General features: G+C 37.2%; 1 protein-coding gene, 1 long non-coding RNA gene and 1 pseudogene across 23 annotated transcripts; all 3 read right to left on the bottom strand.

The window, feature by feature from the left end:
• Nucleotides 1-208,706: 208,706 nt before the first annotated feature.
• GRM7 (glutamate metabotropic receptor 7) lies at nt 208,707-1,103,143 on the bottom strand. 21 transcript variants are annotated; one of them, XR_014823651.1, is made up of 15 exons: nt 1,102,257-1,103,143; nt 815,789-816,005; nt 644,155-644,296; nt 638,133-638,287; nt 527,908-528,048; nt 496,540-496,740; nt 489,217-489,356; nt 387,390-388,325; nt 267,335-267,581; nt 260,421-260,512; nt 259,708-259,924; nt 255,751-255,977; nt 255,522-255,642; nt 253,555-253,614; nt 252,828-252,927 (listed from the first exon to the last, which is right to left on the bottom strand). XR_014823651.1 is itself a non-coding variant. In XM_021071050.2 (11 exons), exons 1-10 carry the CDS (start codon nt 1,102,770-1,102,772, stop codon nt 260,442-260,444), a joined length of 2,766 nt encoding a protein of 921 aa, XP_020926709.1. In that variant the 5' UTR covers nt 1,102,773-1,103,143; the 3' UTR covers nt 208,707-209,902; nt 260,421-260,441. The 21 variants fall into 21 exon arrangements, 5 of the variants coding, with proteins under 5 accessions (XP_020926709.1, XP_020926710.1, XP_084845357.1 ...); XR_014823653.1 differs by having other exon boundaries at nt 255,751-255,884; XR_014823652.1 differs by having other exon boundaries at nt 255,751-255,873.
• Nucleotides 724,274-728,693, bottom strand: LOC146397418 (uncharacterized). The gene is made up of 2 exons (XR_014823665.1): nt 726,704-728,693; nt 724,274-726,590 (listed from the first exon to the last, which is right to left on the bottom strand). It is a non-coding gene; the product is annotated as an uncharacterized LOC146397418 (long non-coding RNA).
• LOC100516399 (PRELI domain-containing protein 1, mitochondrial pseudogene) lies at nt 991,074-998,921 on the bottom strand (annotated as a pseudogene). Its single transcript, XR_014822581.1, has 2 exons — nt 998,732-998,921; nt 991,074-993,108 (listed from the first exon to the last, which is right to left on the bottom strand). The product of XR_014822581.1 is annotated as a PRELI domain-containing protein 1, mitochondrial pseudogene (transcript).
• Nucleotides 1,103,144-1,153,433: the final 50,290 nt, after the last annotated feature.

Here is a 1,153,433-nt window from a genome sequence, read left to right as displayed (position 1 = left end):
TAGCCTGGGTGAATATTGCTAGATTCTGGGTCAGTGTGCATTGCTATCCCTGGGATTTGGTGAGGAGGGGCCAGTCATCCCTACATTGTTACTAATGCCCTAAGTATACCTTGGCTTGTCATGTTTAGGGACTGGTTCTGGTGAGGTGATGGATATGGAGCCATTATACTCTGTGAAGAGGATTCTAGCCCAGACACCCTTTCTGGGGGCAGAAAGAATTCTTGAGCTCATGCTTTTTGGCTAGTCTTATCCTTCATTCTCCATAGAATCCAAGGTACCTTTGTGGAATCTAAATGTCATTGAAGGCTCTATATGTCATCTTCTGAAATCCACAGCACCATAGTATATGGAAGGAGATTAGTTTGCCAGTTAATATCCATGCCCTTCATTCCATTTAGTCTGACTCTTCCACTTAGCCTCTGGCCTCATTTCTCCCTACACCCCCACAGGCAAACCTTGCTATGGTCCTCCTACTACATCTGTCTACTTAACTTGCTTATCCCAAAGGATGAGTCCATTCTCTGCACAAATCAAATCCAGTAAGTCCTGTTCTCTACATTCTCTTCTAATTTCAGCCATATCCAAGAGATTCTGGGACTCAATCCTGTGTTCTTAAAGTTGGCATCTTCCCATGCAGTCTTAATTTTATGAAATCTTATGTTAATCTTTACTCTCTTCTTGGACAACACATAGACCCTAGGATGTTTCAATCCCAATCACTTTCACATGACTTATGAACTTCTCTTGTTCAGTATTTCTATGTTATCTTATCTTTTTAACTCCAAACTACTCATTAATTTACATAGTCAAAGCTTGTTTGGATTCACCCAAGTGTTCTCTTGCTCAGCTATCATTAATTGCACTTAAGACTTTTTTGGTATAATATTTATTTTCCAGGGGAAATTCCTTTAAGGAAGATGTGTTGTGGTGAACTCTGTTTCAGTTTATCTGAAAATAGCATTTTATCTTTTTCTTGAGAGATATTTTTGTTGGAGACAATTCTGTTGACAGCTCTTTTCCCTCATACCTTTGAACATGCTATTCTAGTGTATTCTGTCTTCCATTATTGCTGTAAAAAGTCTTCTGTCAGTTCAATGATTACTCCTTTTTAGGTAATCTTTTTTTTCTTTTTATCTTCTTTTTATGTATTTTTTTCTTTAGTATTCTGTACTCTTATTTCAAAATATCTAGGTGTAGATTTGTCATTGATTTTTCTCAGAACTCTTTGTCCTTCATGAATCTGAAAATATGATTTTTTATGTTTTTTATTTTTTATTATTTTATTTTATTTTATTTTATTTTATTTTTGCTTTTTAGGGCCTCACCTGAAGCATATGCAAGTTCCCAGGCCAGGGGTAGAATCGGAGCTACAGCTGCCGACCTACACCACAGCCACAGCAACAGGGGGTCGTTGTCTCAGAGCAATACTGGATCCTTTACCCCCTGAGCAAGGCCGTGGATTAAACTCGCATCCTCATGGGTATTATTTGGATTTGTTTCTGCTGTGCCAGAACAGAAACTCCTATGTTTTTATTAATTGTGAAAAATTTTCAGCCATTATCTATCTTTTTGGTGAATGGCTCATGTGCTGTTGTTTTACCAAACATGTGATGTTCTATACATGTCAGTTAGGTTAAGTTGGTGATAGTGCTCTTCATTTCAATATTACCAATGTTTTTTCTGTCTGCTTTGTTTATCAGTCAATGAGAGAGATGTGTTGACCTCCAACCATAATGGTAAATGCATTTGTTTCTCCTTTTAGTTCTGTCGGTTTTTTATATATTTTTGCAATTCTGTGATGAGGTAATACACATTAAGGGTATTTTAATGGCTCTTTTTATAAACCCATCCTTTCTTATCATTATAAAATATATTTTTACCCAGAAATATACCTTAACTCAAAGTCTAATATATCTACCTCTCATGTAGATAATCCAGTTTTCTCATCTTTTAACCTATGTGTGCTCACCTTTTTCCATCTATTCACTTTTAATCAGTGTGTGCCTTTATATTTATATTTCTGGTAGACAGAATTTCTGATATTTGGGACTTGACATTGATTGAAACAACTTATCCACCATGGGGATTTGGCCCAATAGGTGTAACCAGCCTGATATAATCTCTTTCTCTTGGATATTAGATACTTGAGACTTGGAGAGAAAAAGTGACTAGGTCAAGATTGCATACCTACGAGTTGCAGATTTGAGCATAGAATTTAGGTACTTGATGCTTAAGATAACATTTATCTAGTTGCTACACAGACTTTTTCTCATCATTTGCACTGAAACTGACAAGAGCCTCAGATATTACACTTTTGGTTTGATTTCCAAGGAAGTGTTTCAAGTAGAGGTCTGTAGAATAAAAGACATTATTCTGGATTACTTTAAAGCTTTGGCTTTGACTGATTCTCTTACTTGCTCGCAGTATCCAGTCCTTAGTGCCAAGAAACCCCTCTTACAGCTTCAAAGATTTCAGACAACTCCAAAACCTTTGAGTGTGAAACTGGGCAGTTCCAAAGCCAAATGTTCTTTTAAAGCAAGAGATACAAGTCTACCCATGTGCATACTTGGTCTTTGACCCCTTTTGATGTCCCCTTTTTGAGAATGTAGATCCTTTTGCATTTCAACCTCTCCACAGTGATAGGGCTACAGTCATTTCCCTTGCAGCCTCAATTTCTCATTGCATCCACTTAAAACAGGAAAAATGCTCTAAAAATCTTCTTGAGGGATCTGCTATTTGGCTTGGTTAAAAAATAGTGACAGATTTTTTTTTCACTTTCTGAAGTTGGAATTATAAAAGCATTCATAATTAAGGAAGCTCACTTAATATTTTACTTAAATCAATATTATCATAACTGAGCTACAAAGAATATCATCACTTATGCATATGCATAGCTCTCAGCTCATAGACCGTAATGTTTTGGAAAGAGCTCAATCATAGAGTGAAAGACACTTGATTTCTGCTTTTGCCCCTTGACTACTAAATGGCCATTTGACCTTGGGCAAGTAACTTAACCTCTCTGGTCTCAGTGTCCACATCTGTTAGATAAGGTGTTTGGAATTTTCAGCCTCTGAGATTTCTTTCTTCAGCTCTATTTCAGTGCCATTTATATGACACTGTATTTCCTTTCTTTTGCATAATAATTTATGTGAAATACATAAAATTAAATAAATTTTTCTCCAGGCTGAAATTATGATTACCAGAATAGCCTTTACATTTTTTTCCTTTATGTGTAGTAAGTTTCTCTCCTAAATTCAGTGCACTATGTTCATGATTTTATGCTATTGCTGAACTTCATTTATTTTAGTGATTTTTGTGATGTCATGTACAAATTAGTCTGCATGATGTTCAGAAAAAAAAAAAAACTTACTACTAGTTTTCTTTGTCCTGTCATTGACCTTTCCCAGTCAAATCGACAAGTTAGCCAGTTTTCTGTGTACTGCATGGGGGAGGTCAATTCCAATAGATAAATTCTACTGATAGAATATTGCTTAATGAAATGGGATATGTAAGGGAAAAAAAATCATGTATTTTGAAACAATGCCTTCACTTATTATTTTGAAGGACAGTTATGTGGTAAGAATGGACTTTGAAATAAACTCTGGTTCGAATCCTGACTTTGCCACAGATTTATTTTAGATCCAAGCTATAGAGACTTGGTTAACCTTGCTAAGCCATTGCTTCTTTACATGCAAATGGAAATAATGAAATCTAATTTTGCATGGTTGCTCTGAAGTTAAATGACTTAATGTATAGTAATGCATATCCCCTGTCTTCAGTTATTTTCCCTTTACCCTTATGCAAATCACTAGGACTCTGGTCATCAATGATGATTATCAACAAAGCCCCCCCCCCTTTTTTATTTTTACATATGACTGAGTTCTTCGGATTGTCTGGTTCCTTCTCCTGAAGTGCTGTTAGAACATTCATAGTATAATAAAGATAAATCTGCTTGGATTATGTTAAGTAAAGAGAATTTGGAGGTTTCTTTGGGAAGGGCCTGTATGTCAATTTGTAAGAAATATAACTCACCATCACAGAAACTGCTCTGCTCTCCTCATTGCAAATCTGAGTTATACGCAATTAATAACCTGTCTTCTTCTTGACACAGATTCTATTCTTGACTTCCGGGAAACAATGATTTTTCTAGTTTTTGCTCACCTCACTGAAATCACTTTCTTAGTATTTTTTGTTGCCTTCTTTACCTCTGTCAGACTTCTGAATGTTGATATATACTAAGGGCTTTGGTCTTGCCCCTTTTATTCTCTGAATACACAGCCTTCCTAGAAGGTTTAATCTAGTGCTTTGCCCTTTGCCTTTCTAATTGTTTTGCTACACTTTCCAGTTCCTGAGCTCTAGACCAATGTATTCAATGTCCTACTTGATGTGTACACTTGAATGTTTAACAGGTCCCTAAAATCTAACATAGAAGAACTTTTGGTCCCCCACTATCTGTTTCTCCATGGACATACTTCAGAGAACCTAGTTTCTGAGACAAATACCAAAGAATCATCCTTACTTCTTACTTACTTCTTCCTTCCCTTCACCATCCACATGTAACTCATTAGCAACTCCTATCATGATGCAAAAATGTAATATGAAGACTTTTACACCTTTCTGTCTTTGCTCTCATCAGTCATTTGGACAAAATTATCATTATCTATAATCTAGATTTTTAGTATGATTTGACAATTTTTCTCCATGCTTCTATTCTTGTCCCCCTGGCTATTCATTCTCCATACTTCCTTTAACAGAATGTTAGTTGAAGAATGAAAACCTCATCCTCATTCCTGTACTTTGAACTCTTCAGTTACTTCCTATTGCCTTCAGAATAATAACTCAGTTTCTTATTCTAGCACACAAAACCTGATAAGAGTTCTGCTGACTACTGTAAGCTGAAATAAATGGTTTCTCTCCTTTCCTCACTGTAACACTCTGGTCACACTTCTGACTTCCATTTCATCTTTTTCTTTTTTTTCTTTTTTAGGAAGCCCTGGTCTTTAAGGCATCAGAGCATTCATACTTGATAGTATCTCTAGCTTGCATCCCATTTCCAGGGTCTTTGCAGAGTTGTCTTCTTACATTACAGGAGACTATTCTAGAAAACACTGAACATTGAAAGAATCAATCAAAAATTGATGAAATGATTATCCACTGTAGTGGTATAAGGGTAAAAGGCCATGGTTGAAACTACTCTGATTTTATTTTTAATATTTTTACTTTGAAACATATAAAATTTTTTTGTCTTTTGAAACATAAATTTAAAAACAAAATTATGTCAGTGACAAATATGATTCCCAGAATTAAAACAAACAGAAGCTACTCACAATAAACAATTGGAAAATTGGTTGGGGGAGGGGGATGGGGAGCAATTATAAGAACTTCTACATTTGGACATGATGGAATAAAGAGGAACAGATCCACCTTGTGAATTTAAATAACAAAAAAACATACAACATATATGAAATAAGGTTTTTAGTCATTGGATGGCAAATAGTACAGGGCTATGATCCCTGAAGAGAGAAAGCTGAGGTGAGGTCAGCTGCCTGCAAGAAGTTTCTGAACAAAAGCCAAGGAAGTAGAATGCAGCAAGGCCGAGGCCAGGGATGCAAGAATTTGTGAGGGAAATCCCTTTAGTCTTTGGCTGAGTACTGGTTTTGGAGTACATGCAAGAAAACTACCCAAGGCCAGGAGAGAACTATGGGAAAGCAGTAGGCTAAATGACTCTCAGAGTTCCTTCCAAACTGAGAATTGTTCATATTCTAATAACCAGTTTGGAAAGCCACCTAATACATGGCGTGTTGGTTTGAGACCTCAGAAGGTTGTAGCCCTAATTGATGGGATAAGTTAGCCCTACACCAAAGCTATATGGAACTTGCTCTAATAAAGCTTAAAGGCAAGCCTTATTGGATTAAACTGTTTCAAAGTAACCAGAGCACTAGAAAATAGTTTAATACTATGTAGAGGAATAAAGCTAAGTCCAGCAACAATGACAAAAATGTACAATGTTGAACATTCAATCAAAAATTACCAGACATCCAAATTGGAAAATATAACCCATGAGAAAAACTACTTCATACAAAATTGATCCAGATATAAGAGAGGTGATAAAATTAAAGGCAAAGGATGTTAAAATACCTATTAGAAAATGTGTTCCATATATGTAATAGAAAATATCGTGAAAATTATAAGGTGAGATTTGGAAGATAAAAACAATTTATAAGGTTAAATACATACTTACCACATGATCCATCAATCCTACCCATACCCAGGAGAAATACAAACTTATGTTCACATGAAAATCTGTACTCATGTTTATAGTAACTTCATTTCATTATCCAAAATATAGGAGGAAGACAAATATCCATCTACTTAGAGTAGGTTCATTTCAATATCCAAAATATAGAAACAATGAAAATATCCATTTACTGTTAAATGAATGAATAACTCTGAAACATCTATACAATGACATGTTTCTCAGAAATAATAGAGAATGGAATAGTGATATATGCAACAACATAGATCAACCTCAGGTTTATTATTCCAAATTAAGAAGGCAATACAAAATGCAACATATTGTTTGGTTTGATTTATATGACATTCATGAAAAGCAAGCACTGTACTGGAGGGATGTAAAGGACGTGGAGTTACCAGGAGCTGGGGATGGGGGAGGACTTGATCACAGGGGAACACAGAGAAATTTATTAAGGTGATGGAATTGTTTAGATGTTGATTTTAATGACGTTTTTGTGAACATACTTTTGTAAAATCAAAAAGATGCAAAAAGGCGAATTTTTATTTATCAACAATTTCTTGTATTTTTTTCTGTCTCTCTTTTTTTTTTTTTTTTTTTTTTTTTTTTGGTCTTTTCTAGGGCCTTCCCCATGGCATATGGATGTTCCCAGGCTATGGGTCTAATTGGAGCTATAGCTGCCAGCCTACGCCACAGCCACAGCAATGTAGGATCTGAGCCATGTTTGTGATCTGTATCACAGCTCACAGCAATGCCGGATCCTTAACCCACTGAGCGAGGCCAGAGATTGAACCTGCAACCTCATGGTTCCTAGTTGGATTTGTTAACCACTGAGTCACAACTGAAACTCCAAAAAGGTGAATTTTAAAGCATTCAAATTATGTATCACTAAGCATGATTTGCAAAAATACTGAGAACATCAAATTTTGGAAAAAATGTGGTGCAAGTGGAATTCTCACTCATTCCTTTGGGAGTACATAGTAGTATGACATTTTAGAAAGAAAAGGAGTTTCTTATAAAGTTGCACATAAAATTACCATGCAGCCCAGTAATTTCACACATATGTATTCACCCAATTAAACTAAAATCATAAACACACAAACACTTGTATGTATTTATATTATCTTTATACCGTTTAGCAAAAGACACAAAACACACACCATAAAACATCAACAACAAACCCAGAAAACTCCAGATATCCACTGACTTGTGAGTAGATAAATCATAATGTATCTGTGCAGCAGAATACCATTCATTAATAAAAGTAGGTCATATTATATAATTTTATTTACACAAATTTGCAAAAAAACCCTAAAACAAATCTGTAGAACCTGACAGCAAATCAAAGGGCAAGGATGAACAGAGTATATCTGTTAAAGGAGCATGAATAACTTTCAGATGATGGCATTATTCTGTATTTTATTTGTGATGGTTTCTGGAGAATTACTTAAAAGCTATCGAATGGATAAACTTCAAGTGGATTTGTTTTAATGTTTTTGAGTTGTCTCATTGATGTTGATGAGAACATATATGCAGTGACAGCTAACTGTGGAGAAATCACACAGAAAAAGATTATTTCTTGTAGATGACTTTTGAATAAATTAGTTTGACTGCACATCATTAATGGCATATTCTTTAGTCTCTCTAAACTGGAAAATAAACTAAAACATATGAGCAAGTGAATCTAAATGAATGTAAAATTGATAACATATCCATGAAGATAGAAGTATTTCAAGTGATTTTTTGATAGTTACTGTATGCTTAGTGAAAATTATTTATTTTGAATTATTTATTTTAATCAAGTTATAATTGAAATAACATTGTATTAGTTTCAAGACCACAACACAATGATTTTATAGTTGTATAAATTGTGAAATAGTAATATCAGTAAGACTAATTAATATCTATGACCACACAGAGTTACAATTTTTTGCATGATGAGAACTTTTCAGATTTACTAAGTGACTTGCAAACATACAATACAATGTTACTAATTCTGCTCACCATGCCATACATTACATCCCCATGATCTGATTATTTTATAACTAGAATTTTGTACCTCTTGACCCCCTTCACCTATTTTCATCTATTCCTCACGTGCAAACACCAATGTGTTTTCTGTATCTGTGGACTCATTTTTGTTTGCTTGTTTTGTTTTGTTTTTAGATTCCACATACAAGTGAAATCATAGAGTATTTTTTTCTCTGACTTATTTAAATTAGTGCAGTGCTCTCAAAGTCTATCCATGTTTTCTCCAATGGAAATTCTCCTTTCTTTTTTATTGCTGAATAATATTCTACTGTGTGTACATCATGTCTTCTTTACCTAGCTATCAATCAGTGGATGTAGCTTGCTTCCACGTCTTGGGGATTGTAAATAAAGATGCACTGATAATGGGGGTATATATATCTTTTTTTAATACTTCTTCAGTTTATTTTTTCCCCAAATACATTATTTTTTTCTATTGTACAGCATGGTGACCCAATTACACACACATATACATTCTTTTTTCTCACATTATCATGCGCCATCATAAGTCACTAGACATAGTTCCCAGTGCTACACAGCAGGATCTCATTGCTAATCCATTCCAAAGGCAATAGTCTGATTCTAGCAACCCCAAACTCCCAATCCATCCCACTCCCTCCCCCTCCCTCTTGGCAACCACAAGTCTATTCTCCAAGTATCTCTTTCAAGTAGTGCTTTTTCTTTTTTTTTGGCTTTTTGTGTTTTTCTTGAGCCACTCCCGTGGCATATGGAGGTTCCCAGGCTAGGGGTCAATCAGAGCTATAGCCACCAGCCTACGCCAGAGCCACAGCAACGCGAGATCCGAGCCGCGTCTGCAACCTACACCACAGCTCATGGCAACTGCTGGATCCTTTAACCCACTGAGCAAGGGTAGGGATCGAACATGCAACCTCATGGTTCCTAGTCGATTCGTTAACCACTGCACCAAGACAGGAACTCCCTTGACGTAGTGTTTTTGTGAGATCTATGCTAAAGACAAAATAAATGAATAACATTTGAAACAACACAGAATAGTTGTATTTTTAGGAAGAGAGTTGGTTTCAATCATCTTGAAACCATAATATTTTAATTAAAATTAAAGTAAGTGAACATTTATGCAAGTATAATGCAAGAGAAAAAAGTACATTTAAAATTTTTTTGAATGTTAAGTAAATCTTTTAGGGCTTAATTTGACTTGGAAGTCTCAGTAGGAACTCATAACTTTTTAAAGGTAATTTTTCTATCTCTACACTTAAAAAGCCTGGAAGCAATAACTTCTCAGAACTAGCGAGCATGCTTGACATTTCTGTTATATTCTCTAATTACCATTTCTCATTAAAAGAGTTTAGGGTTCTTTGGAGAAATGACTGATTTTAGATCTGTTGCAGAGAATGCACTGGATGTTCCTGGGATGTCCTAGATGTACTAGAAATTGAAGAATATTTAAAGACAAATGTAGTCATTTTAAAAAGCCATGGAGCCTGTATAAGGGGCCCCTAGTGTCTACAGTTGTTATAACTCAAATAACAGTAAGAACCATTTAATTAATTACAGCATAAATAATATATAAAAGTTCCCAAGTCCAAAAAGAAATCTCAAAAGAGACAAATCCAAAGTAAAGCCAAATAATGACAAAAAATTTAAAAAGTCCATTCTGCCTTTCCTCTTCAAGCTTCATGGCAGGTCATCAAATGATAGTTCTATTTCTTTTCTTTTTTCTTTTTTCCTCTTTTTTTAAACAAGAGTCCTCTTGAATAATGAATATAAGATAAATAAAATAATTAGAAAAATGACTTTTTGAATTAGGAATTTGAATGACCTGATGAAATAGTTGAATCAATCGATAATAATCAAACCATTTCAGTGATCCATTGATAAGGAATTGGACATGCATATTGTGTCATATTATCTCTGTGTCCTATATTACCTGCTGGTTGAAACTAAGGAAAAATTCTACAAAGGCAGGATCAGCCTGTAACCACCTCAGTCTGGAAGGTTTAAGGAGTACATCAGATATTTGTTCTTCTGGACATTATGCGATAAGAAATGCACAGCATCATCAATCAAATATTCTTTCCACAAATGTCAAACTTGAATCTAATCAAGGCTTTATATTTCACTTCCGGTTTATATGAAATATAGGGGAAAGAACAGGTTAAATGCCAGTATATATATAAAAAAAAAACTCTTAGGGAAACAGAACTAGCCTAGATTAAAAAAGATATAACCTGTTGTAAATATCAGACATTATTTGAATCTTGTTTTGAGTAAACCAGTTAGAAAACTCTTGGGTGGCAACTGGATTAATTCATGGTGAGTAATGTAACTTAATTTTTAATCTAATGTTTTTCACTTTTTGGCTGCATTCATGGCATATGGAAGTTCCCTGGCCAGGGATCAAATCCAAGTCTCAGCTGTGACGTACACCACAATGCTGGATCCTTAACCTGTTGCACCATATCAGGAACTCCTGGTGGGAATGTCACATTAAGAAAAATGGGAGAGTAGACAGATCAGCAATTACAAACAGGAAGGGCAGGATTCTTGGGGAACAAACAACAGCACTCTCTTACCAGGCTCAGGGTTAGAAAATCTTCCTAGAAGAAGAGATGGATGAGCTGAGCCAATTTTCTACAGTTGTAATATGATGCATTATATACCTCCCCAAAAGAATCTTCAGTTCTCTTTCAGTGACTTTTATAAGCATCTGTAAAAAATTCATCTATTTCGGAGTGAGTGCAAACTGTCTTCTTGCTTCCTCATCTCTTTCTACTGCACCCCATCCACTATTTTTTCTTGACATGATAGATGTATCCATTGTACCACCAGGGGAATAAAAGGTACTCTGACTTAGACAGAAAAGAACAATAATAACTTCCCTCATCATGTGCAATTTTTTTTCCCATTGTACAGCAAGGGGGGTCAGGTTATCCTTACATGTATACATTGCAGTTACAGTTTTTCCCCCACCCTTTCTTCTGTTGCAACATGAGTATCCTGACAAAGTTCTCAATGCTATTCAGCAGGATCTCCTTGTAAATCTATTCTAAGTTGTGTCTGATAAGCCCAAGCTCCCGATCCCTCCCACTCCCTCCCCCTCCCATCAGGCAGCCACAAGTGTCTTCTCCAAGTCCATGATTTTCTTTTCTGAGGAGATGTTCATTTGTGCTGGATATTAGATTCCAGTTATAAGTGATATCATATGGTATTTGTCTTTGTCTTTCTGGCTCATTTCACGCAGGATGAGATTCTTTAGTTCCATCCATGTTGCTGCAAATGGCATTATGTCATCCTTTTTTATGGCTGAGTAGAATTCCATTGTGTATATATACCACCTCTACCTAATCCAGTCATCTGTCGATGGACATTTGGGTTGTTTCCATGTCCTGGCTATTGTGAATAGTGCTGCAAGGAACACGCAGGTGCATGTGTCTCTTTTAAGTAGAGTTTTGTCCGGATAGATGCCCAAGAGTGGGATTGCGGGGTCATATGGAAGTTCTATGGATAGATTTCTAAGGTATCTCCAAACTGTTCTCCACAGTGGCTGTACCAGTTTACATTCCCACCAACAGTGCAGGAGGGTTCCCTTTTCTCCACAGCCCCTCCAGCACTTGTTATTTGTGGATTTATTAATGATGGCCATTCTGACTGGTGTGAGGTGGTATCTCTTGGTAGTTTTGATTTGCATTTCTCTTATAATCAGCGATGTTGAGCATTTTTTCATGTGTTTTTTGGCCATCTGTATAATTCTTTGGAGAAATGTCTATTCAGGTCTTTTGCCCATTTTTCCATTGATTGATTGGTTTTTTTGCTGTTGGGTTGTATAAGTTGCTTATATATTCTAGAGATTAAGCCCTTGTCAGTTGCATCATTTGAAACTATTTTCTCCCATTCTGTAAGTTGTCTTTTTGTTTTATTTTGGATTTCCTTTGCTGTGCAAAAGCTTTTCAGTTTGATGAGGTCCCATGGGTTTATTTTTGCTCTAATTTCTATTGCTTTGGGAGACTGACCTGAGAAAATATTCATAATGTTGATGTCAGAGAGTGTTTTGCCTATGTTCTCTTCTAGGAGTTTGATGGTGTCCTGTCTTATATTTAAGTCTTTAATCCATTTCGAGTTTATTTTTGTGCATGGTGTGAGGGTGTGTTCTAGTTTCATTGCTTTGCAGCTGTCCAGGATTCCAAGCAATGCTTGCTGAATAGACTTTCTTTTTCCCATTTTATGTTCTGGCCTCCCTTGTCAAAGTTTAATTGACCATAGGTGTCAGGGTTTATTTCCGGGTTCTCTATTCTGTTCCATTGGTCTGTCTGTCTGTTTTGATACCAATACCACACTGTTTTGATGACTGTGGCTTTGTAGTATTTCTTGAAGTCTGGGAGAGTTATGCCTCCTGCTTGGTTTTTGTTTCTCAGGATTGCTTTGGCGATTCTGGGTCTTTTGTGGTTCTATATAAATGTTTGGATTGTTTATTCTAGTTCTGTGAACAATGTCATGGGTAATTTGATAGGGATTGCATTGAATCTGTAGATTGCTTTGGGTAGTATGGCCATTTTTACAATATTGATTTTCCCAATCCAGGAACATGGAATATCTTTCCATTTCTTTACATCTTCTTTGATTTCTTTGATTAAAGGTTTTATAGTTCTCGGCATATATGTCCTTTACCTCCTTGGTCAGGTGTATTCCGAGGTGTTTGATTTTGTGAGGTGCAATTTTAAAAGGTATTGTATTTTTGTATTCCTTTTCTAATATTTCATTGCTGGTATACAGAAATGCAACTGACTTCTGAATGTTAATCTTATATCCTGCTACTTTTGCTGAATTTATTAATCAGTTCAAGGAGTTTTGGGGTTGAGTCCTTAGGGTTTTCTGTGTATAGTATCATGTCATCTGCATACAGTGACAGTTTTATCTTTTCTCTTCCTATATGGATGCCTTTGATTTCTTTTGTTTGTCTAATTCCTGTGGTTAGGACTTCCAAAACTATGTTGAAGAGCAGTGGTGAGAGTGGGCATCCCTGTCTTGTTCCAGATTTGAGTGAGAAGGCTTTCAGTTTTTCCCCATTGAGGATTATATTTGCTGTGCGTTTATCATAAATGGCTTTGATTATATCCAGGAATGTTCCCTCTATACCCACTTTGGTTAGGTCTTGATCACGAATGGATGTTGGACTTTGTCAAATGCTTTTTCTGCGTCTATTGAGATGATCATATGATTTTTGACTTTTCTTTTGTTAATGTGGTGTATGATGCTGATTGATTTGTGTATGTTGAACCATCCTTGTGAACCTGGGATGAACCCAACCTGGTCATGGTGTATAATTTTTTTGGTATGTTGTTGGATTCGGTTGGCTAAGATTTTGTTGAGAATTTTTGCATCTATATTCATCAATGATATTGGGCGATAGTTTTCTTTATTGGTGTATCTCTGTCTGGTTTTGGAATGAGGGTGATGGTGGCCTCATAGAATGTCTTTGGGAGTATTCCTTCTTCTTCAACCTTTTGAAAGAGTTTAAGGAGGATGGGCGCCAATTCCTCTTTATATGTTTGATAAAATTCACCTGTGAAGCCATCTGGTCCTGGACTTTTATTTGTAGGGAGTGATTTTATGACCTCTTCAATTTCATTTCTAGTGATCGGTCTGTTCAGTTGGTCTGTTTCTGCTTGATTCAGTTTTGGCAGGCTGTACGATTCTAGAAAATTGTCCATTTCTTCCAGATTGTCAAATTTGTTGCCATACAGTTGTTCATAGTATTCTCTTATGGTTTTTTTGTATTTCTGCTGTATCCGTTGTGATTTCTCCTTTTTCATTTATAATTTTGGTTATTTGGGTTCTTTCTCTCCTCTTTTTAGTGAGTCTGGCCAGGGGTTTGTCAATTTTGTTCACCTTTTCAAAGAACCAGCTCTTGGTTTTATTAATTTTCTCTATTGTTTTTTGAATCTCTATTTTATTGATTTCTTCTTTGATCTTTATAATTTCCCTCCTTCTGCTGACTTTAGGACTTTTTTGTTCTTCTTTTTCTAATTTGTTTAGGTGGCGGGTTAAGTTGTCCATTTGGGATCTTTATTCTTTTATGAGAAAGGCCTGTATTGCTATAAATTTCCCTCTGAGCACTGCTTTCGCAGCATCCCATAGATTTTGAGAGGTTGTGTCTTCATTATCATTTGTTTCAAGGTAGTTTTTAATTTCCTTCTTGATTTCCTCATTGACCCATTGGTTTTTTAGTAGCATGTTGTTTAGTCTCCATGGAGTAGGTTTTTTCTCTTTGCTTTTCCCATGGTTGATTTCTAATTTCATGGCATTGTGGTCAGAGAAGATACTTGAGATAATTTCTACGCTCCTAAATTTATTGAGATTCGCTTTTTGTCCCAATATGTGGTCGATTCTTGAGAATGTTCCATGAGCATTTGAGAAGAATGTGTATTCTGCTTTTTTTGGATGTAGTGTCCTGAAGATATCATGAAGTCTAACTTTTCTATTGTTTCCTTTAGGATCCCTGTTGCTTTATTGGTTTTCTGTCTATAGGATCTGTCCATTGATGTGAGGGGGGTATTAAGGTCTCCTACTATGATTGTATTCTCATCAATATCTCCCTTTATGTCTTTTAATATTTGTTGTATGTATCTGGGTGCTCCTATATTTGGGGCATATATGTTGATGATAGTAACATCCTCTCCTTGGATGGATCCCTTAATCATTAAATAGTGTCCTTCTTTGTCTTTCTTTATGTCTTTTGTTTTAAAGTCTATTTTGTCTGATATGAGCGTTGCGACTCCTGCTTTTCTGTCATGTCTATTGGCGTGAAATATTTTTCCCCACCCTTTCACTTTCAATCTATATGTATCTTTTGTCCTAAGGTGAGTTTCTTGTAGGCAGCATATTGAGGGTTTTTGCCTTTTTATCCACTCAGCCACTCTGTGTGTTTTGATTGGGCATTCAGCCCATTGACATTTAAGGTGATAACTGATAGAGGATTATTTATTGCCATTTGAACCTCGTGTTCCAGTTGATTCTATGGTTCTCCATTCTTCCTTTTTTTTTTTTTTTTTTTCTTTTTGGTTGGATGGTCTCCTGTTGTTATCTGCTTGAGTGTATTTTTTTTTTTTTGCCAATGCAATATTTGGTTTTGGTTTGTGGTTGCCCTGTTTTTTAAGTATGCTAACCCCTTCCCATAATTGTGTGTTTTAGCCTGATGGTCCTGTAAGTTCACACACTTCATTACTATATTAAAATTAAGAAGAGAGACATACAAACAAACAACAAGGGTTATTTACTTCCTAACATCCCTTGCCCACATTTTATGGTTTTGATGACTCTTTTTAATTTTTTTCTTTTTAATTTTATTTTGTTTGAAGCATGTTCATGATTAAATCTGTATGCTGGCTTATTTGAGTGACTGCTCTCTGATTGTGGTTTCCTCAGTCCTAGTTCTTCGTCTTCTTATTTTTTTTCTTTTCTTTTTTCTTCCCTTTCCTTCCTTTCTTTTTGGTTTAGAGAAGTCCTTTCAATATTCCCTTTAACCTGGGTTTTGTGTTGCTGTATTCTTTAAGTTTTTGTTTGTTGGGAAAAATTTTTCTTTCCCCTTCTATTTTAAATGATATTCTTGCTGGATAGAGTATTCTAGGTTGCATATTTTTTTCTTTTAGCACTTTAAATATCTCCTGCCATTCCCTCCTGGCCTGTAGTGTTTCTGTAGAGAAATCAGCTGATATTCTTATGGGGGTTCCCTTGTAGGTAACATTCTGCTTTTCTCTTGCTGCCTTTAGGATCCTCTCTTTATCACTAACTTTTGCCATTTTTATTATGATGTGTCTTGCTGTGGGTCTGTTTGGGTTCAGTTTGTTTGGGGCCCTCTGTGCTTCTTGTATCTTGAATCTAGTATCCTTTAGATTTGGGAAGTTTCCAGCGATAATTTCTTCAAATATATTTTCCATCCCCTTATCTTTTTCTACTCCTTCTGGAATTCCTATTATGCATAGATTGGCCTGCTTTATATTATCCCATAGGTCTCTTATATTGCTTTCCAGTTTTTTGATTCGGTTTTCTGTCTGTTGACCGGATTGAGTGATTTCCATTATTCTATCTTCCATATCACTGATTCGTTCTTCTGCATTATTCATTCTGGTTTTTACTGCCCCTAGTTCAGTTTGCATCTCTGCAAATGAATGTTCTAGTTTTTCTTGGCTCCTCCTTATATTTTCTAGTTCCTTTCTGAGGGTATCTGCATTACTGTTCATATCTTCTCTTAATTCCTTCAGTATTTTCACTATTTCTCTTTTGAACTCCAGGTCTGTCAGCCTGTAGAGATCTGTTTCATTGTTGACTGTTTTAGGTGAGTTCTCCTGTTGGTTTGACTGGGGGTGGTTTCTCAGCTTCTTCATCTTGCTTGTTGTTTTCTTTCTCCTGAGGATGTTGTACTCTCCGTTATCAGGCAGTGTTTGCCTTGTCACTGCCGTGGAATATTTCCTGAGGGCTGGCACTGTTTGTCAATCTTTTTTGAGGCAGTGTGGCTTTTCTGGAGTGTTGATGGGGCTAACAGTGTTTCTTTGAAGCAAAGGAGGGCTTTCTGAGGGCAGACAGGACTGGGAGGTCCACACCACGATGGTAGCAGATTTCACTTGGTCATGCAGAGCTTGCTCTGGTGTTTTTAGGCTGTGGGGTTCTTGCAGGGGGTTGGTGGTGTTGGGCAGCTGTTCCTCAGGAGTGCAGCACCCCCTGGGGGCTGGAGCAGCTATCTGGGTCACTGAGAACCTAAGAGGCTCTTCCCTAGGGCAGCCCAACTCAGAAGGACAGCCTGAGAATGTAGGCGGATCTTTTCACAGTCTGGATGAGCTTGTTGCAGCTTTTCTGGGCTGCAGGGGCTCTTCCAGGAGGCTGGTGGTGCTGAGCAGTTATTTCACGGGAGTGGGGCACCCCCTGGGGGCTTGGGTGGATAGCAGGGCCACTGGAAACCCAAGAGGCTCCTCCCCAGGGCATCCTGACTCAGAAAAACCATCTGAGATCTTTTCCCGACTCGGCCAGGCTTGTTGCAGCTTTTCTGGGCTGCAGGGGGTCCTGCCTGGAGCTGGCAGTCCTATGCAGCTGATCCACTAGAGCATCCCCTGGGGGCTTGGGTGGATAGCAGGGTAGTTGGAAACCCAAGAGGCTCCTCTCCAGGGCAGCCTGACTCAGAAAAACCGTCCGAGAATTAGGCCGATCTATTCACAGCCTGGCTAAGCTTGTTCTAGCTTTTCTGGGCTGCAGGCCTTTTCTCGGGGGCTGGTGGTGTTTGGTGCTGCTCTGCGGAAGTGTAGCCCCTCCAAAGGGCAAGCAGGCCTGTGTAGGGACAGCCCCTGCGGTGGTAGGCTTCAGGCAATTGTTGAGGCCAGCCCTCCTGGATGGCAGGCAGCCCCAGGTCCGTTGAGAGCGTAGGGGGTGGTGGGGGTGGCAGGGGTGGGGGGAGGGGATGCACTGGGAAGCACAGCTTTCTGCTAGCTAGGCGGCCTGTAAGCTTGCTGTGGCATGGGGGGTATTCTAAGGGGACCCACCCCTTCTTCTCTCCCCTCCCCAGCACGGGCGCAGACCAGGCTCTTCTCCCAGGTTTCCTCTGATGCGGCTTTCCATTTCCCCGCCCATAGAGTATTGTTCCCTTCCTCTGTGACAGCTTTGTTTTCTAGTCTCCCAGGCAGTCTCTGCCCCGTCAAATTGTTTCTAGACCTCCCAAGCAGTTTCCACTCTGCCCCGCCCCCCCAGCCCTTTCTCAAGGTCTAACCTCTGGAGCCGAGATCTCGGTGCCCAGCCCCCATCCAGCTGTCCCCTGTCCCTTTCCCGGGGACTAACCTCTGGAGCCAAGGATTCGGTGCCCATCCCCCACCCAGGCGTCTCAATTTTTGGTGACTGTGCCCGTAGTTCAGATGGTCCGTTGGGTTCTTGATCGGCTTTTCTGTACTCCAACTTAGTGCTACACTCTTCTCTGCATCTGGAGATTCCTCCGGTTTGTTTGATCTTTCCCCCGGTAGGTGACTTTCCAGGGTGCAGGATCCCTTTCTCCTCTGCAGTTCCCTTTCGGTAGCGCCCATCCCGCTCGGATTCACCTTCTCTCACTCTCCTCTTTTCTCATGTTCTGCCCAGTAATGTCACGAACTTCTTGCCGTTATTGGCATTTAGGTTCCTCTGCCAGCGATTGGTTGCTGTTCTGTGCGAGTCATTTATTCTGTAGATGTGCTTTTTTTGTTGTATTTGTGGGAGAGGGCGAGCGTGTCCCCCTACTCCTCTGCCATCTTGTCCTCTCTCCATCATGTGCAATTTTAAATTGACATGAATAAATAATCGAATTATCTATTGCTGTATAAAAAATCACTCTAATGTTTAGTGGCATAAATCAACCATTTAATTATGTTCACAATTTGTACAGGCCAAAATTTGAAGAGCATACAATAAGGTTGGCTGATTTCTGTTCTATGTCTGAAGACTCAACTGGGGAGGCTCGGTGGCTTATGTTTGGAACTATCTATGTTTCGTCATTCTCATACCTGATACAGCTGGGACTACTACCATGGTGCCTACGTGTGGCCTCCTCAGATGGCTTCGATTTCCTCACAGAATGGCAGAACATGGGCATACATCTTATTTAATAGCTCAGGTCTCCAGTAATGTTTCAGGGACCAAGGTAAAACCTCTATGACCTAGCATTGGAGTCGCATAGTGTCACTCCTACTGTATTTTATTAAAGTGGTCAAAAATTAGTCCAAATTCTGGAGAAAGGACTTAGATTCCACCTACCAATGGGAGGAGTGTTAAAGAATTTGTGGTCCTATTTTTAAAATGTCGTGACCAGAAATGCTGTACAATCAAAAATCCTTACCTGGAATGACATTCTTTTATTTGTGTGTGTGTATCGCATATAGAAGTTCCCAGGTTAGGAGTCAAATCAGAGATGCAGCTGCTGGCCTTCACCACAGCCACAGAAATGCAAGGTCTGACCCATATCTGCAAATTATACCACATCTCATGGCAATGTTGAATACTTAACCTACTGAGCAAGGCCAGGGGTCAAACCTGCATCCTCATGGATGCTAGTTGGGTTTGTAACCAACTGAGCAACAATGGGAACTCCTGAAATGACTACTTAAATCTGCTTATTCTCAGTTTTATGCAGACTTTCTGTGAGGCAGAGAAAACTTGAAACAGAAATGTCCTTAGCATTTTTTTATTCTGTTAGTTCTGCTTTATTATGTTGGTTTCCTCACCCAGTGAAGAATAGTATTTCAGTGCATTGTTTTAATGTCCCTGCTAACAAACTTTTCTAATTGTGCTTTGTAAGTATATATCTCACAAATTATGTAAAATCAGTGAGTTAAAGGATTAGTGGATCACTCATACAATGGTCAAATGATAACGGTTCCTCCCAGCTCTAGTTTTCTATGGTTCCGAACTTACTTTCATCAGGACACATGTCAAGTGCATTGTATCAGACATAACATGGTGTTTGTGCTTTTTTATATGGCCCAATCATGATGCTTCTCAGCTACTGGCTTCAAGAATCATGGACAAGAAACAGGGACCTTTCAAATTCTACCAACAGTTCGGCATAGTAAATTAATTATTGAAGAGTCACTTCCAAATGCTGTTGACGTGTGCAGTTTGACAAGGCTTCTGTAACATCTATCCCTTTCAGGAAAGTAATTCCATAAGGAAATTGCCTGCAATAGAGGTCGTGGGATTCAGCTGGGTGACAGCAATGTCATGGAAATCAACGTATGGAAAAAAATCAAATATGAATGAAAGATTTTTTCATGCACAAAATATGTATTTTGTATAAATGCTATTTTGCTTTCACTGACCACTTTCCAGTTGAAGGCTGAGTATAAGCTGACTGAGCTAAACTCAAGGTGACATTTCTCATTTAAATTATTTCCTGAAGTGTCTTCCTTCTCTTCTTTTCCCCACTTCTTGTCAAGAACTGCAGGCAGCATAATGAAATACTCTGTCAACTATGGAGTCTATGGTCCAGAGAGGCAGGAGAGAGTTTTGTTGAGATTTCTGAGTGTATAATGCATCCTGACTTGAAATTCAGCCTGAAGCTTTGAGGAGGATCATGGGCACAGGAAAAAAAATCAAGATAATTTAACCTTCAAAGAAGTCCAAATTTTCACTTAGAAAATGAGCTCTCCATTGAAGCTTTCAAGATAAGAATCATAGGAATGACTATAATCTGCTATTGGTCAGGTTTCCTTTTTTATTTTTGTTTTTTTTATTTTTTGCTTTTTAGGGCCACATCCATGGCATATGGAGGTTCCTAGGCTAGGGGTTGAATCAGAGCTGTAGGTGTTGGCCTACGCCATAGCCACAGCAATGCCAAATCTAAGCCATATCTGTGACCTACACCACAGCTCACAGAAAGGCCAGATCCTTAATTCACTGAGTGATTCCAGGGATTGAACCTGCATCCTCATGGATGCTAGTCAGATTTGTTTCCACTGAGCCACAAGGAGAACTCCTGTTTCCTTTTTAAAAAATACTTTTGTCCTGACAATGTCATAGCATGTCATTTTCTATGTGTACTTTCTTCTTTCCAAGGCTGAACTCTCTACTGAGTTTCATTTCTAATTCCCTGAAGTAGACATCTGTAATCAAATGTCTTTCTGGTGCCTATTTCTGGTGTGTATTGCGAAAACACTCATATCCAGCCACTAAAGTGTTATTCCATTGCTCAGCTTTGTAAATCCCTACCTGTAGTTTGGAAGTGTCATGTAGCTTATGTTCTAGGATTCTGAGAACCATGACCTAATAGTTCTGCCTCTGGAAGCTTCTATTACACCATCCCTCTCAAGATTTATTTCTGGCAACATCATTGGACATGATTACAGGAGTTGTCCCTTGTGAGTCAGACAGAGGCATATATTTATTATAATACTATGCCCACACACAATGGATACATCCTTGTATTTTCAATGGGGGGATCAACCTTACCCTGTTCATCCTTAATGGAGTGTGTTTTGTTCATTCCCTTTCCCTACTCCACCGTCCTGTGCCACTGCTAGCCAAAGGCTGTCTGAGAAGGTATGAAAGTCATTAAATGCTTTTTTACTCCTCTTTTCCTGCACTGTCTCTAATTAATGAAATAAATGAGAGTTCACAGAAAATTAAATGTGATAACGTGGCTCTGCAGATATGATCTTGTAGAGAGTGTGGGGGTCAGCCATCTAGTGAGCCTCCAGCCATGCAGGGTTTAACCTGTGTCCCCCTAGACAAACTAGCCTTTTTCTTTCCCAATGGCATCTCTAAGTGTGTTTGTTATTTTTACCAGTGGAATCACTGACCATCTAGCTACCGAATGTCTCTATTCCGGAGCTACCTTTACTTCTGATTAGGATGCAATTGTAATTCTGTAGCTATGGGCTAATAAGGGTCTGTCTAAATGGAACTGAAGTCGTGGCTGTGGGAATAGAGAGGGAGGGACCAGTGCAGAACATAAATTATATGGTGAATTTAATGAGACTTGAGACTTCATTATGAAGTAAGGGTGAAGGAGAGGATGGAGTTAGAGGGCAATAAGAGTTAATATCCATCAAACTCTTACTTATGTGCTGGGCATTATTCCAAGTTCTACCCATATAATCTCCATTAAGTAGTTGTAAATAGGTTAATGTTGAAGTTTAACCTGAACCAGCTGGTAGAATAAGTCACTTCCATTTGAAGGAAAATCCACAGATCATTGTAGGTCCACATGCTGTTGGTACTGATCCATATGCTACTGAGCATAGAAACTGAGGGTAAGGATTAAAAACTTTAATGGTATGAGGACAGATTAACTTTATGTAATAATATAATGTCAGCTTACATATTTTATCCCTTTGTTTTTTACTTCATGCAATTAATTTTTAATGTTTATTTTTTGCTCTTTTTAAGTTTAATTTTATTTTTATTAGAATATAGTTGATTTACAGTGTTGTGTCAATTTCTATTGTATAGCATAATAACCTAGTCATAAAAATATATACATTCTTTTATCATACTCTCTTCCATCATGTTCTATCCCAAGAGATGGGATATATTTCTCTGTGCTATATATTTAGAATGTATAAGTAATTCATTTTTTAGGAAAGGAACATCCAAAGTCTGTTTCAAACCTTGTCTCCCTCTAAATTCAGTTTGTCTGTTTAGTCTGTCTAAACGTAGTTACTTGTAGTAATGCTATGGCTTGGGTGTCATTTAAATATTTTTTGCCTTTAAGCCCTTTTTCATAAGTATCAAAGGGTCCTAAAGTATTTAAGATAAATAATCCAAAAATGTATTGTGAACCTATATGGGAAAAATAATGTATATATTTATATGTAAAACTGATTCACTTTGTTATATACATGAAGCTAAAACAACATTATAAGTCAAGTATATTCAAATATAACTGAACAAAATAATAATAGACCCATGAGTTCCCTGGTGGATGAGTAGGTTAAGGACCTGGCATTTTCACTGCTATGGCTCAAGTAACTGCTGTGGCACAGGTTTGATCCTTGGACCAGGAACTTCCACATGCCAGGGGGATGGCAAAATAAATAAATAAATGAAGTAGAAAGGTTCAAAGGAGGCAGAAAAAAGGAAAGAAAGACCAAAAGGGGTTCTGTGGTGAATGCTGAGTAGAGGTGGTTCTTACTGTATTTAATGTCCAACTGAGCAGTGGCTATCCAAAAGATTCTCATCTGTTACAGCTCTCTGAAATTTAAGTTAGCATTCTTGAAGCAGCCCCACTTTTACCTTTAAATGTTAAAGTTTATTTCAGAAAACAGCTCACCTGCTTTTCTTTTCATTTACCATTTTTTAAAATATAATGATTTTTATTTTTTTCCACTATAGCTGGTTCACAGTGTTCTGTCAGTTTTATACTGTACAACATGGTGACCCAGTTACATATACATGTATATATTATTTTTTCTCACATTATCAGGCTTCATCATAAGTGATACACAGTTCCCAGTGCTATACAGCAGGATCTCATTGCTAATCCATTCCAAAGGCAATAGTTTGCATCTGTTAACCCAAAGCTCTGTCAAAGATGATTTATGAATTAAAAATTTGTTTTACCATTAAAAAAACAAAGGGGTATTATGGACACTCATTGTTGAACTGGGTAATTGGGAAGAATGCTTTGGAAGTTGGCTCCTTTATGCCTTTGAGGAAAGACTCAATCTTTTCTATTCAGAACTGGTAAAAGAAGATGCTTTTTGTAAAGGTGCTATAGGGGGTTGTCACCACATTTGAATATGATCACCTGGATTCAGTACAGTTGAGTCCTTGCATAAGGATCCAAGACCTGTTCCCTGATCAGCTATGGATCCAATCCTTATTGACCTTTGTCCTGGATCAGCTGAAAGGGGCGGGGATGACACTAATAAGAAAGGGGCTAGCCTTGGATAATAACAGCTAGGTTCTATTGAACGTTTAGTATAAGCAACCTGTATTCTAAGTTCACCTTTGTCAACTTGTGTTTACAATAAACTTATAGGGTTGTTGTGTCATGGTTTCATAGATTAAGGTGATAAATCCAAAACCAGAATGCACTCCTAGGCAGTCTGGCCCCACATCTTGGACAATTGTGCTTCTGAGGTAGTGTTGTGTGAAATTTTTTGAGATGTAATTGATATATAACACTGTATTAGTTTTAGGTGTACAACACAATGATTTAATATGTGTATATGCTGCAAAGGATGATCACAGTAAGTCAACATCAATCACCACACAGTTGTGTTTTTTTCTTGTGATGAAACTTTTAAGATGTATTTACTTAGCATGTGATTAATTTTATTACCTTCATAGTTGTTTATATATGTATATATATATATATATATATATACACACACATATATATAATGTTTATATGCATATGATATTCTTATAAGAAACATAGGGTCTTTGATCAGAATAATTTAGTACCAGTTCCTTAAGCCCCAGTCCTCTTAGGATGACACAATAAGTGAAGGAGAGGAACCCAGAAGTTATGAGACTTGGAGCTTATAGAGAGTGGTCACCATAACAGCCTATCTTCTCCTTCAAAGAGAGATAAACCTTTACTATGGAATATATATAAATATTTTTCGGGGGGAGGGGGCAAGGGAAATGATATCTGTAGTTTTCCTAGCCTGGGATGTAAGCCAATGACTCTAGGAGCGAAGTTTCTAAAGCTCTCTGGAGCAATGTACTCTCTCTAGCTTCCAAGGTTTCTTTGCCACTAAATCATTCTTTACCCAAGATTTCCAGTTCTCAGAAAATTCAGACTAAGCAGAAAGGTGAAAATATTCAAGCAGAATTATCTCTTAATGGTATCAGTCTGAAATGGAAGGGGGAATTAAAAACACAACACCTCCCCACCAATAGTTTGAGAGGCACTTGTGTGACTAGTGTAAGTTACTAGCATAATGACTAGTAAGCACTAGTGTAAGGAAATCAAGATGTCAAGCCAGATATGAAAAGCATCAAGGTGAAGAATTTGGTTTATATGCCACTTCCTGGAAAGGTCATCCTATAGTTTAGAGGATAAAGAGAATTAGGACAAACCTTTGCAAGTCATCATTAGAATGATATTTGAAGCCAGAAATAGCAGAAGAAATCCTCAATGAATGGAGAAGAGTGAAGAAAAGAAAAGAAAAAGAAGAATGTTGAGAAAAAAAATTTGGCTAAGCATCAAGATTAGTGGACAGAAGGGGGGTTTCAAGAGCAGTGTTTGGAGGAGGTTATATTGGACATCTAGTCAGAGCCAGAGAAGAATGTGGTTCATCCATTTTTATGTTCTACAGGGAGTCCATGGCTCTGGGCTGAAAGTGCGTCCCCTGCCCCCATCACCAGATACAAATCATTTATCTTTCAAATGCCTTTTTTTTTTTTTTCTGGAAACAAATAGTTGAAAATCTGGAGCTTCCTTATAATTATTTCATATTTATGACTTCTCTTCTTCTTCTTCCTCACAAGAAACAAAAACCCAAATAAAAAGTCAGCCCTACTAGATTTGCATTTGTCCTTAGGTAGCATTATATAATCCCCAATTCTCTATCCTTGGCCTTGAATCTGAACAGTGGTTGCCCTTAACTAGCATGAACATCACTCTTTGTTTGCCCTAGCTAGAGTTAATTATTTGCATAATTTACCTGGCCCCTATAATGTGAAATATTTTTCCTTACAAGCTTTCTTTTAGCAATATAGGTTTGTATCTTAAAATAGCAACAGCAACAACAATGCTAGTCCTTAACACAAAATTTGATCCAGCAGAACATTTAAAGAGCTAAATTTCAAATGATGACCTCTGCTCACGATGGTGAGAGTTGTTGTTGGAAAGTGGTTGTCCAGCCAAGCGTTACATTTCTGAGTTCCTTTGCATCTAGGTGGAACCGTATGATTTGTGCTGGGAAATAAAATGTGAGAGGCAATGATGCATGTCACATCCTGACCTAAGATGTTTCTAAGAATAGGGTTGCTTTCTCCACAGTTCGGTACCTCTGAGATGCTCTCCTAGACCATGTGCTGAATACTTTTGATTCCTAAGATGCTCTTCACCTGGATTCCAGAGTCATTGCTTGAAAATGAGCCACCCAACAGGGATGATGTTTTCTTGACCTGAAATATTTGAGTTGGGCCTTATTGGAGGAAGAAATACATGTTTAGCTAACTCAACATAAAAACATAACATAAATACCTGTGTTAAGTCACTGAGATTTTAGGATTGCCTGATATAGCAGTTAGCCTCATGACTAAAACTCCAGCTGTGTTTTAGTCACAGGACCTTTCCATGCCTCAGTTTCCCCATCTCTAAAGTGGAGAGAATACAAACTACCTCATAGAACTATGAGATTTAAATGGGAGGCATTTCTGGTAATTTGTGTAAAACTTTTAAAGAGCGCCTGCCACATTGTAGGCATTTGGATAGTCTTAACTATCATCATTGGTATCATGGTTATTTCTGTTTCATTCATGGAGCCAAAGCTGGTCCTTGTAGAAATGAGACTCAGCCTATTTCTTCCTAAAATATAGTTGGACCACAGAGGCAGATTAGGCAAAACGACAAAATCCCCCTCAAAAATCCAAGTGAAAGTAGAAAATCTACCAAAAATGTAAAAATCCTGTTTTTTTTTTTGATATTTAAACTTGCTCCAGTTTTATAGATAATTTAATATGTCTTTCTTGAAATAGACCTACTGCCAATTCTTTTTTTTTTTTTTTTTTTGTTACTCTGAGCCTATCCAGTAACCAAACTGACAGCCCATGGGGAAAATATGGTGAATTTCACTGAAAATAGTTACATACGATTGCTGTCTTCACTCTTGGGCCCGCACAGTGCCATGGTGGGGAACGGCCATTGTGTTGACCCTCTCTGGTATCTGACCTCCTGTGATAGGGACTGAATTTATGAGACCCAAAACCTGAGGGGGAACTTTTCCACTGTGAAGCTTGAATGAATAGTTGAATCTCCTCACATTCCACCCTGCCATCCTTTTCTGCAGCTTCTTTGATTCCCATGGGTGCTGGTGGGGGTGGAGCCAGAGAATAGCACTTTAGGAAGCATAGCCTGGCTGCCATGCCTTTCTGTGATGGGAGAAGACATAGAAAATGGAGAGAGTGGAGTGTTTGGAGCCCTCACACCCAAGAAACTCTAGCCATTTGTAGGAATCTGTCTTATAGGACATATCTCCTAGTTTCATCCTATTCATGCTGTGTAAGAATTGTGAATGTTTAAGCTCTGACCTCCCGCTCCCCTTATCTGACTCTCTTTTCCCCACCAACTTGATTTAAATCCATGTTCCCTCTTCACTGAATGTATGTCTCATTGACTTGACTTAATTTAATTTTTGTTAGAGTATGGTTGATTTACAGTGTTGTGTCAATTTTTGCTGTACAGCATAGTGACCCAGTAATATGTGCATATACTTTCATTTTCTCATATTATCTTCCATTGTGGTCTATCCCAAAAGATTGGATATACTTCCCTGCACTGTACAGTAGGACCTCATTGCTTTATCCATTCTAAATGTAATATTTTCAATTGCTAACCCCAAACTAATCAATTCTGGCTTTACTTAAACTCAAAAGGAGCCTGTGAATGGCTGGGCTCTGCCTGCCTTTCTCTCTCTCTTTCTCTCAGATTAATTTATTTATTAAAGTAGCACTAGGAGACCTTGACTCTTCATCAGGACCCAAGTCATGTCCCCTGTGTCCCTTTCATACTGATTTCTGTCCTTTCCATGCTGATTTCTGTCCCCAGAAGGCAGCTCTAAGAGAAGCCTGTTAGCTCCAAGAAGGAAATCAAGCAGATAATCAGGAAATCAAATATTCACCAAGAATGGATATTTGGAGTGCAGCAAGTTCAATTTGCCAGATAATTTGCTTCCCACGCTCAGCTTTACCTACAGCACAATGAAATACATTTCAATCTAAAATTGCCTCCTAACTACAATCAGCATTAATTTAATAATACATATTCAACAGATATAAACACTTCAAATGACTGGAAAATGAGTACAGATCCACAAGTGTTTATGCTGATACCGGTGTCTAAATACGATTTATATCAAAGATGGCAGAGGAAATGTTCTTCCTCTTTATTCCCCCCTCCCAAGTGTGAAAATGAAATTATTTGCAAGCTGCCAAGGGTTTTTCATATTGGCAAGGTTGAGAGATGTGGGATACTTTGCTTTTCTACATGTTCACTATGACTCTCTCGCTGCTGGGCCTCACTCTGGTCTGATGAATTTCTTCTCTAGTTAGAAAACTGTTCTGCCCCTTTTGGTTGGTCTCAAGAGGCTCAGCTTGATTAGCAATAATGATTTTATTTCCTTTTCTGTGGAAGAAGAGACGCAACTGGGGAAGTATTAGTATATTCTTACTACCTATGTAAGAGGGTCATTCCAAAACCTTTAGAACAGAGAAAACATCTAGAAATTGGGAGACTCCAAGGACCCGCAGGCCTCTGGATATCCCAAAGGCAGTTCACACTCTGGGAAAAAGGTAAAGGACTTATAACTCACAGGCAACTAAGATGGGCTTTTTTGTTGTTATTCAGAGTTTAGAAGCTGAAAGATAATGAAAAAAATTGAGGCTTTTTTTACAAAAGAAAATTGTAGTGATTATGGCAGAGGGAGTTTTATACCCTTCACCCTTGTCAAAGTATCATTTTCACAGGTTAAACATGTGACCCTGATACACATAAAATATAAACATTGGCGAGTTTATTTAAATCATTCATCATGGAACAGGTGTGATACTCAAGTTGACCACAAGAAAAACTGAGAAATAGGATCTTTAGACAAATTGAAAACAATTAGCCTACATTTACCAGGTTAGATTCCAAACTGATCAATGATCTATAAGGCAATGAAACCTGAAGACATTAATGTTTGGGGATATCTTTTCTAATGAACATAAATCTGCAAGGTAACACATAAATTTACAGTGTTGGAGCTCCAATAAATAGTAAACATCAATGTCAAACACAAATTCAGTCTTCTGGAGAATGAAAAAATCCCAAGTGAGTTTTTTAAGCTGTGCCTTGTGTGCCATCCATGAAAAATGCCACTGTTCCCTGCCCCTCATCTTATTTACAACTGTCAAGTAACGATAAGCAGATTTTCAAAGTGTTGGACTTGAGGTTCACAACAGAGCCTCATATCACTCTTTATCTTCTCTAACTATAATTCTCACACTTGGAGCTCCCTCCAACCCCACCCATCATGTGCATGCCATCACTTTTTCCCCACATCTCTGGACTTGAAGCCTGCTTGGACTTTTATCCTGCTCTTCCTCTCTGAGTGCTTTCTCTTCCTTCCTCCAACTCAGAGTACTTTACACTTCTAATGTCAGTTTTTCAAGATCTTCAGGCCTTTGCCATTTTCTTCCTATTGGAGGTCATTCTTAGTGGTCACTAAAGTCAAAAATTGTCTTAGAAAACAAAGTCCATGGCAAACATAGATGAAAAGGTCAGCCCTAGAAGGAAAAGACTGAATGATTCTTGCTGTAGGAAAGAGTGGGGAAGAAACTAAGGATTCTCAGGCATTGGAGATTATTTTATTCTTGCTTCAATTCCTATCCAGCAGCAGGTCTCAGAGTTTCATGGTTCTGAAAAAGTTACAAGGATTTGACTGTTTTGGATCAATGGATCCACCTGAGTGGGTATATCACACATAAAACTCCTTGAGCAATCCTTAGACTCAAAACTGCTTTGAAAATTCCTAGCTTTCAATGAGAAACTTGGTAGGACGCATTGCTTTTCTTTTACCACACTTTTTGTTTATCTTCATGGATATGTAATTATTATTATTCATCTTGCCTGTTTATCCAGGAACATATTTCAATTGCAATACTGAACTCTCATATTTCAAGGAAAAAAATGTGTTTAAAGCTGACATATCATTGGGTTTCTCACAGGACCTAAGGTGCAGAATGTGTTTGCTTTGTGTAAATAAATAAAGACATTGCCTGCCTTTAATTGGAGTAAGTGCAGAATTTGTTTACATTTTAAATGGGTCAGAGACATGGGAAGTACATGGAACTTGAGAATGAAAGACCTGGACTCACATCTAATGAATCTTAGGGTCTCTGTATGGCTTTGGCTGAGCTCTGCACAGCCAGGGTGGGGAAGTCACCCTTGTCTTGAGCCTTGAGTCATACAGGAAGCTAGTGATGGTGGGAATGCCTGTGTGGGAGGGTGGGGGGATATGTAGATATATAGATAGTGCCACACAGAAACCCATTTTCCTGTTTCTCAGTACTCGGCTTCCTTTAGTATTTGCATATTATACCTAGAACAATACCAAGGGTTATTCTGAATTTAATTTTTTTGCCTAAAGGATATAATAGTTCTCATCATTGACAGAGCTGCATTTTTTATAGATTTGCAAAGGCTCCAGAAGTGGGCAATGGGTATCCCTCTTAGCATGTGAATTCTTTCTTCATTTTGGGTAGTCTGCTGGAGGAAACTACCCTACCCTCCTTCCTGTGACTTGTGATAGCTCCCACCCTCTATGAGCAGGAAAGCTAGGAAGAGGCCAGGGACTTATTTCAGAGAGCCCCTGAGGGTCCTAGACCAGGATACGTATCTTTGTTATCAGGAGCACTCAGGATTAGTTTCCCTTTAGATAAGTTGCATGCAGGGATATTGACCTCCTCACAGAGTCATCCACAGCTTTTGAAGCCCCCGTCCTCTGTCCTACACGGTTCTCACCACTTCAAGGTATTACAACACAGGAGGCTTATACCTTTGAGTTTTGTTGCCTGTATTTAATCAGAAGGTCTGGTGTATCCCCTCAGGTGTGAATCATTCACCTAGGTCAAGTTTCCTATCATTTACTGAGCTCAAGGACCTGAAATGCATGTTTGGACTCTATGTAGCATTAGCCTAATCCACCTCTGCTGTGTTTCCTGCTGTTTGATTTCTTCCTTCATTCTGGAGATTCTGGATCTGGCTCTTGCGCGGCTCTTGGAAAACATGGCTTGAGGATGCCTGACATTTCTCTGTGGCTGCATCACCTACATGGGAGATGGAACATACATATCCCTTATAATGGATGCTCAGGCTTTTAGAATTTGTACAGAAGGGCACCTCATACCTTGGGAGGTCTATGATCTTTGAGACTTCTAATGAGAGGTGAGTGCAAGCTGCCAGGCAGAGCAATGCTTCTTAAATTATCTGTGATGAAGGGCTAGTTTTGTTCTTAAAATTTCTTACTAGTTGCAGATTAGAGTAACACAACTTTTAAATACAATAAAAATGAATTTAAAAATAAAAGTAAAAATACAAAATGCAAGTTTACTTTAAAAAAATAGATGTAGTGTTGCTATAAGATGTTATGTAAGTTATTGGTATGTAGCATAGTGCTTCACAATTTTTAAAGGTGAAGCCTTTAAACTACACTTCATTTATAGTTATAAAAATATATTGGGTGAAGTTCCCATTGTGGCTCAGTGTATCCATGAAGATTTGGGTTTGATCCCTGGCCTCACTCAGTGGGTTAAAGATCTGGCATTGCCCTGAGCTGTGGTGTATGCTGCAGACATGGCTGAGATCCCGAGTTGCTGTGGCTGTGGCATAGGCTGGAAGCTGCTGCTCCAATTCAACCCCTAAACTGAGAACTTCCATATGCTGCGGATGTGGCCCAAAAAAGCAAAAAAAAAAAAAAAAAAAAAAAAAAAAAAAAAAAATTGTTGTACAATATATCCGTTTAGCTTATTTATTTTATGCATAATGGTTTATACCTTGTAATTCTGTACCTCTGTCTTGTTTCTTCCCTCTTCCTTCTCTTTCTCCACTGATAACCACAAGTTTGTTCTATACATTTGTGAATCTGGTCCTTTTTTATATTTACTATTTTTTTTTAGATTCTACATATAAATATCATATAGTATTTGTCTTTCTCTGTCTGATTTTTTTCACTTAGCATAATACCTTCTAGGTCCATCCATGTTGTTGCAAATGGTAAAATTTCATTCTTTTTATGGTTGAATAGTATTCTATTATGTATGTGGTATATGTGTATATATATATATACACACACCACTTCTTCTTCATCCATTCCTCTGCTTATGGACAGGGCTTCCATATCTTGGCAATTGTAAATAGTGCTGATATGAGCATTGGTATACATGTATCTTTTCAGATTAGATTTTTCTTTCTTTCTTTCTTTTTTTTTTTTTTTTTTTTTTTTGGCTATTCACCTAGGAGCGGATTTGCTGGATCATGTGGTATGTAATTCTATTTTTAGATTTTGAAAAACCTCCATACTGCTTTCCACAGAGTACCGATTTACATTCCCGCCATCAGTGTATGAGTGTTTCTTTTTGGTCCCACATTCTCGCCCATATTTATTATTTGTAATCTTTTAGATGATAGTCATTCTGATATGTGTGATATCATATTTCACTGCAGGTTTAATCTGCTTTTCTCTGATGATTAATGACCTTGAGCATCTTTTTATATTCCTGTTAGTCACCTGTATATCTTTTTTGGAAAAATGTCTCTTTGGGCCACTTGCCAATTTTTCAATTTTTTTAAATGTTGAAGTTTATGAGTTGTTTGGATATTTTGCATATTAACCCCTTATTAATCACACTGTTAGTAAATATTTTCTCCCATCTAGTAGGTTGTCTTTTTGTTTTGCTGATGGTCTCCTCTGCTGTGTACAAGCTTTTAAGTCTAATTAAGTCTCACCACTTGTTTAATTTTACTTTTATATCTTTTGTGTGGAAGATAGATACAAAAAATTCTGCAGTGGTTTATTTATATCAGAGTGTTCTGCCTATGTTTTCTTCTAGGAGTTTTCTAGCATCTGGTTTAAATTTTAGGTTTTTAATCAATTTTGTTTTTATCTCTATATGTGGTGTAAGGAAATGTTCTAATTTCTTTCTTTTACGTGTAGCTAGACAGTTTTCCCAGCACCACTTATTGAAGAGACTTTTTTGCCATTGTATATACTTGCCTCCTTTTTCATAGATTAAGTGACCATAAGTGTGTGGGTTTATTTCTGGGCTCTCTATTCTGTTCCATTGATTTTTGTGTCTGTTTTCATGCCAGTATCTTACTGTTTGTTTCATTGTTTGTTTGACTTTTTTTTTTTTTTTTTTGGGCCATACCCAAGGCATATGGAGGTTCCAAGGCTAGGGGTCAAATGGGAGCTGTAATTCCTGAACTATGTCACAGCCACAGAAATGCAGGATCCAAGCTGTGTCTGTAGCCTACACCACAACCCACTGAGCAAGGCCAGGGATTGAACCCTCATCCTCATGGATGCTAGTCAGATTTGTTAACCACTGAGCCACAATGGGAACTCCAAACTGTTTTATTACAGTAGGTTTGCAATATAGTCAGGGAGCTTGATTCCTCCAGCTGTTCTTCTTTCTCAAGATTGTTTTGGATTTTTGGGGTCTTTTGTTTTTCCATACAAATTCCAAAATTATTTTTTATTGCTCTGTGAAAAATTCCCTTGGTATTTTGGTAGGATTATATTGGTTTTTTAGATTGCCTTGGATAGTATGGTCATTTTAATGATGCAGATTCTTCCAATTCAAGAACATGGTATATCTTTCCATCTTTTTTTTCATTTTTTTTCAATTTCTTTCATCATAATCTTATAGTTGTTGGATTATAGGTCTTTTCTCTCCTCAGGTAAGATTGATTACTCCTAGGTATTTTATTCTTTTTGATGTGATAATAAATGGTATTGTTTCCTTAATTTCTCTTTCTGATAATTTGTTTAGTATATAGAAATGCAACATATTTCTGTATATTAATTTTGTGCACTGCAAATTTACTGACTTCATTGATGAGCTCCAGCAGTTTTCTGGTTGCATCTTTAGTTTTCTATGTATATTATCATATCATCTCCAAAAAGTGAGTTTTATTTCTTCTTTTCCAACTTGATTTTCTTTTATTTCTTTTTCTCCTCTGATTGTTTTGCTAAGATTTTCAAAATTATGTTGACTAAAAGTGGCAAGAGTGGACATCCTTGTCTTGTTCCTGACCTTAGAGGAAGTGTTTTCAGCTTTTCATCAGAGTGTGATACTAGCTGTGGGTTGATTTGTCATATGTGACCTTTATTATGTCGAGGTGTGTTCCCTCAATAACCACTTAGTGTTTTTATCATAAATGGATGTTGAATTTTGTCAAAAAGTTTTTCTTTGTACATTGAGATGATCATATGATTTTAGTCTTCAATTTGTTAATGTGGTATACCATATTTAATGATTGGCAGATATTGAAAAATTATTGCACCCCTGGGTTACATCCCATTTGATCATGGTGTGTAATACTTTTAATGTACTGTTGGATTCAGTTTGCTAATATTTTATTGAGCATTTTTGCTAGAGTATTCATCAGTGTTGTTGCCCTATAACTTTCTCATTTTTGTAATATCTTTGGTTGTGTGATGCTGGACTCATAGAACAAGTTCAGATGGACTCATAAAATGATTTCAGATGCATTCTTTCCTATAGGATTTTTTGGAATAGTTTGAGAAGGATAAGTGTTTTCTCTTTTCCTAATGTTTGGTAGAATTTCCCTATGAAGCCATCTTGTCCTGGACTTTTGTTGGTTGAGTGTTTTAAAAGCACTGATTCAGTTTCATTGATTGCAATTGATCTGTTCATATTTTTTATTTCTTCTTCATTCAGTCTTGGGAAATTGTACACTTCTTCTCATTCATCAATTTTATAGGTGTTCATAGTAATCTCCTATGATCTTTTGTATTTGGGTGGTGTTGGTCATAACTTCCTTTTCATTTATGATTTCATTGATTTGGGCCTTCTCTCTTTATTTTTCTTTAATGAGCATAGCTAAAGGTTTATCATTTGTGTTTATCTTTTCAAATAACCATTTTGTTTCATTGATCTTTGCTATTTTTTTAGCTTCTATTTCATTCATTTCTACTCTGATACTTATGATTTATTTCTTTGTACTAACTTTGGCTTGTTTGTTCTTTTTTTTAGTTCCTTTAGATGTAAGGTTAGCTTATTGATTTGAGATTTGTATTTTTTCTTGAGGTACAATGTCTCTTTTTATATTATTAGATTCAATAAGTACACAATTTTTTCTCAAGTCTCTTAAGTTTTAGAATGCTTTTTTCCCCTTCACTTTTAGTACTTGTCGTACAGTAGTAACAAGCAACTCACAGACCAACACTTTTCATGGCCCAAAATTTGAGTAGTTCTGATTAATAGCCTTTGCAGGAAGGTTCCCACCCCAGTGTGTATATGTCCTGTTTATGGCAGAAGGTGAAAATGGCCTGTAGCTTTGATCCTATTCTCAAGGTTGTAAGTGCCTCCATCCCACTCATTCCCTCCCAAGTGATTAGGATTCATGGAGTCTTTTCTGTGCAACTAGCATATAAGATTATTATTGTACATGAAAATGAATCAAAACTTGGGGACTTGGGTTCCATTGGAACTTTTTATAACAATAAAAAGCAAAGAACTTCGCCATCCAAGGCAATGTTTTGTGGGGGTTGGTGAAAGAGGGCACACCCACAGCATATGGAAGAGTTCCCATGCTAGGGGTTGAATTGGAGCTGCACCTGCCAGCCTGGCCTACAACAAAGCAGGATCTGAGCTGCGTCTATGAGCTACACCACAGATCACTCCAATGACAGATCTTTAACACGCTGAGGAAGACCAGAGATTGAGCCTGCATCCTCATGGATATTAGATGGATTTGTTTCTGCTGTGCCACAACAGGAACTCCTCATCCAAGGCATTCTTGATTTTGAGTTAAACATTACAGTATTTTTGGTGAACCAGAGATTTTCCTAGCCACAATGGAGTTATCTTAAATTGCCTTGCTCATGACAAATGGCTTTGATGTGTGCATGTGTCCATTGAGGCATCAGTTTAACAGCACCTTTAATTAGGGAGTCAGGAATAGAGATCCAGCAGATGATCTAAGTTGTGCTGTAATTTCCCAACATGCCAGTTTGTGAAGGTTTGAAAAGTGTAAACATTTAAATATAAAGAGATCTGTGTAGAAGCTGGTGACTTTAAAATAAACATAAGGAAGCCAATAGCCTCAGATAAATGCTTCATATCATAACCCAGATAAAACATAAAAGGGAGATAAGAGAAGCAGGGAAAGAAAAAAGGAGAAGAGAACATCTGAAACTCTGTAACAGTGGATGCCCTTTGAAGGAGATGGATTTGAGGAGTCAGTGCTAATCTTTAGGTTCAGAAGCATTTGCATTTTTAACTACATCAGAATCATTTAAATCCCTTTTTCCTCAAAGGAGCACTTTAATGATGGTTTTAAAAATGATGTTTCATAGCATTAACTACATTAAGTGTATTTTGCTCACTGCCTGAAATGCTTGGTATATAACTCAGAGAGAGTTTTACTTCTGAGACTGAAACTGATAGACTGATTAAATGGAAAGATGATACCATTTTCTAAAAAAAAAAAAAAAAAAAAAAAAAAAACTCACCAAAAAGGTGTTGCTACAAAGGTGAAGTTGTACAAGGAATTTGAGGGTATTATCAGAGAGATTTATCTAGTTTGAAAAATTGCAAAAGAGTTGATTTTATCTAGCCAACCTTGCTACTTAGTAATACTTGTCAATATGATATGTGCATTGTTGTTAGTACCCTCACCAAAGTTCTACCCAATTTTCTTTTTTTTTAATTTTTATTTGAAGTGTAATTGTTTAATTGTTTTACAACATTGTTTTCTTTTTGCCTTTAATTTTAGGGCTGCATCGGAGGCATGTAGAGGTTCTCAGAATAGGGTTCAAATTGGAGCTGCAGCTGCTGGCCTATGCTACAGCAATGCCATATCTGAGCCATGTCTGCAACCTTCATACACCACAGCTCATGGCAATGTAGGATCCTTAACCCAGTGAGTGAGGCTAGGGATTGAACCCACATCCTCATGGATACTAGTCGGATTTGCTACTGCTGAGCCACAATGGGAATGCCTACAATATTTTTTTAATTTATGCTGTACAGGAAAGTGATTCAGTCATACATATATATATGTATGTATGATATATATATATTTAATACTTTTTTCTATCATGGTCAATCCCAGGAGATTGGGTATGGTTCCCTGTGATATACAGCAGGACCTCATTGCTTATTCATTCTAAATGTAATTGTTTGCATCTACTAACCCCAAACTCCCAGTCCATCCCACTCACTGCCCCTCCCCCTTGGCAACTACAGGTCTGTTCTCTATGACTGTAAGTCTGTTTCTGTTTTGTAAATATGTTCGTTTGTGCCATTATGTTAGATTTCACATATAAGTGAGATATGGTATTTGTCTTTCTGACTTACTTCACTTAGTGTGATAATTTATAACTGTGTCCATCTTGCTATGAATGGTTTTATTTCATTACTTTTTATGGCTCAGTAGTATTCCATTGTGTATATGTAGCACATCTGTATCTGTGCATCTTTCAATGGACATTGAGGTTGTTTCCATGTCTTGGCTATTGTGAATAGTGCTACTATGAATATAGAGTACATGTATCTTTTTGAATTATAGTTTTGTCTGGATATATGCCCAGGACTGGGATTGCTGGGACATATGGTAATTTGATGTTTAGTTCATTTTTTTTAAACGAATCTCCGTACTGTTTTTCATTTTATATATATGTATAATGATTTTTATTTTTTTCCATTATAGCTGGTTTACAGTGTTTTGTCAATTTTCTACTTTATAGCATGGTGACCCAGTTATTCTTACATATATACATTCTTTTTTCTCACATTATCATCCTCCATCATATGTGACCAGACATAGTTCTCAGTGCTACACAGCAGGATCTTATCTCTAATCCATTCCAAAGACAACAGTCTACATCTATTAATCCCAAGCACCCCATCCATCCCCTCCCCCGCCTCCCCCTTGGAAACCACAAGTCTATTCTCCAAGTCCATGATTTTATTTTCTATGGAAAGGTTCATTTGTGCCATATATTAGATTCCAGGTATAAGTGATGTCATATGGTATTTGTCCTTCTCTTTCTGACATACTTCACTCAGGATGTGAGAGTCTCTGGTTCCATCCATGTTGCTGCAAATGGTGTTATTTTGTTCCTTTTTATGGCTGAGTAGTATTCCATTGTGTATATATACCACCTCTTCCTAATCCAATCATCTGTTGATGGACATTTGGGTTGTTCTGTGTCTTGGCTATTGTGAATAGAGCTACAATGAACATGCAGGTTCATGTGTCTTTTTTAAAGAAAGTTTTGTCTGTATACATGCCCAAGAGTGGGACTGCTGTGTCATATGGTAGTTCTATGTATAGATTTCTAAGGTACCTCCATAGTGTTCTCCATAGTGTCTATACCAGCTTACATTGTCACCAATAATGCAGGAGTCCCCTTTTCTCCACACTCTCTCCAGCATTTGTTAATTGTGGACTTATTAATGATGGCATTCTTACTGGTGTGAGGTGGTATCTCATGGTAGTTTTGATTTGCATTTCTCTTATGATCAGCGATGTTGAGCATTTTTTCATGTGCTTGGTGGCCATCTGTATATCTTCCTTGGAGAAACGTCTATTCAGGTCTTTGGGCCATTTTTCCATTGGGTTGTTGGCTTTTTTGCTGTTGAGCTGTATAAGTTGTTTGCATATTTTAGAGATTAAGCCCTTGCCATTTACATCATTTGAAACTATTTTCTCTCATTCTGTAAGTTGTCTTTGTGTTTTCTTTTTGGTTTCCTTTGCTGGGCAAAAGCTTGTCCATTTGATTAGGTCCCATTGGTTTCCTTTTGCTCTTATTTCTGTTTCTTTGGGAGACTGACCTGGGAAAATATTCATGAGGTTGATGTCAGAGAATGTTTTGTCTATGTTCTCTTCCAGGAGTTTGATGGCATCTTGTCTAATATTTACATCTTTCAGCCATTTTGAGTTTATTTTCATGCATGGTGTGATGGTGTGTTCTAGTTTCATTGATTTGCATGGAGCTCTCCAGGTTTCCCAGCAATACATGCTGAAAAGACTGTCTTTTCCCATTTTATGTTCTGGCCACCCTTGCCAAATATTAATTGAACATAGGTGTCTGGATTTATTTCTGGATTCTCTGTTCTGTTCCACTGGTCTGTTTTTCTGTTTTGGTACCAGCACCACACTGGGTTGGTGACTGTGGCTTTGTAATATTGCCTAAAGTCTGGGAGAGTTATGCCTCCTGCTTGGTTTTTGTTCCTCAGAATTGGTTACATCTGAATTTTTGGACTGTTTGTTCTTTGTTCTAGTTCTGTGAAAAATGTCATGGATAATTTGATAGGGATTGCATTTAACCTGTAGATTACTTTGGATAGTATGGCCATTTTTACAATATTAATTTTTCCAACCCAGGTACATGGAATATCTTTCCATTTCTTAACATCTTTAATTTCCTGGATTAATGTTTTATAGTTTTCAGCATATAAGTCTTTTACCTACTTGGTCAGGTGTATTCTCAGGTATTTGATTTTTTGGGATGCAATTAGCACTGAGACTGTGTCTAATCACCTATGATGGAACATGATAATGGGAGAACAAAGAATGTATACATGTATGTGTAACTGGGTCACTATTCTGTAGAGAATAGAAAAATCATATTGGTGAAATAACAATAAAAAATAAAACAATAAAAATCAAAGCTAGTGTATTTTTGTATTCCTTTTCTAATATTTCATTTTTAGTATACAGCAATGCAAATGATTTCTGAATGTTAATCTTATATCCTGCTACTTTGCTGAAGTTGTTGATCAGTTCACATAGTTTTGGGGTGGAATCCTTAGGGTTTTCTCTGTATATAGTATCATGTCATCTGGATACAGTGACAGTTTTACCTCTTCTCTTCCTATTTGGATGCCTTTTATTTCTTTTGTTTGTCTGATTGTGTGGCTAAGAGTTCCAATACTATGTTGAATAACAGTGATGAGAGTGGGCATCCTTGTCTTGTTCCAGATTTTAGTGGGAAGACTTTCATCTTTTTTCCAATGAGTATTATATTTCCTGTGGGTTTGTCATAAATGGCTTTTATTATGTTAAGGTATGTTCCCTCTATACCAACTTTGGTAAGAGATGTTTCATGAACAGATGTTGGATTTTGTCAAATCCTTTTCTGCATCTATTGAGATGATTGTATTGGCTGTCCCAATTTACATATCTGCCAATGGTGTAAGATGGTTTCCTTTTCACCACATCTTCTCCAGCATTTGTTATTTGTATAGTTTTTAATAACAACCATTCTGACCGGTGTGTGGTGGTGCCTCACTATACTTTTGATTTGAATTTCTCTATTAATGAACAATTTTGAGCATTTTTTCATGCGCTTATTGACTATTTGTCTTTCTCATTTGGATAAATGTCTATTTATGTCTTCTGCCAATTTTTCAATTTGGTTGTTTTTTTTATTGTTGAGTTGTATGAGCTGTTTGTATATTTTGGAAATTAAGACCTTGTTAGTCACTTCATTTGCAAATATTTTCTCACAATCTATATGTTGTCTTTTTATTTGGTTTATGGTTTCCTTTGCTGTACAAAATCTTATAAGTTTGATTAGTTCCTATTTGTTTATTTTTGTTTTTATTTCTACTGCCTTGGGAGACTGACCTATGAAGACATTGGTACAATTTATGTCAGAGAATATTTTACCTATGATCTCTTCTAGGAGTTTTGTGGTGTCCTGTCTTATGTTTAAGCCATTTTGAGTTTATATTTGTGTATGGGGAGAGGGTGTGTTCTAACTTCATTGATTTGCATGCATCTGTCCAGTTTTCCCAACACCACTTGCTGAAGAGACTGCCTTTATCCCACTGTGTACTCTAGCCTCCTTTATTGAAGATTAATTGATCACAGGTGTAAGTGTATGAGTTTATCTCTGGGCTGTCTATTCTATTCTGTTTTATCTGTATGTCTCTTTTTGTGCCAGTACCAAGCTGTTTTCTTTACTGTAGCTTTGTAGTAGTTTCTCACATATGGCAGGGTTATGACTCATGCTTGGCATTTTTTCTTCAGGATTTCTTTGGCAATTTGGGGGTGTTTTTCGTTCCACATAATTTTAGGATTATTTGTTCTAGTTCTGTGAAAATGTTATGGGTTATTTGATAGGTATTGCATTAATTATGTAGATTGCTTTGGGTAATATGGCCATTTAAACAATATTAATTCTTCAATTTTTACTTAGAGAAATTACATAATAAAATTGATGCAATAAATTGATATGGAATAAAAGGGGTTATACATTTGATGCCCAGTTTTACTGGGCATCAAAACTGCCAGGAGTGCTTGCTAGTAATGTACATTGCAGGGTCCCAAACTCAAATCTGAGTCATCAAATCTGGGGCAGTGTAAACTACCATCACAAGCACACCAGCTAAGTCTAACAGAGGTGGCTCCTAGAATACCTTTTCAAAATTGATGACTTTCTTACTGTATGAATGAGGAAACAGAGATATCTTAGCTGTATGACATTGATGGGATCATTTAAATTCTAAGATGTGGAACGATGGCTGGAACCCAGGGATCCAGTTGCACATGTATGGTGCCTTAGAACTATCTGAGTCTCTGGGTGACTCATATTCCTATACAGTACTTTGGGAGCAAACACACCTTTATCAATATACAACTAGAAGGGTTTTGCCAATACCATGGCTGATTCAAATAAGAAAATTTCCTGGTAGATCAATCAAGTTTGCTTCTAAAATTCTACTTCAGTTTCATCATATCCAGTGATTTCCTTGGCTCACCATAACCTCAGACACAGCCTAAGGACTTTGGAACCTGACAACTTCTCTTTTTGATATAGACAAAGAATTTAGGAATCACAGAAGAGAGAGAAAAACTAGAGTTGATACCCAGTCCAATTATCAACATATGAAGAATGACTCAGAACCAAGGAAATCCCTTTTGCATCATCTCAATAGCAATTCTCTGACACCTCCTGGATGCCTTACATCTCTATTCAGTATTGACATTAACTATGCGCAGTTAGCACAGACCCCATGGGTTAAGTTTTCAGCCCCAGAAGACTGCCCCTACTTCAGGTGGTAGCTCTGAGGCCTAGATGTCCTGAAGCCAACTCATGTTTGCTGGGCTAGCTGCAAATTTGGAAGTTTCCATTATCCCCCTTTAGGCTTATTATTTAGATCAACTCGTAGAACCTAGGAAGGAGTTTTAATTATGAAAATTGTTTTATTGTTAAGGATAGAACTCAGGAACATTACATCAGAAGAGACAGAGAGGGCAAGTTATGAGGTTTGAAGCTTCCATGCTCTTTCAAGGTAAACCACCCTCCCAGCTGATTGATCTTCTTACCATCCTGGAAACTTTCTGAGCCTCACTGTTTCAAAGTTTTTATTGAGGTTTCATTATGTAGGCATGATTGATAAAGTCATTGATCACATAATTGAACTCAACTTCCAGACCTGCGCCTGTCCCCAGAGATTGAGGGGTGAAGCTAGAAGTTCCCACTCTTTAATCAGATTTGGTCTTTCTGGTGCCAGCCCCCAATCTGAGGCTACCTTGAAGCCTTGTTGTGAGTCATCTCATTAGCATATAGTCCAACAGGGTTTTTTATACCACTCAAGAAATTCCACACGTTTTAGGTGCACTCTGCTGGGAACTCCTGATAAAGACCAAACATATTTTTTCATATACCACATCTTTCTTTTTTTCTTTTCTTTTCTTTTTTTTTTTAATTTTTCTTCTTTTTGTTTTTAGGGCCATACCCACAGATATGGAAGCTCCCAGGCTAGGGGTCGACTTGGAGCTGTAGCTGCCATCCACAGCCACAGCAATGCCAGATCTGAGTTGTGTCTGCAACCTACACCACAACTCATGGCAATGCCAGATCCTTACCCACTGAGCAAGGTCAGGAATCTAACCTGTACCGTATCCTCATGGATACTAGTCAGATTTGGAATTCACTGGGCCGCAATGCCAACTCCACATCTTTCAATTTTGTTTTGAATAAATACTGTTGTCAGAGAAGGCCATTTGACTAATCCATAATATGGTGAAAGGAGACATTTACTATCTGGGTCTTGACTGTGATATGGAGGGATATTAAAAATGATCATGTATGCGGTTTTCATTTCTTATTATTAAAAGATGAGAAACAAGATGACTTTATAGATTATTCTGTAACTGCCTAAGTGCTACTATGGCGTATAAGGAAGAAAAGATTTATATACGATGGTATCCTTGTTAAAAAAAAATTAGGCTCTAGTAATAAACAACATCCAATGGCATTTTATAGTTCTAATGTACTTTAATGGGCATCATAATAAGCTGATAATAATTATTCAAGACATCCTTGGGTCAGGCTCTGTGCTATGTGCTTCTCTGCATGGTAACTCTGACTTGTCTTTTATGCATCATAAATTTGTTAGGTAGGCACTATTACTAGCCCCATTTTGCTTCTGAGGAAACCAAGGTGTACACAGGGCTAAATAACTTGCTTAAGGTCACACATTACCATTGGTACCAGAACTTAAAACCTGGTTCATGTGAGTCCTGACTCCTATTTTATACTTATAATCCATACACAATACCCTGAGAATAGAAGAAAGAATCCTGGACTCTAATCCAGAATGGCCTGGGTTCTTGTCCTGGTCAAAGAGGCTTGCTCTTTGACCTAAGGCAGTTTACTTTTTAACCTCCCTTTTCTTCCTTCCACTAGTTTGGTGGGGGATAATTCAAGGCAGATGCTCTCTGAAAGTTTGAGTTTTTCATTTGTGATCTGAGTTGCCTGAGTCTGGCTTCTGTTCTTGGCTCATTCCTTGCATTTTGAGAGGTGACACTTGTAAATCTGAGAGCTTGGAGTATGAGGGGCAGCTTCCTTGAGAAATTCTAAGGCCAGTATACCCATCTCCTTTAATGCTGTAATTTCTAGTTCTGGCATACTTAATGCCAACCTATTTATTTTCTCTGCTCTTCTCTGAATATAAATGGAGACCATTTCACAGAGTCATTTGAACAGTGTAAATGCAAATATCAAAATAAACAGCATCTTGGGAAAATATCTTCAAAACTCATGAACTTAATATTGCTTTTACTTTTGTGGTGAATGATTGAAATCGAGGAGTATTTGGCAGTCTGTTTTTCCCTCCTATGTTTGTGGAACATAAACTTGTTCACATTGATCTGATCTGAGGTTTTGTTTTCTCTTACTTCCCAATAGGGCTGAACTTAGTTAAGTGGCTTAACAATTCTGAACCTCAATTTCTTTATGTGTCCTATGATAGTAACATCTGCCTCCTGGGATTACCGGGAGGATAAAATGAAAGAGCTTGTAGACTACTTGGTAAATGCTATTGACTTAAATCTAGTTTAAGCCTTTCCAAGTCCTCCATTCCCACCCTCTTTGCTCTTTCTTCTCATAAGCATTGCAGGCAGCCAAGGTATAAGGAGATCTAGGGGAGTCTCCTAGACAGGAAGCTTCCCCATACTTTCTATTGTTTATTTAATTTTCAGCTCTTCCCCCTCATATCTCAGCAGAATTCTGCTTGAAGATGAAATAGAATATTCCTGAGGCTAGGCAGATAATTTTTTTCCTTTCAGTTTATATATAGACTTTCTCTCTACCTTGGAACTTTCTCAGAGCCTTGCAGTGGCCTCAGGAATGATATAAAGCTCTCAAGATCCCTGATTCAAGGTGACCCTAAATCTCCTATCCTATGGTGAGTGTAACCTGAGGAAAACCTCAGGTATGAGACAGATATCTGCGTGGATCTCCAGGAAGTCAGTTTCCTTGTGGTATGTCATTTACCATGGCAGATATCAGGCAACCAGGAGCATTCATACCGATGCTTCATAGAGACAGCATGGTCTTATAAGTATTTGTATTTTGAAGGTAGAATTTCTGGATTCAAGCCTTGGCTTTGCCACTGACTGGCTTGATAATCTCAGGCCACATACTTAACTTTCCTCTGCCCCAGTCTCCTCAACTATTCAATGGAGTTAATAATAGCTGTCTCCTAAGGTCACAGCCAGAATGTCTGACCCACATGAAACAACATGTGTTTTGAATTACTCTTTATATTTGCATTGATGGTATAAAGGAAACATGTTTCTGTATTACTCTTGTTACTTTATTAGTATAATGAAGATAATATTTTTATCAAAAATTGAGAAATTGTAGCAACACTGAAGTTTGTAAAAAGCTTTATGTAAATTAGAGTTTCTCAAAGTATAGAGTCTAAAAAAGATGATTTTGGATATGAGGACAGTCTTTATTTTTCTTACTAATTTTAAATTTATTTTAACTACTTAGAAAATAGAAATAACATGGAGTCCACAAATCTGTGGGTTTGCTTTGGGTGAGACTAAGGCCTAGAATGGGAGCATAAGACTCAATATATGTGAAGGACTGGAAAAGTTTCCTTTGGAGAATTTCAGAATACGAGGTGTTCTTAATCTGAATCTGTGGCTCTCTGAGTACTTCAAGAAATACAAGGTGCAGAAGAGGGATTTTCATTGACTTGCCATGCGATGAGATTGCAGATAATAATTGGCATTTTAAAGTAATTTTGAAAAACACTTTGAAAAGAAAAAAGCCATCTGTTTGTCTTACCATTAATAAACTTAGTTTTTTTTTCCTCCTGTATAGTGTTTCAATAATGATGAAGAGTGATTCTCCTCCCCAGCCTGGTGCTTGATTCGCTTAATGGTGAACATGCTTGAGTAGAATTCCCTTTATCATTGCTAAAAGTCTGCTCAAGAGAGGAAATTTCTATTTCCAAGAGGCTAATTGTGCAAATAAGACTGACAGATGGACAGAGGAGAACTACACTGCAGAGTACCACCTATGTTTACTAATTGCCTTCACTTTATTTCCCAGATTATGGCCAACATTGGGGCTTGCCATTATGTACAGGAGGCACAGCCACCAGAAAATCCCATCAGCTGTCTCTTTGGAGGGCTATAAAATTAATATAGAGAGCATGGGGACCTCTGGGTTCTATTTTAAGTTCTTTCTCCTTCTCAATACCTGATTTTGAGTGAGTTATTTCTGTTGCTCACGATTCAGTACTTCAGTAGGGTAGTTTTAACCTAAAAGCAAATAGATGTCTAGTTATTTCTCCAACAAAAGAAAAAAAAAAAAGGTTTATTCAGGATCAGCAAAGAATTGCAGTTCAGGGTCTGCAAGCATGCTGATCCATCTGTAGTTCCCTAGCAAAAATGTAGAGAGCTCTTTTAGAGAGGTGAGAAGGATGTTGGGAAGGTCACAGTAATCAAAGAGTCCATGGATTTTCATTGAATTGTGATAGTCTCTAATTGGCTGAGCTCTTGCCAGGAAACAAAAGGAAGTGAAACGGTATAAAATTTGATTGTGATGATTGTTGTGCAATTATAAATGTAATGAAATTCATCAAGTAATAAAAAAAGGAAGTCTTGGAGTTCCCATTGTGGCTAAAGGGATTAAGGACCTAATGTTATCTCTGTGAGGATGTGGGTTCGATCCCTGGCCCCACTCAGTGGGTTAATGATCCAATGTTACTGTAAGCTGTATTTTAATGGAGATTTCTGTTGATTAATTTTTACAATAGTAAAAAATAGCTAAGAGTTTAGAGTTGTTGGTTTATCTTGGTTACAGTGTTGATGGTAAGATTTTTTTCCTGGCACTCACAATGTTTTAAGTATAAGGAAATTTCATATGAAACATCTGGGAAGTCCTTCTGTTTAAAACTTGTAAAATCCTAGGACCTTGATCTACTGGATCTGAATAGCTATTGCTCCCTTTAGATGTGCCATCTTCATGGTCCCCACCTGTCCTACTGTGTCACATCAGCCTCCTTCCCTCATCCAGTTGTAGCATTTGCTTCACCTCTGTAGGCATGTGTGATTTTGATGGCTCAAATATTTTCTATCTTCCTGGGTCCTCAAGAATATGGTGGGTTTGCCAGATAAGTAGTTTCTGGATAAAGTACTTGAAATACCTCTTTAGAATTTTCCACATGTACAGTATTGATCTTCATCATTAAGGCCATGAACTTTAAGATAAATTCTGTTGTTTTTTTTTTATTACTCTTTTAAATCTGGAATTCACATATCATAAAATAAATATGGCATTTTAAAATGATTGTTTTGATGTAACTTTGAAATGAGATCTAAGATTCCTTTATTCTCTTATATTAACAAGGGAGACAGAGATAACTTAAAGAAAATGCAGATGGAAAGTCCTGGCATTCACTGTTGTTTGCTGTTGGGTTATCTACCACATCTTTATCTCTGGGGAGTGCAAGGAATTATAACTATCGGGAGAAAAGGCATTGAGGAGGAGAAAAGCCTAACATATAAGAAAAAATAATGTAAGAGGCAGTGATTAATAACAGTTATTTTATTATTATTATTACGTATAATAACCTAAAGAGGCTTTTAAAGATTACCGTGAAGTAGATATGGCACCCACCATACTCTCAATATTAATTTCAAGGTTCTGAAATTTAGGCAATATGCCACATTTTACAATGGTTCCTTCCAAAAATTACTTAACTGTTTTAGGACACATAAGGGAAGAGATTAACATCTGCCAAACTCACAACTTTCTTAATCTGATATTGTTTGAGAGTCTGTATAGCTTGGAGGAAAATAATCATCAAATCAGATATCATCTAGAACCTAGCCCAAGTCCTGGCTGTAATCCTTGTTAGGCTCAAATATACACAAAAAAGTCAGTTCTTGAGTCAATGGGAGGTTGAGTTTCCTCCTTTGTGAAAAGAGATAATAATGGGTCTCTCTCTCAGGGAAGGTCATGAAGACCAGCCAAAACAATCTTAAATCACCTGGCATAGTGTCTGGCATAAAGTAAACACACCATAAATGTTTCGTGCTTTGTTTATGGCACAGAAAATAATTACCAGGATGTAAATACTCCTTCACTCCTGACAAATCTTAAGAAGTCATTTTTCTTATGAAAATGCTTTGACTGTTGTCTTTTTTATTAAAAAGCAATCTGTGATGTCCAATGAAAATGGATTAGTACTGTTTTTCTTCCCACCACTAGTTCATCATTAAGATTTAGGAGCAGATGTATATTTATATTGCATTTATGCTTGCATCTTAACTATATTCGATGAGGCAACAGCCCACCTATTCCAGAATGAAACATTTTGGAAACACTCACTGCTCATATTCAGTTATTTTCTGTTTATAAATTAGGTGTCAACTTACCTGATTCTATAGTATTGAAATGATGTAGTCAGGGACAGAGAGATGTATGAGGTGTTTGTTTTGTTGAGCCTGTTGGTGAAGGTGCCTTTAGTACCAGAGCTCTTAAATAGCTATACGTTATCTTGAAGGTGAACGATCTGCTTGGCTGGGGCTTCCATCTGCCATCTGGTTGTTTTGGTGTCCTATTTTGGGGGATTATCCCAATCTTCTCTGTTGTTCTGAGGATTGAGCACTTGGTAAATCAGGGTGTTTTAGTTATGTAAACTGTTAACATCCTAAACCCAGAGAGTCAAAAGTCCTTTAAGAAATGGAAATCAGATATATTGTTCCCTTTGAGATTTATGGCACAACACTTTGGAGTTAAAGAATGTAGAGAAAGAAAATGCAACTCTGGAGAGAAATACACCAAAGCCTATGAAATCCACTTGAGTGCAAATCAACACTTTTAACTTCAGCCTTTTAAGTTACTATTTGGTATTTTACTCTATTTGATTCCTCTCTTGCTTAAAGAAGGGAAAAAAGTAACAGAGAAACTTCTATAAAGGCAATTGGAATCATTCCCTCTTGGTTTGGAAGGCCACATATTTAAATAAGTCCTGTTTTTGTGGAATTATTGAAGATATTTCTTTCTGCTTTTTTAGCTTCTTCCTTTATTGTTTTAAACTTTTCCTTAACCTTTGTGTTGGTTGGTATTTATTATAGGCATCACGTAGTCAGCTATTATTTTAAAGCTTTTCCATACTGTTGTGATCTATTGTATTATTGTATTATATCTTTCATAGTCTCTTATGTCTATTATCTATTATTCTTTTTTGCATTTTCTTTATTTTCTTTGTCTTTGCATTCATAAATTAACACTTTTCTAGTCTGTGCTAATTTAAAATTTCACTTATATAATTTTATTTTGCTACAGGTTATCTTCATATTGTAACTGTCATATTTAAATTTATTTCAGGAGTTACCGTCATGGCGCAGTGGAAAGGAATCCAACTAGGAACCATGAGATTGTGGGTTTGATCCCTGGCCTCGCTCAGTGGGTTAAGGATCTGGCATTGCCATGAGCTGTGGTGTAGGTTACAGATGCTGCTCAGATTGGTTGCTATGGCTATGGCATATGCTGGTGGCTACAGCTCTGATGAGACCCCTAACCTGGGAAACTCCATGTGCCATGGGTGTGGCCCTGAAAAGACAAAAAAAAATTGAATTTATTTCATATTTCTTAGTTTGCCCTTTTTTTTTTCTTTTTAAGGATATACATGTCACATATGGAAGTTCCTGTACCAAGAATTAAAAGGGAGCTGTAGCTGTGGCCTATGCCACAGCCATGACAACCCCAGATCTGAGCTGCATCTATGCTAAAGCTTGCAGCAATGCTGGATCCTTAACCTACTGAAGTAGTGAGACCAGGGGTTGAATCCACATCCTCACAGAGACAACATCAGGTTCTTAACCTGCTGAAACAGTATGGGAACTCTTCAAGCCTCCTACTTTTGTGAGCATTTTATCTTAAAATTTCTTAGACATACACTACAGTAGAAAGAATTTTACACTGGGCATCTGCATACTCTCTATGTAGATTCTGCAATTAATTTTTTACTGGACTTACTTTATCTATTAAAACATTCCCTTTTGAAAATGTATTTCCTCTTTGCAATGGTGCTTAAACATTTTCATTAACTAAAAATAAAAAAATTCATTCAAGCTTTTTTCAAGCTCTAACAAAAGAGATGGTTGAGGTAAAGTGTGTCCCACTCACTGAATCTGTAGAAGGAAATATCCAAGGGCCATGGGACCCAACCTCTCTGTACAGCAAAATAAAAAAGAATTCATTATCCCAACACTGAAAGTTCTGAACTAATATCATGTTCATTAACAGAGAGGACTTCTCAAATTTTTAGTGTCTGAAGTTAAATTTATCAGATGCAATTGAATGTCATCTGCTGTCATCTCCAGAAAAAAAAAAAAGGTAATTGATCTAGCTGTTTACCTTGATAAATTTGCCACAAGTTGATTTTTTTTTTTATGCTGCACCAGCAGTACATGGAAGTTCCCATCCAAACTGCAGCTGTGACCTATAGCACAGGTGCAGCAAATTCTGGATCCCTAACCTACTGCACTAGGCCTGAGGATCAAACCATGCCTCTGAAGTGACCAGAGCCATTGCAGTAGGATTTTTAACTTAGTACACCACACTGGGAATTCCAAAAGTTGTTAATTTTTAAGTGAACATCCAGGTGGTAAAGTCTGAATCTATTTTTTTTTGTTTTTTTAGTTTGTAAATGTCCTCTTTCTAATAAGTTTAAACTGAGTTTTTTCATTTAATCTCTTGTAAAAGCATCAACATAGGTATATTTATTCAGTGAAAAATATTTTACATTACATTATTATTATTACATCTACATTACCATTCCCAGAACCTGGAATTCATAAAAGTATCTGGATTCAAAATATTGAAACACATGTGTGCGCACAAATAATAAAACAAACAGAATTCAGAGTTCCCATCGTGGCACAGTGGAAACAAATCTGACTAGGAACCATGAGGGTGCAGGTTAGATCCATGGCCTTGCTCAGTGGGATAAAGGTATAGTGTTGCCATGATTTATGGTGTTGGTCACAGATGCGGCTCAGATCTGGCATTGCTGTGGTTCTGGTGTAGGCCGGCAGCTACAGATTCTATTAGATCCCTAGCCTGGGAGCCTTCATATGCCACAGGTGTGGCCCTAAAAAGACAAAACAAAAACAAAAACAAAAACAATCCCTATCAAATTACCCCTGACATTTTTCACAGAACTAGAACAAACAATCCAAACATTCATATGGAACAACAAAAGACCCAGAATCACCAAAGCAATCCTGAGAAACAAAAACCAAGCAGGAGGCATAACTCTCCCAGACTTCAAGAAATACTACAAAGCCACAGTCATCAAAACAGTGTAGTACTGGTACCAAAACAGACAGACAGTCCAATGGAACAGAATAGAGAACCCGGAAATAAACCCAGACACCTACGGTCAATTAATCTTTGACAAGGGAGGCAAGAACATAAAATGGGAAAAAGAAAGTCTATTCAGCAAGCATTGCTGGGAATCCTGGACAGCTGCATGCAAAGCAATGAAACTAGAACACACCCTCACACCATGCACAAAAATAAACTCGAAATGGATTAAAGACTTAAATATAAGACAGGACACCATCAAACTCCTAGAAGAGAACATAGGCAAAACACTCTCTGACATCAACATCATGAATATTTTCTCAGGTCAGTCTCCCAAAGCAATAGAAATTAGAGCAAAAATAAACCCATGGGACCTCATCAAACTGAAAAGCTTTTGCACAGCAAAGGAAACCAAAAAGAAAACAAAAAGACAACTTTCAGAATGGGAGAAAATAGTTTCAAATTATGCAACCGACAAGGGCTTAATCTCTAAAATATGCAAACAACATATACAACTCAACAGCAAAAAAGCCAATCAACCAATGGAAAAATGGGCAAAGGACCTGAATAGACATTTCTCCAAAGAAGATATACAGATGGCCAACAAACACATGAAAAAATGCTCAACATCGTTGATTATAAGAGAAATGCAAATCAAAACTACCATGAGATACCACCTCACACCAGTCAGAATGGCCATCATTAATAAGTCCACAAATAACAAGTGCTGGAGGGGCTGTGGAGAAAAGGGAACCCTCCTGCACTGTTGGTGGGAATGTAAACTGGTACAGCCACTATGGACAACAGTTTGGAGATGCCTTAGAAATCTATACATAGAACTTCCATATGACCCCACAATCCCACTCTTGGGCATATATCCGGACAAAACTCTACTTAAAAGAGACACATGCACCTGCATATTCATTGCAGCACTATTAACAATAGCCAAGACATGGAAACAACCCAAATGTCCATCGACAGATGACTGGATTAGGTAGAGGTGGTATATATACACAATGGAGTACTACTCAGCCATAAAAAGGAACAAAATAACACCCTTTGCAGCAACATGGATGGAACTAGAGACTCTCATACTAAGTGAAATAAGCCAGAAAGACAAATACCATATGATATCACTTATAACTGGAATCTAATATCCAGCACAAATGAACATCTCCACAGAAAAGAAAATCATGGACTTGTAGAATAGACTTGTGGCTGCCGACTGGGAGAGGGAGGGAGTGGGAGGATTCAGGAGCTTGGGTTTATCAGATACAACTTTGAATAGATTTACAAGGAGATCCTGCTGAGTAGCACTGACAACTATGTCTAGATACTCATATTGCAACAGAACAAAGGGTAGGAAAAAAAATGTATACATATGATAGTAACTTGATCCCCATGCTGTACAGTAGGGAGAAAAAAAAAAGAATTCAAATATGAGGATCACAAAGAAGATAACTGATGTTAAATGTAATAAAATCATCAAAATATGTATTTTATAATCAGATAATTTGACATTCTGTTTTCAAAATGACGACTAAAATATAGAAAAATAAACTGAGGGAAGTTGTAGATACGTATCCCAGTAGATGCTCTGCAATGAAGTTAATAAAATAAATGCCTAAGGACCTTAAATACATATAAGGATATACATGAATTTGAAACTCCTGGGTCTGCAATAACATAATGTATTCCAGATTATCATTCTCTGCCAAAGGCAGGTATGTTTATTTATTTATTTATTTATTTTTATTTTTATTTATTTATTTTTTCACTGTACAGCTCCCAATCCCTCCCACTCCCTCCCTCTCCCCTTCAGGCAGCCGCAAGCCACAAGTCTAGTCTCCAAGTCTATGATTTTCTTTTCTGTGGAAAGGTTCATTTGTGCCATATATTAGATTCCAGTTTTAAGTAATATCACATGGTATTTGTCTTTCTCTTTCTGATGTATTTCACTTAGTATGAGAGTCTAGTTCCATCCATGTTGCTGCAAATGGCATTATGCCGTTCTTTTTTACGGCTGAGTAGTATTCCATTGTGTATATATACCACCTCTTCCTAATCCAATCATCTGTCGATGGACATTTGGGTTGTTTCCATGTCTTGGCTATTGTGATTAGTGCTGAAATGAACATGTGGGTTTATGTGTTTTTTTAAGGAAAGTTTTGTTGGGATATAGACCCAAGAGTGGGATTGCTGCATCATATGATAATTCTAGGTATAATTTTTTAAGGTACCTCCATACTGTTGTCTATAGTGGCTGTACCAGCTTACATTCCCACCAACAGTGTAGGAGGGTTCCCTTATCTCCACACCCCCTCCAGCATTTATTATTTGTAGACTTATTAATGATAGCCATTCTGACTGGTGTGAGGTGGTACCTCATGGTCATTTTGATTTGCATTTCTGTAATAATCAGTGATGTTGAACATTTTTCCATGTGTTTTTTGTCCATCTGTATATCTTCCTTGGAGAAATGTGTATTCAGATCTTTTCCCAGTTTTCCATTGGTTGATTGGCTTTTTCGCTGTTGAGTTGTATAAGTTGCTTGTGTATTGTAGAAATTAAGCCCTTGTCCATTGCATCATTTGAAAATATTTTCTCCCATTGTGTTAAGTTGTCTTTTTGTTTTCTTTTTGGTTTCCTTTGCTGGGCAAAATCTCGTCCATTTGATTAGGTCACATTCATTTATTTTTGCTCTTATTTCTGTTGCTTTGGGAGCCTGACCTGAGAAAACATTCGTAAGGTTGATGTCAGAGAATGTTTTGCCTGTGTTTTCTTCAAGGAGTTTTTTGACTTCTTGTCTAATATTTAAGTCTTTCAGCCATTTCGAGTTTATTTTTGTGCATGGTGTAAGGGTGTGTTCTAAATTCAGGTAAAGGACTTATATGCTGAGAACTATAAAACCTTAATCAAGGAAATTAAAGAAGACATAAGGAAATGGAAAGATATTCCATGTTCCTGGGTTGGAAAAATTAATATTGTAAAAATGGCTGTACCATCCAAAGCAGTCTACAGATTCAATTCAATCCCTATCATGTCAGAATTACCCATGACATTTTTCACAGAACTAGAACAAACAATCCAAAAATTTATATGGAAGAACAAAACACCCAGAATTCTCAAAGCAATCCTGAGAAACAAAAACCAAGCAGGAGGCATAACTCTTCCATACTTAAAGCAATATTACAAAGCCACAGTCATCAAGACAGTGTGGTACTGATACCAAAACTGGCATACAGACCAATGGAACAGAATAGAGAACCCGGAAATAAACCCTGACACCTATGGTCAATTAAACTTTGACAAAGGAGGCAAGAGCATAAAATGGGAAAAAGAAAGTCTATTTAGCAGGAATTGCTGGGAAAACTGGACACCTGCATGCAAGTCAATGAAAGCAGACATGTTTTTTTATGTGGCCTTCATACTGTGAGCATAGCTTACGCATCTTTGAATGGGGCTAGACTTGCCAGAAGTATACTCTTTGTTGAAGTCAAAGAAGATTTGCAAAAATTTTTGCAAATTTTGCAAAAATTGTCACATATCAAGTCTCTGCTATCTTTCTTCCTTTCAAATACTTCCTTCAACTACTATTATATCTTTCCTATTTTTTTTTAATTTTCTTTTGTCTTTTGTCTTTTTAGGGCCTCACCCATGGCATATGGAGGTTCCCAGGCTAAGGGTCCAGTCGGAGCTGTAGCTGCTGGCCTAGGCCAGAGCCACAGCAATGGCAGATCTGAGCCGCATCTGCAACCTACACCACAGCTCATGGCAATGCCGGATCCTTAACCTACTTTGTGAGGCAAGGGATTGAATCCACAACCTCGTGGTTCCTTGTCAGATTCATTTCTGTTGAGCCACAATGGGAACTCCTAAATTTTTAAATTTATTTTATTTCTTTTACTTTTTAGGGCCGCATCTGCAGCATGTGGAAGTTCCCAGGCTAGGGGTCAAATCAGAGCTACAGCTGCCAGCCTATGCCACAGCCACAGCAACATGGGATCCAAGCCACATCAGTGACCTATACCACAGTTCACAGAAACACCAGATTCCCAACCCTGTGAGCAAGGGCAGGGATCAAACCCAAATCCTCATGTGTACTAGTTGGATTCATTTCCACTGCACCACAGTGGGAACTCCCTATCATTCCTATTCTTTGCAGGCCAAATATTTAAGATGATTGTCAATATTCTTTGAACTGCTTCCTCATCTTGCATTTATTCCTCCTTAACCTCTTATTAATTTGGCTTTGTATCCTAAAACCACTGAAACTGGTCTCCTAACTGGGCATCACTATATTGACACTTTCTATTTCAATTCTTGCTTGGACTTTCTACAATGTTCTATTGTGTTGATGACACTTTCCAAAATCTTTAACTTTTAGATTCCATGTTGCTGCTTTTTCTTGGTTTCCTCTTCACCCTAACTCCCTGCCTGCTCCTTTCCACTCTTTACCTTAGGCATTGACCAAAGCCTGAAGTAATAGTTTCCCTTCTGGATTCTGTTCTAGGATATCTTCTCTATCAACACAATATTTCAATAATGTCTTCAATTCTCTGTCCTCCATTGGCATTCATTTCTAAATCACTGGCACAGATTTTTCTCTTCCTCTTAAGACCCAAAAAATCCTACTGGGAACATCCACCTAGGTATATGCAAGGCACCTGAAAGTGAATATGCATCCAAATAAATTTAACTTCTCTTTTCCTTTACCCAGAATCTACTCCTTCTTCCTGATTTCATACTCCAGTAAATGGTACTCACTGGAAACTTATTTTCCACTTCATCTATGGAGGAACTTGGGTTCTCATTTGAGATTTCTCCCTTTACTGTTCTCTTCTTATTTTTAATAGATTACTGAAATCAGTGAAATCCCCAATAACTTAGCACCACCACCATGACAATGTCAACCCCATTCATTATAGAAACACTGGTCTAAGTGTTCTTCCTGTGGGTTTCCCAACTATTCTTCATACTGTGTCCATTGTGTTCTTGCAGAAGTGCAGATCTGACCGTAGTTCTCCTCGTCTTAAAATTCTTTGGTGAATGTCCACTGCTTTGGGGCATAGTCTTTAACATGGCTCTTCATGCTTTAGCTCCTGCTTACATTTCCATCTCTGTGGTTTATTGTATCCCAAGCTACTCACTGTTCTCTTCCATCATGTTCACCATATGGCCTTTAACCATTCTGAATATAGTTGATTTCCTTCCACCTTGATCCTCTGGCCCTTTGCACTTCTGTTCCCTTCTGTCTTGACCATTCCTACTCATATGAACTGGCTCCCAATCATCCTTCAGGAATTGGCTTTGGTATTACTTGCTTTGGAATGGCTTTTTCTATGTTTTCATTATTCAACTTTCCAACATTCTTATGATTTTCCTTAGTTAAAGCACTTTTCAAATTGTATAACGTTTGTTATCATTTCTGTTTTCAATATTCATCAAACACTATGAATGATGAAATTAACAGAAGCAATCTCTCCTAGTATTTACTCAATGCTTGTTTCACATGACGGATGGCTCTAATCCATTAATATAAGGATTAAATGAGTTAACACAATAACTGTATGTGCAGGAACTACTAATTAATGGAACAACTGAGTGTGGCAAATGCCGTGGATACTACCATACACATGAAACAGGCACAGAGATTAAGACAGTTGCCCAGGAGTGCATAGCTGGAAATGATAACACCAGGATTCAAGTGCAGACAGATTGATCTCAGGACCCACATCTTTAACCTGTGAAGGTTGGGTACTTACCTACCTTCTTATCATATCTTTGGCATCTAGGATATCTCATAGCACATAGTAGTTACTCAATGAATAGTTGTTGATGAGAGAATAAATGAGTGATATATCTGAGCATTTCATCAAAATTATCAGAGTCCAAATACAATTAAAACATTACTGTCTCCATGCCTGGTTCTTTCTCATGCTACCAGGCTGCAAGGTAAAACTTTTTCAAGCACCAAGTACTTTAGTTTTTCTTGCTTCCTCTTCAGAGCATGTGTTACCTGATAGGAAACCAGGCAACTCTAATGGCCTATTGGCATGATTTCCTCTATCAAATTATGTTCTTGTTTGCAAATGAATGAAACTCACCTTGGTTTAATGACCTTGAAAATTAGTCTCTTGGAGGGCTGTGGCACAGTGCATAGAATAAGTGGGAAGGGGAGGTTTGCCAAACAGGCCAGAGCCAAGCTATATTTGGAAAACAGGTATGTGTAAGATCCCTTTAACAGAACGGTCTTTGTTAATTCTTTTCACGTACTGTTGCTGGCATCTTCTCCACTGATCTATGTCTCCCACTGGAAAATCATGGCTATGTAATCTCAAGACATTTGAGTCTCTTACTACCAATGGCCATCACCTTGAAAACATCTTTGTTGCAGCTGGATATTTGTGTTTCTCTTTTAATATGCAAAGTCCTTTTCAGAGTCATCTAACCAGCTCCCCTAATTCTTGTATCTTTACCATGTGCTGGCCCATCCCTCCCCAGTCCTAGCTATTTGGTGATTCTCCAAATGTAGAAAAACAATTTGGACATCCGGTAGTCACTTTTATTCCCCAAAAAAGTAGACAGGCAGAGGAGTTCCCACTGTGGCTCAGGAGTAACTGTGAGCCTGACCAGTATCCATGGGAATGCAGATTTGATCCCTGGCCCTGCTCAATGGATTAAGGATCCAGCATTGTCAAGAGAGCTGTGGTGTAGGTCAGAGACAGGGCTTGGATCTGGAGTTGCTGCAGTGTAGGCTGGTGGCTGTGGGTCTGGTTTGATCAAGGCTGAAAACTTCCATATGCCATGGGTGTGGCCCTAAAAAAAAAATACAGAGGTAGAGAAGGTGCATTCTCTAAAGTTAGGAGAAAGTAATGAGTGGAAAGAAATCTTAGCACTGTTATCAGTTCTTACTCATTCTCTTTTGAAGGTAAGGTATTGAGTATGAAGTCAGCTAATATTGATCACTCAGAGTAACATCACCTTAGGTATATTAGGTAGTCATATTTCATTAACCTGTCACATGTTTATCAAGCAGCTGCTGTGTGCTGGATACTGCCCTGGGCACGTGATGGATAGGGAAGATGTTGCCCCACCTTTCACAGAGCTTACAGAGCCCATTAACTCACTAGCAATCTGAAGTTCAATAAGCTTATCAGAATCCAAAAACCCTCTCAGCGGAGGGTTCTGAAATTCCAAAGACTGATGTAGCAAAGTATAATTCATTATTCTTTGTTTCAGAAGATTAGGAAACAAGTGACTAGATTCAGCTTGACAAAGGCTTTACAAGCTCATTTTTAGCTTCTTTGCCTCAAGGGAACTAGCTTACTATCTTCTCACAGGCTGCAGCCCATCTCAGCAGATGGTCATGCACAGCGTGTGCCAGTCACGGAGAGCATTTGCCAGGCATGTTTGCATGGAGAGCTGTTCTTGTCCAAGCAGCAGAATGTCAGTGCAGAGGGTTTTCCAACTGAGGATGAAGAGGGAGAAGAGTCCATGGGAGGAGATCCAGATGTGGTTTTGTATCTTTCTTTCATTTATGATCCTTTGTAAGCAGGCTCACTGCTTGGCAGGCTCCAGAGGCATTAAGGGATGAACAGAATCCCAGAAACCAATGGCCATTGGAGAGCTCAGAATGATATGACTAGGCATAGCCTTTGTCAGCTGATTTCTTGGATTCCCTCACTTCTCTAGTACATTATTTCTCTCCCGGTGGAGGACACACTAAATGTTTAAATCCAGAAACACTAGTCAGTTACTACCTCAGCCTGTCCTCTTAGCATCACTGAGCTGTCCCTGTTTCCCTCCTGGTCTCTTGCCTATTCCAGTGGGACTGGACTGTAAGACTTGCTGTAATAAGAAATTAAACTGATAATTTTCCCTTCATAACATCATTGATTGCTTATGGTTTAAATTCTAGTCATGATCATGAGTGTGACTGTGTGATTTGAGCTCTTCTCTTAAATATTCTGAACTTCAATGTCCACATGTGTAACATTGGGAGGGAAAAAGTATCTCTTTGGCTGTTGAGAAGATGGAAATTAAGTTTGCATGGAAACATGTAAACTACAAATTACTTTTCAAATATTCCTGTTGTATCTGTTATTATAATAACTAATCATATAATAAAGGTGATATTTAGAAAGTTCAGATATCACTAAAAATACTTAAACAGGTGAAAAGAACACAGAACTTTAAACTAGTCATGGATTTATAGTACATTTCTCACCTATAGTATGGGAACAATAACATCTAGGTTGCAAGGTTTATCCATGAGGATTAATGAAGTTCATGATAAGACCAACTACAGATCTCTACTCAATTTCAACTCCCTGAGGCTCTGAAAGTCACTTGACCCCTCTGAGCCTCCACTCCTTCATTTTAACCATGAGAAGGATAATACCTACTTTTTTTTTTCTTTGTCTTTTTTTTTTTTTTTTTGGTCTTTTTGCTATTTCTTTGGGCCGCTCCTGCGGCATATGGAAGTTCCCAGGCTAGGGGTCTAATCGGAGCTGTAGCTGCCAGCCTACGCCAGAGCCACAGCAACGCGGGATCCGAGCCGCCTCTGCAACCTACACCACGGCTCACGGCAACGCCGGATCGCTGACCCACTGAGCAAGGGCAGGGACGGAACCCTCAACCTCATGGTTCCTAGTCAGATTTGTTAACCACTGCGCCACGACGGGAACTCCCATTCTTTGTCTTTTTTTTTGCTATTTCTTGGGCCACTCCTGTGGCAATACCTACTTTTCATCACTATTGAAAATATTAAATAAGTTGACTATAGAATTCTTCTGGCCCAAAGTAGATGTTTTACAAATGTGCGTTCTGTTTGTCTTTCAGTGTTATTTATAAGGGAATAAGCATTTCCAGAATTCTGTGATTGTTCATGGGGAAGAGGTGGACACATCATCTCATCTTTCTCCTTTCTCAATTTTATGGAAATTCTCTGCCCCTAGGAAGATAATTAAGGAAAGAAAGAGCAATTCTTCACATTATTAATATGATCTTCTTTATGTAAACTCTATGAAGAGAGAACCATTAGATGTGAAAATATCGGTTAGCAATTATTTGGCCAGTACTGTACAAGTCTCCTGTTGAACTCTTTCTAATTAACTGATGAATAAACTTAATGTCTTTTGAGTATTAGCCTGAGATGTTTGTGGCTGCAAGACCCCTCAACAACCATGTCCATACGTTTCCTTTGACAGTTTTATTGTTTTATATAAGCAAATACACGGCAGTTTAATGACTGTTTTCCCCCATCACCTTAAAACAAGGTGGAAGACACCAGCTTCTAATGAAAACTTCCTTTCTATATCCAAACTTCATTCAATATCCTGTTGCTTTTTTATGAAGAAGCTTACATAATAACCTGTTTGTTTTTTTATTTCCCCTGTGTATCTACATTATAACCATCCTGCTTTTCGACACCAAAATATCACAATTTTATTTCTTAACCATTGTTCTCTTTAAAGTTCTATGCAATTTGTTTCTGTAAGAATAATGGAGTTTGTGAAGTTTGCCATTTAAAATAATTTCAAAGAGAGCAACTGAAAGATAATTACAAATATTTTTCTTTTGAACCATCTGATAAATTAGCTACATATGTTAACACTCTAGTACGTCAGTACACAAATTTCCTCCAAAGACGTTTTCCTCATTTATAAAATGAACATAGAGTAGTCATCAAAATTGGGAAATTTTCATTGCTGCATAATTAACATCTATTCCAGAGATTCCATGCAAGTGTAGCCCAATATCTCAACCACGTGCTCTGCAACCAAAGGATCCAATACATGGTCACATGTTCTTTAAGTCTCTGTCAATCTGGGGCACCTACTCAGTCTTTGCTTAAAACTTTTTCAAGGAGTTCCCATTGTAGCTCAGTGGCAATGAACCTGACTAGTATGCATGAAGACCTGGGTTTGATCCCTGGCCTCGATGAGTGGATTAGGTTGCCATGAGCTTTGGTGGAGGTTGTAGATGCAGCTCAGATCCTGCATTGCTGTGGGTTTCTGTATCTGCAGTGTAGGCCCAAAGCTGCAACTCCAAATCTACCCCTAGCCTGGGAATTTCCATATGCTGTGGGTATGACCCTAAAAAGACAAAGAAAAAAAAATCTTTTTTAAGAGTTTAAGAAAGTTACTTTGGATAAAATCTCGTACATTAGAACTTTGAGGCTCTCATTGTGGATAGAGATAAGAAATATACGTAGATGTGTGTGAATACCCACATTAACCTCCCCCCACTTTCTCCACTTTCTCCTCTCTCTCACTCCCCCCACCTCCTCTCTCTCTCCAACCTTCCCTCCCTCTTCTCTCTCTCCTTTGTCCTCTCACTCTTTTCTCTCTCCTCTCCCTCTCTCCCCTGTCTCTCTCTGTCACTGTCAAACTATGAGTTTTTATACTCCAACCCCATTCTCACACTACAGTGTCTTTCCAGTGTTTTCTCCTTCTGTATGTCTAACCCTCTTCCCCTATGGCGAGAAACCCAGCTGCCCTTAACTTCTCTCATGTTATAATCCAGCTCCCAAACCCTCTGGGAGTTCGTCACTGTGCCCACTTTCCCTGAACAGGCTTTGGCCCTAATGATATTGGAAAGAAAAGAAAGGAGGCAAGAAAGCGGCAGACTAGATGGCTTCTAACTTCTTTGTGTGTCATTCTTATAGTGCATTGCATTTCTGTGGATTCGATTATATGTGTATAACTGTCTGTTTTAGCCTCTTTTCACATCTATGCTGTGTTTGGTGTGGAGGCACCTGAAAGTATCTTCTTCTTTCCTCCTTGTCATTGGTTTTTGGATTTATACCATTCATGAGTCATTTCTTTGTAGTCTAGTACAGCCCTCTTTGAACTGTGAACATCACTGAGCATGGTCTCCTTTATAGAGTATGTGATTTTTCACGTCACAGATCTCATTCTATAGCCTACTCTTTAAAACACACACTGACTTATCACTTAAAGCAGTGTTTTCAAACTTTTCATTTATTGTATTTTAGAAGATGTTCTTTTTTTCAAATGACATCAGAGGTGAGGAACCAATTTAAAGTATATAAAAGGCCCTTTATTGCAAGGCAGCCTCTCAGGGCATTCTATGAGAACCATCAATCTATAGGAGGAAGTTTTCTGCTGTTAAATTTGTCTTCACTTACATGGAATTGATTTAACCGTAATCACTGATTAACAACGCACTCTTATCCTTAGTCTATGAATAGCCTGGTGTGTGTTTGTTTATTTATGATTTAATTATCTTCAATAATATATTCAGCACCTATAAACCCACTACCCCAAGCAAATCTAGCCCTTTTACCTGCATTAACCAGATGACTTCCCACACCACCAAACCACTTGATATTTCCCAGCTGAACAAAAACTACAATCCTGAATCTTGTTCTCCTCAATCCTTTGTTTTATTTTTTTAATAATTTCAATGCCTCTCTATATACCTCTATAGTTTATACTTTTATAAGTTTATAAAAGTATCAAGCATACTTTTAACTGGTATTAACTTGATGAAAAAAGTATAATTAAATTTTTAGCCACTTAGTATGTTGCTAAAATTCATCCAGCTGGTTTTATACCATTTCAGTTCATTTGTTTTGACTACTATATGATATACTGTTGGGTGAATATGCCACAATTTATTCTCCCAAAGATGGGCATTTAACCTATTTATAGCTTTTCCCCTTATGAGCAGTGCTGATATAAACAGTTTGTAATGTCTCTTCTTGTAAATGTATAAACACATGTGGAATATTTATCTACATATAAGACATGATATATATGTATATATATGATATATAATTAGTCGACTTTAATACAGAGTTTCTCAAATGTAATATTATTGACATTTAGGGTCTGATAATTCTTTGTTTTGGAGACTTTCCTGTGCATTGTAGGATGTTTAGCAGTATCCCTGGCCTCTACCCACTAAATGCTGGAAGCATCTGCAACCCAGATGTGATAGCAAAAAATAACTCCAGGCATTGCCAAATATCCTCTGAGGGAAAAGATAACCCTTGGCTGAGAGGCACTGCATTAGAAGCTAAAGCCAAGGTAGTTTTTCAAAGAAGTTGTACAAGTTGACACATTCATCTGGAATGTTAAAGAGATCCTATGTGTCTATGTGACACTTAACTTCTGTCAGACTTTTGAGTTTTTGCTAGTGTTCTTTATAATGGAAGCCCAGTTACAGCTATCTATTCTCATTCCTGGCTACTTTCCTAGTCCTAGGCTCTGACGACCAACCTAGTCACCATTGGTTAAATTGGACCCATCCACTTATTTATCCTGCACATATCTGAATAGCAACTTCATGCCAAAGCATGAAGATACACACTAGGGAGAGGATATAGTGGTGGTAGAAATAGATGGGATTCCTCCTCTCATGAAGTCTGTACACTGACAGAGGAAACAGACATTAAGCAAATTGCCAGCCTGTCTAATGGAAAGGGGCAGAAAGCACGTGCTGGAGACATGTACAATTTCTGGAGGGCAGAAAGAAAAAGAATGGTGGCACCAGCTGATACAGGAGATAAAGGTGAGTGTCAGGAAAGCACGGCCTTCTGGCCATGTTCAGGAGTTTGGGCATTAGCATAAGGACATGGAAGGCTATGTGTTTTAGTCTGCTCAGGCTGCCAGGACAGAATGTCATATAACAGAATGGTAATATATTTTATTACAGCCCAGAGGCTGGAAGCCCAAGAGCATAGTGACATCAGGGCTGCTTTCTCTGAAGGCCTCTCAGTTTGCAAATGCTGCCCCCTTGCATTTGCAAAGGTCTTTCCTCCATGCATGCACATTCCTGGTGTCAGTTCCTTTTATTATATGGATATTGGTCATATTTGACCCCATCTCTAGGACCTCATGTACCTTAATTTACTCTCTGTCTCCAGATATGGTCACACTGAAGGTTAATATCAATTTGCCTTTGAATTCCTATGAATTTGAGAGGGACATAATTCAGTCCTATTGAAAGAATTTAAGTAGGGAAATACATTGATCATTTGATTATTTTTAAAAAATGAAAAGATCATTTCATTAAAGGAGAACATTGAAGGCTGACCTCTTATCAATGGAATCAATTTGAGTATCTTGTGTGTCTATAATTTCCCTACCTTCCTAAAAAGCAAGGGATATACTTTATTTAGTTGGATTCTGCACAACTGGAAGGGAGAACGTTTTGCTTATAATAGGTCCTGGCACTGACCCAATAAATATTTGTTAAATTTATTTAAAAAATAGGAAATAAATAAATAAATAAATATCATTTCACTCTAGTATGAATTGGAAGAAGGCCCAGGAGGAAGAAGGAAAATAGTAAGGAAATTAACTGTGTAAAACCTCTTGAGGGGTTAGGGTAGCAAGGACCAGGATGGTGAAAAGATCTCTGAGATGAGAGAGATTTAGAAGTTAAAATTGATCTGACATAATCGTGGAGAAAGACTGGCAAAGGAAGTGGTGATAGTGACAGATTCAAGGTCTTGGCTTTGAGCAGCTAGCTGCATGATGATGCCATCTGATGAGAGTGGGGCTGGGTGGGAGGGACTGACAGAGGTCTGGAGCCAGGGCAGATGTGTAGAACATGTGCCTGGGACTTGGTTTAACAAGTTTCCTTTGCCTAGAATATTTGCCCCCTTTATTTCTCTCTTATTGTCTATCTTAAAACTTCTCATCTCTCAAGATCCACACTGAATATTGCTTCTTTTCCTCTGACCCTATTTTTAATTTTGTCTCCTTCCCTTCCCCTCATGCTCTGCATTTATGATTTTCTATACTTATCCCTTGCTTAATCCCAATTGGACTGAAGACACAGTATTATTACATCAGAGTGAGGATATTCTGTTTCTGGATCTTATGTCCTCCACAGGTGGGACAGTCTTCTAGACCAGGAATGTTTGGGTCACCTTTTTACTTCCAGAATTGATCGGTCAGTATCTGTTACAAGGAGGTGAATCAAATGAGACATTCAGATTTTCACTGCAAAGGGAAGAAATTGGTGGCCCAGAAGGAAAGGGGGTGCTTTTTGGGGAAGATTAGCCCCAAGTTATAACCTACTTTGCTAGCCTCCATGTCTGTTCTCTAATCAGCCTCGATCTGGCCCTTGCCTGTCTCTGTTCTATAGGCGTGGGCAAACTTAGTGCCTGGAGGGCTTACAATCTGTGTGGATCCTTTGTTCCTGTGCTAGTCTATCTGCTTATGCTTCATTAATTCATTCCTCCATTTACTCACTGATTCATTCATTCATTCATTTAATTCAGTCCTTTATTTTTTAAGTAATAGGCACACTTCTAGATGCTGGGACTATAGCAGGCGGGGGGAAAAATAGATGAAAATATCTACCTTCTTGGAAAAAATCAGGCCCAAAACCTAGGCAAAGTTTTGTCAGTGATTCCCCGGTCCCGTGAATTGGAGAGTCACTGGCTTCACCATTTGCCTTAGCAAAACTGTGGAGGAAATAGGAAGGAGTATAAAGAGGAGACGTGGCAGTGGAGGCAGGGAAAGGAAAAGAAATAGTAGATTTCTTGGATGGAGCAGAGCGGAAAGTTGACTGTCTACCTTTGGAAGTTGTTGCACAGAGCCAAGACTGTGCTACCTGCTCCTCATGTGACTTTTGTAAGATGACATCTCTCCTTTCTCTCGTATTTGCAGTTATAATCTTTGCAACAAGCGGTTCTGTTCAGATTATCTGTAAGGTGCTTCATTCTTTAAGATTCCTCATATCACACCTGTGGACACATTGAAAAGTGACAAGACAGTGGACTTCCTGTGTATGTAAACCCATACATTAGGACACACAAGAGCCTAGAAACCCCATATATTCATCATTTACATTAATTTCAACATTTACTTCAAAAAGATAAGCAGCTGGCTCATTTCCTTGATTAGTCCTTCGTTCCTAGTTCTTCTCATTTAGAATTAAATTCCGATGAAAAAAAATCAACTGTTTAACGTTAAAACAATTAAACTTTCTTTAGAAAAAATCCTACTGCAATGACGCAATAAAAAGTAAGAGAGGACGTATTTGCAATCTGTTGAAACATAAAAATGAATTAAGTGTCAAGGTGTGTATTTTTTTTAATTTGATCCTATGGAAAGACTGCTGCTTAAGACCTTAATTCTTAAACAAAGGACTGCTCTCATGGTCCTGAATGTTCAGAGGTAAAAGGAAGCCCCAAATTAGAAAAATATAAATAATCTAGAATACTAAGAAGACATAAATATGCATTTGCCTGAATTTTCTGAGAAGTGAGATAAATGCCTTCAAGCTCTGAGTAAAGAATACTGACATTCTCTATCCATTCATATTAACTCCAATGTAATTTAAGACTTTGCCCCTTCATAGTATAAATCTACCCATCTGTTTATTTTATTCACTAATGTTGATTTCCAAAAATCATTCCTTCAAAAACACATATACCAGAAAGCATACTCTATAATAATTTAGGGAAAGGCAAACTTTCCATTAGGAATATAATAGAAATGGTAATCCTATAAATCTGCTTCTTGGTGATGCGTAGCCTATGATGCGAACCTTTACCCTAGCATATCCTTAAAATAGTTCTTGACTTGACATGACTTATTGTGGCTTGGTACCGTTCCCTAAACCCTGACTTTTTCATCTCTAGAAGCACTATTACTCAGGGCAGATTACATTACCTCAGAGATAAACTCTGGATAGTGAGGTTAAGGCTATTTTGTGAAAAGTGATTAAGAAGATCAAGATTCTTGCAGATAACAAAGTCTACTCATGCTGGTTTGGTTAAGCAGAAAGAAAACAATCACAGAGCATGAGGTAGCTTAGTGAATTTCCAGAAGGACCAGGAGCTAAGGTTAAATCTACATGACCAAGATCATGCAGCCACAGCATGAAATGTTCTCAATGAAATCACACTCCTGCCTTTCATGTCACTTGGTACCAGTGATGTTGATGTTGTTAATATTTCTGTATTTGTATTCTTATAACTTATTATTCCCAACATATGTTAATAAATAAAATACATGTTAGACATATTCAGTATATTTGCTGAGGGAGTAAAATATATTTCCTGATCCACCAATATCAGCTTTGGCCATTTGTAGTACTTCTCTCCATGGAAATATTGTGTGTGTGTGTATATATACATATATGTTTTAAATATATAAATGTATATATTTTATGGCCACACTCATGGCATATGGAAGTTCCCAGGCCAGGGAATGAATTAGAGCCACTGCAGCTACAGCAACACTGGATGCTTTTACCTACTGTGCAGGCCAAGGATTGAACCCATGCCTCTGCAGACAATGGAGATGCTGCAGTCCAATTCTTAACCCATTGCACCACAGTGGGAACTCCAAAAAATATACTTCTTTACTGTGTTAATATTATATTTGAGCAATAAAGAAACTGGTTGTTGTAAGCTATTGAAATTTAAAAATTTGTTATAGAAGCATTACTAAACTTAAGCTTATCAGTACAGACAACTCTTTTCCTCAAATATCTGCATATGAAACCAATGGAAAAACTCTACTGGCTCTGCTGTCCAGACCTTGAACCAATCACCATCATTGGAGTGGGCAGAAATATGATTGGCTAGCTTAGGAAGTCACATGTACAATTCTTTGACCAATCAGGAAATGTTTACTGATGTTTGTTGGATGCTGGAGGTGCTCTTTTGAAATCCTTAGAATTTTATTGTATGGTGATGAGGAGTTACAAAGTCTCAAAGCAAAAGGAAGCATAAACTGCTAAGCACAATGTATCCACTAGGATTTCCTCCTTTCTTATTTTTAAAATTTCAGAAAATTCCCTACCCTCCTCTCAGTGTTGCTAGTTCCTTCAAACTTCACAAAAGTGTGTGGACAGCTATCACTGAAAAGGTTCTTGGGAATAGAAAGAGAAAGATGATTTTTTGTGTGTTGGTATGGGCAAAAGTTAAGAGGGCAAAAGTTTATTTCCTACTTATCTTCCAGGAGGCTAGGGCCATTGTGTGCTTTAACTTTTGATTTATATCAAAGACTATGTGAGTGTTTTATCTTCTTTTATAAATATCATTCATCCCTTTTAGTTCCCAGAAGGCTTGATAAAAGTGAAATCTGAAACCTGAAAGAATATAGAGACATAGATTCATCCTTTCACCTGCATAAACATAACCCTGCTGTGCAACATGTCCCAGACCTGCCTTTACTTTGAGAAGGCTTCAAGATGGACCCACCTAGGGTGGTGAGCATGTGTTATCCACATGTTTATAACCATCTTACTTTGGTGTTTATTATTCCCCTTAAAAACCATTCCTTCCAGAAATCTGCCAGACTGATTTGGAGCCACTTGCTTTTGCTGACATTTGTAATCAGAGAAAAATTGTATGTTAAACTTGTTGAAAACCCCATTTGAAATTAAAACCTGGGCCCTTGTGACGTAGAACTAAATGTCTCCTTGGGAGCTGCTTTGGGATTTTAAACCTGAATTGAATTATTACTGGTAAATTATAAGTAAAGACTACACACACACACACACACACACACACACACACACACACACAGAGCCAATTTAGCTTAGTATCTATAATAATCATGGACATGCTTATCCTCAAGCACCGATGATTGGATGACACAGATTCCTCACTGCTCTCTTATATCTAGTCTTGGACTTTTTAAGGCCTTGTGAGCCACTTGCTTCCTGGGCTAGAGCAGATACAATAGAAGGAAGATGGCACTGTATCTTCTATTATTAATGATGTTCATATTCAAGCCCTATGGGACCTAAATTTTTCAGGACTTTGTTGCTTTTCTGCTTATTTTGTCTACCTTAAAGAACTGAAATGTGGTGAATATCATAGGTTTTTACCTGTGTTTAATGGGAAACAGTACGATAGCTATACCTTTGATTTTATAAATAGAGAACTGAGGTTTTGAGAGAGAGCATTCCCTGTGTGAGATCAAACTCTTGAGTCAGTAATGGTGGACCTGGGGTAATTGTCTAATTTCTTTGTCTCTTCTTTCTGTTGCAGCAACATTTCCAAAATTTCAAGGCTTCCTTTGGTGATTCTTGGGATGAGTTCAGAGAGCCCAATGCTGAAAAAGTCATTCCCACTTCAATTCTCTTTCAGCCTTTCAGATGCCAAGGAGGAGGTTTTAGTTCAATGTCAGACCTTACCTCTATCAACACTTGCTAATCTTTGTTAAAAGAGACAGTGAGCCTCCTTAAATTCCATTAGATTTAATAATATAGCTTTGTTTCCATTGAATTTATTTTCAGTTACCTTCTCTTTATGAGAAATAATTTTGCATTTTCAATTGTTGTATATAGTTACTTTTTTAAAAAATAGAAATTTAAAATAAGATGAGTTGATTCAAAAAAAAATTAAGAAAGAGGAGAGGTAACATAAGGATGAGGGAACAACTGAAATTTTCTCCAGGGTTATAGTTTAGGAAATTGGGCTGTAGTACCTTGCTGTTCAAACAGCCTCTGGAAACAATTGGCCACCAATCTTTCTCACTTTTTCCTCAATCTGTCTATCTGTGTCTGCCTGTCTGTTTGTCTGTCTGTCTATCTATGTTCTTAGGCCACAGTCTAATTTCTTTCCTGATTGGCTGAATTTCATAGCATTCTTGGGCTACTTTATATGGTTCTCTTAAGGCAATTCATGTCTGTATTGCATAACATTTAAATAAATAAGCAAGCAATCACATGATCAAAACAACGAAAAGCCCAACAACCTTGATAAATGGTGATTTTATTTTTAAAAATGTCCATGCTAATTGCAACATAGAGAAAAATAATTTTTGTGGAAAGGACCTTACTTCTTAGGACCTGCATTTCCATACCTTTCAGGATAGGTTCTCTTAGCACTCTCCTGGATGTGCAGCTCTATTGTGAGATTGACTGGACATGACAGTGCCTCTCTCTTAATTCCTGAAGCTTTCAGAATGCTTTTCCAACTCTAAGGAATAAGTGTTGCTCATCTGTATTCAATAGGAAAGGAGTGTTATGTTGGCCCCTGTGATGGTGGCCAGACCCAGTGTACAATTTCTAATGAAGCCTATGTGTCTGCTGCTTCTGGAATGCTTACTGGTCACCACGCTTAGTGGTGAGCAAAGTACATGTGCTGTCTTGTAAAATAAACACCTCTAGAGAATTTTGTTCATATTTTACAGCTGTGGAAATGGAGGACCAGATTGCTCATGATATTTGCTCTTGATTTCCAGCAACTCCAACCTAAAGCATGGCTAAAGCTCCTAGATTCTGTGCTAGGAATTCACTTATCACCTGCCTCTATCCCTTCACTAGTTAAAGAGTTTATCAAGTACTTACTATGTGCAAGTAAGCTGGGATGCTGAGATAAGTCATGTGACCAAACTCTTGGTGATTTCCTAGCTGGTCCAGGACCCTTGCATGTAACCAGATCCATCATGATACCATGTGGGGTGCAATTTAAGAGAGAAAGCAAATTTGGACTTGAAATTAAACAGAGAAGAAAGTAGGTCAGGTGAAGAAGAAGGAGTAGCCAAGGCACCAGAGTGTCCAATAGGCCTCAACTCTAATAATGAGGATAATGGTCATCCTTTGACTGTCTACTATGTGGTTAGCATGGCATTGGGGACAACACATTCTTTTGCTCATTTAAGACTTTACCAGCTTTAGGGTAGCTATTAGCATACCCAAGTTTTATATGAAACTGAGAGTTGGATATGGGAATCAAAACTGTCATTTCAAGAAGAAGGCACCCCTGGGTAGAAGCAGTGAGCTAAAATTTGCATGAGTTGCTGGTGTGACAGAATGAGAGTAGCTTCTGGAGGAAATGCATGCTGTAGCCACACCCCAGCTCTCCAGAAAGGATTAATTACCAGGAGTTTGGAGAGTAGAGAGCAGCAATATGAATGGTTTGCGATATCAGAATAAAGGGACAACATGAGTGGTGCATGCAAGGATAGCAGCAAACAAACGACTCCCTGAGAAATCAGGTGAAATGTACCTCCCTGGAGCCTCCACTGCATTTCAAGCCCCGCTATTTCATGTCTGTTAGTTTTCATCCACTTGACCAATCCCCCCATCTTCCATCCATTCCTCCTTCCATGCATTCTCTACACGTGCACGAGTTTTTTATTTCAAAAGCATAGTGTTGGCCATTTCACTCCACTCCCCATTGACCATAACCTGGAGTCTACACTTATGATATGAATCCTTGGCCCTCCTTCCTTTAACTAGTGAATGTAATTCTTTAGCATATACTCAGAAAAATTAGTTGCTTCTGAATATCTCCCCCAATCACCATAGAAATTAAAAGAGTCAAACAAGCCTTTTAAAAATTATTATTTAATTTTCTCTTATTTCTTTTCTTTTCTTTTCTTTTTTTAGGGATGCTCTTGCAGAATGGAAGTTCCCAGGCTTGGGATTGAATCAGATCTGCAACTGCCATCCTACCCCATGGCCACAGCAACGCCAGGTCTGAAAAACCTCAAGGCTATGCTAGATCCTTAACCCAGTGAGAAAGGCCAGGGATCAAACCCACATCTTCATGGGTACTAGTTGGATTTGTTTTCACTGAGCCACAATGGGGACTTCCGAATTTTCTCTTATTTCTAAAGAAACACTTTTGATGCACTTTACCTTGATTTGACAGACATTATAACCTATGATTGAATGTGTATTCATTTTATACTTGAAGTTTCCCAAAAGTGATTCCTGTGATCTTAGCAATGATGGGGAATTAATTTCCATGCATTTTAAAGGAATGGTATCAACCATATCTTTCTGGCTAATATATGTATCATCAACAAAATGAGTGCCTACTCGGAGGTGTGGCCTTTGGCTGTCCAGCTCTGCCCAGTACAGGGTAGGCAAATGTATCTAATTTAGGGTAATAATAGGGAACAAGTTTGCCCACAAATTAGAGCCATATTCTTCAAAAAACTTTCTCAGTAATAAATTTAATATTCTGATTTCTGTAAGTCGCCTTTATTTTAATTCTCATTTGGTTCCTATTCTTATTTGCTTGCTTTTCCTTGGAATTTTTTTCTTGCTTATTCTTTATCTATTTATTTTTGTCTTTTTAGGGCTGTACCCGCAACACATGGAGGTTTGCAGGCCTATGCCAGAGCCACAGCAACATGAGATCTGAGCCACATCTGTGACCTACACCACAGATCACAGCAACGCTGGGTCCTTAACCCACTGAACAAGGCCAGGGATCAAATCCGCTTCCACATGCATCTTAATTGGATTCATTGACTGCTGAGCCATGACAGAAACTCCTTTTCTTGCTTATTCTTGCAATCAAGAAGAATCTCTTGATTACAGAGTACTTGGCCTTTTAAACTGCATTTTCAACTTTGTTGCTAATGCCTTCTGGCTGACTCAGCAAGAATAGGTACTAACAGGGTATTGGAGAAGGAGGAATGTGCTTCTAGCCATGGTTACTGCAGGCAGATCTTAAGTCCAGCTCCCATCACCCAGGTTCTCCCTCTGGGAGTAGGTGCCTTCCAAAAAGATCCAGTGTAATTTTTGTTTCCACTGGAGGCACCATATTCTGAAGTCCTTTGACTAGTAGATAGGTAACAAGTAGTACAGGGAAATCTACTCAATACTTTGTAATTACCTTTGGGGAAAATAATTTGAAAAAGAATAGATAAAGGTACATGTATAACTGTGTCACTTTGCTGTACACCTGAAACTAATGCATTGTAAGTAACTATACTCCAATACAATTAAAAAAAAATACAAGTACTGCAGCAGCTCGAGTACAAAATTCATATATACATATCAAAGAAGTGAAGGCAGCCCAGTCTGCCTTCTAATCTACATGATCATCATGTGGCTACTTTTTAAGTAATACTTTTTGTCAATGAGAATCAAAAAAAAAAAAGGCATTATATCTTAAAGTACATGATGATAAGATAAAAAAAAAAAGCATTTTCCTCTTAAGCAATATTCAAAGTTGTGTAAGACCTCTGGACCTGAGGAAGCAGACAGATTGTTAGGTTAGTGAGATATTCCTATACTATTATCACAAGCCCCCAAGCTCCTTCCTTCTTGAACTGTGCCTGTCTTTCACCCAGGTTCCAGAACCACTGGGGCCTCCAAAATCCTGTACGAGCATCTCTTTTGACTGGTCAAGGCTCAGGCTGTATTGCTTGTTAAGTCTTTTGAATGTCATCTCTGGAAGCATTTTTACAAAAAGCAGAGCTAAATGATTATTGCGTGATAGAAGTCTCACCTATCTTGATGTTTCTTGATGTAATTAGATTAGATTTGTAGTAAGTGTAGTGTTAGGGATTAAATTTTGCCTCCCCCCCACCCAAGTTCATATGTTAAAGGCCTAACCCCCATTATGACTATATATGCATATAGGACCTTTAGGAGTTAATTAGATTTATGAGACAGTGAAAAGGAAGCCATGTACAAGCCAGGGAGAGAGGCCTCACCATAGCCCAACCCTGCCAGAACCATGACCTTGGACTTCCAGTCTCCAGGACTGGGAGAGGAAATACATTTGTGTTGTCGAAGCCACCTGATCTGTGATAATCTGTTATGGCAGACTAATACAAGTAGTGATGAACTTAAAAGGGAAAATATATTTTCTTTTCACAATATGAAGAAGGACAAGCATCTAGGAATAACAGTCGATCTGTATGGTCTGCCTTACTATATGAAGGTTCTGCAGAGGTAATGCTGGGCCTCAGCAACATCTGATACTACAAATCAGCATGATGCCAAACACCAGGAGACTGAGCTATATTTCCTTTGAGTAGTTGATAGAGTTCTGCATCTCCTTGTTACCTGTCTACCTGCATCCATCAAGTGTCATGATAATGCAAATTCAATGGTACCTCTGAGACAGAAAAATAAAGACTTATTCCACTTGAGAAGGAAGGGCCATGCTTGATTTTCTAACAATAGCCTTTCATCCTACACTTAGACATGTAATTATTGGTATGCCAACATGTCTTTTTCATTTTTTAAAACACTGAAGTGGCTTTATATATGACACTGACATGAATTAAGCACTATTAACTAGCGCCTTCCCTGGTGCAGTTGCTCAGTTTACTTCTCCCTTGTGTATGAAGTGTAAGTTGGGTGTATAAACTTACATTCATTCTGATATATGGTGAGCAGTTATAACTTGTAAGTCCCTGTGCTAATTCTGAAATGAATCAAGGTCTTGTTCTTCAGTGCATAGTGTGCATCCAAGATTGTTAAAAGAATTATTAAGAATTATGTTATCCAGAGATTCATGCATTCTTCCAATAATGGAACATGGCTTTTTTTCTTTTCAGAAGAATATTAAGGCATCTTTTGGTAGAAGTATAGATTGTTTTCCTAGTAGAGGCAGCAAAAAATGTGAGTTCCAAAGATCAAACCAGAGGTTTCCCAAGTAAACCTTAGATCTTTATGAAGATACTAAAAGAGGTAGTTGAAATTGGCTGAATGCTTACTATGGCATCAGCTGTGTACGGTCCAGCATACAATATGATAATTATTTATTCATTCAACTAATGACACCTTTATAGTTTTCTCCTCAGAGGTAGTAAAAACCTTTGGCACAGACTGCTTAGAACGATCTTGGCTATATTTAGAATTCTCTTTGTTTCCCATTACTGACCCTGTGCTATTTGTAAATTGTTAAATCACACCATTCTAGAACTCTATTTTGTGCATTCAGATGCCATATATATTTTATTTTATTTTTTATTTTTTTTTAAATTTTTTATTACTCAAATGAATTTATCACATCTGTAGTTGTATAATGATCATAACAATCTGATTTCACAGGATTTCCATCCCACAGCCCAGGCACATCCCCCCACCCCCCAAACTGTCTCCACTGGAGACCGTAAGTTTTTCAATGTCTGTGAGTTAGCATCTGTTCTGCAAAGAAGTTCAGTCTGTCCTTTTTTGAGATGTGACATGTCAGTGAAAGCATTTGATGTTGGCGTCTCATTGTATGGCTCACTTCACTTAGCATGATAGTTTCTAGGTCCACCCATGTTGCTAAAAATGCTGGTATTTCATTATTTTTAATGGCTGAGAAATATTCCATTGTGTATATGTACCACCTCTTCTTAATCCACTACTCCGTCGATGGACATTTAGGATATTTCCATGTCTTGGCTGTTGTAAATAGTCCTGCAATGAACATTGGAGTACATGTGTCTTTGTGAGTCATGGTTTTCTCTGGATAGATGCCCAGGAGTGCAACTGCTGGATCAAATGGTAGTTCTATGTTTAGTTTTCTGAGGAATCTCCATACTGTTTTCCACAGTGGTTGCACCAATTTACAATCCCACCAACAGTGTACTAGTGTTCCTTTTTCTCCACACACTCTCAAGCACTTCTTGTTTGTAGACTTCTTGATGATGGCCATTCTGGCTTGTGTAAGGTGGTACCTCATCGTGGTTTTGATTTGCATTTCTCTAAGAAGGAGTGATGTTGAACATCTTTTCATGTGTTTTTTGGCCATCTGTATGTCTTCTTTGGAGAACTGTCTATATAGATCTTCTGCCCATTTTTTGATAGGGTTGTTTGTTTTTTTGGTGTGGAGCTGCAGAAGGTGTTTATAAATTTTGGAGATGAATCCCTTGTCCGTCGATTCACTTGCAAAGATTTTTTCCCATTCTGTGGGTTGTCTTTTTGTGTTGTTTAGGGTTTCCTTTGCTGTGCAGAAACTTTTCAGTTTGATTAGGTCCCATTTGTTTATTTTTGTTTTTGTTGTCAATACTCTGATAGGTGGATCTGAGAAGATCTTGCTGTCATTTATGTCAGAGAGTGTTTGGCCTATGTTTTCCTCTAAGAGTTTTATAGTGTCTGGTCTTATATCTAGGTCTTTAATCCACCTGGAGTTAGTTTTGTGTATGGTGTTAGGGAGTGTTCTAATTTCATTCTTTTCCATGTGACTGTCCAGTTCTCCCAGCACCACTTATTGAACAGGCTGTCCTTTCCCCATTGTATATTCTTGCCTCCTTTGTCATAGATGAGTTGGCTGTAGGTGCGTGGGTTTAATTCTGGGCTTTCTATCTTGTTCCACTGATCTATATTTCTGTCTTTGTGCCAGTACCATGAGGTTTTGATGAGTGTTGCTTTGTAGTATAGTCTGAAGTCCAGGAGCCTGATTCCTCCAGCTCCATTTTTCTTTTTCAGGATGTCTTTGGCTCTTCTGGGTCTTTTGTGCTTCCAAACAAACTTTAAGATATTTTGTTTGAGTTCTGTGAAAAATATCCTTGGTAATTTGATAGGAATTGCATTGAATCTGTTGATTGCCTTGGGTAGTATAGTCATTTTGACAATATTGACTCTTCCAATCCAAGAGCATGGTATGGTCTTTCCATCTATTTGTGTCATCTTTGATTTCTTTCATCAGTGGCTTATCGTTTTCAGAGTACAGGTCTTTTGTCTCTTTTGGTAGGTTTACTCCTAGGTATTTTATTATTTTGGATGTGGTGGTATACGGGGTTGCTTCCCTAATTTCCTTTTCTGCTCTTTCCTTGTTAGTATATAGAAATGCCGTCAATTTCTGTGTATTAATTTTGTAACCTGCAACTTTGCTATATTCATGAATGAGCTCTAACAGTTTTCTGGTAGAGTCTTTAGGATTCTCTAGGTATAGTATCATGTCATCTGTGAATATTGACAGTTTTACTTCTTCCTTTCCAACTGGATTCCTTTTCTTTCTTTTACTTCCCTTATTTCTGCGTCTAGGACTTCCAGAACTATGTTGAAGAGTAGTGGCGAGAGCGTACATCCTTGTCTGGTTCCTGATCTCAGTGGGAATTCTTTCAGCTTTTCACCATTGAGAATGATGTTCACTGTGGATTTGTCATATATGGCCTTTATCGTGTTGAGGTTAGGTTCCCATTATGCCCACTTTTTGAAGGGTTTTTTAATCAGAAATGGGTGTTGGTTTTTGTCAAAAGTGTTTTTCGCATCTATTGCGAGGATCATATGGTTTTTATTCTTCAGTTTGTTAATGTGGTGTATCATTCTGATGGATTTGTGGATATTGAAGAACTCTTGCATCCCTGGGATAAATCCCACTTGATCAGGATGTACAATCCTTTTAATGTATTGTGGGATGTGGTTTGCTAGTATTTAGTTGAGGATTTTTGCATTGATGTTCATCAGTGAAATTGGCCTGTAGTTTTCTTTTGTTGTGTGTGGTATCTTTGTCTAGTATGGTATCGGTGTGATGGTGGCCTCATAGAATGAGTTTGGGAGTATTCCTTCCTCTGCAGTTTTTTGAAATAGTTTCAGAAGGAGAGGTGTTCGCTTTTCTGTAAATGTTTGATAGAATTCACCTGTGAAGCCATCTGGTCCTGGACTTTTGTTTGTTGGAAGGTTTTTAATCACAGTTTCAATTTCAGTTCTTGTGATTGGTCCATTCATCTTTTCTATTTCATCTTGGTTTAGTCTTGGAAGATTGTACTTTTCTAAGAATTTGTCCATTTCTTTTAGGTTTTTCATTTTATTGGTATATAGTTGCATATAGTAGCTTCTTAAGATCCTTTGTATTTCGTGATGTCCATTGTTACTTCTTTTTCATTTCTAATTTTATTGATTTGAGTCCTCTCTCTTTTTTGCTTGATAATTCTGGCTAAGGGTTTATCAGTTTTGTTGTTCTTTTCAAAGAACCAGCTTTTCGTTTCATTGATTTTTCTATGGTTTTCTTTGCTTCTATTTCATTGATTTCTGCTCTGATCTTTATGATTTCTTTCCTTTCTACTAACTTTAGGTTTTGTCTGTTCTTCTGTCTTGAGCTGCTTTAGATGTAAAATTAGCTTGTTTATTTGAGCTTTTTCTTGTTTCCTGAGGTGGACTTGTATTGCTATAAACTTTCCTCTTAGAATGGCTTTCATGCATTCCATAGGTTTTGGAGTGTCTTGTTGTCATTTGCTTCTAGGTATTTTTTAATTTCCTCTTTGATTTCTTCAGTGATCCATTGGTTGTTTAGCAGCATGTTGTTTAGTCTCCACGTGTTTTTTTTTTTGCATTTTTTTTCTTGTTGTTGATTTCCAGTCATATAGCATTGTGGTTGGAAAAGATGCTTGATATGATTTCAATTTTCTTAAAGTTACTGAGGCTGGATTTGTAGCCCAGGATATGATCAACCTTAGAGAATGTTCCAAGTGCACATGAGAAGAATGTGTATTCTCTTGCTTTTGGAAGAAATGACCTATAAATATCTATTAAGTCCATCTGGTTTAATGCATCATTCAGGGCCTGTGTTTCCTTATTGATTTTCTGTCTGGTTGATCTGTCCATTGCTGTAAGTGGGGTGTTAATGTCCCCCACTATTATCGTGATATTGTTGATTTGTCCTTTTAAGGTTGTTAGCAGTTGCCTTATATATTGTGGTGAAGCTGTGTTGGGTGTGTAGATATTTAAAATTGTTATATCATCTTCTTGGATTGTTTCCTTGATCATTATGTAACGTTCTTCTTTGTCCCTTAAAATATTCTTCATTTTAAAGTCTACTTTGTCTGATATGAGTATTGCTACCCCAGCTTTCTTTTGATCCCCACTTGCATGAAATATTTTCTTCCATCCTCTCACTTTCAATTTGTATGTGTCCCTAGAAATGAAGTGGGTTTCTCGAAGATAGCATATTTAAGGGTCTTGTTTTTGTATCCATTCAGCAAGTCTATGTCTTTTGGTTGGGGTGTTTGGTCCATTAACATTTAAGGTAATTATTGATATATATGTTCTTAATGCCATTTTATTAATTACTTTGGATTTGCTTTTGCTGCTCTTTTTTCTCTCCTCCTTCTGTTCTTTTCTGCCTAGAGAAGTTCTTTTAGTATTTGTTGTAAGGCTGGTTTAGCGTTGCTGAATTCTCTCAGCTTTTGCTTATCTGCGAAGGTTTTGATTTCTCCTTCAAATCTGAATGAGAGCCTTGCTGGGTAGAGTAATCTTGGTTGGAGGTTTTTTCCTTTCATCACGTGAAGTATATCATGCCACTCCCTTCTGGCCTGCAGAGTTTCTGTTGAAAAAATCTGCTGATAACCTTTTTGGGGTTCCCTTGTATGTTATTTGTTTCTTTTCCCTAGATGCTTCCAAAATTTTCTCTTTGTCTTTAATTTTGGTCAGTTGGATTAATATGTGTCTTGGGGTGTTCCTCCTTGGGTTTATTTTATATGGTACTTATTGTGCTTCCTGGATTTGAGTGTGTGGTTCCTTCCCCATGTTAGGGAAGTTTTTGGCTATTATCTTTTCAAATATTTTTTCTGTCCCCTTCTCTCTCTTTTCTCCTTCTGGCACCCCTATAATACGGATGTTGGTGCATTTAACGTTATCCCAGAGTTCTCTGAGACTCTCTTCATTTGTTTTCAATCTTTTTTCTCTTTTCTGTTCTGCATCCGTAATTTCCACTAATCTGTCCTTCACCTCGCTTATTTGTTCTTCTGCCTCCTGTATTCTGCCGTTAGCTGCTTCTAGTGAATTTTTTATTTCAGTTATTTTATTTTGCATCTCTTCTTGTTTAAGTTTTATATCTTGTATCTCTTTGCTCAGTGTTTCCCGTCAGCTGTCCATCTTTGCCTCCAGTTTATTTCCAATGTCTTGCATCATCTTCAGCATCAACAGTCTAAAGTCTTTTTCCTGGAGGCTAATAATGTCCTCCTCACTTAACTGTTTTTCTGGGGTTTTTCCTTTCTCCCTCATCTGAGTTGTAGTCCTCTGCCTTTTCATTTTTATAGGTTTTTAGTGTGGTGACCTTTTTACAGATAATAGAGTTGTAGCCTCTCTTACCTCTGATGCCTGCCTCCCTGGGGCTGAAGTCTGTATGGGGGCTTGGTGTAGGCTCCCTAATGGGAGGAGTTACTGCCTGCCCCTTGGTAGGTGGAGCTGATTCTAATCCCTATGGTGGGTGGGGCTTAGTCTCTGGATGGTATTAGAGGCAGTTGTGTACCTGAGGGGTCTTTAGGTAGCTTGTTTACTGAGGGGAGGGGCTGTGATCCCACCTGGGTTGTTGTTTTCCCTGGGGCTTCTCAGCAGCTGACTGATGGGTGGGGTCAGATTTTCCCTAAATGGCCACCTCCAGAGAAAGGCACTGCTGCTGAATATTCCCAAGAGCTTTGCTTTCAATGTCCTTCCCTCCCAACAAGCCATGTTCACCCCTGTTTTCCCAGGATGTCCTCCAAGAACTGTCGGCAGGTTTGACCCTGATTCCCTTGGAGACTTTGCTTTGCCCTGGGACCAAGTGCACGTGAAAGTCTGTGTGTGCCTTTTAAGAATGGGGTCTCTGTTTCCCCCAGTACCATGGAGCTCCTGCGCACAAGCCCCACTGGCCTTCACAGCCAGATACTCTGGGGCTCTTTCTCCCCGTGCCAGATCCCCACACGTAAGAGTTTGATGTGTGGCTCAGAACTCTCACTCCTGTAGGTGAGTCTCTGTAAACCAGTTAGTTTTCAGTCTGTGGAACTTCCCACCCAGGAGGTCTGGGGTTGTTTATATCATGAAATCACCCCTCCTACCTCTTGATGTGGCCTCCTCTTTTTCTTCTGGAGTAGGGTATCTTTTTTAAGGTTTCTGCTCCATTTGGGTGAAGAGTGCTCAGTCTTTAGTTGTGAATTTTGTTGTTTTTAGGAGAGAAGTTGCGCTCCAGTCCTTCTATTCTGCCATCTTAATCCCGTCCTGCCATTTATATTTTAATGGCTGTTCACATAGCATGTGGAAGTTCCCAGGCTTCTCCTGGAGTTACGTTAGTGAGGAAATGGATGAGCCTTCCTTGAAAGAAACAAAGTGCAGGCTGACAGGCCACCTTGAATGCACAGTTGCTGGAATAAAGCAAATATAAACAAAGTATATGTAAAGGAGAGTTGAGGAAATTAGGGCTGAAATGGTTAGGAACACAGTTTGGAAGGGTCTTGAACTGTGTGAGACTTGTTGGAGCTTCTTTGCTTCTAAATTAGTGTTGTTCATATAGGTGTTATTTTTATATAATGATTTTTTTCAATTATACGTGGTTTACAGTATTCTGTCAATTTTCTACTGTACAGCATGGTGACCCAGTTACACATACATGTATACATTTATTTTTTCTAACATTATCTTGGTCTATCGTAAGTGACTAGACATAGTTCCCAGGGCTACAGAGCAGGATCTCATTGCTAATCTATTCTAAAAGCAAGAGTCTACATGTATTAACCCCAAGCTCCCAATCCATCCCACTCCCTCTGCCTCCCCGTTGGAAACCACAAATCTAGCCTCCAAGTCCATGATTTTCTTTTCTGTGGAAAGGTTCATTTGTGCTGGGTATTAGATTCCAGTTATAAATGATATCATATGGTATTCGTCCTTCTCTTTCTGACGTACTTCACTCAGGATGAGAGTCTCTAGTTCCATCCATGTTGCTGCAAAGGGTGTTATTTTGTTCCTTTTTATGGCTGATTAGTATTCCATTGTGTATATATACCACCTCTTCCTAATCCAATCATCTGTTGATGGACATTTGGGTTGTTTCCATGTCTTGGCTATTGTGAATAGAGCTACAATGAACATGCGGGTGCATGTGTCTCTTTTAAGTAGAGTTTTGTCTGGATATATGCCCAAGAGTGGGATTGTGGGATCATATGGAAGTTCTATGTATAGATTTCTAAGGCATCTCCAAACTGTTCTCCAAAATGGCTGTACCAGTTTACATTCCCACCAACAGTGCAGGAGTGTTCTCTTTTCTCCACACCCCCTCCAGCATTTGTTAATTGTGGACTTATTATTGACTGGTGTGAGGTGGTATCTCATGGTAGTTTTGATTTGTGTTTCTCCAATAATCAGGTATGTTGAGCATTTTTTCATGTGCTTGTTGGCCATCTGTACATCTTCCTTGGAGAAATGTGTATTCAGATCTTTGGCCCATTTTTCCATTGTGTTGTTTGCTTATTTGCTGTTAAGCTGTATAAATTGTTTGTATGTTTTAGAGATTAAGCCCTTGTTAGTTGCATCATTTGAAAGTGTATTCTCCCATTCTGTAAGTTAGCTTTTTGTTTTCTTTTTGGTTTCCTTTGCTGGGCAAAAGCTTGTCCATTTGATTAGGTCCCATTGGTTTCTTTTTGCTCTTATTTCTGTTTCTTTGGGAGACTGACCTGAGAAAATATTCATGATGTTGATGTCAGAGAATGTTTTGCCTATGTTCTCTTCAAGGAGTTTTTTGGCGTCTTGTCTAATATTTAAGTCTTTCAGCCATTTTGAGTTTATTTTCATGCATGATGTGAGGGTGTGCTCTAGTTTCATTGCTTTGCATGCAGCTATCCAGGTTTCCCAGCAATACTTGGTGAAAAGACTGTCTTGTATCCATTTTATGTTCTTGCCTCCTTTGTCAAAGATTGACTATAGGTGTCAGGGTTTATTTCTGGGTTCTCTATTCTGTTCCATTGTTCTTTTTGTCTGTTTTGATACCAGTACCACACTGTCTTGATGACTGTGGCTCTGTAATATTGCCTGAAGTGTGGAAGAATTATGACTCCTTCTTGTTTTTCTTTCCACAAGATTGCTTTGCAAATTATGGGTCTTTTGTGGTTCCATCTGAATTTTTAGATTGTTTGTTCTATTTCTGTGAAAAATGTCATTGGTGATTTGATAGGTACTGATTGAACCTGTAGATTACTTTGGATAGTATGGCCATTTTTACAATATTAATTTTTCCAACCCATGTGCATGAAATATCTTTCCATTTCTTTGTCTTCTTTAATTTCCTTGATTAATGTCTTATACTTCTCAGCATATAACTCTTTCACATCCTTGGTCAAGTTTATTCCCAGGTATTTGATTATTTGGGGTGCAATTTTTAAAGGTATTGTATTTTTGTATTCCTTTTCTAATATTTGTTAGTATACATAAATATGGCTGATTTCTGAATGTTAATCTTATATCCTGCAACTTTGCTAAATTTGTTGATCAGTTCACCTAGCTTTGGGGTTGATTCCTTATGGTTTTCTATATACAGTATCATGTCATCTGCAGACAGTAACAGTTTTACGTCTTCTCTTCCTATTTGGATACCTATTTTTTTCTTTTGTTTGTCTGATTGTTGTGGCTAGGACTTCCAATATTATGTTGAATAACAGTGGTGAGAGTGGGCATCCTTGTCTTGTTCCAGATTTTAGAGGGAAGGCTTTCATCTTTTTTCCAATGAGTATTATATTTGCTGTGGGTTTGTTGTAAATGGCTTTTATTATGTTAAGGTATGCTCCCTCTATACCCACTTTAGTAAGAGTTTTGATCATGAATGAATGTTGGATTTGTAATTTTTTTTTTAATCTACTGAGATGATCCTGTGGCTTTTTACTTTTCTTTTGTTAATACGGTGTATGACATTGACTGATTTGCATATGTTGAACCATCCTAGTGAACCTAGGATAAATCCCACCTGGCCGTGGTGTATGATCTTTTTTATATGTTGTTGGATTCAGTTGACTGAAATTATGCAGAAAATTTTTACGTCTACATTCATCAAAGATATTGGCCTTTAGTTTCTTTTTTGGTGGTATCTTTGTCAGGTTTTGGACTTAGGGTGATGGTGGTGTTGTAGAATATCTTTGGGAGTGTTCCTTCTTCTTCAACCTTTTGAAAAAGTTTAAGGCGACTGGGTATAAGTTCCTCTTTGTACGTTTGGTAGAATTCACCTGTGGAGTCATCTGTTCCTGGACTTTTATTTGTAGGGAGTGTTTTTATGACATATTCCATTTCATTTATAGTGATTGATCTGTTCAGTTGGTCTATTTCTTCTTGATTCAGTTTTGGCATGCTCTAAGTCTCTAGCATTTTGTCCATTTCTTCTAGGTTGTCAAATTTGTTGTCATACGATTGTTCGTAGTATTCTCTCATGGCTTTTTGTATTTTTGTATTATCCATTGTGACTTCTCCCTTTACATTTCTTATTTTCTTCGGGTTTTTTCTCTCCTCTTCTTGGTGAGTCTAGCCAGAGGTTTGTCAATTTTTTTTGTTTTTTTAGCTTTTAGTAGAATCAGCTCTTGGTTTGATTGATTTTTTTCTATTGTTTTTGAATCTCTATTTTATTGATTTCCTCTCTCATCTTTATGATTTCCTTCCTTCTGCTGACTTTAGGTTTGGTTGTTCTTCTTTTTCTAATTCATTCAGGTGGTGGGTTAAGTTGTTGACTTGAGATTTTCTTTCTTTTTTGAGGAAGGCCTCTATTGCTATGAATTACCCTCTGAGCACTGCTTTTGTGGAATCCCATAGATTTTGAGTGGTTGTGTCTTCATTATCATTTGACTGGAGATATTTTTTAAATTTCCTTCTTGATTTCCTCATTGACTTATTGGTCTTTTAGCATCAGGTTTTGTAGTCTCCATGCAGTAAGTTTTTTCTCATTTCTTTTCCTGTGGTTGATTTCTAGTTTCATGCCATTGTGGTCAAAGATACTTGAAATAATTTCCGTACTCTTAAATTTTTTGAGCTTAGCTTTGTGCCACAGTATGTGATCAATCCTTGAGAATGTTCCATGTGCACTTGAGAAGAATATGCATTGTGATTTTTTTGGATGTAATGTCTTGAAAATGTCGATTAAGTCTAAATTTTAATTGTATTTCTCTGTCACCTTATTGATTTTCCGTCTAGAGGATTTGTCCATTGATGTAAGTGGGGTGTTAGTCTCCAACTATGATTAATTGTATCCCCATCAATTTCTCCTTTTATGTCTGTTAAAATTTGTTGTTGGAATATGGGTGCTCCTATTTTAGGGGCATATATATTAACAGTTGTAATATCCTCTTCTTGAATGGGTCCTTTAACCATTAAATAGAGTCCTTTTTCTTTATGGCCTTTACTTTAAAGTCTATGTTATCTGATATGAGTATTGCAACTCCTGCTTTCCTGTCTTGTTCATTGGCATGAAATATATTTTCCCATCCCCTCACTTTCAATCTATAAGTGTCCTTTTCCCTAAGATGAGTTTCTTGTAGGCAACAAATTGAAGGTTTTTGCTTTTTTATCCAACCCACCACTCTGTCTGTGTCTTTTGATTGGAACATTCAGTCCATTGACATTTAAGGTGATTATTGATTGATATGTATTTGTTGCCATTTTAAATATTGTTTTCCAGTTGCTTCTACCTTTCCCTTCTTTTTTTATTTTGGTTGGATGGTTTCCATTTATTTTCTGTTTGAGTACTCGTCAGTTTTTGTGAATGTAATGTTTGGTTTTGATTTATGGTTGCCCTGTTTTTTAAGTGTGGTAAACCCTTCCTATATCTGCTTGCTTTAGCCTGATGGTCATATAGGATCAGACACATCATTAAAATAAAAAAAATCATATTTTCTTACTTTCCTTCCCCACATTGTATGATTTTTATGTCTTTTTTTTTAACGTCTTCATGTTTAGATCTGTATGCTGGCTTATTTAAGTGATTGCTTTCCAATTGTGGTTTCCTTCAACCTAATGCTTCTTACTTTTTTTTTTTCATTTAGAGAACCCCTTTCAGTATTGCTTTTACAATGGTTTTAGTATTTTTGTATTGTTTTAGCTTTTGTTTGTTGTAGAAATTCTTTATTTCTCCTTCTATTTTAAATGATATTCTTGCTGGATAGAATATTCTAGGTTGCAAATTTTTTCCATTCAGCACTTTAAATATATCTTCCACTCCCTTCTGGCCTGTAGTGTTTCTGTAGAGAAATCATCTGATAGCCTTATGAGGGTTCCCTTATAATAAATACCTTGCTTTTCTCTTGCTGCCTTTGGAATCCTGTCTTTATCTTTAACTTTTGCCATTTTTATTATAATGTCTTGGTGTGGGCCTGTTTGGGTTCAACTTCTTTGGGGCCCTCTGTGCTTTCTGTATCTTGATATCAGTTTTCTTTAGATTTGGAGTTTTCAGACATAATATTTTCAAATATATTTTCAATCCCCTTTTCTTTTTCTTCTCCTTCTGGAATTCCCTTTATGCCTAGATTGGCCCACTTTATATTATCCCATAGATCTCTTATATTGCTTTCATATTTTTGTTTTTGTTTTTAATTTGGTTTTCTGTCTGCTGTCCTGATTGGGTCATTTTCATTATTCTATCTTCCACATCAATAATTTGTTCCTCTGCATTATTCTTTCTGCTCTTTATTGCTTTTAACTCAGTTTACATCTCTGCAGATGAATTTTCTTGTTTTTCTTGGCTCATCCTTTTATTTTCTAGTTCCTTTCTAAAGGAATCTGCATTACTATTCATATCCACTCTTAATTCCTTGATATTCAGTCTCAATTCTTTCTCTATTTTCACTATCTCCCTTTTGAACTCAATGTCTGTCACAGTTGAGAGGTATGTTACATTGTTGACTGCTTTAGGTTAATTCTCTTGTTCCTTTAACTGGGAATGGTTTCTGAGCTTCTTTAGCTTGCTTGTGTTTTTCTTTTTCTGTGAGTTTTGGGAACCCAAACTGTAGTCTTGTAAGGCTACTTCTATGCACGAGCACCCCTTTGTATTTGGGAGGGGTGGTTACTGTTTATTTTTGGTGTGGGAGTTTGAATATTTGTTGTCTCTTTCTTCAGTGTGAGAAGGCTGTTATCCCCAGGATGCTCACTGTGTTTTCAGGGAGAAGGAAGGAGGCAATGGGTAAGGCCATCAGTCAGTGCCTGAATGCTGGGCTTTCAACAGTAGCAAGGACCTGCAGGAAGGTGGCACAGGCTACTCCTGGTTTCAGGTCCCTGGGAAGTGGTAATGAGCTCTAGGCAGATCTACAAGGTGACCAGAGTATTTGGCAGTAGCAGCAGCAGAGTGTATGAGTTCCCAGGGGAGTGAGAGCAACAACAGCTAGTGTTCGATTGCAATGCCCTCCTCTGAGGTGATTGGAACCTCAGGTGGTGTATGTTCAGGTACCCCTAGTGGTAATAGGCCACGACTGCCTCTGGAGTCAGTGATAACTGTGGTGGTTTCCCCCCACCACCTGTAAACCTTTCATGAAGCAACCCATCTCACTTAGCCCACATAGGAGGTGCTGTACAGGCTGCTCCTAGTTGCAGGATCCTTGGAAGTGACATAAATCAGGCATGTGGATTCCGCCTGGAGCATGTGACAGTGGGATCAGCAGGGCAGGTGTGTTCCCAGTGGTGAGAGAGCAAAACAGGTGGTGTTTTGTTACAATGCCCTCATCTTTGGGTCCTTAAGGTGAATGGGACTGCAAGTGGTGCCTGTTCATGGACCCCTATTGGTGGTAAGACACTCCCATATCTCTGGAACCATAGATAACTGTGGTTTGCCCCCGCCACCTGTATACCATGCAAGAAGCACCCTGTCCTATTTAGCCCACACAGGAGGTTCTGCACTAGCTGCTCCTAGTTGTAGGGTCTTGGGAAGAGACAGTGACCAAGTGCCTGTGTGCTGTTCAGAGTGTCTGTCAGTAGCAGCTGCAGGATGGGCGTGTTTCCAGGGGAGTGAGAGCAACAGTGTATGATGCTTGGTTGCAGTACCCTTTTTTTTTTTTTTTTGCCAACCCCTGAGGTGACTAGGGTCACAGGTGGAGCCCACTCATAGGCCTCCAGTAGTGGCAAGCCTCCCTCTGGCCTCTGAGATGACTACTGCATTCTGTCCCTTCTGCCTCTAGATCCTGTAAGAGGCACCATGTCTCACCTAGCTCCCTGATGCCCTTTGCCCACACAAGAGTTGCCTGGCCACCGGTAGCCTGCACGAGAATAGCCCAGTCTCCCCTAAATGAGCAAGAGGTTTTTCACTGTCTGTAGCCTGTTCCAGAGCTACCCTGCCCTCTCAGAGCCTATGGGAATGTGCACACACACTGGGGCGCAGGGAGTTTCCTATGGCAGTCCTCTCCTCCTCCCAACCTCCCCAAAAATGAACCTTCCCTCTCCTGCAGGCCAGACATTCTCCTGGGTTGCCTCTGCCATGGTGTTCTACTCCACAGCCCATAGCACACTGCTCCCCAGCCCCATGGCACACTGCTCCTTAGCCCCCTAGGCTGTCTCCACACCACCAAACCCAGTCCTCTCCCCAAGAATGACCTCTGGAGCCCAAGTCTCAGTGCCCAGTCCCCACCCAAGAGTTTCAGGCTGTGGTGTCTGGCCAGTGGTTCAGATGATCTGTGCAGCCTCTCACTTTGCTTTGCTGTTCTCAGTCTAGCTGCTGTGCTTTTCTTGGTGACTTTGAGGTCCCTCCGACTCGGCTGATCTTTCTGTCAGTTAGGTGGCTTCCCCAGATGTGGGTTCCCTTTCTCCTTCACAGCTCCCTCTTGAGAATGCTAGTTATGTTCTGATTTCTTTTCTTTCTTTTTTTTTTTCTTTTGTTCTACCCAGTTATGTCAAGAGTTTCTTGCCCTTTTTGGAAGTTTAAGTTCTTCTGCCAGCATTCAGTTGATGTTCTGTGTGAATTGTTTTACGTGCAGATGTGTTTTTTTGATGTATTTGTGGGAGAATGTGAGTGGGACCTCTTACTCCTTTGCCATCTTGCTCTGCCCCCCCCATATTGGTATTTTTTTATTACTCAATGAATTTATTACCTTTATAGTTGTACAATTATCATCACAATCCAATTTTGTAATGAAGTAATAAAGATGATCACATTAAAAGAATTTTCTTGAACTTCACTTGGGTTGTAATGAGCAGATCCATCTGGCTAGTGTTAATAGTAACTACTTCTTATTTTTAAGCAATAGTTCACGTCTATATAAATATCACTTTAGGTGTATCTGTATAAAATGAGTATTTGTGATTTCATATTGCAAGTAAATGTTCAGGTAGATAAATCCTGCATTAATTTGGCATTCATAAGGCAATTTGTTTTATGGTTGATCTTCCTGGAACTACTGATTTTGAATTAATTTATGTTTAAGTGAGACTCACAGGAAAACAAAACAGAAAGCTGACATGAATGTGATAGAAAAATATCCATCCTTGTGGAAGGGAGTAACAAGTATGAACTAAGTGTGGTCTATTTTTAGGGCTGTAGACTAAAGAAACAAGAGGATTGAAACCTAAAATATGAATTTAACTTAATACTGTAACTATCAGATTACATATAGAATGGACAAATAACAAGAAACTATATTCAATATTCTGTGACAAACTGTAATGCAAAATAATATGAAAAAGAATATATATATATGTTTATATATATGTGTGTATGTATATTTGAGTCAATTTGCTATACATCAGAAATTAACACAACAGTATAAATCAACTATACTTCAATGAAAAAGATTAAAAAATATCAAAAAAGTGTGTCACTATCATAATAGAAAAAATCCAGGTACATTTCCCTATAAACTCAGGTCATCAAAGTTTTATGAGTAGGAGAGTGACTTATTCCAAGCACCTTCTCCCCAGGAGTGTACTTCAAATATTTGGGAATGACTTTTATATCTCCTTAGAGATATGACTGAAATCACTGGACTGAAACCACACACACACATACACACACACACACACACACACACACACACACACACACACACACACACTTCACAAGTTGAATCACTGCTATATGGTCTAACTAATGCAAGAACCTACATCATCAATGTAGTCATTGGATATTATCTATGGAGATACTGGCCTTTAAGCACTGTGCTCCATTGATGCCTTTCTAGAATTTGCTGCCCAGTACCCCCAAATCTCCATCTTATTTCAGGTGTTCAACTTGTTCTTATGGGATGAAGTGCAGTGATACTGCTTTTGGGTCAGAATGATGTGTAGCAAGGACATGACATGCCTTGAGTAGGTTAAAAACATTTTGAGAGCAATGAGACTCTGGTCCATAACTTTGAAGGATGCAGAGCGAGTTGTGCAAAAGTAGACTTTTGAACAAGGGGAGATTGATGCTTATCAAGGAATGCAAACAGCCACTCATTTTGGAAAGGACCTAAGATTGATTTCTCCCCAGTTGCACAGAGGGAAATGGCCTGCAATTTTCACACTGTACTTGGTTTGAATTGCTGTGTAAAAATAGTCGTTTATTGATTAGCATTTGAAAAACCAATTAGTACTTAGTTTGCTTGAAAGACAAAACAAGTTCACAGTGTCAAAACCAGATGTAATGATTTCCAGGACTAATAAGCACACAGGGACCAGTAAGCTGGCCTTGAAATTCTTCAGAAACAAGAGTCTGAATGGGAACTTGATTTCAGCCAGAACTCTAGGGTCTGAGTCACAGTTTGGACCAAATGATTCTTATTTCTTACCACTTAGCTGTATAGTTGGTGTCCTATGTGTGTTTCTTTGGTGAACATAACTTATTTATTTATTTATTTTTAATGTGCTTCTTTGTACCAACTTTTCTTCTCCTAATCTCTGTCTTGGTAGAATAATGGAGAGAAAGTTGCCATGGACATGGAAGACAATCAGGAAATCAGTAATTTAAGACATACCACATAAACACTAACTCAGAGGCATTAACAGAAAGTCAGGTGAGGGATTTTTTTAAGAGAAAGTGAATTTGAGAAATACTGGGTAACACTTAATTTAATAGAAGGCCCTTGGTATGCTAATATGTTTAGGTGCTCTCCAAGAAAAGAGAATTTAGGAGAATGGGTTGCTTCTGTTTGTTTCCTTTCTTTTCCCTGTCCTGTTGTCTGTCCATCTGTCTATCCATTCATCCAACAAACCTCTTTCATTTAATCAACTACTGTGTGAGACCCTTGGCAGACAGGTGAGATGACTTATTGGGTGGATAGAGGAGACTCTAACGTTCTAATAAAAGGAACTTGGCCTAATATTGGAGATTTTTGGGGACTTCTAATTTGGAGGATTTGTCTGCTTATGTGAGACTTTATTTTCATCAAAATATTAAGTACTTTTTTTCTTATTTAAATTGGAGATGCCTTCTTGGAAGTACTAACTAGAGAGGCACTTAGAGGCAGTAGAGTGGGCCTAGGGGAGAGGAGATTTGGGCTGGTGTACCACTCTCAGTGGCGGGTCAGTCAGCATTTTGAGTGCCAGGTCTCAGGGTGTGAAGTTGAGTAGGACACGGTCCTTGGACAACTAATGGGGCCCAGAGGCTGTCTGTTGCCGGGCCAGCTGAGCTCAGCAGGGAAGTGAAAGAGAGCCATAGAGAAATTCAGGGCACAAGTTTTCAACATCCATTGTTGCCTGAGCTTTTCAGATGAGGGCGCAAAGATTGAGAACCCCTTTGCTTGTCCACATGAAAGATAATCACATATAAGGATGATATAGTAGTGAGTTCTCAGACCCAGCAGAAAACTCAACTCCAAGCCAGCAAACCCTGGCAAAGGACATGCACATTGACTCTTGAAATGGAATGTTTTCAAGCTGAGAGTTTAAGAGCAATGAAACTGAAAGTGAGGACTAGGGGTTTGCAAATTAAAAAACACAGGCAACTTCACTGTTTGGAGCTTTAAATAAATCAGTAACTAAAGGTCTTTCCAACTTGTCACAATCTGAATAAAGACAGGAATATCAGTTTCCAGCCTAAGGGCTACAGCAAAACTCCCCTATGTTCAACACAAGCCAGGTTACCCCGAAATACTCTCTCTGCCTCAGAAGAGAGAGGATAAAGACCTATCATGCACCAAGATCACCTGCTCCTGTGGAAACAATCCTTTACCTCTAGAATCCACTGCATGTTTTATTACATCTTTTTAGGTTAATACTGAAGGAGCTGTAGTATTACTCCATTTATATCTCTTGAAAGGGTTTAGTTCTTGCTGAATGGTTAATATTGTTGTGGCTCTGGCTGAATATGGGAGAAATGCAATCTTCCAAGGCACTATGAGTAGCTAGGAGATGGCAGCTGCATAGGTTTCTAAATCAGAAGGAATCCCTGACTCCAGGATTTGGGGATTGTAGACAGCCCAATGCCTGTGAAGTCTCTGGGGTTTTAATGCATTTTGGTCCCCAAGACCTCATAAAACCTCTTGAAATGGGTTATTGCCTACTTGGTGTTTTTGTAGGCTTTCTAGAACACTTCCCTTGTCTTTCTGCAAATTTTCTGGCCAAATCTTTAATTCTACTCTTGCATCTTCATTCTTCTATCTCAAGGGATTTATGCAGTGAAAATGCATATGTGCCTTGAATTTTGGTAGAAAGCTATTTACTGGTTCTTTATACTGTAGTATAAATGTGCCTCAGAGTACTTCTCCTCAAAAGCCCTCGATTTAAAATTACACATTGAATGGTGTTTACTTATTAAGCACTTGGGGGTATATAAAGAATCAACTGAGGTGGCCTCTGACCTCATAGAACCTTTCTGTTTCAATGGCTCTCACAATCCTTTAAAACAGGGGTTGACATATTAGAGTACCTTGGTCAAATCCAGGGAAATGCCTGTTTCTATAAGTAAAGTTTTATTGGAACATAGCCATAATTATACATTTACCTGTGTTTTTATGGCTGTGTGTATACTATAGCAGCAGTGTTGAATTGCTGTCGCAGAAATCATAAAGCCTGCAATGCGTAAAATATTTACTGAATATTTGACCCTTTTTTAGGAAAAGTTTGCCAGCCTCTTCTTAAAAATTCCAGGTACTGGAACGCCATCCCAATATATTTTAAATCAGTAGATCTATAAGCAAATACTTGTGAACACAGGCTTCTGCTGTGCCCACTCTTCCCATGGAGGGGTTCTCCTTTTCTTTTCTTTTTTTTTTTTTTTGAGCAGTTTCTCCTCTCCTGCCTTCTCTTGCCAAGAGGGTTGTTTTCCTCTATCCAGTTGACTGGCCTCTGTAATTCTCCTTGGGTAATTCATCTCCCAACTGCTTCCACCCTCCTGGTATTAATGATCCTTTGACAATGTCCTGAAAATATACATTTTCTACTATCACTCTTCTCCTAGATTCCTTCCCTATGTTTCCAGCTGTCTGGATCAGAGATCCCTCTTTGCTCAAATTTAGTACATCTGAAGCCAAATTCATCATCATTTCCCACAAGCCAACTCACCCTCTGGCCTTTCCAATTTTCTGTTATTGGTAACATCAATCTCCCTCTCTGAGATCTTAGTCATTAATAATAATGATCATATTCATTTTAAATTTTACCACTTTGTCCTGAAAAACAAATATAGTTGAAATCAGGACCTAAGGAGAAATAATGAAGGGTGAAGCTTTATGAAAATTCACAGAGCTTACCTGATATATAGACTTTCTTAATTTTCCTACAGAAGAAACACGGAGAGAAGGAAATTAACCATGGCCAGGTACCCACAGTGAGCCAGGTAGGGTGTAAGCTTCTCTTTCTACATAATGTACATAATGTTTTCAATAATGCTATGAGCATTTTTATCATCATTTCATAGGTGAGAAAGCTGAGTCTCTAGGACTAAGCAACTAACCTTGCCAAATGTCACTCAACTAGTGAATTGTGGGACTGGTAGCTTGATCTAAGTTTTAAACATAATTTCCTGTCACTTTGTGGTATAACAAAACCAGGTTCTACTCATGAAAGATATCTTGAGATTTTATTGAATTTATTTTTGTAATATATATTAATGAAAATCGATTAAAGTATATTTAATTAATGCTGACTCTAGTTTTAAGTCCGTTATTCTGCTACCTGCTGAAAACCAATAATAATAATAACAGTAATAGGATTTGACATTTAATGAAGGTGATACACTCTGCTAGGCACCCTATCAACCACATGATATGGATGTTTGATTTTTGATTTCACTTCTACACTGTGATACTGATTATTTTTATATAGTCATTTGATAAGTAAGGACTTGAAGCTTAGAGATTTGGTCATATAGCTGGTAAGCAGTCAAGTGAGGTTCAATCTTGGGCAGTCAGACTGTAGAGTCCTTGAACTTCCCTTCTGTGATTGATGGTATATTGTTATATATTTATCAACCAGCACTTTTTTTGAGGGTGGGGTGATTTGTAGCACATACCAATTTTGGTGGTAAAACTATTCCCAAACTGGATGATTTCAAGCTATCAACATGACATTGCTGCCTCACAGTACCCTTGAACACTTAACTTAGGGATCTTGTGATCCTGTATTGGCCAGCTTTGCCTTGAACTAGATAGAAGTATTTTGATGTATTGGGGAAATTTATTAACTTGCTTATCTATTCAATATGGAAGAAAGGTTGGAACACCAGTGAGAAAGAAGTCAAGATGTTGGAGTGGATAATATTGATGTGAACTAGGGGTTGTGAGTCTTGGAGTGAAAGTGGGTCTTGAACACTGGAAAACACTTAGGGAGGTGGAAAGGGCACCCTAGGTGCAGAGTCATCAGCACGTTGGGAATTTTGGGGAGGCAGTGAAGTCAGACTGACCCACTAAGTGTGGGGAGAAGCTTGGGAAGGAGAGTCTGGAAGGAGCCCACTCAAAAGAGGAACACACTATTCAGGGTCTTAAATGAGTGGGTGGCTGAGCTCTGCAGTCTCCCTGGTTTGTACTTTAAAGATGTAGTGACGACCTGAGGATGAACTCCCTCCCCAAGGCAGCCAATATTATTGGCATTTTACATTTTTCTATAGATTGCTCTAGGTGCTTGAATTTGCAATATTCCTTTCAACCTGATTCCACATTACAGTGGGGTTACTATTCATGAAGATATGGATGATACATATTTGAAATTAGCTTAACCCAAAGGATTTATAAAGACTCACTGACTCAAATTTGAAATAAGATATACCCCTTATTTTTAACATAATCCTCAAACTTCAAAGCTATCAGCCCCCAGAAAATTTAAACCATGTTAATGTTATTATCTCATGGGTGAAACACTCCAGCTGTCGAAATGGAGAGAACTTATTCTCCTTTGTTGGAATTCTGTGTACCTTCCATGGCTTGTGTGCACCAAGTATTCTTCAAGTGATATGATACTTAAGTTATAATAGCAGTGACTATTGAAATAAAATGGTCTTCATTATATGAAATAAGTATGTCATCTAGGCAATAGTGTTAATTTTAGCAAAAGAAAATACATCTGGTGCATTAGTAAGCCTGACGGAATTTAAATTTGATAAGCAAGTAATGATGTTCCATGGTATTACTAGAGGAGTACACATTCTGCATAAAATAAGAGATAAATTCTAAAACAAAACAAAAAAAGCAGAAACAGAATTAGAATAGAAAAATAGTTATGTCATGGTTGTAGATTTATGCCCTAGTAAAAAGAAATGTATTCCTTTTCTATATTATTATTTATTTATCTTATGATGTTATTAAGTAATATAAAAAGTTAATTTCGAATTAGCAGAGTTGTAGATGGTGTGAGGTCCTGGGGAATGCACCTCCTATAGGTGCCCACCATACACATTTGATGATCAAATCACAGGGCTCACCCTAAAAGGCACTCCTCTGTTATCCAGTCAAGATTTTAAAAGCTTTGCCCGGGTTGCCTTTCTGTAGGCCGAGAGTGAGGCATTAATGAATGTGTGACCCTATAACCACAGCTAATAAAATTCAAATGGCTATAATAGCATTGTCTGTAGATTTTGCCCATCTATTCCTCACCTGAAATATCTTTCTTGCAAAGATAATCTGACATGAATTGTCTATAAAGAGCCACAAGAGAGCTAGTCCTCACACACACAGTTTGCAAACTTCGCTGATCAATCCACTGTTCATTCAGCCAGTAGTGCTTCATTCTGGGAAGAGGCGGCCAGAAGACAGCTGGCATTGGAAGGGGCATTCTCTCCCTCTTGCAAACCCTGGCACTTTAAATATTCAAGATACCTTTCCTTGGCTTGTTAAGAACCATCAAAACCAATCTATTACCTTTCCCCCAACTGTGTGATAGCCTCTCTGAAGGCAAGGAGCCCATCTCCTATGCATCTTTGTATCTGTCCTGGCATGTGGCATGGTGCCTACTTAAATCCTTACTTCCTGATACCTTTTTCTATGACATATTTTTCCAAGGAAAGGAATGCTAGTACTTTCACTCCTTTACATAAAATAAACATCTGAAGAAAGTAGTGCTGTTTCACTCACTAGCCATGCAGTACGAATTAGACATCTAAGCCCTCTAGACCTGGTTACTCATTTGTAAAATAAAGGTGGTGAGACTTAGTGCTACACTAGAGGAAATTTGGTCTCTAGAGATGCCCTGTGGGGCTCCATCTGCCCCAAATTTTCATAAGCCATGAGTCTGTGAAAGGCATACTAATAAGTGTCACAGAGGATGTGGAGCTGGAAGGTATAGTTAATGTTTGAATGACAAAAAAAGAACAAAAATATTGCAGCAGCTTCTAAAAATGGACTACCTTCAATAGGTAAATGCTTCCTCTTGAGGTAAAGCTTCTATAAATGGTGTAAAACAGTGAGAATAAGACTGGGAGGCTGCTCCTTCAAAACAGCATCTCTAAGTAAGACTGAGGAGAAATAGGCTGCAAAGTTACTGTGTGATGTGGTTCAATAAAGAAGCTTAACTTTTTTAAGCACATAAGATTAAGGGATAATAGGCGTGTCTAGATCAAATCAGTTAATCTCTTTGGACAAAACTATAATTTGAAAATATACATGTACCCTTATGCTCACAGCAACACTGTTTATAACAGCAAAGACATTGAATCATGGAAGCAACCTAAATGTCTATTGAGAGACGAATAGATAAAGATGTGGTATATATACACGGTGGAATACTATGAAGCAAGTCAGAAAAAGATAAATCCTTTATGATAAATTGTATGTAGAATCTAAAACATTACACAAATGAACTTATCTATGAAACAGCAACAGACTCACAGCCATAAAATATAGGCTTGTGATTGCCAAGGGGGGAAGGGGGCTGGAGGAGGAATAGATTAAGAGTTTGGGATTAGCATATGCAAACTATTTATATATAGAATGGATTAACAACAAAGTCCTATGGTATACCACAGGGAACTCTTCAATATCCTATAATAAACCATAATGCAAAAGAAAAAAATATAGTTAATCTCTTTGAGACTTATGTCTTCTCTAAAGTGTGGAAAGTCATAATGACAATTTAGAAATATAATCTATGAATCCTAGGGACTGTACTAAGTGGTTTGCCTGGCACATCTCTGTAATCTTCATAAAAGCTCTTTAAGAGGTGAACACTAACAGAACACCTCTTTTATAGATAAAGAAACACACACAGATCATATAGGTCATTGCCCAAGATGACTCGTACATACGAAGGTAGAGTTTATACTCAAAATCCATTTCTCTCTGGCTTCACATCTTAGGCTATATGGTGCTACTCCCTATTGCTTCCCTCTCTAATGCATTAGGGCAAAGGGCTAATTATGACCATATGCATCTTAGCATAGTGCCTCGGATGCAGGTGTAGAGTAAATGCTAAGTCTCCCATATTGCTCTTCTGTCTCCCTTTTTTTTTTTTTTTTTTTTTTTCCCACTGTACAGCAAGGGGGTCAAGTTATCCTTACATGTCTACATTTACAATTACATTTTTTTCCGCACCCTTTGTTCTGTTGCAACATGAGTATCTAGACAAAGTTCGTTAACCACTGTACCACGACGGGAACTCCCTATCTCCCTTTCAATTCTGTGCACTAATTTCTGAATTTCAACCCAGCAAGTACTTCTGGGGCTTATTCTAAGGCTTCATGACCCTTCTCACACATGGAAAACATCTTTCCATGATTTTGCCACCTGTATTAATTCTCCTTCCTAGTCCAATGTAAATTGTTTATACTATCCATATTGGAAACCAGCTAACTATTCAACATAAGAAACCATTCTCATCTCAGCCTTGTTCATACTCAGAAGTTGATGATATGTTTGAAGGGTTTGCATTTGTCTCATTGAAAACATTCCCTGGAGGAAGCGAAAACTTCTCTGCTCGTGGACAAGTCAACAAACCCGATAAAAATAATTCATTTTTTGATAGTGTAAGAGAGATCCAGATTGAACCATTGTGAGCATTGATGTTCCTGTAATGGAACCCACTTGGGTCTGAGGGACATTTGTTCTTTTAAGTGTTTTTGGCACTACTTGTTTTAGAGAATTGATGGGATTGGTTTTTTCAAAAGAATATGTTACCCAAATGGCTGAAGCAATCATCATTATCAGCTCTTTGATAGTATCAAGAGGCAATTCTCACACAAAAAGTCATAGACCCAGCTCTGTCCTGAATCCTGATTCCATAGAATTTATAGTTAACTGAAGTGAAGGTATAAAGGGAGTGCAGCTTAGCTAGACCATCCCTTGCAGGAAACATCAGTAGTCCCAAACCCTTCCTCCAAGAGCAGAGAGTTTGCCTGACCAGTAACACCCAAGGCTGTTCTCTGGATTCAAACCTTGGAAGATTATGAGTCTCGTGACTTCCCAGGACTGAGGTTAAAAATGATCGTCTTATTCCCAGACAGGAAAAAACAAAACAAAACAAAACAAAAACTTAGTTAATACATGTAAAGCAAGTGAAATTTTATTTATTTATTGTCTTTTTGTCTTTTTAGGGCCACACCTATGGCATATGGAGGTTCCCAGGCTAGGGGTCTAATCTGAGCTGTAGCAGCCCTCCTGTGCCAGAGACACAGCAAGGCAAGATTCTAGCTGGGTCTGCAACCTACACCACAGCTCACGGCATTGCCAGATCCTTAACCCACTGAGCGAAGCCGGAGATTGAACCCGCAACCTCGTGGATGCTACTTGGGTTCGTTAACCACTGAACCACTATGGGAACTATGCAATAGAAATTTTTTTTTAAAAAATTAAAAATACATGTATACATCATTTTTTTTCTAAATTAAATGTTCCATCATAAGTGACTAGACATAGTTCCCAGAAAAAAAAAGGTAAAAAAAAAAGAAAAAAAAATGGATTATGATCACACTACCAATAAAAAAATAAAAAAATAAAAATAAACCCAAGTTAAAACAAACAGCTTTGCCTTTGTATGTACATTAAGAAGATTAGAGAGGAAAAATGGCAAGCTATTAGCAAGGATTTTCCCCATGTTCAGAGATTATACATAGCTAAAAAATTTTCCCTTGATATTCTAGATTTGTCTATAATGAGCAGGATCAATTTTATTTATTTATTTATTTACTTATTTATTGCCACCCCACAATATATGGAGTTCTTGGGCCAGGGATCAAATCCTAGCTGGAGTTGAGGCCTATGCCATATCCTTAACCTACCATGCTGGGCCAGGAATTGAACTCTTGTCCCTGCAGCTGCAAAAAAAAAAAAAAAAAAAACCATCCTTCCCATTGTTCCATAGTGGAAACTATGGCAGGATTTCTTTCATAATCACAACATGCAAATGTGTTTTAAAAAATAAATTTCGGGAGTTCCCTGGTAGCTTCATGGTTAAGGTTCTAGTATTGTCACTTACCTGGTGCACTTCCTAGACTGGGGACTTCTGCATGCCATGGGCATGGCCAAAAAACAAAACAAGCAAACAAAAATGAACAAAAATAACCTTCAAATGTGACAGTAATAAGATGATTTGAATATGTATCCTTTTCCAAGATCAGTGAATTGGCCACAGAGGACCAGGCAAATTGGGCAGCCGTTTTACTACTCTCTGACCCAGCAGTGCCCTTTGCACAGGAACTAGGTGTCCTAAGGATGGCTGTAGTAGTATCAGTGAGGTCACCTATCAAAAGATACTTAGGCGTGAAAATAATTTTGTCTTTTTTTGGATTATTATGGAGAAATCATGAAACATTTTTGTTGTTGTTAGTTCCTGTTACATAACATAGTGTTTCAATATTTCTATATATTTCAAAATGATCACCACGATGTCTAGTTACAGTATGTCACCATATATAAGTATTAAATATTCACTGACTATATTCCTCACGCTGTACATTTCATACCTGTGATATTTTGCAACTGGAATTTTTGTTTTTTTATGGCTTCACCCACAGCATATGGAAGTTTCCAGGCTATGTGCCAAATTGGAGCTGCAGCTGCCAGCCTACACCACAGCCACAGCAATGCCAGATCCGAGCTGCATCTGTGACCTACATCGCAGCTCAGAGCAATGCTGGATCCTTAACCCACTAAGTGGGGCCAGTGATTGAACCTGAATCCTCATGGATATTAGTCAAGTTTGTTACCACTGATCCACAATGGGAACTCCTAGAAGTTTGTACCTCTTAATCTCCCTTACTGTTTCTTTTATCCCCTCTCCCTCTGGAAACAACCCGTTTGTTCTCTGTATCTATAACTCTGGTTTTGTTATGTTTCTTCATTTTTTTTTTTTAGGTTCTATATATATATGTTAAATTGTACAGTATTTGTCTTTCTCTGTTTGATTTATTTCACTTAGCATAGTACCCTTTAGGTCCATCTATGTCAAATGGTAAGATTTCATTCTTTTTTATGGTCAAATAATATTCAATTGCATATAGATATATCTTCCTTATCTATTTATTGACAGACACTTTGCTTCCATATGTTGGCTGTTGTAAATAATGAATATTGGGTACATATATAATTCCTAATTTTTTTTCATTTTCTTCAGGTAGATACCCTGAAATGGAATTCTGGATTATATGGTATTTGTATTTTTAATTTTTTGAGGAACCTCCATGCGGTTTTCCAAAGTGGCTACAACAATTTACGTTCTCATCAGCAGTGCACAAGTGTCCCTTTTCTCCACATTCTTGCCAACACTTGTTATTTGTGGTCTTTCTGTGATAGGCATTCTGACAGAAGTGAGGTATTATCTCATTGTGGTTTTGATTTGCATTTCTTTGATTATGAGTGATACTGAGCATCTTTTTATATGTCTGCTGGACATCTACATGCCTTTGGAAAAATGTTCATTCGACTCCTCTGTCCATTTTCTAATTAGGTTGTTTTTTTTGGGGAGGTTGATTTGTATGAGTTCTTCAGATATATCATTTGCAGATATCTTCTATTCAGTAGGTTGCCTTTTTGTTTTGTAGTTTGTTTGCTTTCACTATGCAAAAACTTTTTAGCTTGATGTAGTTCTATTTTTTTTAATTTTTGCTTTTGTTTCCAAATCAGTAAAGTTTTTAAGAAATAAGACTATCAGGCCTTATAGGAGAGATGCTAAAATTTATTTCACAGTAGACCTAGTTTGAATGAGAGTAGAAGAGAATTGTCAAGATGCTGTTGCCATTTTAAATAAGTATTTAATGAACATAGATTAAGCCTCTCTTTTGAACCAGGGTGATACTTAGCACTTGGATTAAAGAAAATAAAGAACTTTCTTTTGGCTTCTCACAATGGTTTTGAGAAATCAAGTATGAAGAAATGACATTAAATTATACTTGGTGTAGGGAAGAACATACAAGGAAGAGGCACTGAATCTAGCACATATCAAGGAGTGCTCTAACCTCTTCTCTATCTTTTGATATCTCAGTATGGTTAACTAATAAGGTTACATCACAAGAGCTTCCTATGGGCCAGACAATATTCTATGTTTTTAATGTTAATTTTTTAATTATTTATCACATCCCCCATGAGAACATGGGAGTCTGGTACTCTTTCTATCCTCATTTTATAGCAGAGGAATATGAGGCACAAAGACATTTAGTCATTTGTCCAAAATCACCCAACTGGTAGGTGGTGAATCCAGGATTGTAATCCAGGTCTTTCTAACTCGAGAGTCTATACTCTGGACGCCATGATATCTGCTTCCAGGGAGAAAAGTGTCATTCCTAGATCACAAATGGCCATTCCAGGACCTCAGAAGATAGGCCTGTCTCAGGATCAGTGTTCGTCTTTCTAGGGTCAGTCTGGAAGGACAGAGAGTGATCCATGGAACAATCTTACTCTTTTGACCAATGTACATTCTGAAATATTTGTAGTTCAGGAGGAAAAAAGAATGCATCTATTTCAGGTTGTAAATTCTGGGAGTTATTTTTTATTTTTAGTTTTGTAACATTTCATGAATAAACCAGACAGTAAAAAGAGGGAAAGCAAGAAGGAAAATCAAATTTCTTTGGCTCCTGGTTCTAAGTGAGAGTAAGTCATGCCATTGGCAAATAATTAAGCACTTCCCAAGTGCTCTCCTGATGAAGAGATGGGGAACCAGTGCCATGATGTTCTTGCTCATGTGTGTTCGGTACCTGTTGGGAAGCCACCAGCCTACAAGTACTCGGTGACATTTGCCTTCATTTTCTCCAATGACCTGCCCTTTGCCTGTCATGTGACCTTTAGGCTGCATGGCATTCATGCAGTCTGTCCCAAATCCTTTTCCTACCTCAGTTCTAACTTTCCCAGCCCATGCTTTGTACCCTTTAGTCTCTCTGATTTTGTCTTTGCTCTTTGTAGATATGTCCACATGGCCAAGTATCAACTCTCTTCAAAAATCCTGGTCAATTACCAGTCACCCATATCCATTCCAGTGAAGTTTTCTTTGTACAGCTTTCTCTTAAGTGTGGTTCTCTTGTCTTTTTTGAGTGATATGGTAAGAGAAGAAGGTGGGTTCAAAAGTAGATGAATGGAGACTGTATGGCCAGAAGAATCTTACCTCTGAATCAAGAAGGTATTGTTAACTATGTTTAGGCTCAGTGTTTAAGTTTACTTAGGTTAGGATATAAAATGAAGTATGAATCATCTCTGGCTAGTATGTCTTGACCTTAAGGAATTGTTGATGTTTAACTATTTCTCAGCTATTTTTCCACAGGAAAGATTGTCCATTTGACTCAAAAATGATAAACATTTGAGTCAAATTTAAGAAAAATAAAGATCCTCAGAAAATGAAGGAAAAAAAAAAGCTTCTACTTCTGTTGCAAAAATAATCTTGGAGAGGAGGCATCAATGTCTCATCTATGTGGAAGACAGATTTGGTTTTTTTTTTTCTTTTTTTCATTTTTATAAGGCATTATGCTCAATGTACAAGATAATTTGTACTCAAGGATATTATGAAAAAGGATTAACAGCTTTGTCCTAATTCTTCCCATTACCTCTGTCTCTGCATTGGGACATGTACTACTAAAGATATTTATGGAAACAGAAGTGTATAATGCTGTATCACTTTGTAATATATTTTTTTTTCATTTCTTCTTCAATACTTCTAATTGTTTTAAGAGGTAAAACTCTGACACTAATATGTCTTTAAAACCCTTGACAATGGTGAATTTCACTTTTAGTCAATAGAGCATGCCACAAGCTCCAACTCTTCAGGAGGCAAAAGCATTTAACTACAAATTTATCAAGTTGGTTTATTTTCATTTTGTTTGCTTTGCTTTTATAGTTACCTATATGTGGCTCTTGATGCTGGTTATAAAGTTTTGTTTTGAAAAAAATTCTGGCAATAAGTTATATGATTTGAAAAATATTGATTCAACGATATAGTTGCTTAATAGATGTGGTAAAACATTCATGAATGAATGAAGTTTGAAAGGTATATCTAGAAAATGTAAGAACCATTCATTGATTCATTGATTCATTTCCCAAATCACCGCACCTGGAAAGTCCACCTCCGTGAACCTCATAAAGCACATATCATATAGATGTATATAAAGTTCCCTGGGTTTTTCTTCTACTGTGTTGAGTACTAAGCACACAAATATACATATGTGCCTATATGTGTGTGCTCATGGATGACAGGGGTTGTTTTTATAGACCCTGATACCCTTACTATCTCTTCTGCTCAGAATCTAGCAGTCACCAAATGTGGCCATTTATTCTGAAAGAAGCCCTGTCCTGTCTCTACCACCCCCCCTTCCCTGGCCCCAGGCCTTATCTCCTTGCCCTTCAATGCCATACCCTTCCTCCCTCCTGAACTTAGATGAGACGGACATTGAAAATATTCAGAGTGTTGAGGTCCATACCTGTTGGAAATCTACATCTGCTGAACCCAAGGAAACTCTAAGAATAAATATACTGTTTGAGAGAGAGCTGGGTCCAGTTCAGTTCAAACTGGCAGAATTTTGATGGTTGGTGAGAATAGACCAGGGAATGAAGTTTCTCATGGCAATTGAGTGTATGCTCATAAAGACTAGCTTAAAAAATGATGCTGTTTAAAACTAGAATGGCTTGGTCATGAAATTATGTACTTGTTGTCAAAGGTCTAAGTGACTAGTCCATTTATTTACAGCAAACTTTATATTAGGATTGTGTCTCCTAGATCATCTTTGTGTGTGTATGTGTGTGTGTGTGTGTGTGTATACATATATAGATATTTTTTGAGTGAGCTTATTAATCAACATCAGATATCATGATGGAGAAATGGTGAACCAGAATCTTAGGCCCACAAAATCAGAATTAGATAAATACCAAATGATGAGCCAGTTTATCTTCCATATTGAAAGGCAGGGAAGCACAGGCCCAGAAATGTGAAGTGGTACATCTAAGATCACATGATTAGTTGTGTGACCTATGATAGCCCTTACATTGTATCACATTACATAGATCACTATTTATGTTTTAATCCATTTCTGTTTCAATGTGTGCTCTAACTTATTTCAAATTCAATTTCCTTTTATCTTTCACCATTAAGACCTAGCACTCTGCTGCTCAAACTGTGGCCCTCAGAACAAGTAGAACCAGTATCACCTGCATTTGGTTAGACACAAAAAAAATCTTGGGCCCCACTCCAGACCTCTTCAGTCTTTTTTTTTTTTTTTTTTTTTTTTTTTGTCTTTTGTCTTTTGAGGGCTGCACCGGAGGCAAATGGAGGTTCCCAAGCTAGGGGTCTAATCAGAGCTATAGCTGCCAGCCTAAGCCACAGCCATAGCAACACCAGATCTGAGCCACATCTGCGACCTACACCACAGCTCACAGCAATGCTGGATCCTTAACCCACTGAGCGAGGCCAGGGATCAAACCAGCAACCTCATGGTTCCTAATCGGACTCATTTTCGCTGAGCCACGATGGGAACTCCTCAGACCTTTTCAGTCTTAAATTTGCATTTTAACAAAATGTCCAGGTGATTCGTATTAAATTTAGAAGAGTTCTTTTAATTATCTCCTATAATTGAGAAAATTGTTTGAACTGAATGAGGAAGTTGGACAACCTTTTAGTTCAGTGGCTCTCAAAATTTATTATGTATAAGATAAACTAGATAGTGAATTTTAAATGTAGATTCTTGAGTATCATAGCTGAAGATTCTACATCCTGTCCATTTCAGGAGGTCTGGAATGGACACCAGATAGAATTATTTTAACAACCTGCTCAGGTGGTTCTGATGCAAGTAGTCTTTGAATAGCTTTGTTTTAGCTTCTCCTTAGTTGGGTATTTATAAATGATTTTATTGTTTTCTTTGAAATAAATGCTTGGAACCCATTTATAGCATAGTTGTCAGGATTAGAATAGACAGTTAAGATTCTGGGATGGATGCCTGAATCAATCAGGTTAATAGAACACGACATGTAAACTATTCTCAACAATTTCTCCGGAATGGCATAATTGTGCTTCTCCAAAAAGCCCTGTAACATTTCTTTACTCAGTTCTTCTTTATCTCATGGATATGACCAGTGTTACACTGACTGAGCTCTAATGGCATGGTTTTTGTATTAGGATTCTTGGTTGTGGGCTCTCTAAACCTAATTTAAGCAAATGGAAATTTGACTTGAAGAATTGGGCAATATTTTAGGTAAGGGTGGATCTAGCGGTCAGACAACTCTTCCTTCTCTTCTCTCTAGGCATGGCTTGTCTTGGTTGACTTCCTTTCTCTTCTGCTAGGAGGTGCTTTCTGCTAAGTGGGGAAGAAGGCTGCAGATAAACACCCATTTATATTCCTCAAACTTTCTCTTCTGCCAACCAAAACATATCCTGGGGAATGGCTCCGATTAGTCTTCTTTGAATCCCCTATCCCTTTCTGGAAATCTTTAGGTATTAATATAATCTATGCCATGCTTCCATTGGCCAGTGCTGTGCCTGGAAGTCCCAGGCAGAATTATGTTTTCAGAATTGAAGGAATCACTAGACAGAAAAATAATACTTTCATTGAAATTTGAAATATCATCTGTGCTTTGGGAACAACCCAAGTATACACTAACAGGAGAATCAGACAAGGATGATGTATGCAGTTGACTTCTTGAACAACATGGATGTAGGCAGCCCCAACACTCCATGAAGTCAAACATTCTTGTATAGCATTTGGCTCTTCCCAAAATGAAATACGAATAAGCTACCCTTGAGCAGAAGGCTTACCAATAATATAAGCAGTAATTTAGCTCATATTTCATACGTTAGATGGAGACACCCACTTTTTCTTTTCTTTTTTTGGTATTTCTAGGCTACATAGTTCATCTGTGTAATTTTCCATATTGTCACAAATTCCCCCGTATTTCCCAACATATTTATTGAAAAAAAATCTGCATATAATATAAAATCTGTGTTTTTCAAGGGTCGACATTATATACCTGGGCAACTTGAACTTATGTTTTTAAAGGGTCACTATTACAAACCTAGAGAGGAATGGTCTGCAGACATCAAAAATGATGATATGAACACTGCTGGATAAAATAATTTTTTTCAAAGTTCGATGTTATGTAAAGTGAAAAGAACAGATCTTAAAACTGTATACTCACTGTTGTGTGGCTGTGGTAGAAATGTGCCTGTAAATCACAAGAGATCACAAAAAAAGCAATCATGGTGCTGAGGTAGTGAGATTCAAAGCTTATGTTTGTCTTCTTTCTTCCTTATGTTATTGTTCCTTGTTTTTGCTTTGTTTTCCCTTTATTTTAAATGTTATATTCTATATTTCTCTGTACCTGAAATAAAATACCACAATTTTACAATTTTCCTGAATAGTTGTTCTATGCCTGTTTTTTGCTAATGTAAAACATTATTTGGAGCTTTCTCTTGTGGACCTTGGAGTTTGTTGCCTGTCTGGAACTTATTCTTCTTTCTGAAAATTATATCTCTCTTTCCCTTTGTGTGAAGTTCTTTCCTATATTAATTACATGAGGGGGGCTGTCCTAGCTCTGGTCTGACATGTGATTCAGCCCAAGCATCAGTCTATTGATTCCACTGACTTCTATGTTTGGTGTAGGGATTATCATATTAACATGTGATTCAAGTTGGTTTGGTTGGAATTCATTTCCAGGAGTTTAGTTGGAACAGTTGAGAGAGAGAAACTCCACTTTCTCATGGACTTCCAGCCTGATATATAAGCCAGGAACAACCATTGGTCATTGTGCCTTAGAATGAAGGCAAAGGCAGATGTGAGAGATGGTATTTCAACTACACTCACTGAATCTCTAGATTCTCTTGTACCTGAAGTTGGTATACTTATGGACTTTTCAAAAGTTAAAGTTTATATTTTGAGATAATTGTAGATCATCTTACACTTGTAAGATACGTAACATTTACCAAGTATCTCCCCATGGTAACATCTTGCAAACCTGTAATAGAATATCATATCTGGGACAATGGCATTGATATAGGAAAGATGTGGAACAGCTCTGCCACCACAAGGATCCAGTCTTTGTCCTTTTATAGCCATACAAAAAGAGAGGATTATCATGTTAACATGTGATTCAAGTTGGTTTGGGTAGAATTCAGTTCCAGGAGTTTGTTGGTAGATTTGCGAGAGAGAAGCTCCACTTTCTCAGGGACTTTTGGCCTGATATCTGTATCTGATCTTGTTTCCTACCCATCTCTATCCTGCCAACTCCTAATCTGTTCTTCATTTCTCTAATTTTACTTCAAAATGGTAACTGTTTTTGAGACTAGATCTTTTTACTCAGCATTATTTCCTGAACATTCATCAAACTTATTGTATGTATCTTTAGCATGTTCCTTTTTATTGCTGAATAAGATTCCACTGTGTGGCTATACAACAATTTATTTAATCAGTCACCCACTGAAGGACGTGTCAGTTGTTTCCAGTTTGGGGCTATTATGAATAAAGCTGCTGGACAAATTTATATATTGGTTTTGGTGTAAACATATATTTTTACTTTTTTTTTACTTCTCTAGATAAATGCAAGGAGTTCAATGTCTGTGTTAAAGTAGTTGCATATTTAGTCTTTTAGGAAAATTTCCAAGTTGTTTTCCTGAGGAATCATTTTACATTCCTACCAGCAGTGTATGAACTCATATACTTTAAAATTTTTACCTACGCTAGTTGAAATATTATGTTTTAACTTGACTTCTTCCACAGTTAATCCTTGAACTTTATTATATCTTCTGTTTCAGTTCGTTTTTACCCCAATAATGCCATAAAATATATCATCCCTAAACTAAGTCTCACACCACAGTAAGCATTATTTTTATGGACTTATAGTAGTTGACTTTAATTGTCTAATCTAGGCTGGACTCAGCTGGGCAAATTTTGATGGTTGACTCCTTAATGTGGGTTGGTCTCAGAATCTTTCCATGAGGTTTTGTTTTTGTTTTTTGGTGTCCATAAACTCTTATGCATTCCTTGTACAAGAAATATCAATATCACTGTGTTGTTTGTGATACACAAAAAACGGAAAGGCTCTAATCGTCTCTCACAATCATACAATGGTACATCATATACCAATTAAATTGAATGATTTTATACATATGCTTTTTGTTAGTGGTTGTTGTAAACATTTGTAGCAAAAATTTAGACTTTCTTGGGAATTGAGCAAGTGATCAAAGAGATGAAGTTATGTAGTATTTAAACAAGCCAAAGACAGAGTTCCCATCATGGTGCAGTAGAAATGAATCTGACCAGGAAGCATGAGGTTGTGGGTTCAATCCCTGGCCTCGCTCATTTGGTTAAGGATCTGGTGGTGCCATTAAGTTGTGGGGTAGGTCAAAGACGTGGCTTGGATCTGGTGTTGCTGTGGCTGTGGCATAGGCTGGCAGCTGTTACCTCCCATTAGAATCCTAGTCTGGAAACCTCCATATGCCATGGATCTGGTCCTAAAAAGACAGAAGACCAAAAAATAAAAAAATAAAAAATAATCCAAAGAATCTTCAAAGCAAGTGTAAGATGCAAAATTCCGTCTACCAAAAGGTCTGAGAGGGTGACAACTTACTTTCATTTATTCATTTTTTTGCCCCCCAAACTAATATACATTTCTCTAGCTGATGCTAGTGTCCACATCAACATTACCTTTTGGTCCGTGCCTACTAGCTGGGTCTTTTAGGACTGTAGTAAATTATTAGTAAGAATTTGTGCTCCTTTTTTTCCTTGTATTACTTTTGAATCAACTGAAGATTTAAGAAACTGAGCACACCCCAAAATTCCAGAAGTCCTCTCAATTATAGGCATATTCTGAACTATAAGATTTTGTCTTTCTGATTCCCATCCCTCCATCAAAATTACTAAAATATAGTGGTCTCCAGATTTTATTATTATGAATTGCTTCTTAGAACTTCTAATATGAGAGTGTATGTCATAGTACCAAGTAATCTTAATCTGAGATAGGATTTCTAAGCTCAAATCTCAGTTAAGTGATTATTATCAATGAACATTTGTTTCTTCATCTCTGAAATGGAGATGGTAATCCTTACTTCAGAGTACATGTGTGAAGATCAAACGGGTTTAAAAAATATGTCAAATGGATTTTAAAGATGTCACAACCAGTTCAGTGCTTTACATTTACTATGAATGCTCATTATTTATACAGTAGAGAATGCCTTCTCTCAAAATATGTCATTGTTGGGCTTGGTTTCATGGTTCCTTGACTGATCTTCTGATTACCACCATGGGAAAGAGATAAGAAGAGAGCCATAACCGACCTAAAGAATGATCTGAGTCCATGAGCACATAGATCTTTACTACTCATATTAAATCTTATAAGAAAAGATGATTTAGTTTGATGGACATAAGTAACCTTACTGTAGCCTTTTTCAGCACTTTGAATACATTTGACTCAAGTATTACACTGAATTGGAAGATGGGAAGTCTGTGTGTAGGCTGGTGTTGGTTATATTTTCTACAGTTGGTGAGGCAATCCCTTAAGACTGGATGGTTCTTCCAAGTATGGCTCTATGTCCTTTATGGCATTTGGCAGTTTGGTTTCATATGGGGTAAATAGGCTGCCTACTTTGGAGACTTTCTTCAAGCTGTAAGCAGAAGTCTATTACATCTCTGCAAACCGATGTCCTAATTTCACCCAGTCCCACCAAGGTATTAATGATCTTGGGGTTAGATTTTTAACCTCAAAATGTTGGTCTCTCTGCTGTTTACCCGGAAAAAAAAAAAAAGACAGACAGACAGATGGAAAGAAAGAAAGAAAGAAGCAACGCCGAGTAGTTATGTTGTGAGCCACATGGGAAGTCCAGGGGAAAAACTGTAATTGTAATGTATACATGTAAGGATAACCTGACCCCCTTGCTGTACAGTGGGAAAATAAAAAAAAAAAGAAAGAAAGAAAGAAAGAAAGAAAGAAAGAAAGAAAGAAAGAAAGAAAGAAAGAAAGAAAGAAAGAAAGAAAGAAAAAGAAAGAAAGAGAAAGAAAAAGAAAAAAAAAGAAAGAAAGAAAAAAAATAGGATAAAGCCTTTAGTTTGGGTCCCTTCCAGCTTTAACACTCTAGGAATCTATGAATATGCACTGATTTCTCAGGAGCTGTGCAGCAGATGGTGTGTGTCCAGGGGATTGTTACAGCATGGTAACCGGTTTTCCCGCAGTGGGGTCTCAGAGTGTCTGTGACTCCTTGTTCATTTTTCACAGCATGGGTAAATTGTGAGGGCACAAATCCAAATCTGGTCGATAAACATTGGGCTTGGGTTTGCGCATAATCCACTCTGACTTCTGAATCCTTTTCCACCATGACCCAGTTATTTGAAACTGGTCTGGTCATCTGGCTTTGCTCATTTTGATTTTCTGCATTCTATTTTGGTGTGTCCAGGAAACCTCATTTTGCCTGTTAGTCCAGGATGACAAAATACTTTTAAATTCCGATTTTGTTCTCTGAGCCAACACTGAAGAAAATTGTGAAGGGTCAGTTTTCAATTTATTTTTCTGTCCAATCTATTATGGACTTATAAAATCACAAATTTAGATGTTGTGTAAGTTCTAGATTGCCACCAATCTTTTTAAATGCCAGCTCTCAATTTTATACATAGTTTGTTTATATTCATGGATCTATTTCAGGATTCTCTAATTCTGTTTGCTGGTCTATTTGCCTTTCCCTATACTAATTTGATACAGTCTAAATTACTGTGGTTTTATAATGAGTCTTAATATGAGCTAAAATGAGCCTTTTCTCCTCTGAGCCAAACTTCCTTTTCAGGAATAACATGGTTGTTCTTGGCCTTTTGCTCTTCCAATTAAATTTTAGAACCAGCAGATCAAGTTTTACAAAGAACCCAACTATAATTTTCATGACCATTTCATTTAACTCACTTATCAATTAAGGGATAGTTTGATATTTCTAACAATATATCTTCCTTTTCAAATTTGATTTTATTGGGGGTATAGTTGATTTGCAATGTTGTATCAGTTTCAGGTATACAACAAAATGAATCGGTCATACATAAAAAATATATCCATTCTTTTTTTACCATAAAAAATATTGAGTAGAATTTCCTGTGCCATATAACAGGTTCTTGCTAATTATTTTATACAGTAGTGTATATGTATTATTTCCACTCTCCCAATTCTTCCTTCCCCACCCCCAATGATTTCACCTGCAGTAACCATTGAATTGGTTTTGAAATCTGTAAGTACACTTCTGTTTTTTAGTCTTTTTGTCTTTTTTAGGGCCGCACCCCATGGCATATGGAGGTTCCCAGGCTAGGGGTCGAATTAGACCCACTGGCCTATGCCACAGCCACAGCAATGCCAGAATTGAGCCACGTCTGCGACCTACACAATAGCTTACGGCAACATTGGATCCTTAACCCACTGAGCACAGCCAGGGATCAAACCTGATTCTTTATGGATGCTAGTAAGGTTTGCTAACTGCAGAGCCATGACAGGAACTCCTACTTCTAATTCTTAAATAAATTCTTTTGCATCTTTTTTTATAAGACTCTACATATAAGTAATACATGATATTAGTCTTTCTCTGACTTACTTCACTTAGTATAATATCTCCATGTCCATCTGTGTTGCTACAAATGGTATTATTCCATTTTTTACAAATTTATGGATGGAAAATATTCAGTTGTATATGTGTACAACATCTTTATCTTTCCTCTGTTGATGGGCATTTTGGTTGCTTCCATGTCTTTGATATTGTAAATAGTGCTGGGGTAAACATTGGGGTGCATATATCTTTTCAATTTAGAGTTTTCTTTGGAAGATGCCCAGAGATTGTTGGATGCTATAGTAGTTCCATACTTAGTTTTTAAGGAACATCTATACTGTTCTCCATTATATTCTCATGAACATTCTCCCTTTTCTCCACACCCTCTCCAGCATGTTTTGTTTGTAGGTGTCTGGATGATGGCCATTCTGACTGGCATGAGGTGATACCTCATTGTAATATTGACTTGAATTTCTCTAATAATTAGTGATGTTGAGCATCTTTGCATGTGTTTTGGCCATCTGTCTTCTTTGGAGAAAAGTCTATTTAGATCTGCCCATTTTTTGATTGGGTTTTTGGGATTTTTTTTTTATGTAAAACTCGAGATGTTTGTATATTTTAGAGATTAATCCCTTGTAAGTTGCTTCATTTGCAAATGTTTTCTCCCATTCTGTGGGTTGTCATTTAGTGACTTTTTTATGGTTTTATGGTTTTGCTTGCAGTGTAAAAGCTTTTTAAGTTTAATTAGGTCCCACTGGCCTATTTTTGTTTTTATTGTCATTACCTTATGTGGTGGATAAAGCAAGATATTACTGGGATTTATGTCAAAGATAGTTCTGTCTATGTTTTCCTTTGGAGTTTCATAGAATCTGGCCTTACATTTAGGCCTTTAGTCCATTTTGAGTTTATTTTTGTGTGTACTATTAGAGAATATTCTAATTTCACTCTTTTTTCATGTAGCTGTCCAGTTTTCCCAGCATCACTTATTGAAGAGACTATCTTTCCTCCACTGTAGGTTCTTGCCTCTTTTATCATAGATTAGTTGGTCCTAGGTAATTGGGTTTATTTCTGGGCTTTCTATCCTTTTCCACTGATTTATATATCTCTTTTTGTGCCTTTATCATACTGTTTTGATGATTGTAGCTTTGTGGTTTTGTCTGAAGTCAGGGAGTCTGATTCCTCCAGTTCCTTTTTTTCTTTTTCAATATCTCTTTTGTTATTCAGGGTCTTTTATGTTTATAAACAAATTTTAATTTTTTTCTTGTTCTGTGCAGAATGTCATTGGTAATTTGAAAGAGATTGAATTGAATATGTAGATTGACTTTGGTAGTATAGCCATTTTGAAAATATTGATTCTTCCAGTCTAAGAGCATGGTATATCTTTCCATCTGTTGTATTATCATTGATTTCTTTTATCAGCATTTTATTGTTTTCAGAGTACAGATCTTTTTTCTCTTTAATTAGGTTTACTCCTAAGTGTTTTATTCTTTTTAATGCAATGGTAAATGTGGTTTCTTCTCTAATTTCTCTTTCTCATCTTTCATTGTTAGTATATATGAATGCAATAGATTTTTAAGTATTAAGTTTGTATCCATCAATGAATTACCCAATTCACTGATGATTTCTAACAGTTTTCTTGTAGCATCTTCAGGATTTTCTAGGTATAGTATCATGATATCTGCAAACAGTGATAGTTTTACTTCATCTTTTCCAATTTGGATTATTTTATTTATTTTTCTTCTCTAATTGCCATGGCTAGGACTTCCAAAACTATGTTGCATAACAGTAGTGAAAGTGGACATCCTTGTCTTATTCCTGCTCTGAGCAGAAATACTTTTAGGTTTTCACCATTGAGAATAATGTTATCTGTGGGTTTGTCATATATATGTCTTTTATTATGTTGAGGTAGGTACTATCCTTGCCCACTTTCTGGAGAGTTTTTATCAGTAATGGATGTTAAATTTTGACAAAAATTTTTCTGCATCTATTGAGATTATTATATGGTTTTATTCTTTAGCTTGTTGTGATGGATTTGTGGATGTTGAAGAATCCTTGCATCCCTGGGATAAATCCCATTTGATCATGGTGCATGATCCTTTTAATATATTGTTGGATTCAATTTGCTAATATTTTGTTAAGGATTTTTGCATCTACGTTCATCAGTGATATTGGCCTGTAATTTTCTCTTTTTTGAGGTATCTGTCTGATTTCTGTATCACAGTGGTGGTGGCTTCATAGATAGAGCTAGGGAATGTTCCTTCCTCTACCACTTTAAAGAAGATTTTCAGAATTATAGGTATTAACTCTTCTCTGAATATTTGATAGAATTGCTGGGGAAGCCAATTGCTCTTGGACTTTTATTTTTTGCAAGTTTTTAAATCACAGTTTCTATTTCAGTACTTGTTTTTCATCTATTTATATTTTCTTTTTCTTCCTGGTTCAGGCTTGGTAGGTTGCACCTTTGTAAGAATCTGTCAATTTCATCTAGGTCATCAAATTTATTGGCATGTAGTTGCTCATAGAAGTCTCTTATGATACTTTGTATTTCTGTGGTGTCAGTTCTAACTTCTCATTTTTCATTTCTAATTTTATTGCCTTGGGCCCTCTCCCTTTTTTTCTTGATGAGTACAGCTAAATTTTATCAATTGTGTTGATCTTGTGGAAGAATTAACTATGGGTTTCATTGATTTTCACTCTTGTTTCATCTCTATTTCATTTATTTCTGCTCTTTTTATGTTTTCTTTCCTTCTACTAACTCTGGGGTTTGTTTATTCATCCTTCTCTAGTTGCTTTAGGTGTAAGGTTAGGTTGCTTATTTGAGATTTTTCTTGTTTCCTGAGATAAGATTGTATTGCTAAAAACTTCCTTCTCAGAATTGCTTTTTCTATATCCCATAGCTTTTGGATTTCATATTTCATTGTTATTTTTCTCCAAGTATCTTTTGATTTCCTCTTTGATTTCTTCAGTGATCTATTGGCTGTTCAGTAGCATAGTGTTTAGCTTCCAGGAATTTATTTTTTGCTGTTTTTGTTCTTGTAGTTTATTTCTAGTCTCATAGCATTGTGGTCAGAAAAGAAAATGCTTGATTTGATTTTTAAAAAAAAATTTATCAAGGCTCAATCTGTGGGCCAAAATATGATCTATCCTGGAGAATATTCCATGTGAACTGTATCTTATAATATTTATGAGCAAGGTTTATTTTACTACTTACTTAAACTTTGAATATAGGTTTATAACTTTATTAAAATATTTTCTCATATATTTTACATTTATTCTTAGGCGGTTTATATATTTATTGTTATTACAAATGATATCACTTAAAAATTTAAAAAACACACTTTATAACATTTTGTGATTATTTTATAAATATTCAATTGATTTTGGTATGGGTTAATTTTATATCCAGAAAACCTATCAAGCTCACCATTTAAATAAAATGATTTACCTATAATTTTGTTGTTGTTTTTCCATATAGTCATGATTTGTGAAAAATAACCATCTATTTCTAATCTTTTAAAACTATTACTTATTTTCTTGCCTTATTGAAAGTATATTAAAGGACTGTATTAGTTTGTTTCAAGTTCCGTAACACATAGCACAATCTGAGTGGCTTAAAACAACAGAGATTTATTTCCTCACAGTCTGGAAGCTAGAAAAGCATAAGTATAAGTAGGGTATTGATCACTTTGAAGATTCCAGGGAAGAAATTTTCCTTGGTTTTCCAGCATCTGTCAGGGGTAACACTCTGAAGGCAGAATAACTCCAGTTTTTGCCTCTGCCTTCAGTTAGCTTTGCCTTTCTCTGTTCTTTCATCTTCTTATGACACAGTTCTTGTATTCAAGGATCAGTCTAAAACCAAGGTGATTTCTTCTCAGACTCCTTAATTAATTACACCTACAAAGAACTTATTTTCTAATAAAGTCATATTATGAGGTTCCAGGTGAAAATGAATTTTGAGGAAAAAGTATTTAACCTACCCCTGAGATTTTCACTAGGGTGAGAATAGAAGAAATGGCAGTGAGCATACTTATGTAGTCCTAATATTTTAATTAATTATATTTAAAAAATAATTAAAATATAATGATTTACAGTGTTGTCCCAGTTTCTGCTGTAGAGCATAGTGACCCAGTAATGCATATCTATATGTTCTTTTTTACATACTATCTTTCATCATGTTCCACCCCAAGAGATTGGGTATAATTCCCTATGCTGTACAGTAGAAACTCATTGTCTATCCATTCTAAATGTAATAGTTTGTATCTACTAACCCTAAACTCCCTGTCATTCCCCACCCTGGGCAATTACAAATCTGTTCTCTATGTCTGTGAGACTGTTTCTGTTTTGTAAATAGGTTCATTTGTGCCATATTTTATATTCCACATACAAGTTATGTAAACTGTTACAATCACTATGGAAAACAGTATGGAGGTTCCTTAGAAAACTAAGACTTGAACTACCATATGACCCAGCATATATCCAGAAAAAAGTATACCTCAAAAAATACATACCCTGATATTCATTGAAGCAATATTCACAATAGCCAAGATATGGAAGTAACCTAAATGTTCACTGACAGATTAATGGATTAAGAAGATGTGGTACATATATACAATGGAATATTACTCAGCCATAAAAAGAGTGAAATAATGGCACTTGTAGTCAGAATTTTTAAGAGAGTGCTTTTTTTTTAGCAATTAGTTATTTTTTAATTAAGGTATGTAAAATGTTTTTTTTTATATCTAATGATTTTATTTTTTCCAAGATACTGGTTTACAGTGTTCTGTCATTTTCTACTGTACAGCATGTTGACCCATTTACACATACATGTATACATTCTTTTTTCTCACATTATCATCCTCCATCATAAGTGACTAGACATAGTTCCCAGTGATACACAGCAGGATCTAAATGCTTATCCATTTCAAAGGCAATAGTCTGCATCTATTAACTCTAAGCTCCCAATCCATCCAACTCCTTCCCCCTCCCCCTTGCAACCACAAGTCTATTGTCCAAGTTAATGATTTTCTTTTCTGTGGAAAAGTTCGTTTGTGCCAGATATTAGAACTCCAGATATAGGTGATGTCATATGGTATTTGTCTTTCTATTTCAGACTTACTTCACTTAGTATGAGAGTCTCTAGTTCCATCTGTGTTGCTGAAAAAGACATTATTCCATGTCTTGGCTATTGTGAATAGTGCTGAAATTGATATGTGGGTTCATGTGTCTTTTTCAAGGAAAATGTTTTTCTAGATACATGCCCAAGAGTGGGATTGCTGGATCATATGGTAGTTCTAACTATAGTTTTTGAAGGTACGTCCATACTATTGTCCTTAGTGGCTGTACCAGCTTACATTCCCACCAACAGTGCAGGATTCCCTTTTCTCCACACTCATTCCAGCATTTGCGATTTGTGCACTTATTAATGAAGGCCATTCTGACTGGTGTGAGATGGTATCTCATGGTCATTTTGATTTGCATTTCTCTAATAATCAGTGATGTTGACCATTTTTCCATGTGCTTGTTGGCTGTCTGTATATATTCTTTCGTGAAATGTCTATTCAGGTCTTTGGCCCATTTTTCCATTGGATTGTTGGTTTTTTTGCTGTTGAGTTGTAGAAGTTGTTTGTATATTTTAGAGATTAAGCCCTTGTCAGCTGCATCATTTGAAAGTGTATTCTCCCATTCTGTAAGTTGTCTTTTTGTTTTCTTTTTAGTTTTCTTTGCTGTACAAAAGCTTTCCCATTTGAATAAGTGCCATTGGTTTATTTTTGCTTTTTGCTTTTTTATTTCCCCACTGTACAGCAAGGGGATCAAATTATCCTTACATGTATACATTACAATTACATTTTTTTCCCCACCCTTTGTTCTGTTGCAACATGAGTATCCTGACAAAGTTCTCAATGCTATTCAGCAGGATCTCCTTGTAAATCTATTCTAAGTTGTGTCTGATAAGCCCAAGCTCCCGATCCCTCCCACTCCCTCCCCCTCCCATCAGGCAGCCACAAGTCTTTTCTCCAAGTCCATGATTTTCTTTTCTGAGGAGATGTTCATTTGTGCTGGATATTAGATTCCAGTTATAAGTGATATCATATGGTATTTGTCTTTGTCTTTCTGGCTCATTTCACTCAGGATGAGATTCTCTAGTTCCATCCATGTTGCTGCAAATGGCATTATGTAATTCTTTTCTATGGCTGAGTAGTATTCCATTGTGTATATATACCACCTCTTCCGAATCCAATCCTCTGTTGATGGACATTTGTATTGTTTCCATGTCCTGGCTATTGTGAATAGCACTGCAATGAACATGCGGGTGCATGTGTCTCTTTTAAGTAGAGTTTTGTCTGGATATATGCCCAAGAGTGGGATTGTGGGATCATATGGAAGTTCTATGTATAGATTTCTAAGGTATATCCAAACTGTTCTCCAAAATGGCTGTACCAGTTTACATTCCCACCAGCAGTGCAGGGGGGTTCCCTTTTCTCCACACCCCCTCCAGCACTTGATATTTGTGGACTTATTAATGATGGCCATTCTGACTGGTGTGAGGTGGTATCTCGTGGTAGTTTTGATTTGCATTTCTCTTATAATCGGTGATGTTGAGCATTTTTTCATGTGTTTGCTGGCCATCTGTATATCTTCTTTGGAGAAATGTCTATTCAGGTCTTTTGCCCATTTTTCCACTGATTTATTGGCTTTTTTGCTGTTGGGTTTTATAAGTTGTCTATATATTCTAGAGATTAAGCCCTTGTCAGTTGCATCATCTGAAACTATTTTCTCCCATTGTGAAAGTTGTCTTTTTGTTTTCTTTTGGGTTTCCTTTGCTGTGCAAAAGCTTTTCAGTTTGATTACGTCCCATGGGTTTATTTTTGCTCTAATTTCTATTGCTTTGGGAGACTGACCTGAGAAAATATTCATGATGTTGATGTCAGAGAGTGTTTTGCCTATGTTTTCTTCTAGGAGTTTGATGGTGTCCTGTCGTATATTTAAGTCTTTCAGCCATTTGGAGTTTATTTTTGTGCATGGTGTGAGGGTGTGTTCTAGTTTCATTGCTTTGCATGCAGCTGTCCAGGTGTCCCAGCAATGCTTGCTGAATAGATTTTCTTTTCCCATTTTATGTTCTTGCCTCCCTTGTCAAAGTTTAATTGACCATAGCTGTCAGGGTTTATTTCCGGGTTCTCTATTCTGTTCCATTGGTCTGTCTGTCTGTTTCGATACCAGTACCACACTGTTTTGATGACTGTGGCTTTGTAGTATTTCTTGAAGTCTGGGAGAGTTATGCCTCCTGCTTGGTTTTTGTTTCTCAGGATTGCTTTGGCAATTCTGGGTCTTTGTTGATCCATATAAATTTTTGGATTGTTTGTTCTAGTTCTGTGAAAAATGTCATGGATAATTTGATAGGGATTGCATTGAATCTGTAGATTGCTTTGGGTAGTATGGCCATTATCCTCTAGACAGAAAAGCAATAAAGCAACAGGGATCCTAAAGGAAACAATAGAAAAGTTAGACTTCATTGATATCTTCAGGACACTACATCCAAAAAAATCAGAATACATATTCTTCCCAAATGCTCATGGAACATTCTCAAGAATCGACCACATATTGGGACACAAAGCTAACCTCAATAAATTTAGGAGCATAGAAATTATCTCAAGTATCTTCTCTGACCACAATGCCATGAAATTAGAAATCAACCATGGGAAAAGGAAAGAGAAAAAACCTACTCCATGGAGACTAAACAACATGCTACTAAAAAACCAATGGGTCAATGAGGAAATCAAGAAGGAAATTAAAAAATACCTTGAAACAAATGATAGTGAAGACACAACCTCTCAAAATCTATGGGATGCTGCGAAAGCAGTGCTCAGAGGGAAGTTTATAGCAACACAGGCATTTCTCAAAAAAGAAGAAAGATCCCAAATGGACAACTTAACCCTCCACCTAAACGAATTAGAAAAAGAAGAAGAAAAAAGACCTAAAGTCAGCAGAAGGAAGGAAATTATAAAGATCAAAGAAGAAATCAATGAAATAGAGATTCAAAAAACAATAGAGAAAATTAATAAAACCAAGAGCTGGTTCTTTGAAAAGGTGAACAAAATTGACAAACCCCTGGCCAGACTCACTAAAAAGAGGAGAGAAAGAACCCAAATAACCAAAATTATAAATGAAAAAGGAGAAATCACAACGGATACAGCAGAAATACGAAAAACTATAAGAGAATACTATGAACACCTATATGGCAACAAGTTTGACAATCTGGAAGAAATGGACAATTTTCTAGAATCTTACAGCTTGCCAAAACTGAACCAAGTAGAAACAGACCAAATGAACAGACCGATCACTAGAAATGAAATTGAAGATGTCATAAAAACACTCCGTACAAATAAAAGTCCAGGACCAGATGACTTCACAGGCAAATTCTATCAAACGTATAAAGAGGAATTGGTGCCCATCCTCCTTAAACTCTTTCAAAAGGTTGAAGAAGAAGGAATACTCCCAAAGACATTCTATGATGCCACCATCACCTTAATTCCAAAACCAGACAGAGATACCACCAAAAAAGAAAACTATTGCCCAATATCATTGATGAATATAGATGCAAAAATTCTCAACAAAATCTTAGCCAACCGAATCCAACAACATATCAAAAAAATTATACACCATGACCAGGTTGGGTTCATCCCAGGTTCACAAGGATGGTTCAACATACGCAAATCAATCAACATCATATACCACATTCACAAAAGAAAAGTCAAAAATCATATGATCATCTCAATAGACGCAGAAAAAGCATTTGACAAAGTCCAACATCCATTCATGATCAAGACCCTCGCCGAAGTGGGTATAGAGGGAACATTCCTGAACATAATCAAAGCCATTTATGATAAACCCACAGCAAATATAATCCTCAATGGGGAAAAACTGAAAGCCTTCTCACTCAAATCTGGAACAAGACAGGGATGCCCACTCTCACCACTGCTCTTCAACATCGTTTTGGAAGTCCTAGTCACAGCAATTAGACAAACAAAAGAAATAAAAGGCATCCATATAGGAAGAGAAGAGATAAAACTGTTACTGTATGCAGATGACATGATACTATACCTAGAAAACCCTAAGGACTCAACCCCAAAACTCCTTGAACTGATTAATAAATTCAGCAAAGTAGCAGGATATAAGATTAACATTCAGAAGTCAGTTGCATTTCTGTATACCAGCAATGAAATATTAGAAAAGGAATACAAAAATATGATACCTTTTAAAACTGCACCTCACAAAATGAAATACCTCGGAATACACCTGACCAAAGAGGTAAAGGACCTATATGCCGAGAACTATAAAACTTTAATCAAAGAAATCAAAGAAGATGTAAAGAAATGGAAAGATATTCCATGTTCCTGGATTGGAAAAATCAATATTTTTGCTTTTATTTATGTTGCCTTAGGAGACTGACCTGAGAAAACATTTGTAAGGTTGATGTCGAGAGTGCTTTTAATATTTCACAGGTATCATAGATTATAGATTCCAAAACACATTTCAACAACTCTTTATGTCTCATAAGCTTAACAATCGGTGATTATGATAGTTTAATTGGTAACAATTTTTTATTTGCAGTGCATCTTATAAAAAGATACCTCAGGTTTAATAGAATGAAACAAATTTTGTTGTAGGTTGATTTTTGATGTTGTTAACTTTTAGGAGATGAAGAAATTCCTTACTATTTTTACAGCAATGAAAGGTTTTTAGTTTTGCTTTTCATTTTTATCACAAAGAATGTTATTTTATTAAATGTTTTTTTCTTCTATTGAGGTAATTATGTGATTCTCCTACATTTTATTAGAGTAAATTTCCTTAAAAGATATTTTAACTTTAGTCTCACTTTTCATTTCTTTAATAAGACCCACTTATTTTATAGACACTGATTTTATAGGCTTTTTTGACAAGTATAAAATTTTCTGTACCACATTTGTGAACAAGAATATTCGATAATTTTTCTTCATTTTTCTCTTTGGCACTGGTTTTATAATTGAGATTTTCCTTGGTGATCCTTTTAATATACTATCAAATTCACTTTCCTAATTTTTTTTTTTTTTTTTGTCTTTTTGCTATTTCTTGGGCCGCTCCCGCGGCATATGGAGGTTCCCAGGCTAGGGGTCGAATTGGAGCTGTAGCCACCGGCCTACACCAGAGCCACAGCAACGCGGGATCTGAGACGCATCTGCGGACCTACACCACAGCTCAGGGCAACGCCGGATCGTTAACCCACTGAGCAAGCGCAGGGGCCAAACCCTCAACCTCATGGTTCCTAGTCGGATTCGTTAACCACTGCGCCACGACGGGAACTCCCCTAATATTTTTTGAGGATTTTATATCCATGTTCATCAAGGCCACAGGCTTATAGATTTTTGTTTCAGTTTAGTGTTGAGGGAGGTGCTGGACTCATTAATTGAATTCAGAAGTGTTCCTTCTATTTTTTTTTTTCAAAAACTTTAGGAAGGATTGGTATTAATTATTCTTTAACTATTTGGTAGAATTTATTTGTTTTTTTGTTTGTTTGTTTCTTGGTTGCTTTTTAGGGCTGCACTCATAGCATATGGAAATCCCCAGGCTAGGGGTCAAATTGTAGCTCCAGCTGCCAATTTATGTCATGACCACAGCAATGTGGGACCTGAGCCCCATTTGCAACTTATACCTCAGCTCATGGCAATGCCAGATCCCCGACACACTGCGTGAGCCCAGGGCTTGAACCTGCATCCTTACAGATACTAGTTGGATTCATTTCCACTGTGACACAATGGGAACTCCCTGGTAGAATTGTTTTGTGAAACTATTTGGTCCTCGTATTTTCTGTTTGAGGAGTTTTTATTATTATTATCAAATCTATCTTTTTATTTGTTATTGGTCTTTTGAGTCTTTCTACCTCTTCTTGGTTCAGTCTTGGTAGGTTGTATGTTTCTAGAAATTTACCAGTTTCTTCTGGATATATATATATCTGTGTGTGTGTGTGTATGTGTGTGTGTGTGTGTGTGTGTGTGTGTGTGATTGATAATTCAAATAGTCCCTTGTGCTCAATTTTATTTCCATAACATTGGTTATAATGTCTCCTATTCCATTACTGATTGAGAAACAAAACCAAAATAAGATATTGTCTCATATGTTACCATGGCCATTATTAAAAATAATAAAAAGAAAAAGGTTACCAGTATTGGGGAAGATATGGGAGAAAAGTACATTGTTAGTGGGAATCAAAATTGGTCAGGGTAATGGGAAATCATCATGAAGTTTCCTCATAAATGAAAAATAAAACCCCCAAATGTCCCAACAGTCCCACTTCTGCATATGTATCTTAAATAATTGAAATCAAGATTTTGAAGAGATATCTATACTCATATTTATTGCAACATGCATGCAACTTAAATGGCCATCATTGGTTGAATGGTTACAGAGAACATGGTCTGTATATATTATTTTGTCCTAAAACAGAAGGAAATTTTTCCATTTGAGATAACATGGATTAGCGTGGAGGCCATTATGCTAAGTGGAAAAAGTCAGGCACAGAAGGGCAAATACTTCTTTACATGACTTATATGAAGAATCTAAAATTGTCAAATTTAAAGTAGTGAGAATAAAATTGTGGTTACTTGGGGCTGGAGGAATGGAAAAATGAAGAGGTATTTGTTCAATGGAAGAGATTTGATTCTGCAAGATGAATAAGTCTCAGGGCTTTACTTAGACTACTATCATGCAGTATAGAGTCTATAGTTACCAATACTGTATTGTATGCTTAATAACTGGCTAAAAGTGTGACCTTTTGTTAAGTGTTCTTTCACAAAATAATAATAATAACAGTAACAATAATAATAAGAAGAATAAGAGTAAATCTTTGGTGGAGATGGATATGTTTAAGGCATAAGTGATGGTTTCATATATGTATTCTTTTTTGAATTTTTGTTTTTGTTTTTGACCACACTCATGGCATATGGAAGTTCTGAGGTCAGGGATCAAATCCAAGCCATAGCTGCAAACTATGCCACAGTTTCAGCAACACCAGATTCTTATTTTACTGTGCCATAGCAGGAATTCCTTCATATGTGTATTCTTATCTCAAAACTCATCTAAATGTATACATTAAATATGTATAGCTTTATACATATCAATCATGCCTAAATAAAATATTTTAAAAGATCACACTAACAAATTTATTGATAGAATTTCCTCTTCTTATTCTCTGAAAAACTATACCCATTGGAATTATCAGTCCAGACTTTCATCACAACTTGCCTATGAATATATCTGGGCCTATTTTTTAATTTTTTAATTTTTCTTTGGTGGGAATGTTTAACTATTTGTTCAGTTTTAGGGACATATATAGTAATGCTGAGGTCATCTTTTCCTTCCTGATTCAGGTTTCTTAAATTAGAATTTCTAGAAACATGTCCATTTTGCTTTTTCAAATTAGCTAACATAGAATTGTTCATAAGGACTCTTTATTAGAATTCCTGCTGCATTACTAACAGATCCCTCTTTGATTCCTAATACAGTTTATATATATATATATATATATATATATATATTTCTTTTTTTGTTTTGTCTTTTTAGGGCCACACCCATGGCATATGGAGGCTCTCAAGCTAGGAGTCTAATTGAAGCCATAGCCACTGGCCTACACCACAGACACAGCAATGCCAGATCCTTAACCCACTGAGCAAGGCCAGGGATCGATCCCACAACTTCATGATTCCTAATCAGATCCATTTCTTCTGTGCCATGACAAGAACTCCTATATATTACTTTTTTTTAAGTCAGTTAACTTATGGTGTTTTACTACTTCACATCTTAACTGACTCAATAAATTTTAGCTCATCTTATACTATCTCCACTTTTTCCCTTCTTTTTGATTTGGTAGTTAATCTCTTTAAATATTGTATTATTTTCAGACATTCTAAATAATAAAAATATTTTACTTTTTATTTCTCTCAGATTTTCATCCGTGTTCTTCCTTTGAGAGAAGAAATTGGAAATAGAGGGTTCCTTATATTCTTCAAGAACCTACTGATGGATTAGTGTCCCTGTCAGCCAACATAAGTGATTGCCTCTGAATGATGACAATCTGTATTCCCCTTATCCCGGGTCTCCTATAAAAGCAGTGAGATACCATTCAGATGCAGCCAAGGTTTCCACTTACTCAGAAACAGACTCTAATTTGGATCTTATTTTGGTAACACAGTAGGTCTATTACTTAGATCAGGAGTTTCACCCCTGTGGTCTCAGTTTTCTTATTGGCCATGTGGGAATATAGAGAATCTCACATGATCATTTTAAGATTAAAGTTAAGTGAAAATTGTTATTGTGCCTGAGAGTGGCCCTTCATATACTAGATGCTCAAGATATGCTGTATCCCTACCCCTGTAATAAATATCCTGTTATTATAGCATCCTAACTGTTCTGTTTGAAGATAGTACAACTGACCCTGTATCAGTTATCCAGCATTTTATGATAACAGTACTTTATCTAGATTTATAGGAATAAATAGATGGAGGTCATTTCTCTGCCTGTGCATATACATTATATGAAGTGGAAGAAGACTTAATTTTTAGTGGTATTGTGTGAATCCTAATCTCTTTCTTTTCCTTTAAGGATAAGTCATTAGAGAGAGTAGAGTTTTGGTTACTAGGGACTGGAGGTGGGGGAGATGGGGAGATGTTGTAAAAAAGATGCCAAATTTCAGTTATAAGGAGAATAAGTTCTGGGAATGTAATGTAAAGCATAATAATTATAGCTAATAATACTGTATTATACACTTAAAATTGTTAAGTGAGTAGAACATAAACATTCTTATCACAAAATAGAAATAATAATTATATGATATGATGGAGGTGTTAGCTAATGCTATGGGGGTGGTCATTTTTACAGTATTAGTGTATCAAGTCAACATGTGTACACCTTAATCTCATACAGCACTATATGTCAATTATGTCTCATTAAACATTTGAAGAGTGACTTTAATCTCTTTTGTGGCATAGACCATTTAAGAATCAAGTAGAAGTCATTGACACTAGGGCCCCCCAACCAAATGTACATTTATAACTTCACAGGGTGTCCTTTGAATTGAGGGGTAAGAATCCTTTTGTTAAAAAATAACAGTTTTCTGTAAGGTTATCCATATGTCATATATTTGACAGCACTGATGTTTCTGATTCCATGCAGACCAACAAATCCTGAGTTAAAATATGAGTTTAAAATGGACAGATAGATTTTTTGACATCAGTCAAAATGCCCCCAAAAGGAAACCAGAAAGAGCTTATGTGTATAAAACAGAATATGAAAACATTTTTCAATTGTTGGATGTTCTAAGGAATGTGTCCCCTGTGAAGTTGCAGTGAACCTTGCTTTGAATGCATTTAAAATTTTGAAAAACTATGCTTCTGCCTCTCCTTTACTCTGAATTCCCAGTTTTCATGGGATGATTTGAAAAAGCATATAAAAGCATAATGATATATTTAGAGGCAAGAAGATACATAGTATGTCAATAATAAGAGCAAATTTCCTTTATCTTTGTTTCAAAAACAAATAAGCTTTTGTTAGGCCAAAGAAAAAGTATGAGTACATGGGCATACACACACACACACACACACACACACACACACACACACACACACACACACACACACACACACACACACACAGAGTAAGAGAAAGAGAATAATGAGGCAATTTTTGCCCTAATGCTCAGTGGAAAAATATCAGAGTCCAAAATGTTCTCAAATAGCTAGAACAAAAGGGCACATATAAGAAGGTAAATTTCAGGAGAAATAATTTTGAAGACCTGAATTAGAAAATAAAGTTAAAAATGAATATATGATAATACTTTTAAAGTGTTGTAGAGAGAATTAAATGAGATGATACCTTCAAGGATCTTTAGCAAGAACCTTGCAGGTAGAGGAGACAGTATTGTTATTAATTCTTAGACTTTATATTATTTTTTTATTTACAAAGCACTGACTCTAGCTTCTCTTACTCCTCAAAATATATTTTGCAAAATAAATTAATAGAGGAAAAAATTTTGCTGGGGTAATGGTTAATCTTGTCAAGTGAACTATTTCCTAGAATTTGCTAGAACTCTCTGCATATGAAATGTTACTTGTGAAAGATCAAATAAATGAAGTAGTTTTGATATAAGCACATATTAAAGACTTCTTTAGTCTTCAAGGATGATTGATCATAGGATCAAAACTTCAGAGAATACCCAAAGGCAAAACCAGTCTTACCAGTGAAAGTCCTAAATGTAGGAGCAAGATGCTTGATTGGAGGGAGTTGTTAGGGATAAGAAAAAATGTACTTACCAAAAATATCTCATTTACAAATATCCTTCTTAGACTCTAAGACATTTACAAGATTAAAAATGGCAAAAAATCTCATTCATGAACAACTTAGATAAACGGTGGGCAAATGATCCCACAATAATTGCCAAATCCATCCCCAGCTACTGGATTGTTCTGCTGTGCAAACTGATGTGCTAAACCACTGTTAGACAGTTGTGTTCTTAATTTATTTAAGCAAGTAAATAAATTGCTAAAGACTTTTATTCAAGGAATTTCTTAAAAGAATCAAAAGTGGAGTTCCTGTCATGGCTCAGTGGTTAATGAACCCAACTAGCATGGGTTCAATCCCTGACCTCACTCAGTGGGTTAGGAATCTGGCATTGCTGTGAGCTTTGATGTAGGTCACAGGCATGGCTCGGATCTCATGTTGCTGTGACGTAGGCCCATGGCTACAGCTCTGATTCGACCCGTAGCCTGGGAACTTCCATATGCCATGATGTGGCCTTAAACGACAAAAAAGACAAAAAAAAAAGTTTAAAATAAAGAATCAAAAGTCATTATTGTATAAGAATACAAACTGATTTAAAAACAAAAATCTAGCTCTTAAAAATTCATTTGCTTGCTGGATGACATTAGGTTCTTGAACCCCCAAGTCTATTTCCTTATACTAATGGGGTTTATAAGAGCCCTAACTTTATAGGGTGACTACAGGCTTTAAATGTGGTTCTACATGTTTAAAGCACTTGGCATAGTACCTAGCATATAAAAACACTCCATATTAGCTGCCATTGATTTGATATTGTTATTGATCTTTTGACTGAGGCAGTCTCGGGCCTGAAGGAAATTTGTTGGGAATAACCAAGTTGAAGGAATAAACATGCCTATTTATTAGATGCCTAAATAAGTAAACAGGCACAATGTATAAATGAAACATTATATGCAGAGGAAAGGAAAATGCTCAAGTGACGAGCAGAAGTGAGTAAGGTCATGGTCATTTCCAGGGATGGGTGGGACAGGAAGCTGAGAGGTATCTCTACCTCTCAGAACTGGGAACCACAGGGAGTCTCCATAGTGCAGTATTAGCATGGGCAGCTCAGGACATTTTGCCATCCATTACTTTTTGTCAGAAATACTTGCAAAAATCATACTGCATAATTAAGGTAGATGTGATAAACAATTTTTAATACCTTCATCAAGATGTGTATAATGGGATTTTTCCAAAGATCATTTCTCTGTGTGCCTAAGGCTCAAAACTAGGAAGATACATTGGAAAACATAAATGATTCACCAATTCTCCAAGGAGAATTGAGATAAATATTTATATTGGTCATTTATCATTTATTTAATACTCAGTGGCTTATCATATCCACCCTTGCTATGCTATTTGTTTAAAAATTCCCACATGGGTGATTTTTCTTAGCAGCCAACATAGAGAGGTGCTAATACTTACGAGATCTCAGCATCTTAATACCACATTTGCTGAACAAACTTCTACTTTGTATGTTTTAAGAATATATATAACCTACTAATTTATTCATAGTGGACTTCTGTGTTGTTTTACTAATTGATATGCCTGCTAGACCCAGAATCTTAGAGAAAATAGCTTGAACTTAAACATGGTGCTTTAAGAAAGTGAAAAAAAATAATCAAATAAAAATTATAGGATGCAACATTGGGGTTTTCAGAGTCACATTTGCCGTCCATATCACAGGCTGAGCCTACAATCAATAGCAAATTGAAGCAGAGTAATCCAATCAATACTAATTGAGCACCTCCTGTGTAGTGGAGAAATAGTGTATAGTGAAACACTATCCTTACATGCAAAATGCCCAGAGTCTAGTGAGGAATAACAAACTTGTAATAAGAAATTACAGAGCATGAAAAATTTGTATTTAAAAAGAGATAAGCTTAGAATATATCAGAAGTAGAACGTAACTTGTACTTCAATGGCCAGTGGATGTTTCACGGAGGTGGGGAAGCCCAGAAATATCACTCATATACATTGTTAGGCTTACCTTTTGTTTACAGATACATCCATGTGGACCATCTTTGTCCAATGTACATGAATTTTTATGCAATTTGGATATCATACATAGAATTATTTCAGCCAAGTCTTAAAGAACCCTAAATAGGATTTAACCAGGTAAAAAAAAATGCAGAATAGGGTATTCCAGGCCAGGGAGCTGGAGTGAACAAAAGCTTGGACTTCAGAGATAGAATGATTACAGATAATCATAAATAACTCAGTGTCACTGGAGCTTAGTTTAAGGTACAGAAGATGAGACCGTTGATACAGTCAAGGCAAAATGATGGCGCTTCCTTTGAGCCATTTCTCCTGATGTACTTCACTGTGTGTTCCATTTCAGTAATGCCAGATTTGACAACATGAAATATTTTGGCCTATGGAATATAACCAAGAAGGGAGATGTGCCAAATCTGAGTGGAATATTGAGTCATTCCATGATCATGCAATTGCTCTTTTATGCATGTGTCATTCCATGATCATGCAATTGCTCTTTTATGCATGTCAGAAGGAAACTCATAATCAATATATTCATCAGTGAAAAAGAAAGTTTTGCTATTAAAAGCCACTGAGATTTGTGGGGTCACCGGTTAATACAGCAAAACTTGATCTACACTGAATCATAACAGTAATATTTTGCTGTATTTGATGGGCAAAAGAGAGGTTTGCGTGTGTTTACATACATATACATGCACTTCTATTTTATAGAATCCATGAGTAGTGTACATAGGAATTATGTGATGGAAAACATATTCATGTAGTGTTCATCCTGATAAAGAAATAGAACATAACCAGCAGTCCAGAAATTATGTTTACACCCTCTCTTCTTCACTGAAATTTTGTTCAGGATAACCACTATCCTGATTTTTAATGCCACAGATTAGTTTCATCATTTAGGAAATGTAAAACTTACATTATGTACCTTCTGCACCTGGATCCTTTACTCAACATTGTGTTTGTCAGTTTTATTCCTGTTGCATATAGGGTACTTGATTGTATTGATTTATGATGCTATGAATGTACCTCCACTTATTTATGATATTGTAATAAGTTATTTCTAGCTTTTGATAATTATAAATAGTGCTACTGTGAATATCATAGTTTTGGGAGAACTTATCTATGAGTTTCTGTTGTGTATATACTAAAGAACATCACAGGGCAAGTCTATGTTCGGTTTTAGTAAATACTGCAAAATGGTTTTCAAAGTGATTGCACAAATTTATACTTCTATCAACAATGTATCAATGTTTTATTTACTCCACATCCTGGAATATTTGACATTGGTAATTTATTTTCTCTTTCACCAGTCTGGTGGGTGTGTAGCGGTATCTTGTTGTCTTAATTTTCATCTCCCTGATGGCTAATAAGGTTGTTTTATGAATAAGTTCTTCTGTATCATTTTTATTAGAGTCCACATATTTTTAGTGATATCGTGCAATATTAGTCTTTGTCTGACACACTTCACTCAGTTGGCAACCTCTAGGTCCATCCATGTTGATGCAAATGGAGTTAATTTGACTATTTTTTATGGCTGAGTAATATTCAATTTCATATATGTACCATGTCTCCTTTATCCATTCCTCTATAGATGAACATTTAGATTGTTTCCAAGTCTTGGCTATTGTTAATGGTGCTGAAAAGGATATTGGGATGCATGCATCTTTTTGAATTATTGTTTTCTCTGGATATACACCCAGGAGTGGGATTCCTGGCTCATATTGTAGTTCTATATTTAGTCTTTTAAGGAAAATCCACACTGTTTTCCATAGTGGTTGCACCAATTTATACTCCCACCACCAGTGTAGGAGGTTCCCTTTTCTTCATACCCTTTCCACATTTATTTTTTGTAGACTTTTTGATTATGGCCATTCTGACTGGTATGAGGTGATACCTCGTTGTAGTTTTGACTTGCATTTCTCTAATAATTTGTAACATTGAGCAACTTTTCATGTTTTTTGTCCATCTTTCTGTCTTCTTTAGAGAAATGTCTATTCAGATCTGCTCATTTTTATTTGGGTTTTTGCTTTTTTTTTTTTTTTTTTTTGATACAGAGCTCCATGAGATATTTGTATGTTTTAGACATTAATGCTTTGTTGGTCACTTCATTTGCAAATATTTTCTCCCATTCTGTGAGTCGTCTTTTCATTTTTTAAAAAGTCTCTCCATGATTTATTCTTAGTGTTTTCTGTTGAGCAAATCCTCAATTTAAAAATATTCTCTTCAACTTTACTAATTCTATCTAATTTCTATTATTGCATTCTTCAGATTATTTCTATTTGCTTCTTTTTCATAAATTTCAATTACCTCCTGAAATCTTTTCTTTATCATATCTTCTGACATTTTGGATTAACGGTTATTTAAAATCTCTGACAGCTCTAATATATGAATCTCTTGTAAATATTTTATTTTACTTTAACTTTCACTTTTTATTTTAGCCATTTGATTTGCTTTTATATTGTTTTGTGTGCATTTAGTCATGACTCCTGGTAAGAAATATTAGATGTCAAATATGTGTGTGAAGAACTGCAGAGATAACTCGGCATCCTGTTAATGTTTACTCCTTTGAGATAAGATTTGATTTTACTTCCAGCAGTCAGCTGAGCTAGAGACATACGCTTCCATATAGTTTGGGGTTGAGCTTATTTCAGCTGTGTTCTCGTCTTTGCAAGTATTAGTCTGTTTCTTTGGACCCGTTACTTCTTTGGTGTATCCCTTCAGTCAGTGCACTGAAAGCCTGAGATGTTGACCCAGCCCCTTGTTGTTGGTGGCCCCTAAACTCTAAGTTGTATTCTTCAGCCCCTTGAGATGACCTAAATTTCAGGCTCAGTGTCTCAACTACTGCCCGATACCCATTACTGGTATTTGGTCTCTGGTATTTCTATGCCTCTTTTGGTAACTACTGCTACCATTATCAGCAAGCAGGCTGCCAAGTTGAACTGGCAAATGTCATGAGAGAAACATACTTTCCCTAACATCAGGATTGTGTCCATATTTATCTTCTCTAAAGATCTTGATGCCTCAGTGCTCATTGCCTTGGTTGCTCTCCAATACCAGAAGTATTTTCTCTAGTATTTCTATTGTTTTAATGGGACACTTGTTCTATTCTTAACTGGTTCTCTAAAGGTAGAAAAACCGTGTACCACATTCTTGTAGAAGATTTTAAGCCCATTGATTCGTGTGATGTTATCTAATTATTATTATTTTTTATATATATAATGATTTTTATTGTTTTCATTATAGCTGGTTTACAGTGTTTTGTCAATTTTCTACTGTACAGCATGGTGACCCAGTTACACATACATGTACACATTCTTTTTTCTCACATTATCATGCTCCATCACAAGTGACTAGATACAGTTCCCAGTGCTGCACAGCAGGATCTCATTTGCTTATCCATTCCAAAGGCAATAGTCTGCATCTATTAACCCCAAGTTCCTAATCCATCCTGCTCCCTCCCCCTCCCCCTTGGCAACCAGGAGTCTATTTTCCAAGTCCATGACTTCCCTTGTGGCTCACAACATAATTATTATTTTAGAAAAGATCATTAGGCTGACTAATTCAGGGTATAAGGAGAAGCCTGAGATAACTAGAGCCTTCACAGAGAGTCACATTGCATTTAAGTTCACCAGAGGTGTTCTTCATTAAAACAAGTCATTAACAGCCTTTATATAGTGAAATCTCTCTTTGTAATTAAGCATCTTATTTTTACAAATCTTGAGAATTTAGATTTTCATTAAATGAAGCACACCTGTTATTTCTCTGGCTATTCTTGGTACTATTTGAGATTTTAGACATCTTTTAAAGTAAGTAGAGAGCCTGGTGTTGAAAAAACTCCACAGAGCCCTGTGAGGATTTTGGAGAACCACATGACTTTCTTTTTTTAAACCAACTGTTCCAGGATATATCCATTTTTAAAAGATGATTCGCTGACACTTCAAATCTTGATCCAATTTGCTGATTCATGCAGTTTGAAGTTCAGAGAATTGCTTAAAGTTATAGCTTCCCAGGAAATAATCATGTTGATGTCAGAGGAAGTTTGTAGAGCTATGAAGAATTGTAATTACATAGTCTGCTGCTATATACTGCCATCTGATAGATAAGAGATGGATTTAACAATGGGGCTGACAGCTGAGCTGTTATTGATCTTTTGTTTTTAAAGCTAGCAGTGATGTACCTTATGCTATAAATTAAATCCATATCCACATAAATATGAAATTGCTGAAGAGAGAGCAGGACACGGAGCCAACAGTATTGAAAATGCAACTGTGTAGAACTTTAAAAAATCAGCACTGCTAGAATGAATATTATTATTAAGGTAAACTTGTCAAGTATTTATAATAAACTCACACCATCCTGGGATGCAAAGGAAAACACCAGCCAATATATGATGTAATTATATTATTAAGTCACATATTGGCTCAATCAGAAATATAATCTTGGGACAATTTCTCAATAGTTTCTGATACCTCCTATCTAAAATGCTTAAAAATTTCAAATGGTAAATAGTTCATCTGTTCTAAGATGTTCATCTGTTCAAATAGGTCATCTGTTCTAAAATGTGTATGTTTTTCATTTAGTCAACTTTGAAATCAATACCTGGGCTGTCTCTTGTGTAATTTTTTTTCATAAGTAAATGATGCTGCATCAATCCTGCCCCACCCAGGAGATAAGCCAGTTTATAAGGATAAAAGGGAAGGTTTTAATTTTTTTTCATTTTAATTTTGTCAATGAAAAAATTTATTATCTTGGTTAGACTTTAAGGTATAGAAAATATTTTTGTTCAGTTTTATTATTAAAAATTAACTCAGGAGTTCCCATTGCAGCTCAGTGGTAGTAAACCCAGACTAGTAACCATGAGGAGGCAGGTTTGATCCCTGGCCTTGCTAAGTGGGTTAAGGATCAGATGTTGTGGTGAGCTGTGGTGTAGGTTGCAGACACAGCTCAGATCTGGCATTGTTATGGCTGTGGCGTAGGCCAAAAGCTGCAGCTCTGATTCGACCCCTAGCCTGGGAACTTCCATATGCCATGGGTGTGGCCCTAAAAAGACAAATAAAAATAAAAATAAAAACTCAAAGATACATACAAGTAAATAACAGAAGACAGGTGTCTCCCACCCAATAGAAAGTTTCTTCTTTCCATTCTTTCTCCCTTTCTTCTTCCTGAGTTATAAACTAGGGTTTAGTGCCTATCAATTATATACAAAATTTTATACATTCTGTATATTATGTAGAGTATTTTATACTTTTACTACATGCAACTATCTGTGTACATTCTATAGTATTATTTAGCACTTATATAACTTAAGCACTCTATAAATGGTATAATGTTACATGAAGCCAGCTCTCTTTGTTAGTACTATATTCTTGTGACTAATGTGGATACATGTACCTCATGGATTTATTGCTATATGAGATTAAATTTATGAATGAAATTTAAATGTTTGTTTTCTCCTTATTGTGAAAAATTATTTTTTTCAGTATGTTTTGCTGTCATTTCAAACACTGTATAATGAGTATTCTTGTGCAAGTCTCCTTGTGCATATTTGTAAAAACTTCTCTAAGCCATTCAGCTGGAAGTGGAATTCAAGTAGAAATTGCCAAGTTGCTCTCTGAAGTGGTTGTATAAATTTATATACACACCACCCTGTGTGATTTGTCATTTCCCCACACACTCTTCAACACATGCTGTTATCTAGGATTTTTAAAAACAAAGCAGAACAAAATTTTCAAGGCTCCCCTCCATCACGACCATCAAGCAGAAAGACATTTTCAAATGTTAAGAAATGGAAAAAAACAAAGTCCTACCCTTTAAATGTTAGTTAATAAGACACAACATTGTAAATCAACCAAACTTCTATCTATCTATCATCTATCTAACTAATCTATCTATCTATCTATCTCTCTCTCTCTATGTATCATCTCTATAGTGTATGTGTATATACAATATTAGGTAATAAGAAAAAACCTCTCTTTCCCCTAGCACACTCCCCTGGTTAGAAAAGCAATACCATATCTCTCATTGTTGGACCAAAGCTAGGCATTGTTGGCCTTCATTTCTTTTGAAAATATATAATTTCTCTGTGAGGCCACAATAAATCATTTTTCTGGGAATATATCTACCTGGTGTTTTCCCAAACTTGTGGTGCAGAATAGTCATCAAAGGAATTTGCCTTGAAATATAAATTCCATCTGGCAAATGATGTGTGTTAACATCCCTCTTCTGAGATTTAACAAAGTTTCCAATTAATTCCACAAGGAGAAACCCAGTCTAATAGTATTTAACCCAAATTTCCCCAAACTTAAAAAAAAAAATCTCACCCCTACTAAAAGGAATACACTGGAGAATATTCTAATCTAATCCCTTCAATCCAAGATTGGCACATAATTAAATATTCAAAACCTGGACTCAAATCCAGACTTCACCACTGATTTTTCTTTAATCTTAGGCAAAATACTGACTATTCATGAATCTCGATTTTCTCATCCATAAAATGAACATGAAGTCTTCTTTACAGGTTATGGGAACTAGTGAAATGGTCTACACAGAGCACCCAATATGGCCTGGCACATAATAGGAATCTAATATATGCAGGATTAGCCTTGTGTTTTCAACTTCTTGAGGAAACCTCATACACTTTATTCTGTGTAGTACCGAATACTCATTTTATTTTCTAAAACTACCTCTGTCATGCATGTATAAGCCATCTGCTATACTTATGCCAGGATTTAGAATATCATAATGGTTCATGATTGTATAAACCTCAATCATAAACAGACTAAAATCATAAAGCCAGAAGAACAGACTGATTCCTTGACTTCAATTTAGCTTCTGAAGGCTTCCTTTAACTTTCTTCTAAGTTGCTTGACCTGAAGCAATGAGGGATCCGTGAAATGTTTGATAATTTTTCTTCCCATATTTTTCAGAGTCCTGTGAAGCCATCAGGCTGGAAGATTCCTACACTGATGGAAGATTCCCATACCATTTCCATTGCCATAATGTTACAAAAGAACATGAAGTTCAAACAAATTAAGTGCAGACATACCTGCAAATTAAGGAAAATGTGGCATAGGAGGTCCACCTGCCATGGAGCTTAGGGATTTAGCCTTTGACACAGACAGTCTTGGATTCACACATTTGAACCTTTACATATGACCATAAATAGGTTTCTGAAACATTCACTACCTCAATTTCCTTATCTGTAAAATAAAAAAAAAGATCTACTTTATTTTGGAGTGAGAGGAATGATGAGGTAAGGCAGTGCCAGGCATTGGAGGAATGCTTAACACATATTCAATCCTCCACACAGAGAGGCTTTCCTTGGAGTTGCCTCCCTCTGCTCCAAAAGTCTATTGAAGTACTATTTTTTTCAAATCCTTATTGAGTTCAAGTTCAGTATCTACAATGCTAATTGAAGGAATGACTCTGGCAAGTATCCTGAATAGAATTGATGATGTTGCATCTAAGTGAGAAGTGCGCTTTAGTAATTTTCATAAAATTTATCCTCATCTCAATAGGGTTTATCCTCCGAGAGAATAGGAGAGTGAATCCCTCTTTAAATGATGAGATTAATCGTGAGAGTACCATATTATTGGAATACAGTATCATTTGAAGAGAGCTACAATTTCTTGAGCAGCCTCTAGGTGCCAGGCACTGTTAAGAACTTTATTGGATTATAATTATTGCTCCCAGTGGGTTTTGTAGAAATTAAAATAGTAAAGAAAAGAACTTACAACAAGGCATGGTGATAGTGTGAGAAGGAAAGGTTAGCAAATCCAGCACCAAATATTTATTGAGTGCTGGCTATGTAACACGTAATGTGAACAGCATCTTAAAAGCTTTATTACATTTAATAAATACTGCAACCTGGGTATTTATTATTCCCCATTTTTTGCACATAAGGAAATCAAGGCTAGACAAGCTACACATATGTCCAATGTGATGCTGATAGTAAATGGTGAAGCCAGGGTTTGAATCTAGTTTCCTCTGACACCACAGCTCACAGCTAGCTGCCTCCTAAAGACAGCATCCATAGTCTTGGTGCATTTTTCTCAGTCCTACATTGGACGCTCAATTCTATGAACATGGATTTTGGATTTTGTTTACCCCTGAGAGGACTCCATCTCTCAATTTAGCCAAAATTACAAGAATGATATGTAAGTTAACTCACAAGAATATATCAGATAGCTTCCCCTATAGACATCCATCTGCAAAACTGAAGTGTTTGGACAGTTGCTTCACCAAAAGTGAAGGTTGATACCTAGTGAGCGGAATGAACTACATGATTTCAAAGGCTAAGGTATTGGACTTCAATTGCCTGATGGATACTCTCCTTAAGAGAGACAAACCACCAAATGGTAGAGAGTCAGGTTGAGGTCTAGCCCTTGGGACAGTATAAGGCTCTTTGAGCCATCCTTGCTCACCATTCCAAAGCTGACCTTCTAATGGGCATTTTCTCTCATTAGATGTAACAGAACCATATCTTTAGTGAGAGCTAGATTCCTAAATTCAAAAGGAAGTTCTATTACCCAATGGTATTAGATATCCCTTAAATGGATAGTAAAAAATATATCCAGTTAAAGATTGATATAGCAGCTCATTGATATAGAAGCTCATTTTCCCATGAGTATTGGAACTGATTGTGTTTTTCCATACTAGTATTAGTTTATTTTTGGGCCCAAGTAAATGGCATTAATGATAGAATGGACCAATTAGGGGGCCCATGCCTCTTTCACTCATCTAGTGAATTAGTAAGCAGAGAGTCTGCATAATCACTTCTTGCTGTTTTGTTCCCTGGAATCTAAGAAATCTTGATTATTAAGTATGGAAAAATAGCATTTTTCACTTATCTACTTTCATCCATTTTGCACACGTATCTACTTTCACTCATTTTTCCTTTTAACACTTAGAGGCCGATCTTATTTTAAGTTCTTGAGGGTTGTTGAACACTGCCACCCAAGAGGTGGCAATACTCATCGTTGTTATCTTGATGTTGTAGAAAGGAAAAGGTAAAACGGAGGCAGTCACAGGGTTTGTCTTCATCCCTGGTGGTAGGAAGCTGTCATTCCAAGGTTTGCTCTCAAAGCCCATTTGTCTTTCCATTGAAATCATGTTTTGAAAACCAGTTTACATAAAGTTCTGAAGTATCCTCTGCTGATATGTGATTGAGGTCTAGAGGATATATATTAAACAGATGTATGGGTGTGGGGGGGGAGTTTATAATTTCTGTTTTTATTTATTATTATGTTCTTTAAAAAAAGTGAGCATATTCTTGGGTGTCTGGATGACCATGTCCAAATTAAGGACTATGAAGTTATATCAGAAGTTATGTATATGTTGTATTCAAGCGTTATGTGTGTTATATACAATGCTGTGATGAAATAAAATTACCAGAAAACTGTGTCTTTCTTCCCAGTGAGAGACAAATGATATCACACCAGGTTATAACAAGGAATTTCCTAGGAGTGTTTGAATAGAGAAAAGTGATGAACAAATCTGGTCTTTGCGCAAGCTCTATTCTAAAGGGTGCTACACTCTCTTGAGCATGCAACTCAGCAGAAAGGTACCACATTCCTTTTGTCAGCCTATATTTTCCACAAAAACAACAGAACACTATTTTTTTTTTAGTTTTTATAGTTTTATTCCATTTTTATTAATAAATTTGATTTCAGCATTGGATAAGTTTTAGAAATAAAGAACTTTACATACTTTTCTCTTTACTCATATTTATGGCAGTATATATGAGATCATTTTCCAAAACAGGGGTGGGAGAATTCCACAATTTTTTTCGTTTTTAAGTAAGACATAAACATTGATCAAATTAGGAAACAGTGCATATATTTGCTTGTTTTAGCCAACATACATATAGCATTTACTGTGTGCTTTGCAAATATTGTTAAATTTCATCAATTCTAAGAATATCCCTTTCTCCTCACATTTAGCCTTTCCAAAATTAGTATTTCACTGTCATTTTTTTCTTCCTACTAGTATATACAATAATAGTGCCTTGAGCACTTTAAATTCAAAGAAATTAGTAGCTCATTTAATCTTCATGTTAATCCATGGAGAAGTATTATTATCCCCACTTTTGAGGTATAGAGACTCATACATAGAAGTGTCAGTGAACCTGTCGAAGGACAAACAGCTAATAAATGATGAGGTCAGTATTCCCACTGACATAGTTTAATTAGAGAGCTCCTACTCTAACCAGTGTAACTGTAGTGTCTGAAACAAACATACTGCTAATAATGTACAAATTAAAATTTGCCAGTGGTTATTACCAAATTGTCGTACTTCAGCAAATTACATAATAAATTGGCTTGATTTCTGCTTAATATCCCTTAACATTCTTATCAAATACTGGCACTTTATCATCTCAGGACTGGGGAAGATTGACAAATGCATGAAGCACACTGAATCTCAGAAGGTGCTACTGGGAATTGGGTTTTTCTGCATCTGTAGTATGATGGAAAGTACTCTTTCTCCACCAGTGATTAATTTAGAATACCTAGGTCCATTGTAATTCCCTCATTTAGATTTTTCAGTTTGGGAACCAATGGAGTGAATAGTACATACAAAAGAGATTTAGAATAGCCTTTGTAAGTATTGGAACACAAATCTTGAAGACACCAGAGAATTTCCAAGGGTGATAAATGACAAAACTGAACCTCTGTTAATGAAGACAAAGGGAAAGGTTATGATTTATTTTACTATATTTGATGCTTCTTTTTTGATAAAAACTTCTTTAAAAAACTGACCAAGACAGGAGGGCAGAGTGAGAATAAGGCAGAATTGGATACCTTCGTGTCAGTAAATGCTATACAAGTGGCCACTTGCATAACTCCTCTTAAATATGAGAATGCATACTAACTGCCATGATTGACTGAGATAATGCTTTTTTCCTTGGCGATTTGCTTGGTCTTAAGAAAAAAAGAAATTCTCCCTTTGGTCCCTGTGGCCTTTTCCCATTTTCTTAAATATTTGCAAACAAAAGTAACCATACCAGCCATATATTGTTTTTCAAAACAGGATGTTTATGAGGTTGGTTTTCAATTGTGCTACTCTCTGTTTTGTTGAATACATATTGATACTGCATATAGCTCCTTGAGGATATGTTAGTTGCAGACATGATGTTGATAGTTAGCTTCTACCATGAAACAAATCACCCTAAAACTTAATGTCTTTAAAATTACATTTGTTTGTTTAGTCTATGGCTCTGCAGGTTGCCAATATGGGCTGGCTTTAGCTGAATGTTTATTTTGGTCTAGTTGGTCTCACTTATGTGCTCATGTCAACAATTGGGTTGGCTGGACGCCGGCTCATCTCTGATACCCTCATCTCTGACCTCTCACCTCTGTTCACTGTAGTCTCATATTCTAGCAGGTTAGCTGGCATTTTTACATGGCAGCTGGTCAGATTTCTAAGAGACTGAGTGAAAGCTTTCAAGCTTCTTTCAGCTTGGCCTGAAAATCGGCACAATGTCATTTCTGCCCCCATCATTTTGGTTAAAACCAGGCACACTATCAGCTTATATTCAAGGAGCTGGTAAATAGACTCCTTTTGATTGGAAAAACTGCAAATACATGTTGTGAAGAAAAAGGATACAGGGAGGGATGGCGATCAATGGCCATTTTTGCTGTCTACCACTCTTAGTGCTTCAGCTGCTCTTTCAGTCAATATTTTCCCTCCTTCTTCTTTCTTAGTACTATTCATGGGTTTGTCTTACCAGAGCATCTACCATCTGAGTTTTTTTATGGGGTAGGGAGAAGGAGATTGAAGAATACAAAGGGTTTGATTTCCCCACATCTGCCTCTGCCTTGCCACCTAATGGTGTTTATGATAACATGGTATCTACAAGCAGCCTGATTGTAATTTCACTCTCATCCTCCAGCCCACCAAGTTGTATAAAAGGACTGATTCAAATGTAATGGGAACTCTATAGATGAGTTCTTCACATGGGATTGGGACCTATGAGATTTGAAGGACAGTGAAAGAGCACTGGGATCCATAATTTAGCGAAGAGATATCTCAGAGACAGCACAGTTGTATCCAAACATAAACTAGGCAAGGAGTTAATTGGTTTTATTTGGCACCAAAAATACCGAGTAGGTACCAACAAGTGGAAATTATGAGTCAGGTTATGGCTTATTATAGGGAAAAATTATTTTGAAACATTAGGACTTTTAATAACTGAAGCAGATAAAAAAAACTAGTGGCTAACAGCATGGCAAATCTGGAGTGACATTGGCCTGGGTTTAAATCGTGTTGATCATGCTTCTTCTCTTTGATCTTAGACAAGCTCATTAACTTCCCTCATCTATAAAATGGGACTAATAACAGTTCGGACTTCCTAGTATTATTATGTGGATTTAATGATAACATATATTGGATATCTTGTTGTAATATCTGGCGAGGTAAGTGCTCAAAAGAATTCACGCTTAATAAAAGTACATTTATGCCTGAGTAAAGGCCTCTGTGAACAACACAGTGGGAGAAATACCAGGAGGTAAAGAATACTAGCACTTTACATTTTCTGGGTAATGACACCTGTCTATGCTTTTGGAGATTTTGTTCTACCCTGTTACAATTGCCCTTGGCAATTCAGTAAAAAAATCTGCTTTACCTCTGTCTATAAAACACAGTATCGCTATTTTGGTCCAGACCTAATTACTTTGTATTGTAACCTTATTTTCTCTCATTGGAGTAATTGATATTTCCCAGTGGGCAAAGACACCTACTTACAACTATGAGTTTATCTGAAAAATCATTATTTTAATGATCATAACAGCTCGTTTTTTTCTTTCCTGCCACCATCATTCTTCATCAGATCATTGCATCAGGTGACTTAGAAAAAAATCAATTCAAGGCAGAAAATGCAGTGTCCATAGGAAGTCAAGAGTCACGACAGATGGTGCCTAAAGCACTGGCTTCTGATTACCAATCCACTAGACTGGGTTTTGGGATTGAAAACAAATCACTCAGCCAATGGCTGCCTTACCAGTTTGTTTGTAAATTGGAGCTATTTGAGTTGCAGGGCATTTCAGAGCTTTAGCAGTGCTCTTAATATGCTTGAGAGAAGTGGATGAAACATGCTAATAGCATTACTAGGAAGCTAGGTGATGTGAGTGATCACCTGCTGATGTTTGCTAATGCAGGCTAGCAAATCAGCAGAATTAAGTTGGAAAACAAAAAAATCCATTTCTTGAGTCCAGCTACCCTGCTTAGAGGCAACACTTGTGAAAATTCCTACTCTGTACTGATAAGAAACTACCATAATAGTCCTTTGAATAACAGCTGCTCTTCTAATATATTTATATGTATATATCTGTATCTGTTCTATAACTACATCTATATCTATAGCTATCATGTATAGAGAATCTATATATTCTGTTATATATACTCATATATATCATCATATATATATAATTCATATATATGAGTAATAATCACATGTATGAATAAGTACAGTGGAACTCAATTTACAAAGGATGCTAGAAAAGCAGAATAATTGTTACATAGACCTAAAAGTTATAAGAAGTAAAATGCTAACGTATAGTTCTTCAATAACACTAGCCAAAGAGTTGGATTTTATCACTGTAGTGACTTTAGTTCTAAGGCTACTCACTAGCTAGAATTGTACTGTAATACAGCTGCACAGACCAATGTGGGAGCCACTGTTCATAGTACTTGAGCACTTGAAATGCGATTCCTTCGAATTGAGACATATTCTGAGCATTGAAGGCACACTGGATTTTGTAGACTTAGTACAAACACGAGGTTGAAAATGCCTTAGAATTATTTTTATATTTATTTTAAAGTGATAATATTTTGGATATACTAGTTTGAATAAAATATATTTCACCAGGTTCTTTTTAGGAGTTTTTGGTTGTTGTTGTTGTTTTGCTACCAAAAATTGTTAAGGTACATATTTGGCTTGCCTTCACGCCTCTCATTTTTTTTCTATTGGCTGGTGCTGCCTAGAGTGTCTCTATTCAAGTGAGGTCCTCAGACTGGTGAAAATAGCATCCCCTGGGGACTTACTAGTAATGCAGAATCTTAGGTCTTGTCCCAGACCTACAGAATCAGAACCTTCATTTTAACAAGATTCCCAGTTCATTCATTTGCACATTAAAGTCTGAACATCATTTGGTCAGAGTGCAGTGGAGCAAATCAATAAAGAAGACAGGCTTCTCAACAGCTCCTAGGACACTTGTTTCATCCATCATCATTCTGACTTCATTTCTTGTCCACATGGATCTTCCATGACTCCCTGTCTGTCGTTTGATGATGGAAATCAATGGGATAATGTAACTCAAGTAGCAGAAAATTCATGCTATGGTCAATATTTTATGAGTAGCTCTTTGGTAAATCAGAACTTGTCTTTAGTTGATTTTTTAAAATTTTTATTACAGTATAATTGATTTACAGTGTTGTGTCTATTTCTGCTATACAGCATAGTGACCTAGTCGTACATATATATATAGTCTTTCTCTCACACTATCTTCCATCATGTTCTATCCCAGAAATTTGTTTCAGTTGCTTGTGCTATACAGTAGGACCTCATTGCTTATCCATTTTTAATGTGATAGTTTGCATCTACCAACTCAAATTCCTCTCTATCCCACTTCCTCCCTCTTCTCCCTTGGCAACTACAAATCTGTTCTCTGTGTCCATGAGTCTGTTGCTGTTTTGTAGATAGGTCCTCTTGTGCCATATTTTAGATTCCACATGTAAGTGCTATCATATGAGACTTGTCTTTCGCTTTCTGACTTACTTTACTTAGTATAAAGATCTCTACTTGCATCCATGTTGCTGTAAATGACCTTATTTTGTTCTTTTTTAATGCCTAGTAGTATTCCATTGAATATGTGTATCATATCTTTTTTTCTGGATTTTACTGCTTGGTGGTAATCAAAGAAGGGTGAGGCTGAATCTCCTTCCTAATCATTTTTGAGTCTCAACTCAGAGGTGAGTAAGGCCTTTCCTGACATGCCCTCCTTATTACAGGCTTCCTCTCCCCTTGCAGTAATCTGCTTAATGATAAGGACACTTCTCCTTTGCTGAAATCCTCATCATCACTCTAAATGCTTGTTATTGGTCTTCTTTGTCCAGTAGTATACAATTTCCATAAGGAACAGTGTTTTTTCTTTTTCACCTATGCAGTGACTTAGCTTCTGTGAGTTAGGGCAAACCTCACAGATTAGGTACACAGTCCCCTCCAAACTTCCCAGACTTTAGACATTAACTGCAAGTTTTGGGGTCCCCAGGCTACTCTCACTTCTGACTGTTGGCTTCAAAATTTTGGAGCTCCCTTTACTTTCTCAGACTTGATCATTCTCTGAATGGTTCATAGAACTCAAGAAAAGTGCTTTACTGCCTATGACAGCTTTATTACAGTGAAAAGATGCAAATTTGGAGGAGCTGAAAGAAAAGACATAGAGGGAGGTCTGAGAGGATCTCCCTTGCAAAGTTACTTCATTAGCTTAAACTCTCCAGGAGCCCATGACAAGTCACCTTTCTAACTTAAAGTTTGGGTGGTCTGAGGGGGCTCCCCATGAATAACAAATGTACTCCTACTACTTGAGAAATCCCAAGGGTCTAAAAGCTCTTTCCAGGGAACTGGGGACAAAGCCTGTCAAGTTCTTTAGGACACAGGAACTTCTCTATCCTAATGCCTATCAGAGTGCCTGGCAGATAGCCCGCACTCTAAATATGGGATAAATTGGTTTCCAGTGTCTAACACTAAGTGAGGACTCAATACAGTTTGTCAGTAGAATGATTATGCTTTCAACTCTTCAGCTAGGCATCCCATCTAAGAGCTTAGCCAGATTGAAACTTCTTAGCAAGGGACCTTCTAATGTCTCACAGAGGTACAGCATTGTTAAATGGGATTAATTACAAAAATGGAAGTGAAGTACATAAATCTTTTCTACTATTTTTAATGCCAGTGTCCTGTTAATGGAGGGAAATCAGTTCTATAAAATGACTGCAAAATGGTATTGGTGGCTTTTTCTCTTGTAATTACTTATTGATACTTTACTCTCATTGCATACTTTGGGGGGAGAAAAGAACACCAATTATTAATACTTCAAGCAAACTCCCATAAGTTAACTTACTTAATGATTATTTTGGTGTCCTCAAAAAATAACTTTGTCAAGAAATGGTGATTATATAATTTTTTGATTCCCAAATTGTTGGTTGGAATAGCTAACATGCTGCCTCTGTCAGCTGAATTACTGAGGGGAAAGCAAAAATCCAGCATTTTCAGTTTAAATAAGATTAAGCCAGGCATGAGATTGAATCAGTGGCCTAATGTCAGTCCAGAACACCAATGATTTCTGTGAAATGACGGAAGTTGGTGGATAATGAGAGTGGATTTGGAAATGAGGGAGGATAGGCTGCATAGAAGGTCCTAGGTTTGTGGTCTAGGGAACAACTTCCCACTACTTTGTGGGTCTAGGTCAAACCTATTGTGAGGCTTCTGACAAATGAAGTGATCCTTCCATGATCATAAATGTGTAGTCTTGTTTAGAACCTGTTAGCTAAGTGACTTGGGGATGAGCTACCCACCCTCCTGAGATCAGTCTCTTCATCTGTAAAGTGGAAGGAATATTCTTTTCTGAAAATAGCTTTTCTCTAAAATACTTGTGAGGGTTCAGTAGAGCACAGCATGCAAAGCCTGTAAATAGTGGGGGCTGAGCAGTGGCTCCATAAATGTCAGCTCCTTTATTTGGGATCCACAGGTTTTCTCAGGTAACCTTCTTTACCATTGAGGGGTATGATCACTTGAGTGATTTTCTGGGAAATTCATGGTTTTAGAGTTTTCTTGGTAGGACCTGCTTTTTTTTCAGGTGGTTTTCACCTAAGTCACAATTCCATGCAGTCACAATTCCATTCCACTTTGCTCTATGGCTGGGGTATTTCTGATATGTGTTTGGTCTACTCATCATTATTGACATTAAAGAGAGTCTTCACTTTTCTTTGTGCATGTGGTGAGTAGTTCAGAATGGAATGAAGAGCAGGCACAGGAAGAAGTCTCCTCTGTGGATTGTTTGCCATGAAATTGTGTTGCCTTTACTTGCTCTCTTCTTTTCAGAAATGACCTTCCTTCTTTCCTTCTCATTTCCATACAGAACTGCAATTAGATACAAGGACTTTGGAGCAGTAGCACTTGATTGCCTGGAGGCTGTAGGTATTGGGCAAATGTCTTAACCACTCTGAGTCAGAATTTCCCTGTCCATGTGACAAGGATGAGAGTTCTTACCTTACACAGTATGGGAATAAAGAATCCTCTGCTCTGTCCAGCTGACTGGGAGAGGCCTCTTCCTTCTCAGCTCTCCTATCAAAGAACCCAGGTTCTGGTTTGGCCACTGGTGACTTTACATATCCCTTGAATCACCCCTCAACAGTCAGGTGAATAAATAGCAAAAGAAACCATGTAGCCGTTGATAAACTTATGGGTCCATAATTCCTTTTGAAATACTTCAGAGACACCCCAATATTCACTGGGTGTAAATCAGTGTGAGCAGTTTAGTGGTGTAGCGAGAATTTTGATTAGGGTTTACCCTCTAGCATATTCACCTAGCATCATTATTAGAAAATCACTACTCTAGCAGTGCCTCTTGCAGGGGCTTCAATTATCTTTATTTTTGAGTAACCTAAACATTTTTCCAAGTAGTCTAATAAGTGAGTTTATTGGTGAGCCTAGTTGCTTATTAATCAGCATAATTATTGATAAAAATGAGCTATATTTGTGAAAGTAATAGAGTTCAACTTATGTGGCTTGGTTGAAATATCATATATGATATATATTATATTTATCATATATAATATGATATATATCCTATTTTTATATTTCAGCCAAGCCATATTATATGTGTGTGTGTGTGTGTGTGTGTGTGAGAGAGAGAGAGAGAGTGTACTTATATAAATATAGATAGATATACACACACGCACACATATTTCCACTCTTGCAAAGACAAGGCATAAGAATATGGGTGACGTTTGTTGGGATCCTCTTAAAACAAACTGTAAAAATAGATCTTTGAGGCATTTAAGGTAATCTGAATATAAACAGGACTTTTGATGGTATTAAAGAACATTAGTAAGGTACAATAGTGGTATTGTGATTAGATTTTCTTCAACTCCTTGTCTGTTAAAGAGATATATTTAAGTATTTACAAATGAAAGAACATTACATCTTATATCTGGAATTTACTTTAAAAAAATCTAGCCGTATCTACCAAAATCAAAAACAAACAAACAAAAAAGATGAGAAAAATAATAAAAAAGCAAAACCAAAGAAACAAACACCTGGGAAGACAGATAAAATGAATTGGAAAAATGCAAATAATTTTGGCACAGAGTATCTAGAGAGTGATTCAATTTTTCTCTCTACATTTGTATGTGTTTTAAAATTCTCATTAAAAGTAATATAGCAGGGTCTCCAGGATGAATCCTTAGGGAAGGTGTGAAAATGCTCATGCATCCAGTCTTTGGTGATTTCTGGGTACTGACATTAGGCTGTCTCACAAAACTTCTGGGATGTTGTTATATTCCCTTTTTGGGAATCTGGTGGTCAGAACCTCTAAAAGGACAGTGAGTTGGGTCTATGGGAATTTACAGAACACTCTATAAACTGGTTTGACTTCTTTGCTAATAGATGTTTGTTTGAAATGTGTGTATTTGATAAAATTTGACCTGAGACTCATTTTTGTGCAACTTTGTAATAATGTTATAGGGGGTTAGCTAAACCCTACTTCAAACCTCCCATTGGTGTCATCAACTACCAATAAAAGACCTCGAGATTGTGTGCACATTGAGTTATTTTAGTTCTCAGCACTGCTGGCCATGGAAGGGCTGACTGAGGGGAGACTGACCTGATGAAAGAGTGGTAGAGGGAGAAGGGGGAAGAAAGAGGGACAGAGTGGTAGGCGTTCCCGCATGAGACTTCACTGAAATTACCACCTGTGATGGACATGGATGGCAGGTGTAACATAGGGCTGGTTGAGGGAAGTCAATTGGGGTGTCCAGAGTAGAACTCTACAGAAGCAGAGCAAGTTGGATACCACTGAGGGCCAGCAGGTGTGGATGGTTCAGCTTCACTGAGAGAGAAAACATGAGTGAGGCTGCAACAGCACCCAGAACCCATCAGGGGTATGTACTTTATTTGGAGAGGAATCCTAGCAAGAGTAAGACAAGCACCTCTCCATCCTTACTCAGTTATGGCACATGATGTTTGAAGGAATCTGTGCAGCATGAGGTAGGAAACAAAACAAACAAAAAAAAAATGGGACCTGTTACTAGAGATAAGGTTCAAGGGGAGACTTGTTTATATGAGAAGGACAGAAGCTCAGTTTTCCTTGGGCTGTCCAGTCAGCATGAATATATTATGTTATTGAACTAAATCTACTTCAGTCCCTCTTGGTTGTAGATCATATTGGTCAATAGGGATTGAGGATGCTGAGGGGTAGAGCCATTACATAGATTCTAATAAGAATCTGCTCCCAGTTGCTTTTCTTCCATAGGTAACTCATGGTGTTGCCAGATCATTTATTGCGGTGTTTTCTCTCCCCGCAGATTCCATTCTTAGAACTTGTGTTTAATTCTTTTTGCTTCATGAGAGGTCGTGTTACTGAAACAATAGCATAGGTTACATGCCTGTCTTTTCCCTTTGGGTCCTTTTACCCTTTGTGATGTAGGCCCTTTCTTTCTTAAGTCTATGAAATGATTATACATGACCAAGGGAGATGGTGCCAAACTCAGCAGAGAGACACCCCAGAGAAAAGAGAGCATGGAGGGACCCATGACTTTCTCCTGATGTTGCTCTGGGGAGATAAAAAAATCTCCATCAGAAAGAAAATCTGGAATAAGCAGAAGAGAGTGCTAAGTGACTCCAATGGAAAACTATGCACATATGTTTCAGGGTTATCTGATTCTAGCCTTTTTTTGCCTTTGAACTGTTTTGCAACTCAGTAAATTGTAACTAAGAGTGATGCAAAATAATTCTTGTCTCTATACATGCAAATAAATTCTAACCAGTCAGGGACTGATTGACTTCTTTCCCCACCCCTCACATCTCTTTGGAAAATCACTTCAACTTTACTTTACTCCATGTAAAGTGATGTTTCTTTGACTTCTCCTTTAAACTTAAAATATTTTACCAATCCCCTCATTAATCATGGATTAAATAAAATCCTTACTATGTCATTTTGTATATGATTGAAAGGCAGCTTCATGATTCTACCTTGTATGAAATTTATTATTTAACAACAGGATAAGGACATGCTGCATTTAGGGCATCTAGACAGTAGCTCACTGGGACCTATAGCAAGCTTACCTAAGCCACTTGGGCCACTTGGTTGTCATTTCTTTTGGTAAATATCTTATTGTCCCCAGTAATTACATGCAGAAAAGCAAGTCTCCTCCCTCTACCCCCACCCCACAATCTTGCTGCAAGAGACCATGGGGTTAGTAACAGTGGGCCCTACCCGGAGAGAGTAAGCCAATTGTGTAACATTGGGAAACAGACACAAGAATGATTAGCCCGTTCTTCAAGACTCAATGAAGGACCCACTAGGCCAAGAAATCTGAAGCAGATTCAGTGATATTCTCACAGCTGGGTCAGAAGGCCTTCTGGTGGGATTATGTGAAAGGAGTTCTCTGTGAAAGAGAAGGATTGCAAGACTGCATCCCATAGGCCTATAAGCCCTGTACTTGCCCAGCTTCAAGGTCAAAGAAAGAGCCCAGAGTCAGCAACAGAGACATAATGGTATAATGGATGGGGAAGCTTATGGGTCTGAAGCAAGGTTCTGGAGGGACATTCTACCATGTGCCACCAATGACAGGCAGGACAGGGCAATTACAGTCTTCACTCCCTGGGGGAGGGGGACATTACCACTTATGGGGGAACTGATGTCACACTGGCTCATCAGTTACCAGGGAAACTAGCAGAGGGGCGCACCCCTCGTTGCCCCTTTGGTAAGCTATCATCGTGGAGATGTTCTGATCCTAAGATTAGAACAATAACCAGCTAGAGCTGGGGCAAATACGTAGGAAGGTGAGTCATGGGAATAGGGTATAGATGAAGCAGGCACTGGTCCAGGGGAATGTATAAGGAGCACGAGAACAACCATCTTGACCAAATATCCTAGAACATCTTAACCTAGGATACTGCTCCCCAGTATGAATCTACTGTGCTTCTCAAGACTGTAAATGTTTACTGAGGGTAGTAGTACTAGTTCCATCTTTGTGGTCAACTATGGGTTCAGGCACTACATATTTCACTAAGAAGAATCCACACTGTCATAACTTGTACTACTTAGTAAATCCTTTCTGGCCAATTTACATAAAGATATTTGAAGCACTTTTCATGGCCACTCCTGGGCTGTGACTTTCTGGTTAATTCCTCCATGTACTGGGGGTCTCGATTTAGAATGCAAAATAAAGCTAGTTTTCACACAAATGCACATCACACTTCTCACTGAAATCGGTTAAGGGAAATTTCAGAAGTTAATTTGAACAGAGGAGTGATATGACCACATGTCCACTTTAGGACTACATTTGTGCTACATTATTGTCCATGTAAATCTACTAAGGATTTTATTAAAATCCATCATCCAATTCAACAATCCTGGGGTGGGGCTGATAATCTGCAATGCTAACAAATTTTCAGATGATGCTGATACCCCTTCAGGTGCCTGGAGTTTGCATAGCAAGAGTTTAAAACAGGGATCTGCAGATATTTCTGTGAAGGCCAGAACAGTAAATATTTTCAAGCTTGTAGGTCGTATGCTTTCTGTTGCCACTTAACTCTGCCATTACAGCATGAACGCACCCGTTAACAATATGTAGATGAATGAATGTGGCTGTGTTCCAATAAAACTTTATTAAAAAAAAACAAACAAAAAAACAGGCAAAAGTTTGGGTTAGGCCCATAGGCCAGAGTTTGCCATCCCAGGGTTTAGAAGTAGCGATTTTGGCCCTAAGTATTGTGGAGATGGATTCAAAGGAAGGAGTGGGGACAGGAGACAGGTTGTTCAGTGCAGTGGAAGAAATTTTGATGAAAGCTAATAAATACTTAGACTAGGACAGAGGAAGGGGAAATCAAAAGTGAATGTACCATTGAAAGGACTTGACAGGGACTGACAAAATAGCAGAGCTGGACATCAATATTGGATGGGTTTGGGTGTTCTAGAGTAAGAAAATAAAACATGACTTTTCATGGGCACATTTCAAGAGGATTAGTTTTTGGCCTGTTGTTTCCAGGGTATAGCTTTCGTTACTGACATCCTTTAGATTTACGAAAGTCCAGATAGTTTTATGCTCCCATTAATGATGCAAAATTGGAAAAAAAAATATTATGTGAGATTTCCAGTTTAAGGGGGGAAAACCTCTCATGTAAATCTCCTTTTCAGTGAAATATGAATAGATTTGTTTTCTTCATTTACTGCAGTTTTTAAAGTTAAAGAATTTTATGCTAGTTATTAAATAATTAAGTTTCTCCACTTCTCAGGGGGCTCTGATAGGTATATTTAACAACAATCAGGAAATATTATCATCTGTGATGGTTATTTATGATTAAAAAGTCACTTTGATTGTCATATCTCAAACTTGAGAAACTGAGTGTCTTTGGAGGGAGTATAAAGCGTATCCCAAAGCTAAATAACAAAAAGAATACATTCTATCTAAATGTAGTGTTGTACCAGTTTTGTCCTATAGAATAATTAAAAATTAGTCCTGCTGCTAAAACGTAGGAAATGCCAATGACCTACTTTCAGCTTTCAGAGCAGGGGCATATTTATCCATAACCCAATACCATTATGAAATCCATGAAAATGAAAAATTCCAGTATAATGTTTAATTTCCAGTTTATCTTCAGTTTTCCCCCATAGTCCCTAAAAAATCTTTTAGAGTTTATTTTAAAATCAGGATCTGATCAAATTTCCAACATCGTATTTAGTTGTTACCTCTTTGAGTCCAGTGTTCTCAAAATGTGGTTCCTTGGACACTGGGCATCTGCATCATCTGGAAAATTGTCAGGAAAGCACATTCTCAAATCTCATTTCAGATCTACCGAATCGGAAACTCTGGAGATGTGAACAAGCTTCTGTGGTGGGGAGTCATTTGTGTTCTAAAGGCTGAAAACCAATGCTTTAGCGCCATCCTGATTCTGTTTACCTTGAACTGTTCTCCTACTCTTTCATTACATAGCATTGACTTTTATCTTGCTGACTATCTGGTAGAGGGTCGGCAGTATATGTGTGTTTGCTTGTATGCCTATTTTTTGCATCTTTAGTGGTCCTCTCTTTTCAAAAAAAAAAAAAAAAAAAAAAAAAAAAAAGGAGGATAAATCATGTCTTACCCAAAGCCTTCCAAACATAGCTTTGGGCTTAAATATTTCTTTTAAGTAAAATATATCATATTTTAACCATTTCCTTGGGATATATTCTTTTTTCAGCCAAGTGCATCTCCTCTGTGCCACCTATGTGTTCTGTCTTGCTAAACCAGATTATTACCACTTTGGCTTTCTATTCTATTTTTCATTTCCAAGTTGATTTTTTTTTTTTTTGATGGAACATCTCTTCAGAATGTTGCCCCTTTCTCTCTGGGTTTTACCAGCTATCTGCTTATAGCATGGATTCATCCATTTCACTTACCACATTCTTCTAGGTCAAGCTGTGTTTTATTAGAGGATTTGTTTTCAGTATCTCTTTGGACCAGATTGTATGTGAAAATGGAGTCTTTGTTTTCTCAGATTATTTTTTTCTTTTTTTCTCCCACTGTTCTGTACCAATTTGCTTAGATACCCGCTCCAAAACTTGCTTCTGTGGCATCTGTCCTGACAGTTACACTGAGTTCCTTTTTGCTTTGATTTGTAGGACAAAACCAGTTGACAGTTAATATGTTTCTGCATTCTCACAGAAATCTCCAGATCTCAGCAGATTGACCTACATTTTTTTTAATCCCAGGGTGCAACAATTTGTGCTCAAAACAGCTACGTTTGATACCAAGCCTGTACATATCTCCCTGCAATCTTCTGGCCACCTGTGTTCATTTACTAGGGTTATAGTAACAGAGCATCACAAACATGGTGGCTTAAAACACAGAAGTATATTCTCTCACAGTGGAGGAGGCCAGCAGTCTAAAATCAAAGTATTAGCCAGGTTTTGCACCCCTGAATGCTCTAGGGGAGGATCAGGCCCCTTGGTTTAGGACAGCCTCATTCCAGTCTCTGCCTCTTTCTTTACATCACCATCTTCCCTCTGTGCTTGTAGGCTTGTGGCTCATATGATGTTCTCCTCTGTGTGTGTGTGTCTGTGTCCAGATTTCCCTCTCCTGATAAGGACAGCAGCCGTATTGGAATAGGGTCCATCCTTATGATATGATGGTCATTTGATTATATCCGCAAAGACCCTATTTTCAGACAAGGTCATATTCACAGGTTCCAGGCTTAGAACTTTACTATACCATTTGGGGGAACACAATTCAACCCATAATACCACCCATTCTTTTCTTAGGATTCAGGTTTTCATACATGGTAATTATTTGTTCTTTTATCTGTCTACGCACCCATCCTTCCAATCAAAAAAAAAAAAAAAAAATGGTGATGGCCTACTGATGTAAAGCATTGCCTTGAATGAATGCTCCATAGAAATAGACATGGGAGTCAGCCCTTATGAACCTTCTGATTAAAAGAGAGAGAGAGAGGAAAAAAAATCATGTCAATAGATGGACAAGAGAATCTCAAATTGTACTTAGAAGGAAAGGAAGGGGTTGAGACAAAGCAGGAGGATGGAGAGGAGACTGCATGGTAGCCAGGGAAGGCTTCTTGGAGAAGGTGACATCTGAAATGAGACTTAAAGAATGTTATGTCCATGACAAGGAGGAGCACATTTGAGGAGCGGAAATTTGGTGTGCCTGGGGTTGGAATAAAGCAACAGATAGATTTGGAGATTTAGGGAGAAACTAGTCTTGCAGGGCCATAGAAAAGAATTTGACCTTGAAATCATGCTAACTGCTGACCAACGTGCTATTGAAAGACCAATTGCATATTAATAACAGTAATTTAATATTTTAATTTTATTAAAGTATAGTTTATCTACAGTATTGTGCCAATTTTTGTTGTACAGCAAAGTGACCAAGTCCCACACACACACATACATATATACATTATTTTCTCATATTATCTTCCATTATGTTCTATCTCAAGAGATTGGATATAGTTCCCTGTGCTATACAGTAGGACCTCATTGCTTAATCTATTTTAAATGTAATAGTTTGCATCCACTAATCCTAAACTCGCAGAGGGAGGAAGGAGTAATTGGAATTTTTAAGCATCTTCTTAATGCCAAACATGCAACCAAGCATTTCTTAGGTATCGTGTTCTTTTATAGTGACCACAACCCTACAGAGGAGATATCATGAAAGTTCTCAGAGCATCTGTTCTCCCTTAGAATTGCAGAGCATGTGCCCTATCACAGACAAACACTAGGCCTAGGGATGTGCCAATTATCCCTGCCCTCAGGTTGAATATAGTCTAGGAAGAACATTAGTTAACAAAGGACATTATTGGTAGCTCAGTGACAGGGCTGCAGCCTCTCAACCCATCCAGGCATCAGTGTACTGCAGGCATCAGTGGGGAGAGTAAAACTTCCTCCCAGCAGGGTGGTGATTAAGGTTAGAAGAGTAACTAGGTGAGAAATGCCTGGGCCAGGTAGATGCTCAATCTCTGGAAGTTATTTTTCGAGCTTTGATTGTGTTGTGAGTGACATCTGCCCATGGAGTACAGAGGCCGTGATAGATGAAGAGACCCCCCTGGGCAAAGGGAGATGGAAAAGGATGTGAAGAGTGGTGTGAGTTGAACCTAAAAGCACATGGGCATCCCCTAGGCAAGCAGGGAGGGGGACAATGACAAAAACCCAATTCCCCCTAAGCCTAATGCATTACAATCTTTACTACTAAAATAAAGTGTAAGGAACCAATGTGCCCATGGTTTTGACAGAAAGAGGTTTCAGACAGTAATTTGACATTGCAGTTTTGCATAATGCTTAGTAAGAGATGTGTTATGGTATCACTTAGTCACAGTTTTGCATATAATTTTAATGAAAATGAGAATCATGTGGTAAATATGTCAGGAGTTGTCCTGGTGGCTCAGTGAGTTAAGAATCTAGTGTGTCACTGCTGTGACTTAGGTTCAGTCCCTGGGAATTTCTGCATGCATGCCACAGGTGCAGCCAAAAGAAAAGAAAGAAAGAAAGAAAGAAAGAAAGAAAGAAAGAAAGAAAGAAAGAAAGAAAGAAAGAAAGAAAGAAAGAAAGAAGGAAGGAAGGAAGGAAGGAAGGAAGGAAGGAAGGAAGGAAGGAAGGAAAGAAAGAAAGAAAGAAAGAAAGAAAGAAAGAAAGAAAGAAAGAAAGAAAGAAAGAAAGAAAGAAAGGAAGAAAGAGAGAAAAGAAAACTATATAGCCTCATTCAAGGGCTTTCTGTTTCTAAGAAGGTAGGACTGTTTTTCTTTTTTTTCTTTTTTATCTTTTTTTTTGTAGGTATATATCAACTTGCCCTCTAGTGATAGTATTTTGTATTTCACTCAGGTTCAGAAAATAGGCTGCCTGCTGGCTCTTTCAACAAATGTTCTTTTTATAAGACAGAGGCCCACTGTGAGTATAATTCTACTAAAGTATAGGAAGCAGTGACCTCTGTGAAGTGACTTTATTGTGGTTCCTTCAGATGATAGAAGAACATTTTATGGGGGGATAATAGTTCGGGACCTTAGGCAAGTTACTTACACTCTGGATGTGGTCTTCTCCACTCTTGCCCCTACTAGAAAGGAAGCTCTGTGAAGGCAGGGATTTTGTTTGCCTCACCACTGATGTCCCATGCCCAGAACAGTGCTTGGCTTATGGTAAGGTGGAATAGTGCATGAACTCTAATGAGTGTGAATATTAAAAGTCATCTGTCATGAAGCCCCCTAGTGTGCAGTCAGGCAGGGAGTAGCTGCCTGACTGTACATTAGTATCACTTCCTTTGTATTTTCTTAGGCTTCTTTCTCTGGGATCTTCTCTTGCCATGCTCTCTTTGGCCATTTTGAGCAAAAGTAGGGAAGACATATAGAGAAGAGAGTTAAGGATGGAGAAGTTTTAAGTCTGAAAGACAGGGAGACAGCAGACCCTTCCTTCTGGTTGCTAATGGTTTACATTTAACCCTTTCCTGTATACCTGTCATTTATTTCTCTCATGCAGTGTACTTTGGGGCTAAATCGTGAGCACTTGGTATGTGCTAAATCTTAGAATTCTAACCGGGTCTGTCTCATAACTTTCCACTGTTCAGTGTCCTTTCACTCAGGTACTTCCTGGCCTTTCAGGAAGGATGTTAACGGATTTGCATGTGTATGTGTGGGTGGGCAGGATCATCCTATTCATGATTGTTGTGTTCATTTTACCAAAGCGTTTACTGATCACTCTTACTTTGAAAGGTAGGACCTTGGAGGCCACGGGTGATCACACTTCTCCCTGCTGATGGCTAAGCACACTCACTACTTAGAGTTGAAAAAACATCATCCTCTTCAAGTGCCTTTTAGGATGCTTCATACAGAAAAAGAGTGAGCCAAGAGAGGAAGGGGCAGTTCTTAAACTGTTTCTTTTAGTCTTAAGAGTCTAAATCCTTCCTTAAACAGTAACCCCATGGAGGAAAGCAAGTATATCTTTAGAGTTCCTGTCCAGAATCTAAATCCCTCAGAATTCTATCAAGTCAGAGATGGGGTTGAATGCATACCCTTTGAGAGGCAGGAGTGAAGAGTGGAGTGATGTTCTCCAGCTCAGAAACAAGTAATGCTTCCCAGGAGGCAGAGGCTGAAGTCTAAACTTCTTAACTTTGCATTTCTAGGCTTCTGGAACCAAGTACCAATTTATCTTTTTGATCTTCATCTTCTAGTATCCTCCCCCGTGGTGTTCCAGTCAAATTTTCCTCACCACTGGCCTCTAGCTCTGCTCTGTGCTTTTAAAACTTTTTTTGGATCTCCCATCGTGGCTCAGTGGTAAGAAACCTGACTAGAAACCATGAGGATGTGGGTTTGATCCCTGACCACACTGAGTGGGTTAAGAATCTGGCATTGGAGTATGCTCTGGTGTAGGTCACAGATAGCACAGATCCAGCATTGCTGTGGCTGTGGTGCAGGCTGGCAGCTACAGCTCTGATTCAACCCCTAGCCTGGGAACTTCCATATGCTCTGGGTGCAGCCCTATAAAAAAGCAAAGGTTAGGGAAAGGTAGAGTTTTGATTAGTGGAAAAGAAATCTGAAAAGTGAAAGACAGAGAAGGCATTCCTAATTCTATTTGGAGTGAATCTTTTTTTGCTGTTTGTCATATCCCTTCCAGTTTTTTAAAATGTACATCTGTATATAATTACTATATTTAGGTATATTTTTAATTATAAAAGTGACATAGAAAATTAGAACGTGGAAGTTCCCATTTGTGGCTCAGTGGGTTAAGAACCCAACATAGTATTCATGAGGATGACAGTTTGATGCCTAGCCTCACTCAGTGGGTTAAAGATCTAGCATGGCTTCAGGCTGTGGCATAGATCTTAGATACACATTTGATCCTTTGTTGCTGGGCAGTGGCGTAGGCCACATGCAGCTGCAGCTCTGATTTGAACCCTAGCATGGAACTTCCATATGCTGCATATGTGGCTATTAAAAAAAAAAAGAAAAAAAAAAGAGAAGTGCAAAAGTGACACAGAAAATACAGACTCCAAAAGAGAAGGGGTATTTATGGATAAGGCTAATGTTAAAATTATTCTTGCCAATCCTGATTTCCTCTTTCCTTCCCCAGAAGTAACCACTATTTTGGTTCTATTACATATTGTTAACTTAATAATATATGGTATTATTCTATGTTTATTTAGTTCACCTTCATAGCATCACAAGGTATGTATAATTTCATAATTTGTTTTTTTCCTCAACCACATTTCTTAAAATCCAGCCAAGTGGTTCCAAATGGTTCACATTCATTGCCCTTAACTACTAGTCCCCATTGTTTGTCTGTTTATCCATTCACCTGCTGGTAGGAAATTGGGCCATTTTCTCATTTTTGCAAATCTGTGGAGAAAAAAAGAATACACTTTTTCATTCATGTACAGGAGTATATCTCTAATGTGCCCAGAAGTGAGATGGCATACTCATTATATAAACACACTTTTGGTGATCCTGGAAGCTGCTAACTGTCCCTATTCCTGTACTAGTTTACATGCCTAAATAGAGTGGACAGAGAAACGTATTTCTCAGGCATTCTTTTGCTCTTTCCTTAAATTTAACAGAGGATTACCTTTATTCTTCTCTCCTCTCATGGAAATGCAATCAATTTATCAAGACTCCGTTGAGATAACATATATTGGGCATTTCTCTCACTTGACGTTTTCTCTAGATTTGGGCAGTTTTTCTTCGACTTGTTCACGTCTCTTCCAGAGTGAGCGAATCAGTGAAGAAGGCACACAGCCCACACTTTCTTTGTATCTGTAACTGAACTCATCGCTATCCCAAGTGCCAAATATACCAGTTTCCTCTGGCTTGAAGTTTAGGTTCTGAAGTCAGTTGAATGGTGAACATCCAGGATTCCAGCCAAAAGCACTCTTGACTTAAAAAAAAAAAAAAAAAAAAAAAAAAAACTAAAAAAACTGGTTATAATATGCTATCTCAAAATAAGTTCTCTTAGCCATTTTTTTCTGTAGTATTACACCTAAGTAAGTGTTCCTTTGCATTTTTTTCTAGTTGTGGCTCAGCAGGTTAAGAATCCAACACAGAGATTTCCTGTTGTGTCTGTGGATTACGAACCAATTAGTTACAATGTGGATACAGGGTTGATCCCTGGCCCCATTCAGTGGGTTAAGGATCTGGCATTGCCCTGAGCTGTGGTGTGGGTTGCAGATAAGGTTCAGAACCCATGTTGCTGTGGCTGTGGTGTAGGCCTCAGGTGCAGCACCAATTCGACCACTAACCTAGGAACTTCCATATGCCGCAGGTATGGCCATAAAAAAACCAAAAAAATTCTGCCATACAGCAAAGTGACTTGGTTTTATGTGTACTTTTTCATCTTCTTTTCCATTATGTTTCATCACAGGCTATTGAATATTGTTGCCTGTACTATACAGTAGGACATATTTGTCCATCCATCCCATATATAATAGTTTGTATCTGATAATCTGAAACTCCCATCCTTCCCTCCTCCACCCCACCACCCTGGAAACCACAAGTCTGTTCTCTATGTCTATCAGTCTGTTTTTGTTTTGTAGATATGTTCATTTGTGTCATATTTTAGATTTTGTAAATAAGTGATATCATGTGGTATTTGTCTTTCTCTTTCTGATTTACTTCTTTTAGTATGATGATCTCTAGGTCCATCCATGTTGCTATAAATAACATTATTTCATTATTTTTTATGACTGAGTAATATTCCATTGTGTATATGTATCGAATCTTTATCTGCTGATCTGTTGATGAACGTGTAGGTTGTTTCCATGACTTGGCTATTATATATGGTGCCTTTTTAAATTATAGTTTTGTCTGGATATTCGCCCAAGAATGTCATAGCTGGATCATGTGGTAGTTCTATTTTTAGTTTTCTGAGGAACCTCCATACTGATCTCCACAGTGGTTGCACCCATTTATATCCCACCAACAGTGTAGGAGGGTTCCCTTTTCTCCACATCCCCTCCACAAAGGTCCTTTGGCTGGTCAGCATATAAATAAAGCTGATAGACCCTATATGTAATAAATATATACTGTTAATTTTTTTTTCCTTTTTATGGCTGCACCTGTGGCATATGGAAGTTCCCAGGCTAGGGGTCAAACTGGAGCTGCAACTGCCAGTCTATGCCATAGCCACAGCAACACCAGATCCTTAACCCACTGAGGGAGGCCAGGAATCGAACTCATATCTTCACAGACACTATGTCGGGCTCTTAACCTGCTGAGCCACAGCAGGAACTCCTATACTGACATTTATTCCTGTTGTGAGACACATGCAGAAAGTATAAGTGACAGTGTCTTTGGTAGATAAACACTCTCACCTCATTCTCCTGCTGGGATATTAGTGCTTATTGAATGGTTCAGATGGGATCAAATCCCCTGCACTGTTTAAAGTTTCTCCCCTTTATCTGCCACATGCCCCAAAACACACACCTGTAACTGGTGTGCTTTGTAATTTGGGCTTGCAAAACACATTAAATAATATTAGGATGTGGTAGAGGTTTGGCACCATGACTGGGGCAGAGCAACTCCTGCCACCTGGGTCCTGCCCTGCTCTCTCTGTTCCATCAAGAGAAAAGGATGGGGCTGAATCTAGCCAATATGGCCATAGGGTAGCTTTTTTGTAATCAATTTCATAATATTCCAAGGGATTTGCCATAAATATTTCTGTCTAAAATACTTTTCTAAAGATCATTTTCACTTATTTTGGTGGAGACTATTTTATCTAAAAGCTCTGGACTGCAGCCTTGTTGGGGAGTTAGTGATGGTGAAAAAAATTGCCCTGAATATGTACAGGCATATTCCTCTCTGCCTCAGGCACTCCTAGATCTCATTTATTCTCACAGTATAGGAGAAACTATTCATTGATTGTTTTAAAACAGAGGTTTTATTTTTATTTAGGTATGGCAAGGCCAATAGAGCAGATTATGGCCATTGAAAACATAATTGGGAGTTCCTGTTGTGGCTCAGTGAGTTAAGAACCCAATATCTCTGTGAGGATTCAGGTTCTATCACTGGCCTTGCTCTTTGGGTTGAGGATCTGTAATTGCCACAGGCTGCAGTGTAGTTTGCAGATGCAGCTAGGGTCCGGTGTTGCCACGGCTGTGGTGTGGGCTGGCAGCTGCAGCTCCCATTCAGCTTGTAGCATGGGAACTTCCTTATACCACAGGTGCAACAGTAAGAAGCAAAAAAAAAAAAAAAAAAAAAAGAAAGAAAGAAAGAAAGAAAAGAGAGAGAGAGAGAGAGAAAACATAATTGGTTATTCACAGATCCCAAGAGGAGAGGGTGCACCTCACCTTGGGGGTCTTCAGGGAGGGAAGGAAATGTGCAAGGAATTGGTCAGAAGGCAGAAGAAATGAGGGAAATGTGTGCAAGAGCCTTTATTGTGGTTTGGGGGGAAGGAAGGGGCAAGTCTGTGTAACCGGGATTAGGATTGGCTAGTTTGTATAATTTCCCTGGGCTCTTGAGGACAGTAGTCATCCCTTGGCTTCTGGTTCCTGTGCTGGAGTGGATAGCATGACAGCCTTATAAAAAATGTGGTGTTGTGTGCACTGTGGGTTGTTTGGTTGGCACAGGAAAAGCAAGCTTGAGGGCCAGTAGTTTGCTTTCTCTGGGAATCTGCTACCCTGAGAGGGGCAGTCCTTCCAGGATCAACAAGTTCCCACCTATCAAAGTATCAGGATACAGAAAATTGATAGCATGGTTAACACATGGATATCCTCCATGGTAGTATTTCCCTATATGTGACTTGGTCTCAGGTATTTATATCCTATATTCTATGAAAAACAGAATGAACTGTCCAAAAAGTGAGTGATACATAAAGCCACAGACTGAGAGGAAAGGCTGCAGGCAGCAGGCAAATGCACTGATTCCAACAGGTGTCCTGTAGGACTGGTCCCATCCACAGTGTCCCCTGGTCTCACCTGTTATAATGCTGGCATCACTTGCTCCCTGAAAGAAAAACTAGTGGTTTAGTCTGCAGTTGTATGCAAATCTGTTGCTTCTGTCAAATAAGATTTTTGGTTTTTGAATGTAAAGCCAACTGATCTTTGCCTTAAACTGACTTCCTCTCTTAGGATCCAAAGATTTGTGAAAATGGGGGGAGCAACCCAGGAATTTGGGAAACACCTTTGACCTTTGGCTCATAAAGTCCTGACACTTCTTGTCCTGAAATCTTTTGTATAGCCACATGTGTGTCTCCATGTCTATCCTTCATCGACTGGCTTCAGAATCATTTCTCTTATCTCAGTTGTTACAACTTTTAGACAGCTCCTTCTCAGAAAAAAAGGAAAAAAAAAAACTGTAAATCTCCAAAATCATGAATAAAATGAAGAGATTCCTTTCAACCTTATAGAAATTAATAGCATGATAAGGAAATGTTATGAAACATTTGATGACAACAAATGAGATGATTTGGACAAAATCAACAAATTCCTAGAAAGACAGAATTACCAAAGAGGTCTCAAGAAAAGATCGAAAATCTGCATTGACCCATATCACATCAAGACACTGTACTAGAAATTTAAAAAAAAAAAAAATCTCTTCGCAAATAAAAGTCTAGGTCCAAATGGTTTTCCTGTTGAATTCTGTCATTTTTTTTCCCATTTCTTAAGAAATAATTCTAATCCTGAATGGTATTTTTCAGAAAAAAAGAGAAAGAGGATACACTTCTCAAATCATTTTATGATGCCAACATTATGACACTAAAGCCAAAATAACCACAAGAAAACTATAAACCAATATCTCTCATGAGCACAAACATTTGTAGATTAAAATTTTCTTTATGTTATTATATTTCTGGAAAGATTTCTTATGTTACAGTTTTCAATGTTCATTACGTCTCACAATGGCTACTGGAGGTAGTTCCCTACCCGCCACTTTACAGAAGATATAATTGCCACTGCAGACATTCTGACATAATTGGGCTGAGTTCCCACCTGGTCACTACAGTTTTTAAAAGCTGCTCAGGTCCATTGACAGAGGAGTGGATCAAGAGGATGTGGTACATATAGACAATGGAATATTACTCAGCCATCAAAAGGAATGAAATACCAACATTTTTAGAAACATGGATGGACCTAGAAATTATCATGCTAAGTGAAGTCAGTCAGACAATGAGACACCAACATCAAATTCTTTTACTGATATGTGGAATATGAAAAAAGCACAGAATAAACTTATTTGCAGGACAGATACTGACTCACAGACTTTGAAAAACTTAGGTTTCCAATGGTTTCCAAAGGAGACAGTTTGGGGGGTGGTGAAATGTGCTGGGGTTGTGGGATGGAAATCCTATAAAACTGGATTGTGCTAATTATTATACAACTATAAATGTAATGAATTCATTGAGTAATTAAAAAAAAGCTGCTCAGGTAATTCAGATATGAAGCCAAGATGAAGAAGAATACAAAGAAATGTTGGTCAGCTGCATCCCATCAGTGCCATGGGGGAGGGAGGATCCAGATCTATTTTTTTGCTTTTTTTTCAAAATTGTTTTTCACAACTTTGAGAATTTGAGTTACAGTGCCATTTCCTAATTAAAAATTGCCTTACACGTTTTTTCACAATGTATAGAATCCTGGGAGCTCAAGTTCAGGCTGATGCTTTGCAGCCAGTGTGCTTGGAATCGAGTAGGGCAGAGCATTGTTGCCTGATTGGAACCAGGATGAGATTAGAGCAAGGGTTTGCCAAATGTGGTAGATGGACCAGCAGTTACCAGCATCACCTGGGAACTTGTTAGAAACACAAATTCTTAGGGTCAGACCAGTCTTACTGAATCAGACTCAGTATTTATGGTTCAAGAAGCCCTCCAGCTGATGCCAGTGTATGTTCCAGTTTGGAAACTGCTGGATTAGATTCTTTTATCATTTCCTGTCTCCTCTTATTTCATGGACAGTCTGCAGTTGCAGAGAGAATCTGTGGAAGAGAACAGACAAAACAGTAATCAGAACATCAAGATTCAACCTGGCTCTGAGTCTGCAAACAGGGAGTTGCATGAGATAGCTACCTTTCCTTTATAACTGAGTCTAAATCAGGGAGAGCTCAGGTGATGGGGTGACATTTTCATTTGTTAGGTCACTCCTCTGCTATTTGCATCTTGAAAGTCCCTTTACATCAGTCTAATGCCAGATCTCCCTGAGGCCCTTTCTTTTCAGCAGCTTGAACTATAAGGGGAAGGAAAGGAGGAGTGTGACTGTCATTAGAATAGGAAGGATTGGAGTTCCCTTAGTGGCTCAGTGGTTAACGAATCCGACTAGGAACCATGAAGTTGAGGGTTTGGTCCCTGCCCTTGCTCAGTGGGTTAACGATCCACCGTGAGCTGTGGTGTAGGTTGCAGACGCGGCTCGGATCCCGCGTTGCTGTGGCTCTGGCGTAGGCTGGTGGCTATGGCTCCGGCTCCGATTCGACCCCTAGCCTGGGAACCTCCATATGCCACGGCAGCAGCCCAAGAAATAGCAAAAAAAAAAAAAAAAAAAAAAAAAAAAAAAGGAAGAATTATGCACGCTATGAAAAATGTGAGCTATGGGAAGGTGTTTTTACAAGCTGATTAACATTAAAAGGTAAAGTGATACAGAACTCTGTACCCCTGACCCCAGTATATAGTTTCAGTATATTCATTTCTCAGATTAAACCCATACACACACACACATAACCCCCACATTTCTATGAATGCACATTGTTTGTAAATGTGTGTATGTGGGATAATAATGTGGAATAGATCTGAATTTCTTATATGTATTATTGTATTTCTCTCTAAAGAACTTCATTTAGCATTTCTTTCAAGACAGATCTACTGGCAACAAATTTCCTTAATTTTTGTTTGTGTGGGAAAGTACTTCATCACTTTTAAAGGATGATGTTACAGGGTAGAGAATTCTTATTGTTTTTCTTCTTTTAATTTTTTTTTTTTTGCTTTTATCATTGTAAATATCTCTATCCACTTTCTTCCCACTTTCATGGTTTCTGAGGAAAAGTAGGATATAATTCTTTGTTCTTCCTTTTTTAAAAAAAATAAAATTTTATTGGAATATCATTGACTTACAATGTTGTATTAGTTTCAGGTGTGCAGCAAAGTATAAGTTTACATATAAATATATCTATTCTTTTTTTCCATATAGGTTATTAAAAACTATTGACTGCATTTTCCTGTGCTAATACAGCAGGTTCTCATTATAAGTACTCTTTTTCTCCTCTGGCTTCTTTCAGAACTTTTTTCACTTTTGATTTTCTGTAGCTTGAAGATGATATATGCCTAGGTATAGAATTTTTTGTGTGTTTGTTCTGTTTTGCTTGGCATCTATTCTATTTAGTTCCCTGAGTTTCTTGGCTCTGTTGTTTGTTCCTGCCATTACTTTGGGGAAATTCTCAGTTATTATTGCTTCAAATATTTCTTCTCCTTTCTCTCTTTCTTCCTCCTCTGGTATTTCCATTATGCATATGTTCCACATTTTGTAATTGTTCCACACCCTTGGATATAACATCCTATTTTTTTTTCTATCTCTGTTGTCTTTGCTTTTTAAAGTTTTCTATTGATGTATCCTCTAGTGCAGATTCTTTCCTCAGCTGTGTCCAATCTACAAACGAGCCTACCAAAAAGACATTCTTCATTTCTATCACAATGTTTTTTACTGCTTGTCTTTCTTTTTGGCCCTAAGGATTCCCATATCTCTGCTTGCCTTGGCTGTCTCTTCTTACATGCTGTCTACTTTATCCATTAGAGCCCTTAGCATTTTTATCATAGTTATTTTATAGACCTGGCCTGATAATTCCAATATCCCTGCCACTTTTTTTCTGATGTTTGGTCTTTCTCTTCAAATTGTGTTTTCTTTTTCGTTTCTTTTTTTCCTTGTGGTATGCCTTGTGATTTTTTTCCTGAAAGCCAGGCATGATGTACTGGGTAAAAGAAACTACTGTAAACAAGTCTTTATTAATGTGCTAATGACATGTTAAAGGAGGGGACACTTTCCATAGTCCAGTGATCAGGTCTTAGTCTTTTTTTTTTTTTTTTTTGACATGTAGTTGACTTACAATGTTGTATTACTTTCAGGTTTACAGAAAAGTGAATGAGTTAACATATGTACATATAACTTACTTTATATATATATATATATATGTGTGTGTGTGTGTGTCTGTGTGTCTGAGTGTTTGTGTGTGTATCCATTGTTTTTTTCCCATATAGATATTATGAACTACAGCACTCCCTGATAACAAAAGAACTTACTTATCAAACAGAAACAAACTTACAGATTTCACAACCAATTATATGCTTACCATAGAGGAAACCATGGTGGGAGAGGGAAGAATTAGGAGGATGAGAATAATATATACACAGTACTGTATAAAATAGATAAAAAACAAATCTCTGTCTTCTAGTGAGCCTGTGTCTCCTGACTGTGAACTGTGTAAGAATTTCCCCATTTTTTCTCCCCCTTACGTGGGACAGAATGGCTAGAGTACCAGGAGGTGGATATTCCCTTACCCAGGTCAGTCAGGGTCTGAAAATACCCCAGCAGGTTTGAATCTGGTTAATCAGTTTCCACTGAGGCAGATGTTTTTAAGAAAGCAGAACGCTCTGGCTTTCAAAATGGTTCGTTTTCCTCTCTCCTTGTTGGAAGCCTGAGGGAAGTTTTCTCTCAAATTTATTGTGGTATCCTTACCAGGCCCCCAAAGTAAATATTACAATATTTTTGGACTCATATGACTGGGCACTGCCCCCCACTCCGGTGGTTGTAACTCTGGAAATTGCCAACACTAAGCCTCCAGCAATCCATCAACTGCAGTTCAAATGTTCTTACATCAGCATCCTATTTTTCTTAAGACCCTTTGTCATTTGACTATTGAACCAGAGTTGAGAACCAATAAACAGGGCAATGGAAAGCTATGGAAAAATTTTAATCAGGGACATGACTTGATCAGAGGTTTTTTTTTTTTTTTTTTCCCCCCACTGGCTGGCTGTAGTGAGAAAATGGATTGTATGGAGATGGAGAACAAAGAAGGAAACAGGAGGGTATTGCCTTCAAGGAGGTAGGTGGTTTCATATTGCTTTACAAAAGGGAAATAAATGATGGTTGGAGTGAATATGTAAATTTTCATCTTGATAACTAGCAAGGCCTTGAAATTGAATTGAATGAAACTACAGGAGAGGAGTTTTTTGTGACCCAAGGGTCAGAGAAAAGTGGAGAAATGTAACAGTCGAAATGATTCATTGATCGGGAAAGTAGTGAGAAAGATCCACCTGTGACCAGCAAAGTCCCGAATAGAATCGAAGGGACTAAGACGACCCCATGGAGGCTTCCGACGCTATGGCTAGAAAGTAACACAAGTGTTTCAAGGGACTTGATCCTCTACCTTTCCCTAAATCAATAAGAACAGGGAACGCGGCATGGCAAAAGTGCTGTATTAATGAGGATTGTTAAGCGATAGGGTGCCCAGTGGAATGGAGAGAAGATAATTAGGAAAGGGAAAACTGAGAGGGAAGAGCACTGTGAGAAGGCTAATTATAATAGAGAAGGTGTGGAGTAATTATAGGCCAGAATTAGTGTGATAGCAGTAGGACTGTATAGAAGGGGGTCATTACAAGTCAAGTTATAAGGGAAAAATGAACAGAGCCATATGGCTAATTGAACATAGAGGCCATGGAGGAGGCCAAGAGGACATAGAATAATAGTAGGAATGGGGCTGAAAACAGAATGATTAAATGGGAAATACATTTTGGCAGAAAGATGAAGTTTGGTTTGGGATATGTTTACATGTAGGTGGTGTGTCAGAGGAAAGGAAGTGCCCATTCAGATAGCAGCTGGGGAGAGAGGCATGGAGTGGTGGCCAAAAAATGGCCTTGGGGCACCAGCCACGGTCAGAATGTGCCCAGGTTAGACTCCAGGTGTCTGCTTTTTGTATGTGGCATTAGTCTAGTATACCATGAACTACAATTGGGCAAACTCACCAAGATATACAAGGATGAACCTTTGCTATCAGACTTCCAAACAGTCAAAAACAGAAGCTTCCATGTGTAATGCATGGCTTCAGTGAAGAAGTAGTTAAGGCAAGTGCCAGATTACCCTGGATGTTGACTAGGGATAGAGGGGGGAGCTGGTTTATGGTGCTTCTTCTCCCCTGCTGTTAGTGATGGTAGCAAAACCTAAGGTTTGGTTCTTTAGTTTGGGGCTGGCAAACTATACCAGTGGGCCAAATCCAAGCCACCCTGTTTTGGTAAATTAAGTGTTATTACAAAATAGTCCCACCTGTTCATTTCCATATTCTATGTGGCTTTTTTTTTTTTTGGTAGCAGCGGAATTGATTAAATGAAATAGAGACCATGTGAGCCTACATGATTTATTATCTGGCCCTTAGCAGAAATTATTTGCTGACCTTTCCTTTATTTCATCAGGGTCTACACCAACATGTGGCTCGAAGAAGGGTCTTTAGCAGCCCTACATACCACTTCTACTTCCAGGATCCATCTGTTCATTCTTAACCAACACAGTCTTTGTTAGTTATAAGCTTAAAGTGTCGTGTAAGTTATATGACCCATCAGGTCTGCCTAGAGCAAGTAGCTATTCTTCAGCATTCACACATCCTTTCCTTATTTCATTGGGATTGGCCCCAGTACTTTGCTGTTATTACTAATTGGGGAATCAACTCTTGGAGTTCCTGTTGTGACTCAGCAGGTTAAGAGCCTGATGTTGTCTCTGTGACAATGTGAGTTTGATCCCTGTTTAAGGGATAAAGGGTTACGGATCTGGCATTGCCATAAGTTGCAGCATAGGTCACAGATGTGGCTTGGATCTGGTGTTGCTGTTCTCTGGCATAGGTTGGCAGCTGCAGCTCTAATTCAACCCCTATCCCAGGAACTTCTGTATGTTGCAAGTGTGGCAATTTAAAAAAAAAAAAAAGGAGTTCCTATCTTGGCGCAGCAGAAATGAATCTGACTAGAAACCATGAGGTTGTGGGTTCGATCCCTGGCTTTGCTCAGTTGGTTAAGGATCCGGTGTTGCCATGAGCTGTGGTGTAGGTCACAGACATGGCTGAGATTCTGTGTTGCTATGGCTGTGGCATAGGCCGGCAGCTGTAGCTCCAATTCAACCCCTAGGCCAAGAACCTTCATATGCCATGGGTTCGGCCTTAAAAAGACAAACAAACAAAAAAGAGTCAACTCTTTCCACAATGAAATTTAACATTTAAGAAAAGTAGGGGAATATTCTTTCTTACCTTGTATTTGCATATGGAAGGGCTTAACCAAGGAGATGCTGAGAGAATCCACCCAGAGAAAAGTGAAGGGAAATATTGGAAGAATTTTAGGGAGATGGAGTTATAATTGCAAAACCCTCAGAAACCTGTGATTACTTGAACGCTGCCCAGCCTCAGGACTTTATGGTTGTGTGAACAGCTAACTTCCTTTGTCACTGAAGTCAGTTTGAATGGGGATTTCAGCTGTAGGCAACATAATGAATTTTAAATAATCATTTAAAACCAACTTAACATAGTGACTTGTCATTTTCCCTAAGTGATGAGATGAGGGGAGCCACATCCCCTAGCCTGTGGCCAGCAGGAGAGTTAAGGCAGCTTCTCCACCTGGTGCCATATTCACAGTGCTTTTCCTGGGCTCAGCTATCATCCATCTGTTTTGGCCTTGTGATGCCTCTTAGAGTTGCTGCTGGCCTCTGTTCCCCTGCATCATATGTGGGCATTTGTTCTGGTTGGTTTTGGGATGTTCTTCCTGTTGGGTGGTCTTGTCGAACAACTTTGCAACAGCCTTCGCTATTCAGTTACTTGGTCTTTTTATGCAATTAAAATACATGTGTCAATTATTCCATAGTTTGGAAGGCACAACAACTAACCCTGCCAAGGTTTCAGAAACAAACCAATAAAAAAAAGACATTATCATAGAAGAATACAGAATATATCATATGATGCAGTAAAACACTGGTTCATCAGAACTTGGAAATGACAGGGTGCTGGCAACTCGGAGGGGCCAGTAAGCAGGAATGAGGAAGCGGCTTCTTCAGCCACTAGATGCTGTGATAAAGCCACTCTAACTTCCTGTGTCCTGTGTCTTCACTCAAACTCAAAGTCCCCCCAAAAAAAGAGACTGGCCCAGCCCAGTATCATTCACATGTTCATCCCTTGGGTACAAGACATTAGGGGGTGTTGATGGACAGGCTCCTCAGGACCATGTGAAATGGAGAATGGCTGGTCATCCAAAGGAGAATCACAGTGTGATCACCCAAGAGAAGGACAGGGGATCGTGCACAGGAAAATAGCAGTGATCTGTTTCAAAACTCTGGATGCATAGGGACCAGTTTCAATGAGACTTTGTCACTTAAATTAGTGGTTTTCCAACTTTAGGATGCATCAGGTTCACCTGTAGGACTTGTTACAACACTGATTGCTGGACTGCTCACCTCTTTTTAATTGTTAATTTTTTAATTTAATTTTATTGGAGTATAGTTGATTTATAGCATTAGTTTCAGGTGTACAGCAAAGTGAGTCATACCTATAAATCTATCCATTCTTTTTTTTCTGTATGGCTTATTACAAACTATTGAGTAGATTTTCCTGTACTATACAGGAGGTTCTCATTAATCATTTATTTTATACAGTGATGCATATACATTAATGACTCTATTACCCAAGGCAATCTACACATTCAATGCAATCTCTGTCGATGAAATTCTTCACAGACTAGAACAAAAACTATTTTTTCTTTTTTAGGGCTGCACCCATGGCATATGGAAGTTCCTGGGCTAGGGGTTGAGTCTCACCTTCAGCTGCTGGCCTATACTACAGCCACAGTAATGCCAGATTTGAGCCATATCTGAGACATACACTGCAGCTTGCAGCAATGTCAAATCCATCCTTAACCCACTGAAGCCGGGGATTGACCTGCATCCTCATAGATAGTAGTCGGGTTCTCCCTTTTTTTTTTTTTTTTTGGGGGGGGTCTTTGTAGGGCCAGGCCACACACCTGCGGCATATGGAGATTCCCAGGCTAAGGGCCAAATTGGAGCTGTAGCCAAAGCTAAGCCATGTGACAGCAATGTCACATCCAAGCCATGTCTGTGACATGCACCACAGCTCACAGCAACGTTCGGATTCTTAACCCACTGAGGGAGGGGAGGGATTGTACCTGTGTCCTAATGGATAGTAGTCAGATTCTTTACCACTGAGCCATGATGGGAACTCCCCAAAAACTTTTAAAATTTGTATGGAAACACAAAAAAAGACCCTGAATAGCCAAAGTAATATTGAAAATAAAACAAAACAAATAAAAACAAACAAACAAACCAAAACCCAGATTTAGAGGGCTTCCTGACTTCAGTTTGTACTACAGAGCTACAGTCATCAAAACAGTATGGGACTGGCACAAAAACAGAAATAAAAATCAATGGAACAGGATAGAAAGCCCAGAAAGAATCCCAAGCATGTATGGCCAACTAGTCTGACAAAGGAGGCAAGAAAATATATAGTGGAGGAAAGACAGTCTCTTAACTAAGTGGTGCTAGGAAAACTGGACAGCTCCATGTAAAAGAATAAAATTAGAACATTGTCCTTACCTAATTTTTGATGTAGTAGCCCTTGGGTGTGGACCTGAGAATCCACATTTCTAGCAAATTTCTAAAGTTTTGCTAATGCTAATGATATTGGGACCCAACCTTGAAGATTCACTGTCTAACATAAATGATATTCTTTTTGTAAATTGCTATTTAAAATGTTTGTTTTAGCAGTAATGCATCAATATTTCTGCTCCGAAAAGATTAAACTCATTACATTCCTTGTTATAACTCAATAGGGGTTACCTCTGTCTTTAACTTGTGAGTGAAGGTTTATAAGAGATAATGGGATATCTTTCAAATTGTCCTTGAATAGGCATGACCCAGTGATATTAAGGGAGTATCTCTGTCTTTACCCAATTGTAATTACAATCTTAAAACTTACGTGAAATCCTAATCCTATCATGGTTTGCAATCTATCCATTTTCACAGTTTTAATAACATTCCAGAGAACTACAGTCACCTTTTTCCTTTACATTCTTTAGAAGGCTTTTCGTTTGCTTGTTTTTGTTTTGTCTAAGGAGAATAGATGTTCCTCAATCTTAACCTCGGAGAAGTTGCCCCTTAACAATAAGATTCTTTGCTGTTTCTCATAGAAAGAAGGAAAACAGATATAGAGTTGATGGTACTATAAATGCTAGTGGATTTCTAATTGCTTTTTGATTGGAGATGTTCATAGCCTGGGAAGAAATGCTGGATGTACTCTGGCAACACCATCCTTTGATGATAATGTCCAGGGAGGGGATGAAGCTTGACCAAAAATCACAGAAAGTTGGTGTCAGAAGTAGAACAGGAACCCATGTCTCTTGTTCCTCAGCTGTGACAGTGAAGGTAGTCACAGTACTGTTGGTGTTATCATAACCACTGTTACCACTTTCATGAGCTATAGTGTTGGTTACCATTTATTGAGTTTATAGGTTGCCCAGAATTATGTTAAGTGCTTAAATTGTGTTTTCTAAATCAGGGGTCAACAAGGAATGACTTGCTAAATAAAGTTATCCATCTTGGTAAATAAAGTTTAAATTGGGATATAGCTATTCACTTGCATTCTGTATATTTTCTGTGGCTGCTTTGGTGGAGTTGAATAGCTGTGACAAAAACCATGTGCTCCACAAAGCCTATAATACTTACAGTCTTACTTTTTACAGAAAAAGTATTCTGGCGTCTCTGAGCTATTCCTGGCATTAGCCTGTGGAGTCCACATTATGATGTCATTTTACTAATGAAGAAATAGTGGCTCAACACATGCTCCTGAATCTTACATGTCACTGAGATGACATCCAAATGGAGGTCCATCGCCCTCCAAAATTTACATTACCTGCACTTCGTATTCTTTTGGTGAATTTGGTTATTTGTGTGGCTCATACCTTACTGAAGTAATATAGTGATTTACTTAAGCAAAATAAAATGGCCTTTTTTTCCTCCCTTAAGCAAAATAAAATGGCTTTTTCAAACCGAATAATGAGAATTGGTCCCTGCAGGATAATCACATCACAATAGCATGTTTACTTTTAAAAGCAAATCATGTTTAATGGCAATTTCTAAGTTAATTAAATGATTATACTACCAACTATGTGGATTTTATTATCCCAGGCTTTTTGCAGGACACCTGGAACTTGACTTGTAGCCAATGAAAGAATTAATTGCCCAGAGGGAATTGGAGGCCAGCATTAGGACTCTCCTTAAAGATACCTGTAGGTTTCCAATATTTCACTCAAGCTGATATTTTGTATTGGGTTAAAAATTTACAGTTTGATCCTTTAACTCAGTGGCTCTCAATTTTTACATTTTATTACAAACACATGGGAGCTCTTAAAAATCAAGCCCAAGTCCAAAACCCCAGGTTAATGACTCATTTACTTATATTTTAAAGATCATTATAGCGTGTAGGCAGGGTTGAGAAAATATGTAAAGAATGCTTTTAACAATGACCTGATATTTGAAGACAAACATCCCTGGGTTATGTTTTTATGGCAGAAGGCAATGTTAAAAATAACCATCAATAGACATTTATACTTAGAAGATATGATACATATACACAATGGAATGCTATTCGGCCATAAAAAAGATAAAAAATGTCATTTGCAGGACATGGATGCAACTAGAGATTCTCACATTAGTGAAGTTAAGTCAGAAAGAGAAAGGCAAATACTATATCACTTATATGTGAAATCTAAAATATGGCACAAATGTACCTGTCTACAAAACAGAAACAAACTCACAGACATAGAGAACAGATTTGCAGTTGCCAAGGGGGAGTGGGGAAGCTATGGGATGGATAGGAGTTTGGGACTTGTAGATGCAAACTATTACATGCATCTATTAGAATGGATAAGCAATGAGGCCCTACTGTATAGCACAGGGAGCCATATCCAATCCAATCTCTTGGGGTACAACATGATAGAATATAGTATGAGCAAAAAAATGTGTGTGTGTGTGTATTATATATATATTATGTATATATATGTTATGACTGGGTCACTATGTTGTACAGCAGAAATTGACACAACACTGTAAATCAACCATATACTTTTTAAATGCCTTATCTGAAAAAGCAAAAAGTTATTGCATATGCTATCTTGAGAATTTCCCCCCTCCCCCTCTCTGTGCAACCCTTTATATTTTCCTTATCAGCTGGTCTAATTCACTTGATTACCTTTAGGGATGAGGAAGGGCCAGATAGTATATATTAGTAATGTAAGTGAGACATAATCATATATCAGTTATCTGGGGAGGAGAAGAAGGTTGCACAATCCAACCTCAAGAAAAATTAAAAATTAGTTCTTAATTTCTTAGATGCAGTGCAGCTTCTTCCCAATTACTAGCTGTCCTTTTTAAATTGCCTGCTTCTGAGTCCTATCCCAGCTCTACTGAATGAGAATTTTCAGGGAGGAGGCCTAGGGATCTACTATAGTTTTAAATGTTGTGAAGGTGATTTTTATGTACAGTAAGTTATGAGGATGGAGTATATCAAGTCATCTATTTTTATTGACATTTGAATGTTCCAATGTTCAAAGAGAGAAGGTAGGTCAAGGAGCCCACAAGAATATTCACCTTGTAGAATGTTCCATTAATGTTTATCATGTTATGTACCTCCCTACACACATTTACTTATACATGCATGTATATAAACATACACAACTGCATTCCACGTGGACAAGCACAAATGCATTGCAACATCTGCATTTGCCTTCTCTCTGCCTACAACAAACTCATGGTCCACCTGACTCTTTAATCATTCTGGTCTCAGCTCAAATATCACTCTTCCAGAAAAACCTAGCTTGACTCTTTTGGTAGATTTATGGCAAATGTGTCCCTAATCTTACTCCTCTTTGTATTTATGCCCTTGCAATGAGGTTTTGTAGTTTCCTTCATGAAGAAGTGGAATCTATTTCCATCCCCCTTGCATCTGGGCTGGTTATGAAAACTTACTTCAGAAAATAGTATGGTGCCAAATTTCTAGAGTATTAGTTACAGGTCTCAAGAGGCTTTGCATGCTTCTTTTATCCTCTTGGAACCCTGTTCCCACCACATAAACAAGCCCAGGCTATCATGTTGGATGATAAGACCACAGGACCTGCTATCTCATTATTCTAGCATACAGCTAGATATGTAAATTGCCATTGTATAATAGCCAGTTATAAACTGATCCCTCATCCTATTGCAAATTTATGAGTGAGTCCAACCAAGATTAGTCCTACCAGGTCTAGATAACAGAACCCTTTATCTTACCCCTCAATTCATGAGAAATTAAAATTGCTATATTTTAAATCTACTACGCGAAATACTATTTTAAGTCAGTATATTTTGGGGTGCTTTGTTACACAGCAATAGCTAAGTGATACAACCATCTTTTCAAAAGACCTCACCTCATTTTATCATCATTTTATATATATTCTATTTCCTTTTCATTATGTGACATTCATTTTTTTGCCTGATTTTTTTCCTAAGAATGGAAATGCATTGAAATTAGAGTCTCTTTCTATCATATTCACTGATGAATCTCCAATGCTTACAGCATGACTGGCAGATGGCAGACAGTAAATGTTGAGTCAATGAATGCGTTTCATATAGGCATCACTTACAGATTTAGCTTTCTAATCCTATTTTTCTAAGGCTTATTATTATAGTTAAAATTTACCCTCGGGGTCGGTAACAGGAGATAGTGGGATATGCTTTACCTAGTGTACCTAGTGTATGATGGGCTGCTGTATGTATGCCTGCTTGAGAAATGTAGTAAGCTACCATGAGTACACAAAGCCTGTCATGATAACTGCAATGTGCACACACCCTCAGCATCCCAAGTGGGTCATGTCATATTTTGTTTTAGTCTCAAGTTCTTTCTGCTGCTTTGACTGCTGCTAAAACTTTAGAGGTTGGGGAGATATTTTAAAGATACTAAATCTTTTAGACAGGGCTGCCTAGTTTCCAGGGAATCCACTGTCTGTGACATTCTGTCCATGGGTAATGTTATTTTCTTCTTGTGCTTTGAGAAGTAAAGCCCATGGCATGATTTAGTCTAGGCAAGAACATTCAGTGCTCTGGACTGTGTCTTCTCTTCTGCCAGCTGAGCCTTCCTGAATATGTGTCTCTTCTTCAGGGTGTCTAGCTTTTTCTCTTGCTTGTCTGTGTTTGAACAGGAGCAATAGAGTATTGTGGTTGAGAATCTTGAATTTGAAAGCTCATTTTCAGAGTTGGAATAAAGCTCCTCTTTTAACTCTTTTTGTGACTACAGGCAAATCATAGAGCATTCCTGTGCTTTTGAAGAGTAAAGACAGTATCAATTTTTTAGGGTTAATATAATAATAAATACCTAATGCATATAAATCTCCTGGACCAAGGCCTAGGAATAGAGTAAAAGCTATGTAAGTATTAATTGATGATTTTATTATAATTATTGTCAAACATGTAATAATTTTGGACAAAATAGAAAAATTTCTATTAGAAAATCTAAGGTTAACGATCAGATTCCTATAGTAGGGACATTAATAATTATTAATTTGAACAACTACAATCCATGTATTTGATGACTGCTTACCTTGTTTCAGACTGGGCTTTAAAATAGTTTCTATTCCTACTCCACAAATTCTTGTAATAACCCCATAAAGTAGGCTGCTTGCTGATGGTTGTTGTGTTTTGTTTTGTTTTTAAACAGGTGAGACAGTGTAGGCTTAGACAGGTTGAGAACCTTTCCCAAGGTTACACAGATGGTAAACAAGGATTCAGACCTAGGCAGGCAGACCCTATACACTACCCACTCTGGCTACCCATAAGAGAAACAAAATCTAGCAAGTTTGAAGTCACTTAAAATAAGAGACCATTCTTGGAGTTCCCATCGTGGCGCAGTGGTTAACGAATCCGTCTAGGAACCATGAGGTTGCGGGTTCAGTCCCTGCCCTTGTTCAGTGGGTTGACGATCCGGCGTTGCCGTGAGCTGTGGTGTAGGTTGCAGACGAGGCTCGGATCCCGCGTTGCTGTGGCTGTGGCGTAGGCTGGCGGCTACAGCTTCGATTCAACCCCTAGCCTGGGAACCTCCATATGCCATGGGAGCAGCCCAAAGAAATAGCAAAAAGACAAAAAAAAAAAAAAAATTAAAAGACCATTCTTAACTGATGACACCATTTCTGCAGTAGGCTGGGAATTACCTTTCCCTAAGACTAAGGAGTTGGTGAAACATTCCCACATGTGCTACCATTCACTGCAGTGTTAACAAAGTTCTCAGAAGATAACCAACCTCCTCTCATCGAACAGTGAACCAGGGGTTGGAGATATGCTATCACTTATTTTTTTTTAATTATTTTTTCCATTATAGTTGGTTTACAGTGTTCTGTCAGTTTACTACTGTGCAGTAAAGTGATCTAGTCACACATAATTTTCTAATATTATCCTCCATTATGCTCCATCACAGGTGGCTAGATATAGTTCCAGTTCTACACAGCAGGATCTCATTGCTTATCCATTCCAAAGGCAATAGTTTGCATCTACTAACCCCAAATTCCCAGTCCATCCCACTCCCTTCCTCTCCCCCTTGGCAACCATAAGTCTGTTCTCCAAGTCCATGAGTTTCTTTTCTCTGGAAATGTTCATTTGTGCCATATATTAGATTCCAGACAGCTGTTAAGTTGTGATACTTTGACGTAATCCAGAGACCCCAAGTCCAAAACATACACTCTTTTGATGGTGTTCTTCTGACATGCTAGCATTGGCTTATTCATTCAAAATCTCTAACTTTCAGTCTGGGAGATTTTAGGCCTATTATGCTGAAATATAATTATATAGTTGATGGCAACAGGTGTTCTTTAAATGCATGTGCACTTAAAATAATCACTATAAAGAGAAGGTTTCTTCTACTCAGAAGGGTGAAATTGTTTTGAATAATTTGGAGAACTCACTGCCTTCATCCAACTAATCTATAAATCAATATTTTAAAAATATGTTAATTCAAATATTTAGGTCCCAGGTCTATTTCTTGGTTACAGTCTGAATTCATATGGTATACAGTCAAATTTTCTGAAGGGTTGCTTAAAATAGGTTTTAGGTGGAAAATCAACATAATTCTTCAATTGGTAGTATTCAACAGACTTTGTTATTTAGGACTTTTCAGAGCCTTTGGTGTATTAATATGTGTTATGAAGTTTTGAAAATAAATGAAGCACACAGCCTGACAAGTTTATTTAGCCACAGAACCCTCTAGAACAGGAGTAGGAAAACTATCCCAGAGGCCAAACCCCAGCCTGTGGCTTTTTTTTTTTTTTTTTTTCCTCCTTGGCTGTGGCATGCAGTGGCTTCATGTGGGATCTCAATTTTTGGACCAGGGTTTAAACACAGGCTGTTGAAATGAAAGTGCCCAAGTCCTAACCACTAGACCACTAGGAAACTCCCAGACCATGGCTTATTTTTGTTGAATCTGTGAGCTAATAAGGTTTTGAATATTTTTAATGAGTTGTTAATAAAAGAAGAATATGCAACAGACTGTATATGGCTTACAAAGCCTAAAATATTTACTAGCTGGCCTTTCATTTAAAAAGTTTTTCAAACCAACAACAAAATCATTATCCTCATTGTCAACATTGTAGTAGCTTATATGTAAGACAGTTGTCAATAATTCTTTCCCCTCTTACACCTGCAGACAAACTTCCCACCACAAGGTGATATCTCTCCTCCCATCCTTGAGTCTGTGCTGGCCTGGGAGTTATTTGACCAATAGAGTATGGCACCAATGACATTTGGTCATCTGATACCTAACTCTCCATTCAGTTTCCACCTTAGTCTCTTGTAGTCCCAGAGGCACCCTGTCAACAGCTCAGTTAACCTGCTGGAGATATCACATGGGTAGGCCCTAAGAGTTTTGGCAGTGATGGAGTGGTACAGCACAGCCATCCCCATCCAGGTACCAGGTATTAGTGGAAGAAACCTAGATCTTTTAGAGCATCCAAGATGCCAGTGGAATATCACTAAATGACTCTAGTTGATGCAGCATAGAACAGAGTAATATGCCAGTTGAACCGTGTCTGGAGAGACACACACAGTCATGAGACAGAATAAAATCCTTGATATTTTAAGCTCCTAAATTTGGGGTAGTTTGCTACACAGCAATAGACAATTGGAATAGACCTCACAGTCATCTTCATCTTGGCCATCACTGCAGACAGTCTCCAGAACTGACACTCCTTTGAGTCTTCTGAGACTCACTTTGAGAAAATCTGATTGTGAGGATGTATCTCTGCCTTCACAAATTAATGTTTTCATTAATTTGCACAGACCATTCCACAAATAGTATGAATTAGTGCAATTCGACCTGGTAATATCACTATTTTATCAAATACCATCATACACAGAGGGCTGTGTCAGGTGTGATACACCTGCCAAGACAAGATAGCAGCCCACACCTCTGAGCTGCTTAATCTCTTATCTCCAACTTGATCATGCAGCTTATACTGCTATCTAGAAGTGATGATTTCCAAAAGCTAACCCTCTGTTATCTAGTTGTAGCAAAATCTCTTTAGGGAGTTATAAAATCACATCAGGAGGAAAAAAAAGATCTGTACATATACACCAAAGCCCAGCACATAACAGATGCACGGTGATTTTATCTTGCGGCTGTTCATTTCAGATTCAGGAGGGCTGCATTCCTTCACCACTGGATGGTTGATATTTTCTCCTTGTTGTTGATGATTCTGCTGCCTAAGACTTGCATAAGAAACAGGGTGCCCTGATGGCTTGCTTTACCCTGTCACACTCCTGATTACAAGTCCTTAGCATCCCCTCTGTCTACAGAACATCTTCTTTCTTTAGATATGTGCATTTGCTCTTCCACAGTATCGCCCAGCTTATCTCCCCATCTGCTGCCTTAAATGTAATGTCACTGAATTTTCCTCGTTCATGGTACGCACCATGTTCTCTCAAATCTTCCATGAGCGTGCATCCCTTCTTTTCTATTTAATGCACGTTGTCTTCTTATGGCATTTCCAACTCTGAATTCATTTCCTCTGGTATGTTTTTCTGATGCTCCAGAGGGAGTCTCCCCTGGCATATATGCCTCTGTTACATTTCTTACAGATAAAATGTATCTTCTACCAGGTTATTTTTGCTTCTCCTAGTCCCCATTTTTAAAATCTGGGAAATGAGAATATTATTGCCTCCCTGCAGGCTTGTTGTGGGGACTAAAGAAGATGTAGACTATCTAGGTACCTGACATGTGCTAAGGAAATGGTCCTGTGTAAATATTGACTGTTTTTCTGTTTATGGGTGATTACTGGCCGCTTCCCCACCTCCTCCATCACACTCTGTGCATCTCTCAGGCAGGTGCTGGGTCTCTGTTCTTGTCCTAACCACAGTGCCTGTCCAAGACCTATACTTGGTAGCTAAGTGTTAAATACACAGTTCTTTCTAGTCTTCTTACTTAACCTTATGAATTGCTGGTTTTTGGTTAAGACAACTAGTCACTCATGAGAGGGAAACATTTAAGTAAGAGGATAACATAGCTAGAAAAGTCCTCCTTTAGTTTTAGAACATTATAATGTGCAGAAAACATCATGCTACCTGTGGTCATTTGTACACCCCCACTGATGGTGACCATGCATGAGGCCATTGCTGCTGGGTTATGTTTTCTTGGGGGACAGCCAAGACCAATCTGGGCCCCGTACCAGTTGTCTCCCCAAATGATTCAGTGTCTGCCTTGCAAGAAAAGAAGAGTGAAGACATAACAAACTCATATTTCTTGCTGGTGTCAGATTTAAGAATCTTCATTTTGATTTTTTCTCGCTTGCTGTGTCTCTTCTTCCTACCTGGTATATATAAAAACAGCACATTGTGGTACAGCTTAATTTAGGTACTCTTGCCTTCCCTACTAATTGACTTTGGAGTGCTAATTTTTTCTTAATTTATTGTCAATTCAGCTGAGGTTTTATTTGTAACAACTTCTTTTTCATTGTCTTGTGAAATGACTTAGAGTGGGCAGTAGCGAGACTCGTTGGCACAAGCTGGATTTGTGGGCAGAAGGCTTTTAGTTGACATGGGCCTTTGAGTTCATTACCCTTCAGAGAAGTGTAGTTGGTCCAGGGTGCATCTGCAAGCATCACATGGCTGTGAAACAAGAATGAGAAAGATCTCCTAGGACCAGAGATAGCTAGATTGCTTGGACTCCAGGCAGTATAAGCTTAGATGATGGATATTAAGTTACATGCTAGGGGATACCGGTTGTTTGGCACCTGGAAACCTAGCACAAAATATCCTGTAGCAGGGAGGCCCATTAAAGCAAAATGTCCATTTGGTAGAAAGTTTAGTTTGGGTTTGGTCCTTCCAGGTAAGTTGGGGGAACCAACATCCTAGAAAACTCATTGCCAAGAAATCCAGAGAAAGAACTAGCATCATTCATTGGACAACCTCCACTTGAATTTTTGCTGCTGTTGTTGCATCTGTCCATTTGTATCCATAAAGCCAAAGCAAGAAAGTCAGTGAAGCATCTTTGATTTTCTAAACATGTATAACACAAATCAGTCCAAATGGCCTATAAACAGATGAATAAAATAAGAACTTTAATATTTTATACCTGAAAGGTACCATGAATGAGTAGGTGTAATAGGGATGGATTTAGAGGAGAAATCTCAATCTCGGAAGCCTCTCTTCCATTTTCTTTTCTTTTTTTCTTTCTGTTTTCAATGTCCACAACTACTGTATTTCTTTCCACTTCTATAATGCTAGCACAGTGGTTTATCAATACATATTGTTGAACATCTCTATTATAACACAGGGAGTTATTTCTACTAGTAGAAGACAAAGTTACAACACATACTCACCTCGGTAAACCAGCTCAGATGATGGCAGGACTAAGCATCGGCTATAAATGTAGCTCCCTACAGCAGAGTGTATTGGTGCTCTGCTTATATTCTCTGGCCTCTGCCATTGTACCACACCCTGGCTGACTTCTCTGCCAGTTTCCACTTTTCTGTATAAAGAATTTTTTACCAAGCCTATCCTGCTTCTGTACATGGGAGACAGCAATACCAAAATAAATGCCCCCTGAGATCAGCCCCCAATAAATGAGTGATGCAGACTCCACTGTCTCTGTTGGGGTGATTTGGGGGTCACAATTCTGTTGGTTCTCAGAGTTGGCTAGTAAGATTGTTCTAATCACTCCCAGAGGTATCTTTATTAATGTCATGCCCTCTCATCTATGTCATTTTTCTTTTCCCTATCTGCTACTAGATTCCACTCCCCCTCCCGAATAAACTTCTAGTCCTCTTAATATTTTCCCTGCTGCTGAGGTAAACCAAATCAAGGCAGGCTCAGTGAAAACTTATGAGTCCACACATCTTGGCAGAGATCCCAGAATTGAAAGAAATGGTGTGGAGAGGTCCCATGAAAAGATGGCATGACTAGGATCCCAACCTTTAAAGGAAATCTGGGCAATTTTACTAGTGGTCCCTATATACCCCACATATAGCCATTTTTAAAGCTAGATGCTTTTTTAGAATAACCCCAAGGGAGTAGTTTGCTGACAACTTGCTTCTTGACTCTGGATCTTTCTTCTACTCTCTAGTTGGAGGTGAAGATATCACTTTTCCAATACTAAGAAGCTTAGAGCTAACCTCGAATTTATAATCCTTTCTTGTCCCTTTTAATCAATTTCTCTTTGTTTCTAAGGTACCTACAATGGTAGAATGGAGGTACAACAAAAATCTTCTAAACAGAGACCACATATCTGAAATTGGAGGAAGAACATTAATCTGCATTTTGATATTTTAACCTAGTAATAGAACTAGGGAATTAAAGACTCAATTTTAGGAGGAACCTTGAGGATCTTTCATCCCAGAGATCCATCTCATATCTTCATATCTCTCTGAACTGCTGTTAAATAGTAGGAAACCTGTAAATATTTTCTTAATGTCTGTTTGAATTGATCGTGTCGTTCTGATAAGCTTGAATACAACTACTAATTGAAAATGGCTCCCTTCCAGAGCAATCTTCTCCTTCCTCACATATCCTAATTAGCAAGCCTTCCTTCTGCTCTCCTATGGCCTCAATCCATCCATCGTAGTTCTTCTTCTAAAGCTCTAAAAAAGAAGCTAAAAGTAGATTTACCCTTCAAGCACCTTTCTCTTAATCTTATGTATTTCAAGAAATACATACTAGTATTTCTTGTAGTATTTACTAGTTTTTCAGGTAATATACTCAAGAATCAATTTCATTTTTCTCTTCAAACAGACCTTTCCGTGTGTAATTTCCCCTTAAAATAAAGCTCCAAATTGTGAATTGAGTATACTAGCTGATCTAGTAGTGGGTAAGATCATACTGAAGTGTGGAAGTCTGTTTTAATCTGGATGGTACTGCACCTCTCTTGTCTGTTAGGGCACCAATTATAAAACTGCCTTTTCCAGCAAACTTCTAATGAGGTTGAGCCAGTTGGCAAATTCAAGTCTTATGGTGGTAAAACAGTTATTAGAAGCAACCAGAGGACGTTCAGAGCCAAGTCTAATTAGCAAAGTGGATAGTAATGATTTTTTCTTTTTCTTTTTTTTTCTTTTTTCTTTTTTTTTTTTTTTTGCTATGAAGATGACGTTTTACCCAAGTAATTGACTGATTTTTTTTTTTTTTTTTAATCTGGAGGTTCTCAAAGTGGTGTCTCTTCAAAAGCACAGGCTTTGTCTTAACTTCTACTTAGCTCCTCAGAGATGATTAGGGGCTAAAAATGGTAATCTCAAACACATGCCCTTCACTAAGCATTCCATAACTTTTAATTAAAAGGATACAAAATGCATGAATGAAATGGGATCAAAACTTATGGTACTCATGACTCTTATTGAGCACCCCATAACATCACATTTCAAAAATAAATCTGGATGTTCACACCATGGCAACCTCATTTGAATCTAAAGCCTTCCTACCTAGTGTGTTGAGGATCTTGAAGATAAGACGGCCTTTGTTACTTATGAATTCTGGTGAATTTAGGAGTTGTTTAATTTTCTATGCATACTTCCCAAATCAAGACATTCCTCTGCTCAAAAGCCTCCCAAGCCTCCCTTTACAGTTTGGCTATGCTGTACAGAGTTTTTGTCAAGGTGTTGCTCCTTATCTCCAATAGTTTCCACAATCCCTCTTTGAGTAGAATCATATCTCTCTGCTTTTGAGCAGAGGAATGTCTTGATTTGGGAAGTATGCATAGAAAATTAAACAACTCCTAAATTCACCAGAATTCATAAGTAACAAAGGCCCTCTTATCTTCAAGGTCCTCACCACACTAGGTAGGTAGGCATTAGATTCAAATGAGGTTGCCATGGTATGTATGCCTTTTGCTAGGGACATGACTAATTTTTTATTCATTACTGCTATAACAACCATAAATGTAATATCTTAAAATGACACAAATTTTTTTACATCATAGTTCTTTAGGTTGGCAGTCTGGGTATAGGTTGCTACCACTGGTTCTTTGGCATAGAATCTCACAGCCCGAAATTCCTTTCTCAAGCCTCTGGGGTTGAATCGCTTCCCTAGATTCATTCAGGTTGTTGGCTAATTTACTTCTTGGCAGTTTTAGGACTGAGATTTCTATTTCCTTGCTGGCTGTCCTCAGGGTCTTTTTTCTTAGAGGCTGCTTGCATTGCCTCTCAGGTTTGCCTCTGATTCTCTTCCAGCAATGGCAGTTTGAATGCCCCTCAAGCTTTGAATCAGTCCAACTTTCCCTTCTCTCCCACTTCTTAAATTTAGTGGGAGAAAATTTCTGCTTCTAAGGGATATTGTGATTAGATGGAGCCCACCCAGATTATCTAAAATAATCTCTCTATTTTAAAGTGTGCAGCCTTAATTACATTTGCCATGTATCTTTTCCAAGAGAAACAACATAGTTGCAGGTTCTGAGGATGAGGACAGGGACATCTGGAAGGGGTATTACTCTGCCTGCCTGCCTTCCTCTCTTCTCCCTGGTGTGCTTCCACTTAACCCTTCACATTCCAGCTAAAATATCCTGTTCAGTTGAAAAAATATGCACAACTTAAAAGTTAAGAGTTAAGTTTTATTTGGGGCAAAATGAGAATTATATCCTGGTTGGCAGCATTTCAGATAGATCTGAAATACCACTCCAAAAAGGAAGGGGGGTGAAATGTCAGTATACATGTGATTTTGGTACAGGGATAGGTCTATGCAGCCAAGCACACATTTTATTGAAGGTTGTTGCTAGTCTCATGAAGGTGACTCTTGTCACAAGGAGCACACATCAGCATGAAGGATTTTAGTGCTTTTCTAGATATGAGGGGATGCAAGAATTGGGCCAAAAAATCTCCTGAAAATATCTAACTGAAGATCTGTTCTACCAGTTTCCCAGAGCACAGAGGGCCTCATTCATGATCTCCACCCTGAGTCCTTTTCAGGAGGTGTTGAAGGTCAGCAGCTGCAGCAGTTCATGATTCAATCTGTATAGAGGCAGATGGCAAGTTCCAATCTCTAGTTCACAGTCCCTTCTACTCTGCACACTTCAATGATGTCCCCAACTACCCAAAGAATCATTTATACCCTTTTCGTGTTTCCTCAAGGCTTCGAGCATACCTTTGGTTTTATCACATTGTTTTGCTGCTCTTTGTGCATCTGTCTCTACCACAAGACTCTAGATATTTTGAGGGCAGAAATGATGATGCTAAGTTGAAAGCTGGTACATGCAGTGGGTGCTAAGTTCATTGGACTGAATGTGGAGTTGCCACTCATATGTTAGAATATCCCATTTTACTGACCTCTCAACCCCCTCTTCTTTCTACCTTTCCTTATCTTTTCCTTCTCTCTCTTTCACATTGATCCAAATCTTGTCGTGTGAAATATCTATCCACACTCATAGAGGAAGTGAGTTGGAGTGTTGAGTCTCCATGTTAGATTTTATCCAGCCCAATATTTGTCAACATCCTCAGCCCTCTCTGATTCATGCAACAGAGAACTGGGATGTGCCAACCTCTGTTGAGCAAGCTGGGCCTCCCTTCTCCTTTAAGATTTTTTAACTCTTATTTCTAAAGGCCTCTAGAAATAGGTATAACCTTTCCCCTATTTCACTGAGGAGAACAAATCACAGAGTGATAAGGAGCATGCCTGAGGTCCCAAGATGCTCATTCAATGGGGAAATGGATGCTGTGGGTCTAGGCCCTGGGTTTCTGGGTCCATGGCTCCTTCTTCTTGCCTAAGCTGGTATTGTTTTCATATTATTCTCTCTGCTTCCACCAAGGCCCCATGAAAAGTCTCCTATCATTTTTGTCACTGTGTCAGACAAGTGTAAAGTTCAAAGGTAGCTTCCTGTCTTCCTCCTTGCTCTGTGCCTCATGACTCCTCAATTCATTGACCCCAGTTCAACCACTTCCATCCCAGTGAGTGCTTTAACATATGGCTGGTTCTTGGGCCTCACAGCTCAATGTGTCAGATATGTCCCTATGAGGTTCATGAGGAATCAGGGATGATGGGTCAGATTCTGCCAGAAGGGAGAGGTATGCACATAATACCAGCAGAGGCCTGGTGGGTCTCCTCAGAGGAATGCCTATGACCGGAGCATTCTGAATACAGAAATAAGTATCCCAGGGAGAGGGAAGAAAGGAAAAGAAAACAAGTAGACAAAGGAGCAAATTCTGTCTTAAGATACAAGGCAGCAGGCTCCTCTTATAGTCCAGAAAAAGAACTGTTCTTTGGGTTTGTCAGAAAAGACTTATCCACATTAAAATTCTAAACCTCCTCTTTGATAGGCAACATGGAGCAGGATTTTAATTTTTTTTTTCATTTTAAATGCAAGTAACACATCATCAGGTTTTTAAAGCTATTTTTCTTTTAATATAGTTCACCTGCCCTTGAACTTAGGAGCAAATTTAGTCATCACCCACAGAGCTTGTCATATGTTCTTGGAATTACATGGTCTGTAGGGCACCCTACTTTTACCCTGTTGGGAGACATGCTAATGCAGTATTGGCTACTCTCTGTCACTCTCACAGTCTATTGTTATTTCCCATAGCAAAGGAAATTAGATGTAACATTTAAACATTGCCTCAAAAATTGCATTAACAGGTGTTTATGGCATAAAAGGGAGGGATTGTGCGCATTTGAAAATCTGTGTGTGTAGCTTTGCTAAGAGTGCAACCAAAGGGACACAGCATTTCATGACAGGATGGCCTTCTTCTAGGTCAACACAAGATGCTAGGGACTAAACTAGGATTAAGGTGAAAGCAGAGACCAGATGTCTTTAAATTCCATGCTTTCCAATGCAATTTCCATTTTTTGATGTTGCCTATGTTGATTTTTGCAAGAAACCCTCTCCTCTTTCCTATGGAAAAATGCGGATGCACTGAGTAGGGAGGCAGGAAACTCATTCTTAGATGTGGTTTATAACTAATTAGTTGAGGGACTCACAACTTCTTAGTAGCAGAGCCAGATTTCAGTTTTGTCTGAGCCTCACTTAAATGGAAAGTGCATATTATGGGGGGGTTGGACCCGGCAGGGGTTTTCGATATTAGAAGAAAATTTGATCTTCCTGACTTTTTTGTCTTCTCCTTTTAATCCATTGCTGCTTTAAAATAAATCCAATCCATCTAAACTCTCTGGCATGATATTGATGAAACTCAATTGTCTAGCTTTTTAAAAGATTTGTAGATCATACCCAACTTTCATCATTGCCCCAGCATTACTGGAATTTCAGGCCCAGGGATCAAAACTGTACTTGTGTGTGAAGGGAAGATGCTCACAGAGCAGAGTGTAGCTGGGTTTGCAGCCTCTCTTTGGCCCCCTGAGTCTCTTTGCGTACTGCCTAGGGCACCGCTGTAGGCAGGGACCAGGCACGCCTGGATGAAAGGAAGCCAGCAGGCTGGATTTCCTAAGGAACAGGAAGCTTTTATGGCATTGGATACCTTCCAAGAACTAGGTCATGTTGAAAGGATGAAACATGGTTTCTTGAAAGAAATGACAGTGTTAACATGAACTTGGGGGTAGCAGTGGGCACCAGCACAAGGGACAGTGCTGGCCAGAGCTAGAGGGACAGAGTTGTGATCTTAGCATTTCTGACTGCCTTACAAAGGCTCCCACCTAGACGTCACCCTGCATACTGAATTATAAATTCTTTTCTCCTCTTACCTCATATTCAAGATTTTACCTCTCACCATCCAGCTCCTCAGAGTGCACCCAGATGCTCGAGCAAACATCATCTTTCTCCTAAACGTTATATTGGAATTTCACATGCTCTTTGAAGAAGCGCAAACCCCATTTTGAATTCCAGCTTTGCTGCTAGAAATTGTTTTTAACCTATTTTTCAGTTTTCTTCATTTACAAGGAGGAAGAGATGCTCATCTTGAAGAATATCCTAGCAGATGATGCCACTTATTAAATGCTTACTTGGTCAGTAGTTTAGCATAAGTGGAACATAGCGATGTCCACTTATTTTATTAAAAAAAAACTATATAATAGTAGATATCATTATCTGCATCTTAGAGATGAGGAAATTTGAGGTTTACTAGGCTTGGAGTAATTTACACAGGGTTGCACAAGTAATGGCAATGCTGGGATTGAAACCCCAGCTCTGTAAGCCTTTAGACCCTGATTTCCTGCTCACTGCATTTGTTTCCTCTGGCTGCCATAACAAAGAGCCACAAATGGGTGACTTACAGTGACAGATATGTATCCTATCTTTGTTGTGAGGGCTAGACACCTATAATCAGGATGTCAATGGGACCATGCTTCTTCTGAAACCTCTAAGAAGAATACTTTATTGACTCTTGACTTGGGCATTTACTGGCATTCCTTGGGTTCCAGTCTCTGTCTGTTTTCTTTTATGTCTATATCTAATTTCCATTTTATTTTATTTTATTTTATTTTATTTTATTTTATTTTATTTTATTTTATTTTATTTTATTTTATTTTATTTTATTTTATTTTATTTTTATTTTTGTCTTTTAAGGGCCATGCCCACAGCATATGGAGGTTCCCAGGCTAGGGATCTAATTGGAGCTGTAGCCGCTGGCCTATGCCTCAGCCACAGCAACACAGGTTCCGAGCCGCATCTGTGACTTACACCACCACCTCATGGCAACACCGGATCCTTAGCCAACTGAGTGAGGTCAGGGATTGAATCCGCAACCTCATGGTTCCTAGTTGGATTCATTTCTGCTGCACCACGATGGGAACTCCTAATTTCCCTTTTCTTAAAGGGATACCAATCCTACTGGACTAAGCAACTGACCACCCTACTCCAGTGTGACTTTGTCTTATAACCCATATCTGCAATAACACTATTTCCAAATAGAATCCCATTCTGAGTGGCTGGAGGTTAGGATTTCCATAAGCCTTTGGGGGAAGGGCACAATTTGACCTATAACAGTTATTACAGTATTGAAATAAATGCCTAGAGGGTTGTCCAGAGGAAGAAATGAAGTGATACACGTGAAGTATCTGGCACAGAGTAGACCCCAGGAAATTAAAATTTTCCCATTGATGTTATTTTAGGAGATAATGCCTTAAATCAAAATACATATTCAAAAGGTGGGAATTAAAGCCAAGGTGACTGGGCATTGAGGAAACATTTTTATATCATTTTAAAATGAGATCATAGAGTTCCCATTGTAGCTCAGTGGAAAGGAATCTGACTAGTATTCATGAGGATGCGGGTTTGATCACTTGGCTCGCTCAGGGGGTTGGGAATCTTGTGACGCCATGAGCTATGGTGTAGGTCACAGATGTGGCTCAGATCCTATGATGCTATGGCTCTGATTTGACCCCTAGCCTGGAAACCTCCATATGACGAGGTTGCAGCCCTAAAAAGTAATGAATAAATAAATAAATAAATAAATAAATAAATAAATAAATAAAATTAGATCACATCAGAGAGGCAATAACTTATTTGGTCTTTTCTTTCCTTGAATTAATTTCAGACAGACACTGTAACTAATGAAACAGAAGCCCATTTCTCCTGTTTTCTTCAGTGATATTCTTGACAAAATTGAAAAAGAGGAAAAACAAAGATATGGTCACTTTGCTCCTACCTGGTGGTGAACTGAAATGGAAGCATTCTGAAAGAGGGAACCAGATGATCGCTAAAGATAGGCATGATCCAGCTTAAGAGTTCTGCCATGGTCAAGGAAGTGTGGTCCAAGAACCAAGACGATTTCAAACTAACTTTAAAATTTTCACCTGAATTTCTAAACTACCGAGAAGAGGGAAAATGGCCCATTGCATTAGATTTTAGAATTCCCCTTCATTTTCTATGTATTTTCCTCATGCCCTAAGACCCTAAGCACCTTTCTCTCTCAACACCATAATTTCCTTCACTGCAAGCTGGCCTGATGCCTCCTATACCCTCCTTCCTCTTTGGTTTCCAGTTTTGTCACTTTCTTTTGCATCTTCAGATTCTGCATCACAGACTGTCAAAGATTTAATGTGACCACGGTAGAAACCTAAGTAAATGTTCTGGATTGCAAGGAACAAATTGGGTGGGATTTATAAGCTTTTTGAGTGAGCAGAGGAAAGGACATGTCAGGAATAACCAGGCTTATTTTGTCTCTTCATATAGGTAGTGAGTTTTCTTGAGGTGGAAATAATGTTCAACTTGATTCATGTATCAGTTCTGCTAATTTTCCAGGAGGCTGGGAATAGAGGCATCTATGGAGCATCAATTTGGTGGCTGTTAGTCACTTTTCACCATGAAAACCCTATGGTAATTGCCAGGGAAGTTCAGGCACATTATACACTGATATAGCTACTTGTCAATTCCAAGGCTTGAACACTCAGTGGGTTTCCAGAGTGTACTGGGCATACCAGCCCTCAAAGCCAGGTCAGAGCAACAGGAGACAGGAAGCAAATATTGAGGACAAGTAGATCATGCTATCCAAGATTCACTGTTTAACTTGAAGAGGTGTTCTTTAGCTGTATGTCTCAGGCTCTTGGGTAAAGTTAGAAACATTGTGAATCTAAAATTGTTTATATATATATATTTTCAGATTCTAAAATAATTTCAACTGCCTGGAAAAAATGGGATTATTCCAGGGAGATTAAATTAAAGAGGGATGAGTGTAATTTATGAGTATTGGTCCAAAGAAAACTATGCTGAGTCCAGGAACTGGAGAGAAGGACATTGTTTAGAAGAAGCCCACTGACCTGTTTTGTGGGCATTCAATCTGCTGTTGGCTCACTGATGTTCATTCATTGGTGTGATGGCACCAATGTCACTATTATCAGAGATATTCTTGATTCTCACAGGATGGATTATCTGCATCTGGAATATTTTGTTCAGTTCTCTTTGTGATTTAATACAAAAACTAAAGAACTGGAGCTTGTTTACTGGGTGTCTAGTGAGAAAGGCCAGCATGGCCTGGAGAGAGACCATCTGTCAGGTGGCCACAGGTCAAAGAGCATAGTCTGGCTTGGTGTGGGTCCAGAGGAAAGAACTAGGACAAATGGTAGGTAATGTGGAAAGATGTCAGTTTAGAATGTCATTTTTAAATGTGACCCATATATCATGAAGATTTTCCCGCCAGATCAGGTGCTGGAAACCCATTCTTCCACCAGTGGAAATGAAATATTCTCCCCTAATTTGAATGCCCCTTCTTGTGTGGTGCCAGACAATTCGTTGACAAGGCTTTTGTGTTCATAAAGGACATTATCGAAGATGTATAATGATGAATAGATGTAAACCACAGCATTTTAAACATTTCAAGTTCATTGTTTCCTATTCCTATTTTAAACTACTCCACAGTCATTTCCACAGCTCAGGGCCCAGTATCCCATCCTGCAGCTCAGCAGTCTTTTCTTCCCTATTCCCCCTCTTTCCTTCTCTCTTATTCATGTAGAGTTATCTGGCTGTGTTTTTTCTTATTTTGACTCCTGCCAGCTCCTGAATCCATGGTCTCACCTTCCTCACATTTCAGGCTTATCAAGTGTCTTAGTTCATTTGAGCTTCTATAACAAGATTACTGGGGACTGAGGGGCTATAAGCAATACACACCTATTTCTCACAGTTCTAGCGCCTGGGAAGTGCAAGGGCTAGGTGCTGGCAGATTTGGTCTCTGGTAATGACTGGTTTCTTTATTCTTAGAAAGCTATTTTCTCTCAGTTTGCTTACAGGGTGGAGGGGCTAAGGGAACTTTCTGGGATCTGGGATCTCTTTTATAAGAACTCTATCTCATTTCTGAGGGATCTACCCCACATGGCCTAAAATGGGTGGGCTCCAAAATGACCGTTATTTCTGACAGGTTATTATTCTCTCATTAGCACTCTATTGTGAATGGTCCCATAATGGTTCTGTGTGGGCCATAAAGCCCACTTGGCAGGAGCCTCTGTTATTTTGATTGGGAGAATTCAGTTAACAAGCGTATGGTGAATCCCCCCATGTGTCTTTTATGACGGTAGGACAAAATAAGAAGACACAAGTTTTTCGTGAAAATAAGTGTGTCACTGCCATAGACTGAATGCCTATCCCCCTGACCAAATCCACACGCTATATCCTAACCCCCAATGTAATGGTGTTTAGACGGAGGCCTTTGGGAAGTGATCAGGTGATGAGGGTAGGGTCTTTATGAATGAGAGTTAAAGCTGTTATAAAAGAAACTCCAGGGACATTTTTGTCCCTTCCACCATGTGATGACACAGCAAAAGAACAGACATTTAAGAATCAGAAGGTGGATCCTCACCGGATAATGAGTCTGCCAGCTACCATGGTCTTGGACTTGCCAGTCTCCAGAACTGAGAACTTTCTGTTGTTGATAAGTCATCCAGTCAATAGTAGTTTTGTTTTAGAAGCCAGAGCAGACTCAGATACCATATTGCAAAGGAAGTGTTTCCATCTCTTTCAGAAAGACCCGTTGTGGATATTCGATGGAAAAAAAGCAGTAGGGACCTTGACTTTCTCAATGGAATGATTGAGTCTTTGGCTCTTAGGTGACTTTAGACATTGTTGAAGATGTCTTCTTCCCTGGTGCATCATGGGATTAAAAGCACACTGGGTAATGTGTCACAGTACCTTGTGTCCTGCTTGTAATCTGCTTTGTGTCCATCTAGCGATCAGGATTTCAGGTTGTGTAATTATCACCTGCATTCATATTCACAGAGCCTGCAGGCTAATACAGCTGACAATGCCACCTCTGGGAATTTCCTGGTGTGGGAATTTTGAACATGTATAGAAGAAAATACCAGGATTCCTTAGGGAGCACCCTCCTTCACCTCTTTAGAAGCATGGCATAGTTTCACTATCGATTACCCAGTTCTCAGGGGAAGGTGTTTAAAGGATTTTGGATTAAACCTATGTGATGAAATGAAATAACAGACAGGAAATAATGTAGTCCTTTTTGCCTCAGGTGTGCAGAGCACAACTGAGAAGTTCATCTGTGGGCTCTTGGGGACATTAAAAAGGGCAGTGTTCTTTGACTGGCTGAGGACTGGGGAGCAGAGGTGACTTTCTAAAGATGCATTTTTGTTGTTGTTGTTGTTGCTATTTCTTGGGCCGCTCCTGCGGCATATGGAGGTTCCCAGGCTAGGGGTCGAATCGGAGCTATAGCCACCGGCCTATGCCAGAGCCACAGCAACGCGCGATCCGAGCCACATCTGCAACCTACACCACAGCTCACAGTAACGCTGGATCGTTAACCCACTGAGCAAGGGCAGGGATCGAACCCGCAACCTCATGGTTCCTAGTCGGATTGGGAACTCCATAATGGGAACTCCATAAAGATGCATTTTAAAGACTTTTCAAAGTCTTGCTGTTGTGCAGAAATCCCTCTAGGAATTTTAGCAGCAAAATATTTAACCTGGGGCTTAGGTATCACAAACTCATTGGCTGGGCTGAGGCTGTTTGTATTTCTAGACTTTGTCCCAGGAATGACTCCCATGCTATGAGCTAATGAACAGGAGAGAAGCCCCTTCAGGACCTCTTTCTAGGCTCTTGGAGGAGCCCTAGCAATTTTATATTGAAAATATGTATTTGCAGCTACATTTTGGACAATAGCCATGACACAGAAGCAATGTATGATGAAGCAAGCAGATCATTGGATTAAGAAGATGTGGTTTATTTAGCTACAGTGGAATAACACTCAGTCATAAAAAAGAATGAAATACTACCATTTACAGCAATGAGGATGTGCTTAGAGAATATTATATTTAGTGAAATAAATCAGAGAAAGACAAATACTACCTATCAATTATATGTAGAATCTAAAAAATAATACAAATGAACATATATGTAAAATAGAAATAGATTTACAAATACAGAAGATAAATTGTGGTTACCACATGGGAAGAAAGTGGAGAGGCACTGGGGAGAGAGATAATTTAATGGTATCGGATTAATTTAAACTTTTAAGTATAAATAGATAAGCAACAAGGATATACTGTATAGAACAGGGAATTAGGACCACTATTTTATAATAACCTATAATGAAATACAATCTGCAAAAATACCAAATCTCTATGCCATATACCTGAAACTAACAGAGAATTGTAAACCAACTATACTTCAGTGGGGAAAAAAAAAAAAAAAGGTAAATTTGTTTTCTTGAAGTGCCTCCCTCATAATAAAAGTGTCAACTCAGCAAAATGTGGATTGGTCCTGTCTCAGGGCACCAAGGACCAGGAATCTTATACCTACCTCTGAAGCCACTACTGGATGTAAGAGCCTAAGCTCTTAATTATTAGGTTGCAGAAATGAAGTTGCCAGAATTATGCACTGTCCTCTGTCTCTACAGACAGATTCTTGGTACCAGGCGAGAAGAATGGATACTAAACACTGTTGAAAGAAAAAGACCTGGATTTCTGGTCATGGAACAGCGAGTTAACAATCCAGCTGGTCTCTTTGGCATTGCCTGTTTGATCCCTGGCCTGGTAAAGTGGCATCACTTCACCAGGCCAGCTGCGGCATAGGTCTCAGATGTGGCGTAAGTCTCAGATGTGGCTTGGGTTGGATCTCTGGCCTGGGAACTTACATATGGCATGGGTACGGCAAAAAATGCGAAAACAAAAAACCCTAGCTTTCCAGGGAAAAAGGCAGACGGGACAGAAATAATAGCTCAAATTTCTTTTCCTTTTATCACTCTGCAATGCCCTACTGTAAGGCAAAAAGCAATATTAGAGCTACTAGTGTAGTGGCCCCAGCTTTCTTTTGGTCAATTTTGCAAGGCAAGTCATTCTCCATTTGTATCTGTTTTTTTTTTTTCTTTTGCCATTGATTTGAATTTTTTTTCCACATGCATGGGGACCAAGTTACACATATATGTATATATAATTTTTCCTCCCATTTTTGTGTTGTGATGTAAGTATCTATACATAGTTCTCAATGCTACACAGCAGGATCTCATTGTAAATCCATTCCAAGAGCAATAGTTTGCATCTGATTAATCCAAACACCCAATCCCTCCCTCTCACCCCAGATAGCCACAAGTCTATTCTCCAAGTCTATGATTTTCTTTTCTGTGGAAAGGTTCATTTGTGCCATGTATTAGATTCCAGTTATAAGTGATATCATATGGTATTTATCTTTCTCTTTCTGATTTATTGAACTCAGTATGAGAGTCTAGTTCCATCCATGTTGGTGCAAATGGCATTATGTTATTTTTTTTATGGCTGAGTAGTAATCCACTGTGTATATATACCACATCTTCCTAATCCAGTCATCTGTCGATGGACATTTGGGTTGTTTCCATGTCTTGGCTATTGCGATTAGAGCTGCAATGAACATGCGAGTGCATGTGTATTTTTCACGGAAAGTTTTGTTCAGATATATGCCCAGGAGTGGGACTGCTGGGTCATATGGTAGTTCTATGTATAGATTTCTAAGGTACCCACATACTGTTCTGCGTAGTGGCTATACCAGCTTACATTCCCACCAACAGTGCAGGAGGGATCCCTTTTCTCCACACCCCCTCCAGCACTTGTTATTTGTGGACTTATTAATGATGGCATTCTGACTGGTGTAAGGTGGTATCTCATGGTAGTTTTGATTTGCATTTCTCTAATAATCAGGGATGTTGAGCATTTTTTCATGTGATTGTTGGACATCTGTATGTCTTCCTTGGAAAATGGTCTACTCAGGTCTTTTGACCATTTTTCAATTGGATTGTTGAGTTGTATGAGTTGCTTCTATATCCTAGAGATTAAGCCCTTGTCCATTGCATCATTTGAAACTATTTTCTCTCATTCTGTAAGTTGTCTTTTTGTTTTCTTTTTGGTTTCCTTTTCTGTGCAAATCTTGTCAATTTGATTAGGTCCCATTGGTTTATTTTTGCTTTTATTTCTGTTACCTTGGGAGAATGACCTGAGAAAATACTCATGAGGTTGGTGTCATGAGGGTGTGTTCTAGTTTTATTGATTTGCATGCCACTGTCCAGTTTTCCCATCAGGTCTTGACTTTCTTTTTCCCATTTTGTACTCTTGCCTCCTTTGTCAAAAATTAATTGACCATAGGTATCTGGGTTTATTTCTGTGTTCTTTATTCTGTTCCATTGGTCTGTCTGTCTGTTTTCATACCAGTACCACACTATCTGGTGACCACGGTTTTGCAGTATTGCCTGAAGTCTGGGAGAGTTATGCCTCCTGCTTGGATTTTGTTCCTCAGAATTGCTTTGGCAATTCTGGGTCTTTTGTGGTTCCATATAAATTTTTGGATGGTTTGTTCTAGTTCTGTGAAAAATGTCATGGGTAATTTGATAGGGATTGCATTGAATCTGTAGATTGCTTTGTGTAGTATGGTCATTTTTACAATGTGAATTTTTCCAACCCAGGAACATGGAATATCTTTCCATTTCTTTATATCTTCTTTAATTTCCTGGATTAATGTTTTATAGCTGCTCACATATAAGTCTTTTACCTCCTTGGTCAGGTGTATTCCCAGATATTTGATTTTTTGGGGTGCAATTTTAAAAAGTATCACATTTCTGTATTCCTTTTCTAATATTTCATTGTTAGTATACGGAAATGTGACTGATTTCTGAATGTTAATCTTATATCCCGCTACTTTGCTGAATTTGTTAATCAGTTCATGTAGTTTTTGGGTTGAGTCCTTAGGGTTTTCTATGTATAGTATCATGTCATCTGCATACAGTGACAGTTTTATCCCTTGTCTTCCTATTTGGATGCCTTTTTGTTTGTTTGTTTGTTTGTTTATCTAATTGCTTTGGCTAGGACTTCCGAAACTATGTTGAAGAGCAGTGGTGAGAGTGGGCATCCCTGTCTTGTTCCAGATTTGAGTGAGGAGGCTTTCAATTTTTATCCATTGAGTATTATCTTTGCTGTGGGTTTGTCATAAATGGCTTTGATTATGTTCAGGAATGTTCCCTCTATACCCACTTTGGTGAGAGTTTTTATCATGAAGGGATATTGGACCTTGTCAAATGCTTTTTCTGCATCTATTGGGATGATCATATGGTTTTTGACTTTTGTTAATGTGGTGTATGATGTTGATTGATTTGCATATGTTGAATCATCCTTGTGAACCTGGGATGAACCCCACCTGGACATGGTGTACAATCTTTTTGATATGTTTTTGGATTCGGTTGGCTAAAATTTTGTTGAGAATTTTTGCATCTGTATTCATCAAGGATATTGGTCGATAGTTTTATTTTTTTGGTGTTATCTTTGTATGGTTTTTGAATTAGGGTGATGGTGGTGTCATAGAATGTCTTTGGGAATGTTCCTTATTCCTCAACCTTATGAAAAAGTTTAAGGAGGATGGGCACCAGATCCTCTATGTATGTTTGGTAGAATTCGCCTGTGAAACCATCTGGTCCTGGGCTTTTATTTGTGGGAAGTGTTTTTATGAATTCTTCAATTTCATTTCTAGTGATTGGTCTGTTCAGTTGGTCTGACTCTTCTTGATTCAGTTTTGGCAGGCTGTAAGATTCTAGAAAATTGTCCATTTCTTCCAGATTGTCAAATTTGTTGACATATAGTTGTTCATAGTATTTTCTTATGGTTTTTTGTATTTCTGCAGTATCATTGTGAGTTCTCCTTTTTCATTTCTACTTTTATTTGGGTTCTTTGTCTGCTCTTAGTGAGTCTATCCAGGGGTTTGTCAATTTTATTTACCTTTTCAAAGAACCATCTCTTGGTTTTATTGATTTTTCTCTATTATTTTTTGAATCTCTATTTTATTGATTTCCTCGTTGATCTTTATAATTTCCTTCCTGCTGCTGACTTTAGGTCTTTTTTGTTCCTTTTTACTAATTCATTTAGGTGGTGGGTTAAGTTGTTGATTTGAAATTTTTCTTCTTTCTTGAGGAAGGCCTGTATTGCTTTGAATTTCCCTCTGAGCACTGCTTTTGCAGTGTCCCATATAATTTGAGCAGTTGTGCCTTCATTATCATTTGTCTCAAGGTATTTTTTAATTTCCTTCTTGATTTCTTCATTGACCCATTGGTTTTTTACTTGAAATAATTTCTATGCTCCTAAATTTGTTGAGGTTATCTTTGTGCCCCAATATGTGATCAATTCTTGAGAATGTTCCATGCACACTTGAGAAGAATGTGTATTCTGATTTTTTGAATGTAGTTTTCTGAAGATATCAATTAAGTCTAACTTTTCTATTGTTTCCTTTAAGATCTCTGTTGCTTAATTGGTTTTCTGTCTAGAGGATCTGTCCATTGAGGTGAGTGGGGTATTAAAATCTCCTACTATGATTGTATTCCCATCAATTTCTCCCTTTATGTCTGTTAATATTTGTTGTATATATCTGGGTGCATATTTATTTCTTAGAGTGACTCTAACAGTTGGTAGCTTAAAAGAAGTAAATTGATTTTCTTGCTGTTATGGAGCCCAGAGGTCTGAAAAAAGCAATGTGTCAATAGGGCTGTGTGCCCTTCAGAGGCTCTAAAGGGAGTATCCCTTCCAGTGCTTGTGGCTGCCAGCACTTCTTAGTTTGTGGCTGCATCACCCTCATCTCTGCCTCCTTGACTTAAGGCCTTCTCCTAGTCTATGCATCAAATGTTCCTCACTCTCCCTCTTACAGGGGTACATGTGATAGTATTTAGGGCCCATCCAGATAATCCCAGTCTTAGTCTCCTTAATTCCCTCACATCTGCAAAGACTGTTTTTCCAATTAAAGTAACATTTACAGATTCCAGAGATTAGAATCTGATATCTTTGGGGCCATACTTCAGCCCACTTGCAACCTTTTTGTGCCTTGTATTTCAGAACTATCTCTTGTAAGCAATTTAAAGATTTTCTTAAAAAAAATCTGAGATTCTGTCTTTTAGTTAACATATGTACCTTATATATATTCTCCATTTATTTAGGCTTAAACCAACCATATTACTAATTGTTTTCTTTGTGTCCTAATATTTTAGTTTTTCTCTCCTTTTCTTGCCTTCTTCTGGATGAAGAGGATATGTTTTTACGATCCACTGCCTTTCCTTGTCAAAATTTCCCGTGTGTGCTTTTGGACAGTGGAAACTAATTTGTATCCAGAATCTTAGTTGCAAAGACATTTGGGAAATGTATCTTTCAGCTCTTTGACCCCTCCATTTAGAAGCATGGAAGAGAATTGAAAGAGGAATTCCACTGTATTCAACACACATACTGAGTTAACAGGGCTATGACACTTTTTTACTTTCTTTATCATCGCTACCCAGCAAGAGTCATTCTCTTTGTTCACAGGCTTCCCAGAATGGAGCAGTGGAGGAGATGAGCAGATGAATATAAGCCTGGAAATTGAACTTAGCAGTAAACATGACCATTAGGATGCCTTTATATTTTTATCATACTTCACTAGTTTACCAAGTAGGTTGAACAGAGGAAACAATTGCTTGATTTTGAAGGGCTATCAAGATGTCTAGTAAGGTAACTAATACATGGGAATTGAGGACTCGAATCAGTAAAAGAAAGTGAAAAGTCTTTTCAATCAGTAGGTGAGTTGAGCTAAGATGGATGAAAGGTGTAGGCATCCGATTTGATGAAGATGAAAATACACTTTATTTATTGAACTTTGAATCAATTCTGCCTCCATTTTGGATGGAAAACACACCTCTGCAAGTTGGAAATACCCTTGTTTTGATTTTGGTAGAAAGAAAATGAAAACGGAATAAAGCAGGGAGGGGCAGAGTGAGATCTGGGCTGAGTTCTTCCTCAAGACAGTTTGGCACAGAAATTGCAGCCTCAAATGGCATGTCATTGTGTTTTCTCAGTGCTAGCAACGGAGACTAAATAGGTGATTTGCCTTAAAATACAATCCAAGATGGGAGTGAATGTAAGGACAGTTGCTGCTACCCAGAGAGCAGACAGGCTTCTGAAACAGCCCAATGATCTATGCAAAGTGGGTCAGAGTGGTAAGTTTTAGTTATGTGGCTCTCTGGAGAGCACACAGTTAGGGAGGCTTCCAAAGCCAGCTTTGTGGAATGCAGCCTGCCCAGACCCTATGCTCTGTGGAGTTCTCAATGATGTTTCCCCCAAATCAGCATACAAGTCTCTCTTTTCACTCAGTGGGAACATTTTGAGTAGATGTTTCAGAATTTTTGTGCTTTTTGAAAATTTCCTAGATTTCTTTTATTGGTAGTAGTGATTTTATGTCCTAAGTACTTGTCCGTATTTATATAGAAGTTGTTGGAAGTAGGAAGGGTTTATATGACATTTCCTGGGAATTAAGTTTGACATAAGGTTTCCTCAGCCAAGATGCATTCCCAGTAACCTACTCCTTTTCACAACTCTTTCTATGAAGAGGCTGCCTTTCAGAGGGGACTAAGTGATATGTTTGTGATCAAGAAACTGTAAGAACTCATGGAGGAGAGTTTTACTTACTAAAAGACAAAATTTTAGGAAGAGGTCTTGTAGGTTTTTTGTTTTTTACTGCTTAGGGCCTCTGTGTAATGTCCAGAGGTGCAGCAGACCTTTCAAGAAAGTGAGGACAAAAGTTCCACATTGAGGGGGGCAAAACAGGTAAAGAAAAGAACCCAGGTTCTCAACCTCATCCTTGACTAGCTGCAACTGGTCTCTATCTGCTTAGAGAATTTGTTTTGTTTCTTGAAAAAAAAAAATCCCTGTATGTTGAGTTTTTTTGTTGCTTGGAAATAATATAATCTTTCATCTGGTTTGTTGAATATTTTAAACTTATTTTATGTATTGTTCCACTTTCATGTGGCTACTCCCTTAATGATAAATCTCCTCATCTACTTTACCCTACATATCCTGCCTCCACAGACATGCATATGGACCTATTGACAAACCAATACCTAGTACTTACCACCCCAGTGCTTAAAAACTTTTGAAAGTTGTGTTAGGCATATATTATTTCTGTAGTCCCCTAAAACATACTGGGGAAAAGCATAATAAAATTAAGAAGTGTTTGTGTCATACTAAACATGACGAAAAATTGGAAATTGGATTTTTTTCTTAAAAATTTAGTATGAAATGTTGAAGCATACACAAGTGGAATAATTATACAGTGAGCTGCCATACACTACTTCCTAAATCCATCAACTTACATTCAGGTGCATTTGTTTCGTCATATAACTATATTACCGCTTGGGAGCTGAGATGGTGTCCTATGTGCTACTTCCAATAGTTGAATAGAATCCTGTGTTTGTGCGTATTAAAGAATCTTTGAGAAACATTGGTGTCAGTTTCCCTACAGAAATAGTCTTGGACTTGTCTAGATGTGAGATCCCTGAGCTTAGGGATGGGTGTGACTTTCCTGTGTTCCTGCCCCACCTATTTCCAGAGTCCTTCTAAAGCACTGGTCTCAAAGTGTGGTCCTTCCTGAGCAGTATCATCAATGGGAACTGGATGGAAATACAGCTTCTCAGGTTCCATTCCCAAGTTCTAAAATAGAAATGCTAGGCGTGAGCTCATCAACTTACCTTTAACATGCCTTTGTGGGGGGGATGTCGATTCTAGTTAAAGAAACAGTATTCTTGAGAAATCAATGGAACAATGTCAAATGGTGGAGATTACATTTTCCTTCTTATAATTCATCTTGAGATAGACCATTTGCAATTTCCCCCCTAAAAACACCATCGCAAGGAATAGTTTATGACATTTTTTCTTTAAAGTACAATCCCATGGGGGCCAGTGGATCTGTTGTGGACCAAGTTCCCCTTGACTGTCAGGTTGCCTTGAATATTGATTGCCTTCATTAATGTAATTTTTCCATTTGTCTCATAAAATGCAAAGCGATAGACTTGGCGAATGAACATTTACACTGCTACTTCTACGTTGTCAATGAGCTGTGGACAAGTGTGACATTCCACTCCTTATATGACCATTTAGGGGAATTTTTGCTTATGTATTGTCTTTCTCACTTTTTAATTTCATCCCAAAGAGAATAAGGAAATGAACTGTGTAATTCTAGGACTTAGCAATATCTGTATTCCAATTCTTTGAATGTCAGAAACTTTGATCTGGAAGCTTGTGTTCAAGATAAGTGTATGTGCATCCCAGTAAGTCACACAAATAATTCTTAATGTGAAATGAGGGTCTTTAGATGGAGAAAACAGAGGAGTGGCAACATGAGCAGCGTTAAGGAGTGTATGACTCTGCCAAATTCCCTCCAGGAAGACAGACATGCACTTACCTAAAATTGAGATCCCTGAGCTTTATTTTGACCTTTGAAAGATTTTCTTCCTTTCAAGAGAGAAGGAGAAGGAGGCCAGTAATATCAGAATGAGATATCTGAGGGGCTCAGTGTTACTGGAACCAGTCATCTCAGTTTCCTTGTGATTGAAGTGGGGGTTCCTGGGAGGTTGAACTTTCAGCACTAAAACCAGAAAAAGTCCTAGGCAAAACTGGAACTATTGGTCACTGTCAATGGAGAAGTTTGAACTGTATTAAATGGGTGTGTCCTAGATATTTGCTGTGGACAAAATACCTTCCCTGCCTCCACCCCCCCCAACCTCCACCCCCCAGGGAGCCAAATGGTATGCTCAAATCCATACTCTTTATCACTGTAATTGATTCAGGGATAGATGCTGATCTAGGCCTGAACCCACCCTCTTGCTACAGTGATTAGTTCATGGAGGAGTACTTATCTAATTTAGTCTAATCAAAGTGAAGTTTAGGACCTTTATTTGATAGTTGAGCAGAAAGAGGCCATCTTTTTTTTTTTTTTTTGATTGAATTTGAACAAAAACTTAATATCATCTTATTGCTGCCAACAACCATTTGGAGCCAAGGGAAAAAGTAGTCCAAGGAGGGTGTCAATATGCTGGAAAATAGAGCCAATATAAGGAAAGAAGTTTAATCTTTGGTCATAGCCTTAAAGTGCTGGATCAAGCCTTGCCTGAAGCACTCTGCTCCATATATATTTTGAGTCAGTATATTCTCTTTATTGTTTAACCAAATTTGAGCTGGGTTTTCCGTTACTTGTTTTTGTGTACATTCTAATGAACAACCCATAATTATCTTTGTGCGGGGTCAGAAAACAATGGTTAAATGGTCTTAATGAATTGCCTTTAATACTAATTTCTCATTGTGAAAAAGTAAACTAGTCACATTAGTTTCTTTAGCTTATTTAATATGAAATATGTACTTCCTCAATATTCTGACAAAATTTAATTTCTGACTTTGTCCTACTGGGGACCATGGTATATTTCCTTTATTTTCCCCTTTTCTTTGTATATTCAATTTATTGAAACTCATAAAAGCAAAACATTTCATACATAAGTACACTCAGCACCTATAGGGTTTGTTTTTATTTGAAAAGGCTACAGTTAAGCTACATATATAGAATATGTATGTATACACATATAAACATTTATTTACATATGTGTGTATTCAATATGTATTTCTAATATACACATGTAAATCTTATACATATAGATATATATATATTTGTTCCTAATATGTATTTCTCATAGTAATCCTTTGTTGGTGTGTGTATTGCCAATACGTTCTTGCAGATTATAGTTTACTTCCACTTGCTTTGTTATCTTTTAATTAATAGTGGTCTTAATTTTAATGCAATCAAAATTAATTGTTCCTTGCCTCATTAACCATCATTCTATTTTCTTTGAAGAAAACATTTTCTATGCCTAACATCAGATAGGTATTCTCAGTATTTCCTTCTAAAGGCCTCTTTTTGACATTCACATCCTTAATCCATCTGGAATTAATTGTGTGTAATATGAACAAGTATTCTAAATGTTTTTTTTTTTTTTCCCCACATATACATTGCTTTTTAAAAAACTTGTCTGTGGCAAAGATCCATATGCATGAGCCCATTTCTGGATCTCATTCTGGCCCATTGGGGTATTGGCTTGTCTGGGTGGAAGTGTGTGCTGGGGGCAGGTGAGAGGTAACTGCTGTGGTGGGTGGGGGTTCTAGTATCCAAGCAAGTCTTGATCCCTGGTATGCATATTTTTCTTAAAACCATGCGGTGGGGGAGATTTAAAAATACATCAGTGTCTAGGTCAACTTCCAAAATCTGTTTAAATTAGCCTGGGATGAAACCTGTGAATCAGCATTTTTCCATACCCCTTCCCCCTCCCAGAAAATTCTAATGTAAATGCAGGGTCCAGAGAGAGTTCATATCCAGAGATGATTGTGAGTATTGAGCCAGTATCATACTGTATTAGGGTGATTTTAAAATTAGCTTTCCCCCCAATTATACCTATAGTGCATGTATTGCAAAGGAAACAAGTATAGGAAAAAATTTTTGAGATTTTTGGCATCAGAACAGGGGCTGCCATTCTAGATCAGTTTTATGAGAGGAGACTGCTCATGGTGTCCACACCCATGGCCCGAAATCTTCTCTGCCAGCGGCAGCTGGGGATGCTGCAGCAAGCACTGTGTGGCCTGGATCTTTGACATGTCATAGTAGAAATGGTGGGTATGTTCCTCATCAGCAGGATAGGAGCAAAGATTAAGCTTCCAGCCCTAGCCCTGCATCTCCCACTCTTGCTGTGAATCCCACTCTATTCCTTCAGTATGGTGCTAGAGGATAACTGTGATATGGACAAGGAGCACTGTGTCTCCCAGGTGATGCTTGTGGCCCTCTTCAACCTGGTTGACACCTTCCCCTTGAGAAAAGAAGAGATGCTCCTGCTAGCTGAAATGGGCCAGACTTGTAACACCTGGTGGTATGGGTGCTCTCTTAGCAGCGCCTCTTTTCTTTCTACAATGTGTTATGCATACAGAAAGGCCTGAAAAATATCCTGGATGTACAGATTTTTATTTATAATTTTTAAAGTCTATTTTATTACAAGCTTTCTTTGCACTTAAAAATTAACACCACTTTTTGTACGTTGAAGCATTCCAAATATAATGTCATATTTGACTAGCTCATATTGTTTATTTCTTACAAGATTTATCTTGGCCCATGTATGTGTATTTATCTTGTATTTATCTTGTTAGGATCATCTTGAAGATAACTGTAAGAACGTTTCTCCAGAAACTTCTGAAATACTTTAAATACTATTCAGAGGCTTATTATAATAATTGGAATACATTGTTCATATAAATATTTATTGTACAAAAACCCATTTCATCATGGTTAGGGATTTATTATTTTATTTGTGGTGCTTGTAATTTCTGTCTAGGTTAACAAGATACCATGTGATAGCAATTACAATTTAATGTTTTATAGTATTGGGTCCAGAGTCAGTGAAATCTGGCTTCAAATCCCAGCTTTGAGTGTTACTGCTGTGGCTCACTGGGGGCAAGCAACCAGGAAACCATTATGGGCACCTCCAAGACTGGCATTTGAAACCTGAGATCCAGCATGGGTGGAGGTTTGCAAAATGTGTGAGAGCCAATAAAAATTTCTCCTGCTTGTCTGTTTGAATCTTTTGTCATGTGTAAAGCCAGAATGCCAGAAGAATAATTTTTGTTCCTTAGATTTGACAGTGGTTCTCAAAATATAGTCTCTGGAACAGAAACAACTATTTGCATCACCTGGGAAATTGTTTGAAATACAAATTATCAGCCCCCACCCTAGGCCAACTGAATTAAACTCTGGGGGTTAATCTCAGCCTTGTGTGTTTTGCCAAGCCCTCAGAAGACCCCCTAGATTGAGTGTTAACCCAACATCCTACACATTAAAATTATCTGGGAAGCTTAAGAAGGAAAAAGAAAATGTTCAGGCTTTACCCCAGACTGATTAAAACAGACTCTCTGGAGCAGGGTCTGGCCATGGATATATTTTAAATTCCCTATGATGAATTTAATGTATGTTTAGGGTTGAGAACCAAATTCCAGTTCAGGTACCAGCAGCATCCCCAGGGAGTTGGTTAGAAATGCTGAATCTTGGGCCCTCCCTGCTCATTACGATTTGCATTTTTAATGAGATCCACAGGTGATTCCTAGGCATATAAAAATTTGAGAAACATCCATATAACATAAAATTTACAGGAAAGAAATCATAATTTGTAACTTGCCTCCACTTTCTCTTTATAGGTTCCTTTTACTGAATTATTTTATAAATTTAAAGATATTAATTGAAGTATTGATTTACCCTGTTGTATTAATTTCTGCTGTACAGCAAAGTGATTGGTTATATATCTATATATGACATATGTATATATATATGCACACTCTTTTAAATATATTTTCCATTATGATTTATCTGTGCTAAAAAGTAGCTGCTTGTTGAATATATCCTCCATGTTTTGTAGGTTAAATTGGCTAATACCAACCTCCCACTCCGTCCTTCCCCCAAACCCCTCCCTCTTGGCATCCATAAGTCTGTTCTCTCCATGAATTGGTTTCTGTTTTGTAGTTAGGTTCATTTGTGCCATATATTAGATTCCACATATAAGTGATGTTTTATGGCATTTGTCTTTCTCTTTCTGATTTGCTTCTCTTAGGATGAGAATCTCTAGTTGTATCTATGTTGCTGCAAAAGCCATTGTTTCATTATTTTTTATGGCTGAGTAGTACTCCATTGTATATAATACCACATCTTCATCCATTCATTTGTTGACAAATGCTTGGGTTGTTGATATGCCTTGGCTATTATGAAGAAGGTGGCTATGTACATAGGGATGCATGTATCTTTTTGAATTATAGTTTTGTCTGGATATATGCCCAGGAGTATAGGATTGTTAGATCATACTTTAACTCTATCCTCAGTTTTCTGAGGAAACTCCATATTGCTTTCCACAGTAGTTGTACCAACTTACATCACTACCAACAATATAGAAGGATTGCCTTTTCTCCACATCTTTTCCAGCATTTGTTTGCAGACTTGTTAATGATGGCCATTCTGATTGGTGTGAAGTGGATTTACTAACTTTGTTTAAAGAGGAGAATTACAGGACAGGAAAGGGCAGGATAAACACATTGGCATTTGAGAAGGGAAGCAAATTGAAGATTCAGCATCAATGAAAGGCAGGTACCAGGCAGGCCATGCCAATTAGAAAAACAGATATTTCCTGAGACATGTGCTTATTTGTGCACACATTTTGGCCATTACTTGCATTACCTGTTGACCAAGGAAAATGGCCAAACAAAATACATCCACTAAGTCAAAATCAGAATCAGCAACCAATGTTTGAACCCAGGCCTTGGTGATGAGTTTGAAAGGGTAAAGATCCCAGGGCTGTTCTGCTTGTTTACAGACAGGCCCTGTCCTCCCCTTCTGCCCTTAAAGGGTCCTGCGGAATGGGTGGGTGCTCAGAGTCTGGAGGGTTGTGGACACTGTTTATAATGTACATAAAGCATATGTTGTAATGCATATGGTAGGCATGAGTGTATAATGCAAATAAAGTATGTCATATATTAAAATAGTAATGCCTTATGTATAGTGCTACCGAAGCTTTCACTATATCGTTGCCACTACCTTGAACATGATTACCTTCATTCTACTCTGAGAATCCAGGAGCAGAGCAAAGGTCTTTGGCAGTCTTTCCAGACTTAGGTGGAGTTGCTTTCCTTCTCTCCCCTGCACTCTTGGTGCTACACTTGAATAACTGAGAAAGGCATTTACATAATGTCTTTGTGAAAATCATTTCTACCACAAGGCCACAGAGCAGCCTGGCTTGCCCATGCGCTTATTTTACAGAAACCCATTCCCATGTGTGGAAAGAGAAAGCACTGCGCGCAGTTTTATTTCTGACAAAATGTAACAACCATGTTGGTGCTGATGCTCTTGGTAATAATGCTGGTGGTTAACGGTGCTAACAGGTATGGTAAGTTAACCAAATGCCAAGTGCTGTTCTAGGCCCTTTCATGATAATTTTCTCTTAATCCTCCCAGCCCCATGAGATGCAAAGTACTATGAATTTTGTTTTCCAGTCTAGGAAATGAAATATTCAAAATGCTGCTGCAATGTTTCTGTAACTTCCTGCAGGATAGCTAGCCGAAAGGGGAGCCAGGTTTTATAATAGTTTGTTTGGCTCCACAACTTGAAAAATGTGGATAATTCACATATATTTCTTTGTGATTTGCATTTTTACCCATGGTCTAGTGTTCGAAGGGTGTTTAAAGGAGAGGACAACCTGGGAGATAGATTCATTTTTCTAAGTCTGATATTGAAATGAGTTTTCTAACCTCTGCACACACATTATCTGGGCCAAGAGAGCAGAAGAGCAGGAGGAAGAGGTCAGCAGATGCCAAAGGCAGAATCAGGTGTGGCTTTTATTAATCACAGTAGAAAATTAGTCACAGTTAGATGGACAACGGTGCTTTGAAATACATTTTGGATTTGCAGGTCCAACCCTGACTACTAACGATCAATGTGACCCTCTGCAGGTAGACATTATTTTGTCCTTCTGACACCCAGGTTACTAAAAGTTGATGTAGAGGGGCAATTCTTACTGCTGAATTTTGGTAACCCCAAATTGACCAACCCCAACATAACCAATGTATTTATTTGCAAATTTAGACAAATGCTTTTGAATAGTTATCTTTATTCACTTGTTCTTTGGTTAAGTTTTGCGGAGGCGTTTATCTTTCCACTAAACTGTCCCCAAACTGCTGATTATTGAAATTCATACTTATTTTTTATTTCCTCTTCTCTCTGATACTTTTGCTATTTGGAATTGGTAACTTTCAGAAGACATGTTTGAGAGTAGTCAGGTCTCAACTTCAATTATGCAGAAACAAAATGCATAGGCTTTGAGGCAGCTTTTCTGTGAGAGAATTTAGCACCTCTCAGTTACAGTATGCATTTCAGATACAGATTTAATTGTGCGGTGAGATAACAAGTTTGATTGTCTATATCATTCTCTAACTTAAACTTGCTATGAAATCTGTAAGTAAGAAGGGATAAACAACTAAAAATATTTATTGCAGGAAATAAAAAAGTTAACCAAAGTATTTTATTGATACATTCTTGGACAATATCACAGAATTGGAAAGAGGATGGAAAGGGGTGATTTTTCAGCAAAGGTGTTTTTCCACTAAATTGGCACATGAGCAGCAAGTTAACGAAAGTACTTATTACAAACAGTAAAAAACATACATGCTTTTTTTTTTTAAAGTCCTTATCACACTGGTCAGTCATAGGGGGGCATGAACCAAACCTCAAGACATGAAAAATCCATATTCTTGTCTTCAAATAGCTTAATCATTACTAAAATTATTGCAAAATACCCATATCCTAATGAAAAATAACAAAAGAGAACACAAATACAAATATTGAACATAACTTATTAACATGTACTGTAAAATACATTACTGGCATGCATTCCAAAGATCAAGACCTCTATTCTGTTCCACCAATACCTTTCTTCCATGTGACCTATCTGATACCAAAGATAGGTGGGATGTACTTTCTCAGCACAGTTTTTGGTCTTTAAATATCTTTTTTTGTCTTAAAAAAAATAGCATGATTTGCAGCGGAACTATAATCATAATTATACAGTAACTTACATAGATTTTTTTTTTTAGTCTGCCGAGATCTTTTAAAATTTTTAATGATTTAAAAATTTTCCCAAATATCCTGGCTTCTGAGAGAAGAGGGCTCTATGGAAACAGGGCATTCAAAAACAAACAGTGAACCAAGGTACAACATCAGATGGCAAAGTGCAAAAGTCCTCACAAACTGTACAGAAAATTTCAAAACCTTGCAGCCTGGAAGTACATACGTATAAAGACAGGTCAGCCCCAAAACGGTCCCTGAGGCTCTTCATGGTTCATCCCAAAGAGCCTGGATAGGACTGAAGTCTTAACACTCCCTTTGGTAGGGAAGGTCCAAAAATGCAGCCGAGTTGGCAGTGCTGATGCCAGTGACTTATTAAGCCAAGATAAAGGAAGAATATTTCATAAAGCAGCTGTGTAGGACACTTGGATCCTCTACCATTGGTCTCCTGGCCGGGGATGCTCCTCCGGTGATGGGCAGCAGGCAGGACCAAAAGAGTCCTATGCCAGGTTGGGTGACGAAATAACTGAGGGTATTCCTCCTCCATGGTTCCATGGAATGGAACAGGTTAGATAACCAGGTTATTATAACTGACATACTTCTTTTTTGCAGCAGGGCCTGCAAGAAAAATATCAGAGAGTCAGTTGTGGCAATGACTCTATTTGCAAAGGTAGAAGCAGAATTAGATCTACGATGACCTGAGTTCAAGTCAAGATGGGACAGTGCACACCATTGAGGAACAGGCAGATCACTCTGGGTTCCTACGACTTTTTGTAGGATTTCATCCACTAAAATCTGCTATGTCCAGTAAGCCTAAAACTACTTGGGCGCTCTATTCTAAAACGTATCCAACCTCCTTTTTATTTGGTCCATACTGTTAGTATATTGATCAGTGGGTGTTATGCTTTCTAATTAGCTTCAGGGACCCACTCATGTTGCAGTTTATTTCCTTTTGCAATCTTCTCCCAGACATTCTCACAATAAATGGCCTTTGCTTAGAAAAGGTCTATCCTGGGTCATTGGAATTAATTTAGGTTAACTACAGATTAGGCTAACCTGAGTGCCTTCTCTGGTTTTGATTTACACAATCAAGTTACTATAGATTGACTTTATAGTGTTCTCATCAGTAAGTCGTAAATGGTAATTTGCAGAATTGTTTCCATCAAGATTTGAAGCTCACTGAAATCTGCCCAGAATCTCGCCATGCACAGACTACCTTTGTTTTCTTTGAATATAGAATATATTATTTTTCTATTTGGTACAGTGATTTTAGGACTTACCTTCACTCACTTATTCATACATTTTTTTTTTTTCGGTAGGTTTATGTTAGTTGCCTACCATATGGAAGACCAGAAGCTAGGCACTAGTAAAGAGCTGATGATCAAATCAGACCCTTTCCTGTCCTCCCACTGGACACAAAGACACCAATATCCCAAGGTATGTCTCTGGTTTATATTCTATTTCTCAACACCAATTAATACAATTGCTGTCTTGGGATACGGTCTTTATTCATTAAATCTCTGTGGTTTTGCATCACCTTCTCTTGGACACAAAGTAAGCATCATGTAGCATTTACCAATGACTGACTTTACTTACTGTTCTTAGGTTCTGAATAGTATTATTAATTTAATACAGACAAGTCTTCCAGAATTCTTAAGTAGGTATTTATGTTGCATTTAGAGGAAGGAAGAAGCCACAATAACAACCTAAGAGAGAGTTTGTTTGTGAAATTTAAATAATGCAGCCTGTATGTTACCAATGCATATACACATATGTACAGTATACAACAGGACAGATCTTAGGTACTATATTAAATACTCAGACTCTCCTTCTGACAAATTCTGGTTTGAAGATACAGGCTCATTTATCTATTAAATCATGTTGCAATTAATAAGTAAAATTAGAGGGAAAATATACATTGTTATATATTCTATATACTATAATTGTATGAAATTGAGGGTCTCCTGGAAAATCTGGTTATGAGACTGTTCATGGTGCATCCTCAGTCAATAAATGCATGGTTTCAGTAATGCGTCACTCTTCTAAGAAGTTTTCCATTGTTATCATAGCCTTCATTGTCTTCAGTGATACACTTAGTTTGAAGACACATAGAAAAACTTGTAAAGTTTTTCTTTTTTTTAACAGAAGCCTATTTACAGTGTTACAGCTAGACAACCCCAGTTTGACAGTTGCAAGAAATATTCATAGCATGTCTTGTCAAACACCAACAGAGTAATTATCCTCAGTAATAAGAAAAGAAAAAAACAAACACAAAACCTAAATGCTTACAGTGACCTAAATATCTGAAATCACCTCTATTAGGTGATTAAGATTGTTTTCTATAGAACCATAACCATCTAGGGGATAAAGCCAAACATATTTGAAATTCCATAACCAGTTTATTTTAAAACACCAATTACTCAGAAAGGGCCTTTGCCTAAAAAAACTAGTAAGCTAGAGAATAGTGCCCTTGAATTGTAATGCTGAGCATTAATCTGCATTAAACTATAATCAAGAAGAGATTATATTTTAAAAACCTAGAAATGATGATAATCATGGAAATTCACTGTTGCTTGGCAAAGGTTATCTTCTTGGGTTTTCCTGTAGCACTGAGGTGAAGGGCTGATGATGCTGCATTTGGACTCAGCTGACCCAGGTTTTGATTCAGCTCTAGCACTTACTTGAGCTGTGACGGAGACCAGTCTCATGATGCTGAACTTCTCTAAGTCTTTGTAAGATAGGTAGAATAATTATCACCCTGTGGGTTGCTAATGGCACAAATGTGGGAACAATCCCAGTTTCTCATCCAATAACATAATGCAGAAATGTATTTTTAAATTATGAATTTCTACATAGATGATCAGCTTCATTGCATGTTTTCTTTGAGGAATAGCTTAGAAACATAGCAGCAAAATGATAATGGAATTGTGCAGATCCTAGAATGGCCATTTCTATACTTTTTGGACCACAGTCCAATGTATTATAATGTTACTTTTAAACCATTCTGGCCTTATGAGTAAATAAAATAAGTGCCTATGGTGTCTGATAAATCCATTTATTTGAAAAGCAGTGTGGTTTATGGCCTAGGAAAGAAAATTGCTTAGCTCAAAACAGTTGTGCAGTGAAAATACCTGCTAAGGAAACATACTTTTCAAATAGCTAGAATTTTTTTTTCTTTTGTGAAGTTACAAGTTTTAATGAACAGTAGGAGTATGAGGCATGGTCCCTATGGAATTTTTTTTTTTTAATTATCTGTATCAGAAGTTCTCAAAGCAAGGGATCTTGAGGAAGTGATGTTTATAGTGAGCAAGGCTGTAGATGCTGATTTTGGGAATGAACTACTACTGCATACTTGCTAGTTAAGAAACATTGAATAGTCCAACTTTTTCTTGGTGTTTTGTCAAAAGCAAACTCAGTTTTACATTAACTTCAATGAACTAGTTGTTTTCTCTTGAATTTTCCCTAAGCCTTTTGGTCTTACAAAGATGTCTCAAAGTATATTCTGTGAAATGCTTGTCACTCAGCTTATAAGAAGTGAAGGATAAAAGATGAAAATGGGGAAAAAAATAGAGTCTCTTGGATACTAAAAGAAGCATGAGATTAAAAAACTTAAATAGGGCCCTTTTCTCTACCCTGTATTAATTTCTTATTTTTTAAATAACAAGTCATTCTGTAGTTTAATAGCAAAGACCATGTGTTTTCCTGAGCCCTTTTAAAAAACTTAAATGTGTGTGTAGATGTATATACATGTAAATGTATGCATACAGTGATTAAAACAGCTGTAGAAGGTGAGCATAATATATCACAGCCCCTGAAAAGAACATAATAAAACATATTAACATCTTTGCTCCACACGACCCTCCCACACCCCCACCCAGCTTCCCCACCCCCACTGCCAGCCCCTCCCTGCCCCTTCCCCAGGAAGGCTATTGAGCTGTGTCCTTCCTGATTTGGTTTCAAGCTTCTATTACGTTGTTGCCGTAAGCTATAGATAGTATAAACTATAGGTAGTGTTTTTTAAATTGTACGCAAATGGGAAAAAAAAATGACCATATGCATTTGAAAACTGTTTTTCATATATCTGTGGTTTTAAGATTTATGTTGATTGCATAATTGCAATCACTAGAGAGTTTTCTTTTATAAACAGAGAAAATTCTCTGTAAGTCTTTTCTTACTGATGGACTCTATTTTCTGTTTTCAGTAACAAATGATGCTACAGTAAATAGCGTCTGAAAAAACATCAGTTATACAGAGTTAAGTGACAAAGCTATAGGTCAGGAGATGTTATTTGCAACATATTTAACTGGCAAATGGTTGATATCCAAAATGTTTAAAATTTGTACAAATTAGTAAATAAAAAACAATGTAATTAAAAAATACAGGCATAAAAAGGTAATTATAGATGAAGGAAAGCAAGTAAAAAAACTGCTCAACCTCACCAATTTGAGAAATACAAATTAAAATAAGATAGTATTTCATGCACATACCATTACCAAAAAAAAAAAAAAAAAAAAAAAAAGAGGTGCTGATATTGGTGAGGGTTTGGAGAAGTGGAGATGCTTAGCCCACACTGGTAGAAATGTAAATTGGTAAAATCACATGGGAGAAATGTTTGGAAAGATCTAGAAAAGGTGAAGATAGTCATACCATTGACTCAGCAGTTTCCTTAACTGGTTACCTCCTGTTCTTTGCTCAAGTTTAAGGTTTCCCACATTGCTCAAGTTTAAGGTTTCACATTCTCCAGGGAGACTTTCCTGACCTGTTTGCAGAAAGGTCATGTGTTTCCACTCCACTCTCATGACTTCTTTACTTTTCCTTTGTTGTACTTAACACAGAATAAGGCACACTGCTTATTCTCATTTCCCTACCATTAGCACTGTCAGGAGGGTAGAGACTTTCCCCCAATGGCATAGGGAGTGTGCAATGCATATCATTGCTCAGTCTTTGCTGCTGCATTTAATAATGTATGTATTACTCAAAATGTATTACTGTAGAAGGTCCCCTGCTCTCTTAAGTCCTTGTCAGCTTTAGGATGATCTTAAGGAAAAAAATAGAGTACAAAAAATACATGGGGACTTCATGGACCTTGCCATCATTTTTTTTTTCTCCTCAGTATCCCTGTGGTACTATTAAGTATAAAGCTAACCATTGTTATAGCTCCTCAGATTCAATTTGTAACTTAAACCATAGCACTCTTTTTTCCTCTTAGCATCCAACGAGATCCAAAACAACCCAGCTGAAATTGAGAAATCAATTTTCATTTCTGCTATGAAAGGAACCAATGAACATTCTAGTGTTTCTTTAAAAAATCTAATTGGTACTTTTAACTGTAGACTGTCAAGCAGGGGTTTACACACTTCTTAAAATATGCATTTAAAGCAAATACACAAAGTCTCCATTATGAAACATCTTTCAGCTTAGCCAAGCTAATATCTGGGTAATTTGACTGAAGCTGTATAAAGATGTAAATAAAGATGCCCTGAATTACTGCATCACAGATTCCACTTTTTCTTGTTATTCACTTTGCCTGGGCTTGAAACACTTTTGTATCTTTGCAATTTCAGTACGTTATGGCTCTGAGCATTCTGGAGGATATTACAGATGCGGTGCAATGGTGCATCCAAGATTGAAACTGTGCATCAAAACCCATCTTAAGTATAATGTTACAAATAAGGTGATGGTAATGATAAAAATTGTAGCAGAATAGTACTTTCTTATGCTGTTTAAAAAGCTGGAGTGAAATTCTAGGCTTCTCTGTTTTGGGCTAGGAGACTCACAGTCCATTCATTCCTTTATTCATGTAATCAGCTGTTACCAAGAGTTTACAATATGATAGTAGTTTGGCTAAAAACTGGCAGCACAAAAGGAGGAGAAAATAGTATCCTATCTTGGAATAGTTCCCAGTTCAGTGAAATTCAACACATATTACTGCACACCTACTATGTGTCAGACCCTGTTAAATGTGGGGGTGTTTTAGCTATGTTATATTGCCATGCAGCCCCTATTTCTTTGGAATTTACTTTCTACTTCAAGGAGACAAAATATTTTTAAAAAGTAGGTACAGCCAATTCTTGATAATCATAGTTTTCATATTCTATGAAATTGCCCAAAGCACTGAATTAGTGAATACTAAACCATCACTCCTAAAGGAAATAAAGGGTCGGGTTACTGTGAGCCTGGGTCACAACATTTTTGTCAACCAAGCAATACATAACTTTGTTTTATGTGTGTTTCTGTTTAAAGATACCTTATTTAATATCTAGTGTTGATTCATTACCATGGAACTCATGGCCAACAGAACTGTAACTTACGCCTGAACAAAGCTTATCCAACATGTCTTTTTTTCTCTATAAGACACATCACACCCTTCCTGCACTTAAGAAAAAACTAGGTAGCAGGTCAGCAATCTGCTCAGAGATTTTTAAAAGCGAAATTACCCAAAGAAGTACACAAATGTGAAACAGATATTATGTAGACCGCAAAAACACATTTTTTTACACAAGAGCTGAAATAGGAAGGCGATCATCACCTTGTTGTCTTCAACTGAGAAGGTGTATGTCCAGTGACAAATATTCACCTGCTCTGTGTGTGTGTCCACAGACAACCACTAAGACACTGCAGTATTGGGTTTGGAGTTACAAATCAGTTTTAGCAAGTAGGTGCATTTGCAAATGGGGAATCCACAAATGAGGATCATCTCCTTGATGATGTCAGGTCATCTCAAACACTGGGAAAAAGGCTGAAAAAGGGGATGGAGAGGGACTAGGCAAAGGCTGCTGTCCTCAGAGGGGTGGCAGTTGAGGTCCAGGAGGCATGCTATTTGAACACAGACTGGCAGGAGATAAGAAAGAAGCAATGCAGATACTTAGATCACAGAGTGAGCAGCAGGTGAAAATCCCTGAGGTGAGTGGCTGAAAGGCCAGGGTAGCTGGAACAGAGAGTGAACAGAAATGGCAGCATCATAATCCTGTCAGGATGTGGCATAACTAATGTGCACACAGAGGAATGGTAGAAAATCTTGCCCCAGCCACTCAGGTTTCAAAGTAGAGGGGGTATGGAATTGTGATTTGATCAGTGAATTGTAGATATTTCCCCTTCCAGGGCACAGGTGTTAAAGAACTTTCCACCTAGAGAATGCCACATTTGCAAAGTGCATTCCATGAAAAATCTGAGGATTTAGAGAGAATAGCAAAACATTTGAAGAGTTTGGTCAGTACAGGGCACATGCAGATAAGAAACAATGATGGAAGAGCTAGCAAGACAAATTAATCTGATCACCAAGAGTACTTTAGGCTGCATGTAAGGTTCTGGATATTAGAATGAACTGTGAAAAACTCAGTGGTATCTGAAAAAAGGATAGAGTGTTTGTTCCAACAGTAGTCTGAATGATGGATTGGAAATGGAGTAGAGGTGGAAGATGGTAACTGCAAGAAGGGAGATCAGCTTGGAGCTGATGGAGTAATTAGGATTGTGTTTTCAGTAAGTGGAATTCCAAGACAATACTAGAGCAGGGCTGTTGATGAAGAAGCATCTCATGGGGCCACCATTGCCTTCAGAACCACCATGCTGTCTTGGGGATGAGAACATGGGCGAGAGTTTTTCTGGTCATTGTCATGGGGAAGCATGGCATCATTATCATCATCACATTATTATTACTATTATTATCATCATCATTATTAAAGTTGGGAGGACCTGTGTGTGACATGACTGTCAGGTTCTGTTAATTTCAGTTCAGCTGACTCTCATGGCTGCAGATCTTAGAGGACCAGTGGGCTCAAAGGATAGGAAACCAGAGAAGACTCCTTGCCTAGGCAGAGGAAAGAGATGAAGGAAACCTTAACTTCCCTTCCTTTCTTGGAATCCAACTCAGATTAGCCTGGTGAGCAAAACAGGGCCTAAGAACTGGAACACTGTCCAGGAAAAAGGATGGTTGGGGTAGCCCATGGACTGTATATATGAGGATCCTGGCTTTGGAAGATGGGAGGATTAGAATCCACTATAGGCAATGGAAGTCAGCCAACGCTTCAGTTAACAGAAAATGTAAAGTGTACGTCTACTAAATGTTAAAGACTGCTTGCTGGGGATACAGAGGGAATAAGATATGATCCTGTCCTCAAGGTCCTCTCAGTCTAATAGACCAGAGTCCCCTGTGGCTAAATTGGATGCTGAGTGTAAAGCTTAAGTCAGATCTCATGCATAGGCTTCTGTTGTGTGTGAAACTGACCAGCTCTCACTCAGACGTGAACCTAATATGTCAGCCTAAACCCTGGAACTTTGTGATGATGGAAAGTTCCTTTTACTAATCTTACATATGAAGTTTTTCTTACATTTAATAATAGCAAATCTTTATAAGCATAGAAAAATTAAACAGTGAATTTCAAAGTGTTTTACTTTTTAAAAAATGAATAGCAAACTAAAACATTAATCAGTAAACCCTAGGAATTAGTACTAGGAAAACAATATTTATTAGGGAAAAATGTATTAAGTCTGTTAAAAGAAAATAAAAAGGTACAAATTGTATGGATTTATATATTCATGAAGATGTACAATCTTATTTACAGTTTAAAAGAACCTACATGTCTAACATTAGATGGTAAATAAATTCTAAAGCATTCTTTAGATAGAGCTTTTTAAATCTATCAAAGGTAATTTTTTTCTCTTTCTAACAATGTCATTAGTTTTTGAATTCAATGAAAGATTCTTTAAATTTTATAGTGCTTTACAATTTTCAAAAGTTTGACATACATTACTTCAAATAATACCTAATAACCTTTTTCCCCTACTCCTATGTTGCCCCCTTCCCCACTTGGTAACCACTAGACTGTTCTCTATATCTGTGAGTGTGCTTCTTTTTCTGTTTTATTCATATTTTTATTTTTTAGATTCCACATATAAGTGATATCATACAGTATTTGTCTTCCTCTGTCCAACTTACTTCACTTAGCATAATACCCTCCAAGTCCATCCATGTTATTTCACATGGCAAAATTCCATTCTTTTTTCTGGCCAAGCAGTATTTCAGTGTATACATATATCATCATTAAGACTATGGAGCACCCTAGAACTTCTTATGCTATAGCATTAATGATGTTTAACACAAAGAACAGGTTACACAATTGTAGGCCCTCTATACTTAAAACAGTATTGAAAAGTCTTAAAGAAAAAAGATCAAATCACTAAAATCTCCAAGAAAGCTGGTGGACTTTTCAGTGAGACATTGCTAAAGACAGAAAATTCAGAAATGAAATGAAGAAGCAGGGAAGGAATTGTGAGTCATACTCCAAAAGCCGTACAGAGAGTTACTTCTCCATAAAGCCCATGTCAGATGTACATACAGAAGAAAAGAGACTGTGGATGAGAGAGATCCTCTAAGTATAGGTCGTCTGTGCTCTGGAATGTTCTTCCCCCAGAAATTTCTGAAGGTGGAGAGGCCTTCCTAGACCTCATCTAGAAAATGCCACTTCCCAGTTCTCTACCCCATGGCAGTTTTTTATCTTTCATTACATGTCACTCTCACTCCCTAAAGTTTTAACATTTACTTACATTTCAATTTATTTACTTTTCTCCCCTCTAGAATGTAAACTCTGAACTTGTCTTGATCACCATTAAATCTACAGGACTTAGAAAAGCACCTAACATTAACATATGTAAATAACAAAAAGACAACTTACTGAATGGGAGAAAATATTTGCAAATTATATGTTCACTCAGTGGTTCATATCTGAAATATATTAACAGCTTATGCAACTCAGTATCAAGAAAACAGAAAACCTGACTAAAAGATGGGCAGATGACCTGAATAAACATGTTTCCAAAGAAGACATATTGATGGCCAGTAGGCAAATGAAAAGATACTCAAAATTGCTAATTATTAAAGAAATGCAAACCAAAACAACCAAGTGATACTCCCATTTGTCAGAATGGCCATCATTAAAAAGTCTACAAATAAGGAATGTCATCAAGGATGTGGAGAAAAGGGAACACTTGCACACTATGGGTGAGAATGTAAATTGGGGCAACCCCTGTAGAAAGCAGTATGGAGATTCCTGAATAAATGGAAAATAGAACTACCATATGATTCAGCACTTCCAATCCTGGGTACATATCTGAACACAACAAAAACACTAATTTGAGAAGATTTGTACACCCCAAGTTTCACAGCAGTACTATTTATAATAGCCAAGATGTGGAAGAAACACTAAATGTCCATCAATAGGTGAATCGATAAAGAACACACACACACACACACACACACACACACACACACACACAATGGCATACTACTCGGTCATAAGAAATAATGAATTTCTTCCATTTGCAACAGTAAATGGACTTCGAGGGTGTTATGCCTAATGAAGAAGGTTAGAGAAAGGCAAATGCTATATATTATCACATGTGGAATCTAAAAAATAAATGAGAATATAACAAAAAAGAAGCAGACACACAGATATAGAGAACAAACTAGTGGTCACCAGTGGGGAGAAAGAAGAGGGGAGGAGCAAAGTAGGTGTAGAGAATTAAGAAGTTAGAACTACTATGTATCAAGCTCCCTGGTAGTGCAGTGGGTCAAGAATCTGACATTGTTGCTACTGTGGTGCAGGTTCAATCCCTGGGAATTTCCAAATGCCACAGGAGCAGCTAAAAATAGAAAAAATTACTGTGTATAAAATAAATAAGCTTCAAGGATATATTATACAACACAGGGAATATAGCTGATAATTTATAACTGTAAATGGAGTATAATCTTTAAAAATTGTGACTCACTATGATGTACACCTAAAACTTATATAATATTATAAATCAACTATACATAAATTAAAAAAAGAAAAAATACACTCATGTATACATACATACATAAATAACATAATGATTAAAAGATCATAGGTTCTTGGTTTGGGATAGGTGCAACTAATAACAAGGAGCCACTCATGTATATCTCTGATATTCCTTAAGACTTCTCCCTTGGACTTCAGGGTTTATGTCAGGAATTTTTCTCCTCCTTTCTGAGATAAATGCAAAGTGGTGAGGAACCGGGTAGCCCTGCCCCAGTCTGTTTCTTAGAGCATGAAAGTCCTCCGATCTTCATAGCAATTCTTCTAATCACCTAGGCAGGGGAAATGGAAAAGGTGTTTATCACAAAGAATGGTCAGGAATAATCCCAACCTTAGAGGTGGGAAAAGAAAAGAGAATTGGTATTCAGATTAAGGATGGATGGAAAAGACCCCTCACCCTTCATACCTGAGGAGAGGCAAAGGCTTCTGTTGGAGAAACTGAAAGACTACACTGGAAGTTGGTTATGCCTGGATTCTGATGTTAGTGAGCTTGGGTTCTAGAACCCTGGGCTCCCATTACTGGTCATTTCCACATAGCCTGTGCTGTATTACACTGCTTTTACGTTTTCCATCTTCAGTATTCACTACAAAAGTGCTTTCTCACCTCTCCTTTTCTTATACATATTCGCAATCTATTCCTTTATTTTTTCCCCCCACCAATCTTTTACTTTGAGTAGGGTGGATTGAGATTGGCCCTCTAATTTCAGTCTCAGTATTATTTTCCAGGTGTTTAAGACTATATAACAATTAATAGGAATAGCCATCAAATTCTTAATTTTAAATTGACGGTTTATAATCTTCCCTTCAATGTATTCTATTTGCCCTGGGGCTAACGGATCTTTCCACAGTATCTGTTCCTCTTTGTATACATGGTCAGACCTCTGCTAGAATTCAGCAGGGGCTTTCCACAGTATCTGTTCCTCTTTGTATACACAGTATCTGTTCCTCTTTGTATACATGGTCAGACCTCTGCTAGAATTCAGCAGGGGCTTGTGGAAGGGAGAGCTTAGCTGAATTACACACATTGGGTCTGGAGAGAAGGGATGGGGAATCTGAAGGGTTGCCTTCTATCAAGAGGGATAAAGACATTGAAGCCAAGACGGGGACTAACTGTTAAGTGCTATTAGAGAATTGCTGTGAACTTGGTTAGATATGATAATGAGATAATGGTAATGGAGTATGTAGGCATTTTGTGATAAATTAAAATATTTCAGAAGTAAAGGCTCATGCTACCAAGTATCTGATAACCAACTTTACAATGGTTCCAAGCAAAAATACATAGATAGAGATGAAGCACTCGTGGTAAAATCTTAATATCTCAGTGGTATATTATACCATTACTCTTTCTGCTTTTCCAAATATTTGAAGTTTCATGTCCCAAGTGAAATTTATGCTTCCCAGCTTTGAAGGCAGCTAGCCCAACCTTTATCTCATAATATATGCCGACAGAAAGTATTCTTGGCACAGTCATGTATCTCAGAAAAGAGATAAAAATGAATTTCCATAGTTGCTGTGGCCTGTTTTATCACCCTGATTATCCTAATTCAAGAGCTATTATTAAAGTACCCACCAGAATAAAAGGCAGAGAAGTGAGAAAATAGAAGGATACAAGAATTACAAAGATAGCCACTAATCTGCTGTATGACCTTGGGCAAGATTTATTATTTTAATTTTTAAATTAGGATATAGTATATTTACAGTGTTGAGTCAATTTCTGCTGTACAGCATACTTATCCAGGCACATATATATGTATATATGTAATACACACGCACATACACATTCTTTTTCTCATATTATCTTCCATCATGGTCTACCCCAAGAGACTAGATATAGTTCCCTGTGCTATACATCAGGACCTCATTGCTTATCCGTTCTAGATGTAATAGTTTGCATCTACCAATCCCAAACTCCTAGTCCATCCCACTTCTTCCTCCCTCCCCCTTGACAACCACAAGTCTGTTCTCAATTTTCCTGAATCTGTTTCTGTTTTGTAGATAGGTTCATTTGTGCCATATTTTAGTTTCCATATATAAGTGCTGTCATATGTTATTTATCTTTCTCTTTCTGACTTACTTCACTTAGTATGAGAATATCTAGTTGCATCCTAGTGCTGCATATGGAATTATTTTGTTCTTTTATATGGCTGGGTAGTATTCCATTGTGTATAAGTACTGCATCTTCTTAAGCTATTCATCTGTTGATGGACATTTATGTTTCCATGTCTTGGCTATTAATAGATCTGTGATGAACATAGTGGTGCATGTATGTTTTTGAATGAAACTTTGTCTGTGTATATGCCCAGGAGTGGGATTGATAGATTAATCTCTCTGTGCCTGTTTCCTCATCTGAAAAGATGGACATAACAATAGCACACATCTCCAGGATTGTTCTAGCAAGATTAGAGTTACTGTACATAATAAACTTGGAGTGGGCTTGGGTATAATTTTACTCAATATGTTTAGCTATGATTAGTCTTCTCTCTGCATGCATTTGGAGAATCTCTCACACACAGTGATGACCCATATGTGCCTATGCCTGTATATGTTTTTCCTTTGGAATAAAGAGTTCTTTCAAACAGAAGATTAGGCTGCCTATAAAGTGAAACTAAATTAGTTTTTTGAATTTTGGACACTGTTAAAGTGCCAACACTGTTCCTTAGGGAGGTTTAAGGAATTGTCAGGGTACCTAGTGTATTTCATCTGCTCATTGAAAGAGGAATCTTTCAAGTCTCTGTCATCATGTTTTCACATCCATCCAATTGCACTGCCATCATTAGCCAGCATTTCATCTCTGCAAAAGTGTGATATTGAAATTCTATGCTTTGAGATGTTGTATAGGTCAAATGGAGCCAAAGAGGGAAGCTAGGGCTTGGCATGTTCTATTATGGCAAAAACAGCAGTTTTTTTATTATACAGACAGACCTGTACACATAATCAATGGCCGCTGCTACTCCTACATAAAATCCATGTCATCTTTGTGCAGTATTGGACCTGATAATCATTGGTTCTAGGAACACTTAATGTCTCACTGTTAGGTTATTTGCAAAATCAATTTCTGGAACTTGTAAATGTGCATCTATTTATATATTGCTTTTATCCATTTTGATTTAATAAATTGGATATCTACTGGTGACTGCCATAAGAATGTCAGTTAGATTAGCTGAAATGAGTTATCCTCTATTTATCCAATGCTCAATTTTTCAGTTAGGAATTGAGTTGTGTCTGCATTGATAAAGCAAAGTGAAAGCTGGGTCAATGAACAAGCTGATTTGATCAAAAAGACTGATACTGAAGCTATTATCCATGCATGTCTATGACGTATGAATGTATATGATCACTGGGACCATATTACCCAGATTGATTATCTGACAGACTGAGAAGTTATAACTCAAAACTCCACATTTTCCAGGAAGCTTACATATACACAACACCTCAGACCACCTGGTACATCCAATGAATAGTCTAACTTACATAATTCAGTGAAAAACTGTATAGGGTAAATCCTTGTGAAAACGATTGACGTTGCTGAGTTGACTGGATACCATTTTTTGTTTCTCTTGGTAGTTCTTCTTTCCAAGAAGAAAACAAACATATACGTTCTAGATGAGGCATCAGTGAGAACTATGACTGGTTTCTTGGGATAGACCATGATGGAAGATAATATAAGAAAAAGGATGTATATATTTGTATGACTAGCTCAGTTTAGTCTATAGAAGAAATTGGCACAGCACTGTAAATCAACTATACTTTAATTAAAAATAAAAATAAAATTTAAAAAATTATTTACAAAATCAGGACAGTAATACTCGTATTGTTGGGAGGATCACATATAATGTTTTTAGCATCATGCTGGACCCTTAAGAAGATACTATTATCATCTTGATCACCACCACTACTATCACCTCCATTGCTCAACCATCATGATTATCATCACTGAAAACTAATCGTCTATACAAGATAATGGAACTCAGGAAAACAGTCACATCTAAGCTCAGCCACATTTCATAGGATGAACTTCTTTCAGCAGATGTCATTTAAACCTGAAATTGATGTGACACCTGGAACTGCCACTTTTGCTATTATGGTATTAGACAGTTTTAAACTCTGCACTCAGTCTTCACTGTAAACTCTTAGGCCGTTGTGAATGAGCTTTCCAAATCTATGTTACAGTGTGTAAGGAGACTGTTTTTGCAAAGAAAACACAGGAGCACAGGAGATTTTCATGTCACTTTAGAAAACAAGAGTCCCCAGATTATAGAGTTTGACTGAAGAAAAAATTTCTGAGAAATTCCATTGTTTTTGCTAACAGTGACACAGAAAATATTTTTACATCTAGGTTTTTGTGTTGCCAAGGAGAATAGCACTATCTATCTATCTATCTATCTATCTATCTATCTATTTATCTATCTATTTATTTATTTTCTGACTAGTACTTCCAAACAGTTACTGTTCTCTGAGATAGTTAATATTCCCTGGGAAATGTCACTTCAAACAGTCATAATAGTCACACCATTCCTGCCGCCACAACTACCTCTCTCATTGCAGTAAAACAGTAATTAGTATAGATATTTACCAAATCCCTAACATGAGGCATCTTCCATTCCAGGTTCCAGGGCTGTTATGGATACACAGATATATAAGTCATCACCTTAGCCCTCATAGAACATCTAATCTGGTAGAAAACCAAAGCTACTTATGCACATGCCAAGGTTGCCAACCTTAGCAAAACTGTCACCAAAGACTCTATTGCTCTAAAGGCAATTACTTGCCCTTCATCAGTGTTCCATGACTCTTCTATCCCAGATATTATTTCCTGGACAGATACAGACACCAACCTATCAACTAAGTTCCATCTGTTGACTTGGCCAGTGGTCCTTGCTCAGGTATCCACCCCAGGTCTTTTGTGGGGTGACAGCTGGCTGTTTTTACTTCCACTTTCACTTCCAACTCCACTCTTGGTCTGCTATTGGTACACTGTCAGTCTCAATTTCCAAATTTGTGGCATCTAATTTAAATTTTTTTTCTTTGTTGGCTACTTTATTTTAATGCCATATTTTCAGGGCTGAGGTCTTTTTAAGTTTTGGGGTAAGTCTTTCTTGCACTTTTTAGCATTGCCTTGCCCCAAGTTGTTCTCTTTTGTGACCTCCTATGCCCTTATGATGATAAATCAGTTCACTATTAAGGTTCTTTTATCCATTGTGAGAAACATGGTCAGAAGGGGAAAGTACAGCATGTGGTTGATTAAGACTCATGAGCTATTAGAAATTAAAAAGTGAGGGGATAATTTAAAATGGCTGATTAAAGATAATTTGCTTAATAGTGATAATGGTCAACATTTATAGATCTGTCCAGACAGACCATCTCATCAATGGTCTGAGAAGTGGCTTCCATTCTCCTCATTTTGCAGGTGGGAAATGAGGCACAGAGAGGTTAAGTATTAATCACAAGATCACAGAGCCAGCTGAGCCAGGCCTTTGGGCTTCAGAGCTCATCTATGTCAGAACTGCTGTGATGCCCTTTTTTAATAGGAGACTTGGCTCTTATGTATCTGCTTCATCTTAGGAAGTGGAGTTATTGTCAAGCAGAAGAGTGGAGAAGATGAGGGACCAGGGTTTAATGGCATGTAAGATCCTTCCTACTGGCCTCTGGTATCCCGGTGATGCCACAGTAAGTGAGGACTGAGAAAATGTAGTCGTGGGTTTTAACAAGTGGAGAGCAGAGTTCCAGCCATAGTAAGAATCCTTGGTAGAGTTGGCTATTCTGAATATACTTCTCCTTTCCCCTGCCTCTGAAAAAGCTCACACCTGGAAATATGATCTCATTTCTGTCCATTGCTGAGGCCTCTCCCTTCCTGTTGCTGATAAGTCATTGTATCTGGAGAGCTCAAGCTTGCCAACAGATGTCCAGAAACCAAGGATATATCAGTTTTCAATGGGACAAGAATTTATCTTGGGCCCCTGTATTCGACCCCAGGTTTCCATTTAGCTTTTTACAATTTCTTCATTTGCATAATATATCTGTTGCTTTTCTAAACACTAATTCAGACTGGTGGATTTTCCCTGATAGGAAAATCCTTTGAATGGCTGACTCTTTTTGATCTCTTGGGGGAAATAAATGCACCAGTAGTTTCCCAGATCTTCTATCACTGCCTAAAGAATGTGCTGATCAACCTCATTTTACCTTTCCAAACCTGCAGTCAGCAAGGGGGTTGTGTTTTGCCTCTGTATACTGGCAAATATATTTGTCTGATTTCAATTATTTTTAAGATCAAAGTTTCAGAAATATTTCATATATATTTTTTGATGATTTCCAAATGAAAACTCAATTTGGCTCATCTGTAATTCATCCATTTTAGATGAGGAAGAAGAAACCAGTCACCCATCAGCATTTTGAAAAGAGGGATGGAAAGGAATGATCTATTTTCAAGAAGTTAAGATAATCCTAGGAATACAACCAGTATTCTATACTTCCACACTTCCAGTCTTTCTTCCGTTAGCATCAGCAGCCGGAAAAATGAACCCAAGGCCCTTTCAGAACTTGCAATTGAGAAAAAAAAAAAAAAAGATTAAATCATGCTCAGCACGCTTCACTACATAAACAGAGTGAAGTGATACGTTTTTGAAAATAAGAATTTCAACCATAAGAAATGAAACAAAGAGAGGTTATCAGGTAACCCCAAGTCAACCAGAAAATTCAATAAACCTTGAGCTTCCAATTTCCCCTGTTCACTCCTTAATCAGAATGTTACTGGAATCAGTGTGAATGAATCCACTTACTTTTCAACTGGCTGTTTTGATGTCCTGTAAATACAGCCCAAATATCAATTTCTGTCACAGAGCCGACTATAAAAATAAAATCATTCAACCCATGGGATGAGGATGTCCAAATGAACTCTATTATGTATTCAAGTTGGATGGGGGCTGTTTATTTCATTCCATTTTGGTGCCCTTGGTGGCACTCTCTGAGCAAACTCAGGCAATCACTGCTCTGTCCATGCCATATATCCCCTTTTTATAAAAGCCTACAGATGTTTCCCACTTCTTTATATATGCCCCAGGCTTTGAGATGTTGACATGTAAAGTACTAGATATTGGTATCACTTATGCTGGAAATGGTATTGGATAATGGTCAATTTACAGAACCTTATTCATATTTTGAAAAGTATTATTTTCTCAGTAGTCAGGAGAAAGGGAAATGAGGGCAATAAATGGGTCCTAGCCTTTGGGTAGTTCTGGAATGAGTATAGGGGATTGCTGGCCAAAGGAACAGGCATATGAGAATGGATCATAAAAATGAGACAGCTTGTGCTCCATTAGCAAGATGCAAATGGGTATGGGTATGTCCATCCGTGTGTATCTCTGAATTAGAAAAACATCCTCCACAGCATGTTGGAAAGCTCTCCCTTGGCCAAAGCCCCAGATTTTTGAACCACGTCTTTGGTGTTTTTCAGTTTCTTTAGCACATAGGACACAGGATGGGTTCCTTGGAAAGGGAGGGTCCAGTGGTACAAGGAAGGACACTAGTCGGGAATTGGCCAGGGGGGTGGGGTGAGGGCTGATGTGAGGGGAACCAGACCTAGGGAAAGGCATTGGGTTCCTGCATTTTCTTTGTAGGAGGAGGTGGAAGTGAACAAAGGAGGAAAGGACAGACAGACAGACAGACACCCACACCTACACACAAAAAATATAGTAGGAGGTGGTGAAGGAATAGGAGAGACAAGTGACTTAAAAATTAAGAGGCCTGAGTTTGTGATCTTTAAGTTAGATCTTCTTTCTCTCTGTATATACAGCACGTATATAAGGGAAATAGTCATAAAGGAGATTCTAGAACCAGACTGGGTGTCTGAATCCCTGCTCTGCCACTTACTGTGTGACCTTGGCAGGCTGGTTAATCCCTCTGTGTTTTAGTTTACTTAACTGTTCATTCTGAATACCAGTGGGACAAATTAATTGAATGATTCTGAAGATTGTATAACACTGGCACTTAATCATTTAGTCAGCATTTGCTATTACGGTTATGTCTGTTCTTGATAAGCATTCAAGTTACCTTCTGTCTCCTCTATTGCTTTTCTCTGTCAGAGACAGTTGGAGAGATGGTAGAGAAATATTTTTTTTTTCCAATTAAAAGAGAAGTGCTATGCACTCAGTAGGAATTATGTGATGAATTCCTTGTAAACTTATTTTGGATCCATAAGGGATTCCAGAGTTGAGGTTTGCTTACTACCTGGACTAGTAAAGGGCTACATCATTGAGTTGTGTACAGTCTTCACTTGTATTCTCATTTTTTTTTTTTGCCATTTTGTGTGGTGTTGCACTTTGGAAGTTAAGCCATGATATAGTCTTGTTTGTTCTGCCTTTGGCAGCTGAAGAGCACATCTGGTGTCCCCTCCCTACAGAATTTCTGAGGGTCATCTGTTGTTAAAGCAACTTGATTCCTTATTCAGGTTTAATAAGAAACCTTTGTTGATCACCTGGCTGTTGAGTTTGAGCTCTGTGAGGTGCAATAGGCTCCTCTCCATCCCATCTCAGTGCCACTGACCTCCCGAGGAAGGTTGGTGCCATTTCTAGGCATCACATGGACCCATAGACCCAAGGAATGGTGCTTCCAGAGGTTATTGCTAAGAAGGTGGCAATTTTGATTTTCAGCCTCCCATGAGCCAGAGGTAGAAGCCCAGGACCATCTCCATTTCCTTGTGGTTTCTCTTACTCTTCTTCATGTGGTCCAGAGAAACTGTACCAGGGGCTGCTGTCCAGGGGGAACAGAGGAGCCAGTTCTTAGAAGAGGCACCTTACTGTTTTGTGCTTTCCTTGCCTACAGCTCTGGCACAAGGACTCTTCCATGTGCTTTTACCTCAGGTTGAGCATAAGGATTGGTGATAGGGACCCAGCTCAGAGTAAATAATCCATTGCCCTGCTGTTGGCAAACTCTACCTGCAGATTTCCCTTCAGGACCTTGCAGGGTGGTCAGAGTTCATCATGTCACCTCCATCTTGCTCATTAGACATCACAGCTTTTTCATTCAGAGGAAGAGAAAATATTCTCCTTGCTCTGAAAGATTTTACTGTCTGGCAGTGATCTTTGATAATTCCTATTTAATCATGGTCAACTAAGGCATTATCCCTACTGAGAAAACAGTATTTTTTTTTTTGTTGTTGAGTACCATGCAACATCATCTCTGAGTACTAGTGAGACTGACATTGAATAGGGGTCCATCAGCCTCTGAGAACATTAATAGGCCTCCTTGGAAATGGATATTGACCACATTTAATGTGCTGTAATCACTCAATGATATAGCCACTTAACTACTTTAGTAAATTACATAATGACTCTCCATAAGATTCAAACACCTATGGAAATATTTACTACCACGCAAAGTGGCTGGCTCACAAGTAAAGCTTACAGCTGAAGCAATTATTGTCTATTCAAAAGTGTTTAGACACTCTCCCAAAAATTTCCAAGGAAGAGTATGTGACATTTTTCTAATTCCCTTAGGTAGAGAATTGTTACATAAGTGCCCCCTTGTCCCTAAATGCAGTTTCTTATAGCTTACAAGAAACTTTTTTAAAGGAACAGTATTCTTGTAAACATGTTTTACATGTAAAAACTTATTTTTCTTTTGTCTTTTTAGGGCTACACCTATAGCATATGGAAGATCCCAGGCTAGGGGTCGAATAAGAGCTTCAGCTGCCGGCCTATGCCACAGCCACAACAACACGGGATCCGAGCCACGTCTGTGACCTACACCGCAGCTCAAGGCAATGCCAGATCCTTAACTCACTGAGCAAGGCCAGGGATCAAACTCGTATCCTCATGGATGCTAGTTGGATTCATTAACCACTGAGCCACGACGGGAGCTCCAAAAGCTTTTTTTTTTTTTTTTTTTCGCCTTGAAATCGTAGTGTAAATCAGTAAGAAAAATACAGAATGGAGACTGCAGGATAGATGATAACAACAATAAAGCAGAATCAGTATTTAAGGACACAATAATTCTTAAGTTCTGGTCAAGTTCTCGTAAACCCACTAGCTATAGGGGCTTAAATACTGTATGTACAGGATCTACTGATCCAGTCCTTGGGACATACAGTGAGGGGGCAGGGGTGACATCCGTTTACTTATCATAAACCAGTTTTGGCTAAAACAAGTTCTTTACCTGGCAAAGTTGAGCAAGGAACCAGTGTACTGTAAATTATGCTATCTTTAATTTTTAAGTAATCTATATTCATTAGGGGTGTTTAGGCATAAACTTATGTGATAGTGAAAATATCAACTTAATCCTTGGAAAAAATGTCCAGTCTCTAAAATTGGAAGTGAAGCACTCTGATCTTTGAATAACAGATCAAGCTTGGCTCAGATACTGGGATTCAGGGTTGCAAAATTGGGTGCATTCAGTGAGAATTCCCTTAAAACCCACAGAAGCAAAAGGTGAGGGAAATGGGTAATTTCCTTCTGAAATTGGAAAGTCATGTGTGTTGTCCTGAGAGAGCCTTGAATGCCGTGTTTTTGGCAAGACAAAGCCTAGGTTTAACCACTGCTTTGGCTGGGGATAGATGCCACCATCTGGGTGGCTGTTCATCTGCCATTGGCTTGGAAGCAAGAGTAATTTAGCATTTCCACCTGCAAATCTTTGTAGGTGGGAACAAAGCCATGCTCTAACACCATCACCTCCAATGGATGATGCTAGCTGTAGCTTATGATGGTGGCTCTTTGGACTTAGGAGTCAAAGGACTTAGTTGTAGCCTTTCAGGATCCAACCAGTTCTTCATCAGAGGCTTTTCTGCACAGAAGGAATGATGTGTTGGTAGTCCTTGGCGCATGCAACCAGGCTGCTGAGCGACACATATTCGAGTCAGCATGAGGCAGCTTGGGAGAGCAGACTGGCACCAAGAGCACTTTTCTAACTGTAATGTGCCTATGAATCATCTGGAGATCTTGTTAGACTATAGATTCTGACCCAGTTAATCTGAGATGGAGCCTAAGTCTATGTACTTCTAGCAAGCCCCACATGATGCTGCTGTTTCTGGCCCACTGGCCAGACTTCTAGAAAACCATCAGGGACATTTCTGGAAATGTCCATCCCTGTCAAGTTCTGTTGACCATGCCTAACCTTGTTGGCACACACAATTAAAAAAAGAACAGGTACTTTCCACAAGACAATGCAAACTATACAATTTGATAGAACAGAAGGGGTCCAGGTTGGATTTTGGTCTTTGGTTTGAGATACCAAAATTGTTACCATAATTACCTATTTTTGCTACATGTGTTTAAAGGGAAGCTGTGCAAACATCTCCCCAAATCTCCTTTGTTTAATCAGAATTCAGAATAATTCTAAGCTTCCTGGATTGCACAGATTGGGGGAGAGTTTTGTTTTATATCCCAGCTTCATTCACTGGATAACCTTGGCAATACAAGCTCATTGAAATGGGATTCAGAAATACAGACATATGTTTATCTGAGATTGGTTTCACCTACCTTCCGATTCTGCATCAGGAGCCTGACCACACAAGCTCCCTCTGCTTAATTCCAGGGGAAAAACAAAACAAAACCAAACAAAAAACAGAGAGAGAGAGAGAGAGAGAAATGTTGTATATGACTTTCAGAAATACCCTTCTTTTCACCCAGATCAGCTTCTTAACCAAGTTCCCCACCTGGGAAGCAGCCATAGGAGAGGATGGCTCAAGGAAACCCATACCACCACCTAGGAAACAACGTCTGTGGCCCACTCTACCCTCACAGCCTAGGGACAAATTCCATTCTTTGAGTTTTTTTTCTTTAACAGTTTAAATAATCATGATGTCCTTTTCATGCATTGTTCTAAGAAATTTATTTGGCTCTAATGCCGAAACTATTCAGTTCTCTGCACCAGCTATTATTTTTCCTATTTGACATTTGAGAAAATATAGTTCAGATGAGGTAACTGTTTCAAGGCCACAGCAGAGATAAGAAGTCCAGATGGACTTCACATTTCTAACTGTTCCAGAGCACTAAACTCTTCATAGCCACTTGGGGGCTTCACAGGGGACATTTTACGGGTTAAATTGTGTTCCCATAGAAAGATACATTGTCTTAATTTTTAGTTCCTATCAATGTGACCTTATTAGAAATAGGGTCTTTGTAAGGGAGGAAGAAGAGAGAGAATGGGTGAGAGAGGAAGGGAGAGGCAGAGAAAATATATATAGAGAGGGGGATGGCGCTGTCCTGACAAAACAGACCCTTATGTTGAGTTCAGCCCAGGGGGTCACCAATGTGGGGCTTCGGCACAATATGTATAGTAAATAGTATCAAGTCTAAACACTCTATAAGTACTATTTCATATAATATACACATACACAGGTATATGCATACACACACACACACAATGAGATATATGTCTTCTATTGTTTTCATTTCATTTCATTGAAAACCAAGGCTTACAGAAGTTAACTAACAAAGCCACCAGGTAGTGGAAAGTGGTATCCAGAGCCCCATGAGTCTGGTGCTCCTATCTCTTGTCTCTGTGGTGGGCAGGAAGGCTTGTCCACTGGAGAACTCATTAGGTCAGAGGCAAAGGAGTTAGGGGTACTGTGGAGTCTCCTGGGACTTGGTCAGATGTCAGCAGGACGTAAATGCTCAATGTAAGAAAGTCACTAACTGCCAAAGGGTTGAAATATATCCAAGCACCTGTTCAGTTATCATGGAGTTCAAGTAGATGCAGAAAAAGAAGGAAGGACAGGGACTATTTCTGCTCTCCCTGTTTTGATAGCACATTAAAAATCTTAGAATAACTTGCCAATTTATGCTTTTCACAGACATATACATTTAGATGGAGATTATCTTTGAAAAGTAATGAGCTTTCATAATCATCTTTGAGGGTGATAATGGCCCCGGATGTGTAAAACAGAGGTGAAGCATTGGGAGAACCAGGAAGGGAGTCATGGCCCAGCATCAGAAATATGTTCAGTGATTCAGCAGTATGTTTCCTGAAGGCCTTTTCTGTCTCTGAGGTATCTTATCTTTGAGAAATCTTATTCTGAATGGAGAGTCAGAAGTTCAGGACATATCACTCTCTTAATAATAAAGAATCACCAAAAATAAAGACTGGCTTTTTACAAGCTCTCCTTCTACCTAGAACTCTACCCTCATTCTCTTCCACTCTCCTGCTCCCTCATTACATTAGCCTTTTTGTTATTCTTGGTACTGCCAAACCCAAATCTACTACAGGGCCTTTGCACTTGCTATCTGCTCACTGTATACTCGCTGCCTTGAACGTCTTCCCAAAGATCGTTGCATGGCTAGTAACTTCTTATCATGCAACCTCATCTCCAGTGTCACCTCCTTAGGGATGTCTTAGCTAAAACAGTAACCCCTACCCACACTATCTCCTTTTGATGCCCTAATGATTTTCTGCAAACATATCCTTTATTTGCCTTTAATTTCCACTAAAACATGAGTTCCAAGTGAGTAAGGACTTATCATGGATGCCATTGTACCTGATACTTAGGAAACACTCACCAAAGATGCCTTGTGTAAGTAAATGAGTTTGAGAAACCACCAAGGGAAAAAAAAAAAAAAAGAAAAGAAAAAAGAAAATAAAAAAAAAGAAAAGAAAAGAGCAAAAGGCAGGTACAAGGCAATGGGAGGGACATTTCAGTCTTAGATGAGAGAAATTCACAGAAAAGATGACCATAAGTAGAGGACTGAAGCGAAGATAAGGCTGAGGTTGAAATACGGGGAGAAGGGACAAGGTTTTTGGCAGAGAGAGTGGTATGTTTGAGGTACTGAAAATTGTTCAGCATGAATAAGGGATAGATTATGACACTGGGATGAGATGAGGCCAAGACCTCTCAAGGGTTTTGTCCCACATGCTGATGAGGCTGGGCAAACATACCCTGAACAGTGGAATAGAAACCTAAGCCCAGGGAAGGGAGGAACCCAACATCTTCTGGTAAGTGTTGCTTATCTAGCAGGACCAACACCCCACCTCTCCTTCACCCTATTGTTTTCACTTAGGTAGATGCTGTTTGGCCTGGAATCCTCTTGGATTTATCCTCTTGGTCTAGGGCTTTGGTTGGCTTCCTCAATTACTCTTTGTGGCACCACCTGGCAAGGACCCAGGAACGTGAGTGACAAGGTGAAACAAGGCACCCTAAAATTACCTATAATGAAAATGACTCATAATCTCCAGTGATTACTGTGTTTGTGAGTGACAGCCTTGTACTTTGAATACCTTTGGCTGCAACAAAATGGGTCCTGTGAGGTTTTCAAGTTTGAGCTCTCTCTTTTTTTTTTTCAATGAAAATAGCTTTGGATCTTTGACATTATACATTCTTTTGCCCAGTTAATGAGGCTGATGATGTTATTTATATGTACTTTATGAGGAGATACACTGAACCTCTTTTAAAAATGTAGACCCACCTTAGAATGAATGCAATTATATGTTTCTTAGACTTCAGTGCAGTGTGTTGGCATTTAGATTCCAGAGGTCTCACCCCAGAGCCTGTCTGAATTCTTAGAACACTCCCAGGACACTGAGAAAAAGGGAGCTTGGGTCAGGAAGAAGAGGGCAGCTAATGTGCATCCAAGACTGGAATAGGGGAGTGAAATGACCACTCAAGATAATCTGATGGCCCATCTCAATTGACATATTTACTGCCCTCTGCATGTGCCAGATCCCTGTTAGGGAGAAAAGGGGTTTGGAATTCATAGGGACAATCCACAAACTAAGTTTCTCCAAACCAGTGCAAGGACTGAGAGAAATTCTGAGCTACTTATTGGAAACAGAAGTTTTCAAACTTGTTTGGGATCCTCTGTCTATTGAGTCCTACTTTGGAAGCCAAAATGTACACCAGATTATGGAGAAGTTTCTTTGGTTAATGCAGAAGGGTGGTGCCCATGCAGTGGCATCCACACCCTTACTCTTTGGGTCATTTCCTGATGACCTCCTGCCATTTTTAGAACTTGGTTTGTAAACTGGATACATACACACACTCTTTTAAAATTAGGTGCAATTTATAAGTATATAATTTTATATTGACATGAATTATGTATTATTTTTTTTTCTAAGAAATAAATCTCAACCTAACTCACAGCTACTGAGGCACAGCTTGCCCCAGGTGCCCTCTTGGGTTGATGCCAGGTTGCTCAGTGAACTTGGGATATTGTCCAACCCTAGGACCTCAGGCATCATGCTGTCACAAATGAATGGCTTCCAACTAAAGCAGGAGGTAGCTGGGCTCCAGGATAGACATTTGCAAATAGCCTCTTATTTACACTTCCTATGGCAGGAGATCCGTGGACTCTAGGTCAAACATTTACAACCAGCCACCAATCTGTACTTCAAGATAGAAGTAGCAATAGGCACAAGGCAAATAACTGGTACTTGTCTTCTGTGAACTGTTAAACAGTGGTAATTACAGGATCAAAAGAGAGGCTGATCCCTGTTTGGGCAAAGAATGAAGAGGTCATGTACTTCCCATCCTCAGGGTCTACACATGTGTGATCTCTGGGTCAGAAAGGGAGGGGGAACCAAGCCATAATAAGTCTAGATAACCTTCCCACCATGCTTTGTTTTGGAATTCATCTTGACCAAAAGATGCATACACAGATTGGGGAGGGCCCTGGTCTTTGTCAGGTGTAAAAGATAAAATAATTGGCCAAAGGAAGATAAAGATCCAGAAGGACCAGATATAAGTAATATCCAGTAAGGATATAAGTAATTTAAATCACCTCTCTGGTGTGCTCCTCATTGAAGGGGATGCTTGTACCTGCACTTCTCCTCTGGGTGGGTATTACTGCTTTGCTTCTACCTTAGATAAATAGACTAATTCCCTATGTGCTCTCCCACATATTGTATTGTATTTCTAACAATAAACTTTTCTCTGTTTTTACAGTCTTTTCTTGCTTGAAACATTCTTGCTTTCAACAGAGGACAAGAATCAGGGCAATTCTGCTTGCAACCTCTAGCTCATCTAGTGGCTAGGATTCCTGGTCTTCACCCAGGCTGCCCAGGTTCAATTCCTTAACAGAGAATTAAGATCTCACATGAAGCCATCACCCACTGCTGTCTCTCCAAAATCACAACCTCTGCTACTGACCTCACACTCTCTATCCAAATTATGGTGTCCCTTTTCCAGGCAAATTTCTTTGTTCCTATGAATCAAACTTTGGACTAGCCCTCCATTCTCTCTCAATTCTCTTTTCCTGTATCTATAAACATGACTGTACCATGATCTTTCCTTTCTTGCTCTCTTACCATACAGAATGTGCCTTTCCACCTTGTTAACACCTCAACTAGTTATGACTTTGAGACTCAAATCTAGTATCTCTTCTCCCAGGAAGACTTAGCTGGTTTCCCTAGGCAGAATTAGATCTTTTCTCTTCTCTACCTTTGTAGCACTTTTTGTTTTCCATACAATGAGCCATTCCACCACCTTGTTGATTTTTGGTTATATCTGCTTACTATCTGAACTATTGTTATGGAAGCCATCCAGAAGCCCTGTTGCCACAGTGTCTCAGCTCTAGCAACAGCCCTGTGGTTGTAGTGTACCAGCTCCAGAAGCTCTGGGGCTGCAGTGTATCAGCTCTTTTACCCGGTGAGAAACCAAGAGAGCACTCGGAGAGTTGGAGAGCTCAGGTTTATTACACCCAGCAGGCTCAGAGGAGATCACTCTCCAAAGTCTGAGCCCTGAAGTAGGGTTTCACGTGGTTTTATGGGCTAACTCTTCTGGGTCTGTGCTTGGCTGGTCTGACCAGAGTGAGAACAGGCAGGGTTATAATTGCAGAAGCAACTTTAGAAGCAGATATGTGGGGGAGGGGTGGTTAGGGGCGGTTGACTGGACTTTGCTTCATCATCATAGTTGGGGTCTCTCCTTTCTACCTTTTTATCAGGGCATTTTCTCCTACACTATTACACATTGCTTTCTCTAAATCAACCTTAAATTCACTCACTTAAAAATCAAACTATACTTTAATAAAAATAAACAAATAATAAAAGCTGAAAAAAAGCAAACTAAGCCTCATTTGAGATAATAGTATACATAAAACCATCTTATTAACATTACAAATCAAAGAAACAAGCAAAAATCACTGAAACCAAAACTAGGTATGTGTTGGAATTGAAGGTAAAAAAAAAAAAAAAAAAAAAAAATCAGAGATTTTGTGAGGCAAATTTAACGAAGAAACTTCTTATGTCCTATAAAAATCCTATGGTTCTTTGGAATTAAACAAAACAAGTTTTCCCTGAGATTCTTAATTCTATAAATACCCCCAAACTCCCATTTTCTGAATTGAGAATTCAGTAGCAGACTTGCTTGTCAGAAAATAAGGAAGATTGAAACCTTGTAATATATTCTGTGTGTGGTGCTACCAAGACTGGACTTTGCCAAGAGCAAAGTTAGTTGGTAAGAGGACCAAATCAGGAGCATACACCACAAAGCCCAGAGTCAGAAGCCACTGTCAAAAGTCCTGTCTTAGACAGAGAGCCCATAAGGAACTGAAAAGATAAAGGATGCTCAGAATTTCTGTGATAATGATAGCAGCTGTGCCAAATTTGTTCCTGAGAATGATTCATAGGCATCTGGCCTAAGTGATTTTGGAAATTTCTGGTGACCATAATGGTTTCTCCCTCTGCTTGTGTTTTCTAAGTAATATTTTCACTTTCTTTAAGATCAACGGTTTCAACTGAAACTGAGCAGTACCCTGTGGGGATTCTGGGCACAAAATCCTTTCTGTGCCCCACCCCCCATTTATTGTCTGTAGGAAATAAGCCTCATTCCATCTTCAAGACATTCCCAGAGTTCCAAAGTGTAGGCTCAAACAATTGCTAATCAGGGAAGGGAGGGGATGTGGAGACAAAGGAGGAGCAGTCAAGAAACAGTGCAGCCTTGGGGCAGGGTCCTGGTTCCCCCTCAAAGGATACGTGTAGCAATATCTTTGAGTTCTGCAGAATAAAACCCCAACTAATGAAAGATGTTAACTACTTGATGAAGCCTTCTTCATTCCAGGACCACCAGAACCAGTCCCAGGGCCACTAAACACCAACTTTAAGGAATGAAAGCCTACATCCAACCTGATCCTTACCTGTGGCCCTAATCTCCATTCCCAAACTATAAAACTACTTCCTATGTTCTCTCAAAGTAGTGCACAGTTCTTAAGGTATTAGCCTGCTGTGACCTTCTTTGCCTAGCAAAGCAATGAAGTTGCTTTTTTTTCTCCTTCACCCAAAACCCTGTCTCCATGTTTCTGTTCAGCACTGGTAGACAGCGGCCAAGTTTCATCAACACAATAAAAAAAAGGTACTGTAACAGTGACTATGCCTACTTAACATGGTGCTTGTGATTTGTGCACCATCGTTTATGCATTATGTTATGACAGCCTCTATGGAAACTGCCAGAATTTATTAAATGGTAATGTGTTTGCAGTAGTTGTTCTAAACAGAAAACCATCCTGTTTCTGTTTTCTTGTAGTTTTTCCTCATATATATGACTGGGGAGACCTTAGAATTTGGCCCATTATCTGATGCATTAAGCCAAAAATGACTAAACCAAGAAACTCAGAATTTGGAGAAAGATGAAAATGCTGAAAAGGAAACCAACTTCCCTTTGGAGTAATTTAAAAAAAAAAATGCACTTTTCCCTAGTTCGCCACAGGAATTAGGATTTTGAGGCCAGTAAGGAAAAATGGAAATTCTTAAAAGAAGCTTTCTATCTAAGAGATAACAAAACTAGTTCTGGGAGGGGTGGGAATCTACCCTTGTTTCATTTAATATACTTTTTATAAGAAAAAGCATATTTTTACAAGGCTATATTCCCATTTCAATGCCATATTAACCAACTACATTTCTGCTGGTAGTGACAGAAAACATAGTTTGGGGGCATAGCTTGGTGTTGTTTTTGGCATTATCATACAGTGAAGACTTTAACCTTGTTCAGAAAGAGATCTGACCTTTTGCTTTTGACTCCTGGGATGCTCTGTTTGCCTGACTGCCCCAGGCTAGCCAGATAGTAACAATGTTACTTAGGGTGGGGACTTCAGGTCATGTGGTATCATTTGACCTGGATACTGAGTTAAACCCTATGGCAATAAGTCGATCAATCAGTCACGCTGGTATAATAGTGCCCTGATTAAAACTCTGACTAGTGAGGCTGGAAAGAACTTCCTGGGCTGGGAGTACTCTGTGTGAATTGTGGTACATCCACTCATCATGACTCTGTGGGGAAGAGGACAATGAAAGCTCCACATTTGGTGCTTCTGGACTCTGTCCTATGTGCTGCTTCTCTTGCCTGATTTTAATCTGAGTTCTTTTCCTGTAGTAAACCATAACTGTGAGTGTAAGAGCTTTCAGTAAGTCTTTTAAGCAAATTACCAAATCCAAGGTTGTTTTGGGAAACCTCCAAGCTTGCAGTTGGTGTCAGAACTGGGGCAATTTTGAGGACATCTCCCTCTAAATATTGTAGCTGACTGAAAATCTGCACACACATAAGTGCTTCAAGGGTCATACATATATAAAGACAGATATCTTCATAAAAATCTCAAAATAATTGGCCATATGCATGGGAGAAGTTACTCTTTATTTCATAGCACAGAAATCAAATCAAGTGAATTCAGGTATTACAGCTCTATAAATATGGCACCAGCCCACTATGCTTTTCCATGTCTGGGTCCATAGAAGTCAATCAGTGTATAAGTGCCCACTGCAGTCCAAGTCCATGGGACTTCTTACAGGTGGAGAGGTGGGGTGAAAGCCAAGTCATCAACAAATCTTGTTTCTTTTACTTCTGAAATATTATTTCTCTCCTTTTATCTGTCTCCATCTCCACCTCCACATCTACAGTCAAAGCTAACATCATCAACTCAACTAATGGAATATCTCCAAACTGAGTTCTAGACATCTACATGTAGCTATTGCTCTATACCCCTGTCAGAGTGGTTTCTTTTAAAAATGTAAATCACATCACTTGTTCTTTGTATTCTCACCTCCCTTGCTTAAAACTCTTCAAAGGCTCCTCATTGCCTTTTTTCTAAAGGCAGACATTTCTAATTTGTTCTATAAATTTTTATGTGACTTGACACTTATTTCCTGGCTTTACCTGGAACCACACTTGCCCTTTCTCTCTTCCCTCTAGTCACATTGACCTTGTTTCATTCTTTCCTATTTGCTATGCTTGTACCACAGGGCCTTTGCACACATTCTTCTCTTTGCCTAGAGAGCTTTCCCATCACTTTTCCTACACATCCCCCAAGCATCCTTTCTTTAAAAAAGCTACTCTTGATCTCTGTTTCTGGTGACACTTGATCTTTCTAGTTCCCTGTATTTCTTGTTCACAAAGTATTCTCACAGTTGCAGTTTAACATGTATTAGCTATAATTTGATCATATCTGTCCTCAACTAGACAGAGTTATTTGAATTGGGGTATATCTATGGTTATGCAGTTTTACTAAGAGCTCCATCATTTTGGTGCAGGTGGGCTTCAGATTGGACTTTACTCAGATAATGGTTGTAGGGCAGGATGCTTACAGCTATCTTTTTGGGATGAGATACTATTTGGAATGAGTGATTATAGAATAAACATTGCTATTCAACATCATCATTTGCACCTAGGAAGTGCTTTCATATATAATTTTTCCCTTAGTAGATTTGCCCTGAATCGCTGCTTTCAGAAAAATGCCATTGATGTCCAAAGATGGTGTGGGTAGGATGGGTGGCCAAGGTGCTGCCATATTGGACTCTAGAAATGTAGAGTATTGTGACATGATATTCCCATTTGCTAAAGCTAGCTGAGTCCTGGGGTAACCATGTAAAGGACATCAAGCCTAAGACAAGGAACTTTGTCTGGGAGTATGGGGTTTCCTTGAGGGCTTCCTGAATGGAGAAGGAAGTAGTGACTTGTTTCAGGTTCCTTTTGGTGAAGGGCACACGAGTGAGGAAGAGTTCTTCCCACTGTCCAAGGAGGCTTGGCCAGTAGGTGCTCTACCACCTCAATATGAGTTTCACTGTAGGAGGTACCACTGCCCAAAATGGACAAGAGCCCCATGGAGCTCTAACAGGAGTTCAGTAATGATATGCCCTGATTGTAATGTAGTTGGAGTTGGAAGAGCAAGATGGCTGTGTGCTCCTCACAGGTCTACATCCAGCTTCTTATCCCATATATTTGCATTCACATTTACATCAGATACTTCTGTCCATTTGTGATGGATGCAAACTTTTGGAGGCATCCTAGCATAGTAACTGCTTTAACAGCACAATGACACCAACAGATTAAAACATCATCATTATTTAAAACACTTGAGGGAAAAAAAACCTTGAATTGGATTCAAAATCTGTTCATGTCATCCCAAGTATCACAAGGCATTTTAATATTGTCCTTTTCAATAAAGGAGAAGCAGTTGGATTCTTTAAATATAAATTTGACTGTAAAAAGTTCTTTCACACTTTTTATCATCTATTCATGTGAAGTTTTTCATTCATAATCTCTATCAAGAATTTGAAGAGATCAGAGTTCCCTTTGTGGCTCAGCAGTTAACCAACCTGACTAGGATCCATGAGGATGCATGCAGGTTTGATTCCTGGCCTCGCTAAATAGGTTAAGGATCTGGTGTTGTCATGAGCTGTGGTGTAGGTTGCAGACACAGCTCAGATCCCAGGTTGCTGTGATATAGGCTGGTGGCTGCAGCTCTGCTTCAACCCCTATCCTGGGAACTTCCATATGCCGCAGATGTGGCCTTAAAAAGAAAAAAAAAAATTGAAGATATCATCATCAAAAAGTCTTGACTGGGAATTGTTTGCAACCATTTCATGAATTTAAGTTGATAGGGACTATCTTGTCATGGAAGCAAGCCCAAGTTTTCATTTAAAAAATTGAATATTTTAGGTTTTGGCATTTGAAAGAAATTGAGTACTTAATTTATTACTAATCCTTTTGATTATTTTGTATTATAAATAACATGGACTTTTTTTTTTTTTTTTTTTTTTTTTTTGGTTTTCAGCAAGCCTTATGTAGATTGCCGGAAATCCTCTCTAGTTTAGTGACTATGCCTGACAATGTTATCATTTTTTACATGTGCCAAGACAAGGAAGAGCATTGTTGTAATGGATAAGTGGAATGCATGAGCAATTCATTAATAGTCTTGCTATTGTATGTGCTTATCGGTAGGACTCAGCAGGGGTGATGTGGCTAGATATTGGCTGTGAGGGTATTTATTTTGGAGACAAGAGAACATAAAGCAAGAACCAATGGTTCAATTTTCTCAACAACAGCCTTCGTCTTATCAGTTCTGAAAATGAATTCATTTCATTCTCTTTCTATCCTCAAGACAGAGAGCTTGCTGTAAATTTGGTCAGAAACCACATGACCTTGGCAAATCTCAGACCTCCCTAAGACTTTGTAAAGGGTCACATGAAATTTATAACATTCATCTCAGGTTCTGTGGCCAAACATAAATCAGTCATCTTTGTAAATGGAGTCTCTACCTGGTAAGCATCTAAAGATGGAAAGGATTAGGTCAGATGGTAGTGAGTTCCCTATTATTAAATGTATTTAAGCATATTATACATGATCATATTTTAGGGGTAACAGTGACATTAAATCTTTAATTAAGCAACCTTAAGTTTCCTTCCATTGCTGAGGATCCCAGACTAGAGGTGGTAAAACCCTCTCTGGAATAACACCAGAGCCTGGGCTGTAGGCCATCCAATAGGAAAGTCTCAATGGGAGATCTTTTCATGGCCCCTCATAATATTCTCTGGGTAAGAAGCACAAGGACCCTCAAATTTCTCAGGAAAGAATTTCTAGATGCATGCCTCAAATGCCCCTTCAGGGCTTGCTAAAGCACACATGGATAGACTCTAACCCCCAAATTTCTGATTCGGCAGGTCTGGGGTGAGGCCCCCAAATTTGTATTTTTTTTTTTTTTTTTGTCTTTTTGCCTTTTCTAGGGCTGCTCCCGTGGTACATGGAGGTTCCCAGTCTAGAGGTCTATTTGGAGTTGTAGCTGCTGGCCTATGCCAGAGACACAGCAACATGGGATCTGAGCTGAGTCTGCAACCTACACCACAGCTCACGGCAACACCGGATCCCCAACCCATTGAGTGAGGCCAGGGATCGAACCCATAACCTCTTGGTTCCTGGTCAGATTCGTTAACCACTGAGCCACGACGGGAATTCCCAAATTTGTATTTTTATTAAGTACCCAGGTGATGCTGATGTTGCTGGTTGTGGGACCAGAGTTGAGAATCTCTCCATTAGAGCTAGGATTATCTGGCCTGTCTGCCATTAGATTCACTTGGGGAGATATTTCAACTCTAGGTGCCTGTATCCAATCCTCATGCAAATACATACAATCCCAGGTGGTGGGGGCAGGCATGGGTGTAGATAGAAAGGTCTCCAGGTGATTCTAATGCATATTCAGCACTGAGAAAGTCAGAGTCAGAGCATCTGCATTTTAGCCAGTGATCACCTTGGGCCCCTTTAACTATACTTCAATATTGGACTAATATTTGCATTATTTTTGTTATTACTGTATTTCTCTTTTGAATTATTTCAAAATGTCATAGCGACATTTGAAAAACAAAAGTGTTTTTGTACTCTGAGACTGTTCCAAGGATGGTAAGCCTTCCCCTCCTAATTATTCAAGAGCCGACTTTACTGTTAGCAATTAGATGAAAATCTGCCGTCTGTAATTAAGATCGGTATATATGACAGTGCAAATGGGTCTTGAATATTTTATTATTTGTCTTTCTTATTACCTTAGGTGCTTTAAACCCTTGTACTTGCCAGAATAACCTAAAACACTTTGTAAATGAAATTACAACTTGCCATATTTTTATGTTTTCTGCTGAGACAGAAACATCTTCAGTTAACAGTTGAATATGCCACATTTTCACATTCACTATTTAATTGTAAAATGACTCTGTGAGGTGAGATTAAAATGCTGGTGTTTAGTGGACTCTCATCTTTCATAAGAGTTAGTTTTTAAAGTCAGCATGTCTAGAGTTCCCGTAGTGGCTCAGCGGTAATGAACCCGACTGGTATCCCCGAGGACATGGGTTTGATCCTTGGTCTTGCTCAGTGGGTTAAGCATCCCGTGTTGATGTGAACTGTGGTATAGGCTGGCAGCTCAGATTGGACCCCTAGCCTGCGAATTTCATGTGCCATGGGCGTGGCCCTAAAAAGACCAAAAAAAAAAAAAAAAAAAAAAGTAAGCATGTCTAGTAAAAGTTAGGCATAGTCAGAATTTTCCTACACAATCCCTTCAGTCCACATTATCTGCAATGTGGTCCAAAGACCAACACTGTGTGCATAGCCCAGGAGCTTGTTAGATTTATGCTGAGTTGAAATACTTCCACCTGCAATTTGACAAAATCCTTGGGTGATCACTTGGACATTAAAATTTGAGAAGTGCTTCAATTATTCATGAACCGCTAAGGCCTGGGACTACAGAAGCTGGAGGGTTTAGAGTGTCTGACTTGGACACTCTGAATTTTTGCTGAGGCTTTATTTCCCTGTTGGAGTGGAAGCCTGGGTCTAGGTTGAACAGGAAAACCAGGAAGAACATTGTTTTTCTTTCTCTTCCTCCTGTTCTCCTACAGTTTCTTCTCTAGAATCCATGTGGTTGAATTATTGTCAATTGAAAAATGTATGTATCACATCTCCTGTTGTATTATGTACATTAGTCCTAAAAGTGAACTGTCCAATTATCATGTGCCAGGGACTGTACTAGGTGGTGAAGACTCAGCAGCAGGGAGGCAGAATCCAGCTCCCATCACCATAAAGCTTATCATCTGAAACTGTCTAATTGGAGATGCTAAGGAGCAGGCCTGATTGACATGAATAATACTGTGTTCTATTCAACTTAGGGTTTAATTTCCAGGTAATTCTAGTGAAAAGCATCTTCTATTAGGTATTGGTGTTAACTGACCATCCACTCTTTATGCTAAGGGGGTATTTTCTGATAGAGCTCCTACCTGGTTTAATTACACTCCTCCTCCAAGTTGCATTGAGGCCAAGAAGGTATGACATGAAATAGAGTCAACTACATGTATCTTCTATGTGAGTTCCTAGATCCAGGCCTCCAATGGCCAAGGAGAAGCAATGGTGTTGAGAAGGAAAAGCATCTTCTGGGCAAGGCAGGAAGGACCATGCCTGCAAAATTTCCCTCTGTTGCTCTGCCCAAGCTCCTCACCATTGTATAGTCCCAAGCACATCTCGGTCTGCTATTGGTGCCAACCCCATGCCCAATAGCACATTCCCCATATGGTCTAACAATTTCATACTCTGTTCCCTGGAGGGAAGAGGGGTTAGGGGGATGGGATGCCTCATTTTCACTGCCCTCCTGGGAGTTTATCTATTACACTTTCTCTCTGCTTGATTTCTGATAACATCTGTCTTGGAGAAGAAGAAAGCATTTTAACCTTTGAAGGAAAGGAAGGATTCACATATGAGAAGAGGCTGATCACCTAATCCTATGACCTGAATTTCTTCCTGACATCTTAAAAGTACATACATTCATACGAGCTGTTGGCTGTCCTTAAAATGTCACAGAACATTGCTCAGTATCACCTTTGCCCGACAATGCTTGGCAGATGTTTGGGTTTTGATGTCTTTCCATGCCTTTTATCAGCGCAGAATCTGAACTGTGGGGTAGTTGTTGTCTCCATATAGTGGCTGCTGAATTATACCTTATCCTGTTGAATCAGAAATGGCAATTTGCCTCCAAATAAAAGGAACAAAGCACCTATTACAGGGTATTTATGATTAAATCTATTTACTATTTAAGAAGAATCTGAAAGCTTAGCAGTCTTCTTCAAAGACAAACTGTAAAAAACTCCAGCTGTTGAAAACTTAAAATTATTACTTGAATGCCTAAGCTGGATTTTGGCATTCAATTTGAGACTTTATTTTTGAACAAAGCAGTTTAAGAGACAGTGTTCTATATTACGTATTCTTCCTCTAAGGCAAGCTAGGGGTCTGAGGTTATTCCAAGGAGAACTGATGCTGAGAGACTTGGCTCCTACAATGCCAACTTCCCAGTTCTCCCAGCTGTCATTGAGGCCGCAGTGAGGTGGGTTGTGGTTCCTGCCTTGAGATGTGAGAGGGTCACCATCTGACTGGGGTATGCTCTTGTTGAAGGTAGACCATTTCTTTTATTTTTTAGGGTTGTACTCTTGGCATATGGAAGTTCTCAGGCTCTGGGTCAAATCAGAGCTGCAGCTGTCATTCTGTGCCACAGCCACAGCAGTACAGGATCCAAGCTGTGTCTGCAACCTACACCACAGCTTATGGCAATGCCAGATCCTTTAACCCACAGAGAAAGGCCAGGGATCGAACCCACATCCTCATGGATACTAGTTGGGTTCTTAACCCGCTGAGCAACAACAGGAACTCCAGCAGATTATTGAGTTATCTGAACTCAAGTGTCTCCTAGAGTGCGTGAGGTTGGTATGATCTCCCAAAGTCCTGAATGATTCTCTTACATGCTTGATTGGAAAGGATACCCATTGCTGAAAGTTGGCCATTCCTCTGACTACATCTGTTTAACTTAGCTTGGACTACTTCATGCAACCTCGAAAGAACCTGGTTAATGAAATTATTCAGATGCCCTGGCTGTCAGATGAGGCAGCTGATATGGGAGGCTATTTGTCTCAAAGTTACACCATGTCTAATTTCAAAGTCCTTGACTCTAAACTTAGGCTGGTTTTCTATCAGAGATGCATTGTTGGCTCTTTCTGAGATTGGATAATTTTTCATAGGCAATCAAGTTATTCTTCCCAAGCGAGTTCCATCTTCAAAATTATGAAGTTGGTTAAAGGCTTGAAGGTATACTAGATTCAAAATGAACATGGCAGCCTTGTTAAGAGGGCTAGGAAAATATTTCTTTGTAATCTGTCCCACTGATGTGATAACGAACACACTAGAAAGAAAAACAGGTAGTAGAAAAGATAAATGCTTGAGGAATGGATGAAATTGTATAGTTAGGTGAGTGTTTATTCGTCACCTGAAGTACAGTTCTGAATTAGATCATTTAAAAACCATCTTTTGTTTTACAAAACCAATATGTTTATTGTAGAGTATTTAGAAAGTACATAGGTCTTTTTTTCCTGTTTATTAAGTTGCTGCTCTGAACCCATTCCCCCTTGGTTTGAGATTTTGTTCATGTTGAAGTGTAGGAAGAGATTATTTCCACTTTTTTTCCCCATGGTGGCCAAGTGTCCAGTAAATATTTCTGCAGAAATGTCCTCCCTAAAGTTGACATAACCATAACTGTGTTCACACTTACACTGTGACAGGAGGTCTGACATTGGAGCACCTTAAGAAAACTCGGCTTTTTTTTTTTTTGGCGGGGGGGTTGTTTGTTTTGTTTTGTCTTTTTTCCCCCAGGAGTTTTCTTTCCTAAAATAAAACTGTATGTGCTTAGAACTCAGGTTAGGGGTTGGCTAGGGACAACTGGGTGAAGTGGTTTTCCTCTGTTCTTACAGAATCCATTGCTATCTTTAGCCTTAGGGTTTTTGAACATATAATTTATAAAGTCTGAGAACACATCCTGTTCCTAAGCTGAGAACTCAGAAGCTGGGGTTGTCTCTCACAGGACCTCCTGCCCTGATGCTTTTGCAAGTTATCTTTTCTGCTGCTCAGTTTTGAGATTACAAGGGCCCCCTTCTCTCTCCAGGATTCATTCCCACGGCCCTCAGGGTGAACCTGGAAGATATTTACAGTTGAGTTCTAATATATGTATTTTTTTTTGCTGCTCTCTAGCCTCACACATTATTTGCTTGTCCAGTAGTTCTTAACTGGGGCAGTTGTAGCCCCAGAGAACATTTGGAAATTGCTAGAGACATTTTTGATGTGCACAACTGCAGGATAGACATGCCACAGGCCAGAGATGCTGCTAAAACTTCCACAGACAAAACTCAGGACAGCCCCCTGAAGCAAAGAATTGTCTAGCTCCCAAATGTCACTAGTGCCATGGTTGAGAAGCTCTGTAGTCTTGCCCACTGGAAAATGGATCTTTTTCAAACATACTACATACCTATCATGGGGAGGCACTACATCAGTCAGAAGCATGGCCTCCAGGCCTACAAGGCTGTGCTTGTATCCAAAAGTCTCTGCTTATCAGCATGTTACTTTAGAGAAGTTACTTAACATCTCTGTGCCACACATGCCTTATCTGTGAAATGGCCCTAAGGATTCACAGTGGTTGAGGCTGTTAGGATGAAATGAGCTAATACATGCTAAGTATTGGGAATAGCAGTAGCTATACCGCAAGTGCTCAAGAGCCACTGACTGGCACTGACAATAAGGTTGCCATCATTTCAGGCACTTGGTCCTTCCCTTGTCACATCCCTCTGCCTAGAACTCCCTCTCTCCTGTTGCCCCATTCTTCAAGTCACAGAATATTTGCTTGACACCCCATGAGAGCAAAGGGCTACTTCCGGCCCTTTCTACATACTTCTATTAGGCATCCGGGTGCGATGTCTGAAAAAGTTAGTTGTTTTCCTCTCTCCTGTGGATTATATAAACTCCCAGAGGAACAGCAGTTTGTGCTACCTAAATTTTATATGCCCAGACCCTGATAACAGTAGGCCCTCTATAAATCACTTAGGGTGGTTTGGATCAGGCACCATTAGAAACAAGACAAGTAACTGAAAAGAGGAGTCAGTATCTCGCTTTGTTTTCAGACTTGATTTAACCTCTGTCACCAGCCTCAAAAGGCTATTTGAATAGAAATAAGCAACCGGATTGAAACTGGGTTTAGGAAGTGTCTCTAAAACCCCTGCAGTGCTGGTGTCAGAGGCCAAAGCTAAACAAAGTTCAAGATAGCATCCCGTTTCCTCATTTCACACATGATTCATGCATGTCCAGCCACTCCAGCCTCCTGGCCTTGGAGGGATATACAACATAGTTGTTATCTGAGATTAATAATTCACTCCTTCTTCTCTAGCCATTAATCTTTGTACTCCATTCTGGCTGAGCTGTTAATTTTTTTTTTCCAGTTTGCACTGCAATCTGAATTCTCTACAGTGAGGGATTTTTTTTTCTCTATCCTTGGCTTAAAGATGACCCTCTCAGTCCCAAGATATCACTCCTCTTTAATGAAAGGATGCTGGGGTATAATGGGGTCAGATGGAGTTTCTAAAGCTACTTCTCTGCATTTCCCCAGTGGCTTAGCAATTAAGGATCCAGCATTGTCACTGCTGTAGCTCAGGTTGCTGTTGTGGCACAGGTTCAATCTCTGACCTAGGAACTTCCACATGCTATGGATGCAGCCAAAAAAACAAAACAGAAAACAAAACAAACAAAAAATACAGCTACTCCCATCACTAACACCTTGGACAATTTTCTTAACCCCCTGAGCTGTGGTTTGATGAGGGTGATGAGGGTGATAGATGAGGATGATGTCACCTGCCTCAATGTGATGCCCTCAAGATGAAATGTTGTGTGTATAAACACGATACAACAAAAGTAGGAAATGCTATACAAGAGAGAGCAGATTTTAACATTTAGTTGATGATGTAATTTTTTTAAATTGTGTAATTTTTTTTTTTTTTTGAGGGAGTCAGGGCACTGGCAGCATGTAGAAATTCCTAAGCCAGGGATCAAACCCATGCCACCACAGCGACCCGAGCTGGTACAGTGACAACTCGGGATTGTTAGTCCACTTCTCCATAAGGGAACTTCTTAAGTGTGTGATTTTTAAAAATCCTTTCTGCATTCATTAATACTTTTATTTAAAGTATGTAGTGATCAATATAATCAATATAGTCAATTTCATACTTAAAAAATGTATAACTTGAATGAAAGCTCAAAATTTTGCTTTCTCAATCCCTTATGCACCCTTGTTTTTTTAAAAAATGTCCACACCCACGGCATGTGGAATTTCTTGGGCCAGGGAATGAACCTGCACCATGGCAATGACAATGCCAAATCTGTAACCACCAGGCTGCCAGGAATTCCATGCAGCCCTTTTACAGCTTGAGTTTTGGAATGAGCATCAGAGATGCTGGGAGAGGTCCCTCCTGGGCTGTAGTGTACTCAACCAGCTTGATAGAGCTGGTATGGGATCAAGTATACTATACTGGCTCTAGTTCTTAGTTTCCCATGCTAGTTTTACATTACAGATTCTCCCAAAATATAAACAGATAGCAGAGACCCCTCTAGACAATGCATAACATCACTAACTGTTTAAGATTCACATAAAACTTTGGCTTGTTGGAACTGTAGACATCTTTTGCTTTGTACTTGTATTTCCCCCTCATTCTCAAACATTCTCAAAGTACCTGCCAGGCAGTGATGTCAGTGACTGACCAGTCATAGGGCAAATAATACATGTTAATTTGATTCCAAGGAAATGGACCTAGCATTTTCCAGCCAATGTTAGAATTCCAGAATTGACCACACACAGGTGAAAAGTGGTAGAAACATGCTGCCTGGGTTTCTATCTTTGAATATTTAACTTGTATTTTCCATTGCTGAGCAACATTGGCATGACAAGTAAACATGCACATGGCTTCCCTTTGGGTGGTGATTAAGGAAATCATTCTCTCCACTAGCTGCAGAGTTCTACTATGAGACACATGATGACTACAAAGTAGCCACCTTGCCTGCTTTTCAAGAATTATGTGCAGCTACAGAATCCTTAAATACAGAGAAATTTAAATAGTGTATAAAAGGAATGGGGAATCTTTTGTCCCAACTGAGAGAGAAATGTTTCTGGAAAATATTTTTGTTTTGTTAATATTAATCGCACAGTCCACAATGCAAAGCACAATTTACTAGGCGCTACAAAAGAAATGGGGCTCAGTGTTCCCAGACAGTCTGTAGAATATTTTCACAATCAGCAGATTGCTGAGAATAAAACATATCTCCTCTCTAAAGGAAGTTCTAGTCCTCCTTTTCTTTTCTCTAGGTTATGGCTCAGCCACCCAGTAGAATTTTTTGAGATGCTATCCATATTCTCTATTCTCTCTGTCCAATAGAGTAGTCATAAGCTTATGTATGCATGCGGAATATGGCCAGTGCAACTGAGGAACAATTTTTTTAAATTGTATTTAATTCTAATGAATTAATTATTTTAGTACAGTTGATTTATAATATTGTATCAGTTGCTACTGTATAGCAAAGTGACCCAATCATATATATATATGTGTGTGTGTGTGTGTGTGTATACATGCACACACACACATACACACACATTTCTTATACTGTTTTCCATCATGGTCTATCCCAAGAGACTGGACATAGTTCCCTGTGCTGTACAGTAGGACCTCATTGTTTATCCATTCTAAATGTCATAGTTTGCATCTACTAACCCCAAACTAATAGCCACATGTGGCTAGTGGCTACTATATTGATTGCTCGGTGATACTCATAATAAGGGTATCAACAAATTATTGACCATTATATTACATAACAAGCATTGCTTTAAATAATTACATGCACTAATTAATGTACACAACCCTATAAGGTAGTTACAAATATTACACTCATCTGGAAGAAGAGAAAAAAATAAGCATAGATAATAAGTTGTGTGCTCACATCACAATAGAGAACAGGGCAAAGCAGGGCTTAGCACCCAGGACTAAGTGCTAAGACCTGGTGCACAGGTTAACCCTCCGTCTTAACCTGTGCACAAGTTTGCCTCTTTCTAAAATCACAGTGAATTTTTAATAGCAGTGGTATTTGGAGCAATGGTTATTCTGACAGTCCTCAGTACCTCATTGGGCAGGAAAACATGAAAATCATCAACAGAAGTTTGAAAACAGTAATCCCTTTGAGGACTTCCTGGATAAACAAATTCAGAGTTGCCCTTCCAAGGAGCTTGAAATGGTCGCCTAAGGATGTATCAACTCATTTTGCCCACAAAAGGCTATGACTTGTGGCTCTATAAGTAAGGAAAGAAAGAATATTAGCCCAGCCTCTTAACTGGTGTTGTCATGGAGATTCAGTCTTAAGCAAAGATGGTGCAATATTTTCCGCTCCAGTAATAGAGCTCAGCAATTAGCTTCATCTTGATTTAGTTTGCACTACCAGCCTGGGAGTCTCTTGAGAAGAGACCTTGAAATAGCTTCTCACTGTGCTAGCAGACAGCTCAGGATGACTTCTTGGCAACATGGTGAATACTGCTGGTGTGATACACACCTGAATGATTTTTGTAAATTAGTCTCTTTAATATTCTGGAAAACACTCTGCTGTATAACTATTACCATCACACCAATGCCATATTGCATGTGTTGATTATCAGAAAGGATAAAAATAAAAGGTTCCTAAACCTGGATGTGCATCAGAATTCCTGGGGAAGATTTTTAAATACAGATGACATTTCAATAGAGAATAAAATATTTAAATTAGACAGAAGTATAAACTCAAATGCGTTTCAGATTTCTCATGGGCAAAGTGTCTGCCATGAGAAGGATATTTAAAAATTGGTCTTTGGTATATTTTTAAATATCTGAATACTAACAGGTAGTAATAGGGTAATGGAAAAATTGCCATAATGGTGACCATCTTGGGTTTATGCTTAAACTCAGGAAATAAGTGTTGCATAATGAAACTAAAGCTAAGTGCATTGAAATGAGATTTCTCTGGTAGCTCTTTTGATAGTGCTATGCAATTTTGGCTTTAAGGCACTGTTGCTTACAAAATGGGCAATAACCAATGGTTGACAATAAGGGAAAGGGTGTATTGATAGTTCAGTCTGAACAATCATACAGGTTTTTCAAGACACAAATCGGAAACACATGGATTACTTGACATTCTCCAAGTTTATTGTGTGTGGTACAGAAAGAGAATGGGTACAAGGGATCACATGGGAGAGGATCAGATTGGAATCTCCAAATTGTTTCCTAGAGGAAAGACACAGAGAAAAATCAGTTAATTTCACGTGATGTACTAACACCGATGGCTAACATTTGAACAGATACTCTGCCAGACTCTATTCTAAGTACTTCATTTTTATTTATTTCTTACCACTGTCATATGAAGATATATGTTACAGATGAGGAAACTGAGGCACAGAGAGATGGTCTTTTCCAGACAGTGAGAATTTTGCTTGCTTGACTTAAGTAATGGCACCTCAAGTGCTGATCCCCTATTGTCATTTCTTTTTCTTTATATGGGAGTTGGGTAGGTGACACCATTGAGTATCCAGCCCCCAGGAAGAGACTGGCTTCCTCAGGAATAAATCACAGTAGTTCACAGTAGGGATGGCTCCCCCATTTGATGGCATTGATGTCTCCTCTACATAAAGCCCTTAGAGAAGGTTCTCATGGGCCAAGATCTGCAGACCCCTTTCCTATCATGTTTCCTTATTTTGGAAGATCAAGAGGACACTGTTAGTGTGTGATGAGGACCACTTAGGACTTGAGATTGTCCTGGAACCTGGACAAAGTCTCCTCTATTCATTAAATTCATTGGTAGGCTGGGTAGCAAAGCTTCCTCAGGATACTCAGAAGGATGCAAAGGATACTTGCCTTGGCCAATCGCCTGACTGTATGCCAGTGCAGATGGTCAGTTGTGGTTGTACTTTTCACCTGAATGGAAACAACAGCTCCAGTCTCAGTCTGGACTTTGGAAAACCATGGGAAAGGAAGATGCAAATGAAATTTGCAAATATGACAAAAACCAGGGAAAGAGGAATTAAGCTCCTAGAGTGAAAAGCTAGCATTTTCCATGCTAACCCTAAGAGGTCAATGTTACCAAATTTTATGCTAACATAGATAATAAGGTCCCTGGTGTCCAGTTTCTTTGTAGAGCTTTGCTTTGCCAAAGCAGGGAGAGGAGGTGCAGCTCATGAAGCCATGGTGGATGTGCAAAGGAAAGTGCCATTTTTTAATGCTTGCAAACTCTTTCCAGAGTTTAATTTCCTTTGCTTAGGTCCCCATGCCAAACTCAACCACATTATGCAGGGTTAGCATCTGCTTATAGTCATCAATATAGGATGACTCTCTGCCCAGGATGTCCATGTTTTTCATTGGATTTCAATGTGTTCTCAAGAGTGAAACATTTCTCGATCTTGAAGGCCACATTAGGGTAAGAGCAATAATGATTAATTATTTCAGACCACCAAAAGAATCCAATAGTAGGTGAAATCACATCAATAGCTTTGACATTTGCAGTACCATTAAGAAAAAGAAGAGAGCACATCTTATTACAAAATGGCCCTGAAAACAGATTATGATATCTTCCCTAAAGGGCCTCTCTCATCCTCAGGAAGTTGAGGATCTCCAGAATCAACCAATGAGAAAAAAAATACTCATTGAGAGATTATGTCATCTGAAAACTCTTTGTCCTACTCCATTCAACTTTAGAAATGTTTATTAGAAAGAACTCTGGCCAGGAATTCTAAGATCAGGCATCCACTCATTGGTGTGTATATAACTGGGAACTTGCTTCACTATTCTGAGCCTCAGTTTCATCATCTATTAAGTGGGACAATAAGACCTATCTCAGTGGATGACTGAGTACTTCGTAAATCTGTAGCCATTGGGATGAATATGGTGCAATTGTATCCATCATCATAACTGATACTATTGTTGTTATTACTAAATTGCTGTGAGGCACCATGCTAGGCCCTTTGCAGCCTGAGATGAATGAGCCTGGCCCTGGGAGTCAGTTCTCTATTTGATATAGGCTTGATAAAATGAAGATGTGAGATATCTTGTTAGATGATTTTGTTGCGATATCCTGGCCTTAAAGGGAAACCAGATTTCTTTACACAGGGGAAGATTAAAGGACTCTGTTCCACACAACCATTATTCTATCACTCACGGCATACCTAGAACTATTATTTGTACTTAAAATGCTCTTCAGCTTGCCAGCTGGCCTGAAGTTACCTGTCAAAGTTAATCACATGGAGTAGTTCATACATCAGGTCCTATGAGCCTAGCTGTCCCACTGCAACCCTGTGGAGTGACTTATAGCCTTCTCTGTCGATTTCACCAAGCCCAAAGATTATTAATGACCCATCAAATGACCACTGTAACCTATCTCAAAAACAGAGCTTTTTGTACCTAGAGAAAAGTTTCCTGACTCCATAGGCAATCTAGATGCCATTCTTTCCAACTCTGGTGGTTCATAATAAAGGGAAAGATATAACCACAAACGAAGCAGGGAAAGGAAGGCCAATTACAATAAAGCAGATGATCGGGGACTAGCAATACTGACTGATATATACATAGACTTTATAAAGGAGGGCTTTCATGTACAAGATTCCATGCCATCTCCAAGGTAGCCCATCAAGGAAAGCTTCCTCCCATTTTACACAAGAGGAAACTCAGCGTTACAAAGGACATGACTTAATTCAAGATCACAGAAGTCCAGGAGGTGATGAAGCTTATGCCACCCAGAGTGTCAACCCTGGTCCTCTTTTCCTTATTCTTGGTGGGAGAAAAGAAACAACACACTCAAGGTCATAACTGATACTTTGACCACAACTTACAGAAAGTTGATGGCTGATTCCTGCTGTCTTCTTCTAAATGTTTGGGTCAGCTTGTCAAGAACAGGACTTGGGGTCATTTCTTAAATCCTCTTTGAGCATGCTGGGGTCTCTAGAGGTTATTCTGAAAGAGAACAGAAATATAAAAGGAATTCAAAACTAATCTTCAACTTGAAAAGAAAAACAAATAATGAGAATATTCATGTGGATTATAAAGAGAAATAATGATTACCTTTGATTCTTAGAGAAAGTTAATTTAAAATGCATCCATGTTCCATTGTATGGACAAAAAAAAATCTGTGAAGCTGAGACAGGTCTTTAATAGGCAGAAACCAGAATCACCATCACTGAAGTCCTGAGAAGATGCTCATTCACAGTAATTGGGAGGAAGAAAGATTGTAGAGATTAACTGACCTTGGTGTAGGAGACAGGCTGTTTTCTTTTCAAATGCAAATGAAACTGGGGGCCCAAGAAGTAAAATTTGTCCTGAATGCCAGTCTCTAAGAAAATGCACTTAATAATCAGAAAACCACTAAGCTGATTGTTGAGTTTCTGTTTTTACCAAATTCAAACCTATAACCATTTAACGTATGGACTTAAAATTCATTTCCAAAGGTGACTTGGAAGTTCAGGAGCCCTTTGAATGAAAACTTGGTCTCTGTAGTACATAAAAAGAAATACATAGGCAAATACCAACTTTGTTGGTTTTGTCTGTGACTTTAGTTTATGAAAAGAGGCATCAGTTACACAAATGAAGAGGTAGCACTGTCAGTTTTAAGAGTTATCCATAAAGACGTAGTGGGTTTTTTTTTTTTTGTCTTTTTAGGGCCTTACACATGGGCATATGGAGGTTCCCAGGGTTGGGGTCCAGTTGGAGCTGTAGCTGCTGGCCTCTGCCAGAGCTACAGCAATGCAGGATCTGAGCAACATCTGTGACCTACACAACAGCTCACAGCAATGCTGGATCCTTAACCCACCAAGCAAGGCCAGGGATCGAACCCGTATCCTCATGGATGCCAGTTGGGTTCATTAATGGCTGAGCCATGATGGGAACTCCAGTTTTTATGGATAACTATGGAAACATTTGATATCTGGATAAAGCACTATCTTTTTTGTGACTTGACAGATTTTACCAGGAAGAATACAATTCTGCTTGCTGAGGCTGTAGACTTGGTGTTTTTTATTATTAATAAATAATTACTCATTTAGTAGATATTTACTATGTACCTACTACATCCCAGGTGATGCTAGGAACCTTTGGTATGTGAGGTATTGCACTTTATTCATGCCATGGCCATTTTCTAAGACCCTAATATTTGCAGGCCCCGTGCTCAGGCAGGGCACAGAGATAAAGGCAACTTGATCCCTCCGCACTTAGGCTGCTTCCTGCATATCATCCTCCAAAACCATTTGCCTCAAAATACAACATGCCAGCCTCACAGGACTGCTTTCCAGTCCCAGGACATAGCACAATTTTCTGTATTCCAGATTCTTTGTGCTTACTTGTTTCCTGCCTCTAGCCTTTTCCTTATGGATTCCTAGTGTCCTTCATCTTTTAAGAGCAGCTCAAATGCAAGCCCCTGGGTGATGCTCTCCACACAGAGCTCACTGCTGCTGCCTCCCCTAAGAGCTCCTGTCACTCTGAATTCAAATTGCTTACCTGTGAGTTCTCTCTTAGATCGGGGGTCCCTGAGGGTGCTGCTCACTTCTGTCTCCTATTCCTAGTCAGTTCAGGGCTGACTCAGAGAAGCAGTGCTCAACATACATTTCTTTGATTGGCCCAACTTAAAAATACTCTTGAGTTTCATAGATCCTGGCCCATGGTGTGGTGCATGCTCTCATATAAAACTTGATATTGTTTTCCTGACACTGGGGAATGTTGTGTATGTTCTTTTGATGCTAAGAACCAAGAGACATCCCAGCCATGCCAACTTTCATCCCATTCTTTAAGTTGAACCAAAGTTGCAGAACAGAGAGGGCAAATATTAATTGGTTTTTTGAGGATGCTGAGATCGAATCCTGATGAGAGAAATAATGGTGTTTCACAGAGCTCTTAGACATAAAGAAATATGCCAGTAAGATTTATAGCAGCATTTATTTCTAAGGTGATTCCATGCCAAAGGTCAGGAAACATATATTCTTTGCTAAGCTATACTTATAGAGTGTTTCAAAATGGAATTTAAATTGAGGGATTCTCCTGTTAACTAAAGGTTATTACTTTGAATGTCAAAGAGGAGGGGGAGTCTCAAAACATACAAAAAAAAACTTAGACTGTACAATCTCAAAAACTTGAAAAATAATCCTATTGTAGTAATAATAAGAAACAAGATATTATTCACTTTTTATAATACCATGTAATATATTAGTGAAATGTTCATGCTATTATAACCAATGAATTTGCTCAGAACAACATACTTGGAAAAAATTAAGACTCAGTTCCACTAACCCATCCTGTGAAATGAAAATTTACCTCCTAACAAAATCTGTTTCTAGATCTGGTGTTGATGCCAGATTAATCGTGAGGGTTTTTTTGATATTTTTGTGTGTTTTTGTTTCTTTTTTGTTTGTTTTTTGCTTAATTGCAGTTTAAAATGTATGTCATTATGTGGATATTATTGACAGCATTGCAGAATTTCAAAATATTCAGAAAAAAATGCAGACAGTGCTGATCTCAAGTCAATATATCTGGCCTATTGCATCTGTCAAAGTTGAGTGAGGCATAAGAAATGTGTTTTCAAACCAGGTTAAATTTTTTTCTGTCTGAATTTGAACCTGCTTCCTTTAACCAAAAAAAAAAAAAAAAAAAAAAATACAGATTTTGATTTGCTCAATGTCATCTGCCATTGTTGGGCATGGTGTCTGACATTGATGTTTCACACTCAGGTGTACAGAAATTCACTCTTGATTCCTTAGATATTTCTTTACTGTTTTTTTTGTCCCTGAAAACAACTACATAGAAATGGATTTGAACACACAACGTGAGGTACCTTCTTTCACTGTTCTCTTAAGCTCTTAAGTCTCACTCTAACCTCAACATGGTGCTACACTCCTCTCTTTAAATACCTGTAACTTAGACCAACTTCCACTCCCAGTTATTTTCATATGCCTGTATAAGGTGTTTATCATTAATTTATGAGCCACTTTTAAATTGGCAGAAAAGTAGAACACTTAATCCAAATCATTGAAACAAGTAAATCCTAATAAAAAGTTTATTTCTAAGCAACACCTTCTAAAAGTTCTCTTTTAACTGGAAGGTTAACTTAAAACATTTTCATCTTGCACCCTTTAAACCAAAAAGGATCAACTTAGAATGGAGCTCCAGAGAATTTTTAATGAATTGAGATTAAATCTATCATTTTTACCCAGGGAAACTTCCTTTTCATTTATTCTCAGGCAGTGTCATGTAAAAGGACTATTAAAGTGATGAGCTGCAGTGTTTTGACAAGCAGTTGTACTGCAAAAATTTGAAATCTCACTGGAATACAGTTACATATTCACTGGGACAAAAGAATGGCCTATTTAAAAACTAGGACAAATCATGTTGATATGGCAAAAGGAAATAGCTATGTGAACAATACATCTGAAAGTAAAGACAGAGTTGCTGGCATCCATCTAAAATCAACAGGAAATGTAATTACTCTTTGAAAGTACTCTTGTCCTGTCTTACATTTCTAAATGGATTGAAAAGAAAAAAAAGCAAAATATTATTTTTATTCAGAATACCATTATAAAAACAAAGATGGAAAGAAACATAGCATATTTCCTCCCTCCCCAAGGAGAAGACATTTCTGCTGTCTTTCTTGTAATCTCCCTAGGGAGAAACCTCTCTATTAATTTATAAACATAATATGAGGTTTAAAGGAAATCAAAGAGAACCTTTAAATCAAAGCCACCCCGTGATTTTAATAACTCTACTCCACATTTTCTACTGTTTATTTTCCCATAATTTAGAATGTCCTGACTCCAGGTGGACAAGGATGCTTGCCAAAGGAAGTGTCATTTTCCAGTCTAATGCTGCTTAGGCTGAAACAGGAAGGTACCACTATTACTCCTACTGCTGCTGTGATTATTATTTCATAGCTTATGTTCTTTAGTGGGAACTCAGTGATTTGTCAGCATCTATGTTGAATCAATTACAACTCTAATGGCAGCCCATTCCCATACCCCATTCACACAACAAACAACTCACCATAAGATATTAGTTTACCCTTGCTATTTATTGGTAATTCTTGGATTTGACTAATATTGAAATGTATCTTTAGACTCTTCAGGCCTTTCAATGAAACTTTTCTTGTTTTCTGAAATAAGTGAAGTTGGTTCAGTGTTTCTCCAAGGCAGAACTTTGAGCCACAAATAATCTTCAACACATTATCAAGATCAGCCAGCAAACCTTTTCTATGTTTTTGCTGCAAAGAAGGAACCACACCAATTTGGGTTTAAGATGGTAGGGCCGTTTTTTTTTTTTTTTTTCTTTTTGAATGAATACATTTCTGGGGATGTATTTAATAAAAAAAAAATAAAACAAACATTTTTACTAAAACATCCCCTTTTCTCCCTTTAAGTTTTCCACATTACCTTCTAAAACCAAAGTGTGAACACATTTAAATATAAACTCTCAGCATTGAGAATTTTAGAGTTACAAGCACCAATTCTGCCATTATTGGTTACTTACTCAAGAAAGACAAATGTGTACAAACCCATATACATGTTCTCCAGAAAATAAACCAGACATGTAAACCATAGCAGCCTTTTGCCTTATGCTTAGCAACAAATCATCACTGAAAATGTGTTTCTTCATATACATAGATTTCTAGGTAATCATGCACAGTTTTCATGGAAGCATCTCTGATTCTCAGTGAAGACAAGAACACACAAATAAATAAAAATTAGATTGTTTCTTACCTTTTGGAAAGCAGGCAATAGCTATACTGTTGGTGGGATAGTGTACCAAGTAACAGACTTTTGTACACTCTTTCTTACTGGTGGTATACAGTCTACAGGAAAAGTAAATATATAGGTATGTATAAAATGAATGTGCACACAATATTCCATTTTACTCTTTTTTTCCTTTTGGAGAAGAGGCTGCGATAGAGACCACAGACATTATTATGCTCATTCTTTCAATCTATTCAGTAGTATTTGGTAGACCAGTTGACTGCAATTCAGGTACCTCTGAACATGGGAGTATAGGTGCCTGTTGGTTTAGGGTAGTTGGGTTTTACATGTTCGAATTGGAACAGGTGAGGGAACCAGCTCCAAAATAATGTATCTTTCTGGTCAGAGCATTTTTTTCTATCTGTTTCCATCTCATTTTTTTTCTCAGCCTAGTCCATTCATGCTGACCAGCCTGCATGATTAGTCCAGAAGGATGAAACAAATAACGTGACGTTGAGAATGTCAGGGATCCAAACATATGAAGAAGCAAAGCAAACCAAAACCAAACAAAAACCATGAAAAACTGACACAGCTCATGAGTGTGTTCCAGAATTTTCTAGGCAATATTACATGTGTAGGACTTGGTGCCCACATCCATTTTCTAGAAGTTTGTGTGTGTGTGTGTGTGTGTGTGTGTGTGTGTGTGTTTGTTTGTTTACTTTTAAATGAAATGCCTTATCTTGACAGTTCTAATAGTCTAGATAATATTTGCCTTCTTTGAGAACAGCACAAGTTTTTTATTTATATATTTTCCTTACAGTAGATGCAAAATTATAATAAAATAGCAGCAGAATACAAACATATTTTTTTTAAAAAAAACTTATTTTAGATGTAAATGGTCATTCTTCTAAATATGCTTCACCATACAATATGTTCCTTGTCTTAAAACTACTTTTACATAGTGTGTCCAGCCCCTCCCTCAGGGTCAGTTTATCAGTCCTATGGCCCCGTATTCAAAAAGGGGGTGTGTCCCAAGCTGTGCATCTGCCTGCAAGCTGTAGTTTCTACTCAAGCTCCAGATTAAACAACCTATAACCAGTTAGGGTACTTGAGCAGTTTCTCTGCACTGCCTGAGGGCACTGGCTGAGGAAATGGAAGGCAGTTTAGGACCAAGTAGCTTAGGGCTTCTCATCACTGTACACTGTGATCCTTTACAAGGAAAACATTTATTTATTATTATTATTATTATTATTATTATTATTATTTACTTTTTACATACACACCTGTGGCATAAGGAAATTCCCAGGCTTGGGGTCGACTTGGAGCTGCAGCTGCCAACCTATGCTACAGCTACGGCAACACCAGATCTGAGCCACCTCTGTAGTCTACACCATAGCTCACAACAATGCCAGATCCTTAACCCATAGAGTGACGCCACAGATACTAGTCTTGTTTGGAACCCACTGAGCCACAACGGGAATTCCAGGAAAGCATCTTACTAGAGGATAATTCACAGAACATCTTCTGGTTCTGACCAGTCTAGGTGAGGAAATGAGCAAATTCCTAGCCACATCCTAATAAAGCTGTGCTGCCTAAGTTAAAATTATCCATTCAACTGGAAAAAGTCTTGTGGCCATGGATAAGCCAAAAACCAAGTTCTCCTGTTTACTTGGCATCTTCAAGTTTGTCATAAACATACACCTGTCAAGTCAGCAATAGAAAATATGGGGAAATATGCCAAATTCAGGAAACAGGTGTAAGAACCAGAGCTTAAAGCGCCATTCTTGGAAAAGGAATGTTGAGGAGGCATCATCATGGCCAGATTTAAAACTATACACATTAGGTCAGGCATTTCCAATCCTATACTACAGAAACATTGTTTTGTATAAATAAAAGTACAGCAAATCACTAAGTTACACTCTTATACCCCTTATGTTTTTCAATCTGCATGCAATAACCAACAATTTTGGTTTAACTCTGAATATCCAATATGTTAGTAGCACACAGATACATTAAGATTTTGAGAAGATTTTCTTCTTTTTGAATCCATACAGAAGGAATTTTTTTTCTTTCAAACAATGGAATTTGAGCTGAAGAGTAACCTAAGAGGAACATTGAAATTCTTGGGGAAAAATATCAAGCAGTGCTGGGGCAGTTTTAATCTCTGCCCATTATTAAGCCAATAAGCAAATCATTTTTTTCATGTGGACATGTAGTTGCAGCGTGGAGTTGAATAGGCAGAAGCGAGCATGAACCAGATGGCAACTGCAATGATGGAGCAGAGTTGTTAAAAATGAAAACACTAAAGATTGAAATACATTGAGAATAAGTGTTTTAGAGAAATAATGAATACAGGGGCATTTATTTTCCATTATTAACTTTGTAGCTCTTTCTATAAATCCAACTTCCTCCCAGATGCACTCCCTCAGAGAAGAAGAGACAGAATTTTCCCTTTTGGAAAGACATATGCCTTCTCCAAGTACATGATCCTTACTTTTATTTGTTTCTTTTTAACCAGACAGCTTAATTTCAACCCCTATTTTTTTTGGCTCTGTTTCCAAAGTTCAGATATTTGACATAATTTGAGCTATATTTGGCTTTAAATAAAATACAGTAATATCATGCCCTCTCATCAAAATAGTCCCGTCTATTTTCATTAATCAAATTTACACTGAGATTCTTTCTACATAAATGCTCATTTTTGAATTCTTAGGAACTGGTTTTCCAAATATATTTGTTATCTATGATATCATTATTTCCACATCAGTGGGTCCTTTGGGATCATGTAGAATAACCATAGGTTTTCATTTTTGTCTCACCTCAAATATTTCATTCCACTCAGTTGACTTTGTCCCAGATCAGCATCATTGCTAAAACCTTGGGAGGTATTTCCAGTATGGGCTCAGACTGAGTGTCCCAGAGTGAGCTCCTGGAGATTAAGATCTCTGGCTGTGCTTTCCAACAGAGTAGCCACAGCCATGGATGGATATTGAAATGTATTTAAAATGAAGTAAAATTATATTTCCTCAGTTAAGCAACCATATTTCAAGTGCTGAATTGCCACATATGACTAGCAGTGACCATACTGGCCAGCACAGAATATTTCCATCATCACATAAATTTCTATTGGACAGATTTTGTGCAGGTGAAGTCTGAGAGTTTTCTAGGGACCTTTGAGAGCCAAGTCATCAAAAACCCCAATGTTTGGAGGTACATGAATCTCCTCCTATGGTTCAGTAAAAATCTAGGCAAATTATTGATAGTTAGTTTTAGGGAGTGTCTACACAAAACCATGATATCTAAAATAATTAAAAAAAAACCTTTTGGATTGGTTGTGAGACAAAGCCTCTTTTCAATTTCATTTTTTTTTCCTGAACTATTTATCTTTTCTCTGTGTAGATACTAAAACATCACCAAGGACAAAACCCATTGAATTTTTTTTAAAGGAAAGTCACCCAATGAATTCCAAATGGGACAATTGTCATGATTGACACAGGTAATAGTTGGATGTTTGAGTTATTAAGAAGAGGCCTCTACCTGGGCAGCCTTCTTTGAGCTCAGGTTACCCCTGCCTTTGCAGACAACACAGCAAGCAATAAGGCATTTCACAACACATGTAACCAGAGTCTGCAACCACACATCATTCTATGCCATATATGCAAGCTGAATTACCAAACAAAGAAGCCAGGAGAGTAATTTCTGCATTAGAATTATGACATGTCACTCATGTTCTGAGAAAGAGAGGAGGAGCAAAGAACAGCAAGCATGGATTTGGAGTCAGACCTGGGTTTCAGTCCAAGCTCTGCTGTTAACCAGTGTATGATTTTGGTATTATTCCTTGATCTCCCTACAACTAGGATTCTTCACTAAAATGAGATAAATGATCACTAGGCTACAGAGGTATTGTGAGGAGTAATAGAAATATTTTATCCAGTGCATTCTGTGTGATGCCTATTTCAAAAGGTAGCTGACATGTTTTCATTAGTATTGGTGTCAGTGTTAGGATTAGCCTTTGAACATCCACTATAATACCCCAAACAGTGTCAACAAGCAAAGAGTCCAATCATTAAAAGTTAGTGGCAATAAAGGTGTTATTTCAGGGAGTTCCCATCATGGTGCAGTGGAAACAAATCTGACTAGGAACCATGAGGTTGGGGGTTCGATCCCTGGCCTTGCTCAGTGGGTTAAGGATCTGGCATTGCCATGAGCTCTGGTGTAGGTCACAGACATGGCTCAGATCTGACATTGCTGTGGCTGTGGCCTAGGCTGGCAGCTGTAGCTCTGATTAGACCCCTAGCCTGGGAAACTCCATATGCTGCAAGTGTGGCCCCAAAAAGACAAAAGACAAAAAAAAAAAAAAAAAGATGTTATTTCAAAGCTAGTTATTACCACTTTTTTGCCAAGGGGGAGGGAATGGGATGGATTGGGAATTTGGGGTTAATAGATGCAAACTATAGCCTTTGGAGTGGATAAGCAATGAGATCCTGCTGTGTAGCATTGGGAACTGTATCTAGTCACTCATGATGGAGCATGATAATGTGAGAAAAAACAATGTATATATGCATGTATGACTGGGTCACCTTGCTGTACAGTAGAAAATTGACAGAACACTGTAAGTCAGCTATAATGGAAAAAAATAAAAATCATTATAAAAAGTAAAAAAGTTGGGTATTTTTAGGTGCATAGTATTAGATTAAATATCCAAATTCAAAACTTCTAATTTGGTCATTAATTTTAAAAACATACAGACTTTTTTTTCTGGCTCCTCCCACGCATATAAAGATTTCCTGACCAGGAATCAAACCTGTGCCACGGCAGTGACCCAAGCTGCTGCAGTGACAATGCTGGATCCTTAACCCACTGTGACATAAGAGAACTCCAAAACATATCGATTTTGACCATATTTTCTGTTACTGATTTGGGGCATAGCTAGTTAAATTTGTGTGTATATGTGTATCAATATAAATGCAAAATTGCTCTTGGAATATCTTCAGGGTAAGGGTTTTGTGAAATGCAAATCTAGCAAGGGGTTCTAGAATAAAAAGTTACAGAGGTGTAACTATGCAGGTATACTTAGCAATACAGGGGTTCGTGTGTGTGTGTGTGTGTGTGTGTGTATGCTTATAGAAATATTTTTTTGTTCTGTCCCATCTACCTTGTGGTATTTGGTATACTTTTAACTGCACCATCATATCCATGTAGCCAATCACTCTGATATGTACTTTTAGCAAACCTTTTTGCCTTTTCAGAAATGAAAGAAAATGAATATGTAATTGACATATTGTTTTCTAGATGCATGAGATTTTCTGACACATGTATGACATAGATATTACTATTTCCATTTTATACATGAAAATGTTGAGCTTTAGAAAAGCTCAGTAATTCTCAAAGCCACACAGCTGATAAGCGGAGCACCTTGGATTTGAACCCAAGTCTGTCTCAAGCCAAAGCCTCTTCCTATACCACACCAAAAATCACAATAATTTACCATTCACCCCTCTCCCCTCGAAATGGACCATTTGTTCTGAACACACAAGAGTGAAGCATGTACTTCCGTTCTGTTTCTCCCTTCTCTTGGTCTGATTCTTTTCTCTCCTCTTGTCTTGTCCCAGTGTCTCTTCTATTGAAATGTCAGAGTGAAGCCATGATGTTGTTAATGGGCCTTTGTTACCTTATGTACCTGTTCTCAAGTATTCCAAGCATTCATTCAGCCAACTATTTAGAAATGCATTGGGCCTGCATCATGGATCTTTGTATAATAATTGTCAGGATCAAACCCAGTTGTTTCCTGGTTTTTAAAGATCTCAGTTGTAGAGCATAAGAGATTACTTCAGAATATCTTGAATAGGAACTACTTTCTATTTGGCAGTAAACCTTTGGCTACTACAAAATCAGCTCATAACTGAACAATAATATGTCCTGAATAACTTAGTGGCCAACATATATCCTCTTCTACTTTAAAACAGGAAGTATCATGAACATGTTGATCTGCCTTATTTTACATGGAACCAGTAACAATTTCCTGGAAAACAAATCTAGGTTAGATGTTTAATTACAAATTCACTGTTAACCATCATAGTGTTAGTAAAATTAGCAGCTGGGAATTCTCTGAATTTAACTCTGATTAAATGGTCTTTCTTTTCTTTTCTTTCTTTCTTTAAAAAAAAAACAAACTAGTGTCTGTATGTCCATCTTCTCTGTGATCATTTGGAGGGATGACTAAAGACTACCCAGGTGTGGTAGATATGTCATGTAGCACATCAAATCTGGCATTTCATCCTTAATCCCACCTCTAATATCTTGTCTCTCATAGGTTCAAACCTCTTTTCAGTGATCTGATAGATATTTTTTTTCCACATGGAGATGCCATTAGCATGGTAGTGTCTAGGCCTATAGACTTGGATGAAAGTTTACCAGCTTGATTCATTATTTGATGTGTTTTTTATTTCTAGAAGGCTTGCTTAGTAAAGAATCATAACTTTCTCCACATTCATGTTCCAGTGGAGATAAGTTATGATTATACAGTTCTCAAATATTCCAATTTCATTCATATTGCTGAAGTTCAATGGGGTGTTGAAGGTTCCCTAATAGGAAGTTGATCCTCTAAGAGGAAGGGAGCAGGGAAAGTGGTGCACAACCCAACAGCTATGATGATCTCAATTGGAGGGTTTGGGACCAAAGCACAAGATGCCACAGAAAGGGGAGATCTCACACTTCTGAAGCAGAGCCTCAGAAAGCTGCTTTCCAACAGGGAGCAAAAGAAAATGGTGGAAAGAATGAGAAAATTCTCAAGAGCCAAAGTCAGCATTTGCCAAGGCAACCCAGCCCATCAGGCATGAATGGTCACAGTCTTTCTCCAAAGAAAGGCAAGCACACATCACAATTGCGAGAGCTTCCTGATGCAGCATTGGGGGAGGTGGAAGGAAAGGAGAGGTACTTACTGTTGGGGTCTACGTTTTCACAGAGCTCTGTCTTTGCCTCACCGTTGGGTCTGTCACTGGGTTTGTGTGACAGGCGCGATGACATGGTGGCTGCTGTGACTACCGCCTTGAAGCTGCGTTTCCGTTTCTGGACATTGAGCTCAGGGTGGAAAATGATGATGTACACTTTCGGCATGTATAGCATCCCCAGCGCCACTGATGCACTTAAGTTCATGGAGATTGTAAGCGTGGTAGTTTGTATGTAGAGCTAGGAGACACAACACACAAGACACTATTACAAATAAAATGACTGCAGAGGGAGTCTGAACACTTAATGCCGTGTCAAGCCTGACTATGGCTGGGAGAGAAGGCAGAACAATTCCTGGCGAGACTGAATGGCTCTGCACATTTCTTGGAGAGCTTATGTATATATTTATTGATTAAAAATCACTGGGTGAATCCATGTGCATGTCTGCCTGAGAGATTTCTTAACCTACATAGAATTTCAGAGTAGAGCTTGAAATCAGATTTAAAGTACCTTTATTCAGAATGGCAGCTGAATATGAAGACATGGACATACTTGCCATCCTAAACAACGGGAAGGTGTTTTGATTTTTTATCTTACATTCACAAAACAATTAAACATTGCATGCTCTCTTGCTACATGGATATTGTGGGACCTTTTGTGAAAAGTAATTATGTCAATATAGGTATCTCTATGTATTTTTTTTTTTTTAAGAAATTTTCACCTTCACCATATCTACAGAGTAGTGAGTTGAATTTCCCTGGAATGTAAGCTCCTCTTGCCTCAATTCTGATTTACAAAACAACAATAGCAAAGAACCAAGACTGAATGATGTTGGCTACAAGTTGCTAAAACGGCACAAAATCTCATTCTGACATGTGCTATTTGTATTTTGGATGGTGCACCATAGTTGTCCTTGTTTTTGCTTCTTTGAGAAGTCAGCAGAGCAACCACTCACTTACTGTTCAATGTGTTAATTCATTGTCTTGCTGCAGTTTGAAAAGATGAAGGTTGAAGGGTTAGGGAATGGTAAGATCAGTAAGGGGAAAGCTACAGACATTTTGCCTTGGGCCAGTTGCATTTAAGAAGTGACCTGCCATGACCCATAGCCCACCATTCATTTAGATATGTTTGTGTTTTGCATGACTATATAAAATTATCATGTTCTATAGTTTACAAAACAACGTTATAAACCTCAATATATACAATTTGTATTCAATCATACCTCAGTAAAGCTGGAAATAAATGAATAGACAGGTATGTAAATAAATAAATAAATTTCAATTACATAAAAAAAGAACAAGTGACTAGCTACCGTGGCCTTTTACATTAATGTAAAACCTTGTCTCTTAACCATGTGTCCCATCATGGTTTTCCACAACTGTGTCTTCCCATGTATCTGAGGATAAAATCTCCATCTTTAATGGATTTTATAAGGTCCTAAGTAGGCTTCTCCCAGCCTAATTTTCCAGACTAATTTGCCACCGTGTCCCCCAGCCCTCTCCCTATGATACCATCCATGTGTCACTCCTTCATGACTTAAAGATGCAGTGTTCATTCAGTCACAGACCTTTATACACACATGCATGGGTGTTTTCTTTATTTATGTGTCCTTCTGTATGGAATTTTTCTCCTCCACTTTGCACATCCTTCCCACGCTTTCCTTACCCACAGCCTCAAGTCTTGGCCAGCTTCTTAACTTAACATCACTCAAAAACCTGGTTTTTGTTAGCTCATTGCTACAAAGGATCTAAAAGCACATTTTTAATTGTACACCCACTGCCCTGATCATTTGACCACTCATCTCCCAATCAGGCCATAAGTTCCCTGAAGGCAGGGACCTTGTGTCTATGGTGTATCATGTTATCTGTAGGTTCTGGCAAATAGTGGGCACTTAATAAACATACAGTGTTTGAGTGCCTGGATTTGCATAAGGGACCCCTTTTTTCCTACTGATGACCCAGCGGTCAAATAGCCTTTTGCAAAATGTACAAGTATTTTCATCAGATCTATTAGCTGGCTGGCCATTTCCCATCTTATTTCTTCAATCAGAGCCTCTGGAGAAGAAATTAAAAGAGAGTTTTCCATCTCAACTGGAAGGAATGCTGTTTTCCAGCAGACATGAATTTGAATGTGTATATCTCTGAATACTTTAAAGGAGCTGCCTTTTTCTAACTGTATAATACATAATAGACATCAAATGCAGGGACAAAACAATATTGAATTAATGATCCTCCTGGTTGTGAATTAGACTGTATTTTAAAAGCTCATATTTCCCTATTAGAATACCTTTAGGCGTTCAACTCCATTCTCCTCTGTCACTTACACTGTTCAGACCATGGAGCAGAGCTTTATGAACCTAGACAATGTTGCTTCCTGTCTTCATGTTCACTGCCATCATCCTATTAATGAGGGCTTTGCAAACCATGAATTAGCCACTTCAAGAAAGAAAGGGCCATAAGCTGACCCCCGGGATCTTAAATTCTGTTTCTTGTTTCTCCACTCAAAACACATTTGGCAATTGAAGAAATCATCTATAGTTGGTGTTGAGTTTATTATTTATATCTTACTCTTACTTATATGTGTTTATGTGCACATGTAAATGTCTGTGCCTGTTCGTGCATCGATACTTGCTTTTTCTCATCAAAGACTACTTAGCAGTTTAAAACTCCAAAAGTGATGATGTTTATCCTATTGAGTGTTTCATTTCATTATTTTCAAGGTAGAGCCTGTCAAGACTTTGATGTTTGTTTTAAAATGTTTTCAGTTTCTGATGAAATACTGGTTTTCACCTCAGAAATAAGTGAAAACCACCAGGAACATCACTGACCAAATTTCTCTGTCCCCATATCCTCAGAGTGGTTAAGAATGAGGAGGCTAGAACCAGTCTGAGTTCAATCCCATTTACTGCTTCAATGACTTTAGACTAATTAATCCATAGTATGCATGAGCTAATGTTGAAACTTGACATCTCTCCTGTGTAAGGTTCCTAATCAGTTACAACAGAAATTGACACAATACTGTAAACCAACCACACTCTAATATAAATAAAATAAAAATTTTTTAAAAAAATGAAATTTTGAGAGACTCCAAGGTAAGCTTTTAATGATCAAATGGTGTAAATTCATGGTTCATTGTATTTTCCAGATAAGCTATGTGACAGAGATTGTGCTTTTCCACTGTTGTTACATTTCGTACTAGTAGAGGTTTGTCACTTTCAGTGAGATACCATTATCTCTATGAGGAATTAATTCCCGGAGGGGTATGAAAATCTGAGGATGCTCAAGTGCCTTAAATAAAATGGTGTGCTCTATGCACAAAAATAAAGTCAAAATGGCTTAAAGACTTAAACATAAGACACAACATCATAAAACTGCTAGAACAGAATATAGTCAAAAAACTTTCTGACATAAACAATATAAATAATTTCTTAGGTCAGTCTCTCAAGGCAATAGAAACAAAAATAAAGAAATGGGACCTGATCAAACATATGAGCTTTTGCATAGCAAAGGAAATCATTAAAAAAAAAAAGACAGTCTATAGAATGGGAAAAAAAATAGTTGCAAACAATGAAACCAACAAGGGCTTAATCTCCAAAATACACAAACAACACATATAACTCAACAACGAAAAAACTAACAACCCAATTGAAAAAATGGGAAGAATGCATAAACAGACATTTTTCCAGAGAAGACATATGTATGGCCAGTAGACACATGAAAAAAAAAAACTGTTCAATATTGCTAATTATTAGAGAACTGCAAATCAAAACTACAATTTACCACCTCACATCAGTCAGAATGGCCATTGTTAATAAGTCCACAAATAACAAATGCTGGAGAGGGTATGGAGAAAAGGGAACCCTCTTACATTGGTGGGAGAGTATAAATTAGTACAACCACTATGGAGAACAGTATTGAGGTTCCTCAGAAAACTGAATATGGAGCTACCATAAAATCTAGCCATCCCATTCCTGGGCATGTATCAGAACAAAACTGTAATTCAAAAATATGCATGCACCCTATGTTCATTACAGTACTATTCACAGTAGTCAATACATGGAAACAACCTGAATGTCCATTGACAGATGAGTGGATTAAGAATATGAGGTACTAATATACAGTGGAATACTACTTAGCCATAAGAAGAGCAATGTAATGCAACATGGATGCAATGAGAGATTCTCATATTAAGTGAAGTAAATCAGAAAGAGAAAGACAAATGCTGTATGTTATGACTTGGAATCTAAAATAGGGCACAAATGAACCTATCTACAAAATGAAAACAGACTTACAGACATAGAGAACAGACTTGTGGTTGCCAGGGGAGAGCAGAGAGGGAGTGGGATGGACTGGGAATTTGAAGTTAGTAGATGCAAATTATTACATTTAGAATAGATAAGTAATAAGGTCATACTGTTTAGCACAGGGAACTATATCCGGTCTCTTGGGAAAGACTATCATGGAAAATCATATATGAAAGGGAATGTGTAAGAATGGGTCACCTTGCTGTACAGTAGGAAATAGTGCAGCATTGTAAATCTATACTTCAATAATACAAAATAAACATAAAATGATGTATTTGCATGTTACCTACACACATCCATGTATACTTTAAATCTTCTCTATATTACTGAATTATAATACCTCATGAAATGTAAATGCTATGTAAATAGCTGTAAATAGTATACAAATGTAATGTAAATAGTTGCCAGCATGCTGAAAATTCAAGTCTTGCTTTTTGGAACTTTCTGGAAATTTTTTTTCCTAGTATTTTTGATTCTCAGTTGGTCATATCCATGGATGAAGAATCTGTGGATACAGAGGTCTCACTGTACTACCAAGCAGTGGTACAGGTCAGGTACCAGGGAGACCACTGGAAGGCAATAGGGCATTCTCCCTGGTTTAATGCAGCCACATTCTAGTAGCAGGAGGAACCCAATTTAGAATCAACTAAGTGTAGTGTAGAAACTGCTCACCACAGCCTTTTTCTCATCCTGTATGTTGGTCCCTGCTTTCTTCCCCTCCTGGCATTTCCTTTGCTCAGTTGTTCTGCCTCTGATACCCTGTTTTCATCTAATGCTCAATCCAATGTTTCCACCTATATAGAACGTCCCATGTCCCTAGTCAGGACATTTGCCCTGTTGACCCCTTGGACAAGGTATAGTCCCACATAGCACTTAACGTGGTCCAAAGGTACAGTCACTTGTAGTATAATGCTTGCTTTAAAATGCAAATTCATCCTAAAGAGATTCTTGTATTAGGGAATGATTGGAGTACAACACAAAGTTCCTGTTTGCACACATGTTATTTCTTCTGCAAGGAACACCAGGTGAGCACAGCAAACTGTACCCAGCCTTGTGAGGTATACAAAATGCACACATGCCCTGGCCTTAAACGTCCACCCAGGTTCTGCTCCACAATGTCATGCTAGATCACAAGCAGCAACACTTTTGGCACCTGCTCCTGTGAGCAAACTTTTGTTCCTTCCTTTTAAAGGTAAAGTGACATTTAATACAATATTGATGCATTCCTTAGCCGTTAACCTGTATCAAATCATGCCACTATTTTTATTAGTTTCCTATCCTTTTTTTTTTTAATGTCACTAAAGATATTTTGCATGTTGCATCCCTAACCCAATTTTTCCCCGAAGTCTAGTGCTTTTTGTTGCACCATCTTGCATAGAATGGTGATTTTTAAGAACACTTATGTCACATTATAGCAGAACTGACTAGGATAATAAACTTGATGTCTTCCACAAAGCATTCACTTATTAAATCCTGGTTAAACAAAAAGTTCAACACTTGAAGTAAGTATTAGGTGTGAGAGATAGCCTTGGCATTCAGCAATGTTTTAAGAAGAGTTATTATTTGTAGTCTGTTGTTGTTATTATTATTATTGTTTTTGTTGCGGCTTTTTGTGGTTGTTTTGCTATGATTTGTATGCCTCTGCCTCCTCATTTCTACAGTGGAGATAAAAATGATAACTATCTTATAAGGTTGATAGGATTAGATTGGTCAAGCATTGTAAAATACACAGAAAGTTTCCCAGCATGCAGAAATCACCCAATTAAATGTCTTAGTATCATTGATTGATATATTAGCTACGACATAAAATGACTTGTTCTTTTGTTTTTTTACATATGATTTTAATACATTTTTGAAACAATAATCATTCATATGGAAACTGTAAACAACATGTCTGATTAAGTTTTGCACCTTTTTTTTTTTTTTTTTTTTTTTTTTTTTTGCTTTTTAGGGCTGAACCTGAAGTATATGGATGTAAGTTCCTAGGCTAGGAGTCGACTTGAAGCTGCAGCTGCCAGCCACAGCCACAGCAATGTGGGATCTGAGCCACATCTGTGACCTACACCATGACTCACAGCAATACCAGATTCTTAACCCACTGAGCAAGGCCAGGGATAGAACCTCCATCCTCATGGACTCATAACCCACTGAGCCACAATGGGAAATCCCAAGTTTGGTTCCATTTTGTTTGTGTGTATACCCAAACACCTATTTTATCTTTCATAGACTATTTAATGAGAAATAACCAATTTTATGCATTCCCAACTGACAGTTGAAAGTTGAGATAAGAAGGCTTTAATGGAGTCTTTGGGTAGGATGGGAGGAGTTTCCTAATTCTCATGATATTAATGTCCAAGCAATAAAAGTGAAAAACGTGCCTAATGTAGTTGGATTAAAGAGGAAGGGCACATAATTATCTGTCAAATGTTTGAAGCATTCATATGTCTAAATCGAAATGAAACTTCTGGGCAGTTAAGACCAATGTTTTTGATCTTTATCACCTGCACCCCTTGCTTCCTAATTAGAGTAACCATATTTTTGAGAAATAATAACACATGGCTGGAAATGGGACACAATATTTGCAGTGGGGTTTCCTCAGTAATCCAGAGAGTCAGTGTACTGAAGGCTTTTGCTTAATTAGGAAATAACACGTAAAGGATTCAGTATAGCAATGAGGAAAAAATCTTGTGTTTTTTGGGGGAAAAATACTTGCATCTTCTAGGGGGATGGGTTAATGGAAAAATAAGAGTATTCCTGTTAGAAGGGATTTCAGACTTGGCCTTTGATTGTTGGTTGGTGATTTTGGGTAAGCCACCTTAACTTTGGAAAGTGATAGAGTCAAAATTCAAACTCTAGAAATTTGTTACCAGAGTGCCTGATATAAAAGCCTACCACTGTCACAGAGACCTTCTTGCTGTTTTGAAGATTAAAGGATAGCACACTGCCCAGTGATATGCTCTGGAAATACAACTGTTTTTATTAGAGGAGATTGCCCCATCTCCTACAGATAATTTTCATGCTACTCTCTTTAGACCTTCTATCTTTGAATAGGTCATGTATAAATAGATGATAGACAGTATACATAAAGAAATACACAGGCACACACACACATCATATAGTATGGGACATATTCTCTGGATAGGCACCTGGCATGGAATTATAAATAATGGAGGCAACTTGACGATTATCAGACCAGACTGGTTTGACTGTGTTTTGCTTTTTCTCATTTAGCATCTCTAGGTAGACATGATGTTAAGTCTACACACAGTTACATTATTTATTTGGAGGGAGGAACATATGACAAGTACTCCAGTTGAATGCAAATCAGTTTCTGGAGCATGAGATAAGCAATTATGTCAGGCTTAAAATCACCTACATCTCAGTTCTTTGCTCTCCTAAACAAAAGCCTGATGTCATATCTATTCCCACATAGTATAATCAGAGAGATGCTGTTATTCCAACTGACCACATCCTTGGGAAGCACAGCATTTTACTCTCCATGCCATCCTAATGAGCTTCAGGCCATCCTGATAGCCAGTTCTTCCAGGCAGTCACTTCTGATTGTGCTGGGCACATACGAGCACAGCCTAATTACACATGGATACACAGAATTTCCCTCTTTTACCAGCCCTGTGGTCTCTCAATTTTGATTTCAAGATGTTTCCCCCTCCAAGTAGGATTTTTACTCTTTTATATAGCCAGTACTGGCACTCTTTTCTCTGTTGTGTTATCTAGAAGGTAATTTACCATCCCTCCTGGTTCAAGAGCCCCACAAGGTTTAGGTCTCAACCTTGTAGTGATTTAATAGACAAAGGCAAAGTATTTTCCCCACAGTCAGCCTGGAGAGACACCCTTCTGCCCGATTCCATTGGCACTCCTTGAATCCTTGTCCACATTCAAGAGTGAACCTAAAAAAGTTTTGTAGGAGGCAATGTCAGACTCTGTCTTAAAATGTGAAAATGCTGGTTTGCACTTCAGTGGGTAATATTCCATGATTGTTCTGTATTACTTAGCCAGTAAATCAGGACATCGAAAAGTCTGAACTTCAAGTTTTCCATTTCTAAAATTGTCATTTGAAATGTTCCACTTCTATAAGTGCAAAGCTGTCTAATCTTGCCAGGTTTTAAAGTCATCTTTATAGTTTTAGTGAACATAAAAAGTCAGGAATCAAATGAAAATAGTGACGTCGAATGCCTGGCTAAAAGAGAGACAGTCTTGACATTTCTTGCTAATAGTCCATGTGTTTTAAGTTGGGCTTATAAAGTATTCATTGAAACTGGACCCAAGAGTGTTATTGACATGAAGACAATGTCATATTCTTACAAAAAGAAAGTATGCTCCTGTCTCAGTTTTCAAAGCCATTGACGATGACTTTCTGATGAACTTTGACAGGTTTTGATCATCATAATCATCCAGCTTTCTCTGTGCTCCTATTAGTTCTGGCTGTTAGTTTGTGGGTCTTCTGTTCCTTTCGGACTGTTCCTTTCCCATCTTGCTTCTGATCTCTTCCTGGCCTTCAAAGCCTTCCCTTCCCCTTGCATTAGCTCACACTTTTCCTCATATCATCTTCACTTCCCTGCTTTTCTACTTCCACTGGTGCAGCCTTGTGGATATGGATGAAGGTCCTGACTGCCTAGTATCCGTGGCACCCACTTAGCCAATGGTGTCCCTGGCTTATGGGCAAAGCATGCCAGTGGCTGGAACCCACACCAGCTGAATTTCCCACTCAGGGCTAACTTGTGCTTTGGACTCAGCAAGGCCCTCAGCTGTATAATAGTTTAAACCCAAAAGGAGCAGATAATAGCAATGATACTGACTAGGAAATTGCAGATAACTAGTTGACCAGCCTTGGTGACTAATTGGGATGGTGAAGGCTCTGAGTTAGGGCAGAGAAATGACACTCATCCTGTCAGGAGAAAAAGAACAAGAGGAGGTGAACCTCGCCAAGGAGTCGTGGCTGAGTGGTTCATGGTTTTGATCTTACCTTCACAAGATCCACTTTCCTTTACTTTTGTTTCCAAGGTCTAGGATTGCAGATCTCAAAAATACTATTTCCCACCTACCCCCTCCAAGGGCCTGCAGCCTGGCTTCTATCTGCACCTCCTCTGAGTCTTCCCTCTAAACCTCCCCAGACTTCTTAGCAGACTGGAGAGGTATTTGTCCAGGTCTCATTCCTCATGACAACTTGGTGTTCAGGACAATAGTACTAAGGACTCCAGCTGTCATCTGCATTAACTGAATTTCATATAACATTTTGAATGAAGACAAAATCCTTAACAAGGTCTCAGGACTTCTGCAGTGTTCCCCATCTGCCTTCCCTCACTTTCTCAGAGTCCTTCAAGTATACAATACTCTGTCCCACCTGAAGGCTTCTGTACATGCTATTCCTTCTGCCTTAGTTGCTGTTCCCACTCATTTTTTCCCTTGCTACCTTCTGCTTATATTTCAAGTCTCAGTCTCATTTCTTCTAAGAGGGCTTCTCTGACCCTCAAATGTAAAGTGTGCCATTCTTCTCTTCTTGCTCATAGAACATACTATTTCCCATCATGGCATGAATCACTGATTGGGATTATTCATTTGAGGGTTAATTTAATTAGTATCCCCTCAATAGATCTGTCCTAATGAAAGCATGCCATATCTTTTGATCTACTGCACAGAACTCCTGGAACAAAAAAGGACTCAATTCATATCAGCTGAACCAATGAATGAATACAATCTAGAAATATATATTGTGCAGCCAAGGGTCATAAAATGCATGACAGGTGCACGGGCACTGGAATCAGAAGCAGTGGGTCTGGAGGTAGGCTCTGCCACTCAGTAACATCTGTGCGATCTGGAGTGGTTCAGTTAGACTTTCCAAGCCTGGATACTCACACTTACAACATTGGCTGAGGCAGAGAAGATACTGTGTAAGTAAATGGTCCTACTTCTTAAAGCCTGAACCCATGTCGGAGTGCTGTCCTGGTAAAATCGATGTGTGCATAGCACCAGATAATGTAACTGTGTCCAGAGGCTCTTGGCTCTGAAGAACCACCATCTCTTCTCATTTTTTTCCAGATACATTTTCTTCTAGCGATTGCATGGGCTTCCTTTCTTCCCCACTTTTTCTTCTAGTGATTGCATGGGCTTCCTTTCTTCCCCAGTCCTGTAACTGGGGCACTCCAAAGCATTCAGAGCTAACATAGCTAATTAACAGAGGATATGAAACACAAAGATAAATTTTCTCCTATAATAACAGATTATTTGTGTAAGTCAAGGAGAGAGAGAGAGAGCATTCAGAAATGAGCGAATCAAGGCAGGGACTGTATTAACTTATTTTGGCATCGTCATTCCTGGCACAAGGAACAAGTTCAATATATGTGTGATAAATGAGATGGTCTTCACTCATTTGATAAACTTAAGCCTAATTCAAAGCCACATATTCATCTCCATGTCACAAATTATCAGGTCCCCCATCAACACTGGTCTCTTTCACATCTCTGAATATTCTGAGTTTTCTTCTGCTACAGGGCCTTTGCATATGCTTTCTTCTTTCCCAAGAAATGGTCCCCAACTCCACTAACCTATTCTATTCATTCTTCAGATCTCCACTCAAGCTTCACTTCTCTAGCCAAGATTAGGCATTACCACCCTATTGTAAGGTCTCAAAGCAATCCTAATAATTCCTATTTAAACATTGTGTGTGTGCATATGTACGTGCGTGTGCATGTGCGTGTGTGTGTGTGTGTGTGTAAGAAATTAGCATCTATCTCCTCTACCAGGAACTATCTGCTTAGATCACTGTTATATCCCCAGGGCCTAGCAGTGAAGGTGGCAAATTCAAGGGGCTTCATTGATATTGTTGAGGAAGAAAGAGATTACATTTGCAGTCCTTTGCTTTGTCTCTGGGTTATCCTGGATAACAGAGTCAGAAGAGTGCCTGAGAGGAAGGATAAAATGTGTGATGTTCCTGTGGACTTACATTCCCTGTAAGGGGTACTTCCCCCACCATCAAAGGGGGAATGTATTGTATTGTCCCAAGGGCTGCCACCTATATCTCCTCACCCCTCCATTGATCATATATTCACTAGACAATAGAGCACAGTTATCTAGAGTGACTCCTTTAAAGCCTGAAGTAACAATGAAAATCAACAACCCCGGGCCCTTTTGCAAGGATGGGATCTTTTATTTCAAAAAGCTAGGGCTATCACCAGGGTTAGCACCGAATTGTCTCCTACAGTAGAAAAGGAAATGGTTGCCATGACAACTCAGTGAAGAGTTTAGGCATTGAGTTTTTCTTTTTCATTTTCTTTTTTTTTTTTTAGCAAAAACCTGCTGACTTTGACTTAACTGGTAAATTACAGGCATTTTGTTTTTTTAATTCTGATCCCTCCTGGAGTTTTTCTAAATCATCAATAAATATCACTTAGAAAAATCCACCTTTAGGAGTTCCTGCTGTGGCATTGTGTGTTAAGAATCCAACTGAGGTGGTTTGGGTTGCTGCAGAAGCCTGGGTTTGATCCCCAGTCCAGCACAGTGGGTTGAAGGACCTGGCATTGCTGCAGTTGTGGGATAGGTCAGAGCTGAGGCTCAGATTTGATCACTGGCCTCGGAAATTCCATATGCCCCTGGTGCGGCCATTAAAAGAAAGAGAGAGTGAGAAGTCAGAAAGAAAAAGACAAATACCATTTGATTTCACTTATATCTGGAGTCTAATATATGGCACAAATGAAACTTTCCACAGAAAAGAAAATCATGGACATGGAGAACAGACTTGTGGTTGCCAAGAGGGAGGGGGAGAGAGTGGGATGGACTGAGAACTTGGGGTTAATAGATGCAAACTATTGCCTTTGGAATGGATAAGTAATGAGATCCTGCTGTATTGTACTGGGCACTATATCTAGTTCCTTATTATGATGGAACATGACAATGTGAGAAAAAAAGAATGTATATATGTATGTGTGACTGAGTCACCTTGCTGTATAGTAGAAAATTGACAGAACACTGTAAACCAGCTATAATGGAAAAAATAAAAATAATTAAAATAAAAAAAAAGAGAGTGAGAGAGGGGGAGGGAGGGAGGAAGGGAGGAAAGAGGGAGGGAAGAAGGAAGGAAGTAAATAAATCCACCTTTAGAAAATAGGGTGGCTCAGACTAGGACAATGGTAATCAAGAGGGCTGAAGGGACAAATGAGAGATATATTGGGAGGAAAATAATGAGAGGATTGTGGATGGATTGGATGGGAAGAAGTAAGTGAGAAACCAAGGAATCATTTTTTAACATTCTCTCTCCTTTTACACAATCCCCAAGATAGTATTATCCTAAATCACATCACCACGTGCAGATTCCCAGAGTAGGTTTGAGCTCTCCCCACCCTGCAAAAAAAATTTTTGGCCCCTCCCCAAGCAAGATGGACTGGCTAAAGATAGTGCAAGGGATTTGAATTGGTACCAGCACAGTTGTATCTGGGGCCCTCTTCTGGAGTGCTAAACCCTGGAAATTTATTCCAGCTTCATCTCCTCCAACCCCAGGGAGCTCTGATCCTAATCTAGTCATGACCACCCACACCTAGTCCTTCACCGCTATTTACGCTTATGACTAAGATTTTCTTTCCAAGCCTCTACCCTGCATTTATTCCTACTTGGGATTCTCCACCCTCCCTTCTTAAGAAAAAGAAAATCTATTTTATTTAGAAAGTGCAAAAGAGATCCAAAAATAAGAAGCGTGTGAGTGATTCCTGCCTCACAAAGTTGATAAAATACCTAGGCTCCTTATAATTTAAGAAAAAAAATTCTTAGAGGTCTGTGGTTTCATATGACTCTTGAAATGAAACCATGTCACACATTGATATGAAGAAAAAAATACATCAATGAGTCTTCAAAAAATTTTGGAGCAGGGGGAGTTCCTGTTGTGTCTCAGTGGGTTAAGAACCTAACATAGTGCCCGTGAGGATGCAGGTTTGATTCATGGCCTCACTCAGTGGGTTAAATAAAGATCCAGCACTACTGTGAGCTGTGATGTAGGTTGTGGATACAGCTCAGATTTGGCATTGCTGTGGCTGTGGTGTAGGCCATCGGCTACAGCTCTAATTCGACCCCTAGCCTGGGAACTTCCATATGCTGCAGGTGTGGCCCTGAAAAGAAAAAATAAATAAATAAAAAATAAGGCACATTTTCTATTAAATCTTGGCTTATGGAATCACCACACATTATTTATGAAAGAAATATAAAGTGAGAAAGGTCTTCTTCATAGTGTGCTTGGTGATATATACAGATACTTCAGGCCTACACATCAGAGTACCCTGCAGAAGAAGTTTCTGAAAAGCATTTTCCCACTTAGGTGCATTTACACACCACCTTTAACATAGGGATTATCATCTTTATTGGCTTCATTGGACTGCTGAGACAATGAAGCAAACATCTCAAATCATGTAGAAAATAGACCTGCCCCTGTAAAACTTAGCTTTGTACTAATACTCTTTTTTAAAAATTATTTTATTGAAGTATAGTTGATTTACAGTGTGTTAATTTATATTGTACAGCAAATGGAAGCAGTTATACATGTACATACTTTTTTTTCATATTCTTTTCCATTATGGTTTGTCACAGGATATTGCATATAGTTCCCTGTGCTATAAAGTAAGACCTTGTTGTTTATCCATCCTGTACATAATAGTTTGTATCTATTAACCACAAACTCCCCATCCATCCCTCCCCCATGACTTCCCCCTATGCAACCACAAAACTGTTCTCTCTGTTTGTGAATGTGTTTCTGTTTCTTAGATATGTTAATTTGTGTCATATTTTAGATTCACATATATGTGATATACGGTATTTGTCTTTCTCTTTCTGACTTAGTTCCCGTAGTGTGATATTTTCTAGGTTCATGTATTAGGCTACAAATGGCATTATTTTGTTCCTTTTTATGGCTGAGTAGTATTACATTGTATATACTGTACTAAATATTTTTTATCTCAGGATATCTGCCTCCATCTACTTTACTTGGTTACACAAATTGGAACTCTTCTTTCTTGCTTGCTTGCTTTCTGTTTTTACAACTGCACCTGTGGCATATGGAAGTTCCCAGGCTAGGGGGTGAATTAGGGCTGCAGCTGAGGCCTATGCCATAGCCATGGCAGTACTGGATCTGAGCCACATCTGTTACCTATGTCACAGTTTATGGAAATGCTGGATATTTAACCCACTGAGCGAGGCCTGGAATTGAACCTGCTTCCTCATGAAGACTATGTTCTGTCTTTAACCTGCTAAACTACAAAGGGGTTCCTGGAATTTTTAAGGGTTTAAAAGCTACAGTTCCCTCACATTTTACCCTTTATATTCAGACAGTTACTCAGCTAATATTTTACAGTATCTATAAGGTACTTCTGGAATCTGTTCTCTTCCTACTGCCCAGTCCTAGTCTTAAATATGACCAACTAATACACTTAAGCACAGAAAACGGTGGTTGCCATTTGTAAGGTTCTAGTTTTAACTGTGATGATGGTGGGGATGAGCATAAAGATGAGGATGGAAATGAAGATGATGATGCACTTTTATACTCTTCTCAGTGTGCTATATTAGTATCCCACCTGGCTCACTACATTCATCTTTTGCCTTCCTCTAACAATACTGTGCAGAATAACCAGAATGCTCTCTGTAAAAACTGTTAATTAGATCACATAGTCCCCTGTAAAACATCTTTAAAAGAGTTTCCGTTACCCTACAGTATCTGGCCTAGCTGCATTCCCAATTTCTTGGGTCATCTCTTGACTATGATTTTTTCTGTGCCAGCTTCTTGAGTGGTCCAAAGTCATTTCCAGCAAAGGGACTTAGCACACACCATGTATACCATTCCATTTTCCCACAATAAGTTCCTCATCCAGCTAACTCCTAATTCATTGTACAGGTTCAACTTCATGCATTTTCCCTTCTAGGCTTTCTATGACCACCCACTGCTCCACCAACTTGAATTTTCTCCTCTCACATGGCATCCTTTTTTAAAATTATTATTCATAGTACATGGTATAATCAATAATCATCAAATAATCATGGATCCATTTATCTCAATACCTTTTCTTCTAGAATTTAAGGCTTATGATGACAGGGACAGCCTTATAGTAAATGAGGACTTCAATAAGTATTTTTTGAATTAATAAATAAGGATAATGGTTCAGAAAATAATTATAAATTAGGGTACAAAAATAAGCAGCCTAATGGGTAAAACTCGCTTTTTGAGGTATAAATACATTTGGGGTACATGTTGGTTCTTAGAATGAACACGTTCAGAGATGTTAAGTTGAAACTGTGAGTTTCCAGAGCACTCACTTGACTTGTGCAGGGTTGTAGTAATCAGGGACTAAGCAAAGGTGTAAATTGAAGTCTTTTGACTCTATTGATCATTTTACTACAGTTATATTCACATTCAACCAAAAACCCTATTGAATAAAAGAGTAGATCATAGAACTGTTTAATTTTTCATTCTCTGAGGCTTTAATTGCCAATGCTTAGAAAAACAAACAGCTCTAAGTATTTCTAAAGGGAACTGATGGAAAATTCCCCTTCTTGACCACAGATTGCTTAGTTGTATAGCTGTGTTTTATATCTAACTCTATATTCTTTACTAAGAATAATGAACAGACATCCTCAGCATGTGATTGAAAATGTGTCCCATTTCCTGCCAAATCCAACTTCTGGTTGAGAGGATTCAGCACTGCTACCTTTTCCTCAACTATGCATGCACTTACACCTAGGCAGACACCCTGAATGATATAAGATGTGCTTGAGCAGAGAGAAATAAAAGGACAAAATAAGTAAGTCACACATGGAATGTAGACATTGTATGAACAATTAACAGAGTGCAGTGTCTGATGATTCTGTCAATTTGTTTATAATGTAATGATTGACTGATTGGAGATGGTCAGGAGTAGATCAAGGACTAGGTGTAGGAGAGGGAAGGAGAATTAAGCCATATCAAGAAGGTGAGTTGAAATACTTTTATTTGCAAGTAAACATTGAATATTCCAGTATTTTTTTCTTTTGTGTTGTAGGACGTCTCCATCTCCCTCTATCCACTTTCAAACTGTCTAGCTTATACATAAGGTGGGATAAATAAAGGGCACTGGGTAATTCATTTCCAGAAAGAGACTTTTTGTGCATAATAATGCATACAAAGGTAGACTGAAAAAAAAGATCCACCCCTATACTGGGAAAGGTCTCTACCCTTTATGGGCATTCAGAATGGATCTGAAACATGGACTACACACAGTGTACACATAGTGGGGACCAAGAACTGGCACCCTGGGGAAAGTGAGCCAAGGATACTAGGATGAGAACCAAAGTGGATTCATTACCCACTGACCATAAGAGAAAGAGAGAGGAAGAGCCTAGCATTGAGCCAAGTCATATGCAAAGACTTCTGCCTTTAAAAGAGTTGGGAGGATTAGTTGTGGGATGGTAGGTGGGTGGAGGAGAAGACTCTGCTTGGGCTGGGAAATGCAGCTGCGGCTTTAAGGAACTGACAATTTCTCCATCTTTTTCAACTCTGGGAGGCTTGGCTGGCATATAGGACAAGCTCCCTTGTCAGAAAGATGATGCTGTTTGTATTAAGACTTAGGACTCACAGATACATTAATGTGGTAGCAGTGAGGTCACTGGCCTCAGGTAATGGAAAAAAATGAATTCTAATTTCTGTTCAGTGTAATTTGGACTAGGCCATTTGTAAATACATTTGTGACAATGTACTGATACTTTCACCTTTGAACTTCAGAAATATGTCTACTTTCTTGAGATAATATTAAAAAAATCTCTATTCTCCAATTTATAATATGACTTGAGGAAGATTAAACCATGATTTGAATAAAATTCAAATTTTGAAATATTTGGTATACTCACAATGTATAACAGTGATGGACATGCCAGTCAGCTGATAAGCATTATAAATGATTAGTCATGCATGATTTGCAAAGAAAGTATTAACAATGTGTAAAAGAACCATGTGGAGCAGGGTATTAAGGATGTCACGTGGCAGGATCCCCTTTCAAGACTGAGGGATCTGTACTCCCAGATACTGGTGATAGAGCTCTCAGCTGGCAGGTCTATTTGGGAACTTCCTTGTCTGAAGAGACACCTGTTCCCTAAGGTTCTGCTCCCTTCTCTGGGTCAGTCAGCAAAGAATCACTGGGGGATGCTGGGTTGTGAAGATTTAGCCCTTTGCCCAGGAGGGGACAGTTTTGATGAAGGATGGCTTCAGCTGAGACCTGTTGAGTCTGCATCAAGGCACAACCTCTCCTTTGGCCCCATCCTATTTCTTTCATCTGCCTGTTGGTGTTGATACCAAGGGTACTTCTGAATAAACTGTACTTGTGCTCCTGAGAGGCCAGCCTGAGATTTGGTGTATCACTCAGAACTCTTATGATGCAGCTCAATTCCAATCACAATCAAGGATGTTCTCATGCTGCAACTCCTTTTGCAACCTATGCCCCAAAGATCCACCTAGTTCTCTTAGCATATACTAAGCAGAGTCAGCACATCGCAGACAAAACTCACCTACCTCTTTCTCCAGAGTTTGTTTCTCTACCTCTATCAACTATCCATGCACCCAAACTTCCCTCTTTCTCATCCAGATATGAAGTAGAGTGTATTAGACTATATCCATTTTTTCCCATCAATTTTATTTTAATAACTTTCAAATTTCCAGAAACTTGGTCACAGGACAAAGAACATCTGTACAATCCTCAGTGAGATCCCATTACACTGTTTTACCTTTGTCTAATTTTGCTAATCAATTTTAAAGTAATATACATTATGATATTTCATTCTTTTTATTTATACATGCATCACATAAGAAAGTGGGCATTTTACTACATAACCACAATACCATCAACACATCTAAAAAATTTAACAATAGTTCCATAATACAGTCTAATATATGAAGTTAAGTTACCTCATTTTGCACAAAAACGTCCCATATGACTTTTCTTCAATTCAGAATTCAACCAAGGTTTATGAATTATATTCAGTTATATCTCCCCAGATTCTACCAAGTAGAGTGGTCTCCTTGCCTTTAGTTTTTAAATAACTTTATTGATTAAATAATAAACTATACATATTTATAGACTAAAATGTGATGTTTTGACACTTATACACCAATGGAATCATCACTACAGTCAAGGTAACGCAAACATCATCGCTAAAACTTCTTCATACCCACTTTTACTCTGTTCCCTTAACCCCTCTTAATCTCTCTCCCCCCACCAAATTTCCAAACAGCTACTGATCTGCTTTTTGTCCCTGGGAATTAATTTGTATTTTCTAGCTATTTAAATAAATAGGATCATAACATATTATTTTCTTTGGGGCTTGTTTAATTCAGCCTCATTATTTTGAGATTCATCCATATCATTTAATGTCCAAATAGTTCATTCCTTTTTAATCCTGAGTAGTGTCCATTGCATGGACATAGTACATTTATTCAACCATTCATCTGCTGATGGACACTTGAGACGTTTCCAGTTTGGGACTATAAATAAAGCTGTTGATGAATATCATACATAAGACTTTGTATGGACATACGTTTATTTTATTTTGAATAAATATCTAGGAGAAGAATGGCTGGACCATAGAGTAGGTATAAGAATAACTTTTAAGGAGTTCCCATTGTGGCTCAGCAGTTAGCAAACCCAACTAACATACATGAAGACACGGGTTTGATGCCTGGCCTTGCTCAATGGGTTAAGGATCTGGCATTGCTGTGAGCTGTGATGTTGGTCACAGATGCAGCTTGGATCCTGTGTTGCTGTGGCTCTGGCATAAGCTGGCAGCTATAGTTTCAATTGGACCCCTGGCCTGGGAACCTCCATATGCTGCAGGTGTGGCCCTAAAAAGACAGAAAGGCCAAAGAAAAAAAAAAAAGAAAAAAAAACCCACAAGAATAACTTCTAAGAAACTGCCAAAATATGCTCAAAAACAGCAATAGTATTTTACACTCTTATCAGCAGTGTATGAGACTTTTAGTTTCTCTCAATTCTCTGCAACACACAATACGGTCAGGATTTTTTTATTTTCATTTTTTTTTTTCTTTTTACTGCTGCACCTATTGCATATGGACGTTCCCATGCCAGGGGCTGAATTGGAGCTACAGCTGCAGGCCTATGCCACAGATTGCAGCAACGCCAAATCTTTAACCCAGGGAGCCACAATGGGAACTCCTGTTTGTTTTCCATTTTAGCCTTTCTAATAGGTCTCATTGTCATTTTAATTTGCAGGTTCCTAATAACTAGTGATAGGCAGAAGATTTCATGGAGTTATTTGTCATAAAATTTTTTACCCATTTTTAAAAATTAGATTGCTTTCCTATCATTAATATTTGAGAGCCTTGAATACTAGATATAGGACCTTTATATGATTTGCAAAGATGTTCCTACCACTCTATGTCTTATCTTTCCATTCTCTTGGTACGGTCTTTTGAAAAGAAGTTTTTAATGTGAAAGAAATCCAGTTTTTTATTTTGTTCTTTTATAGATTGTGCTTTTCTGTGATATTTAAGAAATCTTTGCCTAGCCTAAGGCCACAGAGATTTTCACCTATTTATTCTAGAAGTTTTGTAGGTTTAGGTTTTATGTTTAAATGTACAATTTATTTTCATTTTTAAAACTTTTTTGGTTATGCATTAAAAAGGCTCTCCTTTATCCATCACATTACCTTTGTGCTTTGGTAAAAAATCAGTTGTCTATATGTGTATGGGTTTATTTACGGACTCTCTTTTAAGTTCCATTGATTGATTTTCTTTTTTTACTCTGATAGCATCCTTTAGCTTTACAATAATTCTTAAAATCAAATTGAGCTACCTCTCCAACTTTGCTCTTTTTCAAAGCTGTTTTAGCTGTTCTAGGTTCTTTGCATTTCTATATGGATTTGAGGATCAACCTGTCAATTTCTATAAGAAGCCTTTTGAGATTTTGATTGGTATTGGATTGAATTTATAGAGTAATTTGGAGAGAATTGCCATCCTAACAATATTGAGCTTTCCTCCCTTCAACAATGGCATCTCCCAGTTATTTAGGCTTCCTTCAATTTCTGCCAGCAGTATTTTATAGTTTTCAATATGCAGGTCTGTCATATTTTGTTGCCTTTAAAGACAATGACTTTTTGGAAGACATCAGGCCCACCTGCATTTTGATTTTCTGTTTTCTTATAATTCAGGTTAAATGTATTGGTGAGGAATATTTTAAGAGGTGCTATAGGCAGTTAAGTGTATCTTGTCAGGAGGCCACAATGTTAGGCTGTCATGCTACTGGTGATGTTGTTTGAGCACATGGTTCATGTGGTACCCACCAGGTATCACAGTCATGAATGTACAGTTTAACTTTGTAACTGGAAAATAACCTAGAAGTAACACATTGGGACAAATGTTTTTCTTTCCTTTTTTATTTTTTAAGTTAAACTAGGAAGTTTTATATTCATCCCTTGGTATATGTAGGAAATTGGTTTCGGGACCCCCATGGATACTAAAATAATATGGATGCTCAAGTTTCTTCTATAAAATAGCCTAGTATAGATGGCCCTCTGAACCTCACAGCTGGGGAAAGTATAGCATCACAAGGGGCAGACCGTATTTAATACTTCTGCTCTGACACGTGATTGTTTTTATCTATATTCCTTCTCAGTAAACAGAATTACAATTGTCTTGTTAGATTAGAAAGAAAAATGCTAATACTCCCCCCACCTTTATTCCTTAAAATAATATAGCACTAGGAATACTTTGCCAATAGGAAGTATTTCCCTCACCCCAGCACCAAATGCCCAATGATTGATTAGGGGTCTCGGGGAAACCTGGGATGAGCCCTAAAGACATAAGGATATAACGGGAAATGAAAACCCTTAATATTTTTAAAAACCCTTCTCAAAGTGTTGATAATACACATTCAGTTCTGATCTTGGCAGGATGATGTCACTATGGAGTCAAGTGGCCATCAGTTCTATAGGTTTATGAGCTATGACCAAATCTGTTTTATCAGCCTTCAGTCCTCATTAAGCAAAAACAGGTGCATCACTTGCATAAGGCTGTGGACTACCTGTGGGTGGATAGGGCTTCCAATAGGTGAGCGCTTTCTTTCCAGATGGGATATTAGGAGAATGCATGTCTGATAATCTACACCAGGCTTGGTGCTATGGGACATTACATATGTAACTGTGTTAAAAATAGTCACAAACTGGCTATTACTGGAGTCACAGAAGATTCCTTTAAATGGAAATTGGACCCCTCTTTCTACTTCCTGGGAGATCATATTCCATACCTGGAAATTATATTTCTGTAAAATAATATGTTCTCCAAACTGCATGCAATCCACTGTTCCCCAGCACTCAATGCTTCTTCATTCCTTTGCATCCGTGAAAACCTGAGTCAACAGGTATGCTAAAAATTGTGGGGAAGACATGGTGTTTATTTCTGTTCATGGGGGAAATTTCCAAGATTCAGCAAGTTACAGCTATTGTTCACCTCATTTGCCTTGAATCAGAGCAGGTCTTCAAGGAGAACAGCTGGACAGATTTATGAGCAATTCAGACAAGGAGTGTTCAGTTATCAGTTTGAAGAATAGGAATTACTTTGACTATTTAAACACTTTTGCTTTGCAGAAGTTTTAAAATTTCGCTAAAAATGCAAAGAAGTGTTTGCCATCAAATACCCACCAACCTTGCATTTATAGACAGTGTTACAGTAAACTTCTAAAAAAATTTTCTTGCTTTATTATCTTTTCATAAATTCAGAAAGTAGCACAAGGAAAAAGCTGAAATGGATGTAAACAAACAAACCAAAAAATGGATAGGTAGCGATGGAAGAATTCCAATACTCAAACTGAATTTAGGTCGCATATTTTATAGTAACTGTTTGATGATTTAATTTTATTTGGTGGTTGCTTTTCTGCAAACTATATTATAAACAACAGTATGGATTTTCCTAAGTTATGTTACCGCTGTTTACAGAACCCTTTTCACCCTGAAATATTCCTCTTAAACTGTGTATGCAGGCTGTATTACAGAAGGCATCATTAACTTTATTTTTACATCAGCGATCTCTCAAAAAATTGACTGTGAGTCAATTTCACTAGATTTCATGCATTCCTGCTGCAGAACTCTTGCTGTGGCTAGCTTTTATTGAATGTCACAGATTGAATGAGTTGACAAGATAAGAAGAAGGAAGCCGAAATTTTTGTCAAGTTCCATTGAGGCAAATGGCTACCAAATAATGGCAGTCTTCATTTCTTAAAACCAAATACTTCTAGTATCTTCTAGTATCTCACAATCACATGTTTTTTCTCTCCTATGCTTTAGACTATTCTTTACTCAAATGACGATAGTGAACATTTATTGGAGGTCTTAATACCATATTGTCTATTCATTAGGAATGATTTAATTAGGATTATAAAATTTGCTATGAGACCCAGCAAATCTCTTAACACTCCAGAGATTCATTTAAGTGTTAGGGTGTGTTTATATGGATGTATATACATATGCCCATGTTTCCTTCATGCAGTAATGAGGAATTCCTTCTGATGCACATGAACTTAGGAAAGATAGGTTTCTCTATCATACATGTTATTCATCCTGAACAGCTCTGGCCCGATTATTATTCTGTGGTTAAATCCTTGGTGATCCAGCAGGTATGGACACACATACCTGAGAGCAGAGTGATTTCCTCAGGTCTCACTTAGCTGTTGAGTTGGAGATATGCCTGGAGACATGAATGTTTGTTGTGTATTGAGACCAGTGTACCTGCTCTCAGTGATCAGCTAATATCACGATGTCCTAACTTTCCCAGCAGAGTAAGGTGTTACCTCTCCTATTGTTACTAGAATGAATAGTTGATGTATCTGCACCCCCCCAGCCACTACTACCCTGAAATTTGAACTTTTCTGAAGCACATGCCCTTGATTATGCAACACCAGCCCCTTGTATTAATGACTAGCAAAGTAGTAGATACTCATTAAATATTTATTTGAAAAAAAAAATGGAGGAAATGCTTACCTTTGTTCTTCACCTTGATATTTTCACAACTCTGCCCTTCCTCAGTGTAAATTAACATCACAGGAAACCCTTTGTCTTCTTCAAGTATGGTCTAGCTATTTTAAAAGTTTTCTTCTTCTATTGACTGAGTAAGCAGAAACATGTCACAAATGAACCCTGGCCAGGTGTTTCTACCTGGGTTTACCTGTGATGATAGATGTATTGTGTCCATTGGTTTGTACTCAGGGTATTCTGACACCACAAAGGCATGAACCAAATAGTCACTGTTTTTGGAATACCTTCTTTTTCTCCCAATTCTACCTATTTTCATTTCTACTTTGATAATATTTTTTTTTCTTATTTGTGGAACTCCAGTGATTTTAAAATGGAAGAACTCCAGAATAACACTACCCCTGCAAGGGACTTGTGGCTTGTGCAGTGACACATTCTGTTGACAGAGCAGGAAGCATGGAAATGAGGGTTTATTTGTCTAAGCACAAATTGCCATTCATTTGGCATTATTACCTGGTTAGCTATATCAGTTCACATAAAAACACTGTCAGTTTTCCTCTTGTTGATTTCAAAATATCCCTGTACTTCACCCAAAGTAAATACTTATGTTTTCAGTAGCACCAGTGTTCAAATATGAACATTAGTCAGTGTGAATTCACTTAGCAGCTCAATTGCTAGGGAATTATGCCCATTTTAGGTGATCTATTACTTCACTTGTTATCCTGATATTTTAAGGGGAAGTCTGAAAGCTCCCAATTATTTTATTTGTGTTTCTAGAGGCTTTTCTTGACCATGATTTTTCAGGCTTCACTTTTCAAATAACATACTGGGGTAAAGTGCTAATATGCACGTTTTTTTTTAAGTGGAAGCATTATGTAGCTTGACTCCAGTATAAATGAAAGCTGATATACAGAGAGATGGGGGTTAACCTGCCTGCCACCGGGTTCATGAAACAGTACCTACTTTTTGTCTGTCTACCACCACACCTATTGTACATGTCATTTTGAACTTTCTAGGAAATTCATATTTAATTACACACTCATATTTTAATTTATGGATAAGATTAAAAAAATCAAAAGTTAGGACACATATCCCATGTACTGGAGAATAACTGAACAATTTCTCTTCAAGTTTTTATGTGCCCAGTATGGTGCTAGGAATATATACAGTATTAACACTTGTAATCATATGGAAAATGGTATTGTTAGAACTTATTTTATAGGTATTACATTAATTGAAGTCTCCAGAAGGTAGATCATGGACTAGACCTAAGAGAGGAACTGGCTGACTGAGCAGAATGGAAAACAAAAGAAACCAATTTTATTCTTCTAACTCTTGCATTGTGTACTCTGGCATGTATTAGCAATTAAAATTTTTATTTTGCCTTAAAAATGCTATTATTCTCATATCATGGATTATAAATTGAGGTTTTTATGTATGCATGGTCACATAGGCATAGTAATTATGTGGTAGAACTCAGATCTGTCCTATGCATGGTTCCTTTATATAGAAACCATGTAAACATATACATTTATTTTTGGACTTTCCCACATGTTCAGAATTTCTAAAGAGGGCAAGGATGAGCCTATTTCTACTTGGGATTAGAAGTTGTCCCTCCAGTTGGAACCCATATGGTGCTTTGGGAAAGCAGGAGTTCATTACTAAACTCTTTCCTGTCAGGAAACACTTAGTATCTGACAGCCATGACAATTGGCAAACCTAGGTTGAAGTGATAATGAGGGGCAAGGGAGAGTCTTACCCAGTGGGACATGCTCTTTTTCAGTGAGGTCCTAAGGCATAAACATGTATTTGTCAACCAACTAAAAGGCCATCTGGGAGCTGGCCAGTGCAGTGGGTTGAATTGTGTCCTACCCACAGATAAATATATATTAGAAACATGTCAAGGTGACCTTATTTGGAAATGGGATCTTTTCCCATGTTAACATTAAGGAATTTGAGATGAGAATATTTTAGATTAGTGTGGACCCTTGATCCACATGTCTATAGACGATAACACAGGGAAGGTGCTGTGAATGTGAGATGGGAGTGATGTGTTTGTAATCTAACAGGCAGCCTTCAGAAGCTAGGGAGGGAAGCCTGGAACAGTTCCACCCTAGAGCTTCTAGAAGGATCCGACTCTGCCAATATCTTGATTCAGGATATCTGGCCTCCAGACTGTGGGAGAATACATCCCAGTTTTTTAAGGCCACCAAGTTTCTGATAATTTGGCAGCTTTAGGAAACTAACACAGCTAGTCTGGGGACTTGTGCAAACAAGGGTCTCTATGGATCCACATCCTTGAGTTAACCATTCTTTCTTTGTCCACTCAAGAAGCCGTGACAAAATTCCACAGTTTGGGTGACAAGGGAAGTGTATCCTTCAGAGTTCTGGAGTCTGGGGAGACCCAAATCAAGGTGCTGGCATGTAACTTTCATTTTTAAGCCTCTTCTCTTGGCTCACAGATGGTCACCATCTCACTGGGAACTTATTTGCCCTCTATGTTGTATACATGTAGGGAGAGAGAGCAAACTCTTCAGTGCCTTTTCTGCAATCCCGTCATGATGGCCCCACCCTCAAGAACTCATCTAACCCTCATCACCTCCCAAATCCCTGTCTCCAAATATCATCACAGTGTGGGTTAGGGCTTCACAATATGAATTTTGGGAGAGGGCACAGATATTCATTCCATAACTCTTTTCTTTTTATATATTCTGCCTTTTCCTCCTTTGGGTCAATTTCATTGAGATATAATTACATACAGTAAAACTCACCAATTTTAAGTGCACAATTGGATGAGTTTGGGTAAATGTATACAGTCGTCCTGACATACAATCATAAATATTTTCATCATCCTACAGAGTTCCTTAATGCCTGTTTGCAATCAATTCTCTCTCCCTACATCATGGGAAATGCTGATTTGCTTTTGTATCTCTAGAGTTTTGCCTGTGCTATGATTTCATATAAATGGGATCATGTAGCATGTTGGTTTTGGTGTCTAGCTCTTTTTAACCAGCATAAGGCTTTTGAGATTCATCCATTTGCTTCTGTTACTTTTATTGCAGATTAGTATGCCATTGTAGGGCTATACTACCATTTGTTTATTTGTTCACCAGTTGGTGAACATTTGGGATGTTTACAGTTTCGGGTGATTGTACATAAATCTGCTATGAACGTCTATGTACAACTTTGTGTGGACATATGTTTCCATTCCTCCCTTTAGTTCAGTGGGTCTGGAATTTAACAGTCCCTGTAATTTCTAGACTGGTGGCCCTTTGGCTATATTTTTTAAGAAGCTTGACTGGATGCTTTGAAATTTCCTCTAACTTTAATATTCTGTGAAGAACATGAGATGACCTGGTACTTTGGCCTTCTTTCAGGTTGTAAATAGATGCTTAATAAATATAGGAGATAGAAGTAATTGATGATGGAGTTCCTATCGTGGTGCAGTGGTTAACGAATCTGACTAGGAACCATGAGGTTGCGGGTTCGATCTCCATCCTTGCTCAGTGGGTTGAGGATCCGGCATTGCCATAAGCTATGGTGTAGGTTTCAGATGCCGCTCGGATCCTGTGTTGCTGTGGCTCTGGAGTAGGCTGGTAGCTACAGCTCTGATTAGACCCCTAGCCTGAGAACCTCCATATGCTGCGGGAGTGGTCCTAGAAAAGGCAAAAAGACAAAAAAAAAAAAAAAAGAAATCATTGATGAGACTCAGGATAAGTAATTAAATCATTTCTTCTCTTAAGTTGGAGTAACCACCCCCAAGAAATCATTCACAAAATTGTCCAGACAAGTGAAGGTCTGTCATTTCCTTTCAGTCAGCTCTGTGATTTCCATTAAGTATGACCTGATACTTTTCACCCTGTGCTAACATTCTGTTGCTGTTGGACCTTGACCAAGTGACTTAATTTCTCTGAGCCTCAATTTTTTTCTTTTCTTTTCCTTTCTTTTTTTTTTTTGTCTCTTTAGGGCTGCATCCATGGCATATGGAAGTTCCCTACCAGCTGTTGAATCAGAGCTGTAACTGCAGGCCTAGGCCACAGCCACAACACCTCCAAGCTGCATCTGTGACCTACACCATAGCTCACAGAAGTGCCAGATTCTTTAACCCACTGAGCAAGACCGGGGATTGAACCCCAGTCCTCATGGATATTAGTCAAGTTCACTACTGCTGAGCCACACGCGAACTCCTGAGCCTCAGTTTTTTCATTGTAAATGGGGTGTGACAGTAGCTCTCAGGGGATTGTTGTGTGGGTGATAACTGAAATAACTGAAATGATACATATGAAAGGCTGAATATGACAGCTTGCATTTAGAAAATAGTTCATAAACTGTAGCCATTGTTGTTGTTGTCATTGTTGTTATTTAGGGAGAAAGGCGATCTCTCTATCTTCCCTTAGTCCCCAGTGGAGTCTGAAAAAGGCCAAGGCTTTGAGAATTCAGGAGGAGAGGAATCTAACAGAGCAAGGGCTTACCTGCTAATGTTGCACACATGGGTCTGTGAAATTTACTCTTTGGAGGCTTTGGAAAGAAACATTCAGCCAATACGGCAATGATTCATCAGAGAAGCTGAAGGAACAGGCTTGGTCTTCCCAGTTTGGGGAATTTTGATTAAAATTACCTGTTCTTGTGCATCAAAGTTAACTATAAATCTTATCTAGGTCTTTGACAACAAATCAAGGCAAACCTACTGTATTTTGTGTGAAATTTTAGCATCAATCTCCTGGTTTTCCTATATTACTTTGAACGAACCTACCCTGGACACACATGGAGGTAGATGGATCCAACTAGGCTTAAACTGGGTTTTGTCTTAGGCCAATTTTTTTAACGGGTCCATTCACAGAACTAGAACGAGAAGAAAAAGAGGCAATTGCTAAGTGTTCCTATGTTAATCTCCCTAACTTCTTTCTGTGCCCTAAGAGGAAAGGAGAGAGACAAAAGTGTGGAAAAGGAAGCACATTTCCAGTCTTATCAAGCTGTAACAATGACCACAAATAGAACATAAATGTGGTCAGCCCTGTGGGATTATTTTCTAGTACTGAATTGGGAGTAAAGCAGTGGAGAGTATTTCATTGGAACAACAAATAACTCATGACTACAATGTTTGGTCTGTGCTCTGTGGAATGTAATTTACACATATTAGCTTGTTTCAACCATATCAGCCTCAGATGATTCCCGATCTTCTGAGGAGATTTAAAGACTAAGAAGTTGGACCAAGCTCTCCAGTTTCAAAGTCCAGGTTTCAGCCTCTTCCCTGGACTGGAAATAAGCCCCAAATGATGAAATAGAAGTATCCTTTAAAATAAACAGTGCCCACTCCAGTAACTCATCTGGGAAAGAGAGCTTCTGGTTCCCTCTGTTACATACTTTATTAATTTAAGATATTTTCTTCCCTAGGGCCAGTCATTCATAAGCTAAAGACAGAGTAAGGGAGAAATAATGATTGGAGTTGGCGATGCTTTAATTGCAGAGAATGCACAAGGACTCAAGATGTCATGCAACAGCTGTGGGAGTGATAGATAGGGCTGGTTCCACCTTCCTTTGTCATTCTCATGTCGAAGAAGCAAGTTTGTTAAAAGGACAAAAAGTCAAGTCCACATCCTGTGGCATTCTCCCAGCATTAATTACTTCGGCACTTATTTATGTGTCCCCTCTACTTCCACAAAGGTCTTTTGCAAAGATGTTTTTAAGTGGGCACACCATAAAACTATATGAGTTCGGAGAAAAAGACCAGAACACAGCAAAATAGAGGTTGGGGAGAGATGGTTCAAAAAGGAATCTTAAGGCAAAAAGAGGTAAAATTGTTACCGGCAGGTATCTAAAGTGCCATGAGCAGTAGTGGCTTAAAATGTACCTATTATTTAGATACATTTTTGCTGCATTATTTGTAGCATTTTGCTATTATTTGCATTATTTATGAACATTTAAGAAGATATGGCAGCACTGAACTAAAATTTCTCATCATATGGCAAGTCCTTGAGTTGAGTCCACAGAGGGTGTGTGCTGTATGGACACCAGGGCCATAATATGGGGGAGGCAGTGCATGGGGTCCATGAGGATGTCAAGTAGTGAAGAGAGAATTTTCAAAGAGGACATCGCTCCCTCCACACAGTTGACTTTGTTTCACTATTTTGTCATCACTATTATGATGTCAGCATAACAGCCATGATTTTACAGGGTTACTTATTTGTGTGTGTGCAGGTGAACCACACAAATCATTGCATGTCCACATACCCAGGGTTGGCATACATACACTATTGGATCATTGGATATCATCACTGGACACACTTAGAATAATCTTACCATCATCTTTCCCCTTGCTTTTCTCTCTCTTTTTTTTTTCACTATTTTCTTTCCTTTTGCCTTTATTTATACCTCATCCTTGAACATTCCCGTACACTCCCCTTTCCTTCTTCATGGAATAAAAGGAAGGAATGAAGGAAGGAAGGAAGAGGCCTAAGGAACAGCAGCTGCTAGCAATGAGCATTAGAACATGATTCCAAGTTTCCTGGCAGAGAATAGAATGAAAAGAGGGGGCCAGCAGTGGAAGTCACATCAGGCTGATTTAAGGAAGGGGTGGGGAGCAACATCAGAGCCAGCAGAGTGTGGACACATCACTGGTCTTAGAACAAGTCCAGCTGCCATCCTCTGACTTGAAATCCTGGCCTAGCTCTCTCCTGACTTAGGCAAATGAACTGACCTTCTGGATATTATTTTTCCCCTCATATGTTGGTTAAAATGTCCTGTTAAGATCATAATCCATTTTCAAAGGGAGGTAAGGCAGGAGAAGGCAGACATGATATTCAAAAAATTTACCAACCCAGGCTGAGACTCAGGTTGAATCAAATGCCACATCTCTCCTCCCTTTGGGTAGCAGTTTCTTCTGTAATGTCAGGGGTTAGACTCTGTTATTTTAACCCTTCTAGCCCTCAGCCTCAGATTTAACCCCTTCCAGCCCTCAGCCTCATATATTCACAATTCCAGCCACATGTAGTGAGGATCTCTTTGGACTAAATATCTTTAGACGAAATTCTCTCTGTGGAACCAAATGGCCATTCTTCTCACTGAGCCAGAGCCAGGACTAGGGGTTCTTTCTTGAGGAGGCCTAATGAGATGTATCGAAATAACTCTCCCCTTCCCATTCTCCCAGCCACTGGCCTCCTCAATTATAGAACAGGAGCTATGCCAGTTCTCCCTACTTCTAGAATTCACTCTCTGGTCCAGCAAATCTGGCATTAAGAAGCCTATAAATAATCATCTTATTCCCATATCTCTGTCATAGCTGAGAAGCTGGTGCTGCAAACAAGTAAATTGGCAGTTCACAGACAATGCAAATGAATACTGAAGGGTGTAGCTTGCATGAGGAATTTGGAAGTAAAAGCAGTGTTTTATTTATTTATTTTTTTGGAGGACCCAAAAAACCACCCCACCACCTTCCTTCTTGCTGTGGTTGCAGTTCCTTTCCTAGCACAGGATCCTTGGCTAGGTTTCTCTTTTGCAGTAGCTGAAGCTAGACTCTAGGAAGGAGAAAGATACACCTTGGGTCCCTGAGCTCTGGGGTCCTGTCATTTATCAAGAGTAGATTTGAGCAGTAGAAACACTTTGTGCTATTTAAATACCATGTGTTGAATGAAAAAAAAAGCTACATTCTTTCCTTCCCAGTTGTCTTTCAGAAAATAGGAATGATTGCTGGAGCTGGGGTGTGATCAAGAGGCTCTCTTCATCAGTTTTTATTTGTATCCTTACTGTAATGTTTTAGGGACTCTTGCAGTTTGTTTTTCTGATGAGAATAACTATTAATAAGGACTTTGAGTTCTCTCAGTCTACTCTTAGACAATGCCTCTGCTAAGTCTCTGTAAAATGGAAATGAATGCTATACTTCACAAACAGTGCTATCATGATTAAGAATTTTTCACTCTGGAAGTGGAAGTGGGGCCAGAGCCTCAGTGAGTAACAGTGAGAATGCCTTCTGAAAGGTCAAAGAGGTAGATGATTTCTATACCAGCACAAAGAATTAGGTAGACATTTCCAATAGCCTGATGTGAAGAATTGTGACCTTTTATGTGTAAAAACCAATAGGCTCTTTGCTCAGGGTGTTGTATACAACACCATACTTGAACCTTGAACACCCTAGAAGATTGGCAGGTGGCTACTATTATTACCACCAGAGGTCAGATAGGAAAGGGAGGCTCAGAGAAGTTATATCCTAATTTAAAGTCACACAGTTAGGGAATGGCAGAGCCAGAATCCATTCCTGGGAGTGTCCTTGCTCCACAGCTCATGTGTTTGGAGCAAGCAAGGTCTTAAGAAACACTGATAGTGACATAGTGTCACTGGCTTCAATACATATGAAATCCTTTTTCAAATTGCCATATTTTCCCTTATGCAGGATAAAAGGTCCCCTCCTCTTACTGAATAAGCTGGAGATACAGAAGTAAGCATTCAAATCAAAATAATGTGGGAAAGAACACAACAACAAATAACTCACTCTGCAATTAAGTCCTCACATTTTCCATCTGAAGCCTAGATAATGATGTGCTGCAATTACTATAAAAATAACAATCTATTATCACCATGATAAAATTAACAATTATTGCAGAGTTCATATTGGCTTGGAACATCTCTCCTTGTCAAGGTAGCAACCCTCCCATTCCATTTTTTATCTAAATGTCAATGTTTCTTGTCTCCCCAAAGAAGGACAGACAGACTCTGTTAAAAATGTGATGGTGTGAAAATACTCATTTCATGCAAGTAAGCAAAGGGGCAGGTGTTTGTGTGTGCTTATGTTCATGTGAGACTGGGGTAGCAGGTAACACAGTTGTGCACATATACCCGTATGTTCACATATGTCTGCTACTCTGAGCCACTTAACAAAATGAACACTCACCCTCAACTTTCATCCTTCTTGTAGAAGGCAGAAATTTTGTCTCTTTAGAAAATTTCACTAGAAAGCCTTGTTTTACCACCTTAGTCAAATGAAACACATAGTCACTTCATTTCTTCCAAGGAAGTTACTTTCTTGGCAGAGGGAGCTTGGCCATATCAGGTGGACACTGATGCCACATGGCTGGGGTGAAAAGATTGAACCAGAGCCCAGACCCCTCTGACGTGAGTTTAAGGACTCTGGTGAGAAAGAGCAAAGCACACTTAAACCCACTTGTTGGTGGACACCACACTCTGGCATTCACCACCTCCCAGGAGACCTATTTTTTTGTAGTGTCACTAAGCTTGTCACCTTGGAAGAAAGCACGCTTTGTATAAAGCTTAGCTGAGCCAAATCTGAAGACTTTTTGCTATCTTCACAGGAGGAAATGTCTGTTCCCCAGCTGCCATGGGAAATCAGTCTCTTCTTGATGCTTATTGTCCCAGATCGCTGAGTCTTTGTTTTCTCTATTAAGTTTTTTCCCCCTTTTCTACCCTCTCCCCCACAGAAAGCAACTCCTTTTTTTATAGTATCAGCATTAGAAATAAAACTACACATAGTTAATAATTTATAATCATAGTCACACTAAAAAAGAAGTTAAAGAATTCTCTCCTTTTCTCAGAACCTCCTTTGGGAGCTCTCAAAACACTTAGACTCAAAGGAGAGACAAAGATTACACATTGCTTTGGATTCCTGGTCATACAAATAAGTTGTGTCCTACTTTCTAGGTTGATGAGTGAGCAATTGGGGCATTGTTATAAAATATTGGTTTGGCTTGGTGGGTTTTAAAAGCTAAATAAATCCCTTCTTGATGAAATTCTCCTTTTGTATGGTTAAATAAATAAAAGACATGCATATGATAGGAATAATGAAAATCTTTATTAAAATTCCAATAGACTTGGGAACTTTTGATTTGTTCTCCCCTTTACTGCTACCTCCCAAACCCATTTCTTCCTTGCTCTACTCCATCTACTACAACAGCAAGATCACCTGTTAAAGCCACATCAATGGTCGGTCTGTTTTCCCTTCTTCTCCACACCCATTACCATCCTGTAGTTTGTTATGTCTCCTGGTTTCAAACGCACATCTGTCTACTTATTTCTATCTCAACTCTGCCATCACTTCTCACCTAGAAGGCAGTGGTTTCCATTTTCATTCTGGTTCCCTCTACAATGCACAGAGGGTGATTTAAAAAAACAAAACAAATCAAAACAACAAGAAAAAACATTTTAAATGAAATTATATAACCTCTACACTTAAAATTCTTCATTGGCTTTCTATTGATATTACAATCAACTGCAGACACCTAAGTAGTGTCTACTCTGCTTTTGTGCAATCTGGCCCCAGCCTCTTCTGCACCCTTTCTTCTCTTCACCTTCTTATCTCAACACACCAAATTCCTTGTTGTATCCCCAAATAACCCACTTCTTTTCTGGTTGAGTTAATTGGGCAAAAAGGCTTAGGTGGATATGCTGTGTCAGTGGGAAATGTGGAAAAGAAAACTGCTTTCTGATAAAATGTAAGGAAGGAAGAAAAGTGAAGTAGCTTTCCTAAGGTCAGGATGGAGCTGGTCCAAAGCTGACCAAGTAGGAGGCTGTAGCTAGGCAGGAACCCTCCGATCTGGAAGCAAGAGGAAATAGAGGAGGTTTTCTCATTTGATTCTTAATGAGACCTGTGTCCACACCCACTTCATCATACCTCCTTAGGTTCTTCTTTTTTTCCATCTTCATACTCATCCATCCATGTATGCTGCAAACTCTCATGGAACACTAACTAAGGATGGACAGAATGAAATGACAAGGAAACAATGAGGCAAAAGAAAGATGCAAGTGAAAAGCACATGGGCTGTTAACCCAGCCCACCTCTTAAAGCATAAGCTAGTAATGTAGTGCTGCACTCATGCCCTTTTCTTTCCTTAGGCTTTGAAAATAAGCTTCAAAACATAGATTTCCCATGATTTCTAGAGCAACCACCACTCTGATTGATTAAGCATTTCAGCTGTGCAACCACCACTCTGATTGATTAAACATTTCAGCTGTGCAATGGTATTTCTTCTCCTAGGAAAGTATCTTGTTTTATCAGAAAAGGGTTTTCAATCAGAACCATTTCAGTTCAGAGCCTACCCTCCCATTTCTTATATATGCACAAAAACACATACTCTCCCCCCACAATACCCAAAGAATATCATCATGAAGCAGAAAGAACTATGCAGCTGGCATTGTTGGGCATGGGGAATGAGTAAAACTGTTGACCAAAAAAATCTCAAGCATGTCTTATAATTGGCAAAAGTGCCCCGAATGACACTAACAAGATCCATCAAGAAGTTAAATATTGGGAAGTTCCAGTTGTGGCTCAGTGGTAGTGTGCCCAATTAGTATTCATGAAGATGCGGGTTCAACCCCTGAGCTCGCTCAGTGGGTTATGGATCTGGCATTGTGGTGAGTTGTGGTGTAGGTTGAGGATGATGCTCAGATCCCATGTTTTTGTGGCTGTGTTATAGGCTGGCAGCTGTAAGCTGTAGCACTGATTCAATCCTAGCCTGGGAACTTCCATATGCTTCAGGTTTGGTCCTAAAAAGCAAAAAAAAAAAAAAAAAAACCAAACAAACAAAAAAAACAAAAAAAAACAACCAAAAAAAAGCAATTAAGTTGAATATTAGATCTGACAGGACTAACTGCCCTGAGATAGCTTGAAAATGAACTGTGGCCTACCCAAGCAAACACATAAGAAGAAGGAAAAAAGCAACCAGTATAACAAGAGGAACACAGGGCCCCTGCACTGACACAAAGACTTTTCTTTTTATCATTAGATTGGGCATCTGCTCATTAAAGTCCAAAACAAGAATAAAAGAAAAATAAATATGTAATATAGTGATAGCTCTTTAACAAGGTTTCTGAGGGCTTAGCCAAAAGACCCCTGGATTTAAAGCAGCCAACCAGACACTCCCTAGACAATGACAAATTCAGGGGTTGGGAGTATTAAATTCTGTCTCAGTGTCCTCCTAAACAGCAGGAGCTTTTGAATACTGAAAGGAAATTGGGGTCAAATTGGGGAAGATTACCACCTGTGGAGGCTAAATGCTCAGGCACATAGCTTGGTCATCAACAAGTGCAGAAGGGCTTAAGTTCAATTCTTCCTCCCAGCAGCACACAGAGCCACTGCTGCTGCTTCCAATATTGCACTGTGAGAGCCAAGTTAAGGTTTCATGTCTTACAACACTGTGCCTTATAGAGATCAGATTTTCCTTGGGGTTTTAAGGGTCTAGAAGATAGAGAATGTAGACTTATAAATGTTATTTCATTTTTCTAGGGGTTGGCAGCAGGGAATCCAATTTCTTTGGCGTTAGCTTTGATCCATATACCTCAGTTCACAAGAGTATGAGGCAGGGGAAATAGTCATTGGTTCCTGAGGCAAAGTCTGTGTTATTCCTTCTGTCTAATGGGGATGCAGGGTTCATTGGGTGAGGAAGAGCCAGACTTGAGGAAGACTCAGCCTTAGGCTGTGAACCTCACTCCTTTTAATGCTCTACTCCCAGGCTGCATCTACAAGCTGAAAGGGCTTCTGCAGAAAGGTGCCCCTGGTGTGAATGAGACTAGGAGGGCAGCCTGGAGTCTGAACAGAAAGACAGGAGGCTAATCCATGAGGAACTTAGTGAAAACCAAGCAGAGATTTCTACTCTCTGAAGAATGAAGCCAATGTCATTTCCTTTGGGAAAAAGAAACACTTTGCTTTGTAAACCAACAAATTATATAGACTCTTTGTAGAGTGATAAAGTATTGTGGGTTGAGGTTAGGGGTCAGGGTTAGTGTTAGGGCAATTTTTCAGATAACATGGAACTAAAAAACTACCTAGAAAAATCCAAATCATTGAGACCAGGGAACTTTTTGTGGTAAATTATCAGGATAAATATTTCACACTCTCACTGTCCCCAGCTGGCATTCCAATGACAATCCTTTCAAAGGGTGTGAAGTAAAATACCGTTTTGGAGTATTCAGCATGGTGAGGAATAAAGACTTAGGAATGAAGAGGGATAAAGAATTGTCCCTCAGTTTCCAAGTCTTTTAATATTCTGGGAACCTCCCTGGAAGGCAGTTTTAATTATTTACATAACTTGACAAAAATAATCAAGAAACATCATATTACTCTTTGACATAACAGAAATCACACAGCAACCAGGAGATATGGGGGGCAGGGATTAGGTCTGTGCTATTGAAATGATCTCTGCATATTATAGTATTGGAAGCTCTGTAGTCATGGAAACATGCTCATGAATGCGTGTAGCTTCATATTCATTGTTTCTTGTCTTTCATTGATATCTCAGCCATTACACATTCTTAACTGTACTTTAGGACCATGATATGATGAGAGTCATGCATGCATATTTTTTCATATATATTTCATATATATCATATATGACATAGGTATACATATTATATATACATTATATACACATCATGTAACATTATATACATTATATATTTATGTATACATTATATAAATTACACATCTACATGTGTATATAATATGGAAATTTTCTCTTCAAGGACAGATTTAGAAAAAGCAAGACTGTGGAATGGCCCTGCCTCTTAGATGACCATCCAGTCACTGCTCACACATGGAGTTCCTGTTGTGGCTCAGCAGGTTAAGAATCCTACGTAGTGTCTGTGAGGTAGCAGGTTCAATCCCTGGCCTCCCTCAGTGGGTTAGGGATCCGGCGTTGCCTCAAACTGTGGCATAGGTCACAGACGTGGCTTGGTCTTCACCTGGCTGTGGCTGTGGCATAGGCCAGAACCTGCAGCTCAGATTTGCTCCCTGGCCCCAGAACTTCCATATGCCACAGGTGTGGCCATAAAAAGGAAAAAAAAAAAAAAATCAGTCACTCCTCACACAGGAAGGCGATGATAAGGGAAGGGTCATATGACATCTGCTGTCACTGGATAAATGGTCTTTTGAAAGAAATAGCCCTTTTTCTCTCCTCCTCAATGTGTAAAACACTTAAAACCAAGGGTACAATGACTATAATGATTATAATGGTATTAATAACTTTTCCTTTTATGCTTTATAAAGTGCTTTGCACTTACATTATCTCTGACCCCTGTCACACAATTCTTCGTAGCAAGTGTTATTAGCCTCATTTGATAGTTAAGATTTAAGCAGGCTTTTAAGAAAGCGTCTATAACCTGGTAGCCAGTGGCCAGCTCCTGACCCATAGATCAGCCTGGAATGTGTTTAAAAGCTGTGAATGAATTACTAACATTTGAAAGTCTCAAATTTTCATGTAAAACTCTGGATTTTCAATTTCTCTCTAAAAGTGGCAAGGCCTGGCCACCATTTTTCTAGAGCTAGGTAGGGATGGCACAAATGTTTCAGCTTATCTCAGTCTTCCTGTACCCTGTCACCCATCACTGCTCTACTTTATTAGGCTCAGTCCCTGTGGATACCAGAATTTGCATCCAGTTTTTCAGAAGGATAACAAAAGTGCTTAAGATCAAATGGCAGATTAATGGTAGAAGTGGAAATTGAAACCAGAGCTGGCTATGGTACCAAGTCCATCTGTGCCTGTGTCTCTATGGAGTAGCTCTCAGAGTGACCTGATTCAGATCTTAGAACCCCAGATGTGGGCTCCAAGAATCTGCATTTTGAACAATCACAGAGAATGTGATGTGATTGAAACACTAAACTGTGATAAAATGCAAGGCACCCTGTCCTAAGGAATCTGAAGACATAGGGGTCTTTGATTAAACTAGTCTGCCTTTCGTTCCTTAAACCCTCGAGTCTTTGGGCACACACAGAGTTCTATGCTCTCTCACTCTGAAGGATTTGACATTCTGGGAAACCCTATTGTCATTCATCATCCATAAAATGGGCTGGTAATATTTACCTTTTCTATGCCTCTTGGGTATTGTGAGATTGGTATTGTGAGATTCACCCCATGTATTTATCACCAAATATTTATTGAATGCCTACCCTGCAATATGCACTATGCTTCACTGTGGGAAATCAGCATGACAATTAAGAAGTGCTTGTTCAGTTGAGCTAGGCAACTACTGAATCCAAGAAAAGACTGAACTATGAGCCACAATTACCCAACAAGTACTTTACTTATGTGGCTATGCACAATATTTTGCAAAGTCCACATGGAGCTCACATGATTAATACTGTCCTATGATCTACATCTTTCATGGTGGCCATCAGATGTTTAAATTAACTTGACTACAAGTCTTTTTTTTTTTCCTTTGCTTTTTAGGGCCACACCCATGGCATATGTAGGTCCCAGGCTAGGGGTCGAATTGGAGCTACAGCCCCTGGTCTATGCCAAAGACACAGCAATGCCAGATCGAGCCTCATCTGTGACCTCCAACACAGCTCACAGAAACATGGATACCAGTTGGGTTTGTTACTGCTGAGCTGCAATGGGAACTCTTTGCCTAAAAGTCTTATTTTCCAAAAGTAACTTGAGGATTTCATTTTATATACATGCGCTATGAAACTACTCAAGCATCAGATTTGTTTGCATGAAATTCACTGTAGCTGTAATGCTTGACTTTGTCTATGAGAGTAGAAAGAGGCATGTATCAAAATTATGTTTTATACGCCTGACCATTTATTTGAAATCCTTGGAGAAGCAAAAAGCAAAAAGCATATATAAGCTCTAGTCCTCTCTAAAATTTTCAAAGTTAATAACTAAATACTTGCTATGCAAATGTGGTTCCAGTACTTTACAGGAATTCGCTCAGAATGTAGGTTTTTTTTTTTTTTTTTTTGTCTTTTTGGGGCTGTACCCATAGCATACAGAAGTTCCCAGACTAGAGGTTGAATTAGAGCTGCAGCTGCTGGCCTAAACCACAGCCACAGCAAGGCAGAATCTTTAACCCAATGAGAGAGGCCAGGGATTGAAGCCACGTCCTCATGGATACTAGTCGGGTTTGTTACCACTGAGCCACAGTGGAAACACCTAAGAATGTAGTTTCTTAATGTCAAAATTACATTCAACAAGATCCCCAGGTTATTCCTAGAATGTCTGAAAAGTCCTGAGTTAGATTCCCCATTAACAGTTCCAACTAACTTAATAGTGATAATCATTTCCCAATGTATACTTAAATCAAATTGTCACATAGTACAACTTAAACTTACAAAATGTTATGTCAATTACATCTCAAAACTGGGAGGAAAAATTCCCAAGAGGTGGCTATTTTGGTTTGTAGATTTATATTATAAGGATCTATAGATGCAAACAAGTGAGGCAGGAGGATATAGAAGGTAATAGCCTGTATGGAAAATTTTGATGATTTTTAATGACATTTTCCTCATCTTGATTTCAAATAAATATGATGGAAAAGTGGGTGTGTACACATAGAAAATGAAAAAAAAATGAACGCATTAAATATTATGTGTTTATACAGAGTCTTTGTTCAGTAAGGACATTAACACCTTATCTTTTAAGCATGTTGTCAGTATTTTCCTCATTTCTATTGTTTTTGTAATATTTATCATAATCTTCATGTTTTTGTGTAGTCAAGTCATTGGACATAATTTTCTTTATGATTTCCTTATTGTTTTTATTATGTTGAGAACAATGAATCTCTATGTTGAATATACACTGTAGTCATTTGGGTAGCTTTGAAAACTGCTGATGCTTAGCTACTCTCCATATCTCTTTCTCCAGATGCTCTGATTCTATTAGACTCATGTCCTACATAGGCATCAGGGTTTTCAAAAGCTCCCCATGTGATTCTATTGTGCCATCAGGTTTGAGTGCTATTGCTCTAGAAAGCCCTTCCCTGTAGCAAGATCAGATGATATTCATCTATATGTGTCTCTAATTGTTTCATGGTTTTATTCTATCCCTGTTTCTAATTTATGATAAGGATCTTGGGTTCAACCCAGGATATATTTAAACTTTCTTAATAATACTCTCGGTTCTCCATTCTATCTATAATCCCTCTTCTATATTTTCCTCTTAGTTCCAACATACAACTGGTCTCCCAATTAAATTCTAGATGTCTTATTACTGCAATAGGTAAGGGTGAGAAAGTAACACCAGAGAAGTAAGTTCTGGTCTCCAAGTTTTAGGAGAAAGCAGGAAGAATTGGTTTTACTGCTTCATCTGCAAATAGTCACTATTTGAAATTTAGCTTTTTACTGACTACATTGGTTAACAACTGAGTAAATTAATTGGTTTGGATAAGCTCAACTTCAGTCTTGACAATAGCCACCTAAATGCACAGTGGAAACTTCCTTCTCAGAAGAGCCTCTAAAATTGTACTCTTGAACAGGCGCTCTATAATTATGATTCCTTTACTGAATCCTAGGTGGTTTGTGAATGGGAAGGGGGCTGTCAGAGCCAGACACATCTTGTGGTCACTGTCATGCTTTAGTTAAGGGCCAGAGGTCTTGACATTGCATTGATATTCCTGACTTCAGCTTGGAGAAAAGTAATATGACCTTTCTCCATAAAAGCAGATGACATCACTACAGAAGCCTTCTTAGCCTTTGCAAGAGTTCTCCTATTTTCTGTGCCCCATTAAATTGCCACTCAGTCCTAAGACTTCAGTAGCTTAAAGTACCAGGCTCTAGCTATTGCTATAAATAATACCCCTGCCTCCCTCTCCCTCCCTTTAGATTCACTGTCTACAGAGACTAAAAGGGCAAACAGCATATATTTTCCTTCTAAATATTTGCTTGACTAGCATTCAGACTTTGAATTTTTCAACTTCATCACATTCCGTTATGTGAGAACGAGTAGAATTTTTGACATTTTACTTTGAAATTTGTGGTCATAAAATCCACAGAATCCAGGGCATGCTAACCTATTGAAGGCATATGGTCATGTCAAAATGCAGAATTTCACTGCCCAAGGCATTGAGCCTTTGCTATCAATTCTCACAGAATACAATAAAGCACCTCAGATATTGCTTTGCCTCCCTCTTCACATCATGCACAATAAACCCATCATCTCTATAAAATACATGTCTCAGTGGCATATAGTTTCACAATGGGATGTGCTATTCTGCTTACATTTGATTGTTCTGCTGAAGTCATCTAGTGACCCAAGAAAGAAATTGATCATTGACTCAATTTCATCCAAGAAATATGTATTCTGCATTCAATGTATGTCAGAGCTCACACGGAGTGTTGTGGAAGACAAAAGATAAACTGGTTGAAAACCTTGCCTGCAAAAGATAATTTTTTAGTGGCAGGGCCAAAAAAAAAAAAAAAAAAATGATGAAGGAAGACAAGGATTTCTTAGAAGATGTGGAACAAGGTACCCTAGGAATTCAGAACTATACAAATATACAGTGACAAGGTTGAATCTCAAAATGTTTTTGATTGAAAAGACATTAGACATTAACTCGGTAAGGAAATAAACTTTAAAAGAATAAAAAAAAGACATTAGATATAAAAGAGTACTTAGGGTATCTCTTCATGTGCATGATGTCCAAAACTATGCAGAACTAATCTATGATGATTGAATCATAATAGTGGTTATTTAGAGATAGGTGCTAACTGGAAAAAGACAAAGGGAATTTTATGTGTTATGGAAATTTATATCGTGATGGGGATGATGGTTATACAAGTGTCCACGTATGGCAAAATTCACCACAAATACACTTAAAATGTGTGTATTTAACTTTGGTGTGAGTTTGTGTGTGTGTGTGTGATATATATATGATCATTAATTTTAAAATATTATAGTAGTTTAAAAGCAGAGGAAGTGGTAGCCTTATAAAGACTTAGATGGAGGTGACACTGAAATGGGTCTTGAAGAAGAAGAATATTTAATAAGAGCACTTCCATGGGAAGGAATAAGAAAACAAACTATAGGGAGTATCCATTCAAGGGTCAGCAGTGTAGTGAGTCTTGTGTTCTCAGGACAATTGGGAAAGTAATATTTGTAGTAGAGTTGTAGGAGCTATTAAAGGGCAGTGTGGGGGATTATTAAATCATCAGGTAAATGGGGAGCCATTCAATGGGGGCAGCAGAGAAATGTGACTGCATCTCTGTATCTCTGCTTGGGCAAGATGAGTCTGGCCTGAGGGTGTCCTGTGGGTGGGAGGAAGGAGAGGGGACTTATAGGAACAAGTGTGGAGGTTTCCAGAGTTTCTAAACAGGCAAATACTGGTGCTAGGCCTATTTACTGAAAACTAAAGAGATGGAGAGAAGGAATATGTTTAATATATGTGACATAGGCATGTAATATACATACATGACTGTCTTGAGTTGTCTGGATGTGGGAGGTAAGGGAGACAGACAAGTTTGAGTTTTTAAGGTCAGCTGGTATGAGGTGTCAGCAAATGAGTAAATACAGGGAGTGAAAGGGGTCTGAGAGGGTCTGTTGGACATTCTAAGTTAGAGAAAAAGCAGGGCAGACAAGTAAGCACGTTTTTAAAATGTTGATGTATAATCGACACACAATATTGTATCAGTTTCAGGTGTCCAACATAATGATTGGGTATTTGTATATATTATGAAAGGATCACCACAGATATAGATATAGAGTTTTTTTTTTTTTTTTTCTTGCACCTTCAGCATATGGAAGTTCCTGGAGAAGGGATTGAATTTGAGATACAGCTGCATGTGACCTATGCCACAGCTGCAGCGATGCCAGATTCTTATCCCACTGTGCTGGGATTGAATCTCCAATTTAGCAGGGAGCTGAGCCACTGTAGATATAATTCTGGCTCCTTAACCCTCTGTACCACAGTGGGAACTCCGAGAATTTTTAAAATCAACTCTCTTAGCAACTTTCAAATATGTAATACAGTATTAGTAAGCACATTTTGAAAACACAGTCAATAGTGAGTGAATCTGAGAAATTCAGACCAGGAGCTTTAGGGGAGATTCTGCCCAATCATTTGCTCTCTAGTCCACTTGATTTATTTGTATGTAAAATCTTTGACTGAGCCCTTGGATACAACCAATCTAGGAAGCAAAGGATAGTTACATCTACTGTTTTGACATCTGTTTTTGTAATCTTCTCAATCAACACATGGTATTTAAATAGCACAAGGTGTTTCTACAGCTCAAATCTACTCTTGATAAATGACAGGACCCCACAGCTTAGGGAGTCAAGGCGTTTCTTTCCATATTATGTGGGCTTGCCTTTTAAACTCCTCAAGGCAATACAAATGTTCCTTCAAAGTACCTCCTCTGAAATGGTCCTCCAGCTTGATGATCAAAACAATACAGACTCAATGGTAATGTCATGACAGTCTCAGAAAAATTGAGACACAGAAACACTGGGTTCATCTTTTACTGGGAGGCCTCACTGTATTGAGGGGGATTGTGTGGACAATAGCAATCTGAAGAACCAGGGACATCCCATCTCTATCGTCTTCAAGTTGTGATCTTAGACAAACCTTTCAGTCTGAGCATTAGCTTCCTCTTTTGACAAAGATAATGATGTCTGCCTTAGAGAGTTATTCTGAGTATCAACGAAATTAATTGGTGTCAAAATGCATTACAAACTGCAAATCACTGAATAAAATTGAATAGTTGCTATTCCATTTTATCATGATAAAGTCCTTGTATTTTGTTGACCCTCTGCTTCTCCATCATTGCCTATGTTCCCAGGACACATCGAAGGCAGGTTAATCTTTGCCAAGATTAATTTGTGATTCTGGAACTTGACCTTATCTTCTACCAAAAGGGTTGTGAGTGTGTGAGAGTGAGCAACTGCAGAAATGAATGAGGAAGAAGTGGATAATTGATAAATTCATAAATGAATACACTTTGAGGGGGTGCTTTTTTGTCTTGGCATTTTATCCTGTGTTTCAATTCTTCTGGATTTGCCAGGGAGAAGTTATTGGGCTTTACTCAAGGGGATATGCAGTACCTGGACACTACAATGCCTGTAATGGGCAAACATAGCTCTCAGCATCTCATGAGGTTGATGTCAGGATTGTCACATCAGGTTTTATGAGTAAAGAGTGCTGGAAAGTCTCCCGCAGGAGACACTGCTCAGAAACACAGTCTGTCAGTCTGTGCTGTGACTCTGCTGGTGTTGTACTACTGGCTGTTTGCTGACACTTAGGTGTAAGGTTCACAGGCTACAATGACCAGACAGTACGCTTGTTCCCTCTAGGCCACCCTTGTTACCTCAGGGAATGGTCCACTATGAGAGTGCCCCAATTACATGCATTTGTATAACTGACTTGAAGCCATGTTTCAAAATCCAGGGTTGTTCTCTTCTTACCCAATAGGTGGCACACACCTGCAAAGCCATACCAGAGAGAATTTCTGTAAAACAAGTTTTGCTTTTGCTTTGGAGAGAGGCTTCATGTCTGACTTAGTTTTTTAACGGAAGTATAATTGATTTACAATAGGATTTAGGTTTCAGGTATATAGCATAGTGATTCAGTATTTTTATAGGTTATACACCATTAAAAGTTATTATCAGTTAATGTCTATAAATCTTTGTGTTATACAATATATCCTTGTTGCTTATCTCTTTTATACATAGTAGTTTAAATTTCATAATCACATACTCCTAACTTGCCCCTTATCCCTCCATGTTAACTAGTTTGTTTTCTATACCTGTAATATTTTTTTCTTCAAGTTTTATTGGGTTAGAATTGACATATACCACTGTATAAGTTTAAGGTGTACAGCATACATGATTTGACTTACAAATGTTATGAAATGATTATCACTAGTGAACATACATCATTGCCTATAGATACAAAGTTAAAGAAAGAGAAAAAAACTTCCTTGTCATGACAACTCAGGATTTGCTAACAACTTTCATATATAACATACAGCAGTGTTCATTATATTTATCATGTTGTACTTTACATCCCTCATACTTGTTTAAATTATAACTGGATGTTTGATCACCTTCATCCAAATTTCCCCTTCCCCCACTCCCTCCTCTGGTAACTACAAATCTGATCTCTTTTTCTATGAGTTTGTTTGTTTGTTTTTAAAGTTTAATGACCTAAAACACTATGTTAGTTCCTGTTAAACAACATACTAATTCAATATTTCTATACATTTCAAAATGGTCACCATGGTCAGTCTTTGTTCTTCACCATACAAGATATCCCATAGTTATTGCCTCTGTTTCCCACAGTGTACATTTCATACCCCTGACTCATTGATTTTGCAACTGGAAGTTTGTACCTTCAAATCTCCCTTACCTATGTTTTGTTTTGTAAGCATAATACACTCAGGTACATCAATGTGATGCAAATGGCAGAATTTCATTCTTTTTCACAGATGGGTAATATTCCAGTCAGTGTGTGTTTGTGTGTGTGTACATACCATATCTTCTTTATCCATTCATCTGTTGCTGGACATTTGGATTGTTTCCATGTAGTTGTAAATAATGCTACTACGAATAGTGGAGTATATGCATCTTCTTGAATTAGTTATGTTTCTAGCCATATACTCAGGGGTGGAATTGTTATATTATACGGTCATTTCATTTTTGCTTTTTTTTTTTAGAACACCATGCTATCATCTCTAGTGTCTGTACCCATTTATATTCCCACCAACAGCGTATATAGGTTCCCTGTTCTCCTCCCACATCTTCACCATTATTTATTGTTTCTAAAGCTTTTGATGATGGCTATTCAGATAGATGTGAGGTAATACCTCATTGTTGTTTTAATTTGATTTCTGTAGTAATTTGAGATGTTGAACATCTTTTCATGTGCCTATTAGCTATCTGTGTGTCATTTTGGGAAAAATATTCAGGTCTTCTGCTCATTTTCTAATCTGTTTGTTATTGGATTTTATACACATATGTATATATTTGTATATAATAAAGAATTATATATCATGTTTAATTTTATACATACATATATACATACACACACATACACACACATATATATATATTTATATGAGCCATTTATACATTTTGGATATTAACCCCCTTGTTGGACATGTCATTTGCAAACATTTTCCCTCACTTTGTAGGTTGTCTTTTTATTTTGTGATTAGTTTCCTTAACTGTTCAAAATCATTTAAGTTAAATTATGTCCCTTTTGTTTATTTTTGTTTTTATTTATTTGGTCTTAGGAGACAGATCAAAAAATATCATTGCTATACTTTATGTAAAAGAGTATTCTGTCTATATTCTCTTCCAGGAATTTAATGGCTTCAGGTCTTATATTTAGTTCTTTAATCCATTTTGAGTTTATTTTTGTATATGGTATGAGAAAATGTTCTAATGTCACTGTTTTTCGTATAACTGTCTGGTTTTCCCAGCACAACTTAATTATCAGAGAGACTATTTTTTTCTCCATTGTATATTCTTGACACTTATGTTGTATATTAATTGACCAAAGGTGCATGATTTTATTTCTGGGCTCTCCAGAATGTTGTTGTGCCAGTAGCATGCAGTTTAGTTTACTGTGGCTTTATAGTATAATTTGTAATCTGGGAGGGTGATATCTCCAGCTTTTCTCTTTCTTCTCAATTTTGTTTTGGCAATTTGGGGTCTTTTGTGTTCCATATGAATTTTAGAATTATTTGTCCTAGTTCTGTGAAAAATGTCTTGGATATTTTGATAGCAATTGCATTAAATCTGTAGATTACTTTAGGAAGTATGGCCTTTTTAACAATATTAATTTTTCCAATCCAAGAGCATGAGATAACTTTCCATTTCTTTGTATCGTCTTCAATTTCCTTCATCAGTGTTATACAGTTTTCAGAGTATAGGTTTTTGTCCTCCTTGGTTAAGTTTATTCCTAAGTATTTTATTATTTTCAATGTGAATGTGATTTTCTTTTTTTACTTTCTCATTCTGAACTCATTATTATCAACAGATTTCTGTATATTAATCTTGTATCCTTATCCTTTATTAGTTCTGGCAGTTTTTGAGTGGAAACTTTAGGACATTCTATTTATTAGTTCTGGCAGTTTTTGAGTGGAAACTTTAGGACATTCTATGTAAAATATCATGTCATGTGCAAATAGTGGCAGTTTTATTTATTTTCTTCCAATCTGGAGGGCTTTTATTTTTTCTCCTTGTCTGATTGCTGGGACTAGAACTTCCAATATTATGTTAAATAGAAGTGGTGAAGATAGGTATCCTTTTCTCCTCCCTGAATTTAGAGGAAAATCATTCATTTTTTTTCAGTGTTGAGTATGATGTTAGCTGTGTTTTTGTCATAAATGGCCTTTATTATGCTGAGGTATATATCCTCTATACCAACTTTGATAAGAATTTTTATCATGAATGGATATTGAATTTTGTCAAATTCTTTTTCCGCATGAATTCATATGATCATGTGGTTTTTATACTTTTGTTAATGTGGTGTATTGCATTGATTGATTTTGCAATTTTTAACTATTCTGTATCCCTGGTAAATCTCAGATGATTACAGTGTATGATCTTTTTGTATATGATTGAATTCGGTTTGCTTATATTTTGTTGAGGACATTTACATCTATATTCATCAGAGATTTGGCCTGTATTTTTTTTTTATTTTTTGGTAGTGTCTTTGTGTTGCTTTGGTATCAGAATTATTTAATGCCTCATAGAATGAATGGAACTGACTCATACTCTTCAATTTTCTGGCATGGCTTAAAATAGGTATTATTTCTTTTTTTATATGTTTTGGAGAATTCCCCTTTTGTTTGCTGGAAGTTTTCTTTTTTTTTTCCCCCTAATTACAAATTCAGTAATAGTGACCAGTCTGTTTAAACTGTCAGTTTCTATTTGCTTTTGTCTTGGCAATTTGCATATTTCTAGAAATTAGTTCTTGTCTTCTAGGTTGTCCAGTTTATTGGCATATAACTATTCTTAGTATTCTCTTATGATTTGTGTGTGTATGTCTCTGTGGTATCAGTTATTCTTTTTCCCCTTTCCCTTCTTATTTAGTTCATTTGGATTCCCTCTCAGTGAACCTGGCTGAAGTTTTATCAGTTTTGTTTATTTTTTAATGACACCTTGGTTTTATTGACCTTGTCTATTGTCTTCTGCTAACTTTGGGATTTATTTTTTATTTTCCTAATCCCTTTAGGTGGTAGGTTAGGTTGCTTGAGATTTTTCTTATTTCTTGAGGAAGGGCTGTATTGCTATAAACTTTCCTCTTAGAACTGCTTGGCTGCAACCCATAGATTTTGGAGTGTTGTGTTTTCATTTTTCTCACAGTATTTTCTGATTTCCTTTCTGATTTCTTCATTTTCCACCAAATTTTTCTTAGTAGCATGTTGTTTAGTCTCCTCATATTTGCTATTTTTCCAATTTTCTCTCTGTAATTAATTTCTAGTTTCAAACCATTAGGGTTGGAAAAAATGCTTAATATAATTTCTATCCTTTTAAGTTGTTGCGACTTTTTTTGTTGTGGCTTAGTGTGTGGTCTATCCTGAAGAATATTCCATGTGCATTTGAAAAGAATGTGTATTTTGCTGTTTTTGTAGTGACTGATTTTTTTAATAGCATGAATTGCTATTTTAAAAATATATATATATTTAAATAGCATGAAGTGCTTTGTTCTTCACAATTGCTATTCTCAGGGACAGCTACTCAATAAATGAAATCATGAATTCCTTGATGAACTAGCCAGCTGAATGTGATCATTTTTTTAAGGAATATGATGATCAAGATACTTCTAATACATGTCTTATAAAATATTAGCTCTTCTTGTTTGGAGAAGGCAATGTCTGAAAATATTTCTATTTATAATCTCTGTAGTCCCCTTACACATGAATTTCTGCTAACTTCTCTTATGAAACATTGGACCAAATTTTGGAATGCCTCACTTCATCTGGAATATTGTCATACCATGACCACTAAGTTAAAGGCAGTTTCCATAATTAAGGGAAAGAAGTATTTCAGAGTATTTCCTTTGAGGGAATTATTTTATCTATACAAACCATTGGTTTTAGTAGATAGAATGCTTATTACTTTGATGATTTTTCAGAAACCTGACATGTCTGCCAACTGGAGTAAAGCACAACATTTCATCATGGCACATTAGTAAACCTTGGTCACTGAGCTATTTATACGTGGTTAAATCAATTGGACACTTAATATATGAGCTGAGCTGGTTACCTAGCACTCATCTTACCATTTTTCTGGGGTTTTCTCTTCATCTACATACAACTCCTCTGTGGTGAAATATTTTATACTGAAGGGATATCTGTTATTAGAGGCTTGTCTAAAGCATCTAAACATCTCCATCTTGAATGCCAAGGGTCTATTGCATATTTTTAAAGATAAAATTTTCTAGAGTAAAAGACCTACATGGCCTATTGTTCCAATTGATATATTGATACAGATAAGTAGAAATCTACTCATCACTTTTACTGAGACCTGACTCTTGAAATTGTTCTACCATTTCTCATGGAATTGCTCTCAATCTATTGTTCACATAACTTTTAGAATAAATATGTATCAATTTGTCAAATATTTAGAGTGTTTTTATGATATTCAGGCACCATTAGACTATCAGGAAAACAAAGATAAAAAGGAGAGAGTCCTTATCTTCATTTAATTGAAGTACAGTGACAGAGAAAAAAAAAAATAGGCATCCCTTCATCTCACCAAGATTGAGGGAAAGTCTAGGACCTGGTAAGTAGGGCCAGAAAGGATGCTAAGTAAGTGGTGCTTAAATTAAGCATTGAAGGATGAACAGGAGTTAGCCAAGTAAACAAGTTAAAAAAGGGTGTTTCAAGAAAAAGGTAAGCATGCATCAAGATGAACAACCTATAGTTAAAATTTTCTGCTTGTGATAATGTGGCATATTTTCAGAATGATGAATAAGTCAGATGTACTTTTTGTGGCAAAGTGAAGTAGCTCTTACAGATTTGGAGCAAGTCTGGCTTTGGATCAGGATGGTGTTACACAGAGGACTTTGGGCCTTAGATCAGTGTGAACAACTCCCAATAAGGATCAAAGTAATTATCTACTGAAGATGCTGCATGTAAAAGGCAGCAGGGCATCTATAGCTTTCTGTTGAAAAATAATGAATTTCATCTTAAACACTAGTGACGATATCTATCATCTAGAAAAGTTAATTGAAGATGTCATTTCATTAAAGACTTAGGCTGATATGACAGACCCATGCCTCAAAGCTCTTGATGGAATAGACACAGTGTTTAACATCCCTCAAGTAAGTTCTGCTTGACTTCATCTAAAGTTTTCTTTAGTCCTTTCAGAGATTTAACCTATATATATATCTGCTGAGTTTACTTTTCAGGGTTTCCAAGTTCCATCTATTCACTCCAAGTATTGTTTTAGGACTTAAAACATTTCTGGCTTCTTCCTCTCCCTTTTATTCCAGAAAATTATATGACACTGTGCTGTTCTATATGGTAGCCACTACACAGATGTGCTACTTAAATTTAAAATTTAAGTATTTCATTGTACCAATAAAATTTCAAGTGCTCAATAGCCAATGAGTTTATGGCTACCATATTGGGTGAGGCATATATAGAAAATTTCCATCATCATAGAAAATCCTATTAGGCAGTACTGATCAATGAACATACATGATTAATTCCACCTACTCAGTATATTATCTTATGTTGTTCTTCAAGAGATCTTCTATAAAATATTGACTTTTGTGGATAGAATATTCAAAATCTTGACAGTTTTCCCAGGACCCTTGAAAAATATGCAGGTTTTTTTTGAAAAAAAAAATAAAAAATTGGATCCCTACCATGCCTACCCTTGGTGAAAAATTGACACTGTGTTTTAATAAAATTCCATTTGCATTGGGAAAAAGAATTGTCAATGTTTTCATTGCTGTTTGTTGAAGAAACAGGTTCCCAAATGACTGAGGAAAGAATAAGGTTGTATATGACAATTTAGTAGATTATAAGAAGTTGTGGTTGATGGTTAGATGAGACATTTTGGTAAACTGCCATGTACAGAGTAAAATTAGTTATACAATTTGAGCTGAAATCTACTCTTTATTTTAGGTGACTATTAAATTATCATCCAAATGTCATTCTACATCTAGAAGGAAGGGGAACAGGAAATGACCCTTTGAGTATGAGATCATGGGCTAAAAACAATGTTGGAGTTTCCAGTATCTGATTTTATTCCGATAAAATGAGGTCTACAAAGCTTTTTGAATACTAAACTATATACCAGCATATTTGTGAACAAAAATTGGGATATTTTCTCTTAATTTGCTGGCAATGTGTATTGTTACGTATACACCCCAAAGTCAAAGAGTAGGACATTGCTAATTAAGAAAGAGCCCTAGTTATTGGAATGTAATCAAATTGATGAGAAGGAGCTGTAACAAAAGGAGCAAAAAAATAATTAAGAGGAAAAGGTCCATTTGAGACAGCTTGTTGGTAAATCATGGGAGTGTATATGGAAAGAAAGAAAGTAATGGAAATGTCTTATAGGGAAAGAACATCAGTGATCATTTTGCAAAATTTCTGTTAACATTTTCTAATAGGCTCTTGTGCATAACAGGCAAAATGAAACTAGTCTGGCCTGGTTTTTAGAAGCTGTCAGGAGTAGTGGTGGATCAGGAGTTTCAGTTCTTAGGATGACAGCCATTCAGTTTTATTCCTCCATACTCCTAACCATTCCACTTTGTTCACTGCCTTCTCCTGTGCACGCCAGCTTCAATGGTCTTTCAGGTCCAGTTTGTGCCTGTCTCTCCTGTTCTAATTTGCAGAAGTATATTTTAACATTGAGATACTGACTCTGAAACAAAAGTTCCTAATATCTAATCTTGGCTCCATTACTTGTTACATAATTCTAAATAAGACACTGACATCTAAGCCTTTGGTTTCCTCTTCTATAAAATAAGAATGATAACAATGATACCTACTTCATCAGTTTGTTATGAATATTAAATAAATAAGAGAGTAATCCTGATTTTTTTCTGGCATAGTATGTGCTATGACACCATTATCAAAATGCCCTGTCTTCAGGAAAGCTTGGCAGTACTTACAGTCAAATTCACATTTTAATCATGCGGTCATTGTATAAATGCACGCCTCCTCTACTCTTGCCTTGGCCTGGACTATTTTAGATTTCAATGCCCATCTTATCCCAGAATTTAGCATGTACCTTCTTCATAGTAGGCATCAATCCAGATTTGTGGATGAATGATTGCTTGGTTCCACCTTCTCTGGGTGATCAGTCAGGACACTATCCTATTTTGCTTTTGTTTCTTTCAAGTATGATCGCATTTTCTGTTTATGCTTCTTAGGTTTATTCTGTAAATTTCAAGATTGGATATCAGTGCTATACATTACATTAAGAAGTAAAATTATTTCACTGCAGGGTTTTCTTGTTCTCTCTATTTTTTTTTTAATTTACTATACCTTAAAAAAAAGTTCAAAATATGTTCAATGTAAACTTCCATTATTAAGTCCAGGATAGGGGCGAGAAATCACGGTCAAGAAGAGAGAGGAAGTTGAGAAATATGTAAGAAATATGATATTTACATGTAAGAAGGTGTTAACAAAAAAAAATGTTGAGTTGCTTATGCTAAGCCCCTCACCTGAGACTAAACTGTACTACAGGACTCCCCAGCGTGGCACAGGGGAAATGAATCTGACTAGGAATCATGAGGTTGTGGGTTCGATCCCTGGCTTCACTCAGTGGGTTAAGGATCTGGTGTTGCCATGAGCTGTGGTGTAGGTCACAGACATGGCTCAGATCTGGAATTGCTGTTGCTGTGGCATAGGCTGGCAGGTATAGTTCTGATTGGACCCCTAGCCTGGGACCCTCTAGTGCAGCCCTAGAAAACCAAAATAAATAAATAAATAAATAAATAAAAATGCATTACAGTTTTCTCTCTCCCAGAAATAGTCTTATACTGTCCATCTGGATTTGCTGGATTGGTATTTGTTCTTTAATCTAACCCTTGCCATCCCCAAAGGAAAGTAGCCTTGCACCATCAAACCTACTTATTCTGCCTAGTGTAACTGCCTTGTCCCTGTTCCCTTATGCCTTTAAAATTCTTTTGTTTTCTATAGATCCTTGCAGATCCTTTCTACCTTCTAGACCAGAGGCTGCCTGATTCATGAAGTAGTGCATAAACCAATAAGATCTTTAGAGTTGACTTAGTTGAATTTTGTTTGTTTACAGCTTGATGGCAGTGGTTGAATCTGAAGGAGATTTTGGATGACTCTGAGGACAAAGGAAAACACACATGTTGGTATCCGTGAACCCTTTGAGTTCTCTTTCTCACCATTTCCAAGGGCCATAGGTAGGTTCCTCTCAGGTATGAGCCCCACTCCCTTTGCACTGAGTTCCTGATCTAATTGGCTTTACAGTCCTGGTTAATGGTTCAGTTTGGAATGACAGACTTTAGAAGGGTGCTAGTCCTTAGTCTTGTTAATCCACAGTCCCCTTTTGTTGGTTCTGTTCACACCTATATTTGAGAGTAGCTGTTGGTGCACATCCAAGGCCTCCTTTTGGCCAATCCATAGTACCATCTCTTTGGTTAATGTTGGTGTCCACAGTTCCATTTCCTCAGTTACTGCTGGTTTCTGTTAATTTGCACACAAAGTACAGGAACAATAGATCTACTGTTAATGGGAGCCTTGGAGGGCAAAGCTGCAATACTAGTGGTCAGGGACTAAGCACTTAAAAACTGTTAGAGTGCTTGACACCCAGCTCTGATTCTTATGCTAGGATAAAGTTAGTCACAGAATGGTCAGATTGGCACTAGGTCACTTTCAATCTTAAAAAAAAACCTTTTCATCCGACAAGGTACACTTTAAAACATCATATAGTCCCAGTCGCAGTAGCATATCCCTCTTAGATATTAATTTGGCTCCAAGAGACCCAAGGTTTAGCTAAAGAAATGGGATCCTCATGTTTCAAATACTTGAGTGTATCACCTTCAAGCAAAAATGTTTGAAGAACTATAGTCTTGGAAGCTGTGAATATCTACAGAAATGGAAAAATCTTACTAACACAAACTAGAATTACAATGACCATTTTGAGAAATGTTCCATTTAGACAACATCATTTATTCAATAAGTTCCCTTGAAAAGAAGGGCTCCCAAATCAAATGAGCAGAATGAGATACCTATTTCAATTGTCATGCAGAGGTCTGCAAAAGTGTGACAGAAAATAAGTGGTACCTAAAACAAAGGACTGTAAGACTAATATCACTCCTCCTTCTCCCCTCTCTTGTCCTGCACCTGAGTACTCACAGTCTTCTCAGCTTCTACCTCAATGGTCTTTCCACTCTGATGAGACTACAAGACTGTAAACAAGGAGTTCCTAGTGTGGCATAGAGGGTTGGGGACTGGATGTTGTCTCTATGGGGAAGTGAGTTTGATCCCAGGCCTCACTCAGCAGGTTGAGGATCTGTCATCACTGCAAGTTGTGACATAAGTCACAGATGGGGCTCATATCTTGTTTGGTGTGGGCTGTAGCTGCAGCTGTAATACAGTCCCTGGCCTGGGAACTTCCGTATGCCCCAAATATGGCCGGGGAAAAAAAAAAAAAAGAATGCAAACAAAATTCTTCCTCCAACTCAGTGGCCTATAGCTGCCCCCACATCTACCTTTGAAGGAGGGCTCTTCCAGGGTTGATGACATTCAAAGGGATTCTCAAGTGAACTGTTAGCAATTATACCTTTAAACAGCAAAAATTAAAATGAATGGAAAATCTTGTAAAATTCTGGTAGTTACTCAGACTACACTCTCTACACAATATTTACTTTGGATCCTGTAGAGGAGATCCTAGGAAAACTGATAGAAGCTTGTGAAGGGTGAGAATCTTACCCGAATCAGCTTTCAGAATCTCTGTAGTTCCTGGTTAACAGAGGAAGATAAAATTTCACACTGTCCCTTCCTTTCTAAATCTAGACCCCTTAGTTATTTCCTTTCTTCCCCAGGAACAGCCACTGTCTTTTGTTTGTCTCATTTTGTGTCCTAAGGATTTGTTTAAGCCACTGTCAGGTTGGGGACCCCAAAAGAAGGCTGTACAAAAACGTGGATTGTGCTCTATTTATGGCTAGGGTCCTACTTTCTATTGCCAGCTCTCAGAGGAAAGCTTGAAGTCTTTCCTTCTTTGGTTATCTTTGCAAGTGGCTCTGGATCTTGGGAGGGTACAATCTTTTGCACCCTTTTGGGGAGAACACCTCTGTGTCCATGGGGTTGTTCACTCCTGCCAGGAGTATTTACTATTTGTTCCAGATGGAACCTGACAGCATAATGAAAGAATTTTTTTAAAAGCAGCTTTGGTCAGAAGTTGCCCAAATTAGAAGCTGATATCAGAGCCAGATCAAAATTGGTTTTTTAGGCCCAATTCGTTAAGTGAAAATGAACCTCGGTACCTAAAATATATTCCAACAGCAAGCGATGCTAAATCTAGAACACAAGGTTGTTTAGTTTTTTTTTTAAATTTTGTTTCCTATCTTAGTTGAAGGTCTTCTCCCTGATAAAGAAGCAATTTGGCGATCATACTGTTGGATGGGTGGGTCAGCTTATACTATTCAGGTTGCAAAACAAGTCTTTGAGGAATTAAAAACAAGTGAACTTGTCTTAAAAAGTAAGCCTTTACAAGATCAGAAATGCAGCTCTAGAAGCAATTCAAAGGCTTGACTCTATTCCTGGAAAAGGAGTTGCAGATATTGTAAAAGATCTGAACTTAGGAAACAAGTCCTTCTTGATGGAACTTAGATTCTTTCTCTGTGCCTTTTGATATGTAAATGTTCTAGCTGGTCTCTAGGAACCAAGATAATGCCTATCAGAAAGAAAAATAATAATGAAAGAAAGTCTATTTGAAAACTAGTCCTATAAAAAAGATTTGATGAGTGGAAGGCTTAAACATTTGAACAGGTAGTCTTAACTTATTCCATCTGCCAAAAACATAATTTGTATCCAACCGTTCTTTTATAAACCAGTGAGTTTTCCATTAAACTCATGGCTAAAATTATAAAATAAGATCTATAAGATCTCTGCATCTGTCTCTGTGTCTATGTACGTATGTTATTGATTTGTAATATTTTTTCCAACTGCAGATGGTATTGCCAAAATTAATGTGTAAAGAGCTCTACTGAATTGGCTTAAAGACAAAAACTATATTAATCAAAAAGACAAATACTACATTAATTAAATATACTCTCAGAAATATAAAAACTAACTCAAATGCTTTTCAAGTTCATGTGGTCTAGAATAATCTTTAGAAAACAAAAACTAGTGTTAACGTTTGTTTAATTAAACCAATCATACTTTAGATTTATCAGTATTATTACTTTTATTCTACCTAGGTTTACTGGAAGTCAAATAAGCTCATGTAATCTGTTACAGAAATTTTGAGTAAGAAAGATAATGCAAGATGATGATTTGCTGTTAATGGCTCATGAAATTTTCGCAATTAATCTAAATGTAAGTGTTAAGAACAATTAAACAAATGTAAGGTAAACATTTATAAATAAACTTTTCAACACTGTGTTTTATGATATGGCAAAAATAGTTTCAAAAATCTTGTAACTTGAAACTCTAAAGTTATAATGAAATAAGAGAAATAAATGAATATTCATTGAATACCTAGATTATTTCCAAATAAGATAAAATACAGAAATACTAACTAGTGAACATAAGTTTATCCATTTTTGGCTTCCTTTTACTGAGGAAATGAAGACATTTGGATCCAGTAGTAAACATATTTTGTACCACATGGAAAAAATCTGTAATGAAAGATATACTTCTAGAAACTATGAAACATAGTTACAAATTTGCCAATGCACAAAAAGTTGGTTTGACAGTCCACAATTACTTATTTCTTAGTTGATACCAGGAATTAAGTATTCTAATTACTCTATGGAATTATGAATTAGAAATAAGTATAAAGGAAACAAATGTTTATGACAAATAATTAAGGAAAATGAGATGATTGGTTGTTCCAGACTGGAAAAAAAGGACAAACTTTGAATGATGATAAAAATAAAATTATAAAAGGTTTGTAGAAAAGGAGTCCTGAGGAAGGATTTGTATGTGTAGTCAAGATGGCTAAGTTTAGAATGAATTTACTTAAGCTTGAAAAAAAATTTTGGTATCAGAAGTACACAGGTACAAAATCAGAAATTGGTTTTCTCTCCATTAAAATGACAAAATGTCTACTTTTGATAAGGGATTTTGAAAATTTCTTTACCTTTTAGGTAACCTGCTTGGACTGCAAAGACTTTGACCAAAATGATTTATTGCACTTCATGTTGACTTTATCAGCCTTCTCAATATTAAGAGGTAAGTATTGTTTATAACACATAACTATCTTTTATTTACCTCTACCATCTTCTATTGTCACTTTGGATAAATAGATAATTAAGTAATATCTGATAGTTATTTGTGACCCTGTTTAGTCAAATGTTCAAACTTTTTGATATTTTCCCCATATCAAATTCTAAATGAAATCTTTTTGACCTCAGAATAAATTTGATATTTCTCAGATAATTCCCTGGAAAATCTCAAGAGATTTTTTTCTCATCAGGACAGGTATTAAAATATTTATGTTGATTTAATATGTTAAATTGCATAGAAAGCATTATCAATTAAGAAGAGATGCTAAACTTTCTTAGGTTATATTTTTATGGGTGCATGCTATTAACATAAATGTTCTAAAATTGTACAAGAATTCAAGAAATCTGATATGTCCTGGTATAATATTATCATATTTTACAGTTACTATCTTAACAGCAGACACTTTAAAGCAGTTTTTTTTTTCCCAGTTTGTTATTATTTCACTCTGATGCTTTTACAAAAGTGAGATTCATGGATAGAACCCCACCAAGTACACTTGACCACTGATACCACTGCCAAATTACAAGGTGTTGAAAATTGTGTGCATGTTTCACAGGTGAAGAAGGCTCTACCTGATCCCTGGTCCTGTGCAAATAGTGGAGACCTCAAAATCAAATTGACTAGGAGGAGAAGAAGCTGAAATACAGGTAGACTACATCCTCCAAAGATGTCTAATCTTAACACTTTCTTTCAATCCCTCCTTCATAGACCATGAAGGTCTTTATAATTCTTTTGTCCCCCTTTTGCCTTGGTCTGGCCTTGAAAGATAATGCCATTGGTCAAGTATCTCCACCCATTGCAGGGAGGTAATAATTCAACCTTCAAATGATTGTTGGATTTGTCATGACTCTGATAATCCTACAGTTCTACCAATGCCTCAGTTTCTCAAAACTCAAACTCAGCCCCCTCTCTTTTGTGTCAGAAACCCAAATTTGGGGAAACTTTAACCTAGGCTCTGTGCAAAGAAAAGGACACAAAGCAACGATAACCGGAATAAATCCACCTGTGTGGTCTACATATGCTTACATTGTACTGGTCTCCATGGCTGCCATCTTTCCAGTTCTGAGCCACAGTCACAAAGAGGAATTGCTAGGAGGCATTCATGATTTAAATTTTGCTTTCTTTAGCAGATTTTTACTAAGATGCTGAGTATCCTTCCCCTAAGTGCAAATGAGGCTATGATCAGGCACTGTTCCTTAGCTCTTGGAAGATATTGCAGAATCTGCTGATGTAGCATCAGCTGCCCAACAGAAATTCCCAGACTCTCTGGCCAAAGTTGTTCTTTTTTTTCCCCCCATTTTTAATGTCTTACTGAAGTATAGTTGATTTACAATATTGTGATAATTTCTGTTGCATAAGAAAGTGATTCAGCTATACATATACATACATCCATTCTTTTTCAGATTATTTTCCAATACAGATTATCACAGAATATTGGCTAATGTTCTCTTGGGGCCTAGAGCATAACCATGTGTTGTTATCACCACTATGGCTCAGGTTCGATCCCTGGCCCTGGAACTTCCACATGCCATGGGTGTGGCCAACTAATTTTACCTGCTGTATAGCCCAGGGCGCTGTACCCAAAGTTGTTCTTGATAATAGGATAGCCCTTGATTATCTTTTAGCTAAACTAGCTGTTTGTGCTATGACCAACACCACTTACTATAACTGGATTGACACTTTTGGGGACGCTGAGACTCAGCTATATAAGATCAATGACTAAGTCTGTTGGTTTAAAAAAGTGATTCCTTCCTTGGGGCATTTCTTTGACTTATTTTATTATGATTGCTTTGAGTCTAGGGGAGCATGTCTTTCATGTACAGTCCAGATATTTGGAAATATTATGCTTATGATAATCATAGTAATCCTAGTGATATATTCTCACAAAAGCTTTAAATGCATGTAACAACAAAACAAATATTCTCCATAAGAGTAGAACATTAGAAAAGGAATGAAGAGAATGACCAACTTCAAAGAATGGACACTCTACATTACGACCTATGAATGCCATTCAGAGATTCAGCAAAACACTGTAAGAGCTCCAATCAGGAGCTGGGAGCTAGTGCTGATGTATTGTGTACATTTCTATCACATCTTTCAGTTAGGCTCAGAGTCTGATCTCAAAAGGGGGGACTTGTTAAAGATAATCCCACAATGGAGAGTCTTATGTTAAGCCCCACTTCAGCAGACCAACCTAATTGAATTGTGGTTTTGAATCTCGCAGAAATGAATCCTGCACCAGCCCATTAGGAATCACTGGATCAGCATGGGTTAGATAATCTGCCTGATAGACCCCTGCCATCCCCTAAAGGTAACCTTGCAATAACCAACCAGCTTTCTCAGCTAGTAAAACATCCTTATCCCCATGCCCTTCTTCTTACAAAAGTCTTTCATTTTGTACAACTCCTCCAAATTCCTTTCCATTTGTTATACTGGCTGCTGCCAATCACATTTACTGTTGATTTTTTTTTAGCAAAGTTAATATTATTGTTCCTATAGACATAGTTATCATTACCGTTTGAGGGATTGAGTTCTGTCATGGGAATAAAACTTTACTTAATTATCTAAACCTTCATTGGCACATGTTTATTGATTTTTCCTTATTTATAAAGTTATTCCATATTGTCCCTAGCCTCTGTTCCTTTACTTTATACCCCTTTTAAGCACCTAGAAGTCAAACATGCACAGACTTCATACAATAGAATGAGAATCATTATACCAACAAGCCCTCTATTCCACTTCATCCCTACCAAATATAATTTCAACACCATAGGGAAAAACTGCTAATCTTAAAATATAAGTCTAATTGTCTCTCTTCCATGGTTTTAAGTCTCCAAAGCCTTCCAATTATACTTACAGTAAAATCTATTTTCCTGTAACAGTCTGCAAGGCCATCAATGGTGTTAGCTGTGGGTCCCTCCTCCCACAATGACCTGCTTTAGTTCCATGGGCAGATCAAGTTCTGTCCTCTGCAGAGCCACTACACTGTGCTTTGTTCCTTTTGGAACTCTCCTATATTCATTTCTGTTCCTTAAGGTATTATCTTACCTGGTACTTCTTTGAGGACACTTACATGCATATTTTATCGGTTAGTCTCTTTATATTTTAGCCTAGTTGGAACCTGGCGGTGGGTTGATTTGGCCAAGTCTGAAAACATCTTTGGTCATCACAACCAGGTAAAGGGGGATGCTAATGGAAAATAGTAGGTAGATCGCAGGGATGTTGCTCAATATCCTATAATGCACAGGAAAATTCTCCCCCTTCCACCCCCAACAAAGAAGTATGCAGCACAAAATGTCATTAGTGACAAAACAGAAAATCTGATCTAGTTTTTTCACTTCACTGAAAGCTTCATCCCAAGGCAGTCCTTTCCCCAGCTTACTTATCTGTGGTCCCAGAACCTAGAAAATAAGCTATTAGGTTAATGGATTAATAATATAAAGAAAAAAGAAATAGGTGAAGTCCCTTAAAGTAGATGCTATCTAAATGTAGAGACCTCAGATTCCACCAGGAGTTCCATTCCATGGGGATGGTCCCACTGAAATAAGCATCCTTGTCTGAGAATCTCCAATTCTCCCACTACAGGCTCCTCCTCTCTGAAGCACTAAGTATTCCTCTGTCAGAATCCTTGACACATACAAAGGTAGAGATCTGTAGCAAAAACCAACTTCCCCAAAGATGAGGACAGCAAGGCACAGTAGAAAGCACAATGGGTATCAGCTGGCTGACTTCCTCTTAGTGGTCTGGTGCAGCAGTGCAGCTCTACCTTATACACTGCAGTATGTCACCAGAGGGGCCAACTGAATTCCTGCTGTCTGGTCTCCAGAACTGAAGACTTGTGGTCTCTGACCTAGTGGCTACAATGGCAAGCAGTTGGCTATGAAACAGATCATGGAATCAGAGGAAACCAAAATGAGAGATTTACAATTGTTTCCCATGTTATGACAGCCCAGGGTTACAATGATGATTATATTTGGCATTTCTGGAGAAGTCACTTCATCATCATAAAAAGAAAAAAACCTACTTTACCTATTGGACTGTGCACTTAATAGCAACATAGATGATTGGACAGAGATTACAAATTAAGTAACACATCACATGCCCCCGAATGCCTAGTCATATGGAATAGGCTACTCCCTCGATTAGCCTAGGATTAAGAATATTCACCCAAACTTGTACATCTATGAAATTCTTAAATGTGACATGTGTTTAATTGTTCTTGATAAAGTGCTGTACTTTACTTGCTCCAAAGAGATTACTTAGCTTTCCTGATGATGTCAAATATCCTCATTGGAAACAGAGGTCAGTGAACCAAAGTGAAGAGGTAGGAAGAGGCCACCTTCTAATGAATTGTAAGGACAAGCAAAAGCTTTCTGCCCAATTCCAAGTGATTTCTAAAACTCCAGCAAAAGAAGAGAGAATACATTCTTTGGTAGCAGCAGTCTCTTTCCCCTAATCCTCTGCCCTCTGATCTGGAGGTCGTGTATCTGGTGATAACATCAGTGTGGTAAGTTCAACGGAGATGCAGGTCATCACTGAAACATGACTGGACAGTCAACAGTCTTCCATAAATCTGTACAACTGGCCAGATGCTGAAAATATTGGGGCAGCTCGGCTTATTTTATGATCACACTTGTGTCTGATCAAACATCTCAGGGAAGATTCCTTAGCGTGAGAGAACAGGTGAATTCCTTCACTCTGTAATCTGTGTTGCTAAGGGGGCTTTCCTTCATAAGTCTTGTCCCACCCTTAATTTAACTTTGATCTTAGAAATCATCCTAGTCCTCTGAAATTTGTGGGTTAAAATATGCAGCATATCAAGTTTATACATGATTGACTCTGTACCTCAGGCTAAATTTTAGGTGTTGGATTATACTAACAATATAACTTACTTTAAATACCACTTCATTTTTAACTCTGAAGAGAGTCTAATGATTAATTCAAATTAAACTACTCCAAAGCCAAAGTGGTATGTGTTATAAAACATGAAAACGAGCTGGCTGAAAATTTTTAATTTTCCCTACTTATTAGCTATCCGTTCTGGGAATAAATTGAAGGTGTTAATTTCCTGGGTTTCAAATCTTTTAAAATGCACTAGGCTGAGAGAGAGGGGGAAAATGGAATGTAGAATCATTTTCTTATCTTTGAGACAGAATTAAGAAACTTGATTATCTTTTCAGAATTGTTGTGGCTTCTGAAGTATTATTTTAGGGTTTATATGACAAACCCAGGTTACCTGGTCCATATGATAATAAGCATAAGACAAATTCTTAAAGCTCTGTATTGACTTATTATGGACTGAACTGTGTGCTCCCCAAATTCACATGTTGTAGCCCTAACCCACATTGTGACTATCTTAGGAGATAGGAACTTTAAGGGGGGGTAATTAAAATGAGATGAAGTCATAAATGTGGGCCCTAATCAGATAGGGATGGCACTCTTATAACGAAAGGAAGAGACACCAGACAACTCACTCTCCTTGTGCACACAGAGGAAAGGCCACATGAAGACACAATGACAAGAGAAACTTCACCAGAAACTATCCCTGCCAGAATCTTGATCTCAGAATCCCAGCTTCCAAAATTGTGAAAAAATAAATGTCTGGTGGTTAAGCCACCTTTATGGTGTTTTTTTCATGGCAGCCTGAGCTTATATACAGTTCCACCTAATTCTCTGTTCTGGTCATAGAAGTATCATGTATTACAGTAAAATTGCCTACAAGACTGGTTTCTTGGGCAATTCTAGCTACCTGGGTAAATCCACTATTATGTAATGAAAATAGCTATCCCAAAGCCCATATATTTTAAGCTGTGTTAGTCAAGTAATATCCTTCCCTAAGAGAACCTTTATAAATAATATTATCTATTAGCCTAATAGAATATACTGTCTTTTCTAAATTATTGCACTTTTTAGGTATAGGGTAGCTAGAGATATAGAATATATATGCTCTTGCCTACTCTAAACAGGGCAGCAGTTGAGGGTGAACACACACAAAACAACCACTAACTTTTTTTTTTTTTTTGTCACACCTGTGGTATATGGAAATTCCTGGGCCAGGGATCAAATCTAAGCCACAGTTGAGACCTATGCCACAGATGCAACAATGCTGTTTTTTTAACCCACCGTGTCAAACTGGGGATTGAACCCACACCACTGCAGAGACAACACCAGATCCTTAACCTTCTGTGCCACAGCAGAAGCTCCAACAACAACCACTACCTAAAGGCCAGCAATCTAGAGTCAGTCACTGTGTTGCCTGAGTTGTAGCCCCTGCAACTTTCCAGAGGTAAGCATACTTGGGTTCAATTACCAACAAGGGGTCTGGGACTTGGGTCAAGTTCAAGGAGCACACTAGGATTACTCTCACTTCTGATCCATCCACCACACCAAATTTTCCTCATGTAACTCTCACTAATATGTGGTGATAGATGTCAAGTGCCTCCTACTCCAAGAGGGCTTCTCTGACTCCACAAAACTGACATAAACATATAATTATTGAACTGGAAGTGCCTTTAGAGATTTTTGGCCCAAATCACATTATTTACAATAGAAGAAACTAAGGTGAGTGAAATTGTCATAATAGGACCAGGACTCCTAGCCCAATACTTTCTCTTCTTTGACACATTAAAATATTTACATCCAACGTTGCTGTGAAAATGTAATTGAAAGAAGTTGGGGGAGCTCCTGCTATGGCTCAGTAGTAACAAGCCCAACTGGTTTCCATGCGGATGTAGGTTCAATCTCTGGCATTGCTCAGTGGATTAAGGATACAGCATTGCCATGAGCTGTGGCAGACATGGCTTTGATCTGACATTGCTGTGGCTGTGGCATAGGCTGGCAGCTTTAGCTCTGATTTGATCCAACCTGGGAACCTCGATATGCCATAGGTGCAACCATAAAACAAAACAAACAAACAAACAAAAGATGGGGGATGACAAGTTGGTAATGAATGCTAAGTGCAAACACTGAAGATAGGGGAGATGAAGTAGTCCCAGGTCTTTGCAAAGTCATGGCCTGGGAAACTTGGGAAGCATGCCAGAGGCTATTAAATTGATTTGAACTTGCTGTCATAGCCCTTGGGCTGGCACACAGTAGACCTTCAGGAAGAGTATGCTGGATAAATTAGCTAATGTCTCTACTACAGTGTAAACATATGCTACCTTTTTTAAGAGGATGGAAAAATGACCCTAAATATTTTGATTTCAAGGAAAAATTTCATCAATTTTTACTAAAAAAATCTTGGGAGCTCTGCTTCAGGATTCTAAAGTAAAATGGTAGCTCTGTTTTGCCTGGGAGAAGGATGTGAATTTGGAGGGGTCAGAGGGCTGAATGTCAGGGTCTGAACTATGTCCCCCCAAACTCATATGTTGATATCCCAACTGACAGTGCATACAGATGTGACTGTTTTTGGAGAGAAGGTCATTAAAGAACTAATTAAGTTAAAAATGAGGTCATTAGGGCTAGCCTTCATCCACTGTGACCCAGTCTCCTCATAAGAAGAAGAAATTGGGGAATAGACATTCACACGGAGAGAGGGAGACTATGTGGAGACACAGGGAGATGGGCATCTGTAAGCCAAGGACAAACACCTAGAAGAAACCAACCCCACATATTCCTCTCTGATTTCCAACCTCCACACCTGTGAGAGAACACACTTCTCTTGTATAAGCCACCGAGTCTGTGGTACTTTAAGTCATCCTATCAAACTAACATAATAGGGAACACATAACTTGAGATAGAAATTTGAATGTTTCCAGAAAGCTACAGCACCAACCTTATACCTATTACTTGTTAAGATTTTGTGGTTTTGACACTTATCAGATATCTGTCACACTGCCCTCCTCTACCTACAAAGGGAAAGTTCCTATTGTCTTTATGAATTTGAGATGCTATACATCCAAAAGAGAATAACTTTTTCCTAAGATACCTAACTTTATATAAGAAACAAGAACATCTGAAACAGATGACATGATCTCTGTTCTACATCCACTTTCTGCTTTCTGCAAGAGTGTGAATTTGTGCTCCAGGTAACACTTTTGAGACTAATTTGCCATCCAAGGTGTGTGCTTGATTTTAAACACACTTTGATCAATATGAGATAAAATACAAGTGACCATATTTCTTCTTGGTTTTGTATTTGTTAACTATGATAAAAAATAAAAATGAGTGTGCTTTATAACTTTTCCAATCCCCTTTGGCATTTTATTTGATTTGAAACAGAATACTCTGTCTTGGAAGAATGAATTTCCAATTTATAGAAAAGAAAGCTAAGGCTTAAAAACTACTCAAAAGTAAACAGCCTGTTAACAACTGAAGTGGGACAGCAGCCTTCTCCCCTACTCAACCACTGACCCTTTTAAACCGGCCTAAAGCAGGCAATATAGTTTTTATTTCAGAGTTTCTAGAAAATGAAAAATGAAAATAGGTGATTGTATATCCAAAGGAAATCATAATTTGAAAAGATACATGCACCCCCATGTCCATTGCAACACTATTCACAATAATGGAGGCAACATAAATTTCCATGGAGAGAGGAATGGATAAAGAAGTCATGGTATATATAGACACCATGGAATACCACTCAGCCATAAAAAAGGATTCATGCCATTTGGAGTAACATGGATGGACCTAGAGAATATCATACTAAGAGAAATGTCAGACTAATAAAGAAAATTACTGTATCACTTGTATGTGGAATCTAAAAAAAATAGAAATTAATTTATTTATAAATGGACTCACAGATCTCAAAAACAAACTTATGGTTATCAAAGGGAAGTTTCTAGCAGGGGAGGGTAAATTAGGATTTTGGAATTAACATATACACATTACTAAATGTAAAAGAGATAACAAGGACCTACAACATAGCACAGTGAACTCTACTCAATATTCTGTAATAACCTATATGGGAAAAGAATCTGAAAATGATCTACATACATCAGATACATACATATAAAAGATATATATATATGTATATGTACAAAAAGATGTATGTGTATATATATGATACACATATGTATAAAAATATATACATATACATCTATGTATGTATGTATGTATCTACCTATCTATCTATCAGTAAAGGCAGCCTGTAGAGAAGACAGAGTAGAAGCGTCCAGAGGGCATCTTCCTATTTCTACGTCTACCCCATGGGTTGTCCAGCCCTTAGCAAACAATTTCTGAGCCTTGGGTTTCTCATCTGTAGCAAGCACATAATTTAAAAGGGTGCATTCGGCTCTAAAATTCAGTGACTAAAAAAATAATCTAAGCTCTGTACTAGTTGCTTTGCTTTTGGTAGAAATTTTTTTTCCCTTGCTCTCCAGACACACATACACACACACACATACATATATATGTATGTGTATATATGTATGTGTATATATATATATACACACATACATATACATATATATATACACATATACACACATACACACACACACATACATATATATATATACATATACACCCACACCCACACACTAATGCACACACACACACATACTAATACAACATTGTAAATCAACTATACCCCAATAAAATTTAATTCAAAAAATTAAAAAGAGGGGATTGCTTAGGCTCTTGGACTTGGGCTACTGTAATACAATAGTAAGGTTGGAGCCATAACAAATCATTTGATTCTTCTTATGGGTTGAATTGCTCCCCCACTTCCCCTAATCCATGCATTGAAGTCCTAAAACCTGAATGCCTCAGAATGTGACCTTATTTAGACATAGGGTCACTGTAGATGTAATTAGTTAGGATGTGGTCTTACTGGATCAGGGTTGACCTCTAATTCAGTAGGTCTAATGTTCTTATGAAAATGGGACATTAGAACATAGGCATGGAAAGAGAGAGGATGCCAGGTGAAGACACAGCAGAGGTTAGATTACTGCTTCTACAAATAGTACCAGATTGTCAGCAAGACACCAGAAGCTAGGGCGAGGCATAGAGCATATTCTGCCTCATAGCCCTCAGAAGGGACCAGCTCTGCCAACACCATGGATTTCTGGCCTCCAGAACTGTGAGACAATGCTTCTCTGCTGCTTAAGCCACCTGGTCTGTCCTCCTTTGTTTCAGGGCCCTAGCAAACTGATACAGTCCTGGTACCCAGGATGCTGGGATGATGGTTTTAGAGCCAGCAGAAAGTCTGGCTTCCTGACATTTCATCTTGGAGTATCTAATTTATCCACTTACCTACTTGAACTGCTACCAAATGGGATGACTAACTTCTTTACCAAATACTAATTTGTGAGCCACCTGCCTAGGTAAGGCCCAGGAGGAAGGGACCAGGGTAATACTTGAAGAGCCACAGAGGAAAGAGAGCTGCCCAGAGAAACTGGCCCCTGATGAGTCTCCTTCTGCTCTTGTAATATGACCCCTGGAACTATCACTGTCCTAAAATAGCTCGCCTTCTCCCTATAAAATATCTCTATGATGACCAAAATCATACTGCCCATCAACCTTGAAACAGCCCTTCTCCAGGCTGTAACCACAATTTGTAACCTGCACACCTTCTCCTTCTTAGGCCACTTCTTATTCTCCTTTAACCTTGCATCTTTCCCCTCCTTTTCTCTACTCTCTCCCTTTGCTGATATTGGTAATGAAATGTCTTGATGCGAATGTCCCACATTCAACCCTGACCTCTCTTTGGAAGTCCTAACACTTGAATTATCTATGATCCATTTTCACTTGGATGTCATCATCGCTTCCATCTGCACCAGTAAAGGCAGCCTGTACAGAAGACAGAACAGAAGCATCCAGAAGGTGTCGTCCTGTTCCCACTTCTTTACCCCATGGATTGTTCAGCCCTTAGTAAACTATTTCAGAGCCGTGGGTCCCCATCTCCAACACTCCCATTTAAATGGGCTCATTCAGCTATAAAATCTAGTGACTAAAAAAAAAAAAAAATCTAATCCCTGTACTACTTGCCTTGCTTGTCAGACTTTCATCATTTTTTCTTTGAACTTGAGATTCTTCTCATTTAGGCCTCCCTAAAGCTTTGCATTGCTTTCCTGCTCAAACCTTCCAAAGGTTGCCAGCCAGGTGAAATTAAAATTTTGAAAAGACGAAGTGTAACAGCTATAAGATTATAACTAATCTCATCTGCATTAAGATTTTAAACATACATTAATGGTCACTGAGGCCCTAAAACACTTCAGACCCTGTGTGAAGTACTTTCCATACATTATCTCATTAAAGCTTTATGATGCTTCAAAGAGTAGATTATATCACAGTTAGTACAGATAATTTATGTTAATGGCTAAATCGTAGAGCCTATAAAGTGCTCTAGCACTTTCTAGACATTAAAATTTTGCAATGGCTGAAAAGTACTATGTAAACTGAATTCCATGTATAAGTTTTATTAATGTTTTTAGAAATATTTATATGATCAGATACTAGAGTGCTCAGATACAAGTGCAATTGCATAGTTATTCCAAAGCCAGATATAAATGATCTGTAGTTTTGCAGTTCCTGAATATATTAATAGGTAAGATTATGGTTTCCTATGGCGAGTCTAATTCACATCCTTAATCCCTATTGTTTACATGGCATCCCATAGGCTAAGGCGGCTTCTCAGAGAGGCCATTCTCATCCCATATACAAAATAGCAACCACACCACTCTGATCCCTCATCCTGAATTATTTTTCTTCCCAGAAATCACCATGAGCTCACTTTCCACATCTCTGTTGAATGTAAACTCTAAAGATTGCAGACTTTAGTTCACTGCTATACCTACTTCTCAAAACCACCTTGTTAGATGGACATGTGTATGCCTGTTTATCAAAGCCTGAAATTCAAAGAGATTTAGTAGTTTGTGTCAAGATTCTAATCCCAGTCTGATAAATTAGATCTATAAGAATTCCCTCCACTGTCCCACAAGAGAGAATGACAAAGTTCACATGCTCTGATGCCCAGAATTCTGGCCAAACCAGGTTCTTTATAGGGCTGAACCTTCCTACCTAGGAAATGCTGTGCATTGCCCTTCCAGGTAATTTGGCTTCATTCTCTTTTCTATAAAATCAAATCCTGAGCATCTCATAGAGCTCTCTGCTTTCCTCTGGATTTGCAGATATTGTGGCTTATTCTATCATCTGTGTCAGAACCCTACTGTTTAGTGGTTGCATTTGTGCACATCTGAGCATGCTGGGAGGATAAGAATGATTCCACTGAGGGCTGAGCCCCTGTTTCATGCTGGGTTCCTCCTCCCTATGTAAGAGATGCTTCTAGACAGGTGACCAGCTTGATATGTAATCAGCCAAGAGAGCAGGTTAAGCTCATTGGCCAAACTCACTGTACAAAAGTCCACCTCCATTCCTTCAGGATGTGTATTTGGTAAACATGAATTTGGTGTCCATCAGCTTAAAAGAATTTTTATTCCATTAAACCTTGGCTGAGCTTTATAGAAATTTTGCTGAAAGGATTCCCAGATAGCACTTTCAAAAACTGCAATATTTTATTTGTAGCAGCAGAAGGTAATTAAGCAGGGCTCATTTCTTCAAATCTTCAGCGAAGACACAGGATTGGTGGATGAAATGACTTCTCAGAGCACATGATCGCTGACTCTCTGGGATTCCTGCAGCTGCCTGCCTACACCACAGCAATGTGGGATCCATGCAGTGTCTTCGACCAACACCACAGCTCATGGCAAAGCTGGGTCCTTAACCCACTGAGAAGCAAGGGATTGAACCTGTGTCCTCATGGATACTAGTCTGGCTCATTACTGCTGAGCCACAATGGCTCTGGGATTCTGCATACTGGTTTCTGTCAGATCCTCAATAGTCACATCCTATCCTTGGTGCCAGGGCCATGAACCACCATCACCTTTACTCACTGTGTTGTGACTTTGTAAGGTGTCTGCTTGGCGAGGCTAAACTGCATTTCCCAGATCTGCCTTCCCTGATGTTCCCAATGAAGGTAAGGCAGAGAACAAGAGAGATTTCCATGTGAGATGGGGTGGACAAGAGTGAAGCTCTGCCATGTTTTAGTTTGTGTCCATAGTTATTTTCTGAACCACCAACTTCCCCGACTTCTCCTGGACCATCCTTCAGCTTCTTGATTGATGGGCAGGTGTGTGTGTGTGTGTGTGTGTGTGTGTGTGTGTGTGTGTGTGTGTGTGTGTGTGTGTGTGTGTGTGTAGCTCCATGGCACACCAGCACAGTCAGTTCCAGGCAGGAAACACTGACACAGGTTTCAAAACTCTTAGAGGCTCTAGAGTTTCCTTGTTATCCCCCATTCTGCACCCTTCTTGCCTTCTCAATTGCCTGTCCTGGGGGCTTCAGATTTCAGCATCAAATGCCAAAAGCACAGTCTTACAGACACTGCCAGCTCCTACAACCCCCTAGTAGTTCTGTCTCTCTTACTGCACTCTGGCTAAGCTTTCTTTCAGATTTCAGCTCCATCTCTCCTTGAAACGGGTCAGTTCTACCCTGTTCTATGCTCCTGAGCATCACTTCCATCTCCATAACACTATTTGCCTTGCAATTTTCCACTTATTTGTAGAATGACCTAGACAATGGCTGTTTCTTTCTCCTGACCCCAGTTCCTGAGGACAAAGGCCATGTCAATTTCACTCATGGTTGGACCCTTCACTCATGGTACTCATTCAACTGATATCTGTGGCAAGTATGAACATGGGGCAGATGTGTTCAAAACCAAGATGCTTTTGAGAACTTTGAAAGAAAGGGAAGTACAGCACTGACAGGTCACCATGGGCAGGAAGTTTCATGTCTAGATTTTACTCAACTCTTTTTTTTGACCACATCTGTGGCATATGGAAGTTCCTGGGCCAGGGACTGAATCCAAACTGCAGCTGTTACCTATACCATAGCTTCAGTAATGCCGGATCCTTTTAACCCACTGTTCTGAGCTGAGGATTGAACACACGCTGCTGCAAAGACAGTGCTGGATGCTTAACTTGTAGCAACACTGTCAAGAACTCTGAAAGTTTACTCATATTTTTACTCCATGTGCTTACAACAAAGTGGGTATTTAATGAATATGTTCATTGAATGACTGAACAAACTAACACCTTAAAATCCATCCCTGAGCCATTTATGATGCACTGGTCTACACTCTTTAGGACAAGAATAGACCTGGCTTGTGATTTGAGGAAACTCATTTTATCTCTCCAAGTTTCAGTTCTTTTGTCTGAAAATGGAAGTCACCACACTTCTTTTCTACAACTGCACATATTAAAAGAGATAATGGATAAATCTACAAAATCTGATGAGGAGAGAGAGCTACTGTTTTAGCATCTACTCCAGATTCATCATCAGCATTTAACAGCCCCATCCTCCTTTATCTCAATCCTGACTATCATGTTCTTGCTTCTCTTGGTGAAAAGTCCACCAGGCTTTCAGTAATGTCAACACATAACTGGGTTGCCACAGTTATGCCCCCGTCAGCTTTTTCCATTACAAACTCCTATTTTCAGGAGCTCAGTGTGTTAGTGGAGGCTCTGGGATTTCATCATTTTCTGTAATTGCTGTGAGCTACCACCTCCCTCCATGTAAATGAAATTTCACATATTTTTCCTGGTCTGAACAGCAACCAAGAAACCATGTTTCATTGACCAGAACTGTTGTCTTTTGTTTGAATTCATATTAAAATAAATGATAAAAAAAGTTGTGTAATGGGGCATGGGTAAGTAAGACATGCTTAGAATATTTAAGCACTTCCCCTCCCTCTCATCCTCAGCTGACGGGACTAATGAAATACACATTTTACAGGTGCATTCTGGTGGACGCTAATTTCATCTATAATTCTTTCGGTGGAGTCCATGTTTGTGTTTAATTAACTAAATGACTTGAGCCATCCAATCCTTGTTGCTACTAATGTATCACAATTAGAGCAAATGGTAGCCATGGAAACCACTGGCTCTGTCATAATTCCTAAAACAAGGATGGCTTTGCTTTGAAGCCTATAAAATTTGCAACTCTCCACAGTATGGTTATGGTTACGGTCATTTCGGAACATAATATAAAGCTCCTCATAGTCAAACGAACGTCATTATAAGGAGTCTGTCATTTCACTCAGGTTTGCCAGGAAAGTTCCAATCATTTCCAAGATCTCTCCTATTTATGTTCAATTGGAGAGATATTTAAGTCCATAAAACTAGACCTGAATTCACCATGGGGGTGGCGAAAGGCATCCCTTTTCAAAGGTGTAACAAGGAGAAGATAAAAATCTGTGCTGGGCTAATGCTGTTACAATCTTGAAATTAATTATTTACCCTGCCTCTCTAAGAAGAGTTGTTCTCCCAAATCTCTAGTGGTAAGAATATTTGTTTCAGTAATTTTATCACCAGGGTCTGTTTCACCACTGGCCAATAAACAAGGGTAGCTTACTGAAAATCTGCACAAGCCTGCTGTAACATACCAGGCAAGGATAGGGAGTCTGTTGTTAGAAAATGGAATTCTTAAGTAGTCCTCTACCATTTGGGTCATTTTAAAGGAATTTCTGTTCTCTCTAACCAGACGTAAAAATGAAGAGAAAAGTAAAAGGCTACATGCCTCCACCAGCACAGAGTCATTTCAGAAAAAAAGCCTCACATGTTTATGGACATGTACTACATATATAATATCAGTGTTGGGTCCATGAGCCAGTACACTGCTCAATATTTTATAAATATAAACCTAGAGTAATAACCTTCTACTTATTTCTTTCAGTTCTCTTTCTGAAAATAAACTATGGTTTTAAGTTAGAATAGTTCATTGGAATGGTCACTTAATATTTAATCTATTTAAAATCATGAAATAGGAGTTCCCATTGTGGCTCAGCAGGTTACAAACCAGACTAGTATCTATGAGAATGAGGGTTCAATCCCTGGCCTTGCTAAGTGGGTTAAGGATCCAGCATTGCCATAACCTGTTGTGTAGGTCGCAGATTCAGGCTCGGATCTGGAATTGCTGTGGCTGTGGTGCAGGCCAGCAGCTGCAGCTCTGATTCAACCCCTATGCCACAGGTATGGCCCTAAAAGGCAACAACAATAAAAATCCTGAAACGTAACTGTTTCCTCAGAAGGTGTTGAATTTAGCTGAGCACTAGAGTTGCCAAATAAAATGGAGGACAACAAATTAAATTAAAAGTATAGATAAACAGTGGATTCATTTTTAATAGGAATATGTCCCACAGAGTGATCATTATGTACTAAAAGTGAGTCATAGTTTATCTAATATTCAAATTTCATTGAGTTACTGTATTTTTATTTGTTGAGCCTGACAACCTCTAGGAAAAATTTGTGTAGAGATTATCTTTTTTTTTTCCTGTTCTGAAATGCTATTAATGTTATTACAGGTCTCTCTTCTTTATCACTTCTTCATACTAGTGTGAATGCTCAACTCTCCCCATATGAGGGGAAGGGCCATGAGAATTGGGAGAAGAAGGTCAAAAGAGTGGTGGGATCTTTGTGGTCAGCATTCAGTTTGCTGCCATTTCTGAAAGAAGGCAGAGTTTTAGGACAAATAGCACTGAAACAGCTGGAACATTTTGGCAACGCTGTCTCACTCATCGTGAACAACCAAGGCCAGATCTAATGAACTCTGATGAAAGTGAGCTTAGGATGTGGGACATAAAATGTTGTGAGACTATTGGACACTGGGCTTTTCTAAGCATGAGTCTAGGGTGCCATTTGTTCCAAGGGAAAACCTTCTGATACAAAGTTGAGTTCCTTAAATCTACCTTGAGGAAGCTTGTCATATACCGAATCCTGCCATAAGCAAGGGCATGTTCCATGGATAGAATGTTTCCTTATACATAAATTCCCAGATAACTTACATGTTTTATTGCTTTTTCCTGGAGCATATATGGTCAACCCAGCAGTTGACGGTGATCCTTGCAGGAAGGGTCCCTTTATAGATGCTTCTGAGTTTACCACTTAAACTTCCACTTTGGCCCAAAAATGATCTCCCTCACTTGCAAAAGTCATACTAGTTAGTACATATACCCTTGATATCTTGATTTTCATCTTCACTCAATCTCCTGAAATCAGGGAGATCTTTCTATGCATAGGCTGACATTTTCTTAAAGCCATTCATTTTTTCCTTCCTTATAAGTGACCAGAGGCAGACTCAAGAAGCATTCTGTTGCACAGTCCAATTCAGACTTTTCCTGACATTTGAGTAATCTCCCAGTTCCTCACTTTCATCAGTTAGGGCTCATTTAGCCTTCACATTAGGTTGATAACCTAAACTGTTAGCAGGAGCTGTGTCACCCCACTAAAGAGGAGAAACGTGACTTCAAATTGTATTTAATTAACTTCATTAAGGATGAACACATTCTGTGACACGTATTTGCAAAGTGGGAGGACTAAAATAAACTGAGTGCATCTCATTTCCTGAACATCCTGGGCTATCTTGGGCCTCTGACCTATTGCCTTGTCCTCTCTAGGATTATCATCAAAGGAAAAATCAATAGCCCACATACTCTCCAGTCTAAGATATGGCCAGTTTCTGAAAATGAATCTTCTGGACCACCAATGATAAAAACTTTGTTACAGCAACATTCATTACAGATTTTTCTTCCCCAGAGGGACTGAAAGTGGGCAATTTTTGCTTGCAGCTTGGTCAAGAAGATTGGAACTTTAAATGGCTTTTCTGCACTCTGATTAGGAAATGACCCCGGACATGTCCAGCCCACTATAATTAGCACCCTTTAATGTATGCTTTCCTTAAAAAAGAATGAGTGGATTGAGCAGCTGCTTGACAGCTCCTGGGAAAGAGATGGAGCTTGGTGTTGGCTAGTTATATAGTCAAACTAGACTTTAAAAGTAATGTTCATTCAGACTCAATTCAATAGTCTACTCTACTTGCAATATTTAACTGGGTTCTCTAAATCACTGTTGGTAATAGAAAATAAACTACTTAGACCTATAATAACAAAGAATAATAAAATAAAAAACAGAAAACCTAGCTGCCCTCCCTTACTCTTCCTCTGAACAATTTCAAAGTGGTTATGCTTTCTTTTTTTTTTTTCTTTCTTTTTTTTTTTTGATATTAAGCACACAGCCTTTGACGGCAATAGCTATTTTTGGTTAGCTAGACTCAGCTTTTAATTTGAACAAAAACATAAGTGGGACTTAGTGAGTGCTATACAAGTTTCCAAAGGCAAAAGTGCTTTCTAAATATTGACTCTTTTGTTTGTTTGTTTGTTTGTTTATTTTGCTTTGTTTTGCTTAATAGGGCCACCGCACCTGTGGCATATGGAAGTTCCCAGGTTATACGCTATGAGTCATATCAGAGCCACAGTAGCCTGCCTACTCCACAGCCACAGAAATCCAGGATCCAAGACATGTCTGCAACCTACACCACAGCTCACAGCAACACTGGGCCCTTAACCCACTGAGTGAGGCTAGTGACTGAACCCGCATCCTCATGAATCCTAGTCAGGATCATAACTGCTGAGCCACAATGGGAACTCCTAAAAATTAACCCATCTAGTGATCACACAACCCTACTATATTGATACTATTATTTCTCCATTATGTAAATAAAGAAACTAAGGCAAGAAAAAGTTAAGTCATTTACTCTAAATTATCCCCATCTCCTTCATGCAGAGATGGGATTTGATTCTTGGCTCTATATAAAAGGAAGGAATGAAAATAATAACTGTACTAGCCAACAATTACAAGGCACCTGTTCTGTGCCTCCCGTGGAGATAAGCAGATAAGCCTTATTTCCTCTTTTCCTCAATGATTCAGTGTTACAGGTGTTCCTGCCCTCCCCTGCAACTTTGCATGTAAGAACTCTAAGGCATAAGAGTGGTTAATGGATCTGTCCAGGATCTAGTGGTGCACCAAAGGCAGCCCTGCAGGACCAGCACTCAGAACAGCAACACTTGGACCCACCCCTTCCAACACACCCCATTGTCCTGGGGTATTTATTACTGAATTGAAATTGTTTTCACTTACTTTTTAAAAAATTCCCATTCTTTAATAAAGGGTGGTTACTTATAATTGTTTGTCTAATATACCCCCCCAATCTCTTCAATCTCTTCTCTATCTCCAGTAAATTAATATCTGAAGTGTAGTGCTGCTTTCACTCTGTCATTTTGTTCACATAACTTTATCAGGTCTGTTCACTCAGTCTCAGAGTTGTTTTCTAGTTCATTTTTTTCCATCTCCTTTCTTTATATTTTTCCTTACTTGCAAGAATTCTTTATACACACACATACACAGGTGCGTGCACACACACACACACACACACACACACACACACACATATATATATATATGTAATTTATATGTTATTATCATCCCAGTGGCAGGCACAGAGCAGGTGCATTGTAACTGTTGGCTAATGCAGTATATCACTATTATATATTATATACACATATATACATTATAACCACACACACAGACATATGGTTTGGTTTCTGGATTCTTCTTCTTCTCAGAAAGTTCTTCCCATTCAAATGTTTTTCAAGTTTATATTAATGTATAGTTTTTTTTCTTCTTTTCAATTTTAGCTGTTTTATTTTTCTATAATTTCCTTTTTGTACCATATGGAAGTATATGTTGAAATATTTTTCCTTCTATAATGGACAACCCAACTTGTCCCACATTGATTGAGCACTGGGTAGAACATCTTAACTTCATGATTTGCAAGGACACTTTCATTATAAACCAAATTTCCCCATAAACATTGTTTGTTTCTATCCTATTATACTCATTTGAGCTATTTATCACCCTTTACAAAAATACTACATTTTAATTATGTTCACTTCGATATATATCCTGCCATGTGATATGATAAGTCACTGACACTACTATTACAAACTTGTCTTTATTATTTAATTTTTCTTCCAGATTACCTTTGGGATTAGATTATCAAATTCTATTGCAATTATTAGCAGAACTACATTTAATCTATATATGAATTTGGAACTGAACTATCAATTCTTTCTTTACTCCAAAAACCTATCTCTCAATTCATCAGGGATCCTTTAAGTTTTTCTTCCTAAAATGATGAATTATGGCAGTATGACTGAAAAAAACTTTTACCAAAGGCAGAGTTTCTTAATCAGTGCTTTTAATTAGAAATTTCAGGGCTTCCAATTGTTATGAACAAAACCAGTTTTGAGGTCCTCATATTGCCTTATATACTCCTTAAAAAGTTTATTACAAATGCCCTGGAGAAACCAAATATATATATTTCACATATAGAAAACACATAGAAAAATGCATGACCCTGTAGCTAGTGAATGCTAGAATGTTGAAGCAGTATCATGGCTGGAGCCTTGTTGGGTATCTGAAGAGGGTGAGGAAATGAATGGGGTTTTGATGGACCTTCTGAAAATTTGAGCAACCTGTGCCCTCATCAAAGTAATAGCTTCTTTACATGCTGCATGAATTCTGGGTTAGCATCCTAGTATTTAACCTTTTAAGTACAGTCTATATTATGTGCAAAAAGCATACAAAACACACTTTAAAATACTTAAATCCATGAAGAAAACTTTTTGTGGGCGGGTTGCTGGTTTCACGCGGCATGGTAATTAAGCTCGTGATCTAATGGTGGTGATATGCATGTAGACTAGAGTATATTTAACATAAATGTGCTATGTATGATTAATAATAATATGTACTATGTAATATCAATAATAATATGTACATGCTTATATGCATGGGGACTAGCAATTAATGCACGATGTACATAGGGTTATAATATATTGAATTATGGTTTTTTTAACGGTTAAATTTTTGGAGTTGCATATTAGTGTTGAAAGAACTGTATGCTTTTCATTTTAGAACTTAAAACTGTGTACAAATTCTAGCCAGTTGTAAAGTTTGTTGGCATAAAACATTACAGTGTCTACACAGAAAGTAAACTTTTAAAAAATTTGACCTTTAAATGAAATAATATTTAAGTGGGTCATCATTAAAAATTACACTTCAGGACATTTCTGCTAATAACTTACAATTTACTTCTGACCACCAACCCTTCCCCTGAGGACAGCATGAAAAACTGAAATAAATAAAACTATTTTTCTATCTATCTAGTCAGTTTCAAGCACTAAAGAGCCAACAAGGCAGAAAAAAATATCCCAGAGGGATTATTCTAAGCAAGAAGAGAAAAAAAAAAAAAAAAAAAAAAAAAAACAGAGTGAAGCAATCCTGGTATGTGGAACAGCATTTCTCCCTGCTCTGTTCTATTTTGTTTATCCTCAAGAACTATCTGCTTATTCTGAAAAAAACTCCTATACACCTAGGCTTTAGTTTGAGACCACTTAGGGCCATAAACAATAAATAAGGACTACCTAGGGAATCAGCTTGGCCTTGCTTAAAAGCAAAAGTCACTCTTCTCTGGGTAAAATATTAATATCTACTATTCCAAACTGTCTGTACAATTTCTTCTAAATAATGGTCAGCAGGCATTAATTATTAGGTATTCAAGGTAACAGGTTAAAAAAGGATGGCAAGAGGGAGTTCCCATCATGGCTCAGTGGTAATAATCCGAACTAGTAGTGGTAATAATCTGAACTAGTATCCGTAAGTATGTGGGTTTGATCCCTTGCCTCGCTCAGTGGGTTAAGGATCCAGCATTGCTGTGAACTGTGATGTAGGATGCAGATGCAGCTTGGATCTGGCATTGCTACGGCTGTGGTATAGGCCTCTCAACTGTAGCTCCGTTTCAGCCCCTATCCTGGGAGTGTCCATATGCCACTGGTGGGACTCTAAAAAGCAAAAAATAAAATAAAATAAAAAGTCAAGAAATTCAGAATTTAGTGCATTAGGACAGAGCTGAAGAGACAACGGATTTAGAAGATTTCTCTGAAGAAAATAACCAGAAAGAGAAAATGAATTAAGACATTCTAAATTATTTAAACTTAAAATTTCAGTATAAGCTAAAATTGAGAATGGGGAAGACATAATATTTAAATATATAATGGCTAGAATATTTAAAAGTCATAAAATATGGTGAAAGTGTGATCAAAGCTCTATGGCAGGATGGACACACATGCACACATGCATGCACACACATGTGTGCACACACACACACTCAACTGATTCAAACCAAAGAGGAAATCTTGAAAATAGGAAAAAAAATAAATATTAGTTTCAAAGGAGAAAAACTATGATTGACTTCTCAGCAAAAACTATACAAGTAAAACACAATAAAATGCTATCTTTTTTAAAGTGGAACAAATGTTACTTATCACTTATATGTAGAACCTAAAAATATAACACACACACAAACTTATTTATAAAACAGAAATAGATTCATAGACATAGAAAAGAAACTTATGGTTACCAAAGTGGGAAGAGGAGAAGGGATAAATGAGGAGTATGGAATTAAAATATAAACACTACTATATATAAAATAAATAATAAGGACCTTTGAAAAAGATAAAATGGAACTAAATTTTCAAACAAAAACTGAACTGCCCAATAGGTATGACAAAAGCAGAAGAAAAAGTGAGTTCAGACCACAGTTCAGAGATTTAAGAACAAGTGCAAGGTCAGGAAGAATAAATAGGTGCGTAAGTATAAATAAATCTTAAATCTATTATCCAGTAATACTGACTTTTATGGTAAAAAATGCATGATAACAGTGACATATTTGTATCTCTTATTTATAAAAAAATGAATTCATGAAATTCCTCTTCAAAGAAACTAACTAATGTTATCAGGAAAAAACTGGTAAAAGTAATAATTCCTATTAGAATTTGATTCAAGATTGCCTATTGTACTTTTGTGGGTAAATAAAAACATGTTAATTCACGAGAGAGAAATGAAAAAAGTTATTATTTATTTTATGTTCCTTTCTTGCTTCCTTTTGGATTAATCTAGAGTGACAGACTCAAAGTTAAAGTTGAAGCTTGCCAGAATAGATTATAAAAAAATATAGTTATATAATTTAAATATAAGGGGATAGAAAGTTAAAAGTAAAAGGATAGAAAAGATAGTCCTCCTGAACTTGGCTGCTTACTCTAAATTCATCTGAGGAGGGGCCAAGATCGTAAATTCTGGGTTTTTAGTTTCTGGCATCTTCAGTTTCTGCCATCACCCCACACCTCCTAAGAAAAAAGTGACAGAAAAGGCAGGGGCAGAGGGGACTTCTGGACACTGGGAATGTTGTGATTACCAATTTTGAGCCCTGGTTATCTAGATACATTCATTTTGTGAAAATTATTTGAGATATCCCTGTATGGATGGAGGAATGGTTCAAGCACTTTCTTCAATGTAATTCACTGATTTTTTTTTTTTTTTTGGCTTTTTAGGGCTGCATTTGCAGCACATGGAACTTTCCAGGCTGTGTCAAATCTGAGCTACAGATGCTGGCCTACGCTACAACCATGGCAATACCAGATCCTAGCAGCATCTGGAACCTACAGTCCCAGCTTGTGGAAACTCCAGATCCTTAACCCAACTGAGCAAGGCCAGGGCTTAAAGCCACATCCTCATGGACACTCTACAGGTTCTTAACCCACTGAGCCACAGCAGGAACTCCCTGATTTTTTAAATTAAGGTTTTCCACAGGTTAACAAATGATATTATCAGAACTTCTAATATAAAAAATAAGTTTTCCCAGACTTTTCCTATGCCAGATCCTAGGTCCAGTATGTAGATCAATCAAAACATCAAAACATTACAAGTTGAGACTAAAAATCATCACCTTCTGAATCAGCTTAGATAATTCTGTCACACCATGCTTATTTAGAAAGGGCCTTAGAGAGAAAACCCAGGCTAGGATCATCTACTTTCCCAAGCACGGGGAAAGTAGATCCCGTGTGTTTCATCTCCTTTGATGAAGTCAAAAGCAACTATTCTGCAACTTCCAGGGAAAAGCAGCAAGTCTATACACTGAAAAGATGTGAACAGTTTCTTCTCCAGTTCCCAGCCATGGGAGAAATGATGGCCTTATGTTTATTTTTTGAGTGTCAGAGATGAATAATATCACATATTTAGGGTGTTCATCAAATGCCCAGTCACCATCTGGGCTAAAATCTAGCTGCCTTTACAAATGTTTTGTCAGCTATAATTGAATCCTATTGAAATATGCCTGACATAATGTATGCTATGATTGGGATATTGAATGCAAAGGCTAAGTGCTGTCTAGTAGTTAGAAGACAACAGTGGAGGCAAACCTCTTGTTGATCAAATAAACCAAACACCTTTACTCTCTGAGCAGAATCTCCCCAATGGCCAATCCACACTCATTTTGACTAAGTAAAACAGGAAGAATTTAATTCAGCTGATAAAAAGTCATCCCTAGGCAAACTGAAAGGGTAAATACATTAGGATATTGTTTTTAATGTCTTTACATCACATAAATATGTTAAAAAAGACTTAGAAACAGTAATTATATATTCATATTGCTGATAATTATATGTTCAAATTATCTGTTCATTAAAGCAGCTCATTAACTTTTTCTGAAAGAGTAATTGGTTCAAGTTACTGTGCATATTTGAAAGAAATGCACTTCTGCTTCCTTAAAGATAAGCAATGGATCTTTTACTGAATTTAATTGGTGCTCTCTGCAAACTCATTCAAATTCATGAAGTTTTACTGAAGTTGGCTTTGAGAATTCTTCCCTGGTGCCCAAATAAACTGCATTCTCTTCTTAAGTATAAGTCTTCCCACATACTAACAATCTGACAACTATGTCCCAGATCTTTCACAGTCATCCATCCCAAAACCCTTCCATCCTTCATCTTAATTCTGCCCTTTGGTGCCCTTTCAGCCCCTGCTCCATGACAACACCCTGTCTATTTTAAGAAAGCTATTATGACTCTTCAGCTTCTCCAAGTTAAACATACCCCATTTTATCCCAGAGTTAGAGCTTATTTTCTTTCAGTAATCCTCTTGAACTTGGTCACTCACTCTAAATCCAGACCAAACTTGATTCCAACCTTTCCAAGAAGATCCAACTCCTCCCAAGAATTCCCTCCTCCAAAACAGGGGCTGATCTTGACTTCTGCACATCTTAGTTCCAGGCCTGACATATGGAATGCATATGTTCTAATGGTTTTGAATGCTAGTGAACATTATTAACATTTAATTCTGAAAACAAAGCTAAGGAAGTAGCTACTATCATTTACATGTCCATTTTACAGATGAAAACATTGAGACAGAGAGGTTAAAGAAAACTGACTAGGGGCATATAACCCCAAAATGGTGTGTGGGTCTGGCTCTGGTGTCCAGGCATTTTACTGCTAACTACTCTCTAATCATTCTATGATCCTCTACTATTAACACCATGAGTAAAGAATTATAATCAAAGGCTTTCATAAGGGTATTAGAAAGCATCTAGCAAAGCAACACATGTAAAGGAGTGAGTCTAATAGATAGCAAGGGACTTCAAGGTAACAAATGCCAGGATCAAAATTCTGGACTATTTCAGTACAAAGCTCTTAATGACAATTATGAGTATCTTAAAAACTGTTGTCCATAGTTTAAAAAAACTGTGGGTTATTATGTATGATTTTGGACTTTCCCACTCCAAATGAACTTGATGTTCCTCAGCTTTATACCTCTCCTTGCAAGGATGGTGGCATAGAGCTGTGCTTTCCCACCTTTAATGGGCATATCAGATCACCAGGAGATCTTATGACATTGTTGATTCTGATGTCAGCAGGTCTGGGTGTCAGGGCTGGGATTCTGCATTTCTACCAGGTTCCCAGATGATGCCAAGGCTTTTGGTCCATGATTCAACTTTATTGAGATATCTAGTTCTTTGGGCTCTGGTTTCCATTTCTGGCCATTGGGAAGCTCTACCTCAGGAACCATAAAGACCCCTCCCAACTCTATTAAGTCTACGACATTTTACTTGTTTCTCTCTGGCCTCTTTGTTTTCTTAGATGACTTTTCAGTATGTTAGGTGTGATTACAATTGGTGTGTTAGTCATTGAGAAAGACCTTCAAAACAGATCTGTCCCCTAATCCCACTTTGCAACTTTGTAACTCCTCCCTAAGCAACAGTTTTTTTTTTTTAAATAGGTTATTGTTTTTATTTTTTTAATTCTTTTATTTTTTTTAATTTATTTTTTCCCACTGTACAGCAAGGGGATCAAGTTATCCTTACATGTATACATTTTTCCCCCACCCTTTGTTCTGTTGCAATGTGAGTATCTAGACATAGTTCTCAATGCTACTCAGCAGGATCTCCTTGTAAATCTATTCTAAGTTGTGTCTGATAAACCCAAGCTCCTGATCCCTCCCACTCCCTCCCTCTCCCATCAGGCAGCCACAAGCAACAGTTATTTTTTTACTTCTATAAAATGCAAACCATCCCTTGACTACACAAGGTGGTTGAAATGATCCCAACAATGGTGTTTACACTCTGGCCCATTGTAGAAAATCCTTACATGTTAGTGGTGTCTATCCCTCCCCATCACCACCACCCTCAAATAAATTACATATTCAACCATATCATCTGCCTTCTCACAAGCTTTCTAGAGATTATTAGCACTTTTGTAAAGTCTTTTGTACCCATTGGTATTATCTGGGGTTATGTAGAATCCTTTTCCACTACTACGCCTAAAAATAATAGGCTTCTCTTTAATCTTTTAAATAGAGGATCAGTATGTGCAAAGCAACCTTAAAGGGAGAGTGGCCCAAATACAGACATCCAAGGCCAAAGATGACATGAGGCCAAAAGACTTACAAGAAGAATGTGGGAATAAGAGGGAAGGTTCCTCTGCCGTGTAAACTTATACAAGGCACCATCTAAGAGTTTGGTTCTCTTGGCAAGAGCATCATCCATAATGAAGAGTGTTACAAGGTTAACTCACATGAAGTGCTTCACTGTTCAGCCACCTGATCCCCACAATATATGCCTGACCATAGGAAAAAGAGCATATAGTCATGCTGAATTGAATATGCTGGTTTCAGTGATAGTTCTTTTGGACAATGCAAAGTAATGGTCTGCTAATTCAGTTTTTATACATCAGTTTCCTGAGCGAGGATAATTGGAGTGGGTCTATTAAAGAGGTGATAATTGAATCAGGTGGTCCCCCAGTTCACAGGAGCAAACCCAATTTAATCCACTGATGAGCCTATGGAGATGACTAAACAGAACAATGTGACCTTCAATGACCCAGGAGGCACTGACCATGGGAGAAGGGGAGCCACTCTCCACAGCACAGTCATGGAGGGCTTATATGAGGAAGTGGTCTCTGTGCTCAGCCCAGAGTTATGGGAGGTGCTAAAGAAAGAGGGTTCTGTACTGATCAGGAGATTGTATAGAAGGAGTCAAATACAATAGGGAATAAGCATCATGTATTCTGAGAATGGAAAGAGAAGGCTTGTGGAGGAAGAGTGAAGGCTCTGAGAATACATGGGATGAGCTTGGTTAGAAAAGAGGCAAGGACCATATCCTGTTGGTACTGGTAGTTTTTGAAATTCTAGACTGTCTGCAAAAAATGGTGGGTACAATGGGAAGCCATTAGAAAACTGTAATGGTAAAATCATAATCCCTTACATTAAAAAAATAAAATCACTGTCACTCTTTTGTGGAGAAGAGAGGATGGGAGTAAGGATGAAAGGGATATCCCAGTTCCATATTCCTTATGACGGAAGGTGTCATCAGTGATGCGGAAGGGTGTGGTTTGGATTCAGGGAGTAGCAGGGGACATAGGAAGAAAAGAGGGATTATAGAAAACAGATACAGAAAGGACTCGATCAGAGACCATTTCATCTTTCCAAAGTTTTTCCTGCATCCCCATGTTTCCTCCCCAAATTCCTTGTTTCCTCCTCACATACATAGGTCTTTCATCTATAAACCACAGCTCACTATTTGCACATCCACCTTTCTCTTCCAAATTATAGACCCTTTGATACACTGAATCAACAGTTTCATATAATGATTAGTACTCACTATTGGCCAGGTACTATTCCAAGGAAATTGGGTGAATTAATTCTTTTAATCCTTACAACAACCTCAAAAGATAAGTACTATTAGTGTCTCTACTAGATATATGAGGAGATCAGGCATTGCAGTGAGCTGTGATGTAGGTGGCAGATGTGGCAGCCACAGCAAAGCAGATCTGAGCCACGTCTGCCACCTACACCACAGCTGACTGCAATGCCAGATTCTTAACCCGCTGAGCGAAGCCAGCGATCGAACCTGCATCCTCATGGATGCTAGTCAGATTCTTTTCCACTGAGCCATGATGGGAATTCTGAGACTCAACAAGCTTAAGGAGCAGGCACACTGTAAAATTAAACTGAATATGGTCCATGAGGAAATTCTCTAAGATTGCTTTGTATTCCAGAGCTACCTAAACATTTGAGCAGTGGAAGTACTCCATTGTCTCAGCTGTGTCTAGGAAAGAGAAAACTATTATTGTATATTAAATGTCTTTTTATTGACATTTGCTTTTATAGTTGTTCAGAGCAGGATGGTCCAAGAACTGCTTTAGCTAACTACATCCTGTTGGTTATAATCTTCCACTCCATTGCACAGTGTGATGACTACAGGAGAAACTGAAAAACAAAAGCAAAAATCTTTTACCTCTAAGAACATGTGGCCTTGGGGATTATCTGGAGGCTGTGGAAGCCTAAAATTTAGATTTCTGCAGGGACAATGGAATAGGCCAGCTGTAATGACCTGAATCATGAAAATAAGAAACATAAGCCCAAGATGCTTCTTTTGGATGTATCTTATGCTTAATCCATTTTGTCACCTTTGCAATAGCTGGTTTAGATTTTTCTGGAGTACTTTTTTTTTTTGTTAGGGCAATATCTGCCAAATATATAGCAGAACATTTAACTCAAAGTAGTACTTTCATGACCATAGGCATGCATTTTCATGGAAATGAAAACATAAATGAAAATGCCTTATGACACTGAAGAGATTATACTTTATCTGGTTGTTTCATCTGCAAGGTAATTGTTTCGTTTTACTAGACTAAAACCTATGTTAGCAGGTCTGTTGGAAATTTTGGGTAATGAACTGGCATATCAACTGGTTTAGGGGGTTCAAATTACTTTGAAAAGCATTTCTCTTATGGGTAATTTTTATTCAGTAGACAATTCACGAGTGACTTTACACAATTTTAAAGAACGATTGCTAGAGATGACTACCGCTACTAGTCATTAAAATCCTATACTAATTTAGACTTAAAATCCAAACTCAAATCAGATAATCAGGAACTTGTCCAAATGTCTTATATTCATAAGACATATGCCCAGTGGTACTTGATGGATAACCACCCCTCCTTCCAACAAGTTAAAGCATAAGCATCAGGCTCAGGTCAGCAAATGGATGAGTCTGTTTTGTTTAAGTAAAACCAAGTCGATTGACAACCAATATTCAAGGACTGGAAATCTATGTGCCATGAACACATAGGTATAAAAGGAACACCTATATGCCAAACACAATTTCTTTGGGCATCACTTATTTTACTGTTCCTTATTTAAGGGAGTTGTTCTCCAAGTGAGTTCCACCCAATTTGGACTCTTTTCACTTTAAATTCACCACTGCCAATGGCAAGTAGGTTCCGAGTATTACCCAACTATTAGATTGTATTGTGAGCCCTATGCGTTCCAGATCTCTAGGTGCTTTTTCACACCCTGCCCCCTCTCCTTAAAAACATCAGCACCTCTACCTGGAGACTTCATACTCATTTGATGACTTTGTAGTCTATCTCCCAGAATAGAAGACACCAAAAATAAATTTTCACCAGCTTTGGAATGTAAATTGGTGCAACCACTATGGAAAAATTCCTCAAAAAAACTAAAAATAGAACTACCATATCCAGAAATCCCACCCCTGGGCATCTATCCAGAGAAAAACATAATTTGAAAAGATATATGCACCCTGGTGTTCTTTGCAGCACTATTTACAATAGCCAAGATATGGAAGCAACCTAAATGCCCATCAACAGAGGAATGGATAAAGAATATGCAGTATGTATATATACAATGGAATATTTAGTCATAAAAAATAAAATAATGCCATTTGAAGTAGTATGTATAGACCTAGAAATTATTATACTAAGTGAAGTTAGACTTCATATGATATCACCTACACGTGGAATCTAAAGAAGGGATACAAATTAACTTATTTGCAGAACAGAAACAGACTCACAGACTTTGAAAAATTTATGATTACCAAAGGGGGCAAGTCAGGGGAGGGGGATGGACTGGGGTTTGGGATTGGTATACACACACTGAGGTATATGGAACGATTGGTCAAAAGTGACCTGCTCTGTAGCACAAGGAATTCCACCCAATATTCTGTGATAATCTGTATGGGAAAAGAATCTGAAATAGAATGGATGTTTGTATATGTACAACTGAATTGTGTTGTATAGCAGAAATTATCACAAACTTATAAACCAACCATACCTCAATAAAGCTTTAAAAAATGAAAAAAAAAATAAAATCACATGGAAAGAAATAAAATTTTCCATCAGCTTCCAAATCCACATTTACTCATCGACCTACATCTCTGCCCATGTGCCTTGCTTCCCTCCTGGTGACATGGATGGACTGTCCAGCCTCAGTTCAATTCATTGCTCCACTGGTGCATGAGGGCTCATCTATGTTCCCCTACTCAACAATATATTTCTGGCAATTTCCTCCCTCCAGCCTGCATCATCACTTTTCCCCTCTCTACTAAATCAACTCCATGTGCATACATGTGTGCCACTTCCCTTACTAGCTAAAATAGCATTTCCCAGCTTCTCTGGAGTTTTGGATATCTAGATCATTGCTAGGACAGAATACTCTCCTCCGGAGACAGTTTGGGGGGTTGGAGGATGTGCTTGGGTTATAGGATGGAAATCCTGTGAAATTGGATTGTTATGATCATTATACAACTATAGATGTGATAAATTCATTTGGGTAATTTAAAAAATAATATGTAAAAATAATTAAATTAAATTAAAAAAAGAATACTGTAGTGCTGATTTTCATACATTGCATAGCAATAATTGCATACATTGGCTTCCTACTTAAAGGGTTGTATCTTTGGAAGCTATAAATGAACATACTCATTTTTGTCACTTTGAGAAGTTGTCCCAGGGGTGTGTAGGGTAGGAGGTGTGCTGATGACCTCTGTGAGTCTGTTAAAATGCTCGGGTATTACAGGCCATCTTCAATTATCCACCCCTCAGTGTTCTCTGTGAAACAGTGGCCATGTACTTTGGCTAAAAGTTATAATTGACGTGAGTGTTCAAAATTATACTTAGGAGCAATAGGTTCAGGGAAATAAAACTATGCATATACTTCTGGGTTTTTTTGTTTTTTTCTTCAAGGAAAGTGGGCAATCAGGACTTTGTTGTTTTTTGTCTCCTCTGGACTTTACGTTTTTACACTCTCATGTTCTTATAACTTACTGATACTCAGAGGAGGTTTTATTTGTAGATTTTAACCATTAATATTTGCCATGTTTTTACAAAGCTTATGTAATGACTCAGGTGACGGTAGCAAAGATGAAAATATTGCATATTAAACTATTTCAGTTACCGCATAAAATTAGTTCTGACTTCATGGACCTCCCTGAGATCTGTCCTAAAATGAAATGTCATTTTGTTTCAGGAAGTCAAAGAAAATGTCTGACACTACTTGGAGAATAAAATGAATTTGCTCTTGTTTGTAATACCTAAATCTTAAAAGCTATAAAATGTGTTAAAATATTACTAAAGCTTCTTCAGTTTTGATGGACTTCTTTTTTCATTTACTGATTGATGCCTTAAGCTACAATATGAAGAATTACTTTTTCCTGAGTAATCTGTCTAGATAACAGATATTTCATTTTGCAAAACTTTCTATGTTTATGATGACCTTATTATGCCTTGATTATTAAGAAAACAAAGCTTTATCACTTATTAAAATAAAAGCTATGTTTCTTTGTAATGGTATTACTTTGTATGCATATTCCTGTGTTTTATTGTCACATTTTAATCAGGAGTGCAAATCACCTCTAACAATTAAAAAATTTGTTTCCCCCAGTGAGATTTTTTAAAAATTTTTATTAGAGTATAGTTGATTTACAATGCTGTGCCAATTTCTGCTGTACAGTAAAGGGACTCAGTCATAAATATACATACATTCCCTTCCTTATATTATCTTCCATTATGGTCTACCCCAAGAGATTTATATAGTTAGCTGTACTGTACAGTAGGACACCCAATGAGATTCTTAATGTAGGGAAATATTAAAGCTCTCAGACTATATTTTATAATCTAAGAATCATAGTGAAGGCTGTTCTCAAAGAAAATAGTGGGTTCTACCTATCATTTATAGATTTGCTCTTTGCTCTTATAAGAGAGAGGAACTAGAAATAATTAGGTTCTTCTGCTATGCTACTATTTATGGGTTGCATGGGCAAAGTCAACTTTGAAGAGCTGGTGAGCTTTCCCTAGAGTAAATATGTGTAAGGTAAATGTTATAAAGAATCAGAAATTAAATGCTTTATGTGCAGTTCCTAGAGACTCACCAGTGTCCTCACTGTGCATGATATGTTTCCATTTCTCAGACTCTGGCTTAAGCTTTCTCTGTTGATAGCAGGCATCAGCAGCATAGGGCATGCATTGGTCAGCAATGGCCCACTGCCTTTTTTATAAGTAAAGTTTCATTGGAATACAGACAAGCCCATTTTTCGAGATACTGTCTATGGTTGCTTTCGAAGTATAATAGGGTCATTAAGAAGCCAATAGTCTATAGAGATCTTACACCCTCTCAGCATAAAATACATACTAATTGACTTTCTACAGAAAAAGCTTGCCAATACCTTGTATAGTGTTATCATCCATAATTTAAATTATTACTTAGCCACAACCTCACTACTTATATTTACATCTAGCATTTTCTAGAACAAAGGATTTCAATTAGGGATAGCCTTACCTACAAAGTTCTATAAAAATAAAGATATCCCAGGAGTTCCCATCACAACTCATTGGTAATGAACCCTACTAGTATCCATGAGGATGTAGGTTCGATACCTGGCATCTCTCAGTGGGTTAAGGATCCCACGTTGCCGTGAGCTGTGGTGTAAGTCACAGACACAGCTCAGATCCCACATTGCTGTTACTGTGGTATAGGCCAGCAGCTGTAGCTCTGATTCAACCCCTAGACTGGAAACTTCCGTATGCCACACCTGTGGCCCTCCAAAAACAAACAAACAAACAAACATATCCAGGACCTATCGCAGACTACCAAATCTTCTTAGTTGATATTCTTGCCATATTTCTGGTATATCATGGGAATTCCATGTATGTTATCTTTCAGGATTATATGCTATGTATCACCATTTGTTTCCACTGTAAAAATTATTTTCATTTATTTTTATAAATGATAAGTAGAACCCATTATTTTCTTTGAGAACAGCTTTCACTATGATTCTTAGAGATTTTTGTCTAAAACTTTCATAGGATTGGCTTTGTAATCTTGCTATGCATGCTATGGAAACAACAAAATCTCCTTGTCATTGAAGTATTCTTGATTTGAACTTTCACCAGATCCTTCACATTTGGAAATGGCTAGTAATAAATTAACCACAGACACTGTAAGTTTCTTCTTTTCCTGACCCTTCCCTGAAGGCTTTGAAATCAGCCACAGACCTTCTCAGAGCCCCGAGGAAAAGGACTCTATCAGACTTGGATGACATTATTAGGCCCATGTTCAGACTCTACTAGGATTTCCAGAACACTTCTTAATTAAAAAAAAAAAATAATGCTTCATGAGGCTGCTACCCAAGAGTCCAAATGGAATAAGAATTCATAATCTAGGACTGAATGGACTAATGTGGGAAATTTCATTGTTATTTGTTTGCAATATTGTTGATGTGGCCTAATGTCCTATTTTTTTAAATAGATAAGGAGGTTCTTCTTTCCTTCTTAAGATATTTGTAACTTGTAACAGGTTTTATAAGTCCTGCTTTTTAAAACTGAAATTAAACATTTGAAATCCTATCTGATTTGCACTTTTTCACTGACTCTCCAGCCACCAATTCAGAAACTCTCACTGAATGTCTGTACTACTTACCCAATTGTATCATTATTTGCATAGATTCAATGAGTCTATTCCCCTTTTTTACCAAAGTATAATAGGAAATACTGGTTATCCAAACAAAGCCTTGCCTGGTATAGCATATTTGAGGATACTTGTTTAATCAGGTATGGCAAGCCACTTTTAAGGAAATAAGATTGACTTTTTTTTTTTTTTTTTTTTTTTCCCACTGTAGAGCAAGGAGGTCAGGTTATCCTTACATGTATACATTACAATTACGTTTTCCCCCCCACCCTTTGTTCTGTTGCAACATGAGTATCTAGACATAGTTCTCAATGCTATTCAGCAGGATCTCCTTGTAAATCTATTCTAAGTTGTGTCTGATAAGCCCAAGTTCCCGATCCCTCCCACTCCCTCCCCTTCCCATCAGGCAGCCACAAGTCTCTTCTCCAAGTCCATGATTTTCTTTTCTGAGGAGATGTTCATTTATGCTGGATATTAGATTCCAGTTATAAGTGATATCATATGGACAAATAAGATTGACTTTTATGGAGCCCTCACAAGAAAAAGGTTTTGGTACCTGGCTTTACAGGTCTCAGCATTACAGGTGAAAAGGAATGTTACCTTCTGGCAGGCCAAAAATATTGGAATAATTCAGTAAACTTCAAACTTCGAAATTTATCTAAATTTATAAATACTGAAGGAGAAATCTGGGAGACATTCTTGGAGTAGGCCTTCTAGCCTCAGGACAGCAAGTAACAGGATTTTCAAAGGTCCAACCTGGGATTCCTTATGTCAGCAGAGCAAAGGTATTGCAGATAGTAAATTAACACTAGCTGCAACCTAGTAAATAACTAGACCAAGGCTTGTGAGACCAGTCTTATTTACAATCAAGAGTAATTTTTTTTTTGAGAATACATCTTTACAAGGGGGGAAGATTGGAAGAAAATTGAGAATACACAAAATGATTACAATAGAAAACTAGGCATTTTTTAGAGCAAGCCCTTCTAGATTACATGATCTGGTCTTTCATTGCCTTTGAGCTATTTTATACCCTGTAACTTGTAGTTAACTCACTGTAATGCAAAATAATTCTTGTTTATAGACAAAGAGATAAATTCTGTCCAGTATGTCCAGGCATGCAATTGACTTTTTACTCCCACTCCATAGAAAAAGCCAATTTTGTCTCTACCTGTACATTTGTTGCAGCTTTTCTTTATTCTACATAAATTTGTGCTTCTTTGATTTTTCTTTTCAGTTGGTTGTACTGTCTGAATGGTACCCTCATTAGCAACGTGGATTACATAATAAAATCTTAAACACATCCATTAGTATTTTTTTTAATTACTTACAAAATTGGATTTTTTTAAGAGTATCAGATTAACTTGCATCCCACCCCCCAATTGATTGAAACTTATGAGAAATACAAAAGTCAGAAGAAAGTAGAAAAAATTCTTTTCATTTTAGAACTTATACTCTAAGAGTTCTCTTCATGGCTCAGCAGTTAATGAAGACCAAAAAAACAAACAAAAAATAACAACAACAAAAAAAACTCACACTCTAAAGGGTGGAAGGGAATAGTTATTAATGTAAATGTATAAGTCATAGAGTGCTTTTAAAAGTACCAGTGCCATGAGGAAAATACAAGACACCATCTTTATGGACTGCTATTCTGGAAACTGAACTCACTTGCACAATTTTTCTCTGGGAATTAACACAACCCAGTAGGATGATTCTTGGATTTTAGTGCTATTTCTGGCCTATCAAGGGTATTCATCTTGGTCATACAGATTATAAAATAATATAAATTCAGAGACTGAGGGCACTTAGAAAAAACAAACAAACAACAACAACAAAAAACTTCCACTAAGTGACACACCATACTAACCAGTGATAACCTCCTTTTTCCCTGGTTATAAAAGTCAGCCTCGGGCTTACGGATTCAAGTGCTGTTTGGACAGATACATTTTTATTTTCCATTAAATTAGTAAATGGAATTGGTTTGCATTTATGTATGTGTATTCCCAGACCTTTGGGAAAGAAATCTGAGTGAGCTCTTTTGTCTCAACTGAAAACAGACATGCTTGATTAAAAGGCACATATCTGGGCATCAGTGCCATATTCAATGGTAGATGTAACTAGACAGAATTTCTTTCTTAAGTATAGGTGACATCACATATTTAACGAAATCAGATGGCTGATATTTTATGTCTCATTTCCTGCTACGAAGAGGTCACAAGATAGCCCTTCTTGACAGTATAAGCTTTGCTTATCAGAATAACCTATGACTTTTAAAAGCTTACCTTACTAGCTCATATCCCGCTTCCAGCAAGCTACTGGAAATAGTATAGTTGGACAGAATAATTACTCAGGCTTGGGAGTGATGGCAGAATACCCTGATTTTCTACAGGAAACATCAAAGCACAAAACTCGTAAGCTTCAAAGAATTCCACATTGACAACAAGCCTACCTTAGAGAATTCTAGCTTATAAAAATGTAATTTCTTCTGAAATAGCTTTCTTTATTATGAAACAGTAGCAGGCAAATTAACTACAACTGCATCTTCATAAAGATTTCCATTCTGAGAGCTAACATTTCAGGAAATCAATGGAAGGCAAATTATGCATGAGCAGTCCCTGAGGCTGATAGTGGGGACACAGGGGACACGACTGGAGACTTGTGAATCATTCCTTGTGAGATAACACCTCCCCTCCCGGTAGTAGGCATGTGAATCTGGAAGTCATTACAGGGAAGAGCATTCTGACTTTCAGTTCCTCCTTTTTCATCTCATCTGGAGATGATAATTGGAGAGATAGATAATGAATGTATATGAAGGATGAACTATAACAATGCAGAAAAGAGCTGTATTCAATCGTGGTGTTCACCTTATTTCCTTTCTTTCAAAGAGTGTAAAACCTGATTCACTATGTGCCACCTGATTCAGAAGACTGGGTTGCTGCTCCTCCCCCCTGCATGTTCCTATCTGAAATTCCACTCCAAAGGCATCAAAAGCACGGTAGCTTATGCACACGATCACCTCTCAGACTTGCTCTCCCTTTACCTTCTTTTCCAATGATAAATGTTGAGCAAACATAGAATGAGAGCTTTTATTATTTTTTAATTTTTTTGGTTTGCTAATATGGGTCCTCTGATGAGCCACCCAGAGAGATGTGTGTCCTTGACTCTGATAGTTGCCCTCCCAACATTTCTCCTTTCCTACTTCTAGCATGATTTATTGTTTGTTTACTTTTTAAACTGCCCATCTCAGCTGTCATGATGGATACTGATCCAGGATTACCCAACCAACAAGTGGCATTACTCTGGCAGCTACTACTGGCCCAGGGAATGACATTAATTCTAAACTGGTTTAACAAGACTGATGGGAAGGATGTATTTCCTGGGAATGGGGATGAGGGACACTCTTTCCTACTGGACAAAAACAAAGAAGTGCCCAGCCCCAGTTGTTACTGGAAGCATCTTAATAGCTTGAATGCAAACAGTAGAAAACAGACATGGAAAGAACCTGAGTCCCTGATGGCCTGTGAGGACACTGGCCACACAGTACCCAAAGCCTGGCCACCTCTGGACTTCATGAACACACATCTCTTTGGTATTCAAGCCAGCTTGAAGCACGTTTCTGTCCTTTGTAGCCCCAAATAATTTAATTATATAAAAGTTTTAATGTATCCTTTCTCCAAGAACTAGACCTCATCAAGTGATATCAAGTAACTTAAATCTCTGAAGGGCTTTCCTTTCAAAACTTCTATTTTTGCATTTATTCACTTAGCATGCAATTATTAAGCACCTGTAGTCTGCCAAAAACTTTGATGCACAAAGCCAGACACAGCCTCTGCTCTACCTAAATAAAGGTCTCATTTAGATATTCTTAGGCTCCTGGGTAGCAGAGGCCTCTTTAGCAGTTGGGGGAAGCCTGCACACCTCTTCTCCAAATATTGCTTTTAGATGCAAAGGATAAGATACATAGCATTGCAAAAGAAGAAGATATGTTCAAATACAGCTATGAAATTTCTTTTAAAACTATGCTATTGTTATATATATATGTGCTTCTCTATTAATGCCTTAAATCACAAGATTAAGGCAGCAGGTTTAACAGCCAACAGAATTGCAAAGTAACGATGAACATCAATGATATACTGACATAGTTGTAACAAGTATAATGTGGTTTGAATACATCTGTGAGTTTTTAACATGTGCAAAGACCCATGGCAGGGCAAAACATGGCAAGCGTTAGGGATAAAAGACAGTGGAGCTGAATCTCAGAGAAACAGCAAAGAGGGATATGAATGAGGTTTCATTGGTGAAGATGTGTTGCTTCTCTTCCCCCGACTCCACAAATAACTATAATAAGGAAATACATGTGAAATTTTGATGAAATAACTCTAGAAAGGAAATTGCATGTGTAGCTTTAGAAATGAATGGGTCTATTCATCAATTCAGTACAACACCAATTTTCCCAGAGCCACTTTCATCTATAGTCAATTATAATCAAAAAACCTTGATTGAGATAATATGGGTAAATTATAAGACACTTTCTCAGTCAATTTAACAATCGTAGACTTATGAGGTTAAAATCCATTTGATGGATGGGGAAACTGATGCCCAGAGAAGAGAGAACAGTTGCTAGAGGTCTTACAGGTAGACAGCAGCAGGGCCAGATCCAAGCCCTGGTCCTTTAATTCCCTACTTCAGAACACCCAGTTCAACAGGACAGGCATAACTAGGTCATTTGTGTTACTAACCAAGAGCTTTTATTGACAACTAAGTGCTCTAAGGAGAAATTCAAACAGAATTATCAAAATCTCAATTTGTTCTCCTGCCAGCCCTATCTCCCCACCTCAACCCCTGGGAGGGAGAATGAGAATTTTATTTGGTGTGTCTCTCATATAGTCTCCACTTTCCTCTGTGATAAAGAAAATCCATTTCCCACTAAATTAAAATTGCTTTTTCATCCTAACAAACACTATCCCACTGGTACACACCAGAATAAAAATAAATTGATTTTTAAGTATCCACTGGAAGAACAAAACAATAAGAAGCATAAAAATCATGGTGCCATTGTGTGCTTTTTGAACAATTTAACTATGAAAATGGATTCCTTTCCTGGAGAATGTCATTGTATCTCCATGGTGGCAACATTTCTGGGCAGTTCATCAGCCTCAGTAAAAACTTTGGTCTTCAAGATATTTTCTTTTTTAAAAATTTTTAATTGTTATTTCCCAAATACAATTATTTTTTCTACTGTATGGCATGGTGACCCAGTTACACATACAAGTATACATTCTTTTTTCTCCCATTATCATGCTCCACCATAAGTAACTAGACATAGTTCTCAATGCTACACATCAGGAACTCATTGCTAATCCATTCCAATATTTTCTATGACTGATGCTAAGTAACCTGTTTCTTGAATTTTTGCATATGGGATAAAATGGCTAGTGAAACATACCAATTTACCATTAAAAAAAAAAGAGAGTGGCTTTCAAAGCGTCGCAGTCAATTTCATCTCCTTGTTAGACACCATATATGTTATGGTGTGTTAGAGTCTGAAAATCCAGCAGCCAACTATGTTGCTCCTGAAACAACAGCAGGTAAGTAACAACCTTACCTAGAACTGTATGGGCTCATGTTTCCACTACTCCTCCTGAACTTTGAGAGACCAAGATCCTATGTCAGTTACTTTCAAATGTCCTTCTGACAGTCCCACATCTGCAGTGAGTCTGTAAAACTACTTCACAGTCATGTAAAGACTGTTCTTCTGGGCAATGCTCTGCTAGTCATTGAACCTGCATCTTTCTTTTGATGCTGAAGCAAGTTTGTCCTTGTGTCCACTTCTGGGTAGAGGAGCAGAGCAACCTTCTTGTACTAAAACTTACACACCAGGTTTAGTGCAAAAACTGAATGATCATGTTTTGAGGAACAAGATTTGCATCACTCACTCAGAATACAGGGAATCGAGTTTAAACATATGCCCATAATACATCATCAAGTGATGTTCTTAACTGCTCTGAGGAGGTACAAGAGCCAGTAGGCAGTAAGTGTATTTTAGTTTTGTGGTTTAAAGTAAAAAGAAAAGAAAAAGAACAAAAGAATATGTAAAATTCCCAGTATATAATTTTGTATGGAAAGCATTAATTTTATAATAAATAATTCAATAAGACTTCTAAAAATAATGAGAAAGTCATAAGTAAAGATACTGAGGTGCTCTCATTGCATTATGGGAAGCATAATTTCCATGTGTTCTGTTGAATGAAATCAAGGCTGTCGATGATGATGGGCCCCTAGGCAGGTCACTTCTAATCTGAGTCTATGCCCTCAGATATATAGAATAAAATGACTATACTGGATTATAATTACAGTTCCTTCCAGTTCAAATATCCTGTGAGTGGGAATTCTCTTCCAAGTGGCATATATGAAGATTAAAGAAAAAATTAAGTCCCTGCATTCTTGCCCTTTCTTTCATTAACTCTAGAAGCCTTCATTATGTCCAAACTAGCAGTCCTTCTGGAAAGACAAATTCTGTTTCAAGTCATGACTGCTCCATTTTTAATCCACCAAAGTTAATTACTGGTTATTTCACTATGGACACAAACACTTATTTTTTTCATCTTCTGCCCTGTCAAGACATATCTTTATCTTGCCCACTCTGATGTGTGCTGCCTCATTAAATGCAGAAGCTTGAACAAGGGTCCCAACTTTTGAAATTAATTTTGCAATTGTTCCAAGGATTAACACATTCTGCTTGGTTTAATGTGTTCTGAAGGACAACTTCAAGAACCTTCAATTGAAGTTCATGAGCAAAAGACCCCTTTTACGGTAACTGATTGAAGTATTTTAAAGGAAGGATCTTTCCTCTTTTGGAAAGGTTAGGGGTATTGTGTATTTACTGATGAGAATGCTGGGTAAATGTGTGGAGAATAAGAACTGAGTGTCGCTGCATTATCAAAAGACAGCTGGGTGGTGACCGCATATCCTAACCAGAGCTGATGCTTGCCAAATACCCATATACTCCTCTTCATCTCTCAGACACTGCCTCCCTCCCCAACTACTAAAACCTCAGAAGTCATGTATTTCAGAGAGTATAACTAGAGGACAGAGAAACGCTACCCAACCTTCATCAAATGTGACTTTGCCACCAGCCACTGGGATATCAGAATTTGTCTTCATATGCTAGCATATATTGACTAATACAAGTCTTTACCTTGTTACATTAGATATTGATGACTGAAGAAGAGAATTTTGAGATCCAGTGAAAGTTCTGCTTTGAATGCAAATTTCACTGCTTAACAAGGCTCAAACACCTGGCATCTATGGTCAAGGGGAGTTTGTCCTTTGGTCTTCCTGAGACTGAACCTTTCTCTCCCTCTCCATGTGTTCAGGGAGTAGAAAGTCAAAAGAGAAAGGAGCTACTTTCTATTTTGGATAAAATGAAGGGTCTGCCATCCCTCCTAGAACTTCCCCTTTTCTTCATCTGTGCTATGTCTTGATCAACTGGGGATTATGTTGCTTCCTGTCCTAGCTTTCCTCCATCCCTGGTGTCAGCCAGCACTATAGGATCTATTTGTTGAACACTGTAATTCTAACTTCTCATGTTATCTATGGTTCCAGCACATAACACTATAAAATCTCATACTGTTAGAAACAAACAAACAAAAAGAAAGAGCCACACCAAAATAACAAGGGGTTAGAAGTCTTACTATGAATACCATCTAATGGATGGAGACTTTTTACCCTACACATACACAGCAGTTCTAGGAAGCGATGTGCTAAACCCGGTATATCCAATTATAGTCAAGGAAGATAACCTAACATTCCTCAGGACTGTAAGGGTCGGCAGATCATTGCCATGGGCCAAATATGACTTGTACACATAGTCTGTTATTGTATGGACTCAAAGGTAAAAATGCTTTTATTTTTTTCAATTTAAAAAAGATTGTAAATAACAAGCAAACAATAACAATCCTGTCACTCTTACAATGGTTCCCTCAGTCTCCTGCCTTTTTACGTTTTTTTCTCTCTGTAAGATTATTGTCTTCAATGTATAGATATTCAAAGACACCATCCATTAAACTTATATGCTCCTAGATCTACCACTTGGGTCTACTTGAATTTTTTTTTATGAAATCATTACAGTAAAACTCCTTGATGGCCTTTATTATACTAACTGATGCAACTTTCTCTCCTCACATTCTTGCTTGCATCTACTCTAATCAAGCTTTCACCTATGCTATTCCAATGGGCCATTCTCCAAGGTCTCCAGTGAAGACCCCACTGCCCAGTTGAATGGTTAGGTCTTGGTTTCCACCTTACTCCATTTCTCAGCATCATCTGATCTTTCACTCCTCTTCCCAACCATTTCCTCCCCCTGAGTCTCTGGGAGATGGTTCTCTCCTGTCTCTCTTCCTCTCTATCTGGATGTTCTTCTGCAGCTTCACTGCTATCTTCTCTTCTTAGATCTAAATATCAGTACATCCTCAGGGTCATTCCTCTGATATTTCTGTCAACAATCATGCCTAAATGATGTCACTGAGTCTCCAGGTTTACTGTATCATTGGTAGTCTGATAAAACTGCAGCATCTCTCCTGAATTCCAGAATTGTATATCCAACTCCTTGCTGACATCTTTAGCATCTTCATGGACACCTCAAAGTTAACATGTCCCCACCCTCACCAGCCTGCCCCTCTCCTAGTGTCTTCCATTTTAGTAAATGACACTTCCATTCACCTGGCTCTTCACACCAACAATCACAGAGTTGTCTGGATTTTCTTCTTTTGCTCATGACCCATATAAAACTCAATCGCTAAACTCTGTCTAGTTCATCTTCACAGCTTCCTATCAGATGGATTTTTGCCATCCCTACCAGCTTTCCTTCAGAAGCAGGTTATTGTCATATTTTTCCTGGATTATAGTAATCACTTACTAATTTCCCTTCTTCTACTTTTTTTTTTTTTTTTTTGGTCTTTTTGCTATTTCTTTGGGTCACTCCCACGGCATATGGAGGTTCCCAGGCTACGGGTCGAATCGGAGCTGCAGCTGCCAGCCCACACCAGAGCCACAGCAACGCAGGATCCAAGCCGCATCTGCAACCTACACCACAGCTCACAGCAACGCCAGATCATCAACCCACTGAGCAAGGGCAGGGACCGAACCCGCAACCTCATGGTTCCTAGTCAGATCTGTCAACCACTGCACCACGACAGGAACTCCCTGCTTCTACTTTTTACTCCTTGAGTCTATTCTCTTCACTACATCCAGGTGGTATCTGTATAATGTAAGTCAGATCATATTATGTTCTTGCTCAACACTTTCCAATGACTTCCATACAATATAGAATAAAACTGAAATCCCTCACCATGGTCCATACTGTTAAGTGATCTTGTTCCTGCCGCTCTTTGACACTTTCCTGACCACTCTGAGTCTTCACTGCTCCTCCACCAGCCATGACTCTGCCTCAGCTCATGTCCTTGCATTTTCTTGTCCAACTGTTCAGGGCACTCCTTCCCATCCTCACTTCCACCCTCTACTCCCCCAAATATACCCATAGTTCCTTCCTCTGCTTCATCCTCTGCTCAAAAGTCACCCCCCCCAACTGAGACCTTCCCTCTTGTTCTCAATCCCGTTGTTATCACACATTTAAACAATTGCTATTCTATTACAATGCCCATTTGCTAATTTATTTAATATGGTTTCCCTGCACTAGGACTAAAGTACCAAAGTACCATGAGAAGAGGAAATTTGCTTCCTTAACTCTTTTATCCCATAAAGTAGATGCTCAGCAAGTATTTGATGACAAAAGGAACAAAGAAGGACAGAGGAGAAGAAGGATAGCTGAACAGATACTGTTTACCCTCTGGATCCTTCTCATCACAGATTCTTCCTAAATATCACCTTCTCCGGGAGGCCGTCCATGCCTACCAAATCTGAACTTGTACTTCTCTTTCTATCCACTCTCTATTCCCATTCACCTGTTTTAGTTTCTTCAGAGCACATATGACTATCTGAAATGATGTGTTAATTTTTCCCTCTCACTAGAATCTAGGTCTCATGAAAAACCTAGCTTTGCAAATTTTGAACACTGTCACCACAGCCTAGACAGGGTCATGCATAAAGCTGATATTCCTAAATGTATATATTGAAAGAATGAATGAATGGATGAATGAATCAATTAATCAGTCAACAACTTACTGAATAGATCATTGCTTTTCAATAAAAGGTATCAGAGCACATAAGATAAGAAAACCTGGACCACATCATGAACATACACATGTGCATGCACTTATGCACCAAAAGATAAAGGAAGGTAATAGAGTAGAAGACGACTTTACCCCTCCTTCCACAATGGTGTGATGCTTTTAACCCCTTGAGAGGTGAGGCAATTTGCCATCTGCTGGTTTTTCCCAGACCATATATCGCATCTTGTTCGTGGTGTGAGGGCCCTGAGCATTGAGGAGAGCCTGCAGATGTTCCAGCAGAGGCCCAGATGGTGCTCGAGGATGTGCCTGGAATCTCCAATAATCCCTGGATGCAGCTCACCTCTGCTACCTGCTTTGATCAGATATGCTTCTGATGGGTTTCCAGGATGAATACTGCTGGAGGCCTTCTAGGAGACAGGTCTGGAAGTTTTATCTCCTTGGATATGCACCCTGCTATTAGTCTAGCCCCTTCTATGGTTACAAAAAAAAGATGTTGATAAATAAATGAACTCATTAGAAAGACAAGACAAGAGCAATTGTTATACCCTATGTTTTCTGTGACCTGAAAAGAACATGTCTTGGTCATATCTATTCTCAGTGTCTAGCACAATTGCAGGACACAGGGTACAATTGTGCAGGTTAGACACTCTATAATTAGATGGAGTCGAATTTTCATCATAGGCTGTGTAAATGGCAGTCTCTGGCGCTGTGCAAGATTCAACCCTGTGTTACCACATTGTTGTTCTGATTCATGACAAGGTGCTCTATAAAATGTGCAGATTCTCTTATGGGGAGGGAAAACCTGGGAGTCTCATTTGCTTTCTAGGCAGTATCTCAGAAGGTCACTAGACAGATGAGAGGCCCTGAAATACCCTTACATTTTCAGAAGAAGGAGGAGAAATTAGGGTCAGCAGCCCTGGGACACAGGGTTTTCCTACTTCATGGAAGTTGTAGAACCTTGCCTACCTAATTGAGCTGATCAAATAGTTTCCCCAAAGGTAGGAATGTGTTATGCTTATGTTGTGAGTAAATTCGTTTTGCTCATTTCTTTTTCATTTCATGTGTTGTGTTAAGGATATAGCTGAGTATGAAAACTCTATATAGCCTCTCTGACCCTGCCTATGCCCTCTACAGTTTCCTCCTTCCAAACAATCCAAGTAGTCTTTCTAAAACTTATGTCATACTCTGAAACCTATTGTTACCCATCTTGCTCAGAATGAATTATAATGCCTTGGTTTCCTCTCCTAACTCCATCTCCTCTCTTCATATTCTACACTCCACCTTCTATTTTTCAAGTCAAATGCACTATCCTCTGAGTGGCTTTGCCCATGCTGTTCCTTCTATTATCTCATTTTATGTATGTTTCAAGTCTGAGAGCACCTCCTCCAAGAAGCCCTCCCTGACCACCCCATCTAAAACAGGAGATCCTGCAAAATCTAGTCCAGACCCTCCTTTATTTCCCCCATTTCTTCTTATAATTATCCATTAGTTTATTTGTAGATGGTCTCATTATTCTACCAGAATATAATTTCCATGCTTCCAGAGACCTGTTTTATTCTCAAAACCTAGAAAAGTATCTGGCACATAGTAGGATTATAATAAATATTTGTGAGACAAATTAATGAGTAGATATCTTAAATTAAAAACTGTCAAGACCAGCAAACTGAATAAAAAAAAAAATCACAGGAAAACAAAGCCTTTCACTATCTGTAACTTGATTGTCATTTTAAAACATGACAAAGAAAAAACCCTAAAGGGCAGTTGCCAGAAGCACTGTTCATATCAAAATAGTATCTTAAATGACAGACTGTTATTTTCAAATCACAGGTGCAGATATTTATGCACCATAAAAGATTCTCCGTGCTCTTATGAGATACTATATTTAAATTATTGCATAATTACGTGTGCCTGGCCCCAAGAATGAAGTCACCTATCTGCCCAGGTCTACTAGGTTTAACATTTCCTGGCTCAGTTCCAGGACAGATTTAGAGCAAGAATTAAGTTTCTTTGTTTCTCCAATCACAAACTGGATTCTAATCAGCAGTAGAAAAATGACATGTTCATGGGTGTGGAAGGGAATAGAAGAAATTAAGGTTTTCTTATTTAAAAAAACTATATACACATGCATATATATGCCCTGGTAAAATTTTAGAAAATGTGTGCAGTTTGGAAGATGATAATACTAATACTACAAATAAAAAATATCTAAATTTTATTGAACATTTAATAATTTTAATACATTTAATATCTACAAGGCATGGTTTTAAGTGCTTTACAGGAAATAAAATGTATGTCAGATTGATCCTTTAAAAAGCAAAGTCAGGAGTTCCCATTGTGGAACAGTGGAAGCGAATCTGACCAGTAGCAATGAGGTTGTGGGTTCAATTCCTGGCCTCACTCAGTCTGATAAGGATCTGGTGCTCCTGTGAGCTGTGGTGTAGGTCACAGATGTGGCTCAGATCCTGCCTTGCTGTGGCTGTGGTGTAGACCATCAGCTGTAGCTCCAGTTGGACCCTTATCCCAGGAACTTCCATATGCCTCAGGTATGATCCTAAAAAGCAAAACAAAAACAAACAAACAAACAAAAAAACCCTCAAAGTCAAAGGATCTTCACTTTTACCATTGGTTTTTTGCTGTTGTTGTTATTTAGAACATTATTTTTAATTTATTATTGGTTTTTTATTGAAGTAACATTGTTTTGTAACATGTTATGTTTCACATGGACAACATTGTATTTCTACCTCTGTATCCCTTTCAGCCTGCTCACCCAAAAACTTTAGATTTCATCCATCACCAGACAGTTGATCCCTTTACACATTTTGCCTCCCCGCCTCCTGATCTTAATCATAGTTTTAGAAGTCCTAGCCATAGCAACCAGAGAAGAAAAAGGAGTAAAAGGAATCCAAATTGGAAATGAAGTAAAACTATCACTGTTTGCAGATGACATGATACTATAGGTAGAAAATCCTAAAGACACTACCAGAAAACTGTTAAAGAGCACCAAATAATTTGATTAAATTGCAGGATACAAAATTAATACACAAAAATCAATTGCATTCTATATACTAGCAATGAAAGATCAGAAAGAGAAATTAGGGAAACTATTCCATTTACCAACACATCAAAAAGAATAAAATGCCTAGAAATAAACCTATATAAAGTGACAAAAGACCTTCACTCTGAAAACTGTAAGATGCTGATGAAAGAAATCAAAGATGACACAAACAGATGGAAAGATATAGATTGCTCTTGGATGGAAGATTCAATATTATCAAAATGACTATAATATTCAAGGAAATATACAGATTCAAAGCAATCCATATCAAATTACCAAGGACATTCTTCACAAAAGTGGAACAAAATATTTTAAAATTTGTATGGAAACACAAAAGACCCTGAATAGCCAAAGCAATAATGAAAGGGAAAAACAGAACTGGAGGAATCAGGCTCCCTGATTTCAGAGTATACTACACAGCTACAGTCATCAAAACAATATGGTACTGTACAAAAACAGAAATACAGATCAACAGAACAGGATGGAAAGCCCAGAAATAAACTCAAGCACCTACATTCAACTAACTATGACAAAGGAGGCAAAAACAAACAGTTGGGAAATATAGACTCTTCAATTAGTGGTACTAGGAAAACTGGACAGCTACATATCAAAGAATGAAATTAGAATACTAATACCACACATAACAATAAACTCAAAATGGACTAAAGATCTAAATGTAAGTCCAGATAATATAAAACTCCTAGAGGAAAATATAGGCAGAAGGCTCTTTGACAAAAATCACAGCAACATCTTATTTGATCCACCTCCAAGAATAATGATAATAAAGCCAAAAATAAACCAATGGGACCTAATTAAACACAAAAGTTTTGCATAGCAAAGGAAACAAAACGAGAGGACAACACACAAAATAGGATAAACTCTTTGCAAACAATACAATGGACAAGGGCTTAATCTCCAAAATATACAAACAAACCATAAAACTCAACAATGAAAAAACCAATCAGAAAAATGGGCAAAATACCTAAACAAACATTTTCTCCAAACAGATGGCCTATAGGCACATTAAAAAATGTTCAACATCACTAATTTTTAGAGAAATGAAAATTAAAAATACAATGAGGTATCACCTTACACAGGTCAGAATGGCCATCATTAACAAGTCAACAAAGACCAAATGCTGGGGAGGATGTGGAGAAAAAGAATCCTCCTTCACTGTTGGTGAAGGAAAACAGTACAGAGGTACCTCATAAAACTAAATATAGAACTACTATATGATCCAGCAATCTCACTTTTGGGCATATTCCAGACAAAATTTTCATTCAAAAAGATACATGCACCCTTATGTTCATTACAGCACTATTCACAATACCCAAGACAGGGAACAACCAAAACACCCATCAACAGATGAATGGATTAAGAACAAGTGGTACATATACAAAAGATCCAGAATTGCCAAAGCAATTCTGAAGAACAAAAACAAAGCATGAGGCATAACTCTCCCAGACTTCAGGCAATACTACAAAGCCACGGTCATCAAGACAGTGTGGTACTGGTACCAAAACAGACAGAAAGACCAATGGAAAATAATGGAGAACCCAGAAATAAACCCATATACCTATGGTCAATTAATCTTTGACAAAGGAGGCAAGAACATAAAATGGGAAAAAGACAGTCTTCTTTTCAGCAAGTATTGCTGGGAAACCTGGACAGCTGCAAGCAAATCAATGAAACTAGAACACATCCTCACACCATGCATAAAAATAAACTAAAAATGGCTTAAAGGCTTTAATATAAGAAACCATCAAACTCCTGGAAGAGAACATAGGCAAAACATTCTCTGACATCAACCTTACAAATGTTTTCTCAGGTCAGTCTCCCAAAGGAACAGAAATAAAAGCAAAAATAAACCAATGGTCATTTACGATAGAGTATGATAATGTGAGAAAATAGAATGTGTCATGTATGTGTAACTGGGTTACCATGCTATACAGTAGAAAAAAAATTGTACTGGGGAAATAACTATTTTAAAAAATAATAAAAAATAAATAAATAAACCAATGGGCCCTAATAAAACTGAAAAGATTTTATACAGCAAAGGAAACCAAAAAGACAACTTACAGGATGGGAGAAAATAGTTTCAAATGGTGCAATGGACAAGGGCTTAATCTCTAGGATATAGAAGCAACTCATACAACTCAACAACAAAAAAGCCAACAACCCAATTGAAAAATGGTCAAAAGACCTGAATATACATATTTCCAAGGAAGATGTGCAGATGGCCAACAAGAACATGAAAAAAAATGTTCAACATCCCTAATTATTACAGAAATGCAAATCAAAACTACCATGAGATACCACCTCACACCAGTCAGAATGGCATCATTAATAAGTCCACAAATCACAAATGCTGGAGGGGGTATGGAGAAAAGGGAACCCTCCTGCACTGTTGGTGGGAATGTAAGCTGGTACAACCACTACAGAGAACAGTATGGAGATACCTTAGAATCTATACATAGAGCTACCACATAACCCAGCAATCCTACTCTTGGGCATATATCTGGACAAAACTTTCCTTAAAAAAAGACACATGCATGTGCATGCTCATTGCAGCACTACTCACAATAGCCAAGACAAGGAAACAACCCAAATGTCCATCAACAGATGATTGGATTAGGAAGAGGTGGTATATATACACAATGGAATACTACTAAGCCACATAAAGAAAAAAATAATGCCATTTGCAGCAATGTGGATGGAACTAGAGACTCTCATACTGAGTGACATAAGTCAGAAAGAGAATGAAAAATACCATATGATATCACTTATATCTGCAATCTAATATAGGGCACAAATGAACCTTTCCACAGAAAAAAAAAAATCATGGCCTTGGAGAACAGACTTGTGGTTGCCAAGGTGGAGGGGGTGGATGGATTGGGAGCTTGGGGTTAGTAGATGCAGACTATTGCCTTTGGAATGGATTAGCAATGAGATCCTGCTGTGTAGCACTGGGAACTATGTCTAGTCACCTATGATGGTGCATGATAACGTGAGAAAACAGAATGTGTACATCTATGTGTAACTGGGTCATCATGCTGTACAATAGAAGAAAAATTGTATTGGGGAAATAATTAAAAATAAATAAATAAATATTTTTTTAAGAAAATAACAAGTGGTACATATATACCATGGAATACCACTCAGCCATAAAAAAGGTCAAAATAATGCCATTTGCAGCAATGTGGATGCAACTAGAGATTCTCATATACAGTGAAGTATGCCAGAAAGAGAGAAACAAATACCATATGATGTCATTTACATGGGGAATCTAAAACATGGCACAAATGATCCTATTGACAAAACAGAAATGGATCAAGGATATGGAGAGCAGACTTGTGTTTGCCAGGGAAGAAGGGGAAAAGAGTGAGATGGACAGGGAGTTTGGGGTTGATAGATGCAAACTAGTACATTTAGAACATATAAGTAATGGGGCTGTACTGTACAGCACAGGGAACTGTGTCTAGTCTCTTGGGTTGGAACATGATGGAAAGTATCATGGAAAAAAAAGAATGTATATGTGCATATATATATATGTGTATATATATATATGTATGTGTACATATATATATATGTATGTATGGGGCTGGGTCACTTTGCTGTATAGCAGAAATTGATGAAATATTGGAAATCAACTATAATTTTATTTAAAAATCAAAAAAATTAAAAATAGAAAGAAAATCAAAGTCAAAAGATTTTGCTCTCATACAAAACCCTCTAAAAGCTTCCCATCTCACCCTGCCTGATTCCACATGAATTGTTCCTGTGTCCTCTGTCCTTCTATGCCCATCTCCTAATACCCAACTTCTTAAAAATACTGCCCTCCCTGGTATTTCTCAAATGCTCCTGACATACTTTTTCCCCAGAAAATTTGCTCTGATCTTCACTTTACCTGGAATGCTCTTTCTAGATCTCTTAATAGTTCACTTCTTTATGTGTTTGCTCAAAGGTCATCTTCTCAGTGAGACCTTCTTTGACTACCTATTCAAAACTGCAAATCCTGCCCCCCACATCTTGTCACTACCAGATCATCTAAGGTAGGGACTGTAAACATTTTCATAAAGATCCACATTATAAATATTTCTGACTTGCAGGCCACACTATCTCAACCACGTCAACTCAAGTCTGCGCTTAGCATGAAAGCAGCCTTTGGGGAGTATGTGAATTAATGAACATGGCTATGTCCCAATAAAACTTTTATTTATAAAAACATACAGGTGTTTGGATTTAGCTCAAGAGCCACAGTTTACAACCCTTGACCTAAGTCTCATAGACTCTAAGGAAGTGCTTAAATACTATCTATTCTAATTCTGATGATGGCAGGAAGGTAATAATGATGATGAAGATGATGATGATAAATTATAAATTATTATCAATGGGAAGCCACTGGAGAAAAATTTTTGGCTGCATCCACAGCATATAGAAGTTCCCAGGCCAGGGATCAAACCCATGCCACTGCAGTAACCAGAACCACAGCAGTGACAATACTGGATCCTTAACCCACTGAGCCACAGTGAATGCAGAGAACTTTTTTTTAAAGGACTGAGATGATCCTCAGTTGTTGGCGCTTCTGGGTTTTGCATGTTACAGACACTTAAAAGTTGATTGCTAAATAACGAGGGGACATTATAAAAGATAATGAAACTATTTTAAAATCCCCTCTCCTAGAATATCTAGCTCAGAGGTAGTAGGCACTGGAGGCAAGGAATGGCGGTGAACAAAAATCTTTCATATTTGAAGTTTTGGTAACCTGTTTTTTTTTCCCAGACCCGTGCAATGGATCAAAAACTGATGGCTGGTTATATGTCAAGCAATTAGCTGGGACATATCAGCTTACTGGAATGCATAGACATGTTACAGGGACAATTTTTAATTTTAGGCACCTGAGGACCCATTACAGACACTGATGCTTCTGTATCGGTCTGACCAATTGTGAGCATGACCATTACGAAATTATTTCCTCACATTTTCTCTTTGTAACAGATATGGCGGGAAATTGGGTTTCAGCGACAAAATGAAATGACAGTCCTTTCTACTTCCCAAAGCTTTTTATTAGGATTGAAAATTTAATGAGCTTGCTTACAAATCATCTGCACAGCTCTTAACCCTGGGGTCAGATGGTGAAATCTTTTCTTATGTAGGCATTCCTAGAGTTTTCAGTTAAGCTTCTGTATCAGCAGTTTCCCTCTGATTGTTGTTTATTAGCTTTTGTGCCCTATTTTCAACAGCAGAAAGTCTGAATATCCTGAGATCATTTGCCACCACATTATAACTTGGTGGCATCCAAATTCCAAAACTAATACAAAAATGCCAAAGTCAGAAAACCCTTATTTCTATCCCCATTTAGCCAGCAAGGTTTCTGGGGGAAAAACAAAAAAGGCTTAAAATTAAATTAAATTTTACTTCACAAATTAAAACATCTAGGTAGTTCCTTGTCTCTCAGTTAAATTTCCTAAAGCAGAAAAATTGCACAAAATACTTTAAGATCTCACAATCTGGAACATTAAATGAGGAGATAATGACCTGATTCCTGGGTTAAAACTAAGAACCTCATTCATTTGGTATGTGGTCCACCACCAGGCAGCAGCCCTTGCCACATCAATAGAGCAATTTGGCCATGATATCCCAATCTGGTGACTTTGACAAGGCACTGGGAAGGTTAGTGGAGAAATGCGATGGGATTGATAGTATTGGAAGGCAGATTGATCCAGACTAAATATCCTGTTATGGGTGCTAAAACCAGTTTGTGATTGAATCACAAGATGATTTGGGTCTTTGGGTCTGTTGGCCAGAATCTCCCAGGTGTGAACAGCTGACTCCTTAAAAGCCTCTTTGGAAACAGTTTTTGCTTCTTGTAAGTGATAAACCAGAAAAGTGAGATCACTACTTCAAAATTCAAAGTGAAGATTGGAGAGCAGGGGATACAAGAAAGAAAATGGGACTTCTTGTTTCACCCTTCAATTTTCTACCAACAGATTTTTACTGATGACCCAATGTATCTGAGGTTCCTCTGTCAGATATATAAAAACTTTCAAAAATCTCAATGAAGTGCTGAGTGGCAGTGGCTTGTCTTTAAACTCCATTGCCACAGTGTATGCTCAATCTTGCCTTATAATTTTTCTATTGACTACTTGGACCCCTTCTCTTCCCTAACGTCCTTATGTGCCTGAGACCTGAATGGGGAACTATAACTTCTATTCCATCAGAATTGAGAAATTACATAGGAGCCCTCCTTGGAGTCTCTTATCAGAGACTATTAACATCCAGATGCACTGACTTCCCAATGGTGTTATGTCCAAACCCCATCATACCCTGAGAGCCAAGTGCAGTGCTGAGCAGGGGTAGAGAGCTACCAAAGGCACAGGTTAATAGGCTGGGCTATGAGAAGATGTGCAACTCCATAGCGGATGACATACATCCTGATTCCCAAGACCCAAGGGTCAATCATCTGAGGACAGCTTTATTCACTGGGAAGTGCTTCTGGTTTAAAGTGCAGAGACCTGTTATCTTTGGAAGAAAAGAGAGCGGTAGCAATACAGAGAATACACAAAATGATGAGGGGGTGTACAGACAGTAATTCTGGTATATAAACATTCTTCAAAACAAACTCTTACTAATACCTGTAATATATATCAACCATTACCACGTTGCATTTCACCTGCAAGTCCCCCTCTGTACTTGGGGAGGGAGAGTGTAGAGTGGAGGCAGTGTCCCCAAAACCTCTTCCGCATTATGGAACAGGGATGGGGGCAGAATTTTAATTCCCAAGGTCCCATCTGACATTCTTTGGTATGGAAGGTTTGCTGGCCCCTTCACCAGAAGGGAAGGAAAATACAGACTCTGCAGGCTCTGATCCAATCTTTTCATCCAAGAGACTGTTTTCACTTTTCCTCATTCCTCAGTTTATATACTATCATGGGCCTAAAAGTCTGATTATAGGGAAAATGCACTTAAATCATCACTGGTAACCACTGCATCCCATTCCAACATATGGGAATTTTTCCCCTGCAACACCAAGCAATGCTCTGGCCACTGCTGACCACCCAGACATGCTGGGTATCCTAGAAGTCAACTCAATTCTGACACTATTGAGGATAGCACCAGATGCATAAGCTAAGGGTTCAGTCCCTTAAGACTGTACCTCACTCCCAATTCAGATTACAGCTGCTAGTCCAGGGTGTCACCTGTGCTTCTAACCTACTGGCTGCAGATTGCAGATTCCAATGACACTCCCTCCTTAGGCTGGCTTGCTTTGCCAGAGTGGCTCACAGAATTTAGGAATATTTTACTTACTAGAGGATATTTAAATAAAAATGAAAGGATGTAACTCAGGAATGGCTGGAGGGAAGATATGTGTAGCACATAAGTATAGGGAAAGGGTGCAGACCTTGAATGCTCTTGGGCACACCACTCTCCCCAAATCTCCCCAGATTCACCAATCCAGAAGCTCTCCAAACCACATCCTTTTTGGTTTTTACAAAGGCTTCATTAAAAAGGCATAAATGATTAATAATTGGCCATAAATGATTGATTCAACTTCCAGCCCCTGTGCAGAGCTTGAGGGTAGAAATGAAAATCCCAACCCACTAATCACATGGTTGGGTCTCCTGGCAACCTCTCCTGGAGGTCCAAGAGTCATTTCATTAATATAATTAAACCTTTATTAACAGAGATATAACCTTCAAAGCTCTCCTCACTTGGGAAATTCAAAGGGTTTTAGGAGCTCCTTACCAGAAATGGGATAAAGATCAAATACATATTTCTTATTATACATCACAATAGTATAACTATCATGCAAACCACCACACAAACCAGAAGTAATCTTTTGAAAACATAAACCCAACAATATCACCACCCTGCTCTAAAACTCAATGTGGTACACTCTCCCTTCCCTAAAATACTAGGTCCTCTAAGATTTCACCTCTACCAACCTCTTGGAGTTAGAACTTGTTTTTCCTTTAACTACAACAACCTCTAGTTACAGTTGCCCCAGTACAAGGCTATTTGACCTTTCATTCCCCCACCTGCCCTGACATAGAAAGTTTGCTAAGGGGAGCCTAGGATGGAAGGATACAGTTCTACTTTATTGAGCATTTACCATTTTGCCAGAGAGTGTGTGAGGTGTTCTCTATACTCTAACTCATTTGTACAATTTTAGTTTCATTATGGGTGCAATTTCTAGTGTTAGCATTGTGGAAACAGGCCAATAGATGAATTAAGTTTTAAAAGGAAGGAGGAGGAGGAAAAGAAAATAAAGGTTTCTGTGGAGAGTGACTTTTAAAGGTTTTATTGACATAACTGATATATAATAAACTGCACATATTTAAGGCATGCTATTTGATAAGCTTTGACATCAAAACTCATGGATTCATATGTGAAACCAACACCATAATCAAAATATTGAAAACATATGTCACTCTCCAAATTTCCTTGTGCTCCTTTGTAATGCTTCAGCATCACCCTCACCCCCAGCCTACGACTGATCTGCTTTCTGTCACTATAAATTAATCTGACTTTTAAAAAGAATTTGATATAAATGGAATAATACACATGATTTTATCTACATTCTTTCACTTGACATAATTGCTGAATATCCATCCATGCTGTTGGATGTATCAATAATCAAATTTTTTTTTTTAACTGAAGAGTGTATTCCAGTTTATGGACAGACTATAATTTGCCTACCCATTCAACAACTGATAGGCACTTTTGATGTTTCCAGTTTGTGACTACTAAAAATAAATCTACCAAAAAAAATGCAACCTTGAGCAAGTCTTTGTATGGACATAATTTTTATATCTCATGGGTAAAGACTGAGGAGGAATGGAAAGGTGTGTGTGGTAGGTGTATGCTTACCACTTTAAGAACCTGCCAGACTCTTTTCCAAAGTGATTATACTCTCTGTGACATTCCCACTAGCAGAGTCTGAGAGTTGTTCTATATCCTCCCCAGTACATGGTTTAAGTCTTTTAAATGTCATGCTAAACAATTTCAAGTACTCATTTGCTCTCAAACAAAACTAGAAGAAGGAATAATTATGTTCATCCTGCAGATGAAAAATCCTAGGGCCACAAAGATCAGATGACATGTCCAAATCATGCAATGATTAGGTTCTGAGTACCATAGGATGATGAAGTAGGGATGAATGGTCTTCTAAAACCAGAGAGCATCTGAGACATGAAAGAAACCCTGGCTAGACCATTATTATGACCTACAGTAAGGGAATTTCATGCCCCCAAGGCTGATGAAGTAGGGACGAATGGTCTTCTAAAACCAGAGAGCATCTGAGACATGAAAGAAACCCCAGCTAGACCATTATTATGACCTACAGTAAGGGGATTTCATGCCCCCAGGGCTGGACGTGGCAATCCCCTGACTGCTCAGTATCATATTATGTTTCATGATGATTTCCTATGCTTTGAGGAGACATGTTTATGAGAATGACAGGTGGTATGTGATGTTCTCAGAAATGCTAAAGAACAGAGATTTTTCTTTTCATCCTGATACTGCTTATAAAGATGAGGCCTGGGTCCCCGTGACTGGAACTTTTGGTGGCTGAGGTCTCAAAGTGAAAGGCATCTAATGGGAACACTGGACTCCAGGGAGCACATATGTGGGGCAGATTCAAGACTCCTGTTGAGTCTTCCTCTTTAGCAGAAATGTCTCTTTCTGGAGCACTTCTCATTTAAACCTTGAATGGTTGGAGCATTTGTTTCAATGTAGTTATTTCCTTATTAGTTCAAGCTCAGTTCAGTTTTACACAGGTTTTTGGGTTGTACTTGTTGAACTACCTTTCTGGCTAAAGGAAAGGATTGAGATGGTAAAGGCTCCAATTATCTTAGGTGACTGTACTTCAAATTAGCTAATGTTTCATGAAAGGAGAAAAGAGGATTGGATTATCCCTAGCTACTGGCTAACACCAGATATGCAACAAGTTCAGGGGTGCTGTTTGGAAAGAAGCTCAGTTCACCAAAGTCATAGCAGGAAGAAGACAATAGATGGTTTCACAAGCTTTTGATAAAAATTTGAACAGACAAAATTAAACAGCAGACGTAACACGTCAACCACCAGTAGCAGGAATGCACAAATGGCCTCAGCATCATCTATGCCCTGGGACATTTCTCTCCACTGTGTTTAGATGCAAGGTGAAGGTCTTAGTAAACATTCCAGAAGGAAAAATAACATTTTTTTAAAACATGTTTGTGTATGTGTGTACTTATATGTCTAGAGATAGAACCATCAGATTGTTGGCAATGACTGTCTCTACAGGATGGGAAAATGGGAGTCCTTTCTTTCCTCATTTAGTCATTGTTTGAAAAAAAGATAAAATAGTGGGCAATGTTATTTTCACAACCTGCGAAATAAAAAAAAAAAAACCCATGTCTCTTATATTATCAATAAAGCAGCATAACACAAAGAAAGATAAGGCCTAGCCATATTCTTTTAATGTTCAAAACATTTGAACAGTTTTCCCACCTGATCTATCTTTTCTGGTCCCTCAGGCTTTCTTCAAGCCAATGCCATCTTTTGATCTATGTTAAAAGCTACTTAAATAGTTCTCTAGTTGCTTCACCTTTGCTCATCCTTAAGCACTACCCCTAGGATTCACTTTCCAAGGTATCCTATGCTTACATTTCTCCCACACTTAGAAATATTTGTCTGATCTCCATAGCTTCAAGGAGAAAGTCCAAACACAGCCCTTCACAATGTAGATTTGCTACTTTTCTATGGCATCATTATCTCTGTTGCAGAGCCCAGGACTACAGAACTAGAGAGGGAGTGGGATGCACCACAGGAAGATGATGCATAATTCAACATATACATAAAGGGACATTTCATTGTAAGGAAAAGCAACAGGTATTTGGGGTTAGACATCATTGTATTTAAAATTAGCTTGGCTCATCCCTTAGAAAAGATGAGATTATTGCCCAAAGTTTGATATGGGCATGAAACATGGGATTCACATTCTTTCAAAATTTGCCCACAGGATGAGGTTTTATTAAATTTCATTACCACACCCTCTCAGGTTTGCAAGTTAAAATCATGTAAGTGCAATCTTGCCTCCTCATTCCATATACCAATTTTTTTTTTTTTTTGCTGCCCCAGTAGCATGTAGAAGTTCCTAGGGCTGGGAACAAACCCGCACCACAGGCACCACAGTGACCCAAGGCACTATGGTGACCATGCCAGATCCTTAAGCCACTGTGCTATAAAAGAACTCCTCATGTATAATATGTTAAAAACAGCTTACACCTACTTTTTCACTTTTTTTGTTTTTAAGGACCACACCTATGGCATATGGATGTTCCCAGGGGAGGCTTCTAACTGGAGTTTCTGCTGCTGGCCTACCTACCAAATATTTCTGATTCTAGGCTGGTTTTGCTTTGTGTTTAGATCCGGGGGGGGGTACTATTTGCTAAAATTGGAAGATCAAAATGTCTCAGCCTATAGTCACAGGCCTTCAAGAAATAATTTTGGGAAACATTCCTATCATCCTGCTCTCTGCTAGCTCTGATTCTAGGGTCAATGTCTTGGTCCTGGCTTTTAAGTTCTCTAGCTCAAACCTTGAAGTTGACACTTCATTCAGACCTTTTGACTCTAGACTTTGTCTTCAATCATGGGTACTATCTTTCTCATATCCTGGTTTCCTGACCTCTGAATCTCCCATTTGTTTTGGGAATTAATTTCTTCCCAAAGGCTTTGAAATTAGAAATCAGGAAATATTTATAGGATGTCTTTTGTGGATTACGAAGAAAATGCTTAGGTAGTTTTAAGAAGCATGCTTGGTTCCCATTGATGTTTTTCCAGCATGCTTGTTTAAGAAATCTAGAGTTTTATGCCCATCCTAGCCATATTGAAATAGTTGGGGTGGATGGATATGCAATACTTTTTTAAAAAAAAATTCTCTGGGGATTATCATGGACATATTTTTTAACCACTGACTTAAGAACACTGAGCTGGTGCAGAGATTGAAAAGAGTGGCCCTAATTCTGCCATTTAGTGGAATATGCTTCAATGACAACTGAAGAATCCTATTATTTAAGTATTGTGACGCACCTGGTTCTGTTCTGATATGTGTAGAAGAGAGGTCGGTGGGTGATACTACAGAAGATAGAACCCCTTCCTTCAAGCTACTACTCTTTTCCCAGAACTTTTCTGTGATCAGAAAATGCCTGAGCTCTTTTCTTTGTCCTCTTCTCACCAACCCCCATCCAAACAAACACACATGCACAGAGGGAAAGAACTCTGAGACCCTTTTTTTCCTTTTCCATTTACACCAAGGCCGACTTTGCCTTTGCAGAGTCAAGTGGTTCAAAGCTTGACTCCCTGTCCATGTGGATGAAATGCTTACCTAAAAAGTTCTCTAGACAAAAGCTGGCTAAAAATACCTGAATAAACATAGTATCTGCAGGGGTTCCTAGATTTGGGCAAGGTATCCTATATCTTCCCTACCTGGCTGCATGCAAAACACTTTATAAAGTTACAAAAGCCTTTGTTTTCCATGAAAACAATCTAGTCCTCTAACAGAATGTGGCATATATAATAATGGGATATAACAGCACTTCACTAGACCAGCTAGCTCTTCTGTGCTATTGTTCTACTATTTCCACTGTTTCCTTGAATCATTTCAGTCATGTAAATATCGTAACTAAGATAAGATTACCTCTTCTAGCCCTGGCCACATCACAAGATCCTCATTCTAGAAGTCACAGGGTTAGCAGTGATAAAAACAAGAGTGGTAATATCCTGCATCCTCCTTAACAAAAGCAAAATGAAACTTCCTGAGGGTTGATATTTTGCAAGAAGCGAAGGAACATTTTTCACATTTTAAGCTGTGCTCATGAACTCAACTGATGAGAAACTTCGCAATGATATCCCTCAATAATCAAAACACACTTAATTTCCTGAAACAGTTAATAGTTATTACTGAACTCATTGTGTAGTTTGTTTGTTCATTCTTTCTTTCCTTTTCTTTTCTTTCTTTCATCCTGTTAAAATGGAGTTATTCCAGTTGAAACACTTAAACTCTTAAACAAGAATGGAAGGCCTATGATTCCATATGTATTAACTTGGCAACAATGCCTTTGGTGTGTTTCCTTTGCTGCATGTAGTATTTTTCTGCCTACCACAATTTAAATTCTATGGTTTCATGTACATAAAATATTTTTAATTGATCGCTCATGCTTCTCTAGCCATATGTCTAGCATTAGGGAGTATGCATTTTCATATAAAGTTCACTGTTCCCATTTGGTAATTTAGTACATTTAATTGTGTCAATCAACCATGTAAAGCATCATAACCCACTGAGAACATACAAAGAGAAATAAGTGCCTTCTGAATTCTGAAATAAAAAGCATACTGCTTGAAGACAGCTTAATTTCCCCTGTCACCCTATTCTACCAGCACAATGTCTTCTTGTACAACTAGAATTAGTGAATTCAATTCTTAAAAAATTGTATCATTCTCAGGTTTTAACATGGGTTACTTCTATCCCTGAAGTTAACTGACAAAACTCATAGCCATGACTAGAAATGGCTAGAAATGACCAATGAAATGGTAGAGACTTACATTGTCAAATACGCATCACAACAAGGCTCATCCATAGAACAACTGCAATTATCCCTGATTTCTATATTCCTCAAACACAAATTTACAAGAAAAAGAGCTAATGTTTTAACACGTTTCATGGAAAATTGTGTTTAATATCAAAATGATTATTAGTTCCCTAGGCTTTGATGGCACACATCAGTCCCCATAAAAATGTCTGTTGTTATCAACTTATCAGTGTATGTTGGGGGATTTTTTTTTCATTTCTCTCAATCACATTTCACTACCCTAACTCATATTTTACTATTCCTTTGGCCCAGGGAAAGATAAAGCAATAAAATGAAATTCAAGTTGGTTTCACAGGCAGTAAATATGCATTATGAATTTGAAACATATTGCTGGAAACATACAATGCTTGTTGAGCATGTATTTTAGAACTTTCTCTAAGATACTTTATGATTAAACCATAGTTTCAAACCGTTCACTGTCCTTGGCTTTAGAATTGTCTGGTTTCATAAGATATTTGCCTTTCTCATTTTAAACAGAGTCCAAACTTAGAGCTTCTGAATCAAACCATTTAGGTTAAATACATTTTTTTCAGGGGGAAAACCAGCTGTACATTAATCCTTTCTATGATTATATAGAAAAGAGAAGTAACAATGAAAGCAATTAGTTTCAACTAATTCCTAGGAGTGTAGATTTATAAATTTATATAAATTTCTACTTCAGTCCTTGATTTTGCCATTTAGGGCACTAAGTCCTTCAATGTTTAAGACACTTCTGCAGAGTAAAATGGAATGAGCCTAAATCCCTCCAGCATGACAATTTATAATCAAGATATAACCATGTTTCTTCTACAGAGTGTATAGAAGACTCTTGTATAGAGGACTCCAAGTCTCAGTTCTGGCTTCTATACTGACATGTCAGAGCTGCCTTCATTATACGAAGGACAGTGAATCTTATTAAGATCAACAAATTAGTATTGCCTAATTTTTATATATACAAAACCACATAGATGTGAGTACAGAGGTCAGATGTACATGGATCATGTTTGGAGCCAACACTATAACATTGCCTGGTTTGCACACATGTCAAACCTAGAGCTAGACATACATTAACTGCATTAAGATTCAACATACTAGGACTGCCTGACTTAAAGAATCATAAAAAACTATATGGTAGGAGCATGAACACTAACCATATTCAGGATCAGTAAAGCAGAGCCCATTAATGTTCAAACTACAGCTTGATGACACTTGTCCTACAACATACTGTCTCTCCCAGTGTTGGAGACTTGGGTCTCTTGTATCAGCCTGAATCATTTGATGCAGTTAACATGCATCTAGCTATGGGCAGCCTTCACTGGAATGAAAATCAAAGCTATATATCATATATATATATATATAAATATACACACATACACACACACATATTGTATAGCTCATATATATAATCCAATCCACAGTGAGAACATACACAGCCACTAGGAAAAAAGAGAGACCCAGTAATGACCAATCTTATCTTGGAAAATAAAGGACTGTAACTTTCCTCACTTATCCCAAGGAAATAAGTATGAAAGATGAAGGAGTAAGTAATGAATTAAATCAAAGATTTAATCTAGATAGATTAAATTATTTTGTACTGGATAATATCTTGCTACATGGAATCACTCTACAATAAATTAACTTGATAAGGTTATACCTCTGGTTGGTTTCCAGTGAAATAAAGGTAGCATAGCCCAATGAAGATTTTAGACTTCTGTAGCACAGACGCCTATTAATTCGGGATTTGCCTACTCTTAGAAACAACATTCAGCATTTTTAAATCCTCTTGCTCTATACAACTAATTTGGTTTTGAACTTTACAAAAAGGAGCACATTTTTGAAATGCATGCTGTGGTGTGCATTTTCACTTACCTTTTCTGCCGATTGAGCGGTGCCAAAAAAAATTGGAATGAAGGCAAGCCAAACTATACATGTTGTGTACATAGTGAATCCAATGGGTTTAGCTTCATTAAAATTCTCTGGGACACCCCGAGTCTTGATGGCATACACAGTACATGTGACCATGAGAAGAATGCTATATCCCAAGGAACATATGATTTGAAGATCTGTAATGTCACATTTGAGAACTCCCCTGGCCTGCTCAGGGTTCATTGTCTTATGTTCATCATAATCTATGATGATGTTGGGGGGATCAACACCAAACCAAATAAAAACACCTAGAAGCTGAACTGATATTAAACTGGAAGTGATTGCCAGCTGTGATGTTGGGCTTATGAGTCTGGGCGCTGTCACTGATTTCTTGCCCTGTTCAAAGATGCGATAAATCCGATTGGTTTTTGTCAAGAGGGCTGCATAACTGATGCACATTCCCAAGCCCAAGAAAACTCTCCGGAAAGAACACACTGCCACATCAGGTTTGGCTATCATCAAGAAAGTGATGATGTAGCAGAGAAAGATGCCAGTTAACAGAACATAGCTCAGTTCCCTCCCAGATGCCCGGACGATGGGAGTGTCATTGTAGCGGATGAAAGTGGCCATGACAAATATAGTGGCGATGATGCCCAACATTGCAAGGAAGACAGGGATGACAGCCCATGGGGAATGCCATTCCAGTTTGATGATGGGAATATCCTGGCAGCCTGTTCGGTTTTCATTGGGCCGCTGGTCATAGGGGCAATGCTGGCATGTCATCTCATCAAACTGGTACTGGTAGCCATCGCAAGGCTCACAGGTCCAGCAGCAGGGGGTTCCCTTCTGTGTCTTCTTTCTTTGCCCGGGCTTGCATGGCAGTGTACACACAGATGGGGGTATCTCCCGAACTCCTTTACCCCACTGCATGTCCTCAATCTGCAGCATAAGAAATAAGAAGGTGCAACAGGCAGATGAGTTAAAATAAAAGAACAATAAAAACAAATAATAGTCCTTGCAACATGTGAGACTTGACGTATTTAAGTAACTCACCTCCAGCTAGAAGGAGCTACAACCAAGATTCAATCCCATACCATTTCACTGTAGCATCCTCATTTTCACCACTACAGAGTGTGCCAAAGATGCCTGATTGTAAGAATTCTCTACAGCAGCTATTGTAAGTCTAAATCCCCTGTTTCCACCCTATACCTCCCAAATAAGAATAACACGAAAAGAAGTCTTTAGATCTTTATTTTTAACAAGTATCTAGAGAATTCTTAGGGTTAAAGTCAGATTATAAATATACTCTCTACTGCCGTCTCCTGGATAATAAGTGCAAATGCCCCCAGTGAAGTTAAAAATCTTAAGTGATGTGCAAAGCTATGTTTGTCTCCTTTATTTGATGCTTTTTCTTAAAATTGTTTTTAAATTATTTTGGATGATATTGCTGTGCTGACCAACTCTTCTAAAATTCTGTAGGCATCACTGCTATTTTCATTGAGAAATTTTGAAGTAAAATGAATATATTCTACTATTTATCACAGAGGAGTGATAAGGTTCACTTTTGAAGGTTTTAATTGTAGTTAAATAAGCATTTGATAATAAAATAATATGGTCTGGAAACCTTTAAAGATTACCCATGTACCTATCTGGAGATGAAACTTAAACTAAAACACTGTATCCTAGAGGAGCAAGAATGCATGCTTGCTTAATTAGAATATTGGCTTTCTGAATAATATTATGAATATTATTATTCATAATAAATAGTGTTCTGAGAAATAATTGCATTAGAAACAAAGAAAAAGTTGAGGTGAAATCTCATAGTGGATATCTCTTGTCTTTTTCAGAGTAACATCTACTCTTTTTTTTTTTTTTTTTTTTTTCTGCTATCAGTTCCTTAGACTTTTTTCTTCCTATGTGCTTTCTATGAGATGGAATTTACAGTGAAGCTCCAGAGGTTGCAAGAAAGATTCAGCCTGGGACAATTAGAACATTGTATGATTTTCAAGCTTGAGTGTACATCAGAATCACTTGGAGGGCTCTTTACAACCCAGTAGTAGGGCCCCACTCAGGAATTTTCTGATTCCCTGGGACTAGGATGGAACCTGAGAAAATGTATTTCTAACAAAATCTCAGAGGATGTTGCTGGCGATTCTCTAGCCATCATGATTTGTCAACCACTGACACATTCCTTCTTCCTAGCCACAGAGACTGGATCAGGGTTTGGGTCATTATAAAATGGCACAGAATTTAACTTCATGACTTTTACTGAGATACATAGGATAAGTATCTTTGTTCTTGTTGGACTTGCAGTTTCCAAGGTGTAAGGATGCTGGTACTCATGGCTACACAAAGAAAGGAGTTTCTCAGAGAAAGAATCTGATTCAAAGGAAAGCAGAGAGTTTAAATGAAAGATTACTGATGAACCTGTTTGAGCTCCTGGATTTGGCTGTACCTGAAGTAGTTTTTCCCCATATTATTTTATTTACGTAAGCCAGTAAACTGCTATGCTGAAATATTTTCTATTGCATTTCTATTACTTGTAATCAACTTACAACTTGAAAAATATACATACAGTAAATAACAAGTTTCTACAAGTTTCAAAATATGCACTATAATATCACTTATATGTGGAACCTTAAAAAAGAATACTAATTAACTTGTTTGTAGAACAGAAACAGACTCACAGATTTTGCAAAACTTATGGTTACCAAGGGGACAGGTGCAGGAGGGGAGGGATGGACTCAGGGTTTGGGATTGGCATATGCAGCTAAGGTATGTGGAATGTTTGGCCAATGTGGACCTTATGTATAGTAGAAAGAACTCTATCCAAAATTCTGCAACAACCTATATAGGAAAAGAATCTGAAAGAGAAAAGATGTGTGTACAATTGAATCACTGTTGTACAGCAGAAATTATCACAGCAATGTAAATCAACTATACTTCAATAAAACTTTTTTAAAAATAAGAAAAAAAGAAACATACAGTATAAATTCCAATGAACAAATTTGTCTGACATCCCCCATAGTTAATTCATATTTTAAGATATTTGAACTAAAATATAAGTTAGAAAGATACTGGAAAGTTTCACATTTTTTAAGTGCATACTTTTAAGAGATAAGGAGAGGAAAACTAATTTGTCACTCAGTGGAATCTCAACGCTGTGTTAAAACAGGTTGCAGTGTATAGCAGAATGAGAGACTTTTGTCAAAACTTGAATGAGAACTACATTAACATCTGAATCAAATGTAGTTAACTGTGGAAAAAAATGGCTCAAGGATTAAACTTTACAAAATATTATAACCTTCTAGTGGTTGAATTTAAACTTTAATCAGAGACCCAAGAATCTTCAGATGACTCCTGTGAACTCATTTGCTTGAGCACAAAACCCAAGTCAGCACTAATAAATCTAACTAAATATAAAATATAATCATTTATTTCTCAACATCATCATTTTTGAGCCAGTAAGACACTGGCAGCCATCCCAAAGTCATAAAATTAAGGAAATAATTTGTAATAAGACAGAAAAAGATATGCATTAACTTTACAAATGTCCAATTTCAAGAAGTTGGAACCTAAAAAATTGCTATTATTAATACAAATGTTTCTAAGTGTCAAAGTAAAAGGCTCCACTCATGGTTAATAATAAAGATTCACACACAACCACACACGCACAAAGAAAACCTTACAAATAAATTTAATTAGCCAAACATGAGATTGCTTGAATCCAACACTAGTGGAAACTAATACACTGTATTATTAAGTTTGATCTATGGAATATACGTGGGGCTCCTACAAATATAAAAACAAATTGTCAGTATATGTAATATTTTATAGCCAATTTCGAATGTTGCCAGCTTGTAATCCCTCCTCCACTAGAATAAAATAAATGGTCAACAATGCGAAAAGCTTTTTTTGTCTACTTAATCAATTGTACATGAGAGCTATAACTACAAACATTACATTGACTGATTACGTAATTTGTTTTCAATTTTCATTTAAAGTAGATCTCAACTCAATTTAATTATATGTATTAGAGCAACAAAGTTGCCTCTTTCTCCAAATGAACAAAAGTCTAATTTACTTGCTTTGCCAACAAAAATCATTATTGAAAATATAATCTCTATTTCTCAAATGTACCAACTAACCTTTAAGAGCTTCAGTAGATGAGAATTCTGTTAAAGTGACACATCTGACTTGTATCTATCGCTACCTATCCACACAAATTCAGTGCCTCATTTCCTAAGAAAAAACAGGCAAATGCCCACTGATAACTATTTAAGGGAGAGTAATAATTTAGGGCTATGAAAATCAACTCTAATGTCAATTTACTTTGTCAAAGCTTAGTAGGAATGCAAATGTCAAGTTTATTCTGAATTCTGTAACAAAGCCGTGTTTCAGTCAGCTGGAAAGCCAGTGTTAAACTGCAGAAAGATGTTTTAAAAATTAATAAATAGAGTTAAATTAAGTCAATTAAAGAGTGCTAGGAGACTAGAAGGGGGAGCTCTTTCATCCTGTGCCCTTAGCAAAACCCAAAGGAAGAAGACTTCTCTTCCAGACAAGGACTCAGCCAATGAAAAGCTATAGGCTCTTTGTCTATTATTGCCCTCCCAACTTCCATTTTCCCTACTACAAAAATGTCCTTCCCTTGCTATGACATGTCTTGCATGTGGCTTGACATATTTTCAGACCCCAAACTGCAATTTTCTTTATCCTCTAAGAGCTTTCTGCTTTCTATCCCATTTTACACCCAGTTTTCTGAAAGAATACTGTCCACAAGTATTAAATAAACTTTGTATTGCCTGCCTTCTTTAGTCATTTTTAAACAGAGGCTTAATTATGTCAACCAAGTGAACCAAGACTGGTACTACCCTACCCTGAACTGCAAACATGAAATGATAAACTTTCCTTGGTTAACCAACACTTCATGGAGAGTCCACAAATTACATTTAAACATTCTAACTAATACACTCTTTCTTATTTCCGTACCTGGTACCTGAAGGCCTGAGTCTGTTGGACAATGAACCAATAATTCAGTTCTTGCTTAGGTAGTCGATCCAGAAGAAGAGGAAATTTGTTTTTCTTTTTAGGGCTGCACCCATGGCACATGGAAGTTCCCAGGCTAGGGGTCAAATTAGAGCTACAGCTGCCAGCCTACGCCACAGACAAGGCAATGCAGGATCCGAGCTGCATCTGCAACCTATACCACAGCTCAAGGCAAAGCTGGATTCTTAACCCATTGAGCTAGGCCAGGGATCAAACTCTCATCCTCATGGATACTAGTTGGATTCATTTCCACTGCACCACAACAGGAACTGCGGGAAGAGCAACTTTTTAAATCACACATGATCAGAAACACTTGTTTTTGTCTCCTGAAAACATTCAGAGAAAATAATGGGAAAGACCTAGATTAAAAAAATCAGCTGTGACTCCAATGCTTCTGGCTCAGACGGAGACTATGAAAAACACCTGTCAGCCAATGTTCTTTAGCACATGTGTTTGGCCAAGAAAAACTGGGGTCTGGCTCTAGCAGAGAAAGAGCTCCTCCATGGGGGATGTGCAGACCTTACAATCACTGGAATTTTAAAATAAAACCACATTAGTTGCTGTCTTACTGCCAAATGCAGGAATCCAACAGAGAGAATTTTTATAAACACTGTTTAGTGCATCCATTTTTATCTAGAAGAGATCGGTTCCTTTTCCCACACAGACGTTTTCTCTCTGAAAGAAAATGCTGTCACTCCAGGGATATTTTCTTGGGTGAAATTCCATCTGCATATTTCCAGTGCTTACTGTGTAGAGCAAGCTGGTTGGTGCTTTTATTGCATAATTTTCTGCAATATGATTTTTACTTACTAGAAACTTAATAGGATGAGCTAATTTAAAGAGAGCTTTCTTATTAAAATGCTGTTTGTTCATTAAAATACATTTGTCCTGGTTAATTTATGGAAAAATATATTTTTTAGGAAAAATGCACAGACACGTTGAATTTCTAATACTAGAAAAAAGCTACCAGGTTTCAGCTTTGGTGTAGAGTAGGTAAGATGGAATGGTGTCACAAGGAACTTGGTAGTATCACAATGCCTTTTTTTGAAGCCTGAGCCCCAATTTTTAAACCTTAGGCAGAATGATTGGACTATAAAACAGAATTTGGGGAATTCTATAAACACACTTCATTCAGACTTATTCAAAATGTGTAATGATTTCTAAACTTCATCATTCTTTTTTTTTTTTTTTTTCGGTCTTTTTCTAGGGCTGCACCTGCGGCATATGGAGGTTCCCAGGCTTGGGGTCTAATCAGAGTTATAGCCGCTGGCCTATGCCACAGTCACAGCAACACCAGATTGGAGCCGCATCTGCCACTTACACCACAGCTCACGGCAATGTCGGATCATTAACCCTCTGAGCAAGGCCAGGGATCAAACCCGAAACTTCATGATGGTTCCTGGTCGGATTCGTTAACCACTGAGCCACGGCGGGAACTCCAAGCTTCATCATTCTTAATGTACTCTAGGAACAAAGTGCCATACAATTTCATCATAAAAGTACACATAAAAGATGGTACATAAAAGAGTACATGAAAGATCTGCTTTTAACTATGGTAGACCCTGCACATCCATGGAGGGACTGAGAACTCTCTCTCACTGTAAAGCCCCTCAAGGTCCAAGATATGGATAGCTCTGTACTGTTACTAAGAACTTTTTTTGAATTAAGCCAGCAGTTCTCAAATTTGCCTGAACATTTCAATCATTGGGGGGTGCTCTTCAATTCCAAATTGGCATCAGTGTGTTTTAAAATTCCTCCAGTGATAGGTAGACAAGTTTGGGAACCACTGAACGAAGCTCTCTGAAAGGTTGGGATTTAGAAGAAAATATTTTCTTTATTTAGAGAACCTAGTGACCACAGGTTTCTATTCTTGACTTGATGATGCACTAGCTCTCATTAAAAGTCTGAGAAGCTTACCTAAAACACTGTTATACTTTACCATGATCTTTTAAATTTTATTTTTATTAGAGTATAGTTGATTTACAGCATTGTGTCAATTTCTGCTGTACAACAGAGTGACCCAGTCATATACATGTATATATATGTAATTTTTTATATTATCTTCCTTCATAGTCTATCCCAAGAGACTGGATATAGTTTCCTGTGCTATATGGTAGGACCTCCTTGCTTATCCATTGGGGTTCATAGATGCAAACTATACTATGACTTAACAGCAATATATGAGTTTATAGTGGAAAGATAAATTTGCACAATCAGGAAGGTCTCTGGGCTGAAGTTGCCTAATATCACTGGCCAAACAATTTAAAATTCCTACAGAGGCCCAGCCCATAAAGTAAACAAATGACACGTGTGGGAGTAAGAAATAATGCTTCCCCCCAAACACCTAAGTCTAAAGGAATACAGATTAAATTATACTTGAGTATAAATGCATATTAAAATATACATCAGGAATAGATTTCATGAGAGTTCTGCATAAGTGATTTGCACTTAGTATTTCTATGCTTGCATTTTCCTCAAATACAGGGGGAAATGAGGTGGTTTTTGTTAAATCTGTATAATTTAAAGCTTCCAGATTGATTGAACAGTTTGCCCCTAAAGTAATTCTAGATTTCTCTTTCTTTATCAAAACTTCATATGCCTTTAACTAAAATGAGTTGACTTTACTTGACCTCAGCATTTCCTTTTACAATTTGTTTTATTTTATTTTTCCAAAAGAATCAAGATTGCATTCTATGGAACCTCTAATTTTTCACAATGTTGATGCTTTTCAAAAAAAATACCATAAAATCAGGTGGCCAAACAATGCGCATTTGCAGACACTAGTTAGCTGTCTCTTTCTGAAACAATTCTGTTGTTAGAGGAGCCGGCTCCTTATAATTTATGTGCTAGCTACAAATCATCTCTTATTTAAATTCCCCTCTGAGGACAGTTCCCTAAACAATGCTTACCAATCAAATATGAGATATTTAATCTTGCTTTAATTATTAAATACAACTGAAAGTAGTTTATTTAAAGCATGGGTTTAAGTATAATTTATATTATATTTAATATAATCCCATGGATAACTCAAAAACACCTCAAGAAAAGTTCCCCAAAACTGAGCTCATGATCTGCCCTGGCAAACTATGGCCTCCCTGTTCCAAATCCTGTCCACCACTTGTTTGCATAAATAAAGTTTTATTGGACTGTCCTTAAGCTGTTAATTTACATATTGTATATGACTGGCCAATTTTAGGCTACAGTGGCAGAACTGAGTTGTTGCAAATGTATGGTCTGCAAAACCTAAAATACTTACTATCTGGCCCTTTACAGAAAATAATGACCTCATACACATCCAAAGAAAACTGAAGGACAAAGCCCTAGGGCATAGTGGCTTTACTGATCTGTAAATCAGAGGCTGTCTCATCTCTGACATTTTCCTTTCCTTTGGCTCTCATATCTAAGTGACCAAAAACTTTAGTGGTTTTTATCTCTTGCAATCACGTGCATTAAATATCTTATCCAATGAACTATCTATTAAAATTTTTGGGTACTTGACCCTGTTTTTATTGTCAGAGTGCAAACAGACAAAAACTAATGCCTTAGAGAAAGGAATACTCTTTTCTTAACTTTGTTATCATGCACACCTCCTCTAAAAAGCTTTCTTTCTTCCCTTTTTTTTTTGGCCTTTTTAGGGCTGCACCCATGGCATATGGAAGTCCCCAGGATAAAGGCCGAATTGAAGCTGTAAGCTGCCATCCTATGCCTTAGCCACTGCAACACCACATCTGAGCCACATCTTCAACTTACATCACATCTCACATCAATGCCGGATCCTTAACCCACTGAGCAACACCATGGATTGAACTCACATCCTCATGGATACTAGTTGGGTTCATTACTGCTGAGCCATGATGGGAACTCCTGCTAAAGCTTTCTATCGGGTTTCTTCACCTTCTTTTCCTGCTGGGCCTTTCCAAATCCCATCACCTGCACTACAGCCAGAGGGGTTCTATAGCTTGGAGATCTGATCATGTCAAGTCATTGGCTTAATTCTTCAATGACTTTTTGCTCTTAAACCTCCTAGATGAGCATCAACTGGCAGGAACACACACCAGCTGGTTTAACTCTCCATGAGTTCCCCTGAAGTATCCTGCTCGATCGTGGTTCCTGTACTGTAATAAGCTGTTCAAGGACCCTGCAGCTCACTATAGCCTAGCTCAGGATGCCCCACCTGCACTGGGTTGGTTCCCCCTTTTATAGACTCTCCAAGATCCCTCCTCAAGGAATTTAATACCACTTGTAATTATGCAAGTATGCGACTTCATTAAAGTTTTCTCCTAACTCATATGTAAGCTCCATGACTTCACATCTCCTGTCCACTTCATTCAAGGCTGAAAACTCTGTATCTGGAATGGGGAACAACAGCATCAGCATATTAAAGAGGTGAAAGAAAAGAGACCACTCCTCTAGAAGGAATTTTTTCTCCAGCCAAAATTTGAGCTTAATTGTAGTTAGGTTTGAGAAAAGGACCTATAAGGAACTCAACATGAGTCTCATCTGTATTCTTGTCATTTATCTGTAGAATGGAAGTCTATATTTGAAATGTCCTTGGAATGTTCTTGAGAGAAGAAAGAAATTAAAGATGGAGCAGTGAATTGCTAGGTAGTGGAAACATGAACATAATTAACATACCATGGAGAGGAATGGAAACAATCTGGAGGCAAGGAAGGAACTTGATGTCAATAGGTTCCTGACTGTTCTCTGAACATTCTGCTCCACTAAACTGAACTGTAGTTCAAAAGAGAAAGAGCATGAGCTAGGAAGTTAGCCTCTCCTGGGTTCAAAACTAGCTTCATCACCTCCAGCACCTCAGCAAGCTGGAGTATCTGTTTCCCAAACTTATTTGTTATGAATGAGATATATTTATTATAGATGAGATTACATGTGTAAGGCCTGTGCCTGAGACATTGTGGCTGCCTAAATAATTATTCATTTTTCTGGAATATTTTATGGCTTCAATGATCAACTTAATCCAGGCCAAAAACTTGAAAATGGCCATTCTCAAGCTTCCCCTCTCTCTGCAGCTACGATTCTTCCTGCTGAATATTCTCAGCAACTAATGCCAGGGAGGCATTTCAGACGCTATACATCTAAAACTAGGAATATCACCTTACTTCCCATTTTCTAGATCTTTACACAGACCCTCCAATCTGTCTTGGTATGCCTGAAGAGTCAATAACATAAGGCACTCAGACAGGCATGGGCTCAAATCCTTGCAAAGTGATTCTGGTCAACTCATTTGAGCTTTCTGAATCTCATGTATTTTTCATCTGTGAAATGCAGATAGTAATGATTACCTCCTAGAATTACTGAGAAAATTAATGTAAGTAAAACACATAGCCTGACCCATCATCAAAGCTACTGTAATTTTTTTAATGACTCTACTGTCATCTTTGACACCCCTCTCTACCTGGCTCTCCTCAAAACAGCATTTTTTTTTTCATTCTTCTTCTGCAAACCTCTTTTCTCTTTGTTTCCAAATGTTGCTCTATTAGAGTTACCATTATTTATCATATCCTCTTAATTACTCTCTGATTTTGTCTTCCATATCATTTTTTTCCTTTACTCTGTCTGATTTTTCTTCATAGAAATCACCATATGAAATTAAACATCTGAGTGTTTACTTCTGCCTTTGTCTCCATCCACTTGAAGAGATCACATTTATATTGTTTCCTAATGTCCACCTTATGTGTAGAAGACCCACTCACAGTAGCTATTCATCATGAAGTTTCCAGAGTGGCTTCATGGAAGAAAAGTATGGTTATACGTGCCCTGGATTAAAGTTCACTGCCCAAGTGAGACAGCATGGACCCCTCTTTTTTAGCATTTAAGTCACTGCAGATGTAAACCCCTGACCCTCCAGTGCAACCTCATCTGGCTCTAGGTCCATCCATATCCATCACTCTTCTAGCAAAGGGTACTCTTGGGCTTCCTTTCAATATCCTGCAATTCTCTATATGCATTATTTAGTTTACATTCATCCTTTTTGCTGTCATGCTTTATCCCCTCATTAAAAAATATATATATTCTTATTATTTATTTATTTACTTATTTATTTACTTTTATGGCCTCACCTGTGTCATATGGAAGTTCCCAGGCTAGGGGTCAAATAGGAGCTACAACTATCAGCCCACCCTACAGCCACAGCAATGGCAACAGAGGATCTGAGCCACTTCTGGGACCTGCACCACAGCTTGCATCAATGCCAGATTCTTACTCCACTGAGCAAGGCCAGGGATTGAACCTACATCCTCATAGACATGATGTCGGGTTCTTAACCCACTGAGCCACAATGGGAACTCCTCCCCTAATTCTTCAACCATTCAGGTAAACCAAATCTTCTCTGATGCCTCCAAGCTAGAAATGCCCCCTTCCTCCATTAAAATCTCTTGGCATTTTATCTCTATTATTTTGTTATATCTTCTACTTACACTTGGAAAGCCAGGGCCACTATGTATTTTTAAATCCCCTACAGGGCTCAAAAATTGGAATGGAACTTAGACACATTCTATTCCCAGAAAGGCATAAAAGGATAAATCCTTTGGCCAAAAAAATGCCTTCTTTCAGTGCCCTTGAATGCTCCTTACTCTTCCTTTATGTTTGAGCCTCCCAACTCTGACTTTCTTAAATATGACAAACTATACAAGCAAGAACAATAGAAGCCTTTATATCACTTCTACTAAATCTTTTCTAACCAGCTCAGCTATTCATCTTAGGTTTTCACACTCCAGACAACTTGCAAATTGCTTTTCACCCACTCACCATGGTTTCTGCCAGGTAAGGGGGGAAGAATGCTGATCAGTTACTTTACCCTCTGAGACAAGAAGTGCTTTATATTTTTGTTCTGTTTGCTTGTTTTTTCGTTTCCCTTCTTTCTATATTTTTAATCCTCTGAATCTCTTGCTTCTCTATTTCTGAACTTGAGGAAAGAAATTGTTTTTGGACAGATTATTTAGGATCATTATCCCTCATTTCATTCTGAAGAATATCAGCCTTGCAACATAATTCTTTGAACTTAGGAAACCACAATGTTCAATATCACAATGTCAAGGGAGCCACAACATATATTACTTTATTAAAGACCCGAGAAGCTGTGCTATTAACGAGAGATCATGCCTTGATTTACACCAGTGCTTTCTAATTTATTTGAGTGCAAAATAAATAATTCTTTCCTTTCTTGTAATATCTATTATCTCCACATACTGCAGAATCTGTATCCTTCCAGTAACACTGTGGAAACAGTGACATTGGTTAACTAATATTTTGATTGGGATTCTAGCATCAACTTTCGTAATTTTTCCCTTCTTAGGCTAGTGTAACCTGTGGGGTCAGAGAAAGACAGGGAGTGTTAACTGGGTTGTCAACTTTCAGAATATAATCAGGAACCTCCAGGGAGAACCAAATATGGTTGAATATATTAGACTGTTTTAAAGACAGTAATAACTAATTAAAATAGGTATTTTAATTTTCTCTTCTAACCTTCATTATAAAAAGAATAAACCGTTATTTCATATGGTTTTCAGATTTCCCCTATACCAGTCCTCCACGTCTTTGACCCTGCAGACCCTACTGATACACTCTCTCCCCTGCTCAGGTTATTAAGACTGAGCCAAATAGGTTTTCTTCCTGAATGCTGGTGAGTCAAACTTAAGAGCTAACATGGGAATTACAGAGAAATGGGTTACTGCTCCCCATAGACTGAGCACAAGCCAGTAAGTATTGTTTCAGAGCACCTACTGTCCAATGATGAGCTGAAAAAGCATCTCATTATGAGACACTACATTAATTCAAGGAGACAACTCAAATCACTGGACTCTCACCTTCACTTTCCAGCTCAGAAAATGAGGTGGGCAAGACATATTTGGGTAAGTGGTCTTCTGGTACACTTCACACTGCATCTGAGTAAGTAGTCACCTACTGCCCCTGAATTCTATCCCATGTCCTAAGGCATTTTTTGGAAAGCTGTCCACATGTATTTGAGTTGATATCTATATCCACATGTGTATAAAAAATGTAAAAAAATTAAGAAATGGCATACCTCACAAATTTCTAGGTCCACAAAGCTGAGAGAGAAATGGCTTCTACCAAACAGCAGCTGTGGACTGTCTATGCCCCACACCTTCCAATTTATATGTTGAAGTCTAATCCCATTTGTGATGGAGGAGAGTTGGGGCTTTTGGGAGGTGATTAGGCTATAAGAATGGAGCCATCATGAACAGGATCAATGCCCTTCGAAAGGGACCCTGGAGAGCTTCCTCAATAGTTAGGACAGAGCTAGAGAACATGGCCATTAATGAAACAAGTAGCAGGCTTCACCAGACACCATATCTGCTGGTACCTTGATTTTGGACTTCCCAGCCTCTAGAACTGTGAGATATCAATTTCTGTTTTAATAAGCTACACAGTCTGCAGTATTCAGTTATAACGGCTTGAATGGATTAAACCTATTTGTACATTCAGAAGCCAGTTTATCTTCAGAAACTGAGCCTAGCAAAGTGTTTGATTCAGCTTATCTTTCCATGACCCTTGGAAGCCTTAAAACATATGAAAAGTACTTTTTCTTTTTTCTTTTCTTTTTTGGCTTTTTAGGGCCAAACTCATGGCATATGGAAGTTTCCAGGCTAGGAATTGAATCAGAGCTGTAGTCACTGGCCTATGCCACAGCAATGCTTGATGCACCACAGTAATGTTAGATGTGAGCTGTGTTTGCGACCTACACCACAGCTCATGGCCACAAGGGATCCTCAACCCACTATCAAGGCCCAGGGATCAAACCTGAGTCCTCATGGATACTAGTCAGGTTAATTATCACTCAGCCATGATGAGAGCTCCAAAAACTACTTTTTCATCAAGAAAAGTGCACATGGGACTACAGGGACTATGCTGTCTGGGAAAATCTTTAGAAAGCCCATAAATGCCAAGACTTTGAAGTTAATAGGTGATCTCTCTATACCATTCTTCTCACATCCTCTTGCATTTCTCCTGTCTCATAATTCAAAGGTCATTTACTACGCAGTTCCTGTGTTCCATGCACTCCACTGAGCAATGACAATAGATATGAGAAAAAATTATTTCCTTTCCCCTGGAGGATCTTGATGTTTTGGTAGAAATATGCATATAAACTCACTCAAATTCAATATTTATTAAAAACACAAATGTGGCCCAATTGGTCCTTAAGCTGTCTTTTCTAGAATATGGGAGCAGAGTCTCTGAGGATGGGTATACTTTAGTGGAGGGCATATGTGGGGAAAGCATGCAGGAAGAGTGAGCATCTTAAGCAAATTCATTTTTTTTTTTTTATTTTCCCACTGTACAGCAAGGGGGTCAGGTCATCCTTAGATGTATACATTGCAGTTACAGTTTTTTCCCCCACCCTTTCTTCTGTTGCGACATGAGTATCTAGACATAGTTCTCAATGCTATTCAGCAGGATCTCCTTATAAATCTATTCTAGGTTGTGTCTGATATTAAGCAAATTCAGGGATGGGGATGAGGATGAGAGTCTATAAGTGTTTATATTGAATGTAAAGAAGGAATAAAGAAGATAAGGTTAGAGTTACAGGTAGGTACCAGATCACTGAATATCAGTTAGCTCATTTTGATTCATCAACTATTTACTGCCATAAAGGATATACCAAGTGATACTCATTAGAATACAAGTGCTAAACAGGTTGGATATGACTCCTGAACTCAAAAAGCTAGGAATTAGAGCTAAATAAATGATACAATAAATTAATAAAAGATATATTGTAACAAGTCTTAAGTAGGAATACAAATGCAAGAGTCACATGGGGGCATCTACTTTAAAGAGCAGATGAGAGAGGGATTTTTAAGGTGCTACCTGAAAGATGAGGACATAAGCAGGGAAGTAGCAGGGCAGGTGCAAACGTCCTGGGGGAAAACCTGGTGTGTTAGAACAGTGTTTATCAAACTTGAATGTGCAAGCAGATCTCTTGGGCATCCTGTTAAAAATGTAGATTCTGATTTAGTCAACCTGAGATTCTGCATTTTAACAAGCTCCCAGGTGATGATGCTGATCTGGGGACCACACTTCAAGAGCAAAGTGTTAGAGGAACCAAGTCCAGAGTGTTTACCTAGAGCTTCCCATTGAGGGTAACAACACTCTACAGGAGAGTGAAGTGGAATAAAGAGGTTAGCTCAGGACTGTCAAATGTCCCTTTGGGAGGGATGTGGTTAGAGGCAGGCCTACAATTCATTCATTAATTCTTCTTCTTCTTCTTTGGAGGCAGGGAGTGTGGTGAATGTGGTAGGATCCTCTAGAAATATAGAGGAAACATTGCTTTGTCAAATTTCCTTTCATTACCAACACACCTCCTGGCAAACAAACAAATGGTGTATTCCACATTGAGATTTTGTATCTATTGAGTGCTTTTAGCAGAATATACCTAGTCTGTCTGGGATGGCTTTTAATAAACAGATCTAGAGTCTATAAATTATAGGGTATGACTCCCTGGTAAATTCCATGAAGATGTGTACAACTCTAAACAAGTTGGATATGACTTCTGAACTCAAGAAGCTAGGAATTGGTGGTAAAGCTAAGTAAATGATACAGTAAATTAATAAAAGATCTATTTTAGACCTCTGCTGACTTTGCCAGCCTCTCATGACTATTTGTGACACTGACATTAGGAATAAAGCCTATTACTGGGTGCCAAGGATTGAATAGTGCCCTCCTCAAAGTTGTTTGTTGAAGCTCTAACTCCCAAGTTTACTGTTTAGAAACAGAGCCTTAAAGGAGTTCATTAAGATTGAAAGAGGTCATAAGGGTGTGGCCTGAATCCAACAGGACCAGCATCCTTATAAGAAGGGAAGAGTCACAGGAGTATGGGTGCTAAGAGGAAAGGCCATGTGAAGACATAGTAAGAAGGGGACTTCTATAAGCCAGGAAGGCTATCAACACCCAGAACACCAGGCCCCTTGGTAATTGCCCATTTGAATGAAAAAAGTAACTGTTAATAAATGCGCATTATTGAAATGTACTCTCCAAGATTTCTTGCCAACCTGCACATTTCTAAGATAATCCTTTTGTTCAGAGCTCAATTATTTTGTGATGTTTGATTACATAAAATCAGCACCCAAATAATTCTATTAGAGTTAATTGACATCTTCTCGCAGGAAAATTAACCACTTTTCTGGTCATGCTTTTAATAACAAGCTTCCCAGATTGCTGTGGCCATATTTGAGCACAATGCTTGAGGACAGCTTCGAAGATTGAAAACAACCTTACAGAGTGTCTTTACAAAACAGTTACCATGTCAACAGATCAAACAATTATTCAGCCTTATAGACAGTGCTACAATATTCATAAGACTTGGCAGCTAGGACTTAACTATTAAAGCCTTGTAATTAGTTGCTTAATCCAGAGCTTGAAAATGATAAGAGTTTAATGCTCAGGCTATGTCAATAACGTTTAGGCAATTTAATTCACTGAAATATATGAACCCCTAAATCTCTTACTACATATGTGAGATGGAGATGAAATTAGTTTGGGGCGGGGTCAGATAAATAAGCTTTTCTAGCAAAATAATATGTGTTCTGAACATAATAGATTAATAATAATAATAATAATAATAATAATAATAATAATAATAGTTGCTCTTCTGTCCCACCAGGATAATTGTGTTGGAATTATAAATTTCCCCTGTGGCCCAAAAGTATCCCATCAATGTCAAAGGCCCTTTTGTTTTCCTTTCTGAATACCACAACAGTATTTTTACTTGCAAACCTCTAGAGACTTTAAAAGGACTTAGCCAGAAAAAGTTTGATTTTGATACAATTTATCAAAAAATATTTTTGTTAATAATGCAATTATTAATATTGAACATTCTTACCCTATGCCTGGTATTGAATATATTCTATGCCTAATGCTTGTTAAAAAACCATGCAAGGTAAGAATTATTCCCTGTACTCTGTCAGTAAGAAAACTCAGGCTCAGGTTTTAAGTGTCTGAGTCTCTAAACTTTCTACTTACATCTTGGTGGCTTTCACAGCACCAAAATAACAGACTTTTAAACGTGTATTTATTGGAGTTCCCATCGTGGCTCAATAGTTAGTGAGCCTAACTAGTATCCATGAGGATGCAGGTTCGATCCTTAGTCTCACTCAGTGGGTTAAGGATCCAGCATTGTCAAGAGTTGTAGTGTAGGTCACAAATGCAGCTCGGATCTCACGGTGCTGTGGCTGTGGCGTAGGTTAGCGGCTACAGCTCTGATTGGACTCCTAACCTGGGAACCTCCATATGCCATGGGTGCAGCCTTAAAATTACAAAAATACAAAAACAAAGTGTATTTATTTATACATATTCTAAAATTTCAAAAGGTATATAATAATCTACAATGAAAAGTTGGTTTCCTTTCCATTTTTGCTAACAACTTCCTGGAGACCAACACTATTAGTAGTCTCTTATACATGTTTTCGTGGATTTGTGAAAATATCTTCACTAATTTTATTGCTTATGTTAATTTCCATTTGTGTATGTTTTTCAGGAGAGATAAGAAATAAAATAAAGAAAAAGTAGAGCTCCAAGGGGTTCAGAACATCAATTGTGAAATATTGATCCTGATTCTTTCTAAGAATTGTTTTCTTCCTCAATCAGCTCTGTGGCCCTCTGAGGTTATACACAGATAAAAAGAGCTGCTTAATTTGGAACTGGCTGGCTTAAGGGAACACAAAGAAGCTTCTCATTTTAATTCCCCTGTTCAGAACTATTTTTAATATTACTAATTATGAACTATTTGAAGATTGTTAATGAACTCAAGTCCCTTACTGCTACCAAGTATGTTTAATTTGATTTTTGGTTACAGAGTTCATGGGCAAAATTATGTTGCTCAAGATCACAAAGAGGTCTGGTTATTTTAATGTGTTTATGCACTCTCCCTCTTCCATCTTTCCTTTCTCTTCATCTCCACTTGATGATCTCTCTAGCCTGCAGACGTCAGCCACATCTGCCCTGCTGTGTGTCCTTGACCTTGGCCAGAGCAGATGTCTCTCTCTGATGCCATTCAGATTCACTTACATTCAAAAGGCACAGAGCAGTCCCAAATCTCCTCCTCTCTAGACCCAGAACATCTTGTTTAAACCTCCACTATGGAATGAAAACCAACATCTTCCTGGAATATTACTATAAATTCCCTAAGTGCCAGAATTCTATGCTGTCTTTCAGAAAATGAAGATAAGGTAGGTATAGAGGAAATACCTTGGGGTGGAAAAGCTTGAAGTAGATTGTGATTTCATATAAACCTGTGACCAAACCTGTATTTTCCTTATCATGACTTGTATGTTCTTAGGCCAGTGACTGAATCTTTCAGAAACTTTTTCTGATCTGCCTTTCAGGGTCACTTAAAAGATGAACAAAGATACTTTAAAAGCACCCACAACATAGGAGGTGCTGATAATACAGTGGTCTATTTTCTTTTTCTTGCTTCCTTAATAAATGTTTCATGAACTGACAAATAATATCACTCAAATTATAATTTTAACTAATATTAATTACAAAATATACTGTGAAACTTCAAAACTACTTTATGGTCATTCTCCCCAGATTCAGCACTATGCCTGTGAATGGCACAACTTCACATGCAGTTTAGGAAATCAGAATCCTTGGAGGGTCTCTTCCCACACTTCCTCTTCAGCTTCCGCATCTGATCCATTGCCTGCGGATTCACCTTCTAAACGTCTGCATCTCTTGTTTTTCTACCTCTATCCCCCTATACTGAGCTCTTTGCATTTCTAATGAAGTCCTGGACTCTTAAAAGAATTCCTCCTTTGGTACAAAAGCATCCACTCAACTCCATCTTCCAGATACAATGACCTTCTCCAGTGGCAAATCTCACTGGGTCCCAGCAGCCCCATTCTTTTCTGCTTAAAACACTTACATGGGTTTTCATTGCTCTGAAAGACCATAATTCACATGGCGGCCTTCAGCACCTGCTTGTCCTGCTTCATCCCATATGCCACGGTCCCCTCAGCTTTCTTCACAGGCTTATCCACATTTGAGTTCCTCAGGCACATCCTGTTCCCTCTGATGGGCAGATTTCCTTCTTTCTACCTTGTGCCCAGATAACTCCTACTCCATCCTTCAGCCCTCAGCTTCCAGGTCACCTCTTCAAGGAAGCCATTCCTCATCAACCATGACTGCAACAGGCCTTTGTGATGGACACTCGTAGTATCTTTCCTTGTGACAGATGCAGTTAGATACTGTGTTTGTGAGAGAGTTTGATTATCATCTGTTCTCCCTCCCAAGTGGCAGGTTCATTGAGGGCAGGGACAGTGTTGTGGTTCACCATTGTGCCCTCATCATCCAGCACAATTCCTGGCACAGAACAGACAACCAATAGAGATGAGTCAAGCATGATGCCTCTTGATCTTTACCTTCTAGAGGTGAAAATGATTCAAATATAGAGCTTGGTCTGATTAATTATTTAAGGGGTTGATGCCCCTTTAAACATTTCATTTAGAAATTCATTTTAGAAAGTTTAACAATGTGTATCTTTTATGAAGCTAGAAACTGTAGGCTTCTGACTGTTGGGTGGGGTAGCTCCCTAACTAGCAGGAGGATGTAGTGGATTGAATGAGCAAAGAGGGAAACTTTAAAAGACTCAAGACTTGAAGGGTATCTAGTTATTATGCTGTGATAAGTAAGGATTCCGCTCCTCAATTCTATCTGCCCTTGAATCGAAGTGCCAGCATGTAAAACCATTTGCCAATTCAAGATTCCTACTGCTAAACAAGACCCGGAATCCAGGAAGATATCATAGTGTTTTAATTTTCCATTAGAAGTTATAGAGATGGTTAGAACAAAATGGAACCTTGGGGAAAAGCTAGTTGAACACATCATTTTAAAAGAGGGGAAAGAGACAACAAAATTTTGTTTGAAAAATCTGAGTTAAAATTAAATCTATGCATCTAGCCCATCAAAATCCTGGTTAGGAGCCAGGCGTGAGGAGCCTGATAACCTGGTAAAGTACCAAAAGGGAAGATACTGGAGGCTGGAGGCTCTTCCAATATTGGTTAGCAAAGGACCAGGTGAAATTGCACAATAAGGTGGGAATGGAGAATATAGTAATAGTTAGACCACAGTGTTTCCAGCCATATGGGTTTAATATTCTAATTCCTTCGGTCTTGCCTTATTGCTACTAATGACAACAACAATATTAACTTAACTGTATTGAAGTACTCAGAATAAACCAGTCTAACCCTGTGCTAAATATTTCTGGAATGCATTGGTTGTTCCATTTGCTTGCTCAAAACCACTCTATTATTTTCATCCACATTTCACAGCAGAGAAAAGGAGGCATATAGAGGCTGCCAAATGAAACACAAGGTCTCCAGCTGGCAAGTGGCAGAGCCAGGAGGGACTCGGGCAGTCGGACTCTAGAACCTGCGGTCTTAATGAAACTTATCTCCTGGGTGATACCATCTATGATCACCTGTTCTCTACAACTATCACACTTGATGGACCATGTTCCTGAGCCTCCTTGAAATGAAACCAAACACTGAAGTGGTATGTGCCACTGGCAGGCCTGCTGCTTACTGGACACAGAGAAGGGAGATGGCCCTAGACTTGGCAGCACTCTAGTAATAACAAGAAAAATCTAATGCTAGCATCCACTTCTTGTATGACTATTGTGAACAAGGCATAGGCATTGTCATATGTGCTTTATACATTATTATGTTTAGTTATTACAACAGATCTATGAAGTAAATGTCAAGAAGAGTAAAGGTTCTGAGCTTTGACCCACCTGCAAGCTACCATGTTAGCCTGCCAAAGTCTCACAGATGCTGACAGAAAACACAAAATAAACCCCTGGGTTAGAGACAAAGGACAATTTATTATTCAAAGCAATAGCAATAGTGCCAGAATCACATAATTTGTGCCACTTGACCAAGCCCCAGCTCCTACAGGGCAAAGTATAGAGTTCCAGGTAAATGCTGTGCATGCTCTGAGTTGCATTCCAAGTGGAGAACCCTGAATTTAGGAAACCCCAGTATTTTACAGCTCAAGCTCTGAAATGGACAGAGACGTCATTTTCATTATCTTGGGTATAAAACAAATCTATTCTCTCTTCCATAAGATTAAGTTTATTGCTGTCTTCCAGAATGTTCACTATATAAATATCCTTGGAAGAACCATCTAGAACAAAAGCTGTATTCAAAAAACCTGCAGAAATGTGAAATATCCCTGGAGGACTGTTCTCTATTTCACACATGTGAGAACAAGATGAGAATTATTAAATAACTTACCTAGCTGACTAACTCAACTAGGAAGATAACCAGGGATTCCAACTCTGGTCTAACTCTAAAGCAACAGTCCTGGCCACGAAGCAACACTGCTTCCACATTTTCTTAAGCAAGAAACTAGGGCTTATAGGAATTAAAGATAGAGTAGATTAAGGCTGAAAGAGTTTGTGACAGCTGGGATTTGAGTACACGTCATCCAAGTCCAGATCTGATCATTTCATCATCTCATCACAGCTACTGATCAAACACCAGCTCCCATATGAGTTTGTTGGGAGACCCAGGACATTCCAAGCTAAGCAAATGTAAGTATGGAAAGAGCAGGAAGCACAGTTTGCTGAGGCAAAGGGGAGGAGCCCCCATGTGGTGGAAACAGAGACATAAAGAGAGAGGGAGGGGAAGCAGGAAGGAGTGGCCAGACCTGAGTTTGGAGGTTGACATATATTTATTTATTTATTCCCTTATTTATTTAGCTTTTGTAGGGCCATATCCTGTGGCATATGGAGGTTCCCAGGCTAGGGATTGAATATGAGCTACAGGTGCCAGCCTATACCACAGCCACAGCAACTCAGAATCCAAGCCACATCTGTAACCTACACCACAGCTCATGGCAATGCTGGATCCTTAATCCACTGGAGTGAGGCCAGGGATTGAACTGCACCCTCATGGGTCCTCGTCAGGTTCGTTACCACTGAGCCACAACAGGAATTCCTGGAGGTTGACTTTAATCTCATTGACTCTGGGCAGCCATCTGATCCAAATGGAGGCTTCTGGATAGGCAAACACTGGGGGAATGGACTTGCTGCTTTTTTTCAGATTAGTTTACCTGCTTGTACCACATCACATTACAACTGCCCCCCCCCCCAACTAACTTGAAAGCGTAGCAGGAAGAATGACTGCTAAAACCAGATCTTGCTAGTCATTGCAGTATAGGCTCTGTCCTAGGAGATTCCTGTGAGGTGAGATATACAGTCCTGAAAATGAATTAACCAACCTCCACAAAGGAAAATGAGGAAATAATATGAATAGACAACTCATTAAATATAAGTAAAGCAAGCCAGACAAAAAGAAATGGGAATGGCTACTGAACACATGAAAAGAGCTCTGTGTCACGCAGAATGAGTGAAACACAAATTAAAACCCATGGCAACACTGCTGTTCATCTGTCAGGTAGGCAAAATCCAAAACTTTGACCCCTCATGCAGTGTTCTGGGCTGGGGAAAAGCAGGCATTCCTTATGCTGCAAACATAAAAACTTATCCATTGCTGTCCTGTTGCATAAACATTACACACCCAGGGCCAACAACTAAGTAACTAATTAAATAAATTTGAGCTCATTCAGATAATGGAACACTATTCAGCTATTATTTTAAAAAAAAATGGAGCTCTGTAACCACTCATATGAGAAGGCAACATAAATTTGTTATTAATGGGAAAAGAGCAAGGTATAGAACATTAAATATATTGTGTGACATGTTGTCTAATAAGGGCTAGAGTGATGGTGGTCAAAATCCATATTTGTGTTTACTTGGATGTGCAAAAAAGAAACTAAAAGCATGTATAAAAAGAACAGGAGTAATACTGCTGGTGTAGGGTTTTGGAAATTTGGCGGATATGTTCACTTCATAATTTTCTCTATCTTCTACTTCTTTGGCCCACTTGAACACATTTCCTTTAAAAATTAAATTTAAAAATGAAAACTCTAGAATCTTATGATCAAAGATTTGCTTTTCTGTAAGATCAAGTCTCAGGATTTGGTAAAGTTGGTCTTCTTGGATTTCACTAGGCAATTGCAAAATCCTCTGGCTTTACTATCACTTGTAAAAACAGAACTGATTTTGCCATTTGAAAGTAGAGTGTGGATCCCACAGCTAGTTGCTGGATTTCTTTTCTTGGCATGCCTTTTATGAATAATATGCTGTGAGAAGGGATTTTCTCCCCACTTGGTGTTCAAGGCAACTTTTGGGAAAATCTTTCTCCAAGTTCTAAAAGTAGCTAAAGTGTTTCAACTGCACATAAGCCTTCCTTCCCTCTGCACACACTCCCCCAAAACCTCATCCCCACAGGTGCATTGGAAATGTTTCCAATCAGCTTCCTGAGGGAAACACCTCAGTCTGTAATGTATTTGATAATTTGCATACTATAAACCCTCACTATACATGATCTCAAGTTGCCAGTATGGTGCCATGCGATATCAGAGCATATACTTAGGGTATTTCCATGATACAGGTTCAATCCCTGTAAACAACCCCAAGCACAGAAACAAAAGTAAAATAATTAGAAAGGAAGTTTGAGTATGTATTACTTTTTTCAAAATTGATTTGTGTTTATATTATTTAATTTTAATAGTAATTGTTTAAAAATTAACTCTCGAATTTTCTAAAAAAATTAATAGACAGGTCTCATGAGCTGGTACAAGATGGTAAGAGTGAGACTGCCCAGAGCTCTCCTCAAGGGCACATGCTCTTTCCATACATTGCTCACAAAGCAAACTTTGGAGTAAGACGCAGGTTGACTGGATACTAATAATCGCCGTAATATATTGAGCCCTACAAAGTTCAAGATGCTGTGAGAGATGCTTTCAGTAATGATTTCACTTTACCTTCACAGTCACTTTATAAAGCTTCCACTACTGGTTCCCACAACAAAATGAGGAAGGTGAGGCCCCTCTTTGTTGCAAAGGAGACACACCTAGAAATGCAGCCCAAGCCAGATGCATATCTGTTAACTCTAATGTTCTACTTCTTTGAAATGTCTTCAAGATGTGATTTAAATTGAGTTGGTCAAATGAGAGATAATTCCAGAGGGTCGACATAAAGAGAAAAACCAAAGAGGTCTTCAGATGGAGTAGCAGGTAGCCTTGCTTCCTGCCCTCTTCAGAAAACACACTTTTCCTATTTCTGTAAGATGTTCACTTAGGGTTCTCATTTTTAGTTATTTATATTTTTTAGGGCTGCACCTGTGGCATATGGAAGTCCCCAGACCAAGGGTCAAATTGGAGCTACAGGTTCCAGCCTACACCACAGCCACAGCAATGAGGATCCGAGCCATGTCTGTGATTTACACCACAGCTCACGGCAACATCGGATCCTTAAACCCACTGAGCAAGGTCAGGGATCGAACTCACATCGTCACGGATATTAGTCATATTCCTTTCCACTGAGCCATATCAGGAACTCCTTGGTTTCCCATTTAAATAGTGCCTGATTTTCTCTTAGAATACTTTTCTCAGTCATCTGGGGTGCTGGTCATGCTGGCTGGAATCATTTAGGATCCAAACTTGACACACTTCTATCTCTGCTTTTTCTCTTGTCCTTGTACCCCTCCCATCTCCACCACTCTGTCTTCCTCAGGTGTCCTTTTGGGATCTACAGTCTGGTCTTTCTCTTTTCCAACCTAGCAATTCAGGAAAGGATCTCTGGTTATCCAAATGACTGGCCTGACAGCAAGTCATCTGTGTTTTCAAAAGTAGATGGAAGGACACTTCTTACATTATGTGTGTGCCTGGGGAGGGGGAGATTGTGTCTTTATGTGTTTGCTTTTTTTTGCCTTGTTTATTTTTCCTTTGGGTATGTGGGGGAAGAGATGGAAGGAGTGGTGACCCGTTCCTAGGCCAGTTTTTGACAAACTTTGCTGTATACTAGAAACATCTGGGGGTCTTTAACAAACGATTATGCTTGACAACATACTAGGAAGTTAAGGGCATTATGCTAAGTAAAATAGGTCAGACAAAGTAAACAAACAAATAAACAAAAACCAAGTATGATCTCATGTACATGTATAATATAAAACAAAGTTTAAAAATAGACTTACAGATACAGAGAATGGATTGTGGTTGCCTGAGGTGAGGGGTGAGTGAAATGGTTGAAAAGGGTCAAAAAGTACAAATTTCCAGTTATAAGTCCTAAGGATGCCGTGTGGAGCAGGAGTGACCAGAGCTAGTAATACTCTACTGCACATGTGGAAGCTGTTAAGACAATCAAGATTAAAAGTTCTCATCCTAAGGAAAAGTTTGTAACTATGTGTGGTGATGGATGGAGACTTATGTGGTGATCATTTTGCCATGTATGCAAATACCAAATCATGCCATACAACTGAAACAGATATACTGTCATAGGTCAATTACATTTCATTAACAAAATATGACACTGGGGACCCCACCCTTGAATTTCTGATTTAACTGGTAGGGGATGGGGATGGGACATTGGAATGCTTTGAGGTGTCCTTGGTGATCGTTCTGTGCAACAAAGTTTGGCAAACACTATCCTAGTTATTAAAATGTCACCTTGTGGGTGGGTGGGCTGGGGAGGACCACTCTCCAAGGGGCTTTCTCATCTACCCGGTATCCGACAGGTTCACTAATTAATCCTTTAATTAAGCAAGCATTCATTGAACCCTCCTCACCTGAGGCGTCATGGATGCATGAAGATTCCACTGCATGAGATTCAGTCTGATTCAGGTTCCCAGGTTTCTGCTTTTATTTATTTATTTTTAATTTTTTTTTTAATTTTATTTTTAGGGCCAAACCTGTGGCATATGGAAGTTCCCAGGCTAGGGGTTGAACCAGAGCTACAGCTGCTGGCCTCCACCACACCACAGCCACAGCAATGCCAGATCCAAGCCGTGTCTGCCACCTACATCTCAGCTTATGGCAAGGCCGGATCCCTGATTGGCAAGTTCAAAAATCAAACCCACATCTTCACGGATATTGGTCGGATTTATTTCCACTTCGCCACAATGGGAACTCCCCTTTCTGCTTTAAAACAAAATAAAACAAAACAACCTGTGTTCTCCAACTCAAAAAAAAAAAAAAAAAATCTTACTAAATAGAGTGTAACACAGCTGGCAAAGGATAATGTTTTTCAGCAGCTTATTAGGTTACTCTAACAGAGGCATTTACATGCAAATAATTAATGGACCAAATACAAATTATTTGTTTTTGTTCATTAAAGCAGGACCACAATTTATTAAAAAAGGAACCAAAACAAATGCTCTTATTGTCCAAATGATCCATGGTCATTATAGAAAAATGAGAATATAGAAACTCAGCATGACTGTGAGAGAAAAATAACTCCAGGGTTTTTGGTATTCATTCAGTGGAAAATATGACTAATTCAAGGTCAGTGTTAATTCATGAATTCAGAAGCTCTTGGGAAGAATTTACATCTTCTGCTGTATATGCTCTTGGCCAAACCAAGGTCACCAGAAGGCTTTGTTTTTGTAGAGGACACAGTGGCCTTGAAGCTATATTACCACCATTTCCCAAAAGCAAGCTCTTTTGTTTATGGACTGCTGAGAGGTTTGGGCAGGAAGACCTGAATTATTCAATAGGAGGCAGCACCATTTGGGTAAGTACAGAGGGGACATCTTCCTGACACTTGTGCTACTGTTTTCCATGCTAAGCTTCCCTGGCAGACTCCACTCTAGGGCCATGGGCAGGTCTCTGTAACAAAAGGCCCAATTATGGAGTGAGGAATGTATAGGTGGATGGATACAACATAAAGCAAATCTAGCAAAACATTCAGTGTGACAAGTCTTTGAGAGTTCACTGTACAAGGCTTTCAGTGTTTCTGCATGTTTGAAAACATTTTGGGATGAATTTTTCATGATGAACGAAAACCTCATCTTACCCTGTTTTTTGCATTTAGATCCTCAATGCACATGAATTAACAGTGACGGACACTTTTGGTATGGTCTCTATACATGTGGGCTAAATGAATAATGATAATGAGTAAGACTTAATTTAATAGTAACTAATAAACAACGAACCAGACACCAGACACCATGCTAAGAGATGCGTGTACTCTAGTTCATATGATCCTTACATCAAATCTAGGAGGAAAGAGCTGGAATTACTTCTGTGTGACACAGAAGGAATCAAAGCTCAGGGAAGAAAAGGGACTTGCCTAAACAAGTGACCCTAGAAGGCTTAGACCTCATTGCTTGGCTTCCTTATTCTTTTAGCTGAATTACAATACACATCCAGAAAAATACACAGAATGTAAGCTGAGAATTATCACACGGTAATATGAAGAATTATCACCCATGTAATGAAGATGCATATTAGGAAACTGAACCTCCCTGAACCCTCAACATTCCCTCCTTATCCCTACCAATACTACCTTCCTGCTCCCAATTATCCCCGCCCCTGTTTTCTACAACCATAGATTTAACTTGTTTGTCCACATCCTTGCTGTGTCCAAACTCCTGAGGCAAAGTTCTTCTTTTTTGCAACGGAAGAACACTTTCATCCCAAGGACTTTCTGGTTAAAAAGGGGTTTGTTGCCAGTGCTATCTATACAGCAGGTTCTCATTGTGCAAATTGACAGAGCACTGTAAACCAGCTATAATGGAAAAAAAATTTTAAAAATCATTATAAAAAAATAGGTTTGTTAAACAAGCTGCTACTCTAATGTGTAACGTGTCTTCTCCTCTGCCTACAGAATGACTCCAGATAGCAGGGATGTCACTGCAACCAGACACAAATGGTGCTTGTGAGCACAGGTATCATGTTCCACTCCCTTCTAGAGTGAAGAGATCAAGAGACTTGGAGCTGGTCCAGCCAGCTCTATATTTTAATTCTGCCTTGCATGTATTCATTCATTCATTAAAACAGGTAACAGACCTGGTAGGTGCTACAGAGCATTAGATCATGAACAGACACCCTTAATGTCTCAATAGGAAGGTTAGAGGTCAATATATAAAAGTAAAGATTAGATATGATTTTGATCAATGCTACTGGAAGGTTCAGATTAGTTTTCAACAGTGGGAGAAATACATCTATTTCTTACTTCCTACATAGCCAGGAGGAGACTAAGTATTTTCTTTACATTCTTCTCAGTTAATCCTTGTCCACTGATTCATCCACCTACCCAGACAATGCACACCAGTGTGCATTTCTTATGTGTTACACGCTGAGGAAACTTGTAAATATGACACCGACTTCTTGCCAACCTCTAATTTACAATCTGAGGCACATATTCTCAACAGTGGGCGATACTGCCCCCAAGGGGACAAGGATAGATGCAGGGGTGGAGGGGCAAAAATTGTTAAATCTTACAAGGTTTGATGGCCCAGCAAATTACCATGGTATATAAACTGATATACAGAATATCTGTGGTATTAAAATATGGGGAAGAGAGAGCACAGCTGGGGGGAAATAATGTCAAAAATACCCCATAAGTGGCAGTCCTAGAAAACAGGGAGAGAAACACTGGTCTTGGAGAGAAAATAAAAACAGTAGTAAATCGTGCACTTTATATCAGAAGACATCCAGGGACCCTGAGAACAGGAAACTGAGTCCTCACAAGTGAAGACTTAGAAGTGATCTCTGATTTCCAACTGAAGGGATTCTTGGAGCAATTACAACCTTTGCTTTACAAATGAGACACAGTACTTACTTAGGTTGGCAGCTATCTGAGCTCTCCCACCTGGTAAGTGAGAGGCAGATCTGATGTCAAAACCACTGTCCTTTCTACTTAAAGACCAAATATGGGTTTGCTCTTTGGTCTTACAATGGACAGAAGTAGGATTCTACCTCAAGTCTTTCTTCCCTGGACACATAACATTAAACTTACACCCTCCTGGCTATAATCAACTAAGATCTTCATGTTTATATTTCTTCTTGATGTCATTGTAGGATGCATACAATTGACTTTTTAATAGTGAAAAGCTCTGGTTTAAGGAAAAGCTAACATCTTTGCTGAAGAGTGGACAGAGACTCAGCACTTACTGGGTCAGCCAGAAGCCTGGAGATGAACTGTGCCTTTCATTTAAAGGTAACTCAAGTGCAGCAGCATCCCCAGACCTGCATTTTATCTCCTGTCCCTCGAGGCAAGTGGAGACTCTAGTGTTGTTTTATTGCTTCCTAAAGGTATATCCAGAGAAATCTCTTCTATTAAATTCTGGCCAATTTCCCCTTCACAGCCTCTTACTAAAATTTTCCCTCATAAGATCAGAAGTATAGAGGCTTTTTTTTTTTTTTCCAATTCCTGGACTCCCACCTTCTTTCTTCAAGGATTTGAACTATAATCTGTAATGGGCAGGCTCCCAGGCCTGCAGCCTGGAGGCAAAATTTCTGCCAAACCAATTAGCTGCATGGGTCAGGAAAAGTAAAAAGCACACACAAAATCACCTCAGGATAATGCTGTCCTCCAGGCTTTGGGAGCAGGCACATGAGCTGAGGGAGGCAGGATTGGTCCTTTGAGAATTTCTAGGCTGGCCCCAATGAATATCTTTCCTTGCCTATAAATTCCCAAATCATCTTCCCACTATCCCCTCACTACCACCGAGGGCCCTGCTATTCATCCTCCTTCTTATTTACTGACTTGAGCAGGTACTATGATCAGCCCTGTTTTCTGGACAACATCACAGAGACTTACAGAAGTTAAGTAAAGGCCATATGGTAAGTGATATGAAAGATCTGTCTTATTTTAACCTCTTTGCTCCAAACCCTTCCTTTATGTAAAACTGATTTCCGGATAGTGCTGTTTCAGAAAAGACCCACTGTAGTTTCTTTTGAGTTTATTCATTCACTTATTTGTTCATTCATTCATTCAAACATAAATCTGAGAATACTTACCATATGCCAATCACTATGGTGAAAATCAAGAACCAAAGAGTCAAGACTCCTGCCCTTCATAGAGTTTATATTTGGGAGGAGAGGAAGAAGAGGATAAAATAAGCAGAAAATAGTTAAATAATTCCAAACAGGTTTTATTTACAACTTAACTGTAAGTATTTACAAATTCCTATAAAATATTAGAGAATAAAGAGAAAGAGTATAAGAAAGGAGTAAGGGATAAGAGTCTACTTAAGAGAGGGTGGGATAGGAACCACATCTTAGGGGAGGTGTTATTTAAAACTAAGACCAAAGACATAGAAGGAGCAGGTCATAGGAAAGCTAAGGGAGAATATTTCAGGCTGAGGACAGCATGTGCAAAGGCTATGTGGTAGCAACTAAGTTGTATGCTCCAGGAGCTGAAAGATCAGTGCAGCAGCATAATGGGGAGGCAGGTACCAGGTGACAGACTTCTGGCCAGGCCTCAAGAGACCACTGATATAGGTTGAACTTTGTCCTCCATAATGTTATGCTGAAGTCCTAACCTTCAGTACTCAGAATGTGACCATACTTGGAAATAAGGTCTTTGCGAATGTCATCGGGCTAAGAGGTCACTTTTGATTTGTGTGAGTCCTGTTCACATACGATTGATATCCTTTTAAGAAAAGAAAAGAGACACAGAGCCAGACACCCAGGAAGAATGTCATGTGATGATCAAAGGAACAATTGGAATGAAGCAAGTGCTGGTCAAGGAATTCAAAGGATTTCCAGCTGGTATCAGAAGCTACAAAGAGGCAAGGACAAATTCTCCCCAGCAACACTAAGCCTGGCCCTGCTGACGCCTTGATTTGGGACTTCTAGTCTCTGGAACAGTGAGAGGATAAAGTTCTGCTGTTGTTTTAAGCCCCTGGTGGCACTTTGTTATGACAGCCCTAGGAAAGAAATGCAAACTTGTAGATGTCAGGAAAGAATCCAGATTTCATCCTAAATAACTGAAGACAGGACAAAGGGGCAGCTGGGAACACTGGAGACACATAGTAGCCAAGAGAAAAAAGGATGGCGGCTTAGACTTAGTTTGTCATCCTGAAAATGGAAAGAAAGGGCAAGCTAGTTTTTGTTTTATTTTGCTTTTGCTTTTTAAGGGCCACACCTGTGGCATATGTAAATTCCCAGGCTAGGAGTCTAATCTCAGCTGCAGCTGCAGGCCTTCACCACAGCCACAGCAACACCAGATCCAAGCCTCATCTGTGACCTACACCACAGCTCACAGAAATGCTGGATCCTTCACCCACTGGGTGAGGCCAGGGATCGAACCTGCAACCTCACGGTTCCTAGTCGGATTCATTTCTGCTGCACCACAACAGGAACTCCAAGCTAGTATTTTTGGGGTTTTTTTTTTACTGTTTTTTTTTTTTTTTAATTGGAGCTCATATTTCTAAATAGGACAGCAAAAAAGACACAGGGGTCTGTACTCTTTAAATCACTTTGGGTAAGTTTTTAAAACTGACCCATACTTTTCCCTGTAAAGTATGAATCATTGATTTGCTGTGACGATTAACACAAAACCTGGTACACAACAAAGATCTAATAAAACTTGGCCACTCTTGCTGACATGAATATTACTACATCAGAACCTAACAAAGCCTAGCACAATATTTGCGCCCTGCCTAAAGTGTGTATGTACCCTTCCACTGAGCTCAATTTAGTATCAGGAAGTTTGAGACCAAAGTACTATTCTTCTCTTTACTTTTTTTAAAAGTTTGAATAATATGAAACTGCTTATAATTGACTATTTTGGTGTCAGCACCTCCTTCCTTCTTACTGTCAAGTCATATTCTGTTGAATGGCTAGGCCACATTTTATTTATAACTCATCAGTGGATGGCCATTGAGTTGTTTCCACTTTATGACTCTTATGTACAGGCAACTCTGAACATTTATTCAGAAGTTTATATGTGGGCATAAGTTTTTCATTCTCTTGAGTATATACCTAGAAATTGAGTTGCAGGGTCATCTGGTAGTCCCAGTGTTAACCTTTGAAGAAAATGTCAAACTCTTCTCCAAAGCATCTTCTCCAGTTTATATTCCCACAAGCACTGTATGTGGGTTCCAATTTTTCCACATCCTTGCCAACACCTTTTACCATCTTGTCTTTTGATTACAGACAGTTCCTCATTTTAAAAAGAGGGGTCTAATAAGAAAATACATTTTGCAATGTTATTTAGAAGAGTAAATATGATAATAGATATGAGAACTCTTTCTAAACTGCTAGTTGTTCTCATTATACTGATGAAAGCAAGGAAGAGAAAGAACCACAGAGAATATTTCTCATGTGTGCTACAGAGACACACAAGATGTTTGAATAACTAAGTAAGACAAGCCATCTTTGAAATTCAATTCAGGGTCAATGTTATTACAATTCTAATGAACTCTTAAGGTTGCAAGAATCCTAGCAATTTAAGCATTTAACCCCCAGTGGTTTGCCTTGACTAGGTTGGCAGTGATGGTTGAGGGACTGGCTTTTTCAAAAACACCAGGAAAGTTTCAGCCAGATATTACAACTTCCTGATTGTAAGGCAAAAACTACACTTCCCTCCAACCTTCAGAATTATGCACATTATATGTCGTAGGAATATATATATTTTTTCAGAAACTTGCATAAATCTCTGCCAGAGGCCAGGGATTTGTTCAGAGGAGGGTTTGGTGGTGAGAGGTGTGATCTACCCAGCTGCGGCTACTGTGCCCTTTGATTCTTTGCTGATCTGGACCCAGTGAATCACTTCAACAGAAATGTTCTGTGGCCTCTGTGTATTTAGAATCCCATATCTCATCTATAAGAATCAACCATCTGAAAGTTAATTTTAGAGGTCCATGAAGAGGAACCAAAGTTCATGTCATCTGGCAGAGGGACAGTTAATTTGGTGGTGGAGGCTATCATGAGTTCCTCTCCAAAAAAACACAGGCACAGCACAGGAAAAATTCAGTTTTTCTTTTACTAGCTGCAGTCAAGCATAAAATCACATCCTATCCACCAAGTCCCTGTTCCGATAACCCACTTAATAACCCAGGTTTATCTAGCATTTATTCATTTGATTTTATTAGAAAAGGAAGAAAAACAAAAGGAAAAACAAGATCCACGATAAGTAAGCCTTTGAAACAGCCATTATTCCTTCTGAATCCTTCAGAACCAATTACGCTATTTTTAATTGTATGTTCTTTTTATCATGTTCCTTTTTTCCCTCTCTGGTTGCTATAGAGCCTGAATTTGACATGTAGCTGCTACTCTGGCACCATTCCTGATTTGAGTATAATTTTACCGACACTTCAAAAACTGCCAATATGCTTATATACTTTAACCAAACAACAGAGCTGATTCAATTAAACCTTGATTTTTTTTTTTCCAGACTTGTGGAAAGTGTGAGCATTTGATGATACAGTTCCTCCAGCTTTGCCTAGCTGCTTCTAGCCCAGAGGCAGTAATAGCCAAAGTCGGCCAAAAAAAAAAGACCATATATCAAAATGCATTAATAGCATAGGCAGAAACCTCTGATTAAGTCATACAACCATCAGAAAAAGTAGGTGATCAGCTTAAACCCAGCTCAATTCTGGATGTTGCTATGAGCACGTTCCTTCCAAATGCTATTTTCATCTTGCCAAGACTCTTCTGGAAAAAAGAAACTCCACTGAAGCTTTTATTTTTTTCTGTCATGTTGATCCAAATTGTAAATCATACTGCATATACTGGCCAAATCAGTAGTTCCTACATTTGAGGGGGGTAGGGAGCAACAATCTGTCAAAAGCAATCAACTTCCTCTCTTAAAGATGAACACCTATTCACTGAGGTGAAGCATTTAGAAGAAAATGATCAGACCCTGGGCCCTGCCTCCCTACCAGCACTGCAGAGAGAAGGAAGCTTATGCACTCCAGCCCTAGGGAGTAACCCCTACTCATGCAGGACCTTCTAGCATGTTCTGTGGGACTGACCTGAGGTCTGAGCCATGTGACAATTGTTTTGGGGAATACCACATGGAAAGCAAGGGTCTGTGGACTTTTGCATCGAGACTGGAGTTAAAATGAAAGCAACTCATTTGACTTTTCATTTATTTACTTACTTGATTTGGGGAGAGTTACACGCTTTTCCCCCCAAGTTCTCTCGCATCTGCCTTGTTGGACCCTGCTGCTGACCTCAGGTTGCAGAATCAGACACAATTCCTAAAACAGCTTCTCATTAGAGCCAAAGATTCATTGTTAGTCTGTATCAGGAGCCCCTTAGGATTGGCCTGAGCTGAGAGTCAAGAACCCAAGACAAGACCAGAAACTAAGCAAAAGACAAACAAACTAACAAAAAACAAAAAGGGAGTTCCCATTGTGGTTCAGTGGAAATGAATCTGACTGGTGTCCATGAGGATGCAGGTTCAATCCCTGGCCTCGCTCAATGGGCGTTGCTGTGAGCTATGGTTTAAGTAGCAGATGTGGCTCAGATCCTGAGTTGCTGTTGCTGTGGGGTAGGCTGGCAGTTGTAGCTCCAATTTGACCCCTAGCCTGGGAACTTCTATATGCCATGGTTGCAGCCCTAAAAAAGCAAATTAATGAAAAAAATAAAAATAAAAAAGACAGAAACTATATGCTTCAGAAACTAATCCATCAAGAAAGAAATAGATGAAGGAAAGAAAAACAGAGAAAAACATAAAAGGACATGCAGAAGATGAGTGGGCAGCAAAGGGCTAGAAAACTGAGGCTCAGAGGCTTGATGGTCAAGCTCAAGTTTTCACAGATAGCCTGGCTGTGTCTCACTCTTTCACCTGTTACAGGGGTCACCAGCAGCTCTGAGGAATGGTTCCAGTTGATGCTATCAACTGAATTCCTCAGCTACCTGTGCTTCTCTTCCTGGTGACATTTTCTGGCCACAGGAGCTTGCCTGAACTGTGCAAGAGTCAGCACAGCAGCATTGGGAAATTGGTACCACATATGAGGTTTTTATGGTGGATAACAAATTACTTTAAACTTAGCAATCTAAAACAAGAAGAATTTATTGTCTCACACAACTTCTGAGGGGCAGGAATCTGGAAAGAGTTTCACTAGATGGTCTCCCATTCTTTCACAAGAGTAAAGGGAGGTGTTGGCCTGGGCTACAATCATCTGGAAGTTTGACTTGGGATGGAGAATCTACTTCCAGGATTCACTGACTCATGTGGCTCTGGGCAAAAAGCCCACAAGACTCATGTGAGGCTTTGCACTCAGGAAGTGGCAGCTGGCTTCCCCCAGGTGACTGATGCAATAGACAAGAAACAGTATATTTAAAAATCCAGCCTCAGAAGCTGTTCCATCATGCTGCCATATTTGACCCAAACAGACAAAATCATGATCCATGTGGGATGAGACCACACAAGGGCACAAATACCCAGAGGCAGGGATGATTGGGGTCAACTTGTTGACTGGATACTATGTGTCCCCAGGATCAACATTTATTTGTGAGAAATAGGAGTGAAAGGATTAATTATCACAGTATGTATTCTTTTGTGAGACAATTCTCAGTTGTGCCTTCCAGAGTCCTTCAGACAGTCCCTGATGGAATGAAGTCCCATTTGCCAAAGGTGTTAACTATTAAGGGCTTTCCTCAGTTCCCTACTACTCACCATGCTTCCTGGGATAATCTACCAAAAACTACCTGCTTTCCAACTCTGGGCTCAGTAGCAAAATAATAAAGTAGCAATGGCAATGCAAAGTTGGGGAAACCAGCTCAGGAGTTGTAGTTCCTCAGCCCATGCTCTTAGCCACTGTGCTTTTTTGGTACTAGCTTCTAGGCTGCAAAGAAAGAATTAGAAACACATACCTACTGTTCCTGTACACTGACCTGCAGCAAGCCCTAGCAGAGAAGCACCCATTTCTCATTATCTTGAGCATTTCTAGGAGCAGAGCTGCTACAAACCCACATAGTGCTTGATGCAGATGTTTAAAAGGTATCACCCTCTCTGTGTAGAAGCAGACCTCTAGCTTGTGACTTGGCCAGTGGATCATGTCCACGTGGTATGTTACCCTCTTTGGGGTGATACGGCATCTCCCAAGGTGCATGGCTTAGTAAGTAAAACGTGGGCTGGTTTTAAACCACTCTTGGCCCCCGTAGTTTGGACAATGTTTTACACTATCTTTACTTTGAAAAGGTTCCCAGCATATGTCTTCCTCCCTACTGGTAGCTTAGAGGGATATTTCTGTTGGTCTCTCTGTGCATTGAGAATGGAGATCCCAAATCGCCGATGCCTGGGAATTATACTATGCAAGCAGGGGAATTACATCACATGGAGGTTAAATGATTAGCCCAGCATCACATAGGTACTTAAAGGCAAAGTTCTAAAAGTCCAGGTGAGCCCAAGTGAATCCCAAAAGTCTAGGTAAGCATAGAAGTGCTTTTTGTCTCTGTGGTCCCGAGCTTCCCTCTGATCTCTTGTGACTTCTACGCCATTCCCTCTCCCAGTAATGGTCATCCCAGTGAGGTCCTACAACTACTATGTGGCTGTCTCAGATCTATTACTAAAGCAATAGTCTGACACCTTCCCAGTGCTCTGACACTTTCCATTTCTTTGTTTCAAATGGAATCCTCATTTTTCTCCCAACATTTATCCTCTTCCAGTTGTCTCAGGCCCATCCCATGGATCTTCTAAGTCAGTTATAGTTTCCCACTTCCTGAAACAATAATTTGGAAGATGGATATTATGCATTTTGGCCAAAGTTACCCTGGGGTCTTTGGGAAACACCTAGGAAAGATGCATTTTTTTTTCCATTCTTAAAAAAGAGACACATGAGAAGAGATGGCATTTGGTCCATTTACATCATTTCTGAATGTAATGCCTGATACTCCCACAAGGACCCCGCAACAATGAAACATGTTGGTTGGACAACAAATGATAAAACAAAGGTGGAAGAGCAAAAAGAAAGGAAGAACCTGCATCTGCGTCCTTATAATGATAATGTTGAGACACTGAATGAACCAACCCAGACCACCCTGCCTATGGTCTTCACATTACATTGTAAGCAAATCCATGTCCTGTGATTTCAGTCAATCTGAGTCATGGAATTATGTTGCTTTCAGCCAAAGGTAGCTAATGAATTCATCACCTGATCCATGTCTGGCATCCCACATACTGTGTTTTGTTTCCAGTTATATTGATACCATGTAGGTCAGACTTTCTGAAAGAAAAAGGATTGTGTTTTCAACATTATAGTCCTCACAGTGTTGGGTGCAATGCCTTGTTCACAGTAGCTCCTTAATAAATGGGGAAAATGGGACTTTTGATATTTAACTTGTACTTCAAAGGAATTTCTGAAAGTTAAATGAAGCAAAATATCAATTTACTTTCTCTGTGTGGCCTTCAATGGTAGTTCTGAGCCTCAGTTTTCTCATCTATAAAATGGATGATAGTCAGGAGTTCCCATTGTGGTGCAGTGGAAATGAATCCGACTAATATCCATGAGGATACAGGTTCATTTCCTGGCCCTGATCAGCAGGTTGGGGAGCCAGTGTTGCCATGAGCTATGATATAGATCACAGACACGGCTCAGATTCCACGTTGCTGTGGCTGTGGTATAGGCAAGGAGCTATAGTGCAGATTCGACTCTGAACATGGGAATTTCCATATGCTAAAAGGTAAAAATAATAAAATAAAATAAAACTATACTAAAGAATGGTGTTAATTGCCTAAGATGAAGAATTATCCAGGCTTAGGTTCAAATCCTGAGTCTGCATATTCTAAGAGGGCTGGTTTTTTCACTTATCTGTGCTTCAGTTGCCCTATCTATAGACTCAAACAATAATATATGTCTCAAAATGTCATAGTGAGGCTTAAATGAGATAGTATATTTAAGGTATTTAATACTTTATATTTCACTATTTAATGCTCAACTAAGAAATTACTTGCGGAGATTATTTGGATGTGGTGAAATCGTATTCACAATGCCTAACACATAGTAGGAATGTAATAAATCACTATAGAAGAAATTACATGTGTAAGTCTTGGCTGTGAGCCTGAGATGGACCAGCTCTTATTACCCTTTGGACTTGGGAGAAGTTGGCAGCTGAGCATAGACCACTGAAGTACCACTTACCTGTGGGAATTAAATATTGATTTCATTTTCACTTCATTAAGTCTCCTATTGATTTCGACCAGGCAGAGTGGAAGATGGCAGTCAATCACTAAACAGACACTCAATAAATATCAGCAAAGTTTGCTCCTCAGGCTTGGGGCTTCCTCCATATTGTAAGAGCCCTTTGGTGAGGCCATGTGGCCTGCTAGACTTGGCTTGCTTCTTGGGGTTAGGAACATAGAGATGCTTCATTCATTGAAGATGCTCTCAAGGACCTAACATCTTGTGATTTGATTTTAAAATACAGTCTGGTCCCTAAACTACGGCTTTTGAGAACATCTACCTACCATTTTTATTGTGATGTTACAACTTTATATCCTAATGACAGGGCTAAGGAGATCAAGAGTTTGATTAGACACTGAAGGTGGAGAGTAGAAGCAACATGTTATGCTGGCAGGTCAACCCTGAGCAAAAGGCAGAGGATTTTGGAGGACGAGGATACCACATTGACATATGCTAGGAACCAAACTATGGGAACCTGAGGGAAGTCTGTGAAAAAGTCACAGAGCAGGAAAAGTGGGCAACATATATCCAGGAAGAGTTTCTATAATATATAACCCTGATTCTAAGGTTCTGTTCTTGAGACCATGTCCTAAGGAAAAAGTCTTTGGATTTATTGGGTTGGGTTGTACCATTTCATTCCTGAAGATAGCTGTCAGTCAAGCCTTCCTCTTGCCCATGAGGTGGTAGATCATGATACACACCCACCTAGTCATGGTCAATGATAATAGCAACAGGACATGTGACTTTCACCAGGACAGAGATCACACTCTGAATCCTCCCCACCTCTCCACACACACAATCTGGAGCTGCAGAGAGAAAGGTTTGCTTCCTTCCTTTACATGATGTTGTAAGGAGGTCAGCCTATAGTTCCTAACGATCAGGTCTGCAGACTCAGGAAAGCTGGTGTAGAGAATAAGAAGACATGAAAGGAGGAATGGCAATAAAGAGCATAGGATGATAGAGTTCCAGACTCCAGTAATTCTCAAGAGGCCTACCTCTAGCTGTCCCATAGTTCCATTACGCAAGTCAAAAAACCCACCTCTTTTTGCTTAAAGTAATTTGAGATTTTTCTTATTGGCGGTAATAACACATCAAATGCACAGGAATACATAAATTCATACAAAAGTTTTAAGCTCAAAGATCTACTTTGCTGTGGAGGTTTAACTGCAGGTGGGATATTGGCATATCTTAAGACAATTTCTAATTCAACCAGTAAAATTACTTGTTTTTCTTATTAAAAACATTATCAAGTACTTATATGCCATGCACTGTGTGACACATTCTATCTACATGATCTTATTTAAGCCTCACAACCACCTTAGCCATAGTTTGCAGAAAAGGAAACAGTCTGGTGAGGATGGAAAACAAACCCAACGTTATAAAGGCAGTTAGCAGCAGTCTATACGCTGCTTAAAATTTCCTGGTTTCCAGAGTCCATTCTCTAAACTTCTTTGCTAGAGTTTAATGAAAACACATAATAGCAGATTATTATATAAAATTAGATAAAACAGGAGTTCCCGTCTTGGCGCAGTGGTTAACGAATCCGACTGGGAACCACGAGGTTGCGGGTTCTATCCCTGGCCTTGCTCAGTGGGTTGAGGATCCGGCGTTGCCAGGAGCTGTGGTGTAGGTTGCATATGTGGTTCGGATCCCACGTTGCTGTGGATCTGGCGTAGGCCGGTGGCTATGGCTCCAATTGGATCCCTAGCCTGGGAATCTCCATATGCCAAGGGAGTGGCCCTAGAAAAAGGCAAAAAGACAAAAAAAAATGTAAATAAAACAGAATAGCAGAAGAAGAAATGAAATATATAGAATACTAGTAATCATATAGGATATATATATATATATATATATATATATATATATATATATATATACACATATAACATGTGGACCGGGGAAAAATGCCATAATGCACATGGAGGTGAAATGAGTAGTTATTTCATAAGCATATTTGTTTTTTTTTAATTTTCCCAGGATAATCATGATTATAATTACAATGAGAAAAGTGTAATGGAGAAATAACTTGATTTTTAGCTCTAAGCTTTTAAGGTAAAGATTGTTTATCAATGCTAGTCTTTGGGTCAGAGGAGGTGATTAGTTTTTTTCCACCTCCATAACAGCAGGGGAAGCATAAGTTAAAGCAGTGCCCTCTGGCTTTACAGAATTTCTTTAACTCTTTGCCATTATTGCCTTGCCCTTCCTTCTTGTATCGCTTCAACTAGAATCTGTGCTGTAGCACAAGACAAAAAGCCTTTGGCAAGACCCTGGTGGAGGGAGGTGGTCAGATAAGCTTTGACAGAAGAGAGCAAGTCTGTTGTAGGACTTACCCTCACTGCTCACTCCTCTTCATCTACTGCCTATGCCATGAATATTCTGTGTGACATCCATATCTGGACCATTTTCTTACCTTGATGCCAATTTCAGGCCAGCCCCACCCCAGTAGCTCTAGTATCCTTCATCCCAACCCCAATTCAAGTATCAATTTATAAACATACATTCTGCTGACTCAGTGAATGCTCTGCTTTTTCATACTGTGGACATGCAGGACCCTAGTAAAGGGCCTCCATCCCTGCCTTAATCCTCTGCTGTTACACTTGAAATTCTTGCTCTCCAGTCTGATTTCTGTCACTGACTACCCTCCCAGTATCTTGGAAATTCCCACAGTTAAGTGAATGTGTGGTTGGATAATTAGGTAGTTGACTGCGTGGATGGATTCTTTCATTCAGAAATGTTTCTTATGAACCAGAAGCTATATTAAATATTCAACTGACAAACATTAGCTTAATACTACCACATTTCAGGAACTATACTACACACTGGAGATGCATTTATTCCCTACAACAAGTGTTTTGTGACTACTTGGAGCCAGGCACTCTACTAGAATCCAGAAGGCCCAGGATAAAAATTTTCCAACTTTAGCATATAAGAACTTTCCAAGAGGACGAGAATATGACATAGCAATCTCACCACTGGGCAAAGAGAAAAATCATAATTTGAAAAGATACGTGCACCCTAATGTTCATTGCAGCACTATTTACAATAGCCAAGACATGGAAGCAATCTAAGGGTCCACCAAGAGATTAATAGATTAAGAAGATATGGTACATATATATGATGGAGTATTAGCCATAAAAAAGAACAAAATAATGCCATTTGCAGCAACATGGATGGACCTAGAGATTATCATGCTGAATGAAGTAAATCTGACAAAGAAAGACAAATACCATATGTGCAATCTAAAAAACAAATATGAGGAATCTAAAATAAATAAATAAATAAATACAGGAGTTCCTGTCATGGCTCAGTGGTTAACGAATCCAAATAGGAACCATGAGGTTGCAGGTTCGATCCCTGGCCACGCTCAGTGGGTTGAGAATCTGGTGTTGCCATGAGCTGTGGTGTAGTTCACAAATATGGCTCGGATCCTGCATTGCTCTGGCTCTGGTGTGGGCAGGCAGCTGCAGCTCCAATACTACCCCTAGCCTAGGAACCTCCATATGCTGAGGGTGTGGTCCTAGAAAAAAGACAAAAAGGCCAAAAAAAAAAAAAAAAAGGTACAAATGACATACAAATAACATTTTGTAAATACATAACATTTTGTATATACAAAACAGAAACAGACTCATAAACTTAGAAAATGAATTTATGGTTAATAAAGGGGAAAAGAAGGGGGCAGGCATAAATTAGGAATTTGTATTAACATACACACTACTATATATAAAATAGATAATTAATAAGGTTCTACTGCATTTCACAGGAACCTCTACTAAATATTCTGTAATAACCTATATAGGAAAATAATATGAAAAAGAATACATACATTCTATATTTATATGTAGACATCTATTATTATAATGTCCATATTCTATATATTATATATAAATCGTACATATATATCTATATTCAGATATAGATACAGATATTGTTGTACATATGAAACTAATACAACATTGTAAATCAACTGTACTGTTATACAAAATAAAAGCTAAATTTTAAAAAATTTCCAAGACTCTTAAAAATTCAGTTTCCTAGATCCCATTCCCAAAGTTTCTGATTCAGTTCACTTTGGGTGACACCAATCAACTGCATTTTTTTTTTTTGGCTTTTTTGTCATTTAAGGGCTGCACCCACGTGGCATATGGAGGTTCTCAGGCTAGGGGTCCAATCGGAGCTGTAGCTGCAGGCCTATGCCACAGCCACAGCAATGTCTGCAACACCGTGGCTCACAGCAACTGGATCCTTAACCCACTGAGCGAGGTCAGGGATTGAACCAGAAACCTCCTGATTCCTAGTGGGATTAGTTTCCTCTGAGCTCATGACAGGAACTCCGACTGCATTTTAAATAATACCACTAAATGATTCTAACACATGGCCCTAGCCTATCTCTAAGCAATAGTGGACAGTGATTCAGGGCATCGTCTGAAGTCACTTAGGGCCAGGACGAACTCCATCTAGCCCCCTACTAATTTCAGTAACCTCTAGTGAAAGAATAAGAGAGAAGAGGGGCTTTTCCAGAGAAGCCTGGAGCTACCTGCCTTGAAAAGTCATCAACACTGAAACCCAACCTTAAGCTGACATACTGCCTATAGTTAACTTTTATTTTTTGCAAAGTCGGGGTATACTTCCTGGAATCCTTCCTCTTTTCATCACTGCACATCCATGACTAAATCCTTATTCTCTAGTATCCCTGTGATCTACACATATCCTAATGTGATAGTGACCATGACAGCCACAAAGCCAGCATCATGTGAGATACTTATCGAATACAATCCCTCTTTGAGATCCTGACAAATCCCTGTGTTCTAACATCCTTCTGTGATGAAACCACAGCCAGAAAAGCACTCCCCTTGTAGTTTTCCCAGATTTTCTTATTTCCCTCAAATTGCAACAATGTGCACTGTAAAATGGCACATTTATTTAAGTGCTATTAGCTTCTGGTTTTTCACCTATAAGCTGAAATTCAGAAGGAGTGTACCCTGCTAACACATTCAGAGATGTTTTGCTTGCCAAACTGCTCTTCTAAAGCCCAGTCTGGGAAAATGGAGTGCACAGTACCAGCAAAATACTTCAGCAGTCTCTTAGGTTCCATCTGTAACAGGCAACTGGGAGACATGCTTAGTTGAGATTCCAAGGTTTAGTTAAGGATACAGAGGACAGGAGAGAATTGGACAATTTCACATGGAGAAAAACTTATTCTATATGTCAACTATTCCTTCCCTTTCTCTGACCTACTTATGGAGACTAGGAGGTCCAAGATCAAGGTGCTGGCCCATTTGCTTCCTGGTGACAGCCTTCTTCCTGGTTTTCAGACAGCCATCTTTATGTTGTGTCCTCACATGGCAGAGAGAGACGGCTTTGGTATCTCTTCCTCTTCTGCTAAGGACACTAAACCCATCACCAGGGCTCCATCCTCATGACCTTGTTTAATTCTAATTACCTGTCCAAAGCTGCATTTCCAAACACCATCACATTGGGGGTTAGGACTTCAAACTATGCATTTGGGGGAGACACAACCCAGTCCACAGCAATGGGCTGCAGAGACTTTTCTGCCATCTTCATCTTGTCACCCTGGTGTGTTACTTAAACTCTTTATGAGTCCTCTACAAATCCAGAGAAAGGCAATTGAGAAGTAAAAGCATTCCAGAATCCTTCAGAAGTAGCTAGAGATATAACTAGAACCAGGAATATTTAGAATGGGATTTTCCGGCTTCCAGCTGTGTGTATGTGTGTGCCTATCTGTGTCTGCATGCACACACATCAGGGGCTAGCAATGGGAGAGGCAGAAAAATTACCCTTGGGAGATTGGAGAGGATGGTAGACTTTTATAGCACTAAGGGCCAGTAGCTCTAGGTCTCCAGATGGAGACAGAGCAGCAACGAGATAATACACATGAGAAAACAATGCAGGGGCTATTTCAGGATCTTGCAAGAGGTGGCAAAGTGGAGAAAGAAGCACAGGAATTTCTAAGTGTACTTTTTGGCCTGTTTTTCCAAACCCTAGTCTTTTCCCCCTAGTTGATTGCATCTGTAACTATGGAAGAGATGATACAGCATGATTTAAGAGTGAAATTTAGGGTTTCAAAAGCCAAGGTTCAGTCATAATACTGAAGATTTTATCAGAAAGATCCAGGTCCATCCTACCCTCTCCTGCTTTTCTCCAGGTGAGATGAAGTATCTCAAGCTATGATCCAAGTCAAGCCAGAGTAGGTTTATAGGTACCCAAAGGAGGCTGGTGCAGAAGGGCATGTGTAATCCTAAGCAAGAGTTTGATCCTGGACTCACAAGCCCAGCACAGAAAAGAGAACAGAAGGCCTGTGTAGCACATTGAGGCAGGTGAGGTTCTGGAGACTTCACCAGCTCCATTGAAAAGGCATATCATGGAGCCTTAAGTGATTTCACATGCAGAAAAGTGGTGGGGACCTCAGGCCCTTTGAGTTACTAAGTGTGAAAAGTAGCTTATGGGGCTACTCATGGTTTCTTCTGTTCCTAAGAGACAGAACAATGCTTGAGAGAGGTCAACCCTGAGTATATCTCATGTTTAAGTCCATGGAACATGAGACCACAGACAAGAAGAGGATCCCTGAAGAGGGACAATGACTAAGAACTGAAGCCTCACCAGCCACTCATCAACGCTATGAGATCAGTGTCCATATGGCCAGTGGGAACTCAGGGAAAGATGGGCAGTAGGGCAAGAAGGCAAGCTTGACATAAAGTTCTAACCACCCTCCCCCCACCCCATGGAATGAGGGTTCAGACTCTGAATGTTTGAATTAATTCATTCAAAATTAATTCCTTGTTCATCTGAGTTCCACACACTTCAGCTGGACAATACTATTACCAATTTGATTTCCCCACCCCCTATTTTGCTCATTAAGAAAAATAAATTGGGTCAGAACCCACTGGCTACTCACAATTTGGAGGGGTGGAGGTGTCAAGGGAAAACAAAGAGATCCCAGGACATGTTAGAAAGGGAAATTCCCAATTTCTAATATACATTGTGGGGTGTGCAGCAAATACGTGAAAGTACAGTTACCTTCACAATTGCATGTAATGCTACAAGCTGACAGGCATAGATCTGATGTCCCACACAGGAAAGTAGGCCATTTAGATGATTTTTCCCTAGGGAATGGGATATATTTTAAATGGGAATCTGATACTACAATTACAGCTCAATTGTCTATGTAACACCATTATTAGTCTCAGACAAAGGCACGATACAAATTGGGCCTCAGGAAACATATTTTCTGCATACACCCTCATTCCTCTTGAGAAATAAAAGGGAAATAATTCATAGAAGGTAAATTTGTGTTGGTGTCAGTCTCAGTTTATTGTGAATTTTGGATGCATTTTATCTTAATGGATAAATGTTAAGAGTCTCATGGTGGTGCTTTATTACACCTGGAGAGTCACTTGCACTTGGGACATAAATAAGACAGAATTTATGAGAACTAAATGGTTCCATGAAGACAACATGTCAGGAGAATTAATAAAAGTAAGACCACACACAGACATGGCTGACCGCAAAAGCGGATCTCAAACATGTTCAATCAGCAGGAACTTGCCTGTCTCTTTGTTATGATCTTTCCTTTCCTTCAGGGTTCCAGCAACCATGGGAAGTCAGATGACCAAAATCATAGAGGGAGGTGATGTGTTCCAAAGATAGCCCATCTCACATGCTTTTATTTTTTTCTAATTTAAAAATTTTTTTATTGTAGTCGATTTACAATGTCGTACCAATTTCTGTTATATAGCAAAGTGATCTATTCCCTTTCTTATATTATCTTCCATCATGGTCTATCCCAAGAGAGTGGACATAGTTCCCTGTCTATACGGTAGGATCTCATTGCTGATCCATTCTAAATGTAATAGTTTGCATCTACTAACCTCAAACTCCCTGTCCATCACACTCCCTGTCCATCACACTCCCTCCACCCCTTAGCAACCACAAGTCTGTTTGTATCCACAATTATGCTTGTTTTGTGAATAAGTTCATTTGTGCCATATTTTAGATTCCACATATAAGTGATATCATATGATGTTTGTCTTTCTCTTTCTGACTTCACTTAGTATGACAATATTTAATTGCATCCATGTTGCTGCAAATGGCATCATTTTGTTCCTTTTTATGGCTGAGTAATACTCCATAAGATATGGTATATATGTACCATATCTCAATCCATTCATCTGTCTATGGACATTTAGGTTGCTTCCATGTCTTGGATATTGTGAATAGTTCAAATGTTCTTCTTATAACTGGCTTCTTTTTCAAGAGATGAGATCTCTATCTCCTCTTCTTGGGAATGTTTAGGGGAATGGGATTGCTCCAGCCAACAGAGTGTGACAGAAATGATGCTATACTTTTTTCCAAGGCTGGGTCCTTGGACTATGGCTTCCATTTCTCTCTCTCAATCTCACTCTTAGGAATGCTTGCTCTTAGCAACCAGCAACCATACTGTGAGGAAGCACAACCTAATTCACAGATAGATGACATGCATGGGCCCATGTGGCATAGAACTGAGGCCCCACAGCCAATACCCGAAATCAAACACCAGCATTAGGCTTCATATGAATCCAATGCTCAGAGTTTGAGCTGTCCCAGTGGATGCAAAGCAGAGCAGAGATGAGCTATCACCATCAAACTGTGCCCAAATTACAGATTCATGAGTAAATGTGTCTTGTTTTGAGCTATGATGTTTCAGAGTAATTTTTTATACTGCTTATAGGTAACTTACTGAAGAATAGGTGTCAGATGCTGCTATGATTCAACGGTGCCCCCTCCCCCAGAATTCATACACTGAAGCCCTAACTCCAAACATGATGGTTATTTGGGAATGGGATCTTTGGGAGATAATTAAGATTGGATGAGATCATGAGGGTGGAGCCCTCATCATGAAATTAGTGTCTTTATAGGAAGAAGATGCAACACCAGAGCTCTCCCTTTGCCTTGTGAGGACACAGCATGAAGGCAGCCATCTGCAAGCCAGAGAGAGAGTTCTTATCAGGTCGTGAAAACTCCAACTCCCTCATCTTGAACTTCCCAGCTTCCAAAACTGAGAAATACATGGGCGTTTAATGTGCCCATTCTGTGGCAGCCCAAGCCAACAAATGCAGGTGCCTAACATCACTCTCAGGCCCAAAATGGTAGATTGATCCTTGGCTAACCCAGAAATGATCCTCATTTTGCTTCATTAGTCACTTGGAGTTATCAAACCTCTCTGACCTCTTTTCCTTCTATCTCAGTTAATCAGGAGTAAATTAACACTGTGATCTGAATTGGACATTAAAGCAGGCATCAAAAGTTCCATGTAACAACAAAGGTTCTAGATGATATTATGGATGAACATACTTATTTTCAGAAGGAATACAATCACTAAATTGTAATAAATCAGTTTTACTAATGCAAGTAAATGCTCAAGATCTGCTAAGAAGCCGTTTGGTTTCACGAAAAGCAGTCCATTTACAGTGAGAAAAAAACGGGTTGAAAATTTTCCACTGTCATATTCTAGCTGAGCAAGTCTCTTAATTTCTCCAGACCTCAGTTTCCTCGAATGCAAATTTGGTTGAGAATAATGTCTCCTTAGCAAAGTTCTGTGAATATTTAATTAAGTGGGTTAATAGATGGAAAAGTGCTCAAAATTATTCCATGAATGAGAGTTATGAGAGGCTTTTTTCAAATGATTTCTTTAAAAAAGGACTAATGTTAAAAATAGGTACATCTTAAGATTAATCAGAGGTCTAGTTTTCACTAAGGAAAATTAGGGACTTATTTCATTAACCTATGTTCAGAGGTATTACATAAAACATATTTTCCATTTACTGATAGCCATCTTACTAATTTCTATTTGGGTGGCTAGTATTTTAAATTCCCCCGGCTTTTCAGAGTTTGAAGGGCTGGTGTTAGTTAGGCTTTTAGCCAAAACATAAGCTACAGGAAACCAGAGCTGGCAGCTGCACTATTATAATTTTGACGTTTGAAAAATGCACTGGGTACAGAGGTATTTTTCTTAGCATTTTACTATCAATGAGTTAATGGCTGAGTGACAGGAGCAAGGTAAAATCAGGAAGAGAAGTCTTAGATGGGGATTTTTTTTTCCCCTAGGAAGAGAGGAAAGAACACCATGGCAGGCAACTTTTATATTCCTGTTTGAAGCACATCATACTTGGATTACATAAGGTGACAGAGCTCTCTAGCTCTGTCGGGCAGAATAGGGAAGCTTTTACTAGTGATGCTTTCTGATGCACTTTACACAGAAGCCATCAAATGGCATTAACTTGGAGCTACTTCCACCTTGGGTTTTATTTTGCAGAACTGCCAGTGGCACAGTTAGAACTCCCTAACCCTTTGGAAATGGTGCCAAAGCCTTTGAGGTAGAAGAGGTCCTTGTGGAGAAATGATTACATCATAGCTGTCCTCTCTTGGGGAATGGTCATCAGTCATCTGAAATCTGCACTTTGGGCAGTGGCTCAGATCCAAACTCATGTCCACTGAATGTTTAACTTAAAAATCTGGGAATAAAATGGTCTAAACTTTGGACTATTTTGAAAATGAATTAGGATAATCCATGCAAAATGTGAATGCCCAGGCCATATAAACCCTAAAAAGAACAAGCACCCAGTATTGATAACTACCAATATAACAATAGTATCAAATAGTCATTAATTTAGGTAAATAACATCTATTCTTCATTTCATCAATATTTATTAATGCTTCAAAATGTGTAAAGCAAAGACAAAAGCCATTTCTATGGAGGTAAAATAAAGCAAACAAGAACAGCAAAACATTTCCAGGATTCCACCTCAAAATTTTACCAACTGGAAAGGAAACAGGACAGTTGGGATCTCAGTGTGATTTATTCAGCCCTGACTAGTCCACTGTCTCCTGTCTCGTCATGTCCTATGAATATGATGCCAGGAGAGTCACAGATTGAGAAAGTTACCATGGCCCTGTCTGAAAAAGGAATTTTGGACAGAATCAGTGGACTCCATGGAGACTGACAACAGAGACTATAATTCTATGTGGTGGGTGGTGGAGGGGGCCCACATTGAAGTGCCTCCCAGGAGCCTGGAATTAAGATTCTCCTGTAAAAACACCTGTTAGTTTTCTATAGAGATTCACAAAGTCATCTCCATATAAATTACAAGGATCTTAAGTGTAGCAGGATTGGATTAAACCCAAGTGAAAAAATGTTGAAATGCTGTATCACTAAGGAGGACAGTGGAAGCAGAGAAAGTCAGATTGCTGAGGCAGATGTCAGAAATACCCATAAAAGAATTTGCAAGTTCCAAATCGGTACACATTCCTATCATGGGAATGGCCCATCAGGTTCTAGTTCCTGGATGCTATTCAATTCATGCCCCTGTTCTCACCAGGTAACTTGAGTAATCTGCTTTCTCCTGTGATTATTTTAGGAATCAACTGTGCCAGTCCCACTAACTTGAACAAATCTACTCTTGACAGTCATGTTTCTCTATCTAAATGAATGAAATAACCATCTGATTGTCACATCAGCCTCATGCAAGAGTCATTGACCCCTAGTTTATGCAACAAGAGACATCCAGCCTTTGTTCAGTAAGATCTGGGACATGAGAAAGTCTGAGGTTATGGCCTTTCAAGGCTGAGAATACAACCCTTTGCTGTGGCTGAGTTATCAACTACATGTCAGGGGACAAGTTGGGGTTCCTTTACTCCATCCTAGCAGAACTATGAGAGTAGGAGCATTCTTCATAATGCAGGAAGCAGGTGCTAGATGCAAGTAGGGCGTAGAAAAAGGGCCCAAGGAGACAAGTATTATGGGATGTAACAATAGGTGTTATGCTACAACCGACCAGAGTACATCCCGGTAGGCAAGCTCCTTCATCTTGAGCATGTGCCCAACAAAGCTTGGCATGTCCTCCGATGACTGCAATTTCATTATATGATAATTTGAAAATCATTAGCCTTGTGGTTTTTCCCCCTCATCCCTGTTATGGGTTTTTCTCAATGAATCCTGGAAGCCATAACCAAATCAGGAAGGTCCAGGACTGATGTGTCTGGGAGGGGACATGTGGCTTCTAAGGGAGGAGCAACAATGACAAATGCCTTATCTGGAAACGGAAGAGAAGTAAAAGCACCCTAACCCTATATCCCAGGTCCACCAGTCTTATCTGGTGTGCCTGCTTGCCATTCCCTTGCAAATAAGCTATCCTTAAAAAAAAAAAAAAAAAAAAAAAAAAAAAAACTTTGGCTTGTTGCTTTGCATTAAGAGCACTTTGCTCTGAATTCTGTCATTCCTGGGCAAGAGAACTGACCTCCATAGCACTTATTCCATCAACAACAAGGCTGGGGAATTTTCTCAAAAGCTATCCATCAGAGCTAGGTAATGCTCCAGTTTCCCTTTTGATGTTAGTTTGTTAAAATACTGTCAAGATATGATGTTGGGATTTAATTTTGCCATTTATCATCTTAAAATTACAGGCAAATAGATAGGACAGTGGTTCTCAAAGGGATGATTTCTACTACCCAGGGGACATTTGGCAATGTCTGGAGGCATATTTGTTGTCCCAAATATGGAGGAGGGGTTTCTACTGACATCCAGTGCGTAGAGGCCAGGGATGCTGCTAATCATCCTATAATGCATAGGACATGCCCCTGGATACCCCACACCACCATACACAGGACATGCCCCTCCGTAAGTAGCTTTGGGTGAGAAAGAGCTCTTTTCAGGAGGCACCCTTTTGTCATTAACAAACCAAGCACCCCCCGACTCCAATATCCCAAGCTGTACTGATCTCCAGCCCTACTACACTATTCAAATCTTTTGATTACATAATACTTTTCTAATCTGTTGGCTCTTTCTGTAGATCAAAGAAGAAGAAATGAAGAGTAAGTAACACATGGCTGGATCTCTTCCCCAGTTTCCTCTTGAGTAACCTCATGAACAGTGTGGACAAGACAGTATGAAGACTATTCACAGGATGTTGACAAGCCTGCATACAAGCCTGCACCTAGTGGGGATGGCAACACCTCTGAGCCTCCATATCAACGATTAATTGAGATCACTTCCCTTTTCCCCTTTAAGAACTTTCATGGCTGACCAGAACCATCTGGAGATGGTTTGGGGCAGGAAGCACTGAGTCCACCATCTCCCTAGATTGCCAGACATCTTATTAAAAGCAAATTTCCTTTCTACAAACTTTTACAAGTATTGATTTTTATAAGTGGCGAGCAGCCAGACCTGATTCAGTTAACAACACCTTCCAAATATACACATAAACAATTAACTTGCTCAAGATGACATAGTCCTGAGGTTGAGAAGCCATTAGTTAAGAGAAAATGTGTTTCTTTCTTCCTCTTCCTCTAACACTCCCCTTGTGTTTCAGGAAAATGGAAAAAATCTCTCTAGCATTTTCTAAGGGAGGTAAGTGCTTTCACATGTATTCTTAAGTCTCGCAAGGCCCTTTGAGTTATTTATCAGTAACTTCTTTATAAACATGGGGAGACTGGGGGTCAGCAAGGTTGAACTTTCCTAAGATCACATAGGAACAAAATTCAAACCTAGATCAGTTTGATACACTGCATATACTGTGTGAAGTGAGAGTCCTAGTTTTAATTCAGAAAAAAAAAATCCAGCTCACTCCCAAACACCAATTAAGTTTTAGGGGTATTAAAATCTAAGGAAAGTTTCACTTTTTCATGACTATGGAGAATCCAATCAAGTGCTTTATCTTATGGGAAGTATTCCTCCACCAAGTAGCACCATGGGAAAAGGGTCACGATGCCTCCTTTAATCATGGTTCATAGTTAGAGCAAAGGCAGGCTCACCCTGAACATGGCTTGTACCATACAATGATTTACGTCTGATCATTCTTACAGGGGAGTCCTAGGAGCAGTGGGCAAGAGCTTCAGAAGGCAGTCTGAGAAATCAATTATCTTCATGGAGTGGATAGAAACCCAAGTGGGATGCTGACTGTCTATAGTCATCTACCTGAAGCCCCTTTGATGAGAAAATGAGTTGGCTCTTATCAGAACCAACATCTGAGTTCCATCACTAAGTTACTTCAGGGTGACCATTTTCCTTTGACCAAAATTCTCAAACTTTCATCAGAATGACCTGGGGAGTTTATTAAAAATGCAGGTATTTTGGGGCCAGCTCCAGGTATCTTGATTCAATAGGAATATGCAATATTAACAAGCCCTTCAGGTAGTTCCATTGCAAGAAGTCCTTATACTTATTGCTTTAAGCCAACCTTTACTGAGTGAGCCTTTACCTCCAACCTCTTATTTTTGTTCTCCCCTGGGATTTTTCAGTAAGACAATTACATATTTTAGTATGGCGCAGACTCCAATTATTTCTTCAAAGAAAAGGGACAAGAAAATATTAAAAATACAGTATTGGCAGCTGCTGTCTTTGAGTTCAAGCTGCATTCTGGAGCTTTCTCTAGGAGCTTCATTTGCAGTAACTCCTTAAGAATCACCCAAGACACTATCACTGCCCCCATTTTATAGCTGAGGAAATGGATTAAGATAGTCATTCAAGGTGCATAGTTTTCAGTGAAGAGCTGACTCTAGCTCTTTACTAAAACAAATTATTGCAGGGACTAGTTTAAAGATAAGATTAAAGATGCATAAGACTATAGATAAGAAAAATAAAGGAAAGGCTGCTTTGCCCTGGAGATGCAGAGAAGCAAGATACAGAATGCAGGACAGGGATCAGGTGAGAGGTGGCCTTTGAAGTTTGCCTTGAGGATTGGGTTGGTCTTTACACAGACATGGAAGGGAATGACTTTGTTGTTGGTTTTTGTTTTTGTTTTACTCCCTAAAGAAAGTGTTAAAGATTTTGTGAACCTGGGTGCAGATTATATGTGCATCCAGGACGTAGAAATCAGATAAGAGGCCTGAGAGCCTTGGGTGTGTACAGACAATTTTCCCTTGGTGGCCATCTGAGGAGGTAGTGGTGGTCATTTTTGTTGTTTTTAATCCACATGCTAATAACTATTCTGAGTGTTCATTCCTTCTGTGGAAATGTCAGGAGGGAGGTGAAGATGTACACATTCATGATCTCACAGATGGCATGATCCTAATGGAAACACCACTTAGCAGACTTTATAGGTAATATGTTTCCTGTGCAGCAGCCTTCTTAGGATGAATCCTCTAATGCCTTCCCTGCAATACTCCTAGGAATTGAAAGCAATTCCCTACTCCCTGGACTCATTTATTTCCTCCAGGTACTGCCTGGCAGCCATCTGTAACTGTAAACAATAGTTCCATTTGGGACAATTAAAATTGATTTTCTATTATGCTAAAAACACTTAATTAGTATTCCTGCCTCTGCCACATTGATAAATTTTTCAAACATGGGTGACCGCATCTAGTGTCTGGAAGGGTGAAGGACCTCCCCAGAGTCCAAATCAGCCAGTTGCATATCTCCCCATCCCGCCTCTTCTCCACCCTCCCCAAGACTGTCTATCTTAGTTTCTCTTGCTCAAAGCAGCAGCTGGAGCCTCTCCCAACTGGGCTCCAGGTTGGGTAAAAATGTTTTATGCAGCATCAACTGAGAGGTTTTTTTTTTTTTTTTTTTTTTCCATTTCTTGGGCTGCTCCCATGGCATACAGAGGTTCCCAGGCTAGGGATTCAGTTGGAGCTGTAGCTGCCTGCCTATGCCAGAGCCACAGCAACACGGGATCCGAGCTGTGTCTGCACCCTACACCACAGCTCACGGCAACGCCAGATCCTTAACCCACTGAGCAAGGCCAGGGATCGAACCCACAACCTCATGGTTCCTAGTTGGATTCGTTAACCACTGAGCCATGTCGGGAACTCCTCAACTGAGAGCTTTTTAAGAGAAATTGACTTCATTTCATATCCTTGAGTTAAAGGATGAATACCCACCAACAGTCTTGCACCAACTCCTCAAATTCCTGAAAGACTCTTCAGCTTCGAAAACAAAACAAAATGAAAAAGATAAATACCAGCTTCCATATCTACTTCCTGTCCCCAAAATTCTTAAATAAATCTCTTCCACCAGAACCCAGAAATAAGGAAAATAAAGTCTGAGTCAAAGCACATTCACATCAAGGCCATGGGAAAATACCAAATATTTTACATCAGTATATACAACACTCACACACACAGACACACACACACAAACACACACACATGCTTATTTTCTCTAACTACCACATGTAGACTCGACAAAAGTTGCATTCCTTTCAGAGAAATACTGGAAGGTAATGACCAACCTCTCTCCATCACACTAAACTTTTGAAATAAAATTGAATTTCACATTTTGCAGGCTTGGGAATTATCTACATCTCCTATCCTGTTTAACAAGAGCCTTGCACAAAGAACAAAAAGTAAAAAAAAAAAAAAAAAAAAAATTGCACTGAATCCTGTGGCTCACAAGCTTTTCCATGGTTCCTGATGGGTGATTTTTAATTTCATGGCAATGTTTCCTGAGGGCAGAGGATGGACACCCACTGAAGAAAGGATGCCAAGAAGTCCCATGCTCCCTGGTGTTATCTCCTTTCCCCTGTGGGATAAGCACTGATGTCTCTGCAGCCTCATGGAGACATTTCTGGTTTAGCTCCATTCAAAGGCAATTGAAACCAGTTCTGAAACCTGGTTGAGGAAATCAAAAGAAGTCTTTAAAAATTAGAGTCCTGCACCTCCCTGGGGCTCTGTTACTTTGGCATGAGATGGTGCATCACTGGCTATGATAGGCTTGAGCAAAAGGCCACAGCTGAAGAGATGGAAATTGATACTCATGATAAATGGGAACACACTATGTAATGAGGAGTCCACTCAATCTTAATTACAACAGGTCACAGTGTCAGGTGTATACCCACCACTGCTCAGCAGCCTCTGATTGTGACCAGGTAGCAAACAGCTTCTTTTTATCTTTGGAAGGAGAAGGGAACAGCCTTCTGATGTTATCTTGTCATCGCTGTTCAAGGGGTGAACATCTGTTCTTTTTGTTAAGTTTCTATATGATAGGTCCATTAATCAAGGTCCCCTCCATTCCCATCCCTATAGTCAAGGACTGGGCATGTACCCTAAGCCATGCTCTTCACAATCCCTTTTTTGGCATTTGAGAGTTGAGCTGAATAAAGATGGGGGTGAGCAGATTTGCTTTGATGTTGGTACCGCAAGTGACAATCTCTTACTTTCTGCTACCTAGATACCTTACAGGATCCTGGTTTCTAAATTCCCTGAGTCCTGGTTGCTGGCCTGGATTCCATGATCTAACTTAGAAATCACTTCTTTTGTGAAGGACCAGATAGTGAGTACTTCAAGCTTTGCTGGTCTCAGTCACCACAGCTTCACTCTGCCATTGCAATGCAAATATAGATGCAGAAAATCTATAAACAAATTGGTGTGTTTGTGTCCCAACAAAACTTTACTTAGAGATACTCAAATTTAAATTGCATGTAATTGTTACACATCATGAAATATTGTTCTTGTTTTGATTTTTTTAACTATTTGTGAATGTAAAAGCTATCCTTAGCTTACGGGGTATTAAAAAAAAAAAAAAGAAGTAACAAACAAACAAAATAGGAACCAGGACTGGTATGACCTGACCCCTAACTCCCTCTGGGTTAAGGGATGTCCCTCCAGTAACTCCCTTTATTTTACCTAATCTAACTGGGGTCAGTTTCTATATTCTGCAAGAGAAGAAGTCTGGCTATAATGTGCATTGAATTAATTTGTATCTAAAGGACACTGACTACAAGGTTCCCCAGCAAATAGTATTCAGTTCTTTTTTTGTTCATGCATGCATTCAATCCATGTCAAACATCCTTTATGCTTCAGGGACCATAAGTAGCAGGCACTGAGAATACAGCCATGATTCAGACCAACCACATCCTGCCCTCCTGAGGGAGCTTTCTATACAACAGGCATGAGCAATTCTGATGAGGATTTAAATTATCACCTGTGGCTGCACAGGACACTCTCTGGGGAGCTTGGATGTTCAAAAGGCATGTGCAAAGGGGAGAAAATTACAATGTACAATATGGTAAGAGAAGGCCCAGATAACTGAGTTTTCAAATGACCCTTAAAGGAAGAAAAAGGTAAGGTCTACCAAAAGAAGGACTTGAGACTCTAGCAAGAAAGAAGATAAATAAACACTCAGAATCTCAAAAGTCACTGTAAATAAGACACATTTGATTTGATATATTTATTAATTAAAAAAACAATAAATATTAAAGATGACATTGGCATTCTTTCACAGTTTGACAGGTATGGACAGACTCATATACAAAAAAAAAGGAATCTTACATAACTCTTCTTCCCAGATGATATGTAATTAAACAAGCAGAACCAAAGTTCTGGCTTTTTAAGTCCTTATTGATTTGAAAATTGACTTATTCCATATACTTCCCCTCTGTATTCCTTTTTTATCTCCAGATACTTAGGTTTGGGAGATACTTCCTCATATTAAAGAAAATCTCTCCAGCTAAAAATGTAAGCCTGGCCCTACTTGTCATGTACTCAGAGGAAATGAACCATGGTTGCCTTTTCTATCAAGCCTTTCTAAAGTGCTACTAAAGAAAGATTGCTATGAGTTGACCTTAAGACCATCATTCTCTGGGCTTAATTAACTTGGGTGAATACACTTGTTCCCATGTGGATTATCCTCAAAGTTCATTACCAAGTGGCTTATGAGAGCACAGGTTGCATCTCCCTAATATGAAACAGAGAGGTACAAAGCATTGCTTCTTTCAGTCTTGGAATGCCAATGCGGATAAACCTTAAGTGGAGATGGTCCTGGGCCTGCAACAAGAGCTCAATAAATGCAGGGCAAATCAAGTGAAAAGATTCTGGGCTGACTCTAATATGACATTATTGCTATCTTCCCAAGGATTTTGCAAATTCTCAACATCTGGTTTCATTTTCCTCTCTAATTCTCTCAGAGGAAACAACACATGAACCACTTTTTTCTACAATAACTTGTCAATCCACTAAAATGAAAATGGACCAAACATAAATGGCTAAGAATACTCTTAGAAAGACATTCCCACCTCACCATGGTATTGTTCATTAACAAAATAAACAGCTGTGAGAAAATCATTTATGAGTAGTGTACCATCAACAAATTGACCTGTTTTTATAATTATACATATATATGTATATGCAAATATAGATGCAGAAAATCTATAAACAAATTGATGTGTTTGTGTCCCAACAAAACTTTACTTAGAGATACTCAAATTTAAATTGCATGTAATTGTCACACATCATGAAGTATACGTATATATGTATAAATGTATGTATATATGGATTCTTAAAATATATATATGTACACACATATATACATATGCACATAAATTATACGCTAATATTCTTTAGTGGATAAATATTTTTGTGTGTGTTCACATTTTGTGTGTGTTCACATTTAAAGACAAAACAGCATTTGAAGTAATGTTTAAAGAAACATTACTGCATGAAGCATATTTGTGATCCCTCCCCAGTATCTCAACAGTTATTTATTACTCCCTAGTTTAATTCTCCCTTTCTTTATCTATTTCCCACAGGGTTTATTATGAATGTGATTTCCATCTCTAATGCTAGTTGTCACTCAAAGGTTAGCCCACAAATTCTGGATTTTATTATTTCACTACAGCTATATGCTTCACCATTTCTATTCACTGGATTGAACAGAATTAATTGCTTGAATTTTTACTAATTAAGCATATGAAATTAATAATAAATCAATTAAATATGTGAAAAGGAAAAAGTGCAGACATTTGAGTACCTAGACATTCAAAATATGACATTAGTTTTTAATGTTCTAGGTAAGAATATTATACCTCTGTTCTTTTTCTACTCTCATATACTACAAATCTCTTCTTGGAATGCAAATATGGGAATAGGAATGATTGCTCAAATTAAAAATCAAAAATACTAGAAGAATGGAAAAAGCTATAGAGCAAGAAAATGCTAATCAGGAATTATATCTCTTTTCCAACCAAACTAAAATATTAATACATTAGAAATTCTATCTCGTTTGAAATGACTGAAACCTACGTTATATAGCATGAATTCTTAAAAAGATAAAATACATAGAACTCCAAAGATAAGCAGTATTTTTAAGAATCAGAACTACAATAATCCAGTGTTTTCTCAAATGCTAATTATCCATCAAGTAATAGTCAATTCAGCGTTTTTACTCCATCTGTCCTGAATTGTAAAATTAGTGGAATCATTTTGCCAATTGGACTATGCATTAAGAGAGGACATGGCCTCAGCTTTTATCTGCTGATGGTTTAATTGGCCTCAATTAGCTTACACACCTTATCAGACCATGGTAGTTTCTTTTGTGTGACAAATCTTTGGAGTCTAGCAAGTTTTTTCCAGGAGCGGCTTTTCCTACGATACAGACAAAACATTGTAGCTGCTTTCTCTGAGGACTTGGTTTGATTCCCACCCACTCATACTTTTCTATGTAGAAATAAACATTCTGTAAGTGTCCAAAGTCAAAGGATGTGGTTGGTGTTTACTGACCCCAACAGCTGTGCCCGGATCAGATACTCCCTGTTGAGCCCTCAAGGGCAGATTTTGCTTCCAAAGCCTCTAGACTGGACTGTTTCCTGCCTGTTTTCAAGCCTTGTTTTCCAGCCTCACAAGAGAAAAATACCATTTAAACCCCTTTTGCTTAAACTAACCAGAGTCAATTTCTGCTTATGATAAAATGTTCCTAGCTGACAAACCATTTATTCAACTAATGTTATATAAATGCCCACAATCTGTCCAGCACCGGTGATTCAACAACAGGCAAACATCTCTGTACATAGGAACTCACAGTAGAGAAAAGATCATTATAAAAATGACAATGCGGGCTGTCTGATTAAAGACACAGGACAAGGGAAGGCTGGTGGGTCCCTTTGGTTATGGTGATGGAACAGTGACTCTTTGGGGGTAATTATGGAGCTCAGATCCAAGCACAGAGAAGGAAGCAGCCATCTGAAGAGCTGGGATAAGAACAATCTGTGTAGAGGAAAGAATGATTACAAAGACAGGAAGAAAGAACTTGGCACTTGCTAGGAGAGAAGTTGAATTATCTGATCCAGTCAATGGCACTGATCTGTCCTTATCTCCCTTTCTAATCACCTGAGGCTGTAAATTCCCTGTATCCCAATCTCTCTCCAAAATTGTTTTAACACAAAATTGTTTTAACACAAAATTTTCATTTATTCCAAAATTGTTTGATACATTTGAGGCTTGGCTCTCAAAAGATGTATAAGCCCTTTCAGAGCTAGAGAGATGTCAGATACTTTGTTTATATCCCTACATTATGGTCATGGTAGGTGTCCCATAAAAGTGCAACAAATGAGAAGCCGAATGCCCATCAAGAAGAGATTATTGTTAGTCTGTCGCCACATGTGGCAATGATGCTGCAGTGCTTCTCTCCATGGGTTGCCTTATCTCTGCATTCATTAATTAAAGCAATTAGGATAGAGACTGTCTATATACAATCTAGCCCTGAAAGGCTAGCAGTTCAATTGGATTCCTCAGCTAAGTCCTCAAGTTACAAGCTCTTACAATTAGTAACTGACTTCAGAGGATTTTGCAAACAATGACAAACACACAGATATTTCCAATTCCACATAACACCTAGAAATAATCATCTTTAATACACTGTACCAGATACAGAGGGTGTATACAACATACTAATAAGTGGGGGAATCCCTCTATAGTAGATGATTAAAAGATAATATTTCCAGCACAATTGATTTTTTCATTTTTAAGGAATAATCACCAGAGAGATGCCAAATGGTGGGTAAGTGATTTGTCTGGAAAGCTTCTGGTGACTGAAAGAAACAACTGAGGTAGATTGCATTTGATGTCACATGCAGGGACTTCTCAGCAAATCCTGTAAAATCTATTTTTTTTTTTTTGTCCTGGTGGGGAAACTATTGTAGAAGAAAATAAGGGAGATGAACATTATCTGGTGTCTGAGTTTTTTTGAGAATTCTTCATTTGTTAATTAATTTTAATAATTCTTTAGGCTATTTCATTTTGTCAAAAATATTGATATGAGGCACTTACTTGATCCTAGGAAAGCAACTGTACCAATAGACTTGGTTTTCTTCTGCCCTGTTTTCTAGACACTCTCTCTGTGACAGGCATATTAATATCTTATAAAACAAATTATATATATATGTGTGTGTGTGTGTATGTATACACACATATATTTATATATATATACAAAATAATGTATGCATGCATGTATTATATATCAGTTATTACTAAGTCTATCGTATTGGAAAAGAAATGGGTAGGAATTTAAACTGAAGATCACAAGTCATAACTTACCCTAGGACTGAACGGAAGTCATCTATTTATATGGACTCTCAGAGTTTCATCATCTGTAAACTAGGATTTATCACAATTCAATGGTTTTCTTAGAATTCAAATGGATGTTGATGAATAGTCAAACCACCACCACAGCAACAAACAAAAAAATCTTGTATTTTTCTTCTGATTTAATAAAACAAATATTCTCACTCACTGGGGTGGCAGCAGCTATTTACTGAGACTGAAGAAGCATTTTCCTGACTAAGCACCAACATGCCATACATTTCCTCTGAGCCTCTCAGGACATAGAACAGTCCCTGAGCCAGAGATAATAGTGAACCTATTAAAAGGGGCCAATTAGAAGAGTTCAGCTATACACGCATACATACAAAAACATGAGAATTTATATCCATGCAGATTTCTTCTCTAAACATGCGTTTTGGTTGGTTTGTTGGCTTGGTTTTGGTTTATAGCTAGAATAAACTAAAAGTTGATCTAATCCAAATTTGAATGTCGAGAATGGAGACCTAGGAAGAGGAAGAGACTTGGATAGTGTCTGATGTATACCCCCCTAGTGTTGAAAATCAACCAGAAGAAGGTGTTCAATTCTGTGATATTTCTAAGAGTAGTCTTCAAATGAAAGTATACTCCAATGAGAATGATCCAGATGATGAGTGCCCTGGACATAATTTCTTGGAAGACAATAGGGCTTATGTGTAGATGATTTACTGATTGTTTACTGGGAGCAGGCCATGAGCTACAGGCTTAACACATTTTCACTCCAACTTTCTACAACAATGTGAGATAAGCTCTATATTTACAATTGCATAGATAAAAGATTTGTGAGGCCCTGTGAGATGACATAACTTGCCCAAGCCCTTATGGAGCAGCAGAGCTAGAATTTCTATCCAATTTTATTTGACTCTGAAAACAAATATATATATATATGTATTTTTTAAACACTATGCCAGGCAGCATTGTCTATCAAATGAGGCAAGTTCCACTGGATAGAAAGTTCAATAGAAGTTGCATATGGAGGGCTTGCTATATTTTTGTTCTATGATCATATAGCAACAGTATCTAGGTTTTCTGATATTCAGTTCCAAGCTCTAATTGTCCATTTTCATTGTGTTCCACAATTCCTGGAACATAATATGATCGCTACAGCAATCTGTTGAAAGAAAACTTGAAAAAAAAAGAAAAATTTAAAATCATTCAAGTAGGAAATTTTACTTTTCTATGAAGAAAATGGTTGTGAACAAGGTGGTAAATCATGCAGCAAAGAAACAGATACGGTAATAGGTAGCTGAGTGTAATGGATAAGAATTGGGGGCTGTATTTGAATTCTGATTTAGTCACCCACAAGCTGTGCAACTTTAAGTACATTATTTAACCACTCTGAACTTCAGTTGTCTAGCTATAATATAGAAGGAAAAAGGAAAGCAACCTCATATGGCAACTATGGATGAACAAATATGATAAAAGCATGGAGTCTGACACAAGCAATCAATAAACCACAGTCTTGGTTATTGCTCTTACCAGTGATGCCTATGAGAGTAGTTTGAGCATGACTCTGCCAAGATCTTTTCTTACAAAGCAGAAGCTGTCAGTATTCCCCAAGAATTCCAGATGCATCTGCTTTTCTGATCTTAATAAGGATTTCCAAAATCTACTTTGGTTTCTTATTCAAAAGGGTAAGTTTTGATGAATTATTCTAATCATTTTATCAAAGGCAAAATCCTAAGATACTAAAACAGAGATAATGATACTATCTACTTGATAGGTTTCCTTTAGTATCGAGTTAATTAATGATCTCTGCTTGGGCTGTTCCTGACATCACATCTTACATACTTAATGATTTAAAAACAGCCAACACTATTAAGACCCCGACATACTAAGTCTAATGTGTGTGGGGTTTTCTCCACATCCCCAAGCAATGTTCTGATACCAGCTCAGGGTTCTACAACTCAACTCAGCTCTGACACTACCTACCTGGAGATACCATCAGATCCCAGAGGTTAAGGGCTCAGTTTTACAAAACTGCCCCCACCCCCAACTTGAGATGACAATTATAAATTCAGGTTATTCCCTGTATTTCAGATGGCATAGCTAAGACTGAAACTGGTATGACCTTCTACTCCACTTGGGTTCAATTAATGTGCTAGAGTAGCTAATAAAACTCAAAGAAACATTTTACTTAATAATGTTAACTGTTTATTATAAAAGGATGTAACTGGAGAAGAGCCAAGCGGAAGAGATGCGTAGAGCAAGGTGAAGGGAAAAGGTATGGGACTTCACTGCTTTCTGTCACACACTCTCTAGCATGTCCATGTATTCACTAACCCAGAAGCTCTTTGAACCCTATCTTTTTTGTTTTTCATGGAGACGTCACTATATAGGCATGATTGATTAAATCATTGGCCATTACCAGCTCCTCCCCAGAGATTGGGGTGTGGGGCTGTAAAATTTCAGACTCTAATCACATGCTTGACTCTGCTGGCAACCAGCCCCCCAACCTTAGGTGTTTTCCCAAAGTCACCTCATTAGCATAACAAGAGACACCTTTATTGGTCTCTGCACTTAGGAAATTCCTAGGGCTTTAGATTCTTGTGCCAGAATAGGGAGGGAGACCAAATACATATTTCTTATTATAAATCACAGTTATCCAACTCTGTAGTCCATAAAATGTTGATTGATACATTAGTTCTCTTTTGCTTCGTCAATTCTATGAAACAAAAGCCTAACATTCTCAGTGGTTTAAAATGGAAAATATTTCCTCACTCTCACAGATCTGAAGGTTGACCCATTTGGTTGAGGTTGGTTGGGCTCTGTTGGGCAACTTCGTCTTAGGAAATGGGATGGCTGGACTCGGATGCAGGCAGCAAGCTGAGTCTGGGAATGATCTGTGATTTTTCCCATCCTCTTTGCACCAGTGGATCCTCAAGGCAGTTTTTTCTTATTCTGAATTTCAAGCACGTAGGAATAAGTCAAACCATGCCTCATGTGATCAAAGTAAGTCACATGGCCAAATCCAAGTAGATGGAGAAGGGAAGTATGTCCACTCAAAGGGGTGAGGGATGGGTATGAAGATTTGATAAACAGTGCTCAAATCCATAACAGTTGGGTTCCAAGTATTCATGAGTTTGATAGACCAATTTAATCAACATCATTCAGTATCAAATGAATTTCCCCTCAGGCCTCCAGAGAGCCAAACCCTTAGGATGTGGATGAATGGAGAAGGGCAGGTTCAGTTCCCCTTAAGAGATTTTCCTGCAGACCAAGTTGAAGAAAACTGGCCTTCTGGCAGTAAGGCTGCATTAGGAATTCCAAATAAGGAAAATTAGAGCTTAGGTCACTGCCCAGTGAAGCAAATGCCAACTCCCAATTCTTATTACCATCAGAGAAGATGACACCTTCAATCTATCTCAAAAGAAAAATGATTTCCCTCCAAATCAGATGATGGGTGACATATGAATACTGTGCATTTGATTCAATAGAATATTTAATATATGGTGGACCAGCGGAGGCCTAAAACCAAAGAAAGAGGAACTCATATGAGTTTCCTAGTGAATTTAAAAAGGCAACTTACTCTAGTTTATCAGGACAGGTTTGTAAAAATAGCTCATAATGAATAACATGAGGGTTAAAGAGAAAGATGTATGATGTAGGGAAGTGAAAAGCAGGTGTGTATGCCCAACTCTGCAATTAAACTGTCTGATTTTTGCCGAATGGTTGCTTTCTCGGGCTCAGCAGTTTTACCTTGATAGTGGTCAAGAGGTGAGGTGTAATTCCTAATGGTGATCATGGTCTGTGACCCTTGTAATGCACTGTTGAATTAAGTTTGCTAATATTTTGTTAAGGATATTTGCATTCTTGTACATTATTGATATTGACTTGTCGATTTCTTTTTTGTGGTGTCTTTGTATGGTTTTGCTGTCATGGTGATGCTGGCCTTATAAAATGAGTTCAGAAGCATTCCTTCCTCTTCAGTGTGTTTTTTTTAATTTTTTTTTCCATTATAGTTGTTTTAGAGTGTTCTGTCAATTTCTACTGTACAGCAAAGTGACCCAATCACACACATGTATACATTCTTTTTCTCTCATTATCCCCTATCATGTTCCATCACAAGTTACTAGATATAGTTCCCTGTGCTATACAGCAGGATCTCATTGCTTACCCACTCCAAATGCAATATTTTGCATCTATTAACTCCAGACTCCTAGTCCATCCCATTTCCCACACCCCTTGGCAAACACAAGTCTGTCTCCAAGTCTATGAGTCTCCTTTCTGTGGAAAGGTTCATTTGTGCCATATGTTAGATTCCAGATATAAGTAATATCATATGGTATTTGTCTTTCTCTGACTTATTTCACTTAGTATGATAATCTCTATATTGCTGAAAATGGCATTATTTCTACCTTTTTATGGCTGAGTAATATCCCATTGTGTATATATACTACATCTTCTTAATCCATTCATCTGTTGATGGACATTTAGGTTGTTTCCATGTCTTGGCTATTGTGAATAGAGCTGCAATGAACATGCAGGTGCATGTGTTTTTTCAAGGAAAATTTTCTCTGGATATCTGCCCAAGAGTGGGATTGCTGGGTCATATGGTAGTTCTATATTTAGTTTTCTGAGGCACCTCCATACTGTTTTCCACAGTGGTTGTAGCAATTTACATTCCCACCAAAAGTGTAGGAGGGTACCCTTTTCTCCACATCCTCTCCAGCATTTGTTATTTGTTGACTTGTTAATGATGGCCATTGTGACAGGTGTGAGGTGGTACCTCATTGTAGTTTTGATTTGCATTTTTCTAATAATTAGTGATGTTGAGCATGTTTTCATGTTTCTGTTGTCCATCTGTACATCCTCTTTGGAGGAATGTCTACTCAGGTGTTTTGCCCATTTGTCAGTTGGGTTGTTGGTTTTCTTGCTATTGAGTTGTATAAATTATTTGTATATTTTAGAGATTAAGCCTTTTTCAGTTGCATCATTTGAAACTAATTTATCTCATTCCATAGGTTGTCTTTCTTTTTTTGTGGTTTCCTTTGCTGTGGAAAAGCTTTTCAGTTTGTTTATGTCTCACTGGTTTAATTTTGCTTTTATTTCTGTTGCTTTGGGAGTCTGACCTAAGAAAACATATGTACTCTTGATATCAGAGAGTATTTTTCCCAAGTTTTCCTCTAGGAATTTGATGGTGTTTTGTCTTACGTTTAAGTTTTTACGCCATTTTGAGTTTATTTTTTTTCATGGTGAGGGGGTGTGTTCCAGTTTCATTGATTTATATGCAGCTGTCCAGTTTGATCAGCACCACTTTTGAAAAGATTATCTTTTTCCCATTTTATATTCTTGTTTCCTTTGTCCAAGATTAATTGACCATAGGTGTCTGGGTTTATTTCTGGGTTCTCTATTCTGTTCCATTGGTCTGTATGTCTGTTTTGGTACCAGTACCACACTGTCTTGATTACCGTGGCTTTTTAATTTTGCCTGAAGTTTGGGACAGTTACGCCTCCTGCTTGGTTTTTTGTTCCTGAGGATTGCTTTGGCAATTATGGGTCTTTTATGTGTGGCCCACTCTCACCATTTTTATTCAATGTAGTATTAGAAGTCCTAGTCACAACAATCAGACAAACAAAATAAATAAAAGGTATCCAAATTGAAACAGAAGAGGTAAAATTGTCATTGTACACATATGACATCATACTATATATAGAAAACCCTAAGGACTCCACACAAATCCTCTCGAACTCATCAATGAATTCAGCAAAGTAGCAGGATACAAGATTAACATTGAGAAATCAGTTGCATTTCTGTATAATTAGAAAAGGAATACAAAAATATAATACATTTTAAAATATCACCCCCCAAAATTAAATACCTAGAAATAAACCTGACCAAGATGAAAGAGTCATATGCTGAGAACTACAAAACATTAATCAAGTAAATTAAAGAAGATTTAAAGAAATGGAAATATATTCCATGCTAGTGGGTTGGAAGAATTAATGCCATAAAAATGTCCATATTATCTGAAGCAATCTACAGATTCAATGCAATCCCTATCAAACTACCCATGACATTTTTCACAGAATTAGAACAAACAATCCAAAAATTTATATGGAAGCAAAGAAGACCCAGAATTGCCAAAGCAATGCTGAGGAACAGTGTTTTTACACATTTTGTGAAGGGTAGGTGTTAACTCTTCTTTGAATGTTTGGTAGAATTCACCTACGAAGTCCACTCCTAGACTCATGTTTGTTTGGAGGATTTTTGAATTACTGATTCATTTTCATTGCTGATACTCATCTGTTTGTATCTTTTATTTCTTCCTGATTCAGGCATTGAGATTGTATATTTCTAGGAACATATCTATTTCTTCTAGGTTGTCCATTTTATTGGCATAGAATTGTTCATAGTAATATATTATGATCCTTTGTATTTCTCTATGTTTAAAGTAGTGCCTGCTATAAAATAATCTCTCATTATGTATTAGCTTTTATGTACCATGATCATCATTACATTCACAATGAGAGTATAAAACAATCAGGGATCTTCAAATTAGGATCTCTAGATTACAGGGTGTGGTGATTTATAACAGGACTGCAAATTCATGGACCAGCAAGAGGCAGTAAATGTGCCATTTTCCTTTGAAAGTGGTGTGTCTGTGATTTAGAGAAATAGAAAATTTTGGAAGTTCCAGGTGACTCCAAAGTTGAGGTGCGATGAAGCCTGCAGCTTTTTTGGTTTCTGATGGAGTTCTTTCTCTAGAAGCCATCTGGCGCCATGTGAAAAGTCCAGAGTTCTTAAGGCTGCCAAGTGGAAAGACTATAGCCTGAGATCTCATGGAAAGTAAGAGCTGTTCAAAGTGCCCCAGATCTTCCATCTCAGACCCAGACCCAGACTTGGAACAAAGAAGCCTTCAAGTTCTCCTAGCATTAGATACCACCTGACTTCAAATAGATGTCACAATCTAAGAGCTGCCACACTGGGCCTAGTCAACCTCAGATTCAGGGTCAAAAATCAATGATGTTATTGTTTTAAAGTGACTGTTTTCCCATGATTTGTCATGCACCAGTAGATACACAGCCAAGATGGTGGTGATCCTGTAGCCACTACAGTGGAAAGATTGAGACAAGGTAGTGACAGAGAATCAGGCACTGGCTTGTACTTTCTGTGTCAATCAATGCAGCCTCATTTCATGCACTGGAATTCTGTATACATTTGTTTTCATTATAAGGAAAAAAGGGTCCTACTGATGAAAGGAAAAGTTTGAAAAACTTTGAACTAGTTAATACTGCCAATGTTTTCTAGATGTAAAGTTTCAAAATGAAGTTTACATTAAATAACAACAATGCCCAAGTATATGGTGCACATCACACACAGCTGCAAATTGCTTTGTGTGCACTGAATTATTACATGCCCATCATGCCCACCAGCTCAAGGTCAACAAACTGGGTAAGAGGAGAGGCGGGATGTGAACCTAGGCATTCTGATCTCAGGGCCCATACTTCCAGTGAGAACAACACAAGAGCTAACAGAGCTATGTTACCAACAAATAGTGTCCATGCTTCTAAGGACAGCCATGAACAAGGGCCCAGTCCACACATAAGCCGAGTATCTTCTACATGGCTCTGTTAGCCTCTAAAATACTGCCAAACCCAAATCTTGACCCCAAATCCACTCTCTCTAGGGTGAAGACATTGCCCTTTGGGAGAGGTGATTCATGAAGTCATTTACACACATTAATTTCTCTAATGGGCAAGCAATTAACAAGAGACTCAGATAATAGAAGCAGATATACAGAATTTGTTGGTGGGAATTGCCACATAAATAGTTTTTCCAAGCAAAGTAGAGAGCCCCAAAGGCTATCTGTGGGAGACAGGACAAAGGGTAGAGGAATCCAGATGTAGAAAAGGTGAAGGAAAGTGAGACTGACAGAATTAGAAGTGGTTCTCATACAAAGGTCAGTGTGTCCTTTTTGAATCTTTTGAAAAAAATCAGTCTTGCTATAAGAACAATCAATAATACCATTTATTATTAATACTATTTATTAATATATTACATTTAGTTCTTACAATTACTCAACAGTGTGGGTGTTAGCATTTGTGTTGTTCACATGAGGAAACAGGCTTAGACAGATTCAACACTAGCCTAGGCTACAGAGCTCAAAAATGGAGCACTGGGGAGTTCCCATCGTGGCGCAGTGGTTAACAAATCCGACTAGGAACCATGAGGTTGCCGGTTCAGTCCCTGCTCTTGCTCAGTAGGTTAACGATCTGGCGTTGCCGTGAGCTATGGTGTAGGTCGCAGACGCGGCTCAGATCCCGTGTTGCTGTGGCTCTGGCGTAGGCCCGTGGCTACAGCTCCAATTAGACCCCTAGCCTGGGAACCTCCATATGCTGTAGGAGCGGCCCAAGAAATAGCTAAAAAAAAAAAAAAAAAAAAAAAATGGAGCACTGGAATTTAAATCTGTGATGCAATGACTAATTTCAAATCTATACTTTTTCCTTAGAGACAGAAGAGATAATTTAGGATAAGAGTATCTTCCTTTAATTATACATATAAGACATATATACATACATATACATATGAATATATATATATATGTGTGTGTATATATGTATTCAAATATCTATATTTAATTATATATATATACACACACATATATATAATTAAAACACGTGAGTCTTCTATCTCTTTTTTGAAAGAACAGAAAATTACATAAGAAGGAACACTGCTTAAGAAGGCTATGTCTTGTACACTGAAAATGCTACCATGAAATCTGCAAGAAAACGTGATTCTGAGACAGAGATGCATCTCGTCAAGCACTGAAATCTACAATGCTGCCTTGAGGGTGTCTATATGGGGATAAATCTAGAATCACAACCCCCTGGAAGGAAGAAGGGATTCATGAGGCATGACAGATCTTAACAGGTGACTTTATGCTCCATGAGGGACCTGTTTGTGGTTTCCAACACTGTGTGAGAAACTGAAGCCATGTTTTGTACAGCCACATGCCACAGCTTGGCCAAGATGTGCTGTTTCTGGACACCTCTGAAGCACCTCAGGGTTTATCTACTGAGGTGGCATAAATGTCACACCACGACTGAAAGTAGTTCATATCACAACAGTGAACTTACATAAAAGTTTCAAAAACAATCCAGAAAAAATCAGATACTCTTTCATCAATTATTAACATTTGCCAAATTATTCATCATATTATCCTTCTCTGTCTTGGTGTGTGTGCGTGTGTGTCTGTCCCTTTATGCTTCAGTGTTTACTTCCTAAGCATGAGACATAAGGATAATGTCTACCACGACCACCGTAAAGTTATCACATCAGGAGATTCAACACCAATGTCTTGCTCTTTTTGAAGAATATGGCTCAGTTTTCATTTCTTTCTTTTTTATTCTTAATAGATGTCCCTCACTTTGCATGTTTCTGAGGGTTTCCTCATGAGGGGATTTTGGCTAAGCATTCCTGACCAGAATAATACATGGATAATGATATGTCCCTTTTCAATGTACTATTACATCCAGATGCTCATGGTGTCCACTTGCATTTGCTGATCATATTAATGATCACTCAGTCAAGATGTTGTCTGGTTTCTCCACTGGATACTTGCTTTTTTCTCTTGCAATTGATAAGTGGTCTGTAGGGAGACACTTTGGCAGGATTAACCTTTGAATCTGTGACTAAGGGTCAGACCCCCATCTGCCTATGTGTCTCTGCTGTCTCAGCTTCCACATCCCCCTACTGATAAGAAGGATTCAAGGTGAGCTTCACCTTGAATAAGAAAAATTGGCCATAAAATATGCATTTTATACTTCCTCTTCAGACAAGCTGAGATAGATCCATTTTTCCCTGTTCTTCCCCACTAAGCAAAACTATGAACTCTGGAAATACACAAGAGAAAATCAAAGGTGGAAAGAAGGAAATCTAGCTTAGGAACACAGGAATGGCAGAAGGGCTCAATAGGAGAGCACTTTGCATCTCCCAACCCTATAGAAGATGACCCAGACCCACATTTCCTTGTCCATGACCTTTTGAGAGAAGTCAGTCCAAGCAGGCTTCTTCCTTCACCAGAGAAAACATGAGTTCCTCTTACAACATCAGGGGAGTCTGATACCATAGGCAAGGGAGATCAACTGGGAATTTCACCAGATATTAGCAGCCAGGGAAAATATTTTCTTTCCTCATTTGGCCTGAGATTTCCCTTTTCCTTGAAGAGACAATGAGATGCGCAGGGCAAGCCAAACCATCTGGGACCCAGCTGTTACAAGGTTTTGGTCCAGGAAGGCTGTTTGTCCCTATGGGCCTAAGATTATTCCACCCCATTCAGAGGGAATGGGTGGATGATAGAGGGACCCTTCTATAGCAAGCAGCCTGGTCTAAGGGGTCTTTTTGTCTCTGAAGATCCAAGACTCTTCTCCTTCCTCTCCTTTCTAGGGAGACCAGGTGAAGGGATGAGCAGTAGGAGTATCTCACTCCCCTCCAATAAGACAGCTAGCAGTCTTGCCCAGGGATATCTCCTCTTCCCCCCACCCCCCAGGCAGTACTATCAGGGACCAATGGAAGTACAAGTATGACCTGATAAACAAAGTAGATAAAAATAACAATGCAAAGATAGCAAAAATTAAACTACCATTGGCACCAGAGTTCAAAGATGTAGGCCAAGAACCACCTGAAAACCTTAATACGGTGACTGCCTGCTAGAGTAAGAAATTCAGGGAGGATCTAGTCTCCTAATACAATATACAAAATGTTAGAATACAAGTGAAAATCACCCCCTATATGAAGCACAAAGAAAAACACAGCTTAAATGAGAAAAGACAACCAAATTATGTCAACACTAAGTGAATCAGATGTTGGAATTATCCAACAAAGATTCTAAAGCTGCCATCATAAAAACGATTCAACAGTCAACCTTAAAACAAATGAAAATGGCCGATAGTTTCTATATTCATCAATGGCCATTTGCACCTCACAAAATCAAATACCTCAGAATACACCTGACCAAAGAGGTAAAGGACTTATATGCCGAGAATTATAAAACATTAATCAAAGAAATCAAAGAAGGTGTAAAGAAATGGAAAGATATTCCATTTTCCTGGATTGGGAAAATCAATATTGTAAAAATGGCCACACTACCCAAAGCAATCTACAGATTCAATGCAATCCCTATCAAATTATCCATGACATTTTTCACAGAAGTAGAACAAACAATCCAAACATTTATATGGAGCAACAAAAGACCCAGAATCGCCAAAGCAATCCTGAGAAACAAAAACCAAGCAGGAGGCATAACTCTCCCAGACTTCAAAAAATATTACAAAGCCACAGTCATCAAAACAGTGTGATACTGGTATCAAAACAGACAGACAGACCAATGGAATGGAATAGAGAACCCGGAAATAAACCCTGACACCTATGGTCAATTAATCTTTGACAAGGGAGGCAAGAACAGAAAATGGGAAAAAAAAAGTCTATTCAGCAAGCATTGCTGGGACACCTGGACAGCTCCATGCAAAGCAATGAAATTAGAACACACCCTCACATCATGCACAAAAATAAACTCCAAATGGCTGAACAACTTAAATATACGACAGGACACCATCAAACTCCTAGAAGAAAACATAGGGAAAACACTCTCTGACATCAACAGCATGAATGTTTTCTCAGGTCAGTCTCCCAAAGCAATAGAAATTAGAGCAAAAATAAACCCATGGGACCTAATCAAACTGAAAAGCTTTTGCACAGCAAAGGAAACCCAAAAGAAAACAAAAAGACAACTTTCAGAATGGGAGAAAATAGTTTCAAATGATGCAACTGACAAGGGCTTAATCTCTAGAATATATAAACAACTTATACAACCCAACAGCAAAAAAGCCAATCAATCAGTGGAAAAATGGGCAAAAGACCTGAATAGACTGTTCTCCAAGGAAAATATACAGATGGCCAGCAAACACATGAAAACATGCTCAACATCATTGATTATAAGAGAAATGCAAATCAAAACTACCATGAGACACCACCTCACACCAGTCAGAATGGCCATCATTAATAGGTCCACAAATAACAAGTGTTGGAGGGGCTGTGGAGGGGCTGCACTGTTGGTGGGAATGTAAACTGGTACAGCCACTATGGAGAACCGTTTGGAGATGCCTTAGAAATCTATACATAGAACTTCCATATGACCCCCCAATCCCACTCTTGGGCACATATCTGGACAAAACTCTACTGAAAAGAGACTCATGCACCCGCGTGTTCATTGCAGCATTATTCACAATAGTGAATGGATTCGGAAGAGGTGGTATATATACGCAATGGAATACTACTCAGCCATAAAAAAGAATGACATAATGCCATTTGCAGCAACATGGATGGAACTAGAGAATCTCATACTGAGTGAAATGAGCCAGAAAGACAAAGACAAATACCATATGATATCACTTATAACTGGAATCTAATATCCAGCACAAATGAACATCTCAGTAAAGAAAATCACAGACTTGGAGAAAAGACTTGTGGCTGCCTGATGGGAGAGGGAGGGAGTGGGAGGGATCAGGAGCTTTGGCTTATCAGACACAGCTTAGAATAGATTTACAAGGAGATCCTGCTGAGTAGCATTGAGAATTTCGTCTTGATACTCATGTTGCAACAGAACAAAGGGTGGGGAAAAAAATGTATACATGTAAGGATAACTTGGTCCCTTTGCTGTACAGTGGGAAAAAAAACAAAAACAAAAAAACACCTCCCCCCCCAATAAAACAAATAAAAATGAAAAACCTCATTAAGATTTTATTGACTTGAAATTACAACAATAAAAAATATATATACAAGATAATCTCAGGAGTAGAATAGAGATGACAGAGGACATAATAAATAAACTTGAGGAAATGTTAATATATTTACCCAGTTTGAATTACACAAGGAAAGTAGGGTGAAAAACAATGAACAGGGCCTCAGTCCCCTGTGGAATAATAAAATAATGGAAAAATATGCATAATTTTATTTTTGGAGTCTAAGAATTAGGGTAGAAAGAGAGTGAGGCTAATGAACTTTAGAATATGTTATGGATGAACACTTCCAATTTTGATGAAAGGTACAAACCTGCATATTCCTTGAGATTGCACTGACCCCAGACAGGATAAATCCAAATAAATACATACAAAAACATATCATAATTAACCTTCTGAAAACTGTAGATAAAGAAAACATGCTGAAAGGAATATTACCTATGGGAAAATATCAAATTTGAATGAAAATAGATGTCATAATTATAATGAAGGCTAGACGGTTTATACTCTACAACTGCTGAAAGAAGAGAAGTGTCAACTGGGAATTCTATATCCAGTGAAACTTTGCTTATGAATGAAGGCAAAATAGAAATTTTCTCAGATGAAGAAAAATAATAATTTGTTGCTAGCAGATCTACTCTGAAAAGAAGTTCTTCAAACAAAAGTGAAATAACAAAAGTAGAAATCCTGGAGCATCAGGAATTAATTAACAACAGAGTAGCAATATAGGTATCTATTTTACCCTCATAGGTCCATAACTCACATTTTATAACTGAAACAAAAAGTTCTAACATTAACCAACTGATATCTAAGACAATGATATTTCAAGGAGGTGAAGGTACACAGACCCAAACAGAAGTGAGGATTCCAAAATTCACTCAAAGGGGTAAATTGGTGACTCTAGTAAATTGTTACAGGTCATGTATGTATGTTGTAACACCTGAAATACCACTCTGAAAAATATACAAACAGATACAATAAAAACAAACAAACAAAAAACATGATAAATCTTGTTGGAATCCTTAAAAATTTTGAAATAACCCAAAGGAAAATAAGAAAAGAATAACAGAAAAACAAAGCCCGAGAAAGAAAATAGAAAACAAATAGTAAAATGGCAGTGTAAAGCAATAATAAATCAACAATTACTCTAAATATAAATGGTCTAAATACGCCAATCAAAAGACAGATTGTCAGAATGGATAAAAAATATGACCAAATTATATGCTGCTTAAAAGAAACTCACTTTGAATTGCACTACACAGGCAGGTTGAAAAATAAAAGGGTAATAAAAAAATGTACCATGCAATTTTTATCTTTTTTAAAGAAAGCACAGATGGCTATATTAATATGGGATAAAGTAGACTTCAGATCAAAGACAATTACTACAAAGGAGAATGTCATAATAATAATAAAAGGATCAGTCCACCAGGAAGACACAATGATCTGAAATGTACGATCACCAAAAAAATCAGAACCTCAAAATACATGAAACAAAAATTGATAGGGCTTAAAAGTGTTACAGATAAATCCACGATTATAGCTAGGGGGTTAAACATTCTCTTCTTATCAAATGCTTAAGTAACTAGACAAAAAAGCGACAAGGATATTGAAGATTTGAACTACATAGTCAACGAGGAGAATCTAACTGACAAAAATAGAGCACTCTATTCAGTAAAAGAAAAATATACATTTTTCCAAGCCCCCTACCCTAGAACATTAACCAAGTTGGACCATATCCTTGGCCATGAAACAAACTTTAAAAAATTAAAAAAGGAGTTCCCGTCGTGGCGCAGTGGTTAACGAATCCGACTAGGAACCATGAGGTTGCGGGTTCAGTCCCTGCCCTTGCTCAGCGGGTTAACAATCCAGCGTTGCCGTGAGCTGTGGTGTAGGTTGCAGACGCGGCTCGGATCCCGTGTTGCTGTGGCTCTGGTGTAGGCCGGTGGCTACAGCTCTGATTGGACCCCTAGCCTGGGAACCTCCATATGCCGTGGGAGCAGCCCAAAGAAATAGCAAAAAGACAAAAAAAAAAAAAAAAAAATTTAAAAAGAATTAAAATCACATAGAGGGTTCTGGAATAGCAATTGAATCAGATAAGAAATCAATAAGAGAAAGACAAGAGGAAAATCTCCAACTATTTTAAAAGTTAAACAACATACTTTTAAATAATTCATGGGTTAAAGGGAAAATCTCAAAGAAAACTGTAAAATATCATAGAAGTGAATGGACATAAGCCTGGCATAAACAAAATGTGTGGGACAGAACTAAAACACTGCTAGGAGGGAATTTTGTAACACTAAATGACTTCTTTAGAAATGAGGACAATTCTTAGATTAATAACCTAGGTGCCTACCTCAAGAACTGGAAAAAAAAATGCAAAATAAAGCAAGCAGAAAGAAGAATGTAATAAAGGCAAAAACATTGAAATTGAAGATAGATAATCTACAGAAACAGATCTATGAAAAAGAGATCTTACTCTCCAAAACATATCAATAAAACTGATTAACTTTAAGTAAAACTGATAAAAATAAAGATGCAAATTACCAACATGAGGAATTAAATAAGATATATAACTATAGATCTTGCAGTCATTAAAAAAATAAGTGAAGACGACGAACAACTTTATATTCCTAAATTCAGCTACTTAAAAGAAATAGACCATTTATCTGAAAACTATAAACTACCTAAACTCAATTAAGATGAAAGAGACAATCTGAATAGTCTTATAACAAGCAAATAAATTGAATCTGTAATTTAAAATCTGCTGAAAAAGTAATCTCCCAGTCTGGATGGCTTCACTGAACAATTCTACCAAATATCTCAATAAGAATTAACACCAATTTTATCTAATCTCTTCAAGAAAACAGAAGGAAACATTTCCCAGCTCATTTAATGAGGTCGGTATTGCTCTAACAAAAGGCAGCAAAGATAATACATAAAACAAAAAACCAAAGACCAGTAGCTCTCATTAATTTAGATGCAAATCCTCAATACTAGCAAATGAAATCAAACAATGTATCAAAATAATTATATAGGATAACTAAAGGAATTTTCTCTAGGTATGCAAGGCTGGTTCAACATTAGAAAATTAATCAATGCAATCCACCACATCGCCAGTCTCAAGAAAAAAAATGATATGGTATTATATCTGTGTTCCCTATTGTCATTACCTTAGTTCCAGTGTCCCAACTAAGTAGACCAGGGTAATTCAAGAAGTTTTCTGGAAAAAGGGTATATTCCTTTAAAGCCTAGGTGTTATGAAGGGCTATTTGTCATTCAGGTCTTTACTAAAGACCTACCAGGTACTAAGCTTTGAATCTGCTATTTATACACTTTATCTGATTTAATGCTTATTATTGCCTTTACTTTTCAAATAAGGAAACATATTTCAAGAGGAGAAAATGACTTGCCAGAGGTCATAGAGCTATTACATGGAGATACTAGTGTCCCACATTCAATGCCCCTGTTCATTATTATTCCTTCCACTGGTGATGGGAAGTAGGCTATCACAGCATCTTTTCAGTTTAAAAAGTGGAAGGAAATGTAGTGTTTAGAGGTCCAACCTCCTTCCCTAAAAGAGAAGTGGAGGGACAGTCCCATGGGTTCCTTCCTGTGAGCCCAGGGCGATGGCTATACAAAGAATAAACAAATCTTTTATGCAAATTACAAGTCAGAGAAACTCTAACTTTGAAAGACCAAAGGCCTATTCATCTTATTATAAACTGTGTATCCTCTCTAAATCATTGTCTTTAATATTTTATTACACAAACACCAAAGAAAAAGAAATTGAGGTGAAATAGTTTACCTATCCAGAGTTCCAAAACAGTAACTAATCATCTTCTGTCATTTTTGCATTTTTCTCTCCACTCTCCATTTACCTGCACATGCTATTTTTAGAAAATTACTTACAGAGTCATTAGATACATTTTAATTGGGCACCCAAAAAAAAGGTAAGAACTTTGCTGGGCTTTGGGGATATAATGAAAAGCAAAAACAGTCTCTGATCTCACGATGCTTAGATAATGAGTTGATTTTTAAATTATTTGACCATAGTATTCTTCTTACATACTTACACCATTATATTTTTGAGCCATCAAAACATTCCATTAAGGTAAAACATTACTGGCTCACTTCATTTCACTATAAATGTTTTGTTTCCAAATTTTCAATATTTTAGGTAATAATGCAGGGTTTTTTTTTTTTTATCTTGTCTTAGATTACTTCTCTACAAATGTAGTATACTGAACAGATACGTCTCCTAGAAACTTAAGGACTGATGATTTTAGAACGAAGCTCCCTTACCCTACTATAATGCATGCTTCCCCAACAAGGTTCATTTAATTGATGTGCCCAGGGTGTTCTTACAGGTGAGGTGAGAAGCTCATTCAGGAACATTTCATTGATAGGTCCTAATTCTTTTGAGAGTGTGTGCATTTAAATAAATATTGAACTTAAGGAAAAAGAGGCATACTAGTTAGATCTACTGCTCTGTAACAAATCACCCTAACACTTACAGACTTAACACAACAAACATTTATTTCGTCACCTATGCTGTGGATTAGGAATCTGGACACAGCTTAATTGGGTTCCCTGGCTCAAGAGTCTCTTACATTGACTGCTACAGTCAACTAAGACTGGCTCTCCTCAAGTCTCAAATAGGGGACAATTTCCAAGCTGGCTGTGTAGTTGCTGGTGGAACATAATTTCCTGCAACTCTTGTACCATGGGTTTTGTTCCTTCCTGGCTGATGGTGGGAGGGCTCAGTTCCTTGTCATGTGTGTCTTTTCACAGTACCACCAACAACTTAGCAGCTAACTTCCTTCAGAGCAAGCAAGGGAGAGAGTGAGACAGAACACCAAAGACAGATGCCAGCATCGTTATGTAACTTCATCACAGAAGTGAACATCGCCTCCTGTGCCTATTTTATCTGTTAGGAGTGAGTCACTAGCTTTGGCTCACCAACACAGGGAAAGGAACACTTGAGAACATGAATCCAGGAGGTGAGGAATATGTACAGCCCTTTGAGATTAGATCTAATCCTAAATTTCTCAACATTAGAAATCAGAAAAGCTGAGTTAAGAGGAAACTGTACAACATACTAATACTGGGATTTTTTTCTTTCTTTCCTTCTTTCTTTCTCTCTTTCTTTTTCCTGTTTTGTCCCTATTGCATCAACAATTCTAAGAACTGTGCTTGGCCCATAACTAAATGAAGTGATGTGTGGAGGATGTACCAAGCCATATACCCTGCCTGGGCCTACCTCTATTTTTTTTTCACAACCAAGGGTTGGGACTATATGATCCCTACTCTATGATTTTTCCAGTTCTGGACCTGGAGGGGACCTGTTTTCACACATTATGGGGACTACTATATATTCTACTCAGTGTACTAAAATTATCCAATTAAAATAATCCTCACAGTATGGAAGAAATGGATTTAAATGGTACTTTGGAATAAAAGAAAATACTAGAACAGTCGCTTTTTTTTTTTTCTTTTTTTTTTTTTTTCTTTTAAGAGCCCCACCAGGATAGGGGATGAATCTTAGCTATAGCTGCCGGCCACAGCCACAGCCACTTGGGGCCTGAGTCACATCTGCGACCTACACCACATCTCACAGCAACATTGGATCCCCCACCCACTGAGCAAGGCCAAGGATCAAAATGGAATCCTCATGGATACTATTCTGATTTGTTTCTGCTATGCTACAAGAGGAACTCCTGAGAATGGTCATTTTTCATTCCTTCTCCAGTGCTATTTAAGTGTATAAAATATTCTGATCCAATTAGATTGATAAAGTCCACAAAAATATTCAAACATATCAGGAAGACAATTAGAAATAAAGATTGCTCCATTCCTGATAATAATACACCTTAGAATAAGCATTTTACATTTCCATATCGTTTCTTTATGAAGTGCTTTCTCACGAAGATATTATTCACTATTCAAAAAAAATTCTGGAAATAAACTGATTTGAGAGCCAGACCTTTGAATCCTTGTATCAGAAGGTGTTAAATAAAATATTTTTGTTAATAATGAAGCACATTCAATTATATTACTTTCACTAAAATATTAATAGTGCTTTTAATAGTAAGATTTTAGTGAAAGAAATTTTTAACAATAAATTATTTAAAATGTTTCTTTCCTCTTTAGCAGATTTTAAACACCTATTTTGAGTTTTATAGTACTCCTAAATAACAGTATGCTAGCCTATATATATATATATATATATATATATATGTATATATACACACACACACACACCTTATACATATATGTACACATTATATCAGTAGCTATATAGATATAAGTATATGCTCACCTATCTGTAATCTACATACCTACATATATAAAGACAGAGGAGAACTTGAGAATGCTAAGAGATTTCTATTATGGAATTTCCAGTTTAAAGTTTTTATAATCCATCCTCTCACCTGGAAAAATAAAACCAGGGGGCCTACCTGGCTTTCTTATTACTGTTGTCCCCTACCACTCAGCCTCAGTCCCCAAACCAGAGATAGAACCCAAATCCTATCACTTCCCAAATTAAAAACCTTAAATGACTCCCAACGTACTTCCACTGAGTTACGAACTCTTCCTCCCAGGGCCCAGGATTGATTCACTGGCCCTTGCTGACCACTGACTTTGTCACCAGTCCTTCTACCTCCTGTTCACCTTCCTCCATCCCAGTGGCTTCTTTCAGTTCCCAGGACACAAAGGGTCCTCCAGAGCTCTGAACTTCCGTTGCTTTCTGTTCCTTCTGTCAAGTCCATTTTCTCCCCAGATCATTGTGCCTGGCTTCTTTTCCCTCCCGTCCCAAATGAGGTGTCACCTCCTCTGTATCAGATCACCCTATTTTACTTTCCTTATAGCACCTACACCAATGGCAAGCTCTTTATTTATTTACTGGTTTACTGCCATCTCCTGTGCTTGAATGCTGTGTCCCTTATGAGCAGAAGTCTACTCCCTCCTGTTCAAGTTTGAACCCTTGGTATTTAGAATTCTGCTTGAAACATAATAGGTATTCAATGCATATCTATTGGATAAATGGATGAATCATCGAATAGACTGGGAAGAGAGCCATATCATCCATTTACTTTCTTTCTTTCTATTTTTTTTTAGGACCACAGGTGGGGCATATGACCATTCCCAGCTAGAGGCCTACGCCATGGCCACTGCAACACTACTGGATCTGAGCTGTATCTGCGATCTACACCACAGCAATGCCAGAAGCATGACTCATTGAGTGGGGCCAGGGATCAAACCTACATCCTCATAGATACTAGTCAGGTTCATTTCCACTGAGCTGCAATGGGAACCCCTCATTAATTTTCTTATTGCTCATTTCCTTATTCAATAAATTGGAATTCAAGAAATACATACTCTTTAACTTTGTTAGGAACATTAAGTGAGATGATTTAAGTCAATTTTCAATACTAAGGCTGACACATAGCATGCATAAAATAAATGTAACTTCTTCCCCCTCTCCCACAAGGAATGCATAATTTGCTTGGTGTCAGCTATTTATTTATTTATTGTCTTTTATAGGGCCACTCCCATGGCATATGTAGGTTCCCAGGCTAGGGATCTAATTGGAGGTGTAGTCTTCGGCCTACACCAGAGCCACAGCAATGCCAGATCCTAGCCGCGTCTGCAACCTACACCACAGCTCACGGCAACGCTGGATCCTTAACCCACTGAGCAAGGCCAGGGATCAAACCCACAACCTCATGGCTCCTAGTCGGATTTGTTAACCACTGAGCCACCACGGGAACTCCCCTGGTGTCAGTATTTTAAAAAATCATCCTAAGACACAACATAGCACATGAATCATCAGAATCAGAGGAATGGCACCCTCAACCTAGAACATTTTGAGTGTGTTGCTTAAACTATCAATAGGAAAGGCTACTCATTCTCCCACTTTTCCCAAGTAAACTTCAACAAAAATGTCTCTGCCTAGATCAGCTTTCTACCAGAAAAGATTGCAGGCACCCCAATTTGGTATAGAGGGTCTTCCACAGTTGAACCTTAACGTTGTCCTGTACATGGTGAAATCTCCTTGGCATACTCCATCCTCTCCCATCAGTGGATTTCTCCCAAATTAGGGGCCCTTCATGACTGTCTGGCTAAGGACATGTTGGTCCCTCCTGACACTGTCTTCCTTCAGAACATCACTCTTATACTGACTGTCACTGATCTTTCCCAGTTCCCCCTGATAGTGTCAAATTGCTGGAGCTGAACATCAGGGGAGCTAGTCACTGACATATTAATTTCTCCTCCCACTTGCACTTAAACAAGGTGGCATGACTTTACTTAGAAGCAATCAAGTGACGGATTCTTTGTCAAGAGCAGTGTCTATGGGATTGAGACACATTTAATCAAACTCACAGGGTTCAGAGGATCGGATTTTCATGCCAAGGTATGAAATACTAATTTCCAATTAGCAAAATGCCTTGAATTCTGCAATGCATTCACACCTTCAGTGCTTTCTGCAGCTCACAGCAGGGCAGTCTGCACCACTGGAACAGATGCTCAGTCTGGCTATACTGAGAATACTTCCTCTGACTTCTCTAAGGGCCTTGCATAAGCAGTGTGTGTGTTCAATACACGTTATTAGACATGAGTCCTTTTCTCTCCCTGATACAGCTTTCTAATACCAAATCATATTGCAGGCCCAGTCACAGTGATAATAGCTATCAATGGAGATCTTGTTGTGGCTCAGTGGGTTATGAATTGACTAGTATCCATGAGGATTCGGGTTTGATCCCTGGCCTTCCTCAGTGGGTTAAGGATCCAGCATTGCTGTGAACCATGGTGTATCTGGCATTGCTGTGGCTATGGCATAGTTTTGCAGCTATGGCTCTGATTCAACCCCTATCCCGGGAACTTCCACATGCCATGGGTGCGGGCCTTAAAAAAAAAAAAAAAAAAAGTCATTAATCCTTAAAACAACCCTGCCTGCTGGATACTATTCTCCCCCCCCACCTTGCTTGACCATGGAATCTGAGGTACAGAGAAGCCATGTAAGTTGTTCCAGGCCTTGCAGCCATTATTTGACAAATCTGGAATTCAAATTCAAGTTGTCTTACTCGCTGCCTAACATTTGCATCAAATTAAAGAATGCATTTGAACCTGCTTTGAGAAGTATAAAGATTGATGTATCTATACAGCAGAAATTGGCACAACATTTTCAATCAACTATGCTTTAAGGAAAAAAAAAAAAGATTGAGACTGAGGCATCCTGAAGCCTGAGGCCCTCAGTCATGCCCACCCACTCATTCATGTTAGCACTATACCTATTCAGTAACCATTCTGGATTCTAATTCACATACTTCCATTTTAAAATGAGTTGGCTTTTAAAAATGCATTTTTAAATTTTCCTTAGGTAAGCACTTATCTATTATATTGATTGCATGCAGTTCAATCCTGGATCCCTTGGTAAATAAGGATTGTGGGCCAGTATTTCTCAAAGTGTGATCCACAGCTCATTAACTTCATAATTACCACTAGCACTGAATAATATTGTTTCAAGTGAGTCAGAATTTCAGAGGTGGTAGTGGTAATCTCCTTTGTAGCATTCATCCCATTCATTCACCTCAGCAGCATTCATGAACATATGGCCAAAATTGAAACACTAAGCTCTACATTTAAAAATCTCCCCAACTAGCAGTAAATCTGCAAGACTCACAGGGAATCGCTATTCCCACAGTGCAAGCAAGGGACAAAAAATAACATTTAACATTTCTGGACCATCATTTGGCTCTTTAGTTAACCTTGCAACACATTGGTGAGTTGAATAGTATGGGGCCAGTTTCATACTTTGAAGTTCAATCTCACAGTGGTTGTATCATTGTTAACACAGCTCTAAACCTCAAACCTGACTTAATTCCAAATGCTTGGAGGCTTCTTTATACATAATCCCCTTTCTCTGCTGTTAAGTGGGAAGGTTGGTCCTTCTATTTTCCATTCACAACTCCCTGTGACTTGTTTTTCTATTATTTTGCTCTAAATCTGCATTTTCACCAGCTGGAGCCTGGGAAACACATTGCAGGGGTGGCCTGGGAAACACATCGCAGTGGCAGAAGAAGAATCAGATTCTGCTACCTTGAGGGGTGTGCCTGACTTATGAATGCTTCGTTTTCATTTCTGCCACTTAGGTAGGTAATTCTGGGCATCTGTACCCCCCAGTTAACCTCTGTGATGGATGATACTGTCTCCTCCATTTCCTCCATGACTCTCAACAGCTCTGAGAACAAGACTCTGCACATGGGAGACCTGCAATAAATGCTTTTGACTAATGACAGCCTCTGCATCTGACAAGTCCAGTATCCAATGTGTACTGCAAATGAAGGGCCGGGTTCAAATTAAGAAAAGTCCTTTATCCCAGAAGTCTGCTCCTGGGATCATGTATATTTCCTGAGCAGCAAAATAAGAATCAGGGTGAAAGTTAGGTAACCGGTATATGAATCTAAAAATCTTTTGAGTCAATTTTTGTTTTCCTTTTCCTCACAGAGAGTCAGTCAACAATAGTGGTTATGAGTGTGGATTATCAAACAATAATGTATGGATGTATTTACCACCTCAGCTAATGACTTATCTAACCTTGACCAACAGTACTGCTGGAGGCTTGGGTTCCTTATCTGTAAAATGGGAATACATATGGTACCTATATAATAAGTTATCCCTTAGAGTTAAATGGGTTAGCATACAGCACAGTGATTAGCACACAGTAGGTAATTTAAAAAGTTACATATCACTAATTATTATTAATGAAAGACCTATTGAAAGTTTCCATTGTGACTCAGTGGTAATAAACCCAACTAATATCCATGAGGATGTGGGTTCGAACCCTGGCCTTGCTCAGTGGGTTAAAGATCCAGCATTGCCATGGGCTGTGGTGCAGTTTGTGGATGCAGCTTGGATCTGACATTGCTGTGTCTGTGGCATAGGCTAGCAGCTGTAGCTCAGATTCAACCCCCAGCCTGGGATCTTCCATATGCCATGGGTGTGGCCCCAAAAAGCAAAACAAAAAAACGCAAAACAAAAGAAAAAAACAACAAAACAAATATCTGTTGAGAAGGACCTATGGGGCAGACATGTAACTAGCTCTTTTATATAGATTAGCTATATTAGATTAACTCTGTGAAGGAGGGAATTATACCAAGTGTTTTCCAGGCTCTACTTAAAACCTCCTTGGCCCACTTCAGTGGGCCCTTAGTGGACAGTTCCAGTACATACCCATTACTTGCAACATGCTGTACACGGTAATCTTCGTCACCTCGTCTGATGGTATTTTCCAGCAATATCTCCATGGAAATGATGGGGAGACATTATCTATGGAGCAGCCTTCCAGCTGTGCAGCATGGAAGCTCTAGAGGAATCTCCCAGTTTCCTTGCTAAGATTCTGAGGGTGTTCTAGACACTCTCTCAGAGTCTCAAGCAAGATTGAGCTTCAAGTACCCACAATGATAACCTTTTCATAAACACACTTGCTCCCCTTCCCTGTTTGCTGGGATCATCTCCCCAATGCTTGCATCCAAGTCCTTGTCTCACAATCAGCCACTGGGGAAACAAAGACCAGCATAGTATTACTAGCCACACTTTACACATGGGTTACACGGAGGACCAGAGAGTTTAACTGCATGCCAGAATGTATACTCTCTTCTCCTCTGTGATATAACTGACTTCTGGTCCTTAGCATAAGACTTTAAATACCGTAAAGTCATGGTTATTTTGTGCTGTGGACATTGAGTAGAATCGCTTGGGAATGAGGAAAGGTTCTGCAGAGAGAGTGACATTTGATCTGTCCTGCAGAGAAAGATAGGTAACTGCATGGCTGAGGGAGGTAGGAGGAGACAGGACTAACATACAGTCATAGATACAAGAATGACCTTGAGAGTTGTTAAAATACTAAAATGTCTTCAAACAAGCTGATGAATAGCCTGCCCTCCTCTCCCTCCAGGGCTCCCCACTGCTCTGCATCCCCACACATCTCCTGGGGTCCTGTAACTTATGGGTTAACACAGTAAGAGGCTTCTAGCATTCTAGTCCAGCAAGAGTTGGTAACTCTATTCTGATGGGTTGGTCCCCAGACGTTGCTGGTTACTAATTGTTTATAATAAACTCTCTTGGCAAAGAGGAGGAAGACGAGCAAAGGTATTTACTGGTTAAATCCCATGTTTCTTCCTCTCCCCTTCCTTTTCAATGTCCCAGTCATCTCACAGTTGAAAAATAAATGTCTGTGTGACACATTGGCCAACATAAAATTTTAATGCCATGAGAAACTACCCAGTCAGAACTTTCCCCACAGCATAAGAGCTGATGAAACAGAGCCCAGCACTGAGCTGTGAAGACTTCCACCCAAGATGGCAGAAACATATGGTGTTTCAACAGGTCAGTAATTCCCCAGATTTCCCTCCAGTTGGTCTGAAAAAAGACTAAGCCTGCAAATTCATGATTCCTGAAAAGCACTATCAGTGTGAGGTTCAGTGAGCTGAGCAAAGGAAAATGACTACAAGGGAAATACCAGCACAAAAGATAAACAAGGATGGCAAAGTTCATGTTTAAAGTTGGACAGCTGCATTTTTCACATTAATGAAGTCACCTTTTCTGACATTTTGAACTTGCCCTTCTGGGGGGGAGGAACAAGGGCTCATGATTAAAGAGCAAGACTTCCTTTGGAACTTAACAACTGGACATCAGAGCCCGTTTTATACCAGCTCTAGCTTAGAAATTGATGTGTAACAAAGTCTTCTGCATATACTTGTATGTGATTTTACTCTTTAGTTGGAAGGTACCAGCTTTTCAGTGAGAGAGGGAAATTAGTAATCCTATGAGAACTGTCTGCAAGAAGGGCTCCAAAAATTTCAAACTAGATTTCAAAAGGCATTTTTTTTTTTTTTTTTTTAGAAAGGAATGTGTGTCGGTGTTGATCACAGTGAAGAGGGGAAAAAAACATCCAGAAGTGATAAAGACCACATCTCAGAAAGATAAAATCAAAATGAGAGGTAGGCTAAGGGAAGCCCCAAAGCTATGGCTTCCGTGGAGGGTTCACTCTTAAATAAGTTACCTAATACTGCCAAATCTGTTATCTCTGGCCGTCAGCACATGTGGGTATCTTTCGAACAGAAGCCATCTTAGACAGCAATTGGTCTCCACCTATCCATTTTAAAAGCTGGGTGGCATGGGGGAAATAAAAGAAAAGATGTCTAAAGTCACGCAGGACTCTGGAAGGGTGGGAGAGGGGTGGTGAATGCTTCCTTAGTCTCAGTATATAGAAGACGTCCTGCCTCCCTCTAGCCCTCTCCTGGAGTGAGCTTGGGCTCTGAGGCTGTGGGGGATATGCATTGTTTTTGGAAGCTGAGCACTTCACTCTTTTGAAGATGCATGAATGGACTTAGGCTGGAGGTGCTTCAGTCCACTCCATTAATGGCCCATCTCCCTAGGCCGCAACTGCAGAGCTCTTTGAAATAAAGGAAATTGATTCCAGAGAAGAGATCCAAGTTACGACTATTTCACTGCTTTGCACGACTCTTTCACAGCTTTGAATTTTCAGTTGTAAGCATCACTTTGGTGCCTCCCACTTGCTGGGGTCTGGGAGGTCCAGTGCCTCTGAGAACTTTATGGAGGTGGCTCAAGACATGAAGCTGTTAAAGGGAGAGGGGTATTCCTGCATGGGAGGAAATGCTTGATGCAGGTCTTCCTAAGGAAGCTGGAATGATGTCCTCCAGGGCCCAGTGCTCAGTTCAGGGACTAGGGCATTTCCCAAGTGATGTGACGAGATAGAGAAAGGTCGGAGAGCATGCAACAAATTCAAGACACTTTCTGGGAGGTTTTTGTGACAGGAACACAGGGTGAGGGGTGGAACAAAGGCCACTGGGGTGGTGGAGGCAGGAGGTGGGAGGAGGGCCCACCTTTACTCTGGGGAAAAGGGATAGGCGTGGGAAGGTCTGGAACCAAGGAATAATAAGGTCAATTTAGGGATTAAGTAAAGCATTAACAAAATAATAGTGGTCCTAGCCAATATTATTTCCCCAGCCCTCATCTTAAGCACTTTTCTTGTATGTAATTCTCACAACAGTACTGTGGGATTGGTGTTCCTATTATTCCCATTTTATAGATAGAGTGAGTGAGGCAAATTAAGAGAGGTGAAGCAAGTTGAATGGTCACACTAGGAAATGGTGAAGCTTGGGGTTTAAAAGGAGGCAGCCTACTTCCATAGCCCAGGCTCTTTAACACTGGGTCCTATTACCTCTTCACAGATGACCTATGTCTGTAGCTAAGTGTTAACGGTGACCTACTAATTCCTCTCCATTTTTTAGAAAGGAAAATTAAAGCAAAGAAAGAAGATTTGACTCTGGAAAGATTACACAGGGAAATCACCAGTGTTACCTATGAACAAATAATCCTATTAGTGATTTTAGCTCACTTGTTTTTAAAAACAGATTTAAACATGGATGTGGGACCAGTGAAAGAAAGTAATTAATTCAAGAGGAGTACCTAAACCTTGAAAGTAATTAATTCAACAGGAGTTCCTAAATCATTTTGATAACTCCCATTATCAAAATGCCTACAATACCAGACAGGAATAATAAGATGCCTGACAGTGACATCTGCAAGACATCCAGGAAATCATCAATAGTTTTGCTACAATGTTGCAAGCAAAGGACTACAAAGCAGATCAGTTCTTCCTGTGCTCAAAACTTCTTTCATTGCAGTCACCTCAGGTGGGATGACACTCATCTGTATAACAATAACAGTGGTGAGAGAGAAAAGCTATCAGTCCCACCCATTCTTGCCAGACTCCTGACATTCTAATTTGGCAAAGCTTGATTGAATCCTGTAAATAGGCATTTATAGCCAAGGTGATCTATACCTTTAAGGGAAAAAAAAATGAACTATCAGGATATATACATGCCAATCTTGTAACTGCTTATTTACCAACTTCGATGCAAGTTTCTTATTGATGCATCAATGATTTCAGGGCAATTTCCAAGAGCCGCTTACCTTTCCAATGCATATCTATCAATGTGCTAAGGTATGCTTCCAGAGTGTGATTTCAAATGGCAGGCATCATGTTTCCTGCTAAGATAAAGGCCCCCATGTCCTACTCAGTCATTGTGAAGGCTCTGTTACAACTTTGCCACATGATAAATCAAGAATGCTTTTGTTATTTATGAGAAGTTTCACCTTCCTGATATTTTCCCACCAAATCTTTTCTCTCTTCCTTCTTCTCTGCTTGTTAGTTCTTCCTCACTGTCATAACTGGGAGGTCAGTTAAAAAGGAAATTGGCAACACCACCTACATCAGAATCAAGGAGTGTGTATTCAGGAGGTTGTAAGGAATGGACATTTATTAGCAAGACAGTGTTTGAATGGTGGGTGAGACGATTCCAAGATACAGGTGCTCCTTATCCCATTTTCTAAGAAGGACAGAGATTTCCCTTTGGTCTCCATAACTTATCAAAGAGATAGGGTAAGTTTTGGGATCAAAAACTCATCAAAATAACTTTTGTTCTTAACTGTAAGAAATTAGCTGTAAAGCCTTGTGAAGACTGGAATGAAGCTGTTCCCAGGCAGGGGAAATGCATTTATGAATGTATACAACTGAGAGCTGGAGGGGGATATTGGTCATTCAGATTCATTTGTGGGGAGGAGTTTACTACTCTCAACTGTAAATTTGCAGAAGGTATTTGTAGACAGGATGCTTCCTCAAATACTAGAAATTTAAAGGTGACATGAGCAAAATTTTCTTGGGAATGGCTGGGTGCAGCATCTTCCATGTACGATAGCTAAAAAATGAACTCTTTAGGACATAGACACTGTAAAGGAAGGAAGGCTGTAAAGGCATCAATTATAGGACTGATATGCTTAATCAGTTGGAGTAGTTTAGAATGACATATTCTTGGTGGCTGTGCTATTTTGGTTCTAAAGGTTGGAAGATATTAGACAAGGCAGATAAGTTTGACTTTTCACCATGGCCTATGACATTTGAGCAAGAATGAACCCTGAATCCGGGTAAAAGTGATGCCACCAAACAGCACTTTACTGTGTGTCTCAGAGTTCACTGAGGATCATTCTGCACAAAGCTGGTTTATCAGAGACAAAGATTTTAACTCTATCACCTCAGACCAGCTTGCCTGCAGCCACCCAGATTTACAGGATCAAGGAAAGTAAAACTGTCTACACTAATGTGATTTTACAATCCACAAAATTCTTACCCAGGAAGATAAAAATTACAATTATTTTTATGGTTTGTTTTAGGAACTTCCTGAAAATTCATTTATTCGAACAATATATCACCCATTATTCAAAAAAAATCTATCAGGGAAAATAATTTATTTTCAGGACCAGTTTTATCACTCAACTGGACTAAATCCTCTAATAAAACCAGAGTTAAGAAGACTTACTTCAAAACCCTCCTCAATGGATCCACTAATACAAAACTATAATATCACAGACTTTGCCCAGTTTTGATCAAACCTCCCCCACTGAAAGAAATGCCTTACTCCAGACCCCCAAAATATAAAAATATCTTTCTTTGATCTCCTCCTGATATTCTACCAAGACTCGTTCAAGGAAGTGGCCCCCATTACTATAGTAAACTACAAACCATGACTTTATGTTATCAAATGGAAATTTTTGTAGCCATGTGAGGGAGTTTGCAGTCAACAATTTCCAAGTCTCAAGTTATTTACTATGATGTTCTACTGCTCCATGACCTTTTATAGACCAGAGAATGTCAGAGCTGGGTATACAACTAAGAGTGGAATTTCAAGTTCTTATAGAGACTTTATGCTTAACTTTTTTTAGGAACTGCCCATCTGGTCTCTTTCTCTGCACTTCTGCCTTGTCATTTAAAGAGAAATACTGCAACGAAAGCAAAATTCTCAAGAAAGTGGAGGCTAAACTAGGAAATGGGGGTCAATAGGCCTCTCAGACCCCTCCTGTGGAGTTTCTATCTACAGTGTTGGTGTCACTCACTCTTCTGTTCATCTTCAATCCTGACACCTCACTTGACAGGGACTCTGCTTATCATTAATTAGGGTTCTTAGTTCAGAGTTCTTCCCCAGACTTTTCCAGGTATGTGAGTAGAACATTCATCAAATAGATTAGCTCAATTAGATACTAAAGATGCATAAGAAAACTGCATAAAATTTTTACCTGTTTCCACAAATATGATTACTCTCTAAGACAGGCTCGAGGATATATTTTTCAACATGGGAATTAAGCAATATGTTGTAATAACTATAAATGGAAAGTAACCTTTATGAAATTTGTAGAGGTCTGTTAAAATTTTCAAGTTTTAAAACTTAAAAAAGAAAATTGGAAAAAAAGAATAATGAAAAGTAACATGGATTTTATATATTTCATAGAAATACAAAGTTATGTAGTAAAGAAATGTGGTTTGGCAAAATCATCTGCCGCTCTCTCACTCCTCCCTCTCAACAAAGATCCCCACATCCTAATTTTGTGACTGTCACTATGTTACATTACACAGTAAAAGAGACTTTGCAGATGGAGTAAGGTTACAGACCTTAAAATAGGGAGATCATCCTGGATTACCTAGGTGAGCCCCATGTAATCTCATTGCCCTTCAGAGTGGAGGAGAAACTCAGGAGAGTCAGAAAGAGATGCAACTACGGAAGAAGAGACAGGAAACACTGGAAGCAGGAGAAGAGATTAACCAACCATTGCCAGTTTAGAAGATGGAGGAAGGGAGATACCAGCCAGTGTACCCAGACAGCCTCCAGAAGCAGGGATCAACCCATGGCTGAAAACAAAAAAAGAGAGACAGCAATCTCACAACCACAAGGAACTAAATAGTGCCAAAGACCTCAATGAGCAGAAAACAAGCTTCTATGCTAGAGCCTCTGGAAAAAAGAGCCCTTGATTTTAGCCCAGCCAGACACCTCGTGGACTTCCAGCCTACAGAACTGCAAGATAAGCAATGTGTACTGTTTCACACAACCAAGCATCTGGTAATTACTTATGGCAGCAAGAAATATAATGACAAATATGACCACGGACCTCATATACTTTCTTATATCAGGGAGATTATTGCCATTCATTCTCAAAGTCTCCTTGTGGAAAAGCTGTTTTGCCTGATTTGACTTTATTTTAAATATACACTGGGATTGGGGTTCAGGGATAATAAATGATTTGCTTAAATAACAAACTTGGGCTTTCTCATGCCGTCCTACTTTTTAAGACTATCTCCTAGTGGGTTGAAAACAACATTTCAAATCCACTTCCTACATTTTCATTTTAATGGTCTGGTCATCACATTATTTCTGGCTTCCCAGGGCAAACAGTTGGTCAGAAGGGACATAAACTCATCTCTTTCCTTTTCTAATTTTAGATTAGCATCAAGAGATGAGAGTCCCTGTTATAAGAAGTGAGCTCTCTAAGCTAATCCTAAATATTATTTCCTCTTTCATATGTATTTCCTGAGCCCCAAACACTGTAAGTATATGAATACAACAATTTCCCTACAGAAGGTAGTTGTATGTTAATGAACAAGTAATGATTTGCTGGAACACCTACAATGCAAACAAGAAATAATGGAGGTTCAAGCTTATCTAAGGCACATGTTCATGAAAGTGTATCAATAATTATAAATACTATTCATCTTCCAGACGTTCATTAGGCAGAACACAGTTATACAAAATTGATTAGTAGAAGAAATGCTGACAACACAAGTGTGATCTGCTTCTTTCATTTTCAATACATTTCAGAACATATACAAATACATGCTTTGAAACAAAAAACATTGTCTTCACTACAGAAGCCCTCTTCTGCAGGCTGTATTTATTGACCCTCTAAAAGAAACATTATTATATAATTATGATTATTTGGGGTCATTAACACTATTGCTATATTATTGTTGATTTAAAAAAAATTTCCAGAGGCCATATATAAAAAGTCAAACCTAAATGGAAACTGAATTAGTGGAAATAAGTTAGAATCTACTCTAAGTCTAGATTAGGTGAAAGAAATGATATGTCTGTAGGTGTAAGAAATAAGTGAGTAAGTGGAATTAGCAGGATGTCAGGCAGTGGGGGATAGTGGGGTCTGTGGTGACTTGGAGAACAGACACACTGTCTGAAGTCAGAAGACCTACTCAGGTCCATCTTGCTGATGTTGCATGGGTTAAAGGCATACTAATGCCTGATCCTCTGATTTTTAAAGGAAAAGCCAAAAATACAGTTATTCTTATGACATTTCATGATTCTGAGAATATTGGCAATGAATTAACTTTTTAAACACATCACTGTGTGTATTCAGTTGGGGATCTCTAGTCTCAAGCAAGCAGTTCTACTGTATTGGATTTGTCTACTTCCTGTGTAAAACCTCACAGATTAAGAAATGCTGACAAATAGAAACACCTCCTGTCACTCTGGTCCCAGATGAAATGCCATCTTGTCAGAAAGGACTTCCTTGTTCTGGTTCACAGATCTAGATACTGGGCAGAGCCATGCTTATAAATCAGAGCCCTGTGATCCGAAGTCCTGTGCCATTTGGATTCTTCCTCTAATGTAGCCTTAAAAACTAGAGAGGCTGGTGACAGATGGAACCAACTTCAATGGTTTTGTTATGAATTCACTTTCATCAAATCAAACATAGCCAATGAGATGCCCACTTCATCCCTGGAGAATAGTACTCCCACCCATGTTGTCAAATAACCACAGGTAGGTTTCCAAAACTAAAAATCAATTGAAACAAAAGGAACCTGTCTGGTAAACCAAGGTTTTGAATGTCCCTGAATCATATGGAATTGCTGACAGCAGTAGAATTCTGTATAAATCGTCTCCTCCATTCATGCAACAGGCACTGAAAATTATAAACCAAAAATGACCCCCCACCCCTAAATAATTTATAATATAATTCAACTGTTTGCTTACCTGCTCATCTATTTACTACAGGACAAACTGTTTTTATATGCTAAGCATTATGTTAAGTGCTGAGGTATAAAGAAAAACAACATGCAGCCAAGCACTAGAAACCTGACATTTTCAACAATTATGAATGATATGTTAAACTAAGAATATTAAATTATTATTATTGTTGTCATTGTAGCTAACATTTTTTGAATACTTATGAAGGGCCAGGAACTGTTTTATGTTATAAACGTTACTACATTTAATTCTAACAATCACCTTATAAAATTGGTACTATTGCAATCCTGCATTACAGTGAGTCAGCAGTAATGAGACTCAGATTCACCTAATCAGGTCAGCTGCAAAACCTAGGGTCCTAAATACCAATAACAAAGCCTAAATTATAAGAAAATAGCCATTAATTATTATGAGCAATAAGGTGATTCCACAAAAGAAGGCTTCACACTGAGGCTGAAGAAGTACTAGATTTTGACAATTTACCTGTCTTTTCTCTTTGTCAATGTTGCTTTGAATATAGCTATCCATTACCTGATATCTCATGCAACACATTATAAATTATAAGCATGATAAGACTTTTAAAGCATTGTTACTGTGGCAATTATGAAACAATAGAGTGATTAGTAGTTTTACAGGCAGTATAAGTAAGTACTGATTTGGGGAGAAATAATTTGATTAAACAATGATTGCTGCAATCAACTGTACTTTTTATGTCTTTAAATGCCTATGAAAGCCAAAATTCTAACCAGGGTGAAAGATTCAATATTTAACAAAATCACAACTTTTAAAATTAATTTTTAATCATCTCACTTTAATAAAATCTGAAAAACAATCCTGCTTATTGAGAGAAAGCTAGCACTTTTTTTTCCCCAAGTTAGACATATTAAACCATTTTTTTTTAAATTTTTGATTGCTCTAGTGAATTAGAGTCTTAAATACAGAAATCATACTTAAATTGCCTTCATTTATTGATAAGGGGATAAGCTGGAGAGTGCCATAAATGGTTTCCAGTAGTAGTTTCTTAGGGTTCAAAGGATGTGACATGGACCTAATTTCCTGCTCTAAGTTCTGACTCCTTTGCTGGAAGTCCTTCTCTGTGGCCTCCAATGACTTCTGAGGGCCACACCCACTTCTGATAGGAGGTACTGGTGGCTTAGATTGGCTGGTAGACCTCTAGTGGTTCATCCTGATTAGACAGGCTTAGTTTACTACCCATCCCATCACTAGGGTCACAGTGGTTGGCTTAGGCTAAATCAGGTCTTGCCTCTGCACTTGGGAACTATCCAGGGCAGAGCACGTGGCTAAAAGGAAGGTTGAGTGCTCTTCCCATGGGAAAGAAGTGTGGCTGTTTGATATAGACAACATCTACTATAAAAAAGAGCCCATGCTAACTTGATGCAGTTTTATATATCAACAGAAAAAAAAAAAAAAAAAAAAAAAGTTCTGCTCTATGTGCCAGGTACTGTGCCAGTAGATCTACAAAACAATGATTAAAACATGGATTCTACCTTTCCGGAGCTTTCAGCCTCTAGGTGGAAAGTATGCTCAATAGGAACAAACCACTTACAAAGCCACACACCCCTCAGAAGATCACAGAGTTGGACTAGGATACAGAATAGTGGCTGATGGAGGTGCCCGTAAAAGTTGAGTGGTATTTATTCAGTCTTCCTTTGAAGAGACCGTGGAGCTCACTGTAGAAACTGCCTATTAAGAGCAGTTATTTTTTATTTAAACTTAAATGAACATATTGGTATTTTAAAGAATTTCAGTTATTTGAAAAATTAATATTTTAGGTGTATCTAAATTTCCCACTAATTGGAAATAAAGGAAAGATAGCAAAAATCACTTTTGTTTCTAATATGCATAACATATGTAAAGTTTATTCATGTCATAAATTTATAATTTTAAAGCATCTATCTTTCATTTCTTGCCTTTTTTCCAACATATCCCCATCCCAATTTTTAAATAATACTGCATTATTCATTTTAAAACATATTTTTTCATCTTGTTCATCTTGGAAACTAATTCTTACCCTTTAAATTCCAGTTCAAGTATAAGTCAGCACCTTAAATCCGTGCCTATCTAAATCCTGTAAGTGGAATATATCTATTACAGAACATGATCCTATTCCATGAACTCTTGAGTACTGGGGCCTGCCCCTCATTTCTTCCCAGCATTTCCACGAACTACATTCTTCCTGACACATTGGAGATGAGCAATATAAGTTTGCGGCATTATCCCATGGGTGCTTCTCTGCCCGAAAGAGTGTTTTCTGGAATCTCTGCATAAATACAATACAAAGCTAAGAAAACATATCAGAGTTATTTCTGTAGGGCTGGCAATTGGGAGAGTAAATGGCTTTGCTCTTTATGCTTTCCTTCCAATGAATTCTTATTTGTGCAGGAATAATCTAGCAGCAAACCACGTGGTCATCTCTTAGGCCACAGAAGAGGCAGAGCCTAGAAAAACTACTCTGACACTGAGATAAGTACACTATGACATTCTGTAATAGCACCTACATTCCAGAGGATCTGATACAGAATGGTAAGCATTCTGGTCCACAGCACTGGGATTATAAGACTCAAAAACTCTGATTTCTTAGCTAAGAAACTCATTTGCAATTACTGACCACAGAGAGAGCTCTCCTGAAAATTCCATTTGCTAGAGACATCTAAGTGGGGATTGAAAGAGTACCCCTGAGTCTTTGTAAATGAGAAGAAGTATACTTGTTACCTGAAATATTTTATTTCATTGACTCAGAGAAAGCAAACTACAAAACTAAGTTTTCCCAAATCCCACTTTCACAGAGCTTTTAACTCAGTCAAAATAATTAGAGCGAAAGTAATATCCTGAACAGGGTGATGGTGGGCAGGATACCAACCATTGGACAGGCTACCTGGACTATGGGTCTAGGTATCCAGGTGAGAGGACCAGAGTGTGTATCCTCTACTGATTTTTCTTTGTGATCCAATTTAGGTTTTACCTCATCTTAAGGAGTCCATAAAAGGCATCTAGAGAGTGACCTCCTTACAAAGCCAGTTATCTCAGTGCCACCCTTTGAATTAACCCAGCCTTTCACAGGTCTAAAAATGGCCATGCTCCTGGCTCATCCACTCATACCTTTAGGGTACATGCAATACCAAGCAAGCATTAACTACCAGATCCAGCTAAGGATTTGGGGGTAGTGTCTGCTCTTCCTACCATGCTATACTCTGTACAATAAAGAAGCACAACAATGTTCATATACATATACATATATATACATATATACATACATACACACACACACACACACACACACACACACACACACACACACACATATATATTTTTTTTAGGGTCACGCGTGTGGCATATGAAAGTTCCCAGGCTAGGGGTTGAACCAGAGCTACAGCCGCTGGCCTATACCACAGCCACAGCAATGCCAGTTCTGAGCCTTGTTTGCAACCTACAGCACAGATCACTGCAATGCCAGATTATTAACCCACTGAACGAGGCCAAGGATCGAACCTGCATCCTCATGGATCCTAGTTGGTTTCATCAACCACTGAGCCAAAAGGGGAACTCCCCAATGTTCCTATTTAAAGCTAAGTCGAGCATACATCCCTGATACAGTTTCTATAATCAATTAATCAATTAAATAGAAAATTAAAAAAAAAATCCAAAGTATACACTGTTGGCCCAATTTTCCACGGAAATTAAACAGAACATTTTAAACTGGGTAATGTTTGGAATAGTTTGACTGAAACTGTATTATTTTCTATGAGTTTTTCAAGGCTTTGGGTTCCTCTACTGTTATACTTCCCTCCCTCCCTCAGTGTATTTCAGGGCCATTTATATGTTAAGAATTTACTTTTTTCTTTTAATAACTATGACCAAAAACTCTTTCCTGAACTTCATATCCATTTCATTTTGGCTCTCATGTATTTATGAAGACTAAATTAGGATTCTCAATTTTACTCCTCCCCGCCCAGCAGTCTCTGTAATTTCCTGTTACAGCATCCACAGGACTCCTCAGGCTACAAATGTGGGATTCACTCTTGATTATTTTTCCTTAAGTCTCAGTATTGACTATTTTTTCTTAAATCTCAGAATGGATTTCATCACCAAATTAAATTTTTCTTCCTCTATATGTGTATAAATATATATATGTGTATACACACACACACACATATATTAAAGTACACATTTTTAAACTCAGTTCCTCACGTCTCCACTATTACCACTGGTCTCTAAGTCACTGATACTAAAAGTCCATCAGTATAACACAGACTCCTTAGAAAGGCAAATATCTGGGCCTCCTTCTACTTCTAGGCCTTTGACTCAGAAACTCTGAGGGTGGGCCCAGCAATCAGTGTGTTTATAAGTCCTCCAGGTGATTCTGTTGCACACTGAAGTCTTAGAAGACCTTCACTAAGACATTCTGTTTTAGTCAGACAACTGCAAGACACTTTTTTTTTTTTTTTTTTTTTTGTCTTTTTGCCATTTTCTTGGGCCGCTCTCGCAGCATATGGAGGTTCCCAGGCTAGGGGTCGAATGGGAGCTATAGCCACCAGCCTACACCAGAGCCACAGCAACGTGGGATCCGAGCCGCGTCTGCAACCTACACCACAGCTCACGGCAACGCCGGATCGTTAACCCACTGAGCAAGGCCAGGGATCGAACCCTCAACCTCATGGTTCCTAGTCAGGTTCGTTAACCACTGCGCCACAACGGGAACTCCATAAGACACTTTTAATTAGTCTTTCTACTCCCATTCTTGTCCTTTCCTATTCATTTTCTTCCCAGCAAGTAATTTTTTTCCTAAATCTGATCCAGTCACTCCTTTGCTCAATACTTCTTCATGGCTTTTAAATGCACTCTGAATACAACTTTAAAAATATTAATCATCAGAGTTCCCGCCATGGTGCAGTAGAAACAAATCTGACTAGGCACCATGAGGTTGTGGGTTCAATCCCTGGCCTTTCTCAGTGGGTTAAGGATCCAGCGTTGCCTTGAGCTGTGGTGTAGGTTGCAGACTCAGCTTGGATCTAGTGTTGCTGTGGCTGTGGTATAGGCTGGCAGCTGTAGCTCTGATTAGACCCCTAGCCTGGGAACCTTCACATACTGTGGGTATGGCCCTAAAAGGACAAAAGACAAAAAAAAAAAAAAAAATGATCATGGCCTACCAGGGACTGCCTGCTCTGGCTCTCACCTGCTGCCCTAATGTCTCCTCCTACTCTTCTCTTCCCCTCCTCTCCCTTAGTTACACATAGCTTTGTCTGCCTCCTGACCTGCTTGGTGTGTGGCTCATCCTCCCCGCATTGCCTGCTCCTCATCCAGTAGCCTCCTCTCAACCCCCATTATTCTCTCTCCTGCCATATCTCTTTCTACACTTCTACACTTCGGAATTGGTAACTCCATCCAAGATCTTCAATTATGCACAAACAGGGACCATGCTTGTTTTGATTTCTGTTGTATACCCATTTCCTCCCACAATGCTTATCATATGAGAAGGGCTTTTATAAAAATAAAATAAAAACTTGTTGAATGGCTAAGCAAATACAATTTGTATGAAGTTTACATGCCTAACAAAAATAAAATCAGTGTCAATCTTGGTCCTTAAAAATAGTGGACTTCAGGGAGTTTCTGCTGTGGCTTAGCAGATTAAGAATCCAACTAGTGTTCATGAGAATGCAGGTTCAATCCCTGGCCTTGCTCAGTAGGTTAAGGATCTGGTTTTGCCACAAGCGTCAGTGTAAATCATAGATACATCTTGGATCCCAAGTTGCTGTGGCTGTGGTGTAGGCCTACAGCTATAGTTCTGGCTTGACCCCTCGCCTGGGTACTTCCATGTGCTTCAGGTGTGGTTCTAAAAGAAAAAAAAAAAGTGGACTTCAGAAGTCTTAGGTAATATCTTAAGTTGGTGATGATAGTTAGTTAATAATTTTTGTGTACAAGGACAAATTTCACATGCTAGAAATTGAACGTTCATGCAGGGTATTAGACTGGAAAATACAAAAGCTTAAAAGAGTCCTGAGAAACTCACATGTGTGTCATGGACCTAGATTCTCCATCTTTTGTTCTGGCTGGCCCATCTTTGCATCACAGATAACACCCATTTAAAACACACTTTGGGTACTCCAGCCAGGCTGTTCTACTTTGATTGTACTTTTGACTACTACTACCCCTGAGTTTACCTTATTTCTGTATATTCTCTTCTTGTTTGCAAAATGTAATTTGAGTTCAGGATATCTTAAGCTTCATGTTTAGTTTTGGCTCCTAGCATTAACCACTGCCATGGCTGGTACTTACTGTCTAGCTCCATCAATTCTCAGATTCTCAGATTCCAGATCACAGTCCTTTGGACACAGTTTTCCTATCAGCTCACTGGGATAGTGGACCACGAGAGAGGGAGGACTGGCGAAACACAAGTAAAGCCAGGCAGGACAATGTGCAAAGGTGATAAATGATCCATCATGGCTTCACCAACCACTGGCTTTATGCATAATCCTCTCTCCTAAAAGCTGTGACCAAAGCCTCACTGTCCTCAAGAAATCAATTAAATGTTCCACTTTCAAAAAGCCTTTTTCTTAATAATTTCCAAAGAGCCTCCTAAGGTAGATACCAATAACAGCTAATGGAATAATTTTTAGCCTTCATAAAAAATGTGAGCCATTTTCTTTCTTTCTTCCTTCTTTTTTTCCTTCCTTCCTTCTTTCTTTTTTTTTCCTTGCTGTTTTAAGCATCCCCTCTCCTGTCCAATTAATGTGCCACAGCCATGGTAACACCAGATCTGAGCCACATCTGAAACCTACACTACAGCTGGTAGCAATATAAGATCCTTAACCCATTGAGCGAGGCTAGGGATTGAACCCACCTCCTCACTGAGGCAATGCCAGGTCTATAACATGCTGAGCCACAGCATTAACTCCACGAGCCATTTTCTTATTACAAATCTACATAACTGTCTATATGTCTATCTATCTATCTATCCTATTAGTACTGTTTCTATGAGAATCCATAGTAATACAGGGCCCTACCAGACAAGAGAAAATAGCATATACTACTATTTCAAAGTAGATTTATAGACCCGAGGAAGCCTGTCTGATTTATAAGCCCTACCCGATGTACCTGTCCACAACAACCCTTCTGAATGTCATACTCAGGCTCCATGCCATGTCAAGGGACCTGCTATGGAACTTCTTGAAGTATAACCTGGCCTAGCAAATTTCAGCAGATGAGGCCCTGTAGCACCCATGCTCCTTTGATTTATGCCACCAACCCCAGGCTCCAGGACTGGCCAATTTCAGTTCCTCCAAGGAGGGGAATGAAAGCAGGGCATGCAAGGTAAGCTGATTGCTGCTCTGGGCCCAGCCATGGTGGGGGGAGGGGGACCCTGGCCTGTGTGTTCTTCCCTCCCTGGGAAAACTGGTACATTCATTCAAACTGGTATAATCATTAATTTCAAAGAGGATCTTGTAAGTATTATTGGAAGCACATTATTTACTATTAAAACTGAAATATTAAGAAAAAATGAAAGCCAAATTTATTTATTTTTTATAATAGTTTTTATTTTTTCTATTATAGCTGATTTGCAGTGTTCTGTAAATTTTCTACTGCACAGCAAGTTGACCCAGTCACACATATATATATGCATTCTTTTTTCTCATATTATCATGCTCCATCACAAGTCCCCAGACATAGTTCCCAGTGCTATGCAGCAGGATCCCATTGCTTATCCATTCCAAAGGCAATAGTTTGCATCTATTAACCCCAAATTCCCAGTCCCTTCCACTCTCTTCCCCTCCCTCTTGGCAACTAAAAAGGGGCTGGAAAATTGTCAGCTAACACCTAGTCAGTTATATTCCAAACAGAACCACTTCAGGGGAATGTAAGTGATAAACAGACAAGGCCACTACATGACTATGGTGGAACAAGACAAAAGAAGGCTATTCTGCCATTATGTGTTAAACTAGTCACAAACCAGGAGGTTCTGCAATCACACAAATAGCATCTCTCTTTTCTAGCTCACGTGACTATCTTTTTTTTTAGTGATAATTCTTGCCCAGATCATCTCCTCCCATCTCCTAAATCAAAATCATCAAGACACCCAACCACCAAATTGTTACCCAATCCAAAATTGGTCCCTCCTTCCTGAATCCTTAGAATCACCCAACTCAACCCAAAATCTACAATGAATCTCCTCTGAACTCCTCACCCTAAAGAAGCTTTTGCTGGCAGAAGCTTGTTTTTTATGCAGCAAGTTAAATAAACCTAACTGTGTTTGACTACAGATGAGTAGCTGATGGTCTCTGGCTGGTGAACTTTGACATAACTTTGTGCAAGTAAACGACTACTCATTCAAGGTCACATTTTACAAAAAGAGGGAGAAGTTATGGAAAGTAACTAACACTGATGTTATCCAGAAAATCTCAGTATAAGCCAAAGTTACACAGTAAAATACATTAAAAAACAAAACAAAACAGTAAATAAAGGAGGTAGGAAGGAAGAGGGGAGGGGAAAGGAAAGAAGAGAAGAGGGGAGGGAAGGAGGGAGGAAAGGATGCAGGGAAGGAAGGAAGGGAGAACAACCTGACAAAGGGCAAGGTGCCATGAAACTACTAAAGCATTAGCTGATAACTTGTTTGTTAAGAAATCAGAGCCTCAGATTAAATGAGATGATTCACGCAGGTGCAGAGTATGAACTCCATTATTATTGGTTATCAGTCTCTGCTGATGCCCCTAACAAGTTGTATGCTCACTTGCAGGTGCTCACAAACATACAGATGAGAAATGGCTGACTGATGGAGCCTATTAAAAGTCTGTTCACACACCACACAAGCAAAGGAAGAGGAACAAGGAAAACTCACATTGAGCTGCAGCTCATCTGTCCATTGTCCGATAAGGCGGTATCCAGGGTTGGTGGTATTTGTGGTCTGGTACTGAAAGATGTCATAACGTCCGGGAGCGTCCCCATTCTTGTTAAACATGACAGGAGTGCCCGCGCTACCTGGGAAAGACAAGACAATGACAGACTTTAGAGTTAAACAAGATTCCTTCTATATCTTGTTCCCCAGGTAATGGTTTAGAAAACATGTGATAAGCAAGGTAGCTAGGAGGTAACCCCACTGTTTAATAGGTTCCCCCAAATTGCTCCTTGAAACTCATGGGCAAGTCATCACTTTGGTCTCCAAATGCTAATTATAGTTGGGAAAACTACCTGCTCCACCCTTTGTACAGTTCAATTTCTCACTAACTTGAAATATTTTAATCTACTCTGTCTTCTTTTAAAAATTAAATGTATTGTTTTCCAGAGAAAAATCTTGTTTTGTTGTCATTCTTCTTGTTATTGTTATGACTATTATTTTAGTCCCCACCAAACACTAAATTGTGCTCAATAAAGAATACATTTTACAGAGGAAATATAAGAGTATTGAAAATCAAACAAGTACAAAAGATCACTAAATACACACGTGGATACTAATTACTTTTAATAATAATTTTAGATGATTACTTCTAATTTGCCTTCTATGATAACGAGTCTAAAATGCTTAGCAGTTTGCCCAATGAATGCTTAATAAACAATGGTTCTTTCTTAAATTCCTATTTGGGTCTTATTTTAAATGTCTCTCTTAAGATAAAACCAATTTTCTGGCACAATCAGAAATTAAAGTCAATTTAAATAAAAAGACTAAGGCATTTATTGAAGAAAAATTAAATATAAATTGAAAATTGGATATGAGTGATCAGTCCCTTAATATTAATGTATGGGACAAGTGGCAAATGATACACAGAGTACAGAGGTATGAGTTTTGGCTAGTTTCAGGAACAGTTACAAAGGAATCACCAAAATTTTGGTAATTGAGTACAATTACTCTTATGATTTTTGGGGATAGGAAAAAAAACACTAGATTCAGGGTGTGTGACTACTTCATACATTAGTATTGGATCAATATTTTCAGCAGAAAACAGTGCCCTATTTCCTGCCTTTTACAGGGAAGTTTATAGATCAATTATAGGCTAAAATAGAATCCCTGAGAATAGAAGTTCATTTTGCCATTTTTTGGAGGAGGGGTGGGTTAAGTTTTGGTTATGAGTACAAAGTACTTTTGATAATTCCCATTAAAAATTTAAGATGCTAATAGTGGCAGAGCTCTGCATCTGGCCAGCAGTCATTAGCTTCTGCAGAATCTGGGCCAACATGGTATTTGCAGTAATGACATGGATGAAAGAAGAACTAAAGCATATGAACTGGACAGGAGAGAGGATGATTAAAGCAGTAAAAAATGATCCCTACACTTAAGGAAGTGGGCATGACACAGACTGATTCCACATAAATGATCACACAGTGCAAGAATGAAGTTAGAAAAAGGGTCCAGAAGGAGGGACAATATACTGAGTGACAAGAGGCACACAGAGTCTCAATCCTGGGCTGAAAGTTAGCCCTGCTGGAAGAGAGAGTCCAATGTGTAAGGAAGGATACAGGGGCAGCTAAAAAGAATTCCACATAATCCTACAAGTGTCAGGCACAGAATTTTATGACACTTATGGCTATTTGAAGAAAAAGCAGAGCCTGTGGTAGGCTGCAGAATGGTCCAAGTCCTAACCCCCAGAATCTGTAAATGTCACTACACCTGGCAAAGAGATATTGCTGGTGTGATTAAATTAAGGTTCACAAGATGGAGGAGATTATCCTGGATAATATGGCTGGACCCATTGTAATCCCAGTGGCTCTTCTAAAAGACAGCAGGAGTCAAAGGAGGAAAAGCGATTTGAAAACAGGAGGTTGGAGTGACGCAAGGAAGGGGTCATGATCCCAGGAGTGTAGGTCACCATCAGTAGCTGGAAAAAACAGAGAAGCAGATAATCCCCTAGGGCCTCTTAAAGGAATCAGCCCTGCCTTCAATTTAACTAAAGCTCAGCAAGGCCTGTATCAGACTTCTCTTAAGTCCTCTCTCTGTAAGAATAAACACAAGTTTTTCCTATTATTTTTCAGGAAGACAATCATATTCAGATATTCTCTTTTCTTTTTCTTTACATTGGACCCTAAGATTCATGTTGTGCTTTGCTATAATTCTACTCATTAAATAATATGATGTGAACTTTTCCTAGTCTTTGAGAAGAGAGGAAGAATATGAAAGCCTGGAACTCCAAAGAATCTCAGCCCAGCAGGTAAAGACTCATCAGAAAGTACATGCCACCATGGAGTTCCCGGCTCCGTGGTTAACGAATCCAACTAGGAACCATGAGGTTGCGGGTTTGATCCCTGCCCTTGCTCAGTGGGTTAATGATCTGGCATTGCTGTGAGCTGTGGTGTAGGTTGCAGATGCGGCTAGGATCCGGCATTGCTGTGGCTCTGGCGTAGGCCAGTGGCTGCAGCTCCGATTCAACCCCTAGCCTGGGAACCTCCATATGCCACGGGAGCAGCCCAAGAAATATCAAAAAGAAAATAAATAAATAAATAAATAAAATGCTTAAAAAAAAAGTACATGCCACCTAATCTCTCTTCCTCCTTATACTCTTTATAAGGAGAAATGACTCCTGTACTGTCCTTTCCATTTTCATTCAAGATCATGCTTTAAAAAGTGAGACAGAAGAGCTGAATACTTTACCCAAGTGATGTGTAACAGTGTAGCATGTGGCTTTGACTTTTTGATGGATTTATAATGCAACTGGCATTTGGGGAGCAGTTGTTTTTCCCCCAGACAACTTTTTTAAACAGCACCCCTCGACTTCTTGAAATAGAAATAGAGACTGTGTTCCATGAACTCTACTACCAAAAAAAAAAAAATCAAACAAATCCAGAGAAAATAAAGAAGTTAACAAAGGAGAAGAAATCATCTGCATAAATCTCCACGAAGCATCAGGGCCAGAACAGAACACAAGGGTCCTAAGGTAAAGGAAAGAAGGCCCCTTAAAAGATGGGATGCTGAGAGGATAGAATGGGTCAGAGTACAAAATTTCAAGTATGAAATCTTCCCAGACAAGAGTATTTGAGGGAATTCCGCCCCCCCCCCAGATCAAGAAGGATTTCGGATATAGGTTGCTCAGATGATGTAAGAGTCTTCAGCATCAAAGTAGCTACCTGACAGGTTTTCTCTTCTTTTTTTTAACCCCACCAGGCACACATTCCAGAAACACTGCATTGATTCATGTTCCAATTATTTTTGGCTGCTCAACAAACTACCCTAAATTGCAGTGCTCAGGAAAAAAAAAAAATGATAAGCTGTAGTTTGCAATTTGGGCAGAGCTTGGCAGAAACAGCACCTCCTCTGGTCCACTAACATCAGCTGGGGCAGCCTGAAGTCACAGATCTGACAGCTTCTGCTGCCTATCAGCTGTGACCTCAGTCTGGGCTGCAGCTAGAACAGCTACATGTAGCCAGTCCTTTAGTATCTTGGCTTCCTCCTAACATGGTAGTTGTGTTCATAATAAAAAAAAAAAATCGCAAGAGAACCATGCAGAAGTGCTATTATATCTTATGCCTTAAAAGTCACATATTGCCACTTCTCTTTTTTCATCCCAATAATGTGGCTCTCAGTGAGCCTTATGAAAGTCACTTAACTAAATCAAAAATGGGCTCTTTGGTTTGTTTGTTTGTCTGGTTCGAGTTTGGTGTTTTGCTTTATAAAACTGTTCAGCTCTGCCATTAATGAATGTCACAGGACACTGGAAGTGTCCTGCCTCCATATGGCAGAAAAAAATGTCCTCAAAGAAAAGGAGATTACCTTGATCAAAGAGCATGATTACATTGATGACAGAGAGAACCAACTGGCCCTGCCTATGAGCTCCCACAGAGCCTGTGTTCTAAGATGGAATAGCAGGAATGTAGTAAGCCTTTCCTCTCTGATGCTTGATAAAAGTCAAGGGATCAGGCCGAGCAGTTAGGTACCCTAGGTACCAATCAGATCATCATCACTACGTAGCTGTGTAATTTTGAACATCATGACACTTAGTTTCTCTGCAAATCAGTTTTCTTACCTGTTTTTTTAAAAAAGGAAAATAACAGTATCTAAGCCATTTGGTATTGTGAATATTACGGAAGCCAACATACAAAGAGTACTTAGGACCACTTCTGGCACACAGTAATCATTTGATAAACATAGGCCCTGTGACCAGTCAGAAGCTCAGCAACTCTGGCTCATCAGTGGCAGTGGATAAGACCACCTTAGCAAAATGAGCCTATAAGCATTATCTGGAAGAAGAATCAGAAGAGAATCCAGGAATATTCCCAAAATAATCATTTTTGTTACTGGCCTAAGAAAGATCATGTATACCTATGGACCATATATATATAAAGCCCAGAAGCTGACCCCAGCATTTTAATTAAATTTATATGTGCTTTCCAGAAGGGAGACTTTGTTATACAATTTAGGAGATTCTGCAAGATCAGGAAGAAAGTACAAAAAGAAAATAATTTGCAGTTGAATTATTTTCTGCTTGTAGTCATAGTCATTCTTGTCTCCATCTTAACTCAGAAACTGTTGGTTCCAAGACTGGATGTCATTTCTCTTCACCCAGATACTAGGTGACCCCTAAATGATGGATACAATATTGTAGGTTTAAATGGATTATTATTTATAAGCAGAGAAGCAAGGAGATTTTTTAAAACCATAATATAATTATCTAAACCAGGAAATTAACATTGACATAATAAGATTTAAAACTAATCCACAAATTTTATTAACATTCTTCCACTGTCCCATTAACATCCTTTTTCTGGTTTAAGATCAATCACTCTTCCCACATTGCATTTAATGGTAAGGTCTCCTTAGTTTCCTCCATCAGTCTTTCTCATGTCCTGGACACTTCTGAAGAATACCAGGCAATTACGTTGTAAAGTGTCCTTCGATTTGGATGTCTGGTGCTTCTTTATGATTAGATGGAGGTTATATATTTTTGGCAATAGTACCTCAGAAGTGATGTCACAACCTTCCCAGGGTATCTTTTATCAAGAGGCAAGTGATGCTGTTAAGTTTCATTATCGGTGATGTTAACCTTGGTGACTTGGTTAAGTGCTGTCTTCCCAATTTTTCCACTTCAAAGCTGTCTTTTCCCCATTGTAATTGATATGTTCCATGATGAAGGATACTTTGAGGTTATGCAAATATCTTATTCATTGCCCTACTTTAGCCCCCTAATTTTAGCATCCGTCAAAGATCATTGCCTAAAACAACGATTACTAAGGTCTTTGCAAAATGGGAAGTTTTGTATTTCCATCTTTGCATCATTCCATCATGCTGTCCCTTCTCCTACATTTATGTTTCCAATTATTTATTTATATGATTATGGCCTCATTGATATTTATTTTATTATATGAGTTTAATCCATTACAATTAGCCTGTGGGATCTTTTTAAGATGGTTCTTGTGCCCTTTCTACATGGCCCCATCACTTTTTGAGCATTTCTTACTTTGTGGCACAACATGGTTTCAAATTCATCTTCTACTTGCCCTGCTTTGGTCCTTGAATCAAGAGTTTCATTGGGAAGTCCTAGTTCTTTTTACTGGAGAACAGTGTTTATAAATAAGTTGTGGGTGCAGGTGCAGGTGCAGTCATTTCTACAAGGGTGGCATTGCTCCTAGGCCCTCTCCATGGACAGAACTAGGCAGTAGATATTTTTATTCATGCAAACATGTACATGCCCATTTCCATATCTCCTCATCTGCATGTGTTTGAAAAGCTATGAGCTCATGCTGGTATCTTCTATTCTAATCTAACACAATAAGATTTATTTCAGCTTTCTCCCATCCTTATTAGTAATTTCTTTCTCTAGCAATGAGATACCTGGCTCTTATTATCCACAATACCTATTACTAAATCTCTTAGTCCTCCTGTGTACATAAATAATCTTCAGAATTGTGAAAAAAACCCACACTAATTTACTAGCTATTGTACAATCTGTGTACAGTTATTTATGTCTCCAGTCTTATGGCATATAGAAAAATACTGTCTTCAAAAGTATTTGTACTCATTTATTTGTTCCCCCTTATACCCTTCAGTGTGGTTATGTTATTCATGTATAATACAGTTAGGTTTATTATCATCTGTGTTACATCTTGTCTTATAGCCATGTGATGGTTATTCTTTTAAATTGAGATATAATTGACATTCAAGATGGTTAATTTTATGCGGTCAGCTCCAACTGGGGATGCTGTGCTAGCTGGCTAAACTTTATTTCTGAGCTGGCTAAACATACAATGAGGATGTTTCTGGAAGAGATGAGCATTTGAATTGTTGAACCAAATAAAGCAGGTGGCCCTTCCCAGTGTGGGTAGTCATTGTCCAATCCCTGGAAGGCCTGAAGAGAACCAAAGGCAGAAGAAGGCCAACTCCACTCTCTCTTGAGTAGAGACAGCCATCTTCTCCTGTCCTTGGACACTGGTGTGATGCTTCTAGTTCTCTGGCTTTCATGAATGCACCAGGACACATGCCACCAACCCTCCAATCCCCACGCCTTTGCACTTGGACTAAATCACACCACTGCTTCCCTGTTTCTTCAGTTTATAGATTGCAGATCCTGGGATGTGTTAGCATCCATAACTATGTCTGTTAATTCCTATCATAAATCTCCTATATTATATATATATATATATCATATATATTTAAAATACATACATATATAATGCAATTATATATGTATATTACAATTAATATTAATTTATTTAGGCTTGGTATATGAGACATTAAGATATTCTGAGTGAAGACTACACTACAGAGATAAAAGATATTATCTGAGAAGTGACATTTCTTATTTGTGATGTCTACCCTACTCACCCATTTTCCCAACCATCTCTAATAATTAAAAAGTTTTACACTTGGAGAAATAAGTTTGTAATCTGAGATGTAGTTGGTATGAAAAATTAGAATCATTCCTTCAGTTAACTTGAATACCTAGAACAAATGTTCCTCCCTTTTCCTCTTATCCCTTCCCATTTCTACTTACTTTCACAGAGGGAAAAATGGTAAAAAACAAAACAAAACAAAAAACAAACAAAAAAAAACCCTTGATTTTAAGAAAAGGAGGGAAAATGACTCCAAAATATTTATTCATTTGTTCACTCACTACTCATTCATTCAGATCATGGATTCAGTCATGTGAAATGATTTAGTCCACACACTCAAGAGCAAACAGCAATCCAACTGCTTGAATTACGAAACACAGAATTCCAAAACAGGTGTTTAGAGACTCACCATTGAAATTCACGTTGCGGATATACTTCAACAATTTCTTGCCCCCAGCCTGCTCCATCTCTGGACAGACACCTCGGTAGTCAGCACAGAGATCCTTGTTCATGTGATGAAGTGCATGAGCCATTGCATATACAGCGTCAATCACGAACTGGACTTTTCCCTCTTGCTCATAGTTGGAATCTTTTCCAATTCTCTCCTGTCCTGCACATTACAATAAGAAAGACACACAAGATTGCTGTTGAGGTGAAGGACTAAATGGTCATTTACTTTCAACTGTGCTTAAAGAAAACAATGCTTTGAGAAGAACAACATTGTCAGCCGCATATCCACATTTCAATACCACATTCATTTGCATTGCTAGTTTTTGGTATTTCACTTTGGAACACATTACACTTAATTTCTGATGTCTAAATTTTTAGACAAATTTCAGAAGCAGCATTCCTAAGGATCACAATAACAGCCTTTGGAATAAGCCACCACAGTGTTCAAAACATAGAGGTCCCATAGAATCAAAGGATTCTGGGATTAGAAGTTGGGCTGCCACATTCAAATGTGCAAAGCTTACTCATTCTGGAAAGGTGATGGGCCAAAAGAAAATGATAGAAAACAAACTATTTATCATTCCTGACTACATTGCCTTCTTCTATATACCTACTCTACTTCCTGTGTTGCTTGTCTCAATTATAGATGTCACCTGCAATTCAAATGCTCAGGCTATAAACTCTGAAGTCATTTTTTTATTCTTTCCTGTCTCTACCCCTACACTCCCATATGCATTTAACTCATGAATAATCAACACCTCTGAAAGAGTGAACGGTTTTGATCATACTATCCATACCCTATGTATGCTTTTCTCATCTCCCAGCAGGACGCAATGCTAGCTGTCTCTTTTCATCAAGTCATCCTTCCTTGTTCATATTTCCAAACCACAGAGCTAATCACCTCATGCCTCATGCTCAGAATTCTTCAATGGCTCTCTACTTCCTACAAAATGAAATCCAAATCCTCTCCCCTGACAATGGAAGGGATACATTATTTTGTTCTTATCTGCCTAAAAACAATGAGAACTGATGGTGATTAAGTGCCCTCCAGTGTGTTGGAGACTTTATATACATTATTTTTTTATTATATCCTCTCTTTGCGAGTTAAATGTTATTAATCCTCATTATACAGATGGGAAAACTGAGCCTTCGAGAAATTAAATCAACTTCCCGAGGTCACGGACAGGTAGAGCAATGAGGATAGCTCGTGTGGCTCATGTTTGTCAGAACCCAAAACCAATATTTCTCTCATTTTGCTGGCTCTATCTTAGCCTTCTCCTACAATTTTTTTTTTTTCTTTGCTCCAGACATATTCACATGGTAGATATACTTCAACAACTTCTTGCCCCCAGCTTGCTCCTTCCCTAGGAAGACACCTCAGTAGTCAGCTCCAGACAAGTGTGGCTATTTTTTCATGACTATGTCACTAACTCTAACGTTACCTTTGCTCATGCTCTGTGATTTGCCAGGAATATCCCTCCTTGCTTTTGTCCATCATAACTTAATTCTCTCTCCATGGCACAATCCAATGTTTACGTACAATTAGCCTTTCAGTCACAATGAAAGGTATTCAGAAAGTATTTCAAATCTTTATTATAAAATTAATAAAAACACTGTATGTTAATTCTTTGTCAGTTGGTCTCCCAGACTTACCTTTTCTTAATTTTTTTGCTTTCCTTATATCCCAGCACTGAACACCAGCATTTAGTTTCTAGTAGATTCTAAACAGTACTTCTATTAAATTATTCATTCATTAAGTACATGATAATACCAGGAACTCTTTTTAGACCTCTTGTCCCTCTGTGACAAATAATTATCTACAGATTGAATTTCAATTTTGCAGCAATATTCCTGAAATTGTTTTCTAGGACACATGTGTATAGGGAAGAAACAATAGGTATGGTACAAACCCAGTCTTTTCTCTGTAAAACAAAGGGTTCCTGACAGCTACTGTGTTAGACATTATTAGATTTCTGCACTGAGAAGACTGCTTCAGAGTACTTAATACAGCCTAAATTCCCAAGAAGGAAGTTCAGAATTTCCCCAAATTACGTGAATTTTTACTTTTCCTTTTCAAGGCACATATTAATATCTCAAATGGCAGAGGGTTCTGCGTTTATCTGTATCTCGTTTAAATTCCAATCAACCTCATGCTCACTTGTCCTCAATGGGTCTAGGCCTTTTCAGTGTGTGCCGAGCAAGATTCATTTTTAGAAAGAGATAAAATTCATCATGAATCCATCTTGCCACAACCAATTCAAATTCTGGACTATGGGGATCTTATTTCTATTGACATTTTTATACCTCTACCTCACTTTGTTCATGAGGAAAATCCTGGTTCTTAATGACAGCATTGTAACTATTCCTTTGTTTTATTTCATAATATACAGATAACCCTCTTAGAATAATAACTGTGTCTAACTAACAGTCTAAAAACATAATATAATGAACAGCCTTAGGCAAAAAATGTTTTTTTAATTCTTTTCTGAATATTTTGGTGATTTATTCTGAGAAACAGGATTGCTTTATGACAGAGTAAATTCATGTGCATTTTGCTAAATATTGGCAAATTCCCCTCTACTGGGTTTGTACCATTTTGCTCTCCCATCAGCAAAAACAGTGAAAATATTCATTTCCCAATCACCTCAACAACCAAGTATGTCCTCAAATGTGCATTTATGTCAAACAGATATGCAAGAGATGCTAGCTAGCATGGTGTATTTTTATTTTCATTTTTCTTAGTATAGCAGAGGTTGAACATCTTTGCTTATAGTTAAAAGTTATTGTATTTCTTTTCCACAAAATGTTTTTATAAAAATAATTGGTCATTTTCTTCTCTATTATTAACAGTGTTTTGTTACTAAAGCATATTAATTATCTGAGATTAAGTTGCATTTATTTTTTCCGAGTTTGTAATTTATCTTTTACTTACTTTAGGTCTTTTCCAAGTAAAATTATATTAGCTTAAACATTGTTCTTCTTAAAAAATTATCAATTTTTTTTTCTTATTGCTCTGGATTTTCAATCATGGTTGGAAAAAATTCCCCTATTCCCAGAGTACAGAATATGCCATCCATGTGTTCTTTTATAAAATTTTATTCTTTTAAATTTAGTCATATTGTCCATGTAGAATATATTCTGATATGCAGTAAGAAGATATGGAAGTTCTATGTATGGATTTCTAAGGTATCTCCAAACTGTTCTCCATAGTGGCTGTACCAGTTGACATTCCCACCAACAGTGCAGGAGGGTTCCCTTTTCTCCACAACCCCTCCAACACTTGTTATTTGTGGACCTATTAATGATGGCCATTCTGACTGGTGTGAGGTGGTATCTCATGGTAGTTTTGATTTGCATTTCTCTTATAATCAATGATGTTGAGCATTTTTTCATGTGTTTGCTGGCCATCTGTATATTTTCCTTGGAGAACAGTCTATTCAGGTCTTTTGCCCATTTTTCCACTGATTGATTGGCTTTTTTGCTGTTGGGTTGTATAAGTTGTTTACATATTCTAGAGATTAAGCTCTTGTCGGTTGCATCGTTTGAAACTATTTTCTCCCATTCTGAAAGTTGTCTTTTTGTTTTCTTTTGGGTTTCCTTTGCTGTGCAGAAGCTTTTCAGTTTGATTAGGTCCCATGGGTTTATTTTTGCTCTTATTTCTATTGCTTTGGGAGACTGACCTAAGAAAATATTCATGATGTTGATGTCAGAGAGTGTTTTGCCTATGTTTTCTTCTAGGAGTTTTCAAATATTCTGGATATTTTTGTTTATTAGAAATTCTATTTGTTATCCTGGTTATATTCGTTTACTCAAGTGTGCTTTATTAACTACTTATCTATCTCAAGAAAATAAAATGAATTTGATATTACATTTATTGGGTTTATATTGTGTTTATAAACTTTGCTGGAACAGATATCTCTACAAAGGTGAGAATTTCCATTTGCTCACACCTACTTTGCTTCCTAAATTTTTCTCACATGGATTTTGTGGAAAGTTAGTTTTATTATTTTACTTAGTTTTGCTTTGTAAATACGGTTTTCTCTGCTAAGTATTTCCACTGGTATTTGGTTGCATCCATAAAAGCTATTATTTGTTTTGTTCTGGTTGTTTTATTATTTTTCAACTTCCTATCATGTTTTTTTTTTTTTTTTTTTTTTTTTTTTTTTTTTTTTTTTTTTTGCTTTTTAGTGCCTATGGCATATGGAAGTTCCTAGGCTAGGGGTTGAATCCGGGTTACAGCTGCAGTAATGTGGGATCTGAGCTGTGCCTGTGACCCATACACAGCTCGCGGCAATGCCAGATCCTTAACCCATTGAGCACAGCCAGGGATCAAACCAACATTCTCATGGATGCCAGTCAGGTTTGTCACCACTGAGCCATGATGGGAACTCCAGATGAATAATTTTAAACACAGAACAAAGTTAAAAGAACTTTATAGTGAACTCACCAACTAGATTCTTATATTAATATTTTACCATACTTATTTTATAAAAGCAATTCATTTTCTAATATTAATTTTATAACCTACTACTTTACAAATTTCTCTTATTTTTATGGTACTTAAAAAGGCAATCTTGAAGGCATTATGACCACTATAAAATATATATTATGAATCAAGTTCAGACTAGCAATTCAGGAGAGCAATATCTACACTGCATTCATAAAGACATTCATATCAGAAAAATAATTTGCAGTATTTTAAATAATTAAATGTTTTATTGTATGTGAAACGTTATAGGCTTTAACCCTCTCTTGAAGAGTCAGAGGTATGTTGTCTTATTAAAGGCTGTGAGTAATGGAGTTACATTTGTCTTTGGGGCTACCAGGACATGAAAAATGTAGACTTTTATTAAGAAAATCACAACTGGCAAGTTCATTAACAACGACAACCACAGAAGGTTAACTTTACTGCATCTTCTGTGTCAGTAGCAACTGTGTGCCAAGTTCAGGGTCTCTGATTTCTCACCTCCCATCCAGCCCTCCTCCCCTCATTGAACTCTGGTTCTCTCCAGGTGTAGGCAGCCACCAAAGAGTGAGGGCTTCTGGATCTCTCCCAAGTTAATCCTTATTTCTCTAAGCCAATGCAATTTCCTCAGCAAGGGCATATTTAGTAATAGTCATGGGTTATAACTCTAGACAATGAGATGTAAGAAAAGAGTTTATTGGGAGAGCATATTTCTCCTTAAGAGAGATACATTCAATTGTATCATAAATATTATGCACCCCTAACACACACACACCTTGCAATCACTCTAGTCACTTTAGTCATTGGTCCTGAGGCAAACACAGGAAACCAACAACAGCAGTACAAAAATGTGGTAGGAATAAGAAAATACAATTGAGCCATGAGTTAGCCAAGCCTAAAATTACTCTACACTATTTTTTCCAAGTGACATATTCAACAACTTATCCGCTTAACTAAAACTTGATACTCAATGTTTTCCAAGTTTATTTTAAAACTACAGTTTTTATTCATGCACCTTTGTGTAACACCTCAAGGGACTAGCATGAACACCCCCCAAAAAAATAAGTGCCCCAAAAATCTACTTTCAGGAAATATTTTTAACAATGTAGATGAAAATAGAAAAAAAAGGAAGCACTTTCAATCAATTCTCAGTTAACAGCTGATTTTTTCAAACTCTCTAAATAACTGAGTTGTCATATTCTTTGCTTGAATGAATTTCATCCCTTTCATCATGTTTCCTAGGAAAGGGTCTGAAGTTTAGATGAAATGAAGAGAAATCTGAAATATTAATTATTTTTTCACTTCTCCAGCAGGCAAAGAAGGCTTCCTTTTAAAATCTCCTGATTTTCTGCTGCACTGTTATTTTTTTCCCAAAGTGTCCAATATTTATCTACAAAATGCACATTCTTTTAAGCTTCTGTTGAGTAAATTGTCAGTTTACTACACAAGAATAATCTACAAACTCTCTCATGACCAGAATTTCTAGTGTCCATTCAGCTGAGCATTTCTCTCTTTTGCCCATTTTAACATCTGTTTTCTCAGAATATATTTCTTACTTGAAACAAATGAGCAAACTATTAGGGAGGGGGAAAAAAGGCAGAGGAAATGCAAGATATGATGTATTTGAAATTATTAACAGAAACAATCCCATTGCAATGGGAAACCCAAGAGAAAGAGGGCATAGGCAGGAAACACACCAAAGATATTTGCTAACACCAACTGAAAAACCTACCAGAAAGGTTTTGCCAATTTGAACAACTGGCCCAATGTTTACCATATGTTTCTAAGGCAGTGATAAATTGTGATTTTGTTTTCGACTTCAATTATTAATTGCAATTCTTAGCATTGGAAAAGACCTCTCTGAATTTATGCATGTTTATGCTGACTGTGCTTTAAAATTTTGCTTTATATAGTTACATTTCTTTGAATGTCACTCTGGATTCAATTAAAATAAAAATTCAAATAAAAATTTCTTGAGGCTAAAGTCCTGAGTAGTACTGTGTATAATTAACTAAAATACCACAGCTTGACTATATTGCAAATGATAAATACTCTGATAAATATAGGAAAATAATACATCACTTTTTGAACATAGACTTCGGGTGTATTTTGGTCATGCACAAACTGCTAGATTCTGGGTAAAGAGGATGTACAGAAAGCAGGATATCCCAGAGCACTGGGAAATGTTGCAGGATTCTAAAAATGCTACAGATACTCAGCAAATCTTATTAAAAAGTTATTGAAGTCCCTTTCAGCATTTAAAAGTAAATAAATAAATAGCTCAATTGCCTATATAATTTTTTTTCCCTGCATGGGTATACATTTTTCTGTATAAGATGAATGTTAACAGCAGAAAAATTTTCAGTTTTATATAAATGTTCTTTGTTTTGTTGTTGTTGTTTGTTTTATTTTATTTTACAATGACCCTATTCATAGAATCTCAGAGTAAAAACACATGGCAAGAAATAGCAGAAGCAAAGTCAGAAGTTCTGGATTGATACCAAAAGCCTTCACTGTTGCTGTGCCTGTGTTTGGAGGCGAGGCTCCATAAGAGTTGAATGAAATGAGCAGTTTGTGAAAAGAATGTTGGGGTTCCTGGTCATAGCGCTACCTGCAGCCTGTGATTACTGTTTTCTTCTTGAGCACTAGACTCTGTGCTAAGCACTTTTCAAGGTTTCATGTTTAACCCTCACAACACTTTCTTGGATAATATACTATTATGTCTTCTATTTGTCAACCACTCCCTGCTTCTCTGTTACTTCACTACACCTTATAGACCATTTACTAAATGGTTCTGTCCATATCTGCACATGGAAAAGCAATTAATCTGGAGTCTTCCCCTTTGATTCTTTTAATTTTCAACCTTACTTTAGTGCCACAAATAATCTTAAACTTCATGCTAGCCATGATCTTTACAGCCTCTTACCCCTGAAAATGTTTTGCTTTGAGTTTCTTGCAGAGAAGAAATGGATGGTTTTGACAACCACCATCATATTCTTCCCTGATCTCTCTGTAAGTGGGAAAGTCAATGCCCAGAAAAATCACCAAAAGTCTGGCAGAGGAACAACAACAACAACAAAACAAAAAATGCTAAATGATCTTCCAACTTTGATGACCAAAATGTGCAATTAAATAATTAATATCAATATTTTGCAGTGGACACACTGAGTACTCTGTTAAAGATTTAAAAGGGAATCCAGCAAAAGACAAAAACAATGTCTAGCCATAAACCCTCATTTCTAACTACTTTCCATGCAGGATACCTCTTGGAGAATGACTTAATTGTCACTTACAACTGAATTTTTTTTTTCTGAAATTCCATTTTCTACTTCCAGATAAGTGCAAGAAAAGATCTATGCAGTGAGAAACCTGTGGGGTAGGTTTAGATTTACTACAATGCATAATGGGTGCCAGAGTAGAAGAAAGGAATGTCTCAGTGCCAAGTTTCACACATCCAAATGTGTGGAAGGTGTTTTGAGAGACTAAACCAAGGACTTTATTTCCAAGAGCAGTCAACTATAGGTAATGACAGTCAACTGAGTAAAGGTAAGAACACTGCTTCTGGAATTCACACAAGAAAATTGCTACACTAAACAAGAACAAGATGGAGTTTCTTAAAGAAGTATATAGATTCAGTTTCCATTTCTCACCTAGATTTTCTCTCTTTGGATTCCTTAAGCTAAATCTGTGTTTACACAGTTCTGGTTGCATCTTCTATGCAAACTGTTATATCACTGCTTGTTCTCTTAACCCACTCCTCAGGAGGAATCCCTTCATTAATGAGGTTCTGACCCTCTGATATTCTGTTAATGCCATTCCAGGAATTCCAATTAGGATGAATTTTCAGAATATTAATTAACCAATTTATTTATGAATGAATTTCAATACCAGGTGAAATAATGGACCTGTGCAATCATCATCAATAGCTGCTAAAACTCTGAGTTGACATACTGAAGCCAATAAGAACTTTAGAGTCAAGAGATCAGGGGGACTCTACTGGAAACATAGCTAATCTTTTCCTTTATTCTCTTAATCCTCTTCTTTCTTCTTCCCATCTTCCATCTCCTTTGCTTTAGACATTAGAAAGTTATTTGTCTTAATTTAGAAAATGACATTGTATATGTGTGTACGTATAAGAGAGAGCACATAAAACTAAAAACTTCACACCAAAAAACAACTTTACAGGGTTAGTTAAAACATCAAATTAGCTTTTTGCTTCTAGTATCTGCCACTTCCTAAATATAACCCTTTTCAGTTCTGATCTTTACATCACATACACACATAATGCAGATTTTGTATCTTCTGATATGAGGCAATAATAAATGTATAGTAGCAACTGGTAAACATTCTGTCAAATAAACAGACTGCCACACAGATAAAGAGAAAAAAACTAAACAAGAGGGTAAGGGAAGGAGAGAGAGAAAGAGAGAGAGTGAAAAGGAGAAGAATAAAAGAGGACAAGGGGAAGAAGAAGAACGGGAAGAAGAACAGGAGGAGGGTGGGGAAGGAGGAGGAGAAAGGAGGGAAGTCGGGAGGAAAGAAAGATCAACCTGAACCTAATCAAGTTTTAGAAGTATTAACAACTAATTTTTATAGGAAATAGAGAAAATAAACAAACAAGTAAATCAACATTGCAGAGGTGCACAAAACAAAATGCAAATGTAAGAAATTCTACAGAAATAGTAATAAGCTAGTTTCTGAAGCAAATAAATTGCAAAAGTTAAAAGAGTGTGAAGAGAAACATTAAAAAATGTTAAAAAGGATTAAGAGATGTCAAACAAATGTGGTATGTAGATTTGGTTTAAATTTACCTGTACAAATAAATGATGTAAAGACATTTAGGAGAAATGGGAGAGTTTTTTATGATAATGGAAGCTATTGATTTTCTTTTTCTGTGTGTGTATGTGTATATAAGGCCAGAGATCATAACTGCATACTCAGAGAGACAATGTCAGGTCCTTAAATCACTGAGCTATAATGGAAAATACCATTTACTTTATATGTTTAAGAGTATTCACCTTTTAGAGAGAATACTGAAACATTAAAATTAATTAAATGTCTGAGTTTACTTTGAAATGGCCAGAGGTGAGAGGAAAACATGCAGTGTACATGTGAACATAAACTGGCTGTATAGTGACTACTGTTGAGCTTCAGTAATGGATACGTGATGATTCATTCCACTATTTAGTCTGCTTTTTGGTTTGTTTGAAAGATAATATGTTTACAAAAATAAAAGTAGGAGAAAGAGAAGAGAAAAAATGGAGTAGGAAGAGAAGAAACAGAAGATAAGGAAGAGGAATGGGGAAGGTGGAAGTTAAGGAAGAAAAGGAGCAAGAAGAAGGGGATATATCAGGATATGAGAGAGGAGGAAGAGGAAGAAAATGGGGAAAAAAGAACATAAAGAAGATACTGGGTTTAAAAAAAGGGGAAACTGGCAGGGAAAACTAGAAGAGATGGAGTCAGTTAGCTTTAAGGGACCGCCCCCCAGTACATGCCAGACTAGAGCCAAGGGACACAGATATTAACACAATGCCGTCCCTTCTATCACTGTTCACAGCTCCACTCAGATGCTTCTGCTGAAATGCAGTTTTCATCTGTCTTCTCAGGGCTTAGAAAATGATTCTGCTTCCTAGGTATTTATGAAGGAGCACATGCAGTATAGATGCTATGGCATATGGGGAGGGTCATCTGACTTCCAGTGCCCAAAGTTACTTCCTTGAAGTAAAACCAGCATATGGTGGGGTTGGAATGATTTGATCTCACTGGTATGATATCCTTTTGCCATGTGAGATGCAGAGAAAAGGCATACAGGAATTGATTCCACTGCAGGATGTGAAAGGACTTTTCAGAATTATCAGTCTAATGACAATACAAATAAAAAGAAAAAGCCATAATTTAACTCCCCTTGAGTTCTGTACCCAATGCTAGTGATTATAAATAAAAAGGCAAAATACATATATATGTATGCTGACATCCTCTGAAGCAAGTCTGGGTTTTCAAAATTGCTAGATACCCAGAACCCAAAACAGGGCCTGGAATATAGTGCACTATCAGTAAAAAGTTATGAAAGGAAAGATCTCATTGGTAAAGACCAATATACAATTAAGAGAGTAGACAAAAAAACTTATTAAGCCTCTAGAAAGGTTAAAAACAAAAGTCGAAAATTATATTCACAAGAAGTAGCTCAGAAATCCACAAAACAAAGATGTAACATATAACAACAAAAACATTAAATGTGGCAGTTCCCATTGTGGCTCAGAGGTAACAAACCCAACTCGGATTCATGAGGACATGGGTTCAATCCCTGGTCTTGTTCAGTGGGTTAAGGATCTGGCATTTCCATAAGCTGTGGTGTAGGTCACAGATGTTGCTTGGATCTGGCATTCCTGAGGCTGTGGTGTAGGCCAGTGGCTACAGCTCCAATTTGACCCCTATCCTGGGAAATTCCAAATGCTGCCAGTGTAGCTCTAAAAAAAAAAAAAAAAAAAATTAAATATGTGTTGAGGGAACTAAAAACATAGGGTTTTTAGAACACATGTAAACTTAACAGGTTATCAACTTAAAACAATCATACATATGTATGTATACACAAATATATCACATACAGCACATGTATCATATGTATATATGTACACATATATTTATATATATATCACATATATTTATATGTATATGAAAATATATTTCATGGTAACCAAAACCAAAAATCTATAATAGATACACACATAAAAAAAGAGAAGGAAAAAACATAACTACACAACAACCAGAAAACAAGTAACAAAATGTCAATATGTACATACTTATGAATAATTACTTTAAATGTAAATGGGCTGAATGCTCCAATCAAAAGACATAGAGTGCTTAAAGAAAAACAATACCCATATATATGCTGCCTACGAGAGAATTACTTAAGAGCTAGAGATACACAGGTAGAAAGTGAGGGAATTGTTCCATGTAAATATACATAAAAAGAAAGCTGGGGTAGCAATTGTTGTATCACACAAAATGGACTTTAAAACAAAGACTATAACAAGTGACAGAGAGAAGTGTTATAAATAATAAATGTATCAATCTAACAAGCAGATATAACAATTATAGATATATATGTAACCAAAATAGGAGCCCAGAAATACATAAAGCAAATACAGTTGACCCTTGAATAACATGGGGGTTAAATCCCATATAACTTACAGGCAGCCTTTCATATCTGCATTTCTTCCACAACTACAGATTTAACCAAACATAGACTGTGAGAACTGTAGTATTTAGTTTTGAAAGACATCTATATATAAGTGGAACCACACAGTTTAGGGATCATTTTACTAAAAGATTAGAGGGAGAAATTTATCGTAACACAATAATAGCAGATGGCTTTAACACCTTACTTATATCAATGGACAGATCATCCATCTGAAAATCAATAAGGGAGCACTGGAGCATTGGCCTCAAAAATAAAAAAAAAAAAAAACAAAACTGATTAGATCAGAAAGATTTTTTTTTTTTTGCAAAATTCAGCATACAATTATGACAAAAATTCTCAATGAAGTGGATATAGAGAGAACATACCTCAACATAACAAAGGCCAATTATAAAACCCACAATTAATATACTCAATGGTGAAAAAATGAAATAATTTCCTGTAAAATCAGGACAAGACAAGGACATCCACTCTGCCTCTTTTATTAACACAGAATTAGAAGTCCTAGCCATAGCAATCGGATGGCAAAAAAAAGGTATTGAAACTGGAAAAGAAGAAGTAAATCTGTCACTGTTTGCAGATGACATGATATTACATGCAGAGAGAAAATCTTAAAGAGACACGCAAAAATATTAGAATGAATAAACTCATTATAATGCAGGATACAAAATTACTATAAAGAAATTTGTTATGTTTCTATATACAATGAACTGTGACAAAGAGAAATGAAGAAAACAATTCCATTGGCAATTGTACCACAAAGAATTAAATACCTAGGAATAAATCTAATCAACGAGGTAAAAGACCTGCATTTAGAAACCTATAAGACTGTGGTGAAAGAAACTGAAGATGGCACAAACAAATGAGAAATTGTTTTGTGTTCATAGAATGGAAAAATTAATATTGTGCAAATGACCATACTATCCAAAGCAATCTATAGAATCAATAAAATCACTATTAAAATAGCAATGACAATTTTCACAGAACTAGAAGAAATAATTCTAAAATTCATTGCAGCTCTATTCGCAATAGCCAAGACATGGAAGTAACCTAAATGTCCATTGACAGATGACTGGATTAAGAAATGGTACATATATACAATGGACTATTACTCAGCCATAAAAAGAACAAATTAAAGTCATTTGCAGCAACATGGATACAACTAGAGATTATCAAACTAAGTGAAGTGATGCAGAAAGAGACAATACTATAGATATTTATATGTAGAATCTAAAATATGGCACAAAAGAACCTATCTATAAGATAGAAATATACTCACAGGCATAGAGGACAGACTTGTGGTTTCCAAGGGTAGGGAGAGGGAATGGGAGAGACTGGGAATTTGGGGTTGGTAGATGCAAACTATTACATTTAGCATGGATAAGCAATCAGGTCCTATTGCATAGCACAGGAATGATATCCAGTCTCTTAGGATAGACCATGATGAAAGATAATATGAAAAAGGGAATGTGTAGGTGTGTGTATGTATATGACTGCATCACTATGCTGTGCTGCAGAAATGACTCAATACTGTAAATAAACTATAACCTAAAAAAAAAAAGAAAAAATTTATTAAAGGAGATCTCCTCATGGCTCAGCGGTAACACACCTGACTCATATCCATGAGGATATGGGTTCGATTGATCCCCAGCCTCACTCAGTGGGTTAAGGATCCAGCACTGCCATGAGCTGCGGTATAGATTGCAGCTGTGGTGTGGATCTGGTGTTGCTGTGGCTGTGGTGGAGGTTGTCAGCTACAGTTCTGATTTGACCTCTAGCCTGGTCACTTCCATATGCCATGGGTATGGCCCTAAAAAGACAAAAATAAATAAATAAATAAATAAATAAATAAATAAATAAATAAATAAATAAAAATTTGTATAGAAACACAAAGACTCCAAATAGTCAAAACTATCTTGAGAAAGCAAAACAGAGCTGGAGGTATCATAGCTCCTTGTTTCAAACTATATTGCAAAACTATTATAGTCAAAGCAGTATGAACTGATACAAAAGAAGATGCAGAGATCAATGGAAGAAAATAAAGAGCCCAGATATAAGCCCATATTATATAGGCTATTAACATACAACAATGGAGGCAAGAACACACAAGGCAGGCAAAATATCCTCTTTAATAAATTGTGATGGGAAAATTGAACCTCATGCAAAAGAATGAAAATTAACTACTTTTCTTACTCCCTATACAAAAGTAAACTCAAAATGGATTGAAATCTTCTTGTAAGCCCTGAAAACATAGAACTCCTAGAAGTAAATACAGGCACTATGCTAACTCTTTGACATTGGCCTTAGCACTATTTTTTGGATATGCCTCTTCAGACAGGCAAACAAAAGCAAAAATAAAGAAATGAATCTACATCAAACTAAAAACCTTTTTTGCCCAGTGAAGGATATTATCAACAAAACAAAATGGCTACCTGCTCAATGGAAGAAGATATTTGCAAGTAAAATACCTGATAAAGTGTTATTATACCAAAGTGAAGAAATCATACAATCAACATCAAAAACAATAACCAACCAAGCTGATTAAAAAACAGGCAGAGAAGTTCCCATTGTGGCACAGTGGTTAATAAATCCGACTAGGAACCATGAGGTTGCAGGTTCAATCCCTGTCCTTGCTCAGTGGGTTATAACAATCTGGCATTGCCGTGAGTTGTGGCGTAGGTCGCAGACACGGCTCAGATCCCGCATTGCTGTGGCTCTGGCGTAGGCTGGCAGCTACAGCTTTGATTAGACCCCTAGCCTGGGAACCTCCATATGCCACAGGAGCGGCCCAAGAAACGGCAAAAAGACAAAAAAAAAGACAAAAAAAAAAAAAAAAAAAAAAGGCAGAGAGAGGACTTGAATAGACATTTTCCCAAAGAAGACATACACATGGCCAACCAACTCATGAAAGATGTTCAACCTCACTAATAATAAGTGAAATGCAAATCACAAGTACACAATGTATCATCTCATACATCAGGATGTCTCTCAGAATGACTATTTTTAAAAGACAACAAATAGGAATTCCTGTTGTGGCTCAGCTGGTTAAAAACCTGACTAATATCCATGAGGACATGGGTTCAATCCCTTGCTTACTCAGTGGGGTTAAGGATCCAGCACTGCAATGAGCTGTGATGTAGGTCGCAGATGCAGCTCAGATCCCATGGCTGTGCCATAGTCCAGCAGCTCCAGCTCCTATTCTACCCTGGACCTGGGAACTTCCATATGTCACAATCGTGGACCTTAAGAAAAGAAAAAAGGCAACAAATAATAGGTGTTGGAAAGGATATGCAGAAAAGGGAGCCCTAGCTCCCCTAGTATAGAAAGGAAATGTAAATTGGTACAGCCACTATGGAGGTTTCTCAAAAGTTATAAATAGGGCTACTGTATGATCCAGAAATTCTACCTTTAGGTACTTTTCTAAAGAAAACAAAAACACTATTTTGGAAAGACACATGCACCCCTATGTTCACTGAAGACTTGTTTTTTCTTTTTCTTTCTTTTTTTTTTTTTTTTTTTTTGCTTTTTAGGATTGTACCCACAACACATGGAAATTCCCAGGCTAGGAGTCGAGTCAGGGCTACAGCTGCCAACCTAAGACACAGCCCCAGAAATACAGAATCCAAACCACCACATCTGTGACCTACTCCACAGTTCTCGGCAACACTGGATCCCAATCCACTGAGTGAGGCTGGGGACTGAACCCGCATCCTCATGGATACTAGTTGGATTCATTTCCACTGTGCCACAATGGTAACACCAAGACTTATTTTTTTTAAATAATAGCCAAGATATGGAAACAACCTAGGTAACCTAAGTGTCTATTGATAGATGGATAAGAAAAGTTACATACACACACACACAGATACAGACACACACAATGTGATATTAGCCATAAAAAAGGAAAAAAATATTGCCATTTGCAATATCATAGATGGAATTGGAAGGTATTATATTAAATACTTTCAACAGAACAAGATGAACAACATACAAATTCAAGTATATGTGGAATCTAAAATGAAAAACAAACAAAAAAAAAACCCCAAACACCAAATGAACAAACAATTAAGCAGAAACAAACTCATAGATACAGATCACAAATACATGGCTGCCAGAGGTGAGAGAGGTGGGGGACAAGTGATACAGGTGAGGGAGATTAGGAGGTACGAACCTCCAAATAAATGATAAATGGGTAGTGGGGATGAAATCTACCGCATGAGGAATATAGTCACAATATTGTAATAAACTTCTTGTAGTGATCATTTCATAATGCATACAAATATCAAATTACTCTGCATTTCAAATAACAAAGTGTTGTAGGTCGATATATATACATATCTATCTATATATATATAGTTTTAAATAATCATAAAAAGTCACAGCCATTAACTTATACTTTTCAAGAACACAACAGCCTCCATGTTCTAAATGTAGTTAGTTCTTTGCCATTTCATCCATTTTTCAAGGAATTAGAGCATAAGGTCCCTTTCATGGTTTCTATATGAGCTAAAGGAAACAGTTTATGAGTTGTTTAAATCATATTCTTTTAAGGTCAACTTTTTTTATAGGAAAAAGTTATGCATCATTTATGTTGATTTTTCTTTTTTTTTTTCCATGTAGCATTAATCCTTCCATGCCAGGAGGTGTCACTTCTGTGAGTCATTGTTTTCAAGAGTAAGGCAAAATACTTTGGTTAAATCCCAGCTCTGCTAGACCAGCCAAGTGACTTTGGGAAAATCATGCATTAAACCTCTATGGACATTGCTTTTATCTTTCCCTTCAGTAGACTATAAATATTATCAGCTCTGCCTACCCTGCTGAGCTGTAGGGATACTCAATCGACACAAGGGGATATTAAAACAATTTAAAGACTTGAAGGTGCATCTCACAAAGAAGATAAATCTGTATTCAAACATATGGAAAAATACTCCACCTTGCAAATTTTCTAAGAAATGCAAATCAAAATAACATTTCAGTAGCTTTGCTGGTGGCTGGATAAATCAGTACAGTTCTTTCAGAGAATAATTTGACAATACATTGCAATTGTCAAAAAAATTATACTCTGAACTGGCAATGATAAAAACAGGTAATGTGTATGTTATGATTGCTTATCTAATGTTTCCTATACATCAGGCATTCTAGTAAGAACTTTTCTTGTACAGTTGATTCTTGAACAATGTGGTGGTTGGGGTGCCAACCCTTCATACAGCTAAAAATCTTCATATAACTTATAGTAGGTCCTCTGCATCTGTGGTTCCTTATATCCTTGGATTCAACCAACCATGGATCATGTAGTACTGCAGTATTTACTATGGAAAAAAATCTGCATGTAAGTAGACTCATGTAGTTCAAATACCTGTTGTACAAGGGTCAAATGCATAAACTCATTTAGTGCTGGCCTTCAAAACACGAAACTCTCTTGGGTTATTATCATCTACATTTCACAAATGAGGAAACAGGGCACAGAGATACAAGCTCATTGGTGCTAGGTTTCATAACTAGGATAGAGAAGGAAACTTAGTTGATTTAAGGTGATTTGTTTTCAAAGTCCTCATTCTTTACTACTCCATTTAATGACATTGAGAAATGCACCCTCAGAAAGTAATCCAAAAGCAGCAAAAAGCAAGAAGTCTTAAGATATATCTGAATGTGTTTTGTATATAGCCACAAACTTTGGAAGCAATGTAAGTAAAGATTCAGCAACTGATGGCAAACCAAATCACTCGATAATTATGCAACAAAATAATCAAGGCTAGTAATGCATACCTATCGTCTATAAAATTAAAAAGAAATTAAAGATATGTGAATTTATTATCACTATATTAAGGTTATAGAATTGACAGAATTTGGGGTTCTGCCACTTTAGGTTTTCTCAAGGACTCTAAGTAGTATGCAAAGCTCTCCTTATGAAAGACAAGACCAGGGTCACAAATCCCATTGACATCATCCCAAATCCTTTCTTTCCATGAGTGTTAATGATAAGGACAGAGCCAATGAGATATAATTCCCTGTTTTAATAAAGGCATACATATTTCAGCATTAAAATCAGAAGAAAGTTAGACATAGGCAAAAGAGTAGATAGGTTGTCCTAGAGAAGTGAAGAAGGTCTTATTGGAACATATGCTCGCTCAGAGTTTATTTCATTGCAATCTTTCCCCATCAGATAAGTGAAACCTCTCTTTCAAGGACAATTGCTTTTCCCTTGGCTATAGCCTTTCTCAACTTATGGGTAGAGAAGCAACTCAGTGATTTAAAGGTAAACAGACATACACTCCTTTCGCCATACAACTGAATGGCAGACAAGCCTATAGCACAGAGATCCTCACAGACACCAAGTTCAGGGCAGACAACCCACAAAAGCAGAATCCTTAGGCCACCCATATCACTCCCTTCCTTTTCTCAGGCATCACAGTGGTGGCTGGTTCTGGATCCTGAGTGTCATGGCATTATACAATATTTGCTATGTGTCTCTACCCAGGAAGGTGGTTCAGAACAGAAAAAAAAAAAAATGGTGACAAAGGCCAGACCTGGGTTTGGATTCTTTCTGACTGAGTGACAAAGAGCATGAGGCAGAATTGAGCTCTCTAATCTTGAACTGCCACGTGAGCTTGGGCAAGGAGTTGTAATGTACATTCCTCTGCTTCCACCTTCTCATTTACAAAACAGTGAGGAAAAAAAAGCCAGCTATTTCAGAGGGTTGTGGTGAGGATGAAAAAAATTAAGATGGGTTTCAATTTCCTGAACTAAAAATGAGTATAAAAATATAATTCCCATTGTGAGGATAATTATCTATGTAAAGTGCTTAAGCTAGTGGCTGGCACATGGCAAGCATTCAATAAATATTAATTGTTAAAATTGCTTTTTCAAAGAGTCTCAGGGGTTCCCTGGTGGCCTTGTGGTTAAGGACCAGACATTGTCACTGCTGTGGCATGGGTTCAGTCCCTGGCCCAGATACTTCCTTATGCCATGGATATGACAAAAATATGTAAATAAAAATAAAAGAGACTCAAAATTAAAATCTTAAGTGTAAAACTTGTAAAAAGCTAAATGTTTTCTTCATTTGTTTGTATCCACCTACTTTTATGCCCTATGAGAGACTATCATTTAAGGAACTACCTAATAATAAGCATTTATATTTTATTATTTTTATTAATATGGTTTTAACACTTCATCTAATTTCTTCCTCACAGCACATAAAATGCAGCAATTCTTCAATAATGATAATAACAGTAATCAGTAGAGGAAAGGATATGGTCAAATCCAGGGGTTGATAGATTCTTTAGTCCTCTGTTCTTGTGATTTTTTTTTTAAAGGCAGGAATGGCTATATATTATACTTTATTGGATTTGAGGGGCTTCATATTTTTACCTAAAATAGAGCACTTGTCCTCTCAAACAAACGCAGATCTTGCTATTTTTTTTCAGTGTCTTATAAAAGTCAACATAATGGACTTATCAAACATTTAACATGTACAGCCCAATAAATCCTACCAAGCCCCTGATTCAATCCACTTTTGCCCTATCTGATCCTCTACATGAGAGATTCTGCTTCAGGGCTGGTAAGTGTGGCAAGCTAGTCACCTGCAGGAAAACAAGGGCACCATACCACCTGCCTCCTCCCTCCCAATTTCATCAGTTGCACTGACATATTCTGTGCAGATTTCTGTTTTAAGTATAGAAAGTAAAATCCATTCCTCATCCACTACTTCTTCAACTTCTATGCTATGCCTGACTTGAGATGGGGCTGGGGGTATGAAGAAAGATGTAAACAAAAGAGTGAGTGCTTGGTTTCACTGAGTTTGCAGATGAAAACAGGAGGCATTCAGCATGTACACTAATGAGGACATCATCACAAACAGACACAAATGCCATTCAGAAGGAAAGGAAGTGGGGAGATGAGATAGCAGAGAAACAGACTTGATCACAGTGGGAACATGAGTGGAGTCTTTCTGAAAGAGGTGGCACTCTGAGATGTGAAGTGTGAGTGAATATAAATTGATCAAACCTTATACTGAGAAAAGTCAGTTCCAAGCAGATGGAACAGCATGTGTAAAGGCCCTGTGGTAGCAAGAATCCAGGTAACGTTAAGGAAATAAAGGAAGGTCAGAGCAGCAGTATGAGATATGTACTGCTACAGGGGCCCCTAGAAACCATGCTGAGAGTTTATCTTCTTCCTATGAATAATGTATGGACACTGACATGTCTTACATATTGAAGGTATGGAATTAGTTCTGTAAAGATAGCACCAATTTTGGTTTTGAGATTTTCTTGAAATTCAGTAGCACTTCTGCAATCTCAAAACTTGTCCAAGGAAATAGAGAATCTGTTGAAATATAGGCCATGCTGGAGGCATGATTTATGTAGTCATGTTAACAACCAGGCTTTTAGACATTTGAAGTCCAATAACTATTTGTCCTAATGATTTTTGTACACTTGCAACTACAGGGGGAAAACTCTTTTGGCTTGGCTCTTGGCATAGTTTTTCTGTGTGTGTGTGTGTGTGTGTGTGTGTGTGTGTGTGTGTGTGTGTGTGTGTGTGTGTGGTGTTTTTAACATTTAATTCTAAAACGTAGCCATTTGTTCCAAACTTGCCTGAAACTTGCTCCTGACAGCTGCATTTTTCTCAAATGAAAAAGCAATAGCGTCTTGTAAATTCAACATTTCCCTTTCACAGTAAATTGCCCACTTCTGCCAGAGCATCAGACCACTTTGGTAGCTCAATTTATAACTGCCACTCTGATATTGGTATGCTTCTCCTTCAAGGTATTATTTTGTACTTTATATGGTTTCTCATGATTTCAGTCTCTGCTATCTGTTTTGATGAGGCTGCAGGCCTGTTTGCCCCACCCTAAAAGGACAGGCAGTCTCAGGGGATGGGGTACATTCAGAGAGAATTTTATAGTCATGGTTGCAATTCCCTGCTGGGTAATTATGCTGCCTGTGAGACCAGGAGTGTGAATGGCTGTCTTTTTTTTTTCTTAGTACAAGTGACTAGCTTTTCATCAGTCTAACCAAGTTTGAGTGTAAACTGGAAAAAATGCTGCTCTATTTTGAGTTCAGGAGAGGAGAGAAGAATTGAGGTCAACTCGCTTCTCCATGGCAGCTGCTTCTAAGTGAGGACCAGAGGGATCAATCTAGGATCATTATCAAATGTGTTCTACAAAAGAGTCCTTAGGTGGCTGGGCGTCACCCAGGGAGGAAATTGCTATAGAAACAAAACCATAAAGTGACCCCCAAAGGACAAAGTGCCTATTCATGTCTGTTCTCAAAGCCTCTAGAAAGGCAACTGGGCATCAGAGGAGACAGCACAGAGAGAAAGCAGCATCTGCCATGTCGTTGATCCCTCTCATCTGTGATGCCCTCATCTCTGCCATATTCCCTTACAGACAGTCAGGGCTATGGGGCCGATTTCTGCCAACTATTTCTTCCTGGAAAAATTCTTGGCTGTTGTTTTCTCTTCTTTGCTTCTTCCTCAGCACTAACCATAACTTGTAATTATTCTATTTATCTTCTTTAGGTTTTCCACCTGCTTCCTATACTGGGAGAGAAGCTCCCTGAAAGCAGAGCCTGTTCCTCATTCCAGCACGGTCTCTGGCCCATGCACAGGCTCAACATGTATCTGTCAGATCAACGTATGAGGGATAGAACACTTGGGAAAATGAATGCTTGTCATTAGATGGTGGGATTATTTTTCTCATTAGCAACTCTGTTCTCAGATAAGTCACAGAATTGCTCCAAAGTTCTGTTTTGTTTTAATCTGTAAAGGGGAGCTTGTGCATCTTGTTTATTTCTTCAGGCTGATAGGGGAATCCCATAGGATCATAAAAACATATAAAAGTGTATTGATCTGTGTAAAGCACCATATGAGGCCAAGGGTGCTTAAAGTAAAGAAACAGCAAGGCTGAGTAGGAAAATTACAAAAGGATAGGCAATTTGAGTCATGGAGGAGGCTTTTTTTTTTTTTTAAACAAAGCCAAAGGTAACTTCAAACACCGCTGTCACCCACCACAACAACACAACATAAACCCACTGTAAACAAACTATTTCTACCAGGCACTGTTCTATTTAATCCTTGCAAGTGATCCCGAATAGTAGGGACTATTGTTATCCCCATGGTACAGATGAGAAAATAACGACTGAGCATGTTTCAGTGACTTACCCATGCTGACAGAGTAAGAGAAAGACCAGAAGTTCACACCTGGACAATTTGAACCCTAATCTTAACTGTTTCATGAGTTAATTAGTGTGATGTCAGTGGTTGCCTGAAAACTGTATTTCTACATAGAAGAGCTATGCACACTAGGAAGGCAAACACATATAATTTGAGGATGACGATAAGAAAATGGGAAGCCTCCCCATATGATCACCACATACTTCATCTACCATTACTAGAAACAGGAAGACAAGTTACAAGTACATCTAGAAAGTTTTGATCTTTCATATATGTGGTAGATATTTATTTTGTGAGCAGATTTTTATTCTCCATAAAAGAGAATATGACACTGTACATACTCTAAAAGCCTAAAATGCTTTTAGTGTCCATATTTCTCTTTGGAAGAGGTAAAAAGAAAAAAAAAACAAACTTGTATTACTAGAAAGCTATGTTCCTAAGGAAAGCTATATTCTATTCTAACTTGCTTGATGATACTTGATAAGTCATGCAACAGCCCTTCCTTATACCTACTAAAATGACTCTAAGCATCCAATTTATAATACTTATATTGCCTTTAAGAGGCACTTTGTTTACAAGGACTGTTGCTGAGAAGATGCCTATGCACTAATTCCCCTCATTCAGGGGATTCCTTCTCATTAACTGCATAGCCTGACAGACTTTACAGAATATGGAAAGTCCGTAACTCCAATTTTTAGAGGTACTGACAACTAGAGCTAATGAGAAGGAAATGACACACAGCTCAAATAATGATGGTGTCTAACATTTATGGAAATGGCTTTGCCTGGATACCCCTGGGCTTTCAACTCAGTATTCCAACATGATTCTACACAAAATTTAACATAGCTACTGTCCATGCCTCAGTGGACTGGACCCCTTTTTATGCTTTGTATGGCCAGTGGCAGAAAGAATTCTTTTTCTGCAGCATCCATCTTTTTGAGAAAGCTAAAGAGAACTATCCACTACCTTGGGCATCTGGTCAAGATTTTGAAACATGAGTTTTATGAGTTTAGTGCATCCAGGACTCTTCTAATTTGGTTGTATGGACATAGTGTTGTATGTCTATATTCTTAAATATTCATATGTTACTCGAAGTTACAGAACTCTGATTATTGCTTTTAGGAAGTTTATAACAGAACACAGGAAAGACAATAAAAGAAAAAATGCCTTTTGAGTTTTAAAACCAAAGGGGTAATGTTGGGGGGAGGGATAAATTATGAGGTTAGGATTAATTCATACACACTACTATATAAAAATAGATAAGTCACAGAGAACTATTGTACAGCAGAGGGAAATCTACTCAATATTCTGCAATAACTTATATGGGAAAAGAGTCTGAAAAAGAATGGGTATATGTATAATTAACTCACTTTGCTGTACAGCTGAAACTAACACAACATTGTAAGTCAACTATATCCCAATAAAATTTCTTTAAAAAGCATGTATCCTTAAAATATAAAAAAAAACACAAACAAACAAACAAAAAAAAAAAAACCAGTGTCATGTGGTCAATAGAAGGCTCCGAGCTTCAGAAGTTGGAATGCCAAAGGAAACAGGGCATTCAGTGTGCACCATATGCAAAACAATTAGAAGGATGTGATTGAACCTAAGGTAGTCTACTCCTCCAGCCTCTAATGAGGACATTCAGGGATGGAAGTTACATGTGGGTGTGTGCCCCTGGAAAGGGGTATTAGGCTCCGTAATCTGCCCAATCACAGTCTCAGGAGCTGTGTGAGCCATCATCATCAGAGCTGAGCCCTGAGTCCAAGCCCAAGAGTCCATGTTCTGCTAATCTACACATTTCCACTTTTGAGGGACAGCAGAGATTAGGTACTGTGTTCCTAGAGATGGACTCCTGAACAGGAAGAAGTTATGGATAGATGCCAAAGGCCCAGAGCAAACGGACCTCACAAACAACCCCAGTGTTCACCTTGACCAAGCCCTATGTAACTGAGGTTCACCCACCCTGGTAGTGTGGTTTAAACTTCCATAAACCACTAGAATGGAGGCACAAAAACAAAGTTATAGAAAACTATCAAAAATTATTCTTTCTGCACCAGTAGTGGCCTGTGAGTTGTATTTACTATAACGTAACCATAGGAGAGGCTGCACTAATTACCACTTTTAGAAGTGAGTGTATTGTCATCTATCTTATCTTCCCTCAAATTTATCCAGTGGAATAATTACTGTATCTGAGGATATGCAGGGGAGCCGATACCTTTTTGGTTTTAAATTCCTTTTAAAAGAAAAATATTCCTGCTTTTAAAATAATAAAAAAGATAAACTTTCATATCTAAGTGAATTAAAAGTAAAGCCGCAGAGTTATCATAGCATTAAATATGATTTAGTCTTTCACTAAAGCCGCTTTTTTTTGTCTCTTACATATGGGAATTCAAAGTTATACCCCAAATCATCTTTTATGGATATGGAATTTTTATTCAATACTTTTAATCTGAAGAGTATTTAGAATAAATTTTCTAAAAACAATGATGACTGAAGATGCAATATTCAGATAATTTTACTATGGGGAATAATATATTAATTAGCATTTCATCTAGCTAAATTCTACCAGTAAACTCATCCAAATATTTGCTATAAAGTAATATACTAGATCCTCAAAATTATATACCTTAGCCTTTGTGAGATGATTCTGATACATTCATTATTTATTTTATGTTCCTTTTAAAATGAATGGATAACTTAAACAAAAATTCTAATAATTTGGCTCATGTATTTCCAGTTTCCAAAGAGATAGAAACCAGTCATTGTAGAAGGAGAGGAGGGAATACTTAAGGATAGAAAGAGAAATATCAAGAAAGATTTGGATGTCTGGAGATGAGGCAGAGAATCAGAAATTTAACAAAGAATCATTAATGCATGATCCCATAATGGATGCTTCATGCAGATTAAATCATAGTTAATCTCCATTGAACCTCTTCTTGAGAAAGCACAAAGGTGTAAAAATGTATTTTACATTGTGCCTCATCAAAGTGGCTTCAACAAGTCTTAGAGCAACAAAAAGAGGGACATTATTTGTCTATAACATTTTGATGTGGATTCCTTAATTGTGCTGAATAGATTAGGTGCCACAATAAAATACCAATCTAACAATTAAAGGTCAATTTTAAATAGAATAATAAAATGACAAGGAAAACTAATTAGTAGAGTCAAATTATTTCCACACATATATTCTCAATGAAATTGGCTCACTTAAGTGTTAATTCCTTTGTCCTGATAGTGTGTTAACAAATGCCCTCATGGGACTGAGCAAGGCCAGGGATCGAAATGGCATCTTCAGGGACACTATGTCAGGATCTTAACCCACTGAGCCACAAGGGGAACTCTGCTAATGGCACTTCTTAACAGGCTTTTCTCTCTACACACCCTCACACTGTTACCAAGAGAGTGATCTTTACTCAAACTATTACCTTTGGCAAGTTAAGTGAAAAGAAAAAATACAGCTTAAGGATAGTACTTCCCCAAATGTAGACATTTACCAGAATATATTCTCTGGCCCCCAGTATCTTTCCATAGTAAATATTGTTTGACTAGGGACTCAAATCAAAATTGAATTTGCTTCTGTATGAGTTGTAAGTGCTAGCAACAGACTACGATGGATTTTTACAAAACCAAAACAAAACCAAAAGATATGTCACCAATGTCTTCTTTCTCTGTCATCTCAAAGGGAAAACAAATCCCTGGAAGTTAAAATGACCCTTCATGGAATGATGGATTTCTAAATGCTGAGTTCCTTCTTTTCAGCAACAAGGTAATTCTGATGAATCAGTACTCACCAAGTGGCATTTGGCAGGGTGGTAATGTTAGTGAGATGAATGTTCTGTATAAGCCATAAGACATGACAGAGTGATAATTTTTATGGACTGTCATAGGCAAAAGCACATTCAGATTATCAGAAACTTCTTCTGAGTTTAAAGAATGGATTTGGAAGCAAAGACTGTGGGAATGCCACTAATCCCATAGAATATATCACATCAGGGATACAATGGTAAAGAAGTTGGGACACAGGGTACTCAGCCTGAAGTCCAGTAATGCTTGGACATGGTCTACATGATGGCCCCAAAACTCCATAAACCTTGAGCTGCATTCCATTCAGAGAATACTGTTTCATTATGTCTGCCTATAAAATTTTTTTTGATATCTTAGTATACTGCTGTGTAATATGCATCCAGGGAAAAACTTCCATGTATACTTATGTGGTTATTCAAATCCTGGCTTGATTTATCTGTTAGAATTTTATCTACATCCTGATTTGCCATAGGACTGACATAAGGCAATAGGACCTTCCTAAAACTCTCCCAGGTAATGACTTTCAGCCTAGAACAGCAAATAATTACCATTCCTGAGGTATTATGATGGCTGATATCATTTTAGATATACTACTTAAGTGATCTAATTTAATTCCCACAATAGCTTTGGATGTAACAAAAATTTTGTTATTCCCATTCCAAAGATGAGGAAAGACTTTGAGAGATTAAATGATGTTTTCCAGCCCCTCACAGGAATATTCATAAATAGCCCTAGAATGCACACTCAGGCCTCTTTCATGCAAAAACCTCTCCTTTCTTAACAACTGAATAGAGTAATTTTCGTAATTCCAAGATGGCCTCAATGTCTTTTGCACAGACATCACTTCATCTATGTACTTTTTTTCTTCCCTTGACCTTGGTTTCTCTATAAACATCTACTATTCCCAAAAGGATCATAATCTAAACTGGTCAGCAATCCACTGGCAAGTGTATAAGGGTAAACACACCCAGAGGGAAGAAGTGGGATAGCATAATTACAACCTGAAGGAAAAGTCATGTCCTATATTCTAGCCCATAAGCCACAAATAGTCTACAATGAAAAACAGAAAAAGCCTTCCCTAGCTACCTCTAACTCCATGAGAAAATGTAGCCCTACCATGAAGTAGCCTGGATGGCACTGGTACCTGTCAGAGAGAGTCTGTGTTTTCTGTGAAAGCTGAAACACCATAAAATTGCTCAACTGTATATCCCCTTGGGGGATGTCAGCCAAGCAAACCAATGAACAGGTTGAATCTCTGGCAAGTCTTAATCTATATCGGTGAAAATGAGGCAATCACCAGGGAAGGTAGCATGAAGAATGCCTAGCTTTCAAGGTTGAGAGACCTTAGAATTGGGTATCAAGGAAAGTTGAGATGTTCTTTAAATACTGAAGAACACGGTAATTTGCCTTGCTTGAAGGAGACTTTAACTGGATATGGATAATTTATAGGAATAAAGATTACACAGTTGTTCAAGTACATTTCTATAAGAATATATGCACATGTAGCCCCATGTTAAATTATAAATTATATAAAGAGTTTATTCCATGCTTATTAATAGTTTTTTTTCCAACAATTATTCTTCCTCTTATGACGTTTTAGCATCTTGGGTTTTGGGAAATCTCTTTTCCCCTGACCCCAGTAATTTGCTCTCTCTATCTCATCTTCAAAGCTCATCTCAACAAACAATTGATTCAATGATTTTGATCTTGAATGACCCAAGTCTACTTGCAACTAAGATATAATAAAAATCTCATGATAGCTAAAGAAACTATACATCCAAGGAAAAAAAGTCTGCATTTTAGTTTGTCTCTAGATTCTAGGAGTGAATATTTTAAGACTTTCTTATTATTTAGCAGAGACCAATCACAGAGAGAGAACTGCAAAGTGGGCTGTTTTCTGCAGTGCTTAGATCAAAATACCTACTAACTAAAATCTTTGCAATGCCAAACTACTCAGCATGCCTCCTTATCTTGTTGCTTCCTCCCAATGTGCCCATTCTTTTCATGTTTCAAACCCTGGTTATACAACTCAACAGCAAAAAAGCCAACAACCCAATGGAAAAATGGACAAATGACCTGAGTAGACATTTCTCAAAAGAAGATATACAGATGGCCAACAAGCACAAGATGCTCAATATCCCTGATTATTAGAGTAATGCAAATCAAAACTACTATGAGTTACCACCTCACACCAGTCAGGATGGCCATCTTTAATAAGTCTACAAATAACAAATGCTGAAGGGGGTGTGAAGAAAAGGGAACCCTCCTGCACTGTTGGTGGGAATGTAAATTGTTACAACCACTATGGAAAACAGTATGGAGGTACCTTAGAAAACTATACATAGAAGTACCATATGACCCAGCATTCCCACACTTGGGCATATATATGGACAAAACTTTCCTTGAAATAGATACATGCACCTGCATGTTCATTGCAGCACTATTCACAGTTGCCAAGACATGGAAACAACCTAAATGTCTATCAACAGATGATTGGATTAAGAAGATGTGGTGTATATATATATACAGTAGAATACTACTCGGCCATAACAAAAGAACAAAACAATGCCATTTTCAGCAACCTGGATAGAGAAAGACAAATACCATATGATATCACTTATATCTGGAATTTAATATATGGCACAAATGAACCTTTCCACAGAAAAGAAAATCATGGACATGGAGAACAGACTTGTGGTTACCAAGGGGAATGGGGAGGGAGTGGGATGGATTGGGAATTTGCAGTTAATAGATGCAAGCTATTGCCTTTGGAATGGATTAGCAACGAGATCCTGCTGTATAGCACTAGGAAATATATCTAGTCACTTACAATAGAGGATAATGTAAGAAGAAAGAATGTATATATGTATGTGTGACTAGGTCACCTTGCTGTACAGAGGAAAATTGACAGAACACTGTAAATTGGCTATAATGGCAAAAATAAAAATCATTCTAAAAAAAACTGGTTACAAAGGCAGATTTCCCTTACATAACCCACATCCTTAAGCCCATAAATGGCTTCCCTCTCCTATCCATTCTTTTTGTTCATTAAGACTTAATTTCTCACCATAAGAATTCTCATTAATATAATTTAATGTGTTTTTTCTCTCTACTTTTTCTTTCACTATAGTCTAGCAAATCTAAGCATGACTTTTTTCTCATTTTTCTTCTTCCAAGTTGGGGTATACATAAATACCAAGATTTTTTAAACAGTATTTTGGAAATACTTTCAAAGTAAATAGAAGTTTAGTTTAATTTGAGAAAGAAAAACGTAGAGCACTCACGTACTTATATCCAATAACAGGAAGAAGAAGAGACACAATGATAATAATAGTATTCACCTCCACTCAATATCTCACCTCTTACCCCCAACAGAAGTGGTAAGGAAGGAAGGGAAGAAAAGACATTTACATAATTTGGGTGGGGCCACAGGTAATTTAGTAAGTATGATCATAAAGGTTTCAACTGGAGGAAGCATGATATGAAAGCATAAACACTTCTATTTTCATTTTTGAAAGGTAGTAGGTTGAATAATGAGTTTATGTGTTTGCCTAATCCCAAATTTGCAATTAACAGATGAAATGTGACTACAGATAAAAACAGTCTGTTTAGAGTATAAAAAAGAATGAAGATTAACCTTAGACAGAACAATCCTAATGGCCATCAGACAATTTATTCCACCTTTCAGACTCGACAAAACACCAAATGTCAGAAAGAGCCAAAAAAAGTCATGAATCATTTAGATGCTTCTAGTACATTTGGAAGTCCCCTGTCATATAGACAAATTATTCAGATGTCAAACAAATTTTTCAGTTTCCACTTGAAAGCTTTGTGTCGCCTAGGTCTAGTCAACACTGGATTAATCCCCCCCCCAACATTATAAAGATCATATTACTGAAAACACTGTTGTTATACACTATGGTCTATAGAAGGTATTTAATCTAATATTCTAATTAAGTGAGGTATACATCCAATTGTGCACAGTATTGATTTTGCATCATTATGTTTACTCATTTCTCCGTTTATGTCTTATCACACATTCTCCGCAAAATCTCCTTAAGGAAGAGGCCCAAACTTCAGCATCCTCACACAATTTGTGTCATTTTAGTAACATGTTTTACATGTATTATTCTTCATTAATAGGTGCTTATTGGATGGTTGAATATGCAATATCTGGATGACCAATATGCAAAGATCTATACTGCAAAGAAAAACTACACATGAGGGTATCCAGCATAAGTGTGAATTTCTTGATCATACTGAAGACATTGTAGGGTTTTGTGGTACCTCAAAGTCATAATTTCAAATGTTGAAGGTTACTAAGTATAAAATTGGTTAATGCTATTTAACAGAGTACCAGGTGACAAGATGGTAGAACACATCACATCCCTGTGTAACACTTGCCACAAGTTTCAGTATCTTTAAGAAAAGACCAAATTCCACATATGTATTGATATGGCTTATTCCCTGCCATTCTCTCTCTACTTGCAGCCTCAGCTCACACATTCATCCCATTCTCTGCACTTTATGTATTTCTTCTTTTTCACATCCTTAGAAGTACCAGTATTTTTCCTGCTATAAGCTCTTCCATGCTATGTTTCCATCAGAAATTCTTCAATCTGTTCTTCCCCATCCCAAACCAACCAACATCTACTCATCTTCTGAGATAGCTTCTGCCTTTAATATGAGTGAAATTCCTTGATTATATGTCCTTACATCTCTTGGAACATTTACTGTATTCATTATGCATTCATAGGAATAACGTTGACTTTTCTCCCACTATACTTTAAGCAGCATGAAAGCAGTGTTTCTTATATGGTTGGCTCACTGTCAGATCAACAGTGCTTAGCACAGTGCTCAGCATCTGATCAGCAGTGCCTAGCACAGTACTTAGCAGAAGGGAGTTGCTCAGTAAGTATTTGTGAATAAATGAATAATGATGTGATTTTTTTTTTGCCTTTGAAATTTGGTATACACACACCAACACACACAGACAAGCATATATGATGCCTATACTCGTGGGTTTGTTTTTAATTTGGAATTCTGATGCAATATTATATACAAGTCTTGGTGAGTATCAAAGTATATTTTAAATAGTAGGTGACTCATTAACTTGACATTATGATGTGTGACTGGGTCACTTCGCTGCCCGGTATAAAAGTGACATAACATTGTAAACCAACTATAATGGAAAAAATAAAAATCATTTAAAAAAATTAAAAAAGAAAATCCATAGTAATTCTCATCCTCTAATCCCAAGTACTGTTTTCTTAATCAAACATATCATTTTAACATGTTTACTCATTACTATGCTAATAGTTAAATATGATTCTGATGGAACTTGTCAGAGATTTAGGTCTATGTGAAAATGACTTTCATGCTCCCAGCTACAATATGAACTAATATTCATCAGCGAGAGCATTCAAGGCAACATGACCTCTTCTGGATTCAAAAATCAATGAAAATGTCAAATACTGCTGGATGGACATGCAGGAAGGAATATATTCTTGTCTCTACTTCTCTTGTCCTGCAAGACTTATGCTCTTGTTCCATTTTCTGAACAATCTAGTAAAATTCAATTTACTTTTTCAATTTGTCTCCAGCCAAGCTTCCTTCTGTCAGCTCTGCAGACATTTCAATGCTGGCCACGTAAAGTAACAGGAGAAGGACATCGAGAATGAAATTACCTGTGCATTTGCGATCTGTGTCTTCTTTCTTTGACCCACTAATCGTCAACTTGCAGTTGAAGTTTTCCTCCCAGTATTCGGCAAACCAGACATTTCTTCTGTTGTTTTCAAGCGTGCGGGACGTAAAATAGGCATCGAACCCTAAACAGAGTTAAATGAAAAGGTCATTGCTTGCGGGGCACTGCTGGAACATTTGAAAATAATAATACCAGTGATGGCTTTTCTTTGTTTTAGTAGATTGGATGCTCTTTTGTGTCAATAAAAAAAATGGTGGGGGAATCTAATGCTAACCTATGGCAAAATCCCTAGTTCAATATGTCAGGCATGACATGTGTGGCCGACAAATGACATTTCCCAGTGAAATATGCATTAGAGACCTTAGCAGTGACAGAGTAATCACAGCATCCCTTGTTTCACCAAAGAGCTAGACCAGGGACAAAGCGTCTTCAGCATCACCAAGATAGTAAGTGGTCATTTTAGTGCTTACTATGAACCAGGCTCTTTGCATTACATAGAACCTTTCTTTCATTCACCTCAACAGCCTATCTGGTAGTTGCTATCATTTCCATTTTGCCAATGAGAAAAAGAGAGTCTTAGAAGAAATCATAAAGCACCCAAGTTCAACTGCTATGTCATATTCTGCATCCCTAACCATGTGAGCTACTTCTCTGTCATTATCATTTTAAGAGCCCTCTTGCATTTAGTAAAGACGCATCATGTAAATGACTTTCCAGTCAAAAGGGAAGTGAGTTTCTGAAGAGGCCATAGATAAACTGACCCTAACATAATCTTAAGTGTTCATAAAGAGTAGTAGATGAGCAGTCCCATGAGACCAAGTCCCATGTGAGTTCCCACTGCTGCTCAGTGGGTTTAGGACCTGACATTGTCTCTGTGAGGATGTGGGTTCGATCCATGGCCTTGCTCAGTGGGTTAAGAATCTGGAGTTGCTGCCGTGTAGGTTGTAGATGCAGCTCAGATCCATTATTGCTGTGGCTGTGGTGTAGGTCTCAGCTGCAGCTTCAATTTGACCCCTGGCCAGGAATTTTCATATGCTACAGGTATGGTCATAAAAATAAAAAGAGAGAGAGAGAGAATAAATCCCCAGGAAATGTCTAGCTACCTCTTTTGGAAGATGCAGCTTTAAATGTTCCAGTGGAGTCCAAATGTCCTTCGAGAATCAGACTAGATTAACTATTCCAAGGGTTGGCCTTGAATTCCATCTCCACTAGTTTCTCTAAGTTATGAACAGCTACACCCTGGACAATATTTATCTCCCTTTTATTTACTTGGAAGATGAAGATGACACCACCTACTTGCCTCATAGCATCTTGTTCGTAGCCATGGGAAGACTTTGGAAACTCACCGAGTTTAAGGTCAAGAACCACAGAAAAAGAAGGACCTATTTTCACATTGTTAAAATTATTCAAAGTTAACTTTAAGGCCATAAGAAAAAGATAGTGCCCAACTCTAAACTTCACAAAAGGAGCACATCAAGTAAATTTCATTTACCACTACATTCATGGCTTGACATATAGTATTCTATGACAAATGGAAAGTTTGAAACAAGTGAGAGGAGAACAAAGAAAAGAAAGCATGTAAAGCACTGGAGATTATATACTATTTTAAGGAAAATAAAAAGAGCATTATACAACTCTTAGGTTATTTTTTAGGCTGTTTTCAGAACATGATTCTTGACCTGGTATCCAGCCAAATGTCCTTTTATATCATCTGCCTTCACTGATTTGAGATTTATCAAGCCGTAGCTTCTAATCTGATTCTGGTATCAATACTGATAGATCCATCTGTCTGGCTGGAAGTCCTCTCCCACTTCACTCTTCTCCCATGACCCTGGCTTCAGATGACTGTTGAGTAGAATAATGATTCCTAAATAAAGAGGAATCTTTGGGGGAAAAAGGCAAGTTCCCCTGAGTTTCCGGGAATAGTAAGTGTATGCACTTGCTCATGTACCTATGCACATACACTCACACTGATGAATAATTAACTTTTCTATGCATTGCTACCCCCATCCCATGCAAGGTTTTTGAAAAAACCAACAGTGACATTTCCTGTGACATTGGTGGCCCCTGATGGACGATGCTTCCTGGGCTCCATACCTGTGTGTTGTCCCCTTTTACACAGCCTGCCTCTTCATTCATAGGACATTGGCAGGTGCGATGCAAGCAGAGGCTGGAAAATCCTTTACTCACTGTGCCTTGCCCTTGTGAGATTCCTTATTGGAAGCAGCCACCACACTCTCAGAGGAGTGACTAGGGGATGGGAAATCATGTGGAGAGAGAGGCACCAGCTCGACCCCAGCCCTCTCAACAAAGCCTTTGCAGACTCTGCAGCCCTCTGGCTGACTGCAATAGAACCACTCAGCTCAGATCAGCTCCTATTGCAGAAATCTGGTGACTTGTCCTTTAAACCACCAACATTTGAGTCAGTTTGTTTTGCAGCCACAGATGATCAAAATATTTCTTCATTAGCAGAACACACCGAGTCCCTCTATGCAACCTCCAAACAATACATTCTTAAGGAAAAAGGGTCCTCAACAAAACTCAAATAGACATCAACTCTTTGGCCACATGCCACAGGTCTGAACCTTAGACCAGATGCAGAACAGGAACTACTAAAATCGTTCCAATTAGAGCACCAATATCTACATACCTCCGCTCCTAAGAAAATATCTTCAGAGGAAACCTCATCACTAAAAAAGCCCATCACGTAAAAACACCTCTGTCTCCAGCCTGTGTCTGCCAGAAATACAAAAAAACATACTGCTGAAGGAAGGACTGCATGCAGCTAACATGTTGGTAGGTGATGGTGGTGCACTTAAAAGAGAAAAGGAAGAGAAAGGAGCAAACCCCTCGTAAGTGAGAAGCAACAGATTTCTGGAAAGCCTGAACAATGACAGGAAGTGGATGAGGAGCAGACTTTCCCAGACAGAACCTCTGTCCTTTTACTCACACTCTCCGCTTCCTTCTCCTTCTCCTCTTCCTCAGAGCAAGGGCTCATTTGTAAGCTGATTTGGCCTTCACTTTCCCAAGAAATGCTCAGTCAGATTTCCTGGGCATCTCATAAGATGTAAATTTTGGTTCCAGAGGTTTGGGCTGAACCAAAGAGGCTGTGTGTTTAAAATGCCCCAGGGCCACACAAGTAGCTCAAGCTTTGAGAAGCAGGGCTTCTCCAATTCTGGCTTTTAAATAAGACCCAGGTGATGTTGCTATTACCCAGGGCTCTAGAGAAAATCCTGAGCTTTTGCAGCTGGGATTTAAACAGTTCCAGCCCAGTCTGTTAAATCTCAGCATTGTCACCTTCTAAGCCTCCAATTTTTGCCTTGGTTCAGTTGATAGAGCCTTCACTTTGCTTCTACAGTGAGAGTTTGGCTTAATACCCTGCTCAATATGATAGGAACCCTGCCTTACATCCTGCAGCCTGTGGATGTTTGGGGTAGGTGGAAGGTGCTGTGTGATGCATGGATGAATTTTACTGGTGCATGTGCTCCATCTGTACAACCCTGGGCTTTGCTGCTTGGGATTCCTTTGCATCCTTAAAGTCTACGTTACTCGCCTATTTCTCTTTTATCACTCTGTTCCTCCCCTATTTCTCTCTTATCACTCTGTGCTCCCCACTCAGTAATTTCAACCCTGGCTCAATGTTTTGGGGTTTCTAAGAAGGTAACTTGATATACCCTTGTGTCTTCACTACCTCTTCTGAAAGCCCATGGCTTTGAGGAGAAACTCAGAGCCCACAGCCAGGTACCAACATAACATATATTGGCTTTTTGGTATTTTCCTAGAGACTTGAACTGCCAACCTGTAGGATAAGGGCACATTCTTCCTGTCAGTACCAAAGCCAAAGTGTAGTAGTGAACTAGACATCAGAATCACAAGGGTGGGTTTCAACTGCATGAACTTGAGCAGATGATTCAGTTCATTTTTTATCATCTATAAAGTGGTGTTGATATCAATACCTACATCATAGGGTTGTTATGTGAATTACTAAAACTATTATTTATAAAGCATTCAGCATTGTACCTGATAAAGTAAAATACGAACTATTGGTTCTTCAGTAAACACAGGTATCCATTACTATTTAACTGAGCACCTACTCTGTGCCAGACCCTATTCTCTGCACTCACAAATCTTAGGATGAAAACATACTTGACTGACCACAGGATTTAGAGCCATCCTGGTGGGGAAAACAGACTTGAAAAAGTATTCAAATAAGTATAACATTACAACTGTGGTATCTTCCATGAAGGAAGGGTACATGGTATTTTGTGAGCACAGAGATAGAACTGTGATAGGGAATCAAAGAGGGCTGCCTGGAGGGAGCAGACATAATGATGAAACATGGGGAAAACAGGTTTGAATTGGGAGTGGGGATGTGGAGAGATCGAACATTTAGTCAGATGTTACAGCTATGCCTTATAGATACTAAAATCATTCTTGCATTATAAAATATATTAGGCCTCAAAATCAGCCCACATAAATGGACTATCTTCTATGTATATGAAAACTAGTGTTGCTTCTAAAATTCTAATAAACTCCAATGTATGGACAAATATATGAACAAATTAGTCTTCTAAGTAGTTGTCAAAAATCCTGATATCAGATTTATATTTGGTGATATAAAAATTTGCACCAATAGTTAGATAAATAATAAGCATTATACATATATATTTTTGTATTATGTCTCATAAATCCTAGGATATAGGACTATGCACATTTCAGAGGTAGAAACTAAGGCTGAGAGAGGAACTGGGGCCCAAGTCTGGCTAGTTCCAGACCTTGGTTTTTGCTCCCATATTGTAGAGAAGTGATTAACACAACTGGGTAGGTATCAGAATCACCCAGATAGCTGAAAACACAGAGGCCAAGCTCACAGAATAAGGTCAGATCTGGTCCTTTTTGTTTTTTCCCTAAGTTTATTACAGGTTATATAGCCTAGGAATTTCATTTACTTATTTTTTAAGGATCAGCCTATTTAGTACAAGATGCACAGTTTCCAAAGTGCAACAGAGTCATAAATATAACCAGAAATAAGAATTACTCTAAATCTAATAATAAATGCATGTGTGTGTGTGTGTGTGTGTGTGTGTGTATGAAAGTTAATGGATTCATTCTTTTCATTTCTACTAGAGCTCATGAGAAAAGTGATCTGGATACACATCCATTTATTATTAGTTAAATTATCTGGTTTTAAGAGACAAAGGTTTCAGTTCAGAGAAAACAGAATAAGAATTACATGAAGGGAGAAAGGTCATTCTTTTACGTGGAGCTGATAAAATTCTTAGTATTAAATTGTTGCTTTTGTCGGACAGATGATTTCAATTTCAGAAATTAATCTCCGTGTGATTCTAAGGTGAATATCCCATTGGTTACAAGTTGAATAATACTCCTATAATCTTGGAAGTAAACTTAGATCAGAACAGAAATAATAAGCAGGATTTTAGCTGGTACTGCAAAACTACATTTATCTGGTTCTTTGCTCTTTTAACTGAGGTGCTTCCTTCAAACTCCTGAAATTTGTGGTCTAGACAAGTGTGTGCAAATCAATAGACACATAATTCATCCTGGCGGTATGTGTGGGGAGTGACCTTTCCAGCTGAAAAGGAAGAAAGCTCTCAGGAGCGTATGGCATGAAAGGAAAACTATCAGAGTGTCAAGAAGGGGGGTTTTAGAGGTCACAGCTGCCTGCTTGGCCAGGGTGAAGGAAGACTGACAGATACTAATGGGGCTTCATGAGGCTTCAGAAAGTGACCAGTAGCCCTGATTGCTGCCTTATCCACACAAACCAGGCATTGCAGGTTAGAAGATCCATGGCAGCCAAAGTGGCAGGGATTATCCAAGGCTTCCTATGCATCAGCCTGTAAAGGAGAGGATCTTAACTCTTCCTGATCTGCCTCTGACTCTGGAAGGAGGTGGTCAGGATTCAGAAATGCAGCTCCTGGCACATCCAAGGTATGTGATACCAACAGAATAGATGAATGAAATGATGTATGAAAAAGAAGAAAAGGAGAAAAAACAGATAGGGAAAGAGAGGGAAAGGGGGGAAGGAGAGGGAGAGGGGGAAGAAAAAGAAGGTAGTTTAGGACAGGAGACAAAAGGAAGAAGGGAAGGGGAGAGGGAGGAGGAGAGGGGAAGGAAGAGAGGAGACAGAAGAGGAAGAGGAAGGGGAGGAAGGAGGATGGAAGTAGGTGGGAAAGAAGGGAAAAGATAGAAAGGAAGGGAGTGGAGGGGAAGGGAGAGGAATAGGATAGGAGTGGAGGGAAGGGAGTGGAGGGAAGGGAGTGGAGGGAAAACAGAGGCATGTGACATTGATAAGCAGAAGCAGCAGAAAAATCACTTTCCCTGCTATTGAGAGGGTAAATCAGAACAAAAGTATTTTGAAAGCAAGGATTTGTCTCATGCCCTTTTCTATTTCTATAACTCACTGTATTTGGTTACACTGTGTCCCCTAAAAGAGATATCCATCTCCTAATCCTGTGAACACGTTAGTATGACCTCATTGGGAACATATTTGGACATAGTCTAAGAAGTTATACTGAAAATGTAGTAAAGACTCTTGAGACAAGATCATCCTGGATTATGTGTGCCCGGCTTAAATCCAATGACTGGTATCCTGAAAAGACACACACAGGAGAGGGAAGCACAGGAAGAGGAAGCCATGGAAAAGGCTGGGTGGGTGGAGCTGGAGGCAGAGATGCAGCCACAAACCAAGGGACCCTTGGAGCCCCCAGAAGCTACAAGAGATAGGAAAGATCCTCTCCTAGCAACTTTGGAGGAAGCAGGGCCCTGTCAATACCTTCATTTCAGACTTTCAGTCTCCAGAACGGTAAGAAAATCAAGTTCTGTTGTTTTAAGCCACCAAGTTTGTGGCTATTTATTATGGTAGCCCCAGAAAATGAATACAACCACAATAAATAAAAAATTCCATGTTGGCATCCCTTTCTACAGCTTCTCCCATCTGAATGATATTTTTTGTTTCCCAGATGTGATATACTGATGGTTTTTGGAATATATTTAACCTATAGACTTGCCCTTTCTGTTTTGCTGCAGAATACTTTATTTTAAAAGATCAGGAGATTTCATTTGAGAGGGCAGATTTCTAGCTTCCCTTGTAATAAAGATAGACGGTCTGGGAACACAGACCCCATTCCCATGTGGCAGCCATCAGCAGGTGCTGAAGAACATCTATTTCTTCCGGTGGCCTGAGCACTTCTGTTCATAGCAGCCCCTTACCATCTCTGAATGTTTCCATTCTCGCCTCTTTTCTCATGTGTAAGATGTATGGGGTTGTTACAGTGAGATTTCCACCACTGAGAAATGCATCTAACACAATTTGCCTGCAATTTTAGTGATATACAAACTCTACTGAAATGAGAAATATTATCCCAGGGTCCTAAGAAAGTATCCTTGACAAAGCTACTGTGAAAGAATGAAATGTAGAAGAACAGCAGGATATAAAATTGAGAGAAATCATCTATTTTCATATACACAAATAAAATCACTTATAAGATGTGTAGAAGTGACAACCGTAACTAAAACAGTTACCAAAAAAAAAAAAAAAAAAACCTAGGAATAAGTATATCTTTCCATTTAGTTAGGTTGCCTTTTGTCTATCATTAGAGTTTTAAGATTTTCCTTATTTCCATTCCCTTGAAGCTAATTTGTAAGTTTTCTATGATCCTAATAGAAAATATTAACATGTTCTTTTTCAAGAGCTAGATGAGCTTCTTTTAACATTCATATGGAGAAAATATAAAGGCCCAAAGAAATCTGAAAAAGAAGAGCAAGTATTCTAGTGTTGGGTGATGTTGACAAAGGGAGGTGAAGAATAGGAGGACAAATACTACCAGCTATGATACTGTGATAACAGATTATAAATCTCCAGGAATAAAAAGAGTAATTTTGACACAAGACTGGGGAGGTCTATGCGCCATTTGAATAAAACACAGAATCCAGAAATAAACCCAGCTGCACATGAGAATGTCATATAATAGAGAATGAATTTAGCATTTCAAGTCACTAGGAACAGTGCCGTTTTAATAATAATCTAACATCAACCAGTTGGATAACATGTTGAGTCACAAAGTTGAGAGTTCCCCAGGTGACATCTGAAACTAGCCCCCATACACAGGGAGGAGAGACCAAAAAAAGAGAGAAAAAGCATTCCGTATTGGTAAGGGGTGGTTATAATAAGCAAGAGAACTCACATACAAGCCTGGTCTTGAGTGGCCCTCTGTCAGAATCTTAAAAGTTTACGTAGAGGACCTAAAATGGTCTAGTCACTTATTTCAGCCACATAGCCTTAGCTTCTAAAGGCTACTTCCTAGGAAAATGGCTCCTACTGAGGGAATGGTAGGTCCAGCTTTAATGTCAACCAAAGATCACATCCTCTCAATGACCTCCTGCAACAGAAATTACAATGATCAAATTGGATCCCATTGGAAGTTTAACATTGCATTAGACCACAAGAAATGTGGGAAGCATTTCATGGATTTAACCATAGTTAATAATGAACCTGGAGTTTCCAGTCTCCATAAGAGAGTGAATTTTGCACAGCTCTAAGAACTGGGGATTCTTGGCTTTAGGACCCTTTGGCTTGAGACCCCCCAGCTTCAGGATGTCTTCTGTGGGTTTGGGTATCATGTGGCATGTTCCCCAGTACCCTCTGTCCTTGTCCTGCCTGTACTTGGGCAGTGCTACAGGCAGCCAGCTCTTTGTCTGCTTCTCTCCAGAAACGTCCAAGTTCCTGGCAGACAAAGACTGTGCCCTCCTCATCTCCGCCTTCCCAATTCAAGTTTCAGTAAACATTTATGGAAGTAAATTAAAGTTGGAGACATGTAAATCAGTTTGGCAGGAAGATCATTACTGATCTATTGGGACAAATTTAGGCTCTCAGATGCACCCACAAATTTGATGGCTCTATCTGTTGATGAGAGTGGTGGAAACCAGCCATTATTTTTGAGAAAACAAATAAGAATTATTGCTATGGAAATTATTCCACCAAGAACAAAAATCCCATGGGGAGTGTTTATGGATGAGGTAGAGGGAATAATGTTTGCAATATTATTCTGCAAAATGCCTCTAAAGGGCTGTAGCATATTATATAATGCTAGAATGCCTGCCATTTTTCATTCCTTTAAACTGCCTGGGAAACAGAAGGGCACTTTCCATAATCTGAATATACTTACATGCGAATGAATATGAGTATCAACAGCACATATTAAATTCATAGTTTAATGGTTAAAATGGTTGAAAGTAGACTCTGGAACTTGAGGGTGCAGTGTTACTTGACAGCTAGATGACCACGAGCAAATAACCTAATCAGTCTAAGTTGTGCAGTCTACAAAATAGGGAAGATGATAAAATCTACTCTACAGGATCAATATCAGGCTTAGATGTGAGGATGTATGCAGTGTTTAAAACAATGTATGGCACATATTAAGAGTATAAATATTAAATAACTTAACAGGCACACATAAGGTGAGAAAGAAAGAACAAGAAGAGGAAATTAGGAAAATTTGACGTTTAGCATTAGGAACAAAGCATGAAATACCCAATTATTAAGATCCTGGCTTTGAAGTCAAATGATCCTGACTTTGAATCCTTGCTTTGACAACTTCTACCTATTTCTCTGACTTATGCTGAGCTGATCTCTCAGGTTTCTATTGTTTGAGTTTTGTTATTGAACTGTATATCTGTTCACTTATTCTTTTTTTTCACTAATTTATTCACCTATTTTTTTTTCACTTTTTCCAGAAAATACTTAAAGTGGTACCTCCATTTTCTCATCTACAAAGTGTGGATGGAAGTACCTTCCTCACAGATGGATATAAAGGTTGAAAAATATTAAGGGTAGGCCAACTAATAACAAAGTTGCTGAGTAAATGCATCTTGTTAATGTACACAGATTTTTACTTAAAACATAGTTGATTTACAATTGTGATTTAAAATGTATAAGATGTTCATAAAAAATATTCAATTATATATATAATTTTTCCAGATTATTTCCACTGTAGGTTATTATAAGTTATTAAGTTTCCCTGTGCTATACAGTAGGTCCTTGTCTGTCTATTTTGTGTATAGTAATATGTATCTGTTTATCCCAAACTCCTAATTTATCTCTTCCTACTTTCTCCCTTTGGTAACCATAAGTTTGTTTTCTATATCTATAGTTTTAGCATCAGTTCCAGACACTAGAAAGTACCCGCTTTCCCTCCTTGAAAGCCCCTCATCATTTTCTTATGCCATGCACAGCCATGTAAATTTAGCAGCCTGAACATATGCTGATTTGAGACAGTTCAGGATGCAGAGGTAGTAGAGATAAAAGACAAAGGGCCATCCCTCTAATGGATACTTTAGGATATGGGAATTGAAGAAGCCACATTCCTGGAGGCCACAGGCTGCTTCTGCAGAGTGTGAAATGGGTGGTGGGTCAAGGTGTGGTGGAAGGTTCCAGCTCTTCTTCCTGCTAACCCACCCTCATTATGATGTTCAACTTTAAACAATGCTTTTGCTGCTTAAGTGTTCTGTACAAAACCCTAGTAAAGAACTTGACTCAGAAGCACCAATCAATAAGGTTACAGCACCATTCTTGAGCTTTGGCTTGGGTTTTTCATTGCTATAATTTCCTGCCTTCCTCCCCTCCTGTCTTCCTAATCTTCCCCTTCCTCCATCCATATTATGTTATTTTCAAGATATTCCAAATTTCCATATTTTTCTTTCCTTCCCAGTAACAATGAATATAAGAATCATGGTACTCAGTCTGTACAATATTGACTGCACCAATCTTAACCATGCAAGAAAATGGGGCTATGTAAAAAAAATTATAGAAAATGGACAAACTATTGGCTCTAGAAATTTTACTTCAAAGGACTTAACCTAAAGGAATGAGTATATGAATTTTTTTTAGAAAAGGTGTGTAAGAGTTCCCTTGTGGTGTAGCAGGTTAAGGATCCAGTGTTGTCACTGTAGGGGTTTGGTTCAAACTTTCACATGTTGTAGATGTGACCAAAATAAAAAAAAAAAAAAAAAGATGAGTAAACTGCTAGGTGATATTAAAGAATTATTAATTTAATCATATTGATGTAGCATGGTGATTATGTAAATAATTGGTTCTTATCAATTATAAATGTGTACTGAAATATTTTAGGTGAGAAGATCTAATACCTGGAATACAATGTCCCTTCACTATAAAAGTTCATAGGGGACAGTTAAACATGATTTGCAAACTATTGATGGCATTTCAAGGTAGGTTACCATCTCATGGGAGTTTATTATACTAGTTTCTCTACATTTATGGATGTTTGATAAATTCAGTAATAGGATGTTTTAAAAGTAGTTATAAAAATGATAACTTGAGCACTATTTGTAACAATGACAACTTAGAATCATCTAAGTTCTCATGCCCCAAATGCATGATTACATAATATTTATATGCTGTGGAGTTCCCGTTGTGGCGCAGTGGTTAACGAATCCGACTAGGAACCATGAGGTTGCGGGTTAGATCCCTGCCCTTGCTCAGTGGGTTAACGATCCGGCGTTGCCGTGAGCTGTGGTGTAGGTTGCAGACGCGGCTCGGATCCCGCGTTGCTGTGGCTCTGGCGTAGGCCGATGGCTACAGCTCCGATTTGACCCCTAGCCTGGGAACCTCCATATGCCGTGGGAGCGGCCCAAGAAATAGCAAAAAAAAAAAAAAAAAAAGACAAAAAAAAAATTTATATGCTGTGATAGTATATAGTCATTAGAATTTTACAGAGCAACCTAAATATCCATTGACAGAGGAGTGGATAAAGAAGATGTGCTACATATACACAATGGAATATTACTCAACCATAAAAAGAATGAAATAGTGGCATTTGCAGCAACATGGATGGCCTTAGAAATTATCATGCTAAGTGAAGTTAGACAGTGAGACACCAATGTCATATGCTTTCACTTATATGTGGAATCTAAAAAAATGAACTTCTTTGCAGAACAGATACTGACTCACAGAATTTGAAAAAAAATTATGGTTTCCAAAGGAGACTGGTTGTGGGGTGGAGGGGATGGGCTGGGGTTTTGGGATGGAAATATTATAAAATTATGTTGTGATGATCATTGTACAATTATAAGTGTAATAAAATTCATTGAGTTAAGAAATACAGTGACATCATCATTAGCTGAAAAAAAATAATTTAAGAGTATACCTAAAAACCAAGAATTAATGTTAATGTATTACATGAAAAAATTAAAAATACTTTGAAGTATTTTTTATATGTATAATACTCATCAAATATCAATAGTCAGTTATTACTGGAGGGTGGATGATGTTTATTTTACTTTAACTCAACCATGTTTTCTATTTGAGTATATATAGCTGTACGTAACATATATAAAGAAAAGCACATACATGTAAAACAGGTATTATATGTATTTTATGAATATAAATCATCAAAATATATCTCCATTCCTTATTCTATTCAGTCTCTTGCGAGTAGTAAAACTTTGTAGAAGAGCAGTTATGCTCTGAGGCAAGCTAATTCCTACTTCCGTGTATACCATATTTTCATAAATGTAATCTATGAATCTATTATTTATGACTATTTAAAGTAGGCATAGTAAATACATTCATGCCATTACTTCCTGCATCTATAACCATAGCAGACATCAACAATAAATCATGGTAATCAGTCCTAAGAAGACTGGTCTCCAGCTTTTTTACAGTTAGTTCTTTAGAAAGCTAATGTTGATCTGGCTTTTTTAAAAGATAAATTTATGTGCCATCCTTGATATGATTGAATATTTTTAAGAAATTGTTCCTGGGAATCTACTATATAAAGTACTATTCTTGAATATGAATATTTTAATAAATTAATGATAATACCATTGAATACTTGCAGAGTGGCTACTGTGCTTGAAGCTTTATCCTAAATGCTTTGCATGTATTTCACACATTGGACATAAAAATACCATTCTCTGCTCTCAAAGAACTCTCAGTACAATAACATCTCTCAGAAGATACTCAGGAAAACTATACTGTGCTTTTGCTAAATACAATCTGTTCACTATTTTCATGAAATAAACATGGCACATGGTAGGAATTGTCTTTATGGAAAACCAAGAATAACAGGATCTACTGAAATCATTGTTTATTGATTGAGCAGCTTCTTTGAATGAGAATGCCAAGATTTTCTTTTTTCTTTTTTTTTTTTTTTCCTGTAATTACCAAAAGAGTTTAAATTTTCTATGATTTTCTGCTAGGCCTCAAGAGGCCTCCTGGTAGGAGAGAAGGACCAGGTTGAAAGTTCCTAAATTTCAAATAATACACATCCTGCTGTTGTACTTCTACTGTTAGCAGGGTTGAGGCTCTTCTTTATGATTAGTAGATCTCAGGGAAGTTCCTTCTTTACCTTTTTTTTTTTTTTTAAAAAGACCTTTAAGAATCAATCATCTCTGTCTCCTGAATTTGAAGACCACATCTTGGTTTCCATACTTTTTATCCAAGAAGAAATCTGAAACTAAGTTCTCAGATAGGCATCTGGCCTTATTACCTAGCTGGAGAAGATCATATGAAATCGAAAACAATTATTGAGGATTTGCTAGGAAGTTTCCCAGATTAGATCTGTCTTTCATAAAAGATGGCCTTTAGATAAGGACAGTCCTTGCCAAGACCTTAGCTTTAGATGCATTTCCTTTGGACTGTTAACCACACACAGGTCCTCCTGTGTGTTTAGCCCCTCTTTCCAAGACTACCATCTGTTCTAAAGGAATATTTGCAAAGTTTATGTCTAGAACAGACTTCATATCCCTGGCTATACATGGAATGATGTGTAGAAGTGGGAAAAAAAAGTACCCCTATTCCCTGACTCCAAGGCAGAAGAACTAAATCAGAATTTCTGCTGGTGCATCTAGGCATCAGCATTTTTAACTTCTCAGGAGCTTCTGACATGCAATCCGTGTTGACAACACCTGCTCTAGAATATTATGGGGGTTGATCACTCATATGTCCATTTTACACACAGTCCCAGAAAAGTTGTCCAAGGGATATCAGAAACAAAAGACAAGGTCCCTTCACTTGAGGGTACCTATATTTGCTATATGTATCAGGATTACTTAGATAAAATCACATCCTCAAATGTCTCCTAAAACAGCAAATAAGGATTGAAGTATGTTGCCATAATTGATTGTATCTCAGTGCCAGACTTTGAAAATTGTTACTCATTATACTAAAGGTTTCCAAAATTTTGATTGATAATACCTTGCTATATATGGAATATACTGATTTTTTTTTTAACTTAACATCATACTAATAAATGTATGGACATAGTGAATGTATATAATGTATATATTGTTTAATGTTTTTTGAGTCATATTAAATTATCACTCTGACATCCATGCATGCATATGATTTTCCAACAATCACAATTTTAAATAAAAATGAATTTGACCCATAGGAAACAAAATAGTTCGACAAATGAAACTTACCCATTTTTCCAGTCAAAAACAGAGTGAAAGCCAGACAAACTTATCAGAGAATTATTCTGCATTGTGGAAGCTTCACAGTTTATTTTTAATAACTGTACAAGAGACGTGTTGCCTGGTTACCATCTTCATTTTGTACTATAATCTAAAAATGTCTCAACAACCAGAAGTTTTCAGTGAGCTCCACACCTAAAGTTATATAATCAGACATCTATAACAATCCAGAGGGAATTTTATCAAAATTATATTTCATTGTCATCTTAATCACAGATTTAGCCACTGCCTAAAGACTGGGTGAAAAAAAATAATGTTTTTAAGGAAAGATTTTAGTTATGCATATCTGAAAGAAAAAAAAAAAAAACTATGAACAAAGGGAAAGGAAAACCTGGCAAAACAATACTAGTATCATGAATATGTGACCATTTGCTATTTGAATTTCTGGAAATATAGAAGAAGAAAAATATGGAGACCAAGAAAAGCTTAAACTGATATTTAAAATGTTTTCTAATAATTTCATGACAAAGGTGACTTTCCTTTTACGGTATTTTCAGGTTTTAGTAAAATTATCTAACATCCCCACCTTTTGGTTCCTATTCAAGCAACTCCTAATGCCTTCTATTTTGACGTATATTTTTCTGTGTGTTATTTACTATATTGATAAGGACATTATACTTTCAGAAATGTAAAAACAACCTGAGAATAGATGTCACGTGTGAATAAATGTCTTCATATATAGATGAAGTTCAAAAAGCAAATTTTGGTCATTTCATTCTTTCACCACCCTGGTTACTAAGATATTTCTGAGGTGGAGACATTGCATTAGGTGCTGCAATAGGAAAGGTTATTTGTTCTGAACTCCTCTCTTCTGCTTGTGGGTTATTAGAGCCTATTTTCTAGAAATCTATTTACATATTCATTTGGATGCACTACGTGTCAATTGATTGAGTTAGGGCTGAGTACCTAACACAATCTGGGTCAACTGATTTCCATTCCTTTGGAACCCAAAATTAGAAATAATGAAATTTCAGTTTCAACTCAAACTGCTCCCTTTCACAGTGGAGAGGTAAACTGAGAAGTTGCCGAAAGGTGCCATGAAGATTTGGAGGTAGAAACAGCCAGTTTGCTTTGGAAAAGATGAAGTAAGCCAAGAGAAAAGAGACATGGATGTAAAAAAAATAAAATAAAATAAAGAAGAGTGTCTTACATTTTCTACAGGACTCAAGAATGTGGTGCGAATATATTTCTAACACCTAGGCATACTCCTTTCCTTGTATTCCCTAAGACATCTCCTTATCTAGAATAAATCACATACCCCCCCTTTGTGCTTAGACAAATCCCAATGGGTATCTGCCATTGATTGCCAACTATAAGGGTTGTAACTAATATTGATGTAGGGATAAGTCAGATGTGGATCTTATTCTCAAGGATATTGCCAAGAAGTAGGATACACACAGGCACATTTAACAAAAAGAGAAATTCAGAAGTTACAGAGATGAGATGATATATGTTTTTACAAGATAAAGCAAACATTCCTGGCTCTGGAAAAAGTAGACCAGAAAACAAATAGCAGAGCAGTGATAATCAATGTATTTGAACATTTCCAGCATGATAACCAACATTTTATTTTTTTTTCTTTAATTTTTTTCTAAGTAATTTGTGTTAAAGAAGCACAACTTCAATTTTCTGCCTTTTGGTTCAGACACAGAAATCCTTGTTTTTCTTTTGCAATGGAACACCATTGGAGGGAAAACTTCATGCTCTATATTTTAGCATAAGCAATGGGATGGACTTGGCATTCAAACCATATGGTGATGTACCTCAGAAAACAAAATATAGAACTGCCATATGTTGCAGCAATCCCATTCTTGGGCACGTATCCAGACAAAACCTTCATTCAAAAATATACTTACATCCCCCCATACTCATTGCAGACAAAAATATACTTGCACCCCCATACTCATTGCGCCCCCAACTCATTTACAATAGCCAAGACATGGAAACATAAATGTCTATAAACAGGTGAATGGATTAAGAAGATGTGATACATATACACAGTGGAATACTACTCAGCCATAAAAAGGATGAAATAATGTCATTTGCAGCAGCATGGATGGAACTAGAGATTCTCATACTAAGTGAAGTAAGTCAGAAAGAGAAAGGCAAATACAACATGATACCACTTTGGAATCTACTGTGTGGCACAAATGAACCTATCTACAGAAAAGAAACAAATTCATAGACATGAAGAACAGACTTATGGTTGCCAAGGGGGAGGGGGAGGGAAATGGACAGGGAGTTTGGGGTTAGTAGATGCAAACTGTAGCATTTGAAGAGGATAAGCAATGAGATCCTGCTGTAAAGCATAGGAAACTATACCAAATAACTTGTGATACAACAGGATGGAGGATAATGTGAGAAAAAGAATGTATACATATGTACAATTGGGTCACTTTGCTGTAGAGCAGAACTTGACAGATTATAGTTCAAGTATAATAAAAATAATCTCAAAAAACACAAAAATATGATGATATAATAAATATGGTCTCACTTTGATCATGATGTTTTGACAATAAATACAGTTAGCACTGTTTGCACTAGTGCCCTACTGATAGCTTTCCCATCCTCCAAGAAGCAGAAAACATATGAATTGCCAGGGGACAGTTTTTTGACCACTATGGGCACAGCCTGTGCTTGCTACCCAGGTTAGTGGCATTATCAAAAGAACACAATCCCATATCAGTCCCCAGGGATGGTGTTTTTTTGTCATCCATCCAAATTTCAAATATGTCTTGGAATAAATCAGAAAATGACATAATAGAGAAATTAATCACAGCAGAAATTAATTAAAGCTAGAGGCCCCATGGCAGAGAAATTATGAAAACATATAATACATAATCCTCACTCCAAGTCACTTTCAGTCTTTGAAGGTAGATAAGGACATGCAAACAACAATAACAGTAAGACTGAGTAATATTTATTAAAATTTATAAATTATTCTGCACTCAGAGTGTTAAATGTATTCTTTCAATCCTTACAAACATCCTATGAGTTGGCTATTATTATTACCCCTATTGTGTGAATGAGTAAACAGAAAGTAACATAGTGTAAAAAATTTGCCCACAGGCTCACAGTTAACAAGTGGAAACTGAACACATCTACCTCATTGCAAAGGGTAAGATTTTAACCACAATGCAAGAAGAAATAAGAGAAGAAAGCCATATAAAATTTTAAAGGTAGTCTATAAATGTTACAGGAATTCAGGGAAAGAAGGGCAATGCCAGGCTGGAGTTGTGTGCTTTTATACCATGGCAGAGATGTGATCTGAACTCAACCTTGAAAATGCAGACTTCATACACACTGGAAAAGTTAAAGAGAGCATAGTATAATAGCAGTAAGAAAGGGTGGTAATACTGCATGCATTTCTGGGTGATCAACAAACAAATAGATGTTTTATGCAGACCAGAACCTTATGTGAAGATACAGTGGAATCAGGCAGTGGAGGGTCTTAATACCAAAGAGTTTAGATATGATCTCACAAGCATTGTGAAATCATGGAAGGTAATTTCTTAAGAGCAGATACCGAGATGGCAGAAGGGCTTGAGGAGGACTGCACTAGCAAGACTGGGGGGAGGGTTCTCATTTGCTGAGTGACAACATGACAGATGCATCTATGTAATTGGTTACAATAATTCTTAACTCTGAAATGTCCATACTTGTATTTCAGGGAATACCTCTTCCAGCGCTGCCAAATGGAAAAGGCAGAGAAAATATCGTAGTCCTAGTCTGTTTTTGAAAACCCATACTCTTAACAACTCAATGTGAAAAGCTTTAAGAGACATTGGAAACCTATAATAAAACCAGTAACAATTAACCTGGTTGAGCATTTACTATTTCTAGGTACTATGTGATTTACATGAAATGACCTATTTAAACCTTCAAAAAGCCCTGACTTAGGAATTAACATTCTCTACATTTTTTCAGGGTGAGAAAAGCAAAGCAGAGGTAGCATGGGTCATTTGCCCATGGGGATGATCAATGCATTCTAGTCATTACTGGATGTGGTTAGATTTCATCCAGATTCTCTGGCTTTAAAGTTATGTCTTTGTGGTTCATCTCTGAGCCTTTCAAGTATAGCAGCTGTTGACCAAGAAATAAGAAGCATGAAAACTAGAGTAGAAAGTTTTACAAGTACATATGGAAAACAAGAACCTTCAGGAAGAAAAAAGAAAGACTCAGTGATTGAATCTAGAATTTGAGGAAAAAAGTTGGTGTGGATACAAGAATGGCTTGAGAGAATAATTGATTGACTGATTGAGGATTTATTTAGAAAGATGGTGTGATTTCCAAATCACCGTGCTTTCAGTGATGGTTGAATCATGAAGGAAAACGCTCTGAAGTGCAAAGCTACAGATTCAAAAGTAAAATGCATGTGATGTTTGGAACTGAGAGAAAAAGTACATTTAATAATTTTTTTAAAAAGAAAAATGTACACAAAAAGGAGAATAGCACATGAAGAAAGAAACAGTGAGGATGCCCATATTTAAAAATGTCAAAGAGAAATAAAGGAGCCATCAATGGAGATAGAGAGGAATTGTCAGAAAAATAGGAAGAGGCCATACATTGTATGAACTTGTGGAAACTTACAGTTCAGTAAGATCTAGAGTCAAGTCATGAGCATATGACTTGATACTCGCACAGGACTTCAAATTTAAAAGGTTCCTGTCCTTTGGCTCTCATGTCATTGCATTGAATTTTTTTTTTTTTTTTTTGGCTTTTTAGGGCTGCACCTGTGGCATGTGGAGTTTTCTCGGCTAGGGGTCTAATCAGAGCTGTAGCTGATTGCCTACACGATAGCCAAATACCAAGAATATGGTTAGCACACAGTAGGTACTCTGTAAAACTAATGCATTGAAGTTATTCTGAACCATATATCCTAGGTGGTTTCTCACTTTCAGCAAGATATTAAAATGTACTTATGGGCCAAGCCCCTCAATTTAAGATTTCTGAATATGCGGTCATTTTAAATTTAATTTCCACATGATAACCTGAAAATTTTTACAAGGCAATGGCCATCTTTGCACAGAATCTTTTCATTTTCTTCAACTTTCTCTCAAAGTTTAAGGCAGAAGCTTACTCACCACCTGTATATGTCCTAGATATTTTGGGTAAATTTAAAGCAAGGTTTCTCAGCCTTGGCAGTATTGAAACTGTGGCCAGTTAATTCTTTATGGTGGGGCTGCCTTATGCATTGTAGAATGGGTAGCAGCATTCCTGGTTTCTACCCATTAGATGCCAGCATCACCTTTTCCATCCTAAAGTGTGGCAAAGGTCTCGAGGTAGTGTCAAATGTTCAGTGGGAGCAAAAATCACTGTCAGGTGAGAACTACTGATTAAAACAAAACAATTCTACTTGATGGGTTTAGGCGGATGAATGGTATTTGCTTCATTGAATACAGGGCTTTCTTTTAATCATGTTTAAAATGAATGTAATAAAAATAGTGCCTAGTGTATGACACAATGTTTTTGTTTTCGTTTTTTTTTTTTTTTTTTTTTTGCAATTTAGAGCCATGCCCATAGCACATGGAGGTTCCCAGACTAGGGGTCCAATTGGAGCTAGAGCTGCCGGCCTACACCACAGCCACAGCAACACAGAATCCAAGCCACATCTGCGACCAACACCACAGTTCACAGCAATGCCGGATCCATAATCCACTCAGAGAGGCCAGGGATCAAACCCGCAACCTCATTGTTCCTAATCAAATTCATTTCCTCTGAACCATGATGGGAACTCTGACACAAGGTTTCTTAAGTTATATGTGAACATTAGGTGCCTGGAAGGATAGTAACCAAAATATCAATATGGTAATGCTCCCTGGTTGGGGGCGGGGGGTAGATTTCCTCTTTATATCTCTTTTTTATGGGGGGGCAGTTAATTCCCTCCTCACATTTTCCCTGCCCTTTAAATTGTTAACAATGAGAAAAAAAACTTTTTGTAATAAAAAAATGGTGTTTTAATTCTGAAATCGAATAATGACGTGTGGGTGGTAAGGAAGTGGAACCTATGGATTCTGATACATTCAAAGATCCATAGGATGGACTCCTGAGAGACTCTGTGTTCTCCTCCTTTGTTTACTAAAAATACATATCCTGTAGTTTATAGATAAAGGGAAAAATATGACAGTCCATGAAATTATTCTACTTCATAACCCAAAACATTTTTATATATACACAGGAAAAATAAGCTGATACAGTAAGCCAAGGGAAATGCTTTAGAATGAAGAAATGGCCACACCAAAGCACAGTTGCTCCCAAGGAATAAGAGAAATGGTGCCGCTGGCCTCAGGTGACACACACAAAGGGGACCCAGGCCTTTACCATGGAACAGACTATCAAAATGAATTCTTTTCAGACAACCGCCAAAACATATTTCTCAAAAACAAACAAAAAATAAAACAAAAAAAACCTACTTATCTTCATTCAAAAGAAAAAGACATTATCCATACATCACCTAAAGCTTCATATAAGCATTCGTACTAAAAAAAATAATAAGTTTAATAAAATATAGGTAAATCAGAAAGTCTCCATGAATAAATTACAAATTATGAGAATGTGTTAAGTTTTAGGATAGATGAACTGGTGAGGATTTAGCAGCTACTCTTTTCAGTGTGTAAAATTTTTTTCAAGAATGTAAAGCTAAAATAGCAAGTAAATTAAAAAAGATAAGTTTTGGGAAGTTCCTGTCATGGCTCAGTGGAAACGAATCTGACTGGCATCCATGAGGACACAGGTTCAATCTCCGGCCTCACTCAGTGGGTTAAGGATCTGGCGTTCTGTGAGCTGTAGTGTAAATTGCAGACGGAGCTCAGATTCCAAGTTGTTATGACTGTGGTGTAGGCCAGTGGCTACAGCTCTGATTTGACCCCTAGCTTGGGAACCCCCATATGCCACAGGTGCAGCCCTAAAAAGACAAAAAAAAAAAAAGAGTTGATTTTCTCACTACCTCAGACACCCTTCCTCAAATTCAGGCTTTTACATTGTGTGGCTGCACTTTCATTCCATTATAGCCTATTATAGGTTACATTAAATCCAATAAGTGGTTAGAGGAATTTTTTAAAGTTTTCACTAAGAAACTGTTATTTTTATTGAAAAACTGCCCCTAAGTTTATTTGGGTCTCACTAAGACTTTTAGATAATTTTGATGAAGGTGAGCCCTCTTAGAGATGAGAATCATGGATTAAAAGAAACTGGGATGTTTGGGGCTTAATTTTTTTAATTGGGCTGGAAAACAACAAGAAGCTATTCAAGGTTAAACTCTATGCTAAACTTGGAAGAGAGAAAAGACAAGCAAGAAAATTAATTTTAAATATTTTGAGAACAAGTGTGTATCATATTTGGAGAATATGACACAACTCAAATGAACTACAGAAAAGTAGATGGGGCTATTCAAGGTCTATTTAGACTCCCTATTTTCATTCAAAGAAAATTATACTTAAAGTGGAAAAAGAAGAAAAAATATTAAATGGGAACTAAATTTCCAACCAACTGAGTATAGACTAAGAGGGCATCTTGTCATTTTTAACAAGTTCAAATTCAGGTCCAAACCAATTATACTATGAACATGCTGGTAGCAATGAAGGCAAGCATAAGAATTAGAGCAATGCTATAAGATCTCAGAGAGAAAAAAAAAATGTTTTCCCTACTTTAAAAAGGGGAGGATAAAGGAAAATGAATTGTAGAAAACTTCTATGCCACTCTCTAGAAAATTTCCACACTTAGATAGCAAGTGGTAGGTGAATACAAAAGAATGTTATGATCACTGAGCTAGAGCTAACCTGTCTTAACAAAAGCATGGTGACATCAAGGCACTCTGTCAGTGACCAGGTAGAGGAGCAGAACTTTTGCATGTCCTCATTGGGCATGTTCATTTCATCAATGTTTTTAACAGATCCTGTGGGGGAAAAAAAAAAAACAAGAGAAATACTGTGTAAATCTACCATTTGGAGAGATGTGAGTGGGTGGATTTACAGCTGACAGGACTATAGACTGTTGCTGCATAAGGATTCACAACAGAGTAAGAAAGCAAAGCAATAGAGAGAAAGGAATCAGGCAAATCTGGGTTCACATTCAGGTTCCATTCAGCTATGTTTCTTTGGGAATGCCATTTAAAATTTCTAAGCCTGGGTATATCTCTAACATGGGGATAACAATAATGAATTAGCAAGAACTTAAAATAATGCTTTATAGCATCATATGAAAAGATATATGGAAATATATGTAGTGTTTAAGTTAAGGAGAATATAAATATGAATATAAAAAACCATTTGATCTTTAACTATCACTATTAACATGAATATTACCACTACTGCTACATCCAGTGGAAGATACCTAAATGGTGTGCTACCAGGACCTCTCCCTGGTCCTGATCTTTTCATGATTCTAATCAACAGCTTGATGAATGAAGACTTAGTTGATATAGTTATCAAAATCCTATGTCACTTGAAATGGAGAAGAAAGCTGTGATAAGAGATAAAACAATCTGAAATAAATGAGAGAATCTAGTGGAGCAGATACGCATGTGCAAAATACCATATTAGTTGTATAATGCACATGAAGAAAACTCTATAAAACTTAGTTGCATGGTGGAATGAATAATTATAAAGCAAGCATCCATGTAACCAAAAATCAGGTCAAGAAAGAGAACATGGCTAGCCCCTTTTACCATTACATTCCATGTTTTTTTCTTCATAGATTTAGCATATTGTACACACCATGTACAATATAGAAACACAGTGTAATATTTTGAATTAAATATAAGAAACCATACTGTATTCACTTGTACTTTGCATCTTTTGGTCAGCAGTTTATTTCAACATGAACAGTCATTCCTACTGATGCATTCCATTGCAGTTCATTTATTTTCATTTTTGTATGATTTCCAGGACCTGCATATATCACATGCTTTTTATCTTTCTATCATAGATAGATAATTAAGTTGCTTTTAATGTATGTCCTTTGGCAGAAAAAATGCTATAAATATTTTTGGTTAGGTCTTGTGTGCACATAGAAGCATATTCATAAAATTTATTAAAGTTACTATCTAAATTATTTTTTTATTTGCAGCTGCCAAGCACAGATAACTTAATTAATGCAAGTTAAATCTACTCTTTTGACACTTCTGTATATAAAAATATATGTATAAATAAAATTCAAAAAACTAATGATAATAACAACATATTTTATATGAATTCAGATTCAACAATATATCTTGACCACAAATAAGTGATTTTTAGCAATATGTCTAACATATTGCTTTAAAAAACACAAATTATATTAAAATAAATTAAAATCACATTCTATATGGTCAAATGGAACATAATTTAATTTCCTAGAAATAAATTTTCCTTATTTTGATAAGAACAGATTTTTAAAGGTATTGTTTGCATTTTTTAAATGGAGGCTTTAATTTCTTTCTTTATCCCTGAAGAGAAATGTAAGCACCAAGTATCATTTGGAGGTTTTACAGGTAAAATAGCTTCCTTTTAAAAGAAGTGTACAAATGGAGTTCCCGTCGTGGTGCAGTGGTTAACGAATCTGACTAGGAACCATGAGGTTGCCTGTTCGATCCCTGGCCTTGCTCAGTGGGTTGAGGATCCGGCATTGCCATGAGCTATGGTGTAGGTTACAGACACAGCTTGGATCCCGCATTGCTGTGGCTCTGGTGGAGGCCGGTGGCTGCAGGGTGATTAGACCCCTAGCCTGAGAATCTCCATATGCTGCGGTAGCAGCCCTAGAAAAGGCAAAAAAAACAAACAAAAAAAAAATAAATAAAAGAAAAGAAGTGTACAAAGGAAGGTTAAATATTGTCTTTTAGTTATTACTTATACATACTGTTAAAATATATTGGTAAGAAATTCAATTCCTGTAGTAAAATCATTATATTTATGAAATTTACTGGAAAAAGGAGAGAAGGAAGGGAAAAGGCTATCAAAGTTTTGGTCAGGCAAAGGTGATGCCTTCCTAAATTCTCCCTGATATTCCAAAGGGCACTTAGAGTTTAGCTCTTCCCTGACCGTGTATACATCCACACTATCCAACTTGGTAGTCACCCAACACCTGTGGCTATTAAGCAGTAAAATGTGGCTGGAGCAATTTAGGTTTGCTCAAAATGGAAAATACATCCAGGGTTTTTGAAGACTTAGTATGAGAGGAAAGGATTTAAAATATCTCATTCATAATTTTTACACTGATTGTATGTTGAGATGACACTATTTTGGATAAAATGGGTTAATTAGATATATTATTAAAGTTAAGTTCACTTCTTTTTTACTTTTCTCAATTCTAGAACATATGAAATTATGTATTTGTATTATATTTCTATTGGACAGTACTGTTGTAGACATTTAACAAAATAAAACATTCTGAAAGTTTATGATTTTTTCAGTTTCATGTATTTATTTCATGACATCCCCCAAATAGATATAACTGTATTGTTATTTTTGACCTAAGATACTTAGATAAAAAAAATAAAATAAACTCTACAATGCTAAAGTGAGTCTAGGGAAATTATAGTCCCACTTAAATTGGTAAACATTAAGATTAATTACAATAAATCTTGAGGTAGACTTAATTTATTCCCACTGTGGTACAGGTATACATATGTATATTTCACTGAGTTAATATTTGGATTATTTAAATGCAGATGTCCTTCTCTTTGAATATCTTTGCCTTCCAATGTAGTGAAAGAAGCCAAAAGATTAATTTATGTAGTCTCTGGGGGAAACTATGACATTTCACACTGAATTGCTTCTTGATAGTGTATCTCAAAATTATCTACTAAACACCAAATTGTGTTAGTCTTCAGAGCATTTTCTTTGGCAGGTAAATACTAATCTGCAATAATTCAATGGAGAAATTGTGTCTAAGCAATAACTGAATTTATGGGGGCTTTTTCTGTGTGGTTACGTTCATAAGATGTTATTTTTTAATTGCATGGAAATGGTCTAAAAGCTAATTTTCTTTTTTATCAATTTGGTCATAAAGTTTATAGTTTCCACTCCTCCATAAACCATCATACTCCCATCTCCTATTTTTATCATGTCCCCTCGGCTACCACAGTTCAGCACACCAACCAAAGAGCCAGCTAGAAGAAAAAACGCAGCCATCTATGCATCAGTTGGAGCACCTCTTAGATGTCAAGAACTGTGCCACCTGCTGTAAGTAAGCATCCAGCCTTTTAATATGCCTAAATGAAGCACTTAAACCATTTTCCATGGAAGGAAATTATTAAAAAAATATATGTACTACTTCCTTTAGGATCAAGGCCTTGATAAACAACAACTTCACCCTAATATTTTTTAAGGGAGGGGGTCCTAGACACTGGATATGGCTTGTTCGGATTTTCATGATAATGCAAGAAAATCAGTGCAAACACATCATTGACTTGGTGTGGTTTAAATCCCAGTCAAGTTCCTATCCTTGAGACATGGTCTGTGGGTGATAAGTGCAGGGCATCTAGTGCATGAAATGAATAGGAAGTGACACCTCCAAAGTTCTAGAGTGAATCCCAGCATCTTCAAGATCAGATTCCATAATACAACTGGGAGGGAAGTCTGCTCAACTTTCATCAAATGTCATTTTAATTTGCCCACTTCTAAACTACTTAAGAACTATAAGAAATCACCCACTCTCAGACTAACTTATTTTTTGGTATTGACCTCTGCCCTTTCTTTTTCTTTCCCCTTTTTATTCATGAAAATTTTACTGAGTATCTCCTCTGTGCCAATATTGATTCATGATGAACTCAAACATTAGAAAACGTAACACATGAAAATCTCTGACACATGGAGTTTCTGCTCTTCTTAAGAAGCCAGAAATTGGTTTTGTTGCTTGTAATGAATTCCAAAAGTTGGACGAGGGATAAGGAAAGTTGAGGAATAAGGCAAACATATGCACCATCGCTACCCTCTTCTGCACTACCATCAGGAGCTTCTCGAATACAACGAAAGCAAAAAAAAAAAAAAAAAAAAAAAAAAAAGAAAAAAAAAGAAAAAGAAAGAAAGAAACAAGAGATATTCAGATTAGAAAAGAAGTTAAAATATCATCATATTTTGCATGCAGTAGACCTGTATACATAGAAATCCATAGCATCTAGAGGTAATAAAAGCTCACAAGAGTGCTTGGTAAATATCAACAAATTGATACAGAAATCAACTTTCACTCATATCAGTAAGAACAATATAGCAATCTCAAGATCCAATTTTCAACAACAAAAGAAGCCGTAAGTAACCATGAAGAAAAATTTTAAAAAGAGAGTGATGAAGAATAATTAAGAGAATTTCATAAAATATGACAGGATGGCTCTTGGTTTTCTTATCTGTCCAGTGAAAGGTTTGATGGACCATGATTCTTATTTCAAACTGTAGATGAAAAAAAAATGATATAACTTATGGATCATCATTCTAGAAATAAATGCACATACACAAAACATTGTGATATCGAATATTCCTTCAACTCTAAAATGATTCTGTTATTTCATTATTATTACTTCAAGATAATATGAATACAATATAATAAAAAATCAGAGTAGTAGTGGACATTTAAATTGAGATCCTATTCTTCCTGGCACTATGCTAAGCATTTTCTCTACAATATCACATCAATCCTCATAGCACACATATGTTGTGGTCACTATTACTATTTCCATGTTATGATGAAAAAATAGAGACTCAATGAGTTCAAGTAAATCCAAGTAATCCGATGTGGACAGGCTCTCTAGATATACCGTCTCATGGAAGCAACTTTATCATTTGCTTTTATTTTATCTAGATAACTTAATCTCAGTTAATATTTATACCCCTTTGTATGATTAACTAATGCTTGCCTCCTCAATGGGTCATAATCTCCAAAACTAGAGACCTTAGCCAGTTTTTTTCAGCACTGAACCCACATTGTTTGAACACTCTGTAGGGCTTAGTTACCACTCAACATACATTGGCAGAATAAATTAATGAATAGGTAAAAGAATCAATGCATCAGGAATGAGTCTGTCCAAGTTTGCATTAGCTTTTGAGTAGGGAATTCTAGATATCTGTCCAGATCTGCTTGACCCCAGAGCCCCAGAGTCTGTGAATGAAGTGATAAAACATACACAAAATTAAAAATTTATAATGATTTAAGAGTAGTAAAGTTGAGCATCAAAAAGAAATATAGTAAATAATAAAATAAAACCAGGGAAGAAGATAGATGGAACACAGAAATGTATGTGAGGAAAGTAAAATTATCCCTGAGCATTCCACTGGCTGGAGCTAAGAGAGAAGAGTGAATCCTGCTTCCAAATTTGAGTTTTTCCATCACCTTACATCTGCTCTGTTATAATACACCATTTTTGCACATCTTAGCTTATGACCTCAAAACAACAGCCTTCGTACCCAAACAGTTACTAATTCATTGAATTACCAAGGAGGTGCTAAGGCTAGCAATGTATGCTTCAGGCTAAGCCAGAGAAAAAGGAACTGAGACCTTACAAGAGAGAATAAATGTGCACAGTATCAACCTACTGGTGCACTTACTTATTCTCCATGAGGACATCCATCCATCAATATTCCAACTCTAGTTGATGCCCACATGATACAAAATATTTTATGAACAGAATATAACAGGTTCTGAACAGAATATAATGTGTATGGTACAAATTCCCTCTTCCTCTTGTTTCAAGCTGACCTTCTAGCCTCAGCAGTACAGATCTTCCATAGAAGAATGTTAAGACTTCTTAAAAACATGTCCAAAGTAGGTCATTCAAACCACTGCCTGCATTCATGGGGGCACATCTATACTTCTCTGAACAGTTTTGTATTTCTATTAAAGGGCAACCAGCATTCTTTTTTTTTTTTTTTTGACAAGCAAATACGAACTCCCACATTTCAAGCCATGCTTCCTTCTCAAGTTTCTTTCTTTGAGATTAGTTTTGAAATCTCATTTAGAACAAAGAGTGGAACAAAAAAGTTTGGTGCAAGCTTACTAGGCACTGCCTTCTGTCAGTGGAAAAGAAATAGGGCAAGAAGAAAGTGTGGAGAGCTGAAGACCCAGGGAGATGACAGAAGGGAAGACAGCAGTGTGTGAGGTTGCATGGAGGAGGTGGATAAGGAAAAAAACCTGCTTCAGCCTCTATGCAATTCCTGCACCCCCATGCAACTCACGATACAGAGAGCACGAGGCCAAATGGGGGCTGTCAAAAAAATTTTAGGCTACCTCATACTCCTAGTTTTTTTTTTTAACACAAATTTATTTTCTTATGGTTCTAGAGGCTAGAAATCAAAAATAAGTTTCAATTGGAAAACATCAAGGTGTCAGCAGGACGGGTTCCTTCTGGAAGCTCTAGGAAAAAAATTCATTTATTTGCCTTCTCTTGCTTTTGAAGCATATTCCTAAGTTTAGAAGGAACATATGTAAATTTTGTTCCCCAGAATTATTTGTTTTAAATTTTAAATCTCCAACAAGGATGGATATTTCCTCCTGAAAATAAATATATTTACATTTTATTTACAGATTTATAAAACTATTAGGTTAATTTCACACTGAAAATAGAAACAGACTAATACAAGTTTACTTGGTATTATTTAATATATTACATTGTGTTATACTATAATGTGTGATATTATTATGATTTATAATGAGAAAAACATATTTGGTCCTAGTTCCTGTTCTGGCACAGAAGTGGTAAAATTCTTGGAATTTCCTAAATGATGAGAGGGGTAAAGTTGTTATGTTAATGAAGTGACTTTTGGAAAACACCTCCAGTAATGGGCTTGTTACCATTGGGCTTGTTTCCCATTACTGGGAAACCAACTCTAAGATAAGAAGGTTGGAACTTTCAGTCACACTTCCCTGACCTCCTGGGAGGGGAGTAGGGATGGAAGTTGAATTGACTGCAAATTGCCAATGATTTAATCAATTATCCCTAAGTCATGAATCCTCCATAAAACCCCAAGAGGATGGGGTTCCAAGTGCTTCTGCACTGGTGAACACAGGGAGATTTGGGGAGAGTGGCAAAGGGGGACACAGAGAGCACAAAAACTGTGCCCTTTGCCCATACCTTGCTCTAAGTATCTCTGCATCTGGTTGTTCCTGAGTAAAATCCTTTTAAAACAAGCTAGTAATCTAACAAGTAACATGTTCCTCTGAGTTCTGTTAGCTGCTCTAGCAAATTAATCAAAGGGGGGAGTTGTTAGAGTTCCCAATCAGTCAGAAGCTTAGGTGACACTCGGGACTTGAAATTCACTTATGAAGGGGTTGGGGGTGGGGGGCAGTTCTTAACTGACTCCTTAATTCCTGGGGTCTGATGCTACTTCCCAACAGATAGTATCAAAATTGAGGTGAATTGTAGGGCATCCTGCTGATGTGGGAGAATTTCTTGGGGGTGGAGGGAATAACCCACATAGTGGAATGCATTCTCAAAATGATTACAATATATTTTATAATATTATTTTAATATTTAGTTAATATTAGCTAATATGATATTATTTTATACCATCAGCTTTTACATGCTTCTGAAACACGAACTCTCCTTCTTGTCACAAACAGGATTTTAATATGGAATGAACTCTAACATGACATTAGCTGAAAAGAGAAGTACAGAACATGAGAAGGTCTTGCAGTTGACATTTGGGTGGCAGAGGACCCCTTAGCTATAAGAACTAGAATTAATACTTAATTCTTCTTTCTTTCAAGAGGTAGAGAAGCCAGCTTGGTCTAATTTAAGAAAACAAAATTTTTACTTCATATATGTTTATGTGTTCTAGCATTCAACTACTTTTAGTAATTGATCATTTATTTTCCATTTCTGCCGTTTACTCTGGAGTCTCATATTCAGCCATTATATGGCAACAAGTTGATGGTGACAATTCCACCTTCTACAACTTCTCAAGCTTCAAAACCAGACAATATAAGGGAAAACCCCTTTCTCTAGAAATATGTGAATCTATTGGCACTACCTGAAATGTGTAGCCATTTCTCAGCCATTCAGGAGGCAGTATGGCATCATGTGCTTTTGCCTAGCATTCAGCTTAGTCAGTTCCACTAAAACTACATGGCTTGGGATGGAGATGAGAGGTTTCCTAGGTAAGACAAATGTAGGTGACTAGATTCTGGGGAATGAATGCAAATCATTCTTCATAACTGAGAAACACCACTTTATCCTCCACAGATATACAAAAATATCATCATTTCTTTGCAAATAATTTTTTGTACTATTTCCTTCATGAAGTGTCAACTTATGTTGTCTTTGAGACCTTAAATGCAAGATTTTTGTGTTCTATTAATACAGCTAGGATTCAGTATTTTTAACTCTTCTTATATAATTTCTTGTTATGTAAGCATTTCTCTTTTTTTGTCTGTACCCACGGCATATGGAAGTTCCCAGGCTAGGGGTCCAATCAGAGCTACAGCTGCCAGCCTACGCTATAGCCACAGCGATGTGGGATCTGAGCCATGTCTGTTTCCTATACCACAGCTCATAGCCACACTGGATTCTTAACCCACTGAATGAGGCCAGGGGTCAAACCCATGTCCTCATGGATACTAGTCAGTTTCGTTAACTGCTGAGCCATGATAGGAACTCCTTCTATTTGATCTTTTAAAGTAGCTGCTAGAAAAACTGAACCACGTATTTCATCAAAGGACATAGTTCAAAACTTGCAGGGGATGCAAACACAGAAGCATGGCAGGGATTCCAATACTGAAGGTCCCTTTAATGTTTTTTCAACCGTAATACATCGTGGATTTAATATTTGTTTCTATGGCTCCAGGTGGTTCTTTGCAAATAGAAGTGTACTTCCTCATCCCCTCATCTCCTCCCCACTTCTCCTTTCTCCCTCCTCTTTCCCCTTCCTCCCCTGCCCTTTCTCATCACTGCTATCCCTGGAGACCCAGGCACTGTCCTAAGTGATTTATAAAAACATGATCTCATTTAATCCTAACAACATTTTACAAATAAAGAAATTTAGGTTCAGAGAAACCAAGTAAGTTGCTTAAATTTGCAGAGTAGTGTGTTGAAAAAGCTTGTATTTATACTCATTTTTTCCCAGATATCACAGGCTGTGCTCCACACTCCATGGCTAGGCTGTCAATCCACACACACCACAGAAATTAGACTTTTGGTTGAAGGATAATAATAGGAACTTTATTTGAAAATCTGAATATTTTTCACCTCCCAACCAGGCAGATGAGAAGGTATTTCCTTAGGTCATTGTAGTCTGTGGATTGAGTTTGCCAAAGAAAAAAAGGTAGGTGGTGTTTCTGGCATCTTCACATTTTAAAATAGTTAATCTGCTCTTGCTTTCTTCTAAAATGCGTTTAGGTCTACTCTGTCTAGAGAACTATTCCTCAACTGAGAGTGATTTTGCTCCCCCAGGGGATATTTGGTCATGACAAACGAAAGCATCTATTTTTAATAGTTATTTCTCCAATATATTTTTTGTTTGTTTGTTTTAGTTGTCACAAATGGGGAGGGGGTGTCCATCTAGTGAGTAGAGGTGAGGACTACTTTTAAATATCTCATCACATTGCATGAAAAAACTGTCATAACAAAAAATTGGTCTTACCCCAAATATCAATAGTTCTGAGGTTAAGAAACCCTACTTTAGTGTCCACACACCAGCAATGAATTATTAGAAAAGGAAATAAAGCATACAATTCCACTTACAATGGTATCAAAAACTATAAAATTCTTAAGGAATACATATTTGATATGCTACTTGCTCCTGATGGCAGTCAGTGTGAGAGCCACAGCTCCCAGTCAGCCACAGCATCGTGACAACTGATATAGTTACAACCATTCTATTACCATACAACCATTCTGTTTTTCATTTTCAATACCATCTGCAATAAATTATATGACATAATCAACACTTTATTAGAAAATAGGCGTTGTGTTAGGTTAGCCTACAGTTGGGCAAAATCATCTAAGTGTTCTGAACATGTTTAAAGTAAACTAGACTAAGTTATGATGTTCAGGTTAGGTGTATTAAATGCATTTTGGCTCACAACATTTTCAACTTACAAAGGGATGATTGTGACCTAACTTCATAGTAAGTCAAGGGAAATCTGTGCTGAAAACTAAAATATTGATAAAAAATATCAAAGAAAGCACAGATAAATAGAAAAGTATCCTGTGTTCATGGATTGGGAGGCTTGATGTTGTTAAAATGTCCATAATCCACAAAGCCATCTATAGATCCAACACAATTCCTATCAATGTTTCAGTGGCACTTTTTACAGAAATAGGAAAAAAATCCTAAAATTTATACGGAATCACAAAAGATCCCAAATAGCCAAAGCAATCCTGAGAAAGATGAACTAAAAGTCATCACACTTCCTGATTTCAAGCTATATTATATAGCTATGCTAATCAAAATAGTATGGTTCTACCATGAAAACAGTCATACAAACCAATTAGTCATTATTTAGACTGTAGAAACAAACTCATACATATTAATATGTGACAGGGGAGCCAAGAATACTCATTGGAGAAAAAGCAGCCTCTTCAGCAAACAGTGCTAGGAAAATTGGATAGTCAAAAGTAAAAGAATGAAACTAGACCCGCATCTTACATCACTTATATACTAAATTCCTGAATGTAAGATCATAAGCCATAAAATTCTTGGAAGAGAACATAGAATAAAAACTTTTTGAAATGGATACTTTTAATTATTTTTGGATATGACCCATAAAGCACAAGTAACAATATAAAAATGGGGGCTACATCAAACCAAAAGGCTTCTCCATGGCAAAATAAATTACTAACGTAATAAAAAAGACAACCTATAAAATGGGGAAATAATATATAAAATAAGAGGTTAATGTCTAAAATATATAAATAACTCATATAACTTAATAGTAAAAAAGTAAAAAATAATCTGATTAAAAAATGAGCAAAGAAACTAAATAGATGTTTTTCCAAAGAAGACATATGACTGGCCAATAGTTACATGAAAAGATGTTCAACATCACTAATCATAAGGGAACTGAAAATCAAAATCATAATGAGCTATCACCTTACTCCTATTATGATGGCTATCATCAAACAGATAAGAGTTAAGAGATGCTAGAAAGGATGTGGAAAAAAGGGAATGCTGGTGGGTTTGTGAGGTGATATAGCAACTAGGTAAAACAATATGGGGGTTTCTCAAAAAATTAAAAACATATCTACTACATGATCCAGCAATTCTGCTTCTGGGAATATATCCAAAGGAAACAAAAATGTTGTTGAAGAAATCTGTACAGCATTACTTATAGATGGACAGCTATAGCAACATTATTCACAATAGCCAAGACACGGAAACAAGATAAATAGATAAAGAAGTTTATATATATACATATCTAGATATGTGTGTGTGTGTACATATATATATATATATATATAATTCAGCCATAAAAAGAAGAAAACACTGCAATTTGTAACAATTGAAATGGACCTTGAGGGCATTATGTTAGGTGAGATAGGTGAGACAGAGAAAGCCAAATACTGTATGATTTCAATTATAGGGTGAAATCTAAAAACAAGCAAGTAAACTCAATGAAAAATAGATCATATTTATCAGATTTGTGGTCAGCTTGGGAGTGGAGGGGCACTGAATAAAGGTGGTCACAAGTTACAAACTTCCAGTCATAAGATAAATAAGTACTAGGGATGTGATATACAACATGATGATTATACTTAACACTGATATATGGTATATATGAAAGGTGATGACATAGTACATCCCAAAAGTTATTATCACAAGGAAATCTTTTTTCTTTTATTTCATTGTTTTGGTATCTGTATGAGACTGAGGTGATGAATGTTAACTAGTCTTATTGTGATAATCATTTCATAATATATGTAAGTCAAATCACTATGCTGTGTACTTTAAACTTATTCTAATATGTATGTCAATTATATCTCAATAAAACATAAAAACAATAAATTAAAAACAACAAGTAAACAAACCCTGCTTTAGAATATAAGTCAAAGCATTATTTTCTGTGAAGAGCTAGATAATAAATGTTTAGGTCTTACAGATCATATGGTCTGTGCCTCAAATAGTTAACTCTGCCACTGCAATGTGAAAGCAACTGTAGATAATCCATAAGCAAAGGGACATGATTGTGTTCCAATAAAACTTTACCACATATACAGATGTACAAAGAAGTGAGTCAGAGCAAAGATTCATCCTGAGAACCATAGATTACCAACCCCTGGTCAAGTGTGTCCCTGAAGCTGCCCAACCTCAAATCAAACATGGCTGAAGGTCTATTACAGGTATTATCAAGAAGACTATTTTCAGGTAAGTAACCATCCCATTTCAGGGAAGCCTAGGTTTTTTGAAATAATACATTATGTTTTCCTTAATAAACTCAAGGCCATTTGCATGGGGAGGGGGGGTGCATGGCATTTATTAGGAAGACATCCTGGTCTGAGGATTACAGCATTTATATGAGTGCTTGCAGCATTTATATGAGTGCATGCAGCAATAGGCCATGAACTAGCAAGTGAGAATCAGAGGGCAGAGGAAACATCCCGGTTGAAATGGAGTTGTCCAGCCCACCTGGTGAGAAACATTCAGACAGCTGGAACCATGGGGTGCAAGCTCTTTGCTTGCCATAAAGCTGGTCAGCATGATTCAGACAGCTAGTCAGCAGGAACATTTAATTAAAACTGTACTACCTTATACCTTTGGAGTACATTGCCATTTTGAAAATGCCTTCACCTACATTATTTCATGGGATCTCTGGGACAATCCCATCTTGTCAGTAAGCCTTTCTGAGCTATAACAAACAGATCTTTGAATTACAAAGGTGAGGAATACTTGAACTTTTCTTTCAAGCAGATTCTGGTCTAGTGGGGAAGAAAGAGAGAAAGAACAATGGTGTGTATTCAGTGAAAGAGCTTTTCATCTGGAAGAGGATGATGACAGAGTATGCTCTGAGAGTGTGGTAAAGAAGATGGGGTCACAGGGTTTTTGGTAGGTTGTCTTTCTTGAGCTGGGTGTTAAAATATATGAGAAGTCAATCTAAAAATAGGAGCAGAGTAAGCTGTAGAGGGTGTGGAGAAAAGGGAACCCTCCTACACTGTTGGTAGGAATGTAAATTGGCACAACCAGTATGGAGAACAGTATGAATGTTCCTCAGAAAACTAAATATAAACTACCATAGGATCCAGTAATCCCTGTCCTGGGCATATATATGGAAAAATCTCTCATTCAAGAAAATACATGCACCCTTATGTTCATTGCAGCACTATTCACAGTAGCCAGGACATGGAAACAACCTAAATGTGCATTGACAAATGAATAGATTAGGAAGATGGGGTACAGGGAGTTCCCTTCATGGCATAGCGGTTAATGAACCTGACTAGGATCCATGAGGATGTGGGTTTGACCCCTGGCCTCACTCAGTGTGTTGACAATCTGGCGTTGCTATGAGCGGTGGTGTAGGTGGCAGACCTGGCTCAAATCCTGAGTTGCTGTGACTGTGGTATAGGCTGGTGGCTGCAGCTCCAATTCAACCCATAGCCTGGGAAACTCCACATGGAGCAGGTGCAGCGTTAAAAAGCGAAAAAAAATACACACACACACACACACACACACACATATATATATGTATATGGCATACACACCTACAATGGCAAACTACTCAGCCATAAAAAGAATGAAGTAATGCTATTCACAGCAACATGGTACAACTAGAGATTCTCACACTCTTTCTCTTTTTTGGAAAGAGAAAGAAAAATAGCATATGATGTCACTGATATGTGGAATCTAAAATATGGCACAAATCAACCTATCTACATAACAGACTCACAGCCATAGAAAATAGACTTATGGTTGGCAAAGGAAGAAGGGAGGGAGTGGGATGAACCAGGAGTTTTGGGTTAGTAGATGAAAACTCTTACATTTAGAATGGATAAGCAATGAGGCCTGCTGTATAGCCCAGGGAACTATATCCAGTTTTTTGGGATAGACAATGATGGAATATATACAAGAAAAAGAATGTTTTTGTACATATGAATGGGTCACTTTGGAGTACAGCAGCAATTGGCACAACATTGTAAATTATCTATACTCTAAAATATAAAAAACAAATTTAAAAGAATGAAAATAGGAGTGAGGATGGAGGTGACGAAAGAGGGACCACATGAAGAGTTATCAGTCCAGCTCTGTGTTGGGATGGTGGTAGAGAGAAGGACATTACAGACACAAGGGGAGCAAAGCCATGGAGGTGAGTGACTGCAGAACCTGTGGTTTATGACAGGGTAATGACAAGAATTCTCAGGAGTATTAGTTATTCGAGGAGGATCAAGATAGTGAAGGGGTAAGATGTGCTCACCTTCCCACACAAACACATAAAAAAAACACATCTATATATAGAACAATTTGCACAGAATATCTATCGATTGCTGGCAGAAGAATGTTAACCTCCAAAAAAGGGTAAGAAACCCTCGACATAACCGGGTAGAACAACAGGAAAAAAAAAAGAGAGAGAGAAAAGGAATCAAGATGAGATCAATATTCATGAGAAGGATCTGTGAAAGAGAAAATGAACCCACACCCTGGGAAGCTACCTAACTGATGGGGAGATCAGCCAAGATGGAGAGACCTCAAAGTCACTGAGAAAAGTGCAACAGCTGGACTGAGGAGGGCAAAGCAGAGTGAGAGCTGCACAGATCATCTGTACCACTGATCCAGACCACACAGCCCTGAGATGCTCAGGTGTGGCTGGGCACTGAGACTCAGGCTCCGGAGGTCAGTTCCAGGGAGGGGACTAGGATTGGCTGAGGGGCTAAAGAGTGATGTGCCATGGGGTGAGGAGTGGAATGCCACAGCCAAGGGAATCCAGGAGGACGTCTGGGCCTGCAGGAGAAGAAAGATGCCATTGTTGGGGAGGGTGAGAGGAGGAGGAGTGGACGGCCATAGGAATCTCCCTGTGCACACACAAGTTCTCAGAGGGTGGGGAGCCTGTGGCGCAGGCTACAGGTAGTGAGAGGCCACTTGCTTGGGCTGTGGGATACCAGGTTCTTCTTGTGTGGGCTACAGGTGGCTTGCACCTCTTGTGTGGGCTAAGGGCAGCAGGGGGCTAAGTGTGACGTGTTACCTCTTGTGTGATCTATAGGCCCTGGGGACAAATCATAGCAGTCATCTCAGAAACCAGAGGGAGGCATGGCCTGCCACCACCAGGTATCTGTGAACAGGCTCCAACTGCAGCCCCAGTCACCTTAGAGGTCAGCAAAAAAGAGGGCACTGCAACCGAGCACCACACATTGTTGTTCTCACTCCCCTGGGAACACACCTGCCTTGCTGCTGACACTACCAAACACTCCGGGCAGTGCCTACATGCTTAATCACTATCCTTCCCCAGGACCCTGAAACTAGGAGCAACTGGTGCAATATCTCCTGCATGGGCTAAGGGGGATAGGGTGCTTCTTGCATGATCATAGGTGGCAGAGACAAAACACTGCAGTTATCTCTGACTTCAGGGGTGGGCAGGGCCTACCACCACTAGAAGTCCCTGAACAGGCACCACTTGCAGCCCCAGTCACCTCAGAGGGCACCACAGAAGAAAGCATTGCAACTGAACACCAGCTGTTGTTGCTCCCTCTCCTCTGGAAACACACCCTGCTACTGCCACTGCCAAATTATCTGGGCACTTCCTAAATCTGCCTAAGGGCCCTGCAACTAGAAGTACCTTGCACCATCTTTGTGCAGGTCCTTGCTACTACCAAGAGCCCAGGAAAAAGGCACGGACTACTAGCCCTATCCATTGCTTCCTTCTCCCTGGAAACACACTCAGCACCCTGGGGATAACAGCCTGCTCACACCAAAGAAAGAGTCAGCAAATATACAAACTCCCATGCCAAAAATAAATAGTAGCCCTCCCAGAAAATACAAAGGGGTGCTCTTGCATAGAAATAGCCCTGCAGGACTACAGTAGTTGGTTTCCCTAAACTCACAGAAAAAGAAAAATATAAGCAAAATAAAGAAGCTCAGGAACCATTCCCAATTAAAATAACAGGAGAATTCACCTTAAACAGTAAACAATGAAATAGACCTCTGCTGGCTAATAGACATTGAGTTCAAAAGGAGATAATAAAAATACTGAAAGAATTAGGGTGAATATGAAGGAATTAAGAACAAATATAAACAGCAATGTAGATTACTTTATAAAGGAACTAGAAAATATAAGGAAGAACCCAGAAAAATTAGAAAATTTGTGGAGGTGCAAATTGAGCATAAGGCACTAAAGAGCAGAATGAATAATGCAGAGGAAAAAAAATAGTGACTTGGAAGATAGAATAATGGACATATTCCAATCAGGACAGCAGACTGAAAACCAAATGAAAAAAAAAATAAAAAGAAATATGTGATCTATGGGATAATATAAAGCAGGCCAATTTATGCATAATAGGGATTCCAAAGGGAGAAGAAAAAGTAAAAGTGATTGAAAACATATTTGAAGAAATTATGTGTGAAAACTTTTCAAATCCAAAGGAAACTGATATCAAGATATAGGAAACACAGAGGGGCCCAAACAAGTTGAACCCAAATAGGCCCACACCAAGACATATTATAATAAAAATGGCAAAAGTTAAAGATAAAGAAAGGATTCTAAAGGCAGCAAGAGAAACACAAAGTGTGACTTATAAGGGAACCCAAGCCTATCAGCTGATTTCTGCACAGAAACACTACAGAGCAGAAGAGAGTGGCAAGATATATTCAAAGTTCTAAAAGGGAAAATTGTGTAGCCTAGAATACTCTACCAAGCAAGAATATAATTTAAAATAGAAGGAGAAATAAAGAATTTCTCCAACAACAAAAGCTCAAAGATTATAGCAATATGAAACTCATTCTAAAAGAAATACTGAAAGGGCTTCTCTAAATAAAAAAGAAATAAGAAATGGGATGGAGTAAATCACAAATGGAAAGAAATAACTTATATAAGCCAATATACAGACCTAAAAACAAACAAACAAACAAACAAAAAACAAAAACAAAAACAAAAACCTACTGTAAAAGTGATGATAAACACAAGGAATGACAAAAAAACAAACATGAAGATTTTAAAAAAGGATTTCAAAATCATAGACTGTGGGAAAAGAAAGTAAGAAAATTTAGATTCTGTTTTTTTAAATAATGTGTTTGAGCCTATATGACTATCAGGCTAAAGCAACCAGATATAGGAAAGGGTTAACATATTTAAAAAACAGGGCAACCACAAATCAAAAGCAAACATTCCATTCGCAAAAACTAAAAAGTACACAAACATAAAATAAATGGAAATCATCCAACCAAAGAAAGAAAGGAACAAAGGAGAAGCATAATCAACTGGAAAACAAGGTTTACAATGGCAATATACAAATATTTATCAATAATTACCTTAAATGTCAATGGACTGAATGCTCTAATCAAAAGACACAGAGTGGCGGACTGGATAAAAAAGCAAGATCCTACAATATACTGGCTACGAGAAACTCACCTTAGGGTAAAAAATACATATATATTGAAAGTGAGGGGATGGGAAAAGATATTTCATGCCAATGGACAATACAGGAAAGCAGGAGTTGCAATACCCATATCAGACAAAATAGACTTTAAAATGAATGCCATATATAATAAGTGCTGGAAGGGTTGTGGAGAAAAGGAAACACTCCTGCACTGTTGGTGGGAATGCAAGCTGGTACAACCACTATGGAAAACAGTATGGAGGTACCTTAGAAACTATACATAGAACTACCATATGATCCAAGAGTTCTACTCTTGGGCATATATCTGGACAAAACTTTCCTTAAAAAAGACACATGGCACCCATATGTTCATTGCAGCTCTATTCACAATAGGCAAGACGTGGAAACAACCCAAACATCCATTGACAGATGATTGGATTAGGAAGAGGTGGTATGTATACACAATGGAGTACTACTCAGCCATAAAAAAGAACAAAATAATGTCATTTGCAGCAACATGGATGGAACTAGAGACTCTCATACTGAATGAAATAAGTCAGAAAGAGAAAGACAAATACCATATGATATCGCTTATATCTGAAATCTAATATATTCCACAAATGAACCTTTCCACAGAGAAGAAACTCACAGACTTGGCAAATAGACTTGTGGCTGCCCAGGGGAAGAGGGAGGGAGTGGAAGGGATCGGGAGCTTGGGGTTAATGGATGCAAACTGTTACTCTTGGAATGTATTTACAGTGAGATCCTGCTGTATAGCATTGAGAAATCTGTCTAGATACTTACATCTCAGCATGACAATAGGAGGAAAAAATATGTATACATGTATATGTAACTTGCTCCCCATGCTGTACAGTGGAAAAAATAAATAAATAGATAAATAAATAAATAAATAAATAATAAAATGAAGGCCATAAAGAAAGACAAAAAAGAGCACTATTTAATGATGAAAGAATCCATTCAAGAAGAGAATATTACAATCATCAATATATATGACCCTGATATAGGAGTACCCAGATACACACAATAAATACTAACAGACATAAAAGGAGAAATTGATGGGGATACAAAAATAGTAGGAGAATTTAACACTGCACTCACATCAATGGACAGATCCTCTAGATAGAAAATCTATAAGGTGACAAAGGTACTAAATGACACAGTAGAAAAGCTGGACTTAATTGACATTTTCAGGAAATTACATCCAAAACAATCAGAATACACAGTCTTCTCAAGTGCACATGGGACATTCTCAAGGATCTATCACATACTGGAGCACAAAGCTAACCTCAACAAATTTAGGATATAGAAATTATTTCAAGTATCTTCTCTGACCAAAATGGCATGGATCTAGAAATCAATCACAGGAAAAGAAATGAGAGAAAACAAACTACATGGAGAAAAAACAGCATCTACTAAAAACCCAATGGGTCCATAAAAAAGAACAAAATAATGCCATTTGCAGCGATATGGATTTAACCTGAGACTCTCATACAGAGTGAAGTTAGTCAGAATGAGAAAGACAAAAACCATATGATATCACTTACATCCAGAATCTATTTAATATATGGAAAAAGTGAATCTTTCCACAGAAAATAAAATCCTGGACTTGGAGAACAGACTTGTGGTTGCAAAGGGGGAGCGAGTGGGATGAATTGGGAGCTGGGGTTAACAGATGCAGACTATTGCCTTTGGAATGGATTAGCAATGAGATCCTCATTAGCAATGAGACATAGTACTGGGAACTATGTCTAGTCACTTATGATGGAGCATGATAATGTGAGGAAAAAGAAAGTATACATGTATGTGTAACTGTGTCACCATGCTGTACAGCAGAAAAAAAAATATGTATTGGGGACATAAAAAAATTATGGACAAATGATCTGAATAGAAAAATAAAATCTATGTGCTGTGAGAAAAAATAAAATCAGTGCTTAGCAAGAAATTCATAGCAATACAGCCTTCTTCCAAAAAGAATAAAAATCTCAAAGTGACAACTTAACCCACCACCTAAATGAATTAGAAAAAGAAGAACAAGAAAAACCTAAAGTCAGCGAAATCATAAAGATCATAAAGATCAGAGAGGAAATCAATAAAATAGATTCAAAAACAATAGAAAAAAAATCAATAAAACCAAGAGGTGGTTCTTTGAAAGGGTAAATAAAATTGACAAAACTCTGGCTAGACTCACCAAGAAGCAGAGAGAAAAAAATCCAAATAAACAAAATAAAAAAAGAAAAGTGAGAAAACCCTAAGGACTCATCCCAAAAACTACTCCAACTGATCAACAAATTCAGCAAAGTAGCAGGATACAGTTAACATTCAAAAATTGGTTGCATTTCTGTATAGTAACAATGAAATATTAGAAAAGAATACGAAAATGCAATACCTTTTAAAATCACACCCCAAAAATGAAGTACCTGTGAATAAACCTGACAAGGAGGTGAAAAACTTATTATATGCTAAGAACTGTAAGACATTAATCAATGAAATTAAAGAGGATTCATAGAAGTGGAAAGATATTCCATGCTCCTGGATTGGAAAAATTAATAACAATGCTATACAGTAGAAAATTGACAGAACACTGTAATCTGGCTATAACGGAAAAAATAAAAATCATTACATAAAAAAAGAAAAAAAAAGAAATACCAAAAAAATGGCCATACTACCCAAAACAATCTACAGACTCAATACAAGCCCTATCAAATTACCCATTGCATTTTTCACAGAAATAGAAAAAACAATCCAAAAATTTATGTGGAAACCCAAAAGACCCAGAATTGCCAAAGCAATCCTGAGTAACAAAAACAAAACAGGAGGCATAACTCCCAAACTTCAGGCAATATTACAAAGCAATATTACTCAATATATTGTGATACTGGTATTAGAACATACAGATCAATGGAACAGAATAGCAAAGCCAGAAATAAACCCAGACATCTACAATCAATTAATCTTTGGCAAAGGAGGCAAGAATACGAAATGGAAAAAGACAGTCTTTTCAGTAAGTGGTGCTGGGAAAACTGGACAGCTGCATGTAAATCAATGAAACTGGAACACACCCTCATACCATGCACAAAAAAAAATCAAAATGGCTTAACGACTTAAACATAAGACTAGATACCATCAAACTCCTAGAAGAGAACATAGGCACAACATTCTCTGACATCAATCATACAAATATTTTCTGAAGTCGGTCTCCCAAGGCAACAGAAATAAAAGCAAAAATAAACAAATAGGACTTAATCAAACAAAGCTTTACACAGTAAAGAAAACCACAAAAACAAAAACAAAACAAAACAAAAACAACAAAAAAAAGACATCTTACAGAATGGGTGAAAACAGTTTCAAATGATGCAACTGACAAGGGCTTAATCTCTAAAATATACAAACAACTTATACAACTCAACAGCAAAACAAACCAACAACCCAAGCAAAAAATGGGCAGAAGACCTGAAAAGACATTTCTCAAAAGAAGACATATAGATGGCCAACAAGCACATAAAAAGATGCTCAACATCACTGATTATTAGAAAAATGCAAATCAAAATTACTGTGAGGTACCACCTTACACTTACCAGAATGGCCATCATTAACAAGTCCACAAATAACAAATGCTGGCGAGGGTGTGGAGAAAAGTGTACCCTCCTACACTGCTGGTGGGAATGTAAATTGGCACAACCACTATGAAAAACAGTATGGAGATACCTCAGAAATCTATATATAGAACTACGATATGACCCAGCAATCACACTCTTGGGCATATATCTGGAAAAAACTTTCCTTGAAAAAGATACATGCACCTTTATGTTCATTATAATCACAATCCACAATAGCCAAGACATGGAATCAATCAAAATGTCCATCAACAGGTGAATGGATTAAGAATATATGTATACACACACAATGGAATATGTATTTTTCAGCCATAAAAAGAACAAAATAATGGCATTTGCTAAAACATGATGGACTCTCATACTAAGTGAATTAAGTCATAAAGAGAAAGACAAATACCATATGATATCACTTATATCTGAAATCTAATATATAACACAAATAAACCTTTCCACAGAGAATAAACTCATGGACTTGGAGAAGAAAGGTGGGGTTGCCAAGGGGGAGTGGGAGAAAGTGGGATGGACTGGGAATCTGGGGTTAACAGATGCAAACTTTTGCCTTTAGAATGAAAAGCAATGAGATCCCACTGTATAGCACTAGGAAATATTATAATCAGTTGTTATTTAGCATGATGGAGGATAACATGATAAAAAGAATGTATATATGTGTGTGTGACTGGGTCACTTTGCTATACAGTAGAAAATTGACAAAACACTGTAAACCAACTACAATGAAAAAAATAAAAATCATTTAAAAAATAATTTTCAGGGAAAGTCTGAGAGTACATTTGGAGAAGAAAACATAATAAAGTGGAGGATTCTTTCTCTATTTAGAAGGATCCAAAAGAAGAGAATTTAAAATAAAGAATGGGTGTCTACATGAGAGCGAGTTCACGGCTTTTCCTTGGTTGCCATCTGGAAGAGACCAAATGTGAACCTTCAGATGATGAAGAATATAGAGGTCAAATCTCAAAGCTCATGTGCCATACAACATCCAAATTTGAGGAGAGTGGAGGCAAGGAGGCTTGATAGGAGTCTGCTGCCATTCACAGTAGAGATGAGGCAGTGATAGCCAGGAGGGAGAAAGAGAACAGACTCAAGAAACTCTTAGGAAGTTTCAGAACTTGGAAATCCCTTCAAATAGTCAGAGCAGGAATTATAGGCTGGTTTAATAAATAAGAGATAACAAGCTTAGAAGTCTCCAGTTATTAATTTACTGTCTCAAGTATACATATTCAGGTTTAATCCAAGTCCTCTATCTCATGGAGCCCTTTTTCATATTTTTAAAGTGTCCACTTTTTATGGATTAAGAAACCCTGTTGCACCAATGTTGCATTTGCACCAATGTTGTATCTTACTTAAGCTTTGTGCAAGTAAGTGTTTTTATTTTGGTTCTTTCTAGCAAGGTAATGGAGATTTGGAGACATATGTTAACATGTAGCATGGCCAAGAATCAAGAAACTGTAGCAAACATGGCTAGATTCTGTCATACCATGCTTCGTCTCCCAAAGAGCATGCTACTGAGAAGACCATTCTTGAGAACTCTATTTCCCAACACAATAGCCACTTGTCACATTCAGTTTACATTACTTAAAATAAATACAATTTTAAAAATCAGCCCTTCAGTCACACAAGAAACATCTCAAATGTTCTATAGCTGCACATGGCTAGTGGCTACCATATTGAACAGCTTAGAGAGAGGAAGACCATTCACCATGGCAAAAAACTCTATGAAAAAATTGGGCTACTTGCAGAGTTCCCACTGTGGCTCAGCAGATTATGAACCCAACTAGTATCCATGAAGATGTGGGTTTGATTCCTGGCCTTGCTCAGTGTGTTAAGGATCTGGCATTACCATGAGCTGTGGTGTAGGCCACAGATGACACTCAGGATCCATGTCGCTGAGGCTGTGGCATAGGCTGGCAGCTGCAGCTCCAATTCAACCCCTAGACTGGGAACTCCATATAACCAACCTGTGTTCCCTATTAAAAAAAGGAAAAAGTCCATTTAGAACATGAAATCCCAAAGATGTGTGCCATATTCCAAACCACTAAAGTAGAAACTTCAAAGCAGACTTGTGATGTCACAAACCCATAGACAAAGGGGATAAACTATTTAATTTTCCTTCTCTCCATCTATCAGTACTAGAGACTCATTTGAGGATAAAAGAGTTCCACCTTAAAAGAAGGGAAAGCAGAGGTTTATTAAAGAGAGGTAAATATTAGAGAGTTTTAGGCAACGATGCTCTGGGCTTTTCTTGTAAAGGATTGGCTTCTTCGTGCTATGTTTATTAATGCGTTTAGTGGAAAATGGAGATTAAGTAAAGAAGATGGATAAATAAGGTCTACCTAATAGATACTCTATGGGGAATTAAAACTTAGTCTAAGCATCCACATAATCTGATTCCTTCATATGCCTATAAGTATAGAGTAAAACAAAATAAAATAAAATTGGCCAAACTAACATTTTGTGATAACATCATAAAAAAACACTACCTAACAAAATTAGGCAGTTCTGAAAAATTAATGACCTGAATTCTCAGTACCAAGAATAAAAGCAACTTGTGATTTTGAAAGAAAAACTTTGGAAATAGGATTTAGAAAGCAGGATATCAGTGGTAACCAAGATAAGGTACCACAAATAATTAAGGTATTAAGCAGACAGTGGCAGCTTTCCTTTGAACTATGAGATTTTATTCCAAGTGTCCTTGAGAGAGAATAAAACAGTTTGAGTGACTTTAGATTTCTTAAATGGCTGGATCATAATTCCAAATTCCAGAAAGATTTCAAATATGCTGCTCTAATTATGCTTTGCAAATGGCAATTTGAATTATGTTGGCTTAGTACATTATATAAAGATTTACTTTTTTTCAGAAAATACATTAAGTAAAAGAGGAAAATATCACATAACTGTCCTCCACTGCCAAGGACACATTTCCATGAAAACATTTTTAAGAAGGCTTTCTGTTCTTTTCTTTTTTCTCTTACCCCCCCAACAGATTTCCCTCAAATTCAGCATTTATAAAATTTTATGTAGATCAAAATTGCCATAGCGTACAATACAATGATGGAGTCTTCATTGTCCTTAATTAAGATGATGAATATAAACAGTTACTTGTTTTGTATCAAAGTAATGAATTGAAAAATACCTGATATCCCTTGGGGGCTCTTATCCTGAATCATTCTACTACATGTTATAAGGATGATTAGTTGTTGAAATATTAATAGCATCTAAACTATGACCTAAGTGAATGGAATACAATGAAGGGGATCCAGAATGTTCTGTACAGTTATAGCCCTAAGGCTAATTGGAAGCCTGTTTGATACACGCAGACTGCTTTCTACAATTCTGGTTCTAAAGACCAACTAGCCTTAAAGATAAGACTTCAAGTCTGACTCCACACCCAGTGTATGCTGAATGTCAGCAGCTGTGTACAACCTGAGGAAACACAATGACTATCTCCAGCTTTAGGAGGGTCTGCAATTTTTTACAGGCTAGAGCGAATGCATATACGCATCTTTATATGATTGTCTTGCTAGCATTTGAAACCCCGAAAATCATAACGGGAACACTGTCTTCTGCCCCCAAATCTTTTTCTTTATTTAGATATTCCTTACTGTCCTCAGCAGCAACAGCTTCCTCCTACAGTGTCTGAGCTCCTCCTGCCCATCATACCCACCAGCATCAATGGCTTCTAAGGCATTAGGTGAGCCCCTCACTTACAGTGAAAGAGCATATTTTTGGCTAAATTTTCCTTCAGATTCAGGCATTTCCTTTCATCTATCCCTCCTTCTGTAGATCCAATGGCCTCTCTCTCCTTCTGGAGCATCTCTTACTTTTTTTTTTTTTTTTTTGTCTTTTGTCTTTGCCTTTTGAGGGCCACACCTGTGGCAAATGGAGGTTCCCAGGCTAGGGGTCTAATCAGAGCTACAGCTGCCGGCCTACACCAGAGCCACAGCAACGCAGGATCCGAGCCATGTCTGCGACCTACACCACAGCTCACGGCAAAGCCGGATCCTTAACCCACTGAGCGAGTCCAGGGATCACACTTGCAATCTCATGGTTCCCGGTCAGATTCGTTTCTACTGCATCATGACAGGAACTCCGCATCCTTTAATTCTTTAGGATCATCTCCAACTGTATCCTCAGGATTCTATGTTCTAGAACATTGGTCTGCACACATCAAGCCCACTAATTTACTGATTTATACCTTGGTTCATTCTGTTGGCTAAGTCTATTAGAAACGTCTTTCCTTTTCAAAATTTACTTCTTCCTTCAAAGCATTATAGCAAAGAAGTTAAGCCCACAGGCAACTGTTTATCTGAATCAGATAGACTGACCTGGGTGCAAATCCCAGATCCACTGTTTGTTGTCTGCGTGCACATGTGCTGGGGGTAGGATGCGGGAGACAGAGAAATAAACACCAGGAAACAAAGACAGGAAAAGACAGGGACCAAGAGTGACACAAAAAAAAAAAAAAAGAGAGAGAGAGAGCTACTTCTCTCTCCTCTAAAATATTGGGTTACTCATAGCACCTAACTCCTTGTTCATTATCGAGAATTAAAATGACTTGATGCATGTAAAAGAGCTTATTTTAGTCCCTAGCACATCATAAGCAATAAGAATTATCAGCTATTACTATTAATCACATCTAACTTAAACAACCTCTATTGTGATGCCTTCTTTCATGCTCAGGTCAAGAGTTATAAACCACAAATTGCAATTATCATCTATTTTATTTATGGATTAATTATTCCTAAGTCTCTTACCAAGTTGTAAGCAGCATGAGAGGAGAAATACAATTTATTTTTACACATCTGAGATCAGCGTTCTCGAAGTGTGTCTGTGAACTGCTTGCTCTTGAGGTCCACGGTGAGATGGCTTCAAAACTCCAGTTAGCTTTTAGAAGCTTTCATAGCAGTATGTCATGGTCAAAATATTTTAATTGTATTTTACAGAAGTTTTGTTCTGCAATGGATCATTTTTTTTTCGTATTTAAAAATTTTGCTGAAGTATAGCTGACTTACAATTTTGTGTTAATTTCTGCTGTATAACAAAGAGATTTAGTTATACACATCAAATTATTTTTTAATAGACGTTTACTAATGTTTGTGAGTTGCACTTTCTGAGACTATGTAACTCACAAGAAGACCTACAGTAGATGCTCACTGAATATTCAATAGGTTCTAAGCAAAGAAAAAATATTCAAGTTAGTGTTTTACTTGGAATCCCTACTCTTGTTCAAGTTAGAAACGTATATGGATATCCAATGAGTCAGGCTTCTGAAATAAAGTTTAAGAGTTGAGGAGATTTAAGTATAGATTTATTCATTGAGTCCTAAATTTAAGAAACTCTTTTTTAAATAATTAATTTTAAAACATCTTCTACCACGAGTAAGGCACACTACCACATCACTTCCTAAGGAGTGGAAGAAAAACTGTGAGCTCTGATTTTAATTTCTGCAACAGCAAATATCTTCGATGAAGTGCCAAGCCTAATGGTAAGAAGAATGATTCCTTCCATAACAGAAAGCCAGATATGGAGGCATAGAAGAAGAGGAAACCTTTCTGGTCTTATTTTCAGCCATCCTGCTTTTCCCTTCAATTTTCTGGATTTTTCTGGGGACATCTTTAATCCTTCCCTTCCTCCAAATTGGAATCAAATCACCCAAGCCTGAGGTGTATCGGGATATGAGGAATGGATCTAGGGAGATGTTACACCAAAATATAATACTAATGGACATTGGGAAACTTATTAAAGAACATTTAATGGACTAATCTGGAGGAAAAAAAAAATCCCTCAGTATCAGCTATTTAAGTCTTGGTTTCAGATACCAAAAAAATACTTTTAGTTTTCTGTGAGAGCTAATTGGAATTTTTTTTTAACCCAGGATAGTAGAAGTTTTTGATGGAATTTATTTCATATATTATGCAGTCATCTCACAGACTATGCTAGGCAGAGTGGCTATAATCAAAGCTTGTCTTGCTGTTTGTTTTTCCCAAAGAAATTTCCTAAGAGAAATGCCCATATATTTGAAGCTATCTCCTTTATTTATGGAATTCTTGACTAGTTCAGAATAAAGATAACAAAAATGGGAGAAAATAAATTGTAAACCAGAGCATAGTTGTGTTACTCCAAATACATCCATATACACACACACACACACACACACACACACACACACACTTTTACCACATATCTACTTATCTCTACAAGATCTGCTTGGATCCTGGAATTGAGCACCTACTGCGTACCAGAGATTATAATTAGTATTAGTGATATAATGATAGAGGAAGCATATAGTCCGTCTTTAAAAACTCTAAAGTGTAATGGAAAAAAAATAGAACAAAATTAATTGACAACTACTATTTAGAAAAAAAGTGATGTAAGGGGGAATTATAAAAACTCATCTGGCAATGACTGTTAATTGTACCTTGACTTTCTTGCCCCATCCTTTAATAACAGAGTCCCCATATTTTGGCTACAGACATGACATTTTCTAGCTACCCCTATAATTGACTGTAGCCATATAAAAAAGTTAATCCTCAGACAATGTGAAGAGGTATGACAATTGTCACTCTGGGAAAGAATGCACATGTGTCCTTCTTGCCTGGACCTCTTGCCTCCTTCTTCCTGACTACACACTAGGACAGCCCACACATGTTGACTATACCAGAGTTATCCTGCCAGACCTGACTCACTCACTTTGATCTAAGTACTTAAGGGGAAAGAAAGCTTATCTTGTTTAAACTCTCATTCTGGGATCTCTTTGTTACAGCAGCTTAGCATATACCTTAACTAATATAATAAAGCTTAGGGCAGTTTACTAGGTTCTGGGTATACTGAATGTCATAGAAAACAGAGCAAGCAGAAGCTTGTAGTAGAACAGATTGGAGTATAGGACAGAGACTTGAAGCTATGTAAGAAATTTGGACTTTATCTTATGATCAATGTGTGACCATTTGCATTCTTTAGAAAAAACTGTCCAGGTACATTGTGTAATATGGAAGAGGAACCCTAGGAAAGATAAGTCAAAATGAGTGAGAACTAAACATGGTTAGTAGTTTTTTTTTTTTTTCCCATTGAAATGCAAAGGGAAAAAATGGAGGATTCATAATGAACATGGAAAATATGGTTATCATTTATTTTTTTATTCATCACATCTTAGATTAATCTTCTGTGCTAAGTGCTGTTTTTGAAGTCAGAAATATAATTAGAGGAGTTCCCGTCGTGGTGCAGTGTTTAACGAATCCGACTAGGAACCATGAGGTCGCGGGTTCGATCCCTGGCCTTGCTCAGTGGGTTAAAGATCCGGCATTGCCAAGAGCTGTGGTGTAGGTCGTGTTGCTGTGGCTCCGGTGTAGGCTGGCAGCTGCTCCGATTCGACCCCCAGCCTGGGAACCTCCATATGCTGCAGGAACAGCCCAAGAAATGGCAAAAAGACAAAAAAAATACATATATATATATATATATATATATATATATATATATATAATTAGAATCAAGAAGAGATAAAGTTCCTGATAGCAAAAGTCTACCCCAAGAGTGGGGGTACAACATACAGTGCCCATCTGATGCACACTACAATCAGCCTGTGGTGTTCATTATCATTACAGCTTCACAGATGAAGAGGACAAGTCTCAGAGGATTTTTAAGTGCCTTGATCCAAATCTTTCTTGTTTGCTGCTGAAGCCCATGCTTTCACAACTAAATCATGCAAATCTCTGAGGAATACCATAAATCAAAGTCAGAAATAGATAATACTTATCTTCAAAGAGTAAATGCTGAAGCAATCCAAAGGCATGAGTTACATGAACGGAAAATAAGTATATAAAGTAAATTATGCACTACTATCAACAAAATTGCTACATGTATCTCATTTTACCTATTGTCAACATACAAACTCTAAGAACTTAACACTGAAATTAAAAAAAAAGACTTTTATAAAGAAAAACGAACTCATTTTGTGATATGGTAAAGAAATAGAATCATTTATAACTCCAGCTTTGCAAATCCCTTCCTTTTTTAATTGATTGCATAATTAGAAGTTGTAGTTGACAAAGCCTCTAGTATATTCCAGGAGTGGAACTCCCCCATAAATGGCTTTTGTTTTTGTAAGCTAATTTCTAAGAAGATGAGAAGTCCGCTCAGGTAAAATATTTTAAGTGTGGTGGTCTTCCCCTTGATAGGCATCTCTTAAACTTACTCTGTTTTCTCCAAGTAGATATTTCTTAGACTCTCTTAAGTCTTTTTAGGATTCCTACTCAGTGTTCATTTCTCTCTGTTTTTTAAGCATCAATGTCCCTTTTCCACTAAGCGTAAAGTGAAAGGAATAGTTATGGCAAAGGGAAAAACATAGAATGTGAAGTACTGAAGGAATGTTTGGCTCGGCTACCTATAGGAACCCATTTAGACAAGTGACAGAAAGATTATAAGGGGGTTTAACAGATTCTCTTCCAAATTTTTTTTCAAGCATAAGTAATACTTTTTGTTTTCCCTCTCTTTTAGAAAAATCATTGCATAGTGCATAAAATATATTTGAGTTTCATAAAAAGATACTGAATGGTTTTTATTTTGTTTCATTTTGTTTTGGTTTTGACTCAGATATAATTATTATCTCACTGCTGTTCTATTTCAGGGTTTCAACTTGGTCTAAAGAAAGCAAAAGAGAGAAATTTAGAGTAATATAGGCAGTAGTCATATTCTACTGAGAACCTAAAAACATTGTTTTAGTATTTTGTCAAGAATTCCCAATATATTTTGGTAATTGAGTTGGTATATAAAGTAAATTGATTCTTGCTGCATTCATGTTGTAGACCAATATCACTCTTGCAAATAAAAAAATCCTCCAAAAAGAGCATAGTAATACCAAAATTCATTTTCAAGATAAACTATGGAAAATTAATATCCTTGGCTATATAGCAATGATGTTGCACATGCTGAAAAAGCCATTCAAAAAAACACTGTGCCTTGAAGATGAAAAAGAGCAATACATTACATTCATGACCCTTAAATAAGATTTTTATGATTCTTATCTAGAAAGCATATGAAAGGAAAATGTCAATGCTCTTGGAATATGAATAGGGTTTTACATCACATTTTTACATGTGATGTAAAAATGGATGAACCAATCCCAGGATGCCTTATGTAGCACAATTGTAAAGATGAGCTACTTTGAACATAATTTCATTATATTCCTATAATAATCCTTGGGAAGATTCATAATAAGAGTAATAAAATGTACTTCCAAGATAATCTTGAAATTAATTAAAATAACTAATTAAAAGTATAACCAAACATTAGAAGTTATCTCACCAGTTCCTATTAAAATTTATTTTGATTAAATAGAAATCTTAATTTCCCATGGCTATTGTTAATATATTACTTTTAGAAGAAGTGATAAAAGAGTCCTATGATACTATGTATTATAAAGAAATTTGAGTTAATATGGTTCAGGAACCATGCAGCCATCTTTCACATAATTTTCTCAATCTTCTCTTCCTTCTTATATAGTGAGAAATTGTGTTTCAAATGGCATATCTGAGACACTGCAAGAACTTTCAGCACCAGAAAAGATTTAGAGTTATTAAATGATGTGCCTTTGTATACAAATAAGGAAAGCGATTTTAAATAATTTCCAATCACAGTTAACATAAAAATGATTAAGAAATTACAATTTTGCTATTTGTTACCTAAATAAGAATGTTCTTTTTTTTTGTCTTTTTTTGTCATTTTTTAGAGCTGCACCAGTGGCATATGGAGGTTCCGAGGCTAGGGGTCTAATTAGAGCTGTAGCTGCTGGCCTATGCCAGTCACAGCAATGCCAGATCTGAGCTGTGTCTGTGACCTACACCATAGCCTACAGCAACACCAGATCCTTAAAGCACTGAGTGAGGCCAGGGATCGAACCTGCAACCTCATTGTTCCTAGGCAGATTCATTTCTGCTCCACCACCATGGGAACTCCAATTAAAATGTTCTTTACTCAAAAAATATAAAGATATTGAAAAGAGCTATACTTCTATATGGTGGACTGAAGAAATGCAAAGTTTCCAATTGTTGCTTTAAAAAAAGACACTAATTGACTTACTTTACTCAGTATGAGAGTCTCTGGTTCCATCCATGTTGCTGCAAATGACCTAATTTTGTGCTTTTTTATGGCTGAGTAGTATTCTATTGTGTAAATATACCACATCTTCCTAATCAAAACATGCTGTATAGTAGAAAATTGACAGAACACTGTAAAGTAGTTATAATGAAAAAAAAATTAAAATCATTACTAAAAAAAATTAAAAAATGGAGTTCCCATCATGGCACAATTGAAATTAATCTGACTAGGAACCATGAAGTTGCAGGTTCAATCCCTGGCCTCACTCCGTGGGTTAAGGATCCGGCGTTGCCATGGGCTGTGTGTAGGTCGCAGATGCAGCTCGGATCTGGTGTTGCCGTGGCTCTGGAGTAGGCCAGAGGCTACAGCTCCAATTAGATCCCTAGCCTGGGAATCTCCACAGACCACAGATGTGGCCCTAAAAAGACAAAAAGAAAAAACAAAAAATAAATAAAATTTAAAAAAGACATTTGTTGAAGTCTAGATTACAAAAAAACAGATTTTTTTTTAATTACACTGATGAATTTGACGGTATAAAAAAAATTGCCCATATGTTAAAAATACAGAAGAAACAATCCAAATGTCCATTGACAGATGATTGGATTAGGAAGATGTGATATAGGTACACAATAGAATACTACTAAGCCATAAAAACAAATGAAATAATGCCATTTGCAGCAACTTGGATGGAACTAGAGACTCTCATCCTGAGTGAAGTAAGTCAGAAAGACAAATACCATATGACATCACATATCTGGATTCTAATATATGGCACAAATGAAACTTTGCACAGAAAAGAAAATCATGGATTTGGAGAACAGACTTGTGGTTGCCAAAGGGGAGGGGGAGGAATGGGGTGGATGCGGAGCTTGGAGTTAAGAGAAGCAAAGTATTACCTTTGGAATGGATTAGCAATGAGATCCTGCAGTGCAGTACTGGGAACTATGTCTAGTCACTTATGATGGAGCATGATAATGGAAAAAAAAAGAATGTATACATGTAAGTGTAACTGGGTCACCATGCTGTAAAGTAGAGAAATAAACTTTTTAAAAAGTTGATAGTATCCAAATATAGGCCATGATTCTTAAAGTCCTCTTGGAATGAAGATATGACTTTATACCTATCAGGGGAAATAGTACCTCTGCGTAAAGCTAGGATTCAGGAAAGGTAGTTCCTCCATTATAGTAAATCAAAACAATTTGGCTTCTCCTGTCCAGAAACATAACAACAACAAAAATTCCCAAACTGTACCATGCACTATTTTGTATGCTAAATTCACTCTAACAATGTAGTATGAGATTCTCACACTGGGTATTTTACATCAAAAATGGTCCTAGACTTCTGATATATCCAGTCTTCCAGTAAATTACATATTAATCTGCTTTGTAGCCACACTTTCACAGAGCAAGGCATCCAGATCCTATACACAAAGAACAATCCCTACCAAAGATAAGTTTACAAGCAAAAATTATAAAACTTAAATGAGGATGAGAATTTGTGTAGAGAGCAAACAGTTAAATTAATCCTCCATAAATCAGGTAATACAGCCATGTGAAACAGACTAACATACTGAGCTTAAACTATTAAAGAGATAACGGAAATTATAGATACAATAATAAATATCAGAACATTATGGGGACCAAGAAAGACAGATTAAAGGGGGGAAACTAGATTATCTAAAATCAAAATAAAATATATTTGAATAAAGCAACCTCTAATAAAGGGTTAAATATCAGATTAGACACAGGAAACAAGATAATAAATGAACTGGAAGACAGTTTGAGAAAATTTCATGGAATTTAGCAAAAAGAAATTAACAGAGGAAAAAATGAAAGTGATGTTACCAGACATGGAGATGGAGAAGCTGTGAAGGACTTCTAGAAGAATAAATTAGAGAAGAGTACAGAGTCAACATCCAAAGAGAGAATTACTGAGATTGTTTTTCTTGATTTTATGTAGTATACCAATTTCAACTGACAAGAGCGCAATAATTCATACATATAAATTACATATGTCTTAATTCTAGAGAAACAACCCTAGGAAAACAAGGGGCAGGGTATGCCTTTTAAAATCAGAAAGAAAAGCAGATTAATTTAAAATGAAAAATAATTTGACTGGAAGCAAATCAATCACCAGCAACGGAAGAGGCAAAAATCTGTGGAATGATATCTTCAATGGTATGGAGAAGCAACATTTATCAATTGTTATCAATACATAACTAAACTGTCCATTAAGGTATTGGAAAAATAATGGTAATTTTACACAAAAATCACTACTCATGATTTTTATTGAGATAAATGCTAAAAGCTATCATTTAGAAGAAAATAGAGTGAAGTAGGTGAGCAATCAGGATGCAAAAGAAAAAATAAAAAAAGAAATGTGTTATCATGTAGGTTAATCTAAATAAAACTCAGGCTACATACAACACTAATCACAACAAGGACAGATATTAAGTTATTTATAAGCACTGAAATTTAATAAAAGTGGATAACAATGGAATGGAACTATGTGAGCAGGTTCCAGCTTTCAAAAAATCTAGAATCATTTGAGGGAAGTGAAGACATACCAAATGATTTAAAATTTTTTGTGGGTGTTTCCTTTGTGTAGTGGTTATCAGGTTCACCTCATCAAATGATTTAAAATTGTTAACTCAAAAGCGAATGGTATAATTTCATAACAATCATTAAAGAGTGAGAAAAAGGTATAGCTTCCTAACAGAGGGAAGAAAAAGGAATGAAAATACTTAGAAGAGAAAGGGTTAAAAGGCTGATTTAAAAACTTCTGAATATAGAAAACACAGAAGTAGTAGAAATAAATCCAATAAAATAAGCACAATTAAAATTGCTACTAAAAAGACAGAGTCTCAAAGTAATTTTTGGAAATCTAAATAGCTGTGCTTACAGAAGACCTACATTAAACATAATAACAAACAAAAATATTGAGAGATGCACTTACAAAACTGAAAGAGCCTATATATGAGACAAAACAGAATTTAAGGAAAAATATTTAATGAAAGTAAAGTGAGTGAAAAATATGAAATAAAAAATTCACTAGGAAGAACAAGGACATATCTTTGTCTCTCTGTCTCTGTCTCACCATGGCAACAATGAAAAGATTACATGGAGAAATTAAAACATGCACACACACACACACACACACACACACACACACACACACTCTTAATCATGATGGGGCTTCAACACATCTTTCTCAGAAACACACAGATTAAATAGACATATCAATTAAGGGGCATATATGTCTATATATTTACATACATATAACTCAAAAGAATATACATATGATTTAAATATATGTGAGATTTTTTTATATATTTTGAGTGTAAAGATACAGAGGTGCATGTCAGAGATCACCTCACACTATTGGTTACCTATAGGTAACAGTTCTCCAAAGAAAAATGGAGGTTCCATTACTGAAAAACGGAATGATTTAGAAGGAGTAAAGAAGTTGTCCATTATGCATGCTCTATTAACTTTATGTAGAGAAAAATATGCTTTGTAAATTAATATTATGAGATGCAGTTGATGTTCTGGTTTGAGGGGATGTTGGGGAAAGCTTACTGAATAAGCAAGGAGTAAGCCTGGAGGGTGGTCAGGTTTCCTAAAGTCACCCATGACTTTATCTATGAAATGATGTTCACTGATCTGTACACCTCCCTTCTTTGGTCATTCTGGTCTAAGTGGCAAATAAGGTAGATTTTCTTTTTATTTATTTTGTTATCTATATTCTGTGGTTATCTTTTATGATGTCATAACTACTTCCAGGGTACCATAATGAATGAAAAATTATAATATAGCATATGTGCCTTTTTTGATTTTATGTATATTGTCATAAATATCACATGATGCTGTAAGATATGTTATATCACTATCCTTACTTTCAGATATAGGAAACTGAAGCTTGGTATGAAGTGATCTAATACTGCATAAGTAGCAAAGAGTAGAATTGATCTCTGAATTAACACATCTTTCTGTTACATTGACTTAGAAGGACAGATTTAGGTCTATTATGCCTATTACCCACAAAAACATTTCTAAAGAAATACTCATTAATTATTTTTTCAATCTATTTGACAACTAAAGAGCAGTTATGATAGATTGATAATTGTTGATAATATTGATGTCTATTAATTAGACCAAATGCATAAGCTAGCATATAAGAGGCCACCCTCATAGAATTTATATTGAACATTAAATAATTGGTTGTGGAAATAAAGACAAATATTTTCCCAATGTTTCTTAAATAATTCGTGCCTCACACTGAGAGTATTTTCAAATTCTGCTGAGATACTTGCCAAAAGACAGTTTTTTCGAGCCCATTTTGAAAATATGCCACATTTTGGTTTTTTAACCCAAAACAAAGTATTCCCCATTATGTTTTCTGACAAAATTTTCCAATTTATGCCCCATTTTGTCTTTTTGACAAAATTGTATAAATACACGCAATACATGTTTAAAATTCTAATATTTGATCAGAGACTTTTAAAAATGAAAATACACCTTTAATAATGGGAACTACTATACTGTGTTTATTACGTACCCCAAATCATTACCATTACTTTGTTCTCACCTCCTACTGGGGTACTGATAATACAGTTTCAACTTTTACTCATCCATGTCCCCCTGCACTTAATCATGCTGTTCCAAATGATTCCAAAAGATTAGTGTTTTAAGAAGGTATTTCAAATACAATGGCATGACATAACTCTCTATTTTTATTTCACTCTCTCATTTTCAGCTCAGTATGAAGCAAAAAAAAAGATACAATATGACATTACCATCAAAGTTGAGCCTTAAGACATATAATCTAGCTGTCCAGTATCAGTCGGATATGTACCTCAATCGTGCACATTGACCAGAACCTCCTTAACCCTTAGAGTCAGCAGAAATCCTCACTAGAGATCCTCAAATTCTATGACTCCCAATTTTGAATTAATTCTGGACCTCCAGGGTTCTATGTATGTAATATTTATCCAAATATTTTCTCCTTCCATGAATATAATGTTTTGAGAAACCATTTTAGGCCAGGTTGTATGAACAGCCAGAATAAAATATGCATTAATTCCTAGATCTCATGAGTTGTCCCAGCTTCTGTCTTTTTGGAGTTTTCCTCCCCAATTCTGTGAGCAAAATGCTTTCAATATATGTTTTCCTTATATTATCATCCATTGGTTTCTGTTGTTTGCATCCAAGGAACTCCGAATGATACAGCAGTGCTTGAGTGATTTTCAAACTTCCAGAAATAGGACAAGGTAGCCTACAAGGGGTGATTTGAAACACACACACACACACACACACACACACACACACACACACACACACACACTGAAAAATGGTAAAAGGAAAGTCACTTTAAAATTAAATACATAGTACTTACAAAATACGTTAAGTTCAAATTTAAAAAATACTCATATGGTATAGTGAGGGACAGGCTCATAAATAAAAAGAAATGATAAATAGAAGTAATCACCTATAAATATACATTCTGTATTCAATAGAAAAGCTTATCACAAAAGACATGTGGAACTTTAATTGCACAGGAAGTTAAAAAAAATATATTTTCAAAGAGTCCCATTCTGAAATAAAGATTGAAAGCACTGGGTTAAAGTTAAATTGATTTTTTTTTATTTCAGGATCTTTTAGAACATTTATAATCTTAAAATCTATTGTAAATCTTCTGGGGAAAAAAAACAATAAAATACATTTTCCAAATTTATTTGGCCATGGAATTTTTAGGTTGAGTTTTGAACAATAATGTCGATGAAGATACTTAGGAAACTGTCCATGTGATCTGTGAATTCCATCTACTGTTAAAAATATTTTTTGTTAACAAATAACTGTGAGTCTTGGAATTCATTTTATGCATTCTTTTGTGAGGACTAGTTAAGGTTACTGGTTAAGTAGATTTCTGCTAATAAAATGAAGTTTGCCCTTTCTTGCCTTACCATCACAGGGACTCTAGAATCACAATCCTGTGCATATGAAAACTCTTTCTTTTATATTTCTGGTGGTGCATATAGATTTGCTCCCTTCTCAAACTCTCCAAAGAACATCCTTAAATTGCTAAATTGATTGTCAACTTCCAGCCCTCTGAGGAGAGTCTGTAATGTGTAATATTAGAATGGATTGAAGGAAGACCAGATCAAAGGAGTAGGAGAAAGTGGACAAAAGAGGGGAGGGATGGAGGAAACATACACAGATCTCTATTTGAGGTCCCACTTTCATGTCTATAGGAGCCAGGAAGGAAATGGACTTGAGATAAACAGTTGGAGGATTGGCTTCTTGGATTAGAAGGGATATATTTTCATAGCCACGAATAGGTAATTTTCTTATTACCTATGATCCTCCTGGTCAGACTTTCAATTTCTCACTTTTAATAAAGACAAGAAAACAGAAAGATTTCCTTATTACAGAGGAAAATAGGAGCACAAAATCTAGGACATTTCAGCTTGAGCATCAGGAGAAGCACAGAGGACAGAGACGCTGATGCTCTGGGGGTGATACCCTGATCAAAGGTGGCATTCTTTGCAGCAGGAAGCTATTCAGCAATGTTCACAGCCAGGAAAAAGAGCAGGGTAGCAAGACATTTTGATTTTTATTTTAAAAGATGTCAGGTATCCAGATGTTCTGGGAAATCTCCAGCTTCAATATTGTCTCAGTATTTTTGTAGCATCCTGGGAAAGTAAATATATCTTCCATAAGTTTAAGACTTCCAGTGAGGGCAAGGGGAGAGGAGAAAGGCCAACTTTGGTAAATTCTTTGTAATTAAGAAGTTCTGAAGGATTTGCGGTAAAATAAAACTGGCAAGAATGGAGGAAGAGTAGTGCCATCAATCTTCATGAACTGCTTCTTCTTGTACTTTCATTTAGGACTTATGTGAAAAACATAAAATCCTGGTTACTTATTTTTGCTTGCTTGGACAGTATGAGCCAAGGCTCATAGGGTTACAAGGCTTCAACAGGGTTACAAGAATACAAAAATGTTATTCTTATGATGATTGACATGGCTTAAGTTAGTTTATCAGGCAGCCATGGGAACACTGAGGAAAGGAACTTGAAGGTGTCAAGAGAACAACACGTAGTCCGTGGCACGTTTTGACTTTCCTGGGACACAAGATGAATGTCTTCTGTATGCTCCGCTAGCCAATGACAAGTGGAGGAAACATCACTTTCATCTGATGGAAATAAGGAGCCTGATTGCATTAAAACTTCCTTTCCATGAGAAAAAGAGACAAATATCGTAGTCTTTACACTGAGACCAACCTGAGCTGGAGTTCTGGCTTCATCATTTACTGACTGGCAACTGTGAAAATCACTTAAGTTCCAGCATCCTCAAGTCAGACAGAAAGATTAATGCCTATCTCATAGGGTTGATAAGAATAAATGGGGTTTTGTGTCTTCAAGGTTGAGAATTAAGTTGGATGTCCTACAGACTTGACATGACCCCTCAAACTTAATCATTTGATCACATATTGTCTTTCACTTTTATGTCTCAAACAAGAGGGAATTTGCATGTAAAGTCATTTGCATATAAAATAATCCAGATCCCTGGGAATTCTCTGGTTTACTTTGTTTGGAATATCCAAATACCATTGGCGAAGATTCTAATCTGTAACAATGTTAATCAATGCTAGGTTAGGGTTTTATCAAGTTACATTTAAAACACAGAAGAAAGAGCCAAAGAAATGTAATACACAATTATGGATTACCCTTGCTGGTGTACTAAAAGTCATAAGTAGTTGCAAACTTAAAGAGAACTTTTTCAAAGTCGTTTTAGAAAGCAATATAGCCCATGGTTAGATTGTAAAGAAACACCATGAGCATTTAAAAGATGAAGTAAACTGAATAACACAAAATGACAAGGTCCTTATGTTTTACGACCGAGTACTTGTACTACGATCGACAAGTCCAACAAGACTCATACACAGATTAGGATGGTGTTTCCCACAATGCAGGTGGATGTCAAGGCAATATATTCTGGAAAACAATAAGATGTTTCTTTCAAAAATTAGCTCTAGAGATGACAAAGAAATTGGACTTAAAGATGCTTTGGAAATGTTTGAACAGAGTTATTCTTATGAAACAAAAAAGAATAATTCTAAACTAATACATCATATTAAAGACTAAATACATATATAGAACAAAATTAGATGAAAGTATATAAATAGACATTTAATTATTTCTTCTGTATTCTTAATAGTTACATACACAATTGCAAAAATAAACTTTTCACCATTTTGTTATAGGGAAAATGAAAGGTTGCTTCTTGTTGGGGGATAAAGAGTAGGCCTGGTTTCATAATGAATTGGTCATTTTCTAAACTATCAAATGTCCCCTATAGGCCATAACTAGTCACTGTCATAAACTTGACTTATTTATTAAGTTGCACAGAGGCAAGGCACACAGCAAAGTTGAGCTTCATCTACTTTGACACAATGAATTAAAAAACACTGTCCACGAATACCTTCAGGACTTGAGTGCCAATGAGTATCACTACAAAATACATGTGGAGAAGACCAATTCAAAATTAGAAATGTTCATACTGTGCTTGAGGAACAGCTAGCCATCCTGTCCTGAGTTCTGTACAAGCTCATCAGCTGGGCCACTTTCTGCTAATAGAAAATAAGCTGACATGTTATAGCAACCTGCAAGTGAAAGTTTGCAACAGCTGGTCTGTTAATGAATAGAGAAAGAATTTTATGTCAAGCTGTAACCAAGAAAAATGATAAAGAAAATCAAACTAAAGCAAAGAGGAAAAAGAATAAAAATGTTCATTGTGAGGAACTAAGTTGACAGAAGCACTTAAATAGACCTGAAGAACCTGTCAGATTACATTCTAAAGTATGCTTTAAGAGAATCAGGGGCAGACAACAGAGTTTTTAAAGGACCACACTCACATTTATCTACCTGTATATTAATGAGATGAGGACTACAAGAACTGCATTTCACATCTCCTTTGCATTAGGAAGGGCCATTTAATTAGCACTCACCAATAAGACATGAGTGGAAGTTATGTGCATAGCTTCTGAGAAAATGCCTTTTAAGAAACATGCATCTTGTTCAAATTCTCTGAATTTCCACAGGCTGGATAGAGGTGGCTATGAATTTGTATAGTGATTCTCAGGCTTTACTGTATATCAGAATCAGCTGGTAGGTTTTGCAAACATAAATTTCTCGACCTTAAGTCCATTGTTTCTGATGAAATGTATCTAGGATGCAGCCCTGTAATTTGCATGGCTAAGAAGTTCTCAGGTGATATGGATGTTGCTAGTCTGAGGACCACTCTCTGAAGGCTGGAGGAACCAAATAATGATGAGAGGAGACTGGATCCTTGGATCATTGTGTGAACAAAAGCCACTTGCTAATCGTGGACATAGCCTTCTATTATATTTGCAAGTGTATAAATTGATAAAGCAGCTACTGTCACCCTAATAGAGTAAATGAATAATGAATGTTCAAGGATGGAATTCATATTTAACCAGGACTTGAGGAAAATATGGAAGAAAAGATATTTCTGGTGGTGTGGAAGAAGAAATATAAGCAAGAAACCAGTGACAGGGAGTAAAAAAAGGAGTGAGTTGCAGGTCAGAGTGGAAATGGAAGTCCTGATATGGTTGAAACATGTCAACAAAAAACTGTCTCAGTTGGAGAAAATGATTTGCATTAACAAATAATGGATATCTAAGTGTCAAGATATAAAATTCTGTCCTTAATAATGTGGCCTAGAATGTCATATACAGTAGAAAATTTAACTCAAGAAGAAGGAACAAAAGGAAGTTCCTAAGCAAATAGTTTAACCATGCTGTTAAAAGTGATGGCTTAAAAGAATATGTCCTGAAGTTTAAAGGATTGAGCACATGGAGCTCAGAAGACTAATATAAGTCTATTACCATGACTGAGAATCATACAGATTTACTAGCAATGTGACCTTAGGACAAGGTCACTTTGTCAATCAGAGTCTCAGTTCCATCTTCTGTAAAATAAGAAAAATGGCCTTTCAGGGTCATTATAAAGATTAAATGCAAGTGTGTATGAAAAGCATTTAGCACCATGCTTTGGTGAAATGCATGATAATTATCAGCTATAAGGCTGGGATTCAGATGGAAGAGATGGAAATGAAAGGATAAATCTATGGGACAATAACAGAGAATAATTTTTTTCTTTTTTCTTTTTCTTTCTTTCTTTTTTTTAGTGGCCATACTTGTGGCATACAGGGGTTACCAGGCTAGGGGTGGAATTGGAGCGGCAGCTGCAGGCCTAAGCCACAGACACAGCAGCACAGGATTCCAGCCACATCTGTGACTTAAACCGCAGCTTGTAGCAATGCAGGATCCTTAACCCACAGAGTGAGGCCAGGGATCAAACTTGCTTCCTCTCAGAGATTATGTTGGGTCTTTAACCCATTAAGCCACAACAGGGGCTCCATTTTTTTTTTTTAAAGAAGCATTTTGATTTTTTTTTTTCCTGAGCCTGTCAATTTATTTATTTATTTTATTATAGCATTGTTTATTACCCAGTTATATTTACATTTGTACAATGATCATTACAACCAAATTATATAACACAAATGAACTTATGTACAAAACAGAAACAGACTCACGGACAGAGTGAACAGACTTGCAGTTGCCAAGGGGGAGGGGAGGACTGGGAGTGGGATAGATGTGGAGTTTGGGGTTAGCAGATGCAAACTAGTATTTACAGGATGGATAAAGAAGGTCTTAGTGTAAAGCAGAGGGAACTACATTCAATATCCTTTAATAAACCATAATGGAAAAGAATAAGAAAAAGAAGAAATATACATATATGAATCACTTTCATGTATAGCGGAAACTAATACAACATTGTAAACCAACTATACTTCAATAAAAATTAAAAAAAAAACAAAGAAGCATTTTGAGGACTTTGTAACTGATCACAAGGTTGGAGAAGGGATAAGGAGGATTCAGATTAAGATTTCTAAACTAAGATGTTTAAAAGAGTAGGGCATGAGAGAAAAGGTGAAGATATGAAGATAGGAATAGGCAAGACGATGGGATATTGTGTTCTATGTTTCTGTTTTTAATTCCTTTATGTCTGGTTCACATTTGGTCAAAGGTGGTGGACAACTTTCATCAAAATGGACTCTTGGGATGTTTAAATATTGCAGATTTCCAAACAACTATGACAAAAGCATGCCACTGTTGGCATACTTATTTGAAAGAAGAATTCACTTCATGGTGATTGGAACTGGCTTATTATAGAAGATTTACTATAAATTTCATTCGTGGCACTGGAGAGAATATTTTTTAAGTTAAAATGATTCTCTCCCAAGGGAATTTTATGTCACCAAAAGGTGGATGGATCACTTTTTGTTTAACCTATGACCATTCAGTAAACCCCAAATATCCATTTACACAGGAAAATTAAGTTGTGACAAGTCTAGGCATGATGTCACAAACTCAAAGACACTGTAAGGAACAGTCTTTAAATATTTCTGAATGTGTGGTTATCACACTGCAGCAACAACATTCCATTTAAATTTCAGAGTCAGACTTCTCTCTAAACACACTTGAAGGCTTCTTTGGATCTGCAATGACATTTTATTGATTTTGCTAAGTGACCTGGATTGATTGAAAACTTGGGAAAGCTTAAACCACTAAAAGTTCCTAAAGGGAGTTTTCTCCTGGTGGATGTTCTGTTTGTTTTCAATACAATATTTTCCATCCATAACCAATCTGCCTGACCATTTTAGCTATACGGTTCCTTTTAGACAATCTAGGAATAGCAAGGGATAATACTAGATCTAAACTGAAGTCAAAAGTTCGAAAGTAGGTGTGAGGGGCTATCACACACATTTATGTTTTAGCCTGACAGTCTTTCTTGGTGCCAGAGCACACCTAGAAGTCCCATCTTACTAGAAGTATCAAGTGAAGTATGCGGTTTAAATGATGAAATCACCAAAAACTGGGAAAAATATTTTTAAAGGAAATATATACTGTTATTTTTAGCTCATTGGTGATAACATTTACCACTGGCTTCCTTTATTACTCATTTAATAATAGAACAAGAATAAGGAGGTGAAGAAAAATATGAATCTTATAATTACCCATTTCCAAAGCAGAAATAAATAAAAACACAGTTCTTTCTTTTTTTCCCATACCATTGCAGTTGAATCTAGATATTCTTAGGATTAATTGTTCTCATTGCATCCCCACAGACTGTAATTTTTCTCACAAGAAAATTATTCACTGGAGATATCAGCAAATCACCCCAGTGAAATTTGTTAGTGTTTCAATCTTGGCTTCATTCAAAATAAGTCAGGTCATCTACTCTCTACATGAAACACAAAGATCTTCTGATCACTATTGACATTTACAAAATACAGCCTTCAGAAAACTGAGGAGTGTTTTTAGAACTGCCCAGATCATGCTGAAACACATTGCAATTGGTACAATAAAAACTAATTGCAGACAAATATGTTGTTAAAATATAAAATCAGTTCTTTTACATTATTGAAATGATCCAGTCCTAGAAACTATCAGTGATTAAAAAAAAACTTATTATAAGAATGTTCTCCCTCAACTAAGGTTACTATCATTTAATTCAAATAAACATAATGACAGTCTTTGCTGCATGTCTGCTAGGTACATAAACAGTTAGGTTAGTGCTAACTATTAATTTGTAGCTTTTGCAGTATGTGGTCAATCTACTTGTGAGTGAGGAGTATGGTTTGATTTATAGTTTATAATTAACTCTGCATTATAATGTCTTTAAACTGCTAGAAAGATGCAACTGTACCTTAAAATATTATATCAACATTTTAAAGGTTTAAAACATTTTATTAGAACACTCTTTGACATAAATCACAGAAATAGTTTTTTTGGATCAGTCTCACAAACGAAAGGAAATGAAAGAAAAAACAAACAAATGGTACTTAATTAAACTTAGAAGCTTTTGCACAGCAAAGGAAAGCATCAACAAAATAAAAAGATAACCTACTGAATGGGAGAAAGTATTTGCAAATGATATGACCAATAAGAGATTAATATCCAACCTATATAAACAGCTCATACAATATCAAAAGCAAACAACTAGATTTTAAAAACGGGCAGAAGAACCAAACAGACATTTTTCCAAAGCAGAAATGCATGAAAAGGTGCTCAACATCACCAATCATCATGGAAATGCAAATCAAAACCACAATAAGATATCACTTCGCACCTATCAGAGTGGCTAGCATTAGGAGTTCTTGTGGCTAAGCAGATTGAAGACCTTACATTGTCCCTGTGAAAATGTGGGTTTGATCTCTGGCCTTGCTCAGTGGGTTAAGGACCTGGCATTGCTACAAACTGAGGCATAGGTCATAGTTGCAGCATGAATGTGGTGTTGCCATGGCTGTGGCGTGGGCTGCAGCTCCAAATCAACCACTGGCCTGTGAACTTCCATATGCTGCAGGTGAAAACTTAAAAAAAAAAAAAAAAAAAGAATGGCAAGCATCAAAAAGAACAAATAACAAATGTTGGCAAGGATGTGGAGAAAATAAAAAACTAGTAAACTGCTGGTAGGAACATAAATTGGGACAGCCACTGTGGAAAAGAGTATGGAGGATTCTATAATTCAGTATTACAGTTTTTTTTTTTTTTGTCTTGTGTCTTTTTAGGGCTGCCTCCATGGCATATGGAGGTTCCCAGGCTAGGGGTCGAATCAAAATTGTTGCTGCTTTCCTATGCCACAGCCACCACATCATCAGAGCCAAGCCATGCCTGTGACCTATACCACAGATCACAGCAATGCCAGATCCTTAACCCACTGAGCAAGGCCAGGGATCAAACCCGCAACCTCATGGTTCCTAGTTGGATTTGTTTCTGCTGCACCATGATGGGAATTCCAGTATTATATTCTTGAGTGTGTGTATATATAAAATAAAACACTAAAACACTAATTGGAAAAGAAGTACATGCACCTCAATGTTCATAGAAGCATTATTTACAATTGCCAAGATATGGAAACAACCTTAGTGTCTATTAACAGATAAACAGATATTTCACACACACACACACACTGGGGATACTACTCAGCCATTGTAAAGAACCAAAGTTTGACAGTTGCAGCAACAAGAATGGACTTGGAAGGCATTATGGCGAATGAAAAAAGTCTGACAGAGAAATCCACACACTGTATGATATCACTTAATTGTGGAATCTAAAAATACAACATAGTACATATAACAAAGAAGAAGCAGATTCACCGATAGAGAGAACATACTAGTGGTTACCAGTAGGGAGGGGCAATATAGGGGTAAAGGAGTTGGAGATACAAACTACTGAGTATGGGATGGGCTCAAGGATGTATTGTACAACACAGGGAATATAGCCAATATTCTGTAATAACTGTACATGGAAATTAACTTTTATAACTTTTATAAAATTTAAAAAAATTAAAGAAAACCAAACATTCAATATCATCTTCCAAATTGAACTTGATTCATTTTTTGAGTCACTCAGTGCATGAATACATTTTAATTCAAACTCCTGCATGTCTCAACTTTGGTCAATGTCCACAAGAATGGAAAATGATTATCATCGGAAAGCAGAGTTGATCTTCACCCATTATAATGGCTAGCCATATGCTGTAATCAAATAGCTGACATTTATTCAAGTATTTATTACGTGTTAGACACTGCACCTAAAATAGGCAGCAAACAAGTCTGCTGATCATCAGACAGTCAGAATAACCATGAACACCAGAGACATATTCCACAAGCAATTATAAAGCAAAATTCAAATGTCTCATTTATAGCAGATCAGTTTCTCTCTACAACAATCACACATTCTAGATTTTTCATCCCTTCTCATTTTACACATTTTATTAAACATACAAAACCTCATAAGCCAGAGAAAAGAAGCCTTTGCTGATTGGAGTGTGTTGATTTTAGGTTCAGACAAATAGTCACTCTTTTAGCTGTAGGCTCTACATCGGAACACCAAATTCCCAAGGCTCTCACTTCCCACCTGTTGTTTGCAATTTGTAGCTAAGGGACTTAGAAGGAATATCCTGGCAACTGCTTCACTGCAGACACATGAAAGAATGATGAAAAGAGCAAAGTATTTCATGTAGTTCCTATCATGGCTCAGTTAGCGAATCCGACTAGGAACCATGAGGTTGAGGGTTTGATCCCTGGCTTTGCTCAGTGGGTTAAGGATCTGGCATTGCCATGAGCTGTGGTATAGGTTGCAGATGTGGCTCGGATCCTGCGTTGCTGTGGCTGTGGTGTAGGCCAGCAGCTACAGCTCTGATTAGACCCTTAGCCTGGGAACCTCCATATGCTGTGGGTGCGGCCCTAGAAAAGGCAAAAAGACAAAAAAAAAAAAAGAGCAAAGTATTTCAGATAACATATTTCAATCATCATCATGAGAAATGCCAGTCATAAAACACTTTTTTTTTTTTTTTGTGACAGCACAATTATTTCCAAGCTCTCTCTGGGTTTCTACAAAGAATCATCCTGCTCTACCTTTAACAAGAGGCAGTGCTGAAGAAGTTTCAGAAGCTTAGAGTTTCTTCCATAGGAGAGTGTTTGCTTTTTTCTGAGCATTAGTAACTAAAATAGCTTTCCTCTGGGCATGCATCAATTTCATAATCAAAAAATCTCATGGTAATATAATCTGGGAATGAACATTTCAACTAAAATGAGTGTCCTAAAAGAGCTGTAAACTGCTGTAACCTCTGACATCTTAGTTCCTCCTGCTGCTGAAAGAAGCCACATATCAGATGGGTTATCAAAGTTAGGAGTGTTAATTCAAATAAACCAAATGCTTGAATAAACACCATGTGCACTAACCACAATGAATAAATAATATTAGTCAACATATTTCAATGAACCAAGTTCATTGTCCCCTTTAAAGACCCCTTTAAAGCACTGAACATATTTGAACTCATGTAATTTTTATGATAACCCCATGGGCAATGTTATTATCATCACATTGCATATCTGAGGGATTTCAGGCATCCAGAAGTCCAATAACTTGTCCAAAGCCACAGACCTCTTGAGTGTTGGGTCTGGCATTTAAGCAGACTATCTGGCTCTGGAGCCCATGATCTCAACCATGATAGAACTAGTGTATCAAAGTGTGATACCTGCCCCAACAGCAACAGCAACACCTGGGAACTTGTTAGGATTAGGAATTTTTTGGTGCCAGTGCAGACATATAGAGTCAGGTACTTTGGATAGATCCCAGGCATCTCCTTGAACTTAATATTGTGTAGGTAATTTTAAGACAGGCTAACAGTTGACAATCACTAGTACAGGGTAAACAGACTGGGAGAATAGATTCTGACCTCAATAAACTTTTTTTTTTTCTTTTTTGGCTCTACCAGCAGCATGTGGAAGTTTCCAGGCCAGGGGTTCTGCATTGCAATTGCAGCCTGCACTGCAGCTTTGGCAACACCTATCCTTAATGCACTATGCCCAGGAGGGAATTTCCATGCCTTCAATGAACTCTTGAGGCAGAAAATAAAGTTATATCTCTTCATGTCTACTATAAATGCTGTGATGATGTCTACCATGGATTTGAATTTGGAAGGAGGGATGAGCAGGATGCAGACTCTATCCTTTGTACCCTGAAGAGATATGAGAGTATCTAGGACCTGTCTAGGTGTTTGTTGGCAAGTTTAGAGGCCTGGATTGAGGATCCATCTAAGAAAAGCAACTGAAGCCAGAAGGAATAGAACTTTGAGTTTGTCTTAAAAAATCATTGCTCAAGGTAATTTGGAAAAATATTAACTTTGGGTATCATCGAGTCACTGCAATGTCACTTAAAGCATTGATTTCAGGGATCCTCAGGGAGGTAAGGACCAGACCCTGTAGGGAACTTAGAGGGAGAGGCTCTGAATTCAAGACAATGGGATGCAATAAAGGAATTGATATTTCTCTTGTATCCTATATTCACGCTTATTTATGGTTTGGGAACACTTGTACCATAACATTTTTTTTTCCTGAATGGTCCTCTGTCCATTATGAGGTATAATTTTAAATATAAGTTCTGTGCATTTAGTCTTTTCTCTTCAATGACAGAGGTGATAGATTAACAGTTCAGGGTATTGGTTCTTGACAACCTGAGTTCAAATCCCAGCTCTTCTTGGAACTTGCAATGAAAACTTGAGCAAGTTATTAAACATCTAAGTTTTAGTTCCCTCAATATTGGGTCCTATCCAAAGGGTTGAAGCAAGAATCAAACACATGTAAAATACCTATTCAACAATCAATAAATATTAGCCTTCTAATTTAGACAATGAGTCAGTGTTGGTACAGATGAATATTTTGTACCTTGCCAATTGTTCTCTGAATGGAATTGATTCGAAAAAACAAAAACTTTTGGCTAGGACTGTTTTGCTGATTTAATCAATATGCTGAGTATACTGCTTACAAAAGTTTGCCTCTATTTACTGGATTGTAAGCTCTTGTGAGAGAGACACTGTTTTATGAGCTTTTACGAGTATTTGCAATGGCCTAATGTATAGTAAGTGTCAAATAAACATTTGTTCAGTAAAGGACAAAAACACGACCTGAATATTACCATTATATGTAATATCATCTCTACAACCCCTGCACAAACATACAACATCCTTTAAATGATATTCTATCATTGCTTGAAATTAGATCTACTGAATTTTCACCTCTAATGTATTCTCAAATCTGAGGAAATGTTCTTTTCTATGTATTCAGTTGAATGTGGCCTTTGGCTTTGGTTCAGAGATATCATTTTAATAAGTGAGTATTTTAGTAAATCTCTCTTTTTTTAAGAAAGAAGCTGTCCCCAAATTAACAATGCCTAAGAACAAAAGGAAGCATCAGCTCACAAGAGCCTTCTCCATTCCCAGCCTTTAGTTGTGTCTGGTTATGTTTCTTCTTAGCTACAGAAAGCTATGGGAGCTTCGGGCTGCTTCTGATAGTATCAGGCACACAGAGCAGACAGGAAACACTGGTCCTCGCCACCAGGTGAGGTTTGATGCAAGCACACTACTCTCATCCTTGAGCTGTTTGAGCATATTGCAGACACAATTCAGATTGGCTTTTATGACAAAACTTTGATTTCACTTAAAGTTCTTGGTCAGAGATTGATAGTTACTAATTTTAACATGCATAAGTGGTTAACCTATGCATGAGATATCGTGCTTAAAGGCAAGGACTCTCACTTCTGAGGAATGTTCTTCTTGTAGCCAGAAGGAAATACGAATGCACAATAAGAGATTTTTATGGAAAATGTAGAAGATTCATGGGGGCACTGACTCTGAACAATGAAAGGCATTCAAAAATAATGAGTAGTATATGGAATGACTGGCAAACAGGGACCTGCAGGATAGCACATGGAACTCTATCCAATATTCTGCAAAGGTCTATGTGGGAAAAGAATCTGAAAAATTATGGCTGTGTGTATATATATAACTGAATCACTTTGCTATATAGCAGAAATTATCACAACATTGGAAATCAACTATATTTCAAAAACTTTCTTTTTAAATGAAAAAAAGATGAGTGTGATGTCATTCTTTCTCAGAAGGAGCTTATTATTTTATGGAAGGAAGATCAAAAACTATCCTAGTAACTTTGCTGTGAGACCACTTATTCAACATATAAGGAATGCGTCATGAATTTTTGAATGGTAGAAGAAATATAATCATACTACCTTGTTTGTGAATATTTAAAATTATCTTTAGGAGAGCTATTTCTCAGCTTCTCAAGGATCCGTACTTTTGGATAATAATCTTTGGAGCCAAAAATGTATTATTTTCTAGATTGTACTTTTCATCTGCTGGTGACCAAACAGATATAAACAGTCAGTAGTTACTGGTTCTTTGAGGAGGTTGAGCAAACAACAATCTAGTTATCTAGCAAAAATATAGTCCTATAGCTCTTTCCTCCAAATACCTAGGAAGTAGCTGGCAAAGCTCATCAGTTCACCTCTACCATCTTTACTGAGGTAGGACTGACCTTGTTCTTTGCTGTGAGTAGCCTATTTCTCCTTTAATTCAATCACTTTATAATATGGAACATGTACACCATGTGTGCTGAGCTTCTAAATGCTATTGTTCCAGCCGAATCTAAAAGCCTAAGAGTCCGCCAAAAAAAAAAAAAAAAAAAAAAAAAAAGAGTTCCTGTTGTGGCACAGCAGAAATGAATCCAACTAAGAACCATGAGATTGCGGGTTCAATCCCTGGCCTCACTCAGTGGGTTAAGGATCTGGTATTGCTGTGAGCTGTAGTGTAGGTCGCAGACATGGCTCAGATCTGGCATTGCTGTGGCTCTGGCATAGGCTGGAAGCAACAGCTCTGATTAGACTCCTAGCCTGGGAACCTCCATGTGCTGTGGGTGTGGCCCTAAAAAGACAAAAAGATAAAGAAAAATAAATAAATAAAAAATAGAAGCCTAAGCGTCTGGAACTCAGAGCCTCCAGAAGGCCATTATAAAATTCTCACAGTGTCTATGGAAATTAACATTGTCCTAACTCAAGAGCAGGTTTTATAGATTCTATCAGAGACCAGTAAACCTAAGAAAACATATTTATATGAAATGCCCATTTTCACTCAAAGGTTATATCCTGTGGTCAACTGCTGTAATGATTGAAAAGATACCTTCTTGATATGTCAAGCATGCTTGATAAAGGGTAAAGGTGGCAAGTTAGAAATGGAGCATAAGAATTGCCACCTATGAACTGCCTTGATCTTTGATCTTTTGATTGCTTTCAATCCTTTACAGGTCTTGATGCTACTCTAGTGACTTTTAAAGAGTAACTGCTACTCTAGCAATTCATAAAAGATAAAATGGATTGCTCCAGAGCTTTTCTTCCAAGAGATTCCAAATGTTAAACTACATCCCAGCTTGACACATATTTCAGTTATAGCTCTTATGGTTCCTATTTGTATTATCGAATTATATCTAAATACAATTTTATTTAGCTTGATGATTTTTAATTTTAAAGTGTTAATTTGTAAATTCTGATTTTTTCTGAAAGATACAGATGTGGAAAAGATAATACTATGGGGTGCTGATTATGGGAAGCTTTTATAGCCTGGCAAGGAATCTTCATGAAATTATGGCAAATTCAGTGTTCAGCTGGTAGAAGGCAAAGTTTACAGGTCAAATTTTATTTCTACAATAATGAAATCAAACAGGGACAATTTATTGGCTTCAGTACTCAATTTTTTTTTGTCTTTTCTAGGGCCGCACCTGTGGCATAGGGAGCTTCCCAGGCTAGGGGTCAAATTGGAGCTGTAGTGGCTGGCCTACACCAGAGCCACCACAACACAGGATCCGAACCACGTCTGTGACCTACACCACAGTGCTTGGCAATGCCAGATCCTTAATCCACTGGGAAAGGCCAAGGATTGAACCCACAACCTCATGGTTCCTAGTCAGATTTGCTAACACTGGGCCATGACAGGAACTCCAGTACTCAATTTTATAGGCTCAATCAGGGGACAATGACTTATGATTATGTCTACAGTTATGATCTCAAATTGAGAGAGTATGCTAGTTTTAATACCCATGGAAGAGTGATTCCAAGCAATACAGGTGTTTTCATAAAACATCCATGAGAGTTAAATTCAATAGGCAAATGCTCTCCAAGTAGTCATAAAATATTGTTCAGATTCCTTCAGTAACAGCTATCGCTGCTTACCACATTTGAAGATTCATGTTTAAACCCAGATGCCTATGGTCAATCAATCTTTGACAAAGGAGGCAAGGATATAAAATGGGAAAAAAATGTCTTTTCAGCAAGTATTGCTTGGAAACCTGGACAGCTGCATGCAAATCAATGAAACTAGAACACACCCTCACACCATGTGCAAAAATAAACTCAAAATGGCTGAAAGATTTAAATATAAGACAAGACACCATCAAACTCCTGGAAGAGGACATAAGCAAAACATTCTTGGACATCAACCTTCCAAGTGTGTTCTCAGGTCAGTCTCCCAAAGCAACAGAAATAAAAGCAAAAATAAACCAGTGGGACCTAATCAAACTGACAAGCTTTTGCACAGCAAAGGAAATCAAAAAGAAAACAAAAGACAACTTGAAGAACGGGGGAAAATAGTCTAAAATGATGCAACTGACAATGGCTTAATCTCTAAAATATACAAGCAACTTACACAACTCAAAAGCAAAAAAGCCAACAACCCAATGGAAAAATGGGCAAAAGAACTGAAACATTTCTCCAAGGAAGATATGCAGATGGACAACAAGCACATGAAAAAATGCTCAACATCCCAGATTATTAGAGAAATGCAAATCAAAATTATTATGAGATACCAGCTCACACCAGTCAGAATGGCCATCTTTAATAAGTCTACAAATAACAAATGCTGGAGGGGTTGTGGAGAAAAGGGAACCCTCCTGCACTGTTGGTGAGAATTTAAGCTGGTACAACCACTATGGAGAACAGTATTGAAGTACCTTAGAAAACTATACATAGAACTAACATGTGACGCAGCAACCCCACTCTTGGGTGTATACCCAGACAACACTTTCCTCAAAAAAGACACATGCAGCCACATGTTCAAGGCATCACTATTCACAATAGCCAAGACATGGAAAAAATGCGAAATGTCCATTGACAGAAGATTGGATTAGGAAGATATGGTATATATACACAATGGAACACTACTCAGCCATAAAAAAGAACAAAATAATGCCATTTGAAACAACATGGATGCAACTAGAGACTCTCATACTAAGTGAAGTAAGTCAGAATTAAAAAGACAAGTACCATATGATATCACTTATATCTGGAATCTAATACATGGCACAAATTAACGGTTCCACAGAGAAGAAAATCATGGCCTTGGAGAACAGACCTGTGGTTGCCAATGGGCAGGGGGAAGGAGTGGGATGGATTGGGAGCTTGAGGTTAATAGATGAAAACTATTGCTTTTAGAATGGATTAGCAATCAAATCCTGCTGTGTAGCACTGAGAACTATGTCTAGTCACCTATGATGGAGCATGATAATGGAAGAAAAAAGAATGTATACATGTAAGTGTAACTGGGTCACCATGTTGTACAGTAGAAAATAAACTGTGTTGGGGAAATGACAATAAAAGAAATAAAAAAAAAGAAAAGATCTTTTCAATGAATCAGCTTTTTGTTTCATTGATCTTTTCTTTGTTTCTATTTCATTGATTTCTGATCTTTATGATTTCTTTCTTTCTACTAACTTTATGTCTTATCTGTTCTTCTCTCTCAAGCTGTTTTAGATGTAAAGTTAGCTTGTTCATTTGAGCTTTTTCTTGTTTCCTGAGATGGGCTTGTATTGCTATAAACTTTACTCTTAGAACGGCTTTTGCTACATCCCATAGGTTTTGGAGTGTTGTATCTTTTCTGTCAGTTGCTTCTAGGTATATTTTAATTTCCCCTTTGATTTCTTCAGTGATCCATTATTTGTTTAATAGTGTGTTCTTGAGTCTCCACGTGTTTGTGTTTTTTTGCATATTTTTTATTGTTGATTTCCAGTCATATAGCATTGTGGTTGGAAAAGATGCTTGATATGATTTCAATTTTCTTAAAGTTACTGAGGTTGGCTTTTTAGCCCAGCATGTGATCAGTCTTAGAGAATGTTCCATGTGCACTTGAGAAGAATGTGTATTCTGTTGCTTTTGGATGGATTGTCCTATAAATATCTATGAAGTCCATCTGGTTGAATGCATCATTCAGGGCCTGTGTTTCCCTATTGGTTTTCTGTCTGGATGATCTGTCCATTGCTGTAAGTGGGGTGTTAAAGTCCCTGACTATGATTGTGTTATTGTTGATTTATCCTTTTAAGGTTGTTAGCAGTTGCCTTATATATTGTGGTGAATCTATGTTGGATGCATAGATATTTAAAATTGTTATATCTTCTTCTTGGATTGATCCTTTGATCATTATGTAATGTCCTTCTTTGTCCCTTAAAATATTCTTCATTTTAAAGTCTATTTTGTCTGTTATGACTATTGCTTCTCTGGCTTTCTTTTGATTCCTGTTTGCATGGAATATTTTATTCCACCCTCTCACTTTCAATTTGTATGTGTCCCTAGAAGTGAAGTGGGTCTCTTGAAGACATCATATATATGGATCTTGTTTTTGTATCCATTCAGCCAGTCTATGTATTTTGGTTGGGGCGTTTAGTCCGTTAACATTTAAGGTAATTATTGATATGTATGTTCTTATTGCCATTTTATTAATTGCTTTTGATTGGTTCTTGTTGCTCTTTTTTCCTTCCTTCTTCTCTTGTTCTCTCCTCTTCTGGTTTGATGTCTATCTTTAGTGTTGTATTTGCATTGATTTTTCTTATTTGTTTATCAATTGTAGATTTTTGGTTTGCAGTTATTCTGATGTTTTGATATATATGAGATTGTTTTAAGTTGTTCTCTTCTGATTTTGGTGGCATAATTGTGAATGGATTATTTCATATCTTTACTGCATATATATTTTTACTAGTGAGAAAATCTTTGCAAATGAAGTGACTGACAAGGAATTAATCTCCCAAATTTATAAACACCTTCTGCAGCTCCATACCAAAAAAACAAACAACTCCATCAAAAAATGGGCAGAAGATCTAAATAGACAGTTCTCCAAAGAAGACATACACATGGCCAAAAAACACATGAAAAGATGTTCAACATCACTCATTATTAGCGAAATGCAAATCAAAACCACTCTGAGGTACCACCTTACACAAGCCAGAATGGCCATCATCAAAAAGGCTACAAACAATAAATGCTGGAGAGGGTGTGGAGAAAAAGGAACCCTAGTACACTGTTGGTAGGATTGTGGAAAACAGTATGGAGATTCCTCTGAAAACTAAAAATAGAACTACCATTTGATCCAGCAATCCCACTCCTGGGCATCTACCCAGAGAAAACCAGGACTCACAAAAACTTATGTACTCTGATATTAATTGGAGCACTATTTGCAATAGCCAAGACATTGAAACAACCTAAATGTCCATCAGCAGAGGAATGGATCAAGAAGTTGTGGTACATATACACAATTGAATATTACTCAGCCATTAAAAGGAATAAAATACCAGCATTTTTATCAACATGAATGGACCCAGAAATTATCTTGCTAAGTGAAGTCGGTCATACAGTGAGACACCAACATCAAATGTTTTCACTGACATGTGGAATCTGAAAAAAGGACAGACTGAACTTCTTTGTAGAACAGATGCTGACTCACAGACATTGAAAAACTTATGGTCACCAGAGGAGACAGTTTAGGAGTGGGGGGATGTGCTGGGGTTGTGGGATGGAAATTCTATAAAATTGGGTCATGATGATCATTGTACAACTATAAATGTAATAAATTCATTGAGTAATAAAAAATGAAAAAAAGAGTAAAGAAAAATGTGTTCTTAATTGAAGGGAAAGATCTTTCAAAACTTTGTTGTTATTGATTCTGTTATAGATTCATAAATGACTCAGATGGGAATTAGACAAAGATGTAAATCCATGATTCCAAAACTTATGTATGCTACTTAGAAAGACTATTTGATACCGTAAAGCTAGATTATTGCTAGTCTCAAGATGGATTGTATTTGAACATAGTATAGCTCCTTCTGTCCCGAGAGAACAAAGGAGACAGCGGTTCAAGTTTGACCATCACTATTAACTATATATGATGTTTGTTGTATTTCTTTCTCTATAAATTAGATGAAACATATATTTTCCTCATTCTCTCTCTGCTCCATACCCAAAGCTGTTGGGAGAGCCATATTACATGAATGGGAAGAAGTCATGTAAGCTCCAAATATTTGTACCAACTCAGAGCTGGACTAACTCATGAAACATTGAGCTGATCTTCACTTTCATTACATCATGGCATCCTTGTTATTTTACTTAGAGTCACAAGGATTTTCACTTTTACACAAAGGAAAATTCTATTGGATAAACATTCAAAATGCATTTATAATTTAACCACTTTTCACCATTACCTACAATACCATCCTCTCAATCAACAACAATGTTTTGTTTTGGTTTTGGTTTTGGTTTTGGTTTTGGTTTTGGTTTTGGTTTTTAGGGCCACACCAGTGGCATATGTAAGTTCCGAGGCTAGGGGTCAAATTGGAGCTACAGCTTCTGGCCTAGGCCACAACAACAGCATTGTGGAACCTGAGCTGTGTCTGTGGCATATACCACAGCTTACAGAAATGCCAGATCCCTGACTCACTGAGCAAGGCCAGGGATTGAACCTACATCCTCTTGGATACTTGTCAGATTTGCTTTTGCTGTGCCATAATAGAAACTCCAACTGTTGTTTTTTATGGTAACACCCACAGCATATATAACTTCCCCAGCCAGGGATTGAATCTAGCTGAAACCTGAACCACAGCTGCAGCAACACCAAATCAAGTCCTTTAACCCACTGCACTGGGCCAGGGACTAAACCCACATCTCACCTCTGCAGTGACCTGAACCACTGCAGTCAGATTCTTAACCCCATGTGCCATGGTGGAAAATTCTCCTTTTTAGACATCCTTTTCCATACATTCCCCAATGGTACTGCTGTGGGTTGGTCCAGCTGTTAGTGTCATACTTCATAGGAACCTTCACAAAATAGTCCTGAAATGCAATTCCTTGATTCTTTCCCAGTTCTTAAACACCAGACCTGGTAGAACACTTTGAGAGGTACCTCTGTACTTGTGTATATGGGGAAACTGAAGCTCAGTGAAATAAGATACACCTCTTATGCCATACAAAAATTATGAGGCCAATGACAGGACCACAGTGTGAGGGACCCTACTCTGTGACACAACAAAAATCCCTGGAAGGTGTGGAAAAATAAGGCCAACACATTGCCAATGCAAACTGCGGGGCTTCTGGGACTTCTGGCTATACAATCCACACTGCTAACTCATAGAGATTGGTTAGATGTCTGCAGGAAGAAAAATGTATCATGCTTCCAGAGTGTGATATTGTGTCTCTTAACACATAACTGGTACTGTGTCTACTTGGAGTCCCTGCTTATGCTGCATTTTCAGAATCTCCCCCAATCTGTCACATTCTTTCACTTAAGTTTTTGATTATGTAATTCTCCAGTTCAAGAAAACTCCCTATTCTTCCAAATCCACCTGTCAAAATTTTGCGATGTTCCTGCTTCATCATCAAATTCTCCAGATTGCTTTATCAGATATGCTTACTCCGCCACATAATGTTTTTTAGTTTGACCATGAAACATCATGACTGCTTTGTATTCTTTTATTTAAAAATTTGAACTGAGCACCTAAGGTGTGTCAGACCTTATTTTTAAAATTTTAGTTCAAAAGGATGATAGTGTTAACTCAGAGAGACCTGGTCCATGATCTTGTACAGTTTTTGTTTTGCTGAGGGAGGCAATTGAATAGATTAGGTAATTTTCTCAGAGTGGTAAGTGTTGTGAAAAAATCAACACAATAAATAAGATAGAGAGTAAGCTTTTACAGGGTTCAGATTAGAAAGAGACTCTTCAGATGGGGTGTTCAGGAGGGCTCTCTCTGAAGTGGTGACAATTTAGGTAAGAACTCAATGAATGAGACAAATCAGCTCTATAGAAATAGGGAAAGAATATTCCAGGTAGAAGAATCATCTTGTCTCTAGGTCCTAAAGTGGGATCAAACATGGAGCCCTGGAGGGAAGGAAAGGAAGCCAGTATGGCTGGTACAAAGGTCAAACTGCAGAAATCTAGAATGAGGATGGAGTTTGGACTATAATCCTCATAAACCAGCACAGAAACTTGGTTTTCGTTCAAGTGAGATAGAAGTCATTGGGAGGTTTCATGCAAGTTCTTACTTATATTATTATAGAATCATTTAAAACATCAAGTGTATTATAGACATTTTTGTGCCTCTAATAGGACTAAGACAATGGTTTAAAAATAGAAATTCAACATCTATTTGACAAACTGTAAAGTGAAATTTATGAACCCTTTTGGGTTCATTTAGAAAGGACTCCATTTATCTGAAGTGGGTACTTCATGTCTCAATCTCTGCAATTAAGTAGTGTTAATATTATCTTCTGTCTTGCATAATTACAAGACAGAGGTAGTCTTAGGTTTAGTATTGGTACTATTCATTGTTTCCCCAAAACTGATCATTTATGTACCACCTTCAAAATTTTTGCTAAATCCATATACCATCTGTACCAATGAATAATAAATATAAACATTATATTTATTAAATAAAAACATTATATTTAAATTAGCATATTTTAAAGGGAATGTGTTCATACATGTACATGTGTGTATACATACATGCATACATACAAATAAATGTATTAAACAGAAAGATGAATACACATATGCACACAGAACACTGCTGAATATCTATGAAATCAGGCATTTGCTATATTAGATGTATTTTTAATATATGTTAAAGTACACCTTGTTTAAAATTTTTTAAATGTCCATTTATGCGCTTCTAAAATCACTTCATTGATGATATAGGCATCAATCACCCTTTTAGAAACTATGGTCTAAATGATTCACCAGCTTTATTCTGAAAATCCTATCTCAATTTCTCAAAGCAGGACAAGGAAAAGAGTGGACTAACGGTAGATGGCTTCACATACCCATTCAGGAAGAATAAATCAGGCTACAACTTCTCAATTACCAGCAATGCAGTTCTGCCTATCATGGGTCAAGTAGCTTCTCCGAAGTTCAATGTGAGTGGGTGGCAGTGTAAAGCAACTTATGGGGAAGTCCAGTTGAAGGGGCCCGCTTGTTGAATGATGGATGGAACAGTTTTCTGTCTAGCTGCCCCACTAACAATGAGCACTCCAGGAAACTGGTCCTTTCCTAGCAGAAGTGGTAGCAGAGTAACAAAGTCTAGGGGAGAATTTGTCATCAGAATGTCCCTCTAGTGGCTCGTAGCCTTGGTTTGGCTACTTTTGTGATGTCTTTTGCAGCAGAAGACAGGATATGATTAATACTAATGTCACAGAGCTAGCATCCTTAACTCAGGCAAGGTTATAAATATAAGGGGGCCTGGGATCTGGTTTTATTTTAGGTTCTTTATCAAAGTGAACTCCTGCTAAAGTTTAATTTATGTTCTGAAGGAAGAGAATCTACAAAGAGACTAGCAGGCCCAGTACAACACAATGTAGACACACTGAAACATCAAACAGACATGAACACACTTATCCCCACGGAAACTCCCTAGTTTTTCTACCATGTAAAAAAATGAAAATCTAGGCATTGTAGGAATAAATAATAGCCCTTACCCATAAGGGGTTTACCACATAGTTTTCCTTATTTAATAAAATTAACATCAGAAAGGAATGCTTTTAGCTAAAAATCAACAAATTAATGACTAAAAGGACCACAAATAGATAAGGATGCATTTTTCTTTCCTAACAATATTCTGAAAGCTGAAGTCTAGGGCCAATGTTAAGGCTCAATGATGTCATCAGAGACCCAGGATTTTATTTAAATTTCTACTGTGCTGTCATTATCATGTTGGTTTAATGACTCACAGGGGAAAAATGGCAGCTCCAGGCATTGTTTGCTTGCCAGGCATGGCGGTGGATTAAGGTGCAAAGGGCTGTGTTTTTGCTCACATCTCATTGACCACAACCCAGTCACCTGGCATATTTATGCAGCAGGGAATCTAAAATACTAAGAAATGGCCTAGCATGAGGCATTGGAAATGGTTTGGGGGCACACAGATCAATGGTTTCTGTCACATCGCATCTTTCTTCAGAGATTTCCTAACTAGGTGCCATGATCAGGGTATGCACAGTGTCAACAGCATTTTTATCAAATAGCTGAGGACACAAAATCATGACAGAGAATTAGTAATTTTTTTTCCTAATCGGTTATCCTCAGTACTTCAAACACACATAATATAAGTCATTTTATAGGCAATTTTTTGTTAATTCTAGAATATAAATAACCAACAATCATTGAACTTTAGTAGGTAGTGCTGGGGTATAATAGAAAATCAGAGGTTTTGGCATCCAATAGCCCTGGGATTCAAATCCTATCATTGGCACTTTGTAGTTAATAGCCTTGACCCAAATCATATGCCCTTGAAGCCTGAGTTTCCTCACATATAAGATACTACTTTTCTTTCAATAGGTTTCTTGTAGGACTTAAAAAGTTCTTATATTTTACCTAGAATAGTGTCCAATTCAAAGCAGATGTTTAGTAAGTGATTGTTTCTGGAATTGGATGTGAGTTTAACATCAGTGTGAATTATACATCTGGGTCACATGAGAGATTTGGTAAATAGGCAAATATTTACCACAACTTATGGATAAAGAAGATGTGATATACATATAAGGAAGATGTGATTCACTGTTGGTGAATGAACAAATAAAGAAAATGTCACACACAGCATGGAATATTATTCAGCCATAAAAATAATGAAATAATCCCATTTGCAGCAACATGGATAGACCCAGATATTATCATACTAAGTAAAGCAAGTCAGATAAGAAAGATACATATCACATCACTTATATGTGGAATCTTAAAAAGTGATACAAATGAACTTACTTAGCAAATAGAAAAGGACTCACAGACATAGACATAGAAAGACAAACTAATGGTTACCAACGGGGGAGAGGGAAGGAGGGATAAATTAGGAGTTTGTTATTAGGAGATACAAACTACTATATATAAAACAGATAAATAACAAGGTAAACCACAGAGAACTGTATACAATATCTTGTAATAACCTATACTGGAAAAGAATCTGAAAAATATTTTTATATATACACACATATATATATAATATGAATCACTTTCTTGTACAGCAAAAGCTAGCACAACATTGTAGACCAATTATATTTCCATTTTTAAAAAATGCAAGCATTATGACATCCTTTTAGATGTAGTCAATTAGATAAGAATCAGGAATCTTAATTTTGTATTAAGCTTCAGTAGGGATTCAAGCACAAATCTTGATGTTTAAAGTCAAAGTAATTCAACTGCATTTCCATTGTAAGACTAGTTTCAATAAAGGAAATTCAAGAAGAGATTTGAGGTTAAATGTAGAAAGAAAATTCTGCACTTAGATAATATTAAACTTAAAATATTATATATAAATATTATATATAAATATTATATATATATATATATATATATATATATATATACACACACACATACGAAAACCTTATGAAGTTTATAATTTTTTATGGAGACCTCAAATGAATTTTTCATGATTGAATTATATTCAATCTGAGTGCGAAGAACATAGTAATGTTTTCTTTCTTCCTTCCTTCCTTATTTCCTTCCAGTCTTCCTTTCTTATTTCTTTTTTCCTTTTTTTACCTCTCTTCTATCTTCCCATTCCTTTTTTCTTTTCTCCCTCTCCCTCTTTCAGCTGAGGGTAATTACCAGTATCTTTGATTGGTAAAATAATGCTGGGGAAATGTATACCTAAGATATGTAAATAAAATAATCAATATAAAATACTCAATGATTTTTCCCTCAATTGTTTCATACTTATTTGATAAAATGTGATTTAAGCACTTAACAATGAATTCACAGGCATGTTCAAGATTAGTTTCGGCCCAGAGATATTGGCTGGAATGGAAAAGCACTTTAATTAATTAGCTAATTATCTTATTTTAACATTTTATTAAGCAACTATTATGTAACCAGGCATCATGTAGGGAGTAAACAAGAAAGATGCAATGTGTGCTCTCCTGAAACATAAATTCTAAGAGCACAGAGAGAGTCAGCATATATTTACACAAATGGGTATTTAAATGTAATGGTAATAATTGTGGTGAAGAAAAAGCATAAGATCCTTAGAGATAGAACAAGGGAGGGTGGGCAAACATGCTGTCAGAAACACTGAAAGCAACATGAACACATAAGCCAATGCTAAATTGTAAGTGCGCCGATATGAAGATGAGATGTTTTGGAACAGGAAAGAAGCTTGCAAACTCCAGGGAAGTTCAGCGCATCTGGATCCAAAGGGAGGGGCCAGATTTGTGCAGATGAGGAGGCAGGTCAAATCCTACATGATTCTTTGGGTTTAAGGTGGGAAAAAGCCAAAATCTGACACACCTCTACTCCGTGACTTTCATGTCCCAAATCAAATGTCAAACGAATGATAGAAGTGAAGGGAAAACATTTTCCCTTTGCAGAAACCAAAAGAAATGGCAAAGGTTTCACAATAGCGAATGTTTAAAGTGCATTTCAAATATAGTTTGTTACGTATGTACAGAGGGATACATGCTGGAGGCCAGTCAGAGAAACAGAGATGAGAGCGAGACAAAGAAAGGCTATTCAGAGAGATGTGCAAACATGCAGAGAGGTGAAGGCCGATGGATTCCTGGGGGGTATGCACGGTGTGTAGGTAGGAGCTTGCAGAGATAAAAGGGTATAACAACCATCACAGTAGTAATAAGTACAACAATAAAGATGACATTTTATTATTTACTATTTGCTAGGCACTTACCCAATTATTTTACATGGATGAACTACATGCATTTTAAAAGAAAAAGCTATAACCATTGACATATTTAGAATGGATAAGCAATAAGGTCCTATTGTATAGCACAGGGAACTCTATCCAATCACTTGGGCTAGAAAAGATGGAAAGTAGTATGAGAAAAAATGTATATATGTGTATAAATGGGTCACTATGCTGTCCAGCAGATATTGACAGAACATTGTAAATCAACTATAGTTAAAAAAAAAAAAAAAAAGCTACAAACAGCAGGTTGTTACTCCAGGCAGGAAGAAAAATGAACCTAATATTTTCCAAGACCACTCTGTCTCCCAAGTAGAGTTGGTCACAGGAGTGATCCCGCAAAGATGCCTGGAGGATCCCATCTCTGTTCATAATTAGGGACTGAGCTCCTTTTGGCTGGAGCAGGACAGAATTTCTCTTCCTGAATACCAGCATGAAGCAGAAGGACCCAATCAATGAGGGTCTCTTAAGCGGGTTTGGGACAGAAATGCTCTAAAATTGAGTTGTGATGATCATTGTACAATTATAAATGTAATAAATTCATTGAGTAATAAAAAAAAAGAGTAAGGTAAACACTTGAGAAAGGAGATTCACATGGTCTCAGACTCCCAAAGCAAGCTCCAGATTAACCAGGAAGGACTGGATTCAACAGGTAAAGATAAAAATAAATTCTCTCCTCTCTATCAGTTTGTCTTTGTTGATTATGCTGCTCTGTGACTGGGTGTATAACGTATATTCACCCAGAAAGTTCCTCCTTCTTTCAAAGCAGACTTATACACACACCCCTCTCTCCTTAATCTCTACTCCCCTCCCGCCCCAGGTAATCTTGAGCAAGGTCATGAACCTGGAACTCATCTTTACTTTTTTTGCCTTTGTGGATCTTTGTTTTCCATCGGTATGGTATGCCTGTTTCTTTTTCCATGCATATATCTTTCTATCTCCCCCTTGGTGGCCATCCTCCAGGGCTCACCCCTCCTTGTGTTTCTTTCAACTCCTCTCATTCACCCAGTTTCCCAGACCTTAGTCCCAATCCATTCCTCTAAATATCCTTTACCCCCACCCCTTTTTATAGCTTCAGGTTGGCATATGGAAGTTCCAGGGCTAGGGGTCCAATCAGAACTGTAGCTGAGGCCACAGACACAGAAACACCTGATCCAAGCTGCATCTGTGACCTACACCACAGCTTGCAGCAACACTGGATCCTTAACCAAGTGAGTGAGGCCAGGAATGAAACCCACATCCTCAGGGATATTATGTGCGGTTCTTAGCCCACCAAGCCACCAGACCAGGAGAACTCCAAGTGTTTGATATCTTGTCCTTTCTTCATTGACACACAGGGTGTATAACTGAAATTCCATGTCTAATGCTTTGGTCATTAACTAACAAAAATCTCACCTGAAACCCCTTTAATGTTGAACTCATTAAAGGAAAAAGCCTGGTCACTATGATGCATCACTATTTGCAGATGAAAAGATAACAGTAATGCACCTACAGCTAAAGTGAATAAGAATTCAAGACAAAATTGTTGAAATGTTGAAAGAAAATATACTCCTGGCAAAATACGATCATTTGAACTTTTAAGAAGACTCCCTCATGTGAAACCACATGATTTAGTTGAGGTTTTCTCTTTAAAAAAATGCCTTTTTTGACTTACTGTTATTTAACAGATGTTGGAACCCTTAATTACTGCAGTGTCAGTGAAATCTAATTTCAAGACTTTTTCACTTTGCTAAGAATCAAGCTTTTGGGGGATATAAGGGGTAGTTTATTTTCCTCGGACAAGTTGGAATTCATTTTACAAAAGATACCATGGGTCCCTATATCCATGGGTTCTGTATCTGTATATGTGAAGTGGGATGTGGAGGGTTGACTGTATTCCCTTAAGCAATGACTCATTAGGATGGAACATATGCTCTGGCCTGGTTTCTGTGTTGTTTCTTACCCATGAACAGGTTTAGGCAAATATTCCTTCATTGCCAAGAGATAAAAAAAATATATATATAAACTGATAAAAAGGGGAGAAAACCCAGAAACCCCAATATTTTCATTGCTACATCATTTGGAAAGATGAAAGCATCCATATTAATTTTTATGCTATAAATATTTAAATGACTCAGTAAGTAGAGATTCTAATAGAAATGCAGATATTGTCTTGTTTAGCTTTGGGCAAGTTATATGAGCCAGCATCTGCTTTTTTTATCTATAAGATGTGGACAAAGCTAGTTCTTAATTTTAAAACTGTATTTCATAACACCCAGAATATTACAGGTGTTTAATATGTGTATCACTAATGTCAATCCTATTATCATCACCATTTTTATGATAAATAACTCCATATAATTATTTAAAATCCTACCCATGTTTGAAAAAAATAAACATCCATATTCTCATACTTAGTAGAATTTACACAGTTAATTACAAGGGAATTCTGTTTTTGTTTCACTACTGACTATGATATTAATATTCTTGAGTTTTTCTTGGAATCAAACATTAACTTTCTAGTGGCCACTCACACTGACATTGACATATGGAGGTCAGATATAACCCAGCCATAGCATAAGTCATCTTCATGAATGATCTTCATAGTTGAAACAATCAATTCAAGACAAGAACATTTTTTTTTAAATTCCTATGCCACCAAAAGTACAGGAAAAATGCCAACATGCTGTGTTTTAGTTGGCATGTATATAAGAAAATCCATAAAACCTTTTAAAAACATCAGACAAATCTTTAATGCTCAATTCATTCCTAAAAAGCAAACTCCCTGAGGTTAGAATAAATTAGAGCTCCAAACGTCTGCATCAGAGTAATTGACTTTTGGCAAACTGGTGTTTGAATTTTAGAGAAACAACTGCCACAAAACCGAGAGTGTTAAACTACGTATTAAAACAGGAAAAGAGAAATTTCGTTCCCCATGATTTGCTGTATAGACAGGAAAAAAGTATATGGCAGAGAGGTGATAAATAGCAAAAAGAAAAAAATCTACTTCCTAAGGACATTATGCGATTAATTACTCTGTTTTGGAACTGGTCAGAGGTTAGTTTCAATATTCATCAAATCCACAAAATAACTGAACACTCTACTTGTCATGTAATGCTATGTATACACACAGACTGTGAAGCAATTGAGTTTATAAGTAGAACTACAAATAGAAATTTCATCTAAATTTAAAATCTGTTCATTTCATCATTAATCTCAGAACCTCACAAATTCTATAATATTTTTGAGACAACTTAGGGTTAGATCATAAATCATCTTTTACTAATATGGCCTGCAATATTTATAGTCACATCTTTCCGCATTCTCTGACTTTTCCAAGTCTTCCCATCCATGCACATGGCTTTTCTTTGTGACTTTTCTTTACGACTACATCAAAAGCTCATCATGGAGCTCAATGGCAGTGAGACATAATATGATGGAAAAAAGCAGTAGGATACTTTGTTAAAATGGTACATTAGCTGAAAAATATTCACGGATATGAATTTACCCAGTAAGACATGTTTTTTCAAAAAGTAATAAAAGTTAACAGGGACAGTTGTTCCTTAATACACTCTTTCAGCTTGAAATAGGAAATAGAAAGAATTATATTGGCAGATCAACATAAAACAAATGTTTATGATGTATCAATGTATTAACTCTTTGTGGTATATTCATACCTTGGAATATTATACAGTAACAAAAGGAAGAAACTTCCACTATATGCAAGACCACATTTTTTTTGTCTTTTGTCCTTTTAGGGTCACAATAGTGGTAATATGGAGGTTCCCAGGCTAGGGGCCTAATCAGAGCTATTGCTGCTGGCCTACACCACAGCCACAGCAATGCCAGATCTGAGCCATGTCTGTGACCTATACCACAGCTCACAGCAACGCTAGATCCTTAACCCACTGAGTGAAGCCAGGGATCAAACCCACAACCTCATGGTTCCTAGTCGGATTCATTTCTGCTACTCCATGACAGGAACTCCACATTTCTAAAATATTATCCAAAATGAAAGAAATCAGATTCATACATATACAAGCACACACAGAGTGATTTCATATGTACATGCGTGATCCTATCAAGTTCAAAAATAGGCAAAATTAATCTATTGTGAGAAAAATAATTCTATTTATATGAAATGAAAGAGAGGACAAAATTAATCTCTTTGAGTATGGGGGATTTAGTGACAGGAGATGGAACCAATAGGATTTATCTGGTGTTACACAAATATTTTTTGTTTTGATTTGTGTAGTGCTTACCTTACTCTCTTTCTCTCTCTCTACACACATACACACACATATGTATATATATAAAGATATATAGTCATTGAGTGGTGTACTTAAGATGGGCAGAGGATCTGAAATGACATTTTTCCAAAGAAAATATATAGACGATCACCAGACACATTGAAAGATGTTTAACATTACTAATCATCAAGAAGATGCAAACCAAAACCACAATAAGATATCACCTTACAAACATCAGAATGCCTCATCAAAAGGACAACAAAGAGCGAGTATTGGTAAGGATGTGGAGAAAGGGAAGCCTAGTGCACTGTTGTAGGAGTGTAAATTGGTATAGTTACTGTGGAAAGCATTATGGAGAGTCCACAGGAAAAAAAAAAATTAGAACCACTGCATGATCCAGCCATTCCATTCCCGGTGGTTAGATAAAGAAAACAATAGCACTAATTCAAAAAGATATAGACAACCCTATGTTCAATGAAGCATGGTTTATGATATCCAAGATAGGGAAGCACCTTAAGTTCTCATTGCTAGATGAATGGATAAATAAGATGTGGTGTATATACATACATATATACACACGCAGACACATACAAACATATATATATATATACACACACACACACACACACATATATGTAATATACGTACATATATATAATAGAGTATTACTCGGGCATAAAATAATGAAACTGTGCCATTTGAAACATGGCAAATCTATCTAAAAGGTATTAACACTAAACAAAATAATTCAGAGAAAGACAAATATCAAATGATCTCACTCACATGTGAAATCTATAAAACAAAACAAATGAGCAAATGAAACAGAAACAGACCCTAAGATAGCAAGAACAAACTGGTGGACACCAGAAGGAAGGAGGTAAGCAAGTGGGCAAAATGGGGGAAAAGGATTAAGATGTATATAATCTCAATTATAAAATAAGTCATGGGATGTAATACATGGCACATAGGATATCATAAATAGTATTTTAATAACTTTGTATGGTGACAGTTATTAGACTTATGGTGATCAATTCATAATGTATATAAATGCCAACTATACCCAAAATCAATATATGGCATGTCAACTAGACCTCAATAAAAATATGATTAAAAATCTATGCTATATCATCTATGCAAATTATACTTCAATAAAAATGTTTAAAAATTTAAAAAATAAGCCTACAGCATACAAAAATAAATTTTAAATCACAAAATGCATCTAAAGATCAGCAACAACACAAGAATATTGTATTAACAATCAGTATATCTTTAGCTGTGATAAATTAAGGAAGTTTGTTGTTTTTTGTATAAGATTTACTAGAAGTTTCAGGAAGGTTCTACCTAAATACTTTTAAATAGAAAGTCAGTCTTAGAACATTTTACTCCACTGTAGGCATTCTGATTATCATAGAATAAATTCTGATATTAATCAGAAATCTGAGAAAAGATCAGTTTCAGCTCAACCTTCGTATCAAATCCTAGAACTAATACTCCAAAGGCTCAGATTGTTACATTTTGCTATTGATCCTCAAGAATGCATGTTCAGGGGGGTCGTTTATGATTGGTCCCTGCCAATCTCTCCACCACTCATCAAAACTCCTTCGCAACCTCCTGCAAACCGCTATTACTATACGTTACCCCTGACAATTTGATGGTCTGATTTTTTTTTATCTGATTCCTCAAATATATCATGAGTACCTTTAGTATAGAGGTGGTATCTTATTTCTTATCTCTAGAACTCATTAGGATTTTTGAACTGTATTCAACTAAAGTGGGTTGAATTATGTTAAGAAAGGGACCTCAAAAACTCAAACAGGGTGTCTTTTGCCGAAACTTCCTAAATTCCAATAAGATAAAGGTATTTTTGTCTATTTTATGAATTTTAAGAAAAATGAAAACAGATCTTTCAACAATGCTAAGAAGATGAAGAATTAAGAAGTAGGGAATTTTCTAAGTCAAATTATAAATAGTGTGAAAAACATCCTCTTTTACAATTGGCTAAGGGAAGAAAAAAGTGTCTAAAGTTAGAAGACAGTCATTTTAACTTTAAAATTCTAATTAGCATAATAGCACACACCACACATCATGAACATACTGATACTGAAAAAAAAAAAATCTCTGATTTAGAGGGGGTTTTCCCCTTATCCAAATAAGAAGAAATTATCACCTTCTACTTTTTGTTAAAGAAAATTAAAGAAGCCTCTTCAATCTTCCAATTTTTATAAATGAGTTTTCTTCCAGCCATCATTTTGGCTAAGTTAATGGCCCTTTAAATTCTCACTACAGCTTTGCTTTTGTAGTCAGTTCTGCATTTAATAGTTTCAAGTGTTTCTCTCTTATTATTCACACTCAATTCAAGATAATGACATTTTTAACTGCTGTAGGTGTAGCTCATCACAGCCCAAAGATGAGTTTCTGGACTCCTAGGACGACCCACTGCTGGCAAAGAAGGGAAGCTGTACTTTCAGTCTTTAACTGTCTTCTTCAGGTGATGAACCAAGTCAATGCTCTTCTGAATGGTGAAAACAGATAAAAATTGTTCCTTGTCCTTGTGACAAGGGGGAAAAAAAGCTAGAAAACAGCTCTGAAAAGAGAACAAAAGTATGCTTTTTGGACTCATCCATTTCAAGGATAGGGAGTTTCTATATTTTAAAGTATTTGTGATTTTCTTCCATTTCACACTCAATTTTTGTCTTTCTTCCTTTCTGTCAGTTTCCAGTTTTACACTTCATCTCTCCCTAGTCTCCTGCTTTATTTTTCTTCTTCAAACTTCTCCTCTATTAATTTCATCATTTCTTAATTGTCCTGTTTCTGAATAAAACCAAAATGGGTGTTTTCAATTTTTTTCCATCTATCAGATTCATGTCCCCAGTACTTCGCAATTCTTGTGATTTATTCTTTCACCTATTTCTCTTGGCAATAGCATTTTTAGTTCTTTTTGTCTACATTGGACAAACACATACTTTTTTGTCAATAGATAATCAGAGAACAGGAGGGCTATAAAATTCCTCACTAATCATTTAATATTATCCAATCATTTTCTATGCAAGAAAACGAGTGGCAGAAAAAATATTTTCCCTTGCCTACTTAGCACCCTAGCTAGGTGGTGGAACAACATAAAAACTGAAGTCAGGTCTATTCATACCTAAATTCACTATCTCTGTATCTAGCCATGCAGTTGGTGGTGATTACACCACACACACACACACACACACACACACACACACACACACACACACACCACATATTTTCTATAAGCCAAGATATAAATAAGTAAAACTGTATGAAACTAATGCCTATATGTACACTATGTTGTATTGCTAAAATATAGACACTTGTCTGGTAAGTTCCTGTAAGGCTTTTGCTGTGTCATGACTGACATGCTAAATTATCTTAGCATTCTGCAGGACAGGGTTATTATTTTTCCAATACATTTTTTTTTTTTTGCCATTTACAATGGAATATCCTTTGAAGGTAATTGAAAGATCTGGGTGACCATGTCCTCCTGCTTCAAGTCTCTAGTGTGAAAACTGGGGATCAGGTGGTGGGGTTTCTAGCTGATGATATTTAACTATGGATTCGCTTCTCCAAGCCTCTCTTAAATGTACTTCAATCAGGCTTTTTGCAATACCATTCAAATGTAACAGTTTGTCAAAAAGTCACCAATCAACCCCACATTGCCAAGCTAAATGGTCAATTCCCTGTACTGCCACTTGATTTGCAGTAGTATTTTGATGATGCTGATGAAATCTCTGTATGCTGAAATATATTCTTAAACTGGTTCCAAGACACGGGTTCATGTTACATTTGTGAAACCTAATTGGTCAATCTAGTTTATCCTTTTCCCAGTCTCCTAATGTTAGAATGTTGTAAGAAGCACTCGTTGGTCCCCTTTATTCTGTGTTTCTTCTTTAAATGTCATATGTGTTTTAATGACTCCATGAAATTAGATTTTGTTTCCCAAAGCCTCTTATAAATGCCAGGCTCACAGCCTCAGTTGTCCACTTCACATGTCCAATTGGATGTCCAAAAATATTTCCAGTTTAGCACATCCAAATGTGCCATGGTTATTTGTTCATCTGAAAACTGCTCTACTGACATTTTTTCCCATTGCCTAGTGACAATTACATCTCTCATTGCTCAGGTAAAGAACTTTGCAATCACTCTTGACTTATCTATTTTTTTTAATGTCCAAAATCCTATTGGCTTAACTTTCAAATTATATTTTAAATCCATACATTTCTCATTACCTTCATTGCTACCACCCTATTCCACTATACTGTCATCTCTCACTTGGTTGATTACAATAGCATCATTACTAACCTCCTAGATTTAATCCTTGTTCCCGTATATTCTATATTTAACCAAATAGCCAGTTTTATCATTTTTTAAGCATGTTGGGCATATAAAGTTATTCCTGTGCACAAATGCTGAAAAGGTCTTCTACTTGACTTATAAAAATTGTAAAATCTTTATAATGGTCTTCAAGGCCCTATATGATCCAACTTCCTCATTATGTCTTGACTTTATCTCCTTTATCACACAGTTCCAGCTACACTGGCTTCCTTGTTCCACCATAAGCCAGAGGTATCCTGCCCTAGAACACTTGCACTGTTTCCTATGTTAAGCATAACCTTCCCCAAACTATATACTTGGATGGTTTCTTCACTTTCAGAAATCAATGCCTGACCACAGTATTTACAACTGCAACACCCCACACCACCACTGATGATGTCCCTTACATGGCTCTATTTTTTTTTTCTTTATAGCACTTGTCAGATGTGATGTCAGCAAAATGGTAGAGTAGGCAGTTCCAAACACTTGTCTCTCAACAGAAACATTGAAAACAAATAGAAACTGTCAAAACTGTCAAAAACCTCCTGGGGGAGACCCTAAAACTAGGATTTAGGGAAAGAGCAGAGCAGAGCAGAGCAAAGCTTATTTGCAAAATATTCTTTTTCTCTATTTTAAACTTTCTGGGGACTAGCTAAAGGACAGACACAACATACTTGTCTCCATTGTCCCTAACTTGGGACTCATTCAGGGAGGAAAAAATGTGGTCACTTTTCGTAAACATTATAAGATGAATGGAATACCCACAGTAACATGGAGCAAAATATTATGATGGAAATATAAAATGGACAGCCAAAAGCCTGGGAGGAAAATCTAAAATGAGAGTTCCTTTGGGAAATTGGGACATTCAAAAAAACTGGGGAATTTAGAAAATCACATACATACTCAGAACAGGATGGATGCTCAGAAAAATCATGAGAAAATATTAAACTTTTATCTTTTATCACTATGTTCCACACAAGCAGGAACTAAATGTTAAGGCAGAGCTGCAAACAGCCAGGTAAGGTGTGAAAGGAATGCTCTGGAACAGGGTCAATCCTCCACAAAGACTGAGTGTTTTACATTCCATTAAGTCTCCCTCAAAATCCCAGCACTGAAGTCCAAAATCCCAGTACCTCTAATGTGACCTTACTTAGAATTAGGCCCATTACAAATGTAGCTAGCAAAGACAAAATTAAGTCTTTAGAACGGGCCCTAATCCAATGTAAATGGTATCCTTATAACAAGGGAAAATCAGGACATACAGATAGACATGCACAGTGAGTACATCATATGAAGATGAAGGCAATGCAAGGGATGCCAAGCTTGCCAGAGAATCATCAGAAGCTAGGCAGAGGCATGAAATCATTTTATTTAATAGTGCTGAGAAGGAATGACCCTGCCAATACCTTAATCTTGGATTTCTGAAGACTCATGAAACAATAAATTTCTGCTATTCAAGCTACCCAGTCTGCAGTACTTTGTGTGGCAGCTTTAACAAACTAATCATCCATGAAAGGTATTTTTTTTCGTGTTTTAGCTCTTGGAATTCAAGGAAATCTCTGTAATGATGCTAGCTCAACACAAGATGACAGAGCAGACACTTCGACCATAGATGAGAGTCTTTTTATGTTTGGAGATGTAATTAAACAAACCGCCAACTTCAGACTTTGACAAGAAGATCAAACCCTGGGAAAGAGGGAGAATCTGATTTCCAGAGTTACCAAATCATAATATTTAAATGCCCAGTTTTCAATAAAAGAATCACAAAACATACAAAAATAGGGGGCTGTTACACATCCAAAGGAAAAAAATGACATAAACCATCCCATAAGTATGCCCGGATACTGGACTAACTAGAAGAAGACTTTAAACCAATTATCTTAAATATGCTCAAAGATTTAAAGGAAATCATGAACAACAACAACAACAAAAAATAAATAAACTAAAAAATACCAGGGAAGTTATGAATAAACAAAGTGAGAAAATCAATAAAGGGGATTTATACCATTTATCAATTTCTAACACTCTCTATTATTTACATATTTATTATGCCTATGGATTATTCTCTCTTTCCCTCTGCTATATCTTAATCTTTATGAGGGAAGGAATTCTTGTTTTCTGGTTATCAGTACCTAGTCAGTGCCTGACAGAGAGTCAACATTTGTTGTTTGACAATAATTGATCTTTTCCATTTTCAGTAGCCCATTACCTATAGTTCTGTGATGTAAAGAAACATTAATGATGATGTGATGACAGTGAACACAATTTTGGAGTGGGTAAAAGAAAGGGAGAAGTATATTTATACAGTGAAATTTCCTGAATATAACTCAGGAAGGATAGTTGCTAGAGGTATAGTTGGCTAAGCAGTATCTAACCCTGAGTACACATTACACACACAATCAGTTTGCAATTGGGCAAAAACACATAAAAGTTATGATTTATTTTAAGGAAGGAATCTATGCAGTGTAGGTTGTGCTCATTGACTGGAACCTCCAAATAATATTATCAGTGTCATATTTCCTAGGCCATAAAAATGTTTTATTAAGACATTTTGGAATTCTGTTTTCTTAATCAAAATTAAAATTAGGTTATCAATATTTATACATTTCTTTTTTCAACAGAGTAGGGTATTTGTTTGAAAGATTACATCTCTTTTTCCTTTTAAAAATAATTTTGTTGCCAATCAATGAAACATAAGCTGTGCAGATTTCACAACTGCAGAGATTTACCTAGCTTTCTTTTTTTTTCTTTAAAGATAATCCTTGAATGAATATTTTCATATAATTTAAATTCTTAAAAAGTGCATATAAAATGGCTTTACTTCATAATAAAATTTAACAAAATTATATTCGTATGGCTACAAACATAGTGAAGGTAACAATTTTCCTTGAAACTATATGAATTTTAATTTTATAGTAATATGACTTACTTTATAACCTATGTTTATATTTTATAAACATTATATAACTGCAAAAATCATACAGATAACACCATCCTTAATGGCGAGAAACACAAAGCTCTCTATTCCTAAGATTGAGTATAAAGCAAGGATATCTCTTCTTACTAAACTTTTTCAACTTCATAATGGAAGTCATCAGTAAGGCAGGAAAAAGAAATAAAAGTTACTTATATTGAGAAGAAAGACATTAAACTGTCCTTGTTCATAGATGACATGACCATCCAAGCAGAAAAATAAAAGCAGCTGACCAAAAAAACAAAAGATTTCCAAGAACTAATAACTGATTATAAATTTAAGGATACAAGGTTAGTACAGAGAAGTCAATTGATTTACTACACATAACAATTAAAAAGTGGAATTTGAAATTAAAAAGCACAATAACATTTATATTAGAGCCCAATAAATGAAATATCTATAAATCTAATAAAATATGCATAAGATGTATATGAGAAAAATGTTTTTTTTTTAAAGAGACAATGAAATCATATAACTAAATAGATGGTGATATATTCCATGTTCATGGAGAGTAAGGCTCAATATTGTTTTTATTTTTTTATGTTTATATGATTTTTATTTTTCCCATCATAGTTGATTTCCAGCGTTTTGCCAATTTCTATTGTACAACAAAGTGACCCAGTCATTCATACATACACACATATATATATATATATATATATATATATTCTTTTTCTCACATTATCCTCCATCATGTTCAATCATAAGTGACTAGATATAGTTCCCTGTGCTATACAGCAGGATCTCATTGCTTATCCACTCCAAATGCAGTAGATTACGTCCATCCTACTCTCTCCCTCTCCCCCTTGGCAACCGTAAGTCTGTTCTCCAAGTCTGTCAGTTTCTTTTCCATGGAAAGTTTACTTTGTGCTGTACATTAGATTCTAGATTAAAGTGATATCATATGGTATTTGTCTTTCTCTTTCTGATTTACTTCACTTAGTGTAAGAGTCTCTAGTTGCAATCATGATTCAGTATTGTTTAGATATCAGTTCTACACAAATTGACCTAAAGTCATTATAACCCCAATCAAAATCCAGGAAGTTATGGATGTCAACAATCTGATTCTAAAGTTTATTTTTAAAATTATTTTATATATAATGATTTTTATTTTTTTTCCATTATAGTCTTCTGTCAACTTTCCGCTGTACAGCATGGTGTCCCAGTTACACATACATGTATACATTCTTTTTTCTCACATTATCATGCTCCATCATAAATGACCAGACATGGTTCCCAGTGGTACACAGCAGGATCTCATTGCTAATCCATTCCAAAGGCAAAAGTCTGCATCTATTAACCCCAAGCACACCATCCATTCCACTCCCTCCCTCTCCCCCTTGGCAACTACAAGTCTATTCTCCAAGTCCATGATTTTCTTTTCTGTTTACATGGAGGGGCAAAAGACAGAGAATAGCTAACACAATATGGAAAGGGAGGAACAAAGATGGAGGACTGATGCTACCCAACTTCAAGATTTACTAAAAAGCTACAGTGAATCAAGACAATTTGCCTATTATCTGAGCATAATAGACAAATGGGTCAATAGAACAGAATAAATAGTCTAGAACAATACTCTCATAAATATAGCAAAATGATCCTTGACAAAGGAGCAAAAATAATACAATGGAGCAAAGATAGTGTCTCTTCAACAAATGATTCTTCAACAACTGGACATATATATGAAAAAATCCAATCAAGACATAGACCTTACACCTTTTATAAAAATTGACTTGAAATGGATCACATACCTAAATGGGAAATACAAAACTCTAAAGCTCCTAGAAAATAGCATAAGAGAAAATCTAGAGGACCTTGGGTATGGAGACACCTTTTATTAATTGATTGATTGATTGTCTTTTTAGGGCCACACTCATAGCATATGGAAGTTCCTAGGCTAGGGGTCAAATTGGAGCTGCAGCTGCTGGCCTATACCAAAGCCATAGAAACGTGGGATCCGAAACCTATCTGCAACCTACACCACAGCTCATGGCAATGTCAGATCCTTAACCCACTGAGCGAGGCCAGGGATTGAACCCAAATCCTCATGGATACTAGTTGGGTTCATTGCCACTGAGTCATAACAGAAAATCCTGGAGATACATTTTTAGATACCACACAATCTACGAAAGAAAAAAAATGTATACACTGAACATCATTAAAACTAAAAAAATAAAGTTATCTGTGAAAAAAATATTAAGAGAAGTAAAAGCAAGACACAGAAAGAAGAAAATGTTGGCAAAGACGCATCTGATAAAAGACTGTCATCCAAAATACATACGCAAATCTTAAAACTCAACATTAAGGAAACAGAAAACATGACTAAGAAAACTGACCCAAAATCTTAACAGACCCCTCACAAAATAAGACATACAGAGAAAAACAAGAACATGAAAAGATGCTTGACACCATATGTCATCAGGGGAATTCAAATTAAGACAATGAAATACCACTATTAGTATTGCTAAAAACTGAAAAACTGATAACTCTAAAAGCTGATGAGGGTACAGAACAACAGGAACCCTCACTTACTGCTGGAGGGAAGTAAAATGTTATAGCCACTTTGGAAGATAGTTTGGCAGTTTGTATTGCCTTATCATACAACCGAAAAACTATGCTCCTTGGTAACCCATGAAAACTTAGGTCTACATAAAACCAAGTACATGGCTGTTTCTAGAAGGTTAATTTATAATTGCCAAAACTTGGAAGCAACCAGGATTTGCTTCAGTATTTGAATGGGTAAGTAAACTGAGTTATATCCAAGCAAAAAATATTGATGAGCATTAAAAAGAAACAAGCTACCAAGCCATGAAGACATGGAAAAATCTTAAATGCATATTACTAAGTGAAAGATGCCAATGTGGAAAATGTTGTATGCTGTATAATTCCAGCAATATGACATTCTGGAAAGGGAAAACCTATGGAGATAATAAAAAAGTCACAGGAGAAAGGGAGATGGTGGTGATGGAGATAAAAATAGGCAGAGCATAGATAATTTTTAGAGCAGTGAGTATACTCTGCGTATCCTTTTAATGATGGATATGTATCACACATTTGTTAAACTCAATATCAAGAGCTAAATAGAATGTACAATATCAAGAGTTCAATCTAAGGTAAACTATGGGCTTTGGATGATTATGATGTGTAGATGTTGGTTCATCCTTGGTAAAAAAGTATACCATTCTGGTGAGTGATATTGATAATGGGGGAGGCAATGTCTATATAGGGGAAGAGTGTACATGGGAAATATCTGTATCTCCATTTCCATTTTGTTGTAAATCCAAAACTACTCTAAAAATAGTCTTTACAAAAGTTGCATTGTGTTAAATCCATTCATTCAACAAATATTTTTGAGATTCTTTTTTAATATATCATATTCAGGTATTATATACAGAAATATGTAAGACATTTGTATCATTATGGACAGATTATGCTGCATGTAATGCAATATCTACCTTAAAAGTGGAAAAGGGAACCCTCCTGCACTGCTGGTGGGAATGTAAACTGGTACAGCCACTATGGAGAACAGTTTGGAGATACCTTAGAAATCTATACATAGAACTTCCATATGAGCCAGCCATCCCACTCTTGGGCATCTATCCAGACAAAGCTCTACTTAAAAGAGACACATGCACCCGCATGTTCATTGCAGCACTATTCACAATAGCCAGGACATGGAAACAATCCAAATGTCCATTGACAGAGGATTGGATTCGGAAGATGTGGTATATATACACAATGGAATACTACTCAGCCATAAAAAAGAACAACATAATGCCATTTGCAGCAACATGGATGGAACTAGAGAACCTCATACTGAGTGAAATGAGCCAGAAAGACAAAGACAAATACCATATGATATCACTTATAACTGGAATCTAATATCCAGCACAAATGAACATCTCCTCAGAAAGGAAAATCATGGACTTGGAGAAGAGACTTGTGGTTGCCTGATGGGAGGAGGAGGGAGTGGGAGGGATGGGGAGCTTGGGCTTATCAGACACAACTTAGAATAGATTTACAAGGAGATCCTGCTGAATAGCATTGAGAACTTTGTCTAGATACTCATGTTGCAACAGAAGAAAGGGTGGGGGAAAAACTGTAATTGTAATGTATACATGTAAGGATAACCTGACCCCCTTGCTGTACAGTGGGAAAATTAAAAAAAAAAAAATTCCAAGTCTCTGAAGCTGCTAAAAAAAAAAAAAAAAAAAAAAAAGGTGGCTTAAAGATAAGGGGTATTTTTTTCACATAAGAATAAATTCTGAGGAAGATGATTCCAGGATTGGTTCATCAATTTAAGCAAGTCATTATGGGTCCAGGATTTTTCCATTTGTCTTCTCTGCCTCACTGTGCTGTTGGCATCTTCTGCCCTCATTGTTAAGATGGCTACTGTAGCTGCAATCATCCTGTCCTCACAAGATGACATGACAAAAGCAAGAAGAGAAGATGGTCTGGGTTTTCCTCCTTCTGAGAAGACTGACCTTATATCCCAGATTGCCTGGGACAACTGCATTTTATGCTCCCTTTTATTTCTAAAACATACTGGATTGGAAAATAAATTATAGAGTTGATTTCATAACATTCCTCTCTTTTTCTTTCCTTTTTTTTTTTTTGGCGCATTTGTGAGGGAGCAAAGAAAGTATTTTTAAGAAGCTACCTCAGAAAACTTCCTCATGGGAAGTAGTCAGGATTAAGTAACTGGCTCATCCTCTAACTGCAGAGAAGTTTGGGTAAGTGAGCCTTTGACATTTTAAACTTTCATAGCAAAAGCAGGCTTCTTCTGGCCAAAAAGAAAGGTGAGATGAGGGCTGTTGGGCAGAGTCAAGAACATCAGACACAAATAACAAACCTGCATCCACATAGAGGTAACTGGAATTTCCCCAAGGCTCGTAGTTTGCAGGAGTAAATGCAGTCATGTTATGTATGTCCTCCCAAGCCACACGGACATGTTTCCATGTGGTTTGTGTAGAATGTCCACTCAAGTATGTCACACGTCTTATGAACACCCCCATTTGCTGGGCTAGGGAATCTTCATAATTTTTAGGCATCACAGTTTTCCTCTAGATATCTCTGAGCACAATGGCATTGCTATGCTGCAGCCTCTGCATATGTTTTCCTCTGTGACACAGAAATCCCCTTTGCACTGCTGCCAACTCCCTGCTCATTGCATCATAGCTGTTCAGAGATCTGGGGCCATGTGGGAGAATGACATTCCCTTCATGTTTGCTGTTAGAAAGTTCCAAAGTATTGTTGTTAGTGTCCTAATACCTGACAAAGTTTTCAATCGAATGGAGCTGGAGGTAGATGAATGAGGTTCACCAATATTTACTTCTTTGTTTCTGACTTGCTTTGATGAATAAAATGAGAAGAGAAACAATGTGTACCCCTTTAAGGAAAAAAACATTTAAGAGAGCCTTTCAAATATGTCACTCTCTTTCTTTCTGGCAATGTTGCACAGAAAGTAATGATACTGAGGTACCACAAGATATAAACAGCCTAGAGGCCAACTGCCCTGCAGTGTTCCCTGGAGCCACAGCCCAATTTACACAGGTGAGTGATGTGTATTGTTTGTGTCGGTCCTATTAGAGTTTATTTGTTACCTCAGTGTATCTTAGTCTATTTAACAGAGACCAATTTCCATGTCCAGTTGACCTGTTCCCTCTGGAATTCATAGATTAACTCAGTGGGTGCTGGGCTGGGAAGAAGGAAGTTTGTTTCTTCCTTCTGACAAATAAGACTACTGGACCAGGCTCACATTGTCCATCTTTAGAAGGGATTCTCTTAAGAATCATTTGAACAATTCTCAAATGATTAGATTTCTGGAGCATGATAGTTCCTCTGCATTTCCCAATAATATCAAATCCATTAGTTAGATTCTAGTTAGCATCACCATGATATAGATAGATAGATGATAGATAGATAGATAGATAGATAGATAGATAGATAGATAGATAGATAGATAGATAGATAGATAGATTAAATAGATTAACTGATTCTACATGGAGACACTTTACAAGCAGGATACACACTCTAGGAGGATGAGTTTCAGAACAAGATGGAGGTGATGAGGGAAGAAATTGTAGGGTAGATATGACTTATGGTAAGCCTCAAAGAATGTATAGATTTCAAGGGAGAGAGATACATAAGAGAGTAGAAGGAAGAGGGGGACTTCTACACGAGATAAATAGCGCTTGGAGAGAATGTAACTCAGAAAAGATAAAGGGTGAAACAAGATGATGGCCAGAAGACCGTCCTAATATTCAACCATATCTGTGAAGTCATTTGACTTGCAAGTGAAAAAGGCTTACTTTGAAGGATCTTACATAAATAACAGAAGTCTGTAAGTTTATAAAGATGAGACCTCCAGATCTAGACTAGGTTTAGGGGATTACAGCATCATCAATGATGTCCACGGATTTGGTGTTTTCCTCTCCACGATTCAGGTCTTTGATATTTGCAGGCAGGCTGCCTTATGAAAGTGCTCTCTAGCAGCTCTGAGCTTGTACCTTCCAAATTAGTAAGTTCTGGAAAAACAGAGTTCTTATTTTTCAAAAGTTATGGTAAACATATGGAAATTGGAAAACATAACTGTGGATTGCCTTGGGTCCCATACTAACCCAGAAACAGTCTTTATTTGCGTGATAGGACCTCTGTGTCTGCTCCCAGAGACAAGAGTTTGGTTCAGTCTTACCTGAACCTTATGGCTGACAGTAGAGCATGAGATTTCACAGGTAAAAATGTGGGGGCTGTAATGAGAAGAGGGAGTGGGTGCTAAGTAGACAGAAATACTAGGTAATTACTTTTAGACAGTTTGTCCTAGAAGAGACCTTAGGGGTAACCTAGTTGAAACCTTTCATCTACCGCTAAGAAAATTAAGTTCCAGAAAAAGAAAGCCCAAATGAAAGTACATTGAAAGCTATTACCATTAAAAATAAAGGGGGTTCACAATGTTTCAGTTAATCAGAAATGTATATCTTACCAATAAATCATTAAATCTATATAAATCCACTAAATGTTTTACATGTAGTTACTTGTCAATTACAGGATATGATATAGCATAAGGTATTTGTGTATGTGTGCATATGCATCACCTGACTGCCCTCCCTGTCATCATTTTGAAAAAGATAAGAAAACAACTATAATAAAATTTAATTTTGTGGCCTTTCAAGTGTAATGAAAATTTAAAGATAATTGTTTAGTAATATAAGTGTAAATTTTTAGTTTTCATTATTTCTATTCAAAATTTACTACTGTCTTGCCAACAAGTAATAGTGACAAAATTTTACCAACTCTTTCCAAATATATATATATATATATATATATATATATATATATATATATATATATACACACACATATATTTCCTTAAATAGTATTTTTCTCTTTCATTCTCTCTCCATGTTTCTCTCTACTCATCTCTCTTGTTCATTTAATTTTAATTATATGTAATAATTATGGTAACACACATTACTGGAATAAAAATACTTAAAATAAAAAACACAATTTTTGGTAGCTGAAAATTCAACCCATGGGCATACATGGGACCAGCTTCTTAGCCTTGGGTGCTCAGCGTGCTGGGGCACCAGACAGTATATCTTGCAAATAGATGGATATTTTCTTGTCTGTTTATCTATTTGGTGGTCAGGGAATGATTAGTCAGTTAAGAGATCATCTATCTCATGAGGCAGGAGACAGCATGGTTCAAAATTTGAGATTCTCCATGTATCTAAGTCACCTCAAGGTTAATTGTTCTCACATCTCCTTAGTTATCTAGGTTGCAGATCTCTGCATTTACCACTTGCTCAACACCAATAATCTCTCGTTTAGTCATCATAAGATTAAAAATCAGATGGTGTTATCCTTCAAGTGGATATTCTTTTCTCGCCCTTGTGATCTGCTCGCCCTCCCTTCCTCAGCCTGTTCTCTATTAGGAGAAACAGGACAGTCTGGAAAGGAAGGTCCTACCAGAATGTCTAAAACAAACAAAAAAAAAAAGGCAACCTCCTCTGTACTTTCTGCTTTCTGAGGAGTCAAGGCTTAGGCTTCCGTGTTTGTTGGTAACATCTTCACAAATCACCTAATTGAACCACCATGTTGGTCCTATGTGGGAAGTCTCTCAAAATTTGAAAGGAAAGACAAGAAGAACAAAGAAGCCAAGATACTTTTAAGGGAAGTAAAGGGAAAGTGTACAAAATCACCTTTGAAATGTCTGCCCAGAGTCTAAAGTGAAGACCTTTTCAACTAAATATCTTAAAATACAAAGTCAGAGATGAACACTTCAAATTCATGCAAATATACAGTTTTTGCAAGTTCAAGTATTATAGATAGATTCAGATATAATCCCCAAAAAAGTTTTTTTTTTTTTTTTTTCAGGACTTAACTATATGTTAAGTCTCTTAGTAAATGCCAAAGCTTCAGATAAAAAGACGGAGGATGATCCCAGGGTACCCATGGTCATAGGCACTTTCCTGGAGGATGAAATTCCAAATTTGAGTGTTGCATGTGAGTAGGATTTTCTCTTGTCATAAAGGGGGTATATGGCATCTTTTGGACTGCAGGAGCAATGAGTTTGGCTTTACAGGGTAGACTAACGTTGGGAAAATCAGGAAGTCTTTTAAAAATTAAACTACATTTATCTTTTCACAAAAAAACCACAACATTTTCCATATCAATAAGAAACAGGGAAATGGGAAGCCTTGATATTTTTGGGCATTAAAAGGATCAGATACGTACATGTGCCAGGAATCTAGAACAGGCTGGAGAGATTTCAGCTACTGACTTGCATACACATTCTGTAAATTCTTTTTTTCTTTTCTTTTTTTTTTTTTTTTTTTAACCTGAATAGTATACTGGTCACCTTGTCTCTCTTTTTCCATTTTCATTTGTATCTCAATAATTTACAAGTTGATCCTTAAGGAAATATAGTTTAGAGTAATTATCCCAACATGCTATTTTCTTATTATATTCTTCCTTGCCTGTCACCTCCACACTCAGGGAAATTCCAGAAGAGGGGAGCTGACCTAGATTGTCACTTGCCATATCTCAGTGTTTAGATCAGTGGCGGATACCTTGCTGAAGCTTATAAACATCTATGAAAGAGCCAATGAAAGAAACTCTCATAACACTGAACATGCAACATCTTGACTTCTCTCTCATTAAACAAGGTTATAGGTCTATTTTAATAATAGCGTTGCTTAAAAACAGTACTGTGACTTAAGGCAAAATTTTATTTCTTTGTTTTTTCTCTCATTCCCTTAGCAAAACTTTGTGATGTGTGTGGAACATTCCAGGGAATCAAGGAAGACCGAAGTAGGGCATATCTAAATAGGAGCCAGAAATATTTTAGTTCAGCTCTTCATAGCTTTGATCTCTGGCTTGAAGAAAAAAATAAAGGATTTGTTTCTATCTTGAGTAAAAATGCATGAAATAACCAACTTTGTAATGCCAGGTCCAGAGCACTTTTTCTCTTTTCCTACACATATCTCAGATTTAATTCAGAAACCAAGCTGTTCTATAGACCCATTTGAAAATCATCATCAATAGTCAGAGCCATTACAGTCAGTTTGAAAATCCACCCCTTCATTATGCTCACTCCCTGATGTTAATGATTATGTCAGAGATGTGCTGGCCCATGACCATCACTGGTTGTAACAAGAGGACGCCCAGGACGGCCTGCTCTCAGAGAATCAGAGCATTCTGGAAGGCAAGGAGTCAAAAGGGATTTGGGCATTTTGCTCTGTGGACTTGCTGGGGGCTAGAGAATATGACCAGGAGTCCTTGTTAATGATGCAACAGAAGAGAGGAAAATTCCAAGGATCCTCTGGCACATCAGACAATGCATAGAAATGAAAATTTACAGAAGTGGTTTGGCTCAGGAGCTGGAGAAGGGCTGCCAAGTCTGGAGACATTCTGAAACCTCCTGTGAATGCTGGGCAGCCAGAGGGGTCATGGCCGACATTTCCCAGGCACAGTCCCTATTATCATCTAATTGAAGGGAGGGGAATGATACCCTGGGCTAGCAAACACTGAGGGCCTATTTTCCATAAATGAAAAATAAATACAGATAGAAAGTGAGAAGGTGAACACAACTTTCACAGGGGCAATGCACTGGCTAGCCCTTTGACCTAAGGCAATTTATTGCTAATCATTCTTGCAGATACAGAGAAAATGAGCCAAACATTTAGAGGTTTACTGAATGTGTCCCAAATATGGATCTAAAGAAAAAAATGGTTGATTATTGCTTTTCTTTTTCTTATTCACATTCAAAGGTACGGCATTATACAACATAGTCGAAGATAAAGGAGGGTAGCAACACTCTGAGTATTTGCATGATGTTCCACTCCAGTAGAATCCAATATGGAACATCCAAAAAAAAGGGAAACAAAAATTATACAGGAGAGGAAGATGTACTTGCTCATATAGAATGCATTCTATTTATAGTTTCATTTGAGGTATTTCATAGCTTTGTTCAGAAAACTTACTGCAATTGAACGCATTTATTTTTTCATTTCCTTAGGAGTATGACACTGTAAATGTACAGTCACAATATTGTGGTCCCATCCTCTATGTTAGTGACAAATCTTGACTGCTTTTTGTATCAATGCACAGGACAATATGGCTAACTAGAAACCACATCATTTCTCAAGAGCCAAATTAAGTCTCATGTTCTATCTGGGTAGAAATAGAGAGTTCTGCATGAAGTGTTGCTGCTCTATCACATTTCAATAATACTTTCATTGACAATAGCAACTCTCCTCCATTTCATTTTTGAGACCACATATTTTTCTGGTAGACAGTTTCAGGATGCTGTTTTGTGGCTAATAACTTTGTGTCTCTATATATACATGAAAAATGATTTTGCTTTAAGAATTTATAAAACATTTGTTAATTACTTAATGTATTTTATTACACTTATAGGTGTACAACAATCATCACAACGAAATTTTATATCATTTCCAACATCAAATGCTATTACTTACATGTGGAATCTAAAGAAAGACACAATGCACTTCTTTGCAGACCAGATACTCACAGACTTTGAAAAACATGGTTTCCAAATGAGACAGGGTGGAGGATGGGGGGAGATACATTTATAAGAATTTATAAAACTTTTGAGACACTTAGTAATTTCCTGAAACATCCTGAACCTGTAGTTAACAGCCATAGAGTTGGTCACATGCCTATGTCCTGTCTACAGTTAGGAATAGAAGACCTCAGGAGAGACCCTGAAATCTGTTACTTTGCTTTGACTCTCATCAAATCTTACACTTTACCCCTCCAAAAAGTCATCTGAGTGGGAACTTTCTGTCTCTGATCACATCCCATTGACATCCTCAGATCCCGCTCACTTTTTGAGACCCTTCACAATCCAACTCTGGCCCAGTTCTTAGCCATATATTGTGCCAGGCCCTTATGTGGTCTATAATCCCTCCATGCATCCAGGTATCCAACCACTTAAAAGCCTGTTTGAGTACCTGATATATCCAAGGCAAGATCAAGGTACTAGTGGTACAATGGTGCATAACAGATATGTTTCCATATAGAGAGAAGTAAAGAGGTAGAAGACACAAGAGGTGATGTAGAAACAATAGAAGGAACCCCTAACCAGACCTGGCAGGGGTAAAATGGTTACAAATGGTATAGCTCCCAAGGAAAATTAACATCTAAGCAGAGACCCAAAGGACAGAATGGAGTCAATCTGGTAAAGTGTGCCCTGACTACTATTTTAGGAGAGGCAAGTATTTTCCCAATGTCTGTAAATGGGAATTTTTTTAAAGAACTGGAATAATTTCACAGCTTCATGAAAAACAGGGCTGCAGAATGAATTTTTTTGCAGCCACCTCAATGTGTCCTGCTCCTTCACTCCTTGGCTCTTATTTCCTGGGTTGGAAGTAGAGGAGCTCCTTCTCATTGCCTGATGAGTTTTAACATTCATTTCCTGTTTTGCCTCCTCTCAGGAGCCTTCCCCAACCACAACATCACCACCCTAGAGAATTTGCATATTATCTCACCTACTGTGTTACAGTATTTCTTGTGTTACATAGCCATCGACTATTTTCTGATAGCTTCTCTCAGCTCTGAATGCTTTCAAGGTGAGGTATTTGTACTCATCTTATTTTTCCAACTCAGTCTAGAGTGAGGCACACAATAGACATTTATGTGTTTGAGTGAAAAAGAATGGAAATACTTAAGATCTCTCAGAGTTCCCATCGTGGCTTAGCAGAAACGAATCCAACTAGGAACGATGAGGTTGCAGGTTAGATCCCTGGCCTTGCTCAATGGGTAAAGAATCCAGCATTGCTGTGAGCTGTGGTGTAGTTTGCAGATACGGCTTGGATCCTGCATTGCTGTGGCTCTGGCATAGGCTGGTGGTCACAGGTCCAACTAGACCCTTAGCCTGGGCCTAGCCTGGGAACCTCCATATGCCACAGGTGTGGCCCTGAAAAGACAAAACACACACACATGAAAAGAGTGGAAATAGTAAAGATCTATTATATTCTTGCAGTTAATCTGTAGATACATTGGTCTGGGCTGTAAGATAGGCACTCTTTTCTGGACATAGAGTGGGTTAATGAAATTAATTCAAAGCCTCCCAGTGAACACATGGGTGACTCATGGGAACTTTATCTTCCCAGGATAACACAGAAAGGGGACAGTGACAGATCTGCAACCTAGCTTGTTTAAAAAGGCCCACATAGACCAAGTGGCCTTCTGGGGAGAATAATTAATTAGCCTGGAGTAGAGACAGCATAGAAAGAAATGCAAATATTTGAGTCTCTATTGACTGAGAGGATAGAGGTCTTTTTAATGTGCAAATCATGTTTTAGGGAATCTTTGGAGACCTGGCCCATCAGAAAAAGAGCACAAAGCAGGATTCCAGTGGAGGAGGCTCCTTTTCTTGACAGTGTCTTCTTTTAGAAATAACTTTTCAAATTAAAGGAGAACATAAATCATAAGCAGCCACTTTTGTTAGATCAGAAAGATGCCAATAATCACCTTCTCCTTCTTCTACCTCTCAAAGCATCTTTGTAGCAGCAAGGAAGGCAAAGGAAAAGAAAAGGGCAGTATTTTAGGAAAGTAAGAGAAAGAAAAAAAGAAAGCCAGAACAAAAAGACCCGGGAAGGTGATGTTGATGCCTGAGAGGTAATGGGGGGAAAGAATCCCTGTAGTCATCCTGCTATTGGAGTAATGGATAAATTATAAATGGAAAATATTCTCTCAGAAAATGCAGCTCACTTACATATACTTGGGTTGTGTTATTATTTCACTTCTAATTCACAGAAATGATCTCTCTGAAAGTTCTTATAGCATAATAAAAAGGGTAGATGCTAATTGTAATATTATTATGAATATAAAATGATCTTTTCAAAAGAAGACTACCAATTAAAAGAAAAGACCAGATACAAGGCCTCATTTGCATTTCATGCCAGCAAGGTTGCAACTATCCTGCATAAATTGTAAATGATGTAAACCCCCCCAAGCCCTCAGACAGACTCATGCTTTGGCCTCCCTACATAGTACCAACCAGTCTCATATCAAATCACACTACTGACAAAACTCATACCTTCCACAGTTGCTCGCTTGGGCTGAATGGTGATGGCTCCTTCTGCAATATCTTCATGCTGGTGCAGTGGGTTTATTTTGGATCCCCAGCTGTCTGATCCAACCCAGAGAAAATGGCCCACTTGGTCAGCTCTTTTGGCTGCTGCAAGAATCTGCCTGTAGAAAGGAAAGTGAAAAGATAAATTAAGGATAACGAATAACAGTTGAACATATACCTATTAAGAGTGAAGCAAAAGAAAAGCAAGTTAATGTTTTCAAGAAGTAAGTAATCAGTGGGAAAAAGTAAGCCTAAGGATTTATATCCTTAATATATAAAGAGATTTTGTAAACCAATAAGAACCATCATCAAGGTAACTTGAAGAAAATAGGCAGAGTATTAAAAGTAAAAAGATAAAAGGAGAATTACAAATAACCAATAAGCTGGATAGTCATATATATTAAAAAGGAGGAAAATGCAAATTAGAACAAAATAATAAATTCATTTATTTTCTTGGCAGAAGTGTTTGGTTTTATTTTGTGTCACAAATTTTGGCATGAAGATGGGGAAATGAGGACTCATGCACTGCTGGGAGTACATTTCATTTCAGGAAAGGAATATATTAGTCTAAATGAAGCATTTTACATTATTTATTAAAATGAACAGAACTCCACATTAAGCTTGAAAAATGTACAACTCATTTATAAATTAAAATAGTGTATAAATAATAGGGGTAATAAAGGTAAATAAAAAAGAGAAACTAGTTACTCAATAAGATGTTATTACAGTAATATTTTTGGAAGAATGGGGCATAGCTAAGAGGTCACTGAATTTGTACAACAGAGAAAGCTACCAGTAAAACTACTATGATGGGTAAAATTGAAGGGGAACAGGTTGGTTTGCCTCTCAGGACTTAGAGATATCAGGTACTGCAGAGGCATGTGGCTAAATACAATAAGGTTAGTTGAAAGATGGTGTATGAAATGGCAAAAACCAAAGACCTCCTTCTTTTTCTTCTAGATGGGACATGGAATGGCAATTTCTTAATAAAATTTTAAGGACTAGGTTTTGATATTGTGAACACCCAAATAGCAGAAGGTTGTGGATGTCAGAGAGTAAGTTAAATGTGAGGGGGTTGGGGACTTAGTTAAAATTACTTTTAAGTATTCAAATGGAAAGATTCTCTAGGAAATTTACACCAACGTTTACAGAATTCTGGAAACCAAGGAGATGTTGCCTTAGGCAAAAAAACAATTTACTGGAAAAATCTGAACCACCCCAGGAAAAAGATTTTATATACTGACATAGAGATTTTCTTTAATGAAATGGCCACTTGGATGCCTGACCACTCCACCAAAAGCCCTGTAAGTTGATAAGCTCTGCCCGTAAACATAGAACTCTTGCATGTCTTATTCAAATGAAACCTGCCAGAAATGAACCATCACTGTGGAAAAATCTCCAATGTAAAATAGACACCAAATAAATTAACATGGGGAAAGAAACTGCTGAGGGGTGAGGCAGAGAAAATATACCTAAAAAATAAACAAAAGAAAAGAAAACACAGTTAAATGAAAGTCATCATCTCAATTATCTGGAATAAATTGGAAATAACAATAAGAAATAGCTCTTAGAAATGAAAAATATGAAATTAAAATTATGTTAGATGAGATGAAGAAAGCAAATAAACATTTTCAGAAAGCAAAACAAGGTAGAACACACACAAGAAAAGACATGTCATTAAATAATAAATCCAGGAAGACCTACATCCAACTAATAGCATTTCCAGAACAAATGTAAAGAGAAATTAAAGTAATTTTTTTTTGGTTTTTATTTTAGGAATGCACCCATGGCATATGAAGGTTCCCAGGCTAGGGGTCCAGTCAGAGATATAGCTGCTGGCCTATGCCACAGCCACAGTGACACTAGATCTGAGCCATGTCTGTGACCTACACCACAGCTCACTTCAATGTCAGATCCTCAACCTACCGAGTGAGGCTAGGGATCGAACCTGCATCCTTATGGATGCTGGTTAGATTCGTTTCCACTGAGCCACAATGGGAACTCCTAAAGTAATTTTTTAAAACAATATTTTTAAAGAAAAAAAACTCCAAATATGAGTTTTCAAAAGAAAGTGGTTCATCAGCAAATTTGTGGGGAGATAATAGAGATAAAAATGAGCTATATTCTACCTAATGTAAGAGGAGTTAATAGACAACATTTTAAATTAATAATTCCAAAATTGCATTATAGGTATATTATGTAGATAAGACCAGAAAAATTAGCTTAAATCATTAAAATAGTTGCTCAAGGAAAACATAACAAGAGAGTATGGCAGAATGGGACGTGAGACCACTGTTTTGCATCGAAAGTGTTTTAGTCATATTTTGCTTTTTAAAAAATTATGTGCATTTATTACTTTTATAAAAATGAAACAAGCAATCATTTATACTTGATTCAGAGATACTATTTCTGTAGTGTAAATCTCAGACACGGCTCAGATCCCATGTGGCTGTGGCTCTGGCATAGGCTGGTGGCTACAGCTTGATTTCAACCCCTAGCCTGGGAACTTCCATACGCCACAGGAGCGGCCCTAGAAAAGGCAAAAAGACAAATAAATAAATAAATAAAATAAGAACAAAGTGTCATAGGAAAAGTATCCATTCTTGTCTAAAATTCAAATTATCAGTACCCATGACTGATTTAGAACTTAGCTTCAAAATCTAGATGATAATATCTTTTCTGACAAGATATTTAAAGTTAATGTTCTAAGAAATCTCAAAATTCCCCCATCTACAGTGTAAATCTTCTGAAAGAAGAATAAGATGACATTGTGGGTTATCAGTACTTTTCAGATATCGGTGTGCTTAAGACCATATTTTGCAAGACACTTATACATGACTTTTATTACTGTGCTCAAGAACTATTACCTATATTACTTCTATGAGTTACAGTACATAACAACACACAAAATCCTATTTAAAAAAATAGAGGGCGTAGCTGTTGAGTGGCTTATATACATTTTGACATCCCAAATTTAAACCTCATGCTACCTACAAGTCAAGGGTATTACAACCAATTAGTCATTACAGCCATTTGTAATAAAGTATTTATGTGCCATGTATAATGTACATAAAAATAAACATGGGGCCACACCTGATCAATGTATTACATACTTTGTATAAAATAGGTATTAAAAATTATGAGATGATTAAGAAAAGTATAGGAATTGGAAAAAATCAAGAACAAATAGTTAAGATAATACTATAAAGACAAAATGCCTTAAATAGCCAAATCACAAAATGTGGAAGCAAGCACCCGAAGGACACAGAATCAGCATTTTTTAAGGAGAGGAATGATATATTTAAGGGGTGATCAGAAAGAGTTTCATGGCATGCTTGGGATAAACCTTGAAGAACTGACAAAATGTCAACAGGTAGAAAAGAAGAGAGGAAACACCATTTATGAAAGCCATAGTGGAGGAACAATTAGAATCCGTGGGAGGATCTGAGCCATGCATTTTAGGTGAAGGACTGGGTGAGTCAAAGTGAGGTCTAAATGCTAAAATAGGAGCACTTTTTTTTTTTTTTCTTTTTAGGTCTGTACCCGTGGCACATAGAAGTTCCCAGGCTAGGGGTCAAATTGGACCTGCAGCTGCCAGCCTACACCACAGCCATGGCAACGTGAAATCTGACCTGTGTCTGTGACCTACATCACAGCTCATTGCATCACCAGATCCCTAAGGCACTGAATGAGGCCAAGGATCAAACTCACATCATCATGGATACTAGTCGGGTTCATTTCCACTGTGCCAGAATGGGAACTGCAAGGACCACATTTTAAAGTATCATAAAGTTAAGAAAGAAAATCCTATACAAATTACTATACAGTGGGCACTTGATAAGGCATTTCATTCATTCATTTAATGACATTCAATGAGCATCTCTCATGTATTGAGCACTGTGATAAGGGCTAAGGATAAAAAAGGAAGTCAAAAGGGGCATCACCTCTATTTAGTGATGCTTACAGGCTAGTGGATAACATAAACACTAATTAAATGGTCAATGGGTACAAAATCACATTGGTGAAATAAACTATGAAACCAAGTTATGATGAAGAATTTGCCAAGGCTACACTGTTTAGAGAAATCATCCTTCAGAAACAGTTCGATGGCATTGGAATTATGAAGTGGGAAAGGAAAATATTCCAGATAGGTGAAAGACAATGTACAAAGACTTAGTAAAGAGGAAACATAAATGGCTCCTTGCCTACAGAACACAAAATGTGAGGGAGCATGGAAAGAAATAAGTCCAGAATCTTAGGACGAGTTCATATCATCACAGAAAGAGCTCAAACGGATATGCATTTTACTGTTGGGACAGCTGAGGCCTCAAGGAGTTGGAGAAGCAGGATGTGGGGGAGGTTCTTGCCCAAGGTGAGACAGTGGTCATTTCAAAAGAAAAAATAAGTAAAAAGCCCTCAGGTATCCTAACTTCAGGTTTAACACACTTCACATTTAATAGTCCTGCCTGTCATCCCATGACCAGAGCTAACTACCAGGAAGATGGGTGGATTCAGAGACAGCATGTAGGATACACGTGAAGGAGAGGGATACAGGACTAGCAGGCTGGTAATGACGGCAGTGCAATAATACAGCTGGGTGTAATAATGTCCTGGACCCTTCAAATTTACCCTTAATAAAATATTTTGACCTTCAAGTTAAATGCTATTTTAAACTATAAGACAAGTATTTTAAAAACCTACACAGCTCTTTCACATCAGCAGAGGTGTAAATTGGCACTACCTCTTTGGAAGACAATATTCACTTTTAAGAAGGAACACATCTTTGTTCTGGAAACTTCTTATCCAGCAATGTATGCTTTAAATACTTATAAAAATAATACAGTTGTACATTACATATGTTTGTATTATGTTAATATGTAGTCATATGTTGTAAATATGTAAAATATAAAATATGTGAATATTAATATATATATGCATACAGATTTGTAGGAGATTTTATTGCAATATAATTTATAATTAAAAAAATCTATAATCAGACTTGAATGTCAATCAGTAAGGGAGCAGTTAGATAAATCATAGCAAATATACAAAATGAACTTTTGCATGGCTATTGAAAAGACTGAATACAGCTATAGGTAATGACAGTCAGAGACCTCCATGATAAAATAGTGAGTAAAGGCAAGCAGGGAGTAGAACAATATAATGCATAGTGTTCTTCCATTTGTCTAAAAACACACAGACTGTCTCTAGAAGAATTTTTAAGAAACAGGTCATTACCTATTGCATCTAGAGAGAGCTTATTAAAAAAAAGATTCTAACTTCTTTAATCTAGATTTTTTCAAATGGTTTTTGATTTTTTTTTAAACAGGTGTGTTTATTTTACTGCTTATTCTAAAAAAAAATAAGGATTCTGGACCAAAGTGTCAGTGGTCAGAAAAGGAAACAGGGCATATTTGTATACTAAAAGCACTTCAAAGGTTAGCTCTGCATGGCTTGGCCAAGAGTACAAGGGATGAGCTAAAAAGAAAATCAAGATTGCAATCAGATTTTTGACTCCAAGGCAGATTAAGGTAACAAAAGAGAGAGGAAAAAATGGATTGGAGAATATAGAGATATGACAAGTTTGGTTTTGAACGTAGTGAGTCCAAAGCAGGAACAATATAGCCAGAATTATAAGACATTTTTCTTTTACATTAAGAAGAGCCACTCTTTAGATAAAAGTCTGTTACATTTGGATATATTTTTAAAATAAAAGAACCTTTGAAAGGTCCAGTGGTTTTCTCTTTTTACAAGTAATTGAATACATTTATTTAGCTAACAGGGGGGAAACATGACAGCAGCATGCTGCTCTTCCACGGTTTGCTCTAACTACTTCTGCGAGGTAGAAAGCGTGTACAGACTCTGCCGCTATGTAATTATTGATTTGATTCTGTGCTATCTTTTCCCCTTTCTCTGCTAGTATCCTGATCTTTCTGTCTCCTAAATTGCAACATGCATATTAATGAATTTCACCCATCAGCCTTACTTTATATCCTCATCGTTGGCAAAAATCACGACGGCCCTGGAGTTGGGGGTGTCCAGGAGCTGTTTGATAATTCTATCAAAGTCAATGGTCCTGTCTTTGCGCTCTTGGGGGATTCTCACGGACTGGGCAATGCAGAGCCCACCTGTTTAAGAAAAGAAAGCAGAGTGTCAATTAAGTTCCCACAGAGATATTAAACGAACCAGGAAAAGTAGATGGGGAGGAGGAAATTGTGAATTCTGAGGGCATAAGCACTTCCCTGGTGATATTGCTGAATGGGGACATCCTAGGACCTTTGAGTCCTGAGCTGTTAATACTTGGTGCACCTTCCATGGTGTGGTGCAGCCTCATTCTCTTTGCAATGCACTTGTTTTTTTCTTTCTTTTTTTTCTTATTGTTGTTGTTGTTGTTGTTTTTAATTACTCAAATGAATTTATGCAATGCACTTGTAAATGGTTAGTTATGCCCAGGAATACCAATGATACTGACTCTGAGGAGATAGGTTTAGGTAGACATATTGGTGGGAGGTCTTTAAAATGAATGTAATTAACTATAAGAAAACCACAATCAGTTGACCACAATAAAACATGTATTTGAACAGGTAATGCTCCTGTCAATTTCTATTTTTATCTGGTGTTTGCATTCTCAGAATTTTTCCTCTTTATTATTCCCATCTCATCTTATAAAGTTCACAGTCAATGGAATAAATATAAAAATAAAACAAAAACAAGATTGACTATCATAAATCTCAGTAATAAAGTTTTATTGACCACATACTATTTGCCCAACCCACAAATGTGTGTTTTATGTCTGTTACCTGATCTTAAAAATCTTTAAAGTAGTTAGGATCACCCATTTCATGTTAGAAGAAAAGGAGATGAGCGAGATAAATAGATGTGCTTACACCAGACTTCTTAGAACTGTTATGGTATTAATTGTCTTATGAATTTCAAGACAAGGAAAAATGCAACACTTTACTAAGTAAGATATACCACTCCAACTCTTGCTTAGTAGCAGCTCCTAGATCTAGTCATTTATAAAACACGCCTTAATAAAGGCTGGCATAGGCAAAAGAGGTAGAAAGGATAATTGCAGGAAAGGCCCCAAAGGCCCTCCAGGGGGTTGAGGACCCAGGGGAAGACAAAAGGAAAACTTTGATCCATTTGTAATGTGGAAGTACCCATAATTAGCAAACTTACATTCAGAGCATGGACAACTGGGTGAATGCTCCTAGGCTTCCTTAACATAGAAAAATATAAACTATAATCCAAAAGTGAGGCTTAATTATACTTTAATGTCAATTAGTGTTAGCTCTCTATAAGTGGCTCTCAATAGCATGCTTTAGTGTGCTTGAAATCATCAATGGCCCTTCTATAAAAAGTATAGCAATCCAGCAACCCTATAAACTAACTTGACCTAATTGACATTTATAGAATAATTCTCAGGACAACAAAAGAGTACACATTCTTTTCAAGTGAAAATGGAACATTCATTAAGCTAGACTATCTTCTGGGTCATAAAAGAGAAAAATAGATAAATAGAACAGCATTATGATCTCCAAACATAGCAGAATCAAACTAGAGATTAACAACAGAAAATTAATAGGAAAATAAATATCTGAACACCTAGAGATTAAACAATACACTTCTAAATAACTCATGGGTCAAAGAGGAAGTTCCAAGGGAAATTTTAAAATACTTCTAACTGGATGAAAAAGAAACTGCAGTATCTCAAAATGTATAGCTTACAGCTAAACTGACATTTACAGGGAAATAGATATCATAAAATGCTTATGTGAGAAAAGAAGAAACATCCAAAATCAGCAAACCTAAGCATCCACTTTAAGAAATAAGGAAAAGAAGAGCTAAATAAACTCCAGCTTAATAACACCAGAAAGAAATATATGATGAAAGAGCAAAAAAAAATGAAACTTAAAAAGATCAATAAAATTGATTAATCTCTAGCTGAGGATGACCACAAAGAAAGGTCACAAATAACCCTGTCAGATTGAGACAGGGGGTAACTATACTGATACATGAATAGCAAAAGGAATTAAGGGAGTAATATTTTTAAAAAATTATGCCAATACATCCAACATCTTAAGTAAAATGGACAAATTCCTTGAAAGATACAAACTGCCAAAACTAAACGAAGACTAAATAATCTGAATGGTCCTATGTGTATTTAAGGTAACAAATTCACAGTGTAAAAACAAACAAAAACCTTCAAAAAGGAAATAAACAGGCTCAGATGTTTGCACTGATAAATTCTACTACCTAGTTAAGGAAGAATTAAAGTACAATGTGCACGATCTCTTCCAAAAAATAGGAAAGAGAAAATAATTCATTTCACAGGTCAGCATCACCCTAATACCAAAATCAGATGAAGAAACTGAAAAAAAGAAAAATAAAGACCGATACCATTCATGAATATACTTGCAAAATTCTTTCAAAAATTACTACAAAAGAAATCAAGAAATATATAAAAAATGAATAATACATCACAATCAAGTGGATTTCACCCAAAGAATTCAAGACTGATTCATTATTTGAAAACAAATCATTACAATTCACCTGTTATTAGACTAAACAAGAATAAAAAAATATGACCATATTAATACATGCAGAAAAAGCACTTCAAAAAATTCAATATATATTCATGATGAAAATTGCAAACCAGGTTTACAAGAGACTTTCTTTAGCTTAAGAATAAGTGTCTACAAAAAGCTTAAAACAAGTAGCATACTTAATAGTAAAAAAGGACAATGGAATTTTGTCCTCTCTTAAAACTCCCTATTCAACACTGTACTGTATGTATGTGACCAAGCAAAAAGAAACAAAAAGCACTCATGTTGGAAAGAAAAAAAGATACCATTGCCTCTATTTGGAGAAGATATTATTTTCTACCTAGAAATCTCCCCCTCAAAAAAAAAAAAAAAACACCAAAAAACTCTTAGAACTAAAAAGTGAATTAAACATGCTTGTTCAATATAAACTTAATAAATAAAATCAATCATACGTTCATGAATCAGCAATGAGTAATTGGAATTTTAAATTAAATACATTGTTACTAACAATACCACCAAAAAAGTGTTTATTTATAAATCTAACAAAATACATACATTACCAAAAAATGTAATATCTATATTCTGAAAACTATAAAACATGCTGAATGGAATCATTTAAATTAAATTCTTCCCAGTTTTACCTATAGATTCAAGGCAATCTCAATCAAAATCTCAGTAAACTTTGTAAAAATATATATACCAACAGCCAACTCGAATATTTTAATTTTTTTATTTATAATGCTTTTTATTATTTCCATTATAGCTGGTTTACAGTGTCTGTCAGTTTTCTACTGTACAGCAAGATGACCCAGTTACACATACATGTATACATTCTTTTTTCTCCTATTATCATGCTCCATCACAAGCGACTAGACATAGTTCCCAGTGCTATGCAGCAGGATCTCACTGCTTATCCATTCCAAAGGCAATAGTTTGCATCTATTAACCCCAAATAACCAAACCATCCCACTCCCTCTCCCTTACCCTCATGTTCATTGCAGAACCATTCACAATAGACAAGACATGGAAACAACCTAAATGTCCATGTACAGATGATTGGATTAAGAAGATGTAAGATATATATATATATATATATATATATATATATATATATATACACACACACAATGGAATACTATTCTGCCATAACGAAGAACAAAATAATGCCATTTGCAGCAACATGGATGGGAATATATACTCTCATACTTAGTGAAGTAAGTCAGAAAGAGAAAGACAAATACCATATGATATCACTTATATCAGGAATCTAATATATGACACAAATGAACCTATCCACAGAAAAGAAAATCATGGACATGGAGCTAACTCTAATATTTATCTAGAAAGGCAAAGGAACAAGTATAGTCAAAAGAACTCTGGAAAATAACTAAGTCAGAGAAATCAGAATACCCAAGGTCAAGACTTACTATACAGCTGCCATAATCAAACAGAAAACAGGTCCATAAATGGATTGATACAAACATAGTCAACTAATTGTTGACAAAGGTGCAGAGGCAATAAATAGAGAAATGATGGCCTTTTTAATAAATGATGCTGAGACCACTGAACATGCCAAGGCCAAAATAGTAAATCTTAACATATACCTCATACAAAAATGGTAAAATCTACTTAAAAATTAATTCCAAATGAATGACAGGCCTAAGTATAAAATGTGAAACCAGAAAAACTTTAGAAGAAAATAGGAAATCAGTATGACCTTAGGTTTGACAATTAGTTTTGGATATGACAACAAAAGCACAATTCATAAAGAAAAAAAAATGATAAATGGGATTTTATGAAAATTTAAAATGTCTGTTCTATAAAAGAATCAAATAAATGAAAATGTAAGCCAAAAACTGGGAGAAAAACATATATTCAATAAAAGACTTGTATCCAGAATACATGAATTCTTTAACTCAAAATTAAAAAAAAAAAAAAAAACTCAAAATGAGCAAAATTTCTGATTAGACTCATTTTAAAAATCTAGAGATGGCAGATAAGTACATAAAAATGCTCCATATCAGTCATAAGGAAAATGCTAACTAAAACCACAATATATGCCTATTACTATATACCTATTAAAATAGATTTTTTAAAAATAATACCCTCTACTAGCCCAGGAACTTACATATGCCACAAGAGCAGCCCTAAAAAGCCAATGATGATGATGATGATGATGATAAATAAAAATAACAATACCAAATGCTGGAGAAGATTCAGAGCAACAGAAATGCTCATTCATTGCTGATGAAAATGTACCAAGATAAAACCCATTTGGAAAACAGTTTGGTATTTCCAAAATGTTAAATAAAAAGTTAACATATTGTTTATCCAAGTGAAATGAAAAGTTATGCTCAAAAAATCTGCTCACCAATGAGTTTATGGCAGCTTCATTCGTAATTGGTAAAACTGGAAACAGCTAAGACATCTGTAAATAGGTGAATGGATAAACAAACTCACCATAGTACATCCATGCAATAGTATACTGCTCGGCACCAAAAAGGAATCAGTGATTCACAGAAGAACATACATGAATCTTAAATGAATTTTGCTAAATGAAAAAGTCAAACCAAAAAGACCACATATTGTATAATTCCATTCATATGATATTCTAGATAAGAAGCATAACCATAGGACTGGAAAGATCAGTGGATGCCAGGGATGAGGAGAGAGAGAAGGGGGTGACTGCAAGGAATGGCCCAAGGGAATTGGAGGCAGTGGAAATGTTCTGTGTCATACTGTGATGACAGATTCATGACTCCACACACTTGCCAAAACCTTAAGAACAACACATTACAGTAACTAGGCTTTGCTGTATGCAAATTTAAATTAATCAACCAGTATATCAGGGGATCTTAAAATGGAATGTGGACTGTGACAAAGGAATTGAAATGAATTAGGAATGTATCAGGGAAGTTCACTGAAAGGGATGAAGAGAAAAGGAGTTATCCTAAGTAACTTTAAAAAACAGCACATAACTAGAAACTAATGATAAAGACAAAAAGAAGCATATAAAAAAGGAACTCTGATTTGCAAATATTTCACAAGGATATATAGTTAACGATATTGAAACTAATTTTCGCATTCAAATTAAACAAAACAAGAAATAAATTGTAGATAACAGGAGACAAGTTTCTCAGAGTTAAAGAAATTATGTACAAACAAGAGAGTATGGCTAGAATGAACCATGTGGTATGAGATAGAGTCAAATGTATCAGCAGAAATTCATGATTGAGAGAGAGAGATGCATACATGCACTAGTGTATATACAAACACACATATGTAGCCTGCCCTAATACTATCCACTGAGAGAGCCTAAAAGTAATGACACCCCATAGCAACAAGCATACATAGTGCCCAAATCTTCGTCTTGAAATACCGCTTTTCGACAAACTGAACCAGATCTATTTGGGACATGTGTGATTCTGAAGTTGAGGCCAAGTACATACAAGATGAAGCTGGACCAGCCTGTAATGTCAGGAAGCAAGTTGTCCACAAAGTAAAAAAAAAATATATATATATATATATTTGGGGAGGAATATATATGTGTGTGTGTGGATAAAAATGCATACATATGCATTTAGATATATATATATAACAATACTTATATATATATATATATGCATGTAAAATACATACAAAAACATGTATTTTATATACATATAGTTGGGGAGGAATATATATATATGTAAATATATATATGTATATATGTGTGTGTGTATTTTATATACATAGTTGGGGAGGAATATGTATATAAATGAATATACATATATGTATAATACATACAAAAATTCATAAAAATATATATATGTGTATATATTTAGGCAGGGAGAAAGGACATGTCACAAGGACATAGAAGCCAACCTAAATGAATTCCCAATGGACAAAGTTAGATGAGTAATAACAAAAGAAATAATGATGGTATTGAATGACTAAGCAAATAATACAATACATGCTCATGAATCAATACTGAAGAAAATAAATGACCAAGTCAATAAAAACTAAGAAAGAATGAATGAACATTCCTCACAAAAATAATTCTAACTAATAATATCAAAGGAAAAAGGGAAATGGAATATGGTCATTAGAACACTATAGGAAAACTGCCCCATGCCAGGTCCACTGAGGAGTGCTAAAATTAGTGTGGGAAACTACAAGGAGACACTGAACATTTATAAAGCCTAAAATAATATTGCCCCAAATATTTACCAGATATTCTTGTGGCTTAAACATAAGCTTACAACTTCTTTGATATTCTTCTTTGAAGAGGTGGAGATTAAATTTTTGCCCTTGAGTGTAGTCAGGATTTAGTGCCTCACTTCTTAAGAATATGGAAAAGGAAAAAGAATAACTTAACAGTGGAGAAACTAACTGTACCACAAAGTTAACATCACTTAGCACTGTATAAGTTACATTTTTTATTGTTTCTAAGGGATTTTTTTATTTTATTTTTTATTATAGATGATTTAAAACATTCTGTCAATTTCTGCTGTACAGACAAGTGACCCAGTCACTCATATATATACACACACACACATATATAAAATATATGTATGTATTATATATATATACACACACACATATACATATATACACATATACACACATTCTTTTTTTCATATTATCATCCATCATGTTCCATCACAAGTGACTATAGTTCCCTGTGCTATACAGCAGGATCTAATTGCTTATCCATTCCAAATGCAATAGTTTTCATCTACTAACCCCAAACTCACAGTCCATCCCACTCCCTCCCCCTTAAATGTGCTCCCTGATATGATGGGATTGATAAGGTCACCCCATTTGTATTTTATTCACCCCCAAACCCATGACGTTCATCATCATCTATTCATGGGAAAACATCAGAAAAATCCAACTTGAGGGACATTCTACAAAAGACTAGGACAGAAAAACAAAAGGTATTTATGTAAAAACTGGTGACATCTGAATAAAGTTTGTAGTTATTTTTATACTGTTAATATCTCCATTTTGATAAATGCACACTAGTTTTTTAAAGTATTAACATTTGGGCAAACTGGGGGCGGGTATATGGGAATTCATCTTTGTAACTCTGGTAAATCTAAAATTATTTCAAAGTAAAATTTTAAAAAATATGTATGTGTGTATGTTTATCAATCTACCTATCTATCTATCTACCTATCTACCTAATCTACTTTAACCTACCCACCTGGCCAGTCTCATCTCCAGTGAATTCTTATTTATTAAGTCAAGGAATAGGTCCAGGAATATGAATTTTTAACAAGAGGTTTAGGTGAGTGATTCTCATGCATTGGTTCACCTGGAGGATTTGTTTGTTTTTTTGTTTGCTTGATTTTTAGGACTGTATGCATGGCATATGAAAGTTTCCAGGCTGGGATCAAATCAGAGCTACAGCTGCTGGCCTATGCCACAGCCACAGCCACTCAGGATCCAAGCTCTGTCTCCAACTTATGCCACCACTACAGAAACTCCCCTGGAGGACTTGTTTAAAAACACTCATTTTGGGTTCCTACTTCCAGAGACTCTCATTCAGTAGGTTTGGGTAAAGCCTGTGAATTTGCATGTCTAACAAGTTCCCAGGTGATGCTGCTACTGCAGGTCAGGGAACCAGATTTTGAGATCACTGTCCTAGGTGATACTACTACAGGTGGCCAGGAGAGAAGATTTTGAGAAATATTAGCTTGGGTATCTCCAAACTGTCTGTAACCAGTTTAGGTAGAAGTAGAATTTATGCATGGATATTTTAACAAACATTTTTTAGGGAGTTCTAAGGATGGTGACATAGGGAGAAGGAAGGAAGGGATGGTTTGTTTCAAGGTTTACAGTGATGTGTGGAGAGAGTACAACAGGAGAAATTTCCCTTGTTAATAGTGACTAGAGTCTCAAAACCGTAATGCCTCCAAGTCTGGAAAACATCGTGGAGTACAGAGGGAAGAAACCATCTGCAAACTGTTCTGGGAGAAGAAATGGCTGCTCTACCACCTTCTCGGCAGGAGAAAGGGAATAATTCTGGATGGAAACCCAGCTTCCCATCAGGATTCAATTAAAGCTGAGTGATTAAGCAAATGAGAGTGAACTCCATTTGGCGACATGATTAGTGGAGGGGCGGTCTGTGCTTGCGGATTTAGGGCTCAGCCAGCACACAACGGGGGAACTGAAGCACAGTTTTGTGATTGCCGAATTGAGACGCACATCCTCTCTTAGAGACAGCTGCCCACAGGTGAGCAAAATCAAACAACTCTACAGAAGAGAGAAATGGGCCATTAACATGGTAATATAATGAACATGTTCATAAAGCCAAATATTGGAAGGAAAGAAGATTGAAAATTAAAAGAGGGGAGACTAACATGCTGTTTTGATCTTTCTCCCTGGAAGTCTTGAGTGGTACTTGCTGGAAAGACAATCATTTCGTTTGTCTCAGATCCATAAGAGAATGAGGCAGGTGGAAAAATGTATATGGCACATGAATTATTTGACCAAGCATTCCATTTAGACCAAGCATGTCGTGCAAGAAACAATTCATTGTGAGAAAATAATCCAGGTCTTATGTGTCTGTCAGCAAGGAAATGAAGTGGTCCACACATATGAACTTACATACCCCTGGGGTTTGGATATCAGTTAGCTTATTTCTCAATAATAGTGACAACCCAGCACAATACACTCTCTTCTGACACCTCAAGTTACGGCCTTACTGATTTCAAACTTTATATGGTGTTCTAGCTTAGTCCCTCACAGTGGATTCAGGATGCTCTCTGTTACACATCTGATGTTATTTAGGTACCACAGTTTATGAGCACCCTATAGCTGAGAAAACATTGGTTCAACACCTGACACCTCAAGTTACAGCCTTACTGATTTCAAACTTTATATGGTGTTCTAGCTTAGTCCCTCACAGTGGATTCAGGATGCTCTCTGTTACACATCTGATGTTATTTAGGTACCACAGTTTATGAGCACCCTATAGCTGAGAAAACATTGGTTCAACACCACGAGCCCAGGAATTTAACTTTTGAGGGACATTTTATATGAGTGTGAATGCAAACTGGAGTTTGACAGTGCCAGTTGGCATTGCAATTGTGAATTAATTTACATTTATACAGGACACAGATATGTAGGGAAACTTGGACAGCATCATCATAAATGTTGCAAAGAAGAGGCATGTCACAGACAGGACACCTCCATTTGTGTAGTCAGCTTTGACTGAAAAAGCTGCCTGTCAGTGGCTTAAGGACGTACAAGCCACTGAGGTAATGAAAAGAATTGCAGAGTGCCAGAAATCAATCTGCTTCTTGATTTAAAGCTGAAAACCTGTTCATTTTCTGTCTGCCTGTGGTACCTAGCAATCTATAACTGCAAGAGACTCTTCAGGAGTTAGGCCACAGATTGTTTCCATTAAAAAGACTTTTCTCTCCCAAATGATTATGGATCCTTTTCCATGTAATAAGCAGAAGCAATGGGAGAGCATTTAACATGTGCAGCTCAATCCTGTCAGAGCTTATACAGGATACAGTTCCACTGAAGATCTGGTCTGTTATTTATTTAGCTATGCCAATTAAATTGAGCAAATATTTGTTGAGACCCTATTATATGAAAGGATTTCTAGGATTGTGCTTGGGTGTGCGGAGGAATATATGAAAGCAGTATAAGGAAGCTTAGAAATGAACCTTGTCCCATTATTCATTACAAATGGAAAAACTTAGGTCCAAAGAGTTTAATAATGATGATGTTAATCATGGTGGTAGACTGGCACTCACTGAGTTCTGTGTGTCAGATACCATGTGAAGTGCTATATATCATATGCAATGGCCATACAACCTTACAAGGCTGATTTGATAACCTGTTTGGACAGATGGAAATGGAGGCACTCTGAAGAAACTAGCCCCAAATCATGAAATTAATGGCAAAGGAGTACCAGGACTTTTGTTTTTCAAAATATACCTCACAAGTTACAGGGAGAGGATGGCAAATGTCATACAAGCAGAAAAAGATGTACACTAAAGGCATTATGGAAGAAAAGAGTCTCAGATGTGACTTTTCACATATGTACAGGGGTTCTGTGGAAGAATACTTAATGAAGGGAAGACAGAAGTCATTATGGATACAATGTCCTAACCCTCCCCTTCCATCTCAGCTAATAGATTCCTGATATTTCTCAGGATGGTAGGATGTCCAGTACCAAGCAACAGCTGATTACAGATCATAGACCAAGGAGACAACTCTGCTTCTGAATCTCCCAGTCTCCTTTCAAAGTAGACAGGACCATGTTACTTACCAAACTGGTCAAGGTTGCTAGAGGCAGTTCTTAAAAACACTCACTCCTTTTGGAAAGGAGACAGAGAGAGAGAAAGAAAGATCCCGGCATCCCTCCTCCTCCAGTCTTGTAGATGTTAGATTCAGAGCCATTATTTCCTCTTGACAACATCCAACCACAAGGAAAATGATGAAGACCAACACAAATGTTGAAAATTATGAATTCCTGACAGTGTAAAATAGCCAAAGAAAAGTACAAAGCACAAGAAAGCCTAGGAATCACAACTGTGGTGATGAGAGATGCTGGGGAAAAGGGACCAATTGGCAGTTGCATGACTTTGTGGGAAAGAGAGTTGAGGAAGGAGAAGAGAAAAAGTGGAAGGCACTAAGTAGCCACATGGAAATGAGAAATGGTACCCAGGGTCAGAGATGGGATAAGCAAAGATTTTGGTGATGGAGACTTATTGGTTGGAAGTCTGGGAATTACATGTTCAGGGTTCTTGATTTGTCTTAGCCATTAACTGTTTGCATTATCTCTGACATATCCGTATTTCTTCCTAGATTGTGGGGAAAGAGGACAGAAAGGAGGAAGGCAAGGTTGGGGGGCAAGGGTACATGAACACTCAGAGAAAATGCTCAGCAACCCAAATGTCAAGAGCATTTAAGGGAGTTTGGAGAGAAGAACTTGTCTATTGCAAAGTGTAATAAAAGGCAGCTGTTAGACTGATGGGGTTGGAGTCAGATTACATGAGACTTTATGAGACAAACTATAAGGAAGTATATGTGCTTGAGTAATACCTTATTCTCTGTCCCTGCCAGTGAGCACTATATCTCTCATTGAGAGCAGAATTCACGTGCTATCTGCAAAGGCTAAAAAAAGGTTAATCCATCATATCTTTCAGCTTAGAAATGTCGAACTTCAAATCTCAGTTAAACATGTACAGCAAATTCAGGGGCATCATTTTACCGGATAAGAATGTGCACCTTAGTTTTGGAGACATTGAGATTTAAAGCAATCTTTAACAGAGCCATGCATATTCTAGCTGGTTTGATCTAAGACCCTAAGAAATCAAATCATACTTAGAATAACTCTCTCATTTTATTTGTTATTATTTTTCTTTTTTTGCTGCACCTATGGCAGATGGAAGTGCCCAGGCTAGGATTCGAATCAGAGCTGCACTTGCAGGCCTATGCCATAGCCACAGCAATGCCAAATCTGGGCCACATCTGAGATCAAAACCGCAGCTTGTGGCAACACTGGATCCTTAACCCACTGAGCAAGGACAGGGATTGAACCTGCATCCACATGGACATTATGTTGGGTTGTTAATCTGCTGAGCCATTACAGGAACTCTTAACCCTCTCAATTCAAAGATAGTAACAATGGTATGGAAAGGAAAGGTGACCAGCCAACTCAGAACTAATGCTCTGAAATTAACGTCTTATTTTTTTAATTTCTAACTTGAACCTCTTTTAGCTGGTGAGGTTATACTTTGAGTTACCCCCTTTGCTATTTTACATCCATGCATTCATGTATTCATTCATTAAAAAGAAAATTTACTAAGCACCTAGTATGTCTAAAATACTCTTTAAGATGCTAAAAGAAATCAACATAAAAGACAAATATCCTATTCATTTTCATGGGGAAATTTACTAGTAAGACAACATTTCTTCTTAATTCTCTTTCAAAATTGTGGTGGTCTCTGTGGATGCTCTGAGTTTAGTTTATAACCAAAATCCCAGTTCAAAACATCAAGTTATTCTCAACAGCTTGTATCTTGGCAGGTCGTGAGTGGCTTAATCAAGAATGTCTTCTGATTCAGGAAGCCTTTGGAAGGCAAGCTGTTCCTTTCCCTGAACAAGAACTAAGAAATTGGTTGATTTTTTTACAGTCACTGGTTTTCTCTGTGGCTTGAGCAGCCTCGGCAGTCGGAAGCAATTGTCACTTGTGTCAAAGGAGTGATTCTGTAAGGATGGGCCACTATGCATCCTTGGACAATAAAAAGGAGGTCAGCTCATAAATCTAAAACGCAACTGATATTTCCAAACCACTGTTTGCATTTAGTCATATCCTCACTTGAATGTGTGTGTGTGGGAGAATTGAGCAGGCCTATGTCATGATTCATTTTAAATCTTGAATGTTAGAGGATAATCATATATCATGTCAGTGTGGAATCCATCCATAGAATTCAAATTCTGTGGGAATTTAGGGTAGGCATATATATAAAAAGAAAACTATTTCATTACATTTCTAGGGCAGTGGCTCTAAAAACATGCTCTTACTTTTGTGAATTCTCTAGTAATCTGTGTGTGCATTATTTTCAGTACTACATTAGAGTACTTTGTAAAATAATCTCTGCACTATTAATTTTACCTCATAAATTAATAAATGATTTATGTCATTCTTCATTGGTTCTTTCATTAAAGTAATATATTTTCCCTACAATGACTCTTTTTATTGGTTTCAAAGCTTTTTTAATTTCTCCATTCTTATTTGAACACCACCAAGTTCTATAAGAGGTGAAAAAAGGTAGGGGCACTAGTTCATTTTATAGATGAGGGAACAGAAGCCTGGAAGTTAAATTGATTTGTCCAACAGTGCATAGCTAAAGACAGCACCAGGACAAAACTTGACAGCACCTGACCCTCAGCCCAGAGATATCTCCCACCAGTTCTCAGGAATTCTAATGGGACTTCGCCAACTCTTGCTTCTATAACATTTCTCTCAATGAATCAATAAATCATAAGAAATGGAATATTTGTAACTCCTATGACCTACTAGGCTATCATATTTTTCAAGATGTGGAACATTTTTGTTAACACCTTTATTATAGTATCTTTCCATTTAATGAATTGGTGCCAGAGATTTTTTAATTCAACCCCTCCACAAAAAAAAGAAAGTATATTTCTCTGTATATCCTTAGAGTGTGAAAATGATTGAGTCTTCATCCTGTCAACAGGAATAGGATCATTGAACTCAGATCTCAAGGCTCTACCTGCATGGTTGATGGAATGTTTAAAGACCAGAATTCATTTGTTAAAAAAAAAGAAAAACGAAGAAAGAAAGCACCACGTTTGTATGATTAGCACTTTCCATTTGGCTAAGGGTTTGTCATACTGGATATCAAAATTAGACTTCTCTCATATGATCGATTATCACTGAAATCATGACCTCTGCATGCTAAAAGAGGAATTAAACTAAACTTTTAGAATTCTGCTCTTTTTTCAGCATCTTTTTCTGCAGCTCTATTCTCATTTTCCCTTAGTGTCTCTGCTAAGATATATCAATACTTCAGCAAAATATTATTCCCTTAAGACTTGAAAGAATACACATATCAATAAAAGCCATTTTTAAAGATTCTGAGCATTTATCATTGTTAAAGGAAACTTGTTATATATTGATGTGTATGTCTTAAGCCAAAGAACTGGAAACAAATGAATCTTGCCTTTAATGAGTTTAGAAAGATGTCACCCTCACCATTTCTCACAGGCTTAGAGAAAATCCTTCCCCTCTCTCACTGAGGAGTGTATTTTAGTCTTTATGTTGGATAATGCTTCTTTAAGCACAAGAGATAAAGGAATATGCTGGATCACATCCAGCCTTCATCTATGTGACTAGAGCAGGTGGCTTTGCATAAATGCTTTCCATGTCCCAGGAGATGACTGAACTGTTAACAGTAGGGAATAAAGAGTTCATTGAGTTTTCCAAGGGCCTTGGATAGAATAAGATATGTGAGTGGATTCACCATCTTCCAATTTACTGGTATGGCCTTGGAGAAATCTTGTTCACACTCGTTCTCTATTATTTAGAGTATTCCCACAAGAAGTCATGCCACGAACCAGGTCATCAAATGTGGGAAATCAATGCCTCCTGAGTTCTTAGGTCACTTAAAAGTTTGAAGAATTTATTTCAGTAAGTCTTTCTGGAAAGGTTAGTGTATATTTGCAAATGATATAGGGGCTTACTGATAGGATTTTTTTTTTTTTGAAAATTGGCCTTATTCTCCTCCTCCCATGTTATCAACCATGGTGGCTAGACAGAGTGCAAGTCTTCTATCCAGGAATTGAAAAACAAATTCTTTTTTTTTGTCTTTTTTTGTCTATTAGGGCCACACCCACAGTGTATGGAAGTTCCTAGGCTAGAGATCTAATCAGAGCTACAGCTGCTAGCCTACAACACAGCCACAGCAGTGCTGGTTCCAAGTCACATCTGCAACCTATATCACAGCTCACAAGCAATGCCATATCCTCAACCCATGAGATGAGTAAGGCCAGGGATCAAACCCACATACTCATGGATATTATTCAAGTTTGTTAGCCACTGAGCCATGATAGGAACTCCTGGAAACAGAGTCTTCTAAACTATCTCCCAAGTTCTACTCAAAGGTGCACCAGATAAAGCTTAACTTCTGTTCTAAGAAGGGAGTGTGTGTAGTAAGCCAGGATGACATTTTTCCCAGGCATATTTACAAACAGACTTGTCTTTCATGACATATTTTTTGGGGGGATTTGGTAAGAGAAATGAAAGATTTCTTGCTCTTAAACTCATAGTATATAAAAAAGAGTCATAAAGTCACCTTTAATGATCTCAATATAAATGTGATCAACCATTTTCAAGTCTTGAAAGAAGAGAGGAAGGGATATACATGCAGATATCCTCAAAATCTAGAAAGATACATGAGTGATTGAATAAAATATGTTCAGTATTTAATGTTTTAGCTTAGGGGTCACAAAAAGAAGAATAAAAAAAAGAGAAGAGAGAGGATAAGACATCATATTCACCTTTGCCATTGCATATGCAAAGGGTTATTATTGAAATTGAATAAATGAAATAAAATTTAATGAGAAGTCTATGTTTCATGCATAAAAATAAAACCAATGCTGTGGAAGCAGCTGTATCTGCAATTCAATTGCTTCTGGTAAAGAGAGTTCCAGGTTAGTGTCAGAGCAACACCCACAAGGAAAAAAATGTGAGAGAACGAATTTTTCTACCCAGAGGGTAATAAGTCAGCAATCACACAAACCTCAGATTTATCAGTTGTCCCAACAATGCCAAGTTACATGCTGAAATGTGATTATACAAAAGGCAATCAACCAGATGTTAAAAGTTTAAGACAAAATATTAAGAACATGCATGTAATCTTGTAACAATGAATATAGTTTTAATTTAGGTTGAATCACCTTTGTAATTAGGTGAGCTCTGAGTGTTAAGCTAGCCCTGGCAAATTTTATTTTCTAGAGGGGAAGGTACACTTTTTGAATCATTCAGATACTTTAATTAGAGGCTAGGATCAGATGTGGATTGCTACCTTTTTGAGAGTGTTGTGAATTAGAAGAACCAAAGGAATATGTAAAATCAGTCATATGTGAAAAGATTTTCTATATTCATATACGGCATGGGTTCAACTCACATTACCTGCTAATGAAACCAGATAGACTTAAGCTCCAAGTGCTGTATCCACACTAAAATCACCCTTGGATTTCAGGAATTACTCTAAGAGGCAAATGGGAAGAAGAAAATTCCATAAGAAAAGATGGTAAGAAGAAGGGTGACAATACAATAAAAAATAAATAAGAATCCTTTTTTTAGACGGGATTAAGATGGTGGAATAGAGGGACTGGAGCTCAACTAATCACTTAAAAACAACAAAATTCACAACAAAAGACTGAGCATTCTTCACCCAAATGGACTGGAAACCTTAAAAAAGTTATCCTACTCCAGAAGAAAAAGAGGAAGACACATCAAGAGGTAGGAGGGGTGATTTCGTAGTATAAACAACCCCATACCTCCACAGTTGGAAAAGCTCCACAGACTGGAAACTAACTGGTTCAGAGAGACTCACTTAAAGGAGTGAGAGATCTGAGACCCACATCAAAATCTCACATATGGGGATCTGGCACTGAGAGAAAAAAACCCTAGAGCATCTGGCATTGAAGGCCAGCAGGGCTTGTGCACAGGAACTCCATGGGACTGGGGGAAATGGCAGCCCCATTCTTAAAAGGCATACACATAATTTCGTGTGCACTGGGTCCCAGGGCAAAGCAAAGTCTCCATGGGAAACTGGGTAAAACCTGACTGCCGTTCTTGGAGGACATCCTGGGAAAACAGGGGCAAATGTGGCTTGTTATGAGAGAAGAGCATTGAAAGCAAAGATCTAGGGAATATTCAGCAGACATGACTTTCCCTGGAGGCGGCCATTTGGGGAAAATCTGGCCCCACCCATCAGTCAGCTACTGAGAAGCCCCAGGGCAAACAACAACCCAGGTGGGATCACAGATCCACCACTCAGTAGACAGGCTACCTAAAGAACCTTCAGGCACACAGCTGCCTCTAATCCCATCCAAAGACTAAGCCCCATCCACCAGAGGGATTAGAATCAGTTCCACCTACCAGTGGGCAAGCATCAGCCTCTCCCATCAGGAAGCCTACAGCAAGCCCCCATACCAAACTGAGCCACAGCAGGGCAGACACCAGAAGTAAGAGAGGCTACAACTCTATTATCTGTAAAAAGGTCACCACACCAAAAACCTATAAAATTGAAAAGACAGAGAACTATAACTCAGATGAGGGAGAAAGGAAAAACCCCAGAAAATCAGCTAAGTGATGAGGAGATTCTCAGCCTCCAGGAAAAAGACTTTAGACTGTTGATGCTGAAGATGATCCAAACATTGGAAATAAACTGGAGGCAAAGATGGCTAATTTACAGGAATCACTGACCAAAGAGACCCAAGATAGAAAACTTAAACAAGAAGAGATGCAAAATACAATAACTGAAATAAAATATTCACTAGAAGCAGCTAACAGCAGAATACAGGAGGCAGAAGAACGAATAAGTGAGGTGGAGGACAGATTAGTGGACCAGATGAGAAGAAGAAAAGAGAAAAAAGACTAAAAAGGAATGAAGAGAATCTCAGAGAACTCTGGGACAATGTTAAATGCACCAACATCCGTATTATAGGGGTGCCAGAAGGAGAAGAGAGAGAGAAGGAGACAGAAAAAATATTCCAAGAAATAATAGCTGAAAATTTCCCTAATATGGGGAAACAATCACTCACTCAAATCCAGGAAGCACAACAAGTACCATATAAAATGAACCCAAGGAGGAATACCCTGAGACACATAATAATCAAAATGACCAGAATTAAAAACAAAGAGAAAATTTTGAAAGCAGCTATGGAAAAGGAACAAATAACATAGAAGGGAAGCCTAATAAGGTTATTGGCAGATTTCTCAACAGAAACTCTGCAGGCCAGAAGGGAGTGGCATGACATACTTAATATGATGAAAGGAAAAAACCTCCTCCAACCAAGATTACTTTACCCAGCAAGGCTCTCATTCAGATTTGAAGGAGACATCAAAACCTTCACAGAAAAGCAAAAGCTAAGAGAATTCAGCAACACTAAACCAGCCTTACAACAAATATTAAAGGAACTTCTCTAGGCAGAAAAGACCAAGAGAAGAAGGAAAGGAAAAGAGCAGCAAAAACTAATCCAAAGTAACTAATAAAATGGCAATAAGAATATACATATCAATAATTACCTTAAATGTTAACGAACTAAATGCCCCAACCAAAAGACATAGACTGGCTGAATGGATACAAAAACAAGATCCATATATATGCTGTCTTCATGAGAACCACTTCACTTCTAGGGACACATACAAATCCAAAGTGAGAGGATGGAAGAAAATATTTCACGCAAACGGGGATCAAAAGAAAGCTGGAGTAGCAATACTCCTATCAGACAAAATAGACTTTAAAATGAAGAATATTTTAAGGGACAAAGAAGGACATTACATAATGATCAAAGGATCAATCCAAGAAGAAGATATAACAATTTTAAATATCTATGCACCCAACATAGGTTCACCATAATATATAAGGCAACTGCTAACAACCTTAAAAGGACAAATCAACAATAACACAATCAGAGTCAGGGACTTTAACACCCCACTTACAGCAATGGACAGATCATCCAGACAGAAAATCAATAGGGAAACACAGGCCTTGAATGGTGCATTCAACCAGATGGACTTCAAAGATATTTACAGGACATTCCATCCAAAAGCAACAGAATACACATTCTTCTCAAGTGCACGTGGAACATTCTCTAAGACTGATCACATGCTGGGCTAAAAATCCAACCTCAGTAACTTTAAGAAAATCGAAATCATATCAAGCATCTTTTCTGACCACAACGCTATACGACTGGAAATCTACAATAAGAAAAAATATGCAAAAAAACACAAACACGTGGAGACTCAACAACAGGCTAATAAACAACCAATGGATCACTGAAGAAATCAGAGGGGAAATTAAAAATACCTAGCAGCAAATGACAATGAGGATACGACACTCCAAAACCTATGGGATGCAACTAAAGCCATTCCAAGAGGAAAGTTTATAGCAATACAAGCCCACCTCAGGAAACAAAAAGTCCAAACAAACAAGCTAACTTTACATCTAAAACAGCTCGAGAGAGAAGAATAGACAAGACCTAAACTGAGTAGAAGGAAAGACATCGTAAAGATCAGAGCAGAAATCAATGAAATAGAAATGACGAAAACCATAGAAAAGATCAATGAAACAAAAAGCTGGTTCTTTGAAAAGATCAACAACATTGATAAACCCCTAGCCAGACTTATCAAGCAAAAAAGAGAGAGGACTCAAATCAATAGAATTAGAAATGAAAATGGAGAAGTAACAACGGACTTCACAGAAATACAAAGGATCACAAGAGACTGCTGTATGCAACTACACGCCAATAAAAAGGAAAACCTAGAAGACATGGACAAATTCTTAGAAAAGTACAATCTTCCAAGACTAAACCAAGACGAAGTAGAAAAGATGAACTGAAACTGAACCTGTGATTAAGAAACTTCCCACAAACAAAACTCCAGGACCAGATGGCTTCACAGGTGAATTCTATCAAACATTTAGAGAGGACCTAATGCCTATCCTTCTGAAACTATTTCAAAAAATTGCAGAGGAAGGGATACTCCCAAACTCATTCTATGAGGCCACCATCACCCTGATACCAAAACCAGACGAAGATACCTCAAATAAAGAAAACTACAGGCCAATTTCACTGATGAACATCAATGCAAAAATCCTGAACAAAATCCTAGCAAACCCCATCCGACGATACATTAGAAGGATTGTACATCGTGATCAAGTGGGATTTATCCCAGGGATGCAAGGGTTCTTCAACATCCGCAAATGCATCAGTGTGACACACCACATTAACAAACTGAAGAATAAAAACCGTATGATCCTCTCAATAGATGCAGAAAAAGCCTTTGACAAAATCCAACACCCATTTCTGATAAAAACCCTTCAGAAAGTGGGCATAGCGGGAACCTACCTCAACATGACAGAGGCCATATATGACAAACCCACAGCGAACATCCTTCTCAATGGTGAAAAGCTGAAAGAATGCCCACTGAGATCAGGAACAAGACAAGGATGTCTGCTCTCACCACTACACTTCAACATAGTTCTGGAAGTCCTAGCCACTGCAATCAGAGAAGTAAAAGAAAGAAAAGGAATCCAGATTGGAAAGGAAGAAGTAGAACTATCACTATTTGCAGATGACATGACACTCTACCTAGATAATCCTAAAGAATCTACCACAAAACGGTTTAGAGCTCATCCATGAATTTGGCAAAGCCGCAGGATACCATATTAATACACAGAAATCGATGGCATTTCTATACACCAACAATGAAAGAGCAGAAAAAGAAATTAGGCAAGCAATCCCATTTACCACTGCATCCAAAAGAATAAAATACCTAGGAGTAAACCTACCTAAAGAGACAAAAGACCTGTTCTCTGAAAACTGTAAGACACTGATGAAAGAAATCAAAGATGACACAAACAGATGGAAAGATAGACCATGCTCATGGATTGGAAGAGACAATATCATCAAAATGACTATACTACCTAAAGCAATACACAGATTCAATGCAATCCCTATCAAATTACCAAGGACATTTTTCACAGAACTCAAACAAAATACTTTAAAGTTTGTGTGGAAGCCCAAAAGACCCAGACTAGCCAAAGACATCCTGAAAAAGAAAAATGGAGCTGGAGGAATCAGGCCCCTGGACTTCAGACTATACTACAAAGCAACAATCCTCAAAACCACACAGTAATGGCACATAGACAGAAATATAGATCAGTGGAACAAGATAGGAAGGCCAGAATTAAAACCACACACCTACAGTCAACTCATCTATGACAAAGCAGGCAAGGATATACAATGGAGAAAGGACAGCTTGTTCAATAAGTGGTGCTGGGAAAACTGGACAGCCACAGGGAAAAGAATGAAATCAGAACACTCCCTAACACCATACACAAAAACAAACTCCAAATGGATTAAAGACCTAGATATAAGACCAGACACTACAAACTCTCAGAGGAAAACCTAGGCCAAACACTCTCTGACATAAATGACAGCACCATCTCCTCAGATCCACATCTTAGAGTATTGACCATAAAAACAAAAATAAACAAATGGGACCTAATCAAACTTAAAAGATTCTGCACAGCAAAGGAAACCCTAAGCAACACACAAAGACAACCCACAGAATGGGAGAAAATCTTTGCAAGTGAATCGACAGACAAGGGAGTAATCTCCCAAATTATAAACACCTTCTGCAGCCCCGTACCCAAAAAACAAACAACCCTATTAAAAAATGGGCAGAAGATCTAAACAGACAGTTCTCCAAAGAAGACACACAGGTGGCCAAAAAACACATGAAAAGATGTTCAACATCACTCGTTATTAGAGAAATGCACATCAAAACCACTCTGAGGTACCACCTTACACCAGCCAGAATGGCCATCATCCAAAAGTCTACAAACAATAAGTGCTGCAGAGGGTGTGGAGAAAAAGGAACCCTAGTACACTGTTGGTGGGATTGTAAATTGGTGCAACCACTGTGGAAAGCAGTATGGATATTCCACAGAAAAGTGAAAATAATGTCAATGTTTTATATCAGCCACTATATTACCTAATTTTACAAAAACAGAAAAATTCAGAGGTGTTACAAAATGTAATAGATGTTTACAATTAATTTTGAGAAATATATTTTTAGGGGAAATTTTCCAAATGTCGAGATATTTTAAAAGTTAATTTCAAAGAAATAAAGACAGTGTGTTTTGTCAATTTTTGCAATTTATGATGAAATGGGTATTGCAGAATCTTTGACCAAATTTATGATTATCTTTATGAGTTTTACCATTTGTATATCTTGGTTTGTTGTGTTCAAAAACATTTTTGAAATAAAATTAATAAAAATTGTTTTTGATCAACTTTGAACAAATATACATTAATGAACTGGCTAAGTTGTCTGCTTAACATGTATATGCAATGAAAATCATTTTTTGCAAAACAGTTGACAAATTCAGAGAAGTTAAAGCCTCCAAACAGAAATTGTGATGTTATCTGTTACTGTAACAGGGCAACCAACATGGAGTTGTAATATTTTCCCCTTCTAAAAAATATAAAGTATTTAAAATTTGTCATCTCTTACTGCTTTTCTAGTCTATGCTATAATATTTATTTGTATATTTATTTATCATTTTATTATAAGCATTCATATACATAAGAAATGCACTAACATAAATTTTAGCACTAGCATTTCCTTATTTCCATTATTCCAATTATTTTTTATTTCATAATTATTACTGAAAATAATTTTGTCATGTAGAGGAAAAGTTGTTAAAAATTACTTACTTTCAGTATCAACTAAGCTAAGCACACCAAAGGCAAACAATAGTTTTGTTTCATAAATGGAGGAAAACGTGAGAAAATACTTTTCCCAAGACTAGCTAGGAGGTAAATTATTTGGTCTGATTACAAAGTAGTTTTGATTACAAGGGCGGCCATTATGCACAGGAAAAGATGGTCAAAATTGCTAATTATTAGAGAAATTCAAATCAAAACTACAACTAGGGGCCATCTTACATTGATCAGAATGGCCATCATTAAAATGTCTACAAATAAGAAATACTGTAGAGGGTGTAGAGAAAAGGGAGCCCTCCTAAACTGCTAGTGAGAATGTAAATTGATGCAGCCACTATGGAGAACAGTAAACTGAAAGTAGATTTTACATATAACAAAGCAGTCCCTGTCCTGGGTATATATCTGGTCAAAACTATAATTTAAATAATACATGTAACCCTGTTTATAGCAGCACTATTTACAATAGCCAAGATATGGAAACAATCTAAAAGTCCACCCACAGAGGAATAAATAAATGTGTGGTTAAAGATACACACACACACATAATGGAACATTACTTAGCTATTAAAAAGAATAAAATAATGCCATTTGCTGCCACAGGAATGGACATAGAGAATATTATACTAAGATAAATAAATCAGAAAGAGAAAGCCAAATATCCATATGATATCACATATGTGAAAGCTAAAATATGACACAAATGAACTTATCTCAAAAAAGAAACAGCCTCACAGACATGGAGAACAGACTTGTGGTTGTCTGGGGGAATGATGTTATGGGAGGGGTGGAGTGGGAGTTTGGGGTTAGTAGACCAAAGCTATTACATGTAGGATAGATAAACAATAAGGTCTTATTGTATAGCACAGGGAACTGTTTCAATACCCTATGATAAACCATAATGGAAAAGAAAAAAGAAAAGATGTCTAACTATATATCACAAATATCTCATTATGTCATGATAAACAGAATATAACAATGGCCATGACTTGGAGAAAGCTTGAGTTAGAACATAAAAAGCCAGTCTAAGGTTTGCTAGCCAGTGCTCTTTTGAGATTTGAATAAATATAGATGGCAATAAAGACGCAGAAGGGGTCACAACTTTTAAATTCATCTGATGCAACCTTTCTCAAAATACACCTCCCTATTCAAAGTACATGACATACCACATTCTATTAATTATGTGATGTTGCACTGAAATTCTAAAATTTATTCACCAATTTTGGCTGTTAGAATTGGTTCTCTGCTCTAGTGTGCAAAGCCAGGAGAAAGCATATGTATTCACACACATGTACATACTACATATATATATATTACACATGCCCCATGCACAATGCACACATCACACACATACATGTAGAAACATCACAAACACACACACATCCATTTTGTGCACACACACACACCAGGAATACTACATAGGTATACATCACACACACAAACACCCTACACACTATACACTCCTCACTCTTGAGGCCAAACACTCTGATACTTTGGTAGTAAGTATTTTGTAATTATGTGTCTCTGTGATTATGAGTATTGTGATTTCTACTTAGCTAATTAAACCTAGGGAAATTAGTGTATTTCTCTCAATTTCCTTCAAAGCTCATTTTTCTATCACAACTTAATTGGGTTATTAGGATGCAATAGAGACAAATTAAGATCCCCGATTATGTTTTCCTTCCTCAGGAAAGATACTGACATTGCATCTCCAGTCCTATTTGAACTCTCCCTTCACAAAGGTATAGACAGCATTTTTAATTACAAGACCTAATCTTCTGAATTGGTTTGATTAATATGCTGCTGGAATCAGCTTTCATATAAAATTGGTTTTATTAGAATTTTAAAATAAAATATCAGGTCAAGAACCCCATTTATTTCCTTTAAAAATACTGCTGAAGTGTTTTATGTGTGTCAATAATTCTTCTTTGTGAAGTTTTTAACTGCCAGTAAAAATCCTCGTGTGGAACTTTGAAGAATCTTTCAGTGATTTGGCTCAAATAGGCTACATTTGTGTAGATACTCATGTGAAATAATACTCTCGATAAAAACATTTCTGCCACATTAGACCCCAAAGCCTTTAAACTCAACTTTTGTTTATGCAACCAAATGTCTTTTAAAATTCTTTTCCCCAGTTGGTTTGCATTAACAGTTAATCTTACCATAGAATTCTTTCAGTTTTTTAGAGTCAGAAATACTTCTTCATATCCATTAAATTAAGGTCCCCATGAGACATGGGGCTTATCTTTCTTATACTACTTAATTTTGTATACAAATTTGGTGTTTGCATTTATTTTCTAATAATAATAATATGTAAAAAATAAAATCCTCACCCAAACGTGTATTGACAACTTAATGAATGCAACATTTTCCATCTAGTATTTCATGGGCACTAAATTAAATTCACATTTTTATGAGGTTGACACCACTCTTGCTTTCAGGTAGCAGGCGTGAAAACTTAAGCACAAAGAGATTTTTAAAAAATACCCTTTTTCTGGGTGCTACAGCTATACCACTAGTATATAACCAAGGCTTTCTGACTCTAGGGCCCATGTTGTTGACATTTCCCCAAATTCATAACTTGGAACTAGACAGATTAAAGTAGAGAGCACAGAAAAAAAAAAAACTGGTAAGTCAAAGATGTGAATGGAGTTTTCCCTATAAACTAATGAAAACTGAAACAGAAAAGTAAGGTAACCCTCACACAAAGAAATTTGAGATAAGGACCAGTGCTAAAAACTTAGTCCCAAAACTCTAAGCCCAGGGCTCCATTGTGTGTTGGTTAATCCTTGGAAAGGATGGGAAGGAAGAGGGGAAATCCTTCTGGTCAACACTTCCCAAATGGAGCCCCCTCTTCCAGGAGATGTTAAGATGTTAAAAGTATTCTGGAAAAATATATTTGGGGATTACACATTTCATAATGTGACTTAAATAAAGATTTTCAAAAGTCCTGCATAAAAGACCATTTCTTAAATATGTTTCATTTGTGTTGCCCAAATTTAGTAGTTGACAGGTCCTATTTGTGTAAGCAGAATAGTGACACACCAAAGATGCCCAACCCTTAGAAATGTTGATTATGTTACATTTTACGGTGTGGGAAAATTAAGGTTGTGGATGGAATTGAGATGATTCATTAGCTGACTCTGAGAGAGGGAGATGATGCTAATTATCTGGTGACCCCACTGTAATTACTAAGTTGTTGGAAAAGGGAAGCAGAAGAGTCAGAGATTTGAAGATGCTACACTATTGGCTTTGATGATGGAAGGTGGCTCTGAGCCGAGGAATGGGGTCAGACTCTAGAATCTGTAAAATGCAAGGAATTCAATTATTCTCCAGTCTCCAGAAGTAATATAGCCTTGTGGACACCTTGGTTTTAGACAGCTGATATCCCTTTGAGATCTTGGACCTCCAGGAATGTAAGATAATCCACCTTGTTGTAAAATGTTTTAAGCCATTACTTTTTTTTTTTTTTTTTTTTGTCTTTCTGCCTTTTCTAGGGCTGCTTCCACAGCATATGGAGGTTCCCAGGCTAGGGGTCTAATCAGAGCTGTAGCCACCGGCCTACACCAGAACCACAGCAATGCGGGATCTGAGCTGAGTCTGCAACATACGCCACAGCTCATGGCAATGCCAGGATCTCCTTAACCCACTGAGAAAGGCCAGGGATCGAACCCAAAACCTCAAGGTTCCTAGTCAGATTTGTTAACCACTGCATCACAACGAGAACTCCTTAAGCCATTACTTTTAAGGTAATTTGTTATAGGAGTAAAGAGGAAACAAATGCATCATTTTTCGTGCAACAACTATTGTCAAATTTAATCTTGGAATAAATGATCTAGCCCATCATCCTGGTTTGTTGAGGCATACCTTGAATGCTCGCAGAAAATAGAATTCTGATGTTTCCATGTTGTGTTTCTAAAATGTTAATGTTCATAAGAGTTGTGCAGGTGTGCTTTTAAAAATACATATTCTGGAGTTCCCGTTGTGGCGCAGTGGTTAACGAATCCGACTAGGAACCAGGAGGTTGAGGGTTTTGTCCCTGCCCTTGCTCAGTGGGTTAATGATCCAGCGTTGCCATGAGCTGTGGTGTAGGTTGCAGATGCGGCTCGGATCCCACGTTGCAGTGGCTCTGGTGTAGGCTAGCAGCTACAGCTCTGATTCAACCCCTAGCCTGGGAACATCCATATGCCGTGGGAGCAGCCCAAGAAACAGCAAAAAGACAAAAAAAAAATACATATTCTGAGGAGATGGAATTAAGATGGTGGAATAGAAGGACTGGAACTCAACTTCTCTCCTAAAGAAAACAAAATTCATAACTAAAGGCTGAGCAATCTTAAACAAAATGGAACAGAAACCTTAAAAAAGATATCCTGATCCAGAAAATAAAGAGGAGGCCACATCAAGAGGTAAGAGAGGTGATTTGCAATATAAAAAACCGCATACCTCCCAGTTGGGAAACCCACAGACTGGAAACTAACTGGTTCAGAGAGACTCACTTAAAGGAGTGAGAGATCTGAGACCCACATCAAAATCTCACATATGGGGATCTGGCACTGAGAGAAAAAAACCCTAGAGCATCTGGCATTGAAGGCCAGCAGGGCTTGTGCACAGGAACTCCATGGGACTGGGGGAAATGGCAGCCCCATTCTTAAAAGGCATACACATAATTTCGTGTGCACTGGGTCCCAGGGCAAAGCAAAGTCTCCATGGGAAACTGGGTAAAACCTGACTGCCGTTCTTGGAGGACATCCTGGGAAAACAGGGGCGAATGTGGCTTGTTATGAGAGAAGAGCATTGAAAGCAAAGATCTAGGGAATATTCAGCAGACATGACTTTCCCTGGAGGCGGCCATTTGGGGAAAATCTGGCCCCACCCATCAGTCAGCTACTGAGAAGCCCCAGGGCAAACAACAACCCAGGTGGGATCACAGATCCACCACTCAGTAGACAGGCTACCTAAAGAACCTTCAGGCACACAGCTGCCTCTAATCCCATCCAAAGACTAAGCCCCATCCACCAGAGGGATTAGAATCAGTTCCACCTACCAGTGGGCAAGCATCAGCCTCTCCCATCAGGAAGCCTACAGCAAGCCCCCATACCAAACTGAGCCACAGCAGGGCAGACACCAGAAGTAAGAGAGGCTACAACTCTATTATCTGTAAAAAGGTCACCACACCAAAAACCTATAAAATTGAAAAGACAGAGAACTATAACTCAGATGAGGGAGAAAGGAAAAACCCCAGAAAATCAGCTAAGTGATGAGGAGATTCTCAGCCTCCAGGAAAAAGACTTTAGACTGTTGATGCTGAAGATGATCCAAACATTGGAAATAAACTGGAGGCAAAGATGGCTAATTTACAGGAATCACTGACCAAAGAGACCCAAGATAGAAAACTTAAACAAGAAGAGATGCAAAATACAATAACTGAAATAAAATATTCACTAGAAGCAGCTAACAGCAGAATACAGGAGGCAGAAGAACGAATAAGTGAGGTGGAGGACAGATTAGTGGACCAGATGAGAAGAAGAAAAGAGAAAAAAGACTAAAAAGGAATGAAGAGAATCTCAGAGAACTCTGGGACAATGTTAAATGCACCAACATCCGTATTATAGGGGTGCCAGAAGGAGAAGAGAGAGAGAAGGAGACAGAAAAAATATTCCAAGAAATAATAGCTGAAAATTTCCCTAATATGGGGAAACAATCACTCACTCAAATCCAGGAAGCACAACAAGTACCATATAAAATGAACCCAAGGAGGAATACCCTGAGACACATAATAATCAAAATGACCAGAATTAAAAACAAAGAGAAAATTTTGAAAGCAGCTATGGAAAAGGAACAAATAACATAGAAGGGAAGCCTAATAAGGTTATTGGCAGATTTCTCAACAGAAACTCTGCAGGCCAGAAGGGAGTGGCATGACATACTTAATATGATGAAAGGAAAAAACCTCCTCCAACCAAGATTACTTTACCCAGCAAGGCTCTCATTCAGATTTGAAGGAGACATCAAAACCTTCACAGAAAAGCAAAAGCTAAGAGAATTCAGCAACACTAAACCAGCCTTACAACAAATATTAAAGGAACTTCTCTAGGCAGAAAAGACCAAGAGAAGAAGGAAAGGAAAAGAGCAGCAAAAACTAATCCAAAGTAACTAATAAAATGGCAATAAGAATATACATATCAATAATTACCTTAAATGTTAACGAACTAAATGCCCCAACCAAAAGACATAGACTGGCTGAATGGATACAAAAACAAGATCCATATATATGCTGTCTTCATGAGAACCACTTCACTTCTAGGGACACATACAAATCCAAAGTGAGAGGATGGAAGAAAATATTTCACGCAAACGGGGATCAAAAGAAAGCTGGAGTAGCAATACTCCTATCAGACAAAATAGACTTTAAAATGAAGAATATTTTAAGGGACAAAGAAGGACATTACATAATGATCAAAGGATCAATCCAAGAAGAAGATATAACAATTTTAAATATCTATGCACCCAACATAGGTTCACCATAATATATAAGGCAACTGCTAACAACCTTAAAAGGACAAATCAACAATAACACAATCAGAGTCAGGGACTTTAACACCCCACTTACAGCAATGGACAGATCATCCAGACAGAAAATCAATAGGGAAACACAGGCCTTGAATGGTGCATTCAACCAGATGGACTTCAAAGATATTTACAGGACATTCCATCCAAAAGCAACAGAATACACATTCTTCTCAAGTGCACGTGGAACATTCTCTAAGACTGATCACATGCTGGGCTAAAAATCCAACCTCAGTAACTTTAAGAAAATCGAAATCATATCAAGCATCTTTTCTGACCACAACGCTATACGACTGGAAATCTACAATAAGAAAAAATATGCAAAAAAACACAAACACGTGGAGACTCAACAACAGGCTAATAAACAACCAATGGATCACTGAAGAAATCAGAGGGGAAATTAAAAATACCTAGCAGCAAATGACAATGAGGATACGACACTCCAAAACCTATGGGATGCAACTAAAGCCATTCCAAGAGGAAAGTTTATAGCAATACAAGCCCACCTCAGGAAACAAAAAGTCCAAACAAACAAGCTAACTTTACATCTAAAACAGCTCGAGAGAGAAGAATAGACAAGACCTAAACTGAGTAGAAGGAAAGACATCGTAAAGATCAGAGCAGAAATCAATGAAATAGAAATGACGAAAACCATAGAAAAGATCAATGAAACAAAAAGCTGGTTCTTTGAAAAGATCAACAACATTGATAAACCCCTAGCCAGACTTATCAAGCAAAAAAGAGAGAGGACTCAAATCAATAGAATTAGAAATGAAAATGGAGAAGTAACAACGGACTTCACAGAAATACAAAGGATCACAAGAGACTGCTGTATGCAACTACACGCCAATAAAAAGGAAAACCTAGAAGACATGGACAAATTCTTAGAAAAGTACAATCTTCCAAGACTAAACCAAGACGAAGTAGAAAAGATGAATGGACCAATCACAAGAACTGAAACTGAACCTGTGATTAAGAAACTTCCCACAAACAAAACTCCAGGACCAGATGGCTTCACAGGTGAATTCTATCAAACATTTAGAGAGGACCTAATGCCTATCCTTCTGAAACTATTTCAAAAAATTGCAGAGGAAGGGATACTCCCAAACTCATTCTATGAGGCCACCATCACCCCGATACCAAAACCAGACGAAGATACCTCAAATAAAGAAAACTACAGGCCAATTTCACTGATGAACATCAATGCAAAAATCCTGAACAAAATCCTAGCAAACCCCATCCGACGATACATTAGAGGGATTGTACATCGTGATCAAGTGGGATTTATCCCAGGGATGCAAGGGTTCTTCAACATCCGCCAATCCGTCAGTGTGACACACCACGTTAACAAACTGAAGAATAAAAACCGTATGATCCTCTCAATAGATGCAGAAAAAGCCTTTGACAAAATCCAACACCCATTTCTGATAAAAACCCTTCAGAAAGTGGGCATAGCGGGAACCTACCTCAACATGACAGAGGCCATATATGACAAACCCACAGCGAACATCCTTCTCAATGGTGAAAAGCTGAAAGAATGCCCACTGAGATCAGGAACAAGACAAGGATGTCTCCTCTCACCACTACTCTTCAACATAGTTCTGGAAGTCCTAGCCACAGCAATCAGAGAAATAAAAGAAAGAAAAGGAATCCAGATTGGAAAGGAAGAAGTAAAACTATCACTATTTGCAGATGACATGACACTCTACCTAGATAATCCTAAAGAATCTACCACAAAACGGTTTAGAGCTCATCCATGAATTTGGCAAAGCCGCAGGATACCATATTAATACACAGAAATCGATGGCATTTCTATACACCAACAATGAAAGAGCAGAAAAAGAAATTAGGCAAGCAATCCCATTTACCACTGCATCCAAAAGAATAAAATACCTAGGAGTAAACCTATCTAAAGAGACAAAAGACCTGTTCTCTGAAAACTGTAAGACACTGATGAAAGAAATCAAAGATGACACAAACAGATGGAAAGATAGACCATGCTCATGGATTGGAAGAGACAATATCATCAAAATGACTATACTACCTAAAGCAATACACAGATTCAATGCAATCCCTATCAAATTACCAAGGACATTTTTCACAGAACTCAAACAAAATACTTTAAAGTTTGTGTAGAAGCCCAAAAGACCCAGACTAGCCAAAGACATCCTGAAAAAGAAAAATGGAGCTGGAGGAATCAGGCCCCTGGACTTCAGAGTATACTACAAAGCAACAATCCTCAAAACCACACAGTAATGGCACATAGACAGAAATATAGATCAGTGGAACAAGATAGGAAGGCCAGAATTAAAACCACACACCTACAGTCAACTCATCTATGACAAAGCAGGCAAGGATATACAATGGAGAAAGGACAGCTTGTTCAATAAGTGGTGCTGGGAAAACTGGACAGCCACAGGGAAAAGAATGAAATCAGAACACTCCCTAACACCATACACAAAAACAAACTCCAAATGGATTAAAGACCTAGATATAAGACCAGACACTACAAACTCTCAGAGGAAAACCTAGGCCAAACACTCTCTGACATAAATGACAGCACCATCTCCTCAGATCCACCTCTTAGAGTATTGATCATAAAAACAAAAATAAACAAATGGGACCTAATCAAACTTAAAAGATTCTGCACAGCAAAGGAAACCCTAAGCAACACACAAAGACAACCCACAGAATGGGAGAAAATCTTTGCAAGTGAATCGACAGACAAGGGAGTAATCTCCCAAATTATAAACACCTTCTGCAGCCCCGTACCCAAAAAACAAACAACCCTATTAAAAAATGGGCAGAAGATCTAAACAGACAGTTCTCCAAAGAAGACACACAGGTGGCCAAAAAACACATGAAAAGATGTTCAACATCACTCGTTATTAGAGAAATGCACATCAAAACCACTCTGAGGTACCACCTTACACCAGCCAGAATGGCCATCATCCAAAAGTCTACAAACAATAAGTGCTGCAGAGGGTGTGGAGAAAAAGGAACCCTAGTACACTGTTGGTGGGATTGTAAATTGGTGCAACCACTGTGGAAAGCAGTATGGAGACTCCTCAGAAAACTAAAAATAGAACTTCCATTTCATCTAGCAATCCCACTCCTGGGCACCTATCCAGAGAAAACCAACCAAGACTCACAAAGACACATGCACTCCAATGTTCACTGCAGCACTATTTACAATAGACAAGACATGGAAACAACTAAATATCCATTGACAGAGGAGTGGATCAAGAAGATGTAGTACATATGCACAATGGAATACTACTCAGCCATTAAAAGGAATGAAATAACTGCATTCTTAGAAACATGGATGGACCTAGAAACTATCATGCTAGGTGAAGACAGCAGTACAATGAGACACCAACATCAAATGCTTTCACTGACATGTGGAATCTGAAAAAAGGACAGACTGTACTTCTTTGTAGAACGGATGCCGACTCACAGACATTGAAAAATTTATGGTGTCTGGAGGAGACACTTTGAGGGGTGGGGCGATGTGCTTGGGCTGTTGGATGGAAATCCCGTGAATTCAGATTGTTATGATCAGTATACAACTACAGATGTGATAAATTCTTTTGAGTAATAAAAAAACAAAAAATAAATAAAAATCAAAATAAAAATACAGGTTCTGATTCATGAGGTCTGGTAAAACCTAAAATGCTTCAATTCTAAAAAGTTCTTAGGTGATGATATTACTGATGCTGATAGTTGATAGTCACATTTATTTTAGCAAAGTTTATAGAACACCAAAAACAAATAATACTAAAACAAATAAATACAGGAAAACTGTCGTAAAAGGAATCCCATGAAGTTTCATACAGAAACAGAAAATGCCTACCTACAGATAAAAGATAATTGAAACAGATGTGTAAGTATTGCTCCATCCATCAGTATTTATGATCCAGAAAAATTTGTCCATAAAGTGGGTAGGGGAGAAACATTACCATTCTTTGGGGTCTCCTCCTTCTAACAATTTAGAAAAAAAAAATCTGTCTCACTAATAAGACAGAAGAAATATGAAGGGCAAAAAGGAGTGTTATGAAATATTCTCAATTTGACAAAAAAGTCATATAAAATATATGTTTAGTACTTCAAAAAGAGTTAGAATTACATATAATAAAATAATAAATAAAAAATGAATCCGGAAGCTTCTGCCTTATTCTCTTTTAAAAACTATACTTAAAATAAGCTTTCTTTCCAATGTTTCATCCTTGCTCTAGAAACAGCCAAGTGCAAGGAACTAGAAAGCCTCATCAATTACCTTGCCTCTTACCTGCCTGGGGGAGGAAAAAGGGCTTAAGTAAATTTGAGGATGCCAAAGAGAACCATTCTCTGCTACCTCTGCCAGCACAAATGGAAAATTTTTCTTTTTTCCTTCTTTCCTTTCAGAGTAAATTTAGTGTCCGTGAAAGGTGCCAAGTTAAAATCCCTAGAAACGAATGCATTCTCCTTACCTGCAAGCCTGGCAATGGTGATAAAAGCTTTTTTTGTAAAACTGCTTAGTCCCATGGGAGAGTTCATTTCTAGACTCTTTCTACTTAACTGGTCTTTATATAAGGAGACAGAAATTACATTAGCAAGCTGTCAATTGTAGGTGCTTTGAAGATTAACACAAAATACATCCATTCTGTGCCTGAAGAAACCTTTGTTTAAACATCACCAAATGTGTACAGTGCTGTAGAATTTACAAAGCACTCAATAATAGTAAACACTTACTGTAAACACTTTTCAGAATTCCTGCCATGCACTAACAGGCCTTATATCAGTGTTTTATATGTTTTAACTTATTTACGTTTCATGATAGCCTATAAATAGGTACCACTGTTATTTCATTGTTGTAGATGCACAAGCTGAAACACAAAGTCACCATGTACATCACATATGTTTCCTATGGTCACACAGGTGACCAGTAGAGGGGCCAGGATTTTAACCTAGGAGACTGCTTTGAGAGCTTACTCCTTTAACAATTATGCAACATAACTGTTGTCATAAATCCAGAAAAACATAAAATTACACTTACCAAATGATGAAACTGATATCCAAGAAGCATGTCATACACAAAATATGACAAGAAGTCATACTTAAATGCAGTATTCTGCCTTCCAAGACCAAGGACTTTCCAACTGGTCCTCATATATTGACTCAACATGCTATATTTTAATGAGTTTGATAGTGTATATAGATTCAATTTTGCCCATATGAATAAAAGATGGGTAAGCACTTTTATGAATAATGAAGATATAAAATGATAAATATTTCTGGCTTTCCAATTAAACAATAATTTTGCTTTTATTTTAACAAAGCAAACATGCCCATTTCTGATGGGACCATTTCGCCCTTAGAAGAAACTCAGGATGGTGAGATTCCCTTGTGGTCACCAGCTTCCTTCCTGACATAGAGCTAACCATAAGGTTTTATAGGAAAGGAAATGGGACATTGGTTTTAGAATCAGGAGAAACAGTTCAGATATGACTGTGTGCTTAGTAAAATTGGTTCCCAGCATGAAAATCATAACCACAACCTGAGAGGCATTTTAGCATATCAGTTATTTGGCTTCAATGAATATAAATCAACTCATACTTTCTGTCTTACATACAGAGACACAGACATACAGAGAGGTACACACACAGATAGGTATGGAGTCCTGGAGAACTTTCACATCATGGCAACAGTTATTAGCTGGGTCTTACAGGAGTGGAGCTGAAAAGCCATGAAGGTCAAGAGTAGCTATTCTTCACCTTCTCTTCCACCTTAGAAAGGCTTGATGCTTTCCTTCCTTTCTTCTTTGTCCTCCACTCTCCACAGAGAATGTCTTAGGCTTCCTCATGGTTTCTGTTCCCTAATAACTTTAGCTTTCACACATTTGCTGATAGCTGTGAGGGAAACTCTTGGAGCCAATGCAAAGGCTCCCTGGCTTTTTCTCTCAGTGCCACAACATATGATTTGGTCTAATGTCCACTCCACATGTGATCACTTGCAGAGAGAAGAAGGACAAGCATACAGACCTCCTTCAGTTGGGACAATGGTTATCGTAATAGATCTAGGTCATACAAAATCTGTCTACTCCCATAACACTGAAATTGATCCATATATGCACACATCCTTAACTATTTAGAATAAACTGAGGGCTTTGGGGGGTTTGCAGGATTTAAACATTTCAGATGATATGATTTAATACCTTACTTGACAAAGCATTCCAATATTTAATGAACCTCAACACATCCCTTATATCAACCCGGTTGTGAGTGTATCTGTAATATGTTTGTTTTACCTATGTTGAAAAACTAAAGCATTATTATACAATATTTAATATTCGTATAATAGGGACCCTCCCAGAACAAAGGTAAGGCAACATGCACAATCAGCATCTTTGGGCACATGTGCAACTTTGTGGCAATATGATATAGTATGTATCTCTGTGAAACCTTATAGCATAGATCATCCAACCAAAATTTACAGAATGTATGCTACCTTATAAGGGGGAAAAAGGCACCAAAATGTAAAAGAAAAAAAATAACAGAAGGTATACAAGATAGCTCCCTGCTGCGTTTGGGGCTCAGCCTTTGGATATGAATATGCTGAGCCAGTACCTGCATGAATAAGCACTGCTTCCTGGCAAAAAGGCCTCAGATTTCTGTCTCCCTGTAAGTCCTGCAACATTTCTTGGGGGCTCATCCAGGATTTGGAGATGATGATTTCACCTCCCTTGTTGTTGGGGTATGCCCCCATGTATCCCCCATGGGATGCAGGGAGAGGTGACCTCACCTGGTGTGAGCAGATCGACTGATCCACAGGGGACTAGCCCTCCCAGTGTGTCAGGGAGAGGACCCTGGGAGCACAACAGAACCCGATGAGGTCGAGGAACCAGCCAAGGGAGTGCTGGCCATCAGACTGGTAAGAACCTGGGTTCATTGGTGGCCTGACCCGAAGAGGCAGAAGGGGAAACTGATCACCTCCTAGAGTTGCCCAAGTAGTCTCAGAGAAGATGAAATCACAACTCTAAGGTGCTAGGCAGTGGGTTGGAGATGTATGAATGTGAGTGAATGAGATGGATGATGGGAGAGTTCTGACTCAACCAGACTGGCTGAAGTGATTGTTGAGTCCCAATCCATGGTTCTGCAGGGATTCTCATATGGCTTATGGTGGCTCTCTTCAGAGAGGTCCTGACATTGGGGTTTATACTGTCCCATCAATGCTAAGAGGTGCCTGAAATATCTCCCCTAGGAGAGCAGCCATAAATGGTTGAAGTGACTAATTACTGCTTCCCCTTCCCCTCCTTATGTGTGACTGTCATCTTTTAGGGGAAGGAAATTGGTGGCAAACAGGGTAAACAAACCCCCTTGGCGTGTATGATAAAGAATTTCAGTAGGGGATATTTAGGAGATTATGATATTGAGTCCCAGAACACTCTGGATGTTCTGTGAGATAGACTGGTCTTCACTTGGGGTGGGTTGGTCACTAGATAAAGAACTATTTATCAAAGTGTTTAGAGTCATCACGGGGGACCCAGGGCACCCTGACCAATTCCTTTACATTAATTGCTGGCAAGACACTGTCCTCTCTCTGCCACCTTGACTGAAAGCCTGTGTAAAAGAAAACTGTAAAATTGTGTTGGCTCGCATGATGATCTCAAAATGCCGACTGGAACCCCAAAAGCCCATATTATCTGAGGAACCAGAGGAAATTCCCTTACTTTATGCATCAATGTACCCTACACTGCTGCCCACACTTCCAGGAGCCAGGGCCATACCAGAGGCAGTTGCCTCCCCTGAGAACAGCCCCTCCCCTAACTCCCACATGATATCATCAGTAGCTGCCTCTCCTGAGCCTCCAGTGTCATATACTCTGGATGGAAGTCAACCAAGAAGCCAGGCCAACAGGGATAGCCCCTCTCTGCCACGGTGACAGGAGGCCCTAAAAATGCCACTGAGGGAAACCAGAGGGCCTGTCTATTTTGATCAAGAGGGTCAAATTTGAGGAGGTCAATGAGTTTTTGCATACCAGCTCTTTACCACCACTGAAATCCTCAATTAGAAAAATCATAATCCCTCCTACACTAAGAAGCCCTGAGCTATGATTGATCTAATGCAGTCCATCATTCAAAACCACAAGCCTAACTGAACTGATTGCCTTCAGCTTCTCCTGACGCTGTTTAACACTGAAGAATGACACCAAATTACTCAGGAAGCTTTGAGATGGCTAAAGGAACATGCTCCAGCACAAATACTAGATGCCCAGGCTTATGCCTGAGAACAATTTCCTGGGGAGAACCCCTAATGGGACCCTAATGTTGAAGGGGGACTTCTACAACTTACACACTACCACAAAGCTCTCCTAAATGGCATGAAACAAGGTGGGAAAAGGGCCATGAACATGAACAAAACCTCATAGGTACCCCAGGGCCCCAATGAGATCCCAAGCCGGTTATATGAGAGGCTATGTGAAGCATTCTGACTTTATACCCTCTTTGACCCAGAAGCAGCTGAAAACCAGCAGATGGTCAATGCAGCCTTCATGAGCCAGGCACAAGGGGACATCTGACACAAACTCCAGAAGTTAGCGAGCTTTTCAGGCATGAATGCTAGTCAGTTGCTGGAGATGGCAAACAAAGTGTTTGTCAACTGTGACCAGGAAGCAATAAAGGCTGAAAAAAAAATGCAAAAAAAGGGCAAGCCTACTGGCCACTGTCTTGATGAAGCAAATGGAAGGTGCCCCACAAGGCCAAGGTCAGAAAGGGGGGCTGGGGATGAGGAGGACCATCTCACCCAGGGCCAAAACTGGGATGGAACCAATATGCCTACTGTCACCAGGAAGACCACTGGAAAAATGAATGCCCCCAACTGCCAGATGATTCCCAATCGGGCCCCAATATCAGGTGATCCAGGACTGATATTAGCTGGTCCAGAAGACACATGGGGCCCCCAAAAATGATTTTATAGGGCTGGCCACTATGGGATACTATGAGGAGGACTAGGACCAACCGAGCGCTGTTTTGCTAGGTCCCAAAGAGCCTATGGTCTGAGTGCATGCAGGGGCCAGCCCACTGACTTCATGATAGATAATGGGGCAGGACACCCAGTAGTAAATCAGCCTGTGGGCCCACTCTCACACAGGCAAGCCATCATCATAGGGACCACAGGCAACCAAACATGGCACCCCTTCCTGCTGCCTAGATGATACACTTTGGGTACATGAAGTCATTCATGAATTTCCATACCTCCCTGATAGGCCTATGGCTTTGATGGGTTGGGACTTATTGGGAAAGCTACAGGCCCAGATAACTTTCACCTCCCATGGCAAAATGGCCCTGGGGAAGGCAGGGGCAGGTCCCGTCCAACAAAAGCAATATTTCATTCCTTGTAAGGCTCAGATGGGAATTCAAAGGCACCTAAAAAGGCTCTAAAGTACAGAATTCCCCAGCCTTGCTACAAGTTGTCAAGGAAGAAAGCCTAAATACGTTAAAAAAAAAAGACAAATATCTTGGTTTTCACCTATAGTAATCAAGACAGTGCGGCACAAATACAGACATATAGACCAATGTAACAGTATAGGGAATCCAGAAATAAATCCAGATACCTATGGTCAGTTAATCTTTCACAAAGGAGGCAAGAATATAAAATTGGAAATACTCTCTTCCGCAAGTGGTCCTGGGAAAACTGGACAGCTGCATGTAAATCAGTGAAACTAGAACACACCCTCATTCCAGGCACGAAAATAAACTCCAAATGCCTTAAAGACTTAAACATATGACAAGACACCATAAAACTCCTACTAGAGAACATAGGCAAAATATTCTCTGACATCAAGTATATAAATGTATTCTTAGGTCAGTCTCCCAAGGCAATATAAATAAAAACAAAAATAAACAATAGGACCTAATCAAATTTATAAGTATTTGCACAGCAAAGAAACCATTAAAAAAACACAACCTATGAATGAGAGAAAATAATTGCAAGCTATGCAACTGACAAGGGCTTACTCTTCAAAATATACAAACAACTTGTACAACTCAATAGTAAAAAAATCAAATAATCCAATTGAAAAATGAGCAGAAGACCTGAATAGACATTTCTCCAAAGAAGACATTTCACCATATCATGGCCAATAGCCACAAGAAAAAATGCTCAACATTACTAATTATTAGAGAAATGCAAATCAAAACTACAATGAGGTACCACCTCACACCTGTCATAATGGCCAAAATTAGTAGATCTACAAATAACAAATGCTGGTTATGGTGTAGAGAAAGGGAACCCCTTACACTGTTGGTGGGAATATAAATTGGTACAACCACTATAGAATATAGTATGGAGGTACCTCAGCAAATTAAATATAGAACTACTATATGACCCAGCAACCCAACTCCTGGGCTTATATCCAGACAAAAGTTTCACTGAAAAACATACATGCACCCCTATGTTCACCACAGCACTGTTCACAACAGCCAAGACATGGAAACAACCTAGATGTCTATCCACAGATGAATGGATTAACAAGATACAAAGTGGAATACTACTCAGCCATAAAAAGGGACAAAATAATGCCATTTGTAGCAGCATGGATGGAAATAGATATTCTCATACTAAATAAAGTCAAAAAGAGAAAGACAAATACAGTATGATAAATCACTTATATCTGTAATCTTATATATGGCACAAATGAACCTATCTACAGAAAAGAAACAAACTCTTAGATGGAGAACAGACTTGTGTTTGCAAAGGGGGAGAAGGGGGACTGGGATGGACTGGGAGTTTGGGGTTAGTAGACATAAACTATTGCATTTGGAGTGGATAAGCAATGAGATCATACTGTATAGCACAGGGAACTATATCCAATCACTTCTGATGGAACATGATGGAAGATAATACAATAAAAACATACACACACATATATATATACATATATATATGTACAACTGATTCACTTTTCTGTATAACAAAAATTGACAGAGCATTGTAAACCAATTATAATTTTTTTTGTTTTCACTCCATATTTTTTTAAAATATATAACATGTCAATACCTTCCTGTTCATTTTCTTTGGTCATCCAAATTTCTATCACCCTCTTCCTTTTTAATATATTAAAATAAAACTATAAGAACACAGACAATGGAATGAAATCCTTGAATTTGAATTCTCTGGAGAACCCTGACTAACACATGGAAAACATGGATAATAAAGAATCAGCGATGAGAGTGGTTATGTGGGAGATGAACCACATTTTCTTTGACTGGACTAATTACCAATTATAACAGTGATTTCAGTTGGTTCAAGTTCAAAATAAACAACCTGTGTAACATAACCTAACTGTAAGTTGGAAAGTAATTGTACTTTCACAATAAACCAATTGTCATTGAACATAATGATAACAGTAATAAAATAATGGTTTATATTACTGTACCAAAGAAGCATGTTTCTATACTTTATACCTGGTATGTGATTCTTACTGTACAACAAGAAAATAACAGCAACCAAAAAAAGTCGAAAGTAGTTAGGTGTTGGGAATTCCCATTGTGGCAGTGGGTTAATGATTAGGCTTGTTTCTGTGGCATTGCTGGCTCAACCCCCAGCCCCCATACAGTGGGTTAAGGATCTGGTTTTGTTGTGGCATAGTTAGCAGATTCAGTTCAGATTTGATCCCTAGCACAGGAACTTCCATAGGCTGAGAATGAATTTGAAAAAAAAAAAAAAAAGTACTTAGGTGTTACAAATCCCTAAGGCCAGGGCTATATTTCACTGGGTCAAAAAAATGAGTTGAGTGATCATTTGGCTTCTGTCTTGGTATGGGATAGTGTGAAAAAATAAACCATAAAGAACTTCACAATTAGAATTCTAAGAATATATTCCAGTCCTCTGTATTAGCCACTGACTCTACAGCAATTTCCATCCAAGATAGCTACAGAGCATACACTAAGTACAAGTTCATATCAGGAATTGGAAGGACATAAAAAACTAAGTCCAGCCTGCACTTTAAACAGGCTCCAATCTAGGAGAGCCTGTCACAGGACACTCTTTGAGCAGCCACTGTGTATCTTGGCAGGGAATCAAGGGAGAAATTAAACAAATTAGCCTTTTGCAATTAACTGGGTTGGGGATAGAAATCACAGTTTTGGCAGGGAGATACTAAAATTTAGAGGTTGTTCATTTTCTCTTAGATCAAGGCAATGTGTTTACAAGTAAAGCGGTGGGTGCTTTTATACATATATTTCATAAAGAGGTAGTGGTTAAAATGAGGAAATTGACAGTATGGCAGTGTGTTATTTTCTGCAATCACCTGAAACAAGCATTCTCATACAGTCCTATTTCATAAGGACACTTGCTCAGCAGCAACTCATAGGAAAGTTAGGTCAAACTGTTTATAGAGAAAAGATCACTGGATTAGGCATCAGAAGGCTGTATTATTCTAGCCTCATTCATGTGCAAAATGGGCATGTGTATTATCTGGCCTGCATGGTACAGAAGTTGAGACTCTGAATAAGTTCTTTACATTATAGGTTAATGTCACACTAATGTCTAAGAATATACAAGGAAGAAGGGAAAAGGCCATGGAGGGGAGGGAAGAAAGAGAAGTGGAAGAAGACCAAAAAGATAATAACTGAGAAAGCAGATGAAGCTGGAATGTAAGAATACGTGATTGTATCCTAATCATTCAGAAATGGCTTTCTTCAATAAAATGTTGGTATGATTTAAAGCTTCCTGATAAGTCTTTCTTCTTCATGGATCTGTCACAACATTTAAGATTTCTGTTCCATTAATTCTTTTAGACGGGTCTGGGAAAGACCCTGTTAAAACAGAAGCGCTGATATCCCAGGAAGGGTACGTGAAACAGTTATTGGCTGTCAGGAGTACAACATAAATGTGATAATATTTGATAAGCAGACAGCTGAGATGACCCTGGGAAGACAGGAAGCAACCATCTCAAGTGGCTTTAAAAAATACTAACATGGGATAGATCGAGGACACATTTAGGCTGGTAAGAGAAGAGCGTTTCTTGAACTTGAAAGTACAGTCTTCTGTACTCCTCAGCTCAAGATTTTGATATAATGGAATTGTGAGTCAGTGATTCCAGGGTAGGTTCTGCATCCCTAACAAACTCCAGGTGATGACGAAGCAGCAAAGCTTTGAGAATGAAGAATATGCAAGTTGGAGAGGGACCATTCTATAACCAATCTGAGGTGTCACAGAGATGATCTCTGGATGGCTAGGAGACAACTAACACATGGAAAATGAGAAAAAAAAATTGTAAGAAGATGAGGAGGGGGTGCTGAGAAAAATTTATATCTTAACATGAATGCTTTACAAGAAAAAAATTACCCAACATTCAATAACTTTTTGTCCATGATTCAATACAAATGCTAAATATACTATGGTGCACAAAAGGCCAACTTTGTCCTAAATGAGTCCAGTCTAGCTAGACCCTAGGGGATAGAGCTAATTCAGTTATCACACCATTAAAGAAGAAATGATAAGCTAAGATTTAAAGCAGTGGTTCTCAAAGTAAGGTTCCAGATATGCAACATCAGCATCCCATGGGAACTTCTTAGTCATGCAAAATTTCTGGCTTTACCCCACCATCTACTGGATCTGAAAGTCACAGGGTGAGACGTAGTAGTAGTCACAGTAAAAGTCCTCCGTGTGACTGTGATGCATGCTAAAGTTTGATCGATATTCATCTAAAGAAAGGGTAGGAGTTAATATACAAAAGATTGGGGGTGGGGAAGAAAGGGTTAGAATGAAAGAGATGAGGAGTTCGTAGTTAAAGACACAAGAGGATTTGAGTCACCAAACAGCAGCCCAGAGGCTGAATTTGCTCATAGTCCTATTTTCCCTAGCCAGTAGAAATATCAACTTTAATTTGAATGAGTAGGAAGAGCAGGATCTTCAAGTATTTACATCATCAGCCTGGCCCCCAAGGCCTTTAGTTTTGCAACCTCAGCTAAATCATCAAAGGAGAGATGGTTGAGAAGTCTTACCCAGCTCTTTAGTGCAGCAGTTCTCAACACAGCAGCATATTTGAATTACCTCAGGAGCCCTAAACAGATGCAGTTGGTGAACCCAGAACAATTAAATTGGATCTCAGGGGTTGGCTTCAGGCATCAGATTTTTCAAATCTCCCCAGATGATTCTAATAGGTAGCAAGGGTTGACTGAACACCATTCAGAATGAAAAATGAGAGTCAGCAAAGTTATGCTTCTGGATGAATCTCTTTGATGATGCTTAAGGCAGGCAAGAACATGGGGGCGTCCATCATGGCTTTCTTGCTCAAGTCCCTTCTGTTCACATGGTAAAGGTGTTGTGTTAAATTGTAGGTGCATTATGGAAGCAGAATGAATTATGGATCCCACCAGACAAAGGTAGTACAAACCATGTGCTTCCATGGAAGACTATGCCTTGTTTAAAGAACACCCTTTCCTTCTAGGTTATCTGCTACTGATTCTATGGGGGCTCTGTCGTTTCAGTGCCTTGGAGATAGGTCACAACTCTAAGTTATAGATAAATAACAGCAATAGGAAATAATTCTTGCCCTAAAGATATATATATCTTGTCTGGTGGAAGTTCCATTGACTACCCCTCCCCCAAGCCAATTTTGCATTCAAGTGCAAATGCATATTCATATTGCTGATCTATAAATGCATCAGCTATTTGGATTCTCCTCTGAACTGGTTATAACATCTCACAGGGTCCTCCATTCATAATAAGTTACGCAACAATTTTAATGGGATTACTTTACATCTGTATGAGCTTCCTGATTTTGCTATCATCAAAAAGATTATATTTTAAGAAAACCTTAACTCTAAATTAGTGCTGAAGATATTTGAGAGATGTGGAGGCAGGAAAGGGTCTCTCTCTAGGAGCTAATATAAAGCCACAAAGGGTGTTTATCACCAGGGTGGACGTCCACGCCATTCTTTTCCTGGGTATGCAAAACTTATCTCTCATAACAATACAATTCTATCCCCCTGCCTTTGGACTCAACTTTAGAATACCAATCCATACAACTTTCTCATTAACCCATTCCACAACACTTTAACAACATTTCAAGGTCCTATGATAAGAGCATGGTTTCATTATGAAACAGAAAATACTCTTCCTCTTAATGGATTTTTTGTTTTGTTTTGTTTTTTTTTTTTTTTTTTTTGCTAATAGAAAACCTTTCAGGTTTCCTTTCTCCTTGCCAACCAAAGGGAGTGAGTTAGGCCTAATCATTAGTTACCAAAATATATAAGATTGTCAACATGAAGCTTTTAAGTTTCTGAAATCAATTTCAATTAATGCATTTCAATTTTCCACAAAGAAGCAATTTCTATCTTTTTTTTTTGACTCAAAAAAAAAAAAGTGTTGGGGGGAGAGTTAACAAATTCCAGGTATACAGTAATAGTTATGGTGAGTTTCCCTGAAACAATGGACTAAAGCATAGAGAACAATGCCCAATATCAGCAAAGATCTCCCCTCTGTATGAAAAACTACCAAGTGCTATTATAAAATCAAATAAGTGGTCTGTTAAAACACTAAAGGGGCCTCCTGCAATTCTAAAGGCAAAGGGCAGGTTCAGTAGGTGTTAAATAAGTTCAAGTTACATTTAATATAGAATAAAACTTAATTTTAGAATATTTGGTTAGGTACCTCTGTTGGGAAAAAAAAATCATTCAAGTTCAAAAAGTGAATGTGATTTTATGTAGGTTCAAGTACATTCAGCAACTTGAAATGTGATACAATGCACAGTTTCTGTTTAGATTGTCATATAATAAATACATTTTTCTGTGTTCATTGAGTTGATACCAAAAATCCCAAGCTGAGTGGTTTTTGCTGAATCGAAAAAAATAAAATAAAGTAAAAATCATTTTGTTTGGTAAAAAGAGTAAGTAAGTAGGTGCATTGTTTTATCTACATAAGGTTTTCAAGGGTGAGTAATGACAATGTTCAAGTAGTGCTAAATTCACAGAGATTTGTTTGTTGCATATATTTTCTGGGTGCAACTCTGGTCACATGCAAACAATCTTTTCTGATGTCACTTGGGCTGCCTTGCAAAAAGCAATTTCCAGCAGCCTCTACTTCCACTGAGCAACTCCACATTCCATGACATGGTGTTATTTTTCAAGACCAGTTCTTGTGATTTCATGCAGCAATTTAGGTGATTATCAAGCATGGTATATTCAAACTAAATGCTTTCTTTTGAAAAGTAACACTTTGCTATACTGAATCCTTCAATTTTCAGCCAGAAAATGTGTTTTAATAACATTGGCTTTAAATTGTATTTTGGATTTTTTTCCCCCTGAACAACAGACTAGCATTTTTTTTTCTTCCAGTGTATTATTATACTTATTATACCTTCATTTGGTCATTTCCTCATGGTGAGGCGTAACGGAGCTTCTCTGTCTCAATACCATTTTCCAACTTCATTCTTGTATAGACAAGAGGTGCTCTGGAGCTCAGAGGATCAGTCACCCTGGAATCAGGACGGAGACATTGTCCCACAACCAGCACTGATCCCTGTCAAGCTATGGGGTCCCAAAGCAGCATCAGATGGCCAGATATCCTTCCCTGAAACCCTGCTTGGCCTCCCAGAGCATTTAGTAAGACTAAGGAGATAAGGGCATCCCAAGACAGGTACTTTCTCAGCAGGACCATCTTTGGAAAATGACAAAGAAGAGAGTCCAGGTAGCTTAGAAAGTGCAGAAGAGAGATAGCCTGGCCTGCTTTGTCCTGAAACATATGGCAAGAAAAGTGCAGCTCTTGCAGGACATGGAACAGACAGACAAGCTCCCCTCTCCTTCCTTAAGCTGTGCCCTCTATCCCCACATGCAGAAAGCAACTTGCACAGCACTGAGCAGGATGGAATCTTGCTTGAAATGTTCTCTCTCTCTCTAGCACCTTTATTTGTATCCTTGTGGACATCAATTTATGTTAACCACTGTCCCTTTTCTTTTGAATCAAATACCTCTAAAAGAGTATGACTTCACCTATAGCCCTCTCTTAAGGTCATCTGATTGCTTTCCTCTATGACAGAGAAACAGAGTTACTTATCATTTCTTTGCTTCCACTGCTTATGGGTAAAATACGAATAAAAATTAAAACAATACTAATAATTAATAATGATATCCATCAAATAGGATTGATATGAGTTAGCATCTGTATAACATAACTAGATATTTCCTTCGAATATCTTCACTTAATTTAAAGTCAAGGCAGATCAGCAGTCTGGACTAAAATGATTTCCATTCAAAATATATCCAGAGAGGGAGTTCCCGTTGTGGCTCAGGGGTTAACAAATCTGACTAGGAACCATGAGGTTGCGGGTTCAATCCTTGGCCTTGCTCAGTGGGTTAAGAATCCGGCATTGCCTTGAGCTATGGGGTAGGTTGCAGACGTGGCTCGGATCCCATGTTGCTGTGGCTCTGACGCAGGCTGGCAGCTACAGCTCCAATTCGATCCCTAGCCTGGGAGCCTCCATATGCCATGGGAGCGACTCAATAAATGGCAAAAAAGACACACATCCCAGAGGTAGCTGGGATATGTTATGTCCACTATCCTTTCTAGTATAGGACATATCTTAATGTGTCCCCAGTACTTGGGAAAGAACACAAATACCCAGATGTCTACTCACCTAGAAAAGGAAAATGTGTCTTCTAAGAAGCATACCAGAGACTTGACAGTTAAATTTGACCAACTGCCTCTCCACCAAATACTAAATGCATATCCCCATTGAGAAAAATGCACACAGAGCCAATAAAAATTATTAAACCCTAATAATTGAGTAAACATTTATTGCCTGTCAACTCCATGGCAGATTAAACACAAGCTGCCTGAAATATATTTGATCAGTTGAACTACCTTTACTTCACTGGGGAGGGAACTGAGCCCCAAAAAGGGACCTGAATATGTTTTGGCATACCTGATGTTCAGTACTTTTTATTTATTTGGCACAGTTATCATGGTAATCCTCAGTTTAGAGGACAGTGAATTCAACTCCAAGAAGTCACTGAGCTAGTAACTAGCAGACTCTGGACTTTAGTCTCCAAGATCGCAATGCTTATGGTGATCATAACCAAAGTATATACTTGACCACAGCCTTAGGAATGCAGAGAAACACTCCATTAAATAACAGTTTAATAATGATTACATAAATAAATAAAGTGATTAAATCATGGACTATGGAATCAGGCTGCTATGTCCCTAACTGGATGTGGTTTGTAAAATACTGTATTTTCTGGGCCTGAGTAGCCTCAACTGGAAAAAATGTTGTGCAGATATGTACTGTTTCACTTTGAGGGTTGGAGTATAAAGTATTTTTGTGTAATGTCCAAGATATGATGGCTCAATCTCTGGAAACTCAAAAATGTGAAAGAATATAATTAGATAATAATCCCTATGATTTCCTATAGCAAATCATCCAAAACAGAAAAGAAAAGTGGATGAAGTTTTTACAGCCATTAACCAATATGGGAATCCCTTAGGAGGATCAATGAATGAAACTTAAAAGTTCACAAGATTGTGATGGGCTTTATAGAAGAGGCTACAGGTGGATAAGTGAGATCCTATTTATACTAACATGAATGGTTTTACAAAAAGCAATGATTGCCTTAGTTAACTAAGTTAGCAAAAACATTTGTTCCCTACTGTTAGGTTTCTAATCTAGGGTCAGTTGAATATGAATAAATATGCTTGTAGAAAAGATGTGGGCATGGATTTCTGGTTGTGGCTCCGTGGTAATGAACCTGATTAGTATCCATGAAGACAGGTGTTTGATCCATAGCCCCACTTAGTTGCTGTGAGCTGTGGGTGTAGTTTGCAGACATGGCTTGGATCTGGCATTGCTGTGGCTGTGGCATAGGCTGGCAGCTGCAGCTCCCATTCGACTCCTAGCCTGGGAACATCCATATGCCACGGGTGTGGCTCTAAAAAAAAGACAGAAAAAAAAAAAAAAAAGATGTGAGCAAATTATACCAGTCTCAATTTTTTATTGACATACAGTTGATTTACAGTGTGTAAGTTTCAAATATAAAGCAAAATGATTCAGTTACACATACACCTGTATATACACATATATATTATATATACATTCCTTTTCAGATTGTTTTCCATTATGGGTTATTACAAGATATTGGATACAGTTCCCTGTGCTATACAGGAGGTTCTTGTTTATCTCTTTTATATATAGTAGTGTGTCTCTGCTAATTTATCCCTCCCTCCCTTTCCCTTTGGTAACCCTAAGTTTATTTTCTATGTCTGTGCTTATGGCTCAATTTTTTTTTTTTTTTTTGGTCTTTTTGCCATTTCTTGGGCTGCTCTCATGGCACATGGAGGTTCCCAGGCTAGGGGTCAAATTGGAGCTATAGCTGCTGGCTTACTCCAGAGCCACAGCAACATGGGATCAGAGGCTCATCTGCCACCTACTCCACAGCTCATGGCAATGCCGGATCCTTAACCCAGTGAGTGAGGCCAGGGATCGAACCCGAAACCTCATGATTCCTAGTTGGATTTGTCAATCACTGAGCCACAACAGGAACTCTGCTTATGGCTCAATTCTTATGATACTCTTGTGAGGGTAAGAGAAAGGATTGGCAGTTAAATTAGAGCAGAAAGAGTTTTACTCTCTATTTACCTCCATCCATATGAGGCATTGGTCTTCCTAAGCTTTTTGGCACCGTAAGCAGATTTTAATGGCCATTCAAAGAGATTTGCTCTGCTACTTAAAATACTAGACTGTTTTTTTCCAAAAAGATTCTTGATCTTGCTTCAAGATATCCTCAGACAATGTCTTTATGGGTGGGATCAGGGGAGGTAATAAGCAATGCACAGACAATGCTCTAATGAAATGGATATGGACTTCTATGAACACACTCTTGAGACCAGAGTCGCCCTTCAAAGAAGAAAGTATAAGTCCTTCATCAAACCTGCCTCTATCTCAAAGCCTCTTTCATCTAGGATTTTCAAAAAAGAAAGAATTTGATAATTAATGAAGGGGTGACTTGCATTGGGTGGAGCCAGAACCTTAAAGACAGACATGAGAAATGGGAGAAAGCATTCCATGTACAACCCACTTTCATAATCCAACTTTTGATTAGGCAGATCCTCTGTCTGAAACAGTATTCTCTTCTTTTCTGTTTGGCAAATTTTATTTTGGGATCTAGTTACCTAGCCAAATCTCAAATACCCTGAGAAACTTAATCCCTCTATCTTAGATCCCCTTAGGGATTTTTAACAGTCTCCACCAGAAAACTTATCAAAGTGCTGCTTATTTATTGAACTATCTCTCTACTCTACTAGATGATAAATTCTTTAAGGATAAGTTTCATGCTTACTCAACTTTATATTTCTAGAGTTTAGAATATTCCTTAAGGAAAAAGGGTGTCTGAGCACCTTTCTTTAGGGACTTGATGTTCTTCATCATGTGTGTGCGTGTGTGTGTTTGTGTATAGGAGAAGTCCACAGTCTCACATATAAAATCAGTATCATATTACCTCAAATGAATCACCTCAGTATAAAAACTCCCAGAATTCCTTACAAGAGAATAACTACCAGAAAAATAGAGAGGCACTCCCATTACCGTCCTGCATTTTCTCAGCTACTGAAATGATAAATGGTGAGCAAGTAAGTTTTTCCACTTTTTCAAATGCATTGTTTTAAACAAACTACAAACATAAATCATTCTTATCCATCCATTCATTTATTCACTCAATAAATACATATTTACTGAACACCTAACATGCATCAGACAGTATTCTAGTGACTGGACTGGATAAGACAATCTATTTTTTGTAGTGATTTCCTTCTAACAGAGGAAACCATAAAGTAAGTAATAACATAGGGAATTGCCTAGAGTCATAAGTGTAACCTGATGTTTGAGTTGGACTTTGATGAATACCAAGGAGACAAGCATGCCGAGCTCAAGGGAAGTGTTCTAGACAGAGGAACAAACTGGGCAGGAGCCCTGGAAGCAGATAAGCCCGCTGCACTGGAGGAATAGAGAGAAGGCCAATGCACAGAATGAGGGACAGAGCAGGTCAGAGAGGAACATCTGTCTCAGGCCTGTGACCTGGTGAGAGATGTGTATTTTATCTAAGTGCTAATGGAGCAATTTAACCAGGGGAGCAATATGGTTATATTTACAGTTTCTTTTAATGATTTTTATTTTTTTTCCATTGTAGCTGGTTTACAGTGTCCTATCAATTTTCTACTATACAACAAGGTGATCCAGTCACACATACACATATACATTCCTTTTTCTCACAGTATCATGCTCTATCATAAGGGACTAAGAGGACTTGTGCAGCTCTGTGAAGAAACAGACACTAGGGGAGTCAGTGTGGAAATTCAGAAACCTTATGGGGGGGGGAATAGGTGGTAATCCAGTAGGGGATGACATTTTATAGGTGGTTGGTTTGCTGTGTGGAATCCAGATAGAACCTGTGTTAATTATTAAGAAATTACACAGCTCTCATCAACACTGTCTTCAAGGGAGAAAGGTTATTAAACTGCAAAATATTTCACTCAACCATCTTCTCTTCATCATCCTTTGTATTAAAGAGTTTATGCCTAAAACACCTTGAATAAATACAGTGGTTGTTTTTAGATCATTTTGGGTATTGTTCTGATCTGAAAATATTGAAGCAAATAAACGGTGTTGCCAAAGCATGTAACTGAAATGGGAACTTTTCTGAGCAACCTTTTATAATACTTCAGCTTTAATTCAAAGTCATGCTTGAATAGCCAAGGCAGTGTGTCGATGCCTCATTTTATGCATGAAGAATCTGACACCTGAGAAGGAAATGGGGAGACCATTTACTCAAGGAGCTGGAAAGGCAGTGGCCCCTCTGAGAGTCGACTGAACATCACAAGCTAGAGACTAGTAGAGACAAGATTTAAAAGCAAATGTAATTCCAGGACAATTTTCTAGTGCAGCCCCTTCATTTTACTCATGAAAAATTGAGGTTCAAAGACAGTAGGTCTCCTGCAGAGAATAAATGGGATCTTTGGCCTCCTCACTGACTAGTTCCAGTGAAAATGGATTCCCTATGAAGACAAAAATCATTACTTTTGTACAATGAAAATTTTCAGAGGAAAGTAGGGAAGGGTTGTTTTCTTGGAATATTTATCATAATATTTGTTCTTCCCTCAAGACTGATCCAGGAAAGGATTTGATGACATTGTCTCTTATTTGTTTATCATCTACAGAATGCCTAGAGATCTGAAAGTCAACCAGTTAATAGCAATGATTATAGAAGTAATAGCTACTGTATATTAGTGAGTCACCATGCACTGAATGGGGCTAGGTGCCTTTTATAATCAGGTCATTTAATCCTCACAGTCACCCCATGAGGAAATTACTCCTATTATCCTAGTTTTATGGAAAACTAAATCTCAGAGAGGTTAAGCGACTAGCCCAAAGTCACAGAGTTTGAATCTAGGCAGTCTGACTTTAGAGCAGGGCTCAACAAACTAGCCTATTAGCAAAATCCAGCCCATTCCCTATTTAAATAGATAAATTTCAATGGGAACACCGCAGAGCTCACCCCTTCCTCAACTGTCACGACAGCTTTTGAGCTACAATGGCTTAGGTGAGTAATTGCAATGGAGATCATATTGTTGGCAATGCCAAAAATGTATAGTATTTTGCCTTTCACAGAAAGAGTTTGCTAAACCAGACCCTGTGCTCTTAATTCTTGAAGACATGTTTACTGAGTGCCTACAGCATGGGGGCGCTGTTCTGGGTGTTCTGGAGATTCAAAAAACAGATAAACCCGTTGCCCTTGGAGAGCAATGCCCTAAGATCTGCTGCCTCTTGGTCAGATCTGCCTACATAATTTTTGGAGCCCAGTACAAAATGAAAATGAGGGCCCTTTGTTAAAAAACATATTAATAGTTTCCTGGCAGCAAGAGCAGAGCATTATACCAACCACAGGGGCTTTTCCAAGCATGAAGCCCTGTAGGACGCAGGTGGCCCTGCTCCTTAAAAAGCCTTGCTGACATTGGCTATGAAACAACTGTGCCCAAGAGAGCCTGAGACAGTAATCTCCACACAGGAGTAAGGAATGCAATTCCTTCCCACACTTGCAGTCCTGAGTGAGCTCCTGGGATGGGGCAGGAGGCTGTGTGACTATTCACAAGGATCACATGCTTTGGGTTCACAATATGCAAAGCTGTGTTCATTACACTTGGCTGCTCTAACTCACTAATAATCTTTTTTTAAGTAATACTTACATAGCCATCATTTGTTGGATTACATAAGTGCTGAACAATTTCGTTTTCATGTTCTGATTTAATCAATTATCATACAAGGGGATAATGAAACAACCCAATTTTCACTTTCCATAATTATCTATTTCCTGATGAACTTGAACATTTCTAAAGCATTTTCTGAGAGTTTTAACCCAGTACCCAAGGGGTCCTCAAAGGTGGAGGGCTCACCAATCTAGTCTTAAACAATGCGCAAAATTTATAGGATGGTTTTAAGCCCCACCTCTAGAATCTGAATGATTGTATCTGAACCCTTACTCCACCATACTTTAGCACTGTGACCTTGGGCAAGGCACTTAACTCCTCTGTGTCTCAATGTCCTCAGCTGTTAAGTGGGATTAGAAATACAATCAACTCTTAGGGATGCTGTGAGGATTAAGTGAATTTAAATATGTAAAATGCTTTTAACTACATATAGCAAATGCTGAATACTACGTAAATTTGAATATCATTATTGATATTATTGTTTCATATGGATGGAATTAAAAGCAGGAGATTATAAACTATCTACTTAGGCCTGCATAAGTCAATGAGGTATTAAAATAAATGAAGGAAGTGGGTATTTTAATTTATTTATTTATTGGTCTTTTTAGGGCTGCAGCCACAGCATTTGGAGGTTCCCAGGCTAGGAGTCAAATTGGAGTTGTAGTCACCAGCCTACACCACAGCCATAGCAATGTGGGATACTTAACCCACTGAACGAGGCCAGGGATAGAACCTACATCCTCATGGATAATAGTCAGATTTGTTTCCGCTCAGCCACAACAGGAACTCCTGAAGTTGGTATTTTAAAATCGAGTGATGGGGCAGTTTCCTGGTGGTGTAGTGGTTAGGACCTGTCACTTTCACCACTATGACCTGGGTTCAATCCCTGGTCTTGGAACTGAGATCCCACATCAAGACACTGCACACCATGACCCAAAAATAAATAAACTAAATTAAATAGATTGATGGGTAACATTTGTACTGAAAAATGCCTACCTTCTTCTGAAGGACAATCAACCACTCAGCATTATAGCCAGGGTGGTGGTGGTGGGGAAACGCTTTCTTTTTTTTCTTGAAAAGCCATAAATCTAGATATTTGTAGGAAATCTCCAGAATGCTCAGTGTTGACAATGAATTCAATTTCATTTAAATACCTAGGCAAGTCAAACAACATCTAAGCTTACCCTCAAGTTTAACATTTTGCAAGCTTTTCTCTTTAACATCCATCAGACTTTCATAGTGTGAGCCCCAGAAAAGAGTAAGACTTTCTACTCTAAAGCATCAATGGACCACCAACACATCTCGGCCCAGGGCAGATGGTTCTATATCAGAAGGCCTTCTGAGAAGCTGTGGAGCTCTGTATCCAAAAGGACACAAGGGCAATGGGGGAAGCAGGTGAGCAGGGAAATAAAACTTGTTCTCTTCAAGGCAGCCATTTCTACTGCCAACATCAGAACCATCTCGAACTAGTTTTTAACACTGGGGAACTCGGAATTAATGCACATTCCTTTCTAGAGAAAATTCTACTCTCTCTGCCTGATTTCCTACCCAGAATCTTCTCTTTCCTCTTTCAACATCAAAAACCAACTGATACAACTTTTTTTCCCCAATACATTTTTTTTTTTTTTTACTGTACAGCATGGTGACCCAGTTACACATACATGTACACGTTCTATTTTTGTATATTATAATGTTCCATTACAAGTGAAATCTGTGAAGCACCCAGTAAAAAACAAACAAACAAACAAAAACCTCCTGAGAACTCCCTGGTAGCCCAGGGGTTAAGGGCATGGCATTGTCACTGTTGTACCTCAGGTCACTACTCTTGAGGTGTGGTTTCCACCACTGGCCCAGGAACTTACACATGCCAAAAAATAAATAACTGAGGAAAGTGTTATAATTTGATCTGAATGTAAGTCAGTTATCTCCTCTTGATTTTTGTTTTAGGGGGTGGAAGCAAGGAGCAGATCCCTTGTTTCCAATTACCCCCATGATAAGCGGAAAAAAATAAAATAAAGCCTTTGTCCTCTAACAGAATTTATTCATCCATTTGGGCCCTCTCACTTCTAGCAAGAGAAGAAGTGTAATAAATCTCTTTAGTAATTTGCTCTCAAAGTCAAGTTATCCATGTGACTTTTAATGTACCCAAGGGATTTAAAGGCCTTAAATACTAGTTACCAGGGGATATTTTGAGGGAGTCACTGTTCTTGAGGGACTGGGTGCACAGATTGAGTTTAGGGAAAAGTCTTGGACTGAACCCAAGGTGTGACTAATGTGCTTTGAGTATTTCTGCACTACCGTGGTTCTCTGTCTCACAACAAATACCACAATTAACATATAAGGACCATACCAGCTTAATACTACTTTAATCTAATTATCTACCATTTACCCTATTACTAGTACTGATTCAAACAATTCAAGTGTACAGGATTTGAATGCCATTTATTACTTTTTTCATGTATTTTTATGCTAATTTTCATGATAATCCCATGATATGTCTGTGCAAAATATAATCCCTCACAGTGACAGTGAAACCCTGAAAAAAAGAAGATTTTAAGGTCAGGTATTTGAGAGATTCTTTTCTTGGCTCCTACCTAGCCCAGTACACTTTTCTCAGTAAATGAGTCACATCCCCTTTTTCTTGCTTTGGAAGCATTAAAATTCTCCGTGGTTATTCACATTTTTAAGAGCCCCTTGTTGAATCATATCACCTCAGCCTGACTCCCTCTCAGTATATCATTAGTAAAGACCTAATAACATTACATTCACCTTATGTCCCCCAGATGCCTACAGAATGATAGCCAAACTCCCCAGCAAGCTTCAGAAGGCACTTCACAATACAACCAGTGTCAACCTTTCCACCACATATAATCTCCCATCTTTTAGTCCGTGCTTTCTTTCAATCTACCTGTATTAACCTTCTCTCCATCTTTCTTTTTCTCAAGGCTCCCTAATTGAATTCTCTCATTTGCAATCAAGGACAGTATCTAATACATTCATAAGTGATCTGGACTTACTCCAACTCCCCAAGTGTTGACCATGCAAGGTTTCAATTTCTTTTTCCAGGTAGCCAATTATTTTTTTTTCTTATTATCAGTGAATGTTCAGTGTTTACATAAATGCTTATTTATTAATGCTAGTTATTTCTACAGTTAAATAATATTAGAAAATGGGTTCATGTTTTTAACTTCTAAGTGCTTCCTGCCAAAAAAGAAAAGAAAAAAAAATACATCCTCTGCCTCCCAATAATGGTCATTATCAATTACAAGGAGTGATACAATCCTTTGAAATAAATTGCACAATGGAAAAGGAATCTTCTGAGGTTTTTCTTTTGTTTGTAGCTTTAATTTTTTAGGGATATCTAGTTTCAAAAGTGTTGTTCCATCCACACCTACTCTTTTTTTTTTTCTGTAGAATATTTAGCTAAGTACTTGGCCACTTTTTCTATCTTTTTTTATTTTTTTATTTTTTTATTTTTATTTTTTATCTATGCCTGCAGTGTGTAGAATTTCCTCAGCCAGGGACGGAACCCGCACCACAATATCAACCCAAGTCACTACAGTGACAACAGTGGATCCTTAACCTGCTGTGCCACAAGAGAACTCTGTGACTGCTTTTGACCAAGAGATATGAGTATGAAGATTCTACCACTTCTAGCCACGTCCCTAAAGGGAAAACGTGTTCTCTTTCCTCTCTATTCCCTCCTTCCTGGTTGGAATGCAGACGTGTGGTGTGTCCTGTGGTGTGTCATCTTTGCCCTTGCAGGTGATGGACAATGTCATTGGCATGGTAGAAAAGACAGAATTAGTTTGGGCACCTGATGACTTGCAGACAGTGCCACCCAGACATTAGCGAAACAGAGATATATTTCACTCACACGTTATTTTTGGTCTTTGTCACATACAGCACCATTTATATAATAACAAATACAGAAATATCAATCTGTATGTATTTCCATAGGTTTTTCACATGGAAAATTCTGGAAGCAATCCCATTCTAATGTGGTAATTGTCTATACTAATACTTTTCATTTTGGTGGATAAATAGTGATTTGTTTAGTCATGCTCTTTTTTTTAACCATTAATTCTAATTTTATTTCCCTTATCAGAGTCAGTTTCTATGTTTTTAAAGCATATTTAAGTTTTAAAACCACACATCACTATGGTTTTAAAGATAAGCATTCAAAAATACTTCCTACCCACATTTCCTATTTGTCTCTAGGTGTATGTATAGGATTATTCTGTTCAAAATAATAATATCATCCTCCACTCCCTCCTTATTTACCTTCACTCCAATAAATGATAGGTAATTGTAAAAGGTAAACAAAGCCCAAGAAACAAATGCAGAGAGATCGACAGATGACACACTGACTTCCATTTTCCAGAGTTCTTCTGTTTCTAATTTCAAGAGCTACATAAGTGCTTGGAATAAAAGACTGTCATGACAGATAATTCCATGAATAGGTATAATTCATCTTTTTGGCAAAGGTCACCAAATCTCTTTTAAAATCTCAAGATATCTATGGAAGTTTTATACCCAAGAATGTACATATCAGTATACATATGCACTGAACAAATAATTCAGTGGAGTTGCTTCACAGACTTCTAGAAGACCGTATGTGAATTCCAGAGTGAACACTTTAATGAGATAAATATCTCTACCTATGTCTGCTTATATCACTGACTATATATTTGCCTTCTGAATTTTTCACATTTAGTGCTTAATAAACTATTGTGTTCTCCTTCTGATCTCCACTTACATAGGATGATAAAGATAATAAAAACAGTAAGAGGAACAATTACCCATATTGATGAATTTCTCTGCCTCAGATATTAAACACTTTTTGTCCTATTTGATCTTTAAAATAAATCTCAGGAGTTACTCTTGTGGCTCAGCAGGTTATGAACTCAACTAATATCCATGAGGATGAGGGTGTGATCCCTGGCCTCACTCAGTGGGTCAAGGATACTGTGTTGCTGTGAGCTGTGGTGTAGGTCACAGACACAATTTGGATCTGGTATTGCTGTGGCTGTGGTGTAGGCTGGCAGCTGTAGCTCTGATCTTACCCCTAGCCTGGGAACCTCCATATGCCACAGGTATAGCCTTAAAAAAAGCAAAGTAAACAAAGTAAAGTAAGTCTCTTATGTGGATGATTTACAGAGGGCATATCCAAAGCATAGAATGTTCGTTTGTATCACTGGTCAAAGATTCTCCCTAGAAATTAACATATTAATTGAAGCTAAAAATTTTAAATATGGAGCCAGAACTTAAAACCAACTTATTATGCTAGAAAAAAATTAACTCCACAGTTAATTCCAATTCCAAAAGCTTTTTTTTTTTTATTGAGGAGTAACTTACACATTATACAATGTATGAATTTTAAGTTTCAAGTTCAATAAGCTTTGACCAATATAATGAAGACAAAGAGCATTTTTATCAACCCCCCCCAATTATTTTGGGGGGTTAATTTACCTCCTTCAAATTCAAGCACAATCCTGAGTTTTATCACCATATATTGGGTTTGACTGTTCAGAAATGTCACAGAAATGAAATTATTCAGTATACTCTCTCTTGTGTCTGGCTTCCATTATCCCACAGCATTTTAAGATCCATCCATAGGGCCATGTATATTGCAAGTTTGTTCCTTTCTAATGTTGAATGGTGTAGCCATGTATGACTATTGCATGATTCTTATTATCCTTTTTGGTTCTTAATGAACATTTGAGTCACTTCTAATTTTGAGCATTATGAGTAAACCTGCTGTGAGCATCTATGTCCCCGTCTTTAAGGGGACACATGCCCTCTTTCTTTTTTCTTTTTCTTTTTTTTTTTAAATAAAATCCAGGAGTGAAACTGCTGTGTTACAGACTAGCTATGTTGAGTTTCTTAAGAAATTTACAGACATATTTCTACAACAGTTGCAACGTTTTACACTCCCGCTGGTGATATATGAGCTTTCTAGTTTGTACGCAACATTGATCTCCTCAGCTTTTTTTTTCCTTTTGTTTTTTTAGTATTAGTTTTAGCATTAGCCATTCTGGTTCCTGCAAAGTGGCATCTCATGCAGTTTTATTTGCCTTCCTTGATGACAAAAACATTGAATACTTTTCACATGCTTATTTCTCTTTTGTATATTTTCTTTTGTGAAGTTGCATTTAGTCTTTGACCTTTTCTTGCTGCATTATGTTTTTTTCATTATTGTAGTCATTCTTTCTGTACAAGACACAATATATACAAGATATTTACACACAGTTTCCTCCTAATATGTGGCTTGCTTTTTTAATGATCAGAACTTTTAGTTTTGACAAAGTGGAATGTACCATTTTTTTTTCTTTCATAATTAGTGTTTTTTACATCCTAAGAAATGTTTGCTTAGTCTAAGGTCATGAATATATACTATAGTGTATGTGTTTTCTTTTTTCTAAGAACTTGATAGTTTTATCTTTTACATTTATATTTTTTATTATGTTTAATTTTTATGTATGTGGAGAGGTAAGGGATGAGGTTCATTTTTTAAGAAAATATATAGATATACAGTTGTTCAAGCAACATGGGTTGAAAAGACCTTCCTAACCCTATTGAATTATTTTGGGGACTTTGTATAAAATCAGTTGACATGTGTGGGTCATGGCAATTTTTGGACTCCTTATTCTATTTCATTGATCTCTTTTATTACACAAATGTCAATGACAGTCTCTTTTTAATTACAACATAGTTGATTTTCAATGTTGTGCCAATGTGATAGTCTCTTGATTACTGTCACTTTATAATAGGTCTTGAAATCTGGCATTGTGAATCTTCCAAGAATATTTTTTCTTTATTAAGATTGTTTTGACTACTAGTTGTTATAGGTCACTTATATTTTCATATAAATTGTAGAATCAGCTTTACAATCTCTGCACAAGAAATTCCTCCTGGGAGTTTGACTGGTGTTACCCTGAATCTGCAGATGTACTGGGGAAGTGACATGGCCTTATCTACCAGGGAGGCTACTTCACATCTCATTCATGACTCATTCAGACTTGCAAAGCCTGAAGAAGCCACACCTGGTACCAGTCTATGTAAAATGATTTAGATCAGGCAAGAACTTGTTAGCAAGGTATAGTCCTTCTGCTGAAAGTAGAGTTTAGCTCTATCTAAATAGCCCTCCAGTAATTATTATCTTTCATCTGCTGAATGATGACAGCCACGATGGAAGGAGACACAATCCCCACTATGGTTGTAAGGTTCACCTTCCTTAGAAACCCTATACACACAGCAGCCAAGGTCTCTTGTAATAACTTCAAAGACATAGTTTCCAGGGCTCCTTAAAGATATATGCCAGTGTATAGGATTCCCCTCCCTAAGGGAAGCCAAAGTTAAGGCTTTCCATGAGGAACTTAAAATACTTCCCAGATAGAAGTAGTGTGCTGAGGTCACAATTATCATATGGCTACTGTTACACCTTTTTTTTTTTTAAAGGATCAGAACTAGAAAATGCTGATATCAAATGACTTTTTTTTATCTCTAATGACGTCACACAATAGTCTTATATGTGCTCTGTTTTAAGAACAAATGCAAGTTCTAACACCGAAGGACAAAGGATTTTGTTAAAAATGCACTAGAAGACAAATCGGTAATATTAAGTCTTTCTAACTATGAGCAAGTTTGATTTCTCTACTCATTTATAGTTTCTTTAATTTTTTTAGGAAATGTTTTGAAGTCTTCAATGTAAAAGTCATATGCACATTTTGTTCAATTTTTTGCTAAGTAGTTTAATATTTTGATGTTATTTCAAAAGACACAATTTAAGAAACTTACAAGTGAATAATTTCATTTACTATTGCTAAAATTTGTATTTCCTCATATATATCATAAGCTTCCAAATAATTGCTATTATTTTTGCTTTGAATTGTTAATTATTTAAAGAATTTAAGGACAGAAAAAAATAGTGATTCATATATATACTTACATATGCACATTTATAGTGCTCTTCAATCTTTTGCAGAGACAAAATTTTCTATTAGGTATTTTTCTCTTTATTTTTATAGAATGACCTTTGTTATTTTATCCAGTGCAAATTGGTTGAGATTAATTCTCCCAGGTTCAATGTTCATTCTGAAGTATATTGATTAGTCAGGGTTCTCCAGGGAAATAGACCAATAGGATATGAGTGCATGTGTGTGTGCATACACACACGCATATATATGATTCAATATACATATGATTAAATGTATCTATCTATCTACATCTATATGATTTATTATGAGGGATTGGCTCATGCAGTTATCCAGGCTGCAAAGTCCCATGACCTGCCCTCCAGATGCCCAGAAAAGCTGGTATTGTAAATCAAGTCCAAAGCTGTAGGCCTGAGAACCAGGGGAACCCAGCTTACCTCCAAAGGCTTAAGAACCAAGAGAAGCCAATAGTTTCAATCCTAGTTCAAGTTCAAGGACATCAGAAGCAGGAGCATCAACGTTTGGCTATCTCAGATCAGGAAGAGAACAAACTTCTCTTCTCCCCACCTTTTTATTCTGTTTAGGACCTCAAGGAATTGTATAAAAGCCCTGCCATGGTGCTCAGGGCTGCCTCTTTACTAAGCCAACTGATCCACATGTTCCTCTCTTCTAGAAAGGTCCTCACGGTCACATACAGAAATCAGTTTTATCAGCTTTCTGAGCATCTTTTAGGCCAGTCAGGTTGATGCATAAAATTAACTGTCATGGTTATTTCTTCTAGATCTAGAATTCTAGATTTATAGGGTATCTTAACTTTTTTTCCTTTTCTACTCTTCCAACTCAGCATTTTAAGAATGCATTATTGTTGCTCACAAGAAATTGGGCACCTCTTATCATTTCTTCCTCTTTTTATTCTTCTCATGTCTCTCTCTGCATACTTTCAATGTTGCACTTTCTTTGGTTTCCAGCAATGTGCACATTATATGCTTACATATGATTTTATTTCTATTATTCTTCTTGAGGGTCAGTAAGATTCTTTGATCTGGAAGAAATCATGTTTCCATCATTTTAAAACATGTTTGCCATTATTTATTCTAACATATTTTCACCTTTTTATCTCTCTTCCCACTTGAGGAATCAAATAGACATATGTTATGCAGCTTGATATTATTTCAAGCTTACTGAGTATTTACTCAGTGTTTTCAATCATCTAGGCTTCAGTTAGTTGATTCCTATTTGTCTTTCCTTAAGTTCACTGATCAAAGGATCTGTTAAGTCTATAATGCTATTAATTCCATCTAATAAATTTGTGAGGTTTAATATTGCATTTTTCAGTTCTAGATTTCCATTTACTCATTTTAAGTGTTTATGTATCTCTCCTGAGTATCATGTAACAAAAATCTAAGTAATATAAAAATAAGAAAATCTAGATTTTAGAATATAGTGAATATCTATTACTTTTACCAGCCATCCATTCACCTTCTTTTGGTAATTGTAGTTTTACTTTGGAGAGTTGCCTCTTTTCCCATTTTATTCAGGCTCATACTGACTCAAAAGCAAATTAGGGAATTACATTGTCATGAGCTCACTGATTGGTTTAATTCAGAACCAGTAAGACATCAGGTGATTTTTCTATAGGGATCCTCGGAAGGAACTTCTCATTATTATAGAAGTTTAATAACCCAGGAGTCTGAAAAGTCTGCAGCTGCTCAAACCACTGCCCTCTTAGTGCCATCATGAGATTGTCAATGTCCTGAGAATGGAGCCCACAGACAGTGACCCAGGAGCCAATTTGAGCTAAAGAATAAAGCTGTTGCGGGTGAAGTTTAATTTACAACATCAAGCCTCTACTACCTATGTTGCATGAGGCAATGGCAATAAATACCATTTTACCTTAATCCAGTGGAGACGAGGCTACTGCCAGCTCTGTTACCAGGTGAATTTCAGCCAGAGCTTTGCAAATGCTATATTAAGGAATTTGTCATAAATGAGTGAAAACTGTGCGTAGATCTTAATCTTTTGGCCTTCAGGAAGGCCAGAAGGGGCCTAAAGCCACTGGGTCCTCTAGGCTGGTCAGGTTTAGCCACCAACAGTTTCCCAAATTTGTCACTATCTTCCATTTGTACATTATTATGAAAATGTTTGAAAAGCATTGCTTTAAGAAAACTATTTAATATTTCCAACTTCATATTTATAATTTGAAAAATGAGAAAAGGCATTTTTTTTTTTTTTTTGTCTTTGTCTTTTTAGGGCTGCACTCGTAGCACATGGAGGTTCCCAGGCTAGGGGTCTAATTGGAGCTACAGCTGCCAGCCTACACCAGAGCCACAGCCACGCCAGATCCAAACTGTGTCTGCGACCTACACCACAGCTCACGGCAATGCCGGTCCTTAACCCACTGAGCAAAGCCAGGGATTGACCCGCAACCTCATGGTTCCTAGTCGGATTTGTTTCCACTGTGCCATGACGGGAATGCTGAGAAAGGGTATCTTGAGTGGATTTTTAATGTATATCATTTTATGACTCCATGTTGTCAATTTTGTCTGCAAAATTCCAATAGCAAAATCTAAAACCATATTATACAACCATGAGGGGAAAAAGTTTATATGAACACTGAAAGAAACTAATGGAAAAGCTTAGTTAACACATGGAGACACTTAACACATAACCCTGGAACACATAAGTGCACGAGAGATGGGTTTTCATAAAAATAATTCTAAAATGTGTTAGTCACCTTCATCTGAATCCTATGCATACCCAGTTTTAAGATAATTCTACATCCCAAACTCCAAACTTTCCAAAGTAGATATTGAGTCTAAAGACCGATCAACACTGAAGTTTCCATCTTTTGAATAATACCCACCAATTGTTAATAACTGCATGCACATGAAGTTGCACAAAAAATGCAAGCATTATATTGCATGATGCAAGGCACGATGGGAACATAGGCATGTCAAATTTTATAAAGAAAGATACCTTGTATTATGCTAGAAGGGATCTTAACCCATCCTCTAGTCCAACTCCGACCTTTTAAAGATGAGAAATACCATTCCAAACCTGATCATTTTCTGATGAACCAAATAGGTTCATTTGCCACATCACACTCAACCATGATTATCTAATTTGAGGTGTACCTCCAGTAAGAGATCTCATATTGTGAACCCAAGAGCTCCTCGGAACGTAAACAGCATGGGCTATTTCTCTGGACCATTTAGCTCTAGCCAGTCAGAGGATCATTATTTAAGTTGACATCTTTGTTTAATCTTCTCCTGATGCTAAGATGTATCCTGCAGGGAATCAGATAAAAAGACATAGCACAAAAAGGCGCTACTAGTTTACTGCTCAGTCAGTGGTACCAGCCCCTGTTCTGTTTTCTTAGAGATAAAGACACTGCTGTATCCATCCCATTTCATTGAAGCTATAAAAAAGTTCCCTAGGTGAAAAACAAGGATTTAAGAAGGGGACACAGGGGAAAAAAAAAAAAAAAAAACCAGATGTAGTTATTGTCACTGTATGCCAGCACTGCTGAGAAACTTGCTCCTGAGGCATGATGACAGAGCTGGGACCCTCAAAAGCTGGCAGGTCTCTGAATGTTCTAACAACCAGCACACAGCACACACATCTGTGCATAAATAGAAATCTGGAGAAGCGCCCTGGAAAGCTGGGGAGGCGAAACATGTGACTTACTCTGTTGGCAAACCTAAAGTACCATCAGCTTCCTACATCTCCCATTTTTCATGATGATAGAAAGAACACTGGAATGGTTTTAGAAATTTAGGATCAGCCCCTTCTCTGTTCATTCCTTCATTCACTAGCTTACCCAAGTGTGTAGTCTGGTGTTTAGTCCAGAATCTAGCTCGTAGTAGGTATACAATATACCTTGATTGAGTATATTTAAGAAAAAAAAAAAAATAGTCTTGCCTTTAGCTTTTCCTTGTCCTTGCATGATCTTAGGCTTAGATTGTCTTATTTGGCTATTTCACAATTTTTAATTTAAGTTCTATTTTAAGTCCTAATTTAAACTTTGAAAACCAATGTCCTCAATAGATAAAAAATAATGCCAACTATAAGCATTAAATTTATATTTTTAAACCATTCAAAGTAAAAGTGTATGACACATATATAAGCTTTAAGTATTATTATAATTATAATTATTATTGACTACTAGTACTTTTATTATTATCCAGATGTTTGTAATTCATAGAGACATCTTTATTCACAATCCGCATAGAAATCAAAACAAAACTTTCAAATCATAAAAATTCATATGCTTTGTTGTTCATTGTTTAAGGCCCTCTCAAATTTGAGATAAAGTAAGAAAGATCAACATTAAAGTAAACTTAGGCTAAATTATGTTTTCTTAATCAATTCAACAACCATATATTGATTATGTGCCAGGTGCTGTGTTAAGAACCATTTGAAAGAGAATGTATGAAAGAATAAGCAGTCTGAGGTGAGACTGAAATTTCCTGAAAAGCAGTGAAAAAAAAAATCAGTTTTCTTAAATGTGTAATATTGCTAGAAGTGGGAGGCTTAGGTAGATAATATTTCAGGCTTGAAGGCTGAGTAAAAATAGGTGGTTCTTCTTACAAACTAGATCTTTAACATATGATGACATTTAACAATGTATTAATAGTTAGAGGTAATTATTAATTATTACAGATAATTCCCTCATTCTTATTTCAAACTACTTGACTGTATTCTTGCAAATATAAAATCTATTTTTTTTATTTTTTTTTTTTGGCTGAACCTACAACATATGGAAGTTTCCGGGTCAGGGACTGTACCCAAGCCAGAGCTGTGACCTGTGCCACAGCTGCAGCAATACCAGATCCCTAACTCACTTCTCTGGCCAGAGATCTAACTGGTGCCTCCACAGAGACAAGCCAGATCATTAACCTACTGTGCCACAGGGAGAACTCCTATAAAACCTATTTTTGAGATCATGAACTCTAAGTTGGTGTGCTAAATTTACTCTCAACAGATATATTCATTTGGTGCATCTTCAAATGGGAATTTTAAGATTTAAAAATAATGTATGTCAGAGTTCCTACTGTGACACACTGGATTAAGAATCAAACTATAGCAGCTCAGGTCGATGCAGAAGCGATGGTTCAATCCTCAGCCTGGTACAGTGGGTTAAATGATCCAGCATTGCCACAGCAGTAAGTCATAGCTGCTGCTAGGATTCAATCCCTGGCTTAGGGAACTGCTATATGCCATGATTGTGGCCATAAAATCAAACAGAAAAACAGAAAAAATATGTCTAGATGCTTTAAAAAATTCCAAGATGTGGTGATATGGGGTTCTCATTCTGGTATGAGAAGAATAGCAGCTACATTTTTGAGAAAAGTTTTATCTTCTCCAGGATGTCAGAAGTCCACAAATCACCCCATGAATATGCATGCATTTAGCTCACTTCACTACCTCATATTATTTCCTAAGTTTGGCCAAACACTGGAGGGCATGACCTCTGCCCTACATGCGTATATTTCTAAAATACCCAGAGAAGATCCGCTGCATTGCAAAGTTAAGGAAGATTTAATTCAGGACCTTTCACTAACATAAGTCCTTACAAGGTCTACTACCTAATTTTATATCTACAAGTATATTTACATCTATTTTAATAGGCCTTTCACCACTGTAAGTTTCAGTGCCATACCATTTAGATCTTCCTCTGCTTTCTCTAAGAGATTGCCAAACCAAAATGAAACCAAAGCATGAGGAAACAAAAGAAAACAAAATACACACATACTGAAAGACTGCTACCACTCCTAACTCAGGCAAATCTACTGGGGAGAGTGGATATATGCTATGGTTGGGCATTAGCTATAGTAGGGGACAGAAACTGATAAAACGATAGTGTCTTTACTCAGGATGGCTGTTAAAATCTGGGGGATTGCTTGCAGCCAAAAGTAATTGAAAATATGATCAAAAGTTACATCCAGGCCACTTGTTATAGTCTGTGATGCTCTGATTTCAGAAGAAGGGCAGAACTAACTTGTGAATTAAAGCCTTGAGAGAAAACCCTGATTCTGAAAGAAGTAGCACAAAGCCTTAACTCCTATGTTTCTTGCTTTCAGAGCTCTGCTTTCAGAAAACCAGTTAAATGAAGAGTATCTTTTGAGAATCTTCTGGAAAAATTTTTACAGCAAAAATGTCTCTTCCTACCCATAGTGCCCAGGCCCTGAAATTATATTCTTAAGAAGTGGTGGTGGTGAGATATGGACAATTAGGAGGAATAGCTATAGAAACTGCAAGTTCTAGGGAAGGAGCCTACTCAAGTAGAAATAGAAGGTTAAGTCTGAGGAAGGTTCAGCCCCAGTTGAACTCCATAAAATTTGGAAATCAAGCCCAAGCAGTACAAAGCCAAAAAAAAGGCAAAACTGATGCATGATAGTCAGTAACACAGTTAGACTCCAGATTAGGGGTTCAACAAACTATGCCCACAGACCATTTCCCTGTTTTTGCAAATAAATTTTACTGGAACAGCCACATCCATTTAGATATAGACCATCGCTGTGTTTGCATTATAGCAGCAAACCTGAGTAGTTACTACAGAAGTAGTATGAGATAAAGTTTGTCCACAAAGACTTCTATTGAGATCATTGGTTTGAATTTAGATAGGAATGAGAAGGTACAGTGATAGAAGTACCATGATCTTGATTAATTATTAATTATTAATCTTTACTAAGTTATTAATTTCATTAAGTTATTAATTTTACTCTGTAAGGTATGATTAGTCATATTTTACAGAGGAACAAACTATGGCATTGAGAAGACAAAACTTTCTACATCCTCCTAGATGGTAATCAATAGGTCAAGTCTGTCTTCCTCCCAAGACCAAGGTGTTTTTACTGCATCTCAGTGTGTCTCTGCATGAGGAAGGACTATATGGAGTTTCCATTGTGGATCAGTGGATTAAGAACCTGACAGTATCCATGAGGATATGGTTCGATCCCTGATCTCACTCAGTGGGTAAAAGATCTGACATCGTCACAGGCTGCAGCAAAAATTACATATGCGATTCAGGTCTGGTGCTGCTGTGACTGTGGCAAAAGCCCCAACTGCAGCTCCTATTCAACCCCTTGCTCAGGAACTTCCATATGCCTTAGGAGTGTGTGGAAAAAGAAAAAAAGAAAAAAAAAAAAGAAATGCTGTGAATTGGGGAGGATCTAGGAGAGAAGACCATGAGTAATACTGGGCAAATCCCTCCCTGCTCATCAAATAAATCAAAATACTTTAGGCAATTTCTTAAGCACACACTTCTTAAATTTCTTTAGTGTGCCAAGACTGAGTGTACACAATAAAGGGGAAGCAGTGAATCAAGCAGAAAATACCCCTGCCCTAAGGCAGTTGATTAATGGCAGAAGATGAAAGATAAATAAGTTCATTTGATAATGTCTGGTGGCAATAAATGATCTGAAGAAAACAAAATAATATAAAGTGGTAGGGATAGTTTTGGAGAGTCAGTGTTAAGCAGGGACAGCATCTCTCACAAGGTAAATTAGACTTTGGATGGAGTGAGAGGAAGCATCATTCCCACAAGGATCTGGGCTTACTCCCTTACAGAGGGAACAGCAAATGTGATGGACCTAAAGCAAAACAACTTAGGAATAATAAGGAAGTGAGAGTGGCCAGAGCATGGTGGACAAGGGGTCAAAGAGTGGGAGGTGAGGTCAGGGAGGATGGCCCAAGAGTTAAGATCTGAGTTGCAAAGAGAATAGTTATTGAGAATGATGTTCACACAATTTGAAGGTCCTATGGTAGACATAATTTTGATCTACACCTATGCTATGTGAAATATATTGCTTAAGGCTGTGGGGTTGGATTTTGGAGGGAAGAAATGTGTTTTAGCTTTAGTTTTTGTTTTTTGTTTTTTGTTTTTTGTCTTTCCTACTACCTGGAGTAGCAGCAAAATACAAAGGATAGAAAAAAAAGAGTAATTATCCACCATACATCCTATAGAATCCCCACCCAAGACTGTTTCAAGTTGAAGATTCCTTAAGACAAGTGCTAAACAGCAACATTAGAAAAGGATGGGGGGAGTTCCCATCATGGAGCAGGGGAAATGAATCTGATTAGGAACCATGACTTTGTGGGTTTGATCCCTGGCCTTTCTCAATGGGTTAAGGATCTGGTGCTGCTGTGAGCTGTGGTGTAGTTTTCAGACGAGGCTCAGATCCTGTGTTGCTGTGGCTGTGGTGTAGGCCAGCAGCTGTAGTTCCAATTTGACCCCTAGCGTGGAAACCTCCACATGCCACAGGTGAGGCCCTAAAAAAAAAGCCAAAAAAAAAAAAGGATGGGGGACAAGAGAAAAGTCAAAATGGAAAGGATAGGGGCTTCACACTTGTGCTCAGAAGCCTGAAGGAAGAATAGAAGGAAGAAAACTCTTTACATCAGATAGCTATTGCTGTGTAACAAAACACCTCAGAGAACAGTGGTTTGAAACAGTGTGCATTTATTGTTGCTCAGGAATCAAGAGGTGGTTTTGCTGATCAGGCATGGCTGATCTTTTAGGGCTGGATCGTGGTCTATAGTCAGGTGGGTCAGAAGCTGGGGCTGGATATTCTAGGAAAAGTATTGCTCATCTGTCTGGCAGTTAGCTAGCTCTTGGCTGTAATAAGTGTGGTAAGTGAGCTCTGGCTTTCTTGTTATCCGCAAAGTCAATCCAAGCTTGTTGCTAAAGCATCTGGGCAGGGTTCAAAGACAGAAAGCAAAAGGAAGCAAGGCCTCTTGATAGCTAGATTGCAAGTATTGTATTGTTTATTTCCAACATATGCTAATGGTCAAAACAAGTTACAAGGGCAGCCCATATTCAAGCAGGGGGAAATACTCTCTCAATAAGATTTTCTATCAAGTCATATCATATAGGGCATGGTTATGGATAGTTATGACAAAATGAAGACTATAATTGATCTAGATCTCTTTCTTTTGATAAAGGAGAAACAATAATATGTGTCTACATTTGTGGTAAAGATAAAATACAGCAATGTATTTAAAAGATCTAGAGCATTGTTTGGCATATTCTAGGCACTCAGTAAGTAAATCTTGGTGCCTTTGCTATATCCATCTAATTAATGCACTATTATTCAATCCAACATTTTCTAAATAGGTTGTACCTTTTTCTTTTCTTTCTTTTTTTCTTTTTTTTTTTTTTTGTATTTTTTGCCATTTCTTGGGCCACTCCCACAGCATATGGAGGTTCCCAAGCTAGGGGTCCAGTCTGAGCTGTAGCCACTGGCCTTCCCCAGAGCCACATCAATGTGGGGTCTGAGCCACGTCAGCAACCTACATCACAGCTCACATCAACACTGGATCCTTAACCCACTGAGCAAGGCCATGGATCAAACCCGCAACCCATGGTTCCTAGTCAGATTCATTAACCACTGCACCATGATGGGAACTCAAAGAAAAAATGAGCTACAGAAGTACTTAATTTGAGTGAGGAACAAATTATATGTATGTTATATTCTTCTCATCTAGTTGAGAAATGATGAATATTATCTTGTATGCAGCTCAAAAATAGGCTGTGTTTCTGTGGTGAGTTGAATGTATTTTCATCTTTCCTGTGGCACATTAAATAGAGAAGCAAGATATAAATGCAGAATGAGGTATATGTTGCCACTTGCTGTGAAGGATCTGCTTAGTGGCTTAAGTCAAATGTCTGGAGGGGTGGGTGTAACTCTGCGTCACAATCCTTCAGGGCTGGAGCCAAAGCCTAGTCAATATTTGAGTATCATGAGCAGTACAGGGGTGCTAATCAGTATTGCCATCTCTATAGGTGGTGGGTGGCCAAGTTACAAGGATAACCTCTCTTCAGGGAAGCTGAAGAAGCAAAAGACTCTGTACTTATCCATGGGCACAGAATGCTGTAACAAATACAATGACTGACTTGGCATACATATTAAGGGCTTAAAAAGGCTATTTACAGGAGCAAAAAATTGCAGAGGCACAGTGCATGAAGGACTATGTACAAATACCCAGGACAGCCGTATCTAAATAGAAGGAAGGCAAGCACCGGTCCATTCCTGTTTTTTATTGTCTGGTTGTTTAGTTGTAACATGCAAGATAACTTAGGTTTAAGGTGAAAAGCTTTAAAACCTGGTTTTCTTATTTCAAGACTAGAAACTCTATTCTCAAAAGGGAGGTGTTTAGATACTAATTATGTATCAATATGGATCTAGAGAGGGGTGACATAAATAGATATTATGAAGAGTTCAGTCTCATTACAGGCAATAAAAAGCAAGACGAATGTCATACAGCAGAGGCAAATCCTAAAATGGGTCAAGGAAGTAAAGAAAACTTTGATGAATTTAATGGAAGAATCTTTGATCTGGCTCCTTTTAAGAATATTAAGTGGTAAAAGCAAAACATCATCTCTAATGCAGGGTATATACTGAAAAATGTCACAAATCTTTTCTTTATCTGGATTGTGAACAAATTACCCCTCAATAATTCTTTTGCAGCCAAATAGTGTTTTGTAAACGAATGGCCATTTCCTCAAAAACATAAAGAAACTATTCTCTTTTGGTGGTGCCAAGAAAAAAAAATACATATGGATAAATAAAACTTTTTTTTTTCTGAGAAAGGTTTATTACAGTGTCATATAAAGAATCATCCTTAGATACCAGATACATATGTCATGAATGGACATTTCTTGAAGGAAGATTTTATTAAGTGTGTTCTTCCAGAGGAGGTCCATTGCTAATTACTTGATAAACATTATCTTATCACAACAATACAAGGATCCTATGATATGGGTACTATTGTTACTGTCTAGGAAACTGAGGCCCAGAGAGATAAAGAAATCACCAGAAGTGGTGCTGCTTATGAGGAGCAGAGATGGGAACCCCAGCCATGCACTTGGAATCCACTTTAATCACTACCTCCTTCCCCCAGTTAAAGGTCATAATCAATGCTAAAGAAGCAGATACACATGTTTTAATGAATTTCAGAATGTAGGCTAAAAGGTGAAATTTGGTTTTCATTTCTGCAAGTTACCTTGTTTTTCAGAATTTTATTAAAAGAATTACTTCTGCCTACATATGGAACATTTTCATTGTCATAAACCCTATTGGAATTTGCTCCAAAATTCTTTTTCTTTGGATATTAGAAAGGTTTCCACTTTAAATATTTAAAACTGTGTAAAATACATTAAGGTACCAGTTGACTAAAATTAGGACCAATGGGCAGAAATTGCAGGAAGAATATGTCACATGTTTCAAATTCTTTAAAAATGCTATGAGCTGCTCTAGGATATGACACACTGCTCATTGTAGGAAGTATTTAATAAAAGATGAGGTAGCCTCTCAAAAGGAATGTTGAAGATGAGAAGGTAAGAAATAGCAATTGGAGAGGTAATGGATTCAATGGCCTCCCTCCACCTCTCGATTCCATGAAAACCCAGCAATTAAATTTGCCTGCTGATACACGCATGTGTAACTTGGTCCCAATGCTGTACAGTGGAAAAAATAAATTAATAAAATAATAAATTTGCCTGCTGCAGTTTGGAGTCACTTTATAAAATGAAGGTTCCCACTTACACAAAATTCATGATATTTATGAAAATCAAATAGATCATTTCTGGTCATCTGACATTTTCTTTCCTCCATAACCATATCTCCTATGCAGTAGGTGTTCAATAAGTGCCTACTACATGGCTTATAGTTGACACAATTACAAAAAGACCATATAGTCTTTCAAGACCACTAGTGCAGATTTTCATTCTCCCTGCACAGATTAAACAAGATACAAGATGTTAAGAAACTTCAGTTACAATAACTGGTACAATCTGATATCATAATCATAACTTCATATTATTCTCTGAATCCTCATCCACACAATTTTCAGCAATTACAGCAGTGGTTACTTCCCTCTGTATTAGAGGATTAGTCACTGATGTTTAATCAGGGAAAGGATCATAATTAATCAAAGTGCCCATTTAGAAGAACTTGCCAGTGGTCAGGAAGACTTTTCAGCCTTCTGACGAATCTTATCTTGGAAAGCTGCAATAAGCAGATTAAATAAATTGGGCTCTCTGGATTCAAAATGTAATTGTATAACTTCAATTACAAACTTTTGCAGTATTCTAAACTAGGGCATATATATTCTGTTCTCTATTTCAAGAACATATAATCAGTTTTTGAGGCAAAAAAAAGAAAGAAAAAAGATCCAACCCAAAACTTGGTAACAGTTTTAAATTTATTCAATGCAGAATTATTTTAACACTACTCTCCCTGTAGTTGTACAAATAAGAAAGAATCTGTACTCAGATAGGGACTTAATTTACTGAGTAGTCCCATTAGGGTACTCATAAGTATCCAGACTTGACAATCATCTGAAAAGTCACAGAAAGGAGTTACCTATAAGGGATCATGATGATAAGGCTAAGTCAGCAGGCCTGAAAGTTCACCCTAAGGAACCCAAAATTGAGTCCATCTAGCCTTGGGTTAGAATCTCAGTTCTGTGATTCTTAGGAGTCATATAACCTTCATCTACAAAAGTTCATTAATAAAAGTACCTTCCACAATCAGGCTATGGAGTGGAAAGGCTGAATTCAATCTTACAAAATACTCAACACAGTGGTAAATGCCTCCAAATATTCGCTTTTCATCACATGCTGGAAAAGCCCCACATCCATCTCTCAGGAATTACTAGAAGGTCCAAAGGATGTTGATTGACTTATATCCCTGCCCAAAAAACTGACTCTGAGAAACCACTTTTACAAGTCTCCTCCTATTGTCTCATACGTCAGTCCATTTTCTCCCACTTCTACCTAGATTTTTTTTGACCAGGTGAGTTCCAGAAGAGAGTCTCTGGTGGACCCAAGAGAAGATAAATGCTCAGAGTCTATCTTCCTACTTGCTTTCATATTTCTACCCCAACTCCCATGATAAAAAGCTCAGTCTAGGATGATGCCTGTACATCAGTATACATTCGTATAAACTCATAGGATGTACAAAATTAGAATGAATACTCATGAAAATTATGGACTTCAAATAATTACAATGTGTCAGTGTAAGTTTATTGGTTGTAATAAATATACCACTCTAGTGGGGGATGTTGGTAACCTTGGAGGGCATACATATGTGGGAACAGGGAGAATCTCTGTACCTTCTCAATTTTACCCTGAACCTAAAACTTGTCTTAAAATTTAATTTCAGGTGTTCACACTGTGGCTCAGAGGTTTGTGAACTTGACCAGTACCCATGAGGATGCAGATTCGATCTCTGACCTCTCTCAGTGGATGAGGGATCTGGCATCGCCATGAGTTGTGGTGTAGGCCGCAGACGTGGCTTGGATCCAGATAGCTGTGGCTGTGGCATTGGCCAGCAGCTGCAGCTCTGATTCAACCCCTAGCCCGGGAACTACCGTATGCCACAGGTGTGCCCATAAAAATCAAAAACTAAACAAAAAAACTCATTTCATAAAAAAGCAATAATATTTTTTAAAAGCCTAGTGTGAGTTTGAAAAGTTGCCCTGTTTGTTTAAAAAAAAATCAGGAGTTCCCATCGTGGTGCAGTGGTTAATGAATCCGACTAGGAACCATGAGGTTGCGGGTTCAATCCCTGGCCTTGCTTAGTGGGTTAAGGATCCGGCGTTGCCGTGAGCTGTGGTGTAGGTCACAGACGTGGCTCAGATCTCGAATTGCTGAGGCTCTAGCGTAGGCCAGCGGCTATAGCTCTGATTCGACCCCTAGCCTGGGAACCTCCATATGCCGTGGGAACAGCCCTAGCACAGGCAAAAAGACAAAAAAAAAAAAAAATCAATGTATATTTTGATTCAATACGGAGTCAACACTGTGAATTTGACTTATTTACAAGGTCTGAGTGTGAAAAGATATTGGAAGAGACTCTTCCCATATCCAGGAGAGAACTTTTTATGTCTGTGTACTGCGTACACGTACTCTTTCTCCCTTATGGAGTATCCCTTCCCATCATTTCTTGAAACTCCTATTTGTGTATCAAAAGGCATCTCAAATGGTACCACAGCCACAGTCTTTCCTTTCCTGCCTCCTCACAGTTAATCACTTACTTTCCTGTCAAACCTGATCATCTTTGATTAATTTCTGTTCAGTGCATTGTTGGAGTTAAGTTGTTCACCTCTCTGTCCTAGCAGATCACATGGACTTAGGATTCCTTTGTATCATGGGTATCTAGTACAGTGCCCACTCTAAACTGGGTCCTGATAAATGGTAAGCTGAGGGACTTTCCTACTGGAGGGCAGTAGTAAAGGGGGCAGATTTAGAGCTGGATTGCCTGGCTAAATCCAAGTCTGCCTCTTCATAACTCAGGAATCTTGGGCAATTACTCAAATCTCAAATGTTAGATCATAACAAATGATCTATTATCATATCTATTTCACAGAGACATTGTTGGATTAAATATATCAGTTCATGGAAAGTCCTCAGTTCAGGGCCTCTCACATAGTTAAGTGTTCAGTAAATGCCACCTGTTATGCTGATTGTTGTTGTAGTCATTGTTATGGCGATTTGCCTCTACAGATCTGTCACATCACTGCCCAGGAACATCCCAGCAAAGGCGCTTTTATTGGTAAGCCTTGGAACTTAGCCGACATGGAAAGTGTTCCAGAGGGAAAAAAATAAACTTTCAATTAAAAAAAATGATTTCAGATAAAAATATTTTAGAATACCATCTGTTCATCTGTTTATATGGCCAATTTGATAAAATTCTAAAGAGACATTTAAGTGCCAATATTGTATTATCAGGCATCTATTGATTGAGTATTGAGTTGATTTGAATAATCTTTGTAGAGCACGTGTTTTTGGATGGATTCTGTATGCTACAAGAAAACTGACTGAAATCCAAGAACTGCTAACTCACCTGGCAAATGCTTAATTCAGTGCCCAGAACCTTCCATAAGGAGGGGTGATAAGCAGACTTTCTTTTTTTTTTTTTTTTTTTTTTCCTGCAGTACAACCAAAAAGAGCACTCCTATTTTCCTCAAAGGAAATTTCTACTCCCCATTTCCCTCCCCACATTCCCACCCACCCACCCCCACACAAATTTTGTAATAGCTCCAGGTTTAAGCCTATTGGCTGGACAGTGTAAATGCAATTTGTGTGGTCCAGCTGAGTAGTAATGACCTATACCACTCTCTCCCCACTGTAAGATTCATATAGACCAAAAGGGTCTTAAGCAATAGCTGTTTCCCAAAATTACATCCACAGCCCTGGTTTGCTCCACTGTTTTTTCCCTGAGGCGTGCTTAATGTTGTCTGCAAAAATTTCTTAGCACATCATATTTTAAGCCTATTCAGATTGTTGTCTATTCACAAATGCTGTTCAGGAAAAAAAAATGCATTCTTATATATAAAAAAATCTTTTCGAAAGCCCCTTCAAGCTACTGGCCCATTATCCAACTTCTAATCTATATCTGAGTTTCTCTTTACCTCCCACACTGCTCTCATTGTCATCATAGCAATCATGAACATTTGCAAGAGAAGGATCAAAGTTACACCCAATGCCTTTTACTGAAAAATGAACCTTCACTCAGAGCTAAACACTAAGGAACACTTCTGGCACATACTTAATCAAATGATTATAATTCAAGTAACTTCTCTAGAATAGCAACCTGGTGACACTTGATAGGTGATGTGACAAGCCAGCATTATATGATCCTGCCTGCTTTTTATATATGTATGTATATACACATATATATATTTCAAAACAATAAGAATGTCCATGGTTAGTTTTCAATTCCTTCCAAGGGATGGGTATGGCATTTTGTCTGTTTCTATTCTAAAATGTGTGAACATATATTTATTTCAATGTTAATTTAATCAATTTGAGTAGATAATTTCCATCCTACATAAGGGTTCAAGTAGAAGATGGGAAATTGCTGATCCATAAAGTCTAGAAACATAAGGAAGCATTAAACATCTGTCAACGAGGAAAAAAAAAATGTGGTAAGCCAAGTTGGGAAAGGGAAGAAGCTCATTTGTTTCTGTCTCTCCAAATGCTGTTTTTCTTCTCCAGAGAGCATTTCCCATTAAAAGCCATATCTAGTCACTTATGACGGAGGATGATAATGTGAGGAAAAATAATGTATTTACGTATGTGCAACCAGGTCACCTTGCTGTACAGTAAATGATGGACAGAAAACTGTAAACTAGCTAAATGGGAAAAAATAAAAATCATTAAAATAAAAAAATCCATCCAATCTTTGATTTTGTTTTCGGATTATAGTCAAAACACCTCAATATCTTTTTCAAATTCCTATTGTGTCTACTAAGTACAATAATGAATAAGTGACCAGTATCTTCATATGAAAATGAGTGACTTGTCTTATATTTAAGTCTTTCAGCAATTTTGAGTTTATTTTTGTGCATGGTGTGAGGGTGTGTTCTAGCTTCATTGATTTGCATGCAGCTGTCCAGGTTCCCCAGCAAAACTTGCTGAAAAGGTGGTCCATTTTATGTTCTTGCCCCCTTTGTCAAAGATTAATTGACCATAGGTGTCTGGGTTTGTTTCTGGGATCTCTATTCTGTTCCATTGGTCTGTATGTCTGTTTTGGTACCAGTACCACACTGTCTTGATGACTGTGGCTTTGTAGTATTGCCTGAGGTCTGGGATAGTTATGCCTCCTGCTTGGTTTTTGTCCCTCAGAATCGCTTTGGCATTTGTGGGTCTTTTGTGGTTCCATATAAAACTTTGGATTCTTTGTTCTAGTTCTGTGAAAAAATGTCATGGGTTATTTGATAGGGATAGCATTGATTCTGCAGATTGCTTTGGGTAGTATGGCCATTTTTACAATATTAATTTTTCCAACACAGGAGCATTGGATATCTTTATATTTGTTTGTATTCTTTGATTTGCTTGATTAATGTTTTATAGTTCGCAGCATATAAGTCTTTACCTCCTTAGGTTTATTCCCTGGTATTTGATTTTTTGGGGGGTGTAATTTTAAAAAGTATTGAATTTTTATTCCTTTTCTAAAATTTCATTGTTAGTATATGGAAATGTGACTAACTTCTGAATATTAATCTTGTATCCTGCCACTTTGCTGAATTTGTTGATCAGTTCAAGTAGTTTTTGGGTTGAGTCCTTGGGGTTTTCTATATATAGTATCATGTCATCTGCATACAGTGACAGTTTTACCTCTTCTCTTCCTATATGGATGCCTTTTATTTCTTTTGTTTGTGTGATTGCTGTGGCTAGGACTTCCAATACTATGTTGAATAACAGTGATGAGAGTGGGCATCCTTGTCTTGTTCCAGATTGCAGTGGGAAGGCTTTCAGCTTTTCTCCATTGAGTATTATATTTGCTGTGGGTTTGTCATTTTTATTATGTTAAGTTGTGTTCCCTCTATACCCACTTGGAAGAGAACATAGACAAAACATTCTCAGACAGCAACCTTACAAATGTTTTCTCAGGTCCCCCAAAGCAACAGAATTAAAAGCAAAAATAAACCAATGGGAACTATTCAAACTGACAAGCTTTTGCACAGCAAAGGAAACCAAAAAGAAAACAAAAAGACAACCTACAGAATGGGAGAAAATAGTTTGTAATGATATAACAGACAAGGGCTTAATCTCTAAAATATACAAACAATTTATACAACTCAACAGCAGAAATACCAACAACCCAATGGAAAAATGGGCAAAAGACCTGATTACACATTTCTCCAAGGAAGATATACAGATGGCCAACAAGCACTTGAAACAATGCTCAACATCCCTGATTATTAGAGAAATGCAAATCAAAACTACCATGAGGTACCACCTCACACCAGTCAAGATGGCCATCATTAGTAAGTCCACAAATAACAAGTGCTGGAGGGGGTGTAGAGAAAAGGGAACTCTCCTGCACTGTTGGTGGGAATGTAAGCTGGTACAACCATTATGGAGAACAATATTGAGGTACCTTAGAAAACTATGCATAAAACTACCATATGACCCAGCAACCCCACTCTTGGCCATATATACAGAAAAAAAACATTCCTTGAAAAAGTCACATGCACCTGCATGTTCATTGTAGCACTATTCACAATGGGTAAGATATGGAATCAACTCAAATGTCCATTGATAGATGATTTGATTAGGAAGATGTGGTACATATACACAATGGAATACTACTCAGCCATAAAAAAGAATGAAACAATGCCATTTGCAGCAACATGGATGGAACTGGAGACTCTCATCCTGAGTGAAATAAGTCAGAAAGAGAAAGACAAATACCATATGATATCACTTATATCTGGAATCTAATATACTGAACAAATAAACCTTTTCGCAGAAAAGAAATTCATGGACATGGAGAACAGACTTGTGGTTACCAAGCAGGAGTGGGAGGGAGTGGGATGGTCTGGGAGTCTGGGGTTAATAGATGCAGACTATTGAGTTTAGAATGGATAGGTAATGAGACTCTGCTGTATAGCACTAGGAACTATGTCTAATCACTTGTGATGAATCTATACATGTATGTGTAACCATGTCACCATGCTGTAGAGTAGGAAATTGACAGAACGTAAACCAGCTATGATGGAAAAAATAAAAATCATTATAAAAAACAAAAAAATAATAAAATTTTAAAAAGAAAATGAGTGATAGCTTCAGAGTGCTTGCATTTGAACACTAGCTCTGCCAGTTCTACGTGTAAGATGTTGGACAAGTTTCTTTAGGCTCTGTATCTCAGTTTCCTCAGTTATAACAAGGAAATAATGAGTTTACGTCATAGGATCATTGAGAAGATTAAATGAATCAATACATATATATGCTTAAATCAGTGCCTGCCAGATAGTAAATGCTCAAAAAGTTATCTATGATAAGCACATTCCTATGGAGCAACTATTTGCCATTCTCTTTTGACTGTTTTACTGTCATGGATTTAACACTTTAAGATAAACACACAACCTCTCAGATTAATCACCGAGGCTAGAAAGATTAAGGGACCCCCTCTATGGGGTCATATAGTTGATCACAATGGACATCTGGGAAATTATTTAATCTACTTATTCTCATGTTATGATTCTTTTCACTACATGATGCTATGGAGGCTTAAAAGAAAATCATAACATTTTTCTCTCTTTTGGGTAAAAACATACAATCAGTACTATGTTAACATTTGTCAATTTTTAAATAAAACTATTAATACCTCAGCCCAATCATTAGGTGGTTGATCACATGATCACATCCTTAGTTCATCATTATCAAAACTACTATCCTTTCCTATTCTAGACACCTAAATCTTAGGTATCAATATTATCTACACAGAAAGAGGCAGGGAATTAAATTATTAATTTCCCAATATCACACATTGGACAGCAGAGCCATGTTTAAATCCCAGAACACTTGGAGAGGGATTATATTATGGCACAACTGTAGATTCCTCTGTTATTCTTGACTTTCAAATGCCTGTTTCCACTTCTTCTTTTTTTTTTCTTTGGCTTTTCAGGGCCACACCCATGGCACATGAAGGTTCCCAGGATAGGGGTCCAATCAGATCTGTAGCTACCAGCCTATAGCAATGTTTGTTTGGGTTTTTGGGGTTTTTTGTGTGTGTTTCCACTTCCGTTAGTAACAGCCCCTCAGATGTTGATTTAGGAAAATACCCCTCCCACTGGACACAGTCTTCATAGGAGTGCTGAATGTGATAACCTCATAATTCTCTCCACTCCTGGGCAAGGAATGGAAACATGACCCAAGCCAGGTGAATCATTCACTCTTGCCGTACAATTTCATTTTTCATTCAAACAATACAAGATTTGGAAGAAATTCTCAGAGGTTCCTTGAGCAAGCATTCAAGATTGGATCCTGTAGTTCCTTCTGAAATTCCTAAATCCCGTTTCCTAATAAATTTGTTTTTTGTTAGTATTAACCAGAATCAGCATCAATTTCTTACTGTCCCAAACTTATACATACCTGGGCATTTACCTTAGACACAGCTGTATTGAACATCTGCTGAATTATTTATGATATAATATCCAGTCTTGATCCTTCCCCTGCTATGATACTAGCACTTTTACTTACCTATTCTTGGTCCATGTGGTTCAGTTTGGATTTGTCTTATCAAGTTCCAGGTTTGTACATTCCTAGTACTAAATTAATTCCCTTCACCATAGTTACAGGCTCAGAGATGCGTACATGACATAAATTGGTAACATCAGAGTATAAAAAGGAATTTTTTGGAAACAAATCAAGAAGCAATGCCTTTCTTATCACTTTGTAAAAGGAGCACCTGAGTGAAGATTATCAATTTTAAAGTACACACAAGACAATGGGAGAGACTGAATTCTGACAAAGTGTTTGAGCGCAGAGGTCTAATGATCCCTATGCTAGGAATCATCTTGGACTTCTACATTATCTAAGACACTATGTTGCCTCTCCCTCTCTATCTTTTTATGAGTTGTATTTCTGTCACTTGCAGACAAAAAAAAAAAAAAAACCTTTTTTTTTTTTTTTTTTTTTTTTTTTGTCTTTTTGCCATTTCTTGGGCCACTCCCATGGCATATGGAGGTTCCCAGGCTAATCAGTGCTGTAGCCACCAGCCTATGCCAGAGCCACAGCAACGTAGGATCCGAGCCGCTGTGTCTGCGATCTACATCACAGCTCACAGCAACTCACGGCAACGCCAGATCCTTAACCCACTGAGCAAGGCCAGGGACCGAACCCACAACCTCATGGGTTCCTAGTTGGGTTCGTTAGGCACTGCACCACAACGAGAACTCCAAAAAAAACCTCTTATCTGATACACTAGCTAGTGAAAATCCCTGTCACAATTTGGTTCTGATGCTAACCAATACATGGCAGTAATGCTGCACTTTTATGCCTTTTAAGTATAACCGTAACTTAACAAAAAAATAGCTCCCTTCATTGAGTTCTTACTTTGTGCTTTTTTTCCAGTGGTAAGCATTTTATGTTTGCCTTTTTATTTTAAGAGCAATAATGTCCATAGGAGGAAGGCAGCATTATTATCCCCATTTTAGAGATGAAAATTTCAAAGGAGAGAACAGTTGTTTATTCAAAGTTGTACTGAAAGAGGTAGTAGTCATAGGACACAATCCTAGGTTTCTCTGAACTCAGTGTGTCTGCTTTCTATGGGACAACATGATGAACAAGATGGGGAAAAAAATTGTGAAACACAGTAAGGGAGACAACAGTTTACTCCATTATCTGCCAGAATTCTAACAACCATGTTGTACAGAGTTACCCAGTTATTCTAGAATAAATGATTGCCCTTTATTTCCTAAATGCTTGAACTATGAACATTTATTCAATGTGAACTAAATTCTTGTGATTTCTCATGGGTTAGTACAAATGGTAAAATTACAAAAGGCAAAAGGTAATCCAAAAATTATTAAACATAGTATAGAAAAGGATTAGTATATGACTAAGACTTCTACAGTTAAATAGGCTGAACATTGCAAGAGACACCTTAATTAATATTAAAACAATTTAAATAAAAATTATAACCAAATACCTCAGGGAGAATCTATTTTCTTCTAATCATTGCCAAATAATTCCTTAACTTGCAGTAAGTCTTAGTTAAGTCAGAATGCCCTTGAGATTGCCCTTCAAATATGCTTAATGATAAGTGGAATTTATTTATGGGAACAAATTAAAGCAATGTTACTTTTAGGCTTTGTATAGTTTGATCCTGAAACAAATGTTTGTGATGAAATAATAAAAACCCTTAAAAGAGAGGTTTATTGTCATGCAAATTCCCCAAGAACAGACTATGGAGTATAACACGGCATGAAAACTTTCACAAAAACAAAGTAGATGAATGAGAGAATCAGTTAAAAATAATGATGAACAGGGCAGGAGGCTCTTGTTTTAAATAATCTCAAATAGGAGATTCAAATTTTTCTGATTACCTTGTCTTCAATATACCCTAAAGTGACTGATGATTCAAAGTCTTGTTTGTTCCTCTCCTCTTGAGCATAGGCAGATCCTATGACTTGCATTTAATCAGGAGAAAGAGGCATAGTTAATAGGATATCACTCCTAAGATCATGTTAAATTATATACAGGATTCCATTTTAGCAAACTAAAGTGAAAGAGTTTTTCTACTGGTCTTGGCAAAGTAATATTCATGCATACATCAGCATGGTGAAGAACTGTAGGAAGCCTCTAGGACCTGTGGTAGCCTCTAGCTCACAGCCAGTAAAAAGCTCAGTCATAAAGACAAGAAAATGAATTTTGCCAGCAACTTCAATGACCTTGAAATCAATTCTTCCCCAGTCAAGTCTCAGATGAGACTCAAGCCTCAAGTCTCAGATGAGACTCAAGTCACTCAGTCATAAAGACAAGAAAATGAATTTTGCCAGCAACTTCAATGACCTTGAAATCAATTCTTCCCCAGTCAAGTCTCAGATGAGACTCAAGCCTGGACTGACACCAAGAAGGCAAATGTGTAACCTTGCCCTGACTTCTAACCTGCAGTATCTGTGAGATAATAAATGTGTTGCTGAATTTATGGTGATTTATGACACAGCAACAGAAAGCTAATATAATTCTGCACTGAAATTCGTGTTCTTTTATATGTTTGATGAGTTTTAGGACCTGGCATATAATAGGTACCCTAGCACATAATAGTAAATATTTACCTAAATAAGTGAAAGTCATTTTTTTGCAGCCATAATTTAGAATATTAACTTGCCAATAGAAGACACTGATACTCTATTTCAAAAAGGGCCGTAAAGACCTTAGTGCATAGTATTAATCTTCTGAACTGCTCACAAGTGATTCTGTTACTTTCATAGAAACCCATAGAAATAATTATTACAAGTACATTATCAGATGAAGTTGATATTCAAGGTACCATTTGCAAACTAGTGTTTAAGTTTCAGAAATTCAGAATCCCCTTAAATAGTTCATGGGACCTCAGTATCACATAAACGAGATAAGTAAATAAATGAATTAATTTTTAAAAACAATTTTACATATGTTTAAAACACAAAAAAACTCATACCATACTAAGAAAATAATCATCTTGGCAATTTGGACGTGTCCATTTCTAGTTAACTGATTCATTTAATGTACAAAAGAAATTATACAAAATGCTGCTAAGTTTGAGTACAAAGTGATAGTTACATGGCTGAAAATGTTATAAACTAGTATAAATATTTTGGAAAGTAATTTGAAAAGTGTAAGTGAAGAATTTGAAGGTAAAGTTACCCTAAAATATATTAATCCTTCTCTTAATAAAAATCTATGCAAATAAAAAATTCAAAAGTAACATACTGATAAAAATATTAGTGCTGATATTTTCTATAATAGCAAAGAGAGTAAATAACCACATTTTGAATCAACAAAGAAGTAGTTTATATATTATGACATACAATCTGAGTACTATATTAAATAGCTATAAAATTATAATTATCAAAACTAGGAAAGAAATTAAACATTTTAGTACACAATTTGTAACACACAAAGCAAAACAACAGGGCACCTAAGAATGAGCAAAACTACCTAATATGGGATCAATGAAATGTTTGATACTTGGGAATAAATGGTAACATGTATATGTGCCTTATTTTGGTATGACTGTCCCCTCACCCCCTACTCTACACATACTGCATCAAATACTTATCTACCATCTGTCAAAACTTTAAAACATGATTAAGAGAATAGACAGACAAAAAATTCCCTCCATAATTACTGCCAATGAAAAAATGTGCCATATCTATTCCCAAAATTTGAGATACTTTGTGAAGATCAGTGGTTTGGGTAACTGACTTAAGTAATCTAATCTGCTTAGTAAACACCCTCTAGTATTCTTTCTCCTTCTTTTATACTCAAACAGTAAATAAAACACTGGTCATGAGCATGTGCTATGGAATCTACAAGGACCATTACCTTTTAATTATCTGCTATTCTAAAACAACAGCTTTTGAATTGAATGTAGTTTCTCTAGGATGATCAAAGGCAAGAAAGACATCCAAGAGAAAACCAACACCTACTTGGGATAACCTCTGAGCCAAAAATAAAAGCAATAGGAAAGAGATCATGAATACCCCATACTCTATAAAATAAATGAAGACCAGGTGAAAAAATCAAAGGTATAAAAACTAAATAATAGATCAGCTTTACCAACATAAAGAAGAAACCATGATGAGATCAATTCCTTTACACAGAAACCTGCAGTTGTTGCTTCTTCATAACTGACTTCCAGTTGGAAAACCACTGCAAGGGCCATGTATATTTTTATTATCTGGCTCTATAAGATTCAATAATAAAATTTCATGAGTTCCCGTTGTGGCACAGTGGTTAACGAATCTGACTAGGAACCATGAGGTTGCGGGTTCAATCCCTGGCCTTGCTCAGTGGGTTAAGGATCTGGCCTTGCTGTGAGCTGTGGTGTAGGTCACAGATGCAGCGGCTTGGATCCTATGTTGCTGTGGCTCTGGTGTAGACCAGCTGCTACAGCTCCGATTAGACCCTTAGCCTGGGAACTCCACATGCCACGGGAGCAGACCTAGAAAAGGTAAAAAGACAAAAAAAAAAAAAAAAAAAAAATTCAAAGGTATCCTTATGGGCAAAGGGAATTCCCTTGCTATGTTTTTAGAAAAATCAGACCAGAATAGACTCCTGTATGTACAGAAAAATAAACCAAAAATAGCCCAACCATGAAAAGTTTCTATAAAAATGAAGTACATATAACTCAAAAGGGAGAAGTATTTAGTTTTGAGAAACAATTCCTTAGGGTGTAAAAGGATATTATAGAGAATATACCTGGTGATTACAATAAAATTAGATAAAAGATAGAACATGAAATGAAAGATGTTCAAGAAGACAAAATTTACAGATGCCTTGCAGAGCTAAAAGTAGCTCAAGGAGTGGTGAAGAAAAGAAACAATATGATAGTGTAGATGGAAGCTTAAGAAATCTTCTAGTTCTTAGAAGGAAAAATTACAAGATCCACAAAATAAGAATTATGAAACTGTAGTATGACTATCAGAACAAAATTGTGATAATTAGCATTCCTCAAAGACTAGAATAAAAGGAAACTACATAACTCTTAATGTGCAATGTACAAACATATTTTGAGCATAGATGCAAAGATATTACCAATTAAGTGGAATTATTAATAGTAAAAAGTCACCTATGCAGTTTAGTCAACAAACACATTTCAAGAACAAATATCTAAATAAAAAATTAGCATAGGCACAAGGGAAAATATGTTATTTTCTCTCCAGTATTAGCTCAATAATGGGAGTAAAATTATGAGAAAGATGTTGTCTGATTCTAAAATTCACTACCCTGAAAAGCTGTCATTTATGTTGGTGGCAAGAGATTCGTACATATTAAAGCACTAAGAAAACAAACTGGATAAAATTACTGAAAGACTGGCAATGAACACAGAAGTAATTTTAAAACAAAATTAATTCTAACACTTGTGAAATTTAATGCAAATCTAAAGATCACACAAAAAATCTAGGATGGAAGGGTTTATAAAAGAAAACTGAAATTGAGATAATTTTATTGCTTGCTGTTTCCTATTGCCGCCACAACAAACTATCACAAATGTCATGTTTTAAAACAATACCCCTTTATTATCTCACAGTTTGGTATATCAGGAAGCCAGCAGGCTCTTCTAGTATGTCTGCTTTGAGTCTCACAAGGCTGAAATCAAGGTGTCATCAAGGTTAGCATTCCTTTGTAGAAGCTCTGTGATGAATCTGCTTCAAGCTCTTTAAAGGTGTTGGCAGAGTTCAGTTCTCAGTGGTTGTAGGACTGAGGTCCTTTTTCCTTACTAGTGTCAGCTGGGGGTCAGTCTCAGCTTCTGGAACTACCCACATTTCTTAGCTCATGAACCCTTCCTCCATCCTCAAAGTTTGTGGTGGTGGGTTGAGTCCTTCTCATCATTCAAATCTCTCTAACCTTCCCTTTTGCCTCCTTTATCCTCTTTTTCCAAACATATCTAACTTTTCTCCCTTCCCATTCCACTTTTAAGGGCTCATGTGTTGACACCCATGTCATCTTCAGATAACATTAGACAATATCCCTATTTTAATACCATTTAGTGATATCTGAAAAATCACAGCACTATTTAGATTATTGTTTGAGTGAATAAACAGGGGACAGGAATCTTGGGTGGGGGGCAGTTTGAAATTCTGCCTATCATACCTGGTAAAGGAATTATTCAGACATATCATCATGTTTTTTCAAGATGATTCATAAATATAACTTCAAGAAATCTTTTTAACTTAAAGGAGAGTATTAAGAAATGTTTAAAATAGGATGTCTCATCCAAATCATTCAAGAGAAAAGAGAAAACTCAAACTAGATTGCAGCATAAATAAAGGAGAATAGAAAGAAGGGAACATTCAAACGAAAAAATTAGAAATAAATAAAATGTATATTATTAGAGATAATATGTGAAAATAAGTACAAAGAAACTATAAAAATATTAGATGAAAGTGTTGAGTATTGTTTAAGTAACCATGGAGTGAGAAGCACTTATGATATAAAATACAGAATCCATGTACAAAGAGATTGGTTATGCCAACTAAATAAACAGTAAATATTTCCACACACCAAGAAACAACAAAATCAGTAGTTCCCACTGTGGCTCAGCAGGAATGAATCTAACTAGTATCCACTAGGATTCAGGTTCAATCCCTGGCCTCGCTCAGTGAGTTAAGGATCTAGCATTGTGGTGAACTGTGCTGTAGGTTGCAGATGTGGCTCATATCTGGCGTTGCTGTGGCTCTGGTGGTGTAGGCCAGTAGCTACAGCTCCAATTCGACCCCTACCTTGGGAACCTCCATATGCCATGAGTGTGACCCTAAAAAAAAGAAAGAACAAAATCAAAAAGACAAATAACAAAGAGAAAACTACTTGCCACAAGGTTCCTACAAATCAGGGAAAAGCAAAGGATACAGATTCACTGTTTTTTTGGTTTGTTTGTTTTTTGTTTTTGTTTTTGTTTTTTTTTTTTGTCTTTTTGCCATTTCTTGGGCTGCTCTCACGGCATATGGAGGTTCCCAGGCTAGGGGTCGAATCGGAGCTGTAGCCACTGGCCTATGCCAGAGCCACAGCAACGCAGGATCTGATCCACATCTGAGACCTACACCACAGCTCACGGCAATGCTGGATCATTAACCCACTGAGCAAGGGCAGGAATCGAACCTGCAACCTCATGGTTCCTAGTCGGATTCATTAACCATTGTGCCACAACGGGAACTCCAGGATACGGATTCACTGTTGAAAAAAAAATAGAAATATTTTTTTAAACATCTGAACATTTGCTCAACTTCATACAAAAGAAGAAAAATAAAAACTAAAATATGCTGAGATTCTAGCTTTTAACCCATCATAGTAGCAAAATACAGAATGTCTGACAACTTTATGTAAAGGAAATATCCCTAATATTTCTGCTGGGAGTAAAGATGCATATAATCTCAGTGGAGGGTCGCTGGATAATGTCTATTAAAAAAAAGAAAGAAAATATTTTAGATCAGAGTTTTGACTTGAAAAATAATTGTGCAAATATTTTCAGGTACCTCACACTTGTTTTCCCATTGTTAATATCTCATATTAGTATGGGACATTTATCACAATTAATGAGCCTGTATTGATGCATCATTCTTAGCTATGTTATTAAGGTTTCCTTTTATCCCCCTAAAGTCCATTGTCTGTCCCAAATGTATTGAAGTAACAATTTTAGTTAGTCAGCACGCTGCCTTAGTCTCCTTTTTGCTAGGGCATTTTCTTAAACTTTCCTATTTTTTGATGACTTTGGCAGTGTTAAAGATTACCAGTCAGATAGCTGGTAAAATGTCCCTTAACTGGTATTTGCCTGTTGTTTTTCTTACAATTAGTCTGGGCATGAATTTTTGGAAGGAAGATTGAAAAGGAAAAGTGCCATTCTCATGATATATCAAGGGAATGTATTCTCAAAGTGACTTATTGCTGTTGTTCATCTAGGTCACTTGACTGAGATAGGGTCTGTCAGGATTTTCCACTATTAAGTTACTCTATTTCTTCCCCATTTCCATATAGAACCTTTTAAAAGAAAATCACTACATGCAACCAAAACTTGAGGAAGGGAGAGTGATGCTCTAACACCTTAATGATGGAAGAGCTACAAAAATTACTATATTTGGAATTCTTTAATATGAGAAGTTTTTCTACTTTGATTTGTTTATTTATTTTTACCATATATATATATATATATATATATATATATATATATATATTCAACTGTACAGCATGGTGACCCAATTCGACATACATGTATATATTCTTTTTTCTCATACTATCATGCTCCATCATAAGTGACTGGACAGAGCTCCCAGTGCTACATAGCAGGATCCCATTGCTAATCCATCCCAAAGGCAACATTCTGCATATATTTACCCCAAGCTCCAGTCCCTCCCATTCCCCCTTAGCAACCACAAATCTATTCTACAAGTCCATGATTTTCTTTTCTGTGGAAAGGTTCATTTGTGCCCTATATTAGATTCAAGATATAGGTGATAGCATATGGTATTTGTATTTCTCTTTCTGACTGACTTCACTCAGGATGAGAGTCTCCAGTTCCATCCATGTTGCTGCAAATAGCATTATTTTGTTCTCTTTTTATGGCTAAGAAGTATTCCATTGGGTATATATACACCACATCTTCCTAATCCAATCATCTATCAATGGACATTTGAGTTCCATATATTGGCTATTGTGAATAGTGCTACAATGAACATGCAGGTGCATGTGACTTTTTCAAGGGAATTTTTGTCCTGATACATGCCCAAGAGTGGGGTTGCTGGGTCATCTGGTAGTTCTATGTATAGTTTTATAAGGTATCTCCATACTGTTCTCCATAGTGGTTGTACCAGTTTACATTCCCACCAACAGTGCAGGAGAGTTCCCTTTTCTCCACACCCCCTCCAGCACTTGTTATTTGTGGACTTACTAATGATGGCCATCTTGACTGGTGTGAGGTGGTACCTCATGGTAGTTTTGATTTGCATTTCTCTAATAATCAGTGTTGTCAAGCATTGTTTCAAGTGCTTGTTGGCCATCTGTATATCTTCCTTGGAGAAATGTGTAATCAGGTCTTTACACATTTTTCCATTGGGTTTTTGGCTTTTTTGCTGGTGAGTTGTACAAGTTGTATATTTTAGAGATTAAGCTCTTGACAGTTTCATCATTTGAAACTATTTTCTCCCATTCTGCAAGTTGTCTTTTAGTTTTCTTTTTCATTTCCTTTGCTGTTCAAAAGCTTGTACATTTGATTAGGTCCCATTGGTTTATTTTTGCCTTTATTTCTGTTGCTTTGGGAGCCTGACCTGAGAAAACATTGTAAGGTTGATGTCAGAGAATGTTTTGCCTATGTTCTCTTCCAGGAGTTTTAAGGTGTGTTGTCTTATATATAAATCTTTCAGCCATTTTGAGTTTATTTTTGTTCATGGCATGAGGGTGTGTTCTAGTTTCATCAATTTGCATGCAGCTGTCCAGGTTTCCCAGCAGTACTTGCTTGAAAAGACTGTCTTTTCCCCATTTTATGTTCTTGCCCCCTTTGTCAAAGATTAATTGACCATAGGTGTCTGGGTTTATTTCTGGGTTCTCTATTCTGCTCCATTGATCTGTCTGCCTCTTTTGGTACCAGTACCACACTGTCTTGATAACTGTGGCTTTGTAATATTGCCTGGAGTTTGGGAGAGTTATGCCTCTTGCTTGGTTTTTGTTCCTCAGGATTGCTTTGGCAATTCTTTTGTGGTTCCATATAAAATTTTGGATTGTTTGTTCTAGTTCTGTGAAAAATGTCCTGGGTAATTTGAGTCTGTAGATTGCTTTGGGTAGTATGGCTATTTTTACAATATTAATTTTTCCAACCCAGAAACATGGAATATCTTTTCATTTCTTTACAACATCTTTAATTTCCTTGATTAATGTTTTATAGTTCTCAGCATATAAGTCTTTACCTCCTTGGTCAGGTGTATTCCCAGGTATTTTATTTTTGGGATGCAATTTTAAAGGATGTTGTATTTTTGTATTCCTTTTCTAATATTTCATTGTTAGAATACCAAAGTGCGACTGATTTCTGAATATTAATGTTATATCCTGCTACTCTGATGAATTTGTTGGTCAGTTCAAGTAGTTTTTGGCTTGAGTTCTTAGGGTTTTCTATATATAGTATAATGTCATCTTCATATAGTGACAGTTTTACCTCTTCTCTTCCTATTTGGATGCCCTTTATTTCTTTTGTTTGTGTGATTGCCGTGGCTAGGACTTCCAAAACTATGTTGAATACTAGTGGTGAGAATGGACATCCCTGTCTTGTTTCAAACTTGAGTGAGAAGGCTTTCAGTTTGTCTTCATTGAATATTATATTTGCTGTGGGTTTGTCATAAATGGCTTTGATTATGGTAAAGAATGTTCCCTCTATACCCACTTTGGTTTGAGTTTTTATCATGAAGGGATATTGGACTTTATCAAATGCTTTTTCTGCATCTATTGAGATGATCATCTGGTTTTTGACTTTTCTTCTGTTAATGTGGTGTATGATGTGATTGATTTACATACGTTGAATCATCCTTGTGAACCTGAGATGAATCCCACCTGGTCGTAGAGTACGGTCTTTTTGATATGCTGTTGGATTTTGTTGGCTAAAATTTTGTTGAAAATTTTTGTTTCTAAATTCATCAAAATATTGTTTTTTTCTTTTTTGGTGGTATCTTTGGTTTTGAAATTAGGGTGATGGTGGTTCCATATAATGTTTTCGGGAGTGTTCCTCTTTCTTCAACCTTTTGAAAAAGTTTAAGGAGGATGGTATAAGTTCCTCTTTGCATGTTTGGTATAATTCTCCTGTCAAGCCATCTGGTCCTTGACTTTTATTAGTAGGGAGTGTTTTTATGATATATTCAATTTCATTTCTAGTGATTGGTCTGTTCAGTAGATGTATTTCTTCTTGATTCAGTTTTGGCAGGTTGTAAGTCTCTAGAAAGATGTCCATTTCTTCTAGGTTGTCAAATTTGTTGGTATATAATTATTGATAGTATTCTCTTATGATATTTTGTATTTCTGTAGTATCCATTGTGACTTCTTCTTTTTCGTTTCTTATTTTGTTTATTTGGGTTTTTCTCTTCCTCTGTATTTATTTATTTATTAAGTCATTTATTGATTCCAATATGAACTCATAGATGTTTGTTTTATACTTTAGGTTAGAATTTGATACTGCTTTGTTCATTTTGTTGCTGAGATGTTTATATCTTTGGCCATTAACAACTCTACATTGGTTCCTGTTCCTCTCATGATTGTGTTTTGTTTTGTTTTGTTTTTGTTTTTGTTTTTGTTTTGTTTTTTGGAGTACTTTACTTTCTTGAACTATAAGATTCTCCACAATCATTTTGTATATTTTTGTCCCAACCATAAAATCAGCCAATTTCCCAAGAAGCCCTTGTTCCATTTACTGGAAAATGGCATGGAAACTAAGACCTGGGTGCCACATATGTTTCATGCTACTGAGATGTAGTTGTTTCCAGGTTTTCACTGCTAACACTAACAGAGCAAGAAAATATGTGTGTACACTAATCCATATGTATATTGATATCTATAAATATTTCTCTATAACCATCTCTGACTGTAATAAACTAACAGGAATTCATGCTGATGCCTCCAACTGTAATCCATTAACATATTCTTTACTAAAACATACTTCTCCAGAAGAGGAGACTATGTCTTTAAATATAAGTGTATGTCCAATAACTTCAATTATGTAGATTATTTCATACATGTATAAAATGACATATGCAATACTGCATTCACTATAGCAATGTTATAAAGTCAAGACATGAAAATAATTTAAGCACCAGTAGCTGCCAACTTAAACAAATTTATTCTACACATAGGTGTTATACCAGCCGTATATATTCTAGTTGGAAATGATGCCCAATTTATAAAGTATTCAATAAATTAATGAACAAATGGATGTCTGAAAGAAAGATGAATAAAAGAAATCAAACATGAAACCATAGGACAGTTTTTAAATTAAACATAAGAAACGTTTTTTTTTTTTTGGTCTTTTTTTTTTTTTTTTTTTTGGTCTTTTTTTTTTAGGGTTGCACCTATGGCATATGGAGGTTCCCAGGCTAGGGGTGCAATCAGAGCTGTAGCTGCCAGCCTACACCAGAGCTACAGCAATGTGGGCTCCAAGCCACATCTGCGACCTACAGATGAACCTACAGTTCACAGCAATGCTGGAACCTTAAACCACCGAGAAAGGCCAGGGATCAAACTCACATCCTCATGGATACTAGTCAGGTTTGTTAACCATTGAGCCATGATGGGAACTGCCAAGAAACATTTTTAATTTCATTAAAAAATCAAATTAATGTTAACTGAGGCAATATCTTTGTTACCTAAAACATTTTCTATGCTCATAAATATTGATAATAATCAGTAAACTGGTGTTACATGTGCTATTTATACTGTAAGCCAGAAAGAGATTTCTATAGGAATTTGAAAATATATATCAAATATTTAATTATGTACATGCTTTTTTTTCCAACAATTGAATTTTTAGGAATTATGCTAATTAAATAATCCCAGATTTTTGAAGGTTTAGCTATAAAATTATTAAAATAGTCACATCTCAGTCACTACATGTTCATAATAAGCTATAACCTTCAGTTCAACAACAGCATTTGGCTAAATATATATTGATAAAGATATACAATATACATAGTACTATAATGTACTAAAATCACAGTTTTGAAAGAAATACAAGTCTTGGATCATAAAGTTAGTGGAAGATGATGCCAGTACTATAGGTGATAAAAGAAAATAGCAATAAGATATCACCTCATAGCAGTCAGAATGGCCATCATCAAAAAGTCTACAAGCATTAAATGCTGGAGAGGGTGTGAAGAAAACATACCCCTCCTATACTGTTAGTGGGAATGTAATTTGGTACAACACTCTGGAAAATAGAATGGAGGTTTCTTAAAAATTTAAATATAGAACTACCATATGACCTAGCAATCCCACTCCTGGGCATATATTTGGAGAAAACCATAATTCAAAAAGATACATGAACTCCAATGTTCACTGCAGCACTATTTACAATAAATAGCCCAGGCATGGAAGTAACCTAAATGCCCAGCAAAACAGGGTTAGCTAAAGATGAGATATATATATAACACAATAACACAATATATAACACAATATATATCATAGTAATATAATGGAATACTACTCAGCCATAAAAAGAACAATATAATGACATTGCAGCAATATGGATGACCCTAGAAATTTTCATACTAAGTGAAGTAAGTCAGATAAAGATCTCAAATATCATATGAGATCACTAATATGTGGAATCTAATAAAAATGATACTAAAGAAAACAGAAAATAGAAACAGAATCAAAGATTTCAAACACAAAACAGAAACAGAATCAAAGATTTCAAAAAAAACTTACAGTTACCAAAGGGGAAATTCAGGGGTGGGGATGAATTGGAGAGGTTGGGATTGGCATACACACACTACTATATACAAAATCAATAAGTAACAATGACCTACTTATAGCACAGGGAAATCTACCCAATACTCTGCAATAACCTAGATGGGAAAATAATCTGAAAAAGAAAGGTTGTATGTATATGTATAACTGATTCACTTTGGTGTACACATGAAATTAATACATTTTAAGTAAACTATACACCAATAAATTTTTAAAACCAAAAGAGAAAAATCACAAAATTACAAAATGTAGCATTTATTTTAGTTTTAAAAGAGAGTGTTAGTATGTGGCGAGACGGAAGAAGAGAGGCAGAGACATATACTCCCTTTTAGAGAGGGATATATATATATAAATATATATATATATATATATATATATATATATATATATATATTTCCCTATGTAGATATGAAAAACAGTTGTTTCTATGTTTTAAGTTACTTAAATACTATGGGAGTTCCTATCATGGCTCAGCATTTAATGAACCCAACTATTATCCATGAGGACATGGGTTCAATTCCTGGCCTTGCTCAGTGTGTTGGGGATCAGGCATTGCCGTGAGCTGTCGTATAGGTCACAGATGCAGCTCAGATTCCGTGTTGCTGTGGCTATGGCTCCGATTAGACACCTAGGCTGGGAACCTCCATATGCCACCAGTGAGGCCCTAAAAAGATAAAAATAAATAAATAACTAAATAAAGCCTTCCTTTAAAAATAAATAAATAAATAAATAAATATTAAATCTTTATCTTATAGATTCTTAGAGAAGTTTTAAAGTTTTCATAATATACACACATTACATTTGTAATTAGCATATACATGTTTAGAGAAGAGAAACCTCAATAAAACATGAACAAAGGACACTGGGTAATTTTTTTTCTCACAATTTTCTGTGTTATTATTGAAATGTCTTCTAATGAAATTAAAAGGATAACAGCCTTAGTGATTTGTAACATTTTTCTCTCAAATTTAAGGTTTGTATAATCATTTCCATTTAAAAAGTCTGTAGTAAGAACCTGAGTCAGAATGGAAAAATAAATTGCAGGTAATAAAAATCAATTGCAGGGGGACAGCCAGGAAGCCATAGGGAAACAATAATAAATCCATACTCTTCCAGAGATTGGGAATTAGGTCAGTCAGCACACACTTAACTCAGTACTCCACTGGAGCGAAATTAAAATTTGTAGGAATCCCATCAGCAGGCTCACTGTTGGCCCATTTGCAATTCTGAAGAATCTCTTCACCTCCTTTCTCAATCCAGACATCATACTCCCTCATTTATCTTTCACATGAGCTCCTTTCTATAAGAAAGGCATTTTCTTTTTGTTTATTTTTCCCTTTCTTTCAATTTCAGCAAAAATTAAGCAGACAAATGACCTTCTTAAGCAGCTTGCCTAAAGAAAGGAAAGTGTTACTTCAGAATGCTAAAAGTAAATGATGTGCTTACATAAATTACCAGTAAACTTTCCATTTACCTGGTTACAGGGATACCTGAATCACCTATCAAAGATGGAAACCTGCAGTGACACAAATAGCCTAAAATGTGACTAGCAGGATTTATTATCACCATCTATAAAGCTGTCCATTGAGTCACTTATGTTTTGACATGAGCAGGAAGGACAGACATGCAGAGACACACACACATTCCTCAGATTCAGACGTTCAACTTGAGTAGCTGAAACATTTGTTAACAACCTTCTGCAATAACAGAGAACAATTTATTTTGGGTGTTTTTTAAGGGAGAGTAAGGAGAATATTATTAGTAGCCTGCATGTAAAAGAATTTGGCAAAAAAAGACATGTTATTCTCCAATTCTGAATGAGACTTTAAAGCAATCTCAAATTCTATGTATTATACAGAACTGAGACAATCTTATGTCTTCACAGCACTGTCAAAGACAGCATTAAAGTATTCTGTCTTCAATTTTGCTATGTACTTTTATTATTGGGGAAAAATGAAAATTAAATAATATATATTTTTAATTCTGCAAAGTCTATTATAGACACACATATGCACACACATACACAGGGCATATATACACAAATACACGCATTTTCTTTCTATCAACACACTGTACTGTCATTATTTACATAATTATGCTAATGTATAATAATAATGTGAAGGGATGTTTTCTATGGGAACTTCACACCTTTTGCTTTTCCCAGCTTCTAAAGTACAAAAGAATGGGCACTAAACCACCTGTTTAATAATGTATGCTTCTACAAAGTGAAAGGATTAGCAGAAAGCAATGTTACCAATGCCTTTCTAAAACCTTTTGGAAATAAAAACAGAATCAGAATAGAATCAGGGAAAATATTTACTTTGTTATTTTAAAGAGATGTAGTAGAAAACCTTTACATAAAGAACGGAATAACTTGTTTTTTAAAATCATGACTATTTGACAGTTCTTATTCTTGTCCTCATACTTGGTATACCTTTGGCAGATGGGGTTTCCAAAAAGAAACAATAGGATGGAATCCCTTAGGTGATATCAGATGTTAATTTGGTGGGAAAGTTGAACTTGTTTAATTTTGCAAATGCTGTATTGAGGGTTGCAAGTTAGAGAGAAAACATAATGAATGTCTAGTTCTCCCAAGTTTCATTCACAAGGATGTTCATGTAGCTTTTAAGGCTTATAAAACACATTCTTTATAGCCAATATTTTTAATAGTTATTTCCCCAATACAATTTTTTTTTCTCTATTCACAATAGCCAAGACATGGAAACAACCCAAATGTCCATTGACAGACGATTGGATTAGGAAGATGTGGTATATATACACAATGGAATACTACTCAGCCATAAAAAAGAATGAAATAAAACACTTTTATGCGCACTTACTTTTTAAATATATGCTAACAACCTTTTGAGGGTGGAAAGGACCTTTAATTCCAACATCACTTCAAACATGGTGAAGAAACAGAGGCACAGATAAGTTCCAGGCTAGGGCTCACCCAGAGCCATGAAGTGAGCATTAGAAGCAGGACACGGACTTCACTATTGCCTTTAAAAATATGTTTTTTTTCCAATATATTAAACAATTTTGATTGCTCAGCAGTGGTAGAATATAAGGTTTTACCAAAGCTTTTATTTTTTTTAATAAGAGCTTCAGCGGGTAAATCTTAGGGAAATATGTATTTTACCAGCTCTCTAAAGATGATTGTATAGAACAAAGTATGTTACCAACAGGATCAAATCATTTGCTCTTTTTTTTTTGTGGAGGTCACTTTTTAAATGCATAAAATATAATTTAATGAAACAGAAACTATATTTTACTATTTTTAAACAGTTCCTATTGGGGGCATATGATTATTTGCAAATGAGGCTTCTAGGTCTTTCTTCAACACTAATCTCAGGAAAATCCTGGAGTGTATAAACAATTCAGTGTTATAAACTCTACAACATTCTCAGGAAAATCTGTAGGTATCTGAATACCTATGCCAAGAAAATAAGAACAACAAAAAAATCAGAGTCAAGAATTTTTTTTTTCAGGGACTAGCAAATCATACTCTTTTCTTTAGCAGTATTTTTCAAACCTGGCAGATCTTCCTTTTCTTCTAGTCTACCTCAGGATGATTTATGGGATCTCTGAATCTGGCTCAAGATGAAATACTTGTTGAGCAATTAAATATTTAGAGGTATAAAGTTTGAAGTTCAAGTACTTGTCTACATGTGTAGAAGAGTTTGTGACTTGTTTCATTCAATGAACATTTATATGCTAGGCATGAAGTAAGGAACTAGAGAGAAAATAAAAATGAAACACAGCTCCATCCTCCAGAAAATCACAACATAAGGAGAAGAACATGAAAAAAATGCAATAAAATGACCTGTACCAGTGTGGGTCTTAAGGGCAAGGACTTTGCCATTATTTTGTTTGCTACTGTATCTTTTTTGTAATTTTTTATTACTGTATAGTTGATGTTCAGTGTTGTGTCAATTTATGCTATACAGAAAAGTGACCGAGTTATACATATATATACACATACTTTTTCTCATACTATCCTCCCATCACGTTGTATCCCAAGAGATTGTATATAGTTCCCTGTGCTATACAGTAGGACCTCATTGCTTACCTATTCTAAATGTAATAGTTTGCATATACCAACCCCAAGCTCCCCATCCATCCACTTCCTCCCTGTTCCCCTTTGGCAACAACAAGAGCATCAATAAGAATAGTCAGGGGCTCAGTAAATATTTGTTGACTTGAAAATTTGAGAAATAATATTTTTATCTAATTAGAAGGCTGATAGATATGATAAAATATTTTCTCATTTTCCTATAGGTGTCTATTTGTGACCTCTACATTCATTCCATTGTCTTTAGGTAACCATGATTCTTTCGCTTGTGGGGTCATATCCCCAAGAATTATCACTGAGTGAACTTCCTTTTACTTCTCTTTTGCTAATTAGTTCAGATGACCTCTATGAACCTCCAAAATTTTCACTGAATTAGGTTTTCAAATGTATCTCCTTCAGATAGTACTTGTTTATATTGAGATACTACCCAGTAATGAGACACTTGGTAAGGAATCAATTATAAGTTTTTTGCCCCTCTTTACTGGGAGATAAAATACAATGAAATTATCCTCATCTTACATGTTGGATACTGTTGTGAGCCTCATAGGCCCCTTCAGGACCAAGACCCTCGTTCCCCCAGATGCTAGGAGTGTGGGCAGCTGATAGCCCTCCTTGAATTTCCCCTGTCCAAAGTCATGCCACCTCTACAGAAGCAGCTGGCATCTAGTGACATGTCCATGTGCCTCGAGGCAGAAAAACATCAAATGGCCATCTCAGCCGAGAGTCCATTGGGATCAATTGAGGCCTTCTGTGGGACTGCACTCATATTGATCCTCTTCCTCTGCCTTCCTGATCCTGCGCCTTCATCACAAGTATTCCTAAGAGTTCTTTCCAATAAACCTCTTATACATATATCTCTGTTCCATAATTTACATCCCTGACAACCCAACTTTATATTAAGGCATATTTGGAATTTGCATAACTAGGATGAAGTTACTTATCATCTATGGACATTGATTTTATTCTATCTGTAATATTAAAATATTGAAGAAGGTGATTTCCAAGGGCCTTCTTACCTCTGCAGTTGTATGATTGATTCCACCATGCAATAATGTTATTATGAGATAAATGGGTGGTAAATTCCATAAATTTTTGCAAGAAAGAAATCATGATTATTATCGATCTTGCAGAGGAGTATTTGGATAACACTGTTCATATATAATTTTCATATCAAGATGACACAAAAATACTTTCTCATTTGTCTTCTAGAAGACAATTCTCTAAGAATCTTATTCTGACTTGCTGACTTGATATATGAAGGAGTTCTTTCCTTGAGCAAAAATTGACAGAACTGGTTAGTAAGTCTCTCACTTCGAGCTCAATGACAGAGTGGGGAAGTAAAATATAAAATTAGAACAGAATCAGTATGGTGGAAATCTGTAAAGGCCTCCAAACAGTTAAAAGTTTTGAACCACATTTCATAGTGCAACAGCAGTCATTGCTGTTATAACACTACTAACAGCCTCCTCACCACCACCCCTCCCCCAGCCACCTTCACTGGATATGTGCTATGTGCCGGCCATTGTACTTTGTCTCACATAACATGAGCAAAAACTCGGCAAGCTCATTCTCTTCTCCATTTTTGGAGATAACAAAAATGGCATCAGAGAGGTTAAGTCACTAGCACAAGAGTCCATGAATGTGGAATTTGTCTACATAACTTGCTCTCTTTCTTTTTTTGCTATTCTACAGCTCCCAGAGGGCAGAGTTTCCAGGCCAAGTAAATATACTGAGAGACAAGTATGGACCAAAACAGAAAGACTCTGTCATGAAAGATCTTAAAATGATTCATTTAACCAAAAATAAAAATAAAAAAAAGATTTGAGTAATCACATATGGTCTGAATGGGATAACCCACAACAGCTCATGGGTTTAAAATGGATATGCAATAAAGATTCTGTAAGAACTTCGTTAGAAAAAAATTGTGTGTCTTTACAACACAACTTAACCTACAGTATCTTGTCAGTGTCTGAAACATAGTGGATATGTGATACTTATTTATTGAATTGTTGAAGGTTTCACTTACCACTGAATCTCCTGGTATTAGCACTAAAGAAAATGTTCATTCAAATAATTGGTTATTAGTTGATACATAAAGAAATGGATGAATAAAAGCATAAATAAAACTTTAGAATGTTCTTTTTCTGTTCTCTTTCAGATTTAGCCAGATAAATTCTTTGTCTTTCAGCTGGAAAGTAACTTTGTCAGAAATATCTTCCTTCATCCCTCCCTATATTCTCAGGAGGTCAGGTTGTCCAGTTATGGATTTCACAGTATTCTAGGCATTTCTTTCTCAGTGCTCATCAGAGTTTGCAGTTGTATGTTTGAATGATTATTTCACTAAATCTTCAATTTAAAAGTGCCATACAGGCTAGATTAAATCTCTATCTCTTTCTCCCTCTCTCTTTCACTATGTCTGTGGAAATTAGCACAGTCACTAACACATGGATATCATTAAACAAATATTTACTGCATAGGCGATGGATGATTGGAAGGATGTGTAAGTGCTAGGTTGATGAATGGAGAAAAAGAGAAAGAGGAGGGGAGAGAGGGAGAGAAGGAGAAGAAGAAAGTGGTGAATGTAAAGGATAAGTAGAAGAATAAAACAAAAAAGAAGAAGAAAAAAGAGAAAAAGAAAAGGGGAGAAGAATAAGGGAAACCAAGTAGATAGCTATTTTGTTTTCTTACCATTTGGTAGAAATGACAAATTTGAAAAGGATCTAAATCTCAGTGTGAAAAAAAAAGCAACAACAAAAATAAAACAAAACAAAAAAGAAGATCCAAGAGAATGGCAGAAGCTAAAGAGGAGTCTGGAAAACTATGCCTCATTTAGAGGAGTGGATTAATTCAATTGTTTGATATACAAACATGATTCTTCAAATGGGAATTGAATAGAATTTGGGTTTTAGTGAAACTACAGATTCAATGCAATCCGTAAAAAATTTCCAAGGGTGTTTTTTACAGAACTAGAACAAAATATTTTAAAGTTTGTTTGGAATCACAAAAGACCCAGAATACCCAAAGCCATTCTGAGAAAGAAAAATGGACCTGGAGGAATCAGGCTCTCTGATTTCAGACTATACCACAAAGCTACAGTCATTGAAACCACCTTGTACTAGCACAAAGACAAAAATATAGATCAGTGGAACAGGATAGAAAGTCCAGAATTAAAGCCACACACCTATAGTCAATGAGTCTATGACAAAAGAGGCAAGAATACACAATAGAGAAAAGACAGTCCTGTCAATAAATGGTTCTGGGAAAACTGGACAGCCACATGAAAAGAATGAAATTAGAACACTTCCTAACATCATACACAAAAATAAACTCAAAATGAATTAAAGGCCTAAATATAAGACCATATACTACAAATCTCTTTGAGGAAAACATAGGCCTAACACTCTCTGATATAAACCACAGCAATATCTTCTCAGATCCACCTCTTTAGAGTGATGACAATTAAAACAAAAATAAACAAGTAGGACTTAATTAAGCTTAAAAGATTCTGCAAAACAAAGGAAACCCTAAATAAAACAAAAAGACAACCCACAGAATGGGAGAAAAGATTTGCAAATGAAGTGACTGACGGATTAATCTCCAAAATTTATAAATTTACCTTCTGCAGCTCAATACCAAAAACAAACAAACAAAACAAAACAAAACAAAATAAAAAAATGGGCAGAAGATCTAAACAGACAATCCTCCAAAGAACACATAAAAAAGGCCAAAAAACACATGATAAGATGTTCAACATCACTCACTATTAGAGAAATACAAATCAAAACCACTATAAGGTACTCCTTACACTGGCCAGAATGGCCATCATCAAAAAGTCTACAAACAAATGCTGGAGATGGTGTGGACAAAAGGGAATCCTACTACACTGTTGGTGTGAATGTAAATTGGTGCAACCACTGTGGAAAACAGTATGGAGATTCCTCAGAAACCTAAAAACAGAATTACCATTTGATCTAGAAATCCCACTCCTGGGTGTCTATCCAGAGAAAACCATGACTAGAAAATATAAATTTACTCCAATGTTCATTGCAGTACTATATACAATAGTAAAGGCATGGAGAAAACCTAAATGTCCATCGACAGAGGAGTGGATAAAGAAGATATGGTACATATACACAATGGAATATTATTCAGCCATTAAAAGGAAAGAAATAATGCCATTTGCAGCAACATGGATGGACCTAGAAATTATCACACTAAGTGAAGTTAATCATACAGTGTGACATCAACATCATATCCTATCACTTAAATGTGGAATCTAAAAAAAGGACACAATGAACTTTGCAGAACAGATATTGACTCACAGACTTTGAAAAACTTATGGTGTGGGGGACTGGCTGGGGTTTTGGGAAATAAAATTGAGTTGTGATGACCATTGCACAACTATAAATGTAATAAAATTAATTGATAATTAAAAAAATAATTTGGGGCTTAGTGAAGTTAATCCTGGGGAGGTAGTTTAGAAGAGAAGAGAATATACATGTTTTTAAAATTTGCTCATATTTTTAAAATTTACTGATGCTGAGGCAATGACATTTGTTAATTGGAAAGAAGAGGTGCTAGCCCCCTTAAAAAGTCAATCAAACACTTGTTACAGAGCTGGAGTCCTGAAGAACACTAGTCAGGGAAGGCAAGAGTGGCAGAGTTTTAATGAACATGGATAGCCATGGTTAGTGATATCAAAAGTAGGAGAAGGATCAGGAAAAAGAACTAGCTCTTTTATACTCCTCATTAATCATGCATGCTATTAAATCCAAAGAGAAGCCTGAAATGCAAAATGAGTTTCTGTTCATACTTATTTTTTATAGCTATTCCTAGTTGATATGCAGAATGAGGACTTTTCTCTTGGGCGCCTTTTTTGCCCTCCTTCTTTAGAAGTTCAGAAGTCTAATTTAGAAAACTGGGAATTTATTGGGCCCTTTTATAGGTTTATATAAAATTCAGTCTTCAAATCCTATCTGCTAATACTCACAGGAAATGGGTTTACCTTACTCTACATGGTAAGAACTAGAACTAGGCTTTTCCAGTGATGGCTCAAGGCTCCAGAACTTTCATTCAGAATCCCAAACGAACATCACTAAATCCAGTTTCTCTCAGGGTCTCTTTCTTTTCTGATGTGCATCAGAATTCCAGAAAGACTGGGCCTTACCTATAAGGAATATGATTTGGAAGTCCAAGAGAAGTTTCTACAAATTTAACAAGCACCTCAGGAGTGCTAGGTGAGTAATCATAGTTTGCAAAACTACAATAAAATTAATGTAGAATTAATTATATCACTTATATCTGGAATCTAATATACAACACAAATGAACCTTTCCACAGAAAACAAAATCATGGACTTGGAGAGTACACTTGCGGTTGCCAAGGGGGAGGAGAAGGGAGTGGGATGGATTGGGAACTTGGGGTTAATACATGCAGACTGTTGCCTTTGGAATGGATTAGCAATGAGATCCTGCTGTGTAGCACTGAGAACTATGTCTAGTCACTTATGACAGAGCATGATAATGTGAGAAAAAAAAATGTATACATGTATATGTAACTGGTCACCTTGCTCTATGGTAGAAAACAGAACACTGTAAACCAGCTTCAATGGAAAAAAATAAAAATCATTATAGAAAAAATTAATGTAGAATTAAACTTTGTGCATTTGCCTTTTGGAAGTAATAACTTCTCCATTTAATAAGTGTAATTCCTCACAAAAACAATGTACAATATGTGCCTAACTGTCCTTCTTGCTGAATCACTGTGTCTTAGCCCATAACACATCTGGAATGTGTGAGCAGAGGGCAGTGAGGTCATGGAAGGCGAATACTGTCCTCAGTTTACAGTGTGACACTGAGATATTCAGATACTTCCTTTAATACCACATTTCATGAATACTTTATTTATTTTTGGAGAGTAGGATCTTAAATTAGAAGGAAACTTCCTTTAAAATCCCATCTGTGGTGCCTTTCAGCATTTTTGTTCTTGATTCTTAAAAACACATTCCTTCCGTAACACCTGGTCTTATGCTTCCACATTCCTGCACTACCAAGCACTTATCAGTTAAAAGATATATATTAAGACTTTACCACCCAGGATAACAAATCCTCCAAATATACCCCAAGCTTCATTTGTATGCTAAAAGGCAAACTCAGTTTTAGAAGACAGTGCTGGGAGTTGCTTCTTTGGGTACATTTCTAATGGCTGTGAAGTCACTGCAGTTAATAGATGAGAACGGAGTAAATCCTCCATTTGTTTAAGCTGATAATACTTTTGCCAGCTCTGTGCAGTAAAAGCTCTGCGTGAAGTTCCTTAGCTAGGATTCCTTGACTCAGCACCCAAGCCACTTCCAATTATCTCCAAGATTGTGGTAATAGTTGAATGCAAAGAGGTGCCGTATGTGATCAGACTGTGAACAGCTAATGCAGTTTAGGCTCATAAGTAGCCTGAAAAGAAACACTTAGCTATAAGGCCTCAAGGATCCTCTCTGCAAATGTAGAAATGAGTCAGTCTATGCTGTGAGTCTGTCTTGCTTAAAAGTTTTATTCACTGGGTATTTTCACTTCAATCCTCTTGCCCTCTGTTCCTTAAAGGGGAGATACACATCTCTTCTATCAAGTTCAAACTACTGCTCTTTCTAGCCTCATGTAAAGAACAAAATAAAATTATCCCTTGAGATTCATGCCAACCAGTTATATCTTCCTCTAATTGTATACACTTCATCTACTGACTCGTATTATGGCTCTTGACAAATCTCTTTGCTGCTCATTATTCATTGAGCACCTTGCATCTGGTACATACTCTTCCTCTTCGATCTTAAACCCTCACTCATGGATGACTTTCACCTTCCTTCAAACTCCCTGGTCAACAGACAGCTCTGTAGTTTCAAATGTTCTTTCCTGTATATTCCACACTAGCTATACATGCCACAGACAGTTGCTCTTTGGCTATTTGCAAGTTGTGGATTCCACCCTTTTTTAAAGCTTTAAATAAGACGCCTGGCCCTCTGGTGATGATTTCCTTTGCCTCCAGCTCTCTCACACCTTCACTTAGAGCACCTTGATTCTGCAGGTTTAGCTTTTATTTTCTTTCTGTGTGTTCCTTTCTTTCATCCCCTATTCCTTTATCTATTCAACTTAGATCCTTCATTGGATTCATTTATTCATTCAACTAATTCTTAACTTCCTAGTCTTCCAGGCGTTCATCATCCCTGGGTATACAGCAGTAGGTAGTATAGATAAGATACCTCAACTTGTGGAAGTTGCATTCAACCATGCTCTTGCTGAATCCTCTAATCACTTGATTTCTTATCTAACACATTATCCTGGAAAAACTCTATGCAAGATTATGATAAATGTTCTCTCCTCTCTGCTCTCACACCCATATGCCCGAGTGCTGCTAGAAAAAACACATTGCAGAACAGTATGAAGTGATGGCACAATTTGGCTAAACAAAAGAAAAGAATCTGTTTAATAGGGTTGTAATAGGATGTAACAGTAATTATCCCTGAGGTCCTGAGTCCCCTACAGAATGCAATATAGTCCTGGGATTATGAAATGATAATGGCTAATCTTTACTACAGTGAATGCTGTGTAATTAAAAAAAAAAAAAAGTGCCCTATGGGCAAGTCTCCCTGCTGTCTTGTGCCCTTCTCTTCTCCAACACCTGGCTCCATGCCCAACATACAGAAGGTGCTAATGCAGACATAAGGACATCTGTATCTCACAGATGAGAAAACTGAAGCAGAGAAAAGCTCAGTTACTTGGATAAGGTCACACACTAGCAAGAAAAAGCCAGCAACACCAGTCTGAGGCCTGAGCTCTAGGCCCCTGTGGCCCCTAGTCCATTGCCCTGGATTCGATTTTTGTGTCACCTCAGTGCAATCCCCGCCATTAAAGATGTTAAACCCAGCAAAGCCAGGGCCATGCCTATTTTTCTCTCTTTCCTAGTGTTACTGCCATTTGAAAGAAAAGAAATTGAGTAAATGATAAAAAAACAAGGCCCTACTTGTATAGCCCAGGGGACTACATTTAATATCTTGTGATAAACCATAATGGAAAATCATATGAAAAATAATGTATAACTGAACCACTTTTTATATAATATAAATTAACATAACACTGTAAATCAACTACACTTAAATAAAATATTTTTGAATAATCCAATATTCTGTAATAACCTATATGGGAATAAAGTGAATATAACTGATTCACTTTTCTTTACACCTAAAACTAATACATTTTAAGTCAACTATACTATAATAAAATTTACTTTAAAAAATGAGTAACTAAATTAGTAAACAAATAAATGAATGAACAATTGAATTTCTGGAGAGAGATAAAATTGGACGGTATTAATCCTCTAATTCTGAGTAACTGTGCCTAAATTTTCTCTTGTAAAAGAACTAATACACTTTTATAAGTACTTTCTCAATTTATTTTGCCACATTTGATTTAAAGGCAGCTGTACTAAATATAGAAGACCTAGTATATATAAATGACCTATTTAATAACAGTTGTCCTTTGTGCTGTAGATATTTCTTCAAAACAGAAACGGATTTTAATAAATAAATCCCATTTTCATGGTTATAATTGCAAAGGCATCTGAAAGATAAAATGAGCCATTTTCATCATGTTTTTGAACAGATCTAGCAAAGCCAATATGATCTGGAAAGAGAGCAACATATTCTGAAATTTATGCTATGAATGTCTTAAAAATGTTAAATATCCACTATAGTTCTACTGCTTCCTATTACAGAGTTTAACATTCTACACATTTAGCATTCAAAGCTGAAGCCAAGGAGATAGAAGCCTCAAGTTGACATGGAAACCTCAATTTATGGAGACGCTGCTATAAAGAATGTGCTTCTAGAGCTTGGGTGTTAGAATATTTTATCAGTTTCTTCAGGGTTCTGGTGTGGCTGGGATGATGTGTATAGAGGGGATAAGGTAATGTGTAGGCTGTAAAAAGTGATTCTGCAGATGGAAAGGAAATTACAGTAAAAGAAGATGACATAAAATGAAATCCATATTCTAGAGCAAGAGTTGGCAAGTTTCTCTATATATTAGAATCATAGTCCACTTTAAAAATTCCAGATATAAAACCCTGCCCTAGACTGATGAACTAGGAATCTCTAGGAATGGGACCTAGGCATCAGGATATTTTCAAACTCCCCAGGAAACTCTGAAGTTCAGCCAAGGTTGAGAACCACTGTTTCCATATCTCTAATGGAGACAGCTGTTAGAAAGTGGGGGTCAAGGCAGCTCATTTGCGAAATGATAAATGTGTTCTTTCATCCTTTGAATGCTCCCTAGGCCACCTTTTGTTCTCCTTTATTTCCTTTTGTTCCTCTTTTATGTTGCATTTAATTTTTCATGCTAGCTTTCTTCATTGTTGTTATCTTCTCTCCATGCAGTCTATATGGAAATTATCTCTAACAAAAATACCTACATCATTTTACATATAGATCTTGTCCAGATTTTCAACCAAAAACCTTTTCTGGTGCTCCCTTCACTTAAGCCTGCCCCAGCACCTGGGGTTTCAGGTTTTATTACAAAGCCAGCTATTTGGAAGCAAGCATCCACTGGAGCATATCAAATGATAAAAGAAGGCTGCAATGGCTTCAAATTTCCTTTACATCACCTTGTTCTTGAAACCAGTTATAGTCACAGGATCACAAGCTGGGCTCTGAAAGATACCAACACTTCTGAATTTTCTCAGATGTTATCTCTCCTTTTTATTTTCTTGCTAAGGTTTAGCAGATATATAGATAGACTCTCCTGTCTTGCACCTCAGAATCAACAAGGTTATTTTTTCCTGGTCCAAGATGATTCAATGTAGCCATTATTAGCACTTGTTATACATCCTGGGAAACAAAGGAGGCAGGCTTTGCTAGGTCATGCAACTTGCTTTATTAAATTTGCCATTTATTAAATACATAATACTCAATATCTTTTCCCACAAAATTGTTTAACCATGGGCAGAGAAAAAGCACAAATGATGTAATTGAGTTGTGCAATAAATCGGTTGGCTTAACTTAATGATCAATTATTAATGAATTAGTAACAGATAAATAAATTCCATAGATTATCCCTAAGCTTCCTTTTAGCTAATAATGACAGCATCTTTCCCACTGAACATTTAATAGGAGCTGCTAACAAGTTGTAAAATTAGCAGATTTAAGTTTCATTACCTTTTGATTTCCCTATCCTCCTTCTAATGAGAGATCTAATGAGCAAAGAAGTGGCCAAGAGGAGGCAATGAAAAAGAGTAAGAGAAAATGGAAGCAAAAGGCTAAGAGGCACAGAAGCAAGTGCATTCTCATCGCCACTTACCATGTCACTTACAAATGACATTTGTGGTAGAGGCACCTCTCTTTATTAAAAGATTTCAGTGTGTTTGTCTTAGAACTAGAGTACTGATACAATGTCATGAACAGAGCTGATCACGTCTGGTGCATTGAGGTACGTGGGGAAAATTTAAGAATGATTTAAAGACACATGGCACAATTCTAATTATTGCTCTTTTAGCCAGAGTGTTTAAATAAACATAAAAATGTAGACCCTCCAGCTGAGTCTTTTTCAATGTGTGTAAAATCAGCAGATTATGAACTATATTCCATACATATCCTATAAAAAAAGCATAATGATTTTTTTTTAATTTTTAAAAATGAGCAGATTATCATGTTACTTTCTTTTTAAAAAATCATCTCCATGGCCAGTTTTCCAGCCATATGTGAAAATGAGAATCACAATTCTGCTCATTTCTTGGTTCTGCCTTCCCTGCCCACTTTCCACCCACCTCCCACAAGGGATCACGATAGTCATGTAATTAACTACACACTATCCTCAATGGCTCTGTTATGTTGTCAAATATTGAATTCATCCTCAAATAGAGACTTACCATTTCAGAGAATATTAAAGTTGATGAGTCTTGATATTGGAGAAAAATTTAAAAAAAAAGAAATATGATGTAAGAGTATTAAATACAAATAACACAGTTTAACAATCCAACTTTGTGCCTGGCATTTGCTGAATTAAGGGCCCCTGAACTAGGGAGATCCCTTCAAAGAAGACTCTCCATTCTCTGACACCACCAGGAGTGTGTCTTAATGGGTTGACCTAGCTATGGGGTTGAAAAGAACAATTTTACAGTGCTCTCTAAAGATCTTCCCCAAATTATTAATTCAGAGTTATAACGTACACAGGAAAATGGTGACACTACATTTAATGTACCACCCACAACCCAAGAGCCCTAGATTGAAAGTCCCTTTGAAATGACTATTTTTAAAAAATTGTTGCTGTACACCACAACCAATTCACCCACTTCATAGAAGTATTGATGTTAGTCTATAAAGATAAAACATGATGTTTGAGTACAGCTATCTTACAACATTTAAAAAGGAAAAAAAAAAAAGAAAAACTGGCATCACTGGGAGTATAAAACCCTGGTCTTCATATTCTTGTGATTAATTTTGAATATACTGAACATACTTCATCAGTCTTCCACGCTGTTATCCTCTTTCTGGGATCATTTTTAAAGATAACATGCAGAAAGCAAGCTATTAATTATTTACTTGTCAAGAGCCAACTCTTTTTAGTTTTCACTTAATTACTTATTTACAAATGAAAAACAGCTCAGAAATCCCCAACATATCGACCTAGAACATAAATCTCATAACTTTTCCCTTTTACAAAGCTATTTTTACTATGAGCAATTATTAATAAACTCATTTCCAAATGATGGACTAAAACACTGCTCTACAATTAATGCACTGCTGGGCCTAGTACTTTTCTATGTCTGTTAAAAAAACATTTGTCCAGCAATGGAGAAGTCAAGATATGACTGACATATGGTACAGTCAAGAACACTCCTAACACTTGGCCAAGTACTTTCAATCTTGATAGTGGTTATTTCGGCCCAGTACCCATTATCTCACGTTTTCATGTATGTGTCCATCCTTCCTTATGAGGTAGTCTGTCTCTGTCAGGGAAAGCTAACCTGATCTCCAGACCTGATGAGGCTAATAACATCCTTTTCCCTTTGCCAGTGATGGACTCAGGAATGCAGGGCTAAGGCAATAGATTTCTTGAAACTGTCTTGGTTAAAGGGATTGGTTAAACAATTGGCAGGTAACCCAATAACGGCCAATAAAACTTAACAGACTATTGCTCAGGGCAATGAAGGACAGATTTCCTTGCTCCTAAGAGAGAACCGCTGGAAGCAATCATCTTATCTCAACTTCATATCCTGGCCTTTTTCTTTGAGGATGAAGCTGCCACAAGGTGGAATCCTGATTAAGGGCAATAGTGCAGAAGTCCTGAGCAAATGAACCTGAGCTCCTGCCCACATCTGATCCTTCTTCTTTAACTGAAATAAATACATTTCCTACATTGAATGAATATGAATTTCCTTCTTTCCTGCTACTTATAATCCAAACGCTTATATCTAAACGCTTACATTAAAAAGCCTATCCCTTCACAATGGCCTATTTCTCCTTCTAAATAATTGTAGATCAAGACCAGATTATGAAAATAGAGGTTAATAAACAAGCTCAAATTTCCATACAGCTAAAAATCAATTACCTAAATTTATTTTTTAAAGATTCTTGACTCAGGACATCTGGAATATGTTTAAGACAAGTGATTATATCTTTTATATGGGTGAAAGTCAGGAGTGCTATTTTTTCTTTATAAAAACAGCAAAAGAAACTCTATATATTTGCTTTGATTTTAAAATATGGCATGTATTTGACATGTGAGCAGGAAAATGACAAAAGGCAAGAGGGAAATGTTGGTTAAAACTTCACCTGAATACAGGTTATCTAGTGACAGAAGATAATGTGGTGGTGGTGGACAGTTATCTCCTATATATATCAGAGAGTGGAGAACAAGACAACCCTGAACAATTAGATTTGACTGGAGGCAAAATGACTGTAAACTTCCCTAACTAACCATGACAGCAAGCCAAACAATGTTACTAAAAAGTATATATTTTCAAAAAACCTCAGATCCTAATGCAAGTGTAAGAAAAATAGATCAAAATTCTGGTAAGATTACTTAAATGTCCATTGACAGATGAATGGATTAAGAAGATGTGGTATATATACACAATGGAATACTACTCAGCCATAAAAAAGAACAAAACAGTGCCATTTTCATCAACATGGATGAAACTAGAGACTCTCATACTAAGTGAAGTAGGTCAGAAAGAGAAAGACAAACACCACATGATATCACGTATCTGGAATCTAATATATGGCACAAATGAAACTTTTCACAGAAAAGAAATTCATGGACATGGAGAACAGACTTGTGGTTTCCAAGGGGAAGGGGTGGGAGTGGGATGGACAGGGAATATGGGGTTAATAGATGCAAATTATTGCATTTGGAATGGATAAGCAATTACATCTTGCTGTATAGCACAGGAAACTTATCTAGTTACTTATGATGGAACATGATGGAGGATAATGTGAGAAAAAGAGTGTGTATATATATGTGTGTGTGTGACTGGGTTACTATGCTATACAGTAGAAACTGACAGAACACTGTAAGCCAACTACAATGGACAAAAATAAAAATCATTAAAAAACTTAAAAAAAGATTTTGATGCCATTTTAGAACAGTATTTCTTAAACGGGGGTCCCAGATTCTTCTGTATCTTTGGATGAATTTTCCAGGATCTGAGAATAGTTTAACATAAATTAAATTTGTTTAAATTAGGAAAGCAATCTAATAAAAGTAATACAAATTCTACTGATTTATGTGAATAAATTACAACTGAGCTATAAAAAACTGGTAATATAATTAATAGCAGAAAATAGTACAAACTTCAGCAATTACCACCTCCTGTCAAAGTAATACACATTTCCTTTATTCACTATATAGACAGGTCATTCCATTTGAACTACTGTTTTAAATAAGCATTATTTTTTAAAATAATCACACTTAAATATACATGTCCCTAGCTTATCTCTTATCCATATATCAGTTGGTTTGTCATAAGACAAGGTGAAAACCATGACTTTTATACTAATTAGCTATATAATCCTGGGCGTGTTTTTTAAACTTGGTGTGCCTTCATTTCCCCATCTTTGCTTGGGGATAAATACATATGAAGGGATAATCTACTGTATTATATTAAATAGTATTTGGAAGGTATTTACATAATGCCTTCATGGCAAAAATTCACAAAAGTTTGAATGTAGTCATTACTATGAATATCTTATCTCTAAAATAACAGCAATCCAGTAGCTTGTAAACTTGTAGCTGCTAAAAAGAATATAAGTGCACAGATTCCCAAAGAACTGAGTGACTGACCCAGGGAGAAAACACTTTCTAAAATAGTATTTCTAGTTCTAATATCTAACCCATGAGCACCTTTAATAAGCATAAAAATCTCCTCTACTCTTTTAATATTATCTGATAATTCAAAATAAATTCAAATTGAGAATCAGATGCAAATTAAACCAATTAGAAACTATTACATTTAGAATGGATAAGAATGATGTCCTACTGTATAGCACAGGGAATTATGTCCAATTTCTTGGGGTAGAACATGATGGAAAATAGTACAAGAAAAATGTATACACATGTATGACTGGGTCACTATAGTGTACAGCGGAAATTGACACAATACTATAAATCAACTATAATAAAAAATAAATGTATAAAAAATTAAGTGTGTTCTTCCAAACTACAAATGCTCGTCCCTCAAACTCTAGATATTCTAATATATCCCTAAAGCATGGCCTTATACTACAAATATTAGAATCACCCCAGGTGAGGCAACCTATGACAATGCAAATTACTTGGTTTCCAAACTACACAGAAGGAAGAAATCTGGTGGGACATGGGGAGAGGTCTGAGAAACTTCAGTTTCTATAGTCACTTATGGTATATTGTTTTGTACATTTAGTGTGCAAAATAATAATCTAGGGCAGTGGTTCTCCAGGTATGATTCCTGGATTAGTAACTGCAGTGGCACCTAAAAATTTATTGGAAATACAAATTCTTAGGCCATATGTCAGACCTGCAGAATCAAACTCTAGGAGCAAACCTAGCAGTTCTTGTCTTCCAGGTGATTCTGAGGCATGAAAAAGTTTGAGAACTACTGCTGTAGAGTCTTGTTATGCAAAGTGTGGTTCAAGGAGCAATGCTTGTGCATCACCCAGGAACTTCTTAGAAATCAGAAATTTGGGCCTCATGCTAGTCCAAGGGAATCAGATTCTATGATTTAACAAGATTCCCAGATTATTTCTAGGTACATTAATATTTGAAAAACACTGGGCTAAGGCAGTGTTTTTCAAACTTCCATTAATGTAAAAAAATCTATAAATGATTTTAAGATTTTATATGATTTGTAACATTAATCCCAGATAATTAATATGTCAGGAATGTTTAGAAATGTGACTTCCGAGAAAATTCCTGGGCACTACCTAAGCTGTGAATTATTTTTCAGTATCAAGATTTCTCAACCCTGGCAACATAAATATTTTGGGAAAGTTAATTATTTATTGTGGGGGTTATTCTGTGTATGATGTTTAGTGATGTTCCTGGCCTCCCCCTGCCACTATACCTCAGTAGCAGTCTCTCCAGGCATGATAATTAAAAATGTCTCCAGACAGAGACAAGTGTCCCCTTGAGGACAAAATCCCCTCATCCTCCGGTAAGGGCAACCATACTGGAATACAATGGTTGCATTTAGCTATTACTATGTGATAATACACAGTTTCAATAACTGTGTAGTTTTTCTTGTGGGTCATGAATTCAGGAGAAAGTCAGAAAAGTGGTTCTCCTGCTCCATGCATCACTGGCCCATGACACTCCCTGAGCTGCTTTCCATTAACTGTTTAACTGGGAAATCCATGAAGACCTCATTCACACATCTGGTATCTCAGAGCTCTCACTGTCCATGTGATGTTTCAGCATTTGTCAGTCCAAATCAATCCCCTTTACAGTACCATGGACAGATCTCCGAGAGAGTAAAAGGTTCCAGCCCTCTTAATGGCTAGGCATGGAATTGTCACAGTGTCATTTCCTCTTCATTGCATGGATCAAAGCAAGTCACAAGGGCTGCCAAGATTCACAGGGAGGCTCACAGACCTTAGCACGTACAGGAGGGGAGGAATCGAAAGCAGTCATCTTTGGAGACTATTTGCCAAGACGTATAGATATAGTTCACTTTGATAGTAGGAATGGCCATGCCCTGTTTATAAATCTCATTAGACTTTTTTTTTTTTCTAGAATATGTGCTGTAGAAATATTTTTTTTTCTGGCTTACTAGTTTTATTGCCTTCATTATAACCCCATCCCTCTTTGGGCAAGTAAACTTTTTGAATCATAACACAAATAAAGTATACATAACTAAATTATAGACCTAGATGGGTTTTACACCCTGGATCAAAATAGAAGTTTATCAGCACCCACAGAAGTCTTCCAGTCATTATTTCCATCTAAGAGTAACCAGAGAATTCCATAAACATAAATTAGTTTTCTCTAATTTTCAGTTTCACGTAAATGGACTCACAGACAATTATCCCTTCGTGTTTGGATTCTTTAGCTCAAGATCTTGTCCAGAAGATTCATCTTCACTGTTGTGTAGAGCCTGAGCCTTTTTACTTCCCCTTTAACTGGTGTACTTGCCCTTCATCTCTTTTCTTCCTTTCATCTTTTATTCCTCACTTGAATTAATCATCTTTAAAAGCTGATTCTATATCTTCTCTGATGAAAACTAATCATAAGCTCATGGCTCTCCAAAACTTCCAAAATAAAATAAAATCCATGCTTAGCCCTCATAATCTCTTATCAATCTATTCTACAAATCTTAACCACCAGAATACACACTTGGGCCCACTTAATCATTAACTTATGTCATATATACATTCAGCCTTAGTAGGTCCTGGAATGGGGAAATGAACCACCTTTCAAGGTTCTGTTTTTCAGTGTTTGGTTGTTTTGTCTTGTCTTGTTTTTTTTGTTGTTGTTGTTTGTTTGTTGGTTTTTTGGTTTATAGGACCACACCCATGACATACGGAGTTTCACAGACCAGGGTAGAATCAGAGCTAAAGCTACTGGCATACCCCACAGCCACAGCAATGCCTCATCTGAGACCCATACCACACATCATGGCAACATTGGATCCTTAACTCCCTGAATGAGGCCAAGGATTGAACCTACATCCTCTGGATCCTAGTCAGGTTCATTAACAGCTGAGCCATGAAGGGAACTCCAATGCTGTGTTTTTTCTTGATCATTTGAGTTGGTCAGGCTTTTAATTGTGAGTTTTTAAAACACAGCAAAAACTATACACTCTGTCAACTGGTTAACAGAGAACACATAATGCAAGAAAGTTGAAGTTGTTTCTGGCAATACTGGAAAAAACCTTGAGGAAGAAAGTATCTCCTCTTGAGATGTTACCTCAGTTAGAAACAAGAATTCTAGTAGTTCCTGCCATAGCACAGTGGGTTAATGATCTGGCTTGTTTCTATGGCATTGCCAGTTTGATCCCAGCCCAACATGGTGGATCCAGCATTGCTGCAGCTGTGGCTTAGGTTGCAAACACTGCTCAGATTCAGTCCCTGGCCCAGGAACTTCCGTATGCCTTGGCCGTAGCCAAAAATGGAAAAAAAAAAAAGAAACAGGAATGCTAAAAATATAAAGCTTAACTGAAATTTCAAAACCACAAACTGATTAGAAATTAAGAAACATATGTACACAACAGAAACGGATCTTGGACATGGAGAACAGATTTGTGGTTGTCAGAAGGGCGTGGGGAGGGAGTGTGATAGAGGGGGATTTGGGGGTTGGCAGATCCAAACTGTAACCTTTGGAATGGATGGGCAATGGGGTCCTACTGCGCAGCACAGGGAACTCTGTGATTGGGTCACCTTACTGTACAACAGAAATTGAAGAAACATTGTGAACCAACTATATTTTAATTTAAAATTATAAATAAATAAATAAGAAAAAAAAGAAAATGCATGAATGGGACTTCATTATCTTGAAGAATTATTAAATGTTCTGTACTAGGAATATATCAAAGTGAAAAGTATTGCTTGACTCTAATAATCACAGCATTGGAGGTACCATATATTAAAGAACTGAAGGTATTAGAGAAGTATAAGGGTCAAAAAAGGATTAATTATCATTGAGAAAATTGTAAGTTTTGATTTTGAACATGAAAGAATAGGGGAGATGAAAGATGTTTTTTTTTAATTATTTAAAAGCATGTTGCTTGTTGCATGGAAACAACCCAAAAACCCTTTGACAGATATATGGATAAAGAAGATGTGGTACATACACACAATGGTATACTACTCAGCCGTAAAAAGAACAAATTAATGTCATGTTCCACTACAAGGATGCAAATAGAGATTCTCATACTAAGTGAAGTAAGTCAGAAAGAGAAAGACAAAAACCATATGACATTACTTAATATGTGGAATCTAAAATATGGAACAAATGCACATGTCTACAAAACAGAAACAGACTTGTAGTCATAAAGAACAGACTTGTGGGTACCAAGGGAAAAGGGAGAGGGAGTGGGATGGATAGGGATTTGGGGGTTGGTAGATGCAAACTATTACATTTAGAATGGTTAAGCAATGAGGTCCTACTTTACAGCACAGGGACCTATATCTAATCTCTTGGGATAGAAATAATGGAAGATAATATGAGAAAAAATAATGTATATATGTGTATGCCTGGGTCACTATGCTGTATAGCAGAAATTGGCACAACACTGTAAATCAACTATTCAATAAAAAAAATATATACTAGGTTAAAGTTCGGGTACTTTAAAATTAGGTAGCTCTAATTTAGGTAGTTTCCAGATGCTGGCATATTAGCTAGAAGTCTCAGAGTCACTTCAGCTCCTTGTACAAATCAAATTACTCTAGTTCCACTTCCTGACCTACTTAACTGCACAAGAAGGATGGTGAAGAACATCCAGTTTTATTCAAGTGCCTAGTAAAGATTTAAGCCCTCTTTTGGTTCAAGAAATAACTACTTCTGAAGGAAAAGGTTGTGTGGAAAAAAAGCATTTATGTAGGTGGACTTTGAGTAAAGGATACTGCTCACCATTATGTGGGTCAGCCTCATCCAATAGGTTGAAGGACTCAATAGAGCAAAAGACTGATTTCCACTTAGCAAGTGGGAATTCTGCCAGAAGAAGACTGCTGGACTTCAACTGCAACAGTAGCCCTTCCCTGGGTCTCCAGTCTTACTGGCTTACCTTTCAGATATTGGACTTTCCAGACTTTCCACATCCTGTTGGTTTTATTTCTCTAGAGAACTCTCACTAATGCAATGAGGCTTTCCAAGATGAGAATGGCGAGCCATTGCAGAGAAGTGCTGTTGACAAATATTGACCATCACATATCTAGTTCTTAAGATTTTTTATTCTAGTAGCTCAATATGGGATGCTAGAATGGACTGCCCAGATTCACAGCTTCCCAAAAGCTTCTGTCTATCTGCTACCCCTTTTATAGCTTTATGCTCCACCTCCATTATTTATTAAAGTTTAATTTAAAAGTTTCTGCAGCTCTGTGCTTTAAAGATTTTACTGCATAAATCACTAAAATACAGCAGCTTTGAAGGCAGTCTAACTCCATGACACCCAGCATACCAACTACATATAGGTTCCAAATCCCAAGTTTCCTTTTCTCCAGAACTTGTACACAGAGTATAGTTGAATGATAAGAAAAATCCAGCCTAGTACTCAAGTGAAGATAAACATCAATTTTTTTCCTTTCTAGAAATAAATCTATAAAGAACTTTCTTTGTACTGGTGTGCATGGTGGGGGTTCTTGTTGTAATTTATTTTCATGGCTCCCATCCAAAAGAAGTCACTAAACTAAATCAAGTGAGAAAGAGGCTACCACACTGGCTCACTAGCTCATGGAGAGAGGTCAGAATTCTTCCCAAAGGATTCACACAATTCAAGAAGCAATTATAGCTCTCAATTTTCTTACTACATAATGCCTGCACAATTTTTGTTCTGAAAAAATATAAAATATTTGAAATTTATTACCATCAAATGCATTTGGATAACCTCCTCTTCACAATGCACTAGGCAAGGTATTAGGGACTGAATGATTGATTATGTACATCACACATTCATTTCACCAAGACATGAGGGGTGCCAAGCCCTGTGCAAACCTCTGGGGATAGAGCAGTGAACAAGGAAAGCTGAAGCCTGGATCTTTCCCACTTTAATTGGCTCCTTTTTTATTCTGGAAGGTGAAACAGGCTATAATATGATAACTGAACAAGATAATTTCAGAGAGCAATAAGTGCTATGCCTCTGAACATAAAAAGACCAAACACTTAACACATATTTTTGACAGAAAACATACTAAGCATTTTGCTCATACGAATTCTCATTGTATCCTCATAATGGCCCTATGATACAGGTGCTATTATTATCTTTGCTTAACAGATTAGGACACTGAGTCATTTAGGAGGTTAAGCAATTTGGCTGAAACTAGGGGGAACAAGGATTTGCCTTCTGACACCAGAGTCTGTGCTTCTCCCTTTCCTGCTATAAGGCACCAGGGTTCCACTTTAGATAGGAAGGTCAGAAAAGGTCCCTCTGAGACACGACTAATATGGAGAGTCCAAGGGTTCAAAACGCTACAGAAGTTAGTGGACTGTTTAGATGTCTATTTCTATTCCGTAAGTAGAAATATTCATCTAAACAACAACAAAAATGACATCATCTAATATTTTCTAAATGTTCCCTATAAGCTAAACATTGGTTAAGTTCACCAATATGCTTTGCCCCATTTGGTTATCATGCAATTTCTACCAGGCAATGCAACCGCCCCTAAGAGAGAGCCTGTCTTGAATCAGCAAAAAAATATAAGTACAGATTCTCTGTACAGATTTTGCAAAAGTTTGGTGATTGTATAGGTGAGAAAGTGGGAAATCACAAACCAGAAGGGGAAAAGTAACTCAAATGAACAGAAATATATATTTAGTATACATAATTAATTTTTCTATTAATTAACAGAGATGAAGTATTTGGCTTACAAGAGGATGCCCAAAACAGGGAGGCCATCTCTTCTTGAAAATAAATAGAGGAGAGCACAATTGACTTTTTTTTTAATGTCTATGATATATTAGGCACTGTGCTCCTTGCTATCTGGAGTCAGTAATTGTGATTTTTAAACTTAAAGTAGTCATGATACTTCAAGCAGCTCGAGGTTTTGAGGTTGAATCCACACTAATGGTTGTCATATCACCCATCCTTGGCTTTATGAGATTTCTTCTAATTATTAGAAGTCTGGCTTCTGGTCATACATATTTTCGTGTGCCAAATTTCCTATAATTTGGTGTAGGTTATACTTTAAGTCATTATGAAATGACTGTTTCTTAATTTAATAAATTACCCAAACACAGGCCCTTAAGTATATGTGAGTGGATAAGAGAGACACCAAGAAAAATAATATGAGAACAAGAGAGAGGGAGTGGGAGAGAGAAGGGAGAGGATCACACACACACACACATACACACATACACACACACACACACACACGGGGTCGGGGGTGAGAAAAAAAAGAATATGAATATGAACAAGTATGTCACAAAATCTCTTAGGAATCTCTTAGTCATGGACACCTTCAAGATGCGGTGCACATGAATCACCATTTGTTAATCCCATTAATTTGGAGCTTTGCTTTGTGCTTTTTAATTTCCACAATAGAAATATGGTCCTTGGAAGAAACAGCAGGGGTTCACTGAATTCTCGACCTTCCCAAAGTGGTTCAATGGCCAAGATGGTTTCATGTCCCATCATGGAACTTCCATGCTAATGTAATTTAATTTTCTGATTATTCCTAAGTGCTGATAAAATAATTTAATAAAAGCAAATAATTAACTTAATGTCTGTCTCTGCCTATAAACAAACACATAATCAGATATCAGTAACCAATTTCCTTTTTCTGTGGTGTTTATCCAGTGCATAGATATTTAATTATCTATCCATCTAGAGAGGCACCCATTTACCATCTAAAAAACACTTACAGAGCACCTATTCATTCCAGGCCTGTCACCTTAACCAGAAATACAGTCATAGGTGATGGCTAGGGTCATGAGCATGGGAATAAATTTCCCGAAGAAAAAAATAATTCATTAAAAAGAAATCAAGGCCTGGGACAGACCCCTGAATAATGCAGACATTGAAACATAAAGAATTATTAGCCAAGGAAGAAAATCTAAAATAAAAGGACAGAACATTAGGAGGAAAACAGAAGAGGTATCACTTTTTAATAAGAAAGGAGGACTTGGCAAGATCCAGTCAGAGGAAGACTGGATGGGGCCAGAGAATTAGGTACCCAGGAGGTTATTGGAAGATTTTACCTGTTCCATCTCAGTGCAAGGTTGGAGATAAAAGCTTGATTACTATGGATTGAAAAGTGAATGGTAGGCACTGAATAGAAACTGTAATCAGAGATTATCTACTTGAACAGTCTGGCTGTGAAGAAAAATAGAAAGGGCAAGCAATAAAAGAATATTTCAAGTCCAAAGAGAGTGGACAGTATAAAATGGAGGTGACTGGAGCACATTCACAGCCAGCAAAGGGAGAGAAATTGGAAATGCAGGAGAGAGAAAGTGGAGGGTCAAGACTCACCCAGATCAATAGCATAGAGGCAGAGATATGTAAGCTTTGAAGATGAGACACACCTCTTTCTCAGGCACTGGAAACAAAGAATGGTATTAGATGCAATTCCATATTTTGTAAGTGTAAGAATAGGAAGGTAAGGCAGAGCACATAGAAAAGTGTTTTTCTAGGTGGCAAAGGCAAAGTTCAAGTCATGACTTGGATGAATAGGGTAGAGAATTGAGGAGACTGGGGAAGACAAGAAATACCTATGCTGAAGAATGAGAAGCCTAAAGAAGGACAACGGAATTATTGAGTGGGTACCAAAGAGCCAGTTTAGTTTGACATTGATTTGATGGCTCTGAGCTAGAGTACAGTTCTCGAGGTGTGTCCATGGACCACCTAAATCGGATTCTCCTAGAGTCTTGGCTGATAACACCAATTTGTAGACCCCCCTTACTAGGTCTTCTCAAGTGATTGTGGTGCTCACCGAAGTTTGGAACACTGACTTAGAGTAGTCCCCAGAATCACCCAGGCTCTTGTTACAATAGAGCCTTACCTTTAGCCAGATCTATTGAATCAACATCCTTTAGCAAAGTTGTGGGGGTTCTGCACTGTTAATGGGAAGCCTGGATATTTCTGACACCACTCAAGTTTAAGAACACTTGAGTTAAGTTAACTTCTGACACTCACTCAAGTTAAGATCTGAAGTTTATGTGTGTGTGTGTGTGTGTGTGTGTGTGTGTGTGTGTGTGTGCGTATGTATGTTTGCAAGTATTTTTTTCTTTTTAGGGCTGCTCCTGTGGCCTGTGGAGTTTCCCAGGCTAGGGGTCAAATAGGAGCTGTAGCTGCTGGACTACACTACAGCCACAGCAACACGGGATCCAAGCCACATCTGTGACCTACACCACAGCTCACAGCAACGCTGAATCCTTAACCCACTTGAGCAAGACCAGGGATTGAACACATCCCCATGGATACTATCAGGTTCATTAACCACTGAGACACAATGGGAACTCCTGATCTGAAGTTTAGATGGGATGAAACCTGTTAAGGAGTATTAACTGTGCAATATGAGTTCACAACAGGTAATTATTTTAATTTATTTATTTGTTTATTTTTGGAGTTTGGGATTAGCAGAGGCAAACTATTGTACATACGATGGAAAAATAAGGTCCTATTATATAGCACAGGAAACTATATTTAATATCCTGTGATAAACCATAATAGAAAATAATATGAAAAATAATATATATATAAATACATTATATATATGTATAACTGAGTTAATTTGCTGTACAGCAGATATTAACACTGTAAAACAATTAAGTTCAATAATTTTTTTAAAAAGAGCAAACTTTCACTGTATAAGAGCTAACTCCAAGTTCCTGTAAAACAACTGGGCTGCGTGCAGCTGGGAATATGACTTTATTTGATTTTTATATTGATACATAGTGTAATTGCCATGTTGGGATGTTCTACTTATGAATTCTAGCCTATTTATAAATCTATATAGTCATTACTACAATTAGAATAGTTCCATAATCCTCCCTCTTTAAAAAAAAGCTTACTTTCACTTTTCATAATCAAATTCTCTCCTAGTCACTAACCTCCTGCAACAACTAATCTGTTCTCCATCTCTATAGTCTCATCCTTTCAAGTACACCACATAAATGATCATACAGTGTATTACCTTTTGAGACTGACTTGTTTCACTCAGCATAATGGCTTTGATATTCAGCAAAGATGTTGCTTTTGTCAATATTATCCTTTGCATGGCTGACTAGTATTCCAATATATAAATATACCACCATTTGTTATTATCATTTAATAGCTGACAGACATTTCAGTTGTTACCACTTTTCATGATTATGAAAATTGCTGCAATTAACACATGCTAAGACTTTTGAATTAACATAATCCTTCATTCCTTTATCATAAATATTCAGGAGTAGGGTTTTTGCAAAGATGGATTCTTAATTCATTAGCAAATAATTCTTGAGTGTTGTTATATATAAAACAAAGCATTAACTATCTAGCTATAGAAGAATTATCACAAAGTTAAATAAGATGCAGAATGCCCTTCAACACAAAATAGAAGAAGTTGATATACACACAGTTATTACAAAGGAGTGAAGGAAGTCTTGAGACATGGGCTCAAAATGAAAGTGATGACTTTAGGTCTAAATCAAAATAAACAGCTTCAAACTCAGCAGGATTCTATGGTAGGACTACTTTCTCTTCTTACCATGGCTAAGACAGAACCATGTGGGCTCTAAAGCAATAGACATCTAAATTAAGTAAAAATATTTTTAAAACCTTATGTGAATATTTTTGTTCACAGCTATATCAAAATATTAGCATATAATATACAATCAATGAGTGCCTGGTAAGAAATACATGAAGATTGTGTGTGTGTATATATATACAAACACACATACATATACAGACATATTGTATACATTCATGTGTGTGTGTGTGTGTGTGTGTGTGTGTGTGTGTGTGTGTGTGTGTAAAATATATTGAGGGCCAGAAGGCATGACTATTTCAGAAGGGGTATAAAGGTAATTATGCAATTGTTAACACTGTGGAAAAGGAGATGAGATGCATTTAAATCATTTTCGACATTGTAAAATCATGGTTTGGAGATGATGAGAAATAGATTTCCTTCATACTGGTAAATCTTTTGTAGGATGAGTGCCTTATCTCTGGCTGGAGTGAACACCTGGATACACCTGTCCTTCTCCAAGTCAAGCAGAATATTCAACTCAATGGCATGTGTTAATTGAATATTCAACTCTGCCTTTGGACTCTGCATGGGGGATCCCTTGGCAAAAAAGACACAAAGCAAAATAGAAATATTAGTTTCTTTTGCAGGAGAGGCAGCCACAAACCAGTAAGGAACTTGCAAAATGATTATCCTTAGAGTTTGTCCCATATCAGAAAGTAGAAGTGTGCAAAAACAAAGCACCATGTTAGATTGAGCTGAGCTCTCTATAAACAACTTCATAGAAAAATACAAATTTGTTTAGGAAGTAAGAGGGAAGGAATCAAAGCTGTCAGACTTTGCTCCCACATTGGAGCAAACAAGAGACTTCAGAATTTCCCTTGGCTTTAAAAATAGGCCCCGGAACCCATGTGTCTAAAATTAGCACGCATCTGTTTTGAAATACGCTTCTGAGTCTTTATTTTTGATAAGAAAACGTCTGTTTGGGAACCTTACCAGAAGAAACACTGTGTGGTGAATAACTATTGGAGGGCATTAAGCTGGTCAAGGAATAACCTGGCTTCTGTGAAACGAATGTCAAATGCTTGCTTTCCCCTGATCAACATTCTTCTAAAACTGTGCACACTGGACATGACCATTAAGGAAGCACAGAGGATATTTGTAAATATCATTGATGGACCAGAGTATAATCACAATCATGACCACAGCTCCTGGTTTAGGACATGAGACAGGACCGACACAGCGATAAGGAGTTGTTCAACAACTTCTCAGAAAAAAACAACTTGCTTATCATTAAAGCAGTTTCTGAAACATATGTGTGTATGTGTATAAAATACACAGTGTGACAGTCTCAGCAAAAGAAGCAGTATTTATTCATTCTAATATGGTGCTAGGGGAATTATATTTATTTCTTATTCTGCAATGTGACATTTCTGTGATGCTTTATGTTTGATTGGTGACCATTAAATTCTCGAGTCTCTGAGAAGCAAATGGGTGCAAGAATTACTTTTATTATTATTTTTACTTTGTTGATGGAAACATATTTTAAATCGATCCTGAACATCAGCTCTTCCCATCTTCTCTGCCATTTATCCCATCATGTAAGTCAAAAAATTGAGGTCATTGTGCTTCCGGCCTTTCTTCCATCCATCCTTAGTCAGTTGTTGCTAAGTCTCATAAACATTTCTTACAATATTTTAAGGGAATCATAATGCTAATAGTGACAGTAACAGCAGTTGCGCTATGCCAGGTTCTTAACACACTGAGCCACAATGAGAACTCCAAGAATGTGGGTCACTTTAAAACCATGACTTTTAAGAAGTAATTATGTGTGGTGACTCTATTTCTCTATTCACCATTTGGATACAATGATGATGAAATCCTATAGGATGTCACGGCCACAGGAGGAAAAGGGTCTGAGTCCCAAAATCACCATCTGAAAGAAAGCTCCCCACCAGCAAAAGACATGAGTGGGTGGTAAATGACTGTGTTTAGCTGTTAAAATGGAGAAGGGCATTTGTTACCACTGCCTTGCCTATCTGTATACATTCAAGGAAATCTTTTATTCCAATATATTTACTCATTATTCCCTCTTACCTGCAAAGACTGGGGAATGCTTTTCTGGCATATAATGAATATTTTAGGCTTTCAGGGCCACTAAAGTTCATCATTTCATATTCTACTTTATTTTTAATTACTCTTTAAAAATGTAAAATAAAAATCTTCATTTGAGGGCCATACAAGAACAGGCTGCAAGGTGGATTGGGCCTCAGGCTCTAGTTCACTGACTCTGACTTAGAATATTCTATCAGGCTAAAACTTTAATTACAAATTATATTATATCACATACCCACTCACTAAGCTCTTGGGACCTACACTTCCTATTTTATCAGTTATAAAGTTTTTTCCTAGATCTTTGGCTCTTCCTCAGGCTGGTGACACTGACCTCCCTCCCATTTTACTTCCAGTTACTCTCCATATTATGTCCATCTCCTCACTCCCGGTCCACGCATATCTCTTGTCCTGCACCTAGACCTCCTCTGTACAGCACGTATCTGAGCTCCTGTGTGATTTTAATGCCAAGGACAACTCGCTTCATGTCTTTCTTCCGTCAGCAGGAATCTCTAATCCTTCCATTCTCTTCTTTCTTCTGAGTTCCTAGAAGAGGAATCCTGTATCACACTGTCACTTTACTCTGCGGAATCAACTCTGTACTAGTTACTGTACTAAGTTTTGAGACGACAACAGTGCATATGTCACAGCCCTTGCCCTTGAGAAATAAATGGAAGACCAGAAAGACCAGTAGGTAATGACAATGCAACGTCAATGCCAATGGGAATCAGATAGCATCATGGGAAGCCCCTAAGGAACAGTTTCTCTCCAGCCACATTAATTTCAAAGGCATATTTTCTTGCTGGCTAGAGAGAAAATGATGTGTGTGTGTGTGTGTGTGTGTGTGTGTGTTCTCCTCTCCTGCTGAGTGAATAAGGACCATTCAGTTGATGAGGACACAAAAATTTTGACGAAATCAGTTGTTAATTTTGGCATACTTACATGAGGGCTGTCTTAGATACTCAGGTGTATTGGAAGAAAATAACATGTTACTTATATATACACTAGTTCCAGGAAAAGCTTGAAGTTGCTAAGAGAAGGCTAATTGACATCAGGATCATTATGATAAAAATAAAAATGGAAAAGTAATAAAGTCCAGTGACCAGTGGAAACTGTGATTATCCCAGAAAGATGAGGTAAAGATGGTTATTATAATGACACATTAAATATGTCCCCAAGCTACACAGTAACCAACACAAAAGAATACAATAAAAAGAGGATTATCCAATAAAAGAAAGATTCAGTTAACCAGGATACTTGAATTCTCTGGTGAGATATTTATAATAACTATGTTCCAGACTTACCGATTTTAATAAATCTGACTAAAATCTGGAGAACAATTAGGATCTGGATCAACATCAAGGAAATCAGTACAAACTTGGCCCTGGCAATAAATTTAAACAGAATTTATTGCCCACATTCTTACGCAAGGACAAATAAAATGTTTGTATGTAACAATTTTCAAAAATTCAACTATAGAATAAAACCTACTTTTGAAGTACACATCTGTACTTGAATTTCTTAAAGGAAAAAGAAATAAACAAACAAAAAACTATGCACATGTTCCAAACACTCAACTTTGTGTTGCTTTAAATTGAAAGGTTAGAGCAGAAAGACAAAAACACCATTTAAAATATGGATGATTTATTTAGTCCATTACACTACTTCTGAATTACACTGCACATCAAAGGACAGAGGAAGGCTTACAGCAGGTACTGAGTAGTAGTTGCTTCAAGAGTCAGTTCACTGCAGAATGACTGGAAACCAGGCTTTGTTTTCTGAGGACAGAAGACACATATCTGCTACAGCAGCAGGCCATGCCCATGGCAAAATGCTAACAGGAAAATTAAAGAAGTTGACTCATAGTTTTGGTTAGACAAATGACCACATCACTTCCACTTGGAGATGAGTGAAATGGGCAGGTCAACAGTGTCTTCAAGAACACAATTTACTCAATTTTCTGGAGAAGTATTTGGATCTGACCCCAGAGAAATAGGCTTTGGCACGATTTAGAAATTTTGAAGGGCAGGTACTCCCATTGGCTACTTATATCCTAATGCACTGCCTCACACGTGTTGGCATGCATCAGAATCTCCTAGAGATTTTGGTAAAACAGATGGCTGAGTTAGTCGGTGAGATTTGAAGCCTGAGAATTTGTATGTCTTAGAGGACATCAGGTGATGTTGATGTTCTAGGCACCACATCTGAGAACTGCTTCAATAATGGGACACGAGGATTCCCAGACAGTGTCTCGTAGTAAACAACACTGCCTTTTTTGTCTTTTTAGAGTAACATCCATGGCATGTGGAGGTTCCCAGGCTAGAGGTTGAATCGGAGCTATAGCCACTGGCCACAGCACAGCCACAGCAAAGCAGGATCCCAGCTGCATCTGCAACTACACCACAGCTCATGGCAATGCCAGATCCTTAACCCACTGAGTGAGGGCAAGAATCAAACCTGCATCCTCTTGGACACCAGTCAAATTCTTTTTCCACTGAGCCACGACGGGAACTTCCAACACTGCTTTTTAGTGAGTTTACTCCTATGGGTTAGCTGCAAAAGCCACAGAATTCTATTTAAAGGTTCAAAGAGAGTTACATAGAAGGCTCTATCTAAAAATTGAAGAGGCCTAGCCAAAATGATTATTTTCTTTGGGTGCATAAATTGTATTCAGTTCTCCTCTGAGTTTTCAATTAACTAGCAGGTTCAAACAAACTTCTGGACATAACAGTGAATAATACAACCAAAGATCCCTCCCCCCAAAAAATTTCTCAACTCCTGTGTGCCTTGGCACTGTGACCTACAACCAGCCCATACAAACTCCCTGTGAAAGTACTGAGGTCTATTTTATAAGATATAAATATCAGAGGATAAAAGTAGAAGCTACTTTCTTCACTCTCTTTATAACATGGTCTAGTAACGAAGGCCATGATGCCTGCATGTACAGAGACCAGGGTCCAAAGCTTTGCTTCACCTTTACTAATTATGTCAACATGGGCAAGTCTTCTTTGACCTTCCAAGCTTCTGTTTCCTTACCTCTAAAATATCTTTAATGTCATTTAACTCATTAAAATATTATAAAAATGACATAATCTTTTTTAAGAAAACAATAAGAAATCCAAAGACAGGCAGAAAATATTTAAAAAAGACACATCTGAAAAAGGGCTATTATCCAAAATAAAAATAACTCTTAAAGCTCAAGAATAAGAAAAAAAAAATCTGATTTAAAAAATGGTCGAAAGACCTTAATAGCACCTCATTAAAGATTATAAACAGGAGTTCCCGTCGTGGCCCAGTGGTTAACGAATCCAACTAGGAACCATGAGGTTGCGGGTTCGGTCCCTGCGCTTGCTCAGTGGGTTAACGATCTGGCGGTGCCGTGAGCTGTGGTGTAGGTTGCAGATGCGGCTCAGATCCTGCGTTGCTGTGGCTCTGGCGTAGGCCGGTGGCTACAGCTCCGATTAGTCCCCTAGCCTGGGAACCTCCATATGCCGCGGAAGCGGCCCAAAGAAATAGCAAAAAGACAAAAAAAAAAAAAAATTATAAACAGATAGCAAATAAACATAGAAAAAGATGTTCCACACCATATGTCACCAGAGAAATGCAAATTAAAAGAATCACGAGGTACCACTATATACCTATTAGAATGGACAGAAATCCAAAACACTGACAGTACCAAATGCTGGAGAGTATGCAGAGTGATAGGAGTCTCATTTATTGCAGTTGGGAATTCAAAATGGTATAGCCATTTTGGAAGACAGATTGCTGGTTTCTTAAAAAACTAAAAATCAAACAAGCAAAAAACTTACAATATGGTTCAGCTATTGTAATTCCTTAATATTTACCTGAAGGAGTTAAAATTTTATGTCCCCACAAAATCTTGCACACAAATGTCTATAGCAGCTTTATTCATAATTCGCAAAATTTAGAAGCAACCAAGATGCCCTTCAGTAGGTGGATGGATAAACTGTGGTACATCAGACAATGAATTATTATTCAGCACTAGAAAGAAATGAGTTATCAAGATATGGAGGAAACCTACTTGCATATTGCTAAGAGAAAGAAGCCAATCTGAAAAGACTACCTAACAGTCTTTTCATATGACTTTCTGGAAAAAGTAAAACTATGAAGACAACAAAAAGACCAGTGGTTATCGGGTTAGAGAGGGAAGAGGGATGAATATGCAAAACACAGGAATTTTAGGGCAAAGAAAATACTCTGAATAATACCACAGTGATGGATACAGGTCCTTATACATTTGTTCAAACCCATAGAATATGCAACATCAGGAATGAATTGTAAGGAACTATAAGGTAAAAACTGTGGACTTTGGATGATCATGATGTGTCAATGAAAGTGCATTAATATGGCAAATCTGCCACTCTGGTGGGGGATGTTTGTCATAGAGGAGGCTGTGTATATATAGGACAGCAGAGGTGATACAAAATATCTGTACCTTCCCTTCAATTTTGCTGTGAAACTAAAACTAAAAAAATCTTAATTAAAAAATAGAATGTGTAACATCACTCAGTATAGTTACTTATATACACTTAATGCTCAATATTAATATTCTTCTGTTTATTACTACCATTATTGACAATTGAGTTAGCACAAAACATCAATAATTAGAAATACAAAGTGAAAAAAAAAATGGATCAACAACAAGAGATATCAAGGCATAATAGAACTGGCTAATGAATAATGTAATGGGAATAAATCACAACATGGCTTGTAAAAACAAATATATTTGAATATATAAATATTTATCAAGAGTAAATTGTGTAAATATATTAGTGTTCATGTGATGAAATACCATATGGTCATTAAAAATGATAATGCAGTTCTAAGTTATTTATATGGAAAGATACTGTGATACATTGAGTGGAAAAGTGAAAGCAGTTTACAAATTAGAGGAAAAGATGCACATAGGAAAACAGAGAACAGAGAGTTATATCAGAATATAGCTATATACCACAATATATTTAGTATTTATCACTGAAGAGCAGAATAATTAATATATTTTACATTATTACCTATATATTTTCTTTTAAAATAGAACCATAAAGTATATACACATATATATTTCTATCAGAAATATATATGTATTTTTTATTATAATCTCTGTTTTTTATTAAAAAGAAACAATAAAAATAGTTCTATTTTGGAAATTGATACATAAAACCAATTAATACTCATTTCTTTTTTGAGGTGGAGTAATTAAGATCTAGTCTCTTAAAAAGCTTGGTGATTATAGGAGTTCCCGTCGTGGCTCAGTGGTTAACGAATCTGACTAGGAACCATGGGGTTGCGGGTTCGGTCCCTGCCCTTGCTCAGTGGGTTAACGATCTGGCATTGCCCTGAGCTGTGGTGTAGGTTGCAGATGCGGCTCAGATCCTGCGTTGCTGTGGCTCTGGCTTAGGCCGGTGGCTACAGATCCGATTGGACCTCTAGCCTGGGAGCCTCCATATGCCGCGGGAGCGGCCCAAGAAATAGCAAAAAAAAAAAAAGACAAAAAAGTTTGGTGATTATAATATTATTGTTCCTATTCACTGTACTGTACATCTCTGGGACTTTTTTACTACTAATTGAAAGTTTATACCCTTAAACAACATTTTCCCTACTCCTCCATCTCCCAGTCCTTGGTAACCACCATTCAATTGTTTTTACCAGTTTGGCATTTTTAGATTCTACATAAAAGTGATACTGTACTTGGGAGTTCCCGCTGTGGCTCTGTAGATTAAAAACCCAACTAGCATCCACGAGAATAAGGGTTTGATCCATGTCTTCCCTCAGTGAGCTAAGGATCTGGTGTTGCTGTGGCTTTGGTGCAGGTCAGCAGCTGCATTTCCAATTCAACCCCTAGCCTGGGAACCTCCATATGCCACAGGTATGGCCCTAAAAAAGAAAAAAAATAACTGATATTGTACAGTGTTTCTCTGTCTTCTCTATATCACTAAGCATGATGTCCTTAGGTTGTCCATGTTGTCACAAAAGCAAAATTTCCTTCTTTCTCATGACAATAATACTCCATTCAATATATAAACCACATCTTTTTTTATCTATTCCTCTCTCAAATAGATGCCACTTTCTTTAAGAGGCATTTTCCATTAGAGACATATTTCTAAACAGGGCATTCAGGAATATCCATACATTGTATTCAATGTGTTCTTTTTCTATCAGCTCAAATCTATGCAATATCTTAAGTCCCAACTTAAATTTCTCTTCCTCTCGGAAGACTTAATTTCCCTGCCCTGAATTGTTTTTTCTTTGAGTTTTTATCACACTGTGTGTGTGGACACACATCTTCTTTGTTAATGGCACTCACAGCAGCCACAGTGAAAATAATGGTGCAAATAGAAATTAATATTTAGTGACCACTTAGTGCCAGACCCATGCCAAGAGCTTTCTATGTATCACCGCTTTCCCAATTCCCATTAAAATATGAGGCACAAGGTATTAAAGGCATGAAGTATTTTTCTCCCTGGTGTACAACTAGCAAGTACAATAAATAGGACTTTATTATGGGCTTTTCCTTGATCTGGAATCTTTGACATCCAAGACCATGACATTGACACTTATCCATAAATGTTCATTGGATTTATGTGCGGAATTTTCAAAACTATAGATCCTCAGACACAACCTAGAAGTGGAGAACCAGAATCTCTTAGAATAAGGCAAGGGCAAAAATATGTTTATCAATCTATCCATCTATCTCTCTATCTATCTATGGAGAGAGTTACTCAAACATTTTAATACTTTTATTTGATTGATTAGAATTTATAAAGAATCAGATGTTTCATATCACCCCATATCTCTTTTAAGCTAAACCTATGATTTTTATTTATTACTATTATTATTTTTTATCATTATTAGCAGTAGTAGCAGTAAGACTTTACTTTTAGAGCAGTTTTAGGCTCATAGCAAAGTTGAGAGTAAGATACAGAGATCTACCATATACACCTAGGCCTCACAAATGCATTACTTCTCCATTATCCACAACCCCCACAAGAGTGGTAAAATTACTACAACTGATGGATTTACACTGACACATCATAATTATTCAAAGTCTGTGGTTTACATTAGCATTCACTCTTTGTACTTTCCATGGGATTGGATAAAGTTTTGTGATTTGTATACAATTATGGAATGCTATGAAATATGTTCGCTGTCCTAAAAATCCTCTGTGCCCCCACAGTCATCCCTCCCTGTCCCCAAAAATATATATTTTAAAGTTTCTAATTCATTTTGAAACCTAGCCTGTGTGAGAGTCACCACCATCATGCTATTCTTCTATACTCACCAGGATATGATGTGATGAGCTGCACTATAGTCTTCCTGAAAACCAATAATAGTTAAAAATCACTGTGTTTTTACCTTTTTAACATATTCCCCTTTTACCCCATACCGAGTACCTGGTAAATAGCAGGGTCACCAAAAATGTGCTACATAAAGTCATATATGATTGCATAAAATAGTCTATTTCCTTGTGGATGTCAGCAAGGAAAGACATTATCTATGAAAGAAATACACCAACTTCAGGGAGAATTCTTTCACTTTGAACATGGCTTCAGACTATTGGTGAGATTATGGAACATTTTTCTTCAGAAAAAAAATGCTTGTTACACTTAATTGAACATTTCCTATTTGAGGATTTAGGGGATGAAGTAAAACATACAAAGCCACTTTGAAGGAGCCGGTGTTGTTTCTGAACTTGATGTTGAACAAAGCTAAAAGCAGAACATAAACTGCTAGATACATTGGTTGTAACTTCAGCTTTTTTTTCACTTTTCTTTATTATTGGGGAACTAAAGGTAAAATAAATAAATACTTACATACTTAAATAAATAATAAATAATGCTAAAACAAAAGCAATCCTTTCCAAAAGATTTTTATTGAAGCAATAATGTTTAAAAGATATTAGAAAAGATACCAAGGGGAGGAAAATCTACAAACTACACAAAATAGCTAATGAGAGGGCAGTCAGTTTTATACAACGCTTGGGGAATGGCACATAAAAGGGTGAAAAGCTCTAGGCTATCTAAAGTTTAAAAGATGTTAAAATGTTCTTTTATTTAAATAGGATTTTTTTTTGCATTATCAGTACATTCTGAGAGAAGTTTTTGTTTTCCCAAATTACCTACATAATTCTCTTAACTTGAATGTTAAAGGTATGTAAGAGCAAGGACAATGGACTAAGAGCGAAAAATATGTAAAGGTTGAGAAGAGTCATAAACAGAACAAGGCCACACCATATTGGCCTGTGCGATTCTTTAGCCATCATGGATGTTAGAAAAGAAAATAGCTGACTGATATTACATCAAGACCAATGCTAATTGGATTCTATATAATATCTACCCACCCACTAGGTTAAATTCCTTTAGATTTTCTTAGGTTTTGTTAAATTAGTATTATTTTAAAAGCTGAGGCAAAAGATATGAACTCCACAAGAAATGTTAAAGCACAGCTTATTAAAATATTTTGGTCGTCACTTTAAGAAACATGAAAATAGGGCATCCCTATTGCAGTTCAACAGGTTATGAACCTGACTATTACCCATGAGAATGCAGGTTCCATCCCTGGCCTCATTCAGTGGGTTAAGAATCCGGCATTGCAGTGACGTGTGGTGTAGATGTGGCCTGGATCCTGCACTGCTGTGGCTGTGATATAGGCCAGCAGCTGCAGCTCTGAAATGACTCTAGGCTGGGAACTTCTATATATTGAGTAGAGGGGGCTGAAAAGAAGCAAGAAGGAAGGAAGGAAGAACGCAAGCAAGAAAGAAAGAAAAAAAAAAGAGGAGACATTAACAATTGTCCAGGCACTTAGCATCAAAAGCTGGAATCTGAATTTCTAAACCTTGGCCAGGGCTCCAAAATGATGGACTGTCAAAGAAAGATAGCATTTAAAGACAAGGAAGAATGGATCTACATTGCAGAGAGAAATATTTAACTGAAAGTTTTGTCAATTAAAAGAAAAAGTATAGGGGTAAATGCAGGAATGTAGCATGTCCAGTCAATATTGAGGCCACCAGGTAAGGCAGGAAGAAAAGGGCACTAGTTTCAAAGTTTTATGGTATTTTATAACAATATTGGAAAGAAATTTGAAACACTATTTAATATCTTCAAGGGCTGAGTATCCATTCTCAATAATAAGTAGGTACCAAGGCTGTAGCAGAAAGGAAATAATCTTAGCAATCGCCAAGGCTCTGATGAATGTGATTCATTTTATATAGAGATGATCAAAGGATGTTTTGCACAATTAAAAACAAAATGACTTGTTAGAAATGGAGGTTAAGTAGTGGATGTATTAAGGATAAAATGGAGTAGTTTAAAATTTAAACACAAGCATTGCAAAATATGATAAAAAATTTAACAAAACAATAGGAGCAAAAAAGTGTTAAAGGTAGACTCTGAGTCCGTAGGAATAATTCTTTACTCTATGACTGGCACAGAAAATAGACTTAAGATTAATGGAAGATGTAAGTTGGTTAACCATCTGATAATGTGTTTGTTTCCTTGTTAAAAAGAAGTATCTATAAACCCTTGGCTTGACTTAGGGTCTATTAGGAAAAAGAATATGAACTTTGGGGCAGAATTTTGGGCTCTGGATTTGAACTCCAGCTCTTCAAATTAGAAGCTGTGATGTGAGTGATACACCTGCCAAAGGTGACTGTGTCATGTGCCTCAACTGCATTTCAATTGCTGGGGGACATTAAAAAGTAGATCACCCTGAATGCCATACCAGTAAGCACTAACATAGCCTGTCTAGTGCAGAGCCAAAGAATGTTGTTGCAATGTGCTAGCTTATTATAAGATATAATAAGAAGTATAAGCCTCTGGCTCATAATCAAAATGCAATGCACATTGATTTCATCATTTTTTTCTGGAGACAGTGACACAAAAACCATTCAGTGTCAATCCTAAAGATTCTGGTATAAATTACAAAACAAGAAAAAAAAAGGAGATGATTTATAAACATATAGAAAGGAAAGTAGCAGTCACTATATTCTAGTCTGGCTTACTACCAGCAAGTGTTGCCAACAAATTTCTGTGGTAATTTGTTGTAAAACTGATGATATCTAAAAAAAATATATTGTGTAAATTGGATATCCACACACAAAGGAATGACGTTGGATCTTTAACTTATAACGTATGTAAAATTAACTCAAAATATAACCCATACATAAAATAGCAAACTATAAAACTCTTTCAAGAAAATTAGGGAAAAGCTTCATGACATTGAATTTGGTAATAGATTTCTTAGATATGATATCAAAACATGGCAACTAAAGTAAAAATAAACAAATTATGTAATACCAAAATTTTATACTATTCTGCATAAAAGAGCACCATCAAAAGTGTGTAAAGGCAACTTTCAGAATGGGAGAAAAATTTTGCAAATCATACATCTGTTAAGAAGTTAATATCCAGAATGTAAAATGGATTCCTATATTTCACAACAGCAATATAACCTTATTTTTAATAATGGGCAAGAGTCGAATAGATATTTCTCCAAAGATAATATACAAATGGACAATAAGCATATGAAAAGGGCTAAACATCGCTAGTCATTAGGGAAATACAAATGAAAATCAAAGTAATATATCTCCTCATATCCATTTGGGTAATTACAATAAAAAATAAAACAAAACAACAACAACAACAAAAAGAAAATAAATGGTGACAAGGATGTTGGAGAAATTGGAGACAACTTGTGCACTGTTAGGGGGAGTGTAAAATGGTGAAACCATTAGATAAAATAGTATGGTGGTTCCTCAAAAAATTAAAAACAGGATTATCATGTACAGTTCATTTATACAATGGAATATTATTCAGCCTTTAAAGAGATAGAAATTCTGACACAGACTACAACATGGATGAACATCAAGAACATTATGATAAGTGAAATATGTCAGTCACAAAGAGATAAATACTGTATGAGTCTATTTAGATGAGTTACCAAGTGTAAACTCATCGAAACAGAAAGAATGGTTGTTATGGGTGGAATGGAAAAAGGGGGAATTGTTGCTTAATGGATGTAGTTTCAGTTTTGCAAGATAAAAAAGCTTATGGAGATTGTCTGCAACACTGTAAATATACTTCACAACACTGAACTATTTACTTAGGAATTTTTTAAATAGTTATTTCCCCAATACATTTTTTTCTACTATATAATGTGGTGAACCAGTTACACACACATGTACACATTTTATTTTCACACATTATCATACTCCATCATAAGTGACTAGATAGAGTTGCCAGTGCTGCACAGCAGGATCTCATTGCTAATCCATACCAAAGGCAATAGTTTGTACCTACTAACCCCAAGCTCCCCAATCACCCCACTCCCTCCGCCTCCTCCTTGGCAACCACAAGTTGCCAAGTCCATGATTTTCTTTTCTGTGGAAAGCTTCCTATGTGCCATATAGTAGATTTCAGATATAAGTGATATCATATGGTATTTGTCTTTCTCTTCCTGACTTACTTCACGCAGTATGAGAGTCTCTGGTTTCATCCATGTTGCTGCAAATGGCATTATTTTACTCTTTTTATGGCTGAGTAGTGTTCCATTGTGTATATATACCACATCTTCCTAATCCATTCATCTGCCAGTGGACATTTGGGTTGTTTCCATGTCTTGACTATTGTGAATACTGCTGCAATGAACATTTAGGTGCATGTGTTTTTCAAGGAAAGTTTTGTCCGTATATATGCCCAAGAGTGGGATTGCTGGTTCATATGGTAGTTCTATGTATAGATTTCTAAGGTATCTTCATACTGACCTCCAGCTTACATTCCCACCAACAGTGCAGGAGGGTTCGCTTTTCTCCACACCCCCTCCAGCACTTGTTATTTGTGGACTTATTAATGATGGCCATTCTGACTGGTGTGAGGTGGTACCTCATGGTAGTTTTGATTTGCATTTCTCTAATAATCAGTGTTGTCGAGCATTTTTCATGCGCTTGTTGGCCATCTGTACGTCTTCCTTTGAAAAATGTCCATTCAGGTCTTTTGCCCATTTTTCCACTGGGTGGTTGGCTTTTTTGCTGTTGAGTTGTATAAGCTGCTTGTATATTCTAGAGATAAGCCCTTGTCAGTCGCATCATTTGAAACTATTTTCTTCCATTATTAGGATGGTACATTTTATGTTATGCAATTTTAGCACAATAAAAGATTTAAAATATTATTTTTTTGTAGTTCCTAGACCATCATTTCTTAAACTGTGTTCTGTAAGTGTCAGTATACATTAATTTTTAGAAGGTTGGAAAGAAAGAAAAAAAAAGTAAGAAATTCTAAAGACAATTAAGTTTGGAAATTGCCTTGTCAACCAACTTTAAGGGTTTCTACTCAGGACTTCTTAGAGCCACTGAAATGCTAATGTGCAGTGAATCTCTGAGTGAGTAGTGAGATAGTGTGGAAGGTTTCTCAAGCTTTCATTTTCATGTGTAAAAGTTAAAAAAAAAAAAGCAGTAAAACTGTTTTTTTCCACTATGACTTGGTTATATCTACATGAAGTGAACTGAATCCCTAACCAGATCTGTTCTCTTTTAAATATGGTACAGCCAGTGGCATGTATAAAGTTTAAGATGAGCCTTACGTTTCCTTTTCAGCACTAGATATATTACAACCCCCAAGTCACCAAGCAGAGATATGTAGAAGGCAGGTTCCATGGTGTCTACAGAGAAGAACAGTTCAACCAACTCTTTTTCAAAGAAGTCACTTCACTTTAATAAGTAAGTAGATAAAACTGACCAACTTTTTTGAGGGCCGTGAGATTTCTTCAACTCCAGTGACTGTTTTTGAATTTAAAACATAGAGTAGAAGATTGTACTGGTGGTTAATCTCTGTAATCTAAGAGAGGCAGTCTTGGAGAAAACCAATGCATCAATTCATATGCAAGCTATGACTTTCCAGATAGAAAAAATGGATCTAGTCTCCACTTTTCAGATTTATTAGGGTCATTTACATAAATTAAAGGCAGATTCTTTGAAACAAACAAAGACCATGCTTAGGAGAGGGAAATTAAAGACTGTAGAGGTTTCCACTTTCCTGTGCCCTGTGGTGAATAATTTTTGTGCGTGTCCATAGGGTTGGGAGTAAGGAAGCCATGAATCTGTCATTCCTTCCATAAACTTCAGATACCAAGTTTTTCTGACCACAGTGTGCTGTATGTTGGATTCCAGAGTAACAAAATACTATATATTTTTAGATATTATTCCTGAAACAAACCCATCACATTTATTTGGTATTCCATTGGAGAAGCAGGTATCTGTTTCAATGTTAAGGAAAAAAACCAAATATGTTAGATCGACTGAAAGTTGTGTCCATAAGAAACTTTTGTCCATTTGGGATTCTTAGGGATAATTTTGGCAATATGCAGTCTCTTCCATGTGGGCTGATTCTTCAATCCGACCATTATACTCAGTTTATCTGCCTGTACTAACCTGAAAGCTTAGAAGAGAGGAATCAGCGGGGGCTGAGGTATGCCCATGGGCTAAGCAGTGAGGTATTCTCATTACACTGCTAGTTTGTAGATAGCGATCTAGATGAATGTGGTGTATCTAAGAGAAGAGAGGGATTACTGGGATATTTAAAATTCAGAGTGTGCAAAATAAGGCAAACCCTGATACTATAATGTAAAACAAATAATGTTTAATAAGTCAGGAAGAGAAGGGCAGAAATAAGAATTTGATGAAGGCTAAAAAGGTTTCTAAATCAATTTTTATCGTGGTCTTTGCCCAATACATTAGAGGTGCTGCCTTTAGAGTAATTTCAATTAACTAGTAAATGTTCTAAGACGGTCTGTCTAGACTTCCTCATGCCACAATATGACTGTGGCTTCAACAAAACACAGAGAAATTATTCTCTAAGAAACCTTGCTTTCACATAGCTGAAAGATACCACTTAACCAAAATGTTAAATTCATTAAAGAGCCATCTGCTAATAAGGAAAACAATTAATCAGCAATCCTGAGAAAAAGCAAGAAAGAAATTAAGCAAGAAGGCAAACTGCTTTAACATTTAACACAAGACTGTATATTTTGAACAAGATATAAGAATTATTTCTTAGAGACAAAGGACATTACTATTAGAATGAAAAATTCTATTTTAAAAGTATTTTAATTTGTGATATGATTTAATCATACCTGAGAACTTAATTAAGTTATAATTATAGGTAATGACAGTGTCACTCTCAGGGCCTATGAACATACATAGAAGACAAGTGGTTTAATAAGTAGTAGTATTAAAACATATGTCCACATTCTCAAGATTTAAAAACTAAAATATTATTTCTCTTTCTTTCTTTCCTTTTTTCTTCTTTCTTTTATTATCTCTTTTCTTTATTACCTTCATTACTCCCCCCCTTCCTTTCAACTTATTTTAACTAATAATCACAATATATTTACTAGATACCTAGAGGAACTTGGTCTTTCCATCATTAAATGTGAGGGCAAAATAAAACCAAGATGACAAACATAATTACTATATTTTCAAACATCTCACATTCAGGTAATAGAAATAAGACCAGTATATAAGATAAATAGAGAAGGTACCTGTCATTTCAGAAAAACAGAAAACACGCCCTGGTTTTTCAGAGGGAACAGATGTTACTTCCACCTTGACAGGTCAACTTCAAAGAACCCTAAAGGCTATGCATTTGGGGGCCTATTTTAACAATGAGAAAGCCAAGGCTCCAGAAGTTTAAACAGCCTGCTCAATGATCTACTTAAGAAAAAAAGAAGAAAAAAAGACATCAGAATTCTGGAAATCTAGCTTAAGAATCCATACTTTTTTTTCATCAATATTTGAAGGACTAGTTGGATCCTGACTTGTACAGATGAGCAGTTAAGGAGGAAAAGAGCAGAATAAGCAATGAGAGGGGTTAAAAAAAAAGTGGGGTCTATGTGGGAAAGAATAACAAACTCAGTGTAACTGGGTCACCATGCCATACAATAGAAAAAATATATATATAGAAGAAATTAAAAAAAAGAAAATTTTATTAAAAAAATAGCTGGCATCTTAAAAAAAAAAGAATAAACAAGCTTAATCACAAGGTTAGCTTCTGTGCTTCTTTAGGCAATAATGAGTCAGAGAACTTTGAGTGGCATGAATAAAGATGATGCATTAAGTCACAAGTGTTACATGGAAGACTGGTTGGGTTAATTAACTACTATAATAGTTGAGGTAAGAACATGAATAAAGATCAAAAGTGTGAAAACAGAAAGATGGGTTGTGACCAAGATATAATTAACTCAAAGTCTTGGCCAATAAAATAGTTCAAAGAAATATAGATGATACCTGAGTGGAAAAAAACTACAAGGTTTCCAGTTTGGGTACCTGGGAAGGTCATTTTTAGCTATTTATCTTATTTTTCTAGGATTCATTGAAATTACTTAATATTGAATAAACTTTTAAAAGAAGAGAATATTATTAGTTTTGCAAGTAGGTTTAGCAGGTCAATCACATTAGTTTTCTTCTAAGACAAAGATGGAAGGATGAGTTTTCAAAATCTTAAGACAAAGTGTCACATTTTGTGTATTTATTTTATTTTTTTAACATAATCTACAAGTACCAGTCCATTTCTGTTTCAGTTTGCCATGTCATTCCAAAGTCAAAATCAGAAATCATATAGAAAAAGCTATAACTAATACAGCAGGTATAACTTATTTCAAATATGTAATAGACTGATAAGTGATTGATAGTTACATAGATAGATAAATAGACAGACCCAGATGGAGAGACAGAAATTAGCCAACAATAAAGATATCACCTCTTTTAATGATTTTGTGTTGATTTCTCTGATAGGACTTCTCTAATAGGACTTTTATTTTTGATGATGTAATTGAGAAAATGTCAAATTTCAAGTTGATACAAGTTGTTATCCATTATTAAATTGTTTTCATAGGTCTTCTGTATACAGCATTAGGCACTAAATTAAGAAGTGATATAATAAGTTCTTCCATACAACAAAGTCCAGCAATGTTTGTTTGTTTCATTGAGACACTACAACAGTATCAGCCAACTTTAACAAATAACTCAGAATCAAAATTGCTCAAGATTATAAAATTATGGCAAAAAATAAATAAAATTATGGCAGTCTTTGAATACTATGCTAACTTGATAGATGTGGGGCTATGATATTTGCACAGAATAGGACTGCTGGGAGCAGCTGCTGGCTGCATTGCAGAGCTGTCTCTAGCTGAATATGGGAAAGTTATCATTTTCATTCAAGTTCTCAAGAGTTTAAATACATGTTCCAAAAGTAAAACTGAAAACATCAATTTAGAACCAAGTTTAACACACAGTTTGCTTGGTTCCCCCCACCCCATGCCTTTCCTTGTCAAATATCCTCAGTGGAATTTATTCCCTGATTTCTGTCCTTAATATAAGGGGTGGATCACTTATATTCTTGACACTATGATGGGACATGTCACACATCATACGCTTACTCCTCTTTACAAATCTGTATGTTAGATATTATTGCCATCTTCATTTTACTGAAAAAGAAGATGTAACTTAGAATGCACAGCAAAATTGCTCAATTTCCTGCCAAAATCTCAAACTCCCCTTTCTATAGTATAAAGTGTCTGGATGGCATCTGCCTAGCCAGCAGTTCTATTTCCCAACACCCTTTGCATCTATGCATGACCATGGGACTAAGTTTCACCCATGGAAGGTGAGGGTAGAACTTTAAAGAAGCAAGTAGACCTTCTCATCTACCTCAGTCCCTATTTGACACCTGAATACAAACAATCTCAGAGAATTTAGAAGGACTGTACAACCACAGATACAAGGAATAAAAACTGAGGACTAGTGGCCAAGGACTCTTATATTGGACAGCAGCTAGAAATCAACTTTTATTGTACCAAGCCACTGAAACTTCATGATTTGTTTGATATAAAAATCAATGCACTAAGTAATAGAGGGCTTCAGGATAATTTCCAAGGTCAAACAGTAAGTAAAGATGACAGCTGAGATTGAAACCTAACATATGTGAATATAAAATAATTCTCCCTAAACCACTGTTTTATCAATCTCATTCTTAATATTTTTAGTGGTTTCTCATTATTTACAGAATACATGTATGACTCTTGGCTCTCTGAGTTGACCTGAACTTAGTTTTTCAAAATAGTTTGATATTCCTCATTTCTCATCCCACATTCAAATAAATTTACACTATTCACCACCTTTAAATGCTATTTCTTTTTTTATAGGACTAAGATTTTCAAGTGATTTCTGCTTTCTGGAAAGATTCCACCCCCACTCCCATCCTTAGCTTTGTTTAGATCCTAGTCACCCTTCAGACTGGAGATTAAATACCACCTTCTCAATGTTGCTTTCTACCTGCCTCAATAGAAATTGTTTTCTTACTTTGGTCATTCAATAGAAATTATACATTTCAACCATGAAATATTTTATACACAATGGTTGCAGCAGGAAACAAAAAGAAGAAAAGTCTTACTTATAAATTTGCATTTTAGAGAAGAGAGACAATTTAAGACAAAATAAATAATAATTTAGTATTGATTGGGATAAAGAGAAGTGTAGGTTTCTAAGTCAACTAATTAAAGGGAAACCCATCTCAGTCTGGAGGAAGAATTTAGACTTTCATGGACTTGTGAAATACGAGCCAAGCTGTGAAGCAGGGGTAGAATTTACTTGGCAAATACATAGTGAATGATGCTGGTGGAAAGTGGGGAGAGTAATCTGGGCAGAGGTGATAAGCCGTGTTTAACTTGCAAGGCTACAGCATTACAGCATGTTTGAGGAAAGAAAAAGGCCAGTATGATTAGGACACAAATAAGCATTAGAGAGAGGGTCACAGGACAGTGTGCTGAGCCAGGCAGGATTACTTAGAACATTGAGGATGTGCTGAGGATTTGCGGCTTCATCTGATAAGAATTGGTAAATCACTGGAGAGGTTTAGGAAAGAATGATGTATGCAATGTCTTAGAAGATTATTATGGGTGCCATATGGAGGATCAATTAAAGTCAGAGAGGAGGTGAAGAAAGTCATGAACAAGTGCTTGCTGGGGTCTATTGTAAGGATCTAATGTTACGGCAGATATTACATTGATCTGGACCAGGGCTGTGACAGTAGAAATGGAGAGAAGTGGTTGAATCTAAGATTATAAGAAATAAGGCCAAGATAACTTGAATGTAATTAGCTTAATCTCAGAGGGACTTCATAATACTTTGGGAAGGCATAGTGACTAACACAGGAGCTAAGAAGCCAAAACAAAGGCCAGTGTTCAAATGCCAGCTATGTCCTCTCCTGGCTCTGAGATCTTGGACAAGTCATTATACCTCAATAACTGCATCTGGAACATAGGGAATTTAATAGTGCAACCTTTTAAGACTGTTCTAAGACAAATATATATCATATATACATGTGTTATGCATATATATGAGTATATGTATTTGTTAATTTTTACTATTATGACATATATATATAATTGTATGTGTGTGTGTATATATATATATATGTGTGTGTGTGTGTGTATTTGTGTGTGTGTGTGTGTGTGTGTGTGTGTATTTATCCTCCCCTGCTAAAATGCTTATTTTCTTAAGGGTGGGATAGATATAGAGCATATTATCTACATTAAATAGGGAATCAGTGCAGGCATATTAAAAATCTGTATTTTACTACATACATTTTTTTTATTAGTCTACTGGTACCAGTGAGTATAATCCTTCAGAGGAAGTATCAGTTTTCAAATGGAACTTGAAATACATATTGTATTGCCACCTGATACTGAGAACTTGTTGTTCTTTCCAAAAATTTAAATCAGAAATTAAGTATATGGCCATTGACACAATGCCCAATGATGCCATTTGGGGAAGAATAAGTAACACTGTATTATACAATGGCCAGTCAAAGACTGAGTCATGACTACTCTGGATGTCCCAGGGATTGTGCACTACAAAAGATGTGAGAAGTGTTTTGAAAGCTTCTAGCAAGAAGGAATGGACAGACTCAGCTCTGGAAAATAAGCAAAGATTATGAAATTGATTTTCCCTGAATTAAAGCCACAATGTCACATGCATATGACTAGAAAATCACTGAGTTCAGTTCTTTCTTCTTAGAAGTAAAAGGTAATGTTTAAATGAGAGCAAGCTGTGAATTCAGCTATTTCATTTAAAATCTTAAGTGTCCAACTCATCACTTGGCTAAATCTACTCCTCCACCCACCCCACCCCCCATATTTAGCTCTCAATGTTGTTTCTTAAAATAAAAGTAGAGGTCTACTGCTTCAAACTCCAGAGGACATCTCATATCTTCCTTTAGCAAATCCTTTGGATGTTCAAAAACTCATGTCTTACTGACACTGTATTATTTTGAAAATTTTGTACCAGAAGAATGGATGTGGAAATGGAACACACTGGCAGTTCCAAATACCAGCATGCAAGTCCTTTTCCCACTTAACTTCTAAAAGACATATGTATTTCTAGTGAGAATATATTCTAAACCTGCTCCTGCAGTCAGGGAATCAGCACACGGGGGAGGCTGCATACTGTTTCCACTTCATTGCTGATGTTCTATTTTCCTAGGAGAAGCTGTAGAGAGAATGCTCTAAACTGTGAAGCAGCCCTGACTGTGCATAACCCTCACCCAGAAACATGTGATGTGCTTGGCTTTTGCTTGGTGCTGATGCTTAAGGAGGAGGTGGTGTTCCCACATCCTAAATCAGAGTTCTCAACAAGTCATGCCCCTGTGTCTCATGGACCTGTGACAAAGACCAACAACTAAGCTTGGAATACAGGTCTCTTCCCTTTTATTTATTCAGCACAAAACTACTGGCACCTCCAAGGTGTTGACCTTGTCTCTTTAGGGAGTATGATCCAGTGGGGGATAGACAATTACATCATTGCATAAATAACAACAATGTTACAAGTGTAATATCTTCTAAAATGAGAAAGTCATGGTGCTATGAAACCTTTGTTATGGGCTGAATAGTGTTCTTCAGATATACTAGAATCCTAACCCACCATCTCCAGAATGTGACTTTATTTGGAGAAAGAATATTTATGGAGATTATTAAGTTAACATGGGGTCTCATCAGGGTGGGCCCTAATCCAACATGACTGGTGTCCATATGGAAAAGGACAGACAGACACACACACACATAGAGGGGAGATGATGTGAAGAGATGCATGAAGAAGACAGTGATCTAGTCAGAGAGAGGCCTGGAACAGAGTCTTTACTCACAGCCCTCAAAGGGATTCCACCCTGTCAGAGTCTTGCTTTTGGACTTCTAATCTCCAGAAATTTGAGACAATGCATTTCTGTTGTTTAAGCCTCACAATCTGTAGTAATGTGTTATGACATAAAGGAGGTCAGGGATGGCCCCCAAAAAAGGTGACAAGTGAGTTAAGAGCTTATCATGAACAAGGCAAAAATGGAGGACCAATGCTCTAGACACAGGGAACAGCATTATACAAAACATGCTTCAGCATAAATGAGAGTCTGAAGGACAGTCAGCACATCAAGAGTTTAAGGATAAGGAGACAATGAAAGGCAAGATGAGCCTAGAAATGGATGTTGAAGCCAGATCATAAAGGGCCACATAGGTCTCATTAGGGATTCTGTTTGTAGCTCAATCTTTTTCTTACATCTTCTCTCAATCTATAAAACAGACCGCTCTTAACCTTTCCTCTTGAGTAGAAGCAGCCAAATATTCATAAAACTTCCCTTCAGTAGATGTGTTTTCTGTATGCTCAGTCCCTTTTGAATAATTTTGCTAAGTGTGAAGACAGGTCAAGGCTGGTGAGTGTCACTTCCTCAGCTTCCTTCATATCAAATGTCTAAAGGATCCACTGATTAGATTCAACTCTGTGACTTTTTTTTTCAAAATTAAGCAAGGGGAGGAAGAAGGCTCCACTCAGAATCCAAGAGGAGAGAAAACAACCTGGCACCCAGGGTTGCTGATAGTTTTAAGAAGTGGTCTCCATGTTGGCAAAATCACAACTGCAGGATAGTCATGCTCCTGGCAGTTCTGAATCTGTAGCTATAAGCTTCGCTTAGGTCTCATTGGACACTAATCATAAGACCCACTTTCATGATGTGGTTTGGGTCATTGCTCCTGGAAAGTTGGCCTCCAAAGTGTTTTCCCCTGAATGAACCAATCAATGTCCATTTAATATACTCTTCTACTTAAAATAGCTAAAATCTGTTTTTCTTTAAATATAACTAAGAACCCTAATAAGTGATTTGCTTCCCTAGTCACCCTCAGGGTAGAGAGGGTAGACCTCCATCATGACTTTATAGGATACTATGTCATTGGTTATCAAAGCTTAGTCCTGAGACCAAGGACATCTGGGAAGGAATTAAATATAAATTATCAGGCTCTATCCCAAGCCTACTGAATTAGAAAAAAACTCTCAGGAGGGGGGTCACAAAATATGTGTTTTAACTAGTTCTTTAGGTGACTTTTATACAAACTAAATGTTGAAAACCATTGTCTAATATTTACCACCGTTTATAATATATTATCAGCTGTTAAAAATGTCTTCCTTCCTATCAGACTCTGAGCTTCTTGGGGAACCACTGTTTTATTCATATTTATAACCTTAGTGTTTGGGTTCAACTAGCAGGATTGTTAATGAATGGCAAAGATGTCTCTATTCTCCCATTCTCTTTCTCAAAGTGAGCTAATCATCACCCAAGCAATCCTGTTCACAATGGCTGTGTCACGAGGGCATGAATGACAATAGACTTTTTCCAAAAACAGCACACACATAACAACAGTACATGAATCAAATATGTTATATAAATAAAACTAACTATAGCTTTATCTGAGATTCTACTCATGGTCACTGCTACCTGCTCCTGCCTTATTCCCTTTTCAAAGTTCAGATAACACTATTCTATGCATCTTACTCAAGGATATAATTTTCACAACACTTCACACTATCATCTAATTTTCTGTTTTTTTGTTTTGTATTATTTTTAATTTCAGTAGGTCTGGAAGTTTAAAGACTCAGTTTAAACAATGTTTCCACCAGAAACCCCATGATGGAATCACCAAGTTGAAGTGGGTAGTGCCAACTGGCTACCTAAGTTCTTCATAACACTAAGGCATTAGGTGGGCAAAGAGTTGGAGTCATAGTATTGACTGAAAGGAGGAATCTTGGCTAACAAGGAGACAAAAAGTTACTTCTGCGTTATAGACTTCCATCATGACTTAATCAGGCTTCATCAAAAAAAAAAGTCACTTCTTTCAGTATAGGACAGAATTCCAAGGGAAACTTTGGTGGTCATGTATTTCCTTTCCCAGAGAGAAAGGCTTCCAGAAACTAATCCCAAGCCTATACAGACGAGACTTTCTCTTTGAAGGGAAGCTCTAGTTAGGTTAAACTTCAGGCAAAGAAATAGATCCAGGTGAAAATGTCAATTAAAGAGAAAGTAGGAGTTCCCACTGTGGCACAGCGGAAATGAACCTGACGAGGAAACATGAGGTTGCAGATTTGATCCCTGGCCTCACTCAGTGGGTCGAGGATCTGGCATTGCCATTATCTGTGGTGTAGGTCAAAGATGTAGCTTGGATCCCAAGTTCCTGTGGCTGTGGCGTAGGCTGGTAGCTGTAGCTCCAATTCAACCCCTAGCCTGAGAACCTCCTATGCCGTGGGTGAGGCCCTAAAAAGAAAAAAAAGAGAGAGAGAGAAAATAGAATAGGTCTTTGCAGGGATGGTGTGGAGGTGAAGTCCTTGATACAAGATATGACTTTATGAACAGTTTATAAAGCCTCTGTATACATATATTCATCTAGCCAAAAAAATAAAAAATAAAAAGGTATGTTAAGAATGCAATACTTTTTTTCCCTTTCTGTTCGCATTCTTTGCCCTCTGTGTTTTATATGTGTAATGTAGAAGTGACTAGGGTAGACACTGTTCAACTATATGCTGAATATCAAAACAAGACGAAATTGTACCATGGAAAGATTGGCCATTATCTCTAGGTAGTTACTGCATAACATCACTTCTGAATGTAGTCTCTCAGTACAACCATGCATTTTCTCCCATTGGGAAAAAAAAAAGTACATGTTTAATGTTATATGGATACTGAAATCACATTAATAGGAGCACATTTAAATGGAGTTAATAACCACAAAAGTGAAAATCATGTAACAATCACTAAAATAATAATTGAAACCTAACTGTAAATTTATAAAGTAGCAGGTACTGTGTTAAGTGTCTTATAGAAGGCACTCTTGGGTTGATCACACGGGTCCTCCCTTATCTTAGAACAGCCAACACGATCCCGATTTGCAATCAAAGGACTCTCAACTAACCACAAAATGATACTCCGCAAAGACACACATAGGGATGTGTGAAAAAATATGTGGACCTTCAATCTAATGAGGGCTGTAGGAAAAGTACAACTATCATCATGTGCAGCAGTGATTAGAAATAGTATCTCAGCAGCAGAATAAGAAACTAACAAGTTTCAAAGTGAATGCTCACTGTCTGTGGCTAATGAAAATTACTATTATTTGGAGTGGTGTTTTTTACTTGGGCAATAATTTTTTAAAAATTGAAGCCACTATAGTATTTTTGCTTAGAATGCTGATGAGGAAATAGTTGAGTGAAAACAAAATCACTTTCTTAAGTTTCCATTAACAATAGAATAGTGAATATTAAAATACAAAGAGCCATGTTGTCTGTGTTATTAAAATACTATTCTATCTTTTATCACTTCATTTGAGGTATAATGAGCTTACATCCCATTCTGCTGGGCAAAGTTAACTATATTTTGTAATAAATTAAATATAGTAAAATACAAAAGTTGCCATGATTTCTAAGACATTTCATTTAAAACCAAGTAGTCAAATTTTACTTCCTAAAGACAGATAAATGCCAAGGCAACATGAGCACATATATTATTAATAAAGCAGTAAGCAGGAATCCTGGGACAATGCTTACAGTGGTGACTTCTCCACTGCCCAGGGACTGATTCAAGAAGAATCATTTTCCCTGATGGATATCAGTGCCATCGAGTGACATCTGTTTGTTAATAACCAGCTGCCCTGGAATTGGCTTAGAAAATGCATGGATTCGGAGGACATGGTCTAGTGGTTAGAACAGCAGGCTGAGTTCACAGTTCTGGGCTAGAGTCCCAGGTCTGTTAATGTCACTTCAGTCTGGAATGAAACTCAGTCTATATGACAGTCCTAATTTGGGTGGAGGCAGTGCCTGGGGAAGGGCATGGGAAGGTTCACACCAATTTGTTGTCCTAGAGAAAATATCTCCTGGAGAAAACATAACTATTGGATTATTCATTCATCAGCTAATGTAGGAAGCAATTCCCAAGCTGAAACATATCAACAGCTATCATTCAAAATGATTGTTCAGGCTATTGGCTAAATTGGGTACATAATTCCTTGATCCTAAAAAACAACATTACCATTTTAAAGGCAGAAGAATAGAGGAAATAATTCCCCATGCCACTATTAGAAACTCAAGAAAAACATTTCCCTATTTAAACACAGGGAGAGCTCCTTTTCTTAAAGTAAAAATGTTTGTAAATACCAGCTCCACTACTTTGTCCTCGGTTTGGAGTGCATAGTAAAAAATTATACAAGATCTCTCTGCCTCAGTTTATCTAACTCTAAAATGGATGATGATAACCTTTAGCTAAATCAATGACCTTTCCAGATAATATAAATAATAGTAAGGTAAAGAAAAGTTAACATTCATATTGATGAAAGTCAAGTTGTCTTCTTTGACCTTCAAGGAAGAATATATTCCCAAATACTTGAGAGTTTAAAAATACTTTAAAAGCAAAACTGAATGTGCAATTACTGAGAAAATTCATTGAGAATAAAATATTAATTGGCACTGCCAAATTAATAATACAAATGTTGGTATTATAATGTACATTTGGAATGCCAGATGGCTCGACTAAAATTTTAACAATTTAAATAGAGCTTTAAAGGAGTTTATTATTAATATACATTTTTAAGTAAATGTTTTTAAAGTAAAAATCCCTAAAGAGACTTGTACTAACCAATATTTTCTCCCTTAATATCATGATTACAAGTACCTAAGTCCTTGTATTTTTGATATGCTGTATAAATATTGGATTTATTAAGCATGCTATATTGAAATTATCCTGTATATTGAAATTATCCAGTATACTGTAATTCCAATATTATATTAGTAGAAGATGTTCTTCTCTGGTGTATCTTGAGTCCATTATTGTTCAAAATAATAAGGGATTTGAACCAAAATGTAAACCAAGCATGGTCTAACATTGTATATTTATATACAAAAATGGTAAAGTGAATGGACAACAGAATACGAAATATTTGATTCAAATTACTTTGACAGTTTAATTGTTTTTCTAGTATTTTCTTCCCATACCATACATGCTACTACCAAGGAGCCAGGTATGAGCTGGCCTTGTATGAGCAGATCTAACTTATGACTTCTCTGAACAGTATGCTCAATTCTGAAATCAATGAACGTATCTAAGTAAGAAATGCAGTTTCTGGGATGTGCATCTGATAGCACAGTCAGGGGTGTTGAAGAAGGTGAGAAGAAAAGAAACATCCTAGGAAATGCTACCTCAGTATCTCAATTGAGGGATAATGAAAATCTAAAGTGGGCATCAGCTATATCTGCTTCCTGCATCCATTCCCCATCTTGATAACATCCTGATATGTCTATGAGAAAATTACAGTGTTAGCAGAGCAATAAATACAGATGCCCATCTTCCCAGTATGAGAACAATACAACTACTACAAACTCTTTTTCCTGACTTTGCTTTTCTTTCATTTTTTCCACCTTGTTGTCATGTTACATGGCTATAACTTTGTCATAGGCAAGGGACCCATGGGGCCCAACTGGAGCCACCTTTCCTAGAATTACCTTGGAGTCAAGTGTGGCAAAGACAGAAGATATAAATTTATTCATTCCAATAGCAGGGCCATTAACAAGTAGGTGACTCTTACTAAAACTTTCAGGTTCTTATCAGCTACTTCACTCTTGCTAATTTCAATAAATTTCTTTATATTTAAATTAGTGAGAGTTTGGTTCTGTTGCTTGCAACAAAAGAACTCTGTCTGATGCCTATAACATCAACAGAAAACAAAAAGGTTTAGCAGCTAATGGGACTTGAAAGGGAGAGGTGAAAATGTGATTCTGTTAATGGCGATGCTGGACACAGAATTAGAGATGTCATGTGAGATAGATGGCTTGGGAACTGGGTGATAACTTACTGTAGGAAGCGGCTTTGAGAAAAAAATTCTCACCATTCTTGATTGCTTCACCACCACAAAGACCCAGAGGTATAAGGAGACTAATTTTGAGTGTAGGTTGAGATTTTATTTTCTGATCAGCAATGGCATGGTATAATCTCAGAGGTGAGCAGTTGAATGCTTAACATGGAGGCTATAAAGAAGCCATCTGCTAGGGAAGCTGTCAGGGTGACTTGTGCACCAGGAGGGAGGTTAACCTAGTATCCCAGGAATTAGCCTTTTGTTGCAAAGATTCTACAAACATTTTAGTATCAAATGATACTTCTTTTTGCTTTCTAGGGCCACACTCGTGGCATTTGGAAATTCCCAGGCTAGGGGTTGAATTGGAGTTACAGATGACAGCCTACACCACAGCCACAGCAATGCAGGATCTAAGCCATGTCTGTGGCTCTACACCACAGCTCATGGCAATGCCAGATCCTTAACCCACTGAGTGAGGCCAGGGATAGAATCGGTGTCCTTGTGTATACTAGTCAGATTTGTTTCCACTGCACCACAATGGGAACTCCCTTAAAAGGAAGTTTTTAAAGAACTGCAGAGACACAATTTCATCTAAATCATTCCACATCATGAGATTTTTTTTTTTTGAGGGTAATAAGACATTCCTGCTTCAAGCTCTTTAAAAATTGCTGTCCCTTCTGCCTAATTTCTCCCTAATTTTAAAGCAGCTCAGTTCCTCACTTCATTTATCTATCTACTCAAATATCTCCTCCACAGAGGGTTTTTCTAAACCATTCCATTTAAAATAACATCCAACATACAGCTCTTTCACTCTCTCCCCTTCAACCCCTTTTGTCTGCTTATTGTTTGCCTTTACCTAGTATAAATTCCATGGGGACAATGTCACTCAAAAATCATAATTAACAAGAGCTATTTGCTCCACCCTGAACCAAGTATTTGTCACAACCTCATCCCACTCACCCTCTTTCAAACCGTCTGGGTTCCCCATTATAATGTGTCAAAAGTAAAAGGCCTTGACAAAATTCTTTGTTGCATCAAATAACTTTCATATTTTCAGAGTAGTGATCCTATGTAAGTTATATTGTACAGTATCTGCAAGAGCTGCACTGCATTATCAAAGTATCGGTGATTTTTATCATTTACAAATTCACAAGAACTGCCCCACTACAATATTCAGTTACCCATATTATGAACAAATGGAATCCAAATTTCATTTAAGGTTCATTAAAATAAATATTGATGAGAAAAAAGTGAAGAATATTCCTCTGTTTTTCACTGATCTATCCTCAACACAATATGATTATTTGTTTACTTTCTGCTTATCTCTCTAGAATGTCCTGCAAAGTTCAAGATATATCTTATGCCTGGCATCCAGAATCATGCTTGACAACCAGCATATAGTCAATATGTATCTGTTTAAATGATGAAAAATAGAATAAGAAAATAAGAACCATTAGTAGTAGTAGTAGTAGTAGTAGTAGTAGTAAGATTATCATTACAGCAGCTAATGTTTAAAGAGTATTTATTCTATGATGGGTACCATGGTAAACAATTTTAAACATAGGGATATCGCATTGATTTTGCACAAAAGCCCCTTTTTTCCGTCTTTTGTCTTTTTAGGACAAAACCCATGGCATATGGAGGATCCCAGGCTAGGGTTCAAATTGGAGCTGCAGCTGCCAGGCTACGCCACAGCCACTGCAATGCAGGATCCCATCCACCTCTATGAACTACACCACAGCTCACCACAATGCCAGATCCTTAACCCACTGAGCAAGCCCAGGAATCAAACCCGCAACCTCATGGATTCCGGTCAGGTTCACTAACCACTAAGTCATGACAGGAACTCCATTTTGCACAAAATCTTTTTAAGGAAGGAACTGATACCATTTGTATTTAATAAAGAAGGAAATGGAAACTTTATGAGAGTAAGTGATTCTCATCTCTCTAAGGTGCAAAACTGAGTTTTCAACCTAGGTACATCTTACTTTTAACCATCCTCTTAACCATTATGAAGTAAGAATATATAGGTGTCTATGGGTGCTTGGGGGGAGGATGAAAAATGTAAAGAAGTAAGAAAGAGAGGGAACAAGGAATGTCAGGTATTGAACCTTGGCCCACCTCCTTGTAGCAATGTCTGCCTTCCTCCAAATTACTAGAATAAAGCTTGATTTTTCTCCCAGACTAAGCCCTTTCTCTTTGGAGGAAAATACTAAAAGAGAAGTTGGTATTACACTTGTTCCCTTCTCTGATGAGTATACTCAGAACTTGAACACTGCAAAAGCTTAAAACAAGTTGATCTTGAACCAAGTGCTATTTTTGTCCTATGAGAAATAGATTTTTTTTTCCCTGAAATGTAGTGGTTCATTATTTCTCACAATAAAAAAGTCCTTCTTAATTTAGGGATATGTAGTCATTTTTGATCTCCCAACTCAACAGAACTAACTGGCCTTTAATTGTCTGGTCCCAAACATATACTAATTATCTCCCTATTTTAATCTTAATCTTTCTGTGACAAACACAAAAATCTATAAAAATCTACTTCATGTACCAAATGCATTAAACAAACCCTTTAATCTATGGGCAGAATTAGTTTAAACTTTAATTTAAAAACATAATTAGATTAGGTCGTGCTTTAAACAAACTCAACAGCATTTAAAAAAAAAGAAAATCACTAATTTTACAGTTTTAAACCTCATATTAACATTGTATAAATTTTCTAATCCATTAAAAACTCTCAGATAAACCAAAGTTAAGAAATGCTTTAAGAAATGATGGAAAACGTGTGTCTCCACCAGATTGCCATGGCAGCTTGTCTCTAGTATTACACAGAATGGAACGAAAGGTTCTCTGGAGATGTGAGATTTGCAGAAAGATATGAATGAAAAGGGCAAGTAGATTTATGGATTTTTAGATGCCAGAATTTTACTACAGAAACAAGTGTTTATTTAGCATTTAGTATTTCCTTGGGACTTGTCTTATAAGCTCTGGGCAGCACATGGACTGGGGTAACGCCCAAGAATTTTCATTTCACCCTTACCATTTTTAATACCTGCAGATTCCTTTAAGGAGTTCATAATCTTCCACATCTCAAGAGTGACAACATGAAATAAGTACTGCTACAGATATATGTACAAGTGCCAGGAATAATACATAGAAATAGAGATGAGCAGAAAATAGCATACTTGGAGAAACTTCAAGGAGGTATGGGGTTTGCCAGGCAATTGAGCTTGGGAGAGGGTATTCTAGACAAGAAACTTGTTGAGAAAAAGAAATGCAGTATTTGGTGTTTGGGGACTGGCTTGTCTGAGGAAAACAAAGGAAGCTAAGCAAGTGATCAAAAAGAAGCTGAGAGAAGGGGAATTAAATTTAAAGCAAAATAAAGGGCTTCAGTCTTCTTTCTCTGTGTTAGCCTATTCTTTGAACTGAGTTTCATAACAATAACAACCCACACATAAGTATTTGCATTTCATCTCTTACTTTATATGCTTACTCAGATCTTGAGGAAGTGGATATGTATATTAAACATTCCTCTTTCACACAGCATTTGCTCAACTGAACAATTAATCGCAGACTCTACCAAGGTACTTTTAGTAGAAACTTTTCTGTCAGTGATTGTCTCACACCGTCTTTTGAAAGTGTTTTATTAGGCTCCATGGCAAATACAACCAGAAGCTTCTCATCCCTATCCCAGCATGCAATGGGGCCCCCATCATTTTCTTTCTCAACAAGTTTCCTTTCTCCTGGGTTTTGACATGGAATGTTCAGCCACCTTATTAAACTCATGCCCCTGCAGGGAAGAACTCAGAAACAAGGCTTGTCTACTGCCTCTTCCACATTTCAAAGAAAGTTTATTTACTCCCATTATCAAAACCTCACAGCCACAAAGTTTGGCTTGGAGGAATTCTGGGATCATGAAAAAAAAAAAAAAATAGAATTTTTTTTTCTCCAAGCTGCTCAGCACAAATGAGCAGAAGCATTCTTATCATGTAAAAATTCTTCCTTTGACCCTTATCATTAGATACTTGCTTGGATACTGTACTTGGATACTGTGGAATTTTCCAGGAGTGGTGATAAATTTTCTCTCCACTTGCATTTCTTATACCTTAAGTCAGGGGTAAGGTAGAGCTAATTGGATCACTTGATGATTGGAATCTGTCTCTTAATGAATGCTGTCACAGACTTAAAGCTTGCAAACTTGCATTCCCTATCTCTTTAGAAAGCCAGTGGAATGAGGAATCTTCCATGAGCATTAAGTTCAAAATGATTTCTCTTGAGGATCTGCATAAAGAAAATACTCATTGCAAATATTTAAGAGAATTGCTTCATAGAACACTGTGACATTGCTATTATTTCTTCCTTCTCCTTCAAATGCTCATGGCAAGGCATTACAGGGCTGGAGAAGAAAACCCACCACATCACATTTGGTCACACACTTGTAACCAGCACCAGTCACCCCTCCTAGTTACTGTTTGAATATTAAGATATGATGCTTATCTTAGATGTCTATAATAATTTCAAAAATGACCATCCAGCAGAATTGTCAATCAGCTACAAAAGAATGGGCCCAGGATCAATGGTGGAGTATTAGTTTGCTTTCTCATTGGAATCTAAATTTGGAGCACTGAACCAAAAGCCTTAATGGAGATGGCAATGACTCACCCTGTTGGTAGTTCCCTAAAGCAATGGTTCTTTAAGTCCTGCTTTTAAGAGATTGTCTGTCTGTTGCAAGCTTAGTCCCTCAGCCTTTTCTCTAATTTCTTGAATTTCCTTATAGCCTTTCAAATGAACTCATTTTGTTTTTTTGGTTTGTTTGTTTGTTTGTTTGTTTGTTTGTTTGTTTGTTTTTGCCTAGGCATCTATAATTGGCTTATGTTGCTTACACTGATTTTTTTTTTTTTTTTTTTTTGGTAATTCTCAAAATTTTTTGACCGAACCATATAAATATCTAATAAAGACTAAACAAATAAAAACAACAAAAAAGCCCACAATGATTAAAAGCAACTTCCAAAATAACTAGAAATTCTACTTTCATGGCTCAAGGCCTGCTAGAACATAATACAAGGTCATGATATAAAAATGTACATACTCAGTATTTCACTGTGAACTAATTCATACATTTTAATTTAGGAGGCTGACTTCAAGGCTAAAGATGTTTTTTATACACACTCAAATATAAACAAGGTTTTATGTGTTCATATAATAGATATGAATAGAGAATGAGTTCCCCCTTAAAAGGAGTGAACAGAAGCCAGGTAACAAATAATAATTATCAGCCAAAAGCCAGTCAAACTGGGAATCAGACAGCTCCGTAGAAGTATCTTGCGTAATCAGTCTAGCTTGCTACACAAAACCATTACTTTAATATGAATGCAGTTATCTAAGGCTGAGCGAATTTGCTCAGAGAAAAAAAAGCTACAGTTAAACTTTAGTTCAACTGTATAAAAAAACTGAAATTTTACTTTTTAAAATAACATTAAGGGAGAAGCTTATAAAATACTAAAGCTCAAAGAAAACATTAGGAGAAGTAAAGGGGTTTATGACAAGGGACCATCATTTCCTGATTATTCTCTGCCCCTTGGCCTCTCCCCTCATTTTCAGCATCTCTTCATCTTGACTCTACTCTACTAATTTTCATCGCTATTGCTTAACCTCCAAACAGAATCTTCAGTCTGTTTATCTGTCTCCTCAACAAGAGATTTTATTCAAATTTAAAATTTAAAAATGCTTGAGGTAAAGTGTTAAAATTTGTTTGAATGTCCTGTATTGATTTATTTCCATTATCAAGACCCACAGACACAAAGTTTGGGTTGCAGAAATTCTGGGATTGTAAAAAAATTAAATACAGAAGAAATAATGAAACATGTGAACGGAGATCCAGTACCTGTCTTTAAAAAGAAAATCAGTTGGGTCAACACATATTTTTTCATTACATAATATGCGTATTCTATTTTTCCCTTCCAATTTAGATTTAGTATACCCAAGTATAATTTATTTTCAATTCTTTAAAAATATAGTAGGAGGAGTGATGTCAGCAACACGGCTGAAAAAGACATCCCTTGTCATATTCCCACCCCCAGTAAAAACTGTTTGTCATCTGACCATAAATAAAAATGCCTTTGTGAGATCCAGTGCAATTCACCAAGGCAGCCAGGAAGAGTCTCACCCACTCATTCATCAGGTAATAGGGGTATATATGTAGACACAGACCCTGAAGTGGCCAGTAAGAGGTCCATAGTCAATGAGCCCCTCGAGAACAATGTCTTAGACAAGTGCTCACAGGCTTCCAGAGGAGAATTTCTAGTACACCAGTGGAGCAAAAATATGAGTTTGGGATGCATCAGAAAGGGTAAGAGAAACAGATTTACTTTGCTCACATCACCTCTCCTACATGAGGAACAATTCAGTAAGAAATGAAATCTTGATCCATGATATCTCCCAGGAAGAATGTGAGAAACCAGTAACAGGTAGGGAGATTGCCAATAATCAAAAATCTCCCAAGGAAAAGAATGCAGGATCAGATGGAGTCTTTGGTGAATTCTACCAAGAATTTGATGGATAATGATGCAAATCCTTCTCAAATTCTTTTAAATAACTGAAGAGGAGGGAATATTCCCAAACTTATTTTATGATGCCAGTATTACTTTAATACCAAAGGAATATAAAGAAATTATAAGAAAAACATAAACCAATATTCCCAATAGATATAGAATTTTAAATTCTCAAAAAAATAAGGTGACCCTTCAACAACATGGGATTGAACTGTGTACATCCACTTATACATTTTTTCCCTAAATATGTTCTGTAGTAATACCTGATCCATGGTCAGTTGAATCTGCAGATGAGGAGCTACAGACAAGGAGGGCCGGCTTTAAAGTTATATGTGGATTTTCTCTTAAGTGGAGGGTAGGCAGCTCTAAACCCCACGTTGTTCAAAAGTTAACCCTATTGGAAATTTGAATTCAATAGCACATTAAAACAAATATACACCAAGTGGGATTTTTTTCCCCTGGGATGGAAAAATGGTTCAATGTTTCACAAATCAATAATCGTGATGACATTTACATCACTTAAATAAAAGATAAAAATCATATGATCACCTCAGCAGATGCAGAAATAGCATCTGACAAAATAGTGGATTATTTCATGATCAAAAATCAACAAATTTGGTACAGAAGGAATGTACCTCAACCAAATAAAGGCCGTGTGTGACCAACCCACAATTACCATCATACCCAACAATGAAAGATTGAAAGGGTTTCCTCTACAATCGGGAAAAAGATGAACTTGCCTACTCTCACGATACCTATTTAGTACATTACTCTTACAGCACTGGAAATATTAATCAGAGCAACAAAGAATGAGAAACAAAAGGTATCCCAATTATAACAAAATAAATAAAACAGTCTTTGTTTGCAGATGATATAATTTTATATATTCAATATCTTAAATACCCCACCAAAAAAACTGAAAGAGCTAATTATCAAATTCCATGCATTTGCTTAAAAATGAGCTTGCTTGATAATTAATGCCAATTCTAAAATACTAATACAATGGAATAATACCATCTAGTGAGTATTGGCAATGAGTTCTAAGTGCTTGCTATTTATGGCATCCAGCCAAAAAAGGAACAAGAAATGTGAAGAATTGGGAATAGGTCAAAGTATTTCAAAGTCAGTCATGGAGTATGTTTTAAGGGTGGCTACAATTACTACCAGAGATCTTGATCATCTATTTGTCTGCAGTTTGCCTGAGGAGTGCTAATGCAATTAATGTAGGGCTTTGGAGAGTTTCCTATAATCTCTTAAAAGATTTAACAGCAACGATCCATTTGCCAAATAAGAGGTAAACAGATCCCTCTGAGCAAGTCTCAAAGGGGCTACATTTATACACCTTGAGTTGTTCAAAATACAAAACAATTTAGGAAAGAGTCGAAGTCAGATAAACATTTTCTAAGGAACCAAATATTAATTTAATATTTCTTGATCTGGAGTACCTGCCTATTTATCGACTATCCGTTTGACTAATTCTAGTGCCTACCTACTTGCCTCTGTGGAATGGCATTTTTTGATGTGGCTGTTTGTACTCACCTATTCCAATGGAGCCAAACACTTTAGCACAGGCAGCCAAAAACAGCATTGTTAAGACTGTGACTATCCCAATTTCTGTTAGAGTGCTGAAATTACATTGGGAAATAACCTCTTCCTCAGTGTGCACAACCTTAATGGAACTCAAAATCAAGGTGTCCTTCGTTCCCACAAGCAAAACATAGTCATGTAGCATAAGCACTGAAACAAAGGTTTTATATAGTTCCCTCCAGTTCTATAAGCTAAGAGCCTTCCAATATTTTTTTGACTCAAATTTATCTCTCTTGCTGATATTTACCAAAGCCTATGAGATTCAAAAATGGGAATCTGTTCTAATGAACATTTTTGTAATGACGAGAAAATTAAAGCTTCACTTGAAGAGTAAATGCAATGTCAATAAATAGGAAGAAGAGATCAAACTTTCTGCCTTTTAAGATTAGTAGTATAATCATAACTATTACAAAAGCATGATTACTCTCTAAAGTAAGCTACCCCAGAACAATGATTCTCTCCCCACCTACTAAACTGACCAAGAAATTCCTATTGTTTAAAAGAATTCTCGGAGTTCCCATCGTGGCGCAGTGGTTAACGAATCCGACTAGGAACCATGAGGTTGCGGGTTCGATCCCTGCCCTTGCTCAGTGGGTCAAGGATCCGGCATTGCCGTGAGCTGTGGTGTAGGTCGCAGACGTGGCTCGGATCCCACGTTGCTGTGGCTCTGGCGTAGGCCAGTGGCTACAGCTCCGATTCGACCCCTAGCCTGGGAACCTCCACATGCCACAGGAGCGGCCCAAGAAATGGCAAAAAAAAAAAAAAAAAAAAGAATTCTCTATATTTGAGTCTCTATTCCAATATTAAAAGATGACCTATGTTCCTTTTTCACTGCATCTTTAACCTCAATGCCAGAATCCCATGTCCCTTTTCACCTTAGCAACATGGCAATCATACCTGAGTTAATGAATAAAGAAGGGTTCATTTTACCTTCCAATCTTTTCGCATCTTCCCATGTTGCTCACGTGCAATGAAGTTAGGCAGAGGAGATGATAGTAAAATGCTGAGATATGCTTTTTCATTGTCTATTCTTCATGTAGCAAAAAACATTATGTTGGAACCCATGTTAGTCCCACATCAACAATGAAGCCCTATTGTCTGGATGAAACCCATTCTTTGTAAGCAGTGCAATATGTATGGATTGAGAATTCTCTGAACCAAGAGAGACTATTTTTCTCATTAAACCTATGATGACTTTGCAAACCAGAGCAGCAGGATGCTGGCTCCCAGTCAGTTACCTTAAGAGTCAGGACCAGAACCACAAGTTCTCAGCTAAAAAGCCAAAGCATTTTCTGCAATTGTTTTCATGTTGGGTGGAAGAGCACTTTCCATCCAGTAATTTCGGTCAAAAAAAATGTCACAGTGATGCTATTCATCATGCAATTTACATTCCTAAATACCATTAAACAATTTTATTTTGGATTTTTAAACATGACTCTCTTTCCCTAAAAATATCACTCACTACTCTATTTGGGGCACTCTTGTCTGTTAACTTCTTCCTTAATGGTTTAGCTAACCATGTGCTTTCTTCCAGAATTCTCCTTTGCAGTAGCCTTCACAAGGCAGGGTTCACTGCTCTACTTACATATTTCTACTCTTAGGAAGCAGATACTTTTTAGGCTTTTTTGGTGTTACTGCTACAATTATTTGTTATCATTATTATCCTGGAAGACTACATTACCCAAAGAAAAAACTCCAACATGCATTATATGAGTACAAGGCATATCATCATATTTCTTACCCCATATTTCTCCTATAATGTCAGTTTATTACAGACGATTAATGATAATTTTTAGAAAACCAAAACTGGAAAAACCTCCAACAGTTTTACTATGCCAACCACTACTTTGCTGTAATCACCTCTTATATTATTAATAGAATATTTTAAAATTTAGTGTGCATTTATTGAACCTAATCTTTGTTAGACATTATTCTAAATACAGAATATTGAAAGTAAAAACCAACATAGTCCCTGTCCTCAATAAACTTACATTCTGAAACAAAATAAATCATGGGTATGAAACGTACAGTGTGGGGAATCTAGTTGACAACTGTATAATATCTTTGTGTGGTGATATAGATAACCAGACTTATTATCATGGTGACCATTTTGAAATATGTAGAAATATTGAATAACTACATTGTGTAACAGGAATTAACACAGTATTGTAGGTCAGTTATATTTCAAATACAAAGAAATAAACTCATAGAAAAAGAGGTCAATTCTGTGGTTATAAGAGGCAAGGGGTGAAGGGAGGGCGAACTGGATGAAGGCAGTCAATGGGATTAAGATGGTGGAACAGGAGGACTGGAGCTCAACTTCTCTCCTAAAAACAACAAAATTCACAACTAAAGGCTGAGTAATCTTCAACCAAATGGATCAGAAACCTTAAAAAAGATATCCTACTCCAGAAGATAAAGAGGACACATCAAGAGGTAGAAGGGGTGATTTCATGATATAAACAACCCCATACCTCTGGGGTGGGAAGCCCCACAGACTCGAAACTAACTGGTTCACAGAGACTCACCTACAGGAGTGAGAGTTCTGAGCCCCACATCAAACTCCCACATGTGGGGATCTGGCACTGGGAGAAAGAGCCCCTGGAGCATTTGGCATTAAAGGCCAGTGGGGCCTGTGTGCAGGAGCTCCACAGGACTGGGGGAAACAGAGACCCCATCCTTAAAAGGTGCACACAGACTTTCATGTGCACTGGGTCTCAGGGCAAAGCAAAGTCTCCATGGGAATCTGAGTCAAACCTGACTGCAGTTCCTAGAGGACCTCCTGGGAAAACAGGGGTGAATGTGGCTTGTTGTGAGGGAAGGATATTAGAAGCAAAGATATCAGGAATATTCAGCACCCCCTGCCTTTCTCTGGAGGTGGCCATTTTGGGAAAATCTGGCCCTACCCATCAGTGCTGAGAAGCCCCAGGGCGAACAACAATCCAAGTGGGATCACAGCCTCACCCCTCAGTAAACAGGCTACCTAAATACACCCCAGGGACACAGCCACCTCTAATCCTATCCAGAGACTAAGCCCCATTAGAATTGGCTCCACCTATGGGGGCAGGCATCAGTCCCTGCCATCAGGAAGCCTACAGAAAGCCCCCATATGGACTTCAGCCACAAGGGCGACAGACACCAGAAGTAAGTGAGGCTACAATCTATTATCAGTAAAAAGGTCACCACACCAAAAACGTATAAAAATGAAAAGACAGAGAACTATAACTCAGATGAGGGAGAAAGGAAAAACCCCAGAAAATCAGCTAAGTGATCAGGAGATTCTCAGCCTCCAGGAAAAAGATTTTAGACTGTTGATGCTGAAGATGATACAAGATATTGGAAATAAACTGGAGGCAAAGATGGATAACTTATAGGAAACACTGAGCAAAGAGATACAAGATATAAAACTTAAGAGATATAAAATACAATAACAAATAAAAAATTCACTAGAAGCAGCTAACAGCAGAATACAGGAGGCAGAAGAACAAATAAGCAAGGTGGACGACAGATTAGTAGAAATTACAGATGCAGAACAGAAAAGAGAAAAAAGATTGCAAACCAATGAAGAGAGTCTCAGAGAACTCTGGGACAACATTAAATGCACCAACATCCGTATTATAGGGGTGCCAGAAGGAGAAGAGAGAGAGAGAAGGGGATGGAAAAAATATTCCAAGAGATAATAGCCAAAAACTTCCCTAACATGGGAAAGGAACAACTCACTCAAATCCAGGAAGTGCAACGAGTACCATATAAAATAAACCCAAGGAGGAACACACCGAGACACATATTAATCAAACTGACCAAAATTAAGACAAAGATAAAATATTGAATGCAGCGAGGGAAAAGAAACAAATGACATACAAGGGAACCCCACTAAGGTTATTGGCTGATTTTTCAGCAGAAACTCTGCAGGCCAGAAGGGAGTGGCATGATATACTTAACATGATGAAAGTTAAAAACCTCCAACCAAGATTACTCTACCCAGCAAGGCTCTCATTCAGATTTGAAGGAGAAATCAAAACCTTCACAGATAAGCAAAAGCTAAGAGAATTCAACAACACTAAACCAGCCTTCCAACAACTACTAAGATCTTCTCTAGGCAGAAAAGACAGCAACTGGATGAAGGCAGTCAAAAGGTACAAACTTTCAGTTATCAGATACATAAATACTAGGCATGTAATATACAACATGCACAAATTCAATTATGCTATGTCCTAAAAATTCTAAGTTTTTGTCTCAATGATTTTCTTTCAGTTTTCTTTAATTCTGTATCTATATGAGATGATGGATGTCAATCTGTCAATCTTTTTTATTTATTTATTTTTTTGGATGCACTTGCAGCATACGGAAGTTCCCAGGCAAGGGACTGAATATGAGCCACAGCTGGGACCTACCTACACCACAGCAGCAGGGACAATGGATCCTTAACCTGCTGTGCCACAGTGATAACTCCTCTAAGTCAGTTCTTAATGCTGCCCACTTTAGACTTCCACAGTGCTGTATATCCATTATCTCTCAATAAAACAGGAAGGAAAAAAATACTTTAAAACAGGAGAGGATAATTAGATAGATTACAGTGATTACAATGACTAAATTTCATGATATTTATGTACAAGGTGTTACGGAACTACCAGAACGTAAAAGCCAAGCAACTGAAGTAAAGTCTCTCTGGAGTAAGTAGAAAAGCGTATATTTAAATTATTCCAGGTAACCTACAGAATCACTGGAGAAGCCAGGAGACCAAAGTCAAAAAATGAGTTGAGGAGTTCCCGTCGTGGAGCAATGGAAACTAATCTGGCTAGGAGCCATGAGGTTGCGGGTTCAGTCCCTGGCCTTGCTCAGTGGATTATGGATCCAGTGTTGCCATGAGCTGTGGTGTAGGTTGCAGATCCAGCTCAGATCTGGCATTGATTTGGCTGCAGCGTAGGCCTGCAGCACAGCTCTGATTGGACCCCTAGCCTGGGAACCTCCATATGCTGCAGGTGCAGCCCTAAAAACACAAAAGACAAAAAAAAAAAAAAAGAATTGAAACAAAGAATCATGAGACTTTTATCAGAATCAAAGCTAAGAAAGTACCACAGAACCAAATCAGCAGGGGCACTGCAGCTGCTACTCTAGACAATGGGAAATTGGAGATCACACTATGTACAACTGCCAGCTCAGGCTGGGTACCACATCTACCCCTGGTACATGGATATCTCTGCTGTTGCTGTCCCCAAAATGGTTTTTCCATTGCTCTTGCTTCTTTGTGTCCTGAGCTCCTTATTCATTTATGGTGGCTATTTCTGGGTATGTCTGATTAGCCAAGACTGAGTTACATGGCTGTGTCATAGCTTCAAGGGAGGCTGGGAGCATGAAGAGCTAGACTTTTAGGTCTACAGTGATATGCAGACTCATTCACTCTTCAAGACTTGTGCAACTGGTCACTCTCCATGAATTTATTCATGAGAGGGATTTTAAAATGTTGTGCTATTAAAAAAGACAGATATACACATGTGATCCAAAATAGGGCCATGAAGTCAGAAAGAGTTTTTTTCAAGATATTAAGTTTTACAAAATTAAACTGCAGTTCGTTGGTAGTCTAGGCAGAAAGCAAGGTATTAACAAAGTCACAGAATATCCTGAAACCCACAGAAAGATGACTGCCATGGGACAAGGCGTGTATGTATGGATGGGGGAGTTGAGGCGGGAAATAAAGATGACAGTCAGTGGATTGAGTGAGTTTGGTAATTAAATCAGACACCAGAGCAGAAAGGACCTATATGTCATGCTAGATATCTTTCACTTAAACCTCTGGGGTAAGGGAAACCAGGAACAGAAAATACAATGACTTTATTTTTTTTTTAGAAAGATTATCATCATAACTGAATGGAGGGGCTAGTCTGGAAGTATGCATAACTGTAGCTATGATCTTAGTGAATAAAATAGGGCTCAGAACTAAAGTAACTGTAATGATAATGATACCCAAGATGTGCTAACAAAGCAAGGATGAGTTAAAATCTCAAATGTGCTAACCAATGAGGGTCCAAAAAATAAAATATAATATAATATTAAACTTTTCTCTTGAGGAGCTTATAGTTTAGTTTTAAGCACAAATGAAAACAAATGATATTATAAGAGTTCTTGTGATGTTGTGTTTTGAAATTAAATCCTTATCAAATACCTGAATTTAAACTGGGACCACAAAACATTAAGGACACATGCCATTTAGATATTAAAATATCTCTTAGTTTTCTACATTCACTATGATGATGTATCAGAGGCAAAAATACTGTAAAATCCTCAAGTTTAATGCAGAAACATAGATGGTGTTACTGTGCATGATAGCCTTGTTGCCTGGTACTGCTGGATATTTTTGTAGGGACAGTAATAGGGAAGAATGGACTGGATTCAGGGTGGAGATTGCTGTGAAAAACCAGAGCAAACAGATCTAATATACAAATTTTTGTGATCCATAAGTCACAAAATTTTATATCATAACAGCTTCCTCTACATGCTTTTTTTTCCCCCTAAAAGGCAAAGGGGAAAAAATACAACTTCTCCTTCCTTTTCTCTTTCCCATAACATAAATTTACTGAATGCCTTCTAAATGCCAAAAATTGTGATAAGGGCACGAGGCAAAGTCCTTTACCTCATAGAGGCTACAGTAACATGGGGAAGATTGACAGCACACTCCTGGAACACCGGGTATCTTTGCTGCTGCTATCAACAAAATGGATTTTCCATTGCTCCTGCTTCTTTGTGTCCCTAGCTCTTGATTCATCTATGGTGTGTATGTCTGATTTGCCAAGACTGGGTTAGATGGCTGTGTCCTTGCATCCATAAAGGAGAGAAGAGAAAAGCATTCTCTAATGAGAAGACAATTCCAAAATGAATAAATTCAACTTGTTCCTGAGGTCTAAATAAATGAAGAGCTGAATAACAGTTACTCTTTGTCGATTAATCTTCACCGAGCTTTTCTAATAAACAATATTTTATGTCAAGACAGAGTATTAATTAAAAAGAAGTTGTAGAGTTTTTCTAATAATGATAATTACTTTATGAGGCAACCAAAATAACTATATTAAGTGCTTGGCATGAAATACCAAAAGGTAGTTCAAATATTCTTTCTGGTTTTGAAAAGTTGACACGACTCATGATACCATGGCAGTAACAAATCTCTACTATTTGTATCCTGTTGTGAAGCAGTGAACAAGGGATACTTCTGGAAATTGGAAAACTAAAAGAGTTATATGTGATGTCCTTACTCAAAATCCTTGACCAAAATTTTGTTCAAAAGATCTAGAATATATTATTATAGTATGCAATCATAAGCATTTATTTTGACCCTCACTTAGAAAAGGGAGTCTTTATGTCTAATTTACGCCAGTGAGTTTATTATGTTGACCTGCACTTTAAAGCACACTGGGAGTGAATATTCTCTCATTCTCTGTGATATTAAGCAATAAATTGCTCTTGTTGACATTGCATGTGCATCCATTCAAATAAACAGGGCAATTTATGCAGATATAAATATCTTACAAAAATCTCATCATCTGAGAAAATCATATTACAGTCCTCTCTGAAAATTCAACAAAGAACAGCATCCATGCATATTTAAATCTCCCATGACTGTACATAAGAGGAGAATTATTGAGGTTTCCTCTGACAGTTGAGAGAAACTGTACATAGCCTTTCATGTCCCAGACAAATTAGATGGCCTCCTGAGGAAGGATGGCTTCTTTTCTCTGACATCATTGATTTTCGGTTTGTTTGTTTTTTAGGGCCATACCTGTGGCATATGGAAGTTCCCAGGCTAGGGGTTGAATCAGAGCTACAGCTGCTGGTCTACATCACAGCCACAGCAATGCCAGCCACATCTGCAACCTATACCACAGCTCACAGCAACTCCACATTCTTAACACAACTGTGATAGGCCAGGGATCAAACCTGCATCTTCATGGATTCTAGTTAAATTTGTTAACTACTGAGCCACGATGGGAACTCCCTGACATCATTTCTTCATTTGTTCTATCACAGTTTGACAAACAAGGACTCACCCCATGTTCTATGACTATGTGCGTGGCGGAGACACTTTAGGCTCTAGTTTGCACATAGCCTTTGCTTCAGTACTTAAGCCTGGAGCATTTTAAAGGATGAAACTCTTATATTTATAAAGAATAAAAATCACAATCTTCAAAGTCAAACTGTTTAGATAGAATGGAAGTAACTCCTTGGAGCCTGCCTAGCAGTACATAGAAACAACATTGAGCTTATGCTCATGCTCTCTCGAACACACACACACCAAACATACATAGGAAAACTTGAATAGTTCACTTTCATTACTTGTTATGCTTATTATATGATGGAAGAATATCATCAAGGACAGCAATTCTTCTATTTCATATGCATATATATGTACATACACTATATATATATGTATTGTGTGTGTACATATATATATACACACACATATATGTCCTTCAATTTATAACTGAATGTTAATATATCTGTCACTCTAGTTATGTTCAAACTTTCAAACTCAAGCAATTAGTTTGAAACTAATGATTAACAGGAAATTAATATGGAATATTTAGAATTAGATATTATGGGGTATTGTGTTCCACATACATGGTCTTATTTATTTTATCAACCTGATCATCCCCACATGAGGAATCTGAGGCTTGGAAAGTTCAATCATGTACCAAAAGTTGTACATCACAGAAGTGATGGAGCCCATTATTCAAATTCAGGGTTTTATTTTTGTTTTATGTTTGTTTTTGCTTTTTAGGGCTGTACCCATGGCATATGGAAGTTTCCAGGGAAGCAGTCAAATCAAATCTACAGCTGCCTATGCCACAGCCACAGCAATGCAGGTTCCAAGCCATGTCTGTGAACTACACCACAGCTTATGGCAACACCAGATCCCTGACCTACTGAGTGAGACCAGGGATCCATCTCGCATCCTCATGGATGCTAGCCAGATTCGTTTCCGCTGAGCCACAATAGGAACTCCAAATTCAGGTCTTTTTGACACCCTAGCATTTGCTTATCCATAAGCCACACTGCCTCTCCTACATGTACACATGGGCTTGTATCTTTCTTGAGGATAAGGATCTAGAATCATCAAGCAAGAGAATGAGATAAACACTGAAAATTACCCTTGAAAATTCCCTAAAATCACCTTTGGGTTAGCAGGATACTCATGACAGATAAAGCCCACAGAAACGACACTCACTGGAGAAATGACGGAATCATGTTTCCTACCTCAGGGTTTTTTTCTAAGTAATACACACAATGAGTAAGTAGACTTAGCATACAACATTTCCATTATAAATTCCCTTCCTTCGGTTTATATCCTCTTTTTTTTTTTTTTTTTTTTTTTTTTTGAGGAAGGGTAGATAAGGAATTGAATACAAGGGTGTTTGTTAAGCACACAAGTGAATTCACTTAAATTGATTGCACTATGCATTATTCCAATGAAATTTATTATAAATACTATCATGATACTTATAGATGAATAATGGATCTGTAAGACACTACCCGAACCCCAATGTTTTCTTGAATTTTTGCAGCTAGCTTTTTAGTTACTCTAACCTCAAATTCAAAGACTTCCAGGTTGAATGATTTTATCAGAATTGACTGCCAATAATACAATTTTATTTTTGAGCTGGGTCATTTCAATGTACCATTAGCAAAAATTATGAGCTGGGGAGTTCAGACCGACTATGAGGATTTTCCTTTTTGAAGAGCCATTATACAGCAGACTCTGCTATTATAGTTTAAGTTTTCACCAAGTGACACCAAGAATAAACAACTATATGAAACTTACCACTAGCCTGTCTATAGAACACAGCATTTTATAAAAAAAAAATATTTGTCTTGCTCTTGTCCTTTAGTGAACAAACAAAATGATTTTGACCTTATGAACACTGGTCATTTTATAACAAAATGGGTAGTGCCCTTTGCTTTGTCCAGTACAAAGTTCAGTATTAAATTTGAGACCTACTTGCAGCAATTACATAGAGCAAGATGGTATTTGAACTTTATTTCTGAGTTTTACCTTACATTTTTTCAATATTTTCTCTTTATCTTGTCTTATCTATTGGCTACTATGCTCATATTTTAGAGAAGTCTCTAAGGTTGCCTATAAATATTATTTTGATCACAACAGAAATCAAAGAAACAAAGGAAAAAATAAGCACAGAGTTATCAAAAATGTTTAGGTTTGGAATTTCTGTTGTGGCTCAGCAGAAATGAAACCAACTAGTATCCATGAGAAAGTGGGTTTGATCCCTGGCCTCGTCCAGTGGGTCAAGGATCAGGCATTGCCATAAGATGTGGTGTAGGTCATAGACACGGCTTGGATCCACTGTTGCTTTGGCTGTGATAGAGGCCTGCAGTTGCAGCTCTGATTCAACCCCCAGCCTGGGAATTTCCGTATGCCATGGGTACAGTCCTAAAAAAACAAAACACAACAAAATAAAAAATGGTTAGGCCTTTCTTTAAAGATTCATAAATTTAGGTGTTAATGAGTCTTATACATCACAGCATGGAAGACATAGGACCAAAGTTGAGATTTCTTTCCTAATCAGAAAGTTTCTCACTGAATTACATCAGAAATATTTCCCTCAGAAACACAGCAGCTAGGACTACAGTAGTGACTCAGACAGACCCAATCTCTCTTAGAGTCTAGTTGGCAAGAGAGAAAACAACAACAAGAACAATGCTGACATTTGATAAGTATTGTGGTAGAACATTAGAAATACAAGGCCAAGCAGATAGAATCAAGGAAGTATTGTGGGTTTTTTTTTTTTTTTTTTTGAAACCTAGAAATGGCATTTAGGATGAGACCTATACATAGATCTATTAAGTCAAAGATGTTTAGTATGAGAGTCTTTCAGTCAGAAGGAAGAGTGTACGAATGACCCAGTTCTCCAGTGAATTTTTGAAATTAAAGATAAGGCAATGAGTAAAATAAATTAGGAGTTTGAATTAACATATACACACAACTACATATAAAATAGATAAAAAACAAAGACCTACCTATAGCACAGGGAACTATTCTCAGTATCTTTCAGAAAAGAATCTGAAAATATACATATATATATATACATATATAAATGTACACATAAATGCATATGTGTGTGTATGTATACATATATATATATTATACATATAAAACCAAATCTATTTTCTGTATACCTGTAACTATCACAACATAGTAAGTCAAATTTACTTCAATTTTAAAAAAGCACAGGATTCATAGGCAAGTCCTGGCTCCCTTCTCTCAGCAGCCATGTGCAAACATGCCATATATATATATATATATATACACACACACACATATATACATATATATACATATATATATACACACACACACACATATATATACTACAGCATTACATGTCTGAGAATATCTGTAGACTGACAAATACTCGAAACCAGGTCGTCAGGTTTATGACATCTTTCTTCATGAAAAGAACTTCTGTTTCTATTCCATTGCTTGTTTGCTTTACATTTAGTTAACTAGTATGGTCAGTGACAATTCAGATAATATTCTTACCACCAAAACTGAGGACCTGACTTTTTAGAAATATCCAAGCACGTATTTTTAAAAAATGTATATTTACCAGATCCAATGGTTTCATATGGGAAAGACTAAATATTTATCATCAGGATTCCTAAGTTTGAAGATTCTGTCTCATTTTTTTCAAAATCTGCCCAACATAAGTCAGCTGGCCATATATTTAAACTCATTACCTCCATTTTGAGCTAAATAAACAAACATAAAATAATCTTCTCAAAATGCTACCAAATAGAACTGTCATACTCAAAAATAATCTATAATTTCAAACACTATTTGTCTAAGTATATTCTATTGCCTAGATAATTTATTTACTTTTGTTTTGGCCAAGTCATTGAAAGCCCTTCAAAACAAAGCATCACTGTGATGGGGTTCTCATAGTTTAAACAATTTTCTGCACTTTGGAGAGAGGAAGAAAGGAAGGATATGCATGGAGAGGCTCATTTAGCCACAGTTGCCCATGTTTCCACATACAGCCTATAATCCACACTATTATCCATTGCACAGAAGTCAGAAATCAACTTTAGGACATATTTTTTTCCCTCTCCCTTTCTTCCACTAATATTTTCCATTAATATTTTCAGGGAATTCAGTTTCATTGTTTTGAAAACATTCCCTTCAAAAACAACACAGAACTGTAATAAAGACCTTACAGATTTACTTCATAGGCAATGAGGGATGTCAGAGGAAAGATAGGGTGATTACCAATAGCATTTGTTTAATAAAGATTGAAAGAACCCTACAAGTTGCAGACATCAGAAGCACAGGGAACTATATCTAGTCTCTTGGGACAGACCATAATGGAAAATATTATGAGAAATATATATGACTGGGGTGATACAAAATTGACTCAGCATTGTAAATCAACTATACCCTAATAAAAATTAATTTAAATTTAAAAATATTTTAAAAATAAAGAAAGAAAGAAGAGGGTCATCTTGATCATTGCCGTCTCTTCCTACCTGCCTCTTTGGAAATCTGCGTGAAGGATTCCACACCTTTCTCTCCATAACTTCCTTCAGATGCAAGAGTAGACACATAATTCCATCCTAAGGCCTTTACAATGTCTACCATGGCCTGGGCTTGGAAGGAGTCAGGTGGGACCACACGAGAGAAGAAGTCATAGCGCCGGTCATCACTTAACTCAGGTGCCGTTGATGCATAACTAATCTGGGGGATCTGAAAAGACAAGAAAGCACCACATGAGAGCACACCATCAGGATGTGAAAGAATCATTTATACTTATGGCAATTTACTTAAAATAAAAGACTTGTACTCCAAAGAGGAAGCACATTTTGCCAAACACCACACATAACCCAAATCCAACCGACTCCTTCTTGTGCCCTGGCCTTTTATTTTCTCCTCTTGGAGAATAGAATGAGGATGTAATGGGAATTACATAGGTCATTGTGGTTAGGAGGAAAAAAAAAAAAACTATATAACCATTCTGGATAATGTTGTAAATCATGCTTTCAGTATTATAACTTTATAGAAACAAAAGACACAACAGCCTAACTGGAGTGTGTATAGACATTAAGTCAACACATACCATGAATATTGATAGATAACATCACCCATCTAATAATGATTGAGTCCAGACCTCTTGTGAGGACATATCCAAGCAAAATGCATGTATTATTTATTATTCACAGGAGTATTATAAAGTAATTCAATAATACCTGTAGACCCGGGCAAGGGGGTTCCTGTCCCAACACTATTGCTTCAATGGTTCTTGCACTTTGAAAGGACTTTCTCAAAGTTTTGTAAGTTTCTATTCAAATGCTGAAAGAAGGCTGACAGTCCTGATTGGGGTGGAGCCACATGGACTTCCAATTCCCACTTTTTTCCCTTTAGAGAACTCTCCAACCCTCTACTTCACATACAATTTTCTAGATGTCCCAAGGAGTTCTAAAACTTGTGCCTATAAGAATCCTCCTGTAGCAGGACTTTGGTTACAAGAGGGCAGCAGAACACGTAGACAATGCCCCTTGGCTGGTGTGGTATTTATTTTGGTATTTACTTCTTGGGATCATGTAAGATTAGACAACCTGAGTAGTCCCTCACATGCTGATTTTAGTTAAATCAAATTATGCACATAGAACAAAGCCCAGAAAAAAAAGTTTACCTGGGACTACAAATACCCTAGGAGAAGACCTGAAGCAGCCATAAGTGAGGAATGTAGTTTACAGTCTAACTTAAGGATCTCTAAACTAGTTACTTTTATAAATCACGGCCCCCTAGTTTGTTCTCTTAACACGAGTAGACTAGGCAGTAGACTATGATTGGCATTACTTATCTACCTATAAGAATGACTAACTTCTAGAAAATTCTGTTTACGAACTCTCCCAGGACTTACCTCTGCTTTATTATAAGGATGTCTCATGTACCTACAAAACAGTTTTGATTATTACTCAGTAAAAGCCTGATAGTCAAAGTCTTTGCCCCAAAGATGTCAAAGCTACATTTAAATTGATTCTTTAAGCCCTGAAAATTCTACTCAATATTAACCTACTTTATTCTTTTGAGGGCAGTTTGCCTAACATTTACACATATGGCATTGTTTAAAGCTTGTTACCACTGCTGTAAAGCTCACTCTTCCACCAACCCTTCTATGTTCACTTCACAGTTAAGTCTTGTGTTCCTGGTAGGGGATGACCCCACCATTTTCCATGCAGCCCATGCCTAATGCAGTTCTGCTTTATGACCACCAGAGGCAGGCCCTCTGTTCCTGACTCAAATTCTAAAGCCTGTGTCAGGAGTCTTCCAATAAAATGTAGTAGAAATAAGATGTGGTGTTGAGAATTGAAGCCTGATATTTCTGTTCATTAGCATTTATTTTGATGAATATTTAACCTCACTGATTTTGTTACATTATTAATTAGTATAAGATTGTTTTGAGGGGCAGGAATAACAAATATGCATTGCTTGGCACGAGGTCTGGGACAGTGTGACTATTTAATATATGGGGTAATGGCAATCAAATTAGAGAAAAGTATGTGTTTTCTTACTAAGTTTACCCATTCTCCACATTTGACTTCCCTACCTCTCTGTGACACATTAGCAAAAACATTTCCCCCACTGTTCTAAGAAAATGTTTACATATTCCTACCACTATTGCTTTAGAAATAATATCTACCAATTATTTAACTCTTTATCATGTGCCAAGAATGTTCTAAAAGTTTTATATGCATTATCTTATTTGTCAGTTAATATTCTTTGCTATACTAAATTATATTATTATTGAATCATTTTACATAAAAGGAAATTGATACTTGAAAGTAGAATATGACCTTGCCTCAGGTGACAAATTTGTAAGACAGAGCAATACTCAAGCCTGACACAGCCCTATACAAACTCCTGAACTCTTAACTATGATACTTTGATGAATCATTGTTAAAACATTTTAATAACAAGCATAGAATAAACAAGGGAATGTCGCAGAATACTGAAATTTAAGCTAATATATGTACACAGCACTGCAAGTAATTTTACAGGTTATTCTTAGAATACTGTCCAAACATTTTACTTAAATGCCTTATTAAACTTTACATAAATATGTGAATAGATTGAGTGCTCTATGTTTCATTTGTAGTTCAGGGGTTATAAATTTTAGATGAAAAAATATCATCTGAATACAGGCCTTGGACAAAAAAATAAAAAGAAGGCAGGAGGGAGTGAGAGAAATACCTTTTCTTACAAGAAATGAAAAGGAAAGAAGCCAAGTATGGCAATACATTTCCATCAATTTCAACTTGTGGAAATGTAAAATCTTCATGCTCTTGCACAAATGCCTTCCTGCCTAAATCCCTTTCTACCTTTGAACAGGTGCTAATAAAGATACATCCATCCCTCTTCTTAAATTTGCATTTGTGGAGAAATTTTACAACACCACCATTACAAAATGCCTCCAGTGCAAATGCATTTTCTAACCTGTGCCCCAAATTTCAGTAATGAAAATCCTGGTGAAGCTGAATTTCTTTCCTCACTGCCATGCACCCTTGGAAAGTGGCTTCTACCAGTGGTTTACCTCGTCCATTATAAATAAGAAACGCCTACTGGTGGGTTAAGATTCATATGTCCGTTTTACAATCATGAACATATCCTATATTCAGTTGTACTTATTTCTATGTTATGCATCTAATGATGCTAGAATAAGGAGTGAAAGGCCAAATAGATTTCATTTCTGAGATAAAAATATGGCTGTATAAGGAAATCCCCACTCCCCCAGCAATAAGAGACGAAGAACTGCAAGAATGTATGTAACCTATGAAATAGGCTGTGTATTTACTTAAATACCACTCTGCATATTTATTTACCTTTTTTTTTTCTTTTTCCTGTTTTTGGCAGTCTCATGGCATATGGAGTTCCCAGGCCAGGGATCAGAGCCAAACCACAGCTGCACCACAGCTGTGGCAAGGCCAGATCCTTTAACTGACTGTGCAGGGCCAAGGATCAAACCTGCACCCTGGGGCTGTAGAGATGCCACCAATCCTATAGCCCCAGGGCAATAACTCCTATTTACCTGTTTTTAAACTAACACTTAAGCCTACATGCTAATTATTTGTAGTGGATATTATAATTAGTACCTAAAACTGAATAACAGACACACTCAACTTGATCTCTAGCTCTACTTTCTTTTTCTGCTACTGAAACTCTGTCCCCCTTGACAGGCTCCTTCAGAAATGCAGAATTATTTTTTGATGAAGACAATTTAGTGTAATCAGACTTCTGCTATTTAAAAATAAGTGTTCCATCTCTCTTTGAGCTTTCCTTTCTCCATTTAAAAAAAAAAAAAAACACTTTTCATCTTTGTCAGAGGATTAAATTTCCATCTCATTTTATTTTGTTACTCTACAAAAATTTGCTTATCCCACAAAAAATGGTTCTGTTAGTGATGAGTTTCAAATAGGGTTAAAAACATCTATAACCTATTGTGTTTGTTTAGAATGAGTTTGTAATTTTTCTTACCAAATTAAAAAAAACATATCGGTTATGAAAAATAGAGAAACAATGGAGTTCTCGTCATGCCTCAGCAGAAAGGACTCTGACCAGTATCCATGAGGATGCAAGTTGGATCCCTGCTCACCCAGTGGGTTAAGGATACAGCGCTGCCCTGAGCTGTGGCGTAGGTCATAGAAGCGGATTGGATCTGATGTTGTTGTAGCTGTGGTGTAGGCCAGTGGCTACAACTCCAATTCAACCCCTAGCCTGGGTACCTCCATATGCCACTGGTATGGTCCTAAAGAGACCAAAAAAAAAGAGAAAAAGAAAAATAGAGAAACAAGAAAAGGACTTTAATGCCTTGATTACTGTTAACATCTTCTATATCTATTTATCATTTGTGTGTGTGTCATATGGTAAACACATATATATTTTCAATTATAGAAACTTGAATCTTAATCTCTTCTTCCCTTCCTTTCCCCTGCCACTTTTCACTTTTTCTCTCTTTCTGGTTGCATTCTTCTAAGCTAGTACTAACCTAAACCCAACATTTATGGTTAAATACTTAAACATTTTTTAAGCTTCTACTACCATTAGAAGAAAAAAATCCCCAGCACTAATTCAAGTATATGTAGATATTTATGAGTATCTTCTTAGATTATTGTCCAAGCCCCTCCTCTCACCAAAATGATAGAAATATTTTTATATTTACAATGAAATATGTCCCTATATGGAAATTACTTGGGGATCTTTTATAAGGTAGACAAGCAACCTATATTTTTTTCCCCAAATGTTTAACTTCTGGACCAAGCACCATATGTTAAGTAATTTCTCATTCATTACTGTGAGGAAAAATCATCTCTTATCATATATTCAATTTTTAAATATTATTGGCTTATAGACTTTGAAAAACTTATGGTTTCCAAAGGAGACAGGCTGGGGTTGGGGGATGGGACAGGGCTAAGGTTTGGGATGGAAATGCTAAAAAACTGGGTCGTAGTGATCGTTGTACAACTATAAATGTAATAAAATTCATTGAGTTGAAAAATTTTTTACATACCCTTGAATCTTTGGAGCATATTCTGCACTATTTGACTTTTCTGTTTTTTTAGTCATATAACAGTGTTTTACTATTTAGTTCTTATAAACTTAGAATTAAGGCTGTATTACTTGGAACATATTCTCTCTTCATTACAGTTCTTTTAAAAATGATCTTGGGTAATCATACATTTTTAAACTTCAGCATAATTTTCAAGTTTACAATTTTTTGTTAAGATTTTCAACATAATTACATTATATTTTAAGTTAATTTGGGAAAATTTGATACATTTACAACATTTTATTTGATACATTTACAACATCTTATTTTATGGGAAAATATCTACTTTATCTATTTCATAATTTATTATTTTCTCTTAGTAAAATTTTATAGTGTTCTTCAAATAGGCCGTGCATATCATTAACTTTCTATGTAATTGTTATTTTTATTGAATTATAAATGATATAAAATTTCCATTTATTTTATTTATTATTTACATATAAGAATCAATTATTATATATTTATTCTATGACTTACACCCTTATTAAAATTCTTATTAGTTCTAATAGCTTTTGATGTATTTTCTTGGGATTTCCAGGTAATCAAGACATACTAAAATAATTCATTTAGCTTTCTTTTCTAATTATATCACCTATAATTTCTAAGAAAATAAGAATGATAGTGGTGAAAATAGCTTTCATTTTTACTATTTCTCAAGAGTGAGGATTTAAAACTAACTAGTGTTTATTCTCAAAAAATGTATTCTTAAAGTTTCCATCGTGGCTCAGTGGAAACAAATCTGACTAGTATCCATGAGGATGCAGGTTCAAACCTGGCCTTGCTCAGTGGGTTAAGGATCCCATGTTGCCATGAGCTGTGGTATAGGTAACAGACATGGCTTGGATCTGGCATTGCTGTGGTGTAGGCTAGCAGCTACAGCTCAGATTTTATCCCAAGCCTGACCCCTCCATATGCCACAGGAGTGGCCCTAAAAATGAAAAAAAAAATGTATTGTCAAATGAAGAATTAAGATTATCAGTTAACATTTTATTTGGTCAAAATTAAATCAGACCTAGAATATAAGATTAACATTCAGAAATAAGTCGCGTTTCTGTATACTAACAATGAAATATTAGAAAAGGAATACAAAAATACAATACCTTTTAAAATTGTACCCCAAAAACTCAAATACCTGGGAATAAACCTGACTAAGGATGTAGACATATATGCTGAGAACTATAAAACATTAATCAAGGAAATTAAAGATGTTGTAAAGAAATGGAAAGATATTCCATGTTCCGGTTGGAAAAATTAATATTGCAAAAATGGCCATACTACCCAAAGCAATCTATAGCATCAGTGCAATCCCTATCAAATTACCCATGACATTTTTGACAGAACTAGAACAAACAATCTGAAAACTTATATGGAACCACAAAAAAAAGAGAATTGCCAAAGCAATTCTGAGGAACAAAAATAAAGCAGGGGGCATAACTCTCCCAGACTTCAGGCAATATTACAAAGCCACAGTCTTCAAGAAAGTGTGGTACTGGTGCCAAAATAGACATACAGACAAATGGAACAGAATAGAGATCACAGAAATAAACCCAGACACCTATGGTCAATTAATCTTTGACAAAGGGGTCAAGAACATAAAACGGGGAAAAGACAGTCTTCTCAGCAAGTATTGCTGGGAAACCTGGACAGCTGCATGCAAATCAATGAAACTAGAACACACTCTCACACCATGCACCAAAATAAACTCAAAAAGGTCGAAAGATTTAAATATAAGACAACACACCATCAAACTCCTGGAAGAGAATATAGGCAAAACTTGCTCTGACATCAACCTTATGAATATTTTCTCAGGTCAGTCTCCCAAAGCAACAGAAATGAAAGCAAAGATAAACCAATGGGACCTAATCAAATGGACAAATTTTGCACAGCTAAGGAAACCAAAAAGAAAATAAAAAGACAATTTACAGAATGGGAGAAAATAGTTTCAAATGATACAACTTACAAGGGCTTAGTCTCTAGAATATACAAGCAACTTACATACTCAACAGCAAAAAAGCCAACAACCCAATGGAAAAATGGGCAAAAGACCTGAATAGACATTTCTCCAAGGAAGATATACAGATGGCCAAAAAGCACATGAAAAAATGCTCAACATCGCTGATTATAAGAGAAATGCAAATCAAAACTACCATGAGATAACACCTCACACCACTCAGAATGGCCATCAACAATAAGTCCACAAATAACAAATGCTGGAGGGGTTGTGGAGTAAAGGGAACCCTCCTGCACTGTTGGTGGGAATGTAAGCTGGTACAACCACTATGGAGATCAGTATGGAGATACCTTAGAAATCTATACATAGAACTACCATTTGGCCCAGCAATCTCACTCTTGGGCATACACCTGGACAAAACTTTCCTTGAAAAAGACACATGCACTCACATGTTCATTGCAGCACTATTCACAATAGCCAAGACATGGAAACACCCAAATGTCCATCAACAGATGATTGGATTGGATAGAAGTGGTCTATATACACAATGGAATACTACTCAGCCATAAAAAAGAACAAAATAATGCATGCTATTTGTGGCAACATGGATGGGACTAGAGACTCTTATACTGAATGAAGCAAGTCATAAAGAGAAAGACAATTACCATATGATATCACTTATATCTGGAATCTAAGATATGGCACAAAGGAAACTTTCCACAGAAAAGAAAAGCATGGCCTTGGAAGATAGACTTGTGGTTTCCAAGGCGGGGAGGGAGAGAGTGGGGTGGTTTGGGAGCTTGGGGTTAACAAATACAAACCATTGCCTTTGGCATGGATTAGCAAGGAGATCCTGCTGTGTAGCACTGGGAAGTATGTCTAGTCACTTATGATGGAGGATGATAATGTGTGAAAATAGAATGTGTGCATGTATGTGTAACTGGGTCACCATGCTGTACAGTAGAACATTCACAGAACACTGTAAACCAGCTATAACAGAAAAAATAAGTCATTGTATACAAAAACAATAAAATAAAATAGGTAACCAACAAGGACCTAGTGTACATTACAGAGAACTCTACTCAATATTCCGTAATGACCTACATGGCAAAAGAATCTGAAAAAGAACAGATAAATGTATACATATAACTGATTCATTTAACCATACACCTAAACTAACATAACACTGCAAATTAAGTATACTCCAATAAAATTTTTAAAATACATAAATTAAATAAATAAATTCTATCCAATCACTATGAGGCACTTAAGGCTCTTCCTTAACCTTTCTAACGTTTGTCCTAGAAAGCTGGAAGTATGGGAATGTCAATTGATGAGTTCTTGAGTGCTAGTTTTCTTAGGTAACAAGTGTCATAATTGTTATTAAAAATATAATGTTTAATATGTTTATTGTTCTTATCTTTCCTGGAGAATATTTACCCACATGGATGGCAAGGGCCTTGTTCATCATTTCATCATAAATGGATGACACTACATTGGGTATAGAATACACACCTGATCATCATTTGTTGAAATCCAGCAAAGTAATGAATAGAATAATCCTAAGGGAATAGAGACCCTTAGGCAGGGTTGGTGTGGCCAGAGGGAACCGCAGCCTTTGGGAGTTAACCCTGCCCTGGTCAGGGTTCTGATGGGAAGCTCAAATCACCAGAGCAAACACTTTTCTCACTCTTTCTTTTCTCTGGCATGTCTTCCTCTGGGATATTCTTCTTCATCATGGAATGTAGGGTAAGCTGACAATAGATGGGGTTCAAAGGTCTAAGAAGTAATTTAGGGAACTGTTTAATGTTTTCTTATTTTGTTGTTGTTGTTGTTGTTTTGTTTGTTTGTTTCCTTCTTAGGCCTGAGACCTGACAACTCTAAGCAACATGTACCCCAGTGCCCAGAGTTCAGTCTAACTCTGCAAGAAAAACATTGGTTTATTATTTTAAATAGGGATTCTCTCCTGCCAGAATCCCTATTTAGCTTTTCTCCCTTCTGGAAGCAGTTTGGCTCTCAGATTCAAGAATAAATTAGTGTTTGGCATCCTATGTCCTTGGTTCTAGTTAACCACCTTTGCTTTTTGTTAACATTGCCATTATCAAATCAAAATAGAAAGAAGGAAAAGAAGGAATATATTAAACAAAGCTATAAAAAAATAATCCTATGTCACTTCTAATATATGTAAAATCAAACGCTATGAGTATGTCAGGCACTTTTACTTACCAAGCATTGACAAGAGAAAATTAAATTTAATTTTATCCCATAATCACTATAAAGGCTAAGAGATTCCATGGGCTTGGAGATACAGCCCTTTAGGCACCACCTCAGTGTCAAAATCTGTCAAAATAACAGAAAACCCAAGTCGGGATATGGACTAGATTACAAAAGTATAAATATGTTAAAAATCCAAATTGCTACCACTATTTTAACACAAACTTGACTGTCATCAAAAGTAAATGCTTAAATATTTATAAAGATGAAGGAACTATTTCATTTATGTAGGAAAAAAATGAAATATCTGAAATTAGCTTCATATATTTTGATTTCATCCTCTTTATAAGAGCAGTGCCTATAACAAAGTCAGTCACCTGGGAATGTCTTTATTTTTGGAAAGGTAAATGAGGTTTACAGTTGCACATTCCTGGGGAATTTGCACAGCCAAGAAATGCAATACAAATGTCCTAACAGTTGTTCCAGAGGGCAGTTTCCACAAAACTTATAAAAGGCAATTTTTGGAAGTATCATGAGCAATTAAGATAATGCTTCAGTGAACCTGTTGAGATATTAATGAACTCCCAGTGGGGCATTATTAAGTTCACAGTTAGCTGTAATTTCACTTTTAGTTCTTATTAAGCTTTATTGATATGGATCCCCCCCAAAGTGAAAATGGTCAAATAACCTTCTCAGGCTCATTCTTTGAAGCGTCGCTCTCTATGATTTATACATATTTCTCTCCTAGATAACATGTCTGCTCATCTTAGAATGGTTGGATTTGTTTCTGATTTTGATAGTATTTATTTATTTCAAAGTACTGAGGAATGACTAATAATTTTGAATTTGTTTAATGTCTGGAATTTCACTCAACTTTAAATTTCTCATGACGAAGATTACCATCAGATATTTCAATTCTTTTCCCCTCACCTTTCATTTCTTGAACTGCATGACACCAAATACTTCCAACATTCTGTAATTGGCACTAAGCATTGTCTTAGAACCAAGTAATTTTATGTATGGAATGCAAATCAAATTTGTCTTGTATATATTTCAAAGAATGTTACCTGTTGTTTTTATTACTATTGCTGTATCAAATCTCTCTATACACCAGACTTGCGGGTATGCAATACTTTACATACACAATCTCATAAATTTTTGCAACAACCCACAAGACATACATATATTATTGTCAGGAATATTCATGGTTTTGCCTTCCTCATGTCTGAGTTCTTGCATTTTATCTAGATATGGGTCTAATGCAGGATCCAGATATTGGTGTGTGACACAGCTGGCAGATCAGAACACAGAATTCCTCTATCTGCATGAATGACTCAAAGGGAATAACATGACCTGATCCAGACCAAGGTGAACAGGTAGGATGCAATATCCAGGTGGGGTTGGAATTCATGCACAGAACAAACTTTTTTCTTACTGAAATGTCTGAAAGGAATCAATATAAAGCAGTGGTTACTGATGATAATGAAGATAAAGATGATGGTGATGATTTTTCCAGGGGAAGGGAGGGAAACCTAAATATCTTTCACATCTCACAGTCGGCATATGTTAGAAACAGGACTGGAGATAAAACTTGTCTCTCCCCATTTCTTATGAAACTTAGAAAATGAGAAGAAAGCTATAATTTTGGGGTGGTCTAAATCAGCCAAAATAGTAATATGTGTATCTGCCATCAAGTTAGACAAACTCTGCAAGATTATTTCTCAATCCTCAAAATGAGGTTAGTCACTTGAGCTCCACTTATGCCACAGGGCAAACATAGGATATTTACAAAAGGAAAACCATACACACCATAGTTACACAGAGTTGTTTTGTCCAGTGCTACTTTCCTAGATGAGCATCCTGGTTAAAAGTGTGTGAGGGGTTGCCTAAGTGTATGCAGTATGTAAATAGGCTTTCTGAGGCCTTCTGTAGACTATAAAAATACCTCTACTTCTATCTCCATAGCATAAAATGACGATGCAGAGAGTGAAATTTCCTTTCCAATATGGCACCACAGAAATCATCTGCATACACTTTAGCAAGCAAATGGAGAAAAGGGTGGAAATAATTTTATGACTTTTCAGTCTTTCCTCACCCTTCATGTCTATAAATTATCCCTGTTCCTTATCCCTTTAAACTATCTACTAATAAACAAAATGTAACCAAAGTAAGGATTCATTTGAACATTTCCCAGTATATTAGAAATGATCTTAGATGTCTTTCAGGCTCTGAGGGCCAGATTCTCATATGTAGAGGTTTGATTTGTCAGACACTAAAGGCTGACTTTTAAAGTGTTTCAGTAACAAGATACATGTCAAGTCTCTGTAAAGTAGCATCTCTTGACCTCAGCACTACAGACACCTGAGGTCAGATAATTCTTGGTGTCATAGGGAGAGTGCACTTTGTGTGCAATGTAAGATATTTAGAGGCATCCGTGACCTCTGTCACTAGATATCAGTAACATATCCTACAGTTGTCATAATCCAAAAAATTACGCAGACACTGTACAGTATTCCCGTGGTGGCAGCAGGAGGTGGGAGGGCAGGGAGGCAGTTCAAAATCACCTTGGTTGAGAACCATTGAAATAAAGGTTTATCAGTGAAAAAGGACAACTCTAGTCATAAAAACATGGTCACAGAGTGAAAATAAAAGGCAGTATTTTGACAAACTTGTGGCTTTCTATACCTTACCTATTTTATTTCCACCTGCCATTCTTTCCCAATTATCAAAGCACTTCTTTCCCAACCACTTTCAGTCATCTGGTCTCTCTGTAAAGAGCATAAATGACAATGCTGCCACAGGGCTGAGTGCCACAATACAGGGAAGCAGCCAGGAAATTCTTAAAGTGAAGAAAGTTTTTCAGGGGAGAATGAAATTAGATCCAACCTGTTTCTCTCTGAGAAACATTGCCACTTTTCTAAGTAGATTACAGTTAAAATATATGTGTAGATAGATAGATAGATATAGACTATTAAGGATGGTTGAAAATGGAGTGTTAGAGTTGAGCACTATAGCAAAAAATGCGCTATATTCTATGTGAATTTCAGTTTTCAGAAAGCAAGAGTACAATAAAATGCACTTAGAAATGCTGCTGAACAGGATGCAATCTTCGTTTAATGATTCAGAAGCCACTTTCAGGGTCTGGCAGGACTGCAGGCACATTAATTTTCATTGTATAAGACTATAGATGTAGATGTTCCAGGAGGTGGAGTTAAATCTGTGCTGATCCTTTGATTCCCTGAAAGAGGCTTACTTGACAAAAAATTTTTATTTACTTTTTTCCCTTATAAAAAGGAGGGAAACGATGATGTTTCTTTTAGCTTTTGTAGGGCTCATATTCCAAGTTAAGCATTCAGTGACTATTTGTCAATACAAAAAGATACTTCATAAAAACACTGCCCAGTAAATTATTCCCCGTTATGTAAGTCAGATAACACAAAACTACACCAGTAGCATGTGACCAGTTTTTCTAATCTGTAAAATTTAAGAACAATAATGTAATTAAGGAGATAAACCAGTTTTAGAGGTTTGACAACCTAATATATAAATATATATATACACACGAATACATATATACACATAAACAGAGAGATACAGATAATGAAGGAAAAAAAAAGAGTTAATTAAGAGAATGACTTAGAGTGGTACCACAGCTAAGGTAAAAGGTAAAATCCAAGCTAAGTGTAAAGTAGCATTTTAAAGCCTTTAAAATATTCTAAAGTGTGCGTGCACATACACACATCTAAGTTATTTCCAAGTATATATGTAATTAAATTTATAAGACTAGATAACTTCATCAGACCATTCACTAGAACAAATGCATTTACTTCTCTGTGGCATTTTCATATTTATATATACGCTTATATATAGGCCTGAAATACCTGTTTCCTATCTTTGCTTACTTAAACCCTAATACTTCTATAAGATGCAGATTTATTATATGCAAACTGCTTTGGGGAATTTCCCCTATTCTCTCTAACTAAGCAGAGTCCTCTCTTATTCCTCGTCATTTTTGCTGTATGTTATTCAGCTTTTCATCCCATTTTTATTATTACCATTTTTGTATATGCTACCAGACTTCCTGAAGAAAAGAAATCAAGCCAAGTCTATGTTTTCTTTTATATAACTTATCAGGTCATATCATATACATTGTAGGTTTGCAAGAAATGCTGAAGTATTTTTGGTATTTGAAAATCATGAGTGGGAATATTTTGGGCGATAAGTAATGTTATAATGACTTATGCTACTCAATTAGTAGTGACTTAGATAATAAAACCATAAAATAAATCTAGACATAGCTGGTTTTCAGATCGATTTGGTGACTTAACAATGCCAAGGAATTGAGGTTTTTCAAGGAAGTTCTCTTAACCTTTTCCTCATATTCATTAGGTGGTTCTGGGTCCTCTAGGCATCATATATCACATGACATTATTAAGACAGGGATGAGAGGACTCTGGGAGACAAAGCCTTTCTCTTTTACCTATTTGAATTTTGATCAAGGAAATTTTTTTTTAAAGATTCCCTTCCCCAACACATTCTCCTCATATCTCATTGGCTGAAACTGTGCCATATTATTATCCCTACTCTAAACACTGATTGCCACCATTTATTTATGATTCAACAACCTCAGAGGATGGGATTCTTGTTGCTAGAAAGAAAAATCTGGGTTCTCTTAGCAAGGAAGAGGACAGGTAAGTGAATAAAATTATTTGGAAGTTAAATAACTGTTCCTCCTGGCAACTGTGGACTCACCTATGCAAATTAACTTGAGTTTGACATGCTTGTAAGCATGCAAGAATCATTTGAAGAATGCATAAATAAGCCCATGAGTACATTCATGCACTGTTACTCACCATACGGGGGAATATAATATGTGGCTTTTACAAAGTGTATTCGGTCCATCTTGCTTTCCTTCCACAGAATCATTAGAGTAGTCTTGTTTCCCAGAAACCACTTTGATGGGGCAAACTGGTCTAAACCAAATACTGAAGGGTCATTAAGGAGAGAACATCTACTTTACCTTCATGTCCTCTGTCTGCTTTGAATTCCTTCAAGTATTTTTTGAGATACGTGGAATTATAAAGTCAGGGCAAAAATTTAGAATGGAGTGGGGGGGATAAATTTAAACAATTTTTATAATATAGCATTTGAGAAACTGAAAATTTGGAGAAGTCATGACCAAGAGGTATTTAAACTAATTGAAGCATAGGAGGCAGATTTCCTCCAGCAAAGAAGCAAAGGAAATCCTATCCTGAGGAAGAAGACAGTAAAGACAAATGTACAGAATAATGAAGAAGTGGGGTTCTTTTGAAGAAAGTACAGAAATGTGTATGTCTTGAGGGTAGAATCCATAATTTCCCTTGATTTACAGCTAGAGAAGAGGGTAAAGCAAGATGATGAAATAAAGTTAATGACAATTCAAATTTATTTTGTTTTGTCTTCTATTACAATCATTACTCTTATAGATTAATATACAAAATCTTTCTAATATCAGTTATTGCACTCTTGGAAGACTAGTTAGGTAATATGTAAGCAGAAATTCCAAGAATTACTACGTCCTAAATATCTTGAGGGTAATAATTAAGAAGCTCCTTCACTCAAATAGCAGTAATCATTCAACAAGGATTCAATTAGGGAAATGTCATTGATTCTTCAACAAGGTCTCTGGGACAAAAGGTTTACAGGGTTTCATCTGGTATCTGAAGCAGGCCACTCCCTGCTGTGAGAGGCAATAAGGAAACTGCTGACTTTATTAACAAGGATCTCCACTGCTGGCAGAGCACAGTGGTTGTGGTAGAAGCAAAGCTGAGCATTTGTCTATTTTCTTTCAGTCCTTCTTCCTAGCTCTTGGGTAAACAAACACAGAATAAGTGAAAAGGGGAAACAAACAGTAAAGTTTTAGAAAGGTTAAGCATTATCCAAAGATCCAAAATACTGGCAATGGTCATCCAGGATTCTTAGACCTTGATATAATTGTTATGAAATAAATTTGAATGTACATTAAATGGAATTGCAAACAGCAAGCCAGCAGGGTTTGCAATGATTTGTGCAATCATGTCTGTCATTGGCCCCAATATCTTCTTCTAGAAATAAAATTATTTTACCCAGCTCTATCCTAGCTACAATTTTTATGACCTAGAATCATGATACCTTTTCTTGGTTAAGTACATATGTGAGAAAATACCTCTGGTAAAACTTTTAAGATATTTTTCAGGTTTTAGGAGTCTGGCAGTTTCTCTTCACTGCACATGGTTGGGAATATTGATTTGTTCTAGATTTTACCATCTTTAATATTCCTTCCCTATAGCCTACAACTTCTGCTACCATATTACCTGCTACCATATCATCTTCTCATTACTGTGATTGCATATTTTTTCCATGTAATTACATTTTAGGTTGACTGCTTCCTGTGGAGACTGAGGAGGAGAAAGAATGTTATCAATGGCAGCACTACTATCACTGTGGATGTTAACACAGTTGCTTCTGGGAAGAATTTGAGATGCAACTGCTGATCCCCTCCAGGATACATGGATTCTCTTCAGAGGTAAGTGCTGGACTTAGGCATTTTGTCCTCTTCCTCATCTTGAATTTTAGGTACCTTCCAGGTTGCAAGGAAAATGTTTCTCAAATGGTCTAGGATAGGATGTTAATACTAATGGATTCAGATCTCTGCTTTTAGAGAGCAAAATGATACTCAGAGAGGGGAAGTAATTTACCAAAACTCACATGACTATAGCATCATGACAAAAGGACTAAAATCATATCTTTTGAATAGGTCCTACAGTGATTTTCCAAAAATATATGCTGTTTCAAGTGTTCATCCCTCTCTATACTAGATTTTAGAATTAGAAAGACTCATTTTGATTTTTAAGCAATATGAATTATGAAGTGCTTTGTAAAAATAGAAAACTCATTGTAACACTTGCTCAAAAGTACGTTTATTTCTCTCAAATGAAGTAATTTGATAGGTAAAGTGTCCAGAGCTGGCATGGTAGTCCTGTAGTTACCAGGGACCCAGGTTCTTTTATTTCTCTGTTCCAGCAGCCTAACAAGTCAATTCCATCCTCAAGGCCGCTTTGGGCCCTGGATATGGCCAAAGCTCCCGGAATCATGGACTCACTCCAGAGAGCAAGATGGGCGATATAGAAAAAAACAAAGTGACACCTTTTCCAATTGAGTAAAACCCTTTTGTGGCACCTTCTAACCTTTGCATACAACACTTCCACCTATATAGCATTGTCCAAAGCAGTCTCATGGTAAACCTAACTGCCAGAAAATATTTTTGAAAAATCTATTCTTTTAGTTGTGTACCTAAAAGACACAAATAAAACTTATTACTAAGGGAGAAAAAGGAATAGGGAGAGGGTGGCTATCACCTACCACAATCTTGAAGGATGGATAAGAATTGGCCTTGTATGGCTATAAGCCAGTGAACTGCTAAGTAGATACAGTTGACAATTTAGATATGATTGAATCAATTTTAAAACAGTTATTTACAAGGCAAAAAAGACTATCAATAGTCAATAATTCCATAATAGGATATTAACCATACATTGACCATGGATGATAATTAATTTTGGAAGCAAACCTTCATTAGCATGATCTTACCATAACCCCAAACAGTACTATTTACATGAAAATACTGCAAGCACAAAACTGATGTGCTTCTAATGGCATGGCTTTCATAACTTCCTAATTCTTCTGCTATGAACATCTCTGAAAATTTACTAAAAGTGTTCAAACTTCTTCAACTCAATATTCTTTTTAAAAAAGTTTTTGATATGGGCAAGTTTAATACTATTTTTAAAAATTTCTCCCAACTTTAAGACAACTTTGTGATAACTTATTCAAGTTCCTTCTTTTCAGCCATAATATTCCTGCATGGATGGGAAAGATAATTCTTTTAACCAACTCTGCTTTGAACAACTAAGACATTACATTTCTTGATTTCTCTGATACCAAAGGCAGGAAAAGAAGTAACACTATAAACCATCATTCCAAATAAAGGACCCAAGAGATTGGGATATTATTTTAATCAACAGCCCATGCATCCTAGAACAATGTGCTACGAGTGTTAGGTCTCTGTTTCCCAGCAGTCAGACTTAAGTCATGTTTATATTCATATACACAAAATATAATGGAAAGAAAGAAAAGACATTTCCCTGCTAAAATGTCAAGCAAAGCTGTGAAGACACATTTTATCTTTTACCATGAATGGACATGTTCTAAAAAAAAGTCACAAATCTTAAATAGTCTCAAGGAGATCAATACTTTAAGTAATTTTATTTTAAGTTGAAGAACTATTATGGCAAGTAGAGGATTTTTTTCTAATTTCTATTCAATACTTGTCATGTTTTATATCTGCTAGATTTTTTAAGCAAAGGACCACATACATTTAATTTTAAACTCTTCTAGTCTTTCCTTAACAATCTTTTACTTTTTCTGTCTAAAATTATATTGAGTGTGCTTCCTACTTAAAAGAATTCTATTTACCTAGGCTGGCTCTATCATACCCCAGAGAAAAGGGTTCACTTTTCATTCTGATCTTAATCTATTGCCACAGTAAAATCAATACGCATATTAAAGAACATTGACTTCTCCGCTTCTAACAGTGAATTCACCTAAAACTTGCCAAATTTGGAAGGTGGCCATTGGGGTTTGACAAACAATATTGGAAGTAAAACAACTGTGATAAAATTCCAAGCTAGTATCTTTTATGTTTCAACATGAAATATTTGTATATATACTATGTGTCTGTGTATGTAGTAAAAAATTTACTATGTCCCTATTTACTATTTTACTATTATTTTCTAGTTTATATTATACCTTTTAATACTGTTTACTATTTTTATATTGTGTATATTATTAATGAAAAACACTACATTTGTTCTATGCAGTTTAAGGATATGTCTTCCTGGTTAGTATAAGAAAATAAACCTAAAAATGTGCTTACACACCAAGGAATATTTTAACAAGGCGCTTTGCTAAAATACACTAGTAATGAAGGAGGAAGCTACCTTGAACTTAATAGTTTTCTGATGATGTAGCAAATGCTGAAACATTAGCTCGAATTTGTATGAGATGCTATAGCATTGTTACTAGATTCAGATGCTCTAATTGCTTTTCTTTGTAATGATGGTGAACCTAGGCACATTGACTCGTTTGATCTTCTCTGATGAGTTCTGTTCACTGAACACTTCACTGGCTCCATTCTGTGGAAGATGTTAGGGAGATGTGATCTCTCTTTAGGGGTGAGAGAGCTTTGACTCTGCAAAAATATCATAAAGATGGCTAGTATCTCAAAATGCAGAAAGAAGAGTATCTCTCTCAATATTTCCTTCAAACTTTCCAGGAGAATGCCCGAGTATTGGACTATTTCACATATAGTATCAATTTTAGGCGAATGATAAACTCTTTTAATATAGGATATCATAACAATTTTGAGCTGTCTGCAGCTTCTGACCACTGCCTAACTTTGCATAAGTCCTCTAAAGCAGAAAGTTTAGATCACAGAGGTTTATTCAAGCCTGTATGCATCTTTCTCACAATATCTCAGAGCAAATGTGTCCAAATAAACTTTTTAACAAACTACAAGTTCCCTGGCCATGAGATGAAAATGGAGGAAAGTCATAGAGGGGAGAGAGAGAGATGTTAGTGAAAATTGAAGAGCTTAACAAAAGATAAAACAACAGAAAAAGAGAAAAAGAGGGAGAAAAAGAGAAAAAGAAGAGGGAGAAAAAGAGAGGAGGAGGTGAGTAACCCAAATAGGTTCTAAAAACAACAGTACATTTTATCTTGGGATGTTTAACATTTTATGGATTAAGGATCCTATCAAGTTCTCCATGACATAAAAAGTGATTAACTCAGTTCCCCTCCAAACCTCATATAGTCCTGGAAACAGTGAAAAGTTATATATGAAACAAAATACTGGCAAACAAGATGCTCAGGTATTTTTGAGCCTGATTATTCTTTCAACCACAGAACAATCCCCCCATCAAAGTCCACAAACTGTCCTGATCCATTTGTGATCAGTGTTTTCCCACAGCCATTTAAAATAATCTATGCTATCAAGAGCATCACAATTAAAACATCCTGGGTGATTCACTTCACTGCTCTCTGACTGTTGCACATTTGACCTTCATTAACTACTTAAGAATGGGAATTTGAGTGCAAAGTTACAGTAATAGATGGCACATTCAAAAAGGTAATTTCAATTCTTAACCAAATCACTATTTTGAGATAAAAATCACCAAGCCCAGCATAAGTCAAGTTCACTTAAGGCTAGAGGACATTTGAGCCATCTGAGTAACCCTCTCAACTAGCACATCTTCACAAGGGGCCAGGACCTTGGAGATATTTCCAGTATGACTTTTCTCAGCTCCCAGTCTGTCCTGATCCTGTTTGCTTTGCAGCAAAGAGATTCTGTGTTTCTATTCTTCCATTTCCTGACACTGCATGCAGAGAACAAATTCTAATTCGTAAACCACCTGAGGGAAAGGTGACACTTCAGTTGTCAATTGTCAAGAATAAACCCCATTTCTATCCACGCAAGCAAGGCAAGCCTCTCACCCTCAAAATAGATACCTAGGGGCTGCTGGCTAGCTGGTTACAGAGATAACAGTCACAGAGATGACAGCAATTACAACAATAGAGAATGGGAACAAAAAAGAATTCTCTCACTGTAAATATTTTCACTGCCAGCCAGTCTCTAATACGGATGTGAAAGCCATTTTGCAAAGTTCCCCTTAAAAGGCTAACTAAAAGCTGTCATGTCTCTGTGTTGAGCACAGCCCAAAACGGCATTCAGAGATAAATGAGAGCCAGTGTTCAAAAGGCAGAAAACAAACATGTGTAGCTCGTGGTGGGGATATTTTCATAGTCCAGCTCTGGTAGGATGTTTTAGCCCAGAGTAGATTAAGATGTAATAACCTTCTTATCTTTAGTCAAGCTTAAAAAAATCTGTTAGCCAAAGAGATTTTTTCTTTTAATCTCAGATTATTTTTTCCAACAATGGGCACTCTTCATTCTGCATATGCTCTATGAAAAGCATGTGCGAGAGTGAAACACATGTGTGAGGATTGGGTGAGACCAAAAATAAATACCATAAGTAAAAAAGAGTATTAATTTGAGGCTAGCATAGTATGTCTCAGGTACAAGAGGCAGCACTAGATTAGTCTGTGGGACTATAACATAAGCATATTTAATTGTTATCTTAGATATTCTTCTTTTCTTGAATCTATTTTCTCCTCTTCACAAAAGTTGTTCATTTTGAGGAGAAACAGCCCTGAAGAGAAGTGAGTCTATGAACAAAAGTCTGAACCATCTCCCTGTAATTAAAGAAATGTGTAGTTAGCATAATCCAAGAAATTGAAAACAAGCTGAATTTTGTATCTATCCTGAAAAACTAATGAATACTTTGCCAATTATTAGATAATATAATAAAAATTATTCAGGGTTAGCCAGCTTCCAAATCTTGTCTCAGATATGCCTCTCCTTCCAAGTCTTGTTTTTTTCATATTTCTGGATTATTGATAGCTCTCCTTTGAAAGAGGATTTTACCTTGCCTGAAATTGAAGTGCTTCTTCAATTGTGATGTTGTCACAATCAAGAAGGACTCTTATAGGTTAGAGTTGTAACTTCCTATTTGATAATACTTTAACTATACCCTCAAAACACCATAAAAGCAACCAGATCCAAGGCAGTTCCATCACTGGTGATTATGGATGACACTACAGGATAAGCAATAGCAGATGAAAGGTGAAGAGAAAGGCGAGAAATAGACTTCAAACTGCTAGATTAGAACAAGCAATACGTCAAGACTAAGGGAAGACATGAGTGAATAGGATCTAGTCCAGGACGTAATCCATTTTGAAAGGACCAGGGACACAGAGAAAATAGAACTGAGTGACATGGAGACCCCCAAACTCACAGGCACTGGGGCAGGACAGCAAATTGATCTGTAGGAAGTGATGACTAGATCAAAGTCCCAGGGGATAAGATCAAGTGGCCAAGAAAGATTTTATCAATGAAGCAAAGGGACTGATAGTGTTCTTTTAAGATAGAGGTGGGTCCAGGAAGCACTAATGATCCAAGTATTTAGAGACCTCTAAAGCGAGCAGTGAGGGGGTCAGAGATACAGCCTCTCATGTAATGTTTCCAGGGTAAGGCATTGCAATTCCTTAAGAAGAGCATATAATGAACTTACAGGTGTGGTAACCCTCTGCTGCTTTTTAAATGTGCCTCCCTAGGTCACTGGTGATCCTCATCTAAACAGCTAAAAGGAAGAAGAGAAGAAAGTGTTTAAACATTCTTTTTTTTAATTAATTAATTTATTTTTTATTAGAGTATAGTTGATTTACAGTTTTGTGTCAATTTCTGCTGTAAAGCACAGTGACCCAGTCTTACATGTATAGCCACAACGGAAAAGCAGAAACTCTGCAAGCTAGAAGGGAGTGGCAAGATACATTTATGGTGATAAAAGGGAAGTACCTAGAACCAAGGATAACCTACACAGCAAGATTTTCATTGAGATTTGATGGAGAGATAAAAATCTTTGCAAACAAGCAATAGCTAAGAGAATTCAGCACTTCCAAACCAGTTCTACAGAAGCTACTGAAGGAACATCTCCAGGAAGCTAATTCATGTTTAAACATTTTTGGCAAATGTTACTATGATGATAAATAGAAGTCGGAGTTCCCATTGTGGCTCAGTGGTTAATGAATCTGACTAGGAACCATGAGGTTGTGGGTTGGATCCCTGGCCTTATTCAGTGGGTTAAGGATCCGGCATTTCCATGAGCTGTGGTGTAGATTGCAGACTCGGCTCGGATCCCACGTTGCTATGGTTCTTGCATAGGCCAGAGGCTACAGCTCCAATTAGACCCCTAGCCTGGGAACCTCCATATGCCGTAGGCGTGGCCTTAGAAAAGACCAAAAAAAAAAAATGCAATAAATAGAAGTGAATTTGAATAGAGGAGGAGAAAGACAAAAAGAAAACAAGATGGGCAAATCTGTTTGTGTGAATCATGCACTCACCACTGGCATATTCAAAGATGAGATGTTTCTGATTATAGTGATTCTGATTTACCAATCTCAGTTAGAGCGAGTGTGCATAATTTCCATATGTTTCTAAACAGGGAAAATGGAACCTTTTCAAAAATTCCCAGGGATGCTTTTTTTATAGCTGCAAAGTTATTCCCACTACTGATAATCAAGGTTAAACAGGTGCCCCTCCCCATGATAAAATTCTTACTAAGAGCTTATTAGTTGCTTTCCCTTTTTGATTTATATTAGACTTAAAAGCTAACTATTATTTTTGAAAAGTAATTTTTATCTAATGGCAGGTATCTACCCTGACAGATGTTTGCTAAATAACATGTGCTAGATGCAGAAAATGTTCTCATACTATTTTCAATAATTTAAAATGTTAGCACTGAAATATCTTTTTGCTCAAAAGTATTTTCCAAGTAGAATAAAAGTTAGATAATTACAATATAGGTAAGTCAGCCACAGTTTTCAAAGCTTTTTACCATCATTTTCTGAAAAGTCATCCTGGTAAAATATGTAGTTTTACAAAATTATTTTATACTATTTGAAGAGCTAATCATATTAAAATATAGACAATATTTTGATTAATTCTTAATATGTCTTAACAGTCATTTTATCTTTCAGAATAAGAGTTTCCCTTCTTCAATCTGTGTTTTAAGTTAAAATTTATCACATAGTATTTTCAATGCATTTTATTTATTTATTTATTTTCTTTTTACAGCTGCACCTGGGGCATATGGAAGTTCCCTGGCTAGGGGTCTAATTGGAGCTGCAGCTGCAGGCGTATGCCACAGCCATGACAATGCAGGATCCAAGCTGAATCTGTGACCTACACCACAGCTCATAGCAATGCTGGATCCTTAACCCACTGAGTGAGGCCAGGGATCAAACCAGCATCCTCACAGACTCTGTGTTGGGTTCTTAGCCCACTGAGTCCAACAGAAACTCCCAATGCATTTTAAATATGTCTTTACAATATATGTATTTTGTTCTTAATGTCTTTTTAATTCTTTAGGGGGGATAAAGAACTTTTATGTTTGGCCATTATGTAGGAAATGCAGGATCATACTGCAGAAATGCCTGCAAAGATGTCAGCAATCAGGTACACCCACAGCTACCCATGATACATTCTCACCAAGTCTGGGCTGGTCACATGCATTAGTCTCATTTTTAGCATTACCCATAAATTCTGTGTCTGTATTCTCACTGATCTTTACAATATGGTAGCTCCAGGTACCCTGGCATCCATAGATATTCAATGTTCAGTTGCTCTTTGAGGATAAATCATCCTTTCATTGGGACTGAGTGGGTGATTGAAAAGAATCAGAAGCATGAAGAAGAATGGACCATGTCTTGGTCTTGGTTGTTAGCATCTCTGGGAAACTGAATCCATACTTGAATATTTTCACTAGACTGAATGTTTGTGTAAACCCCCCCCCCCAAATGTTAAAATCCTAACACCCAGTGTAATAGCCTTAGGAGTTTGAGTCTTTGGGGGTGATTACATCCTGAAGACAGAGCCCTCGTGAATGCCTTTATGAAAGAGATCCTAGAGAGACCATTGTTCTCTCTGCCATGTGATGACACAGTGAGAAGATGTCCATCAACGAACCAGGAAGCAAACCCTCACCACACACCAAATCTGTCAGCACTCCATCTTGGACTTCTCAGCCTCCAAAACTGTGAGAGAGATATTTTTGCTATTTGTAAGCTACCTAGTCTATGGGATTCTGTTATAGCAACCTGAACGAACCAAGACAGTACTGAAACACACCAGAAGGGGCCATAGATTTAAAAAAAGTTAATCATAAAGCCTTTAAGAAAGTATTCAAATATCAAAGTGAACTGTATCTAATCACTTGTGTTGGAATATTATGGAGGATAATGTGAGAAAAAGAATGTGTGTGTATGTGTGTATGTCACTGGATCACTTTGCTGTACAGCAGAAATTAGAACATTGTAAATCAACTATAATAAAAAATTTTAAAGGTATTCACACAAATCATCAACAAATCTACTTTGTGACAGGCAAAGTAACACAAACATCATACTTGAAAATGGACGAATGGGCGGATAGGTGGATAGCAAAAAAATCACACAGGAAATCTAAAAGTACAGCAAAGGTCAAATGGTCCTGGATTCTATATGTGCAGCTGGAGCTCATGGTCATTTAGTTACCTTCATTTTAATGCAATCTGTCATAAGGTACAGAGTTCTTGGGCTAAGTCCAAAAGAATGTCATGAGCAGCAGCAGAAGGATAATATCCTTTCACCTAGAGTTCAACTCAATAAATATGCATTGAGTTCTGTATGTGTCAGGAATCCTGCTAGTGCGTGGAACATGCAATGGCTAAGGAGCTTAGTATGTGGATTTGGAGAGAAAAGAGAAAAAAAGTCATAATAATGGAGCATGATGAGCACTGAGATTCAGTAAGTACGGGACGTTAATGAGGGCATAGTGGAGGGCACGTAAGCTGTGACCCAGATTAGTAGCAACTTAAGATTCTCTGCCACTTAAGTTTTATCATTCCAACTGTCCTAATAAATAAAAAATATTTTCCAGAAAGTCATAAAAGTAAACTTATTGAGGCCTAAGTGTAAAACTGGTTCCAGGCATGTAAAATGTTATGAGAGTTTTAAGTTATTGCTCAAATAAATACTTTAGATCCAAGAAGTTTATGGATTTAAAGTTTTGGTTGCTTTAAGAAATGGGAAAGGAGTTCCCGTCGTGGCTCAGTGGTTAATGAATCTGACTAGGAACCATGAGGTTGCAGGTTCTATCCCTAGGCTCACTCCATGGATTGAGGATCCGGAGTTGCCATGAGCTGTGGTGTAGGTTGCAGAGGCGGCTCGGATCCCACATTGCTGTGGCTGTGGCGTAGGCCGGCGGCTACAGCTCTGATTGGACCCCTAGCCTGGGAACCTCCATATGCCGAGGGAGCGGCCCAAGAAATTGCAAAAAGACAAAAATAAATAAATAAATAAATAAGAAATAAGAAAAGGGAAAAAAAAGCCTTTGATCCACACATGTGGTTGAAAATGTTTGCATATTTAATGTGATATATATATAATAAATATATAATATGTGTATATATTTATGATATTTATAATACATCTAAATACATGCAGTAGAATCCAGGTATAATCTTATAAATTTCACTCATGGAATCAATTGTTGCACAGAGTTTATCATATTCCCACCAAACTATAAATGTCTGATAGAAAATATTTAGTATTTAAGGGTATTACTCATTCCTATAGCAAGAGAAATGTCCTGTGCATTCCCCTGGGAAACAGTAAAGTTAACACTGACAGAAGAGGGTGGGGGAAAGATGAACCGGGAGTTCAGGTTTAGCAGATGCAAACTATTACATACGGGATGGATAAACAGCAAAGCCTTACTGTATAGCACAGAGAACTGTATTCAGTATCCTGAGATAAACCATAATGGAAATGAATACAAAAAAGAGTTTGTATATATAACTGAATCATTTTGCTGTATAGCAGAAAGTAACACATTATTGTAAATCAACTATACTTCAATTTAAAAAAGGAAGATAATTATGATTGGGAATACGTACAAAAAATCTTCCCAGCTTTCCACTCCCTAAACATGTATATAAATTAAGGTGGAGTTTGACAACTACCTACCATTCAAGGGTGGATTTGGGAACCTGAGATATAAGATGTGAAAAGTCTCCTCTAGAAAAATCTCAAAATTTCCACAATTGACCCAGAGGTTCTTTTTTTTTTTTTTTTTTTTTTCTCCTGATAGGATTTCTGGTACAGGAATATTCCAGTCCCTCTGTATATCAGCTTTTTGCAGCCTCTGCTGTTTGATTACCCCTTTCTTCTCATTTTCCACCAGAGCCAAATATTTCAAAGGTCTTTAGTGTTCTTAAATATTATCAGAAACTTTTGATGTTTGTTTATTTTATCTTTCAATCTCTTTGGATTTATTTGTAAAACTGTAGGGAAAAAAAGTCATCATTAGCTACCACAATGAAAGGCTGTCCTCTCTAGAACTCTTACAAGGAAAATCCATATTAAACCAAGACAAAACAAATGTCACATAAACACATTTTACAATGGGAGGAAATGAGCTATGTAAATCAGAGCCCCAACAATTATAAAATGTGAGCTAAAGTCATCTTCGAAGACACTGACCCGATTTTGGTCCACTTGGAATAAATCTAATCTGAATTCATCTATAAAATAATGAAACTGTTCCTGATTCTAACTGCAACAGTGGACGCTGACAAAAACAATTAGGCTAAACCTTTAATACACAGGATTTGGCGTAACATGAGAGACTACAAGGAAATACCCATTCCTAGATTATAGATGTTAAAGCACATTTCAAAGGATCCACCCAGAATAATCACTGTAGACCTCAAATATCTAATATTTATGAGTAAAAAGAAAGGTATATTGGAGAGTACACTGTTTTTCTTTTGTCCATGCACTTTGAGATGTTTCCAAGGTATATATACCACCAATATAATCATGTCATGGCACCATGGACTGCCATCCCCAGGAAAGAACAGCTTATTTATTCCTGGCAGTATATAATTTCAAGTATAAAACATTCAGTAAAATCATCATGCAATGTTTTCTCAAAAGACCAGTTTGGAAAGGTTCTGGGGAGGCAAAACAAAATTGTGGACCAAATCCATCCCTAAAAATTTGAATGTATCTTATGGGAATATGATACTAGAGAATTTAAAGAAAATTTGGGAGGATGTCATGCAAAAGCATATACAGCATTGGAGCACCAGAATGATATGACTGGTCAAACACATGCACACACACACAGTTTCTAATAAGGGAATAAACAGCAGAGGAGAACTAGGAAATTTAATTTTTTAAATGAAAACTCCATAGGAAAGGAGTTGCTAGGTCCTAAAGCCAAGAATTTGGAAAGTTTCCAACTATTTTTTAAAAAAGGGAGAAAATAGAGATTAATTACTGTTTTAAGGCAAGCCAAGATATGATTATAAATGTTACACTTCTAAGATACCAGTGTAACCTCCTAGGAAGAATGCGAAGTACATGTAAAAGGGAAGGCGGACATGTTGATGTTCTTATGATTTAAAAAATACTTAATTTCCTTCTTTATTCTCATTGTTTGAGGGACTAAAAAGCCAAAGAATACTTCTCGCAAGTTTCCAAAGGCACTGGCTCATCATCTTCAGGTAGAGTACCACAGAAACCACACGGAAAGATGGAATGTGTATCTCACTCTTAGAAAGGAATTATCAATTTCTCTTTATCCTCTTGTTTATTTTTATAGGAACTGGAAGGAATGAGCTGGTTCAACACCCAAACCAACCACATATAATGCCATTTGATACTGAAATCAAACAGTTGGTTTAAGCGGTTTTAGAAATTGAATTTTTTTTTTTTTTAATGGGAGAGGGCAAAAGGAACGACTGGATTAAATGATATTCCTTATCTTGAATGGTTTGATATCATGATAAAGTCCTCATTGAGTTTTTTTTCCAATAATTATACATAAGAAAAAAATATTTCCCTTTGACAAATTGCTTCTTTTTTATAACTTACGACGGTAGTTAAGTTTCTTCCCTATACATATTAATGCTTTTTATGAGCCTCTGGGCTTTCAGGGATCTAAGTGAAGATGAATGAGTATGGTCCCATGGGTATATAGATGGCAAGAAACAGGGTTTTAGCTTTTAGGGGGAAAAAAAAAACAGGAGTTATTCCTGGGGAATTTCTATGAACCAAGTGTTTTAAGAAACTTCATTTACTCTTTACTAGAAACCCATGAGTAGTTACTCATGCTCTAGTTTACGATGACATCACTGAGGCCTGGCATAACTGAAGATTTGCCCAACTTCACACAGCTATAGGGGTGGAATGTGGGATTTTCAAATGGGATTTCTTATCTTAACTATCATTTCTTTATTCCTTGTACTCTGAAGGCACTGAAGAATGGACTGAGGGAAATGAAGGCAATTGGTAGGGGACAGTAGACTCAATTTCAAGTCTTCTGACACCTAGGAGGACTGTAGCTTTAAGATATAGCTTAAGCCACCCTGGTAAAGGACTCAGATATCTGTCGCCTTCCACCTAGGATAAGTTCTACAAGAAAAAATGTTTTCTAAAGTGGTCCACAGCATTATAGATACAAGTGGGTTATTACATTATTCCAAAGAAAAGAACAGAAAGTGAAAGACTTGGGTTAGACTTTTCAGCATCATAGATACAGGTGGGTCATTACATGATTACAAAGAAAAGAAGGTGAAACACTTGGTTCAGAATTTTACTGAGACCAAAGGCCTCTTGGAGCAAGACCTGTATTATTATTTCTTCTTTCCAGATATTGTTAGAAAAGAAAGAGAAAATAAAAAGATGAGGCATTTTGACTTGGACTTGTTTCCACACCTGAACCACATGATGGTTGAGATCTCAGTGGAAACACTCAACATAGATTCTCTTCCATGCAAGACTGTCCCCTTGTTCTACCTCCTCCTCCTCCTTCGAGACAGGGAATGATTTCTCTCTGCATCATCATAGTTGGTCAGGTGCCCGACGAGAAATGAAAGCAGTCCTCATCCCCACTGATACAGCATCTATACCTTCATAGAGTTCCACATTTATATGCAAAACCTCAAATTGCCAGAGCCAAAGATTTATCCTCCAACTTGGGTTCAAGAGCTGGAATGATATATTAAAAGTCATAAAATATTGCTGGGTAGGGAAAATTATCAATCTCTACAATCACAAGCAACTAATTTTATTTTTGTCTTCTTAGGGTCATTCCATGGGCATGTATAAGTTCCCAGGCTAGGGGTCAAATGGGAACTCTATCTGGCATCCTACATCACAGCCACAGCAAGACCCAGATCCAGGCCATGTCTGTGACCTACACCACAGCTCACGGCAACACCATATCCTTAACCCACTGAGTGAGTCCAGGGATCGAACCCATGTCCTCATGTATATTAGTCAGGTTCCTTAGCTCTGAGACATGACAGAACTCTAAGCAACTAAAATTTTAAACACCCATTTATTTTCCAATTTCTTTTTCAAAAGGTACCAAATATGCAAATATTATATTGTGTTGATGAAATCATTTTACAGCAAAATTTTTAAAAAAATGATTACTTGGAAACAACATTTTGATTTTTCTCCCAATGACCAAATTTATAAAGCATAGTATTTGTGGTAACTAATTTCTTTTTGGTGACACCATTCCAAGTCATTCCTTTTCTATTTGCTCCAGAATGTATTGTCTTCTTATAATGGCAAAGTAAACATATCACTTCTTTACAAATACAATGGTAATTTACTTTTTAAGCAAAGGTATAAGTAGAGATAGACAGTAAGAGAAAGTAAATGGGAGGAAGTTAAGTTCCAGAGTCAAATCATTGGATGCAACCTTATAGCTTTGCACTTATTTGGCTGTGTCTCTCTGTGCCTCAGTTTCCTCATCTGCAATAAAGACATAATGATAGATTGTTGTATATATTCAGTGAAGTAAACCTAAGTGTTTAAATGGTGCCCAATACATATTGAAGCCTTGTGTCAATACTACTTGCCCCTCAGTTGCTGTGATTCAGGATTTTCAAGTTATGGTAAAAATAGCAATCCCTAGAGTAAAATGACCCATCAGAAAACTGTTCTAGTAGTCACCCAATAACAGCTACCAATTCTAAAAGGGAGACATTATTTTTACCACTATCACCACACTCAGTTGGTACTGTCGTTAAGGATGCCCATTAAACAAAAAGCATGCAGATTTAGAATATGCTGATAACTAGTGTAGGAGAGTAATCCTCACAATTTATAAGATATTTTAAGTCCTTCCTGGTAAAGTCCACAGTTTTATTATGGGAGCCTTGCATAATTGTCCTATGGAAGAACCTAAGTATTTAAAGTGGCTTTGATCAGATACTTAAAAGACAATGTATAAACAACATCATTTCCTGATCCTCGTTTTGTACTCAAACAAAGGAATGCCTGGCTATCAATTTACAAGAGGTAGATGTTTCTAGGAGTTTGAAAGATTCATTTCAGTCCTAGTAATATACATTACTGATTCAAGTTCTTTTTTCCCAACCTCTTCATACCATACAATTTTATTTATATAAAAACTTTATTCTTCAAAGTTTTAGAACAAAGTTTCTAAGTTGATCAGGGGGCCACCAAATGTGAACATATAAACCAAAGCTTAAGAACTCTAACCTCAGAGTTTCTGCTATGGTACAGTGTGTTAAGAATCACATTGCAGTGCCTCAGGTCACACAGAGGAGTAGGTTCGATCCCCAGCCCAGAGCAGTGAGTTAAAGGATAGGTTGCATAGGTCACAGCTACAGCTCAGATTCAATCCCTGGCTGCCCAGAGATGGTACGGGGGGTACAGCCATAAAAACAAAAACAAACAAAACAAGCAAACAAACCAAAAGACTCTAGCCTCATACTGGAGAATACATTTTAGTAGAATTGTGACTCATTATTATTACCATCCTCTTTATCAATAAATAAGATGTTCAAATGAAGTATTTGAAGGAACTGGACCTCTTCAGAATGTGCCACATTTGTGCGATGACCTCGTAGCTCATTAAACTATTAAAGTTCAGCAGCCAGATAATGATTCTCACATCTAGTAATTATATGCTGGTGTTAAATTCTGAACTTAAATAATTGAAACACCATTAAAAAAAATCGCTGAATTTCTGAATGTTTTTTTCCAAAATTTAAACTGTATTCCCAGTAAGTTGGACTTTCTGCTATGACACAGCTGATTAAAAAAGATTCTAGTATCTACTTCTCTAAGAGATAACAGTTAATAAATTCAAGGCATCTGGAATAAGATAGATGTGGGTTCAAAATCCACTTCTGAAGATCTATCACCTCTTTAGGAAGGTACTTAAAATGTAAAAGGAGGATAATGAGTTATTTTGGTATATATGTTAACATTAAAACATTATATTATATGGAAGCCACTTATCACAATACCAGATGAATACTAAGTACTCAGATGCCAACTGCTATTTTCCCTGTAGCCATCTTCATGAGCCAACCTACTGTTGAGGTGGCAGAGGGGGAGAGATACTGTAATTCATCATATCTAACACCATCCACTGTAAGATGCACCATTATTTAATATACCACTAAGAACAACAATAGTAAAACAACAATATAGACCCTTACAATTAAACTATGGCACACCTTCCTACTACTTAGAATTATTTTTTCATTCATATAAAGACATTTTAAATTTAGTGAAATAATATTTTAATTACATAATTTGTTTAAATGTATGCTCTGGAATGTAAAGGAAAATGCAGTAGCTAAAAGGATTTCTAAAACTCCATCACATTCAAGATTCAACTCTTCTTGATCACTTTTCCTCTGGGAACCATCAATGTCTATGCTCTACTACGGTCTACCAAATTTTCATCTAAGCTCATTTTCAGATGCTAGTAACTCTCTCACCTGACTACTCAGTAACTCAGTTTTGTCAATTTTTCCAGTGAGTCAGAGGCCACTGGAAGTGAGCAGATTTCTGTTCAAAGTGAGTAGGAAGTTGCATTCCTATTGTTTTATGTGTAGCCAACAGTCCTATACCAGTCACTGGTGATTTGGATCTTTCTTTCTTTTATTTGAAAAATGGGACCATTTCTCCTGCCTTTGGTGGCACTGCTTAGCATGTGGCACCAACATGCATAGTGCTAACAATGCACACAACTCAACTGAGTTGGTGGCAGCCAGAGCCCAGCCCAATTGCCACCTACCAGACTGATGGTGGCTATAATCCAGTAGCAATAGTATGATACATCTCAATGTCAAAGATACAAAAAGCCAAAAATGCATTCTAAAGATGATACAATAATGAAATGTCATTTGGAAAACTCAAGGTATCATATCTCCTCCTATAAAAATGACCACACCACTACTATTATCAATTCTTGGACAAAAATGCATTACCTTTGCTTTATTTGAAATCTGATCTTTACCCCATATAGTATCAACATCTTCAAAAAAAATTCTGCCTTTTGTCCTCCTGTCAACTTAAATTTCAACTACATCAATGTTTTCCCCTTAACAAAAATACTCGGAAAATTGAGAAATATAACTTTACAGAAAGTTAATCTCAGGCTTAACATTAAAAAGCCCTGAAATTGGGCTTCCTGGAGGGCTGATAATATAGTCTACTTCTTGATTCAAGATGCTATTTACATACATGTGCTCACTTTGGAAAAAAAATCAGATCCATGTACCAATCTTCATTTAACAGTTCAATCAATTTTTCCCAAAGTGAAAACAATTATGTAAAACTATGATAAATGCACTTTTCTGTGTACATATTATAATTTAATTAGAAGTTAAAAATAAAAAAAAAATTAAAAGGCCTTGAAATATTTTAAAGAAAAACACAGGGGAAAATATATGGCAATAATCCAATAATGAGTTTAACTTGTTATTCTATATGATAAAAATAGATCTAGTTACAACTACAGTAATTCTTGAATCTGAACCTCCACTCCATCAAATATGTCCATTAGGGGCAAGGCCATCTCTTAGCCATTCATGTTACAAATGGATTCCCAATATTTTCTTCCCTTCTCCCTCCTCTCCTGTCTTGAATCAATTACAAATCTTGCTGATTTTACTTCACAAATGTATCCTGATTTAGTCTGCTTACTCCAATCCCTACTATCAGGTCCTGATGACTTCCTGCTGAACCTCTATAATAGAGTAACATTTAGGGCAACTCTGATCTTTGGTCTTATCTACTTTCAATCTGTTTTTTCACCATGTATCCTGAAGGAATCACTTCATACACATGTCATGCCATGTGTCTTCCCTGCTTAAAACCCTCCTTTGAGGACCCATCCACAAAGAAGGCTCAGTACTTAGCATGAGGTACAAGAACCCTTATGAGGGGGGCCATGATCAACCACTGCAACAACTTCAACCTCACTCCCAGCCTTGTGTTTTAACCCCATTGGATGTTTTCCCCCTGCACCAGGCCATTTCTCCATCCTGTGGCTCTGCCCAAGCTGCTCCTTGAAATAGGATTCTTTTCCCCCACCCATGCTGTGTTGAATGCTCCTCACCTATGTTATAATTTTCAGAAGTATGTAAATATTTCTCCTATAGATCTTGTCATTCTTTGGTGTTAGCTATACTTCTCTCTCCCCTCTAGAATAGTCAACGAATATTTCTGTATGTCTTGTGTACTGTGTCACTCTAAACTTAGCATCTGGCACTTAGTAGGTGATCTATTAATGTTTTATGAACTGAAACAAACACTGAAATGGGAGGGTTCCTCTAGAAAGAATTTAATGGCAGTAATTAACCTGAGGCTAAGTAAGCTAATATAATTAACTCGCTCTGTGTGTTTGCTAGATTTCTGTCATGCTTCTTATTCATGTCTACAAATTAGCATCATATTTTACATTAGCGTTTCCTATAAGGAATATTATATAATCAATACTCATATAATATGAATTGGTTGAACATCTGGTGTTGACGTCTTTAAAAAGTTTTCACCGTAATCAAAACCTGTTGGAAATTTAGGTAGTGTGTTAAATTTCTCGCCCACTAAATGATTTTCCGCAGTCAATGGATTGAAATTGAGCTTTGGTGTTTTAAAATAAATGATAAGATTTAGTCTTCAGGGTAGAAATGCCTCATGTGCCACAGAATTTTTTTTAAATACTGCTATTTACAGTCAGAGAAGCAGTGAAATGCATTTGTAGATAGAACAGTTTGGCTTTGATTTTTTGCTCATCTAATTTAAGGGAAGCTAAATAGATTTAATTTAAAAGTGGGAGATAAAAAACAAAAAAGAATCCATTCTAGATGAGAAGATTGTGTTTATAATGGAATCATGGACATGCTCTTCACAACAGTAGGTAGAATGGGGAAATGTAATAATTGCTTGCGATGGTGTTGCTTTTCTCTAAATTGGTATTACCCGCAAACCATTTCAAAAAAGATCAAAGATATATACAGATGGAAGTTTCCTTTCACTGGCAAGTGAATCAATTCATTTGTATAGCAAGCCTTTATTTTTAGTGTGTAAAATTGGATATAGCAGATGAAATGAAAAAGAGCCCAACTTTCCCCATGCTGAACTGAAACAGTGGAGGAGAATGTTAGAGAATGTCCTCAGCAGCAGCATGTGTGGGCCACTGTGTGTCTATTCTTAAACAGTAGGTTTGTGGCAATGATTCTTTTTGCTACAGATAATCCCATGTTTCAGCAAAATAAAGCCAACACAACAGCTAAACATAAAAACTTGTGAGATATACTTTAAACACATATTGTGGACCATAGTTTGGTAGAGTGGAGGCAGGGGTTAAAAACATTCATCAGAGATGGCATGGGATTTCTTTTATCAAATCAATAGCCTTATAGCAACATTATAACAGTATGAATTGTACAAAGTTAAAGAACAATCTTTGTATTCTAATTTTTCTAGTATTTATTTTTCCTCATAGATTTTCTTGCTGATCCAATTTCAAAGTAATCATTTCTGTGAACTCATTCAAAAAAAAAAAGAAAGAAAAATAAAATAAGAGTGTATCTTCCTTCTCATGGTGTATCAGACCTTCTTGGGTTCAGTGCTTGGCCATAGACATTTACCTGTGAAATTTGTCCACTCAGACCTTCATCACTTACTCAGTTCCTGGGAGAATTTTCTAAATTAAAACAACAGCAACAAAACTTAACATTATTCTTGGGAAAAACATGCTTTATGAAATTCCAACTGCATGCTATCTCTGGGACAAATCTGCTTATGAATTCTGCTACTATGTTTGTAAAATCATACACACTGTAGAAACTTGGGGACATTTATCTGCACTGAAACAAAATACTTGCATGACTGCAACCTCCTTCTGAGAAAAACAACCCAGGATATTCTTTCCAGAGCAATGGTCTGTTTTGTGTGCCAGGTAATGCTATTATTTTGGCCATAATGGATTGAACCAAAAAACTACTTTCATGTCCAACATGGCAATAGAAGCCCAGGAGCCTCTAATGCGGCCTGGCTTTAGCAATCCAATGGGGAGAGTCCACAATGGATGGAGATCAAGTGAGCCAATCTTTCCACTTCTGTTACCTTCTGTGACACAGGGAAAAGACAGTATAGTAATGGAGACACAGAGATCCCAAGGGGACATGAGAGAAAAGAAAACCAAAAAAATGAAAATGGCTGAACCCAGGATGGAGGAAAGTTACAGGTGGAACAAACACCTGTTTTTAAATGGGAGCCAAGATCATCAGCTCCTAAGAACCAGAGTAGCAGGACCACACTCAATAAAATAAAAATAAACAAACGGGACTTAAATATACTCAAAAGTTTTGCACATCAAAGGAAACCATAAGCAAAATGAAAAGATAACTGACAGAATTGGAGAAAGTATTTACAGTGTGACTGAGAAGGGATTATTTTCCAAAATATACAAACAGCTCATACAACTCAATATGAAAACAACCTAATCAAAAAAATGACCAGAAGATCTAAGTAGGCATTTCTCCAAAAAAGACATACAGATGACCAACAAACACATGAAACATTTCCAAATATTAGAGAAACACAAATAAAAACTACAATGAGGTATCACCCCATTCCAGTCAGAATGGCCATCATCAAAAATCTACAAAAAATAAATGATAGAGAAGGTGTGCAGGAAAACAAACCCTCCTACACCGCTGATGGCAATGTAAATTTGTACAGCCACAATGGAAAACAGTATGGAGGTTCCTCAAAAAAATAAAATAGAGCTACTATGTGATCTATGATCTTGTAATCCCGCACATGGGCATATATCCAGACAAAACTATAATTCAAAATGATAGAACTGGGGAGGAGATAAGATGGTGGAAGAGTAGGGGGACACGCTCGCCCTCTCCCACAAACACAACAAAAAAAAACTCATCTACAGGATAAATGACTTGCACAGAACAGCAACTAATCGCTGGCAGAAGAACCTAAACTCCAATAATGGCAAGAAGTTCGTGACATTACTAGGTAAAACAAGAGAAAAGAGGAGAGTGACAGAAGGTGAATCCGAGCAGGACAGGCACTCCTGAAAGGGAACTGCGGAGGAGAAAGGGATCCTGCACCCTGGAGAGTCACCTACTCGGGGGAAAGATCAAACGAACGGGAGGAATCTCCAGATGCAGAGAAGAGTGTAGCAGTAAGGTGGAGTTCTGAAAAGCAGATCGAGAACTGAACAGACCATCTAACTATGGGCACAGTCACCAAAAACTGAGACGCCTGGGTGGGGGCTGGGCACCGAGACCTCGGCTCTGGAGGTTAGTCCCCAGAAAAGGGCTTGCGGGGGCGTGGAGCAGAGATTGCTTAGGAGGTCTAGAAACCGGTCTCTCAAGTTTGACAGGGCAGAGACTGCCTGGGAGACTAGAAAGCAAAGCTGTCACAGGGGAAGGGAGCAATACTCTAGGGGCAGGGGAGTGGAAAGCCACATCAGAGGGAACCTGGGAGAAGAGCCTGGTCTGCGCCCGTGCTGGGGAGGGGAGGGAAGAAGGGGTGGGTCCCCATAGAATACTCCCCATGCCACAGCAAGCTTACAGGCCCACTAGCTAGCAGAAAGCTGTGCTTCCCAGTGCATGCCCTACCCCCACCCCCACCACCCCCTACACACTCGCCAGAACTGGGGCTGCCTGCCATCCGGGAGTGCTGGCCTCAACAATTGCCTGAAGTCTACCACCGCAGGGGCTGTCCCTGCACAGGCCTGCTTGCCCTTTGGAGGGGCTATACCCCCGCAGAGCAGCACCAAACAGCACCAGCCCCCAAGAAAAGGCCTGCAGCCCACAAAAGCTAAATCAAGCCTAGCCAGGCCTTGAAAAGATCTGCCTAATTCTCAGACAGTCTTTCTGAGTTGGGCTGCCCTGGGGAGGAGCCTCTTGGGTTGGCAGTGGCCCAGCTAGCCGCCCAAGCCACCAGGGGGTGCCGAGCTGGCATGGATCAGCTACATAGGACTGCCAGCCCCAGGCAGGACCCCCTGCAGCCCAGAAAAGCTACAACAAGCCTGGCCAGGCCATGAAAAGATCTGCCTAATTCTCCAACGGTCTTTCTGAGTCAAGCTGCCCTGGGGAGGAGCCTCCTGGCTTCGCAGCAGCCCAGATAGCTGCTCCAGCCCTCAGGGGGTGCTGCACTCCTGAGGAACAGCTTCCCAACACCGCCAACCCCCTGTAAGAACCCCACAGCCTAAAAACACCAGAACAAGCTCTGCATGACCAAGTGAAATCTGCTACCATCGTGGTGTGGGCCTCCCAGTCCTGTCTGCCCTCAGGAAGTCCTCCTTTGCTTCAAAGAAACTCTGTTAGCCCCATCAACACTCCAGAAAAGCCACACTACCTCAAAAAAGATTGACCAACAACGCCAGCCCTCAGGAAATATTCCACGGCAGTGACAAGGCAAACACTGCCCGATAATAGAGAGTACAACTCCCTCAGGAGAAAGAAAACAACAAGCAAGATGAAGAAGCTGAGAAACCACCCCCAGTCAAACCAACAGGAGAACTCACCTAAAACAGTCAACAATGAAACAGATCTCTGCAGTCTGACAGACCTGGAGTTCAAAAGAGAAATATAGTGAAAATACTGAAGGAATTAAGAGAAGATATGAACAGTAATGCAGATACCCTCAGAAAGGAACGAGAAAATATAAGGAGGAGCCAAGAAAAACTAGAACATTCATTTGCAGAGATACAAACTGTACAAAGGGCAGTAAAAACCAGAATGAATAATGCAGAAGAACGAATCAGTGATGTGGAAGATAGAATAATGGAAATCACCCAATCAGGTCAGCAGACAGAAAACCAAATCAAAAAACAGGAAAGCAATATAAGAGACCTATGGGATAATATAAAGCGGGCCAATCTACACATAATAGGAATTCCAGAAGGAGTAGAAAAAGATAAGGGAATGGAAAATATATTTGAAGAAATTATCGATGGAAACTTCCCAAATCTAAAGGATACTGGGTTCAAGATACAAGAAGCACAGAGGGCCCCAAACAAATTGAAACCAAATAGACCCACACCAAGACACATCATAATAAAAAAGGCAAAAGTTAGTGATAAAGAGAGGATCCTAAAGGCAGCAAGAGAAAAGCAGAATGTTACCTACAAGGGAAGCCCCATGAGATTATCAGCTGATTTCTCTACAGAAACACTACAGGCCAGGAGGGAATGGCAAGAGATATTTAAAGTGCTCAAAGGAAAAAATATGCAACCTAGAATACTCTATCCAGCAAGAATATCATTTAAAATAGAAGGAGAAATAATTTTTTTTCCAACAAACAAAAACTAAAAGAATACAGCAACACAAAACCCAGGCTAAAAGAAATGCTGAAAGAGCTTCTCTAAACCAAAAAGAAAGGAAGGGAAGGGAAGAAAAAAGAAAAAAAAAAAAAGAAGAGGAAGAACTAGGACTGAGGAAACCGCAATCAGAGAACAGTCACTCACATAAGCCAGCATATAGATTTAATCATGAACATGCTTCAAACAAAATAAAATTAAAAAGAAAAAAATAAAAAAGAGTCATCAAAACCATAAAATGTGGGCAAGGGATGTTAGGAAGTAAATAACCCTTTTTGTTTGTTTGTTTGTATGTTTCTCTTCTTAATTTTAATATAGTAATGAAGCGTTTGAACCTACAGGACCATCAGGCTAAAACACACAACTGGAGCACAAGGTTCAAAATGGCAATAAATAATCATCTCTCAATTATCACCTTAAATGTCAATGGACTGAATGCTCCAATCAAAAGACACAGAGTGGCTGAGTGGATAAAAAGGCAAAAACCTTCAATATGCTGCCTACAAGAAACTCACCTTAGGACAAAAGATACATATAGATCGGAAGTGAAAGGGTGGGGAAGAATATTTCACGCCAATAGATATGACAGAAAAGCGGGAGTCGCAACGCTCATATCAGACAAAATAGACTTTAAAACAAAAGACATAAAGAAAGACAAAGAAGGACACTACTTAATGATTAAGGGATCCATCCAAGGAGAGGATGTTACTATCGTCAGCATATATGCCCCAAATATAGGAGCACCCAGATACCTACATCAAATATTAACAGACATAAAGGGAGTTAATGATGAGAATACAATCATAGTAGGAGACCTTAATACCCCCCTCACATCAATGGACAGATCCTCTAGACAGAAAACCAATAAAGCAACAGAGGTCCTAAAGGAAACAATAGAAAAGTTAGACTTAATTGATATCTTCAGGACACTACATCCAAAAAAACTAGAATACACATTCTTCTCAAGTGCTCATGGAACATTCTCAAGAATCGACCACATATTGGGACACAAAGCGAATCTCAATAAATTTAGGAGCATAGAAATTATCTCAAGTATCTTCTCTGACCACAATGCCATGAAATTAGAAATCAACCATGGGAAAAGGAAAGAGAAAAAACCTACTCCATGGAGACTAAACAACATGCTACTAAAAAACCAATGGGTCAATGAGGAAATCAAGAAGGAAATTAAAAACTACCTCGAAACAAATGATAATGAAGACACAACCTCTCAAAATCTATGGGATGCTGCGAAAGCAGTGCTCAGAGGGAAATTTATAGCAATCCAGGCCTTTCTCAAAAAAGAAGAAAGATCCCAAATTGACAACTTAACCCTCCACCTAAATGAATTAGAAAAAGAAGAACAAAAAAGTCCTAAAGTCAGCAGAAGGAAGGAAATTATAAAGATCAAAGAAGAAATCCATAAAATAGAGACTCAAAAAGCAATAGAGAAAATTAATAAAACCATGAGCTGGTTCTTTGAAAAGGTGAACAAAATTGACAAACCCCTGGCCAGACTCACTAAAAAGAGGAGAGAAAGAACCCAAATAACCAAAATTATAAGTGAAAAAGGAGAAATCACAACGGATACAGCAGAAATACAAAAAACCACAAGAGAATACTATGAACAACTATATGGCAACAAGTTTGACAATCTGGAAGAAATGGACAATTTTCTAGAATCTTACAGCCTGCCAAAACTGAATCAAGAAGAAACAGACCAAATGGCTTCACAGGTGAATTCTATCAAACATATAAAGAGGAATTGGTGCCTATCCTCCTTAAACTCTTTCAAAAGGTTGAAGAAGAAGGAATACTCCCAAAGACATTCTATGATGCCACATCACCCTCATTCCAAAACCAGACAGAGATACCACCAAAAAAGAAAACTATTGCCCAATATCATTGATGAATATAGATGCAAAAATTCTCAACAAAATCTTAGCCAACCGAATCCAACAACATATCAAAAAAATTATACACCATGACCAGGTTGGGTTCATCCCAGGTTCACAAGGATGGTTCAACATACGCAAATCAATCAACATCATACACCACATTAACTAAAAAAAGAGTCAAAAATCATATGATCATCTCAATAGATGCAGAAAAAGCATTTGACAAAGTCCAACATCCATTCATGATCAAGACCCTCGCCGAAGTGGGTATAGAGGGAACATTCCTGAACATAATCAAAGCCATTTATGATAAACCCACAGCAAATATAATCCTCAATGGGGAAAAACTGAAAGCCTTCTCACTCAAATCTGGAACAAGACAGGGATGCCCACTCTCACCACTACTCTTCAACATAGTTTTGGAAGTCCTAGCCACAGCAATTAGACAAACAAGAAATAAAAGGCATCCATATAGGAAGACAAGAGATAAAACTGTCACTGTATGCAGATGACATGATACTACACATAGAAAACCCTAAGGACTCAACCCCAAAACTCCTTGAACTGATTAATAAATTCAGCAAAGTAGCAGGATATAAGATTAACATTCAGGAGTTCCCGTCGTGGCGCAGTGGTTAACGAATCCGACTAGGAACCATGAGGTCGCGGGTTCGGTCCCTGCCCTTGCTCAGTGGGTTAACGATCCGGCGTTGCCGTGAGCTGTGGTGTAGGTCGCAGACGCGGCTCGGATCCCGCGTTGCTGTGGCTCTGGCGTAGGCCGGTGGCTACAGCTCCGATTCAACCCCTAGCCTGGGAACCTCCATACGCCGCGGGAGCGGCCCAAGAAATAGCAACAACAGCAACAACAACAACAACAGACAAAAAGAGGCAAAAAGACAAAAAAAAAAAAAAAAAAAAAAAAAAAAAAAAAAAAAAAAAGATTAACATTCAGAAGTCAGTTGCATTTCTGTATAGCAGCAATGAAATATTAGAAAAGGAATACAAAAATACGATACCTTTTAAAATTGTACCTCACAAAATCAAATACCTCGGAATACACCTGACCAAGGAGGTAAAGGACCTATATGCCGAGAACTATAAAACTTTAATCAAAGAAATCAAAGAAGATGTAAAGAAATGGAAAGATATTCCATGCTTCTGGATTGGAAAAAATAATATTGTAAAAATGGCCATACTACTCAAAGCAATCTACAGATTCAATGCAATCCCTATCAAATTACCCATGACATTTTTCACAGAACTAGAACAAACAATCCAAAAATTTATATGGAGCAACAAAAGACCCAGAATTGCCAAAGCAATCCTGAGAAACAAAAACCAAGCAGGAGGCATAACCCTCCCAGACTTCAAGAAATACTACAAAGCCACAGTCATCCAAACAGTGTGGTACTGGTATCAAAACAGACAGACAGACCAATGGAACAGAATAGAGAACCCAGAAAGAAACCCAGACACCTATAGTCAATTAATCTTTGACAAGGGAGGCAAGAACATAAAATGGGAAAAAGAAAGTCTATTCAGCAAGCATTGCTGGGAAACCTGGACAGCTGCATGCAAAGCAATGAAACTAGAACACACCCTCACACCATGCACAAAAATAAACTCCAAATGCTGAAAGACTTAAATATACGACAGGACACCATCAAACTCCTAGAAGAAAACATAGGCAAAACACTCTCTGACATCAACATCATGAATATTTTCTCAGGTCAGTCTCCCAAAGCAATAGAAACTAGAGCAAAAATAAACCCATGGGACCTCATCAAACTGAAAAGCTTTTGCACAGCAAAGGAAACCAAAAAGAAAACAAAAAGACAACTTACAGAATGGGAGAAAATAGTTTCAAATGATGCAACCGACAAGAGCTTAATCTCTAGAATATATAAACAACTGATACAACCCAACAGCAAAAAAGCCAATCAATCAGTGGAAAAATGGGCAAAAGACCTGAATAGACATTTCTCCAAAGAAGATATACAGATGGCCAAAAAGCACATGAAAACATGCTCAACATCGTTGATTATAAGAGAAATGCAAATCAAAACTACCGTGAGATATCACCTCACACCAGTCAGAATGGCCATCATTCATAAATCCACAAATAACAAGTGCTGGAGGGGGTGTGGAGAAAAGGGAACCCTCCTGCACTGTTGGTGGGAATGTAAACTGGTACAGCCACTATGGAGAACAGTTTGGAGATACCTTAGAAATCCATACATAGAACTTCCATATGACCCCACAATCCCACTCTTGGGCATCTATCCGGACAAAACTCTACTTAAAAGAGACACATGCACCCGCATGTTCATTGCAGCACTATTCACAATAGCCAGGACGTGGAAACAACCCAAATGTCCATCAACAGATGATTGGATTTGGAAGAGGTAGTATATATACACAGTGGAATACAACTCAGCTATAAAAAAGAATGACATAATGCCATTTGCAGCAACATGGATGGAAGTAGAGAATCTCATACTGAGTGAAATGAGCCAGAAAGACAAAGACAAATACCATATGATATCACTTATAACTGGAATCTAATATCCAGCACAAATGAACATCTCCTCAGAAAAGAAAATCATGGACTTGGAGAAAAGACTTGTGGCTGCCTGATGGGAGGGAGAGGGAATGGGAGGGATCGGGAGCTTTGGCTTATCAGACACAACTTAGAATAGATTTACAAGGAGATCCGGCTGAGTAGTATTGAGAACTTTGTCCAGACACTCATGTTGTAATGGAACAAAGGGTGGGGAAAAAAATGTAATTGTAATGTATATATGTAAGGATAACTTGATCCCCTTGCTGTACAGTGGGAAAATTAAAAAAAATAAAAAAATAAATTAAAAAAAATGATACATGCACTCCAATGTTTATTTCAACACTATTCACAATACCCAAGGCATGGAAGCAACCTAAATGAATCTAAATGTCCATCAACAGATGAATGAATAAAGATTGTGCGGTGTGCTTGTGTGTGTATATAGTCCACTGTGTGCGTATACAAAATATAATTTGATATATCTATATAATCAAATGGAATATTAGTCATAAAAATAATGAAATAACACCATTTGCAGCAACATGGATGGAACTAGAGATTATCATACTAAATGAAGTAAGCCTGACAAAGACAAACATCATATGATATCACTTATATGCGGAATCTCAAAAAAAAAAGGTACAAGTGAACTTATTTACAAAATAGAAAGATACAGACATAGAACACAAATATGTGGTTACCAAAGGGGAACGGTGGAGGAGGGATAAATTAGGAGGTTGGGAATAGCATATACACACTACTATGTATAAAATGGTAACCAACCATGACCTAAGATACAGCACAGGGCACTATACTCAATATCTGAAAAAGTATGTGTGAGTATATACTGTGTGTGTATACACACACACAGAGGTTACCATGTCCCTCACTCTACATGTCATAGTCCCATAGGTCTTACGTCAGTTTAAAAAGGGAACTCCTTTCTAGCTTAGGCTTTAAGGATGGTTTGTTTTGGTCACCATTACATACCTAGCAAACCACCAGATATTTCACTAAACATTCAATCATTTGTTCAGTGAACAGAGCGATTTTCTCTAGTCATTTGCTGGTGTTTTCTCAGGCAGGCAATCCTGGTAGAGATTTCCTCACCTGTTATTTATATACAGTCTCTCTCCTTGTAGCCATTCAGTAAATGGGTAAATAGAAAACACAATATGTGTCTGCTTTAGTCCAGATTGCCATTCCAATTTCATTTCACAAATAGTTTATCAAGTGTCTAAAAGCAGCAGTGACAAATGCAGGTGGAACTAGGTCAGTAGCAGAAATCAAATGTGGTCAAAATGCCAGAACTAAAATGGACCTAATGCCAGATTAATCCAATTGTAGCCTTTGCTTCAGCTGGATCAAACTGTGTTTGTTCCAACTCAGCTGTTGCCATTATTCATTTGTTGATTACTGCCCCATTCTTGGAAATGCACAGGCATCCCATTCATTTGGAGCTTTGTTTTCTTGAAAATTATTGTCCACATTTGGGTTTTGTTTTTTGATAGCTGCCTAACATAGCAATGTCCAAGAAGTTTGAAAACTCAGGCATTTTATGAAAAAAGAAATGTACTGCAAGTGAGGTCAGTAAGGAAGCTGAATGACCTCAAAAAAGAACAAAAAGAAGAAAATTATGTTAATTACTATATTAAAGTTGTTACTGACCTTCTCCAATTTCTCTTCTTATTTAATTTTCTCAGAAAATTGAATTTGCAGAAAATGCCTAATACTTTTATTTTAGATTTGTCACTATTTTTAGTTTAAAAGCATGTCACTTGTTGAATATTAGCGGAGTGAATGAATGAACAAAACAGCAAATGAAGTAAGTTAAGTAGAAATTAGTTAAATGGGAAGTATAAAGCCTATCTACATTTTCTAGAGTTTTTGAGAAGTTAATGATTTTTCCAGTAGAATTACACTATAGAATTTGAATTATGGGAAAAATACCAAGAAATACAACCATAATTTCCAAATGAGGGCATGTGAAATCAAATTCAAGTTATTACAATATTATTAAGCAGAAAACATTTGTAATAGTGATTTTAACATATTATGCATATTTAATAGTAATCAATACCCTCTATTTTAAAATTCCAAATGTTATATATAGAAAATAAGTTAACGTTATTCCCCCTACTCCATTCTAAATTTTTGTCCTAACTTTATAATTCCACTTATCTCAGGAGAAATACGTGAAGGAATTCAAAGCAAGCAAGGGAAACAAAGATAAAGTAGGCGTGGTAGCTAAAAAAATGAATCAATGAGATTTGTCAATATTTCTAAGACCTCCAAAAAAAAATGTATAGAAGTGAGGATTGGAGCAGTTTCCACAATATAAATCTCTGAAAGATTTAAGAGAGAGCTAATTGGTCCCTACCACTGTAGACTACGTCAAGTCAATTTAGTCAAACCAGGCTTGAAGAATCACTGAAAAGAATGGAGAATAATCTGACATTCTAAAAATAACTCTTAGAGGAGGAACTTTGGAAACTTTCTATAACATGATTTGAGTCATGTCGGCCCCAGTTGTGCTGCAAAGTCAGGGAGAGAAGAACCAGGAGGTTGACCTCAAGGAAGATGAAGCTCCCACTGGGTATTTCAACTTTGCAGCTGTACTCCTATATAGATGGTTACAGACATAGAATGTCAATGACTCATTCATTTTGGATCACAAAAGCCCTGCCACAAATTTGCCAACTAGTTCTAGGTAAATAACTCACTCCTTAACCATCCTAAACATGAAAAGTTGTTGGTTTCCATACATCTTAAGCTTTTTATTTCCATTACGCCATCATTGTGAATAATATCAATCAGTATTAATCAGTATGTTAGGATTTAAAATATGATTATCTCAGAAATATGGACCTGACAAAGATGAAATATATAAGCAATTATTGGCAATCACTTACACCTACTGATTGGGAAGAATAAGATAATAACTTCACATCCAGAAAACAAACTGTGAAACCATCAACGATTAAATGAAAATATGTTAACGACTTACAACAGCATTTGGAACACAATGTCATACAAATATATATGATCTTATATATATTTTTAAATTTTTATTTGTGATAAAATACACAAAACAAAATTTATCATCTTAACCAATTTTAAGTGTACATTTCAGTGTTAAGTATATTCACATTTTTTTGTGTGCAACCAATTTCTAGAACTCTTTTCATCTTGAAACCAACAATATATACTCAACAACCCCCTGATCGCTTGCTTCCTCCAACACTCAGAAACTATCCCTGTCTCCATGAAATTGATTAAGTATTTAATTTAACTGGAATCACAGATTAACTTTTCATGTTACATCTGGATAATTTTACCTAGCATAATATCCTCAAAATCCACACGCATTGTAGCATATGTCAGTATCTCCTCCTTTTAAAGAATGAATGATATTCTATTGCATGTACTTATCACGTTTTGTTTATCTATACTTCATTGATGGAAATTGCACTTGCTTTCACCTTTTGGCTATTGTGAATAAAGCTGCTACAAATACGGGGCTAAAGATATCCCTTCAAGAACTGACTTTCAATCCATTTGGATTTATGTCCCTAAGTGGAATTGCTTGGGCATACAGTAACTCTATTTTTAACTTTTTGAGGAAATATACAGTTTTCCATACTGGTTGCACCATTTTACATTCCCACCAATGGTCTACAAGAGTTACCATTTCTTCAGATCATGCCAACATTTGCTAATTTCTGCCTTTTTTTTTATAGTATCCATCCTAATAAGTGTGAGATATCTCATTAAAGTATTGATTTGCATGTCCCCAGAGATTAGTGATGTTGAACATCTTTCATGTGTTTCTTGAACATTTGCATACCTTCTATGGAAAAGCATTCATTGATGTCCTTCATTCACTTTTCAATTGAGCTGTTTGGTTTTCTTTTTTATTATCAAGTTGTAAGAGTTGTGTTATATATATAAACATTTTATCAGATATATATGATTTTCAACTTGTTTCACCCATTCCATACAAAGCCTTTTCACACTATTGATTGTTGAGACACAACAATCTTCAAATTTGATGTAGTCCTTTTTTTTTTTGCTTTTGTTGCCTATAACTTGATGTATTTTATAAGAAATGATTGCCAAATCCAATGCCATGAAGCTTTTCCCTTATGATTTTGGTTAAGAGTTTTATAGTTTTAACCCTAATGTTTAAGTATTTGATCAATTTTGTGTTAATTTTTACAAATGGTATGAGGCAAAGGACTAACTTTATTCTTCTGCATGTGTATTTTCACAGCATCATTTGTTGAAAAAGAAGTCCTTTCCCCATTGAATGGTCTTGGTACTCCTGGAGAAAATCATTTGATTACATATGCAAGGGTTTATTTCTGGGATCACTATTTTATTCCATTGGTCGATATTCTGTATGTCTGTCTTTATGCCAGTGCCAGACTATTTTGATTATAATAGATTTGTATTAAATTTTAAAATCAGAAAGTGTGAGAACTCCAATTTTGTTCTTTTTATTTTTATTTATTTTTTTTTCTTTTTTTTTAATATTATTCCATTCCTATTTTATTTATGTTTTGGTGGGATGTGATTTTATTTTATTTTATTTTTTTATTTTCCCACTGTACAGCAAGGGGATCAAGTTATCCTTACATGTATACATTACAATTACATTTTTTTTCCCCACCCTTTGTTCTGTTGCAACATGAGTATCTAGACAAAGTTCTCAATGCCATAGGACCACACCCACAGCCTATGGAGGTTCCCAGGCTAGTGGGTCAAATCAGAGCCCACCAGCCTATGCCACAGCAGCATACACCACAGCTCACGGCAACACCAGATCCTTAAACCACTGAACGAGGCCAGGGATTGAGTCTGTGTCCCCATGGATACTAGTCAGATTCCTTTCTGCTGAGCCATGATGGGAACTACCAATTATTTATTTTTTTAATGGCTATACCCATTGCAGATAGAAGTTCCTATGCCAGGGATTGAATCCAAGCCACAGCTGCAATCTACAACAAAGCTGTGGCAACACTGGGTCCTAAACCCACTGTGCTGGGCCAGGGATCAAATCCACACTACCACAGAGACAATGATGGATCCTTAACCCACTGCACCCCACCACAGCAGAACTCCTGTCCTTCATTTTCAAAGTTTTTGGGTCTTTTGGGATTCCAGATTCCATATTAATTTTATGGTAGATTTTTCTCTATACCTGCAAAAATATCATTGGAATTGAGATGGATTGCATTGGCTCTGTAGGTCACTTTAAATAGTACCAAAATTTTAATAGTAGTGAGTATCCAAATCCATGTACACAGAGGTCTCTCTACTTAATGGTGTCTTCTTTAATTCCTTTAAATATTTTTGTGCTTATCAGAGTACAGTGTATCACTTTCACTTCCAATAAAGTTTATTCTAATGTATTTCATTCTTTTTGGTGCTGTTATAATTGTAATTGTTTTTCAAATTTTTTTTAAGGATTGGTCATTGTTAGTGTGTAGAAATATAACTGATTTTATGTATTGATTTTGTATTCTGAAACTTTGCTGAATTTTTAGCTCTGGCAGGTTTTTTTTTTCTTTTAAATCTTAGTACTTTCTACAAATAAGATCATGTCATCTATGAAGAGAGATATATTTGCATTTATCTTTCCAATTTGGGTGCCTTTTATTTCTTTTTCTTGACTCAGTGTTTGTACTAGGATTTGCAGTACTATTCTGAATAGAAGTAAATGAAAGTGAGCATCCTTGTCTCATTCTAGATCTTAGAGGAAAAACTTTCAGTCTTTCATAAGTGAGTATATTAGCTGTGGGATTTTCATATACAGTCTTTATTATGTAGAAATAGTCTTCTTGTATTCCTGGTCTAAGTGCTTTTAACAGAGAGGGTATTGAATTTTGTCAGAGTGTTTTTTTCTGCATCAATTGAAAGTATCATATGGCTTTTGCGCCATCGTTATGTTAATGTGGTGTGTTACAGTGATTGGTTTTCATGCAGTGAACCATTTATGCATTCTAGGAGTAAGTTCCACTTGGTTATAGTGTATGATTCTTTCAATATGATGTTGAATTCTCTTTGCTGGTATTCTGTTGAGGATTTTCACATCAATATTCAACAGGGATGAGCCTTTAGTTTTATTTTCCTTGTCTTTGTTTAACTGTGGTGTTTCATTCAATAGGTTGTTTTTCATTTTGTTGATTTTTTTTCTGCAGAAGCTTTTTAGTTTGATATAGTACTGCTTCTTTTGGCTTTTTTTTTTTTTTTTGCTAGTTTCATTTGTTTTACATGTAGCTATCCATTTTTCCCAACAGTACTTATTGAAAAGACTGCCTTTTCTCCAGTGTATATTCTTGCCTCCTTTGTCATAGATTAAATGACCATACATTCATGAGTTTATTTCTGGGCCTTCTACCCTGTTCCAGTGATCTTTTATTGGTCAGTGTGCCAGTACCATGTTGTTTTGATTACTGAAGATTTGTAGCATAGTCTGAAGTCAGGAAGCATGATTCATCTGGCTCAATTCTTCTTTCTCAAATTGTTTTGGCTATTTGGGTTTTATCATATGATTTTTATCCATCATTTTGTTAGAATGGAGTATCACATTGATATATTTGCTTATGTTCAACCATCTCTGTATGCCGGGAATACATTCCCCTTCATCTAAATTCCACTTCATCATGGTGTGTGATCCTTTTAATGTATTGCTGATTTAGTGTGCTAATATTCTAATATTTTGTTGTTGAATTTTGTATCAGATTAGTGTGTAGCTCCTTTCTGGGAAATACCAAAGAGCTGTGGCAAGGCCAGGAGAGGGTGAAGTGATGGTACCTCCCTGTTAACATATACTCAGATTGCCTTTATAAATTCTGGATGAGTGGCTGAAGCCTATCCATATTTCACATGCAGACTGGGGGTGTCTGGTTCCAATCTGCTATCTGTGTTGTTCCCTGGCTATAGTGGCCTGCCCAGGATTATCTCTCCAAATATTATAAAACTTGGAGCCAAGGAACACAAGCCCTTTGGCCACTAGCACCAAGCCATCAAAAAGCATCCCCTGTGTAAGGCACTCTTGACCTCTGGTTTCAGCTATGCTGCAGGAGAGTCCTGTGGGTGGATGCATTTGTGGTATTGGTAACTCAGGGGATGATCACTGGGGACAGGATTCACTGTGGCTTTAACAATGCTGGAGGAAAAGCACTGGGGACAGCACACACCCAAAGTTCTAACAAAAGAGTGTTGGGGACAGAACACGATTGAAATTTTCATGGTGCTATAGAATAGTGCTGGCGGCAGGGCATACTATGGCTTTAGCAACACACCCATGGCTTTAGCCACTCCTGGGACAAGTGCTAGAACTCCTGGACAAGTCAGGAACTTCTGTAAGTTTAGTAAGGTCCAGAAAGAGCACTGCAGGAGTTCCTATCATGGCTCAGTGATTAACGAATCAGACTAACCATGAGATTGCTGGTTAAATCTCTTGCCCTGCTCAGTGGGTTAAGGATCTGGTGTTGCCGTGAGCTGTGGTGTAGGTCGCAGACGTGGCTCGGATCCCATGTTGCTATGGCTCTGGTGTAGGCCAGAGGCTACAGCTCCGCTAGGACCCCTGGCCTGGGAATCTCCATATGCCACCAGTGCAGCCCTAAAAAAAAGAAAGAAAGAAAGAGCACCGCAGAAGGGGTCTCAGTTAGTTGTATCACTAACTGCAGTTTTAGTGATATATGAGAAGAGTGCTAGGGAAGGGCAAACCCATGGTTCTGGCAAAGCTGTACTTACATGTGCTTACCTGTGCTAGAAAGGAGGGAGAATGCAAAAAATGGCACTCACCAGTGGCTCCATCCCCAAAGGAGGTCCCAAAGGGGTCCTGCCCCTCTATCGGACAATTTAAGATGAGCAAATAAACCTCCTTCATATATAACCTAGTCACCTTTCAAAGTGATGCATCTACACTGGGTCCTAGGACAAGTGGGACCATGCACAAGAAGTATCTCAGATCCTCATAGCCCTCCAGGATCCCTGGACATAAAGCCCCATTGGTTTCTAAAACCAGACATTTTGAGGGCATTTTCTCTTTGGTTTAGGTCTGAAGGGTTGGAGCATCCTATGCCAGACACAATCCCCTCATTTTTCAAGAAGATGCTCCAGGACCATGAGATCCCTGCCTAATGTGTATTGCCCTCCTACTATCTCAGTGTGGCCCCTCTATCTCTTGTTGTGAAGGGAGATGTCCAGCTAGTCCTCAGTCTAATTCGGTAAGAATTATTTCAAATGTAGCAGTAGATTTGGGGTGTTTGTGGGAAAAGATGAGTTCAGGGTCTTAACATAGTGCCATCTTGGACCCAAGACAGTATAGAATTATACTACATTCATTAAATTTCTGGATTTTGGACAAGACGGATGTTTTAATCTTAAATATGACAATGTTTACCTATTCAACTTAGCAAAATTTGCTTCCTTTTGTGAGCAGGAAAGGCTCTGTCTATTAAATAGGGAAAACAACAGTTCCTACTTCATAGAATTAAATGAATTAATGTTTTTTCGCCGGGCTTGATAACTGATAATGAATACGTTAACACTGGTTGCAGATAATAATATGGGTGCTTGCTGAATATCACACAGGCATCACACACACACACAAAATAAAACACTAAAAAATGTTTATAAAAATAATTCTAGCAATTAATATTATTTGGTATAAAAATAAGCCAAAAAATATTTAGTTAATATTAAGCAACTGCATGCAAGAAAGTTTTAAGGGAGACAATATAATGATTGAGGGAATAGGCTTTATAGAGTTATTGCCTGAGTTTAAATCCTCTACATACATGTTTATATGTTTATCTTCCCATTTTTATATTTTACATTATCTATAAGGTAATACTGGCATAACTGATCAATAAAAAGATCACCAATTCCAATTAATTAGCAACTAATCCTCTTAAAATTCAAAGGATGGTAAAATAATCACTTTACCCTTCCCATCTAGAAGCCTTTCAATCCAACTCAACATTCATTGGATGGGCAAGAAATAAACTGAATAGCTTTGTGATGTTAGGTCATCAAGATTTGAGAGTTGTTTCTGCAGTGCTAATCAATGAAACATGATTGACAGAGCAATATTTTATAAACAAAAAATCTGAAAAGCAAAGTGATTATGGAAGTGGAGTGTATTACTCAGTTCCAACTGCTATAACAAAATACTGCATACTGGGTGGCTAACACAATAGCAATAAATTGTCTCAAAGTTCTGTAGGCTGGAAATCTAAGATCAGGGTGCCAGCAAGTTCAAGTTGTGCTGAGAATTTTCTTCTTATCTCACAGACAGATACTTTGTCATGGTATCCTCACATAGCAAGTTCTCCCATGTCTCTTCTTATAAGGGAACTTATCTCATCATAAGGGCCTCATCTAAACCAAATTACCTCCCAAAAGGTCCATCTCCAAATACCGTCACATTGGGAGTTAGGAACTCAACATATGAATTCTAGAGAGATATAATTCAATCCATAATATAAGTATAGGAGAATTTATGAATTTAGGTAAATGTAAGAGCCCAATGTTGGAATTCAAAAAGCCTGTAGCAAGAAATCATAATGGTGCAATGATTGGGTATATTGAAAACACTGGCCACAAACATTTTAATTTGGTAGGCTCTAAATTTCAAGAAGTAATTATAATGAAACTCACCTCAGAAAAGAAGAAAAGGAAAAAAAATCCAAGGCTAAGGAGCATCACATAGGCATGGTGTGAAGAAGATATGCAATTAAATGTTAAAATATATTTGACTGAGGAGGCATGGAATAGAAAGTCAAAAACAGAGAGAGAGAGGCTGACCTATTTTATCACTCTTCTCTATAGGAATGGATTGTTTTAGGACTACTCATCATGGACTAAAGAAGGATAGGGGCTAGGCCACTGAACATTTATGGGCAATCATTAGCTTACCTCTGTTTAACACTTTGCCTCTCCTATCTGTTTTGTTTTTAATTTCTTTAATTTATTCTTGATCTCACTTTGATTTATCAACATTTTTCCTTTACCTGAAGATCCTTCAATTCTTAAAAAAGTTTGATTTGCTTTCCAAAAATAAATAAATATGGGATTATTTTACTTCCCAACATGCAAGGCTAAATGGAGCTTGAGTTGGCATGTATCAGCTATAGGAGGATTGTGCTCAGGGTTTTCCCATTGTCCCCACAAGATAAGTTTAAGAATGTTAAGGAGATAAAGATTTGAGCCAACAGGCTAAATATATGGCACTTGTTAGTGATTAGTTAGCAACTAATCTCTAGAAGGACTGAGTTGTAATGACCCTCACAAGGCTGGTTCAGTTGCAACTGTGTGTCCAAGAATCTATTCTGAAGCATCCATGATAATGGCGAGACTTGAAGAGAAAAAACCATTGGAGATCTTAAAAAGCTAGAATTAGAGTGGCATTTACTAGGGAGGTATTGCACACTGAAAAGTTCAGTCTCTAGGTAATAGTTTCAGGAAAGAACTGGATAATAACATCCATTTCAACAGATTTATATAATTTAATCCTTGAGCATTAGGAATTTGTCAGATGATAAACCTGAGGCTTAAAGATTTTCATTTTCGAAAATATTGTTTCAATAGTGGAATAGTACCTTGTTTTGGACTAAAGTCTCCACAGATAATAATGATTACATGTGGTCAAAATATTAAGAAAAAACTATTTAATTATGATAGGGACTAACACCAGGTAGAAATTGGAGAGTGACATACCACTGGACAAAAAGAACTACAAGGGTTGAGATCATCTGTTCATGTTCTTTATCACCTAGGGACACTGCCCAGTTTAAATGGAGGAATATCTAGAGGTATCAGAAAATGTAAGTCACAGTTTCCAGAATGCCTGCAAAATGAGGAGGAATGAAGATTCCTGGGAAGGAAGAAGTGCATTAGAGTTGAAGAGTCACTCCTAAAACCCCTAGTCTGTGTTTAATAACATAAAGAAAGGAGAAAGAAACTAGATTATAGGAGTGAATTTTTAAAAGTTAAGAAGTTAGACAAACAGAACCCAATGTTGGAACCCCAAAATCTACAGCAACCAGACCAAAAATGTGCAAAATATCCATGTGCATTGAAAATATTGGCCACAGTAATCTTATTCTGGCAAGTTCAAATCCTTACTGACCCATGAGCTAAATTTGCATGAGGTAAACTCCAAAAAAAAATCCCAGCAGAAAGCAATAGCTGACAGTTTATAAAATCTGAGCAGAGATTTCAGCTTCTGTCTGCTGTAAGAGAGAAAGAATTCAGAGCTTGAACACTATTCCAAATATAAAAGTTTAGTAAACACTTCAGAATCATACCTCAAGGACAAAGGCTAAGGGCTCACCCTGAGATAAAAAAACAAAGCTGAAACAATGTGTGGAACCAAGCCTCTATAAGTTCAAGTTAATTGCCTAGGACTTTCAACAGCATGGAAGACCAAATGCCAATATACTTAAAAGATAGATGATAAAATCCACAGTCCCTACAACATTTTTTAAATTTCCAGTATCATTTTTTAAGATCAGAAATCCAAATAAATATGAATATATGATCTATAGTCAATAAAAAAAAACAGGTCCCCAAATTGGAATGAGCAAAAGAAAGCCTTCAACAAAGCTATTTTAAACCTAACTGAAATTTAAAGGGAAATGGTCAAAAGAGGAATCTTGGCAGAGTAAAGGAAATAGATGATATAACTAAATAGAAATTCTAGGAAAAAGAAAAAAAATCATAGTATGTGAAATAAAAATTATCTATGAATGGACATTGAGTTTTGAAGAAACACTGACTTCCCTTCAGAAAATAGCAGCCAGAGCACAATGAACAGCATTGTTGAAGTGCTGAAATAATCAACTTTCAACTAAAATCCCACACTTAGGGAAAAAAAAAAAAAAGCATTCATATGAACGCAAAACAAACACAAACAACAGCAACAGCTATCAAAATGAAACATTATCAGACAAATGAAAGCTAAGACAGTTAGCTGTCACCATAACTGCGTATAAGAAATTCAAGTTTTTTTCAGGCTGAAAGCAAAAATGAATGTATAGAAACAGAAATTGTAAATATGTGAGTAAAGAAAAACTATTTTTACTTAGTTGTTGAAAAAGATAACTAAATGTTTAATGCAAAAATGTTAACACTGTAGAATAGGATATATAATATATGTAGATGTGAAATAGTTTGCACAAACTTTACATAGAGGCAAGTTAAATGGATTTATAATTTTGTAAGCCTTTTTAAAATTTTATGTGAAGTCTTATAATACTATCTCTAAATGGACTGAGAAGTTAAGGCTACAGACTGCTATTCATAAAAATGTCACTAAAAACATACAAAAATTTATATCCGATGGCCGTGAAAATTTAGGCAAATGCCATGAAAATAATATAATAAATATTGACCCAAGGAAAGGTGTGAAAGGAGGAAAGTAGAATTTTTAAAAGCAGGGATACAATAAATCTACTAAGAAAACTGTAGGTTCAAACATATCAACGGTAATATTACATGTTACTGTACTGAACACTCAAATGAACTGAGTACAAAATAAACTCACAATTACATACTGTATACGAGGGCTCCACTTTAAATATAAAGATGCGGTAATAAATGGAAAAAAAATAAATCATGTAGATAGTAAGAACAAGAAATCTGGTAGGCCATATTCATACCTGACAAGCCTTCAAAGAAATAAAATTTAAACCAAAATAAGGTACAAATATACAGCAATCAGAAAGGCTAAAATTTAAAAGGCTGACAATTATCAAAAGTTAAAGTAGCTATGGAACAACTGGAACTCTCACTATGTGTTGGAATAAAAAATTGAACAACTACTTTGAATAATAGATTAGTTTTTTAAGATAAAGTTAAACATAATGCTACCCTATAGCCTAGTAATTCCACTCCTAATTATTTACCCCAAAGAATGAAAACACTGTTCACAAAAAGCCAAGACAAAGAACATTCATATGGCTCTTTTCATAATAACCTAAAACTACAAACAGCATAAATATTAACTGGAGAATGAAAAAAAATTGTGGTCAATTTGTAAAATGGAATACTATTTTTTGGTGAAAAAGAATAAACTATTAAGGCACTATATAGATGAATCTCAAAAACTTATACTAAGCAAAATAAGCTAGAGGCAAAGTAGTTCATAGTATATTATTACCTTTATATACACGTTAAGAACAGGCCAAACAAATCTATTTTAATAAAAATCAAACATGATTTGCTTTTGGAGTAGGTATTGATCAGAAGACACAAAGAAGTTTTTGTGTTGTTGGAGATGTTTTAAATCTTGATAGGAGTAGTGATTCTCTACTTTGCTAAGAGAAATGGTTATGTGGGTATAAACATTTATCAAAACTCCTAATATTTGGACTCAAGATCTAAGAATTTCACCATATGCAAATTTTTCTTCAATGAGAAAAATCACAGTTCCAAATGACAGAACAGAAATTTTATTTTATTTACTCCTCTATCTTAGGGCCACACCTATGGCATATGGAAGATCCCAGGCTAGGGGCTGAATCTGAGCTGCAGCTGCTGGCCTACACCACAGCTGAATCCAAGCTGCATCTGTGACTTTCACTGCATGGGGCATCAACAGATTGTTAACCCACTGAGCGAGGCCAGGGATCAAACCCCTGTCCTCATGGACACCCATTGAGCCACAAAGGGAACCCCCAGACTGAAATTTTAAAGCTCATATAAATTCAAGTCTCAAGCTTTTGTTTTCCTTTTTAATTTGGGCTTTTTTGTTTTGTTTTATTTTTCCCCCTATTCCACACATCCATCATTAACATATAACTGAATCAGGGATTTTAGACTACAATTTAGGTTGGTATTTTTGGCTTGTGAAAATTTTTCCTATTTTTGTTTACATAATAGCAACATCTTCCTTTTGTGCAATTTCCTTTCTGTAGGGGGAAAAAAAAAAAGAGAGAGAGAAGTGATCCCTTGGGAAGCTGCATCAAGGACTTTAAAACTGCAGGGGTGCCAATTAACACAGTTTCAAGAAGTGCCTGAACTTAAAACCCAGAGAGACATTCCCATATTACCAAGGATGCAGTCCATGAAACACCAAGTTGTTTACTAAAGCCAATATTTCAATAGGCATCTAAAAGTAATGAGTAGCACACAAAAATATAACAGTTCATGAAGTCAGCATGCTATAAAAGTTTAGGCTCTGTAACTCTGTTCCATTTTCCTATCACATTTTTTTATATATATTGAAAACTAAGTGAGTCTGTGCCTATGGCCTCCTGTGGACAAAGTATGTGTTTTTACTTTTGCAATTAAACATATTATCTTGTCTGGGCTTAATATCTTTCTCCATTTTTTATGTATATATTTAGTGATTTATTTAATCATAGCAATTACTAAACTATTACTGTAAAAGAACATCAGGTCTGAAACAAATTCAAGCACAAATAAGCTAGAATTTCTTGCCTTAACAAACTCAGTCTAGTAAGATTACATCAAAGATAATTGAAAATATGTTTCTAAAACTTTCTAATAAGTGCTGGAATAAAGAAAGGCCCATGAGCATCATGGAACATATTTCACAACTATTTAGGTATGCTTGTTCTTGCACACTATTTCTCAAAAGAATAAATAAAGCATTGCTATCTAACATGTATGCACATCATCTTATCTCTTCCTTAAATGGAAAATGCATCACATGCATAGCCTATCAGCCTAAGGAACTCAAAGAGATCATGATGCCTTATTGTCATACTAACAAAGGATGTCCATTCTATGGTTATTACCTATCTTAGCTGTTTCTTTGTTTGGTTAATGGCACCTAAAAGTATTTCTCAGGAGTTTTCTCCACTGGAGCTATAATTACAATCTCAGGGAAGAGAAAAACCATAAATGAAGGACATATTTTAGATTCTGCATATGGCACAAATGAACCTATCCACAAAATAGAAACAGACTTGGACACAGAGAACAGACATGTGGTTGCCAAGGAGGAGGGGAGAGGAAGTAGGATGGACAGGGAGTTTGGGGTTGGTAGATGCAAACTATCACATTAAGAATGGGTAAGCAATTAGATCCTACTGTATAGCACAGGGAACTATACCAAGTCTCTTGGGATATACCATGATGGAATATAACATGAGAAAAAGGATCTATGTGTATGCAGCATAAATTGACACAACACTGTAAATCGATTACATTCTAATAAAAAAAAATCACAAAAAAATAAATGAAGGACATATATTTTCACCAGGAAGTTCTTTTCTAACCAATGTCTCCCTTGTGATTTAATGGACTAAATAAATATGTGGAATATGTAATATATAAAATTAACTCACAGATGAGAATAAATATCATAACTGATTCTAAATTTTAGGGTTGGTGGACCTTTCTTAATGATATCATCTTTAGTTGTTTGATAGGTTAGAATTGACCTTATAAACCACTGAGTTGACCCAAGAAATGTATTGTGTAATACGAATGGTGAATTAGATTTTCAAGATAGTCTAATCCATCCTTTTGTATTTATAGATGCTTTACTGTTATGATTTTAACAAGAGAGGGGCCCAACATATAACTATGTACTAGATTTGAAACTCATTCATTTATCCAGTTGTTCAAAGTGCTATGGATTACAGTTCCTGGCATATCACTTCAACATTCATGACACACAAAGTTGAATCACTGGAAGACAGAAACAGCTGTTACTAGGCAAATATGGGAAATCTGTGAAGAATTTAAAAATCATTCTGGATAATCAGTTTCAATTTTGGAAATTAACAGCTGCTTTGAAAACACAAAATTCATATACTTCAGGGTTTATTTTGCTTTTCTCCTTTTGCCATTTTAAAGTGTGTCATCAGGGTATAATAGCTGAGAATATGTACTACATTGGGCTTTCATCAGTTATTCATCTCCTCAAAGAGGTTCAAAAGTTTCCTATGAACTTCTAAAAGTCACAGGTGTGGAAAATGCAAAGGATGCTGCCTTAAATAATTAAAAGAGAAAAAGTTCTAATAAGAAGTTGGTAATTACAAATGTTAAATGAAGCAGAGGAGTTAAGAATTTTTATATGTGGACCAGACTATGGAATTCGCTGACAAATTCTGTGACATCTCAGAGAAGTTCTTAGTAGTATCAAGATAAGAGAGACCCAACTGGCATAAGTGATGAAGGAAGGGAAGGAGTGGAGAGTATTCTGTTTATTCATAATATTTAGTAAAGTGAACAGGAGATTCTTTATTCCATTATTCCCTTTAGGAATCTTAATTTTTTTTTCAGGCTGTTGAGATAATGGATTTTATTTTTTATAAGGTTTAATAAATTTTTTTAATTTCCCCAATACATTATTTTTTTTCTACTGTACAGCATGGTGACCCAGTTACACATACATGTCTACATTCTTTTTTCTCACATTATCATGCTCCATCATAAGTCACTAGACATAGTCCCCAGTGCTACACAGCAGGATCTCATTGCTAATCCATTCCAAAGGCAATAGTCTGCATGTATTAACCCCAAGCTCCCCAACCACTCCCTCCCTCCCCCTCCTCCTTGGCAACCAAAAGTCTGTTCTCCAAGTCCAATGATTTTCTTTTCTGTGGAAAGGTTCATTTGTGCCATATATTAGATTCCAGATATAAGTGATATCATTTGGTATTTGTCTTTCTCTTTCTGACTTATTTCACTCAGTACAAGAGTCTCCAGTTCCATTTGTGTTGCTGCAATGGGCATTATTTTGTTCTTTTTTATGACTGAGTAGTATTCCATTGTGTATATATAATACCACATCTTCTTAATCCAATTGTCTGTCAGTGGATATTTGGGTTGTTTCCATGTCTTGGCTATTGTGAATAGCACTGCAATGAACATGTGGGTGCATGTGTCTTTTTCAAGGAAAGTTTTGTCTGGACATATGCCAAAGAGTGGGATTTCTGGGTTATATGGTTGTTCTGTGTATAGTTTTCTAACGTACCGCCATACTGTTCTCCATAGTGGTTGTACCAGCTTACATTCCCACCAAGAGTACAGGAGGGTTTCCTTTTCTCCACACCTACTCCATTATTTGTTGTTTGTGGACTTATTAAGGATGGCCATTCTGACTGGTGTGAGGTGGTATCTCATGGTAGTTTTGATTTGCATTTCTTTAAAATCAGGGATGTTGAGCATTTTTTCATGTGCTTAATTCTTTCATATTTCTACCACTCTACTGACAATTGTTACTGGATGGCTTCAATGCTGTTCTCAAGCTTTCAGTGAGTGGAAGACACTGTGACCCTACTTCCTAGGAAAATAAATGTTTTAGGGACTGTTTATAGTTTTCCATAAAGTTCATATGATTGGGAAAAGAGATTAGTTTCCAAAGGTTCATATTTTTCACCTGAGTAGATTGTTATTTCATTGGAACATATATCTGTTGCCATTTTGGTTTCAAATCCTCATAGACATGCCTATGTGTAGACAGAAGTTTCACTTTGATTATCAATCTAAGTGGTGAGGTGTATAGGTTTCCCCATGTCTGGGTTAGGTCTCCTTTACCTGTTAGTAGCCAAGTAATCATTTGGCTTTGGCCTGTAAGCATGGGTGACTTCAATGTAAGACTGAAGTTGTAGTAACAGTACATCATCTCCAAGTTTCAGACCATATTCTCATTTGTTCCACATTCAGGCCTTTTTTGTTTTATTATTGATCAGTTACAATTTGGATGGAAGGAAAGAAGGATACTCCACAATTCCACTCTTAATATTCACTTGATTTTGCCTTCCCAAGTACAGGATTTTATTTACAAATATCTGTAACATAATAAAGATTATTACAGATTCTTTGTCCTTGATTCCTAGAAAAAGGTTTAAAAACCTTTGGTATTTTCTGAATGATAGAAACACAATTGTTATGCTAATGAATGACTAATGGTAGGTTCTCAGGCAGTTTCAGGATGGAGGTTGGTCAGCAGAAAGATCAACAATGAGTAGAGCATTGAAACTTTGGACCATCCCAATTTCCTGGGAAGGAGATGGGGCTGGAGATTTCCTTTAATCATAATGTATTCGATTATGCCTATGCAATGAAATTCAATAAAATCTCTGAATATCAAGGTTTAGTGAAGCTTCCTGGTTGGTAAACATATGATGTGCCTGGAGGGAGATGCACCCAGACTCCATGGGAAGAGAGTGGTGAAGCTCTATGCTCCTTTCCAGTCCTCACCCCATGTGTATCCTTTACAAAAAAAAAAAAAAAAAAAAAAAAAAACTGTAATCACTGAGTATAGCTCTGTATTAAGTTCTGCCAGTCATCCTAGAAAACTGAACCTGAGAGGGTCAGAGGGACTCTCAAATTTATTGCCAGTACCTCAGAAGTGTGAATATCCTGGAGACATTCCACATACTGCTGATGTCCGGACGAAGGGCAGTCTTGTTGAAGACTAAGCCATTAACTTGTGGGGTCTATGTTAACTTCCAGAGGTTAGCATCAGAATTGGATTGCTGTACACCCAGGTGATATTGGCCAGTGGTTGGTATAGAACAGAACTTTAAGCAGCCAGCTGGTATGAAGTAGTTTTACAATAGAGGAGACCAGAATATTTCTGTAGGCATGATACAAGTTTATATAAAATATACTTGAAATATGTCCATATCAGTAACTGATTCACATAACTATAAAGTTAACATATTATTTTCAAGAATCTCAGTTTCTAGCAATAGAAGCAATAAAGCATAAGTTTTTATGTATACATAAAAACACAAATATAATTTATATTTTATATAGAAGATGTATATTTCACTGTATTTTATTATATACATATGTATACACCTGTAATATATATGTATATGCATACATATATATACACACAAGCACTGACATTCCTTTACATATACATACATGCAACTATATGTGTACACACATGCACACAACCGAACATATACATACATAGAATAGTCACACACACATTTCCAAAGGGTAGAGAATATTGATTAAGCAGTTGTTTCCAGGAATGATGGGAAAGCCAGAAAGCAGGTTTAGAAAATGGTCAAAATCATGTCAAAAAAAGGAATGTCATGAAGAATGCTATCAACACGTGCAAATAATATATTTTGCTAGAATTACCACCAGCATTGGACACAGACACCTATCTCTATACCACTACTGTCCTTGGAAATTCGTTTCTGCTGCTAAAAATGAGTTCAACACTGTTTTTGATTCGTGAGCTTGCAATTCAAAGCCTAGGATTAAATGAGTCTCATGGGTTGAGCCTTGAACTCATGTCCACAAAATTGCAAGAATCTTCAACGAAATGACAAATGCAGCATTTTTGGCTTTTTGGCGGAATTCATACTGTCTTCCAGCAAGACTCATATGGTTTACACTTCCCTAAACAAACACAAGTTTATTTGCCAGATCGACAAAAATTGCAAATCTTAATTTCAGTTATCAAGCAAATTTTTAAAGTTCAATTAAGAGTTGGAATAGTTTCTGAATCCAAAGTTCTCTAAAAATACAGCCCCTTGAAAGCCCTCAATTCTCCAGTTTTATTCCACACATTTTCAGTATTTTTAACAGACATTTTAAACATATTTCAAAGTTTAAACATTTTTACAGTGAACACCCCTATAGCTATTATCAGTTTCTACTATTGGCATTTTCTTATATTGCTTATCACAAACTTATACATTTATCCATCCATCAGTATCAGGTATTTGTGCTGTATTTCAGATCAACCTTGTAAACTTCAGTACACTTTTCTCTAAATACTTCAAAATGCACATAATTAACTAGTGTTCAATGTTTTGAAAAAATTACATAAGATTCATGTACACTGTAAAGAGCAAATCTTGAGCAACATTTGTTGGGTTTTGACAAATGCATAGACCTGTGGTATCCAAGAGCTACATAACATTACAATCACACTAACATTATAATACTCTCCTCAAACTCCAGAAGTGATTATTCTGATTTTCCCACCATGCTTTAGTTTTGCCTATTCTGGAACTAAACACAACAGGAATCATACACAAATCTTTTTAGGTAAGACTTATTTGACTAGTATTTCTTGTTTTTAATGTCTGCTATTTTACCCTGAGAAAATGAGCATCCTAGAGGATCAAAAGAGAAAAGGTGGAAAAGAAGTCAAATCAGCAGCCAAAAAGCAATATGGCTAAGTAGATACAAAAGAGACAGTCTCCTCTGAAACCAAAATGCTGACCACATTCATTTTTGAATTTTTATTCTATCTCATCTCTATATCCCATGAAGATAATATAGAATATACTCTAGATAAGACATGAAAAATACTTATTCCGGATAAAATAGAAAACATTGACTTATTTTTTATGCAATCAGTGGAAAAGAATGCTGTTCTGCATCCCCCAAAGCCCCAGGCCCCCTAAAATGTGTGCACGTGGTGTGAACAAATTTATTGGACAAGATAAATATTTGAAGCCAAGGAGAGCAAAAGCAAAATGACAGATATTATATTTGATCATTACTTCAAGAAAGGGCATCAATCTGGTGATAAATTCCTCACTGAGGAATGCTTTGCAAAAGAAAATAGGAAGTATCAAATTAATGAGTTTATAGATGAAGTCAAAGCACTTAGTAATCTGAGCAAAAGAGTAGAATCTAGGGACTCATTGCTTCTATTTCTCCATCTGTCAGATAATTAAAGTTATGTGCCTTCTTTTGAGAGGTTTAGGGATGATTAATTAATTTCTTCAAGTATGTTGGAGGTGAGTCATTTTCCTTTCGGCAAGTCTCTTCCTTCTGTTTACTAGAGAGGGCACTATCATAAATAAACACCACAGACCGGGAGATTCTACTAGGGCAACCCAAGGGCATGTGGCAGGGGGTGGACAAACCATAAAAGCAACAGCGATGGGCCAGACTCCCAAGGTTAAAATAAAAGCATTTGGTCTCCATTAAAGTACTCCTTTTCTGTCTTATTCATCAATCATTAATAAATGGCCCCTCTGTGCTAAATGCGGTAATGTATTTATTAATTAGGGATCCTTGATTACATGAAAATCTAATCTTTGTAAACATTTATTCTACACTAGACAATGTGCAAAGTGACTTACATGCATAAACTCAATTTCTAAAATGTATAGAGTTTCTGATACATTTTATTATTCCCATTTTACGAAGTATGAAATGGAGCCTCAACAGGAGTAATTATTTTGCACCAATTTATATAGTTAAGAAGTAGCAGAGCCAAAGTAAAAACTCTATAGCCTAAAGTTTGAATTATACTGCCTAAAAAAGCCATTTAAAATTTTTCCATGTGATAATTGTTTAGGCAAAAGTGCAGCCCAGATGGAAGTCCAGCTGGTACATGGAAAAGAGTTCTCCATCTGGGTGATAGGCAAGACATATTTTAAGCCCAGTTCTGCCATTACCTACTTCTTTGGCCTTGGTCAAGTTAATTCTTAGTTTTCAATAGGTAAACCAAGCAAAATGGCCTAGGAGATTTCCTAAGTGTTCCTTATTCTGGGCCATCAACCTTGAAACAAAAGCCATTTCCCATATGAAATTATATTAGGCCATAATCTGTCATAGTCCTGGTATGCATAAAGTCGTCTGTATGGCCAATTATGTAGGCTGGATGTAGAGGACTGAATAAGATAATCTGCCGCACTTGTTCTTTGTTTTAAGGAATCATGCTGTTCTTAATCTGTTTCTCTTGTCTACAGAGCCATTGCCACTATCTGATATTAAATTAGTTATCTATTTATTTATTGGCTGTCTCAAAGCTCTTTGAGGGCAATGGACTAATTTATACTATCTCTTGTTGTATCTCTAACATCCAGAATAGTACCCCTATTTAACAAATACTGTTTATTAAATAGACATTTTGAAATGTTTGGATAAGTGAACGAAGATAATATTAAAGAATTCAATGTGGAGATAAACTCTAATTAGTACACCAGCAAGAAAAAATATATATCCCTTTTTAAAATATCTACACTTGGGCTAATACTTTGTTTTCTGGTTGTTAGTCTCTAACCACATTACTTTAAATGGGATGCTATAGGTGATAGTATCTATAATAATTTCTGGTACACAGTAGGTATTTAACGATAAATGATAAATTCCTTGAAGTTTAGCATAACTCTACCTGGTTTCAATATCTTAAATTTAAAAAAGCAAAACAACTACCTAAACAGAGTATAAGAATTCCCTCTTTTCTCTCAATTCTCACACATACACACACTCATACACTCACACATCCATGTCATCAATCCAGTAATATTTACCTCTCTATCTTGGTCTATTTAAATGACTTTAGAAAGTCTATTAACCAAACTAGGTTCTGGTTGCCTCACTGGAAATTTTAAAATATTTTAACTGCCTCATATTTCCAAGTGAAAGAGAGTAACTGGCAGTGTTCTATGTGTCCTTCCTAAATCTGAGTTTAAAAGTTCAGTGATTTCTTTAAGCTTAATATTGGGAGAAAGCATTAGAGGCGTAACTTTTTGCTTAGCCCCAGATACTCCAGTGGAGCTTTTGTAAACATAACTGCTACCTTTCCTGCAAACATGAACCTAATATTCTGACTTAGGCATTGTAATTATAAAGGCTTTGAAGCTACTTCAGGATCACAAGTGATTCGTGAAGGTACTGGATGCCCCCATTCAAAGAAGAGTAACATAACTGAAAATATCAACAAAATAATAAGCAACAGGACCTAATGTTTGAAGGCTCACTAAGTGTCAGTCAACATTCAACTATTTAATATAAATCATCTTATTCGAAATTTCCAATGAACACTTTTGTAGAGAAATAAACAGAGGTGCAAAATGATTTAAAATTGTCTAAAAATACAGAACTAGGAAATAGCGGATCTCAGAAGGAACAAAGAAATTGTAACTAAAACCTCTGTTTTTAATATTATGGATAGAACAACAAATGTATCAAATTTAAGACCAATGAAGAAACTATACCTCTTAAGCTTTCTGTCCTGAAGGTGGGTCATTAACCATAGAAAAAGTTGATCCCAGGACTCATAATGTGACACTGATCTGCTATATCCATTGTTATTATTGACTCCTTTACTCTATGGCTTAAAAGAAACTTTATTTTATTCAATATATTCTTCCATTTTACAAATGAGAAAATTGAAGTTTCAAGTAGCAAAGTAATACCATGTGTCTGCTTAGAGGTTGATAAGTGCAATATTGATCCGGAATGAGCTTTCCTACCCTGGGCTAAAGCAAAACCCTCACATAAGGTATAAAGAAGCATAAATAGCTGCTAGAATATTCTGAGCTTCCAAAATTACTTTGAGTTTTTAAACTTAGTCTGTCCCACACTGTCAAAAACACTCACTCCTGACATTAAGTGCCTAACTTTAATTAAGTTATTTCTATAGATTTTTTTACTCCAAATGTGTTTGTAGAAAAGGCAGAACATATAAAAAAACAAATTGTGAGATTTTCTATTCACTACCACATTTCTCCTCCTGCACATAAATGATTTAATGAGATAATGGGACTCTAGATGAGAGTGCAAATTCAAACAGGAGCAGATGCTGCCAAAAAGGTCATTTCTTGATGTCTGTATCAAAGAGAATTGTTCAAAATAGACTAGTGTAAACACACCAGGAGGCACTTCATAATGTGTTTTGCAGCCATTTATAAGGTATTTTATGTGTTGTGTTTGATGGAAATAATAAACATCTTCTATCAAAAGGCAGAAATAATGTCTTGTGCTTCTACTACCTGCTGTGGTATCTCTTTATGTCTCTACAGACACCTAGTGGATGTTTAAGTCCTAAGAGGTGCCTTTAGTTATCAATATTTAACAAATTCGTTGGCCACTATATCAGAGGTACATTTTAAGGTCACTGCTGGACCCACAGATACATCCTTTTGATTCTGATGAAACTATAAAATTCTTCTACTTTTCTGCAGAGCTGAAGAATTTATATCAATTAATGTGTACATAATATCTATATAGGATGTTCCAAAAAGGGAAACATACAATATTAGTATCTTGGGACAAAGAAATAATTACAGATCTATTTAGCATGGTAAACATTTAGAGTCAAATTTTAATGTTCATCTCATCTCAACAATTCTTCATTTTTTTCTAATATATTTCTTAACTTCCATGTTATTTAAGTCATTGTTTGAAAAAACTCTGTACTATCCTGTAATAGCTTAAGAATTTTTTAAGAAGCTAACTTTATTTTCTTAAGCATTTCAAAGGCTCATTGCTGACTTGATTTAGCATTCATTCTATGATAAAGTATCACTTTCTCAAACTTAGAATTTCATCTTTTTTTAACTTTATTTCATGTCACTAGTTGCCAAGTCTGAGTTCCTTAAATATAATAATTGGCAGAAGTAAGACTTCTCTACCTATAGGCTAATGAAATCCAACTTAAAAAAAATTGGTCTGGAATATTATCAATTATCTATGGTCATGCTAATCAGAAGTATAATTGCCTATGACACTATAAGAATGATTGTGCAGTATCAATGAATTAGCCAGTTATCAGAGGTGAGTGGCAGTTAGTCAAAGTCTTCAATTTATAAAGAGATGGGTGGAGACCTCTACCAGTATCATGGTGGGGAACAGTCTTGAATTTTGAATGAATACCATGTTCTGGAAACTCTTCCTTGTTTCCAATATCCACTCCATCCCATTCCCAATGCCTCTACACTCAAGCCAAGATGACAAGCATGGAGCCTCCTAACATCTGTTCATCACCAGCCTGACCTCGCCCCCTTCCACAAGTGAATCCTTCAGACTCTCTTCCTCAGTGGCTGCCCACTGTTCACATAGACAAAAACAACACAAATCTCATAACATTACTGTACTCAAATCCCACTTGTCACATGCCTATCCATTAAATAAAGCAAAATACTGTATACCTTATAATTCACTTCTTTTAAATTCAATATTAACTTAAGCATCTGGTTTTGTATTCCATTATTACTCTAGTTAGGTTTCTCTCTCAACACTCCTTTAAATGTAGTTATTTTCCAGCTGCCAGCTCAATTTTAGTATCTTTCCCTTTCTCTGACAATTCAAACACAAAATCTTCAAAGATGTAGTGTAAATGCCACATTCTTGAACAAAATGCATAAGTCAATTTATATTGTCAACTCCCTTCCTGAATATCTTTATCATTCAGTGTTTTGATCAACTATCCTGGTAATCAGTCAATTACTGCTTTCACTTGTAATTTTCCTATGTTTAAGTTCCCCCCAAACTCTACTTGAAGAACGGAAACAATACATATAATCCTTCTGGTTTTCTCACAGCTCAGTCAGCATTTGCTGAATGAATACTATTAAATGAGAACAAATGTGTTTTGAGGACTATAAAAGTAACACAAATAGCCTTCTAGAGAACTGAATATATAAAATATTCCATTATATGGAACCCACAGCTGATGCAAGAAAATTACATAAGATCATAAGTCTATACTTTTATACCTTTCTCATCAATTTTATGACTGGATTTTTTTAATAATATTTCTTTATCCTATTTTCTTTTCTATAGACTTTATGCTATTCCTGGCACTATTGAATTCTGTGAGGCGTGAGGTGAATGGTTTGAAATAAAGTAACTCTAGCAAATGGAATTTGAATTTCCCTAAAGATATAATTTTTACCAAAACCATTAGAAAACTGAGAGGTTATACCAAAAGTAATGAAAAGTTCACACATAATTTTCATAATTGACATTTCCTTTAAGTGGGGGGGGGGGGTTGTGGAAAGCTGGCTTGTTCTTTCTGAGTGAGAGCAGTAATAAACTGGTGACTGTATAAGCCCTTTCTTTGAAGAGATCAGCGGCACATGCACACAAATGCATCTTCTCAGGATGTTATTTCCTCCAAATAATAAGATTAGAGCTTTTAGAAAAGTCTTAACTAAGTTCTTAAAAAAACAAACAAACAAACAAACAAAAAAACACCTTGTGCCATGCTCTGCAAGTGATTCTAAGGAATAATTTCCAATTCTCCAATCTTTGGATCAAAAGGATGGAGAGAGAGAGGAGATGATCAGAGGAACCACTTGTTTGGGGCATTCTGCTGGCACTACTGGCACCCCTATGGGATCAGAAGTCAGTAAAACTCTGGCATCTACCATGGCTTTGGGTAACTTTTAGAGGTGGACAGAATGAATAAAGGAATTCTTTCAACAGCTCACATTCAATGTGGAAACCATAACCATGAGTTTTCCAAGGCCACATACTTAGATGACAGCCACTTCCTACCATCCTTTGCACCACTGTAGCCATTAAACAAAACAAAACATTTATTCTAGGTAAATACCACTTACAAATAATGTACCATTTTTGGCATTTTTATTTATTTTGGGGGTGGGGCTGCATCCACGGTATATGGAAGTTCCCAGGCTAGGGGTCGAATTAGAGCTACAGCTGCCAACCTACATCACAGCCACAGCAATGTGGGATCTCAGCCGCATCTGCAACCTGCACCAGAGTTCATGGCAATGCCGGATCCTTAACCGATTGAGCGAGGCCAGGGAACAAACCCGCATCCTCACGGATCCTAGTCGGGTTTGTTAACTGCTGAGCCATGAAGGGAACTCCATTTTTGACGTTTTTAAATTCCACATATCACATATTGACAAATACAAATTCTTGATTTCTTAATACATTTTAGATCCTACTTCAAGTTATTTTGAAGGCTCTCTTAGCTTCTGCTTCAAGATGTACTGAAATTAATGCCCCTCCTGGAAATCACTACATTAACACTTCCTGGATATTGGCAACCATGAAGAAAGGATAAACTGACCTTTTCTTCCACCCTGATCCCCCCTCTGTGGGCAATTCAGGCTTATGTCCCAAGATGGGGAAATGGTGCTAAACCCTGGCCAAGGGACAGAGTAATGGCAATAATAGCTAATGGCCATGGACAACCACAGGGTTATTGCTGGATACTCCACATTTATCTTCTCAACATTAATCTTCTCAGGACGATCTTTACCTAGGGGTTGTCATTATTATTTTAACAGATAAGAAAAGTGAGATTCAGGGATGTTAGCTACTTTGCTCAAGAACACCCAGTAATTAAGCAGTAGAGAACCCAGGCCAGTCTGACTGTAAAATCTACAGTTTATTCAACAGTTGTACTTAATAAACCATGTTGTAGCTCATATTAAGTATTAGCCAATGTGGGTCAATTAGTAGAGCATTTTCCTATCAATACTAATCAAGTCACTTCACATTTGTATAGTCATTTAATTCTTACAAATTTTGACTTTTTGATGGATAAAGAAATTAATTTCATATACCCTCATGCTATAGGATCCTTGCACTGGATTTGGAACACCTCTACTCTAGGGAGCTTTCAGCTCTGAAATCCTTCATTTACCCATTTAATCTCTTTCATCTCTGTCTTCTGGGGTTTAGAACACAGTATTGACTTAGAATGGTTTTTAACATTTGGTTCTGTGGGTCAACTTATCAGGGAATAAAAATATTTAAAAATCTCTATCAAAAAAATAAAAAGTTATAATAAAAAGGAGTTCCTATTGGGGCACAACAGAAATGAACGCAACTTGTATCCATGAGGATGCAGATCTGTTCTATACCTGGCCTCGCTCCATGGGTTAAGGGTGCTGCATTGCCTTCAGTGAGCTGTGGTGTAGGTCGCAGATGCTGTGCAGTGTGGGTTGGCAGCTGCAGTTCTGATTTGACCCTAGCCTTGGAACTTCCATAGGCCTCACCTAAGCCCCCCAAAAAAAGAAAAAAATTTTTAAAAAATTATCTTTCTTTCCCCTCAGTTGTCTCTCTCAAGTCCCTAGATTCTGAAAGTTTTCTTGTCAACAAGCTTGTCATTGTTCTAGCCATCAATTGGTAAAAGGTCATCATAGCTATAAATAATCTTTTAGTTTGGTTGAGAAAAAAAAATTGAGTCTATTCTGGCATTGAAGATACACAATCACTTAGCAGAGAGCTTGGCACACATCAGATAGAACCATCACCTGCATCCAAAAACTTAATGAAATTAAAAGAACTGTTTACTTGGAGGATCAAAGGAAAACTTTCCACAAGGTTTAAACTCCTTGGAAGGTTAATTTATCTAGAAAACTTAGAAAAATACTCCTGATAAATTAACTCTCTTAATCATTAAAGAGCTCTCTGAGTCATCAGAAGAAAAGACATATCTATCAATCAAATATTTAGGGATTATATTTAAGTGGCCCCTAAATTTATAAGTCAGAGTTTTGACTTTCTTCCATTTGCTATCATTCTGTCCTTTCATCATGTCGTCCTTTACTTAGCACTTATCACCTTATCCAGGAAATGTGCCCATTTCATGTTCTTATTCTCTTTTAGAAGGAAGAACCAGAACAGCAGCTCCACCACTGAAATCCTGATTAGCTGCAGAAGGAGTAGTACAGGATCCTCCCATTGACCACAGGAAGCAGCCAGAGTGACCTCCATGTGAAGCCAAGATCCCAACCCTGAGTTCTTGAACCTGGCTCTCCCCTCTTCCTATTCCTTTGTCCTTTTTTCTTATACAAGCCTAACAAGAAAGGACAAAAATGAGACTAACCCCTTATTCCCTTCAGCTCACTGACACATGCTAGGGCCTTTGCAGCTTTCTCCAGCTAGACTCCCTGAGAGCTTCTTGTTTTGAAAAATGAATGAAGTGCTGAGTAGGAGAGTGACATCCAGTTGCCAATCCCTAGACAATCCAATCATCAGTTATTGCACAGCAGTCCCCAGGGTATTAAGCAACTAGCACAAAGTACAGGAAATAATTCTTTAGAAATACCTTCCATCCTTTACATATCCCTCAATTTTACCCTCTAAATATCCAATGTTCTCATGTGTTCCTCTATTTTAACAGAAATCCTGAATGCCAAATCCAATCTAGCTTGACTGATCTGTGATTAAAAGAACATTAAATTGTGTTCCTAAAAGTGTTGTTTTAATTTTAAGGTATACTTTTATAAAAACATAGATTTACACACACACTCACACACACACACCTACACATCCTTACATGCATATTTATTTATCCTGATAAAGCTTCATTTGGGATGGTCATCCTAGATTAATTCAAAACCCAACTAGGTATATAATGCATCTGGGATTAATAGATGCAAACTGTTGCATTTGAAATGGATAAGTAATTCAATCCTTCTGTATAGCACTAGAACTATATCTAGTCACTTGTGACTGAGCATGATGTAGGATAATGTGAGAAAGACTATATATATATATGACTGGGTCACTTTGCTGTACAGTAGAAAAATGACAGAACACTGTAAACCAACTATAATGGAAAAAATAAAAATAATTTAAAAAAACCTAAGACACCACAGTCTTCCAAGGCAATAGAAATAAAAATAAGAATAAACAAATGGGACCTAATCAAATTCCCAAGCTTCTGCACAGAAAAAGAAACCATAAAATACACAAAAAGACAATCTATAGAATGGGAGAAAATATTTCTGAACAGTGCAACAACAAGGGCTTAATATCCAATATAAACAAACAACTCATACTACTCAACAACAACAAAACAAACAAACCATTCAGTATAAAATTCTATCTAATCAATGTGATGCCTAGCAGATAGATCTCCCTATGAAATATTAAAGAAGTCTTGCCAACTATTTATCAAGGATATGCAAGAAGGTGTTTAGAGAGAAAAGTCCTAGATGGTCAGGTATGGTGTCTTACATTTCTAAGATTTTACAATTGATTTGGATTTTCCTAAGAAATGAGGTAATTAGAGCTTGGATTTTCATTCCCATTTAACATTTGAACAGTTTAATAGCCATAGCAATAACCCCAGACTCTACAATGGTGAAGCTAATACTCAGCTCCAATTCTGTATGTTGCTCCAACCACATCATGTCTCCCCTTACTACCATGTCTGGTAAAAACCAACATATTCACCATTCAACTGAATGTTAGAAAGAAAACACAATGCTCTTAAAGATAACTTATGCTGTTTGTCCTCTCAAGGGATATGTTTATTCTTAAAAAGGAACATAGCAATGTAAACTACACATACTGATAGATAAGATGTGGAGAGCAGTAAGGAAACACCATCTGCACCAAAAAAGAAATCACTCAAATTTTAAACAGATCTTCATTTTTGTTATGATCTCAAATTTAATAAAATACAGTTTATTTAGCCCCCTCAAGTATATATATTAGGAACACATATGTGCACATGCAGACACACACACAAACATGAACACACACACATGATAGATTCCTATTTACAGTATTTATTTAGCTAAGGTTGTACTCTAATTTTTTTTTTGTTTTTTCAGGGCCATACCTGTGGCATATGCAAGTTTCTGGACTAGGGGTTAAATCAGAGCTGTAGCTGCTGGCCTACACCATAGCCACAGCAATGTTGGATCCAAGCAGCATCTACTGCAACCTATATCATAAGCTGTGGCATGCTGGATCCTTAACTCACTAATCAAAGCCAGGGATTGAACCTGAATCCTCAAAGACACCATGTCGGGTTTTTATCCCACTGAGACACAATGGGAACTCCTAAGGTTGAACTTTTAAATATACATACAGAGGAGTTCCTGTCATGGCTCAGCAGTAATGAACCCAACGGGATCCATGAGGATGCAGATTCCATCCCTGGTCTCGTTCAGTGAGTTAAGGATCTGGCATTGCCATGAGCTATAGTGTAGGTCACAGGTACGGCTCAGATCTTACGCTGCTGTGGCATAGGCCAGCAACTGTTCCTCTGAATCAACCCCCACCCTGGGAACTTCCATGTGCTTCCATAGGTCATGAGTGTGGCCCTAAAAAGCAATACACACAAACATACACACACATATGTAGGAATATATTATATATAATTTTTGTGTCTATATATAGATTCATTTATATATTTATTACTTCCCTGCCAAAATAAAAGTACTTTATTTTATTTTAATTATTTATTTGTTCCTTCAATGTTACCCATCTTTGTTTTCACTAGACTATGTATTGTAATACATTTACCTGAAGTAAATTATCCTTCTTGTGTATTGTTCAGATATGATTTCTATTCGAGTATAATACTATTCCTGAAAATTTTATCCCAAGGTGAAACATGGAATTCCATAATATTAGAATAAATCATTTTTTGGTATTCATTCCATAAATGTATAATCATGGTTTATATAACTATTTACTACTTTGTAAAGTGAATTTGAAGACATGCATAGAATGATACCAAATACTTATAATTATGAAGTAATATTTTTAAGAGTATATTTCAATTCTATCTTAAATTTTCTTCCTAACTTATCTTTGTTCTTATTACATAACATATAAGTATGCAAAATAAGCATTGATCTGGGTAATTTCAGCCTCTGTATATTCTCTAAACAGTGATGTGTTCCCCGAAATAAACACATCAAGAGGGAGCCTTACATTATTGGACAGTTTTTAAGGAATTCAATAAAAGATACCTCTCTGTTTCAGGATTTATTGTTTGTAGTATAACTATTATTTTAAAGCCTCATCTCATATATGGGTATTGGTGTTATGATATTTATGAAACAGCAAGAAATGTCCACAGATCCTTATCTGCACTAGACACCCTCCAGCCAAAACATCAGAGGTGAACATCTTGTCATCTCACTTCCAAAAAAAACACTCCTTCCAGAGCCCTTGTTTACATTTCCCACTAAACTTGAAACTCAGCCTTTGCACTTCCAGAGAGGAGACCATGGTAACCACACACTGACTGACAAGACAGAGTCATTTAACAAAGCCAGATCAGCAGCATGGAAGTGAGCGCCTTTGCAACTCATGAACCAGAATGCCAGCCACATGTCCAAGCAGCTAAACTCAAGTTGAAGTAGCTCTGAGCTAAGCTGGGTGTGAATGGAAATGTGTGTTACATGGAACAGTGAAAGGCTAGTTGTGGATTACAAGAATACAACCATGAAATATGAACACCCACAAGCACACAGAGCTAGCAATTATTAGACATATTAGGATTAACAGACCTTTCTTCCAAGAAACAATTTCAGCAAATTTTTGACCCAGGAAGGAACTTTTTCCTACCAACTCAAAGCCAAGTCATTATAGCTCAAAGTTTGCCATAACAATTTTTATCACTTATTTTATCTTCTTAATTACATGCCACATATCGTTTTACATTTGATTAATAAATTTTCATCTTTAAAGTATGTGACATTTCTATTGGGTTTGAATAGCCTTTAATAACTTTAAAAACCTGAACAATATCCATGTTTTGAGACTGGGTCATTTCCACACCTAGATGAGAATGAAGATATTTTGGCAATCAAGCTAGCCCCTTAGTAATAGGCTTAAAAGTCCACTGAAGACCCCAAAGGATTTTTAACTTAATAAGTACTACCACTCAAGTCCTCCTACTTAGGGACTCAGAAAAAAGAAAAAAAAAATTTCAACTAAACAAAACTTTATTCAATTTACAAGACACCTAGAATATTTAGCTCTATAGTTTATTCTAGTTTCTAACACTTTTTTTAAGTTTGCTACTTTTGAATCTCTGAAGCATTGAAATATATCAGGACAATCATTCAAGACAGAACTATGCAACTACTCTTGTTTTCCATTAGATAGATAATAATGCTATTACTTTAGATTTTTAATTCTGTAACAGGTTTAAATAAAACTAATTATTCCATTATAAATTCATGCATATGGTTAGTTAAAAATAAAGACATTTGATTCCTTTAAGCATAAAAAAAAAATCTATAGTATTTCAAATCAAGGGGAAATTGGATACCATGATACATAATTCAGGCATGTGGATTTTGTCAAAGAAGAAATTATATATCAATATCCAATAGAATTTTGAGACCTGACTGTTCAAATTAAATTGATTGGTGCAAATGAGGCCTAGCGGATTCTTAAAAGGTCTGGTGTGAAACAGATTTCACAGGCTATTAAGATCCTTGGTAGTATCTACATAAAAATGCTACACTATGGGTTCTAAGGTAACCCAGCCTCTCAGCAAGCTGTTAAATCAGATACAGAGTACTACCTGAGGATATGAAATGCTTGTGTTACCTTTATCTTTCAAAGTAATAATGGGATTATTTTAATTTCTGGGCTCATTAAAACATACTTATTCATTTCAGAGATTCTATTAGGTGATCCAGAGCATATGACAAGTTGAAGGAATTAGTTTAGGAAAAATTTAAGAATTCACTTTTCTTTTTGAGGTAATTTTTAAAAGCTGCCCTAGATAGTTATTTAATCTCTGCAGGCTATCTTCTAGTTTCACTTCTTGGATAAAAAAATCCCAGAATTGCAATATGTCCATCTCCACATAACAACATAAAGAGATTTATTAAGAGAAACAGAAGAACTCCAGACTTGAATCTCCACATGCTTACTCAAACAACCCCACTTGAATGCCTAATAGACACATTGAAATGAATACAGCCAGAATTAAGTGATCCTCATTCCAAATGGTCCTCTAAGAATCTTCTTTCAGCATGTGGTGACTTGATTCCATCATTTTCTTGGATCAAAAACCTCACAATTGGAATTCCCACTGTGGCTCAGCTGTAATGAACCCAACTAATATCCATGAGGATATGGGTTTGATCCCTGGCCTCGCTCAATGGGTTAAGAATCTGGCTTTGCCATGAGCTGTGGTGTAGTTTGCAGACTCAGCTCTGATCCAGCATTGCTGTGGCTGTGGTGTATGTTGGCAGCTGCAGCTCTGATTTGACCTCTAGCCTGGGAACTTTCAGGTGCGGCCCTAAAAAGCAAAACCAAACAAAAATCCCAAAAGATCTCACAATTATCCATTTCTCATTCATATCTCACATAATGTCATCAGTCAACCCCACTAGCTCTACCTGCAACATATATCAGTAATTTGACAAATTTTTACTGCTTTTAAAGGTATCTGTGTCCAAGGGCAATGGTTTTCCATTGTTCAGCATCACTGTTTTCTGGAAGACTTGTTACAATACAGATTCCTGGACCCCACCAACTTCTAGAGTCAAAAATTCAGAAAGTGGGACCCAGGTGATGATGCTGTTGCTCCAGAAGACATCCTGGAGAAAGACTATCTTGGACTAAATCACCATTGTATCTTGCCTAGACTCTTTCATAGACACCTCCCTAGTTTCCCTTTTCAGCCCCTGTTCTTTGGGTTTTCACTCTGGAAAATGATTGCTCTGGTTTAAATCTAAGTCAAATCAGGTAACCTCTCTGCTTAAAATCCACCCACGGGAGTTCATGTTTTGGCTTACTGGAAAAGAACCCGACTAGTATCCATGAGGCTACTGGTTGCATCTCTGGCCTCACTTGGTGGGTTAAATATCCAGTATTACTGTGAGCTGTGGTATAGGTCACAGACACAGTTCAGATACCATGTGGCTGGGGCTATGGCTGTGGCCAACAGCTGCAGCTCCTATTGGACCCCTAGGTTGGGAACCTCAATATGCCGAGGGTGTAGCCCTCAAAAGCAAATCCCTCCCCCCCAAAAAAACACACCCATAGCCTTCATCTCTCTTCAAGAGAAACTGAGGGTCTCTATAAAGACCTGAAAGACCTTATAGTATTGGGGTCCCCTGCTACCACTCAAAGACCAAGAATCCTCCCCAGCTGTACTAGCAGATGCTCCAGGAACATCTGAACATCCCCAAGTCTATGCTGCTCAGTTTGCTGCAATACTCACCCTCCACATTTTGGCAGGATACATGAAAATGCTCAGATGGTGCCTTACCAGAACGGCTTTCATATTTCCTCTTCACACTCACAGAGAATGTATTTAAAATTTAGTAAATGTATTTAGTAATATATTTCATATTTGTCTCCCCCTATGAAAATGCAGTCATCACAAGAGTAGGAATACAGCCCATTTTGTTTATTGCTGTATTTTCAGCATCTGGAAACTTTTCTTACACATAGTGGCTGCTCATACATTATTGGATCAATCAGTGAAAAAAAAATACACTGGTACAGGCATAGAAAAGGAGTGATGAATTAACCTAAGATTATTTACTATGCTTTTTTCTCAGGCACTGTGGTAGATACCTACAGTCTGGCATCATTTGTACTCTTACAGGCACTGTGTACTCCAGCTGCTTTTATCAACAGGACTAAGATGACAAGAGGAGGACTTAGAGAAGATATGTAATTATCTTAAATAACACAGGTAGGAGTCAGGGCCTAGAAACATGAATCCAGTCTTTGTGATTCTGTGGCTTAGCCTACACTTTTTCCATTGAAATTGATTACTTCATTTGCTAAATATTTTGAGTGTCAATGTATCAATTCTCATCTAGGTATAGGGCTCTTAAGGATAATTTTTTTAAAAGAATAATGATAAAAAGGTCTATATATTTAGTCTCCTAGATAGAAAGATAATATAATCACCATATATCTTAATGTCAAATTATAAGATGAGAAGAAACTAAATGGAATACTATAGACCCAGGAGAGTATAGTATATAACAAAGATCATTGCACTATATTAGGAAGTGTACCCTGAACTTATAGTTCAGCCACCTACAAAACAACCAAGAAGAAAGAGATGCCAAGTAAATAGGACTGTCTATTCTTGTCAAGTTCACAGTAACACCTAACTGAGAGTCTCCATATTGGACTTGTCATGGGAAAGTTGGTCAATAACTTCATGGCTGCAAGTGATATTTATGAAGCAAAGTGTACCCAGTGAAGAGACAGAGAGCTGGTGTGACAAAGAGAAACCCTGGTATTACAAGGCCCACAATATGGGAGTTCTCATTGTGGCTCAGTGGGTTCTGAACCTGACTAGTATCCATGAGGATATGGCTTCAATCCCTGGCCTTGCTCAGTAGGTAAAAGGATCTGGCAATGTGGTAAGCTGTGGTGCAGGTTGCAGACATGGCTTGGATCCTGTGTCACTGTGGCTGTGGTGCAGGCTGGCAGCTGAAGCTCTGGTTCAACCCCTAGCCTGGGAACTCCATGTGCTGCAGGTGTGACCCTAAAAAAAAAAAAAAAGAAACAAAAAAAACAAAAACAGAAAAAAAAATCTTCCATTAAAAATGTGTCATCAAAAGAAAAATATTTCATGGTGTAGAAAACACTGAGCAACTTAATAAGATTAGGCTTTGTCCTTAAAAACTCCAGAGTTGGAGTTCCCATTATGGTGCAGCAGAAAAAAATCTGACTAGGAGCCATGAGGTTGTGGGGTGCGATCCATGGCCTCACTCAGTGGGTTGATGCTCCAGCATTGCTTTGAGCTGTGGTGTAGGTCACAGATGATGCATGGATCTGGCTGGCTGTGGCTGTAGCATAGGCCAGCAGCTGCAGCTCCAATTAGACCTCTTGGCTGGGAATCTCCACATGCTGAGGGAGTGGCCCTAAAAAAAAAATTTTTTTTTAATTAAAAAAAAAAGTGTTTGGTGACCATATTTTTGGATGGAGTATGATGGAAAAAGGACAGGTTGGTGAAGTTTGTGGAGTGAGTTGGAGGGGAAGAAATATAGACATTATAGATACTATAAAAGAGATGATAAAGGACGGCTTAGGGATATCACTGAGCAATTCATTTTAGAAGCTTGGTTATAATGGGTAGACAGAATTAAGGTGGCTATATTAAGGAAATCCATAATTATTTGTTTCAAATAAATGCCATTTTTTATATAATGAATTTCATTTTTTTTCCATTATAGCTGGTTTACAGTGTTCTCTCAGTTTTCTACTGTACAGCATGGTGACCCAGTTACACATACATGTACACATTCTATTTTCACACATTATCATCCTCCATCATAAGTGACTAGACTAGTTCCCAGTGCTGCACAGCAGGATCTCATTGCTAATCCATTCCAAAGACAAGAGTCTGCATCTATTAACCAAAAGCTCGCAATCCATCCCACTCCCTCCTCCACCCCCTTGGTCTATCCTCCAAGTTTATGATTTTCTTTGCTGTGAAAAGGTTCATTTGTGTCTCAGATGAGATTCCAGATATAAGTGATATCACATGGTATTTGTCCTTATCTTTCTAACTTACTTCACTCAGGATGAGAGTCTCTAGTTCCATCCATGTTGCTGCAAATGGCATTATTTTGTTCTTTTTATGACTGAATAGTATTCCATTGTGTGTGGAATACCACATCTTCTTAATCGAATCACCTGTCAGTGGACATTTGGGTTGTTTCCATGTCTTGACTATTGTGAATAGTGCTGCGATGAACATGTGGATTCATATGTCTTTTCCAAGGAAAGTTTTGTCCAGATATATGCCCAAGAGTGGGATTGCTGGTTCATATGGTAGTTCTATGTATAGTTTTCTAAGATACCTCCATACTGTTCTCCATAATGGTTGTACCAGCTTACATGCCCACCAACAGTGTAGGAGGGTTCCTTTTCTCCACACCCCCTCCAGCATTTGTTATTTGTGAACTTATTAATGATGGCCATTCTGAGTGGTGTGAGGTGTTATCTCATGGTAGTTTTGATTTGCATTTCTCTAATAATCAGTGTTGTTGAGCATTTTTTCATGTGCTTGTTGGCCATCTGTACATCTTCCTTAGAGAAATGTCTACTCAGGTCCTTTACCTACTTTTCAATCGGGTTGTTGGCTTTTTTGCTGTTGAGTTGTATAGGTTGCTTGTATATTCTTGAAATTAAGTCCTTGTCAGTTGCATCATTTGAAACTATATATAAATGCCATTTGTTAAACTCTGGATGAGAATACCCAGCTCTAAGAGCACATGGATAAATATTTTTGAGCTCTTCCCCTTTTCAGAAATTATGTCAATTTCTCTCATATGCATAACCCCCTGAGCTTCTCACAACCCCAATAAGGCAGAGATAGCAAAACCGCTATACAAGGTAACTGTGATTTTTTTTAATAAATTACTTTCCGGAGCCCCTGTGCAACATGCATCTCTAAACCCCTGTTCTATCAACCCCTCAACTCAGGCTGACAGCAACAGCACAACCCAATAGACACAGGCTAACTTAATCCAGATCGCTATGCCAGGGGAATGCTTTTCCTGCCTACTCATAGCACTTTCCTTGGTACCTTCTCTCAAACATCAACTAAACACTGACTAGTTGTGATGGTTAAACATTCAGTTCTGTTTAGAAAGTACTCCCAGGTCAACTTGGATTAATTTTGTAAAGAAGAAAATGTGAACTGTTTCAAACTCACCAGTCATTTAGACAATTCTCTCCTTTTGATTCTATTAGTCATTGCTGCCTGCTTAAAAGATAGAAGATATTTTGATTTTAATGCTATGTTGGACTTGCATAGCACTGATTTTTTCAAAGACCAAAATGACCTTTAACACCTATCCTCACAATATCTGTAGGCATTATGCTCATTTAATAATTGACAAAATAGAGACATTGAGGGTGAAGTGACACTGTTAGCTTAAGTTCCCTCATTCTCTTGACCTAACATAGAAGTCTTTATAGAATGTGTATCTCTCAGGAAAAAGAGATGTTCATGCTCTGGTCTGAACATTACTTTAACATAAATCAGAAGGCTAAATAACACTGTTAACCAGCTATGATGGAAAAAATAAAAATCATTAAAAAATGAAGGCTAAATAAATATAGGAAATACAACTTACTTTATTACTACTCTTATACATCATATAACAAATATTAGAAAAACACAGCCTTCTTCTTTACTTAAATTCTGATTATGTAAAAATAATTTTTTTTTTGGTTTGAGTTTTTAAAGCAAATGTTTCTAAATCACAAAACTGTATCTCTGTACCTTTTTCACTTCAAAGATGGCAGTTACCTCATTCTGATCATATCTATTAACTCTAATTACCATAGGCAAGAAATGAAAAAAAAATCTCAGGATTCCAGCAGGATTAAGAAATTGCCAACTTAGATTTTCCACACTGACAAAAACCATTAATTAATTCATTATTGAAAGTACAGCTGTGACTTTCTGCTACAGATGGCAGAGTGGAGTTGGTTGTGACCAAGACCACATGGCCTTCAAAACATAAAATATTTACCATCAGGGTTTTTTTTTTCAAAAACATTTTCCAACCTCTGCTGGTAATCATTGTGCTCTGTCATATTAATTTTTAATTTGAAAAATTCTCAGATTTGGATGTGTAGTGTGTTTGAGGCAGATGTTTACAATCCATTCATTTTGAAATAATATATCGATCACTCATAACATTTTATCTGTGAATCTTATGATACCTATTTTTATTTTTGTGATATATTTATCTAACACCTGCATAATCACACCTTTGAACAGCGGTCTTGACAGTGGGATACACTTGCCTAAGCATTGTTCCAGATGACCCATTGGGCTGTGAGAAGAAAACAAGGGACCTTCTATTCGTATTTATTTTGTATTCTTCTATTCAAACTTGTGTAATTGTATATGCTCTAAGATTATCCCTAGTATGTATTAACAGTGAACTTATCAATAAATACTGAATGAGGAACTGACCCATATTTGCACCCTCCCCCTGCCCAGTAGAGTGCCTTGTATATAGAAAGTATATAGTAAATCTTTATTCATTCATTTAGTGATTTTTTTACCTTAAAATATTAAATGTGATTACTTTCATCATGGTTTAAAAATCTTGGATGGAGGAACACAGCCAGAAAAATTTTTTAAAGTTATTTTGAACCCTGGAAGGGAAAACTCTATAGGCATGTGGCACAGAAGATTGCTGAAATAGGCTGGCATAGGGACCAGATATTCAATGAAAGACTGTCTAGAATATTCTCTGAAAGGTATGTGGCAATTCAGGCCTGAGAAGCCAGAAGTTTTGTACCAGGAAAAGAGATCAAGAGGAAGCCATCCACGGGGAGTCGAAGGGGCCTCCAGAGGCACAGAAGTCAAAGGGAAGAAAGGCCTCAAGGATGATCCTGGCAAAATAGCACATTGGGTTGAAATCCCTGAAGGCAGCAGCAAAGGCTGCCTCCTTACTTCTCAAAATCCTTCCCTGGTTGGCTGTGGTGGGGACCTTCTGGGCAATCATTACCAGGGCCTTTACTTGGACAGTTGTCATTCTGAGTACTCAAGTCATACTGCTAAAGCATCAATACTCAAGACAAACTATTGTGGAAGATGGAGCCAAGTCCCTCCAGACTCCAAATCTCTTGCAAATTCTTTTCATAAATCCATGACAGGAGCCTTTTTATTTCATCTAGCTCTTTCCCCCAGGATCAAATTACAAAAACAGACTGGCTAAAGGAGGTTCTGCTGGAAGAGGACTTTCTGCTTTAGTTCTCTTTCTCCAAGAATAGTGTTCAGCAGACTAAGATGTCATGAAAATGCTGTCAAGCAACCCTTGGTTTTTATTCTTACGGTAACATGTTTAGCCAGCTTTGACTGAAGAGCTACCATGTACAAAATACAGTGCTAGATGATGGCAATTATGCTCCTTTTTTTAAATCTGGTAATCTTACTAGGTAGATATTAAACCCATTGAAAGAATAATAGAAATTAATAGAAATCAGGATTGTCATCATTCCACATCAGTGGTTCTCAAATGTTATACCATAAAACACCAGTTCTTTTTAATTCCAATGTTATTGATCGTTGCTTATATTTATATTAAAAATAAATCCTAGAAATATGAAATTAAAAATTATAAAATTTAGGTTTTTGATAGTTTCAACAGACATAACATCACTGTCAAATGGTCACAACATTTTTGAAATGTTGATTTTTTTGTTTTTAACTCAAGTATAATTGACTTACAATCTTGTGTTAGTTTGGGGTTTACATCAGTGATTTCATTATACATACTCATATATGTATATATCTATATTTTTTTCATTTTGTAAAGTTTTATTGAAGTATAGTTAATTTACAATGTTGTGATCATTTCTGCTGTACAAAAATGTGATTCAGTTATACATGTCCACACATCCATTCTCTTTCAGAATTTCTTCCCATATAGATTATCACAGAATATTGGGTAGAGTTCCCTGTGCTATACAGCAGGTCCCCGATGACCAGTCATTTCATATACAACAGTGTGCATATGTCAATCCCAAACCCCCAGTCCATTCATGATACTTTATCACAAGATATTGAGTATAGTCCCCTATGCTATACGGTGAATCCTTGTTGCTTATCTATTTTATACATAGTAGTGTGGATCTGTTAATCCAATACTCAGTTCATCCAACCATGCCCTTCCTCTTTGGTAATAATAAGTTTGTTTTATTTGTGAATTTGTTTCTGTTTTATAAATAAGTTTATTGGTACTATTTTTTAGATTTCACATATAAGTGATATCATATGATATTATGTGTCTTTCTCTGTCTGACTTACCTCACTTAGTATGATGATCTGTAAACCCAGAAGTACTGATTCTCAAATTTTATATATATACAGACACTCAACAGTGACAAACACAACTGTAGGAGGCCCACAGACCACACTCTGACTAGTGCTCCCTACATCACATGGATTTGAATGCAGTTTTACACACCACAGTTCACAAAGAATGTTTCTACCCTTAGTTCCAATTGGTCAACTCTCCACATCTTGTGATTCAAGTAAAGTGATTTTAATTCCATGCTGATGTTTATAGGATTGACTGGATCTGAATATGAGCTTTACTACTCTAGTAGTGGAATTTTAGACAAGTTCTTCAAATTCTAAGCCTCATTTCCTTTTGGCTCCAAAATTGGGAGAATGGTACAGCAAACTCCACAGACTTATTACGCATATTGAATGAGTCAATATGCTAAAAATGCTTAGAATACAATTTAGTACACTGGAAACATTCAAAATGTGTTGTTGCCATTCTTAATAGTAATTATAGCAACAAAAATATCTCTATCCCCATCCTTCTCCTCTTGCCATATGTATTGCCTCAAAGCCTTTCAGTGAGGTTTACATATCAACACTCTCTAGCAATCTTTCTTTAAACCCCCACAATTTGTGTTCTTATTTATATCTTCACAATTTAGGAAAAAAAATCCAATAGGAAGATAATATTTGTGGTGTGTTTAATCTCAATGACATTGTCTTTCCACCTCCTTTAGAGCATTTAGCTCTTATCAAAGGCAGGACACATTATCTGTTTCTCCTATCCTTTGTAGATGAGAGCAAGGAAACCATGAATGCGTATCTGTCACTTTAATCAGAAGTACCTAATTTATTCTAACCCTAGACAGAGCTCAATAAGTACTTAGTGAAGTAAGTTTCCCATAACCAGTCCAATCTGGAAATCTTAGCATAAACTGTCTGTGAGGGACTAACATATATAAGTCTGGCAGAACTCACCAACAAGTATTTTTTGCATTAGATAAATACCTTTTTTTCCTATAATAAACCCTTAGTCCATCCCATAGTCATCTATGAATCAAAGATTTCTTTAAATTTGAACTGCCAATCAGCTATTAGGGAAAGATTACAATTATTTTCAAGTTCAAATAATAAAGAAGACAGCCTACTTGTCTGTAATATGAAGGTCTAGGTCTGCCTTGGAACAAGGGGATTAATCAAACATTCCTCATGGATTCTTTTCAGCTCCAAGGATTTAGCAGAATATGTGAACCATTATTTTTGAACTGTATCGCCATTAGCTAATCAGCATTCATTTTGACAAGGCAACAGGTGTGGCACAAAAGGCATCATTTTGGGATACAAGAGGCAGAGTATTCAAAGTGCTTTCTTCATAGCTCAGATTCATTGAACTTTCATCACTGTATTGATTTGAAATGATCCTTACCACATTGGTCACACATTTGGTATATTTGTCATCAAAAATAAAATAGCGGCACTTGACTACTTGTTACGTGGAAACAAAGTAATATATAAAATTAATCTTTTTGGGAGTTCCCGTCATGGCGCAGTGGTTAACGAATCTGACTAGGAACCATGAGGTTGCATGTTCGGTCCCTGCCCTTGCTCAGTGGGTTAACGATCTGGCGGTGCCGTGAGCTGTGGTGTAGGTTGCAGACGTGGCTCAGATCCTGCGTTGCTGTGGCTCTGGCGTAGGCTGGTGGCTACGGCTCCGATTAGACCCCTAGCCTGGGAACCTCCATATGCCGCGGGATCGGCCCAAGAAATAGCAAAAAGCCAAAAAAAAAAAAAGATTAATCTTTTTGTATTCCATGCTATCATATAAAAATACATCCAATTAGTTACCATAAAGTTTACTTAATAGAAGGACCATCAATCTTCCCTTTGAAACCCCTAAATCCTTCTTAGAGTCCCCCTATAAAATCAGTAGGAAACCATGAACATTAAGGAGTTTTCAGTATCATTATCTAAATTTTGCCAGACTTTAGCCAGGGTCACATGAGTCAAGAAAATAGCAGCCCATCAAACAAACATATTTAAAAGTCCTAAGAGTGTCAATATGGTTGTTTCTAAACACATAATGTTAGGGGATATTTTTCAACTTTAGTAACTTGAGGTGAAGTCTTAAGATATGACATAATCCAGTAGATAAATGAACTTGCCAAAATTATGTAAGAGTTCATGTCTTACAGAGCGCCCCCCCAATGTCAGATGCTTTTCCTGGCTCCACCGTGAGAGTTTAGGATTGTTAACAAAGCCTAAGGGGAAAGAAGATATCTACATCATTCCCACAGCCAAGAGGTTCTGCAGGTTATTTCCAAACAGAAATCTCACATTGAGTGGAACCAAGCATCCTACTGTCACTGAGAGTGATCCAGGACTACCAGCAGGTGGCAAATACTATGATAGAAATGAATTTATCCACGAAAGGGGAAGACAGACTTCCTTTCCTTGCAGTTGTCATAGTAACAGTGGGGCTGAATTTAACATTTTACTCAAATACTCTTTTTATTAGTTCTCCAAGATTAAGAAATACTGAGTAAATATTAAGTATTATTATAAATCAGGAGTAATGCTTCTGTAGGTTTAACATGACCAAATTGAATTCATTCCCAAAGGAATTCAACACTAACTTCACAAATCAGCTTATTGCAGAGTCAGTTTCTTTAGTCACTGATTGATACTAAAAAATAACAAAATTCTTGTCAAGAAAGTAAATTTGGTGTGATTCTGAATTAATAAATACTTTACATACTTATTGTTAAGGGCCCGGCCTTACTAAAAGATTCTTTCTTGTTTTATGGTTCCTTTTGTGATACATCTTTTATCCTTGGTGTGGGGAACAACAGTTTTTAATCTTTCTTTGACACCTTCACTCTAATGTAGACAGTGAGCCGTTAAACCATCCTAACACAATAGGAGTAAACACTAAAAAAGCTAAGAATATTTGGAAAGTAGAGGAATGTGTTTCCTCACCTCCAGAATGGCTAGAATATTTTTCATCCTTAGTGAGAAGGACACAGGTAGGAGATTTTGTCCAGATGAAACTTGGGTTTCTTAAGTGTTGGATGTTCTTTTGAGAAGTGGTAAAGGTTAATTTTAGCAATGACAGAAAAGTGCCATCTATTTGACTCCCATCAACTCTTCCCCCAACTATTCCAAAGAGGACAGTGTCCTAAAAGCAAATGCCCATGCATAGATAAGTGGGTCTAGAATCAAACAGAAAAAAGGAATCTTATCTTGCTAATCTTATCTCAATTGGGACCCACTGTTTTGTTCACCACAGAATGGGAAGCTGAGTTTTATAAATGAACACACTATGACTATTTTCTTACCAGGAGAATGAACATTCTCTCTCACTGGATGATTGAAAATGGAAAACCTCAACATTCTTGAAATGATAAATCTTGAACAACAATTTAAAAAGGAAAATAAAGGAAAAAAACTACTGTCATTTTAGTGATATTAAACCAGTTGACCATTCACATGTCCAGTGCATTATAGGATTCTCAAAAAAAAATACATGTATATACACTATTGAGACCCAGATTGGTAGATACATAGATAGATAGGTGTTCTATCTGATGAACAAAATTTTTCATCAGCCTTGTCTGTATTTCTCAATTCTACTCCTCAATCATTTAAACTTTCATTCTCACAATACTATAAAGGAATTATGAGCAATGACTGTACTAAGTCATTCAGAAGCTATCTGAAGATACAAATTACTGTGGGAAAAGAGAAGACAGGGAGAATAATCATCCTGATGTCCATTATACTCCCACAGAGACTTTTAAAAAAAATTATGTCATTATTACCATCAAACCAAAGGAACAGGTCTTACCTGAAAAACAATTTAAATACTTTCATTGGAATAATATTTACACACAACTACATTCTTCTGTAGCATTAACTATTACATTAAAATATATTAACAGAAAATCAGTTCAATCTTTAGGATTCATTTGGAATTTATACAAACCTTTATTCCCTAAAGGAGAGAGCATTGTGCGTTTACAGTGTGAATTTAGACACTACATTGCCTAAAGCAAGTTATTGTTCTTTTTCCTTAGGGAAATGTTAATATAATACAGTTGGGAAATAGTTACTCTGATAGTTAACCATTTCATAAAATATTTATTGACCAGCTCTTCTTCTCCACTCTGGGGTTAGACTTGGAGGATATAAATATTTTTGAGATGTGAGAAAGTATGCTCTTCCTCCACCTTCCCTATATTTCTCCAAAGCAAAACACTGTGGTTAATGTACACTGCTCACCCACAGTATTTACTCCTCCTCCTCTGTGGAAAAGTGAATCATTTGACTGGTATGCGTGCAAAATACTTGGAGTCTACTGTGCTAAGTCACCTGAAAGGGAAAATTTGTGTCTCAAAACCATTTGTGTCCACCATGTCCTACTTTATCAGCTTCTGGGATTCACAGAAGTGTTTTGTTTAAAAAATCCATGCTTATCTATGACTTTTGGTTAGTTTCTTAATCACTTCATATATACACTCACACTGACAAAGTTACTCAATCAGAACACCAAATTTCCCTTGCCACAACATGTGGACTTCTGGTCCACATTGGCCAATGAGAACTTTCTCTAAAAGTTACATATACCTACTGGACGACGAAATAAAATAAAATAACAACATTTTACCCATGTGGCTAAATTGGCCATGTTAGACAGTCTTCATTTCCCCCTCAATATTTAATTTCCACCTTGCTGCATACTCTTAAAAGGTGACTGCTATGGCCTTCCTCACATTTAGTTGAGGTTGGCTCGTGGAAGACACTAGAAGATTAGTAGGATTGAAGAGAATGAGGCTGGAATATCTATTCTTCCAGGTCTCTCCCTCTAGGCTGCAGTTTGGCAGTGGCTTTGTTTTCTTACTGAAGGCCACAGATAGCTCCTGTTTGGTGGCTCTCACTTAAAACTATAGCACTTGATGGTTCCGGTGACTCATCCTACCATTTATTCCTTCAGGGTAGGACTATAAACATTCTCCTCCAGGCTACCCCAGGGTGCCCCCTCATCCCTAGTATTTGTCTCTAAATCTGTCTGAAACTTGCAAATAGCTTCCTTATTAAAGTTTCTTTAATTATCACTTTATACCATGACTTTCTTGCAAAATATTCCAGACTGGTGTGTGTGTGTGTGTGTGTGTGTGTATATATATATATATATATCATGACTTTATGAAAATGAGCCTTAGTCTGAAAATGTCCACTTAATCTGCCTTATGGAGATAACCTGCATTCAAACTGAAATCCACTGAGAGGAGTCAAGTTAAGAGATAAAGATAAAGCAATGAATAACTAAAAACTGTTTTTTTTAGTCATGGCTATGGGTGGGACTGAAGTAAGCAAAATCCCTGAGCATTCCAGTGATGTGATTTAATATATACCCATTTTCTTTGAGGCAGTTTTCAATTGGGCTTTTGACACTTATGACTGAACACAGACATGTTACCTTCTGTAAAAGAATATATACACTGTTGAGAACTTCACATCCTACAACATCAATAAAAATTATATGGTTTATGAGAAAAGTAGGTTTGAGGGCAAAGCCTTCAAATCTGTACAACTACTGTATCTCCTCACTAGTAAACAAAACCTAATAAATTACTATCTCATTTTTAAAGACATACTCCACTTCCAATATAAAGAAGCTATACTAAGCAATGTTAGACAAAATACTATCAAGATGGAGCACGGGATTAAAAATGGTCCTCATAGAAGATTGTAAATCATACGCATCTAGGACAATGGAATACTTCTCCACAGTTTGCTATAACCAGCTATGCTAGTGTACTTTCAGCTTAACTACCGTTACTGGATGGTAAAAATCCTAAAGGGACTCAGAAAAAAGTCTCTAAATCAAGGTGATCTCCATATTATGCTAACAAATAGCACATGGGTTAATTAACATTGCAGAAGCATGTGTTGTACCAGGATAGATGGTGCGTCTATACAGCTATCATTTTTCCCTTTGTTCCACTGGTGATTTAGAAAGATATATAAGCTGTACTTATTTTATCAGCAACTACCCCTAAGTATTTTTAAAACACATCTGAATCTGTTTTGCATCTCCATGCAATCTCCCAGTCTCAGATGATTTGTCAAAAAATTTCTTGTTTCAGCATCATGGATGCAATATCTTTATACACCAGAAATTAAAAGATATATAAAATGTTCTCCTATTTTTTATAATAATCACATCATATGGTGGCAGTTGTTCTAAAAAGGCTGAGGTGTGGGTTATATTACTCCTTTATTTCAAGTGAAATATAATTATTCCTAATATATTTATATAAGCAGTATTATATTTGTTTAACAAAGGATGATATATTCAACTAATCCAAACTACAGCTTGAAATATCATGGCACAAACTTGCTGGTTGTTCACCAGACATTTTTCCTTTCCTTCTAGGTACACAATTAGACCATGATCTGTAAGCTTATATGCAATAAGGTATTACCTTATGATTAAATTCTGGCCAAGCAGCTTTGAGTATGAATACTGTATTACCTTTCCAGAGTTGAACCATGGTTGCCTATGCCTACTCCCTACTTCTTTTTCCCCCTTCTCTCTTGGCTCTCCACAGACAATCACAGAATTCTTGGGAGTCAGGCATTAAACATGGCAGATCCTCTTTGTGTAGGCCCCTGAAGGACTGGGTGGGTAGGTCAGGGGCTCTGAACCTATGTTCCCAACACTTTTTACTCCAAATGAATGAGAAACCAACTTTCATTGCTTTAAGTCACAAGGACTTCCAAATTCACTTGTTAGATCAGCTTAGGTTTCCTTAACTACTAAGTACAGATTCTTCTGGACCACATTATTCAAACATGCAAACTCCGATGGAGAACAAAAAGTAACTTTTCAAAATTCTTGTGTTAATCTGCAAGGAATCCAGCACTTTAGTGAATAAGGAACAATCTGGGGGCTGTCCACAAAAGGAGTTTCTACTTCCTGCCAACAGATTTCTTTTTTTCAGTTGATGTGGTTTAACCAAAACATTTTGGGTTGCAAGGATCATAAACCTACCCAAGTAACTTCCCATAAAAAGGAATTATTTTAAGGTACATTAGAGTCTTACTAAATTTATGGAGAATGAACTCTGTGCAAAGGAATTAGGATTTTCCAGGAACCGAGGTATCTATTTATTTAATCTGAGATGTAGCTAGTGTGTGTCTGTTTTGTTTTGTTTTCCTACTATTTTTGATTGCCCAAACCATCCTTTCTCTAACCACTAGCTTTTTCTGCTTACTCATTAGGCTTATGATCCAACATGGTGGAGGGGAAAAAAATTTTGACACACCCAAATGTTTTCTTTCATATGGGATTCTTTTAGGTTGATTATTTTTAAGAAATGGAAGACTAAGAAGTTTTTCTTTTTTACCTCCACATTAACTGGAAAAAAACAAACAAACAAACAAACAAAAACCAAAGGAATCTAGATGGATAGGCTATTCCAGGAAGGGAACTACCACCAGAGCTAGGTCCAGTAGACCAAGAGGAAACTTTCAGGCTTGCTTGTTCAAAGTCCTCTTTGCGCCCCACCATCTCTGCATGGCATTCCAAACCTTTGTTTATCAAACATTTGCTTCCCCATCTTCCTATAAATTTTCTTCCTTCCCTTTGAAGTCCCAGACCCCTACCCTTTTCTTCTTAGCTCAGGATGGTACTTAAACTTATGCAGGTTTCATATTGTTATGAGGACCCCCTACATACACAATTAAATTTAGTTTTCCCCCATAAATCTGTCTTATGTTAATGTGATTATTAAACCAGCCAAAGAACCTAGAAGGGTAGAAGGAGAAATTTTTCCTCCCTGACAATTGCCATCAATCCAACATTGAGCAATATAGAACAAGAGTCTCTTAGATAAAATTCTTGACAGAAGGAAAATTAATGGGTGTGAATGAATCTAATAAATGAAGACAATCTCTTATTCAGGAAGCTCTGTATAACAAGGTTTTATCAGGTCTTCATTGTCCTTGGGTTGGAAACATGCTACACTCCAGATCAAAAGGCTTCAGCAGGTGAGGGCTGGGCCACAAGATCAATATGCAGGCATCAAGGAGTGTGTGTGTAAGATAAGAAACAGGAGACAGGCTGAAAAAAAATGGCAGCCAGATAAGATAAATTTTGTTTGTTCTACTCTTCGAAAGGTAGGCAGAAAACAAATGTTTCAAAGTGTTCTTTTCTTAGTATGGCTTTCTGCTGTTTATCACGGCTCCCCCAAAACACCAGTAGAAATCAAATGGTCCCTCAGACCATCATTGCTTCTTTCAATTACAGTTTTAGTGTAGTGCTTCAAGGGACATTGCCAAACATAAGGTATTCCTCCCAAAGAGCTATTTCTCTATGATGAAGCACAAATAAAAGAACTATTTTGTGAAACTTCATGTCTTATGTACTGTTTGGCAGAAATTACCAGAATTTTTAAGTTTGTTAATGATAAACATCTAATATCGACATAGACTGTATGTTTTTACATAGATCAACAAATTCATTCAATTTAGATGTGGGAATACAGGATTAGACACATGCTAAAAGTCAGCTTTGTACTTGAAATTTTCTATTGATTATTAGCATTACCAAATTACATGTTGGGTTGACCATTATTTGGGTCATATTTCTTCAAAATGGCAAACTCTCGGGATTGATTGGCACAATTAAATGTACTGAATTATAGAAACTACATCTTCTATTTCTTTGTATTCTTGGTTTCTTTATTTTGATTCTCTCTTCTTAGAATGAAACACTGTAGCCCTACTCCCTGACCAAAATGGTACAGAACTTTCATGTCCATCCAACATATAAATACCTTGTATGTTAAATGTTGTGTGTGTGCATATATATATATATATATATATATATATATATATATTTATATTCAATATAATGCTTCCTCCTATCTATTAATACACATCTCCTAATTCCTGAACATTTTTCTCCCTCATCTTCTAGGGTTATCCTAAAAAGCTATTTTATTCTTACCATGTTAATTTCTATAAGAGTTTCTGTACAATTATTCTTCCCAGAAGATCCTTTTATTATGCTATATAGGTAATAATGCAATAAATTTGCTACTTTGTATTTCAAAAGGCTGGATTTGAATCCCAGATCTTATATTTACTCTTAGTTTGACAAGACATTTACCTAACTTCTTTGAGATTCAGCTGCTTTGCTTCACAACTCGATGGTAGAAACAATTCTTCTGGGTGTTTTGGGAGGTAGGATTAGTAAATGTGATTTGTACATGCAAAGGCCCCCATATTGTAGTTTTTTCCTTTCTTTCCACATCAAATCTTGTTTTTCTCATCCAGCGTTGAGACCCAATGTCACTCCTTATCATTAAACCTATGTTTTATCACTTTCTTGGCTCAAGTGTCTAATTCACATACTCATAGTTGTTCCAATAAAGGAAGATGTAGATGTAACACTTTTATTCTCTCCTATCACAATTCCCAGTTCTTAATTGGGAGGCATTGAAGTGTGGTGACTAACAATGACCAACTCCTAGTCTGAACATCAGCTTACAATCTGTGGAGACCTACACAGCTACTTCAAGTCTTTGTCCCTAATTGATTCATTTGTAAGTGACCATAATGCTAGTGATTTTCTGTGAAAATCAAATGAGTTAATTTTATGCTATAAACTTTGACCAGTACTTGACACTTAGCTAAAGCTTTAAGAATGCTGGCTATTATTATTGTTCCTGTTTGTGATATTGTTATTGCCATGTTTTAAAGCCAACAGTTACTCTTCAAATACCAAAGAACAATTCAACCACTATAAAAGGAATGTATCTATATTTTGCTGAATTTTCACACACAGCCTCGAGATTTATCTTATATACCACAAATCCTAATATGAGGGATGAGATTTTTCAGGAGTCTTCCCTGCATATAAATCTTAATACTTTTACGAAAACACATCACAAAATTCCTGAACTAACACAACTGTGAATTCCAAATAAAAGCTTAAAGGGCTTTATATTACATTCACCAAAATAGCTTGGAAGAAGTCTTATGTATTCAATGGCAAGGCGGTCTATAAATCAGTCCCCGAGTATGACAGTAGGCACTGTGAAAGTGATGAGACATCACATGAGAGGTGGGAAATGAGCTTGAGAGATAGATAATGATATCCTTAGAAATATAAACATATGCTTCAAAAACAATGCTTTTATATTTACCAAGATGAATTTTTTTCTCTCCTAATTTTCACAATAAAAATAGTCTATTTCTTCATTTGTAGACATGGAGAAATACATCTAGGCAGTACATAAATAAGTATATTATTTTTACTTGACATGATTAATCCAAAAAGCCATTTGAGTCACTGTATAGTTGGTGGCTGTATCAAATACACACCCAAACTGGAGCGGGTTAACAAAACAAAGTTGCTTATCATTCTTGTAACAAGTCATTAAGGATATTCCTGATTCATGGGCAGCCCTCCTCTCCAAAGCAATTCCTTCTACTCTGTAGATTGGTGACAACCACAGTCACAGATTCCTCTGTACTCAGTCAACAAAGAAAGAAAGGGAAGACAGAAAAGGTATATCTGTTTCTCATGATCTTTTCCCTATGAAGAGATAGCTTTCCACTCTTAGGCAGCAAAAACTAGTCAAATAGTCCCCCCCAAATGTGATTATACTCTCATGGTGATGGTGGTGGCAGTTGTGAAGTTAGTGCCCTCTGAACAGTCATTCCCAATGGCTTTATACCAAACTACAGCAAGGAAGTTAGAATCTTGGTACCTTGGTGACAGAATGATGTCACAGTTAGACCACCTAAATATTCTGAAGTAGTTACTTGTAGTCATGAATACTAGGACTTTGCCAATTATTTAAAGGCAACAACTCTAAAGGACAGTGATAAAGTCCAAGTGGAACAGATTCCCAAAGAAACTGTTCCATCTTCTCAGAAACTGTCCTTTTTCCCTTCAAATAATTATAGGAAACAGGGAATTAACTGAGACTGAACTTTTCAAGTATGTGGACAGTCTATCCACTTCTAAGGAAAGAAACTCTTTGAGAAAGATTTAGGTTACATTTTGAGAACTCTAGAAGTCTTCTTGGGAATAATTACTACTAGTAATAATCAACAAAACTAATATAAACAGATCTCTTAAGGTTTAGTGATGTGTTTTTTCTTATCTCACAGTGAAAAAAAATGAATAGGAAGTTTTCTAAAGATTTTTCCTATTTAAAAAATCTGTGAATTAAACAATGGTAGGGAATGATGGAGGAGAGACTCTTCAAAGAGGAGGTTTATATTCACTCTTTAGAATCATCTTGCTGATATGAAATTCTTTGCTTTGGAACATTCAAAAATTAACCTAAATCTCTTGGTCCTATGTGCATTCACTTTGTTCTATTTAAAATATATAAGATGAAATACCAGTAAATATACTCTAACCAAATAAATGACAATATTGCCAACAATCAAAACTGAAGTTTCATGAGCAACTAGAAGTATAAACATACGATGAAAAACAAAAGCAAAAACTCAGTACAAACAAACCGAGCCAACCAATGTTAACTTAATGTTTAATATCAGTCAGTGTAAGATTCAAAATGAGCCAATTCTCATGAAGAAAGAGCTTTAATATAATATTTGTGTTGACCACTTCCAAATGTAAAATGCATAGAACATAAATCTACAAACAGAAAATTATTTAGTTGACACTTTGTAGAGTTGGCTTATGGACATTTTTAGATCTAGTTACCTAAGAGTACAAGTAGCTTAAAGAAAGAGCACTGCATAAGATTATTCATCTCATAATGGCCAAAAAGCTCGGCTTCTTGAATTCAATCAAAGGGGATCTGAAATTTTTTGGTCTTTTTGTCTTTTATGACCATACCTGCAACATATGGATGTTCCCAGGCTAGGGGTCCAATCAGAGCTGCAGCTGCCGGTCTACACCAGAGCCACAGCAACGCCAGATCTGAGCTGCATCTGCAATTTACACCACATCTCATGGCAATGCGAGATCCCTAACCCACTGAAAGAGGACAGGGATCGAACCTGCATCCTTGTGGACACTAGTCAGGTTCACTAACTGCTGAGCCACAATGGGAACTCCTGAATTTATAAAATATAGAATGCTTCCTGTGTTTGTAATCATAAAAATTAAGGTCTAACTATTCATTCCAATTCAAATAAGACAATCGAAATATGTTCTGAAAATTTCATTAGGTCACAGAAGAGGAACTAAGCAAATACTATTGGAAGATGTAAGAACTGAAAGTCACACATTTTAAAGAATCTATCCTACCTAGGTATGTGATGAACCCTTGCCCTCATTATGCATCATTTATTTGCCTGGGCTGGTCAATTGATTAACAAGAAGTTAATCAGTAGAAAGAGAGAAAGCAATGGAGATGGAGATTGTCTTAACATATGAGGAGTTGCTAAATCATGATACAGTGAAGCACTGAAGTACAAACTACACTACCCACCCTAAAATCTTACTGAATCCCAATTTCTCCAGCTGCAAAATTCAAAGTGGAAAAAAAAATTAGAGATAAACTCATCTAACTTAAACACCCCAGTACATCTAAAGCAGATATCCTATAGGACATATATTCTCTGGAAATATCACAGTCTTTTTCTTTTGCAAAATGCAATGACTTGTCATAATTCAATTGAAAAAAAGGAAAATGTCTGATTTGTTGGAGAGAAAGCTCATGGGCATTTTTATCAGCAATGTGGATGAGAATTAATTATTTAGGGAAAAGGTGATTAAATATATTAAAAATAGTAAAATAAGGTCTAAAGAAGGAATTTAAATCACTCATATTTCTACCACCTAGAGATAATCACTGAATTACTTTTATACTATACTAAATTCAAAAATGATACTTGAAATGAAGGATCATCTATAAAACAAAAGATATGTATAAATACAGGAGTAAACAGATTTCAGAGGTAATACTCACAACTATTGTAATTAAATTAACTTTTCAAACATTCCCTTGAGCAGTTGAGAAACCTTTATTTGCATAGAAACAACCCATATGTTAATTGAAAATCATTCCAATCTACTAATTCAAACAAGTTTCCTAGGGATCTATCAGAGACAACACTTACTTTGTCAGCCTAGCTTTTCACACCAAATGATCTTCAAATGAACCTAATTGAATTTCTTTTAATATTTTCATTCATTCACATATTTTACAGACTTCCACAGTCCAAATTAGTATATTTAATTGTACCATAGGATGATTTAGAAAATTAAATCAGGTGAGGAAAATGAGAATTATCTTTTCAAAACCTTATCCCTAATAAGGACATCTATGAGGTCTATGGTAAAATCAGGCACTAAAGTATAATACTGATATAACAATTCAAATTCAAGTTAATGAGGCAACAAAATATTATACTAATTTTAGAAGTAAAATAATGAAGATGTGTGTTTCTTTGTTATCCCACTATTTGAAAACAAGTACATGATTTTTAAAATATCTGGAAGGTATATCTAATAAATATAGGTAGCACAGTACACAGAAGATTTCTTTGGAGATTCCAAAATGATTGGGTTGGGGTGGTAAATAGACCCCAAAGAAATAAGCAATCATCTTCCAGAGTAGCTTCAAAATGTGGCTTATTCTTGAGTTGCTTGTCACTTAAAAAGTGAAAGTATTTATTCTGGGATGAGGAACAGTGGGAATTTATCTTATAAGGACTAATTATACTCCTTAACAATAGGGAAAGAATCCTCCCAAGGCAACAGACATAAAGACTAAAATAAACCAGTGGGATCTAATCAAACTTACAAGTTTCCACACAGCAGAGGAAACCATAAAAAAAAAAAAAAAAGCCCTATGGAATGGGAGAAATAGTTTCAAATGATGCAACTGACATGGGCTTAATCTCTAAAATAAATATACAAACAACTTATACAACTCAACAGCAAAACAAACAAACAAGCCAAGCAAAAAATGGGCAGAAGATTTGAAAAGACATTTCTTCAAAGAAAATATACAGATGGCCAACAAGCACATGAAAAAATGCTCATCATCAATAATAATTAGAGAAATGCAAATCAAAATTATAATGAGGTACCAACTCACACCAGTCAGAATGGCCATCATTAACTAGTCAACAAATATTAAATGCTGGAGAGGGTGTGGAGAAAATGGTACCCTCCTTCATTGTTAGTAGGGATGTAAATTGGTAAAACCACTATGGAAAACAGTATGGAAGTACCTCAGAAAACTAAGTATAGAACTACCATATGACCCAGGAATCCCACTCCTGGGCATACATCCATACAAAATTTCCATTGAAAAAGATGTTCACTGCAGGAGTAGTCACATAGCCAAGACATGGAGACAGCCTAAATATCCATTGACAGATGAATGGATTAGAAGAAGTGGTATGTATAAACAATGGAATACTACTCAGCCATAAAAAGAACAAAATAATGTTATTTGCAGCAACATGGATGGAACTAGAGACTCTCATACTAACTGAAGTCAAGTCGGAAAGAGAAAGACAAATACCACATGATATTTATTATATATGGAATCCAACATATAGCACAAAAGAACTGATCTACAGAAAAGAAAAAAAAAAAAAAAACTCGTGAGCATAGAGAACAGACTTGTGGTTGCCAAATGGGAGGGTGTGGGAGTGGGATGGACTGGGATTTGGGGGTTAATAGATGCAAACTATTGCATTTGGAGTGGATAAGAAATGAGATCATGCTGTATAGCACAGGAACTACATCTAGTTACTCATGATGGAACATGATGGAGGATAATGTGAGAAAAAGAATGTATATACATATATATGAATGACTGGGTCACTGTGCTGTACAGCAGAAATTGACAGAATATTGCAAATCAACTACAATAGAAAAATAATTTTTTAAAAAGACAAAAAAAGGGGAAAAGGGAAAAAAATAATGGGAGGAACATGAGTGTGTGTAAATGCAGAATGCATATATTTAAGTTCCTGATTTTAGTGCATAAAAGTGATGATCATTAAACATGAATTCAACAAAATGGTCTTCCAACTATAAAATATATGATTTAAATAAAGAGGCAATCAGCTTTTCTGGCAACCTAAGTGTAATTATTGGCATTAAAAATTGTTATGAGAAACAGCTAATGACAAGCATCAACCCTCCCCAGCTGAAAGGAAGGGAGGAAGGAAGAAAGGACAGGGGGAGGGAGGAGGGAAGGAAAAAGAAAATGCCAATGTGTTCTTTGGTATCTTAAGGATCATCCTAGAGAATTAATTAAAATATCATTCCAATACTACAGAAGATTTGGATTTGGTCTAAGAAAGAAACAAACAAAAATGGAAAGGGCACATTAAGTGATTGATATAAAACCAATAACTGAATTTAGAATTTGGAGTCATGATGGGAGAAAAGAGACTAGATTTATACTTTATATGCCCACCTTAAACAACAGGAAAACTGGAATATATATTCATATTTCATGTGACTATACATGAAATAAATAATTTTATGAATATATAAACACATGTATTAATACATATACACATATATTAGTACACCATATATATACCTATGGTGTATGAATACATACATATGGTTCCCAGACATTGGATGTCAGGCAGAAAGAAGACACTTATCCCTGAAAGACTGAAAACAAATTAGAGGAACTCTATAATCACTTACACTCGTTGCCTAGAGAGAAATTCCAGGGCACAGCTTAGGAAGAAAAACTAAGCAGAGCCTGGTGAACTTCATGAGTTGAAGAATCTGGGCTTCAGGGAGCTCAAGATGGATAGAAAATTAAGGACACTGAGCTCCCATAGTGGCTCAGTGGTTAAAAAACCCTACTAGTATCCAAAAGGATGTGGGTGTGATCCCTGGCCTTGCTCAGTGTGTTAAGGATACAGTGTTGCTGTGAGATGTGCTGTAGGTTGCAGATGCAGCTCAGATCCTGCATTGCAGCTACAACACTGATTTGATCCCTATCCTGGGAACCTCCGTATTCTATTTAGGGTGTGGCCCTAAAAAAGACAAAAGACAAAAGACAAAAAAAGAAAAGAAAAGAAAATCAAGGACAGAAAAGAGAGTGGTGGACACAAAGAAGAGAAAGATGCACAGACAGATGGTTGGAAATTACAAAGGAGTCCTTTAGGGTCTTTGGCCAAATGACCTGTACATACATGGGTGGAAACTAACAAGGCTGTTAGTTCCATAGGGAAGGAGTAGATAGGGAAATATTCAAAGCTTATAAGAGGAATGAGGATAATTTATGTTCCCACCTGCACAGGGCATTAAGTACAGGAGCCAAATTACCCTGAGACTAAAGGCTATATGGGACCTGACCTAATAAAACTTAAAAGCCAACTTCCCAAGCAGCAAATTGCTTTCAAAGTAACTCAACCTTGCACCAAAACATAATTCAACAGAAACAAAAAGAATACAACATATCCAGCAACCAACAAAGTAAAATAGACAATTTATAATCAAAATTATAAATATTTTTAAAACATAAGTTTGACCCAAAATTAGGAGAGAAAAAAAAAATCAATAGAAAAAAATTCAGAAATAGGAGTTCCCATTGTGGTGCAGTGGAAACAAATCTGACTAGTAACCATGAAGTTGCATGTTTAATTGCTGTCCCCACTCAGTGGGTTAAGGATCTGGTGTTGCCATAAGTTGTGGTGTAGTTTGCAGATGAGGCTCAGATCCCATGTTGCTGTGGCTTTGGTGCAGGCCAGTATCTGTAGCTCCAACGAGATTTCTAGCCTGGGAACCTCCATGTGCCACAGGTGCGGCCCTAAAAAGCCAAATAAAAATTTTTAAAAATAATAAAAATAATAAAAAATAATAGATCTAGCAGCGACAGGAAACATCTATTAGAAATATTCTATATATTCAAGAAGGTGGAAGAAATTGTGTCCAAGAGATGAAAGAAATGATATAATATAAAAAAAGCAGATGGAATTTCTAAAGATAAAAATACAATATATAAACTTAAAAGTACACTGAGTGGAAAATACACTGGAGGGTTTTTCAAAAGTCAACAGAGTTATCAGTGATCAGAGGGAAAAATACCAGGCAGTCTTGTAATTCAAGTCTCATAAGGTGAGACAAGAGGAGGTGACCAGAAAAAAATTTAGAATTAAACATTTTTAAGTTTGATATAAACTATAAAATAGGGAACTAAGAAACTCAATGAACGCAAAGCAGACTAAACATCAACAAAAATAACCAAGATATATCATCAACAAATTGCTAAAAATTGTTGATAGATAAGTTTTAAACCAGTAATAGAAACAAAAGTACATTATGTAGAGAAAACAAACCAAAAAATAAGAATGGCAGTAGGTTTCTCTTCATCAACAATGCAAACCAGATGGCTACTGAGTAAAATCTTTAAAACACATAAACAGTGGTGACATAAATGTTGGGGGGCACAAACATTTTATACCTAGCAAAAATAGCTTTCAAATCTAGGAGCAAAACAAAGACTTTTAAAGAAATGCTAAATTTGAAAAATTTCATTATTTAGGACTGAACTTCAAAAAAAATTTAGTCCTTCAGAGAGAAGAAAAATAATACCAAAAGTAAATGCTGGTATATGCTAAGAAATGGAGGGCACCAGAAGTAGTAAATGTAAAATAAAATACAAAAATCTTATTTTTTGTTGTTTAAGATTCTTCAAATGATAGTTGAATGTCTCATAAAAAATTATGTCTTGATATATTTGAAAAGACTTAGGTAACACAAAGTATGTTGCCTGAATACATAAGAATTACATTAAAACAAAACAAAATAATGAAAACACAGAGACAATTGGAAAATACTCAAATATTTAGACATTAAACAAGTACATTTCTAAAGTGCTATTAACTAACCAAGATATCACAAGGAAAGTTATAAAATTTCTTACACTAAATGAAAGTAAAAACACCATATTTGTGAACTTGTAGGATGCATGAAAATAATTTAACGTTTTGATGAAATATTTATAGCATTAAACACTAATATTAGAAAAGAAGACAAGTATCAAATATAGAATCTAAGTTTCCATCTGAAGAAATCTGGGAGAAAAAACAAAACAAATTAACTCTTCCCTCTCAAAAAAGTAGGAAAAAGGTAACAAAGAGTAGAATTTCATAAATTTAAATAGAGAAAATATAATGATACTAAAAGCTTTTTTTTAAAAAAGATTAAGGAAATTGATAGCTCCCTACCCAGATTGAACAGGGAAGAAGAGACATAAATTATCAATATTAGGAATATAACAGAAGATTTACAAGTATCACAAGAGTGATGAGATAGATAAAAAAAAACCCACTGAATTATAAATTTTAAAACAGTGAGTTTTAGGCTTTAGAATTATATCTCAATAAAATAAGTATAAGAAGAAAATATGGGAGTTTCCGTCGTGGCACAGTGGCTAACGAATCCAACTAGGAACCATGAGGTTGCAGGTTCCATCCCTGCCCTTGTTCAGTGGGTTAATGATCTGGCATTGCTGTGAGCTGTGGTGTAGGTTGCAGACGTGGCTCGGATCCCGTGTTGCTGTGGCTCTGGCATAGGCTGGCAGCTACAGCTCCGATTAGACCCCTAGCCTGGGAACCTCGACATGCCGTGGGAGCAGCCCAAGAAATGGCAAAAAGACGAGAAAAAAAAGAAAATAAGATTAACTTTTGCCAATACCTAAGAAATCTTAGATTAAGTGGACAAATTAATTAAAGGATCCAAACAAAATTCACTCAAGAAGAAATAGACAACCTGAATATCCTTACAACTAAAAATGAAAATAAATGAACTCTTAGATAGTTTCTGGTTCCATCTGTAAGCAACCTGGAAGTCACTACTCCATCACAACAAGTAAAAAGCTGAAGAAACTGAAAAATCAACAATGAATGTTCCTTTGGATACATAAGGGAGGGGAATACACAGGCAAACCATTGCCCACAAGACCAGAGAGACACATGGGCAAATATGGGTAGTTGTGACTTACCACAGCAGAGATTCATGAGAGGAAACCACCATGGGAACAAGTGCTTGTTCCCTAAACTGCAGTTGGTTAGTTGCTAGAAGATCCCTGTAACAATTATGAGGTTAAAAAATCTAGGGGACCCAGTGACAACGGTGGAGGAGCCCACAAAATTGTAAGATTTACCTCTAGAAGCTTCACCAGGCTGCCACAATAAATCTGAGAAAAATCCCTTAGCAATCCTGCCAGAGAGAAGGAAAAATGAACCATTTTGAAAAAAGCCAGAGCACTCTGCCCTTCTTAATAAGACCTTCACTCAGGGGAAACTATTTAACCAGAACACAAATCACCTGGAAGAGAGAAAATACTCAAGTCCAAGTCACTAGCCATCCTTTCCCAAGTTAGAAGGGAGAAAACAACCGAGAAATTCTTGTAAAGTTCACAGTCCAAGGAATAGGGTCTCTAAAGGAACGACATCTAATCATACAACTATAGAACTCTGCCCTTCCCCCCATACCTCACTGCCACATTACTGAAGGCCTATTTACAGAACAGACCTTGAACCCAGCACATCATACCTAGCTATCAAGAAAAAAATCTACAGGGCATATCAAAAGGCCAAGAACAGAATTTGAAGAGAAAGAGCAAGCATCTGATCAGACATGGCAATGATATTGGGATTAGGAGACTGTGGATTTAAAACAACTATGATTAATTTACTGAGGGCTTTGATAACCATAATACACTAAGGACTCTCATGAACACAGATGCAAAATCTAAACAAAATATTAGCAAATCAAATTCAACAGTCATACACTATGGTCATGTAGAATTTACCTCATGTGTATAAGGCTGGTTGAACATTTAAAAATCAGTTGATTTAATCTATCAGATCAACAGGCTAAAAAAGAAAAATCCATATCAGTATATTCAGAAAAAAAGCATTTGATAAAAATCCAATTTGCAGTCATATAATCTCTTGGTAAACTAAGAATAGAGAAAAGCTTCCTTAACTTGATAAGGAATATCCAGTCACCTCAAAAAAAAAAAAAAAAAAGCAGTTAATATCATAATCAAAGTTTTCCTAGAAGACAAGGATGTCCCCTACCACCATTCCTTTTCAACATCATACTGGAAATTCCGTATAATGCAATAAGAGAAGAAAAGGAAGTAAAAATTATAAGATTTAGAGGGAAGAAATAAAATGATATTTATTCATAAATACCATTATCATCTATGTATAATATCTGAGAAAACTGATTTAAAAAAAAAACACTGTGGAACTTTGAAGCAATTATAGAAAGGTTGCAGAATGCAAAGTTTATATACAAAAGGCAATAACTTTTCCATGTGTTAGCAATAGATAGTAAATAGAAAGTGGAATAGTAAATTAAAAACATAATATTGTTTACATTAGTGTTCACTAAAATAAAATATAGATAGAAATCTAATAAAATATGTTCAAAATCTATATGAGGGAAACTATAAAACTCTGTTGAAAGAAATAAAATAACTAAATAAATAGAGATATTTCGTGTTCATGGAGAGGAAGTCTCAATATTGTCAAAATGTCAGTTCTTCCAAAATTTGTCTACAGATTCAATGCTCTTGCAATCAAAATCCCAGCAAGTTATTTCATGAATATCAACACACTGATTTTAAAGTTTATACGGAGAGGCAAAAGACCCAAAATAGCCAATGCAACATCGAGGAAAAGAACAAAGCTGAAGGAGTAATATTCCTTGACTTCCAGACATATGGTAAAGTGACAGTTATCACCACAGTGTGAGTGGTAAAAGAATAGACAAATAGATAAATGGATAGAGAGCCCCAAAATAGAGCCATTTAAGTAAGTAGTATGATCTTTGTTGAAGGAGCACCAAAAATACAATCGAGTGGAGATAGTCTTGTCAACAAATGGTGCTGGACATCTGAATGCAAAAAAAGAAAAAAGACAAGGATGCCCACTCTCTCAATGCTAATTCAACATAGTACTGGAAGTCTTAGGCAGAACAACTGCATAATAAAAAGAAATAAAAAGTATTAAATGATAGAGAAAGCAGTAAAATTGTCCCTTTTTTGTAGATGACATGATACTATGTAAAGAAAGCACCAATGATGCTACCAAAAACTAAATGAAGTAATTAAGTCAATTTTTAGAATAAAAATCAATATATAAAAATCAGTACAGTGTCCCTACACTAATAATAAACTACACAAAAGAGACAATAAGAAACTCTTGCTTACAATTGCATCAAAAATAACAAAATACCTACAAGTAAATTTAACTAAGAAGATGAAAGATCTGCATACTGAAAACTCTAAAACATTGATGAAACTGAAGAAGACAAATAAATAGAAATATGTGAAATATTCCACACACATGGACTGGAAGAATTAAAATTGTAATTATTTCCACACTCCACAAAAAACTCAACACATACAATGCAATCCCTATCATAATTTCAAAGATATTTTTCACAGAAATAGAAGAAACTATCCTAAAATTTGCATGAACCACAAAAAAAAAAAAAAAATCCTAACAGCCAAAGTAATACTGAGAAAGAAGAAGAGCTGGAAGCATCAATTCTCCTGACTTTTAACTATATTGCAAGGCTAACATAATCAAAATAGTATTATATTGTCATAAAACAAGCAATTTGAGCAATGAAACAGAATAGAGAGCCCAGAAATAATCCCATACATATATGGTCAATTATGTCCTAGGAAAGCAGAGTCTCTTCAATAAATGGTGTTGGGAAAACTGGACAGCCACATGAAAGAAAGAAAGAAAGGAAGGAAGGAAGGAAGGAAGGAAGGAAGGAAGGAAGGAAGGAAGGAAGGAAGGAAGGAAGGAAGGAAGGAAAGAGAAAGAAAGAAAGAAAGAAAGAGAGAGAGAGAGAAAGAAAAGAAAGAGACAGAAAGAAGAAAGAAACTGGACCCCTATGTAGCACCATACACAAAAATAAACCCAAAATGGATTAAAGACTTATAAATAAGACCTGTAATCACAAAATTCCCAGAAGAAAACACAGGCAATAAGTTGACATAGGTCTTGGCACTGAGATTTTAGAGTTGACTCCCAAAGAAAGGCAGCAAAAGCAAAAAATCAACAAGGAACTACCTTAAATTAAAAAGCTTCTGCAGAGAAAAGGAAACAATCAACAATATGAAAAGGTGACCTCTACAATGGAGAAAATATGTGAAAATTATATACATTTTTCCCTTGTCTTACAATAGGGTACTTCCCATTAAAACCGTAATAAATTGAAAATAGCCTAAGTCAAAAATGCACTTATACATCCAACTTACCAAACATTTTGTCTTAGCCTAGCCTACTTGAAACATCCCCAGAACACATATATTTTCCTATAGTTGGGAAAGTTTATTTAACGCAAAGACTATTTTATAATACAGAATTGTGGAGGAGAAGGATCAAGATGGTGGACGAGTAAGACATCATGCTCACCTTCTTCCACAAACACATAAAAAAAAACAAACACATCTACATGTAAAATGATTCACACAGAACATCTACTGACAGAAGAACTTAAACCTCCAAAAAGGGAAAGAAACTCTTGACATAACTGGGTAGAACAAAAGACAGAGTGAGAGATAGTGAAAGAATGAGGATGGGACTAGCGTTCCTGAGAGAGAGCTGTGAAAAAGAAAAGGAACTCACACTCTGGATAATCACCTAACCAACCAAGAGATCAGCCCTGACAGAGGGACCTCAAAGATGCCAAGAAATGTGAAGCAGCTAGACTGAAGAGGGCAAAGTAGATTGAGAGGCACACAGGTCATCTGCACCACCACCCAGGACACCACAGCCTGAGATACTAGGGCAGGGGCTGGGCACTGAGGCTCAGGCTCCATAGGTCAGCTCAGGGGAGAGGACTAGGGTTGGCTGTTTGGGGACAGCCTAAGGGGCTAAAGAGCCACAGGCAAGGGAATGGTGTGCTACAGGCTGGGGAGTGGAATGCCATGGCAGAGGGAACCCCAGGGGAGGTCTGAGCCTGTAGGAGAAGCAAGGTGCCTTTGTTGGGGAGGACAAGAGCAGGAGAGGCAGACTGCCATAGGAATCTCCCTGAAAACCCATGGATTCAGAGGATGGGTGCCTCTGGTGCAGGCTCTGGGTGGCCAGAAGACACTTGCTCAGGCTCAGGAGCCTGGGAGCTTCTTGTGTAGGCTAAAGGTGGCTGGGGATCTCTTGTATGGGCTAAGGGCAGTGGGGGGTGGGGTGGGCTAAGTGTGATGTGGTGCATCTTGCCTGCTCTACATGAGGCAGGGACAGAACATGGCAGTCATCTCAGAGGCCAGAGGGAGGTGTGGGCTGCCACCACTGGGGGCCTGTGAGTGGGCTCCACCTATGGCTCCAGTCACCTCAGGGGTTGGTAAAAAAAAGAGGGCAGTGAAACAGAGTACCACCCGCTGTTGCTCTCACCCCACTGGGAACACACCCGCCCTGCTCCTTCCACAGCCAAATGCTCTGGGCAGTGCCCAGATCCTTTATCACTGTCCCTTGATCACTGCAACTAGGAGCAGCCTGTGAAGCACCTCCTGCATTGGCTAAGCAGGATGGGGTATTTCTTGTGTGGTCTACAGGTGGTGGGGGCAAACACTGCAGTTATCTCTGACTCCAGAGGTGGGCATGACCTGCCACCACTAGGGATCCATGAACAGGCACCACTTGTGGACCCAGTTGTCTCAGAGGACACCATAGAGGAGGGCATCATGACCTAACAACACATGTTGTTGCTCTTGCACCCCTGGGATCACACTGGCTCTGCTGCTGCCACTACCAAATGCTCTGGACAGTGCCCACATACTTGATCACTGTCACTTCCAAGGATCCTGCAACTTGGAGCAGCTTGTGTAGCACCTCATGTGGGTTCTAAGCAGGACAGGGTGCTTCTTCCGTGGTCAGCAGGTAGCAGGGGCAAACCACTGCAGTTATCTATGACTCCAGAGGTGGACATTGCCCACCACCACTGGGGATCCATCAACAGGAACCATTTACAGCCCCAGCCACTTCAGAGGGCACCACAGAAGAGGACACTGTGATGGAACACCAACTGTTGTTGCTCTTGCTCCCCTGGGAGCACACCCACCCTGCTACTGCCACTGCCAAATGCTTTAGGCAGTGCCCAGATGCTTGACCACTGTCCTTTCCCAGGAATCTACAACTAGGAGCAGCCTTTGCAGCACTTCCTGTGGGGGCTAAGCAGGAGGAGGTGCTTCTTGAATGGTCTACAGGTTATGGGGGCAAACAACTGCAGTTATCTCTAACTCCAGAGGTGGGCATGGCCCACCATCTGTAGGGGTCCATGAGCGGGAATGACTTGCAGCCCCAGTCACCTAAAGGGTGCCACAGAGGGGGTATTGCAACTGAAGAACATCTTTTGTTGCTCTCGTGCCCAAGGGAACACACTTGGCCTGCTGGTGTTATTGTCAAACTCTGGGCAGCACACACAAGCTTGATCATTGTCACTTCCCAGGACCCTGAAACTAGAAGCACCCTGTGCAGCACCTCCTGCATGGGCTAAGCAAGACAGGGTGATTCTTGCAATGTTTACAGGTGGTGGAGACAAACCACTGCAGTTATCACTGACTCCAGAGGTGGGCATAGCCTACAACCCCTAGTGATCCCTGAACAGGCACCACTTGCAGCACCAATCACCTGAGAGGAGGGCATTGCAATTGAACACTACCTCTTGTTGCTCTCATTTACCTGGGAACTCACAAACTCTGCCACTGTCATTGCCAAATGCTCTGAGAATCTTGTAAATCTGTCTAAGGCTCAATACCACAATCCAGGACCCTGCATCTGAGAGTAGCCTGCACCACCTACCTGCAGGTCCTTGCTGCTGTTAAGAGCCCAGCAACCAAGCACTGACTACTAGCCCTACCCATTGCCTATTTCTCCCTGAAAACACACTTAGCAACCTGGGAATAACAGCCTTCTCACACTGAAGAAAGAGACAGCAAATATTCAAACTCCCCAAAATAAATAGTAACCCCACAGTAAATAGAAAGTGGTGCTCTTGGATAGAAGTAGCCCTCCAAGACTACAGTTTAGGTTCCTAAAACTCACAGAAAAAGAAAAACATAAGCAAGATGAAGATGATCAGGAATCATTCCCAGTTAAAAGAACAGGAGAATTCACCTAAAGTAGTCAACAATGAAACAGACCTCTGTATCTGACAGACATTGAGTTCAAAAGGGAGATAGTGAAAATACTGAAGTAATTAAGGCTGAATATCAAGTAATTAAGAGCGGATATGAACAGGAATGCATATTCCTTTAGAAAGGAACGAGAAAATATAAGGAGGAACATAGAAAAATTAGAACATTCATTTGTGGAGATGCAAATTGAGCAAAAGGCACTAAAGAGCAGAATGAATAATGAAGACGAATGAATTAGTGACTTGGAAGATAGAATAATGGAAATCACCCAATCACGTCAACAGACAGAAAACCAAATGAAAAAACATGAAAGCAATATAAGAGATCTATGGGATAATATAAAATGGGCCAATTTACACACAATAGGAATTCCAGAAGGAAAAGAAAAAGAAAAGGGGGATGAAAATATATTTGAAGAAACTATATTTTATTATTCTTTCCAAATCTGAAGAATATTGATATCAAGATACAGGAAGCACAGAGGGCCCCAAACAAGTTGAACCCAAATAGGACCACACTAAGACATATTATAATAAAAATGGCAAATGTTAAAGATAAAGAGAAGATGCTAAAGTCAGCAAGAGAAACACAAAGTGTTAATTATAAGGGAACCTCCATAAGGCTATCAGCTGATTTCTCTACAGAAACACTACAGGCCAGAAGAGAGTGGCAAGATACATTCAAAGTTCTGAAAGGAAAAAAAATTGCAGCCTAGAATACTCTATCCAGCAAGAATATCGTTTAAAATAGAAGGGGAAAGAAAGTATTTTTCTAAAAAACGAAATCTAAAAGAGTACAACAATACTAAACCCATTCTAAAAGAAATAATGAAAGGGCTTCTCTAAATAAAAAAAGAGTAGGAAGAAATAGGATGGTGGAAACCACAATTAGAAAGCAATCACTTAAATATGCCAGCATACAGATCTAACAGTTGGGAAAGAAATTACTCTAAGAGTGATGATAAACACAAGGAACAGCAAAAGGACAAACATGAAGGTGTTTAAAAAGGACCTCAGAATCATAGTCTGTGGTCAAGGAAAGTAAGAAAATCGAGACTCTTTAAAATAATAATAATAATAATAATAATGTGTTTAAGCTGAGATAACTCTCAGGCTAAAAAAAAAAGAGATACTGGAAGGGTTTAACATAATTATCAATCAGTGCAACCATAAATCAAAACCAAACACTACATGCACAAAAACTAAAAATAAAAGTACTCAAGCATAAAATAAATGGAAATCATCCAACCAAAAAAACAGAAAGGAAGAAAGGAGAAACACAATAAACTGGAAAACAAGGTTTAAAATGGTAATACATGCATATTTATCAATAATTACCTTAACTGTCAATGGACTGAACATTCCAATTAAAAGACACAGAGTGGAAGATTGGATAAAAAAGCAAAACCCTACAATCTGCTGTCTATAAGAGACTCACCTTAGGGCAAAGGATACATATAGATTGAAAGGGAGGAGATTGGAAAAGATATTTCATGCCAGTGGACAAGAGAGGAAAGCAGGAGCTGCAATACTCATTATCAGAAAACATAGACTTTAAAATGAAGGCCATAAGGAAAGACAAAGAAGGACACTATTTAATGGTAAGAGGATCCATTCAAGAGGAGGGTATTATAATAATTAATATATATGCCCCTAATATAGGAGCACCCAATAACCTCCAACAAATACTAACACACATAAAAGGAGAAACTGATGGGAATACAATAATAGTAGGAGACTTTTTTTTGTCTTTTTGCTATTTCTTGGGCTGCTCCCATGGCATGTGGAGATTCCCAGGCTAGGGGTCCAATCGGAGCTGTAGCCACCGGCCTACACCAGAGCCACAGCAATGTGGGATCCGAGCCATGTCTGCAACCTACACCACAGCTCACAGCAATGCCGGATCGTTAACCCACTGCGCAAGGGCAGGGACCGAACCCGCAACCTCATTGTTCCTAGTCTGATTCGTTAACCACTGTGCCACGACGGGAACTCCCCTAATTATAGTAGGAGAATTTTAACACCCCATTCACATCAATGGACAGATCATCTAAACAGAAAACCAATAAGGCAACAGAGGTCCTAAATAACACAATAGAAAACTTAGACTTAATTGACATTTTCAGGACATTACATCCAAAAAAAATCAGAATATACATTCTTCTCAAGTGTAAATGGAACATTCTTAAGGATTGATCACATACTGGGCCACAAAGCTAACCTCAACAAATTTAAGAGTATAAAAATTATTTCAAGTATCTTTTCTGACCACAGTGGTATGAAACTAGAAATCAACCACTGGAAAATAAATGAAAAAAAAAATTAACTACATTGAGACTAAACAACATGCAAATAAAAAACCAATGGGTCAATGATGATATCAAGAAGGAAATTAAAAAGTACCTCGAGAAAAATGATAATTAAGACAAAAACCACTCAAAGTCTATGGGAGGCTGCAAAAGCAGTGCTTAGAGGGAAATTCATAGTAATACAGGTCTTCCTAAAAAAAAAAAAAAAAAGATGAAAAATCTCAAATCTACAACTTAACCAACCACCTAAATTAATTAGAAGAACAAACAAAACCGAACATCAGCAGAGGGAAGGAAATCATAAAGATAAAAAAAAAAGAAAATAGAGATTCAAAAAACAAGAAAAAATAAAGCACTAAAACCAAGAGCTTGTTCAATTAAAAGGCAGACAAAATTGACGAACCTCTGGCCAGACTCACAAGAAGAGGAGAGAAGGAACCCAAATAAACAAAATAAGAAATGAAAAATGAAAAGTCACAAGAGATGATGCAGAAATACAAAAACCATAAGAGAATAATATCAACAATTATATGCTAAAAAAGGTGACAACCTTGAAGAAATGAACAACTTTCTAGAGACTTACACCCTGCCAAAACTGAGTCAAGAAGAAATAAATCTACTGAACAGACCAGTCACTAGAAATGAAATTGACTATGTCACAAAAACACCCCCTACAAACAAAACTGCAGAACCAGATGTCTTCACAGGAGAATTCTACCAAACATAGAAAGAGGAACTTATATCCATCTTCCTTAAACCTTTTCAAAAGGTTGAAGAAGAAGGAACACTCACAAAGACATTCTATGATAACACAATCACCATAACAAGAAAACCAGTAAAGATACTACTAAAACAGAAAACTATAGACCAATATCTTCGATGAATATAGGTGCTAAAATTCTCAAGAAAATTTTAGCCAATCGAATCCAGCAACATATCAAAAAGATCATACAACATGACCAGGTGAGATTCCTCCCAGGTTCACAAGGATGGTTCAACATATGCAAATCAATCAACATCATACACCACATTAACAAAAGTATAGTCAAAAACCACAGGATCGTCGCCATAGATGCAGAAAAAGCATTTGACAAAGTCCAACATCCATTCATGACCAAAACTCAAACCAAAGTGGGTATAGAGGGAACATACCTTAACACAATAAGTGCCTTTTAGGACAAACCCACAGCAAATATAATACTCAATAGAGAAAAGCTGAAAGCCTTTCCACTAAAACCTGAAACAAGACAAAGATGCCCACTCTCACCACTGTTATTCAACATAGCACTGGAAGTCCTAGCCACAGCAATCAGACAAACAAAAGAAATAAAAGTCATCCAAATAGGAAGAGAAGAGGCAAAACTCTCACTGTATGCAGATGACATGATACTATACATAGAAAACCCTAGGGGCTCAGCCCAAAAACTACTTGAACTGATTAACAAATTCAGCAAAGAGGCAGGATACACGATTAATATTCAGAAGTCAGACGCATTTCTGTATACTAACAGTGAAATATTAGAAAAGGAATACAAAAGTACAATACCTGTTAAAACTGCACCCCCACAAAATCAAAAACCTGGGAATAAACCTGACCAAGGAGGTAAAAGACTTAAAAGCTGAGAACTATAAAACATACATCAGGGAAATTAAAGAAGATGTAAAGACATGGAAAGACAGTCCATGTTCCTGGGTTGGAAAAATTAATATTGTAAAAATGGCCATACTACCCAAAGCAATCTACAGAGTCAATGCAATCCCTAACACATTGCCCATGACATGTTTCACGGAACTAGATCAAACAATACAAAAATTTATATGGAACCACAAAAGACCCAGATTTGCCAAAGCAATCCTGAGCAATAAAAACCAAGCAGGAGGCACAACTCTCCCAGACTTCAGGCAATATTACAAAGCCACAGACATCGAGACAGTGTGGTACTGGTACCAAAGCAGACAGACAGCCCAATGGAACAGAACAGAGAAGCCAGAAATAAACCCAGACATCTATGGTCTGGTCAATTAATCTTTGACAAAGGAGGCAAGAACATAAAATGGGGAAAAGACAGTCTTTTCAGCAAGTTGTTCTGGGAAACCTGGACAGCTGCATGTAAATCAATGAAACTGGAACACACCCTCACAACATGCACATAAATAAACTAAAAATGGCCTGTAGACTTAAATGTAAGACAAGACACCATCAAACTCCTGGAAGAATACATAGGCAAAACTTGCTCTGACATCAACCTTACAAATATTCTCTCAGGTCAGTCTCCCAAGGCAACAGAAATACAAGCAAGAATAGACCAATGGGAACTTACCAAACTGACAAGCTTTTGCACAGCAAAGGAAACCATAAAAAAAACCAAAAAGACAACTTACAGAGTTGGAGAAAAGAGTTTCAATGATGCAACTGACAAGGCCTTAATCTTTAAAAATACAAACAACGTATACAACTCAACAGCAAAGGATCCAACAACCCAATGGAAAAATGGTCAAAAGACCTGAATACACATTTCTACAAAGAAGGTATACAGATGGCCAACAAGGACCTGAGAAAATGATCAGCATCACTGATTATTAGACAAATGCAAATCAAAACTACTATGAGGTACGCTATCAAACAAGTTAGAATGGATGTCACTAACAAGTCAACAAATAAAAAATGCTGGAGGGGGTGTGGAGAAAAGGGAACCTGCACTATTGGTGGGAATGTAAGCTGGTACAACCATTGTGGAAACAATATGGGGGTACCTTAGAAAACTATACATAGAACTACCACATGACCCATCAATCCCACTCTTGGGCATGTATCTGGACAGACCTTTCTTTGGAAAAGACACATGACCTATATGTTCATTGCAGCACTATTAACAATAGCCGATACATGGAAACAACCTAAATGTCCATCAATAGATGAATGGATTAGGATGATGTGTATATATATATATACAATTTAATACTACTTAGGCATAAAAAAGAACAAAATAATGCCATTTGCAGCAACATGGATGCATCTAGAGATTATCATACTAAGTGAAGTCAGAAATAGAAAGACAAATACCATATGATATCACTTATATCTGGAATCTAATATACGGCACAAATGAACCTTTCCACAGAAAAGAAGAGCATGGACATGGAGAACAGACTTGTGGTTTCCAAAGGGGATTAAGTGGGATGGATTGGGAATTTGGGGTTAAAAGATGCAGTCTCTTGCCTTTGGAATGGATAAGCAAAGAGATCCTCCTGAATAGCCCTGGGAACTGTATCTAGTCACTTAAGAGAGAGCAAGGTAATGTGAGAAAAAAGAATGTATACATGTTTGTGTGACTGGGTCACCTTGCTGAACACCAGAAAATTGACAGAACACTGTAAACCACCTATAATGGAAAAAATAAAAATCATTATCAAATTAAAAACTTAAAAAATATTTTTTAAATCAAGGAAATGCTATAAAGTTGGGTTGTGATGATTGTTTTACAATTGTAAATGTAATAAAATTGAGTTAAAAATTAAGGAAATCAATCTCAAAGCAAACAATGACTTGCAACAATCATTAATTAAAAAAATAATTTTTGGTCTAAATATTTTGTTACTTTTTCAGAACTAGGAACCTCTGAAATTAGACCCCTGGAGCAAAGTAGAAGAAGAATTTCTAAAGCAATGGGATCACTTTTCCCTAACATGATGTATTAATTTCTAGGTTAAGATTCTGTGCTTCTATGAAGAGGGAGGGAAGCAGCATTTTTCCTTCTGGCACAAAGAATTAAAAATTATTTCACATAAATATATTTTGTAGCTAAGCAAGTTAATTAGATTAGATTTAGTTAGTTTCCAAACTATTAAATAAAGTTGCCCATGGATGTTGAGATTATAGGTTGATCTTGCAGGTCAGCCTCTCTTCCTGTTTTAATTATTCACTCTAAACCCTTCTGAAATATTGTTCTGGCTGAAATCAATAGAAGCCATTTCAGAATACAAGAAATGTTCTTGCATTTAAAAAAGGCATTTTAAATTGTTGACTTAATATCAATCACTAAAAAACTTAAACCAATCTTTTAAACTATGGCCCTAAGTAGGTGGAAGAAAAGGAGAAATCTTCATGGTACCCAATTCTTTTGGACACTTTATAGTCAAAGGATATTTGACAGACTTTTTCAAAGAATTTTTTTCTTTAGCAGTAGTTTTAGTTAAAAAGAAAAACTCATCCAAGATGCAATGGCTTATATGTTCTGCAGCTGGACACTCTTCAGATTTATATAGCCTATTTGAAGGCCTGAAAGATAAAAGCAAATATTTTCAAAAATTGCTTTCTTGGATTCAGCTTCACAATCATCTTCCCTTACAATTGGTTTGGAACTTTACTACCATGTTCAGCTGAGCAGGAATTTATGTTTTTCTACTCATTGGGCATGAACTATCCTTAAGTTCAGACCAACCATTATTTTCAATTAATCTCAGAGAATTGGGGTGAATACCAAATGAGAAAAGAGTCAGTATTTTTGTAAAGTCTAAATGATGTTTTATAAAGAACTTTCCTTTCCAAGATGAAGCCTTCGATTCTACACACCTTGTATTGTAAACCCTATGTTATCTCAGTTGCAAACACCTCTAAGAGTTTTACCTTAAAGCAGCTGCCTCCAAACTCTAAGGAAATGTGTGTATGTATACATATGTGTGTAGGAAAGTATGAATTTTATACATATATTTTAAAAATGAGGAAAATAAAGTTCTAATGCTTTTATTCACACTTTTCTGGGGAGTTTTCACATGTGAACACATTTAACTAATATAAAACAAGTATAATTATAATTTCAAAACAAATGAAAATTTCATTCAATTGGCATCTGATTGGTGATGAATCAAATACTGTGCAAAAAAAGAGGAAGTATTTACATGTTGAATTCTACTGTAATAATAGGACATTACTGGTGCTTTTCTATTCCAAATTCTGACAGGTGACCATATTACATTAGAGATTTTCAATACAAAAACATTTCTGTACAAATTACTGAGATAGTAAACTGGAATGAACTTTTGTGGATTTTCTTCCCTGAAATTTTTAGGTTATGATTTAATTTGCCTCTGAGATTATTAGCTGTACCTTTAAAAGAAACACATGGATTTACTTTCTAGAATTTCATTAGATTCTATTAAACAATCTACCTTGTCTTTGATCCCTATTAAAACATTTACATTAAAAGAGGAATCTAAGATGATTCTATTGGGTAAAACCTGGATTCAGAGATGAAACTATCACAGTTTTAAATTTCATCCCCATGCTAAGAAGCTCTGTGACTTTGAGAGTAACTCAAGATTTATAAACCTTAATTTCTTCATAAGTAGAATGGGAACCCCCTTATAATATATTAGTAAAGCTGATAATGAACAGTTTGATGTATGCAGGCTTTTGATTCAGAACAGACTTCCAAACTGTTTTCCTCTTTCTTCATTAGCAGAAGAGCCTTCTATTTCACAAAAGGCTACATGGGTGAGGTCCATGGAAAATTCCATAGTTAGGAAACTATGAAGCACAAGACATCCCATCATACACATGCCACTCAGCACAGATATCCCCGCAGCCTTGTACACTTCTAACCTCACCCTGCTCTAATTCAGCACCCCTGAGCAGTAGAAGTGCTATTTACAAATCTCAAAAACAGCCATGTGTCTTCTCTGATGAAACCCTTTAATGGCTTTGCTCCTAGATAAAGACAAAATCTCTTCAGTGATCTCCTCTTTCTGTGTCCATGGCCTCTTACTCTGAACTATGGTCAGTGTTGATTTTTTGAACAAGTCACAGCCCTGCCTCGTTTATGACAGAAGCTTTGTCCGGGCAGCTGACTTCCTGAGCACTAGTCACCCTGGCCTCCATCCCCCCTTAATTAACTCCTTAGTCATCCTTTAGTTTTCAGCTCACAAACTCTGAAAACAGAAAGGGGCCTAAAATCCCTAGTCTGTCAGGTTTCCTATGCATAACTTTCCTCCACATGTTCCTTGGGATGTCATTCTACATTTATTTTTTGTGGAAATATTTTATGAATAGCCACCTTCCTCACTGTATATATTACATGATGTGTGAGAATGACAAAGTGTTTGGTGCAGGTCACCATTTATTTCAGCTGCATAATTGAGGCTGGGAACTCTAAGCTTTCAATCAAAACTTGTTCAGTGAACAAGTATGAGAAGAATGGACAGATGTTGATGAAGGAGATACTTCAAGATTTTAATATGTATTTAATCCCTGAGAAACGACAAAAGAAAATTCAGTTATTTAACTTCCAGAAAGGCACTTTTTTCTCTAATTGAGGAGTAGAATCCTCATGGCAAAGAAACTGTATTAACACATAGGGGAAGTAAACCTTGTCTTTCTAAACCTATAAACTATATTTAATTCTAATTAAGTTAATACACCCCAATACTGCTGCTACTTTTTTATTCCCTTTGAACTGATAACATGCACCTACTTTGTTCAGAAAAATAAAAATACAAGTATCAATTTAGCACAAATTAAATATTTAATATAAACACTTGAGACACTAATTTGAATGACAAAGTACTGATTCTGTGTATGCCTAAGTACAGACAATATCACAAAGAACAAGGATAAAAAAGCTATTCAACATCCCCATGTCAGATACTAACCCACCTCAGAGTTATGTGCTTTGGCATATTAAAAGGCAATGACTCAGTGGTACTGGAATTAAGAGCAAGAAAATTTGAGATGTAATTTGTTACTTTGCTTGTCTCTGATGCTTGACAATGTAAGTCAGAGATAATTAAAAATATAGGAAATCAAACTTTTGTGGAGAACTTTAATATTCCAAGAACTCAATGCACACATTCATCTGTGTTCCATTTCATTGCCATGCTGAATTTGGAATAAAGATGATTAATTATGTTCATGTCAGAGGAAGTTATTTAACATCAAAATCTTCTCATTGCCATTACTGATCATCAAGAAAGTGCAGCAAAAAGAAGTATAATTAAGCACCAAGGGTCTGAATTATATTGGTAGAATTGGTAAATTGAAGTCTTATTAAAATTTTCAAAATACAGAGATTTTTAAGAGCAAAATCATCCTTGGAGTCAATACAGAGACTCCTTGAAAGATAAACCACAATTTATAATAATGCTGACCCAAAGTCCCTTCCATAATCTTCATTAAACAATGGGTTTGCATTATATTTTTCTATTAAAGTATAGTTTATTTACAATATTTCTTCAATTTCTGTTGTACAACCAAATGGCCCAGTCATACATCATATTCCAACCAAAGAGACTGGACATAGTTCCCTGTGCTCTGCAGTAGGACCTCATTGCTTATCCATTTCAAATGTAACAGCTTGCATTTACTAACCCTAGACTCCCAGTCCATCCAACTCCCTACCTCCTCCCCTCTGGCAACTGCAAATCTGCTCTCCATGACGGTGATCTGCTTATGTTTTGTATATAGGATCATTTATGCCATATTTTAGATTCCACATAAAAGTGATATAATATGGTATTTGTCTTTCTCTTTCTGACTTACTTCACTTAGTATGAGAACCTCTAGTTGCATCCATGTTGCTGCAAATGGCATTATCTTGTTCTTTTTTTTGGCTGAAGAGTATTCCACTGGGTATAGGTACTACATCTTCTTCTTTTTTTTTTTTTTTTTTTTGTCTTTTTGCTATTTCTTGGGCCGCTCCCGCGGCATATGGAGGTTCCCAGGCGAGGGGTCGAATCCGAGCTGTAGCCACCGGCCTACGCCAGAGCCACAGCAACGCGGGATCCGAGCCGCGTCTGCAACCTACACCACAGCTCACGGCAACGCCGGATCGTCAACCCACTGAGCAAGGGCAGGGATCGAACCCACAACCTCATGGTTCCTAGTCGGATTCGTTAACCACTGCGCCACGACGGGAACTCCATACATCTTCTTAATCCATTTATCTATTGATGGACATTTGGGTTGTTTCCATGCCTTGGCTATTATGAAAGGTGCTTATAGGGATGAATGTAGGGATGCGTGTATATTTTTGAGTGAATGTTTTGTCCAGATAGGCACCCAGGAGTGGGATTGCTAGATCATGTGGTAGTTCTCCATTTAGTTTTCTTAGGTACCTCCATACTGTTTTACATAGTGGTTGCACCAATTTACATTCCCACCAACAGTGGATTAAATTGTCTCAGATTAAACTGGGGTAGGATCCAGAACAGAGCATTCCACTATCTACCAGTTCCCTAACTGGTGAGGGATTCCTGCCACATACTAAATAAAAGGAACCACTTGTTCATTCATAATGTAAGCCTTCTTTATCAATGTCTAGAAAAAGTCTGAATGAAACTGAAGAAGTCTGTAGGTTTATTCTGACCTTGTCACTTACTTGCTGTGACGACAAATCACTTCACCTTTCTTGCTCTTGATTTCCTACTGGCTAGAGAGTTGGGGGTTGGAATGATGTCCCTCAAAAAACTGCCAAACTCAATTTTAAAGTCAGACAGGTTTTTCCCAGTGGTATAGTAGCTCTAACTGTTCACACGGATTTGGGCACAACAATTTTTGACTAACTATATGTTTACTGTGTATTGCAGGTGTTGACAAATTTTTCTTATAAAAAGGCCAAATCGTAAATATTTTTTCAGCTTTTAAGACCATTTAGTCTCTATGTCACAACTACTCAATTTTGCCATTATAGAGCAAAAGCAGCCATTGAAAATATATTAGTGAGTTATTTAACAATAAATCTTTATTTACAAAAACAGGTGTTGGGCCAGATGTGACCCATAGACTGGATTTTTCCAGTCCATGCTGTATACCATTGCAATTACAAAGATAGATTTAAATATATGAAACCTCAATTCCATCTTTAGACCTGCCCAAATGGTTCAGACATATTTAATAAGTATTTTCATTCCTCTTTTCAGAGGTCACTTCATTATCTCTCACTCATTCTTTATTTATATATTGCTCTGTCTTTCTCTTTCTTTTCAAAAACCACTTCACTGTCCCTAGAGATTTACTTCCCAGAATTCATTAGAACCTAATTTGTAGCAAAAATACACTACTTTTTGGTGTCCGAAGGCTTTCATGTCAGATTATCATTTTTAGAAACCGAAGTTTTATCAATCAGAAAAGATTTTGCAGGAGTTCCCGTCATGGCGCAGTGGTTAATGAATCCGACTAAGAACCATGAGGTTGGGGTTTCGATCCCTGCCCTTGCTCAGTGGGTTAACGATCCAGTGTTGCTGTGAGCTGTGGTGTAGGTTGCAGACGCAGCTCAGATCCTGCGTTGCTGTGGCTCTGGCGGAGGCTGGCAGCTACAGCTCGGATTCGACCCCTAGCCTGGGAACCTCCATGTGCCACGGGAGAGCGAGAACAGCCCAAGAAAATGGCAAAAAAAAAAGAAAAGAAAAAAAAGAAAAGATTTTGCCTCTGAACTCTTATAAATGAATCAATTCTTTTCCTTTTCAATAATCTGTATCTAGATTCACTCATCTAATTTTACTGTTCAGAATAAACTTTTCAGAGAGTATACCAGTTACCCACATAAACTGTATATGCCCCCTGAAGGGAAGGACCTTGTATAAGATATCCCAGAAATGACAAAACTGCAAACCAGAAAATGCAAAATGTCTGGTTGCTGCTAGATTGAAAAAAAGGGCAGTAAGCAAAGGCAAAATCAGAAAAAGATAATCAGTCTTCCTATTGAATCACCCTAAGTGAACGCAAAGTGTTCCTCATATTGAAGACATGTTGATATTTGGAGAAAGACAATAAACCCTGTGCATGTAAGTTATTTGAAATGAGTCCAGTTCCAGCTCCAGCTCCCAAAACTCTCTGGTTCTATGAAATGCTCATACTCACTACTTCCAACTCACTTTATGGTCCTTTCTAGGAAAGTCTACAAATAGTGCAAATAACAACACTATCAAATCTTAACAGGAACTTCAAGAGTAAATTCTCCTGCAACACTGTTACTCCATAGGGACAGCAGAATGGAAAAGGAAAAAGAGGGAATTTACCCAGCTTTTGGAGATAATTACTCATCAAGTGCTTGGGTTAGTTTCTTTGAGTTATGAGGACCTTCTCTATCCTAAGAAACATATACAACAGCTTCATGAATCAGAGGATAGACTACCTCTCCCATTATATGTCTTGAAGAAACAAGTTTGTAAGAAAAACAAATATGAACTGATTAAAAACCATGAGCAAAGTGTTGTTACCTTGCTAGTAGAAATATGCACAAATAAGTGTGTGTGTGTGTATGTGTGTGTGTGTGTGTGTGTACATTGTTTTATAGTATTTCTACAACATGTGGCAGAGCCAGCATTCCTGACTCATGTTAGCCTAAGGACAAATCTGAATGAGAAGGTAACCCATTGTTTTGTCCACCCACCAAATTGAAAAGGGACACTGAGAGACAAATAAGGGAAAAATCCATTAGATCTGTGCCTGCCCACATTAGAGTCAGGCTGACTTTTGCTGGGTGGTGCCAGAATAGAGTGGAGGGATAAATGAAAGATGGAGACAAGAAACTATAACCAAAAATATAAACATATTAGAAACTCTTTTGAGTGTGTAAAACAGTAAGAGCAAACTAAAAAGCTTCCACTTCTTTCATTGATTCCAGCTCAATGGTCACTGATTCCTCTTTTCTCCTCATGGTGTTCAAGAAAAGAGTCCAAGACTCTCTTCCATGCAAGGTGAAACCTGGAAATTTGATTGATGTTTCTTGCATTCTTTCTTTACTTCTTTCCCAGGAAAAGGCAGAGGATTCAGGAAGTGGTCCTGTAATATTCCAATACCACAGTATGGAAGGCACGTCACACTGAAGGCTGTCTGCCAAACATCAGAGTAGAATGTATATGCTTCGATGTTACATCATGGAAATTCTGTGTAATTTATTACAGCTGATGTTAACAACAATAACATACAGACTTATAAAATTCAACCTTATAACATTTCACTGTAATGAATAAGGACAGGTTATAGGTCGAAAGTAGAATACTCTTTCCCACACTAACACAGGGCATTACTGGTCACAAGGGCATTTGAGAATAGCTTTTACAAAACTTCACAGTTTTGTACATAGTTGACCTTCCATACTAAAAGCTAAGAATGAACAAATAAAAAATTAGCCCATTGAGATATTGATGCAACAATAAATATCAACAGAATGGGAATGAAATGCTTGAATTGATTTCACATCAAGAATTTGTCAAGAAATAATAAGAATAATATATGGCTGGAGTTCCTGTAATGGCTCAGTGGTTAACGAATCCGATTAAGAACCATGAGGTTGTGGGTTTGATCCCTGGCCTTGCTCAGTGGGTTAAGGATCCGGCATTGCCGTGAGCTGTGGTGTAGGTTGCAGATATGGGTTGGATCCTGCGTTGCTGTGGCTGTGGCATATGCCAGCAGCTGTAGCTCCAATTAGGTCCCTGGCCTGGGAACCTCCATATGCTGCGGGTGCAGCCCTAGTAAAGGCAAAAAGACAAAAAAAAAAAAAAGAATAATATATATGACTTGCAAAATGGGCTTGGTTAAAAAAAAAATGTATCAATGCAAGTTCAGTGAAGAAATGGGAAGAAATCATTATCAGCAGGTGTGATCTTTACCAGACGAAGTTCATTCTGGGACTTTTTGATAATTTACAATTGAAATTGCACATTCTCAGTCAACATAACTTAAGGAGTGAACTTCTCTATTAGCCAAAATGGGAAACCTCACAATTCATGGGCATTGAATAGAATACTCAGAATGGTGTTTTTTTTGATCGGTGGAGAAAACTTACCTCTTTACTTAACATTGATATGGTTCCACCCGTCCATGTTTAAAAGGAAGATGAAAAAGTATCAAACTGGCTCCAGGTAATATAATTACATCCTAGAACAAAGCTCAAGACTATTTCCAATGATAAAAATATCCAGAACTCAACAATTTTGATAGCCGATTAAAGATTACCAGGAAAATGCCATCTATAACAAGTCTACATAGAAAGGACCAGGACACCCACTCTTCCATTTTATTCAACATAGTACTGTAACTCCTAGCCAGAACAGTTAAAAAAGAAAAGGAAATAAAAGACTTCCAAATAAATCATCTCTAATAGTAGATGACATGACTATCTGTCTATAATAAAGACTCCACCAAAAAAACCTAGAACTAATAAATTCAGGAAAGATGAAGAATACAAAATCAATATACAAAACTGCACTATTTGTATGTACTAATAATGAACTATCAGAAAGATAAATTGAGAAAATAATCTCATATCCAATTACATCAAAAAGAATAAAATATCTAGGAACAAAATTAACCTAAGTAGTAACAGATTAGTACACCACAAACTATAAGACATTGAAGAAAGAAATTGAAGAAAATAAATGGAAGACATTTTGCTCATAGATTGTAAGAATTAATATTGTTAAAATATCCATACTACCAAAAATAATCCACAGATTCATGACAATCCCTATAAAGATTCTAAGTATATGTTTTTCAGAAATAAAAAAAAAATCCTAAAATGTGTGTGAAACAAAAGATCCTGAATAGCCAAATCGATCTTGAGAAAGAAGAACAGAACTAGAAGCATCACACATCCTGATTTCAAAATATGTTACAACGTTATAATAATCAAAACAGCAAGATACTGGCATAAACACAGACATAAATATCCATGAAACAGAACAGAAAGCTTAGAAAATAAGCCAACATATATATGGTCAATTAACTTACAACCAAGTAGCCAAGAATATACAATGCAGAAAGGATAGCCTCTTCAATAAATAGTATTGGGAAAACTGGACAAGCTTATGCAAAATAATGAAACTAGACAAGTATCTTACACTATACACAAATATCAACTCAAAATGAATTAAAGATCTGAACATAAAACTCCCAGAAGAAAATATATGGGATAAGTGCCTTGACATCAGACTTGGCAATGATTACAAAAGAAAAGGAAATGATATCAAACTCAAATCAAAATAAAGAAGTGGGACAAAAAGTATCAAGCATACAAAAAAGAAGGAAAATATGACCTAAATGAGGAGGGAAATCAACCAAATGAAACCAACCCAGGAAAAAATACAAATCATGTAATTACTAGACAAGGTCATCAAAAAATTATTATGATTGTATTCCATATGTTCAAGAAGCTGGAACAAAGACTGAGCATGTTAGGTAGAGACTTGGAAGACTGGGGGGAAGATGCAAATAGTACTTCTAAAACTGAAAACTGTAATGTCCAAGATGAAAGAAAATATACTGGATATAACTAAAACTAGATTAGACATTGCAAAAAAAAATTAGTGAATTTTAAAATGATTTTTAAATGAAGATTCCAAGTCAGTGGTTTGGAATGTACCTGAGAATCTGAATCTCTAACCTGTGCCCTGTGCAAACTGTGCTTCTGGTCTCAAGACAGTCTTTTAAGGGACAAAGGACAAGAGTCATATATGGTACCCTAGAAAATAGAACAAGGCAACAAAGTTAACACTTTAGGGTGGCAGAAAGATGGTGGAATCATGAAACACCACACGACAAAACAGTGAAGTTTCTACCAGAAGTGTTGAAAAAGTCATCAGTATTCAGTAATGTTGTAGAGAGGCTGGAAGTAGGACATTTCTGAGCTTCCTCGCAATGCTAACATTAGGTGACTCGCTAAGCTTCAAGAAAATATGTTTTATAAGCTCTCAATGTTGGAAGGTGGCCATGGAAAGGATATACTGGCTCAGTGAAAAGAACACAAGGGCAGTAGGCTAGAGAAAAACTTCGCTAATGAAGGAAGCACTGTCCAATTGACAACCATGCCCAGTAGACAATGACTAAGCACTTGTTAGTTATCTGGTAGAGGGGATACAGTAATGAGCAAGACTGGTAGTCATGAACCTGCCAAAACCATCATTTTAAAAAGGCCATGCATAGCACCAGGGAAACCAGATATGCTTTCCTATGCTGACACATTCCAAAACATGGAATGATATATAAAGTACCAGTTTTCACAGTCACAAGAGCCACTTAGCTACAAAAGACAGATTGGCTATAACATCAAATCCATAGTCAGGGGAATATAGTGTGCTTTATCTAGGAATTCTCAAAGAATTTTTTTCCTCAATTACTCTGGCAGAATAACCAAAGAATGGCATTGCTTCTTGAACTAAACACATGCAAATCAATCAACATCATACACCACATTAACAAAAGTATAGTCAAAAACCACAGGATCGTCGCCATAGATGCAGAAAAAGCATTTGACAAAGTCCAACATCCATTCATGACCAAAACTCAAACCAAAGTGGGTATAGAGGGAACATAAGTGCCTTTTAGGACAAACCCACAGCAAATATAATACTCAATAGAGAAAAGCTGAAAGCCTTTCCACTAAAACCTGAAACAAGACAAAGATGCCCACTCTCACCACTGTTATTCAACATAGCACTGGAAGTCCTAGCCACAGCAATCAGACAAACAAAAGAAATAAAAGTCATCCAAATAGGAAGAGAAGAGGCAAAACTCTCACTGTATGCAGATGACATGATACTATACATAGAAAACCCTAGGGGCTCAGCCCAAAAACTACTTGAACTGATTAACAAATTCAGCAAAGAGGCAGGATACACGATTAATATTCAGAAGTCAGACGCATTTCTGTATACTAACAGTGAAATATTAGAAAAGGAATACAAAAGTACAATACCTGTTAAAACTGCACCCCCACAAAATCAAAAACCTGGGAATAAACCTGACCAAGGAGGTAAAAGACTTAAAAGCTGAGAACTATAAAACATACATCAGGGAAATTAAAGAAGATGTAAAGACATGGAAAGACAGTCCATGTTCCTGGGTTGGAAAAATTAATATTGTAAAAATGGCCATACTACCCAAAGCAATCTACAGAGTCAATGCAATCCCTAACACATTGCCCATGACATGTTTCACGGAACTAGATCAAACAATACAAAAATTTATATGGAACCACAAAAGACCCAGATTTGCCAAAGCAATCCTGAGCAATAAAAACCAAGCAGGAGGCACAACTCTCCCAGACTTCAGGCAATATTACAAAGCCACAGACATCGAGACAGTGTGGTACTGGTACCAAAGCAGACAGACAGCCCAATGGAACAGAACAGAGAAGCCAGAAATAAACCCAGACATCTATGGTCTGGTCAATTAATCTTTGACAAAGGAGGCAAGAACATAAAATGGGGAAAAGACAGTCTTTTCAGCAAGTTGTTCTGGGAAACCTGGACAGCTGCATGTAAATCAATGAAACTGGAACACACCCTCACAACATGCACATAAATAAACTAAAAATGGCCTGTAGACTTAAATGTAAGACAAGACACCATCAAACTCCTGGAAGAATACATAGGCAAAACTTGCTCTGACATCAACCTTACAAATATTCTCTCAGGTCAGTCTCCCAAGGCAACAGAAATACAAGCAAGAATAGACCAATGGGACCTCATCAAACTGAACTAAATTTCAACTTTGTATTGATCGATACTTCCTAGGTGGAAATTATGTGGTTTTTTGCTTTCTCCTATTACAGTATATCCAGTAATATATATGCAACATGCATCTCCTATATGGTCATCTTTGCAAGAAAAATGATGACACATAGATTTATTAGCATATGCATTGCCCTAATCTCTTGAAAAGAAATAAGCTGTCACAAATGCTCAGGATAAGGAAAGTTGCTTTTTACTCCAGTGCACTTCATTAGAGAAATCAGACCTAAATGAAATGTCTTGATCCATATAATACCTGTCACAAAACATAAAAACATACTTTCTCACTTAAGACAGTCAATTTTCTTCATGTAATCTACCTTCCTTTATGGTTAGGATCATAAATATCATGCCACAATATGACAGGAATTTAGGAAATTTGGGAGTCTTGGTGTTACCCCAAGTTTTTTGTAACAACTTGTTCTTTCTTCAAAGGAACCATGGAAATTGCATAAACCCGAGCTTATAAGATCCCCAAAAAGCTCCACTGCCATTTTCTGATACCTGATCCAAGAGATTTTTTTTTAACACGAGGCAGTGTAGCATAAAGCAGTGGTCCTCAAACCTTAAAAGGCATCAGAATCATCTGGAGAAGTTGTTGAGCTACTGATGGCTTGGCCTTCCTCCCTGCTCCCAATTTGCTAATTCATTAGGACTATCTAGTCTGGGAACCTGCATTTCTATTTCCCTGGAGATACTGTTGCTGCCTTCTGAAGACCCTACTTTAAGAAACATTAGCATAAAAGTTAAGATGGTTGGTGTTGGTATAAAAGAAAATAGGGTTTGTTTTCATATTAATCACCTTGTGGTCTGCCTCTAACTCCCTTGAGCAAGTATTGGCTAAGTTTCAGCTTTTTCTAAGTTAAATAAAAATTGCAATTATATCAATGACTTTTTATTACTGATGAGAATTATCTAGAATAATACTATAACAAATTTATCATTGCATGATAGACTCCAGGCATAAATAAACATTAGCCAGCTCATCATCATTAATGGAAGTTAATCACAGAGTTGCTAGATTCATAGATACCCTAGATTCCATAACCAGGTGAGTAATTGCCAAGCTCCTCACTGTATAAAGTGACTTCCTTTTTATCCATGAGCTCTGACCCTCAAAGCTAAAGATTTTCTTGGGTAGCTGCTAAATCAATAAGCTTTGCTTTTGCATTCTCTCATCTAATGATAAAATTTTTTTTTGAGCTCAGGGCCAAAAGAAAGGGAAAGGACACTTGGGCAAATTGGTCAATAGTTGGCAGGATAGTAAGGTTGAGGGTAGAGGGAAGATACAGATTTTTAAGAAGACTGATCTGTAAGGATGGGTGCTAATGAATACCTTGGAGCCTCCATTCTTGGCTGACTATAGAATGGAAGTTGGTTGAGCAAAGCTTTTCTAAATATGATTCAAGAGAATTTAAGATATATATAAATAACTTCTCAACAATGTTGTAGCTGTCAGAGAACCTGGTCCCTAGTTGAGGATGGGGCTACAAAAAAGTTGCAGCAAATCAATCCCTTTTAGTCAAGAAAAGAGTTTCCATATGTGAAGAGAAAAATTTTATTAATTTGAAAGTCTTTTCTTATGACCAAAATGATACCATTTCTTATATTTCATTATCAGAATAAGAGTAGTGAGCTGAAAAAAAGGGGCTATCTCTTTAATGTGGAAAACAATTAGACTTTAGTTAAATTAGTAGGATAGAACTTGAGTATTTTAGAATATATTTCCATGTTTATGAGATCTTAGTTTATTGTGTAATAAATAGAGACTTGGAAATCAGCTTAGAGTATAATTTCCCCTTTGTGGTTTCTATGACTACTCTCCCTTTTATTTTATGAACTCATTGTAGTCAGCTGTGTTGCTGTTGCTGCAGTAACAGGTTCTATTTCTTGAAGAAATTAAAATATTTGTACCAAATAAATTTTCCCTGTTCCTACAGGAATTTAGCACAATATTAAATGCATTGCATGGTTTTGGGTTTCTTCTTTCAATCATACGTGGTGTGTTTAAAGTTCTTTTCAGTTCTTCAAAGAGGTGTGGAAAAATATTTTATGTCTCTGCAGAAAAGCAACCCTGTTCCAATTGAAAAAGTAATAGCTCATGTGTATTTAACACTTCCTATGTGCCAGACACTATTTTAAACCCTTTATGTGGATGAAATTATTTAATCCTTAAAACAAAACCAGAAGGTAGTTTCATTATTGTTTTTCATATGGAAATTCCCCAGCCAGGAATTGAATCTGAGCCACAGCTGCAACCTATGCCACAGCCACAGCAATGCTAGATCCTTAACCCAATACAACGGCATCGAACCTGCACCTCCACAAAGAAAAGCCAGCTCATTTATCCACTGTAACACAGCAGGAACTCATTACTGTTGTCTTCAGGATGAGGAAATTGAGATAGGCACATGTAAATAATTTATCCAAAAATTCACTACTAGTAAGTGAAAGAGCCAGGTTCTAAAACCCATGCTGTCTGGTATCCTGATTCCTCATAACTGAGTAATGTATTGGGTATGTTTCTTTCACCTGATAAGCATTACTTTGTTCTTTATAAAGATAATGTAAACCCCATTTGCAGCACATCAGTTGAGTTAGCTAGTAAACATTCACTGATTACTCATGCTGCTGCGTTATCTTTTGCATCTGAGACCTACACCACAGCTCATGGCAATGCTACATCCCTGACCCACTTAGTGAGGCCAAGGATTGAACCTGCATTCTCATGATACCAGTCAGATTCATTTCCACTGTGCCACAGTGAGAACTCCCGTGTCATCTTTATTTCAGATGATTCAGGGGGCTCGGTGGTTAGATCGTTTCATGGATGGAGAAATGCGACACCCAATACAGACCACTCATACCTCAGTCACTCATTCTGTCATGCCCCCTTCATTTCATAAATTTCAAGAAACTTTTCAGCCTAACCACTGTAAGTGGAATGACTTGAAACACAGGACAGTTCAAGATTTGTCTAAATCTTACTCAAATTTTGTCATTGAGTTTATAACTACTATTCACTGTCTTAAAAAAGCAATAAAGATGTTCCTAAGTATTTAGAGAAAAAGTGATTTTTTTTTTAGGGCCACACCTGTGGCATTCAGAAGTTCCCAGGCTAGGGGTCGAATTAGAGCTGCAGCTGCCAGCCTGTGCAATAGCCACAGCAACACTGTATCCAAGCAGCATCTGCGACCTATGCATCGGCTTGAGGTAACGCCAGATCCTAAACCCATTGAGGGAGGCCAGGGATTGAACTTTTATCCTTATGGATACTAGTCAGATTCTTAACTTGCTGAGTAACAGTGGAAAATCCAAGAAAACAGTGATTTAAACTGCAAAAATATGAACACTATCAAAGAAAATGAAGTGCAATGTAATTTCTATATTAAATGGGGAAAAGTTTCTAGCCATTCAGTGGAAGTATACAGATTTTAACAAAAAAAAGTCATCCAAATAAAATATCTGTTTTATAGTCCAATTAACTATTCATTGAACTCTAACTGGACTATACTTCACCTCTCTCCTTTTCCAGAGAATATTTTTAATGAATTAGTTGTACAATGAGAGATTCCATAATCATTTCTGAGTGTAGTTATCTGGATGCTGTCCTGGAGATTATGACCTCTGGAGCTCTTCCCATTTTCAAAATTATCATTCAGGCAGTGGCCAAGCAATATGAGGCACATTCTCACTCCACAGAGCAAGTCAAGTAAATTCACTCCCATAAATACAACTAGCCATGGGAATTACATTGTAATGTACTTATGCTTTAATGTCCTTACTCCTTCCTTAACTTCTCAATTGTACTCTAAACCAGTGGACATGACTTGGTTATCAGCCTCCCTATTCTTTATCTCCTCTTTTCAGAGTTATTTATTATATAATCCATAAACCATAAAAACGTCTCGAGTGTGGGCCACAAGAACAGTCAGTTTGGAGTTTGTTTGACCTGGATTTATGTACTTCTCTGGTGCCCTTTCCTCAGATAAGTTAATTTGTCTCAGTCTTAGGTCTCCTCATCTGTAAAAGGGGAGTAATAAAAACACTATCATTTTTTTTGTCATGAATGAACAAAATGAAGCAAGTTAAAGAGAGAAGAGCATGCCACCCAAATGGGTGACTATAGGAATTCAGGACACACAACCCTAAAATATGCCACTTTGGTATAATGATTATTTGGAGCCCTAGGCGCTTGAAAAACTACAAATGCAGGGAAAGACTTTCTCTGAACCCCTCTTATCTACCTAAAGCTAAACCATCCAAAAGGAGCTTAATAGTCACAAATTCCCCCTCAATGAGTTTTATCAACCAGGGAAGATTGACTCTTATTCCAGGAGAAGAGATTAGAAATGGACCCCACACCCAGACATACTCTCATAAACTATCAAATTTCCCATCTATTATTCTATTGGCTCATTCAGTGTCCTAAAAATCCTTTACTCTTCTCTTAGAGGCCTATAGAGCCTCTCCCTTTTCACTATTAAAAAGATATTTAATCTTGAATTCTAAAGCCACCTCTTTGAGAGTTACCCACTTTTCTGAGGTGTCTGCTGGGTACATCAAGTTTGCATGTTAACAAATATTTGTTTTTGTTTTTGTTTTGTCTTTTTGCCATTTCTTGGGCCACTCCCGTGGCATATGGAGGTTCCCAGGCTAGGGGTCTAATCGGAGCTGTAGCTGCTGGCCTACACTACAGCCACAGCAACACGGGATCCGAGCCGAGTCTGCAACCTACACCACAGCTCACGGCAACACCAGTTCCTTAACCCACTGAGCAAGGCCAGAGATCGAACCCACAACCTCATGGTTCCCAGTCGGATTCATTAACCACTGAGCCATGACGGGACCTCCAACAAATATTTGTTGATCTGTCTTTGAATATAGAGGTCTCAGCTAAGAACTAAGAAGGGAAGGTGGAGGGAAAATTATTTTCCACCCCTACAAAGTCACAGCTTTAGCAACAGAGCCCAATGTGTAGTATCTGCTCAGTAAAATGTTCGAAAATGGGAAAGACCAAGAGAAGATTAAGCTACGTATGTGTTTTACCTGGGATTAAAGAACCCATGAATGTTTCAAGACAAGGGACTTGAGAAGGTGGCCCTTGGACTAGGCTGTGCAAAATCCCTACACGCTTGACATTTTCTCACTTTTACGTCTCTAGGGTCATGAGAAGGCCAGTCATAGCCATGATATTATATCTCCTTTTTAGTCACATCTAACAGGAAATACGTTATTTGGACTATTTCTTGCAGACAGTACTTTTGTTTTGCACCTCTTTGTATAGGCTCTGAAATGGCATTTTCTATTGTATGTTTTTCTCAGTGACTTTCATACCCACCCTACTCTTAAGGCTCTTCTGTTCCACTTTTTTTTCTTTTATTTCTTCTGCAGCTATTGGAATAGCCAGTGCTCTGGCATTTCAGACATGTGCTTCTTTGATGTGAAGAGAAATCTTCTATCAACAAAAAACCCTACACCTCCTGCCACAGGGGAAACCGACAGTGCCCCCAAAGGTGAAGCTTCTCATCTCAAAAGGTGACTAGTGCTAAGACTCATGCCTCTACCTGCTCATCCAGTTCTTGCCAACCAACATCCATGGGCCTCCCCATGAACCAAGCAAAGATCAACCCCTCATGAAGCCATGTTCTCTGAACAGGATTGGCTCTTCCAAAACTGTAACCTCTGGCTTCATTTTTCTGGATGTCTTATCATTTCTGAACATCTGAGAGATCTCCCTCCGTACTGCCACACTGTCCCCCAGCCACCATCACAATACTTTTTCCTGGGAGAGAGTGTTGAATCAACACAGACTTCGACTGTCCAGCTGAAATGGGCTAGACCAGTCATGCTGAGGTTGCATCAGTCCTAGTTGCCATACACACATCATTGGATATTTTACTGCATTTCATCACAGATATATGTTTCCGGTTCCTGACTCTAAAACTGCCAGATCAGACAAAGAGAGTAGCACTTGGGATGGATGGAACAGTTCTCAAATCACATGGCTACTAAAGTCTGGAAGGGCATCATTATGTTCAAGTTTTATTATTATTCTTATGCTTTATTCTAGAGTAGTTGTACATCAGGTAGGGATGCTTCTTTTTGTGAGAGTCATTTGTCCAGTCAGTGCTTGGGAGTTGGTTCTTTTTATGATAATTCTAATGTAGGCCAATTATTTCAATGGATTAATTGTTCTTTGTAAACTTGGTTGATTATCACCAACACCTGGGGTAGCTTCTGATAAACACAGCTTTCTAATCCCCACCAGAGACTTATTAAACTTCTAGTGATGGGGTCAGAAAATCTTTTTTTCGCAAGATGTGCCTCAAGTGATTTGGGTAAGAGTCCAATTTAGGAACAAATGAGCAATGATGGAATGAGATAATTCAAGGAGCTGGGAATAATCTTACCCATAGGAAAACCTTTCCCTTGGCCTACCCTTGGCAACGTCCCATATCTTGTTGTATGGTGCTTCAGATTAAACACGTGTATATAATCAAATTGAAGATGACTATTAAAGAAGACGTCAAACCACATATTCTATAAATGGTGCCCGGGAACTGTGGCAAATATCCATAACTGAATGTTTTGATCATTGTTCTATTGTATCTATAAATTAAGGCAATTCCCTGATGAATGCACTTTCAGAAAAATCATAAGTTAGCCAGTGGATACCAGTTAGTCCTCTTCATCACTTTAACCCCCTGGAGTCACTTATCCTCAAGAACCCAGCTAGGGTGACCAACTCTCCCAGTTTGGTTGCGATTAATGTTTCCCAAGGATACAAAACTATCAGTGCAAACCTGGGACCTCCTGGTAAAATTTCTGCTTATTGTTTCTTAGTCAAAGTAAAAGTAAATCAAGACCCTTAGGGAAGGAGAAAAAGATAAAGGTGACTAAAGGTAGATGACCTGCAGTCTTAGAGAGAAATACCTTTCAGAAGCATTTTGCATATGGTTGGGCTGTAAAAGAAGAAAACTGCAAGAATAAACCTGGGAATATGTATGTTTAAGTATGAAAGGAATTCCAATTTTACAGTTATATTTTGAAAGTGTTTGCATAAATAGCATTGCTTTTAGCATTTATCCCTAAGTACAAACAGTGAAAACTTGAATTTAAATTCACTTTATTTTTTCTTTTTCAGCCATACCTGAAGTATATGGAAGTTTCTAAGTCAGGGATAAAATCCAAGAAGCTGCAGCTGCAACCTATGCCACAGCTACAGCAACACTGTATCCTTAACCTCCTATGCCACAGTAGGAACTCTTTCTTTTCTTTCTTTCTTCTTTTCTTCCTTTCCTTTCTTCCTTACTTTCTTCCTTTTTCTTCTTAGGGCTGCACCTGCAGCATATGAAGTTCCAGTCTGGGTGTCAAATTGGAGCTGCAGCTGCTGGCCTATGCCACAGCCACAGTAACACGGGATCCTAGCCACATCTGGGACCCACATCACAGCTCTCAGCAATGCCAGATTCTTAACTCAGTGAGCAAGGCAAGGGATCAAATTCACATCCTTGTGGATACTAGTTGGGTTCGTTACCACTGTGCCATGATGGGAACTCCTCATTTTATTTTTTTAACAAATCATGATGAGTTTCTACATTTTGTGACTTGAATAGAATATCATAAAATTCATACCCAATTGGAATCTCAGAATATGACCTTATTTGGAGTTACAGACTTTGTAGATACAATGAGTTAAGAGGAGGTCCTACTGGATTCAAGTAGGCACTAAATCCAATGAATGATGTCCTAATTAGAAGAGACATAGATACGCAGGGAGGAGAAGCCCATATGGAGAGAGAGGCAGAGACCAGAGTGATGTGTCTATAATCCAAGGACCGCCTAGCATGTCAGCAACCACTAGATGCTCAGAGACTGGTCCTCCCTGGCACCCTCCAGAAGGAACCATCCCTGATAACCCCTTGATTTCAGGCTTCTATCCTCCAGAACTCTGAGAGAATAAATGTCCACCTAGGCTATGGTAATTTGCCATGTCTGCTCTTGAAAGCTATTCTGCTATAGAAGTGGATGCATTAAAGGGCATTGGGAAGTCAAATCTAGATTCTAACCCCAGTCTTATTTTAGGAGAAAACTGAGTCTAGATTCTAATCCCAGTATTATCTTTAACTTACTTTTTTACTTTGAGCATGTTACTTACTGGGTTCTAATTTCCTCATTTACAATATGAGAAGATAGACTAGAACTAGATGATTTTTCAAAGAATTTCCTTCACCACCTCACAATCCATAGTCTGAATATGAGAGAATCTTTTTATTATTTTTGTATTAACCTTGTGCCTGTGGGTTTACTAGTCACTTCCTATTCACAACACATACAGCAGTGTCTCAGGGCAAGCAACTCAAAAATCCAGACATCTATCTACTCAAGCTTTAAAAAATATTCTATTAAATTTGATCCAAAGTACACTTGAGGAAACGATTCTCACTTCCTGTGAAGAAAGAAGATCTGTCTCCAAGTATATTTCAGGCTGACTGTCTCCTAAGCATGAGAGTAATAATAATAATTAACATTTATTGAGTACTTACTAGGTTTTATCCTAAGTGTTTTGTATAAATTATTTCCTTTAATCCTCAAACAGCCTTATGAAATTTGAAATGAAACACTACAGAGTTGCTTACCTGGCTACTTCATAGCTAACCAAATAACTCACAGGATAAATTCCAGAGCATATAAGTGTAGTTTGGGCTGAAAGCCACATTTGTCCATAGTTACTCAATCAGCCATGCATTTGGGAATGAAGTATAGATTCTGCATTCCTCTCCAGCAGAAGGCCTGAATAAATTTTAGACAGCAAAAGCATCATTTAAAGTAGAAGAGCATATTGTTCCACAAGCTGGCTTACCAAATTAACTCCCATAGTGGCTGACATCTATGTGAGATGTCTTTTACATATTTTAGGAGATCAGGCACTTCAAATGTAATATTCATCTGCAAATCTTTCTCTTGGACAGAGAAGCATTGATTACCATTTCCCTCAACTGTTTATCAATGTTAGAATCTAAGCGGGTTAATGGAGGGGGTACAGGTCAGAAGATGGTGTTAGTATGCCTTGCTGAATTTCCTTGGCCAAGTCACTAATCTCTGTTTCTGTTTGATGGATTTTCACCATATATCTACCAGATGCATATTTTACTAGGTCTCGTGCAACGTACTAGGGATGAACAAAATGGAAACATAGCATATGGTTTACTGGGGAGAGGGAATTTAAATGAAATAAAGGTGTGTGTTATATGTTAATATTAACACATCAACACAAAGTTAACACATGAGATTAGCAATATCAAGGACTATAAAGATAAAGTGTTTGGGGTAACAATCTAAATAAAGTCCAGATTTCAATGAAATTCAAGGAAGGTCACTCTGAGGACATGAAGGTATTATGCAAATTGTGTGAAGGTAAAAGCATTCTAGAAGTGTTAGGTGGGAAGGAATTTAGTGTTTTGAAGAAAGCTAAAGCAAGCAAGCATCCACAGTAAAAACAAGGAAGGGAGAGCCATGGTATGAAGCAATTGCACTTGTATCCTGAGTTTAACTGGCAGATATTGCAATTTTTACATCTATAAAATGAGGACAGAGTTATTTATTTCATTGTTCATTTCCTACCTAAGGGATATTGTTATTTTTTTAAGTGAGTTTCTGTTTACGGCCACACCCATGGCATATGGAAGTTCCCAGGCTAGGGTCTGAGTTGGAGCTGCAGCTGCTGGCCTACACCACAGCCACAGCAATGACAGAAGTAAGCCACATCTGTGACCTACACCACAGCTTGTGGCAACACTGGGTCCTTAACCCACTGAGAGAGACCAGGGATCAAATCCACATCCTCACAGAGACTATGCTGGGTTCTCCGTGAGAATGCATGTTCTTAACCTGCTAAGCCATGGTGGGAAATGTGGAATATTGTGATAGTGTTGATGCATTTGCTTTATATAAATGTTATACAAAATATGGTATTTCTTGGTACAAGTATAATTTTTTTTTAATAAGTACAACATAGAGTCTATTTTTTCTTCTGTTCCGGAATTGTCCAAAGAGAGCCAAGAGAGGATGATGCTTTAATGCTACACTTCAAAAGAGCTAGAGTACTTGGTAAACCTGATTCTGAATCATTTGCTTCTAAATAATAGATGCTAGACAATTTTATGGCAGGCATATTCATTATTCATTTGGATAATTTAAATTGATTTCAAATTATACTATATCACTTTCTATTAAATTTCAGTAAGACTGCAAGGAATCCATTAAATTCCAAATCATTATCATTAATTTTCATTAAGATGCATGGACACCAAATACATTCCATCTCTTAAATCAATGATTTCCAGGATCTGTTTGATCAAATTACTGTGACTATGAGCCAGGTCTTGGCTGTGCCCTTCACAAATAATGATGGCTTTTGTATCAGAAGGCCAGACTTCTGGTACATACAACCGCATGACTTTTGTGTGAGACTTACTATCGTAACACGCTTTATTAGGTATAATAGAAATACAACACAGATTTGAAGTGTTTGATTTGATGATTTATGACATAATATACATATTAGATAATCAAAACAATCAAGATAAATCAACATTCACAATGAGTGCTATTCACAATAGCCAAAGGTGGAAACAACCCAAATACCCTATGGCACACAAACAGGTAAATATAATGCGGTGTATGAAATTCTTACACCTGCTACAGTGTGGCTAAACTCAGAAGTGCAGTACAAAAGGACAATATCCATCACCCCAAAAAGTTTCCCAATGGCTCTTTGGAATCCCTCATTCCCTTCTATCTCACTTTCACTCCCACTACCCCCATCCTGCCACACACAAATCCATAAGCGATCATTCATCTGCTTTCTCTCACTAGAGATTCATTTGTATTTCCCAAAGTTATATATAAATGACATCATAGAATGTACACCTGACTTCTTTCACTCAACATAATTATTTTAATATGCATAAAAGATGATGTGTGCTTGAGAGTTCATTCATTTTTATTTGCTAAAGAATTAGATAGCACAATATTTTTATCCATTTACATGTTGAAGGATATTTGGATTATCCTCAGTGTTTGGCTATTAGAAGTAAAGCTGCAATGAACATTATGTAAAGTATTTGTATAAATATATACTCTCTTTTCTCTTGGGTAGAGACCTAAAAGTGGAATAACTGGATCATATTGTAAGTGAATATCTAAAAGTTTTATTGCAGTAAAATACACATAGCATAAAATGTACCATTTTACTACTTGTAAGTGTATAGTTTGGTGGCATTAAGTATATTCACATTGTTTTGGTACCATCACCAACATCTATCTCCAGAACTATTTTACCTTCTCAAACTGAAACTCTGAACCCATTAAAAACACCTCCCCATCTCCCCTTCCCCAATCCTTGGCAATCATCATCCTTTTTTCCCTATAAATTTAAACACATTAGGTATCTCATATAATTGGAATTATTCAATATTTGTCCTTTTGTGCTTGGCTTATTTCATTTAATCTAAGGCTTCAAAGTTTATCCATGTTGTAGCAGATGTAAGAAACTTCATACACTACATTTTCAAATTATCTATTCAAAATATCTGTTTGAGTGTTTAATTCTAGAAGTGTAGCTTATGGATCACATGGTAATTCTATGTTCAGTTTTTAGAGGAACTACCTTATTGTTTTCCACAGAGGCTGTACCACTATATATTCCTTCTAGCAGTGGGAAAGAGTTCTGATTTCTTTTGGATGTCTAATTTTTAAGAAACTGCCAAACTGTTTTCTAAAGTGTCTGCATTATTATACATTCCAACTAGTACTTCCTATTTCTTTGTATCACTGCACACACTTAGTATGGTCAGTCTTTTTCATTTTAAAGATTCTAATAGGTGTGTAGTGATATTTCACAGTGGTTTTAATTTGCATTTCCCTAATGACTGTGTTAAGCATCTTTTGCAGTTAGCTGACACAATCATGGGAGTCACATCTTGTCATTTTCCATCCCCCAGGAATATCTCTTATTAGTTGCCTGATTTTTGCTGTTTTAATATATAATTATTTTATATATTTCATTTTTTAAAGGGTTGTTTTGGGCAAAAGCATAAATTTGATAGCCATTATTCCAGCTTGGCCAGAAATGGAAGTCTATCTTCACTATTTTTGATCCATATTTGTTATTATCTTAAAGTTTTTTTGTTTTGTTTTGTTTTTCTGAAAGTTTTTAAACTAATGCAATTAATACATTTCATCATCTTGGCCTTTTAAATCTATTCTTGAGTCAATCTATAAACACAATGTTAAATGCTTACTAAATATCTATAAAGCACTAACTGATTTTTAGTTTTAGTGTTTTCAAAAAATCAACAAAGATGGGTGTCCACTTATAAAATGTTAACAAACTTATGGGGCATAAAAAGCAGAAAGAATTATTATATGACATTATAAGTTAGAAGTCAGGCAGATACAAATATTTAGTAAGCTAACTTTTTAACTCTTATCCACCTAGGTTTGTTCTGCTCTACACTAGGCCTGGGGAAACCAAAATAAAAAAACAAGGTTTTTGCTCTCCAGGAGATTATATTCTAATGCATTAAAATAAGAACTACATAAATAGAATTATGTTAAATAAGCAGCAAAGGAAAATAAGTTAGAAATAGTCGAGCTAATGTAATTTGGGAGGAATGAGGGTGACTTAATACAGGGTGGTCAAATAAGTCCTAAGACCTAAATGATGAGAAGGAACCAGTCACGTAAGGATTTCAAAGAAAAGCCTCAACATCACTAATCATTAGAGAAATGCAAATAAAAACCGCAGTGAAATACTACCTCAATACCTGTTAGAATGGCTATCATCAAGAAGATAAGAGATAATAAGTGTTGGTTAGATTGTGGAGAAAAGGAACCCCCTGTACACTGTTGGAGAGAATGTAAATTGGTGCAACCACTATGGAAAACAGTATGGAGGTCACTAAAAAAATTAAAAATAGAACTACCTCATGATTCAGCAATTCTATTTCTGGATATGTATCTAAAGAAAATGAAAACATTAATTTGAAAAGATATATGCACCCACATGTTCACTGAAGCATTTTATAACAGCCAAGACATGGGAAACAACCTATCAACAGATGAATATGAATACATACACAATGGAATATGATTCAGGTCTGCTTGTGTCAACATGGATATATCTTGAGGTCATTATATTAAGTGAAATTAGTCATATAGATAAAGACAAATCTTGTGTAATCTCACTTATCTGTGGAATCTAAGGACAAACAACTCACTGAGGTACTTCTAAGGAGAAATGTGTAATTAACCTTCCCCCCCCCATATAGAATCATGGCAAAATAATATCTAACAAATAGCTCTTTCTAGGCTCAACTTGCCCTCTGCCACCCCACACTCTAGTCCTGTATCCATACTGGACTGTCATTTTGTGAACATGTCATCTTTTGTCACTCTGGGGTCTCTGTTCATGCTGTGGGCTGTTCTCTCTCTAGGCCTAGAAAAAGTCAATTTGTCTTCCCAGTTCCAACACCATCTCCTCTGCAAAGCTTTTATGCTCAACATCTTCCCTCAGAGAAAAATGAGCTCTTCTCTGTGGCATGGTGCCCATGTCAGGGTATAAGTGATCAGCTCACTTAATTATTTTCTTATTTTTTAAAAGTTTTATTGAAGTATAGTTGATTTACAAGGTTGTGATTATTTCTGCTCTACAACAAAGTGACTCAGTTGTACACACACACATATCCATTCTCTTTCAGATTCTTTTCCCACCTAGTTTTTCACAGAAGTTGGGCAGAGTTCTCTGGGCTATACAAGTCATTGAAAAAGAGATCAGATTTGTGGGTGCCAGAACAGAGGCAAAGGTGAGGTATGTGGGAGGAGGGGGTGGAAAAATTAAGTGAGGCGGTCAAAAAGCACAACATAATAAATAATCATGTACTGGAGATGTTGTATTCGAGGTGATGACTATCCTTAACACTGCTGTATGGTGTATATGAAAGCTGCTAAAGGAGGAAATCCTAAGAGTTTTTCTCATAAGGAAAAAATACTTTTGTGTGTATCTATATGAGATGATGGATGTTAACTAAATTCATTGTGGTATCATTTTGCAATATATGTAAGTCAAATCATTCTGCTATCCATCTGAAACTTATAAAGTGATGTATGTCAGGTATATCTCAATAAAACTTGAAAATATCTGGAAGGAAAGCAAATATGTAAGGATCGAACAGTTTGGCATGTTCAAGGAAGAGGGAGAAAGACAATGGTGTAGAAACATCATGAGTACCTGGGAGAGAGATATCCAGTGGGGGGCTGGTGGGGAGGCACTACCAGAGGAATATGCAATTTCTCTATATTCAATAGAACATCTTTGGGGGTGGGAAGTGGTTAACCAATAGGGTGGTGACAACCTCTTACACACTTTTTGTCTTTTTTTTTTTTACCCCTTTTAAAAAAGATTATTTCAGCATCTATGTGGGAAGCAAACAGTAGAGAATCAGAGTAATAATAAATAAAAGAAAAACAAAAGGGAAGGGAAAAGGCCAATTTGTGTATTAGTGCAAAGTTCTAGGAGTGATCATTATGAAAGAACATAATGAGTACAGCTGGCTGGATGAAATTAAAAGGGAGGAGTGTGATCTTTAGCAAACTCAAGAATATATTCACAGGTACAGATGATGGTTGCCACTCAGTTCTCATTAATTGCTGTCATTTTAAATGTTGGCCCAAGGTTACCAGCTGTTGTCACATTTAAAGGGTTCAAGGATCAAAATTTTTAAGATATTCTAATTCTGAGATACTGACTACAATGCCTTAAAATGTCTTGAGAATAGGGTAACACTGTGAACCACCACCAGTTTGTGGTCCCAAGTATCAACTGGTAATACAAAAGAGATTAAAAGCAGGGTATAGGTATCTGAGAAAAGAGAATGAGTTCTGTGCAATTTCAAGGCTCAGCCAGAGATAGATGATGGGGATTAGTGATGGCTTCATGTAAGAGGTGGCATTCCTGCTGTCCCTGGAAGGTTGTGTGTTCTCTAGTGGCAAAGCATAGTGGGGAGGGCACTGGAGAGAGAAGCCTGGCCAGAACCAGAAGTTTGGTAATGGAGCAGAGTAAATCAAGCAGGGAAAGGTAGACTGGGGTCAAACACATGAACTTGGGCAGCTTTGTAATTCAGTGGAGATACGTTATAGTGAGATCTCATACTTTCTGCTGAAATAGAGCAGGGAGTAGTGACTCAACAGTTGTGCTTTATTAGCAACAACTGCATTAGGTGTTTAGCTGAATGAGGGCAAGAAAGAACTTATTGGAGAAAAATCAAGTTCATATTATCAGTGATTATTCTTCCATGGGCATAATTTCTGGGCATGCAGTGTCATAAATGAACATTTTTCTCTCCTAAGTGCCAGGAGGATGTTTCTCTTCTAGAGAGATGTCATGGTGATAAATATTCCAGACTGTGTTATTAAAGGGATATTTAATCCCTTTTTCAAAAACATAGCAGAGAAAACTCCCAGGATTAGAAAAGTCCTTGAACTTTCAATGCCACGAATCCTCTTGCCCTGCACCACTTATAAGCAGGAGTAAATGACAGGGATATAAAAGAGGCATTTTATTCAGGATTCAGCCATCCTCCTTTAAATGCAAAGGCTAAAACTATGCATGCTATGCTTATTTCTTCTACTGGCCACAAGGTGCCTGGCAACTTGGAGGTGGCTATGACAGGTAACAACCTCACTGTTGCCTACTATAAAATGCAGATTGTCTTAGATAGCAAAGCTGCATGAGTCATGTTCCCCAAATCACGAGGTTATGTCAGGTCCCATCATGCTCTCTCATATGACTGGTATGATGCTTCCATAATCCAGTTCCTCTTCCTCCACCCACTTTTGCTTAGAGTATAAAGTGGGTGATTAGCCCTGAAAAAATGCAATTTAGTCATTGTCAGGGAGTAGGGGGATGATAAAGAATCACAGGCAGTCACCTAACAGCATCTTCTCAGTCATTTAAGGCTTTACAAGGTAGGTTTCATGAGCTATAAGGGGCTTAAATACATCAGCGCATTAATTCTGGTGCTGGAGACTCCTACCATTTGTAAAGAAATGGTAGAGCTCCATGCAGAGTAGGGATTTGCCTTTTAAATGAAGATGCTGCAAATGCCATTCTCTTAGTCATGGTTACTGGCTAATCCCCTCTAACTAGACTTTTGGGTGATAAGGCTTCTAAAAGAGCATAGGAGGCCAATGTTAGAATAAGATGTAGGCAGAGCAAACACATGTGCAAGAAGGCCAGAAACGGGGCGGCGGGGGGGGGGGGAAGCAGAAGACAGAAAAATGGCAAAAGACTATCCCATTACTTCTGTTCTTAAAACATACTCATGTGCACACAGGCATGACTCAGGGAGTTGATACCCCAGCTTTTACAGAGATGATGGAGAGGAGTTTGGGATGCAGGAATGGCATATGAAAAGTTACATCTCAACATTTGCCACAGCTCTATATAAACAGGGAACTTTATGGAAAACAGAATAACACCCTTCTTCCAATTCTCTAAGGCCTAGACCCCATGGATATGGCAAGGGTAAATAAAGATTATAGATGAAATTAAGAATACTAATCACCTGACCTTGAAGGAGAGGTTTATCCTGGATGATCTTGGTAAGTCCAAGGTATTCACAGGGGCCCCATAACTGAAACAGGGAGGCAAAAATAGTGTTTCAGTGATATGGTCTGAGAAAGACTCACCAGCCATTGCTAGCCTTGAAGATAGAAAGAGGGGCATAAGCCCAGGAATAAGGGTTGCCTCCAGAAGTCAGAAAAGCTAAGAAAACAGATTCTTCCACAGAGCCTCTTGAAAGGAAGACAGCCCTTTCAACACTTTGCTTTCATCCAGTGGGATTCATTTCAACGTCCGACGTTCAGTTTGCAAGATAATACCTTTGTGTTGTCGTAAGCCTCTAAGTTCCTGATTATTGTTCCAGCAGCCTTAGAAAACTAGCATCCTTCTCCCACCCAGGGGCATCTGTATTATGGCATCACTTTTGTGTGCTTAGATTCCTGGAGTAGAAGTAATTCCAATAGGAGAAATTTCAATAGTTCTCCCATAGAGAATCATGGTAAAATGATGTCTAATAAATAGTCCTTTCTAGGCTCAACTTGCACTCTGCCACTCCACAACTCCAGTCCTGTATCCAGAAGTCCTGTATTCACACTGGGCTGTCATTTTGTGAACATGTCATCTGCTGTGACTCTGGGTTCTCTATTCATGCTGGGAGCTGTGCCTGGAATCCTCTTCCCACCTCCCTGATCCAAAAAATTCTCTGTCTGTGTCCAGCAGTCATCAATTTGTCTTCCTACTTCCAGTACTATCTCCTCTACAAGGCTACTATGCTCAAAATTTTCCCTCAAAGAAAAATGAATTCTTCTCTCCTCTGTGGCATGGCACCCATGTCAGGGTATAAGTGACCAGTTCGCTCTACTTTGGAACCAGAGTGATTATGTTTGGTTTGGCAGGTTTGGGTTTGTTTTCTTCCTTTGCCGTAAAAGACAAAGGTTTCTATCACCTCTCCCCCCAGAGATGGTTTAAACATTAAACCTTTTCTGACGTAGATAAGAGGAAACTAGTTTTTCCATGATTAAAGTTTCAGATTTTCAGTTAAATAGGTCTTATAAATAAGACAAAAGGAGGATATCAGGAGACACCACCTCTGAAAGAAATAAGAAGCGGTGATAAGATTTCCCCAGAATGAAAAAGAGACTGGAGGAGAGACATCATCAGCGATTTTAACAAATTGTCCAGCAAGGGAGTAGGCCTGTTGCCCTGCAATAAAGGCCTGGTTTGTTGTCTAGTTACTAGAGGATCACAGAGCGACAGGAGATAAGAGGCTGGGCCTCTGTCATCAACACCACCTACGATGAGATGACTAATCAGCATCTCACCTCTCTGCCCTCAGGAGGGGAACCATCCATTCTGTTTAGTCCTCTTCTGAGTATCCTATGTAAATAATCTATATAGGTTGAATTATGCACACAAAAAGGGATGCTGAAGTTGTAATCTCTAGTGTCTGTGAGTGTGACCTTATTTGTAACTAAATCTTTGCAGATGGAATGGAGAGCTATGATGAGGTCATTACAATGTGTCCTAATCCAATATGACTGGTCCTTATAAGAAAAGAGAAATCTTGATGGAACCATACAGGGAGAATAGCATGTAATAATAGCAGCAACAAAAGACTGAAGGGATGCAGCTGCAAAGCAAGGGAACCAAGAATCAAAGCCTGTCACCAGAAGCTCAAAGAGAGACTTGGAATAGAATGTCCTTTAGAAGGACCCAACTCTGCCAACACCTGGATCTTGGACTTCTAGCCCCTAGCCCTGTGAAAGAAGAACAAGAGCTCTATCATTTTGAGCCAGTTTGTGGTACTTGTTATTGTTGTTGTTGTTACTGTTTTTTGTTTTTAATTATATTTGATATCACAGCAACCCTGGGAAAGTAATACACAATCCTTCAGAAGGAAGTTCATTAGTCAAGGAAAGCGATCCTCAGACACCTAGTGGGTGGGGAGGGGGAAGCCCCCTGTTTCTGCTGCTATAGCTGTATTATGACCTTTATGTGTTTAAGGTACCATTGCTTGCATGGTTCTTCCATTATAAACAATAAAAATAAAATAAATGAAAATTACATTCTACAACTGTATTGGTACGAAGATCAATGCATTAATAGTATATATTCAGACATTTTATTTAACCTAAAAGTTCAGGGTTTTTTTCTTCCTTCTGATTTTAAAAGGAATTAAAACATTTTCTTGGGCCCCAAGAAATATGTGGACTCCGGGCATAGCACTGATTATATTTGTTGAATAAGTCAGTTCCACCTGATCTAGAACCAAACGAGATGAATCTGGGACATTAGACAATGGCATCTCCATACAGTGCCTATTTTTTTGTATGGCTCTTGTATAGTTTTCTTTTACATAGCAACACATTTGGTTAACTATATAGTTAGTACTGTGTAAAATATTTTCCTGTAGGAAAGGCCCTTAGCGTTGTAACGCTTTAGGCAATGGTGAGGTCACACCAGGTTTCAGCAGAAACAACAAATGACAAAATGTAGACAGTCCACAAATTATTGTCCACCATGTGAATAAGCAGAAAGATTAGTAAACTTAAGAAATTAAACCCCACTCTTTCTTAAAACGTTTTAAGCCAAGATTCCCTCTAAGGTTTCCTAGACCAGGTTCATCTCTTTGATCCATTCATCAGAAGTGTTCTTCCTCCCCAGAGACTCATGCACAAATGAGACTTGAAAAAACGCCCCATAGTGTCTCTGGGTGTTCGGCTTCCGATTTCTGACAATTTCCACATATGTGACCTTTTCTAGGTAACGATGGCACTGCCATCATTCAAAGTCCAGTGTAATTTAAAGTTCATCAATTTAAAGTTCTTTTTTGATGTACTCAGTGGATAATTATGGGCAGACAACACTTATCCCCACTCTACAGCCACCCCCCAGAGAAAAAAATAATCAGGTCAAATCAATATCTTCTTCTCCATTAAGAGGAAATTGCTCTATTGTGTATTATAGGAACATGTTCTTGAGTTAGTTGCACAATATGTGCATTTATATACTTTGTCTAAATGCCACTGGGAACCTACAAGGGAAATAGAGAACCTATCAGCTTAAGGACTGCACAGTTGTCTGAGAAGACAGGGAAAACACATATGCTTAAGAATTGAAAATAATTATTTGGTTATTACTTTCCATAGTTATATTCCTATGACCTGATCAATGAATCAATAAAAAACTGTGCCTAGGAAACACATAATCTGGAAGAACTTATTAAAACGATGCTGATCTAACCACCTTGTACATATCTTCAAAAAGTAATCTGGTCTTCTTCTTCCCTAAAAGGCTCCATTCACAGTAATAACTGAGGAGCCCTCTTCTTGGCTCTTAAACTACTGTACATTATGTAAAGTGGTCCTCATCAAATTGAATGATAGTCTACGTGCTGTCAACCAGACTATTTTCAATTTTTTTAACTGTGCTCATGGCATACAAAGGTTTCTGGGTTACAAACTGAATCTGTGCCACAGTGGTGAAAACACTGGATGCTTAACCTGCTAGGCCACCAGGGAACGCCCCAGACTGAGTATTTCAGACAAAAGTCAGTGTCTTATTTAATCATAAATTTCCAAGCGTATAGGTAGAGTCTTGCAGATGGTGGACACTCAAAAAAGATTAAATAAGCAAATGCATTTAAAATGAACGAATAGGCAAAAATTCCATATTAAATATAAGAACATCAAGATGTTATTTATAGTGATGTACTTAGCCTATAAAAGGAGGCTCTGGGCAAGAGATTTCACAATTGCATCCCTTTGAATTGTGGTTCTCAAATTTTAATGGATGTAACAATTGTATAGGTAGCTAGCTCAAAATTCAGGCTCCTCATCAGAAATTATGACATTAGGAGTTCCTGTTGTGGTTCAGTGGTAACAATCCTGACTGTTATCCATGAGGACATGGGTTCAATCCCTGGCCCCATTTGGTGGGTTAAATAAGGATTCACCATTGCCATGAGCTTTGGTGTAGGTCACAAACAGCTTGAATCTGGTATTGCTGTGGCTGCGGCTAGGCCAGCAGCTGCAGCTCCAATTCAACCCCATTCAACCCCTAGCCTGGGAACTTCCATATGCTACAGATGCAACCCTAAAATGTATATATATATGACTTCACAGGTGTGAAGTGTGAAGCGGGAATCTGCATTTGGACAAGGAAGTCCAACAACTGGTGAATAATTTGAGAAGCACTACTGAAAACAGTGGGGTTTCCTGAGGTGCATTTGATTGAATGTTCAGGTTATGAGTTACTTTTAGGAAATATACCTGTGAAATGATTTAAAGAGCATCTTAAAAGTTAATTGATCAAATCACAGTGTAGTACAGTGCTTCTGAAGCCTTAGCATGCACATGATTGCTAAGGATTTGTTGAAAGGCAGATTCCCACTCAGTGAGTCTGAGGTGAGCCTGGGACTCTGCATTCTGAGAAGCTTCAAGGTATGACCCTTAAATTAATGAAAATCTCTTATTCCCCTTACATATTCCCAGTAGCATTTGGGCAATGCATACAGAGACTGATGACTCCAGGGAACACACTTTGAGTAGCAAAGATGTACAGCATCTCTTTGCAATATGTGATGAACCTCACCAGAAGGGATTCTTGGACAAACAAGCATTTCCAGGGCCACATGCATGGCTTGCCCTTGGAGATACCATAGTACACCATGATATAATACATTAAAAGTGGTACAAGTAATACAATACATTGCCACAATTTTAAGTTCACAACATTAATTTTAGCTATTAATTTTCCAGGGAATTGGCGGTATCTAGTTCATGGGCCATCTCTTGTGCTACTCAGAGCCTCTCTGCCCCATCCTATTCCAACCATGGCTGCAAAAACTGTTTCTTCCTGGCTCTGATGAGCTTCTGTCAGGTACACTCTGAGAGCACCTAGTTTGTTCCTATACCACATTCCTACTCTCTTCCTGCCCTGGGCGTGTGGTGCAGGCCCAAGATGCTACTGCAAGAGACCCCAGTGGACCTCGCTAGGCCCATAAACATAGGCAACCCACAAGTGCAGAGTTACTTTTTAGAAATATATCTGTGAAATGATTTAAAGAGCATCTTAAAAGTTAATTGATCAAATCACAGTGTAGTACAGTGCTTTTGAAGCCTTAGCATGCACATGATTGCTAAGGATTTGTTGAAAGGCAGATTCCCACTCAGTGAGTCTGAGGTAAGCCACGGAGCCAGTTACTGCCATGGAGCCACCCTTGTCCAGAGAGTGATGGATAAAACTTTTATCCTTTCATCTCAAGGTGTAATAATTCTCAGACATATTTAAGAAGACTCCTCAGAAGGTTCCATGGGGTCAAACACCAGACAATCTGTAGGTATTGCCAATTTAGTAATGCATCTTTGTCCCCTTCTCTGTATTTCCACCCTTTTCCTCATTCCAGGTGTCTGAAATCATTTCCCATACAAACTGGCATAAAATAGGGCTAGTCCAAATTTAATTGTACTTTAAATATAAAATACACATCTGATTTTGAAATCTTTGGTATAAAAAAAGGATATAAATACCTTCTTAATAATATTATTACATGTCGAAATAATATTTTGAATATATTTGATTGTGAATTATAACAAAAATATGTATTTCATCTTTATTCTTATTCCTGGAACTGAGCTCTTACAGAGCTTAGAAACCCCAATATGATAAGAGTGATAAAAGTGAAAAGTGTGATTTTTTGTTATTCATAACAAGCCCCTTTCATTCAACCATATATGGTGTTTATGTTAATGAGATGACCCAGGATGGTCTTCTAAGGGAGCTTGTTATCAGGGGAACAAAGGGCTTAATTAGAAGATTGGAAGTTTCAACTTCTTTGACTCCCTCTGTCCCCCCTAAAAGGGGAGAGAGGCTGGTGATTGAGTTCAATTACCAATTACAATACTTCATTCTTGCCATTGCTAATAGAACTCAATCAATACCCAGCTTCTCTCCCTTAAAAGAATAAAATAATGCCATTTGCAGCAACATGGATGGACCTAGAGATTATCATAGCAAATGAAATAAGTTAGATAAAGACAAACACTACATGCTATCACTTTTAAGTGAACTCTAAAAATAATACCAATGAACTTACTTACAAAACAGAAACAGACTCACGGATATAGCAAAGAAAATTATGGTTACCAAAGGGGAAACGCTGGGGGAGAGATAAATTAAGAATAAGGGATTAACAGATTCATATGACTATATATAAAAGAAATAAACAAGGTTTTATCATATAGCACAGGGAACTATATTCAGTACCTTGCAATAACTTATAATGGAAAAGAATCTGAAAAACCATGTACATATTTAACCAAATCATTTTGCTGTACACCTGCAACAAACAAAATAAATAAACTACACTGTAATTTAAAACAAATTATCAATGGCAAAATATTTAATCAATTATGCCTACATAATGAAGCCTCCATGAAATCCTCTGAAGTACAAGGTTGGAGAGCTTCTGGGTTGTTGAACACAGGGAGGTCCTGGGAGGGTGATGCAACAGGAGAGGAGATGGAAAGTCACATACCTTCCCCAGTACCTAGTAAGTAAACTCTTTTCATGTGTTCTATGAACCCTTCTAGCAAATTACTGGATCTGAGCTGGGGGTGTTGGGAAGCTCTGATTTATCGCCTGTCCTCAGAAGCACAGGTAACATTCTGGACTTAGGGTCAAAAGATTGATGGATAGGTGGGAACCAGTCTTACAGGACTGAACCTTTAACCTGTGGAGCCTGTGACAACTCCAGATGGTTAATATGTTGGGGAATTGCTTGAAGTAGGAAAAATCCACACACATCTGCTATCAGAAGTGATGAGCGTAGAGTAGAAGATAGAAAAAAGGCATTTTTAAAATTATTTCATCAGTTAAATTAAATACATTATTAAAATTAAAGTCTTACCTGGTTGTTTGTATTTTTTTAAAAAACATGGCTACTAGAAATTTACAATTAGATACAGGGTTCTTATTTATGTTGGATAGCATTGTCATCAACTTCGTGGACTATCTCACACCCTTCCAGAAAATTGCCTCTCCCCTTTAGTTAACTCACAGGTGACTCTTAGGGTACTTGGAACCAAAAGACTCAGCCAGTGAATGCACTAGGAAAATAAGAGGTGATTATGTAACTTTTCATTTCATCTCCATTTATGCCATTAAACTAGCATTAACCTAGCAATCAGGAAGAAAAAGACAAATCATTGTTCACAGTAATTCTCTAGGTCAATGGTACTCAGATCTGGGTGCAAATTAGACCACACAGATTTTTTAAATATCCTGATAAAGTGACCTCACCAAAGACCATGTAAGACAGGATCTCTGGGGATCAGCCCAGGCATCAGTATTTTTTGGAACTTCCTATGTGATTGTAATGTGTGGTGGGTGAAGAATCACTAGTAAAGCCTGTCTAGACATATGTCTTTTCCACGTCAGATGAAGGAAAACATGATGATTAATGATAGACTGTGGGAGTAACATTACCTTTCCTATAGTTACTTCTGAACAACTCAGGCTATGAAATTTTCCTCAATTCCTGCAACTTTCTGTTCAATATTGATTAGCAAAATTGCCTTACATCTCAGAGGTATTAATACTTAAGAGACTTAAACAAAAAAGTTCATTCTCTTCTGGGTGTGGAGAGAGAATTTTCCCCAAAGCCCTGTCTTAGGTATTTATTGCTATAATTATTAAAGTACAATATCAAATTGTAACCTCTTTATGAAGTCTAAATGCTTCTTCTTAATTTTGTTGAGAATTGTCTGGAAAAGAATGATGTAGAAACATTAATAATTTCACTACAGTAATAAATCAAAAGTTTCATTTTCTTTTATGTACATACCTTTCACATGGTTATTAAATGTACAGAGTTTAGACCTATATTTATGACTGAAAGTTTCCTTAGAAACATTGATAGCAAAGTCCTTAAGAAAAACGCTTTTTGAATTCTAATGTGCATATGAGTCAGTTGGGGCTTTTGTTAAAATGCATAAAATGCAGGTTCTGAATTAGTAGCCCTGAAATGTGGCCTGAGAGTCTGCTTTTCCAATAAGCTGCCAGGTGATGCTGAAGCTACTGGACCACAAAGGACAAATTGAGGAGCAAGGTTTAGAACCAAGGGTATAAACTAGAATTAAAACTGCAGTCAAAAGAGACATGCTGAAGAAGATTATAAGAATTACAATATTAATCCCATTTCATCCTGGTAAAAGCCTCACAGGGGCTTCCTTTTGCATACCTACATTTGGCATACTTGTATGTCTCCACGAATAGGTGACTCTGGACAAGTCATTCAATCTCCCTGTCTCATTTCCTCTGCTATAAAACAAAACAGCAGCAGCTACATAGAGGATAAAAGGTACTTCATGTTTTGCATTTAAAGAGCTGGTGCTATAGTGTGGGCCCAGGAAAGTTTATTATGTTTTATTATTTTTATTGTTATAGTCAAGTTCAATTCTGTACCTTTCCAGTTATCAAAATTATGACCCAAAGAAGGAAAATAATTAGCCTACGGTCACACGTTTGTAATGAGCCAGCCAGGATTTCAGCCCAGATTTAAAAACTGCTAATTCATTGCTTAGTTCTCTTTGGGTCTCTTTGGACATCTCTCTACCATAGGTTTTACTGTACTTTATGGTGATTATTACTTTTGATGTTTGAAAATATGCCCCCAAATCTTTTGACACTTTCTTCAAAAGATCATTGTGTGTAGCTAGGAACTGGTGACTAATTTCCATTAAGTAGAATAAGGCAGAAGTTTACAGTGCTTCTGAGACTAAGTGCTAAGAGGCACTGTGGCCTCCTTCTTGCTTTTTCTTAGATCACTTATTCTGGGAGAAGCCAGCTGACATGGTGGAAGGAGGCTCAAACAGCTAAATGGAGAGGTCCATATTGCAAGGAACTAAGGCCTCCTCACAATAACTGGCATGGAAAAGAGGCTTATGGCCAACAGCCACATGAGAAAGCCACCCTGGAAGTTATCCTCCAGGCCTTCAGATAACTAAAGCCCAACCAGACACCCTAACTGCCATCTCCCCAGAGATACTAAGCTGAAACCACCCAGTTAAGCTTTTCCTGAATTCCTTACCCAAAGAAAGTATGAGATACTATTTTTGTTATTTTAAGCTGCTGAATATTTGTGTTACTTTGTTGAGCAGCAAGAGATAATTGATACATTATTACTCACCTGTGTTCCCTAACAGACTAAAAAATAGGACCTGGAATAGCATGTATTAATCCATTCAATTACTGAATCACTGATTAACTCTCACATCCATCTATATACTCATCAAATATTCATTGAGAACATATATTTCAGGTGTTGTTTTGAGATGTTGGGGGTAAAATGGTTGAACACAATATAGACCCTCTCCTTGAGGAGCTTATACTCAAGGCAAGGAAAGAGGTAACAATTCAATAAATATCTCATAAATGACATGCTGTAGAACATAGTAAACAAAGTAAAATCTTAGCTAATATTAAGTGCTTTAAAGATATACTAATTTAACTGATTTAATTATACTGATCAGACTGAAGCTCCTCTCTTCCCAGGTTCAAGACAAGCAAGAAAGCCTCGATCAGTCATAAGCTGATGATGATACCCAGAGTGTTTGTTTGTTTGTTCATTTGAGTCTCTTTATAGATTAATATTTAGGCAATGATTATCAAGAGCTGTAACATTACTAAAAGATAGGCATTCAGATTTCATACGCATGCAACTTAGAAGTACACAACACTGATTGTACACATATTCTTTAACAAAAAGAAGGAGAAGGAGAAGGAGAGGGAGAGAAAGGGAAGGGAGAGGAAGAGGGGAAGGGGGAGGAGAATGAGGAAATTGGCTAAATATTTATATATCATTATCAATATACTGAAAATTCTGGGGAGGGCCAAACATATTAACACTACAAGGAAAAAAATCCAAATGGTAAAAAAAAAAAAAAAAAAAATCACAGCTAAAATAATGCAGCTCCTTCTACTAATTAGTTACAAGGAATAAAAATACATAAGAAAATGGAGGGCATACTGAGAGATTTAAAAAAAAATGAAATTTGCAATACAATATATTGCTTTTATTTAGCTCTCAGTCCAAAACAAATTCTTGAAAGGAAAAAAAGGAAATATATGTAAAATATTAAGGAAAATTATGAAACCATTAGGGAAATTAGAATCCTGAATATATATTTGATGATGTTTAGGGATTATGATGTTTTGATTAAGTTTTTTTTTTTTTTTTTTTTTTTTTTTGAAGTCCTGGACATTTAGAGAAATCCACTGAAATTATGAACAGTGAATTAATAGGATATCTGGAGTTTACTTCAAAATAATCAATGTAGAATGGAGGATAGGAACAAGAAAGACTGTGGATTGATCAAGTCAGAAGCTCAGTGATGAATAAATGGAGTTTCATTAAATATTATCTTCTGCTTTTATACATGTTTGGAATTGTAATGAACTGTTTTTTTAATTAGGAAATTTCAGATAAAACTCCTGGTTTTTCAAATCCTCTTAAAATATCCAAGCATCAGACAACAAAGACTTGGAGCTGAGTGCTGGGGCCTCTTCTTTAGATAGATCATGCTGTCTCAAGTTGACCATGGCCCTTACTGCTTCCCATGCCTTTGCTGGACCAGCTTCACTCATGTTTCTGGGTGCTCACTGCATTTGATCTCTAAGGAAACTAGATATCTCAGCAGCAGCACCTTGGAAACCCAGAGTATGGTTTGGTACTTCAATAGCAGGAAGAGAAAATTCAAGCCAAGATATAGAACTCCAAGGCAGGGTTAATCTGATTCCAGCAGTTTAACCTCTTTCTGAGGTTAATTCAAAAGCTTTATTTCAGAGGCAAGCTCTCTTTTAGGAATCTTCATTTGCAAGACAAAGAACAGAATAAAAAGAACCACCAGACACCCAAATGGCTGCTATGTTGTTTCCTAAGGCTTTTAAGTAGGAGCCCATATATAAAATGATACCTTTCCCACTGTTTCTATTACAGATTCACTTAACATTTTAAAATCTCTTTTTAATCCTTCAAGACTGAAGAAAAGAGACTCCCCATTGTCATACACAGGGCTTTTGCAGAACAGGTAACTATGACTTTTTCTGTTTCTAGGTTTACTTTCAATTGTTAGTTAATTATAGGAGTAAGTTCTTGATGTTATTAAATGGATGCCATTTTAGATAAAACAGATTTTTCCCTGCTAATACCACTAGCATTGAATAACTTAAAAAAAAAGGAAATAATTTCTCTGTCTCTGTTCTTCACATTAAACTGCAAAAAAAAAAAAAAAATGCATGCAAATACTAAAAATGGACAAAAAAAAGCATCTCATGATGGTCATATACCATCACTTGAAAAGCTCATTTAAAAATGAAGGTTTTTAATGGAACAACTTATAAATGCTTTTAAAGAGAAAACTTGGTGCTAAAAACATTAGAATAACCATATATCAATTAACTAATGGTAAGGTGGAAAGTAACATAATGTCTTTTTTATCAAAGGAAATCTTGGTTACTCCATTTTGCTCTGGTTTCAGATGAAATGCCCTCCTGCCAATAAGAAGAATGTGCACCCTGACCTGACCAATGGGAAGGGTACAGGTACATCACGTGTATTAAGGATAAATAAGGAGGGTCTTTTCTTCTTAAGCGCATGCTATTTGAGTACCTGCGTCCTTTTGCAGAAGTAAAGAGCCTTGTCGAGATCTCCCTGTGTTCATGTGTCTCATTTTCCAACACTAATGATCCAAGCCATTTCCCCAGCAGTAATAAAGTTTATTTTCTTATAGTCATGGGTAGTTCTTTTACACATACGGGGTTTCAATTATGTCTGTGCTAATAATATTACTTATTATTATTGACATTAATATTTAAGCCAGGTACCATTCTAGTCAGGTATATGAAACACCTCATTTAATTCATGTAACAATTCTACAAATGAATTATGGTTATTAAATGTTCTTTCCCAATATTTTTGTCAGATTATAGAACCAAGGCTTTGGAAATTTAAAATCTTCATAAATTGCAGAGCTAACCAGGAGGAAAAGAGAATACAACCTAAGAATTCTGACTTGAGATTCTAAGGAGTCTGACAGTCTTGGCCTGTATCCACTGCACTCTTTTTTTTTTTTTTTTTTTTTGTCTTTTTGCTATTTCTTGGGCCGCTCCACAGCATATGGAAATTCCCAGGCTAGGGGTCCAATCAGAGCTGTAGCCACCAGCCTACACCAGAGCCACAGCAACACAGGATCTGAGCCACATCTGCAACCTACACCACAGCTCATGGTCACGCCAGATCCTTAACCCACTGAGCAAGAGCAGGGACCAAACCCGCAACTTCATGGTTCCTAGTCGGATTCATTAACCACTGCGCCACGACGGGAACTCCTGCACTCTTTTTCTTAAACCAAGTATCAACCATTTGATTCCAGGCTTCTGGCAGACACTTCCTAACCTGGCTCTTCTTCTGCAGTTTTTTTCCTAACAGTGCAGTGTCACAGAGACCTTCTTTTTTTGCATTATCTTGCAGTTCTACAGTCTCAAATATCCATAATTTTGCCTGGTAAATTCCCTGCAAAGGTGTGGGTTTGCAGGTATACTGGGAAAGCCCATTGTTTTGAATGCTGAGTTTGGGGAAGGGTTTCCTTTGTTGAAGATCAAAGCAAGAGTTAATTTAGAGTATCTTCCTGGCTCCTAGTCTTTTGGAGTCCAGTCTAAGAATCTGTAACCTACTCAACTACACAACATGTTGCATCCAATTCCAGATATTCTCAGACTCCCTAAGCCCATCCAAAGGATCTCCTTGAGGTCCCCCAACCTTTAGTTAAGAACTCTCTCTCTCTTGTAATTACCCCGTATGCAGTGTCAAAAAGATGTCAATCATTTCTAACAACAGAAAGCAGACAGCATACACAGGATCAGGCAAACAGAACTGGGTATGAACCTGGCTCTGCCACTTAGCAGCTCTAAGACGCTGGACAAGTTCTACAAATTCCATTTTCCTTATTTCCAAAGTAGTTTCAATTCCAGATACTGTATGTCATAGTTGTTAGAGGAGTTAATTATATTATGCAGTTTAAAATTAACACAGTGCACATTCAATATGCGGTTATAGAAATGCTGAAGATATGGTGATACAGATGTTATTATCACTATGGCATGATAAACCTTAATAAAACCAAGGAAAGGATAAAAAGGAGTCTAGGCAATAGTTTATTTTATTTCTGGGACAGAAAGGTATGAAATTGGCTTAAATGAATAAAGCAGAAACTACTTGCCTTGGAATAAACAAAGGCCTTCCTGACAGCAAGAATTAGTGAATACTGAAATGATTAGTTTAAAGAAGTCATTAAATCCTACTAACAAAGGCTATACAATTTTGGAGAAAGTCCTTTCACATTCATTATTTAATCCAATTCTCGCATACAGTTTCTGATAGTCATTATTATCACCCACACTTTTCAGACAAGAAAACCTGAGTTTGAAAGAAGCGAGGTGTTTTATTTAAATTCATGCTATTAATATGGGGCACAGACAGAATCTAAATCTTCTTCATTGGTTCTGAGCTCATTCCAAGAGAGAGAGAAAGAGAAGGACTGAGGGAGAGATGGAGGGAGGAAGGAGGGAGATTAGGACCAGAGAGGAGATCAGAGGGTCAAGCTACTCAAAATCTGAAGTCCCCTCCTAGCCCTGAAATAAGGTAAAAACAATTGGGTATTTCATTTAAAATTGTAGACATAAACTTGTATTTGTGGGAAATACAAAATCATCATCCCACAGGTTTTTTTTTTTTTTTTTTATTTCGTCTCTTTGCAAAACATTTTCCTTTAACAAGATGCTATTTTAATTTTGTTTCTTTTTGTTTGTCTGTTGGAGGGGATGCAAATTTCCAAACAATGGAGTTTCTCATTCAGCAGCTTTCTCCTGTTTGAGCAAAGTTCTCTTAATTAAATATAAACACATTTGGCAAATCAGCATAGCAAGTGTCTAAAGGTCTCCAGTGATGATGCGAGTTGTCATCAGAGCCCCAGTCAGTTAAGAGTGTTTGCTCTGAATACCAAGTAATTTCCTTCAAGACCAGGCCCTACACAAAAGAAAGCTTGACTACAATAATCTAAGTCATTTATTCTTGACAAAGACAATGGGGAGAAAAAAAAAAAACAACTTACAATGAGCACCAGGCTATTTCATAGATGCTTCAGAGCCAGTTAGCTGTATTACAACTCCTGGATCAGAGAGGTACTTTATCATAAGAATTGAATCCATCCATTGTAAGTGACTCCAATAAAGAGGCCAAAAGAAACTTGTGGGTGAATTTATTTCTTTATTTTAACTTGTCTTGGGGTAGGTGGATGCAAACTATTGCATTTGGAGTGGATAAGCAATGAAATCCTGCTGTATAGCACAGGGAACTATATGTAATCACTTCTGATGGAACATGATAGAGGATAATATGAGAAAAAGAACATAATACATGTGTGACCAAAACTGGGTCATTTTGCTGTACCTCAGAAATTGAGAGAATGTTGTAAATTGACTATAATAAACAATTTTAAATAAAATAAAAATTGCATTCTTGTAATTTACAGACTTCCATCCACATGAACACTGTTCCGTCCATCTACAATGATGCATGGCAAGTCTATGCTGTCTTTCCTTATCAGATGGTGAACTTGAGGTTTCGAAAAGATAATGTTTCACCTTAATTTGAATGCAGGACAGGAAAAGAGGGAGTGTTTTGAACATTTCTTGTAGTCCTAGTTCTGAAGGGATAGTTAGGCCAAAGACGAAAGGTCCTTGGTGTGAACAGTCAGTTAATGGGTAAATGGTCTCCTTCCCAAGACTGAAACCTGTCAAACCTAGACAGTTTCTGTTTGTATTCAATTTGAAGCCACTGCTAACTACTATATGTGACTGACTTAGTGTTTTCTGGCTCAAGAAAGTTACAATGGATGAACTTGAGCTTTTTCTAGAGTAATGGATAATTTAAAATCCCTTAATAATATCAACATTTCTAGTAAGAGGAAAATGTATGCCAAATTTTTCAGGGGAGGGCAAACTCAGACAGAGGTTAGCGATTCCTTTTTTATTTTAAGCCATGGGGCTACCTCCAGGCACAGTACAGTGACTGGGAATTGGGAAAGTAAGAGAGTGAAATAATTTATTCTCAGAGACCCTGAACTATTCCAAATATTAAAATATATTTGCTAATAAACTTATTTGAATCTCTGTGAGTTAGTAAGATAATAGCTATTATCTTTATTTGGGATATGTAATACCAGAAGGGTTAAACTTATAAGGAAGATCTCTAAGGCCAATACGTCAGTAGTAACGCCTCTGCTGTTTTATATAAGCTGTGTCATTTAATCTTCATAACCACCCTGTAGGGAATGTGCAGACATATTTTCCATTTGACAGATGGGAAACAGAAGCTCAAGGGCCCAAAGAAACTTGATGAGAGACACACAGGAGCTGTTAAATAGGAGAGCCAAGAGTCAAGAGAAGGTCACCTGCTTCACTTATGAGCCTTCTTGTAATGAGCCACACTGTCACTAATCATTTGAGAAATCTCATTCATTCTGGAGACCCAAGTTGAATTACCTCTATGCAGTATATTCAATCTACCCAGGAGTAATAGTCACATGAGCGCTATCAAGTTGTTTGTCAAGAGTTATTGTAATTCTTAATATACAGACCATCTCACATGTCTTGATATATTTTGCATTGTTTGAAATTATTTACATATGTCTTAATGATTAATATTATTTGTGAGCTCTTTTGAAAGAGCCACTTCTTTTTTATCCTTATATTTCCGTCAGATCCTAGCAAATAGTAGGTACTCAACAAATGCTTTTTTAACTTAATTCATTAGAAATACTTCAAGTTTCTGAATTAAAATTAATGTCATATATATATTCACACATAAATAGGTATACACAATATTAATTTTTATAAATTATTTTGCTAGTTACAAAAATTAATTTAATGAGAATTTTCAAATTTCTCTTCTAAAATGATGTAGTATGTCTTCCATTATTATTGTAATATCAGACAGTGAATAACAAAGTTATGAGGAATGGGACAAAGAATGTAACAGTCACAAAGAATTCTACCATTAATGTGACAAAACAATAACTTTCCATTTGAGCCTCCTTGCATCCAGAGTAAAAAGGCAAAGATAATTAGATAAGCAATCTCTATGATCTGATGGGAAGATGAACATCAACTTATCAAGAATGATTTAACAGGGATTTATCCTGGGGATATTCACACTGAATGATAATACTATTTACTACACTACGGTTCACAGCAAAAAGAGATGTATTTTTCACATACTCTCTGGTGATCTAATTGTTGTGTGTGCCTTTGTTTTTTGTTTTTGTTTTGTTGTTGTTGTTGTTGGCTCTGCCCACAGCATGCAGAAGTTCCCAGGCCCTGGGTCAAACTCAAGCCATAGCAGTGACAATGCTGAATCCTTAACTGCTAGGCCACTAGAGAACTCCTAACTGGTGTGATTTTGAAGCTCAGTGTATCCTCTCAGTTTCAGTAAAATGTAAAGATAGAATTAGTTTTCTGTTATCCTATCTATTTAGAAATGATAAAGTCTATGATATACAGTAGACCAGTGGTTTCTAAATTCCTAGGGAACTCTTTCAAAATAAAGAATCAAGCCCTACTTTTTGAAATTTAGATTAGCCAATATAATGAATTTGGAGAGGGTGGGGAGAGTGGAAGGGTTCCCGCATATCTATTTCCCCTGCTGATATAGCATCTCACTTTTCCTTTCAGGAATCATGCCTTTCCTGTATCTCAGAGATGTGGTTTGAAAAGAACTGATTCTCTACTCTTCATTACATGAGCAGGCACATGGCACAGTCATGGCCAGTTAGAACATTCTTCTCCACTCACCACATTGCCTGGCTCAGCAATAAGAAAACGAGATTCCGTATGGAGCTCTTCGTTGGAGCTGTTAGGAAACAGACACCTTCTTTATGCTAAGCACAGTGTGAAGATATGAAGTAAGCCTGCCGCTGCCTATAAGCAGAGCCAGAAAATATTCTAATGTCATTTCTGGTGTCTCTGGATTTTCCTACATCTAAAGTAATCCTGGATTTTTTAAATTTAAATTGACACCTGCTATTCCAACAGTCATAACTAACAATGCCTAATCATCAGATTTTTTTTTAATCATACAAACAAATCTTCCCAGATGAGTTTTTTGATCAGCCAAGTTGAAAGCCAGTGCATGAAAGATTTTCAAGAAGCATATAGAATATATCTTCAAATACCCAAATTAGCATGTGTTACTAATGAACACAAGTTCATTCATAAAATGCAGTATTACCGACATTTTCAGAACTTTAAAGATGCCAGAATTGGATTATAAGATAATATTCATGTATGAGATGTTTATATTATGTTGCATGCAAGATACAAATGATTCTGTAAAAGGTGTAGATTCCCTTTACTTGGGTGGAAGTGGAGCCCACCAAAATCTAGTTGGCTAGATCCCGTGGCAGGCTCCCCTCTACCTATGAGGACAGTATTTAGACTTGCAAAGAAAGTGGCTCAGGGAGGAACTACTGAGTAAGATTGTAAAGTTTGGGGTCCTCACTGGCAGTGAAAATGGTAAATCCTATCTAGTCTTTGCTGTTCCACCATGATGTGGTGACTTGGCAAGGGACATGAACTACCACCTAGGCATCAATCTTAACAAGTGGTTGGATGCAAAATGTGGGCCTCCTCACGTGTACAAGGTGCAAAATCAAGATCCTCACAGAGTCTAGCATGCACAAAGTATAATCTGTAGAGGGGACTGTGTGTTCGAGATGATAACCAGGTGTTCCTGATAGAAACCACTCCAGCCAGCTGCCTGAAATCTAAGTCCTCTTATATATTGATCTGTCAATCCATTGTCTGATGTATTTAAGAGACATTTCTCTGAATTTTTTTTTTTAAACAGGCATCTAAACATGTTGTAAGTCCCTAATCCAAAAATACAGTGCATTTTGTAAATTAGAATTTCATCATTTTGAAACACTTGACATGGAAAAAAAAATGATTGGATTTTGAATCTGTTCACATTATCCCAATAAATTTAAAAGAAAGAGCTGTTATAATCTTTAAACATAATTTGGTATAATTTTTAAATGGATATAAGATGATTTTAATTCTTTTATTATATACTTGTGTGACTGAATTTCTCATTAAAGGTGCTTATCAAAAATTTGAAGAGACCATCATAAAAATGTCTTGATCAGAAATTCCATGTAAAAATTTCAGGCATTAAGCTAGTTCTTAAAAAGAGTTTTGTCCTCAAAGGAAAGTTCAAGTTTTTTATTACTAAGATAATCAGATTTTATTTTAAAATTTTTACCCATTTAATATTCCATACTTGTTCTTCTAATTATACAATTTTTTTTAAAAAAATGAATATTTTCACCAAATTGCATTTGTACTTTCAAACCCTCCCAGTTAGTCACAGTACATTATAAAAATGTAATTATTATTTTTACTATTGTAGCCAGTCTCTAACATGGACCCCAGATATCCTAATGGCCTATTACTCATTTACTCATTCTTCCATTTAGTCACATCCTTCATTTCATGTGGCTGCCTGGTTAACTATGGAGTCCTGCATTAATGATGGAGTGTGACTTCTAAAGTTAGGTCATACAACTCTAGGTGGCTTCTGCCTTGAGCCATCTGGGATCACTTATTCTGCCATGATTTAAGACACTCAAGCTTCCCTCTAGAGTAGTCCAGCTAGCAAGGAATTGATGCCTGTCTCCTACAACTAGTGCTAACTTGACAGCCATGTGATTGTACCATCTAGGAAGTGAATTTTCCAATTCCATCCATCTAGTCCCAGTTGACACCTTGACTCAAACTTTCTAGGAGACCCTGAGTCAGTTAAGCAGCTCTGATTATACCTGACTCACATAAACTGTATGAAATAGTAAGAATAATGGAGTTCCCGTCATGGTACAGTGGAAATGAATCCAACTAGGAACCATGAGGTTGCAGGTTCGATCCCTGGCCTTGCTCAGTGGGTTAAGGATCCAGCATTGCCGTGAGCTGTGTGTAGGTCACAAATGCAGCTCATATCTGGTGTTGTTGTGGCTCTGGCATAGGCCGGCAGCAACAGCTCTGATTGGACCCCTAGCCTGGGAACCTCCATATGCCATGGATGCAGCCCTAAAAAGACAAAAATAAAAAAAGAATAACACATGTTTACTGTTGCTTTAAGCTGCTACATTTAAGGGAGAGGTTACTACATAGGAATTGATACATATACCATTGCATTATACCGTTATTATATTACTACATTGCATTAGTTACTCTTACAATAGCAATCATCTGGCACTTAACTAAAAGTGCAAAAATAAAACAAAATTGAAGCCTTTGCTTGACAGAGATCTAGATTCAATCGCTAGCTCAGGGACTCATGTCTACATGTCAGTCTTAGAGTGAGCAAAATCCATAGTAATTTCCCAGTGATATATCAGACTTTTGTATGCTCTAAAGAGCATCTAAAAATGTTAAATCACTGTACAGCATTGTATTGCAAATAAATGCCTATCACATATGTTTAATGCAGAGCACTATAATTCTTAATGCCTCTCCTTTTAGGCTAGTGTCCATTTCTATTTTCGCCCCTTGCCCCACATCTCTGTATCTCCAAGGGAATAATAGAGTGCTTGGGATAAAGTAGTTATTCAACAATATCCTTTCATTTATGTATTCAAAATATATTTTACATGTTACATGTGTATATTAGTGATTATGTGACAGTAATATGTATATCTGAACATACATGGTGTTAAATGGTGGATAATATAAAACTATGAGTTAATTGTGAATACTATCTGCTAAGCACATTAGTTCTAATTTAATTATCAGAGGAAACATATCATTATTCTATTTGTCAGATGTGGAACCTGAGTCTAGTGAAAACTATACAAACTTTCCTAATATGAATCTGGAAAGTTGTGGAATGAGTTTAGAAATGAGGCAGGTCTGTCTGAATCAGGGCCTGTGCTTCTAACCATAAAACCTTTCAAGGTATTAACCTTTAACCTTTCTTCAGAATTCCTTTTTTTTTTTTTTTTTTTTTTTGTCTTTTTGTCTTTTGAGGGCTGCACTCCCTGCATACGGAGGTTCCCAGGCTCGGGGTCGAATAAGAGCTGTAGTTGCCAGTCTATGCCACAGCCATAGCAAGGCCAGATCCAAGCCGCATCTATGACCTACACCACAGCTCACAGCAGTGCTGGATCCTTAACCTGCTGAGCATGACAAGGGATCAAATCCACAATCTCTTGGTTTCTAGTCTGATTCATTTCCACTGCGCCAGGACAGGAACTCCCTCTTCAGAATTCTTAATGATTCAATCTTCAAATAGAATTATCTGTCTTTTCATACTTCTAATTTTTAAAAAAACTAAAACAAATGACACGTAAAGAAGTTTCTCAAATTTTGGGGAAAGTTTCCCATTAATTAAAATGGAATATGGAGGCTATAATTTTAGATTATTTCCATCATTAATCAAAAACATATAATTAAAGATTAAAATGAATTATATATCTCAAATAAGTAATTGGTTTGGAGACGTGAATGAACACTTCAGTAAGAGTCCGTGCAATGTGAATCCATGTGCAAATGGAATTTTTACTTGCAAGTGGGGTACAGTTCATGTTTATTACAGAAGAAAGTTTTAGGGAAATATACAATTATGAAAACTAAAGTTTCAAAATAATTTTATTTTCATTCAAGAGAGTTGGTCCAAAGACAAGTTAATAAACAAAACTTACATTCAGCACAACTTGTTCAAGAATAAATTAATTTCAAAGCCCTTAATTCAGTTTTGAAAAGTGAAAATACTCTAGTAATTCAATTTATCTGCAACTTATTCTTTTTTCAACTCAATTTAAAATTTAATCTTATTATATTTGAAACTCTGAAACAAGCTGTTCTTTTACATATGGAAAGAGCCTATTTGCTGATTTACAAATATAGATATTTTTTTTCATTTGGTCTAAAAAATAAGTTCATAATCAACTAGCTCATCTATAAATTACACATGGATAAAGCTAACATGTATGTCCCTCCCTTAAAACTATATTTACATGCACACAAATAAAGCCTTTATAAATTTCTGTATTATTAGACGTTCTCCAATAGTTTTTTTTTTTTTTTTTGTATTTTTATTTGTTACTTCATTTTGAATTTTGTTGGAAGGCTAGGGTATCAGTTACCACCAGTGCCTGACTAGAACTTTCTGAAAAAGGCCCCTACTACACTAAGTATTACCTAATTGCCTATGCTCTGGGGCTTATTACATTATTTCCCATTATCTTGTCTCTTTTTCCTCTCCATTGACATATCCCTTGAAGTACCTCTAAAGTCAGTGTACACATCCCTGCTTCACTGTTAGGCTCAATCACATGGAATGTGAGCAGAGGCACCACAGGCCATGTTCAAGCAAAAGTGTGGCAGTACCCCTTGCTTTTCCCACTCTGAAAATTGCTATCCTAAATAGTGGCCACCATACAAACATGGGCCCCAGGAAAATAAAAAAGAGAGAGAGATTTGGAAATACATCAGTCATTCCACAGCTGTTGGCATATTTAGAATGTTCTGATGGTTGTAAGCCACTACAATTTGAGGAATCTTCACTAAGTGGTTGACTGAAACAATTATCTTCCAATAACACTATCATGCAACTTAAAGGAGATTAAATCTTTGAAAGACAAGAGACATGACGATGCATCGAATGCCTACTATCCCATTATTTCAGATAATACTATATGAAGTAGGAATATGAATTTGTCATACATATAAGGAAATTGAGGTTTGAAAGAAATTAAGTTATTCCAAGTCACAGACCAAAGTGGTAGAGATGAAAATTAAACTTAGTTCTAATGAACTCTACTGCTAGTCTCTGTTTTTCCTATTAACTTCAGAATGTGCTTTGTAAAATGTCAGACCCTATATCATTATTTTGCAGTTGTATACATGTTGATGAAAAATTGTTTAAAAAAACTTGAATATAAAAGAGAAAAGAGCTTGAAAAATATTATGTAAGCTACTCTACTATGTCCATATGGTACACAATGAAACCAGGGCAGTTTATTATTGAAATTTCATATTATAAAGTTTAATTCAAAAATAAAATTAATACATCTTGTATTTCAAATATAGTAATCACATTCACTTAAGCTATTAAGATACTAAGACAAAGATTCTATTAATAGGAGATAAAAATAAATTACCTCTGTAGAAAGGCAACCTCATTCATGGCACTGAACCAAAAAAAAAAAATATTATTATCCAATATGGTTAATAAAACCAGCTTTAACACAAAAAAAGGGAAAATAAAACAGCTAGCTATGGAATAATGAATTAAGTATGTATATATTTTTTTCTCTCACAGTGAGCAAAAAGTGATAATTAAAAAGAGGATATTAAAATTATTAACCTATCTTTTTTTTTAAATCACAGCTTCTTACTATGTTGCAGATATATGAAATGTTTTTATTCTGAAACATTTATTCTGTATTCTGAATGTTTGTAGACCAGGCAATCAAGCAGATAACTTTCCTTCAAAACTGACTCTGTGCTCACCTCTTCCCTGAATCTGTATGCTATGGATCTTGATCCTGGTGAGTAAGACTCTCTTAGCTCCTATAAGCAATTCTTGGCTCAGGTTTCTGTTTGCATGAAGCAGGAAATCAGGCCCATAAATGACAGACAAGAGATAAGAAACAAAGGCTGACAGAAAGAAAGATAACCTCTGTCTTTGTGACAGAAATTCTGAGGAATGTAATAAATTTGGCTGAGAGAACTCTCTCTGCTAATGAAAGGAGAAAATTTGGTACATTTTTCTCACCAAAGAGATATCCAATAGTTTTGAGGTTGACCAAGAAAAGTACTTATTTAGAAAATGAGGGAGTTCAAGATCCAATTCACAAATACAGCATCACCCAGAGAACCACTGACTGGTTTATAGAAAGCTGAAGTTTACTGACACAATAATCACACTTTACAAATCACTCTTAAAACTAACTGGGCATTTATTATGCAACACTTCAGAAATGATTTCCTCCACTTTATTTCATTAAATAATTCATGTTAACAACTTTCTGATGAAGTGTAATGTATGTACAGAAAAGGCCACATTACAAATATGCAAGTAGATACATTTTGACAAAGAGTGCACAGCTAAAGAATTGGCTGGCAGTGAACTCTGAGAAATAAAAAGTTACTGTGTCCCAGAAGACTACTTTTGGCTCTTTGTAAACTTCAAAAATTATCTCCTGAACCCAAATTTCCTTATATTAGGATTTAAGTGATATGGAAGAAGTGAGGAAGCCTCTTCCCGTGGACACTTGCTTAGACATAATTCATTCCCTGGCCTTTGTCACAGCCTCTCAAATAGTCTTTCTTTTGGTGTTCTTTTCTGAAAGTTTCATTTTGATGAAAATTTCTAAATGTTTGAAATGCTTTTTCTTAAACATCTGTTCTATGCATTTTTGTGTCCCTAATTTTTTGATTTCTGATTAAGTAAAAATCTGAACCCAAATCAATTTTATGTGGTCCTTTTTTAAACAAATATTCTCACAGAGAACCACAAATTGTCACTACATTTGTTCAGATCTCACACAAATTCCCTTGGTAAAGTATAGTTGGTAGCTATATCAGACAGTATGAACTAGGTTATGCTGCATAACAAACTTAACTCTGAAGCTTAAAGCATGTGTTAGTAAAATGTGTGTCTGCTACTTACTTTTATAAATAAAATTTTATTGAAATGCCCATGGTATTTTGTTTTTGTTTTTGATTTTACTTATTGTCCATGATGGCTTTTGCTCTACAATGGCAGAGTTGCCTAGTTGTAACAGGGACTGTATGATCCACAAAGTCAAAAGCATTTACTATCTTGTCTTTTTCAGAAAAAAAAAAAAAAAAGTTTGGCAACCTCTGCTTAGAGGAACAAATTTTATTATCACTTATGTCTCATGAAGAACACAGGTTAGCTGACAGAGGCTATGTTCTATAAGTGTCATGCAGGATTCCAGGATGAATGCATTTCCAACATTTTTATGATACCAACATGGATTAACCAGAGGAGAAGAGGGCATGGAGAAGTGTACGCCAACCCTTAAATGCGTCTTTTTTACTTACTTTTCGTTAGCAAAAGCAAGTCACGTGACCCTGACCGACATCAAGATGGGAAGTGTAATCTGCATGGTCTGGATGGGGAGAACCAGAAATAGTAATGGCACATCCTTAAAATCTCCTTCTAAACACATAAACACAAAAACGTCAGCCATCCAGACACAATTTCATTATGAAAGACCTCAGAAAAACACTGTAAGTTATTTTTTAAGCATCTACCATATGATCAGGGGCTATGATTATTAAAAAGATAACAGAAAATATTTTATGTTACTATCACTGGCCAAGGTCCACAGAAATAAAAATCATACTCAGCAAGAAGTAACTTGCCTTAAAAAAAAAAAAAAAAAAAAAAAAAACCAAACCTGTGCTATGTTAGATTAAATAAAAAACTAGAACATCCAGGATAAATGTCCTACTAATACTCTTTTAAAAGTTTCTTTTAAAATTTTTAACATTAAAAAAAGTGAACTTTGGCATTTTGCTTTAAGTATTGGGATGTTATGGTAATTTACTTCCTCACTGGGTCACTTTAAGAAAGTAGTGTCTCCTGTAGTTCCCTTCCTGGTACAGTGGAAATAAATCCAACTAAGAACCATGAGGTTGTGGGTTCAATCCTTGGCCTCACTCAGCGGGTTAAAGATCTGGTGTTGCCGTGAGCTGTGGTGTAGGTCGCAGACATGGCTCAAATCTGGTGTTGCTGTGTCTCTAGCGTGGGCCAGCGGCAACAGTTCCGATTAGACCCCTAGCCTGGGAACCTCCATATGCCCTGGGTTCAGCCCTGAAAAGACAAAAACAAAAAAAACAAAAAACAGAAAGAAAGTAGTATCTCAAAACTGTGGACCTGAGAGTATTGTTAATAAATAATATTAAAGATGATAAATACTGTCTCATTTAAACAAAAACAGGGAGAAAATATGAGAATAAGAGAATTGCTTCAGCTCTCCCTATAAACATGCTTAGGTTTCCTTTATCAGAAAAACAAAACCACATTCCTCCCGTCATGTCCCTGTGTTTGGCTTCCATTCATGCTGCTCCTTCACCTTCAAAGTCTCTGGAAGAGTAATTTACATAACTACTCAACCCAGTAGTCTTTTCTTAGAGAAAATAAAGCATTACTCAGAAATATTTTACCTTGAAAATGCCTCTTTTCATGGACTATAATGGCCCAATATGTTCCCCCTTTCTTCTTCTACCTCAAAGTATCTTTCTATATCTTGTATTAAACTCTTTTTATATAATTACCTCTACTAAAATATTACTCACCAAGTTTCCACTATTAAACATAATGATGTTATTTTCTATTCTTGACAACCCTATTCACTCTTAGGGAGATACCATCTCTATCAAATTGACTCCCAATCTGCAATTTCAAGCCTCAACTCATTTCCAAATGATTACCTTCCAGCAAGAAACTGAAAATGAATTCATTGCTTCCTCCCTCAACCTAACTTCTTGCTGAATTCCTTCCCTGTGTTAAGGTCTAACACAGATCACCCAGGTTCAGATCCTTCCATATCTAATCCATTGCTAAACCCTGTCAGCTCTAGAACTGTAATTTCCTGTTTTGTCTCCATGGCCAAAATCTTTCTCAGACCAACAGAATTAGTAACCTTGAACACCACAATATGCTCCTGCCTGGTTTCTCTGAAGAGGCTCTACGCCATCAAAACCATCTTTTGTGACACTAGATTACGTATTCCAACATGCTATTCTTTTTAGGTAAAAACCATTCATCTACCAACCACAGTACAAACTGTCCAGCTAGGCATCCAAGGCTTTCCTCCACCCCCTTTCAAGGCCACTCACCTGACACATGCTATATATTTTATAGCATATATTAGCCAATCTGAATTATTATTGTCTCTTACTTTCTATTATTGTCTCTTACTTTCCTTGCCTCATTTAAATCTGTTCACACTCCTGGGAATGCCTTCCTTTGATATCAGTCATGTCATTTATGCTGCAAGGTTTATATAACCTGCTCACAAGGTTTATGTGACCTGCTCTTCATGTGACCTCTTCCTTTTTAATACTTTCACCAAGGGGTTTGTACTTATTTCCTCATTCTTAGATAGTTCTCCTATCTTTCCCAGCTCTGATCTATGTCCTAGGAAGCTGACATTGCATTATCCAGCCTCTCACATGAGTTGGATTTGAATTTGCCTTGGTCATTGGGGTGCAACACAGAAAATAAGACGGTAGGAAAAGAGAAAATTGGAGGTGTTTATTCCTCACACTTTCTTTGTTCGAGGCCATATTTTCTGTTAGTGTTGTCTTTTTTTCACGACTTTGGCTCTTGAGGAACAGCCCTCCTCCATACCTCTAGCCATTACCTGGCTTCAGGAAACAATTTCCTCTCCTGGCCCCTGGGCTGAGTTTCCCATGATTGTTAGCCCCTGAAACCTCAGCATCCCTTGAACCTACGCAGCCCTCTAAAAATACTTTCTTCATTAAGATTTTTTGAATCATCTGAATTGGATTCTGTTCCCTGTTGGCAGCCTTACTGATATGAAGCAGTGACATAACCCACTTATAAGCCCCCAAAGGCAAAGTCTTCCTGTTTTGGTGACCAGTTATGCATTGCATTTCAGTTATTTGAATGTACATAGCATCTCTTCCACTTGACTGTAAGTGGTTCCAGTTTAAATATTTATCTTTGCAGCCTAAATAACCAATGCACTATCTGGTGTATATAGAGACTCAATAAATACTTGTTGCACTGAGTTTCTTGAATAGCAGTAAATTATATCAAGAAGCACACAGCAAAATAGACAAGGCAGGGAAGGAATATTAAGGACAATTTTTTTTTGACCAATGCCCATTTTCAAAAATACCATGGATCTCAGTTTATGACTACACTTCTATCTTCCTGCTACTTCTGTCTTTCTACTTGTGCCTTTGTCTCAGCTACAAAATCTTCTGTTTACCCTCCCAATTCCTCCTCTCTGAACCCTCTTTCAGTTTTCTATTAAGTGGCAAAACTATGGATTCAAAATGTTTGTTAACATGTCTATGTCCCTCACTAAAAACTTTGAAAACAAGGATACGAGTAGTAACTTTAAAATGTCTTGCACTGGAAGTTCCTGTTGTGGTGCAGTGGAAATGAATCTGACTGGGAACCATGAGGCTGCAGGTTCGTTCCCTGGCTTTGCTCAGTGGGTTGAGGATCCAGCATTGCTGTGAGCTGTGGTATAGGTCACAGATGCAGCTTGGATCTGGCGTTGCTGTGGCTGTGGTGTAGGCCAGCAGCTATAGCTCCAAAAAGACCCCAAGCCTGGGAATCTCCATATGCCCCAGGTGCAGCCCTAAAAAGACAAAAAATAAAATAAAATCTTGCATGCCTAGTGTTTGGAAGTGAAAATTAATTCCAAAAGTTTCCTTTTTTGTTTAAATGTAACTCTTAATTATAGTCTCCTAGTCCAAAATTAATGGACCTTAAAAAGTAAAGAGATACCCATTTTCGGACCCCCCTGAAAGAGTCCATGAAATTGTACCATTGGATTCATTTGCTTGATTGCTTTGCATTTTTTATTTTCTTCTCATGAAACTTTTAAATGTCAAGGAAGTAGTGGACTAAATAATATGGCCAGAAGAACAGCATTATTCATAGATTTTTTAGCAAAATAACTATCTAATCCAAAATTCCATCACCTGCCTTCAGTTTTCAAGGATTTCAAAAAAAAAAAAAAAAAAAAGAAAGAAGAAAAGAAAGAAACAGGGAAGGTCTGCCTGTATCTAGCTACCAAGACGTCCACAGGATGCTCTCATTGGAATAGATAATTAACAGTGCTGTTACACAACCTTTAAGGAATGAGGGAATATAGCAATTCAAAGAGGAAATGGAGAGTCGGCTGGCACTCTGTGCTCTTGGAAGGCACAGAATAAGAGCAATTTAGGGTTGAGAATCTCTGAAGATAAATGGAACCAACTGCTGTTCGCATTTCTGAATGTTTAGCCAGTGTTCCAGGAAAAGACTCACTAGCACACATGAGTCTCCCTCTTTTATTCTGTAAACTATATTTCTGGTCATGAATTCTAAGACAACATTAGCTCTTCTCACAGCTGTGCTATGCTGATGATTTATATTTAGTAAGTCATCATTTAGGATCCCCACATCCTTCTCACCAATAATATTCTTCAAATTGTAATAGCTATTAACTTTTTGAACCCAAAGTTTGGAACTTTCCTGTATACGCATTCATTCTTTTTAGGTTTGGTCAATTCCTCATGTAATACTTTATGGTTTTAAATATATTATGTATTTTTCATCACGGTTATAACTAGTTGTATGATCCAGAGTATGAATCTGGAAAAAAATAAGATGAATCCTGACGGGAGGAAGGAAACCTGAGATAAGAGTAGGTTTTCCACTCATTTCTGGTAGCCAGAAACACAGCAGTTACAAATATAGAATAAGGAACCGAAAACTGGCTCCTGCCCCTAAGCAGCCATGTCACCACAGGCAATTCACCTCACCCTCGTTTAAAATCTGAGAGTACAGTAAACTTTAAAAAATTCCCTATGTCAGGAATTTACTATGCTACGTTAATTGAAGTACTATTAATCGCATGATCCAACAAGGTAAATTATATGAAGTATATGAAATGATTAAGGCCTCATTATTTCCTTGGACAAAAGAATAATTTTTTAAACTGCCTTTTGAGCATATAAATACCTTTAAGTGATATGCCCTAATGTTTATTCCACAAACCACTACTTCTAGAAGCTTTGTGTAAAAGGGTAATCTTGTCAATTTATTTTGAGAAATGTGGTACTTTCTAAACCACCCCATGCTCACTTGGAAAGCTTCATAGCATATCTGCATTCTGAAGGATTTAAGAAATCTCATCCTAAAGAAAGTACATTTTGGTTAAATTCCCATTAAAGAAATGATAGGAAATAAGGAGACTTATTTGGCAATACTGTCTATTAATACCTCAAGAACAAACTTGCACCTTTGGGAAATATTGCCTTAGGAACATTTATCTACATGGCCCAGCAACAATCCTACCTTTGGTGTGTGTGGTATCAAGGCATGGCTAATTTTCAGGATAATCTGCAATTCAAAAGATAGATAACTTATAAATGGTTTTGAATTTAGTGTCTAAATGAATAATTTGGCACAATTTGATAATCTGCTATTTGGAAGATTTGCAAATAAAAATTAAAAATTAAGACCTCAATCTCTAGTGCTGTCATGTGAAATGGTAAAAAATGGTGTGAAGTATGATAAAGTTCTGTAAAAATAGAAAGAAAACCAGTAAACATATTTCATAGTGTGTACCTGAGCTAGAGCTGAGACGTGTTTATTCTTTACGAATTTAGAGTTAATAATTACAAGGATAACATTAAGACCTGTCATTGTGAGACTCAGTAAAATCAACATAGCACTTTAAGAAAGTTAATTCCCTTAGCGATAGAACTGCATTCTTGGAGAACACTGGGCCCATGTTGTGCCTGCTGGGCCTCTGGATGACCACTCAATAGGTCCAGGTGCTAATTCTGGGAAGAGTGGTCCATGATGACCTACAAAAGCTGGGATTATCATAGCTTCCCCAGGTGCCAGACTGATCCTCAGGAATGATTCATGCACGAAAGGGGCCTAGACTTGTGGGTCTCTAAGGATACATTGTTCTTCTGAAAGGGAACAGCAGTATCAAAGAGATGATCTCGATCTCCATCACTACAAACCTAGCCCAGACCACTGTCAGGTCTCACACTGGACCAGGTTCATAGTCATCTTCCAATCTCTGTGCTTCCAGAAATCTTCCAGGATTGGGCCTAAATATGCTACTCTTCATAAAGCAGCCACAGTGATATTTTGAATATGGTAAGCTGATCATGCCACTTCCCCATCAAAATATATCTACTGGCCTTCCACTGCACTTAGGAAATAGTGGTTACATGTAACTAGCATGACCTAACCTGGAATAGCTCTCAAACTTCAACTCAATATACTTCTACTCTTCTCCTATCTTCTCCTTGAATACCTCAAGTTCACTCAAGTTTCAACTCAACTGGATCTTAGAGAAATCTCTACCGCCCACCTTGTTTAGAGTACTACCATCTAGGCATAAGGAAGGATTGGCCAATGGGACTGCTGTATAGCACAGAGAACTCTACCCAGTAGTCTGTGATAATCTATGTGGGAAAAGAATTGGAAAGAGAGTGGATGTGTGTATATGCATAACTGAATCACTTTACTGTACAGTAGAAATTATCATGACCTTGTACATCAACTATACCTAAATAATTTTTTTAAATAAATAAAATAGGAGTTTCCATTATGGCACAGAGAAAAGGAATCCCACTAGGAACCATGAGGTTGTGGGTTCGATCCCTGGCCCTGCTCAGTGGATTAAGGATCCAGCGTTGCTGTGAGCTTTGGTGTAGGTCACAGACGCAGCTTGGATCTGGTGTTGCTATGGCTCTGGCATAGGCCTGGGGCTAAAGCTCTGATTCGACCTGCTAGCCTGGGAACCTCCATATGCCACAGGTGCGTCCCTAAAAAGACAAAAGCCAATTAATTAATTAATTAACTAAAAAATAAAGTATTTCTATCTACTTTCCATAAATTTATCATATGTGGTTTTCTTTGTAGCCAAGAAAGAACTGCCAAGTTCTGAAAGTATTTTTTTGTACTAATTGTTTGCTGTCTGTCTCCCCTACCATTAGAATGTCAATGCCCTAAATGCAGGGAAATCATTTACATTTCTTACCATTTTGCTCTTATAATTCATATCAGTTCCTACCATGAAGTGCATGCCCAGGAAATACCTGTCATAAGGCAGAGTAAAAGGCTAGAAGGAAGAAATGGGACAGGCAAGTAGGAAGGGAGGGAAAATACAATGAATCAAAAAGAAAAGAGGGAAAGGGACAGAAGAACTAACTCACCAGAGAGAGAAAAAAATAGTTAGTGACAGAGGGCAAATGAGAGCTAAGATTATGCAAAGAATGGCCAAAGGACTCAGAAGAGGATCTTTTATTCTCACGAATAGGTGAAACCAGAGCAGGTTTCCTGGGAAAAGCATCCTAATGATAAGTAGATGCTAGCTAGGCATGTGAAAAATGGCGAGAATCTATTCCAAACAGCAAACTTAGAGAAGTGAAGAGAGCTTAGAAAATCATTGTGGTTAATTCCAAGAACACGAAACAACCAGTACAATGTGATGCAGAAGCCAGATATGAACCTCAAGAGGGTGACCATAATAAGTGAGGAAAACAAGAATCGATTTTGGTAATGAAATTAATGCTTATGGTGGAATTACTGGGAGTCTTGAAAGCCCATAACTAGGTCAATTTGAGCCATGATAACATTGCTGGGGAGTCTTCTCACACATCATTTCAGAAAAATATTGAGATACCTCTATAACTTACCTCCTTTGTAGTCAAGCCCATTCCCAGTGTTGACACAGGCCCTTGCTACATATAGGCCAACGTGCTTCTGCCAGCACCTATATCCCTTTCTTTCCACCTCAGCAGCTATGGAATAGTAGAAAGAGGAATGGAGCTCAGTTGGCAAGTAGGGATCCACATCAGCAGTTTTCCTTTCATTAGCCATGCTAGACTGGGCAAGACATTTGACCCCTCAGTTTCTTCATCTATAACACACGACCCATATGGTATACTTGCAAGCATGTTCCAGGGATTAAACAACATACTTGCAAAAATGGTTTGAGAAATACATGTTGAATATGTGATGAATGACAGGAACTCAAGGAGTGTGAGCCTCACCTCTAGCAATGGCCCCAGGCTCCACGGTCTGGCTGAAGTTGGAGAAAAAAATGTGAGGGACTAAGATGGGCTGCTTTTCTTCTCTAAACATATGCACAAGCTTGTTTGACACATGCAGACCCATCTTGATGAAATATATTGTTAGCAGCCTACTTTCTAGGTCTCATGTGGGATGAGTTTGGGGGAATGAGAGAAGATTCATGAAGAAAAAAGAAGAAAATTTCTGTAGCATAGTCATGGCACATTTTGCTATGATTACAATGAAATGCCTGGCAATCAATCATTGATGAAAATAGACTACTGATGAGTTCGGTAAATGTCGATGGAAAGAAATATATATACCTTCGACTAAGAAGTGTCATTGTAACACAATGGCTTTTAAAAGAGTTAGAGGATCCATGTTATACAGCAGGATTATCAGTGAAAGATACTTCATTTGCACTGATGAAATAGTATTCCTTCTCTGCAGCTATTTTATTGGGGGGGAGCTAATTAAATTCAGCAAGTATTTACTGAATGCCTGTTAAGTGCTAGATTTTGTTCCAGGTACTTGGGACACAACAGAAAATAAAACAAAGGTCCCTGCCCTCATGGAGTTTACCGTCTAGTATTTATGACCACTTCATCTGGACACCATGACCATGGACCACTGCGCCTCTGTCTTCAGCCACTTGATGTAGGAATAAGGAGGCCCAGCTCAGATATGGATAACTGGCCTGGTGCACTGGAGCTGCCAAACAGGACACCACTCATAGCCCACCACCCATAGCCCACCACCCAAACAGTAGGACCGGAAGTTGACTTTTAATAATAAAGTATAAGAGGGAGAGGGCATAGGAACTGGAGTGGGTGGTCTGCTATGCTGCTGCCCCAGGGCCTGGGTTGGCTTAACAAACTGCTGCTGCTGCTTCTTGGTGGCTGCCTTGCTGGCAAGGTCCTTGGCCTTCTCTGTAGCTGCCAGTGCCATCTCCTTGGCCTTCTCCTTGGCTTCCTTGGCTGTTTCAAACAAGGATTTAGGGAGGGGTCTCACTTTCAGCTTGGCCAAGATATATTCAAAATTCTTCATAGTCTTGGTCACTTTTGAACCACGTGAGACCAAGTTCCTGGACAGCTCTGGAGATGCCAAATAAGCTAGAGGAGACCCAGGCTTCCTGTTGGATTTCAGTCTAGCCATTGTTATCAGAGTTCACACCATAAACACATCGTTCCTCCACCACCATCCGCTGGGTGTAGTTGATGTTCCAAGTGAAAGTGATCATGGTCTGGTTCTGAGGGTCCACAATAGAATTCTCCAGGATGTGCACTGAGTGAGCAACACTGGCAGGAAACAGTCACTCAGCCCAGAAGGGCATTCTGATGGTCTTCGTCAGGAGTCACTGGGACAGGAGCTTCTGGTCAGGGGTCACCTCCCTGTGCACTATGTCTTCTGTCAAGACATGTTTGCTATAGGGATTCAGGTATGCTGCCAGAAGGCAGCCAACACTTGGGCCCAGGAACTCTGGAGCACTCTCTGGCCCAGGAAATACTTCACCACTGTGCAATGCGGAGCCCAGGGTGCATGTGGAGGCTAGGCTGGAGCTGGATGCCTGACTACCAGGCTAGGAGTTCTGTCACCACTGGGCCACGCCTAACCAGCCACCGCTGCTGCCCTGAGGAATTCCCCAGCTATTCTGCACTCTGCTTTTTGTCATGCAACAGGTATAATTGGTGAAATAATAGTAATAATCATGACAATAATGATGATAAGGTTACATTCATTGAACTCTTGCCTTTTTAATTTATCTTCTTAATCACAAGATTGTATTGTCCCCCAGATATGGTATCAAGGAATTCATGTTTATTTTAGTAGAGGCTAACTAGAAATTATTTCTAAATTTAAAGAATATCTAGAAGTCTTCAAATACCAAATGTGGCAGAGCAGCAGGAGAACAGGTGAGCTTCGATTCTCGCTTCAAGTCATTCCCTGGAAGTATTCCCCTGTCAGTACCCTGTGCTTTGTATAAGCTCTAGACTCTATCATAACAAAAGTATATAAACCATACAAAGGTTATTTTGGTCATTTTATGGATTAAATGAGGCAATCTTTTTAGTAGAATCTATCAATTTTTGGCACTCAGAAAACAGGAAACTAAACAAACGTCATTTGAAAGTAGAATCGTAGACCAAGTTTAATGCACTTAGGCCCACAAACAGGAATTTTGTACAAGTGAGGTTCTTCTCTATTGTTTAATTTGTAAATGAGCTTCATTATTCAAGTCAGACTAGGAAACAAATATACCACAATAATTTACAATTTTTTTTACACTCTGGCAAAATGGGAAACTTGGTTTCTGAATAAACCTTGAGCTGACTTCACATATGAGAATTATGCTAAAGGATAATGAGACCCTCAGTAAACACCTAATTCACAGTGTCACTGATGTTCTCTTATTACTCTTGAGAAAGCAACTTCTTGAAACCATTAAGCAGAGTAAACCCTTCATTCTACTGAAGCCATAAAAATCCCTAACCACAGAAACCCTAGAAGTTTTCCTCAGTGGTTTATGTCAGTTCATGCTCTATACCCAGGGTAGAAATGCCAGACCTAATTTATCCTGAAAATGAATTATTTACCAATTGTTATCATTTTTCTCTTTTTATATATTCTCAAACCTGAGGTAGCTTGGCATCTTTTCTTCCTGAACATTCTTAGATAGTCAGAGATATGTGTCACTTTTTAGTGGTTTGTGTTTGCACCTAAACTCTCACACTTATTGTTCTTCAATCCTCATTTTTGCATATTGAGTGCAAAGATAAAAATCAATGAAAGCAGTATTTCCAAAGAAAAGTGGAGATGATTTGATAATTAGAAATAATTAAAGAATAACTTTGCCCACTGAATTTTTTTCAACATCCAAGGTGAACAATTCCATTTCTGGGTATTTACTCTAGAAAAATGAAAAAAAAAAGGTATATTCTTACAAAAATCATGTATATGAATGTTCCTAATACCTTTACTTATAACATCCCTAAACTGGAAACAACCCAAATTCTCCTTATGCATGAATGAATAAACAAATTGTGGTACATCCTTACCATGGAATTCTACTTAGCAATAATAAACATAACAGTAGAAACACACACAACAAATTGGATGAATCTCAGTCTCAAAGACATGAAGGTGACAGTTTCATACTGTATGTTTCCATTGCTATGCCATTCTCAAAAGGACAAAGTTATAGAGATGAAGTTCAGATCAGTGGTTGTCCAAAGTTAGCAGATGGAGGAGAATCTATCAGGGAGGAATGAGAGAGGGTAATGGAATTGCTCTTATCCTGACTGTGGCGATGTTTCCATGGATCCATACATGTGCTAAAATTCAAAGAACTATGCACCAAAAGTAGCTTTACTGTACCATAATTTAGAAAGTAAAAATAGACAAAAAGTTGTATATTACAATTGGTGTTGATATTATATGTTTTATTTTTCTACATGACTTCCTTGTACCACCTGTCCTGACACATCAAAATATAATTTCAATAAAAATCACACAGTCCTCTCCTGGAGGCTAGAAAACCCAGGATCAGAAGCTATTGACTGGAGAGTGTTCAAGTGACCAGAGGAAGCGTGACAGAGATGGCTTCCCTCCATTAAGGAGACTGTTAGTGCACTGAGTGATTATCCTGTAACACAATTTTTACACCCAAGAGGGACCAACACCAGCCTTTGGAAATGGACAATGATTTATAAAAAGAACAAAGGACACTTCTGGAGCCTCATTTAAATAATTTGGGGCAGGGATGGAGAGATTCCATTGTCTTTTTCCAAGGCCCTTGTTCACCTTCAACAGAAAAGGTGCTGGAGAAAAACACCCACAGCAAAGAAAGCCCAGAAATTGTGGTGAATTACATAAGACGCCTAAATTTAGACTGTGTATGTAACTATATTAGATTCTTAAAGCCAAGATTTTTTCCCTTAAAAGAACACAACTGAATTATAAATGAATCACGCATTTATAATTTAAATACCAAAACTATGCAATTCAAAAGTCAGTTGGGTCCTAACATCCGTCAGAGTTTTGGTGAAATTTTAACTGAATTCCATGACCGCCACAAATTTTTGCCAGGACTCCCTGTTTTCACCTCCGTATCCATTCCTTCTAACTTAGTTCTTCCCCAGGGCAAGCTAAAGTTCAGCTCATTTAAATCTCTGCTTCAGGAAAAATACCTACCAAACATAGCATTTTGTAACTTCAGTAATTTTACCAGCTTACCTTGGACATATCATGAAGAGAGCTCATCTCCCTCAATCTACAGCCTTTTTTTTTTTCTACTTCTCCAGCTTCAATTTTTTTTTTTTATCTATAGTTTCTCATTTCTTATCTGAGATAATAAGAAATTTCTTTTTTTATTTTTTCATTAGGGAAACTCACTCACAACCTAGTGAGTAAGTTTTCCTAGGTTATCTTTCTAGTAGGAACTTGCGGATGAGTGGCTGAGAGAATACTGAACACACTATTCCATGCATACTGGGGTGAATGCCTGCTCACCACAGACAGTATACAAAGCACTTAATCACATACTTATATGAAATGTATGTCACTTGATATCCTCATAGTTAAACAACAGTAGTTGTCACATATGAGAACTGATCACTTTTACTTTTTTTTTTTTTTATTTCCTCAATACATTATTTTTCCCACTGTACAGCATGGTGACCCAGTTACACATACATGTATACATTCTTTTTTCTCGCATTATCATTCTACATCATTAGTGACTACACATAGTCCCCAGTGCTACACAGCAGGATCTCATTGCTAATCTATTCCAAAGGCAACAGTCTGCATCTATTAGTTGGATCTTACCAAGGGAGAGCTTCAGATTCAAGGTTTCCAAGTGTGAAGTAGATAAGAAGACTTGCCACTCTACTTTTTCTTACATTCTAAGGATTTGTACAGAAGACAAAGAAGCAGTGCTTAGTGATACATACAAGTAAAGATACAAGACTGACATTTGCATTATCTTAGGAGAACACAACCAGAAAGGAACTTAAAGATTATTTAACTGGGAATTCCTAATTTGAACTGAGAAAACATATTTGTGATGGGCTTCAAAAAATATATGAAAAAATACTACCTTCTCCCAAAACCGCATACAACATTTTGTGTATGCATGTTTCTCAAGAAAGAAGATAAATAGCTTACATTATATTCTCTAAGGGTTTGTGAATCCCTAAAGTATTAAATAAAATTGCATCAACCATTAATACTAAGATCTGATTACTCAGGTAAGAATTTTATTTGCTTTTCTTTTTCTAAATGAAGGTTTCTTTTTCATTAGAACATTAATTAACTAAAAAGGTATTTTGAAGTTGAGGGTAGCAAAATGTTTCCATTTTAAAATGTGGCCCTATAGAGTATTGATTCTGAAATACTAGAAGCCAGATAGGAAACAAAAGAAGCCTTGTTGAGAGTCAAGACTGTTTCAATATGATTTAATAATTGTTTCATCCCTGTCTTTATAAACTGGAACATGTTACCTCCCACAGAGCAACGTGCACATCAATATACATTGGACAAAAAAAAGGAAAGTGGCAATATCCTGAAACTGGCCAGACTGATAATCACAAATTACCTAGAATCTAACTTTAGTCTATTTTCTGTACTTGCATATTTTTTACCAACAAGATAACGTAGTAAATAGGGCTTTGCAATCTGCCCTTTCAGTATCTCAGTAAATACATATTTTCGTAATCTTTTAAAATTGTTACTGAGCATTCTATCAAATTGGTGGACAATTACTTGATTTTTATTTGGGGACATTAAATTGCTTGAATTTTAGCTAGTAATAAATATCCCTGCAGTGAACATTCTCATAGATAAATCTGCATGTATCATCATGATCACTGTTAGTCCTAGAAATGTGGTTGTTGAATCAGAAAGCTTTCTGAGCATACGGTTGTTGATATGTTTACCTCTAAGTTGCTAAGGCTCATGGTGAACATCAGAGATACCAAGTGCCCTCCTCTACCCATTGACAGGAAAACCAAGCAGTTCTCCTTCCCTTGGATGTTTCATTGAATGGAGCGTAACTTGAGATCATGAACTCTTGACATGTCCTATTCTAGGAATCACTGCCCTGCTATTGTTAGATTCATCTCCTTATTATCATTATTAGGAAGCATTACAAAATTTCCTACTGGTAAGTCTGATGTCAAATAGTGGGTCTTTATGGTTAATTTTACTGGGAGATATTTCAGTGAAGATACTTGTGAATCAATTAGAGGTGTGTTTCATGAATGCAATAGGTATGTTGAAAGACTTTGTCTTTTATCTCCCCATTTACTACTCAGAGGTGGCTCTAAATATGTACACATGCATACACTCTCCCAGCAACTTTTTCCTATAACATCTTGGGTAGAATGAAAAAGAGTCTTGTGACTGTCCCTACCTCTTCTCTCCTTTTTTTAAAGCTATTTATCAAGGATCAGTGATTACTCTGTAAATATGTGGAAGTTTGCCTTTCCAACTTTCAAGAACAATAGTAAACAAATGCATAACAAACACCTGAACACTGGGTTAATATTTCCATTCATTAACAAAGTTTTTTTCCATTATTTTTAATAAAGAAGAGTGTTCTAAGAGGGCTTTTCATTTACTGTTATGCTTCTGTATTCTCTTCTAATTGAAATAATGCAGATAAGGCATCCTTTCCCCAAGTCACACCCTTCAAAGAAAGAACAAGACAAAACATTCTCATCTTACAGTTTTACCTAACTCACCACTCAGCTCACTAAATAACACCTTTGCTTGCAGAAAATTATCATGGAAAACAATGCAGATTAGTGCCCAAAAGCAATTTACTTGTTAGATCAAATAGGGGAGAAAAGTTCTAAAATGATAATTCCTATTGCCCTTGCTGTATAAATTCCTGGCTATTGCAGCCATTAAAAAATACCAAAAACGGAGTTCCCGTCATGGCGCAGTGGTTAATGAATCCGACTAGGAACCATGAGGTTGCAGGTTCAATCCCTGCCCTTGCTCAGTGGGTTAACGATCCAGCGTTGCTCTGAGCTGTGGTGTAGGTTGCAGACGCGGCTCAGATCCCGCCTTGCTGTGGCTCTGGGAGCGGCCCAAGAAATAGCAAAAAGACAAAAAAAAAAAAAACAAAAAAACCAAAAACTTGATGGCTTAAGACAACAGCAATGTATTCTCTCACAGTTCGGAGGCCAGAAGCACACGATGAAGGTGCTGGCAGGGCTGCATTCTCTCCAGTGCCTCCTCCAACTTCTGATGGCCCCAAAGCTCCTGGCCTCAGGCACATCACTCTATCCCTACCTTTACTGGCCTCTTCTTCTCTGTGCATCTCCTCTGCTATCTCTGTCAAACCTTGCTCTGCTTCTCTCTTAAAAGTACTCTCCTCAGAGCCCCCGTTGTGGCTCAGCGAAGAGTTCACAAATGTCTGTAGTGTTAAGGGTACTGGCCTAAATGAAGGAAGTGAGTCCAGTGTAGGGAGAGAAACAGACTGGAGAACTCTAGGAGGACTAAGGTCAGGCAGGCCTATTCTTCTGTTTTTTGTTTTTGTTTTTGTTTTGTTTTTCCTAATATAGATGTAAAAACCTAAATTGCAGAATTATTCCATTTAAAAATCTTTGTAGCTATTTTTAAAACAAAATTAGCCTATGGTCCAGTTCCAGTTTCTGAATATACTTATTATATGCTTGCTGTGGCTGAGGTCACTTTATCCCTCATGTTATCTCTAAAATTTCATAAAAACTTATAATTAGAGACTGGAAGGCACTTAAGGGAATGTCTTTTAAAACTGTGCTTTTTTGCTGCTACATGGATGGGCCTTGAAATTATCATACTAAGAAAAGTCAGGCAGAAAGAGAAAGACAAATACTATATGATATCACTTATATGTGGAATCTAAAATATGGCAAAAATGAATCTACAAAACAGAAACAGACTCACAGCCATAGAGAACCGACTTGTGGTTGCCAAGGGGGAGGAGAGGGATAGATTGGGAGTTTGGGATTATCAGATGCAAACTATTATATATAAAATGGATAAACAACAAGTCCTACTGTGTAGCACAGGGAAATACAGTCAATATTCTGTAATAAAGCATAATGAAAAAGAATATGAAAAAGCATATATTTGTATATATAACTGAATCATACTGCTGTATACCAGAAACAAACACAACATTGTAAATCAGCTATACTCAAAAACAAAAAGCAAAAAACTGCTTTTTATAAAATAAATGTCATGGGGATATAATGTACATCATGGAAACTATAATCAATAATACTGTATTGTATATTTGAAAGTTGCCAAGAAAGTAGATCTCAAAAGCTTTCATCAAAAGAAAAAAACTTATAATTATGTATGGTGATGGATCTTAACTAGATTTACTCTGATGACCATTTAACACTTTACACAAATATCTAATCATTATGCTGTACATTGGAAACTAATACAATGTTAAATGACACTTATACCTCAATAAAAAGTATTTTCAATTAAAAAAATGTGCTTTTCAAACTGTGGATCATGGCCCATTAGTGAATTGTGAAATCTATTTCACAGCCAGCTTTCCCAGGCTTAAAAACAAATAAATCAGACACTAAACTAAAATACATTAGGACAACAAGATTCGTGTAGAATACAAAATATCAGAGAACATCCTATATAGGAAAGCTAAACATTGCTTTTTAAACTCTGGTCTTCCAACTATGTGTGTGTGTGTGTATCAGTGTATGTCTTTAGTGGGTCGTAATAAAAAACGTCTTATGGAGATCTGTGGTTGAAGAAGTATGAAAGCCCTGGTTTTGTCTAATACATGTATCAGACAAGGAAAAAGAGGCCTATTACACAGGTAGAAAATGAGAGAACTGGAAATCACAAGGAAATTCACATCAGTTTTCTTGAAAATCTCTTACTAGAACCCCCTTTCAAAAAGGAACTATAATCAGAGTTGTTTCCTTGAGATCTTTCACACTAAGATTTGAGATCTTCCGGTAGACCTGAGTCTGACTATCTTTCTTCTCAAACCTCAAGTACCTCTTCTACCACTTCCTTCTCTGCTCATAAATTTTTACTGAGAAACAGAAGAAATCAAGAGATTCCCCCATGCATCTCCCCATTGAAGCTACTCACATACACGTATTGATGCCCTTAAAATATATATTCCAGCAGCTGTACTGTCTTTGCCCCTAAGGCCAACCCCTCTTTGTGCATTATATCTTGTCTTCTTTCTTATTTGAAAGTTCCTCTACTAAGACTGTCTCCATTTTCTTCCACATCATGATTATCTTCATCTCTGGATTAAGCACATCAATATACAAACATGCTCTAATATTTCCCAATGTGTCCCCAAATCAAAGTCTATACCATCTCCTTCCTTGCATTACTGTAGAGGTCATGCATATGGTCTCCTTGCTCAGCACTTTCTTCATACAGAAAACTCCAACATATCAGCCTATGGGATCATACCCAGCTCTGCTCAAATTCCTACCAAAGATCTCTCATCTCATCAGTCAATATCAGACTTTGTGATGGTGGCTAAGTCTGTGTAAGATTTACTTCTCTGACTTCATCTCCATTTATACTTCCTTTGCTCTCTCCAACTATATTTGATGTGCCTTGCTATTCCTACAATATTCTAGGAACATTCTCATCTCAGGCCTTTGCACCTGCTATTCTTTCTGTCTAATTTTTTCTTTCCCCAACAGTCTGATGACTCACTTTCACTTTCTCTCTATCTGGCTCAAACATCAATAGATCATTGAAATCTTCTTGACCACCATATGTAATATGAAATCCCCATTCTTCCTCCTGTATCTTGCTTCATTTGCTTTCAAGCACTTATCATGACTTGATATATATATATATTTTTCACTTTAATTTTATTTTTTATACTTCATTATTATTTTTTAATAGTTATTTCCCCAATACAATTTTTTTCTACTGTACAGCATAGTGACCCAGTTACACATATATGTATACATTCTATTTTTGCACATTATCATGCTCCATCCCATGTGGCTCACAGCATAACTACTTGGCATTGCTTCTACAGTGGCTGTGGTACAACTTGATATATTTTGTATGTACGTTTTATTGTCTATTTTTCCCATTGGCATGCAAGCTCCTTGTGAACAGGGATTTTGTCTGATCATTTCATTGCTATAATCTCAGTGCTAAAAAGGAGCATGGTAAACAGTAAGGGCACAATTAAGAGTTATTCACTTTATGAATGAGTACTATTTGGGAATAATAATACAACAACCACAATAAAATGCAAAGCATTTGTTTTTTTCGGGGTTTGTATTTGCTTTTTTTTTAACCTTTCATTTATTATTTTTTCTACTATACATCATGGTGACCCAGTTACACATACATGTATACATTCTTTTTTCTCACATTATCATGCTCCATCATAACTCACTAAACATAGTCCCCAGTGCTACACAGCAGGATCTCATTGCTAATCCATTCCAAAGGCAAGAGTACATCTATTAACCCCAAGCTCCCAGCCCATCACACTCTCTCCCTCCCCTTTGGCAACCACAAGTCTATTCTCCATGTCCATGGTTTTCTTTTCTGTGGAAAGGTTCATTTGTGCCATATATTAGATTCCAGATGTAAGTGATATCATTTGTATGTACCACAAGAACACATACACAACCTCATTTTTGCCTTTCCACCCCTCTCTATGGTTGAGGTACATTATGTTCCATTTTACAGAGAATGAAAGGAAGACTCCAAGTGTCAGGGCAAGTATGCAGAGGAACCCAAACTGGCACCCACATTCTCTGGCTCTACTTCCAGTTCCAGCTCCCCCTGAAATGCTCCATGAATACCTCACCCTGTAGCAGACTCAAAGACTTGCCAGTGAGATCTCCCCTCAAGAAGTGACTTCGTGTCCAGTTGCAAGGAAGGTGAGTTGCTAATGGCCTTATCAGTGGCTTCATCAGGATACCCCTTAGCTTGTAAGCTGACTTTAAGCTGTTTGGTCACCAATGACCAAGCAAGGGAGTGGCACAAGCACCTGGCCATTTCCACTGAGACTAAGATGCTTCTAGACAGTTTTCTTTGCTCCAAGGCTGCCCACTTTCCTGAGAGAGATGTTCCCAGATCTAAGCCACTTCCCACTTCCTCTCTTTTACTCTCACAGTTTCCTCTATAATAGACCTGTTGCACTATAATTTTCATCTCAGCATCCACCTCCCAGAAAATACAAGCTAGCACACACCAACATAAGATACCCAAGGCACCCTAGGGATAACAATGGATGGAAAGGGACCTCACCAGATATGCTTTATCATACATTTCTATCTAACTGAACAAAAAGGACATCTATTTCCTTCCTCACCTTCATTTTCTGTCTTCTTTCAGAAGACCTAAGGACAAGGAAAATCAGAACTCTTTCACTATGGAAAACTCCAGGAGTGCAGAAGTTTAAGGAAGAGTATGCACATTCAAAATCTAATTCAGAATTAAGTCACAAGAGTCTTTTAATAATTGAGTGACTTCCTGCCCTGGGATGCAAAACACACTTCAAAAAGGAATGGTACTGCATGTTCTGACATCAGTGAGGTGAGAAAACACCATTTACTACAACCCACATAACTCTCAGAAGTTTGTGCTGATACTAAAAATCTCTCTTTTACAAGTTTAGCTGGAAATAATGACAGATACATTCAGATGCCTCAACTATAAAATAGACAATAAAAGTAATACCTTCTTGTGTGAGGATTAAATGAGATAATATATCGTAAAAAGCTTTGTACAATATTTAATAAACATTACTTGCTATTATTACACTAAATAAATGGAATAAAATATTTTAAAAAACAATTATTTCTAGGTTTTACTTTTAGTTTTAATAAAATGTCTATGATGAACTCCAGAAAGTTATATAGAAGTTGATGCTTTTATTTTACTCAGTGTGACTTTTCCCTTCATTTCTTTAAGGGTTTTCTTAACATACATGATCTCTTTCTCAATTTAGTGGATGAATGAATTAATTAATTGAAACACATAGCAAAAAAAAAGAAGAAGAATATGAGGCTAAATATACATGTATGCAAACATGTGTGGAAACCAATATTCATCTGTCTAAAGTACATCAAAGGTAAACATTTTCCAATGCATAGTCCTGAACTAGACATGTAGCAAATGCCAATTTCTTTATTTTGGTGGTTGTATAGAGAGTTTATAAGAGAAATGTTGTTTGTGAGATGTATATTAAAAGTTTTCAGAGCTTTAGGAGGTAAACTCATTTTCAAATGGTTCCAGAAAGAATTGTTCCTATAAATTTCTGTAAGTTTTTAATGGTTTCAAAATAATAAGAAAGTTATTGTTTATTTTTCTTGATACATATTTTAAGCCAACATTTTAAAAATATGTATACAGATTAGGACCAATTAATGAAGTATTTTATTGTTATTTTGATGTTTATTTGTTGTAAACTCAAGCAATTACCTTTGAGGACAAAATAATAAGTTTGAACCCAGGAATTTAGCTGGGAGGCTTGGATAATTCTGGTTTGATAGATTAACAGCCCCTAATTATACTGCAGTCATTTAGACATTATAAAATTATATAGGTGTTGCTGCTTTTACTTTAGTCAATGTGACTTTTCCCTTCATGCTTTTAGGGCTTTCTTAAATCACATAATCTCTGCCTTAATTAAGTGAATGAATGAATGAATGAATGAAGATCTTTCCCTTCTGTAGATCAGAAGGGGAAGGTATTGGAGCTGGTTTATAAGGCTAGAGATGCCCTGAGTCATTGCTGGCTAGGGACCAGGTAGAACAGAGGAAATTTCTCTTCTGGAAGAAATAGCTAGAACTGCCATTTTACAAAAAGAGGTGCCTTCTAACCTAACCAGAGGGCTGGTAGCGGGGTGTCTACTGTGCTCTTCCATACCCCAGATAGGAAAAAGTTGCTCCTACTTCTTAGGAAAGGATACCTGCATCTCTGCTTTACATGATCTGAAGGTGGCATAGAGGATACAGGAGCTTACTGACAGTCCAGTAATAACCAATACTTGCTCATTCTGGTAACTCTGTGGTACTCTAGGGAATTACCGTGAGCTAGTATGTCTGTTTGGGGATGGGGATCCACTGTACCCCTAGCCAAACATTGCTATCCTCTATCCTTGAAGAGCTCATATGAGTTGGAATTGTCAACTATCCAGGAGAAGGGATGGTCAGGATGAAACCATGGTGTTGTTAGATAGATTTCCCAGGAACTCTCAAGAACTGATGAGTTAGCTTTTCTCCAACCCCTTCATTAATTCATGCATTATCTACTGTGTTAGGTCAGAAAAACAGATCTCACAATTTATGATATTCCCATTACTTTTTAAAATGTCCTATATATGACATGAGCCACAGTGGGTGAAACACCAATGTAGAGTTAGAAGTCTTGGGTTCAAGCTTATGTTCATGATTCACTAACAATCACTAACTATGTGACCTCAGGAGAAGTTCAATAAACTTCTGTGAGTAGTTAGTGTCTTCATCTTCTTCATCTGTATAATGGAGATAGTGGTGATTACCTCCCATGGCTATTTTGAAGATGGAAACAGATTATGTGTACAAATATTTCTCTGAACTGCCAAGGGGATATACTTACATATAATGACTTACTTTATTTAGCCAGGGATATACAATTCTTATGGCATTATTATGACATACTACCTGCCCTGCACTGATAGGGCCAAATTTTAAAACTAAAACTTTCAGAAATTAAAAAAGAAAACAACCACAACAAAAAGGGACATGCTTTAAACTGTTAATTATGGGGTCACCATTAACCAAAACCAAAACTCTGTTTTGTAGTGCTTGCTCATTTTCAGTGATGTAAGCACACATACCAATGTCAATTTCAAGCCACCAACATGGTATCAATGACATTGGAGCTGAGTAGAGATGGAAGTAGTTGCTTTACATTTAATTTTTTTTTTTTTTTTTAGGATTTGTTTGACTATAGATTTAGTCACTTTTATTTTTTTTTCTTTACCAAATTCTTTATTTATTTTTATTTTATTATTTTTTTTATTTTCCCACTGTACAGCAAGGGGATCAAGTTATCCCTACATGTATACATTACAATTACATTTTTTTCCCCCACCCTTTGTTCTGTTGCAACATGAGTATCTAGACAAATTTCTCAATGCTACTCAGCAGGATCTCCTTGTAAATCTATTCTAAGTTGTGTCTGATAAGCCCAAGCTCCGGATCCCTCCCACTCCCTCCCCCTCCCATCAGGCAGCCACAAGTCTTTTCTCCAAGTCCATGATTTTCTTTTCTGAGGAGATGTTCATTTGTGCTGGATATTAGATTCCAGTTATAAGTGATATCATACGGTATTTGGCTTTACATTTAATTTTTGGTAACTTTCACGTAATATTTTTTTGGTGTACTTTTAAGAAAAGTTGATAACCTAGGCCCATATCTCATCTCACAATAATCATTTCCTGGTGAATATGTAGCATGTGTAGCAGGATCAGGCTTTCTCCTCTGGGACATGTGAATGTGTAGCATGTGAATGTGTAGCATGTGTAGCAGGATCAGGCTTTCTCCTCTGGGACACTTTCCATGATGGCTCAAAAGACATGTCAGCCTCTCCTTCTTGACCCTGAAATAAAACCCTCCCTTGAGCCAAAGGAACCCAAAAGTCTTGGCTATATATTTAAACAGAGAAAAGAGAAAAAAACAAGGACAAAGTAAATGATAATGGGAACAAAATATCACAAAAATGATCCTGACAATGTAGCTAATGTTAGAATTGCTTATTTTTATTTAGGTATTGTGGCAAGCATTCTAATAACCCCATTTCATTCTCTTGACAAGATGGTGAAAGAGATACAACTATTATCTCCATTTTCCAAATGCGTACACAAACATGGGTTGAACTGTGTCTTCACCAAAAGATATTTGAGGTCCTCATTCCCAGTACTTCAGCATATGGCTTTTTTAGAAATAAGGTCTTTAAAAAGGAAATCAAGATGAAAAGAGATCATTAGATAGGTCCTCATCTAATATGACTGGTATCCTTATCAAATGAGGAAATTTGGACAAAGAGACACACATGTACAGAAGGAAAATGACTGGATAGACACAGGGAGAAGATGATAGCCATTGAAAAGCTAAGGGACACCCAAAGCTACTGGAAGCTGGGAAGGAACCATGAAACAGATTCTTCTCCAGACCCTTCAGAGGGAGGGCGGCCCTGCCTTCCAGCACCTTGATTTTAGATTTCTGGCCTCCAAAACAAGAGACAATACATTTCTGTTATTCTAATTCCCACGGTTTGCAATGCTTTGTTACTGCAGGCCCAGGAAACTAATATATTAGGTCTCAGAGAGGATAAATAAATGGCTCTAAATCAAATAGCTACTAAATTATCAACCTGACACAAGTTTGTTCCTGTTTATTATTATTTTTTTTAACACTGAGGCCCAGAATCTTGCCCTCCTCCTTCTCAGACACCAATTTGATTGGCCTGGGGTGGGATGCTAACAGAGGGTTCTGATCCACTGCCAGGATTGAGAACTACTGTATCAAGTGACAGAACAGGGATCCCAACCTGTGTCTGCCTGGGCCCCAAGCATGCCGTCAAAATAATGTGCTGACATTACACATTTTAGGTGGGAAATTAGAGTTTTTTTTTCTTTCTCTTTTTTTTTTTTGTCTTTCTAGGGCTGCACCCACGGCACATGGAGGTTCCAGGCTAGGGGTCCGACTGGAGCTAAAGCTGCTTGCCTACACCAGAGCCACAGCAACACAGGATCCAAGCTGTGTCCGTGACCTATACCACAGCTAACAGCAATGCTGGATCCTTAACCCACTGACAGATGCCAGGGATTGAATCCGCATCTTCATGGATGCTAGTCAGGTTTGTTAACCTCTGAGCCACGATAGGAACTCCTAGAGTTTACTTTTACATTTGTTCTCTATCAGTAGCTAACCTCATGCATTCTAATTGATTATGTAGATAAAGTATCCATGCCCCCAACATTATTCCTCCTAATGAAGACCCAAACACAACAATTTTATAATGCATAGTTCCATAAACTCACTCCAACTTCTGAAAGTGAAATAAAAAGACATTTGTATCTAACAATAGAGTTATTTAAATACAGGAAACTGAGGAGAGTTTATCACAGTTTAGCATATAGGCAATGGCTATGGTGATACTAGTATTTGTTGAAAGCTAATAAAGTCCTCTAGTCACTGTGCTACAATACACTCATACACTCGGTATGTTTTAATCAATGCTAATTTTCATTACAATTCTGTAAGATATTATTATCATTCCTCCTTATGGGGGAAGCATCCAAAGTTGAAAGAAGTTAAGCCTCACCGTGGGTCACATACATGATAAATGGCGAAGCCCACATTTACGCCTCAGATCTCTGATCCAAAACTCTTGATCTCAGTGTAACACCTGGGTTCCATTTATGTTGTTTATTAGCAATTACAAAAACTCTTGCTTTACAGTCAGATACTGCCACCATTTCCATATCTGACTTTAAAAATGTCAACTTCCTCTTTGACAAAGTTTGAAACTTTCTAATAGATGCACTGATTTATCATATATATATTGAAATTAAACAGGGGTTTCAATTTTTGAAGTTGTCTTTGTAGAATGAAGATAGGAAGACAGGGAAATGGTTATACAAACTTTTTTTAAAAAAAACTTTTTTAAAAAATTTAAGTACTGTTGATTTACAATATTGTGTTAGTTTCAGGTGTACAAACTTTTGGCTGAATCAAATATAATAAGCAATCTTTGGAAAGTTCATCAATTGGCAAAATCTGACTCTTCCCTCTTACAACATTATTCATTGCAAGAAACGCAAACTGCAAGAATATAGCCTCTTCCACGTACATCTGGAGCCCCTAGAAAATTCTCCATTTAGAAGATCTCTGGGTTACTAGTCCAACCTTACATCCTTAGATATTTCTCTAACTATTTTGATCTGCAAAAGAGAACAGCCAGTTATGAAAGAGGATTATATTTTCTCAACTCTTTCACCTCCTGCCTGCCCTAATTATGTGGTCTGGTAGAGAAGGAAATTAAAATGATGCTATTGAAATACATAAAATAAGTTCTAAAAGCATAAACAATTTCCTGGATCTAGCTAAGACTGGCAGAGCCACAGTAAATTCTTATCACTATCATGTGCATCTGGGTTGGAGGAGATTTTTTAAGGGGCACTTAATACAACCACCAAAGATATCTATATTCCCTCCGAGACATTTCCTGCAAAATATTTCTCCTCCCAGGTTTCAAAACCTTTCACATCACCTTGGTGCAAATGACAAGGTTTGGTTACACAGAAAATCAAAACTGTTACTTTTCAGTGTGGACAGTGTTTGTCAACTCCAGCATGAACTATTTGTGAAAATGCTGAAAAGTTGCTCAGCTTCCCTCTCCTGCCTGCCTGTTCTCAGCAGACCCTTCCACCTATGCAAGCAAAACAGTCCTCAGTTATTCTCTCCAGAAGGCATTGAAAAGTGGCTGTTCCCAGGCAGATATTAGGTTAGGGAGGCTCAAAGGCAGCCTAAGCTGTAAAGTTTAAAAGTGATTTCCTTGGAGTTCCCGTTGTGGTGCAGTGGTTAACCAATCTGACTAGGAACTATGAGGTTGCATGTTTGATCCCTGGGCTTGTTCAGTGGGTTAAGGATCTGGCATTGCCATGAGCTGTGGTGTAGGTTGCAGATGCGGCTTGGATCCTGCATTGCTGTGGCTCTGGTGTAGGCCAGCGACTACAGCTCTGAATAGACCCCTAGCCTGGGAACCTCCACATGCTGCGGGAGCGGCCATAGAAAAAGCAAAAAAGATAAATAAATAAAGTAATTAATTAATTAATTAATTAAATAAATAAAATAAAATGAAAAAATAAAAGTGATTTCCTTATAGCACCTACTTGAGCTGTCAGGTACAGATCAGAGGTGAGAGTGAAAAGTGCTGCTAGTAAAATTAAAGGCAAGAAGGTGCAGCCCACAAACCAAAAGTCAACATGTCAAAAAGAAAACCAGATTGTTCTCAAGTAACTTCCTCCTGTCCTCTCTGTGCTTCAGCCACAATGGCTTTCAAGATCACTTTCTCTCAAAGGGCAATGGCATGCTCCCTCCTACCCAGGGTCCTGCAAATAGAGTTCCCCCTGTTGGGACCTTTCCTCATCTCTCCACCAGCTGTCAACTACTTGTATATGTCTGATCTCAGCCAAAATCCCACTTTGTCAGTGAAGCCATACACATACATCTTTACACACATACATCCCACCCTCATATTTCAGAGCTATAAATAGAAGCTCATTTGCATTTCCTTTATAGCTTTTACTCTTTGTGCTTGTACATGCATATAAGAATTTGATTTATATTGGTTTCTTTCATTAAACAATGGGTACACAAAAGTAGAACAAGAGTGTGTTTACTCATTTATTTCTTCCGTACCTAGCACATGGCAGATGCTAATACATATCAGCTGAATGAATAAATCCTTGGGACACGTTAAAATAGGTCACATCTCTTCCTCCAAATATTTCCTTTTTCCTCCTGACATCAGGTAAGAAACCCCTCCCCTCGTTAGCAAAGCATTTCCTTCTGATAATATATGACATTTAATTTAAAAAGGATGACAAATTATTATATGAAATATCTGAAAATAGACAAGTAAAATAATGATTTTCAAAAAATAATTTGATCACTTTAAATAATTATTACATGTTTAAGCATTATCTTTTTAGATAAGTACAAGTACATATACACAGACAAGGACTGTATTATAGAGAAATTTTATAATATTTATGAAATTAGTAATATTCACCAAGTCCTTCCAAGTCAATGTAGACGTATATCATAATTTCCAGTGACTGAATAGTATTCCATTACAGGAATTCAGTTAACAAATCTCCCAGCTTGGACTCTTAAGTTTTACAAAATGGAATTAATTTCACACAATGGAATAACATGCAACAATTAGAAGTGTTGGTCTAAATTTTGTAAAATGGAATTAATTCCATATAATGAGATATTAAGCAACAATTAGAAATGTAATTGGCACTTAGATTGTATATAATTTATCAACCATGCTGTTTAATATATTGTATTTAAACAAAAGGAAATGTTTATGGGTATATAGCTCATGGGGATCATTTTAGTAGTCATCCAATGGCATATAATGTGAATTAATTTATCAGCTCACTTCAGTCAATGCCACCTAGTTAGGAGTTAGTTCATAATTGAATTGGGGTTTTTATGAGGACAAAGGTGAAAGGAGATTGAAAAAATTTTAAATGAGAGAGGAAGGGTGAAGTTTACATTCATAGAGGAGAAGGATGTTTTAAAGAAAGTATGTTAAAATTGTGTTTTCATGTGGATTTTGAAGAACAGGCAAAAAAATGAACAGCAATTATTCTTTAGTCATAATTCTCACTGGATAGAGTTCTAAATTATAGAAAGTAATATTAGAAATCAGATTAATGTTTTTTACATGTATTAACTAAGATATTTACAGCAACCTTAAAAAATAAATATGATAGGTTTTATATGCCAATTTTCAGATAAATTAAATGACATTAAGAAAACGTGTGCATATATATATATATATATATATAGATAGATAGATAGATAATGGAATATTATTCAGCCCTAAAAAAATGGAATCCTACCATTTGCCAAAACATGGATAAACCTGGAGAACATGCTAAGTGAAATAAGCAAGACATAGAAAGACCAATATGCATGACCTCATTTACATTTAGAATATAAAATACTCAAATTCACAAAAAGAGAGAACAGAATGGTAGTTACCAAGGGCTGAGGTAAATGGGGGAAAGGAGGAGAGGTTGGTCAAAAGGTACACACTTTTAGTTATAAGATGAAGTAGTTCTGGAGACATAATGTACAACATGGACACTACAGCTAATATAATGCATCATATTTTTGAAATCTGCTGAGAAAAGAGCTTAGGTAGTCTCACCATAAAAAGATAACTATGTAAAGTGATGTTTATATTAATTAGCTTGATTTTTAAAATTTTTATTTAATTTTTTAAAATTTTCCCAATACATCTTTTTTCTTATTTTAATAATCATTTCACAATGCATAAATATATCAAAATACCACACTGGAGTTCCCATCATGGTTCAGTGGTTAACGAACCCAAAGAGTATCCATGAGGATGCAGGTTTTATCTGTGGCCTTGCACAGTGGGTTGGGGATCTGGCATTGCTGTGAGCTGTGGTGCAGGTTGCAGATGTGGCATGGGTCCTGAGTTTCTGTGGCTGTGGCATAGGCCGGCAGCTACACCTCTAATTCAACCCCTAGCCTGGGAACCTCCGTATGCTGTGGGTGTGGCCCTAAACACACACACACACACATAACACAAAACCACCACTTTGTACACCTTAAACATAACAATTCTTACTCATCCATTATACTTCAAAAAGCTGGAGAAAAATTAAATGAGTTTTAGCTCAAAGAGGATTAAATCTCCAGGTGATTGGCATTGAAACTTCACATCTTTGACTACAGACTTATTTTCATAAATTTCTCTCAAAATTTATTTGAAGTTGTCTGAAAACCTGAAAGGGCTTGAAAGAGAAAGACCTTGAGATTTTAAACAATCATATTTGTTATCTCAAAAATTAAAAAGGAAGTGGCTTTAGCAGGATTGAGAAAGCAAGACAAGGGGCCAAAAAAAATTCTTACAATTTAGGGTCCAAACCTTCTGCAATTTAAGGCTAATGTTGATAACCATTCACATACTTTTTTTCTGCTTTCATCTGCACCTAAAACCTAAGACTTCTTGGTATCTGACAGCAATGACTCTCTCTGTCTCTCCCAGGTATTATGACAACTCTTGATGAGTTGTCATGACAAAATTTTATTCAATTAGGCAAACTGTGTTGAATGACTCCTATATGCCAAACCTGCAGCTTGGGCTCTGACTTCAAGGAGTATCCAGGCTGGCTAGTGAAGGTCGAGGAAGGAAAGCACCATGGTGCTTTGGTGGGACTCAGACTTGCCTCTATGAGGAACTGGTCAGAACCATTAATTTGGGCCAAAGTGGTAGAAATTAAAGTAGAAAATGAAGGCCAGATAAAATGCAAATCTGGAAGAAAGCATTTATGGTACTCAGTTAACAATCCAACATAGGGTCAAAGAAAAGGAAAAAGTGATAATCAAAATTGACACTGAAGTAGGGAGAATGATGATGGTGTTGCCATCAGATACCAAGAAATCTGGAGGGGCAGCCCATGGAAAAGAACCATAATGAGTTAGATCCTTAGCTGATGCAAGGGAAAAAAAAAAAAAAAAAAAACTGAAAATGGTTATCAGACAGAGACCAGGGCTCAAGAGAGGGAAGAAATAGAAACAATTTTTTTAGGATTATTAACAGAGAATACAGATGAAAATGAGAAATTTGTTGATTTGGGGAGGAAAAGCAGAAAACTGAAGATTAATTTTTTTTATTTAAAATAATTTTTTATTGACTACAACAAAGACTGAATCTTAAGACATAATATTTGTTAGGTGTTAGAAGTATAGTTGGGAAAGAAAGGACCAGATATGTTGGAGAAGTAGGACAAGTTGCCATGAGAGGCAAAAGAAAGTTTGGAAAGGAGGAGATGCTTATAGTGTCAAAAGCTATCAAGAGTTTAAGAGGCTATCGCTGACCTTGAAAAGAGCAGTTTTATTTAAGCTTTGCATAAGGAAGTGGGTAAGGGGCTGGTAGTTCAATGCTGAGAACATGGAAGTAGCAATTGTAGAAGGTCTTGTACAGAAATTGAGAGGTGAAATGAAGGTGGCTGCTTGAAAGAACTGAAGTGTCAAAAACAAATGTTTACAGAGAAAACTCCAACAGAACTCTAGCTTGGCAAAATCTGATGTACACAATAGAAATTAAAACAAAATACTTATGTTTTCTAATTCATATTGAGAATGCTCCTGATATTAGAGTTTATTACGTCAAAATTAGGATGCTGACCACGTAAACCAATTCATTCCCTTGCATAAGAAATGAAAAAAAAAAATTCCACCAATTATCTTATGGCCCTCATTAATTATAAGCTATGCCCTGATTTCAGAAATGCCAAAATGTGTGTGTGTGGATGAAATTTAGGAACACCATGTTTACTTTCCAGTTTTTCTTGGTTTAAATCATTAGCAGAGACATATTTTTTGTGCAGTAGTCTACTCATACATTCTTGTGTGTCTACCCATCCAGAAACATCTAGATTCTGGCACTGCTATTACACAGATGTTTCTAATTATAAAGTAGGTACTTGGGGTTGCTGAGCTCAAAAAAGCTGAATATCTGTCAATAAAAGTTCCTAAGAACCTTCAACTTGTGAGTTTTCCACATGTAACTATTTTGGCAAATAATTTTACTTCTGGCAAAATTGCAGAATTTTATATTTATGCTGAAGCAGCAGTTATACCCACTTTGCAGAATACTGGCCACCTGAAAAACATCCCCAAGGAAAATAAGGGCTCCCAAAGTCTTAAGAGACTCTTTTTAATCTTATTTATAAAAGCTGCAATTACATGCTACAGAGGAAGGAAGCGAACATGGGTACTTTGGCAGTTTTCCAGAGCTGAAGGCAGTTTTCCCCCTGCCTTTAACCTTGAAGTATACTTCCTCACAATCACATCGTGATTGATAATAGCTGGAGACAAGTAAACAGCTTACATTTTAAAAAGTGAAATGATTACTGTATGTGTACTTTTTTTTATGGTAGAAATCTTCTCCAATTTATTCTTCTATTGGGTTGTCTTCTTGATGAAACCTGTAACTATCCTCCTCTACCACTCCGGAAATGTAATTCATGCTGCAGTACTGCACAGTGGTTAGAGCAAGAATTCCATCAGTTCCAGGTTTGAATCCCAGTCTTGGCACCATTAGTTGGGTGAAACTTATCAAATCACTTGCACTAATTGAACCTTGTCATGATAAACTTCTTCTCACTTGAATTAAATAGGTCAAGGGGATGAGAATAAATGTGACATCATTACTAGTCATTTTAATATTAGTTTTATCTTCATGGACTACTGGAGGATGTTTTAATGTATTCATATTCCTCAGGTTTTATCTTTGTAGTTCTAGGTATTTTTCTCAGTTATTATTTATTTGAGCCCCCCCTTTTAGTTATTTTGACTACCTCTAACATACTTTTTACTTTTTAATATTTTCTAGTGCCCTGATTTTTGGATCAAGTGTTTATATATGTAATTTTTATAGATGTCACTAACTGATGGGAGAACTCATTTCTGTCACGCATTTATTCAGTGAAAATTTACTCAGTATCTACTATGTACTGGAACTGAGCAAAGCTATGCAGATACAGACACAAATGTGATACAGTCTTAATGCCCCCCAAATTCAGTGAGAGTGGACACATAATTACAATACAGCAAAATACATGCTAAGAGAGGTTTAGCTCAGAGTGTACACAGCATGCATAAGATGATAAATAAGAATTTACTATCAAATTTGGCAAATTGAAGATGAGATGAAATCTCAATTGGAATGCACTGATGAAAGACTAGGAGGTAACAGACTTTGGGCACACTTTTCAAGACTTTTTGATATAAAAGGAAAAAGAGATATGGTATACTCTGGTTGGCTATAGGATATTTATAGTTTTTTCTTTCTTTTTTTGTAAGATGAGATATAAAGTACAGCATGTTCATATTTCAATAAGGACAACCCAGTAAAAAAAAATGACAAATTGAGCAGGGAAACTCACTTATCAGTAAAGTGACTGACAACTGAAAGAGGGGAAATAACAGCTGAGCAAAAGTGGTGAGTGAAATAGAGAGGGGACTGAAGTACACAGTGGCTGGTGTGGTCCTAGTTATTAATAAGAAAGTAGCAACCAGGGCAGAATGAAGGTGGATTAGCAGATTTAATAGTAGAAAGACAAGGCAAATTTTTTCTGTCTATAATATTAGTCAGTTAAATAAGAAGTAGAATTAATGAGTGGAAACAAAAGAGGAAGAAGGAATGGATGACCTGGACATGTAAGTAGAGAGGAGAAGGTGGTCGATGTGGAGTTAGAGGTAGGATGCTGAGGTCCTCTGAGCCACTGCTATGAGACCAGTCAGAACACGTGTCTACTTTTCTCAAGCCATATAGGTTCAGGGGTATAACAGGTAGAGAGTTAGAATGGGGTTGTCAAGCAAGGGGAAGAGATGGAAAAGGGGCAAAGGAAGAAAAAGTATGATCAAAGGGATTACGAGGAGGGTTGTAGTAATTAAACTGGTTCAGGAGGAAATGACTTGAATGGGGGTTATTAGAGATATGAAGGGGATGAAGCAAATTGTGCAGTTATTTGTGTGATATGGAAAGATAGGAAGGAGCTGTGAGAATGTGAGATGCTAGCACATGAGATATGAGAAATGGCACTCTTTTTTTTTATTTTGTCTTTTGTCCTTTTTTTTTAGGGCACACCCATGGCATATGGAGGTTCCCAGGCTAGGAGTCTATTCCGACCTGTAGCCGCCAGCCTAAGCCAGAGCCACAGCAATGTGGGATCCGAGCCCCATCTGCAACCTACACCACAACTCACGGCAATGCCAGATCCTTGACCCACTGAGCAAGGCCAGGGATCGAACCCACAACCTCATGGTTCCTAGTCGGATTCATTAACCACTGAGCCACAATGGGAACTCCAGCACTCTTACTTATGATGACAGGTGCATTCAAAACAAATGGATGTCTGAAGTCTGGTGGAAGAGAAGATCGCCAAATGTGCAGAGGCTGGGGAGCTGAGAGAATGGGATTTGGAGGAGATAATCCATGACATTTTTGGAATCTCCAAAAATAATGACAAGAGTAGTGGCAGAAAGATAGGAAGGTACAAGTGAAAACTTTTGGGAAATGAGGAGAGATTAATGAGTTTTAATAGATGAGTATGACAGCCAGTATAGTACAATTTGTTGGTACTAACTTCAAACAAGCTGAGTGGTTCTTTATTTTGTTTTTTTGTTTGTTTGGTTTTTAATTAGGAAAAATGTCTTAGAAGCTGCATTGAGGGAGAAGGAGAGAATGACAATCTAGTGTGTAAGCTCTACAATAGGAGTAGGGAAGAGGAAAGTTGCCCTTCTCTTAGGACACTGTAAGGAAAGCTGAGCCCTCAGGGGAAGTCGTTTTCTTATCTAAGCCTGAAGATGAAGGAAAAATTAAAAGAAAATACTGAATTGGGAACTTTGGAAATGAGAGACTGCATATTCCAAAGGATACACAGAATTTCTTGGGGAATGAGGAGATGGAAAGAGATGGAAGATTAGATAAGAGATGTAAGGGGTTATGGGGATAATAATCAGTATTTAAATATCCCGAATACTTGGACTTTGGAAAGTTACAGAGTAAAATGGGAATAAAAGCATGAGATTAATCCTGCTGGTCTTCTGGGGGAAGAGGAATCAGTGGTAAAAACAGAGATGTGGAGGGATGATATTTGCACTGGTGGGGAGCACTGGTCATACACCATACTGGTGGGCTTTCAAAATGCTAAATAAAGGAGATGTCCTGGCTGGGGAAGGGAAAGTCTTCATCTCTTTGGATCTCAGAATTGGGTGAAGGAGGCTTTATTAAATCCAACAGTAAAATATATCCAAAAGAGTGGAGGTCAGGAATCAGACAAAGTGACAAGGCTGGGGGAGAGGAGGAGGTGACTGGGGGCTGGCTGTCCTGAGTCATTGCCTAGAGGTGAACACTCCTTAAAAGACAGAGCTGGGGAGTAGATGTTTACCTAATGCAATGCCGGAATTAATTACTTCACGCAAAATGTGTTTAGGAATATAGGAGTCTATCACTCAGAAATGTGAAAAGAATTAATCTCCTAGGAGAGACACTGCATTTTAAACTTGCCATAAGGAAGATGAGTGTTGACGGGGTCTGTATGATCATGGGCTGATGATCCATAACATATATAGTCATAAAGATAAATGGGTTCTAAATGGATCTGGTGATAGATTCTATTTACACTTCTGGTACTTCTTGTTAAAGTGACTATGGACTCATTTGAAGGATATGTGTTCTTTGCAATTAAAGATGAAAACTGGGCCTCTTAATGAGCCCATGTGGGGTAATACATTGTCTAGCATTAGTGTTGTGCTATTGACACTTTTCGGGAAGCAATGTGTGCTAGAGTCTTTTCATAATTTTACAGATAATCATGAAGTGTAATGTAATCACTGGAAAGCATTTACAGACAAACTTCATTTATTTGGTATGACTGGGAAATAAATGTTCTTACCTTAAGTACTATTTTAGATAATTTGAACTGCCCCCTGGAGAGTCCAAAATTTAAAGAAAATAATCTGTTTCTTAATGTACTTCTTTTACAATTTGTTGTTTCTTTAAATAGGGTAAAAAAACATAATTTAATCCTTTCTTGATTACTTAGACTAAGCAGGCTAGAGTCATGTCTGAAAGCTAGGTAACCAAGGCCAAGATATTTAATTTCTCTGAACTTTACCCCAAATATTTAATTTCTCTGAACTTTCCTTTTCTTCTTTAAAATCAATACCAATTTTATAGGGCCATTATTAGAATTCAATGAGACAATGTAAAGAGAGCTTAGCTTCAGTTCTGTCCCACAGAACACAATCAGGGGTACCTATGATTATCAGTAGCTTCATCAGATCAAGATTTTAATTAGTAACATCCAAATTTGCCTCCACTTTAATCAAATTATGGTATCACATCATATTACCCTGGACGAAATGGCCCTCCATAACAGGTTTTCAATTAAAAGTTCATGTTTTTCAGTATCTTCACTCTTTGCTGCAATGTATATGCCTGAACACATCTGCATTTATTCTTCTCTTAAACCACTGGGTTTTCTGCTTCTAAAATATTGTGGTATAAGAAACTTGATACCTGAATTTACTAGAACTATATAAAGTGAGTATAAAATAGATTTTGAATGAGAGACAGAGGGACTCACTTATAAATCAAGTAATGGCTATTAATGTATGAACTTGGTGATATCCATGTTTATTATTGGAAAGCCTTTCTTGAATTTAATAAATCTGGAACTTTTCAAATATTTATCATGCATGTGTTATATAAAGTTTAGATCATTGTCATAGCCATCTTTTTAATGATCAAATGTGTTAGAGCACTTAACATATTCAAAAGGTGATTCTGTACTAAGGATTAGAAATGCAATGGTAATGAATTAGGCCCTATTTTTAATTAGGGAGGCTGACCAGAATCTTCACCATTGTAAGAGCTTAAGATTGGTATAGAATATCAAGTTGAAAAAGTTATTTTACCTATATGTAAGCTTTCTAGGGAACATAATACTTAAGTTGGTTAAGTAAGAGCTAGACAAATACATGAAGAAATAGGCAGGGACATTGAAAATATAAAGGTCCACAGGTAATAAAGAACTTGGAAAAGCCGATGGCCTGAATAAAGTTATAGGCAAAACAAAAACAAAATGGAAGAAGAGGATAACACTGAATCACAATGTAACCATGTTCCTTAAGTGAGAATATACACATACAGACTGTCTAGATTTGGAACATTTTCCTAAGGATTATGAAGAGCTATTTAAAAGTTGAATCTGTGAAGGAATATACTCAGGCTTACACTGAGTATATCAGGTTTTGAAGCTCATTTTATCTTAACCACAATGGATGGACAATAGATGAGTGTACAAGTTAAGGGTTGGGGGATACTGAGCACATTGTCCCATTGGTCTAGAGGACAGTTCAATGACCTATGCCAGAGCATGGGTAGTATAGGTAGCATACAGTAGTATTTTAGTGAGGGAAAAAATTTAAGACTTGAAGGCCAATAGAATAAGGGGGGTGAAAGAGAAGCAAGTGTCAAGGCTGGCTTTCAGTGTTGCCCAAATCTCAGTAGTACAATTTACTAAACTAAGGAACATTGATGTGGGACCACATTTGAAAAGGAAGATCAAGAATTCAGATGCAAAATCTGCCAAATTTGATGTTTGAACTATATAGTTATCCATGGAGAAGGGATCAAAAGATGTTCCAATTCTCCTTTTTCAAAGATCCATTAATGTGTATCCTCCAACTTATGCTGTTGTATCAGTTAAATGCCTTGATAGTTTGTTCCAGCAATTCCACTTCTAAATACTTACCAAGGGGAAATGAAAGTATAATGTCTACACAAAGACTTGTAGACAAAAATTCATAATAGATTTCATTATAAAAGAAAAGACTGGAAACAACACAAATGCCCAACGGCAGATGGAAAGATAAATTGCGGTATATTCTTACAGTGGGATCTAAAACTCAGACATAAATAAATGGAGTAAGATTTTGATACATGAAACAACATGGATGGATCCAAAAATCATTACACTGAGTAAAACAAGTAAGACCAAAAAAAAAAAAAATTATAGAAATACATAGTAAGACATGGAGAGGAGGAATTGCAAATGTGTACAAGGAAAAATTGGGAATGATAACATATTTTGTATTTTAATTGTGATGATAAGTTTGTGGGTATATACATATGTTAAAACTCATACTATTTAGTGCATTTAAATATGAACAATGTATTGTGTGTAAATTATACCTCAACAGAGTTTTGAAAAAGTCAATCTGTTAGCCCTGATCACCTGCTTCCAACCAGGTGAGCTCTCATTCCTCCTTCTACGTCCCATCATAACCACCTGTTTTATAATTAGCAGCATAACTATTTTCTTAAAGTCCCTCTCTTCCTACAGACTGTTAGCTGCATTCTTAAAAGAGATCAAGCCCTTTTTGTTCTTTGTGTTTCTTTTTGTTTTGTTTTGTTTTACTTGTTTTTTTTAAATGAATTTGATTACATTTATAGTTGTACAATCATCATCACAACCCAATTTTATTCCATTTCCATCCCTTACAAACCTAACGCACTGAATGAATGGATGAAGCATTGATAGTCTTGCACGTGGTGGTAAGTATCTGGGAACTAATGTCCCTTCCTGTGAAATCAGGTCCTCTGAGGACAGGGCAACAGGGACTGGATCAATGATGGATAAGAGCAAAGAGGGCTGCTTACTGTGCTCTGGAATGAAAGTGAGAGATGTGGCTAAACAGGAGTGCACATGAGAGAGGTAGAAAACAATGCTCTACCTTGAGGCACATGAAGAAACCAGTAAAAAAATTATATTTATATATTTAATATATACATATCAAGTGCATATACATATTAAATGCATATTATATCTATATATCTATATCTGTATCTGTATCTATATACGGATGGAATACAAGGTAAAAATATCCTGTGCAAGTGGTGCTATACCTATGGGACGTAGAAGAACAATGCTTACATTCAGAAACAGGTTGAAAAGGTCTCTCAGCTGGTAAATAACACAGCAAGAACTTGAACTCTAAGTTTAGAACCAATACACTTTATCAGTATCCTTTAAGCTGCCTCTTAAAGGATAGTGAAATCCTAAAAGTGAATTCATTTATGGGTATTCAGAATTTATTTAGGTGGTATCTATGTAATAAAGTGAAGGAGAAAACCCATTCTCTTGAGGAATCAGACAGCACTGAATTAGATAGCAAGTAAACACTGAAATCTTATTAGAAATGAGTTACATAAAATAATACAAGTTTAAATTTTTCAATATATTATCATCCTCCATAAGAAGGATAATTATCCTTAATTAACAATGACAAGAGCCTCAATTACGGATTGTTTTCTGTCTTTATATGCCTGAGACCATGCTTAGCATTTCCTGTAAAATTCTGAACTAAATGTCATTGAAGGCACAATCCATCAGAATTTGTGGAATACCAAAAAGCAGTACTTAAGAGGAAACTTACAGCAGTGAATGACTATATTGGAAAAAGAAGCAAAATCTCAAATCAATAACCTTAGGTTCCACATGAAGAGACTAGAAAAAGAAGGAAAAATTATACACAAGTTCAGCATAAGAAAATAATAAAGATCTGAGTGAAATTGATAATAACAAAAACAAAATATAATATCCATGTGAACAAAAATTGAATTTTTGAAAAAAAATCAATAAAATTGGCAAACTTCTAGTCAAAACAAGAGAGGAAAAAAAACAAGAGAGGAATAAACAAATTACTGATATCATAAATGAGAGATATAACATAACTACAGATTCTATAATTATTAAAGGATAATAAATGAAATATTATGAATACATTTTGGCAATAGTTGAAAGATACAAGTCCCCAAAGCTCATTTAAGAAATATAGAATCCAGGAGTTCCTTTCGTGGTGCAGCAGAAATGAATCTGACTAGGAAATATGAGGTTGAAGGTTTGATCCCTGGCCTCGCTCAGTGGGTTAAGGATCCAGTGTTGCTGTCAGCTGTGGTGTAGGTCACAGGCATGGCTCAGATCTGGCATTGCTGTGGCTGTGGTGTAGGCTGACAGCTACAGCTCCAATTAGACCCCTAGCCTGGGAACCTCCATATGTTGTGAGTGCGGCCCTAAAAAAGACAATAAGACAAAAAAAAAAAAAAAGAAAGAAAGAAATACAAAATCTGAATAGATATGTATCTATAAAGATATCAAATTGTGGGGGGAAAATTTCACAATAAAAACTCTAGGAGGATGGGATTAAGATGGTGGAATAGAAGGACTGGAGCTCAACTTCTCTCCTAAAAACAACAAAATTCACAAATAAGACGGAGCACTCTTCAACCAAATGATCTGTAAACTTTCAAAAAGGTATCTACTCCAGAAAACAAAGAGGAGGCCACATCAAGAGGTAGGAGGAGATTACACGATATAAGCAACCAAATACCTCCTGGGTGGGAAGCCCCACAGACTGGAAGTAACTGTATCATAGAGACTCGCCTACAGGAGTGAGAGTTCTGAGCCCCACACCAAACCCCCACGTGTGGTGATCTGGCACTGGGAGAATGAGCCCCTGGAGCATCTGGCATTGAAGGCCAGTGGGGCTTGTGCGCAGGAGCTCCACAGGACTGGGGGAAACAGAGACCCCATTCTTAACAGGTGAACACAGACTTTCATGTACACTGAGTCCCAGGGCAAAGCAAAGTCTCCATAGGAATCTGGGTCACACATGACTGCAGTTCTTGGAGGACTTCCTGGGAAAACAGGGTTAATGTGGCTTGTTGTGGGGGAAGGATATTGGAAGCAAAGCTTTTGGGAATATTCATCAGTGTGCCTTTCTCTGGAGGTGACCATCTTGGAAAATCTGGCCCCACCCATCAGCCCTGAGAAGCCCCAGGGCAAACAACAATCCAGGTGGGATCATAGCCCCAGCCCTCAGTAAACAGGCTGCTAAATACACCCCATGTACACAGCCACCTCTAATCCTATCCAGAGACTAAGCCCCACCCACCGGAGGGATAGGAATAAGCTCCACCTACCAGTGGGCAGCCATCAGTCCCACCCATCAAGAAGCCTACAGCAAGTCCCCATACCAACTTCAGCCACAAGGGGGGCATACACCAGAAGTAAGAGAGGCTACAAATCTATTATCAGTAAAAAGGTCACCACACCAAAAACCTATAAAAATGAAAAGACAGAGAACTATAACTCAGATGAGGGAGAAAGAAAAAACCCCAGAAAAACAGCTAAGTGATCAAGAGATCCTCAGCCTCCAGGAAAAAGACTTTAGACTGTTGATGCTGAAGATGATGAAAGACATTGGAAATAAACTAGAGGCAAAGATGGATAATTTACAGGAAACACTGAGCAAAGAGATCCAAGATAGAAAACTTAAGCAAGAAGAGATGCAAAATACAATAACTGAAATAAAAAATTCATTAGAAGCAGCCAACAAGAGAATACAGAAGAGAGAAAAAAGATTGAAAACAAATGAAGTGAGTCTCAGAGAACTCTGGGACAACATTAAATGCACCAACATTCATATTATAGGGGTGCCAGAAGGAGAAGAGAGAGAGAAAGGGACAGAAAAAATATTCAAAGAGATAATAGCCAAAACTTCCCTAACATGGGAAAGGAACCACTCACTCAAATCCAGGAAGCACAATGAGTACCATATAAAATAAACCCAAGGAAGAACACCCTGAGACACATGTTAATCAAACTGACCAAAATTAAAGATAAAGAAAAAATCTTGAAAGCAGCTAGGGAAAAGAAACAAATGACATACAAGGGAACCCCACTAAGGTTATCAGCAGATTTTTCAGCAGAAACTCTGCAGGCCAGAAGGGAGTGACATGATATACTTACCATGATAAAAGGAGAAAACCTCCAACCAAGATTATTTTACCCAGCAAGGCTCTCATTTAGATTTGAAGGAGAAATCAAAAGCTTCACAGATAAGCAAAAGCTAAGAGAATTCAGTGACACTAAACCAGCTTAACAACAAATACGAAAATACTAAAGAAACTTCTCTAGGCAGAAAAGAACAGGCTGCAACCAGAAACAAAAATACCACAAATGACAAGGCTCCCCAGCAAAGGGATATATACAGTAAAGATACAAAATCATCCAGCACAATTATGCCACCAAAATCAGAAATTGTGAGAAGAGGAGCTACAAATGCAGGACACTGGAGATGCACTTGCAATCCCAAAGGGATTGCAATATATGAGGCAACTGCTAACAACTTTAAAAGGAGAAACTGACAATAACACGGTAATAGTGGGCAACTTTAACATACCTCTTACATCAGTGGACAGATCATCCAGACAGAAAATCAATAAGGAAACAAGAGGCCCTGAATGAAGCATTAGATTAGGTGGACCTAATAGATATTTATATGACATTCCATCCAAAAGCAACAGAGTACACATTCTTCTCAAGTGCACATGGAACATTCTCTAAGACTGATCACATGCTGGGCTACAAGTCAAACCCTGGTAACTTTAAGAAAATTGAAATCAGGAGTTCCTATCCTGGCTCAGTGGTTAATGAAAAGGACTAGGAACCATGAGGTTGCAGGTTCAATCTCTGGATTCACTCACTGGGTTAAAGATCCGGCATTGCCAAGAGCTGTGGTATAGGTCACAGACACGGCTCAGATCCTGTGTTGCTGTGGCTGTGGTGTAGGCTGGTGGCTACAGATACGATTAGACCCCTAGCCTGGTAACCTCCATATGCCATGAGTGCAGACCCAGAAAAAAAAAGAGAAGAAAATTGAAATCATATCAAGCATCTTTTCTGACCACATTGCTATACGACTGGAAATCAACAACAAGAAAAAAACTGCAAAAAACACAAACATATGGTGACTAAGCAACAGGCAACTAACCAACCAATGGATCACTGAAGAAATCAAAGAGGAAATTAAAAAGTACCTAGAAACAAATACAACAAAGATACAAGAAAATACTAGCAATCAAAATCCAACAATACATCAAAAGGATTGCACATCATGATCAAGTAGGATTTACCCCAAGGATGCAAGGATTCTTCAATATCCACAAATGAATCAGTGTGAGATACCACATTAACCAACTGAAGAATAAAAACCATATGATCCTCTCAATAGATGCAGAAAAAGCCTTTGACAAAATCCAACACCCATTTCTGATAAAAACCCTTCAGAAAGTGGGCATAGAGGGAACCTACCTCAACATAATAAAGGCCATATAGTGGTGAAAAGCTGAAAGAATTCCTGCTGAGATCAGGAACAAAACAAGGATGTCTGTTATCACCACTACCATTCAACATAGGTTTAGAAGTCCTAGCCACAGCAATCAGATAAGTAAAAGAAATAAAAGGAATCCAAACTGGAAAGGAAGAAGTAAAACTATCACTATTTGCAGATGACATCATACTATACATAGAGAATCCTAAAGACTCCACCAGAAAACTGTTAGAGCTCATCCATGAATTTGGCAATATCACAGCATACAAAAATTAATATACAGAAATTGACTGCATTTCTATATACTAACAATGAATATCAAAAAAAAGAAATTAGGGAAGCAATCCTTTTTACCATTGAATACAAAAGAATAAAATACCTAGGAGTAAACCTACCTAAAGAGACAAAAGACCTGTACTCTGAAAACTATAAGGTGCTGATGAAAGAAATCAAAGATGACACAAATACATGGAAAGATATACCATGCTCGTGGATTGGAAGAGACAATATTATCAAAATGACCATTCTACCCAAGGCAATCTACACATTCAATGCAATCCCTATCAAATTACCAAGGACATTTTTCACAGAACTCGAACAAAATATTTTAAAGTTTTTTTGGAAGCACAAAAGACCCAGAATAGCCAAAGACATCCTGAAAGAGAAAAACGGACCTGGAGGAATCAGGCTCTGGGCCTTCAGACTATGTTGCAAAGCAACAGTCATCAAAACCATATGGTACTGGCACAAAGACAGAAATATAGATCAGTGGAACAGGATAGAAAGGCCAGAATTAAACCCACACACCTACAGCCAACTAATTGATAAAGAAGCCAAGAATATACAATGGAGAAAAGACAGCTTGTTCAATAAGTAGTGCTGGGAAAACTAGATGGCCACATATAAAAGAATGAAATTAAAACACTCCCTAATACCATACACAAAAATAAACTCAAAATGAATTAAAAACCTAGATTTAAGACCAGATACTATAAAACTCTTTGAGGAAAACATAGGGCATATACTCTCTGACATAAATGACAGCAACATCTTCTCAGATCCACCTCTTAGAATATTGACAATAAAAACAAAAATAAACAAATGGGACTTAACTAAACTTCAAAGTTTCTCCACAGCAAAGGAAACCCTAAATAAAACAAAAAGACAACCCGCACAATGGGAGAAAATATTTGGAAATGATGCAACTGACAAGCGATTTATAAATTTATAAACACCTCCTACAGCTCCATGCCAAAAAAACAAACAACCCCATCAAAGAATGGGCAGAAGATCTAAACAGACAGTTCTCCAAAGAAGACATATGGATGGCCAAAAAACACATGAAAAGATGTTCAACATCATTCATCATTAAAGAAATGCAAATCAAAACCACTATGAGGGACCACCTTACACCAGCCAGAATGGCCATCATCAAAAAGGCTACAAATAATAAGTGCTGGAGAGGGTAAGGAGAAAAAGGAACCCTCCTACACTGTTGGCGGGAATATAAATTGGTACAACCACTGTGGAAAACAGTATGGAGATTCCTCAGAAAACTAAAAATAGAACTACTATTTGATCCAGAAATCCCACTCCTGGGCATCTATCCAGAGAAAACCAGGACTCGCAAAGACACATGTACTCCAATGTTCATTGTAGCACTATTTGCAATGGCCAAGACATGGAAACAACCTAAATGTCCATCAACAGAGGAGTGGATCAAGAAGATGTGGTACATATACACAATGGAATATTACTCAGCCATTAAATGAATGAAATAACGACCTTTGCAGCAACATGGATGGACCTAGAAATTATTATTCTAAGTGAAGTCAGTCTGACAATGAGGCACCAACATCGAACGCTATCACTGACATGTGGAATCTGAAAAAAGGACATGGTGAACTTCTTTGCAGAACAGATAGTGACTCACAGACTTTGAAAAACTTATGGCCTCCAAAGGAGACAGTTTGGAGGGTGGGGGGATGCACTGGGAGTGTGGGATGGAAATCCTATAAAATTGGATTGTGATGATCATTGTACAAGTATAAATGTAATAAACTCATTGAGTAATAATAATAAAAAACCTTCTAGATCAGATGTCTACATTGATAAATTCTACCAAGTATTTGAAACAGAATCAATTATACACTGAGTCCAGAAAACTGAAGAGGAGTAATACTTCCCAATAATTCTATGAAACCAGCATTACCCTGATCCCCTAAGTCAAAAGTGATAGGTATTGCAAGAAAATAAAACTTCTCATCAATCATTTTCATGAATACCGATGCAAACATTCCATACCAAATTTTAGAAAATAAAATCTGCAATATTTAAAAAGCATCATTTATCAGGACCAAGTAAGTTAATTCTGAAAATACAAGGCTGATTGAGCATTCAAAAATCAATGTGATTTAATACAGTAATACACAAAAAGAAAAGCCACCTAATAATCTCAGTAGATAAAAAATTCTATCAAGAAACCAGCATCCTACCCTAATAAAAGTTCTCAGAAAATTATGAGTAGGAAAGATCTATGGAAAACTTATAACAAATATCATACTTAATAATGTAAGACCAACCGCTTTTCTTCTAATATCAGAGAAAAAGACAAGGATATCTTCCTTTCCTACTTCTTTTCAACCCTATTTTAGGGAGTCTAGTCAGTGCACAAAGCTAAAAGAAGAAATAAAAGACATTCATATTAAAAATAAAACTATATATAAATTTTAAAAATATGTCCACACAGTGGAATATTATATAGCAGTTAAAAGGAATAAACTACTGATACATGCAATAGCATGTATAAATCTCAAAGCAATTACGCTCAGTGAAAGAACCCAGATATTGAATGTATTAGTCCTTTCTTTTAACATTTTAGAAAATCTGCAGTAACAAAAAATGCATGAGGAAAATTTGTGTGTGTCTACAGAGTAACAAAAATGAATCTATAGTAACACAATAATGTACAAGGAAATTTTTGTGGGTATAGGATATTGTAGTAACAGGTTTCACAGATTTATTCATAAGTCTAAACTTATCACATTGTTTAATTACATGCAGTTTATGTTATATCAATTGTACCTCAAAGCTGTTAAAACTCAGACTTTTTTTTAAAACCTCGTAACTTAGTGGTAGCATTATATAGTTTTGCCTCTTTACAAAAATAAAATCTATACTTTTGGGGAAGGGGAAAGTAGGGAGGGATCCTAAGAAAGAACAAAAATACACTTAATAGAATATAGTTACTTGCATGTCAAGTATCTGATGTAACACAGGCAAATTAAAAGTGATTAGGACATGGACTATGTCCTTTAAACACAACCTCTACTGGTATATTTCCACCTTGGGCAGATAAATATTCAAATACATAGCAAGACTGAGTAAAATGTTTCTCTCTTGATATGCAGTTCCTAAGATTACAGTGATGCTTGTCAACTGTGCAATAATTATGTGTTAACCTCTGTGACACCCCACAGGACTGGGAGAGCCTCCAATGACTTTTCCCTCTTTCTAGCTCAGCACCTAGCTCAATGCCAGGTACAGAAAACACACTAACAAATATTTTGTGAATATCTAAATGTATGTGTAAATAGATGAATACATGAATACAAGTATGAATAAATGAAGAGACTATATAGAGAATAACATCATTTTCATATCAAGACCAACAATATACTCTCCATCTGACTTTATAATGTATTTTTTTTTTTTTTTGGTCTTTTTGCCATTTCTTGGGCCGCTCCCGCGGCATATGGAGGTTCCCAGGCTAGGGGTCCAATCGGAGCTGTAACCACCGGCCTACACCAGAGCCACAGCAACGCGGGATCCGAGCCGCGTCTGCAACCTACACCACAGCTCACGGCAACGCCGGATCCTTAACCCACTGAGCAAGGGCAGGGACCGAACCTGCAACCTCATGGTTCCTAGTCGGATTCGTTAACCACTGCGCCACGACGGGAACCCCCTATAATGTATTTTGAACTTATATTTAAATGCACATCTGTCTAAATCATTTCAAAATCATTCAAATGATAGAATTAAGCCAACATTTTTGGTATTTTTTTTAAAAAGGAAAGAAAAACTTTCTATTTTGTTCTTTAACCTCAATTTATTTCCATAAACCTTACTAACTTAGGTGAAGCACCAACCTAACTTGAATTGTCCTTGGTAAAGTGTGTTACCTTCCTCCTGACTGTCTTAAGTGAAGGGTGCAGAATAAATGTGTCCTCAGTATGAAAGTCTATGTTTTCAGCTACGTGAGGCTGCAGGTTTAGTCTAAATAAAGAAATGATAACATAGAGAAATTTTCCCTTTTTTTGGCATTACTTTCAAAGTTCTTCAAGGCTGTTTTAAGTCACACATCTAAAGCAGAGGGTCCCAAGCACTCTGTCTAGACAAACAGTTATGAATCTGATGTTTCTAAGTGGGACATGAAATAATGATTTCCTCAAACTTTGGGGCTTCCAGGTGAAGCCTGGGTTACAAAGAACCCTGGAACTATTCACATTCAGTCACAAGTAGACTCCCTGGAGTCTCCCAGGTTACCCAAGAGAGAGAGTTGGATAGAAGGTCAAAAGTGGTCATGGGTGGCAGACACAGTGAGAAAGGCCACATCCATGGGTCCATAAAGTTTTCTCACCATTCTACCAACGGACATCAATTTCTGCAACAGCCAGCTGCAGTGTATGCTAATGCTTATGGTGTACAAGATTGCTGGGACTGCTACAAGACCTAACATTCCAGAGCACAGATATAGCAGGTCAGGGGTGCAACTAGTCAGCATGGATTTACATTTTTACCCCATGTGTCTGTTTTCATGTAAAGATGATATGACCATTTAACAGATGTGGCAGCTCTTACACATCCTGTGTCTTCTCCTATCATTATTACAACATACTTATAAAGGCAACCACAAGTTTGGATAGAATTCAGTCTCATACATGTTGTTATTTGATACATCAATGAGTTTTTGAGTATGAAAGAAGAGAGAAACTAAATTCTTTTAAAAACAAGCTTAAAAACTTTTGAATCATTGCAAAAAATGATTAAAACTTTCTTGTCAAATATGACAATCAAAAATGGAAAGATGTTATTAAAACATCTTGATTAGGATTGTAGTCACCTCTTAAAAGAACAGGATCTGACAGGAAAAACTTTTATGTTGATGGAAGCAAGTGTCAGTTTATCATTAAAAATCCTGAAAAACATTTAAAATTTTTATGTAAATTAAGTATTTAATATACTCCCAAATATTTATATCATATACATATGTACTATATATTTTTTAATTTTATGGGCACATTCATGGCATATGGAAGTTCCTGAGCCAAGGACTGAATCTGAGCCGCAGCTATGACCTATGCCACAACTGCAGCAATGCTGAATCTTTTAACCTATAGTGCAGGGCCAGGGAATCAAACTCATACCTCCACAGCAATCCAAGCCACTGCAGTCAGATTCATAACTTACTGCACTACAGTAGGAACACCAATACTTTATATTTTAATATAGCTGTTTATTTTAAATTTTGATTTATATTAGTTTATTGTCACTGTTTAATATAAAGAAGGATATATATAGTTTTTACCAAGCTGCATTTAGAGCCCCTCCAGTTTATCCAATTGTAGCAGACAGGTATAATTTTATAAGTTATGCCATGAAGTGAAAACAATAAGCAGCAGTACCCAACTATATAAGCAACAAATTAATATTCACAACTAAACAATTTGTCCTACATTTGAAGGGAGCAGAACCCAGAAGATACCCTTAGCCTGTTGATTAGGGAAATATTCAATTTAAGATTAAATATGTGCTAGGCCACACAAACATAAAATAAATACCAGTATAATGATGGAATATGAGACCTTTAATTTTATCTGTCAATGTAGCCCTTAGAACAGCAACTGCTGGTGTTTTAATGCATTAATTGTCTACCATGGAGCTTTTCAACACAGAATACAAATTAATTTCATAAAGCTCACTACTGTAAAACTTACTTACATTTTTCATGACACATGCATAATTTAAATATTTATAAATATGGAGTAGATATGCTTTCCATTTAATTGCAGCATTAATCTATTGCTCCAAGCCCAAAATAACAATGTAAATAACTCTGGTTAAAAAAAATTAAAATTTCAGATTTACTTAATTTTTGCTGTTTTTTTCTTCACCTACTTTTTTTATCTTACCCTATAAAGCTAAGCCAAAGTGTGCTTCATTTGAAGAATCAGATTTATTGATTGATAGTGTGGTAACTGAGTCACAAAATTAGAAGACAGGACAATTGGATATTTGTGATTACAACACTGACAGATTTTTTTTTGGTTGAGTATGGATCAAGTCAATTATTCGAGCTGGAGTTTTCTCATGTCTAGAATGAAGGCTTTCATTAAATAATTATTGAGTATCCCCTTGAGTATCACACAATTTTTTGACCCTCTGTAACTTGTAGAAGAAACAATATTTAAATGTGCAGAATCCAAAAATTATTTATTCTAGTTATAAACTCAAACACAGGGTAGGGATTTTACACACCGAATTATTTTGGTTTTATGCCATGCTGCCTACTAATAAATAAAATCAAGTTCCCTGATAGTGATTCCATAATATTATGTGAAAGCAATACATTTGGAATTGGGAAGTTGGACTGACCTCCCCTCATTTATGAGATACAATTTGATGATTTGAGACCTACTCTGTCTGCTACACATCTTTTTGCCAGGTTTTTTTTTAATGTTTTTATTTATTTATTTATTTTTGCTCTTTCTTGGGCCGCTCCCGCGGCATATGAAGATTCCCAGGCTAGGGGTCCAATCGGAGCTGTAGCCACCGGCCTACACCAGAGCCACAGCAGCGCGGGATCTGAGCCGCGTCTGCAACCTACACCACAGCTCACGGCAACGCCGGATCGTTAACCCACTGAGCAAGGGCAGGGATCGAACCCGCAACCTCATGGTTCCTAGTCGGATTCGTTAACCACTGCGCCACGACGGGAACTCCCTTTTTTTAATTTTTTATTTATTTTTTATTTTTTTTGCCAGGTTTTTTAAACATTAAGCAAAATGCTCATGGTACAGAATTTCCCAGAAGTGGCCCACATTTTAACAGCAGAATTCCAATTAAGAAACTTGAAAATGGGCCAAACTCAACACTCCCCATGACATGTTCCTCCCCCATGTCCCTCTCACTGTCTTGTGATTGAAGTGATTTTTGTCAATGGTGTCAAAGTCTATCTCCCAAGATGTCTTAGTGTTTTTCAGTCGCCTACAAGCCCACCACAGTGATTCAGCTGTTTGCTTGTTATAGATGATCAGAATCTATTTGCAAGCCCTCACATCTCTCTCAATTTCTCTAAACTTGTAGGTCCTTAACTACAGACCCTAGAATGAGTGAGAGACAGAAGAATGGAGTTACACGTGGTCTGGAAGAAATTGTGCAGAAGCCACTGACTTTTATGCGTGTAGCTTTGTGCATTAATTCTGGATAAGCACATGGTAGAACATCATACATGTGAGCAATATTTGTCAGGTATGGTGATGGTGGAAAGAGACTTGTGATAGCTTTGCTAGACCGCATTGAATTATTTTAAAAAACCGGATAAAGTCCAAGCAATTCAGTTCAAAATGGTCAATTAAGGTGAAAAATACAGTCATTTAACTTGATAATTCTACATGATACATTAAGTCTTTCAGAGACTCCATTAAAATGAAAGTGAAAGGAGTTGAATGAAGGTAGAAGAAGGTTCTCTTTAACATCCACTACTTGATATTTTTAGCTCCAAACATGTGGGAAGCAGTGGAGCATGGTGCTTAGGCCACTGTACTCACCTCATCTTGGAGTCAGATTGTCAACTCTGTGCCCTGGCTGAACAGATGGATAACTGATCATAGGCAAATTCTTAATTTTTCCTGGGTATTCACATCTGTAAAATGTGGATATTATTGATATGTACTTCTGAAGAGCTTTCTGAGAATTAACTAAACTAATCCATGGACAAGAGTTATACTGTCTACACAATAGCTGCCCAGTGACAATGATTGTATTGTGTTGTTGATAATGACCATCACAACCATGATGCCATGTATATTCAAGACCATAATGATGCCCTATATCTACTTTTTACCATTACATTGTAATTATACATCAGCATATGTTATATATCCTTCCCTGAGATTAACACAGCCTCTCTTGCAAGCTGCCAAATGACTCAACAAGTATGGGTATTTCCACCAGCTCATTCAGAAACACCTGTGAGCAACTCAGAAACACACACTGAATTAAGACGACCACTTTGAGAAGCACTCTCTGAAGTGTTTGACTCTTAGAAGGAATTGCTCCCATGCACTTCCTAGTGGGGGGGGGGATTTTCCCATGGTTGCCAGTCAGGATCAACTCCCTGCTGGTTCACATTAACCTGAAAGATTCTCAGCAGTTTTTAGCTCAATATCCCAGATTGTTTATACCTATGAAGCAGTCACCTCAAAAAGCATACAAACAAAAAAACTGAGCCCAAGGCTTTGGGTTTCCAGCTGAAACTACAGCGGCTCTTTTCTACAGAAAAGCACAAGAAATCAGCCAAGTCCCATTTGCTTAAAACATTCAGGTTAACAGTTTGCTCTATCAAAACACTTCCTCGTAAGAACAACCAAGATATTCTGAATCATTCACCTTCTTTCGCATTTACCATCCTTGTCACGAGGTGGATTCTCCAATTGTAAACACAAAGAAAACCTTTAATCAGAAACAGCTAGTAGAGATTGGTGATAATTGGTATTTAAGGATGCAATCTCAAATCTAGTTTCAGTTGTATTACATGAGAGCTACTTTTTTTTTTTTTTGGTCAGATTCCTGCAATGAAATATGTGGCAAGGACAAGAAAATCCATGTCTTCCTCACTTTTTTTCCTGACATTTTATTAGCACTAAATGATATGTTCAATATTCTCTTGGAAATATATAAAGCATTTTATGTGGTATCCTCTGACTAAAATGTCAAAATGACTGAGAATTAATTGTAAGAAAATCATAATGGATAACATCAAAAGATGTGTACTATGTTCACTAGAGCATTGTCTACAAGTGTGAAAAATGAAACATATATATATATACACACATATATAAATATTACATTAGGGCATAATAGGAAAAAAAGAAGTATTTACTACTACATGGACCACTATGAAATGATTAAAATAATGGTACAGACACTCACAGAACGTTGTGGGGAAAATAAAAAGGGTTCATGATACCTTGAAAATAAAACAATAATACATGGACTAAGATTAGGGAACTTAATTATTTTCAAAAGGAAAAAAACAGCAATTTGAATATAGAAAGTTTAGCAAAAAAATTATTATGAAAGAGGATTAGAATAATGAAGTGACAAGTAAAGAGAACTCCAAACATACAGAGTTAACAGAAATAAGGATAGCCACTAGCCCTCCAGCTGAGGAAGAAGACTCCCTGCCTCCAGACCTGGTTAAAGCCAGCATGGCAGTGGCTCACTGGGTGGTAAAGAAGTTGCTATGGTTCCAAGAGATGGAACTTTCTAGAAATATGCCCTGGAAATGTATTTTCCAGGGTGCCAGGAAAGCCATTCAAGGGGAGATTTCTTACCTGAGGCACATGCTTACAAAATTGCTTGATAGGAGAAGCTGGTGGGAGATGTTGCCTGCTGTTCACTGCAGAAGCCAGTGCCTGGAGAAGTTGTGTATGCATTAGGATCAAGGCACTGGGGAGCTGGGTGCCTGAGAAACCTTCAGTGCTGGAGTAATTGCACTGCAGAGCTGAGTACTAGAAAAGTCACAAGTGTTGCAAGAACTGGGCACTGGAGAAGCCTCCAGTAGCCTTCCAAGAGAGCACAAGGCAAAACCTTCCTCTCTGCAAAGTTCCTCAGGTGCCAGGTGCCATTGATATGGGACCTTTAAATAGATTTTCCTTTGCCAGCTGGCTGTGATGTTAGTAAAACCTATTTAAAGGGCCCGTATCAATTTTCATAGAGTGGGTAAATAAAAAGTGAATTTCAAGGGGAGAGGCAATAAATAAAAAGAGTTGAAATAGATTACTGTACACATGAAACTTACATAATGTTATAAACCCATGTCACCTCAATAAAAGTTAAATTAAAAAGAATTTTCATTGCATACATAATTAGCGAAATGCAAATTCAAGCAGTAAAATCCTGTTTTGACAAAAAACAAGCTGACACAAAGAGTACATAGTATTAAAATGTTAACAATGGCTCTCTTTGGTGGGAGATTCCGGGTGAATTTCACAGTTTTCTTGGAGCACTGCCATATTCCTACAATGTAAATGTAAATAAATAGATTTCCTTTGTACTATGTACTAAAATAAAATAAAATTATCAGCACAGCAACCCAATAAACTTAGTATTCACTCAATAACTTTTACTCGACATTTAACTATAATGGAAGAATGTATTCAAAATACAATGTGGATGCTGCGTATTTAAGGGACTCAGTCATTTCGTTGAATCAAGAGAAAAGATCATTTGAGTGTCTCTATTAATTCCCCTTCCCTTCTATCTAAAACACTTCCTCTCACTGGAAGAATAACATAGATCTAGTTCTCCATGTCTACTACATTTAATGTATCTTGCAGGCATATTAGTCAGTGCTCTATGTGTATGTGTGTGTGTGTGTGTGTGTAGGAGTGGTGAGTGCACGTGAAATAAGTTTAGGAAATGCTCAATGAATTAAAGGGGGCAGGCTTACATATTAGAGGACTTCTCAGAACTTCTAATATGTAGATGTACACTGAGAACCTTGAAGAAGGATGATTAGCCTATTGACCCTTTTCAATTTAATTCAACTTTGGGGCAAGAATATCAGAGATAAAAGTCTTGAGGAATGATGTTCTAAATTTGTGAAGAACACATGAAATGTGGAAACAGGGCTAGGGTTTCAAGTATCAGTCTGGTTGTTCTTTTGAAAGATGTATACTTGTAAGGGGTGGTGGTTTCTACTATCTTGTGCACAGGGAGGCAAAGAAACTCAGTGGAAGAATGAAGCAGATATGCAGAGAGAGTATTAATGAAATGGAAAGAGGATTTCCTGGACTCCAAGTATGCTCCTATCCCTGCATCCTATAAGTTCTTGACTGCATCTTTGCCCTTCCATTTTTGAGACACCCTCTGTATTATTTTATTTATTTACTTATTGCTTTTTAGGGTTGCACCTGTGGCATCTGGAAGTTTCCACGCTGGGGGACAAATCAGAGCTGCACCTGCTGGCCTATGCCACAGCCACAGCAGTGCCAGATCTGAGCTGTATCTGTTACCTATACCACAGCTCATGGCAACCATGGATCCTTAACCCACTGAGCAAGGCCAGGGATAGAACCCACATCCTCATGGGTACTAGTCAGGTTCCCTACCACTGAGCTGCAGTGGTAATTTCTGTATTCTTATATTTAAACTTCTTTCTTGACCAAAGGTAAAACCAAAGAGTCCTAATTAACGCAAAGGACATTCCTCCTGTCTATTTACTGACTTCCTTTCCTTACTTCCCACTCACTGTCCCATTTCACTCTATCTGGCTTCTAGACTTGTTACTTGTTAAATGATAAAAATGAATGAACAAATATTGCTGTGTCTCTTGGTAAATACTTTCTTAGTGTTCATTTATCCACAAATATTTATTGAGGACCTATTATGACACCATTCTAGAAGCTTTAAGCTCTTCAGTCCTAGTAAATGAATGAATAATAGATTACAATCAGGCTAGGGCTTAATCAATGATCAATCCTATTCTGGATTTTATAGAATGGACCAAAATGCCTCCTTGGAAGACAGAAAAAAAATCTTCTCCATATATGAGTTTGCCAGCCACTCACTCTCACTGACTTAGCTCTGAAATCTCCTTATTTTGTTCCATTTAATCCCAATCTTGTGCTTATTTAATTTTTCACTCTGATCCTATTGGCTTTTTTCCTATGTATTAGTTAGTTTAAAAAGTTTGTTAGGAGTTCCCATTGTGGCACAGTGGTTGGCAAATCCGACTGGGAACCATGAGGTTGCGGGTTCGGTCCCTGCCCTTGCTCGGTGGGTTGACGATCCGGCGTTGCTGTGAGCTGTGGTGTAGGTCGCAGACGCGGCTCAGATCCCGCGTTGCTGTGACTCTGGCGTAGGCCGGTGGCTGTGGCGTAGGCCGGTGGCTATGGCTCCGATTTGACCCCTAGCCTGGGAATCTCCACGTGCCGCGGGAGCGGCCCAAGAAATAGCAAAAAGACAAAAAGATAAAAAAACAAGTTTGTTAAGTCAATGGTTTCTGCCACTTATATTAACTAATACTTAAAATACTTACTTTTTTGATTTACTCTTTTCTGAATAATAGTATCAAGCCCTAAGTATCACTTTGGCATAGTCTTGTACCTGGATTTGAAAATGACTGGTAACACTATTGTTTACTGCTATTTCGTTCTAAAATAAGACATTTGGTAAAATGTGGCCTGTTTGATTATAAAACCAAGTGTAAGACGCAGAAGTGATCTTTATTCTTTCAAGAAGAGGACTAACACTTCCAGTATGATCTTGCAGCCCAGGTCTGCAGTTTCCTTCGTTCCCCTTGCTCCTCTTTCAGTTTGATCGTAAGCAAGTTGTAAGATGCATTTTAAGTCAGTGACCTCTTGTACTCAAAATAGGGGCTGAATATGGCACTGATTTTGCATAAATTCTTCCACTTTGATTTAAAATTTGTTGGAGTATGTTCTTTTAAAGAATTAACACCCATTTGATTTAAACACTATATCTGCTTCTCACTGTACATGACATACAAGTGCATACAGAACTGCAATATTGTATGGATCCAGCTGAGCCTGGATATGGTTCTGCTTTAGCAACCCAACAAGGAAATTCTTCTGTACACATGACTGAATTGAGGTGAAAGAATATGTTTGGGGGGAATTTTAAAGGCCTATAGGAAGCATCCAACTCTCTCAAGTGCTCGTTATAATTATAAAAGTTTTTGTTTTGTTTTTTTTTCTTTCTTGGTCACACCTGTGGCACATGGAAGCTCCCTAGCCAGGGGTTGAGCCACAGCCACTGTAGAAGCAACAGGAGTAGTTATGTTGTGAGCCACACAGGAAGTCCTAAAAGGTTTTTTTTTGTTTTTTTAATGTACTGTTTCCTTTCAGTCTACTTTCTTGAATTTTATTAAACTCTATTTTTAAATGTGATTTAAGGAAATGTTTTGCTCCATATTTTCTTAAGCTACCCCTCCTTTTCTTCCTCTCTACCTTATAAGAGAAGAAACAAATAATCAAGCCATAAAACCTCCAGCTTATTTCTAAAAAGTCTTCAACTGCAAAGGGACATGTTACCTCCCGCTACCATCAATGTAATAATATCTAACAATTTATCATTGATGCTATAAGAAACAGTGGTATACCTAAACGCGCCTTTTGTTTAAATTTCCTTGTTGTACTAGCAATTATTTTTCCTTTATTATCCCCAATTTGTATATTTAAACCTAAAAAGATAAACCCAATTTCACTTCTCTAAATTATTTCACTATAACTACATGTACTCTAACTTTAGAGATGCTTGAGCCATTTTCTGCTGAAAATTTTAGAAGACTCTTGCTTACATAATCCTCACTGACTTTTTTCCAAATGACCAGGAACTTTAAAGACCATTAGATCAGAACAATTAGCAGACACATGAAGTAAAAATATATAAAGGGTTAACACTATGACTATCCTCGAAGGAAAAGCCTAATTTTGTGTTCACCATAGGCAAGATATACATTGTATTTCTTTTAAAATGCTTTTAGGGCAATACTACATGTATATTAACACAACTTACCTGATTAAAAAAAAAACTTTAATGGTAGAACATACTAAATTCAAATAGGAAAAAATGCAATGTTTTATTTTTCTTAAAACTTCCACTATTACTTATTCTTCAATCTTGACCTCACCTCTGGGATGCTTCCTCAACACCTATCCCAGAATCGAGGCACTGATATTTCCTTACATCTGTATTTCTTTTATCACATTGCATCATGATAATTTATTTAAGAAACCTTCTCCTTCACTACAATATGAATTCTGTGAAGCCAGGATCCATGTTTTATTACATTTGAATCTCCAAAGTTTAGTGGATTTGCTGTTTCAACAAATATGTATTAAATATCTACCCTCTCCCAGATGTGTATGCTTTGTATAAGGTAGCTTATCAGAAAGAGATATATGGTTCTTTAGCTCATGGAATTTAGAGTTCAGTAAGGGAAATAACAGATACACAAGTAAACATTCTAACAAATAATTACAAATTCATATAACCTCTATAGCATAAAATAGAACGATGTTGCAAGATGTAATAACCTGGGGGAGTTTTTTAATGATAAACAAGACAAGGCCTCCCCACAGAAGCCACTCTGGAGCATGAGAGGCTCAGCATGAGGACATAGAGTGTGTGAAGTTTCTGAGTCAGAAAGGATTCAGCAGGAATAAATGGAAGACTGAAGAAATAAATGATGATTTGCAAACGAACACTTCAGCAACATGATAGGAAGTTGAAACATGATCCCTGTCTCTAAGAAGCTTATAAAGAGCAAGAAAATTGAGCCTAAGAACCGCTATCCTTTCAGTTCTGCATGCCACTCATTTTATTTCTATTCTTTTTTTCTTTCACCCAAGGCAGACACTGCAAATCAATTGTGGAGTTCTTCCTACTAAAGCTGGACAGTGTCTTAACTTTTTTTTTTAATTCAGTGCTTCTAGCAGCCACTATCAATCATTCAAAATGGGTACATAAGATGGTTCTCTTTTGCCCTTCCTGACTTAAGTGGTTAATATTGCTTTTATCTAATGAACAAATGATTTGATATCAGCTTGAGGGGGACAAGAGCTAGCAAATCAAGCTAATATATGTAAAGTAGTGAAGACTATAAATGGATATGAAGCCTGACTTGTTATAGGTGCTGAACTGATAGAAGTGGTTATAATGATGGTGTGGTGAAGGAGATGGTGGTGGGAACATATAGGGCATCCCAGTAACTGATGGGAGCTAGCACCTGAGGCTACTCCTGAGGTTGAGAGAAATGACCAATGGGAGGCACTGAGTCACTGAGGTCACTCTTTCATAATATCATAGTTTTTACCTGGGACAGCCAAGCTAACAGTCTCAAAAATACAGAGAAAGCAGAATCTTTGCACTTAAGCAAAAAAAAAAAAAAAAAAAAAAAAAAAAAAAAAAAAAAAAAAAAAAAAAAAAGATCTGAAAGGATATGCAGTTGGAAACTGGCATCTTGACATAATCCTAGTACATTAAGAAATGGAAACTCATCAACTTTACTGACTTCACCAGCTATTCTGTTTACTAAAACCCCAGCATGCCAGAGTCAGCCAGACTAAAATGTTAAGTTTTTTCCCACCTGCACTGAGTGAAGCATACATCTTAGGTATAAAATGATAGCATTTATAATTTAGTAAGAGCTAAATTCAGAAGTACCCTAATGCATTATTAAGGTATATTAAGTGCATTATTAAGGTCCTATTAAGTGTAAGAAAAATCAAACACTTAGAAACCCACGATATACAAAGTTTTAGTTCTTAATGGTGACATTAATTGGAAATACGTTGCCTCCACTCTGTCTTGAGAATCCTTGGATACAAATTGATGTACTGAGAACTAACCACAGGATATATTCACACTGTCAGCTGAACCCTTTCCTACTTATGAGTTCTCCTGAATAAGGTTTTATTCTATATTGTTTCACCTTAGGACGGTCTACATTGGACAGAGTAGTTTTCCTAAGTGACAGTAGCAGCACCACTTTGAGTGTCAGTTTTAATGTCAGTGCTGTGCTAGGCCTTTTACGTATATTATTTATAAGGCATACAACAACCCAGTAAGGACTGACCCCATTTGTGCCTCACGAATGAGTCAAATGCAGTTCATAGAATTTAAAGAATTTGTTCAATTTACATTACTAAATAAATGATTGGCTTGGGATTTGAGTGTAGTTCTGTCTCACTCCAGAGCTGATGTCATTTTCCCTACCCTTAGTTTGCCTGCACATTAGCTTAATTTCACTCCACAGCCACATGCAGTTTAGGGAAAATTAGACTCTCCAGACACTGCATTTGTAGGGGCCTGCCTTTTAGAAGGGATAGATGTGCTTATCTGTGGGGGAGAGTTATTCCCATCAGATGCCAGCAAGTTCTGTGGCTCACAAACCCGCCATCAGCCCCGGAAACTATCTGACAGCACCTGAGAGATGTGTGAGAATCAGCACTTTCCACCTTTCCTATGGCTACAGACACTGCTTAATTGTTCTTCTCATAGATACTCATTTTAACAAGTTTCTCTTTGTAATTAGGGCCATGTGTAGGGCCCTTTCCTGTTTCACCCACTTTATCGAAGCGAAATACTCCAGCTATATCCTCCCCTAGTTTTATCTCACAAATATGGACAATATGCACTGAGTGCTAAGCATGAATAGACTGACATAAATCCATTCTCTCTTCCCTGAAAGGGAAAAATAAAGAAGAGCACACGTGGTGGGTGATATTATGGCAGGAAGTCTGCTGTGTCTGCTTTATAAACATGGTCTCGAGGTATAATTATTCCATTTTAGCTCATATATCCTTTCACTAGTTTTCCTGATTTTCATTTTGTTTTGTGTGGCTCATGAAAGACTGACTCATTTTTGCAGAGATCAGGCCCTGCATCTCAGCGCTGTCTCAGTAGATACTCCAAAGCAAGCACAGAGATGAGCAGCTGGGAAGATGCAGGAGGCAGGGAGACCAAAACAGATGAGTAATGGAGACAAGGAAGGAGGACACAAGCTCTGTACATGATTAGAGAAGAATATGAACACTCTAGCAACCACATGCACCATCTTTATGTAACTGGAATGACCTTTTTCCCACACCTCCCTACACTACACAGAATGCTTTGACTCTGATTTTTATTGACAACTCAGCATGTGCTATAACAGCAATATCACACCAAACAGAACAGACTGACGGGTGCTGCAGATACCACCAGCTCTTTCCAATATTTCCTCAGCTTCCTGAGCAGTTCTGCAACTCTCGTCTTTCTTAGGAGAGGCCGAGTGATGTAGACATTAACTATGCACTTAAAGGAGGCTCCTAACAGCAAAGGCAGAGAGAAAAATCATTTTAAAATATTTTAACAGGCATTTGATGTGACAGTTCAAATGTAGGGGAACCTAATCATTGTGAATGATAAACAAGAGCTCACAAACTCTCTACTTATTAGCACAGCATGCTCCATTTAAAAGGAAATTTTCTAATGGTAAATATAGCAGAAGGCTACAATTACAATCTTTTAATGACTGCAATCCATGAAAAAGCCATTTAGTGATAAATTGGAGGGCAAGAGGAGATTATCACCTGTTTAACTAAGCTTCCATTGATTCCATCAAGTTGTTTGCCTGGTATTAACTGGACTATGATGGAAAAGTTGAGAAAAACTCATTTTTCCTCTATCTAAATATTATTAATTATAAGCATTTATTTTGAAAGGTATGTGACACTTTGGCAGAAAAGGATCTGCTTGACAACTACTAATTATACTTAATAAGAAATAATATTTATCATTTACATAATTATTTTCAAATTTAAATCTTTTCACAGAATTTGTTTCCTCATGTGCCTTGATGCATATACGGAATATAAATGCAACTTGACTGAAAGTAATGTTATGCTATTTCTGTGAAACCAGCCCCAAATAGTAAGTTTCATAAGAAAATTGTGGGGCTTAATTTTACCTGTATTAACAAATGTTAATAGATTGGAATTTCATTTTTCAGTATGTGAGGAGAGGGGCAGTATTGAGCAATTATCTGAGGAAATTCGAACTAACTTTTTGGCAAAACATACAGTTAATGCCAAAACTGTGCATGAATGTTTAGAAGAGGCACAGATGTGAATCAATATGATCAATGAAAGATGTATTACATTAAAGTATATATCTCTCTATCTGCCTATCTATCTACGAACAGGGCAAAATGAGCAAAACAAATGAAATAAGTAAACTGACATAGTAGTGACTGTAAGGGTCTGAATGTAGGTTTTTTTTTTTTTTGGCCTTTTTTTGGCTTTTCTGGGGCCACTCCTGCAGCATATAGAGGTTCCCAGGCTAGGGGTTGAATCAGAGCTGTAGCCACCTGCCTACACCAGAGCCACAGCAAAGCAGGATCTGAGCCGCATCTGCAACCTACACCACAGCTCACGGCCACGCAGGATCCTTAATCCACTGAGCAAGGCCAGGGGCCGAACTCGCAACCTCATGGTTCCTAGTTGGATTCTTTAACCACTGCACCACAACGGGAACTCCCTGAATGTAGATTTTTAAAAAATGGTCTATAGGAGCACGTCAGATATTTAGCCTAGTGATTACATATGTATAAATGTATTCTAAGGATTTAAAAGAAATCTAGGTACTATGGCATTAATTGGAACATTATATGTAAAAAAGAAAAACTTGGAAATAATTTAAGTTTCTAATAATAGGGCATTATTTAAATAAGTGATATCATATGTTGAAATATTAAACAATTTTTAAATTATCTAAATGAGGACTATTAGATCATATTGGAAACTGTCATGATGATATCTGGTGAAAAATGTAAAACAAATAAAAATTGTATAAATAGCATGTACTAACATTACCAAATAATGTGTGTATAAAAAATGTGTAGGTAAATATATATGTGTATATAGATATGTATGCATATATAACTGGGAAAATGCAAAAATGGAAAGAATTCTACAAGTGCATACATATTTATTTTTTCTTTACCTTTTTCTGTATTTTATATTTTTATACAATAAAATATTAATCTAATTACTATGTATTTTTGAACAGTTCTAGTTTTTAGATCTGTTTTTACATGTACAGTGGTCAAGTGTTTGCTTAACAGAGGGCAAATGAAAAACTCAGGCTGTTTTTCTGGTCCTGATAATGTTTACAAGAATCAAATAAGTTCTAAAACCTCTGTGTCTATTTTGTGACACAATTCCATATATAGTCTGGGACATCATCATGAGATTATCAAGTAATTAGGTGAAAGAAATATTTGCTGTGACACCATTTATAATAGGAGAAACATGGAGCCAATATTAGGGACTACCAAAAGGGGATTTATGGCATGAACTCTGGTGCATCCATTGCATACAGCTACAGATATTAAGATGATGATGATCAGGGATCACAAATTCATCCAGCAGAGGCTGTTCTTACAGGCTGTGTGTATGACACAGGCAATGCTGAGCATGAAGCCCATTGGAGAGCATCTCCCAGGGCAATGGAAGCACCTTCCTTTCAGCATCTGCCACATCCACGTCAGGCTGCACAGCCAGTATCAGCAGATTGCCCAGTTTCTAGGAGAAGCTGCAGTATGCCCAGGCTTTTCAGATATTGAGCAAACCTTGGTGGGGAGGGGAGAATAAAATGTCTGTGGGCTAAGTTGAACCCATCAGCCAAGAGTTTGCAAACTTTGATGTAGAACTAAATTTATAACAATGTAATAATGACAAGTACTTAAATTTTAAAACAGAGGTTTTAAATATTGTGTTTTTATTTAGGTCAAACTACTTGTGCATATGTGTGTGTGATGTTCACAGAACTAAATATACACATAATACAGGGAGAGAAAAAGCAAAGAGATGAGTGAATTTGAAAAGATCTGAAAGAAATTTTCTTTGGGTAATGAGTTATTCTGAATGATTTCAGTATTCTTTTCCTTACTACTCTATATCTACACTCTATTATATAAAATGTTGTATACTTATATCACTCTATATTTTTAGTTTTGAAGCATACAGATGAAGATTTTATAAGAAATATACTTAACAGAACTATAGTTTTCCTTTTCTGTGTGTGTTGTCTTATTCTGTCTCAAAAGGACCATGACAGAAGCATTAGATTCAGTTCTAAGCACTGCCCCTTTTTGGAGTAATTTTAGAAAACAAAAGCAAATAGAAACATTGGTGAAAAAGATAGTGAAAGGCCTAAACAAACTTTCATAGTATTACTAGGAAAAACTCTGAATTTTTGTCCTGAAACAAATTAGACTTCAATGGTATGAGAATGGATTGCAAATCTCTGAAGTACTAACATGGGTATTTGAAATTCAATTTTTTTTCTCTGTAGTTCCACCAAGTCAAGCCAAGACGAATGGGTGAGATGCTTCAGGGAGGCAAATATAAGAAAGTACTTTGTAGAAATTATAGTTATTCATATGTTGGATCACTTAACTCACCAAGTGGATTATTTGAGTCACTAGGAGTACTCAAACAGAAGCTGGATGACCAATACCTGTTTTGGGGTTTTTTTGGGGGGAGCAGTTATCATTTTAGGGCCACATCTATGGTATATGGAGGTTCCCAGGCTAGGGGTCAATTCCAAGCTCTAACCACTGACCTATGCCACAACAATGTGGATCCGACCCATGTCTGTGACTTACACCACAGCTCACGGCAATGCCGGATTCTCAACCCACTGAGGAGGGCCAGGGATCAAAACCTTTGTCCTCGTGGATGCTAGTCAGATTAGTTTCCACTAAGCCACGATGGGAACTCCGACCAATACTTGTTTTATACCATATGTATATACCATATGTTACCATATTGTGTGTATATATACATTACTGGCCACCATTTAAAATGAAAAAGTAACTTATATCACTACTTATCCCCATTGAGTTGTGCATGTAATAAGAACTACCCCCTCAGAGCATCCACTTTTTTAATACTTTAACCATAGTATTTTAACGCTTATATAGTTCTTTATATTTAATGTATGTTGGAATTACCATGAGGATTATCCAGGGTTCTCTAAAGGAAGAGAACTGATAGATATATTATAAATATAATGTAACACATGTAATTGCTTTAACACATGTAATTCATATTAAATGTGTTAAATATTAAATATACCTGTATCTTAAATCTAAACTGGAAACCCAGGAAAGCCAGTGGTATAGTTTTGAGAACTGGAAGGTGATGGTATTAAGTCAGTCAGAGGGCAGGAGATCAATAAAGTACTCAACTAGAGAGCACAAATTCTCCCTTCCTATGCCTTTTTGATGGGATGATGCCCATCTACACTAGAGAGGAAAATGCTTTATTCCATCTACCAATTCAAATGCTAATCTCATCTGGAAACACCCTCACAGACCCACCCAGAAATAATGCTTAGCAACATATCTCTGTACTCCATGATCCAGTCAAGTTGACACATGAAATTAACCATCACGTTCTGCAAACTTTAAAATATTCCAGAGTTTCCATTGTGGCCCAGCAGTAACGAACCCCACTAGTATCCATGAGGACTCGAGTTCAATCCCTGGCCTCCCTCATTGGGTTAAGGATCTGGCATTGTTGTAGGTAGCAGATGCAGCTTGGATCCTGTGTTGCCATGGCCATGGTATAGGCTGGCAGCTGCAGCTCCGATTTGACCTAGCATGGGAACCTCCATATGCCGCAAGTGCGGCCTTAAAAAGCAAAATAATAATAACGTAAAACAAAATAAAATATAGTAATGCCTCAGTCCAACTCCCCAGAAATTCATATTTAGTTGGTGTAAATTACAGGCTGGGCTTTACTATTTTTCTAAAGCTTTGAAAGAGATTTTAATGTATCTCCAGAAGTTAAGAACTATTACTATCACAGAACATTTCTCTTCTGATGAGAAGTCGAAATACTTCTCACTTTATTTCAATTGCTATGTTCTGGTGTTATTTGTCTACCTCCTTAAGGTGCCTTCCGAGTGCCCCACAGTATCCCATGTAGTCAGTATTTTCAAAGAGGCCATTGCAAACATGTGCCTGCAAACTTGGGGAAAATCAATCCAATTGTTTTTTCCCAGTATGGTAGCAGAGGGGTAGAGTTTCTTTTATGCTCACCACGTCATACTGTATGCATAATTATGCCCATATAGTAGGTGAACTGAGATTCGGAGAAAAATAGAAGTGCACGTTACCAAAAATCTTAGCAAATTTTAAAAATCAGTGGGAGTTCCCATTATAGCTCAGTAGATTAAGAATCTAACTAGTATTCATGAAGGTTGAGGTTTGATCCCTGGTCTTGCTCAGTGGGCTAAGGATCCAGCATTGTCCGAGACTGTGGCATAAGTTGCAGATGTGTCTCAGATCCTGTGTTGCTGTGGCTGTGGTGTAGGTTGGCAGCTGCAGCTCTGATTTGACCCCTAGGCTGGGACCTTCCTATGCCACGATTGTGGCTGTAAAAGAAGAAAAAAAAAGAAAAATCAGGGAAAAGTTAAGTTTTTCTGATCTGTTTTATGTAAGTATTAGGTATCATTATTTTATTTACTCCACAGATACTACTATCAGGGGTGGGCAGAAAAAAGCAAATGAATAAAAATGTAGTAGGCCTATAAACAGGGTGATTAGCTAGCATCCTTCACACAAAAGACCTGATTCATGTTCAGCCACTGGAGAGGTTTGGTCACCACATTTACAGCCCCATAAATGGAAAGAAACATAATGACAAAAGGAAATTCTATGAATCCAGGGAAAAACACATCAAATTAAATAAATAATTCATAGACAGAGCAAAGAACACAGAGTTGGCTCTGAAAACCAAGTACCTAAAATAAGTATCAATGTGTTTCTTCAACCACTCAGGCTGCCAGTACAGTGCAAAAGAAAATAAATAAAATCATCACAGATTTAGTAAAAGCTAAGCATACAATAAAATCCAACAGTGGAGATGAATTTTAAATTGGTGATTTTCTGAACAATACTCAAAAGACTTCATTATCTCTGTTAATGCAACATTGAGGCCAGTTTAGAAATAAGGGTGCATTTTTCTTCTTGCTAGAGTTTAGGCATAAATCTTCAAACTGTATCTAGAAGAATCATAAACCTAAAGATCATCAAGGATTATTACAGAACTATAGTCACTCCCTAGTTTTGCAGGTGAAAAAACCAAGGCAGTAAATGACATGTAAAGTGAATGTGGCTTAAAATCTACATTATTCCCATCAGTGACCAAAAGAAGATTACAATGCAGGTCTCCCATCTCCTCTTCACTTAATTATTCAGTATTCTCTACTCATTTGAGTGCACTAATGCACTGCTATTTGCAACCTGACGTTCAAAATACCATAGTCAAAATACCATACTTCTTGTCTTAGGCCAGAATATTAAATAACTGGCAATCATGTTCTGAGCCACTTTCCAGATGAATTATATGTTAAGCTCTATTTCAGTATTGATTTGTAATATAATTCCAAGCATGTTAATCTTCATCTGGTCTCTTCTTACAGTCATGAGCTACATGCATGCCAGAGTTGCTAAAATGGAGGGCTGTCTCTACCATGCCCAACAACTCATTAGTCACTGCTTGCAGCTAGGAGAAAAGTTAAGTTGCCGCATTTACAAATGAGATCATATATTATTTTTTTTTTGAAAAACAGAAACCTATGTGATTTAGAAGCTCAACTCCAGAAGCATACATAGGGCTCAAAGAAATACGTGCTTCTTTTTCAGAATATTACAGTTGGAGAATTCTTATCCAATCAAGAAAAACACATCATTAGTCACTTAGGTCCCTAAAAAGGCGGAAGACCTCACTTAAAAGAAACAAGTGAATATACCAGCTAATGGAAATATAAATGCATTTCAAGCTTATTTATGGTTGGTCATTTCAATCCTGAACAATGTTCCCTCTCTCAGGACATTAGTACAAAAGGCAAATTGGTAGGTGAGAAGATAAGTGGTATATTAAAGAGATTAAAAGCATGGGCTACATGACATGGACAAGTTATTCAGCCTTTCCAATCTTCCATGTGCACATCCATAAAACAGGGAATAAAACACACTACAAAGAGACAGGCTTCTCTCACCACGCTTCAGTCTTCAGGTGCTTAGAGAGAATAGGATATCCTATGCCTTTCCCCTCATCCCCTTTCTTCTTAGAAGAGGAATTATTAATTTTTATTGATCAATAGCCTGAACATCTGTGGAGAAATGAGCAGAATTATTGTATTTGAAAGTGGCAAACATGTCACACAGTACTGTTCCAGTAGTTCAGCCTATGATTCAAAGAATAAGTCAATTAGATTAAGCTTGTCCTATGACCTAGTCACCTGTGATTTGGGGGCAAGAGAAAGAAGGAAAACCTCAATTAGAATTTCAAAATGAGGTTAACAGGAGCTATCTCACTATTAATAAATAATACTTTGGTATTTTCTGACTATTGTTGCCTATATATGGAGCCCTGGGCAGGAACCTTAAACATCCACTTCAGAGGTCTGTTATTATGTAAGATTCAGTGTTTAAAGTGCCCAGTGCAGTGCCTCATATACAACAAGTTGTCAAAAAATATTATCTAGATGACCATGGATTTGTACTTAAATGTTTGTGATTAAATCACTTTGTGTGGGACTAGCATCCTGAGCCCCAGTATAAAGTAGATCCACGTGAGCTAATAAATGAAAAGCTCTTTCAAATTCTAGATATAAAGTCACGCTATAACTCAGATAAGTAGAAGCTGTTGGCTAGGCATGCCCTTAGGATACAGGTATTGATACAATGAGGACTCAGGGTATAGAAACCAGCTTGGCAGTGGATGGAAAAGCATCACCCCGCACAGGCTGCCTCCTGTTAAGCAGAAGGCTCTCATGCAAATTGCTTTTCTGAATCATTAGCTGTCATCTACTCCCATCTCTCCTTCTGCAGCTGCTCCTTCTGATTTTGACTGCAAACTTGTTGCACTGAGCAGGCTCCCAAGCCAAACAAGTCACCTTTCGGCAGCCTTTGTTCCTGGGGGCTTGAACTGAACTGCACAGATAAGTCAAAGTGACGATGCAGCATGGACTAATACATTTGCTGAAGGAACAGACTCCTTTAAGCTGAGGTGATGAATGCCTTTGAACATAATTTTCATGCTGGTTCCTATGAGAATGTCAGCCAGTCTCCAGAAGTTATATGCTGCAATTTTAAAATTATCTGCCTCTATAGACTTTTCTAAAGCTTCTATAAGCTAAGAAATATCTTTAGATCATTCTCTTCCTATTGGCTAGAAACATGCTGATGGTATTCTTGAGAGTGTATGATTCTGAGACCGTGTTTGGATGCACTTCAGTAAAATGAAATGAGATATGAAATATAAGATGCTTATAGGGAAGTCACTTCTCAGGAATGAGGCTTTCACATGTCAGCAGCACAGGAAAGACAGATCAACCAGGTCAGGGAATTCATGGGGAGAAGTAAGCCCAGGCCCAAACGATTGTAACCACGAATACTAGAATGAAATTATGTTGGCCATTAAACCCAACAACCCATGAGCAGCTGCTAGTAAACTATACTAGTTTGATTGGATCTGCAGAGACATTGCTTTATAAATTTGTGAGAAAAGTCTTCATCTATGTTTCTTGATTAGGGGATTAATGAAAATGTGTTACTGCTATGTCGGTAATTATAGCTTAGCAATATCAAACCTTTTCTCTAAATAATGAAGAATATGAATACATTTTAAAGTAAAACAAACAAGAAAACTATGCTTTGCACTTACATCATGCACTATAACTTTTAGTGGTGATAGGTTATATATTAATTGGTAGAGCCAAGGAATAGAACACAACTTTGTCTATCTCAGCTTGTCTTGCCTGTCTTAACCACTGTTATACCCCCTTCTATAAAAAGTACATGATTTGAAAAGGCGTTGAGGGACTTAAATACATATTATTATGTAAAAGAAGACAATCTGAAAAACCTGCATATTGTAAGATTCCAACTATACGACATTATGGAAAAGGCAAAACTATGGAGACAGTAAAAAGATCTGTACTTAGCAAGGACTAGTGAGGAGGAAAGGATGAATAGGTATAACCCAGAATTCTTAGGACAGTGAAATGACTGTACGATACTATAATCTTGGGCAAATGTCATTATAGATTTGCCTAAAGCCATAGAAGGTACAGCAACATCAAGAATGAACCCTCACGTAAACCATGGATTCCAGGCGATAATAGTATATCAATGTAGGTTTACTGATTGTAACAAACGTACTGCTGTGGTGGAGGATGTTGATAATGAGGGAGGGTATGCATGCTGGAAGCAATGGGGTACGTGGGAAATCTCTATCCCTTCTGCTTAATTTTACTGTGAACCAAAAACTTAATTCATTAATTAATTAACCCTTATCAACATCTGCAAATAAGACCATGTATTTTTTCAAAAATTTTAAAAGAGCCATAGTAAATATTTGCTAAAAAAAAAAAAAAAAAAATCACAAAGCCACAATCTCATTTGGGTAGATTAAATCATAGAAACTAAGGTTCATCTATGATTTTAGCAACTAAACAGGTTGAGAAACTCAAGGCAGAACAGACATTAAGTCCTCTCTGAACAAGACAAGGTATAAGAAAAGAAAGGAGAGATGTTTTAAGCAAATCCTAATTCCCTATCATGGCTAAATATGACATCAGGAATTAAATAATTTGAAATTGTCTAAAATTGCCTTAATTTATATTCTTTCCCTAAAGTTGAAGGTTAGCATAAATCTAAATCAAGCAGGCAAAGGCTCCCACTACCTGATATGTGAAATCAAAAATTTAAAGGGTTTTCTTCAAATATCTTTTGCCTGAGTGCAGAAGAAAATGGAGCTGGTCAGTGCTCCCAAAGGCAAAATGAAAAATAATAAAAATAAAGGTATTCTACCTTTTTGAGTTGAAAATCAAAATATTTATGCCCACATACCTTAGAAATGAAAATTAAAACAAAATTAATTTATTTTAGAGCAGAGGGGCAAGAATTTCCAACATTCAAAAGTTTAAGCGGTGTCTGATATGCTGGTTGCCTAAAATTATGAATCTACATTCAGACTCAGCTAGAACACTGAAGAGTGCCATGGTCACTTGATATGGAGAGGTGTCATAGTGATAGATTTTATTTATACAGACTTTCACATGTAATAATTTATCGAATTCTTCCTATGCCACTTTCCATGCTTATTTAACGTTCATTTAATCTCTACCAAATACTGTGAGACATGTTTTATCATTATTCCCATTTTCAAGATGTGGAAACTGAAGTGGGAAGAGTGGTGCAATCACAGTCACATTTTGTCATCCCAGGTGTCTCCAGGTCTATCTTGTTAACCTTTGCAACAGTCTTTTTCTCTTTTCCCTACCATGTGAGCCTTCTTCTCCTAATGTGAATTCAAGTTTTAACTCTAATCTCCCTTGACCTCTGCCATCCACAGAATGATGCCTGATGGCTTTTAGAGAAAAGCCATTTTAATGGATAGAAAAACGGGCTCTGAAAGGTTAAGTATTTTCCTTCATGTAAGGGATGAAGCAGGAATTCAAATTTTAAAACCCATGTGATGAGCCTCAGAATAATCTACGTTACCTTCATCAGGATAGAATATGCCCAGCCTAAGTCTCTTCTCCCTAGAATCTAAAGGACATGAAACAGTTACTAGGTGCCTAACGGTACTTCATTTTGGATAAATTTTTCACTTAAGCAAAAATACTTGTGCAAAGATGAACTAAAGGTTTAAGCTTTCCCTACTGGATTCCCTGCTGAACTTTGAGTATTCCTGTGATGAAATACACATCCATCTCACTGAATGACCTTGAGCAAGAAACCTTCCTTTACAGCCTCCATTATATCTTCTGTAAAATACTGTTGACAGGACTTGTTCCACCTGCCTCATAGAAATGCATTTATAAAGCACTTTGGAAAGTATGAAGCTTTCTTCAAAAGCAAGCATTTTCAATGTCATTACTATTAGACTCTTTAAAAGGAGAATTTTTATGGTGAAAAGAAACCTAGCTTATCAATTGTGCACCTCAACTACTGAAAACTGAATGCAGAACATGTATGATTCAATAATAATTCCAAATAAATTCTAACAGTCAAGTAAAGAATAGTCAAAATCTTTTTCTGGACTATTTTGATTTTATACAAAGGGAAGCCCTTTAGAAGTTACTGAAGTTTAGATATGGAGCTTCAAACTCTAGATCACAATGTGACATTTTTTCTTAACTTCTATTGCCAGTCTTGCTATCAGTTCAGTTGCAATGTAATATATTACTGCATTTCATTTCTAGGCCATAACATTATTTACTCACAGGAGAAATACTTTCCTGAGGAAAGATTGTCTTTGGGAACTTTCAAGGACATTTGAGAAATGCTTGGGCCCAAGACACAAAATTATGAACATTTGTTTGTTCTTTTCTGTTCCCAGGGAATGATTTTTAAAAATCTTTCATTTAAGTTTATTGTCAGCATCCATTTTCCCTTTCCAAAAAAAATTAAAAAAAATAGAATTAACAAAATTTCATTGATTTCCAGGTTTCCTAGGTGGCATTTTATAGAGCATACATTTAAAATAGTTCACATCATCATTTGTGCCTCTTTCAACATTTTCCTTATTTTGACTTTGGATGGAAAGTTTTATTTATCACTTGCAACTCACTTTGAATAAATCTGATATCAACATTCACTATTATTTAATATTGTTTATTCGATCTGTTTCTAACTTAGCAAACTATTTGCAAAAATATCATGTAACTACAATACTTAATATTAACATAGAGACCAAGTGCTAGACATAGTCCTCAGCTCTTATCAAATCCATACCAGACCTATAAGGTAGGTACTATTAACCTTATCATCTGATAGATGAGAAAAATGAGGCATAAAGTGGTTAAGTAACCTGCCTGAGTTAAGTAACCACATAGCTAGTGGTTAGTATAGCTGGGATTCTTCTGAATTGTGTCCCAAGGAATATTTGAACCGCCCTCACCCCCCTGTTCATTCCTAGTCAAAAGGAGACAACCATATCTAAACTGGGAAAAATCCTAAGAGTCACTTACACTGGTTACCTTGAATCAGCCTTATCTTGCAATATTCCCTTCTTCCACCCAGCTGCCACTTGATTTTTTGTAAAATAATTCTTTTTTTTTCTTACATTTCAGGACTAAGAATAGTACAGACACATAGTAGGTTATGACTCAATAAATAAAGGGATGAGGTTTCATCTTCCTGTTCTTTCCCCATCATTTAGTTAACGCATCTCTCCTGTCCAGTTCAAATAGCACTGACACAGAGGACACACTTGGATCCCCTGAAAACATGAGGTCTCCATTTGCTTGCTTTTATAGCAACCTATGTTTATTATTCATTTCACATATTGGTGTGATTATCTAATTATTGTCTGAACCTATTCTTCCTAAGGGTAACTCTAATCCAGTTGTGTTTTCTAAATTATAAATTATTGACTCCATGGGCTACATTTGTTTTGCTCATCAGTGTAGTTTCAATATTTGGCACATGGTAAGTATCTAAGAAACATTCTGAATGAATTAACAGGGGACTTTGTAAGAACAAATAAATGAATGACTGGATCAATAAACTTGTTTGATCATAGCGTAGATAAGAGTGTCATGTTAAAAAATTTATTCTGAGTCTATAACAGAAACTCCTCTCAAACAGGGTTCCTGATTGCTGTCTACACTGCCAATTGGAAGAGATAAAGAACAATCAAGGTCTGACTTTGTCATTTTGTATATAGGCTGAAGCTGATGGGTTAGGTTGAAAGACAGGATGATTTAGGAAGAATTTTGCTTTCTGGCTGAACTATATATAGAACTCAGTCTTAGGTTTAAAAAATCCACTTTTAATAAGTTTAGGTGAAGAATGAAATAGGAGCATCAAGCTTATTAATTGTGGTATTTTAATTCTATTGTTCAATTTGCAGATTCATTTTCATGAATTTGGATGCCTTTAGGTCAAGGTCACCCAAGAATTTACAACACCTTGATGAATAGTGAAATATCAATGGATACACAGAAGGAAATTTCCCAAATTTAACAAAGAACACATTAGCATGAACTTGTAAATTGAACAATCAAGTTCACTGGCATTCATAAGACCAGGTGACTTTTGTTAAAGTAGGAAACTTTATGACTGTGTGAGGAGATGAACATTGAGAAAGTGCTTCCTAATTTAAAATCAGGACAATAGAAATATTTTAATGAATCATATTTCTTCATATTTGCCATTTAGGTGACAGTAAAATTCAATATTCATACATGATATTTTTTAAATATTGTGCATGCATACTGCATACTGTAATAGAATGTAAGTTGCCCTAATATCCCCAAGATACATTATGGGATCAAACAAATAGAATAACAACAAATCAACTGTAGTGTTTTAACTCCTCCTACTTAAAAAAAGAGGTGATACTGTCACAGGGACATTAAAATGTGAAAATAACCAACACAGTGAAGTGTTATACTACCGTTTCAGATAGCAGTAAGTCAAATATATGAGTTAAATACATTTGTATGGGATCAATATAGCTGCTTTTATTAAGAACTGAAAATTTTATTTGAATTGAGAATGTTGTTGAAGCAACCTATGACCTGATTAATGGTCCACTGATTGATTAACTTTTAGATCTTGGAAAGCATAATGTTTTCCTAAGGCCAAGTAGTAAAAGTAGAAAAGTTAAGGCCAAGCTGGAATTAAGATTGTAAAGAATTTGAAGGGACTTCCTAGGCAAAGAAAACAGGGATACATTGGAATATACGAGAAGGAAAAGAGCTTGTACTCCAGAAAACTGAATGCAGTTAGGTGAATGGATATTCACTGTATGAAAAAGAGAAGTGGGGAGTACTACTGGAAGTAGGTTTTGGGGCTTAGATTATGAGTATCTTGAATGCCAAGTTACCAGACTGAGATTTTACTTGAAAGGATGTGTCTGAAGAATGGCAAGTCCAGGAGGCCAGGATGGAGAAGTTAGTTGCTGATCATAGTCAGGGACTCACTCAGTCTGCTTGTCTATATTTTCTGTTGCAGAAAGTTGATCACAAGAAGGATTGATTGATTAAACTAGAACTAGTTGAAAACAACTTATCCTTACCCTTACTACCAAAACTCCACATCTTAAAACTACCTTCTTGCTTGACTAGGAATACCACATCACAAATAAAAGATGAAAACAAAAGATTCATCAAATTTGGACCTAGAAATGGGGAGAATGGTGGGAAGGCTGCAAACAGTTAAGCATTTAAAATCGAAGGGAGAATTAAGGACTTTAGAACAAAGGACTCCAAAGATAAGAAAGGACAGAAAGAACGGGATTTAGTATATTCATTATACCTATTTTTGTGTAACAGTATTTCTTGTCATCCAATTATTTATTATCTCAATCCTCATAATTTTAAGATGCCCATAGAATCTAGTCTTTCTAAGTTGGCAAACTACTCATGTTCTTTCCATGATTTACTTACCAGTGGATGCATAATACCATAAAACAGAAATAAAATTCAAATCAACTGAAAAATGAAAAAAATCTAATTTTTAAATATGTAAATATCATGAAGCCACTGTAAATAATACCAGATATCTGATAGAATAAACATGCAAATTCACTGGTATCTGAAGAGGTATAGTTAATAATTATTTAAAACAGAAAAAGAAACCATTAAGAAAAAATATTTGAGAATCAAATAATTAAGAGAAGGCCTTGGAAAAATTGATGAATCCCTTGAATAAATTTTTACCAGAGTTAGTGTGTCTGATTGAGCTGCTAACATTGAACGTGCAATGAATAACAGGGTACTGTTCTATAATCCAGTTTCATTGAAATAATCCCTCAAAACAAGACATAATTCTTTTTAATTTCTTCTAACAATGGTGCATAATTTCAGTTTAGCCTACATTTCATTGAATAAGAAATAAAATTTTCTGGTTTTATTTATATAATAATATATTTTGACATAAATTTCAAGTTAAAATTACTTTTTAAGTATTTTCAATCAATCTTTGATCACTGTTTATGGATGATTTTAACTATTTGGTTGTGTATGTGTGGATATGTGTGTGCATGTGTTGGTATAGAAATCATCCTGAGATAATAAAGATCCTTTTACTTGAGTAGGATTTGTCTTAATCTAGAGATCAGATCTAGGTTCAACAGACAAAATTTTAAAACAAAATTTTCTAATAGTAAAAAGTTTTAACGCTTAAAACTTCCTAACAAGAACAGCATTCCAAATATAGAATGTGGTGATTTATGGCTGGTGAGCATTTTGTTATCAAAATATTCATCCACAGCTGGGTGAGCCTATAGCATGGGTATAGTACAGATATCTATACTGGAAATTGAATGAGCTTGTGTATGGGCCTCCTTCCAAATGCTAAGGTTTCATTGGCTTAACTGAGACTAGAACGGCATTTTCCAAAGTTACTGGAATTAGGAGTCCTTTAAAATGTTTCACTGACAAGCGGTTGTATAGCTAAATGAAGTTCAAAAACACTTCAGACCAAACTCTATTTAACATCAAAAATCACAGTGCATATTAAGGCCCATTCCACATCCCAAATATCCTCCAGTCATGAAATATGTTTAAATTTATAGAACCCACCATTTTTCAAATTAATTTTACTCTCAAATACTAATCTTTTTTTTGTACTTCACATTCACTAATGTCCCATGGAAGCATAGGTGATACACAAAATATTTCCCAACCTTCTGGTGAAGACACTAGGCAATCAGAAGGCTAGCTAACTAATTAGAATGATCATAGAACTAGTGTTCTGGAAAATCTGATTTAAAATTGAGATGTTAAGTTGATAATTTAATGCCATCAATCTCCAAATTTGTCTTAATTATCAGGGCTCTTACTCTTTCTCCCTTCCCCTCCCCGCCTCTAGCTACAGTTGCTGGACTTAATAGTAGCAAATCATTTCAGAAAGGTTCTCTGTGTGATGTCAATGTTCTCTAATATCATATCCATTTCACTGAGTCTAAAATAATTTCACTTATAATTTTCTAACCTTGGAAGATTTAAACTTAAAAACAACATTAAAGACAATTTTCAAAGTTAAACTAAAAATTTTTTTAAAAATGAGAAAAATAGGAAAGAGATACAGTAGGAGACATTTTCATTGTCCATTAAAAAAAAAAAAAAACTCTTCTTAAAATTAAATTTAAAAAATTATTACAAAAGATCAGCTATTAACTTAATTTCCCTGGTGAGTATTACCTGTTTAGGGTGGTAGAAACATTCATCTAGATAACTGGTGATTTATAAGATGAAATATATTTTTGGGAGTTCCCATCGTGGCTCAGTGGTTAACGAATCCGACTAGGAACCATGAGGTTGCAGGTTTGAACCCTGGCCTTGCTCAGTGGGTTAAGGATTCGGCATGGCCATGAGCTGTGGTATAGGTTGCAGACGCGGCTCGGATCCAGCATTGCTGTGGCTCTGGCGTAGGCTGGCAGCTACAGCTCCAATTCGACCCCTAGCCTGGGAACCTCTATATGATGCAGGAGCGGCCCAATAAATGGCAAAAAAAAAAAAAAAAGAAAGAAAGAAATATGTTTTTGTCCTCTATTCATGTTTCTACAATAGAGCTCCTAAAACCCTTGGGCTCTTTTAAGTGATGAGGTCATAAAGGTGTCTTTTGTTATGTTAATAAGATGACCTTTGGGAAGCACCTAAGGGTGGGAGTTGGCAGCCAGTGGAGCCAATCTTGTAATTAGAGTTGGAACTTTCAGTCTCACCCAGCTGACCTCAGGGGAGAGAAAAGGCACTGAAGAATGAATTCAGTCACCAATGGCCAATGATTTAGTCCATATTCCATATTCCATTATGCCTATGCACTGAAGCCTCCATAAATCCCAAAGATCAGGGTTCAGGGAGCCTCCAGTTTGTGAGCACACGGAGTTGAGGAAGGTTGGCTCCTTGCTCTCTCCCATACCTTGTCCAGTTTCCTACTTCTTTGAACTCATGATACAATAACCTTTGAAACATACATGTGGCCGTACCCATATAAGAAACTTCAGATAGACACATAAGAAATTAATAAAGGCTGCTAAGAAAAGGGATAAGAGGGAGTTTCCACTGTGGCACAGCAGGTTAAGGATCCGGTATTGTCTCTGACGTACCATGAGTTCAATCCCCGGTACAGTGCAATGGGTTAAAGCCCTGGCTTTGGTACAGCTGTGGCATAAGCCACAGCTATGGCTCAGATTCGATCCCTGGCCCTCACTGGTGTAGGGAAAAAAAGGACGGAAGGAAGGAAGGAAGGGAGGAAGGGCGGAAGAGAGGAAGGAATGAAGAAAAAGAGGGTAAGGGATCTAAAATTGGTTGGACAAGAGGACAAAAATCCCAAAAGCAATTACTACTATTTATCTTTTCATAGTATGGGATTTCCGAATATGTGATCTTGTGAGATTTTCCAAATACAAATAAACAAAATATTTATCCTTTTTTAAAGGCTGATGAAAATGTAGGTGTACATACTTCATAAAAAAAGAAAACTGAGGGAGAATTTAACTATAGTGTTCATTAGGCCAAGAAATTATTATAAAAAGGCCAGAAAAATGTCAAATTATATAAGACATTTTTTGATAAGCAGGGCAGTAAATCTTGCCCATTTCCTTTGTTTTTTGTCAACAATGGTTAGAGAGAGGATCCCACAAGAAGGTTAAAGGGGACTAGTATCCACATCAAATGGATAGCTCAGATACTAATACCCACTACTGGAAATTATCAAGGGCCCAGGAATGAAGTAGTAGAAGGTGGCAGTTGCCAGTGCAGTACTTGCTAGATGTAAATGTTTGTTGGTTTGCTAAATAAGTGATAAGGCTGTAATTTTTATTATCTTGCACACAAACTAGATTGCTAAGTTTTCAGTGGATGATTTAACTTATTATCATTCAGAACTCAGTTAGATGGGACAGTGCTCTGCAATGATTAAGAAATCAATCTTCTTCAATCTTCATGCATCACCATCTACAAACATTGCTCTCTGTCACAGATTACCCGCCTTCAATGGTGAATGAGACAGTGAAATGCATTTTCCTCTTCCTGGACACACAAAATGATAACCTTTTCCAGCCTCCCTTGGATCCAAGTAGAGGTCATGTATTTACATTCTCATTCAAAGAAAATGTGTCTACTACTTTCAGGCCTGGTCAAGAGATAATTATGCATTACTGTCCATTTCCCTTTCTGCTGTAATTTAGATAATCATATATTTAAGACAACACTTCCAGATGGAGAAGCATGGATTTCTGATTCACTACTTGAAAGCTAAGAATAAACTACCTAGTTCACATTGGTCTCTGACGTGAGAAATAAATATTTACTGAGTTAAGAGACTTGGCTTTAAGGAGTGTTTGTTATAGTATCTAGCATTGATTGCCTTGACTAAGTCATTGCTAAATTGGCACACTGGTAATAGCATCAACTACTGATGAGTCAAGTTAATTCAAATCCTCTCTGTATATCAATGTTGATTTTCTTGACTTCTCAGAAATTATTTTTCATAGGACTTCTTGATGACTATGCCAGCCTAGAATCATCCATTGTACCTCTGTATCTCTCTCCTTCCAACCCAACTTCCCATTAATGGAAGGTGGAATTATCTCTCTATATAGATACAATTATGGAGCATCAGGCCCTAAAGAGATCATACCTAGAAGGGCTCTTTCCTTCCATCTTTATGGTTTATTTTGATATGATTTGAATCCATATGTTGGTTTAAAATAAAAAATGAAAAAAATAAAATTAAAATAAATGACATGATTTTTGAAGGATGAAGCTGAATGGCTGAACCAAATTTCTATAATCAAGTTAACATATATTTTTCCCCCTGAATCTTTACTAGATAATTTATTTAAAAGTATTTTTTGCATCCTGTAGATCTATACATAAATACTATCTACTATTCCCAGTGTAAATGTCATGGATGGAAAAGAGGATTCTTCTTGTGTCTCCACTCAAATAAAAGATTAAAGCACTGTTGATACTGTACAATGTTTATATTGCACAAGACTGTTTATATTGTACAAGAATCCTGATGTTATGTCTAGACCCAATAGGAGAAAAAAAGCTAGAATATATTAGAAAGTACTGTAATGAAGATGGAAGGGAAAGTGGTAGCATGCATGCTAGGCATTTATTTCTCAGACTGAAGTCATCCCCTTGCTTTATACAGTAAAAATCACAATGTTACTTTAGTTGTTCAAATGTTGCAATCCATTGAAAATTCATCCACCCATATAACATTTTTGAGTACTTATCTGTGCCAAGGGCTCTGCTATTTGACTGAAAGGCAACAGAAAAATAAAACTCCAGGTCTTTCTTGAAGGAACACATAAAGGAAGACTGATTCCTAAATAGTAAGGGCCACAAAATAACTGCTGAATAAGGGGTTTCTGTTATCACACACTTGTGGGATAAAGATAGAAAAATGCCTCTGAAGAGTTGGACAGTTTGATGATCATTGATGTTTGTGTGACTACTAATTAAAGGGCAGGCTTAGCAGCAAGAAATGAGCACCTCATTAGATGACTACAAAAGCCAGAAACTTTCAAACGCTTTCCTTAAACTCTCAGTTCCACTTTCATTTCATGAAGAGATAGCTTGGTAAATGGGAGGTCATGTTCTTGTATGTCCACAACAGGGATGATTAAATGCACTGGGAAGCTCCAGCTGGGCTGCCACCTGAGGTTATAAGATTTTGAATCATGGAAGAATATAATGACTTGGGCAACTTTCTTTCCTGCAAATATGTACCATATGGATGATGAATAGCACTGAAGTAAAATATATGGTGCTGACCATGAATTTAAATTCTCTCAGAAATGGAGGAGAAACAATTAGCAAAGGGCATCCTTGACTTAGTTGAGCAGCAATGCATCTCTGACTCCCAAGGCACTCATTTTTAGCAGTCAGGCCACAAGATATATCTTTAATTTCTTAAAAATCCAGTTGTAGTTAGAGCTAATGGGAACATGATTGTAATGGATGTCTCACGCGTCTCATACAGTGTGCTATGGAATTTTATGGGATGGAGTCAACAGAAAAGACTTTTCATTTGTCTCAGCATTCTTCGTACCTGGTCAGTCTTATCATTGTCACAGTGTCCACCACAGGGACTATGTGAGACCTGGTACAGGTCATTTTTACAGTGAGACTGAATCAGCAGATGGAGAAGATAGGGGTGCTATTCCCGGCTTTCACATCACCTCAAAGAATGACCTTTGTGGCATCATTTAACCTCTTTTTTTTTTTTTTTTTTTTTTTTAGGGCACTGCTCATGGCATACAGAAATTCCCAGACCAGGGATTGAATTGCAGGTACAGCTGTTAGCCTATGCCACAGCCACAGCCATGCCATATCTGAAGTCTTCAACCTACACTGCAGCTCACAGCAATACTGGATTCTTAACCCACTGAGTGAGGCCAAGGATTGAACCCGCATCCTTGTGGATACTAGTTGGGTTTGTTACCACTGAGCCATAATGGGTACTCCCAATTTAACTTTTTGGAACCTCAATTTTCTCAATTTTTCATATGTAAGGAAAGGATATGTACCCTTTTGCTCCCTCTCAGGATTGTTAGAGAATTAAACAGATTGGGACGGTAAACTGAAGTATACTGAGCCCATGAGGAAAAAAAAAGACTTCTCTTAAGTATATAATATTATTTTTATCATTATGAATTTCCAAAGGTAAAGATAACCCTGTTTAAAAAACTATGTAAGCTGATTGTTTTTTGGAAACAAAATAAAGGCTCAACTAGTACCCTGCGTTAGGAAAGAGAACTTGAAATTTACCTTCCAAATCTACTTTAAGACACAAACAACCCAGGAGTTCCTGTTGTGGCTCAGTGGTAATGAGCCCAACTAGTATCCATGAGGATGCAGAATGGATCCCTGGCCTCACTCAGTGGGTAAGGATTCGGTATTGCTGTGACCTGCAGTGTGGGCTGGTAGCTGCAGCTCTGATTAGACCCCTAGCCTGGGAACTTCCATATGTTGCAGGTGCAGCCCTAAAAAGAAAACAAAAACAAAACAATAAAAACCTTGAAGTTCCTTCTACTCTCCTAATATTCTTCTACTATAATCCTTTTTTAGTTACTGTCTTCTGTAGAAAATATTAGTTACATTTTGGGATTTTGCTGTTGCATAGCTCAGCATATGTAAGGAAATCTTTCTGGTTCAAAAACAGAAAGAGTAAGGGAGAGAAGGAAGCAGAGAGAAAAGGAGGGAGGCATAAATAAAAGACAAGCCTACATGGCTAAAAGAAACTGACCTGAGAAGCAAAAAAATTTCATAATTAAAATACCATATAATACAACTGAAGTTAAGGATGTGTTTGCCCAGAAGACTGACTTTAAGTGAAATGATGTGATTTTCTGGATAATGTCCTATATTGCCATACTTTAATGAGACAAATAGTCCTAAAAGGACTCTATCTACCAGGAAATTATAAAAGAAATAATATTCTTTCCTCCGTGATTCTTTAAAACTAAACTGGCATTATTCCTTCTTATTTCCCCTCAACCTCCATCCTTTGACATAGAAAACGATATTGTGGAATTAGTGAGAATTAGAGATCACTCAATAATTCATTATTTCAGGTTCTTCATATGAAAAATGTGAATTTGGACCCAATGATCATGACTTTTTCTTTAGTTCTATAGTTCTATGAGACCATGTTGTTAAAGCACTGTTTACACTTCTTGCCAATAATTTTTGGATTGGATATCAAACTGTTACTTACCTTCTTTGGCATACCCTTTAATGATCAAATGCCCCCAAGGATTTTTAGGAATTATTTTCATCTTGTAAATATTTTTAAAATGATATCTTTACTTTATAGTAGCTTTCCCTGTGAGGAAAAAAGACTAGGGAGGTGGAGTGTTTGTCTCTTATATTGTTTATACTTTTTCAAGTATTTATTATTTTTAAATTAAAAACAAAGAATCCAGCACAGGAATTCTAGTAAGATATAAACGAGATGCAATGGTTGGTGTGCATATGGGTTAAATAGTTCACTGTGATAACCTAGCCTTCTGAGCATCCTCCATGACAAGTGGGGCCACTCACCCAAGACTATTTTATTTAAGATTAAATACTCATTTCTATTCCCTTTAATATATTTTAAGTACCCAAAACCAGAATAATGGGGCTAGAGGTAGAAAAAGTTAAACCAAATATGGGTAATATATTTTAAAAGATTACCAAAAAATTCCCTTATTAAAAATAGATGTTGGAGTTCCCATTGTGGCTCAGTGGTTAACGAATCTGACTAGGAACCATGAGGTTGTGGGTTTGACCCCTGGCCTCGCTCAGTGGGTTAAGGATCCGGTGTTGCGGTGAGCTGTGGTGTAGGTCGCAGACATGGCTCAAATCTGGTGTTGCTGTGGCTGTGGCGTAGGTCGGCGGCTGTAGCTCCAATTAGACCCCTAGCCTGGGAACCTCCATATGCCATGGGTGCAGCCCTGAAAAGACAAAAAGACACACACATAAAAAAGAAGTTAAAAGTCTAAATATAAGATTATTCCACAGAGTTTTAAGGTGTATTAAAGATATTGTGAGAGGATGTTTCAAAAATGATGGTACGATCCACTTCCAACACCCTTATTCCTGGGCCACCACTTCAGGATGTCTGCATTTTGGCATACTCCACCCAGATGATGAGACAATAACAAAGGAGCTTGACTGCTCAGTTGTGGTGGACTAACCAAGTAGGTTCTAAAGACAAGTGGACCAGGTGCTCCCAAGCCTAAGCAGACCACCAAACATATGAGTGCGGCTTTCTTTGACCAGTACTCAATCACCAGATTCATCAGCTAATGAAAACTCTATGAATGAGCCCAGATAAAACCAAAAGTAAGACATTGCACAGATGAATCCAATTCCAAATTGCCGAGTAATTCCTATTTTAAACCACTAGGTTTTGGGGTGATTTGTAATATAGTAAAAGCTAACCTATAAATTAATTTCATGGTCCTTGAAGAATGAAAGGCTTGTTCAATATTAGCCAATCTACTAATGTGGTTCACTGTATTAGCTCAACATAGGAAGAAAATCATATGATCATTTTAAAAGATATATGGGATAAAAAACATCCCATGAATTTCAAACTCTATTTGGTATGGTAAATTTTATAAAACTAGATCTAGATAATAACTATCCTTCCTTGATAAAGGCTGTATACCAAAATACATAGTATATGCACACACTAATGAAACTTACCATACTACAAATTTTTTGGCTGCGCCCATGGCATGTGGAATTTCTCAGGCCAGTGACTGAACCCATGCCACAGCAGTAACCATAGCCACAGCAGTGACAATACCAGATCCTTGACCCACTGAGCTACCATGAAAATTCTCATTCTTCTAAATCCTTTTTTTTTTAAAAAAAAAAATAGCATTTCCTTTAGCAAGAGAATCAAGATCAAAATTTCTAACATTATTGATCTATTGGAACTGATCTTTTAGAACTGTGCAAAATAATAAGGTGTGTATTAAGAGAACTAGAAAGAGAGAGAGAAGGTTTAGATGAATATAGATTGTTTTGACCATTTATTTAATTGGAAACACAGAAAATAAGCTATTAAACCTAAGAGAAGAGCTCAACACGGTGGCTGGGGAAAAAAATCAATACACCAAAATCAATCGTGTTCCTCAATAGCATCAATAACTAGATAGAATGCAAGATGCATTTACCATGGTAACAAAAACTAGAGAGAGTATGAGGCTTCATCTAAAAAAGTATGCGGAAAATGTTCATAGTGAAAACTTTAAGTATCTATTAGAGGACACATGAGTAATAGAAAGATAGACTGCAGCTATGGATAATTAATTATAAAATAAATCTCCTTATACTTATCTATAAATTAAATGTAATTTTAATAAAAGGCTAATTTGTTTTCAGGGACAGCATAAAAAAGTGTAGCTAAAATGTATCTGGAAGAAATAAGTTCTCCATACAGCTAAAGTAGTTTTTAGAAAATAAACTCAAAATGGAGAACTTGCCCTACCAGGTATTAAGATATTATTGGAAAGTCATTGGATAAAAACAGTGTGATGCCCTGGGGAGACATGGAAAACAAGAAAACACAACCAAACAGGTGGCCTAGTAATAAAGCCAAATACAGATGGGACACTAGCATATGAAAGAGATTGCATCATAGTCCTGTGGAGAAGCTGAATTACATCTGTGGGGAAAACAGACTCAACATACAAAGAGATATAAGACTGGATCCTAACCTAATGTTATCATTTATATTGTGCCCAGTCTTATACAGCTCACTTAATCTTCACAAAATATCCATGAGGCACAAACTATTATCCTTATCTTACTGGTGAGAAAACTGAGGAATGAGAGATGAAGTAGCCTAAAAAGTACATGGTAGAACTGAAACTTAAACTCCACTGTCTGTCCTCAGAAATCATTCTATTAACCATTATATTCTACAATTCCATCCTATGTGCAAAATTGAAATACAATAGTTTTAATATCTAAATGAGAAAGATAAAATCTAGAGAGAATAAATTACAAGATAATATAATATCTTGGGATGAAACAGATGATTAAAAAAAAAAAAACCAGAAGCACATGCCATATAAAGCAAAGTGATGACTCTGACTATATAAAAATTTAAAATTTATGAATATTGAAAAATATTATTTAAAAATGGACAGAGGACCCAAATAGACTTTTTTTTTCCAAAGAAAACTTACAGATGGCCAACAGGCACAGGAAAAGATGTACAACATCACCAGTTATCAAAGAAATACGAACCAAATCAACAATGAGATACTTTATACCTATCAGAATGGCTATCATCAAAAAGAACAATAATAAGAAATCTTGATGAGAATGTGGAGCAAAGGGAACCCTAGCACACTGTTTGTGGGAATGTAAAATGAACTACTCACTGTAGGAAATAGTGTGGGGGTTCCTCACAAAACTAAAAATGGAGGAGTTCCTGTCGTGGCCCAGTGGTTAATGAATCTGACTAGGAACCATGAAGTTGCAGGTTCAATCCCTGGCCTCGCTTAGTGGGTTAAGGATCCGGCGTTGCCATGAGCTGTGGTGTAGGTCGCAGATGCAGCTCAGATCCTGCGTTGCGGTGGCTCTGGTGTAGGCTGGTGTCTACAGCTCCAATTAGACCCCTAGCCTGGGAACCTCCATGTGCCGCAGGAGCGGCCCTAGAAAAGGCAAAAAGACAAAAAAAAAAAAAAAACAAAAAAAAAAACTAAAGATGGAACTATCATATGACCCAGCAATTCCAATCCTGGGAATATATCTGAAGAAAACAATAATACTAATTCTAAAAGAGGCAGACACTCACCCAACATTCGTAACAGAATTATTTACAACAGTTAAGATATGACTACAATTGAAGTGTCTATAAACAGACAAATGGATAAATAAGATGTGCTATATACACATAGTACTACTACTTAGCCATAAAAACGTAGGCTGACAAAGGATATGATGAGAGAGAAATTCTGAGTACTGCTGGTGAGAGGGAAATGGTACAGTTCCCCTAGGGAGGAATATGTAAAATAAGGCATGTATATGACTTCTACCTCAGTCACTCCATTTCTGAGTGTAAACCCTAAAGTTTTTTTTGTCCCATTTGCTACTCAATGGGACATGTGGAAATAGTGTACTAATGCTCTACAGTGAACATAAAATGTTGAACACAACCTGAGTATACATAACTAGGGTAATGGATAAGCAAAACATGGTATTAACATATGGTGAAATATTAGACAGTGACCAGAAATAGTAAGTTAATTTATATGCAGCAATGAAAATTTTTTGGCCATATCAACGACATGCAGAATGTCTGGGCCAGGGGTTGAACCTGTTCCACGGCAGTGGACAATGTCAGATCCTTAACCCACCAAGCCCCCAGGGAACTCCAAATGCAGATAAATTTTGAAACTATAATTCTGTGGAGAAAAAAATAAAATAGGATGACATTTGTAATCAATAATATTTTTGCAAAAATTAGAAGATACATTTTTCCATTGTATTTCAATTCAGTTTTTCAAATATACATATATATTTAAAATAACTATGAAAGATGAGTTGGGAAACTACATAGTAAGTGTTCCAAATGGTACCATATAGGGAGGAGGAAAGGAATTAAATCTGGTAGAGGAGTGTCAGAACCAAAACAAATCTTAAAATATTAGAAAACAGAGTGGCCATAAACATTGATGATAGAGTAACATGAACTGGGACATATGGTGCATTTTGTGTAAATGCCTTAAAAACAATATAAAAATAATATCATAAAATTTATGAGCATTATAAAATATTTAGCATTATTACAGTAGATAGTAGAAACATATAACCTTTCAACTTGAGCAAAAACAAGACTGATGAAATATTATCATTGTTCCCATGTCACCCATGCTAAGGAAGCAATAAGAAATCAGCTATTTAAGACAGAATTTTTTACCATGAGAGACAAAACAAGCAAACAACCCCCCTCATCCCCAAATACTTATCCCACAAAAGGAGAAGAAACCATTTGAAGATTCAGAGTAGAACTCCTTGGGGATATATATTTTTTTCTTTTATGGCCACATCCATGGCATATGTAAAGTCCTGGGCCAGGTATTGAATCCGAGCTGCCGCTGGGACCTATACTGTTGTGGCAACACAGGATTTTTTAACCCACTGCACCCAGCTAGGGATTGAACCCACACCTCTGCAGGACCAGAGCTACTGCAGTCAGATTCTTAGCCCACTGCACTGCAGCAGGAACTCCGAGGATAATATTTAACATCAATTTTTGTAGAAGATATTTTTTTAGAGTTTCTAATTAGCATGTTGAGAAAATACAAGGTCCATAGTAATCCTGAAGCAAATAAAAAGTTCTGCCTCATAAAACTTTAGGCTCTAGAGTAAATGTCTGCTAGTGTGTATGTGTGTGTGTGCATGTGTGTGTGTGTGTGTGTTTGCATGTTTCCAATAAACTAAAGAGTACATATTGTGTACCTAAATACACCGTGACAAGGCTTGAGCAAATCCAACTGAAGAGCAATGGTAAATAAGTAGATGCCCCTTGGGTGGCTCTCCAAATTCTTAGATATGTACAGATCTGGCTTGGCTACCACATTCTGCTTTTAGACATAATATATTTTCACAACCTTGTTAGTAGCACTCAAAGACTAATTTGAGTATTTTGTAACTAATAGAATGGATACCAGAGTAGTAACCTTGAGTTTACAAAAGATTATTGTCCAAGTATTTGGGCCAGTAAAATTTCAGTTCTAGATTTACCTTGGATTTTAGCTCTCATTAACCTGGCTTTTCTACAGCTCTTTTTTTTTCTCTGTAAACTACAAGTACATACAATCATAATCATAAAAAAAAATAAAAGCTGTGTTTGGGAGTCTAAGGTTTCTAAGTGAATGAAAGGTACAACTGGATATAGCCTAAAAATTGTCCTTTTCTAGAAATGCATGGACTTGGAGAACAGACTTGTGCTTGCCATGGGGTGAGGGGGAGGGAGAGGGATGGATTGGGAGGGACTGGGAGCTTGGGGTTAATAGATGCAACTATTACATTTGGAGTGGATAAGCAATGAGATCCTCATGTATAGCACAGGGAACTATATCAGGTCACTTGTGATGGAACATGATGGAAGATAATGTAAAAAAAATTTACATTATTTTTTCCTACTGTACAATTTGCTGTACAGTAGAAAATTGACAGAACACTGTAAACAAACTGTAATGGAAAAAATAAAAATTATTTTTAAAAAACCACCCTTTTCTGTCCTCATATACAAGGGCCAGTTTGTGTCCTGGTAGCTGTCATTTAAAAATGTGCAAAAAGCTAATGCTTTTTGCTAAAAGACAGAAGAATCTCTCCTGGATGTTCAGTGATACAAGGCAATGCCATGTATTGGAAGTACATACATATTTTTGGTGGATATTAATCTGGAGGTTAAGAGCTGGGTGCTCTGGATGAAGTACATAGGTTATTTCAAACATGCAGTTAACGTTAACTCCTTTATAACAAAATCTTCAACATTTCATGTACAAATTTGTTTCTCTTTCTGAAAAGCCCACAAGTCTCCAAGGGGCAAATATAAAGAGTTCTCAAGATGGAAGAGTTCTTACCAAATGTGTAAAAAACTGCAAATATACTAACTAGACAAAAATGTAGAAGTCTAAGAGAATGTCCAACAAACAGAAACTTAAAGGGAGTGCACTGATATTGCAATCATGAGAAAAATAAATTACTTCTAAATGAAAAAAACAAATGGAAATAGTAGAGATTAAAACCAGAAGAAAAAAATTAAAACCCACAAAAATACGAGTTGATACAAAATTAAAAATCCATTAATTTTAAAGTATTACCAAAGGCTTCACAACAGATCTCATGAATATTACAAATTAAAATTAAACAAACAAAATTCAAAAACATTGTTTTTTCCAAATTGTATTACTAACTGCTTATTTCTCTTTTTTTTTTCTTTTTAGGGCCACAGCTACTGCATATGGAAGTTCCCAGGCTAGGGGTCAAATTGGAGCTTCAGTTGCTGGCCTACACCACAGCCACAGCAGCAAAGGATCCGAGGCACATCTGAGACCTACACCACAGCTCACGTCAACACCAGATCCTTAACCCACTAAGCAGGACCAGGGATCAAACCTGCATCCTCACGGATCCTAGTCAGGTTCATTTTCACTGAGCCACAAGGGAAACTCCAACTAACTGCTTATTTCTTATGGTAAAAGGAAAAATTACCTTCAAATAGTTAAATTATATACCTATGTATATTTTTAGCTCTTAGGGAGATCTTGTTATATATATATATAACAAGATCTTAAAGGAAACTTATTTGTTGATCATTTATTTTATCATCTGTCATACAATTCCTATTTAATTACATAAGTCACCTTAGACAACGCCTAAATAAAAATATAAGCAAATATAGTCTGCTTCATAACATTCATTTTAGACCTCTAAGAGTTGGAAAAGCTCAACCTGGAGAATAAACATTAGTTTTATTAGGTGAAGAAAACTACTTTCCAGTTTAGAAAAGGGAGGGATCATTCCGTTCCAGTAGAAGAAGTAAGCAGGAAGATACAACCGGAAAGACCCTTGCCCAGTGCTAAGGCCGGTAATGCTGTGAATGTTGCATTGGATCATGTAAAAATAGCCACTGTGCACTGTGCTGGCACTCCCAAGTCTGGGTCATGGTGTGTAAAACAATAATACCTTACTCTGATGGAACTCCTCTGGGCCAAAAAGCTTTCACCTGCATTATTCCATTAACCTCATGCATTGTTATGGGAAATGTGTTTATTTTTTGAAATGACATTGAAATATATCCTTAAAAGAACATTTTAGATCTCTAAATTCTCTTCTCTTTCAGCCAACACATTACCTTTTAAAAATCAATAGCCTACTTCTCTTTCTTTAAATCATCACATTTCAAAACTGTAGCAGCTAATAATGCTAATATAATTTTTCCAAAACTGCTCTCTCCCTAAATTTCTATGCCCTCTTCTTTACCATTACTTCTCAAAGCAAAAGTTAGTTTTCCATTCTTTTTAGTAGTATCAGGGTTATGGATTTCGCTCATTTTCAAAGTGATATTTATAGACATAAATTAATATAAATGCAAAAATATCTCCTATTATTCACCAGCTAGTTGAATTAAATCATCTGCTTTTAAAACAACTTTAGTGCTCTCCAATCAGTTCAAATACATGGAAATATATAAGCTGATGTCACTTTTCTGTAGTGCTTTCTTTTCAGGCTGCAGTCTACATGCCAGTCTCATACTTTATTCCTGTTGCTTTATTCCTCTTGTTCAATCTGTAAAATCTCTCGTGAAGGCCCCCAAACTGCCTATAATTTAAACTTTTACTTTGGTGACTCACTGTTTTCAAATTACCGCCTCTGACCCTATCCCCCTTCCAGGGGAAGGTAAGCACACTTTTAACCAATAATTGCTTTACTCCTTACCTCTACTTCTGAATTCTTACATTAGCTATTACATCGGTATTTTTTTTACTGCTCAAATTGTTTTCTTCTTAGGAATTTTTGCTGGAAGTAAGTTCATGCTATTTTTGATAAGCAAGTATTCAACTTCTGAAAGAATACTGATCTAAGAATTGTAGAAGTGGCTTTATATCCAGAAAGCACCACTGACATCTGTGTGACCCTGCATTAAAAAACCCTAATATTTCAGGTGCTCTCTGCTCAATTTCAAAGTTAGTTGATTAAAACTGGGAGGATCTAGATGTTATGTGCTTTGCTCTCAGATTGGTCAATGAAACTCTCAAAAGTCGATCAGACTTTCAGTATTTTTATCATTAGACTGTATAAGACAAATGACCATTTATGAAGCCACTGTTCTCCTTTATTCCGGCATCCAATCACTGTAAATATTTCTCATGGACTGATTCTTAGATTGCCTATGAGAAACCTGGCCTCTTATTGAGTCTGCTTTTTGGAGTCTTATTAGCCTGGCTTCCCCAGTAGCTTTCAGAGAGAGCATTTCTCCCTTTCCTGGTCTTCATGTTGACCTCCAGAGACCAGAAAGCTTTTAAAAAAATAACACACCAATACTAATATTACCACATAACCTCCAAAAAGCTCCAACCTGTTTATGCCTATTCATTAAATCACTACATTATCAAAACTTGTCCAATTGAGTACTTTCAGCAGAGATCTTTATCAGACATTTTTACTCTTATCTGTTATAAGGCTGACAGATCCATTAAGAATTGGAAAACAGAATGGAGGTACCTCAGTAAACTAAATATAGAACAACCATATGACCCAGCAATCCCACTCCTGGGCATATACCTAGACAAAACTTTCATTGAAAAAGATACATGCACCTTTACATTCATTGCTGTGCCATTCACAATAGCCAAAACATGGAAACAATCTAAATGTCCATCAATAAATGAATGGATTGAGAAGATGTGGTACATATATGCAATGGAATACTACTCAGCCATAAAAATGATAAAGTAATGCCATTTGCAGCAACACTGATGGAACTAGAGATTCTCATACTAAGTGAAACCAAAAAGAGAAAAAGCAAATGCCATATGATATCACTTATTTGTGGAATCTAAAAGATGGCACAGATGATCCTATCTACAAAGCAGAAACAGATCACATCCAAGGAGATCAGACTTGTGGTTCCCAAGGAGGGAGGAGGAGAGATCAGGATGGACGGGCAGTTCAGGGTTTTTGGATGCAAACTGTTAAATTTGGAATGAATAGGCAATGGGCCCTACCACACAGCACAGGAAACTGTATGTGATTGGGTCACTTTTCTATATGATAGAAATTGAAGAAACATTGTAAATCAACTATACCTTAATAACAACAACACAAAAAAAGGAATTAACTTTCTGATACATTTTCCCTCAGATACTTTTCTCATAACTGGGCCATCAGTTATGCCTTGCCTACAGAAAGGGAGGTTAAAATAAAGTTAAGCAAGAAAAGATACATAAGAGGACCAGCATATTATCTATCAGACATATTCAATGAAAAGTAGCTATTATCCTCATCATCATCATGTTCATTTACATGTATTAAGAACTGATTCCTGGATTCAACTCCCCTCTCACTTTTTATTAGATCCTCATAGCAAATTTTGAGGAAGCTACATTTTTATACCCATGTCACAGATTGTGAGATTGCAGCCTAGAGGATTTAAGTGCTTTAATTTAAATCATACAGTCAAGCACTGAACCTGTGTTTGTCACAATCACTGGCCCATGTTTTTATGTGTTAACCCAGCATTCACCCAACTTCACCAACACATTACATTTTCTACTCTTCTTCTCCTCTCTTCTGTTTATATTACCATTGTCTCCACTCCAGACAAATCCACTTTTACTTTTCCAGGCATAGTGAAGGGAATGATGGACAGTGAAGTTAAAAGAGGAAACCTTAATGTTATTCAAGGATTGACTTCATCATAATTTCTAGGCTTTTACCCATTCTCTGCTCCTGTCGCTCAGGGCATATGCTACTTCTTCCATATGTTTTGACTTTTCTTGCCTTTATGCCATTGTTTTTTCTCCATTTGCAATGAGTCTCTCCCTTTCCATCAGGCCTTCACTAATTCTTACTCCATACTCTCCATTAAAATTCAAATCTACCTTTAAAGCCAAAGTCAAAGACCAGTTCTGTCCTGAAATCTCCTGAATCCTCCAAGTCAGCAATGACTGCTTGTTTCTCTGTGCTTCTCCCATGGTGCTTATGTTATAACAAAGTGATTTTGCAGCTTTCTAACCACCTTTTGGAAATATACCCTATTTTCTCTTCCAGACCCTTTCTGCATCCAACTCTGTGCTATGGATGGCTTGCCTGGCCTGCCTTAATAAGTGTCCTTGCTCTGGCTTCTGCTGAGATTCACCAATGAAGAGTACCAACAGGAGACTGCAGGGTATGAAGGAGGGGAGTGAAGTCAGGGTATCAATTCCTCTTCTGACCAAAGTACTGAGAGTTACCTATATCCCTAACTTGCAGCTTATCTATGGGGCATCAGCTTCCACAGGGAGGTCCTCTCTCTTCAGCAAGGCTTCCTTTCCCTTCCTTCTCTTATAAAGTGGCTGCACTTTTACTAAATCCATGGTGCTGCACTATCTCTTGATTCTCTACATTTGGCTCAATTTATCCTTATTGATATATCCCTGATTTCCAGCTGAGACTCTGTCTGAGGCACTTCTTAGTATGCTCCTCTGAGCCATTAATTTTGCAAACCACATTATTACATTATAAGAGTGTCTTCAGGATGTGTCATTAAGCTCTGACTGATAATTGATAATGGTAACAGCCAGAATTTGTAGAACACATGCTATCATTTGGTCTCTCTCCTGAGGAAACTGTCGCCCTTATTCTAATTACTACTAGCTAAGCAAGTCACACAGATGTTAAGAAGGTACCAGTTGTAACTTGTTCATGGTCACACCTGCGTCTTAGAGGAGTTCAGACTCAGATATATCCAAAGCCTAAACCTTAAGTTCTAAGTCTAAGCAGTGCTTCTCCACCTTGGGTATGCATCAGCATCACATGGGGAGCTTATTAAAACCAATACTAGGACTCTCCCCAAGTGTGTTGGATTCTGTAGGTCTGGAGTAGGGCCCATGTCTTTGATTTCTAACAAATTTCTATGTGCAGCTGATGTGCGTACTAATCTGGGTACCATCATTTGAGAACAACTAGTCCAGTCATTTTAGGCCCAGCATTTTAGGTGTTAGAATAACTTGTTGGTGATAAGCGAAAAAAAAAAAAAAACACTGCATTTTTTGTATTTATAAGGAGGTAATAAATTCAATTTTAAAGAGTCAATAATGGGACTAAGTATTTAAGGAAGAAGAGTTATTCTTCAGGAAGACAAGAGGATAAGGGAATTCCAAGGACAGGAAATGTCCTTTCAGGAAGCTCGCAAAGAGAACTGAAAAATAATAAAGCAAGATTCTGCTTTCCAGTGTTTACAGAACACGAGTGAGATATCCTGACTCTAAATGGGAATCCAACATTTGCTCACCATATACACACCTCACTCAGTTCACATGCTAGCTATCTCCTAAGAGCTAGACACTAAGCATCAGGGCTACCATGATGCCGCAGATACATTGCCTGACCTCAGGGAGCTTATGCTTCAGACTAGGTATATCAGCTATATAGACTGGATTATGGATATTATATTGGGTTTACACTTAGTTTCAAGAAAAAAAATATTCACAAAAATGATCCAGGAGCCAAAGGGCAAAACTCTAGCTTTGAGCCTTAGTTTCATTTTATTAAATAATAGATAAAATTTTTTTACATGCCAAGATAGGATCTGCTTAGAAGACAAAATATCTTCCATACATACTATACAAGCCATCTTATAAACCTGTGACTTTTTCTAGAAGAAATGTTGCCTTCTTTCCCAAGGAGGTAGAAGTAGGGGCCAGAGGTGGGAATAATTTCATCATCAAAGACAAAATCTTATTCCTAATGCTCAGCACAGCTCCAATTCACAACCTTCTGAATGGTTTCCAAACTAAGTAATTTAGCAAAGTGATGATGAACAAACGACCCATTAATCTTATGCTGTGTGTTATAACTTAACTCCAGGTTTAGCATAGGAAAAATATTATTTGCACTGATTAGAACTATGCTTTATGGCTGCATATATTATATCAACTATGAACATTTAAAAATTATTGGTTGCGCTGACATGATGAACTACATGGAAGTAATTCTAGATGGCATCTCAATGTCATCTGTTATTCACATCATATAGGCCTAGAAATAAATACATATTTTACTCCATGTGAGATCATTTCCCAATCACTAAAATATACCCATTTTTATTTAATGGTTATAATCATGAAACCCTCAGTTAAACATCGTTTAGAAAATTCAATACAAGTAAATTAATGTATTAACTCTCCAACTATTATTATGCCATTCCCCCACTTAGCCAAACCTAATATAATGAGTTGGTCAGTATGACTATGAAGATTTACTCACTAATTCACTCAAGTGTTCTGAGGTATATTCTGAAGGACTGAAATTATTGTCTGGACTATAGGATTCAAAAGAAAGGGTATAAATTTATCTCTTACGAGCTGTCTGACCTTGGCCAATTGACCTAGTATCTCTGAGCCTCACTTTCCTAATTTGTAAAATGGAAATAATAAAACACAAATTCTTAAGTTGAAGGAAAAAAAATAACATGGTAATATATTTAGGAACAAAAGAGCAGCTATTCTGATAGTCATTATTTGTGAGTATGGTTGTTAGATTATTAAAAATATGTCCTGTGTTAGGTTCTGTTCAAGGGTTAGAATTTTAAGACTGCCTTCTACCTTTATTGGAAGTTTTCCTCTAAAGTTCTTCTATCACTGGAAAAATACATAGGTATTTCTAGGAAAGGGGACTATTCAGGTGACATTTTTGTTACACTAGGTATATAAGCTGTACAAAAGTTATAGTGTATATTTTGGGTCTTTTGGACTTCTAGGTATCTTTCACTAGAATGAGACCTCACATCATTTCTGTAGGCACCTGAGACAAATTCAGGTTAGCGACTTTGGTAACTTCACTGCCTCATGAATATAGGAAAGAAATACAAGAATAGAGGTCTTTCCTTTCCATTTGTGTTATCAAGAACCCTCTTGAATAATGACAATCTTAAAAAGATTATTCCATCGTTGCATATTATAGAATCAAAGCAGTGTACAAAGCAAAGAGTACAGACCTCTGTTACACTTGCATTTCATTTGTGATTTGCCTTTTTAGACTATAGAGAAAGCAGACGTTTCAATACTTTGCAGGTACTGGAATAATACAATCTGTCAGTCTCTACCATTGTATGTTTGATCATACTATTCCTTCCAGATAGAATGCTGTTCCATTGACCAGTGGAAATAGCTGATGTTATCCCACAGTAAGAACCAAATAAACTTACTGAAATTTAAGCATGTATGTCCTTTTTAAGCCACAGAAGAAAAATATAGTGTATATTTTGATATATTTAGTGAGAATATATATATATATTTGATAATACTTTTTTTTCAAAAATATAAACACATATATTTAGTGGTGATAGTAAATAAACTACATTTGTTTCAGAAAATTTTCTGAGAAGGATGGCTACTAAAAACTACAACTCAAACAATTGATTTACTTCATTTGTCCTCACTACTAACAAGGTTTAGGATAGAAGGAATAGATATATATATATTGCTTCTCTGCAATAACATGACATCACTTAACAAATGATATTTTATTAGCTATAAATAAGATTTGCTTTTGTTATTTTAGTACAATTGAACACATGAGAATAATTCTAGATTTTTTTTACTCCTATGACTTTTATAGCATCCCCATCTAAAATATACTTTGGAGATTGAGATCAAATGTCATATTAATTTCCTAGACTGCTTACTATGTGATTTCACTGTAGAAAGTCAATAAAAGAGAAAAAAAGGAGACGGAAATGAAATAGGTATACTCAACACCATTTTATACTAATGACATATCTCAGAATTTTGTGGGAAGTTGTATCTTTAAGTGGAAAGATTTTCACCATGAAATTTATGGTGGTTGAAATTTTCATGAAGAATTTTTTTCATTGCTGAAGAAAAACATGTTTGATTTTATGATAACTGAAAAGTACTCCTTTTTCTGCTTCTTGGGTTTGTCCCAAGACTACTATTTACCTAATGGAAGTCACTCTTATTCACAGAGTAATGAACACAATTTAAAGGAAAAGCTAAAGGAATGATATTAAGGTATCATCTTGTCCCACCAATGAAAATATACACATACGTTCCACGTAACATCTTATTTTCCATCTTATTTTCATGATTCTGAAGTAAATATGCAGGGTGTGATGAGTTTGTCAATAGTCTACAAGTGTAAGTGCTATTAAAACAGAATAAAATAATAAGCCATGTGTAAAAAAGTGCTGTGTGAATAAAACTGCTATACCAAAAAAAAAATACAAATAAGTTAATGTTAGTAAATGCTAAAGGGATTAACAATACAGAGAATGTAATGGAGTTCCCATTGCAGCTCACCAGTAACGAACCTGGCTAGTAACCTTGAAGATGCAGGTTCGACCCCTGGACCCACTCAATGGATTAAGGATCTGGCCTTGCTATGAGCTGTGGTACAGGTCACAGACACGGCTTGGATCCTTTGTTGCTGTGGCTATGGTGTTGCTGTGGCTATGGTGTTGCTGTGGCTGTGGCTGTGAGGTAGGCCATCAGCTGTAGCTCTGATTCAACCCCTAGCCTGGGAAATTCCATATGCTATGGGTGTGAATCTAAAAAGCAAAGGAAAAAAAAAGAGAGAGAGAAAATGTAAAAAATGATGACTGTATTTCATATTTGTGTGTCTTTTTTCCCTCTCACTCTTACTCAGCTCCTAAATAACTAAAGGAATATACTTACAAATGATAAGTGTGTTTTGGATGTTCGATTTGTATTTATGGGAAAGAACAAAGAAAATTGCTTCAATCAGGTAAAATATTATACAAGAGATGAGTGAGATTAGAGATGGGGTGAAGCTTTCCATTAGTGAACCAATCACAGGGCAATATGCAGATATGCTTTAAAACAACTTCTCCTAAGTTACCTATTATCTATAAAGAATCACACTCAACCACTGTGCACTTAACTCCAGAGCTTCTGAGTTAGAATCTGTCAGAAGTAGGTACATGTTTCATTGCTTTGCCAACATTTAAATGGCTCTGCATTAGGCAATATTACTGCTAAGATAATAGGCTGGGAATTCAGGAAGTGTCCAGTTCTGGTTGTTCTACCACCCGATTATGATCTAGGGTAAATTTTTAATTCTTAGGAAAAAAAAATTGAAGATACTAGACTTGCATTTCCTACTTCACATGGTTGTCATGGGGATAAAATGTCATTAGGGTAATGTATCTTTCATACAGGAAGCAGTGATAAATGCTGCTGATGCTATCACCATCATCATCATGACAGATCAAGGACATATCACCATATGGAAGTTCAACATCCCCTGGGCTATAGGCAACTTTCCTTTAAAGGATTCATATTCTATGTGGGGTACTAACACTGTCAAATGACAGAAACTGTGAGTCCTTATGCCATTGCTTCTGTAGCTAATTTTGGCATCTTTCCTTCTGTCCACTTATATGTTGGTTTAGCATATTCTTGTCACACAAAGAAGAAGTTCTTCCCAAAGAAACAAAGTAATAAAGATATTGGGTGAAGTCTTTCATATTCTAGACTGTCCAGTGGTATAGTTCAGCAGGCCTCTGGGTTGGAAGCCCTGAGTCTACCTAGTCTGTCTATAATAGAAGGGACATGATCCTTACCAAGTGGTCAGTGAAACAGAGGCACCTGCAGGAAAAATTATAACACAAGTGGAACTGGATTCAACTCTTGCTTCATAGGTCTTTTTCTTCTTATTCAGATGTTCAAGGAACGTTCCTGCCCTCTACCCCTACCAGGACAATGTTACATCTGCTTGGATAAGTAGGTCACCACTGTATACCACGAAAGGTCCTATTTGTTAGCATTAGGAACCAGAGATGGCTAATTTGAGCAGAAAAGGAAATTGCTGGAAGTTTATTGCTTCTCAGTAATTCAGAAGTAGACTAAATAACTGGGAGCCAAGGCTATGTGACTACAATCATAGGATCATGCCAAAGTGACATTCTAAGGCCCAGCTGGCCTTGATTACCCGTCAGAAACAGGATACAGGAGGATGATCCAGCACTGCTGCCTTTGTTTCTTCAAATCATTTATTTATAATTCAAAATCCAGGACTGGGGTGCAAGTGGCCAACCCTGGGTGACGTATCTTCCATGCCTAGTGAAGGCCAAGTGGGAAAGTAAACTGTATATCTGATATGTTCAGCTTATATAATGGGAGAAAGGCTCTGTTTCTCGCCAAGACTCACGATGTGGAAAATTCCCCAAAGAGAAAAAGGAATTTCAGATCAGATGCTTGGAAAGTTAAAAACAACAATGAACAACATCAGATGTGGAATTAAAAGCATGTAGTGTAGAACCTATATTTGGAGCGATTCAGACCTGGGTTCACATCTTAGCAAGCTACTCAGTCTTGCAGAGCTTCCATTTTCTCTAAAGGAAAATATGTGAAAGATGATATCCACATGTAACCTGTGGCACAAATTAAGTAAGAAAGTATATGAAAAGTGCCTGGCACCTTCTAAGCATTTTCTAAAAGTACTAGTAGTACTATTATTGTTGTTACTTACTATATAGTTTATTTTAAAAATTTCCAGGGAGAGTATTAACAAATTTAATGCAGTGCTAAGTGTCATATTTACGATTTTAACTAATTATTTGTTGATTCAAAAAACATTCCACATATTAGAGAATAATCTGTCAGTACATATTTTACAGAAGGAAAAAAAAAAGAACCCAAGGCTTAAAAAGGGTCAACAATGTACCAAAAGTCACTCAGTTAAGAGGTAAGGGAATATTATTCAGTCTTAAAAAATGAAGGAGATCTTGTCATTTGTGACAATACAAATGAAACCACAGGGCATTTGCTAATAATGCTTTCTCCCATTATATAAGCTGAATATATCAGATATACAGTTTACTCTCCCAGAAAAAGACAAATACTGTATAGTATAATTTATATGTGGAATCTAAAAGGGAAAACAAAAGTCAAACTCATAGAAACAGAGATAGAAAAGTGGTTGCCAGAGGCTAGGGGGTGTGGAAATAGGGAGAGATTGGTAAGAGGGTATAAACCTTCAGCTATAGGATGAATATGGTCTGAGGATCTAATGTATAATACAGTGACTACAGTCAATACTGTATTGTATAATTTAAATGCACTCAGATAGAGTAGAACTTAAGAGTTCACAGCAACCAAAAAAGGAAAAAGGCATTATTAGGTGTCAGATTATTACTTAATATGATGGGAAGAATTCTTTCATAATGGATATGTATATCAAATCATCACAATATAAACTTTGAATATCTTATAATTTTATCAAGTATACCTCAAAAAACCAAAAAAAAAAAAAAAGAGAGATAATAAAGGTGAAATTCCAATCTAGGATTATCAAGCTTAAAAAAACTACACTCTTAACTACCACAATATAGTATCCCTCAATATTAGTGTAAAACGCTTAACAGAAATGAAACAATACATAAATGGTATTTATTCTAACTCAAATGTAACTCTTACTTGATAAGAGTTACTTAAAAACTCTTACTTAACTGGTACTTTATTTTTAACTGCAAGGATATAAGGGACAAATTCTTGCTGCATAAAACACACTCCCCCCCACCCATAGGCACCTGTAGGGTAAACACAGCAGGAAAAGAGATCGCTCATGTCCCAATACAGAGTCTCCTTAATTTGGTTGTTCTTCACCCAAGAACTTCATCCTTTATAATATGGGGATAATGTCTTTCTTCACATCTGCACTGGGCATGGAAATTCATCCATAGTTCCAGGTGTATACTGAGTCTCCACTTAGCTTCTTATCACCTTGGAATCACCATACCAAAGGTTTCTTACTCCATTCTATAAATGATCTAAGGATAGAAGCAAGGGGTACATGGAGAGTACTGGAGGAGTTCAAACAGCTTTCTGAGTTGCCAAAGTCCTCCACTCTCAGAACAAATTTTAGAGTTCCAAAAATAAAGAGAAACACTTGGAAATAAAGTAAAAACAAAACAAACAAACAAAAAAAACTAACAACACCTACAATTAACCAAGTAGTTATTATGGGCCAGGATACATGCTAGGCACTTGACAGTCATCAGCACTCATCTTTCTGCAGTCTTTTGAGCATATAATATTGTTTCTATTTAATACAAAAGAAGAGCATCTCTAAGTATGTTAGATGACTTGCCCAAGATTGTAGTATGACTAGGCTACAAGAAAATAAGGACAAGTTTTAATGGTCAAAATGGTGATAGATATAGTTATAACTAGAAAATTATGGCTAATCAAAAGATATTCAAAACTGTATTAATAAAGTCTTGGGATTTTTTAAGAACAACTTATATGCCTTAGTGAATACAACAGTTGTAGACATTACAGTCTCCTTAATTTGCTAATCATACAAATCTAATGTTCTCTGTGACAAGGAGCTAACTACTGATGAGGCAGCTTATTCAATTTTTGGACACTTCCAGGGCTCAAATGTGGTAACATCTTATTGCCTGTTATGTCAGCTAGTTCTATATGGGGGGAATAAAGCAGAACAAGTAGCCACTGTTATTGACAAATGGATATAATTTCAGTTTTTCCAAATATGAGTGTAAGATTCATTCATGGTACCAGACAGAACTGTCAAATGGCTTTGCCCAGTTAATGGATGACACACTGCAGAAACATTTGGGTCATCTAAAGGACTCAATATCACCTCATTGATATTGTTAACGATATAATTTGTATTGGCATTTTGTCTCACACTGACTTTAAGGACAAGCAGGGAGATTCAAGTCTCCAGATCATCTCTGCTTGACATAGCATTCTCTGCTCATTTCCAGAGGGGATCAAGAAAGAACTCTCAGACTTCTGAGTCTACTCACCCTACTTGAAAACACAGACTAGCTAGGCTGATAGGATCAAGTCCAAGTTCCAGAGTTTAAAGTTCTAGATGCTTTGGAGGAAATAGAGGCTATGCCCCACTCCCATAGCCTGTCACTTCTTGGTGCTAGCCTATCCTTGACTGTTCTGGCTAACATTAGTAATTCATGCTAAAAATTAACTTTGCTTATCTGATGGAAAGCATGCAACTTCAAATGCCATTTTTATAAATCAAGCAACAACCAATGGAGAGTGATTTAGGGCCTTTTTTTTTTTCTGGAGACCCAGGATCCCCTATAAAAATCTCCCATTACCTTACTGTGGAAACTACAATCCTTTTCAGAAAGGATAGATTCTTTCCAACCATAAGATTGTAAATAAGGATTTATATTCCCATACTGCCCAAAAGGAAATAAACTGATTGCAAAATGCAAGAGAATGACTGATTTTCCACATTTGTGTTCATTAACGGGTTTTTGAATAGACTTTACAATATTAAAGAAGTTCACAATTCAAAAAAATTAGTAAAAGATAACTAAAAACATTTAGAACATAACAATAAACACATTGATAAAAATTCTTATAAGTTAATGAGTAAGTCTACATTTTTTTTTCACAAAGCCAAGTTCTTCAAGCTATAGTGAAGTCATGTTAGACTGCTGCTTTACTTTGAGATGTGAGTCCAAATATGAGATGAGAAGAAGGATGAGGATCCAGAGAAATTCTTTTGACAAAGAGGGGTGAGAGACAACATGCTAAAGAATGTTTAGTAATAAAGAATTCATACAGGAGAAATGGATGAGTGATATCTAGCAGATTTACTGAGAGCCACCCTAGAACAGAAAATTTGTGAAAATGTAGAGAGAAGGAAAAAAAATAGCCAAGACATGAAACGCCTTTTGGTCCCTAAATGGACATTATTTCGAAGAGATGCATATCACTCATATATGTATTATAAAACTCCTCTGTCCACTTCTTTCAGAATTGTCTAAAGCTTCATGCAACATCTGCAGAGAGAGGATGTCATTCCAAGATAATCAACTGCAAGTTACTAAATTAAGATCAAGATGTCCTTAACCTTGAATAGTTTTCAAAGAGTTTTTAAAAGAAAGGAACTCTCCAGGGGGTAGTATACTTATATAAATGTACCCTCCCTAAGAGGCTATTTACAGATAAGCAATGTTTCCCCTCATTCTTTAAAGTAAAATATATGAAAAAGATAGGTTAGGGATAATATTTGTTGGGGATCATAGGAAGGAAATCAGTGCAGACACTGATAATCGGTACCACTATCCCCTTATTTCTTATTATCAGAGCCCTGGTTTAGGAGACTACATTATCCTTAAAGCTAAGGTGGCCAGTTTATAGCCCTAGCTGATGAAATCTAAGTGGAAGCCTATTGACTAGTTATGGCAAACAATTTGTTCCTTAATGTCTTTCTAAAAAAAACTGTCTCTTTTTTTTTTTCTAACATTTTTTTTTCTTTCTTCCTATCCAAATGGTTGGAACACTGTTAGAGATTCAGGTGTCACCACACAACTATGAGGACCAGAGACATGCTAGGGATGTGGGAGCTGGAAGATCTAAGCAAACCATCCCCTCGTGACATTCTTTAGCAGCTGCAATAACACTGGGGACTAACCCCCAATTTCCTGCTACATGTGGAAAGCAGGTAAGTCATGTATTCACTTTATGTTTGTTACAAGTGATATCAAATTCTATCTTCAGGTTTCTAGAACATTTCTCACAGTCATCTCCTGTTCTAGATTCCTGATAATCAGACTTGCTTAGGGTATATGTGTGGGGAGGACTAGTTCTTCTGGAAGCCCTCTGATACCACTGCCCCCCAAAACACAAACACAAACACACGAATAATATACTTATGTCCACTAATCCTGTCTACACTCAGAGGCCAGTGCCCCCAGCAAGGCTTCACTGACCATCTTTTACTCCTGTCTACAAGTAGAATGGGTAAGAGTGTGGGATCTGAAATCAGGCTTCCTAGACTTGAATTCTTAATCAGCTACTTACCAGTTTAGGAGGTGGACAAAGTAGTTACCTTCTCTGGACTTCCCCCGTAAAACAGGAGCACTAAGAATGAACTATGTACCTCAATGAAAGCATTAAATGACAAATGCAAGCAAGGTCCCCATAATTTTTCTTTGGTCAATTAATTTTGGCTACTGTTGTTAACTGTGGCTAATTTAGGACTGAGCCCTTTTGCCTTTCTATGGTTCTCTGTGTCTGTCTCAGTCATGACATGTACAATCCTATACTGCAGTTTTGGAAGGTGCTTCTCAAACCATGGTCCCTGGGCCAGCAACATCAAAAACATCTGGGAACCGTTAGAACTCTAAAACTGGAGCCCAGCAATCTGTATTTTAACTATACCCTCAGGCAAATCTGAGGCACACTCAAGGTTAGGATGAATAAGAACAACCACCTAAGAGTCTCCTGGACACATTCACCAAAAATAGAATTTCCAGGACCTCATTATACCTGAACAGTAGAAGGGGTCCAGTAATTGGCCTGGTTAGCATGCCTGCCACGATTCTTCAGCACATTAATGTCTGAGACTTGCTGCCACTTTGAATACGTAGTTCGCTTCTCTGTTTCCCAGTGCACTTTGCTTCCTTGCAAGGAAGGTCTGTGAAGACCTGTTACTGTTTATATTATTATTTTTATTATGCTAATTCTAGAATCTCTAGTGCATAGTGCAATCTCAGGCATGAAGTAGTGGCTCATTAAACAGATATGCTAAAGTCTTAGTAGAGTTCCAAGATTGATACCTTCAGAAGAAGATATACTACACACTCATTATAAAGCACCTTTTGAAAATTTAAATTTTTTAATTTCTTTGTCATATCCTTTGTTTTGATAATTCTGAATAACATATTTCCAATATTAACTTTAAAAAATTTTTGTGTTTGTCATCCTTAGAGAGGAGCAGATAAATACAATTAAATATTTTTCAAAAAAAATCTCAAAAGTATAAAGGAAATGAAAGCCATTATACCTTAAAATGATTTTTTGAGTGTGTTTCTAATTCTATCCTTTTGATGTTATTAAAGATTAAACTTAAAACTAAGACTTTTGAGACATGCTGTCTTGGTATTAAAGGAATTTAATTTTATGTAAAATGGTAGAAATATTTTCTTCAGCAAACATAGTTGCAGATATAAAATCACAAACACAATCTACAAAAAAATGCTATTTAATTAAATCTGATGTGCTATTTCCCTGCTTTGTGTAAGATCTTTCTAATAATTTTATTTGCTACTTGCTAGCCAAAGCCAAAATTTAAACTAATATCTGTATGTGTGTGTTTGTATACATATATACATATATATACAATTGTTGTATATGTCTGTATATACTTGTCTATGTATATGGATGATTTAAAGTTGATTAAAAGTTGATTTAAAGTTGAGGATATATACATACACATACATCTATATAGATACATACATCTATATATGTACATATATACATCTACACATATACATATATACACATATACATACATCTACACACACCTATACATCTATACATATATATATATACACACGTATACATACAGATACATGGACAAGTATATATACACATATATAACAACTGTATGTGTGTATATACATACACACACACACCACACACATATATATAAATAATTATAAATTAAGGAAAGTATATCTCAAGGCTTATTATCCCCCAGTAAATTCTAAAGAACATAATTTTCTACTCTAGGTAGTGGAATGCCAGTCTACCACAAGGGTTGTTTAATGATCACATTTGGGTCAGCCAATAATGTACTTACTAGGGGAGGACCTAGTACCATTGTCAAGAGTTTACTCATAGGAGAGATAAGAAGGTAACTGTCCCAGATTTTAGCAGGAAGGCTTTCAGTTTATCTCCATTGAGTATTATATTCACTGTGGGTTTGTCATAAATAGCTTTGATTAGGTTAAGGTATCTTATCTCTATACCCATTTTGGTAAGAGTTTTGATCATGAATGGATATTGGACTTTGTCAGATGCTTTTCCTGCAACTATTGAGATGATCATGTGGTTTTTGACTTTTCTTTTGTTAATGTAGTATATGATGTTGATTGATTTGCATATGTTGAGCCATCCTTGTGAACCTGGGATGAACCCCACTTGGTCGTGGTGTATGATATTTTTTATACGTTGTTGGATTCTGTTGACTAAAATTTTGTTGAGAATTTTTGCATCTATATTCATCAAAGATACTGGCTTATAATTTTCTTTTTTTGGTAGTATCTTTGTCTTGTTTTGGTATTAGGATGATAGTGGCTTCATAAAATGTCTTTGAGAGTGCTCCTCCTTCTTCGTCCTTTTGGAAAAGTTTAAGAAGGATGGGTATAAGTTCCTCTGTGTATGTTTGGTAGAATTCACCCATGAATCCATCTGACCCTGGACTTTGTTTGTAGGGAGTGTTTTTACTACGCATTCAATTTTATGTCTAGTGACCAGTCTGTTCAATTGATCTATTTCTTCTTGATTCAGTTTTGGCAGGCTATAAGACTCTAGAAAGTTGTTCATTTCTTCCAGGTTGTCAAATTTGTTGGCATATAATTGTTTATAGTATTCTCTCATGGTTTTTTGAAAAAGAAACATGCACCCATATGTTCATTGCAGCACTATTCGCAATAGCCAAGACAAGGAAACAACATAAATGTCCATTAACAGATGAATGGATTAAGAAGATGTAGTATACATACACAAGGGAATGCTACTCAACCATAAAAATAATGCCATTTGCAGTGACATGGATGGACTAGAGACTCTCATACTAAGTGAAGTAAGTCAGAAAGAGAAAGACAAATACCACATAATATCACCTATATCTGGAATATAATACACGGCAAAAATGAACCTTTTCACAGAAAAGAAACTCATGAACTTGGAGAACGGACTTGTGGTTGACAAGGGAGAAGGGAAGGCATTGGGATGGACTGGGAGTTTGGGGTTAATAGAAGCAAATTTTTGCATATGGAGTGGATAAGCAATGATATCATGCTGTATAGCACAGGGAACTATATCTAGTCACCTATGATGGAACATGATGGAGGATAATGTGAGAAAAAGAATGTATATATGTATGTGTGACTGTATCATTTTGCTGTATAGTAGAAAATTGACAGAACACTGTAAACCAACTATAGTGGAAAAAATAAAAACAAACAAACAAAAAAGAAGGTAATTGTTTGGTTTTTAAAAAAAGAAGGAGTAGTAGGGGGTGTCAGATACCTGCAGGCTGATGACACATGATATCCAAATATATGTAGAACCAACAAGCCCATAACTGTACCTATTTTTCACATTTAAATCCAAAATCTTTATATCATTAATCCCAGGATAAAGTGGTAAGATTCACATATGCTGCTGTACCACGGCCTCAAGATGCCTGTGCACTAATGTGAGTAAGTCTTGGTTTTGTCAGTGGGGACAAACTAGGCTTCCATTACTATACCCCTCCTGCATACCAAGCAAACCAGTCCAAGGCTTTTCTCACTGCTGTGGGAGAAGATGAGGAAGGGGCACTTACTCTTCTATGACTCCTAAAATACCTGTGCAGATAGCAAACATCCAATACATGCTGAATGAATGAATGAGTGAATTGCTGTCATAAAACAGACATGAGGAAAATTCCATTCAACAGGCTGGCATTCCTCCCTACAAAAACTTGATTATAAAAAGTAAGAGCTGGAATTCCCATCACGGCTCAGTGATTAACAAACCTGACTAGTATCCATGGGGATATGGGTTCAATCCCTGGCCTCGCTCAGTGGGTTAAGGATCAGGTGTTTCTATGAGCTGTGGTGTAGGTCACAGACCCAGCTTGGATCCTGTGTTGTTGTGGCTGTGGCATAGGCCAGCAGCTGTAGCTCTGATTTAACCCCTAGCCTGGGAACCTCTATATGCCACAGGTGTGGCCCTAAAAAAACAAACGACAAAGAAAAATAAAAGGTAGAGCTGAGGAAATTTAAGAAATGACTCCACTCTCATAGAATTACACGACTTTAATTTAGTGGTAAAAATCACAAAGAGTGATTTAGGAGTCTAATAGATATGAGTCCAAAGTCTACTTCTACTATATTTTCATGAGCAAATAACTATTTCTGAGGCTCTGTTCCATGTGTGCACTATGGGACATCATAGTAATACATACTTTTATTATATGACTGTCAGGGGGTTAAATGACACACTCCATTTTCATTTTCAATGATCAACTAAGTAATTTGCACCTCCTAAGAATGGGAATACATTAGCAGATTTTGATAGGGGAGAGATGAAAACAAAACTCAGGAACTGACTCCTACCCCAGTGGCCCCAGTGGTCAAAATGACTTTCTCCCATTCAGCCTACTCTCTTCTTGTTCAGACTAAGGTGAAGAGGATGAATACATTAGGATAAACATTTTGAAAATGGTTTTATACTTCCTGAATGAATGGAATTATAAAAATAAAATGATTCATGAGTTCTGCAGAAATACGATAAGAATTTAGTTCTTTATGTTAGTTCTCTACAAAACCAATTTATGGCCCTGTGATGTACCTTCCCACCCAGCCCCATCCCCATCAGGTCCAGTATCACTGTCAATGCAAAAAGTCAACAAGACAAAATCAACATGCTAAATTAGAAGCCAGTGAATGCTCACAAGTTTGAAAGAGAAAATTCAGATTAACTTTTATATATAAAATATATAGTATGAATAACTTAATCTAAAAACCATTACCTGGAGTCCCCTTTGTGGCTCAGCTGTTAATAAACCTGACCACGATCCATGAGGATGAGGGTTTGATCCCTTGCCTCACTCACTGGGTTCAGGATCTGGCATTGCCGTGAACTGTGGTGTGGGGCACAGATGCAGCTTGGATCCTGTGTTGCTGTGGCTGTGGCGTAGGCCGATGGCTACAGCTCTGATTCTACACCTATCCTGGGAACCTCCATATGCTGCAGGTCCGGCCCTAAAATAGCAAATAAATAAATAAATAATATTGCCTGAAAATCTATAACCTCTATAATAGTCCCTATAAAATGTAATGAGCTAGAAATTTATTTAGTTGGTTTTCCTCATAAGAAAGTATTTTCTGCAGTTAAATTCAAAAAAAAAAAAACAGTTCTATCTACACAAAAATAAATTTCAGTGTTAATATAAAAAAAAAGAAAGCATTTTCTGTAAAAACTTTAATGCACTACTTATGAGAACAATTCAACAAAATTCAAATAAATATCTGAAGGAGCCCTACAAGAAGAAAAACACAGAGTTAGATGCTACAGAAGATATCTGTACTTCAGGATGAGTAAGACCCTATACTTGACCTCGGTAAATTAACTAGAGAGTATGAGTCGTGTGCTGAACGTCAGAATACTAAAAGGCCAAGGTAAGCACAAAAAGGAACACGTGGAGATTCTTAAGAAGGACATAAAATATTGGTTAGTTGATTTTTGAAGGTGGAGGGACTAGGTTTCCTTTGGCTGACCTTTGATGAGGTCACTTTCCTTCCTAGTGCTGAGGCTAGGGTAGCATGTGCAGTAGAGGAACATGAGGATGGAGAATCATCCCTAGTCTCACGGGAGTGTCTGGAAGCAGATTTTCTTACCAGAGTTTTTGAGGTCAGAGAGAAAAAGGTTTGAATACACTGGCTCCATCTCTTACTGTGGGTCATGCTTCTCACCTTTTCAACACCTGCGTATCTTTACCTGTAAAATTGGGATGATAATTATGTCTCCTACTGAGTGTGAGAACAACATGATATAGAGCATATGTAGGGCTAAGCCGGGTGCCTGGCACACAGAAGGTGCTCAGCACGGTTAGTGTAGCAACAATGATGGTGATGATGATGGCTGTAGTCGTGGTGTGGATTCTGCCCCCAGAACAGGTTCTGACCGGGGGTAGATTTAAAGCACCTCCAGTTTCATGAGGATATGTGTATAAGAATACTTGATGAATGCAAGCTGGTTGCCCAAATGATTATGTGCAATTTAAGAAAAGAATGGGCCCCAGATTTGCTCAACTACTTAATGATACTAGGAATGGCAGTAGTCAAAGAAGCTGAAATTTATTAAGTGCTTACTATATGCCAAACTATGTGCTGAATGCTTTAAAAGGATTTACTCACTTATTTTAGGAATCCTATATGATAGGTCTTTATATTGTTATTCCTTTCTTTCAGATGTCCACTCAGGCCTAGAGGGGTTACAAAAGCACCTGAGATCCTATCATCAGTACATAATGGAAATGAATTCAAACCCAGTCTGTCTGACTGGGTCTTTATCCCTAAAGTGATAACAATGAAATTAAGCTTTTGGGCCATTGCCTGTTTTTCCTTCTGTGGCTGAATATTTCACTTTGTCCTCTGAGTGAAGAAGAAAGAAAATTCTCCGTCGTTGACCCTGCTTGGCCTCAAGATCCAACTCCCCTTCTCAAAACAGGGATTGTTTCACTGAGGAGCAATGAGTCCTGGGTCATGGTCCGATTGACTTGATGACCAGGGGTCACACACCAGTGGATGAAAATACCCTGTAACAATCCTACCCTTGTACAGAAAAAAAAAAAAAAAAAAGACAAAAATGTAAGGTAAAAGATAACGGAAAAAGACCCAGGGAAAATATCACCTAGCATTGTGATGATGACAATGATGATGATGATAAGAGGCCTTACTGTGCTATAAGGCATTGCATTGTTTGGCATAAGTAACTTCACTGTAACTTTGAAAACAATCCTATGAGGATGGAATAGTATCACCATTATTTTATAGATGGGAACATTGAAGTTCAGGTAATCAGGTAAACTGCCCAAGCTCATATGGTTAACAAGTAGAAAGTAGTGATTGGAACCAGCACCCACATTCTTAACCATTAAGATGCAGTGGCTCCTGAAGATCTAAAAATTCCAGTGATTTTTCCCCATAATCACCTTCTGCACCTGAAACTTAAATAGTCTGAGGTAAAGGGAGAGAAAGTTTGGAGTTTCCACTTCTTCAGTGAGTTTCAATCATTTCAAAACAATGTATTTACTCATAAGATGAAGTTCCTGTGATAATCTTTTCAACCAATTATCAAGAAAAAGGAAGCAAAGATTCATGTAACAGTATGTTCCCTCTTATGAGGAAGGTGAGACATCATAGTTGACAAAGGGCTTAACTCTTGGGGAAAATGTGGTCCCAGTAGCAGACATGCTGGTACAATTTCCCCACCTACCAAATCCAAAAAGATCATTTCATTTCCAGGTTGCCTTTCATAGTTCCACCCTATTCATCCTTGTAATTCATCCTCTGGCCTCTTCCTTTCTCCATTTCTATACAGAAAGATGCTAAGTCTCTGATCTCGGATGTGAAAAGGGTATTTTATGGGAGGGAACCATGGTACCTCAATATATTTTTTATTAATCTTAATTCCACTGTGCCAACTCCACTGAACCTAATTATAGTGAATACAGAAGTACACAATTACCCTCTGCTCTCTTCTTCAGATGCTATATTTTGATAAAATTTACTACATGCTGCTCTCCCCTGAACACCAGATGAACACTAGAAATGGATTGTGTTGATATAAAATGTGTTATAATTGACAATTAAAATATAGCTTACATAATGATAGTGTTAACATAACATTATAGATGTGTAGAGACAATGTGGTCATGCATTTTTTAGTATAAGCACATGCTTAGACCAATATCTGGTAGTGAAATGAATACAGAATAGAATTTTGGTGTAGCCACAAAGCCTATTTAAAAATTTGCAGATAGCTAAGGGGGGACTCAAAACCAGTAAGTCAATGCTGCCCCTGCCATGCTTTCAGTTGCCAAGTGAAGGGAAGGTATGGAAGATCTAGTGAAATTGTTCAGTGTAGGTATCCTATGGATAATATAAGAGAAGTACATTTTTTTCCCTGAAAAAATAATGCTTAAGTTCTTATGCATATCAGTGATGCAAATTTTCAACTGAGTTTGATGAGTCATAAAATATTTATACATACATTTATGAAACTTCACTGAACTAGATAATTTAGAATTACACGTAATTAAAGAAGTACTCTAACACAACTAACTTACACCTTACAAAATATGGTTACAACTACAATATCAGAGTGCAAGTGGGAGAATGCAATGTTTACTCTAAATGTTGGTAGTCGTAGTGTCTTAACTAAAACAATTGTGTCGCAAATACTATTAAGACAATTGTGATAATGTTTTATTAAGTTTTACTGCAGTAACAAACTATAGTTATTTTTTCATTTCAGATAATTATTTTAGGTAATAGTTATTAAATGTTTTGAGAAGACAGTGTTAATTGCATTGCTTATTTTATCTTTAAAATAGCACTTCTGTGTAATTATTCTTAATATTTCCACTTTATTAAAATGAATCTCTAGTTTAGATCTTTCTTCAGAGATTCAGGCTTGTATATCCAACTATGTATTTAGCACCCCTACTTGGATGTCAAGAAAACATCTCAAACCATATATTTCCAAAATTGATCTTTAATCCCCCACACTGCTCTAACCTGAACTTTTTCCATCTCAAGTCTCACCTTTCCAGTTGCCCAGGCCCCAAATCTTGGATTCACCATTGTTCTCCCTTTTCCTTTCCATTCTCACATTCAATCCACCAGGAAATGCTGTCACAATCTTCCCAATGGGCCACTTTTGAGAATACCAGTCACTGACAGCCTGGTGCAGGCCACCACCATGGGCCTCTTTGACTCTGTAATTGCCTCCTGAGATTCTCCCTGATTCCACTCTCTGCCCCCATTCTCTTGCATTCCCCCATTCAAGAGAGAGTTATGCTTTTAAAACAAGAGACAGATTATGTCACATCTCTGCTAAAATCCTATCCCTGCATATCTATATTTAAAGTAAAAGACAAAATGCATGTGATGGCCTCCCAGGACTTACCCAATCTATCCCAAATCTTCCCTCTACCCCTTCCTCACCACAGACAAAGTCAGCCAGGGTGGCCTCCTTGATATTTCTCCAACCTGCCAGGCATATTTCTGCCTTAGAGTTATGGCACTGGTTGTTCTTGCTTCCAGGGAGTAGCCTCCCCATAATCCATTCTGACAACTCCCTCACTTCAAGTCTTTGCTCAAATGTCAACTTATGAAATCCACCCTGACTACCCTATTTAAAAATAGAACCCACCTGTACACCCCTCCAGCACTCCTAACCCAAGGTTCTTCAGCAGGCTTCACATTCTTTTCCTTATCCCAGAGTGTACATCAACTTGTGACACAGCATAGAATTTATTTATAACATCCATCTATTTCCACACGAGAGTGTAAGGAGAGAGAGGGAGTGCAAAGGCCTTCATCCATTTTATTCATTGATATGTCCAGGCATCTGTACAAGGAAGATGCATAATAAATATTTCCAAAAATATATATACATGAGGAAACTACAGTAGTAAAGCTTAAGAAGTTTAACTAACTTCCTCAGGGTTCTACAGCTAGAAAAAAGGTCACTGTGGAATTCAAACTTGGGTTTCGCTAACTTCAAATCTCCTAGCCTCTCTGCTAGCTAAAGTCCATGCAATTCATGATTTGTTTTCATCAGTGCCAGTGGAATTCTACTCCCACTAAAGAGAATAACTGAAGTGTTCTGTGTGTGTGTGTGTGTGTGTGTGTGTGTGTGTGTGTGTATTTTTTCATTTCAACAAAGGAAAGAGAGAAGGGTGAAATTCATCATGAATCATTATGGTAATTTTACAGTAAATTTAGCAATAATGATGTTTAAGTAATAGTGATATTTAATGCTAGCACAATAATAATGAAATGATGTCTTTTAAATGCATTGAACACCAACCACATCTAAACTCTGTACTAAAATATTTCATGCATATTTTAGGCAATCCTTATGATTATTCTATCAGACACACTTTATTTGTAACTCTATCATACACATTTCTCTAATTCCCATTACAAAGATAAAGAAATTGATGAGAGGGGTGGTATACATTTGATCAAGATGAGACTGGAATTTGAGTCTTAATCCCTTCATGAACATTCTGATAATTCCTTTTATCAAAAGTATATTTTCTCCTGGAAAATATCCTCCGTAATGTCTGCCTGTGCTAATACCTTCAGAACATAGTCAAGTTTAAAATATGATAAAAATGTTTAAATAGTACTTTAACAAATGGAAATATTTTCATCTAAACAATAACACAAAGGGCAGGCTGAGCCTTTGAAGTGGCTTAGTTGCTATCTTCCATCAAGAACAAGAGAAGGAATCAACAGCTGTAAAGAAAGCACAAAACCCAGAGGTAGAGGATTCTGTAAATGACCAATTATAAAACTATTAAGCTGCAGCACTTTCATAGCAAGAAGCAAAATAATCCATTAAACTGAAAACTCTCCTACCTCTCATACCACAACCCACATAAACATTAATGCTGCATTTATTAGGATGTATTTCCTGTGCTCTATCAACTTGACTTTCAGCAATTGTAATAATACTGTCCTCTCAATTTGCACATATATCTAAATGATGGATTCTCTCACTTGAGGATGGTACAAAGAGTGGAGTGAATGAAATAATGTTTAGGAAGAGCCATCATAATCCATAATGATGGGCACTGAATCAGAACAAGAAGAAACATTCTTTCTCATTTATTTGAATGAAAAGCCTACTATATATTTATTGCCTGTGTACAGGGCTACCTGTTGAATAATGGAAAACTAACATCTTTCATTTGGAGGTAAGGATTTGTGTGCTCAAGTTTCTACAGAGTTACAGAATTAACTTTGTTTTAGAAATGAAATAAAACATATTGTTTCATTCTGCAAGCAGATGTGGTTAAGCAACTGGCAACTTTGATGTCTTTAAACCTCTACAGTTTCAGGGTAGGCAAGTGTGTAATTATTTTAAGTATTTCTTTATTGGCACAGCAACTGAGCAGTATGCATAGTGGTTAACAACCTGGGCACTGTCAGACAAATCTAAGTTTGAATCTAGATTTTGCCCCTTACCATCAGTGTGATTTGGGGCTATGAGGATCACTTTCTTCAGCTTTATGGTGTGGATTATTATATGCCTTTTGCAGAACTAGAGTAATAACTAAATGTATATGGCACAGTGACTCATAGCAAAGGCTCAAATTAGTATTGTGGTCACTACTAGCAGTGTTGAAAAGAAATTAGAACTCCTAATCTCATAAAGGGAGATATGTATCCTTTATCACTGTAATTTCACATTATCTTACTTTTGACCTTATAATTTATTAACTTGATCAAGAGACATTTAGTAGTAAAGATAACTGAAAGAAGATTACTTGCCAAACATGAAACACCATAATTTCAAGTTCAATGGTACTTAATTATTTATCTGTAACAAACATGTCTTGGTTTTAATTAGGTACATTGAACATATATATTTACTGTGTCAAATGGCAATTATCCAATTAATTCATGCAACTATATGCATAAATGTCTTCTAAGCAGTAATCATATATGATTTTTTGTTGTTAGGAAAATGTGTTTGAGAGTATTCTTTTTTGCCTATTTAAAGTAAAAGAAGGTGAGAGGTAGAGCTAGGCTTAATGTACTTTGTACTCCACTATCCCATGAAAATGCTTTTGGGCCCTGGAGACATCAACAAAATATCTGCTTTAATGAAACAAAACAAGTATGGTTCTAAAGCTTCCAAATATTAGGCCTATAGGCTCCAATTTAGAAGTATTTGCCTTCTCTTTCAGCTGCATCAAGCTGGGGAAGATGTGGTCACAAATGCTTAAAGTTATTATAATAAATGTTGGAAAGAGTGACAAAGGATGCAGGGTTTTGAATATCCCAGACCCAGGGTAGCAGAATTTTATTTAAATAAATAAAATTATTTTCACTTAAGGAATGCCAGTTAGCAAACCTGACGAAGTAGGAAATGAGCTATTTTAGCTATGATGCTTTCAATGGCACATGGCTGAAAACAAAGTCAGAATAGTCAAAGGAAATTTAAAAACAACCATGAAAAAGAAAAACAACAGCAACAACAACAACAACAACAACAACAACAACCTCAACAAACGAGTTCTGGAAATTTGGGGATGCAGTCATATTCAGATATAGATGGATTTGGGTGTTCTAGAACATGAACAGGGTTCCAGCTCTCTCTCCATCATTCGGCCCTGCTTACCTCTCCAAGATATATTTTACAGGAAGTCTCTTCTTATCCCAGAGTCATACCTCCCCAGCTTAAAAATTCCAGACAGAAAAGACCATTTTTCCATTTTCCTCTGATAGACAAGTTGTAGGGACAAGTTGATAGGCTTAGCCAGGGTCAGATGCTTACCCCTGAACCAATCACCTGCTTTGCTAGAGCTCAGTTCCTGGGTGACTCATTCCTGGGGCCAGGGAGAAGGCAGGATGTCACTAGCTGGCAGTTCTCCAAGAAAAGCTTGCTGTTTTTGCAAGATGAAAAGGGACAAGACACGGGTAGTGAAAACTATATCTGCTTCTGTAAAATCTACAGTTTTTACTCCCTGCCCCCAGCATTGTGTGACCATGCAGGAAGCTGACCCAGGAGGTCATTTTTCTTACCACAGCCTGGATATATACAACTTTAGGACACACTGGTAAAGAATAAGGGGGGGGAAGTCTGAGTATGGGAAATAAAATGTCTGTGTGAAAATATCCTTTAAAAAGATGCCCCCAAATCCCTCAAAGTCCAAAGCTGGAGCTAGAAATACAATGCCATGGAGTTTTGACAAGAACAGGTTTTTTTCTCCAAGCTAAACTATGACACAGAGATTAGAGACTTCTGGAAACTACATTTTTTAAAGGAAAAAAAATCAAATGAAAAAAAAATGAGGCCTAGAAAATTTAAGTGACCTACTTAGGGTAACAAAGCTAATTAGTGGCAGGCTTGGAACTAGAGTGTACTTTGTGTAATCCTGCTAATGATCTTTTAAATCTATGATATAACTTGTATATGTAACAAAGAGAGCATTTATAATTTGTTAAATCCTAAAATGTTTATGAATTTGAAGTAAAGACATCAATTATCGCAATTATATTTGAAGAGAAAAATGTCCAAAGACATCTTAATTGTATGGGTATCTACACAAAAAATAAACGTGGAGGTATCTTCAAATATAGTATGTGCCTGTCTCTATTCCTTCCCTCTCTGCTCTTTTAAAAGATGCCCCTTTAAAAATTGCCCACTCACCATCTGTTAGGTAAATTTCCTGAAACACAGTAAATGTTGAGACAGAAATTGCTATAGAGACTATTCCAAATGGCACTGACACTTATATTTATGAACTTTTTAAAAGAGTAAATTAGTTGTTTTAAGCCCATTATAGTAACACCATATCATCCTAGGTGCCCAGTTCTATCCAATTACATAAGATGGGAAAAGAGAGAGGAGAGAGGAGAAAAAAGAAAGGAAGAAAACTAGGTAGTTATGTATAAAATGTTGCCCCCAAAGTTTGATATTATATTCAAGCTGCAATAAACTGAAGGAAAACATTTACAAATTTATAAATGTATTTCATCTATGGTACAAGGTCCATAGATTTAGATTTGCAACATACTCCCACAAGGGTCAAGTTGACCACCTATTCTACCTAGTTGCTCTTGAGAGAACCAAACAGCTGAAACAGATGCCATTCAATTCCAAGTCTAGAGCTTAGACCATGTCACTGCACATGAAATATTGTTCATTCAGAGTCAGGACGTGCCAAGAGTAATTTATACTCTCAGAGTGTTTGCTCTCAAGTCAATAGCAGAGAAGCCTTGAATAAAAACCTAACCAGTATTTTCCACTGTATCTTATTTATAGCTCATGAAACACTGGTCAGGGGAGATTTATTCTTTGGACACCATATTACATAAGCTTTCCACTTCAAGCCATCCCCACTCTGTGATTATTTTTTAAATATGTTACTCATAGTCAATATTAATTTACATTTAATCTTTCTTAGCATTAGGAGAATATTATTTCTCACAGGATCAGAAACAAATCTCCAGAAATTCCTTCCTGATGCTTCTTTCAGGCTGAAAATGCATTGCAGGGCAGTTGCAGTGACTTAATTCTAGTTGGCAGAGCTCTGGCCACACACTAATTTCATTAGCCTCAAATTCCTGGATTTTAAAGATCCACTGGCTATGATTCCTGTCTTCTGATATATTGCTTACTAACCAGAGCAGAGAAAGGAAGACTTGTTCAGCTCCTGCCTCTGCTTTGGTACAGGACGGGCAGATGAGAATTCCAAGTCAGGGACACTACTGACATCTGAGTAGTCCTTCTTGCCAAGGTCCTAATTTTCAGGAAAGAACTTCATTCTAGGCTTGGCTGGCAGCTGCAGCATTGGTTACATCTATGACTATCTCATTATTCCTTTCTGCCCCCTGCCCAATGTTTAGGATCCCTCATTTAAGACACTAAGCATTCCTTCCCCCAGCCTAGAAGCTTATCTTACCATAAATTTTTATCTCAAATGATAGGTTTGGCATGATCGCCACAGCAATCCACAGGGACTAGAGGGGAAAAAAAAATAAACCTCAAATCTCTGGAGAGCTTAGAATTCAATCAGTTAGAGGAGTTTCATTTATATAGGACGATCTTAATTGGGCTGAACGCTGCAATCCCAGAGAAGATTCACCTACCATTCTTTTCCTCTCTCCCTAAATTGATCCTGCCTTTGAACAATGGGTCTGTGTTCCACTATTCCCTCTATTCATTTTGCAGGCTTACAGAAGCTGGGAAACTGGGGATTGGACTTGCATGCCAGGAGCTTCTAAGATCACATGCAAAAAAAAAAAAAAAAAAAAAAAAAAAGCTACTGGAAGAGACTGTTGGAATCTACCTCTGTATACTCCAATATGGGCAATGGTGAACCAGGTTCCCACACCAACAGTTACATCCAGCTTGCAGCACAAGCTACAAGTTGGTGCATTCCTCCTACTACCAGCCTCTTCTCAATAAATGCAGGTGAAAACTGGGGGTTCTTTTTCCCTCAGCTGTTCAATCCAACATGAATAGCTGCAATTTGCAAATTAGAGGAAAATGACAGTGTTTTCTCTGAATGGTTTTGGTCCCAACCCACACTGCTAACACTGGCATTCACTTCCTTTCCTCCCCAGCCCAGGGAATGGGGGAACTAAGCATAAGGCAAGTGTTTTCTTTCCTTGCAAGTACCTCAGGTCCACACACCAGAGAAGGAATCAGCTCCCCCTGGAATCTTTTTCAGCAAATACAATCCTTCAGCCTGAAAGCTCTCTTTTGAGTTTAAGATTTTACTCTTTTTTACACAGGCGGGCCCATCTGCAGTACTGCCAAGCTCTGAGTGAAGACAGAAACTGGCAGCAAAATAATTAAAAAACCTGAAACAGCAAATGTACCTTCAGCCTCCAAGGATCTGGTGAAAATGCCCTGAGTCTTCCCCAGGGTTCTCAGGTGACCTCTTGCCGCCTCCTCCCTGCAACACTGCCTCCTCAAGTTTTCTAGTTCTAAGTTCAGAGGTAGAGGAACTGATTCTGGGTTTTGCTTACAACAACCCAGGCTCTTTCTGAAAGCATCAACTCAAAATGAAGGTTGCTCCCCAAAGCACTTTTGGGTTTGCAGACATAAAGAGATCTCCATTACAGTATACCCAGGGAGGTGTTAGGTATGCTTAGACTATCAGACCAGGCTTCAATCTGGGACAGTCACCCCTCCTTCTGGCACAAACACAAACTTCGTATTCCTGGGAGCTGATGTGGTGACAGCTTGAGTCTCACAAGGAATCCCCTCCAGAAACCCAACACTCTTACTGAGCACACTTGAAAGGGAGCCAACTCTTTACAAAGGAGGAGCATAAGGGCACCAGGGTCAGCCAGAACATTTAGAGAAAGGAATTACTGAGTTTGGATACTACCATGCAGGGAGAGGGCTGTGCATTAGGAAAGGATCACTTTAAGATAGAGATGAACAAGAACTTGGAGGTGGGGGGTAGAGAAGTAGAAGAGAGGCAGAAAAAATAGAAACGGAAAAAAATCACAAAAATACAGAGCAGGGAGCAAAAGACTGGAGGAGAGAAAGAGATACCAGGGATAAAGAGAGACAAGGAGGAGGGAACCCATGGTCACTCAGATCCTGAAACTCAGTTTCTTAGCCCAAAAGCCATCCATTCATACCCAAGCAGCACAGGAGCCCTGGGCTGAGGCTGGAGGAGCAAGCAGCAAGGGAGAACTGCAGTAGAACCCACCTCTCAGCTGCCCTAATCTGCCTTCCTCTCATTTTCTCCATAGCCCTCCTGCACCCCAGCAGGAGGACCACCTGGCCTTGCTCAGTGCACCTGATCACCTCCCTCCAGAAGCCTTCCAGCCTGGTTCTGAGAATCATCCTCAAAGCCTAGGACTGGGGTTGGGGGACTGCATTAGGGAGGCGGTGGGAAAGGATGGGCAGAGGGAGGAGACAGAGAAAGAGATTTTATTTTGCAGTTAGCATGAGCTCATCTCTGGGCTCTGAAGTGGCAGGAGTAGAAAGCTGATCTCCCAGCTCCAGCCAGTGGCCGGATTGCAAATGCAATTTAGACGGTGCAGACAACTGCCCAGAGCAAATCACTTGGGGGTCATGTCTGCGGGTGGCATCTCCTCACTTGGGGGGAGGCTCCCCACCTTCTGCCCCATGCCCTGGTAGAGACAGGCTACTGGTCAGGAAATCCTGCCAGGAAGAAATGGTCAATTAACATCCAAATGTAAGTGAAGACATAGCCCTTGGTATAAGCACTGCCTCCCTAAGCTCTTCTGGAAAATTTCCAAGGGAGCTGCAGCTAGCCGGACAGCTTGGGGCTGGGAAGCTGGGGAGTTGAGAAATGCCCGGTTTCGAGGCGTCTTCTCATCTTTCATATTCCTTGCGCCTAACCGGCTCTCCTAGGAACCCGGCACTTTTACAAGCCTGGTTTTTTTGGACCATATTTCACACTAATGCAAACCTATTTAAATCATCGCCTTGTTTTTCGCAGATTGCTTCTTGTAAATGGGGTTATAAATCCAGGATGTCAAGCCGGATGGAGTGGAGCGCGGATAGGGGAGAGATGGAAGAGAAATGAACCAAGCAGAGAAAGTACCTCCTCGGGTGGGGTGGGAGGGATTCGGCAGGATCTCTAGGGTGGAAATGAGCGAAGGCTGACCTGACCCCGCACCCCTGAAGTCCATGGCAGGTTTTAGGATAAAGAGCGCGAGAGCTATGGTGCGCTCTGCTCCAGAGAGAGAGCCCCCCGCCCCGCGCCCCTACCTGGAAAAGCCTCAGGATGTTGGCTACCATGATGGAGACCGAACTCCCCGAAGCACCAATCACTCCAACTACTTTCTCTGGCTTGACAAAAACCGGAGGCTCGCCGTTGGTACAGCGCACGTCGGAGGTGTCCTTCTGGATGAGCGCCTGGACGAAAGTGAGCGACTGTTCGAGCGCATAAGTGTCCCTGGAACAAGTGTCCAGGATCCGCGCGCCCAGCGTCACATTGGGCAGCAGGTTGGGATCGCTGTTGATCTGGTCCAGGGCGTAAAGCATCGCTTCCAGCCTGTGGATCCCGTTCTCCCTCTTGATGTCGCCACAAGGCACTCCGCTGGGACCCTTCGCGTGCACGGGGAACAGCCCCCCGAGGGTGACGTCCCCCTCGATCCGGATGGAGTGCGGGGCGTACATCTCCTGGCCGCGCGCCGCCGCCAGCGCGCACAGGAGCACCTCCAACACGCAGCAGGGGAACTTCATCAAAGTCAGGACGCGGAGCAGCTTCCCTAGCTGGACCATGCTGCTCCGGCTGCGGCGGTGGCGGCGGCGGCGCTGGAGGGCACGGTGGTGGGCTTGCTGGGGTCTGGGCCCCTTGGGGTGAGCTCCTCCGGGGAAGCCTAGGGACTCTTGCAGGCGAGGAGGGTGGGGGCGCCCGGGGAGGGGCAGCCGGCGAGGGTGGGGGGTCCCGCGGCGCCTGCCAGCTTGGGGCGCCTTGAGCTCTCGGGTTCCCTGGCCGGCGCGCCGCGCTCGAGCTCCGCGGCTTGCAGCTCGCGCTCTCCAACAGCCCAGCACTGGGGAGAGGGCACGGATTGCTATCGCTTTAAATGGTTGTTCGGCTTTCTCGCCTCCTCCTCCCACTCCCTCCTACCCGCGCTTGCTCTCCGGCTCTCCCCACCCTTCCCTGCACCCGCCCTCCCCACTGGTTTGCATCATCACGCAGGGAGGGGTTGCGTGCTGAGGTAAAGGGAGGGGTGGGGGAAAACGGGTGGGCGGTTGGGAGGGGGGGAGTGCCTTGGACTGGGAGTTTCGCGGTCCCCAGGGAATCTGGGGATTGCAGGTCGCAGGCGAAGGCTGAGCTCCTACTCCTTTCTCAGTGTAGAAGCCTCTGGCCAGCCCGTCTGCAACCACTCGCACATTCTAGGCACCGGTGACATCGGCCCCGGGTTGGTGCGGTGCTGTCTGGGGCTGACTGCTCCTAACCCTGAGGTCTGGAGCCTGGGCTGTCAGCTTCGGGAAAATCGAGGGGGTCATAAAGTGACGCAGATAAGGGTGAAGGGGAGTAAGGAGACCCTGGTCTCTACTGCTAATCCTTCTGTGCCAGTTTTTCCTAGGAAAAAGGCACATACAGGAGCCTGATTTACGACTTAAGCCTTACCCAGAGACGTCTCTAGGCTAGGCAGTGGTCTAGCCTCTACTGAAAAATGCCGACAAGAAATATTAGGAATGGAAGTGCATCCTTGGTTTTCAGGGGTTACTGCAGCCCGGAGCCCGAGGAATTAACTACGTTCTCGGGCAAATCGACGGCGAATTCGCTCCTTTTTTCTTTCCTCGCAAGTGCAAATGATAGCGATAGAACAACTGAGAACTCTGCAGAGAGCACTTTCTTCTCTGTTGCTGACAAGTGTAAGGCTCCCTCCTCCCCATTTCCAGAGCTGCTTCTGGGCTGAGGGCAAGAAACTGCAAGAAAAAAGGTGATAGGAGGAGGAAGAGAGAAAAGCATATTGAAATCTCCCAGTCAATTCAGCATGTCATTCTCCTATTTTTCTGGCTGGAGATTGAGGAGAAAAAAAAAAATCGGGATGCCAGAGCAGGTTGTGGTGTAGTTAGGAAGGGTTTCTCAAAGGTGTTCTTTCCTGCAGGTCCAGCCCAAACTTGACCCATTATAATAAGTGACCCATTATAACATGCTGTTTCTCAACAGTGTCCCTTCCTGCAGGTCCAGCCCAAACTTGACTCCTTCCTAGTTTCTACAGGAGGAAGGGTAATGTCTCTGTCCTTGGTACCCAACTGTACTCTTGATGGTGTCCTCAACTCTTGCTGAGGCTTTCTGTTGAAGTGCAGCAAAACCACCTTACACAGAATTGAGGGTGGAGAAAAACTAGAAGCAAGATTATACTTTTTGTTGATTTTAATGTACTAAAGAAAAATGTCCTTGTACAGAAACAAAGCAAAACACAAACACATACAAACCTAAAAAAAGTCAGAAGATGGGTAGTTAGTTATCTCTTTCGCCAAACACCTGTGTAACCTTGGCATTTCTGTTCCTGTGTCTGGGTTTTAGTTTCGCCAACAGTAAACTGATGAAATTGAATTGGATGTTCTACAAGTTATTTCTTTAACTCTCAAATTCTCTGTTAAAATAGGCCATGTTCCTTTGGCCATTGTGTTGTTTTTAGGCCAATATCCTCTGCTGTTTTATGTGTAGGACACCAGTGTTTTTATAGCTAAAGAACATTACCTACATTTCTTGGTATAAAAGACTTTTCTTCTTTCTCATTCTTCTTTCTCACTATCTATTTATCTTCCTTCTAGGGACAGTCCAGTCCATCAATTTCTTTTTAGCTATGCCTCTCCTCCAGGTTTCAATATTTATGTTTAAGGACAATTGTAGCCCATTTCCTACAATTCAGGGCTGGTTAGTCAGAAGATGGGATTCTTCTGACTACAGTGATGATTTCAAGGATGGGAACAGAGGCAACCATAGTTATGTAGGGCTGATCCATGGACCTCTCCTGGATAACTAAGGTAGTGGCACAGGGTTACCACTATCCAACAGATAAACTGCTAGAAGAAAAAGGAGGCTCTCCTTATTCAAAACACTTTATGTATATCTTGTGGACAATGTTATACTTTTTAAAAATAAGAACATAACATTTTACTGTCATCTTCAAGCAAAAAAATTGTTTTATATATATATAAATTCATATACAACATGATTATAAAAATCACTTATAGATGTGATGCCCTGCTACACAAGTGCACAACTTGGGCAATTGTTTGCTGTGATAGTCCTGCCCCTTCCAGCCAGCCTTGGAGCTGAGAGGTTACAAGCCAGAAGCTTCCATCTAAGTAGGGAGACGTTTGAATCCCATGAAAAGAGATATCAGAGAGGAGAAAAGGAAGAGAGAAGAGGTGGGGAAGAGAAAAACAGGGGCCTAAAACATTTTAATGCTTGGATCCAGACACACCTGAAAGATTGCCTCTGATTTGTTTGTTTATTCTGTTTTTGTTTTTATTCCAATTATGTAGTGTTTAATTTCTGTTGTTTGAAGTCAAAAGGATCCTCTTACAATTCACCTGTTCTAACATGAGCAAAAAGGGTGGAACAGGTGAAACAGATATCTTGTCATGGTAAAGTCAGCTAATTTGGAAAAGGAAAAAGCAAACAAAGCAATAGAAAGGTATAATAGGAACACAAATACTATGATCCTAGTAGTTAGGCATCAGTACTTCAGGCTATATTTAGCAGAGACTATATCCTTATTTAGTTTTTAACGTAAAGCTATTTATTAGGAACTTGGTGCCAAAAATACATTTGAAAAGTGGTGTTACAAATAATGTCACTTGATTTTTCACCTGCCCATATGAATGTTTATGTTCTACTCTTCCATTTCCATTGCATACCTTATGATTGTGCAATAAATAGTATTTCCTGACTATTGAATGTTGCCTTATTCTATGTTCTCTCTTTGCTCTCTCATTCTCCCCAAACATCTGGCAGTAATCATTATCTTCTCTTTATTGCAGTCATATGTGCATGTTTTATTTCTCTTGCCAAGTTGTAAGATCCTTGAAGGTAAGGGCTGAGTATTATTTATCTTTTTATCCTGTGTTTTGTACCTAAGAAGCACTCACATGTTGAATGAATCAGAGCTGGTTTTGCCATTCCCCACTACCTTTATTTCACAGTGACAGAAACATAAAGTGGGCAGAGAAGAAGTGATGACAGATAATTGCTGTCCTTTAAGTCACAGAAGGCAGTTTCTAGAACTTAAAGGATAATTAGTCAATTTTGAAATAATTTGGTTTTACAAACACCACGTAAGATTGAAATACTCTAACCTTAAAGCTCTTGATCACCTCTAAAGGAAGGCTTTAATTGGCTTTTCCTGAGTCTAATCATTTTTTGACCAATAACTGGGGCCATTGTCAAAGGCTGGATGAGGAAGGTCAGGAGCCAGGAACCTAACAGAAAGTATGATTTGTTATCAGAGAAACAGGAAGGTGATTCTGAACATGCAAAATTTGTATGTCTTCTGCCACAGTGCATAGGACTTGGAATTTAACAGGTGACACAGCATCTGGTTGTTTTTTGTTTTGTTTTGTTTTGTTTTTGAGATTATATGAATGGAAAGTCTTTGTGGGAGTTCCCATTGTGTTTCAGCAGGTTAAGAACCAGACTGGTATCCAATGAGGATGTGAGTTCATCTCTGGCTTCGTTCAGTGTGTTAAAGGATCCAGTGTTACACTGAGTTCTGATGTAGGTTGCAGATGAGGCTCGTTTCTGGCATTGCTATTGCTGTGCTATAGGCCAGCAGCTGCAGCTCCAGTTTGACCCCTAGCCCAGGAACTTCCATATGCCACAGGTGTGGGCATAAATTTAAAACAAAGAGAAGAAAAAAATAAGATCTTTGTGTGAGTGTGGTTGATCTAAAATTTGGCCAGTCATTGTTCTAGTGTTAATTCATTTAGAGGAGAATCTTGTTTTAGGAATAAAGATCCTACATTATAAAATGTTTTCACAGGCTTGGTTTAGGGTAGTCATTACTCTATCCTCGCCCAGGGATTAATAAAAATGTGTAACTAAAGTTAAGGACTCAGTCCTAATTTATACTCTTAGTGTTGTGTTTTGGTAATCATCTCAGTTTTATTTTCTTTGTTGTTCCCCCCTGCCCATCCTCTTCAGCAGAAAACAGTGTCTCCACTTTCAATTCCCTCTTTATTTAAATCCAATTTGTAATTTACAAAGTCATCCTCCTTAAGGGCCACTCCTCCTGCTAATGTAATCTGGCTGGATGTTCTTTTATTCATCCATCCTTCATGCAGGTTTCCATCCAATAGCTTTTTTAAAAGAAAATCTTACACTTATATTGTACTACTGAGTAGAGGTCACTTGCAGAAAAAATATTCTATTTCATGTTATACTTTTTGAAATTTGATTTACTGTTACTTAAAGAAGGCAGATCTAGGAGTTCCCGTCGTGGCTCAGTGGTTAATGAATCCAACTAGGAACCATGAGGTTTCAGGTTCAGTCCCTGGCCTTGCTCAGTGGGTTAAGGATCCGGTGTTGCTGTGAGCTGTGGTGTAGTTTGCAGATGCTGCTCGGATCCCGCGTTGCTGAGGCTGCGGTTTAGACCAGCGGCTACAGTTCTGATTCAACCCCTAGCCTGGGAACATCCATATCCTCTTTACCTCTTATCTATGAAGATAGAAATGCTGTCTTTTCCATCACATAATAAGTCTAAGAATAAAATCAGCCAAGGTAGAGAAGCATATCAATGACATATAGAGAAAAGTAGAGCCTTGCTCAGTCACCTGAGACTCTGGATCTTGCAATGTCCAAAATTGTATTTGCCTTAAACATTTCATTTGATCACTCAATATGTTCCACCCCTTGCTTAAGCTAGTTATTCATTTGACTGGTCTCTAAAAATTAAGGATGTTAACTTAGATTGTTATTGCTTAAAGATAAGCATGTAATTTTAAGAAATATCTATTGATTCTTAAATTCCTGTGAAAATGAATTTACAGAAAGTTTAAAACTCTATGACACAGAGTACAGTAGTAGTCTTAGAGTTGACTCTTGATATGAATGCAGAGCATGAGCATAGGATATAAAGCTCCAAATAACAGTGACTTCACATGACCAGTTTAGTGCAAAGTAAAATTAAAACATAAGAAGATGAATAAAACTGGATTTTTAAATTGTATAAATTTATAATTTGTGTTCATCTAATGATAAGATGAAAACATAAAAACGATGATTTAAGATCTACGGGATATAACAAAAACAATAACAAGAGGGAAGTTTATAGCAAAACAGGTCTACCCCAGGAAAGAAGAAAAATCTCAAATAGACAACCTAACCTCACAACTAAAGGAACCAGAAAAAGAGGAACAAAACGCAAAGTTAGTAGAAGGAAAGGAATAATAAAGACCAGAACGGAAATAAATGAAAGACAAAAAAAAAAAAAAAAAAGCTGGTTCTTTGAAAAGATGAAACTGATAAACTTTAGCCAGATTTATCAAGGAAAAAAAAAAAGAGGAGAGGATTCAAATAAACAAAATAAGAAAAGAAAGAGGAGACATTACAACTGGCATCACAGAAATAAAAAGAATCGTAAGAGACTGCTACAAACAATTACAGGCCAAAAATCTAGACAACCTAGAATAAATGCACAAATTTTTAGAAATGTTGCAATATCCTAAAGCTGAACCTAGAAGAAATAGAAAATATTAATAGACCAATTACCACCAATGAAAATGAACAAGTAATAAAACACCAACAAACAAAAGTTCAGAACCAGACAGCTTCCCAGGTGAATTCTACGAAACATTTAGAGAAGAGTTAACACCTACCCTTCTCCAACTATTTCAAAAAATTGCAGAGGGAATGCTTCTTAACTCATTCTATGAGGACAATATCACCCTGCTACCAAAACCAGGCAAAGACAACATAAAAAAGAAAATTACGGACCAATATAACTAATGAATATAGATGCAAAAATCCTTAACAAAATATTGACACACTGAATTCAACAATACATTAAAAGCAATCATACAACATAATCAAGTGGGATTTATCCCAGGGATGCAAGGATGGTTTAATATCAGTAAATTAATCAATGAGATGTACCACATTAACAAGTTGAAGAATAAAAATCAGATGATCATCTCACCAGATGTGGTGAAAGTAGTGGTATATGTCTGTTAGATACATACGGTGTGAGAGTTTACCTATCTAAAGATAGTAGTAAATCTAAAGTAGTAGAGTTTTCTTTATTATTTAGAAGAATCACACACTTATTTTCTTGGGGCCTTCCTGTTTATGGGTGACACAGGCATTTTAACCTGCTCATTGAACCTCACATATTTCTTGAATCTACAATGATGTGAGGTTTATTGTTTTATTGAGCACCTACTGCCTGTTAGGCACTACAACAGGCAGTTTGCATGCAGTGACTCAATCTCTAAATTAAAACTATAAAAGATTTACTATTTTTATTATTATTCTAATTTTACATAAGAAATTATTGTAATAGTTAACACTTACCTGGAACTTACTATGCCCTCTGTACTGCTGGAATGGCTTACACATGTTGATTTATTTAATCCTCATAGTAAACTGAGGTTTTATTTTAATCCTTGACACATAAAAGTTAAGGTGTTATTATTATTATCTCCCCTATTTTTCAGATGAAAAAACTGAGGCACTGAGTTTTTAAGAGACTTAACCAAGCTTATAAAGCTAGAAAGAACCAGAGCCCAGATTCGAAGCCAGGAACTCTCTAGAGTTGATGTTTCAACCACTCTGCCACCTAGGTCTTGGGTGCGGAAACAGAGTTTGCACCCATGTTTAAGTTCAGTAACCACACTTTTAACTACTATACTCTGTTGTTTGTTTATATATTAGGCACTAATCCCTATCAGCAGAGTGTTTGCAGAATTCTTCCTATTTGAATCATGTTCTGGGTATGTCTGAATAAAGTGTTCAAAATATTGGAAAGTTCTCGCTAGGGAACATATCAGCATTTCTTATGAGACCATGTAACATGTTTAATTCTATTAATGGAATTAAATGGAATTTTAGACCATCATTTCTTTAATATCAACATCTCATTTAATGTTCAAACAATATTTCTTAGTGTAGTTACTTATGTTCTTTGCAAGTTTTGATTCTTTGTGATGTGGGTCTACTTCTCATGATCATATATGCTTTGAATTCATTTAACACAAATTGATCCTAGTATCTTCGCAATCCAAATTATTTACCCTATAATGTTTTTGATTCTTCAGTTCATCAACCCTGTTCCACATTAAAAATAAAAGCATAAGAACTAGGATCAGGTCTTATTTCTGTGGGCAGAAATTAGCAGGTAAGCTCTTGTATACATTCATTCAGTCAATAAGTCTCAATTGAGAACTTATACTTCTAGCCACAGTGGAGTAATTGGCCCCAGACGTTTCTTCTCACTGATAATCATTAGAAAGTTAGAATATCTTAAACAATTCTTTTAAGTCACTGGGCTTCCAGGAGCTCAGGCCTGTGGTTTCCAAAGGAGGGTAATGTATGAGTTAAGCCTTATGAGTTTTTCTGCCTGTGCCACTTTTCAGACCCAAGCTGAGCATGGTAAATTGGTTTCCGTTAATTTGAGAAAACAGAGATCACAATTCACAGAGGCCAAGAAAGCTACACCTTTCAGAGAATAGTACAAGACAGAAGGGAGGTTCACAAAGAAAGAGGACTAGAAATCTGTACGGGAGTCCCTTGAGTTTTGGCTCTACACTAAACTGTGAAAACAGGATGAGGAGCTGGGACCCTAGGAAAATAACAACTATTAGGGAATTGCAACTGAGCTCACACAGCATTGGGAGACACTGAAGCACTAGCCTTCCAGAGGGCAGAAGTCTTTTTGAACACTTAGAGCATTTGGCAGAGACCAAGAAAGGTTACAATTTAATAGCAAGGCTATATGTCCATCCTAAAAAATCTTAAAAACAAATCTTGAAAATGTCAAACTGATCTTGAAAATAACTAAATATCTGCCAAAGCAAGACTCAATATCTTTAAGGAAAGACAGTGAAAGGAAGACATTTAATCACATTACCTTTACACTGTACAGAATCCAACAAAAATTATAAAGCTTGTAAAAATGCAGGAGAAAAACTAGTCAATAAAAACAGATCTAAAAGTGACAGATTTTAGGATAAGCACACACATACACACAAAAAACAGTGTGATAGAATTCTAAAATAGCCCCTAAGATCATATTTTCTTGCATAATGAAGGGGATTTTTGCAGATGTAATTGAGATTATTAATTAGTTCGCCTTGAGAGAGTATCCAAGTAAGCCTGACCTAATCAGAGGAGTCATTTAAATAAGAATTTTCTTTGGCTAGTTGCAAAAAAGCAATTCAGAGAGATTATAAGCATGAGAGGGAGTCAACATGAATGAGGTTCTCTACTGCTGAGAGGGAAGAAGCCATCTGGAGGGATCTGAGAGTGGCCCCAGCAGCTTGCTAACTCCTGGATAGTGGCCAGCAGAAGACAGGGACACCAGCCCTAAAGTTGTAAGGAACTGAATTCAAATAATGAGCTAAGTAAGCATGGACATGGATTCTTCCCCAGAGCTTCCAGATAACCACCCAGCCTGGCTGAGTGGCTGACACTTTCAGTTCAGCCTTGTAAGAAGAGCCTAAAGAGAGAATCCAGCCTAGCCCACCCATACTTGTGGGAACCCAGACAACTGTGAGATAAATGAATGTTGTTTTAAGCCATTAAATGTTTAGTAGTTTGTGATACAACAACAGGAAATAAATATAAGCAGGTATATAATATATGTTCAAGAATTTGAGAGAAACATGAACATAACGAAGAGAGAAGCAAAAAAATATAATAGTAAATGGAATGTCTAGAATGGAGTAATAAAATATTTGAAATCACTGCATGTGTGTAATAGCAGGTGCACACTGCAAAAAGAAAATGATGAACTTGAACACTCTTCAAGACAGATACTGTTGTTGTTCAATAGACAAATCTCAATACACATAAAATTATTCAACTATTTCTGATAACAATGGCATTAACTTAAAAATCAATAACAAAATGATATCTGGAAAGATTCCTAATATTTGAAAACTAAAGAACATACTTCCAGATAACTCATATTTTTTACAAATTCAAGATAAATTAGAAAATATTTTTTAATTACTGATAACAATAACAGCCTGTCAACATTAGTTGAGTGTGGCTAAAGTAGTTTTTAAGGAGAGATTTATGGCTTAAATCCTTAGAGTAGAAAAGAAACTATACATTTAATTCAATCATCTAAACTTTGCATTAGAAACTAGAAAAGTAAAATAAACCCACAATAAGAAAAAAAAAGAAGCATAAATGGAAAAGAGCAAAAAGAGAGAGAAATCAATAATACCAAAAGCTGTTCCTTGTAAGTACCAATAAAATTGAAAATTTCTAAGCTGGACAGTTTAAGAAAAAAGAAAGAAGAAACAAATGACCAATATGAAAAGAAAAAGCATCACTATAGGTCCTATACTCATAGAAAGCAAAGTAAGAAAGTGTAATGAAAAACTTTATACCAAAAAATTTATGACAGTGAAACTGACAAATTCATTTAAAGATGCAACCTACCAAAAAATGAATAATAATAAAAAAAACTAAACATTTTATGTCTATTAAATTTCCTTTCCAGTGAAAAACCTTCCTGTGCCTCAGACTGGTGATGAGAATGGGGATTAGCTAGAAATGGGCCTGAGAGATCTTATTAGAGGAATGAAAATGTTCTGAAACTGATTTTATGTTGTTGATTGTTGCATAATTTGGTCCTATCCATACAATGGGATACTACTCACATAGAAAAAATAACAGAATGATATACACAAGACAGATAAATCTCAATAATGTTATATCAAGTAAAAGAAGATAAGAGTTATGTGATATGAAATTCAAGAAAAGTCAAAATTAATATGCAGTGATTGCAGATTAGCCTAGCTCTGGGGATAAGGGGTCGATTATGTAAACAGAAGTATAAGGAAACTTTTCAGAGTACTGTAAATATTCTTATAAACTTATATAACTTATTTGTTGTGGTTTTTATTATATAAGGTTTTATGCTTAGTTTATATATTTATGAACTCATCAATCTATATGTTTAATATGTGTATACTTTTGTTTATCTAAATTAATACCTTAATAAAGTTTACATAAGAGGTTACAAATCCCATTATCTGGCAAATTATTCAACTCTAATCCATTTTTATCACTTATAAATTGCAGGGTTTGGGGACTTTTTTGCTCTCTGAGTTTTAACATGTCTTTCAGCTTTAATTAAATACCGTGATTTTTATAATTATTGATAAAATATAAACTTGCATAATGTCTCCTTATGAACTTTTATACTTTACGTTGCTTCTTGTAAAACATTATTTCCCTGTAAATCTAACAGTGGTTAATATTAAACTAACACGTTCAAGAAGGAATTTATAGGCGTTCCCATTGTGGCTCAGTGGTAACGAAGGCAACTAGTATCCATGAGGATGCGGGTTCAATCCCTGGCCTCCCTCAGTGGATTGAAGATCTGGCATTGCTGTGATCTGTACTATAGGTCACAGATGCAGCTTGGATCTCAAGTTCCTGTGGCTGTGGTGTAGGCTGGTAGCTGTAGCTCCGATTAGACCCCTAGCTTGGGAACTTCCATATGCCTCAGGTATGGCCCTAAAAAAAAAGTTAAAAATAAAAATTAAAAAAAAGAAACTTATAAAAGTGCTTTAGAAACCTCTTTCCAATCCTGATAACATCTTACTTAGGATGTTAAGACCATACCTGTCTCCCTTCTACTTCAGGTCCACTCTTAGAAGTCTTTGAATATAAAATATCATTTGATCCTCATGCTCTGCATTCTTGCTCTTCAGAAACTGGCATCTCATGGTTTTATCCACAGTAGTCTTCTCTAACCCATATTTGTCATAGTCATGTCAGCCTTCTTCACATCTTGTCACACTCTCAGCAGTTAATGAAGGAGGCTGTTGAGTCTTATGATTTTTCAGTAAATCTCCCTTGCTTAGAATTGTTCATTCTTGTGTTCTTATGAAACAAAGTCTCAAGTCCATGGGATAGTAAGTCCACATTTCCTAGTTACTCCAGTCAGGAAAGATATATGGAGAGATAACTAATCTATAAAAAGTAAACTGGGAAAGTCAAGCAGTTAACAACCTGGTTATTTATTTCCAGAGAAGCTCCAAATTGTGTGATATAGCTGCTGGAGTTGGGGCACTTCTGACTCAATTATAACTGAAAGGATTCTTAAGGGACTCTAGAAAATCAAGTTTAAATTAAGACACATTAAAACAACTTTAGAGGGGTGATGGAAATGTCCTACCTCTTGGTAGGAATAGTGGTTACATGGATCAAAATATGTCAAAAGTCATGGATTCAGTGAGTTCCCATTGTGGCTCAGTGGTAATTAACCGGACTAGTATCTTTGAAGATGGGGGTTCCATCCTTGGCCTCATTCAGTGGGTTAAGGATCCAGTGTTGCCATCCATGAGTTGTGGTGTAGGTTGCAGACACAGCCTGGATCCTGTGTTTTGTGTCTGTGGCGTAGGCTGGCAGCTACAGCTCTGATTCGACCCCTTGCCTGGGAACTTTCATATGCTGCAGGTGTGGCCATAAAAAGAAGAAAAAAGTTACAGATTCATACACTAAAAATGTGTGCATTTTCTCCATATAATCATAACTTGAAAAGTTATTAACCATTTTATTTTATTTATTTATTTTTTCACAGTACATCTGTGTTCTTTTTTTATTTGACTTTAAGCCCCTTTATTGCCTTCAGGGGTTACCGACTAGCATTTTTTTTTTTTTATAATTTTGTTTATTTTCCCACTGTACCATTTTAAAAGAGTAACTTTACAATGGAGAAACATATCAAACACTACCTCAGCCAAGTGATCAGGTTAATATCAACACACTGATAAGCTACGTTGATAGTATGTACCCTTGATGTCATGTGATCAAATGGGTACTTTACATCTGTGATCTCCTCCCAAAACCCACTGCTCCATTCTAATGGTGAGGAAAACATCAGAGAAACCCAAGTTGAAAGACATTCCACAAAACAGCTGACCAGTACTTCTCAAAGGTGTGAATGTCATCAAAAACAAGCAAAGTCAGAGAAACTGTCACAGTTAAGACAAGCCTAAAGAGACCTGATGAGTTAATATAATGTGATATCCCGTATGGGATCTTATAACAGAAAAACACATTAGGTAGGGAAATATGATAAAGTACGAAATAAATAATACTGTATTGATATTGTCATTAACTGTGACAAATTAATAAAAGATGCTAATAATAGGGAAGAGTGGGTGTGGACATATCATAACTCTTTATACTATCTTTGAAATTTCTCTATAAATCTGAAGCTCTTCCTCCTAAAATAAAAGGCTATTAAAATCATTTTGAATTAAAGACATGTACATAATATATATGTGTGTGCAAACATATCTATGAAAGAGGAAGTATTAGGGTGGTCATATTAATTTATTGTCCAAATCTGGACATGTTTTGGAGTAGAAGGGAATGCTATTAATAATTTCGTTAGGACAAGAGGCATAAACTGAGATATGTGGTCATATCCTAAGTACAAAGTCATCTTAAATATCCATGTTCATGTTTCATACTTCCTGCATTTCAGTCTAATGTCTGCTACTTGCTAGTTGAGTAAATTATTTCACCTCACTGAACATTATTTGTAATTTGAGAAAGAGAGTAATATTTACCTTATAAAATTTGGGAGAATTAAATGAGATGATCAAATTAAAGAGCTTACTTAGTAAATTCCTGGCACATAATTAGTACTCAATAAATGTAGATGACATTTGTGTATACACAGACATTAGTGAATTTTGCTAAAGCATGCCCATGTAATTACACTAAATCCTTTACACTGATGCATCCTCTTGTTTTGCATCCTAACTCCATAGTGATCATAAAAATACTTTTTAATTGTTAGTTCAGATGTGACTTGACAACTTGTAGGTCTCATCCAGGATGTGTTAGGAGAATGAATGACAGCTACAATAATGATGAAGATGATACTGACTACATAGCTTCTTTTCCTTTAGATACTCTCACTTCTCCTTATCTTGGTGGATCTGTCAGTATCATGGCCTGAGCACTGAGCACCCAGCTGCAAAAATGGTACATGAACAAGACTGAGATACTTCCTCTTAGATTCAGAGATTGCTCCCCAGATAGGCCTGAAACCAAGGCAGAGTCAGTGTCATTTGGGGAAAAGATGTAATTTTACCTTTGAAGTCATGACCTCTAATGATATGAACCCACATCTGCTAATGGTTTTCTTTGCCTTAGTATGGAAAGACATTCCCTGAGGATAAAGCCAACTCAGAAATAAACAAAATGAAGAGGTAGAGAGGGAAACAGAATTCAGGTGCCATGCATGGTTTGAATTCTTGAGGCTAACTGTGACCAAATGCATCTCTCATGCAATTTTTTTCCTACTTAAGCTAGTTTTAATTGTTTTTTCTATTATTTACATTTGAAGAAACTACAAGTAATAGAGGAAATTTTATGTTTCATTCTGCACTTGCCTGCAATGCAATAGCTTTCATACTCTTCATGATTCCCTGAATTGTATTTTTTTTCCTCCCTAGACTGTCATCTCCAATAAAGACTGAGGTTCAGAGACTTGGGTCTTTAACAAGTTAGAATCCTTGCCTTTTGGTTGCTAATTTGTAAATGTTGGTTGAATAAATAAAATATATAGTTCCTACACAGGTGAGTTGAATTATTGGTCCTCCAACATTAGAATTTGCAAGCAGTAGGTGAACAGAAGGACACAGTCTCTAGTTTGATTCTGGACATTTTCCTTTTCCATTATCGTCTCTATTTCAATCTGTTATGAGGTCATTTTTCTCTGATGCCTTGCTTGTCCTTGAGCAACAGGCTTGCAAGATAGCACAGATACATTCTTTATTTGTCCATTATTCCTGCATTAAGGTTCAAGGGGCTTTCCTTGTTGTTTATTGTTAGTCTTTCATCTATATAAGTGTCACTTTGTTATTTCTTTGCATTTGCAATTCCTTGTCCACCTTTACTCAATGTGCCTATTCTGTATTTTCAGCATACCTTGTTTGACCATAAGTTATGAAAACTTAGCACAAACCAGATGAAGCAAAAAAGGTGACTTTGTTGACTCATGTTGCTGTTTATCCGAGGAGGAACCTAAGCTTCAGATATAGCTGGGTGGAGGTGTTCAAAGAAGTCTTGAGCTTCTTTTTCTTTCAGGCTCTCTTTGCCTTTGTATCTTTTTGCTTGGTGGTTTTATTCTCTCCTGCTGTGGCCAGGCTCTTTGCATTGGCAGGCAAGCCATCAATGTTACTGTTCAAGTCACCTAACAAAATCATTGTAGGTCAAAATCTAAAAGTAATAGATATCTCTATTCAAATGGCCATAGAATATGTATAAAAATATCATAAAAATAATCTAGTTGGGCAAGACTAAGCCATTATTTGCACCAGAAAATGATCAGTCACTGTGGTTGAGAAACTCAAAAGAACTATGTGGGTGACGGAGGGAAATTTCCATACTGAAATTAACAGTTTATAAAATATGAAGTAAAACAAAAAGAAAAATCATACCCTTTTATTGTAACTAAGTGAATCTGATTTACAGATGTCCTTGGTTTTAGGTAGTAAAGGAATAGGTTAAAGACATAAGTTACATACAATGCTATAGCCCACTCCTCAAGACAGCCCTTTTTTCATGACTTTTTCCATCTTACATTCTAAAGTACATCTGGGCGTCTAAGTGGCAAGCTTGAAGAACCCTATCGCCATTATCATGCTCTAGATTTCCAAAGACTTGTTCAGAAATCAAAGACAAATATTTAATTCTTTTCTGCCAATTAACTGTGAGGTCACATTAAAAAGTTAGCGAGAACTGAATTATATTAAATTAGAATATTAGATATGTTTGTTGACTTACCATACCCACTAAGCAACTCTTATGGTCCCCACTTTATCTCCTTGCATTAAGACTTGATTCCTACACCTGCCTCACTTCTTACAGCCACAATTATTTTTCTTAGAATTTATCATACTCAACATGCTTATTAAAATCTTGAAACAAATGTCTACCTACAAAAACTAACATATGAAAATATTTCCTTCAGTTTTGTCTCCTAGTACTGATCTAAATTTTACATTATCTAGATCAGCGGTTCTCAACCAGGGGTAATATTGCCCCCTGGTGGATATTTTGCATTGTTTTTGACATTACTGATTGGCACAACTGGGTAAAAAGATGATCATGTCTCCTGGTATCTGGTGGGTAGAGGCCAAGGATGCTGCTCAACTTTCTACAATGAGCAGGATGGCAAACAACAACAAAATGTGTCAGTCCAAAATTTCCATAGTGCTGAGGATGAAAAACCCTCACCTAGATTAATGGGTTTTTGGAGAAAATTTTATTATTTAAATTTTTATCTCTTCCAATATGCAAAAAATACTCAAATAGATAAAAATATAATCATTTGAAGGAAAAATTCAGTAGCCAAGAATAATTATGGATGTTTTTAATCGTCTTTATAACTCTTTCCCTTCATTCTTTCTATGTTTTTTCAAGCCACCATGTCCTATTCTGGGATGCCAGTTGGGTTTTTAGATCTTTAATAGAAAAAGTGAAATAAAGATCAAAAACACATGGTCCGAGTTCAAATTTATATTTCACTAGAGACATGATGGGGGAAAAAACATTTCATCCTTTAGAAATTAATTTTCCACCCTTTCAACATGAAACTTTTAAATCATTGTTTTAAAATAAACATTTTAATAAAATGTTTAAAATAAAATGCTAATCTAATAAAGAAGAACAAAATGTAAAACAAAATCTGAAGAAATGCTATGAGGGAAGAAAACTGAGGAATAATAAAACTTATTAGCTTAGCTCACCTTCTTCCTCCACTATAATACTCAAAATGGGGATTCTTCTAGATTCATTTCACTAATCACTGAATTCAATGAATTCTATTTTCCTTGCTAGCTCTAATGTTTAATTACTAAATCAAACTTTATCTGATCTAGGCTCTGTTTTTATAATATCTTGCTCTATGAAACAAAATAACTAAATCTATCATTTTAGAAACCATCAGGTAGTATGATACATTCCTGAGATAGAGAAGGCTCTTTGAGAATTCTAACACTTATAATCTCAAGCCTAATATCAATTTAGTACAGGTGACATTTTACATAATGGTACCATTTTACTTCAGCTAAATTATGTGAGAAGATGGCTTATTCAAGAACTACCTAGAAGGTACAGCTCCAAAATGTTAAGCCACAGAGCAAACCATGTTCCAGAAACAGGAGTAAGTGATAGAAGGTCATTCCTGATATGATATAAGAAAAAGAAAAAACAATGTCTAACAAACAGGCACATACTTCTGAATTAAAAAAATTAATTATGAAACAAATTTTCTTTGTTAATCAGTGGGTTCTTCTAACATGGTTTATACAAAACATTTCATATAAGATTTCAGAATGCCAGAAAATGAGCAGGAATATTAGAAGTACTAAGAATCTGTTCATCTCCTCTAGTTTGTCCAATCTGTTGATGTATAACTGTTCACAATAGTTTCTTATATTTTTTCCATTGGTGTGGTATCACTTGTAATGTACCCTCCTTATTTAAAATTTTATTTATTCCACTCCTCTTATTTTTCTTGATAAGCCTAGCTATCAAGAATCTTTATTTATCTTCTCCAAAAAATCTCAGGTTTTATTGATATTTTCTTTTATTTTCTATTTTCTTTATTTTTTGTTATTGCTTTCCTTCCACTAACTTTGGTCATAGTTTATTCTTCTTTTTCTAGTTCCTTGAGGTATAAAATTATGTTGCTTATCTGAGATCTTTCTTTTTTCTTAATCCAGATACTTATCGCTAAAAACTTCTGTCTTAGAGCTACTTTAGATACATTGCATAAGTTTTGGTATTTTTGTTTTTATTTGCCTCAAGACTTTTTTTAATTTCTCTTTTTATTTCTTCTTTGACCCACTGGTTGTTCACTCTTCACATATCTGAATTTTTTCAGTTTTCCCCTTGTAATTGATTTCTAGTATTATGCACCTGTGGTCTGAAAAGATGTTTGGTATGATTTCAATCTTTTTAATTTTTTTCAAAGATATACAAATGGCCAACAGGTACATGAAAGGGTCCTCAACATCACTAATCATCAGAAAAATGCAAATCAAAACCACAGCGAGATATCATCTCATCCTTCTCAGATTGGCTATTATCAAAAAGACAAGAAACAATAAATGTTGGCAAGGATGTAGAGAAAAGGCAACTCTCCTACACTGCTGGTGGGAATTAAATTGGTGAAGCCACTACGGAAAAGTAAGAAGTTTCCTCAAAACATTAAAATTAGAACTACTATATGATCTAGCAATCCCATTTCTAGATATATATACAAAGGAAATGAAATCAAGATCTTAGAAAGATATCTGCACTCTCCTGTTCACTGCAGTAAAATTCACAATGAGCCAAGGTATGGAAACAACCTAAGTGACCCTCAACAGATTAATGGATAAAGATGATATGGGCTGTGTGTGTGTGTGTGTGTGTGTGTGTGTGTGTGTGTGTGTGTGTGTGTAATTCAGCCATGAGAAAAAAGTATATCTTGCCTTTTGTGACAACTTGGATAGAACCTGAGGGCATTATGACAAATGAAATAAGTCTGACACAGGAAGACAACTATTGTTTGAGCTCATTTACATATGGAATCTAAAACAAACAAACAAAACCAAAACCAAACAAATACAAAACTTGTGAAACAGAGAGTAAAAGGATGGTTACCAGGAACTGGTGAGCTGGGAGTAGGGTGGGAGAAAAGTAGATATCTTGGTCAAATGTTATAAGCTTCTGGTTATAAGATAAATAAGTTCTGGGGACCTAATGTACAGTATTGTGATTATAGCTAATAATACTATATTATATACTTGAAAGCTGCTCAGAGAGTATATCTTAAATATTCTCACCATACACACACACAAAAATGGAAATTATGTTACATGATTCAGGTATTAGCTAATGCTATGTTAGTAATCATTTTGCTATATGCATGTGTATCAAATCAACACATGGACTGAATACCTTAAATTTATGCAATGTTACATGTCAATTATATCTCAATAAAGCTGGGGGGGTATATACTAAGTTTCTTTGCTTCATGCTTTCTCTTTTATTAATTGACCTTACCAAGTATATTTGGTTTAAAATTTTCTGCTAGATTTTCCCTTTGTTGCATCTTTCCTTGATGTGTTTGTGAAGAAAATTAAAATGAATGCAAATTCTGTTGAATGGCTCTGTCAGTATTTGAGTGTACATTTACATTGAACCTTAAACTTACTGAAGTTCCAATACTTGGGCTTTCACACCTCATCAAACTTATCCTGGGGTACAAGGAATTCATGCTTCAACTCAAAAATTTGAGATTTATTTGAGATTTCTTTCAATCTATAACATGGGTAGACTTTGAGGGCTTTGTGTTAACTGAAATCAGTCAAAGAAAGGCACATACTGTAGGATATCACTTACATGTGGAATTTTTAAGATCAAATTCATACAAACAAGAACTAGAATGGTGGTTACCAGAGTCAGCGGGCTGGTGTAATGGGGGAGAAACTGGTCAAAAACTACAATACCCAGTTTTAAGATGAATAAATTCTATGCTCTAATGAGCAGTATGGTGATTTTTAGGTAATAAAACTATATAGCTCAATGTTCTGCAATAACCAATTGGGACAAAAGAATGGATATATGTAAATGTATAACTGATTCACTTTGCTGTAAATCTGAAACCAATACAACATTGTAAATCAACCATACCCCAATGAAATGTATAAAAGCAAACAAAACAAAACAGAAACCTGCTAATATACTAAGCAGTAGACCTTAAATGACTAAGTGACTAATGACTACTCTTAAGTGACTGAGTAGACCTTAAATGTTATCACCACACAACATAATATACATATTATACATATTAAACTTATACAGTGTTATATGTCAATTATATCTTAATAAAGCTGGGAGTTTTTTTGTAATTCTTGCTGGTTTTTTCCCTTTTCTTTTTCTATTTGTGCTAAATATCTTGGGTTTTTCCTTTTATTCCAAAGCAAAATCTCCCAAGTGACTAATATAGAATATTAATCCCCCCAAAAGTGTTCTTTTTTAAGAAAATATGTGCACAAATATACACTCTTGTGGATATTTTCCATTCCCATTTGCCAAATAAATTTTCTGAAGCCCTGCAGCAAAATTAACTTTTTAAATTGTTTTTCCAAGATATCTCACAACTGAACTCTATCCCAACCTTCTCCTTTATATTTTTCAGGAACTAGCTATTAAAATTTGTGGAGCTAGCAGAACACATTTTGGAAAATATTAGTCTTTTATTTGTATCACCCTTTCCTCTTCTTTTCTTCTTTTCAAAATTATATGCAATCTGCACTGAGGGTCATAATATGTTACTCCTTTTGCACCAAAAGCACTTTTGCAGGACTCTCTACTGACTCTGGATGATTTCAATGATGTCTTTCACATCTTCATTATAACTGGGTTTTCTGAAATATACATGAAACCACCCTTCACTTACTTCCTGATTCTCTGTGTCCCTTCATTTTCACATAATCATTTATCGTCTAATTCTATTCTTAGATGTTTCCCCCACCCTCCCTTGATTCTCTTTATATATTTTACAAATATATCTCCACCAAGACTCCAATGTCAGTTATATTATTTCTTTTCTTTTTTCTTGTGTGATCTCATTCACTTCCTTCAGTTGTAACAACTGTATACCAATTACTCCCAGATCAATATCTCAGCCCAAACTCCAGTCCTGAGCCTGAGAATCAAATTTCAGTGATTCCCAAATACTAGTCCAGGTTTCCAAACCTTGGGTAGCTTTGTGCTTTTTTTTTTTTTTTTTTTTTTTTTTTTTTTTTTTTGTAATGCCTTCATCATTGCATATTCTTAATATATATTGGCTGAACCAAACCTTTGAACCAGGAGTTCCCACTGTGGCCCAGTGGAAACAAATTTGACTAGTATCCATGAGGACGCAGGTTTGATCCCTGGCCTCACTCAGTGGGTTAAGGATCTGGCATTGCCGTGGCTGTGGCATAGGCCAAGTGGCTACGGTTATGATTCAACCCCTAGCCTGGAAACCTCCATACTCTGTGGGTGCAGCCCTAAAAAGACCAAAAAAAAAAAAAAAAAAAAAAAACCTGAATCAAATTAACTAAATTGATTAATAATACATCTGAATGTTTAAGGCCCATTTAACTTGCCATTGGTTAAATCACCTAATTTATTTGGCTGCCAATTTTATCTGAAAAATGGAGAAGATAGACAAGATAATTGCTAAGGTTCCTATTAACACTACCTTCTTATTTCTAAAATTTTCTATGATCTCTTTTAAAGTGAAAAAATAATCTTGTTTAAAAAAAACCACTTAAAACACAAGAGGAACCTTAATTAAGCAGTTACATCGTTTCAGTTTGTACTCATTTAATAAACTTTTCTGAGTGCTGAATATAAGTCAGGCACTGGGCTTGTGATTTTATTAAAATGATTAAGAAATACTAGATATATACAGAAGGAAAGAATATGACTTACATTTCTATTTTAAATTTTATATTTTATTATATATTGGTTAAAAAAAAATCCACCAAATCTTAACTGAAACTAAAAGGAATTTAGAAAGTGACCTAAGAAACTCAGAAATTCATTGTTAAGGGTACAACTAAAGAAATATTTGGGAGTTCCCGTTGTGGCTCAGTGGTTAAGGAATCCAACTAGGAACCATGAGGTTGCAGGTTTGATCCCTGGCCTTGCTCAGTGGGTTAAGAATCCGGCGTTGCCCTGAGCTGTGGTGTAGGTTGCAGACTCAACTTGGATCTGGCATTGCTGTGGCTGTGGTGTAGGCCTGTGGCTACAGCTATGGTTAGACTCCTAGCCTAGGAACCTCCATATGCAGTGGGTACGGTCCTAGAAAAGACAAAAAAAGAAAGAAATATTTATGTTACAATACTTTTATAATTTTGAAACTTAAAATCAATCCTAGTTGCAAAGACTTAGAAGGCAGTCTTTTTAAAAAACATGTACTATGTTAACCATTAATTATTTCATTCTGTGTTTCAAATTTTGAAAAGATAAAGGGAAATCAGAGAAAAAATAATATTGACCTAATACTGATGAGAAGTTCCAGAAGGTAAAATAATGTCATTACTCGTTATCAGGATTGAGATGTTATGGGTGGGGCATTTGGCACTAGCAGTTCATGAGTTTAAAAAAAAAATTCTGTATAAGCAGTGGCTGCCATCCTGCTCACAGTATTTCAGAGCTACATAAATGAATCAGAAATTTCAGGAGATTGAGAAATTTTTAAATTTAACTCTCCTCACACTAGAGTGAAGCATTTTTTTAAAAAAAGAGTAACTTATGTATACAGATAATTAGTGATAAGGACACATATTTTTAACTAGATATTTTTATATCTTTAAAACTGCTCTCAATTATGAAGTCAAATTTTACATATAATATTGAAGAAAAACTGGCATAAAAATAAATGACATGGGGCCTAATTTTAACAGGTGAATCTATTGGCTTTTTTAATTTATGATTTTTTTAAATTATTGAAGTATGGTTGATTTACAATGTTGTGCCAATTTCTGCTGTACAGCAAAGTGACCCAGTCACATATACACCTTGTATTATATATGCCTGTCCTTGTCTTATATATGCTTTCAATTGTTGCACTTGGTGAGATTCACTACATAAAATATGGATAAGTGTTTTCTATCCTCCTTTTTAGACCCTCGTTGCTTTCAGCGGTCAGTCCTTACTCACCTTGATCTTTCCAACAGGTAGCGTATGTGTCCGGGAGAAAGTCCTGCAGAAGTCTACTGATTTAGCTAAGACAAAAGAAAAAATAAAAGAAATATAAAAAATACACATGACTGGTATTATTATACCAAAAAAATGCATGTAAATATGGTAGGAGCCCTTTTAACTGGCCTCAATTTAACTAACATGCTGGATTAACTAAGAATTCTAATTTTCTTTGCAAAACTTAAAACTTATGTTTATCAACCAAGGACTGCTCTAGGATACTAAATTATGGTTTAATACTCTCCTATTTCTGCTACCACCAGATAAGCTGCATGCTCACCAAGAGTAATTTGTGTTTTTTCTCTCAAATCTGTTTTTCCCCCAGGTGTCCTTTTTATTAATTCTTTCATTATTTACATAGCCTAATGGAATATGAGCATGGAAAGGGCAGGTCTTTTGAAATATATGCTTAATTATTTCAAAATACTTAAGTTACAAACAAATTCTTGAATTATGTATAGAAAAATATAAATTAAAAAATTAGGCAGGGGAATATAAAATCTATGAGGATTACAGTCTTGGATCATTTCACAAATATGTTTTAGTTCTTGTTTCACTTAAAAAAGACAAACAACCTAGAAATAAAAGACAATACATTACAGTTATTTGAGATAATGAACATAGCTTTTCAATCAGTAAATTCATGTTAAAAAACAAAACAAAAGAAAAACAAAACAAAAAAAAACACACTGCAGCAAATGTAGACTTACTCCAAAATATTAGAAAAAGGATGATAGTTAAAATAGCACATACATATTAAACACTTTCAAATGACTCCCCTTTTTTAATTGTTTTCTGTCATTAATTGACCAATGAGGTCAATTGCACTAAATAGAAGATTTCTATTCTGTCCAAAATAAGCATAATATATGATATAAGAAGTCTATTTTTAAAACACTTCCCTAGAACCTCCTTTTACTGGTAAGCCAATTTCTTTCTTTGTATTCATTCTACCATGAAGACTTGGTCATGAAGTTTATTACCTCAGGTAAAAATAGAGCAAGTTCAGCCCAGAATAGCATCATCACTGTTCGGCTTCAAGTCTCAATGCTGACTTAGTTTTTGTCCCATGGGAAAAAAACTTACCTTCATACCCTATGTCAACAACAATATCAAAATGTCAAAATTCTAAGAAGTCTTATACCTAACAAGGAAGAAGCCAATGTTGGATTAAAAAAAAACTCTATGAATTAAGTGTATTTTAGTGGCCTCACAGTCACTTATATATAACCTGTAAAAAATCCTCTTCTTGAAAGAGAGACACCTATAAAATGATTTTGCTTTGGAGAGCCATTTTTCATATCATGTGGTGATGCCTCTTCACTTGCTAAATACACTGAAAGTTCTTCCATCTGAAAAGGATTTCCTAATGGTCATTTACAATTAAGGAGAGAAAGTGCTTGATAATTTGAAGAATAGAGCAGACATGAGCTTGTGTCAGGTCTGCATAGGATGGGAGAGGGACCTAGAAGACTTGCTATGCCTCTGATGGGACTTCTGACCACTGAGAGTAAAGCATACCATGAGGCTGGAGCCACCACGGTGAGGGAAAAAGTGGTTTGGGGATAGATACCTCATCACAGATAGTTTATGCTAGGACTTGGATGGCAGGCATTTCTGAAACTCAGGGGATCTGAAGCAAAGAAAATCAAGATGAATCCAGGTTACTTGTGTAGGGAACAGCCGTGTTCCAAACAGACCATGAGTTATGCCAGCCTCAAAATACCTCAGCAGCAGGCAGAGAAAGATGTGAAAACATGCTCAAAGTCTAGTAGAAATGATACATGGGTCACCTAGAATTGATCTGAAGTCATGAAGAGAAGAACATGCTGACCAGAGGTCCCTTCCCCAAATCAATGGGCGGAGATAGGCATCCCTGCACACCTAGACTAGTTGTACATGGGAGGGAATGATGACTTTCCCTTTAAGATGGGATCAACAACCTTGACAATAAGTGCAAACTGTGACTTCGCTGAGTATCCACCTCATGATGGGTTACATTCCAGGAAGTTTATGTTTTTCTAAAGTACTCTAATGGAGAAATAAGGACGTCATATTTTATTCTTTACACACTTGAGTGGGAGCAAATACATTTTCACATATACACACAATAAAGATATATACATACAAATGTAAGAATAGAAAATAAAAGTATCTGGGAGGAAAACCATCTTACTCTCTTTGCAGAAAAAAATATTCTATTGATTCTATGGAAATTAGAATGAGTGAATGAAAATGTATAGCTCTTGTCTTTGTTTCACTTATTAAAGTGGTTCATGAACAGTTTTAAAAAACAGAAACTTTTTTGTTTAACACTCACAATGTTGATAGAAAGTCATAAGAATTCATGTCCCAGAGTTAATTATTCTGATACGTGTAAATATCAATAGCCTAAAAAGATTTGGCAGTACTAGTACTGTGGAGAATTGTTTTATGTTTGAGATTAATTCTGGTCTCATTTTCTCACTTTTTTTTTTGTCTTTTTTTTGCCATTTCTTGGGCTGCTCCTGCGGCATATGGAAGTTCCCAGGCTAGGGGTCTAATCAGAGCTGTAATCAATGGCCTTCACCACAGCCACAGCAATGCGGGAATCCGAGCCACGTCTGCAACTTACACTGCAGCTCCCGGCAATGCCAGATCCCTAACCCACTGAGCAAGGCCGGGGATCAAACCTGCAACCTCATGGTTCCTAGTCAGATTCATTAATCACTGCACCACGACGGGAACTCCTCATTTTCTCATTTTTCATGTTTGATGAATCAAGCCAACACATTTAATAAGAATAACACCATGCTATAACATAGGGAGGCATTTTATTGAAAAACTCTATTTTTGACAAAATGTATAACATTTCCTAGTGAATCAAAATGTCTTCATTAGAGCACTAAAGCATATTCTAAAGAACTAACATTTAGCAAATGGATATCTTTATCATTATGTTACAAAAAAACCAATTTGCTTTTTTTTACTCAAAAAAGACTACCTGAAAACAAAAATGAAAAATTTTATTCTAGTTTCAGTGAAGTAAAACTATCTATATTCAGCTCCGAATTTTATTTCCTTTTTTCTTAAATTACCATTTTGTTTAAGAAGTTGCATATGATACTATCAGAGAAGCATAGCAGTGAATTTGAGACAAATTAAAAAAATGTAGTATGCTCTTTAAGAATATTTTGGCTTTCTCCTTACAACCTTCAATTTAATAGTGATTGGCTTTTTTCCAGAAGATACACAAACTTGAGTTAGTTATGTCCTATTAGGCACAAGAATTCCAGAAAAATAAAAAGGGAATAAATTTCTTCTATGAAAGTTAATTTTGCTAGATTTGTTTCACTTTTTTACATTCTCATCAATCTTTCTAGACAACAGATACAATACTCTCTACTTGAAATTCCCTGACCTGATGTGGAAATAAAGTCTTACTTTTTCACTAATACTACATTTCCCAAATAGTAATGGCCTCCCATGAAGTCAGTAGAACAGTACAGAAGCATAGCACATTGTATTGATTTGGTTCTCATTATAAATCCCATCTTCCCCAGATGTTATATATTCAATTTTTACTCCGTACTCGCAATTTGACCTTGAATAAAATGGAAACTATTCTGGTTCTCATGGAGCTAACATCCTAATAGAGGAAAGAGACAAAAAAGAAGTGCACAACAAATAAAAATAATTTCTTATTTAACAGTTCATAGGTTAAAAAATGGGATATCAAGGCAGTTAATACATAAGAGTAAGATGCAATAATCCATTTTAGATGAGGAGGGCAGGGAAAGCATATTCATGTAAGAAGCATGCCAGACAGGACCTAAACATGAGATGGGACTAATTACATGAAGGGCTGAGAGGAAAAAGAAAAGAAGAAAACAGAGAGAAAGGCAGGGAGGCATGCAAGAAAAAAAAAAGGAAACGAAGGAAAGGAAAGAAAGAGAGAGAGAGAAGGAAGGAAGGAAGGGAGGAGAGAAAGAGAAAAGGAAAGAAGGAAGGTGGGGAGGAAAAAGGAAGGGAGGAAGGGAGGGAGGGAGGAAGGAAAATAAAAGAGAAAGACCTCTATCTGAGGGAAAATGTTAGGCTAAGTGTTGGAAAAGAGATGGGAGCACAGAACTAAAATAAGAACAAAGTAGCTGCAGTGTAGTGAGCAAGGTGGAAGGTGATTCCAGATGACTTGGCAGCACTGGTCAGCAGCCAGGACATGAGAGTCATGAGAAGGCCTTATAGTTGCAAAAATGTAAGAGCTGTTCATTTTTGAAATATCAAATATCTAGCAACAAAAATAAATTTGCTGTCATGATTTAAGGATTCTGTGATTGTGCTGTCTTCTAAAGAATTAGAATCCTTTCTATCACATATACTTCTCTGCTCTCTAGCTATGATGTCCTCCCTAACATCAATCCCTTATATTTCAACGTTGCCCACTGTATGAGCACCGGAGAGAGAGAGACAGAGAGACACACAGAGAGAGAGATTTTCAGAAAATAATTATTTTTTTTTCTAGTAGAAACAAGAATGTGCTGAGTTTCACGAGTCTATGCACATAGACTTTGAGACACAAAGTAAATCTGGCCTACTTCTTAGATCTACTTTACCATTCTCCTAATTGTGTCCATAATAGCCACAGGCCATGTGTTCTAACAGCTATGTTTTTCTTCTACAGTTACAATGACTGCTGCCACATTTCCTCCTCCTTCCTTATGAACTCCATCCACTGTCCAATCTCCCACTCTCCTTGGGGTAAACTACCAAACCAATTTTATACACTATTAATGATTCTTATTTTGTTCATTTTTCCAAAAATCACTTTTCTAAAGCAAAGATTATTAATTAAATTATTTCCAGGAACACTCAGAAATAATTGTATTATAAAGAAGTTTTAAGTGGAATTCATTTCTGAGGAATTTCTAAAGGGGGCGAATCATGAAGTTCCTAGACTCTTTTGCAAAATTCGGTATTAAATGAAATAAATTAGAGGTTTCAACCTGTTTTCTGGGAAAAAATAAAACACAGTAACTGCAAGTACTATAAACTCTTAAAATTAATAGAGGTTTAGTCATCCAAAGTTTTTATAATCTTTATTTTATTACCATTATAACCAAATGTAAAATATAATGTGCTATGAAAGTCCCCTGTATTCATTAATAGTTTTTATACTAATAACTACTGGAGTTCAGTAATATTTTATTAAATTATTTATTTTTCATTTTGTTAGATCAGATTTCAGTACCTAAAAGATGAGTGGAGTAGCTGTAACTTCTACTGATGAAGACATTTAGTTTTTGGAGACATTCTCTCTCCCCCATTTTCCTTCATGTGCTTTGCTTAAGCTATTTTCCAACATAAGGTAAACTTTTTCAAAGCCTGAATTAGGGTAAGTGCAGACAAATGGGTTTCTTTTCAGAATATATGAGAATACATTCTTCATATTCTTAAAGAATATATTCTTAAAATTGCCAGCAGCAACAGATGAAATACAAACAGAGCGAGCAGCAGGCTGAGCCCCAGTCAGCACACCTGTCCTTTGTGTGCCGTTTTCATCTTTCCCATAGCCTATAGGTGTCTTCAGAGGCTCTTAATAAATTGTTATATAGTCTTATTATTCCAAAAATTGCAGCCAGTGCGGAATTATTGGTGTCAAGAATTTTTTAAACAGAACCAAGGGTCAGAATTGTTAACACTCTCGCTCTGACTATGGTTACCCGCAGGAAGCCAATATGTACTGCATGTCTAGGCTTGAGTCTAAGCAATTATCCCTTGGCTGGAGTCTGGATGAGCAGAGATCCAGGTTTCATGGCTATGACACTGAGAATAGAGTGGTATTTTGCGGACGAATCAAGCAAAACTTTGATCTTCGATTCATAGTTCTGTCATGTATCCCAGGACAAGCCAAGAAATTAGTGTGTTCCCTTTCATTTATTGAGAAGAGTAACCAAGTCTCTGTGGGTGATTTTTCCATTAGGAAGTAGAAAATTCACCATTCACCAGAAATGGGCAGACACCCTAATTTTTATTTATAAAATAAATAAACTTGGATAATATTGTTAGAACTTCTGACAGAGGTGACCCAAGGTAATGACGATTTTGATCAGGAAGTATAAATCAAGTGTATTTGAGCTAAGAAACTTTATAATCACTAACAGATAAATTCCAAGAATATTTTCTTCTTGCAAGACAGGTGCCTAGAAGATTTTGGATTTCTTCTAAATTGCCTTTCTATTCAGATTGTAATGCCTCTCCACCTGCTAAATACCCTGAAAGTTCTTCCCTCTGAAAAGGATTCACTAGCAACCTCTTATACATTATAGTGAATGTATGTCATTATATCTTTTCAGCCAAGGGAATACATGCTTGTACTGAGAATGCATTTAAGAATTTGTGTCCTGATGAGGAAATCATAGAGAATAGGAAAGACGAAGTGGAATATAAAAAGGAAATGTAAAGAAAGAAGGAATAGGGTGGGATGGGGAAAGGAAAATGCACTTAAGCTAAGAAAAACAATTTTTTTTCTGAGCATGAAATCAGCAACAAGTGTGGAGCTATTAACTTTCCTGTCCCAAGGCCATTTACCTCCCCAACCAGTTAGTATCTCAGATGAATTTGGAAGGGTGATGTGAGATTTCTACTCTGAATTGTCTTATTGCCTCAAGATCCTTCACCATTTGCATCAGAAAAAGGTATGGAATTAGAGGTTCAGCTGATAAATAAGCAAGGACATCGATTTTTATTTTTGAGTTTCCCAGTGTATTTTTTTGATTATGTTACACTAACTTTGAAAGAAAAGATTTTTATGAATCAAGTGTCAAATTCCTGGCAAAGGATAGATTTAAAAGATTAAGACATTGGAAATAAACTGTAGGCAAAGATGGATAATATATAGGAAACACTGAGCAAAGAAATACAAGATATAAAACTTAGGCAAGAAGAGATGTAAAAAACAAAAACTGAAATAAAAAATTCATTAGAAGCAGCCAACAGCAGAATACAGGAGGAATAAGAACAAATAAATGAGGCGGAGGACAGACTAGTAGAAATCATTGATGTGGAACAGAAAAGAGAAAAAAGATTGAAAACACATTCTATGAGGCCACCATCACCATGATACCAAAATCATACAAAGATACCACACACACACAAAAAAAAAAATAAAATTAGAGGCCGATTTCACTGATGAACATTGATACAAAATCCTCAAGAAAATACTAGCAAACCAAATCCAACAATACATCAAAAGGATTATACATCAATGATTAAGTGGGATTTATCCAAGGGATACAGGATGCTTCAATATCTTCAAATCAATCAGTGTGATACACCACATTAACAAACTGAAGTATAAAAACAATGTGATCCTCTCAATAGATGCAGAAAAAGCCTTTGACAAAATCCAACACCCATTTCTGATAAAAACCCTTCATAAAGTGGGCATAGAGGGAACATACCTCAACATAATAAAGGCCATATATGACAAACCCACAGCTAACATCATTCTCAATGGTTAAAGCTGAAAGAATTCCCACTGAAATCAGGAACAAGACAAGGATGCCCACTCTCACCACTACTCTTCAACATAGTTTTGGAAATCCTAGCCACAGCAATCAGAGAAGTAAAAAGAAATAAAAGGAATCCAGATTGGAAAGTAAGAAGTAAAACTATCACTATTTGCAGATGACATCACACTATATCTAGTATATCCTAAAGACTCTACCAGAAAACTGTTAGAGCTCATCCACGAATTTGACAAAGTCGCAGGATACAAAATTAATACAGAGAAATTGACTGCATTTCTGTATACTAACAACAAAAGATCAGAAAGAGAAATTAGGGAAGCAATCCTGTTTACCATTGCATCCAAAAGAATAAAATACATAGGAATAAACCTACCTAAAGAGACAAAAGACCTGTACTCTGAAAACTATAAGACACTGATGAAAGAAATCAAAGATTATACAAACAGATGGGAGACATACCATGCTCTTGGACTGGAAGAGTCAATATTATCGAAACGACCATTCTACTCAAGGCAATCTACACATTCAGTGCAATCCCTATCAAATTACCAAGGACATTTGTCACAGAACTCGAACAAAATATTTTAAAGTTTGTTTAAACTGGAAGCACAAAAGACCCAGAATAGCAGAACATCCTGAAAAAAAAAAAAAAAATGGAGCTGGAGGAATCAGGCTCCCTGACTTCAGAATATACTACAAAGAAATAGTCATCAAAACCATATGGTACTGGCACAAAGACAGAAATGTAGATCAGTAGAACAGGATAGAGAGCCCAGAATTAAACCCATGCACCCACAGTCAACTAATCTATGACAAAGAAGCCAAGAAGATACAATGGAGAAAAGACAGCCCCGTCAGCAAGTGGTGCTGGGAAAACTGGACAGCCATATATAAAAGAATGAAATTAAAACACTCCTTAACACCATACACAAAAGCAAAATTCAAAATGGATTGAAGACCTAGATACAAGACCAGATACTATAAAACTCTTAGAGGAAAACATAGGCCAAACACTGTCTGACATAAATGACAGCAACATCTTCTCAGATCCACCTCTTACACTAATGACAATAAAAACAAAAATAAACAAACTGGACTTTATTAAACTTCAAAGTTTCTCCACAGCAGAAGAAACCCTAAACAACAACAACAAAAAAAGACAACCCACAGAATGGGAGAAAATATTTGCAGATGAAGTGACTGACAAGGGATTTATAAATTTATAAATACCTCCTACAGCTCCACACCAAAAAAAGAAACAACCCCATGAAAAAATGGGCAGAAGATCTAAACAGATAATACCACAAAGAAGACATACAGATGGCCAAAAACCCATGAAAAGGTGTTTAACATCACTCTTTATTAGAAAAATACAAATCAAAACAACTATGATATACCACCTTACACCAGCCAGAATGACCATCATCAAAAAGTCTACAAACAGTAAGTACTGGAGATGGTGTGGAGAAAAAGGAACCCTCTTACACTGTTGGTGGGAATGTAAATTGGTAGAACCACTGTGGAAAACAGTATGGAGATTCCTCAGGAAACTAAAAATAGAACTACCATTTGATCCAGCAATCCTACTCCTGGGCATCTATCCAGAGAAAACCAGGACTTGAAAAGACACATGTACTCCAATGTTCATTGCAGCACTCTTTGCAATAGCCAAGACATGGAAACAACCTAAATGTCCATCAACAGAGGAGTGGATCAAGAAGATGTGGTACATATACACAATGGAATATCATTTAGCCATTAAAAGGACTGAAATAACAGCATTTTTAGCAACATGGATGGACCTAGAAATTATCATTCTAAGTGAAGTCAGTCTGAAAATGAGGCACCAACATCAAATGCTATCTCTTACATGTGGAATCTGAATAAAGGACGCAATGAACTTCTATGCCGAACAGATCCTGACTCACAGACTTTGAAAAACTTATGGTTTCCAAAGGAGAAAGGTTGGGGGTGGGGGGATGCACTGAGGTTTTGGAATGGAAATGCTGTAAAATTTGGTTGTGATGACTGCTGTACACCTATAAATGTAATAAAATTCATTAAGTAATTTTTTAAAAAAGAATATTAACCTAATCTGCTTAAATAATCAGAAGAATGGAAGAGAAAGTCTCTACGTCAGAATTAGTTGCTGGTTTGGATCCCATGCTGATAAATGAACCCACTATTCTCCAGCCCTGTGCCAACCTCAGGCAGGAAGCGGATGCAATAATATGCAAATAAGATTTATCATTTAATCAGCACAAGCTATTATTAATTATACTAACACTTTAGGATGTCCTTTATTTCAGTCTGCATAAAAACTTCAGTGCCATAAACAGGCAATTATACCCAAAAAAACGCCATTCATTTATACTATTGTGCAGTCAGAAATTATGGATATAATTATAAGCGAAATATAAGGATATTTATAATATTTTTCATTTGAGAATTCCGAATCACTTTATAAATTATTGCTATTGTCCAATGTAAAACAATACAACCTAAAAGGATTATAAGTAATTCATCAGTCATATTCTCATTTTAGAAACATCTGTGAAAAAAATTCAAAACACTTTCTGAATAATTTTATTTGCCCTCATATCACACCTGTGAAATCTTTATCTTCTATTTGACAGGAAAAAAAAAAGGCTCTTCTCTCTACAGCCCTTAGATTTGCAAATTTTACTCACTTCTATTATCAAATTTTATCTTCATCACATCCAACTTCTAGGCTGAACAAGTGTTAATATTTCCATTTTATATGGATAAAAACAAAGCTAACTTTGTCCATGTGCTCTTCTCAAAGGCATATGAGAAACTGGCAGATTAAAGTTTAGACTGTGAATCTCCATGTCTAAGACCAAAGATTTTTTTTGTTTGTTTTTCAGTCAAATCAGAAAAGTTATGTGACTTGCTTAAGGCGACTGGCAGAATAAGAACAAGGGAAACATCTTCAGGTTTCAGACTTAAGTATGTATTACAATCCCTGTGTTCTGATGAAAAATACAACTCGCCAAGCCTTTTCCCAGGTATTCCAATTTAGTAGTTGTGCTTGGGGCCTAGGAATCTGCTTATTTAATAAGATTCTATTGTTTCTGATTGTGATAGACTATATACTGCATAGTGAGAGACAAATGGCCCTGCCACCAAAGCCACAGTTTGTAGTTTATGAATCAAAGAAGTAAATTTGTTTTGCACCCTAGAAAGTTGCCCTGGGTGCCCTAAACAGTTTGCTCCATAGAGGATTTTCCTTTTGCAAGATATCAGTATCTCTATCAAAATCTATATTTGTGTACCTATATCTTCCTATGGTACTTTTATATATATTTACCTATTGTAAAATATACATGTCATATACATAGTAAATATATATTTATTATAAAATATATTTTATAGGTAAATACAGATGTAGCAATATAGTCTACTTACAAACAGATATTTATATTTAATATAATTATAATAATATTCACATTATATTTTTTGTTGAAAGCCAGTAGTGCTTTACTTTTAGAAATATAAGTTAATATGATCTACGCAGTAAAAATATTGTGCACTATATAGAAGTGTTTGTAGTATTTAATTCTTATACAAGCACTCTATGGTCTGTGCTAACATTACCTTCATTTTACAGATGAGGAAACTAACACACAGAAATTTTAAATGACTTGCCCAGGCTTACATAGCTTGATACTGGAGGAATAGAGATTTAAGCCAAACCACTTAGCTGTCAGGAGTAAGACTGTTTATATGAGCATAACTGAATGTCAATAAAATGCAAGAAGTTACAGTAAAAGAGGAAAACTCTATGCATTAGAAACATTTCTGCTTAGGTTCACTTTTTTAAAATTGAAATGAGTAGAGACTATCCTTTGCTCTTTGGCTTATATTGAGTTTACTTAACTACTAAATTGGAACAAAAAAAAAAAAGAAAAAAACAAATTGATAAATGTATACTTTATTTCAAGAATGAGTGAAATAACACCCATTTCTTTGTTTTAACTCATTAGGAATTCAACAAGGCTGAAATCTTAACCTCTTACACATGGGATGGAGGTGGGAGTAAAAAACCTATTTCGTTATTATAAAGAAAGGTAGGAAGTATTCGGACTTGAAATCAAATATATGGTTTCAAACACCCTTGTCTGCCAGATTTAAGACTCAGCGAGACATTTTACTTTTTCGAGTCTCAGAAATATGAATTTTAAACACATTTACACTTGATTTGGGTATTGGCTGAAATAACATGTAAAATTTCTGGTAACAGAGCTCATGTTCAAAAAATGCTTCTGAATACTGATTTCTACCCTAGGATTCCATTGACTAAGGAATTATCTTTTAGGAGTAGAGAAAATCACTTTGAAGGTGGAAGATAATGTTCCAAGGTTAACCTTTTCCCAAAAGCAGATTTTGTCATAAAGAAAGAGATTTGTAATTCACTGCTTACAAAATAAAGTTGGTATTTAATTTTTATTTTCCCTGAAAATCTGTGAGAATCTTTTATTTTGAATTTTTCAAGAATTCCTTGGGTTGTAGGGAGTGTATGTAGCTCTATTTTTGTTACCATATATAGCACTTCCAACTTGACATTACCATACCGCTTTATTCTCACTATAACCTTGTGAGATAATTTTTTTGGCCACACCCATGTCATGTGGAAATTCCTGGACCAGAGATCAACTGAACCCATGCTGCGGTTGCCAATTATGCCACAAGGGAACTTCCTTGAGATAATGATTATATCCCAATTTCTATAGTTGAAAAAACTGAGATTAAGAAAACGAAGTGACTTTCTGCCATCAAACTATGCTCTTTCCACTATCCCATGTGCCCATGGTTCTCAAGCCCATGCCACAGAAACCTTATTTGTTTAAATAAATGGAATAAGATTTATTAAGAGAATGTTGGGTGTCTTCCAGGACTTACAGAATGTTGTCAATCCAGGCCAGTGAGTATAACACTAGGAATGATACTGAAAGTCAGGCTACCCAGCCCCTGGCTGAAAAGTAAGCTGGGGAAATTAGTCTTTGACTATTTTAGCTGTAATAGCGAAAGGAAGGCTCTGCCTCATAAGGTAAACGGAGTGTAGGAAGGTTTATGTGCTAGAAGTCCAAAAAAGAATGATAAGATGCATTCAAACAGATATATTCTGTTTGAAACCAAGGAGTATTTATAAAGATGAAACAAATTAATGCAAGGGGTTTCCATTAATAACTCTCCTTCTACATATAAATATTTAAATTCAATTATGTACAAAGACTTATATGTATGTCTGTGCTTATTCCTGTGTATATATGTATAAAATACAAATGTATAGTAATTTCCCAATTATTGGTTAAATAAAGATTATGACAAAGCAAAAAATTTGGCATTTGAAAATCTTATGTTAGAGTACTGACACTTTCACTTGCTCTGTGATTTTGTTCCTATTACCAGATCTAAGACTCAGTTTCCATCTATAAAATGATGTAAATGCATACATCAAAGATAGTTATAAGGTTAGAATTAGAATGCCCCAATACTTAGTATATAAAGTGTTCAACATTTGGAAGCTTAAAATAATAAAAGCAGGCAAGACAATGGATTTTTGTTCTAAACTGACAAACACATAATAAATGTAATAATTGAAGTAGCATCACCTTCAAAATGCTTTGTGGGCAATAGATTCCAAGTCAAGTAAAGCCCTACTGAAAAAGAAAATTGATATTTGGGCTCAACTTGAAATTGTGATTGATAAATTGCTAATAGATTTTGAAATAATCAAAATGGTATTGCATGTTCCAAACCTGGAAAGACTTATGAAGACAGAATATTATCTTCCCTCTGTGTGCCTTTTAGTTTTCTCAAATATGAAGTAAGACTTGAGACATTCTAACTTCTATGTCCATTCTACTCTGACCTCCTATTACTCCTATTTAGTCTTATGCTTTAGTTCATTTACCTTTGACACTTTGAATCTGTAAAATTTTACTCAGGCCAGAAGTAAGTATCCAATGGCAAAAGTGGTCATTTGGGTTTTATTTTTATTATGCTAAAATTCCTTCTATAAATTGCACAGGTCCAAGAGAGCTGGCTGCTTTTTCTCAGTATCACAAACATTCCTTCCTCCTAGTACCACTCCTGGTGATGCTCCATGAACACCTCACAGTCAATATTCACTGAGAATGAGGGAGTTCCCATTGTGGCACAGCAGAAACAAATCCAACTAGTAACATGATGTGGGTTTGATCCCTGGCCACGCTCAGTTGGTCAGGGATCTGCTGTACTGTAAGCTGTGGTGTAGGTCACAGACACAGCTTGGATCCTGTGTTGCTGTGGCTATGGCAGAGGCCAGCAGCTGTAGCTCTGATTCTACAGTCATTATTAAACACACAGTTCATTTTGTGGAAACTGGCACTTGTAGTGTAGTCACTCAATAACGGGTGATTAAATGAATGGCTATGTTAATTTAAGTGTGGGGCCAAGTTAGACAAAGAACAGAGTACCAATTCCCATGTGAGTGACAGGGACAAAAGTTTTCTTTGCTATAGATAGTCTCTTTTGCTTCCTAAAACGGCATATCATTTACATTTCTGAATGGAGAAAGGATAAGAATCAGTAGTGAAGAAGCCAAGAGAGATAATTTAAGAACAGGCAGTGTGTGTGTTTGTGTGTGTGTGTGTGTGTGTGTGTGTGTGTGTGTGTTTAGGTATGTGTCAGGAAGCAGAGAGATGGGAGGGGAAAGAAGGCTGCAACCAGCTATACTGACTGCAAAGGCTGCAGAGAAAAGGGAGGAAAAAAAGAAGTTGTACAGAAGTGAGGAGAACAGAGAAAGGAAACTGGCAGGAAATTTGTATAACTTCATAAATACTGGCCTTATGGTATCTTATATATATTGTCTTTCATAGGTCTTCAAGAAATGGTCAGTAAAAATACGGATTTCTCTTTAATATCACATAGGGCTTGTTGTTCTTAGAATATGTCAAAATATAGAGGTTTGCTTCTCCAAAGGAGGCTAGAGAGGAAGTTGTCACGCCCCAGTTATGGATGCTAACAATGCTATCTGCTCCATGCAATCCCATTGAAACAAAGTTCACGTGCCTTTAATATCAGCTCTTTCGATTTTTAATGTTTTTCAACTGGGAAATAGAAAGTACTAAATTACCTTCCCTCCCCACACCTGCCTCTACCCTTCCACACACACACACACACAAATCTCAGCACACCATAACACTAAACCAATGCATCCCCAGAGGGTCCAAGCTAGTCAGAGTCCACAATCAAGAAATTTCCCCTAAAATCTGCTGAATTTCAAAGGAACTTTAAATAAGATGAGGTAGTTGTGGGAGAGAATCATCTGAAGGGAGTGTGTGCCTTGATATTTGCACTTTATTTAAATATTTTGTGTACATGTCAACAAAATATTATAACTTTTTGGCTTGGAATCTGAAAGTTTTGCTAAAACAGGGATGAGTAGTTTACACATTTTGAAAATAAAATGTATACTGTAAAGAGAATTATAGTAAATATTTAAGAATATTACATTTAAGTGTGTGTGAATTAGCAGCTTAAAGAAAAAATGTTAATATAACTAAAATAAATTCCAATCAAGTCCACCTGTTTATTGGCTGCCTGATAGTCAATGCAGTTAAGCATTCCAAATTGTTTAAAAACATCTAAAATGGGGCATATTATTGTTATTTAAAATCCAACATAAGGAAAATACTTTTTTTTTTGTCTTTTTGCTATTTCTTGGAAAATACTTTTAAAAAGCAGACTTAGTGGATAATCTATGAGAATTTCACTCCATTTCACAAATGAACAGGAAATTTTCCTCATGTAAGCTATACATTTTGAGAAAGAAAATATTTTGGGTGATAGCGTTAGCTTTGTTACATTTATGTGAACCTAAGTAAAATGATTTATTTGAAAAATATACTTTAGTTCAATCTTTCCAATAACTCAGATCTGCCCTGTATTATTCATAATTAGCTCAAATTAATGATATCTTACTATTCTTTCTATTTGCTTATTCATCAAATATTTATCTACATGCTATTGCTGAGGCACTGTGCTTAGCACCAATACACCACAAACAAAATAGAACTCTCTCTCCTCTTAAACACACTAGATACCAGGGTAGATGGATAGGTAAAAACAAACAAAAATGACAAATATTATTCCAGTACCTTGTATGTGAAAGGTATTACTCGATATACTGGGAAGCCAAAGAGAATGAAACACAAATGCCTCATTCTTCGTGATCTCACATCAAAAAAGGTTTGTACGTCTTAGAATGTAGATACATGCAATGCATTATCAAAAACAAAAATGAAAATGCTCCTCTTTCTATGTAGCACATGACTGAGGTGCAACTGAAACTCTTCAGTAACTTGTTATTCCTAGAGTATCCCAAAGGATATTGTACAATGCAATAGAAAAGATACCAAGTGAGAATCAGAACTCATCTTTGACATTAACTCAGTTTGTGCAAATAGGTAAGTGATTTAACATAACTAAGTCCCATTTTCTTCACCAATTTTATTTATAAAGTGAGAGGGTGTATCAAATATTTTCTAAGATCTGCCTGACACCAAAACTCAATGTTTTTGAAACTATAGCCTTCATCCAATTCATGGATGTTCCTTGGGATTCAAACACCAAGGGAGAAAATGGGGGGGGGGTCAATGGTTAATAGTAAAGTATTCATTTCCAGAGGAACATTGTCGAGCAAGGAAAAATGAGTCACATACTGTGGTAGCCATTATGGCTCTTTACCAAGTATTTTCATGTTTCTTCATTCTGGTTGTATTGTCAAAATAAGCTGGATTTCACAGATAAGTGAAAACATAAAGTATTTTCCTCTCTCTGACTTATTTCACTTAGCATAATCTCCCCAGTTCCATCCATGTTGGCAAAAATGGCAAGATTTCATTTTTTTTGTCGCTGAGTAATATTCCATCACACACACTCTCCAACAAATGAACAAACACAACAGAACAGAAACAGACATATGGATACAGAGAACTATGGCTAGGGGTAGTAGGGGCAAAAGAGATGAAAGGGATTTACAGACACTAACTAGCAGTTTTAAAATAAATAAGTCATATGGATCTAGTATACAGCATAGGAAATATGGTCAATATTTTATAATTTTGCACAGTATGTAATCTATAAATATAGCAAATCATTATGCTTGACACCTGAAACTAAAATAATACTATAAGCCAACTATACTTCAATTTAAAAAATCTGCACTTCAAGTTGGTCTTGCAGGTGGCTTGCTTAGGCCTATAATATGTGAACAGGAGTCTTTATGACCTGGCACAAAATTCATCACCTTTCCTTGCATCTGCTAAGGTGATAAATGATATTTCAAGTAGCTGAGCGCCCATCAACCTGTTTCCCTGAGTGAAGACAATGACAAACAGAGAATCCTGTTGACTCAGAATGGACATATGACCCAAGAAAGACCTTTGTTATTTTGAGTCACTGTGATTTGAGGGATTTTTGTTAACATAACAACTGTACCCATCCTGAATGATATGAGAATTGTATTAACAATAGGTTTGTTCTTGTCTTTATTTTTCTTTCTATGTAAGGTGCAGAAGGTTTACTCTAATTTATAACTATTTCCAGAAAGAGAGAGAAGTATTTGTTCTTATTCAGTGGACGATTTGCTAGAGGCTTATTAAGATTTTCAAACTGAAAACTGAAATGTTGTTATCTTTCACTCTTAAAGTGAACTCAGTTGATTTGGGCAAATTTTCTAAGCAGTATCATTTAAACATATATTCTCAAAGGGTATAACCTGGAGTGAAAAAACCCAGCAGACATTTATTATAGATGTTAGATGAAGCATTCCTATTTTGATTTCCTCTTCCTGCCATGATGATTGCATTACCCACTAATTATACTTTTCATCCAATTAGAGATCCTCTAGATGTAATAATCCCAAGGTGCTTGAATATTAGAGTTATTAAGTCACTATTATCTTCCAGAAGTTTCCTCAACCATGTGAAAATGCCAAGCCTGTATCAGGCTGACTCATTCAGAACCTGTCTATTCATATACCACCCACCCCTAACACATGGAACTCCCACACAGCAAATCTTGGGTAACAAAATCCAACCCACAATATAACACTTGCCAGTGATAATATTATGACTGTAACTCAACAGTGTTCAAGTGCTGACCACAGCACTACGAAAAGATTTTATTTTGTGATATTTTTATGACTTACTCTGAAGCCAATGTGGAGAGCAAAAAAGGAGCATGGGTGGTCACAAATTGCTGGTAACTGGCCTTTTCTGATCTGCTTCCAGCATTCAGACCTGAGATACATTTGTTAACTTGTATGGAAGGAGATAACGATCCCATCCATCAGCCTAAGTAATAATTCATAAAGTCTGAACCATGTTACTGATCATGTTTCTTTTTATGCCAGCTTCATTTCTCCTGGTAAATAACAATCCATTTAATTGTAGAAATAAATCTGCTTTGCCATCACCATACCTGCCAACTTGAAAGTGATGAAAAGAAGTTTAATAAAATAAAATAAGCCCTAGAAATAGAGAACTCAATTAAATGCCATTCTTTGGCCTCAACACAGTTTTATTTTAGTTCTTAAAAGACCTCCTGACCCTCCTACATGGTTACTCAGTGGAGATAATTGCTACACCTTCATAGTTTTTAGAAGTTACCTTTCTGAGTTCCCTTTGTTGTAACTAGTTTCTTACTAGTCCCAGACTCTTTGTCAAGCAGCCTGAACCCTTACCTGCATTGTATATTCTTTTCTCTCACCACTTTTTCCTCTTTTTTTTTTGCTATGATCTTCCTGTCCTAGAAAAGGTAATTTCACACATCCTGAATTACTGCAATTTAGGTCAGAGAGACCAGGCACCATGAAAATAAGGTCTTTATTTAGAAAAAAAAAAGTTTCTGATCTATTTCTTCTGTTAAGCTTGTGAGAGTCGCACCTTCTCTCCTGTTATATATATTGTGAAAAAGACACTTTTAAAGCTCCCTTTAAAAAAGTCCTGAGAGGAACAAATATGCTAGTGTCTTTCCATAGTCTAATCAGGATAAGACAACATTTTAGGAAACAAAGGAGTTTCTGATTTGGATCATTTTCTTTATGTCATTGGCAAACCTGTGGCCTGGTTCAAACCAGATCTGATCTTTTGCCTTTTTAGGCTGAAGTCAATGGCAGATGTATTGCACTACACTACTTTGATTTTGGAAGTTTGTGAAGGTTTAGAGGACTACTTTGGAGGGTTAAATTTTATTTTGCATTTGCTAATAAAAACACATTTATTATTTGTGGGAGGGTAAGCATTTACCCTCATACACTTTGATGACACTCTTTCGAGAGATTTACAAAGATTACATCATTTTATCAAAAAATCTTATTTTACAAATGAAGAAACTAAAATTTTGAGAGTTCAAACAACTTGACCAAGATTACAAATTCAAAAGTGCTACTCTGGGAGTTCACATCATGGCTCAGCGGAAACGAATCTGACTACCATCCATGAAGACGCAGGTTCGATCCCTGGCCTCACTCAGTGGGTTAAGGATCTGGTGTTGCCATGAGCTGTGGTGTAGGTCTCAGATGAGGCTAGGATCTGGTGTTGCTGTGGCTGTGGCATGGGCCAGTGGCTACAGCTCCGATTCGACCCTTAGCCTAGAAACCTCCATATGCTGCAGGCAGCCCTAAAAAGACACACACGCACATACACAAATGCTACTGTGAGCACTAAATCCTCAAGGTTGGACAGTAGAAAGTTCCTACTCCATTACTACTTGTTTTTTCCACCTATGCCACTCGATGCCACCAAATAAAGAGAGTGACCAAGTCCAAGTTAACAAACACCAATGAAGGCCTTTAGTGGTAAAGTATAAGATCAGATACTGTAGGACATGTACAGGGGGATTAAAATGAAACACAATCAGGTACAGCTAGTCTTGCCTTACTCAAAAGTCTCTAAAGAGAAAAAAAAAAAAAAAAAGTGAAGAGAAAAGGCCATTTCCCTTCTTTTTTGACTGACAACCTGGTCCAGCCAATGTTTACTCTTTACCCTGGAGGGACAGGCCACTAACTGAAAAATGAAATAGTTTGCTAGGTTTTATTTATTTTCGCAATGTTTTAGTCCTGTCTTTCCACCATATACCTCAAGACTCTATGAAAGGCTTTTTAACATATGAGTTACCAAAAGATATTAAGGCTAAGATATCTAGAAGAGCAACATCTCTACAGGACATGTAAAAGTAAGATGGAAAGAAGAAAACAGACCCTGAATTAAAACATACGATTCTGTTGCCTGAGAAAAGGCAGTGCTATTGATTTCACAAATATCTGAACATAAACTGAGACCCTAAAATCTATGCCTGGGACTGATTCTGATGCTGTTCTGATTTAGGTTAAATGATAAATCTCTTCCTCAAAATAGCATATTTTAACCTTTAATAAAAATTAACTGAAGTGCCTTCTATATACGATGTCCTATACTAAGCACAAGGGATCCAGCGGGAAACAGGAATTACCTATAGTCTTTCCATCAAGGGGTTCCATGTCTGAGGGAGACAGATGTTAAAGCATTTTAATGCACAAATAAAAATCTAATTATAGATGATGATTAGGACTACACTGAAAGGTGTTGGTGGCAAGGGAAGAGCTAGTGAGAGAAAAGAAGAGAAACTTCTTTAGGTTGCTGAGTCAGTGTCTCATTATATAGCCACAGCCCCATCTAAAATTTCTCCCTCATATATGATCACCTTCACAAACTATGTGTTAATATGTTGTGTGTTTTGAAGACATACTTGGTGTATTTCCTTGTAATATTTTTAATATGATGTAATAATTTGCCATATCTGGAAACTCTACCATTAGGTCAAAGGTTCATGACCAGCCTGATTCAGAACCTTAACCCAAGAGTCAAAAAAGCCAAGGACAACATTTCCTTTTAATTTTGATATATTTATACACAGCAAAACACAAATTAATGTTCTGCTTATAAAGAAAAATCAGGGAGTCCCCGTCGTGGCACATTGGTTAACGAATCCGACTAGGAACCATGAGGTTGCGGGTTCAATCCCTGCCCTTGCTCAGTGGATTAAGGATCCGGCGTTGCTGTGAGCTGTAGTGTAGGTCGCAGACGTGTTGCTGTGGCTCTGGTGTAGGCTGGCAGCTACAGCTCCAATTAGACCCCTAGCCTGGGAAACTCCCATATGCCACGGGAGCGGCCCAAGAAATGGCAAAAAGACAAAAAAAAAAAAAAAAAAGAAAGAAAAATCAATTTAAGTATAATTTAAAATATGTAAGAGAACTTTAGTATCTTTAACCACTCAGCTTTTGAATTTAATATAAACCCTATGTTAAATTTCTCATAGCAAATTTAAAATTAAATCAAGAATACTCGAAGTTTTTAAAATCCAGTGATAACATTATGATGTCCAAATCCAATACCATTAATATGTAAATAACTATACATTTAACCACATACTTAGAGTATGTTTTCTGTAAAGCCACTCAGTTACATCATGCATTTATCATAGTAGAGTGAAATAAGAAAAAAAAACATAATTATTGGCAATTCCCACCATGACAGCAGGAAGTTCAGTTAGAAGATCTGATAATATTACTGCTCTTGTTAATCCATAACACTCAGAAGGCTGAGAGCTAAATCTCTGTATGTGACTCTTTTCCTATAACAAAGATTTAGAAAAAGATGATAAAAATGTAATAAAGAAAGCAGATTATTTTTCCCTTAACTTCAATCAAAGTTGGGAAAATGTCAACCATTCTGGCAGAATCCAAGAAACACTTGATGTTGGCAAAATAATTAAGAGTCACATAATCAACAGCATTCTATTTTTCTGTTCTGCAGTTTGAGGGCTTTTACTAACAAGATCGCACAAACTATTTTCTTTGTTTTTATTAAAAATAATAATAATACATTTTTATTAAAAATTAAAATAATACATAAAAATAAAAATAATAAAAATTATACAGAGGAGAAATTTACAATCTGTAACTTATCCTAAGTTCCACAATTCAAGTTGCAACTGTTAACTCAAAACATATTTTATAATAAAGGCACAGAGTTAAAACCTTGATGGATGATAATATATCAGGTTGATCCGGACAAAGAATAAGACATTTCCACTATGACTTCTGAAAACAGCCATTATATTGGTGGTCTTGCCCATACTCCAAGATTAATTAGAAATTACTGTGTGATGTCTGTTACAGCTTTAGATAGAGAGACTAAATCTTTTAAATTCATGATTCAATGTTCAACATTCTCGTTGATTATTTTAATCACATCATACAGAGAAGTACTTTAGTCATCCAATATTTCCCAGGAGGCACAGTCTCAATTGCTATCTCTAATCTTTTTAGAGCACCCTCTTCTGCTACTGTTCATTAATTAAACATATTTTTGCTGACGCTTCTTTTAGCTGCTGTTCCCTTAGTAGCTTCCCAATCTCTTGCCATCATATTGTTTCCTTCATCGCAAGCGCACTGGTTCACCACCAATTATTTTCCTCCTTCAGAACTATTTTCCTCTCTTGTAATATTCTTTGATGAATTGATAAATCTTTACAATCAAATTCCACCTCATTTATTCAAATTACTACACTTCAAAGGCACAACCGATCTTTCTTTGTAATCACTGCCTTATTCCCCAAAGGAGTTTAAGACTTCAGCATCAACTGTAGACATACAAAAACAAGTGCCCAGATTAAAGAGCAAAATTACAAGCCAGGAGCCAAGTTTGATACCAATGACAGTGTTATTCAGAAAGGATTAGGGTCTATGGTAATAATACTTAATTTATTCATTTATTTTCATTCACTGAGTGTATTCATTCAAAGAGCAAATATTTATTAAGTGCCAATGTTGTATCAGACTCTATCTTAGACATTCTAGTGGGAAAAACAGAAATGGCATTTTGGGCAGATTGTATTTTTTAGCAGAGTCACACCCACATTTACTTTTCATCACATAACTTTGACACTTCAACTATAGAGAGATGACAGTCTACATTCTTTCCCACTGAATCTGCATGCACTTGCAACTATGGAACAAGTAACATCATTTGACTCCTCAAGCTAGATTTAAAAAGCCACACAGCCTCTGTGTGGTACTTTTGTGACACTCACTGAGTGGCACCAAGCTACTGTTTTTAAGTAGCCTGACTTTTCTGAGGTGTCCACGCTGTGAGGAAGTCTAAATAAGCAGCCAGCAAGAAATGAGTCTCCAGCTTTGGGTGAGTTCACTACTAAGAGCCCTCACCTCTTTGCCAGCCATGTACGTGAGCCATCTTGAAAGAGCATTCCAGTCTCAATTAAAGCTGCCCTGGTTATGTTGCATGGAGCAGAACAAATCATCCTCACTGAACCCTGCCCCAAATACAGATTCAATAACTACTGTTTTTTTAGTCACTAAGTTTTACAGCGGTTTGTTACTCAGAAATAGATAACTGATACATCCCAGACCTTAGAATACTATAGTGGAAGATAGAAAATGCTACCAACTTACATCTATACGACATATTGTGAGATACACAATGTTTTCATATAGTTCATTGTATTTGGGTTAGTAGAGAAAGAATAAACATCCTATGAGGCCACACTCCCAGCTGAAACTTAACCTTTGTGTGAAATAGAAAGAGCTGTTTCTTCTTGACAAATGTCACTGCCATCTACATGATCTAAACCTAAGACTGTCATGAACATGAGACTCATTCCTGGAGTGAAGTGTACAAGGCAGTTACAGCCCCAGACAACACCTTGGCATTCAGAAAGCCCCCCACAAAACCAGAGATAAAGTACAGGAAACCAGAAAATAACTTAATTCTTTTTGCCAGAACACTCTTCCTAAACTTTAATATTGTTATGGGCTATTTATCCCACACTGGAGAGGCTTTCATTTCAACTTCCACACCTGGGATCTAATAATAATGATGGCACTACTATTCTACTGCAACAACCACTAACTAATACACATTTTGCTAAGCACTGTGTATGTATTTTCTCATTTAATCATCAAGAAACCCTGTAAATGATAATGTCATCAACATTTAATGGAAAAGGAAACTGAAGCACAGTAAACTCAGCTACCCAAGGCCATACAATGTGTGAGCAGAGGTGTGTTTGAACTTTGTTAGCATTGATCCACAGCCTGCACTTTTAACCACTGTATACTGTCCTATTTTGTACTACGCAATGCCTGGGGGCAGTTTATTCCTCTTAACTGCCCAATTGATGGCAAGTTCTTGAGGATCAAGTCTTAGTCATTATTTTATCTGTATAAACGTTAGTAAGTGCCTGGCATGTGTATGGTTGGTGCTATGTAAATTGAAATTGCATAAATGCATGAAGGGATAAATTGTGTTAAGTTGTTTCTCCTTCCTGGACTGTAATATTCTCATCAGGAAGGTGAGGAGGTTACACGAGATGGTCAGGAATATCCCATTCAACTCTGAAATCTGATTATTCTCTGGCCCGAATTATTATTATTTTTTTGTCTTTTGTCCTTTTAGGGCCACATCCATGGCATATGGAGGTTCCCAGGCTAGGGGTCTGATCGGAGTTGTAGCTGCTGGCCTACATCAGAACCACAGCAATTCCAGATACGAGCTGCATCTGTAACCTACACCACAGCTCATGGCAATGCTGGATCCTTAACCCATTGAGCAAGGCCAGGGATTGAACCTGCAACCTCATGGTTCCTAATCAGATCATTTCCGCTGTACCACGGTGGGAACTCCCTGTCCTGAATTATCTTTAAATGAAGCAGGAAATGAGAATTTTCATCACTTTATCCCTAGACTAGATCTAAGTTTCACAGAGTTGTACTGAGACTGACTTCGTCTCTTAGCATCGGGATTCCCTATGCTACTTTAGTGAAAGGGATCATCCCCTGTAGATTCTTGAAAGGTACCCAGTTGGAAGAGTTACACCATTTTCCCTAGTGATTGGTGGGGAAATAGAAAACTCCTCAAGGCCCAAGGGCTTGGCAATTCTTAGCCAGGGCAGACAGAGTTCAGGTTGGGATGTCATTATCACTCTTTTGGGTCTCTCTGGTCCTTAGGGACAACACATCCAGAGCCACCTAATCACAAAGTAAGAGAAATGAGAAGCTGAAGCTCCTTTTGCAAGATGGCAAAGTGAACTCCACATTTTATATCATAGTCCTTGAAATTTAATATATAAATGATGTGGAATGCTGAATCAGCTTTAGGATGATCTAGCTCTGTTACCTGGTCTGATTTTGCTTTTTTTTTAATTGGGAAAGAGGACAAAGATATTAAGTTCATTGCCAAGCAAAATTACATAGCACAGCCCTCCCTCTTTGAGCTCTCACAAATGAGAGGCGTGGATCTCTGTCCCAGATTCTCCACTCCATTTAGATGTCATAGTCATCACATCAAAGTCTTTATTTTTCCTCTCAGAAATTCTCATAATTTTCCCCTCTGCCATCTAGTGACTACTCTCCCATATAATTTACCTGGACTTCCTGGGTTGTAATATTTTACTATTTCCTCAGCGATGACTTTAGGAAAGGATTTTGCTATCCACAGGATGCCATTCGTGCCCTCCTTTCCTTACGTTATATTTTTGCCAAGTTGTCAGTAAAATGAGTCATTTCCCTTACTCACTAACATGGTAAAATGAAAGTTGCCATCTTTGGGAAGATCAAAAACAGCCCAAATGAGAGGTCATTTTTGATTAAAGGGTTGATTAATGGCAGTTTGACACTATAGATATTTGAAACATTGTCTCTGTCTGTAACCACAAGCATCATATTATATTCCTATTGGATTTTCCTACAGTAGTACTTGTCTCTCTTTGTGTGTCAAATATACATTTATTTTATTGCTAACAGTTTGGTCAACTCCTGGAATTTATATTGCTGCTATGGCTTTACTACTCTGTGATTTCCTGGGGACCACTCCTAGACTTAACTTATTACACATTCTAGTGGACCCTTGTAAATACTGACCCTTAGTGTCTGTTATTATAGAAGCGATAGACACAAGCAGTTTTGCAGAGCCTGCCAAGGTGACCTGTTCTCCCGGGTCTACCCAATTGCCTGGTTCACGTCAAACTGTGGACATAAGCCAATTTCCTCCAAATAAATGTGGGAGAGTACCAAACTTCTTTTTCTGTCTCTCCTTTATTCTTTGACAACAACATCTAATGCCCAGTCTCCCTCCTGTTTCTATGGCTAGTAACCTTGAGGTCACTTTGACTCAGACTCTTTCTCTGAGATGAATACTAGTCAGACTGTTATGAATTCATGTATGCACAGATATACATAGACAATCATAATGACAGTAACACACTGTCCTGGATTGTTAGTTTCCCTTGTTGCATTCAGTCTGCCTCACTGTGTGCAAACACTGAGCTTCCTACTTCATTCTAACCTTCAATGGTTTGGTATCTTTGACTGCTTACAATCTCCTTAGAAGATCTGAATCCACAAAACTCCTCTTATTTACACCTGTCATACAGGATTACAGAATTTTTGAAACATAGGGATAGCCTCTTAACTGCCTGGCCTCCTTTCCAACCTCTTCCTTCCTTTACTCCATTTACTCATTAGACATTTATTGAGCACTGATTATGAACTAGTATTCTTCCAGATACTGTAGCTAATTTGTTCAACAAAAGAAATTAGATTCCCGGTACTTATATTTCTGGAAGGCAGGGAAAGGAGGGACCAAAAAAAAAAAGAATAAGCCGTAAACAAGATAATCACTGAAGGGATGAGTTATCTAAGAAGAACTGCAAGAGTTCCTGTTGTGGCTCAGTGGAAATGAATTTGACTAGAATCCCTGAGGATGTAGGTTTGATCCCTGACCTCGTTCAATGGGTTAAGGATCTGACATTGCCGTGACCTGTGGTGTAGATCACAGACACAGCTTGGATCCTGTGTTTCTGTGGCTGTGGTGTAATCTGGTAGCTGCAGCTCTGATTCGACCCTAGTCTGGGAACTTCCATATGCTGTAGGTGCAGCCCTAAAAAGCAGAAAGAAAAAATAATTGTAAAGGGTAAATGTAATAGAGAATGACTGGAGGCAGTAGGCCCATCAGAGAAGACTTCTGAGTTGATTTGAAATGATCATGATAAGGAAGAGTTCCATATTTGAAACTTGCTAAGACAGTAAATATTACTCATTTATGGAATAGTTTGGAACCTTTGGAATCTGCAGTATTACATGGCACATAACAGGCAGTCCCTAGTGTTTATGGTCCTACTGAGTGAAGTCATCCTATCACAGGGCTCACAGTACTTTTATAAGTTAAAAGTAATAATAAACTGTTGGAAAAGATACACCCAAATTCTCAGTGATCAATAAATTGTACTATCAGAGTCTGGAAGAGTGGTATTCCTATGTGGTGCTGGAGGCTCTGCCAGGACATCTAATTGTGCCCCAGGTTGCAAGGTTACCAATGTCTAATTGGCAGAAGGAGGGACAAAGAGACACATGGGAGATTGCACAGGAGGGTTCTGTGGGACAAGGCTAGGAATGGTATACATCACTTCCACCCATAGCATGGAAAACCCCTTAAAGGGTACCTCACAGATGCAAAGGGGACTGGGCAATGTAGTCCTTATCTGGGGAGTTCCTTCATAGCAACAAAACCATGTGGAAGATTTATCCAGAGTGAATCTATGGTTGACAGCTGGTTGAGCCTACTACAAGTCTATTCAATTCACTTTTTTCATCCAGCCTAATACACCCATTCTCAGGAGTAAAAAGGTGAAGGAAAGATTGAAATGATATTTGAAAGAATTTTTCTTCACTCCATTTCTAGCCATCCTTCAGTGTAACCAATATCAGTGATTATGTTGTGTTATGAAACTAGAGTGAACAAACATTTATGCTTTTGCTCAGTTGTGAGGATCTAGAGGCATTTATACACATACACACACAGAGAAAGAGAGGGTGAGGACACCTACTAGAGTTTTTGAGAGAATGTCTCAAAACATTCAACATTCAAAACAGAATAGGTCTGCTGGAAAACTAATAATCATTCTCACAAAATGCTGGGTAAATTTGAAATTATAACTTCAATTCCTTGATTCACACCAATAACAGAATACAGAATTTCTAAGAGCCTCTCTTGGATGTCAAAACCTTAATTTGTTAAAACAAACAATATTTTCCCTTTTGCAAATGGTTTTGTTACATTTCCAGACTGTTCCCTATTCCTAAACGGTATGTTCTTTCTTATTAAAAGTCAGCTATAGACATGTTGGCCATTCAAGATAGGAGATTTTGAAATTTTTAATTTCCTAATAGGTTACATCAGAGTGCTAAATGTTCACCAAAAACTGGAAATTGTGGATATTCTGCCTCTATGATTCCAAATTAGAGCTCACAGAACCTTTGGCATAATCAACATGTAAAATAGCATCCCAGCACTTGGGTGGTTTAAACATGAAAAGCAGGTACAGGTAATGTGCTCTAGAACAAAATCACTGGAGTAATGAAGATTAAACAGAATTAATGAATGTTATGCTGCAGTCTCCATAAATGAGCCAACAAATATGCAGCAAAATCCCGAACTGCAGCCTTGAAATAAAGAGCTTGATGTAATTCAATGCTTACTGGTTGCCTAGAAACTAACTTGGAAGGGGGTGGGGAGGGAGGGTTACAAAACATGTAGGATTCATAGGTTTAATAAGGAAATTATTAACTCTGAACTGCTTGGGGATGTGATATATATGTTCTACAGTGCTCGCCTCTCCTGAAGCCCCTTAATATATTAGAGAGCAAGATTAGAAAGACAGGGCAGTGGTTAGGGCTCCATACAATCAATGATAGCAAACATCATCATATTCAAGGCAGCAGTCATTGCAACCAGAGATTATCTCCACTGCTTGATAAACTGCATCTGTGGATAAAGCTTGTTTGTTTACCTTTCCTAAAATATCTTTCTAGAAACATACAGTTTAGGACTTGGTGGT

Source organism: Sus scrofa, chromosome 13, assembly GCF_054392235.1.
Source record: "Sus scrofa isolate SSC_HxYL_T2T_F1_AM1 chromosome 13, Sscrofa_HxYL_maternal_Yorkshire_Landrace_v2.0, whole genome shotgun sequence".
In the NCBI taxonomy this organism is placed as follows: domain Eukaryota; kingdom Metazoa; phylum Chordata; class Mammalia; order Artiodactyla; family Suidae; genus Sus; species Sus scrofa.
This window is presented reverse-complemented; position numbering and strand designations above follow the sequence as displayed.

Excerpts from the sequence above, each read along its gene's own strand:
- GRM7 (XM_021071050.2), bottom strand. The coding sequence starts at position 1,102,772 with ATGGTCCAGCTAGGGAAGCTGCTCCGCGTCCTGACTTTGATGAAGTTC. Across the intron at positions 644,297-815,788 it reads GCAGATTTCCAAAGAGGCAG|GTGGGCTCTGCATTGCCCAG; the intron begins GTAGGAAGAGAC and ends TTTCTTAAACAG. Across the intron at positions 638,288-644,154 it reads GCCAACGATGAGGATATAAA|GCAGATTCTTGCAGCAGCCA; the intron begins GTAAGGCTGATG and ends TCCTTTCTACAG.